We start from the raw sequence: 1,051,450 nt of genomic DNA on the forward strand, positions 1-1,051,450 counted from the left end.
ATAATGCTTGCCGCTTTGTGAATGCTCTCACAGTGCATCGTCTTCGAAACAAATTGGCCCTCGTCTACAAAGGTTTCTTTTTTGTACTCTCACAAACTCATTTTTAATGGCTTGTGTGGCATCAGTTGTGCCCCTGAGCTGTAATGAAGCACTCTGCAAGTCACTACACGCAAGTCAGAAATGAATCTCACAGAGAGGAAAAATGCTGGAACGTTAATAGGTTTTAATCCAAGGTAAGCAAACCTATTGAGCCACTACCATATGCTTTTTAAATCTAAATGTCATGAAATTTTCAGCAGTTTTCCCTTGCCTGCAAATCAGTTCTGGTCCAGAGACAGCCAAGTAGGGATCAGAAGGGAAAAATCTCAAATGTGCATAACTGCCCAGGAGCACACCTTGAGGAGTTTACAAGCACCGTTCAGGCAAAACAAAGAAATAATTGATGGAGCACAAGGGAAACTGGCTTCGTAGGGAAGGCATTTGAAAAGCTTGTAAGTGCAGCAGACATCTTGCAATATATTTGATCCTATCTTCAATATCTTGGGTGGAGAAGGGGTGTTGAAATCTGAGAGTCTCTGTTATATGGGTTTTCCCCTTAGGTTTTTATTTAAGTGGAAAAGCAGTGTTTGTATATTGCACTTTATTGCACTGATACTAGCCAATTTACTGAGATTTAATTGCTAAACATGCTATTTTAAATTTCATTTTGCACAGTATCTTGGCAGCTTTTGATGCTTAACCATTCAGAAAACAACAATCTCTGAGTATTAAAGTAAAACAAATTGGTTTTACACTGGTGAGATTTTCTGTGTATGTGGGAGTCTGGAGGCATATTCTGAATTTTCTTCCTCTAGCTAGTGGATGACCATGAAATAGAGAGATAGATTCAAGCCTTCACCTTTAGGATCTTTGGGGGCCATGGCTGCCGGTCCCACTTTCATCATGCTTCTCAATGCTTGATGTGTTAATTGCTGTAGTAACTATGGGGATGTTCCTCTTCTCTCTAATGAAATGGAAAATGTGTACCTAGTCAGAACGCATCGGATTCAATTAACCTAAATTACAGAAATGTGGAGGCCCTGCAAAAGAAATTTAAAAATTTAGCCATCTTTTCAAGTTTGTATTTAGACATCTTTGCAAAGCTTACTACAACAAGACATGGTTCCAAGGGCTTTATTACTTTATTTAATCCTGTTTTAAATGAGGAAACTGAGGCACAGTAAGGTTAAGTAATTTGCCCAAGGTCACAAGAGGGCATAAATTAGAGTTTGAATTCAGACCGTTTCTTGAGACTTTGCGTACTCCTAACCATCTATTCTAGCCCTTCTCAGAGCAAGTAGCATGAAAGTTTAATAGTGAATTACAGTAATTTTAGAGCTCCTTTGCTGCATTTTCTTTAGAAAAAATTTTTAATGTTTATTTATTTATTTTTGGGGGAGACAGATTGAAAGCAGGGGAGAGGTAGAGGGGTGGGGGGAGAGAGAGAGAGAGAGAGAGAGAGAAATAGACAGAATCTGAAGCAGGCTCCAGGCTCCAAGCCAACAGCACAGAGCCCAACGTGGGGCTTGAACCCACGAAGCGTGGGATCATGACCTGGGCCGATGCTCAACTAAGTGAGCCAACCAGGCACCCTTCCTTTGCTGCACTTTATTATCTAAGGCTATGAATAATTTGTAGCTATTCACAGAAATGGCCTGATGGGTCAGAAAAATTTTGGTCCCACTCAAAAGTATAATCTATTACTCCCTATGGATGCCCCCTTCTCCAGATTTTGCAATCTTCATGTAATGAAAATGTTAGTCCTACAAATATTTTATGGAAACAAAACTAAAAATGAGCCTTGGACCTCAGCCAAAAATTCTGCTATCCTGGGACATAGTTGGGAGAGTCAGAATAGAGAATAAAATAAAGTTCAATGTGTCCTTCCTAAGACCTACCATATTATAAACTTGGGATAGTCACCAGTTGTCCCAATGACTGATTCCTATCTGTGTGGCCTTGGAAAGCAGAAGAAATAGGAGGAGGATATGATTTGGAAGGTTGAGGTTCTCACACTTTAATGTGCTTATGAATTTCCCCCAGAGAACTTATTGGAATACAGATTATTTTTTTGTAGGTCATAGGTGTGTCCAAATATTCTGAATTTCCATTATACACCTAGGTACTGCTGATGCCACTGGTCCATAGACCATATTTTGAGACAAGGATCTAGAATCAATCAGCAGCATCACCATCACCTGGAAACTTGTTAGAAATGCAGATTCTTTGGCTCTATTCCAGGCCCACTGAATCAGAATTTATGTTTTGACAAAATCTCCAGTTAATTTATATGTACTTTAATTGAGAAATGTGGTCTAGGGTACCCTTCAAATGATGTAGATGGACATAAATCATTAAACACACCTGCAAATGAATTAGTTATGGTGGGAAGGAAGACAGAGATAATATAAAGTTCTCAGTATGACTTCCGTTCAAGTATTTCAAATATCTTTTTTTCTTTGTGATCACTTTTCGATAGCTAAAAAAAAAGCCTTAGAATTCCCCATTCAAAGCTTATCTGCAAAAGTTTGTAGAACCTTTCATTTAAGACGGGTTATTCATCTTAAATTGTTTCTCCTTTAGAATCAGGCTATAACAACTGAAACAACTTGAAAATTTTGAATCCAGAAGAATTATAGGCAGTCTTCCCCACCAAACTCTCCATTTCTGGATGGTGGAATCCTAAGTTCTGAGTCACCTACAGAAGATGCTAAGGTATTGTCAGCCTGGATTGGGGATGACCACCACCTTGCCCCATCCAGAGAAACCTCTGGACTTGCACTGAACACTGACCTTTCTCATACCAATGCCCAGACCCCTAGAGGGCGGAAGAATACAGGTCTAACCTCTGCTCTCAACATGACCAGTAGTTGCTTGATCTGTTATGGGGCAGGTTTGGGGAGGGCCACCTTAGGTTGGCTGGAGCACCAGGGGTCAGAGAACAAACAGTGGGGAGTGAGAACCCATCCCAGGGAGGTAGAGTGGTGGCCAGAGGTGGGACCATGCCAAGGCTTCAATACCTCCAAGCACCCCATTGTCTTATTGAACTTCATTTACGAAACACAAAATTCAAAGGTCAAATTATTATAAGAATTTCAAGAGAGTGACTGCAGAACATTAAAAACCAAGTGCAGGACACTTCTAAGCACAGGGTCCTGTGCAACCATACTGGTTAAATAACCATGAAACTGGCCCTGACTCTGGAAATTGTCTATTATTTTTGTGTTTGGGAATATATTCAGACTTGTTTGTACTGGATCTATCTGAAAAGCTAAATAATGTTTATGCTAATCAGATAGTTTAATACAGTGGTCCTCCAAGCATGGGTCTGCCCCAGCAACATCAGTATCACCTAAGAACATGTTAAAAATGCAAATTCTTAGGCCCAGCTTCAAAGTATAGAAATAGAATCTCTAGGGGTGGGGTCCAGCCACCTGTGGTTTTAACAAGCCCTCCTCGGGGCGCCTGGGTGGCTCAGTCGGTTAAGCGTCTGACTTCGGCTCAGGTCATATCTCACGGTCCGTGGGTTCGAGCCCTGCATTGGGCTCTGTGCTGACAGCTCAGAGCCTGGACCCTGCTTCACATTCTGTGTCTCCCTCTTTCTCTGACCCTCCCCTGTTCATGCTCTCTCTCTGTCTCAAAAATAAATAAATGTTAAAAAAAATTTTTTTTTAAAAAAACAAGCCCTCCTGGTGATTCTAATGCAGGAAGAAGTTTGATCTAATGGTTCTGATCTAACAGTTCTGAAGCTTTCTGCCGAGGAAGAATTTTTTTTTATCCTAAATTATTGTTGCAGAATTCTCAACAATTATTTGGAGGTGGTAATGGCAATGAATTATGGGTCACATGAGTATTCCTCACTCTTGCATGTTTTCTTCTAGTAGGAAAGATCTGCCAGAGTAGCTGAGAGTTGCAGGGCTCCTAATAGCTATTTGGAGGTGGCAGGAGGGCTTCTGTACTGAAGTACATGAGAGCATGGGGAAGAGTGACAGAACCACCAGCATGATGGCTTTGCATTGCGCTTCAGTCCCAGAGAGACAGCAATTCAAATTCCAGTGTTCCTTCTAACCAACTGGTAACACCTTGGAAGGATTATTTACCTTCTCTTAGCTTAGGTATCTTCAGCCATAAAATAGGGATAATAATAGTGATGCCTTCCTGGGGTTCTTGTGAGGTGTGACTGAGCTAATGGGAAGTCCTTATTATAGTGCTAGACACATAGTTAGCACTCAACAGACAGGAGGTATTATTCAAGGAATAAAATTATTGCATACTGATCCAACCTATAATGCAGTTATGTATTTACATTTTAATTTGATTGGTAGTGCTGATTATTAGATACAAATTGAAACATTCTATTTCCATAAAGGTCAATGGAATATGTATGCATATGTGACCTAAAACAATTGTTTTCAGACTCTTGTTTCCTTATTAGAGGGTTTCCAGGATTCCACCTGTCCCATCAGAGGGTTAAATTTTCTTTTTTCCTGAAGGACTAGCAGCTCAGTTTTTCCCTAGCATTATCGTACTTTTGTGCTGAGCTTACATTATTAGATCATAGGCTTTCTTCCTCTTAGCACCCATATATTTTCTAAATCAATGATTTGCAAAGCAAAAGGGATTCCCTCAGGTAAATATTTGCTAGGCAGGTCCATCTTGCCCTGCTTTCTGAGCAGGGGCAAAGACTTCCTTTAAGCCTTGTGTTGAGGAGGATGGTGGTATATTGATTTGCTGCCTGCTACTCGCTCCATCATCACATCAGTTACAGGGAGAGTGGCATTATCCCTGCTCAGATTTATGTGGGCCTTTCTTTGTGTTTAGGTCTGAAAACCAACTCCAGACTAATTGTATTCTTGAATAATAAATGAAGATCAAAGTCTGCTTGGCTCTGAATACAACCCTACTTGAGTGTGAATTAAATATAAAGTCCAACAGACTTTTTTTTTTTTGCAAACACTGCTTTTAGATTAAAAAACAAACAAACAAAAAAACAGAATAATGAGCCAAATCCCAAATGATTCAACAGTAAAGGTATACTCTCTTTAGGGACACTGGGTCCCAGGTGGCGTGTATCTGGATGCCTTTAGTGTTGCAAGATGTTTAATGTTAAGGGCTGAAAACATGTACCCTAGCTCTCCCTGGTATCGATTTCCCTCACACTGATTTAGTGTGGGGCCTCTTGGCATCTCTCTACCACTCCTAGCAGCTGAGCTTTGGTCCCAGAGGACTTTATTTAATGAAAACTTGGGGCTTATTCTGTGAGAAAGCTGCCCCAGGAACTGAGGTTGTAGACATCCCAATAGAGAAAACATGAAGACAAGAGTCATGTGCTGGTTCTGTCCAGAGGATGGGATGATGATATGAAGCCTCCACTAAAGTATTAGTTTTAAAGAGAAGAGGGAGCAACAGCCTTCAAATGACTGTTGAAAGTTAACAGAAGCTCTTGTTACTGAAAGATAAAGTGCTTATATGAAATGCATACAAAAGTTGCACTGGGAGAGGGAATCAGAGGGAGGGGAGCCACATATTAGAGAACATTGGCTATGTATTAGAGCCCAGTTACAGACAGGAATGGCCTTTGGGGAGAGTAGTTAAACAGGAACATTTTTTAATGTTAACTTTTTATTTTAGAACAATATTACATTTTCAGAAAAATTGCGAAGATAGTACACAGAGTTCCCATATGCCCCTCACCCAGTTCTCCTATTAGTAACATCTTACATTACTACAATACATTTGTTACTATTAACAAACCAGTGTTGAAAAGTTATTATGCTTTATTCAAATTTCCTTTGTTTTTACCTAATGTCTTTTTTCTGTTCCAAGATCTCATCCATATTACATCAGTCATCTTGTCTCCTAAAGCTCCTCTGGGCTGTGATAGTTTCCCAAACTTTCCTTATTTCGAAAGCCTTGACTATTTTGAGGAGTCCTGGTCCAGTATTTTATCAAATGCCCCTCAGTTGGCGATATGGGATTTGTCTTATGCTTTTCTTGTGATTAGACTGAGTTATGTGTTTTTTGGGAGGAAGATCAGAGAAGTGAAGTGCCATTTTCATCACATCATTTCAAGGGCACATACTATTCACATGACTTACCACTGGTCATGTAACAGGAGCATTTTTAATGCTCAGACATAGCCTGCAAAAAGAATTGAACCTTACATGTGTGTAGACCTTGAAACCATAAGTTTGGAACTGAGGGACTCCATACATTCATAAATAAATCATTAAATAATACGAGAGATTTTGGAGTTTCTCCCATAAGTTAAGATTGTTCTAGGGATGTTCTGATAGATCTAGTTCTGATCTTCAGAAACTAGCTGGACAGTGGTCTGACTCTCTGTGGCTCACTTGTCCAGCAGGACATTGGCTTTTTAAAATAGAAATTAAGAAAAATATCATGGTAAAATGAGGAAAATCTTAAATTTTTGTACTTTCAGGATATGAGGTCTTCTCCTCATCTGTGTCCAGGACTAGATACAGTTGCACAAAGGCCTAACACTTTCAGACTCTCATGCTTCAGAAGCCATGTCTTTGGTTACTTTAGCAGGACTGGACTGTGCTTCTGATGGCACGGGCTCCAAAGTCACTCACTTGAGTAAATGGAGTGAAAACGAGCATGAAGGACTAAAATGCATTCCTCCTGCTGGTGTAGACAATCTTCTGGGTTGTCTAGGTTGAAGGGCCCAGATAGGTGACTTCTGTTTGGAATGGTTGGGGGAAGAATATGAAAAGAAGTGTATTTCTTGGGCTACTATAACAAAGTACCACAGACTGAGTGGCTTAAACAGTAGAAATTTATTCTCTCATAGTCCCAGAGGCTGCAAGTCCGAGAACAGGGTGTGGGGAAGGTTGTTTCTTCTAAGGCCTCTCTCCTTGTCTTGCAGGCGGCCATCTTCTCCATCTGTCTTCACATGGTCTCTGCATGTCTGTGTTCTAATCTCCTCTTCTTATAAGGAGATCAGATATACTGGACTAGGGGCTACCCTAATGACTTCACTGAGTTTTAATTACTTCTTTAAAGGCTCTGTTTCCAAATACAGACACATTTTGAGGCACTAGGAGTTAGAACTTCAACATAAAGTTTTGGAGGGCACACAATTCAGCCCATGGAAGGAAGGGTAAAGGATCTGGTACAGTAGGTTCATTTTATTCTCCAGACCTTAGTTTCTAGGAGTCTGGAAAGACTGACATTTGATGCTTCTTTTGGCTATTTCAGGGGATTATGACAATGGAGGAAAATGTTAAAGGGAGCACTTGACGTATGAAGAAAATGCACTGTGTAATATGGCTTTGTCGGGAGCCCATTCCTGGAAGTTACCTGTGGTGTTTGCACAGCTGTTCTGTCATTGTCCACATCAGCAGCCTGAAGGCTGATTTCCTGGTGAATTTTCACCTAATTTCCTTTACAACCGCCTTATAAGTGATAGTTTCATTTCTGAACTTTAAAAAATGCATCAGCCAGAATGCTGATTTATTAATTTACAATGAGAAATATAATCACCTAGCGGACTGGATACTTCAGCCTCTTGACCAGCATGTGCTTTCCCTGCAGGCAAATCTAAGCGGGAAGCCAAATTATCATCAGAAGGTGGCTTGGTGAGCATGGAATCAGGCCAGGGGAGTTAGTTATGAGATTTGGCATTCTTGTGCTTTTTATTCTTTACGCCAAGCAGCACTGAGCAGCACAGACTTGCCACATGGGGCTGGCTGCTTCTGCCCTTGCTGTTCCTTCTGACTTTCCATTGTCTCCTCTTGTGACCTCATCAAGCAGGACCCAGCTCAACCATCTCCTCCTCTGCAAAGCCTTAATTTCTCCAGGTAGACATGTTCCCTCTTCTTCCTTACCCTTGTAGAACTTTATGGTATGTGTATTTTGTATGGTTATTTATTTCTTCACCTGTCTCCTCACTGAGCCCTGAGAAACTTGAGTGAAGGGATTTTTTACTGTGTATAGCACATGGCAAATGGTCAGTGTTCAATAAATAAATATTCAACTGATTAAAGGAAGTAATAATTATGATAATTTACATTATGCTATAGTTTGTTTTGGTTTTTGCTTTATAGTTTTAAAACACTTTCCAGCAAGTTGTTCATAAGGCATGATCTTACACTAATAGCTATGAAGTGAGATAGGCAGATGAAAACATGCTTATAGGTCAAATTATTTATCTAACTCTAAATTAATGAATGTGCTTTCCACTAAGCCTATTTGTCTTTATGACTGAATCCTATCTTCCTTCTGCCCTCCCTATCCTTGCCCATGCTAGGCTTCCCACTTACATCCTTTGTTTGTCTCTTCTCCTTCCCTTGGGATCCCCATGGCCCTCTGAATCCATGGTGTTCTCCTTCTGAAGGGACAGCTCCAGCCACATCTTACTGGAAAGAAGTGAGCACTCCCTAACCCTGTTATCCCCCCTTCTTTTTTTAAATGTTTATTTTGAGAGAGAGAGAGAGAGAGAGAGAGAGAGAGAGAATGAATGAATGAATGAATGAATATCCCAAGCAGGCACTGCGTTGTCGGTACAGAGCCCAATACAGGGCTTGATCTCATGAACCATGAGATCATGACCTGAGCCAAAATCAAGAGTCAGACGCTTAACTGACTGAGCCACACAGGTGCCCCTCCACCCTCTTCTCAGCACCTATTCCCTCCTCACACATCTCTTTCCCAATATCCAGGTCAAACTACCATTCCCTCAGAAATCTAGTCTTAAGAAAAAAGCAATGTGATTAAATTTAATTTATAAATTTAATTTATAAACTTCCTAGGGGTATGTACCTCTTAAAATTTTAAGAGTGAATTCCTTATAGCACAGTTCTGGAAGCTTGTTACAGCATACCATATTGGCATCTCTCTCTCTCTCTCTCTACACACACACACACACACACACACACACACACACACTCACACACACACACAACACACATTCATATACATGTATATATATGCACATATATATATGCATGTGTGTGTGTAGGTTTGATTATGTTAACTCTGTATTTGGTAAAGTTTCCTGGGCCTTCAGAAGCTATTTCTTTATTTTTTATTTTTTATTAAAAAAAATTTTTTTTTCAACGTTTATTTATTTTTGGGACAGAGAGAGACAGAGCATGAATGGGGGAGGGGCAGAGAGAGAGGGAGACACAGAATCGGAAACAGTCTCCAGGCTCTGAGCCATCAGCCCAGAGCCTGATGCAGGGCTCGAACTCACGGACTACGAGATCGTGACCTGGCTGAAGTCGGACGCTTAACCGACTGCGCCACCCAGGCGCCCCTATTTCTTTATTTTTAAAATAAATTTCTATACCTTGCAGTCTAGATGCTACCATGAATGAGTTCTTCAGAAGATCAGCAACTAGCCATTATAACCTTTGGGGAGACACTGCGCTTCATAGATGAGTCATTAGTTCTGAGCCCAGAGAACAAATCTGAAGGACCTTTTCATATCTTATAATTAAATACATTCTGCAGCTTGAAGATAAACATGCTGATCTGACAGTGAGTTAAGGAGGTTTATCAGCATTTGTGCACCTGCAGCGTTACACTAAAAGACATGACTTCATTAAAACTCACTGTGCTTGTGAGAACAATGAGGAATGGTCGTAGGTGTAAAAAAGAAAGACACTACTAGACGGCGGCTTTAAGCTCATCTTTGAAGGGATGAACTCATTCTATCCGACATGTCCAGCTGTGCAAACAGCAGCACTGAGTGAGCTGCAGTTAGCTGTACTAATACATAGGATTAGAACAGAGGCTGGGCCACATATAAATGATGTGAATGCTTAATATACTTGAACGCTATGAATGCAGCACAGAGGGGGAATGAGAGTCCCAGAAGTGACAGAAGATATTTTGCTAACTGTCATGAAAGGAGACTATATTTTCAGGGCCTTCTAAGAACATTTCTCTTGCCAGAGACTTTTTGCCTTTTGAGGCCAATGTTTTCTAGGATGAAAAAACAATACAAAACATCAATCTTTCAAAAACTCCACAGGGAGACAACAAGGGTTGCCGCAGTTACCATTGTTCTTTCATAAAATCTCAGAATGAGGAAACCCTGAGTGTGTGTTTGTGTGAGTGCATGTGTGTGTGCGTGCGTGCGTGTGTGTGTGTGTGTGTGTGTTTGAAATTCACGTGCAGTAACACCTCAGGCTACAGAACAGGTATATGGTCAGTCCAGGAAGGCGTTGGCAGTGAGACCCTAAGAGTTCAGGCAACAGGGACCCATGGCCTCGGCTAGAAGACCCAGTTGTGAAGGTTCTAAGGAGTAGGTTGAAGGGAACAGGATTCAGGTTCTGGAAGCCTTGGTAATAGATAGAAGGTCCAGGGGAAAGACAGACCTTGACACTGTGATGACCTCATCTGAGGATGTGTTGGTGGGAATGAATTCTTTATGTGCTCTCTACTCTTGGAGGGAGCTGTGGGTAGACTGAGTTGAGCCCCTTCATAGGGCAGATGGAAGGGAGACTGTAGTGGAAGGAACCCAGCAAGTCCCAAACACCTGTAGACTCATCCCCAACCCTCTTGGCACTACCGTAGAAATTGAAGAATGGAGGATTCTCTAACACTACCTCCCTTATTTCCCTAAGACCTCAAAATGATAGTTATCTTTGCAACTTTTCTGAGTAGTGTAGAATATACATATTTCTCTTAGGAGCTGAATATTGGGGTTTTCCTCATGTTCCAGGACCTTAACCAATTGAACCTCTTTAAGAAGTGGTCTAAAAGTATCACTCTTCCACATCTGATTTATCATCAGAAAAGCCTTTAACACAATATACATAAGTGATTCTAGAAGACTAGAAGTGCTTCCGAAAATTTCACTGCAGTCTATAATTACACTTTTTAAAAAAAATTTGTCATGATGCACAAAAACTTATACCATCTCTGTTCTTTTGGTAGCATGTATGGCAACAGTGAAAACAGTCTGTTTCTAAAGAAAGTTTACTTAGATAAAATGTGAACATGAGATAGAGTCAAAGATGATGTAAAGGATACAATTCCTTGTTGCAAATGATCATAGTGGTGTCTCAAGAAATATGGGTAAATCCTCTTGAGTGAACCATATATATGCATAGTTCATGTCTAGATAAACTATTAACACCTTTAGGAATGTTACCTGCTTCTTTTATATCCCCTATCAAACTAATATAATATGTAGCACAGTATATAAATGTGAAACACATATAACTAGGACAATGTTTAAGTATGCTCATGAATTTCTCTAAGTCACATCACACTTAGTCCATTCCCTTGGCAAGGTATCTAGGCTTGTCCATTTCCTGCATCACAGATGTTATAGCTCAGGATTTATTGGCATGTTGGTCAATAAGTTACTGAAGTTAATCTTCATTTAATGAATTATCAGCAAGGGAGATGCACAGATGACAAGTGTTCAATTTTCAGAAATCTCTGCCCCAATCTGTCTGTCTTCCTCCTTTCTTCCTAATTATTGATTTAACGTACGAGCCCCTCCTCCCAATTCTTCATCCTGCACCCCTGGGAGTTCAGCCTTTTAAAGATGTTCTCATTAGAGTCAATAATTCACCGTGGCATATTATATAGTGCCCTGAATATCTATAAAGCTATTCTTTCATGTTGTACATCCTGGGGTGCTCAAATAATTAATTTGACTAACTATAAAGAACAATACCTTCTATTGTGAGTAGTATTAATGTACTATCCACAGAGGCATATATGTAGACGTGGCTGGGAGACAAGCTCTGCAGGAGAGTTTCTCAAGAGGATTTTCATGCTGGAGTCAGGTAGTTCTGTTCTTGGATCTATATGGAGACATAAAATACAGTGTAATTGTGATTTGGAATTAGTCAATTACCAATTGACCCAAATACTTTCTTTGGGTATTTCTTCTTCTAATTTTTAAGAGTAAAAGAACTCTTAGAAATAGTTTACTTGATGTCATTAAAAATGCTTGCTTGAAACAAAGCATTCCAAAGACATAATACTGAGACCCAGGAGAAAATCCCAGTGTTCTGTCGCTCACATTGATTCAGAACTGTTTTGGTTGTAAAATAGATATTTGTATGAAAGTTAAATACTTTATATTTATTAATTTTTTCAAATGTTTATTCATCTTTGAGAGAAAGAGACAGAACATGAGTGGGGGAGGAGCAGAGAGAGAGAGGGGTAACACAGAATCTGAAGCAGGCTCCAGGCTCCAAGCAGTCAGCACAGAGCCCAATGCGGGGCTTGAACTCACGAACCATGATATCATGACCTGAGCCGAAGTTGGACACTTAACCAACTGAGCCACCCAGGTGCCCCAAGACTTTTTTTTTTTAAAGTTTATTTCTATTGGGGTGCCTGGGTGGCTCATTCAGTTAAGCCTCCAACTTCGGCTCAGGTCATGATCTCAGGGATGGTGGGTTTGAGCCCCACGTTGGGCTCTGTGCTGACAGCTTGAAGCCTGGAGCCTGCTTCAGATTCTGTGTGTCTCTCTCTCTCTCTCTCTGCCCCTCCCCCACTCACGCTTTGTCTCTAAGATAAATAAACATTAACAAAAAATTTTTTTTTAAATTTAAAGTTGATTTGAGAGAGAGTGTGTGCATGTGCATGTGGGGAAGGGGCACAGAGAGGGAGAGAGAGAGAATCCCAAGCAGGCTCCATGCTGTCAGGCAGCTTGATCTAATCAAGTGTGAGATCATGACCTGAGCCAAAATCAAGAGTCAGATGCTTAACCAAGGGAGTCACGCAGGTGCCCCAGAAAGTTAAAGACTTTTAATTAATTAATATTAATGAAGACTATTCATAACCCAACTGAACTTCCAAAAAAGGTAACAGTATATGCATATTAACATTTTAATTATTGATAAGAAACATGCAGACTCCATTTTAGTTTGTAGTGAATTAGTAATTAGGTAAATAAAAAAGTACTTTTAAACTTCTGTGGTGTAATAAGACTCAGAGGTCCCAGATTCAGATTCCAGCTCTGTCAATTACTAACTAGGTGACTTTAAGTAAGTCACTTAGCTTAACCTAGGCTGTTTTCTCAAGACTATAAAACAGAGATGAGTTCCTTCCAGTGTTAGTATTCTATATTTCTATTTATGATCATCACTTAGATCTCCAATGAATGAACCACTCACTCAATTGGAATAGCAACATTCAACAGCCATTTTTTTTCGTGAATAAATCCTTCACACAGGAGATATTTATAGAGTCAAGAGATGGATGTATTATTGTGAAAATATTTATATTCCCTTGTGCAGAGTGGTTCTCAGGCTAAAATTCTTGCTTTATAGGAAACTGATCCAGGAAACTCAAGCTAGAATGTTGCTCTATTCATTTCTAGGTCACAGTGTGAAAATTTCTATTGGAAAGCTGGAAACAGTTCTTTTATATTTTTACAGTTTTATTGAGATATAATTGATATATAATATTGTGTAAATTTAAGGTGTATAACCTGTAATATATATACAAATAAATATATATACAAATGATATATATTACAAAATTATTACCACCACAGTGTTAGCTAACACCTCCATAATCCCACATAATTACCTGTGTGTGTGTGTGTGTGTGTGTGTGTGTGTGTGTGGTAAGAACATTTAAGATCTACTCTCTCAGCAACTTTCAAGTTTATATTCTGGTATTATTAGCCATGGTATTATCACCCTGCTCTACCTTAGACCCCCACAACTTCATCTTGTACCTGAATTATGTACCCTTTGACCAACATCTCCCCATTTCTCTTACTCCTAGGCCCTGGCAACCACTTTCCTACTCTGCTTCTATGCGTTAAACTTTTTTAGATTTCACATATAAGTGAGATCATATAGGGTCTGTCTTTCTCTGACTTATTTCATTTAGCATAATGCCCTCAAGATCCATCTATATTGTCGCAAAGACAGGATTTCCTTCTTTTTCATGGCTGAATAATATTCCATTGTGTGTATGTTTATCCATTTATCTACTGATGGACACGTGGGTTGTTTTCATACCTTGGCTATTGTGTATAATGCTGCAGTGAACACAGGAGTGCAGATATATTTTTTACCCTGTTTTCATTTACTTTGGAAATATATCCAGAATAAGGATTAATGGATTTATGGTAGTTCTATTTTTAACTTTTTGAGTGATCTCCATACTGTTTTCCATAGTGGCTGTGCCAATTTACTACCCTACCAACAGTGCAAATGTGCTCCTGGGAGCAGTTATTAAGTACAGACCTGGAATCACAGTAGCCACAAACTTTAGCCACACAAACCAGCAGAGCAGGCACTAGGCTGATGGACAAAAGTTGCTGCCTCAGAGATGAGACATGCTGAAGTACACTATACCCAACCATCTGGTATCCCCACCTGGTAACTCAAACCACAACCTTTTGCTCCATCCTTGGATGCCATCTTGAATGAAAGTAAAGGACTGAAAAGACAGAAAAATCTGAGACTGAACTTTCTTCCTGGAGAAACACTGTGCCTCTTCAACCAGATTAGACATTTGTTTTCCTTTCCTACCATCCAGCATGTAGCAAAGACTTATTTGGTTATAGATAAAATCAAAGAGGTTGCATTTCAAAATTCTTTGCACATCAAATGCATTCAACTTGTGTCCCTAATATTCCTTGTTGTGGTGCAATAGATGATATAAAGACTGTATTTTACAGACTAAAACATTCCTCCAAATTTAACATTGTAATCTTAAGCAAATAAAGACAGTATTTCTCACACATTTTATCAAATTTGTCACTAAAAGTCCTTTGTCTCCAGGCATATCAATCTGGGGACTATTCCTAAGAACCCAATTGGTACAACTTTTTGGAGTTAATAAAATTGTGTTCCCACTGGTTTCCATTGCTGTTTTGTGCACAATTCCCCACTGAGTATTTGATGAATTTCTATTCCTTGGGGGCCCCAATATTTTTGTGAGTATGCTGAGGATCCATGTCTTGTCACAGGGAGGAAGATGATTTCCTCTGATAACATTCCCCTGGCACCTGAGGAGCTTATCACAGCCCTTTATTTGGCTGTTTCTGTTATGTTGGCATGTGTCCAGAGCACTGGGAAAGAAAAGGTTGTGCTTTTATGGGGAACATTTTATTCCCTCTTGGGAAAAGTGAACATGACTCAATGTCAGGAAGAGTAATTCTTCATACAGATAAAGAGAATGAACATCCGCCTACGTCTTTTAATAGTTATAACACATTTAATGGTCCTTTTGTATTCTGTTTTGTTGAGGAGCTCAAATTGTTTTAGAAAATCTGATTTCTTGAAACCAGACCTGCTCTAGCCTTTTTGTAAAGAGGGACTATTGAGGTGGGGAAGGCCCAAATGGTGGGGTCCAGTTGAGGGGAAGTAAGATTTCTGAAATAAAGGTCCTGAGTTGGGTGTGCAAGCTGAAGAAGCTGAAGAGAGGGATCTCACTGACTCCCATTCAGCAGTTCCTATGGGGTCCAAGGACATCCCTACCCATCAGATTAGGAGCAGTAGCATATTTTACCTTAACTTCTCCTCTGTAATGAAAAAAACATGTTTGCCAATGATCAAGGTAGAAAAGTATTTCTTGCTTCCTGTTTTCTTTCTCCAGATTTCAGTTTATGCCTATGCCCAGAATGAAGGATGCCTCATGTTACATACTGCCTATCCTCTAAAATATTTTTCTACATCATCAACCTTCCTTGGTAATTGAACTCCCAGTTTTTTTGGTGGGGGCATACCATCCCAGAATACATATTATAACCTCCAACCTCCCTTATAGGTTATACGTACCCACATAATTTAGTTCTGGCCAGTGGAATAAAAGTGGATGTACAACTTTTGGATATTGTCCTTAATGGGAGAGGGGAAATGTTTCTGTCATCTTTCCTCTTTACTGCCTGGATGTGGATGTAATGGCTGGAGTTCCAGGAGCTATCATGTATCATTGTCTTGGGAATGGAAGCCATGCATGCAGAACAAGAACAACATGGACATCCTGAGAGCATGAAGTTCCCATATCACCTCTGGACCACATACCTATGGACTTCTATATAACCGAGAAATAAACAACTATATTGTTTAACCTAGTTTTGTTAATTTTAATTCTAGTTTAATCCAGTTTTGTTTTTTAATTTTAATTCTAGTTGGAACCTAATTTTAACTGATATGGTCCTCCAAGCCAGCTGCCTTTATTCAGCTATCAACCGTAATTCTATTGCACAAAACATGTTTTATACAACAGATAAATTCCTAAACTTTTTTGGGGGGTAAAATTTGAAGATATTTAAAATATAATAATAGGGGCTATCATTTAAAGAAACCAAATGGAAAGTTCTTCTATAAAGTATTTACATTTTTTTTGTTTGTTATAAAAAGGCTTACCGATCTAAACCCTGAAACAGAAAAAAAGAGTATTAATGGCACTACTGATATGATTTAAATAAAGTCTGCAGTGTGGTTAATAGTATTATACTGATGTTCTTTCTTTGGTTTTAATCATTGTACTATGGTTTTGTAGGACATTAACAGTAGGAGAAACTAGTTAAAGGTCATATAGGTCATCTTTTTTGTGGTACTATATATAAAACATATAATTTACCATTTAAACCATTTTTCAGTGTACAGTTCTATGGCATTGGTACACTCATATTATTCTACAACTATCACCATCATCCACCTCTAGAGCTTTTTTTTCACCTTCCCAAACTGAAATTCTGCATTCATTAAACATTAACTCCCTGTTCTTTCCCATTGCCTGAGCCCCTGGAAACCTCCACTTTATTTTCGATATCTATGAATTTGACTACTCTAGATAACTTATGTAAGTAGACTTATACAGTATTTTGTGACTGGCTCATTTGATTTAGCATAATCTTTAAAATTCATCCATGTGGAATATATCAGAATTTTCTTTTTTTTTTTTTAATTTTTTTTTTCAACGTTTATTTATTTTTGGGACAGAGAGAGACAGAGCATGAACGGGGGAGGGGCAGAGAGAGAGGGAGACACAGAATCGGAAACAGGCTCCAGGCTCTGAGCCATCAGCCCAGAGCCTGACGCGGGGCTCGAACTCCCGAACCGCGAGATCGTGACCTGGCTGAAGTCGGACGCTTAACCGACTGCGCCACCCAGGCGCCCCTCTTTTTTAAGGCAGGATAATAATCCATTGTTTTTATGTTTTTGAGAAAGTTGTGATTGTATTGTATGTAATGACATATAACTGCATTTTTTTTCACATAACAGAATCCTTCCCAGATTACTTTTTATTTAAAAAAATTTTTTTAACGTTTATTTATTTTTGAGACAGAGAGAGACAGAGCATGAACAGGGGAGGGGCAGAGAGAGAGGGAGACACAGAATCGGAAGCAGGCTCCAGGCTCTGAGCCATCAGCCCAGAGCCCGAACTCACGGACCGTGAGATCGTGACCTGAGCTGAAGTCGGACGCTTAACCGACTGAGCCACCCAGGCACCCCAAAATCCTTCCCAGATTATTAATAATTTCCCTAAACATGATTTTAAATGGCTGTATAATATTTTCTATGTCAGCCATTTCCCACATTTTAATTTTTTATTTAGACCATTCCTGTTTTTCACTTTATAACCAACACTCTGGAGAGCAATTTTGCACATAACAATTTTGGGTCCATTCTAGATTATTTGTGAATTATGTCCTTTATCCAGTTATCTCTTGAGGATCCTATTATTTTCCTTCCTAATTTATATAATAAAGATAGAAACTCTTTAAAATAACAAAACCAATTTTCATCATTCCTGATTAAATGATTATAGATACACTTGCATTCTAAAACAAAAAGACAAAAAGACAATTTATAATAAAACCAATCATCTGGTCATCTCATTGGAAAATTAATTTTAGCCTTATGTGCACAGGTTATTAATAAATGGATTTTTTAATTAATAAATTATTTTTACTTAAAAAAACAAGTAGTTGATAATATTGAGTATCACAACTTTAGTGTTTTAGAATATCTATATACAGCATGTGACCATATCACCCTTCTTAGCCAAGACTAATCTCTTTTATCAAGGTGAAGATTTAGGAAAAATTAGAAATGGAAGCTCTCCTGCTCTGGAGGCAGTTATTTTGAAATCTTAAATATTATTGCATTTCAAAATGTTTCTATTTTCAGTTGAATAGAGAGGTCTAAAGGAAGATAAAAAAACATAAAATTCTTTACTCTTGAGCCTTTGAAACTGACAATTTCTATTGAAAAAAAAATTTTAAAGATGTGCATACCATAGATAAACAAAACAAAGGTTTTTAAGTGGAACTGGATTTTCAAATGCAATGAAATATTTAAGAGTTTAAGCAACTATTTAGACATTTCCCCAAATTGAGGGCAAGGAGAATAATTGTGGAACTAATAAGCTACATGTGAGGGTAGAAGGAAAAGGAACAAATTGGATGCTTCTTTGGGAAGCAGACTGCAACTCCAGGTCCAGATGACTGTATCCAGAGGGGACTCTAACTCCAGCTGCTGAAAGACACATAACTCAATGAAGTTAAACATCATGGCGATTTTTTTATTTTGTTTGCATATTCAGCCTTTAATTGTGTGTATTGCTTTAAGAATCTCTTAATATAATATGTATCATTTTTCTCCCCTTTTGCAGTAATAAGTTCTAGGGGCAATTCCTTCCCCCCTCCCCCCCCACCACCCCTACCCAATTTTAACATTTTAATCCTCGGTCAGCCCCTGGAATAGTATCTGGATTTAAGTACACCATTTTGGAGGGGCACCTGCTGGCTCAGTTGGTAGAGCACACAACTCTTGATCTTGGGATTCTGAGTTTGAGCCCCACACTGGAGATAGAGTTTATTTTTTAAAAAGTATACCATTTTGGAGCTTCAAAAAAGTGTTTGAAATAATAATGAAATATAGTAATAACATAAAAAAATGTACAATCAACAATTTTTAAAATTTTTACACAAGTAGTTGATCAGAAGAGGCACATGGAGAAAAATTTCTTTAATATAATAGACTTTCAGGATACCAAAGATGGGTGTCCACTTAAAATAATATTAGTAAAGTCCCTTTAAGATTTTATTATTTAAAAAAAAATTTTTTTTCTTAATGTTTTTTATTATTTATTTTTGAGACAGAGAGAGACAAAGCATGAGCAGGGAAGGGGCAGAGAGAGCGGGAGGCACAGAATCGGAAGCAGGCTCCAGGCTCTGAGCCATCAGCACAGAGCCCGATGCGGGGCTCAAACTCACAGACTGTGAGATCATGACCTGAGCTGAAGTCGGACGCTCAACTGACTGAGTCACCCAAGCGCCCCTAAGATTTTATTTTTAAGTAATCTCTACATCCAGTGTGGGACTCGAACTTACAACCCTGAGATCAAGAGTCGTATGCTCTATGGACTGAGCCAGGCAGGTGCCTCAATAAAGTCCTTTTAGAAGCAGATGAGTAGACTAGATGTTTCAGCAAGTCCTTTATGTAATTAGAAATTTGAAATTTACAAAATATATTATGATGACTTTTCCAGAAACCTGTGTCTTCATCTCTCTTAAAAGTATGAATGAAACTATTATTTAAGGCTTATTTCAGAAATATGGAGTCACAATAGCTCAGTTCTTAATCAGTACATCTGTTGGGCATTTATTTTGTAAAGTTTATTGAACTCTGTATGTGACACTGAATGCTGTCACATTCAATGTGACAGGTACTAACAGATAATTTTTTAATAATATGGTAAATGCAATTCATTCATTCATTCATTCTTTATTGCCTATGGTAGGTGTCAGGTATACAGAGGTTAGAATCAAAACAAAACAAAACAAAACAAAACAAAACAAAACCCATGCCTGATTCTGCTTCTCAAAGAGCTCACAGTGTGGTAAGAGAGGCATTAAACAAATAAACATATAGTTAAGAACTGTGATCACTTTTATGAATGAACACAGCTGGTACTATGAGTGAGATTAGGAGGATCTAAGTGAGATTGGGGACATGGAAAGTATCTCTTAGGAAATGGTATTTTGGCTGAGGCCTTATGGATGAGTAGGAGCTGGACAAACAAAGAGTCAAAGGGTAAATGATCTGGGCAAAGGGACTAGCTTGACACAAAGGTCCAGGGGCAGGAATGAGCTTGTCTGGTTTGAGAATCCTAAGGCTGGAACTTAGTGAGTGAGGGTGAAAATAATGGGAGCTGAGGCTGGAGAAAGGCAGAGCCAGAATCTGCAGGGCCTGGGAGGCCACACTATTGTCAGTCGAGGAAAGTCAATGAAGACTCTACAGAGGATCTACACGGTATATAAATATGACTGGAAAGATACTTCTGGTTCCTACTCAGTAGATGAGGGGCCAGTGCAGTTGGAAGGACCAGCGGAGAGGCCAACACAGAGCAGTCAGGTGCGAGATGAAAGATGCTCAAATTACTTATGAGCAGTGGGGAGAGAAAGACATGGATGGATCAGAAATGTGTTTTGGAGGTTGAACTGACAGCACTAGATAATGGGGTAGAAATGAGGGCAAAAGATGTCAGATGTCAGGGATGACACAATGATAGATGCACAGGGCATTATTGGACCACTGAAGAGGTATATCTCACCTAGACTGAGGTAAAGCAGACAGAGGTTCAGAAAGAGCTTGCCTGAGTTCAGTCTTAGAGAACCAGTCAGTTAGCCAGGCAAAGAGAGAAGGTATGAGTGAGGTGGTAAAGTGTCCCGGTAGAGGGGGCACCTGTGCAAAGTCAAGGAGGGGAATGTGTGTATGGGGGTGGTGTACCATAAGTGGGAGAGAGGTGTGAAATGAGTTAGTAGAGTGGGCCAAAGACAGATCTTGGAGGGCCTGGTAGGACACTTTAGAAGCTTGCATGCCATGAGAAGGCATGGTTTTAAGCAGGAATGTAACCTTATACAATTTGTATTTTACAGAGAGAATTGTAGCCATTTTGAAGGAAGCTGCAATATCATTTAAATCATGCTCTAACTGAGGTAATGACACCAAAGGTTGCCTAGAGTGGATATATACTTAAGAAATGTAAAGCTAAGAAGTACTATTGGCAGGCTTTGGTGACCGTCAGAGATGGGTGGTGGGGAAGAAACGGGAGTCAAGGTTGAAACTGAGGTTTTCTAGCTTGAGTGGCTGAATGGAGAACACAGATCTGAAAACATGTTTGGCATGTGTGTGTAGAGGTAGAAGAATGATGAGTGCCCAGAAGAGTGCTAGAAACCATCCTGGATACAAAAAATAAGGCAAGCAACCAAATAGTGTTTAAGCATCTAACTTGTGCAAGGGACTATAGGTGCTGTGAATGCTGTTGAGTAGGAATTCCAAATCATTTACAGATGAAGCAATGAGGTGCATGGAAAATGAAACTCTCTATGCTGAAGGTCACCTCACTCAGAAAGGTGTAGAAGTATAGGTCCCTGAGCTCATGAAAGAGTTTGTCATGAGGAAGAATTTGAGAAGCACACACACAAACATATCACCTAACAGGATTAAATGCTAAGTTACAGGGTTATAACAATGAGTAGTGAAGACACCAAAAGCCTAAGAACATAATGGATGGGAGTATCTGGGAATTCCTATGGGAAGTGTGGTACCACTGTTGAGGACTTCAGGGCCATTGCAAATAGCAAAGGTGGAGTTTCTGGTTTGTATGTCAGGGCTGTATAGGCTTTTAGCCCCTTTTTAAATGTGTTATATCCATCAAGATAAGAAAATAAAATCAAGGAATTTATTCTTGGTACTTTTCACTTGTACACATTCTAGGCAAATAGTTAATTGCATATTGCACAATTTTTTTCAGAGGAAACCCCATTCCTTCAGCAAGTCCAGTATGATTCTTTTAACAGTTTCCATCATTCTCAGGAACCTAGTTTTTTTTGGATCAGAGGACAGCTATGTAGGAGGAATAACAACAGAGTTGAACAACCCACTTCCCTGGGCTGGAAAAATTTATATAGTAATATCAAATCTTAGCAGTCATTTATACATAATGACCAAACCTACTACTGGCCATGGGAAGAGTTCCTGCATAACTGATGGTGTGTGACCCAAAAATGAGGGAGAGACATAACCTATTTGACTAGCATTTATACCACATTTCACCAGCAGAATCATCACAACTGACACTGGCCTGAAGTCTTTGACTACTGAAGATCTCATTCAGATGGGATACCTTGGCATCAAAAGGACACTCAGCATCCAAAACATGGAGTGGATTCTAACGACATTTTATTTTAAACATAATTTGTCAGTTCTTGAATGATTGGTTGTACAAGTAAGAATACTGGTAATCCTGTATTACCAGTTTAATGCTAAGAGTTTAATTTAGGTAAGGATCTTCATAACCTTTAAATCCTGACCTTCTTAAAAAAGTTTTTTTTTTCCTATCCTACACATTCTATAGAGATCAGGTAAAATTAAAGGCTAAAATGAAGACAAAATGTCCTCTAGCGCTAAGCCTGCCTGCTTGCTTACATGTACTAGGTCGATGAATTTGCTGTTTTTATATGTAAAGACATTTTGAATAGCAACAACTTCATCCGGTTCAACCTAGTACTGAAATCATTGCAGAAAACCAACAGCCTGCACTTTCCTTATGAGCTTCACAAAAAGCTCTTCCTCAGCTTCCTTTGGCAGCACTTTCCATTGTCTTGGAATTCGTTCATTCAGGAAGTTCTTACTACTGACCCAAATCCCTCTTGAATTAATTAAAGCCATTTTACTTCTCCTGTCCAGAAAGACCATTGAAAAGGACAGCCTGTCATGGCTTATTTGAATTCCCTTCATCATTTTGAAGACTATAATGAAGTGGCCAGTCAGTCTCCTTTCTCCAACTTAAATAAAGTCCCACTAGCTTTCCCTCAAGGATCTATTCTCTTTCAATTTTTTAGATACTGGTAGCAAGGAGAGACTAGGTATGTGAACTCAGACAAGCATTTAATCTTTTTTGGGACTCAGCTTCTTTGTTTGCAAAATGAGAATTTGGAATAAAGTCAAATGTGTCCTAACTGCTGTGAAGAACTTTCTTAGGGAATTCTGGAAAGAGGCATGGTTCTCTCTCTCTCTCTCTCTCTCTCTCTTGCTCTCTCTCGCAGAGAGAGAGCAAGAGAGAGAGAGAGAGAGAGAGAGAGAGAGAGAGAAAGAGAGAGAGACAAGGATGGGCTCTATTCTTTAATTACAAATTCTTTACTTACAATTTTTTTAAAGTTTATTTATTTTGAGAGAGAAAGAGACAGTGTGAGTGGGGAAGGGGCAGACAGAGAGGGACAGAGAGAGAATCCCAAGCAGGCTCTGCACTGTCAGCATAGAGTCCGATGTGGGGCTCAAATTCACGAACAGTGAGATCATGACCTGAGCCGAAATCAAAAGTCAGATGCTTAACCGACTGAGCCACCCAAGCACCCCACAATTTTTTTTAAGTTATACATGCTAAGGTCTCCTTTTGCTCCCACCCTCCCCTCTTCCCTCTCACCATCACTTGAGCACACACAAACGCACACACACACATCTCAAAAGAAAAAATGAAGACCAGTCTGTTACAAATAGCATTTTGAAAATCCTAAATAAATTATCAAGCAAAATCCAGGAACATATTTAAGAATAAAATACTATGATCAATTTAAATATAAAAATTCAGGGTGCCTGGGTGGCTCAGTCGGTTAAGCGTCCGACTTCGGCTCAGGTCATGATCTCGTTGTCCGTGAGTTCGAGCCCCATGTCGGGCTCTGTGCTGACAGCTCAGAGCTTGAAGCCTGTTTCAGATTCTGTGTCTCCCTCTCTCTCTGTCCCTCCCCCTCTCATGCTCTGTCTCTGTCTCAGAAATAAACATTAAAAATATATATATAAAAATTCAACTAATTATAGTTCATTATTATAATGTCTATTGATGAAAGGGAAAACTCTTACAATAATCTCCAAAGATGCTGAAAGTTAATTCAATAATTTTAATGTTCATTCTTGATTTTAAAAATTAAATAGAACTAGATGGACATTTACTTAGCCTGATATATATTTATATATCTCAACCAAGAAGACTACCTGCCATGTGACTAATAAGCAGTCCCAATAAAGTAAAGAACAAGGCAAAAACTTCCAATTTTCCTAAAATTATCCAATATAGGTCTGGAAGCACTAGTTAATAATTCTGAATAAGAAGAATCAGATCAGAGGACTTCAGCAGACACAGAAAATCTTATTACAAAGCTACTGTAATTAAGAAATATATAGACACTGGAACAGAATAGTGAATACAGAAGGATCTACACATATATGTAAATCTGAAAAAAGACAGAAATGCCATTACAGGTCAAGAGATAAAGAACAGATTATTCATTAAATGTTACCAAGTAGGACTGCCAGATAGAATAGAGAAGGCTCAGTTAAATTTAATTTTCAGATAAACAACAAATAATTTTTTTAGTATGCATGTCTAAAATATTGCATGCGACATACTTATACTAAAACATTATTCATTTTTATCTGAAATTTAAACTAAACTGGTTATCTTACATATTTTTTTACTTGCTAAAATCTGTCAACTCTAGTGCCAGGCCAATGTTATTCATGTGGACAAAAGTTAAAATGGATTTCTACCTCATTCTCTGCCCAAAAAAATAATTCTAAATGAATCAAGTTCTTAAATATAAAAAGGCAAAAACTTAAATACAGGGGAAAAATTTTATGACCTCAGAATAAGGAAGAATTTCTTGAGTAAGACTCAAAATTGTAAGCCATTTTTTTGGAGTCAAAGATTTATAAATTTTACCAGCAGAAAATAAAACACTTCTTTTTCTCAAAAACACTAAGAAAATATTGAAAAGACAAGCTACAAATTGAGAGAAGTTTTTTGGGTAACACTTATAACCAAAAGAATTAGTATTCAAATATATAAAGAATTTCTACAAATCAGAAAAATTTCAGTGAAGACAGCAGAAAATGAAAAAAAGGCAAAAGACACAAAGAGGTAGTTTTTAAAAAGAGGAAGCACAAAAGGCCAATAATTGTGAGGATGTATTCAACATTTTTGGTAATAGAGACATGCTTAATTAGAGACATCATTTCATACCATCTGATGACAAACATGAAAATACTCAAACAATATTATGTTTTGGGAAGGATGTGGAGTGATAGGAACATAAATGCATTACTGGTGGCCATGTGACTTAGCACAACTACTCTGGAAAACATCTAACACTACCTGGAAAAATTCAATATGCACATACTCTGCTTCTAGTAATTCCGCTCTCACGTACATGTGTCCCAGAGAAACTCTTGAGTATGTTTATCAGGACAGGTATGCAGGAATGTTCAAGGCAGTCTTTTTAGTAATAGCAAAAAAAAAACCCAAAAAGAAAATAAATTCAAATGCCTATCAACAGTAGAAAGAATAAATAAATTGTGATGTCTTCTTTTTATAAAAGAATACTTTATAGTAGGGAAAATGAACAACGTTAACTCTATTCTCTACAACATAAATAAATATCAAAAGCATAATGATAAAAGTAAAAAAGCAAATCACAGAAGAGTATATACAATGTGACTCCATTTATATAAAAACAAAAGTACACACACAGACACATACACACTAAAATGCAGGGGAATTATTACTATAGTTAGTAAGAATCAAATGTTAGGTCACTTTTAGTGGGAATCAAATGATTAGGTCATTTTTCCAGACATAGACCTTTGGAAGAACTCGAAACTCAATCTTTGTCTACAATTTTTGTTTAGAACACAGAGTGGCCCCCATTGTTTTTTTTCCTCATCAAGTATGACCATTTCTCTTTCTTTCATTGGACTCTCTCCATACCACCTTAGCTGACTTTGCTTTAAATATTTCTTTTAATGATGGGACAGATATGTTTTCTCTTTCTATGTATATCTCTGGATCTTCTTTCTTTAATGCTGATGGGTGTGGCATTCCATCCCACTGCAATGCCAAATTTTGGCATATGGAGTTTGTTAGGTTGGTGGTGAGGACAGAGAAAGATGGTGGGATAAAAGGATGAAGGGGACTGGTGACATGTGGCACACACAGAACAGATTCTTCTTTGCTACCAGGCCATTCACAGTGATCTAGCTGAAAAAAGAAGATTCTTACCTGGTCCAAATTAGCTTATGGGAGGTCCGAATATGGCACAGTGCCAATGTTTCAGCTAATACTTTGGGGTTTTTTTGGTACTTTAATGAGAAAAGGGTTGACTCTGCCTAGGCAGAATTCAATTCTTTTCCACTAATATCCTCACTACACTTTCTAATGCTATTATGTTCCTAAACAGGAACATGTAGATTTGTGAATATGCTTCCCAAGTTGAAATAAACATTTAATGAAATTTCAATAACTAAAGCAGTCAGTTCTTTCTTTTGATTTTGAAAATCTAAACAATTATATACCATGAGAAATAAATGTAAAAAAGTGCCCAGAAACTATAGAGAAAAAAAGAATAGATGATTGCATTACAAATTATTGACACATACTCTAAGTTTACAGTAATTAAAACTGTGATACTGACCCAGAAAACAGAGAAATTGATCAATGAGTGGAATAAAAGGCCCAGAAACTGTACATGTGCATGGGCATTTAATACATTACAAATTAAATTATAGGGCAATTAAGATTAATGAGAAATGTAAAAAACAAATATCACCATTAAAATTGGATAACAACTTGGGAAATTATAGGTTAGATAGCTAACAGTATAATGAAAAATAAATTCCAAGTAGTTAAAGCATTTATACACACAAATCCTGCAAGAAGAAAGGAGAGAATATTTTTACAATCTGGAAGCAAGGATGATCTTCCTTAGCATATTGTTAAGATTTAGGATATAAAAGGAAGAATGAATAAATTTGACTTTACACAGATTAAAAGCATATGAATGGAAAAAGAAGCCATAAATAAAGGTGAAAGAGATAAACTGAGAAGTATATTTATAAAAGGGCTAATACCTATAATATATTAAAAAGATTAAAGCAAAAAAGAAAAACAACCAACTAGAATAATGGGTAGAGTATTACACAGGCAGCTCACAGAAAAAGAAATTCAAATGGTCAATAAATGCATTAAGAAATGCTCAACTTTACTAATAATATGCACAAAATAAACTATTGGGATTCTATCTATCTATCTATCCATCCATCCATCCATCCATCCATCCATCCATCCACTTTGTTTGCTTTCTGCCTATCACATTAGCAAAGATTTAGAAAAATATAGAAGACCTGGGTTGTTGAGCATGGGCAAATCAGTCATATCATACATGTTAATGGAGTATTTATTTGACATAATATTTTTGGAAGGTAATTTGGCAATTTGTATCAAAATTTTAAGTGCAGTACCATATACACTTTTGATCAGCAATTTTCCTTTAGAATATATCTTTGTGGAAGATACTGGTCATGGCCTACACAATAGCACTTTCTAATCCCCTTTTCTTTCCTAAGAGGTTTTTCTTGAGACTTCTGATTTTCCAAGAGGTTAAATCTACTGATGAGCTCAGAGATGTTGGGCATTAGTCCCCAGACCCAGGAAATCAATTATGGCTGGTTTCAGTCAGTCACATTGACTCCATTCCCCTTTACCTATGATTGGTATAGGGATGGGCATTGCATGTAACACAGTTCTGAGGAAAGACTCATTAGAGAAAGTCTGCTGAGGTACCTCCCCTTCCAGGAGAAAGTATTTGGTCCCTGCTACTTCCTACTTGCTGGAATGCTGCTGTACAGATGTGGTACATGGAGAACCTAAAGTTAATAGCTAAGGATGGTGGAGTGGAAGAGTTCAATTGTTTACCTTTCAATATCTTAATATACAAGAAAACTTATTATAAAAATCACTCTTGGTAGGGTTTTTTTGTTGCTGTTGTTACTACCCGCCAAATGCATCCATGATTTATACAATCCTACAGAAATACTCAAATGCATAGATATAAACAGAGATTGACAGGTAAGTGTTATTTATAATAGTGAAAAATTTGAAATAGCTAAATAGCCTCAATAGGAGACTAGTTAAATAAATGTTAGGATATTAAAAAGATTGAGTTACAACTATAGGTACTAACTTGGAAATATGTTTGTAATTTATTATTATAAGTAAAAATCAAGCTGCAGAGAAGAATATTTATAATGGTCCCATTTATAATGGTCCCATATATATATACACACACACACACACACACACACACACACACACACACACATACATAACACCTATGAACATATATAAACATATACATATATGCACATATATACATATACATATATATGCACATATATACAAACATGGATTTGAATGATGGATGTAAAAGGTAATAAACTGCTTTTGGTCATTTCTACCGGAAAAGATACTGAGAAGGATTAAAGTATAGGAGGACATATTTAGGTTAAGTCAGTTATTCCCAAGTTTTAAAAATCATCAGAGACCCTTTATATGTTTTTTCCCTATGGACCCTATATTTGGAAAAAGACGCATACCTAAGAACTTTATAATTTGTTTCAATATTGATCTAAGATATAACCAATGATCTATGTTCAAGATTTGCAATGATATTATTATATTGTATGTTTATCATAGCTGAGTTGCTAAAAAGCAGTAAAGAAAAGCTATAATAATGATTGTTGAACTTCTACGTGCTAAGCTTTGTGCTATCTACTAAGCATTAGGCTAGCACATTTTCTCATTTCATTTCCTAGTATTAAGCATTATCCCCATATGACAGATGAAAAAGCTGAGGTTTACAAGTTCCCTAATTGTACAGCTGGTAGAGCACAGGGTTTTCTTGGTCTAATGCTCTCCATGTTTCTACTTTACTCACTGCTAGCAACAAAATTCAGTGTCTGCTTAGACACTCAAGTGATTCACTTTAGTTTGGCTGTCACTTTGTACTAGGTCTAAGAACAACCACAAAATCAATACTGGCTCTGATGCAGGTAGTTGTGTTATTGATCATCCATCTTTCTGCTAATTAGCATATGCTAATAACAACCATATGCTAATAACTATTTAGCAGATTCCAATAATAATATAATTTCTGACCAAAGATTTTGACATTTAGCCAGCTTGTAGCTTTATCCTGGTTAAATACATAATTTCTACTAGGCATCTAGAATAGTTACAAATCCTCAAGCCTGTCATAATGAAACTTCAAGTTTCTTATTGCTGCAGTAAGGTACCAAGTGAGGTATTGAGAGAACATTGTGTTTGTAAATCACTGAACATTGGCAAAAGAAGATGTATTATGCTATCAGCTTTCTGTGGTTCAGTTCTCTGCCATGACACTGGCCTATTAGTGAGATGGCTGTGCTATAATTGGAAGCTTTCTAGAAAACGTGGTTGTATTAAACCTCTAACAAACTTAGCCCATATGGAATTCTGTGTGAGATTAATGTGTTTTTAAGTTCCATTCTCTTGGAACTTAGAAAAATGTACATGATTGGACCTTGTTCCTGGGAATTCTGATTTGAGTCTGAGTTTAGGGAGAGAGGTAAGGTTATGAGTACATTTGTATATTTCCCCAAATATTTCTCCTGAGGTCCCTACTCTCTGCTAAGTGAGACTCAGAAGAAATTATTCCCTTCATTCATTTGATAAATGCTTCTTATTAAAGGATTACCATTCTCCCTTCCCCAGGCCTATTATTATCAAATATTTTAAAGACATTCTAGTTTGAATATCTTATAATCACTTAATATCAGAGATAGGATAGTTAACATGAATTTTCTATGAGCTAAATTAGGGTTTCAAGTTGTTTTCATTTCTCTATTACTGCTTTACAAATTACTCCCAAACTGAGCAATTTAAAACCATTTCTGTGGGTGAGGACGCAGCTTAGTTACAAGCCTCAAGGCGTCTCACAAGGCTGCAAAGTGTTGACTGGAGCTCAAGTCTCATGTGAAGGCCAGACTAGAGAATGCTCTGCTTTTAAGTTCACTCAGGTAGTTGTTGACAGAATTCTGACCATCACAGACTGTTGGACTCCCCCAGTTCTTTGCCATGTGGGCCTCTCTCTAGGGCAGCTTGCCACATTGCAGCTATCTTTCTTCAGAATAAGTGAAACAGTAAGAAAGAGGGCCCAAGACGGAAGTCAAAGAATTTTTGTTACTTAATATCAATACTTATATCCCATCACTTTAGCTATCTTCTATTGGTTAGAAGTGAGTTTCAGGGCATCTGGGTGGCTCAGTCAGTTAAGCACCCAACTTCTGCTCAGGTCATGGTCTCGTGGTTTGTGAGTTTTAGCCCTACGTTGGGCTTTGTGCTGACATCTCAGAGCCTGGAGCCTGCTTCAGATTCCATGTCTCCCTCTCTCTCTGCCCCTCCCCTGCTTGTGCTCTGTCTCTGTCTCTCTCTCAAAAATAAACAAACATTAAAAAAAATAAGTGAGTCGTTAAGTCTAGCTGACACTTAAGGTAGGGATTACATAGGGTATTGATATTGGGAGGTAGGAATCACTAGAGGCCATTCTTAGAAGTTGCTTACCACAGATTCTGAGTATCCAGGTAAACTGGTGACAAAGCATGATGTGGAGTCCAAGCAGATGGACTGAGCTGGACATTACAATATTCAGGAGCATAGGCTGGAATGAGGTCAAAGGCAGAAACTCAAGCCCAAAGGTAGGAGGAGGGCATTAGCAAGAATAGAGTGATCAGAAGTTGAAATTTATGGTTCAGAGTAGCTATGAGAATATAGGTGGATAATAATGGCTGAGGCAAGCAGAACCACAGCACAGCACAACTGGGGCTTGACTGTGATTCCAGGACAGATAGGACAGAATATTGACAGTATGGGCCAAGAGATACAAGCAGTTCTTATGGCAAATTCTGCAGGTGCTAGTGATTATCACTGAGAGTTTTATTGCTCATGGAAGGGACCTTTTCAGAACTCTGGTATTCATTATCCTCCCTTTTGAACCAAGTCTTCCTTCTCACTATCTCCCATTCTGTCAATGGAACCCTAATTCTCTTTATGGCTTCCTCCCACACTCTTAGTTCCTCTCTTTCCCTCTTCCATGTCCAAATAATTGGATGGTTTCAAATAATTGTTCAGTGAAAAAATATGAAATTTTTTTTCATGAAAGTATGAACATTACAGCAGCCAGTAATCTATGGAATTCAGGAAGGTTATGTAATCATTCATTCAATATACATCAACTATGTACCTGTGCTAAATGTCAGTTGGACATGTTCTAACAGGATAGCCACTAGCACTTGTGGCTACTGAGCATTTGAAACGTGGCAAATGTGACTGAAACTGGAATTGAAAGTTTAGCTATGTAAAAATTTAAAACATTTTAAATTTAAAAATGGAAGCAGTGTAATACACTTTTCTATTAAACACAAATTTATTATTTTGGTAGGACTACACTTCATTTGAACCACTGAAAATGTAGTATCCATATTGAGATGTACTACAAGTGTAAAATACAGACTGGATTTAGAGGACTTAGTATAAGAAAAAATGTAAAATAACTTCATTAGTAATTTTTATACTGATTATTATGTGATGAAATGATACATATTCGGGTATATTGGATTTAATAAAATATATTACTGAGATTAATTTAACCTGTTTCTTTTTACTTTTAAGTGTGGCCAGTAAAAAATTTTAAATTACATATGTGGCTCATGTTATATTTCTATTGGACAGCACTGGATTGGACTACATTTCTTCAGTTATCTGCTTTCATTAAAATTCTGGGATGGTTATCAGTCCATACAATTTTTCCTCTCAAAATATATTTATAATCCAACCCCTATATTTGCTGTTTCCTTGACCATTGACCTAAATGTCTCCAAGATGAAGAAACATATATAACCTTGAAAACAATTCGGAAATAAAAATTTTTGTTTTAGATATCTGTATACTTCTCTAGAAACTCTCAGTTCACAGCTGAACATCAACAGGAATGTCAAGTAATATTGAGAAATTGTGATGCTCTTTGTCACAGTGTATGAATTATACTTGATCCTGCCTTCTTAAATTGTCAGTTAATTTCAAGAATCATGGGCCTGAAATTTGAGCAAATAACCAGTAGATGGTGGCCTTGTAACCTTGCAACAGTTAGGACTTTTAGCCTATCTTTACTTTTTTCTAAGACCATAAACTTTATGCTACCAAATACTGAATAATTATGTGTTGAGTGGTTACAAAACTAAACTCACTCTATTCTCAGATATAAATATTGTTGAGTGTCCTTCAAGTATCCACTATGAAATCTGAACACAGACATGTTCCTTTCTTCAGACTTCCCAGCTTGGGTAGGACCAAGTGGCCCATCTATGTTACCTTGGTCCCACCTATGTTCTTCAAGACCTTGCTGAGCATCCCCCATGCACTCCATCTAGTTCCTGGGCCTGGACAGCTGACTCTGAAAGCTCTCTGCAGGCTCCCTTCAGCTCTTACCATGATGGGCCTCATGGCAGGCTTTCCAGATCTCAACTCATCCATTTGCTGTCCTTCCTCTATGGGAGTATGTGGAACCTTTTGGGTTATCCACCTAAGACAAAGGGAGGTGGCTCTTTCCTCTGACCAGTTTGTTTCACTCTCTATACTATTAGGCATGCCCCACATTGGCCTAAAATCCCTGCTTGATGGATTCCTTCCAGGGGACCAAGTGGGGAGCAGAGCAGGTGCAAGTCTGTTTTCAGCCTCCCTCCCCTACACCTTCCCATATTATCTAATATCCCTTATCCTCCAGCCTCCAGGTCAAACACCAGAGAAGGGACACCAGGACTTATGTGTCCTACCTCTTTTTGTGTCTCTTGACTTTCTCCTACTACCTCCCCTAACCCCCAATCCAAATTATTCTCTCTGCCTTCACTCTTTGACTGGATGGAAGAGGCTTTTGTTTTATGCCCCTTTTCTTTGTGTTATATGATCCTATGTCACAACCCCAGTGTTATATCTGAGCCTTAAGGCAAGCAGAGATGAGAGGAAGATCAACTTATACCTAAGAGTAGCTAATTCAGTAAAGATTTAAAAAATACATATGAACCAAATGTATTTTAACATAATTTTATCATTTGTGAAATGTCACTTGAAACATTTTTGGGAGAAGAATTTATGTCAAAAATAGGATTAAATAGAGTTTTAAATATATTTTTAGTATTCTCAGACATGTGATAGCCTATATAAAACTGTCTGTCTTGGTCAGTAGTATTTTGTAGTCTCTCCACTGCATGAGGTCGCAGCTTGCCCAAAGAATCAAAACAATTCTGTTCAGTTTAGAAAACTAGATATTCAGCTTATCTAAATGGGCTGTCTCTATCCCCTACAGATATAATTATAATAAGACCTCATCCTCTGCTTTTCCTAAGTAAAAACTAAAATCACAGGTCAAATATATGTCTACTTCTCCCTTATTCTTTGTTCCCAGAACTTTTCTTTTTCTATGAAAAGAATTCTGGGGCAGGGATAAGATGTACATGATTGTTGATGATCAGGGCCATGATCTCCCCTGTTAGACCCTATTTTTTTTCTGATTCTTTCCCAGTTTATGAACACATACAAACATGTCTGTCTGAGTTTGACTAAAATCTTCCATCCAAAAAATAAGTTAATGTAATCCCCCAGCATTTCCCAAAGACACCAGGGAATTCTGTTTTATATCTTTCTTGTGTCTCATCACATTAAAATTTATTTTAAATAAAAAATTACTTTATGTAGCTAAAATCATCCCAGTACAGTAGCACATATTGAAATGAGGCAATAGCTAATATTAAGATAGTATCTACAACTTGGCATAGTTTAAAGTGTTCCAGATTGGGAATTAGGGAAAAAAAGAGTTCTAGTTCAGCTCTGCCATCATTATATATGTATCTGAGCAGTCCCTTTTATTTTGTCTCAACCCAAATTCCTTCTGCCATAAAAGATGAAGTTACATTAACTTTTCTTCTAAGTCTTCACTTTGATAAAAATCTGTAATTCTAATATCTAGAGGAGGAAAGTGACCACAAAGACTGAAAAAACAAAGGAAATATTTGCACCAGCTATCCCCACTTCTAACTATGCCCTTATATATTTCCTGCCAAACCAACAAGGGATATGGACTGTCTGGCAGAGAGACCAGGACAAAGGATTAAAGAAAGTAAAAAAGGATCCAGATGTTTCCATTTGGGGAAATTGAATTTTCAGACACATCTAATTCACATGAACTGTATCCACGGACAATTGAGCCAAAGACATAAAAGTGAATCTTGTAATTCAACTGGGTTTTCATGATACCACTTCCCATTCAGCACTCTAATGAATATTATCCCCCACATGTCTGTGATGACATGGTGGGAGTCAAAAGGAAGGATACCCTTAATCTAAAAGCAAATTAAAACCTTCAGGTCCCCAGTGGTTTTGCAGCAGAATTTATTGTATACTACTGAGTACAGAGTACTATTTTCAGTGCTATGATGAGGGGTGCAAAAGTAAGAATAATGGTACTCCAAAAAGTTCTCAATTTAGTTGAAGAAAACATAAATACAATTAAAAAAAACACTTTATGGTCTCTTAAAAGCCTCATATAAATAGCAGTGTTTTTGTGTGCATATTGAATGTTTCCTTTAATCATTCAATATTAGGCTCTCATAAAAATTTAATTAATTAAACAAAGAATAGGGGAATACTCTACTTGGAAAATTTGATTTTCATCTACCAAGTCTTTAAAATTTTGCGGTAGACTTTTAGCTTAAGAAATAAATAAAAAACAAGAGCCAGCAATATATAGGGTAAGCATATAATTTGTCATCCAAAACTTTTGGGAGTGAAAGGGGAACTTAAGGATTATTACAAGTAGAGCAGACATAAGGTGGGACTGTTTTGGGTAAAAGCCTTTTTAATGAAGACAGTAGATAAGTCTCTGGGGTTGACATGATTGGAATGAGTTTTACCTTGAGTCAGAATATTGAGGCAAGAAATACAAAGGATCTTGTAACCTTTCTGGCTGAATGCTTCAGACAAGCTCTTGCTCAAGCCTGGAAATTCTAGATGACCTCTGTCACCTACTTTACCTCCATTCACTGCTTTAAATAAGCCTTTATTATTTATTGAGCACCTGCTTTGAGGGCGCGGAGTGAGTTCTTACCTCCTGTTATGGAGTTGGTTGCTGACTTGGGCAAATAATACTTGAACGTGACTGACAATACTTAGGTATGTCACAAGCCACTATGAGATAAATTGCCAAATAGATTGTACAGAATAATGAGTTGGAAATTAGCAGGAGGAAGAGATCATGGTAGGATGGGGAAGGAGGTAAATCTTTAGGAAGAGATGTGGGATTCAAGTTGGGTCTTAAGGGATAAGGGAGAAACTGCAATTTACAGAGTGAGTGGCATATTGTGTCTCCCATTTTCTTTCCCAATCAGCAAATGACAAACTATTAAATACAAAAACGGACAACCATCAACAATAACACAACAACAACAACAAAAATCCTCGCAACTTGTGTGGCAAAGTGTTACAAGCTCTAGTATATAAAGGGTTTTTATAAATCATTAAGAGAAAGATAAAATAGACTAAGGACATGGAAGGGTAATTAATGAAGGAAGAAATAGGAATACCAGCACACTTGAAAATTTATTTACTTATGATTATGAAAAAAAGTGACAAAAACTTGACAAAATGGTGGGAGTAAGCAGAGGGAATGGTCACTCTTAGAACTGTTGTTAGGAAAGGGTACAGTGAAAGTCATTTAGCCAAGTGTATCAATTGCATATATTCTTCATAGCTCTCTTAGAATCTTCTAAGCTAAAACTATTTTGATGATGCTACACAAGTAAAACAGTAAGACTTCAACTGTATTCTGAAGAGGATTTCATCCTCTTCACGGGAAAATTGTCTTCACGGGACATTCCTTCTTCCCTGTCAATACTCTTCCCTGTTCCTCTAATCAGGAAGTGTGATAACAGAAACATCATTTTTAGAAATCCATTCTAAGGATACAATCAGATGAATGCACAGACGTAAATACATGGAAGGGTTTTAACATGGTGCTACTTATACTAATGTGAAAAATTAGAACCAACTAGTAATGTTAGTAATAGGATATTTCCTCAAGAAATTTTGGGATATTCCTAAAATGAAACAATATATAGTCACTGAGAAGTTTGTTGTACACTGATATTAAGATATTTTAAATGAAAAAAAATCAGGTTGAAAATATGATGTATAATAAGACCCCATTTATGTGTGTATATCTACCTACCTATATATCTATATATGTGTTGATATGACACACTATATGAAATATATATGTACACACACACATATATGTATATATGTATATATATTCACTTATATGCTATAAGTGGTAATTACAGCAGTAATGCTGATAGGTTTTTTGGGGTTGGTTAAGTTTATTTTTTATAATTTATATTACATTGTTTGAATTTAAGTCAGTAAGCATGTATTGTCTTTATAAGTAAATTACCTATTAAAACAATTAAAAGTACTTCAGAAAAAAATCTCTTGGTGATTTAATAATCAATGTCCATATAATAAGTACAGAAATGCATTTCTAAGGGTGTTTCTTATAGAGATTCTCAAAATAAACTACTGATGTTCCCCTAAGGCATGATTTAGTGTAAAAAATTCTGAAAAGGTCCATGTCTATCTTGACCCAAGGATCTATTTTTGAATGTCTAGACATGACATTTAAGCCATTTCATCCAAATATTGTTTCTCCAACTGAACTTTTGAAAAAAAATAATGCATTGCAGTAAACTTGAGGCTATACTTTATGACAACTTCTTGGAGTGCATCTGGTTTATATAGTTGATTGCCCATGAAGTCTGTGTCTTAGCCATCAATTCCAATGATGGGATTAACATCCTTTTGTTGAAGCTAAGAAACCTATTAATGTTAGGAGAATATGCCTAGGTAGAAGACCATCCCAACTCCCTTCTTAAGTAAAGACTCCTTAGCAAGACTGAGCTTTTCTACAGAAAAGTTTTGAATCCTCTTCAGGGTACAGTCAAGATCCTACAGTTTCACTTATGTAGCATCATCAAAATAGTTTCGGCTTAGGAGTTTCAAAGGCAGTTATAAACATATGCTCATTTTGGCCAAATCACCTTAAACTCTCTGTGAAGTATATATGTAAAATGAATGCCTCTCAAGGAGCAATGCTAATTCTGTATTTATTCTTCCAAATACACTGTATGGGAAGGTACTTAAATGAGGAAATGTGTCCTATGGTTTGTTATTTATAAAGCATAACACAAAAATCTTCCAAAAACAATACCCATATTTTAGAATAACCAATTTTTCTATAGCCCTATTTTCTGGTGACAAATACCTACAGGAAAAAGTAACTGATAAACCTATTCCTAATTGAAGATAACAAAATGTTCTTTGCATAAAAAAGTCTTGTCTATTGTAGCAGAAGTTACAATCTAGTTGAGCTAACTATAGTACAGAGTAAGTCAACTCAGACACAATAGGACTATTAAAAAAATTAAGACCTCAGTCATGTGGCATATTAGAATATTAGAAAAACCACAAATGACAATAAATTTTAGAAAAATTGCATACACACCCACCCACACATACGTATACACACACCCCAGATATCTAAGCTCTGCCTATTCTAAACCTACAGAAAAAAGGTCTCTTGGAGGTGAGGTCTGAGGATGTGTTATTTTAAAGCACTCCCAGCAACTCTGATGGGCAGCCAGGTTGAGAACCATTCCTTCATGGGGCAAGCCATCTGGCCCACTTAGTGTTCTTGGCAAATAAAAGGTAAGCCTTTCATTGTAGGACCAAAAAAACAATAAGCTGTTGAAATAGTATTGGGTTTGGAACAACTAACTCTTGGAGTAAACTGCCCAAAAGACCTCCAAGGTTGAGGGTAGTCATTTTTGTTTTTTATGGTAAAAATATTTTCTTCTGGATTATTTCTTGCTATTTTTTACTATAAATTGTAAAATTTATAACATGCTTTTTAAAATTACCAATATAAGCAGATATTTTCATATGTTAATGTTCTTCTATGAAATGATGTTCAATGGCTACAGAAAATTTCATTTCATAATTATTGCTTTTCTACTTTTGGAACAGTTATTGCTTTTCTATTTTTGGAAATTTCAGCTTTTCAATTTATGACTCAAAAATATCTTGAAATAATCCTCCTAGAATATAAATTTTTATACACATTTTGAATACTTCCTTAGGAGCTCTAGAGGTGGGAATCTTGGGTTATAAAAGAATATTCTTAAGGCATTTCATACAACTTGCTTGACTACCCCTGGGACATACTAATTTTACATTTTGACTGGAATTTATTATCCTTGAATCCTTACATATTGGTAATATTAATATTAAATAGCTTACCTTTTCCTGACCCTGTCATATTTATTGTTCAGTTAGGGAGTTTGTCTTTTCCTATTGATATAAATTCTTTGTGTTTCACATGTGTAGTGTAAAGCATAAATTTCCAAATTATTTTACTTAAAAAATTTCCTTTTGGTGTTTTTGGATGTATAAAAGTTGATAACTACTTTTTGAGAACAATTCACAATTCAAGTATGTACCTACAAAACAGAGTCAACCTTTGAAAGATCATCAATATGAGAAGTATCATGTATTCCCATCCTATATTGGACCACTCCAAGCTCTAAAACTAGTAGTCTCTCTCCCCCCCTAACAATATCTAGCTTAATAAAAGGCACTTACATCTCGGTATGAATTTAAATCAACGTTTTACATTTCAAGGGGTACTCAGATTTTCAGTCTTGCCTCTAGATAAGCACTGTGACTTATTAAAGAAATTTTAGGCATTGAGGAATGGGGTAGAGGAGGTAAAATCAATTCTGCATCTATTAATTGAGCACCTGTAATGTAAAAGTCACTGAATTAGCCAAGCATCAAATGCCTATGTGTAAGGACAGCTCTTGTGAACATGCTACAATGTAAACAATATTTTTAAAAATTTACTGATGAACATACACACCTTATTTGTTTGTTTGTTTGTTTGTTTAATAATAAGAGTATTTTATTCTTATGTAGAGCTTAGACTCGTGAATAAAATGACTGGCTCAGATTCTTCAGTTGGTGTTTCATGTGACTGAAATTAAAATGTAGAATGACCTATTACAAATTCAATGTTTGGTGAATGAACTGATATTTTTAAAGAAAGACACAGTAGTCAAAATCAAAAGAAATAAGCCAGAGATTTTTCCAAAGTCTAACTGAAGCATGGGTGTGGTTGAGTATGAATGCAGCTACATATTTAATGGAATTCTTGGTTTTCTTTTATTTTCTATATTTCAGAGGCTTCATATTTGTTTACAATGCTTTATCACTGCATGGGGATTTTATTTCATGTAGTTGAGGGGCAGGTTTTCTTTTAATAATCCCTGTGTTGAAACATCTTTCTATATAATCAAAGGTACACACACATATATATATACACATATACATATGTATATAATTTATGAGTTAGGTTCTTTAGTCAATATGGCTTGATTTACACTTGGGTTCTATATTTAATGTTCTCTGCATGTTAACCAATTTGCTAAACACAGAAATCTGAAGTTATGTATTTGCTGTTTTCCACCGTACATCATTGAATGTATATATTCATGACACTGCCTGTCTTTCCACACTACTGGCTTTTACTTGAAGTCACCTGCATTTGGCAGAGGACTCAAAGATGTGACTAAGAAGTTGGAAAGTGAAATTAATAGAAGCCTAAAAGGGAATTTGGAGAGACGGAGGACAAAATTGGATACTGTGGAAGACTCATTTTATCTTGGGAGAATGGAGGAGGAATGTCCCAGTAATGCTGAGGAGAAATCAGAAGGTGAAGGGGTCCAGCACAGTATTTACCCTTTTACCAGGTGTCCACAGAGTATGGCCACCAAAGAGTGTGACTTTGACACATAAGCACAGTGATTGAGACAGTTTCTTGGAGGGGTCAATAAGGGTTGGATAGGACTCATATCTCACATGGCAATGAAAGGGTACTGTGTTAGAAAGAACCACATCTAATAGCAGCATTGGGCAAGATACTCTGTGTGACTGGAGGGCATTATATTTGTAGAAATCCTACCTGAGAATGGAACAAGGTAAAGAATGAAAGGTAAGAGAGAGAAGCATTATTGTTGGAGATGCCTTTACATCCAGCTGGGATTAATAAGTGATATGGATAATTCTATTTTTTTTTCCTAACATGGACCAAAAAAAGGGGGGGGGCATGGGAAAAGATTTAGTAGATAAAAGAAAGTCAAATATTTACCTGTGGCCTATTTACTGATTATATTTGTTGTTCTATTTTTTTGTTTGTTTTTTATCTCAACTACCCTTGATACTCCCTTACAAATACCCTTCACTTCCTGGATGTATTTGGGTAAACACAGTTGCATTGACTAGATTCACTTAAAAATCTATGACCCGAAGTGTGGAAGGAATATTTGGATTCTATCCTCCCTGACAATACTCTTCCCTCTTTCCCAAATCAGGAAGTGAGATTTTGTCCTCCAACTTTGTTCTTAATTTTTTTTTTATCTTAGAGAGAGTGCATGAGCAGGGGAGAGGGGCAGAGGGAGAGAGAGAGAAAGAGAATCTTAATCAGGTTCCACACTCAGCATGGAGGCAGATTTTAGGTTCAATCTCATGACCCTGGGATGATGACGTGAGCCAAAATCAAGAGTTGGATGCCCAATTGACTGAGCCACCCGGGTATCCCTGTTCTTAATTTTTAAGTCTTTGGAATATTCTGGGACCCTTGCATTTCAATATCAGTTTCAGGATCAGATATTAGTTCGGATTTTAATAGGGATTACATTAAATTTGCAGATCAGTTTGGGGAATGTTGTTATCTTAACAACATTAAGTCTTCTGATCCATGAACATAGGTTGTCTTTCTATTTATTTTGGTGTTCTTTCATTTCTTTCAACAATATTTTGGAATTTTCACACTGTATGCTTTGCACTTCCTTTGTTAAATTTATTCCAAAGTATTTTATTCTTTTCAATATTATTGTAAATAGAATTGTTTCCTTAATCTTATTTTTGGATTTTTCATTGTAAGTAAATAAAAATATAATTTTTTTATATTCATCTTGTATTCTGCAAACTTGCTGAACTTTTTTTATCATTTCCAATCGTTTTTTTTTATTTTAATGGTTTCCTTAGGATTTTCTATATGAAAGATCATCTGTATTTGCAATTAAAAATAGTTGTACTTTTTTCTTTTCAATCTGGATACCCTTTACTCCATTTTCTTGCTTAATTGTCCTGGCTAGGCTCTCCAGTACAATGTTGAATAGAAGTACTGGGAGAAGATATTCCTGACTTGTTCTGGATCTAAGTTGTTCTTCAAGTCTGATGAAGTCCTCGTTCTTTGTCCTTTCAGGTAATCCAACTACACCTCCATAAAATGCTCATTTGAGTCAGATGCACCAATATTCTAGATAAAGAAGTCTTACCTTTATATCAACAACAAGAATCCTCAGAACTTATAACCTCCCAAAACTGAATCAGGAAGAAGTAAAATCTGTAACAAAGACAAGTCCAGGACCAGACAGCTTCCCAGGTGAATTCTACCACATATTCAAAGAAGAGTTAATACCTATTCTTCTCAAACTATTCCAAAAAATAGAAGAAGAAGGAAAGCTTCCAAACTTATTATATGAGGCCAGAATTACCTGATACCAAGACCAGATAAAGACATGACAAAAAAAGAGGACAGGCCAGTATCTCTGATGAACACAGATGCAAAAATCCTCAATAAAATATTAGCAAACCAAATCCAACAATACAGTAAAATAATGCACCATAATCAAGTGGGGTTTATTCCCAGGGTGCAAGTGTGGTTCAGTATTCACAAGTCCACCAGCATGATACATCATATCAATAAGAGAAAGGATAAAAAAACATGATTATTTCAATAGATGCAGAAAAAGCATTTGACCAAATATGACATTCATTCATGATTTAAAAAAAAACACCTCAACAAAGTAGACTTAGAGGGAACACACTTCAACATACTAAAGGCCATATATGAAAAACCTACAACTAACATCACACTCCAATGGTGAAGAACTGAAAGATTTTCCCCTAAGGTCAGGAACAAGACAAGGATGTTTACATTCACCACTTTAATTCAACATAGTACTGCGAAGTCCTAGCTAGCTATGGCAATGAGACAAGAAGAATAAACAAAAGGCATCCAAGTTGGTAAGGAAGAAGTAAAACTTTCATTTTTTTCAGATGACATGATACAATATATAGAAAACCCTAAAGACCCCACCAAAAAACTAATAGAACCCATAAACGAATTCAGTAGACTTGCATGATACAAAATTAACACACAGAAGTATGTTGCATTTTTGTACTCTAATAATGAAGTAGCAGAAAGAGAAATTAAGAAAACAATCTCACTTATAATTTCACCAAAAATGATAAAATACCTAGGAATAAATTTAACCAAGGAAATGAGGGACGTATACTCTGAAAACTTTAAAACACTGATGAAAGAAATTGAAGACAACATATACAAATGGAAAGATATTTTGTGCTTATGGATTGGGAGAACAGATATTGTTAAAATGGCCATACTACATAAAGCAGTCTACAGATTTAATGCAATCTCTATCAAAACATCAATAGCATTTTTTACAGAACAAAAATAAATAATTCTAAAATTTGTATGGAACCACAAAAGACCCTGAATAGTCAAAGCAATATTGAAAAGGAAGAACAAAGGTGTAGGTATCACAATCCCAGATTTCAAGATATAAAACAAAGCTGCAGCAATCAAAACAGTATGGTAGTGGCACAAAAACAGATACATAAAATCAATGGAACAGAATAGAAAGCCCAGAAATAAACCCATGATTATATCGTCAACTGATATATGACAAAGCAGGAAAAAATACACAACAGGGAACAGATGATCTCTTTAACAAATGGCGCTGGGAAAACTGGACAGCTATCTGCAAAAGAATGAAACTGGACCAACTGGACCCCTTTTTTACATCGTACATAAACTCAAAACAGATTAAAAGCCTACATGTGAGACCTGAAGCCATAGAAATCCTAGAAGAGAGCATCATCAGTAATTTCTCTGATATTGGCCATAGCAACATTCTTCTAGATATGTCTTCTCAGGCAAGGGAAACCAAAGCAAAAATAAAGTATTGGGACTGCATCAAAATAAAAAGCTTCTGTATCGCAAAAACAGAACAAAACAAAACAAAAAAGACAATCAACAAAAAAGACAACCTACTGAATAGAAGAAGATATTTGTAACTGATATATCCAATAAGGGGTTAGTACACAAAATATATAAAGAACTTCTACAACCCCCCCTCCCCCCAAATAATCCAATTAAAAATAGGCAGAAAACATGAACAGACATTTTTCCAAAGAAGATATTCAGGTGGAAAACAGACACATGAAATGATGCTCAACATTTCTCACCATCAGGGAAATGCAAATCAAAACCACAATGAGATATTACCTCACACCTGTCAGAATGGCTACAATAAAAAATGCAAGAAACAATAAGTGTTGGCCATGATGTGGGGAAAGGGAACACTCATGCACTTTTGGTGGGAATGCAAACTGGCGCAGCCACTGTGTAAAACAGCACAGGGATTCCTCAAAAAATTAAAAACAGAATTACCATGTGATTTAGTAATTCTACTACTATTTACCCAAAGAATACAAAAAAATACTAATTTGAAAAGATATATGCACCCTTATGTTTATTGCAGCATTATTTACAATAGCTGAAATATGGAAGCAATACACATATCTAACAAAAGATGGATGAATAAAGAAGATGTGGTATATATACATACACACATATATATGTGTATGTATACACACACACACACACACACACACACACATATATACACACATATAATGCAATATTAGCCATAAAAAAAGACAGAAATCTTGCCATTTACAACAACATGGATGGATCTAGAAGATATAAAGCTAAGTGAAATAAGTCAGCCAGAGCAAGAAATACCATATTATTTCACTCATATGTAAAATCTAAGAAACAAAACAAAGAAGAAAAGAAACAAACCAAAAAAACAGAGTCTTAACCATAGAGAAACAAACCAAAGGGATGGTGGGTAGGGGGTTTGGTGAAATGGGTGAAGAGGATTAAGAGTACACTTATCCTGATGAACACAGAGTAATGTATAGAATTACTATTGTACACTTGAAACTAATATCAAACTGTATGGAATTTAAAAATTAATTAATTGATTAATTAAGAAAAAGAATCCTTAAAACCAATGGTTGAATGCAACACATTAGGGTATCAAGACTCAGGCCATTGTCACAAGAATATAGGCCACAATAGATACTAGATTATTATATTCTGGTTTTGAAAGTCTAAATAGTGTCTCCCGAAACATCTGAACCACAGCATATCTTTATTTTCAGTGATTTCATCTATTTCTATTAATTTCACCAATGAGAGCACATTTATAACATTAATTATGCCAGTTAGCCAAAGATTTGGTGAGAAATAATAATGGCTAAATACTTAAAGTAGTGACATCTGGAGTGTAGATTTTCTGATATAGTGTTATACAAATACCCTAGAAGGTTAATTTCTGAATTAGGACAACTAACTGTCCCTAGAGTGTAGCTTAAATTAACACATGAGCATGTGTGTGCGTACACACACACACACACACACACACACACACACACACACAATTATCATATCCCTGGTGCTTTGAAAATGGAAGAAGAAGCATTATTAAGTTAGATAATGAGAATAGTACAAATCTTCAGAGACTCCTAACCAGGTCCAGCTTCATGGGCATGTGACCTGTGCAGTCACACAGGGCCCCTGGGCTCAGAAGTGCCCTCAATCTGGTTTTGTGCTCTTCTGTTATCTTGAAATTTTAAATAATTTGAACAAAGGATGCCACATTTTCATTTTGCACTATCCCCTGCAAATTATGGAGCCAGTCCTGTTTCTGAGGGCCATTCACTCTGGAAAAGGATTTCATATGAAGCCTGTGGTCTGTTTTTTCTTTGGAAAAAAAAAAGTCAATAGAGCTAGCATCTTTCTTTCCATTTTTTCATTTTCACCGGAAGGCCTGGACAAAAACATAAGGGCAGAGGAGTAAATGGTTTTTAAAGGGCACTGTAACATTGAAAGCCTTGACAAAAGTTCTATTAGAGGGTCCAGGCTGGTTCTTATCATTCTGCAAGTGCCTTACCCACTCACTGCCTAATGCCTGATTAAATGCCACCACTTCAGCTAGGTATCTTCTTGTTATTTCTTCTGCCCCTAACCTTATCTCTTTCAATTACAGAGGTTTGATTTTCCTTTCTGATTTTTTAAAAATTCCTGTCTACTTTTTAGATTAAAGTTTAAGGGTAGTATTATTAAAGCATTATGCCAAGCAGAGATAGGAAGTTCTCCAGCAGAAACCAGAGCAAGTCCTTTTTGAAAGAAAGAAATAGAAGGAAGATTTGTAAAGAGCAAGGGCTGGCATTGGCAGATCCTCTCTGTTTTCCTGCCACTCCCTTATAGGGAGGTAGAGTCCTGGGGAGATGAGGATAAGCTAGCTCTTGGGGAGACCCAGGTCTAGAACTAGCTCCATGATTTGCAGGACCCAGTGCAAAATGAAACTGTGGGACCTCTTGTTCAAAAATTAAGATTTTTAAGACCTTGACAGCAGAGCATTAAGCCAAATGTGATGTCCTTCTGTGAGAGATGGGGGCCTGTGTACAGATCATCTATCCATGAAACTGACCCTGCCCTGGTCATTCATTCAATAAATTTATAGTGTTCTTACTGGGAGTTGCACCTTCTTGTCCTGAAAACTTGGCAGAATAAAAGAAGACAGTTACTTAGCCCCTTAGGGCAAACTGGTTTTCCTCAGGCTTAGCTAATGAGTCTCCCATAACTTATATGTCCTTGTGAAGTGGTTTCAGGCAACAGACTGACAGCAAATTGAAAGGAGGGCATTGATTTGGGATGAAGTTTGGTTCTCCAGAAAGCAGACTCTGAAATAGAGCTTAGTATGCTGGATGTTTATTAGGGAGTGCCCTTGGCATTAACACTTGTGGAAAGGAGGGTAATGAAACAGGATTAAGCAGAGGCTGCAATGCAGGCCTAACAAGAGCCTTAGCCTACCTCATGGGGATGCTATAGTGCTATAATGGCCATTCAGTTTTGTCTTGAGCTGGGAGAAGATGGCCAGCCTTTATACTTATGCATGATCAGCTGCTGGATGGGGCAGCCACAAAAAAGTATCTGACCTTGGGAGAGGTTGTGACTTCAGAGCTAAGGCAAACCCTACAGAGCAATACAGCTATGCTGTCCACCAACAGCACTCCTAGTTGCTGGGGCAATAAGCCTTTATTTCTTTTAAAAAATTTTTGTTAATGTTTATTTATTTTTGAGAGAGAGAGAGAGAGCAAGCAAGTGAACAGGGAGGGGCACAGAGAGAGAGGGAGACAGAATCTGAAGCAGGTTCCAGGCTCTGAGCTGTCGGCACAGAGCCCAATGCGGCGTTTGAATCCACAAACCGTGAGATCATGACCTGAGCTGAAGTTGGATGCGTAACCGACTGAGCCACCCAGGTGCTCCAGTAAGGCCTTTCTTAAAGAGGGATCTGTATAGCTACATCAGTGTCCATTCCAGGGTGTTATGTGGGAATCCCTCCATGTTGGAAAGTTCAAGACTGGCCTTTTTAAATTAAGTGGGTATGAATTTCAGTCACAAAATTGGGCATGGAAAAATGTCACTTTTCTTCTATCTACAACTAGGAGGACCAATCATCCTGGTTTGCCCAAGATTTACCAGGTTTTGGCAGTGAAAATCCCACATCCTAGAGCAAATTGAGATAGGTCACCCCATCTCAACTCAATTTAACTTTTGGGTTTTAAATTCAAAGCCCTCATTTCCAATTGAGAGCAGAAAACGGAATCTTAGATTTCCTTACTCTACTGAGAAATTTTAGTTATAAGTTTAAAGCACAGTCTATTGAGGAGTTTTCACCCTCTCAAGGTTCTTTCACTCTCCTCATTCCTAGGGCTAATTCTAAACTCCCAGGGGCATGGGCAACTGCCATGAAGAGAATTTGGGACAAGAAGTGGCTGATTTTAGCCTCTGCAGTCTCCATCTCTGCAGGCCTCCTGCTCCAGATGGAACTCATCTATGGTACCTGGGTCTCTTTTGCTCTGTTCTTTTGTCCCTCATTTGTGTGTGTGTGTGTGTGTGTGTGTGTGTGTGTGTGTGTGTGTGTGTGTGTGTAAGAGAGAGAGACAGACAGAGAGAGAGAGAGAGAGAGAGAGAGAGAGAGAGAGAGAATATGTATATGAATGATGTCTGTAATCTAGGAAACACTTCTAGATCTATACAGTTGTGCTCTCTTTAGCCTTCTCATCCTAACCTTCAAGATCTTCATATTTTCACCCCCACCCAGTTCTTCCCTATCCTTCTTGTGGGCTCAGGGAAGATCAAGAACAAAGGGAAGGGCATCACTTTATGAGCCTTTGGGTAAGACTCTGGGTTGTCAGTAGCACTCTGCTCTAATGTGCTTCATAGCTATTGTCTCCAGTTCTTTTGCCCACATGCCAAGAACAGTGACAACCCCAGAGTTCTTCTGCCCACCCCCAGAGTTCCAGGTATCCCTGGACCAGTGCACTTCCTCTCACTCTTAGAGAAAACGTTGCTTTGATTAGTTTCCTATCCCTGGTAGGGACACAGGTTTTATCTACTCTAGCATCCTCCACTTTCATCTATCATCTCACTCTACTTTTCTAGATTGATACTAACATATTGCTAAAGAATATCATTTTTCTCTGGCAGAGGTGGGAGTAAGAGGGTAGAGTTTTTATATTTGAACAAGTTAAGTTGCTATCAGTTTAAAATGCTGATAGCAGCTTTAAAAACTCAATTATATCTAAAAGATGTTTTATGTAAGCCTCATGGTAACCTCAAAGCAAAAACCAACAGTAGATATACAAAGATAAAGAAAAGGGAATCAAAGCTTATCACTATGGAAAATCATCAATTAATTCACAATGAAGACAGCTGACGATAGCAAAAAAGGAAAAATGAAACAGGGAACTATAAAACAGCCAGAAAACAATTAATAAGATGGCATTAGTAAGTCCTTACCTATCAATAATTAATTTGAATGTAAATAAATTAAATTCTCCAATTGAAAGACATAGGGTGACTGAATGGATATAAAAACAAAATCCAACTATATACTACCTACAAGAGACTCACTTCAGCTTTAAGGACATACATAGGTTAAAAGTGAAAGACTGGAAAAAGATATTTAATTTAAATGGAAACCAAAAGAGAGCAGGAATTACCAAACTACTATCAGACAAGACTTTAAGTCAAAAGCTGTAATGAGAAACAAAGAAAATCATTATAAAATGAGAAGGAGCTAAATTCATCAAGGAGATAACAATATATAGGTGCCTAACACAGAAGCACCTAAATATATTAAGTAAATACTAACAGATCTGAAGAGAGAAAGAGACAACAATGCAACAATAGTGGGGAACTTCAATGCCCTACTTTCAAATAAGCAAGTGGCCTTATCATTTAGACAGAATATTAAGGAAATATGGTATTTGAAATATACTTTAGACCAAATGTACCTCATAGACAAATACAGAACATTCCATCCAAGAGTAGCAAAATAGTTATTCTTCTCAAGTGCACATGGCACACTCTTCAGGTTAATGTTATTAGGCCACAAAAGCCTTTGTATATTAAAATGACTGAAATCATAGCAAGTATCTTTTCTGACAAAAATGGTATGAGATTAGAAATAAGTAATAGGAGGAAAGTGGGAAAAATCACAATATGTGGAAATTAAACAACACACTCCTCAACAATGGGTCAAAGAAGAAATCAAAATGGAAATAAAACAATATCATGAAACAAACACATATGGAAACATAACATACCAAAACTTAGGGGATACAGCAAAAGTGGTTCTAAATAGAATGATTATAGTGATAAAGTCCTGCATTAAGAAAGAAGAAAGATCTCAAATAAACAACCTAACCTTATACCTGCAGGAACTAGGAAAAGTAGAACAAATCAAATCCAAAGTTAGCAGAAGGAAAAAAATTAAAAAGTTAGGAAGTAAATGAAACAGAGATCAGAAAAACCATAAAAAAGATCAATGAAACTAAGATTGGTTTTTGGAAAAGATAAACAAAATTACAAACCTTTACCAGACTAAGAACAAAAGACTCAAATAAATGTTTAAAATGAAAGAGTAGATCTCATAATTGATACCACAGAAATACAAAGCATCTTAAGAGCTCACTATGAACAATCATATCCCCCCAAACTGGATAATCTAAAAGAAATGGATGAATTGCAAGAAACATACAACTTACTAAGAATTTACCATGAAGAAACAGAAAATCTGAACAGACCAATAATGAGTAAAGAGATTGAATCAGTAGTGAAAAATTTCACAACAAATAAAAGCCCAGGACCAAATGGCTCCATTGATTAATTCAACCAAACATTTAAAGAACTAATACCAATCTTTCTTTCTTTCTTTTTTAAGTTTACTTATTTTGAGAAAGAGAACACAAGTTGGGGAGGTACAGAGGAGAGAGAGAATACAAAACATGCGCCACACTGTCAGCATAGAGTCTCATACGGGGCTTGAACCCAGAAACCGTGAGATCATGACCAAAGCCCAAATCAAGAGTTGGACACTTAACCAACTGAGCCACCTACACACTCCAATACCAATATTTCTTAAATTCTTTCAAAAACTGAAAAGAAAGGAATAGTCCCAAACTCATTTTAAGAAGCTAGCATTACTCTGATACCAAACCCAGATAAAGACAATACAAGAAAATAAAAACTACAGGCCAATATAGCTGATGAATATAGATATAAAAGTTCTCAACATAATACTAGAAAACTGAATTCAGCAGCACATTAAAAGGATCATAAACATGATCAAATAGTATTTATCTCTGGCTTGGAAAGTAATGTAAAAATCAATCAATCAATCAAAAAGGGAAAAATGTATTTCTGGGACACAAGGAGAATTCAACATTTGCAAATCAATAAATGTGATACACCACACTAATAAAATGAAAGACTAAAATCATATGATCTACTCAACAAATGCAGAAAGCATTCAATAAAATACAACACCCTGTCATGATGAACACTCTAAACAAATTGGGTACAGAAAGAACATGCCTCGACATAATAAAGGCCCTTTATGATAAGAGCTAACATCACACTCATTGGTGAAAGGTGAAAGCTTTTCCTCTAAGATCAGGAAAAAGACAAGATTCTCACCACTCCTACTCAACATACTAGTGGAAATCCTAGACAGAGCAATTAGGCAAGAAAAATAAAAGGAATCAAAATGGAAGAAGTAAATTGTCTCTTTGCAGATGATATGATCTTAAATATAGATAATCCTAGAGTCCACCCCAAAACTGTTAGAACTACTAAATGAATTTAGTCAAGTTGCAAGATTCTAAACCAACACACAAAAATCAGTTGTGCTTTTACACACTAACAATGAACTATCTAAGAAAAAATAAAGAAAACAATCCCACTTTCAATAGCATCAAAATAATAATATACTTAGGAATAAATTAACCAACGAGGTGAAAGATCTATACAATGAAAATAATAAGATTTTGGTGAAAGCAACTTAAGATGACACAAGTAAATGGAAAGACATCCCATGTTCATTGACTGGATGAATTTTGTTAAAACGACTATACAACTCAAAGTCATCTATAGATTCAATGCAAGCTCTATCAAAATGTCAATGGCATTTTTTCACAGAAACAGAAAAAACTATCCTGAAATTCATTTGGAACCAAAAAAGATCCCAAATAGTCACAGCAATCCTGAGAAAGAAGGAGCAAGCTGGAGGCATCACACTTCCTGATTTCAAACTATATTACAAACCTACAGTAATCAAAACAGTACAGTACTAGCAAAAAAACAGACACATAGACTAATGGAGCAGAATTGAGAGCCCAAAAATAAACTCTCACATATACAGTCAACAAATATTTGACATGGAAGCCAAGAATACTCAACAGGGAAAAGATAGTCTCTTCAATAAATGATATTGGAAAAACTGGATATCTACATGAAAAAGAATGAAATCAGAGCACTCTCTTACACCACTCACAAAAATTAACTCAAAATGGATTAAAGACTTAAATGTAAGACCTGAAACCATAAAATTCCTAGAAGAAAACATAGGGAAAATGTTGACATTCATCTTGACAATGATTTTTTTGGATGTGATACCAAAAGCACAAGCAACAAAAGTAAAATTTAAAAAGGGGAACTACATCAAACTAAAAAGCTTCAATCAAAAAAATAAACAACAGCAAAAGAAACAATTAACAAAATGAAAAGACAGCCTACAGAATGGAAGAAAATATTTGCAAAACATGTATCTGGTAAGGGATTAATATCTGAAATGTGTAAAGAGTTCATGCAACTCAATAGCAAAAACAAACAAACAAAAAACAAACAAAAAAACCTCAAACAATCCAATTAAAAAAATGGGCAAAGAACCTGAGTAGATATTTTTCTAAAGAAGATATACAAATGGCCAGCAGGTACATGAGAAGATGCTCATCAACACTAAACATCAGGAAATTCAAGTCTAAACCACAATGGATACCTTAGACTTAAACAATCATATTGTACACCTTAAACAATGCTATATGTCAATTATATCTCAGTAAAGCTGGGGAGAATAAAAAGAACATCACTTCTTTCCTTTTTTGAAAGATTTTATCTTTAAGTAATCTCTACATCAAACATGAGGCTTGAACTCACAATCCCAAGATCAAGAGTTGCATGCTCCCGGGGCACCTGGGTGGCTCAGTCAGTTAAGTGTCCGACTTCAGCTCAGGTCATGATCTCACACTCCGTGAGTTCAAGCCCGACTGTGCTGACAGCTCAGAGCCTGGAGCCTGCTTCAGATTCTGTGTCTCCCCCTCTCTCTGCCCCTCCCCTGCTCATGCTCTGTCTCTCTCTGTCTCAAAAGTAAAAATAAAAACATTAAAAAAAAAAAGAGTTGCATGCTCTACTGACTGAGGCAGCCAGGCACCCCTAATATTGCTTCTTTCTAAACTTCCTTCTCCTCTCTCTCCTGCTTAAAGTTGTTTCTTTTTAATGTCTTGCAATAGAATGTGAAGTTGATTCACCTCATTTTATCTATTATCATTCGTTTTCTGTCTTGTATGTGCATCAAACTTTATGAATTTGAAATGGAATTTGTATTTTTGATTCAGTTGTGTGCTACAGCCAGGTCATACTAGCTCATAAAAACGAATTATTAGCATCTCTTCCTAACTCCACATTAAGTCTCATTGGTAGCTTGAAATCAGCTATCCTGGGGTTATTTACACTACAGAAACCAACAAACACCATAAATCAGGGCTCTGTTTCTACAGAGCCATTTCCTGAACATTTACCAACACACCACTGCTTCAATTTGAGCTTTGAACTGATAAATTTCTACTGTGGTTAATGAAGACTTATATCTCACGGAACTAAAGGCTACAATCATAGGAGAAGTGAAGAAGAAAGGAACTTAGAACCAGTTAATACTTCAAGTTATTAGTCAATGGGCAATTCACACATGTGCAATCATCCTCTGTTCCCTATCTCTATCACTCCAGTCCCCAGTGCCCCGTAATTGCAAACTGAGGCACATTCTTCTTTTCAGGAGAGAAATTAATAGAAAAGATTAAGCATTAAATAGTCTAGAACCCAAGACTTCTTATCTAAGACAATAATTTTTTCCTTTTTTCTTTTTCTTCTCAGAATACTGATGAGTTTCTTTGCTGGAGCATCACAAGGGATTCTGATTTTGATTCTGTTAAAATTGTGGCCAAGAGCTTCATGTGCAGAGCTTCACATGTTAATTGGTGGATCAGACATTAGGAAAGTTAAACAGGTAAGTTCTAGGACTACCCAGTACAATGTAAATCATTCAGTGATGCACAAATGAAACAAATAATACACCCAATATTTTTAAAGTGGATCTTGATTATATCCTACTACAAATATTACACAATTAATTCCTACCCCTAAAAGAAGTGTTGAGCTCTCAGATTTTAACTCATTTATTTAGACAGTGTTTGATACCAAAAATACCAGTCAGGTAGAATAATTTGATAGTCCTTTTATCAAACTATCAGGCTCTGTTCTGAAACATCTATTTCTCCATTCATTTGACAAACATTTATTGGGCACCTGTAGGTACCAAGCACTGTTCTCCATTTTAGAGAAACAAAGTTGTACAACATAAACAAGACTTATACTGTCAATGGGGCTTATATCCTAGCTAGGAGGAGATGACACATACATCTAAACATGTGTAATGCAGACAATTAAAATAAGCAGAGGTAATAAAGCATGACAGGGTGGATCCAAGTTAGAATGCATGGTCAGGGAGGCTCCTCTGAGAAGAGAACATGTAGGCTGAGGTCTGAATGACAAGAAATAGGCAGCCATGCTAAGACAAGGGCAAGACCTGTCTGGACAGAGACAGCCAGACAGCTGGTTCAGAGGCCCCAAAGCAAGAGTAAGTTTGTCATTTTCAGGGCCCAAAAAGTTAGCTAGTGTGGCTGGAACATAGTGGGCAGGGTGTCAAAGAATTAACCAGGAGCCAGACCATTGACATTTCATCCAGAGGCTAGCTCAGACATCTAGAAAAGAAGTAAGAACAGTGACCACTAGGAACTGGGATTAGACTCCTCGCCACAGCAGTTCATTTTCCTTAACAGATGTAAATCTGGTAGTTTAGACTAAGGTGTTGGTAGTAGAGAAAAGAAGATGGCTTTAGGATATGAGTTAGAGGTTGAATCAAAATGACTTGGATAGATACAATGGATTGATTATAAAAAGTGAGAAATCAAGAAATCAAGGCTAAAGTCTAGAATTTTTCCTGAAGCACATATATGGAAGGTGATGTTGGTGGAATAATTTAGTAAGATGGGGAATTCCATGGAGAAGCATCTTTAATAAGGAATCATGAGTCCACTTCAGCCACACTAAGTAATGCCTATTTGACCTTGTATGTTGTCTATAACCTGTTTTAAAAATATTTCAACATCAACAATATGCTAGCACGTGTGTAAATGTCTACGTGTATTTCAATACCATTTTTAGGCACTTAACTTGAATTTAAAAGTGGTTTTTTGAAACCTGAAACATTTTTTACCTTGCCTGAGCCCACTGTGAGCCAGTGATTCTGCACTAACTTTGCACTGACACTCACGGAGTGGATGTGGGCAGAGCGTTGGTGGCCAGGCTCAGACTGGGGCTGCTACATCTGGCACTGCTCCTACCCAGGCAGATTTATTCAAATCAAACAACTGTTGTACACTTTCAAGTAACTCCTCCCACAATACCTGGACTGCTCCAAATCCAGTTAATGCTACCACCGTGGTTACAGGCGGTGCTCTGCAGTCAACAGTCTCTTCATGATCTCATTCTCCCTTCTACATCTCTAATGTTAAGAGACTCAGGCCAAGAAACATCTATATTTCTACATCTTCTAAACTCAATCCAAATGGTGTCTGGACACCCGGTGTGACAAGGAAAAAACAGGTCTTCGTTGGATATAATTCCACCCCTTATTTTATTGACACAGGAAATGTTGAGGATGCCAAATATCATTGGATTGAAGAACATGTGAAGGTTTTAACTAGATGATGAATCTCACAAACAGTGAGATCATGAGCCAAGTCAAACCAAGAGTCAGAAGCCTAACCAACTGAGCCATCAAGGTACCCCCTGACAGATCTTGAAATTAAAAAGGCAAATATGAGTGGGGCACCTGGGTGGCTCAGTCAGTGGAGCATTGGACTTCAGCTCAGGTCATGATCTCACGTTCATGGGTTTGAGCTCCATATTGGGCTCTGTGCTGACAGCTCAGAGCCTGGATCCTGCTTTGGATTCTGTATCTCTCTTTTAAAAAAATTTTTTTTAAAAGGCAAATATGTGCAAGAGCCAAAATTGTAAATCAAGTATTTGTAAAGTGAACACTGGAAGCTTACCTACATTATATTCAGAAAAACTTCTATACTCTTTTGTAAATACTTTTCTTTAAAACTCTGAATCAGAATAGCCACATTTGGAACACTTTCTGTTAGTCAATATCTTTAGATAGTTAGAACCTGGTCCTAAGCCTCAAGTGGGCTTCATTCTGGAAAGTAAATCTTTTCACAACTGCCTCAAAGCACAGAAAGCTTTTTAAAAAATAGACACTCTAAGGTCTTTAGTTCGCATGGTTATATACTGAAGCTTAGATGTTCCAGTACCTAATATGACCATAGTGGTCTTGATAGCCAAAGTCATTTTTTTCCATCTTTAGGACCTACACCAGGATAACCATATCCAACAGATCTCAAGACAACTGTATGTGTGAATGAACATTCCGTTTTGTTTCAAGCCTGAATGTGGTACTATTTTGTATTGTATATTATGTTTGTGTATTTATGCTTTGATTCATAATAACTTCTCATTTTATGGAATTTATTTGCATTGAACACAAACTGTAAATAAAAAGAAATGGCAGAGAGAGAGAGAGAGAGAGAGAGAGAGAGAGAGAGAGAGAGAATGAATATCTGAAACAGGCTCCAGGTTCTGAGCTGTCAGCATAGAGCCCGATGTGGGGCTCAAACTCATGAACTGTGAGATCACAACCTGAGCTGAAGTAGAATGCCCAACCGACTGAGCCACCCAGGTGCCCCAACCTCAAACATTTTTAAAATGCAATTGATTTGATTGGTTTGAAGAACATGTGAAGGGTTTAACTAGATGATGAATGTCTATTAAATAAACTGGGGTTTCATGTGCAAGATTAGTTAAGTCAGTACTACTCTTAGACCTAAATCTGAGCAAAATAGACTGTTGCCCATGGCCCTACACTTTAGAGCTCACTTCTGACCTTTTTTTCAGCTCAACTCCAATCTAAGGGGCCAAGAAGACATGTACTATCAGACAAATACCCATGTGACTAAGGTCCCAGAATTCCTTGCCCAGATGGTCCAGACATGCTCCCAGAGATGGGAAGCCATCTTCCTTGGGTACTTCCTTCCAAGGGTGTATCTCACTACTGGTATGGATCCTCCATGGCCTAAGATTTGGGTAAAGGATAGCTGTTTGGTTTGTAGCCAGAGCAGGTACTGTTAATAGAGCTTTGACACATGGTCTAGTTTGGTATCTCCTTGCCTATTTGTATGAGATCCCTTGTTGTGCCAGAGGGAATTGAAGGAAGAAGAGCTCAGGTTAGGGTGAGCAAATTACAGAAAGGGATTTCAAGGATTCTGGGGATTCTAAATTATAACCTGACTTTCTAGGCCATTACTGAAAGTATATTTGTGATAGTAGGATCAAACATATTTTATTTAGCAGTTTGATAGCTTGATTTATAACTTACAAAAACTTAAGACTTATGGTATGTGGGTTTCCATTGCTATTCTTGCCATCAGTTCTACAAACTTTAGGGGCAGACCTGGATGGCAGGCAGCAAAGAAAGTGTTATTTCCATAAAGATGTTGAACACCAGCTTCCACATAAAGGTTTTGTTTTGTTTTTTAAAGTTCACTTATTTATTTTGAAAGAGAGAGAGAGGGAAAACACAGGAAGAGGAAGGACAGAGAGAGAGAGAGAGGAGAGAGAATCTTAAGCAGCTCCATGCCCAACACAGGCCTAGATCTCATAAACTGTAAGATCATGACCTGAGCCAAAATCAAGAATGGGATGCTTAACTGACTGAGTCGCCCAGGTGCCCTACTCATAAAGTTTTATAGCTCAGTTATGTGTGTATAATATTTATATATTTTGGCAAAGACAGTTACTATTTTCATTAGTGGACTATAGCCATTTTTTAGGATGCAATTTCAAGGACATATCTGCACCAAAGTTTCCTTAATTAAGAATATTGTTTTTCTCACAACACTGTACTGCGCTAAAATTTGTGTTTACATATCACAAAAGTTTTATCTTTAATATTGAAATTCTTACCTGAATTCACAGTAATGTCAGAATGAATATCCAAAAGATGTATTTCAATTTCATGAACTGAATAAAGAAAAACAAACCTTTACTGGAGCCAATTTTCTCTTTGATTTATCTAGGACACTGGCATAAAACTAGTCTCATTGAACTGTGCAGTTCTTCTGCTAATGGAGCCAACACATGAAGAGTTATCACTTCACTTTTCATTTGTCCAAAAGAAAACTTGGAATCCAAAGTGGGCGAAGTTAATGAAGAAAATCATCTGAGGTAAATGAAAAGTCAAGCTTCACTGAGTGATATGTAAATGTACTTTCTGCAGGCATACATTTGGTCATTTTTGGATATAGTCTTAAATTAACTTCTAACTTTTGGAATAAATGCTGGTACTTCTTCAGTAGATGTGTATCTTTCTGGTGTTTATGTGGTGAGTGGTGTCACTTAGCCCTCATGGTAGATGGTAAGTTGTGTTGATAAACATTCTTTGCAAGGTCCACATTCATCATCAACTTTGTTGTGAAACTGAAATTCAGAACTTAGTTTTTTGCTTTTTTGTTTGTTTTTTGGCCTCTTTGCTGCTGAGTTTGTTACAAAACAAAATTACCAAATAATAATTACTGCAGATATATGTACATAAACCAAACAATAAGTAACAAGACCATGTAATGAGAGTACTCAGGCTGGTCTCTATAAGCTCTATATGATGGCCCAGGCTCCAGCTCCCATTCATGTTTCCCAACTAAGCAATGAAGTCTCAAGTTTCTACTGATCCTGCCAACTGATAGCTAGTGGCTTCATTCATTTTGAAGGGTGTAGGTGTAGTGTAGGCCACAGAACAATTGGCGGACCCAACAATGGCAATTAGGGACAGTGCTGTTGAGTCTTTTCTCCTACCAGCACCCAAACTGGGAGGAATTAACTTCATGAGATAGCTCTCTCTTGCCTGAAGACACTATGTTTACCAGCAAGTGCTATGCATGCTGTCTTTGAAAGGGAGGTTAAAGTAAAAACAAAATCTGTTCACATATCTCCCACACTACTAGACAACCATGTCAGAAACTGAAAATACAAAGTAGAGAGCTACCAGTGCAGCTATTAATAATTCTTCATTTAAAAAAAATTTAAAAACCTGAGGGAAATGTTAGACCACTTGAGACACTGGGACAAAAGGTGCAAATTGGAATTGTTCCAATTTTGGTCACCATAGTTATAGGAAAATAAAGAAAGGTCATTTTCTTTGCCCCTTTGGAAATGGTGTTTGTAATTTTGCTACCTGGCATATAGGTATACCTGAGTTTTCTAAAGGTATAGTTTCCTAGGTGTGAGTTCTTTTAGCCAATGGCAATATATGAGCCCAGGATGCCTGCTTGATACCTGTGGCTATGTGACCTTCATTCTATTCCTTTTGCCACTGAAAATAATTCAAAAGCTGCCTGATTGACTAGGCTGCCCTGGCCATTTAGTTTTAATGACAGAGCTGAGCAGGCTGGGGGACAAAAGACCTAGCACATGGCATGTACTCAATCAATATTTCAATAAAAGAAGCCATTGTTGGAGGTGCTACTGAAACCCATCAACTTCCTCTGGGCTGTTTTCCTTGTAACATCAGAAAGTTCAGAGTAGCTTCCATGGCTATGTGTTTATGACTCATATAAACATATAAATATTTAGTAGAATTCTAAATAAAGAATCAAAAATAATGTCAGTAGTTTCTTGAAAGTCATGAAATGAGCTTACATCATTAAAAATATCAATAAATAACTGCCCCATTAGGATATCAGAAACACAATATTTTGCAAGGAAGTTTATAGCAAAAAAAAAGAGAGACAGACCATTTATCTCAGAATCACTGGGTAAATTGCTGGGCAAAGACCTGCCTATCATATTCTACTGTTCCTAGAATGCTGACTACAGCTTTTGCCTCTGCTTGACATGTCAAGCTAAGTAGCTAAATGCTGATATTTGATATTATTTGATGTCTTAATCAGATTCTTATTCAATAGAAGCCACTGCCACAGTTTGCAAAGACTTGTAGAAATTGAAGTTCTAGTCACTAATATTATTTTTAGCTTGTTCTTTGGTTCCATAATTTAAGCTGATTTTTTTAGGCTTCTAATTAAGTAGGTGAAGAGGAACATTATGGAACAGTGGTTAACACTACGATTGGTGTGATATTCTCTCATTGCTCACCATATCCTGCCTTTGTTTTTTATTTTTATGTTTTTAGCACTAAGCAGAGCTGATATTATCATATATGTATATCGTCTTTCCCAAAAATGTCCCCAGATGTATTTTCTCAGAGGACATAAATACCTATATTAGACATGAGGAGAATTTTTTAGTTAGTCCCTAAGAGGTAGGATGGTGTTCATGGGTTCCAGAATGTAGCTGCTTAAGTTCTCTGACAGAATAAAATAACTCGTGTTGCTAACACAGATGGGAAAAAAAAATCATGTTAGGCTTTATCAAAGAGTTTTCTATGGAACAAGAGTTACATGTGCTATTCCATGAAAGGAGGGGAGGGTTCTGTGGCTAGGACCCTCCCACCATACTTCCTTCTTGGAGGTTCCCAACATATGTTAACATAATAAAGAATTTGATTGGTACTGTTATGAAGAAACCATTTAAGTTAGTTTAACTTGCAGTTTTCTAAATTTGTCTAGAGTTTTTCATGAAGCCCGCATTTTGTGTTACTTTACACAGAAACACTGTAGTGGTGTAATATCACTTATTAAAGTCTGTTTTTGTGTATTCACTGGGCTAATAATTTACTTTTCAAGATATACTTTCCAAGATAATATTTCCTATTTATGTACACTAAATCTAGGTGTATTTTCTTTCAGGTTTTATTTGCCAATCGGTTATGATAACCACCCCCAAATGCTCTTAGTGTCATGTGATCTTATAAAATAAGTGACTCTCTTTCCAGAGCTCATGAGCTTCTGTTATCCAGTCTCATTTCTTACCTTTCCTTTGCTGCTAGGCTTTTGAAGCTTTGTTATCTTCTACCCCACAGAACCACTGCAATTTAGCTGGCATTTGGCCAGTTTCTGTTTCTCTCATTCCCAATTCTCTTACCCCCAAATGTCATTTTGCTGCTCTCAGATTTGATCAGTACAATAAACATTGATCATTTTATTTGTGTCTGTCATTCCAATAAAATGAAAACATTCCAGATTATGGATATTATCTCTTGACAGAGCAATACTGACCGTATTCACTTTTTTCCTGACTAGAATTTACTACACTTTTTTCTTGTAGTGCAAGTCTTATTAATACCTAATGAAAGTATCGAATTCAGGCTAGCAGTCTCAGTGGACCACCCTCCAGCCCTGTGGTAGAAGTGAAAATCTGGAGTCATTTTATTTACTCAATTGTGAATGCTTTTGCCATCCTAGCCATCGGGGTACAGAGACAAGAACAATACAGGGAGTCCCCTGCTTTCATGAAATGTAGATGAGGGTGTTATAGCTCATAATATAGTATTTAAAAAATGCATCTTGATCCAGTTTTGAGGCCTGGCTTGAAAGCAAATCAGTTCCCCCTTTTGAGCAGCTCAAGTCCACATTCCTGTGACTTCTCTTATGGAACTCCTACACACCAGGAGTCAATGCAGCAGACCTAATTGCCCCTGGGCCAAGTACCAGACAACTAGAAACAATCCCTAAGTCCTAGAGCTTATGAAATTATTCAAATCAGCCAATTCACAGGGAGCATGCTCAACCTAGTTAACCCCACTCTGCTTGACATACATAAACTGCCTCCACCCCCTGGTGTAAACCTCCATGTGGCCCTGCCCGGCAGCTTGCTGTCCTTTGGCAAGTAACAAAAAGTTCTGCTTTTCATCTATCCAAGTGCCGGTGTGTTGTGCCATCAAAGAAGACTTAAATCTAATAAAACATAGCTACAAGCAAAATTTTCCTTTTTCCCTCTTATTGTTATACAGATTCCAAAGGACTTAAAATACAGGTACTAATTGGTGATTGGAAAGGAGGTAGGATCAGGATTTCAAGAGAAGAGAATTCTTTTAAAAAAAAATTAACTTGAATAACTTAATTCCCCCACCAAAGACTTTAGCAGGTTAATGCGTCCCATATATTCAGTTACTGATTATATGCCTATTGAGCATTTGCTGTGGCCCTGGTATTATAATGCTCCAGGTGGTATGCAAGAAAAGAAAGTGTGTATCCTACCCTTGAGAAACCTGCAGATTAATTAAGAAGACATGACATGTACTTATAATGATTACAAAGACAAAATAAAGTGTGTAGTAACTAAACTATCCCTAAGTCCAAAAATTGATAAAAATATGAAAGAACTAGAGAAATAAATTGGCTTGCCATTTTCAATAAGTGCTAACTTTAAAATAATTTTGAACTTTCCTAGTTATTTTGCTAAAATAAACTGCTTGCATTGTTGCTCTTTTCCTGAGTTCATTCTTCCTAGGTCTGAAACCCTTTCTGTGAGGCACACAGGGCCTGGCAGTTTCTAGCCCTGCTTCAAAAAACTCAGATGCTTTGCAGTCATGTGCATTTTGAGCTGAAGCAGGTAACAATGTTCTCTCAAAGGATGGATTTTGGAGGAATGTGTTGACAGTTCAGATCAGGTGAAGCTATTTCTTTCAGAACTTGGGTGTGTTTCAATAAGGAAAATGGTTTCAGTCCAAATTCATTTGCAATACCAACCTTCCTGGCTGGGGAACTGAATGCTTAGCTAATTTGTTTTCAAGGGGTAGGCTTCCATGTGTTTAAATGACTAACTGGTCTGGAAGTTGGGCTTCTCCAGAAGGCATTTGATGTCGATCCGCGGTCTTCAGGGGAACTCACACTTTTCCAAGGAGAGCAGCAGGCTGTAGTTGACCAAGCCCCTGCCCTTTCTCTAGGCTCACTCTCCCATGGCTTTCGATCATTATTCCTACCACTACTTTCTTACTGAACATACCCTGTGTAAAGGATTACAGTAGCCTCTGCAGGGGATGCCTAATATTCCAACAGAGAGATGAGGCATGGACTCTGTTCAAGGCAGAATGTGGACACAGCCATAAAAAGACATAAAGTGTTGAGTATATGAAGTGAAGAAGGAGTCACTTCCATCTGGGTGGAATAGAGAGAGCTTTACAGAGAAAATAACACTTGCATTGGGATTTGGGAGAACAGGTTTGATTTGTCAGCTATTGAAGGAATCGGCAAACTGCAGCCTATGGGCCAAATCTGTCCCAGCAACCTGTTTTTCTAAATAAAGTTGTTCTGGAACTCAGCCATGCCCACTCACTGATGTATTGCCTATGGCTGCTTTCATGCAACAACAGCAGAGGTGAGTAACTGTGACAGAAACTATATAGCTCTCAAAGACTAAAAAATTTACTTTTTTTTTTTTTTTTTTTTTTTTTTTTTTTTACAGAAAAAACGTGTGACTGTTGGGATAAACTTGAAGTAGGCCAAAATAGAGAACTTCATTTGGCAGACATTCTGGAAACAGAATGCTTCTGAGCCTTGGGAGTGTCTGAATGTTCACAATGATACTGAACTTCAGGACATGGAGTGTGGTGGATGGACTGTAGAAGACTGGCGTTGTGGGTAGGAAGAAAAAGTCAGAGGTTATGTTGTCACCTCTGTGAACAATAATGAATGTGGATTAAAGGTATGTCTGAGATAAAAGGCAAAGGATACAAAAGACACTATGAATAAAGCCCAGGCAGGGAGGACCAAAGGCAAGAGAGAATTGAGGATGGCACAAGGGTCTTTTTTGCTTGTTTATTTTTGAGACAGAGAGAGAGAGAGAGAGAAAGAGGGAGAGAGAGAGAGACATAAAATATGAAGCAGGTTCTAGGCTCTGAGCTGTCAGCACAGAGCCTGACACAGGGCTCAAACTCACGAACTGCAAGATCATAACCTGAGCTGAAGTCAGATGCTTAACCAATTGAGCCACTCACATTCCCCTGGCTCTAGAGTCTTGAGTTTGGGTGACTGGGGATGTCAGTAATCCTTTCTATGAAAATATATCGACCTCAACAGGGCAAATTGGATACTCCTCCAACCATACCCTGATTAGGAGGAGAAATAAAGCTGGAGTGGCCCCATCCCTCCAGGGCAGATGGCACTAGGAAGAGAGGTGGTCAGAAGCTATTGTTACAGAGAAATAAGACTGACAGGCTTGCTTACAAAAAAATATCTATTACTAGATAGGAAACCAGCCCAAGGAATCCAATCCCTGAGATAAAAACAGTGAATGAGTTGGAGGAGTGTCTTTATGTTTTAAGTCATCTTGAAGTATAGCCAGATAAAATACAAATTGCCTAGTTAAATTTGAATTTCAGATCAACAAAGAATAATTTTTTTTAAAAGTACATCTCAAATGTTACATGGGACATATTATTACAAAAAAATTATTTGTTCTTAGATCAACAATGAATAACTTTCTAGTGTATGTCCCAAGTATGGGATGTATTTATACTAAAAATCATCTGTTTGTTATCTAACATTCAAATGTCATGGGGTTTTTTTTGTTTGTTTTCGTGTGTTTTTCTAAATCTAACACACCTACTTGTAAGATAAGCAAGCCAAAGCTTTCACTTTTGAGGAGACTGAGCGACCGAGAATTGAAGCACCTGTATTTGTTTTCTCTCACAGGAGTTGAGTTGACTCTGTCAGCCCTTCTGGAGCCCACAACTGAGCAGGGATAGCTCAGTGAACATCAAGCCAGAGTATGAGATGTTTCAGAGTGCAGACAGAGGATGCACCAAGGGGTGTGGTAGGGTGAAGTTTCCAGTGATGGTGGCTGGGGCATCCAACTGAGGGAGTTAAATAAAGGGTTGTATGGAGTAAAGAGTGTCTGGATTAGAGAGGCGGATTGAGTTCAGGACAAGGATAGATTCCTTAGAGAAGGCTCCTTTCAAAGACCTAATTCTGGAAGGAATTTTCTTGGGGTAGAATAAAGCAGCAACTATACTAACTAAAGGTCCCAGTTTCTATTACACTGGCTGCAATGTAGACATATGTCTACTTCATACCTCTGAGTCTTTGATATGTCGGGTCAGTGAAGGGATGAAAACTATTCACCCCAGTTATATCATAGAGCTGTGTGATGATTAATTTTATGCACCAACCTAGCTAGGCTATGGTACAAACACAACAGATGTTGCTGTAAAAATATTTTTTAGATGTGATTAACATTTAAGTCAGTAGACTTTGAGGAAAGCAGACTATCCTCCATAATGTGGGCAGGCCTCATCTAATCAGTTGAAGGCCTTAAGAAAAAAGGCTGAGATCTCTAGAAGAGGAAGAAATTCTGCCTTCAGACTGCCTTTGCACTCATGACTGTAACACTGATACCTGCCAGACTTTCCAGCCTGATACTGCCCCCATAATTGCATTAACCAATTGCTTAAAACAAAAATAAATCTCTCTGTCATATACATATATACATTCTGTTTGTTCTGTTTCTCGGGAGGACCCTAACTATACAGGCAGGTGATCAGGTGATCCTGGAGTAGCACTAACCCCCATGCCACTTCCTCTGATTCTCATTGGGAGCAGTACCATGAGGAGCCACTGCTGGTTTGCCCTAGCACCAGATTTCTTTCTTCAAGCCCAAGCCTGAGTAACAGTAAGACTAAACACACAGCTCATTAAAATACATTTCTTCATTTAGGGGAAGGCAGAACCTGCCTGGGTTGTCTAAGAGCCATCATGTACATGGGAGTGGGGCTATTATTTCCCACAGCTGGATGGGTGCAGCCTTGGCCTTGGAATTCTGGGGAGTGAGGCTGTGCCCTTTGACTTCAGGCATACCCTCGACAGCTACACAGGGTGCTGTTAAAACTGTGTGTCTAAGAAGATGGCTTCACCATATTTCCTTTCTTCTTTATCCAGTCTCCTCACTGGAGAGATGATGCAAACAAAGACATACAGGTTTATATTAAAAATCTTTAGAGGATGGTGTATCTGTCTGCTCTCCTCCCAGCTCCCTAGCAACAGCTGTATCATCCTTTCATAAATCTTTTCATGGAAATTTTGGCTTTTCTGCGTAGGTCTGTTTTTACCTCTCGGTATCTTTCCCCCTGCCTCTCTCTCTCTGCTTCTCCATCTCCATCTCCCTCTCTCCCTCTGTCCTTCCCTTTTCCTCCTTTTCCTCTCTTTGTCTCTGTTTCTCTGTATGCTTCTTTCCTGCTGGTGTGATCTCCCACATCAACCACTGTCCCATTTTTTTGATTCCTTCTCGGCAACAAGAGTTACAGCACCATCATGCAGCAAGCAGTCTTGCTTCCCTGCTACCTTAAAATAATAATGTTTCATGGTGACAAATGGTTATAGTCAACAATGAAAGTAAAATGCTTAGCATACAAGGGTCAGATTTCTCTGCCCATCAAAAACAGAGTGGCTTAAGAATCTCTGAAGAAAGGAATATGTACGTAAGGATAGCTGGTGATGCTTGCCAAGTGGACACCTCCACTGTTTTATTCCAAATTAAGCTTCTGTGAACCTCAAGAGTAAGTTCTCAAAGGCAAAACTATAGTTATTCTTAATTAACTTAAAAACTAAGGTTTTGTTATTATCCTAAGAAACTTAAAAAATATTAGATTTTAAAAATATTAGATTTTAAAATTTAGACTTTAGTATGTTTCACACTTGCTCTTTTTCTTTGATAAAAAATTAAAAACAAACATAAAACAATCTGGATTAATGAAGGTATATAATCCTTTTTGGACTCTAGCAGCTGAAGTTTCTACATTGTGCCAGAGAAGGCCCAATTAAAGTTAAAAAAAGAAAAAAAGGAAGAAAATGACTTTTCTAGACCTCTTTTTCCTCCTTACCACTAAAAGGAGAAAAAAAACCCCTAATATCAAGAAACCAAATACTTCCAAATATACTTCCAACCAAATGCTGTTTGCACGCGCATGTGTGCATGTCTGTTTTGCACACTACACGTGTGCCTTCCCCTGGGTGCAGATGGCTACTCCAGGAGCAGCACATGTGCGATGTGTATGTCTGAGAGTCGGCTTGCTAGTGCACATGGAAAGAAGAAAACAAGTGAGTGAGGTAAAAACCACACAAGCCTAAATCAAAAGCAACTGTTCTACCATGAGGAAAGTAGGTGGACCTTGCTTTGTACACACACCACTCTTCACCGCCCAGACTGATCTTTGAAATAAAATAAAGAAGCATGGCAAACTAACTGAAACATAGGTAGAAATAATATATTTGGATTTCAGAAAGAAAAAAAATAACTGGCATAGCTTGAAAGGCACCCATTTCATAACAACACATGTGCAAAGAATTACAATAATTGCAGTGCACACATCGGTAACAGACAGAGCGAACAATGAATATTAAAAACACATTCCTAGAGCTGGCCCCGTGGCTTGGCAGCAGTGCACGGCATGGAGACCTGCACGGGAGTCAAAGAAAGGCTGTCAGCTTCCAGAGCTGTCATAGCTTGGCAGAAGCTGAGGAGAAAAAGAGGAGGGAGGAAGGTGGCAGTGATTGTCCCCATCAGTGTGACTGCCATCTCCCAGTGGCAGAGCCCTAGGATGGCCTTAGGAGGATTTCAAAGAGGAAGTCTGCCTTTGGCCCTTTGGGGCTGTAGTTTAGAGCTGACTGAGCCAGGTGGAGATGGAGGAGGGGTGGGGGTAGAGAACAAACAGAGAGAAGGTAATGCTGGGAACACCCAGACAGTGCCCTGGACAAGCATCCCAGGCTTCTCTCTCAAGGCTTGCCTACAGCATGATCTAGTGTGATGAACTTCACTGCTGTGGAGACATAAACTGGGAGAGTGTTTATTTTCTGTGGACTAAACACATTGATCTGCCTTTTTCCCTTCAGTATTTGCTATGCGGTGGCATTAAAGTCTGCAGGGGGGTTGGGGTGGTGAATTCTCCAGGTGGTATGTTCCAGGGCCTTCAAAGGCACATTAACTAAACATCCAAGGTACACAATGATCTTTTCACTGTGAATCCCTTCTATTGTCAGCAAAGACAAAAGGCCCTTCTCTTAAGTACAGCTTTGGTTTTGAATGTTCAGATTTTGCCTCTCACCACTGGCAAGGAATTGACTCTTCAATCCTTGCAACTTTGGCAATGAGAGAGGCCAGACTGTGAGAATCTCTAACCAGAGTTTGGTTCACACACTGGGAGTTGAGGTGCTGGGATTCTTAAACTGTGGGCCATGAACATTCAAGGGGTTGGGAAGTAGAATTCAGGGAGATTCATAACCTTGGATGGGAAAAAAAGGACATCTTTATTTTTGCTAGTCTCTGAAATTTAGCATTCCTTTATTTATAAATGTAGAAAACGAATCACAATAATGTTAGTAATACTTATGACTTTGTCACCAGTAAAAATTATGGGTATTTTCATGTCATTTCACTGTTGTTTCACACATCTCCAATTGTTAAGCTTATCATTACTTGGAATTATGGTAATTATTTGACCTGCTACAGATCTTGTTATTTTATGCATTAGTGAAGAAGGGCATAGCATAATAAAATACTTTGATAACTGTATTTCAATACATTGGTTTCCTTTGACATATTATGTTCTATATTTTCTTTTTAAAAAGATTATTCTGAGAAGGGGTCCACAGATGACTTTTCCACACTTGCAGAGGGTTCCATGGCACACACAACATTGTCCTAAGCTCAATAGGACCCAGTCTCTAAAGCAGTCATGAGGAACTGGGCCCTCTACACAGTGAACTCCATAGTAGGCTGGCCTCATGTGTGTCTCTATACATGGGGGAGAGAAAGAAAAGACAAACGTACGGCTCCAGACTCAACACTGAGGATTTAACAAAGGAACTTCTCACTTGTCCACGCTTTAGATATGCTCAACAAATGTTAGCATTTGTAAGACAAAAATTCATATTTTCTCTTCAATGATTTGCGGTAGAGCTCTAAAATGATTCCATTAAAAAGAAAATAAAATAACCCCACAAAAAATTTCTCCAATTTCTCCAGATGCTGGTCAACAATGTTTGCCATTGAATCACAGTTGATTGGGTAGAGAGAGGCTGATGATGAACTAACTGTATTTACCAATTTCTGCACCAATGGTGGAAGGACAGAGAACAGCCATGAGAGGTTCAGATACTAGAAGACAACATAGGGTGACATCTCTTAAATGAAGGAGTCCCCTCAGAGAACTGACACCTATAAATGTTGTACAGGTAAATTAGAAAGTCCATTTGTTTTCACTAGCCCTCATGATAAAGAAGAAGAGTAGTTTAGAGTTAAAAGCAATGATTCATTAGATTTATCAAAACCTGAAATTCTAAAAACAAAAACAAAAACAAAAAACCCCCAAAACCTGAAGTTCTGCTGAACTCTTGTGCTCAAGTAGAATCTAGTACTAGAAGGAAAGCTGGGAGAAATAGGACTACTTCCAATTCTCAAAAATATGAACCTCAGAATTGGGCTTACAAAGGACAAAATACTCCTTGAAAGAAAACATGTGAAATATTAGCAATTTTCAAAGGCACCCTTTTTTTTTTTAACTCAGAGAGAAATATTGAGTGTCTTACTAGAGCTCTAAATAAAGTCCTATAAAAAAGTTGGGAGGCATAGAGATAAAAAGATGGATAGATAATTTGGTAAAATCTAGATCTGTTATATTTCAGACACTATATTAGTTTTTAAAATACATTTATCAGGGCACCTGGGTGGCTCAGTCAGTTAAGGCTCTGACATTGGCTCAGGTCATGGTCTCACAGTTTGTGAGTTTGAGCCCCGTGTCAGGCTCTGTGCTGACAACTCAGAGCCTGCAGCCTTGGAGCTCAGAGCCTGGAGCTTCAGATTCTGTGTCTCCCTCTCATTATGCCCCTCCCCTATGTGCACACACATACTCTCTCTCAAAAATAAACAAACATTAAAAAAAATAAAAATAAAATACATTTATTGTTTAATTCTCTCAACATTTCTAGGCCCAAGTTTTTCAGATGGGGGCAAGTTTAAAGAATGAAATAACTTGACTAAGGTGATAAGAGTTAGTAAGTGGGATTTAAACTCAGGTTTGTCTGGCCCCCAAAGCCACTATTCCATTATTTCAAGTGGTTCCAATTATAAAAAAAAATATCACTGTGATTGAATCCTTAAAGCCCAAGAAGTTGTTATAGGAATTGAAAGATCAAATTCAATGTGATCAAATCAATGTGATAACAGGTTACATATTGATAAAAGAACTATGATAGCAAACAAAATTGCTTCTTACATGCAGAATGTCAAATGGGCTTGTCCATCTATTTTAATCATTAACTTAAGTAAATATAAAAGCAAGCACCTGGAATTTAAGTGCTCCTTGATTATTTCATTTGCCAACATAGTAGTTTACTGTACCTATTGTCAGAATGGGAAACTGTCATCTCTGTTCCCTGTTTACAGGAAACAGAAGAACTTGTCTAGTGCATGAGACTGAACTGTGTTGTGTTCAAAGTGCATTTCTGTGTCAAGTGCCATTTCTCACCTACTGTATCTGCAGAGCATCCAGGGTTAGAGCTAAGGCCATGATCACAATTATAAACAATTAGGAATAAAGTAACAAAAGACAATCTCAAGGTCATGCTAGGATATCCATCAGGGAATTGCTGCTCTTCATGATCCATATGCCTCTTCCACTTTCCAGTAAAGCCATGATGAGAGAGCAAATGTATTTTAGCCTTTTTAAAAGTAAGTTCTCTATATCAAATCACAGCAAGATATTAAAGTCTACAAGCTACAGATATTAGATGCCACTTTGGGATGATGTCCAAGGCCTTATCCAGACCTAACTTTCTCTGATTCCAGGAAGTTAACAATAGTTAAGATAGAAAAGTCTCCAATGGGGTCTTCATAAGGTCCTGGAGCTGTCAGAACTTAAAGGGTCCATGACTTGAGTTTGGTTATATAAGACTACCCCTGGGCTCTTTCATGCTGCAGGAGTTAGTCAGTCAGTATGAATAACTGGGACAAGTTATAGGATTTCAAAGACCAAATAAATAACTTACGATCAGAAAATTCAATTTGTTCGTGAGGTGGAGAAAGGCATCCTGCCATTAAGCAGTCAGATGGAAAACATGCAAACCACAGTTTGTAGAAGAGAAAAGAACATTAAAAGCTCTTGCCCAGAAGCACAGGGAAGTGCAGGAAACATACTCAGCAAAGTCAACGTGTCTATTTTAAATGTGGGAGACAGGAGCCACAACACTGACTGAAATCCCAATCTGTGAAATAACCAGCAACATCATTCACAGGCTAATCTCTCCAATGGGGAGCACTGAGGAGTCTATGAGATTCACTCATGAGATGGGTTTGGAAAGAAGACTCTATTCAAGTGAAAATGCTCTCTGGGTCAGGCCGGACAATGTGCCAAATTCCAGTGATAGGCAAAGATAGCACAAGGCACGATTTGACAGGGCCACCTTTTTCTATTAGGTAAAAAGTTAATGGGGTTCCTGGGTGGCTGTCAGTTAAGTGTCTGACTCTTGATACTGACTCAGGATGTGATCTTGCAGTCGTGAGATCAAGCCTCACATTGAACCCTGCGTAGGGCTCCATGCTGAGCACAGAGTCTGCTTGGGATTCTCTTCATCCCTCACACTCTGCCCCTCCCCCACTTGCACTTTCTCTCTGTCCCAAAATAAATAAATAAACTTAAAAAAAAAGTTAATATCTTCTCTGGAAATAGAATAAAAAGCTCATAATAAAGCACACATTAATTACTGTTGCAAAGGATCTCAGAGAATTGCTGTGAATGGGGTAGTAGCAAAAATAATATTTCATTGTATATTCAAAAGTGACTATTACCTAAAGCAAAATCTGGCTGCTTTTTGCTGCCTTCTTATCCTGGTGTCACCTCTTTTCCACATCAAGGAAACTGTGGTATGTAAAATCAGACCCTATAATACTGCTATTGTTTTGGCATTTCTTGTAATATTAAGGTAGTATAATCAGGGCCACTACTAGCCCATTTGCTACTTTTGTGCAAATTTGAAAAAGAATTTCCCTTCTTCCAGGTGGATGCAGTCCCATGTTGGAGTATGCACTTTGGCAAACAGAATGTGGGCTGGATTTTAGTCCCATTCACTCTCAGCCTGATGCCCTTATGCAGGTACAACATTCTTTCAGTCTCTAGAGGGTGGGGCCTGTTACATATGAGGTTCCATTATACATCAGTGGGTGCAGCAGGTGCTGTTGGGGCCTGGTCATATGCCCTCAATCATTCAGGAGGTCACCTGCAGCTTCAGTGTTCAGCTTCCTGTATAAGCTAAGACTTCTTACCTCAAGCTCCTGCAACTCTCTGCTTGAGGGCTTTTTCTAGCTTCAGGAACATGCTAGGTAAGACAGGGACTAATGTCAAAGGGCAGTCTTTAAATCAAATAGGGGTGGAATGGAGTTGGTGGGTACATTCCCCAGCCTCATCACCCCTAGGTGAATCAAACTGAGGTGCATCTGTGTGGTGTCTCATAGGTCCTCAGCAAGATTGAGCCCCAGTGGCCAGAGTGGCCATATGTTTATCAACACACTCTCTGTTGACTTTCTTTCCTTCCTTGCTTCATTTCTTCATTCCCTCTCCATGTTTCCTGGGATCATCTTCCAAATCTTTGTACCTAAATCCTTGCCTCTGAGTCTGCTTTTGGAGGAACCCAAAATAAGATAATAGGCTTCCTCACTATAATTCTAACTCTTGGTTTAATGTACCTGTCAATGTTTAGAGCTTTAAATCTAAATTGACCAGTGTAGAAAATTCTTCATGAATGGAAGTACTCTTTCACAGATCAGATAACTTTAGGAAAGGAACAAACCACACTATAAAGAGAAAAGAAGCAAAATGGTCATCCAGAGAACATACAATAAGAAAAGATTTCCACAACTGTCTTAAAGAAACTCTATTTAAAGGAAAAGCAAACCACCTATCCTGGCAGTGTCAGTAGGGGAGGAAGAGCAGGAAGAAAACTGAATGACTGTGCTTATTAGTATCTGTGTAATAGACAACAGTCTTCAGGTTTAGTGTGCCTATCTCACATGGAAGTTTAGGAAGACAGAATGAATAAAGGGGCAAAACCACAATTCTCTGAACCTCACCGCAGGAGCTTGCTGGAGGCTGGCCAGAAAGAGAAGCAAATGGGTATGGGGACAGACACAGTATGGAACAGGTGCTGCTCATCCATCCACCAAGTTTTGAAGGTAGTTCCCAAATGTGGGGACTCAATCAAGCATTTATAAAGCCCTTACTATGGTATATGGTATATACTGAGCACAGTGGTGGGCACTGCCTAATGGGGGCCCAAGAGAGAACTGGACATAAACTTTGTCCACAAGGAACTTGAAGATTAGTAAAGAACATAAGATATGCCAAGGCATTTGGAAGAGGCCAAACTAACTATCCACAAAAACAACTGCCTACTAGGCTCTAAGAATCTTAAGATCAGGGCTGTATTTTATTAATCATTATATGGCCTATAGGACAGTGCCTTGAATATGGTAGGTGCTCACAGATGCGTGGTGTTTGAGTAACCCAAAGAAGAATCTTATTCTGTAACACAAAATTTCATGGAAAGGCAGAAAAGGCAAAAAGCCATTGTGGCTAGGGGAATATGAGAAGGCTCATGGAAGAGGGGGCATTGGAGCTGATTGACAGTTCCAAAATAAAGTATACCAAAGTAAAATGGACTTTGTTGACTTTTCCTTTGCTTGTTGGCAGAGATCTGTGCTTAGGTTTGGAGATTTGTCTATTCTTCCATCTCTCCTTGCTGTCTAATGGATGCATATTCAACTTTGACCTTTTAATATTTTTTTAAATGGTTTGCTGTTAGGACATTCTAAGTCACAACGTTTTCATCTCTTCACATCAATGGAAGGATATTATTTCATTGCTTTTACTACAGCCGAGGGACCACCGTCAGTTTATTTTTTATTGGTGTTCAGAGATATACTTACAAACACAAAAGTTCATTTGAAGCTGAGAAACAAAAAAATGGGAAAATGTGCCCTATTTGGGAAAGCCAAGCCTCCCAAAGAGAAAAGGAGAGGCTGCCAAGTAGATTTATGTCTTAATTTGTGATTCTTCTTCTTCCAACTTATAGCACCCTACTCCTTGACACCCTCGCTCACTTTGCCTCTGCTAGGAATGACAACAGTAGGCACTCTGTGTATGACAAAGGAGGAGCACAGGTTTCTGTGGAAGACCTTAACTTAGGGAAACCCTTGGACAAGCAGTGGTCCCTGTAGATCCAACAGAATCAGCAACTGCCAGGTGGATAGATGAACTTTTCCTTAATTGTCCAACCACATGAAATTGCCATTTCTGTCCATTGGCAATTTGGGTCAACAAATGGTTGAATAGCAGCAGTTTTCCATTGTTCAAACTAATAGTTTTACAGGACAACTAGTACATCAGCTAAGAAATAAAAGTGAATAAATAAATCTTCAGGCTTTTATTCTCTGATCTCAATTCTGGCCTTGAAATCTGTCCACATAGAAGGATGTACTGCATAAAAATTCCTAGTAAGTCTAATGAAGACACCACAGGGAGAGTAGATTTAAATTATCTCAGTCCATGAACAAGGATGGGTAAGCAACAGAGAACATGTCTGTTCTTAGCCCAATCTAATGGTCACACCTCTCTGGACTCCTCCCAGTGGTGCTGCTAGAAAACTGATTCAAGTTCCTGCCCCTGTGACCAGCCAACTTCTGTCTCCCACTCTTACTTTTGGACACAGCGAAATCCCTTTATTTTGGTGTCTTCCCAGGCATCTCCAAAGCTACTTTGCTTCTACCCACCTACCCACATACTCCCTTCTCTTCCCTTTAGCTCTCCAGTAAACTTAGGTTCTAAAGGTTTAGGCTTTTGCTAAAAGTGTAGCCTTGGAGACTTTCTGCTTACTGATAAAATAAACTTCCCCTGGGGCAAGGGTTGTGGGAGGAAAAAATGGGAAAAAAATCTAATTAATATCACAAATTATTTAGCCACAGGAGAATTTATGGTAGAGTGGTAAGGGTTAGAAATATGTAAGAGGTTCTCCTTACTAATTTTGCCTGGGTCAAACTAATTCTCTTGATACTTTAGACCATTTTAAGACCAAGAGAATATCCTGGAATCATTTCCCTCCAGGCCCTCTTCCTCTAGGGAAGCAAATTAGCATGGCCTGCACCCACAAAGGAAGGACCAAGGCTATTGTGGGTTTTTGCAGAACAGATTTGGGTTGGTTCCCACCACGTCTGAACTGGTTCATGAAAAATAATCCTGACAAAGAGCACAGGACTCATTTTCAGACATTTAGGATCAGAACAGGGCAGGACAAAGGAACTTCCTCTTTGAGCCCTGAGGTCAGGCTCCCACTTTGCATTTCTTTTGACTCTTAGAGCCATTCAAAATTTTTGTTTCAAGACTGCTTCAGGCTCTTTGATGCCCATTCACATGTGGGCGGCACTGGTTTATGTTTAAATGTTGGTTTTTTTTGTTGTTGTTGTTATTGTTTTTATTTGACTTTCCGTTTGCCCAGTTACCTGGGTGATTGATTTGGCTTTTTAAAAAGCCACTTTCAGAAGCCTTAACTTTCCATGCACCACTAACAGCAAATATTTCAAGCCTGAGTCAGACAGCCACTGTCTTTGGGGAGGTCACCATGGTGAGGACTTCTCTTCATTGGTGTTCTCTCCTGCATGAGATCCAGCCAAGGAAGTGTCTAAAGGGATGAGCTGGAGAACGCTCTTGATGCAAAAAGAAGTTGGAGTTTCAGCCAGGCCTTCCGAAATTCCATGCAAAGGTGCACTTGGATGATTTAGAGAAGACAGTAAGCAACAGAAAGTAAAAGAATAGCTGACATAACTCTGCTCCAGAATGGTCTGTTAAACAATGTTGTTTTCTGACATCATCTTGGAAAAGTAGACAAAAGGACCTCACCAGAGGAATATGTATCAATGACAAAACCTTTATGCTGGATAAGAAATGAGAGATAGTAAAAATGGATTAAAGCATCCTGTGGAGTTAGGAAGCAATAAAACATGTATGAATAAATCTTCATTTAGGACGGGAATCTCAATGCCAAGAAAAAACAAACAAACCTGCAGCTCACTGAGTTAGGACATGTTCTTTTCTTAGTTCCTCAATGTGTAAGAGGAGTGAGGAGCTTCCTGGTTTGTTGGGAAGAAAAAGCTTCAGAGGGAAACAACGGGGGGCAGGCTTAGGCTTGTTGGTGGGGCTGAGCCGTGAGCAGATGAAAAACTAAAACAACAGTCACAATGATGAAATGCTTCTAAATGGCCTCAGAAGGACTTGGAATGAGGCCCCATATCCACTATCTGACCATTTAATTTCTGTGTGTGATAGAATAATCCAATATGCATTTTCTTCTTCCACTCTGCGCAAAGGGTTGTAGAGGTTGAAAGACAGCAGTGAATGGCACCTTACCTTATGAATGTGGAAGTGAAAGGTGTTGAAAAACCAAAGGAATTTTTTTGGTATCTATTTAGTACCACAATCATACAATGTCAACCCTGAGGTCATAGGTTTAGCAAGCTTCTCCACTTACAGAAGAAAAAAGATACTTAGGGGGAACTGAACCCCCCCCACCCCATTTTTTAACCAAGAGCCTTTAAGTAATTTTTCATGGCACTATGAGTTCTGGGGTCATTTTCAAATATTGAGCTCACCCTCTGTCCAAAGATGGTGTGGGCAACTTTTTCTCCTCATAGGCTAGCTCACGTAGGATGTAATTCTTAGCACAGCTTCACAGCAGAAAGGGGGTTTGTCTCTTAGCTTAGGAAAGAATGATGAGACTAGAAACCCACAACCCAGAGCAGAACACAGATCTTGCTTCAGTCATTGCCCTTCCTCTTACCATCAGAGTTTGGATAGTCTGACAGATACTGAAATTTTCCTAGAGAAGTTCATTCTCAAATATTGATAGGACATCAAGAGAATGAAGTTGCTTACTATGGAAAGAACATGACCCTATAAACACAGGAAATGACTAACCGTAAAACAGATATTTTAACAAGTGATGAAACTAGGTAATTCTTGTTATTTATTTGCTCTTGTACAAAAATGACAACTAGAAAAATGAATCAAAGTTCTGGCTGGGCCTTAGAAACAACTTTTGATGGGTCAATCTACCCCTTTCATTCATGACTAGCCCCTTCCCCACACCTGTCACCTACCCGTCCTAGCATCCTTGGTGAACAGTACGGCAGAGAGGGAAGAGCCAGTATTTTGCAACCTGGGCATATTACCACAATATATATTCCTTAACTAAGTAATTTCATTTCCTTGGACAAACAGCTTAACCTTGCCTGAACCCCAATTATCTTATCAGTGAAATGGGGATACTCATACTTTCCCTATACCAAAAATTACTGTGAGAATCAACTACAAGAACACAAAGGGAAGACCTCTGGCCACTGAAGAGTGCTGTATGCAAGTGTGGTTCTACAAAAATGGAGCTGTAAGGCTGACATTCTGTAGAACACTGCTTCTTGCACAGAACATCCGATTAACCATAAAATGTAGAGAGATAAGTGATGACACTTTTAAGAGTGGTTAAAATTGTCTGTGGATTTCTACTTTTTGCAAAGACTTCTTATGAACATAGATACCTTTCGCCTTTTTTGAGGATGTACCATATTGCCCTATACTCTGCTATTTTTCTTTATAAGAATTTCAAGATCCTCTTTTTTTAATGTGCTGATTAAAAAAAAATTTAGGTTTATTCATTTATTTTGAGAAAGAGGGCAAGTGGGATAGGGGAAGAAAGAGAGAGAGGGAAGAGAGAATCTCAAGCAGGCTCTACACTGTCAGCCTGACACAGGGCTTGAACTCATGAACTGTGAGATGATGACCTGAGCTGAAACCAAGAGTCAGATGCTTAACCGACTGAGCCACCCAGTTGCCCACATGTGAATTTTTAAAAACTGAGATATAACTGACATACATTAGTTTCAGGTGTATACTATAATGATTCAATATATGTATATATTGCAAAATGGTCATCATAATAAGTCTAGTTAACATCCATCACCATGCAGTTACAAATGTTTTTTTCTTGTGAGGAGAATTTTTAAGATCTACTATTTTAGCAACTTTCAAATACACAATACAGTATTACTAACTACAGACCCTCTTCTTTATGTATCACATGCTGCCCAGTTCCCATGAAGGAGAGTGAGGACTTTACTTAGTAGCTCCCCTTAATTTTCTCAACAACTGAGATGTTATAATTACTTTTATCAACGGCATGTTGTTAGGACCATGCAGGAAAAAGTGTTTATTTTCAATTGAGAACTGACACATTTTCATAAATCCCAAGCCCTAGGTTCTTCAGATTTCAGACTCTGTAAATTAATTTTATCAAAACAAAGAAGCAGAAGAAGAAAGCCTACATCACCCTGGAACCATTTTGTCTTATGCATTTCTAAACTAATCCAAAGGCAGTGATGTTTGTTTCTACCTTCACCCTGCCCCACCACTTTAGATTTACATGCCTTTGCCATTGGGCCAAATTTGGGGCAGGGCTGGGGGAGAGAATGGATGTCAGAGGAGACACACATTTTATTTTTTATTCACACAAATCTGTTCAACTTTTATTACGGTCATGTGAGCTCTCTAGGCAAGAGAAAATTTTGAATGAACTCAGTTTTAGTGACCAGGAGTGGAAACATAAAAAGAACTATTCAGCCTCTCTGGTTTCAGAGATAAGTACAAAGGGTAACTGGCATTAAGTCTGTAGTAATAGCTGCTCTAAGTACTGACCATGATTTGAATCGCTCAATAACTGATTCTGGGGAGACTAGAATATTTATCAAGCCATTAGGAGAGGCTGTTTCTTGCTGATAAGATGCCTACAACTGATGAGGTCCACCTGAAGACGCAGATGAGGCTGGGCTGAATTTATAGCCATTTTCAGTGAGAGCAAAAAATGTTCCTCTTAAGAACAGCATCAGACATTCATCAGCAAAATTATCAATCTGTCTCCTGGGGCGAGCCTATAAATCTTCACGAAACACGGTTGGTGAACAAGGTGACTAGATACTAACTACACTTAGACTTGGCCAGAAAGTCAGAGTTTCCCTGATTTGGAGGCCGAGGAAGTAGGGATATAAGAGTCATTAACCTATGGATCTCACTTTTCAGAAAAATCTTACACTGAATTATAAGGTGCCAGATATGTGATGATCCTATGATTAAAAAAGTTAAATGACTCATTTTATGTAACTTGAGGGCCTTATTTTGGTTCATTACTATAGGGGGATAAGTTGCAATACAGGCAATTTATTAAAGTCAAAAACAAGCAGCAATAAAGCAGCAATCACCTGCATTTTATTTTACCTCTGTGAAGCTTTGCAGCTATGTGTAACTTCAGTGCCAGCTTTTACATTTTGTATTTTTAAAAAATTACACATAGACTATTTCATACTTAAAATATATGACTTTAGCAGCTTTTGAAATTTAAACTGGTTTTTCCAGATAGATTTTATTTTTACATTTTTAAAAAATGTTTATTTATTTTTGAGAGAGAGAGCATGAGCAGGGGAGGGGCAGAGAGAGAAGGAGACACAGAATCCAAAGCAGGCTCCAGGCTCTGAGCTGTCAGCACAGAGCCCGATGTGAACTGAAACTTGTGAACCATGAGACCATGACCTGAGCAGATGTCAGATGCTTAACAAACTGAGGCACCCAGGTGCCCCCAGATAGATTCTATTTTTAAAAATAAAATCTATGATGAGAGGCAGATATGCTAACCATGTAGGGTGACTGGATGGTCTGTTCAGCAGACTAATGGCCCAAATCCCTTAATGCCTTTAATAGAACATTCTTCCTACCTTCTCCTTGGTTGATTTTCAAAGGGATATAGATTTGCTCTTTTTAAAAAAAGTGTACTTATTTATTTTGAGAGAGTGAGAGAAAGAGAGAGGGAGAGGGAGAGAAAACGCAAGCGGGGGTAGAATAGAGGGAGAGAGAATCCCAAGCAGGCTCCACGATGACAGCACTGAGCTGACATGAAGCTGGATCCCAAGAACTGTGTAATCAAGACCTGAGCTGAAACCAAGAGTCAGACACTTAACCAACCGAACCACTCAGGCACCCCTAGATTTCTTCTTAATTAGCAACACAAAATTTCCCTCTTTCTAGGCTCAAACTAACTGCTTCCCAACATTTGCCTATAGCTTGCTTATAAGAAATAATATTTACGGAGGATTGATTGGAAAATAGTTATTTTACTCCACTTGATAGCCTAGATTTTTATTTCTGGATCAAACCAGATCATCAGAGAAATGGCTATTTGCTTCCTACTGGGTTCCCCCTGACCTTGAAGAATGATTTTTAGAAATGTGGATTGGTTTTCCAGCTTTGGCCTGCTTTTCAGAATTCTCTAACAAATAGCACTATATGATTTGTTGCTGTAAGGCTAGCTGTGGTGGAAAGCATCAGTTGTCTCCCACTCCTTCCCTCTGTCCCACCCAAACATCTACTGTAGGAGGACAGCTCAATCTTCCAAGGTGGGAAAAGTGTGTGTGGATGTGCACATGTGTGTGCACACGTACATGCATGTGTGCATGTGCACACATATGTTCTCATTTCATTTACACTTGTGGCTTCTCTGGCCTCCTTTTCAGCTTTGATCATGAAGACTCAGAGCCACCCTTGTGGCCCCACTTTGGGCTACTGCATACCTGTTAAGAGTACAGACTCTGAAGCCACACAGCCTGGCTTTGAATTCTGCTCTACCAACTGTAGCTTAACTGAATATTAGGATATTAGAAACAATATTAGAGATTATCTAATACTCAGTTGCCTCTCCTGGAGCCCTTTTCTGTTTGCTCCTATTGTGAATGTTACCCGAGTGCCTCTCATGTCTTCAATATATTGGAGGGATTCATGACAAAAGTACTCTGAGTTCAAACCCAAATTCTTGCTGTTCTGCCACTTTCTTGGCAGCGTGTGAACAAAGGACAACAGGATGGATGAGGAACCTGCATCTGTAAGGTTGCTGCTGCATGGATAGCCTGAACCCCTTTCTTGGAGACCCCACTCCTAGTCTCCAGGATGGCTATGCCCAGGAGACAGTATCAGCTCCAGAAAGCTTGGGCTTTGCTTCAGAAGCAGCAAAAACCAATGAGAAAAACCTTTCTTCTTTTCTGATGTGCCTTGTTCCGACACATTTCAGACACTAGATACACTAGATTCTGAGTTTGGGGCTTGCTGGAGAGCCTAGCCCTTACACTGGCACTAAACAGATAAAATATTAAGCACCAGTGTGCTCCCCAAATCATTAGCAGCTAGTCCACAGGTAATGAATTCAGCCGTAGGCTATTTGGGGCCTGTTGTTTTTATTTCCTACCCATAGCATGCACTTTTCGGTAATGAACTCTCCCTGCACAAAATGAAGGATATACACTGTGCCCCCAGAAGGCTTGGAATGCCTCATTTATGCCAGAAACGATGGCCCCGAGGGCTCCAAACCCTCCATCAGGAGCAGGGAGGAAAAAAAGACAGTCACATAGCTGTCTAGCCTTGCTGACTGGCTGGATGAGAAAACTCTATTTCTTAAATCAAATTACTGATTTGAAACAGTTTAGAGTATTTTAAAAGTCTGTAAAAATGGATCAAAATTAAATGGCACAACTTTTTCCCCTTCCATAATTATTTTAAATTCCTTCATTAGTTGACCATTAATTTTAATTCTTACACTAACCCTAGGAGGCTGGTGGCTTTGGCTCCTATCATATTTGAGCTCCTGTTGGAGAAGCCAAGTCTCAGAAGTTAAGTGGATTTCCAGAGATGTCCTGATAAGTGAGTGCAGACAGATTTCGAAGTCAGTCTTAGTTCCCTAGTCTGGTATTGAAACCTTCAAATTCCTACTAGTCTAACCTTAATAGTCCCCCGAGGGAAAAAAAAAATTAAGTGAGGAAGAGCAATTCACTTTATATCAGGCTACACAAATATTTTCAGCAAAAGGGAGAAGCACATTTTCAATTTAGACAAGGTATCAGCTAGACAGACAAATTATGCAACCCTAAGTGAGTTGCTGAATTGTAAGGCTTTGGAATGGCGTAAGTTCCATTCATTAAACTATCAAAGAAACTTTGTTTTATGTACATTTGTGATCATGGGTGTTGGGGGGGGGGTTATATTACCAGAATTTTGCTTATTGCCCTTTGGAATATAAATATCATACAGTTTAAATACAAGGTATTATTTGAAACTTGTTTCTTGGCACTAGACTCATGAAGTCAGCTACTAGTTATTTCCTGCCTGGCCTTTACAAAGGCTGTATTGGTCTTTTAGTTCAATGCTCTGAATCATAGTGAGGGATTGTAGTGATTGTGCTTAAGAAATTGTCTTCAAATATGCAAAACAGTAAGTTAAGTGTGGAGTGAACTTGGCTATTTGATCTTTAAATCCAGAAGAATATTGCAAAAAAAAAAAAAAAAAAAACCACACACACACAGAATGAGGGTTAAGGATGGGGGAGAGAGAAAATAATTCTCCTCTAATGTATATATTGATACATTCCTTTCACTATGAATATTATTATGGCTAAAGGCTGAGCAGGGGCAATGTAATATGGCAGAACTGTTTAACAAATCTGGGAATGAATTTGTTTTCAGTGATTATCAGGTATCAGGACTGTTTGTATTATGACTGAAAACCCAACCCAAACTGATTCAAGTCAAGAGGAAATGTATTTGCTGATGTAAGCAGCCATTCCAGGCAAATCTGTTTTCAGACAAGCCTTTACTTAGCAGGGATACCAGGACCCAGTCTCTCTACCTCTGGGCTTGGCTCTGTTTTCTGTAATGTGTTGGATTCATTCTTTGGCTTCATGGGTTTCCAGGAGGTTATAGCAACTATTTCCTCTCATTATGCTCAACTTGAACTACAGAAGTTTCACTAAGAGTTTCATGGCATCTCACCATCTCTGTGGCCAGCAGAATCTGAAGTTCTGGATGGCTGTGCCTATGCCCATGACATCTATGGAGTTTGGTGTGGAGTCAGTTCTGCCATTACCTGTGTGGATTGAGAAGGCGAGGAGAACAGATACTCAAAACAGAATGGGGAACTGTTAAAGGAAAGAGGGTGAATGGATACCATAAGGCCAAAATCCTATTTCTTTTAACACAGCATGATCATTAGTGGCAGTAATAAAGGAAAAATACATTGGAATTTTGCAGTCTTGGTACATTTGCATTTGCTCTTTCTTCTGCCTGGAATACATTTCCCCCACCTCTCTGAAGAGACAATTTCCTGATACCTTCACTCTGTCCCACTTACTTAACTTTGTTTATTTCCTTTATGTAACTTTTCTCAATTTGAAAGTACTAGGTTTATTCACTTGTCTATTTCCTGTGTCTTCCCACTAGAATTATACCTTCAAGGCAAGGGCCTTGTTTATATTACTCACTTTTGAATCCTCGGCATCTAGAACAGCGCCTGATACATAAAGGATCAATAAATGTTTGTTGAATAAATGTTTGGGACACAGAAAGAACAGAGTGTATTAGAGATAAAACCACCCACTTTGTCAGATAAAGACAACAGTGTGAATCACTGCACTTCAGGCAGAGGTTCTGAATTTCTTTTGTGCAATGGACTCCTCTGGCAGTCTGGTGAAACCTATGGACCCCTTCTGAGAATATTTTAAAATGCATCAAAAAACACATTGGGTTTTCAATCAAAATTATTTAGGAATACAGTTATTAAACTAAACATTTATAAAATAGCAATATATATGCTTCTTTATTAATAGAGAAAATAACAAAAATTTCATGATGCACCTAATAATACATGATTTTAAAGTAGTGCTGACAGTAAACAGTATTTCAAGATAACAGCAATACCTAGAATGTATATGAAATATATGTGATTTCTAGCACATTGGTAACAACGTCACAGGTGTGCTCATACTACTACTGTAGCTTGTTGCCTACTAATGTAATTGAAGGAAATGCTAAACTTCTTTAGAGGTTACTGAAAATGAAGATGAATTTTTTTTTACCATCTAAGATTATGGATCTCTGAATTCTATCTACAGACCTCTTGGGTGGGGGCTGTGGACAAAAAGGTACAAACTTTTAGTTATAAAATAAATAAGCTCTGGGGATGTAATATACAGCATGGTAACTACAGTTATTAATATCATATTGTATACCTGACAGTTGCTAAGAGAGTAGATCTTAAAAGTTCCCATCACAAGAAAAAATTTGTAACTATGTTACAATTTGTAATGATGGATATTAACTAGACTTATTGTGGAGATCATTTTGCAACATATTGAATCATTACATGTTGTACACTTGAAACTAATACGATGTTGCATGTCAATTATATCTCAGTTAAAAAAAAAAGAATCCTGGGCTAAGGGCTTCAACACTCCACAAATGGGGCAAGATTGAGAATTAACATTAGAGCAATCAACAGTAATGCCTAAATCTAATCTTTAATTACCTAGTTGTGACAGTATTATTTCTCTCTCTCTCTCTCTCTCTCTCTCTCTCTCTTCCTCCTTCCCTTGCTCCCTCCTTATTATCTATGTATGAACTATTAGGATACTAAGTATTTCTCACCAATAGAGGTAATTTAGTGCTCATTTAAATACAGTTTTCTTGCCCTCATAGTAAGTACTGAATTAAAGGACTCCTTAAGTACTGCTAAGGAAAAATAATCTGACCAGGTGATGTACACTATTGTTACCATTCTGGTTCTGTAATAGGAGAGAACAAAAATTCATAGAATGGGTGCTCCTACAGGGATAAACTGTTTAGCTCAAGTGTGTCAAGACCTACAATATATGCAGGGAAGAGTTGAGGACATTAGATAATTCTCTTCTATAACATGCTCACATATCACATTTTCCTTTTGCATGAGGAAAAGAATCCATTTATCATGAGTTTTCCTGTAAATAATAAAATATAAATCCCAGTGGCTGTGATGCAATGCATTTACCTCTCTGACCTTATGTTTTATGGTAATTTCTTTATTTCTGTCTCTGTAGCTTATACTAAATTCCATTGGAGAAACATTCACTCACTTACTTACTGCAGGTTTGGAAATATGTAAAGGGGTGAACATCACAGATTTCATTCTTTCTTCTCACTCTTGATTTCAAAAAATTATCATCCAACAAAGGTGGGGCCCAAAAGAGAAACAAGAACTCAGAAGATACACAGAAAGCCACCTGTGATGCTCTCCAAACTAGAAAATGAGGCTGTGTGAGTTAATGCATCCATTCCAATAAGGGTCTTAAAGAGATATTTAAACATTTACTTTCTACTCCGACTCAAGGACAAACTGTGACCCTCACACAAACTTTTTCTTGATTCTTCTAAGGTATCATCAAGAATTTAGTGGGGCACCTGGGTGGCTCAGTCGGTTGAACCATCTGACTTCTGCCCAGGTCATGATCCTGCACTTTGTGGGTTCGAGCCCTGTGTTGTGCTCTGTGCTGACAGCTCAGAGCCTGGAGCCTGCTTCAGATTCTGTGTCTCCCTCTCTCTCTGCCCCTCCATCTCTCTCTGCCCCTCCCCCACTCTATCTCCCCAAAATAAAAAACATTAAAAAATTATTTAAAAAAAGAATTTAGTGAAATGGTTATAACTTTAAAAATTTTGAAACATTGTGAAGTGTAGTCGTTTTGTCATATAAAGTTTGCACTCTCAGATGTTTTCAACAATACCTATTCCAGCAAGGACAGGACATTTATGGGAGACTAAATGTGATCTTCCTCTCTGGGGTCCAGATATGTTTCTGAGTCAACCTCTCTCAGAATCCACCACTTTGTGGTAAGCAGGAGACTGATTATCTTCAGTCATTCATGCTGCCAGGAGGTCACAATTCTCTCCAAGATTCCCACAAAGCCTGAGGCTCTCTTGCCTTTGTCTAGATCAGTCTTTTCCCTCAGGAGAAGGATGAGAATGAAGTAGGAATAGGTTTCCGTGGATCCCTAAATAATCACTATGTATTTCAGGAAATAGCCTGAAGTGGCAAAATATGGTTTCTGTGATGGTTGTGTTCGTGGTGATGAAAAATTGACAAGTTTCACAACCACCAGAGCAGCATTACATTTGATGTAATATGAGGTTTATGCTAAGTGAAATAAGTCAGATAGAGAAAGCATATGATTTCACTAATATGTAGAATTTAAGAAACGAAACAAAAAAAGAAAAAAGGGAAAACCACCAAAACAGACTCTTAACTGTAAAGGACAAACTGATAACTATCAGAGGAGAGGTGGGGGGTGGGCAGAGATGGGTTAAATACGTGATGGGGATGAAGAGTACACTTCCCATGAGGAGCACTGAGTAATGCACAGAATGGTCAAATTGCTACACTATACACCTGAAACTAATAGAACATGGTATGTTAACTACATTGGAATTAAAATAAAAATCTGTATTTAAAAAACATAATATGAAACAGTATCTGTGTTTTACTATTATTTTGTTCTGAAACTTTTTATATAGACTTTTTTTCACCCTGAGTCAGGCAACAACATGAATTCTTGACTTGATGACATCTCTTTAGCTTATTATTAATTATGAAAAGATAATTCAGCCAGTTCATGCTGAAAATATAGAAATCAGGTAAATGTCTTAAATGTTATTTTAGCCATGAATGAATAATTAGATTGAAGCTTTCATAGTCACAGTATCAGAGTTTATTGAACTTCTCTTAAGCCCTATAATAAATGAACTATCTCTGAACTTAGATATCAATAAAATATTTTTCCATTAAAAATGCATTGAGTAGTTGAAAACGGAGAATTTCTCAATGTGATTCAGTTTATGCTGTATGAAGCAGAATGTCAGATCTTTATATACTAACAACTTCAAAAGTTACCATGGAAAATTAAATTATAGCAGAAATTTATAAATTCTGGTGAGTATAAAAGGGCACTGGAGAAGGGAAGAAGCAATTTGGATTTGGTAAATAATTTGATCTTTAAATTCTTTTGAAATAATTTTTAAATATAAACAGTGTCTTGGCTCCTCAGAAGTAGTTTCTAGTTTGAAACTGTTGGAGGGAAATTTGGGTCTTTTTTTTTTAAATTCTTAATTAAAAAAATTTTTCTTAAGTTTACTTATTTTTGACAGAGAAAGAGAGAGAGCAAGAACAAGTGGGGGAAGGACAGAGAGAGAGGGAGAAAGAGAATCCCAAGCAGGCTCCACATTATCAGCACAGAGCCCAATCAATGCAAGGCTCAATCTCACCAACTGTGAGATCATGACCTGAGCCAAAATGAAGAGTCGGACACTTAACCAAGTGAGCCACCCAGGTGCCTTGATTCTTACTTTTAATTCATAAGTAGTAGAACCTATTTCTAAATGATTAATAGGTTTAAATCCTCAAAAATTTTCTTTATAACCATATAACATTCTATAAAAGTCTTGGTTATCTCATGAATTCAATTTATAAACACATTTTAAACAATCACGAGTTGTTGTTGAATTATCAACAAGATAGTCTTTAATTGTTGCAAAATCTTTACTCCATTTTATAATCACTGAAGGACGTTTCTAAATGAACTGGAAGGCACCCAAAACAATGGGACTGATGCACAGTTCTCCAGGCATATGAAATACTTGTTCAGCTGTCTACACCTTCAGTTAACCTAATATTTGAATGTGCAAGGGGCATCCTTTTGTGAGATTTCAGTGTCAGATTTATGAAAACAGATTCTGGGTTACCAGGTGCTATGGCCAGAAAAGAGAATCAGTTTCTTTTCTTTGTATCTCTTGTGAATTCTGAGAAACATGTAACAAAAACACCAACATACTGTAAACTAGGCAGTTTACTAATCAATGAACTAATGTATGTAGATGAAAAAGTGTCTAGAAAGAAATGGTGACATCATATATTTTCTCCTATTATTAAAAACACAGTTTAGAATAAAACACCAATACACACACACACATAAAGTAATTAAAGTAGAGCTAGTTTGCTAGGTTTCTCCAGAGGAGGTGTTCTTCACTGTCCAGTCACCTGTGATTAACTGACTGATTTGGCAACACCACTCACTCTTGATTCTCTGCACTTTTATCTTTTAAGACAGGTCCAGAGTACCAAATGCTGACTCAGTTGGCTCATTCCCACTTCTTCCCCTTCCCTGGTTCTAGCAAGAACAGAAAGGAATGGAGTGACTGCCTTCATATCAAACACTCCTTGAGTACCTTTTACATGCTTGACCTCATTCTCATTACTTTGGCTGAGGGAAGGATAAAGCATAGTTCTAGTTCTCATGGAGCTTGCAGTCCAATGAAGGGGATCAATACCTAAACCTTGGGATTAGGAAGCTAGGGCCTGGGGATTTGTACTTTTGAGAAGCACCAGAGTTGAATATGGGTTATGCCAAAATTTAAAAATCATGACTTCAGGATAAGTTTGTAAACTTCACAAGGTTTTACCAAATAACAAAGTTACCAATAAGTTACCAATGATCAAAAACATGTAATTTTTCTGGTGTGGGCCACTGGTTCTGAGATACTTTATTTGGTTATATGCTCAAGAGCTACTTCATTCCCTTCCCATAGAGCAAAATAAACACTTTCAGCTTTAAAGTGACTTGATATAATCTCTCCCTCTTATAAGCTTGTAATTTATCTGTGTATTCAATGAACAATTTGAGAATTTTTACTAAGATAAGAATGCTTGGAGCAATGATTTCTGTTGATTTCAGTTAGTTCTTAAGAGACAAAGGAGATACTGCACTATGTTGAATGGAAAGCTCAACCAGTAAGGAATTTATTTTTACAACCTAGGGCCTCATGATTACCTCAGAAATCCTAAAGAATACATCCTGGCCTTGACAACTTGGACAAAGTGCTATTATGGATGCTGAGAAAAATTACTATAGATGCTTATTCTTGACTAAATTATCCAAATGCTACAAAGGGTCATTTTTCACTCATAGCCATAGATGGGCACTGCTGTAAATACTGAAGTATTCAGGACCATCTTACCCTAGCATCTATGGCCTCTAGACATTGATTCTCAAGCCTGGCTTCATCCCAAACCGGAACCCATCCCATGATCTTTTTTTAAAATTTTTTAATATTTATTTATTTTTGAAGGAAAGACTGACAGAATGTGAACAGAGGAGGGGCAGAGAGAGAGAGAGAGAGAGAGAGAGAGGGAGAGAGAGAGAGAGAGGCAGGATCCGAAGCAGGCTCCAGGATCTGAGCTGTCAGCACAGAGCCCGATGCAGGCCTCGAACTCACCAACCATGAGATCATGACCTGAGCTGAAGCTGGATGCTTAACCTACTGAGCCATCCAGGTGCCCCCATCCCACACTCTTAGTGTCTGGAGCAGGTAGAGGCGCAAAACATCAGCATTTGATTCTAATGTGTGGCCAGGTTGAGACCAATAGTGCTAGGCCACCTGAATGTGATACTGTTTTATGAGTACCACTGAGTATGCTCAAAGTATGGAGTCAGGTGATGCTACAGACTTTCTCGGTCTTCTTTAGGATAGCTTTTGAAAGGTCTACTCTTACAGTGTTTCGTCTTTAGCAGAAAGCTTTGTCTTATTGAATCTGCAGGCAGAAAAGGAAAATCCTTCACATCTTGAGATGTGGTGAGTGTATAAATTGATATGCAGGTGCCATGTCCCTGGCCTGCTGACTGCTGGGTCAACAAAGTCTTCTGCCTGCATTTTTATGACTCTGGTTTTGGTGGTAAAAGGATGGTCTCTCACAACCTAAGACCTTTCTTTTGGCCAAAACACTGACCAAAGTTACATCATTCATCCACATTTATTATATGTTTAATTATGTCTTGCAAAAAAAGATGTCTTGGAATTCTAATCCCAGTACCTTAGAATATGACCTCATTTGGAAGTAAGATCTTTAGAGAGGTTTTCAAATTAAAATGAGGTCATTAGGGTGAGCTCTAACCCAACTGGACAACTCCTTTAGACAAAGGGGGATATGTGGACACTGAGATAGACACAGAGAATGCTGTGTGAAGACTGGAGTTATGGTGCCACAAGGCAAGGAATTACCAGAAGCTAGAAGAGAAGCCTGGAATTGATCCTTCCCTAACACCTTTCAGAGGTAGAATAGCCTTGCTAAACTAGGTCTTCTAGCTTCCAGAACTGTGAGACAATAAATATTTGTTGTTTAAGTCACTCGGTTTGTGGCACTTTGTTAAGGCATCCCTAGCAATTTAATACAACTTCCCAGATTAGAGAATTTGTAAATAATATTTTGCATTCTTACAGCTAAACAATTTTTAATTATTTGCAAAGGGCAAAACATACAGTATCAAATTACTAGCTCTCAGGAAATGGTGTTTGATGCTATTGGCCTTGAAGGATCAATGGGAGTTCAAAAGTCAAAGACTCTGGGGTGGGGGCGAGGCAAGGAAACAAGAGAAACAAAGATGTACAAGTAAATGTAGAATGTACTGCAGAAATAAAAATAATAAACTTTATTTGGAGTGTACATGTAAGTGCTCGGGAGCATTGAGAGAAAACACTGTAGAGTAATGCTACCATCACATTGACAAGGGCCTTGAACACCAGATAGAAGGTTTTGTGCACATGGTCGCCTGGATGGCTCAGTTGGCTGAGCATCTGACTTTGGCTCAGGTCATGATCTCACCATTTGTGAGTTCAAGCCCAGTATTGGGCTCTCTACTGTCAGCATGGAACCCAATTTGGATCTTCTGTCCCCTCTCTCTTTGCCCCTCCCCCCACTCATGTGCACCTCTCTCAAAAATAATAAATAAGCATTTTTTTTCAAAAGGTTTTGTGCACAAACTGGCACTTAGCAGGCCGCTGGCAGATGACTGTTCTTAAGCAAGGGTGTTACAATACCAGAAATGTGTCTGAAGAGGCACCTCTAACAGCATGTTCTGGAATAGATTAGTCTGGGGGAAAGACTGGAAGCAGAGACTGAGCTGAGAAGTGATTGAAATAGCCCAGGGAAGTGGTGGTGGGGGGTGATTCCACTGGGGACAGAAAGAATGAGCCTCCAGAAGCATTACCACAAAGGAAGAGAGATATGCAGGAACTTCAGGCATGTGACAGACTTGATGTGGAAATGTTTTTAGGCATGTGGGATTTTCTGGCCTATTACATCACACACCTCAGTGTGCCTGGGCATAAATAAAGCTGGCCTGAAGAGGTTCTGCAGTTACAAAGAGAATCAGGATCCTTACCCACCAGGATTCAAGTGGGAAACCCCCAATGATATTTATAACCTGGGGCATTCAGGAAATGTGACAAGGGACATGGCACTGTGTGAAACCAGTCAAGCAGCTGTGCTTAACACATCGATATCATAAGGTATGCACACATGAGCAAGAGCATGTAGAATCTTTCAATTCTACCCAAAGGCATCTGCTACACTGACCACTTATACAATCTCGTCGGGAGTCACCTGACATATGCCTGAAGTATCATCTAAGTTATTTCCCTTCTGTACGAAACAGCCATTTGTTAGTTTTCACACTTCAATCATCTTTTTATCACTTTCTCCCCCCAGCCAAAATAAACCCATAGCAAAGCAGGACAACTCTCTTTGGAAATATAGAAAAGTCACAGGTCTCATCAATGACTGGAGCTTTCCTCATCTACAGTGCATGACAGCTGCCTAATCTGCTTGGGCAGCTCAGTGCTCACAGGTAAGTTAGATGTGACAGTGCCAACTGGATGGATTATAGTGTTCAACATCAGGTCACCCTTTCACTTGAACTCTTTGTGAATATGGACAAGTCTGGAGCCACAGAAGCAGTGTAATCCTTCGCCCTGGGCTCTGCAGGCTGAGCCAGCTCTATATGGCTGCCTGGCTCCCTCCTCCAGGCATTAGACATCACTCACCTGGCTTCTAAGTCCTGTCCTGAGGACATAGCTTTTGTCTGCTGATAGGAAAGTCCAAGTGTGGGAGTCCTGTATTAGAGGATACTAGGGGCTACGAGCTGCTGTTCTGAGGAGCTACCATCACTGAGGGGAAGACAGCAGCTCCCTCAGCTACCCTGTAAGGCAATCTGGAATCCTAGTTGCTCACAGAGCTGAATTCTGCATCTGGTTCATACCTTCCTAACAAATGCATAAGAACAAGGCCTTAGCTTATTTCCACTGCCATCATCGTAACCTCAAAAATGCAGAGCTGAAGCATTTTTTAACAAAAGCAATTTGCACAAAGGATAAAGGATTTGATGATCATGAATAAAATAACGTATATTCTACTGTTTCTCAGGGGTCCATTGGAAGGCAGTCCCAAAGCAGAGTTCAGAAAATGATTAAATATGTGAATGTAGTGAACCAGGCACACATTTACCCTTGTAGCAAACAACAGATCCTATGTCTGATAACCTTGGGAGTTGTGAAATTCACAACACACTATCGCTAATGAATGTATTGTGTGTGTGTGTGTGTGTTCGGGAGGAGGAGAAGGAAGGAGGAAGGGAGGGGTGGGGGGGGAGAGAGAGAGAGAGAGAGAAGAATCGGACAGGCAGAGAAAACAGTGGTAACAGATGGAGACAGATTCCTCCTGGCTTTGCAGTTTTTGGTTCTAGCAATTTGTGAATCTTTACTTCATTGCTGCCCTTGTATCCTAAAAGATACCCTTGTATCCTTTTGTGATTTCCCCCTTTTGTTTTGGCTAGCTCAAGTAGGTTTCAGTTGTTTACAGTCCTAGAGTCTTAGCATGTTGTGGGTGTTTCTCATGGTGGACCAAGCTAATTTTCACTAAAATATAATTACAGCAGCCTTTTTTCAAATTCTCTGAAAAAATGTAACTTAATGAACGATCTTGATTTTACGTTTTTCTCTCATAATTTATTTCTCAAACCACTGGCACTTGTGACGTCTTGCCTGGTTGTGAGCACTAGCAGATGACAAAATGAACAAGCTGAGAAATGTTAATAGGAAAACTGAGAAATAGTCCCTTGTTCTTAGCGTACGACTTGTTTCACCAGATGGTAAAAATAATTCTGTATTGTGTATATGTATTTACGTGTACACATAAAATTTATGTCTGTAACATGGTCTGATCTTCTGCTGGTAAAGTAGATCCCAGCTTATATATTAGAATTAAACAGACCAATAGGGGTCGTTGGCACCTGACCAAGTTTGGGAACCGCTGCCTTAGATTAACCTAAATCTCCCGTTTCCTTCATTCTCACCTCTCTGAGGGTACTGCAGAGTCATATGGGCTCCAATCTGTCTCTCCCACGACTGTTTTATCCCCTGCCGGCCCAATCTTGAGGCTTTCACTATGGGAGCATCCTCATAATGCACACTGGCACTGCACATGCACAGGGTGTCTGTTGTGTATGGTGGAGAGGAACAGAGCCTCGATGCATGTTTAATTGGGAAAGGAGCTGTTCCTCACAATGACCTTGGGGGTTGGAGGCCACACTGGAAGAAGAGCTATAGCATAGATATCTCAGAGGTTTGCTCAACCTTGGGTCAGTCCCTATGAAGAACACCTACTCATTAGACTGTTTCTTTGTCTTGCTTAGAGATGCCAGTATTTTTTGTTAGGATTGTAGATGGGGTTAGGGTGTCTTATTAAATATAATACAATTTTTCATATCAATTAACCATAGGGCTCACTCATTAGATGCTTTTTGTAAAATGTCTATTGAACTTCCCACAGTGTTCTGATAATAAAGGATAATTTTTATGTTTGTGGAATTTAAGACTATGTTGATTTTTTTCTTACGATTCATATGTTTTAATGAAGAGTTAAATGCTAATTATCCAATCTCCCTTTTTGTGAAGATCTCTGTTGCTCATGTAGATAACTGGCAAGTTCAATATTAATGAAGCTTAGTTTCCATAAATAAGGAAATCTGGCAATTATAACTCTATTTGCTAAAATTTCAAAGGAGCCAGTTTTCCCATGGGAAGGTCATTTATTTATTCATTCTAATTTGGCATTTAAAATGCTGTTGTTTATTGGATCTTCCTCATAGTTCTTGTGGTTTAGAAAATCACACTGCTCTAAACGGAGTCCCTTTCTTTTATTTGGTATTTTTAGACAGCATTCAGTTAGACAAAACCTTTATCTTTAAAACTAATTTTCCCCTAAGTTCTCTGCTACATTAATATATTTGAGAATTTTGTTTTTGTAGAGCTAGTATGTTAGGGTAAACATGAAATATTTTAATAAAATCTTTATATTAAATGTTAATTTCTAGACATAAAGTTAGCATATGTTATTTTGGCTTGTAGTTTTCATTTTTCCCTCTCTGACTCCCTACTCTGTTACCTCTAGTTATTCTGGGCCTTTCCCGTAGTGGGCCTGCTCTTCTCCCTAGTGGTTCCCTCCTGTCTAAAGCTTCTCTGTGCTAATGGGAAGATAAAGGATAAGGATGGAGTGGACAAGCACCATTCAGGAGTTATTCAAAGTGGTCATGCCTGGACCCAGCCTCAGATATTTGATTCAGGTGGTCTGGGGTGATACCCAACATGCATATTTATAAAAAGCTCTCCAGGTAATTCTTACATACTCCCCTAGTTTGGAATTATTGCTCTCATGACTCCCTTTGTTATTGGTATAGCCACCCAGTATCTTTTTTCTTTTCAACTTCTACAGTTAAAACTTATAGAACTATTTATACATAGGGCTTATGTAAGTTCTATCTAGTATTTCCTAATGCCAATTCACTTAATATACTGCATTCAAGTGAATTTTATTAAAATACTTTGTATTTATTCTTACTGTAAAGTAGTATCTATCATAAAATTTTCAAAACTCAGAAGTATAAATATGATGTATAAAGTGAAGTTACTTATAATCATATCCCCAGATCTAACCAGACCTAATCAGAAAAATAGAAACCACATGGCTATTTAAAATAGAAGGAGTGGGGCACCTGGCTGGCTTAGTCCACAGACAATGCAACTCTTGATCTCAGGCTTGTGAGTTTGAACCCCATGTTGTGTGTAAAGATTATTTAAAAATCTTTTTTAAAAAAAATCATTTAAAAAGACTTTTTTAAAACAATAAAATAAAGGAACTTAATGCAGGTACTTCATTATAGCAGTAATGGAAGGGGATGAGAAGTTTACTAGGGCTCAGTGAGGTAACTCAGTGATTAGTGCTTTCAGGGAGTTACTAAGGTCCCAAACTGAGAGAAAAAGGAAGAGGCAGTGCTACCACTGCCTCAGGGGCCAGGGTCACCTAGGGGGAGCTAAGAATAGATGCCAAAGAAGTGAGGTAGCTGTTGTGGGAGAAATCTAAGGAAAAAAAGTGGAGAAAACACCTGGCTTTTCTTTCCACCCACTCTTCAGTCTTATATGCCGAATCCAGCCTGTGGGATTAGCCCCACTATGATACTGAGCAGGGAAAAGGCATACAAAATGGGTGTGAGGGCAAAAAGGCATTGCCACTATTCACAGTTTTCTGTACGAGTGATTATTTCAAAGTATGGTTCTGATTACACAACTACACATTAATAACTGCTCTTTGGCTTTTCATTAATGCCTATATAAAACCAAATTCATAGATCCTCCAAAGTATGGTATTTTCCAAACTTCATAATCTTCTCTCCTCTTCTTAAATATGCACCATGTTTTGTTCATGGCATCCTCTCTTTCAAAAAGGTCTCCCTGATCCTGCCTCAATTACCTATATTTTCTTTTAGACCCACTTAAAGTCTTATCTCCCACATGAAGTATCTTCTAATCACCAGAGCTCTTTGTGAATATTTCTTTCACAGAACTATATTTATTGCTGGTCTTGCTCATTTAGCATATTGCAAAATCTATTTTTATCACATTATATGAGTTTTTTAGGTATCTGTCCTATTTCTACAACTAGTTTTTTAATGACCTTGGAGGCAAAGACTGTCCATATAGCTTTTTGCATTCCCAGAATATAGTTCAATGCCCATAACATGGTGAATATTCAATACGTTTACATTGTGGTTGATACTTTTATTCCAACTGCAACTGTGATTGGAAGAATTTTTGGAACTTTTTCAAGTATACAGAGACAGTCATTTTTATGTCTTTCAATAAAGTTCTAATGTACAAATAGCCAGATGGAAATGATAAACTTCAATCAATTCAGGGAATTATGTTAATCACAGATGAAATCAATCTAATTAAAGCTGTGACCCAACCCCACCTAAAGTTGACTGTAGGAGAAATCTAAACTACTAATACTTTATCTTATTGTAACTACCATACAATTATCACACAGAGAAAAAGGAAATAAACAATATAAAATACTAAGATAATTGGTCTCCAACAAGATTTTGTTTTACATAATGTTCAGAATACAATAAGGAGGATAGGAAGGAGGAAAGTATGATGTATAATCAAGAGAAAATATAGCAAATGGAAGCAGATACATGATGACTCAGTTTTAAGAATTAAACACTTAAAAAATATTATGAATGTATTCAAGAATTTATAAGGAATACAGGATGATAGGTGGGGTATTTTAGGAAACAAAACTATTAAAAAAGAACCAAATGGAAATTCTTTAGTTGAAAAACTCAATATATATATACATACATATAATACATACATACATATATATACATACATATAATACACACATATATAACATACATATATATAATAAAATAAATTCAGTGAGTATGCTAATAGCATTTTGGATGTTACATAAGAAAGAATTAACAGACTTCAAGATAGATCAATGGGAATTATTCAAGCTGAAACAGAGTAAGATTTAAAAAAAAGAACTAATCATCAATAACGTGTGAGAAAATATGAAGAGGTCGAACATACATACAATTGGAGTTCTGAAAAGTGAGGAAAGAATGAGACAGAAATATATTTGAATAAATACTTGCTGAAATTTCTCCAAATAACAAAATACCATAGACTTGGTGACTTAAACAACAGAAATGTATTTCCCACAATTCTGGAAGCTGGGAAGTCCAATATCAAGAAGATTCTGACCAATTCAATCCTGATAATAGCTTACTTCCTGGCTTGTAAACAACTGTCTTCTCACTTTATCCTCACATAGACTTTCCTTGGTGCTTGTACTCAGAGAGGGAGAGATCTCTTCCTTCCTCTTTTTTGATTTTTTAAATTTTTTATTAAAAAAATTTTTCTTTTAACGTTTATCTATTTTTGAGACAGAGAGAGGCAGAGCATGAGCAAGGGAGGGGCAGAGAGAGAGGGAGACACAGAATCTGAAACAGGCTCCAGGCTCTGAGCTGTCAGCACAGAGCCCAACGCAGGGCTCAGACTCATGGACTGTGAGATCATGACCTGAGCCGAAGTTGGATGCTTAATTGACTGAGCCACCCAGATGCCCCTTCTTTTTTTTTTTTTTTTAATTTTTTTAAGTTTATTTATTTTGAGAAAGCGAGAGAACCAGCACGGGAGGGGCAGGGAGAGAGGGGACAGATGATCCAAACCAGTCTCCGCACTGACAGCAGAGAGACTGATGCGGGGCTGGAACTCACAAACTGTGAGATCATGACCTGAGCCGAAATCGGATGCTTAACCACAAAGCCACCCAGGTGCCCCTTTCTTCCTCTTCTTATAAGGACACCAATCCTATTACATTAGGACTCTACCCTTATGACCTCATTTAACCTGAATTACCTCCTAAAGGCCCTTTCTCCAAAAACGACAACAATGGGTATTAGCATTTCAACATATGAACTTTGAGGGACACAATTCAGTCCATAGCAGGTATATTCATCCAACAGAATACTACAAACAATAAAAAGGAAAGAATTACTGTTTTTCACAGACATTATGAGTGAAAGAAGCCACATATGAAGGGAATAAGTATATTTTATTCCATTTAGATGGTGACAGAAATCAAAGAGTATTTGACTATGAGTGTTGGGGGTGGGGTGGGTGGTTAACTGGGAAAGGGGCACAAGGGAAACTTCTGGGGTAATGGCAATGCTATGTCTGAATTGGGGTGATAGTTACATGGGTGTATATATTTGTCAAAATATATTGACTGTACACTTAATACCTGTGTATTTTATCACATGTATATTCCATCTTAAAAAAAAAAAGGCAACTAAGAACAAATAGCTGTGTTAAGTTCTACCTGAACAAGAAAGGCAATCTTCTTTGGTGAGTTTGATGTACTCCTAGGTTAGGAAGTGCTATCCATAGAGATTTTTCCATTTTAAATGTTTTTACAAATGATGAAGGAGTTAGGGTTTTCAGATCAATACATATTTAGTGTGTGCCTACATACATACAATAGATTCTCCAATTCACAGATGCAAATGTGAGGAAGGGACTTGTTCCAGGGCACATTACCAACCAATTATGGGATGGACACCCCATTTCTAGTTTCCAAGTTTAGACTATTTGGCACTTTTTTAAGTCTATTAATTTAGAGAGAGACTCTAAATTAATAGAGAGAGAGAGAGAGAGAGAGAGAGAGAGACAGAGACAGAGAATCCCCAAAAGACTCTGCACTGCCAGTGCGGAGCCTGACGTGGGGTTTGGACTCACAAACCATGAGATCATGACCTGAGGTGAAATCAAGAGTTGGATGCTTAACCAGCTGAGCCACCCAGGTACCCCAAGACTATTTGCTATTAAAGAAAAAAAATAGTACAGCACGTCAAGTAGGTATAAAGAGGTTCAGAGACTTGCTGTCTCTCAGGATGTAATCCTAAAGTGACATTTGAGTTGTGAGGAACAATTTAGGAACAGATTTTCTGTGGTGCTGAAAAAGGCTTGTGCTGACCACACAGAGGCAAGGAATGTGATCTCAGCAGAAAGTGTCTCCAACCTTCAGCACCCCTCTCTGTCCTGTAATTCTACCCGGGTATTTCTGAGACTCTCAAGTCTTTCCTTCTACAGAAGGGCTTTTTCAAGCTTAACCTCTGAAGCACCAGATCCACCATTAGCATATTCCTTTCTAAGACGTTTGTTTTCAAAGACGTTTCACCACACATCTTTGAATTCTTTGGGGGCAGGGATCACGGCTCATACAACTAGCATAACAGTGGGGGCTGAATGTTTGTGGCATCACTGTAGGTATTTAACAACAAAGAAGAATCTGTCCTCATTTCCATCAGCGGTAGCTTGCACTGTTACGCAAGCACTTTGACGCAGCTTCATGAACTGCAGAATTAAATCTGCAACCACAAAAAAAAGACGCTGATTTCTCATGGTCCTTTTGTAACTTCAGGAAGATTTTGAGAAGTCTCTAAATTAAATTTAACTGTTGAGCACAGGGTGAACTTAAAACCCTCATCTGTTTTAAGTCATTCCCTTCCTCCCATACGCTGTACACTCATACAGGGTCTGAATCGTAAGTGTTTTGGCTGAAGACATATGCTCTGTGTGAAAGGCCAAGGAACCCAAGGGGCTGAAATTACTTTACTGCCTGCATCACCACATTCCTTTTCTTTGAATTCACTCCGATGAAAACCACTGAGTAGATGTAGAATGTCCTACACAGAGCAGTGGGGTCCCATCAGGCCACAAAGGTGGGCGGAAAGAGCACAGCCCCACAAGGAATGTTTGGCATTATTATCCAGGAAGGAAAACAGGAAGACGGTAAGAAAAACATATTTCTCAACAACAATATGCTAAAAATCTACTTCGAAATGAGGGTGTAATTGACATCTACCTTGAAGCCAAACCCCATGGTGATTAATTTTTAAAATTTGTGTTCTGGTATTGACTGTACCAATTATCTCACTGGTACTCACTGAACCTTCCTGGACACAAGGGAAATACATTTGTTAAACAGGTTAACTGCTGTAACAGCCACTGATATTTGGGTAGAGGGGATGTCTGTGATAAGGAGAGTTCATATCTTGCTCATATCACAGTCTAATGAGGGTAAGGAGGGAATAGGAAGTTGTACGCCAGAGGTTTATGGGCTAGGTCTAGCAGTATCTGACATCATTTCTGCCCACATTCTGCTGGCCATAACTGAGTCATATGGCTTCAACCAACTTCAGAGGAAGCTGGAAAATGTGGTTTAGTTTTAGGCCTAGAAGAAAAAAAGAAAAGAGTTTTCATGAACATACAGCATTGCTTCCACCATATTACACAATAGTAGGTGGAAATAAGATAAATGATATCCTTACTAAGATACTTAAACATCTACTGACAAGTGGGAAAAAGAGCATGTTACATTCTAATCTTCTCATTCTAGTAAGGTGGATTCTGGGGATATCGACTGCAGACAATAGCCCAGTCACTCTTGTACCACCTTCATGACCAATGCCTATTCCTGAACCTACAATTTGACAACTGGCATTGATTATATAATGGTTGCACAGAACAGACTTTTGCTGCAGTACTAAAATCATATTTTGAGAGCTGTGCAAATCCTACAGCTGATCAGAAGACAGGACAGTGGACTTCATCACAGGATTTCTGAACTCCTGTTGTATTCCTCTACTTTCTAATATTATACCACTAAAGCAGAGTTATTAGTCAATTTATACCACTGTAATTAAAACTGGAGATAGTAAAGATCAGTAAGAAAATAACATCTTCAAATTTCTGTTTTACTAGTTAAATGGTAGCAGTTCCAAAACTAAGTCAGAAGCACATGTTAGGAATGAGGTCCTCAACAGGTGCAGGTGCACATGATAGGAGACAGAAAGAAAAGTAGGTCCAGATCTAGAAGTCTGGGCAGAAAAGAAAGACATGGCTGGAAGCCCTTAGCAACATGGGAGGAGCCTGAGGGTATAGGGATCCCCGGAAAAGTTAGAAGTAGGGAGAAAGTTCCATAAGCAAAGTTCTTAGGTGTTATTTTAGGTGTCTGAAGGCAGGTACCAAAGGCATTTCCAACTTGACTGACCTCCCTTGATCTCAATGCAATATATGGGCTAAGGACTAATGAATTCCTTATACTCATCCCTCAACTGGTTTCTCATGGCTGATCAGGCAGTCAAAATGTATGGGCACTGTTTTAGGCCATGCTTCAAACCATCTTGAAGTTTCCTTGGAGGTTCTTTATCAAAGACCTGGCATGGAGCTGCAAGATTATAGTAGTCACACTGGTGATAACTAGAAATCTAGGTCATCATCTCTTCCTGCCAGAGCTGTCACTCCCAGGAAAGTCATGATTTCATTTCCTAATAAGATGTAGCATTCTGTTCCAAGGGCATTTTTAGTTCTCACTGCTCTGTATGTTGTACTATGCACTGACTAAATAATTGTAAGAGGTCTTGGCCTGCACATTCCCATGTGGTTAATTGCAACAGCATGTGGCAGAAGCCCTTACTGAATATGTAATCTGATGCCACTAATGTGATGGTGTCAGGTGCATAAAATGCTCCAGATAGTTGGATTTTTTTTCCTATGGAATAAATTACTTCATTGGGAGTTTGGAAACTTGCCCAATAGTTTTTGAGAACAGGGGAAAGTTCTTTCTTTGCCATTAAAGCCCTTAGGACTTCTTGCAAATAAAAGCCCCTCTATGGGCACCTGGCTGGCTCAGTTGGTAGAGCATGCAACTCTTTTTTTACATTTTTTAAAACGTTTATTTATTTCTGAGACAGGGAGAGACAGAGCATGAGTGGGAGAGGGGCAGAGAGAGAGGGAGACACAGAATCAGAAGCAGGGTCCAGGCTCTGAGCTGTTAGCACAGAGCCCAACGCGGGGCTTGAACACACAAGCCGTGAGATCATGACCTGAGCTGAAATTGGTCACTCAACTGACTGAGCCACCCAGGCACCCCAAGCATGCAACTCTTGGTCTTGGAGTTGTGAGTTTAAGTCCCATATTGGGGGTAGAGTTTACTTTAAAAAACTCAATGAAATTGAAAAAAAAAAACACACACATACACACAAAATGGAAAAAAATCAATAAAAGCCCCTCTAATATGGGCCTGTATGAGAGAATGTTCCACTGCACAAATACGTTCTCTGCACTTTGTTTATTAAAATTTTTTTTAAGTTTATTTATTTTGAGAGAAACACAGAAGAGAGCAAGCAGGGAAGGGACAGAGAGAGAGGGAAAGAGAGAGTCCCAAGCAGGCTCTGGGCTGTCAGCACAGAGCCCGACATGGGGGCTTGAACTCACAAACCATGACATCATGACCTGAGCTGAAACCAAGAGTTGGATGCTTAACTGACTGAGCCACTCAGATGCCCCTGCACTTTGTGTAGGCAGAAGGAAGAGAAGGATGGAAGGAAGGTGTCTGGAAACCCCACACGGGGTGATGAAGATAAAAGTGTGATTGAGAGAAAAGAGCAAGAGAAGAGGAAAGGCTAGTAGGCCTCACGAGCAGGGAGGAGAAAGTAACATACAGAGAGCCACTTTGAGAGAAAGGGCTAAATGCATTTCATTCACTTGAAATGAATGTAAGAAATGTAAAAATCACTCCACAAATATGAAGCCCGAAGTCAGAAAAGGAATTCCTTATCAGATGCCATAGGTTAGACCAACACAGAGATATCATCATTACCAGTGGGTAAGTCACACAGCCTCCCTCGGTTTCAATTACCTCATATGCAAGATGGGGGCAATAACAGAATCTACCTAAGAGAATTATTGTGAGATTTCCAAGAGATAATATATGTGAAGACCTTAGCACAGAACTTGTCATAGGTGGGGAGTTAAATCCAGTTTAGTGATGATAACACTGATGTTGATAAAAATGATGGAAGGCACTGAAGAAGATGCCAAAAGAGTCAAGCCAATGAATTCTACTTTGAACCAATGAAATGCATTACTGGGACATGTCCAGCCCCACACAAAAAGCTATATGGTAGCTATAGCTACAGTTTATTTGCAGATTTTCCACCTCCATTGCAATCCCACAATCCTGAACACATGGGGAAAGGAGGACATAAAAAGAGAAATGCCAGCACCTGCATGTTTGGAATATACAGTTACAGTGATGGAGGAAACATCAAAAAAATAATCTTTTATGGAGAATTGCATTTAAACATCCATAACAGATGAGTGTCTACCCTGTTCTTATGGACTTCTAAAGGTGTGCCTTTTCTTTTTAAAAGCTGGGTTCTAATTATCTAGATGTTTAACTTAAACACCATTTAAATCTGGTTCTGATCTCCCTGGCAATGTACAACAGCTGGAATTCTAGAAAATAATCCATGACCCGTAGGGTTAGAAGATAGGAATAACATCCATACTATAACCTAGCTGTGCTAAACCAGGCTTAACACAGATTCCTAAAGGTGAGCTTAAGGTCAGGTGTCATCTGCCTTCAATCAGGGATGTTTGTGGGGGAAACGAGAAGCGTGTCATGCCACAATGCAGTCCAGATGTCTGAAGAACCTCCAGGGAAGAGAACAAGAGGCAATAATTCAAAGCAGGTGGAGTTCAAGGTGACTCATGTGGGCAGCTCTGGATTGGTCCATGCTGACACCAAAATGGTCAGAAAAGAGTAGAAGTCCCATAGTGGAGGCTGTGTCTGGACAGTCCCTTTGGGACTCTTTTGAGGAACATGCTTTGATCCATGGTAGAGCTGAACATGAATTCAGCTATGAGGGGGCCTACTGTTGCTTCCATGAACTCCTTCAGAGTTCTCTTTTGCAGGCCTTCCTCACCTCTATGGACCTCCACCAGATTCTCCCTGGGGTCTCCATCCACCTCTGAAATCAAGAAAAACAAATCTGAACGCTGGGCTATAATCAGAGTCTGACTCATGGTACATGCAGCCCAAGGATGTCTCTTCAGGTGTTACATACCACATGTCCTGATAATCTACCAGCAATCCTCCCCACAAAACAAACAAACAAACAAATAAAACAAGAACACAGTTTCCCTGACTCATATGCATATGTTCCAACATGTGGATCTTTTCTAATTACTTGAATCTCTCATTATTTATGTTTTAGTTGTATCGTTTTCTGGGGGTCCTTAAACATATAATTTGTATCTGGCTAAGGAAAGAGAGTCCACGTATCTTTTATTTTTTTTCTCCATTGCCTTAAACCGTACTAACACCGTAAGTGAATGGCAAATGCTTGTTGAGCCCATGAATGAATGAGGCATTTAAAAAAAGCTTCTACCTTTTTCTTACACTGATTTTTATTTCAGATTCCAGACCAGGGCTTTAATTCACCAATATGCTTTCACACAGCTGGATGCAATACCCTTGGTTTCCTGGTACCATCTGCTGGCTAAGTCATCCCCTAAAGGCCAAAAAACACAAAACAAAAGGAGCATTGGAAAAGGGGGAAGGAGATATGGAAAGTGGACAGGAAAAAGTGTTTAAGGGAAATGGTGTACATTAGTAGATGTCACAGAGATTTATTTCTTTTTCTATAGGGATTTACTCTAGTAACCAAACTCTGCTTTCAGGATTTTTTTCCAAAAACTGCCTGGGGCATTTATCATTTGCAATGAGGACTGCTTAAATGGCAAAACTTTCCTTCTGAGATTTGGATTCAGACTTTAGACTTGAAACATTAAGAGGAACAACACCTTGGCATTGCGTGGAGAATGCTTAGGGTGGAGGAGGGAGTTCAAAATAATTTGTCTTGATACCTTTCACAAAAGCATTGTTTCTCCCACTTCTCATCCCTGGAGCAAGCACATCAAGGAAGCGTAAGGGGTGAAGGCCTTAGACCCTCTGTGTGGTGGGGAAATGCAAGAGATCTGAGCTCTTGGCATGTGTTTTAGGCCACATTTTGGGACCAGTGCCCAGACAACAGGTCCTGTAGTGTTCTTGAGAGTACACCCTCAGTGTGAAGGCTCCCAGGATTGCCAACCAGCAGTGAAACACTTGCACGAGCTATACTCTTAGGAGACAATAAATCCTCTCTGATTAATTCCAGACCACCACTCCTTTGCCAGTCAGAGATGTAATTTTCGTCAAAAATATTTTTGAAGATGGAAAGTGCTTTGAAGAATTTAAAAAAGGTAAGTCATTAAAAAACTTTTTTTGCAGGGTATCTATTTATTCTATAAATAAGTATGCCATAAAGGTGATTTTATGACCTTTTTGTTTGGATACCATCAATAAAAATATAGGATAGTAATTATCATAACCTTAAAGTAGAGGAAAATCAAATGATACAAAGGAGGTTATTGAGAAATTTAGCAAAACACAAATCTGTGAGTTAGTAAAGAAGCATTTATAGAGATTTCACAAGAAATGAAAGAAATCTGAATTCTATTCTCCAATAAAAAATATTCATCTTAGTTAGGGTACCACTAGCTGCTATAATCCACAAACACCACAATTTCACTAGCTTTCATAAGAAACATTGTGTTTGCTCATGTCCAATATTGTGGCTATTACTGGTCAACAGAGCAGAGGGTGAAAGGTGCAGTTGTTATTCAGGGATCCAGGCTCAGGTGATCTGCTATATTCAACACATACCTTCTAAGGATGCCCTGGATACCAACATAAGCCAATGGATGGGGAAAGAGAGATCACAGAAGGAATATGTGTTTCTGACATGTAACACTTCTGCTCAGATTCTACTGATTAGTTCTCATCACAGTCCCCACCCAAATGGGCATAGGGCTGAGAACATAGTCCCTGGCTAGGCAGCCAACTCCTTGCCAAAACTGTCTATTCTGGAAAGGGGAGTTTAAACTCACTGGAAGACAGTTAGGCAACTCTTCCATGAGAAGAATTAGGAAATGTGTTGAAATAGAGGAAGCAATGAAGTCAAGTTTTTAAAAACTATTTTAGAGTTCTTGCTCTGCCAACCATTGCCCTCCCATCTGTCCCCCACCTTCTGGATGATTTAGTCTCCTTGGTCAACAGTCCTCATTTACGAAGTCAAGATCACAATAACAGCTCAGAGGATGGCAGTGAGGCCTAAATATAACATTAAACGTGTGAGTCTTTGTGAACAAGAAAGGGCTACCTGGTGCTCCTGCAGCTATGGGTAAGCAGAGCTGATTTTTTAAAATTAGATTTGCTACATATTTTTGAAGGCTTACTATTCAAGCTATTGGCTAATTCATGACTAAAGAAAAATAGGTTTCTGCAGCTTATATGATGTTTATTAATTATTACATGAGAAAAGACAGTGAATTTTAAGAAGTACAATTTGGAAATTTGGGGTTGGGTAATGGAAAGGAAGTCTGGTTTCTAATTGCAGCTCTGACACTGGCCAGCTGACTGACTGCAAGCTGGCCACTTCATCTGTCTGGGCTTGAATTTCCTCAGAGGCAAAAAGAGAGTGGTTAGCTAAATGGTCCTTTCCAGATCATGAATGAGATATTCTGAAGAGGAAACTCATCTAAATGACTCACTCACATTATCAAATCACAATCATGAGGAGGTCAGCAGAGAAAAAATACCCAAATTATGTCAATTTAGGGGTAGTATTTTTACAACTTGAGGAAAAAAACCAATTCATTTTCTAATCTCTTAGTGGAATGACTTAATTACTATATTTAGACAGGTCAAGTGTTTCAAAACTTTGTTGTATCATCTGCCCCCAAACTTTCTTTCTGGTTTTGCTTTTACATGTTTCTTGAGCTAATATGGGGCAAAAAGTACGTAAAATATAGATATGACTGTGTAGACATGATTTCAATGGCATGTGAGCATAAAACTTTGACAAAAAAAATTCCCCCTTCATAAATTAGATATAATGATTTGGAAAGAGAGATTTAGACCAGATAGACATCTTATGTGATTGAACTGATATCCATGTTAAGAAAAGAATATTCACACATGCTTAATTTCTTCTGTAGACACTGATGCAAAGCTTTTGGTTCATAAGTTAATACTCAAGGCAGCTCTGTGATCCTAGTAGATACCGAACAGTTGATAAAGATAATGAAATACATCAGCAATTAACAACTACTAGTGATACTTTCTTTTAGTTCTTGTTTTTCTAAACTGTTAATCATGGCCATCTAATTACTTAAGACATTTTATTCATTACATGCATAATCATTCTTATTAAACTAGCAGTATAGCCTGGGCTTGGTATAGCAGTATAGCCTGACTCTCAACTTCTTTATCTGTAAAATGGGGATAACTTTTTTTCTTTTGGAGTTATTGTACTACTGTTTGAATTAGAGATAGTATATATAAAATGCCTGGTACAGGTCTAGTACATGGAAGAGGATCAATAAATGGCAATTATTAACTACTTTTATTATATAAACTATGATCACCTATCTTGTGCTGTTTGTACTATGCAAATAAAGGTTAAAAGAGAGCCAAGAAATGGTCCTAGGGTGTACAGTCTAGATGGAGAGACAGGGCAGGCTAATAAACACACAGGCTGCCATTTGCCAAGTGCCAAACTTCTCTTAATAATGATGCCCTTATTATAGAGACAGCCAGTGTGACTGGCAGGTATTTCATAATGTAGTCATCATACCTAAATAACAGCCATTACCCAAATTTTATTTCTGGATGGCCCTTTTATTTGCATAAAATTTTGTTGGAGCTTTGTAACATGCTCTGTGGTAACAATGGGGGACCAGTCAATTTTCTTCCATTTTACAGAGTGAGAACTGAGCTGGAAAAAATCCAATATTTTTGTAAGATTATGAATGAGGGGCTTTGCAGATGGAGAATCAGAAAGCAGATGTGTTGATACCTATGCTTGTGTTCATCTTTCTGTCCCACTGGAGTTCAGAGGACTAAGATTCACTTAAGAACGGAGCCTTATTTTTCTGTCTCTTAAAATTCATTGCATTTACTCTAAAAACACTGATGGTTCTAATGAACACTGGAAACTGCCTCCACCTTTCATCTCCTTGAAATCACGCCAGAAAAAGCCTCCAGCATGCTCAACTCTAGTTTACGTTTTCTAAAGTTTCTTCCTCCCTGGATAATGATAGTGAGAATCATCACTTGTTAACACACAGATGACTCCAGAAATTTCTGCACTTCAAAGTGAATCCTTTATTCACCTGAGTGTTTAACTGTGTCAATGTGCTCTCATTATCAGGTTTAATTGAATAATTCAACAAGGAAATGTGCCCAGTGCACACATTATACAGATGTGTTTGCCAAAGTTATCTTGGCTTGTGGGAGAGAACAACCCTCTGATGCCCTGAGTTATTCAGAAAGGCCATCACAGATGTCAACATATGATGGAGACAGATACCCATGGCAATATGTGAATATCAAAATCATCCCTAGTTTATTCTCCCATCACATTGATGGTATGCTGCTCTTGTGCTGGAGTTACAGAAGTGAACAGCTGGTCACAAGGAAGTTGTACTTATTCTCTCACTGGATGGTATGTTATTCTTAGTCAACATAAAGCTTGTCAAGAGGAGCTGTTCACTAAGGTCAAGTAGGAAGCCTTGCATGTGGGAAGACCTTGTTAGGTTCCTGACTTGCAAGTAGAAACCAACTAAAACATTTCTGACCTAATGGGAAGATATAGATATATTTCCATTGCATTTACCCAAGTGTGGTTGTAAAAACTATACAATGCAAAGTGTTTTTCTTTGCTAATTCATATAGAGACTTGATTAAACTGGACAATAAGATATATCTAAGTTTAATTAAACCTATTATATACCACATAAAATAGAGAACATACAAAAATCATTTACTATAAGACCACTGTATTAATCAGCTTTTTGCTGCAATAATGGTATGTAACAAACAGCCCCCTATATTTCAGTTGACCTTTTAACAGACATTAAACAACAAACATTTCTTGCTTATAGGTCTGTGGCTATGTTACGGCTCAGCTAGACTTGGTTGGCCTGGCTTTGGCTGCACTTGGTACCAGGATGTGGGTTGGATTCAGGTCTATTCCATATGTCTCTTCATTCTGGGACTCGGAATGAAGAAACTGGCTCCCTGGGACGATATCTTTTCATTGTGGATGGCAAGAATACAAGAGGGCAAACCTAACCACACATCACATTAGAAGTCTGGTTGAATGTAGTTCCCATTATGTCCTCTTACATTTTATTGGCGAAAGCAAATCACCTGGCCAAACTCCAAGCTATTGACATTGGGAAGCATCTCTGCTAAAAATATGTCCAGGCTGAGGAGGACAGAAAGAATGGTGAAGAAATAATATAATTTATCATACCTGGTTATTGTAAGCTGCTGAATGAAGTTTAGGTCAACTGAACCACAAGGAAATTCAACCAATCAGAATCAATGGTGTTTTTTTTTAAAAAAAGGTATTTTTAATTCCCTTTAAATCATTATGGCATGTGATTTCCTTTCCATGAATCAACAGCTTTCAGGGATTCAGAGCCAGAAGATATGTATCTTAGAACAATAAATCATTGCTCAGCCTCAAATTAGGCTTTTTGAATCTCTCATAAGATAATAATTTTAAAGGTCAGATTTTGTGGAAGAGAAAACAGTTTTCCAAATTCCAAAAAATCCTCTTTAACATACCAAAAACAGAGTTTGGGAATCTGAATGTCATTTTTTTTTTTTCTTAAGATACGGGTAGAAAGTGCTTACAAGACAAAAAGGAAATTCCTAACTGCCTGGGAGGAAATGGCACCTCTGGGTCTTAGGGGTGGGAGATTGAAGAAGGGCAAATCATCATACAGGTAGGGCCTGGCAAGCCCTCCTGGATAAGGGGCAGAATTAACATATTCAGATAGGTGGGGAAATTTTGAAAACAGTGAAGCTTGTCCCCAGTGCACAACACTATTATCTCGAGCCCTTTTTGAGAAGCTTCCTGTTCAGCCTAATGCTAGAGCAATACTTCTTTCAGAAGTAGATATATACATATATGAATTTATATATGTGTGTGTATAAAGAGATTTTATTCAAGGAATTTCAACTGGCAGGTTCAATTGGAAGGCAGACTGGAATGCTGAATATTTCTCAGGTAGGAGTTGATGCTGTAGTCTTGAGGAAGCAGAATTTCTTCTTCCTCAGTGAAACCTTAATGTTGCTTTTAATGTCTTTCAATTTATTGGATGAAGCCCATCCAAATTATTGAAGATAATTTCCTTTCCTTGAAGTCAACAGACTGTAGATCTACAAAATACCTTCACCATAACACCAAGATTAGTATTTGAATAACTGGGAACAATGCTTAGCCAAGCTGACACATAAAACTAACCATCACAAGCAACAGCTGAACGAAATCTTTGATGTCTAGGTAGGAATTCCTAGCACTCCTGCTTTCACATGGTCTGTATTTGGTATATAAGAATCCAGAAATTCCCAACTAAGACTGTTCTAAGAGATGAAAGATGATGGCATAAAGTCCCATTTAAATTCTCTGAGCATCATTTCTAAGGCCTCCATTTGCTCAAATTTCTTTCTTTCTACATTTCTTAAAATATTTATTTTTAAGAAAGAGAGACAGAGTGTGAGTGGGGGAGGGGTAGAGGGAGGGAGACACAGAGCTTGAAGCAGGCTCCAGGCTCTGCGCTGTCAGCACAGAGCCTGATATGGGGCTCAAACTCGCAAACCCAGAGATCATAACCAGAGCCGAAGTCGGACGCTTAACTGACTAAGCCATCCAGGTACCCCTCAAATTTCTTAGGACTAGTGTAGATAACAGAGGAGACAGGCTTGAGTTTTTCTAGAGGTCCAAGTGTGTGGTCAAGACCACATTAATTTCATCTCTAAACTATCAGGCTTCTCTGCAAGATCAGGCTGTTATAGGTGTTTTGTTGGTTTATGAATCTATTTTCCATTTAGGATTTAGAATAGAAATGTCAACATAGGACTTTCTAGTTTAAGAGTATAGTTGAACAATCATGTTTTAATATATAGTGTGGGGTTTCTTCTGCTTGGACTTTATAGTAATAAGATGCAATCAATATGGGACACTGTCTATAATTTTATTTATTAGCACTGATATAAATGATACCATAATTACATAATTTTTGTATCTTATATATATTGAAGCAATTGCCCCATTTGATTTTAGCATATATTATATTTAATTATGATCATACAAGTTTGTGAGTATAATTTTAAAATAAATGGGGACTGTTTCCATCAAGACTCACTGATGGAACTGTCATCAGCATTCTTTTAAAATGCAAAAATGTACAGGGGTGCCTGTGTGACTCAGTCGGTTAGGCATCCAACTTCAGCTCAGGTCATGATCTCACGGTTTGTGAGTTCGAGCCCCACATCAGGCTCCACACTGACAGTTTAGAGCTTGGAGCCTTCTTCGGATTCTGTGTCTCTATCTTTACCAGCCCTTCCCCACCTTGCTCTCTCTCTCTCTCAATAATAAATAAACATTAAAAAAATTTTTAAATAAATAAAATGCAAAAATGAGTCAAATATCACTGTATATAGAATTGATGAAAAAAGGCTTCAAAAGGATGAAAATGAACATTTCAAATAGATTTTTATTCATTTTTAGTTTTTTTTAAGTTTATTTATTTTGGGAGTGGGGGAGGGGTAGAGAGACAGAGAGAAAGAGAGAGAGGGAGGGAAGGGAAGAGGAAGAGGAAGAGGGAGAGGGAGAGGGAGAGGGAGAGGGAGAGGGAGAGGGAGAGGGAGAGGGAGAGGGAGAGGGAGAGGGAGAACCCTAAGCAGGTTCTGTGCTGTCAGCATGGAGTCCAATTCAGGGCACGATCCCACAAACCACAAGATCATTATCTGAGCTGAAATCAGTCACTTAACTGACTGAGCCACTCAGCTGCCCCTCTGATTGATTTTTAAAAAGCAAACTATAAAGAAAATATAACAGCCATGGACATTTTTTTCTTAATAAAAATTTTTGAATAAAGCAAAAATTAGTAGAACTAGGTAGATTGGACCTTATCAAAATGGAAAAAAATTGTGTTTCAAAGGATACCATCAAGAAAGTGAAAAGATAACTTACAGAATGGGAGATAATATTTGTAAGTCATATAACTTATAATGGGCTGGTATCTAGAATGTACAAATACCTCTAAAAACTCAATAATAAAAAAAACTAATTTAGAATTAGGCAAATAATTTAAATAGCCATTTCTCCAAATATATACAAATTGCCAATAAGCACATTAAAAAGATAATAAATATTAGTCATTAAGGAAATGTAAATTAAAACCACAGTGATACCACTTCACACCCACCAGAATATATATGGCTAAAATATATATATAGCCAAGAAGACAGAAAATAACAAGTGTCGGTGAGGATGTGGAAAAATTAGAACCCTCACTTACTGATGATGGGATTGTAACATGGTGCAATCACTTTGAAAAAGAGTTTGGCATTTACTCATAATGTTACATATGCAGCTACCATGTGACCTAGAAATTCCACTCCTACTATATACCCAAGAGAAACAAAAGCATATATCTATACAAAAACATGTACATGAAGATTCATAAAAGCCTACTCATTACAGCTAAAAAGGAGAAACAACACAAGTGTCTACCAACTGAGGAATGCAGTGTATCCATATAATGAAATATTATTTGGCAATAAAAAGAATGAAATACTGATACATGCTACAACACAGATGTTCCTTGGAAACATAATGATAAGTGAAAGAACCCAGGCAGAAAAGTCCATGTACTGTATTCTCCATTTATAGAAAAAGAGAGTAGATCAGTGATTATCAGGGTTTGGGGAGAGGAGAGAGAATGGGCAGTGACCACTAATGGGTATGGGGTTTCTTTGGGGTGGAAATAGTCTGGAATTAGAATGGCACAATATCTAAATACCCTAAAACTCTCTGAATTATATACTTTATGGTATGAGAATAGTATGCAAATAAAAAAATAACTTGTAGAACTATAAGGATATAAAACCAATAATGATAAAGGAAAACTCTGTCTCACTTTCTTTACAGATTGGCAGATCAAGAAGATAATAAGAATAAAGAATATTGAAACGGCATAATCAACAAGCTTGAGTTGACTGATTTCTTTTTAACTTTGTGCACCCTAGAAAGGATAATTTATATTATTTCCAAATACATACAGAATCATATACAATGATTCACTAATACAAGATTAATCATGTATTAGTAGAAATATGAAATAAAAATTCCAAGAGCTTATCATATATAGCCACATTCACTGGTAACAATACAGTAAGGTTAGAAATCAATGAATTAACTGGATGTAAAAGAATGATCTGTACACTGGAAAAACACTTCTAAATAACTCTTGGTTCAAGAAAAATAAAAATTAAGCTACAAAATATTTTGTAACTAAATAGCAGCAAAAATAATTTATACCAAATCTTAGAGGAAGCAGCCAAAGAGAGAATTAACAAAAATTTTAAAACCTTAAATGTAATTTTATTTGAGGATATAGGAAGTAATGAAAAGAAACTAAGTTTTAAATTAAAGAAAAGAGAAGGAAGGAATTATTAAAGAGAAGATGTTAAGGGAACCAAAATGGAAACATAATGAGCAAAGATAATCACAAAATTAAATCTCATTATTTGGAAATATTCATAGTCAAACACCAAAAGATAGACATTCACAGGAATCAAAGAAAAAAACAGCTACCCAAGTAACAAGATTAGGAACAAAAATGGAATATACCTAGGGGAATAAAATATTATAAGAAGGAACACCAATAAATGTGAATATCAATGAAATGGACACTTCTTTAAAAAATTAATTAATTTATGTTTTATTTAACTCCAAGTTAGTTAACATACAGTGTAATACCGCTTCAGGAATAGAATTTAGTGATTCTTTACTTACATACAACACCCAGTGCTCATCCCAACAAGTGCCCATCAACCGTTTAGCCCATTTTCCTACGCAACACCCCTCCAGCCACCCTCACAGTTTGTTCTCTGTATTTAAGAGTCTCTTATGGGGGCGCCTGGGTGGCTCAGTCGGTTAAGCGTCCGACTTCGGCTCAGGTCACGATCTCACGGTCAGTGAGTTCAAGCCCCGCGTCGGGCTCTGGGCTGATGGCCCAGAGCCTGGAGCCTGCTTCCGATTCTGTGTCTCCCTCTCTCTCTGCCCCTCCCCTGTTCATGCTCTGTCTTTCTCTGTCTCAAAAATAAATAAACGTTAAAAAAAAAAATTAAAAAAAAAAAGAGTCTCTTATGGTCTGCCTCCCTCTCTGTTTTTATCTTATTTTTCCCTCCCTTCCCCTATGTTCATCTATTTTGTTTCTTAAATTACACATATGAGTAAAATCATATGATACTTGTCTTTCTCTGAATGACTTATTTTGCTTAGCATAATACATTCTAGTTCCATCCACTGTTGCAAATGGCAAGATTTCATTCTTTTTGATTGCCAAGTAATATTCCATTGTATGTATGTATACCATACTTTCTTTCTCCATTCATCAGTAGACGGACATTTGGGCTTTTTCCATAATTTAGCTACTGTTGATAGTGCTGCTATAAAGATCAGGGTGCATGTGCCCCTTAGAATCAGCATTTTTGTATCCTCCGGATAAATACTTTGTAGTGTAATTGGTAGGTCATAGGGTAGCTCTGTTTTTAATTTTTTGAGGAATCTCCATACTGTTCTCCAAAATGGTTGTACCAATTTGCATTCCCACTGTGTAAAAGGGTTCCCCTTCTCTGCATCCTTGCCAACATCTGTTATTTCCTGAGTTGTTAATTTTAGCCATTATGACAAGTGTGAAGATGGTTTTGATTTGTAATTCCCTGATGATGAGTGATGTTGAGCATTTTTTCATGTGTCTATTAGCCATCTAGATGTCTTCTTTGGAAACAGTGTCTGTTCATGTCCTTTTCCCATTTCTTCACTGGATTATTTACTTTTCTGAGTATTGAGTTCGATAAATTCTTTATATATTTTGGATACTAACCCTTTATCTGATATGTCATTTGCAAATATCTTCTCCCATTCCATTGGTTGCCTTTAGTTTTCTTGATTATTTCCTTCGCTGTGCAGAAGTTTTTTTTATCTTGATGAAGTCTCATGTTTGATTTTGTTTCCCTTGCCTCTGGAGACATGTCTAGTAAGAAATTGCTGTGGCTGAGGTCAAAGAGGTTGCTGCTTATTTTCTCCTCTAGGATTTTGATGGTTTCCTGTCTTACATTCAGGTCTTACATCTACTTTGAGTTTATTTTTGTGTATGGTGTAAGAAAGGGGTCCAGATTCATTCTTCTGCATGTTGCTGTCCAGTTTTCCCAACACCATTTGCTGAAGATACTGTCTTTTTTCCATTGGGTATTCTTTTCCTGCTTTGTGGAAAATTAATTGGCCATACATTCTGACACATTAATTCAGCAAAGTTGTAGGCTATAAAATCAATGTAAATAAATCAGTTGCATTTATAAACAAAAATGAAGGAGCAGAAAGAGAAATCAAGTTATCGATCTCATTAACAATTACACCAAAAACCAGAAGATACCTAGGAATAAACCTAACCAAAGAGGTAAAAGATCTGTGCACTGAAAACTGTAGAAAGCTTATGAAAGAAATTGAAGAAGACACAAAGAAATGGAAAAACGTCCCATGCTCATGGATTGGAAGAACAAATATTTTTAAAATGTCTATACTACCCAGAGCAATCTACACATTCAATGCAATCTCTATCAAAATAACACCAGCATTCTTCACAGAGGTAGAACAAATAATTCTAAAATTTATGGAACCAGAAAGACCCCAAATAGCCAAAGTAACAATGAAAAAGAAAACCAAAGCTGGAGGCATCACAATTCTGGGCTTCAAGCTGTATTACAAATCTGTAATCATCAAGACAGTATGGTACTGGCACAAAAACAGACACATAGATCAATAGAACAGAAAAGAGAACCCAGAAAAGAATACTTTTTGAGAAAATGTAAATTATAGGGGCACCTGGGTGGCTCAGTTGGTTAAGCCAACTTCAGCTCAGGTCATGATCTCATAGTTTGTGGGTTTGATCCCTGTGTCGGGCTCTGTGCTGACAGCTCAGAGCCTGGAGCCCGCTTCAGATTCTGTGTCTCCCTCTCTCTCTGATCCTCCCCTGCTCACACTCTGTCTCTTTCTGTCTCTCAAAAATGAGTAAATGCTAAAAAAAATTTTTTACAGTGAATTATAAAGACTGGCCCAGTAAGATACTTGAATAGACCAAGACCAGAAAAAAAAATCAGAATAGTTACTGATGTGTCTTTGCCAATGGCACTACAGTATCTGCTGTCAACTCTTCAAACAATACATACAGTCAACTCTTATTATTTGTGGTAGTAATGCTCTGTAAAGTTACTACTAACTGAATTAATGAATTCTGAATCATTGAAGGGGAAATACAGAATTAGGTTCCTGTGACACTTTTAAAAATATTTATTGTTAATTCACGAACACTGAACTCATGGCCAACAGCACAAAAACTTAGGCCTGAACAAAACTTATTTAACATACACATCACAGTCTTCTTGTACTAAGAACACTAGACAACATGCCAGCACCACGCTTGGGGGCCATTTTAAACCAAAAAAATCACCAACATAAAAAAAGCACAAAAATGCAAAAAACATGGCACTAAGTAAACTACAGAAAAGATACTTGATCACAGTATTAGAGCTAAAACAAGAAGGCAGGGCATTGCCTTGTTCAACTTCCACTGGAAATGTGCATGTAGGGCGACTCAAATTTTTTACCTCTCTATGTTTGCAAAAGACTATGAAATCAACGTAAGTACTGGTTTTGGGGTTACAAATCAATTTTAGTCTGTAGGTAAATTCACAAATACAGAATGCACAAATAATGAGGATCAACTGTAAATTCTCATGTATCAAATTGCTCCAAGACAGAAAAATGAGGAATTATACCACTCAGCTAAACCCTGATGCCAAATAGGGCTGAGGACCACACAAGAAAAGACAATTATAGGCTCACTGTGTTATAAACAAAGAATCTAAAATGTTATATAAAATATTACTAAATTGAATCCAGTGGGAGATTAAAAAAACAAAATATTAATAATATGTTTAGCTGAAGAATCCAAGGATGGTTCAAAACCAGAAAATATATTGGTATATTAATTAATACTTTAAAGAAATAAAACAGCACTAACTCAATAGGTGCAGAAAAAGTACTGATAATTTTAACATTCAATCATGACGAAAAATTTTCTACAAATTTCTTAGCAAAACAGGACTTGCTGTAACATTTGGCCAACAGCTTGAAGATAAGGTCAACATAGAAGTATATAACAAAGCAAAGAGACTTTCAAAGCAGAGCTGGAATTTGACATGCTGTACCTGTTGCCACTCTAACTTGGAATTTCCTGGAATGTAAAATAATACATTCTTATATTATTCAAGCTAATTTTAGTCATGTGTTTTGGTTACTTCCTGACTAATATGAAAAGCAAGACCTAAAACAGTCAATAATTTCAGATGATATGATTACCTACCTAAAAAAAAAAGAATCTCATATCATAACTACTGGAACCAATAAGAAGATTTCATAAAGTGGCCACACATAGGAATGATATCTAATAATCAATAGCTTGAGCATCATCATAAACTTTGAGCAAATTTTTAAAAAATTTATCAAAAAGGCAATAACCATAAAGAAAAATGATAGATTATACTAAAATGAAAGAAATAGTGAGTCCTCAGTGAGAGAAAATATTGGCAATAGATATACCCAAGATATACAAAGAGCTCCTATAAAGCAATAAGAATAATACAGACAACACAAAAGAAAAATGAACAAAAGGCTTAAAAAGGTACTTCACAAATGATATCCAAATGATCAATGCACACTTGGAAATATATCTGGCTTTATCAGTCATCAGAGAAGAATAAAATTAAATCTATGGTATGACAGTACTACACACTCTTACACTAAATTGCTATAATGAAAAGGGTACAGAATACCAAGTATTGGCAGGGGTGCAAAATAATATCGATGGGTTATGTACTAAATCAAACTGGAACTTTCATACACTGATAGTAGAACTATAAATCTGTTCAACCGCTGTAAACATCTGTTTGACAGTATCTATTAAATTTATGACTAAGCCATACCCTCCCAGGCATGTAACCAACAAAAATGCATAAGTAAGTTCAAGTGTACAAGACATGTTTATAGAATGCTTCTAGAAGTACTATTTGTAATAGCCCCAAACTACCCAATGACCATAAAAATAGGGTGGATAAATAAATTGTGATATATTAACAGCTAAAAAATACTACTAAGCAATAAGAATGTACAAATACCAGCTATACATAATAAGGCTGAATCTTGCAAACATAATATGGGATGAGAGAAGCCAGACATGAAAGAGTTCACAATGTCTGAGTCGATTTAAGTGAAATTCAAAAACATGTAAAATTTTCCATGGTGTTAGAAATTAGGATATTGGTTACCCTTGGTGTGGAGGCAGTGGTAGAAAGGGAGCATGAAGGAGGCATCTTTTCGTAACCTGAGTGTTATAGTGAATTTGTGAAACTGTAATAAACTATATACTCTCAGGAAGATAAACTTTTCTTCAATAAAACCATCCCCCAAAGACTACTGCAATAAAACAAAACAAAAACCAAGAACTTTCCTATGCACAATCAATAATCAGTTAGTAAATATATTAGAAGAAAATATCTCATTCAAAATAGGAATAAAAATATGACATACCTAGTAACAAATCTATAGGAAATTTTATACACACCTTTGAAAACAATTTTTTTTAGTAAATAAAGATATATATATACTATTTTCATAGATGAGAAAACTCCCTGTAGTTCAATAGCTCAGTCATGCCTGCAGAAATCTGGCTGCAATGAGAACAACCCTTCTGCTATTCCCCTCAACATGTACGTCTCTGAGATGAGAGATTGATTATTGCCAGCTCTGAGACTTAGAACAGTTCAGATTATTAAAGAATCTCACATTTAATGGAGGGTCAAGAAGAGAAGAAAATATATGGATGTTACCTAACGTTCTACTTCACAAAAAATAAAGAGAAATTGAAACTTTCTAACCAGTACCTGTGTCCTGGTATGTAATTTCCATTTCAATGTATCTATAAAAAGATCAAAATTTGTGTAGTCCAGAAAGGATAAATAGCTCTAATTCTGGCATCTGCAAAGATAATACAAATCTGCAAATAATACATATTCTGCTAGATATTAAGGCACACTAGAGAACTCTAGAAGTTTAAACAGTGTGGAATTATCACAGGAATAGGGAAATTAACCAATGGAATAGAGAATTAGTAAAAAGACTCACATAATGACACTCAAACCTATGCTTAGTAGGACTAACTGACTTAACTGATCACTAACTAAATTGAATTGAATGCTATCAACTAAATGAGATATAACATTATTATGGGTCACCCACATTGTTTCTCTATAACTGCTTTACCTCTGAATTCTAGTTTTAGAACAGATTCAACTGAAGCAAACTATACTGAATACTATGCCTCATTATAAATGTTCAAGTGATATTAAATAAAATATTTATTATTGTCCCTAAACACTATTTTTCTATATTCCATTTTTAATTGGTTTGTGTTCCTTAAAAATGAAAAAAAAATCACAATTTCTAAGAAAGATCATAAAAATCAATCTTATTATACAAACTATCTTTGTGGTAGAAACTGACATGAGTGAATACTAATGGGTTGAGTATTAAAGAGCTGTGGGTTGGTAGGGGCATCAGTCCATAGGTAGGTGGGGCTCTTGGTTTGCTACTGCCCTCATCAGTTGATACACAGACAATGAGAGAGGACCCTATGCTGGCCGCACGGCTGGATTCTGCTCCCTGTGCCTGTCTGATTCTCATCTCTGCAGGGAATCATTAGAAACATGAATTCACAAAATTCATTGAGCCTAATACATGTAGGGCACTGGAATATGTTTGAGGAAATGTTTCTGACTGTGAAAATATCCACAATTTAATCAAAGGGGATAAAGACAAACAAAAAAAAAAATTGCAACTGGAAGCCCTGCTTCCAACAGTGTAAGTCACAAGTATCCTCTGGAATTTGGATAAAGCCATGCCATTTTTATCTGGCCCTGCATCTGGGAGAAGTTTGCAATTATTCCCTAATTAGCCCTGAGATGTTATATATTGACTTTTTTTTTCCTTCTCGAATTGAATATGCAATGCCATTACTATTTGTAATAAAATAGATCTAAATTATAGTTAATACACATAAGAAATTCCTGCTTGTGGCCAAGAGGAGAGCATACTGCACACACAAAAATGGGGAAGGTCCATCACTTAGCTAAATGCTGTGGAAAACTAGAAAAGGCAGCATAGTGGGTAAGGGACTTGCAGAAAGGTGAAATCCTATTCTCTGAGAACAAAGCTAGTGAGAAACAGGATGCAGGGCTTAGAAATGTCAGGGGGCATGTGGAACTGATTCCTTCTGAGAAATTTAAAATGTTTTGCAAACATAGATTAATCCTTATATTATTATTTTTTAATATGGACTTTTTTTTTTTTACCTTGCCCACTGAGTGGCATCTTATATTATAGTAAATAATGAAAAGAGTGATGTCAGTTCCCCTGTTCTCTGTTCTGTGATGGGGCAAAACAGTTCTCAAGCTTATGTAATAAGATGATCCATATGTGGTACTGATGTCAGAAATAAAAAAGGCAAAAGGAGCCTCTTCTTGCTTTTCCATTGCCAGTTAAGTACATATCTTATGATTTGATTTACATTTTATGACGAGTTTTTCCTTACCACGTTTACAGATGACTTTGAGATAATAAAAGTTTCTTTATATTAGAACAAAGACAAAGCTTCAGAGAGAAAATGTATCTGGATGTTTCATTCCCATAACATTTCTACCCTTGAAACTAATCTAAATGCAAAACTGGATTTCCAACAATGTAAAGGAAAGCAAGCACTGCTGAGAGCCCGAAAGAGCCCCAAATTGTCAAAGAGAGGAAATTCCTTTCTTTTCCATAGAGGATCAATCATCTTGAAATGCCTGCTCCTAATACTGGTAGCAGTGAAATAATCATTCACCTGATACAGTGTTTCTTAATGCTAGGGTATGTGTACTTTCTTCCTGAAGTCTAAGTTGTCTAAACTATAAATCACATCAAAGAGAAATCAGGGCAGTAGCTAAATATTCTGATAGAAAATCCTTCAAAAGTCTACATTATATAATAATTTTGTTGAAATTTGCCTGTCTTATGCATACAATATTTTGCAAGTTTTAGATAATCTCTATTTCCCTTTTCTTTGTCTGCTTGTTTTGGTGACTTTAGGTTAAAAATAAAACAAAAACAGAAGAAATAATTGTATGCAAAGCCATATGTCTAATTATTTTCTCATGATAGTACTTATTTTTCATTAAATTTCATTTTTCATTAAATTTCAAAGTCACTCAAGTAATCCATATTCATTGGGATAAATTAGAAAACACAGATAAACAGAAAGAAAAAAATAAGCATATCAAATAATATCAAAAGTCATCAACTAAAGATAATAGACATTTTGCTACAATCTATTCAGATGCTTTTCTATTTGTGTAAATTTCTGTATGAGGGATTTCAGTGGGCTTCTTCTAGAGACAGCTACATTTTTTCAGCTGGGCTTCTTTAAAAAAAAATTTTTTTTTTTTTTAACATTTTCTTATTTTTGAGAGAGAGTGAGTCAGAGTGCGACCGGGGGAGGGACAGAGATAGAGGGAGACACAGAATCCAAAACAGGTTCCAGGCCCGGAGCTGTCAGTACAGAGCCAACATGGGGCTTGAACTGCGAGACCATGACCTGAGCTAAAGTCGGACACTTAACCAACGAAACCACCCAGGCGCCCCAGCCTTTTTCTTTTTAAATTTGATATAAGTATCTTTCCAGGTCAATACATATACTTTTCACATTAGTTTTAATAGTTTTATTTAATCCTTTAGAGTCCTCGATTTCATTTTTATTTTCATTCAACTAAGTATTTTATGTCCATATAGTTTCTTCTCTAATCCATTGGTTAGTTAAGAGTGTGTTGTTTAATTTCTGTATATTTACAAATTACAGTTTTCCTTCTGTTACTGATTTCTAGTTTCATTCTACTGTGGTCTGAGAAGATACTTTGTATAATTTCAATCTTTTAAAATTTGTTGAGACTCCTTTTGTGACCTAATATATATTCTAATTTGGAGAATGTTCCAAGTGCACTTGAGAAGAATGTGTACAATGTTCTGTATATGTCTTTTGGGTCTAGTTGGTCTATAATATTGTTCCAGTCCTCCTTTTTCCTTATTAAAATTCTGTCTAGTTATTTTATCTATTATTGTAAGTGGCATATGTAAGTGTCCAACTATTAATCTATAACTACTCATTGCTTCCTTCAATTCTGTCAATTTTTGCTTCATTTATGTTAGGGCTCTGTTAGGTGTGTATATAATTATTATGCCTTCTTAACATATTGACCCTTTTGTCAATTTATAATACCTTTGTGTAATAATTTTTGACATAAAATCTATTTTATCTGATATTAGTATAGCAACCCCAGCTTTCTTTTGGTTACTATTTCCATGGAATATATATTTTCCATTCCTTTACATTCAATCTATTTGTGTCTTTGGATCTAAGGTGAGTCTATTATACACAGTATATAGTTGGATCATTTTTAACCCATTCTGTCAACCTTTGTCTTTTAATTGGAGAGTTTAATCCATTTACATACAAAGTGACTAACTCTCTGGGAATTAAGTTCTTATCTCTGTCCCTATCAGCACCAGGAATCCACACCAAGGATGTGGGCTATTGTCCTCAAGGTTGTTGTTGTGCCAGGGAAGGTGGGGTGGGACAAAGTTAAGTTAAAACACCACAAAACTTTCCCACTGGTTTCAGTTGCCCCTTTCTTAAGCATTTAAATGGCTGCTGTAAATCTTTGATTATCTTCCATAGTTCTGACAAAATTGATTCTGACAGTTGTTCTAGCCAGGATTTCTGTTGAGGGATGGGCCCTTGGGGTTCCCCATTCTGCCATTTTTGCTGTCATTCTTTTAAAATATTCTTTCCCATTATATGTTATTCTAACCTTAACTTATTTAACAAATATCATATTTGTGGATATTTATGATGACTTAAAATTAGGGCTATTATAAATAACACTATGGTGAACACTTTTATAGCCAGAATTTATATATATTATTTCTCTATGATAATTCCTATATGAGAAATGCTATATTTTAGGAATAAAAGGATATAAATTTAGAATCTTATTAGATAGATGACATTTAACATTAGCATAGAGGGAAAAAGTCCCAGAGTCCTATTAATATATCAGGAGTCAAATCTTATCCCTGTTAGGGCATTATGGTGAGGCATTTGAGTGAATTAGTATTTATTCAATTGCAACTTGTTTGACTCTTTCCTTAAAATAACCAATTTCAAATATGAGTTGTTGTGCATGAGTCAGATCTCTAGTGCTCTAGTGGAGGCTGAAGTTGTACACTAACACTAAAGACCTTGCTGTGCATTAAAGACAAGAGAGGGAATAGAACCCATGAACTCCAGACGATTTCTAATCGAAAGGTGATTTCCAGCCACCCAGAGGCAAGAGGCCTGAATGCCTAGGCTAATTCATCTACAGAGCACCATCAGAAAGGCCCACTCAAAATACCATTTAAAAAACCAAAATGTTACAAAGCATAAGGTGAACTGTGTCTATAAACAATTATACCTCTGAATAATTTATGCTTAAAGTATTAATACAGTATCTGTAGTAGACTTGTAGAAGGTATTCAATAAATTCAATACATCCTTCTTTCCTTCCTGATAATCCTCTGCTGAGTCCCTTCAACCTCTCCTTCCTACTAGCAATGACAAGCTCCATATCTATCTATAGAGCAAAACCATTTTGTCACTCACATGTTATTCTATAATTGGAAACTCTAGCCATATAGTAGTCTACCTTTTGTTATATACTGCAGCTATTTACATTTTATTCTCTTGTTCCTTACTGGACAAAACCAATCACAAACATAATTTGGATTGGAGGATTCATTCCTATGGGTAACCATGCTTGAGTTTTGACACTCAAGATTCATTATATTTTTCCATCTTCTTACTTTAACATGATATAATTTGTCTTTTAATTGATTTTAACAACAAAGAGAATATTTTTGAGTAGGAAGTCAAAGTGAAAGAAAAGTATATTCCCCTCTCCTATGTGTTGAGTGGGATCTGGGATTTTACATCCTACTTCTGGTCAAAATCCCCTTCACACCAATGGAATTCTGCAAATGGGGAGAGTCAGATATGCTGGGCAAACATTACCCCAGAAAACCTTTTGGCTGTTGGTGACGTTAGAAATCTTTTGCAAACCTGCAAAAATCATTCTACTTTTGGATGTAGTATGGTGCTGCTTCAACTCCAAAATGCTATGGATCAAAGTATTTCAAGACCAATTTTCAAATTCCAGAGAAGGCTTACAGTATAGGCTTTTGAAGAGGAGGTTAAAGAAGTTGTCTTTTCTATTATTAATTTCCTGTTATATTTTCCCCCAGAATTACTGTAGAGACAAATTATGAATTAGAAATAGGAAATGAATTTAATTAAATTCTGTCTAGCACCTGTTTGCATCCTTCCACCTATTTCTTCTAACTTGTACTTGACCATAAGCATCATTATCATTTTTTCAAGGGTGCTCTGTATGAGAATAAATGGTTATGTCTCCCAAGAGAAGGAAAGCATCATTTATCAAACAGCCTAAACCCTATTCCTATTTATTCTTCCATTCATTATTTATGAATTGTCCTGTGTACATTAGGACCTAAGCTACATGGTGATGGAAGAGGTATGTATAATTTTCAAAGAATTAATGTTACATCAGAAATTCAGGGTCAGCATGCTATTTCTGCCAGATACCATGGAAATATCCAAGGCAATGTTTAACCTTTCACACTTTATAATTAAATTCAATGCAAATTAAAACGCACAAATTTGAATTCATTCAGATTGTACTGTGAATAACTGTTAAAACTTGTTTTAATATTCACTTTTCATCCAGTTATTTGGGAAAGATTTACTTCAGCTTCAGTCTGAAATGTGGAAGCAAAGTGGCTTAGATGTGCTGCTTGAGAGTGAAAGTATCTTATTCATGTGTAAAAGTCGCTTTTCTAGTGGGTCAGGTGTTAAAACAAATAATTACTCAATGAAATATGTACTTATTGATAATTTTTTATGGATAACAATTAAGAAATGTTGACAGTATCTTCCTTTTATTTTCCAATTTCTGACAGGGGTACCAAAACGTTCAAGGAGGGTTTATATAATCACAGCTCAACTAGAAAAAGGAAGCACTACAATTCCTCCTAGGAAACAGTATTCTTGCTGATCCAGGAAATTTCAGAATTTGGCTCTCTGCATTTGTACCAAAACATTACAGAGATTTTTGGAATCAAGTTGCTAAAACTTTGGGTGGCTCATTCATCTTCAGTAATAACATTGAGATTTACTGAATGAGCTAGCCAGAAGCAGTAGGAAGAAATTGCCCACAATTCGGTACAGCATTTTTGTAACAGACAAAATGTCAAGTTAAAAAAAAAAAACTGTCGGTTATGAAATTGCAGCACACTTTTCCTCCACAAATAAAGCCCAGTGTGACATTTTATATAAGTTGCATTTCAGAAAACAAGGAAATGGCATCTTTTATCTCTAACTAGGCTCTAGAATTAATTTGCTCTTTTTTACTTGCATCAATATATTTGTCCTCCAATGGCATATGTTTCATCAGGGCAACCATGTGGAAAACTCATATACAAAGAAGTAATTGTTTCTTGCAAGGGCAGGGTGAACAGGGCATTAATGTAATTTTGATGACAGATAAAGTACTTTGTTATAACAGAGAGCATAATAATGAAGAGACTTATAGAGGACCTGGGTTTGTCGGTCTATGGATTTCTTCCATGGTAGAATAGTAAAGTTGGCTCAACCATTTTAAACAGCTAAGTACAGTACGAATATTTATTACTTCTTCCCTCTGAATGGAGTAGCTTACAGCAATTTTAGGAGGTTTTAAAGATTTTATAAAGGTTTTGTAATGCAGACTTGGTCCAATCAGGTAACAATGACATGCAGTTGTTTGTATCTTCAGTGGTTTTTAAGTGTGTAAGAGACATACTCCATAATGGAGTTCATCAGCCTTTGGGATACAGGATAAACCTATTGAATAATTTGTAGCAACACTAAAGAGAAATTATATTTAGAAATGGGGATTTATGTGGTGATTGAGTTCTTATGGATATAGTACAAGAAAATAAAGATGAAGATACTGACAATATTTTAATAGAAATGAGTGAGGTTATAAGGGCTAATCCATACATATTTCAGGATTGTAAGAAAATAAAAATGGTGGAGAGGGAAGCTCAGTGGAGGAACAATCAGGAGACTGGATTCTAATGCCAATTTAGCAACTGAGCCACCTAGAGCAAGTGACCGATGGTGGGGATAATAATGCTTGTCCAAGTTATTTCATATAGCAGTTACAATATGAGCCATGTGTTAAATAATAATAAAGTTCTTTGAAATTTAGAAATTACCCATCAGTTGTTATTTCAGAGCAAGTTTAACAACCAGAGGTAGACAGACAGATCTTGCCTAAAAAAAAAAAAAAAGACAAAGGTGTACCTTCAATAATTTAGCATTCCATTAAAATATAAGTTGTATCACCTATTAAATCTCGATCTGTTTCCTGAGGTAACATGGGTTTCCATGTTAAACTTCAGCTTTAACATACCCTTTTATGCAGTGTATGGCATCACAACTTCATTGTAGGTCTCTGGCAAGGATGATTGAGAGTTGTTGATGGAGGCTCAAAATGTACATTAAGGGAAAATGTATGTCTTCTAGTGTACTCTCTTTGTGAATTCAGCTTCAGGGTAATGTGGGGATTTTAGAAAGATCTTTACTATCAAGTGGATTTCTGAAAGCTGACTGGCTGTGTGTTGGGCAGAATCAGACCCCCCCGGCTAACATAGTCCTAAATGGAAAGACATACAAATGGAATGAGTTAAATAGAATTATTTTCCAATACAATATGATTACTTCCTGAGAAGATAGTTCAATTCAAAGTCTTTATGGATCAGGTCAGAGTAATCATTATTAACCAAAAATGGATTAATCAAAATGTTGCCAAGTTGAGCCTTGGTGGGTCCACCTTATTAGGAAATGATTAATTTATAATCAGCTTACTAATTTTCATTTCTTTGTGTTCAAAGAAAGGTTTTGTTGGTTAAATAAAATTGCATGAAATCTTAGCTTGATTATGAATTTTCTTAAACTTCTACCTTGCTTCTGCTGACTTATCCCAAGTCCAAATAGTGGAATTGAAAGCTCTTTTCATAAGCTGTGAAACCTCAGAATTTTGGAAATTTAATGCATCATTGTATTTTATTCCTCCAAAACTTAATTCTGTGATTTCCTCTTCCCTTTCAATTTAGAAAGAGAATTACTTAAGAACCAAGAGAAAGATCGTTTGACAATACTTCAGTCCAACAGGAAGTTCTGTAAATATCCAAAGAAACCTCACTCGTCAAATATTGCCAAGTTTTTTTGCAGACTCAAGATATTGTGATAGTCATAATCAGCTCAATTCCCTCCTCCTTTGCCATTTAGAGTTCCCACTGTCAAAAATAAAATTAAAAATAATTTTAAAAAGTAGGAAAAGAGAAATCATGAATCATTAGTTGGGGTTGGAACACATCAGTTGTTTATCCTCTATAATTTTATTTTCCTTGAATGGTTGGGTGGGGACAATAGATTGAAAGACCATTTAGAGTCAAGATTCCGGGTTATACTTTTATTTCTGTGTTCTTCCATCGAGTTGAATTTCCCTATCAACCAAATACTGAGATTCTGAGTGTACTGTTAGACAAATGTTTATATAGGCTTAAGATTCTTGGATTAAAGATGCTATAAAGGAAAAGAATATTATTGTTATTACTCATGAGAAATAGTTTTAGTGCTGATTTTGGCAGAGTCTGGCTGCCTTCATGTTGGCTAACAAAGAAAAGTCAACACAAATTCTTCAAGCACATTTCTCTGCACTAGGTACTAACAGCATAAGAGCTATCAGGCTGGGAATTAAAAACATTTCCTTTAGAAATATGTAACTGAATAAAAGCAGTCTTTCTCATGAAAATAACACAAGTAATTTGCCTACTCTTGATTAACTATCTGGTAGATTGTTGGGCACTACCAGATACTCAAAAAAGACTTTTTGATGAATTCCTACCCACTCCTCCCCCAACCTGGTTAATTTTATCCTTTAACCAACCCAACTGAAATAAGAAGATTATCCAGAAAGAGTCTTTTAATAATAATAAATTATTATTATATTTCTCTACTTTGAGATTCATATTTCCTTCCAGAGAAATTTATAAGGAATGGCCATATATCAGCAAAACCACAAGCTTTGAAACATTCTCACAGAAATGAGAGTGTGAGGATGGATTATCAATTATTAAGAGTTTATGTCACTCAAATTTTTAATTAGGATACTTTCAGCTACAGGTTAACAGAAAACTTCTATTAAGCAGGTTAAAATAATTTATTATTTTCCAGAAACACAGTTTCTCAGGGTTTTAACTCCACCTCTCTAACATCTCCCTTAGCTCTGCAATGCTTACATATGGATTCCTTCTCAAGCAGACGTCAAGATGCCTGTAGCAGTTTTGGGCATCACATCTAGACATAACTCTGTCCAGAGGAAGAAAAAAGGCCATGTCTTCTTTCTGAAATTTTGGGAGCAAGAAAATCCTTCCCAGAAACCTCAGTTCTTCCTAGCAGACCTTCCCCCATCAATCAGTGGCTAGAATCAGGTCACATGCCTTTCCTAAACCACACAATAGCAAGGTGAAAGGGACGATCATTATTGGTAAGCTAACAGAGAAGCATTTATGCTGGAAGACTCCCACCATGATACCTTTACCTGAGTATTTAATTCCAATCTCTATAATGTAAATCCTCTTAAGTACATATTCCATAATTTATCAATCCAGAATACACTCTAATTTGAGTATGTTTTTGAGTATATTGAAGTTGCCAACTTTAATAACCAAGACATTAAAATCATCTAGTGTTAAGAGTTTCTCTTCACATAATCTATTTTATGGATTCTACAAGAATAAAACTAAGGATATAATAAAAAAAGATACAAAGTGTCCCTAGCTTTAAGTATCTTCACTACAGGCTCTGGGACTTCTCAACCACTGTGACTTCTCAAATGCCAAGGCAAAGAAGCAGATAGGAAGGGCAGGGGAAAATGATTATCCCTATATTAAGACCTTAAACCCCTGTATGCCAAAATAATTTTTACTGGTCAAATTAATTACACTAGAATAATAATAACAGCACTGGACAGGGAGAGACATGGGGAACATCTAGCATTGCCGTAGGCAGATGTATTTTCTTATAACCAAAGAACTTTGCTCTATTGGACCTTATTCTTAGGAATAACAAGAGGTTCTGCGCTGGAGTCTCCAATGCTCCTTTTACCCTAAAAAAACATGACACTGTGTCCTTTAATATCTGCTATCTTTCCTTGAAAGGAGCTACTAACAAGAAGAGAAATTGCTTCCAAGAAGATAACCTTAGAGAAAACAATCCCAAATGAACAGGACTCAGCTTGATCATCTCTGAAATAATTGGGTACAGCCTCTCTGAATGACCCCATGACCAAAAGCATTGTTATTTATAAGGTCCAGAAGAAATACAGTGTCTCGATCTCAAATACCTTTATCAGTATGTACACAGTAGAGGACAGAGGAAAAGGAAGAATCTTTTATGGGAAAATATAAATAAGATAATATGGAAAACACTGCATTTTTCAACTCTCTTTAATTTATGAAGCATTTCTATTTGCTCATCTGATCTTCACCACAATCTGATGAGACAGAAAGAAGATATGTTATGGTCTTCATATTACAATTGAAGAATGAGACTCAGCCCAGAAATATAAAGTTATACTGGCAGAGCAACAGAGTTGGTTCTTTTCAATAGAGAACTATCTCTAGGGAATTTTACCTATTTTTTAAACCATTAAGGAGCTCTTTTTTTTTTTTTTTGTAAGATGCTTTTAACTATAGGAACTGTTATACAAACAACTTCTACAAAGTATTGATTGGTTGGGATTCTCATTTATTCTGACTACCTACCATGTGCCATGGATGCTTAGTTATGTCTCCATACTGAAGTATGTTTATTCATATCTCCTGGATCTTCCCTCTAATTTGAAGATTTTTCTGGTTGTGAGATATTTTGATCTTGAGTTTAAATCTCTTCTTTAGATTTAGAGTTAAATGATTATTCTAATCTTTCTAATTCTATGCCTTTAAAACAGGAAATAGAATAACCTAAAAGTTTAAGAGCAAGGCATCTGCCCCATTCCACACTTAATGCCTTCTTGGCAGGCTACCTAGTAGAGTTTTTCACAAAACTACCTGCATAATCAGAGACAGAAATAATTTATGTTACTCCAAGGACTTTCCAGTTACTACACTATTTAGCTATAAAATTTCCAGGACAGATGAACACTGCTTTTTAAAGGCACCTTAAATAGCACTATTCTAAATCTTTTAACGTGTTATCAGTTGGGCTAAGTAAATTCACCAATTTGAATTATTATGAATCCATGCTCATGCCAGGCACTTAAGGAGAAAAAGAACTTTCAGAAATGGTAATTTAACCACCCCGCTTTTTTGGTGATTTAACCTTCTTGGTGCAAGAAAAGAAATGCCAATATGGAGGATGGAAACAAGTCCTGGCAGGTAACAGTCAAACCAATGTTTTCTCCACAGACCATGATGATACTTGTAATTACTGTCACCTAAATCAAAATGATTAAAGTAAAATCATGTCCTTCCAGATGCTCAGCATACACTTCCTCACAGTAAATTAAAGTCACCGTTAAGCATCTGAAATGCCTATAATTTGAACCACAGCTGCAAGAAAAGTCACTCAGTTGTGAATTTGTTAGACCATATGTTATTGTACCAGTGTGGGTTTTCTTTCCCAAGACCCCAATTGCCCCCACTGGGATAATTTCTAAACGACTGATATTGACTTGTACTCACAACTACTCCATGACTAAGAGGTAGCAAATTAAATGTAACAACAACAAAAAAACTCCTTTGGAAAATAGAAACTTATAAAAATAGAATTAGTCCCATGTTTCAGGTTTGAACTGCTGAAAAGAGTCTACTGTTTACCATAAACCTATCTCCCCCCTCCCCCACCCCAACATACATCAATAGCATCAAGATGTGGATAGCTTGTTATAGATGATTTTAGGATAATTCTAAAAACCACTGTTTAAAACACCATTTCCATTTTTTCCCACAAATGGAGCTATTTGCCAAATATACAGATTAACTATGACATGGTTTCTCGCAAGTGTCCAAGTTTCTCTTCCAATGGAGAAATAGGCAAATGGTAGTCAAACAATCAAAGAAAGAAGTGAGACAGGGCAGCTGGAAAATCCACAAAGAGAAGACTCATTCTTTGAATTACTAAATTGGATCTCCCTGTTGACTAGCTTCAAAATGTTAGAGAAACTCATGAGTCTTCTTGGATGATTCACTAAGAACTAGCATAGAAGGTTCTTCTATAGATGCTTCAATCATTTTAAGAGACTAGAAATTAAACTGTCTCTTGAACAGCCTATCAAGAAAGCACTTCCTACCAGTTAATTGTATAAAATGATATATAAAAATGGAAATTTGAACTAGTACAAATTCAAAATTTGAAAATTGAAGTATATTCTGATTACCTTATAAGGTACTTTCTATAAACCAGGTAATGTATCTTTTATATGCATTTTAGTCTGGGATAATGATGGAGAAAGCTGGGACTGGTTATTGAATATATATTCTTCAAATGACTCTCCATTTGGTATTTTGACAATATGTATGTCACGTATTATATCTTTCTAGGCATCTTTTCCAACATTTTTGCAATTTCTAAGTCATAGTCTAATAATCAATAATGCTATTCTTAGAGACTGGAGACCAATTTCCATGTAGATAAAATTGCATACTTCTCCTTCTATAAATTTTCTAAAGCTCTGATTCTCACACCAATACATGCTAGAATCAGTTAAGAAGTTTCTGTAAGAAAAAAATGCCAGCACTTGAGCCCAACATCAAGGACAATTAAAATGACAATCTTTGGGCATGTAACCTGATTATCAGTACGTTTTAAAAGCTTTCCAGGTGACACTAATGTGCAGCCAGGGTTGGGAACCTCCAATTTGGTCTAACCTATTACTTTATAGATGGGAATATGGGAGTTCAGAGAAGTGTGTTGTTCTAGGTAATATAGCTTAGTTAATGTCAGAGTTAAGATTAATACCTCTGTCTGCCTATATGTGCAGCCAAGTTTTTATGTCATGTGTAATATCACCTAGCATGTTTAACTTTATTATCAACTCTTTGCAAATTTACATGCAATAAAATGTAACCATTTTAATATGCAGTTTGATGAGTTTTGTTTTATTGTCTATAACTATGTAATCACCTCCCTAATCAAGATATGGAACATTTCCAGCACCCCACAAAGTCTCCTTATGCCCCTTTGCAGTCAATTCTACTCTACCTCCTGCCATAGGAACCCTAATTCTATTACTACAGATTTTAGTTTCACTTGTTTTATATCTTTATGCAAATGGAGTGGGGTGAGGAAAATGCAGTATGTGTTCTTTTGTCTGCCTTCTTTTACTTAAATGTTTTTGAGATTCATCCGTGTTGTTGCTTGTATTAATAATTCTTCCTTTTTATTGTTAAGTAATATTTTTTGTATGAGTATACCAAAATATATAAATACCCATTTATCTGTAGAAGGATTTTTAAGTTGTTTTTAGTTTGGGGTTATTATAAATAAAACTGCTATGAATACTCATGTAAAAGACTTTCTATGGACATGTTTTCTTTTCTGGGTAAATGCTCAAGAGTTGACTTACTGAGTCACATGTTAAGTTTATATTTAACTATATAAAAAATTGTCACATTTAAAAAAAAATTTTTTTAATGTTTATTTATTCTTGAGGGAGAGAGAAACAGAGTGTGAGTGTGGGAGGGACAGAGAGAGAGAGGAAGTCACAGAATCTGAAGGAGGCTCCAGGCTCTGAGCTGTCAGCACAGAGCACAACACAGGGCTCGAACCCACAAACTATGAGATCATAACCTGAGGTGAAGTCAGACACTCAACTGACTGAGCCACCCAGGTGTCCCTTGTCACACTGTTTTCTAAAGGGGTTGTACCATTTTACACTCCCACTAGAAACTATAAGAATTCCAGTTGCTACATATTCTCTCCAACACTTGGTATTAGTTTTCTACTACTGCCATAATAATTTGCCACAAGGTTGGAGGGTAAAGCAATGCAAATTTATTATCTTCTAGTTCTGTAAAGCCAGAATTCTGACATAGATCTCACTGAGCTAAAACCAAAGAGTTGGCAAGGCTCTGTTTCTTTCTCAGGGCTCTGGGGGAGAACCAATTACCTACTCATTGAGGGTGCTGGCAGAACTCAGTTACTTGATGTTGTAGGATCAAGATTCTCATTTTCTCACTCACTGTACACTGAGGATTGTTCTTTTCTAGAGGTTCCTCAATTCCTCGGCTTACAGCCATCTTCCTCTGTCTTCAAAGCCAGCAACCACCAGCGAGTTGAGATCGTTTCCCATCATATTTCTCTGACCCATTATTCTGCCTCACTTTTAAGAGTTTATAGGATTAGATTGAATCTATTCAAATAATCCAGGATGATCTCCCTATTTCAATTCCATCTGTGACCTTCATTCTTTTTTGCTATACAATATAACATATTCACAAGTCCCAGATATTAGGATGTGGAAATCTTTGTGAGACCACATCCTGTCTGCTGTACTCCCACCCCAGACCTTGAGGCTATTATTGTCATTCCTTTAACTTCTATATCTGTTACAAACTCCACTTAACAATATTATTAATTTTTCTTTAAAATCAGTTGTCTTTCATAAAAGGCCACAGATTGTATAATTTCATTTACATTAGATGTGAGAATAGGCAAATTGAGAGAGAAAGAAAATAGCTTAGTGCTTTCAAGGGGCTGGGTGGGTGAGTGGAGGATGGGGAGGACTGCTAGTGGGTACAGCACCACTTTTCAAGGTGATGAAATGTTCTGGGATTAGACAGCGGTGATAGTTTCACAACCTTGTGAACGTATTTGAAACTACTGTACACTAGGGGTGCCTGGGTGGCTCAGTTGGTTGACAGTCCAACTTCAGCTCAGGTCATGATCTCACAGCTCGTGAGTTCAAGCCCCGCGTCGGGCTCTGTGCTCAGAGCCTGCAGCCTGCTTTGGATTCTGTGTCTCCCTCTCTCTCTGCCCATCCCCTGCTCTCACTCTGTTTCTCTCTGTCTCTCAAAAATAAATAAACATTAAAAAAAATTTAAAAAACCCTACTGTACACTATACTTTAAAAGGGTGAACTTTATGGTATGCAAATTATATCTTAACTGGAAAAAGAGAGAGAAAAACACTTGTCTTAGAAGGAAATTATGAGGAGAAAAACAGCTTTTTTACCAGTCTCTCTCTACAAGGAATCAGCCCAACTGCCCTGTTTCTGGTACTGCCACATACTGTACTGGAAGCTATAGTGAGCAATCCTGATAACAGGAAGTATAAATACCTGGCTGGAGGTTAAACTATAGATACAAGCCCAGTTCAAAAAGAATAATGAAGTTAATATTTGAAGAGAACTCCATTACTTCTTTTTAGTTTAGGGTTAAGCTATATATATATATATATATATATATATATATATATATATATATATATATATATGATAAAAATATATGTAGTGTATAAGGTACATTAATCTCTAACATATAGCTTAATATATTTTTACATATACCATTATGGCTTCTTTTTCTTTCACTGTAGCACTGACTAAACCTCAAATAAAATATTGAAGAGAAATGGTAATAGTATATACATCCTTGTCTTATTCTTGACCTCAAAGGGAAAGCATTCAATATTTCACCTGTAAGTGTAATGTTAGTTATAGGCATCTATCTATCTATCTATCTATCTATCTATCTATCTATCTATTTAAGAGAGTGTGTGCAAAAGAGCATGGGAGGGGCAAGGGAAGAGAGAAAGATCTTATGCAGAGTCCCACACAAGGCTCGATCTCACAACCATGAGATCATGACCTGAGCTGAAATCAAGAGTTGGGCATTTAATTGCCCCAGGCATAGGCTTTTTTTAGTTTTTAGTCTATCAGGTTAAGAAAGCATCTTTCTATTCCTAGCTTGCTCTTTGTTTAGTTTTTAATAATCTTAATAACTTATTACCATGTAGAAACAAATCCACAGTGTCTCAGATATAGCATAAAACTTAATCACTTAATAAATATTAACTTAAGGAAAATAAGATACAGTCCTTGACCTGTACCACCTCATGGTCAAAATGTTGTGGGATTAATGACGAGACAGATACTGACTTTAATAGAAAGGAATCAAGGAAGGATTCAGAGAAAGTATCTGAGTCAAATCTTGCAGGCAGACAAGGTGAGGAAAGGACATTCTGGGTAGAAGTCATAGCTTGAAGATGTGAAAGAACATGGGACTATGAAAGCCATCAAAATATTTTAGAAAGATCATTCTGCTGACAGGGCAGGTGGTGAAATACATAATGGATGATTATAGTTGAAAAGCTAATTAGGAAGACAATGGTGAGGATCTGAAATAAGGGAGATATGCTCAAGAGAAAAGGGTATTATATAGTGAGCTTTAGGGAGTAGGAACAACTCACCTGATGGTCTTCGAGGTAGAGAATGAGGGAGAGGAGGAACTCAGTGTTTCCTTCCCAGTTACCTAGGTGACTGGTGATCTAAACTAAACCTACAGAGGATTTCAAAAGGTTCAGTTCTGGATATGCTGAGTCTGAGAAAGGCCACCAAGTGGGATGTCTAAAAGGAAGCTGAAAATGTTGGCCTCACACTCCTGATTATGATTTAGGATCAGTCCTGGTGAAGTCTCTGATCCAGAAGATGGATTACTAAAATAAATCCAGGATTGGTGCTAATAATTTGAGGGATTTACAGCAAACTATAGATCTAGAAGGGCTGTCAGGCACCATGCTTTCCCCCATTTAGTAGTTAGGATCTTTAACCCACATGCAGTCTGGCCATTGGAGGGTTCCAAGCCCCCTTACATCACTTTTTTCTGGGCCTTGGTCGTGAATTATTTTCATCATTGTCCTTTGGCCCTTAATTTATTTTGACCTCTGACCCAGCTATCTTGGCCTGTACCTAACTTTAACACAAATATGGAAGAACCCTCTTGAGGATGGATTCTACTCCAATACAACCAAACAAAAACTCAAATGCAATTCTAGGAGACATAAAAGAGTTCTGTGGATGACCTCTGAAGGCATTCTTGAATGAGTGGCATGGGACTTAAACAGTGTATCACATACCCAAATAACTTAAAATTTCTCTTTGCCATTCATCATTATAAAGACTACATCAATACATCAACTGCCTAAAAATCTCTAAAAATCTCTTCTCTTTCCCTCTCTCACATTTTCTCAATACTCACTGCTGTAGTCTATTCCCTGCTACTTTGGTCTCCATTTCTACATGGATAGTGTATATACAAATATAAACACAAATATAAATATATTAAACAAGATAAACACACACACCATGAATCATTACTGATCCCCAAATCTCTTCCCAGGGGAAGGATGAGAAGAAATAGGAATACATTAGGTATCTGTGTGCTTAGTTGAAATGTGGTAACTAAATGCAGATCAGCACTTGGCTAACAACCACTGGAAAAAGTAGGGGGTCTTGTGTGGAAATGAGAAAATTCACCAAGGTTTGGAATTAAAGAAGGCAGGCTGCTGGGAGTGGGAAGTGAAGGTGAGCAGGAAGAGGATAGCCATGCCAAATAGCATAGCTGGAATGTTAGACTTTGTAGGACGGAAAGGTTTACAAAGCACACCAAGGAAGAACTCTAGACATAACTGTTGACTGATAGAGCCCACTCTTGTCTCTCTTACGATGGGCTGTGGGAGGAAATAAGGAAATTCCATCCTGCTTGGTGAAGTAGTCTCAGCCATAAGGGCTTATGGTCTCCCTGTAGAGATCATCAATGTGTGGGAACATGTGTATTTGGTGGGGTGGCCAGGAAACCCCTTACAGAGTGATTGGGAAATCATGACCTTTCTTGTCTTAAACACTCCCTGCCTGGCTAGGCTTCCCCAGACCAAATACAAACACCAGAATTTAATGAAAGAATGCACATTCCTTTTAGAAAAGGTCAGGAAGTTCTCAATGAGCAGTATCACCTGGAAACACCAGATATTGTTTCCCTACTACCGCAAAAGGGTGTGATGGGCACTTACAGACTGATCTTCAGAAGGAAGGTGTACTCCACATGGATTATGCCTCTTTTCTAACCCCTTTTCACTTTCCCCAATTTCCTCTCCTGTTGTCTTACAGCTCCTTCTAGACCCCTACTCCAGTGTCCACATCCACCCTTCATGAATCTTCACTGGAGTTTCCTCCCCTCTGTTCTTTCTGGTGTAATAAAATCAAGCTTTTCAGGCTTTGGAGACTCCAAAGAGAAAGAAGCATGATCTGAATTTACCCAATGAAGAGAGAGAAAGTGTCTTGATTCAATTTCCTTACCAGCCGACTTCCTCTGGCTCTAAGAAGCAAGCATATTCATCAATGCAAGCATTCATTTTCACTCACCACACACTCCCTCCAACCCCACCCCAAAGGCCTCACAGACTATCTCATATGAAGAAAGCATATTTCATGTAATGCTGACATCATCATGCTAAGGAGCATTTGGCCCCCACCAATAGGAGAGTCACAACTTGAGTATGAATGACTCCATTTATTATGAATGGCTCCATCTGCAGGTGGCTCTCACGCCAATTAGGCTCTTCTTTCATGAAAGAAATAGACCAGCACACATGTGTTAGGTCTCAGTCCATTTTGCAACAATAGCTGCCATTTATTGATATGTAATTCACTTTGCCACTTAATCCTATGTGATCCTCACAGTGACCCAGCAAGGTTCATATTGTTAAATACTTCATGAAGAAACTGAGGCTCAAAGATTTAGAAAATTGTCCAAGGTCTCATACATGGTGGACAATGAAGCTGGTATTTGAGCCCAGATCTAGCTGTCTCCAAAATCCATGATCATAACACTGTATTGTGCTACCTCTTAGCATGAGGTGAGCAGAGATGAAACCAAAGGAAATATCACAGGACTCTGGACTTTTAAAACAGATGCCTATGTGCTTGTTAGCTTTTTAGGGGGAAAAGTGAAACAGAATCCTTTACTCTTCCCTTCCTCCCTTTCTCTCTTCCTTTCATTACAAAAGGCTAAAAGTAAACACAGAAGAATCAGAAATAATGGTGTAAAACTGCTTCAAACCAATCTCTGGGTAAATAGCTATGAAAATATTCAGTTGCTTTATGATCCCATTTAGAGTTAACATTATATTTATAGCCTTTTCCCTGAATACACATTAAGGTAATATTGAACTTTTGGTAAAAATTATATCATACATCTGTGCTGACAGCTTGTTTCCTGAACACAAATCTTTATCTACTACTTTCAGCTTTCAATATTTTCTCCAAAGATGTAAGTTAGGACATTAAAAGGTCCAGAAATAAACGTAAAACAGATGGGATTAGATTTCTGTGGGGAATGACAGCCATACTGAATTTAATGGAAACCAAGCTAGAAAGAGGTCTGAGAGGAAAACCCATGAAGCATACATAGGAAGGACCGTGGCTTGGGATGGAATCTCAAGAGTGTACATCTGACTTATAATTGCAAGTTGCCCTTGAAGTTGGGTGTTCTTTAAGATGTAATTAAGCGATTGGTCATGGGACCTTACTATGATACAGGGCAAATATTTTCAGTCACTGAACTGATGAATAGCCAAGCACTGACATTTTGTGAGTTTAGTATTTATTTCTTTCATTTCCCTTCTTAAGCAAGTGAAGAGCCTGGGGCTCTCATGAAGAAAGAGGTCCCAAGATCTGTGGCTAAGGCACTGGATGTGCCTGTGGTCATGGAGCAAAGGGGAAGTACTGGACTGAACTGAACTCAGGGAACAAAAGCCCACTGAAGTTTGAAGGATCAGCAAGAGGCTTGGCCTTTCTGGTTCAGAAGGCTGAACTTGGAGGCTAATGCAAGGTAGATAGAGGGACTCTTTTCTGGAGTCTTAGCTAACAGCCAAGAAGAAAGGTACAGGGGGAGTCTACAATTAGTACAGGATGGTTATGGGCAACAGCATACATCCTAAGACAATAGAAGTGAACTTTTTTCTTTCCTGTTTATTCAATCCCTACCTCTCAATTGTATTATTGCCACAAATATTTAAATATCCTCTGGCCTCTCCTATTTAATAATAAGAAAAGAATTCCTATTTAATGTTGTTTTTCTTTCATCCACCATCCCTCCCTTTTTTCTTCATAATGAAATATGTCAAAACTCTATATCCTCACATTTCCTCATATTCCATTAACGATCCATTTCATTGGATGACCTTTGTTCCTCCACTCTAACAAATTGGCTCTTTCTAGACTTACCTGTGACCATGATACTGCTAAATTCATCAGAAAAATTTTAGCTCTCATCCTGTTTGGTACTCAGCAGCATTAACCCCCACCCCTTTACCAGTGATCACTCTATCCATCTTGAAACACCCTCTTCCCTTGGCTTCTAGTCCCCCCCTCCCCTTACCCACTCTTCAGGTTTTCCTGTACCTCTCTGGCTGCTCTTAATCAGCTTTGTTGCCAGCTTATTCTCCTCAAATCACTAAATGTTAGAGTTGGCTAGAGGTCAGTGTCAGACCCTCTTTTTTTTCATGTTTTACTCTTCTGCTAGGCCATCTCATCCCTTCCTATGACCTGAATTTCCAGTGCTACTAGACCTCTCCTCTGAGTCCTAGATGGATATCTGCTTATGCCATATATTCTCTTGGATCTAAGGTGTATTATGTGTAAGCCTAAATTCACTATCTTTTATTTCACATGTGGTTTTCTCAATGAATGGCATTGCTATTTACCCAGTTGCTTAAAAGCTATGTGGAAGTCATTCTTGACACTTCCTCCTTCCTTGTACCACACACCCCCAATTCATTAACAAGTAATACAGACTTTTATGTCTTAAATGCATCCTCAATCCTTTCATTTCCATTCTCCTTTATCTACACAGTCAATATGATTTCTCACCATGGATCAATGCAATAGCATCTCAACCTCACTTTTACTAATCCCTCTCATCCAGTCTATGTATCTTTTCAAAAAATAAATCTGACCACATTCTTACCTTCCTACCTTCATGTGTGGTTAAAGCCATTCAAAAGCCATCTTTTGCTTTGGGGTTAAAGAGCCATATCCTTAACATACTCTATAAAGCCATCCATAATCTGGCCTCTACTTACCTTGCTCCTCTTCTAACTCCACTCTTCCCTCATATTCTTCAGCACATGACCTTCTTTTTATTTCTTGATCCCTCCATGTTTTCTCTTCCTGAAGAAAGAGACACACATATTTTCCCCTTGTCCTAGAACACTCTCCAATCACCCTTCATTTGTCCATAGCAGACTCTTGCAGAAGACCAGTATGCCCTTGCAATTAATACTTTGAAGAAGTAAAATGCTGACCTACTTTCTAAGTCTGTTGCACTGAGTGAACCCTAAGTAGATCCACATGCTTTTAATAATGCTCACGTCATTTTCATTCCTCAGATAAGCCAAAAATTTTTAAAAAGGCAACATAAAACAATAAAATTTCCTTGGAGTTTACTGATTTCTTTATATTTAACAGACTATTGCAAATTAGCAAAGATTTAAGTTGGGTAATTCTTAACTAGATAACTAGAAAGGTTTAAGCAAAGACTAGTTGCTCAGAGATATGAAACGATTCTATATTTTATAGCAACATTTGCAATAAATGTTATTTCCTTAGCATACACTTTAAAATGATATTGACCAGAAGCAAGTAAAAGAAAACCCTCAGCCTCTGGCCCTCTTGGTATCAAACAAGTTGAAATAATAGCTCTTGGTCCTAAGAAAAGGCTGTCTAAGCAGACAAGGAGAACGAGTTAATGAGATCCTGTAATCTGATCCCCAGCAGTCATGGACAGCTATTCTCAAGGTACTAATGAATCCTACACCTTTACAGATCATGGATGTACAGAATCTAACCCCAGTGAGTGCAGGCAAGTCTCGACCATCAAAATGGTTTTGCTGGTGTAAATAACAGGGATCTGTTATCATGAGATTACCTGTCTGTAAAATGCCTATTTATCTTCATTATGTTGCTTTTCAGGGGAAGAAGGAAAGGGTGAGTGTTGGTGTGTAAGATAATGGAGTTAGGACAGGAAAATGGCATCTCTGACCCAAAGTGAACCCTGCTTTAACTCAGTGGGTTTTTTCAACAGCCAGATGGAGTCCATAATGTTGACTGTCAGTGTTGTATTTTCTTTAGTACTATAAGTATTCAGCAAAATACAACAAAGATGAATTCATACCTGGGATTTCAACGTCATAGTTTGTGCAAGAGAATAAGATGGCAATTTCAATCTGGTCATTTTCATTCACTCATGCACTCATCTAGTCATCCATTCACCAAATACCTCAGTAACTACATGCCTAGCCCTATGCAAGATAAATTATTAAAATAAAAGTGACTAAAAACATTATACTACAAAGTGGAAGTAAAAGTTACCACAAAGAAAAATAAAAGGAACAACCTGCTTCAGAGACAGACAGATGGCTTTTACACCAACATGTGAAGAATAAAGTGGAGCCAGCCATTCAAAGTAGGAGATGCAATGGGGTTAGGTGATCAATTTCATTTTTTTTATCTTGATTTTAATATGAAATTTAAATATGAAAGGAAATATAATTATGAAATACTCTTTTAATCAAAATCAAATACTTCCAAAATATATAAAGAAAAAAGTGGGGGAGGAGCCACAATGGTGGAACAGCATGGAAGTTTTTTGTGTGTCTCAAGTCCATGAAATACAGCCAGACCAACACTAAACCATCCTGCACACCTAGAAAACTGATTGGAGGATTAACACAACATCTGCACAACCTGAACCACAGAATTCAGGACCTACATGGTGACGAGAGATGACCTTGGGGAGCGAGAAGACGCAGAGGACAGGGAGCTGCTTTTGCATGGGGAGGGAGGACAGAGACTGGGGGTGGGGGGTTGGGGAGAATATGGGAAAAGCACCCCTCCCCAAAAACAGCTGGAGACAAAGTGGAAAATTGGAAACAGCCACAGGGACTGAACTAAAAAGGGAGAAAGGAGAAAGGAGAGGGTTTCAATTCCATTAAGACTGTAAACAGGAAGAATGCAGAGTCTGAAACTCTGCAGCTCAATACCTAGCAGTGCTCTGGTGGGAAGGGTGAATCCCCAGGAGCAGAGTGGGGTCCAGGAAGTTCTCAGGCCACACAGGGAGAAGCGGTTCCACTGCTGGAAGGACACTTGGTAGAGCAGACCCCAGAGAATGGCCACACTTGCTGGTGCTGGTACAAGGTCACTGTGGGGTAAAGCCTGGTACCAGATGTGTGTTGTGATTTTCCATAATCCCTGAGGCACTAGTGCTACACTGTCTCGCGAAATTTTTCTGGGGCGGGCTGGCACCTAGCCTCAGTCTCTGGGCACTGGCAGCAGCACGGTCCCACAAGTGTTCCTGGGTGCAGCTGGCACCTGGCCATTGCTCTGTGAGACCCTCTGCAGAGGGGCTTATTAGGTCAAAGCCACAGTCCCTCAGTAGTTGGGGGCTGGGGAAGACAGCCACATCTGAGACAAAACTCAGGAGGGAGGTGCTGCCTCGGGCTTGGTTACGGACAGTGTGGAAGCGGGGAGTGGACAGAAGCCGAAGATGAAAGATGGTTACGCGATTGCTGATTGGGGAGAGCAGAGTTCCGATACTAGAGACTGAGTAGCTGGGAGACACCATTTTCACCGCTCCTGCACATGCGTATGCGCACCTACAAGTGCCACAACAATCCACCCCAGCAGGCTAGCAATGCCATCTAGTGGAGAACAGAGCCGTTACACTAAGCCCCGCCCAACTGGGCCAACCTTGCTCTTCAAGAAAACAAGACTCACCACCTGCTTAGTTTATGGACTACAAAGCCCTTCATAGTTTGACTTCTAGGGGAAAACGAAGTAATTTCAGTCCTACTTCAGTCTGTTAGCTGGTCCATTTATTCAATTTTCTTTCTTTCTTTCTTTTTTCCCTTTCATTTCTTTTCTTTTTCTTGAATACAGAAAGAGAAAAAATTCATTTTTATTTTCAATTTTTATAAAAATATTTTTAATTTTTTTCTACTATATTTTTTACTTTTGTGTAAGTTTTTTCAAATTCTTTTTCACTTCCATCATTTCATTGTAGTCTACTTCAGTGTATTCATTTTTTCAAACTTTCAAACGATTTCTTTTTTTTCCCCCTTTTTTCTCTAATCTATCAAGCCACTTTCAACACCCAGACCAAAACACACCTAGGATTTAGGATGATTTATTTGATTTTGATTTTGTGTGTGCATGTCTGTTTTTAATTTTTTAATTTTTATTTTTTTAATTTTAATTTTGTCTACCTCATCAATTCCTTTTCTCCCTTCAAAATGACAAAACAAAGGAATTCACCCCAAAAGAAAGAGCATGAAGAAATGACAGCCAGGGATTTAACCAACACAGATACAAGCAAGATGTCTGACCAGAATTTAAGAATACTAGCTGGAGTCAAAAATAGATTAGAATCCCTTTCTGCAGAGATAAAACAAGTAAAAGCTAGTAAGGATGAAATAAATGCTATAACTGAGCTGCAATCTCAAATGAATGCTGCAGTGGCAAGGACAGTGAGGGAGAACAGAGAATCAGTGATATAGAGGACAAACTTATAGAGAATAATGAAGCAGAAAAAAAGAGGGAGATTAAGGCAAAAGAGCATGATTTAAGAATTAGAGAAATCAGCAACTCATTAAAAAGGAACAACATCAGAATCATAGGGGTCCCAGAAGAGGAAGAGAGAGATTTAGAGGTAGAAGGGTTATGTGAGCCAATCATAGTGGAAAACTTTCCTAACCTGGGAAAGACACAGACATCAAAATCCAGGAAGCACAGAGGACCTCCATTAGATTCCACAAAAACCGACCATCAACAAGGCATATCATAGTCAAATTCACAAAATACTCAGGCAAGGAGAGAATCATGAAAGTAGCAAGGGAAAAAAAGTCAACCTACAAGGGAAGACAGATCAGGTTTGCAGCAGACCTATCCACAGAAACTTGGCAGGCCAGAAAGGAGTGGCAGGATATATTCACTGTGCTGAATCAGAAAAATATGCAGCCAAGAATTCTTTATCCAGCAAGACTCATTCAAAATAGAAGGAGAGATAAAAAGTTTCCCAGACAAACAAAGATTAAAGGAGTTTGTGACCACTAAACCAGCCCTGCAAGAAATTTTAAGGGGGACTCTCTGAGGGGACAAAAGATGGAAAAAAAGTAAATAAATAAATAAATACCAAAAGCAACAAAGATTAGAAAGGACCAGAGAACACCACCAGAAACTCCAACTCTACAAGCAACATAATGGCAATAAATTCGTATCTTTCAGTTCTCACTCTAAACGCCAATGGACTCAATGCTCCAATCAAAAGGCATAGGGTAACAGAATGGATAAAAAAATGAGATCCATCTATATTCTGTTCACAGGAGACCCACTTTAGACCTAAAGACACCTTCAGATTGAAAGTAAGGGGATGGAGAACCCTCTATCATGCTAATGGTCTCCAAAAGAAAGCCGGAGTACCCATACTTATATCAGACAATCTAGACTTTAAAACAAAGACTGTATCAAGAGATGATGAAGGGCATTATATAATAATTAAGGGGTCTACTCACCAAGATGACCTAACAATTGTAAACATTTCTTTGCCAAATGTGAAAGCATCCAAATATATAAATCAATTAATCACAAACATAAAGAAACTAACTGCTAATAATACCACAATAGTAGGAGACTTCAACACCCCACTCACAACAATGGACAGATCATGTAATCAAAAAATCAACAAGGAAACAATGGCTTTGAATGACACACTGGACCAGATAGACTTAACAGATATATTCAGAACATTTCATCCTAAAGCAGCGAAATATACATTCTTCTCCAGTGCACATGGAACATTCTCCAGAATAGACCACATACTGGGACACAAATTAGCCCTCAGCAAGTACAAAAAGACTGAGATCACACCATGCATATTTTCAGACCACAACGCTATGAACTCGAGATCAACCACAAGAACAAATTTGGAAAGGTAACAAATACTTGGAGACTGAACAACATCCTACTAACGAATGAATGGGTCAACCAAGAAGTTAAAGAGGAAATTAAAAAGTATACGGAAGCCAATAAAAGTGGTAACACCACAACCCCAAACCTCTGGGATGCAGCAAAGGCGGTCATAAGAGGAAAGTAGATAGCAATCCAGGCCTTCCTAAAGAAGGAAGAAAGATCTCAGATACACAACCTAACCTCATGCCTTAAAGAGCTGGTAAAAGAACAGCAAATAAAACCCCAAACCAGCAGAAGGCAGGAAATAATAAGGATTAGAGCAGAAATTACTGCTATTGAAACAAAAAAACCAGTAGAACAGATCAATGAAACCAGAAGCTTGTTCTTTGAAAGAATTAACAAAACTGATAAACCATTAGCCAGTTTGATCAAAAAGAAAAAGGAAAAGACCCAAATAAATAAAATCAAGAATGGAAGAGGAGAGATCACAATTAACACAGCAGAAATAAAAAAAATAATAAGAGAATATTATGAGAAACTATGTGCCAATAAAATGGGCAATCTGGAAGACATGGAAAAATTCCTAGAAACATATACACTACAAAAACTGAAACAGGAAGAAACAGAAAATTTGAACAGACCCATAACCAGTAAAGAAATCGAATTAGTAATCAAAAATTTGCCAAAAACAAGAGTCCAGGGCCAAATGGCTTTCCAGGGGAATTCTACCAAACATTTAAGGAAGAATTAACACCTATTCTCTTGAAGCTGTTCCCAAAAATAGAAATGGAAGGAAAACTTCCAAACTCTTTCTGTGAGGCCAGCATTACCTTGATTCCAAAACCAGACAGAGACCCCACTAAAAAGAAGAACTATAGACCAATTTCTCTGATGAACATGGATGCAAAAATCTTCAACAAGATATTAGCCAACTGGATCCAACAATACATTAAAACAATTATTCAAAATGACCAAGTGGGATTTATACCTGGGATGCAGGGCTGGTTCAATATCCACAGAACAATTAACATAATTCATCACATCAATAAAAGAAAGGACAAGAACCATATGATCCTCTCAATAGATGCAGAGAAAGAATTTGACAAAATACAGCATCCTTTCTCGATAAAAACCCTCAAACAGTAGGGATAGAAGGATCATACCTCCAGATCATAAAAGCCATGTATGAATGACCCAATGCTAATACCATCCTCAATGGGGAAAACTGAGAGCCTTCCCCCTAAGGTCAGGAACAAGACAGGGATGTCCACTCTCGCCACTGTTAATTAACATAGCATTGGAAGTCTTAGCCTCTGCAATCAGACAACACAAAGAAATAAAAGGCATCCAAATCGGCCAGGAGGAGGTCAAACTTTCACTCTTGCCAGATCATATGATACTCTATATGGAAAACCCAAAAGATTCCACCAAAAAACTGCTAGAGTTGATTCATGAATTCAGCAAAGTTGCAGGATATAAAAACAATGCACAGAAATCAGTTGCATTCCCATACACCAACAATGAAGCGACAGAAAGAGAAATTAAGGAATTGATCCCATTTACAGTTGCACAAAAACCCATAAGACACCTAGGAATAAATCTAACCAAAGAGGTGAAAAATCTATACACTGAAAACTACAGAAAGCTTATGAAAGAAATTGAAGAAGGCACACAATAAAAATGGAAAAAGATTCCATGCTCCTGGATAGGAAGAACAAATATTGTTAAAATGTCAATACTACCCAAAGCAATCTACATACTCAATGCAATCCATATCAAAATAACACCAGCATTCTTCACAGAGCTAGAACAAATAATCCTAAAATTTGTATGGAACCAGAAAAGACCCCGAATAGCCAAAGCAATCTTGAAAAGGAAAACCAAACCAGGAAGCATCACAATCCCAGACTTCAAGCTATACTACAAAGCTGTAATTATCAAGACAGTATGGTACTGGCACAAAAACAGACACTCAGATCAATGGAACAGAATAGAGAACCCAGAAATAGACCCACAAACATATGGCCAACTAATCTTTGACAAAGCAGCAAAGAATACCCAATGGAATAAAGACAGTCTCTTCAGCAAGTCATGCTGGGAAAAACTGGACAGTAACATGCAGAAGAATGAACCCGGACCACTTTCTTACACCATACACAAAAATACACTCAAATGGATGAAAGACCTAAATGTAAGACAGGAAGCCATCAAAATCCTTGAGGAGAAAGCAGGCAAAAACCTCTCTGATCTTGGCCGCAGCAACTTCTTACTCAACACGTCTCTGGAGGCAAGGGAAACAAAAGCACAAATGAACTACTGGGACCTCATCAAAATAAAAAGCTTCTGCACTGGGAAGGAAACAGCAAAACTAAAAGACAACTGACAGAATGGGAGAAGATATTTGCAAACGACATATCAGATAAAGGGTTGTACCCAAAATCTATAAAGAACTTATCAAACTCAACACCCAAAAAACAAATAACCCAGTGAAGAAATGGACAAAAGACATGAATAGACACTTCCCCAAAGAAGACATCCAGATGGCCAACCGATACATGAAAAAATGCCTAATGTCACTCCTCATCAGGGAAATACAAATCAAAACCACAATGAGATACCACCCCTCACCTGTCAGAAAGGCTAACATTAACAACCCAGGCAACAACAGATGTTGACAAGGAAGCAGAGAAAGAGGATCTCTTTTGTACTGCTGGTGGGAATGCAAACTGGTGCAGCTACTCTGGAAAACAGTATGGAGGTTTCTCAGAAAATTAAAAGCAGAACTACCCTATGACCCAGCAATTGCACTACTAGGTATTTATCCAAGGGATACAGGGATGCTGTTTCGAAGGGACACATGCACCCCCATGTTTATAGCAGCACTATCAACAATAGCCAAAGTATGGAAAGAGCCCAAATGTCCACTGATGGATGAATGGTTAAAGAAGATGTGGCATATATATACAATGGAGTATTACTCGGCAATCAAAAAGAATGAAATCTTGCCATTTGCAACTATGTGGATGGAACTGGAGAATATTATGCTAAGCGAAATTAGCCAGAGAAAGGCAAATATATGACTTCACTCATATAAGGACTTTAAGACACAGAACAGATGAACATAAGGGAATGGAATCAAAAATAATATAAAAAGAGGGAGGGGGACAAAACATAAGAGACTCTTAAATATGGATAACAGAGGGTTACTGGAGGGGTTGTGGGAGGGGGGATGGGCTAAATGGGTAAGGGGCACTAAGGAATCTACTCCTGAAATCATTGTTGCGCTATATTCTAACTAATTTGGATGTAAATTACAAAAAATTTTTTAAGTGAAAAAGAAAATAAAATTAAAAAGTGACTGCTTTTTGCCTGTCTACCTACAAAAATTCCATTCTCTAGAAGGAAGTATGGTTAACAGGTGGGGTGTATTTGAAGAATTCTTACCCGATCATTTCCCATCTGGAAGTATACGAACTGTTAGGCTCTTTCTTTGGAAACAATGAACAGACTGAGTGTAAAGTCACAAAGAAAGCATATTACTGATATCAGAATATCTTTGCAGTATCTTAGTATGCTTCCAATTGCATGATAATTTGCATCTGTGAATAATCAGGGGACATAAAGTTCTGTACAATCTGCATTCTGATAATCATGTTTCCAGATCTTTCAGAAACTTACTTGAAATAAAGTTTATAACTGTTATCTTTCTGAAACTCACTAGAGCTAGTAAAAATTTTTACTGATTATTTTGGCAGCTCAAATCTCAGTTTGGGGTCATTCAAGTTGCCTTTGCTTTAGCTCACATTTGATTGATTTTGCTATGTTGGTAAATAAGAAATTTTTTTTAAAAAGCCCCCAAAGTGGACATAAAGGCCTATCACATTACTAAATGATAACAAACAGATGACACTCAGAATATCTAATCAATAGTACTCTGTATTTCACTAGATCAAAAATATACTTCAAAACAGACTTGATTCATTTTAAAAGTAGAGTAAAAGATAAAAGTCAATTAGAGACTCATGATATATCCCCTGAGGAGAAATAAATCCAAATTTCTAAAATCGAGGATGTTGAGCTAGCTCAGTTTCAAGTGAACTGCAAAGTATCTCAGGACCAAGAGGTATTTATTTCCTAACATGAAGTGTTATATGCAGTGAACCTGAATTATAAGGAGTTCTGGGCCTCAGAGGAAGCCCAACCATAGGGAAAGGAAATTCATGGTCCAAAGACACATGTCCTTGACCTACCAAGAAAAGGTACACAAAATAATATCTAACTTATTTTTTAACTATCTACAGAATTGTTAAATATCTCACATGTAGAAGAGTGATAAAATTTAAATATGTGTTTAGTAAGTGTCACCTATATGACTATAAACCAGATCAAGAAACCATTGCCAATATCCCTACAGAAAACAAACTGACGGTTGCCAGAGGGGAGGAGGTGGAGGATTGGCAAAATGAGTGAAGCGGAGATACATGCTTCCAGCTATTGAATAATAGATCATGGGAATAAAGGGAACAGCATAAGGATAATAATCAATGGTATTATAATAGTGTTGTATGGTAGCTACTATCTACACTTGTGATGAAAATAGCAAAACGCACAAGTTTGTCTAATCACTATGTTCTATACCTGAAACTAATGTAACGTGTGTCAACTATACTCAAAAAAAAAAAAAAAAAAGAAAGAAAGAAAGAAAGAAACTATTACCAATAGCCCAAAAGCTCCCCTGGGATTCCTTCCCAATCCCAATCTTCTTCCTTCCCTCAAAGGCTACCATTTCCTGACTTTTCTAGTTATCACCACTTCTCTTAATACTTTTGCCACTGAATTATATATCCCTAAATTCTAGAGTGTAATGATGTCTGTTTATGAATTTTATATAAATAGATACTATAAGTGTTCTTTTGTGTCTCATTATCTAGTAAGGCATGTCATTTGTCTAGATTCTACTAAAGTTAGAGCCATTTTCTCCTTCTAGACAATACTGCACTTTGATTCTTTTTAAAAACATAATGGGGTAGAAATTATATGACATTAAGATACAGACACTGATCAGAGAATTTTACTTTCCCTTTATGTCTTATCAAGTAGAATGCCAGGGAGTATCCATATTTTATAGTTCTGTCTCCAACTCTCTGCTAAATGTGAGATTCTTCTACAGACTGACTCTGACCTACTCTGAGTCCTAGAGCTGGCACTGTTCTCCCATGATAGAATGGACCACAGATGGCTGGTTCACACTTGCAGCCAAGTTTCTGCAAGCATGACTGTAAGATACTGAATTGCAGGGAGTTCTTTTTGTCTATGAACATTGTATACATCTTCATTTATTCAAAAAAATCTTATTTTCAGACATGTCTTGAAAATTTTTTATAGGAATGTTCTTTAGTGTTCAAACTTTTTATAATACTATAAGGATGAACTTTTCTTCTATTACATATTATTTGTGCTGTTACTTATTTTTATTGCATCAAATTTTTGGGAGGGCATTCACTGAAGAAAAATATATTGCTATAGACTGAATATTTGTATCTTCTCTAAATTCATATGCTGAAACCTAATTCCCCAATGTGATGATATGTGGATGTGAGACTTTTGGGAGGTGATTAGCTCATGAATGGGATTAGTGACCCTATAAAAGAGACATCAATGATAGAACATGATCCACATTACAAACACTGGCTCCTGTTCATCTAGTTTGGGAACACTGATGGGAGCACTAATGGAGAACAGCTGGGTTTCACTGGTATTTTCCTCCTCTCCTATCCCAGGCAGCTCTCTGCTCACCTTCTGAGACACCAACATTTCCCTTAGTGATATATGTGGGGGAAAATGTAGTTAGAGACTCCTAGGGAACCACTCTGTTGTCAAAGTTATAAAAACAAAAAACAAAACAAAACAAAACAAAATAATCATGTCCTTCTCTTGCATGCCTCCCATAAGGATGTTTCAGTGCTTTGAACAAAAGCTGGTCTGAATACAAATGCTATTATGGGAATCTTTACAAATCTACCACAATTTGGGCAAGAATTCTTCCAAATCTCTCACAATCACAGTAAGGCAATGGGCTTATGGTTCTTCAATTGATTTTCAATATCTTCTCTGTATCTTTCAAGTTAGTATTCAAAAGTTGTCTTTTTTAAAGTAGTATCTTTGTTAAGGAAAGCTTTTCATTAAAGGTACCAGAGAGTTATTAAAGATCTCTGAGGTAATAATGGGTGACTGAATGAGGCTGCCCATAAAAACCCTATAAATCTTTTTATCTAAGGGATTTGTCTCTTCAGTATCCAAACTATTCAATCTATGTTGCCTTTATGAAGAACTTTCATTAAGTTGGTCTCTACCTGCAGTACCACTGAAAATAAACCACTGTAGTGTTTCTGCAGTGAAATCATTGGCATCCCATTCATTTCTAAGCCTCACACTATTTGTCACCTTTTCAAGCTACCAGACAGACACTCAAAACTTATTTTTATGTGAGCACATTCTATTACTCTCTTCTTGTCAAGTGATGCTTCTGTTTCTTCCTCGGGAAACTGAGTGCCGGGAGCCCAAATATAGGGTCCTATTATAAACCATACTACCCAACTGCAACTATGCTTTGCTTTGCTATAAAATAAAGGAAAACAAAGCCAGCCACTTGTACTAAGAGATTTAAATATCTGTTCCATCATCTTATGATCATGGATTTCCTCTTGACTAGGTTTCAGTCAAGAGACAGATAAGCCAATCAAACATATAGTGAATATTAGAATCCAGAAGCTAAATGATGATGAAGAGATAAATCGCCCTGTTGGGCTCATATAGCCAGGTCTCATGAAGCAGATAGATCTCAGAATAATCATTAGAAGTAATCACAGGGAGAGATAATGGGAGACATTGTCCTGACATCCTTCTTTCTAGCCAAGGTTTACACGTAACGTTTTTTATAAGCAGTCTGTCGTTGTGACCTTCTGAGTAACACATTGTTGGCACCTGGGTCATGGCAACAATCAGACACTTTGATCATTGGTTGGCCACATAAAATCGCAACATTCTGCAGTGATTTTCTTTTTTTAAAATAATTTTTAAATGTTTATTTATTTTGAGAGAGAGAGAAAGAGAGAGTGAGGAGGGGAGGGACAGAGAGAGAGGGAGACACAGAATCTGAAGCAGGCTTCGGGCTGTGAGCGGTTAGCAATCGAGCCCAATACAGGGCTCGAACTCATGAGTCATAAGATCATGACCTGAGCCGAAGTAGGACACTCAACAGACTGAGCCACCCAGGTGCCCCTGCAGTGATTTTATTCTAAGCCCATTCTAAGCCCATATGGGATAGGTATTTTGCCATATTCTCTTGAGCAGTACAAAACACTGAGAACCTACCAGCATCTTAAATCTAGTACAATGCATGGCATGCAGTTGAAACAACAAATGTTTATTGAATTAATGTGACTGAATGACACAGTGAATTTGATTCTCCCCCAAAGATCTTCTAGTCTTCAGTTTGCTGTTACAGGACTGACCTCTTGTCTGAGGAAGGGAATTTAAAATCAGAGTTCTCTCAGAAGTTTCCACTCTACTCCCCTAACTGTTTGGTCTTAGCCAGAAGACCCCAATTCCCAATTACAAATGGGATAAGAGCCAACACAACCCCCAGGGCTAGTCTGATGGAAGGAGCTCTGTTCAGAACTGTGAGAATTCCAAAGTCAGGGAAATGGGTCAAACTCAGAGTTGCTGGGGGCAATCTATGGATTAGTTTCTAATAATGCAGAAAGAGGAATCAGAATAGATACCCCCCACCCAGAGTCAGGAGAGGATGTGGGAGACCAGGAAAAAGATCAAGAAAAGATGGGGATCAAGAAACCAGAGAGTCAAGAAAAAGGCAGAGCTTGGTGAGTAAGTGGAGGTCATATATGGTTACCTAAGTTCTTTGCATGTCTGTGGCAGGTGGTGTGGGAAGGGCTACCAGGCCTGGCAAGCTAAGGACAGTGGGGCAGGGCAGACACATCCTGGAACACTATATACTCACCACCTGGTTTTTAGTAACTTGAATGGTGAGCCTAGGCTCAGTCTACAGGTCAGTGGACTTGGACTTGGTGGGCTTTTAGATCTAGGACCAAGATGTAGCAAAAAACTTGTCCTTCATTTCTTCATGAAGCCTTAGGGAAAAGGACATGGGTGAATGTAAGTCGAGAGAAGAGAATGAGCTATTAGTGCCTAAGATGACTCAGTAATAATAAAGCCAGGCTTATAGCTCCAGATTTTTTTAAATTAAGCTTCAAAAATCAACATACTGTATTCCTCAAGAGGAAAAGACAATGAAAATTACCTATCTAGTTTTCCTAAATTAATTCACTACTTGTAAACTAATAGCTCTATGATTAACTTTTCTGACTAAATCTCGATTTCTTCCATGCAAATCTGCCCATCAAGTTACTATGATGCCCAACCAGTATGTAATATAAAATATAATACAATATTAGAATGGGGGTTCTAATTACTATTTAGAAGGGTCAGTCAGAAAATAATCATGCTTATAGCCATCATCTTGTGGAAAAAGAAAAATCCCTCAAGCATTAGCAATAAATAAGTTGTCTTTTCAACTCTTTGTGAGAAATCTTGGCTTCGGACATTCCAAGACTCAAATGAAGATGCCCCTTCCTCTCCTGGGGCCTTTTCCTTCAGTCACTGGGGGCAGCTGGTGGCACGGCTGGGGGCAGCTGGGGGCACACCCAGCACTGACAGTATCTCTAGTACCTTTATGTGGCACTCTCCTCTAGGACCCTGGGATTTTTTGAGCCAGATGGGACTAACTCAGCATCTCTCTAGGGGAAGAGGCGCTTCTAATTTCCATCTTCTTTTGCCTTGCTCCTCAGGGCACCAGAGCCCAGTAAGAAAATGAAACTGCCTAACTATGTTTGACTCTGTTATTGAAATGTGAAATGTGTGAATAGAGTAAGAAGCTCCATTTGTTTAATTAATATCCCGAACTACACTGTGCCTTGTTAATTTCCATGTTGATAATGCTACAGTTGGCAGACACATGTTTGTTTTTTCCCTTTTTCCCTAGACCTGTTCTTTTTCTTCTTTTCTTTGTGTAAAGGGTATGTACTGGCTTTGTGAAATCCCTGTAGCAAGTTGTGAATGATGTATGAAGTGAAAAGTCTTTACTCAGGGCACAGTAGGAAGACAGAAAGTGCTGTGCATTCACTGCTGGGCTGAGTTTTTGACTGTGTGCTGGAGTCAGAAGATATCCCACATTCATCCTACATTGCCTCAAAATCCCAGGAGTTCTCAACTGGGTGGCATGGGGCATAGTCCTACAGAAAGGCAGAGAGATGAATTTATTGACCTCCAAAGGTCCTTCTTGGCACTGTGATTCTGCATGCACTCCAGGTAGGTTTTTTCCCAGTATTTTAAACAAAAGAACAAGAATAGGAATCCAGAGTCTGAGTCCAGAGTGTAGAAAATTAACCCATTCCCTGGCCTGTGAAACAGGAAGATGGAGAAGGAGGTTGGTAATTATCAACTTTCCACAAGCTAATATCACTTGGAGAGCATATGTTTCTATACCTCAGCTTGAGAGAAAATATTTTTATGCCCTGTGGGGCCAAAAAAAAAAAAAAGAGCTAGCCTTGTAGTTTATGAACTATTTTCCTTTCAAGGAATCAGAACTCCATGAGAGTTATCACAATTTTCTTGTGAGCTGTCACATTGGTGCATGATCTAAAATTATCCCATGTTTCAAAACTAGATACCTAATTATCTGACAAACATAGAATCAATTTGACGTCATCCACAGTTGACTTATATATTCATGGATTAACTATGGTTCAGGTGCAGCAGGGATGTGGGGGCACAGACCTATGGGGAAGGGGAGCTGAATAATTAGTCACTGGCTAATTATTGCTAACTGTAACTTCCTTGAAGACAAACAGAAGGGGTTCGGAGATCAGCTCTGTTTGCAAGGAATCGAAGCAGAAAAGACAAGGTCCTCCCACTCAGTCTCTTACTCATTTCTTCCTCCTAACAGCAAGCCCAGAAATCTCAAGCCTTGAGTCCTCTCTTTTAGGTGGGGGGGGGGGGGGAGAAGAAGCAAACAACTATTCCTTAAGTGTTAAGCAATTTTTGGGAGTGAGCCAGTTGTAGATCATGTTGTTCCTTAACAACACTTATGACAATACTGAATGACTAAGCTATAACTCTAGTTTTGTTTCTATGCTTAAGTTTTCACTTTACATGACTACCCTTCCACTCCTCTCTCAATCTCATTTACTTAGTCCAATGAGGGCTGACTACTTTACCTCTCTTATCTCAGAAGATGGGCAATTATTATCCAAGCTGACAGAAACACGGACTTTCAAAATTTCACTCTTTCCCAAACTCCTCAGGAATTAATGATTAGGTTTTACACATTCCATTCAAAGTCAGACTATCTTTAGATACATGACTGAAGAAAGGATAAACTGGTGGCCTACCATTCTCTCAGCCTTGTGTTTGAGTGACACATCCTGTACCTGCATTCACAATGAGTGTAGTGAACCTAGGAAAGACCCACGAGGAAGCAAGTGGCCTTAAATATAGTTAAACTTGAGAGAAAATATTTTTACGCCCTGTGGGGCCAAAAAAAGAGCTAGCCTTGTGGGTCCTTTAATCCTGAAGACAAGAAAACAGAGATACGGCAATAGTTTTCAAGATAAGAGATTCCAGAGAATATGGGGAGCAGTGGTATTGAAATAATTCTGGAAAGAAGGAATGAGCTCATGAACAGCTGGGAGATTTGTGTGAGAGTCATGATAAATCATTCACCTAACTCTTACCAGCTCTTGCCTTTGATTATGAAGAGGTTTCATTTTATTCTTTGGATCAGTTATTCCTGGGTACTTATAGTAATAGAAAATTCTCAGAAGGGGAATATCTTATAAAATAGTTAGGGGTAGACACTTTTGAGGACTTAAAGGAATATTATTGCCCATAAGAACAGAAAGCAGATATTACTTACAGCTCCAAACAGTGTGGTGAATCTGTTTGGGGAAAATAGGTAGTCTGTATTCATGCGTGATTTTCTGTGTTGTGGTAAAATGGTATTAGGGCATTTCAAGTCCCCATTTCATAATTTTTCTTGTTCCACGCCATTTGCCCTTACCTCCTTTCCAAATGGATCTTTTCCAAATGGTTCTTGCACATACCTCTGAATTCTATTTCAAATTTTCTCCCTCTATCACTTTTGAAGACTGTTAAGTGCTATTTATCCATCAACTAACCGCCTGCCAACATTCCAGCCATCAAATGACTAAACCAAAAGAGGGGGTGATAGTAGAGGAAACTGACCTGACATTTAAGTTAAAACAATCCATTGTATCTCCAAGAGGAAGATACAATCTTAGGGCTCCTGTATGGCTGGAATATATTTTCTTACTGAGACTTTTATTCATTTTAAGTAGCATGAAAAATAACTGGTCCAGAGAATAAAATGAAACCTCTCTGTAAAAAAAGCAAGTGCCTTAAGCAAAGGTGGTAACAAACCTTGAGACACAGGTTTGTCTGCACTCAAAATTCAGCAGGGTTCTATCACTGAGCACATCATGAAAATATGAATTAAATTTTACAAATAAAGACTGTAGGCTCTGGGTCCATTAGAAGCATATTTAACTGTCAAGATACAAAACACTTTTCTCTCTAGTAGTAAAGATCAAACAGAAAATGTTTGATCCTGAATGCAAATCCTGAGTGCCAATTTACCCTCTCTCTTTACCAATAGATCATTTCCAACAACAAAACAAACGCATAAGGAAGCAGTTGAAAGTCTCACAGCCTTACAAACAGTCACGCCTCGATGGCAGCAATAGACAGACCTGTCATAATGCCACTGCTTGGGCTCATCAATGGCAGGCACAGGCAATGAATTTCACTGAGTTTATTTCTAGCATCATTCTTAAAACATTCAACACACAAATCACATCCTCCGAACAGTAGTACTTGATGGAAGCACAACTTATTCACACCCTCAGCAGCGAGAGATCGTGCCAGTCCATGACTTGGGAGATTGTAGAGTGCTCCTCCAAGCTTCACGCCAGCCCTCAGTGATTTCTTACAGATATTTACTTTTGCACATGGCATATAGAACATTAAAAGGGTTTTGAAAAATCCCTCAGTTTTTTAAGTTCTGAAGGATTATTAACTTCAAAGTCTGAAGAAATGTCGCCCTTCTATCTTTGGAAATGCCAGGAGCCTTTGCATATCCCTACCACAGTACCAAGCAACCCCCAGCAGAGAAGAACGATTACTGCCTCGGTGGCGAGAGGATGGCTTTTGATCTCTTAACATATTGGAAATTACTTAAAGGTAAGCCATCTGCTAGCTGAGGAACAAAAACAGATTACATCACACCCTGCTAGAAAGATTGTGTTAAATCCTGTATATCAAGGCTTTTAATAATTCTATATTAAGTCAGCTAATAGGATTAGGAACACATTTTCTTTAGGCTTATTTCCTCAACTATTAAAAAAAACTTTTTGTGTGTGTTTGACGATCTGCAAAATTCAAGAGTATTCCACTGTGAATAAAAAAGGTTCTTTCAAGAGGAAGCATTTCTTCGGATCACCACTGCTCTCCAAAGAGATGTACAGCAGAAGTGCCTTTCCAGAGCAGTTTTTTTTTGGGGGGGGGGAGGGTAAACCAGTTCATTTCTGTTATTGCTAATACGATTTATTGCCTGTGTACTACAAACCTTCATACCTCCATTATTCTTCAGCTGGTCAGGGGTAGGATCCAGGATCATGGGTGAGGTAAGGTCCCCTCAATACTAGCAATTAGTGGTAACAGTGGTTGACCATGGTGTGCCACCAGCACTGAGGGTGATAAAGGAATAAGCCTTGGTTAATAAGAGTTTAAAGCATCTATAAGACTGGACAGTCCAAGCCTTGAACTCTAAAATTATGCAACACAAGAAATTCTGTATTCTAAAATTACACGCAGCCCAAACCAAACATACTGTCTTCCCTGTCTGTGGTAAACTCCAGGTCATGGGACTATTAGAATATATTCACTTGGTGACATGTGGGGAATAAAAAGAAAGGGCCTTCTTCATCCTTTGGCCCTTCTTTCATTAATTTGGCTAGTGTTATTCTACAATCTCAGAGCATTAAATATGCACATGACATAAATTAACCTCCATTCATTGCATCTAAATCTTTCATAAGAGGTTCATTTACTCCCTCTGTGATACTGAGAGTTACATAAAGTTTTCACAGTGAAAGTAACAAATACCTTTATCTCTCAGTGGTTCTTAAAGTAGTTCTTTAAAACAAACAAAAAAAAAAGGTCCCTCTTCTAAGAAAAGGTAGTTCTTATCTTGATGACAAAAGGTTACAAATTATTATTGAGAGCTGAATACAGGATTAAACATATTTAGAAACCAACTTAATGTGTTGCATATTTAAAACACTTGAGAAGATTTCATTGTTACATTTCCAAAAGATTACTAGAAATAATTGCCATGATTTTGTCTTAATTATTGAATCAAACAGGGTAATATGAATTTAATGAGAAAGGAAACCATAAAATCAGTAGCCCATTTAGTTACTGTATATTATACCTTGCTGAAATGGTCTAAGCTTTCTTTGTGCACTCTTTACAAATAAAATAAGCACAATTAATAATAAATCTGGTGTGCCTGTGTGGCTCAGTTGGTTCATTCCACTCTTGATCTCAGCTCAGGTCATGATGTCACCCTGAGATCAAGCCCTGCATTCGTCTCTATGCTGGGCATGAAGCCTGCTTAAGATTCTTTCCCTCTCTCTCTCTGCCCTTCCCCTGATCTCTCCCTCTTTGCTCTCTGCCCTTCCCCTGATCTCTCTTTCTTTCAAAATAAATAAATAAGTAAATCTAGCACTAGCTACCATATATTGAGGTATTTTGTTTGTTAGCACTTTGAAAATATTGCCAGTAATCCTAGTAGGGTTTTCTGAGAGGTGAATGTTATCACTTTCTGTTTACTGGTGAGAAAACAGAAATTCAAAGTGGTTTAAAAGTACCTGCAGCAATTAAGGAATAAGGAACCAAATTAGGGTTTGATACCAAAATCTTTATCCTTTCTGTCAACATCTGGTTGATCCCAGACTGACAGGTGCCAAGAGGTCAGACATAATCTTGCTTTTTACACTGTGACTTGATTCAGCTTTGTGTCTAATCTCTGAATGAATGGACAGAATGATGCCATGTCCTTTGAGATGCTTAGGATTCAGTCAGGGGATCTCACATTATGCTCCTTCAGGCCAGTCTCTACTATGCTTCTTCAGGATACTGATGTTCCTTCCATTAGTTTGAGGTACCCAAACGAAATACTGGAAGTCTTTTCCCAGGCCACAGAATTTCTGTCATTAGCCATCCGCTTCTGAACTAAGAATTACCTTTAGAATCAAAATATAGATCTATGAATTTCATTCAGATTTAAATACTTGCCCCAGACTACTACATGTATTAGACTGCTAAAAAATAGAGGAATTACCACAAGCATAATGCCATTCTGATTTGATGACTACTACTAAAACATGAGAACTCCTTCTAAAAATGCCATTTATTCTTGTATTAACTTTTTCTTATTTTTCACAGCTCTAACCTCTACTATAACTCAAGCACCAGGAACTCACTTAGCATGTGTTCAATGGCCTTCTATGGTTGACTACGCATCTCTCACATTGCTTGATAAAGATTATGGCCCCAATATAGTGAATCAACTCTATTTTTGTTGCTGTTATTATTGATTCAACCATGGCCTTAATCATAGTTACCCATCACTCCAAAAATGTGGTTTAATCCTACTCTACAACACGCCATCTGGGAATATGAAGGATTTTATTACAGTCTGCCCTTGCTTAGTTAGACTCCTAGAAATAAATCAGCAGCCATGTTGTATAAGGGAAAAAGCAGAAAAGAGCCTTGTTGATTTCCTATCTCAGCCTTCATTTGAAGCAAGTTACTTATTCCCTTTGAGCCTCAGTTTCCTCATGTAGAAAGTAAGAACAGCATCTACCTTCCAGAGTTCCAAGTACAGCAATTTATATTAAAAAGAACCAGAATACAGTAGGCACTGAACAAAGGTAGTTACTGTCATCATCTTTCGTAATAATGACTGATGGTTCATAGTGCTACCATTCATAACAAAAATTATAATCATCATGCAGTTTTGTTTCCTATTAGATACATTACATAAGAAAAGCTAACATTCAGTGGCAACACCACAACAGAATCTAAGTAGAGTGCAAGTTTTCCCAGCCTCCTGCTGTTATTTATCTAGCTTCCTATCGAACAGATATAACCCTGGAGACAGATGAACATCAGAGGCCATGCCAGCTAAAAGCTTGGCTACCACTTTCACCTCCATTTGCATTGGATCAAGTCAATGTGCTTTCAGCTTCCACAAGTATAAAAAGCCAGCAAACCAATGAAGCTCTTATAATCTCACACAATCTTATTAAGTATCTTATCTATTTCAATACCTGCCAGCAGGTATGGAATATTAGAATGTGCATACCAGGAATCCACTGCAGTCTTGAATCAGTGACCTTGACTCAGAAATGACATTTTGTATATCAAAATAGACTGGTGTATAACATTCTAAAAGACAGGAATGGCCTTCAGCTAATACAGATCAATTTCCACTCAGCTTCAGCCACCATCTAATTACTGCTGACTTCTTTAACCTTTCTCACTTCCTTTATGGATTATATTTCTCTCCACTCTACTGCCATTTGCTTTATTTGGTGACATATCAAACTTAAAATTATATGATAAGGTTTCACATTTTTCTTATGTTTTTTATTGTGCTGAATTTATTTAGAAACAAATTATTTTCTGAAGGAGAAGAACTTTTAATGAACTGACTTTTTACTTTACCTCTATATTCACTTCTTACATCTTGGTTTGTTAAAAAGAATACTCTGATTTCTTCCATCACATGTTTCACAATGATGGAACCCTACCACTGTCTTTAACATTACCATAGTATACTAGCCTGTATAGAAGTATATTGTATACTAAAGTATACAATATAATAAATTGTATATAAATATACAAGTATAATAAATTGCATATTAAAAGGAAAAACTAAACCTTAAAGTGAAAACCAACCACTAGTATTGCAAAGGGGGTTACTGGAGTGACAGAAGGAATTGTCTTCTTTCTGAATCCTCATTTTTATCATCACTGATTTAGGCACTGAACTTGAACTTTAATTTTTTTTTAACGTTTATTTATTTTTGATACAGAGACAGATAGAGCATGAACGGGGGAGGGTCAGAGAGAGAGGGAGACACAGAATCTGAAACAGGCTCCAGGCTCTGAGCTGTCCGCACAGAGCCCGACGCAGGGCTCGAACCCACGAACTGTGAGATTGTGACCTGAGCTGAAGTCGGACGCTTAGCTGACTGAGCCACCCAGGCGCCCCATGAACTTGAACTTTACACTCAGACACTTCTTGGGCCAAAACCTGGCTTTGCTACTCGTAAGCTGTAGGTTCTTTGGCAAGATGCTTAAACCATCTCCCTAACTGGAAAATAGAAATAATTATTTGACCTCTAAAGATCATCATGATGATTAAATAAAATGAAATTATGTAAAGTGCCTGGCATATAAATTCTCTGTCAGCAATAAGTACATTTGAAACCTACCAGCAGGACAGCAGCCTGGACTAGGGGTCTCCTGAAAGGGGAGCCTGAGGCAAAAGCTTCTGTATTACTACTTTTCTGGCTTGCAAGGAGCAAGAGTTGGGGGGGGGGTAAGAGGAATGAAGCAGAGAATAAGTATGCAAAATCAAGAGAACTGCCACTAAGGTAGTCTTCCTGATACTGGATATACTCCTTCGTGGTCATATTCTGGAGCAGGAGCTCTAGCTCCACATAGTCATCAAGACTGTCTACAACTGCCTATACAACAATTCCCTTATTTGCTGCTGGCTCACTGGCATGAAGAGTCCACACTGTGGTAGTTCACAGTTCAAGTTCAGTGGAACTTTTTCTGTGTTCCTGGTAGAAGTGGCCCTCCCACTTCTTCACCCCATAGTAGAAACCAGTACCTTAAGTTTGTAGGGACAGAAAGTACAAATTTCACAAGGGAGTTGCTGTCCTTACAGTGTGGATGTAAGCTGCTTTTGATCTTTCCTCCTTATGGGCATTGAGGATAACACATTCACCAGTTTCACTGTCTCATACCTAGTGCCAGAGGCCCTTTTAATCCACTTGAAAGAAAGATAACCACATCTGGCACAGTAGATGTGACTAGGGCCACCACCTGGTTAACTTTATGACGGTTCTATATCATTCTTCATGATTCCCTCAGGATTATTCAGGGCCAGATAGGTAAATTGAACCAGGGATATGATGGTGACTATCACATTTGTATCCTTCAAGTCTGATAGTGACATTAAGCTCTGCAATTCCTCCTGGAATGCAGTGCTGTTTCTGTTCTACAATCTTGGCCAGGGATAGCAGTTTCAGAGGCTTCTACTAGGCCCTTCCTACCAGCTGATGTATTTATCCCAATGATATACTCAGAATATAAGAAATAACCTCAAGATGGGTGTGTGAATACTTTGCACCCACCGTGAGACAACCGTGGGCCAAAACTCTACTGTGATGATGTAGCTCCAATGAGCTCCCACTCTTACTGGGGATGCCTGGTGGCACTTCAGATCCCTTGGTATCATTTCAGCCCTGATTCTTTATCTAACAGACTTTAAAGGGCCTGAGTTTTCCCCTTCAACAGTGCAAGAGTTACTCTAACAAATGGCCACAGGTCATTTGGGGGAAAAATCAGAGAAATATTTCCTGTATATACTTATGGTTACATTGACGAGTCTTTCCTCAAGGGATTCTGGGCTTCCCACTAATCACTGAACTATGGTTCCATGAATGGATTTAGATCTGGAAATTGAGTGATGGGCTTTCTACCACAATTGTTGATATTAGCATTCTTTTCACCAAGCTTCAAGACACATCTCAACAGACTATTACAGCTGCTTCCTGGGCTTCTTTTGTAGGATATCAAATCCAAAACATGGATGGGTAACCCATACCAGTATATTTTCCTCTATCCTTGAGTTGAAGATCCTCAAACTCCATTCCTACACGTGTAGTATCTATTCTTAGCAGGTCACATTAGCAAATTTCTGCAATTGTTTTGGTATGTAAGCTATTCCCTCCAGGAGTAGAGCTTGGGCTGGGTTGAGACTTTACCTTGGTCAACAGTTTAGAGGTTGTAAAGAATGCTGGGGGCATATCTTAAGGAGAAAAATTATCGTTTTATGAGGCATTTGCTTTAGGGTAAGTCTTAGCCCTGGCTCCTCAGAAAGTAGAGCTTGAACAAAAGTCTTACATCATACAACTTTGTTAAGAAGTATAATCCAGAAGGAGGAATATGGAGTATCAAGCAGAGAAGGATGGAGGAAAATACAAGAATGCTGATCAAACCAGCTATTGCTATGTTCAACTTACTGCTTGGTGTTGCAAGACCATCTCTGAGAAGCCCTATAACAGCTTCTTAGGACAATCTCTCTGAGAGCCAAGGGGGAAATAAAACAATTCATGGGGTCCTATTATCTATTGGTCAAATTTTTATCCCATGGGGTGCTACCTGCTTTGCATTTCTAGGTTGTCTTTGCCTGGGTGCCTAGCAGGGTCCTGTGGCATTCTAAGTGTCTGCATTAACCTTTGGCAGGAAGTGCAAAGTAAGGGTATAGAGCATATCACTGTCAGGTTGAGCCTGAAATTATGTAAAACTAGTCACTACAGTAGTGGCTAGAATTACAGACAGGAAAGACAGAAAGAACTGGAAGTGGTGCATGCCAGGTGTGTGATACAAGAGTGTTTCCAGATTCCTTGGGTAAGAAGTCACTTAGCATTACAGAAGCACTCTCCCTGTTTCCATATTATCTCAAACAAACAAATAAAGAAAATAGCTGGGGTTCCTGGGCAACTCAGTTGGTTAGGCATCTGACTCTTGTTTTTGGCTCAGGCCATGATCTCAGGTTGTGAGATCAAGCCCTGCATCAGGCTCCATGCTGGGCGAGGAGCCTGCCTAGGATTCTCTCTCTCTCTACATCTACCCCACTCAACCCCCATTTGCACACATGTGAGCACATACATATACTCTCTCTAAAAAAAAAAAAAGAAAGAAAGAAAGAAAGAAAAGAAAAAGAAAAAGAAAAAGAAAAAAAGGAAAAGGAAATAGCTAGACAGAAAGTAATTAAAAGGTAATGGCCTATGAGCTCACTCAGTTTTCCCTCCAAAAATAATCTGGTTATGGAGTAACCTATGGCTCCTTTTACTCCCCTATCAGGGTGGGTACTGTTAGTCCTATAAGAAGAAAACTGAAGCTCAGACAGGCTGTGCTTTACAGAGTTAACAGAGCAAGTAAGTGGCAGATCTGGAACCATAATCTAATTTATTTACCCAGAAAGTATTTGTTTTGGTGAACCATAGAGCCAGTTCATCTTTTCTCTCCTCTCTAGAAATTCTTTCTCATGACTTTCAGCTTTGTAAGTATGCTCCCATAAGACTTGTTTGTATACTAAAATGAGTCTTGAAGCTAGGGTAGTAAAATAAGTTGGACTTTAAAACATTATCTGTGGTGTTCTATCTTCAATTTTATCTTCCTCAGTTTGTTTGCTGGTTTTCAGTGTGGAAGAAACTTGAGTGGAGGTAACAAATGAGGATGGTCCAAACTGGTAGCAACACATCAACCACGTCTATATGACAGCAAGTCCTGTTCTGCTATTTGTATTTAGTTCATTACTTCTGAATGAATCTAACCTGCCCTGCAGGGTTAATGCCATCTAACCCTGCATTTCTCTCAGCCTCTAGGTAGTTACCCAGACATAGCAGCTGCTCCATGAAACTTTGTTGAAAGAATACAGAAAAAGCCCTCCCTAAACATATGAGGAAGAATCCTCCTTTTCCCCCTCAGGGCTAAGGCAAGCTCTGCAGGCCACATATTTTATAAAATACCCTTTGCTAAATGAAGTAATTTTCAAATGAGTAGAGTAACCTTAGACATTAGGAAGACAATTAGTAAGGACTTTGTACAAAAGGATTATTATATAACCCTCCTGAGGATTTCATGACATCTCGAGCTTCTTTTTAAAATATCAAGTACACATACGATGGTACAAGGCAGCTAAGAAAATATAAAGATTCAACTGTCTTTTTTCTAAAAGCTCTACTAGTTTTGTAGCAGCACTAAAAGAGTCCTTGGAAGGGTACGTGTAATTTACCTCTGGGCTTGGGAATGTGAGACTGGTGTCATTAGCCAGTTCTTCCCTGGGTGACTTGTAACCATTTCTGTACAGTCACCTCCTTTGTGGTTAATGAGCCCCAGGAGTGGGAGCTGTTAAATACACTTACCAAGAGTTAAACTCCACTGTGCTTCCTGCCTCTACTGCAGTAGTCAGTGCTGAGCAGGGGAAAACAGGAGTCTTGACTTTTTTCCAAGGATTGAGTCACAATGAGACACTGCTTTCATCAGAACCTTTGATGCTATTGCTGTTTTCACTTTTTCTGTAGATATTTTCCAAGACTTCCCATCAGTAATGGAGAACCCTCAAAATCAGTGGGAACCAGCTGATTTTTCCTAATTTATTCTGAGTTTTTGGAACCTTCAGCACCATTCCCAAACCAATGCAAGGTGTATTGGTATAGTGATGGGGTTACAGTGATGGGGCCTGGAGCCTGGCTGCCTGTGTTGAAATCTGCTTCTGCCACTTACTGATTGTGTGACAGTGGATTTGTTACTTACCCTTTCCATACCTTAGTTTTCTTCTCTATAAAATGTAGACATAAATAGGGTGCACCTAATAGGATCATTGTTAAGACATAAACAGATAAATATAGGTAAAACACATAGCTCAGCACCTGACACATGGTAAGTGCTCAATTAACAGGAGTTATTACTCTTAGACACTGTAAGCTCGAATCACTTCCCAATGCCTTCTGTGAGTGCATTTGAGAAATGGATCACAAGAAACAGCTTCTCTGAAAAGATTTGGTTGTGAAAAGAACACATTCCTAGAATTGGTTTGAATTTTTCAGGTCTCATATCTTTTCCTCTTGTGAAAAAGGAGGTCAATATTCCTTTAAGACGGGCAGGTACTGTTCATCATAAATCAGAGAGAATTTAAGTGAATATTTCTTCCTGCATATTTCCTCAAAGGATCAGTTCTTCTTTGGGGTAAGTACCAGACTCCATCTAAGAAACCTTATTCACATGGGGCCACCCTCTCTCCACCCTGAATTGGCAGTGTATACAATGCAGTCACTCTAGGCTTTCACCACAGTGTGAATTATTTTCTCAAAGAGGAAAGCAACAAGAGGATAGGGTCAACATTGTTCAGCAGAATAGTCTTTAGTAATAGTCCTTAGTAACTCTGTTATTAAAGGGAATTCACCATTTGAGCCAACCAAACCATTTCTTTCTTTGGGCAGCATCTCTCTTGCAGTCCACATTTATGACCACTGAATCAAACCCAGCATAAGGTGGTGTATCTAAAACATAAGTAAAAATAGATTTATACACAAACACTCATATATAAAATACTTCTAGGTATGTAGGTACATGTATGGTAGATATGTATATATAACGTATATGCCTTTTTATATAGAGAGAGGCTTGGTCTTTTATTTTGCTTGCAGCAAGTTCTTATCTACCCTTGGTCTAATAATTAAACAATTAAGGTTCATTTACAATAATTAAACATTACAACAAAGCACTAAGTAGGCATTAACTCACTTGAGAAATATGTTCTATTTTAGAGCCAGCACAACAACATAGTAGCCAAAGTCAGAAAAGCATTCGAATTTGGCTCATGGCTCAGTGTTAGTTAGCATCCTTGGAGACAGACAAGTCTCCAGTTACTACACCAGAAATATGAAAGGCCCCACAATCAGTCTGAACCAGTAGGAATGTTATCACCACTATGCTTAGTTTCAATTGTAAGTAGTTCAGGAGATGCCAATTCTTGTGCCATCTTGAAGATTAGGAAGAAGGTGTGCATTTGCCCAGCTTTTCGCCAAGCATTAATTAGGATTCTTCATTTATCTTAAACTCCATTGTGTGAAATATTAAGACTGCTGGGCTTCAATTAGAGGAAGGAAAATCTTGGTCTTCTTATCTGCTCATCCAACATGAGCTCAAAAATACCTTACAAATTTCAGCTTCGGAACCCGAGAAATTTAGGGTTGCACTGCCCATATGGCTCCTGAGAGGAGAGAAGTGAGAAACTCAAAGTGACCACACTCGAGCCCAAATCACCTGGCCAGTTCTTTGTCTGCTGTGTGCTGCCCCAGCCCTGCCTGCAGCTCTGACTGATTAGGGCTGGGTGCTTTCAGGGCAAGATAGCAGAAGGATTAGAAGGCTGAATAATATCTCAGCAAGATTATGTCCTCCCTCATTGGCTAGCTAGACAATAGAGAAAATTTCATATTCCTCACTTTAATGGGCAAAGCCATTCAAGGCCTGTAGAAAAATTATAATACCTGGGGAGGGTGAAGATCATACCAGTTATAAGTTGCTGCTGCTGCTATTGATGACAGTTACAATATAATAATAGTTATGCTTGATTAGACAACTATTATTTACAATATAATGTTTCTGGTATTACAGTTTGACTTTAAAGCATATACTCTTAAGGGCTATATTAAATTGCCCATGTAACCTTATCATGTTCCAGTGTATTAAATCCCTTACTGGTTATCTATAAGATCTTGAGGAAAAGGAACACATAATATTAAAGTTTGCTAAGATAAATGATCTGTCAAAATACAGAGTTTTTGTAACAGAGGTGGGGTGATGTTAGTGAGAGGAGCTATTTATGAAGGTCAAACACTAATCAGATGCTACTATGAGGGTGCTATTAGCCATTCAGCAACAAAAATGATAAGGGGGTGTCCAAGAAATAAGATATAGGGATGAAAGGTCCTCACAGACTGAAATTTTCCATAGACAGAAACTGCTTGGGTTGCAGCTTCACCCCAACTATTGGGGTTCAATTTGAAGCCCTAGTCCAAACCTGCCTGGGAAGAAGACACTATTTTTTGATTAATTCTAGTAGTTTTAGTAATATTAGATAGGTTTATTTTATACAACAACTTCATAAATAAATCAGGGCAAATATTCTAAGGGTGCAAAGTCATTGTCAGTGCTACAGTTACCAGACAACTTGTATTACATCTCTCAGCTGTAATCAGGGTATGAAGAGGACTTGTGAAAGCTTAAGAGATAAAGTGGAAAAGCAGAATTCTCAAACATGGGTTTTGTTCTCTAAAAATCATCATGTTTTCTATACCAGGGTTCCTACTCAATACCAAAGAGGTTATGGGTAATCATACTCCCATACCCACAACTTTGTCAATGACTACCATCAACACCAGCTGACATAAGTTGGTGATGAATCAAATATGGCTGGCCATGGACTGGTTGCCAATTAAACACTGTAAAACTCTTAGTCTTTGCCCAGGTTCCTTGTCACTAATAACAGAAACCAGAGCAAGAAGATGTCTGTCTTTCTCTGGTGTGAAACTGGAATTCCGGAGGAAAAACTTTTCTCATCTGCCTCCTCCAGAAAAGATATCAGAAATAGCACCGTGGTGAAAGCAGAAAACAAAGTAGAGGTGTTGGGGTCTGAAGAATTCATGAAAGTTACTACTTGACCCTTTGTCTGCAGACTAAGGCAATTTGGTTTGAAATAACCAGGATTTTTTAAATGCCTCTCTAGAGCCAAAATATGCCACCATATCAAATGTTAAATCATAAGATTGGAACACAGAGGCATGCAAACTCTTTTTAAAGTTGGCATTATATAATGGAAATATATATATATATTAACAAACAGTTAATATATATATATTAACAAACAGTTCTCACCAAGATTCAGAAATAATTTAAAGCTGACCAGTTGCACAAGGGAAAATGAGAAGGGGAAATGGATGGTGGTACAGAGAAGTGTGAAGGGAGACAAGTCCTACTATAAGCTCACAGTCTAGAGCCTCAGGTTTATAGGCCTTCCAGAATTAAGAGAAGGTTCCACATCTTTTGAATCAAGTCAGACCAAGGGACAACTCAGTCACTCCATTCTCAGTTTAAGGTCTTCAAAAATCCTTTTTTTAAGCTCTGATTTTTTAAATTAATTAGTTAATTTTTTAATTTACATCCAAGTTAGCATATAGTGCAACAATGATTACAGGAGTAGATTCCTTAATGCCCCTTACCCATTTAGCACACCCCCCCACAACCCCTCCAGCAACCCTCTGTTTGTTCTCTATATTTGAGTCTCTATATTTTCATCCCCTCCCTGTTTTTATATTATTTTTGCTTCCCTTCTCTTATATTCATCTGTTTTGTATCTTACAGTCCTCATATAAGTGAAGTCATAAGATATTTGTCTGCTCTAATTTCACTTAGCATAATACTCTCTAGTTCCATTCACGTAGTTGCAAATGGCAAGATTTCATTCTTTTTGATTGCTGAGTAATACTCCATTGTATATATATACCACATCTTCTTTAACCATTCATCCATTGATGGACATTTGGGCTCTTTCCATACTTTGGCTATTGTTGCTAGTGCTTCTATAAACATTTGGGTGCATATGTCCCTTCGAAATAGCACACCTGTATCCCCTGGATAAATACCTAGTAGTGCAATTGCTGGGTCGGAGGGTAATTCTATTTTTAATTTTTTGAGGAACCTCCATACTGTTTTCCAGAGTGGCTGCACCAGTGTGCATTCCACCAGCAGTGCAAAAGATATCCTCTTTCTCCGCATCCTTGTCAACATCTATTGTTGCCTGAGTTGTTAATGTTAGCTATTCTGACAGGTGAGAGGTGGTATCTCATGGTGGTTTTGATTTGTAGTTCCCTGATGATGAGTGACGTTGAGCATTTTTTCATGTGTCTGTTAGCTATCTGCATGTCTTCTTTGGAGAAGTGTATATTCATGTCTTTTGCCCATTTCTTCACTGGGTTGTTTTTTGGGTGTTGAGTTTGATAAGTTCTTTATAGATTTTAGATACTAACCCTTTATCTGATATGTCGTTTGCAAATATCTTCTCCCATTCTGTCAGTTGTCTTTTAGTTTTGCTGACTGTTTCCTTCCCAGTGCAGAAGCTTTTTATTTTGATGAGGTCCCAGTAGTTCATTTTTGCTTTTGTTTCCCTTGCCTCCAGAGACGTGTTGAGTAAGAAGTTGCTGCAGCCGAGGTCAAAGAGGTTTTTGCCTGTTAAAGCTCTGATTTTTAACGTCCAGCTGACATTTTTATTGTGATTTAACATTCCATTCTTCAAAATGTTTTCAGGAAAGTAACGTTTGGCCTACTTGATAGATTGCCAATTTGTGGCAGGGTTGCAAGGATGGTGGCCACTGTGTTTCCCTTTAATTCTTTCCAATACCAAAGATGTCATGTGGAGACAGTTATTTACCATGATTCTAGTCCCAACAACAGTGAGAGATCTCCTTAACAGAATCAAGTGAGAAGGCTATGGGGTAGTTACCCAGGAGCCTGTGCTCATAGCTTTTTTCCAAAGAGGACTCAGTTTCCTCATATGTAAAAGGACAGGAATAGCTTTCTTGTGATCCCTTTCCAACTCTAATGTGAAGTCTTTACAGAGAGTTACAGTCTATTCCCCTGAATGTCTATAGTACCTTACTTCTTGAGGTACTCAAAACATAGTTTCTCATTCATTTCTGCCATGTAAAAGACAAGTAAGACTAACCACATAACTTTAGTTTAAGGAGTTAAAAGTGAGAGCTAGAAACTTTTTTTTTTTCATGTGACAGTAAGAATAAGAGACAGGACCAAAATGCTAAGTAACTCAGTGTTAGTCCTGAGTGAAAGTGAATTCAGGAAAGTCCATCTTTGGCCTGTACTCAAATCCCACTTATGACTGTTCCTTGTTCCCTACAGAAAGGTTATTATTCTCTGTTATAGTAGTGATTTTTTAAAACCGTTCTCAGGGACACTGTATTTGAATAGAGTCTAAAAAGTGAAAAAAAAATTGTCATCCTAAGGTAAATCTTAGGAAAGATAGGTACTTTGAGCAGAGAGTCTGACCTACTAACAAATGCATAGGCTACCACGCTCTGCCTTCATGTCTCCACTTGCCTTCATGAATAAAATCCAGACACAGTGATTGGAAGTAAACAAAATACAAAACTCTTCCCTTCCTTCCTATAACAGCCTCTCCAGGTTGGCAACTCCTTTTTCCCAGAAATCATCACAACAAGGAAATGGGTACCATAACCCAGACCTTGCTGTCTCCTCATGTACTTCTGTCTGCATCCATCCCTCAAAATTCTTTCAGGGTTTTCTGATTGTCTCTTACTTGCTGTTTCTCTAAGGAGAAACTATGCCCAATAGTAACCTAAGCTATATCTGATCAGTGCAAACGTTATTAATTTCATTAATCTACTTCTAACTGCCTTTCCTATATATGAAGGGAAAATCAAAGCTCTGGGAAATAAACTACAAATAGCCCCACAATAGTAGCAGGATGGCATTTCAAAAGAAGGCATCAAAGAAAGCTCACCAACAGTGATACTTTTTCCTAATGGTTCTGGAAGAATAATTAAGTTGTTTATCACCTTTGATGCTTATAACCCTAACACAGGTGTTCCCTAGAAACCAATTAAAAATACTTACAGCTGATAAAGAGTGCCTCTTAGCTCAACAAATTTACTAATAATTCCAATCCCATTTGGAAAAAAAATCTTGTCAGGTCTTTTGACACCAAAAGGCAACTTTCACACTCATTTACACTTCAGTGCCCATAGTGATAAGCACACACAGGGTATTTACTCAGTCTCCCTTGATCTCAATAGTGGAGTCCTCCAGAAAGCTTCCCTTGGCTATTGAATGACAACTTTAGTTTCAAAGTATGAATTGTGCTCAGTAGCTTGCAATTTCCTTTGAAAGGAAATAGACTAGGATTTCTCAGATGATACCTTTGCCTAATTGTCAGGAAATAATGGTGCCTTGAATCTATTGCTCTCACTCTGTAACTTTCATGGACACCAACTTGATTATTTTTAATTTCAAGGACTCATGAAAGAGGAAAATGGTAATAGATTATTTCTGTGGCCAACTCATAAAAGGTGGCTCTCAGTGGACAGTATGGTCAGGACACACGTGTTTCCTTATATGACAGCAGTTGGTCTGCCAAGCCCCCAACCCTGGTGCCATCCATATGCATTGACTAGTATGTTGGAACCTGTCTATAGTAGGCCTTTCAGACACAATTGAAAAGTTCACTGAGAAAGTCCCCAATTCTTGTGTTTGGAGGTTCACTGGTTCTCTTGTGGGCAGTTTTCTGGTTGACTGGTGGACTACTTTATAACTCCCTTCATCTGCTTCAGCCTCATTCTGATCGAGTCCTCCATGCTTTTGGAACTACGGTAATTCTCAGGTCATTTTCTTTCTCATTATTCTCTCTCCAGTTGGGCAAGAAGTGTGACTCTGGATGGAGGCACTCCCTCCTACCTCTGCCATTAAATAACTGTGTGACTTTGGTCATTTCCTTCTTCTCTCTGAACACTCACTTCCTTATTTGAAGGGAGAGAATTAGACCGGATGATATGTGAAGGACCTTTTAGCTCTCAATTTTTATATGATGTTTTTGGCAGATGGTAGATGGCTGATGGCAGATTTTCATACAAAACATTATTTCTTAATAATCACCTTGCAAACTTGTTATTTTGTTATCAGTTTCTCATCTAGCCCTCCTGAATATAGAGTTGCATTTAAGAAGCCCATTCCTGGCCAGCATTGCTGCAGTTGAGAGAATGAGGAAGACAACAGCATGAGATAAAACTGGAAAGAGAGAAAAAATGGAGACAAACCAAGAAATAGACTCTTAACTATAGAGAACAAACTGATAGTTACCAGAGGGAAGGTTGGAGGGAGAATGGGTGAAAAAGATGGTGTGGATTAAGGAGTACGTGATGAGCACGGGTGTTGTATGGATGGAAGTGTTGAATCAGTAGCTTGTATACCTGAAACTAATATAACATTGTATGTTAACTCTACTGGAGTTAATTTTTTTTTAAGACTCGAAAGAGAGGTTGGAGCCTCCTATGGAACCAATGAAGAATTTTTAACAGGTAGAAAAGTCACTTTAGATGTAAATGTGGAAAACAGATTAGAAGGAGGCCTGAGTTAGTAAATGTAGCTCTTTTGGTTAAGAAGCCACAGAAGTGCTCTAGCAAAAGGTAATACTCCTTTGTAGTAGGTGACTATGGAAATAGAAAGAAATGAATGGATTCAAGAGCTATTTGGGAGGTGAGATTTACAGGAGTTGAGGATGACGACTAGTTTTCAGGTTTATGCCATTAGATGCATGGAGGGGTCATTCACCCAAGATGTGGAACAACAGGAGGACTAAGAGTAGGGTAGCAGAGATGTCTTAAAATCAGTCTTAGACAACTGACTTTGAGATCACTTTTGGACATCCTATGGAGATGCCAACTAGGCAACTGGATATATAGGTCTAGAACTAAGAGGCATTTTAGGCTGGATGTACAAATTTGGGAGTCATCAGCAAATAAATGGTCATTGAAGCCCTGGGCATAGATGAAATTACTTGGGCGAGAGAACATTGAGAGAAGAAGCACTAGACTAACTCCAAATTTCAATGGCCAGGTAGGGAAGGATCAACTGGCAATGGAATGATTATGGAGGTAGAGGAAAACCAGGAAAGTGCAGTTCCTGTGAAATAAAGGGCTTATTTCATGAAGCAAGGAGTGGTCAGTAACATTAACTCTTGTTGAGAGATTAGGTAGGGGTAAAAAATGTTAATGTGATTTAATGACATGAAGTAACTGGTGACTTTAGAGCTTTTTGGTGGAATAAGACTAGAGCCAGACTGGAGTGGGAAGAGGAGGAACTAAGAGATAAAGTCACAGGGACAAGTTTTAAGACCTCTTACAAAAGCTGGTTCTGAGAACCAGAGAGATGAAGAGAGTTGGTGAGAGATAAAGGAGTAGATCTAGGGTGACTGTGGGTTGACAATTACTTTAAAAGAAGAGAGACTCAAGCATATGTTTATTCAATAAACATTCATAGGACACACCTAGTGCTAAGGCCTGTTTTAGGCAATAGGGATGCAGCAAAGAATTTGAAAATCCCTGCTGCTATGGAATCTACATTCTAGTGAGAAGACAGAGGAACAGGCAATAAACAAACATATAAGTATATAATACACTCAGTGGTGATAATGTATGCAGAAAAATAAAGAAAGGTGACAGAAACTATCTGGAGGAGCGAGTACTATTTACACAGTGGATGGTCAAGAAAGAACTCTGATGTATGGTTGTCAGATTTACCAAATATAGATACAGGATTCCCAGTTACATTAGAATTTCAGGTAAACCACAAATACATTTTCAGTATAAGTATATTCAATGCAATATTTGGAACATACTGATACTAAAATATTACTTATTGTTTATCCTGTATTTAATCTGGCAAGCCCACTCCGGTGGGATGACATTTTCAACATTTAATGTCAGTTTGGGAACTCTCTGGTTAAAAGGATCAGTTGACTATAAAGGAGAGAAAGGAGGCTTTACTCAAGAGTGGTATAAAGTCCAGGAGGATCATTAAGGGATGGATCCAAAGCCCAGGTGGAAGGGGTTACCCTAGACAAGAGTAGGAAGAGGGGATGCATACGTATGGGCAATGGTTTATGAGCATGGTAGGAGGAAGGGGAAGGCTTCCTGGGTGAACACATTAGAAAAGCAGGGGCTGAGAGGGAGAGATGTGTGGGAAAGGGAATAGACTGTAGGGTGAAGAGAACTGAGACATGAAAAGAGGAAGAACATGAATTGGTCTGACAGGATGCTCTAAGGCCATGAATGAAGTTGATTACGTGGTCTCCATCACCATTTACTGAGCACACTGAAGGTGGGATCTACCCTGAAGTTCAATCTACTCTCCCCATCACACTCCCCACCTCTACCCCCAGACCCCCCACTCTCAGTGATAGAACTTGCTAAATACTTACTCCCAGCATCTTTGCCTTAGGGGTTCTGCAGAGAATTGGGCCCATTAAGCATTTAAGCTATTTTCCTTTAGTTGTAAAGACTGCTGCCACTGTAGAAGCAACTTTAATAGCCCTACTTAGGAATGGAGATAAATTTGAAGATAACATCAAAAGAGCCATTTATGAAGCGTTTAATTTTGACACTAACTTCATCTACACAGCCTGAAGTAAACTGGAGATTTGGCAATTAACCCACTAATTTGAACAATATTGACAGTCAGTCTGCATAAATAACACAGGGGACTTGACTTTTTGGTTTTTAGCTTTGTCTCTGTTGTGTTTAGGTCTCCGCCTTTTACATGGTCCTTCAATGTGGCATCTTTCCTTGTTTTATTTGCACACATTGCATTTAAGGGGCAAATAATTTTGAACAAGTTGAAACGTATTTTATTCATTATTAACACTCTATATTTCAAAATCATATTGTTGCATTCTTAACAAGCATAATTGCTTTGCATTATTTCATTTATATGCAGAACATTTTTACAACATGTGCTTTCATGTTTCATAAACACGAGGCTGAATACAGAACTCCTTTCCAGAGTGAGAGTAACGAATGTAACCTTTCGTGTGAAGATTGGCTTCCATGGACCATTACAGTGCTCCCATCCGTGCAAATCAAGAGCTCAGCAGGCAGCAGCATTTAGTGACATTTCCCTCCCACCTACAAACACTAGAGTGCACGTGAGATCAGTGTTCAACAGGAGACGTATAAAAGTTCACCAATCGAGAAAAGATCTATTTGGGGTGGAGGTAATTCAGTGCAAAGAGCTTCACTCTTCCCTTCTTTCAGGGTAAGCACAACACCGGGAACTTTCAGAGGCATATTTTAGAACTGTGTCTGGATGAGTTTAAATAGAAGAGACTATCAGAAAACTTTAATCAGTGACCTACAACCAAAAAATGGGGAGGAGTGAGCAGGATGGGTAAATTTGATATTCAAATATTTGATATTTGGCCTTGTCGGCTTCCTGGGGTCCTGTTCTCTGTGATCTTTCCCTGGATGCACTTTTACATCATGTAGAACTGGGTTTCCACATTGTTTGTAACCATCGCATACAAATGCAGCTTTAAGCAAAAGCCAGTCTTCCAGAGTTTGCAGAGGGAGCGGGGAGGACAGAAAAATTTTCTCCTGGCCACATTAGGAAATGTTGTCTTGTACATGTGGGAGAGAAAGACTGGTGCTGGGCTAGCCTTCTGGATGTTTCTATACAAAATCACTGTGGTTGATCAAAATCCTGAGGAACTGCTGCCTGGCTGTGGCTGGGATCGTCTTATCTTCCACTGAGTTGAGAATTCAGATGTGAAAGAGAACAGTTCATCTTGTCCACTTGTCCCCTAAGCTGTTGCACTGGGCCACACTGGTGAGTTGCAATCGCTTGGGAACAAAGTGCCAAAGTTTTACACATCCAGAGATTAAAGATGATCCCTAATGTCAATGTCATTTTCCCTCACTTGTATTCCCTTGTGTTTTCTTGACTGGGATACAAAGTGAAGTTGCCACTTCTTATAGCTTTTGTATGTCGTGACTGCGAGCTGTGTGTGAACGATATCCACCATGAAAGATATGTAGGAATAAAAGCTGAAAATGATCATCACCATTAGTAGAAGGCTGCCTCATGTCCAGAAGCCTGCTGGTGGGGGTCTAGGTTCTGCTGCAACACCCCTTCCATTTGGGGGACATGACCTCAGAGATCTAACAGGCAACCTATGATTTTGTACTTTTACCAGAGTGGTGGGTACTAGCAGAGAACCTCTGTTTTTCAGCCCTTGGAAAAGAAAAAAAGCTGCGTTTTTTTGTTTGTTTTGTTTTTGGAGATTGCAAACCAAATATCCCAACTCTGTCTTTAGGAGAGGGCCCCATTAAGTGTCACTGCTTTCCCTAAGTCCTGGGAATAAGACAAATTCTATTGTATACCACCTTTCATGTTTGCCCAGAGAAAATGATGTGGAAAATGGTCCAATTAATCTGTTAATTAGCTCACATGAGGAACTAGGAAAATTAAGGCCACGACACACATATTCCTCTTATAAGCAGACTTGTGGCCCTAATACACAGGTAAGAACTTTATTGCTCCATTTTGTTTTAAATTTGTAGATAGTATATCAGAGATAGAAAATTCAGCTTCCATTTTCCTAGAAAAAATTCCAATTCTGTCCCCTAACCAAAAGACCTCCTGATATTCCACTTCTAGTACAGAGGCAATTTAAAACAAAATAAAACAAATATAACATAGACACATATACAAAGCAAACAAAATGTTCATCTTTATTCCATGTATCAGATGATATCAATACATCTTTCTTTCACATACTTCATGGTTTTTAACCTTCAGTTCTGTTTTACTTACAAGAGTAAGGTGTAGGATTTTAAAAACTTATTTCAGAATATATGTTGTCAACTGAATAAATGGAGGCTACTCATTAGATAAAAATAGATTTCCCCCTTTGAGAGAACCCATTAGACATTGCATTGTACATTCAATTATGAACAGAGAGACTATCACTTCTTTTTATATATACTTTAAAAAGTACAGTTAAATTATGGGTGGCTGAACTATTTTGTGTTTTTCTACAGTTTTCAAATGAAAAACTTTCAAAAATATTGTCTTCATTTTAAGGATGAAAAATCAAGGCTCAGAAATTTAAAATGACTTTTGCAAAGTCATGCAACTTACTCCTAGAATCCAAGCCTCCTGGTTCTCCAGCTGCTGCTTTGGCTACCATATCCCAGAACAGAGCAGCTGAACTATACAGTAGATTGGGGAATATCACATGCTTCAAACTACCCTTTGGTGTTAAGACTTCTTGGTCTACACTGGTGGTGTTTTAGCCTAGTTAATATATAAAAATATACAAGTTGTTAAATGCCTGTATTTTCGCCTTCTGGGAAGAAGGTAGCCTAGTTGACTGTGTCCAGATGGAAATTCAGAAGTTTGTGTTCCTACCCAAGTTGTATGTGTTGGGTAAGCCACTGAACACTGTATCTCAGTTTCCTCACCTGTGAAAATATTGTGCTGACCTACTTTCTAGGGATAGCTGGGTGAGCTATTTCATGATTCAACACTGCTTTGAAAATACAAAGCTCCATTGAAATTGTTTGTCAAGAGTTCCTCCTGTCTTACCCCTTCCTTCTCATGCCCTTCTCTGGCATGTAAGCCCTGCAGACTTGGTATTTTTCTAGGTCTGAACTAAAAGTCTACAAAATTAACCAGTAATTTTCAAATTGGAAATACATCGTTTGGTATTTGGTTCAAGTAAGAATGGAGTCATTATTTTTCCCAAACGTGAATGCAAAATGTGTGTGTGTGTGTGTGTGTGTGTGTGTGTGTGTGTGTAACACAACCAGGTAGGAGCCCACTGGGCCTAAAGGCACTTTCATAGGGGCACTTTCCCTGGCTTCATTTGACACTGTGAGGCTTAACATCACCTGGACAGTAAGAATTAGTGGTACAGCCTAAAGTGGGAAGATAGCTTTGTCTTCTGTCTCCCCTCATTCACTTCCCCTGCTTCTCTGTCAGTGGGAGGGGAAGTAGAGACAAAGCATCAACAAAGAACCATGGAAATAAAGAAGAAAAAGAGATCAGGGAAGGTAAGCCAAGAGTTTGCATGAGCTGTTTTCAACAACTAAAATATCGTTGAGTGAAAGGAAAAGCCTCCACCAAGAACAGTTTCTTCTTCTTCCACCCCACCTCAAACCCTGACAGTGCTGACATGATGAAAAGGCGATGTGGGTGGTCACATTATAGGCTCACACCCGTGGAATGCTAAAACCCAGGTATGACATGGATTGGAGGGGTCCCAGCCTTCTAAGTTACATCTGGAATCCTCTTCACTTTCTCTCCCTTCTTTCATATTTGAATATTTTCAAAAATCTCTCAATGTTGATCTTGAGTTTTTGGTTAGTGAAAATGTTTTTTCTCCATATATTTCACTTTCCTTGGGCCATAAACATCTTGTAACTCTCCCAATACCTACAACAGTATTCTGTGTATAACAGGCAATTGTGAACGACTAATAAAAATAGTTCTAGAAGTTATCCAGTGTATGCCAATTGTTCTGTGATTCTGGGATTATATCTACAACTTACTCTGGCAATGTGTATACTTTTGTTTATGGGGATTTCTTTGGTTAATAATCATACCTAGCATACTTGTGAAAATCCTATAAAAATAGTCTTAAGAAAAGAGAATTAATCCTTCTTTTCTGACATGCTCTCATATTCTTTTAAGTTGTTCTCTCAGATTTTTGAGGAAGAAAGAAACCCCTATGGTCTTCTAGTCCAGTTGCCCACTGGGTTTCCATAGTCCTTCCTCAACTTCTCCCTGAGATGGGCTCCCAGTCTCTGGTTGAAGCCCTCCAGGGACAGGGGCCACAATACCTCCTGAGTCAGTCCTTTCCCTCTTTGAACAGCTCTATCTCATAGAAAGGTCTTACAGAAAGGTCTCTACTACATTGAGTGGAAATATGCCCACCCTCGATTTCTGCCTCATGTAACCAGGGAGAGTAAGCCTAATGACTCTCATGTGTCTCCTCCATCTCATACACCACCCCCAAGTCTTCTCTCCTCCTAGCTAAACAGTCTTGCTTCCTTCCAGCAAACAGCTGCTTAGCTCTGACAGGTGTCACGCCCTGTGGGACAGAGATGAAATCCTATGACTCCTAGAACCCTGGAACAGGCATATTTATGGAATAAATGTGAGTATTATACATCTCCTTTCTTCTGCACTCAATGAGCCCATACCCAGTACTTCTGCTGAGGGCAGGAACTCCAAGTGTGTGCCCAGGCAACTTTTTAAAAAAAATTTTTTTTAATATTTATTTTTGAGAGAGAGAGAGCGTGAGAACACAAGCAGGTAAAGGGCAGAGAGAGAGGAAAACACAGAATCAGAATCCAAAGCAGACTCCAGGCTCTGAGCTGTCAGCACAGAGCCTGACACGGGGCTCAAACTCACGAACTGTGAGATCATGACCCGAGCTGAAGATGGACACCTAGCCAACTGAGCCAACTAGGCGCCCCCCAGGCAACTTATTACACTACAGCCTCTACCCTAGGAGCTTATAATTCAAAGTATGAGGAGAAGCACATTTTCCTCTAATGTAAGATCTAGGTTTAATTTAACTAGTAATGGTAAATACAAGTCACCTAAATGTTTTGGGATATGGTACACAACATGGTGAGAGACCATCAAAGTTCTTCATCATTGGAGATGACATAAAGACAGCCAGAGAAAACAAACCAAGTCTGAATAAAGCCAGGCTAGTGAGGGTTTTGTTTCTTGTTTTGTTTTAAAGTTAGTCATAGAATTATGGCCTATGGAGGCTAAAATACTTAACACATCACCAACTCCATTCCTTAACTAATGAAGGCAAAATAATTAGGTAGTATGTTCTGTTCTCTTAGGGCTCATGCAGAAAATGTTTCGACTTAGGACAGCTTGGTTAAAACTACACTAGACATATTTAAGTGTAACTTTACATGAACTATCCTATAATCTCTGATCCTGGGGGAAATAACCGTAAGAATAAATGGCAACAAATGACCTCCAACATACAAATGCACGACAAATAAAACTCAAAAATGTAGTACAGGGTCCTCTGCCTTTGGTACATTTCCTTCCCTCCTCTCTCTACCAGGCATTGGGCTAGGCACTGGGGATACAGAGTGAACAAGCTCTGGTATCTGCCTTGACCTCAGAGTCGAGATGGGGTAAAGAATCAGCTGTGAAAACGCAGTGTGCTGACTGCTGGAATGGAGGGTACTGAGGCATATAGAGGAGGAGAGGAGGGACAAAGGTCTAGGGTGATGAGGGTGGGAAGGAAGCTTTGAGACACACCTGGTTCTTAAACCGAATTTAGCAAGATGAGTAGGAGGCAGCCTGATAGTTGAAGGAAAGAAGGGCATTAAGGGCAGAAGGAACAGCACATCCGGGAGGTAGGAGGTAGGAGAAAATCAGGAAGGAGAGAATGTCAAATGGCACAAATGTTTAAAAACATGTTCTTAGAAACAAATCCTTGCGTAAGTGCCAAGAATGCTCATGGAATAGGGATGCCTGGGTGGCTCAGTCAGCTTAAAGAGTCCAACTCTTGGTTTTAGTTCAGGTCATGATCTGGTGGTTCATGAGTTCGAGTTCCGAGTCAGGCTCTGACTGATAGTGCAGAGCCTCTTGGGAGTCTCTTGCTCTCTGCCCCTCCCCCGCTTGCTCTCTGCTCTCTTTACAGCAGGATGGAAACGTGTTCCCTGACTACTGACAGGCCCCAAGGCTCCTGTCTCTGCAACAAGCCTATAGCAATCGGAGCATCAATTGTATGAAATTGCACATGGGAGACCTAGGAGACCCTCAAATTCAGCCTTCTTCCCAATGTGGGAAGCTTTCTATGGCCTTCTAATTGGGGAAATTCAGTCTAAGGTTGGTCACTTCCAGAGTCAAGGAACCATACCAAATCTCACCAGTTTCAGTGCTTAACCAATTAGCTGGCCACCAATTTCAGTGGCCAACCCAATTTCAGTGGTTAGCACGTTTTTCTTTACAGAGAGAGAGAGACTGGGACCTGATATTTGAGAAAAGATACCCCTGATTCTACGTACCTTAACTTCAGAATGTGGCTTTCCCTACTTGTTGGAATTGTTCTCCACTTCGTCTTGGGCCTGCAGTACCCGGTAACTCACAACAGCTACTATTTATTGAACACCGAGTATGTATTAGACTCTAGATTAGTGTCAGGGGCTTCATGTATACTTCCTCAGTTAATCCTCTCAGCAACCCTTATTAAGATACCCTTATACAGATACAGTTCTTTGTTTTTGTAAACCACAGAAACTGATTCAGTTAACTTATGCAGGAACACAATCTATTGGAAAAACATAGGGTAGCTCATAGAATTCAAGAAGCTCAACAACCAGGCCCCAAGAAGGAACAGCAACCTGATGGCTCAGGAAATGTGGGTGGCTGATGAACAGTCCCTTCATAAAGTCATCCTCAGAAGCAATCAGGTTCAAATGTTTTCCATGCTTGGATCACCCTACTCAGGATTATAATCAGGGAGGCAAAATTTGACTGTCCAGGGGTAGTCAGGCTACAGTGACTGACACCATGACTCTACCTGACTTGGGGGAAATGGAGATGCTTTTATTAGAACAGGGAAAGGGAAATCTGATTGGACATAAATGACAGCTCTTCATTAGTACAGGTGATGAGGTGATGTTTTTTCCCTTACGCAGATCAGAAAGCTGCAACTCAGAGAAGCCAAGCTACTCTCCCAAGATTACATAGACAATAAGTGACACGTCCAGGATTTCAACCAAGGCCTTCCAGACTCCAAAGTCCATTTACCTCCCTTTCTTTCTGGCTGCCTATTTGCCTAGTAGGCTGAAACTTTGCTATTGGTCCTAGAGCTGGGGCAGTCTCCTCAGTTCTCATCCCAGTTCCTAGGTGATGGTTCCAGAAACATCTTTCTGTCCTTACATAAGCTTATCTTGCTGTGAGGAAATAACCATGCTCTGCTGCCATAATGGGAGACAAGAGAAACTACAGTATGTCTCTCCAATGTCTATCCATTGACTGTTTTGCCTTGGGAGCAACATATAATACTCCCTTCTCCATATGCTGACCTTCCAAATATGTGAAAAGAGCTATCTGTCCCACCCAGATCTTCTCTTCATAAAGCTAAATATCCCTGTTCCTTTAATGATTCCTAATACTGCTATCCCATAAAACCACATGGGGATAATTTCCATATGTTGGCTAATTCTCCAAGACTTACATCAGATGAGAATCTGGCCCTGAATGAAAAGAAACCATTTCCTCTTGCTTTCTCTTTCTGATTCATTAGATTTCATATAAACCTTTCTGATGACTACCTGCTGTTTTCAGATTCAGCTGCAACCCAATATGACTCATGAGGCAAAATTCTCATTCTTCAGTCTTCGTTTATCTTTTCCCACCAACCCCGGGCCCCCAAAAATACCCTTCAGAAACCACAGTGAATGGGCAATAATTGTCCATGAAAAACACCAAGTCTGATTCCTTTCCATGTTTTTAGTTTGTATGTAGTCATATGACATTTTAAAACCAAGGTTATTGTTGAATAGAAATAATCTCAAGTTTGAACAGCTGTAATCACATCCTCCAGAGAAAATACCCTGAAAGGCTGTTGAAGGTGTTGTATGCCAGATCCTCCCCCCAAATCTCTTCAATTGTTCTTTCCGTTAAAAAAAAAGTAGAGACTGAAAATTATTTTGAAGTGTTGAGTTTTTGTAAAGCATTTCCTCACAAAGATATTAGTTGTATTGTTTCTGAAACAAAGTATCTGATTATAGAAACAGTCATGGAACCTCAAAGCTTGAGCTGGAAGAAAGAGAAAAAAGGAGAACTGCAAATGTAGGGAAATAAGGTCAGGATTTTTGTGGTCAGAGTCTTAGAGCCAGACAACTCAGAAGACTGGAGCTGTCCTGGTCTAGAATTAAATAAGTACTGAAAGAGCTGCACTGAATGAAACCATGTCCTAGGCTCAGCATGTGATCAGCCACAGTCAAATACTTCCATCCTTTTGCTCTTCAGAACATGATTCAAAATCCACTATTTATGATCTACACATCACAGAAAATGAACTCAACTCAAACAGTGACATTTATTGTCTGGGCTCTGCCATCAACGAACTATGTATCTTTGGACAAATTACTATATGATTTTGAAGGTCCCTTCCCCCACACCATTGGTCAGTGACCATTTCTCTAGGGAGATGATCTTTAAGAATGAGTCTGCGGTAAGAAGAAGGGACAGTTTCTATTTCTACATTGTGCTGTTCCATCTAGAATAGAGGGACAGAGAGTTTCTCCCAGCTCTCTCTTTGACTAGACTTAGTAGGTGCCGGCTGAAGAATAAATTGCTAAATGGAGCTGGTTGCTTCTGTGGTCACTGGCCATCAGGTTTATGGAATGATGAACCTCAGAATTGGAAGGCTCATTAGAAGTCATCTTGTACAAACCTTTGCCTGATGCAAAAATGCCTTCACAAGACCACTGAGCAGTGGTGTTTAATATAGTGGGTACTTCAACACATTGGGGTAGGGCTCCTACGACTTCCAAAGAAGCTCAGTTGGTTCTAAGATGGTTCTAAATGTTATACCTTTTCTATATTGAACATAAATCCACCATCTGTTGGTCTAGAGTCAAGGAGAATAATATTTGCAATGTCCCTAAACTTTCCAGTATCTTTCAACTGCTATTCTTATCACATAATTCCCAGACTTTTCAATTCCTTGGTCACTTTTTTAGCACACAGCTCACTTTGTTGAAATCCCTCATGTATAATTAGAATCTAATCCTTCCACTGGGTAAGCATCCCAGTTATGTAGAAGTCTAGAGTTTAAGCTTTATGAAGGCAAGAGCTGTATTTGTTTCATCAGCAACTAATAATGCCTAAAACACTGAAGGTAAACAAAAAATACTCTCTGGGGGTGCCTGAGTGACTCAGTTAAGTGTCTGACTTCTGTTTTCAGCTCAGGTCTGATCTCATGGTCAAAAGATCGAGCCCCACATCAGGCTCTGCACCAAGCAAGGGAGACTGTTTGTGATTCTCTTTCTCCCTCTCTCTGCCTCTCCCCTACTCATGTGTGCATGCACAAAATAAACATTTTAAAAGATTCTCCAAATGAATGACTCTTTGACCTTCTATACAAGGAATGTCAAAAGTCCATTTTCCCCCTAATGAATGGGAAATCATGCCCTTTGTGTTTTAATTTGAATAAAAAATAGCTCTAGGAGGTAGAGCCAGATTAGACTTGCTGGAAGGCTGATAGCTTATTATACTTTAAAATGTTAAACTACATGGAAACATCAATACCAGAGAATAATTCAAACATTGGGCAACTTTGCCTCAACTTGTGTTGTACTGATATTTGCCAGTACCTTTGTGATTCATACAACTTTCTAGGATCTTTTGATTAACAAGAGAAAAATGCATAAATCAGCAAGAAGAACTACTTTGGAATTGTGCCTTACTTGGAATATTAAGAAATCACCTAAATTTGCAGAAGACCACCCCTGGTACCTGGCTACATAGCTGAACTGGGTAATTCACTAATTGCATCGCTGTGTACCCCTCTAAGTGACTTTGGGATGGGTGTTTGTGTAAGTGATTCCACTGGAATGAACTATAGCTGTCAAATCTTTTATGTCCACTTGAAAAGCACAGAACACAAAAGCCCTGTCAGTTCATCTCAACATTTCCAGGCTCCATGAACAGACTTTGGCTTGTCCTAGACCAACAGGAGATTCAGGTCTTGTCTCCACCACACCCAAATGCAACACAGGACTTAACTCTCTGGGAAGTGCTGTCAATCAGCAGGCACCTCCCAGTGAGGGCAAGAAAATAACCTATTAATGGGATTTACTATCCCTCCTACCACTTCCAGTTTTAGTAAAATTAAGTTAATGTGAACATACTTTTTGGTAGTACACTCACAGTGGGCTTGCTCTCACCAGATTTCTGTGTGTATCCGTGTGTGTACATGTGCACTTAGTTTCATTTTACAATTTCACAAATAGCAAGGAGACTGCAGAAGGCATGTCAATCAGTCCTCCAGTTCTGGCAAAGAATTACAAACCAAAGGAAATTAGCTTAAAAGCTTTTTTGGCCCCTCATATTATTATTAAGCTAAGCCTAATGAGGATATGGGGGGGGGGGGAAGGAGACAGTATACCATCCAAAAAAACGAACCTGAAACTATTTAGAGACATGGTATATATAGTTTCTATTAAAAAAAGTGAGTTCTCAATACCTTCTTCTTTTCCTAAGGTTTGAAGTAATCCTTAAAGCCAATATAATTACAGCATTTATTTCTAGTCAACATTTCTTTTGTTAGCTTTCTCCAACCTCAACCTTGTATATCCTCCAACACTAGAAACCACCTCATTTAAACTAAAAAAAAAAAAATACTGTAAAACAAAAAGAAAAAACCCTTAATCATATATGGTTCTAATTTTTAGTGAAGACCAACGGTTTATTATAGAAAACAGAAACTAAGTAACTAACAACAAAATCTGTTCTCTACTTGGTGATCCTGGGCTGACCCTTTCCTAACATGACTTCTATTGTTGTAACTGAGAAGCAATACCTATTGAGGGACAGGATTCTGTCCATAAAGAAATTATCATAATTCACAGTGAAGATTAAATGTTTACTAACAAGCTTTTCACTTTTCCTAAACTTCCTAGACCAAAACTTCACTAGACTCTATCTCTGCAATGTCCACAGAAGGATTTCACCAAGAGTTTTGGCTGTCTTTCTTCCAGTTCCTATTGCTGTTGGTTGGAATTCTCCAAGGCAGTCTGACTCACTCTAGAGACTGAGAATAATGGCTTCTGCATTGTGAAGTTCAAGGCTTCTATAAAACAAGGCCAGACAGTGTAACCACAACTGGTTAAATAAAGGCCCAGAGGAAAAGGCAAAATAATTATGGGGAAAACTCCCCGGTTTTATGCAGGACTTGTTGATTTCAGTTTTCTTTTTTGCTGTTATTCAAATAAAAGGTTTAGTGTAAGGTGTTTACATGTGCCTTCTTGACCTTCCAAGTGATTACTGAAATGTATGCAGTGGGAAGACTTTAATCCCAAACTATCTATCTCTACAGCATCAGATCATTACAATTTTTTGGTACACGGAGGACAAGCAAAGAGCAAAACACTCCACTGTAACGGTATTTACTTGTTTATAAGTATGTCTCTCCTACTCAGCTGGAAACTTTATCAAAGGCAAGAACTGTGCCCTTTGTTTCTTTTATCCCCAAAGCCTTGTTGAATGCCTGGTACATAGCCAATAAATATTTGTCGAATTAATCCACAAAGGTAAATTGAAAGTACACCATTAGCGTTAATTGTTATTACTGGCAAGACCTTCTGTAGGCAAGAAAATGGGCCCACTATGGCTCTGGTAACCACTGTGTCTTTTGAGGTCCAACATTAAGCCCTGTTTCATTCTTCTTGCCAAGCATGGAGCCTAAGAAGGCCTCAGTTTGATTTCCATATTTGGATCATGCTGAGTGCAGACCCCAATTCTATAATCCATTTCCTTCTGAGGCTGTTGGCATCTCTGGAGTCAGGAAGTAACATCTGCTTCAGTGAGCTGATTACCAATGAGAAAAAAGAGGTAAAGGCCAGCATTAGGTGGGGTCTGGCTTAGCTTCAAAGCAGGCATATGGCTTGTATCTTAATGAGAGAGTTTACATATTCAGGAAAGATACATCTGAAGGGCAAATTAACTGGTTCAAGACCAAGTGCATAAATAAAATGTTACTGATTAGATTTCTCTAAGTCAATGGCAAACTATCTAGTAAAATCCCTCATTTCTCTGTTTCTCTCAGTTTCCGCTGCATCACTTTAGTTGGGGCTTTGGTTGCCTCAAGGCTGGATTACTACAGTGGTTTCTCACGTGATCTACTTCTGCTGGATGTCTCTTCGCACCAAATCTGATCCACAAACCATAATGTTAATCTCCCTAAAACACCATTTTCATCTGCTCAAAAACCATCAAGGTTTTCCCTCTAGTCCTGGCATTCAGGTATTCTCTTGAGGGTCTGGTCTTAATCCACATTTTCATTCTACCTCACAACAGAGTTCCAATCCAGATCTCCATCCCACCAGCCTGGTTTGTCCACACATTCATACACAGTCTCCTAATGCCTTCCTGCTATCTTTGTCTTATTTGCTTACAAAGTCCTACTTACATTGCTTTACTTTTCCAAGTGCTTCCCACCCTTCTAGGCTCAGTTCCAGCCCCATCTATTCCACAAGGCCTTCTGTCATCATTCCAGCCATCAACAATACTTCCATCTCTGAACAATTAAAGAACTACAGAACACTGGGAAGGGACTAATGTGTATCTACATTTTAAAGATCCCTTTTCAAATATCCTTTATTCAAACATAATTCAGTGGGGTAAAAGCCTAGGTTCTTTAGAAATCTCAGTGTTCAATGTGGAGACCTCCTGTGATATGGAGAAGAGACTCAACCTAATCAGATAAAACTAGTATGGCTGGATGGGATGCTCTACCCACTTCATCCTCTTTGTCCCTTCCCATTGTTGTCCCTTTTAATTATAACACTGCATTAAATAAGTGAGTGGTATCAGAAAAAGGTTTTAGTCTCAGAGAATTCTACTCTGAAATATGGGAGGTTCCAGGTAAAAAGGTTCTGCTAATTTGGATCTGGATGGCAATAGCTTGAAATGGAACTATAATGGTTTGATATAGGGAGTGGTGGCAGCATGAAGCTGAGTTCCCCAAAGAGAAATGCAAAGAAAAACATGGAGAAGGGAATCCCAAGGGAAAAGGTATTCCCAGGCATCCATGCAAGGCAGAGACAACACAGCAGAGGGTGGCTTGAGGAATACAACAAAGACAACAAAAATCTGCCCTATCCTTTGAACTCTATATTGATTTATGGGCAGCTATGAGTGAGACTGGATTATTCCTGGTGGTGAACGGATCATGTACTCATTTTCAGGAGATGTAGAGAATACTCAAGCCTGTAAAGGACTAGAGCTGTGGGCTTTGTCAAAGAGATTCTCCTATGGAAACAGGAGGGGGATGTGGTCTGGTGGCGGTAGAGATGAACATAACATGAGAGGAAAATCCAGCTGAATGGTTCATGCAGCCATAAGAGAATGGAAGAACATTTATCTAATGGCAGCTACATATATTTTAGTGGAAATGCCTAGAAGAAAATATCCTCAAAAGTGCTAGACCAGGGTCCCTGGGTGCCTCAGTCAGTTGAGCATCCAACTCTCAGTTTCAGCTCAGGTCATGATGTTGGGGTTGATAGGATCAAGCCCCACGCCAGGTTCTGTGCTGACAGCATGGAACCTGCTTGGGATTTTCTCTCTCTGCCCCTTCCCCTAGTGTGTGCTCTCACGTGCGCTTTCAATCTCTCTCTCTCTCTCTCAAAATAAATGAACTTAAACATTTTTTTGTAAAAAGTGCTAGACTTAAACCTAAAGTCTAACCCTTGTCACTTATTCCATGAGCATTTTTTTAAAGTTTATTTATTTATTTATTTTGAGAGACAGATAGAGAGCAAGCGGGGGAGGGGCAGAGAGCAAGAGACTCCCAAGCAGGCTCTGCACTATCAGTCAGAGCCTGACTCGGAACTCAAACCCATGAACCACCAGATCATGACCTGAACTAAAACCACAAGTTGGACTCTCTAAACTGACTGAGCCACCCAGGCATCCCTATTCCATGAGCATTCTTGGCACTTACACAAGGATTTGTTTTTAAGAACATGTTTTTAAAACATTTTTGATGGCTACCCAAACAGAAAAATATCTTACACAAGCTAATGATTAATGAAAAAAAAAATACTAAGGTAAATACTATGATTTTGATTATTTTCTAATCTGCTAAGGTCTTTTCAACTTAAAAAATGCTGATCAAAACCTATCTCCCTCTCGCTCTCCCTCTCTCTCTCTTCCTCTTGAGAAGAGGAAGTGGCTTCATGACCCACTAAGGAGAAAACTATGTTAGAGCATTTATGCACGGCTGACTTTGAAGACCATAAGACAAGAGTTGAGAGAGACTGAGACCTAGTTCCAAGAATGTTCGAAGGAATTGCCAGGAATACCATTGGTGGATGGTTGTAAAGTCTTCTTATAACTTAAAACAATTTTTTTTTAATTTTAATTTGAGAGAGAGAGAGCGAGAGAGAGCACATGCACTCAAGTGGGGGAGGAGCAGAGAGAGAGGGAGAGAGAGAATCCCATGCAGGCTCTGTGCTGTCAGTGAGGAGCTTGACATGGGCATCAATCCAATGACCCTAGGATCATGACCTGAGCCAAAATCAAGAGTGGAACGCTTACCCAACTGAACTACCCAGCTGCCCCTTATAACTTTTAAACTATATCCTTTATTGCTTTGACCCTGTAGGTGGAGGCAAACTCCTTGAGAAACCACACAAGGGTGGAGGGACTGCTTAGGGACATGGGAGTAACCTAGAATCTGAGAGTCTGCATTTCATGCCACAGTGGTCCTTGGAGGGAGAATAGATGTTCATAGCAGACCAAAGCTCACTCTCAGAAGGCAGGACCATGTCTTTGTATCCTCTTTAGCACCCAATATGTTCCTATTCACTTTACATAGTAAAATGACCATGCATTTTGAGATTAACATATTGTAGAATACTGGCTTTTAAATTTTAAAAAAGTGCTCTTTCTCATGATAAACATGTGCTCACATTTCTGATCATACACCCTAGACTTTCTCTTATCTACCTTTCCATTGGTGATTACCTGATCTAAAATATTAAGAGGAAATGAGCATTTGTTAAAAATCATTAAGCTTTAAGCATACAGTGGGGTGCCTGGGTGGCTCAGTCAGTTAAGAATCTGACTTTGGCTTAGGTCATGCATGATCTCATGGCTCATGGGTTTGAACCCCACGTTGAGCTCTGTGCTGACAGCTCAGAGCCTGGAGCCTGCTTCGGATTCTGTGTCTCCCTCCACCACTTGCACTCTGTCTCATTCTCAAAAATAAACAAACATTAAAAAAAGATACTATAAAGAGCTTCAAGCATATAGCACAATTGAACTCCTTTGAATTGTTCAGCAATTTTATGAAATAGGGAATATTTTCCCCATTTTAGATGAAAAACTGGAACTCTGTGAGGATAGGAGATTTAATGATTAAGGACCCAGCACGAGGATAATTCAGAGCCAGGTTCTGAACCCACATATGGATGATTCTGAAGCCTATGTTCTTTCCAGACCTTCAGAACAAGTAATACAAGGAAATCAGGACTTTATGGTCTGGTGAGATAAATACTGATCTGGATACAGGGATTAGCTCTCTCAAAGTTCTCCTTGTAACCTGGGCATATTGGTCAACCTCCTTGAGTCTTGGCTTTTCCATTTCTAAAATGGGGATCATGCTTTCCTCACAATAGGAACACTGTGATGATTAAATAAGACAGTTTACATGAATTATAAACTGTGGACTATTTTATAAAAGTAAAATACCATTTAATGCCATGTCTTTCTATAGGGAGTGATGATAAATGTCATAACTTTTGAAAATTATCTAGCAGCCTGCCTAAAAAATGATATATGCTCAATAAATTTTTCTTTCTTTTTCTTCTTTCTTAAGACATTATGTGAGAAATCCACACTGAAGCAACCCAATAAAACCATGTAGGTTATTTTGGCAAGATCCAGGGCAAACATACCAAGTGGTACCCACTTGGGGCAGGGAGAAGCAGAGCTTGAAAGCCCAACTTTAGAAGATACATGCTCACTGATTTACTTCTACTTTGGAATCCTGTCTAAAGATTACATGAGTGACACCCAATGGTGAAGGTTTAAGTTCAGGTTGCCAAGCAGCAATTTCAGAAAGGACTTCTTTGCATTTGGAAAATAAATGGGATCCTGGCTCAAGCAGCAATTCCATTCCTGTTCATCTTGGGTAAACCTAGCATTATGCATTAACTTGGGGAAAGATCAAGGGACAGGAGATAGCTTTGTTCCTATTCAAATTAAGGGTTATTACAGATATTAAACTGATTTCCAGTATTAGTAGGTGTCATCTTCTTCAAATGGTCTCCCCGTTCTCCTGATGCCTCAACTCCTCCTCACTACCACAGTATACTATAGTGTATTACAGATTTCACAACTAGACTCTCTTGGTCACCTGGAAATCAGAGGGCCAAGGGAATGAAGGCCTGCTCTTTCAAATCCTCTATCTTGTCCAGCATTTCTGCCATCACTGCTGGATTTCCAAGATAATCACTTATAAGTCACATTCCTTTTTCCTGTCACTTCTTCTTAAGTTCATTTCATAGGTGTCTTCCTCTATTTATGTACTCTGTTCCCCAGTTCATACAGAAGCTCTGCTTGAGAGTATTGCTGAAGAGAATTCTTAGCCCTGGCTCACATGAAACAAAATAGAAGAAATCTGTTCAACTCCCTGCTAAGGGCCAATTTCAAGATGGGGTAGAGAGAACATTTTACTGTTTGAGACGAAATGGATCCTCTGCCACTGAAAAGATCCCATGGGCAAGGCTGGAAGGTCTAATGTTATCTCTCTCAGGGTTGTGAGAAACAGGTGAGCTACTAGAAGTAAACACACCTTGTAAATCATAAAATATTTTACAAATGCAAGAGAGGTTTTGTGACAGAGAGTAGAGGGCCCAAGACTCATTCCTCTCCTTTCCTATGCTCTGACTGGCAGAGAATAGATGTAAAGATAATAAATCAAAAAGAACCAAGTGTAGACTTTGCAAATGACAGAGAAAACAACCAACATGCCTCAAAATACAGGGATTGGTAATATCGGCATTAGAGAACACAATGTGGGCCTGAGGTCAACATGGAATTACTCTAACACTGTCTTGAATCCAGGCCATTAGATTTACCTGACTGGCGACTCAGTCTATAGAGCAGGCTCTAAATCCATTTACCCAATCAGCTGTGGACCTGGGAGCAGAAAAGAGGACTTGATCAACTACAGTGGGGAGAGAATCTACCACCAAAAAAGAAAAAAAAAAACAAAAACAAACCAAACCACAGCCCATAAATGATATGGGTTCTGACCAATCATCTCACTTTCTCCTATTGGGAGGAGGAATCTGGGTGAGTGAAGAAAGGTCCCTAACAGTTCTCAAGGGAAGAGAGGGGAGAGGCAAATGGAAATATAGTGGGTGGAGTGGGAGATAAATGTTCTCTCTTTCTCAACATTCCTTGCAAGGGACAAGCATCATGATTTATATTTCTCCATGCAAAGCAAAGAGATTCATAATTCATTTGGGTAACTAACTTTTCTGTTGCATCTTAGTCTTTCAATTATCCTCCCTAGATTTGATTCACTATGATTAGTTTGGAACTGTACTGTAACTAAAAGTACAAGTTCAGGAGCAAAAGTGATAAAGATCAAGAAGTTCCTAATGGGTGGGTAAGAGAGAGGTAAAGAGCATTTAGGTTGTTTTAATGAGTTATGGCTACCCAATATATTATATCCACTTGCAGTAACAAAAGACCCTAAGAGTGATTAAAAAGCCTTATTCTTAAAATTCTTATCGAAAAATAATTTTGTTATGATCTTAAATTTGATAGCCACAACCCCCTTTTCTCATTGAAACAACTTTTTTTTTGTAACACAGATTTTCTCAGGGAGACAATAATCATATTATAGCTGACTATATATTGTTCATCGAATATTTGCTATGTACCTGCCATGTGTTAGACACCATGAGGGATTCAGAATTGAACAAAATACAGTTTATGCTCTAAATAGCCATCAGGAGAGGAAATGGAAAGCCAATAATAATGTGAGCTAAATATATAGAGCTATAAATCAGATTAGAATGGGTAAGTGCTCAGAGGAGGGTATATTAAGTAATTGGGTGATTAGTAATTTGGGTAGGACTTTGGGAAGAACAGAAAGATCAAGGGAGGCCTTCAGGGAGGAGGGAGCATTTGAGCTGTCTTTGAAAGGGGAGTATTATTTAGACATATAAAGAGAATAAGTAGATGTGATAGGGGAAAGGAGTAGTGAGAAAGGTCCTGAATGGCATGTAAATCATAAAGAGAGAGTAGCTCTGGCTGACTAGATAGTGGGGCTCACCAAGGGAAACATGATATAAAAAGCTAAGTGGAAACAATATAGAGGAGAACCCTCCAGCCCGGCCAGGGAGTTTGGACTATACCTTTCCCACTGGCAGTGGGGCTTTGTAACAAACCTGGGAGCAAACTTCAGGATCTCTTGCCTGTTTGGTATGGATAAACCTTGGCTTTTCCCCCAAAGGACTGGAGATGGAGGGAGGCTCTTTGGAAGGCTATCATAATTGTCCAGGCAGGTTTTATGTTTGCCTGACCTAGGGTGGTAGCTGTGAGGACCACAAATAGGGAATGAATGGGAAATGTAGTGTTCAGAGAGAACACGTGATGGGATTTGATACACTTGATGTCAACCCAGAAAATGCCATGACCCATTTACTTTAACAGAGAGTCCCCTCAGCAATGTACTTTGTAAATCAGTTTTTTTTTTTAACGTTTATTTATTATTGAAAGACAGAGTCAGAGCGTGAGCAGGGGAGGGGCAGAGGGAGCAGGAGACACAGAATCTGAAGCAGGCTCCAGGCTCTGAGCTGTCAGCACAGAGCCTGACTCAGGGCTCGAACTCACAGATCGCAAGATCATGACCTGAGCCGAAATCGGATGCTTAACCAACTGAGCCACCCAGGAGCCCCTATAAATCAGTTTTTATTGACAATAAAAATAAAATTATTTCACTAAACACAAACTGACTTCAACCCACTGATTTTCAAGCACTGCTTACTGTGCTGCCCATTTTCAGAGATACAGAACACTGTAGACAGCAACTCGCCAGGAGTTTGAAACCTGGCTCTCCAGCTCAGCTTGCCCCCAAGCTGCCCTTGTTTCATCCTTTCATGTAGAGGGCTGCCAGTGCCATTTCCTTTGCACAAAGGGTCTCATGGCTATAAAATAGTTTGAGAATCACTAACTAATCCAAACTTCACAAATGAAGAAACTCCAAGGACACCACAATTTCTGGACTTTAGGTCAGATCACAAAAGAAATAGATAATAAATCCCCATTCAATATGCTGAATTCTCAATTTTGCTTTCAATGCTGTAATTCCTGCTGTGTCATTATTATTCTGTTTTTCATCTTGGCACAATATTAACATAAGAGCTGGTTATAGATTTATCAGTGTTCAGATGTGGAAAAATCAATCATTTACAAAAATAATGCCAGCATCTAGATAGAAAGCTGCAGAGCCACTACCGTAGAAAAGAAGGAGAAATTCTTTCCTGGGTGTTCTCTATCTTGTTTAATTATTTGTGTGCAGTATCTTTTTACCCAAATAGCTAATATTCCATTAACAATTCACATTACTGAGTCAGGTAATTATGAATTTCTGTTTGTGGCTGGGAAGGTTTTTTTTTTTTTTAATAATTATAACCCACTAATCCTCATGGGAGGTTGTTGGCATAATCAAGAGATAATTTAGAAATCCAAAAATGGGTCTGAAGGGTCAAAGAGAGAAGATAAGTAAAATGTATTATCCTTTTAACAAACTCATGGCCCTGAAGATATCTGAAAATGCTAATAATATTACACAAATTATTAAATTTATAAAGAGGATTAATGGAATGCAGCTTTGGCAAAATTTAGTTGAGCTCTTCTGGTATGTCTCACATTTTGTGATGACACTAATGTGTGTTTTAGCCTCCCTTCTCACACCGTACTAGGGTTTCTCAAACTCTAATGCACATACAGATCAGCAGGGTATCTTGTCAAAATGCAGACTGTGTTTTAGTAGGTGTAGATGGGACCTGGGTTTCAGATGATGCAGCTAGTCCAGGGACTACATGTCAAGTAGTGAGTCTGTAGATACTTCTCCATTCTGACCCTATGGAGTCTGGCCATTTACACTGGACTTCTTACATCCACACTGCAGACAATTTTTTCTCAAAAAAGTGCTCCTAAAATTCTAGGAAATAGTGGTTATTGCTGAGGGGATATGGTAGGGTCAAGAAATAGACTCAAACATGGCTAGGACACTGTACCACTCACTCTGCAGTTTCATTTCTATGGGTTTGACATATAGACTATTGTTTGAACAAAGATCTCCAATGCTTGAAAGGGAAAAATATCTGGAAATGATGGCTCTAGACTTTTCCATATTCTCTTCTCTTCAAAGAAAGCTAATATTTTCTGAGAACTTATAGTGTACCAGGTCTATGCAAAGGAATTGCCCAAGGTCACATATATGAGAAACAGTGCAGAAGACAGGATGGGATCCTTGAGCTGTCTCATTTTACCTAAGCCTATGCTATTCCACATGCACCATGCTTCCCTTCCTTTCTGCTTCTATGTTGCATCCTAGCCTCAAGGAGCCTAGAGCTCTGCTTTCTCTGGTAAGAGCTAAACATTATGAGAAACTATTCAATGCTTGCTAGTGGATTCTATAAAGAAACAGTGGGGATGAAATTCAACACACAAATATCAATGGTATTTATATATATATAAATAATGAAAAATTGGAAGCTAAAATTAAAAAATATATAATTTAAAATAGCTCCAAAAATGGAAACACTTAATTATAAATCTAACAACTGTAACTATGTAACAACTATAACTAACATGCTCAGTTGTTCCATGTTCAGGTACAAAATGCTGTCAAAAGAAATCGAGGAAGACCTGCATAAATGAAAAGACATACTGTGTACATGTTTTAGAAGACTCAACAGAGCAAATATGTTGGTTTTCCCAAAGTACATTATAGCTTTAAACAATATCAATAAAAATCCCAGAACTATTTTGTAGATATAGACAAGCTGATTCTCAAATTTATATGGAAGAGAAAACGAATTAGAAGAACTAAAATAATTTTGAAAAAGAAGAATAAAGTTGTACCTCTTTGGTGTCAGATGTTTAGAATTTACTATAAAGCTATAGTAATTAAGGGGTGCCTGGGAGGCTCAGTCAGTTAAGCGTCCAACCTCGGCTCAGGTCATGATCTCATGGTTCATGGGTTCGAGCCCCATGTTGGGCTCTCTGCCGACAGCTCGGAGCCTGGGGCCTGCTTCGGATTCTGTGTCTCCCTCTCTGCCCCTCCCCTGCTTGTGCTCTGTCTCCCAAAAATAAGTAAATGTTAAAAAAAAAAAAACTACAGTAATTAAGATGGTTTGAAATTGGCAAGGAGATAGATACACTTGAATCAAGGGAACAAAACAGAGTCCAGAAATAGACATATATAAATACAGCTATTTGATTTCTGACAAAATCAGCTGACAAAAGCAATTCAATTTTCAACAAATGGTTTGGAACAATTGGCCTTTCATATGTAAAAATATGACTTGACCCAAATCTCACACCTTATGCAAAATGGATCATAGATTTAAATGTGAAACATTAAACTACTAAAGTTTGAGAAGAAAATATAAGAGAAAATTTTCATGACCTGGAGGTGGATGCTAAGTTCTTACAAATGACACCAAAAATACCGTCCATGTAATAAAAATGTGATAAACTAGCCCTCACCAAAATTTAGAGAACTTTTGCTGTGTCAAAGACACTGTCAAGAGAATAAAAAGACAAGCTGCAGGCCGGAAAAAATATTCGCAAATCACATGACAAAGGACTTGTATGCAGCATATATAAACAACCTCAGAACTCAATAAAAAGACAACAGAAACTCAAATTAAAAATGGGTAAAGGAGTTCAACAGACACTTCACTAAAGGATATAAGGATGATAGGGATGCCTGGGTGGCTCAGTTGGTGAAGCATCCAACTTCAGCTCAGGTCATGATCTCACAGTTCATGGGTTCCAGCCCCCATGTCGGGCTCTGTGCTGACAACTCAGAGCCTGGAGCTTGCTTCAGATTCTGTGTCTCGCTCTCCCTCTGTTCCTCCCCTACTTGTGCTGTCTCCCCCTGTCTCTCAAAAATAAACATTAAAAAAAAATTAAAGGATATAAGGATGATAAATAAGCACATGAGAGATGTTAAGCGTTATTACCCAGTAAAGAAATGCAAATTCAAATCATGATTCAAAACTGCTGCATACCTGTTAGAATGGCTTAAAATAAAACTACTTGGAATAGCAAGTACTGACAAAGATACAGAGCAAGTGAGATTCTCATACATTGCTGGTGGGAATGCAAAATGATATAACCACTCCAGACGGTGGTCTTGGTAGTTTCTTACAAAAGTACTTTATGACTCAGCTCTTTTATTCCTGGGTACTGAGAGAAATGAAAACATATCCACACAAAGACCTTTATAAAAAAAAAGCTCATAGCTGTTTTACTAATAACAGCCAAGGCCTGAAAATCACCCAAATGTTCTATCTTTCAGCAGATGAATGCCTAAAGAAATTGTGATAAATCTGTACAAAGGAATACTACTAAGCAATAAAAAGCAATAGACTATTGATAAATGCAACAAGTTCAATGAATCTCAAAGACAGCATACTGAGAAAAGAAACTATTTCAAAAAGGTTATATACTGTATGATTCCATTTACATGACCATTTTTTAAAGTTTATTTCTTTATTTTGAGAGGGAGAGTGAGAGATAGCACGTGGAAGGGGCAGAGAGAGAGGGAGAGAGAGAATCCCAAGTAGGCTCTGCACTGTCAGCACAGAACCTGACACAGGTTCAGGTCATGAGATCATGACCTGAATCAAAATCAAAAGTCGGATGCTTAACTGACTGAGCCACCCAGGGGCCCCTGTATGACATTCTTGAAAAGACAAAACTACAAAGATGGAGAACAGATCAGTGGTTAAGGGTAGGAGAAAATGTAACTATAAAGGGATAGCATGGGGAGCTTTTGGGGGGTGATGGAACGGTTCTGGATGCTGTTTATGGTGGTGGCTACATAATCTATACATGTGTTAAAATTCATAGAAATGCACACCAAAAGGAAAGAAACTCAAATTTAAGGAATGATAATTTAAAAAATAATACTAATTTAAAAAGAAACAGTGGTATGAAATAAATTTCAAAAACTTTCTTGTTCTGGTAACAGTATTTGTAGAGGTCAAACTAGTTCTGCTCAAAGTAGTTTTTCAACTATGAAATCATAGGGGAAAATGGAAATTTTATGTTCTGTCGGATTTTTTTGTTCTAATTATGCAATAAATGGATATAGCAAAGAAAGTCTCCCCTGAAGAACACAATAGACAGAGAGAGTAGGAGACCAAGAGATCTCAGAATACTCTCAACTTTTTTTATTTGGTTTGTGAGTCCAGATGAGTATTCTAACATTCAGATTTGCAAGTGTAAAGGGGCTGAAAGAATTGAGTACATTAGTGGCTGGCCCATTAGACCAGTAGAGAACAAAATGTGTTACTCTTTGAGGACTGGAAATTTTGTGGATGAGCAAAAGGTGAAGGCATTCTAATTTTCAATTACTTATTATAGTATTTACATCCTTTCTCATTAATCTTATCTCTCAATACTATTACATCAACATAGGCAAATCGAGAATACTATCTCTTTATGGGAATACTTTAATGAAAAGTAATATATTTAAAGACAGAGATCAGGTTGTTAATCCATTCCATTTCCCTGGCACCCCCAAAACTGGGGGTGTAGAGGCTTGGCAATTTGATACCACTGCACCCTATTGTGAGTTGTGAGAACTGTAGGCATAACAAACTTCTATATCTGGGATCAGCAAACTATGCTTTATGGCCCACAAGCTAATAAAATTTTTTTTTTTGTATTTTAAAAGGCTTGTACAAAAAAAAAATAAAAAATAAAAATAGGGACGCCAGGTTGGCCCAGTTGGTTGAGTGTCCAACTTTGACTCGGGTCATGATCTTGCAGTTCCTCGGTTCAAGCCCCATGTCGGGCTCTGCGCTGACAGCTTGGAGCCTGTAGCCTGCTTCAGAGTCTGTGTCTCCCTCCTTTTTTTGTCTCTCCCCTGCTCACACTCTGTCTCTCTCAAAAATAAACCTTAAGAAATTTTTTAAATAAAAATAATGAGGAATATATGACACAAACAATGTATATCTCAGAAAGCTTAAATTATTATTTGCCCCTTTAGAAAAAGAATGCTGATTCCTGCTCCATTCCTGATTTAAAACCAAACCAAATCAACTCAGCCAGAACTCAGTCAACTCTGCCTACTTAGTCAGAAGTAGGACTAGATGGGTGTTTTTTCAACCTTTTAAAGTGTATCTATAAAAAATCTACAAGTAACATCATACCAAATTGTGAAAATCTGAATGTTTTCCCTCTAACATCAGAAAAAGGGCATGGATGTCCATTATTCCTACTTCTGTTCAGTATTGTACCAGAAGTTCCTGTCAGTTAAATAAGGCAAAGAAAAAAAAATTAAAGGCACACAGATTGGAAAGGAAGAAATAAATCTGTCTTTATTCACAGATGACATTAGAATCTAACTAGAAAATTCTATGGAATCTACCAAAAACCTTTAATAAGCAAGTTTAGAAGTTACAAGACTCCAAATATAAAAATTAATTGTATGTCAATGTATTAGCAAAAACAATTAGAGCTTTAATTTTAAAATTTTCAGTAACATCAAAATATGAATACTTAGGGACCAACTACACAAAACATGAAACATGGAAGAAGGAGACTAAAGAAGACTTAAATACTTAGCTATAATGTGCCCATGAATCAATATTATTAAAATGTCAATTTTACCTAAATTGATTTCTAGATTCGATGCAAACCAAACTGAAATTCCATCAGGCTCTTTTGGACAGCCTGAGAAACTGCTTATGGTATATATATGAAAATGCAAAGGTTCCTGATAGCCAAGGTAACTTTTTAAAACGATAAAGTTGGCTGAGTTATACTACCTGCTAAATATTTTTAAAAACAAACAAAAAAACCTATGAAAGCAAACCAGGAAAGGTAATGACCCTCATCACACTTTGCAATTATGACGGTAAATTGAAATAGGTTTTTCAGTTCTGGTACTGCATTTTAAGACACACGCTACAAACATAAAGATGGGTGATGTATCTAAATATCACACCATTTTAGAAACTGTTGAAGTAACTAGTAGTATCTAACATGGAAAAGAAAATTATTTATTAAGGAGACCCCATAACTATATTAAAAAAAATACAGGTCCATCAAAATAGGAGATATATTTTACTACTTCTGTGCAGCTCCAGAGGAAACAGCCTGAAGATACAGGAGTCAGAGGGTAGACTTAAGCTCAGAACAATAAGAACTTTCTAAAATGGAATGGGCTGCTTCGTAAGGTGGTGAGCTCACCATGGCTGGCATATAAGCAGATGGTGAAAGACATTTGTCATGTATGATCTGTGGAAACTAAACCAATGTTTCTCAAAGTATAGTCTGAGGTCCACTTCCACAGTAAGTTTGCTAAAAGGTTAGATAGATTCTTAGGTCCTGTTGCAGATGGTAAATGCTATTCTCTAGGGAACAGACCTGGACTCTACACTTTAACAACCTCTGCAGGTGATTTTTATGTTCATTAAATTTGGAAATAGCTGGCTGACATGACAGACAGGGATCCTTCATTTTGTTGGGTTAATAGCAGAGTCTTCCTATAATTTGTAATTAATTCTGCACCCTAAACAAATCCATGTCAAATGAAACTTTGGGAAATGTTGAATAGTGGGATGACTCAATGTATTGTCATGAGTATGATGGTTATCATGCTGGATCATCATGACTGCATAGTGACTGCTATCTCTGCTTTTATGCCAGGGTTTTAGCACTCTATGGAACCATTTGTAGCCTGACATCCAGAAAAAAACACCAAGGGAATGGCTTCACCACAGGGTACACTATGGCTGTGAAACAGACTACCTTGGGCTGTTGACTCAGCTTATTTTCAAAGTCACAACTCCTGGCTAGAGTAGTCTGCAAAGAAGATCCCTAAATATAGTTCGTGAACTTAGGGTTACATCCATAAAAACAGTAATGTTTTTCATTTTCAAGTTAAAAAAGAACAAACAATTACCACCTGAAATCTAAATATAGTCTCATGGCAGAAAGAAACATACCATTTAGCTACATTGCATATACAATTATACTCCCTGTAAACACTATTTAAAACATCTCTATCCTCACATCATTCCTGAGTATACAGCAGCCACAAAAAGCACAGAAGTTCTCTCACAAAAAAATAGGGGACAATTTTGCTAATCAATTTTATACGCAGTTTAATTAGTAGATGTTTACATATTTACCATTGTTGGGTCTCTGGATTAATTGGTTATTTTTATCATTATGAAATGACCTTTACCTCTGGTAATATTCTAGCTTGAAGTCAACTTTATCTGATATTAATATGGCTACCAACTTTTTTTATACTTAGTATGCACAGGGTGTATCTTTTTCCACCCTTTAACTTTCAACCCTGTATCTCTATATTTAAAGTACCTCTCCTCTAAACAGCATATATTTGGGTCTTGGTTGTTACATTGCTTTGTTTTTCACAGTCTAACAATCTCTGCCTCCTAACTGTAGTGCTTAATCCATCTACAGTTAATCTAATTATTGATATAATTGGCTTTAAGCCTACCATCTTTATTTGTCCCCCTTCTGTTGTTTCTCTATTCCTGTGTTTTGTGGTAAACAAGTAATGTTTAGGATTTCATTCCATATTCTCCTCTACTGACTTTTTATCTATGCCTCTTTATATATTTTTCTAGGAATTACACATGCTTAATCTATCACAGTCTGTGTTGAATTAATATTTTACTTATGGATATGCACTTTATGGATAATGTAAACACTTTACAAAAGTATAATTCCACTTCTACCCTGGCCCTTATTTTGTGCTATTCTTTTCATATATTTTATTCCTACATATAACCTTCTGCAATAAATTATTTGCTTTAATTACTAGTTGACTTATAAAGATTTTTTAAAAAGGAAAAATAGTATCTTGTAATTCCCCACATATTTACTGTTACTTGTATTTTTTCTTCCTATAGATGTAAATTTCCAACTTCTATCATTTCCCCTTTGAAGAATTTTTAGCACTTTTAGATTTAAAAAAATTTTAAGTTTTAGACATTTAGAACCATTAGCAGTTTTTTTAGTCAGTTTTGCTGATGCAAATGTTCTCAACTTTGACCTGTCTAAAATGTCTCTATTTCACTTTAATTTTTAAGATATTCCACTAGAGATAACATTTTAGATGATAAGTTTTAAATTTCTCATTCCATTGTCTTCTGGCTTCCATTGCTTTTGAAGTCGGCAGTTATTATAACCACTGCCCTCCATATTTAATGAGTCATCTTCTCTGTGTAAAGATTTTTTTTTAATCATTTTTTTCAGCAGCTTGTCTATGATGTTCCTAGATGTGGTTATCTTTATATTTATCCTGCTGGGGTTCTTAATATTAATCTATTGGGGTTCATTCAACATCTCTGATCCACGGGATGCTGGGTTTATTTTTTAATCAACTTTAAAAATACTGAACCATTATTTAACTATTTTTTCTCTTTCTATTCTTTCTCTCATCTCCTTCTGAAAATCAATTTAAACCTAGATGAGGTCACCTAATACAGACCCACACATCATTGAAACTTCATTTTTCTCCCAATGTTATTTCTCTCTGCATTTCATTTTGGATAATTTCTATTGATCTGCCTTCAAGTTCCCTGATATTTTTAATGTTTTCTTTATATGGTGTTGATTCCATTTAATGATTTTTTTTAAATGTCAGATAACATATCTTTCAGTTTTAGGATTTCAATTTGGTTCCTTTCCAATCTTTAAACCTCTCCTAAAATTCCTAACTCATAATTCCAATAACTGGGTCACTTGTCCATCTGTTTCTAATTGATTTTTCTCTTGACTATGCATCACAATAAAAAAAATGTTTGCATGTCTAGTAATTTTTAATTATTGAAATTATATAGTATACAGACTATTCTGTGATCTTCTGATCTTGTTTGTTCAAGCATTAAAATTACTAACTTTACCATCAACTTCTGGAGGCCTGGTTTTATCCTCTACCGGATCTATTTTTCATCTTTCCTTAGTTCTGGGGCGAACCCATTAGTTATGTGTTCTTTACTCTAAAGGTCTCTCTGGTATTTCAATGAGAATTCCAAAAAGTTTACCATGCTCTTTTAACTTTTCAAGACTCAAACTCCAAACTGTTTCCTCTGTGGTGCCAGATGCTACAATCTTCCCTCAGCTCTTTCAGCCACCTAGATGTCATTTTCTCACTGGGATATCTGGAATTGCACTCATGCCTGTACTGCTCAGAAGTTGGTTAAGGATTTGAATGGATTTTATATGCAGAATTTAGGCCCCTCCTCACTATGGCTTCTTCTCTTCTGTGATCCCCACCCTCAATTTCCAGCCATTCTGTCTACCCCACACTCTATTCTCTGTCCCTTCAGACCAAAAACAAACTAGCAAACAACAAAAACAAGCAAACAAACAAACCCCTGAGTTTTTTTGCTTGAGTTCTAGCACACCATGTAGCATACAGCCTGGAAATCTCCTCAGGGGATAAACTCCCTTCTGTCATGGGAGTCACGGAAATCAAACTCCCTTCTGTCATGTCAGTGTTTCTGCCTACTTCTGGTCCTTGTCCAGGGCCTTAAAATTTATTTCTTTTTCTGTCCAGTATCTACAAGAGCACTAGTCTCAATACAAGTTATTCTTCCCCTGCAGGAATTGGGACCCCAACACACAATTTTGATCTCAATTACCTCAATTCCTTCACAGTATCTTTTTCTAGGGACCATTTCCTAGCCCTGGTTTAGCGATTTCCATCTAATGATGTATGCAACTGCTCCAAACTCCTTGTAACTCTCAAACGATTATCCTCTGCTATAAACAGCCAATCCAATTAAAGGTTTATCACTTTAATCATCTTCTGTTTTTATTTTAAAGGAATTTATTATATAACAAAACTCAGAACATATGTCTAAAACAAAGCTCCAACAAATCAGTGTAACTATCTTTAGGCACAAAATAACTCCTTCTTCGTATAATTTGCCACTGAATATTTTTCAAGAATGTTCTCTAGTTCTTATTTCCTATCTTTTAGGTCTCAGATCAGACATTCCTCCTTTAGAAACTTCCTCTGATCCTCTTCTCCTCCACAATAGCTTTGTCTAGCTTTATCATCATAGTTACCATACTGTTTTAATAAATGCAAATTTAAGGCCATGCTGGCGTCCCACAAGTTTTTCTAGGTAGCGTTTTGTGGTCATTCAGTTCTAAATATTTCATAAGTTCCATTATTATTTCTTCTCTGATTCATGAATATTTATAAGATAATTTTCATATCCAAATATATGGGTTTGGGGGGCTCTTTTGTTGTTGATGTCTAATATTATTGCGTTGTAGAAAGAGAATGTGTTCGGTGTTACTGACTGGTATTTCTTAGGGATTTTTTTGTTGTCAATGTTTTCAATGTGTACTTGAAAAAAATGTGAATTCTTTATTTGAGGAATATAGGCTTCTATACAGGTCTTCTTTAAGCTGGCCTGTTACTTACGTCGTTTAAAATATCCGTATCTTTACCAAATTTTTATTTTTTCATCAGTTTATCAAAGGGGCATGCCAAAGTATTGCCCTTTAACATAAACTGGTTTAATTTATTTTGTAAGTTAGGAGCCTGTCTTATTTATTTGGAACACACAAATTCAGCACTGCCATTGCTTCCTTGTGAACAGCTCTTCAGTTATTAAATTATGACCCTCTTTATTCCAAATGATGCTTTTTGGCCTTAGTATTGCTTCTCCAGCAATATTAGTCTTTATCTGTTTCATTTTTTCTCATCCCTTTCAATCTATAAGCATCCTCATGTTTTAGGTATATCTCTTGTAAACAGCACATACATGGACTGTTTCTTAAAAATAATCTAACTTCATCTGTCTACATTTAATGAATTTACAATACATCTAAGATTTTTCTGCTATTTTTTCTTATTATGTCTTTTCTTATTTATTATGTCTTTGCTTATTTCTTCCCTGCTTATTAGATCACTCTAGTGTTTTTTAATCCTTTCTATGTACTTGTTTAAATTATACATCTTTTCTTTTCCTATTCTTTGAGTGTTACTCTTAAATTTGCTCAAAGTCTAGAATAAGTCTATCTCTATCTTCCTCCTAAATAATACCATGAATGTGAAGTTTATAATTTCAGTCTCTCCCACCCTCTTTGTACATGTTATCTAGCATTTTAGTTTATTAACTGAACAACTCCTTAGTTGACCTTTTCTTTAAAAAAAAAGAAAAAAAACAGTGCTTCTTTAGATTTACAAACACATTTACAAATTTCTTTACTCATCATCCTTTCTTGATTTTTTTTACTTAGGGCACAAAATTCCTATTTCTTGAAAGATATTCATTAATAGTCATTTTGGAAAGGGTTTAAAGTTGGTAAACTCACTCAATCTGTTTCTCTGAAAATGCTTTTTGTTTTTATTTCACCCTACACTGAATAATAATCAAGTTTGGTATATTATTCTAAATTAATACTTACTTCCTCTCAGGATCTTGAATATATTATTCTGTTATTCTGTGATATCTATTGTTGGTAATGAGGAGCCTACTGTCAGTTTATTTTGCAGTTCCTATACAGATAATCACACACTATTTTACAAAGTTTCATATTCTTTTATTCCACACATCCCTCAAAACAGTGCTACTTAAATTTTTTTTAGACAAGGGAGGGTTTACACAGTTTTGTGAGTATCTGATGGCAGAAGTCACTCCTACATTCCCTTCCATACAAAATCAAAAGATTCAGAGATCCCTTGAAGTCTATCTTTGAATACTATTATGAATCTCTGCCTAAAACTGCCCTAAAACAAGAGAGTCCTCAATAAATAGATGTTAAACTAATTAATTAATGGATGCAAGTCTGGATGAGTGAAGCAATGAATCCTGAGTAATCGCAGGAAATGCCATTCTTTCCAACATTCTTGTCAGTTATTCCTGTTAACATTTCTGAGAAGGATTCTTTCTTTGCCCATTAATGTGAATATTATCATTTGAATAGAAAAATGGAACAAATATCACTTCTTAGAGATACATTTCTACTTTAAAATATTTTGATTATTAATATAAAATAGATATGAAAAAGATATAAAAGGTTAAAAAAAGCCAAGGTTTGCTTTTTAAAGTTTCCAAAGCATTTCTATATATATTGTTTTAATTCATTGATCATCAAATAAACCCAGTGAACTAAGAATTGCTGTCTTCATTTTTTGCAGCTGAGGCAACCAAAGCTGGAAGATAATTTGAGCCACTTGCTTAAAGTTATACAACCAGATAGCTGGATTCAACTCAGATTTTCATTCTGTTCTCTGATTTCTTTTTGCCTGCTCTTTACTTTTCATCCTTCATTTTCCTTGCCACAGAATGGCCAGATACCAGTGTTAAGCATATGTGTACCTCAGCAAGGGCAGCCATAATAAGAGGGAGGGCATCCCCAAGCCTCCACAGTGGAGCTTCAGCCCTGAGAAGCCCTTGAGTGTGTGCCACATGGACTAAAGAGAAAAGGGAGAAAGGCCTGAGCTATTCTCCAGAACCATGCTGTGTGCTACAAAACACTGGATGATAAACATCCACAGAGACTTTTCCCACCCACAAGATGACCTTGAATATGACCTCTTCCTCCAACCCTAACCTTTCCTCCCAAGGCCTATTACTGGAGTCCTTTCCATTAGACCTATTGTTCTCTCTTCCTTACTTTGTACCGCCCTTTATTTTTTTAATATAATTTATTGTCAACTTGGCTAACATACAGTGTGTATAGTATGTTCTTGGTTTTGGGAGTAGGTTCCTGTGGTTTAATGCTTACATACAACACCCAGTGCTCATCCCAACAAGTGCCCTCCACTGCACTGCCCTTTAAAATTTAGCAGGCATCAGTTACAATTCTTTCAAACATTCATTCATAGTGCTTTCCTCTAGTGGCTGGTAGGCATGCAAACTGGTACAACTGTTCAGGGAAACTGGCAGTATCTGCTAAAGTTAAAGATACCCACGTCCTACCACCCAGAACTTCCCCTTGTACATACTATAGATCTAAGTGAAATGTGTGTATGCATTTACCAAGATAGGTGTAAAATGTTTACTATCAGCTTTATTCATAACATCCCTGAACTAGAAACTATTAAAACACCTACCAACAGTAGAACTGTTACAGATTGTAGTGTATTCACCCAATGGGATACCATACAGCAATGAGAATGGACAAACTGCAACAATACAGATGAATTTTACAAACATGAAAGCAGCTAGGCACAAAAGGACATACACTGTATGATTTCATTCAAATTTAGTATAAAACAGGTATAATTCATCTCTGTTGATAGAAGTCAGGATAGTAGCTACCCTTGGAGGGAGTAGAAATTGGAAGGGAGACAAATGAGGCTTCTGGGGTCCCAGAGATATTCTTTCTTTGCTTTGGGTACTGGTTATATGAGATCATTCACTTGTAAACTGTACAATTATGATATTTGTACTTCTCTATATGTATATTATAAATCAAATAAGTTAAAATATTAACCTTTACCCATACTAGACAATTTAAATATACACGTCCAAGACTTAGATACAGTATACAAATGTATATACTAGTTATATGCTTGTCCATTATGGATGGATTTCAAGGCCCTAATCCATTCCCCTAAAAAAAGTCAAAGTAAGTCACTAGCTGAAACCAGAGCTGTGACTTTAACTTGTTCATTTCATGAAATATTATATTAGCGGCCTCCCACCAAACCACACCAAGATCAGTAAAGGAATTATGTAAATACAATAGCCAGCCCTGATGAAACAGCAATTATATATCTAGCAGCTGTGCACTTCTGTTCACGTTAGATAATTAGCCAGAAAATTGTTTGCATAATTATTTTATGGAGCATTTGGTGATTTAACCATTTAACTCTGAAGACTTATCCAGAAGTCATTAAGCCATTTAAAGTGGTAGAGATCACAGTTGGTGCTATTTCAGCACACAAAACAAAACCCAAATGGCTTCAGAATTCCATGGATCTCTTCTGTGTAACCAATCATTGCAGTTGGCAGGTCCAAGATGGCTTTTGCTTTTTAAATTTTATTATTTTCTCTCTAAAGGACATATGCGTCAACTCTTTTAAAATGATACACAACCAAAATGAGTTCTTGGGCCTGCCACTGCTCTTTCTGATTAGATGAAAGTGTACATGAATCACTGCCTTGGTTATTAAATCCATGTGCTTCGTTCCCTATTTGTGAATAGGAAACACTGAAAAAGAGAAATCAAGAGAGGTTGCAAAGGGAGGCAAAAGGAGAGATGGGAAAACTGACCCTGGAGATAGGTTTTAAAAATAGTTCTTGGGGCACATGGGTGGCTCAGTCAGTTGAGCGTTGGATTCTTGATTTTGGCTCAGGTCATGATCCCAGGGTCGTGGGATTGAGCCCCGCATCAGCGTGGAGCCTGCTTATTCTCTCCCTCCCTCTCTCCCTTCCTCCCTCTCTCCCTCCCTCTCTCTCCCTCTGTCCCTGTCCTCCACTCATGCTGTCTCTAAAAAAAGTACTTCTGGTCCACCAAAAGTGTAGCCAACCTTATAACATTTTGAGAACTGTTCTGCACACTATTAATGTCACAGTAACAATATATTTGGTGATATGAAGCTTCAATAGGGAGTATTTCCTCTCCTTCCCCCCACCACCCTGGTTTTTTTGGTCAATATGGGAGTGTTGGTTTACCTGAATAACTTGCTTCTGTATACCTGGCAAGATATTAAACTAAGTCATTGATGGAGGCATGCTGCCTTATTATAGCATTGAGCTTGGGGTCCAAATACTTGTATGCAAGTTCTAACTAGTTCCTCTCATAATGTGTAACTTCTCAAAGCCTCAGTCCTTGCTTCTGAAATGGGAATACTGGAGTCAATTAAAGTGGTGCTTGGAGTTCAAATTGGAATCAAACTGCATATGCTCATATCTCAACCCTGCCCTTACTAGCTCTATAAACTTGAGCTTGTCATCATTTAAACTCTCTCCAGTTCTGGATAATTTTAACAGAGCCTTCTCTCACATGGTGGCTAAGTATTAGATGAGTTACTGCATGTATGTGAACCACTTAGAACTGCCAGGTACAGAAAAAGCACTTTGTAAGTGAATTCCGTTATTATTTTTACTTCTAATTGTTGTTTGGCAGAATGAAATAATATTGTATATATGAAAAGTGCTACTAAAACCATAAATCCTAGAAAAAAATGACTCCCACAGCCATGACATTTCCTAAGAATAACCCACTCACTATTCTCCAGGGAACAAGTCAGAAGAAACTCAAAATCAAAATTTACTAAGCACAAGTTCAGGTTAGTACTCCCTAGGGAAGGAAACCCAACTGCATGACTGTGAGCAATTAATTAAGTCTTCTCAGAGAACCCACCTCAAGCGTAGCTCATCTGGAAGACAGTGACTGAAAAGTTAAGCCCAGAAAAAAAGAATAAATGATGGGCAACTATTGCTCACGAGACAGAGTCTGGCGTTTTTAAAACTACCCCTTGAGAGTTACTGCTAATGGGTACAGGAGTTTCCTTTTTGGGGTGATATAAAGATTCTAAAATTGATTGTAGTGATGGTTGCACAACTCTGAATATGCTACTACTAAACTGTACACTTTAATTGGGCAGAATGTATGGCATGTGGACTACGTCTCAATAAACCTGTTATATGGGGAGAATACCCAACTCCTCCTTGTATTTCAACTCATATCATGGATTTGTTAAAAGAGACAGAGAGACAGAGAGAAATATGAATGCATTTGGCTTCCCCTGGAATGAAGTGTGGCTGCCAGTGCCACGGCTGGGCTCAGCAGTTGCAGTCTGGGCCATCGAAATGACCAAGGCAGGTACTGCAGACCGTGGCAGCCTCAAATCCCCAGTAGATCCTGGGCGGACAGAAAAGAATGCCAATTTCTTTCTTTAAAAAATGTCCCCCATCTGTTTCTAAATAATAAAGCAGGATCTGAAAGGAAAAGGCCAACCCCACAGGTGAGTTCTGTCAGACAGAATGGTGGACTCTCCCAAGGGTGACTCAGAGAGAGAGGAGCAGGGTGAGCACCCATGGTGAGAAGACGTGCCATCAGGGCAGGGACTCCTCCTGGACAGGTGTCTGCAGAGCTGAAGGGACAGCTCTCAAGCTGTCTGCATTGTCATAGGGTCTTCTGAGGGAGAGAGAGACTGAGCTCTCACATGGTGGCTTCTTGCCCTTCTGACAGGCTCCCAACTGGTCATCACTTCAGTTCAGAAGTGGGGCTCAAAGCTTAGGTCCCTGCCAGAAGCAAAAGTTAACAATTTCCAAAGTAAACAATATGAAGGCATCATGAAGAGATCCACAGACATGAAAAAACAAAAGCTCCGCAAAAAGCTCCCAGAACAAACCACCAGACTGCAGTCTCAGGGATGGGAGGAAGATGGTATAAGAGGTTCTCTGGGGACTGGCAGGGGGCCAGTTTGTCCCAGTGCCAGCATGGAGGACTGTGTGGAAGAGTTCTCTCCCAGAGTAAGTGGAAGGAATTGTTAAACACGAAGTGAGTTTCAGAGACACCCGGAGAGAACAAGTCCGGTCTTGAGGAATCCAGGCCCCGTCATGGGGCTGCTTCAATGCCTTAAAGTGCACCCTTCTTACACATGGCTTTGTGGGGAGAAGAACTTTAATAGTATGCCTTTGTTATTTTTAGCCAAAGGTTACAAGAAGTAGCAAGTTCCAAACTATTTTTAAAGGTGAAACTACTGGGTAGAAGTTTGAGGAGAAACACAATATTTAAATGGTCTCAAAGTATCTCCCCAAAAGGTTGGTATTATTACAAAGAGAATGATAGCATCACAGGATGGTATAATAGGACAAGTTGACATCAGATCCTTTCTGGTACCAAACACTGAGAAAAAGCTAACATATCTTCTATAGTATTCCTGCCAATTATGTACAACCTGAAAATAGTTATAAGGAAACATTAGACAAATCCAAATTAAGGGCCATTCTACAAAATCAGTGGCCTATATACTCTTCAAAAATGTCAAAGTACTAACAGACCAGGAAAGAAAGAGGAAGAGTTCAAGATTAAAGAAAACTAAAGAGACCAAAGACAATGCCTGCTTCTGGATTGAATTCCTTTGTCAGAAAGGACAAATGATGGTATTTGAATAAAGTCTAAGGATTAGATAATTGTGTAGTAACAGTGTTAATTTCATGATCATAATAATTTTACTGTGTTTGTGTAAGAAAATGCCCTTGTTTTTAGAAAGAACACTGAAGTATGTGGGGGCAGAGAGGCTTCGTATCTGCAACTTGTTCTCAAATGATTTTAGAAAATAGTAATGATAATCACATATAATTAGATAATAAAACAACTGCACAAAATGTTAACACTTGAGGAATTTGTGTGAAAGGTACATTAGATCCTTTGTACTATCATTGTACCCCTTGTGAGTTTGAAATATTTCAAAATAAGCAGTTTTTAAAATACATTGAATTTACCAGGAGAAAAAAATGAAATAAATCCTCCATGGCCCTGCTGAACTGAGTTTTGTCTGTAGACTCCAAACGGAGGATGCAGATTTGGATAAAGTGCTTCTCATGGAGGCTCCACAGGCTGCACTGTATTCCTGGTGGAGCCCTGGAATTCCAGAGAAGTCTTTTCCAGGAGGCTGCTCTGTGGATTGCTAAACTCATCCCTTCCCCCAAAGGGAGCCAAATGGTTTTAATGGTTAGGAGAATGTGAAACACTCCCTTGACACTCAACATTTGGAAATAATATCTAATGTGATAGAGAGGCCGGGGACCTTGTCCAAGGAAATTATTTCCCATCCTCCCTCTGTGTGAGGCATCGAAGGGCTGTTGTTTTGGATTATTAAGAATAATTAGATGCAGATGAGAACTTGAATTACAAAGCTATAGACTCCTGAAATATTTTCTTACTGTATCTCAGCTACCTCCTCCTCCTCCTTGTCCAATTTTCTTTTTGTCTGTTTTATGTTTATGAGTTCATTAAATGCTATCCCCAAGACACTATAGAAAGAACCTAAGGACTTTGTAATTCATCATTTGCCAAATGCTTTTAGGAACGTCAATATAACATTTTCCTTCCACCCGCTGCCCTCACCCCCTGCAAGTTGTATTTTTAACTGGTAAAAGGAATAAAACGGAAAGGAAGGGAATATATTTCACAAGTGATTTACACCAGTATCTCATTTAAGCCTCTCACAGTCTTAGAAGGTAGGTGAAAACATTCATCAACCAATGGAAATGGAAACCATTTAGCCTCAGAGAGGGTAAGAAGAGACTAACACCACACAAATGATAAGGAACAGAGCAGGGATTCAATAGCCAGCTTTGTTTAACTGAGGCCTATGCTGTTTCCACTTCACTGTTTAATACCAAGAAAATCTGACTTGGTCATTTCTCTTTAAAAACAGCATTTTTTTTCTAATTCTAGGGCAATCATATACTAAAAACATGGGAAATGTAGAGAACATAGAAAACAACAGTAAAAAAAATCTAGCATTATTACTCACAGTTAATCTACATGGTTTGGAAATCAAGGCTAATTAAAAATAGCACTACATTTATCAACAATTTGTATTAACAATCTAAATCTGATATTGGGTATCTTTGCTCTTTTAAAAAATCAAATTTCAGAAAAATATGCATTTTACATAACGCAGACTGAAACTTTCCTTTTTAGTTATGAGATCTCCTCCATCTGGCAGGGATATGAAAACATCAACTTTCTGAACAAAGAAGTTGGACTACATGATCTGAAAGAACCCCTTTACCTCTAAGGGGACTTAACAAGGGTTGTGTTTATGTATATATGTTTCACCTTTGCTGTTAACCTGGCTTTCTAACTGGATAGTCACAGTGTTTCTATATCTAAGGCAGTATTGGAAACGTCTACCCAATGACAAAAAGACATTTTGAATATGACACCAATCCATCAGTCCTTTCTAAATCTGTCTGAACAGCATACACAGTGGTTAAGAAAATGTGCTTCAGAGTCAGACACTCCTGCAATCCAGTTTGAGTTCTACCACTTTATAGTTGTAAAATGCTGGGCAAGTTATTAAATCTCTCTACATCTCCTTCTCTCTTCCATAAAATGGAGGTAATCAGAAAGAATAACTGAAGGTAATTCAATGAGAAAATGTATATATATAGGGCTTGGTATAGTTCCCAACACACAGGAAGTACCTAGCAAATATTTCCTATTATCAATAAATGCTGAGATTAAGGTGAGTAGGTAGCATCCCAAAGTGAAATAAGTGTCACTTCTGAAGTAAGATAGGAAGAGGTCAAATTCTGGCATGGTTTTCCTACTTACAAGCTATGTGGTCTTTGTCAAATAAAAGACTTTATGTGCTTCAGTTTCATCATGTGTCAAATATGATAATAGTGACTCAAATCCAGGTCAGTTTGACTCACAAGCTCATGGTTTCAACTACTACACTGCAGTGGTAAAACTGACTCCTGCAGGGTTGATGTTTGTGTAGCACTCCGTAGTGAAAGTGATACCTAGATTAATTCAGTATCAGCAGACATGGTATTGACAGAAGTAGTAGTCATTGTTGTAGTCACAATCTTATTCACCATCACCATCATTCAGTGGTATAGGATCGTATTGAGAAATGAGTGATTGAGGTTGAACAAACTGACAGGATCCAGCCGGCCACAACCACTCCAGCTCCGGTTTTCCACCCATTTATTGAAGAAAACATTGGGGGAGAGTAGGATCATAGGTTTGTTTCTGTGTAGCCACCCCCCAAGGAGAAGTGACTGAAAACCATTTGAAATCTACCTTTCAAATTCTGAAACTGATGAAATCCTTTAGGATACCCTGGTTCTGAGCCACTTAACTTCTCTGACCCTGTTTTCCTACATCCCCAACTCCTGGCAGGGGCCACTTCCCCCTGTGTACCCTGAATACCTAGAACAGTGCTTGACCCTAGAATAAGGATGTATGTCTGTGCTTGAATACTGAAGAAACAGGGGAAAATAGATCCCCACCAATGCATCTACCCTCTTACTATTAATCAAAAACACTGAGCAGAGGTCACTCACCAGCTCTATTCTTGCAGCTCCTCACAGAGTAGAGAATGCCAAGGTTGTTCCACACCATTAGGTATAGACGAAATTGGCCAATAAATCTGAAAATGATGCAAAAACGCAGAATCTCTGAATTCCCATGGGAAAGCCAGCTCAGCCTCCCTCCTGGGCTCACAGGACTGGAACGTGATATCCATGAGGAGGCATTTAGCTTGACCATGTTGGTGAAGCGTAGCCCCCTCAAATGTTTCTCCATGCTGCCCACCAGACAACCACTGGGGATATTTTTTAGCATCAATGGTCTCATGGTAGCCCCTGGTTTTGTGCCTGTGTATCACATTATCCCTTTCTCCTCAATTCATATCATTATCGTCATCATCATCACTATCCATTGCCTTTATTAAGGACCCATCTTTGGGCATTGGGATGTCTACACAGTTGATCAGCTCCATTCCTGCTCTAACATGATACAAAAATGCTTCCCACACATCCCAGTCCCCAGGTGTCTTCACCACCTGTTTTATCTGGTTACACACACACACACACACACACACACCACTCACTCACAACTCACTATTTTCAACCAAGAGGTAGAGAGCTAGTTAATATACAAACGTCACCAGAGATTGGGAGCCCATTGAAGCCATTTCAGTCCAGATTCTCCTGTCAATTCTTTGGGGTTGGGGGATTTAGAAGCAGACACTTGGAATATGTTAGGTTGGAAGGGGGAAGGCTGAGTGAGATAAAGGTCTGGAACAAGGAGCAGGCCTAGAATACACCACTGTGGGAGGACTTGGGGGAAGGCAAGTGTCTTCAAAGTCACACTTTATGCAGACCCAGCCTGCTGCTGCCCCCAAGATATTTGGAATAGGACCCAGATAGTCATCCCCCAAACTGGGCTCAAATGGAAAAGACACTGAAAATGAAGTCAATGTGAGTGACAGCATTTCTTCAGGCAAAATCTTCCACACCAGATGGGAGAATGTGTGTCGCCATTAGCAGAGGCCAAAATTTCTCAGGGCCACATAGAATCAAGGCTTGGGTATGGCTATGGAGGGACAGTTCTCAGAGTCTTAACCTATAGGTCTGTCCACACTTCACAGTGTACTTAGAGACAGCCCCAAAGGAGGTGCAGTCCAAAAGGGCTCCTCCTGCTGGCTGAACTTCACACACCCAACACCTTGCAGTAGCACCAGGACTGGAAAGGTAAGGAAAAGCAAAATTGGTGAGGAGAAAATATCTTTATTCTTGTAGGAAGAAAGATTTTCTGTTGAACTGCTCTTAGGGTGTCAGCAATCTTGTTATTGATTTCCCCTGGCAAAGACTTAGGTCACAAGGCTATTGTTTCTAATGCAGCCAGCCTCATGGTCCTCTCAGACCACCTTCATCTGGGTGGATGGCAGTGCCATCTTAACCCTGATTTCCTGATGGCATATTTCCTTTCCTTGCTCTTGTGTGAAATAATAGTTCTCTTTTTGGCTGGGTTTCCAAGAAGCCGGAAATGCTGCTGTCTGACTTCTTGAACTAACGAGTTCACTATTGGGACAGCATAACTAAAAACTGGTGCTTGGGATATCTTGGCTCACTCTCGAAGGGTGTTGTTTATGAGACTGCCTTAAACAGTGATCAGAGAAAGACAGCAGAAGAGCTATAAAAAGAACTACGAATAGTCATTGGGGTGGAGGGATGGAAAAAACTTTAATCTTACTGAGGAGTCCCTAAACAACATTACTAAACTTCAAAAGTGCAAAGACACTTAAAGAGGCTTTTGTTTTAAAGTCCAAGGAAAACCAAACAGAAACTAATATGGGAAAGTGTTTGAATGAAGAGGTGCTGTACCTGACTTGCAGGAATGACTTTCAAGGTCCCAAAGATAGGGAGAGTGGGAATTGCTCTTTTTAAGATTTTAGAAATTTTCATCTTGCTGTTCTTGTAAAGGGAAAGCAAGTCTGTCCTTGAGAGAACTTGTAAGACAGCCTTCTCTTTAAAAAAATGCTCTGAAAACAGTTAAGTGCCACAAAACTTTGAAAGAACTGAGATCAACTTGGTGTTTGACAAAGCTAATATAAGAATGGTAATCAATCCCTTGGCAATGGAAATTTTAAATTTAAAATAAGCTTCAACAAAGCCTTTGAACCTTCAAACATTTTATCCTTAAGAAATTAATGGGTCCCTGAAGAAGTCACATTTCCTTTTCTGTTTCTGTAATATATACTTCAATTACATTAATCAACAATGCAGCAAAATAACTGACACCAACCAACTTCCAAGTCGCATTTCCAAATGCTCCTTTTCTTCAGCAGAGACTTGGCATTTGAAGATAGCTAATTGAGGTTTATATAAGCATGAATAAATATTTGGTGAAACTGGATTTTCCCATCCGTTGTCACCTTTGCTCACCCCAGAATGGTTTCCCATCCTTATTTCCCTTTTGCTGTCATTTCTGTTGAGTGTGATAAACTATCTTACTGAAAGAGATATTATGTTAAAATCTTCCTTCTGCAGTATCTGTAAAACACTCATCAGATGTGTCTCTCTCTCTTTTTTTTTTTAACTTATTGGCAAGTTGGCTAACATACAGTGTAGTCTTGGCTTCAGGAGTAGATTCCCGTGATTCATCACTTACATACAACACCCAGCGCTCACCCCAACAAGTGTCCTCCTCAATGCCCATCACCCACCTCTCCCACCCCCTCAACCACCACCCCAGTCAACTCTCAGTTTGTTCTCTGTATTTAAGAGTTTCTTATGGTTTGCCTCCCTCTCTGTTTATAACTTACTTTTCCTTCCCTTCACCCATGGTCTTCTGTTAAGTTTCTCAAATTCCACATATTAGTGAAATCATATGATGTCTTTCTCTGACTTATTTCACTTAGCATAATACTCTCCAGTTCCATCCACGTTGTTGCAAATGGCAAGATTTCATTCTTTTTCGTAGCCAAGTAGTATTCCATTATATATCTATACCACCAGATGTGTCTCCTTTTAAAGCAAATAGAATTTGTGAGACATTTTGTTTTTCCCCACTGAAAAATCAGCTGACATTTTCCGAGTTCCCTGTGCTTTCCTCTGCTCTGGACAAAACAAAACACCAAGTTTCATGACAGTCATCTTTTTGGATGTGATGTTCCTTGAAAATTGCTTTTCCCCACCTACCCTCAAGTCTATCCCTAGTAGAGTTTTGGCTTCATAACTTTCCTCAAAGAAAGTGACTCCAAGGGCCCTGTTTTTCCATTTTGGTGTTCTCTTTATTCTCTAAGAAATAGAAACCTTAAAAACAAAAGTCTCTAAGTATTAGTTCTACTAGTGTAGTATTTTATACATATACACACACACAAAAGAACTTTAATTTTCCATGTGGGTATATGCTTCTCTATTTGGGAATAATCACTATCTTTCATCTTCCAGTGGAAGGTCATTTCTCCTTTTTGCTAACTACCTGTAAGAAAACAGCTCCTGACACTGTGCATGCTGCAAAGACCGTCAGCCTTGCTTTGGAGTTTTTTCAGCCACTGTTGGACATTTCCACATCTACCATCTCCTCTCTCAAGTCATGGATACTGAGTTCATTTTACTAATACCTGGGCCTTATCCATCATCTTCAAAAACAATCTGATAAATTGGCCCTTCCTAAGGTGAATTACCTCTCTCAGGGACTTCTGAATTTTAATGGGAAACCTCCTGAGGGAAAAAAAAAATTAGTTTCTAAGGTGGAATTAGCTTCATAGGGCAGTATAAGAGATTTTTTAATAGGTCATGGAATAAGTTAGACCCTTGAGTCACATCAACTCAGCAGCTTAAACTCATATTCACAGGCTGGCTTATCCTTTATAAAAATAATTATGGATTATCAACTATTTCAGAAGTTCTATTATTCACAGTTCAATACACTATGAGAGAATTCCACATAACAGATCTGATGCATGGTTGATACTTCAATGGTTACTCATTTTGTTTTTAATCTTCTAGTCACTGAAGAACAAATCGGAACATGTGGAACCACACAAACAAATCAGCTGTACATGTGGTTGGATTTTTCACTTTTCCCATGGGTGTTTTTGTCAAACAGCTAAAGAGACATGGAAATCTGCAATTTAGTTGTCACTGTTGAGAGATCTCTCTATGGTCTTATCTTGCTATTCTTTGCTTCACTGGAATCAAGAGACTTGAGTCTCTTCCCTCTTGTTCCTAGGGAGGGAGAAGGACTTTTCATGTGATCTTTTATTTCAAGCCTAAAATACCACTTTTGTTGTTACATACCTGTGTTTTGGTTACTTTATATATAGAATATATATATATATATATATATATATATATATATATATATATATAATGGCAATACATGTAAACAGACCAAGCTGGATAAGACTATTTGCCTACAAAATTGCACGCAAAGAGAAACTGTTCTGATGCAAATCTGCACTGGAATTGGAAACTGGAATGCAACTGAAGGACTCTATGTGCAGAGGTAGGTTCAGACCATCCCCAGAATTTGCCTATCAGAGAAGGAAATACTGCACATTCAGCTACCTAACTTGGCCACAAGCAAAGCTCAACACTTCCAGAATCTCTGGGAAAATGAGATGGTACATATTCTTAGCAGGAGCTGACAATTAAGCAGAGTGAACAATCATACGAGGCAGTGGAGAGGGTGTTCATGCTGCTTAGCCACATGCCTCAGGTGCCGGGAGTGTGAGGCCAAGGGCCAAATGCTTTCAACCACCCAAGAAGCCGGGGATCCTGAAATCTGTAACCCTATGGCATGTTATTCTGTTTGTTATCATAGAGACTGCCCTATTCCTTCCAACTATTTCCTCTGGCATGATAAGGATTTTGTGAGGTGCCAGGGGAGATATAATTCATTAGAATCAAGTAATGATTTGTAATATTTAAACTATTCCATTAAACCAGGAAGCAGGTCAGAAACTAACCTTTAAATACAGCCAAGGGAGAAAGTCAGCCCAGCAGCTTAAAATATATATCTTTTGCAGGAAGCAAGGAGCATATAATTAGCTGTAATTTCTGCAACTGCAGTCAGGAAGCTTTATTTTTTGGCTGATAGGCAGTGTTATCTCCTGATGGCCTGGGAAACCAAATCCTAGGGTTACAATCCTGGCTCCTGCATGGACCCTTGTGGGTGGCTTCTGGGGTGAAATGGCAAAGGAGCAAAAGAAAGGAATGGGCAGGGTGGGGTCAGGAGCTGGAGAAATTACAGCAAAGGATCTGGGTGATAGCCACTCTGATTCTTCTGCAAGGAGTCTGAATTTTGTGAATTATATTTAAACATATTCTGATTTCCAATGCAATCATTACCCTAAGATATTTCTAAGGCTTAATATATTGGGTAAAAGCTATACTTTTTGGCTCCTGCTGGTAGTTGTGGAAAAGTTAAATGTGCTACTGTTAGAAGATCACTTTTATTTTTGATGGTTTCCACAAGGATAGATTTTTTTTTCCAGTGGGCAAGTCTCAGCCTAGTAGAGGCATTAAAAATTAGTAAAGGTGGAAATGCTTTGAAACATTTGATCTCTTCTCAAGGAAGCTGAGCAGAGGGGCGGGGAGTCCCTCAGGAAGCCTTGCTGTGTGGAAGCATATACACCAACAATGAGATTTTCTTCAATACCTCCTATGGCCTTGTTTCTCCCTTCTAAGTCAGGGAAAAAATTCCAGCTCTCCTCTCTGACATTTGATGTAAATCTGAAGTCTCAGGGGAGGCCATGGAGGCTCAGATAGGGGGCAAGAGAGCAAAAACAGCAACATGGCAGTAAATAAATCTGACTTTTGTCCATTCTGGCTAATCCTGGTTTGGTTTGCTGGGAAGTGAGTGCCGTTGCTTTTGTTTTTCTGTAAATTGTCAAATCCTGCCAACCTTGCCCTCTGAACCAGATCAACCAATGAATCATCCAACAAATACTTGAACTAACAGTAATCTACCCTGTCCTTAACCAAAGAACCAGTGACAGTAACTGTCATTAAAAAAAATTATATCATTTATATAACATATCTCCCAGTTATTTATCAAGGTTCTGCAGTGTATTAAACCTCTTTTCTAATTATTTATAAAAAGAATTCTGCAGTCCACTTGGGAAAGAAGAGATATAATTTTAAATGATTTAAATCTCTAAGAATAGTGTAGGCTTAGGGTAGCACCAGAAAAGCCCTAAATACCATTTCTCTCTTCTGCTTCCTGGGATGAGCTCCTTTTGATGGGGATCACGTTCAGATGTGTATTGTACTCATATTCCCCAGATAACACATCTTGAATTACAAACTCAAGCATCTTCTGGATACCGAGAAAGAAAGGATAAAGCAATAAGGTGAACAAACACTCATTAGATGAGAAATGGAAAAGCAAGGGCGCATCTTTCCAGGGACCTCCATTGCCAGCATTTATCCTACAACACCCACAGTATACAAATAATTGCCTCCGATCTCTGATGTGGTTAGATAAATCTGCTCACAACCCCTCAGAAACAGCTGAGACTGTTTCTCAGATGGCTCCCATTTCTTCCACAGCAGCTGCCCGTCTGCTCATCTAGAATGTAACAGTTCTGTCCTGTCCTCCAGAGTACAGCAGCATTGTCTCAGCTATGAATAAATCATTAACCTTATTTTATTAATAAGGCAAAGCTAACAATACTTCCAACCTGGCCCTGCTCTTCCTTTCCAGCAGTGCCTCAGAAATGAGAGGCACACTGTTCTTCCCGTGCATGTGGGGAAGGGCTGTAAGCTTCCAGGATGCAGCTTACAAGATCTGGGGGAAAAGCATGAGCCAGCTGTGGACAGATGAAGCCTAACTCTAAAGGCTCAGAGGTCTGCAACTGAAGAGAGAGAGTTGCTTTAAAGAGAGACAGTTACCCTGGGACATCCACTGCTTCCCTGGGACCATGGGAGGGGAGGGAGCTCTTCAGTGTCATGGGGGAGAGTTTGGGGAAGGAGGCAGAGCAGAGGAACAACTTACCTCAGTGTTGTTTTTATAAATAATTGAATTTTTTACATTTTTGCTTAATAAGTAATATTTTAGTATCATAACCCTGTCTTAATACAACTTCAAATTGTCTCCACACCCTGAAACAGGTGAAACTAGACTCTAGGCTTTGTTTTTAAAAAGTCTGTCAATTTATAAAGGACCTTGCTATGTCATCAGTTCAGTTATACTGTTTACTATCTTTCTTATTGTACACAGGCCTCTTTTGGAGACAAATGATAGAAATCTCACTTACTAAATTTAAGCAAAGAGAGAGAGAGAGAGAGAGAGAGAGAGAGAGAGAGAAGCTGTTGACTTAGGTAATGAAAACTTAAAGAGGTGGCACAGATGTTAAGCATGGGCTAAATCCAGGAGTTCAAAGAATGTCATCAGATTGTTCTCTTTCTTTAGACTCCATTTTCAGGCAGACTCTCCCTCATGGTGACCACCATTGGGAGACTGTTGAGGTTTTTGGACACACAGCTGCCCTCTGGACTAGCAGAGAAAAGGACTTTAATACTTGACATTTCCATGTGAGCTCTAATAAGGAGCTCAATCTTGGAAACTTCTCAGAACCCCCAAACTGCTCTTCCTCAAGTCTCCTCACTCAGCAAATAACCCACACCCTGACCTAGGGCCCCACCACGATCCTTAGAGCTATTCTTGGTTCCTCTTTCCTTTATTGCCATTCCAAACCATCAGCAAGTCCTATCAGATCTTCAAAATGTTTATGGGCCAAACTATCTGTCACTACCACCTTCTGAGTCACAAATATCTCTTATCTGGACCAGTGAGGAAGTCAAAAGGTAGTGACCTGTCTCTTTACCGACACTCCTGACCCACTAAAATCCATTGTCCATGCTTAGCTATAATGATAGTTTTCAAAACCATGTCCTCATCTTCTTAAAATGTTCTAGATTTGTTTTCTCACTGTTCTGAAGGCTGCAATTCTGAAATCAAGATGTTGATAAGGTTGCTTCTTTCTGGAAACTCTATTTCGCATCTCTCTCCTGGCTTCTCAAGGATAACAGCCGTCCTTAGTGCTCCCAGGTTTGGAGTGCATCATTCCAATCTCTTCCTGACTCCATCATCACATAGATTTCTCTCTGTGTCTCTGTGTCCAATCTCCCCCCTATTAGAACACCAGTCATTAAATTAGGGCCCACATAAGCCAGTATGACCTCATCTCAGCTTGATTACATCTATAAAGATCCTATTGCCGACTAAGGTCACATTCACAGGCACCAGGGGCTAAGATGGAGAATATCTTTGGGGAGACACAATTCAACAGTATACCCTCTAGCCTCCTTAAAATTCACATCTGTCCCATAAGCAAAATACATTTTCTTCCTCCCCAAATCCTTAAAAGTCTTAACCTATTCTAACATCTACTCTAAATCTAAAATCCCATCTAAATGTAATCTGCTCAAAAAGTCCCAATCTCGTCCCCTAAATCAACTCAATCAGATAGAGATGAGACTCTGGGCATGGTCCATACTGGAGCCATATTACTCTCCATCTGTGGATCTGTGAAACTTAGAAAGCAAGTTATCTGCTTCCAAATTACAATGGTGGGACACTTTAGGTATTCCCATTCCAAAGGGTGGAAATTGGGAGGAAAAAAAGGAAACAGTTTCCAAATAAGCCGGAAAGCCTGCAGGAAAAATTCCAATAGGTTTCAAGGGCCAGGCTTCCTTGGAAATGAGACTGAAGGGAGGTTAGCATGTACTGAAAGGAGAAAATGAAACATATCTGAAAACAAACTACTAATTTTTACATGTTGCTGAGGATGAAACCTGAGGAGGGTCCCTTGGACTGGCTTCAGCTAAACCTACAGCTGCAAATACTCTGGCAGCCCCAGAGCTGCCCTCAAGGCCAGCAGAAGGTAAGGAAAGAGAAAGTCCTGCAGCAGGTAAACTGTTTATACTTGAGATTAGGGGATAAGCAAGGCTGACTTCATAGGTGTGCAACCTGTATCATTCACAAGGCCCCACACTTAGAAGGGCCCCCAAATTGGCTGAATGTTCTTCTGTAAGCATCTTGAAATTTAAGAATTTCAAATATTAAGATACTTGAATGATGATCCCCACATTCTTTTTTTACACTGCCCCCCCAAATTGTGTAGCTGGTCCAGTGTAATCACTGCCCCCACGCTTTCTTATGACAATTTTTTTTAATACAGAAGAGGAAAAAATGAAATCTATCAGATTATTGACACAATTATTTCTGAGATTACGGTAATTTTTCATTTTCTTCTTTTTGATTAATGAACATGCCTTACTCATATAAGAAAAAAAATCAATTTTGTAAATATTGAGGGGCACCTGGGTGGCTCAGTTGGTTGAGCATCTGACTCTTGATTTCGGCTCAGGTCATGATCCCAGGGTTGTGGGATCCACATCAGGCTTCATGTTGAGTGTGGGGCCTTCTTGGGATTCATTCTCTCTCACTCTCTCTCTCTCTCCCTCCCTCTCCCTCTGCCCATCTCCCCTGCTTGCACTTGTTTTCTCTCTCTAAAGAAAAAAAATGTAATTATTGATATGGAAATACCACAGAAATAAATTTTCTTCTAAAGTATCTTTTCCATCTTGAGTTCAACTAGAATGAGTCCTATAAGCCTTGTTTTCCATGCAGAGTTCATTGGGAAGAAGTCACCTGTTGGAAGGAAGTTGTGCCAGGCAAGAAAACTCCCCTTGGAGACATCAGATGCATGGAGGCTCCAAGAAAGTTATGCCTGCAAGATCCTCAAGCTGTCTCCACATAGTGTTCTCTGAAGAAAGGAAAGATAAACATACCTCCAAACACTTGCAACCTGTTTCTTTATGAAGACCTAACCACTGAATTGTCTCTGTCCCAAATTGCAAAAGTGTTGTAAAAGAAAATCATATACCTCTGCCAATGGGCCTTGCTACATGCTTTTAAGTCCAGTATCAGCTGGGCCCAGTGCTCTGCAGCATACCAGATCCCTTTATTTGGAAACAGTTACCATTTTCCACAGCACATGCCAAACTTAACTCTGCCCTTCTCCACCTTGAGTAAATAATCATTCTTCTAACTACCCCAAGAAAATGAAGAGCATTCTGCATGAATTGCACAGCCTCTCCTTCAAGTTTTTCTTTACTTTAAAATGTTTCCCTCTCCTCTGGCTCCTACATCTTAACTTCCAAATAAATAAGGTTCTGTTTCTGTTTTCATATAATAACATAATGCCATCCTTACCTAAAGTACATTTTCAGTATAAGACACCCAAGGTCACCTTCAATTCTTTGCCACATGTCTGCAGGATTAAAGAAAAAAATCCCTATTCATCTGTGGCTATCTTTTCATCCTTTGGGGGTAACTGATGCTTATATATATGCAAGTTAACATGCTTTAATCTATTTATGAATTAGCTGTTTTTGTCTAAGCGCAGAGCTCACTTTCCCTATTTTTTTGTCACTGGTGTTACTCTGGCTGTCTATGGCAGCCAGTCTCTAGGATGGCCCTCAATGAACCACACCTCTCAGTACTCACAGCATTGTGTGGTAAGTCTTTTAAATCTGGGCTGACGCTGTCATTTGCTTTAAACAACAGAATATGATGACAGTAACACTGTGCCAGCTAGGTCTAAGACTTCAAGAGACCTAGTAGCTTTTGCTTTTGATCTCTTGAGATTCAGATATCAGAAGCCCATTTAAAGAGGCTCAAGCTAGCAGCACAGTGAGATGAACATGGAGACAGAAAGATGTCTCAGCCTTCCAGCCAACCCTGCCAATGTCTGAGATGAATGGAGTCATCTTGGATGATCCAGTCCAAGTCACCTTCTCTCACCACATGAGAGACCAAGAACTGCCCAGCTGAGCCCAGTCAACTAACAGAATTGTAAGAGATAATAAAATTGTTGTTTTAAGTTCCTAAATTTTGGGATGGTTTTGCTAATCTGTAGAAAATAACTGCTCTTTTTAGCAATCTCCTCCAGGTAGCTAGCTTCTCAACACTCCCATCACCTATTACCTAGTCTATGCCAGTAAGCAGTCCACATACTGAATAAATGAATTCCAAGTGGATGGAATTCCAAAATATATCTTTGCTTATACAGCTTGAATTACTTTTGAGAAGCTCCTTTTCAACATTTTAAGGCCCAACCCTGGGCTGCCATTCAAACATTCACCAATGATCTTAAAATTTTGGCAGTTGTATTTTGCCTGACATTTCTGTGGGCATCATTTATATTTACACTACTTCAGTACGGATATAGTCGTTGTCTAAAACATATAACATCGTTTACAATTAATGTGTTATGATTGCTGTGAATGCCTCATCTGATACTGAAGTAATTCATAAATGATAGGATGTAACCATTCTCCTATGGTTCAGGCTGTTCTATAAGCATATTATTTCTAGCAATGTGTTGCAGGCTTTTGAAAGTAATAATCTACAGTGCATGCCAGGGGAAAATGCCAATTTGAAGGCTTGAAAGAAAAATGTAACAAACTACCATATTTGTTAGCATTTTGAGATACCAAAATCTTAGTGAAATTTCAAATACCATCCATTTCATCAGGCCTCTACATACCAATAGACTAACATTATAAATCAGAATTTGCAGGTTCTTGCCTGAATGTTAGGAATATCTAGGGAGTCTGCAGTAAGGATCTCACATCCACTCTAGCAGACATTCCTACTTCTCCACCATGTTTCCCCAGGCATCTAATGGCACTCCGCCATAATCTCCCAGAACAGATGTTTCTCCTCAGCTGAGGCACCAGAACCCTCTACATGCCAAACCATTCAGTGTTCTGTTTCATTTCACATTCTGTTAAGTAGATGCATAGCTATGCTCCTTGGGCATAAAATTTTTAAAAATGTTCCTAAAACAAATTTCTAAATTTTCCTCACTGCTTCCTTACTTACCAAAGAACTCCCATTTAAATTCATTAGGCATCAGAGAAGATTCATCTTCAAGGACACAAAGTGACCGACACCATTCTGTTCTCGGGACTGCTCCCTACCCCCATCACCCTGAAGTTCCATTACCAGGTCACACTTTTCAAGCCTCCTCTTTCCTTCAGAATAGGTTCTCCCTCTTCTGAAACAATTTTCTGGCAGAGCTACCCTACCAGCTCAGAAATGCCCAGCGGGCCTGAATCAAAATCATATGCCAACTTAGGTTCAGAGGAAGCCTCCCACTGCAAAAACACGGTAAATAACGGCATGAGACACTGAGGACCCAAAATGTAGGCATAGTTCACCAACATTCCCCTAGGGGGAATGCAGAAGCATGGAAGAGGGAGACTAGAGGCTAGATGTATTCCCAACTTACTCACTCACTTGTTGGATAACTCAGGCAAGTTAGTGAACTCCTCTCAGTCTCAGTTCCTCAATGATACCAGTGGTATCAGCCCATAACTTGGTCTAGGGATTAAGCAGACATAGTTTTCCTTCTTTATGTGCAGATAACACCCATTTTGGAGAGAGATGTAGACTTTGATGAACCACAGCAGGTTCCCTTCTCAGCAAAGCACATGATGTAATGATGTAGCAAGAACAGGTGGGTAGACTAGGCCTTAGAAGATAGGCATGCAAACAGCAAAGCAACAAAATGCAAGTGCAGGACAGAGAACTGTGGCTTTCTTTGGTAAGACAAGGTACATGAAAAAGAAACATTCCATGGAAGATATCAAAAATAACTTCTCCTGAACTTCCTAGGGGACTATGATAGGAGTTTTTTTCTGGGGGGGGGGGGGGCTGGGATTAAGATGGAAAAAAAATTATTCCCTTGGATGGTATGAACTGAAGGTATCCTCTCAAGACCAAAGTCCGGTTTGTCTTCCTAAGACCAGATGGGCTCTATCTAATAAAAACAGCAACTACTATATGGAGCATTTATTACATGCCAGATGCTGAGCTAAGCATTTTACATGTATTAATGTATTAAGTGTAGTACATTTAATCATGACATCAACCCCCTAATATTACCATTGTCATTCCCATTTTAATGACGAGAAACCTGAAGTATCAAAGGATAAGCATCTTGCCCAAGATCCATAGCTGGTGAGGTGCAGAAGTAGGATTGAAATTTAAATGATCTGGGCAATCCACACACACGAACCATGAGCGCTGTTTCCTGTTAGTGATGTTCTACCCTCACCTCTGAACTCTGATTCCATCCACAGCATCCAGATCCCATATTTCTTCCCCACAGAAACTTATACCTGACATCACCTACCTGCACTCCATCTCCTTCACCAAAACAGCACATTTACAGTCATGTGTGCAGTTTGTATTATCTTCTGACTGATGTCTGGTTCTCCTGACAGACTGTGAGCTTGTTGAGAGGAGGGATTAAATGTTATTGGTTGTCTTTGTATCTCCAGTAGCCAGCACTGGGCTCAAAAATATTTGTTGAATGAATAAAAGAATTATTTAAATGAATAATCCAGACAAGAGCACTTAAATCATGTGGCTACAAAGTTTCTCAACCCCCTCACTCATGACATTTTGACCTGGATAACTCTTTGTTGTGGGGGATTGGCCTGTGCATTATAGGATGTTTAGCCACATCCCTTGCCTCTACCCACCATATGCCAGTAGCATCCCCCCCAGTTGAGACAATCAAAAACATTTCCAGACATGTCAAAATCCTCCTCTATTGAGAACCACTGTTTGGTATTAAGTCCCCACAGACTGAATGGCCCCTATCACAGCTCTGACCAGCAGTTACTGTCCCTAGATTTCTTGAGATTATAAAATATGCTATGTGGAAACATTAAACCTAATATAGGTATAATGTTTAGGAAAGCTTCATGCACATAGCAAGCACTACTGTAATTTTTAGTTATTAGTGCTCTTTTTGTTGCTATCATCATAACAGGAAAGGCAACAGAGCAGGGTTGAAGGGAATGGTGTTGTGGACAACTAAAGATTTAGGGAGAGAGTCTCCTGATTTTAGATAATGAAAACCGGGACTCCGCTGTATAAGGTCCAGTCGTCAGTGACCAACTCCAGCAGCCATGGCCAGCAGTAGGAGCTTTGTAAACACAGTCAAAACAGGAGTCTTGTCCAGGCAGCAAATAAAATCATCCGGAAAAAATTAATTGCTCTCACTGAGTTTCTATTAAAAAGCCATTCTGAGTATGTGATAACTTTCCTATTCTTGTAATTAATCCTTTTCACTGTAGTCTCGGGTGTCTCCTGCCTTGATGCAATGGAGCCACTGGGCTTACTGAAGAACACATCTCATGTCAAACAGGCTGTGGTGTGAGAAAGAAAAAATAGGTCTGCATGAGAGCAGGAAAAAAGTTCAGGAGGAAGTGCAAAAGGCCCAAACTGTAAAAAGAATCATCTGTTTTGTTGCCCAATTTCTCATAATGAGTCAACAAGTAGGCACATCTTTTCTGATGACTGAGTAAAAAACAGTAAGTCATAGAAACTGAAGTGCTAACACCTATGTGCAGTAAACACTGGGACTCATTCCAGAAACAACCACAAAGGACTTTCAGGTGACATGCAGACACTAAGATGCTACAGTACTCGCTGAGACAGACTGAACTGCTAGGCAAAATCCAAGACTGACAGACAGTCAGGGTTCAATGGCATCAGATACTTTAAACCAAGAAATGTTAAAAATTCAGGGAACAAGAGAACATAGGGCTCGCAAAGAGATTTTGCTACTCTCATTAAAAGCATCGTGTCAGCTTGGTAATGCTTACAGATTTAGGAAGGCCACATTGGAGTTTCATAGGTCAGAGCTGTGAAGAAATCCACTCACAGCAGTGAAAGGACCACTTTTTTTTTATATGCCCACTTAACTTGCCTGTGTCTCAGTTTCTGAAATCACAGCTGTGTTACATATGGTTTTACCTTTTTTGCATATGATACTTATTTTCATTTAGAGAGGTGGGTATTATTGTCCTTAATTAATAGGTAAAATTGAGGGTCTCAGAGGCTAAGTTATTTGTCTCAAGTCCCATAAATAGACATAGGTACAACAGGCTATTTCAAGTCCTATACTCTTTCTAAAATCCTGCTGAAAACCAGAGACTGGCTTTCTGAGGCCTCTTTCAGCTCCAAAATTCCATGACTTTATGGGTTCTCTATTTTTGAAAGCATATCTGGTCCTTAATGTTTTCCTTCCTTCATCCTGGAAGGGGTTTAAATTATCAGAGGCAGAGAGGCTCTGTTTCTCCCTACCACTGCTTGTTCCTTTTTGGTTCCAACCAGTTTAGAAGACCTGGAGATGGGCCCAAATGCCTGTTCCAGACGAAAGTATAGATTGAAAAGCTTGCCTCAGAGAAAAGTGCCACAGAGGGTAAGTTAGCTGTGCGAAAGGACAATCTAGATTGACATCAAAAGAGGCCAGAGCTGACTAGAGACAGTCTAGACCTTGTGGCCTTTTATGGGTGAATGGGGAGAACAATCTGAGTTTGCAAGCTCAATGAGATGATACTCCCTTCAGAACAGCTGGAAAGAGGCCACCCCAGTATCTTCCACATCCAACCAGTCCTTCACACACAAGCCAGATGAGCTCCCAAAAAAATACACCATGTTGCTTCCTGGCTGAAACAACCCCATGGGGTTTTGGCAACTTTTAGCAAAATCCAAAATCCCTAGCACAGCCTCTAGGCTCCTCCAGAAACGTATTCCTTGTTCTTTCTCCAGCACTAACTTCTCCCATGTGCCTTATATTCAGATTGTATTGGAATTCTTGCTCTTCTTCCAACAAGGTATTGGCTGCTGACTGTTGGTTCCTCTCCATCATGTGAAATGCCCCTAGCCAGCAAGATTCAGACCAAAGTCATCTCCTGTGTGAGCACTTTGAGTACTTGGATTCTACTTATGGAAAGATCAACTGCTTTGGATTATCATTCTATTTCATTCTCTCCACCCTTAGTCCATATCTTGTTTGTGTTATCATGTCGCTGAGCTTGAAGGAGGTGCTCAATAAGTCTATGAGTGAATGCAAAAGTGATAGAAAGAGTTGATCAAATGAAGTAAGAAGAAATCAGAGCATACTCTCTGATTGTACCTTGTCTTCTTTGCCTCTGTCCTCAACCCTCTATTTTGGTATTGCTTCATTTGTATTAGAATGAATTAATAATATTGCTTCATTTGTATTAGAATGAATTAATAATAATGAATTGTATTAGAATGAATTAAATATTATATTAGAATTTATTAATTACTTTAGGTTCCCTATGAATGAGGGACTATCAAGTCTCTCTACAAAGCCCCTTGCACACAGCAAGTAATCAGGAAACGGTTTTGTTTTGTTTTTTTAATTTTTTTAATGTTTACTTATTTTTGAGAGGGCGGGTGCAGAGAGGGAGACACAGAATTGGAAGCAGGCTTCAGGCTCTGAACTGTCAGCACAGAACCCAACATGGGGCAAGAACCCAAAAACTGTGAGATCATGGCCTGAGCCGAAGTCAGACGCTCAACCAACTGAGCCACCCAGGTGCCCCTCAAGAAACTGCTTTTTTCTGTAAAACTCTAAACAAGGATTCCAGAATCACAGTAATTGTAATGTCTGGCACCCACGTCATGCCCTTCAAAGTGTCCATCAACAAAGTGCTGCATTCTGCAATCTAACAACCTCTCCTCTCTTAATTTTCTCCTCCTAACCTAAAGTGAATGTTCAGGGATGGTTTCTTAAACTGAGAAGCTCTGTGTCCAGTCTCTAGAAGTTCAACCTCTAAATGATTTCCAAAGGGATCACTTGTCACTAGGGATAAGACATAACCCCATAAGACATAAGACAATGGTCTTGATCCCTACCATGCTAGGACCTTTTCCTCCCTTACAGGCTGCACTTTCCCATGGCAGCTTTCTGGAATTAATTCCTTGACTTTTACGTTTCTGCCCTTGATACAGGATTAGAAAATGCACACTCAAAGCTAGGCTAGCTGAGGAAGAACACAAATGATGAGATTTATGCATTAAATACAAAGCAGGGTATATTCTGACAGGCTGGAAAAGAACCATGGAGAGTGATGGGTTCAATGTGCACATACATTGCACATTGCTCAGCAGGAGCCTTCATATTCCATGCAGCCTATGCGCACAGTTAGGTACATTACTAGGCAGACATGAACGTGAAATGTTATTTTCAGAGAGCACAATTTGCTTCCTTTATTTAAAGAAAAGTATATATGGAATAATCAAATAGAACTGTGTTTGAGTTCAGGCTCCACAATTTTCTATGAGACTGTGAGAGAATCATCCAATTTTTTCAGGTCTCAGTTTCCTCATACATGAAATGGGTACATACCTCATTGGATAACACAAACAAAGCACTTGCCATAAAGTTCAGAGTTCTCAGTAAGTTCAACCATCACTGTCATTATCATCATCATTATTATGATGCTTAAATTTCAAATTAGGGCAAGTAACTTCAAAAGAAAAATTTTAAGCCAGGAAAACATTCCCTGCTGTCTTTTTTCAAGGTTAGTGAAAGCATAATGTTTCTCTTGAAATATATTTGGACTATTTCATAATTAGGGGGCACTATTCACTAAATTGTGGCTACCATGAAGAACAACTGGTATCCCAATTCTGCCTGACACTGTTCTGTGGGAAGGCAGCTAATATTTACACAGAATCTTCTCTTCTGTGTCATCTCATCTGGTCTAGCTATGAATGTGTATTGCCTAATGTTATATTTGGGGGGCAACCAAGTGATGTAATTTGGACTAGAAGCTCTGGATGCTCTCCTAAGGCTCAAGCCAAGACATTATACTTCTCTTGCACCCCTTATGATGCAGAGCACAGAAGGGACACAAATAGGTAAGAACTGTATTTTATAACAAGGTATGAATGACATACTGTTACCACTGCCTTCTATGATGCCAAGAATAAACAAGAAACCCCAAGCACTCTGCTACTTTCACATGTAGCTCAGGGAAAAATCACATCACTTTGGTGTCATGCTAATCTGAATATGAATCCTTCCCCACCAAGAATTAGTACAACTCAGATAATTTAGCCACTCTGGAGCTGGATGATACAGTAGGCTATGGTATTGAATTATGTGACATATGTAATTAGTACATTGCTTGGCACATAATAGGTGCTCAGCTAATTACAGGATTTTTTTTTTAACCCCCTTCCTTCTGCATAAGAAAACAAGACATCATGAGAGAAAAGGAAAATTATCCTTATGGGATGCAGTTCAAAAAGGACCATTCAGATAGGGAGAGGAGCCAAAATTGTCTACAAGATTATTTTAGAACAGGACATGGGTTCTCAATTCAGAAAAAAAAAATGAACTTTTAAAGCCATATAGCCAACTTAAGGCACATTTTTTTTTGTATTTGCAAACATTAAAAAATTTTTGCTTTCACACATTAAAAGCCAAGATTAAACTATTTTGAGTATAGGATTTGTTCCCTGAGTTATGGAGGGTCTATGCTTAGTCTATGGCTCCATAAATATTAATGAAGGGCCCAGATACCAGATGATAATGGCAGTGGAGCTGGGCTAGTTCTCACGCCTTATGTTTGCACCCGGAGGGGCTGGCTATGATTCCATGTTTAAAGAACTGAGCTTGACGATACAAAATATCAGGCTGTGTGATGAATGTCTTCCCACTACTAAACAATGAACTCTATGAAAACTCATAACCATACACAGACACGTGCACTTAAATCATTAAAAATCAACTGGTTGAATTTACACAAGTGTAAACTGTGCCAGAATTTCAGTTTTGCTAGTGGGACTATGCTTTTTTTGCCTTAATCTGATTATTTTGCTGATGTCTAAAAAGCCTACATAAGGTGGTTTCTCTGAAAAGTGGCTACTGTCCCTAATTTTCCCCACCTTATAGCAATGTGTCCCATACTTTTCTGTCACAATAACTCCTTCTCCATCTCTCCCTGCATCCACACATGACATTTATTCATAAGACTATGGATATGTTTCCTTAGCAACACGCTAAGAAACTTTGAACCTATAGCTGCATGTGTCTTCATGACATACACCTTCACATGTGCATGGCCTGAATACACATGCCGCCTGATATGGGTCAGTTTTCAGATGGAATGGGGATGAGCCACTCGATGCCTCTGTCTTGCATACACATTACACTGTCCATAGGAATCATCTAACTGTTTTGCAGTTTAAACTCTGAAGCAAATCTAACATATATGCCTGCCTACAAACTACCCCAAATTCACCATGCCCACACAGAACGAGAAGATTGAAATCACAAAATTACAACTGAAAATCACAAAGAAACTTGAAGAGATGACCATTCACAATATTACTTTTTAACAACAAATAACTAAAACCCAGGAACTATAAAAGGACAATGAATTTGACAAAATACTCATCTGTCTATAGAATGGCTTTTCCTTCTAGAAGAGTCTTACATCATAATCAGATATTTTTTTCTGTGCCATAGAAAGGGAGGAAATAAATTTATAAGCATTACTTGAAAAAAGAAAAAAACCCACAATGGATGCATCCATGATACTTACCATTAATAAGACTTTCTATAAGACAACATGAGAACACATAACCAAACTTCAAACATTCACAATTTTCAAATCAACAAGTCCACTTATAGTAATTTATCCTAAAGATGTCATAAAATGTGCTAAGATGTACCCACCAGTACTTTATAATAATGAGAAAGAAACCATATAATTAACACTAAGAAGTCATTTGAGAGAATGACATAAAACATAGTCATAGGCATGGGAATTTGGCTATGATATGTTTCTAAAAGAAAAATTTGATTTTTGAAAAAAATATGCATGCTTGTTTATGCTTTTGTGTGTCTACGCATATACATGGATAGAAAAATATCTAGAAAGATACTTATGAAAGTATTACATGGGTTATCACTGGGTAGTACGATTAGAAGTTATTTTCACTTCTTTATACCTTTTGCATTGTATAAACTGCTTGGAAAGAGAATAAAATTAAAACTATTTAAATTTGGGGGGGAAACACATAACAATACGGACTACACAATTATTACTGCCAAACTGAATATGTTAAAGTCAACCAGAAAAATATATACCACAGAATTTGGAGGGCTTAGTGTAGCAACCAACCATCCCAGTGACATGGTGAGGATTTGAGGAAATCACGAGTGTAGAAAAGACCTGGAGTTTTCTTATTTGTATCACTCGACATATAGCCTTGTCTCATTAGTGACTTCATATTTGCCACCTCCCTCCACCTTCCCCTATACTTATGGGCAGGCTGCTGGTGATTGATAGTCTCTCTATTGCCAGAAAGATGAGCTGAGCTGTCAGGGGAATGGAGGTGAAAAGGAAGAGGAGAGTGTTCCACAAGGGAGATGACATCCAGGAAAGTATGCCCACGTACCATATGCCTACTTCATCCAGAAATGCATTAACTCATTAGGACACATCCAGGTAAAACATTTAATACAGGCCAATTAGTGTTCCACTGCAACAAAACAAAACAAATAAACAAACAACAGGCACAGAAACTAAATCTAACCTTTGTTTTTTTCTTTTTTCTATTCCTTTCTTCTCCCCCCTCCCCCATCTCTCCGTTTGTCTCTCTCTTTCTCTCTCTCTCTGCCAAATTTCAAACATCCTGTATAATCTGCCATATGGGCCAAGTCATCCCTGGAGAGAGATGCTAAGCCTTTCCTAGTGTCAGACTGTCATATTTAAATATAAAAGTTTCTTTTCCCCCTGCATTCTGGTGCTGGAACTGGAGTAAGTCCATTTTGCACACCCCTGGCCACAGTCATGACTAGCATGCAATCTGTGCCTCCCAACCCTTCTACAAGCATCTCTAATCTGATGTGCTGCCTTATATCCAACCTGCTTTGGTCTCAGACACTCTGCCAGGCATATGATGGGTCAGTTAAAGCTGCACCCCCAGCAGAGACAGAGCATGTAGATTTTATTTAAAAGTAACGGCTATCCATTCAAGAGGTAATGTTGTCATCCTGGTCAGGCCTGGATCCAATGTGTGTTGGAGAACATGAAAGGACCCCCGGCTACAACAACGAATCATCACACACTAATATAACCCAGTCAGGTGCACTGCTATTTCTTGCCATTTCTTTTTCTCATATGAAAGTTGCCATCATTTCACACACATTTTGCAATGATAAAAGTAGTCCCATTACTGCCTGTCTTGTAGGGATGGAGGAGCATTTTATAACTTGGTTTAGACAACTTTGAAGTTATTTCCACAAATCTCTCTCCACCCCAACTCTATCCTTTTTTTTTCTTTAAAAATAAGTATTATGTCTTTTTCTGTGTCAAACAAACAAAGTCTTGACAAATAGCCAAGGAGTTATGGGCTCTGCTTCATTTTTAATTTTGAAAATGGAATTAGGAAACTCAAACCATGACTCTTTCAAAGCAATTTGGAGGCAAGCCATTACCAGATTAATTGGATGTAGTCAAAGCAACAACTCATTCAAAATAGAAGGAACCAGAGTTAGGTAGAGACCCTACAGCGCCATGTCTCTGGAATTTCCACCACTCATGGATCCAGAGAAGTCTAGACCACTTGCTTTCAGACCTGGAACACAAGAGCCAGTGTAAAGAGGGATCAGGGTTCATATGTTGTTAAGTTTGTTGTTGTTGTGTACTTTAACAATACAGCTAATAACTAGGTTTCTTTATGAAATGTTCATTTCCCCCTGTGTGATTCTCACAAGACTCAGAGGTGAAAGGGAAACAATCAAATATGCAGTAACTACATATACTGTTGGATTTTACAGACTTTCTCCTCTCCTTTCAGGAGTTTCTATTACTTTCACCTCTCAGGTACATTATACTGTGTTTGAGAAATAAAAAGGGGAAAGAATAAAGTGTTTGCCATCAACTAATCCAGCAATAGTAATGGGTAATAACATTCATAGATATTAACCCACAGCACTGGGCCACACAGAAATGAGTGAGATTAGTCCCATTTCAGTTACAATAACAACAGGAACCAGGCCCGTGTGTTTAGATCTTAGTGGAAGCACAGTACAGATAGCAAAGCAAGTTTAGATTCAATGATCAGAAAGGAATGGAGCCCTCCTCCCCGCCCCCCCCCCAAAAATGAAATGATTGCCAGTGGTGGCTTGCCCTTGGTTCTAAGAGTTAGGAGGCAAGTATTTTTGCAAAAAGAATCTTGGGAAGCAAAATGAAAATAAATTACTACAGTTCTAGGCATTCCTTCTGCCTGGGCAATTGTGGTCTTCTACATAATCCTCAGAAGAATGGATGGCTCAAAAACAAAACAGAACATATTAGAGGGGGGCCTGGGTGGCTCAGTCAGTTAAGCATCCAACTTCGTCTCAGGTCATGATCTCCCAGTTCACAGGTTCAAGCTCCATGTGGGTGGGGCTCTGTGCTGACAGCTCAAAGCCTGGAGACTGCTTCAGATTCTGTGTCTCCCTCTCACTCTGCCCCTCCCCCATTTGTGTGTGCTCTCTCTCTCTCTCAAAAATAAATAAAACATTTAAAAAATTAAAAAAAAAATAGAACATGTTAGAGGGTCATATTTGCATGGCCCTGAATGAAATAATTTAGGTCTCCCAAACTGGTGTCTAAGGTGTAATAAAGGCTTTAGAAACTACCTTGCAATATTTCTAGTCCTTTCTCTCTACAATTTAGTCAAAACACAAAAACTCAAGTTGTAATAGAATTCTCTAAAATAAACTACACTGGAAAGTGGAAATCAATATTGGGAACTTAAAGGAAAATAAATGTCTATTTAGCTTTTATACCACCCTGAAAAAAAGCAACCCTGAAGAAATCTGTTCACTTGGATTTGAGAATCTGAAATCTACATTTTCTTACCTCTCCCAAGTTAATCCCATCCCTCCCCTCCACTCCCACTCACAGTCCTTTATGATTTCCTCTTTCGTTTACACCCAAAGGCAGAAGTGAAGTGTGAAAAACTGTTTAAGTACCCTTAACTTACCCAGAGAGGAAACTATCTGACCGGTTTTTTTATTCCATGATATTAAAGTAATTCATCTGAGTTTGTGCTAATGACAGTAAATCTCTTGTGCTGACAAGCTGTGGTCAATTATCCTTTCTACAGCCTTTTAAATCCAAAGCACTAGGAAATGCGTCAGTGTTGGAAACTTGTGGCTTGCTAATTCAAAGGAAACAGCCAACCCGCTTGGGCAGCCCTCTAGGTGTACCACCGTGTTCCTCGCCCCTAAACAGCTCCCTTAGGAGCCTGCAAATGTTGAGGCACTTCCACTGGAATTTACATGGACAGAGGAAACGGTTTAAATCAAGTGGTGTGTTATTTATCTCTATAATGAGTGGTTTAACAGTGACAATTAGGAAGGAAATTCTACAAGCCTGAACTCCAGTTACTTATTACTGCCACTGAAAGTCAATTAAAGTGTCCAAGTAATTACAGGGATTGGGATCATCTGTCATCTGGTAAATCACATTAGAGGGAAGAGGTACTTGGTTTGTTTTGAAAGCGTGTGATCTAGTCACCATCATGTTGGTTAATTTTCGGACAAGGGAATGTGTGAGGGAACTTGCCCCTCACATCTGCAGATCCAATCACCTGGAAAGCAACAGAAGTGTTCGCTGGATTTCCATCCAGGCTCAGTGGCTGTGCAAAGGAGTGAGTAGGCCAGGAGGTGGGTGTGGAGGGGCCAGCTCCTCCACACAAGTCATCCAGGACAATGTTCTTCAACTTAGAATCTTCACGTGGCACCCTCTTCTTTCTCATGCTCCTGCTACATCAAGACCTTATTCTCTTGCCCCCTTCAGGCCCACCTGCTCTCCCACCATCTCTAATGCCTCCTCTGTCATCTCAATCAGTTCACTGTATCACAAACATTCCCATCACGATTTAAACCACTTCTGTGCCTTCTCCACTTGCTATGTAAGATGCATTCCCCTCCTCTCTTCTGTCTGTCCAAATCCTCTTCACCCTTCAAAGCTCAGCCAGAGTCTTCACTCCTCCTTCATGTAGAATACAATACCAGACCTCTCCTTTTATGAATTGCCTACGGAATTTTTTTTTAATAAAGGGCTGTTTAAAAATGTTTGTTTATTTTTGAGAGAGACAGAGAGAGCACAAGCATGGGAGGAGGAGAGAGAGAAGACACAGGCTCCAGATTCCATACTGTCAGCACAGAGCCTGATGCGGGGCTTGAACTCACAAACTGAGAGATCATGACCTGAGCCAAAGTCAGACACTGAACCGACTGAGCCACCCAGGTGCCCCTTGCCTATGGAGTTCTAAGTTTATCGTTCAGTGGTCTTCAGACTGTGAACACCCAGCAGGGGCTACAGCTTCAGTCTCCACTTTTTGCACAGCATCTGTGATACACTTCCACTCCCAAGTGGGAACTCCCTGATCCTTGGTTCCTGACATTGCTGAGTTTGTTGAAATGGCCAGGCCTAGCTGGCATTCCTTCAATTGTTCATCCTTCCTTTATTATTCAGAAGCATGCTTTGAAGGGCTGTTTAGAGCAGGACACCAGAACTATGTATGGCTCCTAAGTTTGAATCCAGTGCTTCCTCTCCCACCACATTGCCTCGATGGAAATCTGTGTTTGCTCACACCACCCTGCACAAATCAAGGAGTCTCTCAATGCTCATCATTCCTTCCTTGGCCAACATTTGCAGGAAAATGGTCATAAAAGCACACATAAATATAGAAAAAATGAATTCTCTCTCCTGTGGGTCTACACGGCTCTCCTCGGAGCATTCTTAGATCAACCAGGAGACAGAGAGAGGAAAATATTTTCAAATGATCTTCCAAATGAGCTCAAGGCTTCCACAGGGTTCAAGTTTGGTTCAGGGGATAGGCAAAACTTGGGCCAGCCAGCTATGTTTAGGGTCAGCCAGACTTTGGGGTCAGCTGGCTATGTTTGGGTTGAGTCAAGAACACTTGCTGCTCTTCACATCCCAAGACAGATATTGGAATTTTAACCTTCCTTCTTGCAGCCTCTTTATGTTTTACAAGTTCATTTCATCTCAGAGTAAGGCTCCCCAGAGGATCTATTTTCTCATCCTTCCCTTCCATGGCATGTCTTTCAGTAGCTCCTGTTCAGCACCTGTGGTGTTTAGAATTCATAATTCCACTAGCATTTGCTCCCAAAATGTTGTTTAAAAATGAAAATACTGCATATATCCAGAGAAACTGACCAGGAGGAATCAAGAAGTCTGACCAATGGGAAAAATCCGTACAATGTTTTCTTTAAAGCTTGTCAGTATTTTCTACAAGAAATACTTCCCATAACAAAGCACTGAAAATAGAATGTTCTTGGACATCAAACATAAAGGCAGGACTGACAAGCTCAATGGCATCAGATGGTATCAAAGGACTCTTACAACCTTTTAATGGCTCAAGTTCCCTGACACTCATCAGCACATAGTACTGAAACTATCGAACCGGCCTCCCAACACCCACATCACCAATTAGAGCATCTAAGTTCAGCACAGGCCAGGGTTGTGTTGTGTCTCCTCATTGGGTAGCACAGTGACTGGCACACAGTGGGCCCACCATAAATTTGCACAATAAATATTTAGTCACTATTGGGTTATATAAACAGTGTGCTAGGTGTGGGGATTTAAAGATACCAAGATACACAGTTCCCATCTTCAAGAAGTTCAAACCCTGGCATGTGATTCCCAAACCTGAGTGAGCATCAGAATTGTTCAGGAAGCTATAAAACTAAAGAAATCCAGACATTGCCTTCAGAGATTCTAATTCTGTAGGTCTGGGTAGGGGCCCAGAATTCCTTATTTTTAATAAGCTTCCAAGACACTTTTGATGATTAGCCAAATTGGTAACTCTTAGTCTACTGGGTGGATAATAAAGCCTTATGTTTTTACATCTCTTTTCCTACATATGAAGTATTTTCATATCCATTATCCACTTGATTCCTACTCTGAGTAGAGTAACATACCCCGAAGTTTACAAATGAGGATGTGAAGCTTACAAAGTTCAAAAAGTGGCAAAGTCAGAGTCTGAATTTGAACCCAGGACTTCTATCCACAAACTCATCAGTGTTTCCTTCTCACCAACTTCCCTTTGAGAAGAATGGCCCAAGTTAGCTCTGTCAGGTAAAGAACAGCAAACCTTAGGTCAATGCACAGCTAGGATGTTGAGATCTCTTCTTAGGCTTTTTGGAAGAAACAGAAAAATATTGCCTTCTCCACCTACCCACCTACCTCAGCCTCAGCTGAAACATCCCTTGGCCTGGATTCTGCTGTTAAGCTTTAAAATCTGTGAAGGCACACAGACCAATTATCTGAACAGGGCGCTGGACACAGTGAACCCTTCTAAATAGTGACTCCAATGGATTAAGTATTCTTTTTTAGTGTCAGCTTTAACTTGCTCATCTCATCTTTTTAAAGAGAGGCAAGATATGCCTGCCTGTTAATGATATCACTGGTATTTTGAGTGCCTTCCTTAAAAAAATCGCTGGGATATCAGGATTGCATGCCTTTAAATATATTCATTTAGTCTAGCAAGATGCCATGTCTTTCTGATAAGATGAAAAAATGAATGTAATCTAATATTCTTTTTTCTCTAATATTCTAAATAACAATGAATAGTTTAACCTGTAAAAATGATTAGCTAACTGGTGAAAGTATGTCCCAAAGAAATAGAAATCTGATAAGTTTTTCAGAAACAAATTTAATAAAACATTATTCATAATTTTACTACAAAATGAGTTTGAGGGGTGCCTGGGTAGCTCAGTTGGTTGAGCTTCTCACTCTTGATTTTGGCTGAAGTCATGATCTCATGGTTCATGGGATCAAGCCCCACATCAGGCTCTGCTCTGACAGTAGGAAGTCTGCTAAGGATTCTCTCTCTCCTCCCCGCCTCTCTCTGCCCCTCCCCCACCTCAAATTAAACATTAAAAAAAAAAAGCAAAATGAGTTTGAATTTGGGAACAGACCTGAAAGTGACACTGCTCTCTTGAATAATATTCTCCAGACACAGCTATCTTAAAGATTTCACTAATTTGGATCAAGAAAAATTAATTTTCTTGTTTTTAGATAATGGTAGTTAACTGAAATGACCTTAGAATGTGGCTAGCTTCTCTTTTTATTAACATGGTATTACTGTATATAGATTTTATGTCTTGATTCCTCCATGAAGAATTAATGTATTAATTTCAAATGTAAAAAATGTCTTATTTCTTTATTGTCAAAAATAAAAAGACATGTCCTTGTACTGGGGTACTGGTCAAGCAACCTACTAAGCAAATAAAAGTAGAACTTTTTTCAAAACACTGTTATAAATTTTTGTTTGTTAGTGTGATTTTGAAAATAGTCTGATATGATGTGGAACCAGATCTGGTAGATAGAGTGGTTTAATACTTTTAATAACATTTTATAGTAATATTTTGGGTGACTTACAACTATAGTGAAGAGACAAATTTCCTTTTTGGCTCAGAGATAACTCTACTAAAGAGAAATTTTTTAATGTTTGGAGAAAAGGTAGTACCAGCAGAAGACACAAAACGTGGGTACTTATGTATGACTGCCTTCAGGCAGCTGTCATCTGAACTTAAAGATTATGAGATGTTTACTTACAAATCATTGATTCAAGAACAGGAGAGCTCATGTTTAAAATCTCCAATGTTTAATGTATCTGGTCATAAAGGATGAGAAGTTTTATTAAGAAAATAAAAGCACTTTTTTCCCTTTTTGCAAACAATACCAGAGTGAAATTATTCTAAGTTCATATCTTAGGCAAAGAATCTTAAGTGCTTTTTATTTTCCAGGTTTAAAAAAAATCTATACCCTACAACCCAACATTTCTTTCTATGCCTAAGAAATTAATTTCTCACCACTCACCAAAGTCATTCCAGGGTTTGTCAAAAATTTTAATGCAAGGGATATATGATATAGGAACACTGGCATATACATGCTACAATTAGTTAAGAAGTATTTTCTTTATATATAAGTAACTGAGCTGTCCATTAAAAACTATAAAAAAGAAAGCCTGAAAATTTGATAGTCTTTGATTTAAAAGAAGTTGATGTTAGCTGTCTTCATTATTAGTATACTTATCTGTTAAGGTTCATCAAAAGAAACTCTGAATATTTCCATTTTTATAACTTTATTGTGCATATAATGGACCTAAAATAGGCTGCATATATTTAAGTGTATAATTTAATAAATTTTGTCATAGGTAAACATCCATGAGACTATCACCACAATCAGTATAATGAACATAGCCATCACCCCCAAAAGCTTCCTCATGCCCATTTGTAATCCCTCCCTCCTCAGACAACCCACTAACTTGCTTTCAGAAATGATAGTTCTGTTTATAGCCCAAAGTTCCCTACTATTATTGTATTACTATCAGTTATTTCCTTTATGTTTGTTATTAGCTGTTTTGTGTATTTGAGTGCTTTCATGTTGGGTGCACAAATATTTACAACTGTTTTATCTTCTTGTTGGATTGTTCCACTTATGATTATATAACGTCCTTTGTCTCTCATTACAGTCTTTGTTTTAAAGTCTAATTTGTCCATGGGGTGCCTGGGTGGCACAGTTGGTTGAGCCTCTGACTTCGGCTCAGGTCATGAGCTCATGGCTCGTGAGTTTGAGCCCTGCATCAGGCTCTGTGCTGACAGCTCAGAGCCTGGAGCCTGCTTCAGATTCTGTGTCTCCCTCTCTCTGTCTGCCCCTAATCCACTTGCATTCTGTCTCTGTCTCTCTCAAAAGTAAAAAAAATATTAAAAAAAAATGTTAAGTCTAATTTGTCCAATACTCAGCTTTCTTTTCACTTTCATTTGTCTGATAAATGCTTTTCCATTCTTTCACTTTCAACCTGCATGTGTATTTAGGTCTGAAATGAGTCTCTTGTAGGCAGCATAGAGATGGGTCTTGCTTTTTCCTTCATCCTATGTCTTTTGATGGGAGCATTTAGACGATTTACATTCAAAGAAATTGTTGATAGGTATGTACTTATTGCCATTTTGTTACTTGCTTTATGGTTATTGTTGTAGTTCTCTGTTCCTTTCTTGCTCTCTTCCTCACAGTTTGCAGGCTTGAATTAGTGTTATACCTGTATTCTTTTCTCTTTACTTTTTGCATATCTATTACTGGTTTTTTTTGTTTGTGCTTACCCTTAGGTTTATATATAACATCTTATCCATATAATAGTCTATACTAAGTTGATGGTCGTTTAAGTTTGAACCCATTCTTTACTTTTCTCCTCCCACATTTTTAGGTATATGGTGTTGTACTTTACATCCTTTCATTTTGTGAATCCCTGAAATTTTTTTTTTTTTACAGATACACTTAATTTTATTGCTTTTGTGCTTCCTACTTTTCTTACTCCTACTTATGGTCTTTCCTTTCCATCAAAAAAGTGCCTTTTAACATTTCTTCTTATGGTGGGGGGGGGGGGGAAGAGAGAGGGAAGCAAACCGTAAGAGACTCTTAATAGGGAACTGAGGGTTGATGGATAGAGGTGGGTGGGGGATGGGCTAGATGGGTGATGGGTATTAAGGAGGGCAGTTGTTACGATGAGCAGTGAGTGTTATATGTAAGTGATGAATCACCGACTTCTACTCCTGAAACCAATATGGCACTGTATGTTAACTAGAATTGAAATAAAAATTTAATAAATAATAAATGAAAATTTTTTAAAAAAGAATTTTTTTCTTGCAAGGTTGGTTTAGTGATCATTAATTCCTTTTACTTTTTGTTTGGGAAACTATCTCTCTTTCTATTCTCAATGAATTCGGTGCTTCAGGGGTATCTCCTATGTGTGTTGCATGCATCCTACTGATGTGGCTGAGCTGTATTTGCCTTCAGTGGGGTCACCTGCAAGGCTCGCTTTGCCTGTTGTGAGCAGAGTTTGCTCCCTGTGTTGTCAGTGGGCCAGTCTGGGGCTGCCTTAGGCTTGCACTGAGTCAGACCAGATGTTTGCCAGAGGTGCAACAGCACCAAACTACAGGACGCCCTCCCTGTGTTGTCCCCTGAGAAGTTTTTGATGACGGGTAGGGCCTGCAGTCAGACAGAGGTCTTCCCCCAGTAGGGCAAGAGTCTTTCTGCAGTGGTGCTGGCTCCTGTTGGGGCTGCCTCCACATTGCCAGGTTTGTGGCACTGCTTTGGATGGACTCCTATCAAGGGTGTGTTGGAGGGAATGGGTTTGCAAGAGAATGCAGGTGTGGGGCATCATTGTCAGCAAAGTTTGCAGCAGTCTGCTACAGGAGGGGACCTGAAGCCACTGGAATACTCCTGCCCAGGCCCCGGTTGAGGGGTTGGTCCACAGAAGAGTGGGGGGTGGGGGAGGAAGGGCACACTGTTAGCAAGATAGATGTACAGTGCTTGCACAGCAGTGGCTCCCACTGCTGTCCACGGATCTAGGTTGGGGGGAAGGGAGAGAGATGGGACCCACCAGCTCCTTTGTTCCTATTCCTGGAGAATTCTCCAAAGATCCCTGCCCCTCCAGCACACCTCAGAGATTGGTAAACAAATCTCCTTCCCATATGCCCCAGGCATTTTTCAAACTGTTGCAGCTGTGTCTCAGCAGAGCTGTTTGTTGTGCTGTCTCTTTAAAGGCAGGGACTCAGTTTCCTCTTGCTCTCCAGCTCTCCCAGAGCCAAAGTTGTTGATTTTTAAAGTTCCAGGTGTTAAGCTCCAATGATTGTAAGAACTCAAGAAGTTAGGGTCCTCTGGTATTCAAAGCCAAATGTTAAGGGGATTTGTGGGTCCCCTGTGCCTGGGGTGGGTTCTGTTCCTCTTCCTCTCTCTGCACCCACTGCATCCTTTCCTCCCTACAGACGGTCTCACAGGTCCATACCCTCTTCAGTGTAGCCTCTTCTCTAAATTTAGCTGTGGTGAGTCAGTTCTGACAGTCTTCAGGTCCTTTTCTGGGTTATTTACACTGATGTAGATATTATCCAGGTGTATCCATGGGACCAAGTGAGCTTAGAATTCTCCTACTCCACCATCTTCCCTGGAATTCCCAGATATTCCTATTTATTCATTGAAATTCATTATGTGGATATACCAGATTTTTAAAAAATCCATTCACCTGTTGATGACCATCTCAAAAATCTGAGCTATTTCTAATTTTTATTTTTATTAATAAGGTTGCTCAAACACTTATATATAAATCTATGTATAAATATATGCTTTCTTTTCTCTTGGGTCATAGATAAGTGTATGTTTAATTTTTTAAGAAACTGCCAAACTGTTTTCCAAAACAGCTGTACCATTTTACATTCCCACCAGCACTGTATAAGATTTCTGGTTACTGTACATCCTCTAGAACACTTGGTAGTGAGGTTTTTCCAATTTTAGAATTTTAGCCACTCTAATGGGTGCAAAGTGATATCTCATTATGGTTTTGATTTGCATTTCCAAATGGCTAATGATGTTGAGCATCTTTTCATGGGTTGTTTTTTGTTTTTTTGGCATCTGTATTTCTTATTTAGTAAAGTGTCTGTTTAAATCCCACCAATTTTTATTGGTTTATCTCACTAATTATTTGTAAGATACACACACACGTATCTGTATAGGTATGTGTGTGTGTGTGTGTATATATATATGTATATATATATATATACACACACACACACACATATATATATATACATACATATTCTTACATATATACATATATACATCTTTGTCAGATGTATATTTTGCAAGTATTTTCTTCTAAGCAATGGCTTTTTTTTCATAACAATGTTGTTTAAAAAGCAAAAGGTTTTAATTTATTGATTTTTATTTTGGGTTTTGGACTTGTAGTGTCATATTTAAGAAGTCTTTTACCAAATCCAAGGTCACTAAGATTTTCGCCTATATTCTCTTGTAGAAGTTTTATACCTTTAACTCTTATATTTTGGACTATGAGCCATTTTGAGTTAAATTTTGTATATGACATGAGTTAAAGGTCAAGGTGTATTTTATTTTTGCATAAAGCTACCTAACTGTTCCAGCACCATTTACTGAAAAGATGATCATTTCTCCATTAAATTGCCTTATCTACTTTATCCAAAATCAACTGACTACATAGACACTCTCTACTGAAGAGAAAGTCCCTATTAAGTAGAGTCTACTGCACTAATCTATGTTTACACCAATGCTATACTAAATACTATACTAATTTTTTTACTATGAAAAATTCCTACAAAATCTCCATTTTAGTGTAGGAAGGATCCACTGATCTATGTTTACACCAATACTATACCAAATACTATACTAATTTTTTACTATGTAAAAAAATCCTACAAAATCTCCAATTTAGTGTGGGAAGGATGGATGACTTAATAAATTAGATTAGTATAATTGTTTAATAAAGAAGAAATACAGTGAACTCCTTATCTCAAACTGTATACAAAAAGCAATTCCAAATGGAATAACACCTAAAGATAAGCAAAATTTCTAAGTTTTCAGGGAAAATAAAGGAGTATTTTTATGACCATGGGATAAGGAATAATTCCATAAATAAGACACAAAGCCACAAACCATAATAAAAAAAATCCCTGACAAATGCAACTACATTAAAATGACAACTTTTTGTATGACAAAAGATGCTATAAAAATAAAATATAAACCACAGATTTATGCAGTTACATGCAACACACAGAACTGACCAAGTATTTATAGCCAGAATATGTAAATAATGCTTATAAATCAATAAGAAAAAGACAACCCAATAGAAAAATAAGCAAAGGGTATAAAGATGCATTCACAGAAGAATAAAAGTGTCAATTCACATATTAAAAGATGTCAACCTCAATTTTAATCAGACAGAAAAGCTCAGGTTAAAACAATATCATTGTATTTTTCAGTAATCAGATCAGCAAAAATTCAAAAGCTTAATCACCTAACCTACTGGTTCCATCACCTCCAGGAATTTGGGTCCATATGTTAGAGAAAATCTCATCATCTTCACCAGGACAGTCCAAAAACAGTATTATAAAAATTTTCCTAGCTGAACACATTTGGATCTATAGTAGGTGAGAGGAACATTCCAATGTTGGTTGAGCAAAGGCTTTGGATCCTTTTTTTTTTTTAAGTTTATTTTTTATTTGAGAGAGAAAGAGATAGTGCAAGTTGGGGAGGGGCAGAAAGAGGGGGATAGAGAGAATCCCAGGCAGGCTATATGCTGCCAGCCCAGAGTCCAAGTGGGGGAAGAGAGGTGGCTCAAACCCACAAACCATGAGATCATGGCCTTAGCCAAAACCAAGAGTCAGACACTTAACCGACTGAGCCACCCAGGTGCCTGTCTCTGGTTTTCTTTTTTTTTTTTGATAAAAAAATTTATTCACTGCCTTCTAAAAAAGACATAGATTTCCCCCCATCCCAATTTTCCTCCCTTAAATTCTCTCTGGTTCTTCATTCTCCTCAGTTCTTGTGAAATTTTCCATGGATTTCTCTAAAAGGCAAAACCAAGCAAGCAAAGAATATACCTTTTTTAATATGTTTTATTTCCCTACTCTCTATTAAGTTTTATATTTCACCATGGGCAGATGTATTAACCAGCCTGAGTGTGTGGCTTCTTTGATACGTAAACTGAGATGCCCTGATTTTTTGGCTTAGCATTTGATGTAGATAACCCTGACAGACACATGGCAAACAAAAAAATAGATTTTTTTTTGGAAACAGGCTATTTCCACTCCCTTTCTATCCTAATAGTCTTATATTCCTCCATTCTTCCTCCCAACTCCAATCTTCCCTGAGTTCCATCTCTAAGCTCATCACATATTACCCCAAGAATAATTCTTCTCCCTTCATTCTTTTCTGTACTCTCATCTCTCACCAGGTCTATTCTCCCCTCCCCCCCCATCCACTTGCTCCCTCAGACAAAGATTTTGACACTTCTCCCTTTCCCCTCAGTGAGAGACATAGAGTACTGCACAAGAGACAATGTAATAGTATGAAGGCACAGACTTCAGACTCTGGATTCAAATCTGAGCTCTATATTCATAGACTCTTGAAAGTTTAGTGCTAGAAAGACTTGCAGAGCTTATCTCATCCAACCCTCTCCTTTCAAGATGGAGAAAATGAAATCCAGAGATCTTAGATTATTCACTCAAGATCACTCACCAGGATGAATGCAGAGATGGGATAGAACCCAATCCCTTAACCCTCATCTCAGCTCTTGCCAATCATTACTTGAGAGTGGGCTGCAAACTTGTCCAGAGTCAAAATCACTCCATGTATTGTAAGAGACAGTTTTAAAAGAAATATATAGTAATTTCCTCATAAAATTATTCCTAACCACATCTAGTAGCCTAAAAATGTTAGCATACAATCTTCTCACCAATAAAATTAAACTCTTATAGGTAACTATTACAATATTTGGGAGTAAATATTTGGGAGTAGATTCACAACATTATTGAGTTTTCAAAACAAAAGAGGAAAATATTTATATATTTGGCTATGTGAAAACTAAAATTTCGGTCTGGCAGAAGATATTGTACATTAGAATTTTTTTTAAATGAGACAAATTAGGAAAAAATGACAGGCTATATGACAGGCAGTGAATTGATATCATTCACTTGATATATAACAAGCTACTACAAATTACCAGGAAAAACAAGAATGACCCTGGAAGAAAATAGGGAAGGGGATATACAAACATGTCCCAGATAAAGAAACACACATAACCATTAAGCAGAAGGAAAGAGTTTCAACCCACTAATATTTAAAGAATCACATCTTAAAACAATGAAATCTATATTTACCTCAGAGACTGACAAATGTTTGAAAAATAACATCCCACACCTTGGTTAGGGTGTGGAAAAAGGGGTCCTTTCATATTTGTTGTTGCTGTGAGCCTAGTACTGACACAACTTTCCTGGAGACCAATTTGGCAATTTCTATGAAAATTCTATGAAATTTTTGACCCAGAAATGCCTCTGCCATGAACTTATTTTACAAAAATATCTACCCAAATGCCTAAACATACTGTTACAAAGATGTACACTACAGGCTAGGTGGTGATATCAAAAATGGGGAAATAAACTGGGAAATGTCCACCCATCAATGAATAGTTTAAAAATAAACACAACTATACTCTGCTGTTTTAAAAGGAATGAGGTTACTCTAAATATAGTACCTGGAAAAGTGCCAATGACATATTAAGTGAAAAGGCTAGGGTAAAGCAATATGCATAGAATGATCCTATTTTGTAAAAGTGGGGAAGGGGGCAATAGGTGTTTAAATGTACACGGAAGAAAGTTTTACTCACAATCTTTAGTTTAAATGACAGAAGTGAGGGGCGCTTGGGTGGCTCAGTTGGTTGAGTGTCCGACTTCGGCTCCAGTCATAATCTTGCAGTTCATGAGTTCGAGCCCCACGTTGGGCTCTGTGCTGACAGCTCAGAGCCTGGAGCCTGCTTTGGATTCTGTGTCTCCCTCTCTGCCCCTCCCCTGCTCGTGCTCTGTCTCTCTCCCTCTCTCAAAAATAAATAAACATTTAAAAAAATTTAAAACAGTAAAAATAAAAATAAATGACAGAACTGAGCAGAATAAGCATAAGCTAAAAATGGGGGTTTGGCTCATATCACTATGAACCTGTAAGTAGAACTGGCCCAAGAGGTAGCTGGATCTGGGAGTTCAGGCAATGTCCTCAGTTTCTCCACTGATTCTGCCTCCCTCCATGTTTTGTCCTCATTCTTTTTCATCCCACATAGCCGCCTCCCTCACATAGTTAAAAAATATGGCCATTGGCAATCTAACTTCAGATCTTCCTGAGAGAATCATCTGCAAGAACAGGAGATAGAATTTCCTGCCAGCTATCACAAAAAACCTCAGGGAGGGCTCTGAAAGTTTGCTTCCAAGCCAGTGAGGGATCAAGCCCTTTCTGGAAGCAATGACTAGAGGCAGAGTCAGGACTCATTCTCAATGAGAAGTGAGGCTCCTGATTCCATCTCTGGGAGCAGTGGCGGCACAGTGTCAGCGGTTCCCCACAGAAGAAATTCTGGTAAACAACCTCTGTGTCTACTACACAATGGACATCATTAATAACAATAACTTTAGGAAGTTGGTTACTATTGTAATTGAAAAATGCAAAGGCTGGAACTACAGAAAATAGGATTTGAAAAATCCTTAGCAAACCAGTAGTCCTATCTCACCCCTGATCAGGTGGGCTTTTAAGATTTAAAAGAAAAAAATACACACACACACACACACACACACACACACTTTTCCATTATTTAGGCAAAATGTACCCTACGTCTTTCTTGGCAACAAAGTAGTTAATTTCTTCTGGGAAGATACCAGAAAAGGAATTCTTATTGAAGAGGCTGATTCAACCTTTTCTGGGAGCACAGGCTTATATTTTGTGAGATAAGCAGCAGGAAGGCACAGGCCTGGGGTGAGTGCTGAGACGGCTCTGTGTGTGCTTGTCCTAGAGCCCCCCTCAGGGCAGGAGGACTGAGGGCAGGACCAGCCTCACTGCTCTCCTACAGCCCCTGGGCCTTCAGACAGCTTCTGAACCAGCTGTAAATGTCCCCAGAATAGATTTTTCTCTCCAGAAACCAGTTAGTGCCCTCTCTCTACACACTGGCAGCTGAATGCCTCTTTCCCCCACTTCAGCTCCCACCATAGGCACGTTAAAAAAAAAAAACAAACAACAAAAAACCAGGAATGCAAGACCTAATAGTTAAACTCATTAGTCTAGATTCCACAAATCCAGCATTTGAGATAAATCAGATAGGAACTATAATGAATTTCCTGTATTTATTAGCTCTGAATAAAAGATTTATTTTGCAAATTATAGTATGAATAAGACTGCAGAGGAATGGAGAAAGCCACTTTTCAAGCATCCTTCACTATTTCAGAAGTATACAACAAGTAATCAACCGAGAAACCAATGACTAATTACAAATCATGGCTGTCTATTCAATCAAAAAAAATGTTTTTTAATCTTCTCCTGGATACATTGTAGCCTGGTTCCTAGTTCTACATATCATCAAAAATAATAAAACAAGATATAATTCAGAATGTTTTACAAATTCAGATTACTGGACAGTTTTTATTATAGGATGGCTAAGACTAATTTTCAGATGTGATATCTGGCATAATTACAGTGTTAAGACTTTTGAGTCAAATAGGTCTGACTTAAGTTTGGGTTCTACCCTTTAAGAACACTGTGGGCAAGTTGCTTGCCTCTCTGAACCTTGGCTTGCTCATTTGTATGATGGGATAATAACACCTACATTATAGAATTACGTGAGCATTCAGTGGCAAACTTGGCACATAGTAATTCATTGATAAGTATTAGCCTTTAATATTTTCAGTCACATATTTTATTTATTTATTGTTTATTTATTTATTTTGACAGAGACAGCAGGAGTAGGGGAGGGGCAGAGAGAGAGGGAAACAGAGAATCCCACGCAGCCTGCACACTGTCAGCAGGGAGTGCAATGTTGGGCTCAAACCCACGAAACCAAAACCATAAGATCCTGCCCTGAGCCAAAACCAAGAGTCAAATACTTAAATCAACTGAGCCACCCAGGCGCCCCAGTCGCATATTTTTTTTAAATGTACATGACTCTCAGGTGCCTGGCTGGCTCAGTCAGAGGAACATGTGACTCTTATTCTCAGGGTTAGGAGTTCAAGCCCCATGCTGGTATAGAGATTAAATAAATAAAACTTAAAAATAACAAATAAATGAATTAATTAATGAATGTACCTGACTCTCTTAGATCCCTAAGACATTTCCTTTTTAAAATTTTGGTTTAGTGAGAACAGAATAGTGTGAGTACAGAATAGAGCTGGCCCTAAAGACACATAGGCCAAGTGCTCAACTGAACACTTCTTTGTTTAGTATAACAGGCCATGTAATATCTGAAGGCAAAAACCTATCCTCTGACTCAATCTCTCAATATCTCAGTTCATTGATTTTCCAGGATCTGTGGATTCTTTTCTTAAGAAAGCGACCTTCCCTATTATCTGTACAAACAAAGTCTTCTCCATAGAATTAGGCAGTACAGGTATCCCCAACTTTTTGAAAGTTCATTACACCAATTCACTTTTACAAAAGACCTACATTAGTACCTGATTTGCTAATCGAAAGAAATCCAAAGAGAATTTTTGCTTTTATGAAAAAAAGGAGAAAAGCAAAAAGTGAGCACTCAGTGTTTGTTTTGCAGAACTGTTGTAGATGCAGCGCACACTTTGAGTGGCAGTGAGTGGCCCCGTCAAGCTCCTTCCCTGGGAACTATACTCAGTATCTCAGCATCAAGCCTCCATAGCTTTGAACTGTGTCTGTGAGCATCTGTGCTTTATCTGAATTTATTTTATGTACCAGTTAGCAAGATGTGTCCTCAAGTACTAGAAAAGTTATGTTTTAGATTTAGGAACCCTCAAAAACTTTCCCATATAAATTAATGGTAATTGCTTCTGTGCTTTATGCCTTTTCAGCTTAGAAAAGTTTTCATAATAATGCTCTACTTTCAGATAACAGGGAAAACCTGTATTTTAATCTCTTCAAGACCACCAGCATAGACTGTTCCCATTTCAACAATATCCTACTGTGTGGCATGGGTAAGCACGTGACAACACTGAGTGATGGGGTTAGGAAATCATGAGGAGATCAAGCAACACCAATAAAGTGGAATAAGTGGCAAGAAAGTAAAATGACAAGTGACAAATTGGGAAAAAAGATTTGGCACATACATAACAAGCAAAGGCTATAAAGTACTAATATCAGAATGTAAAAGAGACCTTACAAATCAATCAGAAATATCAAACAATGCAACAACAGATGAATGAATTTAGGTTATCTCCTGCCACGGCACAAAAGAAATTCAAAGGCTCAAGAAGATATGAAAAGAAGCCAAGCCTCATCAAGAATCAGGAAAATGCAAATGAAAGCACCAGTGGCTCACCACTTTTGACTACCAGATTTACAAAAGTTAAAACTACTGATAAATAGCTAATGTTAAGAATTTCAAGAAATGGGTATTCTTGTAAATGAATATTTGTTTTCTATTACTGCAGTAACAAATTGCTATAAACTTACTTAAAACAACATGAAGGTATTATCTTACAGTTCTGTAAGTCAGAAGGCCAATACATGTCTCACTGGGCTAACATCAAGGGGTCAACTGGGCTGCATTCCTTTCTGAAAGAGGCTCTAGGAGGGGGATGCATTTCCTTGCCTCTTCAGCTTCTGAAGGACACCAGCATACCTGGCCCCCTTCATCCATTTTTAAAGCCAACAATATTATATCCCTCTGATCATTCTTCTATAGCCACATGACCCTTTCTGACCATAGCTGGGAAAGATTCACTGCTTATTTAAGGAATCTGGTAATTAGATTGGGCCCAATAAAATAATCCAGAACAATCTCCCCATTTCAAGGTCCTTAACCTTTTTTGTTTTTTTAGTTTTTTTAATGTTTATTTATTTTTGAAAGAGAGAAAGAGTTAGCGGGGGAGGGGCAGAGAGAGAGAGGGAGACACAGGATCTGAAGCAGGCTCCAGGCTCTTAGCTGTCAGTACAGAGCCCCATGAGGGGCTTGAACTCAGTGGCTGTGAGATCATGACCTCAGCAGAAGTCAGACACTTAAGCAACTGAGCCACCCAGGTGCCCCTCAAGGTCCTTAATCTTAATCACATCTACAAAGTTCCTTTTGCCAAGTAAAGTAACATAGTCACAGGTTCTCAGAATTAGGAAATGAACATCTTTGAAAGGAGGCATTTTCTGCCTATCATACTAATAGTGATAGTATAGTCTATTTGGATGACAGTTTGGCAATATATGCATACCCATTGACCAGCAATTTGACATTTGAATATCTATCCTACAGAAACAATACACATTTGCATAAAATGTATGTCCAAAGATGTTCATTACAGCATCATTTGTGAAAGCTAGAGATTAAAACAAATACCATTCAAAAAAGGATATTTAAGTAAATTATGATACGTCCATATTACGCTACTAGGTAGCAGTTAAAAATACAGGTAGATATGTGCCGATACTAAAAGATCTCTAAAACATATTGTCAAGTGAAAAAAAGAAAAGAGAAAAACAAGTTGAAGATATACTAAAATAAAAATCTTAATTTAAACTTAAAGAATTTGAAAAGTGTCTAGGAGGATCCCCATCAAAACTTTGAGAAGAATGGAATTGAGGATAAGGGGTGAACTTTTTCTGAGAGAGCAACAGACAGAGATGGGTACCTATATATCTATATATCTAATGGTCAAATTTTCCTAGGATTATATTCATATATTGTATTTTAAAAAATATTTAATTGCTTAAAAAACAAAGAGTGGGCTGGACTATGTGACCTGAGCTTATTCACTTTATCCCTCTAGGCTTGTATTAACTAGTCTGTAAATTTAAGGGGTTAAACACAGGTCTTCTAATTTCCAACTTTAGATTTTATAAGTAGACTCAGCAAAAAAATAAAATTAACTCAAATTGGTTGCATTTTGGTCATTTGTGAAAAGGAAAACAGTAATTTATTTATTGATTTTTCAAATCATGTTCTAAATCTTCTGGAATGGTCTTGACTTTAAATATTTTAAGCTTTGATCCTATAAATATATTAATGCTTGTCAAATTATATGATTCCATTAGGATTCAGGAAATATTATCTCCACAGGCATTCTAATGCACTGCTGGTGGTAATTTAAATTAGTACATCCTTTCTGAAAAAGCAAATCACAACAGATGAAAGCTTTAAAGCAGTTTAATCTTTGACTTAGAATAAAGTTAAAGGTGTGGGATTACTAAGAAGAAAATTAGAAGCAACTCTAAATATCCAAAATAGGGAAATGGTTCAATAAATTAAGCTGTTTGTGCAGGGGATATTATTATACAGTCACTGAATATATCTCAAATAAATGTTAACAGAGAAATTTACAATAAAATTTGAGTGAAAAAATAGATGTGTATGTATTTCCTGTCCATTATAGAAGTTTTATGCATATGGTCTTAAAATAAAGATTGGAAGGGAATGTACCAAAATGTTAATGATGGTTAACTCTAGCTTGTGATTTTTAAGATACTTTGAGGAAATTTTCCAATCAGAAAGATTGGAACTGAACTAGTGTTACTTTTATAATAATAAAATTTTGAATGGTCTCTCTACTTATAAATTACAATAAGCTCTTCAAATGAAACTTTTCACTAAGAGGTTATAGAAGAATTCACTATTTCTCAACATTTGGAAAATCCTCTTTTTCTTCCTTCCTTCTGCTTGCTTTGGGTTTACGCTTCTTTTTTCTACTTTCTTAAGGTAGAAAGTTAGTTATTGACTTGAGATCTTTCTTTTTAAATATAGGTTGTTAGAGCTATAAATTTCCTTCTAAGCACCACTATAGCTGTACCCTACAGTTTTTAATATGATGGGTATGTTCTCACAGTACTTTCTAACTTCCCCTTTTGATTTCTTCTTTGACCCGTTGGTTACCTAGAAGCGTTTGCTTGTTTTAACTTGAACATAATTGTGAATTTTCCATGTTTTCTTTTGGTGTTTTTTTCTAATTCAATATTACTGTGGTCAGAAAATACATTTTGTGTGATTTCAGTCCTCTTTAATGTATTGAGACTCATTCTGTGGCTAAAATATGGTCTAACCTGGAGGCTATTCCATGTGAATTTGAGAAGAATGTGTATGTTGCTGCTGTTGACTGAAGTGTTCTATAGATGTCTGGTAGGTCTAGTTGGTTCATAGTGTTGCTCAAGTCTTCTATTTCCATATTGATCTTCTGCCTCATCTTTCTTTTATTGAAAATGGGATACTGAGTTCTCCAACTATGATTGCTGAATTGTCTATTGCTCCTTTCAATTCAGTTTTTGCTTTATGTACTTTGCGTTCTGTTGTAAGACACATATGTTTACAATTGCTATATCTTGATTTCCTTTACATGGATTCTTCTATCATTATAAAATGATCTTTTTTTAATCTCTAGTGACAATTGTTGTCTTAAAGTCTATTCTTTCTTATATTAGTGTATCACTCCAGCTTTCTATTGGTTATTGCTTGTATAGTATACTTTCATATCCTTTTTGCATTCAACTTATTTGCATCTTTGAATATAAAGTGTGTCTCTGGTAGGCAGAAGGTAGTTGGATCATTTTTTAAATCTATCCTGCCAATCTCTGGCTTCTTAAGCAGGGATCACAGCAGCTCCATTTCACATAGGAGGTTTTGAAGAAGGCATCCCCATTCACTGAGTTTCCCCAGTTTTCATTTGGCAGCTCATAAGGTGATTTTATGTGCAACTGAAGAAATGTAAAACCGTTTCCCACAGTGTTTTAAACAAGCTATAATGCATTTTCAGATAAAAAGGGCTATGGGGAGATTTCCTGACAAGCTTGAATAAAGGTAGAAATTTCAATTTTTTATAAGATTCTTTAAGCACTGACTTTAAGGAGGCAGCAGCAGGCTCACTCTTGCTAGCTATGAGTACACTGTAACTCCCAAGCTAAAGGGGGGTAAATGAGCATTCCAGGGTCTGCAAAAATGAAAAAAAATACATGTGCAATTTGTGTGCCACAGAAGAAATTATTCAAGTTTTATCAGTAAATGGGAAAGGCAAATCATCTTGCATATACACATTTACACATACACACACACTTACATAAGGTATAATATATCATCTTGTAGTACAATGATATTTGGTCATGGACTGAAATGGAAAGTATGGCTGACATGTGGTAGTTTCTATATGGTTTTCCAAACCATATGTATCAGTTTGATTAAAAATAGCTTGGTGTTGGTGTTAGGCAGACCTGAACTTGAGTCATGGTGTGGCCACTTACTCTCAATGTGACTTGATAACTTCGTCTTTTAATCATTTAAAATCTCTGTGCCTCAATTTCTTCAACTGAAAAATAGATTTAAATTTGGCACCCACCTCAGAGCAACTGACAAAATGAATCAATGGGATTAGCTATTGCTAGTAATACAGATATTAATAAAAAGTGGTAGCAGCAACTATTTTGAGGACCTGCTACTAGGGCCTACAGACAAATGGTAAATGGAATATAGTGAACCCATTTGATTCAAATGTGCTTCAATATAAGTCTGAGAAATGAGGGATAATGACATACAGAATTCTGATGCAGATCAAAGCAAATCTCATTGGAATTTTTAGACGAATTGGGGACAATAGGATTAAAGTAGAAACAGAATTGGGAGTTGGAATGTGTCTAGTTACAGTTTTCAACATACTATAAAGAAGAAAATGGCTTTTTAAATTTTTTTTTGCAAATATCCACTGTACTTGTACTTTCTTCAATACCCTAAAGAAATTCTATTAATATTAGTTGGTCTTTCAATTCAAAAAAAGATTACCTCCATTTTTTACAACAAAAGTTTCTTTAAAATTATATGTAAAAATATTTGTAAAATAAATTATGTTTTAAATGGTTCTGAATGAGCTTTGTGCTTTTTAGTCATGTTTTGTTAACTTCACTTCCTACTTAAAATATGTTCCCATCTCTTCTCTGTCAGCTCAAATCCTATCCTCAAAAATGTTTCAGGATCACCACCAACACTTCTCTGAACCTTCTCTAAGATCATCCCAATCCTCAGCTTTTTCCCTCTCACGTGAATTACTATAGAATCTGCATTTAATTACACAAATTCAACAAGCAACTGTTGACCAATTACAATCAGCGAGGCAACGGAATTGGTGCTGGAGACATAAATATGAATAAGACAGTCCCTGCCCTCCTCTTAGGGAATACAGACTCCAGTCGCAGGAGATAGACATACTGAAAGAATTATTACTCCAAGGAATATTTTTATAAAATGAAGGGCACATTTGCAGAGAAATACTTCAACAGAAAAAAATTAGCAATTAATTTGTCTTTTTGATAAATCTGGGTTTTCATCTGGAGCACAGAGCTTTTATTTTATTTTTTTCAGAGATAGGAAAGTGGTCATTTAAAAGTAAGTAGTTTTGGGTTTTCTGTTTCTACAGAGGGAGAAAAACACCTTTATATGGAAACTTCTCTTTTTATTTTGAGAAAGCATTTTAACATGCATTTTGATTATGCAAAGGTAAAGTTAAAATGCTATTCTGGAACAGGGACAGGAGGGACTATAAGTAGCCAACTACTTTGCATAAAGATGCAAATATTTGACTTTACCATGGAAAGAGTAACATCTTGTATAAATTAGCTTTTGCCACAATAATGGTGCATAACAAACAGCCTCAAAATGCAGGGACTGAAAAAAATTATTTTCACAGATCTGTGACTCAGCTGGGCTGATTTTGCTTCACATTGCAGGTCTGCAGATCTAGGTCTTTCCCACATGTCTTTCATCCTCCTTGGTCCCAGTGGGCTATTCAGGACACATTCTTCTCATGGTGATGGCAAAGGCACATCAAGGGCCAAGCCCAACCACATAAGCACTTTTCCAGCTGAATTTTGCATTGCAGCTGCTAACATACCATTAACCAAAGTAAAACACATGGCTGAGCCTATAGTCAAGAGACAAGTAAATATACACTACCTTCAGTAGGAGAGAATACCAAACTACAAGGCAAAAGGTATGGATACAGGAAATGATAAAAAACTGGGTACAATAATTCAATCTATCAGACATCTTCATAAAGATATTGCCTGAAATGTGTTTCACACTGAGGGAAAGAGTTGGGGCTTAGAGCTCCTCTTGTTAGACCAGAGTCTTTGAGAGATACAGCAAAGACATGTCTGGAACAGAAGATAAACAATCATCACAAAGCAAAAGCAGGCAGGAACTAACAAGTGTTGGCTGTGGCCATTTTGCTACACCCAAGTTCCTTGGTAGAGTTCGTTAAATGCTACTATTTGATACTAGCTGGGCTTGGGGTAGTTATGACAGGCCAATGAACAAAGCAAAGTCAGGAACATTGAATAGACAACCTATTTTTGGAATGATTATAGCATTCAAGTACAGTAAGATGCCTGGTCAAGAAGACAAGCAACAAGAATGGACTGTAGGAAACATGAGATTTCTTCCAGGGTTTTTAGAAATATTCCAGGCAGAGAACACTAGACTTTCTGCTAATAAGAGTCTGCCTATGCACAAAGCATCTGCCTATGCAATATCACATTTGAGTAATAACTATGCAGCAGGACATAATAGGGTCTGCCTACTTCAAGCAGCTTTATTAGTGACATTATTAATTAAAACTTGTCTGTTTTAGACTAGTGTAAGTTTTAGTCAATTCCTGAGCCTCTTAGCCAAAACTCATTTGTTTGGATACAAAAGTAACACTTCCCTGTAGGCTAAGGTCCCACATCACATAATCACTTGTATCTCTTATCATTTATTCAGTCTGTAAATATGAAACTCAAACTATACACAAGATAAAGTTATGTTAAGACAAAGTCTCTAATTTTAAATTATCAGTCCATATAAGGTGATAACACTGTAAGACAGAAGATGCAAAGTGTGTAAGTGTTTTGAAAGCAGAGGCACACTATACAATGAAACTACTGATCTATAAAAATCTAAAACAAACCTGATCATAGTAACAAATATCTTATGTTTTTAAATGGAGTGTGGCAATCAGTAAATAGCTGGCTTAATATTCAGCTATGCTTAGCATGTGTCATCTAAATGTTGGAATCCATCATGAAACTCCCAATGAAGAATATACCACAGAAACCCAAAGCAATTATTATTCATTTGCATATATTTGTTCAAAAGCCAATCAGAGAGGTCTTACTATGTGCCAGACACGCACACACGTGCGCACGCGCGCGCACGCACACACACACACACACACACACACAGGAAACAGCCGTGAACAAAATGCACAAGAGCTCTGACTTCCAGTTGGTTGAGGGAGGAGACAAAAAAAATTACCAAGCAAACAAATAAAATGAAGAAATACATTTTAGAAAAACCTAATTGCTACAAAGAAATTAATATTTTTAGATTTGTAGATTTTGTAGACACTAGAAAAAGACTGACATTTTTTAAGTTTAATACATTCTTAAAGTACAAAATATATAAAGAACTCATACAACCCAACAGCAAAACAACCCAAATGATCTGATTTTAGAATGGGCAGAAGAGAGGCACCTTAGTGCCTCAGTCAGTTAAGCATTGGACTTCGGCTCAGGTCATGATCTCACAGTTTGTGAGCTGGAGCCCTACATCAAGCTCTCTGCTGTCAACGCAGAGCCTGCTTCTGATCCTCCTTCTCTCTCTCTGCCCCTCCTCCACTCATGCTTGCCCTCTCTCAAAAATAAATAAACATTAAAAAATTAAAAAATAAAATAAAATGGGCAGACGATCTGAGTAGACATTTTTCCAAAGAAGACATACAGATGGCCAATGAGTACATGAAAAGGTGCTCAACATCACTAATCATCAGGGAAATGCAAATCAAAACCACAATGAAGTATCACCTCATACCTGTCAGAATGCCTAATATCAAAAAGACAAAAGATAACAAGTGTTGGTAAGGATGTGGAGAAAAAGGAACCCATGTGTACTGTTGGTGGGAATGTAAACTGATGCAGCCACTAGGGAAAACAGTGGGGAGGTTCCTCAAAAAATTAAAAAAGACAAATACCATAAGATCCAGCAATTCCACTTCTAGGTATTTATCCAAAGGAGAAAAAAACCTCACTAATTCAAAAAGATATATGTGCCCCCATGTACGTTGCTGCATTATTTACAATAGCCGAGACAATGGAAATAACCAAAGTGTTCATGGTAAGTGAAGTCAGACAGAGAACAGCAAATATTGTATAATCTCATATGCAGAATCTTAAAAAAACAAAACAAAAAAAATGAAAAAAAACGCAAAAAACTGACCTCATAGGCATAGAGAATCGATTGATGGTTGCTAGAAGTAGGGGGTGGGTGTGGGGGTTCAAAATGGATAAGGGGGTCAAAAGGCACAAACTTCCAGTTAGAAAATAGGTTGTCAGCATGTAATGTGACCACAATTAATAACACTGTATCGTATACTTCAAAGTTGCTAAAAGAACAAATCTTAAAAGTTCCCATCACAAGCACAAGAAAAAAATTTTTGTAAGTATGCATGAGGGTGGATGCTAAGTAGACTTATTGTGGTGATCATTTTACAATATATACAAATAATGAATCATGTTGTACACCTGAAACCAATACAATGTTCTGTCCTTTGTACCCCAATAAAAATATTTTTATTTTAAAAGAATAAAACCGTAGCATGAAACGCCAACTCTGAGAAAAATGGGGAAGCTGTCCAACTACCCCACCTGGTTTTACCCTTTTGCTTTACAGTTTATCACTTCACACTTGAGGGAGGCAAAATCGCCTCTTCACCCATGAAAACTAGCCCAGCAGAACCTTCCGTCCTTCACTTTCTCTAAACTTGCTCCTCAGAGCACCTTCCTGAAGTGCTGAAGACTTCTCAGTGGTGGGAAGAACAAAGTAGCAGAGGAAGGTAAAAAAAAATTCTTTGGAAATGTTCACTTACCCCAGTGGGGAGGGTGAATGCCAAATCTTCCCGTCCAGTTTCCCAAAGACTGCGGGCTGCTGAAAACAGCTTCCATCAGGTACCGAGCCGCGTCTCCCTCACAAGGTGGAAAATGGCCCACAGCGGACTAGTTTTTTGCCCTAGCCCGATGGGTGAGAGCTAAGAGCTCTGCACTTATGAAGCCACAATGCAGACACCAGATTTCAAGTGTGAAAGGATTTCAGCCTAAAATGGGACGAGACACTACGAATTTGAGAATTTCACCTAGGCGCCCTCGAATATACTAAAGTATCCGGTGGCTGATTCTCGTTAATGCCTGATTTACAAAGAGCTGGAACCTGTTTCCTGACCAATGAGCATCCGCGAAGCACCTCTTCCCGCATCCTCAAACCAATGAGCTTATTGCTTACATCTGGCTGACTTCCACACCCTTTGCACTCTTTGCCCATTAAGACAGCCTGCTCCAAATTTCAAGGGGCTTCTTTCTCTGTAGCTTGTTGCAGTTCACGTTTCGTGAATTGCAATTTTTCTGCTAGTCCGAATAAACTCAATTTCTGGTAACTTGCCTCAGTTTATCTCTTTATTTAGGTTGACACTCGATAACTGATTGTAAACTGTCTTTGTATCTATAGCAAACATTTGTTAGGTAATGAATGAATAAGTGACCACATAACTCTATAGGTGAGTGAAGAAAAGTTCAAATAAAACATGGGACAATAATAAATATCCCCAATGTTTTTATTGTTCAAGATTTATTTTTGCAACCTAAGAGTATGGCCAAGCTAGTTTCTGTCTTATACCAAATTTCCTGGCTCCATCCCACTCTATTTAGGACCAACTCCATCAAGCTGAAATAGGTGGTTTAAACCACAACATGTCAAAAGAATATCCATAGCACTTTAAAGAAAAGTTCTTCCTCCATCAGGCAAACATTTTAAGAGTGTTAATTGGAACAAATTTTATATTGCAATCTTTTGTCATGTTGTAAAATAATACTTAACCTACTGCAGAGATTTTGTTGTTGAGAAGGCATTGTAGTTGGCAAAATGTAGGTGAAAAGAGAATAATGGTTGTGTTCCTTTTTTAAGGGAATTTAATTGACTCTTGCATATGTAAAAAGATGACAGGGTCTAAAAACTGTTATGCAGAATTTAAAATTCAGATATTTCCAAACTAAAGTTGGCAAAATGGTAGCCTAAGAGATCATGCTATTCTCCTTGACAGATTCATTTACTGTGTAAAGAAAATGCATAATCTTAATGTGTTAGATCCTAGTAAGTTTTGGAGACTTGCTTTCACACCAGACCCTCTGATTGCAATTTAAATAAATAAGAAATCCGGGGCCCCTGGGTGGCTCAGTCGGGTAAGCTTCCGACTTCAGCTCAGGTCATGATCTCATGGTTTGTGAGTTCAAGCCCCGCGTCAGGCCCTGTGCTGACAGCTCAGAGCCTGGAGCCTGTTTCAGATTCTGTGTCTCCCTCTCTCTCTGACCCTCCCCCGTTCATGCTCTGTCTCTCTCTGTCTCAAAAATAAATAAACGTTAAAAAAATTTTTATAAATAAATAAATAAATTAGAAATCCATACCAGTTAGTTCCCCAACTCAAGAGCCAATTGTTAAAATTTCAGGAATTTTGTGAACTGGTTGTAAAAACACCCATAATTTTAAATAAAATTATATAAACTTACAATAAATAAAAAATAAGACAAAGGTAATACTCAAAACTCATTTCCTAGTAATTTACTACATTCAACTATTATTTGTGCTCTCAAGGTTATATGCATCCATTATGTCTGTATGGAGAAAACATATATAAAAGCATGTTCAATAGAATATCACATTAAAATTAACCATTGTGAGAGGTGCTTGGGTGGCTTAATCTGTTGAGAATCTGACTCTTGATATCAGCTCAGGTCTTGATCTCAGGGTTGTGAGTTCAAGCCCCTTATTGGGCTCCATGCTGGGCACTGGATGTAGAGCCTACTTAAAATTTAAAAAAATATGCCCATGGTGGGAGTACTAACTCAAGGAAATTAGAGAGCACTTTAAATCAGGGCTTAATTTGCTGTCTTCTTGATTGTCCAGCCCCCCCCCCCAAAAAAAAGTAATGAGAAAATAGTATGGAATGAACTTAAAAGTATGTCTGATGAATACATTGGAGAGTCAGTTAGTTACCAGAATACACTGTAGGGATTCAAGATTTTCAGGGTTCTTTGCTGTTCTCTCTGCTTAGAATGTTCTTCCTTCCCATGACTTAAGGCCTCTCTCTCTTTAGATCTTGGCTCAAAAGTTTCCTTCTCTATAGAGCATTGTTTGAGCATGCTATTGAAAATTGCAGTGTTTCCCCCCAATATACACATATCCTAGCATTCTCTACCTCTCTTTCCTCACCTGTCACTTCGCTCTGTGCCCCCTGGCTACCTATTGCCTTTCTGAGGTCTGAGCAACCTTGTTGTGGCATTGGTAAAACACTTCTTTTACTTTATTTCCCCCAACAAGTATATTCCCACAGCAATAGTAAGAAATGAGAATGGTTACTGCTCAGTTTGTCCATCCCCCACTTCTAACCCATCCAACCCTTTCACCCTCGCCACCAAATGATAAAGTAATTTTTCTCAACACTGGAAAGCAACTGAGAAAAAAAACTAATAGGAAACTCTGATTAAAGCACATGAGGAGAAAATGATTTTAAGTGGCTGGAGCTGTGTGCTCACAAACAACTGGCTCTCTATGAGGCAGTTTTGCTTCCCTCTTCTGCAAGAACCTGCTTTCCTTAGCAAAATCTTCTCCGGGTAGGTCAAGCCTTATTTCTGAGGGCTCCTTGACTAATGCAGGTGTTTGTTTAATGGTTGTAATGCCTGTCTCCCCGGCTGCATTCGCATGCTTTCATACTTGAAAAGGGTCTCTCTAAATCTTTTCAATCTGTTTTTCCCAGCAGATTAGTAGGAGCGTGAGCTCAGGCTCTGGAACATGGGGTAGGGAAGAAGTTTAAGCAAACTTCTTACAGTTCAGCTCTCCGTGTAAGTTAAAAACCAACACAATATTTCAGATCTGAGGAAAAGAGAAATGACATCTTTTCTATGCTATGCAGTAAGTGCACATCACAGTTTTCTCAGTCAAAAAAACACAGGCATTTCCAACATGTAACTATAGGCATGGCCATTTACAAGAGTGGGATACATGATGCCTTTTCTGGCACATCTATTTTCCTTCCACTTGACTTTCCACTTCCTTTTCCCAGCCAACCCCCCACCATGCCCATTCCAACACACACTGTCCTCCATGCTCCAATTGACAAATTAAAGTGTTTCTGCTGGGAGCTATATATTCCACTGGATGACAGGAGTTCACCATTGGAGTTCATGCAGCTGAAATATCCAGATGGTTGTCATAATTCTTCACTTTACTTTTCAGTACCTTGCTATTCTTTCTCATTTTATCTATCATCAAAACAGTTTTAAAAGCCATCTTCTCCAAAGAATGGAAAAGTGTAGCTTCAAGTAAGGCATTACAAACCAAAACTGGAAATTGTACTTGACTTTAGAAAGCAATTTCTTTAAAACAAATATTGACTAAAGAAAGGAAGTTAACATATCTCTTAAAATGTTTGCCTTTTCTCTATGAATGGGCTTATTTATTAAAGGTTTTGAATAAATATTTATGGAACACCTACTATGTGTCAGACATTTTTCTTGGCACTTAGTATATCTAAAGAAGCAAACTGAAGACCCTGACACTGTGAGAATATACATTTCAGATAGGAATGATGATAATAAACACAAACATAATAAAATAAGTGAATTGCATAGATTATTAGAAGCTTCCTACATGATACGGGAAGCTTTCCCAAATGATGGGGGGAAAGAAGAATGAGAAGACACAGTAAAGAGGATCAGGAGAACAGGAGATGTTGGGGGTGCATTATAAAATAGGGTTACCAGGCAGGCTCTATTGAGAAGGTAACATTCATAAAATGAGTAGAAGAGCTTTTCAGGCTAAAGTAACAGCCAGCACAAAGGCCCTAAGGTGGGAATTTGCCTGGCATATTTGAGGAACATCATAGAGACCAATGTGACTGCAGTGGAGTGAATTCAGAGAGAGGAAAAGAAGAAGTCTCAGATAGGGAACTGAGGTCAGGACACACAGGGCCTAATATACTGTTGTAAGGATTTTGGCTTTCACTCTGAGTGAACTGGAGATGCTTTAGAAGATTCTGAGCAAAGATATAATCTGATCACATTTAGATTTAAAAGATGCACTCTGGTTTCTGTGCTGAGAGTAGATGGTGGGAGAGACAAGGATGAAAACATCAAAATAGGTTAGGAAACTGGTAATGGTGGTTCAGACCAAGGTGGTAACAGAGGTGGTATTGAGAAATGGTCAAGTTCCTTATGAAGATAAAAAGCTTTTGCACAGCAAAGGAAACAACCAACAAAACTAAAAGGCAACCAACGGAATGGGAAAAGATATTTGCAAATGACATATCGGACAAAGGGCTAGTATCCAAAATCTATAAAGAGCTCACCAAACTCCACACCCGAAAAACAAATAACCCAGTGAAGAAATGGGCAGAAAACATGAATAGACACTTCTCTAAAGAAGACATCCGGATGGCCAACAGGCACATGAAAAGATGTTCAGCGTCGCTCCTTATCAGGGAAATACAAATCAAAACCACACTCAGATATCACCTCACGCCAGTCAGAGTGGCCAAAATGAACAAATCAGGAGACTATAGATGCTGGAGAGGATGTGGAGAAACGGGAACCCTCTTGCACTGTTGGTGGGAATGCAAATTGGTGCAGCCGCTCTGGAAAACAGTGTGGAGGTTCCTCAGAAAATTAAAAATAGACCTACCCTATGACCCAACAATAGCACTGCTAGGAATTTATCCAAGGGATACAGGAGTACTGATGCATAGGGGCACTTGTACCCCAATGTTTATAGCAGCACTCTCAACAATAGCCAAATTATGGAAAGAGCCTAAATGTCCATCAACTGATGAATGGATAAAGAAATTGTGGTTTATATACACAATGGAATACTACGTGGCAATGAGAAAAAATGAAATATGGCCTTTTGTAGCAACGTGGATGGAACTGGAGAGTGTGATGCTAAGTGAAATAAGCCATACAGAGAAAGACAGATACCATATGGTTTCACTCTTATGTGGATCCTGAGAAACTTAACAGAAACCCATGGGGGAGGGGAAGGGAAAAAAAAAAAGAGGTTAGAGTGGGAGAGAGCCAAAGCATAAAGACTGTTAAAAACTGAGAACAAACTGAGGGTTGATGGGGGGTGGGAGGGAGGGGAGGGTGGATGATGGGTATTGAGGAGGGCACCTTTTGGGATGAGCACTGGGTGTTGTATGGAAACCAATTTGACAATAAATTTCATATATTAAAAAAAAGAGAGAAATGGTCAAGTTCTAGGTATATGATGAAGACAGAACAAGAACTTTTCTGATGAACTGGATATACAGTGTGAGAAAAGATAAAGGTCAAAGTTGATGCCAAAGTTGTGGCCTCAGCCCCAGGAAGATGGTGTTGCCATCAACTGAGACAGGGACAGCTGTAGGAGGTGCTAGTGCAGGGGCCATATCAGGTGTTCAGTTTTTGACATGTTCAATCTGAGACAACCAAAGGAAGATATGATAGGTCATTACATGTGACCCTGGAGATCAGGAGAGAGGTCTGGGATGAAGAGATAAACTCAGGAGTCTTAGGCATTTAAGTGGTATTTAGAGTCATGAGTTTAGATGCAATCACCACCGAAGTAAGTATCGGCAGAGAAGAGAGGAGGACCAAGGCCTGAGACACAGGAGACCTCCAACTTTAAGAGATCAGGTAGGAGAGGAAAAACCAGTGAGACTGAGAAGAAGCAACTAGTAAGTTTGGAGGAAATCCCAGAGAGTGTGATATTCCAGAAGATAAACGAAGAAAGGTTAAGTATATGAGAAGTGAGAATTCACCATTGGATTTAGCAGTGGGTAAGTCTTTAATGAGCTTGACAAGCACATGTTTCAGTGAAGTAGTGGAAAGAGGCAAAAATTTGATTGAAGAGTATTCAAGAGAGAAAAGAAGGAAAAAAATCAGAAATGGCAAGTAGAGGCATCTCTTTCAACAAATTATGCTGTAAAGAACCCAAGGGAATGGGTGATGGCTTAAGGGAAAGATGGGAGAATACCTGCATGTTTGGGTGCTACTGGAAATGAGCCAGTAGAAAATGAACATTTTAATGATATAAGAAAGAGAAGGATAACTGCTAAAGCAAGTGGGTGAGAAGGGATGGGATTGGATACACAGCTGGAAAGGCTGGCTTTTGCTAGGAGCATGAATGCTCATCTTTGACAGCAGGTAGAGTAGTGGCATATGGGGGGGGGGGGAAAGATGTGAGTGTGGAGAGGTGATTGTAAGGGTCAGTGGAAGTTCTCTTCCAATTGCTTCAATTCTCTAGGGAAAACAGGATGTAATATCATCATCCAAGATGATAAAGATTTGGGGAAGAGAGATTGGAGATTTGAGGGGAGAGAAGAAGGTAGCAAATAGTCAATGAGTAGGGAAGCAAATGGACTAGAGAGGTATAGAACAGTTACTATGAGCACTAAGTATTGATTGGGTTTGTGCTGATGAATTTAAAGCGAGGGACGCCTGGACGGCTCAGTTGATTGAGCACCCAACTCTTGATTTCAGCTCGACTCATGATCCCACATGCTGAGCATGGAGCCTGCTTTAGATCCTCTCTCTTTCTCCCCCTGCCACTCCCCCACTTACATGCACTCTCACTGTCTCTCTAAAATAAAAAAAGAAACAAAGTGAGAACAATCAGCTTTGTTGTATTCTCTAGCCATGTTAGTTACCCAGGTGTAGGTACAGAGGAGGCAAAGAGTTGGATTTAAGCAACATTGCAGTTTCACCAAACAAACACTACAAAGCAGGAATGGAGAGCAAAATTGAAGGTGTGTACACGGTTGAATGTTGTAGATGAAATTCAGCTGGTTGAAGAGGTGCCAGGACAGGAAGGGAGCAAGAGGTAGTGAAGAAGTGGTAAAATTGGAGGTCCTGGTAGAGTCAAAGAATTATAGTCAGAACACTGGAGGGGGTGATCTGGAAAGTCAGGAGATGTTGGTCAGGGTAGGATATGTGATACTGAGAGAGTGAGAGTGACATGTTTTCACAGGGGTTGCCCATGGGAATGGTTGACTACAGAAGGGTAGGGCAATGCCACTAGGGAAAAAGAGATCAGAGGTTTGAGAACCCTAGACCTTGAAAGGATCATTCACTGTGTATTGAAATCATTAAGGTAACCTCCCCAGTGGAAAACTAAGGTAAACAAAGTTATGGAACAACTATGCAATGAAATATTATGCAGTTGTAGAAACAGAATTTTAGAAAAATATTTATTTTTTTAATATTTATTTATTTTCAATGAGAGAGAGAGAGTGGGTGCCTGGGTGGCTCAGTCGGTTAAGCATCTGACTTCGGCTCAGGTCATGATCTCACAGCTCATGAGTTCGAGCCCCATGTTGGGCTCTGTGCTAATAGCTCAGAGCCTGGAGCCTGCTTCAGATTCTGTGCCTCCCTCTCTCTCTCTGCCCCTCCAATGCTTGTTCACTGTCTCTCCCTCTCCTTCTCAAGTATAAAATAAACATTAAAAAATTTCTTTAGGGGCGCCTGGGTGGCTTGGTCGGTTAAGCGTCCGACTTCGGCTCAGGTCATGATCTCATGGTCCGTGAGTTCAAGCCTTGCGTCGGGCTCTGTGCTGACAGCTCAGAGCCTGGAGCCTGTTTCAGATTCTGTGTCTCCCTCTCTCTCTACCCCTCCCCTGTTCATGCTCTGTCTCTCTCTGTCTCAAAAATAAATAAACGTTTAAAAAAATTTTCTTTAAAAAATGAGAGAGAGAGAGAGAGAGAGCGTAGGAGGGGCAGAGAGAGAGGGAGAGAGAGAATCCCAAGCAGGCTCCTCACTGTCAGCACAGAGCCCAACGTGCGGCTCGATCGCACAGCTGTGAGATCATAACCTGGGCTGAAATCAAGAGTCAGATGCTTAACCAAATGAACTACCCAAGCACCCCAGAAAAATAAAGATATTACAAAATGATGAAAGAATATTAAGGGGGGAAAGCCAAGATACATGATTCTATATGCAGTACAATCTCATTACTTTAATAGATATCTTTATGCTTAAAGAAAAGACTAGAGAGAGATAAAGTCAAATGTCAAGGGGGGTTATCTCTATGTGAAATTCAGTTTTTCTTTTTTTTTTAAGTTTATTTATTTATTTTGAGAGAGACAGAGACAGTGCAAATGGGGGAGGAGCAGAAAAAGGGAGAGAGAGAGAATCCCAAGCAGGCTCCACACCACCAGCACAGAGCCCAGTGTGGGGCTCAAACCCATGAAGCTGTGAGATCATGACCTCAGCCAAAACCAAGAGTCAGATGCTCAACTGACTGAGCCACCCAGGCCCTTCATTTTTTTCTTTATATTTCCTGTGATTTTCTAAATTTCTACCAAAAAAGCAAAAAAAAAAAAGTATAGTGACAAAAAGCAACAAAATGGAGTAAACATTATAGTTCTAATGCATTAAATTTCCTAGGAGCATTTTCCAAAATTAAAAAAAAAATTAGCCTGACCCACACATTTCCCACTGTCTTCTCACTGGTAGTTTACATAGGTTATGTGAAATATGACACAATTTAGTGACTAATGTTTGAATTTTCTTTCATCTTCAGAGGAAGTTTTTTTATATGATAGAATTTTTTTTCAGTCAATTGGGACTCCAGGAATTTGCTTTTCTGTCCAAAAGTTCTATAAATGGATGTTCAAATTTGAAATGATCTTTCCTTCTAGATAGGACAAATGGCTTTTACAGAAGATATGGGAACACAGTAGCTTTGTTTGGAAAGCTTTGAGCATCTAGATCTGGCATGGAGAGCCAGAATGGTTGTAATTTAGGTTACTTCTGCTGCCATTCAAGGCTAAGCTGGGAAACAAGGCTTTTAATGGAGGGATGGAGGGATCTTTGTCCCTTATTAAGCCACATTCTGGCTGGACATTTTTAGAGAGAATGCAGTTAATTTTAAATTTGTAACAAAGTCTGGCTTAAAGTACAGGCAAACACACACACACGCACACACACTCAGAGTCACCTTCCCACAAGAATGAGTAATTGTCTGTTTGTAAGCCTAGTGATTGTCTTAATATCGTTTCACTTTTACTTCCAGCTTTTTCCAAAGAATTTGTTTCCTGACCTATTAAGAGAAACTACAGGGGGAAAGAAAAAGACTTCCTTTTGACTCTCAGTTGAATAGATTTCAACCAATCCTTATCTCTAACACCCTCTGTGGTGTCATGTGGACAACAGGGTAATAGGTTAGGGAAGATATTATAAGAAAAGATTTAGGGTTGAACTAAATGACATAATCTCATACTGACTCAGCCTGAGAAACAAATCCTGTTTACCATTTTAAAGATTTATTTTTAATATGTGAGTTTAAAGAAGAAAACTTTTACTTTTACTTTAAAGCAATTTATAATACAGTTGACAAGAAAAAACTAAAAGGCAAAGATGATTGAACTTTACCATTAAAAGTTTGTGTGTCCAATCTTTTCCTGCAGAAAAGTCTCTGGGGGTAATTTTGAGAGGAAAAACAGCATTTTCTAAAATCTGAAAAAATATCAGTTTTAAACATGAAATTTCATAAATCATAAAGGTCTAGAATCACACTGCTGTTTCCCCATTTCCTTTAAATCTTTGGCATCCTTGTTCAAGAACCTAGTGCCTACAGCCTGGCCAGGGAGGGAGATGGGGATGATCACCTGTAAAAGACTGCCCACATCTCATTTTGCCATTTCCTCTATCCCTAACTAAAAACCAAGGCAAGTGAAAGTGAAAACCCCTATTTTTATATCATTTATATTAGACCTTCCATTCAAAAATCCAAGTTTCAAGTGTCTAGGCAACTTACAGCCCTTCTCATATTAATTCCACTTTTTTTTCATTACACTTTTCTGGTAGCATAAATAGTTTAAAAGGAAGGAAGATCTGAGAATGTAGAGCCCAATCTCACAGAGTAGGAATGCACGTGACTTACCCAAGGTCATGAGGCTGAATAGGAACACTTAAATAAGACCCAAAAATTCTCTTCTGTGCAAGTATCTACAATATACATTCCCCCCTTACACACACACACACAGAGTCCTTTGCAAAGTCTTCAAGTGGCTCTACATTAAGAATTGAAAGAAGCAAAAACTAAAAACTTAGTTATAGTTACTGGCTCAACCATTTGCCCTTTATAAACTGCAGTTCTTTATTATTTATTTAAATGTAACATTTCAATTGCGTGAGTTCAGACACTTTGTATTCTGAGCAATCCTAAATGTACAAATATTTTTAAATTATATGTTAAGTAAAAAAATCTTGTCTTTGATGTATTAACATTGAATTTTTCTATTTCTTCCCATGCCCATTCATCATATTTCTACTGATTCTAAGTGGAGTAAGAACTTGTTTGTAAAATCCAAAAATGCCAAGAACCTTTGGTTTGTATGATCTAAGATAAATGGAAGTTTGTGCAACTAACATGATTTTGACAAAAACCTAATTTTTTAACTAAAAGAGCCATATAATTATAAAGAAGCTGTTTATATTAGAAGTAAAAATCTACAATAATAATAACAAGTATTTACTAAGTGATTATTATGTGCCAGACACTGTGCCTTAGTATTTACATATATTGTCTCATTTAATATTTCCAACAATCCCATGGGGAAGCTACTATTCCTATGCTCATTTTATAGACAAGGGAAATGGAAAAATTATGGAATTTGCCAAGATAACAAGCTAGAAAGTAGCAGAGTTGAGATTGGAACCAGGAAGTCTTAACTACTCCTTCAACCAGATAGTATAGAACAGTTATTAGGAAATTAGAAAAGTATGCTTTTGTGGGAGTTCAGTTTTCAGTTAAATGGTCTGCATACTTAATTTATGGCTGATACTGTGGTTAACACCATATCCCCTTTGGAAATGTTACTTGTCAAGCATAGGAGAGTACAGTAGTTGTGCTTGCTCTTCTGTTCCCAAGACTCATTTTTAAAAATTCCGCTAATACGTTAAGATAGCAATAATGGAAAACATTAATTACATAATCAAACCATTAGGTTAAGAGTCTACACAAACATGACCTACCAACTTTCCAAGCTGATGGTAGAAATTAACGGGCTGATGGACTTTAACCATTGCATACAAACAACCCAACGTGCCCCTGTAAATCATTATTGAACTCATTACTCATTACAGATTGTACTTCTCATTATCATGCCACATGTAAAATCTCAACAAGATTTGCCTGACATCCAAACCAACTCTTATAGCTCAAGTAGCACGTTTCTCTGGTATGTCAGCCTGCTGCAGGTGTTTCTCTATCACAATGAATAATTATATCAAACAAAGACAAGAAATATTCTAAAGCTGACAAAACCACACATCTGAAATCTGTATTTTCTACCTCTTGGGAAATTAAAATCTACAAGTATAGGGGCTTCAGTGCCCATGTCTTGCGGCCATTCCAGGTTTATAAAGAAAGATATTTTCTTTGCAAGCCCAAAGATTGCAATAATACAGGAAATTAAACTATATTTATAGACCGGACACCAGAATGCCAGCATGCTCTCTTAGCTCTCTGAATCTCCCAACAAAAACAAAAACACTAGCAATCAAACGGGTGAGCAATAAATGACAAGTGTTTTGACAGCTCTAGAATACTTTGAGGTATTTTTAGCATATTTCTGAGTCGTATTAGCTTAACCTGTAATAGAATATAAATGAGCCCATATGGCACAGATGTAATTATGTTCCATGCGAGAAATCCCTGTGGTAGGTTGGGGAAGGGAGCCGGGGGAGAAGAATACACCAGCCCCACCCCCCTCCCCATCCTCTCCCCCTCACCACATGTGCCTTCTGGAGGGCATGATTTACACATCATTTGCATTGAGAAGAATATGAAGAAACACAATGCTAACAACACAGTACTGAAAAGGGTAAAAGAAAGATTGGGGATCCCTAGGGGTGCTGCTCTCTGTGACTGACATCCAGTTAGGAGCAGAGGAAGCTTCCCCTCGGGATCACATTTGATGAAGCGATCTTTGATTATGTGGGCACAGCAATCATAAGGCGTAATTATTATTACTGCAAGAGAATGGGCAACAAATCTCCGGGGAAAGCCTCTGTCACAGACACTTTGCTGGCACACACTGGAAGCAAATGTTCTCCCAAGGATCATTTTCATTCCAACCTGATATTTAGCTGAAGCTTCTTTGACTACCAGTCATGAAACATTAAATATAGATTAGAGCCAGAGAGATGTTGAAAGTTGAAATTCACCGGAGGTGCACGCTTGTGTCCTTGAGAAACAACCCTGAATGCTGTCCAGATGTTGCATCAGCAAGGCAGAAAGGTCCCAAGCTGCAAGGAAGCCAGAACAGAAGAGAGAGGGGGATGTTTAGTATTCTACTGGCCTTCTGTTTGGTTTATTTGTACTACATTAATTTAGCAGAGAATCCTAACAGACTTTTAGTGGTGGATGTTGCAAAGTGTTCACTATCCCGAAAGAATGGAGAAATGCTTTTGTGCCAAGGAAGGGAGTAATTCAAAGCACGTAATTGATTTTCCACCATTTCAAACTGTGATAAGACTAAGGCCTAGCAACAGAAACATATGTTAGCAGTTTTGTCTGTGTTTCTCAATGAATCCACAAAAAAGAGCCCCCCTCATAACTTGTAGATAGTTAACTTGCTTTGAACATCTCACTATACATTAACAGACACTTGTGGTGGAATTTGGAATAAATTGGTCTGCTTTAGAAGAGTTTGCAGAAGGGCAGCTGTACTGTAAAGCAAAATTTATCCCCCAGGTGTGTGTTGGGAACACCTCTTCTGTTTCCTTGTTGAATTGTGGGTGATGTGTGCTGCTTATCTGGGAGGCTCTCCTGATCCCCAATTGCCCCCCCCCCCACTTTTGCAGAACACGAATAATCAGAGGGAGGCTCTCCTGGTATAAGTTAGAAGCATATAACTCGTGCTGTTCAGGGAAGACGCTTGCTCCCTAGCTGTCCCAGTGAACCAGAGATATTAAATGAGTCACCCTAGAGGAGGGAAATAGAGTTAGAGGACATAGCTAAGGAGATGGGGGTGGGGGGCAGGCAGGATTGGAAGTGAGATCCAGAAATTCCTTGCTGATGAGGGCTGCCAAGTGCTGGCTTGGATGAACAAAGGATTTTTCATTCCCACAGACCTTTAGAAACAGAAGGTACTGGTTTGTTCCTCTTGTCTTTCTAGAAGCGAAGAATTGAATTGAATTGAATGACATGCTAACCCCCTACACCTCACTTCCAGCTCTAAGATTTTAACTTTCTATCAAACTAGCTCACAGGATTTCTGGATCTGTCCCCTACCAAAAAAAAGGGGGAAAACTAAAAGCCTTCTCTGAAGTTGCAAATCACTGGGGGGTCTCATCATTGCTTCAGGGCCTAAGGTGATCATTAACAGTCTGCAAGGCAAGTGCCCGAGGCACAAGGAAGCAGGGAGGCACAGAGTGACTCTTACCTTATATGCGTCCTTCCTGTGAATCACATGGAGGCCACTTTTGCAGTGTTGATTCTTGTGTTTACACTGCTGGTGGAAATAATAGATTTGTGTTGAATAAACCTGAAGTCACATTAAACAAATACAATTCACCAAAAAGGGGGGAGGGGGAAGCCAGTCTCTACCAATTTTTATCAACCTTTGTTTGACTTCTATAAGAACCCTGGTAACTGGGCACAACAGTAACCTCAAGAAATATTGCCATAGTCTATCAATGGAATACCCTTCCTATAATAGTTCTAGGGTGGGGGCGGGGTTGAAGAATGGAATGGGAAATGTCTCACCAGATAGAAGCCCTTTGAGTTGGATCTTAAAGGATGAAAAGGATTTTTCTGGGTGAATGAGGTTGGGGGAGTGCGGTGCTATGGACAACATTCCTACAGTTGGAATGGCACATGCAAACAGAGGCTCGGAATTGTAAGTTGTCAGGAAACTGCAAATACTCTGGTATGGTTCGAAGGTTGTATATAAGAGAGATGTTAAAAGGAGAAACTGAAGGGGTAGATGGTGACCATCCTCAGGAGTTTCCTGCCACTGAAGGCTTTTGAGTAGAGGTGGAACAAGGATTCTGCAGGAGCGGTCAGCTCAGTTAGATGGGATTATAGCGATCCCCATGGGAGAGGATGAGCTACTGAACTAGTCCATTAACAGTGTGAATGGAGAATATAGAATGGGTAGGAGAGAAGTTAAGGTGGCAGAATCTACTGTATTCAGAATGTGAGGAATGAGGAAAAAGGGGAGTCTAGGATGATTTGCAGGTACAATAAGCAAATAATTGAAATGTCATCTCCACATTGATTATTGGGTTAGTCAAGTTGCAGCAACTTTTATGTTCTTGTGTTTGATTCTCATTTGGTTGGGGGAGGCTTGACTTGGAATTCCCAGGTAGCCTCTGAGTAGTCAGCAAAGGGAAGGCACACAAAGGAAGGTGTGGGAAGCAGGCATTCATGCCAGGAGACTCAAGATTGTGGACAGTGGGGGAAGGTGAGTATAACCACTGATACAGGCATTTAGGAAGGAACTATAACAAAATGTGTTAAAAGTCTTTAAAATTATTATACCTTTTGACCAACAAATTACAATTGTGGGAATCTATCCTAAGGAAATGACCCGACTACTCAAATTCTGTGCAAATGTTCACTGCAGCATTATTGTAATGGGAAAAACTTCTTAATGATCAATAATTGAAGCATAGTTACATAATTGCTCCAGAAGTAGTTGACACAGTTACATAAGAGAACAAAATGAATAAAAATTGGAAAAGAGGAGGTAAAATACTCATAATTCATAATTTGAGTATCCATCATAAGAGATGGATATCTATATGGAAAACATCAAGAGAATCAACTAAAAAACTACTATAAGTAATTAGAATATTCAGTAAAATGACAGATTACAAAATTTGTAAAAAAATGTTCACAATGATTACATATGATACACAGAAAATACAACACAATGAAAAAAAATGTCATTTGCTAAAGGGACATAAAATGATTAAAAAACTAAAGAGAAATATCCTAACTGAAAAAAAAAATTAAATAGCCTATTCGGTGAAAAAATGATTCAACAAGATAAGGAAGTCAGTTCTTCTTAAACCAAACTGTAAATTTCATAAGCTTCTGAGTAAAGATACTAGCAGAGTGGTGATGGTAATTTCGGGGTGTTTTGTTTTTCTTTTCCAAGGGGCGAAATTATTTTAAAGTTCACAAGAGGGGGGAAGTCATTCAATAACGGCCTGGAGATTTTTATAAAATCAAAAGTAATGGAGACTAACCTTATGCTGCCATAATATTTCAATAAATAAAACCCTTATGCACTGGTAATTAAATATATGGTCAGATCAATGGGAGAAAATTGTAAGTTTGGAGTAGAACTGAATATACACTGGAATTTAGCCTATGATAACAGTCCAGCATTATTCTGGTGTTAAATTCCAATGAGGTGGTGGCCCCTTCAGAAGCAGCCTTATAGTATTTCAAAATTCAGTGGATTTTGAGTGAGTAATTGCTTACTTATTGGGGAACATTATAATTTGGTTCTGTTCTTTACGATGAGTGTATTTGTGTCAACACAAGGGTTTTTAACCAATTATTGTATATAATTAAATCACCATTTGTATTTGTATGTAACCAGATACCTGGTGAGCAGCATACGCGTGACATTTTGCTTAATGCAGACATTCTTGGGCACCCAAAGAAACAAAGCCATTACATTATCATCTTTAGCAAAAGGTTTGACAGGTGAGGCATTTAAAACTTCTGGCTAAAATAAGGTTTGGGGATTATTAACGGATTTAATTTCTGCAAGCCAGCTCCATGACACATTACCATGGCTAGCTAAGCATTAACTGGATTTTCCATCCGTGTCCCATATTGTTGGGCTCAACCTTAACTTGTCAGCTTGGGCAAATCCCTTAACCCCTGTAAGCCTCAGTTTCTTCCTCTGTCAAATGCAGGGGTTAGGCGAATTGATCCCTCTAGGCCCTTCTTACTCAAAGCTTCTGTTATTCTGGCTACAGCAGCCAGCTACCATCCTCTGTTGCACTAAGCATAAGGTGAAACAAAAGAAATATGCTTAGTAAAAAACAGTGCGGACATTTTACAGAAAGTGGTTACCACTTAAGAACCATGATTTCCAAGTGTTTTTGAGACTGCAATTCAATGTTTAAAAAAAAAGAACAAGAAAAAAAAGAGCATGCATCTCAATATTTATAAATGCAGTTACTTGTAAATTATACACATTTATTGCTATAGATGTGTGTGTATGTTTATGTGTATATGTATTAAGGTATATTGTAGTGACATGTTCACTTAAACACATCCAAAAATATGAAACTAAAAATCCTAACATTTTTTTCCATACCCCAGTGGATCATGTATATCCTCTGGAACTGCTACTTTAGAGAACAGAACTGGTTTATTTTTCATTTAGTATATTTAATGGAGAGCTAACTTGTAGGACCCGGAGGTTTTTCTATCTAGTGGCAAAAAGACAAAATACTGAAAATAAGTTTGTTTTGCAGCTTGACAGATGCCACCAACTAATTTGTGGTTGAGAGGCAGCCGAATGATGATTAAAAAAAATTCCTGAATCTGAAGTCAGAAAACCATGGGTTGAATCCCCATCTCCAGGGGCTTCCACCACTATTCTTGCATATTAATTCTTTGTGCCTTGGTTTCTTCATGTATTGAATAGAGTTATTATTATATGCCCTACATAGCTCATAGCAACATATATATAGTGACTAGATATATTTATATATTATTGAAACTAGAATATATATATATATATCATACAAATGTAAAGTGTAAGAATTATTATTACCAAATACACAAATAGCATAAATTCCAATCCACCTTCACCTTATACAACTGTCTTCATTCTTACACACATGTAACCTCACCAAAGAGTACCATGTACTGTATCCTAAATTGATAAATCTTCTATTAGGAAAAAAACCCAGAGCATTAGAGTTGCAAACCTTCTGAAAATAATGCTGATTTTCTCATCTTTGTAACAAGATTTATTCCCAGGTAAAAAATAGCTATTTTGGTAACAGGGACCTCCTACATGTTCTGTTCACATCATGCTCCCTCCACCCCTCAACCTTACCATCCAGCAGCTATCCACTTCTCCCTGGCAGAATGGGTCTACCACTTCCAGGGCACTGTCCCATGATCAGATGATCTCTGTGCCCTGTTATCACACATATCTGCCCTGTGGCCCATTCTCTCTGAATTCTGCCATCTCCTGCCTGGAAGAACAGTATCCTCAGGAACATGATATAAATGCCATTTACTGTTGGTAGGTATGACGTCCTGCCCCAAGGACACTTGCATTTAAGCAGAGAATAGAGAGCTGAACATATCATGTATGAAGTCAAAAAATAATGAACTGATGGTTGGATTGTAAACAAGAGCCTAGCAAGTGGTGGTGGGGGAAGCATTTGACTTCAGCTCCCAACTCATCACCATTGCCTCTATTAATCTCCAGCTCCCTCAGAACTCACCCTGCCTCCCATAATCCCTAATCCTGGAAGTCAAGATCAAGCCTGGGCCCAGGAGACAAGGACTACAGCACGTTTGGCAACTGTTTTTCCCTACAATCAGGTGGTGGGACTCAGAATAAACTGCTGTTACATTTTCTCCAATTCAGGGGAGCCCACTACTGGGCTCCTTCATTGTTCCTTAATCTCCCTGGATGTCAACCTCCCTGCCTTCCAACTGATGGCAGCTAAGATTTATTGACCACTTGCTATGTGCCAGGTTCTATTGTAAATACTATACATGTTTGAACTCATGCAATCCTCATGACCCTTTGGCACTGAAATTATATATCAGAATGGAATATCCAGCTGAATATCAATCCTGGGCACAGGTACTATTAATATCCCCATTTTAGGGGCACGAGGGTGGCTCAGTTGATTTCTGTTCAGGTCATGATCTCACCATTAGTGAGCTTGAACCTGGGCCCAGTCTGCACTGACAGCTCAGAGCCTTTTTAGGATTCTCTCTTTCCCTCTCTCTCTGCCCCTCCCCCACTTGCTTGAGTGTGCATATACACACACATGCTCTCTCTTTCAGAAGTAAATAAATAAGCATTAAAACATTTCCATTTTAAAAATGAAGAAATATTCTTTTATAAAACAACTACTTTTATACAGCATATAGCTTCTACTATATGCCAGGTGCTATTACAGGCCCTATGTATACTCCTGTGAACACAATACAAAAAAACAACAACCCTCAGAGATCTTCAATTATTAGGAAGGTTAATAAAGATAATTTTTAGGAAGACTTTTGGCAGAGATCTTAAATCAGACAAGACAGCTACCTCTGCTGCCAGGCCTTGACTTTGCAGTTGATAGCTGCTTATCAACTTTTGTAGAGTAATCAGACTTCCAGTGGACTGGAGCCCTGCTTCCTCTCATATGCAGCATCACCTCCAGCTTTATTTGCACTCTGTGGGCTCTGAGGAACCAAACTGCTGAATCTCTTCTCTCTCACAAAGGAATCCGTTCAAGGAAGTGGGCTTGGACAATGGCAGAAGACTGTGTAGTTTTATCTGAACGAGTCATATGGACAGAAGAGAGGTTGATTTCCAACAAAGAAACTTTTTAGAAGTTATAAAGTCACTTCAAAAGAATGAAAACAAAACAAAACAAAAGCATGCTTTGCACTGGAAACTCCTAGCTACATGTTAGAATTCACTAAAGACAAAACCTCAACTTGGTTTAAAAACAGAAGCAACTTCTCTTTGTGAATATAGAACAAAGTAAACTAGGATCTTGATCTTGAGGGTACTCTATAAAGAAATTTTCTACCATTAGCGTCTTGATAGGACTTAGGTGGCCAGTCATGATGAAAAGCATTGTGTTTCTAAACTTGACCCCCAGGCTTTTAACATAAAAATGTCCCTTTGGACCTTGAAAGCCAACTATCTCAGTGAGAAGGCACCAAAGAGAGTAAAACTAAATAACTAACGTGGGGCATACCATAACTGCTGGGACAGTGTGACAATGCGGAGCAAGGTAGGGCACTTTGGGGTAGCAGGTGACTGATGAACAATTTGCAGACAACTTCCTAGGCTATAACGTAGGACTGGGGGAGGTACTAAGGTCACCATAACAATGGAAATATTATGCTTCCGTCTTTGCTTGTCACTCACCTGAGACGTTACTCTCCTTTTTTCATTTAGATATGTAAGTTACATGATTTTATATATTTTTTTGATTTAAAAAATATATGCTTAGGATAAAACTGCAAACATTACAAAACTAATAGAGTTGGAAATGGAAATGACAGTTCTTCCTGTGTGACTATACTTTCTTTTTTTTTATTTTTTTAATGTTTATTAATTTTTGAGACACAGAGAGACAGAGCATGAGTGGGGGAGGGGCAGAGAGAGAGGGAGACACAGAATCTGAAACAGGCTCCAGGCTCTGAGCAGTCAGCAAAGAGCCCGACGCAGGGCTCGAACTCACAGACCATGAGATCATGACCTGAGCCGAAGTCGGAAGCTCAACCGACTGAGCCACCCAGGCACCCCAATATACTTTCTAATTTGTCCAGGACAGTCTTGTTTTACATCTGTTATCTTATTATTAGTAGCACACCCTTCATTCTCAAAGTCATTCCTGTTTGGATGACGAACCGTATGTCACCCTATTCATAACCTTCACCCTAGACCTCACTATGGTTATCTCTTTTAGTTCATTTCTAAAATACACCTTCACCCACTAATTTCAAGAACTCTGAAGAGTAACTCACATGTGCTCAAGAACATGGTCCTCAGAGTTATTAAATGATGGCCACCATTTCCCTCTTTCTGAGATGCACTTCTGAAGCTTGCAGCATCCCATGGAGCTTCACCTGCAATCTTTCTAATGTCCCATCAGCACCGGGTCACTTCTTTTTAATGTCAAAACCAGTCAGTTCCTTCTGCACTGATGATGCTGTGACATGTTAGCTCTAGTGAAGCAAATGCACCCAAACTGCCAGAGCTGTCAATGAGCCAACACGTTCAGCAACAGAGTCACAATGAACTTCATTAAAGCAGGGCACATCCTTCATGATGCACTTTGTCAATGCAGTGAGGAAGCACGCTACGTATCTTTATAGACTTTAATGAAAACAAAACTTTTGGTTTTCATCCTCAGGCTGTCTTCTTGGTAGGCTTTAGGTACAATTCCAGGGGGATCCATTCAAGTGCAGTATACTTGTACATCCCACTCCTGATACTCTGGCACTAATCTTCCACCATGCTGGTGGGATTTGACTCTCAGCCTAAGGTGAGTTGTTTCCCAGGAGGTGACTTGGTCCTCATTAAGACAGAATTCTGCCTGTGCTCTAGTTATGCAGGCATGTATGAGTCACAGTGTGATCTCATTTGCCACATGCAATAATTTCTTAATCTATTTATATCCTTGGTCCCTATTCTCTTTACCTTCTGCCTCATTTTTCCCCTCCCTCTTCCACATTTTCTTTTGACAGTTTTCTGATCCCTAGGTATTTTAGTAGTGGGGTATTTGTTCATTTTCTTAATTCTTATACTTTATTTTTTATGTTAGTGGAAGAAAGCAGGAGAAAAAAATCTTTGTTCTGTGGAAGGATACCTCTTTCCAACTGTGAATTTCTAGAGAACAGGACCATGTCATAGCACAAGTCCAATGCCTTGTGCACACAAGGCCTTAATAACTGCTATTCTGACTCAGAAAATAAAGCTCAGGATTTATAATAAATCCTTCATATTATTAACTTTTTGACAGAACGTAAATATAGATGTCAAGATATTAAAAACATTGGGTGGGTTCAGGAATTATAGATGCGGGTTTTCTTTCATGGCATCCAATAGCTAACCTTTCTCCAAAAGGAAAGAAAGCAGACAGGACAGGATTTTTGTCTCTTCAGCATCTGCTAACAGAAAACCTACATTTCATTAGGGCTGCTTATGCGAATGTATGTTAAGAAGCAAACCATATTTGAATAACTTCAGTTTGGGTAGTTTTCCACTTCTTACAGTTTTTTGCCCTAGTGTTCCAGAAGTTTCTCTTGTCAGTTAGCCAGTAGCTGGCTGTTGCATCCTGATGATATGTTCAAACATAAGGATTCAGTGTAAGGTCAACAAAAAGGCTCTCTCAGATCCGGAGGGAGCTCGCACAGCCTGCCCACATTCCTGCACACTACAGCTCCATGTTTCCTAAGACCCTGGCTTAGTTTGCCAAATGGGACAAGTTAAGATAACTTTAAGCAGCCTTAAATTGCACTGCAGCGTTTTGTATGAAGGAACTGAAATCCTGTGCTAATTAGGAATATTTATATCATGGGGATGTCTTGCAGAGTAGAATTTTTAAAAACCAAATTATACTGAGTTCTCACCATAACACTCTGCTTAGACTTCCCACTGTGGGACCTCCTTTGGGGTGTGAGTGACTTCTAAAAAGATCCTTTTAATGCTTCAGGAATAAAAAACCTTGAATAGTGCCTGAGATGCCCAAATTGATTCAGCATTGCAGCCGAGAGTATTGTAGAGAGCTCAAGACAACAAATAAAAATAAACCTTGGAATGATTAAATTCTAAACTAACATTGTATTTACTAATAAATTATTAGATACCTTATTTTAATGAAATGGTCCTATCAGAAAAACAATTTGATCTGCTCACTGCCTTAACCTTCCCTGAAACAATGCCTCTTGCTACTATGAGATTGTCACAGCCCCTCTTTTTAACAAAACAGATCTAGTGGTAGAACCACATGAAAGAACATAGTATTTATACATATTATGTAATTGATCTAAAGAAGACTTGACCCAAATAAAACTTTAGCCAGGCAACGTGTTAAGCTGTTGAGGTACTAAATAAAGCAGCGACTATCAATTGGTAAGGAAAAGAGGTAACTCTACAAACTATTAATTTTTTTAATGTTTATTTATTTTTGAGAGACAGAGACAGAGAGACAGAGTGCAAACAGGGAAGGGGCAGAGAGAGAGTGAGACAGAATCCAAAGCAGTCTCCAGGCTCTGAGCTGGCAGCACAGAGCTAGATGCAGGGCTTGAACTCACAAACTGCAAGATCATGACCTGAGCTAAAGTCGGATGCTTAACCGACTAAGCCACCCAGGCGCCCCTACAAACTATTACATAAAATGCGTAAACTCTAAGATACTGAATGTACAGGGTGCTACATAAGTGCATAGGAAGGACACATAACTGCTAATTATGTGTCTTTGGGGGTCCAGGAGACATATCAGGCAGAGAACACATATATTAAATGATGGCAAATTTTTCCAAAGCTCTTGAAAGCTTTGGTGGGGGGTAGAGAGAGAGATAAGTGTCATATTTTTAGAACTATGAATTAGAAGAACAACACAAATTTCCCGATAAATAATTAGACGTACTGGATTTTTTTTATCTTCGGCACTCAATACATAATTACATTAAAAAGGCAAACGCACATGTTTCACATTATCCTTCCATACACAGCTGACATCAAACTGGTTGATAAGAGTGATACGACAGATGACAAAATTTAAACTGAAATTTATCATTTTAGTCTGGCAAGATGAAGTTATTTTCCCTGAAGGAAACAGAATTACATTTATCTGGAATACAAATAAAGGCTTACATTTAGATTAGAAAACGGAAGCTGAGGAAAACCTGGTTTGGAGAGCAGATGGGCATTTTGCACACCAATAGACTAAAATCCGAAAAACATATTTTCATTCTGGGAGTCACTTATGAAGAGGAACAGCAACAACTGACCTATATTCATGGGAGGGTAGTAAGTCAGGAGTGATTGATGTAATCTATTTGACACAACCACCCTTTCTTGAGTACCTGCTTTGTGCCAGGCCTGAGGATATGAAAATGAAGACACTTCCCTCCTGTGAAACCAATCACTGTCCACTGTGGAAGGCTGACACATAAATGAATCACAGTGATAAATTCTATACAATGCTTGCTTAAAAAGTGCTATGGGAACACAGAGAGAGGAAAATTAATTCTGTCTGGGGGCATTAAGGACCCACCAAGAAAAAAAGAACATGAGTTTGGCCTGGAAGACTGGAATTTGAATTTTCTCAGTGGTAACTGAGGGCAGGCGAACGGGGGAATAAATAAAGACTTGGCAGGCAGAAGGAAGTGAGAGGCTAATTTTAGCTCTTCTATCATCTGGAATAGTCAGCAATGAAAAGGACTGCATCAAGATTCAGTATCTTCTTGAGACCGGAGGGATCACACAGAGAATAGAGAGTGACTCTACAACAGTCAGTAAAAGATTCTAAATTGTTTGTAGTCTTAGGAGCATTATGAATTTTACAGTTTGTCACTTTATACTTTGGCTCCTAGGAAGCTCAAAGACAATTTTAACCCACTTCTGGTGAGTATACAAGCCTAATGACACACGTGTTGCATATAACAAGTTACCTGTTTCTACACACTGAAAACAGTAAGTTCCACTACTAATAGTAATACTTCATATTTTTCCACATTTATGTTATACTACACATTTTGATAAGCCATATCCATCCTTTTTATTAATATTATATTAACGCATCCTTAATATTAATATTAGCCTGATATATAAATAGATAGGTAAACTATGAACTAATTCTAGTGTCGCTTTGTTTTTTCAGTTTATTTAGAGGCATGAAAACCATCATGACTTTCCTTTTTCACCATTGAATTGTTTCAAAATAATGAAAAATGAAAATGCAAACCAAAACCACATTGAGATACCATTTCACACTTATTAAAATGGCTACAATAAAAAAAAAACAATAACAAGTGTTGGCAAGGAGGTGAAGTAATTCGAAATTACAATGTTGGTGGGATGGTGAAGCCACTTTGCAAAACTGTTTAGTAGCTCCTCAAAAAATTAAACATAGAATTACCGTGTGACCCAGCACCACTCTAAGTTTTTTTACACAATAGAATTGAAAGCCTATGCCCCCACACAATTGACGAGGATGTGGAGAAAGGGGAACCCTCTTACACTGTTGGTGGAAATGCATACTGGGGCAGCCACTCTGGAGAACAGTATGGAGGTTCCTCAAAAAGTCAAAAATGAAACTACCCGATGACCCAGCAATCACACTACCAGGTATTTACGCAAAGAATACAAAAATACCAATTCAAAGGGGTATGTGCATCCCAATGTTTACTGCAGCATTACCTATAATGGCCAAATTATGGAAATAGCCCAAATGTCCATCGACTGATGAATGGATAAAGAAGGGGTGGTGTATACACACACATACACACACACACACACACACACACACATACACAACGGATTATTGCTCAGCCATAAAAAAAGAATGAAATCTTGCCATTTGCAACACTATAGATGGAGCTAGGGAGTATTATGCTAAGTGAAATAAGTCAGTCAGAGAAAGCCAAACAACATACAATTTCACTCATATGTGGGCTTTATGAAACAAAACAAATGACCAAAGGAAAAAAATAGAGAGGCAAACCAAGAAATAAGACTCTTAACTATGGAGAACAAACTGATGGTTACCAGAGGGGAGGTGGGTGGGAGATGGGTGAAATAGGTGATGGGGATTAAGGAGTGTGCTTGTTATGATGAACACTGGATGATGTATGGAAATGTTGAATCATTATATTGTACACCTGAAACCAATATTACACCACATGTTAGCTAACTGGAATTTAAGTAAAAATTTTAAAAAAGATTTAGGAAATGGCCGTTTAATGACTTTTTTTCTTATTAACCATGAACTTTCTTTTGAATTAGTATTAAGACTATTAATAGGTAGTTAGATTTAATAAATATTTTGAAATTTAATATCCATCTTTATTTAGGTGATGAAAATATTTTAATAATAAAATTATCAAAAATTATTTTTGTATTCCCTAGCTAGACGCTAACATGATAGTCACCATACCTGGAGGAGGTATTTCTTCCAAGCATGTTCCCAGGACAAAGAAAAAGGCTGCTTGAAATTTTCCAAGCTCCAGTAAGTTCTGTGGAATAAAATTACTTCATTCTAAAAAGATGTGACTGTCCTCTCCCCTGTACTGTAATTATTCTTTCCTATGAAGCAAGTTCTTAACATGTTTAAGACAACATGAGTTTAGATATCTCAGGCTTGGGTTTGTTTTTATAATCTTGTAAAATCAGTTGGGACATAGTTTAGCCCCATTTTACTCACGTTTCCCAGTTAGCTGGATTAATTGATGTGAACAACAACAGTGGTGCTTTGAAGCACTCAGGTACAACAGTGGAAATGATCACATTTCTTAGTGGATGAATGAATTTCTCTTTCATAAAGCTTTGTTTATGCAAATAAATAGAGTATCACCTTGATTAGTGAATTCCCTGGGAAGTAAGGGCCTTCTAAGAAGTCACTTGTATTAAAAACCTAAACACACAAAATCGGAAAGGATGGGAAGGTGAGCTGCCTGAGAAGCCTCCAAGGTCAGCTTCTGCCAATGGCTGCTCCACTGAAAGCGAATAGGTCCTGCCTGTGGGAAACTGGTACCTTTTGAAGTCCCACCTCTGCCTGACCATCAAGCCTCCACCTGCTGTACTGTCTCCCTCTCTATGTTGTTACCACAAGCTGTCTCTAAGAAAGAGACAATATACATCCTTCTTCCCTACCTAGTGTTTGGTGAACTAATTCGATTCTGAAAGCCTTCTTTTTTTGTAAAGTTTATTTATTTATTTATTTATTTTGAGAGAGAGAGAGCGAGAGAGAGAGAGAGAGCGCGCAAATAAGCAGGGGAGGGGCAGACAGAGGGGAAGAAAGAGAGAATCCCAAACAGGATCCATACTGCCAGTGCAGAGCCCTATGCCGGACTTGAACCCATCAACTGTGAGATCGTGACCTGCACCAAAATCAAGAGACAGATGCTCAACTGGCTCAGCCAGTGAAGCACCCCTAGATTCTGAAAGTCTTCTAACTAAAGGGACAATTCTAAGTTAAGCTTTAACCTCTAGTTATGAAATCAAGGCCCTATCTTTTTATTAAAAAAAAAAAGCAAAATTAAAAGAATTTGAGACCTGGGCAAACCACTCCGTGGCTTTGAAGAGGGGCCTGTCAGGCATACCAGCCTGGCCCCTGGCTGTTCCTGATTTAGATCTTTGGGGAAAAGACAATTCAGGCAGGACAGGTCTGCTCCCTGCTGACAGTCCAAAAAAGTTACTTCTCATAGATTGAGGTCCTGAATCCAGTGAAGTTTCCACAACTTTATAAGAGGAGGTATGCAAGTGAAAGGAATGGCTAGGGGCTTGCCTTGAAGTTGTGTTTGCTAAACACTGCATAAAACTTGAGAAACATGGGGAGAGGCTGATGGAGCGGAGGGTCCTACTACCACCGTCACTCCTGTATATCTTGTCACTAATTTCACTCAAGATCACCCTGCCCCTACTTGGGTCTGCTAGTGTGTTTCTTCTCTAAGTCATCTTTATTATTCGACTGAGTGCTATCGGTTCCTTACTCGTTTCTTTAGCTTTACTTAGCCCAGTGTTTCAAAAAGCACAAGAACCTCTAGTATGCAAACCACCAGAATGGAGGTTCCTGAATCCCTCCCTGGCCAACAAAGTCAGTCTCTAAAACAGAGGCCAGATATCTTCATATTTAATAAGCTCCTTGAGTGATTCTTAAATACTCAATTTTAAGAATTCTTAGTATCCATTGCCACCTGTGATAAATAGTGTATATTTTGAAGATCATCCGATTTTAACATTGAATTAGGTTTCACTATAACTTGCCTTAGCTGAGATCTTTAAGCATACCCTACACCTCTTATGCTAATTCAACATGGCTCTAATGAAACAAAGGTTTAAACACATGGCTATTTATACAGCCATTACTGCATTCAGGTGACCCTTTTCTGTTACTGAATTATCCCTACTTGGGGAAAAAAGGTTATAGAGAGCATGAATGGTGTAAAACTTTTAAAGAAAATAAATGATAGTGGTATTAGACAATCACTTTGTAGATGTTAACTCATTACTGATTTCTAGAAATTCTGCCATATCTTTATATAATCCCTGAAAATTTTGGTGCTTGCAAATAATGCATATTTGGAGATTCCTATGAATATTTGAAATCCTTCTTCTTATATAGCTGCCGAAAAAGGCATATTTTTTCAGACAGATTTATATGTATATGGGAGGAAAATGTGTACTTTTAGCCATAACAGTCTAGATAGAAAAAAATCTTGCAGTTGGTTTCAAGTGTAGACTCAAAATTACATTTTAGAGAACATTTTTAAAAATGCATTTGTAATGCCAGAAAAATTTCTTCTCCAAAAGTGTCAACATAACATTTTAAACTAGGGCAGGTGTATTCATTACCTGAATTTGTATAAAATGCAACCCAGGCAACTGAGATTTTTCTTTTTCTAAAAAACATTTAAATTAAAAATCATGAGAAAAAAATTCCCTATAAACATAATGGTAACTTCATAAAGAATTAAAATCTATAATCGCAGCTAGAAATACAGATCAGATTAATCAGAGATGAGATGAACTATGTCCACTATCTCTCACATGTAGCCCTTCATCAAAAGGCAAAAGTGCAATCATTTGAAAGATGTGTTTCTCGGGAAAACCATAAAGTTATATCACCTGTAATAAAAGTGGTGGGCTTATATGTGTTCACTTGGGAGAAGATGGTTGACATCAGTCATTCTCCATCTCTTTCTGACCTATTTCTGGGACAGACACAAAACATGAATCTAGAGGGATATGTATTGAAACGACACATAGGGCAACATAAAGGGTAGCAAAGGGGAGGATGTGTAGCAAGGAAGAGGAAGAAAGATGACATCTGGAATATAAAGAAATCTATAGAGTTAGAGGATTAGGACTGCAGACTGCTTAACAGAAAGTGAGGTAAAGGGAGAGGGGAAATCAATGAGGAATTGCCCATTGACAGAAGCATACTTTGAGAGAATGAAATGGAGAACAGAAGAAATTCAGGAAGCCGGTTTTTAAAAAACAGAATTGTAAAGAACGAGAATGTGGCGGGAATACTTCTAAAAGAAAGATCCTCTAGCTGTTTCCAACAGCTAAACATAGATGTAGCAGATAGAATAATGGTCCTCAAAGATGTCCATGCTCTAATCCTCAAAACCTTATCCTGTGTCAAACTAATCATATGAGTCCTTAAAAGCAGAGGACCATTCCCAATTAGAGAGAATCAGATAGTAAGAGAAAAAACTTGACCCAATATCGCTGGCTTTGAAGATGGAGGAAGCATGCCATGAGCCATGGGGGTGGCCTCTAGAAGCTGGAAAAGGCAAGGAAATGGATTTTCCCTTAGAACCTTCAGAAAGAAACATAGCTATGCAACACTTTGATTTTAGCCCAATGAGACCAATGTCAGACCTTTGACCTATAGAATTATAAGATAATAAATTTGTGTTTTTTAAATTTTTTTAATGCTTGTTTATTTTTGAGAGAGAGAGAGAGAGAGAGAGAGAGAGAGCAGGGGAGGGGCAGAGAGAGAGGGAGACACAGAATCCGAAGCAGGCTCCAGGCTCTGAGCTGTCAGCACAGAGCCCAATGCAGGGCTTGGACTCACAAACCACGAGATCATGACCTGACCTGAAGCCAGCTGCTCAACCCACTGAGCCACCCAGGTACCCCAATAAATTTGTGTTTTTAAAGTTTCTGGTAATTTGTTACAGTGGCGATAGAAAATCAATACACTAGACCACAGGAGCGACCAAGGTACCAAAATGGCTAGCTGCTGTTTCTAAATGAGGAACTGATGTCATAATCAATCAATCACTTTGATACAAGCCCTAAACCCTGCTCAAATTCATGCATCAAAATACATTTAGTACACTTCAGTGGTATCAGAGACAATTTTCATAACTGCTATTGAATAAGTTCCCTTTGGCAATATACTCAACAAGGACAAACATAGGACTCCTGCAATTCTTCAATTAGTTATCAATCCAGTAAAGGAGCATATTTCTAAAAGTAAATTATGAGTCTCTTTCTTGTCATAATTTACAGTGTCCTCAAAGTGCTGTTGCCATGTTACCCAAGTGTACAACTTACCAATTAGATCAGAACTGTCAGCAACCATAAAGAAATTGAATTTGAAATAGTATATCACAAAGCAGGCATGAATGCATAGAAATGCACTTATGCTTTAAGAGCAATATCATTAGTTGATTAATATACAGAACATTATATGTGTCATTTATCCTTAAGGCTGCCCATTAGCTTAATCTTTTATCTGAATAAGTCTTGTAAAACACGCTTATCCTAAAAAGAGGATACAGAAAAAATAAGGCATTAGTTTGCATTATGCTGTTTCAATTTCCACCAGTGATAATGGTGGGTTGTAGAAGGATGAAAAGAAGGGAAAGGAAATCACAGGAGACGAGAGAGTAGAGGTGGAGGGATGATGGAGAAGAATAGGGAAAAAAGAAGAGATATTTTGCTATAACAGAATACCACAGACTTGGTGACTTAAACAGTCAATAAAATATCTGCTTTTATTATTTTCTTCTAGACAGGAATATACAGTATCATAATTTCAGTGGGAAGAAATCTGTAAATAACATTAAACAAGATATTTTATTGACTGTTATGGGCTGAGTGTTTGCCTCCCTCAAAATTCATATGTTGAAACCTTACCCCCCCCCCCATGTGGTAGGATTTGGAGGTGGGATGTTGAGGAGATAATGAGGTTTAAACTCTGTCACGAGTATGGGACCCTCATGATTAGTGCCCTTAGAAGAGAGATCTTTCTCCACCCCCCATGGGGGCCATGGGAGCACACAGCAAGGGTGTTGGCTGTCTGTAAACCAGGAAGCAGGATCAGAAACCAAATCTGCTGGTACCTTGATATTGAACATCCCAGGCCCCAGAACTAGGAGAAATGTCTGCTGTTTAAGGCACCAAGTCTGTGGTGTTTTGTTACAGCAGCCCAAGCAGATGAATACATTGACTACTGCTATGCAATATCATCAAGCCATTTGTCAATTAAACAAAATTTGTAGGTCAAAAGTAAAGCACATGCTGTAGACACAAGGAAATACATATTTTTTTCTCAATTCTATTTTGTAATTCTAATATATTTTATAATTTAAAAATATCTATTTCACAATTTTCAGTATATCCCACTAGACCAGGGTTTCTCAACTTTGGCACTTTGGATCAGATCATTCTTTGTTGTCAGGAGTTGTCGTGTGCTCTGCAAAATGTTTAGTAGCCTTTCTGGCCTCTACTCACTAAATACCCATAAGAAGTCCACATGTCAGTCATGACAATAAAAAACATGTTCAGGTATTGTCAAATGTCTCTTGGGGGTAAAACTGACCCCTGTTGAGAACCACAGTTCTAGAAATGAATGTGTAGGTACCTCCTGAAATAATTACATAATCTTCACATCTTTTTTATTCCTCTACATTGAGTTTAATTAAAAGATAGCAAGAGGGGCACCTGGGTGGCTCAGTTGGTTAAGCATCTGACTTCAGCTCAGGTCATGATCTCACAGCTTGTGAGTTTGAGCCCCGCATCAGGCTCTGTGCTGACAGCTGAGAGCCTGGAGCCTGATTTGAATTCTGTGTTTCCCTCTTTCTCTGCCCCTCCCCCACTCATGCTCTGTCTCTCTCTGTCTCACAAAAGTGAATAAACGTTAAAAAAAAAAAAGATAGCAAGAATAGTACTTTGTTTCAACAACAAAGGCAGTGAAGTTTTATGTGCACTGTAGAAAGGATGATAGGAATATGAGAAGGATAAACTCAATATAAAAAGTGTCGACCAACTCTGAGGAGTTTTCATGGGAACAGAAAGACTATGGATTGCATGTTCCACATACTGCATTCTACAAATCCCAATAACCATGTGGAATCTTAAGTTTATCTTCTTTTCCCCTCCTGTAGATACTTTTTGTTTTGGGAAAAGTATGGGTGCTAAACCTACTTACCTCTGAGAGAAAGTACGACAATTAAATTAAATGTTGAGTTTTAGCCATTTGTGGTAATCCCTCTTGAGTCTGTAATCTCATTACAGTGGACCGTATTATTATACAGGAAAACAAAATAAATATATGCAAAAACCTAACAGTTCCTTACAATCTTATAAACTTTAACATCAATTAAAAAAAAAACTTTATTCATTCCAGTGGAATACTTTTTTTTTAAAGTAAAAACATTCACTTAACCTGATTTCATGAGTAGCAAGAATGGGTCTCAATGGTCAGTGAGATTCCTGTATCTATGCCCCATTTCTTCAGGAGGCAGAAGGCAGAATGGCCAAGATATCAATGTGGTGTGCACCATTGTATCTTCATGTTCCATTCAGCTTCAGTTACAAAGGGCTGTGTTCATTGCCTTTTCATCTAGTAACAAAAAAGCCTAAAACCGCAGTGGAATACTTTTAATGCTGGACCAGAGACCACCACAGAAGCTTTTACTCTATCTTGGAAGCATAATTTACTCCATAAGTCAGGGTGACTCACCATCCCAGCTTCCGTAGGACTTTCCTGGTTTTACCATCGAAAGTCCAACATCCCAAGAAACCCCTCAGCCCTGGGCAAACCTAAACAATGCATTATCCTACCTGAGTTTTGAGTCTTTGACAGAGGATTTATTGAAGGTAACTTGAAAAAAAAATCCAAGAGTTGGAAAGATAAGGTCAAGAATAGTCTCTAAATCTACTTTTAAGGAAAAAAAACCCAACTCTTCTAACAACCAAGTAGCATTGGCATTTGGAATATGCATTTAACTAGCCTGTATGACTTCCAGGTATTTGCTGCTGTGTTTGTGAAGATGAGCATTTCCAAGGGCAAGAGAACAATCTGTCTCAGAGTGTTTCATTTAAGCAAGGACACGCTGCCAACTTGAAAGGAAATAAAGGCCACACTTTGTCTATGGGGGGATCCTGCAGTTATTCCCCTGCAAATTTAATTCAAACAGGTATTGAGATCTGAAACATGGAGATATCCACAAATTAGAGGATACTTGGTTTTTAAAAAGGAAAGAAAAGAAATCCAGGCCACAGAGAACTATCTCAAAGCTGCAATAGCGGTTCCTTTTCATGTTCATCACTGTATTCCTATGAACATGTTTTGAAAGTCTACACTGTGAATAAAATTATTTGAGGTCTTCATATGAAATATACATATTATAAATTTTAAAACTTAAAATTGTCTTCAAGTCAATTTTATTTAAAAAATAGCATGTGTGTAAAACGTGCAAAATTAGTGCTATTCCAATACTTGACTTTAAAAATTATTAGTTATACAAATATGTCACCCAACTAGTTTATTGGTGATTCCCTTACAAAATGCAGTATTATTTGAATTTTATCACTCAAAAATATACCTCTTTAGAATATCACCATCTTAAAATAAAAAGATTTATTTAAAGAAATCTCTATTGAAAAATATCTTATTTTTTCCAGCAATTTAAGATTCTGTTTGACTTATAAGACTGATGACCCTCAGAATATTTATCATATGTTCATTGCAGGATTTGCTTATGGATTGTACTTGAGCCAATCCATTACATGAGAAAGATTTCTATGAGAAATCCTTTAATGTGACCTGTTACTTGGGTCCCAAATCAACTTATAAACAAAATCTCCAACAGGAGAATCTTAAACAAGAACTTGATTCTGTAATGGAGTAGACAGTTGTCATCACAGATCATGATACTACTTAAGGAAATTGGCCTAGAGTCTGTCTTTTAATCACTAGGTTCCAAGTAAGCTGTTTTATTACTATAATTATTATGGTTTAATAAATCCATTGTCAAAAGCTATGACCAAAGTGAATAGAAATATTGAAGCACAAAAAGTTTATGAAAATTTGAGTCATGATTGAAGCTCAACTACTGTTTTTCAAATTCTAGGGACCACTGGCATCTGCCAACAGTTCAAACTACAGATATAAATCTTAGGAGTCACCAGAAAAACACCTTTTTTTGCCACATCCCTTGTAAGACCTCATTTCAAATGTAAAGGCCATAAAATAAAAGCCTTGGATTAAAGGTACTGTTGCAATTTCTTTTTAGTAATGTAACCGGAGAATTCTTACATGTAGTCCACATCTTATTTTGGCTCCTAAAGATTAATCCTGCAAGACTTTGAAGTTACTATGTTCCATGAAGTATTCAATAACATAGCTAGTGTCCACCTCAAGACATATGTGATGACCACATTCTGATTCTTATCTCTCAAGCCCCAGTTACACAGAATGTTATAATCAGAAATGTATCAGAGATACCCAGTGCAATATCACTGGTTTCAATTAACTGCATGTGTGTTACATAAAATGTGGCTTATAGCCAATCAACAGATTAGTAAGTAATAAAGGCAAGAGTAGCCAGAGTTGAACACAAACACACACACACACACACACACATGCACACACACACACTAAAAATATGGCATCTTTTAAAAAAAACAATTTTTTTTTTTTAAAGACCAAAACATGGTATCATTGAAAGTGATCTGAAGCCACCCAAGTCCTCTAAGTTTGTGGTTTAGGCAATTTTTTTAATTGGCCACCAGCTCTTCATTGTGGTCTCCTTTCCTAGTTACATGCTGGACTTTAGGAATGATGGAACTATAGCAGAAGCCTTCATTGCTCAGGGAGACAAAAGGACCAGGACTGTAAACCCAGGCTGACAAGTGACAACCCCAGACTAACTGAAAAATCTGATCCAGCTGTTTTGCATATGTTTGACACTGGCTGGCTCTGAGATTAAAAATGTGACTTTCTGCTCCCACAAAGTTTAAGTGAAAAATGGCTCTTTAAAAAAAGAGCATCAGAAGGCTTTCATAATCTGTATACATTTACTATAAAAGCTAAATCAAGCACACCGTGGGGGGAAAATTGACTTCAACTGATAACTGGTTAAAAAAAAAAATAGGCAAACCAAACCATCTGAAAATAGGGTTTGTCATGGAAACAGCATGCTAATGGGACCATATTCCCGGTACCTATACGGTTTTCCAGGAAAGTCTTGTTTTGCCATGAGTACCTAAAGAAACAAAAGAATACACTGGCTTTCTATATGCTACACAATTTTAAATAAGTTGCTTCCTAAAAACAAAGCCTGGTGGTGACTTGAAAATTTTGTCTTTTAAGGCATTTAATTCCAGCATTATAAAACCTTTCTGCATCAAATTTATAGTTGCATCATTTTAAGGACATCCACAATAAGAATGCTTTGTATTTATTTCATGGATTGAGACTAATAATCTTAAATTTTTTTCCCCCAGAAGTCATCTGATTGAAATACCTAGAGAGGAGATATGTTTTAATTTGCCCTAAGAATTCCTTTTTGAAAATGTCTATACAACAAAACCTGCTCAGATACCTACTGGAGATTAACGAAACAAAGAAAAAAAGAGCATAAAATTGCATCTTGCTACGTGAAATTGAATGCTGTATTTTCAATTAGATTTAATATTTTCATTTGCCTTAAAATAAATAATGATAATGACTTAAAAGACAATGAATTGCATTAAAACCATGAAAGTAACTCTATTGCATCAATGGTCTTCATTTTAGTTCCTTGTCATTTTATCACAAAATATTTTCATGGGAAAATTTAATATAAATATTTTTAGTCTATAAAAGAATAAGAGACTTGTTTTCCAAAGGTATTGGAGGTTTTTCATCTGATGTTTTCCATTTCTCATAACCTTATTTCCATATTGTAATATATATAAGTAAACTTTGCACCTCTATTTTATAAAAATTAGTGTGTGTATACTTATGTCTATATGTATATATAGATATAATATAGATTATATATATATATGTATATATACACACACACCCACACACATATATATAAATTCTGACTAAGAGTAGACCAACTAGATAATTTATCTGGAAAAGGTTCCTTGAACAATATAAAAATGGGGTCTTCCAAAGCAAACAACAAAAACAACCTTATATACCCAACTACTGTTTAAAATGCTTATAAACACACAGTCAGTTAACCATTTATTGATTGCCTATTTATGGTTTTGGAATATCCAAGATTATGAAAAAGACAATACCTCAAAAAAATCATGACCAAGGTGATGCCTGATGATTTAAATAAGCTTCCATATGATAAAAAGTCATGTAAATTTACCCCTTGAAAGAAAAAAAAGGATTTAATATTAAAATTAGAGTTCTCTTTTTAATAATCCTCTCAGTAAAGAAATAATTTGGAAACTTCTATTTTATATTGTTACTATCATGAAAGCAGATGATGTCTAGGAACTTGGCAATGTCAGTTGCAACATTGCAAGTAGGATACATCTTTGGAAGGGCTCGTCTGAATGTTTAAGGATAGACTTTTCCATTGAATTCCTGAATTTATATACTTTGGGACTGGCTATGAGACACTATAAAATGTAAAGATAGTTCAGACAGTTCCAGTTCTGTTATTTTCAGGCACAAAAACCATATAATTTTGTACAAAACTTTGATTTTTTTATTTGTGAAATTAAAAATATGGTATTTTATATATATATAAACTTCTATTCCTCTATAAATATAGATGATTTTGTGATAGTGAACAGAATAAATGCATACCAAATCCAAAGACCATTGTTATTTTAGGGTATGACAAACATAGATAAATTTAGGTCCTAAGTACTGGCATTTAGATAAACTCTTAAAATTTAAAACAATACAATCAGGAGGCTTGCTTTTCTCCTCTTTTCCACAGAGAACTAAAGTGAATATTATTAAATGGCTTTGAAGGATTTACACTTGACGCATTTCTGCAAATCCAAAAAGGAGCACACACTGTCCCTTTACCATGCATGCCCATGTTTTGTTTATTTCAGGATCTAACCCCACCAATTATTCCACCTCCTTTACCTCCTGGAATCCTACAAGGTTATTTTTAATGATGTGGATTGTTCCTCCCTCAGACTGTGTTGCTGAATAATCATAATAATATGTCGAAAGTATACAACTTTTACATTTTAAACTTTTTTATATATGTCTAATTATTATTTAAAAATAATAAAAAGCACTTCATTTTGAGAAAGTCCATTACACTGAAATCTCCTTCAAGTGTTCCTATTCAGCTTACGTTCTGCTATCCAGTTAAGGAAAGCAAAGATCAACCCCTTAACAAAGCTTTCCCGGTGACCTAATGTTTCCATTTTACAGAAAGGTAAAATCTAAATGTGGGCTGTCTCAGTCCTAGAGGCAGTTTGCCAGGCATCAGTATGCTATTAGAATTAACATTTTATAAACCCCATCTTCAGTCTCTCCTGACCCACACAAAGCTCCAAGCCTCTTCCCAAATCTCAGCAACCACATCTTTCCATGATGCTGGCCAAACCCATACCAGGTTTTAGACACTAGAGAATGAAATGAGCTCATCCACCAAAAATTAGACTTGAAAAAGTTTGGCACTGGTTATCCCACTCACCCTCTAACCAACTTACGTAGGAGGGAATGCCTGGGCTTTGGAGGCCAGTGTGGAAGGAGGCTGGGACTGCCGCAGCCCACATCTGTGGACCTCCTTGAAGCTAGGAGTTAAGGTTCTCTACAGTGAAAAATTCAGTTTCAATAAAGGGGCAAGGCCTTCACAATCTGCGCCCCCCCACCCCCCACCTCACAAGGGCACACTCGGGATGGGCAGGGGTCTACCCCCGGATCTGGAAGCTCTGTGGAGTTCTATATCTAAAGAGCCCCGGCCCCAAGCAATGAAGGAAAGGAAGGAGCAGAAAGCGGAGGCGGTAAGTGACCTGGGCCGCGCAGCCCCACAGGCAGCCCCACACGCACCCCGACTGCCGCAAGGAGGGGCGCGCCAGAACAAGCAAGAGCACCGTGAGTGAGCTCCGGTTTTACCTCTGCAGTACTTTGAAAAGGCAAAGGAAAAGCCTCAAATGGGTAAACCGCCCTAAATAATTAAAACTTAAACAAAACAAAACAACAAAAAAGGAAAAGGCAGAAAAAGGAAAACGCGTGACCGGTCATCATTTAAATACAAATATACTTACAAAAATCTTACACAGGCTATTTACAATCATAAAAGCGTACAGTCCTGGTACCAGAAAGTGAGAACCAGAGTGGTCTGTCCATCCCCCCTGTGGCAGTTGGGCCCTCCAGTCCATTTGCCCCAAGGGACCAAAGCTTTTGCAGGAGCTGTGTTGTTGAAAGGAGCCTGGGAAAAGTGAATGGCTAGTGAGAAAGCCTCGAGTAGCCAGGCTTGGCAAGAGTTCCATGGGGCCAGCTTTATGGGAGTGGCTGGGACGAAGCCGATGGCTGGGAATGGGCTGAACCCCCAGGTCTCAGACGGTGGTCTCCCCCTGTTTGCTGTTGGTGAGCCTAGTATAGAACTTCCTCCAGGAGTTGAGGGTCTTGCCGGACCAGATCCAGAAGCCTGACGTGATGCCCACGATCAGCGTCATAAGGTACTTGATCATGAAGACTGTGAAGTCTGGGCTCATGGGCGGGTGCGGCGGGGCGCCTCCACCCGCCTGGAGGTGGGGGCAGGGGATGGCGTAGCTCTTGCAGCTCTGGGCCACCCAGCTGCGCTCCCACTGGTCCCGGAAGGCCTGCTCATAGAAGTAGCAGGCGATGACAATAGTGGCTGGCACCGTGTAAAGCACGCTGAAAACGCCGATGCGCACCATGAGCTTCTCCAGCTTCTCGGTCTTGGTGCCGTCGTGCTTCATGATGGTGCGAATGCGGAAGAGGGACACGAAGCCGGCCAACAAAAAAGACGTGCCGATGAACAGGTACACGAAGAGTGGCGCCAGCACGAAGCCGCGCAGCGCGTCCACATTGTTGAGCCCTACGAAGCACACCCCGCTCAGCACATCGCCGTCCACCTGGCCCAGCGCCAGGATGGTGATGGTCTTGATGGCCGGAACGGCCCAGGCGGCCAGGTGAAAATATTGCGAGTTAGCCTCGATGGCTTCGTGACCCCACTTCATGCCCGCTGCCAGGAACCAGGTGAGCGACAGGATCACCCACCAGATGGAGCTGGCCATGCTGAAGAAGTAAAGCATCATGAAGAGGATGGTGCAGCCCTCCTTCTTGGTGCCCTGCGCCACTGTGCGTGCCCCGTCCTCGGAGAACTTGTCGTTACACACCACTCGGTCCTCCAGCAGGAAGCCGGCGATGTAGGCCACGGCCACTGCCGTGTAGCAGCCGGACAGGAAGATGATGGGCCGCTCTGGGTAGCTGAAGCGCCGCATGTCCACCAGGTACGTTAGCACCGTGAAAAGCGTGGAGGCGCAGCACAGCACCGACCAGATGCCGATCCAGGTGCGCGAGAAGCGCAGCTCCTCGGGCCCAAAGTACATAAGCCCGTACACCTTGGTCGGCTCACAGGGCGCACCGCAGTCCTTCTCCCCCAGGAAGTGGTAGTTGAGGTAGGAGGGCACCTTGAGGGCGCGCGGGCAAGAGAACTTGCCACGCTCCGACGCGCCGGAGCCCCCCGGGAAGCCGCCGCCACGGTGCCCCCCGCCGCCGTGCTGAGGGTTGCTGGTCCAGAACTCCGGGAGCAACGAGGGCGTCGGGGTGCCCTTGTCCGACGTATTTTGGCCCACGCACAGCTCGCCGGCGCCGTGCACCGGGAACTTCTCACACTTGAGCGTGTCAGGCCACTGGAAGCCGAACTTGTTCATGAGCGCCTCGCAGCCCTGGCGCGCACGCTCGCACAGGGAGCGGCAGGGCGGCAGAGCCTGCTCCAGCACCGTGCACACTGGCGCGTACATAGAGCACAAGAAGAACTTGAGTTCCGCCGAGCACTGCACCTTCACCAAGGGGTAGAACTGGTGCACCTCGAGGCCCGCATCCTCTTGGTTCGTGTGGCCCAAAAGGTTGGGCATGATGGTCTGGTTGTACGCGATGTCTGTGCACAGCGGGATGGAGATGGGCTGGCAGTAGCCGTGGTCCGGGATAGAGATGCCCCGCTCGCCGTTGTACTGTTGCCCGCCCTGCTGCTGCTGAGGCGGCGGCGGTGGGGGCTGCTGCCCCGGCCCGGGCCCCTGGCCCGGCCCCTGGCCCACTGCCTGCGCCCGGACCCCCAGCAGCAGCGGAATCTCCAGCAGCCAAAGCAGTAGCAGGAGCCGGCGCGCCAAGCGCCCGGAGTCAGCTGGGGGGCGGCGGCGGCGGCGGCTCTCCGCATCTCCGCTCCCTTCCGCCACCGGTCCAGCTGGGAGCGCCCCGGCATAAAGTTCCCAGCTCGCGCCGCCGCCGGCGGCGGCGGCCCAGGACTTCTTAGGCGCCTCCTCTTCAGCCATACTTTCTCGGCTCCTTTCTTGGCGCCGCCCGGCTGAGGCTGGCAGTGGCGCGGCCGGCGGCGGCTCCCCCTGCGTCCGGGGAGATCTCCTCCGCGCCGGTGCCCTCCGTCGAGCCCGAGCTGCGCTCAGCCCGCTCTCCCGGCTCCCGCTCCAAGTCCCGCAGCCGCCGCCGCCGCGGAAACTTGCGATTCATGAAGCGTGGGCGGCGGGTAGAGCCCGGGTGGCTCCGGCACGCCGGGGTCGCGTCCCGCCTTCCTGGCCCTCGGCTCGCTGGCTCCCGGCTGGCGGCGCCGCGCTAGTGGCCACGGCCCCGTAGAGCGCGCAACTCTCGGCAGCCCAGCAGCCTCGGCTCCCCCCTGCGCCTCCGCCTCCTTCTCCGCCGCCGCCGCCTGACCATTTGTGTCAATCCCTCAACTCGCTCGTTCTCCACTCCCTCGCGCGCCCTCGGACCGGTTTCCAGGCGCCCCGCAGTCTGTCTTTCACCAGGAGGGAGGAGCCTTGAAACCGACGCGGAACTGGAGGCTCAGGGACCGTCGCCCAATCGCGGCACTGGCTTCCCCGCGCAAAGGGCACCCGCCGCCTGCTTCCCTGAGCGAAAGTCGGCGGCTGGCGGGAGGAGGAGGGGGCGGGAGGAGGAGGAAGTAGTAGTGGTGGCAGAGGCACCGCTCCGGCACAAAGAGTGGGTTTGCTATGAAGCGGGACAGGCTTGGTTGCTTTTGCTTTTGCGGAAGAAAGGGCGAGCACTAGTAGGAGAATGGTACCATATGCTGCTGGGGATAATGAATAGGAGTCGGCGGACCTCGGAACTCAGCTTTTCTTTTATCCATTTTCATGTTTAAAAATCCTGCTCTTAACTCTGGTTACAAACAGCAAACCGAGCACCGCGATCAGGACAGATGCCTTTGACTTCGGGAGCGCAGGGCTTCTTTTGAGTTTATGTCTATCGAGGTTTGGTTTCAAATATTACTCTAATAAGTCCAAGAGCTCTCAGGCTGGGCTTGGCGGGCTTTGGACGCGCCATTTCCCCCAAGGAGAAGTTCACGGGATTGCTGTCAAATGAAGAACAAGAACAAAACACAAACACAAACTTTGACGGAATTGAAAAAGTAAAGCCAGGTGCGCCATCCGCTACTATTATCTTTCTTGTAGTCCCCTTTTCTCCTCTGTGATCGAGTCAGAAACAGAAGCAAAGGGAGAGAACCATTAAATATTTAGACAGAAAAACTTGAGAATGCAACGACCTCTCTTCGGGAGCGTCCTGTCAGCCCAAGCCTCCAGAAGTGCCTCGGACCCGGAGAAGCAACGCCAGCGACCAACCAGAGCTGTGGGGGAGCTATTGGAGCCTTCCAGGGCCGGAACGTCCACGGCACAGGGGCAGCTCCTGGGAGTGTCAAACTGGGCCGGTTAGGAGCCAGGCTGGGCTGCAGCGTGGTCTTCCACTGGTGTGCAGACCTGGGGATGCCAGTTTAGCAAACAGCGAAGTCTGAAAGCAAAAGAGCTAACTGCATGTTCCCTTCCTAATTACAAACAACACAATTCCTCTCAGCCTCCTTACATTCTTGTTGTTTCTGCGTAAGGTTTTTAAAAACGATGTTTTAACAACATGACTCAGTTTTATCAGTAAAGTGCCATTGTATTGTTAATTCTATCTAGGATTTGTTGACCTATGATTAGATTTTCAGGATACTTTTCTACAATTTTTTTTTCTATCTTTTGCTTATCCATCCATTTGTTTACTACATACTTAGGAAGCACCTCTTACGTTATAAGCGATATTAGGTAGTAGACTACAAAGAGATGTACAAGACATGGCCCAGCCTTACAGGAAGTCATAGTACAGTAGGGCATAGAAAGGTAGATCAGTTATCTTGTCGCCCATCCCAAAGCTGAATGAGCACAGTGGAAGCAGCCAGCCAGTGGAAATGGGTGAGAAGTGTTCTGATAGAGAGGTGGGTGGAAGGTGCAAAAGACAGAGGCTCTATAGTGCTTAAAGTGCCAAATGGAGTGGGGGTGAGCAGTGAGGGTGCCTGAGATATCTCAAGGAAGGCAGGAGAAAGTTTTAGTCCATACTAAAAAGTTTGGGCTGAATAATCTACAGACAATAGGAAGCTATTGAGGGTCACTTTCTCCCACATATACAGCAGGGTGGCTTCAGAAGGACTGTGAAAGATGGAACCTGGACCACGTTGTCGTTGGGAAGCTTGAACATTAGTCTAGACATAAAGGTCACTACTTAAGATGGGTGTTGCTTGTACCATATACTAACAGGGCACTGAAGATCATCACTATGCATGTTGGTGTCTCTAAAGGATGTGCAGCTGTATCTTTACCTGATAAACCAAAATGACATCTATTTGTCTTAGGTAAATATGTTATTGTTCTTTAAATATTCATGCACATAGCAAATTCATAAAATATATATTTCTTTTAAAGTATCTCTGGATTCCTAGTACCTGTTTTTTTTTTAAGAAAATGCAACAGGTACTAAGTGTACAACAGGTTCCATTTGTGAGTGTGTGTATGTGTGTTGACAATAATTCATGTAAGATTTTGATATTGAAAAGGAGGTGCTCTCTGAGGTCCTTTGAGCCCTCACAGTCCGTAATTGTTCATTTTACCTTCCAGCATTCCAGCCCACAGTCTCCCAGGGACACTTTTTCTCTAGCCTTCCGCCCTGATGCTCATTCTGCTGATAGTATCCCATGCTTAGAAACTTTACCAAGACAACTTCCTTCTACCATTCCTCTCTTATAAAGACTTATCTGTCTGGTGTTCCGTTCTCTCAAGGTCATCATTGGTGAAGCATCACATGCATTAAGCATCACATGCATTAAGCACCCACCAACACCACTGCTCCAAACCCTCTTCTCCCCCCAACAAATAGGGCATAGGGATTATGGCAGAGTGCTCGGTTCTGTTCCTCAGAGTAGGTGACACTCTCTTGCTTCAAAAGTTGTTGTATTGAAATTCTTGAGCTTAGTTTACCCTCCACTGGACAGTGAAGTTTACTAGGGAGGAGGCTCAGACATGCTATCAGAGTTAAAAAAAAAAAAAAGTCATTCTTGCTGGATCATGGCACTGGAAGGAACCAGACATCATCTAGGAACTAGTGAATTTTCTCCTCTTACAATGAAGAATATTATACCCAGAAAAGTTAAAAGAATGAACTTCAGGTAAAATGGCCTTGTTTGGTTTGAATTTCATTAGATGCTTATTTTAACCCTTTTTATGTTCTTTTGAGTAGTTATAATGCTTTTAATTTAAAAAAAAAGAGTCAGTTTTCTGTAGTTTTCTCTCAGACTGTGTAAAAAAAGGCCTTGTAAAGTAAAAAAAAAAAATCATTTCCTGAGAGTTGTCTTCCAAAGTAAAAAAACCTAGATCTTCTATTTATTTTATAGCAATCCAGTATTTCATTTATTAAACATATCTGATATAGAGGAAGCTATTAAAATCAAGAACAGTTCAGAGTTGTTGTAACCCATTACAATTAGTGTTATGGAAAGTCTTTTGGGGAGGTGACGCAGGCTGTGGATAACATAATGTTAGAAGAGAAATATGAGCAGCATATTTTTACCTTAATCTAAAATATAGTATTTTCTCAGGATGTGGAAATGTTTGAGATCCATAGATAAAAATGACTAAATAAGTATGAACTATTATGAACTTTACAATAAAAATATTTCAATTAGGCAAAAACTATAAACATAACCCAGTTTCTCCTTGAAATTGGTTCTTCAAGCTTCAGACTCAGTCAAGTTTTCTTATATCAAAGATCTTGTTTTATCAGTCCTTTCCCAAATCTTCTGAAGTTTCTCCAGACTACTTATGTCAGGTTGAATGTGGATAATTCCCAGGGCTAGAGATCCAGTTCTAATTACATACAGTTGAGTGCACATGGACACGCAAGCAGTTAGGTGAAGTCTCCACAGGCAACCTGGCAGACCTTGAAATTTTAGGTGAGTTGTTTTGTTGTTGGCTTGTGGGTGATAGGTTTGAATTATCTTTGTTGAATAACAGAGATTATAATACGGGCTAAGACTATATTTTTTGAGCAGCTATTGTAGGTATTTGGCATTTTTTTCCTTAATGTACCCTATGTATGCTACATTTTGTCACGTAAATTTTACCACTCTTTGAGGCAAGGTACTAATTATTATTTTCTTTTAATAGATGAAGAATCAAATGCTCAAAGTAGTTAAGCAACTTGTCCAAGGCTCTATAGCCAGTTAGTACCAGGGTAGGCCTTGTGTCAGACCAAAGTCAATGGACTTCCATTGAATAAACATGTCTATCCTAAAAATTATAGAAGAAAATGTGGTTTCTGAGATGTGCAGATTGGTGATTCCTCAGTATTTAACATAGTTTTCTATACCAGGATAATAGGGGTAACACCTCTGGGACTCAGAATATAAATATTTTTCTTGACCCTCATGCTCTGTAGAATGCAGTTTAAGAAACGCTGGGTTAGGGGCGCCTGGGTGACTCAGTAGGTTAAGCGTCTGACTTCGCCTCAGGTTATGATCTCACGGTTTGTGGGTTCGAGCCCCACATCAGGCTCTGAGCTGTCAGCATAGAGCCTGGAGCCTGCTTCAGATTCTGTGTCTTCCTCTTTCTCTGCCCCTCCCCCGCTTGCACTCTGTCTCTCTCTCTCTTTCAAAAATAAATAAACATTTAAAAATTAAAAAAAAAAAAAGAAATGCTGGGTTAGACCTAATATACTTTGAAACTATAAGATTAGATTTTCACCTCTGTATCACTTTTGTATGTCAGGAGTTCAGTCTTCTCTTTGAATTCCTAGTGAAGGGATATTGATTGGTTAGGGAGCTGATAGTGATAGAGAAACCCCAGACTATGCTACTGCCTTCTACCTGGGAGGCATCACCTAGGAGTCTATCATACTGCCTTTGCAGACACTGTAGGTTAGAGACACTGTCTAAGCTTTCACCCTAAATCTCTACCTTATTCCTTCTTGAATTTCCAACCCAGGAATTTCTGCATAAGCTAATTCTTATCTTCCCAAACCTCTGTATTCTTTTGCAACCATTCTAAAACTGTCTTTTCTTTTTTACTTTTTCCCTTCATTCTTAAACAAATATGCTCTTGACATTGGTGAGATAGTTTTTGGATTCATTTATACACAGAGCCTCAATTTATAAACTCTCTTTGAAAGGTCCATCTTTAAAATAAAGATGCTTTTCCTAAAACAACTTATCAAAAGAGACAGTCAGTTTGATTATCTTGACTTTTATCTTACTTCTAGCTGATTCATAGTAAGACCCTAACTGACTTATCTTTTGAGGGTCAGCTATGATTTGTTAGAATGTACATTTTAACCATGGTAAGACTCAAAATTTTAATATAGAAGGGTGTAGATATAAATACAAATCATGGATTCTTTGTACACAAATCTCACAAAACATATCTAAAAAAATAGAAGTGTAAAAGGAAAGAGAAATCATCATTGAATTATCATCAGCAAAGTTGGATAATAATTACCCCCATTCGTCCTGTAATTCGAAGATTAAAGTAAAAAAGTATAAAAAGTATAAAAGTATAAAAACTAAATGTATTACTTAAATACCAGTTTCTCCAAAAGACCAGATGGAAAGAGCTGTCTCATGACTCTGCTTTAATTACTCTGTTGTCATTATGCAATTGGAAATAGTGTATACTATCTGGGAAAACTTTTGCAAAACATATAGGCATTTGTGTTGGATTTAAAATGTAGTCCTCTGTGAGGCTCTGGGCAAGAAATATAGATGATCCCTTGTAAATTAAAACCTTATGTTTCATGAGCTAAAAGAGGCCCCTCTGATTGGCTAAGATGTGGGGACCAGACTTTGGAATCATTTTGGTGCAGAAAGAAGTTTTTAAGAGAACAAGTAAATCTTGTGCCTCTGTGAGCAAGCCTCTCTGCTCTCATTTCTAGGCAGCTTGACATTTTTTTTGTGTATGGGGGAAATAATGTTGTGCATCTTTTAAAAACATAGCATAATCAAATTATTTTTTATTTGTTTTTTTTTGTTGTTGTTGTTGTTTCTTGCCTGAACCTGAATCTTATGACTGAAAGTATCATGGAAGTCAATCCATGGTTTCTAAAGTATTAGTACAAATTCTTCTTAAAATACCATCTTTGGGACTATGATTAAGAACAAATGGAACATGCAACCAGGCATTTCATTTCAGATCTGACAACATTTCTTTGGCCATGGTAAAGAAAGGCACTGGGCTATTTGTACTTCATTAGACATCTAAGACTAAAAAGATCCTAATATTTGAAAAAAGTAAAAGAGAAAGAAAAACACTTTTTCCCATGAAAGTTATCATCATATCATAGTACCTGACTTAATCTTCATGACAATGCTGCTGCAGATAGCAAGATCCTCAGTTAAGACACAGAAATACAAGCTTAAGACATTGACTTGCTCACACAGCCTATCAGTAGGGGAACCAGAATTCAAATGCAGTTACCACCTGCATTACCATGGTAGCATGCCAAGGGAAACAAGATAAATTCCATAACTTTTGTAACCTAATTAAAGAAAATTCATTAGGGAACACAAAATTCTGCCAAGAACCTAACTCTAAGACAATTATTAGGGATGTTTTAGTATAAAGGATATCAAATGCCATAGGGCAATGTCAGATGGCCATTTCTCATATCCGCCCATTATAAAAACCAAGATATAATGGTCTATCTTAGGTGGGGAAAGGTGTTTCCGTAAGGAGACAAAAAAAAGAAAAAGAAAAAGAAAAAATAGACCAAAAGTGTAGCTTTCCTGTGATCTGATTTGATGGGGTACACCCTTAGGGGATGTACTCGCCATTCTTAAATTTTTCTGCAACAGAAGAAAGTCCTGGACTTTGGAGTATTCTTCAGTGCTGGGTGAAAGGGACTTCTTTTATCTCAGTGAGTTTTCTTACTTTCCTGAGCCTCAGTTTCCTCATTTATAAAATTAGGGCGATGATCTAAATGGTTATAGTATATCTTGCTGGCTTTAATATTCTGTATTTCTGATCACAACAAAGAAGTATGCGTATTTACATTTAAAAGTCAGAATATTAATCAATAGGCAAGTGCATTTGATAAAACTGCTCAGCATATTGATTTTAGGAATCTCTGCATTATTGATCTGATAGGTTGGAATGCAATCGGGGTCTATTTAAACCAAGGGTTTTTCTTTTTAGCTTTCATTTCCCCTCAGCTCTCTCTAGAACAGAAGTAAGAGAAGTCTCTGCTACATGGGCTAGTGTGCTTCCCCTCAGGGCCTTGTAGTCTGTGGAGTTTATATGGCATTCTGTTTGCTGCCAGCCCTTCAGATTAACACAGGGATCTTAGCTTAGAAAGAAGAGAGTAAACTTTGCCATCATTAAAAATTGATATATATTTAGAAAGCATGCACATAGATCAAGATTGGATCTGATGATTTTGATATAGTTTATTTTCCCTTTTACCCCATGACTATCTCTAAATCCGTTATTTTCTAAATGTGCCATATACCTATTGCTATGTAATAAACCACCCCAAATTTAGTGGCATAAAATGATAGCCATTCTATTATGCTCATGATTCATGGACTCAAGAATTTGGACAGGGACAGTGGGAATGACTCATCTACACACCACAAAATCAGGGGACTCAGCAGGGAGGATTCCAACAGCTAGGGGGTGACTCAGGCAGTTGAGGGCCGGAACAGTTGGGGCTGGAGGAGTCACTTCCAAAATGACTGGCCCGTAAGCAGGGATGGCTGGCCTCTGATGTTACTGATGTTACTCTGATGTTACTTCTCCATGGAAGCCTAGGGGTAGTCAGACTTGGTACATGGCAGTTCAGTGTTCCAGCAAATGAGGCAGAAACTGCATGTTCTTTCATGACTTAGGATTGGAAGCCACATAGTGTCATTTCCAACATATTCTACTGGTCAAAGCAGTCACAAGCTTGATCAGATTCAAATGGAAGGGACATGGATACTGCTTCAAGGGGAGCAGTGTTAAAGGATTTGTAGCAATTTCTAAAACCTACCATGTGAAAGACATCTGAATCTATAAAATAATTTTATTTTATATTCCAGGCTTAAATATAGCTATAATAAGAACATCTACTGAGTATTTACTATGTGCTACTTAGTTCTCCTGTTCATTCTGTGAGGGATGTCCTATTATTATCTTCATTTCACAGAAGAGGGAAATGAGGCTTAGAGAGAATTAGGAACTAGCCATACCCTAATGAACAGGTAGGTGAAGGTAGATTTGAACCATGGCTGCTTGGTTATAGAGTATAGGAGCTTAACCACTGGGCTATATAATTTCTGCTTGGCTAACTGCAGTAAAGTTTTTTAAGAACTCTTAGACAAAAAGTTTAAAGCTACAGGCCCTCACCAAAACTGAAAAAAATGTTTTGGATAAAATTGCTATTAAAACAGATTTTGTGGTCTCGGACTCACAGCAATTGAACAAAATGTCTCACCTCTATATAGACACCTGTATGTTGGCAGAGTAGCTCCCGACAGGATTGGACAAGTTTGAACTGGCAGAGCTAGAATCTTCCCCAAGAAGAATGGGGTGAGTCATGAAGCTTGAGGGTTACTGTATTGTGACTGCCAGGAAATCAGGCTTTGGTCTTTGACTCTCAGTTGGATATCATTGCCAAGTTCAAAGATGGTTTTGCACGGTATCACAAATTAGGAATTAGGCTGTTATCAAGATATAATCTAATGCAAAGTTGCATTAGGGCAATTATAAAGTAGATAGTTTAAGCACAGAAGTAAAAAGCTCTCATTTTTTGAACTCAATTTTCACACATCAGACCAAGTTATCTGGCAGGTTCGCATTCTAAAAAAAATAATAATTACAAAGAGACACACCTTTGTGATGGATTAAAAACCTGTGTTCTGCAGGAATTCTTACTAGAATACCCCAGCATGCAGCTAAGATAGTGTTACCCTTGTGACACCAGCCTGGAACTGCTAAGAGCTTGAGGATCAGGAGGCAGCCCTAGAACTCTGTGTGGATTTAGAACTATTATGGATACTGAAACTTCAACTCTGCCAGACCTGTCTCCAGGGAATTGTTGTAGACAGGAAATGAGATCTCCTTTGGACCCTCATTTCCATCCACCTCCAGCTGCCCTCCCTGCTGCAAAGGGCCGTCAGAGATGCTCTGTGCTCACATACTGACCAGCAGAGACTCTCCCAGCCTCGTTCCTGCTGCGAAGCTGCCCTCTCACCAGTCTGTTTATGATGGTCCACACAGCCTTGCAGGGTCCACTGCTTCACAGAGCTACCATCCTCCTCTCCTGTACTGCCTAAATTCAGAAAGATTTTTCCACCTATAGTAAGAAAGCTCCTTCAGCTAATCTTGGCATCCAAAGGTAAACAGGGTCTTTGTACTTTACTCTTTCTGCCATCAGATAATACAGGATATTTTCCAAAGGGTGAGCTATGTGACTACCTGAGTAGACAATAGCATTCAAAGCATTTCTCACCAATATGGAATCTAAACCCACAATGGATTCCTCAGGCCTCCTGCTCAACTACAGTGAAGTCTCTTCCCAAAGAGCCTCATCAGTTTGGTACTTCTATTTCTTTTTTTTTTTGTAATTAAAAAAAATTTTTTTTTGTTTTAGTTTAGAGAGAAAGACAGAAAGAGCATGTGAATGGGGTAGAGGGCAGAGGGAGAGAGAGAGAATCTTAAGCAGACTCCACACTCAGCATGGTGCCTAACTCAGGGCTCCATCCTACAACCCTGGGATCATGACCTGAGCCAAATTCAAGAGTCAGATGCTCAACTGACTGAGCCACCTAGGTGCCCCTATTTTCATTCAATAAATATTTACGGAGCATTTTCCATGTGCCAAGCCCTCTGCTTGGTGTTCAAGATAAAAGACCAAACAAGGCAGACATCTTTCCTGTCTTCCCAGAGCTTTCAATCTAGCACCGAAAATGACACAGAACAAATACACCACTCATGATACATGCATGCATGAGTCCATTCCAGTTGGTATAAATTATGTTAAGTCTTTGGTTGGGAGTTATAGACAACTCTGGATAGTTTCATCGAAGAAAGGGATACATGGAAAGGTCATAGATGTGTCTAACAGGATACAAGGAGGAGATAATTAAGTGCAAGAATCAAATTAGCTCTACCTCTTTGCTAGGAGTTTATGGATTTTCCTTCCGATGTGCTTCATTAATGTGATTTAGTTATCAAAAGTCCAAGTCTTTCAGTTCAAAAGAGAATGTCTTTCATCCATCTTGAGTGTAGTGTCTGCCACTGGACTAATTGATCAGAGCTAGGGAAGCTGGTCTTCATGTACAGACATGGTTGTTGGGGGTCACCCCTGAATAATGGGTTAAGACCCCAGAAGAGGTGAGGCAGCTCTGCTAAATTATTTATACAGCAGAAGTAGGAATTTCCCCCAGAACATCTGACCTAATTTTGGGTAAATTTCACTATGGATGAGGAATATAAACCCATCAACTAAAGGATGAAGAGGAGTTGGCTAAGCCAAAAGGGAAAGTGTGGGGAGGAGACAGAGTAAACAGGAATGGTGCAAAAACTCATAAGAAGGAGCAAGACATATTTGAGGACCCATGAAAAGGCTGAATTATAGCCAACAGTATATCTGAACTCTGGTGGACTAGTGGTCTTATCTTGAGCCCCACAACTCTTTCATTAGCCCTCCCAGGAAGCCAGTGAAACTCCTGGTGGCCAATAAGGGCATTCCCTGGGCAGGGCATCCAGAGAAGGCTCATCTCTACCATTAGTAATAGACACGTAATAGTTGTTAACACCTCTGATTTATGGCTGCTTTTGCCTTACAGAAATACTCCTCTTATTCACAGAAATGTATTGGCTTTTATTTTTGAAAAAAGAAATATTGATTAAGATTCACCTTACTTACTTTCTCTAGATTTTATAGATATGTTACTTGATCTATGTTTCTATAGAACAGACCTATATAAATTCTAGCTAAATTTTAAATAGTTTTTAAAGCAGCTCTTGAATTTTAATAGTATATAAAATTCCTGTTCATTAATCTAAGGCCAAAAATTGAGCTATTTTGTTCTTTTGGAGAAATAGTTACTATTAGGACTTACATAAGATTATCTGACCCAGATTTGTTAACACTTTAAGGAATAATTTCTAATAGCTGTTGTGATAGCTGTGGTGATTTGAGCTGAGTAAATGTGGAGGTCTGTAGTAGGTTAGAGATAGCCACAAATTCCTTGCCATTCTTTGAATTAAGTGATGGAAACTATTTCCCCTCCCCTTGAATCTGAGTTGGTCTTGAGATTGGCTTTGATCAGGAGTACAACAAAGAGAAAGCGATACTGTGCTAATTGCAAGCGTAAGCCTTCAAACACAAGCAGCTTCTGATTTTGTGTTCTTGGAAGCCAGCTGCAATGTGGTCAAGATTACTGAATGATGAGAGGGAACCCAGAAAGGTCCTAGAGCTGAGGTACTATCTTGTTCATTCCAGAGCCTGCCATACTCCCAATGGGCTACAGCCCCTGAGTGATCTTAGTTACATCCTGTGAGCAGAACTGCCCAACTGAACCCAGTCAATCCACGGAATTGTAAGACATACTGTGTTTTTCTTGTTTTAAGCTATTCAGCTTTGGGGTGATTTGTTACACAGCATAGCCACTAAAGAGATCCCATGTGGATTTCTTTTCTATTTCTTTAGGAGGCAATGGATTTTGTGTTGTTTTTGTTTCTTTGTTTGGAGGTCTTTTTAAAGTTTATTTATTTATTTAGAGAGAAAGAGAGAAAAAGAGAGCAAGGGAGGGGCAGAGAGAGAGAGGGAAAGAATCCCAATCCTATGCTGAGAGCATGGAGCCTGATGCAGGGCTCATTCTCACAAACCGTGAGATTGTGACCTGAGCTGAAATCAAGAGTTGAATGCTCAGTGGACTGAGCCACTCAGGAGCCCCTGTATTGGGGTCTTTTTAAAAGCATTTTTTGTTTTACTAATATTTTTTTATTGTTTTACTAAAAATCAATAATAAAAAAATCATATAGCAAAAAAATATATCTTCCTCATACTCCTTTCTCTTAGTCTCCCTGTTTCACTCCCAGAGGCAAGCACTTTGGAAGTTCCTTAGGTATTTAAATATAAGCATGAACATGTATTGTCTTTTTTTTTGCATTTCTGTTTTTACATGCAGATGGTAAGTTATCATACACATGGTTTTATGCTTTCTTCTCATCACTTACCAATGTATTTTAGAGGTAGCTCCATAGTTAACACACATAAAGCTACCTCAGTCTTCTTAATGGCTACATAAAATTCTCTCACATGATGCACCATGATTTGTTTAACTAGTCCTCTATTCATGAATGTTTGCTTCTAATCATTTATTATGAGCAAAGCTGCAAAAATACTCTGGATCTATATCATTTTGCACATATGGAAATATAAGAATATGTTCCTAGAAAGGAAATTATTGGGCCAAAGATTACACATATTTTAATTTTTATAGCTTTTACCAAATTGTTCTCCATATAAGTAGTACCAAATTATACTCTCACCAGCAAAAGGTGAGAATGCCTGTATTCCCACACATTGCCTAACAGATCTAGACCAAATACCTTTATTGTTTGTTATAGTTTTTCAGTTGACTCTCTAACATGTTCTGATAACCATGATTTTACCTCCTTCCCTTTGCTATTTTATATTTTATTTCTTTCTCTTATCTAATCGTGTTGGCAAGTACTTTTAGAATAATATTAAATAATACTTGTGTTATCAAGCATAATTGTCCTATTCTTTTTAAAAAAATTTTTTTTTCAACGGTTTTTATTTATTTTTGGGACAGAGAGAGACAGAGCATGAACGGGGGAGGGGCAGAGAGAGAGGGAGACACAGAATCGGAAACAGGTTCCAGGCTCCAAGCCATCAGCCCAGAGCCTGACGCGGGGCTCGAACTCACGGACCGCGAGATCGTGACCTGGCTGAAGTCGGACGCTTAACTGACTGCGCCACCCAGGCGCCCCAATTGTCCTATTCTTGATCTAATGAGCATACTTCTACTGTTTTCCCACTAAGGATTAAGTTGACATTTGAGATGAGAGACATTTATTTTGTCATGTTAAGGAAACACTATCCATCCATTCCTAATATTGAGAGCTGTTTTTAGAAAAGATGTTCAGTTTTATCAAATTTCAATGTGGCTTGAAATTTCAATGGTTATGTAGAATAACCATATGAGTTTTATCTCTTTCAATCTATAGATATGTTGAATTATATTAATAAATTTCCTAATACTGAGATATCCTTCTATTCTTAGAGTGAGCCTCATACACTTGGTCATGACATATTAGTCTTTTCATATTTTTTCTGTTTCCTGTTTGCTAAAATTTTTATTTAGGGCATTGAATTTTTTATTTATAAATAAAATTGATCTGTTTTTTCAAGGAAACTTGACAAAATATTCCATCAGACACAAGAATAGTAACAACGTGATGGATAAATCACCAAATGAGAAATTCTAGAGAATAGATAAAACACTGAGGACTAAATTTCGGAGAATATGTATGTTTTAGGGCAGGAGGAAGAATGTGAGTAAATGGAACGAACTGCAAAGAGACAAAAGTCAGACCTTAATGTCCTAGAAGCCAGCAAACAGAGTGTGCCATGAAGAATGGGAAGGTGTAGAGGAAACGAAAAGACTTAAATCTTTTGGCAGATAAAGGGAAATGGGCCCGTGAGGCATACAGTGGGGTGGGAGTGTCGGGGGAGATGTTTGTGACTGATGGAGTGTGGTTCTCAAGGAGAGGGACTTGGGGAGAGAAATCCAGAAAATCCAGCAGTAAGGACAACCAAAGAAGCTCAAATCAAGCAATTGAATTCTAGTCAAGTAGAGGTAAAGATCTTATGCAGAGGAGGAGAGAGCCAATGCTTGCAATAATGACCTATTTGGTGGAACATCAATTATAAATAATAGTAATAAATAGGAAGACTAAGTATAAAAGATAAGAAATCACAAATGGTAATTCACTGCAATTGTCCCAGCAATAAGAAGAGAAAAATAATCAATTTCCTACAGAAGGCATTTATTTTATTTTTTTAGTTTATTTATTTATTTTGAGAAAGAGAGAGTGCATGTGCATGTGAGCTGGGGAGGGGCAGAGAGAGACGGTGGCGGGGGGTGGAGAGAGAGAGAGAGAGAGAGGGAGAGAGAGAGATTGAGAGAGAGAGAGAATCCCAAGCAGGCTGTGTGCTGTCAGCATAGAGCCTGACACGGGGCTCAATGTCATGAATCATGAGATCATGATCTGAGCTGAAATCAAGAGTTGGACACTTAACTGACTGAGCCACCCAGGCGCCCCTATAGAAGACATTTAATAGAGAAAGTAAAAGTTGGCAATTTGACCTCCAGGGTCCAACGTCTAGCCCTTATATTACTCATCTGAGTGAACCGCCTTTTCATTCCTTCTTTAGTGGAACTAATTCTCCAGCACACAGTGTCTATAACCAGGGGACAAAGAACACATTCCTGAAACAAGCGAGATGGATCTTCTTTGAATCTAAAGGTTCCTTTCACTCAGGCAGTGGGCAGTATCTGGGCAAGGAAACAAGTACAGGTCCCAGGTGTGGTAGGAGTGGCCACATGGGAGCCCTTCTTTTGATGATGCTGGAAAGTCTATTTCATGTTCCCTCAAACAGGAGAAGGGAGCTGAACATGAAGTCACTGTTTTCTAGTGTCCTGTCTGTAATCCTAAGGAGGAACTGTTCTGATTTTTATTGGTTTAAATGCCTAAGTTTAGTAATGATATCACCAGAAGATATTAAGCTTCATATGAGATGAGATCATTTATAGGGCTTATTAATATGACACTGGACATATTTTGCTACTGTAGTTCATTAGCTGGGTGACTGTGGACAAGTTTATTGAATGACCCTGAGCCTCAGTTTCTCACCTGTAAAATGGCACTTATAAAAATCGTTTCCCTGATTATCTCACTGGGCTGTTGTGTAAGGATCAAATAGGATAATGAATATATAGAGCACAGTGAAAACACTCCAAACATAAGGTGTATTGCATAAGTCGCCTGTGAAAAATAGCTTTGCTTACTGTAAAAACTCATCCCAATTCTGGGACAAACTGGTGGGAGAATTTCACTGCCTTCTTTTTCCAAGAAGAAATGAAATGAAAAAAGAAAAATGAATGAAAAAAGGATTTCCTTTCTTCCATACTTTTGGAAGATGACTTCAAAGACTCTGAATGGAATGGAATGATGATTGATATGGATTGAAAGTCTCTTTTCCAGTCACTCTGCTAGAATATCTAATATTCTATATCTAATATTTGGCTGGTCATCCATTTAGAATATAAACACACTTGGAGTGGGGACAGAATCATTGACTACATGGGAAGATTATGCCCAGAATAGGATTAAAAGGATAACCACTGACAGGAAAACAAAACAAAACAAAACAAAAACAAACAAAACCAAAAACAAAACCCTTTGACTGGCATGGGAGAGAGACATATTTTCAAAAAAAAAAACCCAAACTATTAAAAAGCTTGCAGCTACAGAATGTTCGGTTTAAAGGCATGAACTCAAGAACCAGATTGAGTGGACTTGAATCCTAGCTCTGCCACTTACCAGCTGTGGGACATTTAGGCAAAGTTGTCTAGCTTCCTTACTTTCCTTCCTTGTACACTAAGGAACATAATGGTACTTAGAAATTTATAAAACATTTGGAACAATGCCTGGTACATAAAGATACGTGTAAGTTATCTGGCAGATGGTATTTAGTATGTCAGACTCTGGCATTAGACCTCTATGTTTGTTTACTAGTTAGAGAAGGCACATGTCATTGAGTCCACCCGGAATGCAAAATTTAAAGAGCCTATGAGTTTACAGACCTAAATGTAAATATTTTTAGAGCCATTCCCTGCATTTGGTGTGAAACCCAGACACAAACACATCACAGACACTTTTCTTTAGACAACATCAAACCGGGTTTGAGATCTGTGATCTCAGATCTGCTCTCAGACTGGGCAATGCATTTAACCTCTTCACGCCTCAGCTCCTCTCTCTGTAGTAATGCAATGAAAAAATGCTTGCTTCACAAGGGTGTCATGAAGTTGAAAATGAGATAACATTTATAAAACTCTTAGTGCTTGCTGGGAGAGGTGCCACCTAAATGTGCAGATTGTAATTATTAACAACATCTCATAACCTAATGGAGACTGGCTTGAATGCTATTATCTTATTAAACAGCCAAATCCAGTCTCAGAAATGACAATGCTGGGGGGTTGGTCAGTTAGGAACATAGCACCAGACAGCTTCTTGCATGAAAGCTGTTGAGAAGGCGCCACCAGACTCTACTGTGTTAAAACTTGCTAGTAGCATGACCCGGATTCCCCCTGGGGCAGGAATCTCTAAGAGAGCTTAAGCATTTCACAAATATGGCTCTCTCGGGGTTGCCCTCTGTGATTCCTGATCATTATCAAGTCCATAGGAATCTGGAGCGAGGAGATTTGGAGCGTGAGTTTCCTGCCTGAAATTCATTAGCCACATGGGCTCACGAAGCTTTTTAGAGTAGCTTAAAATTTTGTGGAACCAATAATGTTAATCTTCTCCTGACTGTTCCAGGTTTACATGAGATAGACATTAGGTGACAAATGCTCAATGAGTAAATTAATAGACTGAGAGAAGCAGAAAATCTTCCTATGAAATTCTACTAATCCAGGGGGGCAGAATATTCTAAAACGAAAGACACATACAATTGGTGATAAGCAAGGTGATTTTAGATGGGACATAGATGCATATTATATGCACACACACACGCACACACACATAGATGTGTACACATATATACACACAAAGTATACATATACCTACATATGTGTATATATGTGTGTGTATGTGTATAAAGCCAAATATTAGGACATGAAACCTGTGCATTCATAGATATTATTGCTTAGGACAAAGGTAAAGTGGGTAGTTGAAAAAGATTATTGGTAGTTGGTAGTTAGGAAAAACATATTTGTCTTAAAAATTAGGCAATTAGTAGTAACAGAAAATAATGTAGTTTTTATAGCAAAAATTGCAACTATAGTTAAGGAAATACCATCTTAGAAGAAAGATAAGAGAGCCTCTGTTCCTTGGTTTCAAATTTCTGAATATGGGACTTAGATCCCAGGGCAGAATTTAGAGAACAGTGATTTCTTACATCTGGATTGATCGCCCCTGTTTGTAAAGCCCCTTTTCATGCTGTTGCTTATTTTCAGGTCAGGCATAATTATTTTTGTTTAATAGATCAGGAAACGGACTAAGTGTCCTTGAAAAGTTGTGCAAGAGCAAGCTGGCAAGTGAATAAAAATCTGCATATGTTGTAATACTGTTTAGGGAAAAGAATCATATGCTAACTAGTTTTTACAAAGTGGAGAACTGTTTACTAAAACCAGCGGTCATTCATTTAACTCCTGGGAAACCTGCATTGCTAATGGTGGTTCTGTTTATCCAGGGCCTTTCATCTACCATTTGCTGGACACAGTGCTGGGAACTGAGAGCTCAGAGGGGATCACCTGGCCTGTTATTTCAGGAGCTTAAATCTGGCCACAGGTTACACACTGCCAGCTCACTTTTCCTTGAATAGTAGGGTGTTATGGTTTTAAAAAATGTATTGTTAGTATTTAAGAACCTGGAAATTTCACATAAAAATCTGGTGTCTGGCTTAGCTTAAAACCATGTAAGGATCTCCCAAAACCACATCCTGGGTTCCTGGTTAGTTGGCCTTTGGTGAGGCCCATGTACCCTCCAGACTGACACAGTCCTTAGCTGGAATCACATCTCTTTCTCGCATTCACCTTGGAGACCCCAGGTGTGGAAAGCGATGCAGACAAGTCATCAAGTGTTACAAATCCGCCCTCTCCAGGGTATGATAGAATAAGCAAGGTGGACATTAGCCTAAAATGTAAAAAACACAAATCGGTAGAAATCAACCACGTTTTCATAGAACCTAAGGTGAAATATTAAAATACAAATAAAATACAATACATCATGTTGCCTGCAAAATATTCTTAAATGCTAAGGCTGTTTACAAAATTTTTCCACATAATTTACTATTTCCACCATGACTTTGAGAAAGAGACTAGGCAGGAATTATTATCTACATTTTATTGGTTAGAAAAAAGAATGTCTAAAATTGAAAGAGGTGTCCTAGAAACAGAGCCTGAGACAGGGATTTGAGTGCAGGCAATTTCTTGAGCAGGAAAACCTTACCAAGGGAAGGAGTGAAGCAGGACGAAGAAGGCGAAGGGCATGGGCTCAGGGAGAGGTTACTCTGGCCTGGGCCATGGTCGGAGGGTGCCCTGGAGCATTAACCACACCACAGAATTGCTCCCTCCTGGGCTCAGGGTGTCAGCCTTTGGTACACTTATCAATCAGCCATTAGCTGTGGCCTCCCCCTACCAACTTCTAGGGTGAGGTGGCTCCTCTTATATTAGTCCACGACAACTTTTCCCCATGTGGGGTCTTATGTAAGTCTTTAGCAGCCAACAGTCAGAGGAGTGGGGGTGGGGGAGGGGTAGGGATTCAGCAGTCTAATAAAGGGGATGTGGGAGGGGGCACCATAACAGCAGCTTTGAAAATACTGAACATGTGGCTATTCACAGTGAGATTCAACTACTAACACTCTTAGGCAGTGTAGATACACACACACACACACACACACACACACACACACACATGCACACACATGTCATACACAATATGTCTCAGGAGGTGGCAATTTCCAAAACCAGAAAGTTCTCAGTCTGCATTTTGAGAAACTGAAAAGTGGTTCTACCTTTATAAAATCCAGTTTCACAGCATATTCTGTGTAAACTATGGAAATTGAAAATTAAAGTCTAAGATTTTATAAATCAGTAGATAATATCAAGTATATCTGTAGAATAGACATAATATCATGCACATTGATATACATATACATATTTACACGTATATAGAATATATATGTATGGATATATAGTATATGTATGGATATAAATATAGATATGTGGTGTGATTGTTAATGTTTGTTTGGAAAAAGTATCTTGCCACAGAAAATGGAAAGCATTGTGTTCAAAGCGTTTAGAAAATAAATTCTCCTTCGACAGAGCCTAGCCCCTTGGGATTTGTCATAAGAAGGAAGAAAGAATTTCCAAGAAATACCAAGTTGTCCTTCTGGCATTTTCCTACTTTGTTCTGAAACAATTTGAGCTCAGAAGCACATTTCATCAACTATAGAAGTTATAGGCTTTGCTAAGTGTGAATAGAAGAGAAAAAATGAGATGCGTCGTTTTATTTTTAACCTTAAAATGAATTTTAGATAGAAATGTAATAGAATTCTCCTTATTAAAGGATGCTAATTATGTGTACATCCTTCACAATTGATGGGACATTGTCAATATTAGCAATTGTGGCAGACCAGGGAGAGAATAAACAGGCAAAAGTCCAAGGTAAAATACAGTTTATTTTATTTCTTCCCTGATTTTTTTTCTTTCCATAACACCTTCCAGATACCATCCCAAAGCTATTATCATAACTGAATATTTTACATAATGGAAAGCCCAGGCACCTCAGATCTCCTTTTGCATGACAAATGCTTAATTAGAAAAATAATAGGATGGAAATGAAATTGGTATTTACTATGACTGGAACAGAGAAGTGTCCTGGAGAAGAAGAAAATTCAGTTTTAATTCACCAAAGGCAAAAAAGGAAAAAAAAAAAGCAAGCAAGCAAGAAAATCTTACATGATGAATAGTGGAAACAAATCAGAGGCCAATGTGTTGCTTGTGCCTATAACTGGGATAGAAACTCTCTCTCACACATGTACATACACATACACACACATACACACACGCACACAAACACACACACACAAAGAATGTGATACTAAAGTTAAGTTGGAGAAGTCCTTTTTAATCGCTTGTGAAAAGTCAGGCCCTCTGAATGCTGCATTTCCAGCAGATTAGATAAAGTGTACACCAAATGAGTGTATCTTCCAATTCTGCGCTGCATTAACAACCTAATTATAACTGTGAAATAATTCAGTGTGGAACCATATGCTAAAATATGGTAATTGCTCTGGCATGTTTTTGAAGAACTAGTTGTATTTTCCTGCGTCTCTTTGAGTTGCTGTTGCTTATTTGTTGCCTTTGGCCAGTGATCAGAGGCCACAGGCTCTTCCTTGCCCCAGCATATGAAAACTACATAAATTCCCCCTTGCAGTTATTTGCAGATTCTCATTTCTTTAACAGGAATACACTTTGTCACACAAAAGTAGGCATGGTTCCACACAGGTTGGACTCCTGAATCCTTTGTCCATCTCAGTCCTGCTCTTCTAAAGCAATCTAAAATGTGCATGGGGGAGGTGATGGGTATTGAAGAGGGCATCTTTTGGGATGAGCACTGGGTGTTGCATGGAAACCAATGTGACAATAAATTTCATATATTTAAAAAAATTTTAAAAATGTGCATGGGGTGTACAGTTTGTCAGAATTCTTTTTGGGGAACATGTACAAAAAGTAGGAAGACTTGAATTATTCGCTAAAATGCTGGGCCATAGAATATTATGTGCATTGCAGTCCATTGGAGTTGATGTCATTAAGGTTATTCCACAGTTGTTTGTTCTCATTTTGTGTTTTCTTGTCTTTTTTTTTAAATTAAGACTTCATATTTTTTGAGAAGTTTTAGGTTTAGTTCAGAGATTTTTCATATACCTCTTGCCCCACACATGCGTAGTTTCCTGTTATCAACATCACTCATCTGAGTGGTACATTTTTAAACAAGGATGAACCTGCACTGATACACTATAAGCACTCAAATTCCAATTTACATTATAGGTCACTCTGTGTGTTAGACAAATACATAGTGACAGAGATCCATCATTATAATATCATACAGCATATTTTCGCTGCCCTAAAAATCCTCTGCGAGCTGCCTATTCATCCCCTTCACCTGTCTGGCAACGCCTGATCTTTTTACTGTCTCCATTGTTTTGTCTTTTCCAGAATGTTGTATAGTTGGAATCATATACTATGTAGACTTCTCAGGTTGAATTATTTTACCTAGTAATATACATTTAAAGTTCCTCCATATTTTTTCAGGGCTTGATAGCTCATTTCATTTTAGTGCTAAAGAATATTCCAGTCTGGGTGTGCCACAGTTTATTTATCCATTTACCTACTGAAAGACATCTTGGTTGCTTCCAAGTTCTGGGATTTGTGAGTAAAGCTGCTGTAAATAACCATGTGCATGTTATGTTTACTTTAAAAATTTTTTACTTCTCGCAGACCAAGGATAAATTAAGACCACCACATGAGATAGGCTAATCAGATTATTGGCTATGAATTTTGTTGCCTTCAAAATGCTACATAGCAAGTCCTCAACATGGGAATGTCTCAGTAATTTCTTTGTGTGTGTGCCCAATTTCACCTGTCACCATCCCACCAGACTTTGGCCCAATTTTTTATTGGGAAAAGTATGAAGATAGGGCCTATCTCTGCCTATCTATAGATAAATATGAAATTACACGGAATAAACCTCTTGAGTCCCACCTTTCTCTTCTAGCTAAGTTGTCTGAGGTATAGCCTGTTTGGCATTTGTCACTTAGTATTCTTAGTGTCAAATCCAAGACCGAGGAGATGATTCTACGTATCAATCAATGAGCATCTTCACTGTGACAACCATATGACTCATATTTCTTGCTTGGTCAGAATATCTGTCCAGCTTCATGTATTACCTTTGAACGAGGGCAGTGACAGGACTGCAATGGTTGGGCCATGGGTTTGTTAAATAGGTGAGAAGTCAGAAACTATTCCAATCCATTCATTATGCCATTCAATATTCTTTTGCTAAGTGCCTACTGCTACACTAGGCTCTGGGAGTTGAAAACAAAATGAAATTTAGTGTAGGGTGTGGGAAGGCAAGGTAACGCCAGACAGATTTGCAGATATGACATCAAAAGGAGCCCTGGAGGCTGAGCTGTAGGTGCAATGTGGCAAGGAGGCACCTGGGGCATGAAGCTTCATGGGAAAAGCAGTGGGAGATCCCTTCCTTTCTCTTCCTATCACCGATGCCCAAATTCTGGCCAATATCCCTTCTTACCAGGACTGCTGATTGACTAATATTTCCCTGTCCCCAATTCTATGCCTGCAAAGCCATCCTTCTTGCTATTGCCAGAATGGTTTTTCCAAGATGCAAATCAAGCAGCTTGCCTTCACTTTGAGGACCATGGCCACACTCATCAGCAAGGTCTCCCCATAAGCTGGCTGTGCCTGCCTCTCTCCGTGATTTACCCCACACTTATGTTCTGGCAAAAGTAAACACTTGGGTGCCTATCATACTGGACCACTTGGGATTCTTCCCTCCATTCAGCCTGTGCTTAAGATTCTGGACTTACCTGCCACACAGCTCTGGGTCTGACTGTGGGGTCTGCTGCTTCCAAGCTCTACGACTGTGAGAAATTTTGACACATGAGCCTCAGTTTGTGAAGTGGGGATGGTAATAGAATCTGCTTCACAGCAGTTGTGGGAATTAAATAATGAATGTATAACACATGTTAAGTTCCTAATCTGTAATAGCTGTTCAACATATTTACCTATTCCTACTATTTTTTTAATTTAAGACTGAGGTTAGGCTTAATCTTTTCAGGAACTTTTCCTTGTTCTGCCTCCAATTTCATAGGCTTCTCTTCAGTGTTCCTCGCTACGCTGGGAATCGCTCCTATTGTAGCGGACTCTAAATATTGCCCTGCATCCAAATTATTGTTTCAGACTGTGAACCTCATGCGGGCAGAGACTGTGTCTTTCTGGTCATTCCTGGACCCAGTGTCTGGCATCATGCCTAGCAGTAAGCAGTGTTCTGTTTGTGTTTGTACATTGAGTGGACACAGCCCTGAGAAGGCAGCTGAGGCAGGAAGGGGCAGGCATATGCTTTGCGTTGCAGAGGGGGCTTCTGTAGCCACAGCCAGGAATGCAGGCCAGTCAGGAGATGGAGTCACAGAGGGTCAGGCATCCTAGTATTTGCCCACAAGATAAAGATGGCAGAATCCATCAAGTGTCTGGACAACAATCGCAGAACCCAGTGGTAGGATGGGGAGCCCAAAGCTTCCTGAGGCCCATCTCTCTCTGCTCCTTTTGCGGCGGAGGCCCTACAGGTTCATCCTGACTAGAGGTGGCATGGGGGTGGGCAGGAAGCAGGGCAATTTTGTCACAACAGACACTGAAAAAGGAAATCCTGGAAAATCAGCAACACCTTCTCTGCTCAATTAACATTTTCTTTTTATAATTAGAAATATTGTGGAAAGAAAGGATGTCTTCCTTTTTGGAAAGTTCATATTGGTGACCCACAGAGAAAGAGTCATTTCAGTTACGTACCCTGCACTATGGCTTTGCTGTTCCAAATTTTGACTTGAAGAAAGAAAAAGATTCTGACATGGTCATGAACCTTTGCAGGTGTTCTGGCTTAGCCTTAACCTCACAGAATAGGGCGGCGGGTTGAAAAGGAATGTAACCTCAGCAGAGATGAGCCTCCCTTCTGCTTATGGGTCACAAAATTTATGTCCATCTTTTATGGGCAGTCCTGGCTTGGGTGTCCTTTTCCATACGACCAACAGGAAACAAACAGAAAGTCAGACAGACAGAGAGGCAGGAAGTTCTGAGAGCTGCTTCATGGTTATTGTTACTAGGGAAACCAATTCTTTAGTATTCATGTGTTCAGCAGACGGCTGCTCTGAATCTCCGAGGCTGAGGCGATATCACAGAATGGTACAAGGGAGAAGAAGGGATGAAAACAGCCAAACAGATAAATATGGAAACTGTTTAAGAATATGTTGGTAATTTAGCCATCATCTGTGCTTTCTAGTGGCTTTAAAAATGAGATCATTGCCAGCATCAAATGCTTTAAAGAGTGATCAGGAGCACGTCTTCCCTCTGCATTTATATAATCGTATTCACATAGTATCCACATACTTGGAAGAAAAGGGGACAAAGATCCTTGAGATCTGGTTCCATTTAGAGAAAAATCATCATTGTGTGAAAAGGGTCCCTGAAATTTAGCTCTATCTCTTATCCCCATTCCGAAATGCTTTTCCTTAAGTATCCAAAGATGGAGGTGGTAAATGTATTGTTAATGACCTCCAATTTTCTCTAGCAGAATATGGGAGCATTTGCCATGGTTGCTGAGCATCACTCCCCAACTGTAAGAAAAGTCAGTCCCATGGAAGTCCCAGTGCCAAAAGGACACCCATAATCCTGCTGACTGATCTGTGGGTGGCAAATGTCTTAAGAATATGAAGGAGTGAAGTCAGGGAACATGGAACCCTGCATTGCTTATCAGACTAAGGTAGAAGATACTAGAGAGAGAATATACTCCATACCTTCACTGAGCCCCGATCATCAAAATGATGCTCAGTGAGTCTTGCATTTGAGATTGTGGCCAACTAGCAACTCTTCTAATGAGAATCCAGGGAAGAGGATAGCTGAGAACTCCTTCTCTCATAGAAAAATAATATAAACTCGAAACACTTCTCAAGTGAAAAACAATGCCATGCCCCTTCACCTTTTTTCTCCATGGTCTAGGGGAAACATTTGGGGGATTCTATGGACATCTCTTGTTTGGAGATACAAGTATCCACTGAATTAGATCATCATTAATATCCCACTATAAGGTCATGTCACTGGCATCCTTTCTCATACCCAATTAGCATTAATTGAGCATATCTGCATTCAAAGCCCTCTGTTGGATGCGGTCAGAGATGTGAAAATGACTATGACACAGCCTCATAATTCAAAGAACCCACAATCTAATTGATGGAAAACAGTGAAAAATGTAAATCTGAGCAGTTGACAACTTTCCTTAACATTCTTAAAAATTCATCATATGACCTGAATTTCCCTGGCCCCTGTCCAACTCTCCTCTGTTTCTGTGGCCCCAGCCCACTCCCCTCCTGACACTGGCTTCTGCAGCTTTCCAGCTCCTGTATACTCTGAAAGTTCAGATCTCAATTCTAAAGTCACTTCCTCCGGGAAGCTTTTCCTCATTCCCCAGCTCAGCCCCCTGTTGTTTCATCTCATTCTACTCTCTTTTTGCTCTACTGTGCTAACTGCAGTAGGACCACCTATTTATGTGGCTGTTTGATACTGGCTGTCCTTCCCATTAGACTCCACATTTCATGGAAGCCAAGGCTGAGGCACCTTTTGCTCATCACTGAGTCCTCATGCCCATCATAGAGCCTAGTACAGAGTTGGCTCTTGGCAAATATTTTTCTTTCTTTCTTTCTTTCTTTCTTTCTTTCTTTCTTTCTTTCTTTCTTTCTTTCTCTCTCTCTCTTTCTTTCAAGAGAACATATGAGCAGGGGTGGAACAGAGGGAGAGAGAGAACCTCAAGCAGGCTTCATGCCATGACCTGAGCCAAAATCAAGAGTCAGATGTTCAACCGACTGAGTCACCCAGGAGCCCTGACAAATATTTCTTAAAAAAATATATGTTTATAATGAAATCAGTTAGAAGGTAATAGAAACAAGACCTTGAAGCAGAGGGTTTTAAACACTGTGGCTGGGGGTGGTTATTTCTTTTCCAAATGTATGCTATGTACCATGTGCCCTGCACACAGAATGCTTGTGAAATGAATGAATGAGTGAATGAATGAATGAAGTAGAAAAAAAATCTCTCATTTTTCTCTTTGTTTGTTTATACGATTCTACTTTACATAAACAGTTATGTTCAAAAGGCTTTCTTTTTTTTTGGTGCTATAATCTTGTGAAAAATTGTTTAAAAAGAAACAATAACTAGTCAAAAATCCAGGATCTAGCTGAGCAACACTTCTTTGCCATTTCCACCAAAAACAGATTCTGGATTATAAACCTCTGTAGCAAAACACTGGACAACTTCAATTTTGTAAGAGAGAACTCCTGGCTGCTTGGCTGACCCAAGAAGTTCTCTCATAGGTCCTTAGAGCTGTACCTACAGTTCGCTTTTTTTTCTTTTTTGATTAATTGAGTCATTCATTGATTTATTCAACACACATTTATTGAGTATCCACTGTATACTAGTTACTGGGCTATGGTATCCACTAGACACCAGGGGAAAAGACATTCAAAACTTCTGGCAGTTAAGTTGGGAAACTAGATCTATAAATAGATGATCCCACCCTAGCGGCAGACTTGGGAAACAATGCCTTGAGTACTCTACTTCCCCAGTTGTAGCACTGGTCAGACTCATTATCCTACTTCTAATGGCTGTGAGCTCCACAAAAGCAAGCCTGCTTTTAGCTTATCCATCTTTGCACCTCCAGCAACTAGCACTATCCCTGGCACCTAGTGGGCTTTCAGCAAACACTTATCTATTGACTAACTGTAGCTAACATTTCTTATATGAGCCAAACCCTGTGTTCGGCATGTTAACGTGCATCGCCTCATTTAATCCTCATACCACCGTTCTGATGTAGTTGTTATTATTATCTCCATTTTACACACGAGGAAACTGAGGCATAGAGAAGCTGAGAAGCTTGACAAGGACAGGCAGCAAGCAAAGTGACAGAGCCAACTTTCTACCAAGGTCTGTCTGATGTATAATCACCATGTGTTCCTGCTTTTCTAGTGGGTTGAGCCATAGGATATTGCTGACATTTGCTCCTTTGGGCCACAGAAATAGCAAATGTATAAGTATATAAGTAATATATAAATACTTATAACCTAATATAAGTAGATGAAATAAAGTAAATGAAAGGTTATAAATGGGGTGCTGGGGAAGCAGAGCAGAGACAAGTCAGGGATGGCTTCCTGGGGCAGCTTTGCAGAATGGCTAGGGATTAACCATCATTTTACGTGGAAGGAGGGGAGCAGCATGGGCACTTACATACGCCCTAACTCAACATGTTTGTTTTGGGTCCACCGTGGGCCAGACCCTGTGCTCATGCAGAGAGCAAGCAGAGCTTGGAGTCATGCAGCAAGGACAATCATAATGAAATGGGGGCATTAAAATGCTCTAGTACAATGCCCTAGAATACACAGGAAAAGCCTAGATGTGAGAACAGGTCAGTGCTTCAGGTAGGAGCAAAAGATACTGGGCAGAGGAACAAGAGGAGAGGAAGTGGGTCCCACCAGAAAGGGCCCTGATGCCTGGCATGGACTGGACACAGAATGCAGGAGAAACCAATGGAGAGTGTGCAGCAGAAGAGGGCTTCCAAAGATTCCCTCAACTACATCACGGAGGAGGATTTGGAAGGGGATGCATGGGCAGCAGGAAGAGCGCTTGAAGCTGTTTTGGGTGTAAATTGAGAGCTTGAGTCTCACAGGGAGAGTGGAAACACTGATGCTCAAGGCTAGTGAAATTTACAGTAAACCCCGAGAATTATCAGTTTCTCTAGATATCCTGTGAAACACAGATGTTCTGATTTATTTTTCTTAAATCTCTAGAAAGCCTCAACTATCTTTCTACACAAAGAATCTATATACCAGGTATCTCTTTGTGCTAGGTTCCCTCCTTGAAACCCTTTAGATGTGTTTCAGTTTGGGTTCCCTGGCTGCTAGAAGTTGTTTGTTTTAACATTTATGTTCATGGAGGAAGAGGTTTTGATCAAAGATTATGGAACTCCATCTCCTCTAAATCCAGATCTGTTTCTCAGTTCCACATGTCTCCTTGAATAGAGTCAAGAACTTCTATTCTGGCTCTTAATGTTTGCAGAATGATTTTTTTTTTTAATGTTTACTTATTTATGTTGAGAGAGAGAGAGCAAGCAAGGGAGAGGGAGAGAGAGAATCCTAAGCAGGCTCCAAGCTGTCAGTGCAGAGCCTGATGCGGGACTCGATCCTATGAACTGTGAGATGGTGACCTCAGTTGAAATCGAGAGTTGGATGCTCAGCTGACTAGGCCACCCAGGGGCCCCTGCAGTATGATTCTTGAATTTGCTGCCTCAGATTTCCTCTGTTCTATCTCTTATGACAGACATGGGCCAGTTTTGCTCCCCATTGGCATTCAAACAGATGTAAACATCCCAGATACCAGGGAAAATATCATGGAGCCTGTTCAGCATTATGACATAGCTCTGTAACCCCCCACCAATATGTCCACTATAGTGAAAGCTATTAATAATTTATAGAGGATATGCAGATTTAGATTTTAAAAATCAACCACAGAAAGTATTTTTATATAGAACAGGCTGACTTCTACATATATCTTTAAAAAAGTATGTTATAATGTACTTGGCAAAGGTCAATCAAACTTGACCAAGTTTGTCATAAACAGATAAAATGAGATATGAAAACATTAAGACAATTCAGCAAAAGGCCATATTCTGGTTAAGTGCATGATCATACATTCAAATATGTTCTTTGAGATTCTCTGTTCAAAAGTAGAGCTTGACCATTGGGCTTTCCCTGTTTAAAATTAAGGCAGTCTGTTAGCCTGGCTACTCTGTCTGGTCATGAACAAACTTTTTGGATAGAGGTGACTGGCTGTCAATCTCATCTGCCATTCTTGGAGGCTGAGCAGAAAGTTAGTTATAGGGTTGCTAATTGGTAACTTTTATCCCAGCATTAGCTTTCTATTGCTGCTATAATTCCCATGATCTTAGCCAACAAAATTCCCCCTAAAACAATGAAGCTTCTTTACTTCCTGAGGTAAATCTAAAAAAGCACCCTTGTGGGAAATAGTCACCTCTAATGTCCCATTTACCGCAGATGGCTGCAGCGATTCGAATCCTCTAAAAGAGCAACAATGAAGATTGATGTTGCCATCTGTCTCTGGTAGATTTAAATGTTTATGTCCCCCGTAGCTGTAGGGTTTTGGCAGCAATGTTGTTGATATCCAAGAAGGAAAGATGTAATTAAAGTTAAGAGACTAAGAGCTAGAAGTTGATTTGATTTGATATAATATTTTGTCATTGTAGCCTGCTGCTTCTCTTTCTCTCTCTTTTTTCTTCTGCCCCACTTGCTGACTTTTTCCCCCACTCATCTGATCTACACCAAATCAGTGACCTGTGAGGTTTACCTTAGCTGAGTCGCTATCAAAACTTTTCAAATTCCCAGCAACGCTGGTAACAGTGGGGAAAAGGAAGTGAACAATGTGGTGTGGAGGCAGTTCCGTGAATGACAGAATCTTAGCATTCAAAACAATAACAAGGACACCATTAAGAAAACTTTGAATGAAAATTCCCCTCACAGCTCCCTCCAAAGCTTTGTGGATTTCAATCATTTCTTCTTTGGTTCCCAGTACAGTAATCTTTGGATTACTCAAAGATCTTTCACATTTTCTGCACAATTTATTTTAATATAAATTATTCACTGAATAAAAAATGTATACAAAATCTCTACGTTTTTTCCTCTGGAGTAACTCCCTGTCCCTAAGGATGTGAACAATGGGATTTGTGTTTGAGAAAGTTGTTAAAAATAAGTCTTAAGCTTTAGGAATGGTTCACATGTGACTCAGTTATTTTTAAAAATAAATAAATAAAGCCTGGGGAGAGTAGGGGGCAGAGGGAGAATGGTTTCAGAAGGAAAAGAACAAGCAATCCATTTTAATGAATTGCAAGACAGTCTAAATATAGAAAAGAAGACTCCAGTCGTCTCTGAAGCTTGAACATAACTCCTTTGCACCGCCCCCCCCCAACCCATATATATACTTCCATTTGTCAGCCTGTAAAGAAAAATCTCTGCACTCCTAGAATTTCTCTCTGCTTTGAAAATTGATTGTACACTATCTTAGCTAGGGCTACAAAACTTGCATTCCACACAGCCAAAACCTTAGAAAAGAGATTTTGTTGCCTTAAATGAAGTGGGTTCAAAAACTAGATTTTCTGTCCTGAAAGGTGTTATTTTAGTCCCCCATGAGGCATTTAAAGCTAGACAATTGCTTATTTAATCCTTTGGCACAACAGGGTTTTAAAAAATTAGTATGAAAAAGCTACTTACTCAGGCTAAGTCAAATCCAAGCATTAGCGAGTCTTAGAGGCTAGAGATGGAGAGAGTGCTGCTTGTTGGCTACTTGAGGAGGGTTCTTTTTCCTCTGGGGCAGTGGCTGCTTGGCTTTTGGAAGCAGGAAGCTAAAAAGGGATGACAACAAAACTCTGTATAACACATGGTTTCCTGTGAGGCAAGTGGGGCTCCAGGCAGTTATCACCTCCAGATTCAAAAGCAATAGGGTAGGGCCAAGGTTTCCCAAGTGCTGATGGGGGACAGCATTCACCTGCAGATAATTTTAAAAAGAGACCTAACGCCCAGAATTCCAGGAAAATCACAGTCTTGGATTTTCTCCCAGTCTACCAAACTCATCCTGATCAGCAAGCAAATACACACTAAGACAGTGCCTGTATGTTGTTTAACCCCAGAGGTGTGGTGGTTTTAACACAAGTCTGGAAATGATTTGAAACATCTCTCCTAAAGAGATGGCATCTAATTCTCCTTTCTTTAAATATTGGGCTGGCCTTCTAATTAAGAGTAGGTAGCAGGAGTGATTCTATGTGGCTTTTAAGGTCATTCCTCAAAAGTGATACAGCGTCTGCCTGGCTGTCTCTCCAAGAGACTTGGAGCATGGATACGACCATGCCAGAGAAATTGCAGAGACGGACCATAGAGACCCAGTAGGCTCAGTCCCAGCCATGCAAGTATTCCCAGTCCATGGGCCAGATATGTGAGCAAAGCAGCCTTTGAGTTGGCCCCAAATCCAGTAATATCTGAAATCTTGAGTCTGAACCATCCAGTCAGACCCAGAATGCTGGATCCACAGAAACTATGAAAGAGAAAACAGGTGAATGCTATTTTTAGGTGACTAATTCTGAAGGTGATTTGTTTCACAACAATAGATTAGTGGAAATGTCTTGGTACTTAGAAGCAAAGCATTGCCTAGTGGAAGTTAAAACATGTGGCCCTGGTTTGGGACCTGGGTGGGGGCTGGAGGGTGGAGATTAGAGGAGCTTTGGAGGGGCTGTGGGTGAAGGACTGAAGGAAAGTGAGGAAAGTATTGGCAGCTGGAGGAGAGAAGACTCTGGTCCTCAGGTGTAGGCAGTTTACACCAGTGGTAACATGGAAAATAGAAAATGTACCTAATGGATTCATGACCCAGTAAGGTTTCCAGATACAGTATTGAAGGTGCCTCCTGATCCTTCTATGAGAGGAGAGAGATGAAGTACAAAAAAAAAAAAAAAAAAAAAAAAGCAAAACACTAAAAAACAAAAACAATGTTAAATAAAAGAGCCAAGACTGTAGGAGTTCAAAAAATAAAACTATTTCTCAGTTCCATCCTCTCCAGATGGCAGATGAGGCTAAAATTAAAATATGTAATTACCACCTAACGATGAAGGTAGCACTGTGACTTTAGAAGCCTTTGTTTAGACCTCACACAGATTGAAAGCAGTACTATTCTTTCAAATAGCCAACAGTCCCTCTAAAAGGGCATGCCTTTTAGATGTCTCCATTAACAGAAATGTTTCTAAAAATCTTAAGGGCACAGTTCCACGGTAGCCTTAGAGGGAGTCTAAGGTAGAAAAAAGCTTATCTCAGTGAGATTTGTAGATGTGTTTTTTTGTCTAATGAAGTGAATCTGAACAAGGTTGAGGGGAAACATTTTTTTTTTTTTTTTTTTTTTTTTTAGAGAGAGAGAGACAGAGACAGAATGAGAGTGGGTTAGGGGCAGAGAGGGAGACACAGAATCTGAAGTAGGCTCCAGGCTCTGAGCTGTCAGCACAGAGCCCGATGCAGGGTTTGAACTCCTGAGCTGGGAGACCACGACCTGAGGCCAGGTGGGCGGCTCAGCCAGATGAGCCACCCAGGCGCCCCAAGGGGGAAAAAACGTTTTAAAAAGACTTGTGCTAATGAAAACATTGCCAGCTCAGGCTAAAAGGGACAAGAGGTAGTATACAATGAAAAGAGGCTTTTGGGTTCCTAAAATTCTCTGGGAAAGAAGCAGGCTGAGAAAACTGCTCAGCTATAAAGATGGGGTACATTTTCTAGAACATCAAGAATAATTCAGAGGGAGGAGCAACACTCAGCTGTAATCAAGGAACTTGGTTGGGGCACCTGGGTGGCTCAAGGTCTGACTCTTGATTTTGGCTCAGATCATGATCTCGAGGTTCATGAGATGGAGTCTGTGTCAGGCTCTGAGCTGACAGCAAGGGGCCTTGCTTGGGATTCTTTCTCTCCCTCTCTCTCTCTCTGCCTCTCCTGAGTGCCCGCATACATTCTTTCTCCCTCGCTGGATTTCAGAATTGCTATAGCCTAATTACCTGATTGACACAGACTTCTGAATGTCTATAGTGGTTAATCCATGCCTCTTACCAAAGTATGCTGGGTGGGGGAGCAATACCTTTTCACTTTAGTCCACAGATGTTCAGATCAAGAACAGGATTCAGGAGGCTGTAACTGAAGATCTGCACCTACAGAGCAGCACCTGAACGTGATTTGGATGATGGGTGACCAGACCTTGAATCTGGGATGGACACCTTCCGGATGAGAAATTTAGGGGTCTCAGGAGGGGTTGAGAGTATTTACATGTGGGATCAATATAAATAACTTTTGGCTAGAGGGCAGATTGTTGTAATTTTAAAATGTGTCCACAATTTTTTGCCATTTTTTCCATTGGATGGTGGAATCTTATTCTCCTCCCTGCAAATATAGGCTGGCCTTACTGACTCGCTTCAACAAATAGAATACTAGGTCACAAAAAGCAATGGGGCTTCCACCTACTTCTCTTGGTGCATATTGTTTGGAGCCCTGAGCCACCATATAAAATGTCCAGCTAACCTGAGCCCCATGCTTAAGAGACCTTGTGGAGAAACCACATTAAGTTAGTGATGCTCTGTTCTAGCTGTTTCACCTCCTAGCTCTGGCATCAGATATGTGAGTGATGAGACTTTAAAGATGATTCCAGCTAAGCCACCATCTGACTGCAGACTCATGAGAAATCACAAGTCAGAACCACTCGGCCAAACTGCTCCTGAACTCCTGCCATAGAAATTGTGAGAGATGATAAATGGCTGTCATTTGAAGACACAGAATTTTAGGGCAATTTGCTATACAGCAATAGACAACTGGAACAAGGAGGGTACCAGTCACATTTCATTCTCTCTGAATGGGAACCCCTGGAGTTCTTCAGTAAGACTCTATCATAGGAGTCTGTGCAGACTCAGTAGTAAGTGTTGGCCAGCATCTCTGGGCTTTGTCCATATTACTTGGTCCTCACTTTTTCTCTCCTACTCTCTGGTTTTCTTCTTCCATTTGATACTATGCCTTAACTTCATCTGATAATGAAGCTTCAAGGTTAGTCCTTAAGAATCTGGTGCCCTGGCTTGGCTAATCTCTTTTGAGTATTCTAGTCTAGTTTACCCTGGGAGTTCCCCTTAATGCCACCCTGATATCAACAAGACAGCACATGGAGGCCCCTTCTCAGCACATCCCACATTCTTTCTGCATTGCGGGGAAGGTGGGGCACCACACATCCAAGTTCCATTTTCACCATGTGCAAACAGCTGCCTGTCTACTCCTCAGTATGGAACAAGGCTTTCCTCCAGGTTTTCCAGCTGAACCCTGTACCCAACTGAGCCACTAATGACAGGACCTCAGTCACCAGCTAATGACTTCCATGCAAAGGCAGAAACATTTTAGTCAAGATGCACCTGTACTCTTGAGGTCTGTTTACTGGCTCACAGAATGGGATTAACAAAAATAGCATGATTCTGATAATAAACTTATAAATAAATTTGGTCATGAAGTGACATGGGATGAACAGTAATGGGGATCCTTAAATGACATTTACAGAGTACCATGTTTGGTTTTTAATGTTGGTAAAAACTGAAAGCATACAACCTCACCTGGATGTTAATGACCAACAGCAGAAAGAAAAATATTACTTTCTTCAGCCTACTGTGAATTCTCTGGTACGAATGGCAGACAACTGGTGCAGAGACTGAAGGGTAATTTAGCCCCCTCCCCCAGGGTGTGGCTCTCCTCTGCAATCAGTAAGACAAGCAGATCAGAATACATGTTGCAATTCTGGTGTCCATGTGAGAGGTACATGGATTCAGTATGCTCTCACTACTTTACAAAACATGGGAAAGACATGGGAATTTCAGTTTTAGCTTTGTGAAGATATAGGAAATAACTTGCCAATAGGCTCCCCTCCAATTGAGTGTCTTTCAAATGATTTGCAATTTGAATAGACTCTTTAGGTGGAGAGGGCGGAGGAGAAATCAGAGACAAACAGACCAGATAGAGTGTTATGCACCTAAACTTTCCTCCAGAGCGGTTCACTGTCATGGCTGAACATTGGAATCACTTGAGGAGATTTTAATTTGTTTTTACAGTTTATTTATTTGAGGGAGAGAGAGATGGGGTGGGGGGAGAACGATAAGAGAAGGGCAGGGAGAGGGAGAGAGAAAGAGAATCCCAAGCAGGCTCTGTATGCTGTGCTGAGCCCAACATGGGACTGGATCTCATGATTGTGAGATCATGACCTACGCGGAAATCAAGAGATGGATGCCTAACTGACTGAGCCATCCAGGTGCCTTTTTAATTTTTTTTTAATTTTTAAAAGTATTTATTTAATTTTCAGACAGAGAGAGAGAGAGAGAGAGAGAGAGAGAGAGAGAGAGAGCACGTGAGCGTGGGAGGGGCAGAGAGAGGAGAGAGAGGATCTGAAGTGGGCTCCATGCTGACAGTGTGGAGGCTGATGTGGGGCTCGAACTCATGAACTGCAAGATCATGACCTGAGCTGAAGTTGGATGCTTAACTGACTGAGCCACCCAGGTACCCCAAGTTAAAAAAAATTTTTTTTAATTTTAGAGAGAGGAGAGAAAGAGCACAAGTAGGGAGAAGGGCAGAGGAAGAGAGAGAATCCAAGCAATCTCCATGCTCAATGAGCACAGAGCCCACCACCCTAGGATCACAACCTGAGCCAAAATCAAGAGTCAGATGCTCTACCAACTGAGCCACCCAGGTGCCCCTGAGGAGATTTAAAAAGTACACACACCTAGACTGTCACCTCGGAGACTATGATTCAGTAGGAATGTTTAGAAAGTTCTCCAGGTGTAGGAACCCCTGCCTCTGTGAGCTCCTGAAGACAACCTGAAATCTTTCCTCTTTGGCTTCTGTTTCTTCCACAGAGCCAGGTTCGTGTAGAGTCACACATAGTATACACGCAGTATGTTCATGTGGTTTGGAGGATTCTAAAAACTTTCTTAGGAAGGTAAACAATATTCCATTCCACTCTTGTTTTATCTGTATTATCCTTTAAAAACTGATTTATTAAAAAAAATTGTTAAGCACTGGGCCTTGGTCACCATTGTCAGTCTTGAAGGCAAAGAGATTGAAAAAAGACTTGTATTGTTACTATTTTCAATGTGATGAGGGGACTTGGAAGAAGGGGGAATTGTTTCGAGAGGAGTACTGGAATGTTTTTCAAGAGACTTTTTGAACAGGGTCTTAAAAGGATTAATAGGAATTTGGCTGCTAGAAAAACAGGAAAAGGCATTCTCATCAGAGGGAACAGTGTGTGCAGAAGAACAGGGCCATGAGAAGGTCTGGAACGTCCAGGGATCACTGGGAAGGTGAGCACGGTACAGATGGAGGATGTGTGCGTGGAGAGGTGGGAAGTGAGCCTGCAGAGAAAGGGGAAAACATAAAAAAAAAAAAAAGACCTGATTTGTAGAGTTTGCCCATTTCTGTAGTGTATATACTCCCATCTGATTTCAGGTTATCAGTGATTTAAGTACAGACTCAAAAAATTCCTACATATAAAACAGTCGGTTTTTGTGAACTGGTACCAGCTGTTTCCAGTACATGACTGACAGGAGGCCAGATCCTTTAATTCCAAGAGATAGGCTAAAACAAGTTTCTGCCCTTTTGTCACAATGGTTCTGCTTCACATTATGAGGCCCACTTGTATGGGTTTGGAGTAGAGTGGGTCAATGAAATAAATGCACAAAAGACTTGAAAACCCTGGAACTAATTCTCAGGCTCTTATCACCATCAACATTACCCTTAAACGCAGGCAAGAGGGGCTTCTGTTCTTCTGTTCTCCCCCCCCCCCCCCCGTTCTGGTTCCCATCTTTAAAGGGTCTGGCTCTGATGTTCTGCAGGCATAGCACTCCCACCCCCCACCCGAGAATGAGGGCTCCACGGTACAGTGCCCAACAGGAACGTACCTCCCCCCACTCCTACTCCATGCACTCCGGACGTCTGGGACTCTGGAATTCTCTCCGTATATGGAGGTCTTCTCCCAAACCTCCTTCCCTGAGGATTAGCACCTGATCCCCAAGGCCTGGCCAAGGAAGAACTGCTTGCCAAGGTAGGGCAGAGTGCGGATGTGGGGCTGGCTAGGGGGTGTCCATACATGTGTAGCCCCTCCCTCTGGATACACACTCCTAGAGAGATAGGAGTGGGAAGTGTAAAGCACAGAGAAGGCTTAGGCCAGGTTGTCCTCATGCTGACACGGTTTGGTGAAGAACTTCAAGGAATTCTAAGTGCAACCCTGACTTTCTAGGTTAGTATGAACACATATTTGTCAGGGTAAGAGAATAGAATATATTTGACAATTTGTTAGTTGGATTTATATTTTTAAAGATTTAGAGATAAGGTATGTGGGCCTCCATTTTGACTCTATCCTGGGCCCAGCAAATGCCAGGAATGGGTTCCCTGTTACCTCCCTGTTACCACGGCTATATACATACACATTTTTCCCCCCACGGCTATATTTTAAGTCAAGGTAAGCAAGCTAGAGACCCCAGGCAAATTCTTGCCCGCTGTATGTTTTTATAGACGCCGTGAGCTAAAGATGGGTTTTGCATTTACAAATAGTGTTTAAAAATCAAAAGAAAAATGTTTCACGATTTGTGAAAATCATATGCAATTCAAACTTCAGTGCCCATGAATTGTTTGGCACACAGCCAAACTCATTCATATGTGTGTATTGTGCACGGCTGCTTTCATGCTATGACAGCAGACCAAGAAGTTGTGACAGAGACTGTAGGGCCTGGAAAGCTGAATATATTTACTGTGTGGTTCTTGGAGTAAATGTTTGCCTACTCTACCCTTAGAGTAGCCACAGACAGGAGGAAAGAAGAGTGCAGCCGTCCTTACGTGGCTCTGCTCAACAGAGTCACCTGTTGGGTTTCCCAAACAGACCTATGCCAGGGCCCCACTCTCAATATTTTTAGGATAAATTGGTCTGGGGTTCAGGTGTTTTTGAGACATCCCCATGATTCTAATGAGAGCCAGGGCTGTGAGCCACTGGGCTCAGAGAATGGGTGCGTGAGGATCTGAGTTCCCCAAATGTAAGGCAGAATAAGGTTGCGAGAATTGTGCCTGCTTTCCCCAACGACCCGAGCAGACTACAGCCTTTCTTTGAGGACACAAGTTCCCCAGTTACCTGATTAGGCTGAAGGTGGAGCGAGGGAGAAGGGTCATTGTTTCGCACTGTGCTATGACATATAAAGTTAAGTTTCATTTCTACTTCTCGAAATCCTTAGGCTGTAGCTCAAACACACATCCCTGGGTTAGCCCAGGACTGTGTGCCTCTGTCAGGCAGGCCCACCTTGGACTGCGGTGGCACACACCTTTGCAGGGGCCCCTGCTGGGTCACTTCTCAGGATACACTCCAGTAGGGAACCTTTACCCCATCTTTGCAGCGTGCCCTCCATAATTATTGGTGGTCTCGCAGGGAAGGAGAAAAAAGACAACTCTATCAGAATCCCATTCTCCACCAGCACACTCAGAACCATTGGCAGAGGCTGGCTCTGGGGCTGCAAGGCTGCTCCGAGCTATTATTGTGCCTGGCTCTCTCTCAGCAGGACTCGACGCAGACAATATAGTACACCGAGAGCATGGGGGATGAACAGTAAATACGAGGCCTTGGATTTTTTTTTAATCTTGTCAGTTTCCCCCTGATTTGTGTCCTTTATCCTAGCCCCCTCTGCTGTATAAGCTTCTCAAAGCTAATGCCCATAACGCCACCACCCACTGGTAGCAGCAGGCTGCTGGGCCGCTGTGGGGTTCTCATTGCGGAGATTTACAATGCCCACCATTATTCAGCAACTGTACGTGTTAACCTAGTGGCAAAGGGTTGCTCCAACACCTTCCCCTCTGGTTTCTCTTTACTCTGGGGGCCAACGGCAACTCTAGGAGTGCCGCCCTCCTGACTCGTAACTGCTTGCCTCAGCCAGCACACATCACATCCTCCAACCTGGCAGGGCTAGAATAGCTCTGCAGAAAAAGAAGAGAACGTTGGGCAATTATGGAGCTGAGAGGAGACTGTCATCTCGACTGCCACATTTAAAAAGTTAAAAATATTTCTCAAAGCCATTCCTTTGGCCTCTTGTAGATACTAGCCCTCTTCCTCCTTCTTTCTTTTATTAAGAGCTCATAGGACTAAATCACATGGTGAAGCTCTAAAATGTGAGCCCACTGCTGAGGCTTGTGGCAATGACCTCAACAGTGGGCATGTGTGCTCCCGTCACTGTTGGAAGCAGGACGGTGGCATACATTTTACTGCCTTGAAACAACTTCCAGAAACAAGTTATTCTTTTGACGCTTCTGTAATTCTAATCAGCTTCCAGGGTGATTTATATGGCTCCCATTTAAGGGAGAAATTCACCTGTTATCTCTGCCTTGGCTACCACGAAGTCTGCCTTTTCACAATCTCTTGTCTCAGAGTCCACTGGTGGTGCCAGGACCAGGTGCAAATGCACATGTCCTTGGCATCAGTGACTTGCTGCTTCAGGGGAAACAGCAGGGGCGGGGGGGCTGAAGATGTGGTGGCCCCATGAGCTTTTCTGGAATGGAACATGCATCAGCTGAGGACACGTACTTTTGGTTTTGTGAGAATGTTAAGCTTGTGAAGGGCTTACAAACTGAAATCACAGAAGTGGTAGGAGAGGAGCAAGAGAAGGAAAACCTGAAGCGGCCGCTGCTGGTGAGTGAGGGTGTCTTCCCGGGAGAAAGCCAGGGGCCCTGAGGCACCCTAACATAAAACTTGAACCTCGGTTTTCGTCTTGAAGGGTAAACACTTTAAAATCGCCAAATACCGTATCTATAGATTGATGACCGTACCTGGCACAAACACTGTTAGCAGTTTATGAAACCATTAGGGGTTTGTCTGTGGTTTTGAAGCTGACAGATCCGACAAGGAGGAGGAGGTGATGACAGCAATGTGACTGGCTTCCTGAGGTGGCATTGTCAATCACAGTGGAGGCCCTAAAGCCCTGCCCATTCGGGTGCAGGCACCCACTGGGTGGTGTTCAGGGAAGTGTGCTCAGCCCAGGGAAAGATGTTTTGGTAGAATGTGGGCATGTTATGGCTTTGATTTGTATTCGGAGGAGGGTAGCCTACTCACCTCATCTTAGAATATGTACAAAATAATTGAGAAAGAAGCAATCAACGATAAATAGGATGGTCATTAAGCAAAACCACATACACAACACGTGTGGTGGATGTCATTCAGGAGCTGTGGAATTGCGAAGATCATGGAACTCACAGACTTATTTTACATAGCCTCCACCCTTTTACCCAAGTTTGACATAGCATGTCAAAAAAAGGGAGGGTTTGGGGTGCCTGGCTGGCTCAGTGGGTGGAGCATGCAACTCTTGACCTCAGGGTTGCAGGTGTGAGCCCCACATTGGGTGTAAAAATTACTTAAAAAATAAAAATCTTAAAAAAAAAAGCAGGGGGGGCGGGTAGGGTTTAACACACTCCTAGAGCATTCCAGGTAACTCACTCCTTCCCACATCCAAGAGCCTTATGGGTTTCTTCTCTCATTTCATTCTCAGAATGACTGTGTCTAGGAGTTTTTAAGACAATGTTTCTTTGACACAGTACTGTGGTGTTATTTGGCACCCACCAAGAACATGTAGCAAGAAAATGTACAGAGATTCTGCTATACTTTATTCCATATCATGTTACAAGAAAACAACAGTGACAGCTGACAAACCATTACATCTTTCATAATACAGACAAATTACACTTGGTAACAAATATGCAAGATTATTCCATTCTCCTTACTATGTTTCATTTTGGAGTATAATAGTTTTCTGAATGATACTAACACATTTCTTAGGTATTGACCTCCTGCTAGAAAGTACACATCTCAGTGTATCATACAAAAAAAAAAAAGATAAAAGAAAAATTAAAAAAGTCCACTTCCAACTAGAGAATGTCAATTTTGTATGTGCCTCTAAAATATGCTGCTGTGGGAAGGGGAATGAAAATAGGAGATTGGTTATTTTACTTGAGACATTTTTTGGTTGTTTTTGGTGTATGAGAAATTTGCAAGGCAGTAACATATATGGTTTCCTCTGCCTATAAGCCAGTAAGAGAGATAAAAGTTATGTGCAATTATGCAGCATATTCCTACGGATGGGGGGGGGGTAGGAAATAATCTACCCCAGTATGTACAGCCTAAACATCCTCTTATGTAACAAAGATTACAAAACCAGTATTATTCACAGATGAGTCTCTCAAATAGACACATAAGCTAGGGTATTAATTACACTGGCTGTCATGTACACACTGAGGAGAGGATACCAAGAGGCTTTGCTCTCTCTGCAAACCTGGAGGCTACCCTGGAAACTTTTCTTATCACTCTTGGGAGGTAGAAATAGCTTCTCACCCTTATATCAGTGGATGGACAGCCACCCCTGTCTTATGCCCCTTGTTTTTTCTTTGAGCACTGCAAAACATTTTTGCATGTCCTATGTATCTTGCATTTTTAAGTCAACCAAACTGTTCCTTTAAGGAAATGAAGTCCCAATTTTTCTTTCAGATACTATGTGTGCATTGATGTTGCATTCATACCGTCACCATGCTAATGTGTTCCTACTATTCCAGCTGTACGAATTCAAGCTAATCCTTCATATAAAAATAATCTCACAAAACATTCCATTGCTTTCTCAATAGAATAATAAATCTGCTAATGAACATGTTCTGTAATGATTTTCATGGCTGCCCTCAGTGGGAGAAGGCAGGGGAGAGGAGGAGGGAGGACGGATTGCCAATAGGAGAGGAAAGGGGAGAGAGACAAAGCAAACTTTGGATTTCCTGTACTGATAACAAGGACGGGGAACTACAAACCTCCTAAATGAGACCTTCTGAGACATACATCTCTGTAAAAAACAGATATCCCCCCAATACTGAGTATTATGCTTCAATTCCAGAGAGAAGCTGCTTATATATCTCTGAATGATGCTAACATTCCTAATTGAAGTCTTTTTTAATATTAAATATTTTCAAATGTTCAAATTAGAAAGCTTATTAAATAGCAAGATTTAATCATCAGCTGCTCTTGATTTAAAGTTAGTAAAATACAAAAGTTATGCCTCTCCCCCAAATAAATAATTCAAAACAAACCACAGACAAGGCCATTCTTGATTGCATGTAAAATTTTCTCCCCGCATTTATCTTAAGGAATCCTAATTTCAGCATATGTTAAAATACAGCCAAAGACTTCCAATGGGTTGGAATGTCCGAAAGAAGAATGGGAAAGAGTTCTAGGTGGCAACTAGTAAACATTCTAGTCTTGGGTAACTTTTGCTCTCTTTAAAATTAATTAGCAAACAATTCCTTGCTTTGCACCTATAAGTGTTCAATGAATGCCACTTCTGAATAGGCTGGATTGTGACCTTGGCATGTTGCGTCCCACTCCAGGGAAGGTACCCTTTTAACACTTAGAAGTTCTGGGTCCAATTTCTTAGGAATGCTGGCTTTGACTGTCGAGAACCTTTCCCCTCACATGACTCTCAGAAGATGTCTTTGTCAAATGGGCTCATAACTCCTAGTCTCGATCCTAAAAAAGTGCGACACATTTCAAGTTCTCAGTCTCTCCTCCTTTCTGACCAATGGGAAAATGTAGACCGACATACATGGAAGTATTTCCATAGGAATTGGTGTTCTGAGGGGCTAGGTTTCATGCTTTATATGAAGTTTCCTAACTGCCCACTTGGCCTCAGTATTATTTGGGGTTATGCAGTGAGGCCGGCCCCACTGGGAGAAGGCCTACATCAGGCAGGTCTCCCTCCGCATCAAAGCACAACGTGTGCCCAGTCCACTTTTCCCTCCTTGTCACATACGTGCCTTCATCCTTCAAGGTCCCTCATCATCTTAACAAGGGAAGCTGGGCCTTTCTTTTTCCCTTGCCATCTTGAAAGCAAGACTCCCACATGGGTTCTGCAACCTGTGTTCAAACAGTTTTTCCAGGAGACTGTTTAAAGTTAAGGTCCCCAATGGTGTCTTCCAATCAGCTTGGAATGTTTTACAAAATGTAATTTAAAGGTGCTTTGGTGTAAGCGAGCAAATTTTTAACTCTGGATAACTTTGTAATTTGCTTTTTTAACTGTTAATGAGCCAATATGGCTTTCAGGGCTCATCTAGCAGAGACAATTCATTTGCACCCAGGTTTTAAGCATTCTGTTCCTCACTCTTTTCTCCTCCATTTAGAAAACACTCCTGAAGTATAACAGAGTGGATGGAAAATATGAGATGTTGACAAGACCCAGAAAACATGTAAAAGGTTACCTCCATTTCCAGAGGTTGAAAAGTAAGCAATTTATCCCTGTCTTTGTTCTGAATGCTTGATATTAGTTTCTTTACTTCCAACCTACTTGGAAAACAGTCATGCTATGTGGCTTAAAATGCTAAGCAGATTCTGATATCCTATATACACGTGCAGTTATTTCCAAGAGAAAACCACATTTGCAAATGTCCTCAAAAGGTAAGCAACAAGTGGGGCCCCACAGCCAGGGACCAAGTTGTCAAGTCGGTCTGAGAACATGGGTTTGCTGTAGCTAAAAATTTCCTTCCTAGTGGTTGCAAAATGTGCACTGCTCTCAAAGAAAACACACATTGTTTTATGCCACTATGTGGCTTTCAAGTACAGACATTACTGAAGAAGTGTGAACACCAAATGTGTTGTCTTAATGTATTTAAGACATGGCTGGTGAAAGCATAAAAACCTTTACAGAGACGCTGTGCTGCAGAGGGAAATCAAACAAAATCAAACACAAAAGACTGAAAAGAATACATGCCATGTATCAGTAAGCAAAGCTTAATCTTCACATAGTTCTTGGAAATCACAAGGTATCCAAATGCGTGCAAGGTTTTAAATAAATTGCAGAGAAAACAGGGTCTTGCCAGCTTCAATTTTCTTGTAAGTGAAATCCACCACAGGGAGGGGAAGGAAAGTGATCCGTGATTCCCTTCGTATTATTGGCCACTTCATTAATGTTTTTTTTTTTTCTTCCCAGAATGATGACAACTTAATCCTGGAAGGAGGAAAAGAGAAAATTGCTATATGTAAAAAAAAAAAAAAAAACAAAAAAACCTTACATCATTCATTTTTTCTAAATTACATGAGACATCAAAATTGGCCAGGCCAAAGTGAGCCTCTCCGTTTTCTCCACAGCCACCCTGAGCACACATTTCGGAGGCAGAGTACTCTCCTTCACCAAAACAGCTCTTATAATATGATAAACAAATGTTCTGACTACACTTTTTCCCTTAAAATAACTTAACTCCATGAATGTAAATGGTCTAACTTCTTCTTGGATTATTTAGAGAAAAGGAAATTCAGCAAATTTCCTTCCCCAAATCATTAGTAGTGATACTGGTCTTAATTAAGGGCCTGTAGTATCATACAGACCATTAAAAGGACATATCCTCATGTTCATTTTTATGAACATGAAATAGAAAAATGGATCACATACATGCTTTAAAAAAATCCAGCTGTATATAATTCCTTGGTTGCCTATTATCAGACCTACTTTCAGCAGAATGAAAATTGGCCAGTATGACCTGAATTGCCAGTCTCTTCCCAACATCCTGCCTATGACTGTGTGTTTCCAATGGTGCCTGCTTAAGCTCGGTAACTACTTCCGTGTGAACAGTTCAAGAAGAAAGAAGGAATGTTCCCTCTGTTCCTCTTCACATTTCTCTTTGGTCCTTAAACATTGTCATGGAGTCCTAGGATGGGAAAGAAATGTCTTGCCAGGAAGGATGAAAAGGAACACTCCCAGGATCATGTCACACAGCCCAGGGATTCCAGCTCCACTGAATTCCAGAACCAACTCATCATCTCCATTTAGAAGCTCAAGGTCACCGAGGCCTGGTCAGGCCTGTTTGTCCCCTTCTATAGTGCCACATGGTCATCCTCCCAAGCAGAGAAGGAACCTTGATCTTTTGTTGAGACCTCACCGCACAGCTGTCCTCCTGCTGCACACACATGCAGGCTGTCGTGCCAAGAACTTCACTGATGTGTGGTGCTGCTCTGACCAAGAGGGCAGAAAGTTCCAGCCTCACAGTTAGGAACAGCACACTCCTGACTCTCTACTCATTTCCTCCACTTGGTATGGAAGGGTAACCTTCCATCTTTTCTTTTTCATTGAGGTGAAATTCATAGAACATAAAATTAACCATTTTAAAGCATATGATGTAGTGGCATTTTGGACGCTCACAATATTATGCAAACATCACCTCTATCTAGTTCCAAAACATTTTTGCTACCCTCAAAGCAGTCCTCATATTCTTGAAGCAGTCACTCCCATTCTCCTCTTGCCCCAGCCCCTGGCAACTGTTAACCTGCTTTCAGTCTTTGTATTCACCTGTTCTGGATATTTCATACAAACAGAATCCTACAATACGTGACCTGTTGTGTTGGACTTCTTCCACTTAGCACAATCCATCCATGTTGGAGCATGTATCAGTACTCCATTCTTTTTTATGGCCAATAATATTCCATTTTGTTCATCCATTCATGAGCTGATGTGTATATGGACTGTTTTTGCCTAGGAACATTCACGGACAAGTATTTAAACACCTGTTGTCTATTCTTTTGGGTAAATACCCAGGGGTGGAATTGCTGTGTCATATGGAAATTTTATATTTAACTTTTTGAGAATTGGAAAACTATTTTCCACAGTGGCTGCATCATTTTTTATTCCTACAAGTGATACACTAAGGTTCCAATTTCTCTACAACACCCTTGCCAATATTTGTTATTTTCTGTTTTTGCCTTTTTTTTTTTTTTGGATTATAGACATCTTAGTGGGGTGAACTGGTACCTCATTATGGTTCTGATTTGCATTTACGTAATGATGAGTTAGGTTGAGCACCTTTTCATGTGCTTGATTCTTCTTTGGAGAATATATATTCCAGGTCCTTTGCCCATTTTTAAATTAGGTTGTCTTTTTGTGTTGAGTTGTAGGACTCTTTATATATTTTGGATGTGAATCCCTTGGTTTGCAAATATTTACTCCCATTTTGTGGATTATCTTTTTACTGTGTTGATAGTGTTCTTTCATGCACAAAAAATTTTAATTAGGATGAAGTCCAATTTATCCATTTTTTTCTTTTGTGGCTTGTGGTTTTGGTGTCATATCTAAAAATCCAATGTCAAATCTAAGGTTATGAATACTTCTGCTTTCTTCTAATAGTTTTAATTATTACATTTAGATCTTCAATCCATTTTGAGTTAAACTTTGTTTATGGTATTAGATAGAGGTGACATTCCATTCTTAAGAGTTCCCTATCCTCAGTGACTGACACAAATGTAAACAAAAGCCCTTACCTTAAGTTTCTGGGAGAGACCTGGGGGTGGAGTGAGAAGCCTGTTTGGATGGATATCACACATAGGCCCTTTGCTATCGCTAAGTCAAAACTCCTCAGGTATTTTCTCAAATACTTGCTGCTTGTGGCTCACTTGGCCAGCCCTGACCCCTGCCAGGTTGCCCAGATATGCCTTTATCAAACCTTTTCTTTAAAAAAAATATTTATTTTTGAGAGATAGAGCATGAGCAGGGGAGGGGCAGAGAGAGAAGGAGACACAGAATCTGAAGCAGGCTCCAGGCTCTGAGCTGTCAGCATAGAGCCCCACACAAGGCTCAAACTCACAAACTGCGAGACTACGACCTGAGCCCAAGTCCGATGCTTAACCGACTGAGCCACCCAGGCCCCCCAAACCTCTCTCTCTCTCTCTCTTTTTTAAATGTTTATTTATATATTTTGAGAGAGAGAGAGAGAGAGAGAGTGAGCAGGGGGAGGAAGAGAGAGAGAGAGAAAGGATAGAGAGACAATCCCAAGGAGGTTCCGTGCTGTCAGCACTGAGTTCAACACGGGGCTCAATCTTAGAAACTGTGAGATCATAACCCAAGCCGAAATCAAGAGTTGGACGGTTAACTGACTGAGCCACCCAGGCACCCTGATCAAACCTTTTCTTAAATAAGTCACCACCCTAGCAAAAATAACTAAATGAGAACAACTGCGTTTGTCCCATCCCACCTTGTTCTTCCAGGGAAATGAAGTAAATCCATCTTTTGTTCTACCTGTTGCTCCCACATAATCATGCATTCTGACTTGTGCACTGACATCTTTCCTGAGGCCCATGACATCAAAGACAGAGAGCACTTGTCCCCGCAGCAAGTCAAACACACCTGTCCACAGGCATCTTCAGGTGGTACCCAACCCTGCTACCAAACTTGACATTTTTATTAAGCAGATGAAAAAAATGCTCTTTGTCTTCCATGTTGCTTCGACAGAGATTTCATCTCTTCCAGGAAGCCTGCCCACCTTGGACAAATGGGAGAGTGGTGGGTTTGTCTTAACATGAGCTTACCTAGGCATGGAGTTCCTACAACCACACACAAATGATATATAGTTGACCCTTGAACAATGTAGGGATTGGGGCACTGGCTCCATGCACAGCTGAAAATCTGCGTAGAACTTTTGACTCCCCCCAAAAGTAACCACTAACTGCCTACTGTTGATTGGAAGATATACTGGTAACGTGAACAGTTGATTAACACATATTTTGTATATGCATTATGCACCGTATTCCCACAATATGGTAAGCTAGAGAAGAGGAAATGTTATCAGGAAAACCGTAAGGAAGAGAAAATACATTTACAGTAGTGTTCTACATTTATCAAAAAAATCAGCAAGGAAATAGACTTGAGTAGTTCAAACTCGTGTTGTTCAAGGGCCAACTGCTGCCAATGGCTGGCTTTCCTCCATTCTACCACTTTCATCAACTGAATGCAGACCTGGTGGGAACCAGGCTGACCTCCTAAACGAGTGACTTAATTTAGTCCCTCCAGGGTGGGGACATTTCCTGTGAGGGAGCAAGTAAGGAGGCAGGTGGCATCATTATGTTTCTGATTAAGCTTGGTTTTGTTAACTTCTGTGTCCCTACAGTAGAGCCAAGATACCCTGCTCAGATATTCAGTAAACCACTGCTGAATGAATAGGAAAGGATAGGGTAGAATCTAAAAATTTGGGAGTGGAATATATTTTTAGGTGTAGAGTTCCCTCATGGCACATTGACTGAGGGCAAACGCTGTGCCTGTACTCTTACTGAAAGAGCACAGTGCTGGGTACAGAGTCAGACATCGGCAGATACACCACTGGCCAAGAAAGGTGGGTCTTGTGGGACAAACTTTTTTTTTTTTTAACCTCATGACATTCTGTTTGAATGATCTGATTTTCAGTATATCTGATCTGACATAATAATAAACTATGTAGTCACCATGAGCCAGGGCATGTTACTATCCTGTTTGGCTGATACGCAACTTTTTTTTTTGGCCATTGCTGGTGTTTGTCTTTGCCTTTGTCCTGATTCTTCAAGTGTAATTTCTAGAAGAATAGCATGTGCCTAACCCAGGGCATAAGCAGAATTGGATATTAAAGGATAATGCATAATAGTAATTGGATAATAAATGGTGAACATGGTGATTATGGATAAGTCCATTACTTATGTTTGGGCTCAGACATTTAATGAAAAGAGCCAGTAATAAAAAAGAAGGGCAGTGCCAATGAGAGCTAGCCTCTTTTCCATCTCTGTGAGATGACTCTGTAGACCAAATTGTGCCAAGTACCCTGCCTGACACTGTTCATAAGCGGCATGGGACAGCCTTTCTCCCTCCTTGGGCAGCATCAGCATCAGTTTCAATTTTCAAGGATTATATATAAGGTGCATCAATTTACTGCTAGAAGAATTCTTCAAGATCTAAATGTAATCATACATTTGACATGTGGGGAGGTAGGTGGAAGGAGTGATGGTAAACGACATTCACAGAGAAGCAAAATATAATAGCAACATAAATCCTTCCCTTACATTTAATTGATTATTAAAATAGACCACATATGCAACACAAATGAACAGTGACTATGACTTACAAGCTCAACTAAGTGCACATCAACATAAGTCTATATATCATCAGATTAATGGGTGCCATTTTTACCTTGCTTTCTGCTTCTGCAATGTTCTTTCTCTAGAAATGAATGTTTTAAACAAGAAATTGGATTTTATTGATAAAATCCCTATTCAGAAATATCTACATAGAGCTTCTCAGCTATAAATATTAATTAATTGGATCGCTGGTACCCATAATGCAACTTTGTTCTGACCCATGTGCCCTATGAACTAGATATTTTTTGGATTCAATTTTCTTAAAACCAACTGTCAGCATCATGTGATGGAGGAGATGAAAAATGAAAATGAGCAGTCCCGCTGTGCAGGTGGGTGACCTGTGGGAGAGAGTCTGCCTGGTAGGATTTTTACACGAACCATCAGACACAGACCAATTGATTAGATCATCTCATACCCGCCACCAACTAGGCTCAAGAGACTAATTAGAGAGAGTACTGCCTGCGCAGGCACCCCATTGACACCTAATTTGCTCAGCCAAAGCCTTTGGGGAAAATGTATTATCTCTGCAGCTGCACTTCATGCATTTCTGATTTGAGGCATAAGCAAGGAGTGCTTCATCACTCTTTTGAGCAAACTGAATGTAGAAGCCCTTAAGTGCTAAATGCAAGCAAACAGACCCAAATTAAAAACGGGCCAGGCTCTTTCTAATTCCCTCTGTGCTCCCCATTAAATCTCTGTGTGTACATACACACACACCCCTCCACACACACATGCAGTTTACATGCCGGCGGGACCATACAGCTGAAGACCCCAGCTCAGGGTGCTTCTATGTGATCAGATGGCCTTTCTTCCACTAGCCTATTTACCCACTCTAAGGTTTTGTGTTTGTTTTATTGTCTTTTTTTGTCCCCCCTGCTGCATTACCTCTCTGCGAAGCATTCTTCTTTTTTTCTACAGGAAGACTCTGGCCCATTTTTTTCTCCTCTAAGCCTCACTGGAGAGAAGCGATTATTTTGATTCCAAATTAAAACAACTGTAGGTTTTCCTTTCATCGCCTAAATTGTGAACAGGATATTCACCAGGACGTATGTGAAACTGTAGGGTAATCCGCTCATTTCTGTTTGAGAGACTCTTTGTTAAGATACTAACAGAGAGGGAAGAATTATTAAAATTTGACAGAAGGAAAGCTGCCTCACAATGGCAAAGATGGTATTAGAATTATGAAATAATTATCTTCAAGAAAAAACAATATATGTCATTTGACCAAGATTAGCTTTTTATCTGTTTATCTGAAATAAAACCAATTCCAATCTTCTTTTCAAATGTAGAAACCAAACCACTGGTACAGGAGTTATTTAAAGATAGATAGGTAATTAATTACATGCTTAAAAAAAAAGGAATAAAAATTAAAAATTCAGACAATGTGGAAAAACTAGGTTAGCTTTGTGCCAAATCTAGTTACTAATTTTATGCCTTTCTATTCACATGTTAGAAAAATTATTTTACCCACATGTTCTGGTAAATTACAATTCTGCTTTGTAGTTTTTACACTTATTCTTAAGAACTCAATAAAGATATTTTAGCTAGCTACTTTTCTTTTTTAAGTTTATTTATTTATTTTGAGAGAGTGTGTGTGCAAGCAGGGGAGGATGCAGAGAGAGAATCCCAAGCATGGAGCCCCCATGCGGGGCTTGATCCCGTGAAATCTGAGATCATGACCTGAGCCAAAATTAAGAGTTGGACACTTAATCTGACTGAGTCACCTGCCCCTTAGTTTCTACTTTTATACCAGCATTCAAAACTGGCCTAAATTGTCAAATGGTAGTCAAAGGATTATAGTGGCCACCTTAGTGAATATCTTTCTGAAGGTAAATGGAAAGTGGTTATAGGGGAGATGCCTGAAAATAGTTAGAAAAGCAGGGCCTTAACTAACACATATAACTGTCTATAGAATTTATTCTGATATTATGGAAAACATAGTCCAGAAAGCTCCCCCTCCTCAAGTACCACATTAAAAAGATTTCATGTGGAAAATATCCAGAAAAGTAAAAACCTACCAGGCTGTGCTACCTTGAGTTTAATTTTGCTTAAAATACTAAGAAAAACAATGAAATTAATCTTTTGTACTTAATTCATCTTCAAGCAGCATTCACTACTTATAGAAAATTAACTCCAGAAATAAGCCTGCTAAACCCTAAGCAATAGGCAAGCATGGATCTCTCTGAAGTAAGTATGTGCATATATATATATATGTATATATATATATACATATATATATACATATATATATACACACACACATATATACATACAATATGAATGAATATACATGGCACATATATTCATTTTTATATATAGAACACATATACTCAAGTTTTATACTGTAGATTCTATATAAATGTTAGACTCAAAATGGTTAAGTTTTAATCTTTATACTGATTTCAGAAAATCTGGGGACAGCTTAATTTCTTCGTCGTTTTGAGTGACTTTAATTATGTCATGATTTGGCTAGAAATATAGTTTTCTTGCAGAAAATTTGGAATCAGTGTTTTCCAGTTCTCTGACATTGCACTGAAGCTCCTTGGGAGCTTCCTGAAGGAAGTAGAAAATCAGTCAAACCTACTTCTGTAACTTATTTCTGACTTATGATAATCATGTTTCTTCCCCATCCCTCCACCCCCCAGAAGAGAACACATCTTTGAGACCAGCAAGAGAATATTAATTAAAATGAATGCAGAGATAGACAGGCTTTGTTTTAAGCTTAACAGAAGGTCCATCATTCAAAATAGCTCAAATCCTTTAAGTTGAAAGCCGTTTAGTAACATCCATATGGATGCACAAGGCACTAATTGCAGTGACTTTGCACATTTTAAGCTTCATGCCAAAGCGGAGATTTTAATTAAAAAGTTTTAGGCAAAGCTATAAGTCTCACATTTCAAACAGAGCATTTCTCACACAAGGAAACTTAACATATCATTTTAATAATCATCACTATCAATGAACATTTATTGAAATCCCCATTAAAAACCAGGCATTGTATGATGTATAATTAGTGGTAACTGAAAAGAATGCTGGTGTGACTGTTTATTAAATCAGATTTATGTAAATGTAAAAGACTAGTCATATTTTAGACCCATGTGGATGGCAATTCTGGGAGCATGTCCTGTCTCAATGAAGGTCAAGAGAAGTGCAGGGAGACAAGGAAAGTACTGATCTGGATCTTCTAAGAGCATCCAAGACACAAACCGTCTTTGACAAAATCTTTTATAAAATCGTATCTATATAATCATGTGTCCACATATACAAATACATAACTGTGAGGTTTGAAATAGCTCATTGAAATAATTTTAATGACAAAATTAAGAATAGAAGACCCTTTACCAAATGGGACTTGTTCTTTCCAAGGATTTCACATTTGAAGCTTTATTTGCTCAGCATACCTTTATAACTGACTGGCTGCCAAGTGGGATAAGTTAATTAAACAGGATTCAGACTCTTTCACCTTCCTTATATATTACAGTCCTACTAAACTATATTTAAATAAACCAAATACAAAGCTATATAGACAAGCAGTGTGCAAATTTTTTACAACTTAAAACAAACACACACAAATATAAAACTACTTCTAAGTATTTAGCAGTCAGAGAAACACGAGGATTCATGTCTGACCTTCATTAAAAGATCTGAGAGGAGATCTGAGACTTCATTTTGGGTGGAATTTTTTCTTTCAAATGAAAACCTGCCTAGTACTATTATCCAAAGTGTTGAAGAAGAAGAAGTTTTCATGCTAAGGGTTTTGAATTCAATATAATATGATCACCTACAATGTCATTCTGTCTAGTGAACCATTGTATTGCAGAAATCTGCAAAGCTAAAACATAAATTTCTGTGGTCGAAGTTAGATTACAAAGGATGGATAAAGAACGGTGTCAGCAGAAACCAGAACTCAGATGGTTTCATGTGAGAGATGTAGATTTACTGTTGAAGTTTTGAGCCACCAAGTCACGGCAGCCACATGCCAGAGACATAAAAACAGTTGCACGTGAGTTGAAGAGGTGCATGGTACTGTACCTACCATCCACTTACCCACATGCTTCCGCTTGGCTTGGCTTGGCCACATGCTCTGGCTTGGAATTCACTGTTTATTGCACATATCTTCTTGATATTAGCACATTTTGCTCTGCCATCCAAAATTCTATACCTTTAACCCTTCCATCAATCTTCTTTCACCTGTAAGCTATGCTAGTGTTTTTATTAGTGTTTTTACTGCTTTTGTGAGTCCTATGTGCTTTAGACTGAATGTTTGTATGCTCCCCAAATTCCTGTGTTGAAACCTAATCCCCAGTGTGATGGTATTTCCAGATGGAATCTTTGGGAGGTGATTAGATCATGAGGGTGGAACTCACATGAATGGGATTAGTGCCCTTATTAAAGAGACCCTAGAGAGCTCTCTCACCCCTTCATCATGTGAAGACACAGGAAAGAAGTGAAAGAGGGTCCAGACATGAATCTGCTGGTGCCATGGACTTCCAGCCTCCTGAATGGTGGGAAATACATTTCTGTTGTTTATAAAGCCTCCATTCTGTATTGAAAAAAAATTCTTACTCTGTTTTTTTTCCATAAGTCATATAATTTTTACTGAGGTATTCTGCTGAACACAGGTAGGAAAATGGACATCATATTCTAGCCGAAACATCTATTCTTGTGGAGCACATTCTGATATTGTCACAGAACGACACATCGTAGACACTATCATAGCAACATTTTTTTCCTGAGAAGGGTCCAAACAAGGACGGGGGGGGGATGCGGATGCTGGACAGCCAGCTCACCGGGCATCGACCCCTGCCCACGTATCAGCCTCACAATGTGAACAGTGCCAATGAACAACTTCCCGATGAAGACCAAGGACAAATCACTAAGTGCTGAGTCATGGAAACTAAGATGATCTACATGTAAAGTCATCTGATATGCATCTCCACAAAATTACAACTAAAGTATTTTGGTACTGGTTATACTGCTATAACTAGTTACTATATCTTTTTTTTTTAAGATTTTGTTTTTAAGTAATCTTCACCCCCAATGTGGGGCTTGAACTCACAGCTCCGAGATTAAGAGTTGCATGCTCTATCGACTGAGCCAGCCTGGCGTTCCATAAGTTGCTATATCTAATAGCCAAGATGAGCTCTGAGAGACAGAATTACAGAACACATGTCATGAGAAATAAATACTAGCATTTTGTGCTCAGGTAGCATCTTCTCTCAAAGTATATTTCCATTAATTCTCTCATTAAATGAAAGTGCCTTAAAAAATAGGACCACAACCATAAGAACAGATTTTATAAAATGGAGTTTTGTGTGTGTGTGTGTGTGTGTGTGTGTGTGTGTGTGTGTGTTTAAATTCTACTCCTTTAGTCACTGGTTCAATGTCCTCTGGCATAGCTGCAGCAGGAGGTTATGTTCCAGGTTTAAATACCCCTGCATTCACTAGAAGAGGCACAGCATTTCAAAGAATGAGGGGGTACCAACTGTGACGTGGTTTGCCAGGACTGAGGAGGGTTTCTAGGATGGAGGTCTCTCAGTTTTAAAACTGGAGCAAATCACAATGAATTGGTCACCCTCACAGAAACAACAGGGTTGACAAGTTGCTACTTCCAACTTTATAAAAACAGAGCCAGCAAACTCGGCACTTTACTACACAAACTAAGACATGCTGACGCTCTGGTCTCAAAATGTGTGTCACAAAGTGTTACAAATGCTAAATACCGAGAGTGGCAAAAGATCTGCTGAAAAGAGGGTGGGATCTGGGCCTTCCTCCTCTCAGCCTCCAAGGGATTTTTCATCTCTCCTTGAGGGTTTTAGACCTTCCTCTGTAAGTTCTTCTTCTTCTTTTTTTTTTTTTACTGAAGCCATGGTAGGTCCAATTCTGCTCTAATGCGGTTGTTGAATTCAAACCCATCAGCTTGTTCTCTACCATAATTCTCAGTTGTACTTTCAATAAATTCATCTATTTAAATTCACACATGCCTGAGCAGGATGGCTCGGAGGAGGAGGCTAAGACTGCCATTCTCAAATGACAAGACTTGCAAATACTGCCTGATACTCTGCTGCACAAGACACCCCTTCCCCACCCCCATATCAATCACCACCCACCAGAAAGATGCCTTAGGTACTCATTAAATAGTTTGCTCACTTGTGTCTTTATATTTGCATATGCATTTAAAAGGAAAAGGCAAAACAAATGTGCACTAACTCCTAGCTTCACTGCTCTGCTGTCCTCTGTAAGTCAAACATGATTTACTGTTTTTGATTAGCCCATGACCTCAGACAGACTTTCAAATTGCAGCATTTGGAGCTCTGAAATACTGTCATGTCTTTTAAAGAGCAACCGCAATAAATTAGAAAACATCATCACTATGCTCTTTCCTTGATTCACTGTGGTTGCACATCGTGGACTAGGAGTTTCAGCTCATTAAAAATGTGAAGGCTGTAATGTCTGATGAATAAGACACTCACATCAACACAACTGGTTTCCTCCTAGTATAAAACAATTAAAGTGCCAACAGCTCAGTGGTTTAGCGGCAGAGCAAAGAACAGCACTTGCAGGGCTGGGTCAATCTCTCCCTTCCAATGGTAACAGAGCTGGAGAATGCAGGGACAGTAGCTGGCACACACAGGCTCATGGGATTAGGGGATGCTTCATGCTTTTTTAGTGGCCACTTGTGGTGGACTGAAACAAAAGCACCAATGGAATTAGGGGAATCGAGCTCTTACTGTGGGAGGCAATGCAACACTTTTTCACCTTGTCCTAAACCAGAATCCCACACACAGTGGTTAAGTCAGGAATGTGACATCCTCCCTTCCACACCTGTGAGCAGAGCACATCCAGAAAGATCTTATTTCCTCTTCACACAGATGCTAAAGAACAGAGTCATGCCTTGTCTGTTTGTTTTCCAGTCTGCTGGCATTAAAATTGTACCTAAGCACCTATCACGTCTCATGATGCTCTGTTAAGTCCTTTCTGAAGTTCTGACTTTGAACACTGGGGCCATTTGGAAAAAACAAAACAAAAACAAAAACAAACACTGATCTAGTGACTTTGTTGCTTTCAGGGGGTAAAATCATTCCAGTTCCATTTTCAACGTAATAATTAAATAGATGTACATTGTAAGAAATATAAAAATGTGGGGGAAAAACACACCCACCCTCATTAGCTTCACTAAGCTGTTTTGGTTACGTGTCTCTTGCAATTCTTCCATTTGGCGGCTCTGCATGAGATGTCATGCACAATGAGCAGGGCCTGAGATGCTAAAATGGAAAAGCTTTTGTTTTCTAATTACTGACCTCCAGAGTTTTAGTGCTAGAGTTTATATAATCAATTACATAGGGCCAGAGTTCTCATAATTAATTATTGAGTACCTTGGTGCAAGCAGGATGTAAAACCACTCATACTTGGATTAACATGGTAAAGTAAAATCTTGTCTTTCTCAATACTTTCTTAAGAAAAATTATAATGTATTGATTTTAGGCATAAAGCAGAGAGAAATTACTAGGAATAATGGTGTGAAATGAAGCAAAGAAATATTTAGAGAGACTAGGAAACAATTAATGGCAACAAGAGCTTTCTGTTAGAAAAGTATGCATGCAATCACAGTCACTGTTTGGAGGGCTATCTTTCTAAGCACTACACATATATCACAGTAATCCGTCTTGATATAAAATCTTTTCACTTGAAATTTGAAAATATGTACATTTACTTCTAGGTACTAATGAATTGCCTCCAAATTATTTATTTATTTAATTTTTAGAAGTAGGCTCCACATCCAACATGGGGCTTGAACTCACAACCCTGAGATCGAGAGTCACATTCTCTACTGACTGAGCCAGCCAGGTTCCCCTAAGAATTGCCTCCAAATTGAATTAATAAATATCTAAGTTGTAAAATCAACTTAGATAAAATCTGTAAAATCAGATTTTGTAAAATTTTGTAAAATCAAAATTCACTCCTTTCCACTCTTATTCTGTCTGTGGTGCCTTTTACAATTGTGTGTACTCTAAATATTATGATTATATACTTATTACAATTTTATTAAAATTTTCAAACACAGTTGCATGCATTCTAAGTATCATGATCACATATTTTTTCAAACCTACAGAAAAAAGAATTATACAGTGAATATCCACATATCCACTATATAGATCCTGCAATAAACATTTTGACATATTTGCCTTGTAATATATCTATTCATCTGACTATTGTTCTATCCATCCATTAATCCATCCTATTATTTATCAGTACACTTCACCTCTAAATGTACATGTAATTAATTACACCCTTATATATATTTATGTTTTTAAGATAAATCTTACAATAAAATGCAAAAAAACTTAACTGCATCATTTTATGAGTTTTTAACAAGATTACACAGGAAATGTCACATTGCTATGTAACAGAAAATATCAGGTTTTTAAAAAATTTTTTTAAATGTTTATTATTTTGAGAGAAAGAGAGATAGACACAGTGTGAGTGGGGGACGGGCAGGGAAAGAGGGAGACACAGAATCCAAAGCAGGCTTCAGGCTCTGAGCCGTCAGCACAGAGCCTGACACGGGGCTCAAACTCATGAGCTGTGAGATCATGCATGACCTGAGCCCAAGTTGGACGCTCAACCGACTGAGCCACCCAGGTGTCCCAGAAAACATCAGTTTTAATTCAGAATCTGAGATTATGATGTTTCTCACCAACAAAAAAAATGTCTTTAATGTACCTCCTCTTTCCTACTCTCACCAATTCCTCAGTGGGCAAAACACTGATAAATGCAACTGCCAATAGGAGAACAGGCACAGAGTACTTGGACTGTGATGATTCTTAAAACTTTGTGAGTCACTGCCAAACTGAAGAACCAGGTGAACACCAAGAATTCTCTCTAGAAAACGACATCTTTATAATTACAGTCAGGTTTTTTTCCATACAGTCTAAGTTGGCTCACCGACTTTGTGAATTCCATTAGTAGGTCCAGGGACCCCAGTCAAGGATCTCAGGATTAGACTGTCAGAATGTTGAACCATCAAGGAGCATTTCCACCATCTAGCCACAATTTTAGAGCATACTGCAGAGGAAATAGCTTCTGTGAAAGTTAAGTACTTGAAGGTAATTCCTTTTGGACAACTGGCACAGTCTAGGGAGACTTCTATTAAGGGGGAAAAGGCTTACATGATTTCCTACACTCTCCCTCGATGATCAAAATACAACCAACCAAAACAAAACAAAACAAAACAAAACAAAAATCTCCTTCAGTCTATGGGTTGTGTTCCTTCAAGAAAGATGGAACCTGGACCATTCTATCTGATGAAGGCAACTGCTGCAAGAGAAGCATAAATGGGAGGTGTGGATCCCAGCATAGGGATCTAAATAGATGATCCTCAGAAACATGAGGAGCTGAATCAAAGATTCTTTCCCCCGACACTATCCTTTATTCTTCGCTTCTTTTCTTCTTTATTAAAGTCATTACCAGTGATGTACCAACATTAATGCAGGATAACAGACAAATAGAAATGAATTCCATTGTCCCCATTCTTCACTTTATTTCATATGCTGTATTTATTTTATCATTGTGAAAATAAACATTATTGAGAGCTTCTCATAGCTTTGTCAATGACCCTGAACTCTTATTTTTCCTTTTAAGGTAAAAAATAGTATCAGCCAAGAATCTGCAATTGTTTCTAATATGGCCACCTACGTTTTCCCTCTCAGAGAGGCCTGCAGACAATGATCCTCTCTGAGGACTCACCTTAGCAGTTAGAGAGGATTTATTGTGCCTCTGGCCCCCCACCTGCAAAAGGCAGGCATTTTATATTTTATGCTTGAGAAAGCTGCAGCTGTTAGAGAAATATTTCATATTCTTATGTTCTGGACAAAGTTTTGTTTTTCTTACCAATCACAGTGTTTTTTCTTATCATCAGAAGACCAACCCATGGTCTCCTGTATCTGCTCTTTACAGACTGATCTGCCTTCTGTGATCTTACTTTGGTTTTGTCATTTCAGAATTGTGGCATAACAGAACTTGGTCTGGAAGCTTGGCATACTAATGACTCTTGCTCACTTTCATCTTCTTGGTTACATTCTATCTACACTTGTACCCTATTCATCCTAGGCACATGAATTATTTGCTCCTTCTTTCCTAAGAGACAAGAAAGGTTTATGGTTTATGGTGTCTCTCTGGGACCTGGGGTGGTCTGCAGGTGTGGAAGAGCCTGCAGATCTTCAGGAACCCATTAAGGAGAGAAAAGGAAAGTGGGGAATCAGGGATGACTCTTCTCCCAGTTAGCACAAGATCACCATGGCAAGCACACCTAAATCTCCTTCTACCTTGCTCTTTCCCATTGATCTGCTTGCTGGTTTGGGTGCCCAGGGGAATTTGCACAGAATTGCTTTAGTTCTCTGATCCACATAATTTTACTTTTATTCAACTTAATTTTATACCATTTCTTTCCTTGAGTGATAATAAAGAAGGGAGTAAGAGCTTCAAATTCAAAGTATCCGTACATTTTGACCACAGTTTTGTACCTGATCAGATGCAACAAGGCCATTCCTCATTTCTCCTTCTTGAAGCTTTGCATTTCTTTTTCCTTTGATCTCCCTCTCCTCAGCGCACTCATACACACATGCACACCATTTGAATGACAACTGGTGGTATTCTTCAGGGAACATTCTGAAGAGAAATTCTAAACATATAGAAGGGATCCCAAGCATCTTGCAAACTCATAACACTTCTACAATTAAGCCAAAGTAGAGGAAGTTTAAGGAAAAACTGGATTCGGCATAATGAAATCTAAACTTTTTTCATTTATATGAAAAGTATAAATAATAGGGAGATTCACTTCCTTTACTTTTAAGCAACAAGAAAACAGGATGTTCTTCAGAGGTTCTGAGGGAATGGAGGGATAGAAAACCTTGCTATGATTGTTCTAGTGGCTTGTGAAGCCTCAACAAAAGCCAAAAACAAGAACACAATGCCAACAGTGAGACCAGACACCAACCAGTGAGACCAGTTCCTACTACCAGGAGCTGAGCACAAAGGTGGAGTCCAGGGGCTATGAAGCCATCTGCATGGGGCAGACATACTACATGTGATGATGTACAGAGGACTGTGGAGGAGTTCACTCAGGCTGCAGTTTGCAACCCTCTTCAGACCCAGAAGCATGGGGCTTGATCTCAAGACACATGTGAGACCCAGCTGGTTTCACTTTGACACCATCTCTTCCCTCACTTTCTTTTCTTATTGAAATCCTTGACCTATGTTCCTTTCCATGCTTGACACTCACACAAGGCTCTCATTTTTGCCCCCAGACTTGTTTTCCTCCCTTGGGATTTTTTTTTTTTAATATTTCTGGGATCTAAGGAAATAACAGGAATGACTTTTCATCCTTCCCTAGAAATACTTTATGTTATCTCTAATGTTTGCTAACATTTCTGTGGCAGTCATTAGTGCACTATGTACTAATTTCCAGTTCTCTGTCTTCTGTACCTTCAGTGGAATGCCCTTCCTATCTTCTCTGGAAGTTAGGCATGGACACTCAACATGCTCTGACCAATGAACTGTGCACATCCACGTGGCTGCTTCCTCTTGGGCCAGTAATCATCTTGTCACATTTCTTTCCCCTGCCAAGGTGACTGAGGAGGGACATATGGAGATGTAGCCTCTGTTAGCTTGTGTCTCTTACAGAGCCCCCGATGACTCATATTAGATATAAAATGTGAGTAAGAAATAAACATCTGTTATGGTAAGCCACAGCAAAACCTAGCCTATCCTGAAAGGTACATGCCCATGATGTATAATTTGGATCATAAGTCCTTGGATAAAAACTGCAACTTATCAATTCTTTAAAACAATCCTAGTGAAGTGGTTGGTTTTGCCATCTTTATTCCAATAGGGAAAAGGAACAGTGGAGAATACACATAATTTACTTAAGGACTCACAGCTAGTAAGTGGCAAAGTTGGAAATTGCACCCAGATTTTCTTACTCCAAATCCCATACTCTTTCCAACTCCACTGTGATGGCATTTAGCTCTTAAATGATATAGACAGGAGAGAAGATTCACTTCTGAAAAGTAATAGAACAGAATTTGAGAAGGTAATGAGAAAGATACTATAAGTCAGATAAGAAAACCCATGATTTTATGCTAAAATGAATAGTGTTGGATACATCTGTCAAGCTTTATAGTGTTTTATTTTTGCTTGTTTCTTCCTTCTGGCAAGAGAAAAATTTCCAGGTATCTGGTGAAAAAATTGGGATTCTCATATGAATACCATTCTTAGTTGGGGAAATGGAACTTAAGATAATTGAAGCTTTGCTAAATATCCTTAGGTTTTAGAGAAAATTGTTTAGAAAAAAAGGAAGAAGTAAGATATGTTTCATGCTGAACACTGTATATCCAAATGAATTATTTTTGCAATGATATCTATTCAAGGCATTAGTGATGAACTGAAATTATAAAGAGGAAATAGAGAGATAGGACATCAAAACAGAAACAATCATGAGTGTCAAATATGACTCAACCTCTTTAACTACAAACACATAAAACACATGTATGAAAAAAGAAAATAAAATAACTGCATACTTTAAGGCACTTTGGTCATTACTAAATTAAAGATGAACCCTTTAAATTTAACATGCTCTTACTGACATCCTCTTGTTTACAGAAAGGAAAGTAGGCTTGAATCTCTTATCTCTAAAGTGATCAACAATTATACAACATAATGATATTCTGTTGTTCCATAGTTATACCTTATTTTGAGGTATGAGGCAATAAGGCAATGGAATTCTTGTCTTCATCCAATGACTATTTATTTATAACCATATTCTATAATGAGCACCAAGTCAAAGGATTTGGACTTGGTAATTATTATTTAAAACTTTAACTAGAGATTCTGAAATTCTTATTCTAAACATGATAATGGTATGTTTCCTATGTCATTCCTATGATATTGCTTTCAGTTGCTTAGTTTGGGAAGAGATAAACAGTAGTCTCTACTACTTCTCAAGTCTATCAAGAGTTGATTAACACTTCCATTTTGTTACATTGTTCATCATCAGTAATCATAGGTATGAGTTTAAATACATAAAAGAAATTCAAGTGTGACTCTTTAAAATCTTCATTTCATTATGGGAAACAAAATTTCTTAAAAAAATTACAATCTCAGACAATAAATCTCAGAATTCAGGGATCACTCGATAGATGTTGGTTCACTTACTCTTTCTGGTGTGAAAATTATGACAATCTTTAACAAATGAAGGTGATATTTCAAATAAAAAGGAGAAGAATTATAGGATTAATGGTGAAAGGAACATTACCCTGTTCATAAATATGTTTGGAAGAAGTTGCTAACTGTCTTAAGAGATTTCCACATACTCTTTGTGACAGTTGCCCTTACTAAAGTTTGGGTTTAGAACTAACACTGAAGTAGCTGTTATTGATTCTCATGCATCTTAACTGCAATATGAAAAAAGAGAGGGATGTCTTAATTGGGACATATGGCAAAGAGCTTACCAGAGGAGTACTTAACAGTATTTAACTGTGTTTTCAAATAAAAATGGAACAAGTTATTACAAGGACAAAGAGTATTATTATTATGTTTAAAAGAATTAGAATTATGTTTAAAAGATTTAGAAAGTTTATTTATTTGCACTACCAAAGCAGATTTATTTATGTATTTACTTATTTATTATATGAAATTTATTGCCAAATTGGTTGCCCACCCCCCATCAACCCCTCAGTTTGTTCTCAGTATTTAAGAGTCGCTGATGGTTTGCCTCCTTCCCTCTCTGTAACTTTTTTTTCCCCTTCCCCTTACCCCTGGTCTTCTGTTGAGTTTCTCAGGATCCACATATGAGTGAAAATATATGGTATCTGTCTTTCTCTGCCTGACTTATTTCACTTAGCATAACACTCTCCAGTTCCATCCACGTTGCTTCAAATGACCAGATTTCATTCTTTCTCATTGCCACGTAGTATTCTATTGCATATATAAACCACATCTTCTTTATCCATTCATCAGTTGATGAACATTTAGGCTCTTTCCATAATTTGGCTATTGTTGAAAGTGCTGCTGTAAACATTGGGGTACAAGTGCCCCTATGCATCACCACTCCTGTATCCCTTGGGTAAATTCCTAGCAGTGCTATTGCTGGCTCATAGGGTAGGTCTATTTTTAATTTTTTGAGGAACCTCCACACTGCTTTCCAGAGTCGGCTGCACCAGTTTGCATTCCTACCAACAGTGCAAGAGGGTTCCCATTTCTCCACATCCTCTCCAGCATCTATAGTCTCTTGATTTGTTCATTTTAGCCACTCTGACTGGCATGAGGTGGTATCAGTGGGGTTTTGATTTGTATTTCCCTGATGAGGAGTGACTTTGAGCATCTTTTCATGTGCCTGTTGGCCATATGGATGTCTTCTTTAGACAAGTGTCTATTCATGTCTTCTGCCCATTTCTTCACTGGATTATTTGTTATTTTTTTGGGTGTGGAGTTCGGTGAGTTCTTTATCGATTTTGGATACTAGCCCTTTATCCAAAATGTCATTTGCAAAGATCTCTTCCCATTCCATCGGTTGCCTTTTAGTTTTGTTGGTTGTTCCCTTTGCAATGCAGAAGATTTTTATCTTGATGAGGTCCCAACAGTTCATTATTGCTTTTAATTCCCTTGCCTTTGGAGATGGGTCAAGTAAGAAATTGCTGAGACTGAGGTCAGAAATATTTTTTCCTGCTTTCTCCTCTAGGGTTTTGGTGGTTTCCTGTCTCACATTCAGGTCCTTCATGCATTTTGAGTTTATCTTTGTGAATGGTGTAAGAAAGTGGTCTAGTTTCATTCTTCTGCATGTTGCTGTCCAGTTCTCCCAGCACCATTTGTTAAAGAGACTGTCTTTTTTCCATTGGATATTTTTTCCTGCTTTGTCAAAGATTAGTTGGCCATACATTTGTGGGTCCAATTCTGGAGTCCCTATTCCATTGGTCTATGTGTCTGTTTTTGTGCCAATACCATGCTGTCTTGATGATGACAGCTTTGTAGTAGAGGCTAAAGTCTGGGATTATGATGTCTCCTGCTTTGGTCTTCTTCAAAATTACTTTGGCTATTCGGGGCCTTCTGTGGTTCCATAAAAATTTGAGGATTGCTCGTTCTAGCTTTGAGAAGAATGCTGGGGCAATTTTGATTGGGATTGTATTGAATGTGTAGATTGCTTTTGGTAGTATTGACATTTTAACAATATTTATTCTTCCAATCCATGAGCATGGAATGTTTTTCCATTTCTTTGTATCAATTTCCTTCATAAGTTTTCTATAGTTTTCAGGGTACAGATCTTTTACATCTTTGGTTAGGTTTATTCCTAGCTATTTTATGATTCTTGGTGCAATTATGAATGGGATCAGTTTCTTTATTTGTCTTTCTGTTGCTTACTAGTGTATTAGAATGCAACTGATTTCTGTACATTAATTTTGTATCCTGTGACTTTGCTGAATTCATGTATCATTTTTAGCTGACTTTTGGTGGATTTAAAGAGATGTGATGACATAGACATAATTATGTACTGTTTTTAATAACTTAACTGTTCTCTACCAATGTGTCATTTAATCCTGATCCCATTCTCATGCTTTAATTGAGCTAATATTTCACCTTAACCTGTTTTTGAAAGTATTTCCTCCTGCAGCCTTATTGTACTTCTGTTTTTTTTTTTTTTTCAGGAGTGTTAAATCTTCAGTAATATAAAATCTCATGTGCATATTTTCCCTTAAAGGATATAACCAACTAACCTTCAAAGATAATATTTTAATTATCACAGATTCTATGGGGTCAGTAATAGTCCAGGACTCTTGATATCTAAATTCTGGCTCTTTCCCTGTCTCAGAATTTAAAGAAAACACACACACACATAAAATCACCTTTGGATTTGTGTGATTGCTGAAAGAAAGACTATAGTCAAATGTGTCCCTCTGGTGAGGAACATTAATCCATACAAATGTTTTTTTTCCCAAAGAGAAGGATTCACTCAAAAGCAGTTTTTCAGACTTTACCATAAACTTGGAAGACAAAACTTTTATATACAGTGTACAATGAACGGACAATTAGCAGCTATCCAGCCTACCTAGAGAGCCTTCTATTCCAGGGTAGAGGCTGCTCCTTCTTTCAAAGGAACCCTGTGAAAATGTGGAGGAACTGGAATCCTCATACATTGCTGGTGGGAATGTTACATAATGCAGCCACTTTAATGTTCATAGCAACATTATTCATAATAGCCAAAAAGTGGAAACAACCCAAACGTCTGTCAACTGAAGAATGGAGAAATAAAATGTCGTTTAAGAATAGAATGGAGTATTACTTTGAAAACAAAAAAGAAAAGAGAGAAAGAGAATACTGATGCATGCTGCAACACGGGTGAACCCTGAAAACATTATGCTGAGTGAAAGAAACCAGTCACAAAAGACCACATATTGTATGATTCCATTGATGTGAAATGTCTAGAATTTCAAATCCACAGAAACAGCAAGTAGATTAGTGGCTGTCTGGGGTAATGGGGGTTGTAGGGATATGTGAATGTGGAGTGACAGCTAATGGCTACATGGTTTCTTTTTAGGGTGATGAAAATGTTCTGGAATTAAGATTGTGGTGATGTTTGCACAACTCTGTGAATATACTAAAAACCACTGAACTGCATACTTTAAATGGGTGAATTTTATGCTCTGTGAAATATATTTCAATGAAGTTGTAATACAGAATTCTGTGCCCTTTCCAGGTACAAAGTCTAAAACCATAACTTTGGAAGTAATTTGCCCATTTTATAATGATGGAGATGAGGATGATGATGACAATGATATATCATATCGGTAGTTGTACAGAAGTACATGGAATGTACTTTCCATTCTACTAATACTAACAGAAAGTGGTTATATTTAGTGAGTGAGATTATGGAGTATATTCTCTTTACATTATGTACTTTCATCATTTTTAAATTTGTATATTGAACATATGTTATTTCTGTAATGAGAAAAAAAGTTGAGTATCAGAGTTTTTAAGAAAAGTTTTAAACTAGGAGCTCTGGGGAAGGGGCTATTGCTGGGGAAGATGGCTAAAACTGAACTGGGATTTATAGGGTGGGTAGAATTGGATGGAGAAAGGCCAAGGGGAGGGCAACAGCTTTCTAAGTAGTTCTTTGATTTCTAACATCACTGCTTACTTTCTCTGGACTCTGTCTTATTTACCACTGAATCCTCAAGATCTATAATGGTGTCTAGAATATAGGAAGTGCTCAATGAATGTTAACTGAATCCACGAACAAGTATCTATTGCTAGAGTCCTTTTCTTATAATACAGAGGACAATTGGGGTTACCACATGCAATATAGGTGTGCCTTTATACAAATTAGAAAAAGATGTTCCCTTCTCCTAGTTCCTCTCTAGAACTTATGTCTTGGAAAGTCAGTCATGAATTCACCCATGACCTGCTTGAACCCTGCTTCTTGGCTAACCTCCTTTCTTATGGCCCCACCCCCAACTGCATATAGGATAAAATGAATGTGCCTGGAACAGGCAATCAAAACTCTTCTCAGTAACACCCCAACTTTTCTGCCTCATCATAACCCTTTCCAACACCTATTTTGTGCTTAAGCCACAGTAATCCAATGCTTCCATGTGTTGGTTCTCATTACTGCCTTCATCCCAGCAATTCAGTGTTTCTATGCCAAATACCTACCATTTAATAAAGATGAGCCCTCCACATTCTGACACTACTCTCAGTGACTGTCCAACACCTGCCCTTTTGTCCTCACATGTTCCCATTCTGACTCTCCTTCCATTTGACTCTTCACTCCTTCTTCATTTGAAGTTTTATTCCTGTTCATGGGATTTAGATCAGGTTTTGAGTGTGAGGTAGGCACACCAGTTTTTGACTTTGAGCTTTCTCCTTTCTTTGGTCTGGTCTTGGTCCCCTCTGGACAATTTCCTTGGCCCCTCAAGACAAACTGTCAGCTTGCCTCAGGTGGAATCTGCAGTCACTTCCCTCTCTCTAACTTACCCAGCACATTGTACAAACCATTATGAAACTGTGACCATGCCATGTTATATTTTTCCCTGTCATATTTCCAACCTTTAGACTTACGGAACTTCTAATGGAAGGAACTATATCTTAATATTAGGCACTTAGCATTATGCCTGGCATATATATAGCAGGTGTTTAATGAATTAGTGTGGAGAAAATGAATAAATGAAACATGGAGACAGAGAATGGTCTTAGGAAAGAAAGTGGGACTTTTGGGATCTAGGAAGATGGAGTCAGACTGTGAAGGATGTTGAAATCCAAACAGAAGAGGCTAGACTGGTGATAGAAAGAAATAAAGGGTCACTTTAGAACACTGAGAAGGGAAATGACATGATGCAAACAGCATTTTGGAAGACTTATTATGTGTCACCATCAGGGTGGAAGGGAACAAGGGGGAGCCTGTAGTCGTGGCAAGCACTCAATAAATGTTTGTTGTTTGGTTGGTGGCACCCAGAGACACACTTCCAGAAATACAGGTGTGAGGTGAGAGAATGAAGAAAAGCACAGAAATTCAAGAGACCATTCAAAGCAAAGACATGAGGGTCTCACAGGCTTACAGGAAATGCAGAGCAAAGAAGAGTAGAGCCACTGCGAGCAGAGCAGAGCTGTACCACAGACCAGGAAAGAAAAGCTGGGAGGGGAAACCAGCTTGGAAAGGGGAGAGCCCAGCTTTGAGTATCTGCAGTTGTGGCGGCTGGTCTGTGTGCACACGTGTGTTTATGTGACTGTGTAGTAAGGCACGTCTGTGACACAAACCTCTTGCTGTTCCAGTAAGTCCTCCCTCCCACTGTGCACCACCCCCATACTGGGTTTCGTTTTCAGCCAAGAAAAACAAAATTACTCATAAAATTAATGGAAACAATCTGCCTTTTCCTTGCCATAGAGGGATTTTTTTTCTTATTTACTTTTTTTTATGCCTTTGAATCATATATCCTGTAGCTTGATTAAATCCCTTAGAAGTCAACTAAGCATTAGAGGTTTGCAGCGTGAACCTCAGAGCTGGTGTTTACTTGTCACGTATAAACAGATACGCTGTGGAAAGCTGCACTTCAGTGAGGGTAATGCATGCACGCTTTCCCTCTCTGGTGCAAAATTTATTCCTCAGTCTTTTCAGGGAAATAAGATCTGGTTAAAATGTCAGTAAAAACTGAGTCTCTGGATAATCTCTCAATGTAAAGTTAGATTTTCTAATGTGATCTCTTATATTTCTATAGGTCTTTCCTTGAAAAAAAAGTGCATTCCATCTACACTTTTTCCTTTTGGTTCTCTCAAATTCTCCTTAAGGAGACATGACAGGTGGCACAATCCTCATCTGAAAGATATTTCCTGATAGAAACTGAGGACATTAAGGAACTTTCCAGCCTCAGTTTGTGGGGCTGAAGTGTCTTAACTGTAAGACCAAGTTCTCTCTATTCCAACCTCCTACCTCCTAAGCCCCTGAGTGCAAAAGTGACGACATATTTTTCAGCAATTGGAAAAACTAAGGGAAATCTTGGACAGAGGCTGCAGATAATAGGGCACTAGGGTCGTAAATATAGACCCTAACTTGGCTGCCATTAGGCACTTGCCAAGGCCCAAGTGCATGCCACATGAAAGCTTCATGACAGATGGTTCATGTCTGTCTCCAGTCCCTCCTGGATTCTCAGAAAAAATGGACTTGGTTGCCAGTGAACACTTGACTAATCAGGTTCTCCCATTTGTCTTCACAGTCTGTTCTTTTGTTCACAGCCCATAGCTTCATACCTAAAACCTCTGTCATCTCCAGGCCTGATGACAACAGCTTTATTATTAAAAGGATCTCCTCATTGTAGAAGTTACAAAGGAACAAAAAAGCAATGAAACTCATCCATAATTCTACTTGATCTAGAGAAAAACACTGTTAACGTTTTGCTTATATTTTTCGGTCTTATTTCCATGCATATAGAGTATATTTTAGTTATTGAAATGCAGTTGTACTATACATAGCTGCTTTGCAACTTGTTTCTGTCACTTAAAGGCATAGAATAAATAATAAATAAAGTAATAAGTACTACTTTAATGACTATTTAAAAGCTATAGCATGAACTGCGTTATTATTTAAACTTTTCATCAAAACTAGGTAAACTCCTTGAAGGCAGGAGAGCTGTGGATTTATAATGCATTTTGCATTGCAAGCATCTAGCAAAGCACCTTTTATGATAACACCTATGATGTTTACTAGAGGGGGTCATCTGGTTGAATTAATCATATGGTTGTATTTTGGTATCTTAGCTGACAAGGAGACTCTGAAGACTGGATCCATTCCAAATGATCCTATTACATATTTAACTAAATGGTCATGAACTCTTGGTATTTGAGTACAATAAAAATAATTCAAGGGTATAAAGTTGTATATTTAATGACAATGTTGGATACTACTGATTTCTCAAATATATAATTCTAAATCCAAATCACACTGAACCCTTGCCCCAGTCTCTTTCATGCTAGGTCAGCAGCAAGGACAGGAATTAATAAAGTTGGGAAAGCACATAAGAAATCCAGTAAGTTCTGCATCCACTGGACATCAGTGAAGTCCTTTGGCTTAGGCCCAGCTACAGGGATGTGCAGAATACCTATGTCCTAGATGGTCACTGATTAGCCTTTGGATAATACTTATTGTCTGGCATAACTGGGAGGAAAGTAAATTTGCCTAAACACTAAAATAACACTAAAATAAAATAACAGTAAACAACAACAACAACGAAATCAAAAACACTTTTAAGGGTCTAAGGGGTCAACATTCCATACATTTGTGTTGCATTTCTAGGATTGAAATCTGATTATTTTAATAGCCTTCATCCTTTTTTTTTGCTTGACCACTCCATAAATGCTTTTATTAAACTACATATTCCTCTGCACATTTTAAAGTTGAAATAGTATATTTTTATCATAAATTTCTTTTTAAAAATGTTTATTTATTTTGAGGGGGGAGGGGACAGAGAGAGAGAGAGGGAGAGAGAGAATCCCAAGCAGGCTCTGCAATGTCAGTGCAGAGCCCAACGCAGGGCTCGATTCCACGAACTGTGAGATCATGACCTGAGCTGAAATCAAGAGTCCAATACCTAACTGAATGAGCCACCCAGGTGCCCCATCATAAATTTCAATGGTAGCAAAGGATGTCATGTTTGGCTTATTGAAAATATTGACATTTTAAGGTAAAGATTCTACATCATTCTTTAAAGTGGGTCCAGTGGAATATAACTATATTGGATCTACCATACTTCATTAAAAAGTACATGAATAAATTATTCTTTAACAGTTGGAAATTTTACATCACACATTTTTCTCATTATCTTGTACTTCCATTGCACTTTCCTAATAGAATTTTATCCTAATATAATTCATTCTTATCCTAGAATGTCTTTATCACTCTATCATACTCTATAACATAAATATGTACAGGAATTTTAATTTAGTTATAAATTTCCCAAGAAAACTGATCAAAGTGACACAATGTAAAAACATTGAAAATAATTATTAAAAATAAAACTAAACTTTTATTGGAAATGCATCTCTTAGTGAGGCAGATGAGGGTGGCGTCCCTTTCCCTAAGTTAGTTGGTGTATCCCTAGAAGAATAGTATTTATTATTAGAATGAAGCAGCAGGTGTTCTCAAGAAGATGGATTTAGGACAGAATAGGAAATTAGGAAAAAGTCTGCGTGTAGAGGGGCAGATTCATCCTACTTTGAGAAGCAGGAATGATCACTCAGGGCCAGATTATGTAGGGCTCCACATTCTCCAGCCAGTGGGACTGACTGGAGAAGGGAGTGACTGACCAGATTGGTGTTTTGGAAAGAAAACTCTCTTAGTTGTGAGGAAGATGGATGGTGGTGAGAAATAGGAGTAGGAGTAACTAGAGACAGAGAAACAATTACGGAAGCAGAGGAGGAAGAAAGAGGGCCTCAATTAAGGCTAGAAGACAAGGAGGAGTATAGAAAAGCAAACGGACTTTAAGACAATATTTAGAAAGGACTGACAGACCTTGGTGGCTAACTCCATATCTGGTTAAGAGACAGGGCACGTTATGGAGGGTGCTGAGCTTTCCAGCACTGATGGTGACAGAATTGTCATTGATAGTGACAGAATTGCTGGATGGAAAAGGGAATATAGAATCTTCCACTGAAGGGAGTTCTCACTGTCTCACTCATGTTTGTTTCTACACCACCTACCAGTCAATAAATGAAAAAGTTTGTCAGTGCATTTGTCCTCACTAACTCCAAGTTCAATAATAAGATGGTACCTCTAGGCAGGATTTAAAGTTTATTTTATGATAAAATTTGTAGGCTGTATGTAACTGACTCTTAATAATAAAACAACAACCTAAAATCTAGGCCACTTGTTGAAAATAATCGTATGCATTAAGAAAAAAACTAAAAATATTTTTAAGAGACAATATAAAATGAAGTTAGTAAAAGATTAAAATTAGGCAGTTTGGCTAAAATTAGACACAGCATCAAGGAAGTTAATTCCATGTGTCATTATGTATTTACATTTCAAAGGAGACTACAGTTTAAAGTGACATCAAAAAAAAAAGGTTTTGGGGAGCATGGGTGGCTCAGTTAAGTGTCTGATTTCAGCTCAGGTCATGATCCCGTGGTTCATGGGTTTGAGCCCTGAGTTGGGCTCTGTGCTGACATCTCAGAGCAAGAAGCCTGTTTCGGATTCTGTGTCTCCCTCTCTTTCTGCCTCTCCTTCACTCACGCTCTGTCTCTCTGTCTCAAAAATAAATAAATATTTTTAAAAGGATTAAAAAAATTATTCCATTTGCTCAAAAAAATCACCTTTTAGCTCATATAACACTAGTCGTGGTAGCTACGGAGAGAAAGTCTGCTTCAGTTGGGAAACTACCTAAAAAAAAAGAGTTCTGGAGATGGATGGTGGTAATGGTTTGTGAATATATTTTATACCACTGAACTGTACACTTAAAAGTGGGCAAGTAGGTAAATTTTACATTATGTGTATTTCACCACAATAAAAAAAAAGATGGGAAAAAATTGGATTGAAAACTGTGGAATTCAAAAACCAGTTTTTTAAAAAAAGTTATTTGGTTATAATATACTTCCTAAAATCATTTTCCCTTTTTATTTGGTATATTCTTCATTAGAAAAAATTAAATACAACCCCTTCCCAACTGTCTCTCAAATAAATATCTGTATTTCTCGCTCTCAAAAAAAATACAAACACAAGCAACTAAAATGATTTTTTAATTAACAAATCAATTTTCACTAAAGTGAAATGATCTAATTGTATCTTTCCACTTAAAAACTGTCTTCCTATGCGGACAGTATTAATATGGTGTTCTTTAAACTATTCTAAATGTTATTTTATATTAGAAAACCTGCAAATTTATAATGCATATGGTCTTTTACACACACACACACACACACACACACACACACAGAGTCATTTATTTGCATTGTCATCAGAACTAAAGGGCAAATTTTGGCACACTTACCCGAATCATTCATGAGACTGAACAATAAAACACTTAAGAGCAAATATTTTCTCTGTATATAAAACTAATACGTAGGTACATAGTTGTAAAGCACCACAGGTTTGTGGGGAGAAATATACTAAAATAAGCATTTATCCTTATTTTTAGGCCTATGATGAAGTTTGACTCCAGTCTTTTCCATACCTGTGAACACACAGGGAACAACTTATCATAACATCACCATCTGACCTCTAAGGAACAGCGCATGTCACCACAGAGCAAAAGTGCTGGCGAAACATTTATCTAGATGAAAGACTTCAAGCAGTTAACCTGCTCAGCAGAGGCAATGCAACCAGGCAACAGGATAATGACCTCTATCCAAATGTGGAAGGTACATCAATTTAATACCCTGACAGCTTGACAAAAGATGATGGCAGCTCAGCAGGAAAACATTAGCCATGATAATGCAGGGTACTGTATGTGAAAAGAATAAATTATAAAGCACAATGCTATTTGGGCCGAGTAGGGATTTTTTTTTTTTTAACCAACTTTATATTTAGGATGGTAGTCATGCCTAAAGCCTCCTTCCATTCTTTTCTACCTGAAGAATATCCTGATAAGAGGAAAAAGGCAGTGTGGATTAAATTGATAGCTTAAAAACAAATCGAATTTCCTAACTAACCCAGGAGGCTCTGCACATCATCTCTGGCAGGCTTGTTACTTTTCAGAGTGGAAAAATCCGGGTAATGGCAAACCGGCTTAATCCATTTGAAAAAGACAGGTAACTAACTCAAATGAGTGTGGACAAGACCAGGCTTCCTGTGTGTGTTATTTTATTTTACTTTTAAAGGGGAGAAGGTACTTGGCACACTTTGGGGGTGCTACTGATCTTCAGCTCTAAAATTTCCCCGCTGCAAATTCAGTTTTTAAAAAAGCAGTTTAATTCTAGAGTGGTAGCATGATCATGCTTGTATGTTTATTCAAGGACCTTTACTCTGTGACAGGGGTTCAGCCTGTGAGGTTTTCTCTACACATGGCAGGCAGCTGTCAGAACCAGTGTGAGGGGTGAAAGGGCAGCCCGGCTGCTCTGTTAAATCACGGGGTTCCATCAACATCTCAGAATTCCTGCCGAGTGGGAGCTGGGAGACCACAGATTAGAGTACACTGGAGTGTGTATATTAGGTCACTCAGTGTCTATCAAAGCGATATCACGCCGGTGAGCTGTACAATAGATTTTACTGTGTTCTGTTCAAAGAAAATGTAAGGAAAGTGGACATGTGTGTAGCAGACCACAGCTGAACACTGAATTCTTCTTGTCTTTAAGTGGAAGGATTTATTATCCACAAGATGAACGAAGAAGAGGGGCACAATCAATAACTGTGGAAATCGTGCAAAGCTGGTGGTTTTATTCAGCTCTTGGAAATGACTGCTCAGCAGATGTGTGATGGAGCAGTCCAGGGGCTGTGATGGAGGCCCAGCCCAGTCGAGGTCTGGGTTATGACTGTGGCCTTGGAGTATGAACTTGCTTCATGATCTTGGATGGTCACTTCACCTCAGTTTCATAAAACTTCAGTGTCCTCATTTGTAAATTGGAAATAATAACAATACCTATGCTATCTACCTCCCAAAATGGGTAAACAAAAAATAGATTCGTAAATGAGAAAGGACTTTTCAAAAGTTGAAAGGAATATGGCATGATGGTATAATGTATGTATTTTAAAAATGAAATGTAACTTGTATTAATGGATATTTGGTCTACATATAAAAATGGAAAATACCTACTCCTTCAATACTTACTGCTTAATTCCTTTTTTAAATAATTTTTTTTAACATTTATTTATTACTGAGAGATAGAGGGACACAGAGCGTGAGCAGGGGAGGGGCAGAGAGACAGGGAGACACAGAGTCTGAAGCAGGCTCCAGGCTCTGAGCTGTCAGCACAGAGCCTGACGTGGGGTTTCAACTCACCAATCGCAAGATCATAATCTGAGCTGAAGTCGGACACTTAACCAACTGAGCCACCCAGGCACCCCTGCTTAATTCCTTTTTTTAAAAAAGCTTATTTATTTTGAGAAAGAGAGAGTGCAAGTGGGGGAGAGGCATAGAGAGAGGGATAATCTCAAGCAGTCTCCATGCTGTCAGCACAGAGCCCAACGTGGGGCTCAGACTCAAGAAACTGTGAGATCATGACCTGAGCTGAAATCAAGAGTCGAATGCTTAGCTGACTGAGCCACTCAGGCGCCCCTCTTAATTCCTTTCTAAAAACAGAGAAAACTTATATGTTCCTCAAGAAATCATGTCTTTAACAAGATAACGGATATAAGGTGAATGGCACCATGCCTGACAGGTAAAGTGAAATTTTAAAGAGCTTAAACATTTTGTTTAATATTTTATTTCTCAATTAGGACTTCTGAAAGGCCTCCTCTACTGTAATAAGCAACCACGTGAGTTTATATTAATAACAACAGCTAACACAAACAAAATGGTTACTATGTACTAGGTACTGTTCTAACCACTTTATGAAAGTTAATTTACTTAATTCACATAAGCATGTATAAAATGGCCCCAATTATCAGCTTGGAGGCTCTATCAGCTGATCTTACAAAAAATATTAAGTTCTGCACTATGATCTCCTTTTGGGCCAAGTACATTTTCTAATCTTGTAAAGTGTGAAAAGCCAACAACCTTCTACAAAATGGCTTTGTTTCTTACCTATGAAATAGATACTATTTTTTCAACATTTTTTTTAGAGATGAGAATAGTATACCCCAAGAAGTTAAAGTGCTTTGCAAAGCTACCCACTAGCTGACCCAGGATTCACACACTGTGCTGCCTCTCTTTGCATCAGAGGAGCCCAAAGCCCCTGTTACCTGGGGGGCAATGTCATCATGGCCACTTGGTCAGTTTAGAACCCAAAACTGAGACATCAGATTGAGACCTAATTAGTTACCTAGGAAATAGCCCAAGAGGAAACATGGCATTGAGAGTGGGTTCATAGCCTTGTCTACATTATAGCAATTGGTTGGGTAGTGAGTTGCTTTAGTGTGAATTTAGCAATGGTCACCATGTCACAAATGCACCTCCCAGACAAGGGAGTTGAAAAGATCCTTATGGCCTTATGTCTACATTCACCTAGGTGAAATGTGCTTCTAACATTTGCCATTCTGAATGCAGAAAAGATACCATATAATGAGGCAAATGTGGGGATCTCTGTCTCGTCTTTTTTCAATTAGAAAATTTTTTTCACCATTATTTGGAAACAAATCCTTGAAAATCTTTAAAAGACAGTAAAGAAATTCTTAGATTGAATTCCATTTTGTCTGTTTGTTACTGGATGACAAAAGGGTGTGAAATACAAACAGGCATCTATAGAGCTGCATGGAATAGCTTTGTAGCTTTCCCTTCAATAAATTCAGAGATTGTCTTTGTATCCAGTGACCTTTTAGGGGGAATTTAAAATAAAAAAAATCAAAAGACACAGTACAATTTGTCTTTGTCTATACCAAAGACCCAATTATAATTCTCAGCCTCATCTTTTATGGTTACCTCTCAAAATTGAGCTTCAGTGAGCAAGAACTGAGAACTATTCCTCTTTTCAGAATTATATTCTCAAGTGAAATAAGGATTTGGGTGCTTCCTTTACAGCCCTTGTGGATGAATGCCCTCATTGGTGATTGATTCTTTAATGAGCTTCGCCAGCAGGTCCAGGAGCACAGACGCTGCCCAGCTCTCTAAATTTTAATAAGTAATCACTTCAGATGCAGATTGGGCTGTGTTGTTGGAACAGGTTGGAGAAACCAGTGAGTATGAACGACATAAACTGAAATTGAGATGCATTTACAAACACATTCCCATGTTCTCAGAGACCTTATAAACCTAAAGGGAAAATGCCAAATGACTTGGATGGTAAAACCAGCCCCAACCATCAGCTTCTAGGCTGGATCAGCATCTGGTTAAAAAATATAAGGCTCTGTCTTATGATCCTATTATTGGTTAAATTTATTTTTTTTTAATGTTTATTTATTTTTGAGAGAGACAGAGCACAAGCAGGGGAGGGGCGGAGACAGAAAGGGAGGTACAGAATCTGAAGGAGGCTCCAGGCTCTGAGCTGTCAGCACTGAGCCTGACGCAGGGCTTGATTGAACCCAAGAACCGTGAGATCGTGACCTGAGCCAAAGTCGGACGCTTAACCAACTGAGCCACCCAGGTGCCCCAGGGTTAAATTCATTTTCTAATCTTGCAAAATGTAAATGGAAAGGCATCCAACCGCCTTCTACAAAACAATTTCATCTCCTAGATTTTGTCATCAGGAGGGCAGCTAAAGCCTGCTGCATTGCTTTAAAAAAATTAATTAACAGGCACTTCAAGTTCAGCCACTTTGCAAGGCCATCCTATTTATTCATAAATTTTATTAATTCTGAAGTCAGTTGCTCCTCAATGGTGTATTTATGTTCAACTAGGTCAGGTCCACTGGGATGATATTTGGTCTTTCACAGCAGACACACAGGGCCTGTATGGGCAGCAGGCTCAAGCTACCAAACACACTTCCTTTCCTAAGGTATGACTACATGAATTTGTTAGACTTTTGTGAAAAAATTCTGTATGGAAACCCAGATATGTATTTCACGAGACTCTACATGAGACCTTCTACACACAAGGCTGTCACTGACATGTTGCCTCCTGATTAGGGAAACAGGCATTTGGCAAACAGTTCATTTGTGATGGTTTGTGGGGCTCAGTAGAGTTAACAGTGAAGGGTACCGACAAGGAAACAGTGAAAACTGCTCTTTGCGTTACATTAGTTTGCTCAAAAAGTATGCACTTGTTGGCCAAACCTACAAACCACACATTTTCAAGCATGTTGTAACAGAATAAAATTAGGAAAGACTTAGGTGAGATAAAAAAGAAAAAAATCATGCTTATATTCCTCAATAATGCCATGACTAACTGACTAACTTTGAGTATGATGATGCTATAGAGAGACCTTTAAAAATCAAAACAATGCATAGGCAACGGACATTTAAAATGTTCAAGTGCACGTTAAGAGTCTCGTTTCTCCTTTCAGTAAAAGGGGTGCATGGCTTACTTTGAGAACTATTCAAGCCATCCCCAGTCGATGGGTAAACATTTATAAGCCTTTGGGATCTCCACTTTCTTGGTCTTCCTCTCTGATTTTACTTAGAGGAATATGTGAACGCTATTCCCTCTTGAAGCTGTTATTAGCCAGAACTCACTGATAATGATTTAGCACAGAATATTAGAGTTGAAAGGGGCTTCCAGAGACCAAAACTCTATCCTTATTTTAGAGAAAGGGAGCCAGAGGCTTCACAGAGATTAGGTGACATGCTCAAAGTCACAGCTAGTAGGTGATGAGATTAGAGTTAGTCCAAAACCCATGTCTTTGGGCTCCTAATATGATACTCATTCACCCTATCACCCTCAATGTGATGAAAGACAGATAAATGACACCAATTCCTTACAGTTTCTAAGTCAGCACATGATTATTAGAAACTGTTGACTCTGTGAGTTCTCTGAGGTTAGAAGAAATGCAATGCATCCTAAATGTCACAGGCCTGGAAGTAATCAAAAGGAAGCTGAATGTTAGTTGCTACTCTGCATAATGCTTGCAACATATCTGTGGTCGGTTGCAATATATTATTAGAGCTTGGGTTTTGTTGTGACTGTATGAACCAAGCCACACAGGGAATGCTGAAGAGTGATCACAAAAATACCTTTCTTTCCCTACTGTCCCTCAAGCAGCAGGGATCAAATAACTGTTTCTCAGCTGTCTGTCGTTTAAACAAAAATATCTCCTTCACTCTACATGTATCTGTGGCAACTTGGTGTTGCTTCCTCTTCTCTGTTCTGTTCTATTTTTTAGACCCCAACCTTGGATCACCAGGGGATACTGGGACTAGAAAAGACCTGACATGATGTTTTACAAATTTATCTCAGATTCCTTCAGTGCGTCACAGTTTGTGTTCAATAACGGCAGGCAGCGTAGAGCAGGCAGGCAGAGAGTGGCCTGCAACTGGATTTTGGGCTTGCAGAATCCTCGACCGCCAAGCTTGATGCTCGAAGGGCTAATCCTCCAAGTATGGCAGTTTCCATCCGTATTTTGGGCCAGCTGCTTACGCCAACATTGCAATAATGTGTTTTATTCATCTGCAGCATAGTCAAGCCTTTCTACAGTTGTCTAGGAAATCACAGATGAGACTTGGAGGGGCCATATTGAGTCTACGCTACTTCCTAAGTACACACAAATCCCCTAGTTCTTCTCCCCTGACTGTGGCCTGGCCACTTACTAACCCAGCATGTTTCTTTTTTTCTCTGTCTTAAAAAAAATTTTTTTTTTTTATTTTAGAGAGAGAGAGAGAGCATGTGCATAAGGGGAGAGAGGCAGAGAAAGAGAGAGAAAATCTTAAGTAGGCTCCACGTTCAGCGTAGAGCCTGATCCCACAACCCTGGGATGGTGACCTGAGCAGAAATCGAGTCGGAGGTTCAACCAACTGAGCCACCCAGGTGTCCCTAGCTGGGCATGTTTCTTAATCTAATTTTGCGCGAGTGGCCTCATGCGTAAAATGAATATAGACAATAATAGTAGTTCTCCTTTAGGGTTGTTCTGGGGATTTAATAAGTAATTAAAGTGCATGACTTACACAGGATCTGGCATCAAAACATTATATAAATATTAGTTATAATTATTATTTCTACTCCACAAAGTTAAGACTTCCTTATAGTTTTGGATCTCAGTTGGCTGTGATTACTTTTACATCTGTAAAGGAATGGCTTGTTAAACTAACGAACATCATACAGCTATACCATAATTGATTCAACCATTCACCTGTTATTGGACATTTAGTGTGTTTCCAATGTTCTGCTATGTAGATAATGTTGTATACTAGCTGCACTTCTAGGAATCTATGCTTACAGCTTCCCTATGAGATAGATGTGCTTAATACTGCCATCTCCCAAATAAGGGAACTGAGACTTAGACAATATAAATACAATATGATCACACAACTAGTTAAGTGTTACATGTAAGACTCAAGCCCATGTTTTTGGATTTCAAAACCTTAATGAACTCCTTATGCATGTTCTTATCCAAAATGGTTATAATAGCAACTAGTTTGTGCACCTAAAGTTGCAAGCCTCATTTATCTAAATTTTTTCTTATATTGACCATCTCATTCCTCAATAATTCAGAATAACTGCAGGGTTATTTTCCTTTTCAGCCTAAACTCCTCAACTTTATTTATTTATTTATTTATTTATTTATTTATTTATTTGAAGTTTATTTATTTTGAGAGAGAGAGAGAGAGAGAGAGAGCGCATGGGGGAGGGGCAGAGAGAGAGAGAGAGAGAGAGACAGAGACGAAGACAGACAGAGAGAGAGAGAGAGAGAGAGAGAGAGAGAGAGAGAGACTCCCAAGCAGACTATGCACTGTAAGCACAGAACCCGATGTGGGGGTTGAATCCACAAACTGTAAGATCATGACTGAACCAAAACCAAGAGTCAGATACTCAATTGGCTGAGATACCCAGGCGTCCCTAAACTCCTCAATTTTGAACACTCAACTTATTATTAGGAATGCTTATGTTGCAAAACCACCAGCAGCTTCACAAAACCTTGTTCTGGTTTCTAAAGGACCTGAACACTTCCTTGCACCAATTTATTCCAGAGTCTCTGGACCAGCAAGACATGGGGTGGACATGAAGAGCAACTTCAGGGACTCAAAAGAGACGATATAATTACATTCCAGCAAGAAGATAAGGAGAATCTTCTTTGCTACTTGCACTGGCCACAGGCTTATACAGCAGACTTAATACAACCTGACCAGCTACCTTGTTAGGGGGAAGTTCCTGCCATTGCTATGGGAGCAGTGTGAACAAATCCCGTGGGTGCTACTTTTAGGAACATGCAGATACATCTGGTTGTTTTGAAAACGTAGATATTAATTGGGGAACAATTATGTAAGTATGCTAAAGACATAATTTGTATAATTGTATGCACAACGTTTCCCAGAGAAAGGAGTCTGGAATGGCTTTGACAATGCTATACATCCCAACTGAGACTGTCCACTCGGACTACATGTCTCTTCTCCCAAGAGGACTTATAACCATAATAATGGGTAAAATTTATAGATCGCTTACTATGTGCCTGACAATATTCTAAGTACTTTATATGTCTTAACTCCATTTCATTCTCATGACAACCCTATGTGGTAGATAGTTATTATTACTATTATTTTCTCCATTTTATACATGAGGAACCAGAGGTGTGAAGAGGGTAAATAACTTATCCAGGTTACACAGTCAGTAAGTCTAAGGCTGGGATTTGAACCTGGCAGTCTGACCCTGGGGCCTTTGCTCTTTGTCACTACCCTAGGCCAATGGGTGCTCTTGGTCCCTGGCTCCCTTGTCCCCTGACCTTCCAACCCAGTTCACAGTAACTTGCTCTCATTCACCCTTCCAGTCTGCTCCTCAACTGGTGCCTTCACAGGGCCACACTCTAGAGCTTGGACTCCCTGGGCTCCTGCCTCCCACCTCTCCCTTCCTCTCCAAAAGTCTTTCTACCCCTCCCCTGAGGCTGTCCCTCACATGGAAAAGAATGTAAAGGTATCACTGAACTAACAACAAAACCACTTCCCTTTAACATAAGGCTTAAATGATTTGCTAGGATTGCATGGAGAAGAAACATTTAGTAAAAAAAAAATGAAAAGGTACTTATTAAATCAAATACATCATTTTAGAGAAAATGGTGCTTAAAGAGAACGCTGTACCCAGTGCAATTTCTTGTACACACACAGGCAAGAAATAAATATGTATGGAGTAACTGAATGAATGAAGTCAACTTGGGACTCTGGGATTTGAACAGAAGTTTTTGAAAACTTAAACTTGGATGTTTTTGTTGGATTGCTTTAAGAAGATGCTCTGGTGCCCGAAAGACCATTTTGTCAGAATATATATAATCTAATGTTTCCATATGTTATAAAGTCCTCCATTGAGGGTTTTCCAGCAAGTCTGTCCAGGCTAATGCCACTTGCCTGCCAAAGAAGGCAGTGACTGTGCTCTTTTATGTGCCTCTCTTTCACAAGTTTTAAAAAAAATAACAAACATTTCAGACACCACGAGAAAAATTAATCTTTCTTAAGTATCAAGCTTGGAGAAGGCAGAATAGCTAATTTGCTTCTCAACTTCTTCAGTGGAGATTTTCTGACTTCAGTGCTACATGAAAAATGTAGTTATAGTTCATGTTGGCATGCCATTTTTGAACTGTTAATAGAAATTATTGACACAAAAATAAAAAAAAAAAGACCAATATTTTATTTCTTATGTTCTAGCTATGCGCTGAAAGCTAAGAAGACTTACCAGTATCTATAGCTTTGTTGTTTTACTATTCAGCTTAACTATTTATTTTCCAATCATAGGTTGGATTTTAAAAGCCATCTTAAGCTTGTTTTGTGTGTGTGTGTGTGTGTGTGTGTGTGTGTGTGTGTCTGCCTCATTTATTGATAAGAGAGTATAATTAAAATAATAAAGAGGTAGACTGACTCAGTTGTCAAAGTTTGATTTTGGTACCTTTGCTCCACAGCTGTTTTAGTTAGTCCCTCACAAAAAAATAGCTTGAGCTGTTATCTTGAATGAAAATACAAACTTATTTCTCATTCTGCTCTGGTGTTGTAGAAAAATGCACTGCTTTGAGCAACAAACTTTGCATTTCAAGAATCTCACCACTAAGGCTTTTCTCAGGATATACTGTAAATTATACAGCAAATGTCTTAATTTCTAAAAGAAGACACAACAGTGTCTGCTCCCATGTGTACAGACAAAATTCAGATTTTCAGCATTATGTTCTACTCTTTCTAAGAAACCTGCCCTCTCACCATCTGCCTGTGCTGCCCTGTGCATACACATACCCTGACTGCCCCACCACGGACTCTGTGCTGGGGCAGCTCCTGCCTGAGCCCTGTCCCCCCACCCTCTTCCAACCCACAATATCCATAAACCTGCCAACATGTCTAGATTCAGATCAAACCCTACCTCCATTAGGAGTGTTCCAGCCAGGAGCAGTGTCTCCCCAACCAGAGTGTCCACACTGATGAGACTTGTCTTTCCATGGTTTATGTGGGACTCCATCTCCCTTCCCAATTAGAGACTGTAAAACCCCTGGGATCAGGGCTCTGGGGACAGTCAATAATTTATCTTTTGTATTATGTATAAATTTGTAAACTGCCCTCAATCACAAGGCAAATGAACTGTGGCATGAATACACAATGTCTATGATAGGATTCATACGGATTTGTTATGTGTAGCTTATCAGAGTAATCATATTATTGTGTAGTGATAACTTATGCTCTGGAAAACACATTAACATCCACGTACATAGGTGGAGTTGACAGATACATTGCAGTAAAGGGAATGAAAAAAGGAAATAGTAAGTATGGAATATACCGAAGGGGCCTGAAATAAAGAAAATCTTTAAAAATGTACACAGCATATGGTAAACATTTGATTACCTATAAACCTGGACAAGTAAAACGAATGGAGAACTAGGAACTCAATGTGGACTATAGGTTTTCAGTCATGATCATATAGGTGATGCTTATGCTGCTATGGCCCAGGGCTCCAGGGCTCTCCCACCTGCTGGGACGTGTACACTGAAACTCAGCTCACAACAGATGCGGTTAGAGGAATCTGCTGAAGACCTGGGGAAGGCCGAGCCAAGAACACAGGGTCTTTTGCCACTCGGATGGCTCTTTTCTCCCTATTCTGCTTTTTTCCCCTTTTCATATTCTCCATCCTGGATAAAGTGATTCAGATATTTTAGAGAAAATCTTGGCACCATCCCATTCGTCCAACTGAGGTAGATCTTGTTTCTAAATATAACCTCTAATCAATATTTCTTCAGATGACAGTAGAGTCCTTCTTGAGAGCCATTTTGATCCTGGCTGTAAACATTGTAAACATGTCTTCCTATTACACTCATGTATTAAAAAAGTAGGATATGATCAAAAAGCTCGAAACTAGAGGGCAACCAGGGGCACATAGAACCCTACTGCTCTATCTCTGAAGCTCCCTTACCATTTGTGACTGAAGTCACAGTTGTCCTATAAACTCCAACATAGGCATATTCTAGACTCTATCATCAAGTGGAATTGGGAACGTCCCATCCTAGACTGGTAATTCTGATTTTGTGCTATTTTTTTTTTTTTATTGTTGTTAGATGCACAACTCAGACTTACATGCAATTTTGTTTCCTTCCCTCTCTGCTTGAGGCCACCATGCTTTCCAACCCATGGGACAGTTTCACTTTTTCCTTGCCCCTGCACAGTGTCTGCTCCCATGTGTACAGACAGCAAAGTTGGGACACAGCTTTAGATAATATGGGCTTTGAATAGCTGGCCTACACGTGTAATGGATAATTAGATCTGCTTTAGATTTCACATTATTTCCAAATTTCCAAGTGTTCAGGATTCTCATGATGCTGAGTTATTCACCTCTACAGAAAGCTCTCTTTTTCACCATTGAAGGAGTGAAGAGAATAGGTAGAAAGGCAGTAAGTGACTACACCTCAGAAAATAACAGCAGATAATAGCATTACCATGCTGAATGGCTCAGCCAGTAAATCAATCTATGGCTGCGATGCTGTTAGATATGAGCACCTGAAGTAGCCCATTCCATACCTTCTAACCACCTTCATTGTTTCTTGGCAACACTGTCCTCACAATTTGTTTTTACTTAAAAAACAAAGTATCCCGTAGTCATGACACCAAGCCAACGTTTTCTGTTTCCAGTTAAGGGAAATATAAAGATGCCAGAAAATATTTGTCCAAACAGGGCTGTTTTTCATTAGAAGGGTAGTTTTAGAGCCCTGTTACTGCAATATCAACTCTGTATTGTTCTATGACCATGAAGCACACAACTGAAATTGGCGGTTTTTTTTTTTTTTCTATTAGCAGCATATCACATTTGTTGGGTATTAAAGAAAGTGTTCACAGATATTAAAAGTTTTTCTCCTCCTGGGAAATGCACATCATTGAAAATGCAACATAATTTCCATTCTCTTTTGGAGTCCTTAAGTTTAAGACTGTAATTTTTTGGAGGTACTTCAAGTTAGCCAGCATATTAAATATCTGCTCCTCACCCTTTACCTCATGCATAACCTGACTTTATCGAAGCTGGAGAAAGATGTTAACCCTTTGCCCATCAGTTCTTTACCTCTGACAGGGCAGAAAGATCACTCACTATATACACCTGCTCTAGAGTGGACTTTCATGGTCCTCTTCTTCTATAGCATTTTTCAATATCATGTAACTAATCTTGGAAAGGACAGATTACTTTGCAGAGAACACCACTTACGAATTAGAGAATGTTCCACATTAAAGGAAATCAGTATGTAAGTTGTGACCAATTCCACATTTCCAATGTAACAAGTCTGGAAGTGCCATGCCCAACTGGAATGTCAGAAACTTCTAAGTTTGGCAAACGGCTATTGTGAAAGAAACAGGAAGCTTCTTGGGAGCTGTGGAATTCATCATGGCTTTGGAGAAAAATAGTAGCATCACAGATGGTAAGTGCCAGACCAGATGCTTCTGTGGCCATGATGAACTCCAGAGTGATGAGCCAGGCGGTCAAATCGAGAGTGCTCATGGTGAAGTGGAGCTCCACACTGAATTACTTTTGGATGACAAGGACAGTAGCACTACTTATTGTTTGTTCATGGCATTAGAATCAGACATTAACTCCCATCTGTCCAACCATCCTGCCAGGTCAGCATATAAGAGTGTCAAGCACTTTCCTTGAACCAGGCAAGTACTAGTCCAAGTGCCTTACACGGGTCACTTCAGTCACTCCTCATCACAAGTCATGACGTATGATTACGGTTACTATCACTGTCCAGATGGAGAAGTGGCTCTGTTCCCAAGGCCACAGTCAATAAGTGTCAGAACTTGAACAATTGGTTCTGAAACCAGAACTCCTAATGGCCATGCTGCAGTGCCTTGATGCCTCTCAGGTAATACGAGGCACTTGACTTCCCTCCTCTCAATGAATTTTCCAACAGCTTTGTGAGGTCAGTATTAACTATCCTTACTTGGATAAAGAAAAGATAGTTCTTTAGAAAGAGAAAACAAACAAAGAAAACAAACCTCCAAGAGACTTTGGGACTTGCCCCTGGACACACAGTGAGAAATGATGCTTTTGGGATTTGAATCCAGGTCTGTACGAATCTCAAGTACAACTAGAAGCACTATGTGTCTCACATGCCATAGTGAGCCTGTTGCTTGTCATGGATAAAAACTGACGGTAGCTGGAGTTTAGGTGCTCACATGTCAAAATCTCAGGGGAACATGAGATTTTTTTCAGCTAGAAACTGCTTTTCATACTTACACACATCTTTTCTTCTTATAGAGAAAACATGAAACATGTGATCCAGCAATTTCTCCAATGAACATTATCTTCCACTGTAGGCTGGACCCAAATTCAAAATTCTCTGTCCACATGTTTCACTGTTTGAAATGTTTTTGAGCACTTAGGATACCTAAGTCACACGGGTAGAAATTAATCAATGGAGACATGTAATGCACAAAATATGGAAATAATAGCTGCTTAAATTAAAATATAGGTTGCATCATCCAAATGAAGGCTGATCCAAAAATGGCATGTCAAACCACTAACATTTCTTTAACTGCTATTTATTTGCATGTTCTCTAGTTTTGTCTACAGTGTTTTCATGGATTTGCTCATGCTCCAGTGCTGGGCGTGCCAAGAGCTCAGTGCTGTATAAATAGTTTCAAATGCACAGAATGTGATGGAAATCTCATTTGAAACCATATGGCCTTTCACAAATGCTCCAAATGGCCACTACTCAAAGGTACAAGATTTAAAAAGTAATCCTGCCACCATTAAAAATATATGAATAAATAAACGATGGCAATGACTTCCTTTTCCCTACTGGATTTGTGGACGGGTTAGGGAGTATGAATTGCTTCTGCTCTGTGGCTGATTTTCAGTTCAGATAACTCATCTTTATTCATTTCCTTTCAGTCGTGATGAGCCATATTGAGAGCAGCTGTAGGCAAGAAAAAAAAAAAAAAAGGATCTCCTCACTCCCTCCTTTAAATCCTTGTCAAGCAGCCGTTATAAAGAATCCATCTGGGCTCAGTGCTTTTCTGGGCACCCAAGAAATAATAGAAAACAGGAGAAACAGAAAGTTTAAGCTGAATCTAACAAAGAGATTTAAAAATTACCCAAACACATGTTTTGGGGAAAAATCAACCTCAGGATGATTTAATGCAAAGTTGGGTAGGCCAGGCCTAAAGGAAAAGCACACTTTAAATTAAATTCAAAACCAGACCAAACCAAAGTGTACTTGGAAGGTGATGAGAAACACCAATAGGCAGGTAACTAGTAAGGAGAAGTCTGGTGGCCAATTCTAGTGAGAGTTACTTATAAAGTTAGAAGGTGATAGGTGAGTGTCAATAAGCCAAGCTCTAAAATGTAATAAGAGTGAAATGATTATGGGGAAACAACTTGCACAAAGCAGAATGAAATAAGAAATGATTTACTTTAATAATTGAGATTTTATATCAGAAAAAGTCTTTCCAGGTTTAAGCGGCAAATGAATCGGGGATCAAAACTCATTTTTTTTTTAATTTTGGATAAATGATGAATATTTTTTTGGATCTGAGATAGAAAGCACATGCTTTTGACATTTTACTTAAAATGATTTCATCTGTTTTAATACATAAACCCAACAGAAATCTTGTTTATGGATCATTCTACTATACTTCAATGACACAAAAATGGCTTCAGTTTCAAAGGGGAGAGTTGGCAAGTGATTACTGCATAAAATATCGCAGTCTTGTTTGTTTTACAGCATTTTTGTTCATGCGTTTTTAATGGTTACATGAACCAAATGCTTAGGCAGCTGTGCTGAAGATGGAATGAATGAGAAACAAAGATCTGCTAGAGGGCAAGCTGGAAGACTAACTGCTTTGCAGCTTTTCTTGAAATATAACTAACAGAGCAAGGAAGAATTCTAAATAGTGTTTGAAAATGACCAAGAAAGCACAGTGACTAAAATTCACAAAACAAGTTTTAAGAAGCTAGAAGGAAAAGTCAATCGAAGAACTGTCAGAATACACAAAGAAAATCCAAACTCTCTTGCTTTCCATTTATTAGCTAGAATTAGCAATGGCTTTTACTTCCCATCATCTCTGAACTCTGCCATTTTGGCACTGCTGAGTCCCCTCTCCCTTGTGACCTTAACTCTTCCATGGCTTCTACAATTTGCTTCTCTATCTACCTCTGCAATCTTCTCCATCTCTGTGGCTGGATCGGTTTTCTATCTGGCTTCTTTCCATCTCCACTTACCTCCTACAGTCCAGGGTCCTAAGCCTTGCTCTCTCCTGGGAGTCCCTTTATTTTTATATCACCATGTCACTTCTGATCATTCCTAAAATCTACATGGCCTTCCTCAGTATCCACTCTGCAACCTACAGGCACCAGCCTCTGTCCCTCTGCCACTGTGTCAACTTCAGTATGGTCAGAGTCAACCCCCATCACTAAGAGATCCATCCTCCAGGCTTCAAAATTGTGACTCACTTTTTTTTTTTTTTTTAACTTTTTTCTCTCCCTTGGTCAGTATATACAATCAGTCCTACTGATTCATCAAAAATTTATCTCTGTATTTTTCCTTTCATTAATGGGACTTAGGCTCTCACCAATTCACACCTAAATTATTTCTACAATAATACTAATAGCAAGTCAGTAGTGTCAACTTTCATGAGCCAAGCATTGCTCTGAATGCTTCTTATGAATTATATCATTATACAGGAAGAAATTAAGCGCAGAGATGAATTTATCTGCCTGAGGTCACACAACAAAGCAGAGCCACGATTTGAACCAAAGCTGTCTAATCATAACATTCTTTAGCACTCTGTTGAATGGTTTCTCACAGAATCTCTCATCCAAGCCATGTTGCACACTACATCCACTTTATTTTTCTAAAATAGTGTCTAAGGGGCACCTGGATGGCTCAGTAGGTACAGCACAGAACTCTCAATCTCAGGGTCATGAGTTCAAGCCTCACATTGGTCGTGGAGCCTACTTAAAAAACAAATAAAATAAAATAAAATCATGTTTTAAATGCAGTTATCTGTATTAGCAACCTCAATTATCCATACCCATGGGCTCAAAATTTGAGTTAAATTTTATGGAAACTTACCTTAAGGAAATAATTACTTGTGTATGGGAAGATTTATATACATGGATCTTCATGTAACATGATTTACAACAGTTCAAAATTGGAAACACCTTTAATGTTCAATGGCTGGTTAAACAGAATTGTGGCGCATTTATATGAGGAAACACACAGTATTAGAAATGACATTGCAGAAGAGTATTTGGTGACACGGGAAAATGTTTAAGATTTACTCAGTGGAAAAAAATAGATTATAGAAGTTATATAGAGCATGAATCCAATTTTGTGGGGGGAAAAAAGGCAAAACAAAAACAAAAACAAAAAACCAAATACACCAAATGTTAACCAAAATTGTTTTGAGGTATTGGGACTGTAAGGGATTTATTTTCATGTTTCTCCAACATTTTATAATGAATATATGATATGTTATAATCAGAGATCGCTCCCATGGTAAATGTTATTTAAAAAACAATATTTATATCTCATGACTACAGTGTCATTCCCTTGCTCAAGGACAAAACAGTAAGTACTTACTGTCTGTTATAGTAGGTTGAAAATTTCCATGCCTTTAATGAAGCCCCTTTGTCTAAGGCTTCTTAGTTCTTGAATCCCAACCTCTATGTCTTTCCAGGAGAATGACGCCAGCCATATAGGATTTCATTAGGCTTCCTTTTTGCATGCCCACCAACTCTGCAATTGGTCAAAGCCCAGCCAGGGCCTCACATCACTCACTCCTGACCAATGCAGATGCACCCACCCATCCTGGATTCTTAGACTATAACTTGGATTTATTTATAAATGTTTGGTATTTCTTTCTAGTTTTACCATGTCTAGAAAATGGCACTCAACCTGTAGGCCACGTAGTCATTATAAAAGTCATCATTACCATACACAAGTCAGGCAGGTGGTAAAAATGTTTCCTCCATTTAATGCTTTAGTTTTATTATTTACACGCTAGCTTTAGCTGCTATTCTCTGTCTCCTGCACCATGTTTTTCACACTTGGGCTATGGTACTTCCTACCTAAATTAAAGTGATATATTTACATGTATGTTTCCCTTGCTCAATTGTCAGTTCCTTGAATGCAGTAAAAATACATAATCGAGTTTTACTGCCCCAGCACATAACATTTAGTAGTACTTAATAAACATTTATTGAATAAATGGCAGATTAGCAGAAATAGGTAAATCTGTATCTAAAATAAATATAAGTTGTTTGAGGAAAATACTGAGAGCAACTTTCCCATGATTTACGATTGGACTATAATACCAGCACCAGAAATGATTAAAATATTCATGAATGAAATTGATAAGGTAAAAAATAATTCCTATCTCCAGTTAGCTTTGCCAGATACCTAAGAGATGCATAAAAGTGAACATGAAAATAAAATGTAAGACTTACACATCATTCTGATTTTTTATACCAGAAGACTGTTCCTATCTAGAGATCTAGCAATAAAATGGGTGGGAGGAGGAGGAGGAAAAAATAATTTTCACTGATTGTGAAACTTATCAAATGGCAACTCCAATTGCCACTTTTTTCCACTATATTCTAAATTACTCTAAACTTGCCATGTATCTGTGGAGACCGAAAGATCATACCACAATTCACAAGACGTAACACTGTATGAATAAGTGGTCTATATATGGGGAACTATAATTTTTCTGTGGAACTTTGGAGAAGTTGCAACCACACAAGGAAAGTCTGATTGGTTAATATAGCCAATCAAGCCACTGGTTGTGTTTCAGAATACCATAATCCCGAACACACAGGCGTGGTTTTATATAATACATGGGTATAACTCCAACAGGGTCTGCATGCTCTAAGGATTCTCCCATCTCTTGTTGGCCCTAATTTCCATTTCTTTAGACTACTTCACTTCTCTTTGAGCTCAACAGGCCATAACATTACATCATAAGTGGGTAAAACTGAGACTCATCTTTCCATCTTAGCGACCATATAAAGTAGATATTTAACTACCAGTGGATTCTGTCATCCTGGATCAAAGGAAGAATATATGCAGGGAAAAAAAAGAGGGAAGCATTTTTCCTCTTCTTAATCTATGGGATAATGAACAAAAGTGCCCTGTGAGATCAAATGAGGAACACCAAGAGGAAAGCCATTCCAAACTAGTTGTTATTTATATTGTAAAAACATGGCAAAAATTATTAAAATAGAACTGCTAAGAAATCAACCAGAGAAATAAAAATCAGGGAATTAAAAAATCTATAGTTTTAAATGGAACCCCAGTATAACTTTAAATTTAGGGAAAGTTGTCCCTCCCCCCCCCCCCCACTTTATAGGCTAACCACATTCCCTCAGGCTTTTACCAGGTGAAGGTAACGTTTTGTGTTTTGTGTGCACGAGAGCATAATGAGATCCACAGTTACCTGGATTTGAATTACAATGAGCCACTTTTAATAGGTCCATTCTGTATCAGGGATATGATGTGAAACGAATGGACTCTGGGAATGGGGAGACTCCCATTGGACCTATAACTGTCAGCAAATCAGACTCACTTTAGAACTGAGAATTTGAGTTCTTTGCTTGGTACTATGAGATAGCCTGAAGACCTGTGTTTGGGTGAGGAGGGTGTAAGGGCAGGGGCAGAACGCTAGAGCAGAAGCCAATGGAATAGCCTCCACAAAGGAACTCTAGTTTTAAGAACAAATTATGCCTGCTTAACGGGATATAAAATCCTTGGGACATTGCAGGCATTCAATATCAAATATTAATAGTGATACTCTGTCCTTTAGTGGAGAGTTTTCCATATAAACAAAATTAAAAAAATACTTTATGCATTAATGAGGCAAATAATCAAGGAATATGAATCTTATGTTTATTATACTAAAATCTATTTGGATTAATGTCCTAAAAGCCATAGGTGCACCAAAACCTATATTCTAATACTCTTTAAAGAGATACAATTGAGGGTGCCTGGGTGGCTCAATCAGTTAAGTGTCAGACTTTCGATCTCAGCTCAGGTCATGATATGATTTGTGGGATCAAGCTCCACATTGGGCTCTGCCTTGACAGCATGGAACCTGCTTTAGATTCTGTGTCTTCCTCAGTCTCTGCCCCTCCCCTGCTCATGCGCTCTCTCTCAAACTAAATAAATAAACATGAAAAAATTAAAAAAAATACAGAGACACAATTGTATTATCTTTTAGTATGCAGAAACTAGAAGAGGGCTGATTTTATCAAGCAGAGGTCCTTCACTGGTTCACTTGAACTTAGCACATTAACAGTGGTTTCAACATGCTTGAAAACAGGTTTTTAAATAGGATAAATACTGTCCTTGGTGTTCCTCTTCAGAAACCTTTACTGACTTAGTAAACTACTTTTCATGGATGGAGGAAAAGCCAAATTCACTAGGCCATTTCACTTACCAAAAATTAAAACACACACACACACAAACACCCAGTACCTAAACATTAAGCTTTTCTGGTATTTTAGATCAACATGTAAAAAAAAAAATCACTGTCTGAAAAAGAATGTAAATATATTACATTCCTGTAGGATAGAGCAGCAACAATAAATAGATTGACTACATTTCACCTAAATACATAATTAATAAGTTGATCTAATATATTTTGATTTAAAGGGAAACTTAGAAAGGGGAATTGTATTTAAGGAAATGCTTTAAACACAAAGGGTCTCCTCGTAAACAAGTAGCAGGCAGGAGGTCTTACATCTATGGCATTAAACGGGTTAAGCACACAATCCCAACTGGAGGATGTTGTAATTTTTTAGATTTACGAATTGGCCAGGCCACTCAGCATCTTGAACGCAATAGACGCTATCTAGATCTGTCCCTTACCTGCTGGGAAGAGACAATTCCCCTCACACTTGGAACCCCGAAGCCCGTTAAGCTGCCTGCTCTGTAACCTTGGCAGCTGGACCCTACACAATTCTTCATCTCTTGCCACTGGGCCTCACTAAATAAAAACTATGGTGCCTTGTTAGCCAACAACTGAGCGTGAAATCACTACACTGCAATCCCCTACTCTCTGAGTCAATCAATTCTTCCTGCCATTATGGATCTGGATGCATCGGGTCAATAAAGAGAGGGGGAGAAAATGGAGCGGAATAAAAAGAGGGGGACGGAAACACACCCAAACAGCATACTTAATTCCATATAGTGAAATTAGTTAGTGCATTCATATAAAACAGTTTAGAGCTGGCTAACAAAACCAAGGCATGTGCTATTTAATGTCGTCATCAGGCTTTGAACTTGCCCAGGACACAGAATGGGGAAAACTATGGAGACAGATATGCGGCAAAGAAACAAGCTTTTGTCAGGTCTAAATTGCTAACAGATTAGAGCGTGTTTGACAAGGCACTGAGATTGTAACATATGTTCTTTTTAAGAAGTATTAACATTTCATGCATTAGCTACATGCGAACTGAGAAAGCCTGAACCACTAAGAACTATTAGATGTCATTTGCAGTAGTCAGCAGCTCTCCATGCTTGGAATCCTGTGTGAGCCTTCAACAGGGGACAGAGGATGCAGGGAAGGTGGAGAGGAGGGGAGGAAAGTCAGAAAGGACAGAATGCAAAGAAAGAGGCTGTGCCACGTGCTGAAAGTGGTGCTAACTTTTTTCTTGAAGAAGCTCCCAAATGTTCAGAAGAGGGGTGCAGAAGAGGGAAGGAATATTTTGACATAAAGTTCTTTTCAGCATTTTATCTCACTTAAATAACATCTCCTACCTATTACTACTTTCTTAGTTGGAGAGCTGTTCACTCCATATCCTGAAATGGCCCTTTGGCTCACATTTCCCAAAATGGTTCTTTTTCTGGAGGGCAAAACTGTTTTATGGCAGAAATCAGAGTGTTGAATAAATATTACTATTAAAAACTAGCTAGGACTACTGGTCCATCCAGAGCACTCAAAAATCATTAGGCCTTTACTACAGGGCCCAGGCTTCCTAATCGTAAAGTTTCACATATAGTGTGTTATGGTTGCTTTTACAGAAAATTTCAACAACTTTTGCTGTTAGTCTACAGGCCCCTTATGGATAGCAGCTATATCTCGTCTGCACAATGCCTGGCAAATAGTAAGGACTGGATGAACATTTGTTGACTTGTATTTATATGAAGGGAATGGAAAACATAAAATAATACCTCTAAGCAAGGAGTCCTGCCAGCAGCACTGTCTACCCATCCCTCTTCCATGGTCCTACCGTCCTCCTGGCCATGGTCTGTTGCACTCCCGGGCATAACTGACTGCAGTTCTCATTACTGGGCAAGGCTCACTGATTGCTCTTGTCTTCCCTAGAAGACTGCAGTATCCCTAAGGTTGGGCACTAAGACTTACTTGACTTTGTAGCCTAAACATCCAGAACAGGGGCATACTGATAGGGCACCAAAACTAATTATTACCTGACAAACTTCATACCCGCCAGACGAGTTACCATCCTATTTTATTAAAGGCGCTGGAAATGGAGAACTCCTATCTCAGTAAAATGTAATTATGTGCACATCATTATCTGATTTGAAAATTCTTTTAAAATGAGTTCTTATTTTGTATCATACAGCTTAATTTTATTATTCACATGTTATTCAGAATCCAGGGATTGTTACTGATCATATTTGTACATGTGTGTACATATTTGTTGTATATGTAGATAGAAAGGTATTCAAAGAGATATGGAGATAACAAACTTTAAACCCCAGGTCCCTTTTCACTTCTTGACTGACTCCCTGATGCTGATTTTAACGTTAAACATGCTCCTTTTAAAGTTAAACAGAATTCTAAACATAGCTTAGAAGGAATAAAAGCTATGAAGTATTATCATACCCAAAGAGAAATAATTTCAGAGTTTGTTGTTATTTTGGATTATTTATGCACCTATCCAGATTTTTATGGGAAAAAAGAGTTTGATTTTGATCCTGGGACTCATAATCTGACTTCATTGATAGCAAATTAGTACAATCTAGGATATGGTAGAAGATATTTACCATATATGCAAACATAATCTGTTAGGAGAAAAGCAATGTGGCTTATATATAGAGAGAGGGCATGACTCTTCAGTCATTGTGAGTTATTTGAGAAGGTAAATAAGCAGGGCACATCATTTATTTAAACTTTTAAAGCCCTTTGACAAGGTTCCACATCAAAGATGGTTTATAAAAACGGAGTGAACATGGGATTGGGAACGTGTTTTCTCATGGAGAGAGGAGTTGATTTAAGATGGGAAATAATGAGAAGAACCAACCTTTTTCATCAGAGAAGTGTTATATGTAACCGACAGACAGCATTAGCTGGATTTTCTTTTTAATATTAAAAGTTATCTTAGAGAGAGAAGCACACTGAAAGAAAGAAAAGAGAAGAAAAGCAAAGAGAAAAAAAAGAAAAAAGAAAAGGAATGAAGGAGGGAAGGTAGATCTGCATGACGTATCTGCCTCTTTCGTGTGATAAAACCGTGGGAAGATTGTGTGTGTGTGTGTGTGAGAGAGAGAGAGAGAGAGAGAGAGAGAGAGAGAGAGAGAGGAAAGAGACAAGAGGAGAGAGAAGAGCTGCTGGAGGTGGGGTGGAGGGTGACAAGCAGATGATGCTCTTATCAACGCACCAAAGTGGCATAACTGCTCCCACCCAACATGGACAAGTTTGATGACTATGTCCTATAAGACATCTGATTAGAAAAGTCTGGTGAAACTGAGGAAATAAAATATTCTAAGTATTATTTTTAAAAATGGAGGGAAAAAAATCTCATTGGGGTGTGTGTGTGTGTGTGTGTGTGTGTCTAATGAAAGAACAATGGAGGCAGACAGAGATAGAAAAATTGTTCAGCAAGGAAAAAACACAAGTTGAGAGGAGTGACTGGAAAAGTTTATAGTCACAGAGGATTTACAGGGGGCGGGTGGGGGTGGTATCCCCTATGCTCACTGTTTGAATAGTAAGGGGGGTGGTATCCACTATGCTCACTGTCTGAAGAGTAAAGCCAGGTAAACCCCTTTGAAGTTTAAAAGGCTCTTTTAGGACACCCGATAGGATGTGCTTAGAGTTACACAATAGGTGGCTCTTCCAGAGAAAGCATCCAGGGAAAATGTGAAATACGCTTAAGAAGTTTGAGATATTTGGGAGGCTAGATTCTTAACAGGTTAACAAAGCAAATGAGGAGCTTCTAGCTGCACCCCCAGCTTTTGAACTTCCCCTCCTCTCCCTTCCACAGAAAGAGGAAGAGTGGCAGGCCTGGAAGAGCCATGGCTTCCATTCTCTCGATTTAATGCAGAAAGAAAATTGAGCATGGATTGTGAATGTTGCATCAGGATTACTGTTATCAACCTTAGTCACTAATGACCCAATTTGGGAGCAAGAGGAGTAGAGGGGAGAAGGTTCCAGTCAAACAACAGTACTGTCTGACGATGCAAAATATCTTTTTTGAGGTAATTAAGAATTTTTTTTGGCGACTTTAAAGACTGGTTTCTTATGTGCAGTGCAGCATAGAACAGCTTGTAGGCTGCAGATCAATAAATTCCAGTTAACTTTCAAGTCATGTCGGCATGCAGCCCTGACTGGTTTATTAATTTAAATTTCAGCCCTCTAAAAAGGTATGTCTAAAGAAATAAGGCACTATGAGGATGGTACTGAGATTGCTCAATCAGAACAGGCCTTTGCATATATTGGTTATCCACATCAACAGGAAATCTTAAACCACTGAAGAGAATAGATCACCCCTCCTTCTGTCTCATTTGGTTAGTGTTTTTCTTAGGAACCCTGAGAACCATTTCTTTTTGTTTTTAACAGTACTTGATCTCTGAACAACAAATACCTTATGGCTTTCCTCACGCACACTTCAGCAACTAGATAAGAACAAAAAAGGTGAAAACGAAAAGAGAGTAACACTATCTCAAGGTTTAAATCTCTTCGTAGGGAGGGAGGAAGGTCTGCCAGAGTCTCCTTTCTCTCTTCCCTGCCACGATGTCCCTGGAATGGACCAAACAGTAAGGATTTGGCCTAGAAGTGAAAAGTGAGGAACAGCTTATGCTTTTGCTACAATCGTCTCTTCCTTGCTTTCTTACCTTTGATTCTTCACTTTGTTTGCTTTTGCTACACATTTTTTAAAAGCCCTCAAATATCTGTCAGTGGATGATCCCTTTTGGGGACTTGCTCCAGGCATCAAGACATTCTGGACTCCCTGCTCCAAAATGACTAGTATTTTAAGAGGTACAGACTAATTTTACTGTGCCCCAAATTATTATGATAGCACAGCTGCGGTTCAAACAATGCATCCTCAAACTAAATGGCTACTGGATGATCTGTGTTCACTTTTCCCTTACACTGACATAAATAAGAACAAGCTGCTGGAATCCATGAAAACTGGTCAGAGACAAAGGCTGCACATGAATTCTGCACCTACAAGATTTTTATTGTGAAAGAAGTATTTATGAAATGCTAATACCATTTGAATTTGGCCCATGTAATAGTATCTTAAGTATATGTTTAAAAAAACAAGTGTTACGATGTGACTCTTGATCCTGGGGTCACTGAGTTTGAGCCCCACATTGGGTATAGAGCTTACACAAATTACAAATAATAAGTGAACTTAAAAAAATAACACACATCCCCCCGAAACCGACAAGTGCTGACATAGAAATCCTAGATGTTTTCAGATCAATTGGGCCTTCATGAGATTTATATAGAACATTACTATCATTTTACTAATAACTGTGATATGTATTTTAAGAGCTAACTGAAACAATATGGAACTTACGGCAAATTTTCTTGTTGAGAAATTTAGGCTAAAGACAGATTTACACTTTTTTATTTCTGACTGCATTCAGTTTTAATCAAGGTTTCTAGAGCTTCTCACTAACAGTGAAACTGTATTTAAATAGGGCCTTTAGGGTTTTCGAGTTACAGATTAATTAACTCAATTTGGACAGGGTTTTGGGGGCAACTGTAGCTCTCGCGTCTCTAATTTTATCTCCAGAGGTAGTCAATGTTCCTCTAGACATTAGCAACTAAATAATTGCATAGGCTTAGACGGATTATTATTGAAACATCTCAAGTACAGCAGACTTGTTAGAAGTCAGAATAAGACCAGTGTTGAGTACAAGGATAGCATGCTATTATTTCACATTTCTAGCACCTTGCTGATCTGGGCTATGAATGCAACTGTACCACTCAGCTGGGGGATGTGGGGGATATGAATGAATGGCTCATGTATGTTTCCCCCTCCGTAAACTGGGGATGAGAACACCTAAGTCACAAGGCAGTTGTGAGGACTAAGTGAGAGTATTTGTGTAAAGTGTCCACCATTGATGCCTGGCACACAGCAAGTGCTCAGTAAGTCTCTATTTACAAGGCTTTATTTACAAGGCTGTCACTATTACTATTATAAACCTGAGTACCATGTTTTATCGTGCATAGCAAAGCTTTCTAGAAATAAAAGGCAGAGAAAGGATCAGGAAACGAGTAGCACATGCTTGTTCAGACAATACAATGAATATTCTTTGATCAGATTTTCTTTCCTGCCTTTCTCCAGGTACCCACGCACCCATTCACGCATGTTATTGAGGCCATTATATTTCTTGCGACTTCATACATAACCTGGACTTTTTAGGTTCTCTGCGCCTTTAAATCCCCCTCTCTGGAAGCCTGTTTCTGACTATAACTATCCTACCTAGTCTTCAAGCCTTAGCTCACATATCTTCTCCATGAAGCATTCCCTGACTCAGTGAGGTCTGTCCCTGCTGTTTTCCTTGCCCTGAATTTACATTTGTATAATTATACTTTTTGTACTTTACCTTGAGCTAGTTAGTAGTCATCTATATCTTATGTCATTTAATGCACTTAAGCCACTTGACAATAAGGAACCACTGTCATAGATTGAATGGTTTATGTTACTCAAAATTCATATATAGAAGTCCTAACCTCCAATGTGATGGCATTTGGGGTTGGGGCCTTTAGGAGGTAATTAGGTGAGATGAGTTCATGAGGGTGGGGCCCCATGATGACAGTAGTGTCCTTACAGGAGAGGAAGAGAGACCAGAGCTCTCCCTCTTGCTTTCTCTGCCATGTGAGGACACAGTGTGAAGGTGGACGCCTATAAGCCAGAAAGAGAGTTCTCTCACCAGGAACCAAATATGCCAGAACCTTACTCTTGGACTTTCTATGCTTCCAGAACAGTGAGAAATAAGTGCCTGGTGTTTAAACCCACCCATTCTGTGGTATTTTGTTATGGCAGCCTGAGCAAACATAACCGTGTCATTATATAGCTCACACATCTATATGTGATTTGTTAGCATTTAATAAATGTTTGCGAATTGTCTTCTGGTTCTCATTCATCTGGGCCATTTATTTCCATGAATATCTTTCTTCCCTGGAAACTTGTTGTATTCTTTTCAGTTTGCTCCTGGTTCCCCAGCAACTAAATGGAAATATTTCACCCTGTGTACAACACTCTGCTAAATGCTATGGAATATATCAACCTTACCTCAAAAAAGCTTTATGGTCCCCTTGGAAATGGAAGATAAGCACATATAATGGTAAAATAAATCTGACTAATTATCACACAGAAAAGATTCTAAGACAGGCCCAATAAGGGCCAAGGAGGTAACCTTTGTGAGTGAAGCATGCTACATTAAATTTTTTATGGCTTTTTTAAAAAAGTATATTTATTTATTTTTAGAGAGAGAGAAACAAAGCACACAAGTAGGGGAGGGGTAGAGAGAGAGGGAGAGAGAGAGAATCCCAAGCAGGCTCTGCACTGCCAGCACAGTGTCCGATGTGAGGCTCAAACTCACAAACCACGAGACTATGACCTGAGCTGAAGCCAAAAGCTGGACGCTTAACCAACTCAGCCACCCAGGTGCCCCTACATTAATTTATATAAAGAAATATGCTCTCACCAATTTTTCTTCAACAAAAAGCCCCTCTGGCTAATTTTAAATTTTGGCCATTAGGACAGAAACATGGTTATAAGTAATGTTTCACTTGTCTTTTACTTCTACTGTAAGAAGAACAATAGCAAAAAGGCGAGGGTAAGAATCACGTGCTTCCTAGCCTCATTGGCAGAAGGACAGGCTGCAGCGGCAGAGGTTGTGGCAAACTTCAGAGCATGGCCTCTTCTAAAGAAGGTGCTGCTCAGCCCCAGCTATTCACTGCAGTTAGAGAATGTCTGGAGTGGCTCAATCTTCCTTTTCTTTTTAATGAGACACAGAAAAAAATGGATTTTTATGTAAAATCCATGTAGTTTTAATCACTGGATCTTAATTTTAAACATTTAAACACACTGTTTTAAGCAAATACGTGTATGGCCGATGTCTACTAAAGGCTTTCACGTTACAGCTCCCATGGTGTTTTGGAAAATCAGAGAAAGACAAACAGCTTGCAGTGTGGAACTCTGCACAGAAAAGAGGTCTGGAGAAGATTGCGACTGGGATACACCTACAACTTATTTCTGTTTTTTCTGACCTCTCTCTCTGTTGTCTTTACCCAGAGTGCAGTAACAGTGATCCCGTTTTTGAACCTTTATGTTGACCTCATCAGAGCACCATCTTGCTGCAGACACCCAAATCTCTGATTCCGCTTTTAATTGCCCACTTTCAAATGATATGCCAACCTAAACTGAAGCACACTTTTACTTTCCATGCCCAGATGTGGTCTCACTCTCCCCACCTACTGCCTGTCCCTCCAGAGTTTTTCCAGGCCACCAGGGAAGGTACCACGTGGTCAATGCTCTAGTCTCACAATGTGGGAGGCAATTCTAATTTTTCTCGTCTATCTCCTCCAACTCCAACCACATGACTACATCACATTAATGATTTTTTTTAATGTTTATTTATTTTTGAGAGAGTGAGACAGAAACAGAGCAAGAGCTGGAGAGGGCAGAGAGAAAGGGAGACACAGAATCCGAAGCAGGCTCCAGGCTCCTAGCTGTCAGCACAGAGCCCTGATATGGGGATTGAACCCACGGACCTCTAGATCATGACCTGAGCCAAAGTCGGAACTCAACCGACTGAGCCACACAGGCGCCCCGACATTAATGATTTCTTTGGAATGATTTTGAACAACCCCTTATTGAGGGTCATGAAACTTAAATAATCGTCCTTAAAGACTGTTTCCACTTTATTGAGTTCTTTGCTTCACTCAAGTAAATTCCTGCCATCCTCTGCATGCAACACGTTCCCTTCTACTTTTGTCTTCTGCTGATAACAAAAAAGAGTCTCTTGAATATCTCTTCCCAATTTCCACTAATCCCCTTTCTTCATCCACATTAAAACTATCATACCAGACTGAACCCTGATTTGTTCTTCCTTTTGTCATGATCATGTAGGATTTGTGCCAAGAAATATGTTGCATTGTAAGGATTTCTAGATTTTTGTTTTGTTTTAGTAAAAGAAATGGAAAGACAAAAAATAATTATCATAGAAGAGTTCAAGTAAATATGTGTTTTGTTTTATCACAGACTTCATGGAATTTGGGATTCATGAAAGCTATGGAACACTTGTTACAAATCAAGCAAGCCACTGTGCTAAATGCTTGACATTTATCATCCCATTTGATCTCAAGTCCCTGATAAAATAGGCACTATTCTTAGTCCTGACTGACAGATGGGAAAAACTGAGGCTTAGTAGGTTAAGACTTAGCTCAGGTCACAGAGCTGGTGAGTAGTGCAGTAAAGCCTCAAGGCCCAGGCTGCTGGTCCAAGGCAAAGAACTAAGCCCTACTCTACATGGCTTCCCTGAGTCACAAGAGCTGCCTGTACCGAGTGAAGTCTGCTGCTAACAGGCTGATATTTTTTTTTATTAAAATTTTTTTTTTACATTTTAATTTGTTTTGGAGAGACAGAGCACAAGTGCGGGGAGGGGTAGAGAGAGAATGAGACATAGAATCTGAAGCAGGCTTCAGGAGCTCAGAGGAGCTCAGCACAGAGCCTGATGCGGGGTTCGAACTCACAAAGTGTGAGATCATGACCTGAGCAGAAGTCGGACGCTTAACCAACTGAGCCACCCAGGCATCCTCTAACAGGCTGATATTAAGATTAATGCAATGAATGACTGATAAAATGTCCACTAACATAAGGTTAAAAGAAAGGAAGCCCATAATTGTTTCACATACTTTTGCATATAGGCAAAACAGAACTCATAATTAAACACCAGAGTGCAACCTTAGATCCCAGCTTTCAGGACACTGTGTGTCAATCATGTCAAAGGTAGAAAAAGTGCCTGCTAAACCTATTCTAACTCTCCAAAGGAAGTCAAATAAAATGCACTTTTAGGGAAGTCCGTTTGTTTTCTTATTATTTATTTCTATTAAAGAGACTGGCTCTCCCCTCAACACTCAGTTCTCCAAGGACCTTTTTTGGGCATGCAAGGCTGCCTGACTCCTTCTCACTCATGTCACCAATGCTCACTTCTGCCTTTGGTCCCTCCCTAATGAATCAGACAGGAAACGTGCAGGGAGAAGGACTCGTTGCTTTCCCCTTTTTAAACTGTAAGACTGTTTAAAATCCATTCTGATTTAGTGTTGTCCTGGTTATATGCTAAGTCTCAGAGTTTTCTATGGGATTAAGTAGGGAAACTGCATTTCAACTTTAGAAAGAAAAACAAATGCAAAAAACAAACAAACAAACAAACAAACAACCCAAGCAACTGAAGGCTGGATGATTTCCCAAGTCCTCCCTAGAACAGAAAAGCAAAATAATGCCTGATCTGGCCCTGGCAGCTACTGTACTTAGCTCTAAAAAATCCCAAGAAGGGACCTGGGAAATCATTTATTCAAACTTTTGGCCACTGCGTCCTTTGTTTAAAAGATATCTTAGGAGAAAAACATAACAAATGCAGCAGATTAAAGTGCAGCTACTTTGATGGAGAGAGTGATGGACTTGGAGTCCTGCCCAGTGTCAACCCCCTTCCCCCTCTGCCTCCCAAGAAAAACCTCGAAGGGGATCAGAGGAGCAGCCACTGGCTTTCAAACTTGTTTTGGCCACAACTCACTGCAAAAACACATTTTATTAAGTGACTCGTACAGGTGCATCTGAACACACACACAGCTGAGACAAAACTTCCATGACACAATACTCTTATCACTACCTGTGTCATCTGACATGCTTCTTTCTGATCTCATCTCTTCCATTTAAGAAACATGATTTCCAGTCCACTAGATGCTGTCTCTGCACGTTAAGGGAGTTGAAAAACACTGCATTCAATGACAACCTTAGAAATAATTCTATAGATTAGAAAATTTTGCTCTTGTATGCATTTCCCGTCTCTGAGGAACCAATGGGGAAAAAGTGCAGTAAGAAGTGGCAAGCGGAGGCTCTAACATTGGGATGCAGGGCTAATTCACTTGATCCAAGAAGGGCAGATTCCCTTTGTAGGGAGTTGGGAATGCTGACCTACAGTGATGGCTGGTCTTTTTTCTCATGACACATCATGGGACAAGGCCACAGAGATTTCCACCACACGGACCAGAAAAGCAGGGAAAGTCAGAAGCTAGGCAACAAGAAAAAGGAGGAGAGACAGCGAGTCTGTGTTTGAGTCTCTGCTTCCAGTTTATGGCCAAGGCTCAGTTTTTTTTTTAATTTATTTTTAATGTTTATTTTATTTTTGACCCAGAGACAGAGCATGAGCAGGAGAAGGGCAGAGAGGGAGGGAGACACAGAATCCAAAGCAGGCTCCAGGCTCTGAGCTGTCAGTACAGAGCCCGACACAGGGCTTGAACCCACAAACCATGAGACCGTGACCTGAGCTGAAGTTGGACGCTTAACCAACTGAGCCACCCAGGCTTCCCAGTCAAGGCTCACTTTTATTTTTGTCCTTGAGTCTATAAAACATCCGATATCTTGTAATTTACCATTTTATTTTTAAAAGAAGTAGAGAGGAAAAGAAATCACAGCACAGTCATGACAGTTTGAAAATAAGTTGTCATTAATATACATAAAATCTATTAATGCTACAAAATCATCACCAACACAAGAAAAAAACCCATCCCTTTAGAAGAACAACACAGAAGATATTTCTGGTGGATTTGAAAAAAGCGAAAGAGAATGCGAACATGTATTTGTGGAAAGAATTCCCAACATCTACTCCTTTTCCACCCTTAGGATTGTTGACTGACTAGGCCAATACAGTGGGAGCCACAGAATTCAAAGGTTTGACTGAACTTTCTTCACTAACTTGAAAGATCCATTTCAAATACTATTTATTTAAATGTGTGTCCTTTTTCATTTTTCATTGTAGCAAGAGGCTGCAGGAAATACACTTAAAAAAAAAACAACCATCTAGACATGGTAAACTTATAACAAGGTAAACTTATAACAAGGAAGGCTTCAGACATATGTATTTCCACACCAAATCACAAAATGGGCTTTTATAAATTTCTTTCTACAAAAATAAATAAGAGAAAGTAATAAAAAAAGATAAAGCCCTCATACAGAATTGCAGCAATTATATCCCCACAGCTACACTATAACCCAAAACTTTGCAAACGCTTTGATTATTGAACCATGGCTGAAGTGAATAATTTGCTTTTCACTAAGAAAACAAGCACATTCATTCTCACCACAATGGAGAGAGGCAGTTTTAATTAAACCTTATCAAAAGATGAATAAAGAATAAACTCAATACCCATTCCACAGAACTCTATTTTCGTCTGTTTAGTTTAAGCTTGCCATGTTCGTGCAATAATTATCCACTGTCCAAGGAATGCTGCAGTTGTGTTAATGTTGGTAAAGATTTAATTAGCTCAATTATCTGGAGAGTATTGAAGTGAGGCTCAGCACAGTACAAATTTCTTCAGGCTTTATACATACCTCTGATCAAAATACATGAAACTGAAATCTAAGTGAACAAAAGACTCTTACTTCTACAGTTCTACTATTGAAACAGTTCCATACTTCATAATTTTATTACTCCAACTGAAAAAAAAAAAAAAGAACCCTCAGTATAAGTCTTTAGAAGTACAACTCATAAGTAAAGGCTTATCTTGCGTGTGTGGGTGTGTGTGTGTGTGTGCACAGTTAACTTCCTAATCTGTAAATATGTTCTTAGGAAGTTAATTAAATTTGTCTTGTAGATAAATATTAATACCAAAGTCCAGTCCTTTTAAAAACTTTTTATCTTTCCACTGTAGCCTACATATATTACGCTTTTCCCAGAAAATGAAGCATTTAAAAAGTATTGAAAGTGTGGTAACACAGACAACTGTTTCAATCTGTCAGACACCAGGGACAGACAGTAGGGTTCATTTCAGAAAACAGATTGGCCCCCAGCGGCCTGACCTTCCTGGTGGGAAAGAGAACACAGTGCTGTGCTTGACAAGCTCAGCAACAAAGAGGTATATTCAGGTCCCCCCCCCCCCCCCCCCCCCCCCGCAATTCAGACACGCTTCTCACAGGGAAAAATGCAAAGCAGGAGAAAGAAATGCACCACTTTCAGCAAAGCAGAGTTTACTTAGTTCGGAGACAAGGATCTCAACAATAACAAAAAATAACGTACTTAGGAAAGTAGCAAGCACTGTTTTATCCACTCATCTATAACTTCAGAATGCTCTAATCTGGCCATTGCCAATGTCTTAACATCCAACCTCACCTGTAATCCACACTCACTGGCATTATAACATCAGTGAAAACCCGAACAGATGATTATCCTGATAAAAGCTTTCTTAATAACTTTACCAATGAAGAGGGCATAACTTTTCTCTCAGAAGCTGGCTCATGCTAATTTCAAAGTAAGCTTTCTCTTTGTTTGTACATGTTACAGGTTTTGCCTTTATTTTGAAACTTAAATGAACATTTCCTTGTGTTGTAGACCCTCAAACAGATTTTTCATTGCTTTTTTTAATTTTGAATTTGTATAGGGTCTTCTATGCTTCTTCCTTCTCCAAAGGAGTCAAAATCCAGCAGAAGTGTCAACAACAATAAAAAAATTGATAAAGTAATATTTTTAATAAAAAAAGTCTCAGGCTAAATTAGTTGCTGTATATTAATACATAGTTTTCCCCTAACCTCCAAGGTCAAGTTTTATTGAATATCCTGCTTAGTCAGCTAACAAGCCATGTTTAGTTTGTATGTTTTGAATTCTATATGTGGAGATATATACATATATATACACACACACATATATATGTATACATATATATGTATACACACACACATATATATACATATATATGTATACACACACATACATACACACATATATATGTATACACACATGTATACGCCTATATATATGTAAGATAAATTTAAAAGGCACTCACAACTGACCACATTATCCTTATAAACAAGTACATTGCTGTTTTTTTAAGCTTAGATTCTGTGTTTTAGTACATACTTTCCTTAACTGTAAGCATTATGAGCACTTAGGCTCAAACCAACTAGCGTAATTGAAACAAGTCTTGATTTCTGACCCATAAATATCATGCTGATTTATCACATAAACAGGCATTGCAAATACACACTCCTCACTATGAACATGTGGACTATTAGAAAAACTTAACGCTGAAGATCAGACCATTGTATATATGGACTGTATAAGTCCATCACAGTTTATAAAAGAAGGCATAGTTTTGACGATTGGACACACACCACAATCATAAGCTCATGCTGCCGAGTAAAAGATAAGGTTTGTCAGGTGGTGAGAAAACTTTCTGCTTGGTAGTCCAAATAATATGCCTCAACTTTAGATTTAAACACTTCAGTCTCAGAAAATTCTGTGAGGAAATGGGGCAAAAAAATGATTCATGGCAATCAAAACTTGTCTTTTTTTTGTCTGCCATGCTTTTCTGAACCATCTTTTTTTGGGGGATTATGTTAAGGAGTTCTTTGAGCTGGCAAAGAAAGACACAAGTATGGGTTGGTTTTACCTTGTTTTCTAGCCTGCAAACACTTTTACGGTATGACTCACTCAGTGTGGCTCGAAAGACATCCTTGGAGCTTCAGAGTATTTTGTACAAGAACAAAGGGGGCTTGGGTTCAGTTTGCAACACGAGTCATTTTTACCACACAAATTCCCTTCTTTTGTGCTGGCAAAGGGGGGATACTTTGAGCCCTTCGGGTTTAGAAGATCTTCAAACAGACAATAGTGTGCAAACAACCCTCAAGAACATAACTTTACTAGAACAACCTCAAGGCTGAGACCAAGGCTTTGAGAAAGGCCCCTTCAGATTTCCTTCTGCTCTCTACCCGAACAAAGCCTGCCTGACAATACTGAAATCTCCTTCTTTCTTTGGATTAAACCCCCTTTGCAGGAAAAGTATGCAAATGCCATCCGTGGCTCCCTTGTCTGAGGCTACTCTCCCCCAGCTATCTTTGCTCTGTCTGGCTTCCCCAGCAGACCATCAACAGCCTGACGCAGACCAGCCTCCCAATTCACATCCTTCACAGCTCAGACAGTCTGCTCCCTGGGCCTGCCACTGCCTCTAAAAGGGGCTCATTTAGTCGTAATTAACTATTCCCTGCATATTTCCTAAGGTATGGTAATTGTGCTAAAAGCCAACAAGTGAGGCATTCATTCTAGTTCTCATTTAAATCTTTTTCCCCCCTCAGCAGTCTCCCTCCCTCTGCCTTCTTTCCACCCCACTCGGCCACCCTCTCTCCACTCGCCACACACATACACTTTTCTCTTTTCACCCCTCCCAGGGAATATTTCAAGTCAAGTGATGGAATGAAGGTAGAAATCAGAAACTATAGGAAAACAGACAGTTCAAAAAGCAAAGCTTACTGAGTGGTGAAGCACCGCATGGGAAGTCACAAAGAAAGTGAGAAAGAAGTAAAAATGAAACAAATTGTTTAGTTGACACACATATATAAAATGTATAAATATAAAAATATATGTAGTGTATAGATACGATATAAAAATTCTACAAACACATTTTTCTTCCCCTATATATTTTCTTCTCAAAGTTTATTTTCACCCTGTATTACAGATAAAAGGTATAAAAAAAAGGTAATGATTTTGTCTCCCCTGCCTTTCTTCTTTATCCTTAAGCTGTAGACAAGATAGAGATAAGGTCAACCAAGCAATTTCTGACCTCTTGCAAGCATTTCAGGTCCTGGCAAGTGGGCAGTGGACCACTGAACATTGTATTATGTTTTTGCAGGCAGACCAACATTATCATGATCAGGAGAAATTTGGGGGATGAGGTGAGGTGGTAAATTATTTGCCTTGAAGACTCTCTATCAGCCATGAGCTGTTGACTTTTGTTAAATGGATTTAACTGGAAAACAGCCATGGCTTCCCTACAATATCTCCATCCTCTCAAGACACAAAACAATGTTGTGCAATTAGTTTTGGCATAAAGAAGGAGGTAATGTTTCATTAAAAAAAGACTCAAAAAGCAGGCTTTTGAAAAATTTATTCAGATATGCAATAAGTGCAGAATCTGGCATTCAAAATTTTTATTCTGATGTGAATACTTTAGCTCTTCTATTTGCTTTGGCTAAATTATGTTTCCATGCTGTTCCTTAATCATCTGGACACTGCTATTTCTAGTGTTAATTTACCAACATTTCTTAAGAGTAATAGAAAATACTTTAAATGTTAAATTATTAAATGCTCTGTTGTTATAAATGAGTTTATTTGGCTTGGCATTTGACTCTTCATCAGATACTACTATCTATAGAGGAAAGTCCAGTAATGAGAGAACGTCAAAGAAGTTGGAGCCATTCAAGATGGCTCCGAGGTTGGAATTATAGTGAGAACTTACCATGGCTATAAGCTGTAAATTAACTAACTTTCTTAGTTAGGCAATAACATTTATAAATCCATTTTTCTCTGCTAAACCATGAATATGCCAGTTTAATGTATTTCTGTTGTCATTTTTCCTCACACATAAGTATTACATATAAGCAGCATATTCTACTTTTTTTACATTATCATATGTATTTCTCCATGTTTATTACCTTTATGACTATAATTTTTAAGATATTTATAATATCCCATCTAGTTTGGTATACTTTACTCACTAATTTCCTTTAAAAATATTTAAGCGGTCAATTCTAAATAATTTATGTTTACTCTGTCTTATGTTAGTTGTTTTGACATTTTTTTTTCTTTGTCATCAGTGTCACCATGATCAAAAATGTTACTGAGTTACTAAATACTAGGGATTGAGGAAGGCACCTATTGGGATGAGCACTGGGTGTTGTATGAAAACCAATGTGACAGTAAGTTTCATTTAAAAAAATGTATTTCCTCATATTTATAAAAAAAAGAAGTTGGTTAGACACACTTTAATATTTTCAAATACTTAACCATTTATTTGGATTTAGGCAAAAATGGGCAGGAGAAGTCATGTTTCCTCTTATTGGAACTTAAAACTCATAAACATCAGTTTGAATATATTCATGAAAACAGCTGCTGAGTGTGAACCACATTACAAGTAAGACCATGATGACACTAAATTCTTAAACATTTCTTTCAGTTTTGAAAATTGCCTTTTTTTTTAATTGAAATATAGTTGATAGGCAATATTAGATTAGTTTCAGGTATACAATATAGCAATTCCATAAATATATATTATAAACATATATAATATACATAAATACATGTATATAGTTATACACATATATTTATGAAATGCTCACCTTGATAAGTATAGTTACCATCTGTCACCATACAAAATTATTAAAATACTAAAAAAAAAACTATGTTAAATTTTTATCCCTGGAAAACCAGTTATCTCACTTTTTAGTTTCTGCATTTCCCTTAAATGGAGTTAGTGTATCAATACTGAGATTCTACATATTCACAAAACTTAAATTAAGGGAGTCATTATTCATTTTACAAAAAGATATGTAAACAAAGAAGGCATATTGTTTCAACTAAAATAATTCCTGCATAACTTTCCAAGGAGTATATTATGTACATGTTGGATATGTTGAATCATACCTATAGTAGATTCACAACATTTTAGGGCTCAACGATGAATAGGTTTTCAGTCAAAAAGAAGGTTAAGTATTGGTGTAATTTCTAATAGTCTAATTTTATGTTAGATGTCAATGTGAATGGAATTTCATGCATTTTCTTTACTTATTTTCAAAACATGATTTACCATAATAAGAAGTTCAAAGAAAAGAAAAAAAAATACTACATCCTTTTCAAGTTGTTATATGATCCTTCAAGGATCTTCCCAGCTTTAAGATGTTTTGATTCTTCTGTGTCTGACCAGGAAGTCGTATATATTTCCCCGTGGGCAATCACATTAAAATCCAAACTCTTTAGCATCATTCCAGACCCTTCACAATCCAGTTTCAAATCTCATTTTCAGTCTCGTCCCTTCTCACTCCTCCTATCCACGCTCTTTAGCTTTACCAGACCATTACTTATGATGCTACACTTTGTGCCATGGCTTTGCTCTCAGTGTTTCCTCTGCATGAAAACACACTTCTCCTCCTTCATGCCCACGAAAAATATAATTCCTCCTTTGGCTCAAAATCTCTTCCTTTGTGAGACCATTCCAAGCTCTTCTGGCAGAATTAATTTTTACCTCATTTGTCCCCTCACGTAGCTTCACATAAATATCTACCATAGCCTTTATCATCCTGAAATATAATGTTCCTATATGTGTTTCTGAACTGTGAGGATCTTGAAACTAGAAACTCATTCACTACTTCCTAGCACCAACAGAATGGCTACTCAAAAAATATTTGCTATAAGACAGGAGATTATGGTATGGTGCGTTAGTTGGAATATTCACTAATTCAGTCAACATTTTAAAAATATTTAATGAAACTATTTAATAAGAGATGCTTAAATACAGAGAACAAACTGAGGGTTGATGGGGGGAAGGGAGAAGGGAAAATGGGTGATGGGCATTGAAGAGGGCACTTGTTGGGATGAGCACTGGATGTTGTATGTAAGCGATGAATCATGGGAATCTAGCTCCCAAACCAGGAGCACCCTGTAAACACTGTATGTTAGCTAATTTGACAATAAATTATGTAAAAAAAAAATTAATGAGCATAAACTACATGCCACACTAAGAAATGGAGATAAAATTGTGAAATGAGGATAAAATGTAAACAGATTCCTATATTGTGAGATTTAGATTCTAGTGGGGGAAGGCAGACAAATCACAGGAGACTTCAGTACAGAGGGGCTGAAACTTCGGCCTTATTCCCAACATATCTAAAGTACCTATACATTTATTCATGTTCACGAAATATGTTTCACTCTCTGTCAGACGTGTTGCTGAATTCTATCACTGATCATGAGTCAGAGGCTGGAACATTTCTGAATTCTTAACTCAGACACTGTCCTGTTAGTGACTCCTCTCCTCCATTTCTACCCATTTTCAATTAGAAGGTCTGAGCCTTGAGAGTAATTTTCCCCCTCTCTCCTGATTCTGACATAAGGCAGCTCTGTTCTCAGTTCAGTAACTCATCTTGAGTTTCTTCCATTTGATTGAGAACTTGTCCCAGACTTCCTGCTTCTCTGACTTTACTTTCTGAGGGTCACATTGGCTTTAAAACCTTACCTATCTTAACCTAGTGATCGAGGTCAATGTGACTGGTGATAAGGCTGGTGATAAGTACATGTGGCTACCATGTACTTCCTAACATGATGTGAGGAGAAGAGCCCTTCATCTGGGTGGTACTCTTCCCTGAAATCCATCACTGCGAGAAAACATCATGAGGGACATTCTACAAAATACCTGAAAAGTACAAAGTACTCTTCAAAACTATCAAGGTCATCAAAAACAAGAGAATATTGAGAAACTGTCACAGACCACATGAGAGTAAAGAGACATGATGATTAAATGCAATGTACTACCTGGATGGGAATCTGAACAGAAGGACAGGAATATGAAAACAGGTGAGCTACAAATACAGTTAAAACTTAGTTCATAGTATGGTACTGGCCTTAATTTCTTAAGCTCATAAATGTACCATGGTTATAAAGGTTGTTAATATTAGAAGTTGGGTGAAGGGTATAGCTTTCTGCACTGGCTTTACAACTCTTTTGTAAATCTAAAAATATTTCAAAATACAGAGCTAAAAAAATACAACCATAATCTTACCACTACTCATGCTGAGTAGTTACTTTTAATTCTGAACCCCCCCAAATGCACGCAGATTTCCAGAAGTTACCCTCATAGTAGTGGGCAGGGAAAGACCTGAGTCCATTCTTGTGGAAGAAGTTGAATTTACATTGAGTATGATCAGGGTACGGTACTGAAAGTCCTCCTAAGTCCTATAAACAAGCTATGTAAAATGGCTTGATGCTTTAGTATCATTTTGTCAGAACCTCTCCATGCAAGGTCAAAACTAATGCACACAGGGGTGCCTGGGTGGCTAGTCAGTTAGGCATCCGACTTCAGCTCAGGTCATGATCTTGAGGCTCCCAAGTTTGAGCCCTGCATCAGGCTCTGCGCTGAGAGCTCAGAGTCTGGAGCCTGCTTCGAATTCTGTGTCTCCCTCTCTCTTTGACCCTCCCCTGCTCATGCTCTGTCTCTCTCTCACTCAAAAATAAACAAAAATATTTAAAACAACAACAACAAAAAACTAATGCATATGAAAAAGGGAAATTTACAGTCCAAAAAGCTAATATATAGAAAAATTCTCTTAAGATTTAAATTTGGCCTACTGGGGCACCCAAGTGGCTCAGTCAGTTAAGCATCCAACTCCTGGTTTCTTTTTTTCTTTTTTTTTTTTTAATATGGAGTTTATTGTCAATTTGGTTTCCATACAACACCCAGTGCTCATCCCAACAGGTGCCCTCCTCAATGCCCATCACCCACCCTCCCCTCCCTCCAGCCCCCCATCAACCCACAGTTTATTCTCAATTTTTAAGAGTCTCTGATGGTTTGGCTCTCTCCCTAACTTTTTTTTTTCCCTTCCCCTCTCACATGGTCTTCTGTTAAGTTTCTCAGGATCCACATAAGAGTCAAAACATATGGTATCATTCTCTGTACGACTTATTTCACTTAGCATAACACTCTCCAGTTCCATCTATGTTGCTACAAATGGCCATATTTCATTCTTTCTCATTGCCAAGTAGTATTCCACTGTGTATATAAACCAGTTTCTTTATCTATTCATCAGTTAATGGACATTTAGGCTCTTTCCATAATTTGGCTATTGTTGAAAGTGCTGCTATAAACATTGGGGTACAAGTGCCCCTATGCATCACCACTCCTGTATCTCTTATGTAAATTCCTAGCAGTGCTATTGCTGGGTCATAGGGTAGATCTAGTTTTAATTTTTTGAAGAACCTCCACACTGTTTTCCATAGTGGCTGCACCAGTTTGCATTCCCACCAACAGTACAAGAGGCTTCCCGTTTCTCCACATCCTCTCCAGCATCTATAGTCTCCTGATTTGTTCATTTTAGCCACTCTGACTGGCGTGAGGTGGTATCAGTGGGGTTTTGATTTGTATTTCCCTGATGAGGAACGACGTTGAGCATCTTTTCATGTGCCTGTTGGCCATCTGGATGTCTTCTTTAGAGAAGTGTCTATTCATGTTTTCTGCCCATTTCTTCACTGGATTATTTGCTCCTTTGTGGGTGTGGAGTTCGGTGAGTTCTTTATCGATTTTGGATACTAGCCCTTTGTCTGATATGTCATTTGCAAATATATCTTCCCATTCCATCGGTTGCCTTTTAGTTTTGTTGATTGCTTCTTTTGCTGTGCAGAAGCTTTTTAACTTGATGAGGTCCCAACAGTTCATTATTGCTTTTAATTCCCTTGCCTTTGGAGATGTGTTAAGTACGAAATTGCTGCGGCTGAGGTCACAGAGGCTTTTTCCTGCTTTCTCCTCTAGGGTTTTGATGGTTTCCTGTCTCACATTCAGGTCCTTCATCCATTTTGAATTTATCTTTGTGAATGGTGTAAGAAAGTGGTCTAGTTTCATTCTTCTGCATGTTGCTGTCCAGTTCTCCCAGCACCATTTGTTAAAGAGACTGTCTTTTTTCCATTGGATTCTTTCCTTCTTTGTCAAAGATTAGTTGGCCTACATTTGTGGGTCCAATTCTGGAGTCTCTATTCTATTCCATTGGTCTATGTGTCTGTTTTTGTGCCAATACCATGCTGTCTTGATGATTACAGCTTTGTAGTAGAGGCTAAAGTCTGGGATTGTGATGTCTCCTGCTTTGGTCTTCTTCAAAATTACTTTGGCTATTCGGGGTCTTTTGTGGTTCCATACAAATTTTAGGATTGCTCGTTCTAGCTTCGAGAAGAATGCTGGTGCAATTTTGATTGGGATTGCATTGAATGTGTAGATAGCTTTGGGTAGTATTGACATTTTAACAATATTTATTCTTCCAATCCATGAGCACGGAATGTTTTTCCATTTCTTTGTATCTTCTTTAATTTCCTTCATAAGTTTTCTATAGTTTTCAGCATACAGATCTTTTACATCTTTGGTTAGGTTTATTCCTAGGTATTTTATGCTTCTTGGTGCAATTGTGAATGGGATCAGTTTCTTTATTTGTCTTTCTGTTGCTTCATTATTAGTGTATAAGAATGCAAATGATTTCTGTACATTAATTTTGTATCCTGCGACTTTGCTGAATTCATGTGTCAGTTCTAGCAGACTTCTGGTGGAGTTTATCGGGTTTTCCATGTATAATATCACGTCATCTGCAAAAAGTGAAAGCTTGACTTCATCTTTGCCAATTTTGATGCCTCTGACTTCCTTTTGTTTTCAACTCCTGGTTTCAGCTCAGGTCATGATCTTGTGGTTCATGGGTTCGAGCCCTACACTGCACTCTGAGCTGACAATGTGGGAGTCTACTTGGGATGCTCTCTCTCTCCCTCTCTCCTATTTGTGCTCTCTCTCTCAAAATAAATACATTAAAAAAAAAATTGAGGTAAGATGGCCGAACAGCATGGAAGTTTTTTGTGTGTCTTGCATCCATGAAATACAGCCAGACCAACACTAAACCATCCTACACACATAGAAAACTAATTGGAGGATTAACACAACAATCTGCACCACCTGAACCACAGAAATCAGCAGGTACGTGGTGCGGAGAGGTGAATGTTGGGAGAGAAAAGCCGGCAGCGGGCAGGGAGCCGCTTTTGCAGGTGGAGAGAGGACAGAGACTGCGGGGTGGGGGGAGGGAGGAGAATACGGGAAAAACACCCCTCCCCAAAAGCAGCTGGAGAGAAAGTGGAAAATTGGAAACAGCCACAGAGACTAAACTAAAAATGGAGAAAGGAGAAAGGAGAGGGTTTAAATTCCATTAAGACTGCAAACAAGGGGAGCACAAAGTCTCCAACTCCGCAGCTCGATACCTGATGGTGCTCTGGTGGGAAGGGCAAATCCCCAGGAACAGAGTGGGGTCCGGGAGGTTCTCGGGCCACATGGGGAAAAGCAGTTCCACTGGTGGAAGGACATTTGGTGGAGACTGTTGAAGCCACCTGGTCCCAGCAGACCCCAGAAAATGGGGGTGCTGGTGCTGGAACAAGGTCATTCAGGGTGAAGCCTGGTGCCAGATGTGTGCTGTAATTTTCCATAACCCCTGAGGTGCTGCTGCTACACTATCTCCCAATCTTTTTCTGTGGTGGGCTGGCACCTGGCTGCAGTCTCAGGGCACCGGCACAGCACGGACCCGCAAGTGCTCCTGGGTGCAGCTGGCATTCGGCCATTGCTCTGTGAGACCCTCCCACAGAGGGGTGGAACAGGTCAAGGCTCAGTCCTTCAGAAGTAAGGGGCCGGGGAAAACAGCCACATCTGAGACAAAACTTGGAACAGAGATACTGCCTGGGGCTTGGTCACGGACAGTGAAGAAGCGGAGAGTGGACTGGACGAAAGCTGAAGACAGAGGATGGGTGCACGATTGCTGATCGGGGAGGACAGAGTTCTGATACTAGAGACAGGGTAGCTGGGTGACGCCATTTTCACTGCTCCCATGCATGCACATACGCACCTACGAACTCCACAACACTCTACCCCAGTAGGCTAGCAGCGCCATCTAGTGGAGAATGGAGCCGTTACGCTGAGCCCCGCCCAACTGGGCCAACCTTGCTCTTAAAGAACACAAGTCCCACAGCCTACTTAGTTTATAGACTATAAAGCACTTCATAGTCTGACTTCTATGGGAAAACAAAGTAATTTCAGTCCTATTTCAAGCTGTTAGCAGGTCCATCTATTCATCTTTTTTTCTTTTTCATTTCTTTTTCTTGAATACAGAAAGAGAAAAAAATCATTTTTGTTTTCAATTTTTATTGAAAATATTTTCCTTTATTTTTACTATTTTTTTGTGTAAATTTTTTCATATTCTATTTTACTTCCATCATTTTATTTTAGTCTAGTTCAGTGTATTCACTTTTTCCAAATTTCAAATGGTTTCCTTTTTTTCCTCTTTTCTCCTTTTCGTTTCTTTTCTTTTTCTTGAATGCAGAAAGGAAAAACTTCATTTTTATTTTCAATATTTATTAAAAATTTTTAAAAATTTTTTACTATATTTTTTGCTTTTATGTAAATTTTTCAAATTCTATTTCACTTCCAACATTTTAGTCTACTACAGTGTATTCACTTTTCAAAATTTTCAAATGACTTTTTCTTTTCTCTTTTTTCTTTTTTATTTCTTTTCTTTTTCTTGAATACAGAAAGAGAAAAAATTCATTTTTATTTTTAATTTTTATGAAAAATATTTTCCTTTAATTTTTTTCTACTATATTTTTTACTTTTGTGTAATTTTTTTCAAATTCTATTTTACTCCCATCATCTCATTTTAGTCTACTTCAGTGTATTCATTTTTTCAAATTCTCAAACGATTTCCTTCCCCCCCTTTTTTTCTCTAATCTGTCAAACCACTTTCAACACCCAGAGCAAAACACACCTAGGATCTAGCATCATATTAGATTTTGTGTGTGTGTGTGTATGTGTGATTAATTTTTTAATTTTAACATTTTTTTATTTTAATTTTTTTTAATTTTAATTTTTCTACCTCATTAATTCCTTTTCTCCCTTCAAAATGACAAAATGAAGGAATTCATCCCAAAAGAAAGAGCATGAATAAACGACAGCCAAGGATTTAACTAACACAGATACAAGCAAGATGTCTGAACCATAATTTAGAATCATGATAATTAGAATACTAGCTAGCATCAAAAATAGATTAGAATCTCTTTCTGCAGAGATAAAACAAGTAAAAGCTAGTCAGAATGAAATTAAAAATGCTATAACTGAGCTGCAATCACAGATGGATGAAGCGGTGGCAAGGATGAATGAGGCAGAACAGAGAATCAGTGATATAGAGGACAAACTTATAGAGAATAATGAAGCAGAAAAAAAGAGGGAGATTAAGGTAAAAGAGCACGATTTAAGAATTAGAGAAATCGGTGACTCATTAAAAAGGAACAACATCAGAATCATAGGGGTCCCAGAAGAGGAAGAGAGAGATATAGGGGTAGAAGGGTTATGTGAGCAAATCATAGCGGAAAACTTTCCTAACCTGGAGAAAGACACAAACATCAAAATCCAGGCAGCACAGAGGACCCCCATTAGATTAAACAAAAACTGACCATCAGCAAGGCATATCATAGTCAAATTCACAAAATACTCAGGCAAGGAAAGAATCATGAGAGCAGCAAGGGGAAAAAAGTCCCTAACCTACAAGGGAAGACAGAGCAGGTTTGCAGCAGACCTAGCCACAGAAACTTGGCAGGCCAGGAAGGAGTGGCAGGATATAGTCAACGTGCTGAATCAGAAAAATATGCAGCCAAGAATTCTTTACCCAGCAAGGCTGTCATTCAAAATAGAAAGAGAGATAAAAAGTTTCTCAGACAAACAAAAATTAAAGGACTTTGTGACCACTAAACCAGTCCTGCAAGAAATTTTAAGGGGGACTCTCTGAGGGGAGAAAAGATGGGGAAAAAATATACATATGTATATGTATATGTATATGTATATGTATATGTAAATACCAAAAGCAACAAAGATTAGAAAAGACCAGAGAACACCACCAGACACTCCAACTCTACAAGCACCATACTGGCAATAAATTCATATCTTTCAGTACTTACTCTAAACATCATTGGACTCGATCCTCTAATCAAAAGACATAGGGTAACAGAATGGATAAGAAAACAAGATCCATCTATATGCGGTTTACAAGAGACCCACTTTAGACCTAAAAATACCTTCAGATTGAAAATAAGGGGATGGAGAACCATCTATAATGTTAATGGTCAACAAAAGAAAGCCAGAGTAGCCATACTTATATCAGACAATCTAGACTTTAAAATAAAGACTGTATCAAGAGATGCGGAAGGGCATTATATCATAATCAAGGGGTCTATCTGCCTAGAAGACCTAACAATTGTAAACATTTATGTGCCAAATGTGAGAGCACCCAGATATATGAATCAATTCATCACAAACATAAAGACATTCATTGATAGTAATACCATAATAGTAGGAGAGACTTCAACACCCCACTCACAGCAATGGACAGATCATCTAATAAAAAAATCAACAAGGAAACTATGGCTTTGAATGACACACTGGACCAGATGGACTTAACAGATATATTCAGAACATTTCATCCTAAAGCAGCACAATATACATTCTTCTCCAGTGCACATGGAACATTCTCCGGAATAGACCATATATACTGGGACACAAATCAGCCCTAAGTAAGTACAAAAAGATCGAGATCATACCATGCATATTTTCAGACCACAATGCTATGAAAGTCAAAATCAATCACAAGAAAAAATTTGGAAAGGTAACAAATACTTGGAGACTGAAGAACATCCTACTAAAGAATGAATGGGCTAACCAACAAGTTAAAGAGGAAATTAAAAAGTATATGGAAGTCAATGAAAATGATAACGCCACAACCCAAAACCTCTGGGACACAGCAAAGGTGGTCATAAGAGGAGAGTATATAGCAATCCAGGCCTTCCTAAAGAAGGAAGAAAGAGCTCAGATACACAACCTAACCTTACGCCTTAAGGAGCTGGAAAAGGAACAGCAAATAAAACCCCAAACCAGCAGAAGACAGGAAATAAAGATTAGAGCAGAAACTAATGCTACCAAAACCAAAAAAACAGTAGAACAGATCAATGAAACCAGAGGCTGGTTCTTTGAAAGAATTAACAAAATTGATAAACCACTAGCCAGTTTGATCAAAAAGAAAAAGGAAAGGACCCAAATAAATAAAATCAAGAATGGAAGAGGAGAGATCACAATTAACACAGCAGAAATAAAAAAAATAATAAGAGAATATTATGAGGAACTATATGCCAATGAAATGGGCAATCTGGAAGACATGGACAAATTCCTAGAAACATATACACTACAAAAACTGAAACAGGAAGAAACAGAAAATTTGAACAGACCCATAACTAGTAAAGAAATCGAATTAGTAATCAAAAATCTGCCAAAAAAGAAGAGTCCAGGGCCAGATGGCTTTCCAGGGGAATTCTAGCAAACATTTAAGGAAGAGTTAACACCTATTCTCTTGAAGGTGTTCCAAAAATAGAAATGGAAGGAAAACTTCCAACCTCTTTCTATGAAGCCAGCATTACCTTGATTCCAAAACCAGACAGAGACCCCACTGAAAAGAACTATAGACCAATTTCTCGGATGAACATGGATGCAAAAATCCTCAACAAGATATTAGCCAACTGGATCCAACAATAAGGTTAAAAAAATTATTCACCACGACCAAGTGGGATTTATACCTGGGATGCGGGGCTGATTCAATATCTGCAAAACAATTAACGTGATTCATCACATCAATAAAAGAAAGGACCAGAACCATATGATCCTCTCAATAGATGCAAAGAAAGCATTTGACAAAATACAGCATCCTTTCTTGATAAAAACCCTCAAGAAAGTAGGGATAGAAGGAGCATACCTTGAGATCATGAAAGCCATGTATGAATGACCCAATGCTAATATCCTCAATGGTGAAAAACTGAGAGCTTGCCTCCTAAGGTCAGGAACAAGACAGGGATGTCCACTCTCGCCACTATAATTCAACATAGTATTAGAAGTCTTAGCCTCTGCAATGAGACAACACAAAGAAATAAAAGGCATCCAAATCGGCCAGGAGGAGGTCAAACTTTCACTCTTCGCAGATGACATGATACTCTATATGGAAAACCCAAAAGATTCCACCAAATAAGTGCTAGAATTGATTCATGAATTCAGCAAAGTTGCAGGATATAAAATCAATGCACAGAAATCAGTTGCATTCCTATACACCAATAATGAAGCGACGGAAAGAGAAATCAAGGAATCGATCCTATTTATAGTTGCACAAAAATCCATAAGATACCTAGGAATAAATCTAACCAAAGAGGTAAAAAATCTATACACTGAAAACTATAGAAAGCTTATGAAAGAAATTGAAGAAGACATAAAAAAATGGAAAAAGATTCCATGCTCCTGGATAGGAAGAACAAATGTTAAAATGTGGATACTACCCAATGCAATCTACATATTTAATGCAATCCCTAATAAAATAACACCAGCATTCTTCACACGGCTAGAACAAACAATCCTAAAATTTGTATGGAACCAGAAAAGACCCCGAATAGCCAAAGCAATCTTGAAAAAGAAAACCAAAGCAGGAGGCATCAACAATCCCAGACTTCAAGCTATACTACAAAACTGTAATCATCAAGACAGTATGGTACTGGCCCAAGAACAGACACTCAGATCAATGAAACGGAATAGAGAACCCGGAAATGGACCCACAAACATATGGCCAACTAATCTTTGACAAAGCAGCAAAGAATATCCAATGGAATAAAGACAGTCTCTTCAGCAAGTCGTGCTGGGAAAACTGGACAGCGACATGCAGAAGAATGAACCTGGACCACTTTCTTACACCAGACACAAAAATAAACTCAAAATGGATGAAAGACCTAAATGTAAGACAGGAAGCCATCAAAATCCTTGAGGAGAAAGCAGGCAAAAACCTCTCTGATCTTGGCCGCAGCAACTTCTTACTCAACACGTCTCTGGAGGCAAGAGAAACAAAAGCAAAAATGAGCTACTGGGACCTCATCAAATATAAAAAGCTTCTGCACAGCAAAGGAAACAATCAGCAAAACCAAAAGGCAACTGACAGAATGGGAGAAGATATTTGCAAATGACATATCAGATAAAGGGTTAGTATCAAAAATCTATAAAGAACTTATCAAACTCAATACCCAAAAAACAAATAATCCAGTGAAGAAATGGGCAAAAGACATAAATAGACACTTCTGCAAAGAAGATATCCAGATGGCTAACCAACACATGAAAAAATGCTCAACATCACTCATCATCAGGGAAATAGAAATCAAAACCACAATGAGATACCACCTTAAACCTGTCAGAACGGCTAACATTAACAATTCAGACAACAACAGATGTTGGCGAGGATGCAGAGAAAGAGGATCTGTTTTGCATTGTTGGTGGGAATGCAAGCTGGTGCAGCCACTCTGGAAAACAGTATGGAGTTTCCTCAAAAAATTAAAAATAGAACTACCCTACGACCCAGCAATTTCACTACTAGGTGTTTATTCAAAGGATATAGGTATGCTGTTTTGAAGGGACACATGCACCCCCATGTTTATAGCAGCACTATCAAGAAGAGCCAAAGTATGGATAGAACCCAAGTGTCCATCGATGGATGAATGGATAAAGAAGATGTGGTATATACATACAATGGAGTGTTACTCCGGCAATCAAAAAGAACGAAATCTTGCCATTTGCAACTATGTGGATGGAACTGGATGGTATTATGCTACGTGAAATTAGTTAGAGAAAGACAAAAATCCTATGACTTCACTCATATGAGGACTTTAAGAGACAAAACAGATGAACATAAGGGAAGGGAAACAAAAATAATATAAAAACAGGGAGGGGGACAAAACAGAAGAGACTCATAAATATGGAGAACAAACTGAGGGTTACAGGAGGGATTGTGGGAGGGGGGATTGGCTAAATGGGTAAGGGGCACTAAGGAATCTACTCCTGAAATCATTGTTGCACTATATGCTAACTAATTTGGATATAAATTTTAAAGAATAAAAAATAAAACAAGATAAAAAAATTTAAAAAACCACAAGAATTGGCTTACTAATCGCCAAGGGTATAGTAAATGGTACTCTGCTATGATTTTCAAATGGTGTCTGTGTGAACACAAGAATAAGAATTTGTACCCATTGTAAATTGAAAAACTGTGATATTTAATTAGATGGTTAGACTGGGATAATTTTATAATGAAAGAAAACTTCCCCAAATAGTAATTTATTCAAAGGGGAAAAATATTACCAACATAACTGGCATGTTAGAGTTAATGAATAGCACTGCTGATATAGAGTATTGACTTTCACATATTTTGGCCTTAAAGGACATTTTACACTCTTAAAAAGTATAGAGGACCCCCCATAATCTTTTGTTTATATGCTTTATAGCCTTTGATATTTACCATATTTCATATTTGATATTAAAATTGATAATTTAAAATATTAATTTATTAATACATTAAAAACAGATTACATGTTAACATGAATTTTTTTTTAATAAAAATAACTATACTTTCCAAACAGAAAAGTGAGGGGATGGCACTACTTTACAATAATGCAGATTTTTAAAAAATGTCTAGCTGAATATAAAACAGTTGGATTCTCATAACTGCTTCTGGATTTCATCTGTCCTATGATATGTTGTTTTGGTTGAAGCAACTGAAGAAAACATGGGCTCTCACAGATACATAGTTGGAAAAGAAAAAAAAGTATTTAATAGCCCCTTCAGATAATCTTAGATATATACTCTTTTATACTACAACAAAACTCAACAAGTGGTAATTTCTTAAGGGTCAGTTGCATTGGGAAATCTGAAATGGTATCAATGAATTCTTTGTATTCTGTTATTTTAAAATCTGCTGGTTTATTTCATACTTCCAGTGAATATTTTTTCCATGTAATGACTTTCTAAAATCATGCATTGGTAATTTGGAAAATACTGATGCAATGAGTTATACAGGTTTTTCAAACAATGACCTACTTCCCGATGCAATATAAAAACATCACATTTGTGTAATCACCACCTACCTCACTTGAGAAGTGTTTGGGAAATTGTCAAGCTCACAGGAGTATATAAAGTTGTCTATAGTTTCCCCAAATTCTAATTTTCTATTGAAAGCTTTAATTTTATCACTGACAGCATTTGCTGTCAGTGGTTTTCTTTGGGTGACAGACTCACTTTTTTTTCATTTTTGAGAAGATGTCTGCCAGGAAAAAAAAAAAACAGCTAGTAAACCTTGCAACTCAAACACCTGCACCAGAGCTTTTCCTTGAGATAGTCACAGTAATTAGATATACAAATATGGCTTACACAAACTTCCCAGTTAGTCACACAGAATATTAAGAAGACATTTACTCAAAGGGAGAGGTTTACAAAAATTAGTAATTTTCAGGTCTTCATAAAGAACATTATTAAGCAAATCTGCCTCTGGAAAACAATTATGTAGTGGTAACAACAACAACCACAACAAAATATCACACCATGATTCATGCTGAGGAGCCAGGAGTTTTACTTACCATTGCTTTTGCACCACTACTGAAAATGTCAACACAGTGCAAAAGGCAAAGGACATCTTAGCTTTCTTATGAAAATAATTTTGACCCCCATGGAGCCCCTGGGGATTCCCCCGAGTCTACAGCCCACACGTTGAGAACTGCTGATACAGAGGACAGTTATGAGGATACCATTTCTTTTCTTCGGAACCAAGGGACCTTATAGGAGGGGAACCCACACATCTGAAGGTGAAACTTTTAACAATGAGATCACTCAATCTTAAAGAAAACATTCAACAAAGGGGATGACAAACATAAGAACGTCAGTATCATACTATTTCAGTTAATGGAGAGAAGATTCATTGAGAAGAACGTAGAACAGTGGAGATTGTACAAAGTCTGTGAAAGCAGAGCCCACTATGGAAGGCCAAGTTGAGGGCAGGGAATAGAGAAGAGGGTGGGAAATGAGATCAGGTGCACAGAAATACCACTATGCACCCCTGGGTCTGCACGGCCTGACATCTCTGGCTTGCCCATCTTGAGAGGGAAGGGCATCTGAGTTGAAAAGCTAGTCTGAACACTGGGAAATCCACTTGTAGACGACCAGTCTCAATTCTCTTCTTAAAATAATTCTTTGACAGTCCTTTCTCTCAAAGTAGTTGATTTATTCATTTTTTTCTAACACATCTGTCAGTTATTAACAAATTGAGTTACTGTGGCAGAATAAAAAAATCTTAACTTTAGGTGAACCATTTCAAATAGTATTTCATTTTTTTTCCCCCAAAGGCCAGCTTCTGGACCACACAATGAAACTCCCAAATGAGGGGATGAGTGGATTCACAGTGATGTTTAAATTTTTACATTTGACAAAACTAATGCAGTATATCTTGACAGCTATATTCAGTAGCTTAATGCTAAGCTTTTTATGCTGAATACAGAACAGAATGAATTTTCCACCAGTGTTTTGACTAGGAGGTTTTAAGATTCCTAGTCACTTAAGACAGCAGTCTGAGGCTGCTTGATAAAAACAAGCACTGGCTATTTCATAACTGCCTCATAAAAGGTCTCAATATTTAAGAGAAAAGAGAAACTCAGGGCAGAGACATTTTGAAAATATATATTTTAACCAAAATCTGGATGCTAAGCAAACATCCTTTAGTAAACACCCAGAAAGAGTTGCAGCTGTGGTATTTGTGACTTAAAATAACAAGATGAAGATCTCCAAGTAAAATATAAATGATATCGTAAAAGTTTCTTATCAAAAGAAAATACATTTTCTGATGGAATTTATGTAGAGGGACGCTTTACACTGAAGTCCATTTAATACACTGTAGAAAAACTGGAACCTTTAAATTTGGAGTTCAGTTTGAATACATGCTAGGCATTATTCTTTTCTGTTTTGCTACTACATTCTCTTTTTACAAACTACAGATTAATTTTTCCTGTAAGGACACCTTTTTGGGTTTAGTTTTGTCTGTGACTACGACTACTGTAAGTTGTTGGCTTTATGGCAGAATATCAAATTCTAGATGAACTGACAAGTAGGCAGTAATGAAATAGGAGAGCTTCCCCTTTAAAAAAAATTACAACTTTAACATTATGCCAAAATATAATACAGTCCTATTCTAAAATATATATACATATTTTCATATGGATTAGATCTACATGTCCCAAAGGGCACATGCTCTCTTCTACAAATGAGATGGAGGAGAATCGAGAGCCCTGGTTTGATTTGTGCAGCCTAGCAAACCACTGAAGATAAACACCAGCCCTGTTATAATTCAGTATGCAACTGAGCTAGTCTTCCACACCAGCCGAGGAAAAAAAAAATCCTTCTTCTTTTCTCAAGTTGCCCATTTCTATCCGTTTCTGTCGAATTGCCACAATTGCCCAAGATAAAACATTTGAGAGTATGTCAGCTTTAATTAATGTAACATGACCTGATCATTTCCACAGTTAAGAATAAAGAAGTTTGCATTCTTTAAATCCAAACCTCAACTTGGAGATTATGCTAAGTTGCTTCATTCATAGTCCATACTTCTCTGCTCATGTCAGGAGGACAGCATTTGTCCCCTCTAGTGATAAACAAATTATACATGAAATCAATTCCACTTCACAATCATTTTCCCTATTGGGTATTATCTTTCCTTCTCTGCTCCCTCCAGTTAAGCCCACATCCTGTAACTTGCTAATGAGCTGGGGGCTTTCTGTTCCAGGTGGCACCCCCTGCCTCGAAGTCATGACATTTCCCATTTCGAATGCTGCTGGCATTTTTCGACAGCTCCTGCTAACTAGCCTTTTTGACCTGCACTAAGAGGAACTCATCTGATCGAATCCTCTAACCTGCCAATCATTCCAGCAAATGATCTTCACAGTCACTCCCAAGGCAGGAATGGGGAAGAAAAAAAAAAAAAGAAAATGCGAACGAGGAGAATGAGGGAGTAGGCAAGCGGTTGCCTCTGCCTCTGCAGCTACCTAATGAGAATACTTTAAGTCTCTGAGGCAGCTGAAACACTGAAAAACTGGTGGGAAAATTAGGACACAACTGAATGCCTGGCTCTGTAATTACTGATTTCTTTCCATCCTGAGATCATTTTGAGAGCAACACCTCTGAGATGTGCCAGTTTCTAGAGAACACAAGAACACCCAACCTTACGTAGAGAAGATAGATTTATTTCTCCTGCCACTATCAATATGCAATTCTCATAATCCCACTCTGCCAAACAGCATCCTTTGCAGAATTAATTATGTGCTATAAGCTTGTTAAGTGTGCATTTATTTGTAAACTAGGGATGATTATCATGTTTGCCACAATGAAGAAAGGACTTCTTTTTTTTCCTAGGCATATTTTAGATGTTGCCACCATTTAGGGGTGTTGATTTTTACACATTTACATGAAAACAAACAGGTATGGTGGAGGCTGGCTTTGTGCTCAGGGAGGATTTAACACTGACAACATAGGACAATCTGGACATTCTTAATTAATGAAGATAAAATAATTTTTTCCTTCCAATTTTTCTTGCCTGTGCACAGTTTATTCAGTGGGTTCCCAGCCCACAGAATAACCCAATTACATTAGGAAGAAAGAGCCAGTACATGACTCTTTGACAGTGGATCACAACTCTAGATATCTCAGTATGAAGTAGATTTGTTGACCAACGAATGATACAATATAATTATGTGTTATCATTACACCATTGTATGTAATAATGTAAAATAAATACTGTACATGATTTAATTGCACGTGATAATCACACATCTTTCCTCATTTATAGTAATTAGGCCAATAGCCCCATTTACAGTAATTATTATATGTAATTGAGGGCATTTTACTAATTGCATTGAAAATGATAATCCACAGCAATTAAAAATCCAAGGGCACTATACATAATGCAAACTACATTAAAAGAATGGTGATAATTTAAAGGAAAAAAAATCACCTAATATGGAAGTTAATAGTACAGTAATGGATTCCACACATGGCATACATGGCGATATCTATTAAGAGGTAAATTTCTGTCAATTTCTGCAACTTTGGTATTGTTTTTGTACTAGAACTTGCATATTATGTCCTTAGGTAGAAAAATAATCCTTTGAATAATCTACGATGTTATCCTAACAACTCTAGGACTGTTGAAAAATCATTCTACTTGGCTGTGTGAGAGTATAGTGTGAGTGTGTGTGTGTGTGTGTGTGCGCGTGTGTGCATGCCATGGTAAACATCTCTCCTAAATTCCAAAAGAGACTCAGTAAATTATTCATTTGCACAACCAATTTGATGTTCTTAAAAGCTTTATTCATGGAAGCATCTCAGAGTATTGCAAACATTTTGTTAAATATACTTGTAATAATTTAGCTAAAATGTTTAACTTTGTTAGACCTGAAATACATTCGGGTTGCAGTTTTCATTACATTTGCTCTCTCTCTGGAATTTTAATGTGTTTAAGGACCTGAATCCCTGGCTTTTGTCCCAGGGTCTATCCCTCCCTGATCCCACTCCCTGTTTCTACCCAGACAAAGCTTCCATGTGAGGAATATCTCAGGAGGAGTGATGAGCATCTGTGGGACAATGGGAATAGTTTCGAGCTTCTTTTTGCCTTCCCTTCTCGACATTGTCATTTAGACATTGTCCTCCATGCATTCAAATGTCATCCTAGACCATCAGCCCACTTCAACTCAAACAGCCTCCTTTTATGCTCAGACACTTCTTAGAGCATCCGCAGACCACAAAGACTGTCTAGTGGGACTCAGCTGCTATCCTGGTATTAATAATACAATACAGTGCACTTAGGGCATAGATGATTCCCTCTGTATCCCAAATTCATAAAAATCAACATTAAATGAAAGGGAAAAATAGAACACCTGAACTGATTATAACTACTTGTTATATGTGACTGCTAACTTCGTAATAGTTTGGCCAAGCATTCTAACAGATAACTTGCTTACTAGCCACACCACATCTCATGCCCATTACTTATAAGAAAGCTTCATTCACATTATGCTGCTGGCTAAATAGTCCCTCAGAAATTAATTTGGGTTTTCAAAAGACAGAAGATGCAAGTTGCAGTGCCTTCCCCCACCGTCACTCCACAATTTGAAAGCTCATCTGACCTGGATAATTGAATCACAAAAATATAGCTAATTTTTGAGCATGGACTGATGAACCAATTTGTGGAACATCACACCAGTTTCTTCCTCTTTTACCCATTTTGCTTTTCAAAACTCTCAGAGAAAGAAAAAAGAAGAGCAAGGGCAAATTTTAATTTTTAATTAAAAAAATGTCACTCTGAATTCTGCTTTTTAAGAAAAGCACACTGAAATAGTTAAAGGTACTGGAGCATCATGTGAGTAAAAACAATGGTTTAGAAAAACAATGTGTATGTACACGTGTGTCTGTATGTGTGTGTCTGAGAGACAGAGACAGGAAGGGATGGAGGGAGAGAAAATGAATATGATAAAGCGAATGTAGTAAAATGCAAACATTTGGGGAAAGTAGGTGAAGGGTATCAGGAATTCTATGTACTGCTCTTGTAACTTTTCTAGAAGTCCGAAATTATGTCAATATAAAAAATACTTTCAAAAATTCACCTTGGATGAAGCATGATATATTTAACTTTATTTTCATTCTGTTTTGTGACAATCCCAGGACATAATTAAGCAGATTAGACAGTAAAGGCCTTCAAGTCCTTTGCTAATCCATTCATAGGGTTGGTAGTGGTAATGCAGTCTATAGATCAGAGTTGACCCAAGGAAAGGGAGGGGTGGAGAGGCAGAGAAGGAAGGGAGAGGAGAGAAGGACAGCGTCCGTAGCCCCCTATTTTGCATCAGAGTTTAGAGCAGGTAAGAGACTCTCCAGGATGGAGGGAAGCTAAGGAAAGGGGGTCGGGGGTGGGATGGGGAAACCACCAAACATTTCAGCCTCTTCTCAATCTGGTGTTCATAACATGCATTATGCATTTGTGGTTTGAAGTACTGTTGATTTCCCGATAAGATGTAGTTTTTCATCTGCAGCAATGTAGGGGTAATGACAAAAACCAGGATTCTTTCAGATAAAACCTGTGAGGGACAGGAATGTTTGTTTCCTCCTCTGCCTGTTATTTCCACAACTATTGTCAACTGCATGAAATAACAGAGATAATAAAACTGTAGTTGTTTGATAGGAAAAAAAAATCTGTAGGGTCATGCAGAAAATAAGTTCTTGCAGAAAAAGACCCAGAAAACTTCCTGTTGCTGAAAGAAAGCTATAACCAATACTTGAATTTCTTACACTGTTGTAAGTATTAATGAGTATTATCTCCTTCTGGGTCTGTAGTTGAGAAAATGCAACATCGCTTAGAAAGAACTTTCGACAAAAATATCACACAATGAGGATGTTGTTACACCATTAAAATTAGAATGTCCCTCTGTCCTTGTTTTTTCCCTTGGTAGCATACAGTCCAGGGAAGGTGCCTCCTGGCTATACTCCATGCTTTGTAGAAGCTTCCGAGACTTCTAAACCCAGAGCCATCCTCTAAGCGGTTCCTTAAGAAGAGGTTGGCCCAGTTCACAGCTCAGCAGACTGGATCAGGGCTCAGTGCTGGGCCTACAGCAATCTACAGTCAGCCAACAGCTTATGGAGTGACTGATACAACAGCCTTGCTCAAAGCATACTTTTCACGATGATGCTAATGCCAATCAGAGCTGCTTGTGAGGAAGGTTTGAATCCGAGTAAGAGAGCTCAGTGATAGACTGCCCCAGAAATAGAGACAAAGGGAAACAACAGAAGCAGGGTTCATGAATAAGCAGAAACAAGTTGGCAGGAGCCATGAGATCAAGAGAAGATGAAAATGTTAGTTGAGAAAGTGAGCTGCCATCGTGTCACAGCACAGAGGACAGGAGCAGTTACCAGAGCTGAGTGGTGGTGAAGACGGCCAGTGAAGTGAAGCTCTTATTGGATTCTGATGGACACTCAGTCTTTGTGAGGCTGTCTGTGCAGCTGCTTAGACTGGTGGCCTTGTTCTTCCTACCTTCCTGAAGCAACCTCAACAAAGACCACTGCTAACTGAAGAAACCTGACCATGTCCCCTTCCCCTGGAAGATCCCAACACCCACTTTCTCTTGGTCTCTCCTGATCCCGTGGCATGTCTCTCTCCAATCATCTGTCTCTGGCCCTCTCACCCTGCCGCCTGTCTTCTCACTTGAAGGCATCCATTCCTCAGACGTTTCAAGCTTTCCTTAAATGGCTATAATCTAGAACTGAAGCATATTTTTACTGATTGAATTTAGTTTAATTTTCCTGACCCCTTTTTTGGAAGTCAGGTAGGGGAAATGCTTGTCACCAGAGCTGTCTGATACAGGGCGCTGTGGTGCTGGAAGGATTCTTTATCTGCCCTGTCCAGTAAAGTGGCCACTGGTCATGTGTGGCTAATGAGTACCTGAAACATGGTTCTGCTATTGAGGAAACAAAATTATAATTTAATTTTAATTAATTAAAAATTAAATGTAAATAGCCACACGTGGCTTAATGGTTACTTTGTTCGTCTTCCCTCAGAAGAATAGGGAAGGGAAAGGAAGGGAAGGGATGGATTTTTCTAGTCTGTCCTTATACAGTCCTGATCCAAATAAGTTGATTATTTTACTTCATAAATATATAGTTCTTGAATATTTACTGAAGATGTCATAATATGTGGTTAAAGGGCTACCTGTATTAACATCCTTTGGGATTCCTCAAAGTGCCCATTCATGGACTCTGGGAACCTGTATTTTAAAGAGCTCCTCAGGGTGTGAGAACACCTGCTCTACTGAATGTTCAGTTAGTGATGCCAGAGGGTCTTAAGCATAAATGCATTATATTCTGTCTGGAGTTTATTTTCTTTAAAAATCTTTATCTTATTTAATTAAAATTCTGAAGCAATTTATGCATTCTACTCTGTTTACCTGGCAGCCTACTTTTAGGAAATTACTGCTTGATGACTGAGTCAACACATTTTTTTCATTGTCACATAATATTTCATGTTGATTAGGAAAGATAATATGCTATAAGGCAAGAAGGTCACCAAAATATGTATGAGGTTAACTTCTTGCACTTGAACCAAATATAATATTTTGATGTACTAGACTGATATTTGTATATTTATTATGGATTCAATAGGGTCTGAACACCAACTGATTCACTGAAAAGAGATGTTCCTTAATGAGCACATAGCATTTCAAAAAAAAAAAATCTGCCTGAAAGATTAGAGGCCATTCTTATCCCTGTATTCAGCAAAAGGAGTAGACAGACTGACCAGGCGCTTCCTGTCTCAATTAATTTGTAATTTTTATTTAGTTTTTAAGATTTTATTTTTTACAGTAATCTCTACACCCAATGTGGGGCCCGAACTTAAAACCCTGAGATCAAGAGTTGCATCCTCCACCAAATGAGCCAGCCGGGACGTCCCATTCCTGTTTCAATTTAGAATGACTGGAAAATTAAGCTCAGCATCAGGGAGTGTCTGGTATTGCTATGTGCAAATATAAGTGATGCAAATGAATGTGGTACTCAATATAGCTTCTGGTCTTTTCATTGAGGGAAATTTCAATGCACAGTCTCTCAGACTTTAGGATGATCTTTACCCTTCAATACTGATAAAAAGAGTGGGGACAACCTATAAAATCATTAGTCTAAATATCTTTAGAGGATAACAAAATGTAGGAAGCACAGTATTTTGATCATTCACTGGCACCTATCCCATTTTAAACTTGGGTGCATGTAGTTTTCTTTTCATTTAATTTGGTTACAAGACTCTGAAACCAAAATTACTTTTTGCTGCAAAGAAAAATGCTTCTCATTAGCTTTTCCACTAAGGCCACTTTATGCAAATCCAGTATTATTAACTAAATAATTGAAATGGCCTTCGTATGCAAGTTTAGAGACAGTTTGGCATTGAGGTAGAGGAGGAAAATTAGGACTTAAAACACTCCCTTCTACTCAGTCCTCCAAACATTTTAAAGAAGTGATGCAATGCATTTTCCACACTGACTCTGTGCAACCCCCTGAAGAGAGGTGGCTGAAATGCTAGATTACAGTTTTAGCCTCACTGGGCCCTCAACTTCTTTCCCACCCCTCGTCTTCCCAGTCTCTCTGGGGTTTACAAAGAACCGGGACATTTGAGGAAGATTTAACATGCCACAGCTTGCTCTAAACAGTTAATTAATTCATCAACAACAAAATCAAAATCTAGGGAATTACATGTTTTTCTGTATGAATACTCTTATTTATGGTAGACTTTTTATTCTGTCATGTCTACAATATAGACATTAATATTCAGCTATTGGTCAGAAAAACTTCCATTGTTCAGATGTATCAGGCCAATATACTGCATTATTTGCTCTCTAAGACAGCCTCATGTAGTAAAATTAAAAACCCACAAAGGCGAGAAATTAAAATGGTTTCTTTTTCTGCTGACTGACAGAAAACTCTTAGAATCCAGCTTCTCTGCAGCTTTTTTTAAAGTTTATTTATTTTGAGAGAGAGGTTGCATGTGAGTGAGGGAGGGGCAGAGAGAGAGAATTCCAAGCAGGCTCTGCACTGTCAGTGTAGAGCCCGAAGCAGGGCTCAAACTCAGGAACCATGAGATCGTGACTTGACCCAAAATCAAGTCAGATGCTTAACCGACTGAGCCACCCAGGGGCCCCTCCCTGCAGCTTTTCAGAGAAAAGAAAACATAGATGTTTCTTCAATGTAATGTTGAATGAAGCTGAGGTATTTGGATTTGGAAGAAAGCAACAAAAACAATAAACCTGAGCTTTGAAAGTTGATGTGATATGGAGAAAACTCATAGAGAACATATTTGTATCATTATCAAATAATTCTAGAAGAAGCAGTTCCTATAACCTTAAATCTATTTTAAAAAGATATACTGCAAAGAAAATACATTTTTGTAAGGGCTTTCGAATACTAATGATTGCAGTTCTGAGCACCTCTTTAAAAGCCTCTTTCCAATTAGTAACTTTTGAGACCTTATGGGCAATGCTTCTGTCCAGTCAGCTTGATTTATTTTTGCCAGGAGAAGCTGACCTGGAAGACCTTCTAGCAGCTTTGACTGGCTAGGCTCAGGTCAGAAAGATCCTAAAAGAGCAGAGAAGAAAAGACACACAGCTCTGTGACTGAAGTTCAAACTTGCTGTATGGGAAGCAGCACCAATAAAGTTCACCTTTTGTTTTGTTTTACTGAACTGGCTACTGGATTTATAAAGCCAGGGGCCCTCATGATGGTAATACAGGTTAAATGCTTTGAAAAGCATGTGCTACAAACCTAATGAATTAAAACCGGTTTCAGAACCAGGAAGTAACTCAGCTTACTCTGTGTGACCAACTGAAATTCAGAATGGGAGTACAAACACCATTGAGGGAATGAAGTTGTGCTTCTAGGTAACTTTTTACCCAGTGGGGGGAAATAACCTGAAGAATGAAGAATCTTACTCTTATGTATGTACTAGCAAGTCTATTAGTAACATTTTCTGAGTGGCATTTATACACCTTGTTTTATCTGGGGATCTTTCACCCCCAACCATTCATAAATCACCACCCTACTCCCAAGAGGTCAAAATTTGCCCCCACATTGAATGTGTGCAAAAGCTGAGTCCCCAAAATAGCTCAAGGTATTGGCAAATCACCCAGAAGACAACGCAGACAGTATAATTTGTTCTTTTTGCCATGCTGGCAATTGACCCTGTTAACATATTTCATGTTAAGAGGCAGAAGGAAGACAGACTCTTGCAATGCTGTCTATCTAGATCCTTCCATTCACCAGAACATTTAATTATTGAACATCCACATGAGCAAGGAGCAAATATGGGATAGCAAATTAAAAAAAGCCCTCCCCACAAAAAAGTGTGTTCTCTATTTACTTCAGTTATGTTAAACAGAAAGATATATATATAGGCATAAAATAAAAAAAAAAACCCCAGACATTTCCATCTGGTAATAAAGACACAGCCTTTTCAGAATTTGCTGTCTTATACTTGTTTCTGTGAAGCATGTGTGTCTGTAACAGGCCAGCATGCTAGAGATCGCCTTGTTTGGATTATGCTTTTTCTCTGCAGAATAGTAAAGGTCAAAGAATCGAATAGGAAAAAAGAAAAGCTTCATCATGATAAGGTCTGTACTAGGGGCCATGTAGGAATCAAAAGTGAGCTAAGTGGCCCACACAGCAGCTAAGCTAAACTAGGGAGCACACATCCTTTCCAAGGGAAGCAGCCATGATTCAGTTATATGTATAAAATTCTGGCAGGAATGTGAGTGCAGTATTGCAAGAGTTGCTGATTTAAAAAAAATGCCAAGAATCCAGACTCTGTAAAATCTCTCCATTTTAAAATGAAAGCAACTAATTTAAAAAATTGTGTGGGCCAAATAAAGCAAGTCTGTGACTTAGAATATCGCTCAAGGTTAACCTTTTTCTAACCTCCACAAAGAATGTGTGAGTAGTTAAAATGATTTGCTTATAATTGAAATGGTTTGTTTATGACTGCATAAATAAAATACAATTTTGGCCAGGATCTAGTAGGTACCTAAATATATGACTAACTGTACTCTCCTTAGTAGAACCTGTGATCAATGCCATAATGAACATAAGAGATTCATAAGACATTTAGGGGAAAAATTCAATCTGAAATATTTCATGTAAAAGATCTGTTCAATATCTATTCATTATTACTTTCCAGGCAAAGTAGGTCATCTTACCTGTACTCTCTTGAGAATGTTGTGCTCATCAGTGCTTGCTATTTGATAGACTTTTGCCATAACTATTGTTTTTCCCAAAGGCCCGCATGCTTTCTCCAGCTTCTGGCTGCAATCTTACGTTTGGGACGGTAAAAATAGAAGACACTGTGGACAGAATGAAAAGTTGCCATTTATATATTATGTTATAGATATGCTTACAAACTTTCATTTTAGAAAATGGAGACTGAGATGCAATTCTAGATGTCCTGCACAGGGAACATCGTGGTATGTGTTGGTCGCTGAAAAGTCAAGTGGTAACAGCCACAGACACATTTACACAGATTTATACACACATATGATATCATGATATCATGAAGTAATATTCATGCTCATATTTCTCCGATCTAGAAAAATTAACTTGGATTGTAAACAACATATCTTGCCCTTTCTTTATGCCATTCTTTCGCTCATTCACTGGAGAAATATTTATTGAGCCCCACACTGTTCTAGGTATTTTGGAATCCTGTAGTGTATAAATCAGAATGAAAAGAAATCCCTGTTCTTATTGATTCCATTTTGGAGAGACAGATGATAAGCAATCAAACAAATATATCAGCTAGTAGTAAGTGTTATGAAGAAAAATAAAGCATGGAAAAGAAACCAGAAATGCTGAGTGGAAGAAGGTCAGTGAAGGCTTTCTTGAGAAGCTACATTTGAGCAGACACTCAAGGAGGTGAGAGAGCAAGCCATGCACATATTTTGAGGATAAGCAAGCATGAACTATAGGAAGAGGAAACAACAGGAGAAGACACTAAGGAGAAAGGAAAGAAGCAGGCAAAACAGAAGGGTGCTGTAAAAATACAGGTGAAAGAACATGGTGAGTGACGTGGGGCAGGGTGATAGCAGTGAAGAAGGGAGGAATGGTGTGTGTGTGTGTGTGTGTGTGTGTGTGCGCGCGTGTGTGTGTGCATGTGTTTATTTTTTTTTTCTAGAGAGAGAACAGGGAAGGGGCAGACACAGAGAGAGAGAGAGACAGAGAGAGAGAGAATCCCAAGCAGGCTCTGCACTGTCAGCACAGAGCCTGATGTGGGGCTTGAACTCATGAACTGTGAGATTATGACCTGAGACAAAATCAAGAGTCGGACGCTTAACTGACTGAGCCACCCAGGCATCCCCACCCCACCAACTTTTAAAAAAAATTATTTATTTATTTATTTATTTATTTATTTATTTATTTATTTAATTTATTTATTTGAGAGAGAGAGAGAGAGAGAGACAGAGAGAGCAAGGGAGGGGCAGAGAGAAGGAATGGTGTGTTCTAGCACCAACACGGTCTGTGGAAGGATTGGGTTGGAGTGTGACAAAAGAGGAGCCATCAAGGACAACTTTCACCAGTTGGAAGAATGATGTTGCCATTTATTGACAAGGGGAAACATACGGGAGGAGCAGGTCTGGGGGAAAAGATCAGGAGTTCAATTTTGGTAGTATTCAATTTGAGATGCCTACTAGAGGGCCACATGTACGTGTTGAGTAGTTGCTCGAATATGCAAGTCTGGAGCCAAGAAAGGTGGGACTGGAGATAGAAATCTGGAAGCTGTCAGTGTGTAGATGATACTTAAATCATGAGACCGAATGAGATCATGTAGGCTCTAGGGACTGTATGCAGATAGAAAGATCTGAGGATTATGCTCCAGGGCACTCTAAAAGTGAGAGGTCTGGCAGATGAGAACTCCACAAAGAAGTCTGAAAGGGACAGTTTAGGGAGGCAAAAGGAAAGCCATGAAAGAGTCCTGTCCTGGAATCCAAGTGAAGGAAATGTTACTAGGAAGGGATAGTAGACAGTTGTGTTGGATTCTGTTGATGGACTGAGATGAGGGCTGGGAAAAGACCAGGATGGAGACTTTGAGAACATCAGTTCCAGAGTGTTGGGCACCAAAGCCTAGTTCAGAAGGATTCACAAGAGGGGCGCCTGGGTGGCTCAGTTGGTTAAAGTGCCCAACTCTTCATTTCAGCTCAGGTCATGATCTCACGGTTCATGAGAACAAGCCCCATGACAGACTCTTAGCTGACAGTGCAGAGACTGCTTGGGATTTCTCTCTCCCTCTCTCTATCCCTCTTCTACCTACTCTCTCTCTCCCAAAATAAATAAACTTAAAAAAAAAAAAGGATTCACAAGAGAATGGAAGTCTAGAAACTGGAAACAGCAAATACATTTGAACTGGGTATGTTTGTTTTATTTTTTTAATTTTTACTTATATTTATACATTTTTATTCTTATTTATTTACCTACTTTTAAGAAGACAGTGTGGAGCTACATTAATGGCATAATGTTGTTTTAGGATAATACATAGGAATGAGTAGGAAAACTTATAAACCTTAGAGCTGGAAAGGTCCTTAGGGACCACTGGGTCTCTAAATAAGAAATCAGAAATCCACAGAGACCAAGGCATTTGCCCAAAGTTGCCCAGCTAGTTACCACGTGGAGCTGAAGCTAGAACCCAGGTGGTCTGATTCCCAGTTCAGTGCTCTTCTCGCTGCATCAATTTGTTGGCCTTCTTTTACTGCAGATCTGAGTTTTGTGAATTAGCAAATGAATGTAATAAAATCAAGGACTCTCTGCTATGAAGTGTATTTTGTTCATTTACTTTGACAAGGGTAGTTCAGCTTCAATAATTTATGTAACTTGATAGTATACACAGGAGAATGCCCTGTGGTGTATTTGGGAAAAGTAATGAATCTCTTCTAAATCAGCCCTCCATTTACTTCCCTGCAATTAAATTTCTGTGAAGAAGTGGGGCAAGGCTGTTGGGGTTTCAGGACAGAGGGAGAATGACAGGGTGCCACCGAATTAGCCAGCTTTAACTACCAGATCCCCAGGTATCACTATTCTTGCTCGATAAATTTATAATTCCCCCTTTGGTGGCACACTAACACATTACTTCTAAGTTCTGGTATTATGTAAACTGGTGAGATTTTAAGCAACAGCATAAGAAAGAAAGATATTATATTGTTAAATGTTCTTCCAAAGCAAATAAGTGTCTGACATAAGCATACAACTTACTTTTTATATTAATCCATGGAGCAACTGCATGCTTTGTGTAACCAAGATTCTATAACACTTGATACTCTTCTCGCAGAGTCTGATATAATAAAGTAGGCCAAGAAGGCTCTTTTAATTTATTTTTGTTCCATTTGCTCCTTTTAACCTGGCTTTGCTTCTGCTTGCATAAGTATTTTCCTTTTGTGGACATTCTTTTAAAAAAAATGCTATAAACTATCTTTAAGAATGTAGGCATTGTGGACTGAATTGTGTTCCTCCCAAATTCGTATGTTGAAGCCTTCATCCCCAGTGTGATGGTATTTGGAGATGGGGTCTTTTGGGTGATAATTTGGGTTAGATGAGGTCGTGAGGGTGAGGCCCACATGATGACATTTGTGGCTTTGTAAGAAGAGGGAGAGAGAGAGACAGAGATCGATCTCTCTGCCATGTGAGGATATAGCAAGATGGCTTTCTGCAAGCCTGGAAGAGGCTTTGCCAGGAACAAAATATGCCAGCACCTTAATTGTGGACATCCCAGTCTCCAGAACTATGAGAAATAAATGTTAATTGTTTAAGCCCCCACAGTCTAGGTATATTTTGTTATAGCAGCCTGAGCGGACCAATACAGGGAGGTTCCTGGAATTGATGAACCTAAACCAGTACTTGGTTGCTTAATACAATCCATTCATTGGTTCTGCAACACTTCTTCCCAGGTGGACCTCCTTCCAAATCCCCTTGAAAAGGAAGCACATAAGGGTAACGCCCTTGCTGCTGCCATTTGCCGGGTGGTGAACTTTTAGAAGACTCAATACCAATGTGAAATTTAATTTGAATAATTTCTAAATATAGTCTGCAGAATATTAACCTAGATAACAGAGTCCCCGAAAGCAGTCATTTCACCTTGGTTCCGAAGTTTCCAAAGCCTAGGAATTTTGTTTTGTAAACATGTTTACAAGGACCACCACGTTGTTCTAAATGGAAATGGCTATAGTATTTAATACTGGGATTGTCCTTTCTTGCGACTGGATTTATGCTTCATAATGATTATCTACTAGACACAGAAATAGCATTTCTGTGACTCAAAATTGTTACCGGAGGCATTTAGCAGAATCTTGCTTTAAAAATATGATGATTTTTCATCTTTATTCTCCCCCCTTCAAAAGGTTTCACTGCTCCTGATGTTTAACGTTATGCAAAGACGTGTTTCTGCCAATGAATACCGCCTTATGGTTATGCTTCTGCAAATAGCCTGCTGTGAGCTGATAAAGGGATTAATGCAGCCAAAATTCTTAATCTGTGAAATTACAAATTAAATTCTCATATTAAAAATACCACCCTGAGGTATTTTTTGTGGTTTTAATTCCCCTCTGGTGTTCTGCATACATTGTGCTTGTTAATGACGAGGACAAGGCTGTCTCCGGTGGCAGCCTGCTGCCGAGTGATAATGTGCAGGCATTTACTTACTGATAGAAACTGGATTTAACCACTGGCTGATAAACTAAGTGGCAAGTGGGTAATAAGTCCATATTAACAGAAAAGTACCACTACAGAATTCAGAATTCACAGACCATCAAAATCCTGGCTTAAACTCAATCATCGAGTCAGATGGGATTGAGATGTCACAAGGAGGAGTGATATTAAGTTACAAGTTATACTAAATAGGAAAACAAACCATATGTTTGAATTTGATGAGCCAAAAACTAATGGGCCCATTTATATCTCTTTTTCTCAGTATGGATCACTAATTCTTTATTTTTCCATAGAAATTTTATCTTAAAAAAAAATGGGAATAGCTAGCATAATGGTCAGTGGGTAGAGTTTTAGAAAGAAAGTAGGGCAGAGTATAGAATAAATATGGGTTGGGAATATATAAAATGTTAAGGAAGACTTACTAAGCATAAGGGGGAGTAGTGGATTAATATATCTATAGACAGTTTAGGGTAAAAAAAAAAGAAATTCAAATTAAATGTGGGATATCAAAAATGATTTAGGGTAGAAATACCCAGAGGAGTTGTTACTTGGGACTTAGCTGCAAAATAAAGGGTGATGTTGTCAAGGAGAATCTAATACTACAATGGGAGAAAAAGTTTAAAGTCTAGGAGATTAAATAACTTTATGTTATGTACCCATAAATAACTTTATGTTATGTATGGTAAGTATGTACCCAAGGATTAATAAATATATTATAAATATCTATGCCTACATGCAGTATATTAATTTTTAAGGCAGTCAGAAAAGAGTATGGGAAGGAATATGTAGAATTGGCATTTGGAAAAGAACGCATCGCCATTGAACAAAAATGTTCTTACTGCAATAGTGTTTCGCAAAATTTCACAAGAATTCTGTTTCACACTTTGGAAGAAAGATGAGATCCTCCCAGCCATAAATCTCCCAAATATTTAAAATGTAATTGAAAAAGGCTGTGTAAATATGAACACTTTTGTAAAAACAAAACAAAAACCCACCCAGGAATGTGTTTTGTTTTAAAAAGATCCAGAGAGGAGCTGTCTGTATGAATACCAAAAGCATTTGTAGTTAAAATGAATTACAAGTCTTCGGTTCCTACATGTCAATTCAGTGCATTAGCCAATTGCCAACTCTTTGTCATCTCACTGCATAGCAGCCCTTTTTACCGTTATTGTTACAACCAAGATGGTCTCTGAGAATCAAACAAAAATGAATCATTTCTCCTCTGTGTACTGCAGCCAGTTAAAAAGTACTCCATGCATGAAGCACTAAATATGTAAATCATATTTTCCTTTTCCTTTATGACTGCTCAGATCATTCTTTTGGACACATACATAATCAAATACAAAGACATGCAGTTGCAGACTGCAGAGCAGAGATAGCAAAAAAAGGAATCCATTTTCTTCCTCTGTCTGGTAAGCTAGGAATTGAATGGCAGGATTCCACTAAATATATACACACATGACTCCCTTTCCCTCATTCTCTCTCTCTCTCTCAATCTCTCACTAGCCCTCCCCCAACCCCTGCATATAAATACATACACACACATATATGTGTACATGTAATGAGTATGCAAACATACATAATCTTGCATATGCACACATAAAAACATGAACATTCTATAAATATGTTACACATAGATGCTACAATGATACGGCTTCTTTGATTGGATGTTTCAGATTTGTCATACTCACTATCGGTCAGTTCCCATAGCCGTGGGGGCAGGTCACTAAAATACTCGTGGCTCAAGGCAGCCTGTGCTGATAGTCTGTTCTTTGGGGAACACTGTAGGAGCTTGGAGGCCAGATCCTCTGCATAATTCACATAGCTGAGCCTGAAAACACAAGCAAAAAAGAGAGAAATCAGACCAAACAAGAAAATCCACTAAATAAGACATAAAATTCACCTAATTGTTTTTGGAACTTATTTATTCCTGGCCAAAAAGCAAGTTAAATTATCTGCTGAAAATAAAAAGAAGCAGAATTCATGTTGGTTCTCAGAGTATCTGTTAATTTAAACTAGCTTTTACTCTCGATATCTCCGTTTCATTGATTTAAAACATTTCTAGTATAAGTACAGGGTTGATACTTTCAGGATAGAACAAGGTGCCGAGATAGAAAATTTCAGGAGACAATTTATCAAAGAGTTACCAGAATTTGTTCACAGAATCTACCTATTGCATACACATCTGGATACATTTATAGGAAAGTTAATACAAAATAATTAGGAGAATTAAAATAAAACTACTATTAAGTTCTCTAGTTACTAAAGTTACTTTTCCTCTAAGAATTTACATTTTCTTACATTGAATATAAAATTATTGGCATAAGTACCCTGTCACATATCAACAATCATAATATTAACATGAAGTTAACAAAGGGAATATGTATAACCCACATGGGGCTGAATTAATTCAAGATGATCATTAAAACAATGGTAGATAGAAACTATGTGTCTTAAGATTACCAAAAAAGCAGAGAAGTCAAATCTCCCATGTGGTACAACTTCCATATGCATACCAGATCACACAGTCCAGCCCAGCCTTGGTTTTCGTGGAATCTCTATTTCACAACTCAGCACAATCAAGCTCAGATAATTAACATAAAAATGATAATAGAAGTATTCCCGATAATGGCTGACATTGATGGATAGTTGAACACGTGTCAAGCACCTTTATAGGCACTTTCCACACACCCTTGTATTTATTTAGTTGACCAAGGGAACTCTGTTTCCATCTAATGGCAGTGCAAGTGGATTACTCAATTAGCACGTTGAGTGGATTTAAACCCATCTACAATTACTTGACTCTAAAGTGGTTTGCATTTGTTTCAGAAAATTTCTAAAGGCAACCCGTGGATTCCTGAGTGTCTGCTGTAACAAGGTGCAATAAAGGACACTGACTCTCAGAAAGAGCCAGAAAGTGTGAGGGCAAGTTGCATCTGCTGGTGAGTATTTTTTCAAAAGTCTTGAAGCTACTAAGCACATGGTCAATGAACTTTCTTCAATAACCAACAATTCTCCCCCTTCTTGTACTCAAGCTGCTCTTCAGCATTGATTTAAAATTGTTATAGGGGAGGGGAAGATTGAAAGTGAGGAAGAGGAAAGGAGGTAATGAATTCGGGGAGCAAAAGAAGCAGGGAAAGAGCAAAGAAAAATACTACTTGGAGGAACCCCCCTAAGAGGCCTCTCTAAGTCTTCATAAATGAAGGTCTTACAGATGGGTTCAGTATTTGCTGCAGTGGCTGTTTAAAAAACAACTTATCAGTGGATTGATTTTAAATGTCTCAGCCTGGAAAAGACAAATTTGTCCACAGGAAAAGGAAGCATTCTCTAAATTCTCTACAGTTTGTTTTTTTTCTCCTTTCCTTTAAGAGGGGCCACAGCCATCCATATTATTGCTTCCTCTTCCTAAGATTTTCATTATTATAAACTTCATTAACATCTTTTAAAATACCAAAGGCAAAGTTTGAGATTAGGTAAAGCTCATGGTAAAAGCTGCACTTATATTGAATTTACATTTTATATATAATCATGGTGAACACGATCATTGGTATCAATTTTACATAGCTTTGATGAAACAGAACAACAGTGCCAGACTGAGACTAGATTTGAATTTTGGGGCTTAATTCTGTTACAAGAGTGATGAACCACCTTATGTCTACAGTCCTTCCAGCTCCAATATGCAATGAATCACAATCTGTATAACTGTCGATTACATTCAGACTTAGTGCATATAATACCTAAATATAAAGAATTAACTGATATAAGACAATTCCATTTCACCTTCCCCAAATGGACTGACGTCAAACCTTAAGGTTGATGAGATAATCAAATGCTTATTTGTGATATGCAGGCTATATACAAATATTTAAATTATCACAAAATTATTTTAATTTAGAATGCTTGCTATTTCCTCATTTGCATTTCAAGAACCACTTTTATTCCAACTCTCCACATTTTCAACATCACCGTCTGTCATTTCGTGAACCACTTTCTGAGTCCATCCAAGTTGTTTGAGATATGACACTTCCAGGATACCTTATTTGGACATCTTCTCCCAAGCCGTAAGTGCTCGTTATCAGAATGCCAGAACGATTTGGTTGTCTTCACTTTCTATTTAAAAATCTTCCCTTGTAATTCCATTAAATTTTGTTTTATATATTCTAGAGCTAGGTAATTTAATGTGTAATAGTTTAGCATTTTTATCTTTCCCTGGTAAATTTAGTCTTTAATCTCTCTGTAGTGAACTTCTTTATTTTCAGTAAAGCTTTTGGACTAACGTTCATTTTTTTTTTTCTTATATTCATTTAATGACCTCAGCTTTTGTGTAGTACTTGCCTGGTGTACCTTTGTCATTTTCTTACTTTTAATGTTTCCTATCCATAATTTTAAGATACCTCTTTCACAAATAGTATATAGCTGGATTTAATATTTATCCAAGGAGAAAATTTAGTCCATTTACAGTTTGAGATTACTGACATATTTGGAATTACTACTAACATCTTAATACGGCATTCTATTTTATTCTTGTGTTTTTTTCTCTTTTCCTGCCTCCTTTTAAATTGAATTTTAAAACTGAAGATCTCCATCCTCTATTTTAGAAATTACACATTCTATATCTATCTGTTTAATGATTACTCTTAGCTTTTTCTTTCTTTCTTCTTTCTCATTTCAGTATTTATTTAGATGTTTAAACTCTTGCACTAAGTTTTTACAAGCTGATGGACACTGACAAATTGTTTTTTGTAACTGTATTTATACATTCCAGACATTATAAATATATGATTGAACATTAATACCCAGCACCAATTGTCTTACCAATTACATAAGACAAGTTGTCAAGTATACAAATATTGTTACACAGATCAACAGGAAAAAAAAATATTAGACATCTACTCAATTCATTAGCAGAAACTAAATTCTCTTTTTACAAGATTGGGAGAGAAGGAAAAAGTTCACACTTTTAACAACAGAAGTTGGCAAGCAACTTCCAATAAAAATAGGAAAAAATTACAGAATTTTCAGAAATTTTATGATTAAGAATTATTTGAGCTACAAGAACAAAGCACGTTTACTTTAAAAACAAGTATTTACTAAAAGGCATATTCAATATGTCCTACACAAGACAAGCACTACTTTTTACTAAAAGCACTTAACAGCTCACTCTCACCCTTTCCACCCTCTCTTTTAACTTGCATCCCAAAGTGCAAACATTCAATTAACTTTAAGACGTTTCTGTCTGGAGACGTTAAAGATATGTGCTTCTGTTACAATGTGGACTTTATGTGAACTTTTCAACCAGAGGTTTGTGATTTTCAAAATGGAGGTTTTCATAATAACACAAAATGAGATTTAGAGAAAGATGTTAAAAAATCATTATAAGACTTGGTTAAAAGCCAACAAAATCATTGGTTACACAACCTGATGAATACCATTTTAAATGTGAGAGACATAAACATAAAGTAGCAGGCAAATAGCCATATGGGCCCTACCGTCAATGTGTGAAATGACTGAAGGGATAAACCACAGAAGATCTAGATTGTTTTCCGTAGTTCTTGAATTTTAATTTTGTAGATATTAATAACATTCAAGTATCGCGGCTGGGTATTTTGGCACCCAATCTCTTACAATTTTTTATATATTGATAAAATTCTGGCATGTGAATAGATGTGAAGAAGACATAACTCAAACTGCACGCTTTCAGGAAAGGTCAACTGATAAAAACTGATAAGCATGTTTTAAATGCTGAACAGCAAGAATCCTTTGCTAAGTTTCCAAACAGGCCGATGATAATCCAAACACAGAGGCTGCAACTCTGCCAAGCTTGAAGCCTGATAAAACTGCTTATCAATACTCCTATGAAAGCTTCATTAGATTTATCATTCACCAAGCTTATGTGTTGGCTAATAATGTATGATAAACTGGGTCCTGTCTTAAGCTCCATTTCCAAGGCAATACCATCAGTAGACCAGTTTTATTGACTGTAGCCGCAGTTTTTATGACTACTGGTATCTATGAAGTACAGCTAGATTTTAGGACAAAAAGTTGCTTGCTTTTAAAAGCTCTAATTTGTCTAATAAACTTTGCTGCACCTTTATATTTCATGCCACCTTCAATTAGTGCTAGGACAACCAGATTAGAGCTCTCCCAAGACCCCCAACATGATGACAGTGACACAACAGCCAGGTTCTTCAAGAAACGTCATTTTTATGAAACCTAACAGGTCCTCAACAGCCTGTCTGGATGGTAGTGCACCACCCCCAGATGGTCAGTCCAGGACCTGGATGCCTTCTTTCTCCACAAGAGCAGTGTGGTCAGGTTGCTTCACATATCCTTACTATGTGGTAATGCCAGACTATTTAAGTTTCTCTATAAATTTGTTTAGGGTCACACTGCTTAGACTGTCCAGTGTATGACTTCACAAGAGTTGGTCAGTTCATCTGAGCCATATGTAGTTAAAAAACACTCAACCGGATTATGAGAAATTAAAAAAAAAGAATATAGAATATAGAAGTGATGTAAAGAAACTGTAGTCTACTTCAATATACTAACTATACTTGGAACTCTCCGTGCTTTGAGTGAGAAGTTGGGAGTAATGGGAAATGAAATGAACCCCCAAGCTAGCAGCAGCAATTTTTTAATCCAGTAATGAGGCAAGAGAAAGGAAGTTCCCCCAGGTTTAGCCCATCTAGGTCAGAAAGCTTGTAAAATGCTTTCCTGATTTTAAACCCACCCTCCTGTGTCCTAGTTAACTCGTCTCATGGAGCTTCTTGGTGGAACAGTAATGAATTTCTATAGTTCACTTGTATGTACAGAAGTTGTGCTGTGTTCTTAACAGGTCTCCACTGCCCTTCAGAACTTAATAAATATGTGACCAAGAGCACCACAGAGCTGCCCAATCTGCAGTCAGGGGTGTCCTCTTTTGGGGTCAGTTGGTTTTGTTTTGTTTTTGTTTTTTACCATCAAGGATCTCAGAAGAACCTTCCACACTTTACACCTTCACCCTCAGTTCTAGTGGGCAGCTCCTTAACTTTTGAACATTTCTCTTTAACTGCTTAACGTTTAAACTGTAGCTTCACCTTCCTGCTGAATGATACAAGAACATGGGAACACCTCACTTCTTGTGATACTAGTCCCATGTTTCATGTGGGATTGTCTCATATTTTATTCCTATTTTCTGTGATTTTCAAAAACACACATATTAAATGACGCTATTGTTATTATTACTTAGATTTACTGATGTTTATAACTTATTTAATCACCTTTCTTTTCATGTTTCATACGTTCCTTCTCTTCCTTAGTTTTTTTGTATCTGAAATATACATGTCAGAAGTTCTTTCCACGATGAAAGAACTTAGTGGCAAATTCTCTCCGTTTTGTTTTCATACAGGATAATAGTTTCGCTGCAGATATAACTGCAGGTTCAAAGCCTTTCCCCCTAACTCTGAAGATATTATTTCACTGGCTTCTGTTGTTGCCGCTGCCAGCTCTTATCTTCCTCCTTTTAGGATTGCAGTGTAAGGTGTTCTTTTGATTTCACCTGCTTGGTATTCAGTGTTTCCTGAATATGAGGCTTCATGTCTTTCAACAATCCTGGAAAAAATCTCAGTCATTACTTTTCTTTTTATTTCTTTAGTTTTTTTTAAACGTTTATTTATTTTTGAGACAGAGAGAGAAAGAGCATGAATGGGGGAAGGTCAGAGAGAGAGAGGGAGACACAGAATCTGAAACAGGCTCCAGGCTCTGAGCTGTCAGCACAGAGCCCGACACAGGGCTTGAACTCATGAACTGCGAGATCATGACCTGAGCCAAAGTCCGACGTTCAACCAACTGAGCCAAGCAGGCACCCCATTAGTCATTACTTTTCAAATATTGCTTATCCCCATTCTCTCCCTTCTCTCATTTTGTAACCACAACGTAATGCCATCTTCCAAAATTTTCCGTGCCTTTACTTGTTCTTTCATATTTTCCTTCTGTCCCTCCCTGTGCTCTCCATTCTGAGCAATTACTTCAGAGCTATCTTCCAGTTCAACTAATTCTCTAATAAGCTGCATCTAATAGGCTGTTTTCCTTGTTCATTTTGTTTTTAGAAGTTCTTTTTAAGTCTTTGACAAATATGTGTGTCCAGTTTTGATGACTTCTTGTTCAAGTTTTAGATTTGATCTTTTCTTTCTTTATAGCATTTTAAATATAGCTATGCTCTATGTCTCATAATTTCCAATATCTGAGGTTCTGGGTGAGGTGGCCAATTTTGTTGCTTTTGCTACTGACCCTCACTCACAATGACTTTTTCTCAGATGTTTTATAATTCTGGATTGTGAGCTCATGTTTGGCTAATGTTAATCTGTGGGAATCCTGAGGGGACTGGGTTGAGAATATCTTTCTCCATAGGGATTTTCTTTTGCTTCTGCCAAGAGCCCTGAGGCTCTCTTAACACTTAGGCACTCCAAGTTCTTTCTGTTGGCTTCTGCAACCATGTGAGTTCTGTAAATTTAAATCTAAAATTCTAGAATTTTCAGGGGACTTTTTCATCCCCATCCAGAGCCAAGGCCAACACAGTTGTCCTTGCCAGTCTCTCAGCTGGAAGCAGATGTTTTTCAGCCAGCCCATTACTGAGGTTGAAGTGTTTTGAGTGTCTTGACTATGTGGGGAATCTGGATTCCTATGCTGTGCCTTTCTCAGGCCCAAAGCTTTGTTTCCTGACCCCGAAATGGTTCCGCGTTCCTGTTTTAACAATATCTCCAGGGTAGCCGCAACTTTAATACTTACTTATCACTCTGGTTTCTTCATTCTTGATGCCTGGAGATTTCACTTAATGTTATGTTGGTTCAGCTATACATATGCATTTGAAAGCATGTGCTTGTTGTGTCTTCTCCAGCATTTTAGGTCAATTTTTGTGCTAGTAGGAGAGACTTGTCCCTGCCATAAGCATTTATTTATAATCTTTTCAATCTAATTCGTTACTATAAAATCATCTATACTTGTAATGTTTAGGACTTTCTCTCTGGAATCACTATATCAGTGTTGTTTCCCTACTTAAAAACAAACAAACAAACAAACAAACAAACAAAACAACAATTACTTCTTTTACATCACCTCTATGAAGCCTCAAAATCAGCTAACTGAAGTTTTAGGCGAATGTTCTTTCACCACTCAACTTTATATGCAGTCTCAAATGCACTGCCTAAATGAAAGAAGCCAAAGGCTACATACATACTCAATAATTCCACTTATATGACATTCTGGAAAAGGCAAAATTATAGAAATTAAAGAGTGGTTGTCAGAAGCTGGGTGTGGGAAGGGTTAACAAAGGGCACAAGAGAATTTTCTCAGATGGTTCTACATCTTGATTATGAAGGATGGACATTAGGCCATCTAGAGATGTGAGATGGTAGGATCAGGGGAACTCGCCAAGGAAATTCAGCAGAGGGAAGAGTGCAGAGAGATGAGTTGTTGCAGATTGTCACCAGGAACATTCAACCCTTAGGGGTGGACAGCTGACTCTTGTGAGTGGCTGACATCAGGACTTCCATGTCTCGGCAGGGGGCGGTGTGCAATGGCTCAGGGGATGTCCTGACAAATGGGGAGGTGCTCCTGCCAGTGGTGAGGCCTTCCCACTGACTTCAGTGCTTGATCCCACGTCACCAAGCGGGGACCGGCCTCTGGCTGTCAGACTGTGCCTATCAGCTGGGAGGGTGGATTCAGGGAGCTCCATGTTCATGAAGGGTCACATAAACATGGTAGGGTATGCGGGACAGAGGAATTTCACGTTCATTCCATATTCATTTTTAAAAAGTAAAAGATGTTTTTTGTTTGTGGAAACTCTCTGAAAAACCTAAGGAATTTTAAAATTATAAATCTAGATGACAATGAAAAGAAACAATCTCTACTGAATTCAGAATGTGTGTGGAGAGCACCTTATGAGTAAGTTTCAAACAAATGCTTTTAGTATAGTTGAAAATAATGGTATGTTGCTATTCTAATCATAATGAATATTTTTCACTTTCCTAGTTCTTATCCATACCCACACAACACACACACACACACACACAACTTTACTTGCATTAAAAAGAAAGATATGAAAGAAGGTGACATGAAGAGTAAATGACTGCCTCAGACCAGGGGTATGGAGCAGGATGTTTCCTTTATTCCATGTGCTGGTCAGTTTCTGCACCTCAAGAATGAGGACGATGAAACACATGGTCTTTGAAGGCTGTCTAGCTCTAAGGTTATATGCCCTCCAATCTAGGAAGAACCTCATTGTGAGCTAGACGCAGGGAGGGTTAGCATAGCCACACTTGCCTGCTATCACGAACCTACCAGAATGTCCCCCCTTGTCACCAGTGAGATGATCTAACGTGCCTCTCTTCACTCAACCTGTCAACTAACTGCCTTGAAAGCTCACCTAAGTTTCTAAGTCATCCTGAAAACAAAGAGCAAAGTGAATCCGAGTGTTTTGCCAGATTAAAGGAGACTGATAAAGTGGAGAAGACAGAAATGAAGGTGAAGGATGAATATGATGGGGCAGAAAAGAGACAGAGTGGAGCTATGGTGAGGCAGCAAGGGGCTACTTCCTATAAGGCATGATTCCCAGTGTAGCCTGGGAATAGGACATCTGCTGAATGACTGAGTGTTTATGTGAGGACACAGTATATCGACTATTACACTTATAGAAACTTTACCTGAGAAACATGCATATAAAAAGCAATCAGTTTTGAGCAAAAACATCTTAAGGTCAAGCCCCAGTCCTTAAGGTACATCTTCAAAGTATACATCTCTTAGGGGTGCCTGGGTGGCTCAGTCAGTTAAGTGTCTGACTTTGGCTCAGGTCATGATCTTGCAGTTCATGAGTTTGAGCCCTGTGTCAGGCTCTGTCCTGACAGCTCAGAGCCTGGAGCCTGCTTCAGATTGTGTCTCCCTCTCTCTCTTTCCTTCAATTTTCTCTCTCTCCCTTTCTTTCTTTCCTCTTTTTCTTTCTTTCAGTAAGAAGGAAATTGGTTCTTGTCTTTTTAAAGGTACATCAAACTAGCAGAACAAGTTTTTTTTTGTTTTTTGTTTTTTGTTTTTTGTTTTTTTACACACTGTAATTTGAAGACACTTCCTCTAAAATTAATGATACATCTGCTTTTGGAACAACTAAGACAAGTCACATTTTGTCACCTTCCAAATATCTCTATAAAAATCTTCACTGGGATTTATTAATATTTTAGCTAATGAAAACTAGACATACAAAGTAGAGATGTAATAGGTTCCATCTGTTTAGAGCATTCAATGGAGATACTACCTTCTATATAACAGTTGAAGAGGAAGTAAAAGGGAACAAAAATTTCTAGACTATTCCTTCCTGCATTCTATGATGGCACAGAACTACATACACTGTAGGCCTGTATGTGGAGCATTCTATGTGCTTGGTCTCACAGGAAATAGAGCAACCCGAGTGAGATGCTGAAGGTCTCTATATTCACACTTGACTCACTCACTGTCACTCTTCACAGGGCAAAGCTGGGGCCCTGGGTCCTTACACATACTGTCACTGTGGCAAAGATGCCAATGTGGGCATTGGCCACTGGATTATACAGCAATTAATCTCTTGCAAATGATTTGTGAAGAAGCCCACCCACCCATAAAGGCAGGCTGTTTCCTCAACTGTACTGACCAGGACTGTCAGATGCAGTATTCTTTCTTGTCTACACATCAAAAGCAGAATGCTCATTTAATTACCTTCTTATCAAAGCTTTTGACTTAGAGGGAGGACTGTGGTCATAAAACTGCTCTGATTTTTCAAAAAGTGACTTATGTTTAGAAAATAGGCTTAAATTTATTCATTTTGCAAAGAGGGGTCAGTAATTTGTCAAGCAGAGCATGAAGGAAACCCCTGACATTGGAATAAACTTTTGGGGAAGATAAAAACTAATAAGGAAAGGTTTAAGCCTGGGCAGTGAACTTCTCAACCCCAGGTGCTAGGCTGTGCAATGAAAAGAAAGGCAAGACTCTTAGTTACATTAATACTGAACACAGAGTTATTTAATGCTGAGACTTCCTTTGTCAATGCACTGCTATAGAAAAAAAAAATTTAATGAGATTCCTCCCCTCAAGGTAAGCAGATAACATTTTAATATCAGTTTCCATAAATAGGTTGTGTTTTGTTGTGCATAGAAAATTGTTCAGTTCTCATTCATTTATTCTGGTGAAACTGTTTAATGACACAATCTCCCATGGAAGACACTCATTCCTATAGTGGTCAGTTCACCTGACCGTCAAAATATTGTATCATGATAATGTTATAGATAAGGAACTCTACAGTTTACAAAATGCTTTCACATGTATTATTTTATTTGATCTAGATAATCAAAGGGTCAAAATGAAGAGTATCTAGGTTTGTGACTCTTGAGTCTTAGTGTCCATTACATGTCACACCAAAGATTTAGTACTAATACCATACATGCCTACACACCTACAAGATGTGTGTTACCAAGTTGGTAAGAGGGTTATTGGGTTAAAGTTTTCCTTACGGAAACCTGACATTTTTCTATATTTCTCTTTTTTCTATAATTCTGAACTCTATTTCTGTAGAAATACTCTTTATATATTCTTGTTAACACCCGCATGGCCCAATATTAAATAAAGACAACAAAGAGAGTCCAGCTTTTACATGGATAAGATGAATAGAGCCCAAAGTTAGTCATGTTAATTCATACTTCTCAGTCTCTCCTTCATCTCTAACCCTTACTCAATACATAGTTGCTATTACAGTAAACTCTATCTGGTGGAAAAGTACACAAAATGCTGGAGAGTCCTCAGCAGGATATGAATCAATCAAGTTCTTGAAAACACTACCATTGACACTCAAGAGTATTATAAATGCCAAAAAAGTGGACCAGAAAGAGGAAAATATTAAATTCTTGTCTTGGACTTTAGAGCTTAGTTAGATAATATTTATCCCAAATTTCCTAGCTTTGATTTTATTTATTACTATTTTCTACCCTCCCTGGAAAACAAACGTCTTTGCGATGTTTAAGTTCACTCCAAAATCATATAAAAAGTGGTCTGGCTTTTACAAATTGGTTAATTTATCACATGATTATACTAGCCTTTCCTAGGTACTCATATGAAGCTATAGATTATACTTAGCATTTCCCATGTACTAATATGAAGCTATAGATTTTCATGTTTACATTTTATAAATCTACTGATACAGATATCATAAAATATTCGTGGAGATAAACTAAGTGAACCTCTTGCTATATTATTTTCAACAAAAGCTATTGTGTATTTAAGCTTATTTTTACTTAACTACTACAAAGACAGACCATGCTTTCATTTAACCTGTTTATACAAAGGAGATGGTTAACTAGTTCACTACATTATTTTTGCAGACATTCTATGTTAATTTCCTCTCCAATTCTTCGCAGTGCCTAGTAGCAGTTACTTTTTTTAGTTGTAAAGTCTTATTCATTTATTTATTTATTTATAATTTTTTTAATGTTTATTTATTTTTGAGAGACAGGAGAGAGAGCACAAGCAGGAGAGGGGCAGAGAGAGACAGGGAGACATAGAATCTGAAGCAGGCTCCAGGCTCCAAGCTGTTAACACAGAGCCCCACACAGGGCTCGAATCCATGGACCATGAGATCATGACCTGAGCCAAAGTTGAACACTTAACCAACTGAACCACCCAGGTGCCCTGTAAAGTTTTATTTTTTAATAGCTTATATGTAACTCATATGTACTCAACCTCTAATTGTCTAAATAATATAATTTTTAAAAATTTTTTCTAAGATTTGTTAGAGCTCACCAAACATTGACATTTTTCTTCTATAGGAATGGTACAAACCTGTCAGGCATTATACTTGTACCTCAGTTATGTTTTAGAAAAGATTCATAGTTTTAGTGGACTAGTGATTATATGATTCTATGCTTTTGTTGAGTATTTTACTTTAATAATGTGGTTTACAGCAGAAGAGGCACAAATAATTACTTTTTAATCCTCTGACTGAAGGACATGAGAGAAAAGGATACTTTATTTCAATAAAAGAAATGAGTAAAAATATACTAATAATAACTAACCCTTGTAAACAGAAGGATAAAACTTACAGAATACTTAAAATTCTAAACTCACAAGTCAGTATAGAATACCCACAAAACCCAAAGGATGTGCATTCAACAGAATTGATTTTCAACATCCAAGTTATTTTGTTTATTGTTATATCCAATCATAAACACTAGACCTTCATAACCACACAACCATAACCACATGACCTTCCCTGTGTGGAATTCCATTGTTAGCTCAAGGACATCAGGCAACTTGTAACCTTTCCAACTTCTGATTATAGATCAGGATAAAATTAATAACTCTCTTCTACTTCACAGGACTGCTGTGAAGATTTACCTTTGCTTACCATAACTTGCTTAAATAGATCATCAGATTATTTTACCTGTTTCAGAAATTTTCAAAATGTCTTTATGAAATCAAGAGTGAAGCAAATTGTTAATGAATGTTCTACCCTTGTGACATTTTTGACATTTATGTTATTTAGACAATAAAGATGATCCAATTTTCCTGAATTCTAAGTGACTGATTATAGCACTGTTTCTTCTGAAAAAGACAATTCTCATTTTTGATGATAAAAGATTGCATCGGGAGTTTAAATTCAAATCTTCATTTATAAAAAGAATTAATGCATACAATAAAAAATTAATGCATATTAAACCTTAGCAATGGCTTATGTTTTACATTTCAGATAGATATGTTCTAAATATTTAGTCCAAATTATATGGACAGTATGAAAAACATTTTGACTACAAAAGGCTGCAAAACTGTTTAACTTATTGGTGCATCTATATTATGTTAAATTGAGTTAATGGAAACTGGTTAACTTCACAGCCTTTTATTCCTCAGAAACCCTATGGAAGTTACAAATCTCATCATCAGAGGCAGTTTTGGAAGCTGATATCTGCTTCACCAGAATGGAACGGTGCATCCTCTGACTATAAACAGTGCTAAAAATAGCTCCCGAAAGGTATCATTTTGCGTGATATTATTTCACCAAAAGAGAAGAAAAATATATCTTTAATCCTGAACAAAACCTCTTCAAAGTTTATGTTCTCAATAAACCTTTCACTGAAAACTGCAAATATAACGTAGTAATGCAATAAATGCCCTAACAAATATATCAGATTTTTCACTTAATGCTTTTTACAGGCTTAAACCAAATGGAGTAAAAGGAAATCACCTTTTACAGTCTGACTCCTACAGGAAGAATGCCTTGCTGTTACGCTTTTTAAAGAAGGCATGGTGAATTTATATCAATTTTGGTGAATCTTGGGGCTTGATAAAAGAAAGAAAAATACCAGCACAGTTAACATTCCACAGAACTCACTTCACATGTTTATTTCCTTAGAGACTGGACATGATCCAAGATATTAAGAAAAACATAAAAAGAAAAAAAAATGAAGGTAAAAGCTGTACAATTTAGCACCCATGCTAATATAGATGTTCCCTTATTCCTTAAAAAAAAAATGTCATCTTGTAGACTAAGGGTATTATATGGTTAGGATTAGAGAAAATCACTAAAACCAGTGCTCCCATTTAAATCAATACGAAAGAAAATTTGGTTAGGTCAGAGCTTATTATGGGTTGTTGAATTTTAGTTAAGGCAAATGAACACTATATTTTCTGGGGATTCTAACTTCAGCTTCTTTATTTTATATTGCAGATATTGCATCTGGTCTTGAAAATATATGACTTCATTATGATGTGAAAAAGAACTGTATGCTTATGTCCAAAACAAGAATTGGGTTAGACGTGTCAAATATTTGGACATCCTTTATAAAGGGCCTGATGATCCTTGCGAAGAAAAGTCAAAATATCTTTCAGTGTTTATTGCTCTTGCAAGGAGCCTCCCATCTTCCCTGTCAGAGCGTTTCTTCTAGACTCTACTCTGAATCACTTGCCTGTTGAACTATCTGATGCCCCCTGATTATCACAAACGACGTGACCAGCCAGCAAATGACAGCCTTGTTCTAAATACTGTGGGCAAGTATACAAAGGAGGACAGAGCATTTGTGGATCATTTACTATGTGCTAGAGACTCTTTGCACTGTCTATTCCGCATGCTGAGCCATGAGATGATCATCACTGTCCCTCCTTACATGTGAGGAAACTGAGGCTCAGAAAGGAGGAGCAGCACAGCCAAGGTCACACAGCAAAGTCAGGGGCAGAGCATGTTATGTGCCTCAACTGCTGATGCTCTCTCCTGTGCATCATCCTTCTGAAGGCTTGATTTGTACCTTTTTTTTCCTCATTATAAAAGTAAGACACAGTCAGTCTAGAGAATTCAGAAAATCCTGAAACAAGTAAAGGAAAATAAAAACATCTCCTAAGTCTACAATCTGGAAGTAATGAGTTTTTATCAGTTAGATGTGTTTACTCCTGTGTGTATAGGTCTGAGCAAATATAGCATTTTACTGCTTTGCAATTTTTATCACCTTATATATATTTTACATGATAAAATTTTCTTTCAAAACCTGAATTTTAAAAGCTCTCTTTAAACCCCTGAAAGTCAAACTCAAATTCATATTGAGGTCATATTAGCTTTTTGTTTTCCCTCTAGTGAAGAAAAAAAGATTACTGCCAACAAATTTGGACATCCATAAATATTTTTTTCCTGTTGAGGGTGTATGCTTTTTTTTTTTAAACCATGGGGTATTTACTTTTCAATCACTATTCCCTAAATATTATAGTTAGTTTTACCAAATCTCCATATGGAAAAACACGATTGTAGGCATTTTATATGAGGTCAAGTCCTGGTGATGCATTCAGCTTCATGACTGTCATACTGGGATGCTAGGATGAAATCTTTTTTTTTCACTTTACTACACAGCTCTCCTTTTAATATACTTGTTAATATACTTGTTTAATATACTTGAAAACAAGAAAACTTGTTTTCACAATGTTTCCTGCACCAAGAACTTCCATTAAGAGGAGAAAATAAGACCTCAAGGATAGGGGAAAAACTATTGGTATTTCTTGCATACTCATGGGTACAGATGTAGAAGTTAGGTGGGAATTAAAATCAGTATTTATTATCACAGTTTCTGAGGTGCAAGAATCCTAGGGCAGCTTAACTGGGTAATTCTGGCTCAGGATCTCTCACAAGGTTGCAGTCAAGTTTATGTCCAGAGCCAGTCATTTGAAGCTTGATTGGGCTTGGTGAATCCCCTCCCAGTATGGCTCACTCGCATGGCTGTTGGCAAGAGGTCTTAGGTCCTCACCATGTGGGTCTTTTCATAGGGCTGTTCACATGACATGGCAGCTGGCTTCTGCAGAGCCAGTGATTAGAGAGAAAGGGGGGCAGTCAGAGCTAAGGAAGGAGCTGAAGTCTTTTACAACCTAACTCGAACACTAATGTGCCATCACTTCTGCCCTATGCTATTGGTCACCAAGACCAAACCTGGTACAAGGTGGGAAAGACTACCCAAGGGTGGAAAGACCAAAAGACAGGGATCACTGGGGGCCCTGTGGGGATTACTGAACCATGCTGATGATTATAAAAGGTGTCTAGGTTTTTAAAAATTGTATATATATATGCTAAAATTTGTCATTTTAAGCATTTTCATGTATGCATTTCAGTGGCATTAATTACATTCACAATATTGTTCAACCATTACCAATGTCTATTTCAAAATCCTTTTGTTATCCCAAACAGAAACTCTACACTAATTAAGTAACATATTTTTCTTATTAAAATACCATGACAGTATTAAAGATAATTTTCAGAAAGTAGAAAAAAAATCACCCCAAATTCTACCACTCTAACACAACAGTTTTCATCTTGTATATTACATTTCAGTCACAGTTCACAGATTTTTTTGTGTGTGTTTATTTATTTTGAGAGAGAGAGAGAGAGCGAGCCAGTGAGTGGGGGAAGGACAGGGAGAGAGGGAGAGGGAGAGGGAGAGAGAGAGAGAGAGAGAGAGAGAGAGAGAGAGAGAGAGAGAGAATCCGAAGCAAGCTCCACGCTGTCAGCACAGAGTCCAATGCAGGGATTGATCTCATGAACCATAAGATCATGACCTGAACGGAAATCAAGAGTCGGACATTTAACTGACTGAGCCACCCAGGAACCCCTAAATCAAATTTCTTGATGGTGCCATGAATGAATATCTTTACAGCTTTTAACACATTTCCATTATATGTTCCATGTTGTTTATCGGTTTATAGTGCCCTTGGCAGTAAATAAATGGATCCACTTCTCTATAACCTCACCAGCACTGGTGTTTCAGAAGGAAGAGGTTATGCACCTGGGGGACTGGGGGGCTACTGAAGGGCTGTCGGATGGAGACATAGGAACCACCGAGGCAGCTTTTTGATTTTTTAAAATACTGCATTAAAACATTATTTATCTTGATTACTCAGTTCTTTTTTGGTGCCACCTTAAATTCTGAACCCAAGGTGAGTGGTTTCCTTGCCTCATCCTAGTCTCAGCCCTGTTACATAAAAAACAGCAAATGAGGGATATATTTATTTGCTCTTGAGGCTACAATATAATCGAAGGAGGGGAAATAAACTTTCTAAAAGAAGCTTAAATGTTCCTATCTGAAAAGCGTGGAAAACTTTTTGAGAGTTATTTTGGGATTAAATGAGATAATTCAGACAAAAGCATACAGCATGCCATAGGCACATCCATGTGCGCCATGAACACACACAGTTGTTAGTATTTAATAATAAACATTCCTGTTAATTTTCCATGAGTTCCATCCATGAAAAAAATTAAACTGACCTACTAAATGCAGTAAAAGAAGTTTTCTCTAAATCAGACTATATCCCTGAAAATCCTTTGGTAGAAAACACCTCATAGGGAAATTTACAACTGGAAAAAATAAAAGCTTCAAGGTCATGAATAAACTTACACCAAAGCCAATTCAAACCAAAACACACAAAAAACAACTCATTTTTTAAAACGCTCATCAAATAAAACAATGATAGAGCATCTTAAGTAAAAATACGTTGAATATCATTTTACATACCTAAAGATAGATACATTTTCTCGATAGATATGCTTCAGGAATGATTTAATTTCAAGAAGATTTTGTAAATGTGTTTGTTGTGTTACATATCAAGGTATACTCCTCTCTCGGTCAATCTCCCCTTTATTCTATGTTTTCCCTCTTTATAACGGTCTAATATCTTCCTCATTTTGTGGCCCACCATGACTGGTTCCTGGCCTATTTTGTATGTCTTGATTTTCTCTCGCCTAGCAGGCACTTGGTTGCTGACCTCAAATCCACATTATCAAGACTACAGTAAAAAGCATGTCTTCTACCTGGTCATCCTCATTCCTCTTTTTCTTTTCCCAACCCTTATGTTCAAATGGTCCCCAAGTACAGTGACTCACAAACATGTGAATCAGCGCCCTCAGAACTGTAGAATATCAAACTGTTGGCTACTAGAATTCTGACTTACTGCAACATGTGTTTGGAGAGGGATTACTGTAATTTCTTACGTGGCCTGGGCTAAAGTTAGCATGGAGAAAACATTTGTTTGTGTTTGATTTGGTTTTGCGGTTCAAGCCCTAGAAAATAATTTATTCTACTCTGTGATGTGATGAATGCTACAAATATGAGAACCCATCAGAGGAGAGATCTTTAAATTTTTAGAAAAAAGTATATCATATTTCAATCAAAAGATATCATTTATTCCTATATGAGAGTGTGTAATTTAAGGAGTGATTTTTAGCAACAAATGTGTAGGGTGTATTCTAACTCCAGAAGAGTTAAGAACTGGTATTTTACAGTCTTCTCCTAGTTCTTAGCCCTTGCCTTTGACCTTGTATTTTTTTCTCTCTGTACCTATATAAATCTGCATATCTTTGCATCATTATCAAATAGCCTAGGTGTTTATGGAATTTACAAATGGCTATTCCCAGCACAGAAATAGTTGCTATGTAATAGATACTTCTGTCTAATGGTTTCTCTGCAGATAACACAAATGTCCATTAACAGAAAGCCTACCACTCTTAGACTGGCAGGGAATGGCTTTGTGCATGGGAACCCAGTCCTAAAGCTGTCAGCATTGACAGAAACGTCATGATCCCTCCCTATTTTGTTCTGTTGTTACTTGAGATATAGGGATGCCTAGGCTTTTCCAAGAGGATGGTTTCTTTTTTTTTCTTTTTTTTAAATGTTTTTTAAAATGTTTATTTATATTTAAGAGAGAGGGAGAGAAAGACAGTGCATGAGCAGGGGAGGGGCAGAGAGAGAGACGAGACAGAATCTGAAGCAGGCTCCAGGCTCTGTGCTGTCAGTGTAGAGCCCAATGCAGAGTTCAAACTCCGGGACTGTGAGATCATGACCTGAGCTAAAGTCAGACGCTTAACTGACTGAGCCACCCAGATGCCCCCGCCAAGAGGATGGTTTCTTAAAGAAAAATGTGGCTACCAAGCAGCACTTCTTTTGTTTCTCATTATGTAGAAGAGGTTGTGGAGCTGGGGGCATGGGTGCTATAAAGGGTGGTTTGATGGGGAGCACAGAATAAGGTAAGGCTATCTTTACTGAAATGAGCACAACCTTTGAGTTGCACATTCCTTTATTCCTGCCTCTAATGCCACATTTGGCTCTTATGGAAAATGATTTATAATGGAAGGGCTATCATTCCATATCCATGACTTAAAGAAACCTCAAACTGACTTAACTGTTAGAACTGGTTATTTGCTTGAGTACTAATTCCATCTTTACATATTAAATAAAAGAAAGATAACTGAATAAAGTTGAAAAGCTGCATATTTATTATTCTCTGGGGTCCAACTACTTATAATTGCCAGGTATATGTAGGTAAGGGTATTTTCAGGCAGAAGCTAGTGGTACAATACAAACTATTAAACAAAAAGTCTCCTTATGTCTTCAAACCAACAATATCAGTATAATATAGGAAACTGAAGATATGCATTTGCACATTGTGTATAAAAATACAGAAGCATTTGAAAGAATTATTACTTGGGAACTTACGAGAAAATTTTCAAAAGAACATCGAGGTCACTTTATAATGGATGGAACAAGCACAGGCTTTATTTTTAGTCAGTGTAAAGAATTATTTCATACAGAGAGACAGAGTGTGGGGGGCCCACTCCAAATTAAGGAATAAGCTTGTTTGTGGCTTGACACATTTTAGCATATTCTTAAATTTTATTTCTATATTTAGGAAAATCTAGGGGCAATGGGTGGCTTAGTCAGTTGAGTGTCCAGCTTCAGTTCAGGTCATGATCTCACAGCTCGTGAGTCTGAGCCCTGCATCATGCTCTGTGCAGACAGCTCGGAGCCTGGAGCCTGCTTCGGATTCTGTGTCTCCCACTCTCTCTGCCCATCCCCCACACATGCTCTGTCTTTCTCTCAAAAATAAACAAACATTAAAAAAATTTAAAAAAAGAAAATCTAGACATCACGATGTGATCAAACTGAGATGGTGACATGTTAGATGCCCAGAGGAATAGTGCTGTTGAAATGCCAGCCTTTAAAACTCCATTCTGGATATCCAAGAGAGATATGCTCAATATTCAACAAAATCAAAGAATTGGAAAATCGGAAATCTCTCAGATGTTCTGAGAGAAAGAAATCCTGGGGCAGAGTCTGAGGATGTGGATTTAAGCCTACAGCTCTATGAGAAAGAATAAGCAAGGGACTAAAAGTCTGGGTAGTAGACTTTTAGCTACAAGATCTAATCTACCTCACAATATATTCTGGTAAAACATTTATTATGAACTGATCAGAATTCATGCACTATTCTGCACTGTTCAATTTGGTGACCACAAACCACACATGAGTATGTAAATTAATTAAAATTAAATAAGATAAAAATTCAATTCCTCAATTACACTAACCATATTTTAAGTTAAAGAACAGCCATGTGTGGCTAGGAGCTACCATACTGGACTGTGCAGATATAAAATATTTTTATCAATGCATAAACATCTATTGCACAGTGCTGTTCTATGCCCTTTCAAGATTTGCTGCAACTCCTAGAAATTTCTAAAATTTAAAGCAATTGTGTAGTTTATACACTGGGAAGATTTGGTTCTTTAGATGAGAAGTAGAGACTGGGTTGAGAAAATTAGTGAATGCAGTTATACAGAAGAGGTCTGGCTGGGTCAGTGATTACTCTAAAAATGTGCTGGCCATTAAGAGAAAGAGCCTAAAGTCACGATGGATGGAAGATGTTCCTGTGGAAATCTTCTTCACTTTCTTGGGGGAGAATAATAAGAGACATCAGATTTTTTTCAGGGGTCACAACCTAAAAATAAAGATGTGAGGTAGCAGAATTCTGGAATAGAGCAAAGCCTAATTTGACCACCAAATAAAATCACAACTGCTGGTGTAATTCAACTCAAATTCTAAACTTCAGTTAAGGGTGACAAGAAATGAGAGATAAATGGAAAATCACATTTGTATTCATGTGTAAATAAAATGATGTGTTCCATTCTATTCAGAGGCAAAGGCATGGAATCTGGTGTAACCCTTAATCAAGTAGCCTGCAAAGTACCTGAGACAATAATAACATCCGCCATCTAAGCAGATACCTAAAGTGGCAGACAATCAAAGCATGGGAAAGCTCTGACTAGAGATATCTTACTTGTTTTGCTAAAGGAAAAAAAAAAAAAAATCAGTGGCTTATCTCACTTTTTCTTTCCCCAGAACATGCTGCCCTCTACAGGCCACATGGATATGCACATACATAAAGATCTGCATGATTAAGGGTTCGGTTATATCCAAATTAATAGGATCAGCAGCAAAGCTATAATGAAAATGAGGGGAAGCAGTTAGTTATAGTTGTCTGAAAGCTTTAGGATCAAGTCGAGAAACAATCAACACTTATAAGCCTCTAATAAACCTTCTTCAGCTGACATAACTCTGAGAAATCATAAACAGTACTGTAGTCCTATTATGGAATTTTCCTGGAGAAACTTAAAAGTATGTTGACAGTCGACTTTCTTTTGTTTTAACTAGGGAGGGAAAGTGCAGAAGAGAGAGGAAGAAAAGTGGTTACTGTGGTTTGAGAGCTTTCACTAACATCTCCAAAGTATACCAGTTTTGATCTAAAACTCAATATATTAAGACTAGGCTCTAAGTTGGAAAATAAAAGCCAATGAATTTAATGGAATATACATGATTTTATCCCTGTTATGAGTTTAATTTTTAAACCTTGGCTGCAGTGAAGTGGTCAAAATACAGCCTAAGAAATGAGACCTATCCTTTATCTTGACTTCAGATCAATTATTCCCCAACAGTCATGCCATAAACACTCTCTCTCTCTCTCTCTCACACACACACACACACACACACACACACACACACACACACACACACAGCTGGTATGTTTATTGGTATTGTCAGTAAAGGATTTAGTTGGACAAACATCACAAAGATGATGACTGATTTAATTGAATTTATGATCAAATGTTTTCCATTGCAGGAAGAGTGGAAAATCACTTATGGGGAGATTTTAATAATTTAAGGGAAATTCTCTATTTGGCATTATGTTTGTATATCAAGTCTTGAGGGATTACATACAGCTGAGGTCTAGCAGAGAACTCACATACAGATACACAAAGATATGCTCTGTGACAAATGCAACAAAGGCCAGAATATTGTTCCTTTGTGTTGATACTTCTATTCACTTATATCTCATTTATAGTCTGATTAAGGACATCCACACACATATATAAGACTTCAACTGTAAACTGCCACTAGGTTCTTTTGCGATCCCCAAAATGTCCAAATGATCTAAAAATGCTCTTTTAGATAAGACAAAGGATAATTGGTTTGGGGGTTGTATCCTTGTCTGTTTATGGCATTTTAAGGTATCTTTGTTGTTGTTGTTGTTGTTAAAGACACAATGAAATCTATTATTAAAATCACTTCCATGATGAATATGACCAGGTAACATGAGATTTGTGCTTTAGGGTATGGACTCGGTTCAATGTCTGAAAGAAAAAGGCCAAGTTACCTTTGCAATTCCCTACCGGTTTGCTCCTTGGTGATGACAGATGTACCAAATGAAGGCCATGCTCCCAGCCTTCATTCATTATGTTTCTAGGGATAAGTTGTCCACCCGCCCCATTAAAAACCCCAAAACAGCAAGAATAATTATTTTTGGTCTCACCACTCATCTCTGGGTCAAGTGGACACCCAGAACTAACACACCTGGTGTAGTCTTACCTATAAGTCCATGTATGAAGAGCATGACAGGAAAGCTCCAACAGATGCTTTGAACTTGATAACAGTGTCCATGGGTTTCTTTCAATATAATTAGGAAAACTGTCTAGTAGATGTGTTTAAAGACTTAGGATAAATCAAAGTTCTACGTTAATTATGTACAATGCTATTTGTTAACATATCACTCTTAGGAAGGAGCTGCTGAGAATCAGGGAATCTTGTTTCTATATAAGAAGTATTTTTTTTTTTAATGATTTGGTGACCAAGCAGTTCAGCATGTGCTCCTAAGAAGGTAGAAGAAATAGTCCAGAAGATGTCTGGGGACCCTGTATAGCAGTGGGACTCATGTTCAAGAACTGTTGCTTATTTGAAACTGAATGAAACAATCTAACTGGCAGGGGAGGACAGGGTGTGCTGAGAAACAAGAGGGAGGTAAGCTAATGTTGGCCAATGGTGCCCCATCATGAACACTCATGCTTTATTCAATCCTCACAATAATCCTGCCAAGGGTTTTAAAGACTAAACAACTGGGGCTCAGATTGATTAGTGAGCTTCCTAAACATTATACCATTGAGTAGCATATCTAGGACTGGAACTTGAACCCTGTGATGCCAAATCACATGGACTTCAGGCATTTTATTCCCATTTGGCCAACTATGAGTTTTTGCAGCCTTCCTTCTTCTTTTCTATTCTTTCTCGGTTCATATCAAAAGTATTTATTGACTGTGTATTCTTTCTTACAAGGTCAGTAGGACCATCATCTACACAGCAGATATCAGATGTACACATCAACATAAATAGTCTATTAACTATATCTTTACAATTGGTGGAAGTTGTGCCCAGTTTTATAGAAAGTCTCCCCATATAATGAGGTTTGCCCAATCCTAATTTTCATGATAACTGACCAAAGAAAAGTGTGGAGTGGGTGAGGTTGATACAAAAGACAATGTTGTTAAAATCATCTCTTTCTCCAGTGACTTTTTAAAAATTTTCTATTTATTAAATTTTTTTTAATGTTTATTTCTGAGAGAGGGAGATAGAGTGCAAGCAGGGGAGGGGAGACAGAGAAGGAGACACAGAATCTGAAGCAGGCTCTAGTCTCTGAGCTGTCAGCACAAAGCCTGACGTGGGGCTTGAACCCATGGACCATGAGATCATGACCTGAGCCAAAGTTGGGACACTTAACCAACTGAGCCACCCAGGTACCCCTCCAGTGACTTTTTATGTTCATCTTAATTTTGAGGCTGACGGTTCACTAAACTCATAAACATTTTCTTTTAAAAAAAATTTTTTTAATGTCTGTTTATTTCTGAGACAGAGAGAGACAGAGCAGGAGCAGGGGAGGAGCAGAGAGAGAGGGAGACACAGAATCCGAAGCAGGCTCCAGGCTCAGAACTGTCAGCACAGAGCCCAACGTAGGGCTTGAACTCACAAACTGTGAGATCATGACCTGAGCCGAAGTCAATCGGTCAACCAACTGAGCCACCCAGGCGCCCCAACTCATAAATATTTTCCTTACCAAAAGAAATGATAAAAATAAGTGTTGAGTTTTTCTCATATCCAGTTTTTTTAAAATAAATAAAGAGCAGTGAAAACTGCATTTCAGTTTATGTTTCACTTTTTAAAATGTGGTAATTTTCAATATTCTGAAGCTGAATAATTAACATATGTACCCGTGGGGTCCATGGGAAGCTTATTTAGAAAGTGGAGATTCTCAATAGCATCTCCTATGTGGTGAAGAGGAAACTAAGCCTTTATGATATTTTCTGAGTAGAGTTAGGGTAGATCAAGGGGGCCGGGAACAACAGCAGAGAGGTGAATTCTTGAGGGAGTTCAAAAAGGGGAGAGAGCTGTGTGTCTAACCCCTAGCAGTTCCCAACAGAAAAGAGAGAGCGGGAACAGAGAAGGAGAAAGGAATAGAGACACTTGCAACAGGCAGTGCCCCTCAGGAGGGAACAGCGTGGCTTCTTGAGGGGAGGAGGAGGGGAAGGAATGTCTGCTTGATGTTCTTTGATAGTTTTACTAGTCCCTCTGCAGATTTATTACACTTATTGGGCCCCCCAGAGCTATTATTTTCTCAGTGTTTACAAATAAAAGACAGGGGTGAGAAGCAAAAATATAAAGGAAGATCTCTGGATACTTGAGCACAAAATGCCAAGAACGCAAACGCATAGACTTTCCAAAGCATCAGACATCCACACTTGTACTACACTGGTGGGCACTGAAAATAAATGAATAGTTTACATGTTGAGCTACAACTGTGCTGCCCAATATGGTAGTTACCTATGGCTATTCACATTAAATTAATTAAGGTTAAATAAACTTTAAAATTCAGTTCCTAAGTCACTCTAGCCACATGTCAGGCGATCAATAGCCATAGGAGGTTAGTGGCTGCTGCACTGGGCAGTCCAGATAGAGAAGATTTGCATCAATGAAGAAGGTTGTATTGGACAGCACTGACCTAAAGGGGACAGAAATGCTAGGCCAAAGTTTCAGATATTTCAGAGACTATGGACTTTCTGGAGAATAATCTCTTTTTTTTCCTCTATGCAGGAGGTAGAAAATGATTTCTTCCTTATTTTGGGGATATCTAATGTGAACCGGGCAACATGGAGCCACCAGAGTCAGAGTGACATCTGTGCTTGTCACTAGATGGGTCACAGATCAGACGGAACAGACTGTGTCTGACCTGGTGAAGGCTGGGATTGCCCCCTCTGCTCTACCTTACCCCATGACTCATCACTGAATAGGAAACCCCAGTATCCACTTGTGGAGAGCAGAATGGCCCCAAAGATGTCCACTCACTAATCCCTGAAGCCTGTGAATATGCTACTTTCCATGGCAAAAGGGACTCTGCAGATGTTATTAAGGTTGCAGATCTTAAAACAGAGAGATTAACCTGGATAATACGGGCAGGCCTTTAGAAGCTAAGAAATTTCTCCTACTGAAGGCAGAAGAGATAGGGCAGGAGGGGAAGTGAGAGAGTTACGAAGCAATGAGAAAGACTCCTGCCATTGACTGGTTTGAAGCAGGAGGGGGCAGTGTGATGAGGAAACAGGCGGCCTTTGGTTGCTGGGTGAGAGTTCCTGCTGACAACCAGTAAGGAAAAGAGGGTTCAGCCCTCTGGCCACTAGGGACTGAATTTTGCCCGCAGTCTAAATAAGCCTGCAAACAGATTTTTCCTCCACCCCTCCAGATAGGGCCCAGGCCTACCAATAGCTGAGTTTGGCCTTGTGAGACCCAGAGCAAAGAAACCAGCTGAGCCCACCTAAACTCCAGCTCAACAGAACCATGAGATAATACTTCTGTGGTGTTTTACACCAAAATATTTATGGTAATTTGTTATGGCAGCCACAGAACACAAACACACCGTTTTAGATTTTGGAGAAGCAGAACTTCAGTTCACACATGCTTCTAGAATCTGTTTCGGGAAACAGTTCAAGAAAGCCTAATTCTATGTGTTGCCCTCCTTTCACAGAAACAGGCAGCCCAGCTGCTCCTGGAAACCCTGTGCCACTTCAGATGCATGGCTGGATTTTATTCCTTAATGAGCTGGATGGCAGAAAGAAGGTATTAGCTGCACCATAAGTATGTACTTGGGGATGAGGAATCCAACACATCATTTAAAAAGCTGAAAAACAATAGCCATTGCCAGGTCCCAAGCCTGGCACGTACTGCCAATTAGTAAGAGAGAAGATGGATATTTTCTGTCTATCAGAAGTGGAACAAAAAACTTGTGCTCAACGGATAACGAATAGTACGGGGTTTGCCCTTGGCCATCACCAGGGGTTATTAATGATAGCAAATTCTTTGCTACCACAAGAAAGACATGGACAAGATATCTGGCAATGGCACAAAATGACAGAGGATAACCTCCTGGGGGAAGTGGGAGCTGTGTGGAATAGGGTACTAATGTCACTAGCAGGGTCTGTATGGGTGGCCAGGAGGCCTTGTCATCTCTAGCACTTAAGATTGTCACGAACCCGCCTTTATCCCAATGGTGCATTATCCAGCAGTGGGCACAGGGGAGGCCTGAGTTGATGTGTGTGGTCAGCCTGCCACAAACACTTTCCCCAGGAAAGAAGTCAGATTTCTATTCCAGCCCAGCTCTCTTGCTGCTGAAAACCCAGACTGGAAATGAATTGCATCATTTCCCAGAAGAGATCTCCATGACCAAGATTGTAATAAGGACAAAACAAATAAGATATTGATCCACATGAATATAAGGGTTATTAAATTGACACTTCTTTCCTAAAATTCACTTTGGGGCATACATTCCAAGTTGTAGTTTTCCATAGCATCGATCATTTGACCTCACTGAGCATGTTTTCTTTTTTTCAAGCTATATAGAGATAGTAGTATGTGTCCTGACTACTTCCCAAGATTGTTAAAAAAGACATGAGGATGTGAAAACATACAAGGAAGCAAATTCTATATTGCAAAAGGCTGCCCAAGTGTTAATTACCATGGCTACCCCATCACAACTCTGACTACGGGGCAAGGAGGGTATGTTAGGCCTTTGACTATGTATGTTTTATATGTTATCATATCTATGCTATTGCTACTATTAGTAACCAGGTCTGGGCCTTTGGCAATTTCCCAACTTTCTCTTGCCTAGCTTTCTCTGTGTCCTCCTGGCACCTGCCCCAACCCATATCTCTGGACAGCCCTTGATACTGTCTTCTTCAGGGCTCTCTAGGACTCCCACCAGCACCTGGACTCCTCTTTCCCTTTTCAAAAATATAGTTTTCAATTTTCTAGAAGAACCGTTCTCTGTGAGGTGGCAAGGGGCTTAACAGATCTGGTAAACATCACACCTACATGTTGCTTTCAGTAGCTGAAATAGTGAATCACTCTTGTGAAAATGAATGTTCCCAGAAATTCCTCTGAATTGCGGCTTTGGGGCCTCCAAACAACACCATGCACGGGTGTCCAAGATCAGGACAGACACCTGTGTGGATCTGATTATCCAAGTGTTGCAAACTCTATTTCCAAGGGTGTCATGAGGAATTGCACTCCCTGTAGCCTCCTGAAGCTGGGCTCACATCCACGAGCCGAGCAGGGAAGAGCTGCAGCTCCAACTCATCCTGGGGTTAAGAGAATGGAATTCCAAAAATGTCTGCTGTAGAGCATGTCACCCCAATATCCAGGCCTAAAAAAAGTGCATTGATAATGTACAGAATAATTTCTTTGGAAATACTGGGGGAAGAAATCTCCAGGCACTAAATAAATTAAAACTGTTACTTTGAAGTAAATAGACTTATAACAAAAATGATCAACAATGAAAAAAAATGTGGAAGTGGAGGACGGACTTCAGAATCTGGCTCAGCTCAACTGCTCCTCCTAGTGCCAAAAGCCATTCTTATGTTCCTCTCACACTGTTAAGCTGGTACAGAAATGGATAGTTCTAACTTGCTTTGCAATATATTCTTATTTTGGAAAATTTCAGATCAACTTAGAACAATAAGGCAGAGTAGAAAAAGAGGGCTTCTGGTGTCTTGAGAAGGCACTGATTTAAATCTTAATTGAACATAGTCAGATGTTGCCATAAGAAAAACAGGGAATCAGCAACATAAATTACAGAGAGAAGTTTACATTTTTCTTTTAAATATTATTTTAAAGACTATGTTTTATGCACATGTAACATGGATCTAGCAAGTCATCTATAAAATATGTTCTGAAAGTTAACCATTGAATGAGAGAATGTATTCAAGGCAAGTTCAAGAATACAAATTTAGGAAACACTTCAATCTTCTAAGTCAGGGTTTGTCACTGTTGGTGCATTCAGATATATGCAGGTCAATGTCTTCTGGTCTATCTTTGCATTTCCACTAAGGGAGCTTCATTACAATGACTCTGTACTTATTACGCATTTTAAAGAATCAATGCTTTCAATTCTTATAGGATAAATTCAGTTGGACCTACCTATCAAGGAGGATTATAAATCAAACCAGAGCACGTAGGTGGAGAGAGCAGGATGAGGTTGCCCTACACCTATTCGAGTCTGTGGACATGTATTGCTTTATCAACCATGAGCTGTTCTTTCCAAATATGTCTTCTGTGACAGGGTGGTTTATCTTGGGTTCTCTTTTTGCTCCGTTCAAACCCCTCAAATTGTTCAGCTGTTAAAAAGTTCCAAAACAAGCAAATGTGTTCCTGGAATCCTACCCTTAACATTGCTGGAGAGCATATACTAAGGCTGCTTCTCCAGCCAAAATAATAAAAGATCTTTTAAGTGGCTGAAATTCTTGGTTGATTGCATATACATGCCAATGTCAGACAACTCTAAATAGAGAGATTTGGAAGAAAAATAGGGAGAGTTTTATAACTCCAATGAAATAAAATGGAATGTTTTGAAGGAGGTCAGAAAACAGTACATGTATTTATATAAAATTAAGATTTGTCTCCCTTTAATCCAAAATCCCCTTTTAAACAGGAAGAGCCCACGCAATTCATGCATGTCCAATATAGGGGAATAAAAGTACTTTCTTTTCTTTATTAATATATATTTATTAATCTCAATCCTGTAATTAAGATTTCTTCTTTATATTATCCTTTTGAGTTTAGATATCTGCTGCATCTTTTGATATTTTTCTCCCATTACTGCATTGTTTCCCCAGAATACTTAAAAAAATCCTTCAAAGGATAAAATTATGCCCATGGTTACTGGTATAAACGAAGTCAGCAGGGAATTGTATTGGCGTTACCTAGGGCAGGCTTGGCCCCCAAATAAACTGGGTCACTTGTTACAGCTGTTCAAAGAGATTCAAGGATTCATTTCTCAAGAAATTCTTACTCTTTTAGGCAGGTTAACAGATCCACTAGCTTCAATAGCTGAGTTAATATGTATTTTTAAATACATTGCTATTTAATTTTAAGCAGTGACTTACTTTTTTATATTAACCTACCCGTCTTCTATTAACCCATCTAAATTGAATTCAAATTAGTTCTTGCAAATTAGTTTCCTTTATTTTGAACCTATTACTGCTATATATGAGAATTTACCGATTGCTCGTTTCGTAATTGTGCTTGTAGACAAGCAAATTCGTTTGTAGTGATGGAGAAAGCCAGCACTTGCTTACGAGTCTTTAAATGCAGTTCTTCTTCTGAACTTAGAGCTCATTCCGAAGTGAGGGATGTTGAAATGTCTATGATGGTTGCAAGGTCGCAAGTCCATTTGGATGAAGAATCAATAACAAATTAATGTCTCTGAATTTTCAGTTTTCTGGAAATTTCATTGGGTTTTAATGGGCTAGAGGCTATTGCTTGGCTCTAAGGATTCAGTAGGTAACACTGGGATACCAGAAAGTAGTATTGTTATAACATTTTTAGTGATATTTTATTACTTAGTGTTTTCTGAAATAACTCCTTAAGGCAACAAAAAATAAGACTTATGGAGACTTAAAAAATATCTTGATTCTAAGCAAATTATGTTTATAATTTAAAAATCTTACCTCAAGCTAACAGCTTTTAATGGTTTCCCTAACATGTTTTAAAAGTAATCTAAGGGTAGGACCCAGTTTATTAAATGCTTTTGTAATTTCTTTTTAAAAAGCATATGTGATGTTAGAGATTAAAAGAAAAACATTAGCTATAATTCTACCAGCTCATTAAAAAGACTTTACATGAAAATGTAAGATTTCCTTCAGTATTTTATTTTTTATTAAAAATAATTTAAGTTTTATTAATTTGTTTTTGAGAGAAAAGGAAAGCGAGAGAGTGAGTGCATGACCAGGGGAGAGGCAGAGACAGAGAGAATCCCAAGCAGGTTCCAATGACAGCTCAGAGCGCCACATGGAGCTCGAACCCATGAACAGTGAGACAGATCATGACCTGAGTAGAAAACAAGAGTCAGACGCTCAAGCGACTGAGCCACCCAGGCGCCTCTCCTTCAATATTTCAGACCCTGGCTTTGGTAGAAAAATTATAAATCCTATGTTCATAGAAAATGCAACTAATAAATATCCCTGAAGTTATATCTTAAAGAGAAAACTGTTTTCTTATTTTGTGAAAAATCGTATTCTGAAGAATTCTTAACTTGCCCTTAAGAATAAAAGCATCTTTTAAGAAAATACCTAGCATCTTTTAAGAAAAATTTAAAGGAGATTGTGCATGATGCACATAGTTTTTAAAATGTCTAAAATGTCAATACCAGAGAATTCTACATCCTGATTTCCATCAATGAAATTAACTACTTTTGTTATAACATGAACAACTCTCAGAGAAAAGTGAGTATCAAGTCTTAGGTGGTCAGAATGAAGTGAAGCAATGCAAAGCTTGAATACTATTTCAATTTTACTTTTCTTTTACCTCGTTTCTCCCAGAGTAGACTAATGTAAATGGCTAGAAGTACCTTCTCTGAGAGGCATCTCACTAGTGACTATGGAAGGCAGAATGAGAAAGACCCTTCACCTGGGCATGTATGCTAGACTGTTTGTGATGGCAGGTGGTGCTGAATACAAGTCACAAAAATGAACGACTGAAATGCGCCATGTGGAAATGAATGGGGTCATAACCACAAGAGGATGGCGGAAGAAATATCATTCAGCATTGTCTACAGACACCCCTCTCCCATCTTTTGTAGACGATTCTAAGTGGATAAGATCTGCCATTTATTTTCCTGGGCAATTTGGAGGTCATTCTAGCTTTATCCCTCTGATGGAAGGAAATGGAGGTTCTCTAAATTGAAGGCTATTCGCCACAAACGCTACGTGTAGATTCGGCAGATATTCCTGTTACTTCAAAGATGGGGTTAGAAGTTCAATTGCTTTATAAAAGATTGTCTCATACAATGGTTACCTGGTTGGACAAAACTTTTTGAGCAATATGAGAGAATGTGTTTGATCCTTTAATTAAGGTAGGAACTGTATACTGTATATATTATCTGGTGTATGAAAGCACTTAATTAAAATGTTAGACCGCTGATCAGTAAAGAGGGGGAGGTGGAAGGGCAAAAGAGTGAGGAACACACACAGAATGTTCCCAGAAGACGGCATGCCTCCCAGAGGAGACTCTACAGATAATAAGAACTAACTCTTCAAATGGCAAATGCAAAGCCTTGTGTTAGACAAAAATAATTATTCCAGTGCTCTTCTAAGATGGATTTAATAAAAATAAACTGCCAAATCTTTCAAATAAACCACTGCAGAGTTTCACGTACTCATTCCATGAGTTCCCTTACAATAAGCTGTCCACTGTATCTACTGACAATACCGATTAAAGGCATTTTTATTACAAAAAGGTTTTCTCTTATTTATTTTTATAATTGATGGTGTCTAAAATTAAATATGTCATAACAGTAAAAACTAAGGCAATAATACTGAAGTCCCCATAGACAAAAATTTGTTATGACACTTCAAAAATTTTTAAATCAAAGCAGTTCCAGTTACTTTTTCCCCAGCATAATGCTTGAAATATGATATCCACAACTAACAAGAGTGACTCAATTACTCTGCTTTCCAACTTTCAATGGTTTACTAACAGGTTGGCTTGCAATAAAAGACCTATGATTAACTTGAGAAACTCAGATATTCAGATTTCATCAAATTTCAAAACCAATAAATAAAACTATTTCAACAAGATCAGATGAGAGAACAGAAATCAAATAAACAGATGACATACATTTCAAGCAATATAGGTACTTCGTTTTCCAAGAAGGCCTAGGGGAACAACAGATAAACTGAAAAAATGTGAAAGATCAATTTTATCTTGCTCAGAGGTGTTCACCAACATTATTTAGATTAGAATCAGTCATTAAATTGCACTTACATGCTATTTTGCTGATGCTAAAATATTTCTTGAATTTAGTTACAAGAAGACTGAACCCAGTGAATTTTAGGATTTATCATTTCGAAGCAATGCCACGTTGCTCTCAGAACCCAAACTCATATATAACAGCATTGGCTTAGGCTGAACATGGTGGCTGGTGCATAGTTATGGCTTAACAACTGTTTAATGGTTAAATGAATGGAGAAATGGATATTTGGATGAACAAATGAAACAAATGTCAAGACAAACTTATTTGGAGACTTTAGAAATTGAGAGAGGAACTGAGAGAAAAAGAGAGAGAAAACAAGCATAAACGGTATATGGACTTACTTATTCCACGCTTGCCTAAGGTTTTTAGAGCTGTACAGGGTAAAGCGTTCTGAAATAAAAAAGAAAGATGATAAACAATCTTTGTTTCCGATGTATAATTTGCAAATATGTTTTTTAAAAAAGCTCAACTTTTATAAAGATAGCGTCTGATTTAGTGATGAGTACACTAGCCACACTACATCTTCATCTTTAGATCAGGCAGTTACAAAGAATAAAACAGGAAAATATTAACATTGTAAATATGAAGCATTGTTTTCTTATGTGTAGGGTGATTTATTTAATAATCTGATTCCTAGTAATTATTTCTGAGAATAACTAAGTTTTAATTGAGTTGAAAAAGAAACACAAATTCCAAACCTCCAAACTGTAAGTAGTTTGAAGAACATTGACACATCAGTGAAGTGAGAGCCGCTGTTTTCACTATGAAGACATCTATAACCAAATACAGTAGTGCTGGTTCTCCTTTCTTACACTACTTGGTATTTATACATGCTCAAAGTCAAACTACTAATGTCCTACAATGTATATTTACATTCACCATTGAATCATCTTTATTATATTTTTAAATTAAGATGTAATATGTTTTACCATGTTAAACAATAAAGTAGCACACACCTCTCCTGCTCCTTATTATTTTTTTAATAATTTTTTTAATGTTTATTTATTTTTGAGAGAGACAGACTGTGAGCAGGGGAGGGGCAGAGAGAGGGAGAGACACAGAATCTGAAGCAGGCTCCAGGCTCCGAGCTGTCAGCACAGAGTCTGACACGAGGCTTGAACTCACAAGCCGTGAGATCATGACCTGAGCCGAAGTCAGATGCTTAACCGACTGAGCCACCCAGGCACCCCTCCTGCTCCTTGTTTTTGACTCCTGAAAATACAGCAATTGTTAATGGCGTGGGTATGTCTCTTTCCACGTATTTCTTTATGTTTATAAACACAAACCCATATATACACACAAATATATGTACCATTTTAATTTTAAAATGGATTGCACAGTAAACATTCTCTGAATTTTTTAAGGTACTTAATAATATAGAGCAAACAGTCCTTTAAATCAAGAAAATAGATGTAATACTTGTTTTAAAACTGTATAATATTACACAGGATAGAAGTACCATAGTTTTTGACCATTCTCCTACTGATGAAAATTTGGTAGCTTCCAGTTCCTTTTCCCTTAAAAACAATGCTTCAAAAAATATCCTTGCACATCTACCTCTGTATACTAATGTTTTCACTTTTATAAGACAGATTTCTCCATATAGAACAGCTTGACAACTGGTATGCACATTTTACATTTTAATAGATGCTGACATACTACTTTTCATATTCCTACCAGCAATGAAAAAATGTGTCTCTATATTATGCATCCCTGGAATGCAAGGATGATTTCATATATGCAAATGAATCAATGTGATATACATTAATAGAATATAAAAAATAAAAATCACATTATCTCAACAGATTCAGGAAAAGCACTTGACAAAATTCAACATCTATTCATGATAAAAACTCTTAACAAACTGGGTATAGAAGGAATATACCGCAATATAGAAATGGCCATATAGGACAAGTCCACAGCTAATAATCATTCTCAATCAGGGAAAGCAGAAAGCTTTTCTTCTAAAATCAGGATAAGACAAGGATACCCACTCTCAGCATTCCTATTCAACGTGCTACTAAAAGTCTGATCATGAGCAATCAGGAAAAAAAAAAAAAGGAAGAAAGAAAGAAAGAAAAAGAGATAAAAGGCATCTGAAGTGGAAAGGAAGTAGTAAGACTGTCTCTGTTTCTAGACGACCTGATTTTATACAGATAACATCTTAAAGACTCCACCAAAAAACCATTAGAATAAACAAATCCAGTAAAGTTGCAGAACACAAAATCAATACATAAAAGTCAGTTGTGTTTCTATATAATAATACTGAATTATCTGAAAAAGAAATAAATAAAACAGTTGCATTTATAACAGCATCAAAAACATGAAATGCCTAGGAATAATTTTAACCAAGGAGGTAAAAGATCTGTACACTGAAAATTACTAAAATACTGATGAAAGAGATTGAAGACATAAATAAATGTAAAGGAATCCTGTGTTTATGGATTGGAAGAAATAATATCATAAAAGGTTCATATTACCCAACATCACCTAAGGTCTAATACTATACTATTAGAATACTATTTTACTATTTTTTAATAAAAACAAAAACATAAACAAAATAGTCCTAAAATGTGTATGGAACCACAAAAGACCCCAAATAGTCAAAGTAATCTTGAGAACAAAGAACAAAGCTAGAGTAATTACACTTTATGATTTAAAAATATCTTACAAAGTTACAGTAATCAAAACAGTACAGTAGTAGCATAAAGACAGACACATAGACTAACAGAACAAAAATGAAAGTCCAGAATTAAACCTGTGCTCTATGGTCAACTTATATTTGACAAGGGAGCCAAAATACTCAATGGAGGAAAGATAATCTCTTCAATAAATGGTACGGGGAAAACTGGATATTCACATGCAAAAGAATGAAACTGGACCCCTATTTAAACCATGCATAAAAATTAACTCAAAAAGCATTAAAGACTTACATTTAAGACCTGAAAGTAGAGATGAAAACATAGGGAAAAAGCTCCTAGGCACTTTATGGATACGACACCCAAAGCACAAGCAACAAAAGCAAAAATAAACAAGTGAGACCACAACAAAGTAAAAACCTTCTGCACAGCAAAAGAAACCATCAACAAAATGAAAAGGTAACCTACAGAATGGGAGAAAATATTTGCAAACCACATATCTGATAAGAGGTTAACATGCAAATTATATAAAGAACTCATATAACTCAACAGCAAAAAACAAAAACAAAAACAAACAAATAATCTAATTAAGAGGTGGGCAAAGGACCTGAAAAGACATTTTTCCAAGGAAGATATTCAACTGGCCAACAAGTACATGAAAAAGTGCTCAACATTACTAATCTTCAGGGAAATGTGAATCAAAACCACAATGAGATATCACATCACACAAGCTAGCATGGCAATTATCAAAACACCAGAATAACAAGTGCTGGTGAGAATGTGGAGAATGGGGAATGTTTATATACTGTTGGTGGGAATGTAAACTGGTGCAGCCACTTTACAGTATGAAGGTTCCTCAAAAAATTAAAAATAGAACTACCATATGATCCAGCAATTCCACCTCTGGGTATGTATCTGAAGGAAATGAAATGATTAGAAGAGAGATTTCTGCACTCTTATGTTTACTGCAACATTATTCACAACAGCCAAGATATGGTAACAACCTAAGTGCCCACTGATGAATGAATGGATGAAAAAAAATGTGTACATACACATTCACACACAATGGATATTATTCAGCCATAAAAATAAAGGAAATTCTGATATTTGTGACAACATGAATGGACCTTGAGGGCATTATGCTAAGTGAAATAAATCAAAGAAAGACAAATACTGTATGATCTCACTTATATGTGGAATCTAAAAAAACCCCTGAACTCATAAAAGAGAACAGACTGGCGGTTGACAGTGGCAAGGGGTGTGAGGTAGAGAAACAGATGAAAAGCAGTCAAAGGGTATAAATTTCCAGTCATAAAATGGATAAATTCTGGGGACTTAATGGAAAGCATAGTGATTTTAGTTAACAATATTGCATTGTATATTTAAAACTTGCCAAGAGAGTAGATCTTAAAAGTTCTCACCACAGTGGGGAGACTGGGTGACTCAGTTGGTTAAGTGCGACTCTTGACTTTGGCTCAGGTCATGATCTCATGATTCATGAGATCCAGCCCTGCGTTAGACTCTGCAGGATTTGGTCTTGGGACTCTCTCTCTCTCCCTCTTTCTCTGCCCCTCTCTCAAGTGCATGCTCTTTCTCTCTCTCTCTCTCTCTCTCTCAAAAATAAACATTAAAAATAAAGTTCTCACCACAGACACACAAAGATCGTAATTATGTGAAGTGATGGATGTGTGAATTAAACTTACTGTGGTATCATTTTGTAATATATATATATATATATATATATGTGTGTATATGAATATATATAAAATCACACCTTAAACTTGCACAATGCTATATGTCAATTATATCTCAATGAAACTGGGGAAAAAAGTGTTCTGCAAAGTAAAACAAGGAGATATAATGTAGACTGACCAGTATGAGAGGGACACTTTAGATCAGGTGATGAGGGAAGGGGAGTTTCAAACAAAATAGTCAACAAAATAAAGTTCCCATTGGAAATCTGGTTGGAGTTTCATTAAAATATATATTTATCTGAAAAGAATGACATAAAATCTTTGTATATATTAATATGGTATGTCTTTTCATTTAGACAGGATTTGTGTGTATGTCCTCCAATAAAATTAAATGGTTTCTTTTTCATATTGATCCTGTTTCTTTTTAAAAATTGAATACCTAAAGGCTTAATTTTGCTTAATATTGGTTGGTATCTTTTTTCAGTGTTGTCTGCTTTTAATTACAAGATTTTAAAGGAGATAATCTAAATGGTTGATATTGCTTTGGGACGGTATGTTTCCTGTGTAAGAACAACCATTTGATAAGAAGAACAAAAATAAATTTAAGAACATACTCAGCTTACTATTTTTTTTAATGTTTATTTATTTATTTATTGAGAGAGAGAGAGAGAGAGAGAGAGAGAGAGAGAGGGAAAGAGAGAACAAGGACATGTCGGAGAGGGGCAAGAGAAATTCCAAGCAGGCTCTGCACTTTCAGCACAGAGCCCAATGCAGGGCTCGAACTCACAAACTGTAAGATCATGACTTGAACCAAAACCAAGAGTCGGATGTTTAACCGACAGCCACCCAGGCGCCCCTCAGCCTCCTATTTTTAAACACAGAGTTTATCGAAATGGAATGACTGGAAGCAATGATTCATTAGTTCAACTACTATTTATTGAGCAACTACTGTGTCCTTGGTGTACTTCTTGGGGCTGAGGATATAGAAGGGAACCACACAGAAAACCTACATGCAAGCAGGTAGTTCACATTCCAGCCAGGACGTGCAAGGCTGGAGTGGGTCTGCGGGACAGGTGGCTGGAGCAGACAGTGTAGGAGAGGCAAGTGGAGGCTGAGACAGAGAAGGTGCCCAAGGGCAGAAGGCTGGCTCACATAGAGCCATTGTGGCCTGAGGGACACTATCTAGACATTTTTTAAGGACCATTCTGGCTCCTCTTTGGAAAATATACTATCAAAGCGAGGGTGGAAGCAGGAAGACCAAAAAAAGTTTATTACAACTGTATGGGAGAGAGTTGATGTGCTTTGGGCTATAGTAACAGAGTGCCTGCAGTGAGAAGGGGTCAGTCTGCAACTCAGTAAAAGGCAGAGCAATAAGATTTATTGATGAATTGGGTATAGGGTATAGGTATGATAGAAAAGTAGGAGTTAAGATGACTATAGAGCATTTACTGATCTTCAATTTCCAGGTTTCAAAGATTTAGAATTTCATATTCAACTCAAATAATACCCTGAGAATACATTAATCTTTCCAGGCTGATTCAGAAAGTACTTACAGTTTTCATGGAGTTTCAGAGTCATCATTCAAGCAGGGATAAATGTTAAAATATTTAATAACCTGCAAGGCATGGGCACTGACCAATCAGTGCAGAAACCAGTCATTATGCTATAGTGGTGTGCATTCGCTGAAGATCAGGCCTTGTTACAAATATCTATTGTTCTAAAGCTCTAGGTGAAAGTGCTCACCAACAATTATATATTTATATGTCTCAAAAGATCATCTAATGTCTGAGTTTATTCTCCACTAGACTGTATTATAAAGTCACAACATAATTCAGCCAGTTGGTGTAGAGCAGAAATTTAAAGGCATATTCTAGGTTTGAGGATTAACTGACAAAGAAAGGAGAAATGGGGAGAACAGTTCTTTTTATAAAGTCTTTAAAAAATTATTATTATCTAAAGTCTGGTATTAAAAAAGCAAGATATATTTTAAAAATTAATTACATCAAATGTTCTTGTAAAACAAATTTGATCTCCTTAACTTTGTACTCCCCACAAAGTAATTTAAATAATTTGCTATGATTTCAGGAGGAACAAGAATTCCATTACAGATAAAATACAATCTTGCATTTACAAGTAAATTATTAGTCTTAGCAATTAATGACTGCACATAAATATTAGTTCTAAGAATTGCCTCTATTTAGAGTTTGACAGGATATGCTAATAGAAAATTTTTTCAGAAGTACAATATGTCAGATTTAGCAATGCATAAAAGAGCCAAAATTGAAATATGCCATATGAAGGAAGAAAAAATAAGGAAGAATGACGTGTTCCTATGTCTACCTTCCATCACTGTTCACATAGACTCAATTCTTTTAGCAAATGTTACCTGGGCACCTGCCTGGATACCAGGAGCTGCACTGGACACAGAAATGAGTAAGTCCTGGTTTTAGATCAGTGGCACAGAAACGCAAATAAAGAATTACAAACACAGGGTGAACAGTGCTGCAATGTGGATATGGACATAGTCCCTTGGGAGCCCAGAGGCAGAGCCACGGTTTCTTTTCCAAATGAAGGCAGGATAAACTCAAATATCTGAAGCTAGCCCCACTAAAACACAGAAGCTGCTCTCTTGTATCCAATACCTCTCAGATCTTAACTGCCAAAGTACACAATTTCAAATGGAGGGCTCGCTCACATTTTTTTTTGCCATGAACATGCATTACATTTATCATTATATGAAAAAATTAGATTTTAATGTTCCATTAGAACAAACACAACATAATTAGTCATGCAAGTTTTAAAAACAAAAAGGTGCTGAAATCAGTGCTCCAAATCACTAACAGGTATGTTTAATAAAATATTCGACTGCCTCTGAATAATTTTATCAGATGATTCACAGTTATTTGCATATGAGTGTTTTACACTGTTCTGCTTTAAGTTTACTCTGTCAGTTACCACTTTAATGTCAGCTTTCTCTTTCCAATTATGCTTAAACTAGAAGTTTAGAATGTTGTGATTTAAAGCATTGGCTAACTCTGAGCATAACTGAGGAGTGCAATTAATTTAAACCTGCAGGCTGATTTTCACCTTCTCGTCTTATTGCAGGGACACTGCGGAGGATGATCACACACAGTGGGAGACCAGGGAGGAGAGCTGGGGCACAGAAGAAATCACATGCTATGCGATATGATGGGGGTGAGAAGACAGAAAACTGGGAAGGTTTTCCCTCAAACTGCCGCAATTTGTTGAAATTCCACAGGAAAACAACTGGAGAACAATGACACGCATTCTAGTTACCCAGCTCTTAAGAGCCAAATCTGCAATAGCTTGAGGCATTATGAAAGCATATTTTAACGCACAGGAAGAGAAAACCTAAATTGGAATTTACTCATTTGCTATAGGTATGTACTGTAGACATCGGGAAAATAATTTCAATTAATTTTTCCCCTCATTTTTCTCACCAGTTTTATGTTTGTTTGTTTTGTATCTTAAGGGATACTGCTGTGTTTTTAACTTCAATGACAAGAAAGCATATGAGTAAATAGTTAAATCAACCAACCAGTTAAAAACCTCAAGTATGTTCAAAGGACTTGAGAGGTGAAATCAGGGTTTGCAAACCAACACTTTTCTTTCTTTTTTGGGGGAGGGGCAGCAATAAGAAGAGATCTTAAAAAGTCTAAAACTTTAGTTTATCTTTTGCAAACAGATTTAATATCATCCAATGTAAATAACACCATAGAATAAGTCTTTTATAAGTTAATATAAAAATGAGTATGTCCAAAATGCCACAGGAAATGTTGGATGTACTAGATAATTAACTCCTCTAAATGCAAACATTCACAATTTAAATCTTTTAGGATTATTTTATATTTCAACAGATACATTTACTCTTTCTTACTGAGCTTGTAAGAAAGTAGTAATAATTTCATCGAAGAACTGTGGCCATCCTACTACCTGGCAGAGGTGGTGAACCTGAGGCCTTTCTTAGGATTATTTCAGTGAGGCAAAAAGGCTCTGGTTCTTTAGAAGGTGAACAATGAACACAGTTATGAATCACTCTGGTGACATTTCATTTTTAATTTTTTTTTACGTTCATTTATTTTTGAGAGAGAGAGTGTGAGCAGAGAAGGGGCAAAGAGAGAGGGAGACACAGAATCCGAAGCAGGCTCCAGGCTCTGAGCTGTCAGCACAGATCCTGTCACGGGGCTCAAACTCACAAACCTTGAGATCATGATTTGAGCCAAAGTCGGACGCTTAACGACTGAGCCACCCAGGCGCCCCCACTCTGGTGACATTTCAATCACTCTTATTACTTGTTGATGTAACATATAATATTCTTAAATCTTTTAGGATAGGAGGCATGAGTATTCTTTCTTTCTCTCATTTATTCTACAAATATTTATCATGGCCTACTGTCTGCCAGGGCCTGTTCTAGCACTGTGGACATACAGTAATGCATAAAACGTGTCATCATAAGTAGCCCACAGTAAAACATGGGACTGATACTAATGGATCATCAATAAAAGAAAACTGTATTTACAAGTATGTGCAAGAATTTTCATGCACTTTACTTTCTTTTATTAGGAAAACTGAGCCAGTGCTGAACATTTCAGTTGATAGTCCGATCAGGACATAGAAAAGCCGGGTTTAAACTATCTATCTACAGCTCTTAGAACAGAAGTAAAGCAACACTCCTGCACAGAAGATGAGAGTTTACCCCAGACAGAGAGGGCTAAACTTGTTGCAAAATAAGAGGATTTTAAATATTTCAACTCCAAAAAAGCAGAGTGACCCAAATGGGCAGTTTAGAAATAATGTGTATGTTTGCACAACTGCAATTCAGTTTTAACACACGTGATATCCCCAAAGTACATAATGACTGAGATTTGATACAGCTCCAGTGTTATCAACCAGAGGTTTTGACATGACATATTAATGCTGAACAGAACTCCACTGTCGCTGTCACCCAGAGGGCTATCTCAAAATGCTGAGCAGTCACGCAGTCACCCTCAGGAGACTGAAGCACTCTGACCCACCCTGGCTGCAGCAGATCAGCTTTTAATTCCTAACAGGATGAGTGTTAAAATAAGTAATCTCTGAGCAACTTTCGGAAACAAACGTTCTACTATATTCATTAAATATTTTTACTTCTCATGTCTTGGCTTTTTTTTTTTTTTTTAACGTTTATTTATTTTTGAGACAGAGAGAGACAGAGCATGAACGGGGGAGGGGCAGAGAGAGAGAGGGAAACACAGAATCTGAAGCAGGCTCCAGGCTCCGAGCCATCAGCCCAGAGCCCGACGCGGGGCTCGAATTCACGGACCGCGAGATCGTGACCTGAGTTGAAGTCGGACGCTTAACCGACTGAGCCACCCAGGCGCCCCTGTCTTGGCTTTTCTAACACACACACAAATGTGGCTTTGTGAGTGTGTATTCCCTGATGGTCTTCAAACTATCCAACCTAAAAGTCATGGAATACTTCCCTTTCCATACACTGTTTTTCTCTAGAGAAGTAAAGTTTAACCATAAAAGTTTAATCATATGAAAGTCTACAGTGTACTATTCATAAATAAGAACGTATCTCTACAGCTTCCAGAAAAGAAAGGAAAAGAAAGGTTTTGCATCTTACTCTCCATGGGTCCCCACTCACACCTCCATCTAAACTCTCCTAAGGGAGAAAGAGAGGGCACTCAGCACCTCCCCCAGGCAGTGTGAGCAATCAGGTAGTCTAACTGCTTCATTGTATGTATGAGTAAACTGAGGATGGAAAAGTTGAGTGGCCTGAGGCCATGATGCAGGCTAGAGGCAGAAGAGGAACCAGGACTCTGCTCCCAGTCTACTTACTGTTCGTTACTGAAGAGTAACGAAGGCTTGGGATACCCAAGCCTCCTATTTGATATTTAGCAAACATTTTTTGTATATTAAGTAGTTTGCAAATAGGAATTCACTTTAGTCTTCATGCCAACACTATGGGGGAGGGGCTATGGTCACCTCCATTTTACACATAGAGAAACTGAGGTAGCAAGACACCGGGCACCATGTCCATATTACACAGCTCACAAATAGTAGAGCTGGGATTTTTTTAAGTTTACTTAGAGAGAGAGAGAGAGAGAGAGAGAGAGAGAGAGAGAGAGACAGCATGTGTGGGGAGGGGCAGAGAGAGAGGGAGAGAGAGAATCCCAAGCAGACTCCACACCATCAGCACGAAGCCCAATGTGGGGCTCGAACCCACAAAATCATGACATCATGACCTGAGCTGAAGAGTCAGACACTTAACCGACTGGGCCACCCAGGCACCCCTGGAGCTGGGATTTGAACCCAGACAGTCTCGATGTGGAGTCCATGCTCTTAGCCACTATACCGTAACACCTTTCTGTGTCTCTGTTGGAAGAGACTTGACATTTGACCTCAACAATGCACAAAGCCAGCAGCAGCACAAAGAGATCAAAGCTTCTGTAACCAGCAATACAAAACATGCACACTTCCAAGTATATGACATTCTGGAAAAGGCAAAACTACAGAGACTGTAAAAAGATCAGTGGTTGCCAGGGTTAGGGGAGAGGAAGGGAAGAGTGGGCCATGCACAGAGGACTCTTCAGGGTGAAATTATTCTATATGATACTGTAACAGTGAATACATGCCATTATACATTTGTCCAAACCCGATGAATGTAAAATGTTCACCAAGAGTGAACTTTAACATAAATGATGGACTCTGGGTTATAATGATGTGTCAGGGTAGGTTCATTGATTATAACACATTTACTACTCTCATGGGGGGCTTGTGGATAACAGGGAAGCTGGGAAGCTGTGACTTTGTGCAGACAGGGTATATATGGAAAATCTCTCTACTTTCTGCTCAGTTTTGCTGTGAACCTAAAAGTGCTATAAAAAAGTCTTAAAAAAACATGCACACAAACAATACTCTCCCCACTCCCATTGCATTTTCCATATGCTGTCAGTGCATTAGCTTTTTGCCTAGAAGAGCATATCTGTCTTGTGTTCATACAAAATGCCAGACAATGTCTTCCAGGTTCTAGTACCTTGGACATAATACTTAAAAACAACAACAACAACAACAACAACAACAACCACCTTTTGGTGTCTCAGTTTCTCTCTATCACAGGTGGGAGTAGTGACACTGTGAGTGTTCAATAAGGAAATGCATCTCAAGAGCTGATAAGAGTGTCTGAAGCACAATAAACATTCAATACTTGCTAGCTATTACCACTACTATCACAACTATTATTGATATGTTTGAAAAACTGACCATCTTGCATCATGAAGTTATCCCTACCCAAGGCAGACATACTGCATATTGAAAGCAGTATTACTCTAGGGAGGGTAAATACTCAAGTTTTCCTGAAGTACCCCTTTTGAGGTGACAGTTAAAGAAATGAATAAAAACCATAGACACTTCAATACTTTTCTAAATCCTTACATGTAATTCTGTGATTTTTAATGCACTAGTGGAGAGCAAGGATTAGTATTCTGAGAGAATAGCGATTGTCCTTTTTAACAATCGAGAGATTATTAGTTGGATTTATAAAGCTGGCTCTAGAGGTGAAAGCGTCTACATACATATACATGTATGTTCTTTCTTAATAATCTCCATTGCAAACATTATCATTGTCTGTCAGCTACAAAGATGTTCTGACAGCGCTGTCTCAAGGACAAGTGTAAGTGAAGGAGATTTCCTCAGGTCTTACAACTGAGCTAATTATTAGTCATCAGTCTATCATGCCTTACTTGGATATTTGGGGGTGAAATATTACTTGCATCATAAATAAATAAATAAAGATCTTTCCTTTAACCTCTATACCAGGAGAAGAGTTATTATTCCATAGTCATGGATTTGTCTTGCAGGAGCCATATGATAATGGTCTGAAGAAGTTTTTAAAATCAACGTCATTTTAAACAAATCAAGGTTGATTCACTTATTTTAGTCAGGGGTAGCTGATAAGCCTAGAAGTCATAAACCCTAGTATGGGAGATTAGATCATTATTAAGCAAATATTTCTTCTCGTCCTTCTCTTCACCCCCACTTCAGGTGTGGGGTTTGCGTCTCTGCCCCATGGATATGACATTTGGCGTGAACAATGGATGTCAGTGGTATTGACACAGTGGAGGTTTGAAATGTGTCTGTGGCATTGTGCTCTCCCTGTCTTGTCACAGAAAGAGCACTATTTCATAGCTGCCATTCCAAGGAGGATGAGAGATGTGTGGAAAGACCGGAACCCAACCTGCATCTATCTTGGAGGAGAACCCTGCAAAAAACCAGGACAAGATCAGCTGAAACCCAGCTCACCACACAGCTATGAGCAATTAACAACTTGTCTGTGTTTGGCACTGACTTAGCAGTGTTTTTTTTTTCTGAATCCTATCATGGCAGCATCGACTGCTGTGTGTGGTTCTGGCCCCATGCTACCTTGTGAGGCTTTCCTCACGGAGCTTCAGCTTCATGCATCTTCCTGTCTTTGGCCCTCTTTTGATGACCTCCTGAGAGAATGTACATGAAAGCATTTGGCAAACAGTCAAAAACTGTACAATGCAAATAGCATCACCAGTCAACTAGCACCTCGATGTTCTGTCATTATTCTGTGTTTCTGAGAAGTCTCAAATGCTAAAAATTTTTCACAAATTCTCAAATTACGAGCACCATACTGTTCTCTGTGCACTTCTAAAGTCCCAGGGACAGAGAAGACAAAATCCTTCCTTCATCATACCCTTGGTTCAATCACTTAGTCATGAATCTCTCACAGTTGTGTAGAATTACTGCTGAGGATGATTAACTGTGCAAGGCTTAGACCTGTGGGGTCCCACTCCTTACCTGGAGACACAATTAACTACTCAAGGTACTGTGGTCAAAAAGAGGTTAGAATGGGAGAGAGCCAAAACATAAGAGACTGTTAAAAACTGAGAACAAACTGAGGGTTGATGGGGGGTGGGAGGGAGGGGAGGGTGGGTGATGGGTATTGAGGAGGGCACCTTTTGGGATGAGCACTGGGTGTTGTATGGAAACCAATTTGACAATAAATTTCATATATTAAAAAAAAAAAAGGTACTGTGGTCAGACCCCACTTGCACATAGGAATCAATCTGTCTTGTTTTAGATCTGAACTTCTAATTATCTGTCTCCCTTCCTAAGATCTTGAGTTTTAAAGTTTCTGGAAACATGTTTAAAAGTTCAGGGTCAGGGTACATGGAGGACCTTTCGCAATGCATAGATTTCTAGTTATACATTTGCTGGCATTATGGTGAACAGGATAAATATAAAACATCAAAGCAACAAAGCAATAAAACAACAAAGCAGTAACATAAAACAACAAAGCAATGACAAGCGTATGGCTGGTTTATGGTAATGTGAATGGCATTATAACAACTCAAGTGTTCTATTTTTTAAAGGAGATGACAATTATTTCAGTACCTTGAAAATCATCCATATCTTCATTTGATTCTGATCTCACTTGTAGGCTAAATTTCTAGTTCTCTTCTTAGACATGATGTTAACCAAATGACACACATTGGACAGAATACAAGGATTTTAGTTCTTTGAGGGTGGGCAGTAGGAGTATTAAAGAGACGGAGAAATCTTTACTTGGTGACTGGCATTCCAGACAACTTTGGTGAGATGAGGTGTGGATAATTCCCCAACTGAATTTTATGAACTTCCAAGAGTGGGAGTAATGAAACCAGTCTACTTAGGATTTCATTTCGTTTTGTTTTGTTTTGATAAGGTTGCAATCAGAAGAACTTCATTTCTCCTTGAAATTGTAATCTTATTACATTTTCTTTGACATTTTCTAGACGCTCTGCTAATTTCTATCATTATTGATGCCCTCTAGTGAAAATACATGGGAAATTCTTCAAGTAGATACAGAGAAAATAAGTACAGATAGTCCCTGCTTTGCACTGAAATGGGCTTCTACAATTCATAAAGGTATTCCCCCCCCCCCCCCCACAGATCTGCCTCCTGGGGAGGAACTGAACCGTTATTTTATGTTTTTAGTGATTATCAAGATTTTGGGCTGTTTCTTATTTTTATTTTATAGCATGGGCCATTTCTATGGCTTGTTTCAAAACATATCCTTGGTCAGCTCTATCCCCCATGTCTATGGCATCACTGTTAACTGCTGTGACAATAATTTCCCCCAAGCTCATGCTTTCCGTTATAGATCCTTCTCAACCCAGAGCTGTAGACAAAAATTCCCAGTCAAGAGGACTTCATGCTTTTTAGGTGCGGCCCCTTTCCATCTGTGCAATAGGCCATGCTGTTTTGTAGCCGGTGGGTCCTTTTGAAAACATAGAACATCAGCTTCCTTCTCTGCTCAAAAACCTTCCCTGCTCAGTGATTTCTTCTTAGACTTCAAATAAAATCCTAACTCCTCACCTTGGCCTTCCAGAACCCACCCCTATGAATCACCTGTGGCTTTTCATGGTCACATTTCTCCAGCCACACCAAATTGTAAGCTTTCTGCTCTCTGGTTCTCCATTAGCACATAAGCTCCACATGGAAAGAGGTTTTATCTGCTTTGCTCACAACTGTGTCTTCAGGCCCTACAGTGTTACCTGGCACGTAGTGGCGGACTTATAAGAATCCGAACCACGACAGTATCTGAAGCACGTTACTGCTGATTGAATGTGGCCTCTCAATGTTGGCATGCTCTCCCCCACTTGCAGCGACCTGTGACCTCCCAGCATTACTGCCACAATCAGAGAGTGTGAAAAAATAAAGGCAATCTTCCCTTCCTGTCATGTTTAACCTTTTCTAAATCTTTCTCTGTTTTATAAAGTTCACTTCATTCGTAAATTTACTCATTAACTGGCTTTTTCACTATGTGACCAGAGTGGCATTTATTGGTGGGAGGAGGAACTACAAAGTTGGAGAAGATGGAGGTTGATGGTGGGTGGAGAGAGTCTAAATGTCCTATCCTTAAGCGGACCCATGGAGTTTTTAGCAATAAAATCTGAGATAAGAGACAGATATTTGCATAATAATTTTTAAAGTCCACTTTTATAACCATCACATAGTTATACTCTTGTGCACCCAGATGTAACCTATGGTCATTACAGTTGCTATCAATCAATATAAAAAAAAAGGCATAAAAAATGATTCTTGAGATAAAGCATAAAGAGCGAGTGGGAAAAGAAATACCAGGCAGAGGACACTATATAAATGGTACAAAATATTATTTTGTAGTTACATGCCTTTAGCAGCTTAAAAGTACTTTTATATCAATTATACAGTTAGCTCAAATCTTCTTAAGGATAGGTAAAATAAAAGAAAATACAAAGTGAAAAAGAGAATGTAAAAATAGATTATCTCATTTAATTTCCATAGGACTTTGTGAGTGGGATGGAGCAGACATTATTCTTCTGCAAGAGCAAGGAAGATGTCTCTGCATGTCCACAGGGGTTCCCTGACTAAAGGTGTGGTCTCTGAAGGGCAACATCCCTTCAGAAAGGAGGAAGATGTCCTCCTTTCAATCTTCCTGCACTGAATATTCCACACAACAGTTTCTGCTTTTCTCTCAACCTTCTTTTTTTTTTCAATTTCTTTTTAACGTTTATTTGTTATTGAGAGACAGAGAGAAACAGAGCGTGAGCAGGGGCGGGGCAGAGAGAGAGGGAGACACAAAATCCAAAACAGGCTCCAGGCTCTGAGCTGTCAGCACAGAGCCTGACACGGGGCTCAAAAGTCACCAACCGTGAGATCATGACCTGAGCTGAAGTCGGTCGCTTAACTGACTGAGCCACTCAGGCGCCCCTTTCCATCACCTTCTTAAAGACTAGGGGAAAGCCAAGAATGTGAGTCAAGGCTAAGGGTCCAAACTTCCTTAGCTCTGCATTCACGAAACTGGGTAATTCCCGTAATATGTACTAAGGACTGAATATCTGAAGCTAAACATCCACAGGGGGCCTTTTGGGGTTGACAATTTATTGGAAGCACAGGGTTAAGGGCCTAAAAAGATGCCCCTCTTAGCAGGTGGAGGATGGTTCTCGTATCTATAAGAAGGTATAGATCTTCCCAAGGTGACGCAAGGCAGGGCTGAGGAAAGCCTAACAGTTCTCCCTCATACCCTTGTGTTCAGGAAAACGATTTGAAGATAGGGGTGAGAATACCAGGTTGGGAACTGGCAACCCGTGTGGGGTTGAGTTTTGATTCCACTACATCCTGGAGATGTAGCCTTGGGCAAGCCACCCAATCTCTCTGTGCTTCAGTTTCTTGTCTGTAAAATGGGATAAAAGTTTTAGGGCAACAACATTATAATAACTCAGAGTTATTCTAAATACCAATTGAGGTAATACATTAAAATGCTTTGTAAATAATAAAATGCCACATAAAATGTAAGGTGTTGTCACCATGGCATCCTATTTCTGAAAGAATTTATATGTTCCCTCTGGAATTAAGTCTGGATTTAGCTTTTGGGACCCAGTCAGGCCTGTGAATAGGCAGGACTTGAGAAGTTCTTCACCCAATTATAAGTCATAGTTTCTATCTATATTTTTAGATTTCTTTTATTTCTTTTCTATTATCCTCATGCTCTGCACATACTTTTATTCATTTCTTTTTTAAAAAAGTTAAGTATAATTTACAACACAATGTTACATTAGTTTCAGGCGAATAAACATAATTCAACATCTGCATACATTATGTTGTGCTCACAAGTGTAGTGGCCTTTTGTCCCCATACAACACTTTTACAATACAATTGACTATATTCCCTGTGTTGTGTTTTTTATTCCCATGACTTACTCATTCCATAGCTGGAAGCCTGTATCTCCCACTCCCCTTCACCCATTTTGCTTCCCCCACACTCTTGCCTCTGGCAATCATCAGTCTGCTCTCTGTATTTATGGGTCTGTTTCTGCTTTTCATTTATTCATTTGTTTTTTATTTTTATTTTTTCAAGTTTTTATTTAAATCCCAGTTTGTTAACATACAGGGTAATATTCGTTTTAGGTGTAGAAACAAATACTTGCAGGTGTATGTAGTGATTCATTACTTACATACAACACCCAGTGCCCATCACAAGTGCCTTCCTTAGTGCCCATCACCCAGTTGGCCCATAACCTTCCCGCCTCCCCTCTGGCAACCAACCCCATTTAAGTGAAATCATATGGTATTTGTCTTTCTCTGTCTGTAACTAAGTCCATATTTAAATGTTGCCTTCAAGGTCAGTATGTCTGTGGGCTTAGTTTTGGGCACAGAATGTTTAAAATACTACCATTCTGCAATTTGCCTCTGATGGCAAATTTTTCTTTTATTTCACTTCATTCATTGAAAAACATTCTATCTTCATCAAATTTTCCTTAATCAAACAGCTTCTTGTATTAGATAACTTTTTCAAAGGAATAATATCACTTTAGAAATGCTCTGTACTCTAGCTTGATTTGGGAACATAGATATATTTTAATCTAAATTTTATTTCTTTTAATTGCTTATGGTCTAGCAACATTTTTCTTTCTGAATTTTACAGTGCTTTCCTTTTTTAAACTCCTGAATAATATTTTGTCACTAACTGAAGGCTGTTTGAATGCCCCTTTTGTTGGAAGCACTTAAGAGATGAATAAAAGTATCATACGTTGAAGTCTCCATGTTATTTTGAGGCCAAACCTCTTTATACAAAGTGGTATTTGTGGTTCTATGTATTTCACTAAATCCAGAGATCAGATCCTCTCTAGTTTTCTGTTATTTTCTTTATAGACTAACTGTCAATACAACTCTCATTGTATGTATGTATATGTATGTGTATGTATATGTATGACTCTCAAAAAGTCAATGAGAAATCATGATACGGTAATTAGGGTACAGATCCAGTAGCATGATCTTCTATGGTATATGCTGGGAAAAAAAAAAGAGCACTGAAATGAAACCCAGGAAGACTTAGGGTCTACGTCCACTTTGGAAAAGCCCCTTCACATCTCTGATCTCAGGTTCCTAACCTTACAAGGGAGGCTTTAACGTCCAATTTGCTTAAATAGTTACAGCACAACCAAAACAGTGCTTATGCTCCCAGCCCCGAGGGTCTTCCTCAACAGAAGGAAATTCCAAAGTCTTCTCAGCACTCCAGTCACCCACCCCGATTCCACCAGCCTGGAGAACCTCCAATGTCTACCTATGTTCTACCCTGATTTAGGATTATCACAAACCTGCAAAGCATAAAACAACACATCAAATATGTATGCGACGTGTTTTTTAAAAACCGCAATGCTAACTGTCTTATATAACAAAGAATTTCAGGGATCATTTCACCAGAGACCTATAAACCATGTTGCCTCTGTCAAAGCAAAGGAGCGGTAGGCGAGGCAGGCAGGAGAAAGTGATCCTGGGATTCACGTGGGGAAGCTTCTTACTATCTCAGAGGGAAACCAAGGCACAGAGCCTTGTGTGCAAGTGTCCCATTAACGTGTAAGTATGAAACAAGCGAAGCGAAAATTGTCTTAGTTTTACAGTGGGCTTTTACTTTGTGTTAGGGAATGGGGCTTGGCCTCTGATGAATCTAATATAATCAGACACGAGAGAATTACTGAAGTGCTAAGAATAACCTCTTGCCTCTGAGGCTGGCCCTCAGCAAGCGTCTGAGCATGGTGATAAAAGGAGACACTCTGATGTAAGAGAGGGAGACGGGGGAGAGGAAGGAAAAAGGGGACGGAGAGATCCCTACTTTTAGACCATATACCACAGAACCACAGAACTTTTCTTTGAGGGAAAAGAAACAGGAAAGCAATAGGTTCAAAGCAACAGACTCACTTCCCACTTCTTTGAAGAGAAATTAAAATAGAAGGAAATGATGGAAAAACAGCACCTCCCACAGTTAGACTCCTTATTATATGTAACACAAACGTGTATGTATAACTGTGCGCACGTGTGTGTTACATATTGACTTATTTATTTTATGCAGCAGTGGCCTGTCCTGGCTGCCTGGTTGCTATGGGAATAAGCAAATTCCCATAGGAGGTTAAGGAATGAGGTTGAGGAATTTGGTGTCAGCAGAAATGTTAAGAGCAGAAGAGGATATATACAGGCTGAATACTAAAGAAAAAGACCCAGATGTTACCCAATTGTTCTTTTAATATTTTGGCAATTGTTCTTAAAAATGTTTCTCTAGTTTTGCCATACTTTCCAAGGGAAAACCATGTTAAGTTCTCTCCTAAACCAAGAAGTTGAGAAGGTAACGTGGTTTTATTCATGGCACATTTTATCTCTCTCCTAGACTCCTGCCACAGTCTCCTCGCTGGTCTCCCTGCTTGTGCCTGGAACCCCATTCTCAACACAAGAGACAGGGTAATCTTAGTAAACTACAATCCAGGTTGTGTGCAGACTTGTTCAAAATCTTCCAGCACTTTCTATCTGGTTCAGAGTACATGGTGATGGAATCCTATTAGCACAGTACTTGCTGTGTCTGACCTGATTTTATACTCTCCTCTTCCCACTTTAGGACCTCTTTGTACTTGCTGTTCTGTCTGGAAAGTTCTTCCTGCAAATATTTTCGTGGCCCTCTCTCTCTCATGTCCTGGAGTAAAATGTCATCTTTTCAGCGAGGTCTTCTTTGATTACATTAAAATTTAAAATTGTGAAGTGCCCCCATTTCTTCCTCTATTTCCCTCCAGAGTACTCACTGCCACATAGTATACTATATATTTTATGTATTACATGTGTCTCCTATCTGTCAGGGATCTTGTGTGTTTTTTTTTCACTGCAATATCCCCACTCCCTAGCCACAGACATGGTACTCAATAAATATTGTTGAATAAATAAAGAAATTGGACTTATTCTATAGAAGTTAACTATAAGGATAAGTTAATTAAAAAAAACAATAACAAAAAAGGCCTTTTAGGTAATTAGAGTAGAATATGTTAAAAGCAAGAGATGCAACTTTGTAGCTTTTATTCATGACCTTGATCATAGCTATAAAATAACTCATTTGAAAACAGTTTTCTTAAAAGGTACATATATAGAAATTTGTACATATATTTCTAATAGCAACTGATCTTTTAAAAAATGTAATGACTGCACTGTTCTAAACCACCATAGCTTTTGTTCTCATGAGGCAAAATTTATTCAGTTAAGCAAGTCAAGTAAGATATGAGAGTGAGAATTCTTTTCAAAATTGCTTTCTTCAATATGTAAAGAACCCATAGAAATTGATAAGAAAACAACATACAACTCAAGTGTAAATTGGGTAAAAGATATTAACTATTCACAGGAAAGGAAATTAAAGTGATCTTCAAACATATGAAAAGATGCTCAACCTCATATAAAAAGGAGAATGAAATTAAAAGTTGTGTTGAGATTCCGTTTGTCACCTAACAGACTGGCAAACTCTAAAAATTCTGAAATGGAGAAGTAGCATTCTCATATATTGCTGGTAATATATTATATTATGTATATATCTCATATATTGCTGGCCAACTGGCACCATTTCTTTGGACAGCAATTTGACAGAGTGCTCAAAATTACAATTTTGTATATGTATTGATATTTAAGCCTACCTCTGGTAATTTATCCTTCAAGATATACCTGCATGCATGCAACATGTGTGTGTATATATATATATATACACACATACATATATACGTGTATATATACATACACATATATGTACAGGGTTATGATATTTATAATAGCAAAAGACTGGAAACAACCCAAATGTCGATAAGGAGGGAATTGGTTCAATCCATACAATGGAAAACAATGCACTGGCTTCCTCTATACAATAATAGGACAAGACTTACAGGATGCATTCATGAGACAAGAAAGACCCAAAATTGTGTTTAATATTGGAAAGTAATAAAATGGGGGCCTGTGGTGGGGGCAGTGGTTCTGGGGAAGTGGGAGGATGGCAGACAGGGTTGGGAAGGCTTTGCATCTTCTTTTTCATATTATTTGATATCTTGAGTTGCTTAAATTTATTAGCTATTAAAAAATTAAGCCAAGTATGTATGATCTAGTGACCACACTCCTTGGTAGCTGCCCAAACGAGCTGGAAGCTTATGTCCATACAAAAACCTGCACACAGGTATTTATAGCATTTTTATTCATAACTGCCAAAACTTAAAACAATTAAGGTGTCCTTCAGTAGGTGAATGGATAAGTAAACTGAAATATATCACGATAATGGGATATTTAGCACTAAGAAGAAATCAAGCCGTGAGGAAACATGAAGACAATTTCAGTGCATATTACTAAGTGAAAGAAGCCAATCTGAAAAGGCAACACCCTGTATGATTTCAACTTTTTGACATTCTGGAAAAGGCAAAACTATGGAGACAATTTTAAAAAAAGTGGTGGGGCGCCTGGGTGGCTCAGTTGGTTAAGTGTCCAATTTCAGCTCAGGTCATGATCTTGCAGTTTGTGAGTTCGAGCTCTGCATTGGGCTCTGCGCTGACAGCTCACAGTCTGGAGCCTGCTTCGGATTCTGTGTCTCCCCATCTCTCTGCCTCTTCCATACTCATGCTCTGCCCCTCTCTGTCTCTCAATAATAAATAAGCATTAAAAAATTAAAAAAAATAAAAATAAATTTAAAAAGTGGTTGCTAGGGGTTAGGAAGTTAGGGAGGAAGGACAGGCAAAGCACAGAGGATCTTTAGGGCAGTTAAACTACTCTATAGGATACTATTATGGTGCATACATGTCATTATATATTGGTCCAAACCCACAGAACACACAACACAAACAGTGAACCCCAATGTATACTATGAACTTCGGATGATGATAATGATGTGTCAGTTTAGGTTTATCAAACTGTAACAAAAGCACCACTCTAGTGGGAGATGTTGATAATGGGTGTGTATGTGGGACAGGCATATAGGAGCAACCTTTGTACATCCTGCTCAATTTTGCTATGAGGCTAATACTGATCTAAAAAAAAAATCTATTAAAAGTGTATCCTTAAGGTTCAAGCTCTTTTGCTTTCCCTCTGACTTTCTAAGGCACTCTTTGGGGGTAGTATAAGGAGTTACAGAGTGGGGGGGCGGGGGCAGGTAGCCCTAGCACTGGTATTTTTCTCCTCTAGGAATGCATTTCTTCTTCCCCTGGAGGAGGAGGTCCAGGAAGTCAGAGACCAGGACTCCCCTGATGGTCTGATTGAGTTTATTTATTGAGAGAGAGACTGAGAACACAGGGGAGGGGCAGAGAGAGAGGGAAGAGAATCCCAAGCAGGCTCTGCCCTGACAGTACACAGCCCAACCCGGGGCTCTAACTCACAAACCCTGAGCTCATGACCTGAGCCGAAATCAAGAGTCGGTCTAAGCCACCCAGACGTCCCCAGGTTTACTCTTATCCACAAGCCCCAAGCTTTGCGTGGAATATCTTTCTTGTTTTCAGCACCCATGCCTTTTACCATCTAAATGTGTCCTTCTGGTTCCCTGTCACCTTTTATGTATGGTCTGTCTTGACACTTGTACATAATATTAAATAACTTAAACACACACTATCTTAATTTATCTATGTTCTACACTCGAAAAGTCATATAAAGAGTGTCTGTTTTAAACACTGAGTATAATTCACGGCAGCAAATATTTATTGAACACTAAAATACGAACTATGCACAGTCCCTGATCTCATAAAGTTCCCAATCTGTTAGCCCAACTTGCACCACATCATAGTACTTTCCAGAACACATTTAATAAATGCTTTTGTACCTTGTTGATGAAGATTAATTCTAGTCACCCCAAAATAAACATATTACTCCATCTTTTCTAGTGAAGAAACTTGGCAGGCCAAAATGACTGTCTTAATTACTCCTCTCTGCATCTAACTTCATTTATTTAAAATCTTCTTGTATTCTCCTCTATTTTATTTTCCTAGGACTTGAGATTTTAGATACCAACATGGGGAAGCTAACCTTCTTTCACAGCCCACATTTGGAACATTTATAAAGAGCCGTGTTCTCAGATTCCATTAGGAACAGCTGGAGCAGTTAAAGGGTACTTCTTGCTTGGTTAAAAAAAAGAAGGAAAAAAAATCCATCTTAAATTGTTAAGTTTCTATAGTCTTTCAGAACATAGAAGCTAACTTAAAATTTTCAGTAAGAGTACAAAGAGTCCTCGGGGCAGCCCAAGAAGATAGAAGAATTCTCAGCACACTGTACACTTTCAGAAGAAAAATACTGAGAATAAAAATAGTTTCCTAACTCAGTCATTCTTTGGGATTGATAATTTATTCCTGATGGTTCCCAAAAAAAGGGGAAGAGGAGCAAGAGAATAAACTTGGCTCCCATAAGAGAAATTATTCATAGTTCTTTTCCTCATAAAATAATGGACTATTAGATCTTCTATAAAATCCCTTTCAGTAATTTTATTGTAGGTCTGCACTTTATAATCTATGTTTTGTAACAGAGAAAAGAGAAAAAAACCCAAGAGAATTATTTCACAATAATTCACACCATTGATTTTCATTAAATTTCCAATTCCAAACTTTTCATGTGTCCTATAAAAATTTTAAATTACCACGTTTCAGATTCTTTCTCTAAAGTGCAATCATTAGAACTGAAAGTTTCTTCACTGCCACCTACTGGTGAAGAAAAAAATGACAATTTATTTTAAAGGTTTGGCATTTTTCTCAGATTTTCCATTTCAGAGGTTTAAATATTTTACACTAAAAAAAGACTGCATCCTGTCCAACAGACATTCAAAACATTTTGTATGTTAAAACTCAAACTAATTGACTGTATATCAGTAGTTTTTAAAAAACAAATCAAAATGTAAAGTTTTCGTTTTTACAATTTAATTCTTTTCCTAGTATTTTTATAAGGAATCACGCAGACCGATCATAGTACCCTGATTTAAATTTTGTTTTATAGACATAGATGTTAGTCTGATGACAAAATAGTTACATTAAGATTAGCCAGTCAACTCAAAGGAGGTACATACGGTGAAAATCTCTCATGAGGAATGCCATTAATTCCATCTTTACAGACAAACTGTAAAAACAAAAGGGCACCTCCACTAATAGGCAGGATACACAATGGCAAGTAACCAGGATTTTTCAAGGTATAATATATACACTTGAGGGGGAACACATATCTATCTACTATGCACAGAGGAAGCACTTAGTCATTTGTAATTAATGAAACATACCTGGCTTAAAATGTGGTAAAGAATGAACTCCAGGCCACGTGTCCTCATTTGGCGTTCCGAGAACCTGGTAGAGAGCAGGAAATTGTGGAAACAGACTTATTATTTCCAAAGCACTCAAAACTCTCCAGTGTAGAAAAACAGTACACTACATATGATGAAACTCTGGATTTTTTTCCATGATCGTGTGCCAGGGATTTTATTTCAGTACAAACAAACCCCAAACTAAAAACTAAAGAGCCACCCAAGATGAATGTCTCCATTTGAACAAATGCAGCTGAACACAGTAAGCTTAATCTGCTGCATTTTATCAACTCCAAACTTACTGGGTAGGCTAAGGACTCAAATGATAACTTATTAGCTCCACAGAGCTGAACAGAGTATGTGTATGTGCCTCATGATTCCTGCATGATCTTTTGTCCTTCACTCCAGTATCAGACGTCTGATCATTTAACAGTTGTAAGAATTCTGTCATTTCTCCCCCCAAATCCTCTGAATAGGATCACAATGTTTCAAAGAAGCAGGACAGACAGCTTGGGACACTCATTCTCTAATGGCCATATTGCTCATTTCAGTTAACATGTTTATGTGGCTTAGGATTTCCTCATCCCCAAATACGGCCCTCCCTACACATGTTCCTCTCTTCATCCACATTTTCACCTTCTTTCTCCATCTATTTTTCTATCACCACGATGTTTGATCTGGCTGAAGGGCAATTGCCGCTCACATAAAACTGGGTTCGCTCCATGTGAACATTCAGGTCGACCAGCGGTCACTGTTACACTCCATGATCACGGTAAATCACAGATTGAGAACAGTGGAGTTGGAGGGTTAGGAGCTCACCCCTGGAGACAGATTTCTTGGGTTCAAATCCTTGCTCCCCTACTTACTAGTCATGTGATCATGGGCAAGAAATAGCCTCACAGAGGTTCCTCACTGAACTGAACTTTCAATTTCCTCCTTTGTAAACTGGGGATGACAACACCTACCTCGTTTGTGGCGAGAGCACTACCCAGCATGAGTAAGCACTATGTAAGTACTAGATATTACTCAAAGTACCCCCAGAAAACAGGGTCAGGTCAGGAAGGCACTGGCCATGGGGGAGAATATAGTAACCACTTCCATGTTCAGGGGAGTCAGTGCCACATGCTGTATGTTAACTCAAACTATGATGGACCAACACGAACAATGTAACAGGTTAGAAAGGGCAAGAGATAAAGCCAGAAGCTGGCAAAAGAGGAGGAATGACAGAGATCATGGAAGGAAATTAAGATATTCTACTTTATCTGAGGACTAGCATGTACTCCTAGGCAATAAGGAAATACAGAGCTCTGATTATTTATGTATTTATTTAGTAGGGGACAGGGCTGTCATGTCAAAGGGTGGCGCAAATACAGTGAGTGTTTCACTCACCGCTTCCTACTCTAGTGAATCAGGATTAAATACATTATTACGTTCCCCCACAGAAACACTGAATCTAGGTTCTGGAATGAGATAATATTATTCTTTTTAACTGTAACTGGTTAATTTTTGCAAGCACTAAACAAGAGTAACATCAATAGGCACATCTACACAAAGAAAGCCACACTATGGATGGGCTGGGTGGGCGGTGGGGAGACAGTCAAGAGGGCTGGGGGCGGGGGGGAGTGGTTGTAAGATAGGAAAGGAGACAAAGACACCATGTCTGACACGAACTACTGCAGTAACAGTGTCTGCAAAAGGCACTTCCTCTTCTTTTCAAAAAATTTATTTTTTATTAAAAATTTTTTTAAGTATTTTAATATATTTATTCATTTTGAAAGAGAGAGAGCATGGGAGGGGCAGAGAGAGAGAGGCAGAGGGAGAGAACCCCAAGCAGGTCTCCTCACTGTCAGCACAGAGCCTGATATAGGGCTCAAACTCATGAACCAATGAGATTATGACTTGGGCTGAAATCAAGAGCGAGATGCTTAACCAACTGAGTCACCAGGTGCCCCAGTACTTCCCCCCTTTTTCCCCACTAATTCCAACTATTATTTCAAGACAGTGAGACAACCAGTGCACACAGCTCATCTGAGTGATGCTCCACTTTGAGCTTCCACTAAAATCCGCAAGAAAGTCGTGAAGGACGTTAGCAACTAAAGGGAGGACCTTTCAGCTCAAAACCATGATTTGATCACAACCAATCCATCACATATGACACAGACCCTCTAATGGTTTTAAAAGCAACAGAAAGTCCAGCCAGAACTTGAACCTTTTTCTCTCACTCCTAGTAAAGACAGGGGTATGACCCTGACTATACCTGTTTCTACAAAACCTGTTTGTGTTACCAAAACTTCTTCATAGGCACTATTCCCGTCTATACCCAGTGTTCTGTTTCAAAGTGATTATCAAATATTATGGCTGTCTCATAAAAGTCATCTGCAAAGAGAAAATCCGTAAGACTTTTAAAAAATTATTATTATAGTGCTGACTGATGAGACTACACACCTCAATTTCTTCCTGCCTATAACTCCTGGGCCATTTGCACAAGAAATACAATGTGGACAGAAAGTGGGCAAAGGAAAACAAGAGTTAAAAATCAGTCTTGCTTCCTGTGAAAGCCTTTTTGGGAAGGCAATCTAGGTTAAAGGTATGGTTACAGATGAAAAGCTATGTGTGCTCGGAAGAAAGTGGGTGTATGTTGTCTCTGATGTCAGATTTTCATTTATATTAGTTGACTAAGACACTTTTTGTTAAAGTTTATTTGTTCAGTTTGAGAGACAGAGAGAGAGAGAGAGACCGACCAGAGGAGGGGGAGAGAGAGAATCCCAAGTAGGCTCTGGGCTGTCAGTGCAGAGCCTGGTGTAAGACTTGATCTCATGACCATGAGACATGACCTGAGCTGAAACCAATAGTCAGACGCTTAACCAACTCTGCCACCCAGGTGCCCACCAAGACACTTTTAAGTTAGAAAAAGAGGTATTCTCTAAAAGTAAAAAGTAATCTTTTGCAAATACAGTGCAGAAGAAAATAGCACCATCAACATTTCAGATGTGGTCCCACATCTGTAAATAGGCAGATTGATAAGGTCTGAGGGGCTTTCAGTTTTCAAATGACATGCCATAAGTTAAAAAGTCTTCTACATAGTCATTTAAGCAGCTTCCCCTGAAATCTGTGCCTGTGGCTGGTACATTGCCCTGTTCCTTCATTGGTTCATCTCTTCACAGGCTAACATTTACTGTGTTCATCACAGAAGACAGAAGGATGAGACTGGGGCTCTGCCTGGAGTCTGCCTCCAGTGAGGCAGCTGAACTGGGGCAACAATGGGCTGCCTTCAACACAAGTGCTTTCTCAGAAGTTTGGGGAGAGGGAGGTGACAGTCCAGAGTGGAGGTGTGCCTGAGTCCCCCTGGGACCAGGGAGAAAAGCGACATGGGAACATCGAGTATTGGTTGGCCAAGTACAGAGAAGGGGCATAGGGGCAGGGGATGGGGACAGCAGAGGACTCTGGTTATAAGGAAAGGCTGTGTCACAATACTTTCAGTTCTCCAAATTCTCATGCTGCTCGTGCTTCCATGCCTTCTCACAGTGGCTTCCTCTTCTGGAATGCCCTGCTGACCACTGGCCAGGTTAACTCCTACTTCTTTTTCTAGCTTCAGCTCATGGGCTCATGAAAGACTTTCTGGCATTTTTGGTCCACGTTGCATGCTGTGATCCTTGTGATCTCTGAGGGTTTTGTTCAGTCTCCTTATATGGCCTACTCGCGGCCTTACAGTTGTTAGATTACTGGTCTATCTCCGCACCGCACAGTAGACATCAGAGTGGAGAGAGCAGTATTCATCTTTAGATCCCTAGTGTCTACTATGTGCCTGGCACCAAATATGCACTCAGTAAATGCTGACCGAATGAGTGAATGGCGTGTCTGGGCTACAGAGTGAAGTCTGGTGTCACTGGACTGTTGGCTGGGTTATGGAATGGGAGGCTAGGGCCAGATACCGAATAAATGGGGCCTGCATTTTATCTCAGTCTCAGGTTTTTTCAGACTGCAGGTCACATGACCCCTGGCAGGGGCGGGGGAGGGGGGGGCTGTAAATTTCATGCAGTGTTGACATCAGCATTTTTATAAAGATGAAAACAACAGATAATATCAGAAGGTAACAACGTACATGTTAAAGATGCATGTTGTTTTACGAAATTTATTCATGTTATATCTGTGCACGAATATGTATATGTGTGCGTTGTGAGTCATGTAAAATGTACTTGTTACCACTTAAGAGCCATTTTATAGAGAATAAGAAGCTATTACTTAAAAATCAAGAATGTAGGTGATAAAGCAGGTTTGGGGGTGAGGGAAATGAGTTTAATTCTGACCTTATTAAATGGTAGAAAGGTCTGCAGATCAAGATAGGGGATGTGTAAAGAGCTGCTGGAAATACAGATCTCAGGAGAGGGATTAAAATCGAGAAAAACATGTGGAACTCTTTAGCATATTTATGGTAATAGAAAGTAAATGCCAAAGTATAAGCTACAAAATGGTTTTACTTCCCTATATTCATGCATACACAGTTTCCAGAAGGGTGTCTCTGTGATTTCCTGGACTTTTAACATCTGTTAAGAAAAACAAGGGACAATCTCACCTTCTCAGTAGAGGTTTATACTGTCTGACCCTGATGAACTATGATTTAATGACCCCAAACTTAACTCTTCTGGGCTTACTTATACACTGACAGGTCCGGCATAGATCCCACCCATCACGTCGGCCTCTATGATGAGCAGAGGAAGATGCTGAGAAAAAAGAGGGTCTCTCTGCTGAAATACCTACTTTATAAGTAACAGAAGAAAAGCAGATTCTAAAGTTCAAAAGCTAAGAGCTCAAGAACTAGTGCTTGTCAGAGATACTTACTTACTCTTCCAAATTTTTAACAGTTCCACGAATTCCCACATTTCCCAGTTTCTGCTTTTGTATAGGTCCCAGGGCTGCTAAAAATGGGTCCATAGGTCTTTCCTGAAGAACACCCATGGTTTATGCAGAACAAGGACTGTTAATAATTTTCCTGGGCCAAGGGGTCAGAGGAGTCTCTCACAGAGACTCTGGCACAGAGGAACTCTGGCCAATCAGGATAAATCTGGCCAACGAACTCTGGCCAATCAAGATAAAACTGGCTCACACAAGTATGTGCTAATGCGGCAATGTGGAACGTGCTGGACTCCCACTTTTGGTTTTGCAGTTGTGTGAGCTGGGCATTCTGTGGCAGTGCTGGCGATTTCAAGTTGACTTAGCAATGAATCTAAGGCAATGGAGAACAACCAAATGGCTTTGGTTTGGCTTTTAAACCTCAACTCTGAAAGTCCATACATACAACATCTCTAAAATAACAAGTGCTTCACAGCTGTACTACTTTAGGTTCTGGAAGATTTTTTTCCTAATGTTTATTTATTTGAGAGAGAGAGAGAGAGAGAGAGAGGTGAAACACAAGTGTGGGAGGGGCAGAGAGAGAGGGAAACAGAATCAGAAGTAGGTTCCAGGCTCTGAGCTGTCAACACAGAGCCCAACTTGGGGCTCGAACCCATGAACCATGAGGTCATAACCTGAGCCTAAGTCAGATGCTTAAGTGACTGAGCTACCCAGGCGCCCCAAGTTCTGGAAGATTTTTCATGGTCCCTCAGTGAGAAGTCCTAAATGAAGCTTGTGAAGAAACTCAGCAGAACTGAGCTTGGCTATTACACACTGCACTCTGGAACAGACGGCATAAAGTTCAAAGATGACCCACAGAAAAAAAGAACTTCCTAACTTTCCTCCTTCCTGTGCGCGCTCTATCAGGAAAAATAGTTATCAAGTGGGTGGAGGTGGGATTCAAAATCAGATTAGTTTGACTACGCTCTTCAGAGCTGTACTATCTCACTCCCAGGAGGATCTGAAAGAGCAACGTGGCTCAGATGATGTTAAATGATAACATGGCCCAGACTCCAGAGGTTATGGGTATGAGGAACGAGGACTTCTTCATTCTCCTCTCTCTTCCAGTCCAACACACACATACACTCACACACATAGACATACATGCACACGCACTTGCACACACGCACACGGGACCAGGTACCAACTTCTTCACCATTTTCATCAGTGACTTAAAGAACATCATAGAAAAATGTATTACATTCTCACATGACACAATAGGAAAGATATGAAATATTCTGGGGCGCCTGGGTGGCTTGGTCGGTTAAGCGTCCGACTTCGGCTCAGGTCATGATCTCACGGTCCGTGAGTTCGAGCCCCGCGTTGGTCTCTGTGCTGACAGCTCAGAGCCTGGAGCCTGTTTCAGATTCTGTGTCTCCCTCTCTCTCTGCTCCTCCCCTGTTCATGCTCTGTCTCTCTCTGTCTCAAAAATAAATAAACGTTAAAAAAAATTAAAAAAAGATATGAAATATTCTGAAGGCTGAGCCAGGATTAAAAAATATTTAATCAGGTAGGAACAACTGGACAAACCCAACATAGGAACACCTAATAGCAATAAACATGAAGTCTGGGACCTAGGTTCTATTACTTGTTTGAGATGGAAAGACTTAGCAGGCAACAATTTGTATAACCAAGGACTCATGGTTTTTAGCTGAGTACAAATTTTTTGAGACCACTCGGTGGAAATGAAAGGAGATTGGAGTATTCTGACTTTAAGATAGCCCCCAAATCCCTGCCTGCTGGTGTTTACACTCCTCCCCTGGACTGTGGACGGAACCAGTGACTTGCTTTTAACCAACAGAATATGGCAAAAGTGAGAAGATGTCACTTCTGTGATTACAACGTGTAGGATGCCAGCCCTCATCTTGCTGGGAGACTCTCTCCCTTGTTGGCTTTGAGGGAGCAAGCAGTCGTGCTGGGAAAGCCGTAAGACAAAGACCTGGAGGTAGCTTCAGACAATAGCCAACAAAACTCAAGGCCCCCAGTCTAATAGCTCGCAAGAAACTGAATGCTGTCAACAACCACGTGATCTTAGCAGTGACTCCTTCCCTAGTCCCAGTGAATCCAATCCATAAGATTGCAGGCCCAGGTGACATTGTGATTGCAACCCTGTAAGCACCTGAAGCAGAGCACCAGCTAAGCCATGCCTGGATACCTGACCGACCAGAACTGAGATGACAAATGTGTGTTAAGTGGCTAAGTTTGTGGTAATATTGTTCTATAGCGATAAACCACTAGTACAGATTAAATCACTGAATCATACTAGTCAGCACATCTGGATTGCTGTGCCAATGCCAGGTGCTGCCTGGGAAGAGGGACAAAGATAAATAACTGTCTTCTACAGGATGTACCCAGAAAGGTCAAGGGGTGGTGGACATATGTCCCATAGGTGGCTTGGAAATGTTTACCCTTGATGACAAAGAAATGGTTTGGAACATCACCTCCAACAGATCAAGTACTGCAATGTCAATCAGGGACTGATCTATGCGGTACTGAGTCAGCTGGAAAACAACGGCCAGTGGGTTAAGATATTAATATACAACAAAGAAGGGCATGCTAATGATAAGAACTGTACAAATTGTAATGGCAGCCTTATGAGGTTTAATTAGAGCTGAGCGTTGGACTGCACTATGTTCTGCATTCAGATATAATAAGGATCGAATTCTGTCTCCACTGCCACAAGGATTATCTGTGGTAAAATTGTGATACAATAGTACAACAAATAGCTTACAAGATTAGATTATGCATTTACATCTACCTTTGTTTTTATGTGGCCATAATGATAACTTGCAGGATAGATAAGGAGAAGCAAGTTGATTAGGAAAAGGGTGTGAGTAGATGAAGGAGGGTAGAGAAAATATGGATGAAAGCTTTCCCTATTTTCTATCCAAAGTAAGTATCAATATTAATTATTTTGCAGGGAACCAGAAAAAAATCAATGGCTGATATCAGAATCTTTTCTGGCAGCATGATAAGCAGATACATGCATGTATTTAGTGTGTGTATACACGTATATGATATGTGTATGTGTGTGGATATGCACACACACAGAGATTGAGCCTCTCTTCCCTCATTCCCCAGGCTTTATATACAGTGCCACTAGGCAAGGGGTTAGGGATTTACACTGTTCATTTTTGGCAATGGACAATGGCATACAGGTTGTATGTGGGACTAGAAAAGCTGCCTTAAGATGCTGTGATTCTGGGCTGTGTTTCAGAGGTCAGAACCAGTAGTAAGATTCTGCAGAGCAGCAACCTTTACTGAGAAGGGCCAGCAGGGGGAGCCACTAAACTGAGAAAATGAAAAGCTGCCTGGAGCTTCAGAAAGCTGTTTGAATATTTAATCAGCGGCTCAACTGCTGAATTAAAAGAGATGGTGTTTCCAAAATATTGTGCAGAGTTTTCAACATGGCAAGGGTTCAGATGGGAAGGAACCGAAATAAATAAAGGACAGCTCTTTGATTTCTACTTAAAGTGAATTCAATTCATCTGCTAGAAGGTAAAGGTCTGGCTTGGGGCGCTTAGCTGCCCATGGAATCATCTGGGAGGCATAAAAACAAACAAACAAACAAACAAACAAACAAACAAACAAAAAACACGTTAAAAAACACAGTAAGGACTGGGACCCACCCCAATGATTCTGATTTAACTGGCTGGCACTGTAGCCTAGGTATGAGGAATTTTCTAAAGCTCCCGGGTGATTCTAATGTCAGCAAGGGCTGGAACTGACTGGTCCAATCTAACCAGGCCATCTCTCACAGGCCCTCGGTTGTTAGATGGTTTACAGATTTTTTTTTTTAAGTCTTCTGCCTGGATCCAAAGGGCCACACAAGATTTTCAGCAGATAAATGAACAGAATAAGCAGCTGGTTGTCAGACAAATTAGAGGAGAACTAAAAAAATAAATTTGACACTATTCCAGAAAACGCTCTTCACTGGAGCATTCTGCATGGAGAGCAGCTCATTTAAAATATATTTTCCTCTAACTAAATTTTCATTCTTCCCCCTCCTCCTTCTCTCCTACTGTTTCTATTCCCTGTCTCCCTAAACCCTGACTCCCTCATGGATTTCACTCTCATCTCAACTGCTTTTCCCTTCTTTTCACTGAGTGATGTTACCGTTGACAAGGCTTCAGCCTGTCAGTCCCCAGCTGTGCACTGTGGGAGCCCCAGTGAAGGAAGTATACGTGCACGCCACGCTGGTCAGGACCCCGCGGGTGGAGGCTGCAGAGGCTGGAGGAGGGCAATGTTGCCAAGCAGATGCAACGCAGTAAGGCTGACTGAAGAAGCAGCGGCATGAAATGTGGAAAAATGAACCCAGGGAGAGGGACCCGGAGGCAGGAGCCCAGATGCTGGAGCCTTGCTACTCAAAACATGGTCCATGAGCGAGCAGCATCAGCACCACCTGCAGAAAGCAGCTCAGGCTCCACTCGCGACCTGACGAATCAGAATCGGTAACTTAACAAGAACCATGGGTGAAATGTGAGAAACGCTGCTTTAAAGAGTACGTTCTACCTGGATTTTTCAACCTAAAAGGCACAAGCAGTAGAGAGGAAATTCTGGTCACAGGTACACCTTCATCCAGAGCACCTAGGTAAGATTATCTGTTCAGGTAGGCTTTGGAAAGGGGGGTGGGTCGTGGGCAACTTCCAGTTCAGCGGTGCTGGCACCTCATCAGGAATTACTGCAGATGACGGTGATTTCATGACTGGCTCGGCATTCTGTGCCTTGGAGCTCATCCCCCACACCTGCTCTCCTGTCCTCACTTTAACAGTCTCCTAGCCTAGGTGTTTCTTATGGCAAGAGGATTAGAATAATTTCTGGAAACAGGCTTAACACAACAATCCACTGATGCTCTTAACTTCAGCTGTAAACTTGAGGCCAGTTAAAATTCTACAATACACACACGTGTCATATATGACACATACCGCAGGCCCAAATTGATCACCTTTTTCTTTTTCTCGAATGAAAGTAGTTTTCCTATTTTCTGAGCATTAACTGTGCACAAAGCAATGTGCTGACTACAGGGAGACACAAAGATGCAAAACTGTAGCTTTTGTCTTCAAAAATGGAGTATTTGGGGGGCACCTGGGTGGCTCAGTCATTTGTGTCCGACTTCGGCTCAGGTCATGATTTCATGGTTCATGAGTTTAAGCCCCTGTGCTGACAACTCAGAGCCTGGAGCCTACTTTGGATTCTGTGTCTCTCTCACTCTCTGCTCCTTCCCCACTCATGCTCTGTCTTTCAAAAATAAATAAACGTTAAGAAATTTTTAAAAATGTAGTATTTTAAATATTCATTTTTATTAAATTACAATTAAAAATGGCAAAGCTACCGAACTGATTTGTAACACTATGAAACTCTGACATCCTTAAGTATGTTTTAGAAGATTACATGCAGATACTGATGACTGCATTTAAGGCCCATCTGGATAATCTAGTTTAATCTCTGTATTTCAAGATCCTTAATATAATCCCATATATAAAAACCTACTTTCCAAATAAGGTAAAATTACAGGTACAGAGATTAGGGTCTGATATTTTTAGGTGTTCCTTATTCAGCCTACTCCAGAGTAAAATTATCATTTACAAAATATTATTTATACCTGATAATCAAAGTGGGTATTTTATATAAACAAGACACACAGTAAAAGAACAAGCTATGGGAACATGTCTACTTTCAGCAATAATAACCTCACGTAAGTTGCTGTACTATTTGCAATTTCACACCTATTAATTGATGAGTTATGACCAACCCAATAAAATAGGACAATATTAGCTGCTTCACAGATGAGAAAACTATACTGCAAAGAAGGTTGATCTGGATAGGTCCCCTAGAAGAGAAAAACAGCACCAGGACACAACCTGGATTTGTATCTGGTGCCCTTCCCACATCATCACTCAGATGCCAGCACATTATTAATAGGTTAATTCATCTCTGTTGACTCTAAAAGAAATTTATGTATGCAAGACCAGCAAAGACCAACAGACCAAAGCTGGGTGCTCAGCCAAGCATCCTCACTAACTGAGCGCTGCTGTGCTCCTGCTGACCCACTGGGCATACCTAGATTGGTTTCAAAGTCAAAGGTATTTCCACACAGCTATTTACTAACAAAACTGATTTTGTCACTCATTCTTATTCCAACCTGACAAAAATAATAGAATTGCTTATTCCTCACACTGAGGAAAAAAGGGTATATTTATTTATTTTTTCTTTCTTTAAACCTAGTGCACAGAATTTTGTTTTAATTAATGTAATAAGCACCTATGAGCTCACCACCCCAGACAAGGACTATAGGTTATTTACCAGCAGCCACATCTAATCCGGTAGCTCAGGCCCCATGCAATCATCCAGCCATTCCCACCTGAGGTAAGTTGCACTTTGAATCATGTTCATTATTCTCTACCTCTTGTTTTTATATCATTCTATTGTCCTTATAAGGATTATAGAGTATTTTTATTTTAATTATTTAAAATTTTATATTCAGGACATAATCCCATAGCTAATCTTTTGGAATTTCTTCCCCCACTTAACATTATATTGCTAAGATTCATCCAGACTCTTGTGTAATTATAATGTTCCTGGCATGTTATTCATCCACTCTCTTACTGATGAGCATTTATGTTATTGATCAGTCTGCCCAGGATTCAGAAAAGAAAACTGCATTAGGTAAAAATGGCAAGGTGAAAGCTTAGCAGTGACCTTTTCCCTTTAGGACTATAAAATTCCTGAATGCAAAAATTAAATATCGGCACCTAAAATGGAATTGTTCTCTAATGGTTTGAGAGCTGCTTGGGACTCACAATATATATGTCCCCAAAGAAATGATTCTCTATGTGGTGGCTGATGCACAGAAGGCTGTTATATTCATAAGAAATCGAAAAAACACTACAGAACCGAACCGGCCCATACACCAGCATTTCCAATAAAAATGCAGCCAGCGTGGCAGCCGCAACTCTTCGTGTAGAGGTGGCCAGGAAGCAGGACAGGGCCCCCGTCCCTGAGACTCCCTAAGCTCTATCTTGCGGCAGCAACTCCGGGGCAGAGGAGAAAGAACGGACTGGCCTGAGGCTTCCGAGCCCAGAGAGGTGCCTGGCTGGAGATGGAGGCCAAGAACGGAAAGGGAGATGTGTGGCTTGAGAGAAGTGACAAACACTGGAAGGGGTATGAGGTGGTCAGAAAGTGAATCATTTTCTCTGCATTTTTTAGCACTGGGTTAATGGGGAGCAACAGCAAGGTGGGGTTTGCAGGCTGCCCGCAGGGTGTCTCTGCCGGGGGACAGGCTTGGATTTCGTTTCTCCTCTCTACCTGTTCACTTCTTCTTTCATGGAGACGCCTTCCTGCGCTTAGAGTGGGGCACTGGAGAGAGAGCCCCTGGAAATGGTGGAGGGCTTTGAAAGGAGGTTTCCCCTCTCCCATGTTGCTGTGTCTGCGGTGGTGGGGAGCAGGAGAGCAGGACAAAGCCTCACACGCTGCACTGGGAGTGAAGGCTGTGCTTCTATTGGAAGTATGTAGGTCAGAGCCTGCCTACCAAAGGAAATCTATACATTTACCTGTTCCAAAAAAAGATGCTGTTATTTTTAGAGCTTTGAATGGGGTATACAGGAATGTGTGAGTTACAACTAAACCTCTGCTAAGTTTACTGGCAGGAAGGCTGTTAAAAAATTTAGGTCAAGATAGTTCTATAGAATGTGCTGCATTTACAGTATTTTATTACGGTTTTTGCAACTGTATATATACTATTTAAGTATCATTAACTATAGTTTAACTATATAGCTATACAATGTAACTACTGAACTATAATTTAACCATGATTTCAAAAAAATATATATATATATAATTATGTATTATTCATAAAAAGTTACTGGGAACCTGTTTTTGCCAAGGACTATGCCAGAAGCTAGGATACAACTATGGAAAAGACAATCCCTGATAAAGGGTGATGTTTATGATCAGCCTATATCCACTGGGCCCCCCAGGCCTACTGCTGGTCAGGAATGCAGTCCCACTCCTACTCTCTTGGCAATTGACATGCAATCCCATAGACTTTCACCTACAAATGGGCTACTGACTTGTAACAGATTCAGTGGGTCAAGAACCGGTATTTAGAATACTGAGGTCAAAATCTGGTATTCATAATCTACAATTAGTAAATTACTTAGAGTTGAAAATGAGGCATCGTCTCAGGAAGCATGCCTGCTACTCAAGTTCTGACAATGCTGGATCTTCCTGACAACCACTGGTACAGTGAGAGAGGGGGGGTTCCGTGGTTCTCTGGACAACACTGAGCTGTGGGTTGGTCACCCACATGGTTAACCAATGTTAAATTGGTTATAAATTTCAATTGCTGTTATGCTTAAGTTTAAATTTTAAACTGGTGTTAATTTAGCTTCATCAGCACCAGCTTAGCTTATTGTGAGCTATCTGGTTAAGTTCACATTATATTTTAATGCACTGATGCATCAATGGTATATCTGGCAATTATTTTCCAATAACTAGAAATTACAACAGTTACGCATTGTGGGTTATATATGAATCAGCCAGAAGATTCATATTAAAGCATATAGATGCCTAATTCCTCCTCACCCCTTAATCAGTTTTTTTTTTCAAACACTTATTGCCATGGACTAAATGTGCCATCTATACCTTCAAAACATCTGGATTAATGCATCAAAAAAACATTGCAAAGGTAGCTTATTATTTTCAGCAAAGGATCGATTTTTCTAAAAGTTAGGGGTCTGGACATTGACATGGTGTGGCCTCCTTAGACTCTCAAGAAGGCAGCATCTCATCCATCATCCCCTCTGTGCTGTGCCCCTGTCATCCTGCTAACAGGCTGCAGGGGACAAAGAACAGCCTTGCAAGACTGCTGGTCAACAAACAGGAGCAAAAAGGCCAGTCTAACCAGGGCGCAAAATCTTCTAATGACCATGTTCACTAAAAAGGTAGGTAACAATCCTTTCGAAAAGCTCACCTAGGTTTTTTAATATTCAGCCACATCTGCCTTACTGTTCCTTATCATTTTGATAGGCTCAGAGGGCAACAAGTTGAGGAACAGAGACTGAGGGTGGTAGGCATTTTTGAAAGATAAAGAATTAGGATTTCTGGCCAATGGCACTGCCACCTGGAGTGCTGTGGACTCATTCTTTTAGTATATATAAAACTCATAAAGGAAAAAAATGCTCACTGCCACTCTTATTTTCCTACATTGCTTTAAAGATAGTGTATAGGCAGTTAGCTCACTCTTAATTGGACAAGGTTGTCCTTGGTAGATGTCTTTCAGACTACATTGTAATTTACAGACAGAGCCATTATGTCTTTCTTTTGCCTACTAGCCTTGTCAAAAGGAGGCAGCAACCATATGATCAAGGTCATCTGCAGTCCCTTAAAGAACCACCCTGGGTCCAAGAACCAGATACATCATCTTCAGCACTGTTTTCACCTCATGTACCATGCTTGCATAAGTGCAATTTAATGAGACCGAAGTCCTAACACTCACTGTCTTCTACTAAGTTATTCACTGTGTAAGCCTTAAACCACCTCCTACTTGAACTGGTGAGCATGGTTTCCCCAAGATGCCACTGAAAATTTATTTTTCTATCTTTGGACAATCCTTTGGTAGACACCCATCTCCTCCTTAATAGGTGGTTCTGTCGTTGAATTCGGAATTAAGAGATCTGAACAAAGTGGTGGGTACAACTAGAGTACGGTGCAAGGCAATTCAGATTTGTTATAGTATGTTCATAATATGTAACAGAATCTGATCCTCTTATTAACATGCACTATGAAAAGCTTAGTTACTAGATTAGAAACAAATACTTTGAAAACACACAGACCCTCCCACCCCTGACCAAGAAGACATCACTTTTTGAAGATGATGCCAGTGGTGATGCAAATGAGCACCTCAAACACCTCAAGACATATATCCCCAGTTCTTAACTTACTTTAAAATCATTCAAAATTGCATTTGAGGCCAGGCTACACTGTGTTTGGAGTGAAGGGAGGGTAGAAAACTCTTAGCTGGCTGGGTAGAAGGAATGTGCACAAATATGGGCTTCAGAGGGGCATACATGGAAGATGAGAACATTAAGTACTCAGGTTGCTACTAAACTAGGAAGAGGTATTTGGAGAGTGCCAGAAACTGGGAATATAATCCTAATATGATGAGTGAACTCATTTCTTCCTTATCCTTGATAACCTCTGTGTGTCACGTGTTTACCCCATTTACCTCTGAAGATAGTAGTCACATCACACGATACAAGACAATCCATCACATGAAATTAGTTAACTAATTAGCTATACTGCTCAGTGATTAACAGACTGTCCACCAGATCTGGGCTTAGGTGTTGGTCTGTCATTCACATACCAACCACAGGATCTTGGTAGGCACAATGACAAGAGTGTGGCCTCTGAGACCAATCTATCTGCACTCAAATCCCAACTGAAATATTTTGAAAGCTGTAATTTAACCTCTTTTATTCTAGTTGACTTCCCCATGCCTCAGTTTCCTCTGTTAAACAGGGATAACAGTGCCTACCTCTTTGGGTTGTTGGTCAGAAAACGAGATAAGGTTAATACATGTAAAGTACTTAGCATACCATGTGACACATGACAGTGAATGTTAGCTGCTACTGCTATCATCACTATCATCATAATCATTATCATCCTGATGTGTTGTTTTGCTTCTCTCAGATACACTTTCCTGTTACAGTTATGGGATAGTAACAACACCTATTTCACAACACTGTGAGAGTTAAATGAGGTAATGCATAAAAGATAATTACCATGGTGCTTTGTTAGTTAACAGTAATAGTAACAGTAGTAATAATAATAAAATAATTTGTCTAGGCATTTCCCCATTGTGGGTTCTATTCAGAAACCTTTATGTCCTTGTGACTATTTAGCATCTTTGAGAAATCTAGTTTCTAAGCCAAAATATGACTTAAATTTTTTTCTGATTTATTCCATAGACTCATCCTGTCCATTTATAATCCCATCAGGAGTGTGAGAGTGCTCGTTCAGTTTTGCCAGGAGTAGGAATGATCCTTTTGAAAAATTTTCCCTGAATGATTATAAGTGTTGTGGAAGCTCTGAAAATCAGCTGTCTGGGAACACCACCACCACCACCACTGTGACCAACAAAAATCAAACCGGAAGTTTAGCCCCCAACAATATAGGAAGCAGATTCATGGAGCAGATGCACTTGTTATGAAAACAGTAAATCATGTGTACTGATAAATGAATGAGACTTGATAAGGACATCGTATCCTACTGTGTGAGAAGGTGGTGCTGTAATGTGAAAAATATAATCTCATGAAGTACGTTGTGTCCTCAAAAGGACAAGGGGATCAATAAAAAACACAGTTCGCATACTCCCAGCAAAAAACCAGGTGTTAGCACTTCTGAAGGATTTGGTTGTTTCATGAGATGAAAAATGTCTACTTCGAGGCCTTAAAATATTGATGCCCTAAAGAGTTCTTCCCTACTGCCACACAGCATCCGTCTTAGAACAGATCATGGTGAGAGGCTCCAGAGGCGAAGGGAATAAGTTAAGGGGATGCTGCTTCTCACTGTGCAGGAAATAATTCTTCTTAAGAGGCCATATATCAGTCCAGAAAAAGCTGACAAGCTTTTTAAAAAATACAACAGAAACAAACTAAAAGCGATTCATTCCTGTCATCTTCTTTACATCTTGAACTCAAATTAAAAAAAAAAATTGCCAATAAAAATATACAAGTCTGTGTGTCTTATAGTAACTAGGTATCCATATCTGCATGTGTATAAATTCCAGTGTAATCCCCAGAGATCTCCTATGACATAAGTAATGGTAACATGTTTGCCTCTGGAGAGTGAAACCTGGTGCTGGGGTACCAGGGTAAGAGATGTGGTTATATTTTTTCCATTATGTACTGTTTGAGCTTTAAAAAAATTATGCATGTTTTAATTGTTTTTTAAAAATTCATGATAACTATGTAAATAAATAGATATATAAAATGTATTGGGACATTTGGTGACATCTGTACACATTTTTTTGTAGTCACAATTGGGGGAGGGCTCGTCACTGGTAGTTAGCAGATGGAGACCAAGTCTGCTGTTAAACAGCCTACAATGCAGAGGACAGCCCCCTACAACCAAGAATATCCAGCTCAAAAGGTCAACAGTGCTGCTGTTGAGAAAACTCTAAATGATGGACCCTTACATACAGAACATAAACACTCAGAGTATGAATTATATAAACAACTACTACAGTGGACTCTTGGCTCCTTATCACTCCAGACAGAGTATATCATCCAAAGAGACAGGACATGGAGTTGATCTACAGACCCAACACCTCCCACTCTCAAGCAGTTTCCTGCCTGCTTGGGGAGAAGCAGTTTTCATCAGTGGCTCTTGGCAGGGGAAGCAGTAACAGCAAGATCTGGACCCTTCCTGTTGCGTCAAGCACCTTGGAGAGATGACCATAAGGTCCTCTCTTCATGGGCCTGTGTGGGTGGGAGAGGGCAATCAGGAGCTGCATTGTTCCAATTATTCTTGTTTAAACAAGTCTGGTTAAAAGCCATTCACACACTACATCTCAAATACAGAACTAGCAGCTGTATTCAAACTTTGTATTATAATCCGGTCGCACCATCCAATTGTTTATTTGAGACCACAGGCTTCAATTAAGTTAGGGGACAGTATGGTGATCAAAGGAGAAAAGTTTCTTACAAATCAGTATTTGTTTAGAGGGTCTTGTGTCCTTCCAAAGATTCCTTGTCAAGGCAACACACAAAACTTCAAATAATGAAGTACTTCATGGCTTTTGCACTGATGACAACATAAAGGAAGAATGACTCTTGCCTCCTTGAACCATATCATCTATTTAGCTTAATTTCAACTTGTCCTGATATTATGCTTTCCTTTTTTTAGTCAGTGATATTTTTATCCGTGTTTAATTTTGCATTATACTGTATTATAACAAAATCATAAAATGTTTGAGCTAAAAGGGATCTTAAAAAATCACCTAACAAAATCCTCACATTTTATAGATAATAAAAATAGCTACTCAGATACACATTTCTCTGTAGTCGGTATTGTTCTAAGTGATTTCCTTCTATTAATTCCTTTAATCCTCAAAACCATCTGATGATGTAGATATCACTACAGTCACTCCCATTTTACTGATGAGGAAATGGAGACACAGAGAGATTAAGTATGCCACATGTTCTGGCAGAAAGAATTCTAAGATGACCTTCAATTAATCATGCCCTTGTATAAACCTCTCTGACTGAATGCAGGCAGAAACTGTGACTTGCTTCTAGTCCACGGTATGTGACAATGGAGATGGGAGGAAAGTCATTCTCATGGTTATGCTATGCTATGCTATGCTATGCTATGTTATGTTATGTAAGACTATCCTGGTAGACTGGAGAGAGAGTAGACTGGAGAGAGATTCTCCCACTGGCCTTGAAGAAGCAAGCTGCCATGTTGTGAGAGGAACTACAAGGAAACCACAAGGCAAGGAACTATGGGGGTCTCTACTACCAGAGAGCAGCCCCTGGCTCACAGCAAGAAAGTGAGGACATATTTCCTACCATCATAAGGAACTGAGTTCTGCCAACTATCACATGGAATTGAAAGAAGATCCCAAGCTCCAGAAAGGAATACAGTCTGAGCCAACACCCAGACTCCAGCCTTGTGAAACCATGATCAGAGCTAAGCGTGCCTGGATTCCTGCCCCACACAAACTGTGAGGTAACAGATATATGTAATTTGAAGGCACTAAGTTTGTGGGAATTTGTTATGCAGCCATGGAAAAATGATAGACATGTCCAGGGTCACAAAGCAAATAAAAGCAAGAGCAGAATTCAAACTCTGATGGTCAGGCTCTGCTATCCATCCCCACAAACATAACCACAAAGAACAGATCATTAATAGTGACATCTCTGGGGCAGAGAGAGGTGAATTATTTTACTTACCCTATGTAATCTCCCTTCCTTGCACTTTTTACACTCTGACATATTACACACTCATGAATGCATGCACACACACACACACACACACACACATATTTACTGTATATCTCTGACCAGCACATGAGATCTGTATGGGCAAGGATTTCCAACAATTTTGTTCACTGTTATGGTCCCAATCACCTAGAACAATGCCTGGTACCAAGTATATGGTAAAATTATTTTTTTTTAATTTTATTATTTTTAAAAATGTTTATTTATTTTGAGAGAGAGAGTGTGTGTGTGAAAGTGAGCAGGGGAGGAGTAGAGAAAGAGACAGAGTCCCAAGCAGGCTCTGTGCTGTCAGCACAGAGCCCAACGCAGGGCTTGAACTCATGAACCGTGAGATCATGGCCTGAGCTGAAATGAAGAGTTGGATGCTTAACTGACTGAGCCACCCAGGTGCCCCACCCAATGTGGGGCCCGAACTCACAACCCTGAGATCGAGTTGCATGCTCCACTGACTGAGCCAGCCAGGCACCCCTGGTAAAATTATTTGTTGAATGCCATGAATGAATGTAATCATGGAGAAGCTGTGGCTTGGAGACTTGCTCAAAAGTCCTCATTAGTTAGTGGCAAAGCCAGATGTGCTGATTATATTACTAATCTTAATTCTTCACCCCTTCCTAGAACTGCACCCTCTGCCATATGACTTTGCACTTCTTTTATGGCGCTTTGACTTGTTTTGCCAAGGAATGGGGTGGGACGAAAGGGGTGGTTGCAAACTTAGGAGGTAGCACATGTTTCCATTCACCCTTCTTGCTCTTCTGTCATTGCCAGAGAAAAGCATGCCCTGATTAGCCCACTGGTCCAAGGAGAGTGATAAATATGTAGAGCAAATGTGGACTCAACCTATAGATGATGAGCTGTGCATATATCAGCCAGCCCCAACTAACCCATGAGAATTTGAAAGAATAAACAATTGTTGTAAGCTGCTGAATTTTGAGGTGGTTTGCTATATAGCATTAAGATGGAATAGGAAGAGTTCTTTGCAGTCCTAGTCCACCTGAGGTCTTATTAACATGGAATTTCACAGCAGTGATGTTCGGGGGAAGAAATCCCTAAAGTAGTGGAGAAAGATATAATTAGCGCCTTAATAGTCCTTTTGTTGACTATAGGATGCTTCGTAACTATTATGCTAAAAGCAGTTTTTAGGACAGAACATACCAAAGATCATAATTCTGCTAAAATAACAAAACTAACACATAAATGCACTCCTGAAATAAGGCATTACAAAAAATTATACAAGATTAAAGGGAGAATGGAGGTGTGAATTGGAGCCAGAAGTTCAATAGCTAAGAAAGCCCAGGTCAATATAGAGCTGACAATGGTTAATCATCTACTTTCAAGATCTGAAAAGACTAAAAAGGGTTTGAATTTTTGTAGCCTGCAGTCTCTGACTATACTTTAAAATACAGTATTATTGTCCATAATTCAGTCAAAATTGAAAATAGATCAAAGCCAGGTCTATTTGGTGTAATTTTCCCTGGGTAAGAGTATAGAAAGAGCGTCAAAGCTTAATATCAGCGACATGAAAGAGGAAGTTCCATGAAGCTATTAGTTGGATGGAGCTGTCCATTCACAGAGTTGAGCCAGCCCCCTGGGACTGATGCAGAAAATGTGGGTAGAAGTAGGCTTAGCACAGAGGCTGCTCCCTCTATGCTAATAAGAACAGCAGAGTTATTCTCACCTATTGGGGCTACCATATGCCAGGCTCCTTCTACTAGAAACTCTTTTTATATACAGTATCTACAGTGATCATAATGATCCTAACAAGTTAGGTACTCTTGTGTTCATGATATGGACAAGGCTCAGAAAGGGAAGTTTATTGCAGAAGACAAACAGCTAGTACATGGGAGAATGAGAGAGAGTTCTGACCACCAAGGCCAAGGTTCTTTCTGCAACATCATGGTGCTTCGTGGGTTTCTGAACAAAGACAGTTTCCTTTCCTTTCTGTTTCTTCTGGTTTCTTTTGTAATGAGGATTTCAAATTTATCCAGTCTGTATCTATTCATCAAAATGTCATGAACTATATAGTAGATTTACTCAGAAATACCACTGTCCCCATTGCCACTGTATAGGAAACACTGTCATATTTACTTGTTTACTCTTTGTCAGCAAAACCTCTGGCTGAGACAAAGCCAATCTAATTTGGTTTCATCCAAGCCCTGGGATTAGATGAAGTTGGTTAGCAGCACCGTTCTTTAGTTATGGAAATAATCTGGAAAGCTGTCTAGCTTTTGCACACTGGTGGCCCTGTAATTCAAAATGCTCTGTTATCTCTGTGTACAGATTCACTTACTCACGGAACAAGAGTAATAATAGAATACACTAGTTTGGCTCTTCTAACAGAGCTCTTTGAAGGCAGAGCCTTTCCAGAAGCGCTGACACTCATCTATCATAACACATTGCCCATGTGCCCTGCTTATGTCAAGCAGAAACATGTATTCAAGCAGCTGAAGTGATCAATAATAGCAATACACAGACCAACTGTCCAGCATTGGAGGAAGCATCACCAAGCATATAGCCTACTGCTGAGCGGAAAGTTTACATGAAAGCTGGCCAGGTAGTTAATTTCTCATTTTAAAAGGGCTCTTCTCAGGGCTACTGTGGTGGCTCAGTCAGTTAAGCATCCGACTTTGGCTCAGGTCGTGATCTCTCAGTTCATGAGTTCAAGCCCCATATCGGGCTCTGTGCCCCCAGCTCAGAGTCTGGAGCCTGCTTTGGATTCTGTGTCTCCCTCTCTCTCTGACCCTCCCCTGCTCACACATGCTCTCTCTTTCTCAAAAATAAATATTAAAAAAATTAAAAGGGCACTTCTCTCTACAAACTTTAACTTTCAACTGAAAAAATTGTTATTAAAATATCATATGTAAATAGCAAAACAATAATTAAAAGTGTGTGCATGTGTATACATATGTACACACACACACACACACACACACACACACACACACACACACATATGCAGTATATAAGAGTATTCGATAACAAGTGAGTCTGTTAGTATAGCCCCAGTCCTGAACTCTTTAGGAAAAACACCATCTACAAATGCTCTGTGCACTACCTGGACATCATATCATGTCCATTTGTTCAGCCATTCTCTCTTCCTTCCACTAATGGACACTTAGGCCCATTTTGTACTTTCCTTTTTCCTTTTACATATCTTGAAAATCTTTCCATATTGGAGAAAACAGTGGGGTATAAAGTCTTAGGTCAGTCTCTTTTGAAAAGTAGAATATATCACACTCAGAACTATTAACTTCAGAGCAAACAGACCTGAGTCCTTAAACCACTTTTTCTCATTACAAATGGATTCCAGCAGATAAAGTGAAGAAAGGAAACATCACTGGGGACCTAAGAACAGACAAACAAGAGTCCCATCGGGATTCAGACTGCCTTCTTCTTTGATATAGGGATTGTGTTTCTGATTTCCTTTTCCTCTTTTTCTTAACAGGAACAATAGGCATATTGACGTTTGTGGGAGGCTTTAACAAAGGTCCCTTATAGGTCACTTTCTGTGCCTCTACAGTACTGGTGCATGTGAAGTTAGTACAGACAATGCTTTGTTTAGTTTTGTTTGAAAGTTTGGCAGATAGAAAAAAAAAAGCCATTCGCGCACCCCCCCCATTCCACCTATAGAATCTAGTTTCTAAAACCTTAAAACTTGCCATAAATGATGAACATAACGGGCATCTAGCATACATAGTAACATAGGATGTACCGCAGCAGGGCCCAAGATAAACGATTTGTTATTCAGGTTTCAAACTCACCCTGCAATTCTGCTTCTGACCTGGATTGCAAATCTCTCTGCAGGTACTTACTGAAGATCTGATAGGACAGGGGACTCGGTTAGGTGGGCTGGGAGGAACAATAAAAATGCACAACATTTCAACAGAGGGTGACAGTCCAGGTGGGGTCATGTGGCACATGTTAAACAATTAGAGTATAATCTCTGAGGAATAAAATTAATACATGTAAATATCCATCCAGGTGACTGTACCACCTATGATAATGGCTTGATGGACTTTCAGCAATGCTTGAGAGCATGTTTGGAATAGTCTGCCTTAAAAACGAGTGATACACAAAATTCAGTACTAGAGGCCTGAAGGGCTGCCAGGAATCATGGTAAAATGAGAGGCATGTGTAAAAAAATGACTGGTAGAAACATGCTAGAGTATTATGCTTTTGCCAGCAGAGAAAACACATCAGGTGTCAAATAACTGCCAAACTATAGTTCACAAGAACAGAAGCTCTAACCTTTAGGCATGGTTCTGCAGGTGGAGATTTGGCTAGAGGGCTGCTTTTTCCACAGGCGGCTCCCTGTGGCTCCCCCCAGGATCCTCCAATGTGATACTAGCAGGGGTCTATTTATTTAATGATGGTTAGGATAGGCATTGCTCAATTTAGGTCAGTAATCTATTTCTGAAAAGCCAAAGTTCTGCATGAAAATGCTAATTGGGAGCCTATTTCTCAGTACATATGTACTTACTTAATTTATTAAAAAAATTTTTTTCAACGTTTATATTTGAGAGAAAGAGGCAGAGTGTGAGTGGGAAAGGGGCAGAGAAGGAGACACAGAATCAGAGGCAGGCTGCAGGCTCTGAGCTGTCAGCACAGAGCCCAATGTGGGGCTTGAACCCACGAGCTGCGAGACCATGACCTGAGCTGAAGTTGGACACTCAACTGACTGAGCCACCCAGGTGCCCCAATTTATTTATTTGTTTAAACTGAAGTACGGTTGACACATGATGTCACATTAGTTTCAGGTGTATAATATAATGATTTCACAAAGCGATACATTTTGCTATGCTTACCACAAGCGTAGCATCTGTCACCATGCAATGCTAGTGCAATACCACTGACTATATTTCCAGTTACTTAAAAATTTTTTAAGTTTATTTACTTATCTTGAGAGAGAAAGAGAGTGAGCACAAGTGGGGGAGGGGCACAGAGAAGGAGAGACAGAATCTCAAGCAGGTTCCACACCACCAACACAGAGCCTGATGCGGGGCTCGAACTCACCAACCATGAGATCATGACCTGAGCCAAGATCAAGAGTTGGACATTTGACCAACCGTGCCACCCAGGTGCCCCTATTTCCAATTACTTTAAATGGGAGAAATTTTTATATGCTACATGTCAACCCAAACCCCCCACCAATTTCTTAAAATGTACTTAAAACACAGTAATCTGCTAATATATGTAACCAACTTTTATTTTAGGATACTTCATGTAAAAGCAAGCAAATGTTTTACAGGATATTCATATGTATTTTTGTATGTAAACACAGAACTGAATCTTACCTACACATTCCATGAAATAAGGTATACAAAATCTGGCTGGAAAAAATAAATAAATAAAACTGTCCACTGGGAAGAGAAATGCTGCTGGGTGTATCTGCAATTATTGTGAGCAATACTGGGTGCAGATGGCATATAGGATAAGTGAGTAAGGAGGAATTAGTAAAGGAAGAGCTTCCTGAGGCTGCAGACCCCATAGCAGCAAGGAATGTACATAACATGGATAAGGGAGTGAAAAAAGCAGGGAGTGCCTTGAGGAAGGAGTGATGGCCTGGAGAGAAAAAAGAGATAAAGAATGAGCTTGGTAAATAGGAGGCCTTGGTGAGGAGTAACACCAGATTTGATAAAAACAATGGGCGAGTGAGTTTGAGTAAGATGAGAAGAGATCAAGGTGCTGGGACTTCACCTAATGTAGGAAGACAACAAGCAAGAGCACAAATAGACTGAGGCAAAGTCAAATGACTCAGGACACAGAACGTTCTTTGTTGGGTGAAGACAGCATGCTAGAAGGGAAATACACTAAGTATATAAATAAAGATTAGTGACAGTGAATAGGACTTCAAAAACTTAGTTTCAAGGATTATGAGTTTTAATATGAATAAGAAACAAACTGAAGACTTTGACAACTGAAACGAGCTATCACAGTTGCCCCAGTCAACAGTGAATCATTATACATGGTTGACTTCTACAGCTGGGCAAGCGGGCACTCAGGAACTAGCACCTGAGCCAGGCTGTCCCCTCACACATTCCAGGGCACACACCACAGCGGAATTTAACATTTACATCTCAAATCAAATGTCTGTGTTTGTAACCATAAAAACAACTAACCTTCATTAGTAGTAACTTAGCTTAATTAAGACAATTAACCTAAGGTAAGTTTGTCTAAAATATTAGTTTCTTTTATGCTTAAAAATCCATACACTTGGTTAGTATAACTGCCACTAATATATCACTTTTAGTCTGATGACAACATATGGTCTTCTAATAAAGAGGAGGAAAACAAAATTTTCATCATTGTATGCAATGGCATATTTAACGCTAAAGAGTTGGTTAACATTTATAAAAAATCTTGGAAGGGGGCACTTGTGTGGCTCAGTGTGGTTAAGCATCTGACTCTTGATCCCAGCTCAGGCCTTGATCTCACGGTTGTGAGTTCAAGACCTACAATGGTCTCCACGCTGGGTGTGGAGCCTACTTAAAATATAAAAAGTAAAAAAAAAAAAATTAAAAATCTTGGAAAAAGGACATGGGCTAAAACATCATCTAAACACGATCTTATGTTTTGACTCCAAAAAAAAAAAAAAAAAAGAAATTCATAAAGTAATCTCTATTTCTGTTCCAGATTACCTTTGTGTTTCAGTTTTCCCATGTGTATGGTGAAGTGTTAAATTACGAAAGGGAAAATCCCTGAAATATAAACTAATCTGAGGAAGAAAGGAGCGTCAAATGGTGGACAGCATCACATAAACAAAACAAAGGAAGTTGTTTTGCAGTTAAATTATGTTCTCTGCTTCCCTAAGCCCAACTGTCCTCATACCAGGGTAATGAGTATTATAACTTGGGTCACCTCATGTGTGACTTCAAAAATCAGTGTTGGATTCTAATAAAGTTTAGTGATAGAGCCAGCAGAAAGACAAGAAGTGTCATTTAGTGTGATGTCTTAAGGTTCTAATATCTTGACAACTAACAAAAATGTCATCTGCTTAAACACCAGAAGAGTTTATGTGTGATACTCTCAGCACATCTGTAACTATACAAGAAAATAAAATTAGGTCACCTACTTTTCAGTCCAATTTTCCAATTTTGAATAGTTATTTCACTAGTCACACAGATTTATGCAGGGCTGAACACACTCTAGCATTCTCTACTTTGCAGTGCTAACCCTCTTTAGATTGAGTCTTAATTATATGTTACCTCAAATTAACTTTGTTATATAAAGTTTGTTATTATTATAGTCAGACACGAAGATTCTCCTAACTCAGAACCACCTTTTCTTACCTCAAGGCAAATCAAGGAGAGGAAACAGGAATGAAAACACAAGGATAATGAGACTGTGTTCTAGATAAAGATCTTTCCTTAAAAACATTGGTACATTGATAGGATAAGAAAATAGGTTTCAACCAGGCTGGAGTTATTTATGAAGAACAGAAGCTCAGAGTAGGCCAGAGTAACATTTTAAAAGAAAAAGAAAAAAGGTCTCCTGTGGAAAATAACCTAGCAGTTTCCTTTGATGATTTCTACAATGTCGTTCTTTAAACTTGACTCAGTTTCTGGGCTTATAAAATTTTGAGAGGCATAGGTAAAATAAAATACAAAGAAGTTTTAATAAATGGTGGAAGCCAGTAGATGTAAGCAAAGAATAATTCGCTGTCAGAAAGCAAGACTCGAAGTAGAAAGGGTGAAAAATCGATTCGTTCAACAATAGCTGATGTGTAGGCATCTAACTACCCATAGAACAAATCAGGAGTTCTGCTAAGACCTCCCTGAGGGAGGCACCGGACAGAAACCCAGGAAGAGGAAATAAAAGGAGTAAAGGAAGAAGGGAATTTGGGTTTTGTTGACTTTAAATCTGAGCGTGTGTTTGGAAACTTCTGGGGTTGTGAAGACTTGATGTCTCTCCTACTGGCTTTGATATATCAAGTTGAGAAGCAAGAATTTAACACCGTTGGGGAGTTCGAGGCACATGTTGGGCTCTGTGCTGACAGCTCAGAGCCTGGAGTCTGCTTCAGATTCTGTGTATCCCTCTCTCTCTGCCCCTCCCCTGCTTGCACTGTGTCTCTCTCTCTTTCTCTCTAAAATAAATAAACATTAAAAAAATAATAAAAAAAGAAAGAAGTAAGAATTTAACCAATTCATGCCCATGTAATTGCTGCTATTTGGCAATGCAGGAAGAAGGTAAATTCAGAAGCATGGGTGCCCTGAGTGACTGGCCAGGGCATGTAGCAAACCACGAAATCCCAGGAAAGCCCTGCTCAGAAATGCTCTGTTGTCTGACATGTATTACTTACTGTCACACCCTCTCAGCGAGTTGTATGTTTTTCTTTCACTTACACACCACCCATTTACTTATATGTATGTGTGTGTGACACACAAATACATGCACATACGTGACTCTATATTCATTCTTGAAAAATATTTATTACATACCTAGCAGCATGCTGAATGCTGGGGGTGGGGGGCATGAAGAAACAGTCACAACTTCCAGCCAAGATCAAGTAAGAAAGACCAAACTTACCCTCCTGGCTGTAACAACTACAACACCAATGAAAACATGAAATAATGTAATAATGATTCTCAACTATTTAAATATCAGGCAATGACAGACAGTGATTCCTGAGAGATGGGAAATACAATGAAATCTATTATTGATCCAATTTATTGCCTGGAGAAAATTTTGGGTCACGATGAAAAGAGGGGGAAAAAACAACAGAGCAAACTTCAGTTAAGTACTGATCAATACAGGGGCACCTGAATGACTCTGTCAGTTGAGTGTCTGATTTCAGCTCAGGTCATGATCTCACAGATTGGGAGTTCGAGCCCCGTGTTGGTCTCTGTGCTGACAGCTCAGAGCCTGGAGCCTGCTTCAGAGTCCATGTCTCCCTCTCTCTCCTGCCCCTAACACACTTGCATTCTGTCAATCTCTCTCTCTCTCTCTCTCTCTCTCTCTCTCTCTGCCCCTAACACACTTGCATTCTGTCAATCTCTCTCTCTCAAAAATAAACATTAAAAAAAATTTTAAGTACTGATCAATACATAAAATTAAGGAAAATACTCAATGCTAGAGAAAGAATCACCCAAACAATTAGAGGAAACAATGCCCAGAACTCATGCAAAGTTGAGAAAAGGAAATATTTCTGATAGCCAGAAGGAAAACCTCAAAATTCACAAGGCATGTTTACAGTACTAAGAATGACCTTGCTTCAGTATTGGAGAAAAACTCACCATAGGCTAAATGTAGCTTGAGTCCTGCTATCAAAACTTAAAAGCAAGATCTGAAATGATGAAACTATTTCAAGTAATTTGACCATGTCATAGAACAAGCTGAAGAATGTTTTGGAATATAAAAACATACAAGATCTGGCAAGAAAAAATGTATGGCATTGAGTAAAAAATGACCAGGCACACAAAGAAGGAGGAAGATATAACTATAATGAGATGAAAAAAACAATTAAAAAAAACCCCAAACTGACCCAGAAATAACAAATACTGCAGAATTTGTAGAAAAGAAAATTATTACATAGGCATTCCATATGTCAAAAAGCTAGATGAAAGACTGCACATGTTAAGTAAAGACAGGGAAGAGATAAAAAACCAAACTTCTAGAGATAAAATCTACAACATGTGAGATGATAAATGCACTGGATGAGATTAATGACTGATTAGACAGTGAAGAAGAAAAGATGAGTAAACTTGAAGACATAGCAACAGAAATGCTCTGAATTAAAACACGGAGACAAAAGAGAAAAGGAAAAAGATTATCAGTGAATCATGTGACACTCAGTGAATCAAGTGGCCAACTAAACATGTAATTGTAATCTCCAAAGGAGAGGAATGAGGGGGGAGGCAGAATAAAATATGTTTAAAACAAATTTTCCTAATTTGATGAAAATTACAAACTAACATGTAAGAAACTTAATAAACTCTAAGCAGAAAAGCATGATGAAAGCACACCAAAATACCACATAATCAAATTATTTGAAACGAGAGGTGAGAAATCTTAAAAGCAACACAGATAAAGATAATAATATATACATCGTTTTGTCCAAGATGATACAAGATGGTATGATCATCTTAATACATGACAAAAAAATATTTGACAAGATCCAACATCCACTCTTAATAACAATTTTCCACAAGCTAGGAATAAAAAAGAACTTCCTGAACCTGATAAAGAATGTCTGTTAAACATCACTCCTCATCAGGGAAATACAAATAAAAACCAAACTGAGATACCACCTCATGCCAATCAGAGTGGCAAAAGGAACAAATCAGGAGACTATAGATGCTGGAGAGGATGTGGAGAAACAGGAACCCTCTTGCACTGTTGGTGGGAATGCAAACTGGTGCAGCCACTCTGGAAAACCTTTGTGGAGGTTCCTCAAAAAATTAAAAATAGATCTACCCTATGACCCAGCAATAGCACTGCTAGGAATTCACCCAAGGGATATAGGGATACAGGAAATGATGCATAAGGGCACTTGTACCCCAATGTTTACAGCAGCACTTTCAACAATAGCCAAATTATGGAAAGAGCCTAAATGTCCATCAACTGACAAATGGATAAAGAAGATGTGGTTTATATATCCAATGGAATACTACTTGGCAATGAGAAAGAATGAAATCTGGCCATTTGTAGCAACGTGGATGGAACTGGAGAGTGTTAAGTGAAATAAGTCAGGCAGAGAAAGACAGATACCATATGTTTTCACTCATATGTGGATCCTGAGAAACTTAACAGAAGACCAGGGGGGAGGGGATGGGGGGAAAAAAGAAGTTACAGAGAGGGAAGTAGGCAAACCATAAGAGACTCTTAAAAACTGAAACAAACTGAGGTTTGATGGGGGGTGGGGGGAAGGGGAGAGGGGTAGTTGGGGGTTGAGGAGGGCACCTGTTGGGATGAGCACTGAGTATTGTATGGAAACTAATTTGACAATAAATTACATATAAAAAATAAATAAAAACATTTAAAAAAGAAATAAAAGAATGTCTCTTAAAAAAAAACAAAAAATACAAAAACAAAAACCAAAAAACTTAAGCTAGTGTCATTCATAATGGTCAAAGACTAAATGCTTTCCCCCTAAGATCAAAAACAAGGATGTCCACTCTTGCCACTTTTACTCAATATTTTACTGGAGGTTCTAGCCCATGCAATTGGGTGAAAAAAAGAAATAAAAGGACTACATGCTGGGAAGGAAAAAGAAAAACTATGTATTCACAAGTAACATGATTATTTACATTAAAAAAAACCTATGGAATCTACCAAAAAGCTACTGGAATAAGTTGATTTTAACAAAGTTGCAAGATACAAGATCAAGATACAAAAATCAATTGTATTTTTGTATACTAGCAATAAACAATAGAAATTTTAAACAAAAACTTTAATTTACAATAGCATAAAAATATTAAATAGCTATAAATCTGCCAAAAGATACACAAGACCTGTACATTGAAAACTACAAAACATTGCTCAGAGAAACTGAAGACTTAAATAAATGGAGAGCTATACTATGCTTATGGATTAGAAGACTCAAGATTATTAAAATACCAATTATCTCCAAAATGATCCATAAATTAAACATAATCCCAAATACCCAGCAAGCTTCTTGTGGAAACTGACCAGCAGATTTTAAAATTCACATGGGAATGCAAAGGATCTAGACTAGCCAATCAACTTTTAAAAAGAACAAAGTTGAAGCACTTACATAGCCAGACTATGACTCATTATAAAATTACAGTAATTAACACAATGTGGTATTGGCATCAAAATGGAAGAGTCCTAACCTAATACTTACACATACATGGTCAATTGATTTTCAATAAAGTTGCAAAGGCAATTCTGCAGATAGGAGAGTCTTTTTGCAAATGGTACTGAACAGCTGTAAAACTATATAAGGAACTTTGATCTATCTCTGGCACCACATTCAAAAATTAACTAACAACAGATCAGAGACCTAAATATAAAACCTAAAGCTATAACTTCTAGAAATCACAGAAGAAAATTTTTGTGACCAAGAAATAAGCCCAACATTTCTTTGGTCTTCAACAAAATTATGTACTACTGCTCTTCAAAAGAAACTATTAAGTGAACAAAAAGACAAGCCAGGAACTGGAAAAAAATTCTCATAAATCATATATCTGATAAATTCTCTATATATCTAAGCATTTTTCTATATAGAATACACACCTAGTAAAATGTCTAAAATTAAAGATGTGGACATGGAACTTTCATATGCTGACGGTGGCAGTGTAAAATGCTACAACCTGGGAAAATGGATTGGCAGGTTTTTAAAAAGTTAAACACCCACCAGATGATCCAGCCTTTCCATTCTTAGGTATTTAGCCAAGGAAAAAGGAAATGCTGGCCATATAAGGACTTATTATTAATAGCAGCTTTGTTTGTAATAACCAGACACACCAAAACTGGAAATAACCAAAATGTCAACAAGTGAATGGATAACCTAATTGTGGTATATCCACACAATGGGATATAGGTAATTCAGCAACAGAAAAAGAACGAACTACTGATACTGCAGACAAACAACACAGATAAACATAAAAATAGTTAAGTTCCCTGACAAAAACAGAACCCCTCTCTTCAAAAAAGAGTCTATGCTCTATATTCCATTTATACAAAATTTAAGAAAATGCAAACGAATCTATTGTGACAGGAAGCAGATAAGTGGTTGTCTGGGAATGAAGGGGGTGGGGATACAGGGAAGGATAGGGAGATAACAAACAGGTGTGAAGAAACTTCTGCGGATGATGGGTATGTTCACTGTCCTGATTGTGATGATGGTTTCATGGGTATATACACATGGCGACACTTAATCGTACACTTTAAATATCGCATGTCAATTATATTTCAAAAGCAACTTAAACTCTTTCAAAAGAGATATGGCCTCAAGAAGTGAAAATAAGGCATAAAATGAAATTTTGCACTCTTGTTCCAGGGTAGACTTTCTAAGAATTTAGCTAATTCAATATTCTCTCTTAAATATAAAATCATCATACATTCAAAAATTGTTATTTAAAACATCAGAGGTAATTAAGTATTCTGACAGTAACAAGGAAAAGGTAACTGAATTTGCTTTTTCAGACTTCAAATTCTCCTTCACTCACTTTGATAGGCTCCAATCCCTTCAAGATTATGGTTTTAATGTTGTTTAGATAAAAACAAACAAACAAACAAACAAACTACTGCCCAATAGGCATTGGAGGATATAATGCAAACAAGGGAGGGAGGGACGAAGGAAGGAAAAAGAAAAATTAATAACAAACACACAAGAATGAATACTGTTAAACATAGTCTGAATTTAAGGAAGTTTCATTTTGGCTTTTATTCTAAACTTGAATCAAAAGCTGCAGTCCTTGTTCAGGTAGCCATTTGTTCATTTTCCTTCACCTGCCTGTCTTTCTCTCACCCTTTATTACTCTGATTATCCATCCTGCCACACTACACTCACAATTTCAGGTGGCTAGCTGGCTTCACCTTGAGTCAGCTAAATTGCGTGAAATGTCAAACAACAAATTCCCTAGTGGAGTTACTGCAGCGAAAGCAGACACCAACTACTATCCATGTTTTCTGGCCTTCTTGCTCCCCTGGCTCACATTCCCAGACCTTCTGCAAGGCTCTGGTGTGCCCAGAATGAGCAATGCTATTTCAGCAGTAGGACATTCAAAGAGGCAAAGGTCTTTTTTGGGGAGGCCACCGCCATTCCTACCTGAACTAACACATGGTGACCACAACAGGCTGCAAATATTACATGGAATATTTCAAAGGTTGTGTTTAAAGTGAAAAAAAAATAAGGATGTAAAATTGTATATTTTCATAAAAGGATTTCAACCATGAAAAATACTGACAGATGGATTAAAATGAGGACATGTATAAAAAAGAAAATACAGGAGATGTTAGGGTTCCCCCACCACTCTTGTTTTCACTGTCTTTAATGGTGTTATATTGTCTTATAAGGGAAAAAAAACCAAATAGTTTATTGACAGCTGCTAGCTTGAAGGCTTTTTTATTCTATCCAGCTGAAATGAATCTGAGGCTTCTATTCATCTGGGAAAAAAAAGGAAAAATAACAAGTTTATTTTGCTCCTGTGGTGGGTGGCTGTAGCTGCCATGGATCTGTTTGACTGTCAATTACTGGTAACAGTTATCTGATTGTTACACATTTTATAAAAGCATCTAGCAGTGTTCTGTCTGGAAATGTATACTGTTTAGAAAAAAACAAAACAAAACCGATCATAACTGTATCTCTTGTTCCATAGGATACAGACATCTGACCCTCGTTAATTTAGCAATATGGCCCATACCTCACTACAAGCACCGTGCTGTTGTAACTCCCAAGAAGGTCTGGTCAGAATACTGTCCCCAGGGTATAATGCTACTGTGGTAAATTATCTAAGACAGGAAACAAACTTTTGTTGGGTTTACTCTGTCTGAAGAGTGGCAGAACATTCCACTACAAAGTATGACACTTTCGTAGAATGACTTTTATGCTGAGCCACTTGAGAATCAGCAAATGCCAGAGAGGCTCTCTCTGAACTCCCCTCATCTGCATAAAGACAAATCCTCTAAAAGGAAGTTAATTGTCATAAATTCCCTCCTTGAAAGGAAGCTTCATCAGCCATGAAAGACTGACTTTTACCATAGGACAGTAGAAGTAGACACCACACAGAGACCAACTTCATCACAAACTATCATACTTTCCACCTATTCTTTTAAGGGCCCATTTATCTTTCCTAAAAATAATTTATTCTCCTCTAAGAGGCCTACATCTCTCCTCTCCTTTCCCTATTAAGGATGTATTTAGGAATGAATCCTAAGCCACCCAGGAGAGTTAGGAATTTTTCCCTGGGTATCATCCATATATACATGGGGTATGGATGTTAATAAACTTGTTTCTTTTTGTCTTGTTAGTCTTTCATTACATGGGTTTCAGCTAAGAACTCAGAAGGGTAGAGGGAAAATTATTTCTCCTTCTCTACAATTCTAGCTCAGGAAAACAAATCATGGGCTAAATGATAACACTGACAAGTTCCAACAGGAGCTTCTGGGGAGAATCAGTAATCCTTGCATCAGAGTGGGACAGGAGAGCACATGCATCCTTGTTAAGGGGGAGTATTAAATGGACCAACATTTTTGGAGATGATTTGTCAAAATTTATAAAAAGGTTCAAGATGCACCTAGCAGTCTTCAGGGAATCATTTCTGCAGAGATAACGTATGACTGCATAAAGCTCTGGGTATAAACTAGGATGTTCCTGCAGCAGACTTTCTTCCATGATGGTAGGAACCTGGGAACTACCTAAATTTTCAGGACAAGGTGGGATAAATATGTAACAGCCGGAGAATGGATCACGATGAGGTGGTTAACAGAAAATGGAGCAAGTTGAAAATAATGTTTGCAAGATTTTTTTGGTGAAACACTCATCACTCACAATACATACTATTTGTGTGAATGACTGCATAAGCACAGGAGAAAGAATATGCTTGATATTTTTAACAAAAGTACCAGAGACAGGATTGCAGTGCTTCTGGAGGAAATTTTAACTTCTAAATTTACATAATTCCAACGTATGTGGAATTTAGAGTGCTTTTTAATTTAATAAATCAAAAAAGACAAAAAGATCAAACAAATTTAAAATAAATGGAATGGGACATTGACACAGAGAGCAAATGCTAAGAACAATGGGATGTGATCAAATTAAGAAAACAAATTTGGTACTACAGGTGTTGGTAGTAAGGAATTTCTATCACAAAGAATATATAGAACGTTTTTTCTGGAGAAAAAGAAATGAGTACATGTTAAATGACTTTTCCTTCCCTCCCTCTCCCCATCAACTACCCAGAATCCAAGTTTCTGGATAAATGCAGTTTAGGCAGCAGACACATTGGAATTTTAAAGAACAATTAAAAGAAGGGACCTTTGGGGGAAAGGTAGTTTCAACAACATTCAGTTACACCTTTAAGAGCTAAAGAGAGCTCTGGGGGGAAAAAAGTTCTAAGCTCCTTTTCAGATTAAAATAGGCATGGTTATGCTAATTCTGAACACTGCCAGCAGGCTAGAGCAGTCTAAGTTCCCAGAGGCCCTGTAGTATAGGGCGCTGCCTGTCTGCGGGGTCCAGCAGTGTCCGCCTACGGGGATGGCTGACACCATCCCGCTGCAGAGTTGCCTGGACTAGCCTATAGCCATCACCGCCTCTAGGGTGGGACGAGGACAAGACTGGGTGTCTTTATGAACCGCTTCAGATCTTAAACCACAGCCACCCACATCACCATCTGTTTAGTGCCATGTGGACCCTAAAAGAAAAATCCGGTTTGGTCCTAAAAATACTATTTGCCTCATAAAGAACTGGCTCCTAGGGCTGTGCCTCACAAGCCTCTGTTTTACATAACATTAATTAGAGATGCTAATTCTGTGTCAGAATGGTACAGCGGCCACACCCTGGAATGTGAAATTGTAAACTGTAAAATTCTGCCAAAATGTGTCATTTTATCCAAGTGCAGCAAACTCAGCTTTAAATCGCTTATGTTCTGAGGCTCTGTGGCCATGAGTTCTAACTGTGCTGGAGTTGTACTCTTGCTCTTCCTTTGACTCATAACGTGTAAGATTTTCTTCTCCTTTATTTAATAATAATAACATTTAATAAAATTAGCAGATGTGTTCACAGATGACTTAAAAGGAAATAAGATCCCTGAAATTGTTAATAAGTACTCAGGGCAGAAGTGAAGGATGGTTTCCTTTATCAGCGTAATGCTACCCAGTTTCAAGTGCCCGCATAGGATACTGGAATATTTCTCCCTTGCCAGCTGGCACAATACTGTTTGTCAGTAGATGGCGCTGAAGACCCTGGAGGAAGAAGAATCTTAGCTTCATGCAGTGGCACATGACTTCCATCAGTGTACCTGCCAGGTCACCCAATGGTGCTCCCTTCTAGTTTTCCAACGTTAGCCAGAGGTTTCCTAACTGCCCACCAAACCCAAGAGGGTAGTTCCTGCTTGCAATGCCTTGCCCACTAGCCTAGGCCCACAGGCAGCCCAGAGGAAGGTTCCCAACTAGCTAGCCTTGGTCATCAGTTCCATGCACCAGCCCATCCTGTGGTTGTGGACCAGCTCAGGACTGGGACAACCAATGAACTTTTCTGCCAACCAGTGGGCTGCAGCCACACCTTTTCCAATTAGATCTGAACCCCAAATCTGAACCCCAATTAGATCTGAAACCCTTTCCAAGTTTGTTCCTTCCTTCGGTTCTCTACATCAGCTTTAGGATATTCTTTAGAATTCTTTTCTATACTCTCTTAATAGCAAATTTCTTATAAATAGTTAATAATGCTTTATATTAAGCCATCCTTGTTCAAATTAGTGTGATTATTGACTCCAGATTAGATCCTGACTAACAACCAGCCATTGAAGAATGCAGCAACTTTGAGCCTCAAATAGGCTCTTACTGCAGTTCAATAATTTCATTATTCATCTCTCATTGTCAGTCTGGCACATTGCTCACCATGTTATTTCAGACCTTCTCTTGTGTCCTTTAGATTCCAGTTCATCTAACTTACCAACAACTTACTACCAGAAGATGACATCAACTGATAGTCTTTAAGGAAGAGTCTTCCTTCAAGTCCATTAAAAAAAAAAAAAACAAAAGGGGCGCCTGGGTGGCTCAGTCGGTTGAGCGTCCGGTTTCGGCTCAGGTCATGATCTCGCAGTCTGTAAGTTCGAACCCCGCATCGGGCTCTGTGCTGACAGCTCAGAGCCTGGGGCCTGCTTCGGATTCTGTGTCCCCCTCTCTCTCTGCCCCTCCCCCACTCATGCTCTGTCTCCCTCTGTCTCAGAAATAAATAAACATTAAAAAAAAATTAAAAAAAAACCCAAAAAACAGAAAACTTGTATTGTCCTACTATTGATCTTGCTTATATTCCGCTTAAAAGAAAAAGTAGAAATTGCTCCTTGCCAATACCACCATTCCTTCAGTCTGATACATAACACACTTGTTCTTTATTCTAGATTTCATCAATCAGGACCTTTCTTACAGTTGTTGCCTTATCTTTTCTTTGTCTCAACAGATCTGGAGATCAATTTTGGGAGACTTCACAATAATACTAAGTCTTCTAGTTGATGAACATGGTATATCCCTCAATTTATGTAAATCTTTTAAAATTTCATTCCATAGTATTTTATAATTTGCAGAATACAAATGCTGAACATATTTTATCGGATATATAACTCTAGGTATTTCATTATTTTGATGCTATTTTAAATGGTATTTTAAAACTTCAGATTATTTGTTGCTAGTATGTAAAAATGCAATTGATTTTTATATACTGTTTCTTCTGGTTTTTTTTGTTGTTGTTGTTGCTTCCTAGGATTTTCTACATAGTTAAGCATGTTTGTGTATCTTTAGGTCTTTTTTTTTTTTTTTTTTTTGTCTTATTGAACTTGCCTCCAGTAACATGCTGAATGGGAGTAAGGGGAGTGGACGACATACTTGCTTTGTTCTGAAAGTCAGAGTCAAAGCATTCAGAATTTCACCATTACATATAATGTTTTTTTGTAGATATCTCTAGTCCATTCTCTTGTATTCCTAGCTTAATGAGAGTTCTGCTAATAAATGGGTATTGAATTTTAGTTAATTATTTTTCTGTGCCTAGTGAGATCCTCATATGGATGAACTTATGGACACACCAGCTTGAACTGAGAAAAAAAAAAGCCACCTATTTTTCTTTGGGATATGCTATTTTTGCCTCCTTTGAAGTAGCCAAACCATTCTGCTAACTAATAATTTTTGCTACCATTTGAAAGTCAGGGGAATGTTCTTAGATATCTAAGCACATGAATCAGTCAGGAGACTGCATGTATGAGGCTAGAACTCAGCTCTTGATACCCCATGGTATGTTAACTACGTGTTTCCTGTCTTTCTCCCTGGCCAGATTGTGACATTCTTGAAGATAGAGACAATGCTTTATTTATTTGTGCATCCTGGGCTCTAATACAATATCTGTCAGAAAGTATATATTCAATAAATATTGATTTAATTAGTCCACAAATCCTTAGTTTTACTGAAAGGCAATTCATACTATGAGCTATGAAAAAATTGCTATGGGATTAAAATATTTATCTGTATTACACAGTGACCAAAATAACCAAATAACTAAAGGAAACCAGAAGACAAGGATAAATATTTTAATGAAGGCAATATATTTAAAATATTGAGGCATAAAGGAACCCTTATGACATTAGTGTTAAAATATATAGACATTATGCACATAAAATAACTACGTGGAGAAAATTAAAAATTTTGGAGACACCATAAAGATCTTCTAGCCCAGTGGTTCTCAAACTATGTTCGTTGGAGTCCTACAATTTCCTGCAGGCATATCAAGGCTATTGTGGGAGTGAAGAATAGAAGCTAAGCAGGTGCAATTTGGAGTCTCAGGATTATAGCTGAGATTTCATTTAAAAAAACTATATTACCAAAAAAATGTTTTGAAAGCTATGCATACTTTAACCTCATTCCATAGGTGAAGAAACTGAATCCTACTTAAACATATCCAATTATAAATAAAAATAGGATGAGAAGTTGGGTTTTCCCAAAACCAGTCCGGAGATCATGAGATTTCATTCCAGAATTTATCTAAAAAAATCCTTGACATACTTTTATATTCATTACCTATCACTTCTTAGGGTCATAATTCTATAAAATTATTATGGGTTGTAAAGTGATATACTAGGCTTAAACACAGTGTGATGCAAAGAGAAAGAGATTTGAAGACAACAATTGGGTTTAAGCTCTCTATCTACAGTTATGGGAAAGCTTTATGTGTGAGTTGTTTTAATGGAGGCAGTACAAAGCATTCTGGTCAACTGATTTTGTTCCTCAGACATCACTAGGAGGTGAATACACAAATTCCCACAATGTATCCTAATTTCCCCTTGGGGCATCAGTGGAATTAATTAAATACTACTCAGAAGAAAAGGACAGAGTGATAGGATAAAAAGAAAGCATCTTTTTATATTCACATTTGAAAAAAGTATCGCCTTCCCCAAGAAAGGAAAAAATAAAAAGCAGATCTACCACTGAAGGTACCTTGATGTTATGTTTTCTTATCACTCTATTATTTCTCCAGCAGGTTATGCTGCAACACACTGTGGATAAAATCTCTTCATTTGCGTTCTTCTTTCTTTTCTGAGTGAATTTTTTATCTTATCATCTGAAACGACAGGCTGGTATTATCAAAGCTGTGTATCCTGAGAGTCAGTAGCAGGACTGAATTTCCTTTTTTCATTATTTTTGGTAGAACACACAGGCCTTAGGGGTAAGCTATCAGCACCAATATGTCTTCAAATTCTTACTGGTCTCCTTAAGGGGAAAAGAAGATAATTAATCTGTCATCCTAGACAGTGTACTACCATTCCTTTACAATATCTAAAAGCCAATTTCATTGGGATAAAATTCTGTCATAAATAGATGAACCAGAACAAAAGAAAAAGGAAGCATTTCTCACCAAAAGCTGATGAAGAGCATAAAAGTAAATATTGAGTTTTCAAAAATTCTGAGACTAAAAACTAAAAGCAATAACAAATAAAGAATAACATTTTTGCCTGCTGGTTTCACTTCCCCTTTCAACATTTAGTTACATATTTCTGAAAACTGATCTGCCATATGACTCTTGCTCTCATATATTCTATTCCAGTGAAGACCAAGAAATATGAATAAAACGACTTAGAAATGTATTGATTTGAAAATGTGTAATCTTCTTAGTTAATATGTCAAACTCATGGTAGTTTCCTGAAGCACACCGAAGTAATCTGAATCATTCCCTTTATAAGTTGCTCTTTTGAAGTTGCCACTAAATGTGAAGACCTCACTTAGATAGAATACTTCCTTTTTTTGAGGGTTTGGAAAAGAGCCTCAAAACGAATTCTTATCTTTGTCTTTTTCTATTTTCTAAAATGCCCTAAATATTGTCACAAGCAGCCATAAAGCATAAAAATTTATCAGAGAGCAGCCTGGGGTATGTGGGAGGAACAAAGTCAGAGTACTCTTGTTTGACATTGGAGCGGCACCTTAATGAGTGACTTATACCAATGGGAATCTCAGCATTTTTTTCTGTACCTGCAGGAGTAGCCAAGTCCTTCTAATACTTTCTTGGATCCTATCCCAATGCTATAAACATAAGGCTTGGCTTGTCAGGCCCAGCTGACATCAGTGGAAACAAACTGGAATAAATGTGCACATCAGCGAGAAGTAAAGCACAGCTGTTTTGGGGGCAAGATCACATGAGAAGAGACAGTAAAATATTGAGCAGTGAAATGGAAGTAGCCTGTTGAAGACATGTCTGTAGATCTTTTTACTTTAATAGACGGTTTTGAACACTAAACTCAAATTATAGGCTAGATTCCTGGCATTTGTCAAACTCAGTTCTTGGGTCAGGCCCACCAGTGGATGGTAAGTCACAAGTCAGGAGGAAATGAGCATTCTGTTGTGTTTCATTCAGTTCTCTAACTTTCTGACCAAAGAATTAGTAAGCAGTTGGCTTATTTTTTTTTAAACCCAGCTTGCTTCTTGTATCATTTTTATGAATAAAATCATTTCTTTGGAAACTAGAAGACAAAGCAATATAAATATTAGTAGAGAAAATAAAAGCATTTCATTGAATACCTCAGTCATTTTTTTTTCAAATTGGTGTTAAAGAATGCTAAAGTGGTGGCTGAGACAAAATGGTTTACCAGAAAATAATAATTCACTATTTGTAAGTCAGAAAATATTTATGTTTTTAAAAAATAAGCCACTCTCTGTCTTAAAACTCGAAGGTAAAAGATTCATTCTTTTCTAAGTTTATTTATTTTGAGAGAAAGAGAGAGAGAAAGCATGAGCAGGGGAAGGGCAAAAAGAGAGGGGGAGAGAGAGAGAGAGAGAGAGAGAGAGAGAGAGAGAGAGAGAGAATCCCAAGCAGGCATCATGCTGTCCATGCAGAGTCCAACATAGGGCTTGAACTCACAAACCATGAGGTCATGACCTGAACCAAAGAGTGAGTCACTATTTCCTATAAAAGTCACTGAGCTTTGTGTGATGGATAATGTAATATAGCGCCTCTTACTTTTTAGAAGTAATGTTGATACAGGTCTGCTGAACTAAATGAATGCCCCCATTGTAGCCAATTCATACCAACTCAAATACACAGGAAGAAAAATGATCATTGGCAATGCTCCACATCCCTCCCCCCTTCTCCCAAAGTACTGATTATGGATAGGTTTTTAATGCCTCACATTGATCTTGTTACTATACCATTAGCTCCTTTGTTTCCGTGGCTGGATTTTATTTATCTTGGTATCTCCTGCCCCATCCAGCACACCTACCATTACATTGCCAAGCAATGAATATTGTTATTGCCCAAGTGTCTATTCCCTTCCACATAGTGGCTCGCTGACAGAAAGAAGATAAAACTCCTGAAAGGGGAATCTTACATTTGACTCAGAAGAGGAGAATGGATTTTTGCAGACAGTATTATGCTTTGATGCATCTAGAGTATTGTTTTTCTAAGACCTTATTTTATAGAGTAGATTCAAGTTCATAGCAAAACTGAGCAGAAGATACACAGGGTTCCTCTGTAAAAGCATCAATTTTATTGCTTGCAAAAATTGAGCTTAATACAAATAGTACTACATTTGTTTAATTTTTTTTTGGTTAGAGAGTTATAATTTTATTAAAGCTAACACATTTCCCATGTCATAGCTAATTTGACATCATGGCATATTAAGAGATCAAAATTATGAGACAAGCCACTCTGTATGTTGATTATTTATGTCTAAAAACAATTTTCACTATAAGGGAGAAAATTAATAAGGAATTGGCAATCAAATTTATTTCCTTTATGATTTTAGCTTCCTGACTTCATCAGTATGGCACTCCTAGTTCTGAATAATAAAAAGAAAACTCAACAAAAATTTTGCCAAACTTCTTCAAAATAGAAATTCACTGAAGCCCACTGTCAGGTGTATCATGGACACTCACAACTGCTGAATGAACTGAATCACCCAAGAGTCAATATTACGATCAAAATGTGCACATATCACTATTCCATATGATAGATAAACAGTATTTTATCTTATTGGGAGTAAAATGGGATCTGAGATAGGAACCTAATATTTTTTTCCAAAAAAGATTTGATTAACACCTTCAGCTCTTTACTTTTCACTTGGCTAACAGGAAACATTTTTAATACTGGAAGTTACTTACAACAAACTGATAGTATTTTGTTCTACTGAGCTTCAATAAAAAGGACTCTGCATTCAAATGTTACATGACATCTGCTGCTAGTGATTTACACATTATTAGAACAAGGAACTGCAAAAGGAAAACTTAAAGGAAAATATGAACGTACATCTATTTTTAAGCAAGTAAAGAAAAGGAGAAAAACTTGACTTTAAATTTCAAAGTGGTTCTTAATGCCATCCCCGTAAAGTTTCCTCAAAAGACACATTTTAAAAAGAAGACAGTGAAGTTTAAGAAATGCAATAATTTATCCACAATAATTCTATCATCATGAGTCAATATCTCTGCAGTGTCAGAGTGCATGTTAATGCTTCATTTGCATAAAGTTCTCTGTTCCCCACCCATCCTTCCAAATACTAAACTGTACTGCGGGAAAATTAGGGGGAGAAGAGCAAAAACAATAGCCAAAAAGGTCAGAACTGAAAGGAGACAGCAGAGAGGTTTGTGTAAAGACCAAAAGGTCCAATGGGAGGAAAGAGCATGTGTAATTGGGAAATCAGAGAAGAATTCACTGGGGGAGAGGGGAACATTTCTAGTATTTAGAAGGAGGGGTCGTATTTAGACATTAGACGTAAGAGAAGAGGAGCTCCTGGCAGGTGTGAAGGCACTAGAATTCTGTAGCATGGGTTGTGTACCCAAACCAATTCTTGCATCTTTACCAGGGGTTGATTAGCATGAAAGGCCAGAGTGACATTTCATCTTGTCCTGGAGAAGCATATATTCCCAGAGACTCAAGTTTGCTGACAATTTTAATATCTAGAAGTTATTCAGAATGAACAGAAGACTGAGTTACATCAGGCACTATAATAAGAAAAAATTCCTTGAATGGTACATTTAAAATAGATAGTTCTCAATACTTCTCCAGGACAACTAAACTCACAAAGAGATTTTAGGAAGAACACAAAAATGTCACAGCCTACACATTACACAGAAAACATGACTGTTATTGTCAGAAGAGATGAGTGAGACAGAGGACGAATTCAGCTCCAAGGTCAGATAACCTGTTAACTCGACTTTGTATAAAATTGTTCTCTAGGGGACTTGCTCCAATGACTTGAGTAGATCATTTTATAAGATAAATTTTAATCAAACAGCCATTTCTTTTTATCAAGATATATGATAATGAGGCATGAGATCAATTTAGGATAGAATGTTTTGAGAAGGTTTTAGAAAAATTATTTTTTCCTTGTAGGGAGTTGGGCAGGAAATGATACAAGGTCAGATTTTAAATGAACCCATGCCTCACAAAAAGATTAACAGCGTGGACAGATTTATCTTTGTGGGTAAAGTCTTGTAAGGCATAAGAAAATGTAAGTTGCAAAATGAGGGAGAGAAACAGCGTATTAATCAAGTGATCCGGCCAGACAGAAGTTATAGTGCCAGGATATAATGATTACAACTCTTTGTTTGCTTGTGTTCATATTCTAATAACAGTCATCTAATATTCTTTTTTAAATTTTTTTAATGTTTATTTTTCAGAGAGAGAGACAGAATGTGAGCAGGGGAGGTTCAGAGAGAGAGGGAGACACAGAATCAAAGCAGGCTCCAGGCTTTGAGCTGTCAGCACAGAGTCTGACATGGGGATTGAACTCACAAACTGCGAGATGATGACGTGATTTGAAGTTGGATGCTTATACTGACTGAGCTATCCAGGTGCCCCAGACATCTAATATTCTTAACATAAAGCCATGTGAAAGACACTCCCAAATATACTTGTTATATGGGCAGGTCTCTTGAGGGTCATATTAAAAGTACCCCTATAAGAAACATAGGCTCAGTCTGACTGAATAGTGATTTCTACATTCTGGATAGGGTATCTGCACCAACGAGGTTTTTAGATTGTCCTATCAGGCCAGAAAATTTAAAACATACATAGTGTTTCAAGGCAGGACAGGTACCATAAAAATTTTTTTTTTGATGTTTATTTTATTATACTTTTTTTGAGAGACAGAGAGACAGAGTATGAGTGGGGGAGGGGCAGAGAGAGAGGGAGACACAGAATCTGAAGCAGGCTCCAGGCTCTGAGCTGTCAGCACAGAGCCTGACTCGGGGCTCAAACTCATGGACCTTGACATCGTGACCTGAGCCAAAGTTGGATACTTAACCAACTGAGCCTCCAGGCACCCCTGGACATGTACCTTTTAGAGTGGATGTTCTTAATCAAGAGGACTCATTAACCAAGGCCTTCTTGTTTGTTAGAATGCATATGGTCCCATCCTTGGAGATTGATTCAGAAGGCCCCTAGTGAGGCCCAAAGAATGAATATACAGGAAATGATTCCCAAGTCACTCTAACACACACTCCTGGTTATGAATCAGAGCAAAAACAACAAAACAACAAATACAAAACAAAAAAGTATTTTTGTGGAAGAGTCATCAGATTTAGAATTTGAGCTCAGTTCTGGTAGTTATGAAACATGTCTTTCTTAGGGAAGTTCATATAATCTTTGAAGACAATTCCCTCAACTGTATAACTAGAGTAATAGTATCTCCCCTTTCTTGGTCATGGGACCAAAGGAGATGTAGTAGTTATATATTGCTGTAGAACAAGTCATTCCAAAACTTAGGGGCTTTAAGTAACAAACATTTATTATCTCACAGTTTTTGTTGGTCAGGAACCCAGGCCCACTTTAGCTGGGTACCTCTGGCTCAGGGTATCTCACAAGGCACCAAGGAAACTATTACCTATGACTGTGTTCTCACATGAAAGCTCAAATGGGGGAGGATCTACTTCCAAGCTCACTCACAGAACTAATGAAGCTATTACGAACCCTTTGGTCTTCACTGGCTGCTGGCTGGAAACATCAGTTTTGCGACTAGTGGGTTCCTCCACAGAACAACCTATAAGATGTGGACTGGTTCCCCTCAGAGTCAATCAATGATGAGGATGTGGAGAAAGGAGAACACTCTTATACTCTTGGTGAGAATGCAAACTGGTGCAACCACTGTGGAAAACAGGATGGAAGTTCCTCAGAAAGTTAAAAATAGAACTACCCTATAACCCAACAATTGCACTACTATGTATTTACCCAAAGGATACAAAAATACTGATTCGAAGGGGCACATGCACCCCAATGTTTACAGCAGCATTATCAACAATAGCCAAATTATGGAAACAGCCCAAATGTCAATTGACTGATGAATGGATAAAGAAGATACACACACACGCACACACACACACACACATATACATGTATATATATATATATGTGTGTGTGTGTGTGTGTGCATGTGTGTATATATATATATATATATATATATATGTCACATTCTCTCTCTCTCTCTCTCTCTCTCTCTCTCTCTATATATATATATATATATACATCACATGTACACACAATAGAATATTATTCCACCATTAAAAAGAATGAAATCTTTCATTTGCAACAACATAGATGGAACTAGAGTGTATTATGTTAAGTAAAATAGTTAGAAAAAGACAAACCATATGATTCTACTCATATATGGAATTTAAGAAACAAACAGATGAACATAGGAGAAGGGGAAAAAAAGAGAAGGAAGCAAACCCTAAGAGACTCTTAACTACACAGAACAAATTGAGGGTTAACGGAGGGAGATGGGTGGGGGATGGGCTAAATGGGTGGTGGGTATTAAGGCAGGCACTTGTGATGAGCACTGGGTATTACATGTAAGTGATGAATCACTAAGTTCTACACCTAAAACCAAATTTACCATATATGTTAACTAACTAGAATTTAAATAAGAACTTGAAAATTAAATAAAAAGACTAGTCAGTCAGTGAGACAGTAAGAGAGCAGAGAAAGTAGTAATCTTTTTGTAACTAATATCACATCAAATATCTCATCACTTTTGCCATAGTCCATAAGAAGCAAATCTCTGGGTCCAGCTGACACTCAAGGGGAAGGGATTACACAAGGGCATAAATACCAGGAGGTGGAGATCACTAGAAACCATCTTAGATGCTGCCTACCACAAGAGATAACATAGGTGAGACTGTGAAGAATAAAAGACTTACATGCTGAAGCACATTGCAAATGGAAAAAAAATGGCAGAATTTGAGTTATAAAAATCTACTTTGTGGATAACATTCTGTCTGAGGATTTGCTAAGAAGTGTCACCACCTCCTCTCTTGTCCTCAGATATGTCACACTATGGCTTCTTTTTCACCATCTTTTTTAGTCTGACACATCTGTGAACCTGTTAGTCAAGTAAGGAAGAAAAGGAGGGTGAGCAAATGAGGGCCCTCATGACCTACCAAGTAACACCCTGTGACAATTCACGCTTTCATTTATCACAGGAAGCAGTACTGTAATGGCTATAAAGAGTATGGGAGTGGAAAAACAACCAAAAAAAAAAAATTTAGGACCTTGATTAAATTTTTCCCAGATTGTTTTTCCCACAAAGCTGTTTATCAGCCTGACTTGGTGATATGCCCTAATGAAAATTTATGTGACCAGTGTTGCAGTTTTAAACCATGGCTCCTGCATTCTTGACACTTTTCCCATCTAGAACTGGCGTCTATGTCCCTTCCCCTTGGCTCTGGGTGGGGGAATGTGACTGCTTTGATGGAAAGAGAGAGTCATTGTGTGACTTCTGAGGTTAAGTTAAGAGAAACCATGCAGTTTCAATCTGGTCCTCTTAGGACACCCATTCTTGGAACCCAACTTATACCATGAGGAAGTTCAAACTAGCCCACATGAAGAGAATCCATGTAGAACCTCAAGACTCAATGAAGAGAGATGTTTGTCCAATCCCCAACTGCTCTGGCTCCTGACTGTTTCTGCTCCAGTCACCATCTGTCTGCATCCATCTGAGAGACCCCAAGTCCAGAACTGCCCGGACTCTCCCTTACTGAATTCCTGACCCTGAAACTATGGCAAATAATTAAAAAAAAAAAGATTGTTGTAGATTTAACCCAAAGTTTTGAAGTGGTTACGTGACAAGAGATAACTGAAGTAGTCAGTGAGTAGTCCTATACTGACAATAAAGTCACAGATAACAAAAATGTTACACAGGTAACATAAAACAGGGAGATATTACGTTCAAACATTTCTAAGACATTTAAGAGTGTTAGACCACAGATGTGTACCTCCAGAAAAGTCTTTGGTAAAGACTACTATAATTTGGAAATATTTAAAGGTGGATGGATATACTTAAAAGCAATCCTGTGTAAATAGGAAATTGATACAAATCAGAGAAACTAGAAATACAGCATTTTTATTTCTATAATAATGTCTCAAATTGACAATTGATTAACAAATGTTGTCAGCAACTACCTTCTTCTCTTGTTAATGCCAGTTAGAAACCATTTGGCATTACACCAACACTGCGAATACTATCCATTCCCCTCAACATCCACCCTCCCATATATGCATGTCACTGTTAGTCACCCCCCTTCATTTCCCAATCGTGTAGATCATGATGCCTTTACATTCCTTTTTACTTCTCTACAATATTTACTTAAATCTTCCTTTCTTCTTTATCTTTCAGCAAAACTAACGTTTCATCCACATTGTCAAGGCACCCATCTGCTCTTGCCTATTCCAATACTTTGATCCATCAAATGTGCTTTCTTGTATCTTTGGCGTCCTTTACCTTATAAACATCCTAGTCTTCATTATTTTAAAAATATTTATGACATATTATAAAATTTATAAATCTTGATTTTTAAAATGACCTTAAGTTGACATCTAATCACCTTCCCTCAGCCACTTCTCAAAGAAGTTGTCTATACTCAGTGTTCCCAATTTTCACTCACTCTTTAAGCCCACTGTAATGTGACTTCAAATAGCCAACACCGTTGGCACTATTCCCTTAGAAGTTACCAGCGAGTGGGCTCTTCTCAGCACCATCTTCCAGTGACCTCACTGTAGTATTTGGTGCAGTTGATACATGTTTCCTTCTTGAAATTCCTCTACTTTTGCCTTTCCAAAAAAGAAAAAAAAAGTGCTTTCTGGCTCTCTGAATTCTCTATACATTCCTTCTCTTTTCTCTTCTTTACGCTATCATCTACTCTCCAAAACAGAACATTTCCCACTATCATCTGTCTATACCACTATTTCTGGTGAACTAAATTGGGAAGCTCAAATCCCTAGCTCCAGCATAACTCCAACCTGAAACATACACAGGGATGTACTTCCAACTCACTTTCTTGATTCGTTCAGATGTCTGAATAGTAGCAGATACAGTCCTTCACGCAGTGAGGACTTCTCACAGAAAGAAATGCTTTACATGAAGGAGGTCGAAGTAACAAGAGCATCAGAAATCGTATCAATGCACTAGAAACAAGGATACTTAATTCACCAAATTCAGGCTTGAGAACTCTGATTTTGATACTGCTATCATTAAGGAAACACAAATTGATACTCCCTCCACCTGAATGATCCCCAATATCTGCATGTCTTGTGCCTTCACTACCTTCACTGGATGCACAAGTATCACCTTGTAAGAGAGACCTTCCCAGAACACGGTATGTAAAGTAGCATCTCTCCTGCAACACTTATGAGACACATTATGCATTTATTTGCTTATTATTTATCTTCCTTCATAAGAATACAGGTTAAATGAAAACAGGGACTTTGTTTTTTGCACTGCTATCTCCCCAGAATGGGGAAGAGCATGTAGTCCATAGTAACCACACAACAAATATTTGTTGAAAATATTAATAACTTCATGAAAAAGTGAATGATTTAATGAAAATATTCTAATTTTCCATTTATAGAAAGTTTGTAACACTATAATGCAAATGCCAGAATACTCGTGGTAAACATACTTTTTCACCAAGTGAGCTAATTCAAATTTCTACAAAACAACCAGCTAATATTCAAATAAAAGTTTCTTTGCAAAATTAATCGGATTAACTATTCTATAGTGATCTGTTCTACTGTCCTTTGTTTCTCTTATGACAAATGACTCTACTGAAGTTTGTTACCAAAATTTCTATTACCTTATTAATTAGTACAGAACTTTTCTTTTTATGAATATCCAGAGAATATCTCCATGTATGAATCACTCAAGTGTTATTTCTCTAACATCTTCATTTTCACAGATTTCTCTGTATCATTTTTCTTCCAATTGGTCTTTTTTTCCCAGAGAACCTTGACCTGACAGGATCTTGAGATATCATTCGTCCAGGAGTTTTCAACCTTTCTTTCAGCAGTGAGATATATTTCATACACAAAATCTTAATGACAGCAGAGACGAGAGTGGAGGGGCTCAAACCGTGCTTCCCTTGAGCTCCCACCTCACTTTCCCCTGAGACACTGAGGAGAATCATGTCTCCTTTGAACACCATGGACAGTCTAAACTTTTCTAATTAAACCCAGATGTATTTTCTGTGTTGACTCTTCCATTTCTCTGACAGGAAACTCTTCCTGTCTTTGGTCTAAAAGCATTTAATGAGCAAATACAGTGTGCCACGTATTATACAGGCACTGTGAGGAACACGCAGAGGGAACACAGACAGGAAGCACTCCTAACTTCACCCACTAGCTAAACAGACCTGAACTGATCTGTAGTTTCCCTGGAGGGAGTGATTCCCTCCCCCGGCCCGGCCTTTCTTATCCTTCACTTCTTTGCTATTCACCCTTACACTGGCTTTCATGTCACTGCACTGATTCTCTCCTGGCTTAGCTCCCTACTTGTCACCCCCCATAAACCATGCACGTCTGTAAGGCTTAAGCAGTGCTCACTGCATTTCCCCCTCCACCTTCTCATTATTCAAGAGCTAGTAGCATTTGGGACCCAACACTGATCCCTTGAGTTTCATCCTTCTCCTGATTCTGTTCTGTATGATGTGTGGACATCCCCACCTGGGGTCCCCTGCTGCCATATGAAGTCCAGTAACTTGAGCTGTCTTTTTCTTCCCCTCCACAGGGACTCCTTTTCAATGTCCCCATCTACACTTTCCTTCCCAAGCTTGAAATTCTGAAGTTATTTTTGACTCCTTTCTCTTCTGTATCATTTATATCCAAGATATATCACAACAGTTTTGTAACGAAATCCTTCTTTTTTTTACTTGTTTCATTATTTTTATTTTTTAAAATATTTTTAAAAATTTACTTATTTAAATTCAAGTTAGTTGACATACAGTGTAGTATTGGTTTCAGGAGTAGAATCCGGTGATTCATCACTTACATAACACCCAGTACTCATACCAACAAGTGCCCTCCTTAATGCCCTTCACCCATTTAGCCCATTCCTCCTCCCCACCCCCCGCCAGCAACCCTCAGTTTGTTCTCTGTATTTTAGAGTCTCTTATGGCTTGTCTCCCTGTTTTTATCTTATTTTTCCTTCCCTTCCCCTATGTCCATCTGTTTCTGAAATTCCACAGATGAGTGAAATCATATGATACTTGTCCTTCTGTGACTGACTTATTGTGCTTATTAGCATAATACACTGCAGTTCCATCCACATTGTTGCAAATGGCAACATTTCATGCTTTTTGATGGCCGAGCAGTATTTCATTGTATATGTATACCACATCTTCTTTATCCAATCATTATTCGATGGACATTTGGGCTCTTTCCGTAATTTGGCTATTGTTGATAGAGTTGCTATAACCATTGGGGTGCATGTACCCCCTTGAATCAGCATTTTTGTATCCTTTGGATAAATACTTAGTAGTGTAATTGTTGAGTTGTAGGGTAGTTCTATTTTTAGTTTTTTGAGGAACCTCCATACTGTTACTAGACATGTCTTTGGAGGCAAGGACACAAAAACAAACTGAGCTATTGGGACCTCATCAAGATAAGAAGCTTCTGCACAGCAAAGGAAATAGTCAACAAAACTAAAAGGCAACCAATGGAATGGGAGAAGATATTTGCAAATGACATATCAGATAAAGGGTTTGTATCTGAAATCTATGAAGAACTTATCAAACTCAACACCCAAAAACAAATAATCCAATGAAGAAACAGGCAAAAGACATGAATAGACACTTCTCCAAAGAAGACATCCAGATGTCTAACAGACACATGAAAACATGCTCAGTATCACTTTTCCTCAGAAAAATACAAATCCAAATCACAATGAGACACCATCTCACACCTGACAGAGTGGCTAAAATTAACAACACAGGAAACAACAGATGTTGATGAGGATGCGGAGAAAGAGGAACACTTTTGTGCTATTTGTGGGAATGCAACAATATCCTTCCGATGTGACTTTCTGGAAGCTGTTCAAATGTAGCCCATATGACAGTACTTTCGAAGTGAGCAGGGACTGTGTCTTACCACCGCCCATAGGCACAGTGCCTGGCACAGAATAGGTGCCTAATAATCCTTGCTGAAAGAAGAACTGAATGGGATAATAATATGTGATGCTTAGTGTAGCATAAAAAGTGCAAGCAAATTCCTTAGTAACAGGGCAGTGCGTTAGTACATTTGGGCACATTTATAAGATATTGCAGTATAATTAAAATAGTATTTTCAAATACATATTAATGGCTTGGAAACTGCACACTATTTAATGTGAAAATAAAGAGAAGTCGGATACAAAACCCATAAATTTATTATTAACCTAATAGTGAAAACCTAGAAAAGAAAATACAAAAATGCTTAATACTGCTTATCTTTGGATAGTGATTTTTATTTAATTTCATACTGTTTTTTAATTTTTCTAACTGCTTTAATTTGCATAAACGTAACACTGTGAAAAAGATTGCAGCCACTGATAATGCCTATTGATAAGGCTTGGAAGAAACATGTACAAATTAAAAGAAGCATTTGTTCCAAGGTGGAGGTTTTATAATTTATCTCTTCCACTTTGTTTTTCTAAAATTGACTTTAAAAATTATTATTTAATATTTTCAATATCCTCAACCCCAACCTATATTGCTTAGTTCTCTACTTCTGTAAGTGTTTATACAGCTTGAGTTTAATTATCATATCATACTATATTAATTTTCCTAAAATGTCATTTTAACATTATTACTCTGGTTAAAAAAAATCATATTATCTCCTTATTACTTCATAGATAAAATAGGATAAAAGTCCTCAATCTATCAAAGTTCAGTGTTGAACATCCAATTTCACCTTCCACCATACAGGACAGACTCCTACTGTCCCCACTGCACTTTTATACAATTACCTGATGTCCTCTGTCTCCCTTATTCCACTTCAAATCTTATCCTCTATTCAATGCTTGACAAAAATTTTCTTAGTAATTTTCTCTTTAAACACCCACAGCCCTTATGCATAATCCTGTAATTCCATGCATTTTTTTGTAATTAAGAAAGGTTAGATCTGTAAGACATTGTTGAAATCAATTAGTTCAACTTCTCCCTTTACAGATGCAGAAACAACACTCCAACTAGAAAAGGTGACTTATTCAGGGATGGAAAGCAACAATTAGGATTAGCACCCAATATTTAACATTTCGAGTTCAGTATCTTAACTAGTAGTACAGGATCTGCCCCTGTTACTGGGTCTCCCTTCGGCTGACCAGCTGCTGAGCAATTGTTCATGACTTTATTCTTAAAAATATGTCTTGCCTGCCCACCTTGATTGTCATCAATTTCCCCAGGGCAGACACCATGGTGTACAATTCCTTTACATCTCCATTGTGTCTAGTGCTGCAAAGTGAGTGCTGAAGAAGTATGCCAGAAATGACCTCAAGCAAATCCAATAATGGTGCCGATGATACAATCTGTGATCCCAACAGTCCATCTTAACAGTGTGGCTCCTACATCTCTTCGGATGGGAACAGCCATCAAAAGTAATGGCCACCAGTTTTCTCTTACTTTCTATGTGGCTGTTCTAGCCAGTCCAGAAGTCACAGGGTTATCGTTCTAGCTAAGATCCTGGAAACAGAGCCAGGATGGGGAAACAAGGACTGGAACTGAATCTAAAGACTTCATTTCCACAGTTAGTCCCCTGCCAAACACAGAGGCTTAAGGAAGATTTTGACTCAAAAGCCAGGCTGGTAAATCATTTTTAAAGTTTCAAGTGGCTCTTTTTACACACACACACACACACACACACACACACACACACACACACACGCACTTTTAAATTCTGAATGGCATATATATGAGGAAGAGGAACATTTTAGCAACTGTACCAATCAATTAATGCACAACAGGTTAACAAACAACTGGTGGAAGAAATTTCATTGCAAGCCAGAAGACCTAGAAAATGGGGAAAGGTGACCTCCTCAGGGTTATCAACATTCAAAGGCAGGGAGATCAAGCGCAGGTCTCCACAACAAACTCATGCCAGCTTCTGTCATGGCTGCTGTACATTGGGCCACAAGCCACACAAACCCAGAGGCGTCTGTCAAAGGTCCCAGGCAGCTGTGCAAGCATTCCCTGCCATTTGTTCAGCTGCTGTGAAGTGAGTGAGCCGCATATTCCCAGGGTTCCACCAAGTGGATTTCTTTTTCAATTCAGAACAATGTGATTAGAATACAAATTTTTTTTATTAGTTCTGATTTTGTCACTCTGAATATAGATTTACCAGGATGAATACATCTACTGCTTATTTTTGCAGCTAATGGAGGTGAATAGAATACATCATGCTGCACTAAAAAGTAGGTAATGCTGAGGAAATGAATATGAATCACTCTTTTCACCTAACAGCAGAGTTACTGCTTAGAGAAGTAGGTGCCCATTCACCTGGCAATTCAAAATGTCTTGAATACAATTTGTCTAACCTCCATCACTTCCCTTCTTTCTTGCATATGAGCATCACAATTTCAAGGAAAATGATTTAATGGTGAAATCTCAGATTGTAGCATAGCCAGCTCACCTAATATATATCAATATAGTTATTATGTTGCAGAAATAAACTAAATGGACTTGTTAAAAATATGAACTGCTCCTTTCCACTGAAGGAGGGAAAGAGAAAAACAAGAAAAATAAAACCTTCAGAAGAGAAATATAAGGGCTTTACTGGCTGATCTTTGTTGCCTTTCATATTTGTTATAAAGACTCAGTGTGTGGGAGTTAATTATATTAGTTATCTTGGGTAACAAGCTATTAATTTTGTTCTTCAAAGTTATCAACCACCTTTCTATACACAGTTCACAGGCGAATGAATGGATTTAATCCCTGTATTAAAATACAAAACAAACCAAATAATCCCATGTTTCATGACTTCTCAAAGTTGATTATCTCTTTGGCCATGCTTTACCAGAGGCCAGATATACAACTGCCACTTTAGAAAAGAGTCTCCGGCAATTTATATGAGAAGCCTGTGAAAGTGGATTTAATCGCCCTTTAACAGTAATTCTGATTCAGACCAGACATAAAAGATCACCAAAGAAAAGCATTTTTTCCCAGTGATTCAACCATACTGGGTGAGCAAAATTTCTTCTTCCAATGACTGCACAACTCCCAAGAGAGTCTTCTTGTTTCATGGGACATAGAGCTAACTTTTGCAAATTTAAACAATTTGGTAGAGGAACTAAGTATTTAAGATGGTAACATTTACTGTCACAAGAAGTTTATAGATTCTTTTCTTTTTGGTCATATCTGATTCTTCTGAGTAAAACATAGTATTATTTAATTCTAAAGCAGCAATTGTATATAGATAATGATCTTTATCTCCTAATTACCAAAGGGACGTTTCACTTGTTAAAAACATTACATATGTAAAAAAAAACTGGAGTAAATGAAGAAATTATTAGCATCAATCATGATGTTTATCTGCATTTAAAGGGTCTCTGTGCTCTAACAAAAGCAAATCGTTTATAGTACCAATATTCCTATGGGAAATCTGCAATGATTTATTTCTTTGACTTATTATAAGCCTAGTCATAGCTCAAAGGTCTCTGAATACCCATAAAATTAGGAAATTATTGCCATAAAATTAAAAGAAATAGCAAAATCTGCAAACAGGAAGCAATCCAACAAGATAGTACCTATTAGAAATCATTGCATTATAAAAATAATATATAAAAATGAAAACTTTGACTAAGTTATAGCAATAAACAATGCTCTTATGAAACTCATTGTTTGGTTCTATTGCTATAGCATACATCTCATCTATATAACCATTTCCTTTTCTTTCAAATTCATCCTGAAATAATGTATACACGAAGATATTTCTTTCTATGTGATTCTCTTTTGAAGTTAACAAGGTTATATAAGCATTACTCAATAATTATCAGACAGTGAACAGTTAGGGTGAATGTAAAGTTTAGGAAATTAATCTCAGAATATAATTAAGTGGTATTATTGTTATAGTTGGGCTTCAAATAAATTAAAAGGCTAAATATTTGAAGATATGTTTTAGCATAAGAATCTATATGATCAAGCCATAACCCATTAATATTCCCTCTCCTACTATTTTTCTCAATGATAAAAAATAAACAAATTTATTATATTTTTAAGAAAATAGTTCTGGAAAATTCTTTAAAATACTTGAATGAAAACAAAAGCTTAAGTAGAAAATAGGAAAAGAAAATATTTATAAAAACTGTACCTTTATGCAAAGGACCACAAAATATTAATAAATAAATACAATTTATTCTTAGATGGGAAAGCTCCATTTTATATATTTTTGTCCTAATCTACAGTCTCAGTACAGCCTAGGTCAACTCAGTAAGAGATATTCTTAGGGACAGAGAGAATGAAGTGTTTCGCGACTTTAGATGAAAGGATAAAGGTTTAAGAATAGTCAATAAATTTATGAAAATTAAATGTTATTGAATTAAGGACTTTGAATTCTAATAATTATTTTTAACTAAGAGGATCACTATGCATGGATGTATCTGGCAGCACCAAGCTACTAATACGGGACTGATTAAGCAAATAATGTCTCATCCACACAATGAAACAGTCCTTTCTCATTAAGAATGATAAATTTCTAGATTCATTTTTCAATGAAAGGTGTTAATTACATATTGTTAAGTGAAAAAATAAAGTTACAAAAAGTATATAAAATATGATTCAATTTTTCTTAATGTGTAGAAATGGAGGTTACATATAAAAACACTGCATGTAGTTTTCTCTGCTTAATAGGACAAAGGGTGATTTTTCACCTTTTATACTTTCTGGTATTGGAAATTTTCCGTACAAAGATGCATTATTTTTATAATCATAAGACATTACTTAAACATTCTGTGTGGGAATTTATGGATAAAAAATAATTAAGTAAAACTTAAAGGAAAGTGGATACAGAGAGCTTCTGGGAGAAGAAATCAATATGGCAACACCTAGAAGGTTTCTATATTAGAGACTCTGATATTTGTCTATCTGCTATAATTTACAGGATCATCTGGGATATGGGATACAGCATGGAGGAATCACTTGTGCTTTGATTTCCAAGTTTCCATTGTCCATTGTTTCTATTCATTTTACTGCTGATGTCAAGGTGAACATAGTAGTGATGGAGTCTCAGTTCATATCACTGCACCTTCCTGGGTCCTTATACTTAATATGAAAGCTGAATTTAATGCTGCACTTGCATAACTAAATGAATAAGTACATCTCTTGGTATGGTCCATACTGAAATTTGCCCCAGTGAGTTCATACAGGAGTTTTACTAAAGAAGGGAAAAGTATGATAATGTGATTGACTGCTACAATGCACACAGCTTGCATCCTTCTAGCAGAGCCCTTAATTTGCCTAGTTCTGATTCCATGTTTTAAATAATAGGTTTATATGAATATTAGCTAATGTGGAAGTTCTACTGAATAAAAATATTCAGTATAAAATGATTCAATAAAAATAATAATTTATGGGGTATTAGTTATGTGCCAGGCATAGCTGTAAAAGCATTTTACGTGTATAAATCCATTATTCCCCAAAACAACCTATGAGGTAAGTGCTATTAGCCTTCATTTCTCCCAAGGAAAACTAAGGCTCAGATAACTACATCCCTTGCCCAAGATGATAAACCCAGAGCAGGTGATAAACTCAGATCATCTGGCACCAGAACACATTTTATTTTCTCTTTATGCAGATTTTTAAAAATTGAAATGCTTTGCATTTGAGAACAGTTTTAGGTTTATAGGAAAGTTGAAAAATGGTAGAGAATTCCTGTATACCCCTCACCACTCTCCTATACTGTTACAAACCTTAAATTAAATGGTGCATTTGTCACAACTAAATGTATGCTGATGTTTACTAAACTGCACACTTTACCTGGATTTCACTAGTTTTCCCTATGGTTCTTTCTCTGTTCCAGGATTCCATTCAGGATACCACCTGACATTGAGTTGTCATGTCTCCCTAGCCTCCTCTGGGCTATGACAATTTCTTAGACTTTGTTTTTGATGACCTTGACAGTGTTGAGGAATACCAGTCAGGAATTTTGTAGAATGTCCCTCAATTTGGGTTTGTGTGATGTGTTTTCGTGATTAGACTGGGGTTACTGTTTTGAGAGGAAGGCCACAGAGCTGAAGTGGCATTCTCAGCACATTATATCAAAGGTATGTGCTACCAGCATGACTAATCTTTGATGATGCTAGCCTTAAAGATCTGGCTAAGGTAATTTGCCAGTTCTCCATTTTAAAGTTACTCCCCTTTTTCCATGCTCCATTTGACAGAAAAAAAGTTACCAATCAAAGCCCACATTTATGTGGGTAGGGATGGGATGGAGTTAAGCTCCATCTATACAAATTGGGGGGGGGGCATCTATATAAATTGCTGAAGTTCTTCTGCTAGAGCCCTCAATTTTAACCAACTATTCTATGTTGCTGCTGACTTCCTATTGTTTCCTACCATTCTGGCATATTATTCATGTGCAGTAGTTTAAAAACACAACACTTACCTAATTTCCTGCTTTTTCAAAGCAAATATATATTAGAATTAAATGTGACAACCAATAAACTTGTTTAAAATTATTTTCCACTATCACTGTATAATTTGTCATGAAGGGATGAATTAGAAACCATTTTTTCTCAGAAGCACTCTGTAAAGAACTTACCAGAAATATTCGTTCAAGTTGATCCTGAATGTCTTTCATTCCTGGAAAAGCAGCAACTCCTTGGATCATTTCAACAAAGATGCAGCCAACACCCCTAAAGAGAGAAGAAAGCATTGTACAAAAACTCCAATGTATTTTGGAAAATTAAATCTGGGATTAGAACATCTACTCCAGGAGAAACAATGAATAAATAACATTCTTTTTTTTTTAAAATATAATTTATTGTCAAGTTGGCTACCATGCAGTGTATACAGTGTACTCTTGGTTTTGGGGGTAGATTCCGTGATTCATTGCCTACATACAACTCTCAGCGCTCATCCCAGCAAGTGCCCTCCTCAGCGCCCATCACCCATTTTCCCGTCTCCCCTGCCCCCCATCAACCCTCAGTTTGTTCTCTGTATTTAAGAGTCTCTTATGGTTTGCCTCCCTCTCTCTCTGTTTGTAACTATTTTTTCCCCTTCCCTTCCCTCATGGTCTTCTGTTAAGTTTCTCAAGTTCCACATGCGAATGAAAACATATATCTGTCTGTCTTTCTCTGACTGACTTATTTCACATTGCTGACAATGGCAGGATTTCATACTTTCTCATTTCAACAAAAGCCAAATTATGGAAAGAGCCTAAATGTCCATCAACTGATGAATGGATAAAGATGTGGTTTATATATACAGTGGAATAACATTCTTTAATGAGTACCAAGGGCTGCGCCACATCCATCTAAATCCTACATGTTTCCTTTCCCTCCATGTCTATTGCCCTGAAAGGTCTCAAATCTCTAAACAGATGCAACTACCGTGGGCTCAGACAATCATGGCAACCAGTAAAATATAATGCTTGGTGGCTCCACCTTATTTACAGGAAACCATCAAGAAACTCCTTAGCCTAATATAGAAAGCTGCCAGTCTTTTTCGAATATCCTTTTCCAACCCCATTTCATGAATTCATAATATATTGTCCTCTCTAGCTGTCCAAGGGTTCTCAAACTTCTTTTTGCATCAAAATTATCTGGGGGGAACTTTTAAAAACTGCATATGATCGAAACACAAACAGCAGAGATCCTGTTTCAATCAGTCTAGGTTGGATCCCAGGTGTTGACTCAGGCTGCTTGGGTGATTCAGGGTAGCTACCGTGAGTTTCCCTGAGCTGGACTGATCTGCTCATGGGCCAAGAATAAACCTATACAGCTTGACCCAAACTGCTTCACTACCCACAACTCCTTCCTTCATTTATTTGTTCTTAACATATAAATCTAATTCAGTGTAACTCTAATAAAGACACCAGGGTTTGGTCACAAAGCTTACAATTAAAGCTGTCATAAAATGCAATGTGTTCAAACTCTCATACAGGAATAATTACCAGGTAAGAAAATATATGAAACATCCACCCATGTTCATATATCCTTTAATTCTTTTCAACTCAAAATTTCCAAATTTATGCTGCAGATGTGTGATTTCTCCACCACAAATCAAAATAAGATTTTAAGCAGAATTGAAGATTCTTTGTAACTATGATTATGGAGGGACAACTTTTTTTAAGTTTATTTATTTCAAGAGAGTGTGTGAGAACATGGGTTGGGGAGGGTAGAGAGGGAGAGGGAGAGAGAGAATCCCAAGCAAGCTCCATCCATGCCGTTAGCGCAGAACCCAGTACAGGGCTCCATCTCATGAACTGTGAGATCATGACCTGAGTCAAAATCAAGAGTTGGATGCTTAACTGACTGAGCCACCCAGGTGCTCCTGGAGGGACAACTTTTTAAGGTTAGAGGTCAAATAATTTGGGAGTTCTTAATTTGAAAAAGAATACAACATTATGAATAAAAAAGTAAGTACAAAAGCAAACTCCAAATGAGAAAATAAATCAAAAGAAATCACAAATTTTTAAAAGCTAACAAATATGACAAACAATGTCAAATTCAGAAAAGTAACATATTTATGAACTGACATGTGTCTCTAATAAATTTCTTTCTCCAATTCTAGCTGCATAATCTTTGATTATGTCTTTTAGGGCAATTCGATAATATCATTTTCTATAAATGGTGACCAAACCCTTGTGTCTTTAACTTATTTCAGATCCCCTAGAAGTTACAGACAAGGGACCTACTTCTCTATAATGGCTGCAGTTATCACAGTTGTATACAAACAATGTACTGAAGTAAAGAATTAATACATTTGCAGAAATCTCTTCTCTATTATAGCACATAATTTCTATCTGAATTAAACACTGACAGTAAATAGAGTTAAAATGACTAAAAACAAATAAATGTTTTTTTATGTATCATAAAAGTAATTCCATTTAAATAGTAAAGAATTAATTATAAAATCAGTGTTCTACACAGATTGGGTTTAACACAAGTTGTTTTCACTTAAGATTTGAGACACAACATCCCTATTGAGGATTGTTTTATTAGCATGTTAAAATGCAATGATATTCTTATAAATATCAGGGCTTCAACATCTGGTTAGGTCTCAGATTTCAATTTAGTGGTTTTCCAAATGTTTATGCCAATAATTCTTTTCTAAGACTATTGACCTACATTTCTACTGTCTTCTTATTCACATTTACATAAAGTATCTTGGTTCTTAAATAGCTACCAGCACTTTCCTTTTTTTTTTTTTTTAACATTCAGAATATACTCTCTATTCACTACTATTTGGCTTTAGTCTCTCCCAGCATAAGCTGCAACTCTGAGCATGTGGACCCTCAACAGGAGCCACAGCTGCGCCCACTGTGTACCCTGCTAAGCTGGCTGGTGAGGTAACCATTATACACACTTACAGAAATGCCTTTATCACTACTTGTGTTGGTCCATAGCATCTCCATAATATGATACTTAGAACAATTAAGAGATAAATCTAGCTGCAATTTTACTTAGGTGGAATATGATGATATAGCATTTCCATAGGCTCTTATCTGCTTAGCCGGTGGAGGGACATGGACTATCACTTCTAATGGATGTTTCTGACGACATCACTTGCCAAAGATGTGTGAGAGCATACTAATAAGCCTGAGAGAATTATACTTAAAGGATTTATAAAAGGAGATAGAATGCACAAGAAAATTAAAAAGTAGAAGTGTCAAACATATCAACATATTAGAGCATAGCAAAATACTTAATTATTGGAGCTGTCTTATTGCCAAACAGCAATAGAAGCCCTTCAGTATAATATGAAGGGATTATTGCCTGATTTACCTCCCCCAACTCCCTTGCTACCCTCCATTACCCTACATGCTCTCTCTGGATGGAGTAAGTTGACTGCCATGAGGTTTACTGAGAAAGAATTTAACCACTTAGGTTCTATACTTATGACATATAATCTTATTTCAGGAAATGTCTCCTTTAACTTGTTGCTTTTTTCAACAATTTGAATAATTATGTAATTATCACCCACACAGTCTAAATTTTTCAAGAATAAGAACTGGTCACAAAGCTTACAATTAAAGCTGTCATAAAATGCAGTGTGTTCAAACTCTCATACAGGATTAGTTACCAGGTAAGATAATATATGAAACACCCACCCATGCTCATATATCCTTTAATTCTTTCCAACTCAAAATTTCCAAAGTTAATTTATGCTGCAGATGTGTGATTTCTTCACCACAAATCAAAATAAGATTTCAAGCAGAATTGAAAATTCTTTGTAATTATGACTAGGAGGGACATTTTTTTTTTTTTTTGAGAGAGAATGACAGCATGGGTCGGGGAGGGGCAGACAGAGAGAGGGAGAAGAGAATCCTAAGCAGGCTCCACAATGTTAGCGCAGAGCCGGATGCAGGGCTCGATCTAACGAACTGTGAGATCATGACCTGAGCTAAAATCAAGAGTTGGATGCTTAACCGACTGAGCCACCCAGGTGCTCCTGGAGGGACAACTTTTTAAGGTTGAAGGTCAAACAATTTGGGAGTTCTTAATTTGAAAAAGAATACAATATTATGAATAAAAAATTAAGTACAAAAGTGAACTCTGAATGAGAAAATAAATCAAAAGAAATCACAAATATTTAAAAGCTAACAAATATGACAAATAATGTTAAATTCAGAAAAACATAACATATTAAATGACACACTTCCCTAATAAATTTCTTTCCAATTCTGGCTGCATAATCTTTGATTACTTCTTCTAGGATAATTCGATAACATCATTTTGTATAAAGAGAATACAGAGATAACTTAGTCTTTCCTCTACCATAATGATGACTTTCTTTTCTGACGGTATAGAAAAGTTTTTTTTTTTTTCAGCTTAACTTCTAATTGGCAGAGTCACGTAAACTTTTAGGACTGTTGTCAATTTGGGGAAAACTATCAAGTTCCCTTCAAGTATGTCTATATACTATAAACACAAAAATTCTACAACATTCTACATAATTCCCATGATAAATATCAAAGGAGCACAGGAGGATATGCTCAGCCCAATGTGGAGAGCGAGGAAGAACTTGCACTCCTGAAGTCTTATTAGACTAGAAGAGGGGACCCTGGTGGGTTAGGACTGATGGCACAGTAGTGGGAATGGGGCATTCCAGCAGAGAAAACAGGACCCGATACGTGAAGAATCTTCAGGGAGCCAAATGCTGCTCAGATGGCTATGCTTAGAAAATGGAAGAGAAAGTTAAAAGAGAGCAGAATTCCATACACTAGGCTAAGAACTCTGTCTACTATTCTTAGGCTAGGACTCAACTTTTTTCTGCATCTTAGGATTTATGACGGATGAAGCTCACCAACTGGATATATAAGTAAAAATCCAGATTACAGGCAGATTAGGAGATAAAACAGTCTTGAGGACAGAAGCAACTACAACCATTGGTTGTAAAGCCACCTCATTCTTTTCCACTCATGGCAGCCAATGAATGAGACTAGCGGTGGTATAAGCCCTCTCTCTACTGGGCAGTGAGGGGTCACATACAATAATGAAGAGTCGCCCACAAACTACAGACCACAAGCCAAATCGTGCTCAGTGCCTGTTTTTATAACAGCCTATAAGCTAAGAATGGCTTCTGCATTTTTAAGTGGTTGAAAAAAAATAAAAAGAAGAATATTTGGTGATATATGAACACTACACAAAATTCAAATTTCAGTGTTCAGAAATAAGGTTTTATTAGAACCCTACCACACACTGATTTATGTGTTGTCTATGCTGCCTTCTCAATCTCACAACAGAGTTGAAAACCTGCTACACATGCCCTGAAAAGCCAGATATGTACTATCTGATCCTTCACAGACAAAGTTTACCAAACCCTGATTTATGTTACACTTCACTTACCTAAAAGCATACTTATAAATAGAAGAAATCACCTTCATCAGCTATGCAGAAAAAAATAAGAGAAATTATATATTATGATAATTTGTGAAAAAGTTAATAAAAAATAAAAGTTAATAAAGAAATAATAGAAAAAGTTAATAATAGAAATAAAAAAATAATAATAGAAAGCTCTCGAATATGATCTCATTTTTCACTATTTTCCTCAGCAGTTTTCCTGTGGTAGATATGCTTTAAATGCTTCCACGCATTTTGCCAAAACTCTGGTAGATTATTAAAATGTAATTGAAGATGGATATTTTAATCTTAAAATATTTTTTTCCATCTTACAGTATTTTTAACTGAGAAATAAACTGGGAGCAAATGTGTAGGGTGGTTTTTAATAACAGTGCTTATACAACCAGTTCCACAAAGACTTCTCAAAATAGAGGGTTTGGTGAGTTGATCTGAATAATGGGTAGGGTGGAAGGAGAATTTACTTTTATGAACTTTTTTTAGAAGTTTTTGTTTTGTCCAAATTTTATTGCATGGAAGTACTATCTTTTATTTTTCTAAACATTAGGAAATTTTACCTGATAAATGAAAATAAATCTGATATAAATATAAGGTTGCTGTGTTCTGAAATGATTTCAAGCTATTTCCTTTTCATCTTCCCTCTCTCTATCCACATCTAACATCCGTGTCCCTGTGTTGATAAAAGGAGAGGAATTAGATTTTTAAAATCATATCTTGAGGTTTTTCTACCTTACAACTAAGAACGGAGATTTGTGACAGTGAAGTCCCCACATGTTCAACAATTTCACATCACACCTCTATCCATGAGATTTCTCCTGTCCAGTCATGTTTCTCTGCTGTCTGTTCCTGAAACACGCCTCCTCCTCCTCACTTCAGGGTCTGTGTGTGAGCTGTTGTTCCCTCCTCCCAGGATGCATTTCCCCTCACTCTATGCATGGAGAAGTGCTTCTTGTTAGTTAGGGCTCAGCTCAAATGGCTCCTTTCACAGATGTCTTTCGCAGCCACCATATGTAAGGCAGGTTTCCCCTTACTGCCGAGGTCCCATGTTTGTTTCCTTCATAACATTCAAAGGATGTTAACTTGTCTTTGCACATGGCAAGATTATGGCACAGCATAGCCTATAATTTGAGTATGTGCATAGAGGACAGCAACCCACACAGGTCACACTATCACCTTCAGGGGAGATCTGTTCCTTCTCACACAGACTTCCTAATTGCAAGTCAGGAGGCCTCTACTCTAGATGGAAGACCAAGACTGGGGACAAAGTTGTGTTCATTGTCTTGCTCCCAGAGTAAGAGCAGAATGTCAGCACATAGTAAGGGCTCAAAACTATTTGTTGACTGAATAAATCAAAAGCAATGCAACCCTTCCTCCTCTCCCCCTACTCCTGAGTAAGAGCTGAACTTAGCAACCTGCTTCCAAAGATAGGGTATGGAAGTGGGGATGGGAGATAGATAATGAATTTGGAGAAAAACGGCCAACAGGGAAGTGGATAATGACAAGGCAGAAAAACAGCAAAGAAGACCTTGACAATGTAATCAAGGTTAACATCATCAGTGGTAAGTCTTGTTGATAGCGAGTACCCTTGATGTGATGTGATGTGATGAGAATATCACTTCACCTCTGTCTTTCTTGCCATTAGATGAACCCAAATTGAGGGTCATTCTACAAAATGCCTGACTGGTACTTCTCAAAACTGTCAAGGTCATGAAAAACAAAGAAAATCTGATAAACTATTATAACATTTGACAACTACATGTAATGTGGTAACCAGGATGGGATCCTAAAATACAAAAAACAGGGTGCCTGGCTGGCTCAGTTGGAAGAGCATGTGATTCTCGACCTCCGGGTTGTGAGTTCAAGCTCCATGTTGGGTACAGAGGTTACTTAAATGAATAAACTTAAAAAAAAACTCACTAAATACAAAAAAGAAATTAAGGAAAAACTAGTGAAGTCAAAACAAAGGTCTTTAGTTAACAGCATTGTAACATCGTGGGTTAGCCAGTTGAGACAAATGTACTATATGTACATTTAGTAATAATGCATATAGTACATATAGTAATAATGTAAGACTTTAACAATAGGGGAAACCAGGTGAGGAGTATATAGGGATTCTCTTGTTTTCTATAAATCTAAAATTATTCTAAATTAAAAGTTTATTTTTTGAAAAAAGGCAAAATGAAGAAGGACTGCATCTCCTTGGGACACTTTATAGAATTAGTCACTTTAAATAGAAGAGGCTTAACATTTTGAGTTTTCACCATATGAGAAAAAAAGAACCTCTATACATTTTGATGAACTCTTCCTTGGAAGCAGCACGAGCCATCTAGAACTGCAGGCTAGACTGTGAAACATCAGTTAAGGTTCAACCTGAAATAACTTGGGCAGCAAACTAATCAGAGATTAATTTTGATATAAAGGCATTTGAAAACTGATATACATACTCTTTGGCAAAGGAATTCAAGAAGAAAAATTTATCTGTATTACTAAGTCTGCAGCATTAGCAGCGAGTGTGAATGCAGAGAAAAAATGGGATTCCCAGAGAAGGGGCAAAATACGTTTTCTCCATCACATTAGGGAACAGTAAATCTTGCTGCCACTTCTCTGGGGAGGCTTCCTGATCTCTCAGACTGGGTTAGGTCCCCTAACTCCATGCTTCTTGTGTTAGTTCCTACAACTGTAATATATATACTTATAAATGGATTAGCCACTGTCATGGTTCTTAGAACCAGAAGTTGGTCTCCTACTTTTAAAGATACAGTTCACATGAGTCAAAGTGGTTATGGCAATAGAGCAGTCCTCCCAGACCTGAATAAAATAGGGTTGGGCACTACAGTCACCAGTTAAGATTCACTGTAATGTACCTATTCATTAAAGTCCTGTTGGATAACTTTATATCTTTCAACTAAAATAAGCATTAATTAGATCCATCAGCTCTTATACTCAAATAATATCTGCATTTGACACATGGCATTTCAAGGGGAGTATACTCAATTTTCTCATGAAGACATTAATATTATGAGATGTTAATTAACTGAATAAATGATTATCTCACCTGAAGAAGTATAAAACAGGACCTAGAGGTTATTATTTTTCTGCTTGGCATTAATCTTATTCTGGTCAGCAATCAATAGTTTGGTTCAGTCCCAGTACACAATGCAGAAAGACTTTAATATTTTAAAATACAGTGCAATTAAAATCTCAAAAAAAAAAAAAAAACCAACAAAAACCCAAAAACAACTCTGCCGGATTTTAGCTAATCTTATCCATTTATTAGCAAAGGCTTGAGATTCCTTAGGATAGAGAGCCGTAAGCAGAAGGTGACAGTTTCATTCTCAAGTAGCAAAGCTTAAGCACAGGGCTTGGGAAGGATCATGGCACAGTGTAGCCTGTGCATTTGAGTATGTGCACAGACGACAGCGACCCACCAAGCTCACACTATCACCTTGAAGGGAGATCTGTTCCTTCTCATACAGACTTCCCTAATTGAAAGTTAGGAGGCCTCCAGTTCAGAGAATCATTGAGAACCATTCAGAATGATCTGCATATCAAAGATTTGGATAGAAGGCTGTAGATAAAGACAGTGCCCAGCTGCTTCTGGCAGGAAGAAAGCAGATGAGCAGGACCATAACTCACTGCAAGTTAGGTCTTTTGTCTTTGTCTTACAACATTAGGCTGGTACCAGAAATCTCCTCAAAGCCTATGTGTCCATCAATAAAAAAGCATCTGAAGCTTTGCTTCTCACCCTTTACTGTGTATGCCAATCACGTGGATATCTTAGTAGAACGAAGATGCTGACTGACTAGGTCTGGGCTGAGGCCTGAGATCTTGCATTTCTAACAAGCCTCTGAGGCAATGAAGATGCTACAGGTCACAGGACCAGAAACTGAGGAACATGAATCTAAAGGAACCTAGGTTGAAAGAAATTTTATAATTCAGGTTAATTCTTGGAATGTGTATTCAGGTTCCAGCCAAAGGGACAACAAAGAAACAGCAGACTGGTGAGATAAATTAGATTGAATGCTGGATTCAATCTGAATTTTACACACAGGAATGCAATACTAACTCAGACAGGTTCCACATTAATTAACCTAGTAGGTAATTTTATTTAGCCATGGTTCACTGAAATATTCCATTATGCAATTAAAGCTAGTACGATTTGATGCACCAAGGTGGCCATTTATTTATGTCACTTTTCTCTGCTGGAATGTATGTTTTTATAAAATGGACCAAAGAGTTTTGTTCCCTAGGAGGCTAGCTTCTAAAAGATGAAAATTAAAAAAAAATTTTTTTTGCTTTAACTTGTAAGAAAACTTATTACATGTAACAGATGTGATCTTTTCACATTGGCATTTGCAGGGTTTGAAAAGTGAAAGATTAAAAAATTACATTCCACATGCCCTTGGTGACTATTGAAGGAACTGAACTGATTAAACTGTCACTCATCATTTACTATGTGGTTAGTGGTTCATTAGGCACAGATAGGCACAATATATCTTAGTCAAATACTTCTGTGGAGTACTTGGCTCTCAAGAAATGAAAACAAAACCAAGCCAAACCCTAGATTGTGTGTAAAAGCCCATCTTGGAAAACATTCAATTCAAAACAATAGACCTTTTATACAAGGGGAAACTCTTAAGATCTATTTTTCAAGCTATGAAACGACTTAAAAAGTTATACTTAAAATTAACCATATCAGAACAAAAATTAAACAAAAGCAAAGAATGAAGTACAGGAAGTTAATATAGTTCAGTAAGGTCAAGGCCCAGGGTGACCTGCTGCTGACTTGGGAGGAGAAGCCAGGCAGATGAATGGAAGCAACCTTCCCAGCATCCATACCTAAAATAAGACTTAGAAGAAGATCAGGAAGCCCACCCATCTTAAAGTACCAATGGCATTAATGTTCCTTACGTTACAATAATTTAATTATCTATCTATCTATCTATCTATCTATCTATCTATCTATCTATCTAAGTATATACATTCCATTATACATATATTCTCGTGTGTGTGTATTTTTAATCATATCACTTTTGCTTTCTGGTCCAGTTACCTGATGTAGAAATTCAGGAATCATCTGAAACCCTTGCCTTTCCCATATTACTCTCATTCAATCATCAAGCTGTCATATCCTAACTATTCCTAAATATTTCTCCATTCAGGTCTCCAACCACTTTCTCCCTCCCTCCATTCCCTCCTTTTTCTCAACTGCTTCTTAAACTCTGTCCTTCTTCCTTACCCACAAATATCTGCTGTTTCACCCCATGGTGGGATACTTTTGTCCATGGCATGGCCTAAGTGTTGCTCAGCCCAAAGTTTTGTCAACTTTGAGAGATGGGTTTGACATGTCAGCCCAAGTAATTACTTCTTGGTGACCCTTCTTTGACTTCCCCCCTCTCCTCAAGTAACCACCAAGGATAGTTTTATCACCTTTGCCTCTGAGCTGCCACTGTACTAACTGCATACCTGTGTTATAGCTTGCCACACTGCCTTTCCCCCTGACTTTGATGGAATGGATGGATCTTTTCTATCTTTGTAATTGTGAGGACCTGATCCAGTGTCTGGTACAAAATTGCTGTTCAAGGTAGGCCTGCCTGGCTCAGTCGGTAAACCATCTGACTCTTTATCTCAGGGTTGTGAGTTCAAGCACCAGGTTGGGTGTGGAGCTTCCTTAAAAGAAGAAAAGTGTCCAATAAAATCCTTAAATTGAATGAATGAATGAATGAATGAATTGCATAGGCTGTCTGAGAAGTGTACCTAAACTGCAGTAGAAACGAACTTGATTTAGAACTAATATTATTATATTAAATGCAACAACAACAAAAAAATCAGTTCAGCAAAATATCTAAACCAAATTTCACCAAAATATCTAAACCCTAACTTCATTTGTAAGTCACTCTGAAGGAATTCCAGCGATCTCCATGGAAACCTCTGGTTCAGTGGTACAATTTACTTGAATGCTAAAATCTAAAGCTGGAGGAACTTTATTTTTATTAAAAAATTTTTTTTAACATTTACTTATTTTTGAGACAGAGCATGAACAGGGGAGGGTCAGAGAGAGGGAGACACAGAATCTGAAGCAGGCTCCAGGCTCTTAGCTGTCAGCACAGAGCCTGACGCAGGGCTAGAACTCACGGACCGCGAGATCATGACCTGAGCTGAAGTCGGCTGCTCAACCGACTGAGCCACCCAGGCGCCCCATGCTGGAGGAACTTTAGATGATGCTTAAGACAATGTCTTGATTTTTACATGTAAGGAAACTGTACTACATCTTTAAATGTCTTCATTTCAGTCCCAGAACCTGAAACTGTGACTGAATCCTGGGCCAATGATCCCTCCATGATGTCAGACTGCCTCCCCAGTTAGAACAACATTTCTACTTGGTTGGGCAGGTCAGATTAGAAAAAGAAGGAATAAAGATGGCAAACTGGTTCTTATTACTGGTGACACAAATGCTAACAAGAATAAAAATAAAACCCAAAATCAAAGCTTCAAAATTAAGGTGCAAGCAGAGAAAACAATTAAACTATCCTTAAAAACTAAAGTCTATCACCATTGTCCACATACTGTAAATAAGACTGTTGTCAACATTTAAAAATGTTTGAAAATTCAAATCAGACTCCCATAGATAATGAAGATCAGAGATAAAAATCTTAACAGCTATGGTTATATAAATGGGAATATTTGGACTAGGAACATTGAGAAACTAGTCACAATTAATACGAAAATGGAAACAGGAAACACCCTTACTGAGGACTACTATAAGGAAAAAAAATGTAAGACTCAAATATTGCATTGGATAGCAAAAACATTTTATTTCTTATACTATGGAACAATACAGGAAGAGAGAAGTCCCATTTGATTGGTCATTTAAAATGCTACCAGTGAAAGCACTTTTTGAAGGAATAACTGTAGACCAGGCAGGACAAGAGAAAACAAATTAATAAGCCTTGCACATCTTTAATTTATTTATATGACAGCTGATGCAGAACAAGAAAATTGTAAGATATCTCCTTGCAATTGTATTAATCCTCCTGCAATAATGTGAAATGAGGAATCAAGAAAAAAGTGTTCATAAGTATTCTCTTAAAGATCAAAGCAAATGACATATTCAAATCTTTTTAGAGAAACCACCATATCTGCATATCACGAAGAGAAATCATTGCAGAAACCTTCGTGTAAATTACTCTATTATTCCATGAGGAGAATTCTGAACTTCAATTTAGAGTGGTGAGCTGCTATAGTTAGTTCCAGTCATCACATGGCATAGTTGAACTTTGATGGACCATGGGTAAGAATGTTGGAATAGGCACTACGAAGATATATTACTGGATGGATGATATCTGACAGTAAAATATTTGACAACAATCTGATATCTTAAATAAAAGGAAGACCTGAAGGCAAAAACATCCATTTTTGGGTGAAGTCTGTGGGTTTTGTGGAATATTTTCAAAGATGTGCCCTGGAATGTGGCTGTGCAGATTAGACAATTGGTAGCACCAGTGGGTGCTGCTTGAGGTCAAGGACCAGGTCTTCTTCACTCTTGAAACTCTGGACATTCTGTAAGGTTTTGTTGAATGAATAAATGAATGAACAAAGAGACCCCATCCTGTGCAAGGGAGATCTTTGTGGGAAGGATGCTGCCCTAGGACCCCAGAGGCTTTTTTTGTTTTTGTTGTTTTTTCCCTGTGCCACCACCAACCACCTAATGTGGGCAACATAACCAAGGACCCTCAGATTTGGGGGAGAGGGCACAAGGAGTTAAAATGGCCATAAAATAACAACACAACAAAATTATGAATTGATTTTACTGAGTTGCTAAATCTCTGAAACAGTTTCTAAATTAAACATGTTAGGATTAAACGACAAATAGATGAAAATTTATAGAGTTAACATAATAAAGTTTTAAAATTTGTTGAGTTTATGTTAGGCTCTGAATATATACTGTTTTCAGAAGCAAACATGGTAAAAATCAAGGAAAAAAAACCCACTGAATTATCAATGAGAAAGAATAGAAAAGCCTTGCCAAGCTCTACAGAAAATGCAATTATGCAAACATCCCATTCTTAGAATCTACTGTCTATGGAAATACAGAGAAACATAAAATGTCATAGCAAAGGATGAACAACTCACATGTGTATAAGAAAATAGGGGGCTACTCAGATTCTGGTTTTTGTTTTAAATGTTTTTATTATTTTAATTTTTGAGAGAGAGACAGAGCATGAGCAGGGGAGGGGCAGAGAGACACAGAATCCGAAGCAGGTGCCAGGCTCTGAGCTGTCAGCACTGAGCCCAACATGGTGCTTGAACCCATGAACCACAAGATCATGCCCTGAGCAGAAGTCAGATGCTCAACCAACTGAGCCACCCAGGCGCCCCTCAGATTCTGTTTTTAGTAACATCATGCTTCAGCTATGGGCCTATCTGAAGGTACGTGCAGCAACCTCTCCAGCCCAAGACCTCACGCATCTCATGTTGTGGGGGAAGGGACTATTCACCACCTCCCGGCCTCCTGTCTGTGTCTCCAGGCCCTGATGCACAGCCTGCCAGACCCCCAGTCCAGTCCTCTCCCTTCTATTCCTACTTTGGTTAGAGCCAGAAGGAATGAAGCCGGGGCACCTAGAGACTAGAGCAGGGAAGCGGATAGGAGAGGCACCTAGAAGTGTTCTGTATAGGCTGAGTTTTTAGCAGGGATGGAGGGCCCTTAAGACACCCGAGGGAAACCTGAAAAGAAGGGGAGGGAGTAGGAGGAGAGAACTTGAGATCTAGCTGCTCTCCTTTCGGCCTCAGAAGGGTGACAGAAATGGGGAGCAGAGGACAGGACTACCAGATCTATGGCCTCAGCCCTTCATGTCTTAATACTAAGTCTACCTCCCTGCCCCCCATCCCAGCATTGGGCCATGGTTGCTGGACCTGGGGCTTGTTGTTTTTCAGTATTATAAGCATGCCAACAACACCATAAAGCATTTGGAGTATGAAAAAAAAAATGAAGTGCCTGTCACAGACTATGATTAAGTTTTGTTTATTTTTTAAATGGAATTTGGCAGGCTGTTTTTGGCCACTCATAGTTAAGTTTGACTTTAATTCTTTTCCAATTATTATATTATTTCTTTCTATCCGTGAATGACATCTTTTACCAATACGAATCTAAGGACACTACATTTGAAGACCAAAACTGAAGAAAAAAATTACAAACATCAAGATTTCTCAATTATACAATATGGTATCTAAAATCAAGAAAGCCACTGGTACAATTAAATTGTATTAATTCATATGGCAATATACCAGTAAATTAAAGAACACTCCAGATATTGTAGTATCCTGAGGAATTAATTCACAAATGTCATAACAGTATAGAAGTCTCTACTTCCATCCTTAAATGAACAGTATCAAGTAGACATTCAAATCCCTTTACTAACCACAGTCACACAATGATATTTATACAAGCTCCTAGTTTTCCTCCAATTAGATTTCCATTCAATCATGTCCTTCCTGTCCACATAAGTTAACAGTCTACCCTTTCACCTTCATTGGATTAGAAACTTTATACTGAATGAAACATTTGTTGGAAGAGTTTCACTAATTGCTTTTGCTTGTTTTAATAGCAAGTTTATGTTGGATTCACACAGACCATTGATCCAAAGGACTGCTTTCTGCAGTCAATTCTTTAAATTCATGTAAAATTTTCATCTTGTTAACAACTATCACTTCACGTTCTATTCCCTTTCATCACTAGCTCATCAAAAGCCGTAGGGATTTCTTTTTAAGTTTGTTTTCATAAATAAAGCTGTCATGATTCACTAACAGTTAGATGGTAAAGGCGACAAATTTCCACTGCCACACTAAGATACCGGCAGTCAAGAGGCTGCTGCCTGCACTATGCTGTTTGATTGGCTGCTACCCATTAGCACCTACAACTCAAATCTGTGTCCAAGCAAAATCACAAAATTCTACAGAGCAAGGACCTTAGGAGTCAACTGTCCATAGTTAAAGCCACAAATATTAAATTATCAACAACAGTAGAACATGTGGTAAAATGTGCGCAGACCTTCTTCACCAAAGTGACCAAAGTGTCAGTTAAGGAATACATTTTAAAGAAGGATAAAATAAATAGATGAGGAAGCACAAGTGGATGAGAAAAAAACTTTTTTTTTTAGAAGATGTGGATGAAGATGTGGCAAATCTAAGTTTACCATAGGCAGTTACTACTTCAAGTTATAGGCAGACTATTTACTCAGGACAACTCGGGACTTGGAGATACAGGTTCTAGAAAGTGTGAAATGAGTCTACTACTGGAAGTAGAGTGGAGAACTGGAAGTTTGTGCAAAGAAATAGACCCACAGGTCTTCTCTGACCATCTGGGTGTTTATTCTCTGGAGAAATTAAATCCAGAAGGCCTCAAATTGAGAATAAAAGAGATTAGGGTGAGGTACAGAGCTGAAAAAAAGGGAAACTAAGTGAAAAACATGTATACTGGTCTCTGTAACCATCAGCTCCCCTCTCCTGTCTTGCCTTGAGGATGCCAGATGCCAGGAATCAGCATCTGAGGAAGAACAAAGGCTAGGATTTCAGACATTGACATTTGGGGATCTCCCAATGAAAAGTTTAGCTTTTTGACTCAACGATATGTAATAAACTGATCGGTCAGCTGGTGCCCCTAGGTATACAGATTTGTAGTACCTCATTTATGAAAGTAAATGGACAGGCCAGGATTCCCTCCTCCCCCAATGCTGTATTTGAGGAGAGCTTCTAATAGAAACCAGAGAAAAAGGAAGTGGGTACTTACATATATGGTAACTGAAATTTTTCAGAAAAAACAGAAGGTTTAGAAGATAAAAAGTTGTAAAGCAAGGGGCACCTGAGTGACTCAGTCTGTTGAGCATTTGACTTCAGCTCAGGTCATGATCTTGAAGTTTGTGAGTTCAAGCCCCAAATCAGGTTCACTGCTGTCAGCTTGTCAGTGAGGAGCCAGCTTTGGACCCACTGTCCTTCTCTCTGTGCCTCCCCACCGCCCACTGACTTGTGCTCTCCCAACAATAAATAAATATTTTTTAAAAGTTATAAAATAAAAAAAATTTTAAAAATTTTGGATTAAGCTAGGAGCTTCAATACCAAACTATGATAAATTTTCCAAAAAGTGAAGACCGAGAATATGGAAGGAAATAAATTTTAAAAAACGAAGAGATTTTCTAAAAACTAATATATGTATGTCTTTATATTGAAGAAATCTACCCAGCTCCAGTTGAAAAAAACAACCAAAGCACAATATCATGAAATTTCAGTATATCAGGAGTAGAGAGAAAAGTCTAATATTTTCTAGAGAAAAAGTATAAGGGGGCATACAAATGACTGTGAGAAAGAATAGAATCAGATTCTCAGTAACAATAGTAGAAGTGCTAAAGAAATTAAGCAATGCTTTCAAAATTCTGAGGGTGGAAAAAACTAATTATATATCCAGCCAAAGTTTAAAATTAATCACATGTGAGGGTGGAATAAAGACATTTTCAGAAAACTTAGAATTTGAAAATTGTATCTCTAATGCATTCTTTCTGAGTACTAAAGAAGGAAGACATGGAGTCCAGGAAATATGGGATCTGGAACCAGTAAAGGTCCAGAAGGAAAATGAATCTAACCCAGAACAGACCTTAATGAGGTGATTACTTACAGAGGTGTAAGGGAACCAATAAGACATAGTGAAACACTAAGAGGCTAGCAACAGCAGGAAGCCATTACCTGCTTTAGAGCTAACAGCCATTATTCTCCCTAGAATTAAGAAGGCCAAGTATTACTGGAAGCTATTAACAACTAGAATCATGGAAGAAGGGCATACCCACAGAAGTTATAGTCAGTCATTTCCAGAAATATGGACTAAAGAAAAGAATTAAGGAAGAATATTCAGTCTACTTCTCCCTGTTCATTACCTGAACCAAGCTGGAAACCAGTAGCCAAGGCAGCTTGGAGGATAAGTTAGGGGTTAGCTGTCCAGGACATAGGGCCTGGCACAAATGGACAGAGCACAGATTTGGGGAGAAACAAATGACTATCTTGGGACCTATAATAATAGTAGAGGATCATATGGAAGTCACAACGTGACAGATATTCAGCTCTGCTAAAGCAAGGAATCAGAGAGCTGAGAGGAATGTTTTAATGAAGCTGAGGGAGGGAGGTGTCAAGAAAATTAAATGGGATTAATAGATCTGATGATGTGATTGAGCATTTTGAAAATTTTTTTCATATGTAATTGACAAATATTTTACACCTATAAATAATGAATAATAATAACAAAGACAACTAAGTTTGTAGAAATCACAGACAATTATAAAGTCCAAGAAAAACAAAAGGTTACACAAGAAGAATACATCATCATGAATACTACTTGACGTACCATGAATAATATTTACATATTAATGTGTCAAAATATGATACAGATTCTTTATTGGGAGCATAACGTGAAGCTGGAGAGGGGTAATGGTGATGAAAGAAAATTAAATCCTCATCTACCATAACACCTACTTAGTAGTTAATATCTAAAATAATAAATCAATAAATAGCAATATAAATATAAAACTGAAATATTTTAAAGACCTATGGAGGCAGATATGAAAAGAGTTGAAAGCACTTGCCTCTGGGAAATAAGAGGGTTAAGTATGGGTAAGGCAGAAGATTACTGTTTTTGCTATTATTACTGTTGTGGTCCTTATTAGTTATACCTGAAATAGTTTTTTGATTTGGAAACTGAAGGACAGTTAAGGGATTTAGTCAACAAAAATCACATGTAAGGAGTGGCAGAGACAGAACCTAATTTAGGCTTTTAATGTGTTTTCTACTACAACTTTGCCTCTCCTTAACACAGCAAACCACTGCTAGTTACATGATTACAGAAATGATTTCTGATTTCTACATGAATAAAAACACAAATCAAAACATAAAAGGTGCTAGTGTATAGCCAATTTTCTCTAAATTTGGAGGACTTAATTTATATATTTCCAAATTAAACACACACACACACACACACACACACACACACACACGAAAGTAAGATGAGAACATCATAGGTCAAAATTTCTTTCTAATTCTCTAGACACAGACAGTATGTTAATCTCCCTAAAACCAAATATAGAATCCTCCATTTCTCCTAAATATCCTGTAGCCGTTGAATGCTATACTTCAATAGAAATGCAATATATTTGGGTTAGCTGATTAACATACTAAGAGCTGACAAGGAAACTATTCTCAGCATTTGTGGAGTCTTACATTTCCTAAAGAATTTCACATTCAATCACCTCTTGCAATTCTCAAAAACTAATGAGGCAGTTGAATATATGCAGGGCTTTCTTAATATTGTGAAATGTAGTCATTGTGATTGGCTATTCAAAACTCATCCAAAAATCAGTTTGTAGGTAGCCATTTACTGTGCCAACTTTGATAGAAACAGATAAATTTTAATTTGTTTTAAAAATATTTAGTAGTGAAGACTACATATAATGCCTCATTTTATATGTTAGTATTTAGCTAAATTATCACTAATAAATAACCAAACATATCCATTAAAAACACACATACACTGTTTCTCTCACAAACACACATTGATGAACAATATGGGATGTAAAAATCATAACCATGCTAAGCTTTCGATAGAAAAAAATAGAACGGACTCCTGCACTCCAAAATCATAGCTAAATTTAACACTTTGGTAACCACTCTATAATGCCATAATAATCTAAGAGAATTGTACTTTTGGAGATGATTCATTATTAAGCAATGTAATAGAAGTTTTCTGCTAGGCATCTTGAGTTTGTAGCCAGTAGTCCTTGGGTCTGAATTAAGCACTCAAATGCATTAAGGCTCTTCTGACAACTAGTATTTGGCCAATTATTGCTCTAGTGCTTTATGAGAAAGATGGCCAGATGTCCCAGTTAAATCTCTGTTTTATACCCACTGCCCTAGCAGAATAACTATTAACTTTCAAAGATATCCTGGTAAGGATGATATTCTACATGGTCTTTCTAATTTTAGGGGACTTCAGTAGTAGAAATGGGCTCAGAAACCATGGCTGTCCCATAAGTTCAGCTTTCAGCCACCCAGATTCCTGATGATACCCTGTTCTTTTGTTATGTTCTATTGCATTGTCAGAGGCTACGCCAACGAGTCACTTGGATCGTGTATTATTTCAACAGTTCTCAAGAGCTCTTAAAGAGTTGTTACTTTTGACAGTGATTAATTTGAATCCTCCTTGGTCTTATGAACTGATTAATAAGAAAGTGTGTAAATAATGTTGACAGATAGATGACTTTATGTAACTCCTGAAGTGCAATTCTCATTCTTACTACCATTCTTTTTGAAATGGAGCCATTCATTTTAGCAGAAGTGGTAAATGAGTATGAGTAATGGTTAAGAGTTGGGAAAATACATGCCAGCACAGATATTGGTCTCATGAAAATGTATTCAATCCAATGAATCACGTTGTAAGTTTATTTCAAAGAAATTCCTCCTTGAATAAAACGGCATAATACAGAACACTGACATGAGGGGAGAAAGGCAGTCCACAAGCCTGCTGAGTGCGAGTGAAAGCCACCTACTTTATTTGAAGCATGTAAAGGATCCAAAATGACTCAGAGCATAACCTAAATTATAAAAATGGAATTGAATGTATTGAGTTTTAGAATCACTTTACTAGTGAAATAAAAACCAATTTCTTATAAATCACCTTAGAGATAATGCAATATGTTGTAAAAAGAAAAGGCTTTGCAGTGAGTTAGCCCTAAGTTTGCATGTTGTCCCTACTTACTAATTAAAAGACCTCTACTACCTTATTTAGTCCGTCTGTGTTTTGTTGCCTTCTACTGTGTCATGCTGCAGTAGATTAGTAATCAAAATGCATAAGAGAAACTTAGAAAACAGTTTGTGTCCAATAAAAGTATTTATTATTTGTACTATTATTATTACTATTAAGACTCAATTATTATTACTACTATCACTCAGTTACTCAAGGCAGGACCTCATATAGAACAAATTTATTTTCAGGGTGGGGGTGATAGTAGAATTCATTTATGATTCTCTCTCATAAAACACTGGTAAACAAACCTGAGTCCCAGGAAATCTTATTTTATAACATAAATTTCCTTGGTTCAAGAGTGATCGTTAAGAACGACAGAACTCTGTATGTTGCCAATATGTATGGTGATTAGACTTATTTAATAAAAAGCAAAGCTAAATGGCCTTATAATATTCAATAAATAGGCAATTTCTTTTCAGATATATGCAAAATCAATTTGGAAGCAGACATTTTTCTATATATCAAGACTGGTATGGGAGTTGTTTCCTAACCACCCAGCTGCTACAATGTTAAATAAATTAATTTTAATCTTAAATCAGAGATGTAATAGAGAAAAGGGTGATTTAATATGCAATCTCATTACATTTGACAGGCTTATTTATAAATGATTTGCCCCACATTTTGACAAGTATAGTTAATATGTTAATTAGCTTTTAAAAAGATGATGACGGGAAGAGAATGGCAGGCTCTCCTTCACACATCATGTTGGGGAGGGCTGTCACTGATTCCACAAGGTAGGGCCACTACATATTGTGGCCCCAGAAGCACTGGGATGTGGCTGAGATACTATTACTTCTTAGCTACATTAGTCACCTTCTGTTAAAAATTAATCCCTTGTAAGTAATCCCAAGTGACCTTCCACTTTAGAAAACAAAGGCCGCTCTAAACATATTTATGAGCTTCTCTAAAGAAACAGAAAGCTTATACAGAGCAATGACCTCCACGGCTAGAGCAGAACTCCCTGACAGGGGAGGAACTACGCAGATAAGCTGCTTTTCACATCTGCACTTCTCATAATGTGGTTCTCAGTACTCTGTAAGCCTTTTGGTTTAGAAGCTTAAAGATGAATTCCTATGCCTTGACTTTCAAAGAGTGACAAAATCCAAGAATTAAGAGAAGTTATACACGAGACAACGTCCAATTTGATTCCTCTGCCTAAATCCTCTTTCATGGAGGGAGACAAAGGTATCAAAACCTGTGTCTCCTGCTGTGTTCTGGAATCGCACAGTATGTTTATACCTTGCCACGGTGCTGGAGACCCAGCGCAGTAAATCATAACACGGTGAGCTCTGATTTTCCGTCACTTGCTGCCAATGTTAATGCGTATGTGTCTTCATTAATATTTTTACTGCCTGCGGCTATTTAAACAGAAAACTGGAAAATGTAACACTGTGTAGGGATCGTTAGTTTTTAGTTGCTACCCTACTGCCCCAGGATGGTAAATGAACTGTAAAAATCGCCTGAACCCACTACCACCTGCCTCCCCGCTATTGTTCACGCATTCATATTTGCACTTCTCCTTGGTGCAGCTGAGCCATGTCTCAATTACAGTCCCATTTCCAGTTCTGTGAATACCCGGCATCGACGTCATTGATTATGCAAAAATCAGTGCCCTGTGAACTTCTCTCTAACTGGAAAAATATATACACTTTATTGGACTTAGAGGATAATAACAAAATGGCTTTTAGAAAACGGCTTGGAATGAAATCAGAGTGAGAATGACAGGCATAGCATAGACATAACTCAGATTTTAGGGCTTGAAAATGAAAAGCCATTAAGCATGAGAACTGCTCAAATACAACACATTTACTGTTTGGTTTTGGCAATGAATAATCTTGGCATGTAGACAAAAGGGCATTTGGGGTCTTCTACTTTGTATCAGTTTTCCTCCCTTCCACTTAAATAACAGTCTTCCTCTTATGCTTCATTATGTCTCTGTGTAAAGCAAATTAATAGAAGGTACCCAAGCCTTCTTCAAGAGGATGAACACACACACACACAGACAGATGTGAAAGAAAAAAAAGGTGGGTGCTCCAGGTTGGGGCACAGGCTGGAAATCAAATACTACATATCAGAAACAGAAATATTAGCAAGTCATAATCCATGTGGTTCTTTGTACGTTAAAGAGCACTTTTAAAGGTTTGGAAAAAATTAGCCACTAGGGTATAAAAAACCGCTTCTTCCGATTATGAGGGTAGAGTCTTAACTGAACTGCCAAGCACTAAGACAAGACTGGCCCCAAGCCACAAATATTTCCAAACTATGTTCTATTAGTAGAGTCCTTAACTGACCTCACTGAAAGACAACCTAGAGTTTTCATACTTGAAAAAGAGAAAAATAGTCCGTAACTCGAGAATATTAATTAATGCTTATTTATGTATCCAACTCCCAACAGTGAGGCAAGAAGGAGGAAGGGAATGAGAAAGTTAGTAACTGATATCCTGATGTAGTAACTGACCTTTATTTCCAACCTTTTCCTCCATTACCACTAATGATCAAAATATGTATTTTGCCCAAGCCCCTGACTAGCCTTGGGGGAAAAAAGTAATTGTGTAAACAAACAAACAAAGAAAACTGTGATGAAAAAATGAATTAGCTTAGCTCCTTAATAATAGATGGTCATCTTTGTTCTCTGGGTTTTGGAATATGCATTACGATGGTACTAGATTTATTATAAGGCATCACAAAATTTATGACAATAGATTTTAGGCTGTTTGATGATCCAGATTCTTTTATAGCTCTATTGAAAGCTACAGATCTACACCCCATAAAAATAAATATATTCATGTGTACGCAAAATGTTGCATATATTTTCAGTGGTTTCACAGATCCTGAAATCCTATTCTTGGGCAGGGGGGTGGTGGTTGCTGGAACCTAAATTAAGAAAATCTACATTGTGCCCTACATCACCAGGAACTTGATTGTTTTCTCACTGTAAAATGTTTGGATCAAAAACATCAGGACAGAAGCCAGGCCCCTCATTACAGCCTAATTTACTGAAAGCCAAGATTACTGAGGGAAGAACAATGAAGTAAGTACATGGCAGGAAGATAAATAACACATGGGGAAGTTTTATCGAGGTCATAAACATTATAAGGACATGTAGCTGAATTCTGCATATGGGGGCATAATCATTCATGGAAGATGATTCCTAGGATAAAATAGCACAAGTGTTATGTGAGTTGTTTTACTTTGAACACAATTTTGAGTCTAGAAAAGAGATTTTTCTACTAATAGAGGACATTTTCAAGTCACTAAGAAGCCTTTCCTGAGTACTAAAAATAAGATTATTCCCAGGGTGCCTGGATGGCTCAGTTGGTTAAGCATCCAACTCTTGGTTTCAGCTCAGGTCATGATCTCACAGTTCATGGGACCAAGCCCTGCGCAGAACCTGTTTGGGATTCTCCCCCCCCCCACCCCCGCCCCTCCTCTGCTCATGCTCTCTCTCAAAATAAATAAATAAACTTAAAAAAAAGAATATTCCCTTATTTGATTATTTGATTTAGATCACACTGGATTGGGAGCTCATTATACTTTATAATTAGTCATAATTATCCATTAAAACTTATTAATCTTTGGGCTTCCTAAACAGGTTTTTAAGTTTTGCTAAACCATTGTGTGAAACCGAGACTCTGTTGAAATTAAACTTATTGTGATATTTTCAAAAAGTAATTGTTTTATATCATTTGGGTTATTTGTACCCGGCTTTCTAGAGTGTACTGCACCAAATTTAGTGCCTACACCAAAATTTTCAGACCAGTTAATTTGAGCTTTGTTGTTGAACTTAAATATGTTTCCTACTACTTCCAACCCATACTACTGTTTAGAGATATATACCTCCTTGTTATAAAACAGAGCTGCAAATTGAGACCCTTAGAGAGAAAAACCATTGTACTGACAGAAAAATACTTCTGCCCCTTGTCCCTCAAGAACCATTACCAGACACCATCTGCAAGGGAGCCTTTGATTAAGGAATATTCTCAATCATGCTTTAAAAAAAAAAAAAAAAAATCCAGCAATACTGCCACACACAGGCAAACACTGCTGTACCATTAATCTTCATTCAAACTATTAGAATGTTTGTCTGGGCATGACCCAGACCAGGCATTACAGATAGATTAGCTAGAGTAAATCTTCCATTTCTCACCACATGTCAAGGCAGGTGGAATATTCTGTTGAGCCCAGGAGGACATCTGGAGGTCTGTACCACAAGGTAACCACTTCATTGGAGTATGTGTGGCTAGGGACAGATTTTGCTCTTGCAAGACCTGTGGAATACAGGAAACATAAAGAAGTTGATAGGCATTAATAGAACAAGGGAATTTAAATTTGAATGTTCACAGTTTTAAAAGGTCAAACATGACACTGTAATACAGAATCACAAATGCCATGTCAAGGTTACTAGAAAGGCTGGGGAAGGTATATTGTGTTCTACCTGTTTCAAATAATGCTAATAACTGATAGATCAATTGTTTTCCTACTGAAGCATCATAAATCTGATAAAGTCCTAGAAGAGTAAACAAATAATTCATAAATGATTAGATATTACACAGAAGCTTAGAAATCTCTTTGACTTTCCAAAGAATGTTCTATAGAATTCTAGTTCTGAGAGTTATAAGTAAGTGCTACAGAAAAAGATTCCAAGGTCAAATCATTTTGGGAAAAGATGGTTTAACAAGTTAAAAGTTAAAACAGGTCTTCATACTGTACTACTTCTCAGTGTTCTTAATTATTCTAATGTGTATTGTGAATCTGAAAGAAGAGAATATGATGCTTTTCTCAAAGGGTTTTTCCAAAGCTTCTTTTTCTTTCAGTGTTCTGTTAAATGCTCTGTGGGAAACATTTATTTAGGAAGATCATTTGAAAACCACCTAAATAAATAATTATAAAGGAATACTTAAATATGAAACAATGGGATGACGAGGTCTAGTATAATAAATAAAAATGTTTCCTAAGAATTTAAAAATGGAGAAAATGGTCATAGTGATATGTTGTGCTAGATTATGTGCAGTTTGACCTCATAACCATAAAGACTTTAGCATTAAAAAAAAAGAATGGCAGAAAATATCTGAATGTCTTCAGTGGCTAGCTCTGGAAAATGGGATCATTCAGGTTTGTTCTTCACTTAATACACTCTTCTCAATTTTTTCCCCAAGTTTCCTACAATAAATATATAATTTCTTTTAAAAATCACAAAATCTATAAATGTTCTTTTTAAAAGAAAAAAATTCAGCTTTCTATCTGGGTATGTTCATTAATGACAAGTGGAAAGTATTATTTATCACTGTGAGGCTCAAAGCACATGTACCATTTTTACAATAAATGTACCATAACATTTATTTTAATGTTCTGACAATTTAAATTTTTAAGTAGTACTTAGGGACATAATTTTTTTCCTGTTTATTAAATACTTGATAGTCCCTTAACTGTATTATATGAAAATGTTAAAATTAAGAGGACAGGTGATGAGAAATTTCTAATTAATTCAACTATGGTTAGAGTAACTCAATTTTTTCTCTAACACAGGTTTTATAATAAAACAATAGTATATTATAAATTGTTTCAAGTTTATAAGTATTCCATATCAACATGTACAAACTAACACACACATACTTATATATGTTCTCCAACTTTTCTATACATGAGTGGAACAACTATTTTTAATAACAGATTTCCATAATAACCTCTACTTCTTTTCTCTGCAAAGTTTGATCCTATCTCAATTCAGGTAAAACTGAACAACAGATAGGACAATCAGAATGGTAAAGTGTTTCCAAAATTTAATAATCCCATCAGAAGATTTAATTCCTCAAATTAGCATGTTTCTATACACAGACCAAAGAAGTACAAGTCCTGAAATAGGTTCTGACTCGTTCCATATGCTCTTGTCAAGTGAAATGGGATGCCAAAAACATTCAGGCTGGATTCCCTTGGTTTTTCTGAGGCCCTGTTGACAGAAAGCTAGACTAGAGGGATAGGAGAATGAAAAAAATCTGAGATTTTCTTTGACAGCTCAAAAGACCAGGCTGGTTATAGAAAATTGTGGTATTTCCCATTTCAAAGAGAGAATAAAAACCTCAAAATAAGCTAGAAATAGTATAAATCTAAATAATTATGCGATTTTAGGTCCATTATGTTCACTCCAAATGTAAGTTTGTAAAACTGGTTAAATACATCTGAAAAATATAAAAAGAAAAAAATTCTTTGTTTCCATTATTGTCCTCCTTCCCATATGTTTATTAGGTCAAGGACTACGCAAACACCATTCATGTGGGTCATATAACTTCTCAAATCAAGAGTGAAAATGAATTTGCAGTATCTAGCTTTTTAATGTATTAAGATAGTTTCTTAAAATGGTTTGCATGTTAATGTGTCATATTGAAGAATGTTACTACATTTTTAAGAAACACTCTTCTGTATCGCTTGAGAAAAACTTTTCTATCCTCTTACTTTGATATAGTCAATTAAGACATTTTCTTGTGGAAATGGTCCTGTATATTGATAAACAAAAGGCTTTAACCCTGAAAATATGTCTGTTCAGTTAAAAAGATTAGTAAATCCCGAAGTTTTTCAGGGAGGGAGCAAATTATTAAAACAATGAATCAAAAAAAAAAGTATACCTTGAAGTAGGAATATATAACTACATTGTTAATCCATATTTTTGGTAAAGATATCGCTATGTATTTACAATCATGCATCAAAACACGCTTACTCATGCAGAATTTATTAAACCGCATCCTCCAGTTGAAGGAAAACTGTAGGACAGGATTAATTAGCACAGCATGTGTGAAAGCTTTCTTTCTCTGTTCCTTGTCAGTTGCTATGGTTACACTACAGGAAGAGAGCTACACTACCTTTAAAAAAGGATGAAGTTCATGGGTTATTATCAAAACTTCTTATATTAATGTTTAGTTTGAATTAAAGAGTCAAAAAGCAAAGTGAAATGCTAAACAGATGGGTACAGGTTATTTGCACACTGCCACTTTGACGGAGCATGTGCATAAGAAAGGGGACATCTAAAATGGCTTACATAACAATTCATCATATCCCACTTTAAGAGGTTAACATTTCTAACTAAAGAAAAACCCTAGGACAGAGCAAAAAAAAAAAAAAATCCTGATATTTAAGTCCTATTGCCAATTATCCAAAGTTGGGCAACCTTGATACTACCTAGCACAGAAGCATCTGAGATTTCCAGAAGAGTGAAGCTTTACAGTTAATGTCTTACCCAATGAAATAATTCCTCTACATATCTCTATGGTTATCCAACATCTGCTACCACCTTGAACCTGGTTCTCTCCTCTGGGACGGACACAGAATAAATCATGTGACAATGCTTCCAACATTTGTGCCGAACAGACCAGTTGTTCAGCATCAATCAATAGACACTCATCAGGCCTTATCTGCAGTGGACACTGTTGGCCACCCCTCTTTTAAATTTACTCATTTGACTTTTTGGGTAGAGAAAAGTTAACAGGAGTGTCTTGGTCTCCATCTAGGATCTTTCCCTACATGCCCTTAACTGCTGGTTTTGGCTAGGGTTATAGAGTCAAACCAGTCCTTTCTCAAGTGTATGGAGGTAACTGTGGCTAGTGCCATGTTTTAACATCATCCAGAGGCGATTTCTCACAAGATTTTACCTCCAGCTCACATTTGCCCACAGGTTTCAGATCTGGGGCTATGCAGTTCCTTACTAGGCATAGGTATAAAGATATTGTACAGGCACTCAACATGACCCAACTACAAGTCCCTACAGTCATGTGCAGGCAATATGCCATGAGTCCAAGAATAAATGCATTTCACTGCTTCAGGTTCCAAAAATGATTAAAAAAATTCTTTTAGCTGTACACAGATATACATTAGATTTCACGTTCCATGTACAAATTCCAGTGAGTCCCTTGTGCAGACAGTTTAATTGGGCAGGGATTGAGTAACCTCTAATTCTATGAATAAAATTGCTAAACTTACCATAGGGGTACAAGGATGGTAATTCCCATGTCTCTGCTCAACTCTTTGACCAAGGAATTGAGAAATAACTGGCAACAATGACTTGTTTCTTTCTAATTATTTAGAATGGCAAAAGCTAGATGGACTTGCAAAAACCAACTGAAACACGATATAAAAGCATAGCTTCCACCATTTCCCAGAGGACATGCCACTGTTCTGTGCTTGTCAGTAGTTTTGTTTTTATATCAGAGTAACTCCTATACCCCTCCCTCAACATATCTCATTTCCCAAACAAAATAATCAGAAAGAGTGTCTTGCTCTTAATCACAAAATCAGTATTTCTAGGACAGCAGCGCTTTTCTTCACAATTTGATTCCAAACAGACATGAAATCCTTGGATACTATTTTACCATCTGGCAGTTAGTCTGGAAAGGGAAAGACTTCTCTATTCCATGTGCCAGTCCATAGAGTAAGGGCAGAGAAAGGCTTTTATGTATTTTTTTCCATTCCACAGTCCTGGGAACTGGTCAGAAACTTCTTTTCTCATATAAATCTTTAATGGAGTCCCCTCCCTCCTAGAGGATTTATATTAATACCTTATGATGTGCTAAAGCAGTTTGAAAGTTCTTTACTGCTGCTCTTAGAATGTACCAATAAACAACCATCATACAAAACAAAACAAAAAGTATTTTCTTCTGGTGTTCTCCAGAGTTCTGGCTTTAACCTCTTCCCTCTGCACCTGGTAAGTTTTCCTGGGTGATCTGAGTTATTCTCATGGCTTCAGTTACTGTCTATATGCTAATGATCCCAAATAAATATCTCTGGCATCAATATTCCCCTAAAATTTTATATTTTTATATTAAAAAGCCCACTTAGATCTTACATAGGTATCACACATATTTTTCCTGTCTCCAATTCTCCCACCAATGTTATCTCCTCCAATGTTCTAGAATTTACCACCAAACATCACCATCCATTATTCAACAAAGCCAGAAGGCTTGTTTCATTGTAGGCTCCTTCCATTTACAAAATTACAGAACTCAATGGATTTTACTTTATAATTTCCCTTTTCTTCTTCCTTCTTCTTAGGTCCCCCTCATCTTTTGCTGGATTGTTACACTAACCGAAAGTCTGTCCATGGCAAACAATTATCAATTTCAAAATACTTTCTTTTTTTTTCAACGTTTTTTTTATATTTTTTTAATTTTTTTTATTTTTGGGATAGAGAGAGAGACAGAGCATGAACGGGGGAGGGGCAGAGAGAGAGGGAGACACAGAATCGGAAACAGGCTCCAGGCTCTGAGCCATCAGCCCAGAACCTGACGCGGGGCTCGAACTCACGGACCGCGAGATCGTGACCTGGCTGAAGTCGGACGCTTAACCGACTGCGCCACCCAGGCGCCCCTCAAAATACTTTCTAAACAATAAAAAAAAATCTACATTTGTTGAAATTAATTAATAGAAAGTTATAATTTGTTTGGAACACTCTTCAGTGTGAAACTTAATAAAAGATTTCAATGTCCAGTCTTTCCCCATAAGCACTATGAAAATTGGACATTCTCCAATCCCCTTGCCCATTTTTGCCATCATAGGAAGCACGAAATGTGGGTATTTGAGGTTATTTTCATACATTTAATGTCACCTGGTATTACTTAAAGTGGAAAAAAAGTTTTAGGATACAATTATAATATCCTTTTCTTTCCTTTGATGAAACATCTTTGTTTTCTTTTTTGTCCAGATTTCTATTTTAACAGAAGCTAGTCTTTGCAGGATTCCAAAAATCCGTTAAGAATGTTTTGATTGGCATTTGTTAGAGTTTTTCAACTGAATAGGAGTAATCTTTGAAAATAAATTCTAATAAAATAAAGTCCAGAAGCCATTTTAACATGTTAATGCAATATTTTATTTTACTCTGATTTTATTTAATTATCTTTGATTTTTTAAAGCTAATAAATTATGCCTAATTACTACCTATCCTAAAGGGCATAGATTTTTTATCTTTCCTTTTATTTTTTTATTTTTATTTAAATTTAAGTTAGTTAACATATAATGTAGCCTTGGTTTCAGGAGTAGAACCCAGTGATTCATCTCTTACATATGACATCTAGTGCTAATCCCTAAGAGTGCCCTCTTTAATGCCCATCACCCATTTAACCCATCTCCCTACCCATCTCCCCTCCAGCAACCTCAGTGTATTCTCTGTATTTAAGAGTCTCTTATGGTTTGTTTTCCTCTCTGTTTTTATCTCATTTTTCCTTCGCTTTCCCTAAGTTCATCTGTTGTGTTTCTTAAATTCCACATATGAGTGAAATTGTATGTCTTTCTCTGACTGATTTCGCTTAGCATAATACACTAGTTCCACCCACACTGTTGAATATAGCAAGATTTCACTCTTTTGATCACCCAGTAGTATTCCATTGCATATATATACCACATCTTCTTTATCCATTCATCAGTCGATGGACATTTGAGCTCTTTCCATAATTTGGCTATTGTTGATAGTGCTACCATAAACACTGGGGTGTATGTGCCCCTTCAAAATAGCATTTTTGTATCCTTTGGGTAAATACCTACTAAGGCAATTGCTGGGTCATAGGGTAGTTTTATTTTTAATTTTTTGAAGAACCTCCATACCGTTTTCCAGAGTGGCTATATCAGTTTTCATTCCCATCAACAGTGCAAAAGGGTTCGCCTTTCTCTGCATCCTCGACAACATCTGCTGTTGCCGAAGTTGTTAATTTTAGCCATTCTGACAGGCGTGAGGTGGTATCTCATGGTGGTTTTTATTTGTATTTCCCTGATGATGAGTGATGTTGACCATCTTTTCATACGTCTGTTAGCCATCTGGATGTCTTCTTTGAAAAAGTGTCTATTTAGGGGTGCCTGGGTGGCTCAGTTGGTTAAGCGTCCAGCTTCGGCTCAGGTCATGATCTCACAGTGTGAGTTTGAGCCCCCCGTGGGGCTCTGTACTGTCAGTTCAGAGCCCGGAGACTGCTTCAGATTCTTTGTCTCCCTCTCTCTCTGCCCCTCCCCTGCTCATACTCTGTCTCTCAATAATAAATAAATGTTAAAAAAAAGAAAAAGAAAAAGAAAAAGTGTCTATGTCTTTAGCCCATTTCTTCATTGAATTTGGTAAGTTCTTTACAGATTTCGGGTACTAATCTTTTATCAGATATGTCATTTGCAAATACCTGTTCTCATTTAGTTTTGTTGTTTCCTTCACTGTGCAGAAGCTTTTTATCTTGATGAGGTCCCAATAGTTCATTTTTGCTTTTGTTTTTCTTGCCTCCAGAGACATGTCTAGTAAGAAGATTCTGTGACCGAGGTCACAGGTTGCTGCCTGTTTTCTCCTGTAGAATTTTGGTGGTTTCCTATCTCACATTTGGCTCTTTCATCCATTTTGAATTTGTTTTTATGTATGGTGTAAGAAAGTGGTCCAGGTTCATTCTTCTGCATGTCGCTGTCCAGTTTTCCCAGCACCATTTGCTACAGAAACTGTCTTTTTTTCCATTGGTTACTCTTTACTGTTTGTTGAAGATTAGTTGGCCATATACTTGTGGATCCATTTCTGGGTTCTCTATTCTATTCCATTGATTTATGTATCTGTTTTCCTGCCAGTACCATACTGTCTTAATGATTACAGCGTTGTAATAATAGCTTGAAGTCTGGAATTATGATGCCTCCAGTTTTGGTTTCCTTTTCAATAATACTTCAGCTATTTGGGGTCTTTTCTGGTTCCATACAAATTTTAGGATTGTTTGTTCTACCTCTGTGAAGAATGCTGGTGTTATTTTGATAGGGATTACATGGAATGTGTAGATTGCTTTGGGTAGTATCTATATGCTGAAAACTATAGAAAGCTTATGAATGGAATTGAAGTAGACACAAATAAATGGAAAAACATTCCATGCTCATGGATTGGAAGAACAAATGTTGTTAAAATGGAGATACTATCCAAAGCTACCTTTCATTTTAAATAACAGAAATGATCATAACATTTTAATACAGACATTCTAAACAAGAAAAATTATTCAAATAATTAAATTTCATATATAGGAGAATTTTGTTTTCTATTTTATATAGAAGATAAAAACAATATACTTCTCTGGGCAATTCTGCTTTATATGAAACCAATAGATGTGATGATGGTAAGACCAATTAGTCAGAATCCTTTGGCTGACTACCATATGAGAAATATGCTATTGTTGTCTGAGCATTAGTCTGCATACTGGAAGACTTGCAAAATGAAAAAACGAAGTGCCTTATAGTGGTCCTGACACTAACTAATTACTTGCGTCTCACTGATTAAGTGACTTAAGCTTTCTTGCTATGTTATGTGTAAAATAAGGGGGCTGAGATCAGATTTCTCAAGCACCCGTGAGTCGGCCACCTGTCTTTGTAAATAAATTTTGCCAGAACACAGGTATACCCATTCATTCAATGTTATCTGTTGCTGTTTTTGTGCTCAACACCATAGCTGAGTATTTGGCAGAGATTATGACCCATAGGCTATATTTGGTATCTGGTACTTTAAGAAAGTTTGTTGACCCATGGGTGAGAGCAAAGCAACTTTGAGTCCATTCAAGTATTAAAACTCGGTGATCCTAAGGAAATATTACTAACAACCTTGTTCATTAAATGTATGAAGATCATATAAGTTCAAGTTCTTAAAAAGGCTTTCAAGTAAATAATTCCACCTCAGTGATCCTCTTCCATCACATCTGCATTAACAGAGAATGCAAAGTCATTTTCCGTACAGTGGATCATCACTCTCACAGCTCAGTGACTTACATTCCATGTTCTAGTTTCTGCTTCTCTTAGTGAGACTCATAGTTATTCCAATGCTAGATGACAACACAATATAGAAAATTAATTTCATAATCGGACTAATTTGGCAATTTACATGAATTTCTGTATCCATGCTGATTTTCTTTCCCAATAAATTAGAGGAAAAACATACTAAGTTCATCATAAGAATATCAGTTTTAAATCAAGACATAGTACTCAGAATTTTTAGGCCATGTGGTTATAAATATGTATTAATATATACCCCAAATATTATATGAGTATGCAGTGGTATGTGTTAAAGAAAGATTGTTAAATAATCACAACTATAATGAGGTCAAATTAGGTAAAAATAATTATGATTTTATGGCAGACGTATCCTTTGTGCTTAAACGGAAAGAAGGCAATATATAAAGATGACATTATCATACATATATAGCATTTGAAATGACAACATAAGCTCTCATTAATTTTTAGCTTTTAAGGGGAATAAGATTTAGAGTGAGTGTTCCTCTGGAAGGCCTATGAGAAAATCATTCCCATTTCTTTCCTAAAACACCTAAAATTTTTTTAAAAGTCAGGGGTGGGGTAATACAGTATTTTTACCTGATTTTACTAAGGATAATACTAAAATATGAAAAAAACCCAGTGATCAGTGAATATGCTGGTGCTTATAATATAGAGGCAAACCTGATGAGAATTTAATGAGAAGTTACAATCTGTTAGGTTTTTAGATATACGATCTCATTTACGCATTGCAACAACTTAGAAGGAAGCATGATTATTAATATCCTAATTTAACAGAAAGGAAACCAATTTACCCCAGGTCACACAGTAATAAGTGGCCATGCTAGGATGTGAATACAGGCAGTGCCACTGCATCCTCAGGAAGACTGGGGACCTGGGAACAAATGTTCTCAGATGTCCCTGGGATACATCTAGATGGAGTGGCATAGACTGAGTGACTCCCAAGTCCAGAGTGGTGGAAGGTCAGCCTGCTGGGAGAGGAACAGCAACAGGGTGAGGACAGGAAAGAGAAGTGAGGAGAAAACACAAGCTGGTTTTACTGGAAGGAGGTTCCAAAAATATGAGTAAATGAGAGAAAATGACCAGTGTTGTGTGGGGAGCCTCAGACAACAATCACACCATGGGCCCTCCAGGAAAAGAGACCTTTGAAAAGGAAGTACTTTGGAGAAATGCTCAGAAACCTTCAGTTAGGTTCTGATTGCTGGAATTTTGATTCTAACTGCTGGAATGAGAGCAGCTCTCACCTGCTGCTTTGTTTGTCTGCTTTAAAGTGGAAAGTGGCAGAAAGCAGTAGCTCCAGAAATGGAGCAGTTAGCCAGAGACTGTGATAACTTAGAAAGGAATAGCTAAATTTTTTTTTAAAGGTGGATGTGAGCGGGGCTATTTATATTGCAGGGCTCTAAGGGTCCCCCATTTTCCCCCAGAAATCTCAAACGTGGATGTTGTTAAAGCTAATCTGTAGGATATGTAATGAAACAAGAAAAAGCTCTTCTGAAGTATCCTTACTGATGTGGATTTTTTTTAACTGAGAGGTTTTTATGTGTTTACAACAATAAGTGTCCAAATGAATCCGTTCAAATTAATGAGGCAATTATTGAGCCAAATGAAGGGAAAAAAGGTTTGGGTCATACTGAATATATATTTTTTATTTTATGGTTGCTACCCAATTTTTGTGAACTATTTTCTCCTGTGCTTTTAGTTTTTTCTCTTTTCTCTTTATATTATTTGAGCAGAGGTCGAGTTATACTTTGGGGTCTCCATACTATACTCAATACAGGATTCCAGACATAATTAGAAGAAAACGTCTACTAAAAGACATGCACACTTTGACTTTATTTTGATGATTTTAAAACATGTTTTGTGATACCTGTTTAGTTGCCATGTAATTGGAGTTGGGTGTCACTAATACAGTAAATAAATAAACTTCAAATCTCTATAAGAAGGTATATGGAGCATTTGGGGAATATTTTCAAAGATACATTAATTCCATGAAATAAATATGTTTCACAATCACTGCAGAGATGAGTCATGGAGCTTTCGTGCTGGAAAGGATCTAAGACAATCTGTACCTTCTATAATATTATCTTTTTTTTTGAGAGAGAGAGAGAGAGAGAGAGAGAGAGAGAGAGAGAGAAAGCAGGGGAAGGGCAGAGGTAGAGGCATAAGGGAGAGAGAGAATCTTAAGCTGGGTGTGGGAGCCTGACACAGGGCTCAACCTCACCTGGTGAGATCATGACCTGAGTCAAAATCAAGAGTCAGAACCTTAACCGACTGAGCCACTCAGTCGGCCCATTGTTATCACTTGGGTGGTCCATTGTTATCACTTTTTATGAGAAGGACAGGGAGGTCCACAGTTCTGTCCATTTGACCTCCACTGCATCAAATCCATCCTCTTCTTTCTGTCCTCACTGACACTGACTGCCACTTTAGTTCCTTAAACTTGCCCTTCTGGGCCTTGAATCTATGGAAGAGCTCCTAGCAGGTCATGCAGCCAGCACGTTTGCCCTTCCTAATCCTTTTCCCTAGTCTGAGGAAGAGACATTTCCTTGCAGTGTGTAAGAGCTTCCTCTGTGCGGTCAGGTGGGATCACCATGTACAAGCTATCTGATTTGGGGTAAGTGGCTTAGCCTAGCTGAGTTTCACCTGTTTCCTCTGTGAAATCCATGTAGTAACTCTGCTAGATATCCTCCATTTAACTCGGCCCCCTGACCTCAAATTGGGTTTGACCAGTGGGAAGCCCACTGACCAAAGATCAGAGGACCAGAGGGAAGGAAAACAGCAAGATTGGTGTCTCTATCTGTACTCCCCCTTACCACCCCCTGCTCCCTGGTTCCTTCCCAGCTTGACAGGTAAACGGCAATGGCTAAGTTCTCCCTTGAAAAGCTGCTGCTCTTGCTCATTGGGTTCCAGAATCATTTTCTCTCTTAATCCCTCAGGGGAGTAGTGGTAAAGGCTCCACACTATCGCTAGCCTACAGGGGTTTTGCATCTTTAACCCTGCCCACAGTTTCATAAATAGTGCCTGCATCAGACTCTCCTCCATCACCCCAATTGAGCTGCCCTTTGTTCCCCTCTAGGATCCCTGATACAACGACCATACCTGATTTAGGGTGTTTGTGTGAATTAAATGAGAAATGCATGGAAAATGCTTCATAGTGCACTTGGTCCACAGTAACACTCAAAACATACTGGCTGTCACCATTAACTAAAACACCATCTGATCCAAGAGCTTAATGGATTCTCTGGGCTTTATCCTGTATGTCCAAAATCCAAAGAATCCCCTTGCTATTACTCCAGCCTTGCTTCTTCCCATTGCTTCCTTTTTATGTTCTAGCCAAATTACCTGTAATTATCTGCTTTCACATCAGTTTCTTTGAACCACATGGTCTCCTATCTTAGAATACCAAACTCAGCTAATGAACTCCTACACGTCCTTCAAAACTATACTCTGGCCAAGTCCTCCAGCAGCTTCCCTGACTTGCCCTCCCCTCCCTGGTCCAGGTAATGGTAATGAGCCTTCCTCTTCTCTGACTGACTGAAGTCCTGAGCTTGCATGGACTTCCCAAGTCGTTCATTTCCATGTCACACCCCATCTGCCCCACATCAGGCTGCAGTTTTCTTGAAGGTAGGACCATGGGTCATTTACCTTTCTGTCACCAGCTCCTGGCATAGTGTCTGGCCCACAGTGAGTCTATTGTTGGACTGACATGTATGGTGGGAACAGACACCTATCCACAAACCCCTGAGACAGTGTTCCTATAGCAGGTGGCATGTGTATATCATCCTGACCAACAGGGAGAAAGAACCAACCCATCTGATCCAGAGTACCTCTTATTTTACCTGTTTTATACCTTGAGACTTTCTGTCAGATCTCAATAGAAAACCTGTCCCTAGATTTTAAAATGTTTAAAAACATAATGTGAGTGGGGCGGCTGGGTGGCTCAGTCAGTGACGCGTCCTGCTCTTGGTTTCAGCTCAGGTCATGATCTCACATTTCAGGAGTTCAAGCCCCATGTAAGACTCTGAGCTGAGGGTGTGGAGCCTGCTTGAGATTTTCTCACTGCCTCTCTCTCTCTGCCCCTCCCCCACTTGCATGCATGCATTCTCTCTCTCTATCTCTCAAAAATAAACATTTAAAAAGATAAAAAATAAAACGATAATGTAACAGTGAATCACATAAAACTTCATGATCCTGTTTTTGGTTGTTATTAAGAAGTAAACCCAAAACATACATAAGATTCTTTAATTCCTTAAGAATGCTCAAGTCTGTATTAAATACAAATACAAAGAGATATCATACCATAAAGCTATTGAAATACAACCTACTGGTTCGTAATAAGTGATGGATATACTTCTCTAACAAACTGTATGATTTCTCAAACTTCAATATATTTAAAATTTAGATAAATAAAACCTCACAAATTAATCAATCTATCCTCTAAATTTTTATAGGACATGTTGTTCTCCATTCATCTCACTTGGCAGTAAGTATATAAAACTATTTTATTCAACTTTTTATCTCTCTGTTTATGTCTCCATCTATAAGTTCTCTATGAGTGAGATTCATTTCTTACAATTGCCCCTTTCCTTAACACCACTCTGCACCTCTTCTGCATGCTGACATAACCCCAAGGCTTCTGTAAAATGCAGTAATTAAACAAAACTCGGTCTGTCTAAAGCACATGTGGACAGGGAATCAATTTGCCTTTGCTTACTAGGATCCTAGACTACAAACTAGAGGACTCAGATGTATTAAACCAGCTTAGAGCCCAACTATAACACCAGGTTTCTCTGATTCTGGATGGCACCCTCTCTGCCTCCCAAAGACTTAATTTAAGCAGAGAAAGAGGTGTGCCCAGACCTGAGAGTTTCTTAAAAAAAACAAAAAACAAAACAAAAAAAAACAACAAAAAAAAACACCTTGATGAGCAGAAGTACAAAAACACTCATTTCAAAGCTTCCAGCTGTTCAGTTTTTCTAAAGGAAGAGAACTGAATTTACCTTTGAGGCTGACTGTGTCATTATTCTAAGAAAACCAACCTAATGGCGATTTCTGTTATATAAAGGTAAAGCAAGTCCCTACCTACTACTGGGATAAGCTGTGAAATTAACCTGCATCTTGATGTTTCAAACAGAGCAAAGGGTTTAATGTAAACTGGATGCATGTTTTGGAAAAGCTAATGGGTTTCTCAGGCTCTGTGGTTTCTCTGAGGAAGATGTTTGCTGCCTTGGGGAACACAGAGATAACACAACAATGACCCCCTAGTTCTTGATTAGCAGTTTTCAGGAACCCAGAGGACTGGAGAAAGGGGATGTGGTGAGATGTGGTAACATTTAAGTCTAAATGCCACCATGGGTACTGATATTGGAGTGTTGGTTATGTTTTGGTATAAATATTAAGTGCTCTGATTATTTATTGGGGCTGCAGGCTCAGTACCAATCCTGTGGCTAGGGGGTGGAAGGTGGACCCCAAGATCTGAAATTAGATCTACCAGAGGGAGGCCTCAGATTCTCACGAGTTGGGAGCTTCCTCTTCCTGGAGGCTAGGGACCTGATTTTCCAGGTAGCATCCCTGGGTACACTCACTTTGGGGAAAGAGAAGCCAGCCTTAGGCAGATGGAAACGAGGAAGAGATAAATAGGGAGGGGATCCTTTGCCCCTACATTGAGGAGGGTCCTCTAGGTTCTGAATGGAGAACTTTAAATAGAAGCAAGTGGTACTCCTTCCCTACCCAGGCCCGGCCCTGCCCATCCCCTGATGCTCAACTTTCATAAAGCCTTGTTGGAAATGATAGTCTGATGTTGGCTGTACTATAGTAGCCTATGGGAAGGGTCTGCATAACTTAAAGGAGGCCAGAACGGTCATCGTTGTGCAAAATGCCAGGGAGGAGTCAGCCATGGCACGAGGCCATCATTAGAGGCACTTTTATGGTGGCATCAAGAGGAAGAGCAGAGTGAAGGAAAATGAAGCACCTGTTTCAGAACAATAGGATACCCGCAGCACTTGGGCAAATAACCAGGGCCCATGCCGAGGAGCTCCAATGTGCTGTGGTCATCACTATAAAGGTACCAAGTCATAAAGAAATCTAGGGGGAAGGGTGCCTGGGTGACTCAGTTGGTTAAGTGTCTGACTTTGGTTAAGGTCATGACCTTAACCATGGGTTTGAGGTTCGTGGGTTTGAGCCCCACATCAGGTTCTGTGCTGACAGTGCAGAGCCTGCTTGGAATTCTCTCTCTCCCTCTCTCAAAAATAAATAAATGAAAGAAAGAAAGAAAGAAAGAAAGAAAGAAAGAAAGAAAGAAAGAAAGAAAGAAGGAAAGAAAGGAGGAAAGAAAGAAATGCTAGCTAGGCAGGGGGCATGAAAAGTTCAAATGCCCTGTGGCAGGAGCAGGCCTGGCACGTCACAGGTGTGGTGAGGAGGCCCACGAAGTGGGGAGCAAAGCACTAGCATGCACTTGCTGCACTCTTATTTCCCGCATGCCCTTCACTGCTACTTCCCACCTCTAATTCTAATTCTGACCCACCTCCAAACTCTTCCCTGAACCCCAAGGTCAGAAGGTATTCCTCCTTGCCATGAACCTCTACAAGATGCAGCTGTACCTCTGATTTGTCACCTTGTACTTTACCTTTGAGTATCAATGTTACTAACTTATTTAAGGCAGAGGCCATGTCTGATTCTTGGAGTTCCCTAAGACCAGCACGGGACCTAGAATGTGAAAGGTGTTTACTGAATTGACTGATTGAACTAAACTTGGAAGTCACTCAGGGTGTCTCACAAGTTTCAGAGAGTGATCAATGGCACCTTTTATTCTGGGTGTTTATCCTATATTTATCCACCCAAAGACTTGTGTGACACTGTTTCTAGCAAAAGACTAAAAATAACCTCAAATTCCGGAAGGAAAGTAGGTAAATAAATTATGGCACAGCTTACAAAATGCAGCCAATGAAGCCAATAAATCTATATGGAGCCAACGATAATAAATTGTTAAGAGAAAAACGCAAAATAAAGAACGGTGGGTATGCCACACAATATTTACATTAAAAAATATGTGGTTACACATGTGTATTCTATCTTGGAAAAGAAACCCAAGAAATAGGTAAAGGTAACTGCCTATGGGGAGAGAAATAAGAAAATAGGAGGGAGAAGAAAACTTAATTTTCACTCTACCCCCCTTTTGTTCTCTAAAATGTGTATTACTGGGGTGCCTGGGTGGCTCAGTCGGTTATTAAGCGTCCGACTTTGGCTCAGGTCATGATCTCACAGTTCATGGGTTTGAGCCCCGCGTCGGGCTCTGTGCTGACAGCTGGGAGCCTGGACCCTGCTTTGGATTCTGTGACTCCCTCTCTATCTGCTCCTCCCCCACTCACGCTCTCTCTCTCTCTCCCTCAAAAATAAATAAACATTAAAAAAAATTTTTAATGTGTATTACTGTGTGCACGTTACTTACAAACAAACAAACAAAAAAACTTGCTTTTAGAAGAGAGAAAGAAAAAGGTCAAATGAGTCCTCACCCAGCCATGTGTATTCATAGCACCCCCTTCCTGCCTCCACCCTCAGATTCTAGTGTATTTCTTTATACTTTATAATGTGAGTCCTAAAATAGTGATCCGATGTAAATGACAGGCTTTCCTGGTATGGCAGGGAAACTCATGGCTGGCAGCAGTGAGCTAATGACTGGGTAGAACAAGTTGAAATAAACTATTATTTAAATATTCTCACCACTCCAAACTAAGTTGTCTTCTAAAGTGCAGGCTTGTCTGCCTAATAGCCAGTTTAGCTACGAAGACCTAGGATAAACTTGCATGAGCAATTTGAATCATCAAGCAATTCTGAAGTTTAAAAAAAAAAATCTTCCTTGAAGGGAAATTTACTTGCAAGTATAATACTTAAAGTAGATTTCCTTAGGATGAAAGTGTCAAGACTGCCCAAAGCAGCTAGTATTAATTTTTTTTTATAATTCATACAATGGAGTTTTCATTTCTACACCTAATTTAACCACAGGAAGGCATGCTGCTCGAAGTAACCAGAAATAATGGGTATAAGAATATAGTTTGGTAGATTTTAAGAAGTTCGAACTCAGAATTAGCAACCTGACAATCTATTTATCTTCATTTGTCAGCAAACATCGCACATGCTAAGTTTGAGAGGACCAAGAATGTTCCCAGAAGCCTGCCACAGTTTTAAAAGAGCTGTCAGCAATACAACATAAACTCATCTTATCCTTCAAGAATTACAGACAGAAACCTAACATTTGAAGCACATGTCCTTGTCAGAATCTGTTATATATACTTTAAATATTCCCCTCTTGTCAGTCCAAATAGCTTGTTCTTCCAGGCATTTATCTTCATCAATAAAGCTTTACTTGGAATCTTTAACTGTAGCTTTAAATTTAGAGACTACATTTTTTATTTAAAAATATTTTTCATGTTTATTTATTTTTGAGAGAGAGATAGAGCACAAGTGGGGGGGGGAGGGGCAGAGAGAGAAGGAGACAGAATCCAAAGCAGGCACCAGGCTCTGAGCTGTCAGCACAGAGCCCAACATGGGGCTCGATTCCATGAACCAGGAGATCATGACCTGAGCCAAAGTTGGACGTTTAACTGAGTCACCCTGGTGCCCCTAAATTTAGAAACTATCTTCAAACCAAATGTGAGTTCCAGAATCATAAGGTGCTCTTCAGTTTGCTTTCTTTTTTTTTTTTTAATTTTTTCTTTAATGTTTATATATTTTTGAGAGAGACAGAAACAGAGCTTGAGCAGGGGAAGGTCAGAGAGAGAGGGAGACACAGAATCCTAAGCAGGCTCCAGGCTGGCTTGAACCCATGGACAGTGAGATCATGACCTGAGCCGAAGTTGGAAGCCCAACCGACTGAGCCACCCAGGCGCCCCGCTATCTTTCTTTTTAATTGATTTCATTGTTTCTTTCATTAAATATTTCATTAACTGTGTTATTAAATTAAACTGTGTTATTTCATTAAATACGTTCATCAACTGGGACAACTGATAAACTAATGATGGCGTGATGAGAAAATTCACCAAGTCAATAAAATCATATGGCCCTAAAAAGCAATGTATGCACTGTTAAAAACTATAGTATGTTTTTTTAAAGAAAAATGTCATTATGTAAATATACATTGAAAGCTGTGAGATATGTAAACAAGTACTATATTAGCAAAGAAGGATAATCAGTAATGTTTATTTTCCTCTAAAGCTGTCTATGACACCTATTTTAAAAGAAAGAACATATCATTTATAACTATAAAGTTTAACATATAAAAATACAAAAAATCATGCTATGTTAGTGGTAAAAACAGAATTCATGTTAACAATGTATAATTGGTACCGTATGAAAATATGTATTCATGTAGTTGAGGAACTGAAGGTATTTAGAAAATTTTAAAATAGCTACTGTGATTAAGGTCACAAGACCATCAGTAAATGTTTTTAGTTTTTTTTTATTTGGCATTGTTATTCTCAATGTTTAGAAAAACATATAGACAGAGTAATAGGGAAAGGATTGTGCATTTTCTTCTTGTGTAATGTAAAGATACTTGTCAAGATCTGCCATGGATTTATTGACCTCATAAGTGGGGTTTTATTTCTGGACTCTGTTCTGTTCCATTGATCTATATGTCTATTTTTGTGCCAGTACCATACTGTTTTGGTTACTATAGCTTTGTAGTAGACCTTGAAATCTGGGATTGTGACATCTCCAGCTTTCTTTTTCTTTTTCAAGACTGCTTTGGCTATTCAGGGTCTTTTGTGGTTCCATACAATATTAGGATTATATGTCCTAGTTCTGTGAAAAATGTTATTGGTATTTTGCATTAAATCTGTAGATTGCTTTGGGAATCATATCCATGAGCATGGAATACCTTCCCATTTGTTTGTGTCATCTTCAATTTCTTTCATCAATGTTTTACAGTTTTTGGAGTACAGATCTTTTACCTCCTTGGTTATTTATAAGTATTGTATTATTTTTGGTGCAAGTGTAAATGGAGTTGTTTTCTTAATTTCTCGTTCTGCTACTTCATTATTAGTATATAGAAATGCAGCAGATTTCTGTATATTAATTTTTGTATCCTACAACTTTATGGAAATCATTTATTAGTTCTGACAGTTTTTTTTGGTGGAGTCTTTAGGGTTGTCTACATATAGTATGTCATCTGAAAATAGTTAAAGTTTTACTTCTTCTTTGTCAATCTGAATGCTTTTTCTTTTTCTTGTCTTATTGCTGTGGCTAGGAATGCGGTACTATGTTGAATAAAAGTTATGAAAGAGAAATCCCTGTCTTGTTCCTGATCTTAAAGGAAAAACTCTTATCTTTTTATCATTGAGTATGGTGTTGGCTGTGGGTTTTCCATATATGACCTTTATTTCATTGAGGTATGTTCTTCTAATCTTATTTTGCTGGGAGTTTTTACTATGAATGGATACTGTATGCTGTCAAATGCTTTTCTGCATCTATTGAGATAATCATATGGTTTTTAGCCTTTCTCTTGTTAATGTGACATATCATGTTGATTGATTCAGGAATACTGAATCACCCTTGTATTCCAGGAATAAATACTACTTGATTGTGGTGAATGATTTTTTAAAAGTATTGTTGGATTTGGTTTGCTAATACTTGTTGAGGATTTTATGTCTATGTTCATCAGAAATATTGGCTTGTTTTCTTTTTTGGTAGCATCTTTCTCTGGTTTTGGTAGCAGAGTCATGCTGCCTGAATTGAATGAATTTGGAAGTTTTCCTGCCTCTTCTTTTTTTGGAATAGTTTGAGAAGGATAGGTATTTTTCTAAAGAAGATATACAGATGGACAACAGACACATGAAAAAATGCTCAACATTATCCATCATTAGGAAAATGCAAATTAAATCCACAATGAGGTATCACTTCATCTATCAGAGTTGGGAAAATAAAAAACACAAGAAATAACAAATGTTGGCGAGGATGTGGAGAAAAAGAAACCTTGTGCACTGTTGATAGGAATGCAAATTAGTACAGCCACAGCGCTAAACAGTTTGGAGGTTCTTCAAAAAATTAAAAATAAAGGCGCCTGCATGGCTCAGTGGAGTACCTGGGTGGCTCAGTCAGTTAAGCGCCCCACCTTCAGCTCAGGTCATGATCTCATAGTTTGTGGGTTCAAGTCTCACATTAGGCTTTGTGTGGACAGCTCACAGAAGGAGACTGCTTCGGATTCTGTGTCTCCCTCTCTCTCTGCCCCTTCCCCACTCATGCTGTGTCTCTCTCTCAAAAATAAATAAACATTAAAAAAATTTGTAATTAAAAATAGAATTAACAGATGATCTAGTAATTCCACTGCTGGGTATTTACCCAAATAAAATAAAAACACTAATTTAAAAAGATATATACACCCCTATTTTAACTGCAGCTTATTTACAGTAGCCAATATATGGAAGCAACCCAAGTGTCCATTTATAGATGAATGGATAAAGAACTGGAATATATAAACAATGGAATATTAGTCAGCCATGAAAAATGAAATCTTGCCACTTGTAACAATATGAATGGACCTGGAAGGTATAATGCTAAGTGAAATAAGTCAGTCAGAAAAAGATAAATACCATATGACTTCACTCATATGTAGAATTTAAGAAACAAAGCAAAAAAACAAGCAAAGAAAAAAAGAGACAAACAAAAAGCTCAGACTCTTAAATAAAGAGAAGAAACTCGTGGTTATCAAAGGAGACGTGGGGTAGAAATACGAAATAGATAAAGGGGATTAGAACACATTATCTTGATAAGCACAGAGAAATGTACAGGATTGCAAAAAATATATATATTAGACTTTCTGAAAGCATTAAAATTTTTCACCATTCGTCTTCCTTACTATCTAGTCGCAGTTCTTGGGATGCTTACAATAAGAAAGGTAATAAATCTTCATTCCAGATAAGGCTGACAGTCATAATAGTTCTGTGTTTCTTGGGTTTTTTAAATTTTTTCATGGTCAAAGCAGAAGTTTACTTTGCAATTAGCAGAAGTATTTTTAAAGAAATGGCCACCAACTGTATAAACATATGGTAAAAATACAGTAGACTTAATCAGGAGAATAGTTTTTAAGGTACATTTAAAAATATTGAAATATGGAATTTAGAGCTTACAGGCCATTAAATCTTGTCTTATTTTTTTTAATTTACAGAAAATAAAACTGACTATTTAAATCTTTAGTCCAAGGTCCAACAGCTAATTAGTGAAAATCTTAGCACGTGAACTTCTCCTATCCATTCTTTTTATTAAAGAGCCGGCCTTTTTGCTGCCATCGCTGCCCAAGGAAAGGGCTTCCAGAGAAGACATGTGTTTCCTGGCTTCTCACCCCTGGACTTTGCTGCGAACCTTGGCTTCTGCCACTGTTCTAGCCTAGAGGATTGGGAAAGTGGACCAGGACTTACTCTCACAGCTTTGGCCTCCCCAGATCTGTCAACAGGCTCTGGATGACAAACTGTATGTTGCAGACACCTGGCTCAGTACCCTGTCCCCATCCCAGAGGCCTATCTGTGCAGGGACTGGGCCTGGCCCAGGTTGTGCCCAAATGGCAGCAGGTTCTAGCTGGTAGGAGGCCAGCAAAATGAGTGCTGAAACTCTTGTCCTGCAGCCCTGAGGCCTGCCAGGCACTGGCACCAAGTGCCTTCCCAGATGCATGTGTCTAAAGGTGGAACTCAGAGACTGAAACTGGAGGACAAGCAAGTGTTAGATGGAAACAGTCTGCCTAGAATAGCCTGCGGGCTAAATAAGAATAAAGCAAGTGGACCATCAGATCAGCAGCTGCTCCAAGGCCATTTTGGAAAGAGGCTGGGGATAAATAAATAATAAAAAAATATAACCAAACAGTTGCCATCTGCTACTGTTGCCACTACCTAATTGACATTTAACCAACTCTCTGGTTTGCTGCCCACATGTCCACCAATATATTTGACCCTGGCTAAACAGTACAAGCTCTATTCTTTGTCATGTTATTATAGAGGGATTGTAACTAGTTACCATTGTAGAAACTAACCTACCTTTACTTAAATGGGACCCTATTCCTATCCTTGTCTCAGAAACCTCATGAAATCCTACTCCTCCTTTGAAAAGACTTCTTTAGGCTGACTCCTCTAAGTCTCCCAAGGAAAACAGTGTGGCACCCTTTTGTGGGCTTCCAATTATGCACAGAGAAGTCATCCATTGGAAAATAGTATAATTAGTGGCATAACTTGTCTAATTTCTCAGTGAGCCACTTGAAAACAACTTACAGACTCACTTAACTTCTCAACCTTCCATTTTGTTATCTGGAAAAGAAGGCTTATGCAAAGATTATATATGTAAGATTATGTAAGGCAGAGTGCTCACCCAGCATCTGACTCAAGTACCAGTCAATAAGGCTGACTTCTCATCACTATTTGTCATCAGCAGCATCATTACCAATATCCTTTAGACATCTCTACACCCTCCCATAAGGCTTTACATACTTGGTTAACTGCTATGTCTTAAGAAAAGTCGTATCACACAGTGTAATTACCATGAGATAACTGGATAGTAGTTTTTATACCAACAGTAGCTGGCAGATTCTAATGTAGTTCCTGACACCCCCGCCTCCTAATACCCATGCTTTTGTGGAATCCCTTCCGCTTCTGTGTTGAGTGTGGATGGGACCTGTTACTTGTTTCTACAAAACAGAATATGGCAGAGGCTGTAAGTTCTGTCTTGCTGCAGACTCACTTTATTGCCTTCTTGGTTTGCATACTCTGATGAAGCAAGTGGCCATGTTGGAGAGGTCCACGTGGCAAGGAACTGAGGGTGGCCTCAGGCCAACAGCCCTGAGTCCAACAGACTGCAAGGAACTGAATTCTGCCAATAACCATGTAAACTTGGAAGAGATCCTTTCCCAGTAGAACCTTTAGATGACACCTTGATTGCAGCCAGGTGAGAGACCTGGAGGCAGAGTCATCCAGCTGAGCCACGCCCACATTCGTAACCCACAGAAACTAGGAGATCATAAACATGGGTTGTTTTAAGCAGCTTAGTTTGTGGCAATTTGTTAAACACTAATATATAATTAATTTACCAACATTTTCCCAACTTATATTCCAGAGAGTAAAAAATGTGTCCTTAATCAAAAAGATCTGAGAGATGTGACACCAGATTTTATTTTAACTGTAGGAAGGTCAAGGGCCTTTAATCACTAGGTTAATATACACTGCAAATTCACTGGGTCTGGGGAGGAGGGAAAGACATATATGAAGCTTACCCTAAACTGATTTGACCAAGGAAAATTAATTAATTTTACAAATGATCTTTCATTAATATATGGACCACAGTTTCAGAAATGGCTTTTTGGATTTATAGTAGCAGTAAAAGAAAGAACAACCAAAAGCTGGCTCTGAATGCTTCTGTTAAGAGGGCAGGACAAGTGTGTAAAGGGGACAATAGGCATCCACCTAACAGGGGTGGGGGAACTGACAGGCTCCTCCTAAAAATAACAGAGATGAAAAAGTTTCACTTCCAACGCTTCCATAGTCATTAAGCCTCTAAATATACAAAGCATGATGCTTGTATGAGCAAAACAAATTACCTACTTGGGTTTCTCAACAAAACAATTATGACTGCGAAGAAGACAAAACAATAGTTGTCATTCATTCTTCCCTCTTCCTTCCCCCATCAGACCAGTGATGCACATCACCTGTCACCAGCATCGACAGTGACTGCCCTTGGGCCAGAGGTGGGAAGGGGCAGCTTGGAGAATGAAAGGTTAAGTGGGAAAATAAAGTCTATTTGACTTTATATATATATATATATATATATATATATATATATATATATATATATATGAAAAAGGGTTTTGAGCTCTATTTTTTAATATCTTCCTGATTTCCAGAGATTTTATCTATGGCAATGAAAGGGCAAGTTGGCATGTATTAGAATGTTTTGCTACCTTCAATGTCTAAGCTTTCAATGAACAGATAGCGCCTTAGAGCTGGATGGTACAAGTACTGTTTATTTTGGCATCACTTAGTGATTCAAAGACAATTTCAAATTTGCATCCAAATTTCTCTATGTTTTGGAGGGAGATCAAAAAGCTCATTTATAGCTATTCCCATTGATAAAGTGCTGGACAGCAAAACACATTTACCTGTAATTTTCATTAAAAATTCTTAAAAATGTTTTTTCATTTATTTTGATTGGGGGGGGGGAGAGGGGGAGAGAAAGAAGGAGAGAGAGGAAAAGAGAGAATGTGAGAGAGAAAGAGAGCACATGTGGAGCAGGGGCAGAGACAGAGAGAGAAAGAGAATCCCAAGCAGGCTCTGCATTGTCAGCTCAGAGCCCGATGCAAGACTTGATCTCATCAACTATGAGATCATGACCTCAGCCAAAATCCAGGGCTGGATGCTTAACTGACTGAGCCACCCAGGCACCCCTATAATTTTCATATTTAAAAGATCACTGGTCATAGTAAAAAAAATCATAACTACTTGAACATTCTTCATGTTGTTATTTAAAAGACATGAAAGAAGTCAGGATCTTCCAAGATGACTTCAGGATGAACTGTTTTCAAGCCTACAGACTGAACAGAAATGCCAAAGTTAAAATATCAGTCAATCGAATACCCACACTGAGCTAATATTAGAAGCACAAATCAATGTTCTCACATTAAAAAGGGGGTAATGAGACCTGTAGTGCCCACTTCACAGGGTAATAGGGCTAACATAAAATAAGATCTACAAAATCACTTCATGAACTTATAAAGGGCTGCTATTATTATTATTAGAAATGATAGAGTTTGAATCAATGCCATTTCCTAAAAGCAATCTAATGTCAAGTGCTTCTGATACAATGTTTCAATGATTCAAGGACTACAGTGTTCCCAATGTTGAATTCAATATTCAAAAATGAAAATGCTTCCTGCCACTGGAGTCTAGAACGACTTCTACATCGTGTACCTGGCAAAATACTCATCTTTTGCATCAACACTGTACAACAAACAGCACAGACACCCAGATCCAGAGAAGGTCACAGACCTGTCACTTACAAAAAAAGATGGTAAAACAAGCAATTCTAAAATTTAAGAAGTGACTAAGTTTGCTGTCATAGCCAATGCTGACAAAATGCAGTGTACTGGTATTTTTACTGGAATGGATACATGCTACCAAGACCTTGATTTATGAATTTGCTGCAAGTGTGTCCCTTAATTTATGCATTTTTCTAGCTGTATGTTTTTCCTCTTGAGATTTTACAGACTGGTCAAATGAACTTTGACATCAAATCTAATTAAAAAAAAGAAAAAGAGAAAGAAAAAATGGCCACAAGTCTTAGAACACACATAATGGTCCTCCACTGTTTTCTTATAAACTCTGTTTTACAAAGCACTGAACCTCTGAAGACTCTTAAAAATCAATATACCACTTTTCATTGAGATTTCTGCATTACCTGACCATGTGAAAGTAAGTCCTGCGGCAAGATCTACCCCTGAGAGACTTCGGACACTGACACTGCACACGAGTAGTGTTCTCATAGGATTCAAGGATGTAGTCATTTCTTTATTAAGTGTGTAGTAAGGGATAATTATACTTTTCATTGGGGCTGATTTTTCTTGTGGTTCACAAAATTTTCTTATCTCACAGGTCTTTCCTGCTGAAACATTTGGCAGAAGCATTCAGGTACTGTTTATGAGGAGAAAATGCATCATACCAGCAGATTCTTGGTTAATTAACAAAGTGTCTGCCTCATAAAAGAACTTACATGATGTATAATCTTACTCTCAAAGAATGACACTAATGGTACAAATCTATCATAAAAATTTTTGTCACAAGAATTAGTCCCTCTTATTCAATTATCTTGGTCCCTTTACCAAGGAAGCTAAACTGAGTCACAATGTGATAGATATACTTTAAAATCTGAACTACAAACCACAGAAAGTTTTTAATAGTGATTTGTAGAGAATTACTTTGAATATTCTACCTTGGCCAGTAATTATACTTTAATATAGACAAATGACAATTTCCATAAAATATACAAGACAATGATGTAAAAATCAGATCATTTAAAAAAGTTAGCCCTTGGGGCATCTCCACATAATACAATAACTAATATTCAAAATGGTAACTACAAGATGGTAAAGAAAGCTGAGAGCAGAGTTGCAGGAACGATGTGGCCATCATTCACACTGTAACCAGCCATGAGCAGTGTGGGGTACATGAGAGGCACTCAGGAAAAATCTGTTGAATGAATTGTTGAATAATATCCCATATTATATCCTATGCTACACATTAAAAACAAATAACATTTTGAACACGTAAACCCTAAACCCTGAAAAGGTAACAACAGACATCTATAGGGATTGTCTCATAAGCCAGGCACTGTCCTTCAGTGATTTGTAAGCATTAATTTATTCAAGTCTTCTAACAATTTTGTGAGGTACCCAGTATAACTATCATCACCCTTATTTTCAAACAGGTAAACTAAGGCACAGAGAATTTAAGTAATTCATCCAAGGACACATGATTTGTAAACCGCAGAGGCAAGATTCAAACTCAGGCATGTGGCTCCAGAATCTGCACCCTAACCATTCCGGAACATTTTATTTCATCTTATCTTTTCACTTGGATATATTTACTTCCATGTAAAACATTTTCTTTTTTTTTTATTTATTTTTATTTTTTTTTAACGTTTATTTATTTTTGAGACAGAGAGAGACAGAGCATGAATGGGGGAGGGTCACAGAGAGAAGGAGACACAGAATCTGAAACAGGCTCCAGGCTCTGAGCTGTCAGCACAGAGTCCGACGCGGAGCTCGAACTCACGGACCATGAGATCATGACCTGAGCCAAAGTCGGACGCTTAACCGACTGAGCCACCCAGGCACCCCATGTAAAACATTTTCTATTTCAGATCTAAATGGTTTTACATAGTACTTCTGTTATAGCTCCACCTGGCCTGGAGTTGTGCATTATTTATTCCCAACGTGTGGAAAAGGCAAGATTTGAGCAGATGATTTCTCCCACTGGGCGGCATCAGGGGCATTTTTCAACTACTGCCCAGCATGGCTGAGTCATAAGGGGAACATTGTTAAAGCCAACTCAGCCTTCTTCTGTCCACAGGGCTTCTCAATGCTTTAATTTCTCCCAGGAATATAATTAAAGAGAGTGGTTCCTTCTAATTCATAAATTAACAAGGCTCCATTCCAACTTGTATTTCCAATGAGGTTTCCTGCAGGTCTACTGTGAGAATCGTTCTTTATATTGTTTTTAGCAGTTCCCCCAAGATGTGCATGCTAATTCTAATGTTAGGACTGATGGATTCCTGACAAGGATCACACTGTTCATCTGACACAGATTCTTAGAACAGGAGAGGCTCTTTTGAACAAGACATCTGGTTAGCTTTCTTATAAGTTTAGGGGAAAAACATGTGTATGCTTTAAGTAAGTTAACAAAAGTTTATTGGGTACCACACTAGGGCTCTAGAGACACAAGCAACAATAATAATAATTTAACACATCACTTACTAAGTAACGGGCACGATGTTAATTTATTTTCCATTGCCGGGCCAAAGTGTACACATTTTTAAAAAAATGTTTACTTCTTTATTTTGATAGAGTGTGCACAAGCAGGGAAGGGGCAGAGAAACAGGGAGAGAGAGAATCAGAGGCAGGCTTCATGCTGTCAGCACAGAGCCTGATGCAGGGCTCAATCTCATGAACTGTGAAATTATGATCTGAGCCAAGATCAGGAGTCAGATACTTAACTGACTGAAACATCCAGGTGCCCCAAGTGTATACATCAATTTGGACAAGACAATCTCTGAGTTTCCTTCAAAATCCAGAGAAAATCTGAAATTAAAAATTCTGGAAATGTGAATGTAGTGGATTTTCTTACACAATTATAACAGATTTATGTCAACTTTCCTCTCAAAGATTTGCTTTTATCAAAAAACAAAAATAACAAAACTTTCCCAGTGATATGACTCTATCAACAATTGGATAAAGACTTTGAAAGCATACATTCTGCTTCCAACTCTTTGAGCAAAAAGCTGCCACATCATATATTTATTTTTTATTGTTCTTTTAACATCAATAGTAGTGATTCTTATTAAATGCTCCCAATTTATTTCAAGTAGGTTGAGAGCTTACCAGCAACTTTTCAGAAACCATCACAGCCTTGTAATCTTGCAATCTTTGATTTTTCTTAAGCCTCTCTTTATACCTTTCTTGTCCCATTCTCGTGTGGAGAGCACTCAATTTAGCCAACTCATTGACCCCTTTCAACCACTGCTCCTGGGCTGGTTCCGAGCGCAATTTTCACAGCTAACGTTAGCTGGTTGTTGTTTCACACAATAGATTTCTTAGCTGGCAGTTCCAACTCCAAAACTGGAAAGAAAACCCAAACACTCCAAACTGCATTTTTACACCAATATCCTTCCAGATTAAAAATCAGAACGTCAAATAACTTGCCAGATATTTAACTGAGAGACGTTCCATTTTTAAGGTTTGAATTTCAGCAAAAAGTCATATTATTTTAGAAATACAAACTTGATTATACACATCAAGGTTATTTTTATAGTATATGGTAAAATAGACTTTTTTCAGACATGTATCTAAAATTCCTAAGCAACACAGATCACTAGTTCTTATTTTTTTTACTTCTTTAATTTTCTAGTACTTTCTCTTAATTTTTTAATTCATTTTTTAATGTTTATTTATTTTGAGAGAGAGAGTGTGTGCACAAGCAGGGAGGGGCAGAGACAGAGAGGGAGAGCAAGAATTACAAGTAGGCTCCATGTGGTCAGCGCAGAGCCTGACATGGGGCTGGAACTCACAAACTGTGAGACCATGACCTAAGCTGAAATCAAGAGTTGGATGCTTAACCAACTGAGCCACCCAGGTGCCCTATAGTACTTTCCTTTACTAAAATGAAAAAGAAAAGTCCTAGCTTCTTATGTTTACCTATTACAACGGAAGATATTATTCAAGGTAAGAAGAAAATTTTTAATATTAATATAAATATGCACTATTCCAAAAGTAAGTAAACAAACACATATGGCATTTTAGAAACCTTAGAAAACAAAAGAGGGAAAGCAACTAATACTGAAATGATAGTATTAAAGTGAGTAAAAAAAAATCAAGATGACAAATTTTTTTTAAGTATGTCTAACTTTCAGAATTTACAATATATCTCAGATCTTCCATAGTAGCCAGTTTTTCTAGCTGCCAGTAAAAATTTTTGAAAACACATGCTTTAGACTACAATGAAACACTATCATCCAAGATTCTATTATAAATCAGGTCTACTGACATTGTATCAGTGGAGTTTGGTGTTGGCTTCATTTTAAAATGTGGCTTCTTAGACGGTAAAGCACAGGAGACATGGGAAGATCCATAATTAAGGGACATTAGTGAATTGTTAAACTCTAAGCAACTTTTATACTTACCTATAGGTTAACAAACCTCATGTTCAAGTGTAATCATTGTCCTGAATAGTGTGTGAGTGTTACATGATTCTAAGGTTTGTTTCCCTGCCCCACTTGCTAATATCACCTACAATTCTTCCACTCTTGTCATCACCACCATCACTCAGTGTCCAGCCCCCTCCCCCCACATGCGGGTTTTTTTCTAAGAACACACTGGTATATTTCAACTCAGATCCTTCATCACTTATCTGATTTACTGCCAACAATTCTGCCCTCATATTGTATAGTAAAAATATGTAATAGTTTTGCATATTGAAATCCCTGTGCCCAGAAGGTTTCCATCCATGGTGGAGAATGAGATGATCAGCCCAATTTGGAGCAGTCTGTTCTGCATTTTAAGATGTCTCATTACCCCACATGCATGATTTGGCTAAGAATGAACTAGCACTCTTTTGAATTTCCTCATTTCCATGGAGTTGGAAGCTGCCATTCTTAGCAATCAACCCCCATCCACACTGCTTCAATCTGCTTTATGGTGACTGAACAGAGAAGTGTCTCATAGACACTCATAGTGTCTCATAGAGTAGAATATGCATATGAGTTAGAATTCGTATATTTCCTCTTCTTCCCATTTACAGCTTGTAAAAACCCCATATAGATGAGATTTTTAGAGGATTTTTAGGGCAGTGAAACTCTTCTGTATGATACTATAATGGCAAATACATCATTATAATTTGTCAAAACCCAAAGAATGTATGATACCAAGAGTAACCCTAATGTAAACTATAGACTCTGGGTGATACTGACATATCTGCGTAGGTTCATCAAGGGTCACAAATGTACCAGTCTGGTGGGGGATGTTGATAACTATATGCCTCTGTGGGGATGGGGAGTACATGTGAATTCTGTATACTTTCTGCTCAATTTTACTGTGCATCTAAAACCACTCTAAAAGATATAGACTATTTAAAAGGAGAAAAAATTGTCTCAAATATGTAGCATGTTAGCATACCTGTGATAGGGAGAAGTTACATTGTGATAGGACAAAACAGAAAAACAATATAATTAAATGTTATCCTCATTGTCATTATTCCCCTTGAATGTCAGAAAACTTTTCAAAGGGATGAGTGGGATGTTAAATAAGATTTAAATAATGGAGCTGAATGAGAATTTTATGATCAGAGAGAAGGCAATTTTTAAATCAACATTTCTTTTTCAAAAGGGTAACCACATCCTTAAAAGAGTGAGTTGGGGAAAATAACTGTCTCGTTCACATGTCAATCAAAATTATTTCTAACATGCAATCTTGATCATCTCTTTGATAGATTTTAGATGTGCACATTCTCATTTCGAGTTTTAATGAAGTCTAGAAAAATTATGGAAAAGCTGATCTTCCTTTGGTTCATACTGCAGCATCAATTGCTCTAAAAATAGTCTCCGGTTTTCAGATGTATATGAAAACAAGCATCTGAACTTTGCATTAAAACTACTCATGCGTTAAACTGCTGAGAAAGCCTTTTAAAATCAGAGTGACACCTCACTGGAAAATATGGTTAATTCTGCTAATAGAAAATATATTCTGAAACAAAGATACAGTAAAATGGAAGCCTACAGGCCATAACAAATGGGCTAAGTTATACCTACCCTTGAATTTGTAACTATGGCTTCCACGGTGAATTTTATATGCTAATGATAAAAAAATAGTTAAAGGTCTATACTTTTGGGACTAACAGGCATTTATTCAGAGGCTTTCTATTTATCAAACTGACAGACTCTACTCTGCATCTGAAAGCAGCTGATTTCCTCCTGTTTTCAACTATTCCCTACGTGAATTCTGAGAGGCACATTACAAACAAGCTCTGCACTGACCATGGCCTCTGCAGAGTTATATCTCTGGTGTGTTCCGCAGATTAATCTAAAATGTGATTTACAATAATTTCCTTTCTTAAATCGAGACAAGGAACAGCCTGGAGGGGGAAACTACCAACGCTAGGTAGGTAGTATTTTAGACCTCTGGTGGGAAAGAGACCTGTCCAATTTTACTTGATTAAAACCACAGAGCTGTTTAACATGGTTCCTGGGTTGGGAAAGCCAGTAAAAAAACATAAGTGAAAGCTTACGTGCTTATATTACAGAGTTCTCACTGTTTCTTTTTTACAGGGGCAAATTCAGCCCAGCTGTCTTTCCATGTAGTTAGGCATGACCCTTTATAACAGTGGGAGACTAGCCAGAAAATGTGGATGACACCATCATCGCCTTGAAGGGACTGCAGGAAACCACAATTCTACAGACTCATCTATTTTGTTTTAATCTCATTTACATGGAAATACACCCTTAAGTTTCATACTATTATACTGCAAATGAACATCAATTTCTCGGTGAATTTATTTATGCATTTACTTGTCATACTTCAATAATTTTCTTTTAATGTGATCTCAGTGCATATTATAAAAGTGTGGCTCTCATCTATTGGAATTTCCAGAAGATAGAATAAAAATATTAGATTCAAGGGAGGATGGTGTAACACTGATTCCAGATTCAATTGACTGATTTTTAATCACGAGCAAATATCTGGTTATTAGAAAATAAATTAATAATTTCAGAAATGAACAACATAAAAAAAAAAAAAAACAGCACAGGAAAGGATCTTGGAAAGTACCTGTTCAATGCTCTTATTTTTCAGTTGAGGAGCCTAAGGACCAGAAGGAATAAATGACTTCTTGAAAGTCACAGGCTAGTTATAGACAGAGCCTGCTCCCCTAATTCAATAATCAGTACATTTTGCCCTCAACAACAGTGTAACTAGACGACCACTTAAGGCCTACAGAGTAGGAACTTCAAATCTTACACACCTTTTTGTGTATGTTTTACACTCACTCAGTGACTTATTTCTGCAGTCCAAGGTTACAAACATAGTAAATGCAAGTGGGTATGTAGGGCCTATGTGTAAGAGCTTCAAAGCAATCCTGAGGCTCCAATACTATCAAACTCATTTAACTTTTGACTATGCCCAGCCAAGAAAGCACTGATGAAGAGAATATTAGTTCGTAAACTGCTGGTTTACCAAAGCAAATCTTCACACTAATACTCTATTTAGTCACGCATATTTTTAATTCATGCAACCAATAATTACTGAGGGCCTACTATGTGTTAAGTGTGGTTATAGACATAACACAGATAAGAGTGATAAAGACAAGCTGAGTCCATGACCTTACAGAACTTAAATCAAGTAGTGGATAAAAAAAACGAAACAGATACACAAATAAAATAATTTCAGTGCACTATAAGTGCTATTGAAGAAGTTAAACTGGATGATAGTAATGGGAAAGGTTCTATTTTTAGAAAGGTGGCCTCTTTATAAATAGGTGATATATGATCTATGATCTGTTTGATTAGAAAGAGATAGCCACGTGGCAAACAGGAAGAAGAGTATTCCATGCAAAGGGAAAGATGGAGTCAAAGAGGCTCTCTGATGTGTGAATGGGTTTGCGGTTTGGTTGTACCACCAGAGGCGCAGAGCACAAGGTGGTGAAGACACAGGTTGGATGAGAGATTTGAAATATTTTTTTCATATAGGTAATGGAAAGATGAACTTTTTTTTAGAAATTTAGAAATCTATACAATTTTATTATTTTATTTATATGGGCAGGACAAACTTCTGCATTAGGAAAGCCATAGTGATTCTAAATCATGTATAATTTACTCATTCAAAATGCATATAGAAAACAAGGCCCAGATAAACACTTAGATACAACTTTGCTAACAAGAAAAAGTAGACACAGCATTTTTTGTGTGTAGCTGGACTTCAGAATTACAATCCACTTAAATCTGAATGGGTCTACAAATACATGATTGTCTGGTTTACTTTGTCCAGCAAGTAAAATCTCTTCAATACTATTGCTGACCTCACTTGTTACTACTGAATTCGTCAAATGACAAAGTGTTCTTTAAACCATGTAATGTGCTTTCTTTTTAATATCAGTGCAATCTATTTCTATTACAGCCTGGGTGTCATATTTGTTGTATAGAGAAAATATATATAATAGTTTGCTAGAATTATTGATCTATGTACATATATCGATCAGTAATTTACTAGAAAAATAGGCAGCTCTTTAAGGTAAAGGATCTATATGTATAAATACAAAGAAGACCTTGGGGCTACCTGAGACTGAAGGCTATGAATCAAGCTTCTGAATCCCAGTTTTGCAATTAGTTACCTCTCTGTTCAGGTCTCTCTCAAAAATATGTTACTATACCATACTAGGTTGAAGAGAATAAAACAAAAATTTCTAAGTGTCTAGTGCACAGAATAAATTCAATAAATTTCAGTGTCCCCCCCCCCACCTATGCCAAGTATTTCTTCTAATAAAAATAGTATTTACAATATAGGACCTATATTCAGATTTCATTTGTCTCGTTTAATCAATTTTCACATAGGAAAAAAAAAAGTTAGGACAAAGGAACTGCTTCTAAAGCTCTTTATACATCAAAGTCTGAATGAAGGCCTAGTGTTTCTAATTGTTCTGTGCCTGGAAGCATCCCATTTTGACTGCCTAGCTTCTCCACAGTTTTTACTGTGCTTCCTTCATCTCAGACATAAACACGTGCCCAAGTGCAGTAAATCACAGTTAATTGTATGTCTTAAGTTAAAAGACAAAAATAATGCACAATTAATTGGGGGGAAATTGTCAGTTGGTGGCTGAGTCTCGCTCATTACACTTTGCACACAGGATGCACGCCAAGTGTGTGTTCCTGGCAAGGAGACTGAATCAGTGACACCGAGGTGAGGTGCTGCACGGCACAACCTTTCTGCAGAGCAGTCTGGTACAAAGATTCAAGTGCTTTAGAATACTCAACACTGCAACTGCACCACACGTGGCTTCCTACAAGCCTATAAACATGTTCAGCACAGGACTGCACCCAACAGTGAAATGTAGCAAGCACTATAATGTTCAATGATAAGGGACTGAAGAAAGAGACTAGGTTTTGGCCATTAAAGGAAAAATCTAAGACCTAAGCTGTTATAAATGAGTTTTTCACATTTAATAACATGAGAAAATGTTCACGACATATTTCATAGGTGAAAATTGTTTACAAAACAATATGTTTTGAGAAAGAAAAGTGCAGAGGATGAGGGGAAAAGTACTTGGAAAAGAGAAAATGAAAATATTAATGCTTGCTTTGAGCATCCCTAAATTTCCTAATTTTCTAAGTCACTTTCTAAATTGTTCAAAATTGCATTTCAATTTATTTCTTAATCTGATATTATAAAATGTCCATTTTAAAGATCCATAAGAATCTTTTAAGATGAACTTACCTGACAGTTATAATAAAAACATTGTCATAAAATTCAAAAATAATACCCAGTAAGCACTTACATATAATCATTATACCCTTAATTATACAGACTAAATCAACTTTGTAAAATGTGTTTTATAAATATACAGGAAAACTATGTTCAATAGACTTAAATGTTCAATGCAATTTCATACTCCAACATATACCTTATAGTATATTAACACACCAGAAGAAAATCACTATAAATCCTTATTAATTCACTGACATTGATAAACTACAAAATATGTTTACAGCAAATCCAATAACTCTAAATTTGAGGAACTACAAATCTCTCCTCGACCCACCAACTCTCCCATTGTTTTCTACTCCGTAATAGAAAGCCTTTACATCTGGCCACTTTATATCTGGAGTATGAAACTGCATTGAACATTTATTATTTTGATGCTAAAATTTGGCAATAAACCACACACACACACACACACACACACACACACACACACATACACACGCGGAGTTTTATCATTTCTACCAACTAGATGAAGATAAATGACAGTTGTGCAATATATCACTCGTTAAATACTAACTTTTGTTCTATTTCAATTTTAGAAGGAAAGGATATATAAAACCCAACAGAGTAGATTTGTTCCAAAGGTACTGAATGGTCTACTAACCTTGAAATAAGAAATAAACATTTCTTGCTCTTTTATTTATCGAAAGGTGGGGTGGGAAAAGATAATCATTTTTCAGCAAAAGTGTATATTTCAACCTCAGGCATGTTTATGTCCTGAGGGTAATATTTCCATTCCACTCTTAATGGAACAAATTTCTAATCAGAATATGTATTCAAAAATAATTGAGGCAATGCACTGTCAACATATCATGCTGTCATCAGCATCCCCTGGTGCCGGGAATCAACTCAGCACCCTCTCTGCTGTGACAGAGCCAGGGTAACGCAGGAATGTCACCCTTGATGAAGGGAGGGGAGCCAGCATGGATGACACAAAGGTTCTGCTCCCTTTTGTGTGCTCAACACAGAGTTTGGAGAAGGCTTCTAAACTGCAAGAGACCAAGCTTAAAACTTTAAGGAAGGGATGACTTATAATGACTTAAAACCACAGCTTTTAAATCAGAATCTGTGTCTACTTTTATAAAATTATTGAGAAATCTTGAAACAGTCATTTGTGGAAAGCTTAACACTGGCCCTAGATTTTTAAATTATTAAAACTGTAGGGCAACATATACTACTGAATATATTTTGGAATGCCCCCCGCCAAAGTCCAGAGGCTTAAATTTAGGTTTCTTCAGGTCTGACAATATATTGATAATTGTTGAAGCTGGGTGATGGGTAATGAGGGGTCCTTATACTATCCTTCTACTTTTGAATGTGTTTGACATTTTTATAAGAAAAAATGAAAAAAAAATAGATTTCTTTTAATATAGTTTATGCTCAAAATTTTACTGCCTTCTCCTTTGGAAATATATGAGATCTGATTTATGTTTATGATTATTCAAGACTCTAAAAAGCAGTGTGAATGTTTTAAAAATCCACTAAGCATGATGTTGATCATAAAAAAAAAAATTCCTTCACTCCTGATAAAATTTTACCATGATCTATAATGATAGAAGCACACCTAAACAAATGGAGTGCCACCATATGCCTGGCATTCTTACAGTGTGACAAAATAGACTGGTAATTTACTGCTTTCCTACCGAAATCTGCCAGCTTTAACTCCCCCGTGTCACTGATCAGAAGGTTCTGTGGTTTCAGGTCTCTGTGCAAAATATAACGCTGGTGGATGTAAGACAGCCCTCGCAGCAACTGAAATAAAAACAACTGAAAAAACAGGGAGACAAAAGTTAAAATCTGAACACAGATAAATGCCAGTTTCTACACAGTCTGCCAACTACTTGTATTTAGTAAAAATGGGTACCGATCACTAAATTTCCTACCCAAATTATTTAGAGAACATGCATAAAAGTATGGGAATCTCTAATTCGTTAACAAGTAAATCTGAAAATTGCTACCAACTTATGTCAACCCAGAGTGATACCCTCCTCAGCCAGAAATCGAGAATCCAATCGGCACTCTATGAATTAAGCAAAATGTAAAGAATCAATTCTTTGTAACATCTGATTTCCTCAGGCTTATATTGATGCTTGAGACAGAGAAAAAGATCTATCCATAACATTATCAAAAGATGTAGAATTTTTTACCTAGTTTATGTAAATGTGCACATATTTAATTCTACAAAAATGACATAAACATGTTATCCAATGATTCACCCACTGACATGCTTTAAGCAATGGAAAGATAAGATAATTTCAAATAATTAAAGCGAAAGTCACATGGCCCAATTAATACTACATTGTAATTATACTGCTTTTGCACATATGGCCATAGAGATTAGGCTGTTGCCTAAAGACAGACATGCACCTTCACTAATTACAAAGCAGACCTATCCTAAGGAAACAGAAAACAGAGAAACCAAGAATTCAAGAGCAATACTTTTGTAGGAAATAATTTTAAAAACTGGTTTCACACTGGATCACATCAAATGTTTCTACTTTGATAATAACAAAATGTGATTTGCGAGGGTTACCAAAATCCTATTTATGAAAAAGGAAATATTTTAAAATAACTCACCTAACAAATAATCCTAATAATTTCTAGTTTTTAAAAACTGCTCTTTTAAAACAAAAATAAAAATGGTATTCCAGTCTATATATTTAGCTAGTAACAAAAAGCTGTCTCAGGGAAATTTTAAATGAGTTAGTTGTCAAAGATTGATGATAGAAGGATTCCAGAATATTTAAATGGAAAGGATTGGCAACTCCTTGAGAGCCCCTGGAAGCTAGCATTTCTGGAATATTTTCCACCTAACTGGGGGCTAGAAAAGCCAGGTATATTTTTTACAGGGTGGATACCTTGAAATCACAGTGAGACAAATTCATTTCAGTATCTTTGTATTGATGACATATGCTATGGAGCAGTGAAGGCCTACGATCAGTCTTTCCAGAATCTAAGCATCAGAAGGGAAAAGTCTGTTCTGTGTTAGCCTAGATTGAATTAGTGGCTCGAGAACCTCAGGAAGCAAACATCTCTCTAGACTCCTCCTCTCAACCCTTCCTGTGTAGCAGATGGAAAGATGTAACACCATCACCAGCAGCTTCCAGCTTCACTTTTCACTCCTAATAACCCCTGCATCCTGAAGCCTAATGCTTTCAATTTTGAAGAAAATCCATACTCTCAGTTTTACAAGGGAGAAAGTGAGCAAATAAAGTTACTTTGTGTTTTCAAAAGCTTTAAACAAAAAGGCAAAAGCAGGCCACATAACAAATACATTTGATTTCAAAAATAAACTGATTTTAAAAAGGAAGTTTGGCCTTCCGCAAGGTGCTAACTGACCTTAGGGGCCTACTAGACACTTACCAGAATGTGATTGTCCATTTAACTGTGGCAATGAGTTTTAATTTAACAGAGAGCAAGTACCAGGTGCCATTCTATGTATGTATCATAGAATACAACCTCATTTAATCGCTGCAACAATTCTAGTGAAAGAGGTACTACTATTATTTCTGTATTAGTGATGAGGAAACTAAGCACAGTTTCTCAAAGTTGTACAGCAATAAGTGCTGGAGCCAGGACTCAAACCCAGGCAGTTTGATTCCAAAGTCCACAATCTTAACCACTTCACTATAGGAATCTTGGCCAGAAATCAACACAGGTAGGCAAAATGTTGGCATAGAAGCTGCTTCCTCCCACTGACAGAATGAGGTCTGGGTGTATAATAGCACAGCCTTCAAGGCTGGCTACAGCGGGGTGCCCAGGAGTCATCACTCCATGCTCCTTGATTTCAAGCAATCTTGCCCAACCCCACACTCTGAGCACACTGTTCTTCAAACCTTTACCTTTATTCCTGCCTCTCTTCTGACAAAAAAGCTCCCTTTCCCCTTTGTCTGTTATTCTCCATGCATTTCTTAAGTCTCACCTCAAGAACTGCTCCTCCTTGACCACCTCCCCAGGCCTTCACTCCCTCTACAGGTGCATGTAAGGTGCTCCCCCTCTGTGCTTCAGGGGCAGCCTTTGCCTGTGTCTACAGTATACGGTATTTTCCTGCCTCCCAGACTGTGTGCTTTAACCATCCTCCTAACCTGGGGACACAGGTGACACTCCTATACCAGCAATGTGAATACAGAACTGAATGTAGAGAGATCTGGATGAAGCATATACAAAAACAATGGACAGGAAACCATGCAACGGGGTTTTCTAGATGCTAAGTGTAGAAGTGGGTAAATCAGGCAGTCCCAAAGGGCTCTTCTTTTAATACCTTTACTAATTAGTGAAAATATATAATCCTCATGCTAATATGGAAGCTATTAAAATGGAATATCAGGGGCGCCTGGGTGGCGCAGTCGGTTAAGTGTCCGACTTCAGCCAGGTCACAATCTCGTGGTCCGTGGGTTCGAGCCCCGCGTCGGGCTCTGGGCTGATGGCTCAGAGCCTGGAGCCTGTTTCCGATTCTGTGTCTCCCTCTCTCTCTGCCCCTCCCCCGTTCATGCTCTGTCTCTCTCTGTCCCAAAAATAAATAAACATTGAAAAAAAATTTTTTTAAAAAATGGAATATCATATTAAAGGAGATTAAGAAAACTGGTGTCAGGGAAGGATGCAACACTCCAATTACAATTGTGTACATGATAAACTAAGCCCAGACATGACATAACCGCCTCAAACATTGTTATAGCCCCAAACATATTTTAGCTCTTTGAGCAATGCACAAGTTAAGTCAGAATAAATCTCCATAGAATAAATTCATTCAGGATTTACTAAGGGCCAACCCTGTGCCATGTCAGGTGCTGTCAAGCAAGAGGGATGCAAAGATGAATAAGGTATTAGATGTAGTCCCTGGACTCCAGAAGTTCACAACCCACTAGGTATGAGAGACACATAAACAGATGGCTACCACTTAAAGTTAAGTCTGCACTGCAACAGTAAAGCAAACTGAGTGTACCATAGGCACAGAGGAGGGAGGGTCTAGCTAAAATTAAAAAAAAAAAAAAGTAGAATTAATCCTGCCATAATATGAATAGCAGGCTATGGAAGGGATAAATCACAGGAAACTTGTCACTCTGAAAAGAGAATTCATCACACATAAAATTTTAATAGGAAATCAAATTGAACAGTCACTAGATGCACAAGGTGAAACGACCAAGCAAGCAGGTCACTAGATAAATTAAGAAGAAAAACCCATATAAATGAAAAGATAATATATGAAACCATAAACCTACCAACTCACCATCACAAAAGTAATGGTGGCAATAGGGACCACAGCAGACTTCACTAAAAACATTAGAAAAATATGGGTTAAAAGTCCATAACTTAATGGGCTTAAGAGAGTAGGCACTGCCAGCCAGGGGAAGGCTGTGGGTAGCAGTGGCCATGCTCAGTTAAACACAAGGCTATGCTCTTTGGAAATGTCTTGAGAATTCACATGTTAGGGAATCTCTTCCGTTAGGCAAGCAGGCAAATACCTAACTTCACCACATAAATTTTTGAGAAAGCCACTTGACTTGATTGTATAAATCATTGCACAATAAGCTACACTTGATCATTTTGAAAACCAGAGGACACTGTGAGAAGAAGGAGGACCACCAAAGAGTAAAAGTCATTGTGGGTATTTGCTAATAAAACTTGGTAAATGTGGATGGAATCTCAGATACCAAAAAGAAGGGGCCTAATAATAATTGAGGGCAAATTCTCGTTTAAAAGCTGTTTCAAGCACTCTTGCATATAACATTTAATCCTTTTCATCAATAATCCTGTATTTTTTCTTTTCTCTTAAATAAGAAAGCCGTAGCTCTAAATGCACAAGAAACTTACTCAAAATCATCCAAACCATCACACAGCGCCTGTGAACTTTCCATTACACCTCCTCATCTTAAATGAGGTTGATGCTTGGTAAATGCATGGATGAATACAGACATATGCCCAATATAATGAAGGTGCTTTAATAAGTGAACCCAAGTTTGTAGAAGTCTCAATTAGCATATTATGTAATGAGCATATGATTCCTAGATTTGTTTCTGCTATTTAAACTCCTCTCAGCAATTAATAACATAACTTTAGGTACTGAAGTTGATAAGTATTACCAACAGATGTGAAACTCTCTTCCCATCTTTCTATGTAGTAGCCATAAGGCCTTCCTAAGAATACTTTGTCACCTCAGGATATTCTCTTCAACTTTATAAAAGGATTCCTCCAAATTCTTCAATATGATCACTGAGGATTTATACTCTAGTTTGAATATGTTCACTTTCTGCAGTACAAACCCCAATGGGAAAATGCCTTAAATAGCAATGATCTGATGAACAGGGACACTTCTGCCAGCAGCAGATCTATCTATAGCTCAGTTGTCTTGTCATCCCCAGCAGGAAACAGCTCATATTCTCAGTGCCATGGTATATACTTCTCAGGAATACTTCGAATACTTCATCCATTCCCTTATGGAACTCTTTAGGGTTTAAGCAGGTAAAAAAACAAAAACAAAAACAAAAAACAAACAAGATAGGCTTTTTATCAAAACTTTTTAAGTCAGGAAAAAGGACACATTATTGGGCTCGATATGTTTTATTACTCAGAAGAATTCCTGGCGCTGGCAGTGAGCAACAAGATTTATACTCCCCACCCCCATCTTTCAAAGTCTAAAGATGTGTGATCAGATGTTTTTTTTTTTTTTGAAATTTATTGTCAAATTGGTTTCCATACAACACCCAGTACTCATCCCAAAAGGTGCCCTCCTCAATACCCACCACCCACCCTCCGCTCCCTCCCACACCCCACCAACCCTCAGTTTGTTCTCAGTTTTTAAGAGTCTCCTATGCTTTGGCTCTCTCCCACTCTAACCTCTTTTTTTTTTTTTCCTTCCCCTCCCCCATGGGTTTCTGTTAAGTTTCTCAGGATCCACATAAGAGTGAAAACATACGGTATCTGTCTTTCTCTGTATGGCTTATTTCACTTAGCATAACACGCTCCAGTTCCATCCACGTTGATACAAAGGGCCATATTTCATTCTTTCTCATTGCCACGTAGTACTCCATTGTGTATGTAAACCACAATTTCTTTATCCATTCATCAGTTGATGGACATTTAGGCTCTTTCCATAATTTGGCTATTGTTGAGAGTGCTGCTATAAACATTGGGGTATAAGTGCCCCTATGCATCAGTACTCCTGTATCGCTTGGGTAAATTCCTAGCAGTGCTACTGCTCGGTCATAGGGTAGGTCTATTTTTAATTTTTGAGGAACCTCCACACTGTTTTCCAGAGTGGCTGCACCACTTTGCATTCCCACCAACACTGCAAGAGGGTTCCCATTTCTCTACATCCTCGCCAGCATCTATAGTCTCCTGATTTGTTCATTTTGGCCACTCTAACTGTCGTGAGGTGATATCTGAGTGTGGTTTTGATTTGTATTTCCCTGATGAGGAGCGATGTTTACCATCTTTTCATGTGCCTGTTGGCCATCTGGATGTCTTCTTTAGAGAAGTGTCTATTCATGTTTTCTGCCCATTTCTTCACTGGGTTATTTGTTTTTCGGGTGTGGAGTTTGGTGAGCTCTTTATAGATTTTGGATACTAGCCCTTTATCCAAAATGTCATTTGCAAATATCTTTTCCCATTCCGTTGGTTGCCTTTTAGTATTGTTGGTTATTTCCTTTGCTGTGCAGAAGGTTTTTATCTTCATAAGGTCCCAGTAGTTCATTTTTGCTTTTAATTCCCTTGCCTTTGGGGATGTGTCAAGTAAGAAATTGCTACGGCTGAGGTCAGAGAGGTCTTTTCCTGCTTTCTCCTCTAGGGTTTTGATGGTTTCCTGTCTCACATTCAGGTCCTTTATCCATTTTGAGTTTATTTTTGTGAATGGTGTGAGACAGTGGTCTGGTTTCAACCTTCTGCATGTTGCTGTCCAGTTCTCCCAGCACCATTTGTTAAAGAGACTGTCTTTTTTCCATTGGATGTTCTTTCCTGGTTTGTCAAAGATGAGTTGGCCATACGTTTGTGGGTCTAGTTCTGGGGTATCTATTCTATTCCATTGGTCTATGTGTCTGTTTTTGTGCCAGTACCAGGCTGTCTTGATGATGACAGCTTTGTAGTAGAGGCTAAAGTCTGGGATTGTGATGCCTCCTGCTTTGGTCTTCTTCAAAATTACTTTGGCTATTTGGGGCCTTTTGTGGTTCCATATGAATTTTAGGATGGCTTGTTCTAGTTTCGAGAAGAATGCTGGTGCAATTTTGATTGGGATTGCATTGAATGTGTAGATAGCTTTGGGTAGTATTGACATTTTGACAATATTTATTCTTCCAATCCATGAGCAGGGAATGTTTTTCCATTTCTTTGTATCTTCTTCAATTTCCTTCATAAGCTTTCTATAGTTTTCAGCATACAGATCTTTTACATCTTTGGTTAGATTTATCCCTAGGTATTTTATGCTTCTTGGTGCAATTGTGAATGGGATCAGTTTCTTTATTTGTCTTTCTGTTGCTTCATTATTAGTGTATAAGAATGCAACTGATTTCTGTACATTGATTTTGTATCCTGCCACTTTGCTAAATTCATGTATCAGTTCTAGCAGACTTCTGGTGGAGTCTATCGGATTTTCCATGTATAATATCATGTCATCTGCAAAAAGTGAAAGCTTAACTTCGTCTTTGCCAATTTTGATGCCTTTGATTTCCTTTTGTTGTCTGGATGCTGATGCTAGAACTTCCAACACTATGATAAACAATAGCAGTGAGAGTGGACATCCCTGTCATGTTCCTGATCTCAGGGAAAAAGCTCTCAGTTTTTCCCCATTGAGGATGATGTTAGCTGTGGGCTTTTCATAAATGGCTTTTATGATCTTTAAGTATGTTCCTTCCATCCCGACTTTCTCGAGGGTTTTTATTAAGAAAGGATGCTGAATTTTGTCAAATGCCTTTTCTGCATCGATTGACAGGATCATATGGTTCTTATCTTTTCTTTTATTAATGTGATGTATCACGTTGATTGATTTGCAAATGTTGAACCAGCCCTGCATCCCAGGAATGAATCCCACTTGATCATGGTGAATAATTCTGTTTATATGCTGTTGAATTTGATTTGCTAGTATCTTATTGAGAATTTTTGCATCCATATTCATCAGGGATATTGGACTGTAGTTCTTTTTACTGGGTCTCTGTCTGGTTTAGGAATCAAAGTAATACTGGCTTCATAGAATGAGTCTGGAAGTTTTCCTTCCCTTTCCATTTTTTGGAATAGCTTGAGAAGGATAGGTATTATCTCTGCTTTAAACGTCTGGTAGAACTCTCCTGGGAAGCCCTCTGGTCCTGGAGTCTTATGTGTTGGGAGATTTTTGATAACCGATTCAATTTCTTCGCTGGTTATGGGTCTGTTCAAGCTTTCTATTTCCTCCTCATTGAGTTTTGGAAGTGTGTGGGTGTTTAGGAATTTGTCCATTTCTTCCAGGTTGTCCAGTTTGTTGGCATATAATTTTTCATAGTATTCCCTGATAATTGCTTGTATCTCTGAAGGATTGGTTGTAATCATTCCATTTTCATTCATGATTTTATCTATTTGGGTCATCTCCCTTTTCTTTTTGAGAAGCCTGGCTAGAGGTTTATCAATTTTGTTTATTTTTTCAAAAAACCAACTCTTAGTTTCATTGATCTGCTCTACAGTTTTTTTATATTCTATATTGTTTATTTCTGCTCTAATCTTTATTATTTCTCTTCTTCTGCTGGGTTTGGGGTGTCTTTGCTGCTCTGCTTCTATTTCCTTTAGGTGTGCTGTTAGATTTTGTATTTGGGATTTTTCTTGTTTCTTGAGATAGGCCTGGATTGCAATGTATTTTCCTCTCAGGACTGCCTTCACTGCATCCCAAAGCGTTTGGATTGTTGTATTTTCATTTTCATTTGTTTCCATATATTTTTTAATTTCTTCTCTAATTGCCTGGTTGACCTACTCATTCTTTAGTAGGGCGTTCTTTAACCTCCATGCTTTTGGAGGTTTTCCAGAATTTTCCTGTGGTTGATTTCAAGTTCATAGCATTGTGGTCTGAAAGTAAGCATGGTATGATCTCAATTCTTGTATACTTATGAAGGGCTGTTTTGTGACCCAGTATGTGATCTATCTTGGAGAATGTTCCATGTGCACTCGAGAAGAATGTTGCTTTGGGATGCAGACTTATAATACATCTGTCAAGTCCATCTGATCCAATGTATCATTCAGGGCCCTTGTTTCTTTATTGACCGTATGTCTAGATGATCTATTCATTGTTGTAAGTGGGGTGTTAAAGTCCCCTACAATTACCACGTTCTTACCAATAAGGTTGCTTATGTTTGTGAGTAATTGTTTATTATATTTGGGGGCTCCCATATTCGGCGCATAGATATTTATAATTGTTAGCTCTTCCTGATGGATAGACCCTGTAATTATTATATAATGCCCTTCTTCATCTCTTGTTAAAGAATTTAATTTAAAGTCTAGTTTGTCTGATATAAGTATGGCTACTCCAGCTCTCTTTTGACTTCCAGTAGCATGATAAATAGTTCTCCATCCCCTCACTTTCAATCTGAAGGTGTCCTCAGGTCTAAAATGAGTCTCTTGTAACAGCAAATAGATGGGTCTTGTTTTTTATCCATTCTGATACCCTATGTCTTTTGGTTGGTGCATTTAGTCCATTTACATTCAGTGTTATTATAGAAAGATATGGGTTTAGAGTCATTGTGATGTCTGTAGGTTTCATGCTTGTAGTGATATCTCTGGTACTTTGTCTCACAGGATCCCCCTTAGGATCTCTTGGAGGGCTGGTTTAGTGGTGATGAATTCCTTCAGTTTTTGTTTGTTTGGGAAGACCTTTATCTCTCCTTCTATTCTAAATGACAGACTTGCTGGATAAAGGATTCTCGGCTGCATATTTTTTCTGTTTAGCACACTGAAGATCAAGTGCCAATTCTTTCTGGCCTGCCAAGTTTCAGTAGAGAGATCCATCACTAGTCTTATAGGTCTCCCTTTATATGTTAGAGCACGTTTATCCCTAGCTGCTCAGAATTTTCTCTTTATCCTTGTATTTTGCCAGTTTCACTATGATATGTCGTGCAGAAGATCGATTCAAGTTATGTCTGAAGGGAGTTCTCTGTGCCTCTTGGATTTCAATGCCTTTTTCCTTCCCCAGATCCGGGAAGTTCTCAGCTATTATTTCTTCAAGTGCACCTTCAGCACCTTTCCCTCTCTCTTCCTCCTTTGGAATACCAATTATGTGTAGATTATTTCTCTTTAGTGCATCACTTATTTCTCTAATTTTCCCCTCATGCTCCTGGATTTTTTTATCTCTCTTTTTCTCAGCTTCCTCTTTTTCCATAATTTTTTCTTCCAGTTCACCTATTCTCTCCTCTGCCTCTTCAATCCGAGCTGTGGTCATTTCCATTTTATTTTGCAGTTCATTTATAGCAATTTTTAGCTCCTCCTGACTGTCCCTTAGTCCTTTGATTTCTGTAGCAATAGATTCTCTGCTGTCCTCTATACTGTTTTCAAGCCCAGAGATTAATTTTATGACTATTATTCTAAATTCACTTTCTGTTATATTGTTTAAATCCTTTTTGATCAGTTCATTAGCTGTTGTTATTTCCTGGAGATTCTTTTGAGGGGAATTCTTCCGTTTGGTCATTTTGGAATGTCCCTGGCGTGGTGAGGACCTGCAGAGCACTTCCCCTGTGCTGTCTTGAATAACTTGCGTTGGTGGGCGGGGCGCAGTCAGACCTGATGTCTGCCCCCAGCCCACCGCTGGGGCCACAGTCAGACTGGTGTGTACCTTCTCTTCCCCTCTCCTAGGGGTGGGATTCACTGTGGGGTGGCATGGCCCGTCTGGGCTACTTGCACACTGCCAGGCTTGTGGTGCTGGGGATCTGGCGTATTAGCTGGGGTGGATGGGCAAGGTGCATGGGGGCAGGAGGGGCAGGCTTAGCTCGCTTCTCCTTAGGTGATCCACTTCAGGAGGGGCCCTGTGGCAGCGGGAGGGAGTCAGACCCGCTGCCGGAGGGGTGGCTCCGCAGAAGCACAGCGTTGGGTGTTTGCGCAGAGCGAGCAAGTTCTCTGGCAGGAACTGGTTCCCTTTGGGATTTTGGCTGGGGGATGGGCGAGGGAGATGGCGCTGGCGAGCGCCTTTGTTCCCTGCCAACCTGAGCTCTGTCATCCTGGGGCTCAGCAACTCTCCCTCCCATTGTCCTCCAGCCTTCCTGCTCTCTGAGCAGAGCTGTTAGCTTATAACCTTCCAGATGTCAAGTCCCTCTTGCTGTAGGAACACACTCTGTCCGGCCCCTCTGCTTTTGCAAGCCAGACTCGGGGGCTCTGCTTGGCCGGCGGGCCGCCCTTCTGCCCCGCTCCCTCCCGCCAGTCCGGGCAGCGCGCACCGCCTCTCTGCCCTTCCTACGCTCTTCAGTGGGACTCTCATCTGCACTTGGCTCCAGAGACTCTGTTCTGCTAGTCTTCTGGCGGTTTTCTGGGTTATTTAGGCAGGTGTAGGTGGAATCTAAGTGATCAGCAGGACGCGGTGAGCCCAGCATCCTCCTACGCCGCCATCTTCCCCTCCTCCAATCCCAGATGTTCTTTATCTCAATGTTTACAGTCATTAGGTTTTGTGAATGGTCTGAAACGCATGCATTATTTAATATCTGTGGTTCCACTTAATGTGAGACTAAGCACAGTGAACATCTTATAGATTGTCATGGGTCAACTTTCTTTGAGGAATGTCTAGAGTCTCTCGGGGCTTACAGAAAGCTTATTAGAACTATTAGCAATGGACCCTATGTCTTATGGTATAGAACCAGTTCTTACAAAGACATTTAGTTCACATACTTTTTTTGCCTTCTGGGGACCAAGTTTAACATCTCTGTATCTTAAATCTCTCATCTCTGTAACTTAAATGACTGGTTGAGTCTTAGTTATCTTTAACAGTCATTCACATTGCGATATTGTATCATTTCATAATTTTATGAATAACAGAAGAGTATAATAACTGCCACTTATTAAGTGATTACTATGACAGACATTGCACTAAGTGTTTTACACTCATTTAGGTAATTTAATCCTCCCAACACTTCTGCCAGATAGATGCTATTATCCCTATTTCACAGATAAAGAAACAAAGGCTCAGAGAAATTAAATGAATTGGCCAAAGGGACACCTAGCAAGTAAGAGGTAATACTAATATTTGAACCTATTGTTGTCTTGCTCTGACACTCAAAATTAAGAGTACTGCTTATGTACTGTTTGATTTTTTTTTTCAGTATGTGTACTACTTGAATAGCTATATATTGTGTGAATCTAAGGCCAGAAAATATGACAATGGCAAATAAACCAAAGTTGTACATGGGCAATAAATACTTCAAATAATATGTTTAACAACTGTATTGTTTAAAAACCCATAGGCTATGCAAACATGAAATTAGGCAGACATCAAGCTTTCTAGAGATGAAAAATAATTAGAAACTTTGAGTTTATCTGATAAATGTCAAAATATTTTATAATATACATCAGAGAATGGTTTCATTAAAGAGTAGGTCTTCTTCAATTTTTAAAGGCCACAGTATGATTCATCATGATTCATTTCACTTAGGTGACGTTCAAATGTGCAAATACCTGATGCAAATACCAAATCCTAATTTCGAATACAATATACAGAACTCGTGCCAAACAGTTTCTATTTTATAAAACATCATCGCAGTTTGATGTGTTAAAGTTTTTAAAAAGAATAATTAGAATGTTACATAGAGATGTAAGGGAGACAGAAATAAATATTATGGTATAATTTGTGTCACTTTAGACACACTTGATGGTGTGAAATGTATTACTGGATGGTGTAAAACACAGATATTCATGCCCAGGCATCAGGTTGTAGGTATGTACTTTTTTGCCACGTACTACAGACAGGTGCAGCTTTTGGAATGTCTGAGTAGCAGGGGGAACTTGTCTTGCCACTTTTTGTCCTTTTTGAGATCTTTCATTCAATGGTCTTCTCCTTTGCTCTACTCCTTCAAGGTACTGAGATACATAACATTTTATCATTTCAAGAAAATGTAACAACTATTTAATACACATTGTCTAAAATATTTAAACATTAATATCTTATTCCTAAAGAGGATGTATTTCTGGAGAGGAAGAACTCCAAAAATGAGAACTGCTGGGACTTGGGAAAGCTCTTCAGGGAAAGATTTTACACACTTTCTGTGATCTTTGAGCATACCAGGTAAATTGGCCACCCACTCTGTCTTCTCTTCTAGCCTCAGGGCAATGGTAGATATCAAGCAAGGTGTTGTTCAAGACACAGAGACACCCGCCTTAAGCAGGCAGATTGAAACCTTGGGAACCAGATAAAAGGAGTCAAAAGGGATTGAAAGACAGATCTTTGTTTTGCCAAGTTCCCTGAAAGAAGTTCTAATATAGTAAGAAGGTCTCCACATTATTAGGGTTTGTGTATATAATGAAGCAAGCTGGTAAGGCTGAGGGTGAGAATTTTCCCTTTACTAAAGTTGGTCAAAACCCTAAAATTAGTACTAGAAATATTCCCCAGATAACTAGAAACAAGATAGTCAAACTTAAGCTATTGGCTTTAATAGTTATCCAACATAAGTTTCCAAGAAAAAAACTGAAACAGTTGTTTCAAGGAATTTGGATCATATAATCTTCTTAAGACCTGTTGTTATGAGGTTTCTATTTGTCAATACAGTTCAGAGTTATAAAACTGACCTCAATGATATGTACTTTTTAGAACTAAAAGAAATTGCATGAAATACAAGTTTTTCTCAGCTACATTTGTGAATGTATGCTTGCTACTCTCCCCTAACTAAAGGGTCTTTCTTTTTTTTACACACAATGAATAGTAATAAATGAAGTTTAAAATGATTTTAATGCCTAAAGTAACATCCTAGACACTAAGTCAACATGAATTGTCTTAATATCAATTGATAAGATATGAATACAACTTTTTAAAAAAGATAGGGGGATGGCTGAGAAATAAATCTATGCTTATACGGTCAATTAATCTATGACAAAAGAGGCAAGCGTATACAATGAAAAAATGACAGTGTCTTACACTCAGATCAATGGAACAGAATAGAGAACCCAGAAACAGACCCACAAACGTATGGCCAACTTATCTTTGACAAAGCAGAAAATATCCAATGGAATAAAGACAGTCTGTTCAGCAAGTGATGCTGGGAAAACTGGACAGCAACATGCAGAAAAAAGAACCTGGACCACTTTCTTACACCATACCCAAAAATAAACTCAAAATGGATGAAAGACCTAAACATGAGAGAGGAAGCCATCAAAATCCTCAAGGAGAAAGCAGGCAACAGCCTCTTTGATCTTGGCCCCAGCAACTTCTTACTCAACATGTCTCCAGAGGCAAGGGAAACAAAAGCAAAAATGAACTATTAGGACCTGTCAAAATAAAAAGCTTATACACAGTGAAGGAAACAATCAGCAAAACTAAAAGGCAACTGACAGAATGGGAGAAGATATTTGCAAATGACATATCAGATAAAGGGTTAGTATCCAAAATTTACAAAGAACTTATCAAACTCAACACCCAAAAAACAAATAATCCAATGAAGAAATGGACAAAGACATATATAGACACTTCTCCAAAGAAGACATCCAGATGGCCAACTGACACATGCAAAAATGCTCAACATCACTCATCATCAGGGAAATACAAATCAGAACCACAATGAGATACCACCTCACGCCTGTCACAATGGCTAACATGAAAAACTCAGGCAACAACAGATGTTGGCGAGGATGCAGAGAAACAGGATCTCTTTTGCACTGCTGGTGGGAATGCAAACTGGTGCAGCCACTCTGGAAAACAGTATGGAAGTTCCTCAAAAAATTAAAAATAGAACTACCCTGTGACCCAGCAACTGCACTACTAGGTATTTATCCAAGGGATACAGGTGTGCTGTTTCGAAAGGACACATGCATCCCAGTGTTTATAACAGCACTATCAACAATAGCCAAAGTATGGAAAGAGCCCAAATGTCCATCGATGGATGAACAGATAAAGAAGATATGAAAAAAAAATATAAGAAGATATGGTATATATATGTATATACACACAATGGAGTATTACTCAGCAATCAAAAAGAATGAAATCTTTCCATTAACAACTACATGGATGGAACTAGAGGGTATTATGCTAAGCAAAATTAGTCAGTCAGAGCAAGACAAATATCATATAACTTCACTCATATGAGAACTTTAAGAAACAAAACAGATGAACATAAGGGAAGGGAAGCAAAAATAATATAAAAACAGGGAGGGGGACGAAACATAAGAGACTCTTAAATATAGAGAACAAACAGAAGGTTGCTGGAGTGGTGGTGGGAGGGGGGATGGGCTAAATGGATAAAGGGCATTAAGGAATCTACTCCTGTAATCATTGTTGCACTGTATGCTAACTAACTTGGATGTAAATTAAAAAAAAAAATAATAATTTTTTTAAAAAGACAGTGTCTTAAATAAATGATCCAGGAAAAACTGGCCAACTACATGCAAAAGAACGAAGCTGGACTACTTCCTTACACCATAAACAAAAATAAACTCAAAATGGATTAAAGACCTAAATGTGAGACCTGAAACCATGAAACTCCTAGAAGAGAACACAAACAGTAATCTTTGACATTGTTCTACAGAAACATTTTTCTAGACATGTCTCTTCAGGCAAGGGAAACAAAAGCAAAAATAAACTATTTGGACTACACCAAAATAAAAAGCTTCTGCACAGCAAAGGAAACCATCAATGAAACAAAAAGGCAACCTACTGAAACGAAAGATGATATTTGAAAATGATCTGATAAGGGTTTTATATCCAAAATATATGTAGAATTTATATAATACCAAAAACCCAATTAACCCAATTAAGAAGTGAGCAGAGGACTTAAATAGACATTTTTCAAAAGAAGACATACAGATGGCCAACAGATACATGAGGTTCGACATCACTCATCATCAGGGAAAGGCAAATCAAAACCACAATAAGATATCAACTTACACCTGTCAGAACGGCTAGAATCAAAAAGACAAGAAATAACAAGTATTGGCAAGAACTGGAGAAAAAGAAACCTTTGTACACTGTTGGTGGGAGTCCTAACCAATGGAACCACTATGGAAAATAGTATGGACGCACTAAAAAAAAATTGAAAATACAAATATCATGTAATCCAGTAATTCTACTACTGGGTATTTATCTAAAGAAAATGAAAATACTAATTAAAAAAGATATATGGACCCGTATGTTTTATTGCAGCATTATTTACAATAGCCAAGATATGGAAGCAAACCAAGTGTCCATTGACAGATGAATGGATGAAGAAGTATACATATATACATACAATGGGATATTACTCAGCCATAAAAAATGAGATCTTGGCATCTGTGACAACATGGATGGACCTAGAGGGTATTATGCTAAGTGAAAGACAAATACCATATGATTCACTTTCATATGGAATCTAAAAACAAAACAAATGAGCAAACAAAAAAAGTAGAAATAGACCCATAAACAGCAAATTGGTGGTTGCCCGAGAAGAGGGGAATAGGGAGATGGGCAAAATGGGTGAAGGGGAGTGAGAGGTCCTGACTTTCAGATAAAAACGCAATAAAATGGAATGCAGGAAACACTTTGAATTTGGATACAGTGATCAAAAGACCTCTCTTTACATCCTCTCAGATAGGTCTCAAATAATAGGAATGGATACATTATGACAAAACATTAATGAGATGTACTGGCTAGTCACATGAAGGCTGTACGTGTGCAAAAAAATTACAAATATCTTTGGTAGTGTGTACATAACTCTATTACTCAGCCTGATTTCCCTCCTGGGTCCTCTTGTCTTGGAAAACATGCAAACAAAGAGGTCAAGTGCAGGATCCATCTTAACCCTTAAAGGGGAGAGAGGAAAAGTGAATGGCTTAAGCTTAAAACCCAGGAAGGTGTATTCCCACTGGGTACTCCCCAAGCTGGGTGATTCCATTTACAATCATCTTCCATCTCAACAAAATATCATATGGCATACTTCTGATGGTTGTACTTCATAAATCTTTGGGGTTATTTCTTTTAAATCCAGGTTTCAAAGCACTTCTAAGAAAGAGTCTGTTGTTTAATTAACTGCCTTGATTCCTTTGTCTGATCCAAACTGTTACAAGCAGATAAGCAAGCATGTGATGCCAAAGATACAAACGACATGATCTGAACGGCGGAAAGTGGGCCCCACATCTTAACCAGAAATTCACTGCTTAGAGCCCCTGTGAACGTCGAGCACAATATGAATCAACACATGAAGCTTCACTTTCTTTTATTGTTCATCCTTCACTTTCTAGATAGGGAAGATTATTTTGTTATAGCAAAAATAGGATAAAAATGTTCAAAAGAAACCTGGACAGGTGCTGAGACTAAAGCACTCATTAATGCCTTCATGAAATAATCCTATTTCTCAAAATACAGAATGAGAAAATCCTCTATATAGTCACAGTAATGCATAGTAGGAAATCATTACCAGCTAAATGAGAGCTCTAATGTAGAATATGGAGAAAATCAGGTGCTATCTGATTTTCTATCTGAACATTAGAAAGTCTCATTTAGGAATCAATTCTCAGTGCCATCTGTATAAGACAGTCTTAATTTGGCATAACATTATTCTGTCTGTTATACACCTGCTTGTTCCCTGGACTATGAAAGGAAAATAGCAATTTTTCAAGCATAATAATCCTAATATCTTTTTAATTAATATAGATATTGAAATTAAAAAAATAAAACTCAGCTATATGCCAGTAGCATGTCAGATATTTCAGAGAATAAGGTACAGTATTCATAACCGCTTGGATTATTTTGGATTATCCAAAACAATTTTGTTGAAAAAATGCAAATGGTTTTTTTGAAAGGAATCTTCTTGCAAAGCCATTAAGATAACATGGATATGAAGGTACATTACAGAAAAATACAGGAAGATCCAATGTCATCAATAAGATTCATGCATCTACATTTCTAGATATCACCTGGAGACAGCATCAATTAATCTTTTTTATGAAACTTAATTTTTTTTAGTCTCTCATGATTATCAATTTTTAAAGAACACATGAAACATTGAATGAAGGGTAAAATTTAGGCTGTTATGGTCATTTTCTTTACCTCAATGATCAACCTGTAAATCACTGAAAATTATAAATTGAAGAACTAACACAAGTTCTGCATTCGACTCAACAATGATAGTCAAAACCTAATAATATTTATAGTTAATGGCTTAAAAGGGGGAAAAAATAAACTATCCTTCCCCCCAAATTCTAACTAGTTTCTGACATACCAATTATGTTCTAGCAATTGCTTGCTATACCTTTAATCATCATAAATATTTATAACAAGGACAATGTCCTCAGGCTTTTGATTGAGATTTTAAATTGCCCTCTAAGTAATTAACTGCTAAAATTACCCATTTGTCTAAAATTGATATTATGCTAAGAAACAAACCATTAGTTAATAGTGAATATTTATTTCACAATGTCATGTTGAGAACAGATATATTTTGTGGGCAAAATAGCAAATGATTCTAGAAATTTAGTTAACATTGACAATTTTTGTTATGAGTTTATTTTTTGTTGTGAGTTTATTATTATTTTTTTGTTATGAGTTTACTTAGTATTTACCAGGAATATACATCAAGAAAGATAAACTTTAACAGATGTTTTGCTGAGAATTAGCATAAAATTACTGTAGAATTCTATGCCTTATTATGAAATCACAAATTATGTATCATTCCAGTTGTTCTTTTCTCTTTCATTTTTCAATGATCTATCATGTTTGTAATGCTTAAAATTGTATCTGATTCACATTAAAGAACAATCTCAATTCTTAGGTACATGACATCCCACAGTATTAATGTAAACAAGGATATATGAAATCTAAACAAAAATATTCACATTTTTAGAATCCAAGACAAATGCTTTACATATATTTTTATGCTGCCCAATAATCAAACTAAAAGTCAAAATTGCCAGATTTAGAAACAAAAAGGTCTGATCACTGTACTTTCCTTCTGTTCCCTGTAATGAATATTCAGTATCTACAACATTCCAAACATTTAATGATCCACAAGCTATTTAGGTAAACACAGAGCTTTGGAGTTACTAAAGAATATGCTCTTTTAATATAAAAGTGGATCTCACCTGGTTTTCCCATCTCCTTAAATTTATAAAGAACCATTACAAGGTCTTATTTTAGCTCAACTGTTTTTTTTTTAAATTAACATCTCAGCCTTATGAACAGCTGTTAACTTAGTAAATATTATTCTTATGCTCTTCATTTTGCATTTATAGATTTAAGTGACAATAAATATCACAACGTGAAAAAAATGCATTAATATATCAAACAGAAATACCTGTGGGACATCTGTCACTATATCACAGTCAGACTACTTTGAGAATAATTTCACCTGCAGTGCAGATCCTAAATGTAACCCTGGAGGAGGGCATTGTGTCTAAGCAGGTGAAGAAAAGCCAGTGCATAATTAGGTGAGTGGCCTCCCATGGAAACCAACATGGTAATAAGGGCCGTCTGCTTCCGTGCATGGCAATTCAGATGCCAAAACACAGGCATTAACAAGCTGCATTCTATTTTTTAACTTCCCACACCCTCAGAGAAGATAAGAGTACTATCTTCAATATGAAAATGATGATAAAACTATGTGACTGAGTGCATATAAAGCTAAATAATAAGCTACTTACAGTAATTTAATGTATTAATCATGTAGTGTAGGGAGAAGAACATTGGACAGAGTCAAAAAACCTTTTCTAGGATACTAATCCTGGAAGGAGCTTGCCTGGCTATAGCAGAATCACTCAGAGGTATTTTTCCTTTTTAATTTTACCAACATTAACATTTAAATTATTATGACTATGTAAATATTATTTAGACCTGAGCCATTTAGTTTACTATGAATACTTTTACCCCCACCCCCACCCACACACAATAATTTGGTTTTCCTGGTGTTACTGATGATCTAGTTCTTTTGTTTATTGGTTTGTTTTCCTTTGGTTAGTTTTCTTTGCAGTTAGTGCTAACTCAACACCAAACTCTTTTCCCATCTCATAAATCTTCTCAAACACATTAGGTATTTTACCTAACAATTTCCTCTTCTTGGAAATCTCTCCTGGAAACCCCTGACCTGCTCCAACTGGACCAGTGGACTACTCTCCCAGACTAATGCATAACTGTCATCCTGGGATTCTTTTCAGCATTGTCCTGAAAACCTCCTGCATCTCTCTCTGTGGTAGCCTCTGTTTCTTGGTTTCTTTGTCTTCTCTGCCTTGGTTTATACCCTGAATTCTAGTGGAGTACATCCTCAAGTAGCTTCCTGAGAAAGGATGTACAGTGGGCATTATGTTCAACTTTTTGAATATCTGAAAATAATTACTTTACCTTCACAATTGATAGTTTGTATAGAATACTAGGTTGAGAGAATAATTTTATTTATTTATTTTTTTTAAGTAAGCTCTAAACTCAATATAGGGCTTGAAATCATGATCATGAGATCAAGAGTCACATGCTCTACTGACTGAGCCAGCCAGGCTCCCTGAGGGAATAATTTTAAATACGAACTTTCAAGCCACTGTCCCAGTGCTGTCTCCCTTCCAGTGTTGCTGCTGAAAAGGCTAAGCCACTATAATTCTATCACAGTAAAGCCGTTTCCTTTTGTAGGATTTTTCTTCAAAACCAGCGTTCTAAAATTTTGAAATAAGGAATCTTATTGTCAGTCTATTTTCATTAAATATTATGGGCATTTAATGGACCCTCTTAATCTTGAAATTCACATCCTCCACAGCTGGAAAAAGTGTAGTTGAATGACTATTACTTTGATGATTCCTCCTGCATATTTTCTCCAATTATTCAGAGGTTGGATCCCCTGGACTGGACCTCTAATTTTTTTTTGATACTTTCTTTCTCATTTTTCAGATCTGTGCTTTATACTCTATTTTCTGGAAAACTTCTTTACCTTTATCACCCATGTTTTTTTGTTATTTTTTATGTCTTTCATCATATTTGTTTAAGGCTTATGTTTGAGAGGCAGAGAGAGTGTGTGCATGCATGCAAGTGGAGGAGGGGCAGAAACAGAGGGAGACAGGATCCAAAGCTGGTTCTGCACTACCAGCACAGAGTGCAACACAGGGCTCAAACTCATTAACTGTGAGATCATGACCTGAGCCAAAATCAAGAGGCAGACGCTCAGCTGATGGAACCACTCAGGCACCACTCTGTCATCATATTGTTAATTTCTAAAGCAACCTTCTGTTCACTAAGTTCCTTTTTTAAAAAAAATAACTTATCATTCTTATTTTATAGATATACTATAGTTCTTCTACATCTTTGAGAGTATTAATAATTTTTTGATGTCTTCTTTACAATCTTTCTCTAATTTAATGCACACAACTTTGCTTCCTCCAAGTTACTTATGTCAAAGGAGGTCTTTGCTGTAGAGTTGCCTGGATTCTTTAGGTCTGTTCTGTTGGACTGATCAGATTCTTCACAAAAGACACTTCCAATTTTCAACCTTGAAGCATGGGTCTGACACTTATTTTTTGAAGCACCACAGGCCAGACCCTGTCTCTCATGCTCTTCCCCATCCCCACCTACTGGCCCAGCCCCTGTCCACAGCGATCACCCCACCGGCAGAGTGAAGAGCAGCAGAGGCAGGCTGTAAGTCTGTGAGAGGGTGACATGCCAGGGTTGTTAGCTAGCACACATGTCCTCCACAGGTAAAGCCATGCAGGGTCACAGGGAGAGCAAGGGGACACTGTGGATCATGGGAGGCAACCTGGGCTCTCAGCACTGGGTCTGAGCAAATGCCCACCTCTTCCTACTTAAAGGAATTTTTAAATATTATTCTGGATTTGGAAGAGAGGAGAGAATATATATACATTTAAAGCTTTGCAGGTGACTCTGCCATGGAGCCACGTTTGAAGACCTTTAAATGACTACTGAGGTTTCCTGTACACGTAAATATTTCAAGAAGTAAGACTGTCCAGTACATTTTGGCAAATCCTCAAGGAGCCGAGATTTCTTTTTTTTTAATTAATTAATTAATTAATTAATTTATTTATTTATTTATTTTTCAATGTATGAAATTTATTGTCAAATTGGTTTCCATACAACACCCAGTGCTCATCCCAAAAGGTGCCCTCCTCAATACCCATCACCCACCCTTCCCTCCCTCCCACCCCCCATCAACCCTCAGTTTGTTCTCAGTTTTTAAGAGTCTCTTATGCTTTGAAGGAGCTGAGATTTCAATAGCTATGTGTAAAGGGATACTATACATCAATACATTTTGCTGACTTTCAGTTACTCAAAATGGTATAAGAAGAGGTAAATCACATTACAGGCAAAAATGTAGTGAGGCATCAATCTGTGATCACATCAAGCAACTTCTGAGTATATATAATTCCTGCTCTATATGACTAATATCCAGACTCACTGTGTATGTTTCGTCCAATTTCTGTGACATTATTTCTATTCTGACTGCACAATGAATTCACCATTAAGTTTCTCACCACAGCCTAGGAAGGCACTAACTATTAAACCATGTTTACTGCCATGGCACAACAAGGGCTGGGAATAGGTAGCAAACACTAGGTATTTGAAGAACAACGAATGACCATGGAATAAAAGAAAAGCTTGCAAAACTTGGATAAGAGTTGTTGAAACATGATTTCAAGTACATACTAGTTGCTGAAAAACGGCAGCCTAGAAGTCAAGTTCCTCGAGACCACTAGGAGATAAAGGAAAAATAAAATGTAATGGAAAAAGCAGAACTTACAAATGCCACAAAAATTACCAGTGACACTGGCCTGAGTATGGTGAACATGGTGATGCTTTGTGGAATAAGCTTTTTTCTTTGTTTCACCAACAAAAATTTCCACCAATACTTAGCTCATAACTAATGACACACAGAGGGTTGATAAGAAAACCAAGCAAGAATAATAAAAATCCAGTGATGTCATGGTTCTTTTTGAAAAGGTTCAGTCAGCTCTTTAATCTCAATCTTGTCACTGAACTTGGAAGTCAAGAAGTCAAAGTTTGCTCAGAGTAGCTGTTGATTTTCACTGAGATTGGCAGGCTCAGCCCCCTAGAGCTGAGACCCCTGGGTCCCCTAGAGCTGAAGGTCTCACTAACTGGGTTCTCTACAGATCCCCAGGGTTAAAGTAGGAAACAAGAGTAAGGATGTATTGTACTATTGGTTTTGAACCTAATCATCCCTAAGAAGAGAACATTTAATGTGTAAATAAGAGAACTTAAAATGTTTCAATGTTTAGGAAAAAAACCAAAATTATGTTCATGTTATGATATTAATGTTTGGAGTTGGACTTAAACATGGCCAAGATTGACGAAACGAGTCTTTCCATCTGTTAAAGTTTCTTCCCCAATTTAAGACTAAATAATTGTTTATGTCAACGGATACTGATTTTGAAGAAAAATGAACAAAGAATTTAAATTATTTATCTATCATAAATATCTAAGATAAATTATTTATCTATCAATAAAACAAAAAACAACAAAAAAAGAGCTATATGAAACAACAGACTATATTGATTCTATTATTGATTCTATTATTTGTCTAAAACCATATTGATTCTATTATTTGTCTAAAACACAATGCTATTTCAGAATTGCTACAAGTTCCTGCATTTTAAAATTATACAACATAGGGGTGCCTGGATGGCTCAGAGATGAGCGTCTACCTTCGGCTCAGGTCATGATCTCACAATCAGAGCTTACGTTGGGCTCTGTGCTGACAGTTCAGAGCCTGGAGCCTCCTTCAGATTCTCCCTCTCTCTCTGCCCCTCCCCCCAGTCACACTCTATCTCCCACTGTCTCTCAAAAATGAATAAACGTTAAAAAAATTTTTTAATTAAAAAAGTTATACAACATAACTGGCCACCATAAAAATCATCATTAATACCACAAATATTAACAATCACCTACAACGTATTAAAAATAAGAAAATCAACATTAGAAAAATAGGTAATATATAAGAACAGGCAATGTAATTACAAACAGTCAAGATCTTAACATGTGAAAAGATACTTGATGTCACTAGCAGCCAAGAAAACACTAACATAAAAGGTATTGCAATTTTACTTATCAGAATGGCAAAAATTAAAATGATTGGTTATGGTCAATGCTCATGACAGTAAAGAAAAACAGTCCTCCTATAATTTACAAACTTGCGGGCAAATGTTCCAGTCAAATTCATTAAAACTGAAATCTTGTCTCTTAGTAAAGAAAATCCATTAACTAGATATATAAAAGAAGTAAGAATGTAAAGGTTTCATACTATTATTTACCCTAGAATTCATTACAATAGCAACATTCTAGAAACAAGCCAAGATCCATGAATAAGAAACAGTTGAAAATTATGGTTTTTTTCATACTATGGACTCATATGCAGTTTTCAGGAAGATTAAACTACAATCATACATTGATTTTAAAGGATATCCATGATACATATTTTAAAAAGACATACAATAACATGTTATTTTTATAGAGCAAAATAAACACACACAAAATACCATACGTGCATATATATTTTTATAAGCAAAGAGAAAAGTACAAAAGAAACATGCCTGCTGCAAAGAGCGGTGCCAATAGATAATGCCTAGGAAGAAATGGGCAGAGTTTTTCTTTACATACATCCATATCACTCCATTGATTCTCAGGATCATGAAAGGTAGTCATTTGAACTACAGAATGTGAGCACATCATTAAACCTTCATATATAACTTTGGTATCTTCTGACGCTCTCACAGATGTCAAGAAAGAATCTCCTATTTGAAGCATGAAATTTTGAAACAATTTCCAAGATGGGTGCTAGGTCAGATGTTAGAAAAACTTAGTTCTTTTGACACACAGCAATCCAATTTGTAATAAAAGAAATGAAGAAGAGCAGTAGGAAACTGTTATCTGTTTGTACATACAAACAAAAAAAATATGTACTATGAACCCACCATAACGTTTTGGATCATAGTATTTTGTACTGAAACTTACTGATACTTTAGTATGAAGTTCTAAGGGAGAGCTACCTGAAACTCTCTTCTCTTAAAAACACTGTTAAAACAGCATTCCAGTGGATCTCACTTATTATTAGCATGAAACAAAAATAGAATTAAATCTAAATAATAATATTCCAGTGAAAAGACTTAATGTTTAAACATAGTTTCCAATCACTCAAGAGAGCACTAACCATGGTTTACTTCAATATCACTTCTCTTTACACAACAATTTTTTTAAGTTATGGTAGAGAGATTAGACTTTGATGAAAAAAAATACACATGAAGAATGCTAACCGCTGGCTTAAAAAGATCTTTTCCTACCTTCACATTATCTGGATGCAGCCCCCCAGGGTGCTTGTCCATGTACTGACACAAATCAGTGTGCTGGAAGAAAAAGGGGAAAATGTATTAACATCCCTCTGGCTATAACATGATGAATCAATATTTTTCTACTTCAAAGTCACTACTGCCTTCTGAACAAAGCAAATATAAGACAAGTGGGTGGATTTTTTCTTTGTATGTAGCCGAATGCTTCTCCGCCCTCTCGTTTTTAACCACAATTGAATCATTACCTTTATCTTTAGGCTCTGTTTTGTATTACACATATCTGTGTATTAGAAGGTATCCATGTCCATAATTTAAGTGCCTAATTTCCTCCTCATTGAAAGTATATTTTTTAGCAAAACAAAACAAAACAAAACTTAACTGTAAATATGGGTACCATACCTGAAAAAAACTAAACCAAAACACATACACATAACACACACTAAACCAATTACATTGCCAATTATCTTGTATTTTTCAAGTGCAAATGCAGGTAATGATTATTTATTTTGTATGAGATGAGAATACTACAAATATATCATTCTAGCAAAATTAATCACTATTTACTTAAAATTCTCATAACTATATTCATTAAAAAATAATTTTCAGGTTTCCAGAACTCCTGAATGTATCTGCCAAAATATATTTTTAAATGAATAGAAACACTTTCAAAATTATAAATTAAGACAAATATATCAGGTATAACTTTTTTTTAAGTTTTTATTTAAATTCCACTTAGTTAACACAGAGGGTAGTATTAGTCTCAGGTGTAGAGTTTAGTGATTCAACCTTTACATAAAACAGCCATGCTTATCACAGCATGTAACTTAAAAGGAATATCTCTAAGTAACATTTTTTGCTGTTACTCTTTTAAAAATATCCCCAGCTCAATTTGCCTACAACTGTATTTATTTTCATCTTAATGCTTCTTATGTTTATATAATGAATTATATAGAAATTTGAAAAAACATGTAGAGTTGTTATTCCAAGTTTTCTTCTCTTCTTAGAGGGTACTATAAGATTTATAACATTGAAACATTTTATCATTCTGGAAAAGCCACTGAACATGAGTATTTATGCCCTATTATCAAGCTTCAATTATTGAAGAATTTAGAGTTTATGTTATATTCAAGAATCTTGCTACAGTCATGGTAACAGGTCAGACTTCTTTATTGCATGCCAGGTTGGTACTGCTGAGGATACAGAACAAAATTAGCATGCATTGATTATTCACTGTGCACTTCTTGAGCCTTTCTTGTGTTCCAGGCACTACACTAGTCACTAAAGACACAGAATTAAATTAAACAGTTGCAAAAAGAAAAAACAAAAACAAAAGCAAAAGCAAAACAAAAACAAAAACAAACAAAACAAAACAAAACAAAAAAACCCAGACATGCCGATAATTACAATAAAGTATGTTATATATTATTTTAAGAACAGTACTGGGTAATGTTTGAGGGCATAGTAAGGGGAATTTATTGTGGTGTAGAGACTTTGGAAAAGTCTCTCAAAGAAGTTACACTTGAATAGAGAATGAAAGAAGCCAACTGAAGGGCAACAGGACAGAAGAAATGCTCTTAGATATGTTCTAAGACAATATTGCCTTTATCTTAGACCACACCAAAGGTGTTTAGCTTCCAAATCAAAGTCAAACTCCATGAGGACAGAAACTATGTTTAATTTGGAAATTATTGCCTCTTTGGCCCAACAAAATGTCAAACACAGAGAAGAGCTTAATACAGGTGGAAATAGTTTTACATATAGTATAGCTTACTTAAAAAATACTCTAAAAGATGATTATGAGTTCCATGGAGTTTTTCCTGAGTGACTATATAAAAGTTTGATATCATGCATTTACCAAACTGAGGAATGAATTCTGGTTCCCAAATTGCCATTCTGTAACTCCATATTGTTAATTCCTCTCTCCTTTCGAATATGGCTAACACCTCCCTTAAAGAAGACTTCTGAAGAACAAAGAAAATAGTACATGAGATAGGGGCACCTGGGTGGCTCAGCTGTTTGAGCGACTGACTTCAGCTCAGGTCATGATCTCACGGTTTGTGAGTTTGAGCCCCGCGTCGGACTCTGTGCTGACAGCTCAGAGCCTGGAGCCTGCTTCGGATTCTGTGTCTCCCTCTCTCTCTCTGCCCCTCCCCTACTCATGCTCTGTCTCTCCCTGTCTCAGAAATAAATAGACATTAAAAAAAATAGTACATGAGAAAGTACTTTTCACCTATAAAATGATATACAAAAATAAGGTATCATTTAAAATATTGCCCATTATATAACAGAATCCACAGAGGAAGAACTGTATCTAATTTGTTCACTGCTTCACATGCAACAAATAAAATGATAAATGGAAAGTATATCAATAATTATATATCCATGACATGTTAAAAATTCCTAATAAAAAATATAAAATCTCAGGCGCCTGGGTGGCTCAGTCAGTTGGGCATCTGACTTCTGCTCAGGTCATGATTTCACAGCTCATGAGTTTGAGCCCCGCATCAGGCTCTGTGCTGACAGCTTGGAGCCTGGAGCCTGCTTTGGATTCTGTCTCCCTCTCTCTCTGCTTCTCCCTCGCTCATACTCTGTCTCTCTCTCCTTCAAAAATAAATAAACATTAAACATTTTTTTAAATGTAAAATCTCAGTTTACAAAACAAGAAAATCCAATTCATGTTATTTCCAAGATATGATCTAGAAACCATAAGCAACAAAAACTTTGAAAATAAAAAATGCTATATTTTATTTTATACTTCATACTTACATATTTATATTGTTATTTATACGGATAATATTAATAAAAAAGAATAATCATATCAATGTAAATATCAGACATAATAGAATTCAAGGAAAATGTATTAAACATTATGTACTTAACAACATGGCATACCAATATATACCAAAAGTTGGTAAAAATAAAAGAAGAAACTGATAATTTCACAAAATCTTCAGGGGCTTAGCTTACTTAGTTCAAGGATCAACAAACAGAATTTACCAGAAAAAAAAAAAAAGGAAGGTTATAAGGAATATGAATAACACAATTAAATAGAGTGTTTACTTTTGTGCCCAGTAAACTCATGCTACACGTTTTTTAAATAAGAATGGCATACTCAAAAACTTAATGTATTAGACACAGATAAAGACTTAAAAGTTAGAAAGCAGAAGTCATATTCTCTTCCCACAACTAAATAAAATTAACATCAAAATGTACTGTATTTCATCAACCCTACGACCTACAATTCTTTTTTATCTCTGACATTGGAACAATAGCATGAATCTCCTATTTTCCAGGCAGTATTTGGACTACAGTTGTCATTGCCTGTGTTAGAGCAAACTTTTTAGTTTGCTTTATTTGAGGAATTATTTGTAACTCTGATGGCATGGGTCATCAACAAGAAATGTAAGGACCATCTGAGGGTAAAATATGGAAGCATGAGATGTAACTGTTATCCTCGGATGGTCCTTACATTTCTTGTAAACCATTTATTAAAAAATTTCAGGTAATATTTTATGAAAAGTGCCAAAATTAATATCTGTAGGGCTCTTTTAGTGGGCATGAAAAACTCTGATAAGAAAGCACTAAATCACAGTTTAATTGAGCATTTTTATCTTTCTTCCTAGTACATCAAGGAATGTTTCTTCTAGTCAATGGGGTCTTAAGTTCCATGACAGCAGGGATAAAATAAAAATGGAGAAAATCAGTTAAAAGGAGAGAATAAGAAAAGGAGGAACAAAGAAAATCTATTTTTCTAGAAATTAAAAAAAAATTTAAAAACCCCAAAATGTTTAAATTATTTAAAAATGAAAGATAGTGAGATACAACATAAATTTCAAAGCAATGGAAAATGGCCAGAGTATTACTGAACAGGGTCAGGGACATTTAAACCTTTGCCCAAAGCAATCTACATATTCAATGCAATCCCTATCAAAATAACACCAGTATTCTTCACAGAGCTAAAAGGAACAATCCTAAAATTTATATGGAACCAAAAAAGACCCCGAACAGCCAAAGCAATCTTGGAAAAGAAAACCAAAGCTAGAGGCATCACAATCCTAGACTTCAAGCTGTATTACAAAGCTGTAATCATCCAGACAGTATGTACTGGCACAAAAACAGACACTCAGATCAATGGAACAAAATAGAGAATCCAGAAATGGACCCACAAACGTATGGTCAACTCATCTTTGACAAAGCAGAAAAGAATACTCAATGGAATAAAGGCAATCTCTTCAGCAACCGGTGCTGGGAAAACTGGACGACGACATGCAGAAGAATGAACCTGGACCACTTACTTACACCATATACAAAAATACTCAAAATGGATGAAAGACCTAAACCCAAGACAGGAAAAATCAAAATCCTTGAGGAGAAAGAAGGCAACAATCTCTTTGACCTTGGCCGCAGCAACTTCTTATTCAACATGTCTCCGGAGGCAAGGGAAACAAAAGCAAAAATGAACTATTGGGACCTCATCAAACTAAAAAGCTTCTACACAGCAAAGGAAACAATCAGCAAAACTAAAAGGCTACTGACAGAATGGGAGAAGATATTTGCAAATGACATATCAGATAAAAGGTTAGTATCAAAAATCTATAAAGTACTTATCAAACTCAACACCCCCCCAAAAAAATTATCTAGTGAAGAAATGGACAAAATACATGAATAGACACTTTTCCAAAGAAGACACACAGATGGCCAACAGACACATGAAAAAATGCTCAACATCATTCATCATCCGGGAAATACAACATAAGTAAATCTATTAATGTGAACTTCTAAAATTAACAAAGAAGTGGAATGGTGTAGGGTACAAAATTTTCACAGTATTATATATCTGACATTTAGATTTAATGCTAATTTTGTATAAATAAGATTTATTACTTGCTGATTTTGCATAATAAATAAGACAAGGTCTCTGCTCTCATAAAGCTTATATTCTGTGGATTGTACATACTTGTGAATTATTTTAATTTTTTTCCAAAAGACATATTCAAGCTTGTTGCTTAAAATATTAAAAATTCCACATGAGTGAAATCATACAGTATTGGTTTTTCTCTGACTTATTTTGGTTAGCATAATACTCTCTAGCTCCTTCCATGTAGTTGCAAATGGCCAACTATATCTCACAATAGATATATGTATCTTACAACTTCTTTATCCATTCATCAGTAGATGGAATTTAAGAAACAAAACATGAACATAGTGGGAAACAACAGAGAGAGGCAAATCATAAAACAGACTCTTACCTATGGAGAACGACCTGAGGGTTGCTGAAAGGGAGGTGGGTGGGAAGATAGGTAAAATAGGTGATGGGGATCAAGGATGAGCACTGGGTGTAATAAGTACATGATGAATCACTAAAATCTATACCTGAAACTAATATTATACTGTATGTTAACAAGGGGAATTTAAATAAAAACTTGGAATATAAATAAATAAATAAATAAAGCTAAAAAACAAACAAACAAACAAACCTGAGGAAGGAAACATATCAGGAGTGGGGGGAAAATATTCCTGATCCTCAACATACACAGATATCCTTCTAAGTATATAACCAATGACATTAGCATTATGAATTGCAGGGAGGAGGCTTCTCCAAAATGAAGTGTTGGGAAACTTTTTACATTTATTCATTTAAATTCAACTTAGTTAACATGCAGTGTAGTATTGGTTTCATAAAGAATTTTCCAAACCTTCTAAATTTCAAAACTCATATTTCCTTAGATGTATGGCATCAAAATGTGTGTGTGTCTGCATATATATCACATGCATATACACATGGCTGTCTAGCTGTATAACCTTGGGTAGGTTAGATAACCTCTATATATCAGAATCTTCTTGTGTATAATGAGAATTATCCTAATACACCTACCTCAAATGGATAATATGAAAATTAATGATTAAAAATCATAATGGTTTCAGAATACTACCCAGCACATAGTAGATGCTACAGATGGTGATGATGATGATGATGATGATGATTTTATGTGGTGTGTTTACAATAGTGGGGGTTTGGGGAGGATTACAATTAAAAATGGAATGATAAATACGGTCAGAAAACTGGAACTCCTAGGGGTAGCACTGCATCCTTATTATGTTCTTCCTGTCTATTTAACCAGACATTCCTATTCACACTCCACCACTCTCTATACACAGGCAGTGAGACTACATCTAGCCAATATGCAATGAACCTCAGACTGCTCTGGGTGATCAGGGGCAAGACTCGGCAGAATCTCGGATGGAAAAAGAAAGAAGAGATAGTACAAGGTACCACTTTGTACCTTAGCAAACTTCTGTTCTACCTGCATTAAAAATGGTTTATCCACGGGATACAGGTGTGCTGTTTCGAAGGGACACATGCACCCCCATGTTTATAGCAGCACTATCAACAATAGCCAAAGTATGGAAAGAGCCCAAATGTCCATCGATGGATGAATGGATAAAGAAAATGTGGTATATACATACAGTGGAGTATTACTCACAATCAAAAAGAATGAAATCTTGCCATTTGCAACTACGTGGATGGAACTGGAGGGTGTTATGCTAAGTGAAATTAGTCAGAGAAAGACACATATCATATGACTTCACTCACATGAGGACTTTAAGAGACAAAACAGATGAACATAAGGGAACGGAAATAAAAATAATATAAAAACAGGGAGGGGGACAAAACAGAAGGGACTCATAAATATGGAGAACAAACTGAGGGTTGCTGGAGGGGTTATAGGAGGGGGGTGGGCTAAATGGGTAAGGGGCATTAAGGAATCTACTCCTGAAATCATTGTTTCACTATATGCTAATTTGGATGTAAATTTTAAAAAATAAAAAAGAAAATTTAAAAAAAAGAAAAAAGAAAAAATCGTTTCTTCTCTCTCTCCCTACCCCTCCCTCCCTCCCTCTCTCTGTTTTAATACATAGTATCATGCTTGGATCTTCATTAGATGTGCCTAACTTACAAATTTCATTACATCTCTTCTTTCTCATTTCTCTCTTTAGTTCCACCCATTGGATTATAGGACTCTTATCTTTGCACTGGTCCAGAAATACAATACTAAAGTTGACAATAATGCTAGAAGGTACTTCTTTGTCATTCCATTTTTTAAAGTCATCCTAGGTTTAAAGAGAAGGCTCTTATGGCATATGACCAACAGATCAGTATCCCCTGATGAGACACGGATAATCTCAGATTCATCTGGCTTGATCTCTGGCTATTTCTTATTCCGATACTAAAAGAAGCAGGTCACTTAGACTAGATGCCTGGTGAATGAAGATTACACAAATTCCTCTTCACCCTCCCATCTCTATCTTGGCTCTTGGCTGACACTCCTCTTTCCCTCACTACATTATGCCTCACCTCATGTTGCAACACCTCCCTCTATTCAATCCATCACTGCTGCTGTTCTTCAGGGTAATGCCTTTAGAAGCACTTGTGTTTGATAGGTGTATACCTGAATACCTAAGAACACTTCATCAATCTTCCATGTAGTGGATGGTTTTAAATGAAGCTACCAAGTATGGCTAGACTTACAGACCAAGCAGGAGACACAGTGAGAGCAGAAAAGGCTCCAAAGGCTCAGTCCCCACACTAGCATATATTTCTTTCAAAATGAGTTTCCTCCTTCCTCAATGTCAATTACCCATCAGGTACCATTTACTTGGTTATTAACATAGGCGTCTCTGGGAAAACATAGCTGAAATCCTAACACCCTGAACAATAAATGCTCTCTGTAAAGGAGTTTGCCATTTTTGTAATTTGGGTTTTCCCATACTGATTTGATTACTTGGTGGCTGGATCACTTTAGAAGGCAGGAGAAAAATCTCCCTTTATAAAAAGGCAGGATATAGGAAGACCACAACAAATTGGAAAGACTTTTTACTCATAAGCACTTTGACACAGTAGAGCCTCTATTAATTTCAATCATATGTAGACCTGGGAACTGCATCACTAGCAGCCATGAGATTTAAAGGGAAAGACATGAAAGAAAACTACAAAGATAAATTATGGATATAACGACCATTTCAAAACAGGCCCAAGTGGAGAAGAGACCTTTAAAAGAGGACAGGGAAGAGAGGCCAGCCAGAAGAAAAGACGAGAAACAAGCTAGAGTATGAAACTCAGCTCTTCATATTTCCACTCTCCAGCCCTTACTCTGTTTGAAACTGACTTTGGCTCAGGAGAAAGCAGCACTATCCCTCCACTGAGATCCACTGGGAAAAAGGTTCTCTGGAAACCACAAACTCAGACACTTCTTGCACATGAAATGTTACCTATTCCAGGGCAGAAACAAGTACAAGTCAACTGTGAAGTAGGCTTCACCATTCGGTATGTGCTTACGTTTCTTTTTAAACAACACATTAGCCATGAAGTGGGGTCTTCCAATTGCTAGATTCTCAAATAATCAAGACATCAAGTCCTTCAGAGAAGTTATGTTTTAGCATTAGCACTGGCTTTCAGACTGAGCTTTCCTCCTCAGAAAGGAATCCAAATAAAGCCCCTTCCCAAACACATGCATTTGTTTCCATTTTCCTATAATGTTAAGTATAGTGTCCACTATATTTGGCAGCTAATTTTGATGTTCTTCAGAAGCACTGCCAAAATATGACGTTGAAAATAGCACAACCCTATTTTTAGCACCTAGGCTAAAAATAAGGAAGTTTTTCCACGGGGATAACCAACAGAAATCCTCATTTTTAAGTTATGTTAAGTTTAGCCTCCACAGCCTTTGCTTCTGTTTCCTTTACTTTTCCATGTTAATAGTGAGAGGAGAGTCAGTATATTTAAGCCTGGTATAATTTTTACAACATTAAAAAAAAACCTACTTCACAAGGGTAAGAATATGAAAAGATTCCATAAGATAATGACAACTTCTGAATTTCTTTATTCTTCAGGGATAGGCTTACTTTATGTTTAAATGCCAAGGTTCAGCTATAGTTGCATTTTGAAATTAATGAAAATTTGATTTTATAAAACAAAAAAAAGTGAGAAGATGATAAAGAAAAAAGATGGGATTTGTTAACAACTAGTTGATAAACATGTGCAAGTTGGAAGCATAAAAATATAGATAGAGCTCTCCTCTCCCTGACTGTTGATTATTTACGAAGCTCTCCCGTCCTCATCAGTCTGATTCTAGACACTCCAATTTCTTCCACGTAAGTGACTCATTATAAAGAACCTTTAAATAATACTGACTGGTAAGAGGTCACATTAAAAAAACCCCGCAAATTTCAAAGAACAAGAGCAATTATTTCCACTCTTTGGTGATAGTGCATGTGGTCCCCAAATTAATGGCTACAACAGTAACTGCCAGTGTGACCAAGGCAATGACTATGGCAGATGTTTACTTGTGATGCTTACTCTATTACTGGCTAATGTCACCTTCATTACCATTGTCCCGTATCTTAAACACACCACAGGCATTCTAACTAAAACCACACTTGAAGGGTAGCTGTGAACTTTGGTAGAACTCACTGTCATTTTAGTTTTTAATCTATTTCACCTGCAGCTCATTAACATCACGTAATTCACTGGGGAACAGTTGCTGCTAGAGGCAACTGAAGAAAACAGAGAAGTTGAGCCCTCCTTTCTTTTACAGCAATCAATGCCATTCTCCTCTAGCTATAATCTCTGTTTTAATCAGCCTACATTGCTGTAAGAATTAACACATCAAATTACTGAGCAGGTAGTTTCAAACTGCTCTGATATGAAGTCCACAGGTTTAAATTGACTTTGAAATTGCATTTTCTTCCCATTAAGCTTTATAGTACTCATCTATTTCATTCCCAAATCATAATTAATGAAATTTTAATGCTGCTAGTTCCAACATGTGAGTATCATTCATTAGTGGGAAAAAATAAAAACATTAACCAACTTTACCTTTAAAACAAAATCACAGCCATTTAAGATGCTTTATAGAGGAAGTCAGTATATACCAAAGGGGCCCATTTTTAAAACAGTGGTTAAAATATAAAACTGTCAGTATTCTCTCAAATGCTATTTAGCCTTTATGCTAATACACTGAAATCCCTTATCTTTAACTACAAAAAACAAGACATTCATGAACAAGTACAAAAGTGCTATCTCTTCCTTCTGAAGTAGAAATTCTAATTACTACTAGATTATTGTGCCTCAAGTTGCATCATGGGACACGGTATGACAAAAGAGGCAATATGGTCTTTCAATCTATTCCATCATCACCTAAAGATAAGTTCTCAAGTAGAATACTCTCAAATATTCAATTGTTCCTGCACAGAATTATTTTACATATTACTTGGTTTTGAGCCACTTAGGAAATGTTTTAAATTCTATCCAGTAAACCACACGTATTCCCTGGGGAGGGCAGAGATGACTCACACACACAGTAGTTCAAACTACATAAAAATCCTCCCATAGCTATCACGGTGCTGTGGTTCATTCCTAATTAAGTTCCCTATTTAAAAAATCATATAATGCCTTCTCCTTCTCCTTTCCGGTCATAATAAACCTATATTGGACTTTGCTATCCCATAATTCTGCCTAACTGGTTTCAGTTGCCATTTGTGATTCCAAATTGCATGGGCAGCCCGAGGCTGGTAACTGGAATAGGAAGCATTTCCAACCACATTCCCATCATGTAAAACCAGCAACCTGAAAGATCTTTTAAAACAAAAAACTTACTATTTGACTTCTGGCAATGACACTATGGATGGACAGATTATATAGCTCTATTCAGGCAGTAAGACTGTTGTGAGCCATTCTTCTCTGATAAAAAGAATGCAGACATTCATGCTCTAAGAAACAATTCAAGTGTCTGAAGTAGTTTCAATATTGTAATGGCCTATTCATACATGGAATAAATATCTATATCCATATCTCTAAATCTATAATTTATTTAGTTTATAAAACTTCTAGAATGTATACATTATTTTCCTCTTAAAATTAAATAAATTCAAAGTATAAATTTGGAAAGTTTCAAGAAACTTGGGGCAGAGGGGGTGAGATCTTCCAGAAGTAGAGCATTGTGGTTCTACAGAAGGATATGTTATTCCTGCATCAGAAGAATGTGTAAAATGTTTTCTCTTCCAACAGTAAAGGGAAGAGCTACCAGTATGGTTTATATGTCCTCTAGGAAACCATTCACAAGACTAAACCATACAATAAATTTTAATGGAGTCAAATAGACACTTTAAAAAGATGTTCATATTATTTTGAAGCCAGTTTGATTTTCAAAAGGAAAAATAAAAAGCCAATGGGTATAAAGAATGGAATGCTCTGATCATCCAACATCCTCCAAACTTTGGGGAAAGAAAAAGAGGTTAACAAAGTGGGCCACATAAAATGTTTTGGAGTCAAAGCATGAGATCAAAGAGAAAAGAAGTGAAATAGTTTTCAGGAGTATCAGCTCTGAAAACACCTTCTGGAGCTGCCCTGCTAGAAATAGGGAGATGCTGAAATTATAGGATAAAAGCAACATGAGGGAGAAAAGTTAGAAACAGAGAACTAAAATGGAAAAGAGGACAGAAAAAGGGCAATAAAGAGGGAATGGAGGTAAAAGAATCAAAGGTTCAGGTCTGAGACCTTTGCTAGCTGCAAAGCAGGAAAAGGGATTTTTGTCTTAGTTTTTTGTTTTTTAATAATATTGGTTCTAAGAGGTAAGAGTACTGATCATACCAGATGTATGGTTCAAAAAACTTTAGAAATTATACTGTAATAAGCTTCAGGTACATGTTTTTCTAATTTTAAAAACAGTAATTCTGGAACACATAATTCAATGAAAATATTACACAATTATAATTTGCTAAATTGTCACCTGACTTTTTGGCATAAGAAATGAAAATCAAATATACATTTTCCAAATCTTAGAATGAGTAAAGTATCATAAAATGTATTATAACGAATAAAAGCTATTCACTATTTAGGAGCTCAGTGATGACTTTGAGGGAAATAAGAATGACAGTCAAATAAATGTGACTAATACTCTTCTTTTTCTTACCTAAAATGAAACATTTATAACCTTGTTCATATCACTTGATCCAGTAGTAAAAATATTAGGAGGTTTTCTCCCCTATGGAAACGCAGAGGGATATATTAGAAGTAATGCTATTAAGATTTTATAATGCAAAATACTTTGGAGTTCTTAAATGTGGTTCTTAAATATCTATTTATTTATGAAGCAAGGGTTGTGGGCTATAGAGTCTCAAATAGGGATACATAAAAAACTCTTGAATTAGACAAATGGTTTTAAAAATAAATGCATATTACAAAGGTAGAGCTCATTTAAATCTTCTTGGTTGGTGGAAATACACAGAGTATAAAAGGACAAAGCTTTCAGAGAAAGTCCTGGTAAACAATGAAGTATCTGAAATGTCTATTGGTTATATATGATAAGAAAGGCAATTTATATTGCTATTCTTGTAGCACACCTGAAGCATGCAACATTTGCGTGCTTATATAATTATTAAGCACAACTGTAATTATTTCAATATAGTACATAAAGGAGCAAAGTAATTTAGATTTCTCAAGCTCAGTGAGTACAAGAATCACACCAACATTATTTTTTAAATGCAAGTTTTTACCTGAAGACTATGATGCTCTGAAATGCAAGAAACTGAGGAGTAGTAAAATATATTGTTAAAAATCCTGAAAATTGTAAAAGCTTGGTTTCAAGTGGCTCTTTTATTTTTTTAATTATTTTTAATGTATTTATTTAAATTCAAGTTCGTTAACACAGATTGTAGCATTGGTTTCAGGAATAGAACCCAGTAATTCATCATTTACATGTAACACCCAGTGCTCATTCTTAAAAGTGCCCTCCTTGTGGGCCTGGGTGGCTCCGTCGGTTAAGCGCCCACCTTCGGCTCAGGTCATGATCTCGCACCCCGTGTCTGGCTCTATGCTGACAGCCCAGAGCCTGGAGCCTGCTTCGGATTCTATGTCTCCCTTTGCCTGCTCACACTCCATCTCTCCCTCTCAAAAATAAATAAACACTAAAAAAATTTTTTTTCAAGTGCCCTCCTTAATGACCACCACCCATTTAGCCCATTCACCCACTCACCTTCCCTCCAAAACCCTCAGTTTGTTCTCTGTACTTAGGAGTCTCTAACGGTTTGCCTCCCTCTATTTATCTTATTTTTTCCTTGCCTTCTTCTATGTTCATCTGCTTTGTTTTCTTAAATCCCACATATGAGTGAAATCATGATATTTGTCTTTGACTGACTTTCATTATTTTTGATATTGCTCTTTTAATAGCAAAGAATAAGACCTCAGATCACCGAAGGAATGGGGGGAAATCCCAAATTCATGAATCCTCGTATTCTGAGCACTGCCAAAAGTTAAAATGGAACACAAATTCTAAAGTATTTCTTTTTTTCAGGATCTATAGCCAAAAGTCAAACTGCTGATTTATCTGTCATAAAAAAATCTGTCAAAGATCCGATCATCATTTTATTTTTCTCGTCTTTTTTGTTACTGGCTTTGCTCAATTCATGGACAAAGAAAATGTGCTTAATTCTTTGCTATGCATAGCATGAAATTAAAGATACCCTAAAAAAGAACTTTTACTTTTTTTTCTTAGTCATTATACACTTGCAGACTTGCCAGGATAATAACTTTCCCAGGAGCCTGACATATTTGGCAGATATAGTTGATGTTTTGAATATGAATCCTGAAACTTCAAGAAGCAAAGACCAACATTACTGCTCCTCATGATATGTTTTAAGCTTTTATGCCAAAATCTAGTTATGTATTCAGTGAATCAGAGCTAAAAATATCTTTTCAATCTCTTGACTTAGTGCAATTTGCCATAAAAGGGTTACTGGAAAGAAATTTCAAGAGAAAGAATAAACTCTCACCAAGTCTGTCTAGGTAGTGGTTTCCTGATGTTGTGGTTGAAAACACCATTTGAAAGACAGTCTTAGCAAAATGTCAGGGAAGATAATGGTGCTCAAATTTAAAACAATTATCAAAAAAATCAGAAAATCATACTGGAAAAATTTTGGACAAAATATCTAAATGTTTACTTCCAAATAAATTAGCAGGAATTATCATACTCAACACAGGAAGGTGGTTATAATGATTTCTATCAAGAAAAACAGAGCAGAGGGGCACCTGGGTGGCTCAGTCAGTTGAGTGTCCAACTTTGGCTCAGGTCATGAACTCGCGGGTTGTAGGTTCGAGCCCTGCATCCGGCTCTGTGCTGACAGCTCTGAACCTGAAGCCTTCTTCAGATTCTGTGTCTCCCTCTCTTTCTCTCTCTCTCTCTCTCTGCCTATCCCCAACTTGCACTCTGTCCCTCTCTCAAAAATAAATGAACATTAAAAAAAGAAGAAGAAAAACAGAGCAGAAACAATACATGACATGGAAAGTGACCACATTTGTCCTTGATCCTTGACACTATTTATGATATAAAAGCTCATGGTAAGCAAGGTGATTTAGTGCCCTCACTGATAAAACATGTGGCTTTTAAAAGTTAAAAGGCCAGAACCAAGTATTCAATAATTTGAATTTGTTTTATTAAGAATTATAAATTTATCCAAGATTTAAAATTATATCAAAGAAAAGCATGGGATTTTTATATTAAGACAAAGGGCACATGAATTTTAAAACGTGGATAAACACTGATACATAGCTACATTTATTGATTTGGGAAAATGGTAGAACTTCCGCAAGTTTTTTTAAAAGGTTAACAATAGCATATGCAGTATTTCAGTATCGTATACTTACAAATAAACATACACACATACACACACACACACACACAACATGATTCGGAGTATGAGTCATAAAAAAAAGTCTTGAAATATAACACACGATAGTAATGGCTTTCTCTGGGGTGGCTGGATACTAAGTAACTTGGGGTGTATCAGTCGGGATAGGACAGATTATATATGCTGCGATAATCACTTTTTCTCACAATTTACTGGCCAAAGAAATCCATATTACCAGACATAAGTTCAAAATGCAAAGGAAGTATGTCCTACAGGTATTGGGATCCAACTATTAACGAAGAATAATACAGTATTCTACATGAGGCAAAAAATACTCAAACTTTCCCTCTGATAATATGGTAAGACTATTAAATACTTTAATTCCAGTGTAGTTAACACACAATGTTATGTTAGTTTCAGGTGTACAATATAGTGATCCAACACTTTCGTACAACACCTGGTGCTTATCATTGCACTGAGTTTTAAAGGAACCTGTGTCAAGGATTTACTAACTTCAAAGGCATGATACAGTTTTATGAACTTAATTATTTCTTATCTAAAGTTACTTTTTCTAGAAATTTCTGCTATAATGTGTATTTTTTCCCCCTCTGAACATCTTTTGATTTTCTGATATAATGTCTGGTACACTTGGATACTTAAGTCAGAACCCCATATTCAAACTGTAACTTCCCTAAAAGAGAAGAAATCCCTGTTAAATTGAAGGGTTAATTTTTTTTTAAGTAATCTTTATGGCTCTGTGTCATAGGCTGGGTTCTCCAGATAGAGTTTGGGGGTAATATGCTTATTATATAAAAGAAATATGTTTATTAGGTGGAAGGAAGGATCAGGAAGTAGGATTAGACAAAGGAAGTCAAAGTGTGATGCAGGCCAATAAAGCCTTGGCTAAGGTAGCATCAGAGCCATACTGCATTGAGCAGGAATGACCAGGTCTTTATATTCCCAACTCACACAGTCACCAGATGCAGGATGCTTGGAGGAAGACATGGCCTCATTTGAGATGGGTCTCTGCAGATCCGGGAGCTGCTGACAGGGGACTGTCATTAGGCATTAGGCACTGTCAGCAGGCATTCCAGTGACCATATTTCCTATCACTAGGAAGCAAGTCTTCCTTTAAAGGAGGATATAGACCCCATGTCTCTGAGTCTGTCATAGTCTGTAAGTGTGTTTAAATGAAAAACTTTAAAAAAACCTTGACATTTCTCTGTCTCTTTCTGTCTCTCTGTCTCTCTGTCTCTCTCTCTTTCACACACACACACACACACACACACACACACACACACACACACGTGTCTGATGCATCTACTCTACAGAAATAACCATATCAATTTGGCAAAGATTTATAGAAATCCCACTGTAATTTTACTATGAGAACCAGCCCCTGCCTTCAGGGAGACTAGCTGCCCATTCATCTTACATGGATGTCATGATGACAAACAAGAATGATCATGTTGCCCTTTTTTACCCTTCACAAGATACAATCCAGTTCATGGTATTTTTACTTGGACTAAATCTTACTACAAATGAAACAAAACAAAACAAAACAAAACCCCAAAACCTTAGTCCTTTCTTTTCTTCTAATAAATATTGTTACTAATCATCTCTCCCCATGCCTCTTCTCCCTAGCATTGTTGACTTTGTATCCTATTGTTAGACTTAGATATCTTTCCGTAGTATACTTCCTAAAGTTCTACCTAAGAACTACTCAAATTTTTATCTTTCCATTGATGCTTTTAACTCCATTATCCAAGTCAAAAGGGTAGAGTAATACAAGAAGGAAAAGAGAGAACCAACTTGATCTTCCAAATGTCCTTCATGATGGCTGAAATGAAAACTAATGACTGAGATCCAAAGAGCCTTAAAACAAAGATTGCATAATCAAGAGAAAAGAAAGGGAAAACCCAGAAGATGGAAAATTCTTACTTAGCAAATAGCTGCCATGACAAATTAGTTTCTCAGTTTCTGAATAAGCATCTGTTGGGGATTTATAACTGGACTTGTATCTGCCAGTGAGAAAAAAGTCACTCCCTTGAAGTTGGATCACTTCAACTTAGACCATTAAAAAAGTTCATTTTCTCAAAAGAAGGGTTTCTAATTATAAACAGCAATCAAAAACATAATGAGTGTGGCTAAACAAGTAAGCTATATGTTAATAACTAAATTTAAAAATCAGAACCTTTCACAATTGTTTATTTTCTTATACATACACTTACATTGTGAAAACGTGCTTATTGGCTTTAAAATATTATCAAATTGGGGCACCTGGGTGGCTTAGTCAGTTAAGTGTCCAACTTTGGCTCAAGTCATGATCTCACGGTTTGTGAGTTCAAGCCCTGCATCAGGCTCTGTGCTGTCAGTTCAGAGCCTGCAGCTTGCTTAAGATTCTGTGTCTCCCTCTCTCTTTGCCCCTCCCCCCACTCTTGCTCTGTCTCTGTCTCTCAAAAAATGAATAAATGTTAAAAAAAATAAAAAAATAAAATATTATCAAACGCATGAATGTATACTTACACAGTATATCAACATCCACGATCATCATAACAAATTATAACAAAAAACGAACAAACAAAATAATGACTGACCAATTAACAAGCAAAAATACTTTCGGTCAAGACAGGACATCCTAATAAAGGAATACTCACACTTTACACACTGCTCATGTGCCTAAAATTTTACTGATAGGACAATAATCTAATAACAGTTAATTCAAATATCTTCACTTCTACCACTAGCCTTGTCACATTTGATAAACTCTGACAATTGATAAATAGTGAAGATTTATATGCTTTGCAAACATCAATGTGAAAAAAATTTAATTACACAGTGATTTACACAACGACAAGCTTGAACACATTTGTTCATATTTAAACTTAGTAAGAACTTATGAGATTCCCAGGTAAAGATGGAAAACTGAACATACACACCTCCTTTGTACCCTCTTGAATCCCACACCAAATTTCAAAAGCTCCAAAACAGATGGTAGCATATTTATCATAGAAAAACACAAACAAACAAACAAACAAACAGATTATTTATTAAACTGGCAGAGGCAAAACCCTAGAAGCAGCCCTATCTGTACAACAGAACAACCAAAAGGCTCAGGGGTTAGTGGCACCAGGATGTGGGAATGAATGGAAGGTCTATACATGGAGGTCTACAATGTGAAAGACTGGTTGGCTGAAAGTCTTTCCAGTAGTTTTTTAATCTTTAGATCCCCTTCCCACTTGGCTTATGTATAAAACTGCCTCTCTCAATCCTAGAGAGGGTAAAACAAAGTGTCTAAACTGGAAAACACAACGAGTTAAGGACAGGGATACCATCCTGAAACAGGAAAATCACGTAAGGTCCTATACCCCACTCTGCTTCCAGAACATTGGCAGCTAGGCCTCTCTCCTCCAGGCAGGAGTTCAGAAGAATCTTCAGTGGGAATCTTTCAGCATTGCAGGAAAGATTCATACTAATATCAAAGATTTCACAACAACAGGGCTTAGTCAGTTCCTACAGTGAAATGAATGGGGAACCAGCCACCCACACACATGAAGCTCCCATCTTTAAGACTGTTACTGTACCAACTTTATTTTTTTTAATTTTTAATTTAATTTATTTTATTTTAGAGAGAGCAAGAGCAGGGAGAGAGAGAGACTTTTAAGCAAGTTCCATGCTCAGCATGGAGCCCAACACGGGGCTCAGTCCCACGACCATGGAATCATGACCTGAGCCGAAATCAAGAGTCAGATGCACAACCTACTGAACCACCCAGGCACCCCACTGTACCACCTTTAATTATGACCAGACAGCCAAGAGTCACCAGCTATCAAACCAAAGCTTCTCATATTGAAGACAGAGACCAGAACAAAGTGAAAGAAAAATAGTAATAGCTTGGTAGAAACAGAGAAAATACTGTTAGGAAAGCTTAAAAAGGCTATTATTGGGGTGCCTGGGTGGCTCAGTCGGTTACGTGTCCGACTTCGGCTCAGGTCATGATCTCGCGGTCCGTGAGTTCGAGCCCTGCATCGGGCTCTGTGCTGACAGCTCAGAGCCTAGAGCCTGTTTCAGATTCTGTGTCTCCCTCTCTCTCTGACCCTCCCCCGTTCATGCTGTGTCTCTGTCTCAAAAATAAATAAACGTTAAAAAAAAATTTTAAAAAGGCTATTATTAATATTTTCAGGAGGTAAGAAAAGATACTGCCACCTTGAAACAAGATAAGGATATTACAAAATGGAATATTCTGAGAACAGAAAGCTATCTTAGAAATAATATTAAAATTTAAAACCCTCAACAGCACAGATCAAATACTAAGGTGAGAAAATGTCCCTTAAAGCTTGGCTGAAAGAAAAATAATTAGAAAATAGGAAAGAAAAGACAAGAAAATTAGAAGAGCAACACAGGAAGCTCAACAGTTAAATAATGAAAGACCCAAAGAAGAAAGAGAAAATGAAGGGGCAAATCATAACAAAATAATTTACGATAATTTCTTGAAACAGAAAGACATATGTGCACTAAAAAAAGCTCACTGTCATTATTTGGGAGGGAAATTCAAAGAAAATGACAATAAGAAACCACCAAATATCCACTTGTAATAAGAAAGACAATACCAAGTATTGTTGAGGTTGTGGGAAAACTGGAACCCCCAAACCCTGCTGGTCAGATTGTAAGGTGGGGTATCCACCTTGAAAAATAGCTGGACAGTTTTTTAAAAACATACAGAGTCATCAGATGATTAATGTGGTACATTCACATCATGGAATATTACATAAAAAAGAATGAAGTACTGATACATGCTAAAACAGATGAGCATCAAAACATTACGCTAAGTGAAAGAAGCCTATCACAGAAAGTCACATATGAAGGATTCCATTTATATGAAATGTCCAGGAAAACCCAAAGAGACATGAAGTAGATTAGTGTTTTCCAGGGGTTGGAAAGGTAGAGATTTCAAAGGGACTGCTAATGGGTAGGGGGCTTCTGGGTAGGTTGATAAAATTTTCTAAAATTAGATCATAATGATGGTCCCAAAATCTGTGAATATACTGAAAACAAACGAATTATACACACTGTAAAAGAGTGAATTCTGTTACGTGAATTATTTCTCAATAAAACTGTAAAAAACAAAAGAAGAAGAAGAAGAAGAAGAAGAAGAAGAAGAAGAAGAAGGAGAAGAAGAAGAAGAAAAAGAAATAGGAGAAAGAGAGGAATGTAAAGACATGTTTCCAGATTGAAAAGGTGCAAATTAAAAGTTGTATGCTGGTCTATTTTTTTACTTCATTATGAAACTTTAGAACACTGCAAATAAAGAAAACTGTTTTAACAGAAATAGTGAAAATTAGGCAACAATAAAGCAACTGTATTGAAATTCTAATGAAATTATTTCCAACTAAGAATTCTGTATCTAGTCAAAATGTCAATCAAACATGAGTGCAGAATAAAGCATTTTCAGAAATGCAACATCTCAAAAAACCAAAACAAAACAAACAAAACAAAAAACACAAATCTTCCACACACTCTTGTCCAGGAAGCTATTAGAAACTGTGTTCTCACAAAATAAAACAACATGAGATGGAGGGTGAAACATCTCCACCCCAGAAGAGAGTGGTAGGGCATCCCAAAAAACCAGAGAAGAGAGATGCACCAGGCAAGACTTGAAAAGGTCTTAAACTGATGGTAGAAATGAAAAATGGGAAATTATTATTAATTTCAGGGAAGCCTACATGCCTCAGCTACAAACAAGATTTATACTGGGGCGCCTGGGTGGCTCAATCGGTTGGGCGTCCGACTCTTGATTTTGGCTCAGGTCATGATCCCAGGGTCATGGGATTGAGCCCTGCATCAGGCTCCATGCTGAGCATGAAGCCTACTTGGGGATTCTCTCTCTCTCTCCCTCTGCCCCTCTCCCCTCTTCATGCTCTCTCACTCTTTCTCTAAAATAATAAAAAAAAAATTATATTGGCATAATAATGTAAATGCCAAACTTCTGATCTTATCAAAATTATAATGGCCCTACACTGGAAGCATAAGATGATGGGAGAATGGCAAGACAGATGGGTTCACTTGTTGAAAATGGAATAATGAAAAAAAACCCCACTAAGTTCAGGTTTTCCACTGTAGGAGTCAATGGATGATGCCAAAAGGTGAATAACAAGAGGTGGTAATAAAAGAAAGTCTTACTAGATTTTCAGAGGAAAATCCACAAGGATCACCTAAAAGACTGGAAAGTAAAAACTGCTGTTTTTTATAGTAAACCATGAAACTAATTGACTCTTTATATGCATATGATGTATAACTCACATAAAAACAGTAGTCACATCAACAAAAATAATGATTCAAACCTGGAGTGGATTTCACCCCCTTTAACAAAGCACAAAACACATATTAGATTAAAACATTATATGATGTTAATTAAATATTCTTGAAATGCAAGAAATAATGGCAGCAACAACACCAACAAAATAAAATGAGGAGAAAATCCTAAGCGGTCATTATATTGCAATGTATTTATCAAATTACTGATCCTGAACACTAGTGAGAAGCTGCAGACACTTCATATTGAATGATATAAAATAATGTATATTTTCTCACTGAGAGATAAATTTGCTAATAATTTTTTCTTCAACTACTTCATGTTCTAATCAAACATAATGTGAAGGTAACTGGAATTATTGATCTTGGGTACCTTCATCAGATGGCAACTTCAGTACCTTAGCTGGAATGTTACTCTACTCTCTCTGAGTCGACCATTATTGTCAGTCTTATTACATCTAATGCATCAGTCTCCTGCCTCCACCTGCCCCCCGAAACATGTTCAGTTTTTTCAAGATTGTTGTTTTCTTAAGAAAAACTGAAGTAATTCCTGTGAGGAAAAAAAATCCAAAAAAGTAATATGCAAAATACGTTCTTTCCTTTTCAAAGGAATTCTCTTTTTATTTCTGTTCTTACTTTCCCTATGCTCTCCTTTCAACAGTAAAGTCTCTTTTTCAGTGTACTCTTTAAAAAATTAAAAAGCCCACAGATGCGAAGTGAGTTCTCATAAAAGCAGTCACATCTATGGAAAGGTACTCATAACTGTATGTTCTTGTGGATAACCAGGCTTTTACTATAGCAACAATTCGAGACCGCATACACTTCCATCTTAAATCGTGCAAATTAAAATACTAAACTATGATTAGGACTTCCTAATATGGATGGCAACGATATGAAATAAAACTAGAACACAGAGAAGAGAGGTATGATATCAACTGAAAAAATAAACTAAAATCCCAGCACCCAACATGATAGTGAAAAAACAGGTGGAAAATGACTCAAAAAGATCGGGATTCTTTGTGACATGAGAAAAAGCCATTAGGGTAAAGGACAGAAAAGAAGTTAATTGACTTTGTCCTACCAATTAGACAAAATGAGAAGTTTATAATGGAGCACTGATTGAAAGCAAGCTTGTTTCGTTTTCCTTTCTTTAGTTCATCCTTATGCTTCAGAATTCTTCTATCTTACACCGCCTGCATGTTCAGTCATCCACAATGTTTACATCTGTTCATGTTCGCTGCTCAGATCTGAATGACAACTCACCCCTCTTCGGAATATAAGATCACAGTATGACACTGCATAACCAGTTCTCCATACATGAAACTAAAACATTCTTGAAATTCTTCCATAAAGAAAAGTCCTTGAGTCAAATTTGGTTTTCTTACTGTTTTCCCTAAAACACAAATGTGTTCCAGTCCCACAATACAGGAAGATCTGTGACAGCAACTTATTACCCAAATGGCACACAGACACTATCTAGCCTAAGATCACAGTCCTTGACAAGACTTCAGCCTCATTAAAAGCAACGGATATATATTTGTATCTCTAGAGCTCAAGGATAATCCCTGGAAGACAGTTCTTACATGTTGGAGGAGAAAAATGAATGAAGGAATGAACGAATGAATGAATGAATGAATGAATAAGTGAATGCTCATAACAAGTTGTGTTTCTCCTTCCAAAAATTATGCCAAATGAAATGAGTTCACATAACAGTTGCAAAAACTTGGTCAATCCTTTGCTATATAAAGTTTAAGCCACTTGGATTCACACTTCACACAGGAGATGGTATTATGTAGTCACTGGAAAGGGCATACATGGAGTATCTGACATCTTAGCATGAAATTCCTCATCTGCAAAATGGAGACACCTTCTACTTACTTTATGGTTTTGGTTGGGACAACATGAAACAACATACCTAAATTACGTTATTTCAATTGCCCTATATAGCGTACAGGTTAGGAACCCTTCCTACAGTATTTCTGATATGGATCCACCTACCCTCTATTTGAATACTTTTAGTGGTAAGACATTCATTACACTTTGAGACACTGAAGTTAACTTACGAGTAACACAAAACATTAGCAAATCTTTCCCAGGATTAAGCCAAGATTAGCCTCCCCAGAATTCTCATACTTGGCTTTCCTATCCTGTCTGCAATACACACATTACCTTTCTTCTACTCTCTAGTATGCCTAATCCTCCAGAATAAGTCTTCCTGGCACCATAACTGGTGATATACATGGTTCACAGACCTCCTGCCATCCTAGGTGCATGCTCCTGTTTGCTTCCCTTCGCTGAGGCAAAGAAATTACTAGTCTTTTTCATATGAACTATTTTGAAGTTAACTTCCCTCCATCCTGTTTTTCCATATTAGCTTGGGCTTGTTTATTGTTTTTTAACCAAAAACATTGTTTTACTTATCCTACAGCAATTGTAGTTTCTACTCATCATTTTGTCAGATTCTTTTGTCAGATTCTGTTTTGACCCCTGATTCCATCACCCCAAGTGTTAATTATGGCTCCCAGCTATGAAACCCACAAATAGGTCAAGCACATTATCACCATGTCTTCATCTGAGTCATTAATAAAAATTTCAAACAGAACAAGTCAAAGAAAGTGCCCTCCAGCATACCCTCATAAACTTTTCTCCACCCCGATGTCAATTCATTAATCAATAGGCTTTGGGTGAAGTTGTTTATCCAGTAACAAACTGAAAGAATAATAATCTTCTAACATCTGGATTTCAATTTTATTCTAAGGATGTCATGAGTCCTTGCCACAAGCTTTACTGAAATCAGGAAATAACACTGCTACTTACTAAAAGGGAATGAAGATTATTAGACTTTAATGTCCAAAAATCTAGTTTTGAATTTCATTAATGCTCTATAGGGTGCTTACACCTCTATAGATTCAAGAGCTTAGTTCCCCACCACCTGTTAAAAACCACCTTCATTCTTGATTGTTCAAAGATTATACACAATAGTTCTATGAATACACCACCTGTGATTCTTTTCACATTCTAGATGCAATTTATCCAGGACTACATCATAAGCTTATTCTAGTGGATGTTCATGAGGTGTTTTTTGGGGAGAGGGTATTGGAAAGAGCACGGGAGTGAAGTGTCTTCTGTACACGAATGTATTACCTATGTTGGAAGATCCCCTGCTTTATGGCTTTTGGTGGAAGGCAAGGCCCAGCTGCTGTTGCAAAAGCCACTCTCTGAGGGGCGTGTGCAGTCAAAACATGGACATGAGACCTAGTGTCACTTAACCAAACACAACCAACTCTAACTCAGCAGTAAGAGCTAACAATCCATAGAATCAGGGAGAATATCCATGCTGTTTTGTCATCGTCAGCAGAGGTAATAACATCCAGTTACCCAGGACAGTCAGGACAGTGAAATAAGAGACCATGTCTGGAGTCAACATTCCTAGTGGCAACAGTCCCCTAGCATGGTTTTGGCTCTGGTCTGGCTATCCAGCTTCTCACTGCTCCTGCTGATTTTTAAATTCTTCCCAGCAGGTCTGTTAGCCACATGATAGCCTCTCAATAACTTTTCTGTTTAATTCAGCCAAAGAGAATTTCTGTTGCTTGCAAGAGAGAACTCTGACTGGTACATTTGTTCAGAGCAGCCAGACCCTTTAATTCCTCTGACACAACTAGGTGGTTTCTGACTATCCCATTGTCTGAGGCCCGCTCCCATTGCTATGGAGTCAGATTTGCTCTAAGTCTTCTGCTTGGAAGAATATTTGCTTTGAGAGAAAAAAAAAAGACTCTAGATGGAAACTGAAGATGGAATATAGATAAAGTAAAGAAAAATAAAGAAAAAAAATTTTCTTAATAAAGAAATATTTTGAAACATGAATTAGTAGTTCTGCTTTCTCTCAGTTGTCTGCCTTAACTGGTGAAACTATTATAATCTTTTGTTCTTCCCGCTTCAAATGTCACTCACTCATTCATATCAAAAACATTTGCTAAGTACCTATCACCAGACACGCTGCTAGGCACTGGAGAGGCAGCCCCTGCTCTGCTCTTGCGTTCAGTCTCAGACGAAACAGCTTTATCTGAGTTCATGAATAGTTTCCTTTCTTACTGGTGTTTTCTTTTCAGTATCCTTTCGTTGATAGTTCTTCATCATTATGACCCTTAATGGTAGAATGTCCCAGTATTCAGTCCATAAGATTCTCTTCCACTTTCTCTGCTCATTCATGCATATGGTGTTTTAATTACTGAGTATATACAACAAACTAACCCTAAACTTAATGGCTTAAAACAACAATCATCTTATCATTTCTCACAATTCTTGGGTTGCAAATTCAGAAAAGGCATAGCAGGGACAATCACCATGTGATACTTGTGAGCCTGGAATACGGCCCCCTCCCACTCCCCAAATGGCTTCTTCAATCACAGATCTGGCAGCCAGCAGCTAGGATGGCTGGGCAAATGGCTTGGTTAGAGTCTTGTACCTAGAGCCTAACTTCACACTGTGTTTCAGGTTCTCAGTTTTCTTCCACACCATCCAGAGCCTCTGGCTCTCCATCTAGCCTCTTCAGCAGGACAACTGGAATTCTAACACGGCTGGTCAGTTTGCTCCAGAGCACAAAAGAGAAGCTGTCAGGACTGCAACTGGTACAGTGTCACTTCCACCATATTGCTTTATTGGCTAGAGCAAGCCACAAGCCCAATCTAGATTAAGGGGTAAGGATTGCACAAGGGTGTGAGTATACAAAGACATGGTTCACTTAGGGTCACTAGGGAAACAGTCACCATACTCGGTGATCCCATACAATCACCTTGTCAAATAATATCTACAGCCCAGGCAACTTCCAAATTTCTACCCTGAATCTCTTTCCAAAATTCCAGACTCATGCACCCAACTGCCTTGTGACATGTTCACTTGCATATGCAATACACATGTCAACCTGTTTGAATGTGAGCTGTGTTCTTCCCCACACTGCTCCTTCTGCAGTCTGTCCCATCTTTCCTCACAGCAGCTCCACAATTAGAGTTGCCCAAGTCCAGATCCCTGGGGTCATTCCTGACTGCTCTTCATCTCTCAAATACCACATCAAATTCTATCGGCTCATCCTTGAAAACAGATCCTGAATTCAACCACTTGCCTCAAATATATGTGTGTTCCTCCTTTATCTCCTTCAGATTTTGTCCGTAAATACTTCTCACCTTCTCAGCAAGGCCTCCCCTAAATACTCCCATTTAAAGTTGTACGTGCATGCACATGTGCACATGTATTTTATCTCATAGGAAGCAGAAACATATTCAACTGCCCCAAGATAGTTTAATCTGGAAACCAGAACAGTGAGGGAGAGCTACAGTTTTTGAGAACAGATGTGGTTTAAAATCATGCAAATTAAAACATTCCTCATAGATTTAGAAATCAAAACGTATGAGGTAGAGAAACCAAATAATGAGGTAAATTGTGTGGCAGGGGGGAAAGACAGAACGTAACTCTCAGCTGCCGTTCCCATATTTGAACATCACCCACATCTCAGACCATCATATAAAAATGTGAAGATGGTTCTTTATCCTAACACCAGCTATCTACAAGATGAGATGGGATAACAAGGGTCTTGGCACAGAAGCCTTAGCTTTTACCCTTTATAACTTACCTGAGTGATTTTACTTGAAAGTCTTTAAGCATTATTTTTCCTCATCAATAAAAAACTGGGTAACAAAAAGCCAAAACTGAGTAATAACAATATGTGATTTAAGTATCTTAAAGGGCTAAAGATGGAATCTCATAGAATAACATGTATAAGAGAGCATTTTGTAGAATAAAAGTACTATAAGAATAACTTGTGTGAATTTTGATGATACATCAATCACTTTACATAATTTTTGGAGACAGCTTTTTTCATGTGTAATATAGATTGTTTTTACATAATGTTACACATTAGTTTTGACTATTTTACTAGTTTTACAGCACAGCAAAAAAAATAATTGATTGTTCCAATGAATATAATGTTTGTTGCTTTTCTTCTTATATATAATAAATAGGCAATGAAGAGTTCTGCTACACACACTTTGATCTCATGTTATAAAAACCACAACAGAACAGTTATGCACTTTAATAGTAATATATATTTACATGATCACATGTATTATTAGTATTCGTATTTCCACTGATGGAATCTGTTTTAAAATGTTCAGCATGGGGGTGCCTGGGTGGCTCAGTCAATTGAGCGTCCGACTTCAGCTCAGGTCATGATCTAGCGGTTTGTGAGTTTGAGCCCTGTGTGGGGCTCTGTGCTGATAGCTCAGAGCCTGGAGCCTACTTCGGATTCTGTGTCTCCTTCTCTCTCTCTGCCCCTCCCCAACTTGTGCTCTGTCTCTCAAAAATAAATAAATGTAAAAAAATTTTGTTAATAAAAAAAATAAAATTTTCAGCATAGTGTTAAATAGGTTAATGTGGCACTTGTATTTGGGAAAGGAGGGAAGGAAAGAAGGAAGGAAGGAAGGAAGGAAGGAAGGAAGGAAGGAAGGAAGGAAGGAAGGAAGGAAGGAAGGAAGGGGAAAGAAAGAAAGAAAGAAAGAAAGAAAGAAAGAAAGAAAGAAAGAAAGAAAGAAAGAAACAGGGAGGGAGGAAGGGAGGAAGAAGGGAGGGAAGGAGGGTGGGAGAGAAGGAGGGACAGACCGTAGTTGCTTAACTTTCTATTTAAGTAGAAAAAAATTGTTTGCACTTTCACTATTTTCTATAGTAATTCTCTTCCAGCCTTCTAATGCATGTAGGAAGAAAGAGAGCTATAACAATGTCTTACACAACTGTATAATAAGATATATTTTTCAAGCTAACTGAGTCATTCCTTGGTGAAAATGCTCTTTCACATTTGACAACAATGACACGAAGGGAGTACTCAAAACAGCACACATTACCGGGGTCCACGTGCTACTTGACTGAGACATAGGCAAATTGAGCAGCATGTTTCCCAGGATGTTTCCAACCTTGCAGCTCACAGATTATATCTACACATTTTGAAAGTGTATAAGAATCTAAATTTTGGACATTTTAGGGGCTTTCCACAGTACATAAGAGACAGCCTACACTAGCAATATCTTATTATGCACTTAACAGTTTTCATAATGACCTCCAAAGTCATTTCTTCCAGTATTCTTTCACATCACTAACAGCTCATCATTTATTCCGTTATTCTGGCCCCCAAGCCAGGCTTTTGTGTAACCTAGAATGTCATTCATGGGAATAACATAAAGTAGCTAGGCTTTGAGTTCTCTTTTAAAGCAAAGAACAGAAATACATGTACACAGTTTGTACACTATCATAAATAAGAATCTTCCACTTCGTGGAACTCAAATTACATAGGAATCTTAAAAAAAAACCTTGAACACTTAACTAAAATCCAAAGAAAAAATCCAATAGTACCTAGTTAATCTTAAATAATTTTTCCTTTCTTTCATATCTAGGGTTTCAATGGTCATAGTATATGGATTTTTCTTACACAGTTTAACTTCCTCATTTCTCTTCCTCAAAAAAAAAGGTACTATTGATTACATGGAAGTATAAAATCAACACTTTTTAGAAAAACAACTTTGAAGTTAACAATTTTTAAATACGGTAATATTACTAAGTTTAGGAAAGTATACATTAAAATGTTTGGTATTGATTTTAGGGCTTGCTAAATAACAAGGTTCTGTGTGTGTGTGTGTGTGTGTGTGTGTGTGTGCGCGCGCGCGCACGCGGGCGCACGCGCACACAAGTGTTTTAAGGGCAATACTATAATTTATAAGTTTGCTTTTTAAACTATTTTTTAATGTTTATTTATTTTTTGAGACAGAGAGAGACAGAGAGAGAGAGAGCTGGGGAGGAGCAGAGAGAGAGGGAGAAAAAGAAATGCCAAGCAGGCTTTGCACTGTGAACATAGAACCCAATATGGGACTTGAACCCACAACTGTGAGATCATGACCTGAGTCAAAACCAAGAGTCAGACGCTTAACCAACTAAGCCACCCAGGCACCCCTGTAAGTTTGTTTTATGGAAACTTGAAACATTTCATAATTAAAATAAAATCTTAAATAACTAGGCTTTTGACCAGTCCATAAAAGTCATTTAAACAACAAAGCAGTTTATCTGTATATTTAGGATTTAACTGCCCTCAGGATCTTAAGAGCAGGATAAGGGAGGGTGGTGGAAAGAAAAAGAAAATTTCTTCTTTTCCTCCTCTGACCAAAAGCTCAATCTAAGTAAAGTTGTAAAAATAAATAGGAGATACAACATTACAATTGGGAATCAGAATAATATGGGTCTGAGTCTGTTTTACATGCATGCTACAAGATCCTGGAAAAGTACCTAATCTCCCTAATCCTTAGTTTTCTCCTTTGTAAAGTGCTGCTATTCATAGTTCCATGAGGCTGTTGAGAATATAAAAATGATAATGAATGTAAAACCCCCAGCACAATGCTTGGCCTAGAACTCAATAAATTTTAGTTGTTGATTTTTAGTATTGTGGTCATAATTGTCTGAAATATTCTTTCACCTCCCTTTCTGATCTATCACTCATCATCCCAGGCCCTCAGTGCCCTCCTGTTTCCTAGCCTACATCCCTCACCTAGATCAGCTCTAATTCCCAAGGCATTTCATGCTTTGAAATTACTATTGCCTTTCTACTACTATGAAACACACCAGAAAAGAGCAGAATTTATTTCTGCTAGATACTGTGAGGAAAGCAATCTGATTAATCCATTAAAATATGTACTAGCTTTAATCTTCCTTGAGATATCAGTATGTGTATAAACAACAACCAACAACAACAACAACAAAACAGTATAAAAAATAAAACCCGTAGGAAATATTCAAGGGAGTTATTTTTATACTGGACACTTGCCACATAGTCAGACCAAAGCTGCCAAGGAATCGACATCTCCTCCACTCTAATTGGGAAGACTCCTGTAAGATATTTCTACAGCCTGGAGCTCTTCCCCACCCCTACCCCAAGTCTGATTTTAGAGATCCATTGAAACATTCTACTTAAAATAAACAAAGCCCAAACAAACTTCAGCTGTAGCAACAAAAAGTACTTCACCCAAGAAAGCCAAAGGATAGGAGATGAAAGCAGAAAAAGACAAAGAAAGGAAAGGAAGAAGGCAAAGGACAATGGGGAAGTGAGGAAATGGTGGAGTGGGGAACCAAGCAGAGGCAAGGCAGGGCAGTCCTAAACCATAAATGACACATACTTGCCCTATTCTCTGAAAGTGAACAGGTTAAGCTTATCTCCCCCAGAGAAGTCAGGAAGAAAAATGTTGCTTGAAAAGTACCGTATATGTCCACACTACACTATGTGGTTGATTGACCAGGGATGCTCCAAAAGAATTGGGACCAGGGAAAATTTCCCTCACACAAAGAAGAGTGATTGTTTAAAAGTCAGTCTTAATCAGTTAGCAAATACTGCAGGACATGTTTAAAAGTCAGCCTTAATCAATTAGCAAATATTTCAGGACAGTGAATTTCTTTCAGGTGGCAATGTCCACAGAATAGAAAATCATCAAATGACATGTGATCTGAAACACACATTTTTAGCCTCACAAATATATTTAGTTTTCTTTTAAGATTTGGAGGACATATTTTCATATTATTTCTGTTAGTTTCTCTATTAATGTAAATGATTTTGGAGGCAAAACTACTTTTATTCCTTTTAGCTTAATTATCTAATTTTGGAGGAGGGAATAAGTACATTTTTGAAATCTATTTTCCATAAAATATAAAAGTTAGTCAAGTATACTAAGAAAAATCTAGATTTAATTGCAATATTGCAACTAGACCTACTGGAAAACAGGAACAAAAATTCCAATTCTAAACCAACTGAATATGTTATTGACTCCAAAATCACTGATTAAACAAAAGAAATTATATTTGCATTGATGTGTGAATCTACATCCATTCTTGGTAGCATGTAATATATTCAACTGCTCAGCTTTAGCCGTCCTTGTAGTCGCATTACCATATTATTCAAATGTATCTATCATTTATATGTAAATAGAGAAGAGAAATGGCTTCTTCATAAGACAACAATTTTCAAATGATAAACAGACACAGGCAGACATTAGCAAGATAAAAATGCTGCAAATATGCATTCTATTATATATTTTAAAAAAAGGAAACTATTTCAAATTTTTAAAAAAGTAGTGTGGTAATTACAAAATGGGATACTAATACATTCACAATACCAACAGCTACTCTTCTCAATAAAAGTCTCCACCGATGTCATTTGTATCTTATAAATTACATGTTCTCAGATCCATCTGTGAAAATTGGGATGTTAATTATCATGGTTACATTTCATGATTCCACAGTTAAATGCTGAAGTGGTGCTACATAAATACCATATGTTTTTCTAAGAGAAATGGAGAAAGATTAATTATGAGTTCAAGTCCAAGTCTTCCAGCAGTAATACTCTCAGCACAATAAGATCATTACATTGTGTGCTATGCAAATTGGAAGATTTAATTAATAGCTGAAATACCAACTGAGGGGGAAAACTATGAAGTCTAAATTGTAAGTATCAGGCTTTCCTCCATGAAAACAACAACAATAAAAAAAACCACAACCTTAATAAGGATGCTTCTGAGAAACCAGGTTATAAGTCCAAAGGAAAAATAAATTGTGAACTTCCTTTGATGGAATGATCACTACTGTGCTGTTTAATCCTATTTGATAAACCAAAAAATTACAGCACATCAAAGTAACAACAGGTTATAAAGAGATAATATATCCATTATATATTTATGCTTATAAATATATATCTATATCTATAAATAATATATCTTAACATTTTTCTGGATTTTTCAAAACTATGCAGTTACTGGATGAAATACTCACTTCAGTATATAGCAACCTAAATAAGAAACTCTATGATAATATTACAAGAATTTTATTTATATTTGTAAAATCTAAATTCTTATTTTACTCACCACATATTCAAACACAAGTGTCAGCGTCTCCTTGGTGTGGATGATGTCATGAAGCAGCACTATGTTAGCATGTTTTAGTCCTTTTAACAGAGAGGCTGTAAAACAAAATAGAAAAAGAGACAATGCGTAACAATCAACTGATATATTTCATCATCATTTTTCCATATCAATATCTATTTTTCCATTTTCCAAGCCGAAAACTATTCAGAATCAAGGACAGAGGAACAGCGTTTTCATTTAGATGAAGATCCCCCAATTATTTCACTTGTTATTTGTTAATAACCTCTAGGTAGAGTCTACTATAAGCAGAGGACATACTTGGTATGATTTCGATTGTTTGAAATTTGTTAAGGTTTGTTTTATTATAAGGATATGCTTGATCTTGGTATACATGCCAGATGTATAGAGAATATATATTCTGCTGAACTTGGGTGGAAAGTTCTATAAATGCCAATTAGATTCTGTTGGTTGATCGTGTCCTTGAATTCTTCTATACACTTGCTATTTTCTGCATAATGGTTCTATTAGTGACTAAGAGAATTGTAATTGGGGATTTGTCAATTTCTCATTTGAATTCTGCCAGTTTTTGCTTTGTGTATTTTGAAGCTCTGGTGTTTACTAGATACACATTTGGAATTGCTATGTTTTCTTTGTGAACTGGCTCCTATATCCACATATAATGTCTCTCTTTGTCTTTGGTAATTTTCTTACCTCTGGGCCTGTTTTGTCAGATATTAATATAACCACTTCAGCTTACTTTTGATGGTGTATCTGTTTACATCTTTTAACCTACCAAAATCATTATATTTGAATATATAAGTGTTTTATAGACAACATATCATTGGGCCATGTGTTTTTTAAATCCATTCTGTCATGGGGTGCCTGAGTGGCTCAGTCGGTTAAATATCTGACTTCAGCTGAGGTCATGATTTTGCAGTCTGTGAGTTCAAGCCCCATTGTCGGGCTCTGTGCTGACAGCTCAGAGCCTGGAGCCTGCTTAAGATTCTGTGTCACCCAAACTCTCTCTCTGCTCCTCCCCCACTCATGCTGTTTCTGTCTCTCAAAAATAAATAAATGTTAAAAAAATTTAAATCCATTTTGCCAATCTCTTTTAAGTGATATTTAGGCCATTTATATCTAATGTAAATATTAGTATACTGGGTCACCTGACATTTGAATCTATTTTCCCTTGGACATCATGTAATTTATACTTCATTTCCAATTTGACTTTTCTTCTATATTTCCTGGGAGTTCAATTAACTTACTTCATTTCATTTTGGTTTTTGTACATTTTTCTTCTGAGCTTTTATATTACCAATTCAAGGTGGGATTTTTAGGTTTCATACACCCAAGAGCCTGAATGAGAAAATTTAATTTAGATTACCATATTGTGTACAGTTTTCTTTAATTTATGGCTTTTTTTTTTATTTGGGAGAGAGAGAGAGAGCACGAGCACATGAGTGGGGGAGAGGAGCAGAGGAGGGAGGGAGAGGGAAAGGGAGAGGGAGAGGGAGAGGGAGAGGGAGAGGGAGAGGGAGAGGGAGAGGGAGAGGGAGAGGGAGAGGGAGAGAGAATCTTAAGCAGGCTCAGCATGCAGCTCAGTGCAGAGCCCATAATCCCAAAACCCTAAGATCATGACTTGAGCCAAAATCAAGAGTTGGACACTTAACCAACTGACTTGCCCAAGAGCCCCTATGGTTGTTTTTTGAAAAGCATTTTTATGAGCTGAAATGCATTGTTTTATATTTTCTGAGTTTTTACAGCAGTTTTATACAGATGTATTTGATCTATTTCTATTCATCCAAAGTGCTGTGCTCTTAGTTTGAGAGTCCTCTCTTCTCTCTGCTATGTAGTTATTACGGATGGTACAGGTGGGAGAAAGGGACAGAGTTTGGGGTGTTTTGTTTCTTTTTCATTTCTATAGGATCCTTAATTTCTCCCTTGTCTTTCCTTCTTTACTTTCACTGCCATGTCTTCAAGGGGCACTACCCTTTTGCTACATATTTGAATCTCTCCCATAGGCAATACTTTCCAATGGCTGCCAGTTCCAATCCCATTGTTTTGATCTTTTCTATAGTCATTGCTGTGAACTACATGGAGACCCAGTTTTCTCTTTCCAGATTGATTCTGTCTGTGCTTTCATCTCAGCTCTCCACATCCCTCTATTCTTTTTCACAGTCTCTTAAACCTGTCTAAAGCTTCCCTTGTCCCATTCTGCAACCACAGACTTGTGGTATCTCCTAATGTTTTTAAAGATGTGGGTCATGTGCACTTTTATTTGGTCTCTCTGTTGGATTTATAACTTTTGGAGAAGTGGGAGTGGAAGGATTCAAGACTAGGCAGCCATCATTCACTGTCCTCTAAACTTCATGTCCAAGATGAAAGCCTGATACATAGTAGCAACTCAATAAATTTACTGATTGTCATTCATTTAGGTTCCCCAGTGGGGACACACACACACACACACACTTTGAATATTCCTTGAAAGAGTCTGCTACCATCTGGCAGCTCCTCCTCCTTCGATTTATCTTCCTTTTCCTATACGACCAGCACTAGCCCCAGATCTCAGTCTATTAACAGATAACACTCATTTTTTTTCTTTCTTTCTTTTTTTTTTTTTTTTTTGGTAACACTCATTTTCAACACAAGGCCCTTTGATATCTACCCTTCCAAAAATTCAGAGAAGACTGGCTAACACTGTTGTCAATTTCAAGATCTGGGCAAGGAATAGCTGATTTTACCTCTTAAATTCCATTCCTTCCTCCACACAAGGCTCCTCTTTTTTTTTTTTAATTAAAAAAGGGAATGAGACAACTCCACTCCCCCCATAATCAGACTCACTGCAACACTGCTTACCACAAATAAATGAATACCTTTAGGTTTCCCTTTTTATAAATAATACCACAAAGGACATAACTGGGTTATATATATATATATATATATATATATATATATATATATATACACACACACACACACATATATATATATTCCTTTAGAATTATCTCCCTATAATGAATCGTGAAAAATGGAACTGCAGAGTAAAAAGACATGAAATATTTACAAGACATTACTTATTAATTAAATAATAAGTGGATTTAGTCTCACATCTTTCAAACCCTGTTAAGAATAAAAGAACCATGGAAGACAGGGAAAAAAAATGCACGTAATAATGCACCATGGAAGTAACCAATCTTATCAAATAACCAAAACCCCTATTAAGTACGTATATGAGAATTTTATATGCTATAAGCACAAGTATTAATTTAAGGATAAACTCTTTTTCATCCCTCAGTAAGACCAGAAATAAACAGAATTATTTCCCCCTAGATCAGTGACCATTCGAGCACGATACTCCAAGAACAGGAGTTTCCCTCTATCATTATTTATTTTAATTAATCTTCAATTTTTGTTTTTGGTATACAAACTGAAGAGAAAAACAAAAAAAATATTTTGCATGTGTTCTGTCAAGAACTTGTAATCATTCATTTATTCATCAAGAATTTATTAAGAACCTAGTTCCTGACACTGGTGGCCCCTGGATAAATTCTTGATACCCAATAATACTGCAAAACCACATCTTTTAAAAAAGATTTCTAACACTAAGCATAAATCCTAATTTAAACCTTGGACTTTGGGTGATAATGACGTGTTAGTGTAGGTTCATCAGATGTAATGAATGTACCGTTCTGGTGAGAGATGTTGGTATCAGGGGAGGCATAGGGGAAGCAGTGGGGAAGAGGTAAGTGGTGGTGGGCAGGAGTTATATGAGAACTCTCTGCACTTGCCATTCAATTTTGCTGTGAACCTAAACCTGTATTAAAAAAATAAAGTCTAGGGGCACCTGGGTGGTTCAGTCGGTTAAGCATCTGACTTCAGCTCAGGCCATGGACTCTGGTCATGATCTCATAGTCTGTTGAGTTCAAGCCCTGCATCAGGCTCTGTGCTTACAGCTTAGAACCTAGAGCCTGCTTCAGATTTCTTTGTATTCCACTCTCTCCACCCCTCCCCTGCTCACACTCTGTCTCTGTCACTCTCTCTCAAAAACTAAAACTAAAAAAAATTTTTTTTAAATAAATAAAGTCTATTGGGTTACCTGGGTGGCTCAGTTGGTTAAGTGTCTGACTCTTGGTTTAGGCTCAGGTCATGATCTTACGGCTCATGAGTTGTATCCCCACATCTGGTTCTGCACTGACAGTGCAGAGCCTGCTTAGGATTCTCTCTCTCCAAATCTCCCTGCCCCTCCCTTGCTCAGGCTCTATTTCTCTCTCTCTCTCTCTCTCTCTCTCTCTCTCTCTCTCTCTCAAAATAAATAAATAAACATTAAAAAAATAATAAAGTCTATTAAAAAATAAAAATAAAGAGATGTACCCATGTTCTAACATACTTAAAAAAAGCAAGTCTGGAGTATTTACTATTTTATTCAGAAGAAAAATGATATTTTAGAGATGTAATCACCATACAAAACGGGCTGCAGTAGGCATCTCCCTGAATGGCAGAGAGGGCATACAGACCAAGTTCTAGGATGACCTCAATGAATGCGAGCAGTTATGAGAGCTATTGTTATCGCTATGAATTTCTATAGATTTCTCCATGCAAAACTGTTTCAGGACCATATAATACATCGTTAATCCCAAGATAAACTTGAATAACCATATATTTGGTCCAAAGAAGGCCATTTAGACAGAGAATTAACTCGTGTGGCTGGTTCCAACACTGGAAGACAACAAGAGGTGTGTTCCCTCTGAAACTGGGTTAGTAGCAGCAGCATGTAGAGCAAGACCAGAGAAGTCCAAGCTGCCATGGAAAGACCTTCTTCCTCTCACATGTGTCCACCATGGGCAGGTTAGCTTTACACGCTAAAAACCTTGGGGCGCCTGGGTGGCTTAGTCGGTTAAGTGTACTACTCTTGATATTGGCTCAGGTCATGATCCCAGGATCGTGGGATCATGCCCCAAGACCGGCTATGCACTGAGCATGGAGCCTGCTTGGGGTTCTCTCTCTCCCTCTCTCTCTTCCTCTCCCCAGCTCGTGCATGTGCTTGCATACACTCTCTCTCCCTCATAATAAACACTGAAAATAAACCTTATAGAAATAACATCTACAAATTTATTCTACCTGAGTTTTGTAAATTAGCACACCTGAGAAAATAATTACAACAATAAAATCACAGTACACGAACAGTGAAGGAACAACCATTATATAGACTTACGATAGTTTTGTATTATTAATTTCAGTAATTTATAATCTTTAATTATTCAACTAGCTCATCAGCCTTTAACAATTAAAACTTTATTAAATAGCTAGCTTTCAGATATTAATCTGGGGGCCAATTTCACATTTGCTCATTTTAAAAAGGATACTTGCCCCTGCACTAGTCCTCTGAGGCTGATTGATCCTTAGAGATCAATATTTCAAACCACAAGAGGGTATTTGAAAATGATGGTCAGATATGGTACTTCATACCTATCCAGTGCAGAATGCATACATGTGAAATGAATCAAGGACTTAAAGAAAACATGTTGCCTGAAAGGAACCTGGCTTTGTGAGGCAAGTTTTGTAAATACATCATACAATAGGATCTGTACAACCTTGTCCAATTTCATTTTTCAACTTATCCTTTTAGCCTGTCAAATTCAATAATGATCCATCCTTATCAGCAACAACTCCAGAAAGGTACTGAAATTTCCACTAAATTAAGAATCCCATGCCTTGAGGATTCTTTGCCTTAGGATTTTTTTTAACCACCCCTCCATGCACCTCTACCATATTACTTACTGCCTTTCTCTCACCACTTATACCTAAATTGTTGCTCATTTCTCAAAGTAATGTCTCCACACTCGTCATTTCCCATGGCATTTCCCCCACAATTTCAGTAAAACTGAATTCCTGCCATCATTCATCTTGGGGGAAAAAAATGTTGTTTTTTTTTTCCTCCTGACAGTGACTAATAAAATAGTCATGTCATGTTTCATATATTTTTGACCACTTCTACATGAAGACTCAAAGTCTCTACATTTCTTTTTAATAAGTCTCAATTATTACACATTTTAGATTTCTCTTTTTTTAATGTGTATTTATTATTTTTGAGAGAGAGAGAGAGACAGAGACAGAGAGAGAGACAGAGTGTGAATGGGGGAAGGGCAGAGAGAGAGGGAGACACAGAATCCAAAGCAGGCTTCAGGCTCCAGCAGCCTGACGCGGGCCCAAACACACAAACTTCTACCTGAGTGGAAGTCAGATGCTTAACCGACTGAAACGCCCAGGTGCCCTACAGATTTTAGATTTCTAAATACATTTATATACACTTTTAAAGTACACTATCACTTAAATAAGTACCAATATCTGTATTTGAAAGCAAATCCTCTTTCTTTTTGGATTTACATAGCTAATTTGCATTTAAAAAAGGATAGAGCCACTAATTTCATAGCTGATGGCAGACAAACAGCATTGAAGGGCAGAAACCAGTCTATGATATCTATCAACATCAGGGAAGGTGACAGACCTGACTAGCTCTGAGGCTGCCAATGCAGCAGCCACTGCTCCCAGCGAGTTGCCAGAAACTGTAATTCCTGCTGTTATCAAGGCAAGTGAGTCTCCTGGGCTGCCAAGTCAGACCAGTGATTAGCACCTACAAGTTCTAAAACCAATATGTCTCCCTTTTCAAGACAAACACTGTCAAAATAATACCCCATGTAATCCTAATAATATCACGGGTATACCACATGTTATTTTCCCATCGTTTGCTGACAAACAAATCCCGTAACGTTAGTGTTAGTAATTCCAGCATGCTTGGTTTCTCCACAAATTTTAAACATATGGCAACATTTTAAATTCATTTCATCAGTGAGGTTTGAAACAGTTCAATTGTACCTGATGTACAAGACTTGTAATTTAGGGCTGAGGGCAAAAGTCTAACAACGGTTTAAAGAGTGTGATGTTGAAACAATACAAAAACAGAAAAACACTGCTGCTTATAAAAATAATTGTGCCTCTGACAAAATCCCAGTAGGAAAAAGGACACAAGGAGCCTCCCTGAGTCTGGTTAGCAGGATTTGGATACCCGCTTATCAGCCATATTGAAACCTTCACCTCCCACTTTGAGAATAAACCTCTTCAATTTCCACTCTGACTTGGAAGAGATAAATATCACCTGTATTCTGATTTATCATGATTAAATAAATTCTGATTTAATAGAAGAGTTCAGAGTATGTTCATTTCATCGAGCTCCCACTATAGTGGCTATTTTAAAAAGCAATGTTAATGGAGAAAAGGACAAAACCCTTCTTTAATATGTAAGTTTTGTAGATCATTATTTGATACCATACCAGGAAAGGAAAGACCACAAACAAACACAACCTATCCTTTCTCACTCCCCCTTTAGCCTCTGGAAAGAAATAGTATATTCACATTTCCCTCTCTCTTTTTTTAAAATGTGTTCTTTTCCAGAGGGGTAGATGGAGAACCTGACGTTTCTAAAAGACAAAAATTACTACTAATTAAACCCAAGGAGCCAACCATATCTCAAGCTACAACTAAAATAGACATGAACTTTTTTCTTTAAGCTCACAGCTAGATAGCTCTGTGGGCTGCTGAAATTCACTTTATACTAGAAATAATAAGACTACTTACTTTCAATGAGATGTTACTTGCCAGTGCATTCTAAATATTTTCATAGCTGAAATATTCTGAGTGGGAAAATCTCCAGGGTGAAGAGTGGAAAAAAAAACACAAAGAAACAAAAAATAAAGCAATACATGCAGAGAAAAGACAAGATTGCTTGTGTAACTGTGTCTCAGAAGACCAGATGATCTAGCCAGAGAAAGGAACAGATATGCAGCTCCCAGGTTAACTTGTGCACAGTTCTGCAAGGTATGCTGGCTAGGTCAGCTACATAGCAGGAGAAATAGTATGGTTTTACCTAGTTCCAGACCTTTCCTCTAATGATGTTCTAATATGAAAAATACACACACACACACACACACACACACACACACACACACACACACACTCATAAACTAACAAATGAAAAAGTAAAAGAATTAAGTTAAAAAATGGAACTGTATCTTTGATTCCATTTTTTGCTTTTTATACTTTTATACACACACATATATACTGAGAGTCAACTCTGTTATGGGGAAAAGAGGTCATGGAAAACCCAAAACACAAAGTCAAAATGTGATACCACACAAACTTAATTTAGCTAAAATTACATTCCAGATTTGGAGACCTGTTTCTTGACCACCGGTATCATCCAAACACGGAAAGGTAATACAACACATTAGGAATACTTTATAAATATCACATAAATTGTTTCCTATCCATCAAAAAGTCTACTGTTTTTACTTGCTCCAGAACTAAGTTTTTCTATGTGGGGACAGACCGAAATTCGAGCACACTGCATATTCCTTCTGCTTTGCTCTACTCCTAATTTCCCCACCATCACAAACCTGAAGCATGATACTAGAAATGACAGACTCCACCATTCCCCCTTGTCATCAATATGTCTTTACCCACCACTTGACTACTGGCAAAGAGCAGTCAGTGGGGGGCTATTTTCACACTGCAGCCTCACATCCACATCGAGTGTTTACTAAATCACTTCAAAGAACAGATTCCTCTAAAAGTATAGCTGAACCACATAAAACTGCCAATATTTGACATTTTTGACCTACTAACACAGCAATTTCACATGGTTCAACCTAAGAGTTTACCTGGCTCAAAACAATTTTAACTTTTCCACAAATGCATTGTTACTTTTACCACTGCAAACTTTCAAATCAATTAATCTGCCACCAAATGGCTAAGAACCCACTCTGCATAGGAAAAAAGAAAAAAGTCTCTGCTTATCAAACTATGGTTACAGCTGAAGGGAGGAATACAGAAACAATTTCATTTTCTACATGTACCTTTCTATATCATTTGAATTGTTGATGAGACAGATATACTCTTTTTATAGTAAAAAAGAGATCTTGAAAAGTTCTTTATTACAAGTGGATTGGCTACAGAGCATTGCCATAGCACTAAAAATGGCATACAGATGCTTAACTACACAGTTAATATGCAACTACAATACAACTACATTAATGAATCATTAGAGCAATGTGATTCCGCACTATGAATCCCTCCTCATTACTAATCCCTCCTCACTAGGGTATTGGTGCAAATCCTTGCATTATTAGGGTCCGTTTTCCTATCTTGGAACACTGCAGGCCCCATATCAGCCTCCAATTTGTTCGCATATCACATGATAATCCAAACTGTTAAAACTGTTTCTTGTCTAAAGACTATACCCCTGAATGAAGATTAACGTACTCACCAAAAAAGATTCCGGGTTTTCTTGTCTCCAATTACTCCCAGATGAACCTGTAAATGACCCACCAGCTGCCTTTCCATGCTCTAGCTCATCTTGTTCCTATTTGCCACTAGAAAGATCCACACATGTATGTGAAAGTACGTGAAAGCAGACGTGTGGTTTTCTCAGATGTAAACATCTTGGTAGTAACTTCTACAGAAACAAATCTTGCTAAGTGACAGGTTTGGGAATAGTGGCGGTCATGCTCCACGTACTACCATCTTAAGGCAGAAAAGAGACAATGCAGGAGCTGAGGGTTTCTGGAAGACTTAACAGAAGAGCTGGTTTCCATCTGGCTGTAACAACTAAGTTTACAAACTATTAGGTGGTTTGCTGTATTTGAACTACTTTATACTTTATTACATGTGGGCTACATGTATAGTCAGTAAGAATACCACAAAGTATGCAATAAAAAAAGATATGTGGTTGGGCCACTTTATGTCTCCTGGTTAAGAAGAACAAATATTGATATCATAATAGCTATCACTATGTGACTAGACTTAACCTCTCCTTACATGAAAATATGTGAATATCTCTTATATAGTTCACAAAAATAAACAGAAGTCTAAAGTAAGAAAATATTTTCTTTGCCATGGCTTCAAGCCCCAGTACACTGGGGCCAGCACATAGGACACTCGAGTTTGCAAGATACCACTCAAAGGGTGGAACACAGTCAGATTCCTTCACAAAGTGGGGTAATGTTGCAGCTTATTTCCAGACACAATGGACTCAACCACCCTTCGTTAGGAATTAGGCTGTTTGTATGACCAGAGCCACTGCTACAGGCCCATCGTGGGATGTTTCTAAAAGTGTGGTGGTCCTTCAATGATTGAATGACCCACATCAACTGCTATTGAGGCAAATTCATTAGGCTCTATCCCACAGCTACCAAATCCAAATCAATGGAGGATGGGACCTAAGAATCATCCAAGAGATACTTATTTAATATCTACTGTGTGCCAATCAATAGACACAGGAGAAACACAGACAAAACTCCTATCCCTGTGAAGCCTGCATTCTATATTTTGACCCAGCTTTCTATTCAATGCTTATGCATCAAGCTTAAACATCACTGTGCTATGGTTCTGATATGGAGGAATGGGTAGCATGTTTATGGTGTGTGTGTGTGTGTGTGTGTGTGTGTGTGCATGCACATGCCTATGCATGTGTTTATGCACTTAGTTTCACTGCAATCAACTCACTGTTCCACAGGCAAATCAAAAGAAACAGCAAGACAGTTTGTATACCTAGTTAGTATCTATTTTTCTCTCTCACTCTCTCTCTCTCTTTCACACACACACACACACACACACACACGCTGAAATAGATGCCACTGAAACATAAAGGTCTTGGGCTAGACGTAGAGAGAATTCTTTATTCTGAAAATTTGACGGTATTTTGATATGTATTTTTTCCTGTTCAGTTAAAAAAAATAAAAACGTCAACTCATAAAGCTTTTTAATATAAATCAAATGTTGATAAAGTCATCATTATATGGACCTTTCAATCCCACAACAATTTTTGAAATCTGTGAAAGAATAAGGTTTTGTGCAAAATTCTTGCAATAAGCATCGCATCAGAACCAGTGCTTTGAGAAGCAAATATAATAGCAATACTATAAACTGATGATGAGCACAGAAGGAAGAAGAAAGGAAAGACTGTAAAAAAATGAATATGAATTTTGGTTATTCTTACCCTTGAATATCCCCTGAATTGAAATTTCAAATATACCACTACTTGATTTGACTTAATAACATAGTCAAAGCTATAAAAATTTGGAATCACAGCTTAATTCAGTAGCAAGTGCACAGCCCCACAGCATCGGTTAACCTTCTGGCAGGCAATGACCTCCAACCTTCCCATGACAAAACTCAGCGAACTGTTCCTAGGCCTGGACAAGGCCTTGAAATCCTTCATCCTGCCTCTAATCAGCAGTGGCCCTGGTGGGGACCCAAGTTCGCCTGGGCCCTGCTGAGTGAGCTCCGTCACTGATGGGAAGGTCCCTGATACTCTGCTCCCCTCCCACCAGTGCTTCCTCCCTCTCAGTGTGCAGTGAGGCTTGAGCACCAATGACGCAGCACCTGGTCCACTCCAGCACCACTCACATGGTTAGGGGCTGTACACGACATTTAATGCAAGAAAGGTAATCAAGGGTTCAGTCAGGGATTGCCTTCCAATCGTACAGACGCATGACCAGTAAGTCCCAGTCTCTGAGTGCTCTCATTCCTCTCCTGGCAACTGCAGCATTTGAAGGAGATTTTTCTATATGTGGAAGTATACAAAGGCAAGACAGGAAAACCAATATACCTATAACGGTTGGAGTGACATCTCATGTGTTCAGTATTCAAAAGTATATGATGGGGAAAATAAAATTGCTTATACAAAGTTCCACAGGCAACATGTTATTGGATGAATTTGAGGAGAGTGTCCTCCCGACCTTTTCTGAAAGTAAGGACTTCCTAAATCTCTGCACTACAGAAGCCACTTCAATACAAAAACAGTAAGAACAGCTTTTTAAAATCTTAATAGAGTCTCAGATTGTCTTCTTTAAAGTCACTATCTACTTGTTCAAACCTGGTAACATCATAGAAGTGGTTGCTTTCATGTACCGTATTACACACTTGCTTAACATAAAACATTTCTCTACGAGGAGAGCTATATGAGTGAAGTGAAAGACAAGTAAGTTGTATATTATACACTTTATGTTTCTAAATTTGCAAGGTTATTTCAGATTGTCACGGCAGTTTAAAAAAAATGCCATTTTTTTTTTGATGGAATGCCTGGGTGGCTCAGTTGGTTACATATCTGACTTCCGCTCAGGTCATGATGTCACAGTTTGCAGGTTCGAGCCCCAAAGGGCTCTGTACTGACAACTCAGAGCCTGGAGCCTGCTTTGGATTCTGTCTCCCTCTCTCTCTCTGCCCCTCCCCCACTCACGTTCTGTCTCTCTCTCTCTGTCTGTCTCAAAAATAAATAAACACTTTTTTAAATGCCATTTGAGAAAATTAAAAAGGGGAAGAAAACTATATACTCCACTATGGTCTCAAGTTTTGCACCTCTATCTCCACCAGAGGAATGTGATCATGCAATCATCTCGGCAGGAAACTGCTGGACTCCTGACACTTGAGCCTCAGATACTGTGACCGTGCAGGGGTTTTTCTTAGTGTCTCTCTAAGACACTTGTACCTGGTACTGACAACAGTTTCTGCTCATATGACCTGCCTTTCTCTAGAAGAAGGCAGCACCTGAGAACTCTGGCAAGCACATCGTCATTGGCTTCACCATCATTTTCTCAAATGTATTCTAACCCCTACCAACCCCCATTTCCCTAATAAAAATTCATCTTGCTTCCTGCACATTATACACATGTACATACACATACATGTAAAACCTTAGTGCGTTAAATATATGTATGATTTGACTTATGCACAGGGGGACTGACCCATCATGCACACCAGAAGCAGTTTGCACAGAACAGTGAAGCTAAACGTCACCTCCAGGTGTATAATCCAACCCTTTGTGTGAAAATTGAGGAAACCAAATATACAGAAGTATGGCCACAGGGTTCCTGACTCCCACTACAGTACAACACTTTTTCTGAATCAAAATAAGCATCATTTACTTCTCTCACTGTCTTGGTTTTCTTGTCTTCTTTCCTAGTGCTTCGCTGTGGTCACGGTTTCTCTTTATCTTCATATCTAACCAGGTGTTGAGGGCAACCCCCTCCAAAAAAACCCAAAAAACCCTGAATCTGCGAAGACTGGAGGCCACCAGAGGTACCTGTGCAGGTGTTCAGCTGAGGCATCACCACCTGGACTAAAGAGGTTTAAAAAGATAGTATTAAGAAGAGAGCTAAAGGGGAAACTGCTATTCAAATTGTCCGTCAGATCAAGGCTCTTCTCTTCTTAAAACCTTTCAATGGCCACTTAGCAGGACTCATGGGCATAATAGGGCCCTCAATGGAGCTCCCCTCTGCTCCCCCAACCCTTCACCACACTCTGAACTGCAGCTGCACAGCGTGCCTGAAGAGCTGGGGTCTCCACGTGCTCTCACGTCTCTGGGATGTTCCTCTGTCTTCCATCCTCTCTCCCATAGCCTTAGAGCCACACGGTCCTACCAACTCTTCAGATCTCACCCTGGCTATCACTTCCTTTGGAAGTCTCTGCTGACCCCCAAGGCTCAAGTCAGGGGTATTTTCGATGAGCCCCTCCACACTGTGAGGCATCCTGTCCTAGTGTTAGAATTACCTGATTCCCTATTTCTACCTGCCTGTATCCCCCATCACTCCTTATTTGCTCTTACTCCAGCTGTGCTCATAGCATGCAATTCAGTGCTGAGTTTAGAGAAGATGCCTGTTAAGTGCAGAATGAATAATGCATGCATAAATAAGAAAAATAAAATCCTTAAATGATCTTCCTTAAATTGCCGCAAGCGGCACACTTCCTAGTATTGCACTCTGCTGTGGGTTGGTTATCTTATGATAATGTGTTTAGTTCAGCCTGGATGTGTTGATCGAAATAAATGTGTTCTCATCGTGTAATAACTGACAAACACACTGAGGCTATACATTTCACTGAATTTTAAAAAGAAGCAAAGAAGCATCCTATAGGATGCCATTAGCAGCTTCCCTTTTGTAAGTAGGTGAAATGCTGTGTACTAATGCTATAACTAAAAATTCATTATTTTATTTCCATTCACATTTCAGATTACGGAGAGATGGTAAAAGATTTGCTTGGAATTGTATTTCAAAAAGCTCATGTTAGAAACTACTATTATATCCTAACATTTTACCAGGAATGAGATAAGCTCAATAAACAATAGGCAACATCAATGACAAAAGAAAAGGTTGTCATACATGGGTTTACAGTAGAGTGAAATCCAACCCACAGACTTGGTTTATTGGCTTGTGCGCTGTTTTAGAAATTTATTAAGTATTTTAAAACTGAAGGATTTCACATAAAATTCACCACACTTTGGCTTTTCTAGAAAAGCCCAATGTAGATAAAAGCTGTGTGTCCAGAGCTATACAGTTGGCCCCTTATATAAGACATCACTGCTACGCTTCCCTACCCTCCTTGTCCCCCAAGAGTGGCAGAGGCTCCTATAGTCTGATACCTGATGGACCTTTAAGTTTGAGGTCTTTGAATCAATATCTGACTGTCACATGTAAGAGTCCATTACCTTGATTGCATAAGCTAAAGTAACAATTGTGAAGAAATTGGAAGCTGCCAATTCAAAGTGGGTTTTATGAGTCCCACAAACCACAGAGTAAGAAAGGGGACTAGAAGGAGAACAAGGAAAATGTTATCACAGCAAGATCACAATTCCTACCAAAGAAGAATAGACAGAAATGAAATTATAACCATTTTTAAATTGCTCATCTCAAAGCCCCACTGAGACCCACTAGGTAGAATAGGAACCCCTTGGGACTTTTAGCACAGGACTCTTCTTATATGTCATCTTGAATACAGATTCATTGACTGATAGATCCAAACGGGTCTTGGAGGACCTTCAGTGCAACTGATGCAGTTTTAGATGAGAATATTATAGCCCAGAGACATTGTCAAAAGTCATACAATTTGGTACATCACTTCTCCTTTCTAGCCCTCTTTTTTCCCAATTCATTCTCAGAGATTGAGGGAAAATGACAGGTAGGCATTAACAATCTGATATTTACATCCTTGGAAATGAGTAATAAAGAAACAAAACGGACATATTCAAGGTAGCAACAGTAGCCAACGGCCGAACTGGGCCAAGAGCCAGATCTCTAATTTACAAACCACTATACCTGTAAAACTGAGGAGTTTAAAGTCTGAGAGAACTACACACGATGTTTGTGATGGCCTGGCAGACCCCATCCCCCAACACGCGAACAAAGGACCGAACTGGGAGGAAGGCAGTCATCAGGAAGGAAACCTAAAGCATGAAACTCAGAGCAAATTAATCCAAATAATATTTAACACTGACAAGGATGTAAGGAAATAAACACACTCAGACACTATTTGAAGTCAGATGTTACTGAGGGGGGAGAGAAGACTGGTCAACACCTATTAAAAATTAAAATACTTCTCATAGGCTTTAAATCAGCATTTCTCCTGGGAATTTATAGACATAGATGCAGAAATAAGCAAAGACACATTAATAAGAATGTTTTGTTTTGTTCTTAGTAAACAGTAAAATTTGAAATATTCTAAACTGCTCACTGTGTCCTGGCTAAATAAAATTCATGTAACAAATAAAAACTGTTTAGCTATTAAAAGGAATGCAATACTTCTATAAGTACTAACAACAAAACATGTCTAAGATATACTGAGGGGGGGACATCAACTTGAAAGCAGTATGTATTTAAAAGGGAAGTAAGAGGGAGTAGTAATACTCCAGAAGCTATGAACAGAGAGCTCTGTGCTGAATGACACTGGGCTCAGGAGATAAAGTACGGGTGGAGTGTTAGTTTACTTTTTCTCTTACATTCACTATTAAGTTTAATGTTTTTTACTTAGGTCATCTATTATTTAATATTATAAGTATAGCTAATAAAAAATTAATGAAAAAAATTCAAAATTCTTCCATTCTTTATAGGTATCTATTTAACCAAATAATTATTCATTCATTCAACTAACATTTATCAAACACCTACGATCTGTTTGTGATTGTCTAACCTTGGAAGATGTGGAAAAGTACTGCAAGTGCTGGAGGACTTTTAAGATTTTACTCTTCTAGCAATACAAGCCAAAATCATACTGTGCTTGCATTAGCTATGGAGCAGACAAGCATCCAAGAACAACTTCATATTGCTTGGTATGAACTGCCTAGAGAAATGTTTGATGAGTACAATTACCAGCCCTGCTTTCCCAAGATAAAGCAACGGAACAAAAATTAGTAAGTTTCCTTGCCACACCCTACATCCCCCCCTCCAAATCTTCTGATGGAAGTCTTGGGAGGAGAGAAGGTAAGGAGAAATAAAGTTCTGCTTGCCCTCCATCCATTCATATATAACAGCTATGGGGAAATGGACCAGCCAGAAAGTGAAAGGGCTCTCTGACAAGGATAAGGGGAAATGAAAGATCAGGAATCTCTATGGAGGCTGAGCCCCAATGTGAGACTGTGGGGTTCCATTTAGGTTAGATGATGCTCATATGAATCACCTCATAAAACCAAGACAAGCGATTGAGCCACAACCAGGTGACGATTGATCACACCCACAGCTGGCCATTCTTATCCTCTGCCCTGATTACAACTAACCTATGCTGGCATGGTGAACTGGGCAACTGACTGTTGGTATGTTTTTCCTCTTTTCCTGCTACTTCAACAAATAAATAGATTTCTTTGTCCCATTTTAATACCTGAAGTACCGCTCAGTTTGATGGAAATGTGCAAATGAGCTACTTTTGGCAAGCTGAGATGACCTCCTGTAAATGTTCCTGGAGCTAATGCGGAGAATGGCCATCAAAAGCACAGACTGTGGCAACTCAGAGAAGAATCTTACCTAGATCCTCACGTGAGGCAAAACTTTTACACTCAAGTGGGTAAGAACGGACACACAAGCAACTCTGCTATCACAGATCTCTATACATGCTATAGGGAGTAGCAACTGAATGACTGAAATACTGAGGCAAAGAAGAGGAAAAAGAAATAATTCCCAATTGGACCAAATCTTGTAATTGCTCTAGAAAAAAGTACAGATGTGCTATATGGAGATAGAGTATTCTAAGTTCAAGAAACTTGATTGTGGGAAAAGAACAAGAATCATAAATGAAGAAATATTATGTAGTTTATTTTGGCTGAAAACAAAATGTCTGAAGAGAAGCAATGGGGACAACGGTTGAGACAAAGGTTGTGTCCCCACTGCTCAGGTTCGTATGGAATTCAGTCATTATTATATACAACTAAGAACAAAGGGTTGATCAGGACCTAAATAAACTTCTAGAAGGTTCATCCAACAGGAATTGAATAGATTGCTGCCCAAAAGGAAGGAGTCCTTTCATATATGACTAACTATCTGAATGTACTATTCTAGTGACAACTTGACAGAACAGCTGTTGATAGATAGGAACAAGATTACCAACTGCCATCCTAGCTCAGTGACATAATAGTGTCACCATGGGAGAAAAACAATTGTCATTTTATTTTTTCAGAAAAACTCATGTAAGTATTATAATAACTGAAATGAAAAAAGTACGTGTCTAATAAAAGGTTAGCATTGAGTAGTGCCTGTTACCTGTCATATAAGTAATATAATTTACTATAACAAGTCTTATGAGGAGGTTTGTTGAGAATGTATTATTCAAATGAATGACACCAGAAAAGGAAGCTAGCAGAAACAATCTCCCCTTGCCTACATGTTGTATATTTGAAATTGGACATTTTGTTTCCTGCTAGTTTTAAATTACCACTTCATTTTGAAGAAAAAATGAATTACAAAAAGGATTCAAATAAGGAACTTATTCAATTTTCTGATGGAAATTTCTCCTAGAAAATGATGTTTCCATTTAATTATTTTAAAAGATAAAGAGTAAACCAAAATCTTTAATATAGGTGGCATAAAAACAAAAATGTCCAAAAATGTTTAAACACATTTATGTTATTTCTATCATTTCAATACCTTCAAAAATATAGAAGATATCACTTAAAACCTCAGAGAAATATGTAATGCCACACTTGCTTATAAAATGTTAAGAATGTTCATCAATAAATGTTTATTGAGTGACTCTTATCTGGGAGGCACTGGGCCAGAGATAACAGTGAACAAAAGACAAAAATAAGCAAAGATCCTGCTCTCAACATGCTTATATTTTTGTCAGGAGAGATAACCAAAACAAAAAAGAAAGAAAAAAAGCAGGGGGAGAGGGGAGAAGGTGTAACATATGTAGTTGTTACAGTGTGATAAGTAATAAAAAGAAAAATAAGGGACTCCATGCTGGCAGTTTCTCTTTCCTTGCTGGACACGAACAAGGGAGCATTTAGCCAGAGGCTGCCATGTTGGGACTGACCAAAGGCTTACCATTTTAACGTTTATTTATTTTTGAGACAGAGAGAGACACAGCATGAATGGGGGAGGGGCAGAGAGAGAGGGAGACACAGAATCGGAAACAGGCTCCAGGCTCTGAGCCATCAGCCCAGAGCCCGACGTGGGGCTCAAACTCACGGACCGCGAGATCGTGACCTGGGCTGAAGTCGGACGTCTAACCGACTGAGCCACCCAGGCGCCCCTGGCTTACCATTTTAGAATGAAGCTAACACTAAGGAGGGACCTACTCAGAGATGGGGGAGCAGGGATTACCACACAACATCGGGAGCGCAACATTTCCTCTGGACTTCTAATTGTGTGAGATAATGTATCTTTCGTTTTCATTTAAACTATTTGAGTGAAGGTGGTCTGTGATATGCAGTAGAAAAATCCTGGCAGTGACACTTTCTTATCTGTCATTTGTTGACTTCAGAGAGGGTTGTGATCACATAAACCGCAGATCTGGAGTTTAGAAATGAAACCTGACCATTCTTACCATCTTTTATGGGAAAAACTGTGCCAACAGACTATGAACGAAAGCCAGAAAACAGAGAATTTTCTACCTAGAAGTTCTGAGAAGATAATTTAGCTGCATCCTTCATTTTCAAGGAAAGACCAAAACCCAGCACAGAAATTTGGAAGCTCCATTTCCTAACGCTAACCCCTAATCCCACTGCCTTTTCACCACCTAATCTAGATAAAAACAATGCTGGTTGACAGGGAGTTTTCAGATCTTCTCAATCAAACCCCTCATTTTGGAGATGAAAGCTTGAGATCCTGGGAAGTTAACCCCCTTCACCAAGGTCAGGGTTTACTGAAAGTAGATTTTGAACTCACCTCTCCTCACTCCTGATCCTGACTATACTTCCACAGGATGACTCTCTTGAGGCCCTACTATTGATTGTCTATCCAATTAGTGACTAAGATGCTGTTTAATTTTTTCAAAATCTTTCTGGCTGAACTTACTGCTCTCTTGCTCTGTTATATACCTGTTGCTAAGGGCAGTCCAGGGAGCAATGGGAATATTTTGAAAAATCCATTAGATTTTAAACTACAAAGCCATAGTCATAACTTGGTAGCTCTGTGAAAACAGGATGGAAATGCTTACCTCTTCCTTAGTAAAAGTTTTCAAGAATGTCACATCAATAGAAGATTGGTGATGGCATATAGTTCAGTAGAAATTATGCTACCCTATACACCTCATAGACAAAAACTTCATTACCAGAGGTAATGAAAACGTACATGTCTAATAAGAGGTTAGCACTGAGTGGTGCCTGTTACTTGTCATATAAATAATCTCATTTACTATAACAAATCTTATGAGGAGGTTTGTTGGGAGTGAGTGCAAATGAATGATCAGGAAAGAGAGCTAGCAAAAACAATCACTGCTTGCCCACACACTGCACATTTGAAACTGGACATTTTATTTCCTGCTAGTTTTAAATTACCACTTCATTATGAGGGGGAAAAAATGGATTACAAAAGATATTCAAATAAGGAACTTTCTCTATCCAGACTGGTTTCAGGCTATTGGATCCCCTTATACAATGCCCTTACAAGGATTTTCCTCCCTCTAAACAGGAGGTAGACTTTGGCTTCCGGAACAGAAAGTTCCCAAGAGACTGCTCCTGGCACTCTTATGCACAGGGGAACTCCCTTCATTTCCAGGGAACTGTTTCAGGCAACCTCCCCAAAAAGGTCTAAGGCCAAAGGATCCCCTGCCACCATCCTAGCACTGAGCCAGAGCCACAGGTAGCTTTTATACCCAGAATGCTTTTCATTCAAGAATATGACTAGATATGTGGTTTTTCCTAACAAACATCATGCTTAAAATTCAGAGCTATACAAATATCTCTCAAATATAGAAGGCCAGCCTACTAAGAAGGAAATAGTTAATTCCCAGTGGTTTAAGAAGATGAGCATCAATTAACTTTCATGCAAAAAATAATCAACTCATTAGTCATTTTTTTCTGATAAAGCTGCAAAATTAATCTAAAAATATCAAGATGAATAACTACTTTTAAAACTGAAACTCGCATCTGTGTGATAAATACATGTAACTTACTTGTATTAATGGTTTAATACATTAAACCATAAATGTGTGCCTTTTAAAGGAAAAAAAAGGGACTGAAATTAATGATTAACATGCCAAAATATTAGAGCTGAAAGAGAAATAGCATTATTTGATGTAAATTTTTGGCTTATATCAAAATCATATAACCTCTAAACAAAAATCAGTAGATGTCGTTCATGCTGAAGAAGATGGGAATTTAAGGAGGTATTACAATTTCTCTCGTCTACTTAAAATAAGCAAACTCGACAATTAACAGAACACTTTTTATAATACAAAAATAATACCTTGGTCCCAATAAAACCAAGTGGGAAAATCATAATCACTTTGCAAACCTTTCCATTAAAAGCAACATTAGCAATAAGGCTGTTTGGTATTCATACGACAAAGCTGCACTACAGCTCTCCACAAATGGCGTGACACCTCTTACCTAGTAGGATCGCACCCCAATCCAACTCAGACACTAGCAGAAGGATTAACAAGGTTTACAAAGTAGGATTTCAGGTCCTAATCGTTATCTTCCGGTTAAAAGAGTGCTCGGTGCTAGCCACTTGTTAATTATGATATCAAGTTTTACAACCAACACTGCCAACTGTGGGTGTGTGTGTACGTGCGTGCATGCGCAGATGCACTGAAGTGTGTGTGTTTAACTGCCAGATTGTATCCAACACACTCTAGTTCTTCCAAGAGAAAGATGTCTTCTGTTTCAGAAGCCAGTTCTAGCAGCTGCTTTCTCCAATCTGTGCTGCTTGCTCATAACCCACTTCCGCGCTGCCTTTGTCTTCCTAAAGCTGTATCACCAAATTACTTTTCTGACCCAGACTCTCACTGCCTTCTTTTGCACAGCTCACTGTTAAGTAAAGATTTCTCAGGGCGTCTGGGTGGCTCAGTTGGTTAAGTGTCCAACTTCAGCTCAGGTCATGATCTCACGGTTCGTGGGTTCGAGCCCCGCACTGGGCTCTGTGCTGACAGCTTAGAGCCTGGAGTCTACTTCAGATTCTTTATCCCTCTCTCTCTGCTCCTCCCCTGCTCACACTCTGTCTCTCTCTCTCTCTCTCAAAAATAAATAAACATTAAAAAAATTAAAAAAAAAAAAAAAAAAAAGAAATACCCTGTAGGGCCACCTTGACTTTGGCCCAGGTCATGTTCTCACAGTTCGTGAGTTCAAGCCCTGCTGTCAGCACAGAGCCTGCTTGATATTCTCTCTCTCCCTCTCTCTGTCCCTCCTCCACTAGCACACACTCTCTCTTTCAAAATAAACTTTAAAAAATAAAATAAATAAAATAAAATAATATAAGAAGTACCCTATATCAACCATATCTTCTAATCCTGCCACCTCCCTTAGTTTCTCTGAGGAAAGCCAACAGCTGGGTATGTACAATGCAAACACCATCATTCAGCCAGCAACTTTATATGCAGGTGCTGCTGTAGGTGAAGTTTCCTACAGAGGCAACTAAGAAACATGTTGAGTCACTCTCAAAACTCTAACAATATTCTGTATTGCTTTTATTTTTAAATCATAGGCCTTATTTTTTAGAGTAGTTTTAGGTTTATGGAAAAATTGAGCAGCAAGTTCAAAGGGTTCCCATACACTCCTTCTTCTCCCCCAACTCCCCAGTTTCTCCTATTAACATGGTGCATTAGTGTGCTACATTTGTTGCAACTGCTAGATTACTATTAATCATTGTTGTTAATTAAGGTCCATAGATCCCATTCACTCTTAATGTTATACATGGTATGGGTTCTGACAAATGTGTCTACTATTACATTATTAAACAGATTAGTAGTATCACTACCCTAAAAATTCCGACTTTTATTTTGTAGTTTTTTTAAGTTTATTTATTTATTTTGAGAGAGAGAAAGGGCAAGAGAGCATGGGGAAGGGGCAGAGAGAGACGGAGAGAGAGAATCCCAAGCAGGCTCCAAGTGTGGAGCCTGACACAGGGCTTGATCTTACGAACCATAAGATCATGACCTCGAGCCAAGATCAAGAGTCTGATGCTTAACCAACTGAGCCACATCAGTGCCCCTTTTATTTTTTAAATAGGAATAATGTGTTTCACTGTAACTATGAAATTAAAAAAAGTCATTGCCAAAAAAAAATATTTTGAAACAATTTCAAAAGTTAAAAAGCACAAAGATCTATCATAACCTCAGTTGGTAGATAACCACAATTTGTTGCCTTTCCTTCTTTTTTTTTTCTATACATATGCCACCGTATCATCATAGATGTATGTATCAACACATATGTTGTGTGTGTGTGTGTGTGTCTTGTATCTTTTTATTCACTTACATTTTCATTTAAAGACATAGGGTCAATGAAAAAGTAAAGGAAAATCCCTCAGAATTTCTACAAATGCAGTATTGATTAAACTTCTCAATGCAGTCCACCTGTAGCTCCTCAGTATATGAGAACCCACTGGTTGAGTAATTTGACTCAGTACGAATTCATACAACTCTTCAGAGCTTCTGCATTGCTCTACATTGAATTCAGACTACGAATGTGCCCGTATGTTTCCATTCTCCACCCAGTAGCCCTGCCCCAGGAAAGCGAGGGGTGGGAGAGACCAAGTTAGGAGACCTGCTCTTCCTGCCTCCCCAAGTCTCAAAATATCAAAAGGCGTTTATGATTAATTTTAGGAGAATATCCCATTCTGGTTGTTCTGTTGGATACTTTTGGCAGGTCACTATCAGGCTTCAAAGAAAATTAAAAGCTTTCTAATATTGTTATGTTTAATTACCATGTACTTTCGAAACTTTATGGTTCAAATGATAGGTAAGACTTGAGCTCCAGTCATCCTGTGTCTTGAAAATCATTCTGCCAGTCTCCCTAATGGGAATAACTACCCCCACTATCTTTTTTAGTCATTTAAAATACAAAGAGGCTTTGAAAGAAAGATAGGGAGTTGCTAGGCCAGAAAAGACAGAGGAGAAAAGAACATTTTGGCTTGAAAGGCTGACAGCTTCCGGTGACAGTGACAAGGTAATGAGACAGCCACTCCCTCTTAGAAGGAAACAGATATAGCCCATCCTCAGAATCAAGTTATTTCCAGCCTTTCATCCATCCATCCTTAAGTTTAAATGATAGCTTAACTCTCACCCTTCATTCTTTTTATTTCCAGATGTCTATAAATTTTGGTTGCACTGAACTGAATGTCCCAGCAAGCAAACCTGTGTGTCAGTACAGAAAGGAAGGATGAAGAATCATTATCATGCTAAGAAACAATTTCAAAAAGAATAAATTCACTATTCAAAAGCATTCATAACACATTCCACTTTGGTTCTCAACAAAAACTATGCATAAAACTCTATTATCTGCAATTATATTTCACTAAAAACAATGATTTATCCTAGATGAGTAAAGGTAAACACAGAGTTCAGTGATGCTGTTGGGAAGAAGTCTGAAAAATAACCAGAAAATACAAGTATTTGTTTCTTACATGTAATATGTGGTTTCTATAAGATGTTTGTAAGATTCCTGAGGCACAAATCCTCCATTCATTTCTGAATCTTGAAAAACACATCACAGTAAGTAGATACCATTGAAGTCCTATATTGCAGGGAAAAGAACAGACAGGATAGGAGGCAATAAGCAAATGGGCTCCCTGCTTACAACTTTTGCTACTAGAAAGCTATCTTTCTATGGATTCCCACCACACTGCAACAGCAAGACTATCCATTATGACTAATGAACTTCTTTGTAGAGAGGCAAGGGACATAAGGATAGCCAGAAAAGCACAGAATTAGAACTGTGGAGATCAAGCTATAGTCTCCATTTGACACCATAAACTGTGCAACCCTGAGTAAATGAATTAACCTCTGAGACTGGATTCACTTCCTCAACTCTTAAATGAATGAATGAGACCAAATGTCAACATTTTTTTCACCCAAACTTTCTATAAATTTTCTTATTTGATCACCAGCCTATCTGCCACAGTCAAGAAAATTAGGATCAATGGATGTTATAGAATTTGTGTTATGGAAACAACAGGTATACTATGCAAGCTTTTTCAAATAACACGTTCCCCTACCTATCACACTTCTGATAATGCAACCTACTACAGGCTTGAAAAACACTCTAATGTTTATTTATTTTGAGAAAGAGAGACAGACAGAGTGTGAGCAGGGGAGGGGCAGAAGGAGGGAGACACAGAATCTGAAGCAGGCTCCAGGCTCTGAGCTGTCAGCACAGAGCCCAACACTGGGCTTGAACTCATGAACCATGAGATCACGACCTGAGCCGAAATCAGACACTTAACTGACTGAGCCACCCAGGCACCCCCTTGAAAATCACTCTAGAAAAAGATGCTCAATATGCCTTCTGACACTAATGTTTTGAAAATCTGTAAATATAAGGTTCTTTCTACAAAACCCAGGCACACCTCAGGCCAGAGACATGTGGTGCCTACACATCCCTGTGAATCTGTCTGTCCAACTGCCCTGACTAGGGCAAGCAGAAGCCAGTAGGAAAATTCAAAGAAAAACAAGCTCTTTGGACTTCTAAATTCATCTTTGATATTCTGGCCATGCTCTTTTGGGTCCAACATGCCCTTCTGTACAGAAATAACATCCAGACTCTGAGTCTAATCCAGGGGGCAACAAAAAAGATAGAAGCTTTTATGGGGCAGTGGCAGTTGGTCCACCTCCATTCCCCTCTTTGTAATCTGTAATGCCTCTGGTATCGTGTTCTAAGATACGAAGATTATCATTCTGCATTTTAGAATTTTATTTCATTTGCAAGTATTACTTAAAAAATATATTTGCAGAAGCATACCACATCTTAAAACAAACTCTCCATGGCATAGAAATTTCTCTCACATAAACTTTGCACTTGATCACAGCGCCCAAGAATAATCACTGCTCTATATTCCACAGAAGGGAAGAAATATGGCTCAGTTGTTTCATTAAACTCAAGAACATTAAACTTAATCTGTGTACCACAAGAAAATACCAGTGTTCCAGAAAACCCTGATGCCAATTCTTTTATCACTTTGTATTTTCCTGATGAGAGATGGTTGATTGCTTACCTCATATTTCAAAAGTCTGCAATCTAAAAGAGGTTACTATTGTACTTGCTGTTCATAGCTGGAGAAACACTACATACCTAAACACACACACACACACACACACACACAAGTACTGTGCTAGTACTGTATTACTGTATGTGGCCTAGTAGGGGGTGAGAAAGAGGCAAGAGGAGATAAGGAAAGTAAATAGTATAAGTGGAAGTACTTGTGAAATAATAGGATTATCTCCCATTTATACAGCACTTGACTGTTAACAAGCTTTGACTTTCATTATCATTGTCTTGTTCAGAGTCTCTTTCATACAGTAGGTGCACCTATGTTCATTGTCTCCATCATCTACTGCTCTTGTCAAAGGCAAACTCAACTTTCCTTTCACTTCCAGCAATGATCTGTTCTCTCTCACAATTTACACTTGCTATCTTTTTGTTTGTTTATTTATTTATTTTGAGAGACAGAGAGACAGCACAAGCAGGGGAGGGACAGAGAGAGAGGCAGAGAGAGAGAATCCCAAGCAGGTTCTGCACTGTCAGCACAGAGCCTGATGCGGGGCTCAAACTCATAAACTGCTAGATCATGACCTGAGCTGTAATCAAGAGTGGGACGCTTAACCAATTGAGCCACCCAGGCGCTCCACACTTGCTCTCTTCCTACCAGATCATGGCCATTACACATACCCTAGCGTCATCTTAAAACATTCTTCCTTGGCTTCAGGTTCTCCATCCCCCACCTGCCACTCTTAACAACCACCAACAAGAGGTTACTCTTCAGAGAGATGCCAATCCTTGCTGATTCCTTTGACCATCTTTTGCTTGGTCCACAACCTATTCTAATTTGGCTTCCATCATTTTCATTATTTCTAGTCAATTTCTGACTCTTTAAAAACGCTTGACAAATGTGACTACTCTCTCCTTCAATATCTTTATTCTTTTTTTTATCTCTCATTAACCTAACACTCTCCTCAGTCACCTTTGCCACCTCTTCCTCCTTCTCCTCCTACATCTCTTCTTCCTCCTATGACTGATGTCTAAACGCTGGGCTCCAATCTGGGCCATCCTTTCTGGTTACATTCAATCCTCAAATGATCTCTTCTATTTCTGTGGTTTTAAAGACCAGCTATTCTGGTTTTTCCCTTTGGCTTATGTGTCTCCTTGAGCACCAGCAGCTTTATACATCCAACTGCCAACTAGACATCTCAACTTACATGACTGACAAATCCTGGATTTCCCCCAGATCTGCCCCCAAACCTGTTACTCCCACAGTGAAATGCTATACAAACAAAACCTAGGAGCTGGCCTTGATTCCTATTTTACTCTTATCTACTGAATCAATCCAGCAGTAAGGCACATTAGTAGTACCACAAAAATATATTCACACTCCATACTTTCTTTCCTATCTCCATACTATCACCTTACCAACATCTCTCTTTCAGGGCTACTAAAAATAAAAATGCAAAGTAGTCCTTTAAAACTTAAATCAGGTTATATCATTACCTTAAAAAAAAGCAAACAAACCCTTTAATTTCTTCTCAATTAACCAACGGCTTCCCATTACACTCATAATAAAATCACAACTTTTTATACACAAGGTCCTACTTTACCTAACTGCTCCCCCTGCCTTGGTCTCTACACTTTAGCCTCCAGCCTCACTTGTTTTTTACTAGTCTTCAAAAAAGTCAATTTCCATGTAAGACATTTTCCCATTGTTTCAACAAATCTATGTGATAATTAGAACTTTGTTCTCAAAGAACACCCATTTGTATTGTTGATTAATATTTTTTTAAGTAATTTCCAGGAAGATATAATAATTGTGTATGCTAAGGGATAGAAAATAGAGACACAATTCCCACTAATTGATTCCATCTTATTTTTGGATCATTTACTTACACAGGTCCTTACAATAAAGTTTCAGAAAGCCATTCATCTTTTTTGACCATAAGACTATAAGAGGACAACCATCAAAAGCTTATAATGATTTAATCACCATCAAGTTCACTGCCTGAACAATTTTGTGAGGAGGCAATTGGGTAAGTTGGTCTAAATGTTTCTTTTTTTTTTTTTTAATGTTTGTTTATTTTGAGAGAGAGAGCAAGAGAACAAGCAGGGAGGGACAGAGAGAGAATCCCACATAAGCTCCACATTGTCATTTCAGAGTCCGACTTAGGGCTTGATCTCACAAGTTGTGAGATCAGGACCTGAGCGGAAATCAAGAGTCAGACATTCGATTAACTGAGCTACACAGGTGCCCCTCATCTAATGGTTTTGAATTGTTAAGATCATGACAACTATCATGCAGTCTCCAAAGTTTACATTTTTAAAGGAATTTGAAAGAAGATGTAACTCAAATTTATAAAAGGTATAAGGTTTTTATCTCCACAACAAAAACAAATTTAACCAAAATGGCTGGATCTATTTTTATATCCTTCTAGGAAAATCTTACCAGCTTGGGGGTGGGGGTGGGGTTTGGAGAGATATTAATACATAAAATGCTATTTAATGTTATGTAGGTTTTGAAGCCATTCTAATGATACACTAAAATACATCTTGCCATCATCCTGTCATACTGATATTTTCCTATCCAAACTCTCTAACCCAAGCAGAAATCAAGCACAACCAACCCCCATGCTATCATAACTAGACTCCTCTCTACTCACATCAACCAAATAAACAAAAAATCAACTCCATCATATTGTCTAATTGTGCCACTCATGTTCACATTCATATTCTAACTAGACACAAGCATCTTAAAGACAGAGACTATGCCTTATAATTCCTGTTGGACTCTCATAGCAGTGGCTACAAACATCAAAATTAAAACATGAGATCCCTGTACCTAAGCATCAACGATTCTGATTCAGCATACGTGGCATGTGCCCTAGAATCTGTGTGGAACCATGCTCCCAATGCTACTCAAGGGATCTGATGTCCACAATGTTTGAGAATCATGGCCCAGAGCCCTTACATGGTATTCATATCAGTCATTGCTGAACTAATGGTTTCAAAAATTTTAGAAATGTAGTTTCCAACATCAATCAACAAAGAGTGTTTGTAGAATATGCATGAGATCTGAAATAAGCCCGTAAAACAGTAAGTGGCAGATCAAAAGCTATACCCAGGCCTGGTAATGCTGAATCCCACAATCTCACTACTCTGCTACTCCTCCTGAGAAAAGACAAGGGCAGAGTCAAGAGCTAAGCACTGACACGGTGGATGACAAGGTGAGGGCTGGAGGTGTGGGTAGCAGATGGCTGCAAGCGTGAAAAGAACTGCACAGGCACCACTGACAGCTCTAGAAACATCCTCTAAGTCCTAACCCATACGACCTTTCTCATCTCCACTGATCCACCCAAGGGACAGTAACCCATAACCCTGAGTGCCTTTCTCTTAAAGAACTTCTTCAAAGCCTTTTACATAAGCTCCTCTTCATGACCTATGTTCTCAAGCTAAAGTGTTTTTATCAAACCTGATCTCAGGCCTAGAGCTGCATAAGATAAGGCAGGGAAAATATTTTGTATACTCTATGGCACTGTTCAAACATAAGTGCTTATTTCAATTGTAATGATACTTTAATGTTTAGCAATATATTCTTTTTTTTTCATCCTGGATATTTTAAAAATTCAAACTGATTTAAGGGATTTTCAGGTATGTTTTTTTAAAACACTTTTATCTTTTAAATACTGCGTATTTTACTATAAATCACTCTGCAATATCAAGTGGCTTAAAAAAAAACACTTTAAATGGCAATGTCTAATGTAAATTCCATGCTAAAGATGACAGGTTACTTTAGCAACCCTAAGTCTGCAAATAATTTCAAGCATTCCATTTTATTCTCAGCTTTGTGCTTATATTACTAATTTTACTTCTGGGTTTACATAACATATGTGGGATATGAGGGAAACTAAATCAATCAGTTAAGGGCCCAATGACAGTGTGGTAATCAGACCCTCTTATATATAACTTACAGCAGACTCCCCTTGGCCACTTCATCACTGAAGAGGGGTACAAACAGCTGGGAGGTAAGTAGGAGGGTTACACTGAGTAAGTAAGACAAGGTCAAGGGAAGCAAAATGAATCTGAAAGAATTAAAATGCCTCAGAGACTTAAACCTCCATCCGGCCATCATTCATTCAATAAGTATTTATTGAGTACTTGCTAAGGGTCAAACACGGGATAAAGCTGTAAACTAGGCAAGCAATGCCCTGTTTTTACTGGGCTTTCATCCCAGTGAGGAAGAAATTCATTCATTCATTCATTCATTCATTCAGCAAGTATGTTGTATTGTAAGTGTTACTGAACACTTACTGGTGCTAGGAATTATTTGATAGGTGCTGGGGATATAGTGAAGAACTTGTAATGATAAAGAAATATACAGGACAATGCCAGCTATTGGTAAAGACTATGAATAAAAATTAATCAGCAAAAGACCACAGATTGACAGGGACTAGGGTACAGTGTGTGTGTTGGGAGTAGGAAGGAGAGAAAGAGAAGGAGTTTACATTTGAAAAGGTGATCAGAGGTACTCTCTGAATATGTCTCTGAGGAAGTAACCTTAGATGTGAAGGGCATGCTAATATTTGGAGCTGCAGCAAGAGGCAGAGTAAGTCCGAAGATCCTAAGGTGGAAACTTCATGTGTGCTATGTGGTCAAGGAACAACAAGGAGGCCAGTCTAGTTAAGGACACAGAGCAGATATGAGGGTGGAAAGAAGCCAGCATCTAACATACAGGAAAAGAATCTTTATTTCAGTCTATCACCATTAAAACCACTGGATGGTTGATAGTGGTATAATAACTATGTAATTGATGTTTTAATACAATGCCAACTGCTGTACAGAAGATAAACTGTGGATGGAGGTGGGGTTTACTGTGGAAGAAGAGAAAAAATCAAGAGGCTATTTATTTAACAGTAAATCCCAAGCTGGAGAGATAATGGCAGCCAAGAATGTGGTGAGAAATTGTTAGATTCCGGATCTAATCTACAGGTGGAGCCAACAGAATTTATTGATGGACTAGATGTCAAGGGCTGAGAGAAAGAGACAGGTCAATCCTAATAACCTAATCTAAAAACTGTACTTCGTAACGAATCTTTTGTAAAAGGCAGAGTTGTATTTGAAACTCACTCTGCCACTTACAGGACAATACATTTATATCCGATATAAATGTCACATGAAACCTCAACTATCTGACTTCTAAAGAGACACTAGTTCTTCACCTTTTCTTAATAAGTTTGATTCATGATCACTGTTCTCTCAGTGCGTCATTCAACAAGCAGATGAGTATCTCTATGAGAGATAGCTGGAAACTCAGTCAACATAGCTGTCACAAGCAAGGTGTCATTGTTGTGGCTAGAGACAGATGGCGGTGTGAGAGACAGAGGAATTGAAGTAGAATTAGATTAAAAGAGCTTTAAGAGTTCTGACTTAACAAGACAGGAAAAATGAAAAGAACACAAAATTCCATGACAAGGTGAAGAGATTAGCTGAAGGAAGTTAAGGGTCTCCTAATTTTAAGATTACAGATTCAAATGAGATAAAAGAATCACTTAAGAGTAGAGCTCTGGAATCCTTCAGTTGTGATATGAACTGTATAAAATGGTGCAGCAGGTCCATGAGTGGCTGGGGGAGAGTGCCCCTGTGTGTCCAACTCGCAGCCCTCCACCAGGTCTCAGATCTCTGGCCGGTAAGTCACTTAATTTGCTTTATATAACAAGCCTGCTCTTCCTGTGATGATAATTCTAAATTACTCAAGGTGATAAGAACTCTGGGAATGTTTCGTTTTAAATAGAGACACAAAGATCAAATCAAATCCACAGTATTAAAACCTATGATGTTAACTTTAGGAATCAATGTGTAATCAATTGGACAAAGTTTGATATTTAGTTGATAGAGTTTTTATTATGTTTAAGATAGTTTGATATATTAACAAACTATGCTTGTAATTTAAATTTAATTTATTTCAAATTTATGAATTTAAATTGAAAGGTATAAGAGTTTTTATACTACAGTCTCACCAGCATCAGAATTCTTAAGATGAATTGTATTTATAAATGTGGTTTTATTATGTTTACAGGAGTAATTAAGTACTTGGAGAAGTTCTGGTTGTTAGATCAAGGCATGTGAATGTCTAAAAAGAACTAATTATAGTAGATTTATAAATGCAGTTTAAAAGTATTTATGGGAATTTAATTAACCAGACCTGTAATTGGGCCTGATTAAAGCTGTCTATTGTTACTCCTCTGAATTGTTTTCAACTATAACCGAACAGAAAAACATCCTTCCGGCTGCTCCCCATAGACTTTTTACCCACTAGCAAGAGACAGGCTGGCATTTGCAAACTTTTGCCGGACACTGTAGGAAAGAAATATTTGCCAACCCAAAATGTGACTCTTTGGCCTGTAGATTATTTTAGGTGATTATTTTTAAAAAACAAAAGGCTCAGGGACAACCTTTGACCCTCTCCCAACTATGTAAAAGAATTTAGAGAGAAGATCTGCTCCAGGAAGGGAACTATCACCATAGGTAACTCCAGTACAACATGAACTGGTGTGGTAGACAGGGAGGAATTTATTGAAGTCGGTGTGTTAAAATTCTTCTCTGTGTCCTATTGCTTCTGTATGGCCCAGCAAACATTTGTTTACCAAACATTTACTCTTTTTCATCTTCCTGTGAATTGTTTTCCTTCCCTTAGAAATCCTAGACCCCTACCACCTTCTCCTCAACTGTGGATGGCATAAAAGCCTCAACTGCTTGACTGCCAGTGGGCCTCATATTCTTATGGCGGTCCCATACATACATAATTAAATTTTATTTTCTCTTGCTAATCTGTCTCAATTTAAAATTTTTTTAATGTTTATTTATTTTTGAGAGAGAGTGTGTGAGCAGAAGAGGGGTAGGGGGAGCCGGACACAGAATCTGAAGCATGATCCAGGCTCTGAGCTGTCAGCACAGAGCCTGAGGTGGAGCTCAAACCCATGAACCATGAGATCATGACCTGAGCCAAAGTCGGACACTTAACCAACTGACCTGCCCAGGCGCCCCATGTCTGAAGTCAATTTAATTCTTACACCAGCCAAAAGAATCTTGAAGGGTAGAATAAAATTTTTCTCCCCAATAATCCATACTTTAAACTATAAATAGTCAATCTTCCCCACTCCCAACCTCCTACCTCTTACTTCCATAGGAAGTGATGAGTTTATCTTGACCCTCATCTATACACTCAGGCTCTACTTGCTGTCTAGGTAAAAAGAACTCAAGCACTCAAAGGAACTGAAAACTTATGTCATCACAAAATCCTGCACAAGAACGTTTAGAGTAGATTTACTCATAGTTGCCAGAAGTTGGATGCAAATAAAATGTCCTTCAGTAGATGAATGGATAACTAAACTGTGTCACATTCATACAATGGAATATTACTCAGTGCTAAAATGAAATGAGCTATCAAGACCTGAAAAGACCTAGAGGGACCTTAAATGCATATTAGCAAGTGAAACAAGTCACTCTGAAAAGGCTGAATACTCTCTGGTTCCAACTATTCGATATTCTTGAAAAGGCAAATTATACAGACAGCAAAACATCAGTCACTGACAGCAGTTGGGACAGGGAGTGAAGGGATTGGGAAGATGAACAAATGAAGAACAGGGGATTTTTTAGGGTAAAACTGTTGTCTGTGAGACTGTAATGATGGGTACATATCCTTATATATTTGGCAAAATATTTGGCCAAACCCATAAAACTGTGCAAGCGAAATCAATGCTTCATTCAAGAATTCAGTCAAAGGAGTGGACTAACAGCCTACAAAGCTTTTTGGTTGTTAAATTATAGCATTTAAGAGCTTCCCTCTAAATTTCTGGAGGTTGAACTCAGAAATTTACATACAATCCACTCCAATAACTGGAATCAATTGGCATCCTTGCCTAACTTTTCTGGAAGGCATTCTTCTAAGATAGCTATGATTGTAAAGGCAATGTCTTGACATTTCTATCTATATGACTAATCAAGTCTTTAATTGAAAAGACAAAACTGCTAGGAGTTTTGACTAACAGAAGCATAACTACTCCATTCTGTATGAGTTTTATGTTAATCTACCCTCAAAGGGTCCTTTCCAAAATGTGACTATTAAAATTTTTAAACAATGATAAATAAATCTATGATACAGAAATTCTGTCAAACAGAATTAGTCCTATTAATAAAACAGCTTATTAAAAATATTCAGTTATTTATAAAGTCCCTAATATTAACAGTTCATACTATCTGAGAAAGAAATATATTTGCTATGATTTCCATATCAGGCTATCTCTAAAAACAAACAAACAAACAAAAAACAAAACAAAGAAACAACAGTCATTCAAACAATTTGATCTAAAAATAATCACTTCCAAGATCAGTTTGTATACCCGTGTCTCTGCTACTAATACCACAGCAAAAAAGTCCAGGGCAACAACTACTGTGAGCATGAAATAAATGTTATCTAGCTCTGAAGAAGTCCCTCTAAGAGTACTTGAATTTAATTTTTAGAAATAATTACACTATGGTTTTAGTGGTTTTCATAAGGCATTTTACTTAAAGAGATGATTTGAGAAGAACTAAATAGTGCCATTATCTCTCATCTTCACAAAAATTTTCCAGGAGGGCCCCAGAGGCCTTTTATGAACCTCAATTGCTAAATTGGAGGCATCCTCCATTAAATTAGCAAGCTCCGGCCCAAGTCGGATGCATGCTTACATAGATACACAATCACAGACCCACAGCTGGCTGCATTTCAGTCTGCGAATTAGAGCACAAAGCATGGGAGTACAGTCTCTATCTCCTGGCTACACTGTGAAACTCAAGTCACTTTAGCTGAGTATATAAACTTCAGTTATGTACATAATCCCATTCTTTATGAATAGGCTTCAAGTAATTCAGATGTTAATTTGGCCATGAGTCCTGAACTGAAGCCAAAATTCCAACAGCATAGGCTGTACAACTAAAGGTAACCTTTCATGATTTCCTGAGGAGAATTTAATTGCTTGTTTGAGCCAAGAAGGGCATAAATTGCAAATCTACCAAAACAACTTAATCAGCAAATATTTGAAATATGGCCAGCAAGAGCATTTCCATCCTTGTGGCCATCTGACGCAATGCGATCACTGGCTATTTTTAATACTATTTTAAATTATTAGTGTTGCTATATATATTATTATATCATCATCACCATTATCATTATTATCATCATCATCAAGTCTATTACTTATGCTATTAACAAAAATTACTTACTTTGTAGCACTTTAAAATTTCAAAAACCCTGGAGATGATTACAATAGGCCCTAGAGCAAAATGACAAAGTACATTATTTCTTGATCCTCTTTAAAGATACTCTAAGAAACAAATGCCCAGCTTTGTTGAGTAACTTGTCCACAGACACACAGCAGCTAACAAGAGGCAAGGGCTTAAAACCAGTTCATCCCACTCCATAACCACATTCTTTCCACTACCAAGCTACCTTTCATTAGTTATTGTCCTGTTGGGATTTAAGAGAAAAAAGGTAGAATTACTGATTCCCCAACTGAATCACAGGTAGCAACTGTTTCCAAAACAATTCTGGTACTATCCCATATGCATACTGTGTTCACTCTTAGGATAATCGAGATGGCTAGGAGGGTTTTGGACACAGGCCCCACTCCTTCACTAATTGTGTGGTTGTGGGTAGACTGTGACCCTTCCTGGAAGCTTTGGCTTTTCTCACTTATCAAATGGAGACAATGCCAGTTATACCTCACAGGGTAGTTGTATAGACTAGATGAAATAATACATACAAAGCTGGAAGTCAAGTGCCCAGCTCAGAACCTATGCAGAACCAATGTTGTCATCATTATGATTGATTTTCCAGAACTCTGCTCTAGGCATACCTTCCTCTGTGAATATCAGCCTTCCCTGACAAAGCCCATCTCACAAGGATCTTCATTTACTTTGGATTCTCCATGTATTTATAAGAGCTTTGTAATACTTGCTAATATATAGCCACAAAGTTGTTTAGTTCTTTCACAAAATTTTGCGTCACTATTCGAAGAGGAAGGATTTCTTCCTTCTCTTTACTTTTATCTCCCAACAGACAAGAAGTGCTTAGTATGTGATACCTTTAATGAAATACTGTGCATTCAAGAAAACAATATGGAAATGCATGTCCTCTCTGTTCCAGTCCCACATCATCACAGCCTTTAATCGAACACTTACTGGATCTGAGTTTTACAATCATTACGTCTGTCCTCACAAGAATCTTGCATATGAAGAGACCATTGTTACCACCCTTTCAGAGAAAGCTTAAACAATTTGCCCAAGTTCCCATACTTACTAAGTGCCAGACTCCAGACTGGAGATTAGATTTGGCTGATCCAAACCTACTCTTTCACTCTAAGGCTTGCTGCCTGCACTTCTCCTGGTTTTCCTTTCCAATTTTGTTACATTAACTTACACGACCGAAGGAAAAGTGAAAAAGTCCAACAGAGTCTCTTTCCCCTTTTGCTGGAAGTCTTTGTACCACAAAAAAAGGGCATCCATGTTGAATGATATAGCCAAAAAAACCCCCAAATAATAGTAGTTTCCTCTACTTTAACCTTCCCTGCCCAGATATTTTGAAGAGTTCAGTGGGAGATGCCTTTTCAAAAGATTAATTATTATTCTATCTACAACAGATCAACTGTCCTCTCGTTGTGAATGTAAAACAAAAGTAAAGACATTTCCTTTGGGGTAGGAGGAATTAATAAGACATAAGGAAAAATAATCTGATAACTAGGCTCTATTAAAAGGAAAATTCAAGACTTAAAACAAAAGGTTCTTTATTATTAATATACAATGATGTCCAGCAGCAGATGGATGGGTTCAATGACCTCACACTCTTCCCTAGAGCCACCATGATGTGGGTGAACAAAGAGGGCCATGTTTATGACTCCCCCTTTTTTGTTACCTCTAAATCAGTACTTTTGGGAAGAGCACCATATGCCCCTATCCACAGAAGAGCTTATAAAGTGATCCGCTTGGCCAAGAAGAGAGTTAATTTTTTAAAACTTTCCATCAGAAAATATTAACATACATATAAATAAGTACCAATGATAAGTACAAGGCTCACATCCATGTAATCAGCACCAGATGAAGAAATGAAGAATTCCTAGCATTCTAGAAACTTCCTTGTGTGCTCTTCTGAAGACAATTCCTCCAGGAGTTAGCACTATCCTGATTATAACACCGTAGATTAGTTTTGCTGGGTTTTGTAACAACTATCACATGTTCTTTTGTGTCTGACTATTTTTAGCCAGCATTATTCTGTTGTATGTAAATGTTGTTCATTCACTGATACAGGTAAGTTTTGAAGGGGAGAGTTGGCCAGAAGGATGCTCAATGGTGTTGCCCTGTGGAGGCTGTTCTGTGGATAAAGGAAGAAGTGTAGCTGAGGGAGGAAGGTATAGAGGGGAGCATCATACTTATATCTCAGTTATCATGACAGGAAGAAAATTCCTAAAAGGAAATTGGAATCACAGGGAAGGAACACCAGGATTCACTGGTCCCAGCACAGTATGAGGGAGTGAACTGGGAGAAGAGGGTGAGGAAACTGCTATTAACTCATAAGTTTACTTCAAGTCATCCATGCAGGAGCCACACAAACCCTGTACAAACATGTAACGCTGAAACCCAGAAAAGGTCATCCCTTGAGCTCACATACAATCTTTCCAGAAAACTCCCTCTATCCCTCCATCTTATCTCATCACTCTCAATATTAGTTGTTTTCTTGTTTTCTGTTTTTTTGTTTATGTTTGTTTTTTTGGTTTTGGAGTATTTTCTCTGTGCTGCTTACAAAAACAACTGGGAAATAAAATAGCCACCCAATAAGCCTCTCATATGAGACTAGCATTCTAGTGGATTCTGTCAAGAATACCAAAGAAATCAAATAGAAGTCTCACCTTCCAATAATTAATTCTAAAGAAGAAGTCTCACCTTCCAAAATAATTAATGTTAAAGACACGAATAGCACCCATACACAAAGCTACTGAAGAAATATAAGAAGTGTACAATGAGGTGCAGAGTAGTACAGAATAGTACTAACTGTATGCAGGACTCATAAACTGAGTTTAAAAACAGAACAGAAGACCTGGAGGAGAGGGACGTCGCAGGTGGAGGACCCCAGAAGCACAGGCCTGAAGGAAGATGTGGAATAGACAGACAGTGGGTAGGCAGGGATGCCAAGGTGGCTACAGGGCAGACTTCACTGGCGGGGCCACAGTGAGGGAACCCTTCCTGAACTGGAGGGTAGGGAGGCCAGATGGTGAGAAACTGCATTTAGTAACAGCTAGGGGGAGGCCACATAATGGGTCATGGAGGGGCCCTTGAAATCAGGCAAAGACATTTACCTCAAGGAAGCAGCCAGTAAGGGAAGAACTTCAGGTTCCTAGAGGAAAATGAAATGCTCAGTGTGACCACGTGCACCTGGGAGGGCTCACCGCCCTGTCAGTACCAGCTCACCCATTCCTCAGCTGCCGCTCCACAGCTGTGCCCCTTGTTGAGAAGAGTCTTTAACAGCAGGAACTGCCTACCCCCCAGTTCATGCCTCTTCTCAGGGTGTGACTTGCTCAGAGACCGGCATTTGAGAAGGCAGAAAGGAAGACACTAACATGGTGGTTGCAGACCAAAGGATAGCCACAAAGGAGATGAAATTGGAGGCCTTAGAAGTGGAGCATATCAGGGGCTCCCTGGAAGAGTTAAGGGGGTTTAAGGGTCTGGCCCTTTTTCTCAATTTGTCACAACTCTGGAGACCCATCTCAACTCTGGAGCACTCTGGAGGCTCAGCTGAGGCTTCTGGTACAATTTCCCTGTAGTCAACTTCTCTCTCTACCCAACTGTGCCTTCCTCACATCCTTGCAGGTTTATCTCCTGAAGCACGCCCCCATTAACCTGCATGCAGGTCTGCCTCTGAGCCTGTTTCCAGGGACCCGTGGTTAAAGAGGACTAATCCGGCAGCACAAGGTAAGAAATACTGAAAAAAGGGAAAATGAATCAGAGAGCCCCAGAAAGGAAATTATTTCGGGACCTTTACAGTTTATATCTAGATAAAAAGAGCAAAGAAGATGAAAAGGAAAGGGATGAAAATGGTGGCCATTTTGGTGAACACTGTACAGATTACTTAGGAAGAGAGAGAGGAGTCTAACATAACATGACCCTGGTGGAGACAGCCTGATTTCTTTCAGTCAATGAAATCAATGCTAACCCTGAATGCAATGGGATCATTGACCCGTGGCATTCAAAACAGAGTTCGATTTGGTCATGTTGAGTTGGAGACAGTAGCAGTACATTCAATAAGAGTTATAGAAGGTTGTCTGAATTTGGGGGATGAAATAGTCGAGGCTAGAGATGTGGATTTGGGAAATCAGCATGAAGAGGTGGCAGCTGATACCACGAGGGTAGATGAGCTTTCATGAGGATGTGAGGAGAGTCAAGTCCATATGTGTGCAGGATGCCCACATGAAGCAGCAACAGGAGAAGACCTCCCAAGAGAAGAGAAGGGACTTCAAGATGTCAGATTTAGCAAATAAACACACAACACGAGGTGCCTACTTAAATACTGCATGGGTCGTACAGTTCTTCAGTGGTAGCAGCAAACAGTGTCAAATTAAAAAATGGTGTTAAAGATGACCCAAAATTTGAAAAGGTAGTAAGTTTTTGTTCAGTGAAGGTCACTGATAGATAACCTTTAAGGGAAAACATTTTAGTTTTTAATTTGAAAAATTCTATAAAAGATTAATTGATTTCTATGTTTGAAATACCATGCATGCTTTCTAAACGTAATGTGACTTCTGATTAAATTACTCTTTTAACAAAATTATCTCAAAGGGGGTAATTTCATTGCCTCTTAAGAGAGAGGGCAAATGTTCAACATGAGAAGTCTCCCTCTTCCTACTGAGGGAATTTAACATTCCTCAAAAAGCTGGAAGCTCTCAAAAGACTGGTTTGCTACATTATTATATGCATTATAAATGACCATATAAAACCTTAAAGAAATGTCTTTTCTCTTTTTTCTAAAGGCTACAAATTACTTAGAGTGATTACATGAACTCAGGGGGCCCACAGCAATTAGAAAGAAGACAGTTTCCTACATGTTTATTTCTATGAAATTAAAAGAAATCACACTCATCAGGGAAATGAAAAACATGAATTGCACTTATTAAACATGAGTTATCTAAAATAAGCTTTTAATTTTCAGAGATATCAGTGTATATATTTATGTGCATGTGTACAGAAAGAACTGTATCCTGAAAATATGAACATTAAAAAAAGCTTGCTAGATACCCTGTGAGTCACATATGCATAACAAATCACTTCAGTTATTCTTGTAAACAAAGAAAAATAAACATTCTTCAAAACAACAGTCTTTGGGTTTGAAAATCTCAGCTCTTGACTGTCATCTCAAATTTGCTTTTGCATTATACTTCATCTCTAAAATATAAAAGACCATATACTGCCCTCCAATGACACATAAAAGCTTCCACTAACAACTCCATGCACCAACCAAAGCAATAAATCACCAGACTTAAGGATTTGCCGAGATGCTTTATGAAGCCCAAAAGCAATACCCAGGTTTATCAAATCATTGAAATAATATGCCCACATATTTCTCTGGTCATATATTTGCTCCAAGTACAGCAATATGTACAATAACATGGCAGCAAATGAAAGGTTTGGGTAACACATTATATATGTACCCACAAAAGATTGCCCCATTTGTTCTTTGTGGGTTTTAAGATTCTGTTTTATTTAAAATATTTTAGATTGACGAAGCTTTTACTTAACAAAGTAAAGCAGGACTTCCTCTCAAATATTGCATATTTAATACCAGCAATTTTTCCATCTTGTGCATAAAATTTAAAGTTGAGGGAAAATATCCCTAACAAACCAAGTTTACTATATTTTCGTGACTTTGTTTTTAATGGTTTAGGTAAATCTGAAATTATAATAGCATAGGCTTGTTGGCTCAGTATTGTCAATAATCTACTACTGAGGTAAAAACCTGGAAACACAGAAAGTATCTAGAAGTACCATTTTTCAACCTGGAGCTAAGATACTGGAAGTCTCCTATTCTGAAAACTTCCAAGTATGCATTTGTTAGAAAACAAAATTGTGTGATAAGTAGCTATACTTTCATATTTTTCTATTTTCAGTTTGATTTAGCTTCCATGATAGAGCAACAGTTTAAAAATAATTTCTTTTGCACTGATTACCCCACCATGTACAGTATCAATAAGTTCTGCTATATTAATCATTAATCACTTTGTGAAATAGTAGGATGACTATAGTAGTAGATCAATCTATGTTCCCAAAATTTAATTGGTAATGGGTGAATCCCTGTCAGGCAAGTTTCAGTTGTCTTCTTAGTGTTGTTCATGATTCTGCTTAAGAGGACTAAAGAAGGAAATCTGGAGTAGGAGCTGGGGTTCTAGTCTGTGGCTCTGGGCCAGTGAAATAGCAAATCACTTAAAGGTAAAGTCTTAACCACTATAATCCTGCTCTGCAAAGTAGCACATCCCAGAGGAAGAGCTGTCCTGTAGAGTCAGATGGACCTGGGTTTCAATCCATCTGGTAATCAGTCCTTCAGGTTTACAATCTGCTGGTTGGAATGGATAGGTGGTATGAGTTATTGGTTCCCTTTACTACCACTAACCATCTACAACATTTTAGATGTATTAACATAAGAGGAGCAGAAGGAAAGACCTACTCTATATCTAGATCAACCTTTGAAGTCCCTAAGAGAGTGGAAATGTTTAACTGCTTCCCACAAGACTTACAATCTTTATAAAAATCTTATAGAATAATTAAAGGAATTTAGAAAGCAAAGTCACAGGCAACCATTTATTAAATGACTATTATGCATTCATATCTTTTAAAAAACACTATGTAGGTCATCTTAAACAAACCCAATCAATCTGCTGCTCATCATGGAAACTGCTTCAAATCTCTGACCGGAGGAAAAAAAAAAAAAAAGTCCCTGCAGAAAAATTAATCCTAGTCTTTATCAAGAAAATTTTATAATCATAAGTACTTCTGTGAAACCAAACTGTCGTCATTAAAACTGACCCCTGCTGCTGGTTCCTGCCCACACTAGCCCTAAACTTTAGGACAGAAGGAAGGAGAATTCACTCACAGAAGACAGAACCATTGCCAAGTTCTTGCTTATTATTTCCCTTAATTCTTTTTCTTGGGCCCTGTTCAAATTGTTAGGGCTTTTAAAAAGTGCTATTATCAGTTCAATTCTTATGAGTATATTCAAGGACTTGACTGAGATGGCACGTGTCCAAAAAATATAAATGTCCTACACTAAAACTTCCTGTAACTTTCTACTTCTAAACTTTTCCCACAATAAACTATAGTATGTTTTCTCCACACATGGTATTAATTTGCTTTTTTAAAAATTAAACCAGGAATTATTTGATGGTCTTTTCAAGACTTCCACCACATTCCAAAATGTCAGAAGAAAATGAGAAATACAGAGAAACCTAAATGACGTAGCTTTTTGGCACATTTCACCAAGATCAGATATAATCTGCGGTGAGAAACACATTTTAAAAATGTGATTCACTGCCAGATCTCTGACCACCTTCTCTATGGTAATGACTCACAGGACTCTCACTCCAGACCTGAACTCTCCTGATCTTGGTAGTTCAAACAACCTACTCTACTCTCTGGGACTCAGTTTGTTCTTTTGTGCAACAAAGGAACCAGATGACAATAATCACTAAAGTTCTCAGCTCTACAGTCCTATGTTGAGTGATTTTTACTGAGATAAAGAGCTATCACCTCAAGTTCGGCATATGTAAATAACATCTATTCAATCTCTCTAACCCTAAAATTGTTGCCACTTCCAGCTTCCTGTTTCTGTAAATGGTTCTGTCCCCCTCAACTCCCCTTAAGACACTCAAATTGTTCTTGGCTCCTTACTAATCCCCTCGACTAGACACATGCTTCCTTTTCAGTGTCTTGTTCTATATTCTCTTTCCCATGCTTCATGACATACACTTATGGATCCCTGGGTCTCTAGGGTTTTTTCCTCATCAATTATCCCAGACACCCTGGCCATATTAATGATTCAGCATCAACAATCAAACTCATGCTATAGTAACACGTGACAGTGACAAAAAACATTTCAAAAAACCTCAGAAGTCCTAGAAACTAACACTTTGCATAGAACATACACCCAGATTATCTTTTAGTAGAATAACAGTGAACAAAACAACAGCCAGAGTTTTCAACAGAAAACATTTAGGGGCAACACACCCACTGTCAAGAGATTTAAATTCCTTGGGGCACCTGGGTGGCTCAGTCTCTTGAGCATCTAACTCTTGATTTTGGCTCAGGTCATCATCCCAGGGTCATGGGTCCCAGGGGCCTAAGCTCCACACTCAGCATGGAGCCTGCTTAATGCTTAAGATTCTCTCTCTCCCTCTCCCTCTCTTCCTCTCGCTCTCGCTCTCTCACCCTCCCTCCCTCCCTGTTTCCCTCTGCCCCTTTCCCTTGCTTGAGTGCTCTCTCTCTCTCTCAAAAAAAAAAAAACAAAAACAAAAACAAAACAAAAAAAGATTTAAATTCCTCTCTGCCAGTGAGACTAGCGATAGGGTTGGGTGGGGTGGAGAAGAGGTATTTCCTACCTTAGGCAGCTACCCTGGCAGGCATGCCTTTCTCTGTTCATTTCTTTGTATATGAATCCTACCTATCTGCTATGGTCGGTGCTCTCTTTTCAAAATTCGTATGTTGTAATCCTAACATCCAAAGGTGACTGTATCAGGAGGTGGGGCTTTTGGGAGGTAAATTTCATGCCCCTAAAAAAAAGATCCCCACAGAGGTTTCTTCCACCCTATTAGAGTATAAGGAGAAGTCAGAGACCTGGAAAAGGCCCTCCCCCGACCATACCGACACCCCCATCTCAGATTTACAGCCTCCAGAACCGTGAGCTATGTCTGCTGTTTATAAACTACCAGGTCTCTGGTATTTTGTTACAGCAGCCTGAACAAATTACCCACTATCATTTAAGTTCAGTCCAAATCCCATCTCTTCCACCACCACACCAGAGATCTCTTTATCTTCTAATTCAAAAACTACCATGGCACTTTTCATTACTGCTTAAATTCCATTACAATGCTAACTGGACTCTGAGTTTTAGTTCCATTTCACTGACAATAGGGAAAGATCTAGGCTATCACTAAGTCAATGCTTGCTTCACATCACAACCCTGTATATAAAAGGCCCAGGGGGTATATAAAGTATATATAGGCCCAGGGGGTTACAGATAGTTTACAACTAAACACAACTGACTGTATCATAAAGTATAACGTAAATGTTAGAACTAAATGAAGAGGTAAGTATATAGGCGAAAAAACAACAACAAAAGAAGCAAGCCAGGGGCTCCTGGGTGGCTCACTCGTTTTAAGCACTTGCCTTGGCTCAGGTCATGATCTCATGGTTAATGAGTTCAAGCCCCATGACAGGCTCTGTGCTGACAGCTCAGAGCCTGGAGCCTGCTTTGAATTCTGTGTCTCCTTCTCTCTCTGCCCCTCCCCCACTGTGTTCTCTCATGCTTTTAAAAATAAATAAATATTTTTAAGTGAAAAACAACAACAGCAGCAGCAGCAGCAACAACAACAACAACAAAGCAAGCCAAACCAGCGCAGAAAGAAAAAGATGATTTCTGTGAAAGCCAGCAAGGTTTCTGGGAAGAGAGAGCACTTTAACAAGTTCTTCAAAGATGGTGAAAGCAGAGTTGCGGAGAGGCTGGGAGGACTCAGGCTTGAGAAAGGGCAAGGAACCTTCCTTCCTTCAAGACAGAGCTTCCCAGCCTGCTCCTGCACTCTGGGGTCCTAGGAGTTCAACCTGTCAGTTGTCATTTTCAGTCAGCTTCTTGGCTGCATAAATTACACAGTGATACTTTGCACGTACTGGGTTATTTGATCGCACTAAACAAACAGTATGTTGTGATTAAAGTTGTTTGTCAAAAACTGACAGCAGTGACATAAGACTTCAAAAGGCTTTTCAGTGCAACCTTGCAGGGCGTCTCTTTTCCTGCTTTCCAGTGGTGAGGGCAGGTCAATTCGACACGGCTGCTATTCCTTGTCCTCTGCCTTCCTGGAATGATGAGGCTGTAGCAGCACTGATGTCAACGCTGCGAACTAGAAGACAACTTCTGACAAGTCACTGGAATGACTTTTTTTTTAAGTTCTGATGTAAAATGTGACCCAACAACATTGCTCAGGTGCAACCGTGTCCATCATTAGGTTAACCAAGAGTTTTCCTCTCACTCTTCCGCCAACACGTAATTACAGTCCTATAATTCAGCTGACCACATGTTTATTTTTCTCCACTAATAAATTTTAAGGTCTTTAAAAATAGGAGGGGTCAGTTTTTACAGTCAACAAAATAAGTTTTATTTCTGACAGTAAAAATAACACAAGTTTAGAGGAACTGGAAGAAAGAGACAATGATATTATAGATTTTACAATGTAATAATTAATTATTCATGAATAATTAAACACTTCATGATCACTAGTGTTAACACATTGCCTTCTATTTTTAGCTAAGCCTATAAATACACATTTTAATAAAATTAGGAGAAAATTTATTTGAGGTATAATTGATAAACCATAAAATATACCCACTGTAAGTATAAAATTTAATGATTTTTAGTGAATTTACAGAGTTCTACTGCCAATACAACTCAGATTTGTCAAAGCATGAAAACAATCTAGCACAGGAACAATTTCATTTCACCTGAGAGTGGGTGACAGTTTACAGTCAATGCCCACTCCCAGCTCTAGCTGCAGGCAACCATGGGTCTGTTTTCTATCCTCATAGATTTGGCTCGTCTGGGAACTGTATGTATACACAACCAGGCTTATATAACCAAACACAATGTTTCTGAGGTTCAAACATGCTGAACCATGTTATCAGTAATCAACTTCTTTTTGCTGCTGTATGGATATTTGACATTTTGTTTATCAATTTGAAAGTTGACAGACATTTGGATTGTTTCCTTATTTTTGACTATTCAGCCTGGTAATGTTAGGAACATTCATGTACACGTCTTTGTGCACAAGTATGATTTCCTTTTTCCTGGGGAGATGATATGATACCCAGAAGTGGAAATGCTGGGTTGAATGGTAATCTCATATTCAATTTTTAAAAACTGATAAAATGTTTTTCAAAGTGGCTGCACCATTTGATATTCCCACCAGCAAAGTGTGAGGGTTCCAGTTTATCCACATCCTTTGTCAACAATTGGTATTGTTGGTCTTCTTGACTAATATGGTCACACCTTACTATGTTTTTTTCTTTTTTCTTATTACTTTTTTTTTAATATGAAATTTACTGTCAAATTGCTTTCCATACAACACCCAGTGCTCATCCTAACATGTGCCTCTCAATGCCCATCGCCCACTTTCCCCACCCTCTCACCCCCCATCAACCCACAGTTTATTCTCAGTTTTTAAGAGTCTCTTATGGTTTGGCTCCCTCCCTCTCTAACTTTTTTTTTTCCTTCCCCTCCCACATAGTCTTCTGTTAAGTTTCTCAGGATCCACGTAAGAGTGAAAACACATGGTATGTCTTTCTCTGTATGACTTATTTCACTTAATATAACACTCTCCAGTTCCATCCACATTGCTACAAAAGGCCATATTTCATTCCTTCTCATTGCCACGCAGTATTTCATTGTGTATATAAACCACAATTTCTTTATCCATTCATCAGTTGATGGACATTTAGGTTCTGTCCATAGTTTGGCTACTGTTGAAAGTACTGCTATAAACATTGGGGTACAAGTGCTCCTATGCATCATTTCCTGTATCCCTGTATCCCTTGGTTAAATTCCTAGCAGTGCTATTGCTGGGTCATAGGGTAGATCTATTTTTAATTTTCTGAGGAACCTCCACACTGTTTTCCAGAATGGCTGCACCAGTTTGCATTCCCACCAACAGTGCAAGAGGGTTCCCGTTTCTCCACATCCTCGCCAGCATCTACAGTCTCCTGATTTGTTCATTTTAGCCAGTCTCACTGGCGTGAGGTGATATCTCAGTGTGGTTTTGATTTGTATTTCCCTGATGAGGAGTGACGTTGAGTATCTTTTCATGTGCCTGTTGGCCATCTGGATGTCTTCTTTAGAGAAGTGTCTATTCATATTTTCTGCCCATTTCTTCACTGGATTCTTTGTTTTTCGGGTGTGGAATTTGGTGAGTTCTTTATAGATTTTGGATACTAGCCCTTTGTCTGATATGTCATTTGCAAATATCTCTTCCCATTCCGTCGGTTGCCTTTCAGTTTTGTTGATTGTTTCTTTTGCTGTGCAGAAGCTTTTTATCTTCATGAGGTCCCAATAGTTCATTTTTGCTTTTAATTCCCTTGCCTTTGGAGATGGGTCAAGTAAGAAATTGCTGCGGCTGAGGTCAGAGAGGTTTTTTCCTGCTATCTTCTCTAGGGTTTTGATGGTTTCTTTCCTGTCTCACATTCAGGTCCTTTATCTACTTTGAGTTTGTTTTTGTGAATGGTGTGAGAAAGTGGTCTGGTTTCAACCTTCTACATGTTGCTGTCCAGTTTTCCCAGCACCATTTGTTAAAGAGACTGTCTTTCTTCCATTGGATATTCTTTCCTGCTTTGTTAAAGATTAGTTGGCCATACTTTTGTGGGTCCAATTCTGGAGTCTCTATTCTATTCCATTGGTCTATGTGTCTGTTTTTGTGCCAACACCATGCTGTCTTGATGATTACAGCTTTGTAGTAGAGGCTAAAGTCTGGGATTGTGATGCCTCCCGCTTTGGTCTTCTTCTTCAATATTACTTTGACTATTAGGGGTCTTTTGTGGTTCTACATGAATTTTAGGATTGCTTATTCTAGCTTCGAGAAGAATGCTGGTGCAATTTTGATTGGGATTGCATTGAATGTGTAGATTGCTTTGGGTAGCATTGACACTTCTTCCCTGGGGAATTCTACCAGACATTTAAAGCAGAGATAATACCTATCCTTCTCAAGCTGTTCCAAAAAACAGAAAGGGAAGGAAAACTTCCAGATTCATTCTATGAAGCCAACATTACTTTGATTCCCAAACCAGACGGAGACCCAGCAAAAAAAGAGAACTACAGGCCAATATCCCTGATGAATATGGATACAAAAATTCTCAACAACATACCAGCAAATTGAATTCAACATCATATAAAAATAATTATTCACCATGATCAAGTGGGATTCATTTCTGGGCTGCAGGGCTGGTTCAACATTCACAAATCAATCAATGTGATACATCACATTAATACAAGAAAAGATAAGAACCAGATGATCCTGTCAATCGATGCAGAAAAAGCATTTGACAAAATTCAGCATCCTTTCTTAAAAAAAAACCCTTGAGAAAGTCGGGATAGAAGGAATATAATTAAGCATCATAAAAGCCATTTATGAAAAGCCCACAGCTAATATCATCCTCCATGGGGAAAAACGGAGAGCTTCCCTCCCGATATCAGTAACACAACAGGGATGTCCACTCTCACCGCTGTTGTTTAACATAGTGTTGGAAGTTCTAGCATCAGCAATCAGACAACAGAAGAAACCAAAGGCATCAAAATTGGCAAAGATGAAGTCAAGCTTTCACTTTTTGCAGATGACATGATATTATACATGGAAATGAATTCAGCAAAGTCGCAGGATACAAAATGAATGTACAGAAATCAGTTGCATTCTTATACACTAATAATGAAGCAACAGAAAGACAAATAAAGAAACTGATCCCATTCGCAACTGCACCAAGGATCATAAAATACTGAGGAATCAACCTACCCAAAGATGTAAAAGATCTGTATGCTGAAAACTATAGAAAGCTTATGAAGGAAATTGAAGAAGATACAAAGAAATGGAAAAACACTCCGTACTCATGGATTGTTTTTTTCATTTAGTACATGACTAGCAACTTTGAGCATCGCTTCCTGGGCTTTTTAGCCACTGATACGTATTCTTTGGTGAAATATATATTCAAATTATTTTCCCATTTAAAAATCGGGAGAGGTCTTCTAACTGTTGAGTTTTGGAACTTTTTATATAATTTTTATATTTTGGATATAAATCTTTTATCAGATATAATATTTGAGAACATTTTCTCCTAATTTGTGGTTAATCTGAAAATATCTTTAACTTTCATTTTTGAAGGGTATTTTTTGTTAGATGTGGAATTTTGGATTTACAGGTTGTGTTGTTTTGTTTTGTTTTTAAGCAGTTTGAATGTTACTGCATTGCCTCCTGCCTTCACCAGTTTAGATAACAGGTTAGATCTTAAACGTACATTTTTTTTTCCTCCTGAATGTAATGAGTTGCTTTCTCCTATTGCTTTCAAGTTTTTCTCTTTGTCTTCAACAATTAGACTATGATGGTTCTAAGTGTGGGTCTCTTTTTGTTTCTCGTAATTGGAGTTCATTTATCTTCTTGAACTGATAGATTAACTCTATTTTTCAACAATTTTAGCAAGTTTTTGGCTATTATTCCTTCAAATATGTTTTTGCTCCCTCTCTCTCTCCTCTCTTTCTGAGACTGTCAAGTTCCTTTCCAATATACATGACATATATATTTTTTAATGAATATTAAAGTCTCCTTGTTTACTATTGTCCTTGACTGTTCCTCTACATTAAAGGATATACCTTAATCTTGATCTTTAAGATAAATTCTGTTAGTACTCAAGGCACTGGTCATGAATTAATTAATGTTCAGAGTTTGTCACCCTTTGACTATTTCTATTAATAGATCATACATAGTTTATTTAGGCAGCAACAATGCAACTTCTGAGAAGTAACAGAGTTGCCAGTGGATTGAATTTTTACAAAGCAACCTGTAGTAGCATTGATAATACTGTCAAGAAAAGCAGTTTACGCATACCTTATGGACTTCCATGACTTTTTTACATTAGAAATTCTGAAGGGAAGAAAGTACCATCCTTGAAACAAACATTTCAGTTAAAAGACCCCAGTTAAAATCCTAACTTGTTTACTAGTAATTTGTGTGACACAGAACAATTTATTATCTCCAGGCCTCAATTACCTCCTCTGTAATATGGAGATATTAATATCTGTATATAACACAAGATTGTTGTGAGAATTAAATGAGACAGTATTTTTAGAAGGTGAGCATAGTAGGTACTGAAAAAGTCTATGGAGAATTTTAGCCAATTATAAATGCCTTCAGATTAGAACTAGTTACATAATGCTAAAAAATATTTTAAATATATAATAGCTCAATTTATATTTCCAATAAAATATATTTCCAAATATAATTTGTAATCTCTATTTCCATATAAAATAGAAGAAAATGCAATATAAAATTTTTAGAGACGTAAAGCAGACAAAAAATAAGTTACTTCATTAAAAACCTTTATCCTTTAAAATTAAAGACATGCAAAAGAAAACATACATACGATTTTCATAGTTTTTAAAGTCATATGATCTAACAGCTTGCAAATTTTTTGTTGATATCAGTTGTCAGACACCCATCAAATTACCCACACTTACAAAGAATAACAATTTTGGCAATTTACATAAGCTTACTTAAAATCAAAGTCTAGACTCATGGATTTTTATCTTCCATTAGAAAAAAAAAACTTGTCTGTCAATTGTCAATTGCTCTGAAGCAATTCATGTTAATTTTTTCAGTGACAGACATAAAGGATTATTATTAGAGGGTTTAAAAAAATATTTTAAACACAATAAATGTGCAGCACAGTAGAGCATATGTGTATGAAGCATACTGATGATACAATTAAGGATCCTTTATGCAGGTAATGATTCATGCTGGTACTATTATTTTAATCGTGAAGCTATAAGTTGATATAGTTTCAAAGATGAAGAAACTTCCAATTAAATACATTAAGTGACTCACTTATGATCATGTAGCTAGTGGCATAGTCTTCACCAAGACTCGACATTTAACGACTTGCTATATGGAGATTTCCCAACTCCACCTGTCTGCTTAGCAGCCTGAAATGAATCCATATACAATTTTGATCATAGATGTTTCTGTCTCAAAAGTGGTGCATTACAGCAGAAAAAAAAAAAATAAAGGATTTGGAGTTTATTCACCCACCTATTCATTCACTCACTCACTGAACATGTACTGAGTGACTATCAGGTGTCAGGCACTGGCCTGGGAACTGGGTAGAAGATCCAAGCTGGACTCCAAATTTGCCACTTATTTGTATGACTTTGGACAAAAATCTCTTTAGATCTCAGCTTCTTAATTACTAAAACGAAGATAACATCAATCTTCTTTGCAAAGTTGAAAGAGTGATGAGATCATGTACTTGGAAGTGTTGGGTAAGGCTCCCAATTTAGCTACAACCAATGTGTTATCTAAACTGCACCCTCATATAAACAATTGCCACATGAAGACCAGATGTCAAACTTAACATGTCAAGATTGAATTTATTATCTTTCCCTTTATGTAACCTCCCCTGCTCTGTACTGTCTTTCTTATTATTAGTTCCACTATCTAATAACTATTCATGAGTGCCCAAATCCTGGACTATTCTGAATATCCTCATCTCCATCAAGCTCCATGTCCAGTCAAATGCCAAGCCCTACCAGGTATCCCTCTTGAGTCCTTGCCAAACACACCCATCTCCTGCCAAGGCCTTTCTACAGAGCCTCATCATTTTTTGCCCTAAGCACTTCAATATCTTTTAGTCCCTCTAAACTAGTTGCATTACCTGACCTAGAAATAGGGAGATTCAGTAAAGATCTGCATGTGGAAAGGCCAGACTCCCCACAACCTCTATCTCTTACCAATCCCCAAATTGTGGGCAGAAAACTTAAATCCTCTGGACAAGACATTAAATAATCCTTTCCTATAGAAACTTAAGCCTCTTTCCAAGAAAAGATTCCCACATAGTGACAACTGAGGGGCTGTGAGAAAAAAAAACTGGCTAGCCCACCTCAGTCACCCTACAGTGAAGCTCACCAGCCAACATTCCCTACCCAAGAACCCAGAGCTTCCAGTCAGCATATTAGTATCTCATTGTTAAATATGAGTTGATGATCAAGATCTCCAAGCAGCTGACAGATACTTCCAACAATAAACAGAATAAAACAGGGGCACCTGGGTGGCTCAGTCAGTTAAGCATTAGACTCTTGATTTCAGCTCAGGTCATGATCTCAGGGTTGAGTTCAAGCCCCACATTGGGCTCTGAGCTGGCAGTACAGAGCCAGCTTGGGATTCTCTCTTTTTCTCCTTCTCCCCGCAACATGTGCTCTCTCCCATGCTCGCTCTCTCTCTCTCTCTCTCTAAAATAAATAGGGGCACCTGGGTGGCTCAGTTGTTAAGCATAGACTCTTGATTTCGGCTCAGGTCATGATCACTCAGGTCGTGAGTTCAAGCCCAGTGTCAGGCTCTCTGCTGACAGTGTGGAGCCTGCTTGGGATTCTGTCTCATTCTCTCTCTGCCCCTCACCCCACCTCTCTCCCTCTCTCTCTCTCTCTCTCTCTCTCTCTCAAAAATAAATAAATAAACATTAAAAAAGTAAAATTAATATAAAAAAAAAACAGAACAAAACAGATAAACAGACAAAATAAAACAGAGACAGTAACAGAAAAAAAATTCAAAGGTACTATACACTTACTTTCAAGGAGATATGTGACAAAAATTGTTTTGCTTTGTTTTGTTTTGTTTGTTTGTTTGTTTTGTTTTAAATAAGCATCACACCCAGTGGGGAGCCCAACACTGGGCTTGCACTCAGGACCCTGAGATCAAGACCTGATCTGAGATCAAGAGTTGGAGCCCAAACACAATAACTCTTGATCTTTTGCAAATTTTGTTTGAGTTTACCATCCAAATCATACCCTGAACTTTTAATCTTTGTTAATGTATTTTTTATTTCCAAGAAATATCCATGCTTCCTTGATTATTTCTATTTTGTGGCCTCATGTTTATATTTAATGAATGGAACAGCCCAACAATCTTACAAGGTTAGAAGTATTTTTATCCTTCTTTTACAGGTGGGGTAATTGAGGCACAGAAAGTTTAACAGGCTTGTTCAAAATCACACTTAGGGATGGAGGTCAAGTTTGAATCCAGGCTCTTAACCACAAAGTAAAATGGATTATTGCTGGTCATTTATCCAATTGGTTAACAACAACCTTAAGAGTCAAACATGTAGCCTGAACACTACCAGCATGCAATTGAGAAATCCCTGGACAAGGTGATCTCTAAAATCTAACTTAACTTCCTAATTAGCTCATACAGGATTAATATATCTCAAACATTTTGACACAATTAGTGCCTTTAATAAATGCCCATAAAACACCAGAATTCAGAAATTTCTAAGCTGAGCACAGAATTGCTGAATCCTAAGAATGATTAAGACCCTTGAAAGAGACCTCATTTAATTTGTCATCCACTGTGTAAGGTCAGATGTTGCAATAGCATAAGGAAAAGACTCAGTAAGAATTGTGGTTATAATCCGCTTATTAATCCAGTAATCATTACAAGATGATGAACAATTCAAAACACTGACATTGATAAAATATAAACAGGGGAACAAATGGCTGCCCTGTCTTCCCCTCCCCAGCGCTGCTGTCTAAGATTATGTTCCAGGAACCCCTCTTCTCATCAGTGCCCACCTTCTTGGTTCAGTTTCTAGGAGGCCAAGTGAGAGATTCCAAGTCAAGGAAGAAGGAAGAAATGGATGTCTCCCAAAAATACATGTCCAGGAGAACCTCAAAATGTGACACTATTTGCAAATAGGACATAATTAGCTAAGTTAAGATGAAGCAATACTCCACTGGGGCAGGCGCCAAATCCAACAACTGGTGTCCTTATAAAAACCGGAGGAGACACACAAGGAAGAAGGCCATATGAAGACAGAGGCAGAAATTATAATGATGCAGCAGCAAGGCAAGGAATATCAAGAATTGCTGGAAGCCACTGGAAGCTAGGAAGAGACACTAGCCTCCAGAACTTTGGGAGAATAAATTTCTGTTCTTTTAAGCCACTAAGTCTGTGGCAATTTATTAAGGCAGCCCTAGGAAAGTAATACAACACCTCAAACATGAAATGCAAAACGCAAAACTCAGATTGATTAATTACCAACTAAATCATAACTAAAGATATTAAACCTGACATTCAGTCTTTGCAAGCAATCATATCAGACACCTGCAAGAAAAAAAAATCGTGTGGTTAAAAAAAACCCAACAAAAATAAATAAAGAGGCTGTGGTATATGACAGATGTGATGAAGAAAATCAAATAGTAGTCAAACACCAAAATTTTTAATGGCTCAGTTAAAAGCAGCCTTATTTTCTTTTTCATAACTAACAAATTTCTAAAAATAATATCAATAGCTTAGATACCCAATTGACTTTACTATAAGACTTACCAAACTTACCATACTATTAAATAAATGTATACCATATATTTAACATATACCATATACATCATACATATATATTATACTATTAAAAATATTTTGGCTATATACTTAAATTACAATTATATAATTGATTGGCAATTAAAGGATCAACTATTCGTTTTCCTAGCAATTTGTTTCCAAATGAAAGAGGTTATCTTTCTTTCTTAATGCCCTCTTTGATTTTTTATCTACCTTTGCCTTCTTGAGTATCTTAATTTTTATTAGAAAACTACAATGTTTCCCTAATAGAATGGATTTTTTTTCCTCCAAGGCAAGAAATCAACTGAGGAATAAACCAAAGAAAAGATTCAGTTTCTGAAAAAGGGTAGAGACAGGAATAGAGAGAAAAGCCAAGTGAAACATATGAGACTATGTGTATTTTAAAAAATATACACATGCAAATGATGAGTTCCATACTATATAGTTTACCATCACAGGGTTCTTTTCCTTCTGCATACTTACATACTACTTTCCCTTAACTTACACTCACGGAGCCATTTCTCCTCTCCTGTTGTTGACCTTCCCCTGTTCTACATGGAGGCTGCTCCCCTATTGTTAATGAATAATGTGCTTTTGCTTTTATAAAAAAGCTTTTTCACTACATTCCCCCAAAAGACTTTTGTTTACCTTAATTTAATGGCAATAGGGCAACCCTCTGCATGAAACAAAAATGAAGCATGAATTCAAATTTTCTACTTCAAATCTCTGTTTTAGAGTGTATGTTTGAGTGTGGACTCAAGTGCGACTGTCCAGGTTGAACTTTTAGTTTTACCACACACTAGCTGTGACCTTGGGCAAGTGACTTAATGTCTCCATGGCTCTCACTTTAAAATGGAAATAATGAGGGGTGCCTGGCTGGTTCAGTCGGAAGAGCACGCAACTCTTGATCTCGGGATTGTGAGTTCAAGACCCATATTGGATCTAGAGATTACTTTAAAAAATTAACTTAAAAATTAGAAATAATGAAAACGCACACCTTAGAGGGTTTCGTGGGGATTAAATGGGACAAGGCCCTAGCTGTATATGTATAGTACATAAGCACATACTAAATATTGTCCATTGATACTGTTAGTATTTTAATTTTTGTTCTTTTAGAATATCTAGATTTCTCTTTAACATAGTTCTTGGCAAAGGAAACTATTAGATATTCAAAAATTCACAAAAGATGATAATTGGTTCCCTTACTTCCATTCTTTCTCTGGGCGAATCTAAGACAAAAAAAAAACCTGTTGAATATCTAGAATATAATATCACAGAGTAAGAATACAGACATTCTGAAGTTGTTTTTAAAGATGGGATATCCTAAGAGACTTATCTACTCGCTTTCAAACCATCCCAGTATCTCAGATATCCCAGTATCTCCTGACTCTATCAATACCATCAAAAACCACAATGATATTATATAAAAATAAGAAAGAGAAAAACCAGCCATCGCACTGCTGCTTAATTCTTCTTAGCTGCCATTGAAAATAGAATGAGTCTCAAAGCACCTGAACCCAAATTAAGCCAGTAAGCCCTCTAACTCTGAGATAAAATTCAAAGTGCACCTTTGGACATAAATCCAGGTAAGATTAGAGTTGCTGACAAGTATTTCTACTTTAGGTGAAAATTATGTGTTAAAATCTAAATTCCCAGGTAAGCTTATACGTGGCAAGCAGCCACTTGAAAACTACTTTTCTGGGCATACTGCTTTCCTACTTTGAAATCTCCCTGCTGTTGACATTTTGTGAGTGAGGAAATGGACCAAAACAGCAGAAAAGAGGCAAACTCAAATTAAAGTGCTTCATCTCAATTGAACAAGCCATGCCACACACTCATCAATGTAAAGATGTAAACATGAACATGTCCCAGACATCACTCACCGTCATCCTAAATCTTTCAAGGTCTGGCACCAGATACACAGAGGAGTTATTGTGCACGAATTATTAATAGCAAAGTGGAGCAATGGTGGGGCACCTGTGTGGCTCACACTGTTAAGTGTCCGACTCTTGATCTCAGCTCAGGTCTTGATCTCAGGGTGGTGAGTTCAAGCCCCGCACTGGACTCTGCATGGGGTGTGAAGCCTACTCAAGAAAAAAAAAAAAAGGAGCAATGGTACTACTTTTTGCTTCCACACACACAGCAGAAATAATAAGAAAAATAAGACTATGAAAGGTGGAAATGAGAAGGTAAAAGGGGAGCAAATCACCAAAACTGACTGAGCATTTACTTTTTCTTACTATAGGATCATCTCCATTAAACATCATCAAGAAATCAGATTGTATTAGGAAACTGCAAAATATTTTACTCAATGGAAAACACAATGTCGTTTTGTGATCTGTTCCTCCAGGCCTCGACAATTCTTGTGGCATTCCCTGATTTCTATGGTATTCAAAACTCTGAGTTTGGGAAATCAAAACCATAACATAGAGGGAAATGGTTCCTACTAAATGGCACAAACCAACTCCCGTATTCCACAACCAGGGTTACTGAGGCCTAAAGCCATTACATGGTGTTACGGATGGAATTGTGTCCCCAAAATTCATATGTTGAAGTCCTAACCCAGAACCTCAGAATGTGACTGTACTTGAATAGAGGGGGTTTTCAGAGGTAATAAGTTAAAGTGAGATAATGAGAGTGGGCGCTAATCCAGTATGACTGGTGTCCTTATGAGAAAAAGAAACTGAACACAGGTACAGAGGGGAGATGATGTGAACACACAGAGAGAAGACGGCCATCTATAAGCCAAGGAGAAAGGCTTGAAACACATCCTTCCCTCATGGCTTTCTGAGGGAGGAGCCTGATACCTTGACCTTAGACTTCTAGCCCTCAGAACTATGATATAATAAATTTTTGTTGTTTAAGCAACTCAGCCTGTGGCACTTTGTTACAGGAGTCCTAGAAAGCTAATACAGGTGACTTGTCCCATATTGTCTGGTAGGTGATGAAAAACAGAGCCAGAATGAAACTCAGACTCAAACCTTACTCTCAATGGGGCTTTCCACCTCACTACACTCCCTTCCAACTTAACTCACTGTTTTCACTCAAAGTCCTCTCCCACAGAAATCTCATACTTATTCAATGTGCTAAGGACCATGTTAAATATATACTGTTTATGCTGAACTCTCATGAGCTATGCTCCCACATCACCAAGAAGACATTTTCATATAGACATCTCATGAACTCAGAATGTCTAAAACCCAAATCCATTACCCAACAGAGTTAATAGGACACCATTTCGGAATCTGAGAAAGTCTAGGGACAAGATCCAACTCTTTGGACAAAGTCATCTAACCTCTCTAAGCCTCACTTCCATATTTATATTACAGATTCTATGAAGAGTATAAACCCTATCCAAAAACACTTCAACGGGCTAATGTGAAGATTACATTAGATAACAGCCCTTTCAAACTGTAAAGTGTTAAAAGCAACACTAACTATTTCTCTCTCTGGAACTTTTTTTTTTTTTTTTTTTTTTTTTACTCATTCAAACTCAAAACCATTTATGTTTCCCTCTCAAATAATCTATAACCTATAATTCACCTTGCTCTGGCATTTCTTTCTCTACAAATCATTTTTTTGTCACCACTTTCTAATAAATCCAGATCCTCATAGTTTCAAATCTGCACAACTTTGAATGGCTGATTTATCAGCATCCAGGCTCCTCCTCATCTAATCTATACTATATCCTAATATCAGATTTATCTTCCTAATACACTCAGCTCAAAAGGCTTCAGAGGCTCTCTAATCCACAAAACAAGGTCCTAGCTACAGAGCCTCTTGCATTCTATAATAAAACATCTTCCCAGGGCCAGTCCCCAAGCTTATCTGGGGATACCTAGGGTGGCACCAACAGCAAGTGCAGATTGGTAAATTCTAGTGTGTGCCCTATTTGTTAGGGAGCATGACGGCTGCGAGTTTCATTTTGCTCCTGCTACTTTCTTGGCCCAGCATCTCTTTGCCCCTTTACTACTCCCTAACACTCAAGGTCTACCATAGTTAAATAGTACTTCACCTTGCCTCCCTCCAGAGGCCGATTGGAACCATTGCTCATCTCAGGTAGACCTAGCACTCTCTTTATACAACAAATATTTTATAAAGACGCCTTTACAACTAGGAAATGAGATTCATAGATACCAGGACCTGCACACACACATGATTTTAATATTTATACGTAGAATTTCTAATATACATATTGATATATCCTATTTGTAACTAGAATGCAAAAAGAGAAATAAAAACTAATTTATAATAATGTATTTAAATATATAAATAGTCAGGCATGACTATATTATAAAACATAATGAAGGACGGTGCTCACATCTATATATAGAATCAGCGGGAACACAAACAATACAAATGCAGGCTGATTAAGAGTGTGGTATTAGTGACTTAAATAACATAAGCAGTACTGTCATTAGTTACATAGTTTTTCAAAATGGTGAATAAATTTGAATATAGTTTTAAACAAAGCAAAGTAGCATTTTCCTTTGATTTACACTGTAGTTATATTCCTGCAATTTTGGTACATATTAAATGTATGCAGAACATAGTTTGTGTTTACACGTGAAATAGTTGGGTTATAGCCTTAGACATATATAAACAAGTTTTCACCTGCATGAATGCTCGGTAGGACATTTAAAAGGGTAAATGAGACTTGGGACAACAGTTCACTGTATTAAAGCAGAGGCTGATAAACTCTGTAGAGAGCCAGACAGTATATGCTTTAGGTTTTGTGAACTATACACTGTTACAAACCACTTGACTCTAAGAAAGTAGATGGAGACAGTACATAAATGGGAATGCTGTGTTCAAATAAAACTTTATTTACAAAAACTGGCAGTGGGCCTCAGACTGCCCTATGCCTATCTCTGTATTAGCATGCCTATATATTGTAGAATGCCCAGCTCCTAATGCCAGGTGCACTATCCAATTACTGTGATGGCAAAAACAGCCCCTATGGAACAACAACAATTCCAACCCCCCAAATGAGAACTCTTGGCCTAACTATTTCTATTCACTGCATTTGGCAAAGGCATTGAGCATTCTGGTGTCAGTTCCCTTTCTATACCTGTCTGGATTGCAACTTCTAAATCTACTCTTCACTGTTTATCTCTCTTATGCCTAGTTCAAGACCTATCTGACACCTTACCTCACTTGACTAATGGAGGAATTTCTTTAGGACTTATAATCTTTCAAAAATGATTTGGCATTGATATCCCACATCATATTATTTCTCTACTTATATATTATCTATATGCTCTGCCTCCCAACTGGAAGGCAGATACCTTGAGGGCAGAGACTATGTTTAACACTCAGTCATATTTGTAGACTCTAGTTTAATGATTTTCCTCAAGTCACACAATAAACGCAAAGATTACCATGCTAGATGTTGAGGATACAGCAGTGAGCAATCTGACAGGGTCCCTGATTTTACGAATATTATATACTAGCAGAAAGGAGTGGAAATAATTAATTTCATATTCCATAAGAACTATAACGAAAATAAATACATGCTGACATGGTGAGTGAAGAAGGGGAAGATGAAGGTCAACTGCCATTTTAGACAGGATGGCCAAAGGAAATTTCTCTGAAAAGAGGACATTACATAAGACACATGACATATGAGAAGAGCCAGGGAAGAGCATTCCAACCACAGGGAACAGCATGTTCCCTGACATAGGAAATCTTGTGGCAAGCTTGAGGGAAAAAATGGGTCATACAGTGTTTAAAACTGAGGTTTTTAAATAAGGAGTGACAACATTAATAGGATTTCAGTTTTTGAAAAGATTATACTGGTTACAGGGTAGAGAAGAGATAGTAGGAAGGTAAGAGGGTAAGTGTAGAGCACAATTAAGAAGCTACTGCAGAGGTCCAAACTAGAACTGATGATAACCAGGACTGGGGGTAGCAGTAAAAAAGAGAAAGTAGTGGTGCCTAGGTGGTTCAGGTGGTTAAGCGTCTGACTCTTGATCTTGGCTCAGGTCATGATCTCATGGTTCATGAGTTCAAGTACTGGATCAGGCTCCTTGCTGACAACATGGAACCTGCTTGGGATTCTGTCTTTCCCTCTCTTTGTCCCTCCCCTAGTCTTTCTCTCTCAAAATAAATAAACAAACTTAAAAAAAAGAAAAAGTAGACAGATTTGAGGTATCTTTTAGAGAAGTAACTTAGAGGACTCATTCTTGGACTAGATCTGTGGAGGAGGCTCACTGGGTGGTACCATTAATAATATGGAGAGAAAAATGGCTTGAGTTATGGTGGAGGTCCAGGAGTTCCATTTGGGTGTTTTAACTTTGGGATGACTGTTATCCAATGATTGATTTCTAAAGGTTGAACCAGCTTTGCATTCCTGGAATAGACTTACGTGGTAGTGATATATTATCCTTCTCATATATTACTGGGTTCAAGCATAAATGTCAGGTAGGCAGATGGAAATAGAGACAGAGACAGGGTCATAGATAAAGAGAGGCATGTATAAGACATTAGCTTATAGTTGCTATTTAAACTCATGAAGCAAATAAAACCATATGGAGAAAGAGTGTTGATTAGAGAAAATAAGGCCACTTTCCTGTTCTAAAACACCCTAATATTTGGAGAAGGAGCTAGCACAAGTGAAAGAGAGAAAGCTCCCTATTTGGAAAATCTGGTTTCACAGAAGAGAATGTATTAATCATGTAGGATCTGCTAAAATGTTGGGTAAAATCAGAGAAATGTCTGTTTGATTTTGCAACAGAAGGTCATTAATGAGCTTTACAAGAACATTTTCAGTTAAGTAGGAATGATGGAAACCAAATGCAAGTGGTATGAAAAGCAGAATGAGAGGTAAGAGAGTGAAAAAAGAGAAAGGAGGCCTCTCAAAAATAAACATAAATCATAAGGAGAGTTGTGAGAAACAAATCAGATCAGTGACAGACCACATTTAATTCATCAATACCTTAATAATACTATTGTGGTAAATTTATTTTATTTAAAATAAAAATTATTTACAATAAATTTAAATATTTATTGCAGTAAGTCACTCATAGTTATCTTGTGGACTAGGTACAGTTCCTTCAATGCAAAAAATAAAACGAAGTCTTCTGTTGAGATAATTTGTACTTTTCAGAATGTAATGGAGGTGTAGTATAATGCTAAGTGAAATAAGTCAGAGAAAGACAAATACCATATGATGTCACTTATGTTTGGAATTTAAGAAAAAAATGAACAAAGAGAAACAAAACAACCCAAAAAATAGACTCTTAACTATACAGAACAAACTGATGGCTACCAGAGAGGAGATCAGTGGGGGGATGGGTGAAATAGGTGAAGGAAGAGGATTAAGAATATGCTTATCATGAGGAGCACTGAGTAATGCATAGAATTGTTGAATCACTATATAGTACATCTGAAACTAATATAAAACAATGTTAAGTATGCTGGAATTAAAATTTTTTAAAAGCATAGTGGGGGTAAAGCTGTTAATACCAAAAGTTCTGAAACTGAACTGAAAAGTTCCCACTAATAAAAAGATATTTTATTCTCTTGAGAGTAGAGAAACTATGTACAAATGGAGCAAAATATAAAGCAATTTTATTTCATAAAAATTAAAAATATATATGAAACAAATTATATAATAAATGGAATTTTTAGAAAAATGACAGAATGAAAGAAAATATTACAAGATATATGATGCTAATATATAAAGAGTATCTATAAATCAATAAGAAAAACCAATAGAAAATATAATAAAGGACAGGAACAAAGAAATCAAAAGAGAAAAAATACAAATGACTAATAAGATAGCATGAACCCATCATTTGTAAGCACTTTTCATAAAAGTCATGAGTATAAAGTAATGCTAGATTAATCAATGTGTAGTTTAGAAACACTGCAAACAAAACGCATATAAAATTCCTCAGTTATAGTCTCACCATCAATACACAGCAGGAGGTTTCTTCCCCTCATCTGAGTATATGGGAGGATTGTCTTATTTTATTGAACATGACTTGATACGATTGCAGGAGGTACTGATTTTTAAATTTCAGCTTATACATTCCAATGTATATCTAACCATATAATTTACAAACTCAGCATATCCAGAAGCGAGTAATATTTAAACAGCCATAAGCATCAAGCAAACACAAAAGCAAAGATAAAGAGAAAATGCCTACCTTCCCTGATAGCTGTAAAAGGTGTACCTTCTTCTTCTTGCAGCCTGATCACCTTCAGGGCTACCAACTTCCCATTTACTCTGGCAGAAACAAAAGAAAAGATGAGAAGCGAATCCGTGAAAATATGTTCCCGTTATGGCTCTAATTTCCTTACAATTTATATTTTATGCATTTTTGCACTGAAAATGTCAATGACTCAATTATTCCACCACAACAAGGTTAATTTCAGTAAGGCTGGGAATTTTATATCATCATCATAAATATTCACATTTTAAATATTCACATTTAAAATATTCACTTGCCTCGTCCAAGATTTAACCGGTTTTCTGAAATTCACTTTATGTTTCCTCCAGAATGAAACTAGTGCTTATCAAAATCATCACACTTGATCAATTATTCTCAGATTAATTAGAAATCAAGGAGTCAAAATAACTCTCTCCCGTAGTTTTTGCAATTGCTCCTTTGTTTCCTAGGCTGAAATGTCTTCATCTTCAGTCTTAAACTGAGGTCATTCAATCCCAAGGTCTGAAACTCCACACTCAGCCTTCTCTCCTCATTTCCCTCTTCCCTTTTCCCTGTTCTTTCTCTCTCTCCATATCACCCATTCCTCCCTTTCTCATTTTTTTTTTTACTAGAGCCTCCTAAAATTATATTTGGTCTGATTGTGTCTTGTGATACATACAGTATATCATCAAAATAAAAGTTATGAATATTTTACTATTATAAGATTACACAAGACTTATTCAAAGCAGATGGTTCTTCCAGACGCATTCTAAATATGTAGCGGCTCTAATTAAAAGTAAGAGTGCGCTAGGCAGATAACTTTTTTATCTAGTAAATTCTGTTAACAAAAGCATGACTATCTATACTGGTCTTCTAGTTGAATGCTCTACTTTCTACTTTATTAGACCTAGCAGCATACGTGGTTAATAAGAATTGGGAAAACAAGCACACATTTAAAGTGTAAAAGATCCAAGAAGGCATTGGATGAAAGGTAAATCTCCCTGCTACACGCTCCTTCAATCATCCAGCTCCCAGCATCTGAGGTCACCAGTTACCGTTGTTCATTTATACACACAGACACACACACACACACACACACACACACACACACACACACACACACATGCACACACACACACACACACACGGCAGAATGCCATACAGAATATAGTGTACACTGTTTTTAATAAATTTGGGGACTTCCTTATAAATTCATAGAGAAAATCTTCACCCGCTTTTGAAAGACCACAGAGTACTCCTTTGTATAAATATAGTACACTTTATTTATCCCAGTCTTCCACAGATGGTCATTTAGCATATTCCCAATTTTTGCTACTAAAACAATGATGGCAATAAATATTCTTGGACATGTAATTTCACCCATGTAAAAATATATCTGTAAGATAAATTCCTAAAAGTGGAACTGCAAGATCAAAATGTAGGTGCATATCTAAATTCTAATTCTGATGAATATTGGGAAATTTTCCTATGTGGAGGCTCTATCAATTTACACTTCCAATGGCAAATGATAGGCACGCCTGTTACCCCTTCACTTGTACTATGCTACCAACCACTGACTCTGTCAATCTGATAGATAAAAATGGTTTCTCACTGCAGTTTAAACTGCAACAAAAAGTCTTCAGAGCTTATGAAACCAGCAAACAAGAACTCATGTAGTCCAGAGAATCCAGTGCCTAAGTCTAAAATAAGGAATGTGAATGTCTCCTTTTTAAGAACTGTATCCAATTGGTCTTTTTTTGCTCAAAAAAAAAACAAAAAAAAAACTGCTACAGACACAACTTGAAAAGTCCAAGGAATTCATCACAGCCCAGCCATCTTAGTGGCATTCCTTGTCGCACTGATTATTGGAATACATTATTGGCTACAGTCATGGGATAAGGAGATCTGATTATAAAGTTCCACAGTGTGCCATCTTCTCAAGGTTAAGAGTTGTGTTTATTTTCTCTCGTCTTTCATCTGGGATGACAGGCCAACTGCTTTTCTGCTCTGCATCTCTTCTCTCTTTGTACATTACCTTGATTTCTCCAATCCTGACTGCGCTCCAGGTACCCAGGTGCAGGCCAAAAATTGCTACGCACATGGAGTTCAACTGGAGACTGGACCTTGAGCTCTCACTTTGTCCTTTATGACTAAGGGGGGGGGGGGCTTTGGCGGGGCTGGAGGCTGGGATGCAGTCAGTGCTGACATCTGCACAGATTTTTCTCAGCCCAGTTGAGCTCATCACTGGCTCCCCAGGGGAGGCAGTAACTGATTCTGGGAACTGCTTGGAACTTTCCCCTCATTTACAGATATTTTCCCCTCACCCATAAAAAAACACACACAGCCTTCTTCCCACAAAGCTTTTCTATTTCCCCTGAGATTGTTAACTTATATGCACCATGAACTGAATTCTAGAATACAGGGAATTCATGTTTTTAAAGGTTATATACTTAAAACACTCTCAGATCATGAAACGATAATTCATTTCCCTATGATACACTGAAAGGAGATAAACCTTCAACTGAACCAATATTTATTCTTTAAACGCAACTAGAGACAGAACACCTTTAAATAATTTCATAGACTAATGTGCATTATTTTTGTGGTGAAAAAGATTTTGAACCTATTACTATAATAACTGCATAAAAATACAAGATCCAGGTTGATGGAATTCGGATTCTAAAGCATAATTCTCTATGAATTGAAAATCCATGCATTAATTTCTTATAGTTATGATAATCATAACAGTTAAAAACACTGAGTTTTATGTATTACATCACATAACACTAAAAATTTCCTGAAATTTTATAGTAGACTATTAACTCCAGGCATGAAGTAACATTTTTCTGTTTTGTTAACTGTTATGTGTCCAGTGTCTAAAACTGCTTGGTACAGAGTACACTCTCAAAAACTTTAATTGAATGAATGAATATTACTAATGTCAATATACTGATAATTCCTTTCTTATACCTGAAAGGTAACTCAAGAATAAAGTATAATAATTATTGTTTTCAAAAGTTTCAGAAATCCCAAAATTCAATAAAGTTTTCAGTGTCTTCTTTCATGTCTGGTTTAAGTATTTATTTTCTTTTTTTCAAATTAAACGTGTAGTCTCTTTGATTTTGATGCATGTGGATATGATAAGTTTTCATTTCCCCAAAGTTTTAGTTTATAGAGTGCTTTGGTAGTTAATCCCTTTGCACCCAACAGCCGTGTTTCAAAACCCCACTACCCTTAAATAATCTGAGCCTGGACTACTCACCAAGTATCTCCCTTTTCTTCAGCTGCTTTACTGGTCTCCCATTAGGAATCACATTGATTATCAAATTGCTCTTTAACCTTAGCATCACTGTGACTTCTCTGTTCTTAATTAGTTTTTCTCTACCTGTCTGGACATTCACCAACTACTGAATCCCTCAGTTCTAAAGCCTAGTAAAAACATTAAGTCACTGGCTCCACCTTTGGGGGAAAAAAATAACATTACTAACTTTCTAATGTTTAACTTTGATGCATTTTTTTAACCTTTAGCATATAGACTAAAATACTTGAAATTCCAAGTTACTAACTCTAACAAAATGTCATTTTTTAAAGATATCAAAAGAAGATACTTGTTATTCTATGAAAATAACATCGAATAATAACGTAGAAAAGAACACGTTTGTATCTAGTAACTACCTTGTGTAGTTTAAACTATTTTATTAAAGATTCAAAACATATTCTTCAAACACTGATTTCAGTTCTGTAGAATAATTACAACTCTAAATGAATCAATAAATTAAGACTGTTTACAGGAAAACACTGAAGATTCCTCTTTAATAAGTCTCATTAATTAAATCAAAAGCTAATGAATAGAAGGCAGTTTCTTATGCTTTGGCTCTCTCCCACTCTAACCTCTCTCTTTTTTTTTTTTTTCCTTCCCCTCCTCCATGGGTTTCTGTTAAGTTTCTCAGGATCCACATAAAAGTGAAACCATATGGTATCTGTCTTTCTCGGTATGGCTTATTTCACTTAGCATCACACTCTCCAGTTCCATCCATGTTGCTACAAAGGACCATATTTCATTCTTTCTCATTGCCACGTAGTACTCCATTGTGTATATAAACCACAATTTCTTCATCCATTCATCTGCTGATGGACATTTAGGCTCTTTCCATAGTTTGGCTATTGTTGAGAGTGCTGCTATAAACATTGGGGTACAAGTGTCCCTATGCATCAGTACTCCTGTATCCCTTGGGTAAATTCCTAGCAGTGCTATTGCTGGGTCATAGGGTACGTCTATATTTAATTTTTTGAGGAACCTCCACACTGTTTTCCAGAGTGGCTGTACCAGTTTGCATTCCCACCAATAGTGCAAGAGGGTTCCCGTTTCTCCACATCCTCTCCAGCATCTATAGTCTCCTGATTTGTTCATTTTGGCCACTCTGACTGGAGTGAGGTGATATCTGAGTGTGGTTTTGATTTGTATTTCTCTGATGAGGAGCGACACAGGGCTGGTTCAACATTCGCAAATCAATCAATGTGATACATCACGTTAATAAAAGAAAAGATAAGAACCATATGATCCTGTCAATTGATGCAGAAAAGGCCTTTGACAAAATTCAGCATCCTTTCTTAATAAAAATCCTCGAGAAAGTCGGGATAGAAGGAACATACTTAAAGATCATAAAAGCCATTTATGAAAAGCCCACAGCTAACATCATCCTCAATGGGGAAAAACTGAGAGCTTTTTCCCTGAGATCAGGATCATGACAGGGATGTCCACTCTCACTGCTGTTGTTTAACATAGGTCATCTTTGAAAAGAGTGTCCATGTGCTAGCACCTTAAGAAATTATGTCTAGATGATAGAAAGGAAATTAATGCAATATACCTAAAAGAAATTTAATGTACTCTGGAAAATTTAATATATTCTGCCTCTCTTCTATTATGACTTTGTCTCAAGAGAAACTGCGAGGAAATAATACCAAGTACAGACAGATACAATGCTTGCTTCCTTACTGTATTCATCTAGAAGCAACAGAAGGCAATGTGGATACTACTCAGGAAGTGACAGTGGCAAGCTAGAGTGTATCAAGGACAATATATTGGGCTGAATTTATAAATTTTCAGCAAAGTCATTAAAAACATTTTAAAGATACTATTAATAGGGCTTCTTTTATTAATTCCCTCTTAAGACACTGATTAAAGTGCTGACTATATTGTACTACATTTATACTTCAAAAATTTACAATTTAACTAAATACTTGTCTTGCTATCTCCACCTAAATTCAATTTTTATTCAGGGGCAAATGAGAAATCATCTCAATAGTATTAAATCTTTACAATTCTGCAATATCCTAAAAGTGCTATTTACTATGTTTTGCTATGGAAAAATAAATTAGAATTTCAAGGTAAGTTGCCAGGAATTACACTTCATCCTAATCTTCATAAAAATAATAGACAGAGAAGAGGAAGACTAATGCTATTTCTATTAAATTAATTTCTTTTTCTTGGGGCGCCTGGGTGGCTCAGTCAGTTGAGCTACTGACTTTGGCTCAGGTCATGATCTCATGGTTTGTGAGTTTGAGCCCGACGTTGGCTCTGTGCTGACAGCTCAGAGCCTGGAGCCTGCTTCTGATTCTGTGTCTCCCATTCTCTCTCTGCCCCTGCCTCACTCATGCTCTGTCTCTCTCTGTCTCAAAAATAAACATTAAAAAAATTTTTTTAATAAATAAATAAATAAAATTAATTTCTTTTTCTAATAAAATCCAAAGATGAAAAAGAGCATAGTATAATGGCTATTTATTAGAATGAGACCAACGATGCAAAACGTCTGAGGACTTAATGCAATAAGAAAAGGGTCTGTTCAAGCAATAATTATAACCTTTTATAAAAGAATGATTGCTACTAAAGCATAATTCATCATTAGCAATGTTTCATCAAATATACGAACTCATGATACTTTGAATCAAATTTAGGGTGACATATATTGTTCACAGGAGAAAACAGAATAATTACATTTCAACAATTTTAAGCCAGCCAACTCTGCACCTTTCCAAAAATAAAATATGTCAACAAAGGATTTGAGAGTCATTACCTTGCAGGCAGAAGTGACCTGAATGATCATTCAGGCTCCCAAGCAAAAAGATCTTCCCTGATCTGACTGTCTCTCCTTGTCCTCACTCCCTAGAACAAAGCAGCCCCTCAAAAGACTTGATGGAACACACCTCCCCTAAAACACCCCAAATTTTTTAGTTCTTACGTTCAGCCAAAATTTGCTTCCTGTAACTTTCTCTCTCTGATTCAAGTTCTGAATCCTCAAAAACTAAACTAAATGTTCTTCCATAAAATTACTTGATGTAATTAATTAAAACTTAATTAAGTTTTAATATCCTGCCCCTAACTCAACAATGATTCTGTGCTTAGGATAAAGGATGAACAACACAGACATGATCCCTGCACTTAGGTCTTACCGAGGAGACAGACATTAAGTGTCAAAGAGAAGGAGGAGGGTCTCACCCATCGAAGATGGAACAATTTAATCAACTATTATCTGTGACTGAATGTTATGAAATATGTTTAAATAAGTTAATAATGAGACAAAAAAAATAACCATAGGAGTCTTATTTGGAGGGCACTACACAACCATATCATAGTTTCAAAACTGTTGAAGAAAAGATATCAAGCATATGCCTTCCCTTTTCATATACGGTGTCCTTCAATCTAACCAGGTAGTTGATATGTGGAAGTTTCTGTTTATAAATGCACTGCATATAACAAATGAAGAATGATAGAATTTGAATAACACAATTCTTTTTTTTTAAGTTTATTTATTTTGAGAGAGCAGGGGGGAGAAGCAGAGAGGGAAAGAGAGAAACCCAAGCAGGCTTCACACTGTCAGTGCAGAGCCTGATGCAGGGCTTGAACCCATGAACTGTGAGATCATGACCTGAACCAAAATCAAGGATCAGACACTTTTAACCGACTGAGCCACCCAGGATCCCCTTAAATAACACCATTCTTAACCATACTTACTTAATGGACTATTAATGGTTGCTAAAAACATAAAAAGAGGCTACCAGATATCATACACCTCCTGATGGAAACACTCATTCCCGCCATGGAACAGATCCTCCCTGAATGTGACCGAATCTCAATCTAACTACTTATTTTAAGGAGATAATGTAACAAGTTAAATGATACCATTGGGACACAACAGAAAAATTTAGAATATAGGATAAAGGAAAAAGAATAAAGGAAAAATGAACCTGTCTCTTCAACAAATAAATCCGAAGGGTAAAAACAATAAAAGAGGAACCAAAAGACTAAAAGAGATGGAATGACTGTACAAAAGCTCAGAGGCAGAGAACAGGGAGTGTTAAACAAAAATATAAGAAGGAAAGAGTGACAGGAGCTGGTTAAGGAGGCACTTGGAAAAGGAATAGAAGCACAAGATTATGGAGGTCCTTAAGAGTCACAGAAAAGATTGGTTTAAAAAACAGAAACAAAAAAGAGAGGTGCCTCAGTGGTTCAGCTGGTTAAGCGTCTGACTCAATTTCTGCTCAGGTAATGATCTTGTGGTTTGTGAGATCAAGCCCCGCATCAGGCTCTGTGCTTGGATTCAAGAGCCTGCTTGGGATTCTCTCTCTCTCTCTCTCTCTCTCTCTCTCTCTCTCTGCCCCTCACTTGCTCTCACTCTAAATAAATAAATAAATAAATAAATAAATAAATAAATAAATAAACTTAAAAAAAAGAAAATAAAAACAAACAAAACACCCAAAACACTGGGGGAATCTAAAGAAAGGAAATGTTATAATTAATTATAAATGAATAAACAAACACAAAGTATCTGCAGCTCACTCACTATGGTGTAGAGAATGGCCTGAAGGAACACAACAGTGGGAGCAAGGGAGGGAGGTCAGGAGCTGTTGCAGTGGTCTCAGGGAAAGATGGTGGCCGCAAAAAACCAGTGTATTGATAAGAGGAATTAGAAAAAGGAAAATGATACTCTGAAGACAGAAATAACAACCTGTGAGGATAAATGGCATTGGGCATAGGGAATGGTGCAAAGGATGATTCCAAATGTTCTGACTTCAGTGTCTGGGGTGGACACAGGTACCATTTAGAATTGACGGAAACGAAAGAAGAGGAGATTGTAAACAGAGTACCAAGGAGTCTGGGAGCGCCCCCAGTGGAGACACATAGTAAGTACTGGTATTTGTGGATCTGGATCTCAGCACACAAGTCGAGACTAGACATAAATATTTGTGCATCATTTGGAGGACTTCAAAGGAAGTAATAACCTCAAGAGACAGCCAGTTTTCTGTTGAAGCAGAAGTTAAGGAAACTTCAGAAAGAGGTAAAGGATATGTTTGTTGATCAGAGGATGACGCTCTAGATCTAGAAGACAGAGAAGGATCCCGAAGGACAGGGGAAAGGGACAGTGTAAAAGATATAGTGAGAAATAAAGGGGGTAAGGTCAGAGAGATAGCAGATGATCAGGGAGTTTATACCTTGGGTAGTGCCCATGGTGAGCAGTGATGCAAGCAGAGGAGACTCCATCCTGACAGTCCCTAGGAAGCAGGCGGAATGGGGGCTGCTGCTTTGGCTGCCCCTCAGCACAGCTGCCCCTCAGCCTTAGGCAAAGCATGGAGAGGGCCTGGGCCAGCCTCTGCAGCTGTGTGGAAATTAAGGCGCAAGTTCTCAATGCTGGCTACATTCTAGAATCAACTGGGAAGCTTTAAAACATATCCATGCCTGGCCCCACCCCTGATTTATTTGGGGGTGGGGTGGGGTCCTGGCATCTGTATTTTTAAAAACACCCTTGGGTGTTGGGAAACACTCTGTTAAACCTTCAAGTTCCTACATCAACTTCTCATTGCCTCTCTTCCTTTGTCTGTTCTCAAACACACTGAAGTCTCTTTTTTCACTATAAGCATTAAAAAAATACTCAGCTATTTGAAATAGTTGAATAGCCCCCACAGTCTTGGTTGCAAGCTTGTGAGAAGTCTCTGCTGATTAGCCCCTTTTGAAATGTGATTGCCAGGACGTACACGCTACGAGATGTGGTCTGGTAAGTGTTGAGTGGACTGGGGTAGGACCCTGCCCTGTTCCATAAACTGAACGTACTTGTGCTACTTTGGCCTAAGCATGTTTTAAACTATGGGAGCCACAAAAATCTGTAAACTCTTATTATTCTTGCCAACAACTAAAACCTCTGAGTTTTCATGTACCCTACAATCACACCATTTCTAACTTGCCCTATGCCTCATAATTCACTTTTTAAACATGATTTCAGGAGCTTGATTTATCCCTAATAAAATTCCAACTTGTCAGCAGCAACCAACTGCTCATGCCTCTCATGTATGTTCTAAATTCCAATCCTGATTTTGATGGACCCTAGCTGCCCAGCCTTCTCTGTGTCCTAATCTGAGGTAGGAATGAAAACACTGAACAGGATGAGGCCCAAGGCAGTGCCCTTGGACACTACACCCTTGACCCTCACCCCATCCACCTTTCTGGGGACCCAGCTTCATTAATTGTCTTCTCTTTCTTCCTCTTTCTTTCTCTGTCTCCTCCCTCTTCTTTTCACTTCCATTCTCTCCAATGCATCTAGTCCTTCCTTTCCGTCTGTCCCAGACCACTGCACTGACCAACTACTTCTACCACTGGACTGTGCTAAAAAAAAATGTGCATCTGGCACACAATTAGGGCTCAGTAGTGAACAAATGAGTCAACCTCTTATCATGGAAAAGAGGTACTAGAAACCCTACTACTGTTAGGTATCCTTAACCAGCCTGTTTTAAATCCACCACCAGCAATAGCACAGCCCTCAAGTGCCTATCACACTTTTATCTGTCAGAACATAAATAGCCACATTTACCCACATTTGAAAAACAAATATACAATAATCTATAGTGTTTCGCTCCACCAGCTTAACAATCTGATCAGAAAAAGGAATTAGTTATTTAGAGATAACACGATTTTTATGAACTCTAAAATCACTATTCTGTTTTCTGACTACTCAGAAATCATCCATGTGATATTCTGTCCTAAAATATCACACTGGAGAAGGGGGAATGAGAAGGGGATGTGGGGAGAAGGTCACACCATTTCCCCTGGATCTGGTTCACAGAATCCATTGTCTCCTGTGAATATGTGGACGTCTCCAGGATGGTAATGCCTCTCCAGTTTTTCATAGCTCCTCAAGGATGACAGACAGTGATGAGACACTCTCAACGCCCTATTTCTTCAAAATTCAGTGCAACAATCATATCAAGTCTTAAATCAAAACTCCTCTGAGAACCATAGTACTATCAAACTTCCCAAGACACTTGATAATTTAATTCACTCCTGTATCTGTTCTACATCTTGGTGCTGAGAGCTAACTCACTTGGTAGCAGTGACGTTCGCAAAACAGCTGGTGAGTAACTGCGCTGTTCTCTACCACTTTACACCCCACTGGTGTCGTCTGTGTGTCAATTTCAAATCTTACCCCCTTCCTGGGTTTCTGATGTTTCCTCTCCTTCCTTCACTGAGCTACACCCTGTATTGTGTTGATCTGGCGTGTGTTGGTTCGGATTTGAGAGACTCTCATCATCCCTTCTGATGCATTCACCTTTCGGAGTCCTAGAGCAATGGACTGTACCCTTCTCCGTATTCTTCTGGAATACCTCCAAACGCAAAGAAACATTTTGGAGAGAGCAAGAAGGTCATATGCATGCAGCCTTTGAGGAGACTGCCTACCAGAGAAGAAATAAGACAGTATCAAGCAAATAAAATGCAAGGTGAGCAAAGGTTAACTTAAGTTGCTTAAAAAAATGAATAAAATAAAATAAAATAAAATAAAATAAAATAAAATAAAATAAAAGTAATGTAAAGGAATTAAAGAAAAGGAGTGGAAGAACTGTCGACATATCAAAAAAAAGGGGGGGGGGGCAAAGCTTGGAAAAGATGACCAGGACACCCACAGATGTAAAGGTAGTTGATTACACATACTGCTGCCATTACTAGAGAGGGGCATGTTTATTTGGTGAGATGGGAGAGTTTCACAAGAACAGAAGTAAAAAATGTAGTTCATTACAAGTTTTCAGAAATTGATTTCTCACATAGTGAGACTTGAAACTTACTGTGTTAATTAGTCCTACAAATTTTTCTCCATAACACCCACCAATTTATCTCCCTAAACATGCAACACCCATGTGTGCTCATACACACTGAAACCTAAGGATGAAGGGATGGTGTGAAGGTAAAGAAAAAAAGAAGAAGTTGGCTTTTTCCCTGTTTTTCCCTAGTCCTGCTTTCAAGCACACTTATCTGGGGAAACATATTAGTGCCGTCTTTGAAAAGGCTGTGTTTTACATTTCTAGAAAACTCAAATTTTCTCCTTCTGAGGTCAAGCTGCCACTTCAAATAGATTTTTATCTTCAGAAGCTTTTTCCCATGGAAAAGGCTTCAAAAATCAGAAAAGAAATGGATATATTTTTTGATGATAATATCATCTTTCCCTATCTTGTATTACATTATTTTATAGCTTATGCTTATATACTATATATCATACTATATCTAAATATAAAAAATTGATTCCACTCTTCATAACTTTCTTTTTAAAAAGTCTAACTACAGCACCACCATCAGAGTGAGCCATTAACATGAGCTGGGATTAAAGAAGATGAAGTCTGATGCTCAACCTTAGAGCACTTCAAGCTTCCCGGTTCAAAGATATGTTTAAACCATAATGTTCCCATTTCTTTAATGGAGTCAGAAGTGCTCACCATTCTCCAGTTGAGGCACACATGTTCAGCAGCATAAGAGAGAAGTCAAGCTTCCACTCTCAGGAAAAAAAGCATCTCCAAAAAAGTTAAATGAGATCCACCAAAAAGCACATCACTGATTCACCACAAGGCTTTACGGAATCCTCAAATACTCATTGCCAAGTAGTGTCAACCACAGAGATCTTGCGTTTTCCATTCAAACACAGCCATACAAAATTAAGTGACGTTTGGAACAGCAGGATAAAACAATTAAAACAGCCCTGGAGAGCCATTAAGGCAGGGGTATTCAGAGTTCAGTCTATTTCTACCCATTCTAATAAAGACAGACACACACACACACACACACACACACACACACACACACACACACATCCAGTTTATGTTACAACCAGCATAGCAAGCTAGTATTTTTTTTTTGGTTTGGCTGCAAAGGCCCATGGAGAACCAACAAAGATAATTATTAAGATAACTTGGTTAAAGGATTAAGACTTACATCAAGTCAAGGATTATAAGTGATTTTTATTTTCTCCATTAAAATGTATTACTGTCATAATTATAGAAAATACGTCACTATTAAATACCTTTAAAATGAAATTTTAAAACAATATCAAGCAAAGTCAAATGTATCTAGTTTGAATGAAGTCTTTTATGACAAAAAGGACTGGAGAAAGTGGAGAACAATGCTTAGGCATCATGAATTACTGCATCTAAATGACTATTCTAAAAATAAAAGTGGCATTAAAATGGACTGCTTTACAGGCAAGCAGGGTGCCAAGTAAAAAAATGATTCAATTAAACATAGAGTTGAAAACAATCTACCTACACACGTTGAGGATCAGAGTTTATGCTAATTCATATATTACGAAAGAGCTGATTAAAGAAAGACATTTATAAAAATTATGTATAATTGATAATAAGATCTATACTAGTCTTACTTCCAAAACCTAGCAATAGAGCCAGAGTACAAATTAGCCTGATTTGGAATCAAATGGTTTTATACACAGCCAATAAGCTTAAAATCAAAATAGTTGTCTTTAAGCCAAAAACAGCACTTGTATTGAACATTACTATTGTTAAAGTACCTATAGTGTGACAGGCCCTAGGCCAAGGACTTTATTTTCACTGTCTCATTTAATCCCTATAACAAATTTGCAGGATAGATACTACTGTTATTTCCACTTTATAAAGAAACTGAGGCACAGTTCCAAATCACACAACCAGAAAAGGCAGCATCAGAATTTTCAGGAGGCTGGACTTCAGAACCCATACTTATACATTCCCTATGGGGGGAGCAATAATTATAGTGTGAACCACAGAAGAAAGGTACGTGATCCACACCCTCATATTCCTCCTTCATTCTACAAAGATGCTCTGCTTACATCAGTATATTTTTTTTCAGATACTTCTGATCTAATTATTTATTGTCAAAGCAATGTCACTATTCTTTGTGTCTTCTAATAATATTTTACAAACCTCAAAATAGATCAATATATGTTAAAATGGCATTAATTAGTCTTATCTTAATTGTAAAAGTAACACGTTTAGGGCAGAATGGTTGGCAAATACAGAAAACAATTTATATCAGTGATAATCCCATTACTGAGAGGTAAATTTGTCAACATGTGCATGTATCTTCTAGACTTTTTTTTCTGTGTGTAGATTTTTTTTTAATGGCATCCCACTTTCATATTTGGTCATTTTCTTTTTTGTTGTGGTTTAATAATGTATCCTTTTACTGGATGAGATGAAACAAAAGTCCAGGAAGTCTCAAGTGCAAACAAGCTCACGTTTCCCTTTTAAGGAAAATGGCCCCAGTACTTCTTTCTTTCATAAATTTCCACCACTTTCATTGTGATTTATTGGTGAAAGCAACCCCACTGGTCAAGCAATAGAGACCTGACCGAGGAAGCAAGTATAGGCCTGATGACCACATGGGGGCAGAACCTTTGGGGCACAGTTCCTCGAGTTGTCCTGGCTGGAATTTAGTGTAATGGGAGTCCTCCACATCCAATGACTGAAAGCAAGCAATCCCAGGATAGATACACTAGAAGATTTTACTCTATGAACCCAGACCCATGACCTTAGATTTGGAAGAATTCAGATCCATGGTAATCAAATGTGTAGTTGAAGAAAGAACTTCCTCTGCCCTGACTACAAATCTCTACTCCTAAGTGCCATCTGTCCAAATCTCTTCTCAACACTTAAAGAGTGTGATCACAGCATCCTTAAACACTTTCCCCAATCATTACATAGTTAATGTTTATTAGTTGAGCAGATATTAATAGCACTGTGACAGGTGCTGAAGAGTAAGATATATATGTATAAGAGTACATGATATACATATGAATATAAGTTACATACTTATGAGGAAGTAAAGGACATAGAAATCAAGGCAGTAACTGAGCCATGAAAAAAAGAAAAGAAAAAATTATTCTGACATTGGTTTAAGTGGTAAGGTTTATTCAAGACTATTATAATAGCAAAGACAGAGATAGGGCTGAAATCTGAATACAAGAACAAGAAGGGATTTATAACAAATGAGCAGGTAAAGAGCCATTTATGGGTGGATGGAAAATTACTAAGAGGTAACATCAAGGACAGGTGGAATTCTTCCTAAACGGATCTAACAAGATTTTTGCTAAGGGCAGGCCAGAGCAACCAGATAGAAAGGGTGGGGAGATTTTATCTAAAGGGACTTGGCAGGATTCTTGCTAAGACTAGGCGGAGAAGGCCTGGAGAGGCTTTGTGCAAGGGGTTGAGGAAGACTGTGGCAAAGCCATGGTCTAGTCAAGAAGAGGGCTTAGAGGAGCATAGCTTAAGTTTAATCAAGGACAGTGTCTTTTCAGAAGCCAGGAAAGCCTCACAGTATGAGTGGGACTTGAGTTGGACCTTCAACATAGGATAGGCTGTGGACAGGTGAAAAGGGGAGGTAAGCTACTTACACAGAGGGATCTATGAACAAAGATGCAGAAGGAGGTGGAGAGACACACTTAAAGTACAGACAGCAAAAACTAGGGAATCAGTAGAACATGAAGAGCAGACCCAAGGTGGATGCCACATCCACTACAGGACTGATCCAGTAATTAGATATTTGATCTTGCAGGACATCAACATTTTTATTGCCTGCTACACTTTTTTTTAGAGTAGAGTTTTCAACGAAGTAAAAGCTAGCATATCAACAACGTTCATCCAAAAAGTTAAATATACATTCCTAACCAATAAAGTCAATTTAACTAAGCTTATAAGTCTACTAAATGTACTTCATGACATATAGACTAAAACAGACTATAAAATTAATGTTTATAAATATATATTAAAATTAAAACATACTAAAAATTAATAAAATTCTAGGATTTAAACTGTAGCTATGTATACATACTATAAAATATTTGGTGGCAAATTATCTGTATAACTAAGGAATCACAAGTTAGCTTTCCTAAATGTCTCTCCTTTGTGTGTGTTAATCTTCTCAGACATAAACAGAAAGTTTCCCGATACGATTTTCAAGTTCAAAATGAGTGTTGGAGAATGAAGTCTCTGACTTCAGGAGCAACATATACTGGAAAGTAATTAGACACTGACTCCGTTTTCGCCTAAAATGAGGAATGGATACAAACATCATGACTCTCCCCAACTGTAGCAGATGAGAAATCTCATCCAGTTGAGGAATTCTCTTCCACAATAGCACCTTATATACAAATCCTAGTCCAGAAAAGAAATAAGACCTTAGCTAGTATAATATTTTATCTTATAATAAGTAAAAAAAGGTAATATATCTGTAAATTGGGTACATGGAATATATGTCTAAATCTTTCTATGTCAAATACCTGCAAATAAAATAGTCACTTAGTATTTATCATTCTCTTTTTTTATAAGACTTATTTTATACAATTTCCTTGTTAAAAAGTGGAATGTAGTTATATATACACACATGCATACACATGTATATGTACATCTGTAGTGATATATAGTATCTATATGTGTAGTAATATAAAACTTATTACAAAAAATAAACACTATGAACCTAATGTCCTGTGTCCATGGTAGATAAACATCTTTGGTTATAACACATAGGATTACTGTTCCTTATTTCTTGGTTTTTAAATACACAAATATTTAAAGAAAACACATACTTTATTTTCTTCTTTTTACTATGATCTTAAAATCCAGACCACTAATTATTCAACTGGACTCAGATTATGATTTTTGCAAAGTGAGCAAGAATGATTAATTATGTGTCAGAGAAGCATCCAATCATTATACTACAAAAACTCACTCATTTTGAATGACTATGGGGAAAGTATGACTGAATTACAAAGAACATTTGGAAAAACAGGGAAATTTACTCATTTCAGATAGATGGAATGACTCCAACTTTGAAGTGGAATAGGAAAGTGACAGATAAAAAGTTGAGACACCCAAGTTTTTAGGGCAACAATGTTGTTACTCAGGAGTATAAACTTAGGCCCATCATTCAACCTGTCAACACTGCTCTCTCCAACTTTCAAAGACAATCTCTGTTACCTGCATTTTCTTTTACATATACACTTACATGACTATGTGCATATTCATATGTTATATGAGTATATGTAACACAAGGGCAAGTTTTTGAAAAGTAGAAAGGGAAATATAATTAGGAAGACTGATTACCAAGTGGCTACTAACATTGTCCCTATGTAGAGATCTGACCCAGTCAGCTTCAAAAATTCCCTTTGTGATGCAGCATCATTCACATAGCTATATTTATTAGATAAAATAACCTTAAATACAGTTATTCCCTCCAGCGCTTATTAATTAAACAAGCCCTTTTACTAACAGATGGGTCAATGGTAAATTAGCTCAGGTCACACAAGCTATTAAAAAAATGATTTATAATTTAATCAAGTCATCTGAAAGTTTATGTGAATAAATTACATACAGACAATATAAATGCCCCTGCTTAGACACCAGTACATAAGGAAGTGACTAAAAAGAACAAAGAAAAATTAACAAGAAAATTTGGCAAGACTTTCAAAGGCCACAACAGGTAGAATAATTTTCCCCCCTTAATTCAATATTAAATGCTTAACTGCATTCACAGCTAGTGCTGGGAATATACTCTGGGTGGGGGCTCAAGGGTGCTGAGTTTCTGATTTGCTCAAAAATCTATTTGAAATAATTGTTTATTCAGGGTACATCGATCACTATAATATTAGTTCCTCCTTTATGAGAAAGACAAGGGTTGTAAATGTGCTGGCAGGCCAGGAGTTATATTTGCCACATGAGTAGAATAAAAAAGGAGTAAGAGAAATGGGTATCATCAAATCTTGGGCTGATGTCCATAATGAGAAGGCAGCAATGGAATGGAAAACCCCGTCCAAAATAACTGTATCCAAAGAAAGGAAAACGGAAGCAGTGAGTGTTCTATTCCGTGCAGCCCCTTCTATGTGGAAAGCCACAGATCACCTGCGTGAAATGAGTGGAAACAGCTATGCTGTCACTGTGGAGTTGCCTGGAACAGTGGAGAATATGGATGGCAAATGACTAAAGAGAAACGGCAACAGAGGCACAGAGGGGAGATACAAGAATCATAGGAGTAATTGACTCTGTACCCTATGGTTGATCATTAACAAAAGGGTAGAGTAAGCACAGATTTTAATTTTTTCTCAAAATAAAATAAATAAGTAAAAAAATAAAAGGAGATAAAAATTAAGAACTCAGCTCTAGAGGTGGGCTGACTGGGTCTGAGTCCTGGCTCTGCCACTTAGCTATGGGATTGTGGGCAAGTTACTCAATCTTTACCAGTTTCTGTATCTGTAAAAAGGGAGAAATAATCTCCTTTCAAAACTTTTCTAGAATTGTTATAAGAAACAAAGAAAAAGATCATAGCCAGCATTCATTTCACATCTACTACATTCGAAACCATGCTCTAAACACTCCAAATGCATTCATTCATATATATTCTTCACAGCTGTATGAAATCAATTCTAATATTTGCCCTATTTTCTTAGGTGACAAGATGAAGCTTGGCCAAGTGTTCCATAATATTAGCTTTACTTCATGACCCTAAATTACAAAAAGAAAGGTAGTACTGAGAGAGAGAGAGAGAGAGAGAGAGAGAGAGAGAGAGAGAGAGATTCACAAAAATACAGTCATTAAAAAATCACAACTAGTATCAATGAGGAGAAAGGGGCCAAACAGAGAAACCCATGTGCTACACAGAGAGCTCAATGATGTAATTACATTTTTAAAAACACAAAAACCAAAAAGATACTTAACAATAATAATACTTTTATAGGTCTAAGTCCTCCATGAGATGAAACTGGCAATAAAAACAACTATTTCAGGAGCGCCTTGGTGGCTCAGTTGGTTAAGCATCTGACTTTGGCTCAGGTCATGATCTCACGGGTCATGAGTTTGAACCTTGTGTTGGGCTCTGTGCCGACAGCTCAGAGCCTACAGCCTGCTTTGGATTCTACGTCTCCTGCCCCTGCTCGCTCTCTGTGTCTCTCTGTCTCTCTCTCAAAAATGAATAAATGTTAAAATATATATATAAAGCAACAATTTCAGATTGACATATTATTAAAACATTAAAGAGGGAGACCCATTATCAAAGACGTGTAATAAAGTTCAAGCAACAGAGAAAATAGAGTTCTTCAAATTTCCTCATCAAGAATATACTTCAGAATATATATTCCTCATCAAGAATACACCTGGGTGGCTCAGTTGGCTAAGCATCCAACTTTTTTTTTTCAAGCCTATTTATTTAATTTAAGAGAGACAGAGACAGCATGAGCTGGGGAAAGGGGCAGAGAGAGAGGGAGAGAGAGAATCCCAAGCAGGCTCCACACAGCCAGCGCAGAGCCTGATGTGGGGCCTAAACTCACCAAACATGAAATCTTGACCTGAGCTTAAATCAGCCTGAGCTTGGCTGCTTAACTGACTGAGCCACCCAGGTGCCCTATGCTGCTGATTCTTGATTTCAGCTTAGGTCATGATCCCAGGGTCAGGGGACGGAGCCCCCATATTGAGCTCCAAGCTGGACATGGAGCCTGCTTAAGATTCTCTCTCCCTCTGCCCCTCCCCACCCCCACCGTGTATGCATGTGTACTCTCTCACAGAAAGAAAGAAAGAAAGAAAGAAAGAAAGAAAGAAAGAAAGAAAGAAAGAAAGAAAGAAAGAAAGAAAGAATATATTTCATGTTTTTCCTTGGTCATTTTCTCTCTCTCTTTCACAGATGCCTGGGTCCTAATCTATATACATACCAGATTCTTTCCCATCTGTTTTAAAACTAAAATGACGAAAAATACTTCTGTCCTTTCTTCTTTTCCTTCCCTTTGCTCCCCTGGTCCCTGCATTTCAGCCTCCATTCTTCCCCTCTCTTTAATCCAAAGCAATTAGGTCTCTATTCCCACTGGTCCCTTACACATACCAAACAAAAACTTTCGTAACTGCAAGTTTAGTGGATTCTTTTCAGAACTTCTCTTTTCAGGACCCGGCTGAGTTTTTCACATTATCACCCATATTCCTCTGCAACTCTCTGCCTTCCTCAGCATCTGGCTGGTCTTCTTGCTACCCCTCCAGTCAATCCCTCTCATATTCTTTGGTTCCTCTTTTGTCCAACTCTAACTATTGGTGTTCTATTATTTCACCTCTTCTATTTCATTCAGAGATGAGATTCATTCTATTTTAATAATCCTCCATGCTTTACTTTGGGCACAGTCCCAGGTGCCCTCAACTCTCCAGATCTTAGCACTAAAACCTTCCTGGGGACATAAGGCAAACAAAGACAACAAAAACAAAAACAAATACTCCCACTTAACTGTCACTCTGTTTAACCCAGCCCATTGCTTTCTCATTAGGAATTCAGCTTCCTCTGGGATCCCCAATAGGCCTTGTTCATAACATTTATTTGGTTTTTCAGTATCTCCATTTCCCTCTTACTTCTCCTAAGGGGTTTGATCATACAAAAAGCCTTTGGTTGCTTTTCTGCTTCCTCAGGGGCTTTTTTGTCTGTCTGTACCTGTGCTCGTTGCTAAGGTGCTTCAGAATTCACTCTCTTGTCTCACGCATCAGGCCAATAAGGAATGACTTCTATCTTATTCTCTGTTGAGTTACAACAGGGCTTTCAACTATTCACCGGAAGTTCCTTGTGTTTTACAATTTCCCCTCAACTCAGATAATGCTGGTGGATCTGTAGCATCATTGATTTAAATCCCTGAAAAGACAGACCGTTACAAATACAGCAATCCCAAGGAGACCATTTTGAACCAGAGACAGAACTATTTTTCAAATTTGCAAAAATTTGTTTATACAGGGAAATGTATGTTTGTTTACTTGAATCCCAGAAGAAAGAGAACACATATTTGCTTGGTAATCAACCATTAAGCATGAAAAAAGTTTCATGTCTAAAATCTTTAAATTTCCTTTCTGTCTTGAGACTTTTTTTTAAGCTCAGATATGTTTCTGCATAAAAGTCACTGAACGAGTAGTATTGTTTTTCCATTTTCAGATTCTACTGACAAAGGTAGATATCACTCTCCATCCAGTTCATTATAATGAGGCAACAAACGAGAGCCTGAAGTTGAAATTCCCAGGAAACCCAAACATACTTAAGGAAAGAATAAGATCAAGCCTCACTCCTTTCTCCAAAGCCTTCTTTTCTGAACTTGGCCTACCAGATGTCATATTCCTCAAAAATCACCCTAAAATCAACAGTGTCTACTATCCATATTTTGCACTTGATTACTTTATGCAGTTTATCATTCTAGATTTTTCAAGTACTTGCCATCTCTCCATTATTATAATAGTATAGTATACTCCTTTTGTATGCATCGATGCTAAATAAATTATAAGCATCTGACTAAAACTCACTGATGCTTTGAGCTCTAACAGCACTTGATTTCACCCAAGTCTTAGCTTCCTCATTAATTCCTATTTCAAATTTCCAGCATTTTCACTATCTTGAATTACTCTGAGCTATCATCTATATTATGAGCAGTAAGGGATCTGAGTAGGTCATTTGAATTTTAGAATGATGTTTCTACTTCACAAAAATCATGACATCTAGACTCCTTTCCTTGCTGTTCAAGAGAATGTGCTGTACCTAAAGGTTATTAATCAGCCATGAAACTTCTTAAATTAATCGACAAATCCTTCATTAGAGATTCAATGACAATTACAAACAAATTTTAAAAAGCTCCCTAAGGTTCACGGAAATTAACATTTCTAATTACTCAGTTGAATTTCATAATAAAATACCTTAAACAAATTATGTTTTTTGGCAAAATGCTTTATCAAGTCTCTAGAGAATAAAGCATTATATAAGTAAGGTGATCGTATACTTTATCATCCAAATGGAGACACTAAATGGTAAAAACATTGAATTTGTAAAAAGAAATGCTATTAATAACAACACAAAGACAACAAGCAAAAACCAGGACTGTCCTAGGCAAACCAGGACATAAGGTCCCCTCTATACATGGCACCTAAACAAACACCAAACTGAGTCCTTGTTCTCAAGAATATGTCTAAAATTTAGTGAGTTTAATCCAAAAAGGTGTCAGAGAATATGTGGTCAGAAAAGATAACTGGAAGAACTCTGTGCAAAGGTGAGAGCAAAGATGTAACTCTAGACTAAAATGACACCCAAATTGTATTGTGCGGTATTAAAACATAGCCCCACATTCTCTGATATTCCTCGTTGAGAGGTACAGTCTATGTTTCCCACCCTTGAATCTGGTCTCTCAGAACACTGGATCAATAAAGTAGGTGAAAGTGACACTGCCCCAGCTCTGAGCACTGGCCTTAACATGTCGGCAGCTTCCACTTGCTGTATCTCGGTAGTGCTGTTTAGATCACCTATTCCTCACTGATCTCTTTGCCCGTTTGATCCATCAGTTACTGACACAAGGGAGTTAAATGGATTTGTCCACTTCTCCTTTTAGTTCTATCAGTTTTTGCCTCCCATAGTTTGACACACATTAAGAATCATTATGTCTTCTTGTGAAATTAATACCTCTATCATTATGTGATACCTCTTTTTATCCTCATGGGCTTCTGAATCATCAGGAAGTGTCTACTCAGTCTGAAATTAATATAACTACTCCAGCTTTCTTTCAAATACTGTTAGTATGGCATTTTTTTTTCTATATCAATTTACCTTTAATCCAAGTCTTTATATTTAAGGTAGGTTTCTTATAAACAACATAGAGTTGGGTCTTGTTTTTTTAATCCACACTGACAATCTCTGCCTTTTAATGGGTGTATTTAGACCAACTATACCCTAAGTGATTTGGACATAGGTATATTAATATCTACCTTGTTTGTAACTGTTTTTATTGTATTTGTCCTTTTTTTGTTTATTCCTTTTCTGCCTCCTCTGATTTTAACTGAGCATTTTATATGATTCTATTTTATATCTTCTTAGCATATCAATTTTATTTTTTGAAATCTTCACAGTGGTTATCCTTCACAGTTGCACATTTCTAAGTCTAGTTTCAAATAATACTGTATCAGTCATGTGTAGCTTTGTACCTTCTAAGAGAGTGCTCTCCTTGCCATCACTCACCCCGTGTGATACTGCTGTCACAGATTTCACTTACCCAGATGCTATAATCACCCAATACATTGTTGCTATTATTGCTTTAAATACACATTGCATTTCTACTTCAACTAGATGAGAATAAAAGATTGTATGTTACGTTTCTTTACTCCTTCTCAGACACTCTTCTTTATAGAGATCCAAGTTTCTAACCTGTATCATTTTCATTTTGCTTAAAGTACTTTTAAAATTTCTTAAAAAAACAAGTCTACTGCCAATGAATTCTCTTCAGTTTTTATTTGAGAAGACTTCTATTTCTCCTTCACCTTTGAAAGGCATTTATTGGATATAGAATTCTAAATTGGTGATTTTTAAAACTATTTTCTTAAGTATTTCACACCATTCCCTTCTTGATTTCATGGTTTCAGATGAGAAGTCTGATGTAATTCTTATCCTTGCTCCTCTGTAGGTAAAGTATTTTTTCTTCTAGCTTCATTCAAGATTTTCTCTTTGCCTCTGTTTCTCTGCAGACTGAATAGGATATGCCTAGGTGTAGGGGGATTTTATTTTTGTTTTTCAGTTTTGTTTACACATAAGTATATACTTGGTGTGCTCTGAGTTTCATGGGTCTGTGGTGTGGTGTCTGTCATAAATTCTGGAAAAGTCTTCTGCTATTTTTACCTTAAATACTTCTGCTCGATTCTTCTGCTGGTATTCCAATTATGCATGTGTTACACTTTTTGATATTATCCCACAGTTCTCAGATGTTCTATTTTTTTTATATAAATTTATTTATTTATTTTTAGAGAGAGACAGTGAGTGGGGGAAGGGAAGAGAGAGAGAGAGAGGAAGAATCCCAAGCAGGCTCCATGCTGTCAGCACAGAGCCCTCCGCAGGACTCCATCCCATGAACCATAAGATCACGATCTGAACCAAAATCAAGAGTCAGATGCTTTAACCAACTGAGCCGCCCAGGCGCCTCTCAGATGTTCTGTTTTTCTTTTTCTTCTTCTTCTTTCTCGCATTTCAGCTGAGGAGCTTTTTGCTGACCTGTATTCACGTTCTTTGACCCTTTCTTCAGCTGCATCTACTGAGTACATCAAAAGCATCTTTCATTTCCGTTAGAGCAGTTTTTTTTTTAATTCTCTTTTGATTCTTTCTTAGATTCTTTCTCATTTCTCTGTTTACATTACCCATCTTTTCTTGCATTTTGTCTACTTTTTCCACTTGAACTCTAAATATATTAATCACAGTTATTTTAAATTCCCTCTCTGATAATTCCAACATCTGTGCCATATCGAGGCTGGTTGTGATGACTGTGTTGCCTTTCCAGGCTGTATTTTTTTCTAACCTTTTGGAATGCCCTATAACTTTGTGCTAAAAGCCAAACATGAGGATTTATGTTAATCCGGCTAAGAGTTATGCTGTGTTTACGGTTCACTGTAACAATAGGTACCAGAGACTTCAAATTATTCTAGAGTTGCTGTTGTTTTACTCCTCCTGACTTGTGGTTTCCATTAGTACTCCTCTTCATGGAGGGTCTGTGTCTTGCAACTCTCAGCTATCACCTGCTGTTATTATGCTGGAACCCTGTTGGCATTGTGGTAACATATGAGGGAGTGTGAACGTTCTCCAATCTTCTGAGTGAGTCTGATTTCTTTTAGTGAGCCTGCATCGTGGGATGTGACCTTCACAAGCATTTCTCCAGTGGCATAGCTCTTCTTTTTTCCCTTTCAACCCCTACTTTCTTCCCTGACTGCAGTGTTCCCAATCTACTTCCTTGAGGCCCTGACCATTACTGACTCTGGTTTCCCCCACTTATGTGAGGCAGAAAGGCTGGAAAGAGTCTGAGTGGGAGAGACTCCCTTCCACCACCTGGGATAAGGCTTCTAGCAAAGATTTCTCCCCACAGAACAGGTTTCTGTGATGGATAACACTCTGGGGGTATCTGATGGTGATTATTCTTCCTCTTCCCGTACCAGAGCAACAAGGGGATTTTCCATGATTTCCACTGTGAGAACCCTATGGGGGTTCCTGGAGGCAAAGCCCAAGAAAGTGTGGGGACATCCTTAAGACTATGGCCCCCAAGAGTTTTCACCCTCATGCTAGACCACACCCCTTCCCCATCAACGCATAAAAATTACCAAGTATCCTTCCCAGTTTATGGCTCCACCAGCTTGTGCTCCCACTGAGGAGATCTGGGCTATGTCTATCTGGATATGTCTGTCTCTCCAGAGTTTAGTACAGCAGTTTGCCCTGTGGCCTCCATTCTCTGATGAACTGAACCAAAGTTGCTGATGTTCAGCTCACCTAGTCCTTTCTCCTTGTAAGAATGGGAGCACCAGCTTCCAAGCTCTTTATATGTTGGAACTGAAGCTAAAAGTCTCACTTCCTATGTTTTGGGATGCTCACTCAGAGAACCCAGAGAACTCTAAGAGAGCCCAAGCCACATGAAGAGTCAGCACCAACTTGCCAGCCATGTAAGCCATGCTGGCAACGGATCCCTCGCATCTCATTCAACTGCACAAAATGATAGCAAATGAAGAAGAAACAAACTTTTCCCACCCTTCTCCAATTGCAGATTCATAAGCAAAATAAATGATAGCTGCTGTCTTAAGTCTCTAAGTTTTGGGGTGATTCCTTTTGCAATAATATATAAGCAGAACATTCCTAACATGATCTTCAAGGCCTTGCAGATTTCTCAAAATTCAAATCACACCAATCTCCCCTGAACATACCCATGTCACATGGGGCTCTTGGCATCTGTACAACACGCCAAGCTTTCCTTGGGGTCTGTCCCTACACTTTACCTGGTTGGTCACATCTTATTCAGATCTAAGAGTAAATGTCCCCTCCTCAGCAAGGCTGCCACTGTCCATCCATATAAAGCAGGCTTATTGCTCACCCCTCCTTCTCATGCAAATTAACCACCACTCTCTATCTTAATTCTTTCTCATAGCTCTCTTTTCTTTTATGCAATTTAAATTACAGATGTGTCTGCTGACTTAGTTTTTTTCTCCCCTACTAAGCAGCATAGGCAGCATAAAAATAAGAACTTAGTTTTGCTTACCATTACATATCAATTCCCTGGCCCAGTACACAGAACACACCAGGGTCTTGGTAAATGCCTCTAAAGGAGGAAGCTCTTTTACTAGGCATGGAAGGAAGGAAGGAAGGAAGGAAGGAAGGAAGGAAGGAAGGAAGGAAGGAAGGGAAAGGGAGGGAGGGAGAGAGAGAGAGGAAGAAAGAGGGAGGGAAGGGAAGGGAAAAAAGGAAGGAAGGAAGGAAGGAAGGAAGGAAGGGAAAGGGAGGGAGAGAGAGAGGAAGAAAGAGGGAGGGAGGGAAGGGAAGGGAAGGGAAGGGAAGGGAAGGGAAGGGCAGGGAAGGGCAGGGCAGGGCAGGGCAGGGCAGGGAAGGGAAGGGAAGGGAAGGAAAGGGAAAAAAGAAGGAAGGAAGGAGGGAAGGAAGAGAGAGGGAGGGAGGGAGGAAGAAAGAAAGAGGGAGGGAAGGGAAGGGAAAAAAGGAAGGAAGGAAGGAAGGAAGGAAGGAAGGAAGGAAGGAAGGGGAAGAGGAAGAGAGGGGGAAGAAAGAAGGAGGGAAGGGATGGAGGGAGTAAAGGAAGGAAGACAGAGGAAGAAAGAAAAAGTGAAGAAAGAAAGAGAGAAAGAGAAAGAAAAGAAAAGAAAGAAAAGAAAAGAAAGAAAGAAAGAAAGAAAGAAAGAAAGAAAGAAAGAAAGAAAGAAAGAAAAAGAAAGAGGGAGGGAGGGAGAGAAGAGAGGAAGGAAGGAAGGAAGGAAGGAAGGAAGGAAGGAAGGAAGGAAGGAAGGAAAAAGGAAGAAAAACATGAACTGCCTCTATGCACTCCTTGTTCAGACCATGGCTTCTCGACCTTGGCCCTATTGACACTTTGAGCCAAACAATTATTTCTTGTGAGAGGCTGTCCTATTCATTAGTAGGACATTTCACAGCATCCCCTGCCTCTTGATGCCAGTAACACCACCACCACTCCCTCAGTTGTGAAAAACAAAACTGTTTCCAGATGTTTCAAATGTCTCCTGGGGAGCAAAATCAAGAACCAGTTGAGAACCACTGATTTAGAATGGGAAGATGCTACTTTCCCAGCATCCCGGTTGAAACTAAAAGAATCACGATAATAATGAAGCAACTCAGGGATGTGGATATGCTTTAAACTGTAACCAATCTTATCCATATATCTTCTCCTGGCCCTCCTCAGAAACCACTTAAACTGAACCATGGGGGCGATATCCAAGATGCCTGGACATTACAATAATTGGGAATTCCACACTTTTCCAAAAAATTCCTCCACTAACCAAAAAAATGCTTCAATTTTCACCAGCTGGGCATGTCTGATATATGACCACAATTCTGAAGACATCAAATATCACAGATTCTTTTGAGGGTCTCCAAGTCAAATGATCAAAGAACTCTGATAATAAAAATGGCTAACAGAGACCAATACATTTAAACATTGTCTAACAGGAAAGTTATTCCTATACCGTTTAGTCTAGTAATTGAAATCATACTTCTCGCCTAAACAATATCCCCATTGTCACTTTTGTCAAAAAGATTAGGCATTGTTTGTTTATCTGCTGCAAACTAAATGAAACCAGCTGTGCCAATGAACCAGCCTCCAATGCCTTGTCTTCTTCCTCTAAAGGAAATCAGAGCTGAATCTGCAATAAGAAGAGACTTTAGGGTTTTTAGAATTAGTAGATGTGGTGGGTGGGCTATTATCCTCCTTGGCTTAAGTAAGGATAAGAATTCTACTTTTTCAACTTTCACCTAGACACAAAGAACCCTGGATCTGAAAGGTAAAAGGAATAAACTCATTTACTTCCTTAGCTTTTTTCTTTTTAATCCAGTTCCTCTAGTCGTACATACATTGTAATGCTGTATTTTGTGCCTTAAATTATAAGCTAACACTGACAACATTATCATACTATGATGCCATTTTCATACCCTGTGATTAATAATGTGGACACAGGCTCGATCTTTAATGCAAATGGTGATAATAAGCTTTGGCCTGTGGACTCAAAGTCTAAAAGAAAATCAGAGCAGGCCTAATGAGAAACAGAGACTGAGCCTCGGGAGCATCCTGCAGCAGAGCTCATAAAATGTAATCAGATTTGCCTCTTTTGTACCTAGTTCCCATTTGTGGGTAGGCAGCCTCTCAGGATGCTAGAAATCAGCATGACAATCCAGGTGTCAACACTTAAGATGGAAACTTCAGTGAACCGGGAGTTCAGTGTTTTCCATCTGGGGATTTCTGATTTTTAGAATTCTTCAAACTCCTCCTGTTAGTGTTTCAATGGAGTTGACCTTCAGGGCAAGCAGTAAGAGCCACCTCTTTAATCTCACATATTCTGAAAAGGTGGTTAACTGCCACAGCCTTTCTTCTTGCTGCTGCTTGTTTTAATTAACAGCATTTCTTCCCCCCTATTTCTCCTGGGGCTTTCAAGAGCTCTTTGAAATGTGTTTAGTATAGTTCAGTCTTGGTTTGGCATAGTCTCTCAATTTATGAGGTCGTTTCATTCAAGTTCAATTATTCAGCACAAATTGGCAGAATGAAATGCTAAAAGAAGATTGGCACTTTCAATCACATAAATCTCATGTTACATAAAGTGAGCAAATTCCTCCATTGTTCTTATTGACCTCTGAGATAACAATTTACGGCTGGCACAAACCAGTGTGGGCAGGCTTCTCTGCTTAGCAGGCTCCCGCAGGAGTAAGGCTTTGGCAACATCACCTCAACAGAAACTGAAGATAAGCAGAAAAAAATGACCAGAAATCAGGACCATCTGTAGGCTGACTTGGTCTAAATAAGTCCAATGCTCTAATTCCAGAGATGGAACAAAGACCTGGCTTTTCCTTTTCTAAGTGACATGAAGTATGGGAAAATCAAAAGCCTCACATCCTCCCTAGATAAGTAGGAAAGAAAGGACAGGACTCTGTTCTAGACAAAAGGAAAGGTTCATAACTTCTCAGCACTCGTGGCAGGTGCAGAAACCTGAGGGGGGGAGAGGGGGGGAAGTGGAGAGCTCAGGTGTCTAAGAGAGACTTGGGTGTACTCTGCCTACAGATTCCAGTTCATTGAGGAGCGTGTGGTCCCCACCACATCTCAAGACTGAGGTGCTGTGGTCACAGCTCTTATCTACATCAGCCAAGTATTTATGGGGCACACATAAACGACCCACCAACCCTGCCCAATTACATTGCTTAAAGCCAATTCCACTTTGGGGCGCCTGGGTGGCTCAGACTCTTGATTTTGGCTCAGGTCATGATCTCAGGATCAAGCCCCGTATATGATTCTGTGCAGACAGTCTGCTTGGGATTTTCTCTCTCTCCCTTTCTCTCTCTCTCTCTCTCAAAATAAATAAACTTAAAAAAAAAACCCAGTTCAACACTTAAACATAATATTTTTTGCTTAATCAAAATTTGCACAATAATCCAAATGAATCAGTTTGCTTTTACTTTAACAAATTCAGTGGAAAGTCTGACAACAAAGGGTGAAAGTCTCACTATATTTGCTTGGAGACCACAGCCCAAGACAACCGTCCCAAGGATTCCTATGAATACACGCAGTGATGAGGGAGGCTTGATTTAAAAGCAATGAGGCTTAGCATTATCCTCTGCAGTTCCATCCATGCCATTGCAAATGGCAAGATTTCATTCTTTTTTATGCAAAGCAAGTCAGAGAAAGACAAATACCATATGATTTCACTCATATGTGGAATTTAAGAAACCAAACAAATGAGCAAAGGAAAAAAAGTAAGCGAGATTGAGAGAGAGAAAAATCAAGAAACAGACTCTTAATTATAGAGAACAAACTGATGGTTACCAGAGGGGAGATGGCTGGGGGGATGGGCTAAACAGGTGATGGGGATGAAAGGAGAGTACTTGTCTTGACGAGGACTGGGTGATGTATGGGAGTGGTGAATTACTATATTGTATACCTGAAAAGAACATAACCCTGTATGCTACCTGGAATTAAAATAATTTTTTTAATTAAAAAAAAATAAAAGCACATGAGACTGTGAGTTTGATCAGTCACCCCTGGAGAGAACATATTTTAAATGCTTTAGTCAACATCATCCTCTCTTTCTTCCTTTTGAAAACCCCATGCCATTTTACCTGGGCCTTTTGTTACTGTATTCTAGCTCATATCAAATATACTACATTCTAACTTCTATAGAATTAGGTATGTGGACCATCTGCCTTCAAGACTGTGAAGTCTCCTAAGGTCAAAATCCACATGTGATTCATCTCTTCTTCACCTACAGTATAAAAAGGGCATAAAAACAACATAATAAACACTTGTCATTGGTTGAATAAGCTCAAAAAAAATGTTAACAAGTCTCTTAATATATACAAGTCCCTGGGATGGGGAGCCTGAATGGTTCAGTCGGTTGAGTGTCCGACTCTTGGTTAAGGCTCAGGTCATGATCTCACAACTCATGAGTTTGAGCCTCAAGTCACACTCCACATTGACGGCTTGGAGCCTGCTTGGGATTCTCCGTCTCCCTCTTTCTCTGCCCCTCTCCTGCTCATGCTCACGTGCACATGCTCTCTCTCTCTCTCCCCCCCACCTCAAAATTAAATAAATAGACACTTTAAAAAATCCCTTCAAAGGTCCCTGAAAGCTAAAAAGATGATTTTGAGGTTCTAAAGACAATTTTAAATGCAAAATATTATAAAATGCATAATTTCTTTAATCTTATACTAAATGTTACAGGGATTTAAAAGAGAGAACATAATCAGGAAACCAAACCAGGATAGAGATCAGTAGTCAGAGTGATGATAAAATGTCTCCCTTCCTCAAATATGAACACACACACACACACACACACACACACACACAGAGAGAGAGAGAGAGAGAGAGAGAGAGAGAGAGAAAACATCTTCAAATGGAAGAACACTGGTTTAAAAAAAAAACAATCTCTACCCAAATATGAAAATGTGGGAAGTCCAAAGCTTTTATTAAAAAAATTAAAAAGCTTAGTTGTGAGTGTTGTATGTTGACATGATTGCAGTACCAGTCATATTCTTTAGAACCAAGCTCATTATCAACAGGGCTACGCAGTATAGAAATCTTAGTCAATTTCTCCCCAATCTATATGTCTCTACAAGAATAAGAAACTGAAAACAATTCAAGGTAATAAAAAGCCTCTCTATTCCTTCTAAATTTTCCAAACCATAGCTAACAGCAACTCCATCTAAGTCAACAAGTACACAAACCTTTTGGGGGTGGAGAGGACAATATCTTTTGATTGTATTATTTAAAGAAGAACTATGAAATAAAAGATGACATAATATATACCATAAGTAGTAAAAAAAAAAAAAAACATACACGTACTGTCATGAATTTAGTGCCAAATTAGTGAGGTTTGAAATGCACAAGTGTTATGGATTGATTATGTCCTCCAAAAAAGGTATATTGGAGTTTTAGTCTCTAATACCTCAGAATGTGATGTAAGTTCTTTGGAAATAGGGTCTTTACAGAGGTAATCGAGTTACAATGAACTCATTAGGGTGGGCCCTAATCCAATATGATCTCTGTCCTTACAAAAAGGGAAAATTTGGATACACACACACACACACACACACACACACACACACACACAGAGAACATCATGGGAACATGAAGGCAGAGATTGAGGTGATGCACCCACAAGCTAGAAGTGCCAAAGATTGCCAGCACACTGCAGAGACTAGGAGAGAAACAGGGAACAGATTCTCCCCTACAGAACCAACCCTCAGAAGGCACTAATTCTGCCGACACTTTGGTCTTAGACTTTTAGCTTCCAGAACTGTGAAAATACAAGTTTTTGTTGTTTAAGCCACCCTATATGTGGTACTTTGTTTGGGCAGCCCCAGCAAATTAATACAATGAGGTTCATGGCAAAATCCAAACTTGACACGTGTAAATCAAGGCATATATGTAAAATGCTGACAGACTAAAAAATAGTGAGATCCCTACAAATGCCAGGCAGTTTTACCGCAAGACAATGATAGCTGCTCTCAGAGAAGATGCAAAAGATAACGTTTAAAGATAGAGGTAGGGGTGCAGACATTGCTGGGAGAATGGTGAGGAGTCACAACACTTGGCTGGCTATTTAAATTACAGCAGTTCAGGGGACACATCAAACAAACTCAGCTCTCAAGCCTTACTAGATGGCACCTAACTATTGTGCTCTGGCCTAACCCCACCACCTTCAAGCAAGCAAGCACAGACAGCCTGTCATCTCTTAAAGCAGGTGAGTGGTCAATGGCTTTCATCTCCAGCTGGAGGAAATTAAATGCTGCATGTGACCAGCAGCCTTGAAACTGCTTGAGAAATGCTGACGAGATATATTTAGGCCTGCTGGAGTGAAGAGTATTAACTGTCCAGAACTGTCCTTCTCAAAGATTGCAGATACTTAAAAGGCAGTCTTTTCTTTTATTCAAGCATAATAAATGAAGGATTTTTCAACTATCTCCAAGATTTTGACATAAATCTTACAGTTAAACATTTAATAGAGTTATTAACTTACACTTGGATATCAGCTGAGTATATCTTTTCTGGGAAGGCACTTCAAAGTAATTGGTGTGTTTCCTTATAATGAAATAATAAGTTTGCTTCTGTTTGATTCATGATTACCACAAGCCAGAGCATATGTGAGAACCATCTGGAATATTCAACAAGGACCAAGGTTTTCCAAGGCAGGCCTTATACTGTTGAAGCAGTGTTGTCTAATGGTTAGGAAAAGAATGGCTTCAAACCAGAGAGATGTGAGCCAAAAAAAAAACTTTGCCACTAACCAACTGTACACACTTGGACAAGTAGCTAAAACCCATCACACACCAAGATTCCTAGTCAAATGGAGATGATAATAATAGGAACTATCTTATAGGACATTGTGAGGAATAAGTAAGAGAATGGATATGACATATAATGATATACATTACACAGAATAATTGCTTAATCCAGTGTAGTTATCCTTATATTATAAACATTAAATGTAAGTAATTTTTATAAATTAGAGAAATCAGTATTTTTCCTTAAGAAAGAATATAAAGTTTGACATACAACCTCTATTGAAATTTGCTCAACAATACTCAATAATGCTCAAGCACCCTAGTTAAGTCATTGACAGCCCTCTAGACTTGGTTTGGTTTTTTATTCCCCATCATGTTTATTTTTCATTCAAATTTTTTAAAAAGACTTTTTTTGCAAATATCTAAAATCCCAAAGTTAATACTACTATTTTTGACTTCTATTATTCCTGCATCCTTACTTACATATCTTCCTTTGTCAGAAGTATTTCTTCATCCTCTTAAAAACCATAAGCAAAGGTACAAGACTACATTCCAGAAAAGCCAAAGATTAACAAAATGGCCAAAATTTCTAATTATATGTTTAGAATGATCCTTCAGAGAATTTCCTTCGACACATTTCTATGTAATTAATTAGGTTAAAGTTTCCTATCTTCCATAATAACTTAAAAGGGACAAAAACAGGGATGGTTCAGAAAATTATTTTTCAACATTATTTGGTAATAAGGTTATTAAGGTAAAACAAGGCTTCAATCTCCTACAATTGTTTGAAAAATAGCATTATATTTCTACATGCCACTGAATACAGTAACTCCGTGCTCTTAATCAATAAGAGAGAGGGAGGAGGCCTATCAGAAACATAGAGGGTAAGCTCTTTAAGAATACAAATTTGTGCCTGACCGCAGGATAGCATGGGGGTGGGGGTGGAAGACAAGAACAGGAGGGAAGGGTTGTTTCTCCAAAGTGAAAACTATATGTAGCATGATGCCAAAGTACACAGGTAGGAAAAAAGAAAAAGTTTGTGTTTCTTTTAAATTTAGTGACTTCTGAAAGATGAAGTAAAAGTTCAATCTACAAAGACGCAAGGATGGCTAATACATTTAGCTTTGTCAAATCAGTACTCTTCTTCATAAGCAAACATTAAATCACCAAGAGAAATTAATCGTATCATTCACCTAGAAATGAATTCTCATTCTAGGGTGTCGGCTCCAATGTCGGGGGGGGGGAGGGTAGGACAGAAAAGATAAATTGGACAAGTCTGCAAACTGTTTGCTAGCAGAGAAAACCAATTCTGCTGACTTTTACACTTCCTAAAACAACAACAACAAAAGCTGAGAGGGGAAAATCTATTGTCATTTTAAATGAGAATTAAATTATTTAATATTATTAACTATTAATAATTAGTATTGAGAGAGCAGGTACATTTTAAATGTGAAATATTCAAAAATGAATGAACTTACTTGCTTTTTCCTTTGTAAACTGTAGCATAAGATCCTTCCCCTAGTTTTTCCAGTTTTTCGTATGAGTCAGCTTTTCCAAATTTGGGACTGGTTGGCTAAAAATGGAGCAGAGGGTAAACAAAACAGATTGTATCAAACTAATTAACAATAAACAGGCCAATTTTGCTAAAAATGTACAGATTCTGACTCTGTAAATAACTTTTTTCTAAGAATACTTATTCTAAAAAACAACATAACATCTATTCAGGATACAAAACTCAGAAGATGCAGGTGAACAGAACATAGGGTAGAAAGTTTAAATAAGCTATCCACCAAGACAGAACCACTGGTAATATTTTGACATCTCTCCACGTTGCTGCAAATGGCAGGATTTCACAGGAGGGTACTTGTTGGGATGAGCACTGGGTGTTGTATGTAAGTGATGAATCATGGGAATCTACCCCCAAAACCAAGAGCACACTGTATACACTGTATATTAGCCAACTTGACAACCAATTATAGTAATATATATATATATATATATACATATATATGTATATATATATGTATATATATATAGCAATATATACATATATAGCAATATGTATATATATACATAGCAATATATATATATATAGATGTATATATGTATATTTTGATACCTCTTCTTCCAGCACTATGTGCTAAAGACTGCTTTATTACATAAAAGTAGGATTACGCTATACATACTGAGTGTAATCTGCTGTTTTTTCCACTTGATATATTATGAGTATTTTCCATGTCATTATATAATCTTCTAAATTAGGGGCTGGCTAATCCAACCTACCACCTGTTTATCTCACAAACTTAGAAAAGTTTCTACTTTTTAATGGGGGGTGGTGGTCAAAAGAAGAATAAAATTTCATAGCATGAAAAGACTACATATGAAAATCAAATTTTAATGTCCACAAAGTTTATTAGAGTGCATTCATGCATGTTCATATACACATAGTCTTATGACTTGCAAGCTATTACAGAGTCGCAGCTGCAACAGAGATGATATAGCCAACAAAACTGAAACTATTTACTATCTGACCCCTGTTGCAAATCATGACTGTATAATATTCAGCCATTTAAAGGCTCCTCCAATATCTCTTAGCAATAATGCAAACAGATAATCAAAGACATATCACTCAGATATTACTCATTAACACAAAAGGAACTGTCTTATGTATTATAAACCAGTCTTTAAGGTTTAGCTGCAGCAAAATAATTCTTCCTCAAGACATGGTACATCCCATCAAGACCATAAAAGTGCTGAGTGAGTAATCTCACTCTTACTGTCCCCAGCTCCTACCTCAACTTTCACCAGACAGCAAGAAATGGGGAGTGTTGTCCTCCACGGGGCAAGTTATCAGTTATTTTAATATCACTATAAAAAGGTAATATCAAAACATATCAGAAAATGATAATTATAAAAGGAATTAAAAGCACCTTAAGGGGATTATCGAATCTCAGAAATTTGCACAGAGGAGACAGCTGAGAGTGTGGGTATTTGGGCTAGAAAGGCAGAGAGAGTACTGAAGAAGCCATTACCCAGAGACAGGATGGCAATCTCCTCCATCCCCAAGCTATAATCCCTGTCTCTCTCATACAATCACTAGAGATGATTTACAGGAAACAGAACAAACTGATAGCAATTCTCAAACTCAAAAATGAGTATATAATCCAAAATCACAAATCATTTCAGGAAAACCAACACCTTGGAAAAAAAAGGTATAAAATTCAATGGGCAAATAAAGTTAAACCCTGATAATATAGTTGACATTGCAAAGAATAACTCTGAGTAAAAATAACCAGTATCATCAAAGAGATTTCAGAAGCTATCATATCCTTTAAGAAGAAACAATTAGAGATTTATTTAATGAATGAATTAAAATATTCAATTGGCAGTGAATAAAAGAACCAACATACATGACAAGTGATATGCTCTGTGTTTGAACAGAATTCTCCCAGAAATGTTTAAGGGGAGATTACATCTAAATAGAAAATTTATCCAACCAGGATATTTTAACACACAATAATGACTACAAAAATACAATTAAGCAACATTTTCAAAATAAACAGTGAAAATGATTTTGAATCACTAACAATATACTCAAAACAGTCTTCTCAGTGGGATGGAAAAGCTGCAATTTTACCAATTACAGAAAAAAAGTCTAGACATAAAATTCCGTATTATCTCAATATAAGATGTAGTTGGAATGATGGGGGAAGTGCAGAAAGGCAAGGAACACTAGGGAAAAAAAGAAGCATCAGCAGGTTGAGATTTCTTGAATTGGACAGACTGCAGATACTGAGTAATGCCAAATGCATATGTTTTGGTATGTTTCTTAACTCTTAAAAGATAATCACAAAAATAACATGAATAAGACCTACAAGTCCCAAACAAATTAGGGACAAATGAATGGAAGAACACAATGTAATGAGGAGGAGGAAAGTAAAAAGTGGAAAGTTAGAGGAGGGGGATGCTCAAGAACAAAACACGTTAAGTAAAAATTCATAAAATAAGGTTAAGTCTAAACATATCAATCACATCAACCAATAACCTTGATTACAATAAACATAAATGAACAAATTTCTTCTCTTAATAGAAACTTTTCAGACCAAAAAAACAAAGAAAGTCTAGCAATATGCTCTCCAGAAGAGACAGAATTAAAATAAGTAAACCTGAACATAAAGGAGTAAAGGGAAAATACAGCAAAAAAAAAAAAAAAAAAAAGTAATTTTACAAAATAGTGCATTAAAGCAATAATGAAGACAAACAAGATAGAATTCATAAAACAACAAATAGATTAAAGTTGTATACCCCATAAAATGTATATTAGAATCCACAAAGAAATTTAATAATCATGAAGGAGTATGAGTCAACTAACATAGTTTTGGAATGTATCAAACAGCTGCTAATAGCAATAAAATGAGAAATTGTCAAATTCACAGTGATAATTGGCAACAAACATACATCACTCAGACATCAACAAAGCAAGCAAACAAATGAAGGATTTATAAGCTTGAATATTAGAATTACCACTTTAATCTAATACACATATTAATATATATTCCTTTCAAGCACACATTTTAATTCATTAAAAAAATGACCATAGATTAAGCCACAAAGAAAATATCAATATTCAAAACTGCAGGAACATTTTAAGTTACTTTTTCTAAACAAAATGCAATAAAATTAGCAATTAAGAACAAAAGGAAACATATATTTTAGGCATGTGAGTTAAAAAGAAAATCAAAATTGAAAATTCATAAATAAATATGTGGCACTTAGGACATGACATTTTAAAGCCCAGGGGATACAGCCAAATCAATACATACAAGAAAACGTACATATATATGAACATACAAGAAGAAAGGTTGAAAGTAATATGAATTAGACATAATAGGAGAGGATTAATAAAGACAACGGACCACGTATTCTTTTCTTCAAGAAACTTGTAAGGTATAAACATGTGTTGAGCTGAATCAAGTAAAACTTAATGGAAAATTACATTCAAAATCGCCTGACTAGTCCTGTGTGGGTTATGTTCTCATGCATTTTTCATCACCGGGAAACAGCTTGCGAATGTCACACTTTACCATCACCCTTCTGAGCCCAAGTTTTAAATAGAAATTTTAAAACCTATATTAAACTTCAGTATAAAATGATCTTCAATGGGGAAAATATTGTGTTCACAGTTCCACTCTAAATTATTTAAAATTAGAATGAAAAGTCTGTGTTTGCTTTTGTGCTCCTTTAAGAATAAATCTAATCTAAGTTAAAGAAAAAAGCAGCAGCAGAAAATTACCTCTTTTCTCCTATTAGGAGATAAACTGCTAATGCGTACTTATAGCAAGTACAAGACATAGTCACACAAAACTGGTACAAGAATGGGAAGTCACTATTTTCTCTTCCTGAAAAGGCACAAATAATTTTCTAAAAATGATATACTTCATTCTTCATAAACTGTCTTATATATTAGAGCTGGTGTAATTGTTTTAGGATATAGATCACACTAAATGTACTACTTAAAGAAAGTGAATTGAGGAAATTAGAAAAACAAAGAGAATACACTTTCAAAAAAAAAAACAATGAACACCCTCATTTGTCCATAAGAAAAATCAAGTAAAAGAAGATGCTAATGGCACAAAGTAGTCTATTTATTTAATTAAATGGATTTGGATGCATTAACTGCCATGGTGAAAGTATACCCTATTAATACTGTGATGGCAGAAAATTAATATTTGCCACATTGGGTGGTAAGACAATCAATGTTATTTTCCCTGTGAAACTGATATGGATACATTGTGGAAATACACTATAATCTAAGATCAATCATGCTAGCTTCATAGCTCCATTCACATGTAATATCTCTCTAAACGTTTCTATCTTCAAAAGAACGGGTCTATGGAATAGGCCATGTCTATGAGATAGTCTGAGCTTTAGTCTTGTAAAGTCAATCCCCTATTTTAAGTAAACAGAACCGTTCTGATCTCTAATTAGTATGCATAGAAATAAGGAATCCAACTGCTAAGTCATCAAAGAGGCCAATAATAAAATACTTCCCATCAAATGAATGAAATTAAGAATAATTCAGAAGGAACAGTCTTATTTTATTTGATAATTAAAGTTCAGGCCTTTGGTTTGTCTATTTTTTTCTTGCAACTTTTTAAAATCATATTTAAGTAAAGATGTTAGATCAAACCAATATGTAGTTAGTACTAAATATTATCTTTGGCTCTTTGCTGTCAGGTGCATGAGTGGATTAGAAACAATTTTATGGGGCAACTATTCTCTGTTTATCATTTCCCTACTTAGAGTGCAGGCTTGAGATAGCACTTTAGAGAATTGGAAATACAGAGGGCTAATCAGCAATTACCAACCAATACTAACTTCACAGAGATGTGGAATCTAGTGAAATAATATAAATACATTTTTTTAACAGAATAAAGGTACAGAGACCATCAATTGTCTGGACCAGTGGAGGGGAACATTGGCACAGATAATGAAAAAATGAAGATAATATTCCAGCTGAATGGTGTCTGCCACCCTGCCATGAAGGACATGCTCATGGCCCTTGCTAGCTCTAGTTCATGGTTTGTGTAATTAACAGTGACAGCTAGTTAATATCAAGTGTTTGCTATGTGCCTGGCTTTGAGCTAATCACTTCAAATACATTATCTAACTTTAATTCCTGTAACACCACCCTGAGGTTGGTTCCGTTAGTATCCTCACTTGAACATGAGCAAGTTAAAGACTGGAGAAGTAAAATAATTCATCTAACATCCTGTAGCTAATGGCAGAGCTAGAATTCAAACCAAGTTAATTAGAATCAAGAACCTATTTTCTTTACCACTACTGCACTAGAAGAATCTTCCCATGGAGACCTAACTCTCATGGAAGAGGCATTAAATTCTTGAATTTATCATCTACTGAAACCCCATTCCTAGAAGCAGGGATGTGTTTTTTAACTATATTTTTATAAACCGCATGAGAATACTTCAATGTTCATTCTAATGACACCATGACATGGCTATAACAATGTCTGGAATTTCATACTGAATTCACTGAAAATGATTTTAACCTTCATAAATAACCCCTTGCTTAGCATTACTGATGATGCCCTAAATTGCAGGCAAACCACAATAACAATCATTGCACTACTACTGTATTATACTATAATTTTGAGAGTGGATGTGAGGGTAAGGTGGGAAGGATTCAATCAGAACCACGTAGCCTCATTAAATGAGAATTTCAAGTGAAATATGCCTTTGCTCATTTTTTTTCTGCCTTTGATTTCAGAAAGAGGCTCTATCATCCTGTATTTCTAGCCCTATTACACAGTCACACTAAAGTAATCCACACTTGATGGATAACTTGGTTACAAAATAGATCTAGATGCCACACAGAGAGATAGATCCAAGCACCACAGGTGGTTACAACATGACAAGGGGGCTTGGTTCTATCTGGAAATGTTCAAGTCCCCACAAGAAGAAGGCAATGCCAAGATAAGACCCACCCCCGCTCCCCCCAAGGATAAACACCTGAGAACTCAAGTAGGACTCTCATGTTTCTCATGTTTGCACCTTCTTCCCCTCTCTTCAGATTGGGCCTGACTATCATGGGATATAGATTTTTCTAGAGATGGGAGGAGACAAATTTGGAGGACTTGGTGGAATATAAAGAGGACCTTACTCTAAATATGAATTTCTGAAAATATGTTCTCTTTAAGCTTAGCTTATGATAACGCAGCTTAATGAAATCCCTTCTAAATTGGGCTAGCAAGAAAGGCAATGTCCCACAGCACTTCCAATTGCTCTAGCCATTGAGGAGCACAGCTGGGTTGGAGGAGGTGGGAGGAAAAGGGGAAGAAAAGCTTGTCTTGTCAGTGACAGTACTAAATGCTACCCAGGGACTAGACCCAGGAAGAGTAGGCACTCAGGATTAATGTCTGAAATAAATAAACTCTGTCAAATTACCTCTTGAAAGATACCAATTCAATTAAAATCACATTCTTTAGATCCCGCCTGAATTTTAAAGTGCCACTATCTAGACAAATTCAGGAAGTACAGGTGAATGTGATGGTCTCCGTGGTCAAGGTCCTCTTGGCTTCTTGATTTCAGTCATGATTCCTAACATAGACAATGACCAGTAGTGCAGAGATATATACCCAGTTGGGAAGACGTGGCATTACACAATATATCTACCACAGTATTTCCAAGAGACAGGAATGGTATCCTGTTTTCCTCACTGAAATACAGGCTCAGCACTATGCCACTTCTGTTCACTTTCTCCCTCGTTCTCAACTGTGCCCTTGAGGCCTATTCAAGATAACTAATACTTCAAAAAATAACAATAAAATAAAGATATGGCATTAAACCTGCTGGCTCTTGGGTAAAGGGAGTGTTCCGATGCCTATCAGCCTTTACAAATCTTTATAATAATATCTGTCCTAAAACCCACGCCAGTGGGTGTGAAACAATCAAACCCATACACTATCAGATGGTATATAAAGTGGCAAAACACAAAAATTGTTACTGCCTCCATTTTCTGCCCAATGAAGAAGAATCCAAAGGAAAATAGTCTTTCCATTTAAAAGACAGAGAGAGAGAGAGAGAGAGAGAGAGAGAGAGAGAGAGAGAGTATCATAAAATACCCTCTTCCATCGCAATAGGGGAGAGAACAAAAAGGTAGTAGGTAAAAAGGACTCAGAATAAAACAGAATATTACAGCATCATTCTGAAGAGAAAAAGAAACCATTTCCAGCTTGAGGAGAAAAGAGCAAAGACATTTTTTCCAACGCATATTGAATGGAGGCAAAAACCCCTATAAAGAAAAGAAGCAAAGCAGTTTCCACACAAAGTAAATGGCCTGATATATAAGAAAGACTTCCCAGGGTAGAACAGGAAAGGGTAAGCCCAGTAAGAAACTCAGGAAAGAGAATCTAAATGAAGTTAACAATAGGAGAGAATCAGTATAAATTTCTAGTTAAACATAGTAGTTTTAACACAGGTATTAATCTCTCCCCCTCACCAATCTGTACTAAATCGACAGTCAAGTTATAACTCACAAGGGCAAACAGAATGAGTAAGAAGAAGATTGCAGACAAGATAGATACAAACAAAAATTAGGAGACTGGAGGCAAATGGATGGTAGGTCACTGACCAGGACAATGACCAAAGGCATAAACCAATTAAGAACAAACTCAGTTCATACTCCAGAATTCCAGAAACACTCAAGAATTAGAAGCTGAACTTTAACGAGGGGCCAAAAACAAAGTGCTTAGTTGGAATGAGTTTAAGGAACAGGTCCTTTCCCAGGAACTTGACTTTCTGGATCAGGTGTCTGCCCTTCCCTGATCCTCGCAGAGGCTTATTCTCTGAAAAGGGTGAACCAGACAGGCTCAGAACTGGGACAGACACCAAGCACAGTGGAAATCAGGATGAAGAGCCATACTGAATGAAAACAAAGCACAAGACAGTCTGTGCAGAACTGGGAGACACTGGGAGACACTTGAACATCTCAGAAAAATAGCAGTTAGGCTTTTGTATCCTAAAAAATAGATCTGTAACTTTACTCAGCCAAGGAAAAAGATGGATTGATCCTGACATGTGATAGACTTCCTATGAAATGACTAGGTCTTTACTGCTATTGCCTATGCTGAGCCCTGCCTGTTGACAAGCACTGATGGCACAAAGAACTTCCTATCACCTTGTTTGTACATTACTCATAATATGAACTCAGCCAACAATTCTATCCAAAGGCATGATCTAGACTCACCAAAATTAAAAATCTTAACAGGCAAGGCAGAGACCAAAACAAATAAACAGAAACAAAGAACTCAAAGGAAACTGGAGATAATTCAGGAAGTATAGTAAAATAATTCCTCAAAATTTCTCTAAGCTATGTTTAGTATCTTCAAAAACATATGAGGCAACATATTATTCATTGAAAAAGAACAGATTCATTAAAAAAAATTTTTTTACTGTTTGTTTATTTTTCAGAGAGAAAGAGACAGAGTATGAGAGGGGGAGGGGCAGAGACAGGGGGTGACAGAGAATCCAAAGCAGGCTCCAGGCTCTGAGCTGTCAGCACAGAGCCCAATGCAGGGCTCGAACCCATGAACTGTGAGATGACCAGAGCCAAAGTTGGATGTTTAACTAAGCCACCCAGATGCCACTGAACAGGTTGATTTTAAAAAGAATATATGAATAAGAAAAAGCTTCTGGAAGTAAATGTCAGCAACAATTAAAAATTTAACTGAAATGTTAAAATTTTTTTAAATATCCATAAAGCAGAGGAAATCAAAAAGAAAATGAATATACAATAAAACAATAGTTTCTGAAATTGAAAGAAATTAATTTCAAAATTGAAAAGATCCCCTAAGTCCCAAGAAAAAGGTACACATCAGGGATGAAAGGAAAGTCTTAGAAGTTTCCATAAAGAAAAAAAGCAGATCACAAAGAATGAATTAGGAATCAGAATAGTCTATGGCTTTAAATAACAATATAGGGACAAAGCAATGTCTTCAAAAGGCTATGAAAAAATTTATTTTCTAAGCTAGAATCCTAAACACAGATTATTAATCAAGTTGCCAAGTATGAATAAAAGCATAGGTGTATGGCAATGACATAAACCAAGAACAAGACATATAACCCAGAGCTTAGGTATTTAACACAAAAATTATGGAAAAGAAACTTCTCAAGAAGATGGTGAAGGGAAGCCTCAGGACAGCAGGCTTGGGGATCAACTAGTCCAGACTGGATTAGAAGGAATGACAACATCAAGGACAATCTCAGGGGGAAGAAAAACTGACAGGTTCCTTGATTCTGATTTGTTTCAGAAGTTTTATAATGTTACCAGATAGTCTGGAACCTCAATTTGTGATTGTAATTATAATAATTCATAGGAGGCAATTATGACTAAGAAAATCTAAAAGTTATGCAAAGAAGGATAGAGTTGTTGAATCACTTTGTTGTACACCTAAAACTAATGTAACATTGGGTGAACAACTGTATGTCAAGAAAAAATAAATTTTAAAAAGTTATTCATGGAACAGCGTGGCTGGGTGGCTCAGTTGGATGAGTGTCCCGTTCTTAATTTCAGCTCAGGTCATGATCACATGTATGGTAAGTCTGAACCCTAAGTCAGGCTCTGCACTAACAGCACGAAGCCTGCTTGGGACTCTGCCTCTCCCCCTCTTGCTTTCTCTCTCTCTCACTCAGAATAAATAAACGTAAAAAAAAAAGTTATTCAAGGGTCACCTAGGGTGCTCAGTAGGTTGAGCATCCTACTTTGGCTCAGGTCATGATCTCAGGGTTCATGAATTCAAGCCTCACTCACATCAGACTCACTGCTGTCAGCGCAGAGCCCACTTTGGATTCTCTATCCCCCATTTCTACCCATCCCCCACTTGCACTCACTCAAAAATAAACATTAAAAAAAAGTTATTCAAGGAAGGAAATTTAATCATAGTATATCATGTTGTCTTGCTATGAACAGCATTTATAGCATCATAAGATGGCAAATACTACTTATTAAAAGCCAAAAAGTAGAGGAAATATATTTGGGGACAAGACATAGCAGAGAAAATCCTCTCCCAAATCTAGAGGCTTGTTCAGATTCAGGTTTAATTTTGTTGGTGTTTTGTGTTAACTTCCACTAGGACATCATAATGTTTGGCTGTCTCTCTTTTGGTGATGTTAGTAGGTATTGACAATCATTACCTATATATATTAACTTGTCAGGGATTACCAAATTGTGATTCCTAAAGACACGATCCTTTCTTTATTTATTAGTGGGATTATTTCTAAAAGAGAAATTCACCCTCCCCCATCAAAACTAGGTAAATTTGAGGTAAATTTTATATAGGAATCACAGAAAATAAATGCTTAGTCATTTGCTTTTTTACCAGTTTTCAACAATGATTCTTGTTTTTATAAAGATTTCTCTTGGGTTTCGTATGTTAATTTATAACATCATATCTCTAATTTTTCCCATTGCTTAGAGTATTTCCATTGATTCCTTTGGACTTTCCAGATATGTCATCAAAAATCTGCAAATAAAGATAATTTCACCTCCTAGGTTGCTTTCATTATCTGTAAACATGTTACTCTGCTCTTTATTCTTTTTCTTTTTTTCATAGTTTTGTATGGGATTTAACCAATAATTTTTCTATTGGCTAGTTTTAGCAAAATGAACTATTCAGTAGTTTAAGATAGGGGTGTGGCCAAGATACCTTTTCTAGCTTCCTAGAATAAAGTTCTTCCATCTTTTTCATGAAGTTAAAAAAATTAAGAAAATCTAGCACACACTCTTCCCCCATCTTTTTGCCCCAACACTTCGTTCTGGATCATCCATTTCCTCTGTCCCTGTTGAACGTGACCTGCACAGAAGTCTACTTCAACACTTCTATTCAGTACAGGGATCTGTCCTGGAAAGGTGCTTCAATTTGGCTTTCTAGAGAAGTCACAAAAAGGCCAGCAGACCACTCTAATATCAGTAGACCACCATGGTCTCCTTGCACTCATCTACTCACAGAAGCAATCCAAGTCCATCCCAGTTGCTGCTATCACTGTCCTAAGAATGACCCAACAAGCTGCAGTGTGTACCTGATCATAACGGTAATGGGGGCTTTCTCTGACACAGCCTTCCCTGAGCTTCCAATCACACTTTCTGATGCCACGCAGTTCTGAAAACTATTAATGTGTTCCCCTCACTCCTATTTTGAGGTTCATGAGTTACATTTTCACCTGTATTTGTTGTCATTATCCACTGGTTTTGGTTTTACTCTACTTGTTGTTCCAATCACAAGAGGAGTTCAAAATCTATTCCACTGCAATACTCCAAGACTCCTCTATTTGATCTTTTAAGCTATGTTCAAGCATTACTTTAATAAAGATAAAATTTAGCTTTAGAGAGAAAGAGATACCAGAAGCATTAAGCAAGACTCAACTTTCCTTAATAAGAATTGAAATTAATTCCTTATTAAATATTAAAAATATTGAAATTCCATTGTTATCATTCATAGTGCAACAGACACAATGACTTTTAAAACCACATGAGCCCTAGTAGCAACAAGCATACCCAGCACCCACATCTTGGTTTCTAACTACCACTTTCCAATAAAAGGAACTGAGATTCTTTGGAGAATGGCTAGTTTTAGGTCTGGGCTGGGAAAATACAATATAAGTCAAAAGTGTCTTGTAGGATCAGAAAGTAAGGAAGTATTCAAAAAACAGAGGGATGAAGACATCTCAAAAGGACACAGGACCCAACCTAAATGAGTTCCCAATGACTAAAGTAGGAAGAATCTGAGCAACAAAAGAAGTAACTTACCAGTAGATTATAACTAGTATTACAGATAAAATACAGGACAACTAGTTAAATTTAAATTTCAGGTAAACAGGAAATATTTTTTTAGTATAAATATGTCACATTGCAATATCTAAAAATGCCAGTTTCTATACACCATTTAAAGGCTGACATATAACAATACTTTTTAATGCTTATTTATATATTTTGAAAGAGAACACACATGAGCGGGGGAGAAACAGAGAGAGAGGGGGAGGGAGAGAATCTCAAGCAGGCTCCATGTTGAGAGTGCGGAGCCTGACACAGGACTCAATCTCACAAATCATGAGATCACAACCAGAGCCGAAATCAAGAGTCGGATGTTTAACTGACTGAGCCACCCAGGTGTCCTGACGTGTAATAGTATGAAGATAACTATAGAGTAAAACGTGTATAATTCTCTTTCCATAACATAGGCTTAATCATTCTCAACAACTTCTTTCATTTCTTCTAAATGCCACTAAAAGTTCTCCCAGGAGTTAGGGATATATCTATGACCTAGATAGATGTTACCTTGCACTCACAGGCCAGTTTGGGGAAAAAAAACAAACAAACAGATAATCAATGATCCTAACAAATGCTGCATTGATAGTATTTATTTCAGCTTCATTAACACAATATGTGACAAGATTTGTGCAGTGTCACACAAGTGTCAATACTTTCCTAGCAGTTGACATTTCTGGCTCTGTTTTACCCTCATCAAATTTAATATTTAATATTTGTGAAATGGCATGTTTCTTAGCAAGATGATAGAATCAAAATTCTCTTAGCATTCTCCTCTTAGCTTTTAAACTGTTAGAACATCACTCAAAGGTTCTTAACTGTAAGTTAAATTCAAAAATTAATTTTAAAAATTTTTTGATATTTATTTATTTATTTATTTAGAGAGGGAGGGAGGGAGGGAGGGAGGGAGCACAAGCGGAGGAGGGGCAGAGAGAGAGGAAAAGAGAGAATCCCAAGTGGGCTCTGCACTGCCAGCACAGAGCCTGACATGGGTCTCGAACTCACAAACTGAGATCATAACCTGAGACGAAACCAAGAATAGGATGCTTAGTCAACTAAGCCACCCATGCACACCTGAAAACTACTTAATTTTAGAAGATCATAAGGTTTTTTAGAAGATTAAACACAGGCCAGTTTTGGGAATATAAGTTTCAGTAAATATTTTACAGTCAAAAAGCAGCATTCACCTCAAAACATTATACCTCCTTAAGTCTAAAGGCAGGACTTGCCTTAATACAGTGTGAGTTTAGAAAATTTCAATATGATGAATAGGATTTCTCTTTAAGAAGATCAATTTTAGGGTGTTGGGGGGCCCAGTTGGTTAAATGCCCGACTCCTGATTTAGGCTCAGGTTGTGTGATCTCACAGTTTGTAAGACAGAGCCCCACATCGGGCTCTGTGCTGACAGAGTGAAGCCTGCTTGGGATTCACTCTCTCTCTCTCTCTCCCCTTCCCTCTGCTAGTGCCCTCTCTCTTTGTGTCTCTCAAAATAAACATTTTTTTTAAAAGATCAATTTCAACATCAACCTCTTAAATTTTAAAATATTTGCACTGAAAACAAACTCGTGTAAGACAAGTGAACAAAATTTAACACGAATTCTGAAGTGACATTCTTTGTCATTTGTGAATTTGCCAAACTTAAATCTATCTTTACTGCCCACAAAAACAGGGAAGTTCAATATCCTTTGCAAGGGTTTGAAATAGCAAAGGATCTTTAATTACAAATCCCTCTACCTGGAAACAACTAGGAAAAAAAAAAAAAAAAGAATTTTCCAAAAATAAGTTGAATCATCTGTCATTTGCCTGCTGGGTCCTTATGAATAAAGAGTCTGTATATAGATTGTGTGCTCTCTCTCTCCCCCAAAACATTAAACCACCCTGTGAGAGAATGCATAATCATGCACTGATAAAGCCTCTTGCCCTCTTCCAGCACAGCAAGGTACAACTCTAAGAGGGATACTGCGGTTTCCCTGCTGATAAAGAAGACTGTACTTACCGAGCTGGGGCTGGAGTGCCGCCTAACTTTTGGTGACTCTTTGCCAGTGGAGGAGGACTTGAAGTTAATGCAAGCATTGTTCTCGGAATGCACCCTCTTTACTTGATTAGCTGGTTTCTCAAATGGGTCAAAAGTGCTCTGTGTCCTCTGAACCCTGACTTTTTTATCCTCAGGAATTGTGTCCAGGGGTTTGATCACTGAGTCCATTCCCTGGCAGTTCCGTGTAGACATCTTTGTGACACATATCTAGGAAAGAAGAAAAACAAATTCAGAACTCTCCACTGAAATTTTAATATCACTAAACACGCAATTTATTATTCTAGAAAGCATGCCAATTTCCATTTCAGGAAATACCCAGAAAGGCCACATTCTAAAAACTATACCAGCTTAAATCCCAATATGAAAAATTCTTCATAATCATTATGCTTATATTCATTTAGGGCAGACACTAAAAATGCTATCCATAAAATGAGAAGCTTAAGGTTCAGACTACTAGTGACCTAAGAAGGTTCTTGAACCCCATCACATGTTTTACCATCTGCCTGCAAGTGGGATTACTCTGAATCATTAGGAAGTTGGACAACTTGCCTTAATAATAATAATTGTTTTTTAAAAAAAATCAGTCGAACGAAATTAGATGGGCATTTTAACTGATGGGTCATCATAGAAGCAGCTAACACAGCTAGAGAAAAAGGTCATCATGTTTTTCAAAAGTACATCTGCCCCCATCCTAAATTCATCTCCAAACTGGAATCTAAAACTTGAGCATATAAAAGAACTAATGGTTAGAGATGTTGAAAAATTGAAAACAGTGTTTTTTTTCTAATACCAAAACTAAAGGATGCAAAGAAATAATACTGTAAAAGAGAAACACGGAATAACTTTCATTTCAAAATCCACAAGACCCCTACTTGCTTCCCAACTTCCCTCACTCTCTTCCTACCCTGCCTGCCCTACTCTCTCAATTTATTTTAGTTTCTCTAACTTTTGCCCCATTGTTTTCCACTTTATGTTCTAAACCTTTTGTTCTTCCTGTACTCTGAAGACTTTGTTGTTCTTATTAAATAACTTTATGGCTTCTGGCTTGTTTGTGAAGCTAGGTAAACTCTCTCATTCTCTCTAGAGAAAAGGCAACTCTGAAACTGCTTTTAAAGGTTTTTTTTTTTTTTTCTTGCTGTGAAAAGTCTCCATGTCTTTATTTTAAAAATCAGGAAAACAGAAGACATTTAAGAAAACCCTGGACAGTTAAAAAGAAAAATACAAAGTATTTGAGTGTTATATATAGGATGATTCCATATGAGGAGCACATGTGTCTAGTGTGTGAATAGATACAGATAGATACAGATACAGATATATATGAAGACACACAAGTACAGATCTAGATACAAATATATGTATATGTATGTATGGGCACAGTAAAGGGTACAGAAGAAAACACCAAAACTGTTAACATAAGATACCTCTAGACATATGGAACTAAATTGGTAAAGGGTAAGATTATTAATTATTTATAGACCCTATATTGTTTGAATTGCATAATAAACATATCTGGCAATGTAATTTTTGAAAACTGCTAAAGTAGGAAGGTATGTTTAACTAAATTATGCCCTTTCTTAAAATTTTTTAAACAAACAAAAAAAAGTTTAATTAAATCTTAAGCATCAGCTCTATCCTACAAGTATATCTCAACTGCAAAGCACAGGTTGAATTTTAATTAAGTCAAATGAGAAGGATATCATCATAAAACTGTTGAAGATGTCTTAGAAAGACTTAAGACAGATTTAGTGATAATTCTGACAAAATGTGTGCAGGATCTATATACAGAACTTACAAAACATGGCTGAGAGGAGTAAAGAAAAAAGGAAAAGAAACCAATTCATGGGTCTTTCAACTGACTGTGACACTTTCAGGAAGAAGCTAATCTCTGTTTCAGCCATAAAATATTACCAGTTTCTTACTTAACTTAAAAGGAGATTTACATATGCACATATAAAGCAAATGAGGTAAGGAATGTATATAAAATGATAATATAAAAAGATGTACATGTGGACTGAATTGATACACGGATAACAGGAAAATGGTGACTATATTTGGACTCCAACTCTATCCTTGAAGATAGCACCAGGAAGCAGAGTGCCACAGAAACATCTCCTACTTTTGCAAAAGGAGACTACAGAGCTCACCCTGCATTCCATTTAACCTGATATTCTACTTTTTATTCAAGGTCCTTGAACTATCTTAGTAAAATATATTTTATCACATAGAATATTATGCTTTTCTCTATATAGGAAAATATGTGAAAACCTTTTTCTAGATATAGGGGAGAACTTTATGCTGTAAAAATTGGTAACACATGGAGACCAACACAGCCACAGCAACAAATATTAGCAAAGGCTAAATGACAAATGTCACTTCATCATGTCAGCAGAAGAAAGAAGAGTTCTAAGGGCACCATCAAAGTTGAAAGAATAAACTTAATTATTAACAAGTTCATGAAACTGCATAAACTCATATAAACCTGTCATTTGCTGCTCTTTGTGCTACCAGTTCTCACAAAGCTAAGACTCACAAGATTACTTGTGAAGTTTAGGAGACAGAGGGACTCCGACTGGAAATCTCGATAAATTCTCCGAGTCTATACAATTTAAATAAGAGAAATTGTTAGAGAATCTACTGCAAGTAAGGTCTTATCTCCTTCCTCATATTTTATATCAAGGGTCCTACATTTATTTATATGTTCAGTCAGGTAGGCTCTCATTTTATAGATCTAACTATAGCATACTTGATAATTGTAAACATCAGTGTGACCTATGCCCCTAGGAAAACCAGCCTCTCTAAAGTATTCTACCATTAAAACAAAAGAGTGGCAGCCTTTTCCTAATTTTTAAGATGAAAAAGTATTCCTTTTTTAAGTTTATTTATCTTGAAAGAAAGAGAGAGAGAGAGAGAGAGAGAGAGAGAGAGAGAGGCAAGTGGGAAAGGGGCAGAGAAAGAGGGAGAGAGAGAATCCCAAGCAGTGTCCATGCTGTCAGAGCCTGACATGGGACTTGATCTCAATAACCCAGAGATCACTTTCTGAGTCACAATCACTGAGCCACCCACATGCCCCAAGGAAAAAGTTATTTCAACAACATTTTCTGAACTGAAATATTTCCCACATTCTTAAGCACTTCACATTTATCATTTTTGTCATCTACTAACAAACAACAAAATACAAGTAGAAACTTTCATTAACATAAAATAAACTACTTGGAAATAGTATACTTATGTGGAAACATGCCTATGGTTGTGATTTTATTCACTACATTCATCATATAATTTCTTGCTAGTTAGGTTGTAGTTCATATGATAATTTTAAATATTTCAGTATCCCATCGCGGTTTGCAGAGTACCATATTTTCCAGGTATCCCATCAGCAGAACACACTTGAGGCTCACTATCTTCTTATCCAGTTCCATGCAGGCAAGAATGTTGTCTACATTACTGCACCCTTTTCCTACAGTGCCTCACCTAGTGCCTGGCCCGCAAGAAAGCTCAATAAGGTTCTGTCTAATTATCATCAGATCTAAGAAAGTTCAGTCAAAGAAATAGTCTGGCTCTTGCTAAAAGTACCGAATCTCTGAAACATTTATTATTTAAAAGCTATTGTCAGAAAGACAGTAGTCCTGACAGGAAAAATAATAAACATACATGTATATGCATAAAATGTATTAACAAAAGATTTTTTTAACTACAAGCTCATTGTGATATAATTTTAAAATGACACTTAATGTCCCTCACCTTTGGAAGGCAGCTATGCTCATGACTATACCCTAAATGCAATGTCTCTCACCTTTGAATAATCCCCTCCCTTTTGAGTGTGAATATGATGAGATCACTCCCATGACTATATTGTGTGATATGGCAAATGAGAGATTATCCTGAGTGGGCCTGACCTAGTGAGGCAAGCTCTTTAAAAGCAGAGAGTTTTTGGGGCGCCTGGGTGGCTCAGTCGGTTGAGTGTCCGGCTTCGGCTCAGGTCATGATCTCACAGTCTGTGAGTTCGAGCCCCGCGTCGGGCTCTGGACTGACAGCTCAGAGCCTGGAGCCTGCTTCTGATTCTGTGTCTCCCTCTCTCTCTCTGCCCCTCCCCTGCTCATGCTCTGCCTCTCTCTGTCTCAAAAATAAATAAAAACATTAAAAAAATATTTTTTTTAAAGCAGAGAGTTTTCTCCAGCTAGTCGCTGAAGAAAAAGAGAGATGTGATGTGGGCATCCTGGAAGAAAGCAAACATTTCATGCCGTGAACTGAAACGGAGACCACACGACACAGCACTGTGAGCAGCCTCTAAGAGCTGAGAGTGCTCGCTGGCTAACAACTAGCAGGAAAATGGGGACTGTGCTCCTGTTATAACCACAAGAAAATTATTTCTGCCAACAACAGTGATTGAGAGGATCATGAGCCCCAGGTAAGAACTACAACCATGCCCAACATCTTGATTTCGAGTGAGCCCAAGGGCAGAAAAACCAGCCGTGTTGCTCCTGGACTACAGAAACTGAGCTAAGAAGGTAGTAAGTTTGTGGTGATATGTTACACAGCAATAGAAAACTAATATGCTTACTTTACTGAAATTGTTTAAAGTACTTTGATATTTGAGCAGAATGTTCTTAGGAACATGTCGCAAATACCATTTCCTGAATTTGATATACTGTATCAGATTCAGGAGAAAATAAGTGATGATTCTTATGACTACTGTCAGTAAATGACCATATATCACAAGTTTTCTGCAGGATGTAACTCCATCAGCATTATAACATCCACAAACAAGTTCTCTACATAATTAAGTTTATACACAATTAATCTTGGTCTCCATTTTGCCTGGGGTTTATGTGAATAACATCATTATCAGCACCTGCTTTGTACATGTATCTTCATCCAGGAAAGTAATCTATACTTGAATTTTCCACATAGGGCAGAGTGACCGCTCTGGAAAAGTTTCAAGTTTCCAACATTTGGGACAAACAACTTAAATGTGATCTAGCTAGCTCTGTTAACCACAAGCAGAAAAGAAAGTAGGATCCAGATCCTTCATAAAGATATAGGGAACCAGCCTTGTTGACCTCATGAGCTTGTCAGGCGACTCACCCTGCAGACCCCCAAAAGAGGAAAGGGTTAGGTCTAGAGAAAGATGCAGGCAAGATGAACTAAGAATAGTACTCATTTCCCCTAGAAAGCTGCAATTTCTGGCAGCTCATTGAATAAAATTATTGAAAAACCCAGGTTATGTGAAGAGAAGAGAACTAGCAATGAAAGAACATTCTAGAAGTCAGATTATACACAGGTGCTACTGTGCAAGTCTTCATCTGATTCCTTCTACAGCCTCTCAGCAATCTAAATAAACATTCCCCCTACCAAATAGAATCACTTTGTTCCCTCAACAAAATGCTTATGGTCAGTGCAGTAGAAAGTCTTGATGATACACATAATCTGACACTATAACAAAAATCAAGGACAGAAGCATGATAGGTCAAATTGGGAAGAATCAGTGGGAACCGTTCCATAACCTCAAAAAGGCAGAGTTTTCCAACGACCAAACAGTAGCTCTTTGAAGCCTTACTAACTTTCATGTGTACCCCTAGTGTCCAGATTTTGGTCTATGTTCCAATTCTTCACTATGAAAAAAGAGGAATCCTTGAAAAGTAACCTGACTCTAGTTCACAGGGTAGGAAACACAAAACAGCTGTGAAATATCCAGCTGTTACCAGAAAACTAGGATCCTTTTAGAAATGTCATGGGCAATGTTAGAAGGGACAAAGGAGTCTGCCTATAGGGATTCCTAATAGCCAAATGGTGGTTATGTATTTGCCCAGCACCAGAAAAATAAAATTATGGTTAAGTGGAACAAGCTGAGTTATTGGAAGACCATAAGTTCAAAATGATTTCAAAAGAGGGAAGTTAATATAAAGGGCAAAGGGAAGTTATAAAATAAAAGAAGCATGAATATAATAGGATATGGTTGGTTTTTAATACATGGAACTGCATTAAGGAGTAAGGCAACTGGTGCTAGAAAAAGTAGGAACTGTACCCCAAAAACAGGAATGATTGGCCAGGGTCTGTAGAGCCCTAGGCAGCACAAGTGTAGAAAGAGCAGCAACACAGCATGCTCTAATAACAGACCAAAGAGTATGTGATGTTGCCTAAGCAATGTTTTACAAAGAATATGTCTAGTGGAGAGACACCAGACTACAAAGAAAACTTATGTGAAACCGAAGTGGGAGGCATTTTTTGGAAATGAGTTAAATTGTAATAACTAAGTGAAATTTAACCCTTCAAATGAAGACTCAACTGACTGCTAACCAGTGACTCAGATCTGAATCACTTTGGAAAAAGCAACCAAGACCCCAATGCTGTTACTCAGATCCTATAACCTCTGCTATCTAAGAAGGCTCTGGTTTATTTGTGGATCTGTAAAGAGTACACCACCCCAAGAAGAGTCAAAAAATAGTACTGAAACCCCTTGGAAATAATTTAAATAAGTGGATCTATAACCCTATAGAAGGTATAGAGAAGGTATAAAAAGACACACAGAAATAATAAAATTAATTAAACCCACAATGTTTGTGTTTTAAATAGGATGAGTATAAGTACAGTAATATAATTTGCAATAATCATATTTGTACTTGTTTTCTTTATTTAAGGTATCTGAATTGTGTTAAAATAATCAGTCACAGTAAATTAGTGTTTGAAATTAAGGGAATTTAATTAAGTCAGTAATCCATGCTTAACTGTACTGAGACAAATTGGTTTTCAAAATTGCATTTATCAGCTATACATTTTTTAAGAACATAGGCATTTGTCTAAGTATGAAGGCCATAGGATGTTCCAGGCACAGAAGACCTTGGACATTCTGTAACCATCAGCTTTCACTGCCCTTACACATACTTTGTTAGTGCCCTCCACATAGGGCACACCAAATCATAGAATTCCTCCCACACCAAGCCATGTTCCCACTATATTATTGTTCAAGATTCCTTTTTCGCATGTGGCTGTCAAGTGTTCCCAGCACCACTTATTAAACAGACTTTTTCCCATTGTATATTCTTGCCTCCATTGTCATAGATTAACTGACCATATAAATGGGCATTTATTTCTGGGCTATTACATTTTATTGATCTATATATCTGGTTTTGTGCCAATACTGTACTGTTTTAATTACTATAGCTTTGTAGTATAGCTTGAAATCTAGGAGTGTGAAACCTCCAGCTTTGTTCTTCTTTCTCAAAATGGTTTTGGTTATTTCGGGTCATATATGGTTCCATACAAATTTTAGTATTATTTTTTCTAGTACTATGAAAAATGCCATTGACATTTTGATAGAGATTTTGCTGAACCTGTAGATTGCTTTGAGTAGTATAGACATTTTAACAACATTAATACTTCCAATCCATGAGCACTGTATATCTTTCCATTTATTTGCATCATCTTCAATTTCTTTCATCAATGTCTTACTGTTTTTAGAGTATTAGGTCTTTCACTTCCTTGGTTAAGTTTATTCCTAGTTATTTTATTGGGTTTTTTTTGATACAAATGTAAATGGGACTGTTTTCTTAAATTCTCTTTCTGATAGTTATTAGTGTATACAAACACAACACATTTCTGTATACTGATTTTGTATCCTGAAAATTTACTAAATTCATTTATCAGTTCTAATAGATTTTTGGTGGAAGGTTTAGGATTTTCTATATATAGTATCATGTCATCTCTAAATAGTTACAGTTTTACTTCTTATTTTCCAATTTGGATGCCTTTTATTTCTTTTTCTTGCCTAATTGTTATGGCCAGGACTTCCAATACTGTTAAATAAAAGTGGCAAGAGTGGGCATCCTTGTTTTGTTTCTTCTTTTTTTTTTTTAATTCATGCTAGGTAAAATACAGTGTAGTCTTGGCTTCAGGAATAGAACCCAGTGATTTATCTCTTACATATGACACCCAGTGCTCATCCCAAAAAGTGCCCTCCATAATGACCATCACTGATTTAACCCATCCCCCCACCCACCACCCCTCCAGCAACCTTTAGCTTGTTCTCTGTAGTTGAGAGTCTCTTATGGCTTGCTTCCCTCTCTTTATTTATTTTTTCTTCCCTTCCCCTACATTATTTATTTTGTTTCTCAAATTCCACATATGAGTGAAATTATATATTTGTCTTTCTCTGACTAACTTATTTCACTTAGCATAATACCCTCTAGTTCCATCCACGTTGTTGTAAATGGCAAGATTTAACTTTTTCATTGTCACGTAGTATTCCTGTGTGTGTGTGTGTGTGTGTGTGTGTGTGTGTGTGTGTACACACACACATATACATACATACCAACCACATCTTTATCCATTCATCAGGCAATGGACATTGGGCTCTTTCCATAATTTGGCTATTGTTGGTAGTGCCGCTATAAACACAGGGGTGCATGTGCCCCTCAAGTCAGCATTTTTTGTATCTTTGTCTTGTTTCTCATCTTAAAGGAAAAGCTTTCAGCTTTTCAACTTGAGTATGACGTTAGCTGTGGGTCTGTCATACATTGCTTTTATTACGTTGAGGTAATTCCCTCTGTACCCACTTGTTTAAGAATTTTTATCTTAAATTGGTGTTGAATTTTGTCAAAGGCTTTTCCTGCAGCTGAGATGCATCATATGATTTTTATGCTTTGTTCTGTTTATGTGACAGATCTGTTTCCACAGGCAAGAACAAAAGTGGCAACAAATGAAATTACATCAAACTAAAAAGCTATTATACCATCAACAAATAAAAAGATAACCTACTAAATGGGAGAAGATATTTGCAAATGATATATCCAATAAGGGAGTAACATCCAAAATATATCTTTATAGAACTCATATAACCCAATATCAAAACCAAAGACAATCTGAATATAATATGGGTTAATAAACCCATTAATAAACTGAATAAACATTTTTCCAAAGAAGACACAGAAACAGCCTACAGGCACATGAAAAGGGAAATGCAAATCAAAACCACAATGAGATAGCACTTCTCCCCTGTCAGAATGGCTATTATCAAAAAGACAAGAAATAACAAGTGTTGGTGAGAATGTGTAGAAAAGGGAACTCTTGTCCACTGCTGGTGGGAATGTTAATTTGTTGAAGCCATTGTGGAATACAGTTTAGATATTACTCAGAAAAGGAAACCTATAAATACCATATGATCCAGCAAGTCCACTTCCAGGTATTTATCCAAAGAAAACAAAAACACTAGTCTAAAAAGACATATGCACACCATGTATATCAAAGCATTATTTACAATAGCCAAGAGACATAAACAACCTAAATCTCCTTCAGTAGATGAGTGGATAAAGAGGGTGTTTTATATATAGTGTAAGTATATAAATATCATGGAATATTATTCAGCCATACAAAAGAAGGAAATCTGGCCATCTGCAAAAATATGAGTCAATCTAGAGGGTATTATGCTAAGTGGAATAAGTCAGACAGGGAAAGACAAACACCGTCTGTTTTCACTTATATGTGGGATCTAAAAAACAAAACAAAGGAGCAAATGAAAAAGAAACAGATTCACAGATACAAAAGACAAACAGATGGTTGCCAGAAAGGAAGCAGGTAGGGGGATGGACAAACTAGGTAAAGGGAATTAAGAGGTACAATCTTTTAATTATAAAATAAGACATGGGGATGTAGAGCATAGGGAATATAGTCAATAATATTGTAGCAACTTTGTATGGTGACAGATGGTGACTAAAACTATTGTGGTGACCATTTCATTGTATATATACATATCAAATCACTATGTTATTCACCTAAAACTAATACAAAGTTATATGTCAATTCTTCTTCATTTAAAGAAGGCTCTTCTCAAAAATTACCTTTGCTCAGACGCTCCTGTTGATTAGATCCCACTCACCATTTAGTTTGCTCCAATATTTTACATACCCTGGATTATAATTATTCTTTTTGTGATACTTTAACCTCAACAACTTGACCATCTCCTCCAATTGGCAAAGACTGTGTTTTCTATTTATTTTATAGCCCAAGAGCACCTTTACCTTCAAATCTCCAATTGAAGGGTCTAGCAAAGGTTTTTGGATAATTTAGGGAAAATAACAGTTTTACATAAATTAAGAGTGGTTTTTTCAATTCACAGGGCCACAAGAAAACACCTTTGGTATCCATTCCCAAGGCCCATCACAGGAAATAGTTGTGCTATCAGTACTGCCTGGAAATAACAGACATTCCAATATCAACAGGAATAAGGCTTTGTCTTCTCTATGACTGCATTTTTGTTCCCTGGTCTTGTTGATGAGAAAACTAAAGTGACAAAATTTACATAAGCAGGGATGTTTCAAGGTAGTAGTAGATAAAGAAAAAAGAAGAAATCATCACAAATACCCAAATAAACTTCTGTTATTTTATTTTTTCCAGTAAATTCAACAGAACCTGGAATTCAAACAAGGTTAGAGATGTACCCACAAATTTGGGTGTTCATCGGAATCAATTATTTTAGTTCACATGTCATTAACAGGGGTTTGAACATTAGCTGTCAAACTCAAAACTCAGTAAAAATGGTTAGAAATTCAAATAGTGTTGGAGGCTCCAAAAGTCACAGTTTGACCTATGATTTTAGCTTGGAGCTATGTAAAATCCAGACAACTGTCTACCAAACTCACAGCAGTGGATCTGAAAGAGCACAACTTAATTCAGTTAAGGTTGGCATTCATTTCAAGTGAATTCATTCAGGCTGAAAATTGTCCCTTTGAATCAACCATTTTCTGGTGATTGGCATTTTACTCAGTTCATGGTGTGATCTTGTCCACTTCTTCACCGCACACTCTTCATGAAGACAGACATTAGGGTAAGAACTGGTTTAAAGGACTCCAAGCTGACCCACAGCAAATACTGTATTATGCATCAGGCAATAAAATAGGTCACGGTCTTTTGACACTCATGATAGAAACATCCATGACAGGTCCAATACAAAACTGGGAAATATAAATAGGCAAAAATCTTGATACTAAAACAACCTCTTATATTTGTTTGCCCCCTCATCCACTACCCTGTGAGAGTCTGATGGGCTTCTCCTATTCACTGTCTCCTCTCAAAATCTCCCAATAATCATTTAAAGAAAAAGCTATCATCAGTCATCTACAAATTTTTGAACACTTAAACCAAAATATAACCTCTCCCAGAATTACTTAAACTTTAAGCATTATAGAATAAAAAGCTTCATTCCCTTTTAAAAGGAATTTCAGCTATGGAGGCATAGGTGGGCAAGGTATTCTGGTGGGAGGGGAGCTAGTGAGGTGAGTAGGAAGAATTTCTAATGCTACTGGCATCATAACCCTTGACAGCTGCCTTCGTCTCTAACCTAACTTGCAATATCTACAAGTATGTTCACTCTCTTTGACTGTGGCCATCTTTTTCTCACATGTGTGCATGTCCGTGTGTGTGTGTGTGTGTGTGTGTGTGTGTGTAAAGGTGGCAGTGTGGTTACATGAAGATATGGGATGCGTTATCTATATGTACATAAAGGAATATATGCATGAGTGTATTTTTACATACAGCTATGTTTTATTGGAACCAAGCTCTTGCCTAAAATCACCTTCAGAACATTAGCAAACTTACAGGCAAGCCTGCTGCCCACATAAGTCACATAGCGACTTAGATTAAGTCACTTAAACTCTCTGAATCTCAGTCTTCTCGTCTGTAAAATGATACAGCTGGCGTAAAATAGCTCTTAATACCTTCTAAAACTTGACTGTTCTATTATAAACTCTAGGCAGCAGTTTATAGCTGAAAATGATTTTAAATAGATCAACTAGGCCAGACACATAAATTCACTTCTTTGTGCTTCCTTTTATGTTCCATTTCCCTTAAGATTTTAGGTTTAGCAAGCAGGCAGCCAGGTTCACACCACGAACACTTCTCCTGATCTCTCCAGTCTCTGTAGGTCTCCCTTCACTCCAAAATCCTGGCATTGTTTCTCAGTGATGGCATCCTGGGCCTTTGGCTGACAAATTATTTGCAAGCAGCATGATGCAGCAGGTCACATGGTAGGATGTTTGGCAACCCTCGTTCTGTCTACTAAATGCCAGTCGCGTCCTTATGTCACTGACACAACCAAAAATGCCCACACAAAAGAACATCGTCATCTTTAGATTGTACTTCATAATCTGTCACTTAAATATATGCTGTCTTACATGCTTTCATATAAACCACTGTGTAACTTATTTTCATGTGTTCGGTTTATTCTGCTGGGATGGGAGGACGTCTTTGTTTTGCTCTATTATGTGTTCATTATATTTCTGTGACCAGACTGTACACACCTTGAACACAGAAATCATTATCTTCCTTTCCTTTAAATGCTCCCCAAAGCCCAAAAGATGGCATGAAATGGGTGTTCTGTTAATATTTACTCAAAGATGGAATGTTTTCCTTACTATGAGCTGTCCCCTTTAACTAAACATAGGCCAGTTAAAAAATTAGTCCTACCTACATAACAATGAGGCACCTTCTGAGCCTAGATCTCTTCCAGTCAATGAAAAGGCTTTCACCAGCTGTTCCTACTCACCAGAATTCAATGTCTATTACTGTGATTTAATTTAAAAATGCTTATTTTTCTACTGACTGATTTCTTTGGGGTCTGACCTAATTTCATTTAAATCCTGAATCCACTGGCTAACGGACACAGTTGAATGGACGATTCTTGAGGACACTACATTCCTTTATGTCACTTCAGTGACTATAGTTCTGTTATGACCCTTACTGGGCTTCAAGGCTTACCACCAAGAGGCTTGATAATTGTTTTGCTAGTTTTATCATGAAATATTTACGTGGTCTTCTCAGCAGCTTAACCTTTAATATATATTACTAAAATAATTTGTTAGTTGCTTTCCCTTCTGTTATAATTATAATCCTGACTTAGATACACATGATATAGTCTGCTTACAGGTTTGCAAAGATAGATGCTTTTATTTACTAACTTCCAGGTTCTTGATTTCATCCAAACCATAATGATGGATTTAACATAAAGTTTAATGAACTGTGTGAACACACACAGTAAGGACAAAAATGCCCTCTTGATTGTTGGCTGTGGCCTATATAGATAGGTTTTTTGGAATGTAGCTACCTTTGGGAATCAGGATTTTATCTGGAATATTGTCTAATATTCTGCAGTGGACCAGCAGCACTGGCAATGCCTGGGATCTCAGCCCACCCCCCTTAAGTCCTACTGAGTCAGAACCTGTGTTTTAACAAAATCCCCAGGGAATTGGTGTGTATGTAAAAAGTTTGAGGTGCAGTGCTCTAAACCATATAATGGTAGATTCTGCTGGTATGGCCAAATAAGAGATCGAGATTGTGCGAGAGGTCAGGAGTTTTAGAGGCTAAATTTGTTTCAAACTCTCGGTACCACAAGTGATAATCATTTCAATATTCCTTGTGTAAGATTTTTACTCAAACTTCCCGCAAAAGATCGTGGCAATTTCAGCTAATCCTTTAATATAAATTTGAACTCTAAAATAAAATTGTCCAATAAGGTATACCCAACTTATTTATAAATTTTTTTAAAGTAATGGGATCAGGGGCACGTGGGTGGCTCAGTCAATTAAGCGTCTGACTTCGGCTCAGGTCATGATCTCACGGTTTGTGAGTTTGAGCCTTGCATCAGGCTCTGTGCTGACAGCTCAGAGTCTGGAGCCTGCTTCAGATTCTGTGTCTCATTCTCTCTCTGCCCCTCCTCCACTTGTGCTCTGCCTCTCTCTGTCTCTCAAAAATAAATAAATGTAAAAAAAATCTTTTTAAAGCAATGGGATCGTAAGCAATAAGCATAGAATAAAGAATATACATGGGTCACAACAGCATACTTAACATTACCTCCTGTGTAGAAATTTGTGAATTTACGTATTTCTAATACAGAAGCACTGTTTTGCCACTGGCTACCATATCTATGAAAAAACATTGCCACAAAATTATTCTAAGGAGATTTGAACCCAGAATATTACTTTGCTCTTTATTTACCAGAGTTTATTTGGTAGCTTTAAAAAACAGAAACAAAATTTTTAAAGGAACCTAACGTTTGCAAAGAGTACCACATAGCCTAAAGGTCCTCCCCTGGGAGGAAAAAAAAGACCAGCCCTTTGCCTATATGAAATACTAAACACGTCCTACCCCAGATTGGACAAGGGACATGAACTCCTATTCACAAGCAGAAGGGCACAGCAATTCTGCAGAAGTTTGGGTGTTACTGTTTCCACTAAAAACATACTAAATATTCCAAAAGGGTCAAGAGGAGGAAAAAAAAAAGGTATGTGAATTTTCTTTTTTTTTTTTTTAATGTCTATTTATTTATTTTGAGAGGGAGCATGAACGGGGAGGGGAGAGAGAATCCCAAGCAGGCTCCACGATGTCAGCACAGAGACTGATACAGGATTTGATCTCATGAATGATGAGATCATGACCTGAGCTGAAATCAAAAGTCAGAAGCTTAACCAACTGAGCCACCCAGGCACGCTGGATATGTGAATTTTCTGACTGTCATTTGACATTCATAATTATAAGCTGGTTAAAATTCTATCATGGAAAAAAACATAGCATTCATATCATATGGCCAAATGAATACATTGGGAGGTGAAATATTAGAATTGATATCAATATTACCTAATATCTACCCTCTCCCATTTATAGCCAGAGGGCTCAGAAAGGGGGCACATGATATGAGAATCCCCATAACGCAGTAAGGGAGTGGCTTTGTTGAGATTCCACAAAGCAAAAGCCTATTCCAACCTACAAAATTCCCACAGCTGCAGTGAGGAATTAGAATACACGTTCTCGACAAAACAGAAGAATCAAGCTACACAAAGTGGCTCACAACGCATGGTTAATTAGTGTCTTCATCAAGACACTATTCCCTTACAGCTCTTATTCTAGAAAAGAAAAAGTCTGGTCTGAAAATAGGGACCTTTTTCCCCCTCTCTCATAGAATGTACAGGTTTAGATATAGCTTTTCTTCTTATTCTGGCTTGTCCTGGGTCCTAAACCTCAGAAAGGGAGACCAGAATGTGTTTTCGAAGGACCCCACATCATGCAGAGTTATGAGATAACCTGGCAAGAAGGAGTAATATTACCTACAGCAATTTAAAAATATCTACCATGGCAGAAGTACTAATAATCAGAAAACAGATCAGGCTGAACTCAGATTCACAGTTGTCTGAAATGATTAACATGGTCCAGGATGCTTTCCACCTATATACATATGCTCACTGTTTGAGGGTTTTTTGGATTTGTTTGTTTGTTTCATATCATGAGGAACAGAGAAACTGTCATTTGTCTCATTGTGCACATGATAGTCTCAGGTATTTTCTGAATTCTGTTTTGTTTCTCTTCTGAGTTTCATTGCACCATCCATAGCGTCTTTGTACTAAGCCAGGCTGGTTCTTCCTTTATACGTATACCTTTCAAATATCTGTAGCTCGCTATTCTGTCCCTCATGTAAGATAAAGCATCCACAAGGCATAATAACATTAAAAATGGAAACTGAAAAAACACACTACTGGAGGTGCTGACTGATCCATTAGGGCCTGAATTTCTTTCCCCTGGTAACCATATGAACAGCATTTAAAAATAAAGATTATAAATATTTTTAAATTCCTTCCCTGAAGGAAAAATAAAATTGTGTACTATCTTTTTACTCTAAAACAGATGGCTATATAAATAAGTACAACTCCTATATCCTCACCTACGATACCCATCTTTTTAATAAAATTTAGATTATTAATACTTTAATAATAATTTAGTGACTCATGTCAAGAGTGATGTTATAAAGTTTAAAAGTTTAATGTTTTTATTCTAATAAAATAAATTGCGATGCAAACCTGACCAAAGAATTCAGAAAAATATAGGGCATCACTCAATATAGGATTGACTTTTGAAGCGCCTCAGATTTTCAGAGAATCATATATGGGTCACTAACCACACAGAGCTTATGAAGAGAAACACAGGGAACAATGAACCTTTGGGGAGAAAATGGAAGTATCTTTCAATGCAGCTTTAACAAGTGGTCCATCTATTGTAAAGAGCTAAAATTTCAGCAATAATAAATCTGACAGCAATCCATTAATAATAAAGTCGTAACTGATTTCATGACAACCGGTTCTGTAAATCTTTCCTATGACTGATAAAAGTCAATAGTGACTCCGAACGGAGAGAGTGAAGGTGAATAGAACAGACCAGTTGGATACACATATCCTGCTGCTTGGCTGCCACCTAAAAATAAGCACTAATGCTTCCAGAAACATGCCACTGTCCTCTTTGTATTCTAGCTAGACCTCATTTAGCTGAGGAGTAAGCCACGGGGGCAAACTTATCTCAGTTAGGTGGAAGAGGAAGTTTATGGAACATATACCTTTCTAAAAAACCTACCAGATGATCAATGGATAAATCTTCTTTTTATCCACTCAAACATAAGAACACTAAGAACTGCCAAATATGCTCAATAATCAAACGAACTGGAAAAGGATCTTGGGCAAGATAAATGCAAGTTGATTGAAAAGAGAGATGGCAATTAAGGATTTCTAGATGACAATGATAATGATGAGGGTTATTATTGAGCTCTTATTATATGACAGCTACTATGAAAGATGCTTTATAAGTAGTTCCTAAATCTCTACAACCAACCCATGAGGTATGATTACTATTCCAATTTTACAGATGAGTAAATTGAGGCACACAAGAATTAAGTAGCATGTCCAATACCATGAAGAGAGTAAGCACTGGAAATGAGATTTATTCCAAGACTCTGACTACAAAGCCCAACCTCTTGACCACTGGGTTGTCTTCCTTACATGTTCCCTGGGATTTACATTTTGAGAGAAATAAGCAAAGAACAGACCTGGTCTGTAACACTTTTCTCTTTCTCCCTTTTCCTAGTGCAAAAGAATGTACTTTTAAAGCTGAGCAGAATAGGTGCTCTGTGGTTTAAGGCTTTCTGACCCATTCTCCCCTCATCTCTCACTATTTCTACCACCACCACCCAAACTTAACATGCCTTTAACTACACTGATTCTGAATCAGCCTCACATCAAAAGTCAAGGCTGAACAGCAAGGTAGTTAGGGGGTGAAAGCATTAAGATCATTAAAAAGGACAGGCTGATGGGAAAGATGGAATAACTTAGGCATTAGACATTGCCATATTGAATCTTCCTCTCCCATATACGTTTGTGTTTCCTGAATAGTATGTTAAAGGCATGGACATAAACCGCTAACTGATCTAATTTATGAATCATCAAATCAGTTGATGGCAGATAAATGGATAGCTCTGGGAGCCTTAACTTGTTTTCTAAAAAGGATTCTTTATCCAACAAACAAACAAACAAACAAACAAACAAAAACAACCCATCTGGATTTAAGATAAGCAATATCAGGGAGAAATCCAAGAAAGAGAATGCTACATTGATAAAACCAGGTTTACCCTATCCAATGGAAAACTGCTTAATATGGCAAAAAGTTTACACTCTCTCCTATCCCTCTCTGCCCAACTCAGAAGACACATGTTTTTAGATGGAGTGTCCACTGAAAGAAGGCTTGCAGTAGGTATCAGGAAACTGAGTAAAGTCTAACTTTCCCATTGGTTGAATGAATGGTGATGAGCCAATTAGACAACACACTTGCCGAAGAACCTTCCAATTCTAAGAGTCTTCCAATTCTATAAGAGGATCTCAACATGATCAGATAGAATAAGGGAAATGAAGCAGAGTGGGTGAAATCTGAATGTTAATAATGGCAAAAGCCACAGTCCAGCCTTCCATTGAATATATCAGCTGTCTGTTGTTCTCTATCACCAAAGAACTGACATGAAAATCTAAGTAGCCCAATTACCATGCTCAATTACCAGGCCAAGTAAAGAATCCAAATGTAATACCCTCAGTATTACATAGATCATACCCTCAGTGCATTTCTATTCTTCATTCCTTGCTCCTCCCCATAGGCTTTTAGTTTTACTATATCTAAAGTACCTACTATGGTGCCCAAATGGAAACTTGCTGTAGTGAAATCATATCAGGGGTAGGGAATTCTGGTGTTTCCCATGTAAAAAAGCATATATTAAAAAGTAATGAAATTCTGGCACAGGCTACAACACAGACAAACCCTGAAAGTATGCTAAGTGAAATCAACCAAACACAAAAGGATAAGTACTATATGATTCCACTTGATGAGGTACGTAGAATAGGCAAATTCATAGACACAGAAAATAGGCAAGAAATTACCAGGGATGGAGGGAGAGAAAATAGGGAGTTACTATTTAATGGGTACAGAGTTTTTCTGTATGGATGATAGAAAAAGTTCTGGAAATAGATAGCAGTGATGGTAGGAAAACATTGTGAAAGTACTTATTGCCAATGAATTGTACACTTGAAAATGGTTAAAAAGATAAGTTTTGTGTTATGCACATTTTATACCACAATCAAAAATGAAAAAAAAAACCTGCTCTAAAATTTCTCCTTGAAATATTTTTAGAAGGAGTACATGGTAAGTTCCATGAGGACAGGCACTAGATATTTTTTATTCACTGTGCCAGAGTAGCTATACTGTTACACAGTAGACTCTCCATAAATGTTTGTTTAATAAATAAGTGATTAAAATAAAATAGAAGGAGTCTCCTAAGGAGAAAATATAATATTTAAAAAGCATCAAATTTACTTATTCATGAGAAAGAATAAAAAGCATATTCCAGAGAAAAATACTAATGCCACTCTATCTAAGCTCCCTCAGGGAAGGGAGAGTATCACTTCATTGGTACTTCCTCACAGCAGGTCTTACAATGTTTTATACATAGTAGATGGCTAATAAATGTTTGCAGAATGAAGAATTAAAAAGTACATGATTGTAAAATCAATGTTATTTAACAGCCCTCCCTTCCCCTTTTTAAAAATTACTTACTTTTTGCAAATATACAATTTCTTCTGTAATAGGGTGAAAAAACAAACCTCATGGCTTATACAAAGTGAAGGTAAAAATATAAACAGCTAGAACATATCACTCTCAGAAAAACAACAATAACAACAAACACAGAGCACATCATCTGAACAGAAAAAAAGTTTTTTTTAGGAAAAGAACAACTGAAGTATGGAAAAGAACAGCTTATAGTCCACATTGACTTTTTAGAAAGTAATAGTTAAAATACAAGAAAACTTAAATTATCTTTGGAAGAAATCCAAACATTCACTTCCAGAAAGCAACGCCCCACCTTTACAATCAATAGTTGAGTAAACGTAGAAGGATGTTTAAGGCTCCTAGTTGCCCGCCCCCTACCAAAAAAAAAAAAAAAAAATTCTCTCACTTGTCTATCAAGTAATCAGGTGTTCTTTCTTAAAAATACTAATGTCACAAAATTATATACAACTGGCTTATGGCCAGCATGCTACAGCAAGTTACTGATGATTTTCTCAACTGATATTCACTATCTACATCATTTACATTTTATATGATTTGCTGAGTTAAAGTATACATAAGTGGAATATTTTTAAAGCAAAAAAATCAAATGCTGACCCCCTTAGCATTCAGCATCTATATAGGATATGGATCCTAATAAATTCACCAGAACCCTGTAAGGTAGTAGTCTCACATTGAACAATATTATAAAAACATGTTCTTCAACTTCAACTGTCCCCCACCCCCAATACTGTGTGCCAATTAACAAAGGAAATAGAAATTCAACCCCTGTAGATATCAAGGTCTACATTTCTGTCTCTCAACTGTTATCTTCATCATAAGCAGGTAAGCATCATTTTGGAGTCGCCTGCCTGCTATCCTAGTCCTTCATGCATGCAGGAGTTCTGCATTAGCATCCAAAATGCCAGCGGTCTACTATTAAAGCCAGCACTTCAAGCAGAACTGTATGAAGGATTATCGCTTCCGTACATGAAAGCATAACCACTACAGGTGTAATGATGCAAAATACCAGCACACTGACCTCTGCCAGGCAGCACAGACTTAAAGCAGGTACATTTCTGTGCTCCAGAAGGGAAGGGGGTGGAATGAGCAAGGAGGAAACCCCCTATCCCTAATATATTAGAGATGCTTATTCCACTCAGATCCTATCCAACAAATTCATGGACATCAGTTTACCCAAATGAAAGAAGTGGTCTCCCGTCCTTCACTGGCTTGAATCAGAGGGCATTCAGCCAAGAAAAGCCAGGCAAAACAATCTGTAAGATCTCTTTAAGCTGTAATAAATAAGACGAGTTTCAGAAGAAATAACACTCAGCTATGGCAAAGAAGCACAGACGCTAAACCTTTCCCTCATCTTATCACTGCTACCGGTGTTTACAAACTACAAGCAGTAGCCTTGGGAGCCTCAAGAGACTCTCCATGAGTAACCTCCTGTCAGATCCCTAATTTAAATACCCCCTTGATCAATCTGTGATGTTTCTGGCAGTTAAATAGAAGGGGGTGAGTAAAATGACATGCATAAAATGAATCCTTTTCAAGTTGTAAATGAGTGAGTCAGGATTCAGACTCGCCGAGATGCTCCAAATTAAAACCCCTGCTCTAATTTTAAGCATGCTCCGTCTTACCGTTCTGCTGTTGTCTCTCTCAGGCTGGATTCACCTGGAACTCTTTAACATGTCTCTAGCAATGTGTTTGCACCAGGCCAGGCTCACACAGCAACTGAATTCACATCTTTCTGCACTAGCAAGCTGAAATGGTACGGCCGTACTACAACCAAGAAAGGGGGAAGCAAAAGCAAAAAAAAAAAAAAAAAAGAAAGAAAAAAGAAAAGAAAAAAACCACACACACACACACACACACACACACACACAAAACAGAAATCACCTAAGAGAAGCTAATCTCAGTGGAATAAGACCAAAAATAGTTAAGAAGAATACAAAGGACATGCTAACATTTCAGTATCAATAGCTTTAACAGTTCATTTTTCCCAAAAAACCTAGTTGTGTTTTTTTTTTCTCCAAACACGATGGACTTGCCTGTGGAGTTCCCAGGAAGGCAGAGTAACCAGGCTCTGCAGCAGCATTGCAGCCAAAGTAACCGTGCATATGCTGTCCAGGCAATTCAAAACACACTGTCTCTTCAGAAAGATATTGATTTGCAATGCAGGGATGCTTCAAACAAATACAGAATGGGAGCCAAACAGCTAACGGTGATTGCATAGGAGGAAAAACATTTAATCAAGGGGATGTACCTCATCATACTCAATTCAATTTTTTAAAAGCATTGGAGGAAGCCAGTAAGTATCTTGAGTGACAATCCTATTAAACAATAATCTGAGGTCCTAGAGAAGGCCAATGAAGGCTACCATCATTCGTACTGAAAAAGCCACTAAAATAGTTTAATGTGTCTATGTGTATATATTTGTCATATGCAAATGGGGCATAATGAAAAATCTAAAATAACCATGCACCAAATAAATGAGGTTAAAAATGCACAGGTGTAGCACTTACAAACCCAAAGTGATAAAATACATAGTTATGTGCCTACAGAATTCTTGGTTAGAAGGGTTAGAGCTTATACCACTCTCAAAAGTAAAATGCCAACACAAACCAGATCTCACAATCCTTAGGTTAATTGTGTCAAGTCATACCACACAGTGCTGGGTGCTGGGTGGCCAGGAAGAATGCCAGAATGCTACTCTTATAGCGACCCCTACAGGATTGAGGTTGATCTACAATCCGTCTTTGTTGAAAGAACTTCCTAGCCTCAGAAAATAGAATTACAAAAGGGTATAAATTAGGTAAGACACAAAGATACAACTGAGATATACTTTAGGCAAGAAATTTTAAAAGTCAAGTGTGAAATCTGACCTCACAGATATTTACTTAATTAAGAGATTAAAGTACAGAGGAGGAAACTGCTGTGTCAATGGTGAGTAGACGATATTCTCACAGTCCACAAGACTGGGTGCACTTACAATCAGAGATCTCGGGGAAAAGCGTTTTCCTCTCACACCCTAATTGATTTAAAGAAATCATTTCCCACCCCCCATTTACAAACCATCTTCATCTTCATCCTTTTGAATAACACTGTGAACATACTGAACTTCACTTTTTTTCTGCAACACAAAAGCTCATTCAAAAATCTCACAAAAAGTTCTTCAAACACAATTATTATGAACCTCTTTTTTCAACAAAGCCAAGAGAGAAAGCTACCTCCTTGCTATCTGAAAACCACTGAGTTACATGAGCATCATTTCTGCAGAAGGGACTTCATTCCAATAAACATTTCAAGAATCTGAGGTTTTGTTTGTGATTGCTCTACCCTCCAGCCCACAAAGACTCTCCTTCTTCAGAACCTACAGCACTTCTTCTTTAAATCATTTAAGAGCTAATCATATGCTTTCTCAAAACTCTTGTTCACATTTCCCCCCATTTTAAGGTCCTTGAACAAACTCTATCAACTGCTCCTTTTTTTATTGCCCAACGGCATATAACACAATGCTAGCCATCTAGAAAATACTAAATAAATATTTAAAATAATTAATAAATTTACCAACTCCATATTTTAGGGCTTAGATAATCTATCCCCTTCCCCCATCACTCCCTGAAAAATATCCATATTAGAAGTGTTATCTTCAGTCACTTGGTCTAAGCAGTGCCTATAGCTTTTTTCCTATAGAGTTGGCAGCTAAGGGCATGTATAATGTTCATGTTCATGAAGCTATCCTGTATAAGAACGAACAAACTTAACACAATTAAGTTTCTCCTTTATTTTTTCATGTATTCACTCAATAAACATATGCTGATACACACAGCAATGTGAACAGCCATGTTTTCTCTGCATTCAAGGAACCCAGTGAATGGTTAAAAATAAAACAAGTGATTATAATATACTGAAATGTGTGTTTTGAGAGGACTTAGCTGGGTACAAATAAGGGTGGCTCAGAGAAGACTTCACTGAGGAGGCAGCATGAAGCTCAGTCTTCTAGGCACTGTCCAGGCACTAAGGAACAGCAGGACAGGACAAAAGGATCAGGGCCTGAAACTGGAAGCTGTCCAAGGAAACCACCAAGCAGTAAGTAGAGTGATGGCAGCTGTGAAGGCTGAGGGAAAGATGGAGCAATACCACAGCATGACAGACCTGTATGCCATGCTGAGAAGTTAGGGATCTTATCTTACAGGAAGTTGCCATTTAATCCAACAGGAAGGCGCTAAAGGACTATAAACAGAATAGCAGCTAGATGGGATTTTTCATTTTACAACAGGGTAATAGTATTGAACGGTCTAGAGGGGTACGGGGGAGGCTACTCGGAAGACTAAGACAATAGTCCAGTCAAGGTCCTGAACCAAAGCAATAAAAATGGAGGTGGAAAGACAAAGGAGGTGAGAGACATTCACTATGCATTACTTGTTGCATGACTGGACAGGAGGTCTAATGGAAAAGGAATATCCAGCATGGCCCTGAATTCTTAGTACAATTAGGTGAAAGGTGGAAACATAAACTAAAGAAATGGATACAGGAAGAACAAAAGCTTGAGGAGGAGGAAAAATTATCATGATTTCAATTTTTACATGTTGAGTTTTAGGTACCTTTGGAACATCCAAGTGGACATGTGTAGTGGGCAACTACATAAGGGTATGGAGCCAAGAAAAAAATGGTCAAAAGTTCAGTTATGTGTCTTTGGTTAGGGTCTCCTAGAAATAGAACTGAGCCAGGATTATTGTTCACCTAATTTACTGAAGACAAGCTCAGAGAAAAGGAGTGAGGAGTCGGACAGGCAGGATGGGAGAAAGCAAGGAAGTGTAGTGTCAGAGGAAACAACCACAGCCAACGTTAGTCCCACCTGAAGCAAGACGGCTGGCCTTGTGTGACTCTGGACTGGTCATCACTGACTGAGGCCTGGACAGGAAGGGCTTCTGTTTCACCTGGGTACCCACTGACCAAACAGATCTGGGCAGGGTACCCTCAGCGCTCACCACTCTATGTTTCAGCCACAATGGATAATTTTTTCTTTTCCTTGAAGGTGATTCCTCAGGAATCTGTGCTGCTCTCACTACCTAGAATGTTCTTCCTCAGATAATCCTGGCCGACTCCCTCTCATTACTCAGTTGGTTTTCAGTAATCTCCTCAGAGGCCTTCCCTGGCTTCCCCCTTCTGTCATTGCTCCTCCCTCACCATCACCTTGCACTGTTTTTGTTCCACTGTCTCATTTATTTATTTGTCTTCTGCCCCCACTAGCATATAAATGGCTCCAGAGCATGGACTTGTACTCATTTCTTCTCTGCACATCCCTAGCCCCTAGGAGAGCACTCAGTACCTGTTGAATAAATATTAGGAAGAGCTGCTGCTGATGACAGTGGTTCAGACAAATTCTGTGAGCTCTCGTAGAGTGGAAACGGATGGGGGGCCTTGAGGAATGTATGGGAAGAATTTGTGGGTAAAATACAGTTTCACATATGTATATTGCTCTACAGCAGAAGTGAAAATAGAGGCTAGAAGGCAAAGCTGCAGGTAATTAATCATTATGTTCATGTCATACAGGATTCACAATCCACTACTATTAAGAATATCTTTATTATAGGACATTGAAATGTATGTGAAACCACACTGTGGAAGAACAGTAATAGAGGTTAAAATAAAGGGTCTATCTAGAAAAGTCTTTCGTGAAAACATCATGCCAGTAGATATACAGGAAAAAATAAAAACAAAAACTGATGGGGGGGGCGGAAAGCTAGAATCTGACCTCTGTTTAGGTCATTTCTGCAGGAAAACAAAAATTGATCCCTCGAACTATCTGCCTTTATATGTGATTTTTTAAAATTAAAAAATGTTTTGCACTTCCCTGACTTTTCAAATGAAATATAACAAACCCAGTCCAATCTTCAACTGATGATTGGGTCAATTATGAACATTACTGACAGCCATCAGGGTTTAACAGAGAGTCTACAGGGACCTTGGCTTTACTCTCAAGACCTGACATCTGTGCATTCCTCTGCTTCATTTTTATGGTTCACTCCCTCTTTGCCATCAGGCTCTCCTTCTTAAGGTTCTGAATGCGCCACCTCTTGCTAACACCACCACACTCTTCTCAGTTTTGCCACAGTTCCTCAACTATCCCTACACTTGGGCAACTAGTTAAACAGGCTTACCAGAACACTATGAATAGAGGTTTTAATCAATAGGCAGCTAAAAAGCAGGACTAGGAATTTTCTCCTGAGTTGAAAAGTACTAGTCCAGTCACCCACCAACCACAGGCTGTACACAATAGGCTCTGTGGTACATCTCACCTGGGTAGAAGCTCTTGTTTCGTATCAACCTACCTGGAGCCATCTCAGATAGGACAGGCTGTCAGATGCCTGACCTTCACATAAGTATAGTCTTAAAGACAGATTGTCTCCCAACCCAAAAAAAGAACATGGACAAAAGAAGTAACTGAAGAAAGGGATTTTTAAAAAGCCTTATTTTTAACCAAAAAAGGAAAAAGAAACATTAAATAAGGAAACTTTTTAAATATTAGGAAAGGGGAAAGAGAAAAGTCTACTTTATGCATATAAATCTAATAAAATAAGTTTACCTTATGAATTAATTTCAATAAAATTTTAAGTCTAAAGGAAGAGAAAATAATTTATTATGAAAAGTGATTGAGAAAAGACAGAGATTTCCCAAAAAAGAGGTTGAATTTCAAATTATTATAGTTCCATGTAACCCTAGCAATTTCTTTCTATTGTAAATTTTTACAGTGGAAGTTCATGTTATGATTGATTTTTAAATGTTCATGAGGTTTTTAGTAAACCCAAACCTTATTTTTGTAATAAACTCTGAATATTTCATGACTTCATTCTTCTCTACTAATGCCAGACATTGCTTAGACTTCCATATATTAAAAGAAATGTTATTTATTTAAAACACTTTTTAGGGGTACCTGGGTGGCTCAGTCGGTTAAATGACTGACCGGCTCAGGTCACAATCTCGCAGTTCATGAGTTCGACCCCCACATCGGACTCTGTGCTGACAGCTCAGAGCCTAGAACCTGCTTTGGATTCTGTGTCTCCCTCTCTCTTTCTGCCCCTCCCCTGCTCTGGCTCTGTCTGTCTCAAAAATAAATAAACATTAAAAATATAAAATAAAAGGGGCGCCTGGGTGGCGCAGTCGGTTAAGCGTCCGACTTCAGCCAGGTCACGATCTCGCGGTCCATGAGTTCGAGCCCCGCGTCGGGCTCTGGGCTGATGGCTCAGAGCCTGGAGCCTGTTTCCGATTCTGTGTCTCCCTCTCTCTCTGCCCCTCCCCCGTTCATGCTCTGTCTCTCTCTGTCCCAAAAATAAATAAACGTTGAAAAAATATATATATATAAAATAAAAGACTTTCTAAATATCTAAAATATCCATACATCATTCATGGCATTTCATGGAAACTTTAGGAATTTCTTCCTAATATTTACACAACTTTAAGTGATTCTGGAGGAGGGAAAAAATGAACTAATTTTACTTGTAAATACAGGTAATTCTACCACAACACAATAAATCTGTTCCTGAAAAATGTTGCATCCTGTTAAATTGCACCCTAAAAATATGAGAGCTTATGGGGAAAATAAAATTGAGGGCAGACCATTCGAAATCCACACATCCAGAGCAAAAATAAATATGAAATAACCCTAACACATACACACACACACACACACACACACACACACACACACACTCACAGGACATATCCTCATCTGTGCCTTCCCTAGAGTGCTGACACTGGTTTTTGTAGACAACAGATATTCCATATTTGTTTCTTGGCTAGAGATAAATCCTATGCTGGTCACTATGAACTGCAGAAAATACGTCTAGGTGAAAAAAAGTTCAGTTATGAACATCATCTAGGTCGGAAATTAAAAGCCCAAAGATAGACCTATAGCAGGGAAACTTTAGATTATGTGTGTTAAAAAGCAGCACGGAAGGCTGACTATCATGAGTCTAATAACAGAAACAGGTAGATACAGATTACAATAATAAAAAGGCAAGCCTTATTTTTGCCTCTATTTTAAAAATCTGATGTCTGGGACACTAGGGTGGCTCAGTTGGTTGAGTGTTCGACTTCAGCTCAGGTCATGATCTCACAGTTCTGGGATTTGAGCCCCGCGTCGGGCTCTGTGCCGACACCTCAGAGCCTGGAGCCTGCTTCAGATTCTGTCTCCCTCTCTCTGCCCATCCCCTGCTCACACACACACACACACACACACACACACACACACACTCTCTCTTTCTTTCTCTCTCTCTCTCTCTCTCTAAAAATAAATAAACATTAAAAAAAGTTTTTTTTTTTAATCTGATGTCTGATCATAGTTCTGCTTGTAACCAAGGGTTCAGTCTACTCCTTCTTAGGGAACAATTTTTCTTCTTCCTGTATGTTGTATTTTCTGGTTGTATATCCTCAATTACCCTGGATAACAACTTGCCTACAACTCAGTCTTTGCTTCTCAGTTAAACTTTTAATCCTTGGCACATAAGATTTGCATCTGCATTAAAACAATATGGTTTCTATATATACCTACACATATAAAAAATATGATTTCTATATACATGCCTACATACACTTATGTATTTATTATTTATTCAAGTAACATATAAAATGCTTAGGTATTCACATGGCCTAGTGTAGTTTTTCCTACTCTCGCCCTTGCAAAATCAATCAGAGTTTTGATGTGCTACCATGCCCCAAGTATTTGAAAAGGAGCAGAATACCCAGGTGTAAAAGTGATCTTACTATGACCATATTAATGGAAGAACAGTATCAGAGAGTTCTAGATATGTAGCACTAATATGATCTTACAAATGTGAATTAAATTATAAGATTTCAGTGGCAGACACAAAATCCTCAGGTAGAAGCAAGAAGAAAGGCAAAAAGCATTGAGAAAAGATGTGAGGATTTTCTCTCTTCCTGATGTCAGGATGCCAGTATGAAGAGGCTACAAATCCAGGACCATCAAAAAAGCTGCTTAAGGAGCGAAGTCTCTCTTTAAAAAAAAAAAAAAAAAAAGGACTTAAGTTTTTTATGTTAACTATGAAAAGGGAAGAAAAAGTTTTCTAGTTCAGGGTTATGTCAGCTTTATTGCTTTTAGGAACTTTAGACCAGCTTTCTAAAATTCTACTTACAGAAAATCAGGAAAATCCCAAAGGAAGAAAACTTTTTAACTGAGCTTGCCAAAAAGACACACAGAAATAATTTTAAATCATCTTTGACATTTTTTAATCTAGAAATTCCTTGCCACTGATCTAGTATATACTGTAAATATCAAAATAAGAAGGATTTATTAAATAATTTTCTTCCTTTGTCTCACTCTATACCCCTAAAAAATAAAATAGGAAGCAGGGCCATAGAAAAGAATGGATAACAATGCTGTACATTCAGCAATAAGCATGATAAGGAAAAGATAACCAACTGAAGAAACTCAAGACTGAAATTAACATATGTGCTCCTATGTAATTTAATTAAGTTGCCTTTGGCCAATGTCTTGTTATTTGCCTTTTCAAGCTAATGCTGGTATAATTTAGATCATTCTGTGGTTTTCTTTTTCAGCTTTAAAATTTATTTATTTATTTTAAACATTTTTTAAACATATAATTTATTGTCAAGTTAGGTAACCTACAGTATATACACTGTATATATACTATATAGTATAGTATATACTTTTATATATATACTATATATATACTATATAGTATATACTTTTACATATATACTATTTTATATATACAGTATATATAGTATATATACAGTGTATATACTATATACTGTATAGTACAGTGGCTTCGGAAGTAGATACCCATGATTCATCACTTAACATACAATATCCAGTGCTCCTCCCAACAAGTGCCCTCCTTAATGCCCATCACCCATTTTCCCACCCCCCAACTCCCCACCCCCATCAACCCTCAGTTTGCTCTCTGTACTTAACAGTCTCTTACGGTTTGCCTCCCTCTCCATTTGAAACCACATGCACATCACCTTCAAAGAACTGAAAGCAAACCAAAGTAATCATTTGTCTAAGGAAGCACTGTCATATGATCATATAACTGGTCCAATCTCACTAGTGTAACAGAGGATAAGGTTCAAGGAAAAAATGTACAAGATACAGGGATATTAACAGTTGTGAAATGCTTTGACTCCTACATTCTTTTCGGATCCAGTAAAACACCAAGAACAGCAGCATTCAAGTACTGTTTGAATCCTTTCAGCTACTCCTTGTGGAATGCATTACTTGAATGATTATTTAAAAAAGCTGGTTCCTGGAGTGCCCCCCCCAACCCGACAGACACCATCTGCTACAGTCTAGGGCGGCCTGTGCCCTATCCAGGACCAGACCAGGGACCCAATCTAAGCCCATTGTTCCCTGGGACTCTTCCAACCAGAGTGATTGGACACTACCACTCTACTCCTGATGGTGGCAAAGCAGAGAAAGCAACATCTTAGAAGCTACTAGTCAGTGTCAGTGTCTCAAGCCCTAGAGAAGATGGACTGAAATCCTGAAACTACCAAGTAGTAAAAGTAGAGAATAAGGGCAAGAGACAACACTGATAACATGGAAGCCCTGGTCCCCACCACTGAAGTCCCTGCCACCACCTGACTCTTTCTTTTCCTTTTATTTGTCTATTTTTTATTTATTTATTTTTATTTTTTTAATGAAATTTATTGTCAAATTGGTTTCCATACAACACCCAGTGCTCATCCCAACAGGTGCCCTCCTCAATACCCATCACCCACCCTCCCCTCCCTCCCTTCATGCCCAGTGCAGAGCCCAATGCAGAGCTCGAACTCATGACCCTGAGATTAAGACCTGAGCTGAGATAAAGAGTCAGATACTTAAGTGACTTAGCCACTCAGGCGCCCCTACCTTTCTAAAATGTGACTGTTCAGCCCTTGCTTCTATCCTGCCACACTATCCTCCCCATAAATCCTATTTTTCCCTCCAACCACTTCCACTTGATTTTCAGTTGCTCGTAAGGAAGAGTACTTGTGCACGTGGAAATACAAAAGGATGGGGAGTTACTGTGAAGCACTAACGCTGGAGCAAGAGCTAAGAAACTTAATAGACATGCTGCTTTAAACTCCAGGAAAAGGAGATTTAAGGTTGATGACTCATATGATGGTAGGAAAGGACAGGTTTAATAGCAGCCAACTGCTTTTACAAAGCTACTTCACATACCTATTGCACAAACTAATAATTCTATAAACTTGTACTAAATTATCACATATATTCAATTTTTAAATTTGTTCTTATAATTTACAGGAGAAGTTGTATAACTGCCATAAGATATTGAGTATTACCCACTAATCAGGTATCTGCACCTGTAGAAAGCCTAAATACTTAGACCAATTGGTTTAACTAGGCATACAAGTTGCCGTGACAGCATGTATTTAATTTTAGGCACAATACATAAATGATACTAAACTGATTTGGCCTTGCACATACCATTTATAAACTGCTGGTAAATATCATTACCAATATGTAGCAAAGAAATGTCACTGGAATTACAGAAAGGAAATCAGTTCGTTACACCAACCCTAGGCTTTAAAGGCTTTCTGGACATGAAGGAAAGAGAGTTATTAAAAATTAAACAAGTAACAACAAGGGAATTTTAGAAAAAGTCACAAAAGTACACTAGGGACTTGTGGAGTATGTAAAGAAAGTGTCAAGAAGACATAAACTATGCTTTCTGCATTTCATTACCAAATGATTTTTTTCATGTTCTATTCATTTACCAACCATTTATTGAGCTTTGTGTTAAGCACTATAGGTGGTATAAAGATGAATGAGACACAATCGCTATTCTCACAGACACGTATACACATTAAGTATAATACAAGAAATAATTGCTATCGAAGACATAAAAGAAAATACTACAGGAACTCAGAATGAGGGAAGCCTCACAGATAAAGCAAAACTGTCAGATTTTCACTTTAGGTAATCAAGTTCTGAATACCAAAGTCACAAAGAATTCAATAGGTAAGATGTCCAGGGGAAAAACGTATACGTAAAAACTAGCTATGATCACTCTCAGCACAGAATTGTTATCTCTGTCTGGATGTAATTTGATAATTTAACAAAGAACCTCTGTAATATCAAAGAAGTACAGCCTAGAAGAGCTGAATAATTTCCATGATTTGAACCCTCATGAACAATGGTTCTTTTCTCCCCTTTGGCGGAAGAGTATTTGGATGGACTCCAGGGACTCCAAGTACACTGCCTGCCCATCTGGTTCAAAGATGTGTTTTTTCCTAGTCACCCACAAGGCAGACAACCAAACTCTTTTTCTATATTCCTTACAGAAAATTGAGTTTTGAGAATTGTTACAGCAGCTAGTCTTGGGCAACTTGGAGACCATCCTTAGCTCTCATTCTTCTTCCCAGTTTTGATTCTTATTTAGGGAAGTTGATGGTTTACTGATCACAACACAAAGGGCCAGACTGATTAAATTGATTTTATCCATCCTCCACGGCAGCACCTGATTCCCTATATAGTCACTGTTTCTTCTAACCATTCAAAGAAGCTTCAATTCATATAAAAGTTCACATAAAACTCATACTTCCTGAAGGACCCCAACACAACCAGTTCCTTCTATGGGCACATAGTAACTACAGCCTTAGGAAGACCACCTGACTTCAAGGAACCCCAACTGGGTACAGAACTTGAGCAAGATACCTAACTTATGGGAATAATAATAATAATAATAATAATAATAATAATAATAATAATTCAATACCTTAGAGGGTTGTTGTGAGGCTAAATGGTATATAAACTGCTTAGAACAGCGTTCAGTAAAACAAAGGCTTTTATAACCCAGTGATAAGCATAATGCATTGAGGAGAGTTCAGACACTAAGCCTTTAGGCACCTCAGACACTCCTGGGGCTCATACTTCTGCATGAGGTCTGGTACTGGTCTGGGTTCTCTTGGTTCAGATCAGCCTGGGCAATTCCTACTGTAGCAGCTGTGGGCTGTCATGTTCATTTTCTCAGTCACTCTTTATGTCCATCAATTCCTATTGATTCTTCTCCAGTATCTATATTTCTATTTCTATTGCAATTGCTATTGCACTGTGCTTTTGTATCATCCATTAAATTCAACTACTTTTTTAACAGCAATATGTACTACCCTACAGCCTTTCTTGATATTTCCTTTGGCTAAAGGTAGAAGGAGCTATATATAGTTCTCTATGAGTTTTAATGAGAAAGCTTAGCTCACTCTCATTCCTCCTCCTTACTCCCCATTCCCCACTCCCCTCCCCCTCCAGACTTTCTTCCTTTTCTATCATGTTTCTCCATTATAACTACAAAGCTGCAGCTTAAGAGTCAACCTAAAACTGACAACCCATGGTTAAATAATGAAACTTCAAAGACAAGGTTTAACGAACAGATTAGAATGATAGCAAGAGATTTTACCACCATCAGGACACGCAAGGGAAATTTAGTGAATATCAAATGCTAGAAGAGGTAAACTTTACATTTTCCAACAGGAAAATCAGCCACATAACGTATTCATACCTGGCTGCCACCGGAAACTCTGGACAAGAGAAAATTAGAAAACAAAAACTCATCAAGAATCAATTTTGCAAGGAGCAACCAAGCAACTTTTCAAATAAACAGCTCTAAATTGGCAGGCACACATTTCCAAAAGAATTGGGGGTGTTTTTAGATAATTGATGCCAATCAGGAAGCAAGACTCTGTATTCTGAGACTGCACTAAACAAAATGTTCTATCTGATCAAAGAAGGAATAAAATTCTGAGGCATCAGCTTTCAAAACATACACAAATAATTTGCTCTCTTATTAAAATTAAAATCTATGATGATATCTAGAAGCAGAGTCTACCCACATGTGCTAAACCTCAGTCAGAAGAACTCACCACCTTCCTTCTCTTTCTCTCATTTATCAAAGTATTTTACTTCTACGTGCAAGTAGCATAAAGTAATAGAACAAAGAAGATTCATCTTAATAGTAGGTAAGATAATTTATAGGCAAACTTCATTACTGTGCTATCATTGCAATTAGCATGAAATTAAATCAAAAATATAAACAGTAACAAAAAGTAATTAGTGCTAGATATAAGCACAAGTGAAAATACCACCACCACAGGACTCTGAAGATGAATCCTTCTCCAAGATATTCCCCCCACACACTGAAAATATAAGGTAAGCATATAACTGCAAGGACAATTAATTTTAACTAAAACTAACCTTACCTATCAGAACAAGCATCAAGTAGCCATGTATTAGCTAATTTTCTTCAAGTATTATATAAGAACTTTTTTTTTTTTTTAACACTCGGCATGTCTATCCAACACTTCTTTTTACTGGGAACATGTTTGATTCTTTCAACTCCATTTAGATATTCTAAAAGAATTGGAATCCTGTAACTGCCATCAATTTTGCTTCAGACATACAGGTCCTCTTTAAAATTTTTACTCTGAAATTACTTGTAGGTTTATAGAAAGGTCTCACACAGGGAAGTTCAGCTTTATATCAGTTCAAAGACACCATCTAACACCTGAAAAGTTAAAAGAAAAAAGTCATTGTAACTGTACCAAAATCTGATACCTTAAAAAAAGATTTTAATACCATAGAGAATGTAATAAGCCCTATCTTTTTCAATGAAAATTTTCTCATGTTTATAGGGACTATAGATATTAGAGCTAAGAACTGCTTCAGCTAAAGTATGTCTTCTTGTTTCACAAAAAGAGGGGAGAGGAATGAAACTACCATTATTCACAAAGTTACCATCTACCTTAATTAAATCTGTCTTGACCCTGCAGCACCCCCTAGCTATAAGCTTCATTACTCTGTTCCCCATTAGCCAGAAATCTTCAAAAATAGTTAACCCCAATTAGCTCAGCTACATCCCTTGCTTTCATTATTCTGCTAAAAAAACAAAAACAAAAACAAAACCTGAGTATAACTGACATATAACATTGTAGTAGTTCTAGGTTTGCAACATCATGATTTGACATATGTTTATATTGGAAAATGAAAGCCCCCCATCAGACATGGCAATGAGTTTCTGAGGCACCAAAAGCAAAAACTGACTTTCATTCTTAAATTTAACCAGGCTTCTGTCCTCTCCACTCCAACAACGGTCAGCAGACCTCACCTGAACCTCTTAAGCAGCAACTGACATAACTGATCACCTCCTCCTTCCTGAAACTCTCTTCACTTGGGCTCCATGTCTAACTTTCTTCCTGCTTCATTGGCTCTGCTTCTACATCTCCTTTGCTGGAGGTTCCTTTTCTTCCCAGCTTCTAAAGATGAAGGTATCCCAAGACTGGGATTTGGATCTCTTTTCATCTCTGTCTCTACTCCCTCCTTAGGAGATCTTAAATGTCATGGTTTAAATGTCATCGATACACTAAAAGTTCCCCAAATTATCTCTCTAGGCATACCTCTCCCTTGTCCCAGGCTCATATATTCAGTTGTTTATATGACAATTCCTTTTGGATATCTAATATGAATCTCACACTTACCAGGTCCAAAACCAAATTCCTGATCTCATTCCCTTCCAACCCCAATAGTCTACATCTCAGTAAACAGCCCTACCATTAATACAACTTGATTTCTCTAGTCACAAATCTGCAACACTTTGCTCTCTTTGATATCCTACACCCAATCCAACAGCTAGTTCTCTTGGTGCTATTTTCAGAACGTATTTTAAATGTGACAACTTCTCAGCACCACCACTACTTCCATCCCAGTCTAAGCCACCAAGTATCTCTGGATGATCACAGCAGCCTCGTAACTTGTCTTTATGCTGCTATTCTGGTATTCTTCCCCCTGCCCTAGTCTAGACAGACAACCAGGGTTTTAGAAAGTATTACTGTCCCTCTCAAAACCTAAGTGTTTCTAACTTAGAATAAAATGCTACCCCTGAACCGTGACTGGCAAGGTGCTGCTTTTCTGACCTTCTCACCAGTCCCCTTGTTCTCTGTACTCCAGCCACCCAAAGCTTGTTCTTGTTTCTTAAGAGCATGAAGCCCCTCTATATCTCAAAGCCACTGCACTCTCTTGTTCCAGATATTCTCCCAGTTCGCTCCCTTCCTTCTTTCAGATCCACACTCAAACGTCACCCTCAAAAATGCTTTCCCTGTCCACTTCATTAACACTTCTCCTCATGTGTCTTTTTCCCCTTCCCTTGCTTTGCTTCACATTCCTTAAACCTCTTCCTGACCACTTTACTTCTGCTTATTATCTTCCTGTCGTCCCCACTAAAGTAAATAAATGTTTCATGGTGGCAGGGAGTTCTCTGCCTTGCTTACTCTTAAATCTCTAGGGCCAAACACAGTACCTGGCAAATAGGTGCTCAATAAATATTTGTTGGATGAATACATGAATAATCATTTCTATACTCTTACTCACTGCTTATGAGGATAGAGAATATATATTTCAATTGTTTATTATTTAATATATATGATATAATGCCAAAAGGAGCCACTAAATATTTCCCAAGTTATATGTTTAGAGCCTCATAATGTTGGCTGGGGGATGGTTAGACAGAAAGAGCAGCATGGGCACAACAAATGAGGTAGGAAATATTTTAACATATTTATAGAACTATGGGTAGTTCCCTACAGGAAATCTGAGGAGAGAAGGAGAGAAGGAAGTAGGATGGGTGAAGGATGAGGCTTGGGATAAGACTGAAAGCAGACAACGGACAATCGTGAAGGGTCTTGTGTGCCGGCTTGAGTTTTAGGTGTTATCCTGTAAGCAACAAGAAGTCATGAACAAGGAAACAGCAGTTTTATTTGGGACAAATTATTCTGGCCACATGAGATTATATATCCCACATAACCATGTCTCCTCATAGTTGAAATAGCAACTTATCTGCTCAAGGTCTGCATAGAAATAAGACATACCACACAAGTCTTAAATGATTATTTAACCCCTTATCATTCATACCCAAAAGGTACTCATAGTTTGCTCACAAACCTTTAACTAATTATCTCAATGAGACATTTCTCGGCACGTTCCTACCTTTAATTTTCCCAATGAAACATTTCTTAGCGTGTTCCTATTTGAATATTTTCCACTTTTAATCAATTAGCTCTTCAATTCAAGAACATTTACATGATAGTCTTTAATTAATGCACACAGATTCTCACATATACACAGTAAATCCATTAACTTACTTATAATACTAAAAGTTAATACTACATTGGGCAGTGAAATGTTCAACAAGAAAGGTCAATGATTTTTGTCTAATTAGTAAAAACTGGCATCTGATCAGCTACCAGAATAGTCTAGAGTCTGCCCAATACAAACTTCAAATCAGTTGGTCCAGATATAAAAAGTCCTATATTTTTAAGGTTAAAAACATAAGTGTGATTTTCATATTTAATATTTGCTTGTATAGGAAAATTAATACAGAATAAGTATTATCAGTCCACTGAGTTTCTTTTTTAATAAGATGTAATTAATGTTAAATGGGTTTGTTTTCATTGGTTTTTTAAATCATTGTTTGCCTTCTATTCCTCCTGGCTTTCTATGTATCCTTAGTGTTTGTAATGTAATCGTTAGTTTCCCTCTTTTCCTAGATCTTACTCTCAACATCTCGTTTAACAGTTACTCCATCTTTGCTTCAAAAAACATATACCCAACTGCCATTACAGGTCTGGCACGGTGCCAAGCACTAAGATGCAAAAGTGAAAAGATAAGAGCTCCACCCCGAAGTAGATTCTGATGACAGCGATCTGTTCTTCCTTCCTTGCCACCCTTTGACCATCCTTTAGGGGTGAACTATGGCTTTAATTTATATGACTCACCTGTGTCTGCCCTTGCTTCCTGAAGCAAATGACTTAATTCCAATGACACATTTGTTCTGCCTCACTGATCTTTCTTACATTAGCATCCTTACATTACACATCCATTTTAAAGGAAGTAAAATCACTCAGGTAAATGAACAATGTGTGATATCAGAGCCAGCTTAAACAACTTCTCTCCACTCACTAAGCAGGTTTATGATTAATGTCAAGTCAGAGAGGAACTAGAAAGGGGGATCATAAAGAAGGATGAATAAAGGCAGGGAACCTAAAGTCAACGACCAAGTAGATGTTTTCTCACTGGACTTCATTTCTTGTGTGCCTGGAACGTCCACTGAATTGACTCTTGGGATAAAGAAGCAACACAGCACAATTACACTGTAGCACAAACTAGTTCAATTTCTGCTCTTCTGGTCCACATCCCTGATGAGCCCTTCCCGGAAGTTCCCTACCAACGCAACTTGAGTGTACAGTGTTACAGAGACAGCCAAAAAGAACAGTATCTTCACAAGATTTCATTACAAAGATTCAACATAGGGGAGAATGGGGAAACCTCTGAAGATGTCTGCCCCCAGGTAGGAACACGTACAAAGTGGGTTCTAGTCTTGGCCTGTTTCCTCCGGGTGTGTGGGCATCACAGACTAGGGTCCACTTAGGATCTATTACAGGACTCACCACCAGTGTATATATAACTTACACAACTTCTGCTCAATAAATATTTAAGTATGACGGAGTGCCAATGTTTTAAATTTTAAAAACGACCTTTAGACATCAACCTTAATATTTACATTCAACAGAAGTCGTCACATTTTAAATACCTGTGGGAAGAATACACAGACAAACCATTTCAAAATGGAAAAAAGCAAATATGTACAAAATCTGAAATACTTCCTATAACAGTATGAAAAAGAAATCTGGCTTTTCACACATAGGCTAAATGAACTATTCTTTCGTTCATATGCTTCACATTTTTATGCACCTTTTCCTACTACACCCTACAAGCTACAGAACCCTGCTGGCAAATGCTTCTCTCTGGCGAAAATCTTTTTTTTTTAACTTGATAGAAGAAATGCCGTGAATTTAAAGCAGGTTTTCTTTCTCATCATAGCAGTGCAGTGGCCTCTATGCAAAATATAATGAAAAATGCAAGTCAATGCTATAAGGTAGAAAATGAAACTGGGTTTGTATCTACAAAGATATCAGATCTATAACTTTAGAGACCACACAAGTGAAACAAAGAAAATATAAAATAATCTCATGCATTTAGAAACCTCTCCCAATAATCATAATTTTCAAGGACCAAGATACTACTGGGAAGCCAATTCTGATAACCTGCCTTCTTCCCAAATTTCCAAATTGTCAAAGCAGATATATAGAAATGCTGGTATAACAAAAATACGATAAAAAATAACTAGTATATAGACTCTACTTGATATTGCATCCCCAAAGATTTGTAAGCCACAGTAAATTCAGAAATTACTTCCACAAAAAGGGCATCAGACTGAGACTCAAAAAGAGCAGAGTCTGCTGATGCCAAAGCCTGTTGCCAAATTGTTTCTTACACACCAAATCTCCCAGAATTCTGAATTCATGGGTAATTGGAAAGCAATATTTACCTACAAGTACCTAGTTTTTATTATCAGACACTTTAATGCCATATTATTCCTCATATTCTGGTTTCAGTCATGTTAGTCTCCTTAACACAACACATGGTGGGCACCATGTTGGCATTGGACACAAAAAGGGATATTCTGTGCTTTTATCTGAGCTCTGTGGACTTGTAGCTGCTCTGGGATTAGATAGTATAGAGTCATCAATCCAGCACTCTCATCTTCTAAGGCAGGAACGAGATAATCTGCACTCCATTGCCTCGAAGGCTTCTCATCTTTTCCCAAGTTGATACTAGAGCTGAGTAATTCTGGTATTTATCCACCGACCTCCAAATGTGGGAAGGCTCAACATCACACTGTCTATCAAAGTCTAATATCCATTGTGCATATGTGAGAACCTCACAAAGAGAAAAAATATGGCTATTCCAAGTTGAAGGCATGAAAATTTATTTTACCCCTTCTGAAAATGGGCCTTCCAACCCAGCCTCTCATAGTCCTACAATGTGTGTAGTTATAGAGAGAAAAGGGTATAACCCTGTGCTGGAGGAATCCGTTAGGTTTTGGTCAATAATGCATACCTTTGAGACACTTAAGGTATTGTATCTCCTGCCTTCTCTGTGGTTCTCTGGCTATAGGGGGATTATAAAATCTCCTAGGTTACTACCAAATCAGATTGATTTTATCTGCCTTTAAGACATTCAAAGGCCCTCAATAATGCCAGAGGGAGTCCTATTTCCATGAGTACTAGCTGAAAACCTTTAATGTCTACCCTGGTTTAGGTAAAGACTGAAGGGGAGCTGTCAGAGCTTCATGCTGAGGCACAGCAATCACTCTGGTAGTAGTTACTATTTTAAGTCATAGTGGTGAAAATGATGGGCTCAGGATGTAGACTGCCTGTGTTCACAGCATGACTCCACTATTCACCAGCTGTGTGACTTCCAACAAATTCCTTCACTTCTCTGAGGTTTCCTCACCAGAATATGGGGACAATAACAGCACCAACTTCAGATGACTGTTGTGAGAATTAAATTAGTTGATCTTTGTGAAGGATTTAAGACAGTGCCTTGCACACAGCAAATACTCCACATGCATTTACTGCATACAGTAAAAATTTAAAAAATAAAAACAATTCTGTACTTTTGCCAATGCAGAAACAGTGAGATAAAAAAACAATTATGTTCAAAAGTTAATTAACCTTCAAATACAATGGTTTATACCTATATATCAATATAAGAAATATACTACAGCAAAGAAACTGCTTTTATATAAATGCATTATTCCTTGTTTAGGAGAGATATACAAAAATGTGCTAAATCTATATCATATATAGAAAACAAATATAAGGAGTAGTTGGTCTATTTTTTATTAGGCTCCAAATAAGAAGATAACCTCAAATACACGACTTAGCCAAACAAAAATATAAAATGGTCCTTCTGTATTTTCACCTGCCTACATAGATTTAAGTCACATGACCACCAAAGATTAAACTTATCTTTAAAAATTCATAGGGTAATAATTGTGAACTTTCATGGAACTTTCATGGAATAGCTCCCTCATACAGAAAAACACATACTGATCAAACCTATAAGCTATAAAATTGATCTTTAGTAATAGAATCTATAAAAAAAAAATTATGGTGGTCAGCAAGAATTGCATAGCCATTTTTCAAGATGCCCACATCTCTAAAGTGTTCATTAGGCAGTGAAAGAGAAGTAGTAAAGGAGACAAAATATGCCTGAGGGTATACTCTTTTATTTTTTGCCATTTTTTTCCTTTCTTTTTTTTTGTTTTTTGTTTTTTGTTTGTTTGTTTGTTTGTTTGTTTTAGGGGGAAGATAATCCAGGTAGAAAGAATGGTGATTATATACTTCCGACATCTAAAAATGCAAAGGTTGTCTTTAAACACACTAAATTCTAATCACTATTCCACTATTTAAGGTTTCATTAACTTTCAATTCTGTGTCCTGCTATATGCTGCAGTTTTGTATGCACACACAGCACCATCTTTCAAAACATTTTATGCCCAGACTATTCCAGATGTGATTTTTAAGGTTAAAAGTGAATAGTGAAATACTTATGATATAGCAAGATAAAAAAAAAAAAATTCAAACAGCTGAAGGGGACATCTGGTTAAACATGGCAGATTAACCACTCAGACCTTTTTGTTTCCTTTCTTCTAAAAATACATGCCCATAAAGGAATAAAAAGGATATAAACCTACCAGGACAAAGAGAAAGTTAGGAACATTTCAACAGTGCTGGAGGAGCAATTACTGGTTTGACAGAGCAGAGAAAGCTGCTGGTCAAGTGTCTGTCAAGGGGTTACCAATGAGATGTGAGCCAATTCATGCACAAAACTCAGGCCAAGTAAACCAAGGACAGAGAGTGAGGAACAGAACCATAAACAAGGAAGCTGGCTGAAGTCACTCTACAGTGCAACTGAAACTCCTAGGCCTCTGCAAGGCAGCCAGGTTATTCTCTGGAGAAACTGATCTTTGGGGGCATAAGGATCAGAGTTACCACCAAGGGAAAGTAGATTGAGAATCAAGACAACCCAGAAGGACTAAGTAAGAATTTGCCAAGTGAAAAATAGGACTCATAGATCTACTCCCTGATCTGCTCCCACAAAGAGGGTTCAATTTTCCCAACCAAGAGGTTAAGAGTCTCCTCTGAAAAATTAACTTCTCTACAAAGAAAAACTTCACATTTAAAAATACCCTTGATGAAACAACTGCTTGCTACTTCAACACCAGACAAACAAAACAACCTATCAATAAGCTACACACAGAGAGAGGTGCTAATCAACATGTCAGGACTCATTCTTAAAAAACACTTGACAGAAAATGATAACCACATATTTAAGAACAGCCTCCAATATAAAGAGCAACATACCAAAATAATCAGGGGGAAAATGGGAGGGGGGTGTCTAGATGTAACACAAACATTGCATAGAACAGAATACTTTAAAAAGAACCATTCTATTTTTTAAGCCATATTTAATATCGCCTAGAGAATAATAATTTCAATACAATAGAATCTATAATTAATATCTTCAGAGAAAGATTATGACATATATAAAATAAGAACAGAATCTATGTAAAGTACATCATCAGTAATCAAGAAAGAGATCTCTGACATTAAAAAATTAAAGTATGGAGTTGGTTGGACCCACAATTATATGGTCAACTCATCTTTGACAAAGCAAGAAAGAATATCCAATGGAAAAAAGACAGTCTCTTCAACAAATGGTTTGGGGAAAGTGGATGGCAACATAAAGAATGAAACTGGACCACTTTCTTATACCATACACAAAAATAAATTCAAAAATGATGAGAAACCTAAATGTGAGACAGGAAACCATCAAAATCCTAGAGAACACAGTCAACAACCTCTTTGACCTTGGCTGCAGCAACTTCTCACTAGCCACATTGTCAAAGGCAAGGGAAACAAAAGCAAACAGGAACTACTAGGAATTCATCAAGATAAAAAGCTTCTGCAAAGCAAAGGAAACAATCAGCAAAACTAAAAGGCAGACTATGCAATGGGAGAAGATATTTACAAATGGCATATCTGATGAAGGGTTCGTATCCAAAATCTATAAAAAACTTATCAAACTCAGCACCCAAAAAACAAACAACCCAGTTAAGAAATGGGCAGAAGACATGAATAGACACTTTCCCAAAGACATCCAGATGGCTAACAGACACATGAAAAGGTGTTCAACATCACTCACCATCAGCAAAATACATATCAAGACCACAATATCATCTCATACCTGTCAGAATGGCTAAAATTAACAACACAAGAAACAACAGGTGTTGGTAAGGATGCAGAGAAAGGGGAACCCTCTTGCACTGCTGGGTGGGAATGCAAACTGGTACAGCCACTCTGAAAAACAGTATGAAAGTTCCTCAGAAATCTAAAAATAGATCTACTCTATGATCCAGCACTATTAAGTATTTAACCAAAGGATTCAAAAATACACATTCAAAGGGATACATGCACCCCAATGTTTATAGCAGCATTGTCAATAATAGCCAAACTATGGAAAGAGTCCAAATGTCCATCAACTGATGAAGGGATAAAGAAGAAGTGGGTGTGTGTGTGTGTGTGTGTGTGTGTGTGTGTGTGTGTAATAGAATATTACTCAGCCATCAAAAAGAATTATTCCATTTGGAATTATTCCATTTGCAATATGTATATGGAGCTAGAATGTATTATGCTAAGCAAAATAAGTCAATCAGAGAAAAATAAACACCGTATGATTTCACACATATGTGGAATTTAAGAAACAAAACAGATGAACACGTGGGACGGGGTGGGGAGACTGGGAGAAGAGAGGGAAACAAACAACAAGAGACTCTTAACTACAGAGAACAAACTAAAAGTTGACAGAGGGAGGTAGGTGGGAGATGGGATAGATGCATGATGGGTATTAAGAAGGGCATTTGTCGTGACAAGCACTGAGTATTGTATATAAGTGATGAGTCACTGAATTCTATTCCTGAAACCAATATTGCACTGTATGTTAACTAACAAAAATTTAAATAAAGCATGGAGTTGGAAAACTAAGTCAAGGAAACCTCCTAGAGAACAGAAACAAAAGACCAAAGGATGGGAAATGCAAGTGAACAAATAAGAATATTAAAATACCACTCCCATAATCCAGAAGATTCCAAATCTAACAGGAGTTTCAGAAAGTATAGGGAAAAGATAAAGAGAAGTGATTACAAAGTAACAAAACCAGAAAATTTCCCAGAACAAAAAGACAAAACGTCTCCAGGATTCATCCCAGAACCAAAGGCTACAAAAGTCTTCAGATTCAAAAAATCCATCAAGTGCACAGCCCAATGAATGAAAGAGAGAGAGAAAAGGAGTCTTATTATAAGGCAAACTATTATGAAATTGCATCACATTAGAAATAATAATATATAAAACATCCAAAAAAAATTTTTAAGATACATATACACATAATATAAATTAGCAATTACAATGGCAAAGAGTTTTTGAAAGTGAGAATGGAATCTAGAAAACAATATAGAGCATTTATTTTTAAAATCTAGGGGAAAAAAGTATTTTAAACATAGAAATCTATACCCAGCCAAGCTATCATTCAATTGTGAGAACAGAAATAAAGGCAGCTTCAGCCATGAAAGGAACAAAAATTTAGCAACCCATATTCTTTTCCTTAGGAAACTACTGATTGAATGTTCTATCAAACAGGAAGCAGAAGGCATGGAATCTTCATTCTGGCAACCCAACATGATGAAGCACTGAGGGAAGTCCCATGATAATGGAGATTCTACAAGCCTAGAATAAGCCATGTAGCCTGGAGCTAGAAAAGTGGAAGCTATGAGACAGATATCTCCAAAAGCATTTAGTCATTTAAAAGATTGCCAGTACATCTGGGAGGGGAAAAAAAAGGATAGGGAATTTAGAAAAGTAAGCAAATGGGGAACAAGTATTAATCATTAGCTCAATTTAAAACAAAAAGTTCTACACAAATGGCAAAACACAATACTTATAGTAAACACGGATGTCTTCATAATGAATAATACACACTACTTATTTTAATAAGAATGGTGATATAACCTAGAAATACTAGAGAAACAGTAAAAAAAAAAAAACAGTTGAATGGTATTGTCTACATAGATTAGGGCTGGTAGAGGGAGACAAGAAACTGAGGGTATTCATGGGAAATAAGAAACTCCCATGCTTTTTTCTTTTTTCTTTTTCACAACCATCCATTTAGCATGATTGGACATTTTATTTTATTTTTACTTTTATTTACCTATTTATTGAGTATATCTTTTTTTAAATTTAAATCCAAGTTAGTTAACATATAGTGTAATAATTGTTTCAAGAGTAGAATTTAGTGATTCATTACTTACATAACACCCCATGCTCATCCCAACAAGTGCCCTCCTTAATGCCCATCACCCATCTAATCCATCCACCCCTCCAGCAACCCTCAGTCTGTGATTTAACATTTTAATGCTCTATATTTTTGTGTTAGATTTTTTAAAGATGATCTTTAAAAATAAGTGTATGAGAGGGATGCTGTTCAATAGGCATAGAATTTGTTTTTCAGGATGAGAGTTCTAGAGATCTGTTGCACAACAATGTGAATATAGCTAACACAACTGGACTATACTCTTCAAAACAGTTAAGATGGTAAATTTTATGTTATGTGGGTTTTTTTTTACAATTAAAAAAATAAGGTGAAAAAAATTAAGTCAAAGGAAAAGCATTTCACATTTGCTAAACAAGTTCAAATTTAACTATAAGCCTCTTAGTTGCCATGATAAATGACATGATTGAGCATTCATAAAGATTTTAAAAATAAAGCCAATAAGCCATTATCCTCAAGAGAAGTGCAACAAATCCTGATCTGAGAAACAAGAAAAATTTGTGACAAGGACTTCTCTAAAATGATACTATATAATTAAAGAATATCCCTTTTTAGCAAGTACAGCAATATCTAATTAACTTTCAAAGTATCTATTGGGAGTGAATAGATTTTTGATATACAATATCTCAGACAAATAAAAAGGCCCCCACTTCCTGAGGTTTGGGAAGCGGGAACAGTCACGGTGCCAGGCAGTCCAGGCAGGAGGCAGAGGACAGTACGGGCCCAGTGCCTTCTCCCCAGCACAGTCTCCAGCAGGCAGAGCCCTCATGTACTGTCATTAGTCCACATCATTAGTCTACTGATGAGTGAAAGACTAAACTTGGCACATGAAAAGTTGTTGGCTCTTAAGGAGTATCAATGTACAATGTGCCAAAGCTGAGGTTGAATGAAAGTCAATGTCTAAAAATTGAAAATCCCTTCAAGACTAATTTTCCTGAGTGGCTTATAAGCTAGTTTTGAATTAATATAAAAAACAGAATTACAAACAAACAAACAAAAATTGAGCAACTGTGGCATCATTTTGGGATAAACACATAGCTATCCAATATAGATAATACTTGAAATATAAGTCCCTAACAGATAGATATGTATGGAATGTCTGGGTATATTTATCTAAAACCAAACCAATAAAACAAACAAAAACACACCCTCTTGGCTTATAGAGAAAAAAGTGTTAGCTGGAACAATGACATAAGGAAGCAAGCCAGAAATATGAGTTTCTAAATATTTGCCATCATGCGAATCTTGAAAACAATTCTAGGGGTGCCTGGATGGCTCAGTCTGTTGAGCATCAGACTCTTGGGTTTTGGCTCAGGTCATGATCTCACAATTTGTGAGATCAAGCCCTGCATGGGGCTCTATGCTGACAGCATGGAATCTGCTTGGGATTCTCTCTCTCTCTCCCTCTCTCTTTCTGCTCCTCCACTTCTCCCATGCACACACACTCTATCTTGCTCTCAAAATAAATAAAGTTTTTAAAAAATAATAATAATAATTCCAGTGGTGCCTGCGTGGCTCAGTCGGTTAAGGGTCCGACTCTTGGTTTCGGCTCAGGTCACGATCTCACGGTTTCATGAATTCAAGCCCAGGGTCGGGCTCAGCACTGGCAACATGGGGCCTACATGGGATATTCTCTCTCTCTCTCTCTCTCTCTCTCTCTCTCTCTCTCTCTCTCTGCCCCTCCCCCACATATGCTGTCTCTCTCTCAGAATGAACAAACTTAAAATGAATGAATGAATGAATGAATGAATGAATAAATAAATAAATAAATGTAATCATTCCAAATATAAAATGCATGTATTTCACAAACTGGAGCAGTCCATGACTCATTTTTCTTTATTTTTTACATCTTTAAGTAACACACACGTTCTCATGGGATTATACAAAGAAATGTGCACCCTTTCCCTCAAACTCAACACATTTGAATCCTGGAACACAACAGTCCTGGCACAGACTCCTTCAACAGTCTCCTCAAAGGTAACTTGATTGTGACTCTATCATTCAAGTTATTCAGACCCAAAACCTTAACAATTCTAATTTGATATCCAATATGTTAGCAAATCATGTTGACTCTACCATCAAAGTGAATTAGGACTCCAACCACTCCCCAGTCTCTCCAGAGCACCCACTCTAGTTGGATGGTGATCAGATCCACCAACATCTTATAGATTACTGTAGGAACCTCTTAACTGGTCTCCTGCTGCTCCCTACTGTCTTTTGTCAGAATAGCTAATGAAATGGTTCTTTTAAAATGGAAAGCAAATCACTTCACTCTGCTCAAAAACTTCCAATGGCTTCCCATTTCATTAAGAATATAAGTGGCCCACAAGGCCCTATATGATGTTGTTTGCTTCCGACTTTATTTCTGCTACTCCTCTTTGTTCACTCTGTTTCGCCCACAAGGACTTCCTTGCTGCTGCTTCTAACTGAAATATTCTTCCCCCACCCAACCACATGGCTCACTCCTTCATGGCCTCCAAGTCTACTCAAAAGTTTCATTTCCTGTCAAGTCTTCTCTGACTATCCTATTTAAACTTGCAAATCTTCCTATGTATTCTCTTGCTTTATTTTTCCCCACAGTACTTACCAATGTCAGACAAATAAAGTTCACCTATGTGTTTATTACCTGCCTCCTGTCCTAATTAAGTTCGATGGCAGGGATTTTTGTCTGTTTTTGTTCACTGCTGTATCCTCATGGTTCAGAACTGAGATAAACACATACTAGATATTCAGTATGTATTTGTAAATGAAGTGATTTCTATCTGTAAATTACGAAACTGCATGTGACCAAATAGTACAATTTTAGAGCTTTTCAAGAAACATTTTCAATTATAATTATTACCATAAATAAAAATGAAATAGAAAAGCACAACACAGAGTACAGTGAGAACTTAAACCTGAGTATTGAGACAATTGTAGTCACACTTATAATTAAACTTACAGGCTTTTTCTGTTTTATTTTTATTTATTTACTTTCTAACTAATCTATGTCGAAATAAGTCCTTACAGGAGTAATTATTGTAATGCATCTTTTTGATGCTCTTAAGGTATATAGATGCAAAAATAATCTCTTACAATTGAGTGGAAAATTCCACATAGTTACCATATATCAATTTTTAATTCCGTGTTAATTTCTTTTTAAGGTAATGTATGTGATTGCTCCAAAAATGACACACAGCTAAAGGATTCTTTATTCTGTAGCTAGAGAACGCCATCTGGCTCAATATGAGAGAAACCACACTATTATATTGAATACTGTTACAAATAGGAGTATTTAGTGTTTCTAACGGAATTTCCTTCATAGATGAAATAAAGGTGTGGTATTTAATTAAATTCATTTAAGAAACACTTCCTAAATAGAAAACTGCATAGTCCTAGTGAAATAAGTTAATAATAATGTTAATAATAACAACACTAGGTAGCTCTGTTTTACATGAATTGCTGTATTTAATCTGTACACAAACCCCTTAAGGTTGGTAGATACTGCTGTTATTCCCATTTTGCAGGTGAGGAAAACTAGAGCACTGAGAAAGTAAGCCACTTAATAGGAATCCTAGTAAAGCTGGAATTCAATCTGGAACACACCGTATCAAAACCACATGCTTAAGTGCTATACTATCTGCCTTTTCCAAGACAGCAAATGCCAAGAAAACCCACCTTGCATGCCTGCCACAACATTAAAAATAGGCTGATATCTGCCTAGAGAATTTACAGTCTAAAGATGTGGGCCCTCAATTTTGATAGTACACCACTTTATTAAAAATGAAGATGCTCAGGGGCACCTGGGTGGCTCAATCAGTTGAGCGACTAACTTCGGCTCAGGTCATGATCTCACAGCTCATGTGTTCGAGCCCCGCATCAAGCTCTGTGCTGACAGCTCGGAGCCTGGAGCCTGCTTTGAATTCTGTGTCTCCCTCTCTCTCTGCCCCTAACCCATTTGGATTCTGTCTCTGTCTCCCTCAAAAATAAATAAACATTAAAAAAAAAAATTTTAAATAAAGATGTTCAGAATAATCAGGTTCATCTAATGCAGTTTCACATGTATTCATAATAAAGTGCATCAACTTTAGAAATTTTATGTATCTTAATTTTTTTTTAAGATTTTATTTTTAAGTAATTTCTACACTCAAGGTGGGTTTGAACTTACATATGATCAAGAGTTGTATGCTCTACCAAGTGAGCCAGCCAGGTACCCCTAACTTTATATATTTTAAATAAAACCTAAAAATGTAAGTTCAAGCATCACTTAACTACATGAGTCTAAGAGACTCAATCAATCATGCAATGCTGAAATTCTATAAAAATTGTTTCAAAGAAGACCCAAAGTTTCTCTTCTTATGGATCATCAAAGGATGATTTCCATGTGATTTAAAACCTATTAGCAACTTTCAAATTCTTCCATCCACTCAGCAAACAATGATTAAGTACCTAGAACCTATGTAGGGAGGGATCCAAAAATAGATAAGGTATATTTCATGTCTTCAAAGTAACTGAGAAAATTTCATGGATTTTCAAATATTATTTTGAGGTAAAATCCCTCAGTTAGGGAACCCCAGTATATAAACACTGAATATCCACAAGCAGTCTGTCCCCAAGAACCACAGATCTGCTGCTCTTCCCCAAGGAAGGGTCTTCTAGTCAGCAACTAAACTACCCTGTGTTAGCAGCTTCCCCTGGTGACCAGTACAGGAAAATCTAAATTGTTAAAATGCCTTCAGTCTTTCTCCTCATGGGAGACCAAGGATTCACGGACTATAGGTCACTTAATCATGTGGTTTTATTTTCATTCCTGCATACCCTCCCAACTTTAATCCTTTCCTCCATTTTCTGTCCCTTCTTGCTGAACAACTTAAAGAAATTCTCTACCCACACCCAGCCTCCCTAAACATCCCTTCAGTCCACATATAAAATAACAAATAATTCTGATAATAGATAAACATAAAGGTAGTGTTTAATCTGTACCAGTACCAAATTTTTTTAAACCATAAATTTGAGGTAAATCATTAAAATCAGCACCACCATCTTCTATGGCTCCTGAAAACAACCACAGATCCCTTTAAGAACACCACATGTCTCTTTCTACCTTTTCAACCACATTTCCCCATATTTGCTTCTCCTGGAGTGCCAGGATTCAAGATAATCATAGAAATGACTCCAACAATCATATGAGCACTGTATCGTAACTGTCTGTTCAACCTGTCTGAAAATCAGGGCGCTGACAGTGCAAAGCAGAGTTCAAGCTCCGAAAGGTAAACACGATGGGAGGGCAAGAGACTGACTTCTCTGCCTTGTTAATTTAGGTTTGTAGGGCGCCTTGGAGACTCAGTCGGTTAAGCATCCGACTTTGACTCAGGTCATGATCTCACAGCTCACCCATGAGTTCGAGCCCCACATCAGGCTCTGCGCTGACAGCTTAGAGCCTGGAGCTTGCTTTGGATGATATGTCTCCCTCTCTCTCCGCCCCTCCCCTGCTCATGCTCTGTCTCTCTTTCAAAAATAAATAAACATTTAAAAAAAAGCAATTAAGTTAATGTTGCAACCCTGAACACATTGTCTGGTAGATTTTAGGAGCACGGTCATTTTGGTGGGTGGGATGGAGGAAAGAAAAGAAGGAAGGAGAAAGGAAAAGGAAGAAAAGAACTCTGCAAATCCATTAAGATTTATGAGTTGGTGCTGTAATCTAACCACATTGTAAATATTGTTTCTACACATGAGTGCCATTTGAAACTGTCTCTGAAGTCAGGCAGATTTTAGTGTCTACTATCAGAAAAATTCTGTCTTAGGACAGCCACCCTCTAGATCATTATGTATTATCATTTTTATTACAATAATAATTTTCAATATATCATGTTTACTTGCAATATACTGTGTTCTCCCGTGTACTTTTGCAATAACCGGTTAGCGGTTAGTATTTTGTTAATAGCTGTTACTTTCATTGCACGTGAATTATTGACTTAATGCTTTAGCACATGTGATTGTTATGCCATTTCCATGTGCTATATAAATTTTTTTTCAACGTTTTTATTTATTTTTGGGACAGAGAGAGACAGAGCATGAACGGGGGAGGGGCAGAGAGAGAGGGAGACACAGAATCGGAAACAGGCTCCAGGCTCTGAGCCATCAGCCCAGAGCCTGATGCGGGGCACAAACTCACGGACCGCGAGATCGTGACCTGGCTGAAGTCGGACGCTTAACCGACTGCGCCACCCAGGCACCCCACCATGTGCTATATAAACAATGAAAAAAACAATTATTTATAAAGCAGAAATTAAAGAGATTTTTAATTAAATAATTTAATAGTAGACACATGGTAATGGTTAATTAGGACTTAAGTAAAAAAAAAAATAAGTCTTCATGTTAGGTTTTTAAACATGATCACAAGGTGACATATTATTTCTATTTCTATTCCCATTTCTTCTTTATTTTCTCAGGTGCCATTGCTGACTTCCATTATAAATCTGTATACACTGATCTATGATCCCAGGTGTCAAAAACAGATACTGGATGTCTACAGGAAACCTATGAAGCAATAATTTTATTCAGTTCATTTTAGATGCAGGAAAGGATCATAGGAACGTGTTGTACATGTGTATTCTGACTGCTCTGTGATTACCACAATCCAACCTGGATTTTCTGAACTCCCCTCTTCATAGTTTCCTTATGGTCTGAGCTTTTTAACTTTATACTTTGTCATTCTAATATTGTTGGTATTGATTTAGGTGACACTGGGAAAAAAGGAATCATAATTCTAAGTCACATTTCTCGGTTGTCAAATCTGGTGACTTAAATCAAGTATTTACTGGCAGTCTTTTCTGTCCTTTACTGCTTCCAGATGCAGCAACTGTTCCTACTTGTTTTAGATCATCAGCAAAAGATGCCACAATTTCACAGTTTTATCAGAGTATCTCAGAAATTAAGATCCATGTTAAGTTTCCTCACTCCAGACAAATAATGTCTTTCTCCTTCAAATTCCTTTGTAAAAAGTGAATTCGTTCTTAAAGGTAAAATGCTATGTTTTAAATACCTGCCTAAATCCTTCCTTGGGGCATGGGCAGGACTGTGGCCCAAAGCACTCAGAGGTAAAGCCCTTTCTAGTTATCAAGACATTCCAAAAACCTAGCACACTGCTTCCCTATTTCCCCATCTCACTACACATTTAGTCATTAATATGCATCTAGATCAGCTCTTGCCCTCATGCTGCATAATTATTCCTATTTTCAGTACCACCACTCCCACCTTTTCCCTGTGCCTTCCTTTTTCACCTTCCTCCCAAACCCTGTTCACCCATCAGAACCCAAATTAAATCCCACCTCCTAAAGTAAAGCCCTTTTCCTCACAGTCTTATTTTCATCAACGTCCCTCAACCCAAAAGTCCAGTAGCCCAGAGCTTCTTCTTACCCAGGCTGACTTTCAAACCAGCTTTAAATAGACCCTTAACATTGGTTGATTAACGTAAGAGACCCATGTTGAAGATGATATTTTAGGTTTCAAGGGGGGAAAAAAGGAACATATTTCACTAGCCATCCCTTAAATCTTTCTACTTCTCATGTTTACATGGGATTTGCAGCCCACCCAGATCATGGCTTAAGAAATACTGAAATGTCGTTTTCAATAAATTAGCCCACCTGCCCTGATGTGAATGGTTCGATCTAGCTGCAAGTTAACATTTCTAAATTGCGTAAGTCACAGCTGTTGCTTTAAAAAAGAAAAAAAAAATCATTCACCATTAGATCATGCTGTCACTCATTAGAGGCCGCCATGATAAATGGGTTTTAAAGTCTTTCTTCCTCCCTGGTCTTTAGTTCATGAACGATTTGCTATTTGGGTAGAATTTTCATTTTCTTTTGTTCATACAATATGATGAAGCCACATTACTCACTTAAAATTCACTTTAAGCACAACATATTATTTAATATATGGAAGATTTTAATTAAAGGCAAAATAATCTACTGACTTCAACAAATCTCTATCTCAGGGTTGGTAGCCACTAGTAGCAATTTGGACTTATCATTTTCACCACAGCATCTTAATTTTAGAAAATAATGACAGGAGCACCTGGGTGACTCAGTTGGTTAAGCATCTGACTTCGGCTCCGGTCATGATCTCAGTTTGTGAGTTCAAGCTCTGCATTGGGCTATCTACTGTCAGCACCGAGCCCACCTTGGATCCGCTGTCCCCTCCTGTCTCTCTGCCCCTTCCCCCTCTCAAAAATAAACATTAAAAAAAAGAATGACAGAAATACTGTTAATATCATCTTGTGCACTCCACATAACAGTTTTTGGGTATCCCATTTAGTTGACAATATTTACTAGTACTTATACAGGGAGATGGGATACACTGAAGAACAAGAGAGACTCCTCTTTTAATAGGATAACACTGACTTCAGGTCCTAATGAGGATACTCTGCACAACACACCTTTCTTACAGACCATGTCTTCCAAGAGAGTCTCAAAAAAATAAAGAACACCATACTATATATAATTCATTTTTCACAAGTTCATTCCCTAAATTCATTTACATTAGGATATGGTTGACATTTTGATCAATAAGTCAAAAGCTGCTGAAAATGGTAATGATCCAAGACACTTTTTCCCTGAATTAAACTGCTTTTCCAAAAGGCACTTTGAAATTTTACCCAATTGGAAAGAGAAGGCAAAATATTTATTCAGAGGTGAATGATTGAATATTTGGAAATTATAGAGAATAAACTGAAAAAATCTACTGGTAACAAAAAATACAGTACAAAAACATGTCAAAAACTAAAAGTCCTATTTATAATGGCAATTAACATTTGTTGAGAACTATGCACTAATTCCTTTACAATACCACCTTATTTAAATTCTAAACAATCCCCATGAGACAGCTACAACTATTATCTCCTTAGAGATGAGAAAGTTGGGGCAAGCAATGTGCCCAAAGACACACACTATGCTACATGGTTTGTTAAAGTTAGTATGTAGACTACAACAGCTTTCTTCAACTGTTAAAACAAACAGAAAATATAGTTGAATAAAAAGTATAATCAAAATATCAAGAAAAGAAACAAAGTATCAGGAAATAAATAATATAAAGAAATCCATAGTACCTGTACAAGGAAAACTAGAAAATGCAAATAAGAAACAGAGACAAAAACAAATAACTGAAGACACACTTTGAAGAAAGACTTAAATATACTACAAATATCAATTCTTCCTAAATTAATTTTAAATACAATGTCATGCTAGTGGAAAAAAAAATCTCAACAGGAAATGATCCTAATTTTAAAAAGAAAGTCTAATATTTATTGGAAGACTAAATGTATGGTAAGTGTATTATCATGCTTTGGTAATTAAAAGAAAGTGGTACTGACACAGGAAAAGAAAGACAAATCGATGTAATATTATCCTCTAGATACAGGCCCAAGTACTTATAGAGAATTCATTTGCGATAATGGTGGCACTTCAAAGCAGTGGGGAAAAGATGGGTCATTCAATAAATGTCATTGAGACAACTGAAAAGCAATTTAAAAGAAAGGGAAAGATGTGTTCCCTACTCAGACCTTATACTAAAATAAACTTTAGATAATTAAAAAGTATAAATGCAAAAAAAAATGAAACTATAGAAAGACAATATGTGAATATTTTTCTCATATTAGTATGGGGAAAACTTTTATAAACACAGTCCCAGTCAAAGATTTGCTACCTTGAAAATAAAAAGAAATCATTGTGTATATTCAAAAGAAAAATGACAAGCTGGAAAAAAAAAAAAACTATTTGCTACTGGATGTCTACAGGAAACCTATGAAGCAATAATTTTATTCAGTTCATTCAGACATACTGGATCATATATTCTGAGGGATGAAACATATATAAAGATATACATACATGGACGTAAATCACAGCCTTGACTTTAATAGCAAGAAAAACAAAAGGAATCTAACTGTCTATAACCAGGGACTTAGCTAAATAAATAATGATGCATCACAACTGGGATCTTAAAATCAAGTATTTAATGGTTTTAAAAGATGTTCATAACAGGGGCTCCTGGATGGCTCAGTCAGTTGAAGCATCCTTAAGCCTCTGACTCTTGTTTTCAGCTCAGGTCATGATCTCATAGTTTGTGAGTTGAGCCCCACATTGAGCTCTGCATTGAAAATGTGAATGCTTGGGATTCTCTCACTCTCTTGCTCTCTCTGCCCCTCTCTCTCTCTCTCTCTCTCTCTCTATCTCTCTCAAAATAAGTAAATAATCTTTAAAAAAAAAGATGTTCATAACATTTTTTGACAAAATAGCAGATATCTATCATATAAAATTTACCCCAAAACAAGTAGGTGGAAGAAAAAAACAGAAACAGAAATTAATTGAGTTTGAGTGGGAAATAAAAATAGAAACCTCAGGACTGAGCATTTGGGGGGAGAAAGAAGATTAAATGGAGGATTTTCTAAGACTATAAATTGCCAGAATTAATGCTAAAGATGTAGCAAAGCTGATAGATACCATGTAAGAAATTTAAGTCATCAAAGATCTATCTTCCCAAAAGGTACAAGACTCAGTGGCTTTGGGGCAAGTGCTACTGAATCTTCATGAAACAGATAATTCCTTAATCATTGGCATAGCCCTCTTACCCAAACGTAATGCAAATTTTAGAATCCTAAATCAGTTTCATTTATGAATATGAATATAAAATTCCTAAAAACACTGGAAAATGAAATTTAAGATGAAATAAGATGTATTCCAAGACTGTAAGGCTGTCCAACGTTAGGAAATATATGAAACTAACATATTAACACTAATGGGTCCAATGAATATCAAAGAAGATCTATAACAATTTTAAAAAGTGGTAACTTTTAAGATAGTCCTGCTACTTTAAAAACCAGCCAACTATTAATAAAAAGAAAAGTATTTAACATGATGAAAAGACTCAAAAGAACAGCAAACAATGCTTAAAGATGATAGCAGAACAAAGTTTTTGTATAGGAATGCTAGTTCCTTGGGACTTTATTAAAAAGTTAAGGGTGGGGCACCTGGGTGGCTCAGTCTGTTAGACGTCCGACTTCACCTCAGGTCATGATCTCACAGTTTGTGAGTTTGAGCCCCATATCAGGCTCTGTGCTCACAGCTTAAAGCCTGGAGCCTGCTTCAGATTCTATGTCTCCCTCCCTCTCTGCCCCTCTCATCCTCGTGCTCTCTCTCTCTCTCTCTCTCAAAAATAAATAAATATTTTTTTTAAAATAAAAACAATAAAAACAATGAATAAAAAGTTAAGGGTGGAAATAGGGGGAAAGTTTCTCAGACACTTTAATATGCTCATGTGCACAGAATATTATAATTGGAAAAGGTCAGTATTAGACAACCTCATTTCTGTTATCAGGCACAAATGGCCTCATTGGGAGTGTATGACTGGAATCTGAAATTAAACATGTGTATGTACACTAGACAGACAGGTTTTAAAGAACCATAAACATGACACGGTGGTGATAAAATATGTCTCCCAGTTCTTCCATTCACTTCCCTTCAAAAGATGGATTCTCATTTCCTTTCTCTTCAGTGTGGGCAAAACAAGGAAGATGGATGGTTGCCCACATAGGGTTTAGGAGTAGGAATAGGGTGGAAAGGACATTAGAAGGAGTGATACTTTTCTAAGTATATCTTTTTCTGTAATTTTAACTTTTGGAAGCATATAAATGTTACTAATATTCAAAAAATAGAATTAAATAAACAAGGGCAAGGAGAGATGACTAAAACTGAAAGCAAGCTGAAACATATCATCACCCCAAACTGTATTTTAAATAAATGATATAACCACATTGCAACATCAAAAAGGTGGAGGAAGAGAACAAGGGGGAGGTGAATGGGGAGAACGACTCACACAATTTATGAACACTGTTCTTGGTTGGAAAGAGGGAAGGGGCAGAGAACTGTAAACAACCATAAGTTCATTTTATTAGGTTTGATATAGTGACAGGGAAAAACAATTCTGAAACTTCAGATATATTACAGATTTTAGCAAATGAGTACATATACAAAAGTCCTTGGGAGCTAGGGTTCTTACCATGGAAGAAGAGAGATACAAATATGAAGTGAAGAAACACAAAGAAAGACTCTATGAGTATGGGTTAGAACTTGGGTTTGGTGTGAACTCAAGATTTCTATGTGCATATATGGATTGTGAATTCTATATGCATGTAGATATAACACATGCATGTAAATCTTTTCTACCTCTGTCTGCTCAAAAGGCTGAAAAGCAGATTCCCCAGAAGAAATGAACACATCACCCACAATCTGGGTTTCTAACACCATTTGCCACTCAAAAAGAATTGAGGGCTCCTTGGGGAAATGCTGGAGCAGAAAGGCATAAAATGAGCCCTTAACACCTAGTTGCATCAGAAGGTCAGAAAGAGCTAAAATGAAATGGCTGGCATATCACAAAGGCACAGGAGCCAGCTTGAAGAGGTTCCCACTACCGACTCAGACAATTTGAGCACCAAAATAACTTCTGAGATAGTAATGAATTATAAACCATAGAGGGATAGAGGGAGAAATGGTAAACTATGAGTTCACACCAATAATAAGTAGATAAAGAAACGAAAGAGAAAAGAGGGAGGGCTCTTGCTTACACAAGAAGGCCCAGTGCTGATGGGTCAGCACAAAGGGAAAATCATCATTCTGCAATCACCACAGTAAAGAATGATCAATGGATACTAAGTCTAGGGAGAAATATTTTGATGAAGAACAAGATCTTTGCATGAAAAGAACATGTCTCCTCACATATTGCCTATTAGTAGGAAGGGAAAAAAATAATATTTAGAAATCAGCTAACACCTTGAGTGGATGATCAAAATTAACATCAAAACTGAGAAGCAGATGGACATCATGTGCCTCCAGATGTGAAACCCTGAGGACACATCATTAGTTATGAAATATTCCAGCAGGGAACGCATAGCATAACCTGAATCTCAGCGAGGAGAAACATCACACAAACATAACATGAGGGATGATCCATTTTTTAAAAAAGAAATAAAAAGCTATATTTAAAAATATCAATGTCATAAAATATGAATTGTTCCAAATTTAAAAGGACTAAAAAGACATGACAACTAATTGCAAACTGTGACTGTAGGCTTGGTACTGCACTGGAGGAGGGGGGAAAATGCCATAAAAAGAGGTAATTAGATCAAGTGTTGAAACTGGAAAATAGACCATAGATTAGATCTAAAGTATTGTTCAATGTTAAACATACTGAAGTTGATAACTGCACTTGTGGTAATGTAAGAAAACATTCTTATTCTTTGGAAATATATACTATCTTATATGCAACTTAGTCTCAAATAGTTCAGAAAAAAACTGTGTGTGTGTGTGTGTGTGTGTGTGTGTGTGTGTGTGTGTGTGGGTATGTGCGCGCATGCATGTGTACAAAAGAGGGAGAGAGAGAAAGAGAGAGAATCTATATTTATCTATCTGTACACACACATTAGGTAGCTAACTAGACAGGCAGATAGGACAAATAACAAAGCAAATGGTAAAGGATATTTTAAAGTTCTTGTACTAATTCTTAACATTTATGTTAAGTTCAAATTATTTCCAAATAAAAAGGTTAAAAATGTATTTAGCTTGCTTCTACATATAAAAGAAATGCCTTCTTTTAGATACTTACACATTCTTCCTGAAAGCTTTTTTTGGTTATTACTGTTTTGTAGATATTTTCTTATTAGGTAATGAATATGTAAACACTAATAGTCAGGGACTCTATCTGAATTAAAAATAATAAAGTAATGAAGCTCAAATATAACCTAAGTACACAAAAAAAATACAAGTAAGTTAATGTAAAATGTAAATTAATAAGTTACCCCCTGATACCACTACTAAATGAACCAGGCAAAAAAATGTTATTTAAGGTAACGATTCACACACTCACACACACACACACACACACACACACACACACACACACACAGCATAATGTATTCCTTAAATATTTTACTTAATTCTTATAAATGACCATTCACACAGGTACCTTTTGAAATAAAATGAAGAATTTTTCTTTGAAGATGGTCCAGGAATTCAGTCTCTTCTCTTCCCCACATTAACTTAACCATTGAACAACATTTACAAATTCCACTACTGAATTTCATAAGGGACAGACTTAAAGACACTTGAGCTAAAGTCTTCTAAATTTGTACACTCTTTAGAGCTATCTCTCCTATACCCAAGTCAATGGGGAAAAAAAATAAATGTTTAGAACATGCCCTGTATCATATCTTTCAACACATTTAACTTACTTTTCATAGCAACACCCACATTCTTTCTTTATGCACTTATATTTTACCAGTTTATTGTTACATAATTATATTATATTAGAAACACAAGTACAATTATCAAAAATATTCAGGTAACCAATGAGCAGTGATGTGTGGGCATCCTAGAAAGTAAAGTAACCGAGCACTGCCAGTCAGTATGTCTCAGAAGGAGTGAAGGGGTTTGGCGGGGGGGAGGGACTCTGCTAATCTCTGAGTCTATTAAGTGGAGATCAGTTATGAGAATGTCTGGTAGATACGCAAATGGAGTCACCTCTACCAAGCATGTAATGAAAATATTTGCCTCAAACAAGAGAACTTAGCACTTCATGAATATTTCTTAGTTTGCCAGGAGTGCACAGGGATTAAAGTGACATTTGATTGAGTTTATAGGCAAGTAGGCTTAGTTTAAGAGCCTCCCTGTTTTCTTACAGACCAGCAATATAAGAGAACAGAAATGTCTGATGCTAGATAATATACAATCATTTGAAATTTGTGCTCCAAGTAGTCAAATTTTAAAGTACTTCATAAAAAAAAATATATATATATATATATATACATATATATATATATACACACACACACACACACACTAAAAGGGAATAACAAGAGCATAGGACAAGAGGGGAGTTAAAACTCTGACTCTGATCCTCTCCCATAAAATAAATCCAAGCATCCATACTTTCAAACATGTACACTATGCCCAAATGTAGGTATTAGTCTCTGCATGGAAACTATAAAAAGGATTTTAATTTTCCAACAAAGTTTTGGGGAAAATGTGTTAACTGTGTAGACAGTTATATTCGCAAAGACAACATCCAGGCAAAGCTGAAATATGGTTTGCCCCACAAAGTTTTAAACCATGAAAAATGAGTTATTCGGTCTTCTAATTTGTGGTCACAATTGCATCTCCTATTAGAAATATGTTCCTATAAGACAAGGAGAATTTAGGGTACCCAGAACTAATTTCTATCACCCACCTCTTGTCTACCTTCAAGGACTCAAGGGGATAAAAATGTCCAAGCACTCCAGCAGCTGGTCTGAATCAGGACATGTTATGCACATGTGATATGTGACAATGACACAGGCAACTTAATGTGCTGCCCTGTTATGTATGAACTGCCTATAGAGGGAATTTGATTAATTTGCCCAATAGATTTCCAACACACAGCAGACTCTTTGAAAGCAAGACAAATAGAAACTCATTCTGTCTGACTCCAGGGTCTCATCTGGCTTCTTCTACACCATGATTTTAAATTTATTATTCATGCTATATTTTATTCTTCCAATCAATGAAAGAATGGTGTTCTTCTATCCACATTGCTTATGGATAAAGAAATTCAATTATATTAAATAATATTTGACAACCTAAGATAACAAAATAAACTGAGTATTTTTTAATCAGACCTTAGAAAATATGTCTAATGATGCAAGAAAATTCAAGTTCACCTCAAAAGAGGCTGTCATAAAATTCAAAGCAGATATAAACTGATGTCCTTCATGAATGTCATTAGTTGAACTAATATTTCACAACACAAGGAAATTCAGATGCTACACATGACTAGACATTTTCTTATTCAGTTCTCAAATTATCATATGTATATGTATGTATATGTTTTATGTATGCATAGACATTAAATATGTAAATCTCTGTATACATGCATACACAAATATACATATATGTGCGTAAAGTATGTATAAGCTAATAGATATACAAATATATATAAACAAAAATTATATATATACACAAAAGGAAGATGCTAATGCTACTCTCATTACTCAACTTACCCAGAATCATTTTTAATCACATCTAAAGCACTAGGAGAAAGATAATGAAGATAACGGCCTCTGAGAGCCACAGCACATTTCTGACGTGCAGACATCCATCCTCCACAGTCTGAGGCAGCCTCTTCAATAGCCTATGGTGGCTATGAATCTATATATCAAAGATTACCTAAAAATTCATTCCTAAAAATGAGAGATTCAATGATTTATACAGCAAATCATGTAACATAGCTGCACTATGCCAACAAACATAGATTGACTTGTAAAAAGGAAAACTTCCTCCTCTGATTCAATAAATCTACTGGGGTCATTAAGAGCATTTCTTGCACATCCACAATGTGCAGAGTATTTTAAGAGGTTGAAAAAATCATACAGGTTAGATCTTTCTTCATTCTTTGCAATATGACCTATAACTCTCTTAAACACCAGTGTTTCTGGAAGGACCTGGTGTTTCTAGAGGTCCTTGGAAGGAATAAACAATTAGACAAAACATACATTTATTCAGTTTGAGATAATTCCCATTTTGGGCTATTAAAGAGACAATATATTACCTAACTTAATAAGGCATTAGTATTATTATAAAACACAAATGGAAATATTTTGCACATATTATCAGAAAAATTAATCTTAAGTAACAAGCTTTAAAATGTTGTCTGAATATGGAACTGAAAGTATTTTTTTAATTCAAGTTAATTCAGTTAATACATTTTAAGCTGACCACACAATATTAACTCTGAGCTAGCTTTCTTAAGAATTGTTCCCAACTCTCTTTGCAGCTCTTCCTAATACAATTCCTTGGGAAACAATTTAGGTGAATGATCAGTCTCTTGTTCTTTATATTTCAAATAAGAAATCTGTGAGCTCTTTCTTAAATGACTGATGATGTTGTGTTTTGCATCCCCAGAATCTGACACATGATAAGTAGTGCCCAGTGTATGTCTGATGAATAAATGAATGGATAATGAATGAATGAATGAATGAATGAACCGATGTACAAAGAACCAGTGATTATTTCTGCATTTATATGAAGATGACCCTGCTCTCTGCTCGTATGTAATCCTTCTTCATTAAATCCCACACCTCTAAAAGGAAGAAAAGTGATGTTATATACTACGGGCTCCTCAAAATATATCTGAATAGCAAGTTACCCTCAAACTGAAGAGGTTAAAAAAATGACATTAAAAAAAGAAATCCATCTGACCCATCAGTTCATTCCAATAAACAGTGGTGACATAAAATGGCTAAACACAAATACAACCCTCAAAACATCCATAGTCTAGTGGGGAAGATATAAACATAAATAATAATGCAAGCAGTAATTATTCCCCTGCTTCTTGCTATTACTCTTCCCTCTCTAAAGCTCCAGGCCAGGTTTATTTGCTCATGTACCAATTAATGAGACTGTGAAGGGTCTCAGCAACCAATAGCTTGCTTCTACCCCAAGCACTGGCCAAGAGTACCAGGCAAACCACTTCCACTTTCTCCCCTCTGCTAGTCCCTCTGCCCAGCCTTATAGAATCCACCAAGTGCCTGTTTTCCAAAGCTGTGGCTCCATTTCAGATTCTGAACCTAAGTGACCTCCCTTAAAGCCACATTACATGCTTCTAACAGTGCTGTTCTCCAACAAAAACCACCCCTTTGCTCCACTTCAGTCTTACATCAGCTAATAACCAGAGACCAGAAGCTCTGCTCCTAATCATTCAAACTCAACAATGTTTACACTCATCACTGAGTCACAGCCTTTCTGACCCAACTGTTGACTCTGCCAAAGAGGCGCCTCCGCAGTCCAGCTGCTTGCCAGGCACACAGCTGGCACCACTGGGCATCTTCCTAATCCATTCCCCTGACACCCTAAAGAAACAACATGCCCTGGAGTGGGGCCACGAATGCATCAACCAAAGAGACCTGACATTCATTACACTTGCCCCCATCTCCCTTTCCATAAACAAAGTGATAAAAATCACAAATGTCACTAAAATGGAAAAATCAAGTCATCTTAGACACCAACATCGACTTCAGAGGAAACAGGCTTGATTATACATGCATCAGGGCACAGATGGTAGACTTCCCTCCTCCTATTCACAAGAAGAAAAGAACAGCTTCCAAGAAAATATATTATGTATTCTTCTCCATCACCTCGAAAAGGCAGAGTGATTTGGTGTTTTCTCTTTCATGAGTACACAGAAGAGACCTCAGTAAAATGATTACCCGGTTAGACTTCCGGGACAGAACTGAAGCCATGATTTTATGAAGATCATTGTATTTTCTTTAAATAACAAACTGCCGACAACACCCTAAGTGCGAAAATGACTACAGGATTTCAGTGGCATAATTTTAAGACACCTTTGTCTGGGAAAAAGAAAAGTATAAAATTAATCTGAAGTCGACTATTTTGAACATCTCAAGTTTCACAGTAAGTTTTATAGAAGCCCATAAATCTAGGGGGAAATTGGCAGGTAGGTGAATGACAGGAAATTATATTTCAGGGATCATTATTTGCAACTCTGACTGTGTAAACAAGATTACAAACCACAGAGTTCACAGGCTGATAGCACAATATTCTCTTAGTGTGTATTTGTCTAAGTATTTATAATGCCAAGTGGATCTGGAGAGGTCAGAATTTTCTTGTTTGTTTCTAAAATAAACAGTAACATGCCAAATTTAGAAGTATAGCCTAAAATGTTTGCTAGAATTTCCCCCACTGGTCTATGTCCAGGTAAATAAAAACAAAATGTACACTGGTACCTATATACACCATTTCTTCTCATTCTTCAAGGTGTTGCAAACTCAGAGCACATTAAAAACCTGGTATAAAACTGAATAAAAATCAGACAGCATGTATGGCTAGTTTCTTTGGTTCTATTTGTGGCTCTGCCCTTTTTTATTTGAAGAGCCGTAAAGCATTTAGGACAAGCACACCAGGGCCCCTGCACTAGCTGTTGCCTCTGTCAGCACTTCTTTTCCCCTGACATCCCCTGACCACTCCTGCATGGTCTTCTGGTCATTTTTCCAAAGTCAGTTTCTCAGAAAAGTCCCCCCTGACCACTCCATCAAAAAGGTAAGTTTCCCTCCCACCACCAACAGAAACACCTCCTATCTCCCTTCCAAACATAATTTCCTTTACTTATTAGCAAGTGCTACCATCACACATAACCACATATATTGTATATTTTGTTTGTTTATTGCTTCTCTACTAAAATTTAAGCTCTATGAGGGCTGGGTTTGCATCTGATTTGCTACTACATTTCCAATGCCTAAAAGAGTGACAGACAGACACTAAGTGTTCAACAACACATTATTTCCTAAATAAGTGAATGAATCTACAAAGATTGTTCTTAGACTGGTCTCCCAGTTTTCCTTCTGGACAAGCTGTGCATTCTGCTAACCTTACCTTCCAGGACCTTTGCCTCACCAAAAGTTCTTAGCATACAGCCTCACCACCCATCCCCTCCTAGTTTTCTTCTTTGTGCATTCATTGTTTTAGGTCTTATTAAAAATGGACTTTTATTAAAGCAATCTGAAATGTTTGTGAAAACAAGCAGAATGTAAAGAAATTAATAGCTATAGAAACGAGATCATGGTTGCTGTGATAGGTTCGCTTTCTCTGTTTTGCATCTTTCTGCAATCTCTGAATCATGTTATAAGCTCACAGAGAAGTTGCTGATACTTAACCCATACAGAAAATAACCAATTTGTGTATCTCCTTGCATACACAAAAAAGAGAACAAATTATGTTGGTGTATTCAATTGGTTCTATTTCTGAGTATAATTCAAGAAGATGCTATTTAAAAGTTAAGTATATAAACCCTTTAATAGAGTTACAGTTGACTGGTTATTTTATAGAGCCAGTCCTTTCCTATCAACTTCATGATACCTCCTAATTAACTACTGTTACTTTGCTAGCAACAGCCAAATTAACATTTCAAGAAAAAAGTTATAGTCTATGCCAACATTGGGAGTAGGGGTGGGGGAGGGAGAGGGGTTATATTCAGACTGTAAAAGCAAAGCATCCAAACAGAAGAAAATAAAAGAAGTTTGAAAACAGAATTAAAGGCCAGACTAGCCACACCAAGAATTAGAAAGTATTACAATGCCTATAATAAATAAAAAAGCAGTTTTGGCAAAAGAATACACACACAGATCAATGGAAGATAACACCTGAAGAAAAGAAATGCTACTATATATAAAAGGTTAGTATGTGGAAAAGGAAGGTTGAATGGGCAGGATTCCAGGCTTTCTGATCCTCAAAACCCTCGCCAACCCCATCTCAGTACTAATGAGATCCATGATATGGATAAGCCCATATGGTTACCCCCACCATAGCCAAATACTACGTAATAAGAATAAACTGTACTCAATAAATGGGGCTCCTAAAATCAACTACTGGGGAGAAGCAGTACCATTTAAAACTTCTTCTATGCCATGTACCAAAATAAATCCCAGATGGACAGGACTGGGTTCTACCTTCAAACTGGAGTGGAATGCCCTTCTAGGCAGGGAAGGAGAGTTTAGTGAAGTACCTGGCTTGGTCCCTCAGCTAGAATGGGGGTGCTGAGAGCAGTCTTGGGTTTTCCAGGAGGTCTGGAGCTGCCAATGTGCAGGGGAGGGGGAGGGGCAGTGCTTCCTAGGGGAGGCAAAGGTGTAACTATGGTTTCTATTCACTATTTGTAAAACTGCCTAGATGAAATGTTTTGGGAAAAGATGCTTGCACAGACCACAATTATGCATTTTACGATATTTTTTTAGCCCTCTGAGAAGAGAATCATCCCTAAAACATATAAATCTAAAAGTTTAAATTTGTTTTACCATCCCATTTCCAAGTATAATTATGGAAGCAAATTAAGCTGCTGAAGTTAGTCTAAAGCTCATTTCTCTTCTCACCTTGCACATCTCTACAACCACAGAAATTCACCTTTTATATTATTCTAGAGGAATTTGTGGTTCGACCTTTCCTACCTGATTGTCTTTCTCAAGCTATGACTATGATCTGTCTAGACTGATAGGATTTGTTCAGGTTGAAACCTCCAATCTAAACTGACAATCCCACCAAGTGATCCTAGCCACCTCCACCGGCCAGAGGCCCAACTCTGCCCACTCTACGCCATGATCCCACCGTGGCGGACCCACAGTCCGATAATGAACACACGGCTTTGTTTTAAAGGCTGTACTTTTCTTCTTGCTATAGATAACCACATTCTTAAAAATACTGTTCTATCTTTGGAAACAGCCTTTTCATAAGCCTCATTCAAAATTTCCTTGCAATTTTAGAGCCCTCTTCATTATGAACAATAGACTTTCTCACTATAGAACGAAGGTCCAAGACAGCCAACTTAGTTAAATGCCCAAATGTCAGAGTGTTTCCATAATAAAGCATTCATTCCAATGCAATCAGCATGACTGAACAGTCTATAAAAAACCATAGTTTTTTATAGTGTATATATGGAGTGACAAACAAGTTGTTAATACAGTTTATTAGATCCCTGATATCTATAAAAATGAGTTTTAACTTTGATATAGACTCAGTGGATGTCAAATACTTAAAGCACATCAATTATAGTATTCCATTATTTTATTGGTGCAATCAGTAGTAACTATGAAAGCAAAGCAACCATGTGTTACATGACAAATAAGGACTGATGTTTACAGTTTTGTGATTTATGAAAGATGGACTTGTGGTTATTTACATACAATTTTTTTCCAGTGTGGTGACGTATGTTGGAATAATCATCATGTTGAAGCCAGAGACTTCTAGAAAAAATCTTGTCAACAAGCACCATCTACTGTGTCCCTCTGGGCAATGGACTAATCAATTTTAAGAGTTTCTTCCAAATTCTATAGCTTTAGTATAATGAAGTAAGCAATTTTCATAACATCTATAATAAGACAATAATTAATTCATGTTCACTAAACAGTAACCTGTCATTTAAAATGTCATGTGCAGGGGCACCTGGGTGGCTCAGTTGGTTAAGCATCCAAATCTTGATTTCAGCTTAAGTCATGATCTCATGTTTGTGAGATCAAAGACCCTCTTTGAGCCCCTCTTCGAGCCCTGTGGTGGATTCCACACTTGGCTTGGAGCCTGCTTAAGATTCTCTGTCCCCCTCTTCCTCTCTGCCCCTCCCCTGCTCACATTCCCTCTCTTTCTCTCTCTCTCAAAAATAACAATAATAATAAAAATAATAATAATAATAATAATAAAATGTCATTTGTATAGTGAAAGTATACTGAGAAAACTTGTGTAAAAATCTGCATTAATGGTAACACTAGAACTAAGATTTTAAACTCTAGTAAAATATTTTATTTCAACACCAAGAACTTCATCTTTCCACATAAAGTTCCACCTATTCCACTCCAGGTTTTCTGTTTTGTAGTTGGTTAACAAAATGAAAAAGCTAGTCAAAATATAAATACAAAATAGCTCAGAAGACAGCAGCAATAATATAAGTTCATAGAAAAACGTTTTAATTCTGTTCAACTGACAAGATTTAGTAGTTTGTTGTGTAAACATTATTTTATATTGCTTCTCTAATCAAAAGGGGAATGGGTGGCATTAAAAAAAATACACACATTCACATCGAGTACTATACAATAGTGATTATGATGGTAACAAAAAATTAGTGAGCAAAAATTTAAACTATTTTATAATGTGGCAAAAATCCAGGCTCACATTTTCTAAAAACTCAAATTTGAGTGTGACATCTGTGAAGTCTTTACTGTCCCTTCCAGGACAAGGGCATCATCCCCCCTTCTTTCTCTAATCACTGGTACCCCATGATGGTATTTAACACACTGCTAATTTCATCTACTTACTGCCCCTCCTTGCTCCTTGCAAATCACTAGCACAGAGCCTCACAGTGTCTGAGGGAAGAATGTCCTCTCCCCGAGGCACAGTGAGGTGATAAGAGTGTGGGAACCACTGTCTTGGACAGAGCTGTGTATAAGGAAATAAACTTAATAATTCCTCAGAATGGAACCACTTTAAGTTCCAGCTCCATAACTTGAAATAAAATCAGTTTCCTGAATTTTATATCTACTCCTTAGAAGTAAATCACAGTTTTTGTGGTATAAAAGGTCAATCAGCATGGAAACTATGGCAAATTAAATGTTTCTGACATATTGGCTGGAATAGTTTCCCACTGACTTGTTATTACATCCATGCAAGAATAAAACGTATACACAAATGTTTATAGCAACAGCATTCCGAATAGCCAAGAGGTGAAACCAACACAATTGCATATCAACTGATGAATGGATAAACAAAATATGATATATCCATACAATGAAACACCATTAGGCCATAAAAAGGAATGCATGGCACAAAAACAGACCCTCAGATCAATGGAACAGAATAGAGAAACCAAAAATGGAGAAACCAAAAATAGAGAAACCACAAACGTATGGCCAACTAACCTTTGACAATTCAGGAAAGAATATCCAGTGGAATAAAGATAGTCTCTTCAGCAAGTGGTGCTGAGAAAACTTGGACAGCAACATGCAGGAAAAGGAACCTGAGCCACTTTCTTACACCATACACAAAAATAAACTCAAAATGGGTGAAAGACCTAAGCCTAAGACAGGAAGCCATCAAAATCCTCGAGAAGAAAGCAGGCAAAAACCTCTTCAACCCTGGCCACAGCAACTTCTTACTCAACATGTCTCCAGAAGCAAGGGAAACAAAAGCAAAAATGAATTATTGGGACCTCATCAAAAAAAAAAAAAAGCTTCTGCACAGCGAAGGAAACAATCAGCAAAACTAAAAGGCAAACGACAGAATGGGAGAAGATATTTGCAAATGACATATCAGATAAAGGGTTAGTATCAAAAATCTATAAAGAACTTATCAAACTGAACACCCCCCCAAAAAAAACAAATAATCCAGTGAAAAATGAGCAAAAGACATGAATAGACACTTCTCCAAAGAAGACATCCAGATGGTCAACTGACACATGAAAAAATGCTCAACATCACTCATCATCTGGGAAATAAAAATCAAAACCACAATGAGATACCACCTCACGTCTGTGAGAATGGCTAAAATTAACAACTCAGGCAACAACAGATGTTGGTGAGGATGCGGAGAAAGAGGATCTCTTTTGTACTGCTGGTAGGAATGCAAACTGGTGCAGCCACTCTGGAAAACAGTATGGAGCTTCCTCAAAAAATTAATAATTGAACTACCCTATGACCCAACAATTGTACTACTAGGTATTTATCCATGGGATACAGCTGAGCTGTTTCAAAGGGGCACATGTACCCCAATGTTTATAGCAGCACTATCAACAATAACCAAAGTATGAAAGAGCCCAAATGTCCAACATGGATGAATGGATAAAGAAGATGAGGTATACACACACACACACACACACACACACACACACACACACACACACACAATGGACTATTACTCGGCAATCCAAAAGAATGAAATCTTGCCATTTGCAACTACGAAATGGATGTAACTAGAGAGTATTATGCTAAGCAAAATTAGTAAGAGAAAGACAAATATCATATGACGTCACTCAGATGAGGACTTCAAGATCCAAAACAGATGAATATAGGGTAAAAAAGGAAAAATAATATAAAAACAGGGAGAGGGATGAAACATAAAAGACTCTTAAATATGGAGAACAAACAGAGGGTTACTGGAAGGACTGTGGGAGGGGAAGGGCTAAATGGGTAAGGGGCATTAAGGAATCTACTCCTGAAATCATTGTTGCACTACATGCTAACTAACTTGGATGTAAATTTAAAAAATAAATTAAATAAAAGTAAAAATAAAGGAATGCAATACTGATACATGCTGCAACATGAAGGAAGCTTGTAAACATTATGTTAAATGAAAGAAGATATACACAAAAGGCCACATATTGCAACTATATGATTCCATTTATATAAAAGTGTCCAGGGGGTGCCTGGGTGGCTCAGTCAGTTAAGCATCCGACTTCAGCTCAGGTCACGATCTCTTAGTCCATGGGTTCGAGCCCCGCGTCGGGCTCTGTGTTGACAGCTCAGAGCCTGGAGCCTGTTTCAGATTCTGTGTCTCCCTCTTTCTCTGACCCTCCCCTGTTCATGATCTCTCTCTCTCTCTGTCTCAAAAATAAAAAAATAAATGTTAAAAAAAATTTTTTTTAAAAAGTGTCCAGAATAGCAAGTCTAGAGAGACAGAAAGTATCTTAGAGGTTGCTTAGGCCTTGGGGGAGGGGAGGAGGCAAAGACCAATTGAGATGTGATGGTAAAACCCATGAAGTTTCTTTTTGAGGTGCAACATTCTAACATTTATTGGAGTAATGGTTGCACAACTCTGTGAATGTGCTAAAATCCACTCACTGTATCCTTGAAATGGATGAATTACAAAGTATGTGAATTATACCTAAATAAATGATTTTCTATATTCCTATACTCTTATGTCCCTGCTTTATTCAGATTTCACCTCTTCCAGTCACCTTTTCACGCAAGGTCCAAGTAATTCGAAAAGTTACCTTTTCCTCCCACTTATCTCCCAAAATAAACTACATTCAACATGAGGATAACTGACAGGCTATTCTATTCTCAAAGCTCTGACAAATGGCTCCTGGACACCAAAGAGAACAGAATAATCTACAGCCGAGCTTCAACACAGTTGTCCTTTTGTGTCATCCTCAGTTTTAGACAGCAAACCTTTAGTGAGCACGTGTCATGCTGATTTAGTTTTTGTTTTTACATACCACTAGTAAATGTGCCAAAGGAACGCCTGATTTGTTAGGCAAGTTTGATAACCACAAGAATGGCAAGCTCATTATAAACAATGCCACTGAGCATTGGGAAAGATCCGAGAAATAAGCAGTGGTGGTACATACCAAAGTTGCCCAGAGAAGAGGGAGGAAAGAACATTACCCTTCCTCCCACAGCTCCATCAGCTATCCCCCCTTTCATCACCCCAAATAATGTACAAAGCGAGAAAATGTAGTCTTGCTCTCCAAATGAAACTTCAAGATAAGTCATCTTGACTGCCACATAGATTTCCCCTTCTGAGCCTCTTCTGTATAAAGATTTTAAGTGCCCACCACTGGACAGCACCAAATATTAGCCTCAATTTTTTTCTTTAGAAAAAAAATTTTTTTAACTTTTCTTTTTTATTATGTTTGCTTAAATCTTAACCTTCCCATACGTACTTCTGATAATCTCATTCAAAGCTACAGTGAGTCTGTAAAACCTTCTAATTACGGAGATTGCAGAGGAGAAAAAACGGTAGCTCAGTAAAGAAAATTAAAAAAAAAAAAATCTCCTAAGAGGCAGAAAAAAAGAATCTGTGACTCTAATAATTGCTTCATCTCAAATTCAGTATGCTGGAAATCCTGTGTGCTGCAAATAGGTGTGCTGCCAATCTACACAAGGACCACAACTTCCCGCCTGACTTAACAGGCACAGGGAGGACCATCTGGATGAAAAATGGCAGCCATCCAGCCATTCCAGTGTAGTCCGAGTACCAAACTGAAATGATGAAAACATCCAGCTGGCAATTTGCTAAACAAAAAGCTCATGCACATAAATTCTCCCCTATTCTTTACATTTTCCTCGAGAATTTTACTGCAAACCGACCAGCTTTTGTTAAGAAAGGAGTTGTTTCTTAGCAACAAGCCTCAACAGAAGATATGAAATACCAAAAAGACTATCTCCCTTCTAGGTTGGCAAGTTCATGAAAGCAGAAAGTATCTTCAGCTTCTAGCATTCTGTCTATAACAACCACAACTCCTTCAGCTGCAAACTCAAGAGGAATATACAGACTCATGTATCTGAAAGCTTCAGGCAAAGTTACATTCAGCTGTTCAATGAGGGTTAAGGAGCCATCTCTCAGCTCACCTTTCCATTCATGCTGCCTTTACAAACAGGCAGACCTCTTTCTGGCAATAAGATAGTGGAACTTGCCAGCTATACCAGCTTTCTTTTCCCACTACATTACAGGTATCTCAATCATGACCTTTTTTGGGTCTGTTTCCATTTCTGAACCAAGTCAGCACAATTTGCCCACTTCTTGAACAGGAGTATATGTTGTAAGATCAGCCTATAGACAGATACTGTGCGGAGGGGACTCCACAAAGTGTCATTTCCAGAAAAACAGAAAGAGTAGGCAAGAAAAGCAAAAACAGCAGATGTCCATTACAACGTGGTTGTTTGCTTAATTAAATGTAATCACATGTGCAATAGAGACTTTGTCCTCTCATAGACTCTGATTATACTACTCCATAGTATACAAATGGATTCTAATGAATTATGTCATGATAGGTAAGGATGGAAAAGTTGGAATGGAGGGTGGGGCACACAAGGAGATGGAGACAAAGGGAAAATAACTATCTTCTTAGGTCACTCTGAAGGCTGAAACTAACATTTTACTCTTAAGAGTATGGTCCCTTCCCTACCCTATATACAAAATTAGCTAGAAATGTATCAAAGACCTAACTATAAGAGCTAAAACTGTAAAATTCTCAGGAAAAGTCATAGGCATAAACCTACATGACCTTGGATTAAACAATGGTTTCTTAAGTATGATACCAAAACCACAAGCAACAAAAGGAAAAAAATAGGTAAACTGGGCTTGATTAAAATTTAAAAATTTTGTGCTTCAAAGGACACTATCAAGAAAATGAAATGATACCAAAGAATGGCATAAAATATTTGCAACCAATATATCTGATAAAGGACTAGTACTCAGGATATATAAAGAATTCTTGCAACCCAATAATAAAAAGACAAACCGCCCGCTTAAAAACTATGAAAGGATTTGAATACCTATTTCTCCAAAGAAGATATACAAATGATCAATATCCAGATGAAAAGGTGCTCAACATCATTATTCATTAGGGAAATACAAACCAAAGCCACAATGGAGATACACTTCACATCCACTCAAATGGCTAAAACCTAACAGACAGTAACACGTTATCAGTGAGGATGTGGACAACTGGAATCCTCACATACTGCTGGTAGGAATGTAAAATGTTGCCATCACTTTGCAAAACAGTTTGGCAGTTCCTCAAAAATTATACATACAGTTACCATATGGCCCAGCAATTCCATTCTTAGGGATATACAGAAGAGAAACGAAAACATATCGGCACAAAAACTTTTACATGAATATCCACAAGAGCATTTTTTTTTTTTTGGTAATAACCAAAAAGTGGAAACATCCCAAATCCACTCACAGAAGACCACCTAGTGCCCAAAACAGGCAAAATCTGGAGAGAGAAATTAGGTTAGTGGGGAGAGGAGAAAATGGAGAGTGACTGCTAATGTACAGGTTTCTTTTGGACGGTGATAAAAATGTTCTGGAATTAGATAGTGGTGATTATTGCATAACTTTGTGAATATCCTAAAAACCACTGACTTGCACATTGAAGAGTGAATTTTACGGTACAGTGAATTATACCTTGATTTTTTTTAAGTTTGAACACAGACTGGATATTAGACATTACCAAAGAATTATTACAATTTTCATAAGTGCAACAATAGTATTGTGGTGATATAAGGCAACATTCTCTTTTATGAAGATGCACACTGAAGAGTGTAAAAGTGAAATGACATGATGTCTTGGACATGCTTTAGAATAGTTCAGCAAAAAAAAAGAGGGTAGATGATAAAGAATAAAAGTCACAAAATATTAGTAACTGTTGAAGCTGGATAATAGGTATATGTGGGTTCAACATACCCTCCTCTTTATTTTTATGTGTTTGAAATTTTTCAAAGAAAAATTGTTAAGAGATTGTAATATAAATTGCAATTTTTGTTTTTGGACACTATGTGACAATTAGGCCAGCCACAGAACTAAAGGGTCTCCATTGATAATGTAAGTATTGACATACTCAAACCAAGTCATGAAATCCATTCAAAGAAATGGACAAAATCTTTCTGATGTTTCCATTACTTCTAGGACATTCCTTCCTAAAATACTTCCTCTTATTAACCAAAACCATACTTTAAGGCACTATTTTCCAAAACTATACTCCCAAATCAGGCATTCCACAAAACAGGAACAGATGTTCTCAAACAAAAGGGTTCCATTATCAAATAAGTTTGAGAAACACTGGGTCAAACAAAGTTAAACATTTGCTACACTAATTCTCAAAGTCGTTAAAATGTCCATGTGTACTATGAGTCATCCAAAATGGGCTATAATATGCTTAATTTGGGAGACTCATGTAAATCCACTTATTTATACAGCAACCCTTGACAAAGAATCAGAATCACTTCTGAGCCTGACGTTAATACATTTTTGTCTGTTTTTTAAGATCCACCCTGAACTACAGCTTATGAAATGCTGACTTAGAGATAAGAAATATTTTGCTTACAAAAATCTATTTGAGCTGAATCTGGAAATCAGAGAAGCTAACCAGACAACACTATATTCAAGGCAGGAATAACAGATACAGGGATGCAAAAGCAAAGGGACTCATAAAGCATTTGGGAACTGAAGGTAGCCCCTATTATTGAAAGACAGGAATACATGAGGCCATGAGGGTTGGCAGAAGATGAGGCCGAAGGGGCAGAAAGGGGTCAGAAAGAGAAGGACTTTGCTGGGCTACTAAGTTTGGAAAGCCACCAAAGGACTAAACAGAGGAGTTATGTAGTCAAGCTGGTAATTCCTTTAGCTTTCCCTGAGTAGATACACATCTACGCTGAAGCATGATGATATGCTCTGGATAAGTCACATGTGCACATCAGACCTGATTTGCTAAATGAAGCAGCTTCCTCTTCCACATTTATAATGATTTGAAATTTAGCCCAGGTGTAATTCACTAGAGCAGTATTACTACTATTCCAACTCAGCCTACCATCAGCTAAAAATGCAGAAATCTTTAAATGTTCAATTCTCCTATAATGCACATGTGGGAAACACCTCTACAGAATCTCTTGTTTTCCCCCTGATGCTTGGATGTCTAGAAAGAAGAGAAAGCTTCCAGGGTATACTGCTGCTTGAAGAATGTCCCCTCGTTACTTAAAAGCTACTCTGGGGGCGCCTGTGTGGCTCAGTCAGTTGAGCGTCCGACTTCAGCTCAGGTCACGATCTCGCGGTCCGCGGGTTCGAGCCCCGCGTCGGGCTCTGGGCTGATGGCTCAGAGCCTGGAGTCTGCTTCCGATTCTGTGTCTCTCTCTCTCTCTGCCCCTCCCCTGTTCATGCTGTGTCTCTCTCTGTCTCAAAAATAAATAAACGTTAAAAAAAATTTTTTTAAAGCTACTCTGTCGTCATTTCCCGTCTTGGACTTTCAATTATCAACCTTGAGTGCAGCTGAGGTTAAAAATGGTCCCCTTGCTGCCTGACTAGAGATTTTCTTTTTAACTGGTTTGTTTGTCATCCATTGTGCCCTTACAAGAAAAAATAAATTAATTAGTTAAGAATATTCAAAAATCTACTGAGTTAACATGAAGTTTGAATTTCTTGATTTCCTAGATATTTGTAAAGATCTGACAATACTGAGCTCAGATTTTTGTACAATATAAACAGCTAGAAATGAAAAATACCAGCACCCCCTCCCCTTAGATGAGCCTTCCAAATATAAGAAACAATCCACTCACCCTGCACTTTGTGCATTTACATTCAGGCAATGTGGACTATGATGCCTGGTTTTACTTTTACTGAGTAGGATTATGCTGATCTAAATATCACCCCCCAAAATGTATCCAGTCTATCAAGTTAAATACATAACACAGGATAATTAACAATAAAAACAATATCCACCAATTAAAAAGAACAAGCAAATAGATTCTCCAGGCATCTGGTGGATGTAATTATATAAAATGCAGTAATTGCTGCAGTTGAATCATGACCTTGCCTAAGTAAAATGCGACTTCAGATTCTTTTTCCTTGAGTAAAAATTTTAGGATTCCAAGATGGAGCTAAGCTGATCAACTGAGATTTATCAGAATTTACTCTCAAAAGTAAAGTTCCCTCAGATCTGTACAATTTCTCTCAAGCACAGAACAGACTGTATTGCTATGATCTTGCAATGGGTTATCAATCTGATGCATGGAGGTAATGTCCAATTGAAGATAAAGGCCGTAAAAACATTTACGAGTGATAAACTTTATCAAATGTATTAAGTTCTTACCTCTTTCAAAAAGGGCAAAGAAAACATTTTATGCTGGATGTGAGTATGGCTTTCATAATATCCAGCTATAGAGAAACAAGGGGAACTTGAGGAGATTATTTGCTTGTTCTTTTTTGCCTTCAGGTGGGGGATTATCTGTGACAATCCAACGTCATAATTATCAGATAAATATCTAACACAGAGTAAAGGCATCCAAAAATTCATCTAACTGTGGAGTTGTCCATTTTCTAATGGAAAGAGAAGAGTCACCCTGTCTTTGCTTGTGATCTTAAGTTCTGGAAACATGCTTTTTCCTTTCCTTTGATTTGCTGCACACTGAAGTTCAACCACTATGCTCCATGGGTTAAATGTGCCACAGATTCGGATGGCTGCAGAAAAATATCTAAGATCCTTCGAGTTCTGTGCCACATAAAGTTTGGAGAAATAAATCATTACAGTCCTTGCAAAAGTAAACAATCATAGAGGAAAAAATACATGTGTCTTGACCTGTCTTCACAGCATCTTGAACATTTTTTCTTTAATATTCATTAGTTCAGAACTAGTACACTTTAGCAACTTCCGCTGACCTTAACCATTCCTTACCCATACCCAGACCATTTTTTCCTACTTTCAGTTAGACTTTAAGCTACTTAAGGGTTAAAACCAAATTTGTGCCATTCACTATGCTCCCAGAACCTAGCATAGCACCTGCCACAATGTGTAATAAATACTGAATGAATGAATGGCCTTTAAATACTATTAACAACATAATTTTAAGCAACAGAGAAAAATTCATTTAGAAAGTTTTGACACAGAATGTGAAAAATAAGAAACTGTTACATGTGTTACAAAACACATATTACAAAATATTATATTTTAAAGCCCTCCGGATTGATAGTGTAAATAATTTTCACTGGCTTTAGACTCTGTAACTGTAAAAACTAAAGATTTCTTTAAAAGCAATTTCTATTCTGTGGAGAAAAGTACTATAAAATGCAAGCATTATCAAGGAGCTCTTGAACCATGAAAATGACAGAAATTTGTTTTCGCTTTATTAAATGTGATTGAAGGTTGTAATGAATTTTTAGAGATACTCTGAATGAAAGAATATGACCAGAAATCTTAAGCAGAAATTCCGCTAATAAAAATTCAAGGACTGGGATATCTCTAGTTTCTTATGCTACAACAACAGAGATGAAGGAACAATGGCTTTCCTTCAGAGATCAGAGGCAGAAAGCATTAACACAGAGGTGCTAGCTGAGATTAAAACCAGTGAATGAGAAAAAGAGAGATGAAGACACTGGCAGGTGTTTGGATAAACTGTGGTTACCTGGATAAACCGTGGCAAGAGCTGATTCAGGTCAAACAACTACAAAGAACAGGAGCCCAGATCCAAACTATGATTATCTGGTGCCAAAGTCTCTCCATTTTTCAAACTCTTAATATAAGCAAAATCACAAGATGACTGTTTAAACCTCTCTATGGATGCCACCTCTCCTACACTTGGGTTTTAAAAAATTAAAAGGCCACTTCCAGCACATAATCTTAACCACTCATGGTCACATAGCACCTGTTGTGTTTCAAACACTGTACAGTGAGTGCTTTGTTAAGTATTAGCTCATAGCATCCTTGAGTTTGCATGCGGAGTAAATGCGATTTTACTGTTTGGGAAACTGAGGCACGGAGAGGTTAAGTAACTGCAGGATCACTCTTCTAGTACGTCCTAGGGTCTTTTATAACCATCCCTCCATATCATTCAAATCAAGTGTTGAAATGAGAATCACCTCAGTTGCACAGATGGGTTCTTTAAATGCCCAGGCAGGTCCCTGGCTTCTTCAAGGGCATCCGACATGGGGAGACAAGGGAGTATGACTCATGTTTCACTGGCACAGAATGGCGTGGGTGCTGGTCAGATTCGACCACCCATCTGCTCTGTCACTTTGCACAAGTCATCTAGTTTCCCAGGGTCTCAGCTTGGACACCTATAAAATGAGTAGCTTGTGAAAAATGGTATCAGAATTTCTTCCAGTTCTAGATGTCTGTGGTTTAAATCAACAGGCTTGCACAACAATACTCCTAAACTACAAAACATGTGGGGGGGTGGGGTGGAAATCTGGGCACGAACAGTGATCTAATTTGTTGATTAATAAATATAAATTAATAGTAACCTATATGAGTAAAATATAACATCCTAGTTCCAATCATCCAGAAGTTAATAGCTATTTTTCAAATTTCCCAAAGTTAGAATTACAAGCTGAGTGTATTCCTCAAAGTACCTACAAAATTGGTCAGAACTTTTTGCACCAAGTGAGGTGACCTCATGGAGATCAGTGCCAATTTTTCTTACTCCTTTGTTGAAATACAATTTTGTTTTTCTTTCCTGGAAGTGTTCTAAGACTCTTGCCAGACACAGCTCTAGCAAATAGCATATTTAATCCTACTGTAATGCAGGAGAGTGCTTTGATGACTCCTGGGGCAGCTGGTGCAGTAGCTCCAGACCCCAAGACCCCGCCTCGAGCAGCTGGAAGGCCAGTCAGTCTTGCAGTAGGAGATAGAGCAGCCTCTTGTATAAAAGCATCAATACATTTATAACCCCCAGACTTTCAAGTGACAACAGAAGGTTCAATCCCAGCAACAGTGGCTGTGGTAACAAAAATCAGGATTAAAAGTAAAGAATGCTTAGTAAAGTCCCAGAGCACAAGGGTTAGAAATCCTTTAAACCAGTCACCAGATGACTTACAGTGATAAGGCATGTCATACTAACCTGGGTAATAATAGCAAGAGTTCGGGTGAATGCCACCAGACACAGAAGGCATGCAGTTAAATACAAGGGTTATCTGAGTATTTAGAGTTCAAGACCTTGTCCACTTAAAGGCCCAATTTCACCCATAAAACCAGCACACATTCCAAAGAACTTGTAACAACAGGTTCTCAGGATAAGACTAAGCCAAGTTCAGCACTAGGATCTCCGAGTACAGCTGTGCATGCCATGCACTACACAATTCCAGGGGGTACATAAACTATCTATGAATATTGCCCCCTGGAGTTATGCACTACAGTGACCCTCAGCACACTTTTAAAATAACAACAAAGCTAGAAAAGGAGCAGCAGTAGCTACAAGTACCTTTTGCCAAGAGAAACTGCAAAATATATTAGTTTTTTTTTAAGTAGAGCTCGCTCAAAGAGCAAATCTCAGCCTCTCAAAAGTTTTCACGGGACTCCTATAGCAGACATAGAATTCAACTCACCTGTGTCTTAACATTTTCTTGGGAAAGGATTCAGAGTCACTGGGAAATGACCCAATGACCAACATCTGTTCAATCTCTGGGTACCAAGTGGTATGGCTGAGGGCAATGCATGCAGTAGCTTCACCCCATGGGTTTGCCAGTTTCTACCTCCTTAGACTCAGGAACCAATGTTTTGCAGCTGGGCTATAAGAAAATATTCAAGAAAAGGAGCATTTTCTCCTAATAGGTACATTCACCAGATACGTGAGGGTAAAGGTTAGTGCACATTTCCCCAGGGGACTTAGTCAAATTTCACTAAATTAACCCAACTAAGAAAGGTCATTCAGAACTTATGAGAAAGTCTAAACAGCAGAGCATGTTAAATGGAAGGTTGTTACTTTTCTGTTATCTGAAGAGATTCAAGCTAGGTCTGTGAAAGTCCACTGAATTGATTACAAATTTTAGATCACAACTAGAAAGAAAATATGCACTTATCTGAGTTATATTACACTGAAGTTGTATGTATATTATATATCAATACATGTTATTTTACCTGCTAAAGATTTTTGACACCAGAAATTCTCTTACACCTCTCCACGGCACTTAGCACAGTGCTAGGAACACCTTATCACTTAATGCTTATCAGGTACCAAACATGAATCTAAGTAGTTTATATGTACTAATGCATACAATCATCACAGCAATGCTATGAAGTAGGCATGATTATTATTCCCATATTAAAGAAGAAGAAAGTGAGGCTCAGAGAGGTTGAATAACTCAGCTGAGACACTGAGCTAGTAAATAATACAGCCAATACTTGATTGACCCTTCTAGGAAGTCTGATGTTAGAATCGGTGCTCTTTGCCACTGCATTGTTCTTTATCAACATTCTACACACTCAATAAATGTTGCTGGAATGTTTACACATGGCTCCTTCATTACAAAAGTACTTTGAACCATTATCTTTCCCTAAATAGAGGGACATTTACTTTATGTCTCTGATGCCATTAATTTACTTTTTGTCATTGATGCTTTAATAGCAAGAATTTAATATTCTTGAAAAATTGTATGAAAGCTCAATCATTACCCAATATTTCACAAAAATTTCCCAATTAGTGGAGTCCAAGTTAATATGGTTGTACTTTTACTGTAAGGAGCCAATTAACAGCTCATCCTTGGTGAAAAATGTACCACTCTGGTGAGTGATTTTCTTAAGAAGGGAGGCCATCTATGATGTGTGAGGGCAGAGGGTATATGTGAAATCTCTGTATCTTCCTCTCAATTGTACTGTAAACCTGAAACTATTCTAAATAAAAAATCCTAAAACAAAACAACAAGGAGTCAACCCAAAAGATTTACACACACACACTCGCACATGCAATCCCAAGCTCCAGGATTCCACCCCATCGGAGAACCCCAGCCTGCAGAGTTCCTTCTGAACCACGTGAAACATTCCACATCCCTTTGTATCATTCTTGGAACCCTTTCCTTCATTTCTGCTTTATATCATCATTTGCATAAGCTCCTTAAAGACAAGAATAACATACATATGTTTATGATTTTCTTAGCACCTAGCACAGAAAACGCACAATCGGAAATACCTATATTCAACAGGGGAAATTAGGAAAAGTTCACAAGTGTGGAGATTCTTACCTCAGGATTGTTGCTTCCTTTTTAAACTGACTACACTATAATTCAGAGTTATATTCTTGTAGGCCAAAGTACATCATAACCTTATTTTAATAAGATCATTTCTGGCAACATTCACAGAGTTAAACTATGCATATTTTCAAAAAGTAGTTTCAGACTTCTGTCATCTCAGCAAGAAATGTCTACTTACTGAAAAAAAAAAAAAAAGCTTACATTGCCTTAAAATTCTGCTGTTTCTTGCACACAGATCAGCAGAGAGGCATGTAGCCCAACCCTTTAGGGTCTGAACACAGTAAAAGCCTAGAAAAGTGTCATAAACCAACAGAAACTTTCCTGTATCAAGTTCATAAATTTTCCCTACAGCTATCTCTAATACTTACTCAAAAGTAAAAATTCATATTTCAACTGATATTCTACCAACAATCTATAGACTCCTACTATCCACACTGTATTGGGAATAGAGCTTAAATAACTACCAATCTATATATTTTTTTCAAACAAAAGTATGAAGAAAGTTATAAGAGGAAGAGTGTCATCCATTTGTTTAATCCCAAATGTATGTGCAGAAATGTGAAAACATGTATTGATTATTTTTTTACTGTTTTATGTGATACTAAAGGAGGGTACCAGATACATTATTATTGTTATCTTGAATCTACACTCCACTGCAACCCTAATTCGCTAGTGGACAGAAACCATAAGAGAAAACAGAGAACAACCACATTTATCAAAAAATAACTACCCCTGCCTCAGAAATGCTAAACATAGAGTAACCACAGGACCCAGCAACTCTACTCCTAAGTATGTACTCAAGCAAAATGAAAGCATATGTCCCCACAAAAACTTGTACATGAATGTTTACAGCAGCATTATTCATAATAACTAAGAAGTGGTAACAATCCACGTCTCCACCAACTGATGCATGAGTAAACAAAATGTGGCATATCCATGTAATGTAGTATTATTCAACCATAAAAAGGAATGAAGTACTGATATATACTTCAACAAGGATGAACCTTGAAAACATTATGTTAAATGAAAGAAGCCAATCACCAAGACCATATAGTAGTATATGATTACATTTATGTGAAATCTTCAGAATAGGGAAATCTATGGAGAAAGAAATATGGTTGCCAGGGGCTGGAGGGAAACTGCTGGTGGGCATGGAGTTCCATTTTGGGGTGATGAAAATATTATAAAACTTTGATATAATCAGAAGAAAACATCAGACAAACCCAAATAGAGGTGTTCTACAAAATAAATTGTCACAATTTGAACCAAAATTACATCCTGTGACAAAACAGAAAGAGCAAGGGTGGAGTATCTCTATGACCTTGGTTGAGTTACTTATGCTCCCTGGGCCTTGGGCCCCTCCCAGTAAAAGAGGAGCTCACAGAGTTGTTATAGATTATAAAAATTAAATATCAGTGAAATCTCTAGCACAAAGTAAACAAATGGGTCAATTTTTACTTGGGTTGTTTTGCTACATCTGCCGGAACATTAAGATAAAATTTAAGGCAAGCCTTTAGTAACCAAATGACTCACTTGTGTTGTGCTACCCACATATCCATGTGGTTATTTAAATTTAAATTTATTAAAATTAAGAATTTAGTTTCTCAGTCCCATAACCCACATTTCACACACTTAATAGTCACTAGCATCTAGTAACTATAGTATTAGCACAGATCCAGAAAAATACCAAAAGCATGAATTTCTGTAGGTCTAGATTTTTCCCATCCCTTCACTAGAGACCTAAAGATGCTCAAAAGAACTATCACGTGTTAAACTTTATATCCAGTTTTAAACTTCTACATCTAACTTAAGAAACTGCTAGCATCAACTACTGAAAGTTCTGTCATGACAGTAATAAGATGGCGGAAAAAATGAAATCACTGAAAATTTACAAAATATATTTCAAACAAGAAGAAACAAAAATAAATCAAACTGCAAATAAGGTCCTTATCACAGTGAATGGTCTGGGCTATCAAATAAGCACTTTCAAAGTGTAAAACTATGATAATCTATTACTACAGAACAAAAAAGAGAAGGAATTAAGTAAATGAGCAACAGTGATGAGCAACAGTGATCTCTGCAATCAGCCAAATGTTTGTGACACCAATTTCTCCCCCATAAATTATTTTTTTTGGAAAATAGTTTAAAATACCTATTTCTCAGAGAAATATCATATGACTTCACTCATATGAGGATGATAAGATACAAAACAGATGAACATAAGGGAAGGGAAACAAAAATAATATAAAAACAGGGAGGGGGACAAAACATAAGAGACTCTTAAATATGGAGAACAGAGGGTTACTGGAGGGGGTGCGGGAGGGGGGATGAGCTAAATGGGTAAGGGGCATTAAGGAGTCTACTCCCAAAGTCATTGTTGCACTACATGCTAACTAACTTGGATGTAAATTAAAAAATAAATAATTTTTTAAAGGAGAAAAATAAAAATATCTGCTTCTCTGCACCTATTTCCAATTCACACATTATCTGTTGATGTCAACACAGGAGGCTTAAATCTCCAAGAGCAGTGAAACGTTGTGTGATATTTTAACCGTTAACTTTCTATGAAATAAAAAAAAAATATTTTATAAATATAAACAATCTTCTTGTTTATGATTTTTATTAATAATTGTAAGAAATTAGAAAGCCATTCCTCAATGTGTCTCATTTTTATTATCACATTGGATGCTCTGAACTACATGCAGAATGTTGCAGGCTGGAATAGTTCCAGTAAACAGGAAAAACTGGATCAAGAAGCTTAGTGTAAGTGCTCTTCAGAAATATGGAGAAGCACCTGTCCACTTTCATTTAGGCTAAGGAAGATTCTGAGCCACTGTGTATGATGTCTGTATATCATACAAAATGTTCAGATACAAAATGATAATGAGTCCAAAACTATGATGGAATATTGAATAATAATGCAAATATCCCCCACTACAACTCAAATGCTTTCACATACAAGACACATTACCTCTACAAAGGAGCTAAATGGAGTTCTCAAAAGAAAAGGGTGAGCATTTGGCTTTAAAGTGAGTGCACTTTGCTTGCCTTGTTCCATCTGGAATACAGCCAGCAATTATGCCTGCAAGTTGCAAGGCACTTTCCCCTGGGAAGCTTTAAGTGCTTTAAAAACATAGGCTAATCCACCTTTATAATATCCCCAGGCAGCAGAGATAGGCTTGGTACTCTCTAAAACACAAAAGTTGAAGTTATTTTCTTGAAGTTATACCACTCAGGAGTTTTGAGATGGGAATTTGTATGTTCTGGCTCAGCACCCACATACACTGAACCAGAAGATTTAAACAGACCACTAGAAACCATGAGGGTGTTTCAGTGTGAGTCAGTCTCCGAAGAAAGGCTGGCAAATTCCCAGGATGTCAGACCCCTTGGCAGAATTATTGGTGGCCACAGGAAGTGTTGAAAGAATGGCTCTTTGCTTACTCAAAAGCAAGGAAGAGCCACATTAACATCCCAAAGATGTGTTCATACACGAGATATGCATTTGTAATGTGTTTACTCTCCTCAATTTGAAAGAAGTCATCATGTAAATTGCTCATATAAAATTACAAAACAGATAAGTATTTTATACTTGATTTAGTATATCAGGCATTCAGTTTGTATTTCAACTCTAATTCTCAGGTTCTACATAAAAGTATGTGATTAATTAGGTGATTAATTCAGCCTCAGTGTGTCTGGCAAGGAAGCCAGTATGTGACCTTGGTTCTGAGTAGTTCAAAGAAACCCCTTTCAGGATTAGAGACTGGACTTCACATATGAGAATGTGCAGTTTACTCCAGAAATACTTCCTTTTCCTGTATTATCTTTTGATGTTATGTACTAGCCTCAGCGCTCATCTAATTAACCACACCATTATAACAGGGTGAGAACCGAACATTGGCAGAGACAAAAACTACACTTTCCTAGCTGTTAAAAACAAAAACAAAAACAAAACAAACAAACAAACAAAAAACCTAGCTTGATAGACCTCCCCAATGTCCACTTACCTCTTAAATTCTGAGACACCAGTCCAAGACTTATATTCACACAAAAACCTGCACACAAATGTTTACAGCAGCTTTATTCATAGTTGCCAACATCTGAAAGCAAGATATCCTTCAGTAGATAAATGGATAAACTGTGGTACATCAGTACAATGGAATATTACTCAGCAATAAAAAGAAATGAGCTATCAAGACACAAAAATACAGGAAGAAACCTAAAATGCATATTGCCAAGTAAAAGAAGCTGATCTGAAGACAGAATATATATATATATATACTATATGATTCTAACTACGTAAGATGCTGGAAAAGGCAAAACTATGGAGACAGTAAAAAGATGAATGGTTGGCAGGAGTTCAGGGGTTAGGGAGAAGGAATGAACAGGTGGAGCACAGAGGATTTTTAAGCCAATGAAACTATTCTGTATGATGCTGTAACAGTGGACACATGTCATCATACATTTGTCAAAACCCATATAGCAGACAACACAGTGAACCCTAATGTAAACTACAGACTTCAGTTAACACTAATGAATTAATATTGGCCCATCAATTGTAACAAATGTTCTGCGCTAAATGCAAGATGTTAAAAACAGGGGAAGCTGGAAGGGCAAATAGAGGATGTTGTGAGGTGATACAAGAACTAATTTCTGTTCGATTTTTCTATAAACCTGAAATTGCTCCAAAAAAAGTTTCTTAATTAAAAAAAAAACTGATATACCTTCCCAAACTTCATATGCATCTTAAATCCAGGGATACATGTAGAGAAGTTATTTTATTGACAACACCTATGGTAAATTTACCTTTTTGGTGAATATGATGAGTTCTAAACAGCACACTTCCAGTTATTTACTCTTTAAAAAAGACTTTACATCACCTTTGATGTTGTTTTACTAAAGATGAGATTTCAAACTTCTAGCCTGGGGACAAAGCTAATGGACAAGTAGGAAGAATAAGCAACAAATCTGTGAACTGCCTACATTTCGCATTGAGTAATCAACCCACTGCATGCACCAGATTCTCTCTTCAGTGACACCGTTTCTCATAGACGTTGTTAGTTTTCATTTCCGTTATTATTAAATTTTAAGCCATATTGTAAGTTCCCTGAGAGCAGAGCCCAGGTCTGGGCTATTTCTTATCTTCTATGCAGAACACACTGTTAAAGAAAGGAAGGAAAGCAGGGAGGGAAGGAGGAAGGGAGGAAAGGAGGGAAGAGGGAGGGAGGAAGGAAGGAAAGAAGAAAGGAAAAAAGAATGGATGGAAGGAAGGAAGGGAAAGGAGGAAGGCCTTACAAGTATTTTCTCACATCGGTCTCAACAGGAAACACAAGATACACTCAAAATGGGTGCAATACATTCAAACTGAGTTTGATCAAGAGACAACTATTAAAAGCCGAGGAGGAGGATTAGTGCTACTAAGTGGGGAATCCCTACCCCTCTGTGCTGGAAGGGTCAAGGAGTGAGGTGACTCTTGGAATTCGGAGACAGAGATGGAGACAGAGAGGGGACAGAGGGAGGATGGGAGGAGAGGGGGGGTGCTATGGAGCCAATAGGAGACTTAGTGGAGAAGAGCTGGAGGACTAAACACCCAGCATCATTCTCCACTGCCCTCAGATTTCCTGAGTTCTCCCCATCAGTCGAATCTGTCTGCAAGCCAAAGTGCCAGGGTGTTCACTGGTGTAATCCATACAAGTCACCCACTCAGGGCATAGAGTAGGCTGGAGAAGAATGGACAGGGATCCAGGGGAGTAAACAGAAGGCATCTGGCATATCTTAGAACACAAATGCACACAAGCACAACACAAGTGCACACAACTTTCACTTCCATCCATTATACTCTTTATTTGGTGGGGGGGGGGAGGGTTGCAAGTGAGCAAGAGGCAAAGAGAGGGGGGGGAGAGAGAGAGAGAGAGAGAGAGAGAGAGAGAGAGAGAGAGAGAAGCAGGGCTCACCCAAAGTAGGGCTTGTGTTTTACCTAAAGCAGAGCTCAGTGGGGCTCACCCAATGAGGGGCTCGAGCTTACCTGATGTGGGACTCAAACCCATGAACTGTGAGATCATTACCTGAGCTGGAGTCAGATGCTTAATGACTGAACCAATGAGGCACTCCTACCCATTACAGCCTTTAGATTCACCCTCTGTAGGTGTTTATCCTCATACTTCTAAGTCTCAGATTCACCACTTGCCAAATAGGACTAACTAGAGGAACTGCTTAAGATTTGTAAGGATTAAATGAGACAACATGAAGTGCTTAGTGTCTGTATACCGGAAGCCCTGTTTTTACATGCCCCACTACACACACTTAAGTACAGTTTTTATCACATCATCTTACACTTATTTTGCTCCCATAGCTGTTTAGTGTATGTGTTCTATCTCCCGAGGTACACAGTATAGTCTTTCAAGACAGGCAAGAGCTGGGTCATTTCACTCTTTTGCTGTCTCCCCATGCACCTACCTAATATAGTGCTGTGTAAACAGAGCAACAAGATAAATGTTTACTAAAACAAACAAACCACAAAACCCCTCTAATAAAAGTATAAAGGTTTAGTGAATGTGTTCACCTGCAAAACAGAAGTATCACTAATGAAATCACTAGCTGTTTTCCTCTGGTCTAGAAAATGCTCACTTGATTCATAAGTTAATATAATTATGCTTCCTCATGCAGAAATCCTCCTGATATAAAATTCAAGTAATTCAGCAGATACACCTTTTCAGCCAGTGCTTCCAATTTTAATATGTACAAACTATAAAGCTCCCACTGGGGATAATAAGGAAAAGAGAAAACTGCGGAGTTGGGAGAAGGGAAAGAAAGGAGAGAGCAGAGCAGGAATAAAAATCTCCGGAAAGAGAAAGGAAGAGGGAAAATAAGTGCAGGTCCAACAGCCGCCCACCAGTGGGCAGTGTCTATGAGGTCAGAGGCTCAAAATGCAGGTGCTTAGGAAAGCCCCAGGTAGAGCCAACGACAGAAGTTATACTCCCTTGTACTGGGAATGAATGAAGAAAGTACTGTTTTTAAGTAGATTGAAGAAAATTGCTTAGGCATCTCAGATAACTTGCATCTCTAAGACCACTATCAAAACAAGCAAGTAGGGATCCTGGAGGCCTGTTCATGAGTACAGATCCATAAAATGAAGTTAACAACTATGAGCACTAACAATCAGAAAAGCCCTAAACATCTGGACAGAGAACCAGATGAAGGACCGTGACCTCTAGCTATGACCTTGCAAGAAAGAAAACTTAACCATGAACAAGTCACAGTAATTATGAGGGATGACACATCCAGAAACCCAAATAACTCTTTCAATCAGTGGGAACACAGAAATCTGAGACATAAGGTATTTTAAATGGCAGACCTTTAATAGAAGAAAGTGATTACACAGGTGCTGGGAGACAGAATGAGTAAAGCAGAAATAGAGACATAACCCCAATATTAGTAACTGTTAGAAACAGCTACAACCTTGGGACTGAAGAAATAAAAGGGAAGATGCGGGGCTACCAGAGCCTGGGTGCTCAGAGTAGGAACTGGTAAGAGGACTGTAAGGAGGGTAGGGGGAACAGGACACAGTATAACTGACATTTGGACCTTGGTTGGGGCCATGGCAAAGTTGATACTAAAAATGCCTAAGAGCGGCACCTGAGAGGCTCAATCAGTTGAGTGCCTGACTCTTGGTTTCAGCTCGGGTCATGATCCCAGGGTGGTGAGAGCAAGCCCCATATTGGGCTCTGTGCTGGGCATGGAGGCTGCTTGGGATTCTCTTCCCGTCTGTCTGTCTGTCTCTCTCTCTCTCTCTCTCTCTCTCTCTCTCTCTCTTAAAAAAAAATCCTAAAGAAACTATTAGCTGGCCACAAGAGAAAGGCTGCTGACAGGAGAGGAAAACAGCAAAATCCTCCCCACCCCCCTACATTTCAATCTCCAACCAGTGTCTCCTACTGCCAGAAACCAACAGGAATCCAGCTGGCAAAGGGAAATCTGGGAAGTGGATTTCACAGAGCTTCAGACCCAGCCTGACAAAACAAAGTAGAAAATGGTGGGCTTGACGCTGAAGACACAAATAAATAGCCAGCACAATCTGATATCTATATTTTCCCTATTTGGTTTCAAGTTCCTCAATCTGAGAGCTCTCCAATATGTGTTTTCCAAGAACCTAACTGATTTCTGAGTGTTAATGTCATGAAGGTTTTGTGACTAAGAACAAGTTGAAATATTTCACTAGAACTCCATTCCTCTGTCAGGATTATAAATCTATTTCCTATTTATTTGGGCCAGAATTTTCATACAGAAATACTGTTTTAATTGAGAACACCGCCCAAATACAACAATTTCTTCCAACAAAGAAAAATTCTTAATAAATTCTTAGCATGTCCAAAATCTGTTTAAATATCTCTTAATTCTCTGACACAAAGAATGGCTTCTATATTGTAATGGGATTTGGGGCCCCTGAGAGAAGCATATTTTGTTTTTCAGGTAAGAGAGATGTGAATCTTTGGGGGCTAGAGGGTAGTCGCTCTCCAAGAAAGCACCCAATGATCCCTGCCGCCTACTAGTCACACTCTTGTGTAGTCCCCTCCCATGCTAAATAGGGCTGACCTGTGTAACTGACAGGATATTGCAGAAATGACCATGTGTGACTTCTGAGGTCATAAAAGACACTACAGATGCCATCTTGCTTTCTCTTCCATTACGCACCCTGGGAGAAGCAGGCTGCCAGAATTTGAAGACATTCTCTGTAGCTCTACACAGATGTTCATGTGGCAATGAACCGAGGCCTTCTGCCATCAGCCATGTGAGCAAGCCATGGTTCAAGCACACCAGGCCAGTCCAGCCTTCAGATGACTGCAGCTCCCAGCAACATCTTGACTATAACCTCCAAGACACCCACAGCCAGAACCACCCAGCTAGGCTGCTCCAAATTCCTGACCAAAAGAAACTCTAATTTACTCTAATTAAACCTTAATTAACAGATGTTTATTGTTGTTTTAAGGCATATATTTACAGATAACTTATTGTACAGCAATAACAAACATCCCCTCAAAAAGCCCTCCTTGGTTATGTTCTCTCATTCCTTAGTCAGATGGACAAGATTCACTTAACATGCCTTGCTCCTGGTCCCCTCATTGGGCCTAAAGGAATCTTCCAGCCTCATTAATGTGGTTTATTTAAAGAGTCCAGCTGCTCCCACCCTCTCTATCTATTCCACTACTCTTTTAACATATCTTGAATTTTCTGTCAACCAAAGCCAACAGAGGAATTAGATGCCCATGAGGTTTTAAGCCCCCTAATACTGGAAGCATCCAAGCAGATGATCAAAGATTACAAAAAAAAAAAAAAAAAAAATTACACCAATTGGAAGGTGGGACTGTATGACCTCCAAGGTCTCTAATAACACAAGTCTCTGTGTGTCCCCAACCCCAACCAAACCATGCAGCAATTATCATCAAGTATAGCTAAGTATTGAAAGTAGCCTGGAGTTCACAGAAAAAAGAAAAAAAGAGAGAGAGAATAGCTCATAAACTTAAGATGCTCAACCTAACTAATAATTAAAGTAATGCAGATTTAAAAAAACCAGGAAAGCATTAATTTTCATGGGCCAGGCTGAAAAAATCTGCAAGTGTCAGGAAACACATCAGGGCAAAGAATAGAGACACAGACATGATAGGTGAGAGTGTGGATCAGGGCATATGCTCTTTGAAAGGTAACCTGGCAAAATATATTATACCTTTAACTGTCCATAGCCTATGTGACTCGGCACTCCCAGGTGTGAACAAAACTATCCGGTCACCTCTGTTTGTAAGGATAAAATTCTCTAAGTGGCCTAAATGTTCATCAATTTAAAAAATGGGTAAATAAATTGTAGTGCAGCATTACAATAAAGAGCATGCAACTTATAAACAGAATTAGTTGCATCTACATATGGGCAAATATGAAACTCCTTCAAAAGAAACTGTTAGGGAGAAAAACAAAATATGTCCCAACTGCATAAAAATAACGAGGGGCATATAAACATAGAAAATGTCAGAAAGGAGTTTTAAAAATGCTGTTCACAGATGCCTCTAGGGAGGAGTACTAGGGACCTGGGAGGAGAAAAACATGCTACTGTTATTCTCTTTTGTACTGCATGCATATATTCCTTTTTTTTTTTTTTTAAGTAAGGGGAAGAGCTTGGGTGGGGCGGGGGGGTAGCGGGGGGTGGTGAGAGAAGAAAAGAATAAAAGGTTTAAGTTATAGTTATTTTCAACTAATTTTATAATGCAGTCCAAAGTAGCCAGAGTCTGCCTTTGGGCTTAAAACACTCAACATGCACATTCAACCGTTAAAAATCATCTCCAGGAGAAAAAGGTCCTTCACACTGTCAAGTGTGCCTCCCACTAATTAGAGAATGAAAGCTCTTTTGCCATCTTAATGCAAACCACTAACTCAAGGACTGGAGGCATCCCCAAGATGAACATCCTCCTGCTGTAAGCTTTGTGACTCATGAACTGTGATAGAATTGCCTTTCTTTGAATGTTTAGGCAAAGAGTGGCAAGGTTAAAGAAATAAAAAGAAGTCAGCATTCATCTTACTAACCGGTGGGAGTCATCCAGAGCACATAACTGCTGTCAAAAAGCTGGCTGCTCCTGCCTACTGCCTCTACCCATAAATGTCAGATGTGATTTTCTTCTCCATTGACCAAACCCTTTCTGAGACTAAGTGACCACTTCCCAGACCAGTGATCTGCTTAAAAGAAGTCTAGTAAGTAGCTGTTAATTATTCTGTGTGTGTGACATAGAAGGGAAACCAATGTAGGACAACATGCTTCCAAAAAGTACATTCCTTTTCTTTTCTGGCAAATACGTTAAAGATGAGAACTTTATGTCTTAAAATGGGCTTGTATTTGCTAACAGGTGAGGGCACTTTCGTTCATCTGACTACAAATAAATTATAGGTGTTTAAAAACATTCATTTAAGTGATATCAAATGTGTTATAACCTATTTAAAAAGGAGGAAAATACCCAGAATTTTCCTAATAAATTATTTAAGCAATGCTATCATGAGACTCGATAGAAAACCCCCTAAACAACCTTACCAACACCTTCTCCCAGATGTTGAGATTCTTTCTCAACTCACACTTGGCAAATGTCTAGAATTTTAGAACTCCTTTTGAGTTACAGAAAAAAAGGGGAGGAGGTGGGCTGCAGAACCAGTCTAACCAGTTTCTTTTGGAGCTTTTAAATCATTTTAAGGTTGTTAAAAAGGGAATTTTTTTTAATAATTAAAAATGAGATTTATTTATAGACTGATACATTGTAAATCAAAGACAGGCCCAAAGTTAGTTTCCACAGTCAAAACACTAATGGCCTGAAAAAACTGAGGAGTTGCTTAAGAAAAGGCCAAGTATCCAAAGTAATAATATTTAGAAAACCTTCCAACTATCATAATTTGTACGGACATACATAAACATGTTGAAAAGGACACATGTAACCCCTAATCTCCACAAGTCTATATAATGTAAATTCTGAGACTGGGACCCTCATCCTTTCCTATAAAATGCCTGCCACAGGGCAGGTGCTCGCTAAAATCAAAGGAGCTCATTTTGACAAAGACATCTACTTTCTTAGAGGTAAGATGTCTAAAGTTCGTAACTATCTACCTTGTTTTTTTTTTTTGTCTAACCTTTAGCAAAAGTAAAAGCTAAATGAACAGAATGTTTTGAAATAACATGAACATATAGTCTCATTACATTTTTTAATTCAATAAATTATAATAAGCATCAATCCATGCTCGTTGAATGTTTAAGTATAAATTATAAATTAAACTGGCCTTTGGTGGCCACTGCAGGAATGTGATGACCTCTGGGCTGTACTGCCCAAATGGGTGTCCAAGAAATGACGTTCCATGGCAAATCACTTGGGTTGCCCCTGGGAAATGATTTGAGAAACATGAAGGTAAAGTTAAACAAGTTTCTTCACTGAAGGATTTCTGAAACTTAAGTATTAAATGTGCAACCACCAAGAAGAGGATATAAGTTTGCCAAGCTTATTTGAGCACAAAAACACTTTGTAATCTACACATGTGGTTACTGTTGGGTCTTTATCCCCATTACAATTTGTAAATGAACTACATAGAGCTGTTGCCTCAAATTGGACATAAGCTCAACAAGGACTTATAGACTCCCTTCCCAGCACTGAAACCTGAGGCAAGTTACTTAATCATCAGATTCGTTACTTGTAAAATGGAAATAAAGATATGACTTAACTCACACTTCGAAGAAAATAAACCCAAAATTGATATATATTAAGCAGTAAATAATTGCTGTATTATCATTATGCCTGTCTTAGACTGCTCATGCTGTCACAACAAAAACATAGACTGGGCGACTTAAACAACAGTTCTGGAGGCTGGGAAGTCCAAGACCAAACTCTGGCAAGGTTCAGTTTCCAGTGAGGACTCCCTTCTTGGCTTGCAGATGACCACCACCTTCTCACTGTGTCCTCACATTGGAGGGAGGGAGAGAGGTGGGGGGAGAGAGAGAGAGAGAGAGAGAGAGAGAGAGAGAGAGAGAGAGAAAGCTGTCCAGCGTGTCGTCCAATAATAACACTAACCCTATCCGAGCAGAGCCCCCCTTTTTGCCTCATTTAACTTTACTTCCATAAAGGCCCTATCTCCAAATACAGTCACATTGAGGATTAAGGCTTCAGCACAGGAGTTTGGGGGGACCATAATTCAGTCCATAGCAAGTCCGTTCCCATTTGAGTTCCAGTCTTCTCACTTCTTAGTATCAACTCTATTGCTGAAAGAATAAAAATCTCAGGCTGTTGAGATGTGAACACATTTGTCCCTTTACTGGCACCAGAGATCCATGGAGCATAATATTGTTGGTTTGGTTCTGGGTCAAATAAATTAAGCCACTTTACCTTGAGAAGATGGGAAAGAAAAGGGGTATGATTTCCTGGTTTCCTGACTCAGGCATCAGAATACCAGGCTGTATCATCATAAAGGGGTCAGACAAAAAAAAAAAAGAGCATAGGTGTGGGAAATATGGGCTCCACATATATTTCACAACTCTTCTCATCACACGGTGGAAAACCACTTTCAGAAACAAGATTTGGCTACTGTTGGACCAGCCAAATCTATAACTTTATGAATTAAGAAATTTCCATTTGGTGCACATCAAAACAAGTAATCATAACCCTATGTGATGAGAATGTAAAAGATTAAAAGCAACTAAAATTTATAAAGTCAAAGAACAGACTAAAATAAAGTGTTTGTCTTAAACCTGATAAAAATTAACACTTATGTTAATATTTGATAGACTACAAAGAGTGGAAGCATATTTAAAATCAACAACAACTGCATGTACTAGTGAATAAAGAGGAAATGCAAAGGAGCTGACCAAGGAACTTCTGGAGACTTCTTGCTCACCCCATTCAGAATGCCCTCTCTCTGTCCCTCATCTCTCCTCCAAGCAAAGGATGGTTCACCTTCCAAGCTGCACACATATACCACCTCCCCTCCTACACTGGCCCATCTCCCAGGTTCCTCCTCAAACACCTTTTTATACTGTGATTGAAGCCCTCATTTTACCTACTGTAATTATCTCCCCCTGAGAGACAAAATTTTCTGGAATGCACAGGCTAAATAGTCTTTTTCATCTTTGTATCTCCAGTAACTAGCCCAAGTCCTGACACAGAGTGGGTATTCAGAAAATGCACTCTGAATAAATAAAATGCTTATCATTCATGAAGTAATAGTAGGAAACAAACACAGGTTTCAAAACAGCTTAGTCAAAGAAATATAATGTAAAGAAACTTTTCCTACAATAAGGAACATTACATATTTAGCACAAGGGTAAAATTTTATCTTAAATGACAAAAAAATGCTTCAATCTTTCAGAAAAGTGACATGGCAATACCTATTAAAATCTCAACAATCTATTCATTCCAGAGAGTCAGCTAGGATTATTTTCCAAAGGAAACAGCCAAAAGAAAAAAAAATAAATAAACTACTAAAGTGTCACAGAAACTTTCATTATTTAAAATATCAAAATATAAGAAAGTCCTTAAATAGGAGGAGAATGAGCAAAGTATCATGCATTAACTCAGTGAAATATTATACAACCAAAGAACTGATACTTTAAGACTAGAAATTTGGTGCACTATTTTTTTTTCACTTTTTAAGGTTACATTTGGAACACTTCATCATTAATTTATTTAAATGGTGCAAAGTACATATGTCACTTCTGGCATATTGCAAACATGGACATTTTAAAAATAAAACTATTACATTATTTCTTTAAACAGTTCTACTGCAGTGCAATTCACATTCATACAATTTACCCATTTAAAGTATATGGTTCAGTGGTTTTTAGTATATTCACAAAGTTGTGCAAACATCAACACAATCAATTTTGAGCATTTTCATTACCACAAAAAGAAAGCTCACATTTCATGGTTGTCAGTCCCCAATCCTCTCATGGCCCTCCCACCCAGCCCTTCGCAACCATCAATCTACTTCTTGTCTTCATAGATTGCCTATTTCGGACATGCTTTTGAGCGGAATCATACAATATGTGCTCCCCTGTGACTAGCGTATGTGATTAGCATAGTGTTATCAAGGTTTATTCACGTCATTTCATCTATCAGTATTTCATTTCTTTTTATTAACTAATAATATACTACATTTTACTTATCAATTCACCAGTTGATGGACATGTGAACTGTTCTCACTTTGGGGCTATTATGAATAATGCTGCTCTGAACATTTATAAAGAAGCTTTTGTGTGGACATGTTCTTATTTCTCTTGGGTATATACTTAGGGGTAGAATTACTGGATCAAATCATAACTCTATGTTTAACTATTTGAGGAACTACAGACTATTTTCCAAAGCAGCTGCACCATACAAATCCTCACCAAAACTTGTCATTGTCTTTTTTATTCTAGTCATCTGAGTAGGTATGAGGTAGTACTTACTGTGGTTTTGACTTGCAATTCTGATAGCTAATGATGCTGAGCATCTTTTCATATGTTTATTGGTCATCTGCATATCTTCTTTGGAGAAATGTCTACTCAGATCCTTTGTCAATTTGTAATTGGATTGTCTTTTTATTATTGAGATGTAGTACTTCTCCATACAATCTGGATACTAGTCCCTTATAAGATATACAATGCATAAAAATGTTCACCCATTCTGTGGGCCGTCTTTTCAATTTCTTAACATCATTCTTTTAAATGTGTCCAGAGAAGCCTAAATACCATGGAGATTTCATTCTTACCATAATCCATATAAAACATACATGAACAAGTACTAAGAAAATTTATACCACTCCTTTTTCCCCTTGAAATTGTATTTCATTCCTCTTTTCCCTCAGAACTTCATCCTAATATATTTATGCTTGGAAGTCTTTTATTGATTTATGAATACTCTACACACTTCTCTACAACAAAAAGTTTCATACATATTTCAGAATTTTTAAATGCCTTTGACTTCCTGTGAAAACATAACTCTAAGCTTTAATATTTTTCTTATGGATTCAGTTAATATAATTCTTTTTCTATTTTTTAATTTTTCTATTTTTATTATAAACTATGATAATTATTAATATGGATACAATACATATGATGTTTACTGTGACAAACAGTTGTTAATCAGAAGGAATACATTTATTTGGCAATGCACTGCTTAATAGGATGGATGGGGTAAGGGATGGTTAAGAGGCCTTAAGATTCGTCTGACTCAAAACTATGAAATGGTCCATCCTTCATTTGATGATCAGGGCTTTGGAAATCTGGGGCCAATATGCCACAGTGAGGTTACAGATGGAGGAGAATGGGGTTTTTTTGTAAAACAGGAAAAGTCTATGGTAGAAGGGAACATGGGAAAGGAGAGTCTACATGATGCCCAGATGTAGGTGTGTTTTCAGGGAGATGAATTTTCAGAAAGAATACCTCAAAAGTTAAGGAACTGAAAAGCGATTCTCTTAAAACTATCTAGACTACCTATCTCTTGGAAAGTCTCTTTGCACTCGCCCAAGTGTACATGTTCCCCAATTGGAAGATAGCTGCATTAGAGGGTCTTATACTCCCTGAAATGATTATGTATAATGAATACTTGTTTTAGGACACAAAGTCTCTCTTTAAAAAATTTTTTTAAGGTTTATTTATTTTTGACAGAGAGAGAGAGAGAGAGAGAGAGAGAGCATAAGTGGGGGAGGGGCAGAGAGAGAGGGAGACAGAATCCGAAGCAGGCTCCAGGCTCCGAGCTGTCAGCACAGAGCTCCACACGGGACTCGAACTCACAGACCACGAGATCATGACCTGAGCCGAAGTCAGACGCTCAACCAACTGGGCCACCCAGGCGCCCCTAAAGTCTTTTTGATAACACCTCTATCTAAACAAGACAGAAGTGTTATCTTGGGTGGAGAAAGCAACTTACTTTCTCCAATATCTCATAATAAAATAGGATGGGTCAAAGCAGTAGTCGAGACATTTCAAATAACAAAGAAGGTTTGTGTTCAGCAGTTGATAAGAAGAGATCTAACTGTGTATTAAATTTATGTCATTTTCTTTTACCCTAAAAGTTTGATGGCTTCAAGTCACTTGCTACACTAGACAACAATATACAAATAAACCTAAAATAGCTACTTTTAAAATCATACTTAAATTTGACAAGAGCTTATGCCTGGGTTAATACTGCTTATACTCGTCTAAATGTCACTTTGACAAACTACATGTTTGCCTTGATGACATCTCCCCCTAGGCATATTATGGTGCTTCCATTAACTCCGGTGTTATCTTTGTAGCAGGAGAATATGCCTAATTGTTTTCAGAATATTCATAATTTACAAGGCTTCTCTCTTTGGTCTTGATTCAGAATCGCTCATAACATTGAGGGGAAAGATCCCTGCACAGATGCTACCCAGTGTGTGTGTGCGTGGTGTGTGTGTGTGTGTGTGTGTGTGTGTGTGTGTGTGTTAATTATTATTAATTTCAAAGAACAAAGTGTTCTCTTTGAAGCAAATGTTTAATAGTTATGATCCAAATTTTAGATGAAAATGTTACCTTATGAAGTATACAATAAAAAGATGTTACAACAACCTTGGGCAACATAGAAAAACTTTGCAAATATGCAATCATGGAAGACTATAAACTCAACAATTCCATTCAACAGCATTGATTAAAAACTTACCTTGAATAAGACTCTGTGATAGACATATGGAGTAAAAACACATTTCAGCCCTTGATTCTAACGCCAAACTGGCATCACAAAATACACAAAGAATCTGAGAGCTACCAAGGGACTTGTGACCCAAATATTTATCCCCAAACTCAGGTCGTCAGAATTCAAAAATATTCTCTGGGGAACCAATGACTTATACAATCAGTTCTATAGTCAAATATTCCTCCCTATCTGCTCTTCCTGCCAGTGGCATGAAAATTCAAACAAATCAGCTACAAATCTTGCAAAACAGACAACATTTTATGAGAATAATGAAAGTGATTTTTGGAAAACTGCTTTTCACATCCAAGACCACAGAAAATGAGGATCTCAGGATCCTCTTTATAATTAACAATTAAAGATGTAAACAATCTAATTTTATTTATGCTTTCAAAGAGAATGAAATGGTTTACAAATTTTTTAAGTCTCTTGGAAAAATAAATACAAAGGATCTTCTTTATAATCATGCTTAAACAAGGGGCAATGTATGTCTTATCATAAAATTTCAGAATATCAAAAAAAAAAACACTTTATTTTTTTCTAAAAAGTAGCACATAGTTGCAAATAAAACCCAGGAACAAACTTTATTTTCATGATTATTAGTTTGTTTTCTATAAGACCAAATTCCAATTAAACCCTCAATACCTATGAGACATGAATCCATCTTAAAAGGATTCACCTTTAGTGAACTTTTTCTAGTGCCAATTACCCTTGAGCCAGCCTCCTGTATCTTTCTAGTTCCAATTAATGAGGAACATTCTAGCCAGCTAAGCCAACTGGAATTATTTGTGTTCAAAGGGGCTTTCTGCTGTGGAACGTACCGCCATCTTTCTCCAACTAAGTCCCAGGAGCCTTTCCTGGCACCACGTATACACTGTGTGCTCCCCTGCAGCCTTTGTGCCTCATAGCCCACCCAAGCCAACTGCTGAGAAAGACACACAATCTCCCCAGTTTGTGGGCCTTAATGGTTTTTTTTTAATGTTTATTTACTTATTTTTGAGAGAGAGAAAGAGTGCATGCATACACAAGCGGGGAAGGGGCAGAGAGGGAGGGAGACACAAAATCCAAAGCAGGCTCCCAGGCTCTAAGCTGTCAGCACACAGCCTGACACAGGGCTTGAACTCACAAACTGAGAGATCATGACCTGAGCTGAAGTTGTATGCTTAATCGACTGGGCCACCCAGGTGCTCAATGGGTTTTACTGTTAATCACTCTCTAACAGACAAATATGTAAGTGTCCAAAAGCTCTCAAAATAATGGCCCCTGGTCTAAGTATCTGAAATTCTTCTTGGAAAGCTAAAACATAATCCACTTTTATTCACTCAACAAACTTGAACTTTAACTCATTAAAACAACCCCACTACCACTACCAGCACTCCCCATATCCTATCACATGACAGCATTTGGCAAATCCCTTACTCCATGAGGGTCTGTCTTCCCAGACTGAAAATGCAAGGGAACTGCAACAGTGGCTCTCAGGTGAGCAGTCTGCCTTTCGCAAGGGCTCTGGACAGACAATTACCAAGTCAGCTAGGGCGTTTCACCGCGCATTCTGTCATTCACGAAACATGACAACTTGTATGATGTACATCACCCAGCGAATTCAGAGACATTAAATGAGTGGTTTGGAGAAATCAGCCGAAGCCAGAATGCAAGAATGCTGGATTCCATGATGCTCCATAAGGACAGGGGTTTTCAGCTCTATCAGATCAGTGCCCTTTGACAGCAAACGTTTGAAATCCAGAGATAGTGATTACACACATAGACAGAAAATTGTAATATAAAGGGGAGTAATTTTCACTGTCATTCAAGTGTGTAAACTATATGTATGCACATGTATATATACTTTAATATGTAAACAAACATAACTACAATAAATAATTTAATGAAGTAGTAGGATGCCTGCAACCATTTTTAATGATTAAATTTGATTTTAAAAGACATTCATCTGTGGGAATGCAAGCTGGTGCAGATACTCTGGAACACAGTATGGAGGTTCCTCAAAAAACTAAAAATAGAACTACCCTACAACCCAGCAATTGCACTACTAGGCATTTATCCATGGGATACAGGTGTGCTGTTTTGAAGGGACACATGCACCCCCATGTTTATAGCAGCACTATCAACAATAGCCAAAGTATGGAAAGAGCCCAAATGTCCATCGATGGATGAATGGATAAAGAAGATGTGGTATACATATACAATGGAGTATTACTCAGCAATCAAGAAGAATGAAATCTTGCCATTTGCAACTACGTGGATGGAACTGGAGGGTATTATACTAAGTGAATTAGTCAGAGAAAGACAAAAATCATATGACTTCACACATATGAGGACTTTAAGAGACAAAACAGATGAACATAAGGGAAGGGAAACAAAAATCATAAAAACAGGGAGGGGGACAAAACAGAAGAGACTCAAATATGGAGAACAAACTGAGGGTTACGGGAGGGGCTGTGGGAGGGGGGACGGGCTAAATGGGTAAGGGGCACTAAGGAATCTACTCCTGAAATTATTGTTGCACTATATGCTAACTAATTTGGATGTATATTTTAAAAAATAAAAAATAAAACAAGTTAAAATTTAAAAAAAAAGACATTCATCTGAATATTTTCAATATTCTGTAAAGGACATTTTAAAATAAGGGCTGAATATGTATGTGTGTACGTGTATGTATATCCATATTATCACACTACCCACAAATGTGTACTGGTACAATTTAAATACCAGAAACAGCACTGTTACTGGTGATGGGATTTGTCAAAATGGTGGACCTGTCCATGGGATAGCACCAAAAAATCAAGCATAACTTCTGACATACTTAGCAATTACATTCCCGAAATTTTCAGAATATATTAAAACTGGGCCCCCAAAAAGGTTTTGTTTCATATGTTGCACAGGGTTAGGTTTTTCATCAACTGAATCTCCAATAGGGACATTCTAAAATTATGCAGAATGCATAGAATAAGCTTTCACTGGATGGCTGTTTTTTGTATACTCTCCAGAATCCTCTGATCCTCCACCCATGAAACACCAGTAGCACATTCCATTACTTTGGACAACCAAAGTTAGCTCCCACCAGTTTCCAAAACACTCCCTGAGGAGGGGCAGTACCACTCTCACTAAGACCCACTGAATAAGACTTTCCCAAAACCACTGACTGGGGCCTAACAGGGTATCAGACACAGTGCTAGGCAGTAGGGAGAAATATACGGCTTAGAGCACAGTGGGGAAAGTGGCATTAAACAACTATCCAAGTAATTCTATCAATACAAAATACTGTGAGTGCTATAAAAGAAAATTATAAACTGATAATTTAGGTGGTGGGGTAGCATCAGACTTTAGTAGTTTGTGGATCAGTAAAATTGTTTCTTTAATTAGCTTGGAGACATAAATAGGTTTGTCAGTGTTTTAATTTTGCAATGAAAGTTTTTTTTTAATGATAACTACCATTTACAATCACCATGGTAACAAGAAGGAAAGAAATTATTTTTGAATTTATAAAAACATAAAACAAAAGCAGTGGAAAATCTCACTTTACTACATTATGATTTTTCTCTTTTGCTGAAGTTTGACAAAAACTTATCAAAGATTGACATTTTTGTTACCATAATATAAGATCATTACGACTCAAGTGTGGTCTGTGGACCAGCAGCATCAGAATCACCTGAGAATTTTTGAAAAATGCAAAGTCACAGGCCCTACTTCATTCCTATGCATCAAAATCCCACTTTAATAAGATCCCCAGGTGATTCTCATCCACATTGAAGTTTGAGAAACACTGTACCAGAATAGATTATACTGACCTTCCTAATGGCTGAAATTCAGCCATAACCATCTACATTTCAGACTCAGTAATGGTCTTTAACACTCAATAACCATTTTCTCAAAGAAGCTAATTGACGGGTCCTGGAAAAATGAGGACACAAGATGAAGCATCAAGCATATGAGCCAGCATCCTAAACATCAATCACCTTTCACCCTTTAAACCTCATGACCTTGAAAAGTCATGGGGGATGAGGAGCACAGAAAGACAGTGAAGTGTCAATCACAAACAACATTCCCAGCTTTGCTGTAGCCTTGAGCAGCATAAAACTGAGTTCCACAGCTTCTAGGTGAGAGAATGCATCCAGGGACTGTGCTAAATGCTGAGTCTTGTTCTGAGTGGTAAGTACTGCCATAAGACAGAGCAATTTTTATCACTAGCAGTCAGTAAGTCAGCCCACTGTTTAGAGGACTTGACACATGCTGCTTTGAACTCATGTTTTACGATATTTCATCCCACAATAGTTTTTCTAACAAAGGAAATCTCTCTAGATACATGTTAATTATGGGCAAAGACATGAGGTACAGATTCATGCCTGTTTTCTAAGCCACTGTGATGCGCAAATAACTGCCAGTACAATGCAATGCCCCTCTGAGACATAAGAAAAGTTCCAGTATGGATCCGTGGTGACATATGACATATGGCCACATATGGCTACTGACCACATGAATGTGGTTACTCCAAACAGATAAGCTGTAAGTATAAAATATACAAATAGATTTTGCAAACTTAGTACAAAAAAATTATAAAATATATCAATAATTCTATACTGATTACATGCCCAAATTATAATATTTTGATATGTTGGGCTAAATCATACATACTAAAATTAAAATAACCGATTTCTTTTACTTCTGTAATATGACTACTACAAAACTTTTAATTGTATGTGACTTGCATTAGTTCTGTTGGACAGTGCTAGTCTAGAAGCTCATTAGAATGATACATGCATCAACCATAACTTAAAAAAAAATTATGTAGACAGTTATATCCTAAATCTTAGAGGATACCTGAAGAAAACATGTACTTAGGCAGCAACCAAATACAAAGGCGCCAGAAGAGGTGTTCAGATTTTTTTTAACAAATGCTGATAAACGGACCCCTTTCTGAAATGTCTGCATGGGGGGGAGGGAGTATGAATTTGTGTCCAAAAAGAGAGAAATATCAAGTGTTTAATAAAAATAGACAAAAGAGAGGAGTTGTAGAAATTGAAGTGCACTGAAGTGCAATCGTAGTGATGATGACTTCTCTCAGAGACTAGGAATGCAGAGGAGTGGAAAAGATAAACAAATTCCACTGACAATAGCCAATAATTTCCTGGACTAAGCCAGTCAGATAACTAAGCCTTCCCAACGCTCTATAAAATGGGGAAGGTGAAACCACAGTCTTAGCACTTGAGTCAGATCAAGAAAGGTGCTACACTTGGAAAACAGCCAGAGGCGGACCATATTGATTTGGAGGGAGGGAAGTATAAATTAAAATGAACTCACAGCTCAACTCACAGCTCATCTTCCAGGGTACAGAGAAAAACAGAAAAACTTCCATGGAATTAAACAATAGATTCAAAAATCATTTCCTTTAATACGAAGACCTCCACACACACAGCGGTGTTAAAACAATATCCCCAACACTGGAAAATGGTGCTGGGTCAGTTTGGGAAGGAGACTACGAATATGAAGCAAGCAAAGTAGCCAAAGCCATCTCCAATCTGGGCAGATTCCTCTCATTCCTGGCCCCTGGAACAATCCCATCACTTAGGAAATCTGGATCTCTGCCAACACGCTGCTTCTGCAGGCTGCTGGGGGATGGGTGAGGAGGGTGGAAATGTCTGGGCAGCTGGCTTTTATCACAAAGCCTTCTCTCTTCGAAAGGCTTATAATGAATCTCCTAGACATGATATAACACAGTATTTTAAGTGATTAACAGTACAAAAAGATCACATTTTAAAAAAATAAATATCTAAGGTGTAAGGGGCCAATAACTACATGAATGAAATCTGATAAAATACGAAAACATTATATGCTAGTGATTTTTAAATGCCTTTCATTAGCCTTAATCTTAACAAATCTATATAGAAGAAAAAGAAAATAACATGTTGAGCACTTAACAGAGGCACCAGGCACTTCCCTACCTTAACTCACTGAAAAATAACTAACTTCTAATAGGGAATTCACCTTGAGCCACTCACTGTTCTAAGGAGTTTACGTGTATTAAAACTCATGTGATTCTAACAACCCTACAAGGCAGGTATTAGTATTATCCCCCTGTTATCCCCCTGTTCCAGATGCACGGGGAGGTTAGGTATCACACAGTCCAGAAGTGCTGGAGCCTGGACATGACTGCGGATTTATGACACCTGGCTGCTCGGCTGGAGCACCCCGACTTCTCGCCCAATCTATGAAGCTGCCTCACAGCCTCTACTCTCAGATAACGATACTCAGACACTGGGATCCAGAGACTTATTGTTCATCATGACAAAGCTACTAAGTGGCAGAACACGGATTCAAATCCATATCCAACACTAACTTCTTCCCATCAACAGCTTCCTGTTTTCACCAAAGCCTTGCCGGGGTTTATAATGCTGTCCAAAATATCGTACTGTCTTCTTATTCTCTAGAGGATTGTTGCTAGCCACTTCTCCTTTCTTCCCTCTTAGCCAAGCTGTCAATATTCGTACCATAGTTTGAGCTGGTGACTCTTGAGGCATCTGAAGAATACAAAATAGGATTTATGCTCTTCACAGCTATGTAAATTCAAGCATTCAGGTCTGTAAGTCTGTCACAGAATATATGGAAAGTAAAAAGCATTTGTCTGAATGGACAAATTAGTGGGTACCTTGTATTATTTGTCAGTAATGTTAAAATACTGAGGCAATAACTATCATTTTGAAATCCATATTTCTAGGGTATTTAGGCCACAGCCTCCCCTAGTCTGATCCTGAACGCAATGCCCTTAAATCCTGACTTCGTCATGTGAAGCAGAATAATGAGGTGAAGGTAGGAGGGCAGTAAACCTGGTCTCCAGACCCAGCTCCACTGTGAGAACAGAAAATTGTGGCCTGGGGCACAGTGCTCACCTTCTTGGAACACAATTTCCTCCTCTACAAAACAGGGATGAAAATACTTATCCACTGCTTCACAGGGTTGTTGCAAGAATTTTCTGAAATAACATATGAAATTGTTTTGTGAACTCTGAAGCTCTATAAAATCTACTATGATTATGCAGTGCCACTCTTGCCTGCATGCATAGGGGCTTCAGGACTTCTGATGACGGCAAAGAGGGAGACAGAGGTCCGTCCCTCTAACACCACATACTCAGTAACTCAACCCTCAAGGTGAAATCATCACTGGATTTCAAGGTGCAGGAGTTGTGTTTTTAAACAAGATAAAAGATAATAAGCACTGATTTAAATAAAAAGCTTGAAAACTCCAGGAAGACATAATCACCACCGTAACTGCCATCCTAATCAAGTCTCCAAGGGACAGCTGAGAATGCTCTGGGGGAACTTTCATTGCTAGACCTTCTGATCAAGTGCAAGATACTGGAAATTTTACCTTCAAATCATTTTAAAAAGAATTGACATGCACAATGCTTAGCTGTTTTACTATTTTTTAAGAATCTGGGGGGGGGGGAAGACTCAAGAAAACAAACCTAACACCTTAAAATCTAATGTTCAGAACATTTCAAATTTTCCTTTTCAGATTTTTTTTTCCCTCCTTTTTTCACACTATCAACATGCCAGTATCTGGGTCTGCAATCAACTCCGCCAAAAAGATACATTTATGGAGAACAGCTCTTTAAAGAGAGGAGCAAAATAACTAAAGATCTTCGAATTCAACTACAGTAACAGCTGCCCCTCTTTTAAAATAAAAGATGTCTAATTATTAGTATTCATGCGGTCAGACTATACCCTCAGAAGGCACAGATCCACTCTTTCAGTCCACAACAGAAATCCTTTTAAGCCATTCGACATCCTGCACTGTGCAGTTTTAGACCTGCACATATGTCTCAGTTTGGGGGGGCAGGGGATTCATATGATTACAAACTCTAGAAAAAAAATTAAGAAGACAAAGAAAGATGGCAAAATTAAAAAATGAATAAAAGAAACAGAATTTAAAATATATATGTGTGTGTGTGTGTGTGTGTGTGTATTACAAGGAAGCCAGTAAGCTGACAAATGGCACTCTACTACATTAATAATGGTAAGTATGAATATTCATTACACAATAGTCATAAATAGAATGAAGGAAAACCAGAGTGCAGACGGGGCAAAAACTCAGAAAGCTTTTTAAAGAGAAGGAAAGACAAAGAATGAAGGAAGCAAAGAAAACACACACAACCTCGGAGAACACTATTTAAGTAAGGGTCTCTGGGTAGAAACTTTGATCTAAGATAAGATAGGACAGTAAAGAAGGAATTTCCTTAAACAAAGGTAAATAAATAAACAGTATAAACTACCCAGAATGACAGGAAGTGCTTTCAGTAAAAACAGTCAGGGTAGTCTTTGCTTAGGATGTTAAGGATTAGAATAATACATCTCCCAAACCACTGATAAAGTTGCTGAAACTGCCCTACCCCACCATACCTTCACTCCCCGCTTAGAGAAGGGACAGCCCCAGGTGAAAACCCAATGCGCTAACGTGCAATCTCCAATGCTTGATTGTTATATATCTTGAGAACGAGGAGGAAAAAATCAAAGCCACAAAGAGAATTAACCCCTAAACATGTGCTCATGGACCACAGCTTGATTTTCCCCTCCCATTACAAGCTAGAGACTTCTTGAAAAGGCCACCACAGTGAGTCTGTTTTTTCTAGAAGATAGTTTCAAGATAAGTACAGAAAATCCTTAAAGTACTAAATGAGTAAAAACACTGCCACAAAAACGAACAGTCACTCTATGTTCTTTAAAAACACGCTGATTATTCTAAACTGTTTCCAAAAAAACAATAGGGGCAAAAAAGGCACGGGTACGAAATTACTGACACCACACAACATCTGGCCTGTAGTTTTTAATTAGACAAGAAAGAATCCTGAAGGCAAATGCCACAGGATTGATGGAAGTGGAGTGAGCACCTACTCTAAGTAGGAAACTCAATTTATTTGCAGTACTCTCATTTTGTTTCTCAATTAGTCCTGAGGCCAAGGGCTACCCTAACACACTCTTAGCATTAATTTGCAACTTAAAAGTTACACGATTCAGCAATAAATGTAATGCAATCATCATTTAAATGCAAGGAACTTTCAAGGCTCCTTTTAAAAGGCCACAGTCCAGGGGTCACCCCCCACCAACTTTAGCTGGGGGCCAGGGGGCTGTCCAGGTTCCCCCAAGTTTCATTACTTCACTAGCCCTGTGACCCTCATCGGTTGCTTCACTGCTCAAGATCTCAGTTTCCCCATCGGTAAAAGGAGAAATAATAATGCCAACATTATTGGGAAGATTAAATAATGTGTTATTTATTTTATTTATTTTATTTTATTTATTTTATTTATATTTAAGGGTTTTTTTAATGTGTTTAAGAGGATTTTTTATTATTCATTTAAATCCAAGTTAGTTAACATATAGTGTAATAATGATTTCAGGAATAGAATTTACTGATTCATCACTTACATAAAACAAACAGCCAGTGCTCATCCCAACAAGTGTCCTCCTTAATGCCCATCGCCATTTAGCCCATCCCCCCACCCAACACCCCACTAGCAACCCTCAGTTTGCTCTCTGTATTTAAGAGTCTCTTATGGTTTGTCTCCCTCTCTGTTTTTATCTTATTTTTGCTTCCCTTCCCTTATGTTCATCTGTTGTACTTCTTAAATTCCACATGGATGAAATCATATATTTGTCTTTCTCTGACTTATTTTCCTTAGCATAATACACTCTAGTTCCATCCATGTTGTTGCAAATGGCAAGACTTCATTCTTCTTGATCACTGAGTAATACTCCATTGTAGATCTATACCACATCTTCATCCATTCATCAGTCAATGGACATTGGGCTGTCTCTATACTTTGGCTATTGTCAACAGTGCTGTTATAAACATTGGGGTGCACGTGCCCCTTTGAATCAGCATTTTTGTATCCTCTGGATAAATACCTAATAGTGCAATTGCTACGTTGTAGGTAGTTCTTAATTTTTTGAGGAACCTCAAAACACTCTGCTGTTTTCCAGAGTGGCTACACCAGTTTGTGTTTTATATTTAAGGGTTTTTTTTTAATGTCACTATTAATAAACGATTGTTGAATTTCTACAGCATTGTGAAAAATAAAGAAGAAAGAAATCCTATATCTGAATTATGGAAATAAACTTAACCAAAAACTATTGTCCATTTATTCTTTCAGGCAACACTTACTCAGCACATACCAGGTCCAAAGCACTATGTTGAACAAATGAGATACAGAGGGAGGTAGAAATGCACCTCTGCCCCCCCAGAACCACATGCTCCCATAGGGGAAAAAAGAGGTGACTGCAAGGATGCAAATATCTGCTCAGACAACACGTCCCAAGATCTTGATAATACATGCCAATGAGGGGAGAACATCCTAATGAGAAAATACCCCAATTCATCAACTCATGGACAGCGAATACAGAATAGGGACAAAAGGGCTAGCCTTGCCAAGACCATGATTAGGTTCCAGTGAAAATGTTGGTAACCAACAAAGAGAACCACGGAGACATCATCAGAGCCTACAGAGAAGGCACTGACCTAGAAATGGGAAAGCATGGGAAGATATTCCTCCCTCTGTACATAGGGTAATCACAGATCTTTCTGGAAATTCCTGTCACCAAATGCACACTGTAGATGTGACATGTGTGAGTGCTGTCTGCTACTAAAGCATTGGTTAATAATGTTCACAAATGCAGAGCTTCGATCTTCCAGGATATAAAATCCTATCCATCAAAGCCCATCTGGTTGACAAACACCACCAGTAGAGATTACTTTCTGCCAGATCCAGTCAGCACATGGTCATGGCAAGGCCACTATGGTAGAGGAGGAAGGGAATAGTGGCAGAAGGAATCTAAGTTTGGATTTCAAAGCCTCAGTTTCTCCCATCTTTAAAATGAGGAGGTTCCCAAAATTAGATCACTAGTGTCCCACGATAAAGCTAGGCAGGCACCATGTGACCCTCAACTTGAGGGAAAAAGAAGGATGACAGAAATATCACCACGTGTGATGGAAGTCATGAGTGGCACAATCAAGTTGTATGAAGGAGAGTACCTGCTATGTGCCAAGACCTGTTAAAGAATTTATAGGCATTATTTGATTAAACTTCACAATAACCCCACCAGGTAGAGATTATGATCCTTGTACAGTGAAGGAAAAGGAGGCGCCTAGATTGTCTGTAGGGGGAAGGGCACAACCCAGCTGGAAGATGGCGGAGCAAGAGCCCAAAGCTCCTCTTCCTGTGATTCCTACTCACCACTCTCAGGGGGAGTGCAGGGTGGAAAGGCGTGGGTTCACAGCCTGGTAGAAGACACAGAGCACAACCACAGACAGCCAGCACCAATCAGTTAATCACTCAAAAATAAATGAACTCTTGAAGAAAAACACCCGGTCCACCAAACACTGAATCAGTGTTTGTGTGTTCCTGTGACTCATCTCCAAACAGGTGATCCTCACTGATCCTCAAAATAGTGGTAGATGTCCCACTACAAGTTCATAAACATTTTTCAGGTTTCTGACTAGATAAGAATACCATGCACTAATTGCACCATCTTGCAGGACACACCTGTGGGTGTCACCACAGAAATATTTAATATACAGACTTTTAAGAGAAAAGGCACATCAAAAAGATACTAAAGAGGCATACAGTATCTCTTTTTTAAAAACATATAAATTTAAACATTCCTCAAAACAACCTTCAAGCAATTAAACCTAATCATCAGTTCTCTCTGACACAGATTGCTTTAAAAACTCAGCAGCAAAACTTACTCTACCCTTTGGTTATTAAATGTCTAGAGAAGTTGAAAAAATCAATATTTTACGTTCATTAAAATTTTTTATGTTGAAAAACACTCATCTGAGACCTAAAGAAAAGTAACAGCTTTCATTTAGAAACTTACAAGCATCAGGAGAAAAGAACTAATAGAAGAAAGGAAGAGATTAAAAAATCATTTGCAGATGACATGATTACATACCTAGAAAACCCAAAGGAAACCCCTGAAAAATACTGGAACCAACAGAGCTTAGTAAAATAGCAAAACAGAAAAGAAATATATAAAATTCTACAGGAACAAGAACAATAAAAATTGATTCTCATTCTTAATTAGCAATTTATTTTTAAGAGAGGTCTAGAAATAACATGAATGACAAAAAAATCAAGGCACAAAGATTAAGAAAACTATAATGTACTTTATGAAAAGATCTTTATTTAAAAAAGAAAAAACTTGGACAGTAGTGGGACAAACCATGTTCCTACATAGAAAAAAAAAATGTAAACTGAAAAGGATATTCTGTTAAAAGTATTGCAAAGAAGATTTTTTAATAAATATAAAATTTTTCAGGGTGCCTGGGTGGCTCAGTCAGTTAAGCAACCGACTCTTGATTTTGCCTCAGGTCATGGTCTCACAGTTTGTGGGCTCGAGCCCTGTGTCAGGCTCTGCACTGACAGCGTGGGGGTTGCTTGGGATTCTCTCTCTCTCTGTGCCTCCCCTGATCATGTGGTCTCTCTCTCTTCAAAACAAGTAAACTTTTTTAAGTTTTTAAAAAATAAATTGAAATTTAATTTTTCTAAATTTTCAATTTTTTATATGATCTGTATTTTTTTATCTTTTCATTAATGACCAGATGTTATTTTATATGTAAAAATAGAACAGTATTATAATTAAGAACAATAAAAATAAAAAAGTAAATGTAATCTTTGAGTTTCAAGGCTACATTTCAATCAAATTTCCAGTTTTCATAAATCTCCAATGTGTCAGCTGAGTTACTGAAAGTAAGTTTAACAAAATTGAGCAGTAAACACAGAAAAACAGGAAAAAAAAACTGACAAGTTCATTTTTTTTACCTTCCTTTACTCTCAAAATAAATGTAATTTGAAGTAAAACAAACAAACAAACAAAACAGGTGTTATGACCGAGATCAGCAGCATATCATACCTGCCACAGAGACAGAGTATCATACCTGCTACTGGCCTCAGAGACAAAATGCCCAAATGGAAGTGGAAACTAGACACAGGCTCTCCCATGTAAGTTAAATGCTCCCCAAACAAATAGCAGGAAGGGCTGGCAAATACATTCATTTTTAAAGTAAATATTAACTTTAATGAGCTTGGTGACTGGCAAACTGATTCTGCTCTCTTGATATTTTCCCTTCCCTGATCCTTCTCATCAAAAAGAAAAAGAAAACACTAAAAAGGCACAAACTCTCCTACTCTGAGCCCAATGTGTACCAGAGAAGAATCTAAAATTACTCTATATGTTTCTGCCCTCAAGTCTTCCTTATTCTACCAGCTGTAAAAAAAAAAAAAAAAAAAGACAGTGTAAATGAAACAATATATGTGCCAGAACTAGTCCACGAAATGCAGGGGGGGGGGGGGGTCATAATACTGGTAATTGTAGAACTGGGGCCAATCACTAACCAACATCAGCATCTCCTGCCTGCTGCTTTGCTCTTCTTCTTCCCTTGCCCGCATCCACCAGTCATGAACCAGAAAAAGAACTGTGCCTGTCCCAGTTGGGAAAGATGGTGCAAGCGGCCAAAAGGTCATCGACAACCTGGACCCTCTGCCCTGGCTGCCAAAGGGTTCAGGGCAAAAGAAGCATGGTGGCTGGTAGTTGAACTATTTGCTTCAGACAAGATGGAGCTAACTGTCCCCACCAAGACCAAGCAGTCTCAGGGAGAAAAAAGGGAAAGAAGAAACCCCAGTGATGTTAGAAGTATAGGAAAAAAGAGACAGAAAAAACTGGTCTGTTTCTGTTCTCAGCTCTCAGGTTACCAATAAAAAGGAATTCAAAGTATTCAATGTCTCTCTCTCTATGCCCACTTAAAATCTTTCTTTCTCCAGCTACGATGTAAATATCAAAAATATCTGCCTTTTTCTGCTGTCTTCAATCTTCACAAAGACTTTGGCTGTTACAATATGAAATAAAAATGAAGCGAGAGTCGCTTCACATGCACAAGCATATATATAGTCAGGATTTGGAAAAAAGAATTGGGTTTATTATCTGACATTTTCTGTTTAATATTAACTACTTGCCCTGGTCAAAGAGGCAATTTTATACCCACTGGAAGATCTAACACTGTTTTCTGAATGTGCCAGTTAAAACACATGCCAGCATTGAGCTCATCATACCTCCCAGCTGGAACCAATCTGTAGGTAGGCTGGTGATCCATGGTATCTCATCCAATCATGACTCTTCCATAGCCTAAAACTGTGTGCAGAGCCCCAGTGTCTAGCTGGAAATCTGTATTAAACTATTACTACCAGAATGATCAAGTTTATAACTCAAATAATTCCATTCAATCCCCACCCAAATCCAGATAAAAATGGAAATACAAGCACAGTTTTAACATAACCTTGAAACTGAAAGCAAAATGCAGTGAATAATTCAGACAAGAGACCTTCTTGATCTCACACTAACCACATTTCTCTTCAGCAACCTATTTAATCTTCCCCGACCTCAGTTTCCAAAATAAGTGTAACGTGGCTCAAAAATGACACAGATCTACTGCAGGAATCTTTTAAGTTTACTTGTTTTTATTCCTTATTAGGAAAATAATTCATCTATTAGAATTACTACCAAACATCAGTTGCTTCTTTGTAAGAACTTTGGGTCCTATCCCCATCTATATACCACATACCACACCCATAGTGCCTGTGTGTTGTTTCTCCCTTCTCCTGGGAAGCAACCCAGTAAAATGCTAAGCACATGCTAGAGTAAGACAGACTGTGTTGCAATCATGGATTAAACTCCTGTATAGCTGAGGGGCTTTGAGCAAGTCACAACTTCAATAAACCTCTATTTCCAAATTACCTTTTTGTTATATTTTCTTTTTTCAGATGTTTCCCCCATACAGGAATACATATGTTTCACAAAGTAGAGATCATATTCTATATGCAATGGTTGTTTTCACTGAACACTGTAAGTTTTATTTTATGCTTTTAATATTTAAGATATATAAATATATAAATATATATGAATATATACAATATATAAAATTATCTGTAATGAGCATGGTCACTTTCTTAATAGCAAAGTATTAAAATTATTCAGTGGAAAATATGTAACTGTGATAAGAAGTAAAAATTCTGAACCTGAAAAAAAATCTAAGTTGAGTTCAATATGCCATATTATATCGCCTAAAAAAAACTATTCAAATGCAAGGAAATGTATATATAAGAAGATATAAGGAAAATAAAGGTAATGTTGTATCCATTAAAAGCGAATCACCCAAAATTGTGGTCATCCAATTAATGTCATTAATATGAGTTTTAAGATTTTTACCTTCTAATAACTGCAGAGAAATTAATGTAAAAGCAAACCAGCATATCTTACAAAGTATATACTTGTGTATTTCTTCCTTCTGTGACTAAAGCACCTTTTTGTTGCACATGCAGCACATCATTTAGATAAAGTAATCCAAACCTCTTGGGGAAAGTTCTGAGCTCAATTAGGGCATCAGGGGACAGGCCATATGTTACGAAGCCTCTGGCACACCTGAACCCCAATATCTAATGACCCAAGGATGCTCATTTATAAAATTAAATAGTCGCTCTTTTAAGAGTAGAGAATCAAGTACTGCAGATCATTCTCCATCATTTCATTTAAAGACAATGTAAAGAGAACTACACAACTAAAGAAGGTTTAAATAAATGAACACCTACAACACAAAAGATGTAATTCATGCCTTGAATGACTACTACTAACACTCAATTTTATCTCATCAATCTTATCTCTTATTTCTTTTTTAATTAATGAAATTTTTATTAAAATTGAAAAGACACTAACTTCTTATTCACTTTTCTGTTGTAGAATAATGTCTACCTAGCCCCTTCCTTGTTAAAAAAAAAAAAAAAAAAGCTTGATCCCTATCTTAGTCTTCTTTTAGCTAGAATATCTAGAATATTGAAATATAAAAAAAATACACAATTTAGAACCAAGACTGTATTTTCTGAGCCAAAAATCAGGATGCAGGACCTGAAATCAAGAGCTCTTAAAAAAAAAAAAAAATCAGACTGCATGTGACTATACCAGTGTCCATCTTCAACTCCATTCTAATAGTTCAATAATAGATATTTCAGAAAAGTGGCTCTCAATCATTTTCGTCATCTGAACACATCTGTGGGATATGACATACTCTCAAAAAATAACCCTGGCTAACTGCAGCAGCAGTTGTCTCAAAGCATGTGATTTGGGTAGGGAAAGTGCACTGAAATCTTTAGGAAGCTTTTAAAAACTCACCATCCACACTCGTCACTCTTTTATAGAGCTAGTACAATCTCCTTTTTTGAAAAATCCTTTAAAATAGAACAAATAAGGCTCTGAAGTAACTAAGTCATAGTCATAACTCAGCTTTAAGGCATATAACAATCCAGAGGAACAGACTACTTTGTATCCACCAAGACAAATGTGATGGGTGCCATGGCACATTCCCATGGACAAACTCTAGAATATGCTGAATTCCTGGTATATATCAAAAAAAAAGAGAGAGAGAGAGACAGAGAGGATGTCATCAATCTGTTCTCCATTTTTTTTTAAAGGAAACTGCTTACTTCAACATTTCAGCTGATAAGAACACAGAATTATAATATGCTTGAGGTCACTTAGAGTAGAATGCTAATTCCCAGACGCTGAATATGAAGATACCTTTTAGACATCACACTTTACAGACATCTCACATGAAGAGTATCCTGAGATTGAGAAAACACAAATAAGTACATGGAATTGGTCACTCCAAGACTCTCTTCAATTCCAAGTCTCTTTTAATACTCATGAGTCTGACTTGCCAGCTTAGAAAAATGTGTATCAGTGAAAAGTCAAATAAGTACTCTATCTGACATAATTTAGTCTGAGTATACAATTACACGCTAAAATAAATTTTTCTACATTAGTCATAAAAGCCTTAAAAATGTTTTGTCTACACATTCCTTACCCATGCCTATAACATTTAATATCATGAAATTTAGAATTTAGGGTAGCTATTCAGAAAGACTTACACAAAAAACTACTAATCACATCACTTAAAAATTAAGCACATAATGTTGCCCCAGACATTGTAGTACAGACTACTGCCATATTTTTAGATCATAAGAAAAAAAATTTAAAGAAAATCCCCAGACTCATATGCTTAAAACAAAGAAAAGAAAGAAAGAAAGGGGTGGGAGGGGGAGGAGGGAAGAAAGAAGGGAGAGAGGGGAAAAAAGAAAAGAGAAAAGAGAAAAGAGAGAAGAAAATTTAAAAACTAATATTTTGAAAGAATAACCAGAACCAACTTTATATACTAAAAATAAAATAGATTCAGAAGGAAAAACTGAATAATCCTTCAATTATTATCTTTACATAGTGAGAGAGCTCCTTCAAGAAACCTGACACTGATGCATCCTGGAGGAATCAAGCTGGCAAAATGGAGAGCAATTTATTTGCTGGTTCCAATTTTTTGTAATTATGCCTTTTGTAAATTTTATGACACAGAGAATAAGAAGAGTTAATTGTGTTTTAGACTATTAAAAAAATTCAAAGAATGTATCTCGCAGAAAAGGATTACTTAGAAAGGTATGTCTGTCACATTGATATAAAGGTCAGCACACTCCAGATCAAGTACAGACTATGATTCCAGTCCTCCGAAAGCCCTGACCCTTTGGTTTAGCTCATTTCAATTATCATTATGGTGCCTACAGTAAGAGGCCGTCTGAAATGCAACCAAACCATTTAAGGATTTGTAGATTATAAATCAGCAGTTCAGGGGCGCCTGGGTGGCTCAGTCGGTTGAGTGACCGACTTCGGCTCAGGTCATGATCTCACGGTTTGTGAGTTTGAGCCCCGCGTCGGGCTCTGTGCTGACTGCTCAGAGCCTGGAGCCTGCTTCTGATTCTGTGTCTCCCTCTCTCCTCCATTCATGCTCTGTCTCTCTCTGTCTCAGAAATAAATAAACATTAAAAAATAAATAAATAAATAAATAAATCAGCGGTTCAAATTTCAGTCAGAAGGAAAATGGTGTAACATATTCCCTGTAGCTGGGCCCATTTTGTTCTTGAAGAATATCATAAGTACCTAGGTTGTACTTAAAAAAAAAAAAAATTAAAAAAAACTCTCTACACCAAAAGTCGGCTCTTTACAAAAGAATTCAAACATGCAAATCAAAGCACACCCCACAAGGAAACACCAACCACCCTTAAAGGAGAGACTTGCTACTGGTTAACGGGTCCTGCCATCAGGGTGCACAGTGCCCACCAAGAGAAACCCTACTCATGCTTTCAACTCCTATAACGTTCTGTCTTCTGGGGATTAAGAATGTGGAAATGACTAATTCTCCCAAATGTCATACATTTTACATTTTGTGACATGTACTTCCTCTCTGAATTTTTACAGCACTACCCAGACACTCTCGCCACTGTCTGGGACTAGACAAAATTATTGTAATTATGTGTACCATAATTAGGGAGACAGTAAATGTGATCAAACATTTATAGAAAGGAAAAACTAAAGCACAGAAAGTTTTAAGAACCCAGAAATCTCAACTAAATTCCAATGATAGAATAAAGGAGGAAGTGAGGTTCTTTTTCAGATGGTTCTTTTTCAAATGCTGCATTTGAAAAACTACTACGCACCAGATTACTGGCACAATCCGAGAATAGTCTGTATATTTCTAGACTTCTTGCATGGGACAGGTTCATGTCATCCAGGGATGTCAGACATGACCATGGTGAAAAGAAAACAGGATATACTGTAACATAAAATCTTACTATAAAGAGAGTGAAGTTGAATTTGTGCCCAGACCCAACATTGCGAGATTATAGGAGCCAGTCAAGATGTGCTTGTCAGTGGGATTAAATTCTGTGAGACTGATGAGATTAAGAGTCAGGGTCAGAGCATATTCAGAGCCTAATAAAACAGACATCAACAATTGTTTCCTGTACAAATCTTTGAATAAGGAAACATCATGACAAGAAAGACACGTGAGGAAAGCTGGAGCAGAAGAGTGAGAGATGGAACAGTGAGACCAATTAAGAGGTTATTGGGATAAAAAAGGTAAAAGTGATAAAGTCCTGAACTGATACGGAGTCAGCTGGTGATAATGAAGGCATCAAAATCAGAGATGACTGATGAGGATGGAAAGGTGGGCAAGAGATAGATCATGGAAGGACTTGAAGGCCAAGTTAAGAGTCTGAACTTGAACCTGCAGCTAAAAGGGAGCCTTTAAAGTATTAAGCAAGAGAAAAGCATTTCAGATCTGTCACTCTGTGGGAACAGGAGGCAAGCTGTAGGCAGGGAAGCCAGTAAGAAGATGACCACACGTCCAGGCAAGAGAGGATGAAGCTGAAGTGTGAGCCTGCCTCAGCAGTGGGAAGGGAAATGGCAGGAGGCAACGAGGACCAAGCCAAAGCCAGGATGTGGTGCTTGGGGCGAAGCTCAGGACAGTGTCAGGTTGCTTCTGCCTTGGAAAATCACTAAGATAACAAAGAGAAAAGGCACAGGCTGAGGAGTACTTCGTATGTGCCGAGACTGAGATGACTACGAGATAAAGAGGCAGGAACATCAAATGGGCAGCTGCATATCTGGGTTCAGAACAGAAAGCGGGCTCAGCCACACTCATGGGAGTATAATAAGGGAGTAGCCAAAAGGAAGGAGCAGGAACAGACATACTGCTCGAGGAGGGCATGAAAAAAATGATCACAGTGGACACAGGGCTTCCATTAGCACAGAAGAGACGGGGAACACTTAACTGTGCTCAGAGCCTAGGGTGAAACACCTGTAAGAAAGAAGAGACACAATAAGAAAGAATAAGTAGATAAGGAAATACAGAATCAATTACACAGATTTTGGAGTGAAAGCAGGGAAAGGAGTGAAGAGGAAAGGAGGAGGAATTAGCCTAGAACAGGAGAAAAGACACATCCTCCTCTGAAGTTGGAAAAAAGGAAATAAAATTGGAGCAAGTGAAGGTACATGTGCAGGCAAGGTGCTGACGCCTAACAGCATTAAGTGTTGTAGGAAGTTGGAGGGTGTTATGAGTTTTGGATTATGTACACCAAAAATTCTTCTTAACCATACCCCTCGCCCCCAACCTCCAAATGTGATCCTATTTGGAAACAGAGTCAGTGCGGATGTAATTAGTTAAATTAAGACGAGGTCATACTGGAGTGGGGTGGGCCCCTAACTCAATACAACCAATGTCCTTGTTAAAAGGGAAAGTTGGAAAAACACACCCTCATTAAGGGAAGGTGATGTGAAGACACACAGGGAGAAGAAGGCCATCTCTAAGCTAAGAGGAGAGGCCTGGAACGTATCCTTCCCTCACATCCTTCAGAAGGAGCCAACCTTGCCCACACTTTGATTACAGACTTCTGGTCTTCCGAACTGTGAGACAATACATTTCTGTTGTTTGAGCCACCCAGTCTGTGGGACTTTTCTACAAGAACTCCAGCAAACTAACACAGAGTGGAAAGTCATCTATGAAAGGAAGGAGGGGTGGAGGAGGGTAGCTAGAAGGATTGAGGGAAGTGGAAAGGTTTCAGCAGGAAACAGGCCAGCCACACAGGGCAAGACTGTACACAGTTGCCTTGGGTTCCAGCTAGGCCAGAGATGATAAATTTATTTACAGAGTGGTTTCCTCAAGCAGCTCTTGGCAGCCGGTGGGCAGAGGGGGAAAAGATGCCAGGTCAAAATCAAGGTCTGGCGGAGTAGATTACAAGCAAAACACAAAGGGATACGGCCACTGAGGATACTGGCAAGGGAATGATGTACCGTGAGTGAACAGAGAAGGAAACAGGAGGGGGATGGGCAGAGAACGGGTGGTCTGGAAACAGGGAACCCACAAAGAAGAGATAAAAGGAGTACAGCAGGAGTGAGGAAGCTCACAGGGAAAGATAGTTACTGGGATTTAGTATTTTAGATGAGGAAGTCAGGGAAGTCGGAAGCTACACAGCTGTATACAATGTATACATTATTCACACAGACACAGGGGGCCTCAGACCATGATAGTAGTTAGGTGAGAAAAAAACTGCAACAGCTCCCACCACCCTCAATGCATGGAAAAATAATGACCAGGAATATCCCCAAATCATATTTGTACTTGACTCCTAGAATCTGGTTCTCAGAAAAATCACTGCTGTGTTTATATCTCCAGTATTACAGTTACATATTTATACAAAACAACAAAGAGGGGCATGGCCTAGAAGCAGAGGTCAATGCATCTGACCCCCCCATCTATCTCACAAAATTATTATATTAAGCAGAGAGGAAGCAAGTTACCTATAAAAATGTACCTGAGGAAGTTACAGATCAGATGCAAAAATGTTAAGACATTTTATATGCTTTGTACACATTTCCTTAGGATACAAAAATTAAAATAGCTGTAAAATGCAAAAATATGTGTTGGCAGCCCCTTCTACTCTGCAAACAGGAAACAAATGACCAGAGCACAGAAAATTAGAAAATTAAAAAGCTCGTAAATGACCAATCTACCCCCCCCCACTACAAAAAAAGTGCTTAATTATCTGGGTTATATACGATAAACAAACAAACAAACAAACCTCTTTGCATTTCCAAGGTTTATTTCAACCACTAGAATTTTTGTATTTCTTAGTAAAGAGCCAAGCATAGTCAACACTTTGTTCTGGCAACTCATCTGAGCTAAAATAACAGAGGCATGAAGCATAACTAAAACTACACAATTTAACCTTTTTAATTTAAACACAAGAACAATTCATGAATTGCTGTGGCTTTAGACATTTCCAACCCTTTCTAAACACACATATTTATACTCACTTAGAACTTTTTACTTCCACAGTTCAAAAGGCTTTATACATAGTACTTTTACACTGGGAGAGATTAACTGTATTTTCTGACTGTTCATATTTTAGGTATCATTTTGAAACACATTACTAATTTAAAAAAATAAGATTCAAAACTTCCCTGAAGTCATAGTATATTATGGCACAGGAAAAATGAGGCCACTCGGGAGATGGCCTAAGACATCTACTGGGGACAAAAAGGTGAGAAAGAATTTGGAAAGTTCTGCAACTTTATACAAGGATATAAGGATATCCTTATAAATGGTTAGTCCACCCATCAAAAGTATAGATTAAACTTAGAGAACAAAAACGCTTCATATTTTAATCAGCGCCCAGATACAATATGAATGAAGAGCGAAATGATCGTCCTCTCTCCAAATAGGATGGGCTTCAACAAAATTTCCTATTCGAACAAAGTTGCCTAGTGTAAACATCCCTCAATACTTAACTTCCAAAGTGTCTCATTCTCTCTCTACAACAAGCAGTAGCACACTATTCATGAATATAATTCCAAGCTGCTTATAAAAATCCGCAGTCATGGCACTTCAGCCTATTGAAGAATGAAAGAATAATAAGTCTTTCGAATAGGTCCACATCTCTTTTTCTCCTCTGTTCAAGGTCAAACATTTACACACACCCTATAGAAATCCTCTAGGAATCAGGGAATAGCAACTAAAGTCCAGCTCCAGGCACTCTGGAGGAGGCCACTCCTTGAGGTAAGGAGTCCTCTGCCTCATAAATACTGAGTAGGAAGAGAGATGCCACACCTTGATGCATATCTAAGAAGCTGATTCAGTACCCAGGTTTCAAGACTAGAATCTTAACTAAATTCCAACACAGAAGTCCTCCAACTGCCAAAGAAAAGTGAGTTCAAGAAAACTTTTAACACTGTAATCTGAGGATGATCATAGAACTTGGTGACTTCTTGCGTATTTAATCACAAATGCAGTGTCCTTTTCTGGGATCTTAGTAAAACTGTAAGTGCATGTTGACTGTTAGGATTTTATTTTACATTTAAAGATAGATAGGGTGCCTGGGTGGCTCAGTTGGTTAAGTGTCTGACTTCTGCTCAGGTCACAATCTCACAGTTCAAGCCCTGTGTATGGCTCTGTGAGGACAGCTTGGAGCCTGGCGCCTGCTTCAGATTCTGTGTCTCCTTCTCTCTCTGCCCCTCCCCTCCTCGAGCTCACGCACTCTCTCTCTATCTCTCTCTCTCTCCCCCCCCCCCAAATATAAAAAATAAAGAACATTAAAAAATAAAATAAAATAGATTCTCCCTCCCCCTATGGGGTGTTTGGGTGGCTCAGTCAGTTAAGCGACCGTCTTCAGCTCAGGTCAAGATCTCAGCTTATGGGTTTGAGCCCTGCATCAGGCCCTGTGCTGACAGCTCAGAGCCTGGAGCCTGCTTCAAATTCTGTGTCTCCTTCTCTCTCTGCCCCACCCCCGTTTGCGCTCGCTCTCTTTCTCTCTCCCTCTCTTTCTGTATGTCTCTCAAAAATGAATAAAGGTTTAAAAAAATTTAAAGATAAAAAGCAACTTGAAGATGATCCTCTCTGACTGGCTTTACAAATGATAAAACTGAATGGCTAGAAATTGGCAAAGGAGACTCCACATTGTCTGACACTCAGTTCAACATTCTCTCTACTTATTGACAATATATATTTACTCACATTCAACAGATATTTACTGAATGTTTTACCATGTGCAAAACACATGAGGGATTACAAAGCTGAATGTAGTCATCCTCTCAAGGAATCTAAAAACTGGTGAGTTTCAAACAAAAAAAAATGGTGGGTTTCACAGTTTTAATATGTAAATCGTCACATGAAGTCTCCTAAGGTATTGTAGAGGAATATCTGAAAATAACTCTCCTCATAGCCCCAATTCTTAATTTCAAACTAAATCTTTCTTTCCTCCTTGTAGCCCTTCCAAATACAGAAGGTGATGTCATGGTGAGAGCATCGGTGAAGAGAAGGATGATGATGACAACGAAGACAAGGGCAATGGGAATACCAACTATGAGACATTTACTATGTGCTCATCACTCTTCTGTAACCTTCATATACTTAGCTTATTTAATCTTCGCAACAATCTTAGGAGGGAGATAAACATCTCTAACTTATAAGAGACTTGGAAAAAGTAAGTCAATTGCCCTTGAAAAGGTAGCTGAGTTAGGGTTTACACCCAGGCATGCCTTTACTACTACCATCTCCCAGGAGCCTGACCCTGGCACTTCCAGTAATTAACTGGAAACTCCTGGGCCCCTCTGGACCTCAATTTCTTCATCCGTGAAATGATGAAGTTGGCCCCGTGATTTCCAACATCTCCTCCAGGTGTACCATTCTGTGATTTACTAACTTGAGTTTTGTTTTTTTGTTTTTGTTTTTGTTTTTTGGTTTTTTTTGTTGTTGTTCTTTTTTACCAATATCTTGTACAGAGGAAGGAAAACACTTTGTAAAAGCTAGAGAAAATTTTGCCCCATATTACAAAATCCAGACCTTTGTGCAATGGTTTCCAGGTAAAGGAGGGTGGGTAGTAACCAGCTTCATATACACATCCTTCCCTAACTTTCATCTAGGTTCCAGCCTCAGATTTTTTGGAAAGCTAATCTCACAGCCACATGACAAAATAACAATCATTAACAATGGCATTTAAACTAAACAAGAGGTTTTTCAAATTCCTAATAATGATTAGGAGTCATCTGTAACAACATGGGAAAATACCACATTTTGGGTTAAAAGAAAAAAGCAGCATATAATAAATGGCTTATGTTTTTTTGTTTCTAAACATAGGGAAAGAAGCAAGAACATTCAACAGTGGTTGTAGCTAGGTAATAGGATTGGGAGACTTTCCTCCTTTTCCTTATTTTTCTCTTTTATGTAAGCTTACATTACCTCCATAATTAGAGGGGAGACATTTCTTTACAAAGAGAGAAAAAGTACCAAATATTCTCCAACTGATTTCTTCTGAGAAGAAAATATACTCTCCTAAAAACATCTCAGTAACACTGCAGAAATTCCAGAAATACAGGTTTAGAGGAGAACATCATTATTACCAACTATAGATGGGGAAGAAAATATTCCTCTATTGCTTTAGGTCTAGAATAACTAAGCTTTACAGGATGTTTCAGGAATGCTGGAAGGAGAAGTTGTTTTGTAGTCCAGGAACACGTGGCTTTGTAGAGCTGGGCCCCAGGAAAAAAGGAACAGGTGCAACAGACAAAGAGGCAGACCATGAGAGCCAAATGTCACTGGCCCCATCCAGAAATCCCAATCTGGAGCAGGTTCTCCCTGAGTGGTCCTGCCCTGCACCACAGCCAACCACATGGCCAAGGGGATTTCCACAAGCACAAATGTCCTCACTTCTCTGAAGCAGTACGGCAGTGAGAGAACAGGTAGCTTATTTCACAGAAACTGCAACTGTTAAATCAAACAACCACAACCAAACTAATCTATGCTTCATTAGGCTGCAGGATAAGCACACTGTGTATATACTTTTGTGTTCATATATAAACTCACTACACACACACACGCGCGCGCGCACACACACACACACACACACACACAGCCCAATTTACAACACATGTCAATTACTGTGGCTTTGGATGGTGACAATGAAACACTTCACTCTATAGCACTCCTGAGAATATTTTGTAAACACATTGTCTGTCTGGTGATTCCCACTGATACCACAAAAAACTCAGGAAAGAGTACAATTTAAAAATCACGTTCAAAATGCTTTTAATTACATATGGACCCTCTGCCCTCTTGGAAGACTTTTTTGCTACTTTGTAGCAAGTAGGTAAAGACAGATCTGATATACAAAGGATACCAAAACTAGAACAGGAAAGTCAGCCCCTCCTTTGGAATCTGATAGACAATAAGTGGCATCAACATCACATCACATCCTGATTCAGTGCAGGGCTGCAGGGAGCTGAGGTGCCCAACTTACCAACAACTCCAGACTTGCCCTAAGCACGTACCTCACAATGGGCTTCTCCAGCACTACCACCCTTAAGGGGTCAATAACACAAAGGCCTGGGGGTATTTTTGCTAATTTAAAAAGACATATTTCTGTTGACTGCCACCAAAATTCATTCAAATAATTAAAGCTGAAAAATAAAAACAACTATAGAGATGTCATCTCTTCTTTTTTTAAGGCATTTTTTTCTGTTTCTTAAGTGTGAAGTTGGCACCTATTAAGTATACCCAGAAGTAATTAAATACATCCAACATAAGATAAAGAAATTTAACCTACCTCATCAAAGGTGGTGTCGTCTTTCTTCAAAGCTGTAAAACAAAAAGGGAAAGGAAGAAGTTATTGTGAAACATCTCAAGGAAACTAAGTATCTAAGTTCTAGAAAACAGAAAGAAAACAAAGCAGTATGGTGTTTTCATTTCAGAAAGTAAAACTGTACCCCAACCTGAATAACAATGTTATGACACAAATAGGAAAACTACAAATGAGACAGAGAATTGCACAGCATGCTTCTTTGTGAGACACTTTCATAAATATGTAAATGGACTATCCTCCCAAGTATGGAAAAGAAGAATGTATATCTTTCCCCTATCTCTTCTTTAGTAGGAAAACATTTTAATGAAAAGTATGAAAGAATCAAAAAGTAATCTTAAAGAAATGTCCCCTTCAGCTTCTGGGTTTTGTGCATATGTCATTATGCACGGTGTGTGGTCCTCCCAAACCAATTGTCAGGATGACACCCACTCTGCACAGTGCCCTGAATGAGATTCCCATACCGAGAGAGGTTTAAATACAGTAATGAAAGACTAAGCATGTTAAACTAAGCACTGCAGAGACATAATTCAAACATTTCAACATGATCAATTTTATAACGAAGTATCACGAAAGGAAACAATGCATTCAGAATGTTGTATGGGAATTGGCAAATGCTCAAAATTTATTTAAATATGCATGGATTCAGAATTGGCATTCTATTACTCTAAAGAGAGAGAAGTAAGTATTTCATGCATAGTTGGCAAACACCCTAGTTCCTTAAATCCTACAATTACTTAGAATGTTTCATATTAAGGAGAATGCACAAAGGAGCTAATTTAGCTGAAATCACTAGCTGGAGACATGTTTCTAATTTATAGAATTGTGCATAGGTGTTTACCGTCTGTACTGGACAGTTCTAGTCAGGATAGAAGCACTTGTGTTGCTCTTACTTGGAAAGCTATGTTCTGACAAAAGCAATGGAAAACAAATTATGTTGGGAATCAATCTCTGAGAGAAGTCATGTGATTAAATGGAAGCTACCATACCAGAGCTTATATTATACAATGTAACAATCTTGAAAAGTATATTTTCTGTTTCATACCATAGACTTGTCTTTTTAAACATCACGAAGTATGTAGTTGTGGTGAATTAAGGGGGGTGAGGGTAGATTGAGGGAAATAAAGTGTTTCTGAAAGTTCAATTCTTAGTTTTCCTCTTTTTACCTAAGAAGCTGATCTGTACCAAATTTCTCTACTGACTTTATTAGAGGACAACTACTTCTAAATGAAAAATAAAAAGACAGCCCTTTATACCATTCTCAAATGGCTTATCTTACATTCAATTACTTACATACATTTTATTATATATTTCGCTTTAACTTACACTAACTCTAAAATAAGCTATTTTGAGGGGCGCCTGAGTGGCTCAGTCGGTTAAGCGTCCAACTTCGGCTCAGGTCATGATCTCATGGTTCGTGAGTTCGAGCCCCGCGTCAGGCTCTGGGCTGATAGCTTCTGTGTCTCCCTCTGTCTCCCTCTGTCTGCCCCTCCCCTGCTTGCACTCTGTCTCTTGCATTGTCTCAAAAGTAAATACACATTAAAAAAATTAAAATAAGCTATTTTGATAGAAAGCTGTAAGATCCTCAATGATTCTTAAAGACTATTTTTAATTTAGAACGTAAAACTTCTAATCTAGAAGGCTTTCTTTAAATATCAGTCAACAATGTTACTAAACTCCCACCCTCACTCCCTCAAACCTAAGGCATATCTTCTAATTAACATACTTGAGTAGTGATTCCAAGATAAAATATTAGTGACCTACATAAATATAGGCAAGTTGTTCCATCTAAAAAATTTTTCCTAATAAGAAATGATTAGCTCACTGACTTCAAATACAAAGTCAATCATTGTACAGCCACATACCTAGCTCATTTAACAAAAATTAATGAAAAATTATGTGGCTGTCATGTAAGATGCAAAGCTAAAGCAGCAAGCTTATAAATCACAGCACAAACTTCCTGTATTTTCTTTACTTTGGACATAATAAAAGTTTAGTCTTGGGTTTTCTTAAGCAAAGCATCCAATAAGAACTACAGTTGATAACTACCCCTCGGGTAACTGCAAACACAGAATGAAGACCCTCAAACTGAGAGAATAAAGAAAGCAAGAAACTAAATTGTCTTTGACGTCCTGACTGGACTATTTCTTTCTTGCCCCCAAATCCTGCCAATTCCTTCAACATTCTGGATAAAGGGGTAGGGTCTGTAGGTAGAAAGAAATGGAAGAAATATTAGAGGAAATTGCAGGTGTATTTTCTAAGATATAAGGAGCAGAAAGCTAGATTCTCTCCCATGCACACTATTCTCAAGCCCAAGATATCTTAGGGGAGAACATTTTAAGACCAAAAAATCTATGACCTCAGTAACTCTTCACTGGTGGATCGACACTTTATATAGTTTCTTATAAATATGGAATCCTTGCTTGAACAGCAGTTAACAGTAACAACAAAGGCCAATTAAATACGTCTCTGCCAAATATTTACCAGGTCATTGATGAATAATAAACTATTACCCAAACAAGCACGCAACATCTCATTATTGATTACATTCCTCGATTGTCATTAATCATTCATGTAAATGTAAACTCACAAGTGTCTTCAAAGATATCATGGAATAGCAAGTATATTACACTTTTATGGGTTAACAAAGGTGTATGTATACATTGAATCATTTGAGATAATCAGGTAGTCTATTTAGTCCTCTGCTCGGACACTGCTTCCTCTAGAGAGCTTGCCATGCTCTCACCAAGACTAAAGTGGTGTCCCTCCTATGTTCTCCAACAGCAAATTGTGCTAATCTTCTTGGTAAAATTTGTCATTCTATATTGTCAATGCCCTTTCACTGGCCTGTCTTCTTATAAAAGTCCTTGCGGACTGGTACCAATGGCCACTGAAACTGAATGTCAGCACAATATCTCGCACATAGGAGGTACTCAATAATTATTTGTTGAATTAATTATGTCTACCTCAAAGGCCAAAAGACAGCCTCTTGCCTTTTGAGATACACTAAAGTGTTGGCATATGAAAACCATACACTATTTTCTCTCATGAAAGGATCATAGATATAAATTCCATTTCCTAGTTTTCAAATTAAAATCTTTTGAAACTACATTGGAAGAAGACATGGTACTGTATTTACATTTTGTGTCTGAACCTTTAACCTTAAGAATGGACTTATCAAATGACAGCTGGACTCTACATTACACACATACAGAACAAAGTAACAAACCCAAAATTTCAGCCTCTTCCTTTCATTCAGTTCTCTCACAAACTACATCTTTTAAAAAAATGGTGTACACGGGCTTCACCTCAAATATCACAGAGTATAAACTTCCTTTCTCTGGGAGTTAATCCAAACAAGTGTGAAGAAATGCATTCAAATGACTATGAAGAAATGACAGTTTGACCTAATCTTACACAGAAAGCATTCCTCCTCCTAAGCTATCATTCAAAAATAAAAAGAAACAGGAAAGAAAAGAGGAAAAGGATTTTAACATAAACTTTTTAACAACTAAGTTCCCATTTCTCTTTATTTATGTTAAGCAAAATTAAAAAAAAAAAACACGTGAGACAACAACAGTAATTCCTAAATAAGTGAACACACTGACATTATTTAGCAGAAAACCATAAATACTCACCACTGAAATCAGTGGATGACTTTGAAATTCAATTACACCCATCTTGTAAAAGAACTGTAACTATGTTGTAGTCACTCCCTGGCAGATGTCATAAATTAGAGTGCTATGGCTTGAAAGCCAGTGTGTTTTATTAGACCTTATATAATATAGTAATCTCAGATCAGCTGTATTGGGGTGGGTAGCGACAAAGCTGGTATGACCATTTACGTGTGGATGAATTAAACATCAGCGTTGCCGCTCTTATACAGTCCAAATGGTTATTAACAATAAACTGATTGAATATCACATACTTTCAAAAGTTGTGCTCATTTTCTATAGATGAACGGTTAACTTCTCAGGACTAAACAACGATACTGTATATTTTACCCTATAACAAGCTACACTTTTGAATCATACCAAAAAAGCAAAATGAAGTCAGTATGTTTACTTCAAAAGCCATCATAGATTGGTTAAAGGGAATGCATATACAGAGATGTTGGATTACTCACCAAGAATAAACCATTCACTCTGTGATCTCATGAAGTACCAATGAAGAAAGGGGGGAGACAGGGGATACATAGAGAAACTGGAAGGAATAGTAACGGCCCCCATTATTGATCTTCACATGTAACATCTTGCACTAGATACTTTACGTATTCTATCGGATTTAATCGTCACAACAACCGTAAGAAAATGTATACATGTGGACTCTAAGGTTGAGGGATATTCTGCTAGTTGACCAAGACACACAGCAAGCTGGGAAAACAGGGTTCAAACCCAGACCAGACTAACTCCAAAGTCCATCCTGTTTTAACACGGTAAAGTCAGTAACCACTTCTTCCCTTCTCTTTCTTCCCACCTAGAAAATCAATTATGTCAATATGATGCAATCACCAATAATGATAATAACATTATGAACATCTCTTGAGTCTACACTACATACTGCACAAGACATCATATGCGTTATTTCCCTAAGTGCCAATATCAAAACTGAGTTGTACATGAAAAACTGAAGCTCAGGGGCGCCTGGGTGGCTCAGTAGGTTAAGCATCCAACTTTGGCTCAGGTCATGATCTCACGGTTTGTGGGTTCAAATCCCACTTCAGGCTCTGTGCTGACAGCTCAGAGCCTGGAGACTGCTTCGAATTATTTGTCTCCCTCTCCCTCTGCCCCTCCCCCATTCACACGCTGTCTCTCTGTCTCCCTCTCAAAAATAAACAAACATTAAAAAAATTAAAAAAAAAAAAAAAACTGAAGCTCAGAAGGTGAGGGACCTGTCCAAGGTCACACTGCTGCATGTGGCAAGACGGGAAATCTCCAGTGGTCTGACACAGCCCACACCCTTAATCTATGCACTATACAATCCCATAGTAAAAACCCCATTCCATAGTCTTGAGCACCTTAAAACCTTTACATAACCAAATTTGTTTTATTGCTTTTTGATGTTGCAAATATAACATTAAGAAAGTACTCAGATAACAAAGATTAATTTTTCTGCAGTCCCACTTCACATGTATGTCTTGAGTTTGACATACAATCATAACCACATAAAACCTCTTTATCTCTTTACAGTATTCCAGAATGGGACTTGCTATTCAGAATCATGACCTTCCTTCAATACAAGAAATAATCAGTTAGGTTCACTGCACTGTACTGTTTCTGAAAGAAGGAAGTAAAATCTACTAGATCATAGAAGACATTTTAACAAGTGTTGGAATCAAAAGGAGTTTCACATCACTAAATCTCAGTAAGCTAGAAAATCCAATTAACTGTAATACCCCATTCGCCAGCATTGTAGTTAATCCAAATTTTACTGATTGTCGATCAAAATCTTAAAATTGCTTAAACATAAGGAATTTTTGTATTAATGTCCTTGGTTTCTTACTGAGATTCAACTGCAATGAATTATTTAACACAAAACTGGAAGGGCTCCAACAGAGTCATTAGCATTAGTAAATATACAGTTAATGTGTTTTAGAACAGGGCTTAATGGACTCCAGAACCCGCCTCTGTGATGCTTTGGGTCCCAGGTTGAACATCCTCCTTAAAAATGCACACCAACTGAACACCTTGCTCTCTCACACTCTTGGCTTCAAACTTCATTTGCATGTAGGAACTCTTCAAATGCATCCCTAACTCGTGAAACTGCAACTATCCAATACATGCAATAAGTAAACCAAGATTAAATGTTGGTTTCACACCATAACTTTACAGTCATTTCGGAAAGATTTTGTGTACCAATAGAAAATTTTTAAACCCAACACAAAGAAAACTAGGCTAAATTTTGATCCATATTTCCTCTTGCTTGAAGAAAGTTTGCATATTTTACAGTGTGCTTATATAATGATTTTTTTTACAGGAATGGATGGATGGATGAATGACTCCAATACTCATATTCACCCCAGCGGTTTATTTTAAGGAATTAAGCACTTTATGCTTAATTTCCATTAACACCTTCATTAACATGGATGACATGTTAAACAAGCGAAACAAAGGCTAGAAAGCTTCTTAGGGAATCTGAGGGGTTATTTTTAGTGCTTGTAGGATTTTCTTGCTGAAAACAGTTACCTGCATAAATGAAAGTTCTAATGTTAGAGGAGGCAGCTACCGTCTTAAGGTTAAAAGGGGTTTTCAATGGCTAACCCTAAAAAGCTAGCAAACCCACTCCACATAATACTGTTGTCACCCTGTTATAGTCCGTGACATGGATTTATTCTTAAATGTCCTAAACATTTCTCAGTCGGTTTTTATTTGTGTATCAGTTGGTTGGTTTAAAGACAATAGCCCCGGAGCTGTAGTAAATGTAAGAAGTTCTGGGGACTTATTCCTAAATGTTCAGACAAGTTCACAGCGCGCATTTATTTGCTGCAATGGAAAGATTCAGAGAGCTTGGGACAGAACAGCCGAATCTCGCTTTCGAGGACCCGAAGTACCGAACAAAAGGTCCCAAGGTATCTGTCCCACTTCCCTTTAGGTTGGATGTGTTAAAAAATACGAAGGAACAGCTCAACGTTTCACCAATTTCCAAAGCTAAATTATTGACTAAACACCCCAGAGCGAAACCTGCGCGCAAAAAAAATAAAAAAAATAAAAAAATAACAAGTGACCCAGGCGGCCGCTCAGCCCGGTGCGCAGCGGGGCCCGGGGCGTCCCATCGCCAGTCCAACGCGGGCGCGAAAGGCGGAGCGCTAGTGGCGAGGAGAGGAAACCCAAACTGTGGGCTTTAAGATCATCCACAAATGATCCCCTAGATCCCGAGGGAGAGGGGTGTCTCTCCTTTCCATTGTCGCCCTACCCCCAGGTCCGGGTACTGTTCCCTCCACCGTCCGCGCGCAGCACACTCTACACCAGCCCCGGGTGGTCGCCGCTTTGGTGATGCCAGAAGCTCGGGGCGGAGGAGCAGGCGCCGGGGGCGTCCGGCCCGGTGCCCGGGGCAGGGCGCCACTCACCGATGCGGCTGAAACTCTCCGACAAAGTTCTCCGCAACTTCTTCATCTTGCCGATCTTCTCGGCCGGCTGCGACTCAATGAGGTCGCACATCTGGGCGACGCGGGGCTCCGGCAACTTCCCCAAACTGGTCCAGAGCGGAGCGCAGACAACAGCGAGGGCGCGCGGCAAGAAGGCGGCGCCTCCTCCTCCTCCTCCTCCACCTCCTCCTCCGGCCAGGAGGCGACGCGCTGGGCTCAGGAGGCGAGTGGCGAGCTGCAGGCTCTGCTCCGGCCTGGGCCGCGGCTGGGCGGGCGGGGGCGTTCTACGTGGTGCCGGGGGCGGCCGCCATCGCCGCAGCCGCGGTGGACCCGCGCCGCGCCGCCGCCGCCCGGCTCATTTTCCCTCCTTTGTAACCGAGAGCAGCGCGGCCGGCGGCCGACAGCGGGGGTGGCGCGGCCGGAGGCGGGGCGGGGACGGGCTGGGAACTAGGTGCGGGAGCCGGGGGTCGCCGGAGCGCGCGGGGCACAGGCGGGGAGAAGTTCTCAGCCCCGAGTTTCGGGCGTTAGGGAGAAAGAGCCGCGGCGCTGAACCGCCACCCGCCCCGCCCTAACCGCCCCTCCCGCCGCTTCCGCCCCGCCTCCCCCTTGGCAAAGGACCCCGGGCTCGGGACCCCAGGGGGACCTTGGCTCCCCGGCTCGGAGTCCGCGTCCTCGGAGGGCCTCTAGTCCCGCTCGTGCCCCCGCGGCGCCCCCTCCCGGCCGCCCCCGCGCGCCTCCCTCGGCCCTGCCCGCCCCGCCCGCGCGCTCCAGGACCCAGGCCGTTGGAGGGCCTCGAACAGGCAGGGCTGGGAGCGGGCCCCTACTGGGGACTCCTCCTCGCGCTTTGGGGAGGCCACCCAAGGAAAGGCTCTGGATCTCGGTCGTTTATGACTGATTTTCTCCTTGCCACGAACGGTTGTGAAAAGGGCGAGGACCTGGGGGGAGGGGGTGGCCACCACCACTACCTCTGGGTCGGGGGAGTGGAAAGGCCTCGGAGACGCACTCAGGTTTGAGGGCGACTTTTTCTTTTCCCAGTTTTGCTAGGGAGGTTGTTAAGTTGGGCCCGTTTTTTAGGGGAGTCAAGTGCAAAGGCAGAAGCGTCAACTGTAACCCCCCAAGGCACGGTTAAGTGCTGTTTCCTTCACCGCTGTGCCACACTGAATGACTGATGGGAATGTAGATGCAGCTGATTTCTGATATAAATACCCATTTCTATAGTAAATAGCAATGGGATTCTAGAATGTATTACCAATTCTGGAATATATTGGTAATCTAGAATTACCAATATTCTAGAATTGGTAATTCTAGATTGCCGATTCTAGATTACCAATTCTAGCATGTATTTCTAAATTGGAAGACTTGGAGCCAAAAAAGATTCCGACCTCCTCTTCCCCGGCCTCAAAAAATAAATTTTAAAAAGGAGCACGTTGGGGGAGGCTTTAGAAAATCCCAAAACAAACAGTTCAGGCAGCAAACACACATCGTCTTCATTCTATTAAAACGTGGTGCAGCGAACACTCCAAACATCACTCTCCCAAGGGAGAGAGAAGGAAGATGGGGGAGGGACTGAATGTTGATTTGGGGCCAGCAAACTCCTTATGAATAGAAATTTAGTAATCTTGAGTCATCTGGCTGTGTAAGTAATAAGAGCTTGTGAGTGTGTGATAATGCTGTTTGGTTTAAAGGAAGTTTTGGGGAGTTTGTGTTTTGTTAAAAGATTTTTATCTTAAAACAAAAACTAGCCCCCTGCCTTCCTTAAATTGTAAGGTAGAACACTTCGACTTGTTCTCCTCTGCACTGAGCATATCATAGGGTCTTGATAGATGGCAGCTGATAACAGACAGGAAGTCAAGCCAAGCAAAGGAGGGTGGGGAATTCATCAAGATGCAAGAAGGCTGGGTCCTAGTGACCATAATTAGATATCATAGACAGCACCAAGTATGGCCTCAGACAGGAAAAAGTTTGACTTTTACCACTTCCTCAGATTACTTAGGGAGAAAGTTATCAGCAGCCATGAATGAAAAAACAAAAGCAACCAATTAAAATACTGATGGGTTCTATCTACCGAGTCAACAAAGTTGAAGAAATAGTTACTAATTTAATAATTGAGTACTGTGTGTCTGTGGCTATCCTATTCACTCTGACAATGACTAGTTCATATAGGTAAATACACATATAACTACAGATACAGATTCTCCATTTTACCTCCCCAGTATTTAATATTTCCAACCTTTTTAAAGGTCAACTTCTGCTTGAATAAATCATGGTATATGCATACAAAGGTATAGTAAGTAAACACTTTTTTTAGATGAGATAAGTCAATATGTACTGACGTGTAAATATGTCTAGGGTAAGTGAGTAACAAGCAAATTTATTATTAAATCATTTGTGGGGAAAAATATACAGATGTATGTTTCCACATGCACAGAAAATTTCTCCAGAAAAAGAACAAAGAACGATTAAGTGTGCATACCCAGAATAAACAGAGCATGTCCTTTGCCCTTATACCTTTAAGTACAATTTGAATGTTTTACCCAAAGAACACATTACTTATAAATACTAATAAAAATACTAATTTAAAACATAAAAATAATATTTACTTCATTTTTACCTACCCTACTCCAAAACTTCTGCTTTCACATCTCCAAAATAAACCTCACCTCATTACAATAGTATTCCTAACAGGAGAGATAGTGGTTAGTAATGGACCAAATAAACCTTGTCAATTATGAATAACCAACTTCCCGTTATATGCTTAACAACTTCCTTTGTTGGTTATATATTAAAATGATTAATTTTGTAAGAAACTGTGACACAAAGGAGGACATTTTTAACTGGATAGTTTTAAAATGTATACACTTAATAGGAATCATCTCTTTACACAGTTATTTGTTTCACTTATGTCTTTATCTTACATTTTTAAGTTCCCTGAGGGAAGGGAAAAGTACAATGTTTATTTCATAGTGAGTGTAAGCTAAAAATTTTTTTTAATGTGTATTCATTTTTGAGAGATGGAGGAAGACAGAGCATGAGTGGGGGAGGGGCAGAAAGAGAGAGACACACACAGAATCCAAAGCAGCAGAGCCTGATGCAGGGCTCAAACCCACAGACCATGAGATCATGACCTGAGCTGAAGTCAGACACTTAACCAACTGAGCCACTTAGGTGCCTCATCACAGTGGATGCAAATTAAATGTCAAGTGAATGTAGAATGTATCACTGCCCCTGGGAAGTGATGTGTTGTCCTCAGAAACAAAGATGACTATCCAGCATCTGTGTGGCATATGTATTTTCAGTGGGAGGATGGATCTGTGCCAGTCCTCCATCCGAACTTCTGGTTCACAAGGTTATAGTTTGGCTGGACTGAATTAAAGGTGCAGTATCTGAATACAAACACATAAACTTACCTACAGGCTGAACCCAACATGAGTTGACCTTAATCAAATTCATCGATTAAAGCATGCATATATATTAATTAGGCCTTGAGGAGTAGCAACAGTGGCTGGACATCCACAACTCATGGGTTCTAGTCCCTACTCTAAATGTTGTGTGGCCTTAAATAAAGTGACTTACCCACTTTCTTATCTATAAAAAAAAAAGGGAGGGGGCTTGAACTAGATGACCTCCAGGGTCATTCATTCCTGCAAAATTCTGATTTTAAGTTGAATGGTGAAATTTCTCCTCTCCCAGCTTATGTACTAAAAGGTAGATTTATTAATGAGGAGTAATTAACATGCAAGTAAGATGGACAAAGACAAAGACCATCGACAAAAATTAGGTAAAATTTAAGATACATTATTTCTAGTTTTGCTATACATTAATTACACTTTTATTATAAATGGATCTTGCCCATATAAGAAAAACAGCAGGCTAATATGCTGGCAGTAAATTTTAAGGGAATGAATCCTACTCCAAAGAAGATAAATTATAGAGGATTTGATTAGAATCTATAATCTAGCAAAAGGAGAAAACAGACTTACTGACCTGAAACAGTATGAAAAGATATTATCAGTAAAATAAAATCTATGAAACAAGGATGTCAAGTATGTAGGGAATAGAGTGGGAAAGCAAAATTAAAAAGAGAAAATGTATGTTTATTAATGTAAAATTTTAGAATTTAACCAAAGGGTAAATATTAAGACATACAGTCAGGTTGTAATTATTGAAGTGGTGGAAATTTACCTAATTAAATATCCTCTTAGAAATCTAAATAGTCACCCTAGTTAATTATTTTTAGGATCAAGTATTATCCTCCTTTTTTGAACACAGCCAGCAGGAACTGAAGTAGCACAAGTTTAAGTGACTTATACAAAGTTCCCAGTGAGTCATCAGTGAAACTGGCACATGGAATCCAAAACTCTTGTCACCAACTTTTGGTTAATGTCTAGCCTTAAGGTTTCCCCCCCCTTTTTTTTTTGACATAGAGCAAATTAAAATAAAAAAGGGAAGGGGAATGAAGGGTTGTTATATCCACACTTAGGTAAATGGAGCTCCCCATCCTTCCCCCTCCCTGTCTATCCACCACCCATTGCCTAGTGACTCCTAATTTCAATCCCTTTCACATTTACAGGAATCATTCTTGTTGCCACAAACATCCGGGCTTGTGCAGAACTAAGACCTGTATTTGTCTAATTGTTTTATAGGTAATTCTCTGTTCATCATATATTTCAAGACACCTAAGGACCTAAATAAATTGATCTACTTGCAAATGGCTGTAGTATGAACAAAGAAGCTGCCAAAACATCCAAATGATGTCACTATTAATTAGCTCAGAATAGTTTTGAAGAAAATAAACTACCAGGGTCAAAGCATGCATTGAAATACTGGTGAACTGCCCTGTCCTATTAAACCATGTTTAAATATTAATGTTACCTTGTTCCTGTTTTCAATTATTATATAATTTGTACAATGGAAGTCCATAGAAGAAAATACCAACCATGACATAACTCACTGAATCATGCTGTTTGGTGTTATTTGTGTGTGTGATACAGATGTGTCATCAAGAAAGGGTCCTCATTTATGACTGTCATCAATTTCAGTGCATCATGTTGCAGATCCATCAGAATTAAACTTCAGGGACCAGTCCTTTAATTGAATTCTGAACATGGATGTGAAAATGGTCAGAAGCAAATGTTTTAGTGAACCAAAACCTTATGCCTTTTGGTCAGTACAGACAAGTCCTGTTAGGAACAATATGTTCAGAAATGCAGCTCTTGTATCAAAAACACCCTAATCTTTCTTTCCAAGGCACTTGACAGTTCATCTGCATTCACATGCCTATTCTAATCAAGTGCTTCTAAGCCAAAAAAAGTGTCCATAGAATAATTATGTTGATGGTGTCATCAGACATATCACATTCCCTAGCAAAACTCACTATTTATTATTTTTAAATGTAATTGAAATACTTATGGTTTTATAATGTGCTATAAATTGATGCTTTCATTTTAACCCATACTACTCCAAGAGACATTATCATTACCACCGTGTTACAAAAGGAAATGAGCCTAGCGATGCCTAGATGCTGCCCCCAAAATCATCACACAGCTTCCAGTTTTAGATTGAGACACAGTTTGGTTACTAAAAACTTTTCTTTTATAAAGAAATTTTGTGTCATGATATATGACATTTTATTTTTGTTTTGATACACTTTGGGTATAATCATGGTTGTCCTTTTGGAAAGAAAGAACTATTCCAAAGCAGAGAAAGTTCTAAAAACAAACTCAAGCAGGTTAATGGATAGATAAAAACTCCTAAATTCCAGTACTATATTTTCTTTTTTCATACCTTATGGGAAAATATTAAAGGTGTGGTATTCAAAGGTAATACAATTGACTTTGAAAAAGAGGCTCCTTTCTACTCTACTCGGTGCTTGTAAATGAGCTAAACATTCTAAAACTATCACTTATTGGGCCGTTGCAGCACACATCAGAGTAGTGGATTCATAAAATGTAATTTGGTCATAACTAACATTTAATATAATATTCCTCACCTATGAGAATGAGTCATACCAAAATTACTTGGTGTCTTAGTCTGTTTGGGCTGCTATAAATGGAATACCACAGACTGGGTGGCTTTTTTTTTTTTTTAATGTTTATTTATTTTTGAGACAGAGAGAGACAGAGCATGAATGGGGGAGGGTCAGAGAGAGAAGGAGACACAGAATCTGAAGCAGGCTCCAGGCTCTGAACTGTCAGCACAGAGCCCGACGCGGGGCTTGAACTCACGGACCGTGAGATCATGACCTGAGCCGAAGTCGGACACTTAACCGACTGAGCCACCCAGGTGCCCCGACTGGGTGGCTTTTAAACAACAGAAATTTATTTTCCACAGTTCTGGAGGCTGAAAGTCAAATCAGGAAACCAGCATGGTTGACTTCAGCTGAGAACTCTCTTCCAAGGTGAAGACCGTCAACTTCTCACTGTTGAGAAGTGAGGAGGGAGCTCCCTGGGACATCTTTTACAAGGGCACTAATCTCATTCATGAGAGCTTCATACTTATAATCTAATCATCTCCCAAAGACCCTCCAAATACCATCATATTGGGGATTGTTTCAACATATGAATTTTGGGGAAACACAAACATTCAATCTGTGCATTTGGGGAGCATTTTCAAAGGATCATTCTAGAGCATCCTAGGCAGAGACTGGAGAAGCAGGAGGAGAAAGGGACACATATAGATTGAAAAAGACTCCAAGATGATTCTTGTACAACCCCCAACAAGTAGTAAGAATCATTGATTTAGTCCCTTAAATGGCAACATGATGGTTGTTATTTGATGAAAGCCAGATAGGGAAGACAACGTAGAAATATTCATGGAGCATAAAAGACAGTAATGCTGGAGAGGTAACATCCTAGGTGTGTTTCAAATGGTAAAACAGAAACCAGGGATAGGAGCCATAAGATACTCTCAGTTCTAGAACCTTTTGTAATGGCCTATATAGTATCACCAATGCTCTGCTTCTTCATCTGTAAACAACAGAGAGAGAATTGTTCTGGTCCTACCAGCCGAAAATTATCTCCTTTTCCTAATCAAATATATTTGATTTCTTCTAATTACAAACCAAAAAAACAGACATAGTCCAATTGAGTTGAACAGAAAGGATTGAGAGAATTGTTTTCTAGTACTATCTCTATTCTCTTATCATAAGCAAGTAATTTTACTTGACTTCATTTGTGTAATTATCAAATGCTTTTTTAAATTTAAATTCTAGTTAGTTAACATACAGTGTATTATTAGTTTCAGGTATAGAATTTAGTGATTCATTGCTTACATATAATACCTGATGCTCATTACAAGTGCACTCCTTAGTCCCCATCATCTGTTTAACCCATTCTCCACCACCACCCCCCACCTTCCCTCTGGTAACTATCAGTTTGTTCTCTACAGTTAGGTGTCTATTTCTTGGTCAAATGCATTTTGATACTTACCATGTCCCAAGCACTGTGCTAGGAGCAGGATATACTGCAGTGAAAGAGGTGGAGCACAGTCATAGCCCCTGCCTGCACAGAGCCTGCAGACTAGTGAGGGAAAATGAAAAGTGACCCGTTTTATTTTTTTAAGTTTATTTATTAATTTTGAGAGAGAGAGAGCACTTGTGCACACGTGAGTGGGGGAGGGCCAGAGAGAGAGGAAAGAAAGAACCCCAAGCAAGCTCCCCATTGTTCGTACAGAGCCCCACTCAGAGCTCAATCTCACAAAACATGAGATCATGACCTGAGCCAAAATCAAGAGCTGGACACTTAACCGATTGAGCCACCCAGGCGCACCCCCTCCCCATTTTAAAACAGAGGAAGAACTGGGTGCTATCGATACCGTGCATCAGAGAGATTTCTCTTGCTTCTGAAGGTCAGAGATGTCCACCACATAAATTGAGACCTGAAAGATCTACAGAAGTAGTCAGGTGACAGGCAGGAGTTCCTGGAAGAGAAATCAGCACTTGGGGCCAGATGGCATAGGAAGAACATAGTGCATTCAAGAAACTGAAAGATGGTCTGAATATAGAACAGATATGAAATAGTCTGGTGAATTTGACTAGGACCAAAAAGTAGACACTTTAGTAATCACGTAGTAAAGGCTATATATGTTTTAGTTACTATTAGAAATGTCAGACAACACTCATGGTACTTTCTGTTCCTCTTAAAAACCCACAAAGCTGGGGCGCCTGGGTGGCTCGGTCGGTTGAGCGTCCGACTTCGGCTCAGGTCATGATCTCACGGTCCGTGAGTTCGATCCCCGCGTCGGGCTCTGTGCTGACAGCTCAGAGCTTGGAGCCTGTTTCAGATTCTGTGTCTCCCTCTCTCTCTGGCCCTCCCCTGTTCATGCTCTGTCTCTCTCTGTCTCAAAACTAAATAAATATTAAAAAAAAATAAATTAAAAAAAAACCCACAAAGCTATAGTGAATGGACTTTTTTAAGCAAAAGTACACATGCACGTAGATAAAAGAAGAAACCAAAACAATTTTGGAAGCTGGAAAAATCGTAATTGAGTAGTTATTGACTTGTCAGTCCCAAGAAAGCTGAATCCTAAGCCAGCAGTTGCCAGGTTGATAACTGAATGTCAAGACACTTAACTTTCTTTCCTCACCTTCTTCCCATAGTTCTGACCAACCAATTGTCCTACAGTGAAACCCACATTTGACAGGCCCAACCATGTAAATTGAGTTGCCTAAAACTTTTTAGTGCCTGTTTCCTAGACATAGGCAGACAGTCAAAAATCTCCAGACAGCTGATGGAATACTCTAATAAGAAAGAGGCCAAAACTAACATAGAAAAGCAACCAGGAAGAAATAAAGACTATGCAGGAGTGAGAGAAGGAGGGTATTAGTATCTTCAAAGATTCAAAGACAGTGAAATACTATAAGCTACTGCAGTTATTAGACAAGAACAGGATGCTACAAATGGTTTTAAAAGTAGCGGCCAGGGGGCAAAATGGATTCTTGGATATTAAAAATATCATGGTATAAAATAAAACTTCAGGTGAAGGTTTAAAACATAAAGATGAGGAACTATCCCAGGAAGTAAAAAAAAAAAAGAAAAAGAAAAAAAAAAGATGGGAAGTAAACAAAAAGAGAAGAGAGATTTTTTTTTTAAGTTTTATTTATTTTTGAGACGGAGAGAGACAGAGCATGAACAGGGGAGGGGCAGAGAGAGAGGGAGACACAGAATAGGAAGCAGGCTCCAGGCTCTGAGCCATCAGCCCAGAGCCGACGCGGGGCTCGAACTCACTGATGGCAAGATCATAAACTGAGCTGAAGTCGGACGCTTAACCGACTGAGTCACCCAGGCGCCCCTGAGAGATTTTTTTTTTATTTTTATTTTTTAATTAACGTTTATTTATTTTTGAGACAGAGAGAGAGACAGAGCATGAATGGGGGAGGGGCAGAGAGAGAGGGAGACACAGAATCGGAAGCAGGCTCCAGGCTCTGAGCCATCAGCCCAGAGCCCGACGCGGGGATGAACTCACGGACCGCGAGATCATGACCTGGCTGAAGTCGGACGCTTAACCGACTGCGCCACCCAGGCGCCCCTGAGAGATTTTTTTTTTACATGAGTAAGGTACAGACTAGTCCAGGAAGTTCAATATCTGAATAATGGGAGTTCCAGAAAGAGAGAATGGAGAAAATGGAGGGGAGAAATTATCAAGGAAATTTCCTGGAATGAAAGGACATGACTTCCCCAATTGAAACAGTCTATTGAGCTCCCAAGACAATGGATGAAAACAGACCTACAAAGAGACACATCATTATAAAATTGCAAAATCCTGTGGACAAATAGAATATTCTAAAAACCCTCAGAAAAGAAAAACAAGATTCTAAAAAGAATTAGGGACCAGAATGACTTCAGACATCTCAATAGCCACACTGGATGCTAGAAAATAGTAGAAGAAAGTAACTTGTAATGTAGAGTTCCCCAGCCAAATTATTCGTTAAGTGGGAAGGTAGAATATACATTTTTCAGACATGGAAAGATAAAAAATGTTGCTTTATAGGTCATTTCTCAGGAAGCTATCAGAGGATTTGTTCAACCAAAATAAGAAAAGAGAATATGGAATCCAGGAAATGAGATTCTAATGCATGAGTAAGAAAGGATGATGGTGAAGGGAAAATCTAAGACCACAGCTCTGAAGGAAGCTCAAAGACCAACAAATCTGGTGGACTAGAGTGGGACAGAGGCCCTGGGGGAAAGATCATTGAGAAAATGGCATGGATAGAATAACTGATGTTTAAAGTATGTTGAGGGAAAATTTACCAAACTGAGGGTGTGGACAGTTTAGGAATGTATTAATGATAAATATGTAGAAAGTACACAGTTCAGTGCCCAGAGGTAGGCATGATCACCCGCTCAGGAATTTATTTGACTGTCCAGACACAATGCACCCACCAGTGAATATAAATGAGGTATATTTAGTAATAACACTAAGACGGGGGCTCCCAGGAGGGGAAGGGTTCATTCAGGGGTCTGGTGAGAGAGTGAGCAAAGGGCTAGGAGTAGTCTGGGGCTTTCACTGTGGTTAAAGGGTAGAATCAGCATGGTGGGGATTCCACCTCGCATGGGCTAGAGCCTGAGCTATATTTGAAATTCCTGTCAACTCTTAGAGGTAAAGGCCTATACAGTTCTTCTACTTTTGGTTACCCAGATGTGGGGGAGATAGAAAAGATGAGTGGAGATTGAAAACTGTCAACAAACATCAAAAATGGCCTCTTTATTACAAAACCAAGTTACAGGGGGGCAGGGGGAAGACTGTAATTAACTCAAGAAAAAAACAAAAGTTGAACAGGAAGGGAAAATTTTCATAGCATAGTATATGCTGTGATTTACAAAGTCCTATCAGTACAGATACTAAATGCAATATAATTAAGTTACAGCCACATTGAGAAGATGAAAAATGGGAAGTGTTCATGTATGTGATAGGTATCATAGGAGTTGGTGAAAATAAGCTGAATCTTCAACTTTTAGAATTGGAAGTTATTGACTTTTTTTTAAATAGCCATATAAACATGTTCTTTAGGGATATGGAAATGATTCCAAAGGAGTCAGGTAAAATAATTAACAGTGGTTGCCTCTTGGGAGCTGAAGCATAAGAGATGACATATAGTAATGTGGGACAGGGTATGTTGGAGGACTGCTGTTTTGTTTGTTTATAACAAGTATGTATGTATAACTTTTTGAACACACATAATTAAATTACCCCCAAATTTGACTTTACCCTTAAAGGTAATGGGGAGCTATGAATCAGCTTGCAGCTCTAAACAATGAGGCTGTGGCATGATAGTGAGATCAAATTTGCATTTTATTAAGATTATTCTAGTTATTTTGTAGAGAACAATTAGAGGGAAGAAAGAATGGATACAGACATGTCTATTAGGAAGCTTAATCTAGACCAGAATCTAGACAGGAAGTGATGTTGGCCTGGATTCAGATATGGCAACAGAAGTAGGTAAAAGACAGTTGTGAGTATTTTGTGGTTGATTGGACTGTGGTCTGGAAGAGGAAAGATTCAAGACTCATACTGCATTTTCTGGTTTGGACAAGGGGTGGGTGGGGGCCATTCATTAAGATAGGACATCCATAAGAGGAGCAGGTTTGGAGGAAGTGGAATGGTTTTAAGTATTGGCTATCCAAGCAGAATGGCTATAAGGATACTGCAGATATGGACCTAGAGCTCAGGAGAGAAAGCTGGGCTAGAGACATAGATTTGGAATCAGCAGCATAGGATAACAATTGAAATCTAGGAGTGGGTGAGATTGCTCAGGGAGTGGGTGTCAAGTAACCAGCATCAAAAGCAGAGCCTGAAGGAACATAAACAAGGGCATAAGGAGAGGAGTCAGCAAAGGGAAATGAGAGAGAACAAGCAGAGAAGTGGTAGGAAGGCCTATGTACTATGGAAGTCAGATAAAAAGTTCAACATTATCCAATAAAGTCAAAAGGGTGACTTGAGAGATGGAAACAAATGCACTGGAGGGGCAAAGGGAAGGGCCATGTCTGTGGAGCAGTGGGCCAGTTTGCAGTGTACCTATGAGCCAAGGCATTCATTTTAATCTCTGTTTAACAGATAATAATAGGAAATTTTCTTGAGACTTTATTATGGGCCAGATATTGTATGATGTTCTTTATATACTTTATCTCATTTAACCCTCAAAACAAAACAATATCATTTCTATGAAATAGATGCTATTATTAACACCCCCTTTTTCAAATGAGGAAGCTGAAGTTTGAAGAAGGTACTTAATTCCTTAAAGGAATAGAGATAGCAAGCAGACAGGCTGGAATTTGATCTCAAGGGTCTAACTCCAGAATGTACACTCTAAGCATCATACTATACCCTCTAAGTGATCTGCCATAAATAACACTATTCGCTCATCCATTCAACAAGCCTGCTGTGTGCCAGGCACTATTCCAGGTGCTAGTGAGCGACAGTGTGCAAAGCAATGCCCCTGAACTCACAGGTAGATAGTAACCTTCCATTGGAGGAGATAGTAAACAAATTTAAAAATTCAAGTATATTTTCAGTACTTAGTGTAATGAACCCTAAGAAAGCAGGGTAAGTTGCTTGACAGTGGCTAGAGAAAATAGTTATTTCAGATCATAGGTCTTCCTAAGATGATATTTCAGCAAAAACCTGCATAAATTCAGTGACCAAGCATGAAAAGATGCATTCCAGGCTGAAGGAAGTGGAAGTGACACCATCTGAGGCAGGGCGGAGGCAGGAGTGGGTGCAGAAAGATCAAGGAGAAATTGGTAAGCCATAAAGTTGCTAAGGGAGGCAGACCTATATCATGTTCAGCCTCAGAGGTAAGACTTTAGCTGTTGTTCTTTTTCTCAGTTTATTTTTTAATGTTTATTTTTTATTTTTTATTTTTGAGAGAGAAAGAGAGAGCACAAGCACCAGCAGGATAGGGGCAAAGACAGAGGGGGACAGAGGATCTGAAGCGGGCTCTGCACTGACAGCAGCAAGCCCAATGTAGGTCTCGAACTCACGAACCCTGAGATCACGACCTGAGCTGAAGTCAGATGCTCGACCAACTGAGCCATCGAGACTCCCTATTAGGTTTATTTGTTTATTTTGAAAGAGAGCCCTTGAGTGAGGGAAGGGCAGAGAGAGAATCCCAAACAGGCTCCACTCAGTGTGGAGCCAGATACAGTACTCCATCTCACGACAGTGAGATCATGACCTGAGCCAATATCAAGTCAGAGGCTTAACTGACAGAGCCACCCAGGCACCCCAGAGTTTAGCTGTTGTTCTAAGAATGATAAGAAGTCTTGGGAAGATTTTGAACAGACCAGTGATAAACTCTGACTCACATTGTATTAACTTGTAAGAGAGCCCAGACTTTGGATTCTGTGACCCTCGCTCTTTACATTATTATCTAGAATTGAGATGCCATGTGGCTACCAAGCACTTGAAATTTGCCCAGTCTAACTTGATACATACTCTAAGTGTTAAATACACCCCAGATTTCAAAGACTTGGTACTGGGGTGCCTTGATTGTCCAACTCTTGGTTTTGGCTCAGGTCATGATATCACGGTTTGTGAGTTCAAGCCCTGTGTCTGGCTCCGTGCTGACAGTGCAGAGCCTGCTTGGGATTCTCTCTCTCTCCTTCTCTCTCTGCCCCTCCCTCTCTCACTTTCTCTGTCACGCTCTCTAAAAAGTAAATAAATAAACTTTAAAAAAAAGTCTTGGGGGGCGCCTGGGTGGCGCAGTCGGTTAAGCGTCCGACTTCAGCCAGGTCACGATCTCGCGGTCCGGGAGTTCGAGCCCCGCGTCAGGCTCTGGGCTGATGGCTCGGAGCCTGGAGACTGTTTCCGATTCTGTGTCTCCCTCTCTCTCTGCCCCTCCCCCGTTCATGCTCTGTCTCTCTCTGTCCCAAAAATAAATAAACGTTGAAAAAAAAATTTTTTTTTAAATAAATAAATAAATAAATAAAAGTCTTGGTACCAACAATAGAATAGATCTCATAAACAATTATTTATATTCATTATATGTTGAAATTATGATATTTTAGATATATAGGCTTGAATAAAATATAACATTCAGATTAATTTCACCTACTTCTTTTTGACTTTTTAAAAGATGTAGCTACTAGAAAATTTTAAATTTCATATGTGGCTTGTGTTATATTTTTATTAGACAGCCCTAGTCTAGACAACTTCCCTTCTGTTCTCAGCTTCATAATGCAGTGAAGACAAATGAAATAACTTGTGTAGGGCATTTTGAGTTTTCTTAAGGAAACACATTATGTAACAACAAGATAAATTATTGAGGATGATAGTCAGCCAAAAAAATGTACCATTCTTTATAAGCCAAAGATAATGTTACTGACTTGGTTGTGGTTTTGTGTTGTTTTTCCAACAGTGGTGATGAGTTTGCACAAAGTCATCTGTAATGTTTCTCTCCCCACCCATTCCGCCCCCTCCGTATGCTCCCTTATAACTACAACAGCATGTTTTTCAAATACCTGGCCCAGGTTAAGAATGCAGTTCTCCAGCCATGGAAAGTTTTCTCTGTGCAAAGCACTCAGTCCTATACAGGTTTGAACCTCAGTCTATTTAATGTGAAATTCTACTTGTCTGGTATACCCAGCAAGCAGCTTCCAAATGTCAATAATTATATCTATAATCATCATAATAAACTACTCTTGGTTTCTTATATTTAATTTGAAATATAGTCGATTAGAATGTACTCTTACTGAAAAAATTGACACACAAGCTTTGACCAAGAAATTTGTTTTTCTTTGTGAATTTGTATCTGTGAAAATTCTCACAATGTTATAAATTAAATCATATTTTGATTTACATACTGTAGCGTTAAAAATATTATTATAAGACATTGGGCTTATTGGGGATGATATAACTATATTACTCTATCTGAGGTCTTGAATACCAGTAAGAAAACATAAGCATCAGATGGACCCTCCTTCATCTCTGCCTACTCACTTCTCCTCCCACTTTCTTGTTTTCTCCTGACAGGTAGATGACAGGCCTTCACTCTCAATTTTCAGTCTCTACTGTTAAGCTCTGGATTCATTTTCCTTCTCAAGGACGTAACTCGCTGCTTTGCCTAACCTTTTTCTCCTGCACGTCACAATCTCCTACTCTACTGGATCATCTCCATCAGCAACAAACAGCTTTGAAATCTCTCATCTTTAAGCACACACACACACCTCCCTTGTCCCCACATTTCCTTCCCTAAACTTTATAGTTTCTCTACTTCTCTTTATGGCAATATCTTTCAAAAGGGTTGCCTGTAACTCTGCTTCCATTTCTTCATCTCCCATTCATTCTTCAATGTACTAGTTAGGTTTCCTTCCCCCTGCTGAAATCACTCTTGTCAAGAGCAAGCTAAGACCTTCATGAAACCAAATGCAAAAGACCTCTCTGTCCTCATCTTATAGTGCTCTCAGAGTACTTGTGATTATGTGATACAGTTGGCTACACCTTGAAGTCGAAATACTCTTGGCTTCCATGATGCTATACTCTGGTTTCCCACCTATCCAATTGGTTACTCATTCTCAATCTCCTTACCAGCTCCTGTGTTTCTATCAGACCCCTAAATGTTGAGGACCCTCAGATTCCTTGGCCTCTTCTCTTTATCTACTCTTTTTGTAGGTCCTTTCAATCATTCTCATAACTTTAATAGCCATCTAAATGCTGATAATCCCCAAATGTATGCCCCAAATGTAAAGTCCAGATCCATATACCCATAAGTTGAGTCTCAACTACATATCTCAAACTTTACATGTCTACAAATAAAATACTGATGTATTCTTCTCATACTAAAAGTAATAAAAATATGGGACACCTGGGTGGCCCAGTCAAACAACCAACTCTTGATTTCAGCTCAGATTATGATCTCATGGTTTCATGAGTTCGAGCCCTTTGTGGGGTTCTACACGCTGACCTCACACAGAATCTACTTGGGATTCTGTCTCTCCCTCTCTCTCTGCCCCTCCCCCACTGACGGTCTCAAAATAAATAAATAAACTTAAAAACATTAAAGTAATAAGAATAGTAGTAATACAAGGAGAAGAAGGAAAGGGATAAAAAGGAAGGAAGGAAAGAAGGAAGAAAGGGAAGAAGGATCAAAAGATGAATTACATTTTTGCTCTAACCAAAAATCAAGATGCCCCTTAATTCCCATACTTAATCGTATTTATAATATGATTAACTATATTTAATCCATCAGCAAACTATGTCTTGCTGAGCTCCAAAATGTCTCTTTTCCTTCTATTCATCTCTACCACCACGACTCTAGATCAGGGCATCATTATCTCTCACTTAGACTATTGCTATATCCTCCCAACTGACCTCCCTGTCTCTGCTCTCATACCTGCCCAATTCATTTTCATTTTAGCCAAAGGGATCTTTTTAAACCATGAAAGTTCATGTCACTCTCCTGTTTAAACTGTTCCATGGTTTGACAACTTCCTGCTGCCCTTGGAATGAAATCCAAACACCTGTCACTCACAGCTCCACATAGTTCATCCCCAGCCTAACTCCCCCTACCGCCCCAACTCTTCTTCATCTTGGGGTTTTATACTTGCTATTGTTTATACCTGGAATGCTCCCTGACTCTAACCTCCTCCTCTCATTTGAATGACAGACTTCTTTTCATCTGAGTCTCAATTTAAATGCCATCTCAGAGAGACTTCCAGCTTACCCATTTTCAAGCAACCTTGCTCATTTATTTTTTCACAAAGCCTTGCTTGTTTCCCTCCTTGTATTTCCCACAATTCTGATTGCATACTTTTGTATTTTGCTTTCTTGACTCTCATCCCTTGCCCCTCCCTCTTCATTCCAGATAAGAGGACTGAAATGCTGGTTGGGATAAGACACTGGATGCTGTAGCCATGCCCCTCCTTTCTCCCTTCCTTTGGAAGCCAGCTTGTCTACTGAGTGTGTATCTGTCTGCCTGCCCTTGTCAGGAGTTTCACAAGAACAAGCCTGTGCTAGTTCACTGCCTGTGGCTGAGTGTGAAGCCCAGTTCAGGCCTAAAGTATTAGGAACCCTACTGTGTGATGATACAACTAAGCTATGACTACAGAAACTCCATCAGAAAGAACGCTGACATTTTGATCTAGATCTCAATATCTTTGGACATCAGGTAGAGAAGAGAGGGGTGCTATATTGACCCATATAAATACAAATATCTCTTTACTGAAATGAATGGAAATCTAGGCCTGTGGCATTTCAATCTTTTTAAGAAATGGTATCCTGACTTTAAACCATACACATGTTAGTCCTAATAAGTGTGTGTGGGGGGTGGGGGGGAATGACTAACAAAATAAAAGCAGAGATGTTCTGATTACAGTAGTGATTATATTCATTACTACTTTTTACGTAGCAAGTAACAGGAAGCTCAATTCAGGTTAACAAGCAATAAGAAAAATTCATTGTGGTTCACATAACTGAATATTGGGGAATTTATCCTCATCAGGGAGAGGCTAATCCTAGATCGAATGACTATGACCAGTTCCCAGGTTTTTTCTATTTCTTGGCTCTGCCAAGAGCTCTGGGTAGCTCAAGATGGGAAAAAGAAACTGTACTACAAACAAATAATGTTTAAGAGACCTCTGCCCTTGTGGTTCAAAGATGGCTACCAGAGATTCCTGGAGTTACTTGTTTTCACTCGTGTCCAGCAGCAAAGAAAGCATCTCTGTCAGTAGCGTATGCCAAAACATATATTTAAAATTTTTTAAATGTTTTCTTTCTCTCTAGCAGCATGGGCAAAATCTCTTGGATTGAATCATGTGTTATCTTGAACTAATCAATTCTACAGTCAGAAACATCAGATTCCAGGTCTTACATGCAGAGCAGAGATGGGATCAACCACTAAAAGCATGTGACTGAGAATAAGCTGGGGGTATTCTTGCTGGAGAAAGTGAAGAATAGGTTTTGAATGGAGGCAACCAATCAATGTCTGCATAAGCCTAAGAGGCTTGAATAACTGTAGCCTGATTTACAGCCCTTCTGTGTGGATTCAATCTCTTATAATATACAACCCCCCTCTCTATATTCCAGAGTATTTGTGATCTTCCTTTCTTCTCCTCTTTCTTTCTTCTTTCTTTCTTTCTTTCTTTCTTTCTTTCTTTCTTTCTTTCTCCCACCCTCCCTCCCTCCCTTTCTTTCCTCCTTCCTTGTTCCCTTCCTTCCTTTCTTTCTTTTCTTTTTTCTTCCTTCCTTTCTTTCTTTCTCTTTCTCTCTCTCCCTCCCTCTCTCTCTCCCTTCTTTTCTCTCTTTCTTTCTCTCTTTCTTTCTAACTGAATTGGCCAGGATAAACATCTGTGCCCATATAGTTGTCCTATTTACAAGGCCCTAGGGGAGCTCTTTGGAATAGTTTAAAATTTTTAAATTTTAAGAAAATGTGTACTAAATATGGGAAGGAAAAAGACCCATTTCACAGGACAAATGTAAAAGACTAGCCACAGTGTTTATCACCCATGCCAAGTTCTAAAGTGCCAAATGAGCAAAGGCTTAGAAAAACAAATGCAAGAGACCAGGGTCTTCAACTGGGGGATTGGAGGTATGTGGTCTCCCTGGGGCCCCGGGTGGGGCGGAAGGTGGGGGTAAGTGGCCATGGATTGTTTCAGATAAACATTCCTAAAATGGAATGACCCAAGAAAGCTCCTGTGGTCAAGGCTAAATTAGGCTGTCTCTCCTTTCCTCTCTCCTGGGCTTTTATCACCTGATAATAAAAAGGACTACCTCACACTCATCCCAAACCTACTAAGTCATTGCCTGGGGTGGAAAAACCTTTAGGGTGCTCAAGAAAGGGTGAATGAAATGACTCTAATGATAGGGAAACTAATCCTTTTGCAAGTCAGATAGACTCCAATTCTCTGCTTTCCACAAAGGGAAGGATAAGAGTTGTCAGATGAGAGATTACGAGAACTAATCTTGATGATAGATTACCATGTTATTTTTGGCATATAACTGAGAAGAATTCAAGGAATTGAGTCCTATTACTGAAACAAAACTCTAACATTCCTATTTATTTATGTAGGTGAAGAGTTTCTCAGCACTTGTTCTGATCTACACATCTTACATTGAGCATTGATGCCTAAGCCTGTTATATCCATTCCTGGATACCTGGGGCTTTACTCATCTCACTAAAGAACTGCAATCCCAATACAATTTTACATTTCATGTCTAGTAATTATTCATCAATACTTATAATACATTTATGCTATTTTGAGAAATTGTGTAGACTTTTCTAACATTTAGGATCTTATGGTCACAGAAAAATTTTTAAAGATTTCCGTTTATTGACATATTTTCATTACATAGAAGCATGTTACTCATGAAATATTTTAAAGTATAAAAATATATTAGGAAATGGAATGGAAATATAATTTCAAGAAGAAAAACAAACAAAAGACAATTTCCTACGGGTAAAGAAGAACTTATTTACGTATACTTAAAATGTATGATAGGGCATCAAATCACTATAGTATTTAGATTCTACTAGATAGTTATCAAATAGTGATGTGACAGTTTATTTTTAAATGTCATTATGTATAATGTGTTGGAATTTATATGTATATTTGCAACTCTTTCAGTATCATGAAGAATTTTAGGCACCAACTTAGAAATGTGGTGAGAAATTTACTGCTTCTTAAAATATTTTTAGGAGTACTTGAGTGCAAATGACTAGAGACAATGAAAGGAGAAAATTATGTTAGACAAGAAAATGAGCAAGGAAAGAACAGGCCCACTGTTGAGACTGATGGCACAGTGAAATATGATGACAAAGGACCTGTCTGTGCACATTTGCTTTTGTGTCCTTTACCAAAGTGAAAGATCTAACAAAGAATGATTGAATGGACATTGGTAAAGGGGAAGAGAAGTTCAAGACGGAAAAAGAAATTGTAAGAGTGTACCCCATCTCCCCTGGGTAGTAAGAATAATGATTTAAATCAGCCAGGATTGGGGCAGCTAGGTAGCTCATTTGGTTGAGCATCTAACTCTTGGTTTCAGCTCAGTCATAATCTCAGACTCATGGGATCGAGGGGCACCTGGGTGGCTCAGTTGGTTAAGTGTCTGACTTCAGCTCAGGTCATGATCTCAAGGTTTGTAAGTTCGAGCCCTACATCGGGCTCTGTGCTGACAGCTCAGAGCCCGGAGCCTGCTTCAGATTCTGTCTTCGTCTCTCTGTTCCTCCCTTTCTCGCATTCTGTCTCTCTTTCTCTCAAAAATAAATAAACATTAAAAAAATAATCATTTAAAGTCTAGGGTCATGCGATCAAGCTCTTCATGGGGCTCTGTGCTGGTAAGCATGGAGCCTGCTTGAGATTTTCTCTATGCCTTTGTCCCTCTCCCCCACTTGTGCATGTGCTCTCTCTCTAAAATATAAAAATTTTAAACAATTAAATCAGCATGGATTGACTCAGAATTCAGACTCTGCCACTTCTCATCTATGTGACAAGATGCTTAAGCCCCTCATGTGTATTATGGGCATACTGTGACACAGGTTAAATTTTATAGAATGTAAAGTGCTTTGCTCAGAGTCAAGCATGACAATACATAAATAGTGGCTATTGTAATTATGTAGCTGTGGGCTTTGGAGCAACTTCTCCACCTTGAGCTTCACTTCCCTCCTCTCTACCACAGTTATAATAACATCTACTTACTAGGATTACCATGAGGATTAAACTGATAATAAACCCGAGAACACTTATAATATAAAGAAGGCATTCAGTAAAATTAGTTCTTTCCCCACTTCTTTCTCTAGCTTCCTATTGATTTAGACAATTCTATGGACCCCTGATGGGACATGATGAAAAAAAATCTATTTCCAAATACTAATTTATAAAATACTATATTACTTTTATTGTGTCTACTGGTAAAGAGACTAAATCTGAAATGATTCTTTTTCTTGTTGATTAAAGAGACCAAGGTCTCATATTACAAATGACCCTACCCTTATAGATATGACCTTTCTGCCTTACTAGCAAATCTCATTAATGACAAAATTATTCTCATGAAATTGTGAAAGGCAAATATGTTGCTGATCTATGACCACATAATCAATCCTCTCATAAAAAGAACTTCCTCACAAAGAAAAAAATTCCTCCCAAGTGTTTCCTTTTCTCTTATGAGTGAGAAGATAAAGCATTTATTAATTTGTGGGAATAAATGTTGTTCATTAATGTGATTCACTTATTTTAGACAGCACCAAATATGGCCTCTCTTTGTAGTTTTGATACAAAACAAAGCCTGGTTAAGATGAGCCAGGATGCCGGGAAAGGAATTGGGGAACCAAGTTTAATGGAAAAGGCAGGGAAGGTGTCTAAAACCACTTCCTCCACTTTAAACTGTGTGATAATGTCTATTCAGCTGTTTTCAGAAATAGGCTGCCAAGTTGTTGTTCCCCGTTGAGGGGAGGGGTGTAGTGACCCTGAAGAGTCAAAATGCATAGGAAGGCTCCATAGCGGTCAGGATCCCAGCAGGAAACAAATGTCACACTCCGAATGAGTGAAAGAAATATGTTTGAAGCAGGATAGTAGGTATGTGGGCATCCATTATACTAGTCTGTCTATATTTGTCCATGTTTTAAATTGTCTATGGTGAAATATATAAAAACAAAGAGAAGAGTGTAACAGACAGACTAATCAAAGTCATGCAAAGCTGTGGGCAGGAATTAAAAAAGAACTAGGGAAGGTGAAGTCTCTGTCTTTTGCTTCCACCCCCACCTCCACCCCTTGGAGTGGCAACAATGGGAAATGCTAGAACAGCAGTTTGAAGGCACAAGGGAAAGAACCCAACTCCTGGCACCCAGGGAGACCAGAAACTCTAGGAAAGGGCCACTTCTCAGGAATTGTGGCCTTTGGTGGCGGAATGCAGCCGCTGGCAACCAAGGCCCAGCACATACTCTGCAGCTCAGTGCAAACTGACAAAAGCAAGAAATGAAATGCTGTTAAAGGTCCCAAATTATAAAGCTTTAGCTTTTCTTCCACAGTCTCTCTTCCTTCTCTCTTGACCAGTCATGGTTTTAAATGTTTCAATTGAAAACCTTTCTAAATGAAGAAAAATTAGAAGTTTAAATTATTAACATGAATTTTGCCATTTACAGTGTACAATGTTATTTATTTATTTATTTATTTATTTATTTATTTATTTTTGGTGTACTTACTTACTTACTTAAGCAATCTCTACATTCAACATGGGGCTCAAACTCAAAACCCGGAGATCAAGAGTTACATGCTCTTCCTACAGAGCCATCAGGCGCCCCTACCATGTGCAATGTTCATTTTAGATGCAACATGAGAGCATTTAACACATGCAGGATCACTGAAATGAAACAATTTGTATTCCATAGTTTGTATGTACATATGTATTTTTTTTAATTAGAAAAATATAAACACTGCACAAAAGTAACCCATTTGTTTATTTCACTTCTTTATATACACACATTGTACTGACACTGTGCCTTTGGCTTACTGATGAGCAAAGAGGAACTAAAAAGAAAAGCAACTGTGGATTGTCCTATCTTTCTCTTTCTTTCTATGGCATCACTTTTAGTGTAAGTGGTTGGCTAATACAGTGAAGTAACATGAGTAATAAAGGATATGGTAAGAGTTCTTTGGTTGTTTGTGTTTCTTAGAATGGTATTCATTACCTTTTTTCTGAATTTGAAGCAAATTTTAGTTCAAATGGAAGGAGGCATTTTAGGGTTTAATCAGTCATGGATGTGATATGCTTTACCTTGTACTTGCTTTGAGTCTCACTGAACTCCACAGATGTACAAGAATCCTATTATCATGGGGCACTGGAGATGCTATATGCAAATGGTACAACCAGAAATGGCAGAAACACATAATGCATATCTCCTCTGTTCATGTATCAGACCTCACTAACAAAACATATGTTCAAAGATAGAATTAGGAATTTCAAAATTGTGTCAGCAAAGCATTAAGTCAAGTATGGGACCCTTCTCAGCATGTGGCCCTATTGACTACACAGGTTTCACACTCTGCTGCCAACCCCATGACCAGGCAAGGAAGGAGCCAGGGTATCAGTGCCTTTTATTCTAGTTGCCCCACCTCCCATAGGTATCCTCACTGGTGGATCCTGTTAGAAAGCAAGGGATCCAGGGATGCATACAAGGAGAATAGTCTCCTGAGTTACAGACTAGGGGAGAGAGGGTGGAGACGGGGTCTGGAGGGACAAACAGAATACCCAAAACAGACTGCTAGCTCTCATATCTCTTTCCAAAAATTGCAGTTCCTACTTAATTCAGCTAAGATAACAAGGACCAGGTGGGCCCCAGGTGTGGCTCCAGATGTTTATGGGGGCTGATGCAGTTTTATGAGCCCTCTACAAACATTAATTAATTAAAAGTGCAAATATAAACTCAGTATAAACTGGCTATTTATTTAGAATGAGAAAAGAAACCACAGTAAAATATTGGAGCTTGAAAGGTTCGAGTCCTCTTCTTCTGAGGTCTCTAGGAAATATACCAAAAATGTCCTACACAGACATGCTTCCTGATTGCACCCTGGATTCCCCTTCCCTCCTAGAACACTCTACAACTCCAAGCAACTCTCACCACTCACAGGGGCCTGGGGAATTGAGGAGCCTTGAAGATTAAACTTTATTAGCTTTATGATAAATTTCTCTGTAGGCCCCAAAACCTAGAACATAGAATTAAATGACTGTGGAGCAGAAGCATTTCCTAGCAGGCAAAAATTGTGGGCCCTTGAGCCATGATGTGACTCCTTCCCCTATTACACATGCCAGAGGCAGTGAGCACAGAGTTTGGGCTCCTCTGATCTAATGCTTTTTCACTGTAGTCAGGAAATTCCATTAAGGTTCAGATACACTATATAGGAAACTGAGGAGGTAGTGGATAGTCATGGCCACTCCTTTGCATCCTTTATTTATTATCTATCGCTTGCACTGCTTGTTGGCTAAGTTGGAATAAGCCAAAGGGAAAACAACGTTAGGACTCATTGTTCTTGGTCACCTTCAAATCCTGACCAGACTCTGTGGCCTAATCAACAGGTTCTTCTGTAGGCATAAAATATTATTGGGCTTTCCTCATAGCAGCCAAGGCAACAGTAGGGCCCATTTAGATTCATAAAAAAAAGAAGCAACAGTTCAATTAGATAAAAGGGTTGCCCTGGATACAGTCCTGGGGTCTGCACAGGAGCCCAAGGGAGGAGGGAAATAGGTGGATGAGGACAAAAGAAAGGAATTACAGGTATATTTAGGAAACTGCAAAGATGATAAAGAAAGATTTCAAACTTTGCTAGGGCCCTGGGGTTGGTGAACTCACTATTTGCTATTGATAAGCATGGGGGAAGCTGCTGATATCTGAACTAAGAACGTGGGCTTAACATGAGAGCATTTGATCTAAATAAGATAGCACTTAAGTCCATAAGTTCAAATCTTGATCTTAGTTTTTCAAAGCTATTAGACTTTGGTCAAGAAACAACTCATTCTCTCTGTGCCTCAGTTTTCTCATCTGTAAGATGAAGGTAAATTACATTAAATTACATTATGTTGAGCCACAACACATTATCTTATTATGTTGTATTATATGGAGCTCACCTCATAGTGTTGTGTGAGAATTAGATAAGCAAATCCTTACAAACACCACCACTTGCAATAGTTCTTAGTACATGTGAGATAATAGAAAATATCTATATTGGTCTCTGCCCACAGTTCCTGGCACAGAGTTCCTAAAATCCTTGCAATTTCCCAAGTGATAAGGGCATTAGGAACATCTTCTGTTCCAATATTTGGTCTTTGACCACAATTCCTGACACAGAGCGCCCACATCCCGTGAAATGTCTTGGATGATGGCAGTGTATTTTTTTTGTTGTTATTCTAACAAGGTGACTCTTAGCGGGCACCTGGAGGGCAGGCTGGTCACCGGAAGACCGAGCCACAATTAGAAGCTTGGATTGTCAGCCTACCTTCTAGTCTCTAGAGAAGGGAGAGATCTGAACATGAAGTTAGTGATTGTTCATGCCTCCATGATGAAGCTTCCATAAAAATCCCCAAAGTACAGGGTCTATAGAGCTTTTAGGTTGGTGAACACATGCAGTGCTGGGGGAAGACATGGAAGCCCCATGCCCCTTCCTCCATACCATGTCCTCCCTGTCTCTTCCACCTGGATGCTCATTTGTATCTTTCATCATATCCTCTAATAAACTGGTAAACAGAAGCAAGTGTTTTCCTGAGTTCTTCGAGGTGTTCTAGCAAATAACCGAATCAAAGGGAGAGGAGGACCTGGGAAACTGTGGAATCTGAAGCCATCTCCAGGTAGATAGTGTCAGAATTTATTTAACTTGTAGGACACCCAGCTGGTGTCACAGAATTTCTTGGTGGGGGGAAAACTCCACACATCTGGTGTCAGAAGTGCTGTGAGTGAGGTAGTAAGTAGTGTGAGAGTAAAAGATACACAGGAGGAGTGGTATAGCTTTTTCTTACACATTACACAATTAGTGCTCAGTAAAAGTGAGAAATTATTACTATGAAAAATGGTTCCAAATATAGCACTTATACACATTTGGGCAATATTTAAAGCTGTACAATTTCTGAAACAGATGAGGAATTTGATCCATTTGTTTTTATTAAATAATTTTACAAAAATTATCATTTTGAATGGATGGATGTTTTCACATTTAATCTCTAGCCAAAGTTAAGTATTGTAAAATTTTCATTAATAAAACACAGTCACTTCTTCTTTTAAAAACAAACAAACAAAACACAATAATTTCTGAACTTTTCTCACCAAAAAGCAGAGGTACACTTTACCTCTTCATACCTTGCAGGTAATTTTTCCTGGCCCACCATTCCCAGACACTGAGTAAATATTTTATTTTCTTTTTTAACTTTAGTCAATTTATATACTGACATATGGAGATTAGATGGAATAGCAGATTCCGCTGAGCAAAGAGCTAGCTGCGTTCTTTGCTCAAGAATGGTAACTTTAGCTTAGAATCAAGTTTGAGTAAAATAATTTAGAAAATGTTAGGGAGGTTTGCTTATCAGTCTTGTTTGATTCTAGAGGTTGAGTTGAAATAAAACTGCAAGAGTGAGACTTTCTCGATTCTTATACACCTCTAAGCAAGCACATCACATAACCTCCTTGACTTCCATGTCCTTATTCACTAACGGATAATGGGGAAAGTGTTGCCTCACTTCACCCCCAAGGTTTTTGTGAGGATTAAAAGGAAAGAATTGTTTTAAAAAACTGAAGATGCATAGCTGCATGCAAAAGAATGAAACTGGACAACTTTCTTACACCATACACAAAAATAAATTCAAAATGGATTAAAGGCCTAAATCTAAGTCCCCAAACCATGAAACTCCTAAAAAATATACAGGTAGTAATCTCTTGGACATCAGCATTAGCAACGTTTTTCTGGATATGCCTCCGTAGGCAAAAGAAACAAAAGCAAACTATTGGGACAACATCAAACTAAAAAGCTTCTGCACATCAAAGGAAACCATCAAGAAAACAAAAAGGCAACCTAGATATGAAGTTAATATTGAAAATATATAAAGAACTCATACAAACCAGCACCAAAAAATAATAATGATAATAACCTAATTAAAAATGCTCAAAAGACATGAACAGATACTTCTCCAAAGAAGACATGCTGATGGCCAACAGACACACTAAAAGATGCTCAACATCACCAATCATTAGGTAAATGCAAATCAAAACCACAATCATACTAGTCAAAATGGCTGGTATCAAAAAGACAAACAATGGCAAGTGGCGAGAAGGATGTGGAAAAGAGGGAATCCCCATAAACTGTTGGTGGGAATGTAAATTAGTGCAGTACTATGGAAACAGTATGGAGGCTCCTAAAAAAAAATTAAAAATAGAAATACCATATGATCCACTAATTCTACTGCTGGGTATTTACCCAAAGAAAATACAAACACTAATATGAAAAGATATATACATCCCTGTGTTTACTGCATCATTATTTGCAGTAGCCAATATATGGAAGCAACCTAACTGACCACTGATAGATGAGTGGAATAAGATATGGTATACATATATACAATGAAATATTACTCAGCCATAAACAAGAATGAAATCTTGTCATTCACAACAACATGAATAGACCTAGAGGGTATCATGCTAAGCAAAATAAGTCACACAAATAAATAAGTCAGAGATATGACTTCACTTATATGTGGAATCTTAAGAAACAAAACAAATAAACAAAAATAGACTCATAAATACAGAGAACCAACTGGTATTACCAGAGTGGGGGGAGTGGAGAGATGGGCAAAATAGGTAAAGAGTTTTAAGAAGTACAAACATCCAGTTATAAAATAAGTAAGTCTTGGGGATGAAAAGTATAGCATAAGAAGTATAGTCAACAATATTGTAATAACATTGATTAGTGACAGATGGTGAGCATCGTGTAACTTACAGAATTATTGAATCACTGTTGTACACCTGAAACTAAAATAACATTGTATGCCAACTGCACAATTAAAAAAAAAAAACAAAAGCACTCTATAAATGCAAGAATTTACTCAGAAAACTTTTTTCTTACCCAATTTCTTTTTTGCATGTCATTCAACAGCAGGCAGACTGGATTATGTCAGGAGCAACAGTCCTGAATTAATCTGATTCACATCTTTAAAGTGCTCTTATCAATATCTATTAAAGAAAAATCAATTTGATTAATCAACTGGAATTCTTTTTTTGGGACGGTGGCAATTTTAAATACAGTTTTATTTAAGACATTGCATTTTCCACTTAACAAGAGAGTGTTTATTAAGTGCAATGTCATTTCCTTTCCCAGTAACATATTCCAAATTCAAGTATTGAGAATGCCCAGTTTACTTACTATAGCAGCTCGACTTAAATTTTATTCATTTTTAATGTTTTATTCATTTTTGAGAGACAGACTGTGAGCGGGGGAGGGGCAGAAAGAGGGAGACACAGAATCCGAAGTGGGCTCCAGGCTCTGAGTGGTCAGCAGAGCTTGATGAGAGGCTCGAACTCACTGACTGTGAGATCGTGACCTGAGCCGAAGTCAGACGCTTAACCGTCTGAACCACCCAGGCACCTCAACTATACCAGCTTGACTTTTAAACTGCCATGGACTTTGCTATGAATTTGGGTCCTTCAAGTGTTTTGTGTGGAGCAAGGCTAGACCTATTCTCAGGTTAGCAATGGTGAGCCTAGAGGAGGCACCATCTGAAGGAGGAGCTCCACCACCAGGAAAGCCCCCAGGCATTCCTCCAGACATGCCTCCTGCCTTGCCTTCTGCATTCTGGTACAGCTTGGTAATGAAGGGGTTGCAGACTTTCTCCAGCTCTTCCTGCTGATGTTCAAATTCTTCCTTCTCTGCAGTCTGGTTTTTATCAAGTCAGTTGATGATTTCATTACACTTGTCAAGAATCTTCTCTTTGTTCTCATCGTTGATTTTGCCCTGAGTTTTTTCATTTTTCAACAATTGCTTTCATGTTGAATGCATAAGATTCAAGCAAGTTTAAACTCACAGGCATACTTCCTTGCCCCTCTGTGGCATTCCTCAGATTCAAGTCACTTTTGATACTGATGCTAATGACATCCTCAATGTCTCTGCCGTGGATAAGAGCAGGAAAAGAGAACAAGATTACCTTCAATGGCAACAAGGGCCGCTTGAGCAAAGAAGGCATTGAGTGCATGGTCCAGGAAACTGAGAAGTATGAAGCTAAAGATGAGAAGCAGCAGAACAAGGTGTCTTCCAAGAATTCACTTGAATCTTCTGGAGTTCTCTATTATTCATTAAAAATAAATGAGGCCTGGCCAATAACAGGTACTGAATAAATGTTTGTTGAATGAATTCAGAAGTGCCATAACTTAAAACATTTTATAAGATTCCACTTGCAAGGCTGTCAAAAGTCAAAACAGTGGCTAAAAGAACCCTGTTACTAGGGAAACACAATTTTTTTGTGAAGAGAGAGTTGAATAAGTATAAGAACCACAGTGTAGTAGTAAATGTTCTTCTGGCAGAATCAATCACTGTGGTGAGTGTCCAGCATGAGTGCGTAATACCAACATTATTTAGCACGTCTATTAAAAAACGAGTGCAAGGTAAAAGTAAAAATGTGAAGATGGTGTTAAGCTCTTCATTGTTATATATTACAGCATAATGTTGGACCAAAAAATGCACATACATTTCATAAAATCTGTGAGAAACCAGGACATTTGCAATGTGCACAGGCATAGAATAGTGAATATCTGAGGGTGACAGTGATAAATAATCTCAAATAATACACTGAAGACCTAGAAAAGGGTTAAAGGAGTCATTATAGAAGATACTGGTAATGCTGGCTATAACTCATGAAGAAGGTTGAGAAACAAAAAGACTTGTCCTTTTTTGGGGAGTTTTCTTACATTGTCTTAGCAAGGACTATCTTCTACCATCTGTCTTCAATATTTGTTTCCACATTTTGTAACTCTTTGATAGCATTTTTTTTCTTTTTTTAAACAGGTTTATTGAGATATAATTCTCACATACTACGTAATTCACCCATTTAAACGTGTACTATTCAATGAGTTTTTGTATATTCACACAATTGTGCAACCACTAGCACCATTCAATTCCAGAACATTCTCATCACCCCTACAAAAAACTCCTACCTATAAGCAGTTTCTCCCTATTCTCCCTCCCCACAAGACAACCATTAATTGACTTTCTACCTCCATAAATTTGCCTATTCTGGACATTTCACAATTCTGGACACATACCATATGTGGTCTTTTGTGATTGGCTTCTTTCACTTAGCATAACATTTTCAAGGTTCATCCTATTGCAGCATGTATCAGTATTCCATTTCTTTTTATTGCTGAGCACTATTCCATTGTATGGATATACCACACTTTATTTATCCTTAGATAAGTTGATATAAGTTGACAGTCAGAAATTTGGGTTGTTTTCACAATTATAAATGCTATTGCTATGAACATTTGTGTACAAGTTTTTGGGTGGAGATATGTTTCCATTTCTCTTGGGAATGTACTTGTGAGTAGAATGACTGGATCATACAGTAACTCTCTGTAAACTTTTTTTTTAATTTTCTTTTTTAATGTTTATTTATTTTTGAGGGAGACGGAGAGAGAGGGAGGGAAGGAGGGTGAGCAGGAGAGGGGCAGAGAGAGGGAGATACAGAATCTGAAGCAGGCTCCAGGCTCCAAGCTGTCAGCACAGAGTCCAACACGGGGCTCAAACTCACAAACCAGGAGATCATGACCTGAGCTGAAGTCGGCGCTTAACTGACTGAGTCACTCAGGTGGCCCTCAACTTTTTTTTTTCGTAAAGTTTATTTACTTATTTTGAGAGAGACAGAGAGAGTGCTAGCAGGGGAGGGGCAGAGAAAGAGAAGAATCCATGCAGGCTCTGAACTGTCAGCACACAGCCTGTGTGGGGCTCCAAATCACAAAACCATGAGATCATGACCTCAGGCAAAATCAAGAGTTGGTGGCTTAAAAGACTGAACCGAACCACCCAGGTGCCCTGACTCTGTGTCAACTTTTTAAAACACTTTTAAAAACTTGAGATTGTAATTCACATCCCGGAAAATTCACCATTTTAAGTGTAACACTTTACAGGGTTTTCATATATTCATAAGGCTATGCAACCATCATCAACATCTGATTCTAGAAAAAATTTCACCACCCTAGATGGAAACCTTGCACTCATTATCCTTGAATTAATGCTGGATCAATAAGCCTAGAGTCCTCTACTCTTTCTTCTGCCTTGGGAAAATGATTTAAAACATTGTCCTTTTTATTCAAATTGAAGTATCAACTGTGTACTTGTAAAAAAAAGCATACTGACTTTTAAAAATAATGAATTTATAGAGGTATAATTCACATACATAAACTTTGCTCATTTAAGTGTACAATTTAGTGGGTTTTAGTTCACCCACAAAATTGTGCTATCACTACCACCATCAAATTCAGGAATATTTTCATCATGCCAAAAAGAAGCCTTGTACTTATTAGTAGTTACCTCCATCTTCGCCTCCCCTTGGCCTCTGGCAACCACTAACATACTCTCTGTCTCTATAGATTTTCCTATTATAGATTATGATTAACTTTTAGGGGAATAAAAGAGGATTCTTATACTATGTTCACTGACCACTTCTTTGAAGCATAAATCATTTGGTTATACACACACATACATGTACACACACACACATACCTATTGCTGTTATCATTACTGACATTTTCATACCTCCATACCACTGTCCTGTACTCACAGATGAGCTCAGCACCTGTCAAAATACCAATGTGGGGAAAAATACTGACACCATATGGCAGAATATTGGTATCCTCAAGAGAGGAATTTACTGCATTATCTCCCTAGTGATCATATAATTACAAACTAAAATAATACAACTTTTTAAATCAAACATATTTTTTCAAAAGAGAATTTAAACACCATAACATGCAACATTGCTAAGGATGTAAGGAAAGAGGCATTCTTTTATTTTAAGTTTATTTATTTATTTTGAGAGAGAGAGAGAGAGTGCACACAGGGAAGGGCAGACAGAAGGAGACAAAGGATCTGAAGCAGGTTCTGTGCTGAGAGCAGAGAGCCTGATGAGGGCCTTAAACTCATGAACTCTTGAACTCTTGAACTCACAAACTCAAGAACTGTGAGATAATAACCTGAGCCAAAGTCAGACACAAAACTGACTAAGCCACCCAGGTGCCCCAGGAAAGAGGCATTCTTATATGTTGTCAGTTGAAATTTAAGGTGTTACATTCCTAAAGGCCACTTGGCCAGAAGTAGCAAAAAATTTTAAATTAGGGGACCCTGGATGGCTCAGTTGGTTAAGTGACTGACTTTGGCTCAGGTCATGATCTCACAGCTCATGAGTTCGAGCCCTGCATAGGGTTCTGTGCTGACAGCTCAGAGCCTGGAGCCTGCTTCAGATTCTGTGTCTCCCTCTCTCTCTGCCCCTCTCCTGCTTACACTCTGTCCTCTCTCTCTCAAAAATAAATGAACATTAAAAATATTTTTAAAACAAAAAAAATCTTTAAATTAGCATAATTTTTGATCCAGAAATTTCACTTTAAGGAATTTATTCTAAAGAAATTTTCTTAGTAACCTTTAAAGATATATGTAAAGGATTGTTCATTATCTTATCAGTATTTAAAATACCAAAAAAAACAAGAAACGATCTAAATATTGTTTAAACGAAAGAGGTTAGTTACTTAACTTACCAAAAGGCCATATGATCAATTACAACGCTACTGTTAAAAATTATATGGAGGGTCTTTGAGAGAGGGGGCCAAGACGGCAGAACAGCATGGAAGTCTTTTGCGTCTCTCATTCATGAAATACAGCCAGATCAACACTAAACCATCCTGCACATCTAGAAAACTGATTTGAAGATTAACACAATATGCACAACTTGAACCATAGAACTCAGCAGGCATGCAGCATGGAGAGGTGAATTGGGGGAGAGAGAAGCCACAGAGGGCAGGAAGCTGTTGTTGCTTGCAGAGAGAGGATGGAGACAGGGGAGAGTACGGGAAAAACACCCTCCCCGCCAAAGCAGCTGGAGTGAAAAAGTGGAAACAGCCACAGGGACTGAACAAAAAAGGGAGAAAGGAGAAAGTAGAGGGTTTAAATTCCACTAAGGTTCTATAAACAGGGGAGCACAGAGTCTGAAACTCTGCAGCTCAATACCTGGTGGTGCTCTGGTGGGAAGGGCAAATCCCCAGAAGCAGAGAGAAAGGACCAAGAGGTCCTTGGGCCACACAGGGAGAGGTGGTTCCCCTGCTGGGAGGATATTTGGTACAGGCTGTGTGGTACCCCCACAGGGAAAGGTCCCAATGGACCCTGGAGAACAACCACATTTTCTGGTGCCAAAACAAAAACATTAAGGGTGAAGCCTGGTGCCAGATGTGTGTTGTGATTTACCATAATCCCTGAAATGCTGCTGCTACACAATAGCATGAACTTTTTCTGAGGCGGGCTGGCACCCAGACACAGTCTCTGGGCATCAGCAGCAGCATGGTCCCACAAATGTTCCTGGGGGGAGGTGGGCACCTGGCTATTGCTCAGTGAGACCTTCCCCAAGAAGGTCTGAGCAGGTCAAAGTCGCAGTCCCTTAGAAGTGAGGGGTTGGGAAACACAGCCACATCTGAGATAAAACTTGGGAGGGAGGTGCCACCTGGTCATGGACAGTGTAAACACGGGGAGTGGACGGAAGCTGGAGACAAAGGAGGGGTGTGTGATTGTTGGTGGGGGAGAACAGAGTTCTGATACTAGAGACTGAGTAGCTGGGTGATGCCATTTTCACCCCTCCTGCCCATGAGCATACACAGCTACAAGCACCACAACAATCCACCCCAGTAAGCTAAGTAGTGCCATCTAGTTGAGAATGGAGCTGTAATCCTAAACCCTGCTCAATTGGACCAACCTCGCTCTTCAGGAATACCACAAGTCTCTCAGTTGGCTTAGTACACAAACTATAAAGTGCTTCACACTTTGACTTCTGGGCAAACCAATGTAATTTCAATCATATTTCACTCTGTTCGCTGGTCCACCTATTCAATTTTCTTTTCTTTTATTATTCTTGCATACAAAAAGAAAAAAATTATTTTTACTTTCAATTTTTATTAAAAATATTTTTCTTTAAATTTTTTCTACTATATTTTTTACTTTTTTGTAAATTTCTCAAATTCTATTTTACTTCCATCATTTCATTTTATTCTATTTCATTGTATTCATTTGTTCAAATTTTCAAACGTTTTCCTTTTTTATTTCTTTTTTCTTTTTCTTTCTTTTCATTTTTCATTTCTTGTCTTTCCTTTTTTTTCTCTAATCTATCAAGCTCCTATCGACAACCAGACAAAAACACATCTAGGATCTAGCATCAATTATTTGATTTTTTTGTGTGTTGTTTTAATTTTTTAATTTTAATTTTTTTTGACCTTATTAATTCCTTTTCTTCCTTCAAAATGTTGAAATGAAGGAATCTTCCCAAAATAAAAAGCAGGAAAAAATGATAGCCAGGGACTTAATAAACACAGATACAAGCAAGATGTCTGAACTAGAATTTAGAATCATGATAATAAGAATATTAGCTGGGGTTGAAAATAGATTAGAATTCCTTTTTGTGGAGATAAAAGGAGTAAAAGGTAGTCAGGATGAAATTAAAAATGCCATAACTGAGCTGCAATCTCGAATAGATGCCATGTCAGCAAGGATTGCTACAGAGGGCAAATTTATGGAGAATAATGAAGCAGAAAAAAAAGAGGAAGACTAAGGCAAAAGAGCATGATTTAAGAATTAGAGAAATGAGTGACTCAATAAAAAGGAACAACATCAGAATCATAGGGGTCCCAGAAGATGATGAGAGAGAAAAAGGGGTAGAAGGGTTATGTGAGTAAATCATAGCAGAAAAGTTTCCTAACCTGGGGAAAGACACAGACATCAAAATCCAGGAAGCACAGAGGACTCCCATTAGATTCAATAAAAACCAACCATAAACAAGGCATATCAGAGTCAAATTCACAAAATACTCAGGCAAGGAAAGAATCATGAAAGCAGCAAGGGAAAAAAAAGTCCTTAACCTACAGGGGAAGACGGATCAGGTTTGAAGCACACCTATCCACAGAAACTTGGCAGACGAGACAGGAGTGGCAGGATATATTCAATGTGCTGAATCAGAAAAATATGCAGCCAAGAATTCTTTATCCAGCAAGGCTGTCATTTAAAGTTTCCCAGACACCTAAATGTCCATCAACTGATGAATGGATAAAGAAATTGTGGTTTATATACACAATGGAGTACTACATGGCAAGGAGAAAGAATGAAATATGGCCCTTTGTAGCAACATGGATGGAACTGGAGAGTGTTATTCTAAGAGAAATAAGTCATACAGAGAAAGACAGATACCATATGGTTTCACTCTTATGTGGATCCTGAGAAACTTAACAGAAACCATGGGGGTGGGGAAGGAAAAAAAAAAGAGGTTAGAGTGGGAGAGAGCCAAAGCATAAGAGACTCTTAAAAACTGAGGACAAACTGAGGGTTGATGGGGGGTGGGAGGGAGGGGAGGGTAAGTGATGGGCATTGAAGAGGGCATCTTTTGGGATGAGCACTGGGTGTTGTATGGAAACCAATTTGACAATAAGTTTCATATATTAAAAAAAAATTTCCCAGACAAACAAAAATTAAAGGAGTTTGTGACCACTAAACCAGTCCTGCAAGAAATTTTAAGGGGGATTCTCTGAAGGGAGAAAAGATGGAAGGAAAAAAAAAGACCAGAAGCAACAAAGACTAGAAAGGACCAGAGAACACCACCAGAAACTCCAACTCCACAGGCAACATAATGGCAATAAATTCATATCGTTCAGTACTCACTCTAAACATCAATGGGCTAAATGCTCTAATCAAAAGATACAGGTAACAGAATGAATAAGAAAGCAAGATCTATATATATGCTGTTTATAACAGACCCACTTTAGACCTAAAGACACCTTCAGATTGAAAGTAAGGGGATGGAGTACCATCTATCATGCTAATGGTTGACAAAAGAAAGCCAGAGTAGCCATGCTTATATCAGACAACCTAGACTTTAAAATAAAGACTGCAACAAGAGAGGAATAAGGGCATTGTATCATAATTAAGGGATCTATCCGCCAAGAAGACCTAACAATTGTAAACATTTATGTGCCAAATGTGAGAGCACCCAAAAATATAAATCAATTAATCACAAACATAAAGAAATTCATTCATAGTAATACCATAACAGTAGGAGAATGCAACACCCCACTCACAGCAATGGACAGATCATTTAATCAAAAAAATCAAAAAGGAAGCAATGGGTTTGAATGACACATTGGATGGATGGACTTAACAGGTATATTCAGAAAATTTCATCCTAAAGCAGTGGAATACACATTCTTCTCCAGTGCACATGGAACATTCTCCAGAATAGATTATATACTAGGACAAAAATCAGCCCTCAGCAAGTACAAAAAGATTGAGATCATACTGTGCATATTTACAGACCACAATACTATGAAACTCAAAATCAACCACAAGAAAAATGTGGGAAGATAACAAATACTAGGAGACTAAAAACAATCCTACTAAAGAATGAATGGGCTAACTAAGAAGTTAAAGAGGAAATTAAAAAGTACATGGAAGCCAAAGAAAATGATAACACCACAGCCCAAAACCTCTGGGATACAGCAAAGGCAGTCATAAGAGGGAAATATATAGCAATCCAGGCTTTCCTAAAGAAGGAAGAAAGGTCTCAGATACACAACCTAACCTTACATCTTAAAGAGCTGGAAAAGAACAGCAAGTAAAACCCAAAGCCAGCACAACACAAGAAATAATAAAGATTAGAGCAGAAATCTATGCTATTGAAACCAAAAAACAAGCAAAAAACAAAAAAAAAAAAACAAAACAAAAAACAAAACCAGTAGAACGGATCAATGAAACCAGAAGCTGGTTCTTTGAAAGAATTAACAAAATTGATAAACCCCTAGTCAGTTTGATCAAAAAGAAAAAGGAAAGGACCCAAATAAATAAAATCAAGAATGAAAGAGGAGAGATCACAACCAACACAGAAGAAATAAAAACAATAATAAGAGAATATTATGAGCAATTATATGCCAATAAAATGGACAATCTGGAAGAAATGGACAAATTACTAGAAACATATACACTACCAAAATTGAAACAGGAAGAAATAGAAAATTTGAACAGACCCATAACCAGTAAAGAAATCAAGCTAGTAATTACAAATCTCCCAAAAACCAGGAGTCCAGGGCCAGATAGCTTTCCAGGGGAATTCTACCAAACATTTAAAGAAGAGTTAACATCTATTCTCTTGAAGCTGTTTTCCCAAAAATATAAATGGAAGGAAAACTTTCAAACTCTTTCGTTCTTTCTTTCTTTCTTTCTTTCTTTCTTTCTTTCTTTATTTATTTTTATTATTTTTTTTTCAATATATGAAATTTATTGTCAAATTGGTTTCCATACAACACCCAGTGCTCATTCCAAAAGGTGCCCTCCTCAATACCCATCACCCACCCTCCCCTCCCTCCCACCCCCCATCAACCCTCAGTTTGTTCTCAGTTTTTAACAGTCTCTTATGCTTTGGCTCTCTCCCACTCTAACCTCTTTTTTTTTCCTTCCCCTCCTCCATGGGTTTCTGTTAAGTTTCTCAGGATCCATATAAGAGTGAAAACATATGGTATGTGTCTTTCTCTGTATGGCTTATTTCACTTAGCATCACACTCTCCATTTCCATCCACGTTGCTACAAAGGGCCATATTTCATTCTTTCTCATTGCCATGTAGTACTCCATTGTGTATATAAACCACAATTTCTTTAACCATTCATCAGTTGATGGACATTTAGGCTCTTTCCATAATTTGGCTATTGTTGAGAGTGCTGCTATAAACATTGGGGTACAAGTGCCCCTATGCATCAGTACTCCTGTATCCCTTGGGTAAATTCCTAGCAGTGCTATTGCTGGGTCATAGGGTAGGTCTATTTTTAATTTTCTGAGGAACCTCCACACTGCTTTCCAGAGTGGCTGCACCAATATGCATTCCCACCAACAGTGCAAGAGGGTTCCCATTTCTCCACATCCTCTCCAGCATCTATAGTCTCCTGATTTGTTCATTTTGGCCACTCTGACTGGTGTGAGGTGATATCTGAGTGTGGTTTTGATTTGTATTTCCCTGATAAGGAGCGACATTGAGCATCTTTTCATGTGCCTGTTGGCCATCCGGATGTCTTCTTTAGAGAAGTGTCTATTCATGTCAAACTCTTTCTATGAAGCCAGTATTACCTTGATTCCAAAATCAAAGACCCGACTAAAAAGAACTATAGAACAATTTCCCTGATGAACATGGATGCAAAATCCTCAACAAGGTATTAGCTAACCAGATCCAAGAATACATTAAAAAAAGTTTCACCATGAAAAATCACCCACCAAGTGGGACTTATACCTGGGATGCAAGGCTGGTTCAATATCCACAAAACAATCAGTGTGATACATCACATCAGTAAAAGAAAGGACAAGAACCACATGATCCTCTCAATAGATGCAGAGAAAGCATTTGACAAAATACAGCATCCTTTCTTGATAAAAACCTTCAAGAAAGTAGGGATAGAAGGATCATACCTCAAGATCATAAAAGCCATATATGAATGACCCAATGCTAATATCATCCTCAATGGGGAAAAACTGAGAGCTTTCCCCCTAAGGTCAGGAACAAGACAGGGATGTCCATTCTCGCCACTGTTATTCAACATAGTATTGAAAATCTTAGCCTCTGCAATCAGACAACACAAAGAAATAAAAAGAATCCGAATCTGTCAGGAGGAGGTCAAACTTTCACTCTTTGCAGATGACATGATACTCTATACAGAAAACCCAAAAGATTCCACCAAAAAATGGCTAGAACTTATCCATGGATTCAACAAAGTTGCAGGATATAAAATCAACGCACAGAAGTCAGTTGCCTTCCTATTCACCAATAATGAAGCAACAGAAAGAGAAATCAAGGAATCGATCCCATGGACAATTGCACCAAAACCCATAAAATACCTAGGGATAAATCTACCCAAAAAGGTGAAAAAATCTATACACAGCTTAGTAAAGAAATTGAAGAAGACACAAAAAAATGGAAAAAATATTCCATGCTCCTGGATAGGAAGAACAAAGATTGTTAAAATGTCAATACTACCCAAAGCAATCTACATATTCAATGCAACACCTATCAAAATAACACCAGCATTTTTCACAGAGCTAGAACAAACAATCCTAAAATTTGTATGGAACCAGAAAAGATCCCAAATATTCAAAGCAACCTTTAAAAAGAAAACCAAAGCTGGAGGCATCACAATTCTGGACTTTAAGCTGTATTACAAAGCTGTAATCATCAAGACAGTATGGTATTGGCACAAAAACAGACACTCAGATCAATGGAACAGAATAGAAAACCCAAAAATGGACCCATAAATATGTCACCAACTCATCTTTGACAAAGCAGAAAAGAATATCCAATGGAATAAAGACAGTCTTTTCAGCAAATGGTGCTGGAAAAACTGAACAGCAACATGCAGAAAAAGGAACCTGGACCACTTTCTTACACCATACACAAAAATAAACTCAAAATGGATGAAAGACCTAGATGTAAGACAGGAAGCCATCAAAATGCTCGAGGAGAAAGCAGGCAAAAACCTTTTGACCTTGGCCACAGCAACTTCTTACTCAATGTGTCTGTGGAGGCAAGGGAAACAAAAGCAAAAATGAACTATTGGGACCTCATCAAAATAAAAACTTCTGCACAGCGAAGGAAACAATCAGCAAAACTAAAAGGCAACTGATGGAATGGGAGAAGATATTTGCAAAGGACATATCAGATAAAGGGTTAGTATCCAAAATGTATAAAGAACATATCAAACTCAAACCCAAACAACAAATATTCTAGTGAAGAAATGAGCAAAAGACATGAATAGACATTTCTCCAAAGAAGACATCCACATGGCCAACTGACACATGAAAAAATGCTCAACATCACTCATCATCAAGGAAATACAAATCAAAACCGTAATGAGATACCACCTCATACCAGTCAGAATGGCTAACATGAACAACTCAGGCAACAAGAGATGTTGGCGAGGATGCGGAGAGAGAGAATCTCTTTTGCATTGCTGGTAGGAATACAATCTGGTGCAGCCACTCTGGAAAACAGTATGGAGGTTCCTCAAAAAAATTAAAAATAGAACTGCCCTATGACCCAGCAATTGCACAACTAAGTATTTATCCAGGGATACAGGTATGTTGTTTCGAAGGGGCACATGCACCCCAATGTTTATAGCAGCACTATCAACAATAGCCAAAGTATGAAAAAAGCCCAAATGTCCATCAATGGATAAATGGATAAAGAAGATGTGGTATGAAATTAGCAAATGATGACATTAAAACAGCCCTTAGAAATATGCTCCAAAACAAAACATGGACATAGTGAGGAGTATAAAGGAAGATATCAAACCAACCAAATGGAACTTCTAGACATGAAAATTCTGATACCTAAAATTAAAATTTCACTGGATAGGATTAACAACATATTAGACTCTGCAAAAGAAAAGACCTGTGAACCTGAATACATAGCAATAGAAACTACCCAAAATAAAGCACATGGGGAAAAAAAATGCACATAGCACCTATGACCTGTGGGACAGTATCAAGCAATACACATAAGTGGCATTCAGAAAAGGGGAGAAGAAGAGACAAAAAAATATTTGAAGAAAAAGCCAATTTTTTCCAAAATTGAAAAAAAATTTAACCTACACACACAAAGTCCAATGAACCCCACAAAGAAGAAACATAAGGAAAATGCTATCAGGGTACCTCACAATTAAATCACTGAAAATCAGGGGAGCCTGGGTGGTACTCGGCAATCAAAAAGAATGAAATCTTGCCATTTGCAACTATGTGGATGGAACTAGAGGGTATTATGCTAAGCAAAATTAGTCAGAGAAAGACAAACATCATATGACTTTACTCATATGAGGACTTTAAGATACAAAACAGATGAACATAAGGGAAGGGAAGCAAAAATAATATAAAAACAGGGAGGGGGACAAAAATCTTAAGGGACTCTTCAATATGGGGAACAAACAGAGGGTTGTTGGAAGGGTTGTGGGAGAGGGGATGGGCTAAATCGGTAAGGGGCATTAAGGAATCTACTCCTGAAATCATTGTTGCACTATATGCTAACTAACTTGGATGTAAACTAAAAAATAAATAAATTATTTAAAAAAATATTGAGGGCCTTCAATGAGCAGTGGAATTTGAAATTAAAAACATGGCACTATTTATGATAATACCCCCAAAATGAAATACTTAGATATAAATCTAACAAAATATGTAAAAGATATGTATGAGGAAAACTATAAAACTCTGATGAATGAAATCAAAGAACTAAATAAATGGAGAGATATTCTGTGTTCATGGATAGGAAGACTCAATATTGCCAAGATGTCAGTTCTTTCCAATTTGATCTATAGATTCAATGCAATCCTAATCAAAATCCCAACAAGTTATTTAGTGGATATCAAAAAAAAAAAAGTATTTCAAAGTTTATATGCAGAGGGAAAAGACCCAGAACAGCCAATACAATATTAAAGGAGAAGACAAAGTTTGAGGACTAATATTACCTAGAGTTAAGACGTACTATAAAGCTGTAGCAATTAATACAAAGTGATATTGGCAAAAGAATAGACAAAGAGATCAGTGGAACAGAATAGAAAGCCTGGAAATATACCCATGTAATGTAGTTAAACTGATTTTTGACAAAGGAGCACAAAGGAGCAAAGGCAACATAGTAGAGCAAAGGTAGTCTTTTCAACAAATGGTGCTGGAAACAACTAGACATTCATATGCAAAAATAATGAATCTAGACAGACTTTACACCCTTCATTAAAATTAATGCAAAATGGATCCTAAATGTAAAATGCAAAATTATAAAACTCCTAGAAGATAACATAGGAGAAAACCTAGCTGACATTAGGTGTGGTGATTACTTTTTAGATACACCAGCAAAGGCACAATCCATGAAAGAAATAACTAATAAGCTGGATTCCACTAAAATTAAAAACTTTTGCTCTGTGAACAATGATGTCAAGTGAATGAGAAGACAAGCCTGGGTGAAAATATTTACAAAGACACATCTGATAAGGGACTGCTATTCAAAATATACAAAGAAAACTTAAAACACAATAGGAAAACAAACACAATTTTTAAAAAAGGGCCAAATGCATATGGTGGGTGTTCCAGACATAGACTCTCCCCCACGCACATCAAAATAAAACAAAATCTTAGGTAATAGGGCAGCAGAGAGCCAAGAGCAGGCCTAAATAGCTGACACTGTGCCTAGCCAAAACTCCCCGATTTTAATTATTACAGATGGAGTTGAAAGGTTACCTAATGCCCTGGGAACTGCTACCCCACCCACTTATTACTATAATAATCATAGGTTTTCATTTCTTCTCTGATCAATAATTCTATGCCTGAATTCTAAAGATATATCAGCTGCTCTAACGTTCCATTGATAAATGGCTTGAATCAGTGTCAGAAGCATTATTCCTAGAGCCTTGAGTTACTGTATCAAAAGAATCTGGCTTCCCAAGAAGCTTCTAGGACCCTGGATGTTTAGGGGCATGGAAAGTTAGAACTGAGACTGGAGTCCCATTAACTCTCATAGGATCACTGCCAGTCCACGAACTATTGACTACTGGTCCCTGAAGACATAAATACATAAATACTGAAGTTGAAAGTAAGTAATCTAGAAACTTCTATAACAATTTGACATTGCCACATCCTAGTGATATTAATCACCTACACACCCTTTCCAGGACTCATGTGCAGTGTTGTAATTATTTCCCTTTTTTTTTTTACCATGTGTTTACTGATTATATTTTTTTGAAGTGTCATTCTATGCCTGTTTCATCTAAAAATTAAATATTTGGGTCTCAAAAAAATAAAAATAAAAGTGAGCCAAAGAATTTAACAGATACCTCACCAAAGAAGGTATACAGATGGCAAATAAGAATATGAAAAGATGCTTCATGTCACACGTCATCAGGAAAATGCAAATTAAAACAACAATGAAATATCACTAGATATCTATTAGAATGGCCAAAATTTAGAACACTGATAACACCAAATGCTGGCGAAGATGTGGAACAAGAGGAACTCTCATTCACTGCTGGTGGGAATGAAAAATGGTGCACCCACTTTGGAAGACAGTTTGGCAGTTTCTTACAAAACCAAACGTACTCTTACTATGCCATCCAGAAATTGTGCACTGGTATTTACCCAAAGGAGTTGAAAACATATGTCCACACAAAAACCTGCACATGGATATTTATAGCAGCTTTATTCATAATTGCCCAAACTTGGAAGCAATCAAGATGTCCTTCAGTAAGTAAATGGATAAATAAACTATGGTACATCCAGACAATAAAATATTGCTCAGTGCTAAAAAAATAGTGAGCTATCAAACCATGAAAAGATGTGGAGGAACCTTAAATGTGATTACCAAGTTAAAGAAGCCAATCTGAAAAGACTGCACACTGGATAATTCCAAATATATGACATTCTGGAAAAAGCAAAATTATAGATACAGTAAAAAAAAATTAGGGGTTGTTGGACTGGGCTGCAGAGAGAGATTAACACGCGGAGCACAGAGGATTTTCAGGTCAGTGAATATACTTTGTATGATATCATAATGATGGCTATGTGCCATCACACCACAAGTCCAAACCCATAGAATGCACACCACCATGAGTGAACCCTAAGATAAACTATTGATTTTAGGTAATTATGAGCTGTCAATGTATGTTCATCAATTGTAACAAGTGTACCACTCTGGTGGGAGGATGTTGATAATGGGGGAGGCCATGCATGTATAGAGGCAAAGGAGTCTCAATTTTGCTGTGAACCTAAAATTATTCTGAAAATGAAGTCTTTTTCTTTGAATGTTTATTTATTTATTTTGATAGAGAGAGGAGGGGCAGAGAGAGAGGGAGACAGAGAATCCCAAGGAGGCTCTGGGCTGTCAGCACAGAGCCAGACATGGGGCTCAAATCCACAAACCATGAGGTCATGACCTGAGCTGAAATCAAGAGTCAGACTCTTAACTGACAGAGCCATCCAGGAGCCCCTAAAAAAATCAAGTCTTTAAAACAAAAACTATATAGAGGGAAAATATTTGGTGACTTGAAAAAATGTTCACAATCCTTAATTAAGTGAACAAAAACTGGCTAGAAAGTTAAATATTAAACCAACATTATAAAAATTTGGAGTTATGTATAGCAAAGAGAGAAAAGATAGTAAAAGAGAACTTGTAAAATTCATCTGCAGGTGAGAGAACTTGGGATCAATTTTGTGTAGGTGCTACAAAATTCAATCACATCTCCATTATTATAGAAATATCACTTTATTACTTTAAACAGAGCTCAACTTGCTGTGAGATCCCATTTCCAATGATGGTGAAAACACTTAATCTTGCCAATTATATGTAGCTTAGTTATTTTCAGCATAAAATTGAGTCCCTTTTGGCAAATATCCAGTTAAAGTTGGCTTACTATTTTATTATTACAAAGTGTGAACTCTGTCCCCATTTCTCAAGATTTCTTGCATTCCCTCCCTTCTCAGGATCTCTGGGGGATGGGGCAGTTTTCAGAACATAATGGCATCGGGGGCAGGACACTGGCTCCTGGTTCTTCATTGCTGGCTCTGACTGAGCATAGGTGAGGGGTGTCTTGTCCCATCTTGAGTGCCTGGACAGTGTGACTTACAGTCTCTTCACTTGGCAAACATTGTTAAATACCTATGATTGTTCCTTCTATTCCCCAACCCCTGACCCTCCTTCCCTACCTCATCACTCCATCATGCCCTTGACGTAGTTCACCTCAGCCCTCTTGGAGAAGTTGATGTCCCTCTGCCACCTAGCCCCCAGGATCCCCTTACAGTGACTTCTGGCAGGTCACTAGCTCAATCCTTAGATGCAAATTTGTATCTTCTCTCTGCCTCTTGTAGGCTTGGAAGAACTTGGGGGAGAGGTATCTTCTTTAGCCTCCCTTTCTGTCTAAAAATGAGACACGGACAGTCTACTCTACCTTGGAAGCCTCATGCTATCTTCAAGACCTCTGAATGGCAACCTCCTCCCAGATACCTAGACGGAAGGAAGACAAGCCTCTGCTGTTAATGCCAAAAATTTTCTAGAAGACTCTATTCTTCTCACAGTTTTTGAAGAGGATGAGAGGTGGAAAAACACCCAGTCTCTGTATTCTCTCTCCTCTCTTCTTCTTGCCCTTCTCTTTTCTTCCCTTTCTTTCCCTTCTCACTATGGGTGGAAGATGGCTGTGGATCATCCAGGTGGATACAAAAGCCTGAAGTTCTGGGAGGCGGTCAGGGCTTAACGTACAAATTTGTAGGGGCACCTGGGTGGCTCAGTTGATTGAGCGTCTGACTTTGGCTCAGGTCATAATCTCCTGGTTCATGAGTTTGAGCCCCACATTGGGCTTGCTATTATCAGCCTGTCGGTACAGAGCCTGCTTCAGATCCTCTGTCTCCCTCTCTCTGCCCTGCCCTCGCTTGCACTCTCCCCTAAATAAATAAATAAATAAATAAATAAATATTGAAAAAAACAAATTTGTAAGGTATCAGCATAGAGGTGATGGTTAAGGCCGAGGGGCTCATCAATGAGAAGAGATCATGGTCCAGGGCAGAGTCCTAAGATTCATATTTTCTTTTTTTTTTTTACACTTTTTAAATGTTTATTTATTTTTGAGACACAGAGGGACAGAGCGCGAGTGGGAGACACAATCCAAAGCAAGCACCAAGGTCCAAACTGTTGGCACAGAGCCCGACACGGGCTGGAACTCAAGCCAGGAGATCATGACCCGAACCGAAGTTGGAAGTTTAACCGACTGAGCCACCCAGGCGCCCCTGAGATTCATATTTTCTTATTTAGAAGCCACAATGGTAGCAATGACTTTTCTTCAGAAGCTCTGACATATTACAAGATAAATAACATAAATCATGTGAAAGAGGAAAGGCTTCATCTTTTACTTTGTCGAAAGGTAGTTGCTAACCAGCAATTAGGGCTTTAGGAAGGGAAACAGCATGAGCTTATGTGTACTCTCATCATAGAAATGGCCAACAGGAAGGGCTGAGGAAATCTATCAGTCTTTTAAAAATGAAGCTGCCCCTATTGTAAAGATCCTGCAAACAATTTTATATATTCTAGAAGGAAGATCTTTGAACTGAGAATTCTTCACTCAGAAAGTTTCTTTTCCATTACCAAAGAGAAAGGACCCCTTTCTGAAGATTGTCTTTGAGGTTTAGAGGTCTGTGAGGATGGATGTATGGATGGATAAATAGGTGTGTGGATGGGTATACAGAAGGTACATGTTGGCTACATGAAAACATGAAAGTCTCCAGAAATGTTAGTCTCTTAAGAATTTATAGTTAATTACTTAATTGAAACAACAAATAATTGGGGAATATCAACCTCCTGGCCACTGTGTTTGTCAAGGTCCTTAAAGTACATGTTCTTGTCCTTAACCTCATGGAGTATTCAAACAAAAGGCATAGACAAAAGCAAACAACTACATATATCAGTTATTTAAAATTATAAAAAAATACTTTAAAGAGAATCATCATCTTAATTTTCATTTTTTAAGTGTTTATTTTGAGACAGAGAGAAAGAGAGCAAGCAAACACAAGTGGGGGAAGGGCAAAGAGAGAGGGAGAGAGAATCCCAAGCAGTCTCTGCACTGTCAGCGTAGAGCCTGATGCAAGGCTCCATCTCATGACTGTGAGATCATGACCTGAGCTGAAATCAAGAGTCACATGCTTAACCAACTGAACTACCTCTTAATTTTCATTTTTTTAAAAATATTTATCTTATTTTTTTGAGAGGGAGGGAGAGAGAGAGAGAGAGAGCGAGCAGGGGAGGGGCAGAGAGAGGGAGACACAGAATCCAAAGCAGGCTCCAGGCTCTGAGCTGTCAGCACAGAGTCTGACCCGGGTCTCACACCTATAAACCATGAGATCATGACCTGAGCCAAAGGCAGATGCTTAACTGACTAAGCCACCCAGGCGCCCCTTAATTTTCATTTTTAATTCCACGAAATTAGAAGTTAGTGGTGTCAACTACTTCTTTCTTAGGAAAAGCACTGTCTACTACAGAGAAGAAAACCTAAGACTACATTTAAAAAATTTTAACATTGTCTAAGTCACTTGACCTCTTGGCCAATTTTGCTGCTGCTAAAAAATGGAAAGGGGATTTTAATTCACATTCATATTTGAAGATCAACTAAAAAGTACATGGAATATAAAATACACAAATATGCTGAACTCTTAAACATCTGTTATAATTGAAATTTTAAAATATTTTATTAAATTTGTCTTTTTTCACTTGCTTTCCTCTATATAGCATCTAACTTATTGGAAATACTTAAAAAATACTACTATATTGTTTTAAGTATCCATCACTATTGTACTAAGCTGCCCTCTGGTGGTTTTCAATTTAGTCAATATCTTTACCTTAGTATCTGGTGTGTGGTACATTTAAGTTACTATTGTTTGTTTAATACTATATTAATTCCTACTTTCTATATGAACTTATTTGGCAGGGCCTTTGAAATACTCATGTAAAAGAATGGAGGGTGGCTACTGTCCAGAACAGAGAAAAACAATTAGTAAATTCATGAAGACAAGTTTGTATTTCCAATGTAATGAATTATCACTTATTAGCAATGTTTCTGTTATTGTCATTATAAAACAGGACTGACTGATATGAGCCTCAGTCATTAAGTACAGAATATAGTCACTAAAACACCTGGAAAGCAAAATATATTTATTTAGTACTATTCCCTAATACATATTAAAGGCTCTCACATCACATAATAAAACTAACCTCTGCAATGAAAGTAAAAATATTCTCATTAATGAACAGGCTAAATGTTTTTCACTATCCAAATAATTTGAAATCTAAAACTATCTTTTAACTTCCTGCCAAAGATAACCATGAAGTGCCTATTGAAAAAGATAGTTCTAGTCAAACCAGTGTCTTCTCTTTTGCTACTAAGATGGAAATTGTCAATCACATTTGTTTTATTTTGTTGAACTTTCTCTAGAATTATTGTAATGTATAAAATGACCTTGATTATGAGAATAATATATTTTTACCATAAGAGTTTAAAAGTTAAAGCATCATTTAAATTTTCCATCTATAATTATTCTTTTCAGTGAAGGCAAGATCTATTTAGACACATTTAATTATTTATCTTCTTACATGTACTCAGCATTCAGGGAAAAGAAATCCACATTATATGAGATTAAATATTTTTAGTTCATATATTTATTAGGCATTTGAGACCTTCTGTGTGCCTAACCCTTTATGGCCTGCATTCTAGAAAAGAAGTTCATTCCAGAAAAGAAGCTCAAATATATTTTAAGCTGTTTCACCATCATGGGAATTAGTACTTGAGACAAAAAATGCTTCAGTAGTTTAGGAAAGAATTGAGAGCTATGTTAGCTGCAGGGAGGAATAACAGTTTCACAGAGGAAATGGCACTTGAACTGGACTGTGATGGATTGGTGGGATTTGGGTAGCAAGGGATAAAATTTTGAAACTATTTCAGGTCAGAAAATAAAGATAAACAAAACACATAAGGGGATCACACATTGGTGAAAAGCACTGAAGGAAAAGAATTGAAAATCCATCATTTTCTAAGAAGAATCTACAGTATGTTATAGTTGAATATGTAAGTTAAAATAAGTCTGCAGCTATGTTTAGCAAAATTCAGAAGAGTCATGGCAACAATAGTTTTCCCTGATTAGATAACACTTAAACTGCCATTCATCACCACCATTGAATAACTGACCATTGGTAGAATTAGTAGGATCAGTGGATCAATGGTTATAACAGAGGCAAAATGCAGTTATTTATATTATTTTAAGCTCCTCAAGTTTTCAAAAACCGAGATATCACTTAACTAGAGGGAAATGCATAGATCCTATATGTACAATTCCATCAATTTTGACAAAACTCACACGAGGGATAAAATGTTCTGTCATGGCAGAAAGTTCTCTCAGCCCATCCCCAGTCATTCCCCACCACCTCCACCCCCAAGCAACCACTGTTCTGATTTCTGTAACCACAGATTAGTTTTACCAGTTTTTGAACTTGATGTAAGTGAAATCATATAGTAGCTACTCTTTTGAGTCTGGTTTCTTTTACTAGAGCATCATGCTGTGAGACTCCTCTTTGTTGTTGTGTCAATAGTTAGTCCCATTTTATTGCTGAGTTGTATTCCACTCTATGAATATATCCCAGTTGGTTTACCCATTCTGTTTATGGATACCTGCGATGGTTTGAATCTAGAACTATTAGGAATCAAGAGTCTATGAACATTTGCATATAGGTGTCTGTATAGTCATCCTTTCATTTTCACTGCAGTGTATATGTAGGAGTGGGATCACCAAATGTACGGTAACTATATGCTTAACTTTACAAGAAACTGCCGAACAGTTTCCCAGAGTAGTTATATCATCTTATACATGCACTAGCAAACTATAAGAGAGTTTAGAGATTTTATTCTCCTTATTTTTAGCCATTCTAGTGGGTGTGCAGTATCTCGCTGTGGTTTCAAATTACATGAGAAGGGTGTCTGGGTGGCTCAGTCGGTTAAGCGTCTGACTTTTGCTCAGGTCATGATCTCGCAGCTCGTGAGTTTGAGCCCCACGTTGGGCTCTGTGCTGACAGCTCAGAGCCTGGAGCCTGCTTTGGATTCTATGTCTCCATCTCTCTCTGCCCCTCCCAGCTTGTGCTCTGTCTCTCTCAAAAATAAACATTAAAAAAATTAAAATAATATAAAAATAAATAAAATAAAATTATATGAGAACTTGATGTCCAGCATATTTCCAGCCCTGATTGGCCATTTATGAATATTTTTTATGAAGTGTCTATTCAAATCTTTTTGCCTTTTTAAATATTTTATTTTATTTTATTTTATTTTATTTTATTTTATTGAGAGAGCATGTGGGTGGGAAGAGGGCCAGAGGGAGAGAGAGAGAATCTTAAGCAGGCTCCATGCTCAGCACGGAGCCCAACACAGGGTTTGATTCCACGACCCTAGGATCATGACCTGAGCTGAAATCAGGAGTTGGATGCTCAACCAACTGAGCCACACAGGCGCCCCTTCACCTATTTTTAAGATTGGGTTTTTAAAATTATTATTAAGTTGTAGGTATTCTTTACACATTTTAGGTGCAAGGGTTTGGTCGGATGTATGTGTTGCAAATATATTCTCCCAGTCTGTGGCTTGTCTATTCATTTTCTTAACAGTGTCTTTTGAAAGTGTTTAACTTTAATGAACACTGATTTACCAATTCTTGTTTTCTTTTGCCAGTTAGTGCTTTCTGTGCTTTCCTCAGTAAATCTTTGCCTATGCCAAGATTGCAAAGGTATTTTCCTATGATTTCTTCTAGAAGCTTTACAGTTTTCACTTTTATGTGTAGGTTTATAATCCATCTCGAATTAATTTTTGTATATGGCGTAAGGTGTAAGTTGACCTTCATTTTCTTCCCTACTGAGTATCTATTTGTTACCTCATTGCCTGATGAAATGACTTTGTTCAATTTTGATTTCACTGAAATTATGTCAAGAAGCAGGAAACTTTTACAAGATACTGAAAAAAGGAAATGAGGAATAAAAAAGGGCACTTGGTTCATACTTGAGTCATTCTTTGTCCTCATAGAGCAAACACGCACAAATGACCACTAATGTTTTTTTTTAATACAGCCATCGCACATATGAATTTCTGACAGTTGGATCTATATCCTGAATGAGTGAACAAAAGTATTTTATGGGGAAAGTGTTCTCTACCTGCAGCACAACTTTAGCTTTTTTTTTTTTTTTGAAACCCTGCAGCATCTATTTCACTATGTGCCTCCGAAGGCAAGTAAATTTGTGGGAGGAGGGGAGTGGGGATTAGAGACTTTCAGTGAACCTTTTGCCTATGCAAAGGGAAAGCCAAAATCTCTTCTAGACTGGAGAGTTTCAACGACTCCAAGGAGCTAGACTCCAAATGAGACCCACGAGGTGGAGTGGGCTTTGCACTGGGACAAGAGAAGAAAACTAGATTTTTCTGTCTTTGTGATCTGGGTAGGTGGTAATTTGGAAGAGACATAAACATGGCACAGAAGGCAGGGGTCCATGGTGAGGGCAGGTGAAGTGCTTTCAGCAACACGTTAAGGAATAGAATCAAAGGTCAGGATATTCCTTGGGAAAGGTGTAGCTATGAATTCCTGAAGCACTTGTGTCTAGTGGCTGGTTTTCTTCAAGTGTTTCCATTCCATAGATCCCCAAGTCTTTGCCAAAGTTATAGTTAATTCTTGCTTTGGGAAATTAAGACAGGGGTTATATTTCAGCTTGGAGTGAAATTGAAAAGCGTAGGGAGAAGCAATCTCAAAAAGGCAGCCTGTGAAAAGCCTAATAAATCAACTGAAAAACTTTGCAAGCAGAATACAAACCACAGAGAGAACACCACGTGTTTGGTTCACATGTAACATTCCAATTCATGTGAAGCACTGTGTCTTTATTGTTAGGATTTCTATGTTTTCAAGAAGGAAATTTACATCTAGGAGAGGGTTAATTATTGAGGCAAAAAGTAGGGCCACACACATGATTTGACCTTTTTTTAAACTGGTTTGAAAGGTGAAAGCTATGTAAATTTACGACAGTAATTCTACAGCACAACAGCTGTATTCAATGGGGTGAACCTTAAATTGTCTTACACAAGACCATCTAAATGAGTGCTTTCATGCTTCTTGACCTTTAATGTTCATCCCCAAACTAATATAATGTTATATGTCAGTTATACCTAATGAAAAAAGCTTTAATGTTCATATAAATAATCTGAGAATTTTATAAAAATGTAGATTCTGATTTGGTAGTACTAGGATGGGACCTAAGAGTCTGTATTTTCAACAAGACCAAAGTAGTGGTTCTCAAAGTATGGTCCCAAGATCAGCAGCATCAGTACCATTTGGGATGTGGTTCGAATGCAGACTCTCAGGCCCCACTTCAGAATTACTGTATTGGAAGCTCCAGAGATGGGATCCAACAATCTGTGACTTAACAGGCCCTCCATGTGATTCTGATGCACATTCAAGTTGGAGAGCCACTGCTCCAGAGTTGCACTGTTGATATCCACTAGTCACAAGTATAAATTTGAAATGTATACAATTAAATAAAAGTTCAATTCTTCAGAAGCACTAGCCACATTTAAAATACTCACTAGCCACATGGGACTAATGGCTACCCTACTGAACAAAGAAGACAGACAAAGGGGACATTTCCATCATTGCAACAAGAAGTTCTATTGGACAGTGCAGAGTACTGTTTGCAATCCTGGCTTCACACTGGAATCACACAGTGAGATTTTTTTTTAAGTATCATCGCCTGGACTCACACCACAACAATTGAGTCAGAATCTCTGGGGGTGGGATCTTAATCCTGAAGTAAGTAATTATAAATACTGCAAAGAAGGAAGAGGTATGATATGAAGTGTGTTGTGTGTTTTAGGAACTGACAGCAGAGGAATCTAGGGGGCAGGAAAAATCTCCCTGAACAAAGGACATTTAAGTAGAGAATGTTGAATAGGAGTTTTTTTTTTTTAGAACAGGAAGGATGAGAAGTTTCCCAAACAGAACGATATGTCCAAAAGCTCATAAGCAAAAGAGATTATATTGAGTTCCAGGAACTGAATGAAGCTCAGAATGGTTAGAGTGTGTGGTAGCACAGGATAGGTTTCAGAGGTTACTGGAGACGAGATCTCGCTAGGCTTTATAAAGTAAACTTATATCCCATTTTCCCAGATAGTCTCAGTTTACATACCTGTTCCTTCATAATTATTAATATCACTCCCTTTCACTCTCCAAAGTGCCTCACTTGGATGATAAATTAAGTGGTCACATTACCTATATGTTGTGACATTAAAATCTGACTTTATCCTAAGGGCAATAGGAAGACATTGAAGAATTTAAAGCAGGGAATTGACTCTTTTAAAGTGTTTTGAGGGGCGCCTGGGTGGCTCAGTCGGTTAAGCGGCTGACTTTGGCTCAGGTCATGATCTCGTGGTCCGTGAGTTCGAGCCCCACGTCGGGCTCTGTGCTGACAGCTCAGAGCCTGGAGCCTATTTTGGATTCTGTGTCTCCCTCTCTCTGACCCTCCCCCATTCATGCTCGGTCTCTCTCTGTCTCAAAAATAAATAAATGCTAAAAAAAAAATTAAAAAAAAATAAAAAAAAATAAAGTGTTTTGAAACAATGCCTTAGACCGCAGAGAGAACAATGAATTGGAAAGCAGTTCAAAGGCTGCCATAATTATCCAGGCAAGAGATAAAGGTGTCCTGGCCATGGCTGTGGTGTTGCAAATGGAAAGAAGTGGACAAAATTGTAAACTATTAAGAGAAAGGTAACAAATGAGTATATGGACAGATGGAAGTCAAGTTGACTACTTTTCTAGTTTAGATAAAAATGGTCAAATGGTAATATCACTTGATTTGGTAGAAGGAAAAAAAAGGAAGAATGGGGGTGATACTTAATGATAAGTTTAGTTCTGTATTTGCTGAGAGGAGCTGTTGGATATATGTGTTTGGAGCAAAGGAAGTACCTGGGGATATCAATTTGGGATTCATTAGGAAATAAGATTGCCAAGTGGAGTGTATAGAGTGAGAAGTGCAGACAACCTGGGGCTGAGCCCTGAGAAGCACAAGCTTTTAGGACAGAGTAAAAGAGCCTACAAAAGAGGCTGAAATGGAATGTTTGAAAAGACAGAAGAAAACCAGAGAGTCTTGTATAATTGTTAGTAAAGAAGGAAGATATTTTTCTGAGAAATGACGTGTACTGAATGTCAAGCAAAAAAAAAAAAGGTATGAAAATTACATGGGAGACATAGGGGAGAGAAGTTTCTGTGGAATTTGTGGGACTGAAGACTACATTGCAGTGGAATGAATAGGGCGTAAAAGGAGTGGAAAGAAAATGAAAGGAAGGGAAATTCAGCACATGCAGATAAGTCAAGAAATTTGGCTCTAGGGGCACCTGGGTGGCTCAGTTGGTTAAGTGTCTGACTTTGGCTCAAGTCATGTAAGTGTCACAGTTTGTAAGTTAGAGCCCTGCATCAGGCTCTGTGCTGACAGCTCAGAGCCTGGAGCCTGCTTCAGATTTTGTGTCTTCCTCTCTCTCTCTGCCCCTCCCCTGCCCATGCTATGTCTCTCTCTTTCTCAAAAAAATAAATAAAAACATTTTTAAAAAAGAGAAATTTTGGCTCTAAAAAGAATGGAGAAATATAGCTGTAGCTATAAGGGAAATTGGAATTGAAGATTTTCTTTAAAAAAAAAAAACATTTTTCTCTGTACATGTAATTGCTATTTAGGAGGGGATAGAGACAGAAGGTTTGAAGATGTGGACAAGAGAAGCAGGTGAGAAGGATTCAGAGCATAGATGAAAACTGTACATTTATCTATTGCTACATAATAAATTACTCTCAAATTTAGCAGCATAAAACAGCAAATACTTATTATCTCAGTTCCTGTATGTCAGAAACCAGGGTAATGTTTAACTTGGAGAACTGGGCTCAAGGTCTCTCATGGAGTTGCTGTGAGGATATTTACTTGTACTGTGGTCTCATCTGATGACTCAACAGTGGAGAAAGGGAGAGATCTGTTTCTAAACTTGCTTATGTGGTTTTTGTGAGCATTCACTTCCTCCACAGGCTCTTGGACTAAGAGTCTCTGTTCCTTGCAGGCTGTCAGCCAGAGGCCTCCCTAGGCACATGAACCTCTCCATAAGGCAGCTCACAACATAGCAGCTGGCTTCCTTCAGGGTCAATAAGTGAGAGAGCAAGAGAGAACTAGTGAATACCCCAAACAGAAGTCAGAACATTTTTAACAATAAGTGACATTCTGTTACTTTCACTGTATTCTATTTGTTGGAGTAAGTCACTTATGTCTTTGGAGGGATACCACAAGGGCATGAATATCAATAAGTGGAGATCCTTGGGAGCCATCTTACAGACCACCTGCCACAGAATGATTACCTTTAAGCAGAAGAGGGAGATTTCTTCTATGGTAATAGAAAGAAAGGGGAAAGAAATGGATCTAGATTCATTTTGTATAACTACAGTGAGAATGGAGAAAGTGCTTTACAGATGGCTTGTATTTTCCATGCCAAGTAAGCCATACAGTCTTTTCCTGAGAGTAAATAAAGACTTGGAGTTTTGGTAGTAGAGAAGGTTAAAAAAGTCATTGTTGAGAATAAGAGAAAGAAGTGAATTCGGAAACAGAAGATTGACAGGGAATGCTGTCAGCCCAGCTGAAGTGGGTACCTACAAATTTACAGTGAAATCAATCTGCCTAATAGGGTGATTTTTCTCCAGCAGCACCTAGTAATAGGCAAAGGGAAGTGCTCCATTGCTACTTTCTGATGATTGCCTGCTTTCTCTTAGGGGGACGTGGAAGGCATAAAAAAATTGCTGAGGCTGATACCAAAATTTATATAACCATAAACTGGACAAAATAGCTGCCAGTTTCAGAGTCTAAAAAAGGAACATGTCACACAGAATTTCATTTGCCACAAAATTCAGAGACAGGTTAGCACAGAATAGGCCAGGCTGGAAAGTTATGTGCCATAAAAGTTGTCTGTTTATCTGCCTTCAGTGGAATTCATGCTTGCTGAAGATAGTTAAACCCATCAGCCACAGAAGAGTGTTAGAAGTTTGTCATTGATTATTGTGGAAAAGATTGACTTATGAAAATCCCCCAAAATGAATTTTTGAGGTAATAGGTCCACCTGTTTACCTTCTAGATGAAATCTAATTAAAGCTCTATTCTAATGCTTTCGTTTCTCGTATATAAAACTCAGCTCTATCCCAAGAAGAATGAAACACTTCCCCAGATGAAAAGCTTGGTTTCAGGGAGTGTGTATTACCCTTTTGCTGTTGGTTCTCAGGCAAGTGACTGAATCATATGCCAGCTTCCTGGATGTGCTTGGCCACTGAAGTGGATGGAAGGCTCTGAGAAAAACTAACATACAGAGTACTGTCTCCCACCCTTGTGTGTATGTGTTGTTGGATTGAGAAAGTTAAAATGTTTGGGCTCCATAGTCTGACATCACTCAGCCTTGCCTCGCCTCTTCTGTTATATTTAAGTACCTAGTGAACAAGGGACACCCAAAGACTAGAACATAAAAAGGCAATCTAAAGCAAAAGGAGATAAAATTTTGCTCCTCTGGAGAAAGCTTAAAGTGAAGACACTAATGTGGAGAAGATAAGCAGTTGGATTTCTCTATAGTTGAGATTTTCTCAGTTTGAAGGACAGGGAAACAAAGTAGTTTAGCATTAGAGAATGGTTGACACCTTGGTCATGATAGGGTAGGACACAAAGGCAGGAGGGACGGAGAGTCATGGAAGAGAATAGAATTGTGGCTGGATGGATGGTGTTGATAAAGCAAATGAGAGGTGTTAAAAGTCACTGAACAATGGGCTAGAAGGGGAAGCAGTTGTAGCCCTAAAACTGGCTTTGAATTCATAATCTCTGGGAGTTCTAGACTGTTATCCTGGTAAAATGGGCTGTGCCTACTTAACTGCTATGCATGACATGGATTATATGGGAGAAGACTTTACAAATTCCTGTGCTTTTGCTGACAATTAATTCACATTTTTTTCCCTGTAGAATGGGGACTCCTAACTATCTTTTAAGAGGAATACAACAGCCAAAATATTCCTGGATGATCACTAGACTTGCCAATTGAGAGAGCTTAAATTATATAACAGGTGAAATCCTGACACAAGATTGCCCTCCAAACAATATATTCCTTCCAAATACCTTCTCCTTACAATGAAAGGAATATCAATAAGTGGAGAAAACTCAGAAAATTCATTTATCCATTTATCCATTCATTCAGTGAAAACATAGTGAGCTTTGATGGCTTTGTTGGGGTCACAGGCATACAACAATGAATATGACAGATAATGTGTCTGTTTTTGTGGGCCCTGCTTTCTAGTGAGGGAGACTGTTAAGTAAAAAGCATCAAAATTTGAGTTAAGGAAAAAATGAGCAAGGCAATGAGATGGAGAATGACTGCTGGGGCTGGGGGTGGGGAATGGAGCATTCCATTCCTCATGAGTAGATAAGGTGCTCAGAGAAGGGCCTCTTAGAGGAGGTAACATTTGAGCTGAGATCTGAATATTGAGAAGGGGTCAGTCAGGATCTGGGAGAAGGGCATGTTAAGCAAAAGTAATAACTGCCAAGTCCTTAAGGTGGAAGAATGTTAGTCTATGCTAGGAATTGTCCAAAGCCCAGTGGGACTGGAGTTGAATGAGCCAAGCAAAGAGCCATCAGAGATCAAGTCATAACACATGACAAAGGCAGGACCATGAAGGACCTTGCAGACTGTGGGAAGGGTTGGGATTTTGTTCCAGGTGCAACGGAATACCATATTGAGATTTTAAGCAAGGGAGACACATGGTTTGGTTCACATTCTTAAAAGGTGACTTTGGTTGTTCAGTGAGCAATGAATAAGGAGGAGTATGAGGAAATATAAAAAGAAAGTCAAATCAAATATGCTTCCAAAATTGTAATTCTAACGTAGATACAATATTGTGTCTACTTCTTTCATCCTATATCATAAGGACACAACCGTGTCATTAAAAGTCATTTGAAATAATTTTTTAAATGAATGCATGAAAGTCTTGTCTGTGCCTTACCTTAGTCTATTTCCCCTATTATTGGAAATTAACTTATTCCTAGTTTTATCTGTTTTAACTATGACAACCATAATTATTATATTCTTATTTAATCTTTGGCTACATTTTCCACTTCATTAGGATCCATTCCTAAATGTGGAATGAGACTACAGAATCAAAAGACATGAGTGCTGGGTTGTTCTATTGTCCACTTGGTTACGCTGGGAACTATATCACCCAGAATTCCTTACCCTGCACACTTAGAGGTAGAATTGACCAAACGAAGAACTTGTGAAGTTTGGGCAACAGAAGTGAGGCAGCAGCTTGGCTTACTCTCTGTAAGCCATTTATCCATTTATCCATTCATTGTTGTCAGAAATTTAGATGCTTGGCAGGTTCCAGATTGTCCCCAATCTTCTCCTGGCACCTTGGCACCCAGCCCTTCTTCCTGTCCCTTGGCCTTGTAGATGGACAGTGGCCCGAGATCAGCCACCCTATAGCTGGGATCCTCATAGGTAGTGGCCTCCCAGAGATATCCCCACAAGTCCCCTTTGGCATGTCTACATCAGTTTCTCTGATTTGCTCTGCCTTGCCCACCCACCCCAGTGCTTAAGTATTGGTTAGTGACTCCTTTTTTGATTCTCAAACACCCATCTGGGCTGTCCCCACAACTTACAGCTCTATTCACATAATGAATACCATTTTCTGTAACCCTCATCATAGTTCTACCTGCCTACTCGTTCTACTAGTACAATTTATGAGTATTTTGATGGTTCTTGTTGCATATTGTCACCTTGCTTTCCTGAAAACTCATAAGCAGTTTTAGGCCCACCAAAAGTTTGTGAAAATGCTATCTCATCACTCTTTCAACAGTATTGATGCTTCAAGTCACTTTCAATTTTATGAGGAAAGGTTGGTATCTAGTATCTAGTTTTAATTTGTTTCTCTTTGATTACTGATGAAGTTGAACTATTTTTTTTTCTGTGATACATTAATACTTCCTGCCCCACCTTTTTTTTTAATTGGGGACCATTACCACGTTTGTAAAGATTTTTGAAAACTTTGAGAAAACTTTGTAGCAATTATATTCACACTTCTTTCTTTCTGTCCATCTTTTCATTTGTTGGTACTTCCTGCCTAAATTCTTTCATAGGTTGTAAGGTTGTCACTGGGTGTGGTGGTGATGGTGGTGGTGGTGGTGGTGTGTGTGTGTGTGTATTTAGTTTTTGTTTTTTGTTTTGTTTTGTTTTGTTTTGAGAAAGAGATAGAGTGAGTGTGAGAATAGGGGAGAGGGGCAGAGGGAAAGAGAATCTTAAGCAGGTTCCACACTCAGTGCAAAGCCCGACACAGGGCTTCATCCCACAGTCGTGGGATCGTGACCTGAGCTGAAATCAAGAGCTAGATGCTCAACTGACTGAGCCACCCAGGTGCTCTATGTGTTTAGTTTTGATATCATAGCTCAATGTGGTCAATTTATAAATCAGTAGGCAGGTGAATCAGAGCTTTCAGATAGAAAACAACACAAATCAAATCTGCTGAACTCAAGGACAATGGAATTAATTATATGAAAACTCATAGAATTTGTGTAAATCTTTGGAGGTCTGGGCCTAGGTTCAATGAGCAGAATGCCAGTGCAGAAACAGGTAAATCCTATGGATGCTGGTTTCATTTGCACTCTGTTCAAGATTTAAATTCCCAGGAATTAGCTTTACGTTGACCTAGCTTACATCAAGTACTGGCCCCCAGCTCCATCTGGTTAGAGAATAAAAGACTCTGGTGAAAAGAGCTTCCAAAAGGCCCCTTTCTCATCCATACTGGCAGAGAAGTGACCTTAATGTACAATTTACCAGGAGTATTTCCCAAGCAGAAGAAGTAATTTCCCAAAGGAAACTGAGTGCTGTTAAGAAGGGGGAATGGATGCTGGGTAGCCAAAGCCCAAGTACCCATAAGCAAAATCTAGCTGTCTCAGGGACTTTTTTACTGATATTGATTGCAGAGTAAACAAATTTTGGAATCTCAGATTTCTTTTTACACAGAAGTATTTTATGAACTATCATTTAGAAACCTATCTAGGATTAAAGTAAATGAATTTCCCTTTTAATTTATCATCTGAACTTTGTGGCTTTCAATGACCACTGGTAGATCAAAACTTTTGATTGAAATATTTTTCATGATTCATTAATAATGAGCCCAACATTGGGCTCTACGCTGATGGTGCAGAACCTGCTTGGGATTCTGTCTCTCTTTCTCTCTGCCCCTCTCCTGCCTGTGCACGCACTTTCTCTCTCTCCCCCCAAAATAATCTTTAAAAAATATTTTTAGGGGCGCCTGGGTGGCGCAGTCGGTTAAGCGTCCAACTTCAGCCGGGTCACGATCTCGCGGTCCGTGGGTTCGAGCCCCGCGTCGGGCTCTGGGCTGATGGCTCAGAGCCTGGAGCCTGTTTCCGATTCTGTGTCTCCCTCTCTCTCTGCCCCTCCCCCGTTCATGCTCTCTCTCTGTCCCAAAAATAAATAAAAAACGTTGAAAAAAAATTAAAAAAAATAAAAAATATTTTTAAAACTTTATGAAATATTTTGCATGCATTTATCATACCATATAGGAAAACCTCATCGCTAAAAAAAAAAAAAAACAATACAATCCTATGGTAACAATTTCTAATATGTGTGACACTTTTTCTAAAAGGACTATTTCTTTAAAAGGACATTTTACTAAAAAATAGAAGAGTTAAATAGGGTTAGCAAGCCCTGCCAATAACCTTCAGTCTCTTTTATACATTTCTCCTTAAAACAAAACAAAACAAAACAACAACACATACCTTCTTTTATGGTTACATAGTTAAAATATCAATGTATATCATCAGACAACTGTGAAGCTGGCCCTTTTCCAACTTATAATTATGGCAATTACTTTCCAGTTGGAATGAGCAATAAAACCCAGTTTTCTCAATTGCTGGTTGAAAGCAAGTACTTGTTTGGCAGGTAAGTGGGCACTGTAAATAGGAAAGTCACTTTGAAAAGAAGCTAAAACCTGAATTTATAATTAATTTGGAATTTAAAAATAAAAGACTAAGAGGGTACTTCTATAACATGAAGAACTAGAATAAGGACTTAAAAAGCTCTGGAAACCCAGGCAGTTTCTTTCTCATTTGCTCCCTCTCTCTGGGCTTTGGTCTCTGGCTTCTACCTTTCTGTGCATCTCCATCTTTTTCCATCTCTTTCTTTACGTCAGCCTTGGCTGCTTCTGTGCATAGTGCCCCTTTCTCACTTACTACATTACATATAAAGTTATTGCCTATTTATGGCCTTTGTCCCCATTAATTGTCCCCTAATATCCTTCTGCTCTTTTATCACAGGGAATCGTGTTCTGGTGATGCCCACAGCTACTTCGATATGGACATTTTTTTTTTCAGCCTTCCTTGAAGCCCCTGGTGGATTTATGAATTTCTTTTGAGTAGAAATATTAAGTGTAACTTCCAGGTCGTGCCCTTAAAAGGAGTGTGCATTTCCCTTTCCTCCTTCCTACAGGTTGTGATGTGGTGATGTGGAGAAGGTGGTGAGAACAAGAGGATCCCCACCCTGGGCCCAGAGAGGAAGCCAGTGGACAGCACAGTCGTCCACTAGGCCTGTTCTGTTCACCTCAGAACTCTAACATGGGAGAGAAATCTCCACCCTTTCTACTTGGAGGTTTCTTTGTCACAGAGGCTTAAACAGCGTTCTGAATGAAAGATGTCCTTCAAGAGTTGAACCTTTATGAGGGTAAAGCTGTTCCCAACCTTTTAAATAACTCCTATTAGGCACTCAAAAAAGTATTGGCTAAGTGTTCTTATGGGCTGCAGTGTCCTCCCACCCCTACCCCAAATTAGTATGTTGAAGTCCTAACCCTCCAGTAGTCCAGAATGGGACTTTATTTGGAAATAGGATATTAAAGAGATGATTAAGGCTGAGTGATGTCATTAGGATGGCCCTAATCCAATAGGGCTGGTGTCCTTATAGGAAGGGAAATATGGACACAAGCACAGAGGAAAGGCCATGCGAAGACACAGGGTAAAACACAGCCATCTATAAGCCAACGAGAGAGGCCTCTGAAGAAACCAGCCCCGCCAACACCCTGATTTAGGACTTCTGGCCTCCAGAGCTAGGCAACAATACATTTCTTATGTTTAAGCCCCCCAGTCTGTGCCACTTTGTAACGGCAGCTGTAGCAAACGGATGTTTAAATGATAAGGAGGCTTTTATGGAAGTTTGTTTTTGTTTTCTATTTTATTTTTTAAAAATTTTTAACGTTTATTTACTTTGAGAGAGACAGACAGAGTGTGAGCAGGGGAGGGGCAGAGAGAGAGGGAGACACAGAATCTGAAGGAGACTCCAGGCTCCAAACTGTCAGCACTGAGCCTGACAGTGGGGTTTGAACTCCTGAGCCGCGAGATCATGAACTGAGCCGAAGTCGGACGCTAAACCGACTGAGACACTCAGGCACCCCTATTTTTTCTTTTAAATAAAAGAAGGTATGGGGGGGTGAATCAAAGTTAGAAAAAAAGGTTAGATTGAAAATATTTATTTTCTTGTATTCAAGGACAACTTCAATGTACGTGAGAATCACTGAAATAGAATGCATACAGACCATACAGACCATTAAAACCAAGAAGTAAAGTTCAATATTTTCAAGTTGCCTGATTGTTTGAGTCACTGTAGACTTTAGCAATTGACTAGAAATCTAATTATTGCTGAGAAATTCAGGGGAAAGATCTTTATTTTAAAATCCTATGAACATTGCAAATTACACCACAGCAAAAATGACTACTTTAAATAGGACATTCTTTTACTTTCTTATTCAAGAGGAAATTCTTGTGTAAGTGACAATAATTGCAGAATTTCAGGATATACTCAGACCAAAACAAGTCACTCTTAAGAATTTCTTTAGAGTTTAATGAGCTGAAAATCCATGACTACACACAAATTAGAAGACAAACTTTTATAAATCATACGTTTGTTAAGAATTTCCATTTGAAATAGAAAAAAACTATTGGAGCTAGCCTAAAAAGGAAAAAAACCTATATTTTATTGGAGGTCTACAGGGAATTTCTCTGAGCTAATAGGCAAGAACTGGGGGGGGAGGGGTGGGCGGGGCCTCAGGTGAGAGTAGAACTAGCAACTGAGAGCTGTGAAGAGTCTTGGCCGTCACTCTTGCTTTGTGTGTGCAAGTCTCTCTCTGCTCTTTCATCTTGATCTCTCATCTATGCTCCTTTGCTCATCAATTTTATTCCTTCTCCTGGTCCCTTCCTTTACATGGCCAGTGGTGAATGGGGTGGTGGTAAGGCATGTGTACAAATAGAGCAGACACATCCTCCATCTATGGGAACAGGGGACATTGTCTCTTAGATAACTAGGGATTAGTTGTAGTTGTGCTAAAATCCTGAAAAGTTTATGTTATTATAATCACTTTTAAAAATCTACATTCATGACCCTATGCTCAACATTTTCTTGGTTAAAAAAATCACACATTTCATTGGGGCATAGTTTCATAGGGAAAATAGGGATGCATCAACTGAAACTATAAAGTACTGTATTTTATTTCCTTCCTTCCTTCTTTCCTTCTATGTATTATCATGTAGTGTACCATATGACCTCAAGAAGTTCATTTCTAGGGTTTAGAGTCTCTGCTAGGGGGCCAGAATTCTGGGCTGACCATTTATTAACTGGTACTAACATCAGACAGGTCATTGGACATGGGAACTAGGAAACAAAACTGTTTGTACACAAATATACATCTTCTTAAATTGTGAATTCAACCTGTCAATAAACAGAAGAACAAGTTTTCAGAGTAGGAGTACTTATTTCCTTTCTACCTTTCTACCTGTAGGTATGAGGCAGACTGGTACCTAGGCATGGAACTCCTGCCCCACCAGGGTATAGTGTTGGGGGTAGGGGAACTCTCTTATTTGCAGAGATTGGTTAGATCAAGGTTAATCCCACAGTCTTAGGAAGCAGAGCAACTCAGACATGAGTCATTGACACAAGACCATTAAGAAATCTATCAGACATGATTCTTTCAGTTGGCAAGTAACAGAAACCTCATCCCAAATTGGTTTCAGCAAAAACCAAATGAATCAGCTCAGAAAATGGACACTCCCAGAAAAGGGTTGGCTTTAGGTGTGGTTTATATGGAGTCTCATATGATATAACCATAACCTTGTTATCTCCATCTCCTGGTTTGGCTTGTTATTCTTTGTCATGTTGTATTTATTCTAAGACAGGTCCTACCCTCATGGTTGTAAGATGGTTTCCTGCATATAAGTGCTACCCTTAGATCGAGACAATAGGATCCCCTCCCCTGGACCTTGCACTATAGACAGCTCTTCTCTGACTCTCCTCCAGCCATGCTCCTCCCATGGTGCAAAGAGCCTCTGGAGCCAAAGGCATGTACTTCCCTAGAATCTTCTCATATCCCTCGAGGCCACAAGAATTCTCTGCCAAAAATCTCCCAGCTAATTCTCAGCCCTATGTGGGCCTCTTCCTAGAGTCTATCCACCTAAGGGTGAACTAAATGTGCCAATTTGCACACCTTTATGTCCAAGAGTTAGTTGTTTCCAGAGGATGTGTACAGGATTCAGATGAACAGGCTGAAGTGTTCATATATGGCTTCTTAGTCCTCTTGTGGTACAGAAATGAGGCAGGAGTGAGATGAGGAGATAAGCCAAAGTATGTGTGATCTTTTCATGTTCCAAATTAGAAATCTAGGTCTAAAAATCTGAACCTGAACTTACAGGTCATTTTGAAAATAAATTCATTCAGACAGGACAAAAGAATAATTTGTATTTAACATTGTGCTTGATTTTATAGTCTTTACGTTATTTAGGCACACAGTTCTATGTTTAGAACACAGATCTCTATTTGTTCTATTGTTCTGTGACCTGCAAATATTAAGATCAAACTTGCTTCACTTACAACCTTTCAGGTTTAAATTTAACCAAAGGAGAAAAATAGCAACTATCCTACAACTTCCAGAGGAAATCCTACCAGTTTTTCTGCTTGGGTCATTTGAGGTCACATTCCTACCCCTGAACCAATCAGCTATCTTGGGTCTCAAACTCCAACCCCACAGGGCTTAGAACAGAGGCCCACCCTGTCTATTTGACTAAAATAGGTGAAGGGTGAATCTCAAAGCAAATTTAGGACTGCTTCTTAAAGGAGGAAGATGTTTAAGCTAGGAGACCAGCCATAATACTGGAAAATACTGTCTGGTGCTCAGTTCTAGGATATTGAGGACTGGTTTCATAGGATGGCCTGGCAAGACCTGTTTGATCCTAGGAAGAGAGGCATTACTAATAGGTTAGGAAGGTGAGAAGGCAAACAGGACAAGTGAGGCAGACGCTGCTGTATCCATGGACAAGCCAGTCAGGGGAAAGAGGAAAGGAGAAAGAATGTTCTAGCTCAGGAAAGGCCAAGCATCCAAAGCACAGCAGAGACTCCAGGCTTGTCAAAAAGAGATGTTTGAGGGAACAGCTCAGGAGTTCAGGTCTGGTATGATGAGCTAACTCTGCAAAGCTTGCAGACAGTCTGCAGAATTTATGATTAGACAGAATTATGGGTGGAATTATGCCTGTGAATCGAAGGAATCCTTTGAAAAGACAAAGGAGAGGAAATGAGGCAGGAGGATGGAAATGGTCTGGCTTCCCCTATCATTACTTTCAATGAGAAGACTCTGGTCAGAGAAAAGCTGGTGGTTCAACAGTCATATTTGCAATGTTAGAACCATTATGACCAACACAGAGTTTGAACATTTTTTAAAAAGCATCATGTGAGAGTATTATCAGTTTTAAGATTCCCAAGTCATGTTTACATTTGCTCTGCAATAATTCATAACATTCTAAGCCAGGTAGCTTTTATTAATAGGCAAAAGCATTCAATGTACAGTACTGTCATTATATAGATGGGGAACTAAGGTACAATTTAAGCCACAAATTGCAGGATTTACTACCAACCCCTTCCTACCACTATCTCTATCACTTGCTTCTATGGGTTTCTATGATGATGTCTACATTTCAATTGGCTTAATTGTCTGCTATAACACTTTAACTCTTGTATAAAATAAAAGCATAGTACCTTGTATATTACAGGGACTCATTAAATATTTGATTTCTATGGAAGAAAGTAAACTAGCCTTTGCTAATTTCCTATTTCATATCATTATTCATAGAAATTTGAGCCTGGAAAAATATTTCAAGAGTACTCTTATCCATCTTTTCCATCTTTTCTAGACAGAGGAGAATCCCATCTCAGAGGTTAACTGCCTTATGCAGGCCTTTCAAGCACAGGTGTTGGACTAATGGGAACATCCCAAGACATGAAAATCACCACTTCTTTGCCTACACATATGGCACGCTTCAGAGGGATTAATACTTAAAAACTTTATTTTCAATCATAACTTGCAAACATTGATAGTTGTTTTTGAAAACAGAAAAAAAAATTCCATTGGGGAAAATGTTTATTTTTCAGGAATTCTCATAGTGGGTTAGGCCTTGCATTTCATTTAGCTTAAAACCCCATTTGATGCAAAATCCCTTTTTCTTTTGCCTTGAAAATAATAGTAAGTTATTGAAAGGTCAGGCAATTCTGAAATGTGAACAAACTCAGACCAAGAGAAAATGGCTTTGAAACACTAGATACAAGTTAACAGGTAGTAGCAACAACACTGCAGAAAGTAAAAGAGGTAGAATGGTCCCTGTGACCTCCTGGTGCAAAAGACAAATCCATTTCATCTCATTTCTGTGGAAATTCAAAATCGTAAAGTCAAGGTAGCATGAAAATCACCAAGTTACATAAAACTAATATGAAGGTATAATGAATGGCCCAAAGAAAAGTGAGTGAGGTGAGATGGCCTGGCATGGCCCATCTCTTTTTTTATATTGTGATCAATATAATAACAGGAACGTTGGGAATGCCTGCCTAAGCTCTGCTATTCAGCACTTACTTGAGTTTCTTACCAATTATTTCTTCGATCATGTCAATACTGAGCACATATCAGCTTTTGATATTTGGAATGTTTGGAAATCTTTTAATAGCTTGGCCCTAGGCAACTTCTAAAACTCATGTTTCTAGAAATACATTGAAAAAAAAAACATGTCAGAGTTCACTGAGGTTTGCATTCTCTGGGTTATATATTTTCACCAGCAAGAAGTGTTGAGTAACTTTAGTGAAATGGTTTATAGATTGTGAGAACCATGGGATGATAATAGAGCTGAAGGTCCCAGAAGGATCAAGTCAAAAATTCATCTTCCTCATTTTATAGTTGAGAAAACTGAGGCCCGCATCCATCTTCAAGATCATTTGGCTGGTTAGTAGCAACCCCAGGCTGGATCATTTAGTGGCTCAATGACATCATCAAGGACCTAGGTTCTTTCCAATGTTCAGGTTTGCTCTTCTCTAAGTATCAACTTTTTCCAGACTTGTTTGTCTCATGATAGGAAAGTAGTGGAAGCAGCTCTGGGAATCACATCTAGATATAATATTGCCCAGCTGAAAAAGAGAAAGCTGTCTTTTTTGTCCTATGTAAGAGTAAGAAACCCTTTCCTAGAAACTTCCAGTAGACTTCTCATTTCTAATTGGTCAGAACTGGGTCATGTGTCCTTTCTAAAGCAATTATTGGCAATGAAGGTAAGAATGCCCTAGACCAGTTAGGATTTACTCTCTGGGGCTGGGCATTGGAGCAGTGTCTCTTGAGGAAATGGCCACATAAAGGACAGCTATTTGAACAAAATCGGTTATTTTAACATATATTTATAGGGAAAATAGATACTGAATAGGCAACCAGTAGAATCATTTACACTCTGCAAGTAGCTCAGAGCCTCAAGTAACAGCTGAAGATAATTGAAAATGATTTATTTTAGAAACCTACAGGGAATTTCTTTGCTATTTCTTGCTCTACTATGCCTATTTTTTTTTCTTCTTTCCTATCTGTCTTACTACTTTCTCCCTCCTTCTGCTTCTCCTGAACTGGCTATGAATCAAAATTAGTCTACACCACTTTGACGGCCTACTGTGTGTAAAGCATCATATTAATGTAACAATCTTTGAGGAGTGTTTATTAAAATGCTATAAGCCATATTACTTAAAAGCCAGTTTATTATTTTTTATTAATCAATTTCTAACTAAATTGCTACTTAATATCAAAGATTTGTTTGTTTCTTTCTTTTTATCCTGGTAATAAAAAAATCTTCCACAGAGAAAAGATTTCCACTGAGTTGCTGGCACTAAAATACATAAAAATCCCCTTCAAAGCATGGATTTTTTTTCATTGTATCTCAATATATTACTATCTTCTACTGGTCATTTCATTCCATAATCCAAATTACATTCTCCACTAGAAGGTCTTTTTTTTCCTTAAAATCCACTATAGCTTCTTGTCCCAAAGACCATATTGGTACCACTGAACTAACTGAAAAGGATCAGTTGCTTTGAGTCCCAAAACTTGCTGGAATATTGAAATGAGTATTATTCTTTAGCTCTGAAGGAGTCTAATGTGAATAATCATGAATTATGACATAAATTTATGAGATGATCATAAATAAGATGATTATTTTTTAACATAATAATCCTTCATTAAAGATAGGCCAGTTCTTTCACATACATTTTTCAGGAAAGAAAAAACTAGCTAAGTCTCCATAGAAATATTTACCATTTTTATGCCTTTTTGTAGATTGTTTCTAAATCTTAGTTTTCTTTTTGTTGGAATTATAAAAATAAAAATACAAAGGATAGGGTCATCCTATAATTTACTGTCCAACTGGAGTATTTCTTGCATGTTTTTCTTCAGGGAATCTTTCAGGCTTTCTTGGGGGGAAGATTTGTTTTTTTTTTAATTTTTTAAATGTTTGTTTTTAAGAGAGAGAGAGAGACAGAGTGCAAGCAGGGGAGGGGCAGAGAGAGAGGGAGACACAAAATCCAAAGCAGGCTCCAGGCTCTGAGCTGTCAGCACAGAGCCCAGTGTGGGGCTCAAATTCACGAACCATGAGATCATGACCTGAGCTGAAGTCAGACGCTTAACTGACTGAGCCACCCAGGTGCCCCAAGGGGGGAGAAGATGTTTTGATTGAAGTATAACATATATGAAGAAAAGTACACATGACTGTAAGTGAATTGTCACAAACTGAATAAATCTATGAAACCAATATCCAAGTTAAAAATCTATGAAATCAGCATCCAGATTAAGAAAGAATATTACCAACATTCAAGCTGAAATACCTTTGAGAGTGAAAGGTGACATTTTTTAAAATGTGTAATTGAGGTATAATTGATACATAATAAACTTCACCTATTTAATTGTACAGTTTGGTAAGTTTTGACATATACTTGTGAAATTATTGCCACAGTCAAGATAATAAACATCTTCAAAAGTCCTTGTGCCACTTTGTAATCTCTCCTTTCATCTCCCTTTTCTAACCCCAGGCAACCACTGATCTCATTTTGATCACAAGTTTGCTTTTTTAAACTTTTATATAAACAGAATCATATACTATGTCCTTTTTTGTTTGACTTCTTTTACAAAGAGATTCTTACATGTTTTGTGAATCAATAGTTTCTTCCTATTTGTTTCTGAGTAGTGTTCCACCGTACGGCTATACTATAATTTGTCTATTCTCTTATTGATGAACATTTGGGTTTCCAGTTTGGAGTTATTACAAATAAAACTCCTATGAACATTCATGCAGAAGTATTGGTATCGGCATATGTATTCATTTTTCATATGTAAACATCTAGGCATAAAATGGCTGGGTGATATGGTAGGTGTGTTTAAGTTTTTAAGAAACTATCAGATAATTTTCCAAAGTAGTCACACCATTTTATATTCTTTACAGCAATGTATTAAAAGTATAGTTTCTCTACATCTTCATATTCAGCAACAATTGGTATGATCAGTGTTTATAATTTGAGCCATTCTAGTGAGTGTGTCATGGCATCTCATTTTGGCTTTAATTTGCATTCTCCTAATGACTAATGATGGTGAACATGTTTTCATGTGCTTATTGAGGGAGTTCTACTCTTATTTACCTCAAGACAGCAGGTATAAAGTAGAACAGTCCTGGGAAAATTGGGATATATGGTGACCTAAACAAACAGAAATGAAAGATTTATTTGCAGATATTGCAATTATCTTACATTTTTGGAATAAATACCACTTGATCCTAACATACATGATATACCACATTAACAAAATGAAGGGTAAAAATCATATGATCATTTCAATAGATGCAGAAAAGCACTTGACAAAATTCAATATCCACTGATGATTAAAAAAAAAAACTCTTTCAGAAAACCAGATATAGAAGGAATGTACCTCAACATAATAAAGGCTGTATATAATAAACCCACAGCTAACATCATGTTCAACAATGATAAGTCAAAAGATTTTCCTCTAAGATCAGGAACAACACAAGGATATCCCCTTTTGCCACTTAAAAAAATTTTTTTTCATGTTTATTTATTTTTGAGACAGGGAGAGACAGAGCATGAACAGGGGAGGGTCAGAGAGAGGGAGACACAGAATCTGAAACAGGCTCCAGGCTCTGAGCTGTCAGCACAGAGCCCGACGCGGGGCTGGAACTCACGGACCGCAAAATCATGACCCGAGCCGAAGACGGCCGCTTAACTGACTGAGCCACCCAGGCGCCCCCGCCACTTTCAATCAACATGGTACTGGAAGGCCTAGACAGAAAAATCAGGCAAAAAGGAGGAAAAAAAAGTAAAAATAAAGAAAGAAAAGGCATCCAAATTGGAAAGGAATCTATTTGTTGATGACATCAGATTATATATATAGAAAACCCTAAAGACTCTACCAAAAACTGTTAGAACTAATAAATGAATTCAGTAAAGTTGCAGGATACAAAAACAATACTTAAAAATCAGTTGCATTTCTACATACTAATAAACTATCAGAAAGGAAAATTAAGAACAATGCATTGACAATCGTATCATAAAGAATAAAATACTTATGATTTAACCAAGGAGGTGAAAGGCTTATAGACTAAAAGCTATAAAAAACTGATGAAAGAAACTGAAAACACAAATACATTGAAAACTACTCCAAGCTCATGTTTTGGAAGAATTAATATGGTTAAAATGCTTGTACTACCCAGGCTTAGTTCTTAAGCATCTGACTTCAGCTCAGGTCTTGATATCACAGTTTGTGAGCTCGAGCCCCACTTCAGGTGAGCTCAAGCCCTGCTTTGGGTAAAACATGAGCCCCACCTCGTGTGATCCTGCTTCTCTCTGTCTCTCCTCTCACTCTCTCTTTATTTCTGCCCTTTCCTCACTTGCACCCTCTCTCTCTCTCTCAAAAAAAAAACAAAAAACAAAAAACAAAAACAATGCTTGTACCAACCAATGTACAGATTCAGTGCAATTCTTATCAAAATCCTAATGACATTTTTCACCAAATAGAACAAACAATCCTAAAATTTGTATGAAACCATAAAAGACTGAATAGCCAAAGCAATCTTGAGAAAGAACAAAGCTGGAGGCATCATACTTCCTGATTTCAACATATATTACAAGCTTTAGTCATCAAAACAGTATGGTACTGCCATTAAAAGAGACATATAGATCAATGGAACAGAATAGAGAGCCCAGAAATAAATCCACACATATATGGCCAATTCATTCATGACAAAGTAGCCATGAATATAGAGTGGGGAAAGGATAGTTTCTTCAACAAATGGTGTTGGGAAAACTGGACAGCCACATGCAAAAGAACGAAAGTGGACCCTTATCTTACACCATTCACAACAATCAATTCAAAATGGCTTAAAGATGTGAATGTAAGACCTGAAACCATAAAACTCCTAGAAGAAGACATAGGTAGTAAACTCCTTGAGTTTTCTCTTGGTGATGATTTTTTTTTTAATTTGACACCAAAAGCAAAGGCAACAAAAGCAAAATTTAAAAAGTGGAACCACATTAAACTAAAAAGCTTCCACACAACAAAAGAAATCATTAACAAAAAGAAAATGCAACTTGCAGAATGGGATAAAATAATTGCAAATAATATATCCAATAAGGAGTTAATATCTAAAACACATAAAGAATTCACACAATTCAATAGCAAAAAATGAACAATCCAATAATAAATGAGCAGAAGAACTCAATATACATTTTCCCAAAGAAGACAAATGGCCAGCTGGTAAATGAAAAGGTGCTTGGCATTATAAATTATCAGGGATATACAAATCAAAACCACGGTGAAATATCACCTTGCACCTGTTAAAATGACTATTATCAAAAAGACAGGAGATAATAAGGATGACCCTTTATGCACTGTTACTAGGAATGTAAATGTGCAGCCATTATGGAAAACAGTATGAAGCTTCCTCAAAAAACTAAAATACAGAACGACCATATGATCCAGCAATTCCACTTCTGGGTATTTGAAGAAAATGAAATCACTACATCAAAAGACATCTGCACCCCCATGTTCACTGAAGCATTATTTACAATAGCCAAGACATGGGAGCAACTGAAGTGTTCACGGACAGATGAATAGATAAAGAAAATGTAGTGTACATATATAGTACAACACTATCCAACCATAAAAAAGAAGGAAATCCTGCCACTTGCAACAACATGGATGGACCTTAAGGGCATTATGTTAAGTGAAGTCAGACTGAGAAAGACAAATTCTGTATGATCTTACTTACATGAGGAATCTAAAAAACTGAACTCACAAGCACAGAGGGCAGATTGGTAGTTCCCAGAATCGGGAAGTGGAAAGGGGGCAAAACAGATGAAGGTACTCAAAAGGTAGAAACTTCCAGTTATAAAATAAATAAGTTCTGGGTCTCTAATTTACAGCATGGTGACTATAGTTGACAATACTATACTCCACATTTGAAAGTTGCTAAGAAAGTAGACCTTAAAAGTTTTCATCACAAGAAAAATAAATTGTAACTATATAAGGTGACAGATGTTAATTACATTTATTGTGGCAATTGTTTTACAATACATACATATATCAAATCATTATGTTGTATACGAAATGTAATACAAGGTCATAAGTCAATTATATCTCAATAAAACTGAAGGGAAAAAAAGAAAAGTGAAAGGTAATTGGAGAGGAATACGGGGAAAGAAGAAAAAAGCCTCTTGGGTTATAAGATTGTGACAATGCTTTGTTATCATAAAGTTACACAAAATTTTATCTTTGTTATTACATAAGTTAATAATAATAATTAAATTGTTTAATTTTCTCCCAAAGGAGAAGAATGGCAAAAATTATATTCTTGATTAAGGGATCTTAGGGTCACTATTTTTATAAAAGTTAGCAAAATGCTATGTTTAAATTTTTTTAACTTTTTTTTATTTATTTTTGAGACAGAGAGAGACAGAGCATGAACAGGGGAGGGTCAGAGAGAGGGAGACACAGAATCTGAAATAGGCTCCACGCTCTGAGCTGTCAGCACAGAGCCCGACGCGGGGCTCGAACTCATGGACCGCGAGATCATGACCTGAGCTGAAGTTGGCCGCTTAACTGACTGAGCCACCCAGGCGCCCCCAAAATGCTATGTTTAAAATGTATATTTTAAAATCCAGGATATTAGGTAATATTTTTATATGCAGTGCTGTTATTGAAATTATTCTGAACAACCTATATAATACTTTATACATAGTAGGGTCTCAAATGTTTGTTAGGAACAAACACTAGGATTAAACATTAGCCTTCCTAATGGCTTTGGTATTTGATTTCCAGATGATTTCCAGATGACATATATTATTATATACATTTACATATAAATATATATCAACTGGCATATACAGTAACACTTCAAAAAGTACATACTAAATAGTATAATATAGTAACCATCTCATAACATTGTACTTAATGTTGCTCAGTTTCACAGACCAGTGTCAATGGTTCTTTCTCCTAAAGCAATTCTAGCCTTTCTTTTTTCTTTAGTGCAACAAAGCAAATGTGTAAGATTATAGAATGCTGAGGCCTCTTTTGGAGAAACTTTGCCAGGCATCTTTGAGGAGACAATTGGAGAGAATGAGAGACATTTGATTAAGCATTTTGAACTATAGATGTTTTGTTCTTCTGCACTTCTTGTAATAGAGAGAGAGAGCGAACAAGCCATACTGGCAATTGCAGATGTTTATAAATACTCAGATTTTTTTTTGGTTACAATTATCTTTTCAAGTGAAATAACCGCTATCTATAGGGTAGAGCAGTAAGTTTATGCAGGAGAACATGAAAATATCCTATTAAATTAGTTAGAATCTATATCTACAGGGCATGACATTCAGGGCATTATGTGATATTTTTATATGCAGTGTTGTTATTGAAATGATTCTGAATAACCCAGAATGCTTTGTACATAGTAGTATCAAATGTTGTTAGGATTAAATACTAAGATTAAAAACATTAGCCTTCCTAATGGCTTTAGTATTTGATTTCCAGATGACTAGAAGACTGCCTTTAATGTAATCATATGTGCTTTGAGATTTTCACAGTGATGAACAAAGAAAACATTTGAGCTGAAAGTTACTGGAAGTGGTTTGAACCATAAAAAATGGTAATAAAAAGTAAACCTATCCTTAACTTGACAACCAAGCATGAATTTTTCTGGTTTTCTGTTGTATAGTTGAGAAAGCATTTCCTCCAGAATTGCTCAGTTTCAATGACAGAAAGTTTTTTCTAACACAAAAACCTCTTTCTTATATGACTTTAGACAAATTTAAATAAAATTTTTTAGCTATAATGTCAGAGAGAAGCAGCTTTCTATGAGACAAAAGTTGTGTCCTTCCAAGCTTAGCTCCACTTATTAAAACCAGATGATTTGGGGCAATTCATTCGGCTGTGGTGAGCTTGTTTTTCAAAAGCTGGTTTTTATCTATACAGTTCGGGCACTAGTACCTGTTTATCTCAAAGGATTCATTTAGAAAATGAGAAAACCACCCCTTCCTTGAAGAAATCTGTCAGAATCACAAATAATTTAGGGTCAGGGCTGAATTAAGACTAGGTCTCCAAGTCTAAAACTGGGTCTCCTCTCCCAAACATAACACTAAATCTCATGAGGTAAGACAAAGAAGTTTGGATAATTAGTATGAAATTTCAGTTCACAGCTGGTTAAACTGATCTTTCTTGATCCCTCTCCAGATTGTAGCTTCCTAAGCTGAAAACCACACAAAGTTCCAGATTGATGACTCTCTCTCTCTCTCTGTCTGAATCTAGGCACCTTTCCCTCTTTTCTAAATTCAGTTCTCTCACTTTGTCCAAAGCCAGTATTTCTTGGAGTCCTCTTGACTCATCATTACCTATGCAAATCAAGAGTTTTCTGAAACTCGACTAAGCTAAGAAGATTGTCTCTCCAGTAAGAATCAAACAGGACGTTACAAAGGGGAGAGTAAGGTTTTTGGCCAGAATAATGCCAGATGGGGGGAAGACCCTTAGGAAGAATTAATCAGATTCAATGTCAATTTATATGCTGTTCACTTTAAACCCCACTATGGATATAGTTAGGTCAGAATTATAAATGAAAATCATTGAAAGCCTCAGTGCTTCCTGGGCCGCTGGTACTTCCAAATCACTGCATTCTTTCAAAATAATCACCATGGAAAACTCAAAGCTTTTTTCAATTGCTGACACCATTTTGGATTTTTCTTTACAAACTGCTATCGTAAGTTAGTTTGGGTCCCCTCTTTTTCTCCTTGGTTTTTCATTTTTCCTCTCCTGTGCACACAAGTTATTTACAGTCTAAACCTGACTTTGACCAAAAATGGGTTATCTGCAACAATCAGTTACCTGTTCATCACATATGGCTCTGAATGCCTTTCTGTCTTTTCAAAAACAAATTCTTGGTTCCCATTTCTCAGCTATCTTCCAAGAGTGATGGCCTGCCACTACTGAAGATATACTTTAAATGTTTTACAGACTTTTAAGGATATTTCAAAGGAAGAGGTCCAAAGACATTTTAAGTAATATCAGTAGCACTGAAATAAGTGAGTAATTTCCAAGAGTGAATACTCTCAATGGAGAAAATTAATTTCGGTACTTAACTTTAATGTTTGTTAAAAGAGGAGTCAAGGGGCACCTGGGTGGCTCAGTCAGTTGAGCTTCCGACTTCGGCTCAGGTCATGATCTCATGGTCTGTGAGTTCGAGCCCCGCGTCAGGCTCTGTGCTGACAGCTCAGAGCCTGGAGTCTGCTTCAGATTCTGTGTCTCCCTCTCTCTCTGTCCCTACCCCGTTCATGTTCTGTCTCTCTCTGTCTCAAAAATAAATAAACATTAAAAAAAATAAAATAAAAGAGGAGTCAAAAAAATCAGTCAAATTAAATTTTTGTTATACTTTATATATGGATACACACTATGCATGCACATGTATGTACATAATCCTAGAACCTCTTGCATACATTTATTTATCAATTTATTTTTATTTTATTTTATTTTATTTTATTTTATTTTATTTTATTTTATTTTATTTCTAGAGAGAGAGATCACACAAGTGGGGTGGAGGAGCAGAGGGAGAAAGAGAGAGAGAGAGAGAGAAAATCTTAAGCAGGCTCCATGCTCAGTGCAGAGCTCAAACCAGGGCTTAATCCCAGGACCCTGGGATCATGACCTGAGCCAAAATCAAGAGTCTGATGCTCAACCAACTGAGTTACCCAAGCGCCCCATGACCTCTTCCATACTTTTAAAGGAAGAGTTAAAATTGAAAAACAGCAGAAGAAAAGCCGGCATGTAAAATGCCATGGGAGGGAATACCCGCTGAGAAAATATAAATAGAAAAGAGATCTGACAGACTTCCTTCATAATTTTACCCAGTAAATCAGTGATGGAAATAAAAAGGTTGTAAAAAAGCAATAGCATTTCAATATTTTTTAACATATTTAAAGGCTCCGACTCAATAGTAAACCTGTTAGGAATATGAAAACGTAGAAAAAACCCTTTGTTTTTTCAACAATCAACTTCAATATGCATTTTATTCCATTACTTTACTTGTTGGTTTTAATTAGCAAAGTGTTAGGAGTAAGTTTTAACTTTATCAACTTTAAATTTTATGTCTTATTGATATACTTGGAAAGACTGCATTTATGTTTCATCTAGGTGTTTCATTTGTTACATGCCACTGAAAATTCAGTAATCATAAATGCAAAACCTTTTACTCCTAAAGCACATACACAGGGTCTTTTTAATAATTCAGAGAGTTTTCTACAATGATGAAGTCATACTGATGAGCTCAATAGAAAAATTCTAATACTATTAAATATAACTTAAATAATTCACTGTAGAAGCCAGGCATAATGGAGCAAGAAAAATAAATTCCAAGTGCTCAAAATATTTTGCTTTTTCTCATGCCAAGGCATATTTCTTAAATCATAGTGACAATTTTTCCTGTCTTTTGTTGGAGTACATGACAGCTATTCATATACTGGAGCAGGTGCCAAAGATAAATGCTTCCCTATTAAAGTCAAGAATGTCAGCATTCTGTGTGCAATGATGGGCAGCCCTCTATCGTTTTTGCATAAGATATCTCCTGGGAAACCTACCACCAGACCTTATTACTACACTATCAACTTACTCTCAGCTCAAACTGTTATTCTTCAAAGACAGTCAGCTGAGTTGCATTTTACTTTTTTAGATTCTCTGATAGATGATGAAAGAAAAAAGTCAAACAGAGCACAAGAGAACAAGGTTATTTATAATTCTATTTACCACCAAAGAAATAAAAAATCACTAGTCCTTTAAATACAGTATTTCATGATATATCAATAATAATTCAATGTGATTAGTGAGAAAAAATGAAAAAAGTCGGTAAATAATTTTTGTAAATATAGAATTATGGTAGATTCAGAATTAATTAATTAGAGCCAGTAAGGAAGAAATTAATTGAAAATTCTATTGTGATTACAATAAATAAATAAAATATAAATATAAATATAAATATAAAATAATATTTTTTATTTCTTTTGGTGTCTATTTATAGAAGTCCTTTTTCAGGTGGTTATAAATCAAGAGCCATACTCGGGTTGTGTAATTAAAGAATAATTTTGTTTTTCACTATTGGAGGTGACATGACATTCTACAGAAAATAACAGTACACACTGAACTGTTTTGAACTAAGAAGTGAAACTGAAGTTATGGTGAAAGGAGAAAAAGATGAAACTCCCCCAAAGACACTGATTAATGAGATTTTGAAAGGTTTGTGAAAATGGCCATATGTAGAGTAACACAAAATGGATAGTTTTAACATTCTGAAAATCAGCATGCTTTGGAGATATGAATCTTTTTAATAAAAAAAGATATAGTTAAAGCTGGCAATTTATAAACAGTAAAACAAGTACACCTTCTGGTTATTCTTCCAAATTTTTCTATATATAAACATAAATCACCTTTACTTAGAATTAGAAGAATAAAGCTTCAGTCTGTAACGAGTTTAATAAAACTTGAATTTCCTGGGCCCCATTTGTCTGTTCACCTGAGTACCAGTACTGCATTTACAACTAAAGAATGAGGCTGAGGGTTGACTGGGTGGCTCAGTCGGTTGAGCGTCCGACTTTGGGTCAGGTCATGATCTCGCGGTTCGTGAGTTCGAGCCCCACGTCGGGCTCTATGCTGACAGCTCAGAGCCTGGAGCCTGCTTCAGATTCTGTGTCCCCTTCTCTCTCTGCCCCACCCCTGCTGTGTTCTGTCTCTCTCTGCCTTTCAAAAATGAATATACATAAAAAAAATTAAAAACAAAAAGAATGAGCCTGAATGGGTTCACGTTACATGATAAACCCTGAGAAAGCCTAAAAACATATCACTAAAAAACATATCACTAAAAAAATTCATAAAGGGAAATTGAGAGTTCTATAGGAGTATATTCCTTTCACAGTGAGGTTCAATATCCACCCTAGGGTGTGTGTGTATTTGTGTGTATTATAGTAATTAATATATGTTAATATATAATATTATATATATTTGTGTGTGTATGTGTGTGTGTATATATATATATACACATATATATATACACATATATATGTATATATATATGTGTATATATATATACACATATATATATACATATATATATGTGTATATATATATATATATATATATATATATATGACTATATTCCTTTCACAGTGAGGTTTAATATCCACCCTAGGGTGTGTGTGTGTATTATATTAGTTAATATACATTAATATAATATATAATATTATATACTTGTGTGTGTATATATACATATATGTGAAATCTTGCTATTGCAAAAACATGGGTAAACCTGGAGGATACTATGCTAAGTGAATAAGTCTGCCAGAGAAAGACAAATACTATATTATCTCATTTATAAATGGAGTCTGAAAAAAAAAAGCCAAACTCACAGAAACAGAGTAAAACGGTGGTTACCAGGCTAGTTAGTGGGTGAGTGGGGAGAAAGAAGATGGTCATAGGGTACAAACCTTCAATCATAATATGAATAAATTCTGGAGATGCGATGTATAGCATGGTGAATATAGTAAATAATACTGTATTTAATATTTCATACTTGAACTTTGCTATGAGAGTAGTCTTAAACATTCTCATCACACACATATACAAAGGTAACTGTGAGGTTGATGGATGTATTAAGTAACCTGATTGTGGTAATCACTTAACAGCATATACCTATATCAAATCGTCACTTTGAGTATATTCAATTTTACTAGTCACTTGTTCCTCAATAAAGTAGAGGACAATAAAAGAAGGATAAACTCCAGGAGATGAACTGAAGCAGAAATGTACAGGACATTCTATCTCCTGAGACAGGAGAGAGCCTCAATTGACTAGATGGACTATTACCTCATAGGGAAAAAACAGAGGAAGTTCTTGGATTTTGGTGGAACAAGACAGATTTCTTATTTCTGTATTGCTATTTCAGATTTTTTTAATGTTTGTTTATTTATCTTGAGAGAGAGAGTGCAAGTGGGGGAAGGACAGAGAAAGAGAGAGAGAGAGAATCTCAAGCAGGCTCCACAACGTCAGCGCAGAGCCCAATGAGGGATTGAACTCATGAAGCGTGAGATCATGACCTGAGCCAAAGTCAAAAGTCAGACACTTCACCAACTGAGCCAGGTACCCCAACTATTTCAGTTCTTTAATAAAGTCAAAATTTCTGCCTAGCATAGAAATAAATCTTTGATCCAGTGCAAGATCTATCTTGCAGGATGTTACAGCCACCTCAACTTAGACAAATTTAGACTTCCCCTAGCTCAAGTAATGCCAGACTTGATATCTTGGGAGGAAATGGCTAAATATATAATCAAGCTTTATTCATCCCCATTATGACAATAGATCATTTTCTTCATAATTTTTGGTATCAGAAGATCCTCCCTCCCCTGTCAAATTTAACTTAAGTCATATTAGTTTTATATCAAAGAAATGCAAATATCAACAATATTTTAGCAACAATATCAAATATAAGTTTATGCTTTATTTTCCAAATTTTGCCTCATAGGTAGAAGTTTAAAAAAAAAGTTGCTGAAGCACATTTATTAATTAATGTATGAAAAAACTACTGAATTTTAATGAAGAAACTACCTGGTATTGAAAAAAGCCTGGCATAATTTTATTTAAAAATCCTCTAGTATTTTCCTTAAGTTGTTAAGAGTCTTCATCTCTTTTATTTTAAAGTATCTATAGCATTAAAAATATATTGTCATTAATCCACTCAAAATTTCATCAACACAGATTCTAACAATACAATCATTACTTCAGATTTGCTATTATAGGGAATATTTTGAATAGTGGAACAGTTATAGTAATAAATATAAACAAAATTAGAATTAGAGTGTTTATTGTCTGGTAACACTGATTAGAAAATAGTAATGTCATACATAATCATAGAGTATAGCCTCCAATGCTTATGCCATTTATAATTTTATGTTGTGTGCTTGAACATCCTATATTTTACCACTTTATGTTCAAAGGAAAGAACAGTAAGATTGTAAAACTAGCTAGGAAGGAGATTATTTAAAAGTTTTAAAAAAAGTTTTAAATTAACCATAAAATCTTATCTCAAGAGATTTTTCAACTCTTATGATCTCAAATTACTGAACAAGTCATAATGTAAAAGTAATGAAATACTCTACAAAAATGTTCAATAGAATTTAAAATTCTAACTTAAGGGAATTCAAAAGTTCATTTTCAAAGAGGCTGTAGGGATGATTAAAATCCTGAAGGAAGCCTGAAAGAAAAAGGACACGGTCATTATTGAAAATGTAATACAATGTTAACTCTCAAGTTTCATGTTTAGACTAGAAAGCTTAAGTTCAAGGCCTTTACACCAATTTTTATAAAACTGTAATGTTTTCCAACTCATGGTCCATCTATTGAAAAGCTGTACATGGCTAACAATGATTATCAGCTCAAGTTAGTCACACACACAGGGCTAAATTGGAAATGAAAGGCTTCTTCAATTACCAAAACTAACATAAATGACTTATTTCCTTCTGCTGACATGAAAGGAAAAGAGTTAAATGTTTGTGAAGGATAGCATTTATGCACCCTGCACTAAGGTCAGAGAGCTCACTCAGCACAAATATTCCCTGAAAAGGTTCAGCTCGGCAGAAAAGAAACCATCTATTCCAAAAGGTCACCACGTCAGCTTGACTTTTTGTCTGCTATGAGAAAATACTGTCAAAGTTGGTTACCGTAAGGCAGCAGCTGTTCTATTGGACGACACCTTCCAAAAGAGAACAGTTTCTTATATGCACCAGTGCAACTCCACGACTTCAGACTATTCCTGGTCTTCTCTGACACCATTCTTAGTCACAATCCCATGGCTTTACTCTTCCATCTCAAATACCTACTCCCCTACATTAATGTAGGCTTAAACCCAGCTGAAAGTCACACGCTGTCAGTCAGGTCCTTCTAACTGCCCATGATCCCAGCCTCCGTCTCCAGCTCAACCCCTTGCTCACTCCAGCCATGCTGAACTTTCTCCAACAGCCCAAGCTCCATCTCATCCGAGGCTCCACCTGGTAACGTTGCTTCCCCTTACTTTGTTCCTACCTGACTCCCTGTCATATTTTGGTCTTTGCTTAAATTCCACTCCCATAAAGAGGCCCTTCCTATTTGTCTTAGGCCAGGTTCCTCACTTTTTCTTCCCCCAATTTCAGTCCCATATTTTCTACTCAGCAGTATCACACTGTTTAATTATATTCCTTTGCTCCTCACTTTGTTTTGTATCTAGGCTGGGATCGTTGTCTTTCTTTCCCCCACTCCCCAGCTTTCCTGAGATATAATTGGCATATAACACTGTGTAAATTTAAGGGGTGCAGTGTGTTGATTTGACACTTACATATTGCAAAATGATTACCACCATAGTCTTAGCTAACCCCTCGGCATCACGTCACATAATTACAATTTCTTTTTTGTGTCAGTTCTACTCTCTTAGCAACTCTCAAGTATATAATACTCAAGTATATAATACAGTATTATTAGCTACAATCACCATGCCATACATTGGATCCCCAGAACTTAATCATTTTTTAACTGAAAGTTTGTACACTTTGACCAACATCTCCCCTTTCCCCCCCAATATTGTCCATTTTATATACAACGTATCTCCAATCCCTGGCACACAGCAAAATGCAATAAATGCTTATTCAATCCTACCTTGCCCTGTTTTCTAACTCTTTGGTTCTTATCAGAATCAGCTAAGCGAAATAAGCTCATCATTCACTCAATTGTATTTCTATTATTCAAGTTAACATGTATACCTACTATATGGCAGAAACTGTAAGGTGCTACTGTACAGCTATTATTTACTTAGTGTTTATTCTATGCCAGGCACTGCTATACATACTTTATATAGATGTTATCTCATTGTATCACAATCATATAAACAAGCAACTATTTTATCCCTATTTTAAAGATGAGGAAATTGAGACATAGAGAGGTTTTAATGTGCCCAAAACATCCTAAGCAGAAAGTGATAGAGCTGAGATTTCCACCTTTCGATATGTAACAGAAGAAAGGGAAAAGGAAAGTGAGATGGAAATTCAAGGGGAAAAGGTAACATCTGCTTAAGAGAGACCAGGAAAATTTGAATGAAGGTGGCATTAAGGTGAGATTTGAAAAAAAAATTAGAGTTTCCATAAATAAATACCAGGAATTCATGCAAGAGGCCCTTATCAGAAAGAAAATAGTGAGAACGAAGATACAGGGAAAAGAGATATCAAATTTGTACAAGAAATAGATACAGTGAAGTTTTTACATGCCACCCCATCTCTTGAGCCCAAATAGAGAGGAGTCCTTCCCTTATCACTGAGAATTTATCTGTGGTCAAAAAGAAATAAAAATATAATCAAGATTTTAAAATAATAATTACTTTGGACCTATTCTCTAAGTTTTTGGTAATCTTCCCCAGTTCAGTATCTATATCTGGTGGCTATTTTTTCAGCAACTGGATTTTAAGTTTTTTGATGGTAGGCGCCACGTCTTACATTTTTTCAGAGGGGTTATGAAAGCTGACTCTTGAAAATATCAGTGGACAAGAGGAAAAGTCAGAGAAGACTAGAGAGAGTATAGGCACTGCACATAAGTGATATCAATGGTATAGTGATAAAACATCATCCTTGTGTTCAAGGGGTTTATATTCTGACACAGAGATGAAATGATTGGTGTAAAGTCTACAAAGGGCTAGAGTACTAGAATTCTGCAAAGCAAAATCATTTTAAAATTAATTCTAGTAGGTATTTAAATTATAACGGTATTTTCCAAGAGTGATAATACACACAGCATTTTCAAGACTGAGAACAGCACATTTCGGGAATAAAAGGTACAGCATAATAGAGTCAATGGTACTGTAACAGCATTGTATGATGATAGATGGAGGCTACACTTGCGTTGAGCATAGCACAATGTACAGAGTTGTCAAATCACTACATTGTACACCTGAAACCATTACAACATTGTATGTCAACTATACTTCAATAAAAATGTTTTAATTAAGAAAGAAATAAAATAAATTAATCTATTCTGTATTTGGGTTATTAAAAAATAAAGTTAACGTAATGAGTCATAAAAAAAAACAGTAAATTTCTTTGATAAGGAGTACTTGTAAATGTTTCTCTGCATCAGTCACATGAGCAGTGGAGAGTCTCATCTAAAACTTTATTAATGTGGTTACCATAAATTCCCCTCAGTGAATAATTCAACTCAGCATTTGCTTTTTATGTTCCCTGCCTGTGGCCTTCTATAATCAAAGTTCTTGACTGGAGAAATTTAAATAACTTTTTTCCTCTTACAGTAAAAAGCAATTACTTTCAATTCCCTTTACATATTCCCACCATATTCCCATTAGAACATTTATCTAAAGTCCCAAACAACCGAATACACACAGACACACACAGGCACACACCCATACTTAACACTTGTATTAGGGAGGAAAGGGCTGAGTTGAAGATGTGTGATCATTCTCCCTTATATAGCTTGTTGAATGCACAAAAATGTTTTTGTATTTCATTCGTTCACTCTAGTGAGCCCAACATCCAACTTCATTTTACAAGTCTTGACACTGGAAAACTGTGCTACAAAATCATGTGGAGTCATTTGCCTTTTTTTTTTTTAAGTTACGATAAACAGGGTTCTGATAACCATGGAAATCTAGAGTTTTCATGATACCTTAGAAAGCATCTGATCAAGGGAAGACCAACTTAGACACAGTATTCCCTATCCCTTCCAAAGTGTAGATATTGCTACTAGATCCCAGTGTTCTTTCCCACTGGGTCTGGGCATTGCTCAGATTCCTCCTCCACATGATGCTCCAGACAACCTCTATCCTGTAAGATAAACCATTTATTGTGCATGACCATTCTCAAAGGATAGAAAATGTGTCCTGCAATTTAAGGCATTTTAGAAAGCTACAATCTATTTTCAGCTACCATAGTGCCTAATATTTAGCAAAGTGCTCCTTAGTATCCCGAAACATCTTAATAGTATAAACGCATCACTGCAGTTTACAAAACAGACTATGTGTATGGGCAACTTTTGCCTGTGCCATGCATATGGCACACTCCTGAGGGCCTCGATCCTACACCTCAGCATTACTGTATCCTGGCTCACTCACTCTGTGGGTTGCTCCTCCATCTTCTTGCCACACCCTAGATCAAGGCCATCCTGGAGGATCCATCCTTTCCCTTCTTTTCTCACACTCCACAGTGACTCTCACCCAAACCCATGGCTTCATCCTCATTTAGTTCTCTAGCTCAAATTTCCCACACTCAGACCCATGCTCCAAACTCTTTTTTTTTTTTTTAGTTTTATTTACTTAAGTAATCTCTACACCCAATGTGGAGCTTGAACTCATGACCCTGAGATCAAGAGTCTCATGTTCCTCTGACTGAGCCAGCCAGGCATGCTCCACCCACCCCCCTCGCCCCATGCTCCCAACTCTTGATTGGAGTTCCTACATGCATGTCTTGTGACTACCACAAATTCCACATGAAAACTTCATCCTTCTCACCAAAACTTGCTTGTCCTTCCTCCTGTTTCCCCTCTTTATATTAATAGCATCATTATCTTCCAATCATCCAAGATGGAAACCTTGGAGTCTCCTTCAAATCCTCTTTCTCACTCTCTACTTCCAAATAATGACTAGGACTTGTGAATTCTAATCTGAAATGCCATTCAAATCTGTCCCCTCCTCCAAATTTCCACCATCCTTGTTTAAGCTTTCATCTGTGCCCACTTTTATGCCTGGCACTTTTCTGGTATCTGGTCGTCTTGCCTGAATCTCTTCTCTCTAAGCCATCCATCCATCCCATCTCCCCGTTCCTCCACTAATACCATCAAGGTATGTTTCCTTACAAATTTGATTATTATTCCCCACCTCCACTACAAAGTGCCTCTACATTCTTTCAAAGTAAAGTCAATGTCTCCTACTACCTTTAAAATGAAGCACAAACTCCTACGTGTGGATTCCAGGGTTCTCCACAAATAAAGATGAGGTGCCTTTCTCAACGAAGTGTTGTGATTTAAAGTTCAGACTCTGGGGCCACATTGCCCAGCTTTGTGATATTATGCAGGACTACTGCACACACCAGTGCAGGCTGAAGAGTCCCAGGGGAGGCATCTGGCTGAGGGATGAAGGGTGAACAGGAATAGAATACACTGCTCACCAAGCTGTGTCTCAGCCCAGGACCACTACAGTTGCAGAGGAAGTGGTAGCATTCTCTATTTCCCATAAAGGCAACATAGGGTTCCATTTCCTTATCTTTTATAGATAAGGTGGTGCTAATACTAAGATATCTTATGGGCTTGCTGTGAAGATTCAATGAATTAACACATGTAAATCTCTTAGAACAATGCCAGGTACATGGTAAGTGCCCAATAAGGGTCAGCTATTAATCCTACACCTTCCTTGTTCCTTATACTTTAAATAAATTTCAGGATTTACTATTTTACTCACATATAATCTGTGCTTTTTCACCTTCATGGGTTTCATTGCTCATTCTGCTTTCTCCTCCAAAAATTCTCTCCCCTAACAACTCTGATCTCTGCCTGTAGATATGCTGTCCATCCCCAAACTCAGCTGAGCTGCCACAATGGCCACCGTTTAGTACTACTTGATCCTGCAAACACAGGTTCTCTAGACTTTAACTCAACTCTCAGGCACCTATGGGATGGAGCCTAATATATTCTATACTATGGAAATTTATACTCATCTCAAGGTCTTATATTCCTTAAAAATTTTTAAAGTGTCTTAAGTTACCTGTAAGGTTCCTTTATATATTTCCAAGTGCCTACGGAACTATACCGACATAATAGGTCCATTACATGCAATAATAGAACCATTTATTGAGTACCTACTATGTGCCAGGTACTATAAAAAAGTGCTTTACATACAGTATTTAAGTTATTTCTCATACAACTTTTAAAGTGTTATCATTTCCCTTTTATATAGGAAGACTTAGTATTTAAATAATTTGCTAAGTATTAAATAGCTAACAAGTGATGGGCAGAGAGTAGAACCCAGGAACTTGCTGGTTTAGGGACTGTACTCTTTCTACTTCATGGTGGTATTTTGTTTGGCTCCTTCTCTTGATCGGGAGCTACCATTTATTGATTATATATTATATTTCAGGAGATTTTCCTATGTTATGGTTATTATGTACCTTCATACATGGTTATTATTATTCCTATATGCATAAGGAAATCAAAGCTCAGAGATGTTAAGCTATTTACCTTAGATCTCACAGTTAACGAATTCCAGATACAACGATTTTTTTAAATTTATTTTTAATGTTTATTTATTTTTGGGAGAGAGAGAGACAGAGCACAAGCAGGGGAGGGGCAGAGAGAGAGAGAGAGGGAGACATATAATCCCAAGCAGGCTCCAGGCTCTGAGCTGTCAGCACAGAACCCGACATAAGACTGGAACCCATGAACCGTGAGATCATGACCTGAGCCAAAGTCGGATGCTTGACCAACTGAGCCACCCAGGTACCCCCAGATGCAACTTTTAAAAATGTTTCCATGACTCCCCTGTCCACCCCCTCAAAAAAAAAAGGCACTTGTCATATTTTAGGAGGAGTCCCTTGAGAAAAAAATACTATTGCCCTTATTATTATTGTTATTACTATCATATTTTACTTGTCACAAGGTTTAATTTATATGGTTCTACTTCATTGAGACATCCTTTTGATAGAACCATCACTGCATACACTTATAGACAAAAAATATTCCTGACATATTTTGTCAATTTTTGTCTTTATATATTGACTACATAATCCTACTTATTATAAATAACTTGGCAAAAAAAATGCTGTACCTCCAAGGATTTGATGGAGTTTTACATTGAAATGATCGCAATATAAGATAAAAGTTATCGATATAAAATGACTGTTTATATAAATAACACGAGGTCAGGAATATATTGAAGGATCTATATTTAGTATGTGTCATTATTAGTTTCACCAGATCATTATGTTTTGCCTGGTACTTTTGTTGCTTTCCAGCTACTTCAAAGGTCAAGATAAAATACTACATCTAAAGAAACAAGTAGCTACTGATATAAATACCAAAATGAATCTGAAATAAATGCACAGAGAGAAGAGAGAGCAAAGGAAAAGTACAGGATTAGAATTAGCCATTAGACGGGCGCCTGGGTGGCTCAGTAGGTTAAGTGTCCAACTTTCAGTTTCAGCTCAGGTCATGATCTCACAGTTTCATGGGTTCAAGCCCCACATCAGACTCTGTGCTGACAGTGCAGAGCTTGGTTGGGATTCTCTCTGTCCCTGTCTCTCTGCCCCTCCCCCACTCATGCTGTCTCTGTCTCTATCAAAATAAATAAATAAACTTAAAAAAAAAGAATTAGCCATTAGATTTTAAAGGAATACAGAAATATAATTTTGAAAAAACAAATTAAGGGATGGAGATTTTACTAGAAATTGCCTGACTTATTTTTGAGAAAATAATAATACCAAATTAACGTGTATGCAGTAACTACTAACATAATTAAAAGATACTTAAAATATAGATATTATTTAATGTTACATGACTTGAATATCATTATTCAATTTTGCCAGTGCTCACTATTTGATTGGGAAAATCCTATCAGTTTTGAGGAGAAAAAAAGTGCAAGTGAACGTTAAAAATGAATAAAAACAAAGTCTTCCTTAGCAAAGAAATAACTCCAAAAGAATATCCCTCCATTATAAAAGTACTAGTTTCTAGAGCTCCTGGAGGATTCTGAGTAAAACTAGACACACTTGCAATGCATTATAAATGTGTAATTACAATTTAAATGGAGGGAGAAAAACTGGTGAGTGAAAGGAGAAAAAGGCATTTTCTTACAGCCAACCAGACGCTGGCATTTCAGGCAATGATCATCTGATCTACAGAGTCAGGTTAACAAAGCTATTGTCATTCTGCCACTCACCCTCAGCCTTTTAACTGTCACTCTCCCCCACCAGAAGGAAACACAGGTTACATCTTTCTCCTTGATTATCAGTCACAATTTGCTCACTAGGCCCTGGTATGCCTAATAAAAAGACAGCTAAGAGACATAAAGACTTCTCTTGATTCTCCCTTTGTAATTACTTGGGCACCCAAATTACAAGAGTGAATGAAATTCTGAAGCAAATCCCTACTGGCCGTACAATCATAACAATTGTTAGGATCCTCTCCTCTCACCTACAGTCCAACAAAGGCTTTTCTTACTAACGTCCTTGTTTGCGGATTTGGCCAGGCAGCAACTTAGATGTGAAAAAACACTGCCTTATTCCAAAAAGGGATTGAACATGTAGATATCAAAACTCTGGAAAACTATCAAATGTGTTTTTACTGGATAGCTGCAAAATGAAGTATAAGAGGGTAAAAGATTTGTCAAAAGTCACACAAATTAAGTGGAAAGACCCCATTCCCTGTCACATGAATATTCCAGAAGTTGAATCCCTTCCTTTGGGTTGCTACCACATTTCTTACCATGAGATTAGCTACTTCTTATGATGTGTTTGTCAAAACCCATTCGGATTTATCAGGGTGGCACATGTTGGTTGGATTAATCATTGCTTCTATTTAAAAAAACTGATTATTTCTGAAGTAAGCATATAAATGTGAAGCATGAAAAACCTAGTAAATCATGAAGTGAAAGGCTGTGCATACATGATCAACCATGTGACAAAAGTGATAGGATTAATGTTACATATGGCTACTTTATTCTAGCTTTCTCTTTGTATATTCTTTTGCCTATTTGGTATCTTTAAAAAAATTATCACAAAGCAGTGTAACAACTTAGGCAAACACTGGTTAGCCCTTCAGTGGTCTTTTTTGCCATCTAAATCAGAGTTCCACAAACTATGGCTCAGACCAAATCTGGCCCTCTGCATGTTTTTGTAAATAAGATATTATTGAAACACAGTTATGTACATTCCCTTATGTATTGTCTATGGCTGATTTTTCACAATGACCAAAAAGCTGAGTAGACGATAAGGCCTCGAAAGCCTAAAGCATTTACTATCTGGCCCTTTATAGAAAATGTTCACCATTCTGTGATCTGAACTGTTCCTTCTCTTGGTGTTCTAGAAGAAAATTTTACTCTCTGGCTACAGTCTAGTCCATCACTCTCTGTCCCTTTAGATATGCTTATTTCTACTTCCCCAAGATATCCCGTTTTTCAATTACCTTCTTTTTCTAATAAACCTACTATTATCAATTTATATATCTTTCCATTTCACTGTCACAACATAATTTCATTCCAAAATTTATTTAACCTGAAAATACAGTTGGTCACATTGACTCAGTCTGTGCACTGGGTCAAATCATCATCATCATCATCATCATCATCATCATCATCATCATCACCACCATCACCATCAATTCAATAACAATGGAAAGATAGAATTTAAAGAAATTTAAGTACTTACTTAAATTATAAAGAAAGTACTAAAGTGACGAAGGAGGATTTTAAGGAGCACCTGAACATTTCACAGTTCTATCTTCCCAGCATCACTATTCTTAGTACTCTCCCAAATCAATGACAGCTGCTGTGGTAGATGCTAGGGTGCACTGCCTGACTTCCCTTTCGGGATCAAGGCACTCATTCTTCCAGCTGCCAGGCACATTCGTTCTCTCTCTCTCTCAAAATTAATAAATAAACTTTTTTAAAAAGCCTGTTTTTGGAGAGCATCCCACATCTAATTATGGTTGATATAGGGGTTTGGGCTCCTTTGCCTCAATTAGGGAGGCCATCTAGGTTCCAGAGCTCAACTATTCCCCCTGCCCAAGTCGGCTTCTCTTTATCTTACAAGTGTTGTTCCTACAAGCATTCCCCCAATAAATCTGTGCAGGCCAATCTTTGCCTCAAAGCCTATTCAGCAGGGAACCCATTTAAGACAGCTGCTTTCTTCAAAGGCTTTCTCACCCACTTCTCATCACCCAGACGAAAGCTCCCCCAGTCCCAGTCTTTCTTGCTCTTTATGTCTCTCTCCTCATAGTTCTGTGTCCTACCAAGGCTGGTCAATTCCTTTTCCCTCAGTAGAGCTCACCATCTTTTCTTTAAATTTGCTAACAAGATATGAAAAAGAATCTGTAAATAGTTCTATAATTTGTGCTAGTCTGTTTTAATGTCTAACATAATGTCTAATGCTGCCATATAGAAGGCAGTTTTGGACTGGAATATCAGGCCTAAGTGTTTAAATGTTTAACTGTTTTATTTTTAACAGAATATCTAACCAAAAAGCATTAAAAATTGTGTCTTTTACATTATGCATTTAAAAGTCTTTATATAATCATTAAAGTGACAACTGTATAATGAAAGCTCTTCTGCAATAATTTTGCCCCTGCACTGGCATTTTGATTCAAAATGAAATGTTCTGGTACAAAAGTTGGACAACAGGGCAGCATAAGAAGACACAAAATATTTTTAAACAATCTTAATATCATCAAGTTCCTCTTTGGTGAGTCTGCTTCTGGAAGGAAGGAAGGAAGGAAGGAAGGAAGGAAGGAAGGAAAAGAGAAAGAAAGAAAGAAGGAAGAAAGACTGGGGAGGGGAAGTGAGAGGAAGGGAAAACCAAACTGAAAGAAAATCAAGAGGAAATCGTTTGTAAATTCATGAATTACTTTGCAAGCAGTACACACACACACAAAGCCAAATTAGTAACTCCTTTCATCTAAGTGACAGTCCCTAGCTGTTCATCATCCAGCAAGATAGAGATGTTGATAAGAGGTTCCTAGCACTGGATGAGGGTTTGGGCATAATGACCTTTGTATGCTGAGATGTAAGGGCTATGATTCTGTGACTATGCTAGTAACATTGGTAGTAACAGCATTGAGGAAAATTCTAAAAATTTTGTGTAAAATCTCATTTTGTCCTCAGAGCTACCCAATGATTTGTCACTATGATTAAATAATATTAACAAATGAGTAAACTAAGGCACAGACAGATTAAGTTAGTTGTCCAATATGACATACTTAGTAAACAAAACCCAGATTTCAACTAAGTCGGCCTGAATGAGGAGCTATCGTATCTCCTTTATCTGCTGCCTTATATTACATGTTTTCAGGCACTGGAAATCATTTACATTTTACAGATTTGGTTTCCACCTACTTTCTTAATAACTCTGATTACATTTCTTAGAAGTTGCTTAATAGGAGGAAGGAAAGGCCATGCAGACAATGCATACAATATAATTTGGAACCTTACCATTGAAGAAACTCCCTCTTTCTCACTCTGGAAGATCTGTCTTTTTCAGTTATCTATTCATCATATTCTATGAAAAAAGAAAATCAATTTACCTTTTCAAAGTCTTTCTAAAAAGTCAGGGATGACTTACCTAACTTATAAAATGCTAAACACAAAATATTTATAAATAACAATATGATTCCTACTATAAGATCTTAATATTACTGTGATTTTAACATTTAGGGCTCACAGAGTCTTAAGGCATTTACCAACTTCGGTATGAATTTAACAGAGGAAAAGGTCAAATATTAGGTGATGACCACAAGACTAGTTGTCTCCAGTGACAGAAAACCTGTGGATGTTTAATGAATCCATAACCTCAGCAAATCATCTTCTGAATTCACTTTCTAGAGAAGTATAGAAACAAGGACCAAGAGGGGTGATATTACCACCACTCCTGGAAAATAACTGTGGTTGAGGAGCATCATGGTCAAATAACAGAGAGTGTTTATTCTATGTCTCAAATAAATGCTCCTAAGACTACCACATGCAAATAGATTGGTTACCAGTAACCTCCCAATTTGTAAATCCAAAAGACAACCATGAATTTCTCTCCCTCCATATTCAGACCCTCCTTTTTTGATCTCTATAACACCACTGTCTCCCATTTTTCCATCTTCAATTCCTTTTGATGAATCCTGTCTCCTTTACTCAATCCCTTTAATGCAGGCATTCCCCCTGGGTTTGCAGATTATTCACTTGGGTGAAAAATAATCCTGTCTTGTGAATTTGATTACATTGTATTTCCTACAATGAATTTAGTGTAACTAATTGTTCTCAATCTGTGAATAGATAACTGTTTCTACCAAAACAAATAAATTCCCACCTTGTGCTCTTTTCAGAGCATTTCTCCTAGCCCAGTTTGCTGTGAAGTTTTAAATGGAGGGAGAAAAAAAATGAAACACAGAACTATTCTCTGCAGTCCTCTGGTTTGATTTCAATCCCAGGAAGCAGCAATCACCCTGCACTCCAGCTCCCCAACTCAAATGGCTTTTTGGAACAGCTTACAATCCTGTTACCACCAACACAATTTCAACATAAGAAGCTCCAGAAATTGGCAATGGAGTATGAATGTGCTTGACATTTCCTCCTTACCCTTACAAGGTTTACCTTGCTTCTGGTTCAGATTTAGTATTAAGTCCTGGAGGGCCAAAACACCACACTAACCTGGATGCCTCTCACCCAAGTTATTTGTAATGGTAATTATAAAGCACTTTGTAGGACTGTTTCTTCAGTCATATTCTGATCTAAAAATTTTTATAGTCCTACTACCCAGGTGAAAAGGGGTGCGAAGTGTACAGTTCTGATTTCAGTTGGGGTTCTAGGACCCAGGCCTGGGTAGCAGGAGAGTAGGAGGACCTGCCAAGGAGCTGTGCATGATGAGTTGATGGCGGTCAAGACTGGAGTTCTGTTAAGTAAGGGAAAGTTTAAAGAATCAAGCTGAGAAGAGTGGATAGAGGGTCAGTCAACTAGGTGAGATGAAGTAAATTAATGTGGGGAGTGCTTCCAAGGATTCCTCAAGGCAAAACTCATCTGCTGTTGAGCTGCTTTTGTGGAGTGGGAGACGGGGTAATTGAGAAAGCTATAAATACCCAATATGGGTTGGAAATTTTTACCTCTCTCTAGCAACATTGTGGTTTTAGCCATCTTAGATGAACTGTTGAGGTTATAAAAATGTGTCTTAGAAATTAGAACAAAGAAATCTGCTGCCATGTTTCGCACTCATACTTTAACTTTGATGCCTGGAATAAGTAAGGGCAAGACTCCTAACTTTGGGTTACTGAGAGTCTGGGACATCCCATCAGATAAATGAAAACACTTGCCAGCAGCTATAGTCCCACGGTGAATATAAACTGTGTGTGATCTTCCAGCAATGCAGACCGGAGCTCTGTTCAAAACGATTAACTTAGAATTAATTAGGTTTATGCTCAGAATAGTTAAGGTTATAATTGAAATTGCAGTGGACCTTTGAACAACGTGCAGGTTTGGGGTGCTAACCGCATGATTGAAAATTCATGTATAACTTTTGACTCCCCTAAAACTTAACTACTAATAGATGACTACTGATAAGAAGCCATACTGATAACATAAACAGTGGATTAACACAAATTTTTTATGTTATATATATTATACACTGGATTCTAACAATAAAGTCAGCTAAAAAAATGTAATTGAGAAAATCATAAGGAAGAGAAGATACACTTATAGTACTACACTGTACTGATTGAAAAAAATCTTCACATAAGTGGACTCACATAGTTCAAACCTGTGTTGTTTAAGGGTTGACTGTATTTCATTTCATTAGACTGCACTCAATGCAATTTTTTATTACCATTGCTTTATTAACTTAAATGCTCCCTTTATTTATCCACCAGGAGAATTTTAGTGTTTGATTAAGGACAACACAATTAAAATACGTGAAATATCAATGAAAATATCAATAAGTTAGCAGCAGAATTAACAATTGCTTGCTTACTTGTCTGTGTCCCCTTAGTAGGATATAAGCTCCACGAAAGTGAGGGTTTAATCTTTCCTAGTAAGTGACAACAGCACTGCCTAGAGCATAATAGATACTCAATAAATATTTGCTGAAATAAATGAGAGTCAAGGAGGCACTGAGTACATTAGTAGTTAAATGTTTATATTCTCCAACATTTGGAACTTTTAAAAGTGCTTTAACTTTTAAATCATATCTGCTGAATAACAAGAATATTAGATCAAATAGAGTAATCAATATTTTAATGCTCCATTAGTCATTCAAAGGTATTTTTTAAATGAAAGATGGATGTTTCTGGAATGCAACCAGAATCTTTGGATTATGAAGTGCAATAAGTCCTTAATAAGACAAATTCCTCTAACAGAATACAGTGTTCATTGAATTAACAAGGTCTAGGAGATCTCTAAAAGGAACTGAAAAAGAAGCGATGGTGAGTGAATAGCAGAGCTAATCAGAACTGACTATAATTGTTGAACCATATTTGCAGAGAGGCTTCTAAGTTTCTTTTTAAACTGTATACAAAAGAAGCCTCAGTGATATATATTGGCTCAGGTCCCTAATCTCTGGTGGGAATAATTTGCCACTTTACTCAGCGCTATACAAAAAAAGTGATAACACTTTTAAGACCCCAGGATCCTGGGGAGAAAATATAAAAAGGAAAAGAACAATATATTTGCCACAGACTCTTAAGCACACATGTAATATACCCTATTGGTTATTCCTTCTGGATATGTTTTTGTCCCAGGGGTAAAAAAATAAGAAATCATCTTCCATCTTTTGTTAAGTTTATTTAATTTTTTGAGAGAGAGAGGAGAGAGAGGGATAAAGCACTGGGGGCGGGGGGGGGGGCACACAGACACACAGACGGAGAGAGAGAATCTCAAGCAGGCTCCACACTGCCAGCGCAGAGCCCAACGTGGGGCTCAAACTCATGAACCGTGAGATTATGACCTCAGTGGAAACCAAGAGTTGGATGCCACCCACGCGCCCCATCTTCCATCTTATCTTTTATTCTTGTTTCTTAATAAGGAAAAGACACAAAGCCTCAAAGTCAAAATATATGAAGCCCTAGACAAAGTAGAGGCCTTAGGTAAGCAAACAAAACATTTGGCTAACCCTTATCTTTTTATGAGCATGTTTTCCTTACAGATGAACCTATTACTCTGCACCTACCTTGTTTATGGGCCCTTCTATCTTGTCTATGGGTCCTTCTTGGTAAAGGTATACACTACAAGGAAAGAAAATAATAGCATGCCAGGCTAATGGAGACTGAAGAAAAAAATTTTGGCATGTATGGACTATGGAAACACTTTCTATACCTTCTGTATACCTTTCTATACCTCCTTTTGAAAAAGTTGCTTGAGGATATACTCCAGTAAAAGGGAAAAAAAGAATCTTAAAAAGATAGACTCAGTAGAGCAGTAAAAAGAAACTAATGTTTATAATTAGAACAAGAACTCAGAAGACTTTTAGAAGAGTGTCTATAAATTAAAAAGGAGGGGCACCTGAGTAGCTCAGTTAGCAGAGCATCTGACTTCAGCTTAGGTCATGAAATTGTGGTTCATGAGTTCGAGCTCTGCGTCAGTCTCTGTGCTGACAGCTCAGAGCCTGAAGCCTGCTTTGGATTCTGTGTCTCCCTCTCCCTCTGTTCCTCCCTCTGCTCACACTTGGTCTCTGTGTCTCTCAAAAATAAATAAAGATTAAAAAAATTTTTTTAAGATAAAAAAGGAGAATAATTTTCCAAATACTAAGATGAATGATCACAATGATGGGAATAAATATGCATGTCTGTCTTTGACAGGAAATAATGAAGGTAATTAAAAATCCTAGAAAATGCAGAAGCTATATAAGAAAGTCATATTGTAAACATGAAACAATATGAAATATAGCATGATTTTTTAGAAATGGAGAGTAAGGAAGATAATCTATTTGATCTAGACACTAGATAATTCTCTTTCAAGTAATACAGGTTAGTGACATAGAATCACATTTCCTATTTCCACTTTGGTCTTTACTAAACAATATTCATACAATCCTGACACGTTTTATTATTTGTATTATTCTTAAATTTTTATATTCAAACTATAGAATATACATTTCAAAATATAAAGATAAATTACAGAAGTAAATATTATATACTTGATAAGGTCAAATGAGTGAGAAAGCTTATAGAGTTTAGGAGATGGAGGAGAAGATACATAGAAGTACAGGGTTCCACATTTTCTTATTTAAATAACAGGGGAAGAATTGATGGATATAGAAATAGAGCACTAACTAGAACTCAAAGTAATGAAGTCAATCAAGTTGAAATGATAACCAACAGAAGAAATGCTAGCAATCTTAAGAGCTAATAATGAAAAACCGTAGTTAAAATTCAAAAATAACAAAATGATAATACCCTCTAAGAACAAAATAACATCAGAAAAATAGGATAGTGGAAGATAAATTTTCAGCTTTCATGCTGGGGAGTCAATAGATTAACATCTGAAGTTAAGAAAAGGAGCCATAACCACATTGTTCAAATACAGGAAGTAATCAAAAGAACTACATTAGAATCATACTAGAAGGATTGCTTCTGTGCGGGAGGTGTCAGAGGCAGACAAGGGGTGGGAAAGTTGAACTTTCCTTTTCATTTCATAATTTTCTGTTACCTTCTGAGTGTCTTTTTCTTATCATATATATGTTTTTTTTATTACATAAAAAAGGTTAAACATTTCCTGATAACTAGCTTAGCATTCTCTTCAGTGATATTATCCCCAAGTGCATTCTTATTAAAAGTAAAATGAACATACTCCTGCAGGTAATAGTGATAGGTGCAATAATACCAAATGAGCCCTGTAATTAATATTATGACAAATAGAAGCATCAGGAATCCAAATATGTCAACTGAAATGTATGAAAAGAAATATATTTTAAGTTAACAGAAGAGCAATAATTTCTTATATTTTTATCTTTTCTAGTATCATACAGTTTGATTCTTAGATACAAATTAACAAGTTATTGAAAATGATATACATCACATACTCCAATAAAACTACTTTAACACCACAATCACCAACATTAGAAAATTATCTGAGCTGCTAAAGGAGCTAGCATTCAAAGTCTTTCATCTCCAAATTAGTGAACTATTAGGACACTGACATTTTTTTCTGTATTTTCTCTCTAAACTCATTTCAGGCAGCATCTCAACAGAAAATAGCATCTTTGGTAAAGATGCATGTAGATAGCAGGGGAAGTTTTGTTGTTTGAGTTCAGGAGTTCCTTATCAAAGAGACAACAAATGTTTGCTGAGAAAGCAGACTTCTAGCGTTTATAAATTCCACCTCTCCTCGCCCCCCCGCCCCCGCATGATCATAGTGTATACTTGTAAAACGCAACTACAAGGGCAAAACATGAAATAGAAACTAGACTTCCCATTCATACTAAATATATGAACTATAACTTGTTTATAAGCTCTTTGCTACAATCAGTTATGATTTAAATATACCTGATAGCACCTGAAGAAAAATAAATAGGGACTTGAGGGCAAAATTCATGTTTTTTTCACTTCAGTTAAGAAACAAACATAAATTCTATTTTGGGTTTTCTCACATAGTTAGGGTTTACCTGGAAAGCTTTTCATTTGGCCTTTTTTGAAAAGTCCTTAAAAGGTTCTAGTGCATTTCCCTGCTTTGGTAAGTACCATATAACAAACCCAAAACACAACATTACAGATATAAAGATGATTAAAATTTGTTAAGTCCTAGGGAGTCACTGTTCTGAATGGCAATTCTCAGTATAGAATATATTAGTTGAAGAAATGTAAGTTATAGTAATGGTACTGGGCCCAATATGTCCTCACCCCAAGACCATATAAGAAACTCCTGGAGTTTCTAAAACAACATAAGAATACAAACTTCCCTTCACTGGGTAATGATTGTCATACCTTAAAGTATGTTAGAGCTGAAATTTAAAGTTTTTAATAATTGGTATGGTAAGGTACCCACCAATCAGAATGAATGTTGACCTAGCTTGAACCAACACTGGCTGGAAACAACCAGTATCAGCCTGTATCCAGGGAAGCACCAATAAAAAGATTTGCTATATTTTTAATAAGGCAAATGTAATAATTTATAATCCTCTAAATGTAGTTAAATACAGTATTTGCAAGTTAACTGAAAAAAAAGTACATAAAAATTCAAACATGGATAACTCACTTCTATAGTTTAACCAATACACAGAAATGAATCGACACCCAAAATATGGAAAACACATTTTTTTGCAAGCCCTTTCTTCACTGCACCAAAAACACTGTATTTGGAAAGAAAACAAAATAAAAGCAACATCCAAGTGTAATAACTACAATTCCAATAAGTTTTTAGTACTAGTTCCATTAGTATTCCATAAATAACAGCTATCATAATTACCATCACCATCATTATTCTTTTAATTATTATTATTATCATTATTGGAAATAGATGCTGTTGATGATCTCCCCTTTACCAGGCCCATGCGTTCACACTGACGATGCAATGAATTTTGGATGCTAATGGCTCAAAATGCTCTTCTCCTTGAATTGTACTTGGTGGATGGGGACCTTGTTGCTGTGAGGTTACATCCGCCTCTGCCAATAACTGACAGATACATGGGGTTCCAATCAGTGGGCGTCCTTGTCTCAAGGCAGAGACAACTCTGGTATGTGATTTTTTGCCCCAGGGTTGTCCATGATTCAGGCCAAGTATAGACTTTAGCAGAGACCACATCTTCTCTTGGCTCTTGTTCCTTACTTGCCCTGAGTCCCTTACTCCATAGAATTTTGCTAAAGAGGAGCCATTCAAGAAATCACATATATCTGAATCCCTTTCTCAGGCTCTATATTTAGAGAACTAAACCTGAGACATTATTTCACAAAGTAGTAATAACGACTTCAGTAGATAGGGTTTGTTTGGTTCCTCTCTTCCCTCTCTCTCTTTCTCTCTCTCTTCCCTCCAATACTTGCTCCCATTCCCCTAAGTGTCTATAGCACTTACTCTGGGGATTACATGTGGGCTTGGTGGGGCTGTCAACCAGCCATGCCTCATGACCATCTCCCTTCTGCTCATTATCCCTTCTGCTCATTATCTGCTTATGTTCAGATAATCACATGGAAAATAGGAAAAGTGAATTCTAAGTCCCTTGTTGAAGTAAGCAAAAGGAAGGTACAAAGGTGGAAACCATTGTGGGAGATAAGACTAGATAGACTCTTGAAGAGTAAAAAAATGAAGACAGGGCGGTAAAAATGGCTGTCATGTAAATAGGGCCTACTGTGTGACAGGTACCAATCTAAACTCTTTATATATATTAACTCATTTCATCCTTATGATAACCCTGTAAGTTAGGAAAAATTATGCCCACTTTATAAATGAGGACAGTAAGGCACAGAACAATCAAATGACTTACATAAGGTCACACACCTAGTAAACAGGGGGAGCTTGGATTCTAGCCTAATCAGTCTGGTTCTGTGCTGGTAACCAATCCTGAAAGACTGATCCCAGGCCTCTCACAATCACTTCTTGTTGAACATCTTGAGAACAGCAGCCATAATGACTCACTCCAACATAACGAACCACCCCTCAGACACTACCTGAGAACAGGAGGTATATATCAAAGGCCAGCTATTCTTTCATGTTAACCAACACCAAAGGTCAAATGGAGCCAGTTAGGTTGAATGGGTTCTGTCCTCTTGGACTGTTGCTTAAAGACTAGAACTGCAAAGTTAAAGCCTAGATTCAAGGGTTGTAGCCCACAGACTTCAAAGTCAAAGCCTAGATTCACGGGTTGTAGCCCACAGACTTCTAACCTTGGTTAACAGTTCTAAAAGTCTCTAGTAATCAAATCCATGCCATTTTACAGTAGGTCTTTATGGGAGATAAATTGCCAGAAAAACCTGACCCTATCAGACAGGACCTTGTGGTTACTCAGTACTAAGCTGATTCCCAGGCCCCAGGAACTAAGTCCACATCAGGTGAGCTCCTAAAGCAGTACAGTCTCCAGAAGAGACACTCTTTCCTGTGCCTCTCTCTGATGGAGGCTCAGAGAACAATGGAAAAGGGAACTCGTCCACAGGTCAAGCCTAGGGAAGCCAGATTGGTGACCAATAACTCACTGCTTGGCCAGGGAAACTCAGTAGAACATTTGCACATCATGTACACAGCTCTGAGATTCCAGAAGATCTGGAGTGTAATAACTGACAATGACTTTAGGTAAGTACAATTTTAGTTGAGGGTTATTTGCATTATTTTGCCAGAAGCATTTTTTAAAATGTGGATATGGGTCTTGAAAAGTCAAAGGGTGAAGTACAGTAGACTAAAGTAGTTTTTTGGGGGTTTGGTGTTTTTTTGTTGTTTTTGTTTTTGTTTTACTGTTTTGATCAGCTCGTGTCACCATCCTTGTCCTCCTGGCAACTAGATCTTCTCTCTTTTGTAGCCATCTTCCCTCAGGTCTATGTGGTTCTGCAGAGGTCAATCCGCATCTATACTACCACTTCTATACTACTGGAGTCATCTGACCCAGGCAGTGGTATTCAGCGTAGCTTATCTCACTGGCCCAGTAACTAGTGCTGGAGTGGACATTAGATCCAAATAAAGCCAATTAGAATCTCCTGTGAAGTTGTATACAGACATTGGAAGGGATCTTCTAGGAACCAGGCTCTTTCCGAGCTATATGGAAAATGTCCACTTTTGCCATAGGACAAAACGAAGTCAAAACTTTGAGGGAAGCAGAGCTAAAAGATGAGAAGAGAGGAAACGGGAATAAAATCCCTGGAGATTTAGCTGTGTGTGATGCCAAGGCTACTCCTGGACTTCCCAATTTTATGAGTCAATAAAGTCAGTTTGAATTGGGTTTCTGTTTATTAAATTAGAGTTGGACTTCTATAACTTACCACAAAAAGATTTAACAAATACCTTAACTAAAACTAAAAAATCTTCAAAGAGTCCTCACACGATCCAGAGGAAGAACATAATATATTCAACATCCTTAAATTGGTAATGCATAAGTTAGGATAAATTACATGGATTTTTTTTATAGCTAAGAAAATGACCCACATAAATACAAAGCCATGCCAACCAGACTTTCAAGAGAGTGACAACTGAGAAGTCAGCTAAAAGACTTTAAAATGATGGTGAACAGTGCTCCATTGGAAAACTAGAGTATTCTTTTTAGAGTAGAATTCTATTCTAATAAGCTTATATGGACATTAAAATTGACATTTTTATAAGAAAATATCATTAAAATGAAAACAAATGCAGAAAGGGGAGGATACATAACGTTTAGTGGTTTGTTAACATTGTGTAAACCAAACAATTTAATATTATACTTACAAAAATTATTAAATGACCTTAATGTGCAAAGGGAGATTTTAAAGTAGTGGACATTGGGGGTGCCTAGGTGGCTCTGTCGGTTAAGTGTCTGACTTCGGCTCAAGCCATGATCTCATGGTTTGTAGGTTCAAGCCCTGCGTCGGGATCTGTGCTGACAGCTCAGAGCCTGGAGCTTGCTTTGGATTCTATGTCTCCCTCTCTCTCTCTGCCTCTCCCCTGCTTGCAATCTGTCTGTCTCTCTCTCAAAAATAAAGAAAATACTAAAAAAAAAAAAAAAAGAATAGGGGGTGGGAGAATTTAAAAAAGTTATAAAGAAAGAAAGAGAGAAAGAAAGAAAGAAAGAAAGAAAGAAAGAAAGAAAGAAAGAAAGAAAGAAAGAAAAGAAAGAAAGAAGTGGACATTGGGAGGATCAAAATAGCATTTACTCATTATTTATGGGCAAATACCAAATTCAGGAGAGGTTACATGGATATATAAAGCACTGAATTTGCTTTCTAGAGAGTGTCAATTTAATTAGTAGGTATAATATGTACACTTTACAAAAAACAAAATATCTAAGTGGAAGAATAATATAATTCTAAAAGGAATGGAACAGATATAAAATGTAATAGGAGTCAGAAGAGAAAGTATTGATGTCTAGTTGCAATAACTAGATAAGATTTCTTCCAGGGAGGAGGCAGAATTTGGTCTGAGCCTTGAGGAGAAGGTAAAATCTGCACAGGAAAGAACAGGGTCTTTGGCTCCAGTCATGATCCCAGGGTTGTGGGATTGAGCACTGCATCTACCTCCATGCTGAGCCTAGAGCCTGCTTAAGATTCTCTCTCTCTCTCTCTCTCTCTCTCTCTCTCTCTCTCTCTCTCTCTCTCTCTCTCTCTCTCTCTCTCTCTCTCTCTCTCTCTCATTCTCTCTCTCTCTTGCTCTCAAAACAAAACAAAACAAAACAAAAATGCTTAGGTGTATGAGGACAGACCAGGAAGATGAGTTGAAATAGAGAGGTAAGAAAACACAAAAGAAGGTTTGGCTTTGTTTTTTCCATTGTGTCTGTACTCAGAAAGAAAGGAACCAATGCAAATAAATAGACTGAATTTGTCATAGAGGCAGCAAGAAAATGAGAAAGGTTCTCAGTTTGTGAATGTGCATGTATTTTCAAGTATGATGCATGAATGTAGGTAAAGACTAAGAAATTATCCTTGGTACTGAGAACCGACTTCTTAAGGGGGAAAAGAGCATAAGAGAAAAGATTTTGTTTGTTCAGAAAATGAGAGAACTTGAACCTGACAGATGGCCTTAAATTTCTCAAAAAAAAAAAAATTCGACCTCTAGATGGATGGTCATGCCAAGAGCAGATAAGGGAAATGGTTGCCTTGGAAAATAATCCATGAAACTGGTTCTCCACATTTTGTTTTTCAGCTGACTCTTGACAGGTGATATCCATGTGTCCATTGGCATATCCAGATTTGGATCCATGACCCTATCTACCTCTCCTACTCTAAGCCCTAATACACTCACACATGTAGGCACCACACACAATTTTTAAGAAAAATAATATCAAAGTAGGCATTTTTGAGGGATGTGAGCTATGGCATTTATAAGTGCATTTCACAAGCAAGTAAGTTAATGGTCATTTCTTATGAACTGTGCAGTAGATAAGGTAGTATATGAAAGATTCAAAAAAAACCCATTGGGTTTGCTGTAGCTTTATTTATTTCTGTCCCAAGCAATAATCCATAACAAGATGCAATGAAAGAGAAAGATGTGATTATGGAGAAAACCTAGAACCTACTCAATTGCAAAAACTCAGTTTTCTAAATTGTCATTAGCAAAAAAAAAAAAATACTTATGACAAGTTTTGTCATTGTGACACCATGATTGAAAAGTATCATTCTAAGGATTCAACAGTGACATATGATTCTCAAGAGCAATGACAGCCAGGTGAGAGTTAGCACTAAGTTTCTTAGCATGGTTTTTGAAATTTTATTTCTAATGAAGAAAAGATATCAACACAAATATAATGTTTTTCATATGCTGTATTTATGAGCTATGTGTTGGGAGTAGTACTGAAAATGAGTTACTTTTTATGGACTTGTTTTTGGTAAGAATGTTTTCTAACTCTAAAAAGGCTAGTCATATACTACTGAATCACAAGGAAATGTTTCAGATAGAATCTGAGGAAGATTCCCTTACAGTTAAGAAAAATAAGCATATCATTTATCATTAAAACTGGAATCTTTTGGGGAATGTAAAGGAGTTGGTATAATAATTTCACCAAATTAAAGGTGATGAGCACCACCATAAAACAGGACAGTCCTAGGCACAGGACATCTGTTCCAGTTCCTCACAGTGCAAGAACTAAGATGTTCTTGGTTGCTTCATGAATTGCCATTCATAAATTCTGGCACTCCCTCTCAGAGCATGGGAGGTGGCAGACACTGTCCCTGAAAGTCTGGGAGAGGGGAGGGGATCTTTTTCCAAAAGATGACACCCCAAGTCTTTGTTGATCTTACAAAATTATCCCTTAGCTCACTTCTATGAGGTACTGGGAATATATTAAAAATTACACTCAAATAATCATATTCCCAGGATTGCCATAATGGCTTCTGTCTGTAAATATTTCAAGATAAAATTCTGTACCTTGCTACATTATAGAGTATATTAAATGTGACTTAAATACCTTCTAATGGTTCGAGTGTTAACTCAAATCAATAGTTATCAAAAACTGTCATGTTCTGGGAAATGTGTGAGGTTGTTAGAGACGCAAAGATGAGTAAAACATGCACTCTATCCTCGGGAAACTGAGAATGGGAGAAAGGTAAATATGCAAACAGTTTATATGATACAAGTTACAATTCAAAAATGTACATGTTCAAGTTCCCAAAATACAGAAATATAGGAGAATTTAAGAGGAAGGGGAAAATGGATAAGAATGAGTAACAATGACAGAAATTTTATCAGTTTGGGGAGTAAAGTTTACACACAGAGGCTCTATTTTTGTCTATAAAATTAAGAGAAAAACTCATCTGTTGATAATGAGTGAATGTGAGATAACATTGGAATGCTAAGGATGGTAACAAAGTTTTGGAATTGCTGCTGTGGGAAATTTTAGGAAATGTTGCTAACCAAAGGCAAGAAATGGGTAGCACTGAAGCTCAAGTGAGAACAGAAGCTGTGAATGTGTAGCTGCACTAATGCAGACTTTGATGCAATATGCTCCAGCAACAATAGGGTAATAATGCAGAGCAAATGAAAAGCCAGACCATAGGACTAATCAGGGAATGTAGATTCAACACAGTTACAGATGAGAAGGCAAGGGCATTAACACAGTAGTGGTTTTTTCAACCTCCAGTGGAATAAAACAACGGGTACAGGCAAGGATCATCAAGGCTGCTAACATCACAAAATGTTCAACAAACTTAATTGCTTTCTAATGAAAATCTTCAGCATGAGATATTCCTGCCAAAAAATTAAACTGAAGCTGATCAAGCCTAGATATCTAATTACTAGTTTACAATAACAAAAAATAGGGTAAAGGAGAACATGATAAAGCACATTTTGGGGATGTGACCAGCAAAATCCGGATTGTGGGAAATGTAATAGAACAAACAATTAAGTTTCTACAACAAATAAGTTGCTATAAGAAAAAAGAGGGAGAAGGGACATATAGATAAAAAGAGATTTAAGGACTATATCAGCCAACTGCAATGTATAGACTTCATTCAAATGAACTTTAAAATTGAACTTAAAAAAATTGTGAAATAAGAGAAATGTGATTATTTTCCTGGATGCTTGATGATATTAAGAAGTTATTCATTTTTAGGTATAATAATAGATTTGTGATACTTTAAAGCAAAGCATCTATTCTATATATACATAAACACACACACACACACACACACACACACACACACACACACACACACTAAGAGCAAGAGCCAGAGAAGGAGAGAGAGGGAAAAGGGCAGTGAGAAATACTTGCAAGTAAAATGATATGGTATCCAGATCCTTATTTGTTTCAAAATAATCCATTTTGACAAGGAGAGGACATACATGAAATAAGATTGGCCAAGATGGATCTTGTGGATCAGTTTTATCATACCATTTTCTTTGCTTTCATATGTTGAAAATTTCCATTGTAACATGCAAAAAAAATGTAGAAGAGTATTTCATTCAAGTAAACAGCCATGAGAATTCACAGGAAGGAAGGGAGTCCATAGGAGAGGGCCAATAAGCTGAGGGAAAAATGAGAGATTAAAGGACTAGAGGGCAGTGCTGCTGAGGCCAAAATGTACAGTGTCAGGGGAATGAGAATGTAAGAGGCATTGTATGTTGTGCAAGGTTCAGGGTATGGCCATGGAAGTGACTTCTCAATGCACAGAGCTGAGGAAGTTAGGAGCTGGAGAAACCAAGTGTGTCTTCACCAAGTTTGGAAAGCACGAAAGGTGATGTCAGGAATTGGGTGGAGAAGTCCATGAGCCAGGAGCCCAGGGCCCCATTAGATGAAGGAGCGACCTTGATGAAGAAGGGGAACAGGTGCATTGGAATGGTGCATTCAAATGATGCATCCAGATCACCATTACAGATACCAGTTACTACAGTATGCCCTTTTCTAATTAGTGATTTCATGTCTCTCTGTCTTTGGTGTTAACTGCCGGTTCTCCAATACAGGTTATGGTAGAATAGTGTTGTGAGAGTTGCTGCAAAGCTCTCTGCAACACCATTTCCCTAATTTCTTATGGAATTTCTGCTTTTTTCCAAATCTGAAGTGAAGAATAATGATGTCAGCTGCCTAATCATCAGAGAAAGGACTTTACATTGTGGTTAAGGAACAGTGTCTCATCCTTTCTAGTTTTGGGGAAATAGAGTAGCAAGGAGATTTTCACTGCATCTCAAAGGGCTTATCTTTTCCTTGACTTACAAAAATTTCTTTTCAAAGTCAGTATAATCTTTTCAAACAAAAAACTGTTTTGTTTTTAAGCATAATTTTCTAGAAGGAAGTACATGTTTGTACTAAATTATGTCCATTATTTATTTCCAGATCCTCAAAGAATGGCTTGAAATGCTAAAATACATCTTAATAACTGCTATTAGTCATTCCTATTATAAAAATATTGTATAAAATAAAGTTTAACATATCTTTTAGATTACAACTATATATAGTATGACTTTATAATATTCCCAAGACAATTTCCCCATATATAACTTAACTTACTTTTTTATCTTCTGTGCACAATTGACAATTTTTCTTTACAGCACACGCTATAAAAAATTAAGGGCAAAAATGTAAATGCAAAGACTATTTGTTGCTTAGTTTTATATAAAAATGCATTTCATTTAGTCATTTCTCTTTCATGGCATACTCATCCACACCCCAGTGTTTTATTTCATGATTTTCATATATCTAGACACTTTCCCCATTGGTACTGTTTAAATCCTAATTCTTTCTTACTTTCTATCATTGCTTGGAAAAACATGAAATGGCATCATCCGGCTTTGATTAGCCAAGTAAGTTCTAAAAAATAACTTCCAAAAAACAGTAAGAACTTAAATTGGCAATATCACTGCATATTTACAACATCACACTTTAAATACCTCTTTTAGTAATTCCTTTGTTAATCAGCATGGTTTTACCAAGATATTCCTGGCTAACTAGTCCATTCAATACCAAAAAACTTAATTCTCCATCTTGTGCCACAACGTTTTAAAAACTTCCCCCAGATGAAGATTTTCATTCTTCTTGTTTCATGACAAAATAATATAACTTAAATTTGAAAGTTCTAGAATAAAAACTGTAAGTCTGAAAAAAATTTTTGATGTCTCTTTTTCTTACTCCAACATCACTGTAAAGTAAGTAGAGTCTGGAACTAATACCCCAGCTTTCATGTGATACGATAATAATAAAGTCACTCTATTACTTTGGGGGCAGGGTTCATAAGCTCAATTTCAAACTGTTTGGATACAGATCTAATTTGGCTGGGAAAAGAATTACAATAGATTTTCAAATTAAGTATTACTTCCCCCTACCCAAAAGTATCCCTGGAGTGCCAGGGGAAGTTGAGTAAAAGGCAAGGTAGGTGAGAAAGATTCTACTGTTTCAGCTATGTTGGGGACAGGTGCTTTCAGGCTTACTTCAGGAGGCAGGAGCAGGGAAACAAAAGGCATATGTCTTAGCCACCATTCTCCAAATTCTACTCACTTCCCACGCTTTTTTTTTCTGCAGCTAAAGTTTTTTAGAAAAATTTTAGATTTACAGAAAAATTTCAAAGAATATACAGAAAGTTCCTGTATACCTCTTACTGTTTCCCCCATGGCTAACATCTTACATTGTCATGGTACGTTTATCAAAACTAAGAAACCAACACCGATACATTACTTTTAACTAAACTCCAAATTTTACTAGGATTTCATTGGTTTTTAAAGTTTTTTTTAATGTTTATTTATTTTTGAGAGAGAGGGAGAGTGTGTGAACAAGGGGGGTTGTAGAGTGAGATGGAGACACAGAATCCGAATAAGGCTCTGGCCCCTGAGCTGTCAGCACAGAGCCCGATGTTGGGCTGGAACTCACAGACCGTGAGATCATGACCCGATCTGAAGTCGGACACTTAACCAACTGAGCCACCCAGGTGCACCACATTGGTTTTTATACTAATGTTCTTTTTCTGTTCCAAGATCTAGGATCCCACATTGCATTTGATCATCATGTCTCCTCTAGTCTGTGACAGCTTCTCAGCCTTTCCTTGTTTTTCATGAACCTGACAGTTTTGAACCTTGTTGGCCAAATATTTTGTAGGATGTCCCTCAATTTGAATTTGTCTGATTTTTTTTTATCATAATTAGACTGAAAACCTGGGTTTGGGGGAAGAATAGTGCAAACGTGAAGTTGCCTTATCACATTACATCAGCATGTACATGATATCAAAATGGTTTTTATGTAGCTTTTTTATATTTATATACATTAGAGAAAGTTGAAGACATAGGACTGCTGCTAGCACTAGTTGAAGGCAGGGCATCCTTGTGTAAACTAGGAAAAGGTGCATCTCTGAAAGAAAAGGCTAGGAAAATGCAAAACCTTTCTGAGCAGCCACAGCCAGGAATCAATCCAGCTAAATGGGAAACATAAATTGGCTTTCACTCTAAGATCATATGGAATCCTTATTAAGCAATTTATAAACATAAATGCTTACTTGTGAGCATTTATAACCAGTCTTCACAATCCTGAAAGATTTGAAATCCTGGAATCCTGAAAGCCACTTTATTGAAGAAACTGACTTCAGAAAAGTCAAATAACATATTCAAGTTCACCTGCTAATAATGACAGAGTGTGGATTTGAGCTCTTTGACTGCCAGCACCTCTCCTTTCTCCTGGGAAATATAACCCATCTTTCCTTTGCAGGACTGCTCCTTCTTAGCATTAGACACATGGTATAATTGGTGACTGCCCTCTCCTACCCAAACTCCATGGTCCCAGCCAGGCATCTAAGGCTGTACACCTGAAACAAACTGAGCTAATCCCAGACCACACTCACTGGTCCAGGGAGAGGAAATATGACCAAGTCAGGCCAATGAGAATCTTCCACTGATGATTTATAAATTAAAACTTGAGGGTTAAGAAGTGGCAGGGAGCCACTTTCTCTCTGTTTGGTAAGCTGAGAAGATGCCAGTGACCATGAAAGATGTTCTGAGGAAGAAGCTAATAGGACAAAATAAAATTGATAAGCAGAGGAAAGGAGAGAAAACAGAAGGAGAAATAAGGAGCTGATGGTGATTCATTTCTGAGGTCCCATGCATTCCTACTCTTGATTCACTTACGTTTCTCTTATAGGTAAAATCTTGGTTTCTTATACACTGCACCCAGAAACATTCCAGTTAATATGAAGTCCACATATTTGTTTCTTTCCACTAAATCCTGATGTTTCCCTTTTCATCCCTTCTACCTATCTTTTTTCCAAAATTAAAACAATTATCTTTATGTAGTTATAAAAGTGATACATGTTCAATATAAGAAATATGTACACATTAAGAACACACTGAAATTCCACCATTAAGAAAAACTCTGATTCTTCATCGTAAGCAAATTATTTTCATGATCCCCAACTTAAATTTTGCCATCATTCTGAATGACTCCGCCATGAATTCTTAAACTCCCATATTTTATTCTCTGCTTAGAATCTTCTTTTCCTCTCTTACTTGCATTCTGACCTTACTCAGAACTTCACTTTCCCTGACCTTTCCATTGTTTTCCAAATCTGTTTGTCTTTCATGGACTCATTTCATTTTCTTTAGCCTGACCCTCATGTCAGTGAATGACCTGATGTGGTCCTTCTCAGAAATTTAGATTAAACATTTGCATAACTAACCTTATCTATAGTCTTTGTAGCCCTTATTGGAGAACCAATGAGGACCAGCTAACCTACATGATCATGTTTTACATGAAGCAATAGGTTCTTTCTTTCACTCTATTCCTGAAGAAAGAGGTACTTGCTCTTTACACAGCCAGATACCAGATTCTTCCCTTACCCTAAAGGCTTAATTTTTGTATATCTATATTCTATCTAGTCAATTCCATCCTCTTGATTACATTTTTTTTCACAACTTCTGCAGCATCATTGTCTTCTAGTTCTCCCGGAACATCTCTGACCATTCTTTTTGAATTTCCTTGACTGGTTCAACTTCCTCTCATCAATGTCTAAAATGTTGCTATTCCACAAAGTTCCATCTTTGGTCCTCTTCTCCCATGAGTGATCTCAATTTGAAACACCTAGGGATGCCAGGCATCAACATATATTATGTCAGATATCAAAACAGGATCTTTCTGGTTTGACTGATATTGCAATGAGTTAATAAATTAATAATTTAAAAAATAAAACAATTAATCAGACAAGTTGATTCTAATGTTTATCTGGAAGGGGAATTGTTTTAAGAACAGCTAAGAGGGAAAAAAAACCAATGGGGGCAGATCACAAGATTTTATATATTATAATTCTCTATACTATATCCTTATATTTTATATACTTGATCTGTTGATTTCTGATATAGGCATGTAAAGTGATCCCATGTGGTTTGTAATTTGTCAAATGCTCTTTTTATTTCTATCAACTTTTGCTGTATATACTTCAAAACTTGATAATAAAGCTCCGTATGTCATCTTCATGTACTGTGCTATAATATGAGCACAAAATATTACTTCTACTTAAAAGATTTACTTATATTCTATTTTATCTAATATTAATATTGCTATACTTGCTTTCTTTTTCAGTAGCATTTTTGAAAGGTTTATTTTATTCCATAAATTTATTCTTTGTGCCTTTATTTCCTCTAATGGTTTTGAAGTCACACTTCTTGTTTCTACTTATATGTAAACTATTATTTTAAAAATTTTGAGAGATATATTTTATATGCCTCTTTTTAATCTGCCTAGTCAGGATCTACATTCTCTACAAGAGCCTAATATGCTTTTGATTTTTTCCTTTTCCTCCCCACACCACTTCCCAGGTAGATGTCAACTGGAATGCTAATTACTATTAAATGCTTATCACTTATTATTAAATTATTTTTATATTTAAATTGCTGTTGACTTTCTATCAATCATTTAGAATTGACTCAAAGTTATTGGTTTCTTTATTTACTACTCTTTCTTGAATTCTACATGTCCCTTTGGCTCATTTGCATTTTGCTAAATAATATCTTTTTGAGTGTGTATTTCAGAGAGGGTCTGTAAGTGATAGTAATCACTCTGAGTACATGACATAGAAAACTTAGTACTGGGAATTGTGATGGAAGGTGATGGAAGAAACCGAGGAGTCTGTCAGGGGAAAGACAGTGAAACCTCACTTCCTCCCAGATACCAGCACCCCCTAGTCTAGAGGAAGAGGAAGAAGACAGTTAACAGAGCCCAAAAGAATATTATACTTTAGAGTATAAATGATAAATATTCCTGGTATGTTCATCATTAGCAGAAATATATGGGTACTTACAGAAATAAGGAGAAAGCCTGGAAACCTTGCCTCATATTCAAATTATTTAGCCTTCAATGTATTCCCTCAGAGAAATCTGCCTTTTTATCTCATTCTCAGATATTTACTTTGAGACCAGTTTCACGGAATCTATTTCTTATTTGGTGGTTCCCCAGCTCAGAGCACTTGTAGGGAAGTTTTCTTTTGTCCCTTACATTTTATTCTAGGGGAAATTATTCTTATTCTGCATGCTCTCATACTCCTTAATTTCATTATTTGTTTTGTTAGCTAAGCAGTGTTTCCATAGTTGCTCGGTTGTCTGTTTTCATCTTACTAATGCTTGGATAGCTGTGTTCAGATATTCTATGTGTGCTGATATAGTGTAGGTGATACCTTGACCACCTTCCAACTATCCTTGAGATATTTTTCTGAGAAACTACAGTTTTATGGTATTTTTATGTTCTATTCATTCTGTTGTTCTCAGTACCTGACAAAGGGAAAGAACTCAGGTGAGGCTGTGCCAGACTTTGTTAGAATATCTGGGTTCTACACTTTCTTCTGAGGTTTTGTCATTTTCCTTTGCCAGGATTCTAGCTAATTGGAGGTATTTCCCATTTCCATAAAGGGGACTGTAGATCTGCCCTGAAATTGAGCTTGCTGCCCAGGGACAGATGTTTCCATCAGAGACAGATGCGTTGTTCAGTTTTTATTTTTCCCTTATTTCTCCTCTGCAACCATTTCCTTTGTTATTCTTCAGAACAGAGTGAAGTACAGGAAACACACTCAGTTTGCATCTCTCTAGTTCCAGGAGTATTCATGGAAATTCTTGGAACTTAGTCACCAGTTCTTCTAAAGGGTGATAGTGGTATTTGGAGCATTGTCATGCTATACTATTCTATTCTCTCTTTTTTTACGTTTTTATTTTTTTAATTTTTGTTATTTTTTTAAATGTTTATTTATTTATTTTGGGAGACAGAGAGAGAGAGAGAGGGAGAGAGACAGCAGTGGAGGGGCAGAGAGAGAAAAAGGGGGAGAGAGAGAATTCCAAGTAGGCTCCGTACCATCAGCACAGAGCCTGATGTGGGGCTCTAACCCAGAAACCATGAGACCATGACCTGAGCTGAAATCAAGAGTTGGACGCTTAACCAACTGAACCACCCAGGTGCTCTATTTTTAGGAGAGAGAGCCCCTGAACACACAATCAGAGGAGGTACAGAGAGACAGGGAGAAAGAGAATCCCAGGCAGGTTCCACACTGTCAGCACAGAGACCGATGCAGGGCTCAGGAATGATGAGATCATGACCTGAGCTGAAATCAAGAGTCTGACACTTAATCAACTAAGCCACCCAGTTGCCCCTATGCTATTCTATTCTGTTGTAGAATCTTTGATTTGTTTTCCTTGGTTGCCACATGTTTTTAGACTATGTTCCTTAGTTGTTTGGTTGCTTCTGGTGAAAGAATTTGTCTATATTTTGGTGTGATTTTTCATTCATTCATTAGATATTGGGGGAGAAGATTCCTAACCCAAAATTCCAAGTACAACTGTAACTTCTTAGCAAACTGCTAATTGAGCTCTCAAATCTAAGTGAACATTAGGGTTAAAAGCTCTGGGGATCAAAGCAACATGCTTTGGAGTAGGTCTCAGTTGTGGGTTCATTCACAAAGTCCTGTGGGAAAGGCCTATTCACTCAGAGTGCTAGGAAGGATGGAGGTGGGGATCTCAGTGAGGGGTTAAAATCAATTTCTGTTTTGGAGCTGAAGGAATCAAGATGTCTAAGAAACCATATCCTTGTTAGATGGGAAGGTTGAATACAAGCACAAAAGGGAAATGCCTCAGGCTAGGAAGCAAACATTCAGGGAGGCCCAGGACAGATTGAACCAAGCTTTCCTTCACAAAGGAAAGCCTTTTCTTCAGAAACCTTGAACAGGGTTGTTCAGCCCTAGAAGTGAACTAACTAGAATCAGAAACTTCAGTCTTTGGAGACCAGACTATGTTATCTGTAATTCTTGATTTGTTTTTGTTCAATTTCTTTTTGTTCTTCATCAGCATTTAAATAAAGTCTTTTGAAAAAGTCCAGTATGACTCCAGTTTGCTAGGGAACTAAAGGAAGGGTTTGTTTCCATGCTTGGCCTATGTTTTCAGGCACTGTTTGTGGGGAGAACATGGTGGGAATAGAACACTGTTCCTCTTGGAATATGTATGGAGATGACCAAGAAGTCAAAAGAGAAAAATCTATGGGAAAGATGAAATCAAAAGAAACAAACTAGGCCTTTTGATTCAGCCTCTCCCTACTCCCCATCATCTCAAAGGGGGAGTCTCATTTCAGAGACTCAAAGCTGAGAGCTTTGGGTTTGGTTTTAGTAAGGAAGACTGATTCCCTTACAGATATTAACATTCTTTTAGACTCCAGAAACCAGACAGCTGTAATCCTTACAGTTTTTATACAAATGGCAATCTTGGCTTTATAGGACATTTTCCAAATAATTCAAATCCTAATTCACCCCTTATTCTCTCTATACAATTTCAATTTAGGATACTAAAAACCTTATTTCCAGGTTCATGAATTCAACTCAGCATGAATTTTAACATCAAAATTTCTTCAGTTGGGAAATCCCAGGGAAATCTTCAAGGGAAATCTTCAGACCAAAGTAAGTCTTTCTTGAGACACAAATTAAGCAGGGGCACCTGGATGGCTCAGGCAGTTAAGTATGCAACTTCAGCTTAGGTCATGATCTTGTGGTTCGTGGGTTTGAGCCCTACATTGGACTCTGTGCTGACAGCTCAGAGCCTGGAGCCTGCTTCGGATTCTGTGTCTCCCTCTCTGTCTTCCCCTCCCCCGCTCATGCTCTGTCTCTTTCTCTCAAAAATAAATAAACATTTAAAAAAAGACACAAATTAAGCAGTTTATTAATTAAAACCTTAAAAAACCAAGAAAGACTAGCTATGGCTATTCAGCAGAGTCTGATTAGAGCAAAACCCAACAGCTTATTCACAGCATAAACATGTGCTATAGGTCACACAAAAAGGGAGGGTGGAGGGGCCACATGCTTTCCCAATATTTTAAACTGTTTTAATCCAGTCTTCACATTTCTGATAAAGCAAATCAATATGAGTCCAATTAAACTGGATTTCACCAAAAATATCAAGGGCTTTTAAAAATATCTTCCTGCCAACACTAAATGAAACTTTAAAAATGAAAATTTCAGCCTGCCATGGTGGCACAACCAAAAGGAAATATGGTGGCAGGGGTGTGTGTAGGGATCAACCCCTCAGCTCGGGATGGCTCACCATCATCCAGAGATTTTGGTCTCTGCTTGCCCCTCTGTCTGGAGATTTGGGAAAAGTGATTCTCTGAGAAGCTGATAAGCAGCTGAATGAGAAAGAGGGAGAGGAAAACTGGCAAGAGGATTTGGCCCCATGCCCGCGGCCAGCACATCACTCCTCCAGCCTGGGTTCAGCCAGTTCTAGGCCAGTCAGACCTTGGTGGGCTTGGACAGGCACCCCCATCAGGGACTATGACCCAACAAAATCATAGTACCTTGAGAGGCAGCCCCTTCTGATCCCTTGACTCTAGCATAATTCGCAGAACCTTAGAACTTGTAGTGTTCTGGCCAGAATGCAGAATGTTGGTAATACAATCCTGGTTTGTCCTGGGCTCAGGCTTCCTAGGGCCCTGACCAGTAGGTAAAGTTCTCCCACTGGACTTGATAGAGACCTGCTACCCCAGTACTTTTGGAGCAAGGCCTGGATTCTAATGCCTACCTATAGCATGGAAAGCAATTATACTTTTCTGTGCTCTTTTCCTCAGATATAAATGAATGTATCGTGCACCCCATCCATTTGGGGTCATTGTGCTATAGATAAGGGGTGAAGCTCATAGCTCTGTACATCCTTGATTTTCAGCTTGACTAGTCCCTGAACCTATGGCATGCTCTAATGTAGTTTCCCAAAGCATGGTGTATTTTAAGTGGCATGCAGATGATGAGTATCTTTTACTTTCAGAGTTGTCAATTTACTTTTAATGTGTATTGGAAAATTGTAACTAGTAAGTATAGTGATATCATGGCAATAACATAAACTTTTCTTTTAAAATATATCTATGTTAGGGGCACCTGGGTGACTCAGTCGGTTAAGTGTCCGACTTCAACTCAGGTCAATCTCGCGGTTTGTGGGTTCGAGCCCCACGTGGGGCTCTGTGCTGACAGCTCGGAGACTAGAGCCTGCTTCAGATTCTGTGTCTCTCCATCTCTTGGCCCCTCCCCTGCTCATGCTCTGTGCCTCTCTGTCTCTCAATAACAAGTAAACGTTAAAATAATTTTTTTTAATATAGATATGTTAAAATGTCGAGTTTCAGGGGTACCTGGGTGGCTCAGTTGGTTAAGCATCTGACTCTTGATTTTGACTCAGGCCATAATCACACAGTCATGAGATCAAGCCCAGCATCAGGCTCCACATGGAGCGTGGGGCCTGCTTAAGATTCTCTCTTTCTCCCTCTGCCTATCTGCCCTGCTCTTTCTCTCTCAAAATAAATAAATAAACATTTTTTTAATGTCAAGTTCCAGAAATAGAAATCATGCAAAATTTAAAGGATATGACAAAATTGTTTATGTGGTTCCAGAATGACTGAAATTTGAGGAATATTGCCCCAGTGAGGGGGATGGAGGAGAGGACGGGGCATGGAAATTGTCCTTCACTGGGGCCTACCTTGTTTTGTTTTTCAAAAATGGAGTTGTCCCAGCACTGCACATTCCTGGCATATTGATCTAAACTGCACCCTGAGGACTATGATCTCATACTGATTATAAAGATGGAGATGGGCAAGAGTGTGCAGAGTTGAGGCTTTTTCCTTGCCTATCTGCAATGCAGAGGACAGACCGAGGATTATTAGCTATAATACGAAAAGTGTTCTTATAGACTGACAAGGATGAAAAAGAAGAAAAACAATAGAAAAATGGACCAAAGTTGTAAAGATTCTATCTATAGAAAAGCAAATCCAAGCGTCCCGTGAATGTGTGAAAAAATATGCTAGAACTAGGAAATTGTAAATTGAAGTAATAATTAGCTAGCACTTTGTATCCATCAGGTTGGCAAAAATATTAAAACAAAGCTAACCAACATTGCTGGTGATGATGTGGGAGAAAAGTACCATTTTATACTTTTGGTGGAACTGTGAGTTGTTATAATGTCTTTGGATAGCAACCTGGCAACAACAGTTAAAATTAAAAATACATACATTTTTTATGTGCATGTTTTTGTTTGGGAATCTGCCCTCCACCGCTGCTCAGTTCTCATGGTATGAGTGGGGCCCCAATATCTATCTTGTAATTGGGTGAAACCTAGACCCGAAAAAAAATCATAACATGGTATTTCCCTGGCTATAATGAGGTGGGTGGGCATACGGCCCAAGCTAACCCAATCCAAATCAATCTTAGGGCTTTTGCTAGAAATGTTAGGACAAAGATGCTTATCTTCATCTGGATTCAAACTTGAAAGGATTTAATCCCTATAGCTGCTAAAAGTCATCTTGAGATCATGTAGCATATGGCTGTGAAAATAGTCCAGTTTAGAGCATAAGTGACTTGATGGCCTCTGCTATTATCCCTCAGATTCCTCCATCATATACATACCTAAGTCATGCTTCCTACAGGCTGCTCTTAGTCAAAACTAAACGTGCTAAGAATGCTAATGCAGAATGCCTTTAGTGGAAAATTTTGGTTTGAGGACTTCCCATCAATCTGACTGAAACTTCTTTAGAACTAGGCTGTACTCTGAAACTCTTCCAAACAAATCTTCACTCCTTCCCCTCTCCTTTACAGGATACATCCTTGTATCACCATTTAAGATTCTCTACACCTTCAGTAGCTCCCTCTCCTTTATCTTTCCCAAATGTTTCCCCAATAAACCTCCTGCACTTCTAATCCCATTTTGGCAGCTGATCCTTGAAGAACACAAACTAATACAAATACTACTAGAAGCGTTCTAAGAAAACAAATGGTAAGATAAAGCTTTGAAACTGGTTCAGTTACTATCCAATAGATAAAAAAGATGCCATCTTGAGTAGTATGTGGAGCATGAATAGTTTCTGAAAGGAGATGACAGCCGAATTGTTAAAAAAAAATTCACGGGGGCGCCTGGGTGGCTCAGTCGGTTAAGCGGCCGACTTCGGCTCCGGTCATGATCTCGCGGTCCGTGAGTTCGAGCCCCGCATCAGGTTCTGTGCTGACAGCTCAGAGCCTGGAACCTGTTTCGGATTCTGTGTCTCCCTCTCTCTGACCCTCCCCCATTCATGCTCTGTCTCTCTCTGTCTCAAAAATAAATAAACGTTAAAAAAAATTAAAAAAAAATTCACGGGTGGTAAAATATTTTCCATTTAGGAAAATGAACTGATGGAGAGGAATATCCTGGCAGGTGTAATGATTCAATCATTTGAAATATATGGGGGAGTGGACCCCTACAAGGACGGCAGAATGGATTGGTTATAGAGTTGTATTGATGCCCTGCAGAGGGGGATAATGAGAAACCAGGGGCCACTGACTAGCAGTGAAAAGACTAAGTGGGAAAGGCAGAGGACCTCTTTGGTAGCCTTTATCCCCTATCCTGGGAATTGACACAACTAAGCAGCAGACTGAGGACCAGATAGTGACAGAGTTCCAGAGATATTTATGTGTCCAGCCGGGCAGGTCTCATGCTAAGGCCAGAATTCTTGCTGGGAAAACTTGGTTGAAACATGGCTTCTGTGTTTAAGTACCACCACCTGGCTTCTACTACTTTGGAAACCTCATTAATCCCACGGATATTAATGAGCCCAATTCTGTGACTGACTCTACTGTCAGTTTTGGTTTATAGAAGAGAGACACTGAACTTTTTAGTGATGCAGTTCCCTTTTTACCACCACATTCCTGATGGCATTCATAAACGGATGGATGCTCCAGAGGATGTGATGCTGACTCTGCAGGTGCCCCTGAAATCTCAGAGCTTGTGGAAGTGGACTCGCCATATGCTAGAAAATAAGATGTTTCAAGAAGTGTCCTCATAGGAGTTCCCCATGCCCCTTCTCCTGGCTGATACGCCAAAAACTAGAGTTAAATCTCAGTACAATCTAGATGAGGACATGCTGGGCAAGATAACAGAGAGAAAAAATTATATTCCATAGTATAATTAGTTTGTATTGGCAGGAGTCAATGACTACCACTGAAAATGAATTTTGAAGATGCTTGATCAAGGGGCTGGAATGTTAAACTGGGCTTTCATAGGACATGGGATTTAATACCCTGGCAAGACCCCAGAGGAAGGGGCAAACTCATTATTAGGGTGACTTTTAGAAGCCTGAAGAAAGTGATGGCCAATCTTGAGGAAAAGGGGTAATGCCTGAGTTGCCTACACAGGAGGTAGAGGAAGGAATAAAACCACTGAGAGAATTGGGGTTACTGAAGTAGATATATTTATTATGTGAGGTCATAAAAACCACTAGATAATTATGTTCCAGGAGAGGGTCCAGAGAAAACATCAAGGCCATCAGGAACATGCTGCTAAAAAGGGCACCAGTGTCACTAAGTAGTTCAGTGATGGTGACCATCAATTTAATATAGACTGTTATGTAAAAACCGAATGGTAATCGTAAATCAAAAACCAGTAACAGATATGCCAAAAATAAAAAGAAAGGAATCCAAGTGTATCACTAAAGAAAGCCAACTAATCATGAGAGAAGAGAGCAAGAGAAGAAAGGAACAGAGATGAACTACAAAAACAACCATAAAACAAGTAACAAAATGGCAATAAATATCTACCTACCAATAAATAAATATCTACCTATCAATTAACACCCCAGTTACATTAATAGACAGATCATCCAAACAGAAAATGAATAAGGAAGGCTTTGAATGACACATTGGACCAGATCAATTTAACAGATATATTTAACATTCCATCCCAAATCATCAGAATACACATTCTATTCAAGTGCACATGGAATATTCTCCAGAATACATCACATGTTAGGCCATAAAACAAGTCTCAACAAATTCAAAAAGATCAAAGTCATTCCATGCATCTTTTCTGATGAAAACCCTATGAAACTAGAAATCAACCACAAGAAAAAAATCTAGAAAGAACACAAGTACATGGAGGTTAGATAAAATGTCACTAAACAATGAATGGTTAATCAAGACAACAAATAGGAAATAAAAAAAAATACATGGAGACAAATGAAAATGAAAATACAATAGTCCAAAATCTTTAGGATACAGCAAAAGCTGTTATAAGGGGGAAGTTTAGAGCAATACAGGTCTACCTCAAAAAGCAAGAAAATTATCAAATAAACAAACTAATCTTACACCTAAAGGGGCCAGAAAAACAAACAAAAACCAAAAATAGTGGAATAAAGGAAATAATAAAGATTAGAGCAGAATAAATGAAATAGAAACTAAAAAAAAAAAAAAAAATCAATGAAACCAGGAGCTCGTTCTTTGAAAAGATCAATAAAATTGATATATTTTTAGCCAGATTCAGAAAGAAAGAAAGAAAGAAAGAAAGAAAGAAAGAAAGAAAGAAGAAAGAAAGTCAAACAAAATCAGAAATGAAAGAGGAGAAATAACAAGTGACATCCCAGAAATACAAAGGATTATAAGAGATTACTATAAATAATTATATGCCAACAAATTGGATAACCTAGAAGAAATGGATAAATTCCTAGAAACATATAACTTACCAAAACTGAGTTAGGAAGAAACAGAAAATATGAACAGACCTATTACCAGCAATGACATCGACTCAGTAATCAAAAAACTTCCAACAAACAAAAAGCCCAGGACCAGATGGCTTCACAGGCAAATTCTACCAAACATTTAAAGAAGAGTTAGGGACACCTGGGTGGCTCAGTCAGTTAAGCCGCTGACTCTTGATTTTGGCTCAGGTCATGACCTCACAGTTTGTCAGCTCTTGGCTTGGGATTCTCTCTCTCCCCCTCTCTCTCTGCCCCTCCCCTGCTTGCAGGCGTGCGTACGCGTGCTCTCTCTCTCTCTCTCTCTCAAAATAAATACACTTAAAAAAATAAAGAAGTGTTAATAACTATTCATCTCAAAGCATTTCAAAAAAATAGAAAAGGAAGGAAAACTTCAAAATTCATTCTCCAAGGCATGCTGATACCAAAGCCAGACAAAGACACTACAGAGAGAGAGAGAGAGAGAGAGAGAGAGAGAGAGAGAGAGGAGACAGAGAGAGAGAAGAGACAGAGAGAGAACTACATGCCAATATCTCTGAGGAATACAGATGTAAAAATCATCAACAAAGTATTAGCAAACTGAATCCAACAATACTTTTTAAAAAATCATTCACCACAATCAAGTGGGATTTATTCCCAGGATGCAAAGGTAGTTCAATATTCACAAATCCATCAATGTGATACATCACATTAACAAGAAAAAGGATAAAATCCATATGACCATTTCAATAGATGCAGAAAAAGCACTTGACAAAGTAAAACATCCATTTATGACAAAAACCCTCAACAAAGTAGGTTTAGAGAGAACATACCTCAACATAATGCAGGCTATATATGAAACCCCAGAGCAAACATCATACTCAATGGTGAAAACTGAGAGCTTTCCCCCTAAGATCAGGAACATAAGAATGTCTACTCTCACCACTTTTATGCAACATAGTACTGGAAGTCCTAGCCATAGCAATCAGGAAATATTGGAATATTTCCTGGAAAAAAGGAATACAAGGCATCCAAATTGGTACGAAAGGAGTAAAACCTTTCTTGCAGGTGACATGATACTCTATGTAGAAAACCCTAAAGACTCCACCAAAAAAACTACTTGAACTGATAAATAAGTTCAGTAAAGTTGCAGGATACAAAATCAATGCACAGAAGTCCACTGCATTTCTACACACTAATAATAAAACAACAGAAATTAAGAAAGCAATCCTATTTTCCATTGCACCAAAAAGAATAAAATATGTAAGAATAAACTTAACCAGTGTACTCTAAAAACTATAAAACATTGATGAAAGAAATTGAAAGTGACACAAAGAAATGGAAACATATCTCATGCTCATGGACTGGAAGAGCAAATATTGTTAACATGTCCATACTACACCAAGCAATCCACAGACTTAATGCAATCCCTATGAAAATACCAATAGCGCTTTTCACAGAACTAGAACAAATAATCCTAAAATGTGTAGGGAACCACAAAAGACCCAGAATAGCCAAAACAATCTTGAAAAAGAAAAACAAAGGTGAGGTATCACAATTCCAGATTTCAAGTTATAAGACAAAGCTGTAGTAATCAAAACAGTATGATACTGGCACAAAAATAGACACATAGATTAACCGAATAGAACAGAAAGCCCAGAAACAAATCCATGATTATATAGTCAATTAATCTTTGACAAAAGAGGCAAAAATATGCAATAGGAAGCCATTCGCTCAACAAAAGGTGCTGGGAAAACTGGAGAGCTGCATGAAAAAGAATGAAACTAGACCGCTTTCTTGCACCATACACAAAAATAAGCTCAAAATGGATTAAAGACCTAAATGAGACTTGAAATCATAAAAATCCTAGAAGAGAGAGAGGCAGTAATTTCTCTGATATTGGCCATAGGTAAAAAACATTTTTCTAGATAGGTCTCCTGAGGCAAGAGAAATAAAAGCAAAAATAAACTATTGGAACTACATCAAAAAAAGCTTCTGCAAAGTGAAGGAAATAACCAAAAAACCTAAAAGACAACCTACTGAATGGGAGAAGCTAATTGCAAATGACATATCCAATAAAGAATTAGTATCTAAAATATATCGGGAACTTATAAAACTCAACACCCCAAAGCCAAATAATCCAATTAAAATGGACAGAAGACATGAATAGAAATTTCTCTAAGGAAGACATACAGATGGCCAACAGACACGTGAAAAGATGCTCTACATTACTCATCATCAGGAAAATGTGAATCAAAACTACAATGGGATATCACCTCACACCTGTCAGAATGGCTAAAATCAAAAACACATGGGGCGCCTGGGTGGCGCAGTTGGTTGGGCGTCCGACTTCAGCCAGGTCACGATCTCGCGGTCCGTGAGTTCGAGCCCCGCGTCAGGCTCTGGGCTGATGGCTCGGAGCCTGGAGCCTGTTTCCGATTCTGTGTCTCCCTCTCTCTCTGCCCCTCCCCCGTTCATGCTCTGTCTCTCTGTGTCCCAAAAATAAATAAAAGCGTTGAAAAAAAATTAAAAAAAAAAAAGCCACAAGAAACAACAAGTGTTGGTGAAGATGTGGAGAAAAGGAACCTTTTGGTACTATTAGTGGGAATGCAAACCTGTGCAGCCACTGTGGAAAATAATATGGAGGTTCCTCAAAGAGTTAAAAATAGAACTACCCTATGATCCAGTAATTGCACTACTAGATACTTAGCCAAAAAATACAAAAACACTAATTGAAAGGGATACATGAACTCATATGTTTATTGCAGCATTATTTATAATATCCAAGATATGGAAGCAACCCAAGTGTCCATCAACTGATGAATAAAGAAATTGTGGTGTGTGTATATGTATGTGTGTGTGTGTATATATATATATATACATATATGTATATATGTATATATATATATGTATATATGTATATATATATATATATATATATATATATATATGATTTTTTTCAGCCATGAAAAAGAATGAAATCTTTCCATTTTCAGTGACATGGATAGAGCTAGAGAGTATAATGGTAAGTAAAATAAGTCAGTCAGAGAAAGACAAGTACTATATGATTTCACTCATATATGGAATTTAAGAAACAAATGAACAAAGAAAATAGAGAAAGACAAACCAAGAAATACACTCTTAACTACAAAGAACAAACTGAAGTTACCAGAGGATAAGTGGGTGGGAGGATGAGTAAAACTGGTGAAGGGAATTAAGAGTACACTTATGGTGATGAGCACTGAGTAATGTACAGAATTGTTGAATCACTATATTGTACACCTGAAACTAACATAAAATTGTATGTTAAGTATACTGGAATTAAAATAAAAAACTTGAAAGAAAGAAAGAAAGAAAGAAAGATAGAAAGAAAGAAAGAAAGAAAGAAAGAAAGAAAGAAAGAAAGAAAGAAAGAAAGAAAGAAAGAAAGAAAGAAAGAAAGAAAGAAAGAAAGAAAGAAAGAAAAGAAAGAGAGGAAGGAAGGAAGGAAAGACAGGTAACACTTCTATTTAGAACCTTCCATCTTACTCAGAGTAATACCCAAGCTTTTTACAAACAGCTGACATCTATGTGATCTGACACTTCCCCACCTTGCTTGCCTCTCTGCCTCATCTACTATTACTGTCCTCTTGTGTGATTAGGCTACAGCCATGATGGCATCTTTTCTGTTTCTCAGATATACCAGGCATACTGTAAGCTCAGAGCCTTTATGGCGGCTGGAACACACTTCCTTCAGATAGCCCCTCAGTTAACTCCCTCAGGTCTTCCAAGTCTTTGCTTAAATGGCATCTTCTCAGTGAGGCTTAACTTGAACCATCTCAGAGAATACTGGAACCCACACCTCTTCATATCAGCAATCCCAATTCCCTTACTAAGCTCTATTGCTTCCAGGCATTGTATTATCTAAAATACTGTATAATTTACTTCATATGTTATCACTTTCTTCCTTTCTCCTGTCCACCATAATATACGATCCATGCAGTAGGGGTTTTTTTCTCCTTTGTTTACTGATATAACCCAAACATTAGAATAGTACCCAGCACATAGTAGCTGTTCAATAAATAGTTTTTAAAATTAAGTCTATATCCCAAATCATTTATCACCATAGTTCTGCTTTTATATTGCAAGTTCCTTTTATTTTTTTAATTTTTAAAAATGTTGATTTGTTTATTTAGAGAGAGAAAGAGTGTGAGTGGGAGAGGAGCAGAGAGAGGAGAGAGAATCCTAAGCAAGCTCTGCACTGTCAGCACACAGCCTGATGCAGGGCTTGATCTCACAAACCATGAGATCATGACTTGAGCCAAAATCAAGAGTTGACGCTTAACCAACTAAGCTAGCTACCTAGGCACCCCATCACAAGTTCCTTTTAGAAATCTCTACCTGAATGTCCTTCAGATACCTTAAATTCATTACATTCAAAGTCAGAGTCATCTTCCTATAGGGGCCAAGGGCAGGCCACCCCAAGGTGGATTACTTTGGCATGATGATTATTCTGAAGGCAATCGAGACCCTACAGTCTCGAGGGATACTTCTGCCCCTCCCTTAACTACAGAGATGAATCTAAATTGGGGAGTCTCTCCCAGAATAAGGGTTAATAGTAGAGATAAATTTTATCTGAGTGACCCATCTGTATGGCAGAGCAAACATCTAATTAACAAACATCTGCTTTTCTTATCACCCTATGAAGTGCATTCCTTTCCTCTGAAGTCCCAGACCCTTACCTCCTTTCTCCCTAGCTCAGGATGACATATACACCTCATTTTGCCCAACTGTCTTTGGAATTTCCATATGTGTGCGGATTCCCTGTACAAACACTGTTAAATTTGATTTTCTGTTAATCTTTCTTGTATCATTTTGATTTCTAGTCCAGCTAGAAGGACCCTTGAAGGGGACAGGAATTCTTGCTCTCTGACATTCTCTATCAAATTTGTTCTTCCTCCTGTTTTCTGAATTTGATTCATAACATTAATATCTATCCAGTCACCTAGGAGAGAAGCCTCAAAGTCATTCCTCATTTCAAGTTTTAGAACAAATTCCTAGCCCTTTCCTAATGCTAACAGGCATTTATTGTATTAATTAAGATCCTTTAGCCTTAGTCTCTTGCATTAGTCTTCCAGGGATCGTTGTCCAATCGTTAGTGCATAAGCCTGCTCAGGCTGCCATAAAAAAATACCACAGACTAGGTGGCTTAAACAACATAAGTTTATTTCTCACAGTTCTGGAGGCTAGAAATCCAAACTCAAGGGCTGGTTTCTCCTGAGGCCCCTCTCCTTGGCTTGCAGATGGTCACTTTCATGCCGTGTCCTCACATGGCCTTTCCTCTGTGCATGCATACTCCTGGGGTGTCTTCCTCATCCCATAAGGACACCAGTCCTGTTTGATTAATGCCTCTCCCTTATGACCTCATTTAACCTCCCTCAAAGTCCCTGTCTCCAAATACAGTCACAGTGAGGGGCTAGGATTTCAAGAGATGAATTTTAGGAGACACAATTCAGTCCCCAGTACCAAAGGCATCATGTTTTTCCCCCATCACGTGATTCTTTCTTTGTCCTTTAGAATTACTTTTACCATTCCTTGCACACAGGAAAAATTTGTTTTTTTTTTTTCTACTTTGCATTTTCCCAAATCACCTTTACTCTTGCCTTTATCAAAAGCAAATGTGGGCCTATTAAAATAGTTTTTCTTCGGGGCGCCTGGGTGGCACAGTCGGTTAAGCGTCCGACTTCAGCCAGGTCACGATCTCACGGTCTGTGAGTTCGAGCCCCGCGTCAGGCTCTGGGCTGATGGCTCGGAGCCTGGAGCCTGTTTCTGATTCTGTGTCTCCCTCTCTCTCTGCCCCTCCCCCGTTCATGCTCTGTCTCTCTCTGTCCCAAAAATAACTAAAAGCGTGGAAAAAAAAATAGTTTTTCTTCAACTCTTTAACAGCTTTTGCATTTATCAGGTAGATAGAATTCATGTTGGTATAACATTTTAAAAATAGAGAAAAATAGCTCTTTTAGGTTTTGGTCACCAATTTCAATGTGTGTGTGTTGTGGGGAAGGGATCCTCAACACCAACAAACAATGCTCTGGACACCAGCTAGGTTTCTATAATTCAACTCAATTCTGACATTAGCTACCCAGAGATCACATCCAGATTCCACAAGTTAAGGGTTCAGTCTTACAAGATGTCCCCACAAACTTCAGATACCAGTCACAAACCCAGGTTATCACCTATGCTTCTGACCAACCAACTATACGTTAGAGGTTTCCACAGCTTCCTCCTTGAGTTTGATTAATTTGCTAGAGCAGCTCACAGAACTCAGAGAAACACTTTACTTACTAGATCACTCAAGATATAAATCAGGAACAGCCAGATGGAAGAGATGCATAGGGCAAGGTATGGGGAAAGAACACAGAGCTTCTATGCCCTCCCTAGGCTTGCCTCTCTCCCCAAATCTCCAAAGGTTCACGAACCTGGGAGCTTTTGAACCTAGTCCTTTTGAATTTTTACAAAGGCTTCATGATATGATATAGGTATGATTGATTAAACTTTGGCCACTGGCAATTGATTCAACCTTCAGCCCATCTCCCTTTCCTAGAGGTGAGGGGATGTGGTGGGGTGTGGGGTGGAGGAGTAGAACTGAAAGTTCCAACCCTCCAATCACAGGGCTGGCTGGTTCTCCTGGCTAGCCAGCCCCCATCTAGGTGCATTCTCAAAGTCACCTCATTGACATAACAAAAGAAAACTTTATGGCTCTCCTCACTTAGGAAATCCCAAGGGTTTTAGGTAGCTCTGAGCCAGAAATATGGATGAAGACCAAATCTATATTTCTTATTATAAATCACTGTACCACACAATTGTTAACTGACTCAAAAAAAGAACAATGCACAGCCCTGAATGACTGACATGATTGCTAATGCCATCTGTTGGTGGCAACAGAAACATGTTTTCAGCTGGGATAATAACTTTGCTTAAATCTACCAAAGTATATGTGTAGAACATTTAAAGGTATAGAAACCTCCATATTATCTTTCTTGACCTTCTGTATTCCTTCTTTCTGTGTCAGTCAAGACTCCAGCAAGAGGGTTAAATGAAGAAAAGTCGATTAGGGGACTGAACAATGAGGTGTGGGCAGGAATAACAAGAACAAGGGATAGTGAAGCACCTGGGAACTGCCAACAAAGGGAAGCTATTACCAGTCCTGAAACGGAGGGCAAAGTGGGACCAGAGAGGCTAAAATCTGGAGAGAACTGGAGAGGAACTGGCTGGTAGGAGCTGTGGTCATAAAGTATAGGAAACACAGTTGGGCTGAGGGAGTAGAAGGAATAAATATCCCTACGTCTCTCTTCTACTATCTATCCTCCTAAAGCCAGAGGGGCAAAGAAACTCATCTTGTATTATGGATACTTATTTTATGTGTTTGGTTCTCTATATTGATCCCAGATTGAATTCTTACATGTCTCATTTATGATGGTAAGTATTCCAGTACCCATACATATATAAGAAGAACTCTTTTAAAAAAAATTGTTTTTAATGTTTATTTTTGAGAGAGAGAGAGTGCTAACGAGTGGAGGAAGGGCAGAGAGAGAGGGAGACACAGAATCCAAAGCAGGCTCCAGGCCCTGAGTTGTCAGCACAGAGCCCAACGTGGGGCTTGAACTCACTAACTGTCATATCATGATCTGAGCCAAAGTCGGACACTTAACCGACTGAACCACCCATGTGCCCCAATAAACATTTTTCTAAATAAATAAATAAATGAATGCTTATTGTCTGTTCCCTGGTTTAAAAATCTTGCTGGGGTAAAAAGGGCAAAGTATCCTATTTTATCTTACGTCTTAATGCCCAGTGAATTTCATCTGGTTCCTGAATACAATAAGGCAAACATGATAGTTTTTCTTGATCCCCAGCTATAAGTTTATGTGAGAAATAAATTTAAATACCAGACTCTCAGAGAGTTTGTCTCATGGTTTGGCTTTTAAAAATAAAATTTTCAGCATATTTTAAAATAAGACTAGCTCACTTATCTTTGCCTCTAGCTTTAAAAATCCACACTTTTAAATGGAAGTGATGAATTTATCTCAAAAAAAGAAGCACTGAAGTCAATACTTAAAACATTCAAATGTAGTTTCAAAGTCAAACTTTAATAACTAAACAGCCTGTTGAAAGCCAGCAGACAAAAATTTTCCGGGATACTACAGATTAATTAATGAGCACTATTAAAGTCAAGGTCTAGGCCCCTTCCCGCAACACACAGAAATTATGTTTATGGTGACCAATATTCCTTTGTTCTGAACATTATACCTGTCAATCTCTGAGCCATGGAAGTCCTCTGAAATGACATCTGAGACAAATAAGCAAGTGTACTCATCACTTGCTACCCAATTACTATAGTTGGCTTCATAACAGGACTGCATCAATGTTTTCAGTAGTACTGCGATAGTCAAGCAGATAGTTCTCCAAATGTCCTGTTCCCTTTTACATGCCCAACCAGGGGAAGAGAGCATGGTGGAGATTGTTTTCTTGGTATTTTGTTGTTCTAGAAAAAGGTTTATCGTCTATTAGACATTTTGGAGTGCACATATACCATGAAAAGGACATTTTGATGGAAAACGTACATTCTGGTTGGTTATTGTTGTTAAGTGCATTGTTCAGCAAATGTTCTGCTATATTGAGTTTCAGGCATCAGTTGAATTATATCATGGTGAAATCTGTGATTAAGGTAAGCTAACTCAAAATGACAAGCCAAGGGCTTTTAAAACCCACATTTCAATGAAATCTGGCAGCACAAAAACAGCTGCTCTAAGTCTGCTCCTCTAATATTTCAAAGGAAGAATAGCAATGGATTTCTGATACCATATGTGCCAACTGCAGAAATTCTAGAACAGCCTGAGAGACCTGGGTGAAAGGTCACACTCTACCTTATACAGATGGCACATTTAATTATTAAAGAGCAATTTTAATCATTTAATCATTCCAGACCCTGAAATGAAAGGTCTTCTCAGATATCTTGAAGATTGTTGCAACCTAAACTCTGCTGTCAAACTTCTATAGAGCCAGTAAATAGCATATGTGATTTCATATCCTAATTTGATTTACATTTTCATGTGAGTTAATTTTGTTTTGCAGGCTTTAAAAGACATTTCATGGGGAAAAAAAATTGAAGGTCATGTCTTTGGCAGGGAATTTGTCTACCCCTGCAGGAAAATTAAATCTAAATCCTTGCTTCGGACTTAAATCAGACTCCAATTCCTCAGGAGGATGGCTAAGTGGTCCCTTTTTTCAGCAGAGCTGCAAACAGCTCTGCTGGAAAATTGTGCAACTAGCCTCAAAAAGGTTTTCAAGAAAATTCCCTTAGTTTTTGTTCATTACAAAAAATTAACAACCCCAGCAAAGCGTCTGGTATGTAGTGTTCAGTAATTGTTAGGCCATCCTCTCAGCAAATGCATGCATGCACACATTCACACCCATACACTGGAATTCAAATTTAGTAATTTGGTAAGAATCATGGAATAAAATTGAGGATAATTCCAGCAATCAAAGGACAAAATCAAATGCAAATCAAAGGACAAAATCAAGTGCAAATCTTGGAATTAGGATGTCTAAATAAGAAATTTACTGTTAAAATAAGAAAATTACTCTTTCTGATTCAACAATAATAGCAAATATTTTTTGGTAACTTATATGTCAGGCACTGTGCTAAGCTCTTAACATGTTAATGCTCATAACAGCTCAGACGGAAAAGTGCTATAATTATCTCCATTTTATAAATGAGGAGCCTGAGGTACAAAGAGGTTAAGAGACCTGTTAAGTTCACATTACTGGTAAATGGAGCAAGGATGCCAAACCAGGTCACTGAAATTTTAAAACCCACAATTGTATCGATACCCTCCAGCTAAAGACCACCAGGAATATACCTGAATTTGAATGAACTGGGTATATTTCTTATTACAGAGAAGGAACATGTACAACAGGGTGTTTGAAAGCAGTTATTAAAGGATTTGGCCTTCTGTTTGGGGAAGGGCTTAAGGAAGTGAGACTTTTCTCTGGATTGGATGCTCTCAGGAAATGGGGGTAATGCTATGAATGGGTACCTTAATCAATCTTATGAAGGAGGGAAGACGGGAGGGCTGTAAGTGGTAAAGCAGCAGTGGTCACTCAGATTAGCCAGGATAGGGACATAGAGGGTCATAGTAAAGTAGGAAGAAGAATCAGGATTTGAACCCAGGTGGTTCACTCTGGAGTCGGTACATTACCTGCCTTACAGGCAAAAACAACAGAAAGAGCTAAAGATGCAAAAAATAATGGGAGAGATGTTTTGGAGAGAAACTTCCTTGGCTATGTAGTCGAGCAGAGGCGTCAAAGTGGGAGACAGATACCATAGAACTCCCTCGTGGGAGCTAAATGCTCTAACAATAGTCTGAAGTTAAAAAAAAAAAAGTCACTTTACAGGACCTATTTGCTTTCCTGGAAGCCATCTAGGTCAATCTACCCACAAGTACCCACCAAACAGATTCTTCTCAGTTTTAAAAGGCTTAGCCCCATTATTTATGTGTGTGATAAGGCTACTTTCTTCAAGAGGACTCAGGTCCCTGCTGGCAGCCTGATGTCCCCAGTGAACTTGATGGATGCTCCCCTCCACACATTCTCAGGGCCACTTTCAGAGGAGTTATCTCCTTTTGGGGTCTGAGATCCCTTCGGTACCACTGCCAGGAGGCTCTCTCAGGAGACTGCTGCACTGAGCTCTGATAAAAGCATGTGGGAGTGAAGTGAAATGTGTCGTCCTGCAGAGCAGTTCTGCCCTTTGCTTGGGTAAAAAAACCATGATTTCCTTTGGGAAGTTCTCTTCCCTAGCACATATAGTTCCAGAAGGACATGGAAATGAAGGTGCCCTCCCTGCCGCCCTCCTTCAATTCACCAGCAACACATACCAAGGAGTGGCCACACACAACATGAGTCAGGCAAGTGAGTCTCTCTTTCCAGGAGTCTGAATCTTGAATGGAGTAACACACACATGAATTATGTGTAGATTCGACATGCGTCAGTTCTCTGCAGAGGCATTCATTCATTTCTAGTTGCCTAGATTCCCAAAACTGCCTTCATCCCTTTCCCTTCATCAACATCTCCTTTGACTCTCTGAGCTGTCTAGAATATTTCCAATATTTTTTTGCTTAAGTTAGTCAGTTCCTATTTGCATCCTAAGAAGCCGAACTGAAATGTAGATTTTATTTGATGATGTCTTCTACTGAGCAGAGTTTTGGAAAAACGTCCTTTAAAGATGTTGGTTCAAAATAATGAGAAAAGACATACAGTTAGCTCTGACTCCCAGTTCACATGGAAACCAGAGTAGACGTGCCCAGGAGACTTGTTTTATTAAGACTACTGGTCTTTGCTCCGTACTGACAGGTGATCAGAATAAATGGCCACAAAGATAATGTGTCTTTGACCTTGATTTTCATTATGCAGCTCTATGAAAAGAAACTTTTCTTTTCAATGGGAGCAGATGATGTTAAGTTCATAGCTCATCTCCAACTTATTTTATTGAAAAACAAAAAGAGAACACCTTTATTTCAACTTAACAGAGAAATCTGATTAGGAGCTTCCTAAATCTAAAGACTATTTCTCCAAAAAGTCCACTGTTGTATAAAATCACAGATATTTTTAAGTGGGACAATATGCTCTTCTTGAAATAACAGTGACCCATTTACTTCCAAGGCTTGAAGCTTATGGTGCTGCATTTGAAGTCACACCAAGCAATCCTCTGAGACTCTGAAGTCTTAGTGTAACTGAGTAAGAAAAGAACATAGTCATAACTATACCTTTTGAAAAACATTCTGGATGGGAAATAGGAGGCATTTCCTGAATATCTGCATCGGAATATATGCTTGTAGATACTGGAGAGTGATTTTATTTTAGAAATCAGATATCCTTGGAGATTTTTATTCTGTAAAGTAGCAGGTCACACTACTTTACATATGACCATTTAAAAATATGACCATTTAAAAATGCTTGTCTGTGCTTATTTTCAGATGACTGCCCACATGGAAAATCCAAGAGAATCTACAAGCTATTAAAACTAATAAATGAGCTCAGAAAGTTTCCTTAATCCCAAACCAATAGTGTTCTCATATACCAGTCATGACCAATTAGAAAATGTAATTGAAATGAAAATCCTATCCACAATATCACAAAAACTAAAGGCATAAATCTATTAAATTTCAATATCAAAATAAATCCCAAAACAACACTGAGTTTAAAAAAAAAACAAATTGCAGAATGGCAGATACAAGATATTTATATAAATGATAAAATTTAACTTTTTATATATAAATACAAAAAATATTATATTTAAAGCAATTTAAATGCAAAAGTACTATATAAATATGTATGGATTAATATACAAAATGTAGTTTTCTGGTTCTACCTCTGGGTAATGCAAGAAAAGAATGGGACTGGGGAAACACAGGGATTTTACTGCTTAAGAAAATATCTGAAGGAAACATGGCAAAATGGTAAGGTATGTTGTAGGTGGATTATTATTATCCTCTCTAAAAGATCATCATTGGCCGCCACCGCCACTAGCGTGCGTGCTGGTCAGCGGAAGGGCTGGGCTTGTGCTTTCTCCTCCTTCCTCCCCTCCTCTCACTCCGTCTACCCTGCCGCTGGGACCCCGTGTCATCGCCCGCCCCGAGCACGATGCGCCCCAAAAAGGGAGGTGATGGAATTAAACCGCCCCCAATCATTGGAAGATTTGGAACCTCCTTGAAAATTGGTATTGTTGGATTGCCAAATGCTGGGAAATCTACCTTCTTCAATGTATTAACCAATAGTCAGGCTTCAGCAGAAAACTTCCCATTCTGCACTATTGATCCTAATGAGAGCAAAGTACCTGTGCCAGATGAAAGGTTTGACTTTCTTTGCCAGTACCACAAACCAGCAAGCAAAATTCCTGCCTTTCTAAATGTAGGATATTGCTGGGCTTGTGAAAGGAGCTCACAATGGGCAAGGCCTGGGAAATGCCTTTTTATCTCCTATCAGTGCCTGTGATGGAATCTTTCATCTAACACGTGGTTTTGAAGATGATGATATCAGGCATGTTGAAGGAAGTGTAGATCCTATTCGAGATATAGAAATAATACACGAAGAGCTTCAGCTTAAAGATGAGGAAATGATTGGGCCCATTATAGATAAAGTAGGAAAAGTGGCTGTGAGAGGAGGAGATAAAAAATTAAAACCTGAATATGATATAATGGGCAAAGTCAAATCCTGGGTTATAGATCAAAAGAAACCTGTTCTCTTCTATCATGATTGGAATGACAAAGAGATTGAAGTGTTGAATAAACACTTATTTCTGACTTCAAAACCAATGGTCTACTTGGTTAATCTTTCTGAAAAAGACTACATTAGAAAGAAAAACAAATGGTTGATAAAAATTAAAGAGTGGGTGAACAAGTATGACCCAGGTGCCTTGGTCATTCCTTTTAGTGGGGACTTAAAACTCAAGTTGCAAGAATTGAGTGCTGAGGAGAGACAGAAGTATCTGGAAGCGAACATGATACCAAGCGCTTTGCCAAAGATCATTAAGGCTGGGTTTGCAGAACTCCAACTAGAATACTTTTTCACTGCAGGCCCAGATGAAGTATGTGCATGGACCATCAGGAAAGGGATGAAGGCTCCTCAAGCTTCAGGAAAGATTCACACAGATTTTGAAAAAGGATTCATTATGGCTGAAGTAATGAAATACGAAGATTTTAAAGAGGAAGGTTGAAAATGCGGTCAAGGCTGCTGGAAAGTACAGACAACAAGGCAGAAATTACATTGTCAAAGATGGAGATATTATCTTCTTCAAACTTAATATACCTCAGCAACCTAAGAAGAAATAAATTTCATTGTTCAGATAAATGTACAACTTCCAAAAAGGGATAGGATTTCTTTTAATTAAAATTTCTGAAAACTGAGGGACAAATACAGTTGGGGGATGGGAATCTTCTAAAAACAGAATTATTTTTGTTGTAAAATTAAAACACTGTGTACCTCCAATGAAATGCAAGTTCATTAAATGTGAACAGCTTTGCTTTTCACGTGAATAAGACCCTAGTCCAAATTGTAGAGGCTTTTCAGGAATCATATTACTCTCATGATACTTCATTAATCCCCATCACGGATGCCAAGCCTGACACATTTGACAGTGAGGACAATGTGGCTTGCTCCTTTTTGAATCTGTGGATAATGCATGTTTTACAGTACTCCAGATGTCTACACTCAATAAAACATTTGACAAAACCAAAAAAAAAAAAAGATCATAATTATTCTCTATAACTTCATCTTTCATAACAAAATGTTTTAAAATATTATTGTAACTGTGAGGAACAGAACAAAAATTTTCCTTATTGTTCCCTTATGCCAAGTGGAGAATCTGAGAATGAAATAAGAATCAGTCTAAATGTGTGGATGAATTTGTTGTTCCTAAAAACTTTACCAGCAATGTAGCCAGGAGATGAAGTTGTTATGCATGAAATAACTTGGGACCTATGTGACCAGAGTCAATGCTCTTTAAATAAACATCCATCTATGTTTCTCCTTATGGAAAAACTTCTCCCTCAAGCTTTTATAAAACAGAGGTGGCAATGCTGGTCCTGGACAAAGAGGAGAGGGAAACGTCCTGAGTCTTGGTGCCAATCTTAACCACTCATTACTTGGTGACCTTGGAGAAGTTACTTTCTCCTGTCTCCAGTTTCTTCATTTGTAAACTGTGAGTATTCCATTTCCCTTTCTCACTAGCTTGTTATGTAGATAATACACACACACACACACACACACACACACACACACACACACACACATATATATATATATGTGCTTACTGCTATAAAATGTTGGAGGATTCTGTGTACACAGTTTTCACTGATTTCCAGACCGAATTTCACAGAAAGCCAAATATAGTTAAGTTGTTGGGAAGTGCAAATACAATCACTTTTTGGAGAAAAAGGGTAGAAGCTTCCTAATACTAAAGGTTCACTATCAAGAAACTGATAATTTGTAAACAGGATTTAATCCTGAGGATTATCTTTGGAAGAAAATGTACGGAAGTGTTTGTTATTTTAGTGCCTTTTCTTAACTTACCAAAGAACTTTATTTGAAGAATTTCATTCTTCTCTTATCAGACTAAGATGTTTGACAGAAATTAAGATGCCTTCAGTTATTTTTGTTGGGATAAAGGCTAACCTCTGAAATTTACTTTAATTGGAAAAAGAATGTCAACTATTTTCGTATTTTTATCTGCAGATGTAGAAAGGCAGTGGTTAAAAGCAATAACTCAGTAGTTCCGCTGGGTTTGAAATCAGACTTTGCCACTTACAATTGGATGCCAAATAATTTAACCTCTCTGCTTCAGTCTCTTCCTCAGTAAAATGGGGATGATGATGGTACCTACCTTTAGGCTATTGGGGTTTTAGGGAAGACAATCCTAACTCTCTCCTCAGGTGGATCTAGGTTTTGTGAGGCCTGAAGTTTATATTTTTAAAGAGACTCTTTAAGAGCAAGAATTTAACATTATTTTTTAAAATTTTTTTAATGTTTATTTATTTTTGAGATGGAGAGAGAGAGACAGAGTGAGAGCAGGGAGGGGCAGAGAGAGAGGGAGACACAGAATCCGAAGCAGGCTCCAGACCCTGAGCTGTCAGCCCAGAGCCAGACATGTGGCTCAAACCCACAAACCTCAAGATCATGACCTGAGCCAAAGTCGGATGCTCAACTGAATGAGCCACCCAGGTACCCTAAGAATTTAACATTATATATACGAAATAAGTTATAAGGTCATAAAAGGAGTCCTGAAGCTTAAGCTTTATTAGCTTCTTGGTATACCTATCTCTGCTTTCCTCCACTCTCCAGGCCAAGAACCAACAGAGAAAGTAGACACAAAAGTCACAGTTGGAGATCAAAACACAGTCAAGCAATCTATTATTTACAATTCAAAATCCAAAAAGTCCTAAAATCCAAAAGTATTTTTGTAACTCATTTAGCAGAAAAATCCAATATCATCTGAACTCATTTGACAATAAAATCTGATGTGATGTGATATGGTCTTAATTTATCCCACTCAGTGTGACTATTCATACCTTTTAGTGCAGAAATAATAGTGTTTAATACTGGACAACTGTCCCAGAAACTATCATTGAATCATATAATCTTTCTAAAATCTGAAAATTTCTAAAGTTTGAAACCCACCCACCTGCTCCCAGGAACTTCAGATAAGAGATTGTGGACAGTGTCAGGTTTATTACTGACAAAGCTGAACTGAGGAATACATCAGAACCCCAGAAGTACAAGGGCTCTCCATAGCAAGCTTAGTGTGCAGAGGGGCCACCTTCCTGGCCTGGAGAACAAGCCTTCCTGAGGAAGCAGCTGCAGCTGCCTTCCCTTCTCTCAAACTCACCAACTCTCCCAGACTTGTCCAGAGGAGAAAGAAGTTACTGAGGGGGCAGATTTGAGAAGCCCAAAGAATTACTCCCAAATGTTTCCCTCCCAGGGAGTCACGTGGAAACATGGGAGGCAGGAATACATGTTCCACACTAGCAGTGGGGTTATGGTGAAGATGAAATAAAACCATGACTTAAAAAGCTTAGCTTTGTTCCTGACCCCACAGGAAGTCTCAGTATCTGCTACCGTCACAGATAAATCTCCTGCACCTGAGTAATTTCCCTCTGGACTCAATCTCAGGACAATGTGGCCCTTTCCAACTCTGGTTTCTTTCTTGTGGTGTGAGGAAGCTGCTTGCAAGAGTTAGTATCACCCTCAAGAACAGTGCTGGTCCTTAAGGGATAGATTTCATTTTATCACTCTTTATCTCTTATTTTCTTTGTTCTGATTTCTTTGCTTGTTTATTTTACATTCTATGTTATCTGGCTATTTTATTTATCTTTAAACCTGAGTTTTTACTAACCATTTTAAATCCTTTTGGGAACAGGGTGAGTATAAAGATACAAACAATTTTTAAGTAACTCAAAGAACAACAGAAGTATTTGCTACTTATTCCACATAAAACATAGATGAAATCAGTCAAATATGGAGGAGAAATCCAAGGATTAAGAGGTTTTGCATGACTGAAATTTGGTGAGAGAAATAACTTTCATGTCAGATATTTTTGTATCCAATTATCTTCTGGCTCCACGAACCAGAAATTTCTCCTTTTAAAGGTGTTAATGAAGTATATCATCTTATTTTATAAGAAATGTCTGATGAATCAAACTTTTTAAGAACGAAATCGGTCAATGGAGTAGAGAATAGACAGAAAGGCAGTGCTAGATCTTTAGGTGAATAAAACATAAGCTATATGAAATCATACTTAAGGTAACTTACAGAGATCTATATAGAAGAGGTGATCAATGATGACATACTTTTTTTACTTTTTATAATCATAAATATATGTGCACTGTACAGTGATTAAAAATAGAAATTAATACAAAAGAAAACAATAAAAGTTACCTAAATTCCTCAACTCCAAGATCATTAATATTTAGGTGCATATCCAGTCATTTTTATTTGCATATTTTTCTTTTATTTTCTAAACAGGGATCACATTTTACTTATTATTTTACAACTTGTTTTCTCAGCTAACTATAGATCCTAAATATCTTCCCAGGGTATTAAATATTCCTTTAAAATAATTGTTATAATACCTGTTCATAGTAGTATATTAAAATAGTAGAGAACTGTATTGAGAAAAAAGTAAAATTCTGCTTATCTTACCAATATCCCATTTCAAATATGACATAAAACTAAAATTATAAAGGGAAAATTCCTTACTCCATAAAAATTTAAAACTTTGCAAAGTAAAAAACAATCACAAGGCGCCTAGGTGGCTCAGTCGGTTATGTGTTAGACTCAATCTCAGCTCACGTCATGATCTGGTGGTGTGTGGGATTGAGCCCCACGTCGGGTTGTACAAGGACAACATGGAGCCTACTTGGGATTCTCTCTCTCACCCTCTCTCTCTGCACCTCTCCCTCTTGTGTTCACACACACACTCTCTCTCTCAAAATAAATAAATTAAAAAAAAAGACAATCACAAAGTATAAACAATAAATGACAAACTGGGAAAAATGTTTTCCATGCAAATGACAAATGAGTGACTAATTTCCTCAATATGCAGAACCTTTTATACACACACACACACCATGGTGAAAGATCAGTAAATTTCTAAAAATGGGATAAAGATGTGGGTTGGCATGTCATTGATAAAGAAATACAAGTGGCCAAACAAAATAAAAAAGAAAAGAAAAACAAGCCTTAAGAGGATGAACTGAACCTTTTATACAGAAGGTTAGAACAAAAATGAACACATTTAATAATACTCATTGTTGGGATGATGTGAAGAACTATTCTCAGAGTGGAAGTGTAAATTGGTGCAACCTTCTTTGAATGGTCAATTGGCAATATCAACATTCTAAATACAGACATCTTTTCAATCAGTAATTTCACTACTTAGTCTTTGTCCCTTGTAATTAAATACATGAAGATATTTGTTACAGTATTGTATGAATGGCAAGTTCCCATATTAAATGAATTTAAGGAAAATAACGTATGAAACCATTCACTGGAATTACTTAGTTTAACCACTAGATGTCACAATTGTTACACAAAAATTTAGCTATAGCTAGGTAAATAGAATTTGAAGGTTGGAATAAACTTTCCATATATGTTCTTTCACTTTAAAAGAATTGGTGCTTGAAAAATATGGGAAAATATGGAATAAACTTTCCATATATGCTCCTTAACCTTAAAATAATTGGCACCTGGGTGGCCTAGTTGGTTAAGCGACTGACCCTTGATTTAGGCTCAGGGTAGGATCTCACGGTTTGTGAGATCAGGCCCCATGTCAGGCTGCATGCTGACAGTGCAAAGCCTGCTTGGGATTCTCTCTCTCCCCCTCTCTCTCTGTCCCACCCCTGCTCATGTGCTCTCTCTCTCTCTCAAAATAAATAAACTTTAAAAAATTAAATTAAATTAAAAATAATTGCAACTCTAAAACAAGAACTATTTTGTATATCACTAGGTCCTTTGCAAAATAGAGTATTTCACAAAGTGATCTTCAAGTTATCTTTTAAAAATATTCTTCTCATAAAGTCTCTAGTATTCATATGCTTTGACAAGGCTTTAGCTTAAAATGCACTATAACTGGGTAGGCTCACATGGTCTGATTTGGGAGTTTCCAGGAGAAATTCAGGCTTCAAATAATCTTACCTCTTACATGAATAATGCCTAAAACTCCACTGTTGCTGATTAATTTTGAGGAATTTAAGTTTCCAATATTTAGCAGTGGCATATTAACTGTAAAATACCTCTGGATGGAGTGACCCCTCGAGGACTTACTGCTGATTAAAAATCCACTGGGTTGGCCCAGGAAGAGATGAGGTGGGATGACAGCACACTAGGAAGAGGTGGCTCTTAGTCTGGGCTTTGTGTGTCTCCTGTATTGTCCTTTAACTCACTATAACACAATTCACTGCGATCTTACTACTGAGAAGTATGAATAGCCCAGGAAACCTAAGACCTTAAACAGCATTCAGCTTATCAAATCCCATACTGTCACAGGGATTGCCTACTGTTCTTCTATGAAGTTGCATATTTTATGTTGATCTAAAATAAATAAGCACAAATATATTAGGAAACAGATGTCACTGATTTGTTTATGTACTCATAAACTAATTGCTAAGGCAAATATTAAAACCAAACCTATATTTAGTTTCTGATTAAGGAGTTCCACATATAAAAATTGCATGGAGACACAGGGCTAAATAAATGTTTGGTCTTATAATAAAAATTTCTTCATCAAAGAAAGAAACAGGAGAGCCAAGTTGAACAGGAAAACAATCAACAGTGTCAGGTGATAACTTTTAGAAATAGCTGCTCATTAAT

General features: G+C 38.0%; 4 protein-coding genes and 3 long non-coding RNA genes across 13 annotated transcripts; 3 read left to right on the top strand and 4 right to left on the bottom strand.

Moving 5' to 3' along the window:
• Positions 1 to 203: 203 nt before the first annotated feature.
• LOC113603032 (uncharacterized) lies at positions 204 to 165,604 on the bottom strand. Its single transcript, XR_008296843.1, has 5 exons — positions 164,303 to 165,604; positions 156,642 to 156,754; positions 139,027 to 139,118; positions 11,699 to 11,821; positions 204 to 1,003 (listed from the first exon to the last, which is right to left on the bottom strand). It is a non-coding gene; the product is annotated as an uncharacterized LOC113603032 (long non-coding RNA).
• Positions 52,738 to 65,437, top strand: LOC113603033 (uncharacterized). Its single transcript, XR_008296844.1, has 4 exons — positions 52,738 to 52,892; positions 57,085 to 57,232; positions 62,363 to 62,602; positions 63,592 to 65,437. It is a non-coding gene; the product is annotated as an uncharacterized LOC113603033 (long non-coding RNA).
• A 132,296-nt stretch (positions 165,605 to 297,900) lies between the features above and the next one.
• FZD1 (frizzled class receptor 1) lies at positions 297,901 to 300,754 on the bottom strand. The gene has a single exon (XM_027071861.2). It carries the CDS (start codon positions 300,175 to 300,177, stop codon positions 298,216 to 298,218), a length of 1,962 nt encoding a protein of 653 aa, XP_026927662.1. The 5' UTR covers positions 300,178 to 300,754; the 3' UTR covers positions 297,901 to 298,215.
• Positions 300,755 to 340,027: 39,273 nt separating this feature from the next.
• CDK14 (cyclin dependent kinase 14) lies at positions 340,028 to 939,208 on the bottom strand. Of its 7 annotated transcripts, XR_008296846.1 has the most exons (16): positions 911,565 to 912,145; positions 904,466 to 904,497; positions 780,977 to 781,222; positions 767,118 to 767,212; positions 733,548 to 733,627; positions 671,533 to 671,627; positions 639,593 to 639,655; positions 614,857 to 614,980; positions 578,840 to 578,960; positions 554,594 to 554,687; positions 496,538 to 496,601; positions 472,464 to 472,512; positions 439,854 to 439,993; positions 433,674 to 433,817; positions 385,229 to 385,379; positions 340,028 to 343,419 (listed from the first exon to the last, which is right to left on the bottom strand). XR_008296846.1 is itself a non-coding variant. In XM_027071858.2 (15 exons), the coding sequence occupies exons 3-14, from the start codon at positions 781,205 to 781,207 to the stop codon at positions 433,702 to 433,704; spliced, it is 1,272 nt and encodes a 423-aa protein (XP_026927659.1). In that variant the 5' UTR covers positions 781,208 to 781,222; positions 904,466 to 904,497; positions 939,110 to 939,208; the 3' UTR covers positions 340,028 to 343,419; positions 433,674 to 433,701. The 7 variants fall into 7 exon arrangements, 6 of the variants coding, with proteins under 6 accessions (XP_026927659.1, XP_026927655.1, XP_026927658.1 ...); XM_027071858.2 differs by lacking the exons at positions 385,229 to 385,379; positions 911,565 to 912,145 and adding an exon at positions 939,110 to 939,208; XM_027071854.2 differs by lacking the exon at positions 385,229 to 385,379 and having other exon boundaries at positions 911,565 to 912,144.
• Positions 505,244 to 514,501, top strand: LOC113603030 (uncharacterized). Its single transcript, XR_003424562.2, has 2 exons — positions 505,244 to 506,039; positions 512,416 to 514,501. It is a non-coding gene; the product is annotated as an uncharacterized LOC113603030 (long non-coding RNA).
• Positions 939,209 to 973,603: 34,395 nt separating the features above from the next.
• Positions 973,604 to 1,026,365, bottom strand: PTTG1IP2 (PTTG1IP family member 2). The gene is made up of 7 exons (XM_053218478.1): positions 1,026,142 to 1,026,365; positions 1,018,112 to 1,018,158; positions 1,009,762 to 1,009,855; positions 1,008,383 to 1,008,451; positions 1,004,892 to 1,004,954; positions 1,003,030 to 1,003,096; positions 973,604 to 981,571 (listed from the first exon to the last, which is right to left on the bottom strand). The coding sequence occupies exons 1-6, from the start codon at positions 1,026,287 to 1,026,289 to the stop codon at positions 1,003,083 to 1,003,085; spliced, it is 435 nt and encodes a 144-aa protein (XP_053074453.1). The 5' UTR covers positions 1,026,290 to 1,026,365; the 3' UTR covers positions 973,604 to 981,571; positions 1,003,030 to 1,003,082.
• Positions 1,026,366 to 1,044,161: 17,796 nt separating this feature from the next.
• LOC106983348 (obg-like ATPase 1) lies at positions 1,044,162 to 1,045,831 on the top strand. Its single transcript, XM_053218475.1, is given in 3 exon segments — positions 1,044,162 to 1,044,498; positions 1,044,500 to 1,045,297; positions 1,045,299 to 1,045,831. Coding segments are annotated over 3 exon segments (1,185 nt in total). The 5' UTR covers positions 1,044,162 to 1,044,229; the 3' UTR covers positions 1,045,417 to 1,045,831.
• The last annotated feature ends 5,619 nt before the right edge of the window (positions 1,045,832 to 1,051,450 follow it).

The sequence above is a fragment of the Acinonyx jubatus genome, chromosome A2, assembly GCF_027475565.1.
Source record: "Acinonyx jubatus isolate Ajub_Pintada_27869175 chromosome A2, VMU_Ajub_asm_v1.0, whole genome shotgun sequence".
NCBI lineage: Eukaryota > Metazoa > Chordata > Mammalia > Carnivora > Felidae > Acinonyx > Acinonyx jubatus.

Excerpts from the sequence above, each read along its gene's own strand:
- FZD1 (XM_027071861.2), bottom strand. The coding sequence starts at position 300,177 with ATGGCTGAAGAGGAGGCGCCTAAGAAGTCCTGGGCCGCCGCCGCCGGC.
- CDK14 (XM_027071854.2), bottom strand. The coding sequence starts at position 911,655 with ATGTGCGACCTCATTGAGTCGCAGCCGGCCGAGAAGATCGGCAAGATG. Across the intron at positions 671,628-733,547 it reads TTTTACAGCTATCAGGGAAG|CCTCTCTGTTAAAAGGACTA; the intron begins GTAGGCATTTTC and ends TTTGTTTTACAG. Across the intron at positions 472,513-496,537 it reads TTTACCACATTTTAAGCCAG|AACGCTTTACCCTGTACAGC; the intron begins GTATGTTTCATT and ends TTTTTATTTCAG.
- PTTG1IP2 (XM_053218478.1), bottom strand. The coding sequence starts at position 1,026,289 with ATGTGCTGGCCGCGGGCATGGGGCCAAATCCTCTTGCCAGTTTTCCTC. Across the intron at positions 1,018,159-1,026,141 it reads ACCAAAATCTCTGGATGATG|CGTGTGCTGTAAAGAAAAAT; the intron begins GTGAGCCATCCC and ends AATTTTTTATAG. Across the intron at positions 1,008,452-1,009,761 it reads GTATTGGTTAAACTATAGAA|TTGACATATTTGGATTCCTG; the intron begins GTGAGTTATCCA and ends CATACATTTCAG.